Source organism: Heterodontus francisci, chromosome 13 (assembly GCF_036365525.1).
Source record: "Heterodontus francisci isolate sHetFra1 chromosome 13, sHetFra1.hap1, whole genome shotgun sequence".
Taxonomy (NCBI): domain Eukaryota; kingdom Metazoa; phylum Chordata; class Chondrichthyes; order Heterodontiformes; family Heterodontidae; genus Heterodontus; species Heterodontus francisci.
In genome coordinates, this window is record NC_090383.1 from 65,320,696 (window position 1) to 66,474,128 (window position 1,153,433).

Here is a 1,153,433-nt window from a genome sequence, read left to right on the forward strand (position 1 = left end):
GTTTTGCATCTTTATTGAATAAGCCTTGTTTTATAATAAATCAATAATTCTGTTGTTTATTAAAGAAACCTGATTGGCGGATTTTTATTCTGAAACTAATATAGATAAAGTATATAATTGGCTGCATCGGTAACTGGGTAAAACATTTAAATATATGTTGTGACAAGTGAGGTAGTGGAACGAGAGAAAGACGGTGCATTCCTCCGACCTCGGTCGTAACAATATGCTTGTCTAGCTTCCCCTTTAGCGTAAACAGCTCCCTGTCGTAGCAAGTTCTACATTCTCACCACTCTTTAGGCAAAAAAGTTTCTTCTGAATTCCTTATTGGATTTCTTGGTGTCTATCTTATATTGATGGCCTCTAGTTATGCTCTTTTCCACAAAAGGAAACATTCTCTCTCTGTGCACTCTATCAAAACATTTCATAATTTTAAAGACCTCCATTCGGTCACCTCTCAGCCTTCTTTTTTCAACAGAAAAGACACACAGCCTTTCCTGATATGTACACCCATACATTTCTGGTATCATCCTTGTAAATCTTCTCTGCATCCTCTTGTGCCTCTATATCCTTTCTGTAATATGGTGACCATAACTTCACACATCTAAGTGTGATCTAACCAAGCTTTGCTACAGGTTTAGCATAACCTCCCTAATTTTCAAATTCAATCCCTCTAGAAATGAAGCTTAATGCTTGGTTTGCTTTTTTATGGCCTTGCTAAACTGTGGCTCAAATTTTAGTGATTGGTGTATTTGAACTCTGAGATCCCTTTGTTCCTCTTCCCCATCTAGACTTGCACCTTCCAAGTAATAAGTAACCACCCTATTCTTCCTACCAAAATGTACTACCTCACATCCACGTTGAACTTCATTTGTCAATTATTTGCCCATTCTGCAAGTTTATTAATGTCCTCCTGTAATTTGTTGCAGTTCTCCTCAGACAATTTGGTGTCATCCACAAATTTAGGAATTGTGTTCTTGATTCCAAAGTTCAAATCATTAATGTAAATTGTGAACAGCAGTGGTCCCAGGACTGATCCTCGTGAAACACCACTTCCCACTTTCTGCCACTCTGAATAATTATCCTTTACTCCCACTCTCCGCTTTCTGTCTTGAGTCCAGCTAGCAATCCATTCTGTCACTTGTCCCCTGATTTCACATTCTCTGACCTTATTCATCAGTCTATAATGGGGAACCTTATTGAAGGCCTTTTGAAAATTCAGATAAATTATATCTACTGCTCTACCACTGTCTACAATATCTGTTATCTCCTCAAAAAGTTAATTAAGGTCGGTCAAGCAAGATTTTCCCTTTTGAAATCCATTCTGACTATTCATTATTATATTTTTCATTTCTAGATGTTCTTCTGTTTTCTCCTTTAGTAGGGATTCCATTATTTTTTCTACCACCAATGTTAAGCTGACTGGTCTATAATTTCCTGTACATGTTCTATCCCCCTTCCTACATATCAGAATTATGTTAGCCATCTGCCAGTCTTCTGGAACTACACCTTTTTGTAACAAATTACTAAAAATATATATAAAATGCCTCTGCTATCTCTTCCTTAGATTCTTTCATGGATGCAATCCATCCGGACCAGGGGCTTTATCCTCTTTGAGTGTGATTAGCTTATTCAATGCATCCCCTTGTTTTATTTTTAATGCACTGACCTCATTGCTCATTTCATCATTCAATGACACGTCTACCTGTTCTATCTCCCTGGTAAATATTGAAGTGAAATAATTATATAATACTTCTGCCATCTCTCTATTATTACCTGTCAATCCCCTAATGGTCCTGTTCCCATCACAGCCTTCCTTTTTATTGATGTGCCTGTAAAATATTTTACTATTTTGTTTTATGTTCCTTGATAATTTAATGTCATAATTCTTCTTGGCCTTCCTAATTGTTTTTTTGACTTCTCTCCTAATCTCTTGCTATTCTCTCTTAAGATGCACTCCTCTGCTGTCTATGTACTTAATGCATGTCTCTTTCCTAACACTCAACTGTTCTCTTATATCTTTAATTATCCGTGGAGTCTCACGAGTGTTTAGTTTGTTCTTTCCTTTTCACAGAATATATTTTTCCTGCACTCTGTTGAACACCATTTTAAATATTTCCCATTGTTGTTCTGTATCGTTGCTGGCCAATATTGTTGGCCATTTTATTTTCCCAAGTTCTATCCCCAGCCCTTCATAATCAGCTTTTCTCCAATCTATTAACTTATTTTTTGTCATACTTATGTCCTTCTTTATTACCATCTTAAAGCATATTATATTATGGTCACTATTGCCTAGATGTACCCCTACTTTTACTTCTCTTATCTGCTCTGGTTCATTCCCCATTAATAGATCCAATAACAAACCTTCCCTTGTTGGGCTTTTTACATATTGAGTTAGTCCTGTAGACACTGTAGGAATTCCATTCCTTTATCCCCTTTAACTTCCTCTTCTGTCCAATTAATATCAGGGTATATCAGCCATTTCACTCCAAGTGAAATTTATTGCCATATTTGGCTAAGCGTGTCTGACCTAGAAAATGGTCCCTCTTAAAAAGCCAAAAAATTGTAATAACCAGAGTATATTTTTATTTCTTGTAGGAACTGGCTGTGATTAAACTCATTTCACATGTATTCAGAATTTTCTAAAGTGCTTCACAGCCAATTAAATTATTTTTGTAATGTTGTCACTGTTGTTATTTAGAAAATATCGCAGCCAGTTTCCATATAACATGGCCCCACAAACAGAAAATGAAAGAGCAAATGGACAAATAATCTATTTTGGTGGTGTTGGTTGAGGGAAGAATGTTGACCAGGACACTACGGGTGGAATCTTACCAGCTGCATGGAGGCGGTTTTGGAGGCAGGAGGGTGGAGAAACTTTGAAATGTCCAAGCCAGGTCTTCTACCCAACATGTTCCGATCTCTGGGAGATCTTGACGGAGGTGGGATGAGAACAGCATCAGCTACCGGCAGTGGCAGGTAGCTAATTATCAGTAATTGTGCCCACTTAGGGAAAAACTAGTGATGCCATTGGGATCTTACCAGCAGCAGATGGGCCCCCTGCTGAAACTGAAGACTGGCAGGTGCCTAGAGGCGGCCTCCTGGTGGCAAGCCAGGGAGCCACCACCAACACGCCCAGCACCAAGCCACAGGAGCCAGAGGGCCCCTCTGTTGTATATTCATTGAGTAAGTCTAAAATGAGTCTTACTGTAGACAGCCATTGTGGAACTTTTTATTTACACTTCCCCAACAGAGAAGGCAGCAGAGAGGCAGTATAGTAGTATACAAATGCTTAGCTATCACAATATACTAGCTCAGCCAGTTCAATACAATACACTACACTCCCTCCCCATTTAAAAAAGCAACTTATACAGTAAATGTAAAATGAAACATGAACATAATTTCCTAGGAGCATGTTGCATGCTTGTTACTGTAATCACAACTAAAACATATACAACCAATATTCCAAAGTATTTTACATGTTAAAAAAATTGTTTTTCCTTAACACCAGTATGTCTTTAACAAAAATATCATCATTGACAAGAAGTATTGAAAAGAACAACTTCTTCTTTTTCTGACCTATATACGTTCAATTAGCCTATCTGGCTTCTTACTCTTTCTGTCAGTATCTTCTTCCATTCCATTAGCTTGATTCTGCCCTCCCAACATCTCAGACTGTGTCGACCCTGAACTTTGACTTTGACTACCAACCCCAATTAATGGTTGGGACTGTGAAATTGATTGATTGGTCTTAATCAAATATCCTGACTCACTTTGCTTTACTGTAGGATTCTGTGATACCAGCAAACTTTCAGTTTCTTTGAGACTTTCACTTTCATTCTGACTTTCTCTTGGGACTGTAGGAACTTGGACTATAGGAGGTTTATCATGCTCTCCCTTTGTCAGATTTCCTCTTTCAAGCACATGATCTACATGACACAGACGGAATCTCTCTCCATTCCTCACTAGATATGTGAATGCACCTAGTCCTTTTACAACAACTCCAAACATATACTTCTCCTTATCACCTCGGTGGTTTTTCACCACGACCTTCTGACCACACTGAACTCAAGTATCATGACTCATCTTCAATCTGTCTTACTTTTCTCTTACTTTGCTATTGACGTCAGGCTTAAGCAAACTAAACCTTGTCCTAGGAGCATGTTTAAATACTAACTCGTAAGGTGAGCAACCTATTGTGAAGTTATTCTGTAAGAGAACAGAAAATTGTCTAGCCTGTGTTGAAGAGAAACATGGAAATTACTGCCTAGCTTGTCACCTAGTAAATACTTCTGCAAAGACCTCTTCACAATTTGTACACTTCTTTCTGCAGCACCATTTGATGATGGGTGATATGGTGGTATTAGAGTATGTTTGACTCCATCCTTACTCAGAAATATTTCAAACTCTTCTGACGTAATATGTGGACCATTATCTGACACCAACACTTCGGCCAACCCATAAATTGCAAAACAACTTCCCAAAACCTCAGTAGTTTTGGCACTTGTGGTATTGAGCATAGACTCAACATTTATCCACTTGCTATAGTTATCAACCAAAACAAAATACTCTTTCACTTCTACTTCAAAGAAATCAACATGTACTTGATCCCATGGTTTTCTTGTGTTTGACTATGCAATGAAAGGAACCTTGGTAGATCATTTCTCATTCCGAGACACACTTCACAACTTTTTACCAACTCTACAATATCTTTATCTACCTTTAGGTACCAAAAATAGCTTCTTGTTACTGCTTTAAGGATTATTGTTGTAGGCTGTTGATGAAGTTCCTCTAACAATCTCTCCCTAAAACTTGGCAGAATAATGACTCTTAAACCCTATAGGAGAGAGCCTTGATCAACATTTAGTTCATTTCTACAAATGAAATACTCATGCAATTTCTCATCATCGCATTCTTTAGGCCAGCCATTCATGATGTAATTGAGTACTTTACTGATCACCACATCCTTGTGGGTTTCTTCAGAAATTTCTCTGACAGACATTGGCATGTAATTTGTGCATGTAAAGTAATTAACAGGTAACTCATTGGCTAAAATTGAATCAGTCTTCACTTCCTCAATGTCAGATGTACTGTTACTGATCCCTACTGTAAATAACTCTGCCCAGTTTAATTGTATGTTATTAAGCCAGTTTATTCCCATCAGGGAGGTTTTTTTCCCTCCTACTACTACCAATGGCAGGTAATAATATGCATCATCGTATTCCACCCTAACACTAACTTCACCTAACACTGGAATACTGTTATTGGAATAATAAGTCAGTTTCACACCAGTTTTCTGTAAGGGAATGTGATTTAGGGAGTTCTTGTACTCACCTTCTGAGATAATAGACACTTCTGCAGCCGTAACAACGATGAAAGTAAGTTGTGAATCTCCGACTTTCATTTTTACTGTGGGCAATGGAATGATATCTTCAGCCCTTATTCTCTCATCTTCCATGTGCTGTTTTTCTTGCTCTCTGACTGAGTACAACTCTTGATCTTCCTGTTCGATAACATTAACTTCTGTTTCCATATCTATGATGTGCACATTCGAGGACTTCCAGGCTGCTGAACTAGCTTTAAGTATACTACAACCTGAACCTGGTGCATTTCTGAGACCTGAAGCTTTACCGTGACCTGCAGCATTACCATTTCCTCTACTCCTGCATGCCATTTGGATATGACAGGCATAGCACGTTTGGCTAGAAATTGGGGCATTTAGATGATTGGTGACTACCATGGCAATTGTAGCATCTACATTTCTGACTCTGAGTCAGTGACCTTGGCTGTCATGGTCTGGTTCTCACTGCAATCCGGTGGACCTCCCTTGCCAACTCAGGAAAAGAACTTCCTTGCAATCTGCCACTATCTCTTCCTGCCATTTTCCTGGCCATGGCCTCCTTCCATGTCAACTTATTGTCTTTACTCAAAAGGTTGGCCTGGATTTTAATGTTCTTTAGACCTCTAACAAACATGTCTCTAAGGTTGACTTCTAAGTTAGCACCATAACCACAGTGACAAGAGAGTTTCTTTAATTCAAGAATATAATCCACACTAGACTCACTTGGCAACTGCTGCCTTCCACAAAATGCAACTCGGAGTGCAATTTCATTCTTAGTCATGCCATAATATGAGTTCAGAATCTCATTAATTTAAGAATATTCCAAAGTATTGGGGTCTCGCGGGCAACATTGCTTAAACAGCACCTTAAAAGCATCTGGTGCCATCATGGTAAAGAAAACACTGACCTTATCCTCATCTCCTATTTTATTAGCTTGCAGCCAAATGTGTAACGTTCATTCATAATTACACCAGTACTCTTTGTTAGGGTTGAATTCCCCTTTGTCCCAAAATATGTCTTCAGTGCCATTTTTTTCAATTATGAACTGTGCTGCAGACACACCTGGAGTCATCTTTCAAATTGCCCAACCATCCTCAAAATCGACTTTGGGAGTTCCAAAACGTGTGTCACAATATTCTTCAGACTGTAATCTCTTGAGAATATTAAAAAAAAATTAAATCCCATCCTCTTGTCGTCATCTTTCTGTTGTATATTCACTGAGTAAGTATAAAATGAATCTTACTGTAGGCAGCCATTGTGGAATTTTTTATTTAAACCTTCCAACAGAGACGGCAGCAGAGAGGCAGTATAGCAGTACACAGATGCTTCGCTATCACAATAGATTAGCTTAGCCAGTGCAATACAATACAGTACACCCTCCACAATGATGGTCTGGCAGCTGAGGCTACACTTTATTTTTAAGCAAGTTAAAGTCTTCAGAGGGTATCTCCAGCTTGAGGCACCCTCACAATGGGTGCTCCCATTGACCCTCCTGCCTGTGCAGCACACCTGCCATCCTTAATTGGACAAGATTCCCGGAGGTGGCCTGTTAATTGGCCTCCTCCAGGAAGATCACGCAGGCAGGCAGGCAGACAGGCAGACTTCAGAAACCATCGGGTCGAGACCTGGAAATGGTCCCAGCCTGTCTTTAAAACTAAGGCGGTAATATTCCATCCTACAAGAGCTCACTGTTCTTCTTCAAATAATGCCATAGGATATTATGTCTGCCTAAACAAATGTAACATCTCATGCAAAAGACAGCAATTCTAACAATACAGAATTCTCTCAGTAGGTTTTTTGTCAAGGATCTGCCATCTTTCAGATAAGGTGTTAAATCAAGAATCTGTCTGCTATCACAATTGGATGGAAAAGATATCCTGGCTCTATTCCAAGATGAGCAGCAGAGTTCTCCCAGTGTCCAGGCTTTATTTACCAACAACACTATCTGGTCATTTAAATTGTTTAGGTTAGTTAATTTCTTGCATTTCAGTTCCTGTTGAGTTAAACTCACAGGACGTTCAGACACAACCATCTCCTACTCCATCATGGAACACTTTCTAAATAGTGGTTATTATAGTCAAGGATTTTATTTTTTTTTTAAACTTAATAACTTATTCAATTTGCAAAAGCTAGAATGAAAAACAAACTGTCGAAAGCAAAAATTCTGAAAAATTAAGCATATTGACACAGTAAGTTGGTGCTTCAATGCTTTATTGAGAGTTAGGTTTGATTTCTCCACATGTTGACTATCTGATCCCAATGTGCCATCACGAGGAAACACTGGAGGGTGAGACATTCCAGGTTTCTCTCAGATATCTGACTTGAGATGGAAATAGCTGACAGATGGAAGCAGTTGTCCTGTTATCTAGGAAATGGTGAGTGGTGCAAAGGAACATTATAAAAGAGGGGAGGACCAATGAAAATACAAACCGAAAAATTCAGACTCTTATTATTAGCTGCATGTACAAAGTGTATGTGAAAGGTTTCCATTATAGTATATTACATCACTCCTAGATAAACGTGAAAGAGGCATTTGCTGTTTTGGAATGTTAAGGGCCCCATGGTATGTAAAAATATAGCAAAACTATTATCTGCAACAAATTAGTAGACTGTGTAGGTTAAGTTTTTAAGCTACTGAAGAGCCATAAAAATGGAACAGATTTAGTACAATGCCCTACCTAGTTTCCAAACTTATATCAACAGTTATATATGCTTTTAGATTAGAGATACAGCACTGAAACAGGCCCTTCGGCCCACCGAGTCTGTGCCGACCAGCAACCACCCATTTATACTAATCCTACACTAATTCCATATTCCTACCAAACATCCCCATCTGTCCCTATATTTCCCTACCACCTACCTATACTGGTGACAATTTATAATGGCCAATTTACCTACCAACCTGCAAGTCTTTTGGCTTGTGGGAGGAAACCGGAGCACCCGGAGAAAACCCACGCAGACACAGGGAGAACTTGCAAACTCCACACAGGCAGTGCCCAGAATCGAACCCGGGTCCCTGGAGCTGTGAGGCTGCAGTGCTGACCACTGCGCCACTGTGCTTTTGCTTTTTTAATCAGATAAAACTTACATCATCTACAATTTATTATATGTACATTGTATTACAAATGATAACAAAACCTTTTCAAATAGCTTTTGTTGAAATCCCTTCAGGAACATATTGATTTATTTAGGATTTTGAAACTACAGTAATCTTATACTATTCAGAAATAATCTGAAAATCTTACAGAATTTCCATGTTATTTTGAAAATATCTTTTTGCAGAATATCTCTGATTTGTTATTATTCATATAAGTAAAATACTTTATGTATATAGCAACAATACAAGAAGATTTGAAAACCATTAAGTTTTGTCATCAGAATAATTTTATTAGTTTTGTTTATAAGTAAACTGTTCCTGTAATAAGATGAATTGCAATATATACAATAGCAATGATTTTTTTTCCTATTTGTTTTCTTTTCGGTATAACATGACTATTATTAGGTGAGAACTGACAGCAGCTGACGAAACTGGCACAATGTATTAAGTATGTCAACCTATTACTATCAATGTCAGACTTGGCTTATCTGCGTAGCTTTTAGTGTGACATCATTCCTGAAATACCAAGACATGGACTTTGCTAACAGTAATGTTTTGTTCTATCTTTCTTCGTGACGAGCCTTGAAGTATTAATGGCAACACTAATTACTAATTTGTGCTTTTAGTTATCGCTGCACTACATTACATTCTGGAACACAGGGGAAAACTTTCAACTGCTGGCAGCCTGCTTTGCCAAGAAAATGTTAACTAGGCCTGAATCTGAAAGTAATTCAAGCCTCCTGACTGCCGCAATAGGCGGGCACTGCAGGATCATCACCAATATCGTGCCCATTAGGTACCCAAACCAGAAGTCTCTCCCATGTGGTATTTAAAAATGAAAATGCTTTACTGAGGCTAAGACTTCCATGGCCGCTCTTCACTCAGTGCTATTCCCAAGAGCCCACCGCCAATCTTGGCGGTGAGTTCTGGGCTGCATGCTAAAGAGCCGCTGCAATCTCAAGCGCGGTGGCTCATTTAAATAGCTGGGGCAGCCCGCTCCCCCACCCCCCCAATCTCGTGGAGGGGGAGCGTGCTGTCTGTCTCCAGCCATGGTGTCAGCTGCCTGTGCGCAGGCACTGGTGCCCTTTTTAAAGGGCAGCCAGCCCCGCCGCCCAATTTAAATTTTTAAAGTCCTTCCCCCAAAATTAAATAAATTTCTAACGCCCCTTTCCCACCCAAATAACAATTACAATAACTACTTGCCCCTCCCTGTCAACAAAACACTTACCTTTTAAATGTGTTCTTCCCCCCCCCAGACCGCACAAAGTTTGATGTTCAACCCTTCCCACCATCCCCTACATCCATTACGTGTATTTGAACCCGTCCCCACCCCCCCGCACTGAAAATCTTACCTCCTCCACCCTCCCCACAAGTGTCATGCCATCTTTCCCTGGACAGGGAATTGAAGGCACGGGAGTGCCATCCGCCACACCGAGGACCGCGGTGGGCCCTCAAGATTCTAGGTGAGTGTATTTTAATTTATTCATTCCCTTGATTAACATATGTTAAGTAGGGTTGCGTTGCCCAGCAGCGGGAGGCCACCACGAGCCTTGCCGCCGCCAGGAGGATCGGGCCAGGCCCTCCTGGCACCAAGGTCTGTGGCTGGCCTCTTCCAAACACATCTTCAGGCACCCCCTGCCACAGAGCCCAATGTCGAGGGCTTGGTAAAATCCAGCCCACTATGTTTCTGCTGCTGCTCCCTACTCTGCAGGGAATGCTGGACATCACACTCATCTCTTTCCAATCTCTCATCTGCTTGAGCCGCAATTCCTCTTAACACAGTCTCTTTATCTCCTGCAATCTCCTTCTGCCGCATAACCATCCATCCCTTGACCTCAACCCCAGTCTTACTCTCTCCCTGAGCCCCCATTCCTGTCTCTACCTCTCCCTCGAGACCCTTCCCCAGTTTCCATCTCTTCCTTAAGCCCCCAATCACCAATCTCCATCTCTCTCCCGAGCTCCCATCCACCAATCCCACGCACTCTCCTTGAGCCCCTATTCTCCATTCTACCTCTTTTTGGAGCACCCAATCTCCAGTCACCCTTTATCTCCAAGCCCCCATTTCCCAATCTCCATCTTTCTCTCCAAGCCCCCATTCCCCAGTCTCCCTCTCTCCCCGAAGCCCCCATTCACCAAAATCCATCTCCCTCTCAAGCACCAATTCTCCAGTCTTCATTTCTCTCCCTGAGGCCCCATTCCCCAATCTCCCATGATCTCAAGGTTCAATCCCTCAACCTCACTCTCTCCTTGAACCCCCATTCAACAATCTCTATCTGTCTCCCTAAGCTCCAATTCCCCAGTCTCCATCTCGTCCCCCACTGAACTCCCATTCTTCAGTTTCCCTCTTTTCCAAGCACCCATTCTTCAATATCCATCTCTCTCTACAAGCTCCCTTTTCCCAATCTTCATCTCTCTCTCCAGCCCCCATTCCCTAAAATCCATGTCTCCCCCTAAGCCCCTGTGCAGAGATGGGTCGTGGGTTAAAAACTTTTAAAATGGGAAACCTGACCCCAATCCACTTCCAACATGCCTACTTCAAGTTTTAACAAAAGCAGGTTGTGGGATGGGGGTGCGAATGACTAGCCTATGCTCCAGTAGTGGACCAGTCAATATATTGCATGCCTCAGATTTTATCTCTGTTCTAGATTTAACACTGGTCAGCTGGGTTTCCCAGGTCTCAGGAAACTTGGCAGCTGAAAGGAGGTCAGAACAGCTGGATGGAACAAGTATGTGTCTTTCCACTACTACTACTTGTGGCCAAGAGGAGCAGCAATGCTTCACCATCGACCATCAAGTTTACTTGCTTCCAGCCATGCAATTAGACCCAGGGATCGGCTTCCAACATGTTGCACCACGGACATTTGACAACATTATTGGACTCAGGCATGGACATGAGGGCAATTAATCTACATATAAAGTTTATATTTTCCACATTGGAAAAAGAAATTATCTAGCTGTCCTAGTTAGCTAGCAGGCTAATAATAATAATAATAATAATAAATTCAACTCATATTAAGGTTTTCGAATGTACCCCGTTGTCGCAGCTACATCAAAGTCCTTTGTGCATGTTGTTGCAGTTGCAATACTTAGACAAGCATCAAACCAACAGTTCTCAAGGCAATTCCTTGTGGATGTTTTGATTGTGTTCAAGTGGCTGTACCCTCATTGGCAGCAACATGTGTCATGGCTCAGTGTTAGTAAAAGAAATGATAGCCTTGCCAGTTCACTCTATTCATCCTCACTTGACTTAAACAAAAGACACCACAATTTGGTAACATCACTGCCACAGTGATCTGAGTTGAAAAGTGTCTTAACAGCCTCATCGTCACAGTACAATTTATATTGCACTTCAACTTTTCTGGAGTAAATTTGCTTTGTAAATGTTGCAGCAAGTTTTTGAAGTTCTGAGACTGGAGGCTTTTGGTTGCAGGAGTCCAATTTGTCAACATTCACAAAACAATGGTCAATAATAAGCTGACTCTTATCACTGCAGTCTGGACTCGTCTCACATAAAGTTTATAAATGGAGCATCTACTGCTGCTTAAACAGTTTCACTGTAAAGGTGGTCACCTAAATCCTCGGTGTTTCTTGCCACAGTTCTTGCATTGCGGTGCAGTTTTTGAAAAGGACCAGAGTTTAGGTCAATTTTTTTAGCAATTTCATTGAAGATGACACCTGCTGAAAATGGCAATTAAGTTCTTGCTAAACTGTAGGTGTTGTATGTTTGTTTGGCCTGCTGCCACCTTAGGTAGTCTAGCTTAGAGAGATTCTTTAGTCTGGAGTAATTAGAACATTAATCTTTATTACATTATAACTATATACAATTCCACACTAGTCTGTATGACTCAACAGCCACACTGTATCTATCTTCAAGTCTCTCACATGTGATCTCTTACATCATTATGGTAGGAGATATTCTTTACACTCTCTCAAGATTAACCCTTTCAGACCCTTATACTACATCTCCCCCAAGTCTTTATCCAAATATATATTTACGTACATTCACTTTTTATTTACATACCATCCCATCTCCCCCCAGGTCTTTGACTTCATAGATGCAATCTGTCAGGAGGCTTCACAACTCTCCCTGATCTTGTTGTCATCAGATGCAGAAGATTAGTAGTCTTTCTCTAAACTCTTGTTTCTTGACTTGGACAACCTTCATTGAGGTTTATAGTATCCTGTGCTTTCCGAATTTCAGGTTCAAAATCTGATTCATCCAAATGTATGACCAATTGATCTCTAAGCTGTAAAGGAATAAGATTCCTTCTGTTTCTTTGTATAGTACCTTCTGAAGTTTCTCTCTCTGGCCAATTGCTCCTTCTCTGCTTTAGTCTCGTACCCACACCTTTTGCCCCTCTGACAACTTTGGTAGGTTCCTGGTACGATATTTCCTGCTATAATTATGGGCTTGTTTCTTTCGGTAAGACTTTTCTCTGTCTTGAACTCTCTGATAATTTCTTAGGTAAAATTGGAAGTTGCATCCTAAGTTTTCTTCCCATTAACATTTCGGATGGTGCTAAGCCATATAACAATAGAGCAATTCTGAAATGCTGATTGGAATTCTTGATTTTTCTTTAACATTGCTTTAATAGTTCTGACGGCTCACTCAGCTTCTCCATTAGATTGTGGGTTGCGGATACTTATAATATGTACAAATCCACTGATTTCCACAAAGTGTTTGAAATAATCATTTGCAAATTGTGGTCCATTATTGGACACTATCTGATCAGGCATACCATATGTTGCAAAGATTTCTTGTAACACTCGAATGACTGCTTTAGTTGTTGTGTACATTGGCCATTTCAGAGGGCATTTAAGAGTCAACCAAATTGCTGTGGGTCTGGAGTCACATGTAGGCAAGACCAGGTAAGGACAGCAGATTTCCTTCCCTAAAGGACATTAGTGAACCAGATGGGGTTTTACAACAATGGTTTCATGGCCATCATTAGACTAGCTTTTAATTCCAGATTTCAAATTGATTGAATTCAAATTCCATCTTCTGCCATGGAGGGATTCGAACCCAGAGCAATACCCTGGGTCTCTGGATTACTAGTCCAGTAAGACTACGCCTCCCCATTGAGTGTTAGGCCTTCATCCTGCTCACGATTCAAAACCACTTTAACCCTTAGGTTATGTTCTCCAATAAACTAAGATGTCGTTCAGATGTCATATTATAACTTCAAGTCCCTGTAGAATATTTGAAATATTTTAACCTCGATCCACGTTGAAAAGTAATCTACTAGAATTGGTAGGATTTTCATCAAAGATGAACCGATCAATCGCCAAACATTCCCATGGTCTGGTTGGGAATTGGGTCAATATGAGAGGTTCTCTCTGATCCTGTCTGTGAACTGCACATACGTGACAATTTGAAATCATTTCTTCTATATCCTTTGATATTCTTGGCCACCACATGGATGCCTGAGCCCGTGCTCTACATTTAGTTATGCCCGTATGACATAGGTATATTTTCTCCAAGATATCTACCCAGAATTACTCTGGAATCACCAGTCTCCCGTCATATACCAGCAAATCATCACTATGATAAAATGTCTTCTGTGTACAAAGATGATTTTCATCCTCTTGCCACTGGGACTCTGTTGCAGCCAAACTTGCTTGCAATACTGGCGGACATAGATGCATTCTTCACCTTGCATCTGTGCCTGACGAATTTGTTGGATCGACATAGGAAGTATAAATTCACTAATGGCTCTCTTCTTTTGCAGGTCTGCCATTATGCTTCTACTGCTGACAAGTGTCCTAAAAAACGAATGGAGGTTTTTGAAAACTCGCACTTCTCATTAAGTGTTAGGCCTTCGTCCTGCACACAATTCAAAACCGCTCTAACCCTTAGGTTATGTTCTCCAATAGACTCTCCAACAACTAAAATGTCGTCCATTTAGCATATTACACCTTCAAGGCCCTGTATAATACTTGGCATAGTTCTCTGGAATATTTCCGGTGCTGACGTGATACCGAATGGTAGACGGTTAAAACAAAATCTTCCAAACGGAGTAATGAAGATTGTCAATAACCTTGACTTCTTATCCAATGGAACTTGGTAAAAGCCACCATTCACGGCAAGCTTCGTGAACATGGTACTTTTGGAAAACTTTGCCAAGCATTCGTCCACTGAGGATATTGGATGGACTTCTCGTGCCGCAGCCTTATTAAGTTAAGTCTACACAAAGGCGAAGATCACCTTTAGCTTTAGGAACTGGAACCATTCCTGAACACCACTCTGTAGGTTCAGTAACAGGAGAAATGACTCCCATCCTGTCATGTATTCCAGTTGATGTTGGATTTGCTTCAATAATGGGTGTGGAATCTTCCTAGGCATGAAAAGACATACTGGTTCAGCACCTTTTCACAATGTAATACTATATTAGGTCTTCAGTCTGCCTAGACCAGTAAACATTTTCAGGAAGTTCTCTTGGCAGTGACTCTCAGATTCTTGTTGCTTAACTTCTTTTACTTTCTTTATAAGATGAAGATCAATACAAGTTCTCCATTTAAGAGAGAGAATTCCTGATTCTTTAGAACATACAGTGTTTCTAATGTTTGCTTTCCCTTGCACTGGAGTGTTGTCTGTAGCTTCCCCTTTACTTTAAGTTCAACCCCTCCTGGGCCATGTAACTGAGTTTCTGTTGGTTGCAGAAAATGTGTGGATAACCATCGCTCTTTGTCCAATGTCAAGTTTAAAATTAGCGATATGCTCGTTGACATATATATCTGCAGACCAAAATGCCTAATTAGGATCTTTGATCTCACCAAGAAAGTGTTTTGGTTGCTCTTCTGAAGGAGGTTGTTTAACTTCATTAACCACTCTGTTCTTGAATGCTTTTCCTTTTGAACTTGTGGGAGTAGAGATTTCAATCAGGCGCATTTTACCAAAATGCCCTATTTTCTTACAGCGGAAGCATTCTCCTTTGTCTGCAGGACACTGTACACGCCTATGGGTACTCTTGGCATCACATCGCTGGCAGGGTTTAATGATGTCTTTCGCTGCCCCTCCACCCCCCCACCCCCCACCCAGTGTACCTTTCTTTTTGGTGCCTCGTTCACAGTCCTCTAGTTAAGGAACTGTACAGTTACTCGGTGTTTCCTGAACCAAGATCTTTCTTCACCTCTCAGGATTGATCTGTTGTTCTTCCAGACCTCTGCTTGTCTCACTATCTGAATAGTTTTGTCCAGGGTGAGGTGTTCTTTAGACTGCAATAAATCTGATAGGGAATCATCATCAATACCTAGTACAATGCGGTCTCTTATTAATTCTGCTTTAAGGTCTCCATATTCACATCCTTCAGCTAGCCTGTATAGATCATTGATGAAAGCATCAACTGTTTCGCGTGATTTCTGGACCCTTCTGTTGAATCTTGCTCTTTCTAAAATTTTATTGCTGCCCAAGTTGAAATAAGGATCAAAAGTGTTTAAAACTTCATTGAGTTTGGCAAATGTCTCATTAATATCTTGTCTTGCAATATCATCTGCGATAGCCCCAATAGAATACAATAATGTGTTAACTTGCTCTGCTTCAGACCAGCTTTCCAACTTGCAAGCAATTCTGTATCTGAGAAACTTTTTTTGCCAGAGTGATCAATTTTGGGTTTGATTTGGTCCTTCCATGTGTCTAAACTGCTCTGAAATTGAGAAATTAAGCTCCGTTATTTCAATTTGTTTTACTTTCACTTTTCAGTTTTTTCCTCCAGTATCAGAAGTTTCCTGCGCATTTTCAGCTCCATGCTGATTTCCACTATGGCCAATGTTTCTGCCTTTAAAATCTTGCTGCTAGATTAAGGATTATTTCCTCCTTATATTAAATACAGTTTTATAGCATTATTGCTATACTCCTTTAACTCCCATCTCGTAGAGAATCGAGTATTTGCAGCCTCGTTGCTTGTTTTTCTTTTTACGCTCCAGATGCCACATGTAATGGCACCAACCTTGGATCAGCCCTCACTAAGGACTTTCCCAATGCTGCCAGCCTAGTACTGTTAGGGACAGATTTTGTATTCTTTTTCAGGGTTGTTCACCAGATCCTCAAACGTCGCCTCGCTCTCTGATTCGAAGCCTGCACTCGTCGGACTGGATTTCTACCGCCAACTCTCCGTGTCTGGAGCTCTGGAGCTTTTCTACAGCCTCTTCTCGAGTGCTGCAGTTTTGACACTTTTTTCAGGACAGCCCTCTTCATATAATTGCTTCAATTTCTTTCAAAATTCTTCTTCTGGGTGTAATATGGTAAGTACTCCATTGTTCTTGATTCCACTGCTGCCACCATATTGTATGTTTGTTTGGTACGCTGCCACCTTAGTTAATTTAGCTTTGAGAGATTGTTTAGTTTGAAGTAATTAGAACATTAACCTTTGTTACTTTATAACTATATACAATTCCACACTAGTCTGTGTGACTCCTCCACAGCCACACTACACCTATCTTCAAGTCTCTCTCACATGTGATCTCTTATATCATCATGGTAGGAGATATTCTTTACACTTAACATATTCTTAACCTTTTCAGACCCTTATACTACAGTAGCACAGCAAAGAATATTCCGTGCATCTTTGCGATCTTGGTTAAGAAAGCTGGCCATTAACTTTTCCTGGCCTTCTCTTTTGGCTTTGACCTCCTTGATGAATCTATCCTTCTCTATGCTCAACATGTTTGAAGTCTGAGACACTTTTTTGCACCATTTCTCAGCATAGTTGCGAGCTACCGTTGACTTGAGCTGTTTCATCACTTGGCCATATCTTGCGCATTCCATAAAACAATCTGTAGGTCTTTCAAGAAAAAAGAAATTATTTTTTCTATGCTGGATTGAATGATCTTTTTTTTGAATTCAACACCATGTCTTTTAACAGGTAAGAAAAAAAGTTTTGTCTAATTGGATAACAAATCTTCTTTGGTCCAGTATCATCAAGATTCTACAGTAATTATGGTTACTGTAGAAGCTTGGCATTATTATCAGTAATTGCCTTTATTTAAGTTTCAGACACTACTTTCAGACCCAAATTCAATGAAGAGTGCAGAAGGGCATGCCAGGAGCAGCCCCAGGTATACCTAAAAATGAGGTGTTAGTCTGGTGAAGCTACATCACAGGTCTACTTACATGCCAAACAGCTGAAGCAACATGCAATAGACAGCGTTAAGCAATCCCACAACCAACAGATCAGATCTATGCATTGCAGTCCTGCCACAACCAGTCATGAATGGTGGTGGACAATTCAACAACCAAGAGGAGGATGAGGCTCCACAAACATCCCCATCGCAATGATGGGGGAGCCCAGCACATCAGTGCAAAAGACAAGACAAGCATTTGCATCCATCTTCAGCCAGAAGTGCCGAGTGGATGATACATCTCGGCCTACCCCTGAGGACCCCAGCATCACAGATGCCAGTCTTCAACCAATCCGATTCACTCCATGTGATATCAAGAAACAACTGAAGGCACCAGATATGCAAAGGCTATGGGCCCTGACAACATTCCGGCAATAGTACTGAAGACTTTGCTCCAGAATTAGCCATGCCCCTAGCCAAGCTGTTCCAGTACAGCTGGCAAATAGTCAGTAATGTGGAAAATCCCCAGGTATGTCCTGTGCACAAAAAGCAGGACAAATCCAACCCGGCCAATTACCGCCCTATCAGTCTATTCTAGATCATCAGCAATGTGATGGGAAGGGTCATTGACAGTGCTATCAAGCAGCACTTGCTCAGCAATAACCTGCTCACTAATAACCTGCTCACTAACACTCAGTTTGGGTTCTGCAAGGGTCACTCAGCTCCTGATCTCATTACAGCCTTGGTCCAAATATGGATAAAAGAGCTGAACTACAGAGGTGAGGTGAGACTGACTGCCCTTGATATCAAGGCAGCATTTGGCCGAGTAAGACATCAAGGAGCCCTGGAAAAACTGGATTCAATGGGAATCAGGGGGGAAAACTCTCCACTGGTTATAGTCATACCTCACACAAAGGAAGATGATTACAGTTGTTGGAGGTCAATCATCTCAGTACCAGGGCATCACTGTAAGAGTTCCTCAGGGTAGTGTTCTAGGCCCAACCATCTTCAGCTGCTTCATCAATGACATTCCCTCCATCATAAGGTCAGAAGTGGCGATGTTTGCACGGGATTGCACAATGTTCAGCACCATCACGACTCCTCAGATACTGAAGCAGCCTACTGCACAGATGCAGCAAGACATGGACAACATCCAGACTTGGGCTGATAAGTGGCAAGTAACATTTGCATCACCCAAGTGCCGGACCATCTCAAACAAGAGAGAATCTAATCATCTCCCCTTGATGTTCAATGGCATTACCATCGCTGAATCCCCCACTTTCAACATCCCGGGGTTATCATTGACCAGAAACTGAACTGGACTAGCTACATAAATGCTGTGGCTACAAGAGCAGGTTAGAGGTTGGGAATTCTGCGGCAAGTAACTCACCTCCTGTCACCCCAATGCCTGTCCACCCTCTACAAGGCACAAGTCAGGTGAATATTCTCCACTTGCCTGGATGGATGCAGCTCCAACAACACTCAAGAAGTTCGACAGCATCCAGGACAAAGCAGCCTGCTTGATTGGCACCCCATCCACCACCTTCAACATTCACTCCCTTCACTACCACCGCACAGTGGCAGCAGTGTGTACCATCTACAAGATGTACTGTAGCAACGCCCCAAGGCTCCTTAGACAACACCTTCCAAACCCGCGACCTCCGCCACCTAGAAGCTCAAGGGTAGCAACTGCATGGGAACACCACCACCTGCAAGTTCCACTCCATGACACATAGCATCCTGACTTGGAACTATATCGTTGTTCCTTCATTGTCACTAGGTCAAAATCCTGGAAATCTCTTCCTAATAGCACTGTTGGTGTACCTACACCCCACGGACTGCAGTGGTTCAGGAAAGCAGCTCACCATGACCTTTTCAAGGGCTATTCGGGATGGACAGTAAATGCTGGCCTAGCCAGCGACACCCACATCCCACAAACGAATAAAAAAAATTGTCACCCTCAAACTGAATGTGAAATTCTTTCACGTTATGATCTCTCTTGCCTAGAGGGTCCTTTACTATGAGGTAATTTATTAATCCTGTCTTATTACACATTACCAGGTCTAAAATAGCCTGCTCCCGGGCTGGTTCAAGAACATACTGTTCTAAGAAACTGTCCCTAATACATTCTATGACCTAATCTTCCAGGCTACCTTTGCTAATTTGATTAGTCCAATTTATATGAAGATTAAAATCACCCACGATTATTGCAGTACCTTTCCTACAAGCTACCATTATTTCTTGATTTATATTCTGTCCTACAGTTTAAGAACACAAGAACTAGGAGCAGGAGTAGGCAATTCAGCCCCTCGAGCCTGCTCCGCCATGCAATACGATCATGGCTGATCTCATCTTGGCCTCAACTCCACTTTCCTGCCTGTTCTCCATAACCCTTCAATCCATTCCTAATTAAAAATCTGTCTATCTCCTCCTTAAATTTACTCAATGTCCCAGCATCCACCGCACTCTGGGGTAGTGAATTCCATAGACTCACGACCCTTTGAGAGAAGTAATTTCTCCTCATCTCTGTTTTAAATCTGCTACCCCTTACGCTAAAATTATGACTTCTCATTCTAGATTGCCCCACAAGAGGAAACATCCTCTCTACGTCTACTTTGTCAATCCCCTTTATCATCTTATAGAACATTACAGCGCAGTACAGGCCCTTCGGCCCTCGATGTTGCACCGACCTGTGAAACCATCTGACCTAAACTATTCCATTTTCATCCATATGTCTATCCAATGACCACTTAAATGCCCTTAAAGTTGGCGAGTCTACTACTGTTGCAGGCAGGGCGTTCCACGCCCCTACTACTCTCTGAGTAAAGAAACTACCTCTGACATCTGTCCTATATCTATCACCCCTCAACTTAAAGCTACGTCCACTCGTGTTTGCCATCACCATCCGAGGAAAAAGACTCTCACTATCCACCCTATCTAACCCACTGATTATATACCTCAATTAGATATCCTATCATTCTTCTAAACTCTAGAGAGTAAAGGCCTAAGCTGCTCAATCTCTCTTCATAAGACAAACCCCTCATCTCTGGAATCAATCTAGTGAACCTGCTCTGAACTGCCTCCAATGCAATTACATCCCTCCTCATGTAAGGGGACCAAAACTGTACGCAATACTCCAAGTGCGGTCTCACTAATGCCTTGTACAGTTGCAGCAACACTTCCCCACCTTGATACTCTATTCCTTTAGCAATAAATGCCAAAATTCCATTTGCCTTCCTTATTACCTGCTGTACCTACATCCTAGTTTTCTGTGATTCATGCACGAGGACACTTAGTTCCCTCTGCACCGAAGCACTCTGAAGTTTCTCTCCATTTAGATAATAATTTGCCTTTCTTTCTTCCAACCAAAATGGATAACCTTACACTTTTCCACGTTAAACTCCATCCGCAAAATTTTGGCCCATTCACCTAACCTATCCATAGCCATTTGTAAATTTCTTATTTCTTTATTGCAACTTACTATCCCACCTATTTTAGTGTCATCTGCAAATTTGGCTATATTGTTAGGGGTGCCTATAAACTACTCCCACCAGTGACTTCTTTCCTTTGCTATTTTTTAATCACCACCCAAACTGATTCTACATCTTGATCTTCTGAGCCATTGGGACTCATTTTTCAGGTAGTTAAATCTGGCATGTGAAGGATAAATTTTTTTCGAGCCTCCAACCTATGTTCACACATTAGGGATGGCATTCCAGAATACGCTACAGATGGTGGCATAGTTGGAAGAGTCCACTAATTGAAAGAATGAAATTGCATTTACATAGTGCTGATCACAACCTCAGGATGCCCTAAAGCCAGTTAAGTACTTTTATTTTGTGTAGTCACTATTATAATGTAGAGAAGCACAGCAAGCAATTGGCACACAAAGTTCCACAAACAGCATTGATCAGATAATGTAATCAAAGCAAGCTCGAGGAACAGCATCTCATTTACCGATTAGGCACACTATAGCCTGCCAGACTGAACATTGAGTTCAATAATTTCAGAGCATGATGGGCCCCCCATTTTACCTTTACTTTTAGTTATTTTTTCTTTTTTTCTTTTTTTACAAATTTTTTAAAAAAGTTTATTTCATTTCATCTTAGTTTGTTCAGTTTGCTTACCCACTGTTTTTTTTCATGTTTGTACTTGCTGCTGTTCAATCTTCAGTCCGTTAACACCCTATCTGTACTAATGCTTTGTCTTTCAACACACCATTAACATATTGTTTGTCTTTGCTCCATGATCCTTTGGTCAGCTATGTGGCCTTGTCCAATCTACACCTTCCCCTTTGTTATCTCTTGCCCCACCCCCGCCTCACTTGCTTATAACCTGTGACATTTCTAATATTTGTCAGTTCCGAAGAAGGGTCACTGACCCGAAACGTTAACTCTGCTTCTCTTTCCACAGATGCTGCCAGACCTGTTGAGTGGTTCCAGCATTTCTTGTTTTTATTTCAGATTTCCAGCATCTGCAGTATTTTGCTTTTATTATTAATGTATTTTAGTGATGTTGGTTGTGGGGTAAATTTTGTCCATGACACCAGGAGAACTCCTCTGCTCTTCCTCAAATAGTGCTAAAAGATCTTTAATATCTGCCTGAGCGAGTAGATGGGCCAAGACAGACATCGCTTCTGAGAAACAGCGCCTCTTACATTATAACCCTCCCTCAGTGCTACACTGGTATCATCTTAGAATATGTGCTCTGACTCAGATGCATTAGTGTTACCATTTGAGCCAATGCTGGGTACCTGCATAATGGTTAACTAACATCTGACTGCTGCCTAATTGCATCTGCACAATGGATGTAAATACAGAATGCAGTCAATCCTGGAATCAATCAGCCCCGCTAGAGGGGCTAAGGCCAGTCATATCTATGGCATCACAACTATGACTGCTACCAAAAACACCTTGGCCATTTGCGTAGCCTAAGGGATTCAGTGACATAAGCAGTCCCACTCAGCCTGCATTCCAATGGATCAGTGCCCAAACATTGTCAGAGCCTTTGATTAATGTCGTGGTAAATGTGCATGATAATGTTATGTCTCAGAACAGTGCCACAAGTGTACCCTCCTACCCGGCCCCTGAAGTGCCTCCATACATAGCACATGGATTTTGATCTTGGAATTTCATTTTTCCTGTGCCTAGAGGAAAAAAATGATGAGGACATGGAGGAGGAGAGTTTTGGAATCCAGGACAGTCTGTTATCATGTTACCATCACAGGGAACACCCGATCTGTAGATACAGGATAGACAAATCAAGGAGGTTATATATGGACTTTTCCCCAGGCAGTGTATAAGAAGGCTGTGGTTTCCCTCAGATACAGCTTGGTGAAATATGCCAGCAGTCGATACTAGATCTAAAGCCTCTTGCTACCAGGATCACAGTGCTGTTAGTGACTCTAAATTGTTATGTCACTGGATGTTTCCGGGAAGTTCAAGTAAAGCCTGGCTCGGGTATAAAATTAAAACCTGACCCGGGCCCGACCTGAGCACAGCCAACCCGAACCCAACCCGGGCCCGAGTCCCTCAACTTTTTTTCATGCCCAACCCGACCCAACCCGAAAATATCAAAAATGTTATTAGTACAGAAAAAAATTGCATCAAAACGTAGATTAAAAAGAAAACAATACAAAACAAAACTTGACCACAGTCAACCCGAACCCAACCCAAACCAACCCGAGCCTGAATGCTGGACACAGAATATAGACTTGACCCAACCCAAACCCGACACATGTAGTCGGGTTTGGTTGGCTTCGGGTCAGGTAGCCAGGCTTTAGCTTCAGGTGACATGCATCAATCAGCAATTCACTACTACGTAGGTGTTGGTAGCGCTGTTCGGGGAGGGGGCCATAGATTTCATACCCCTCCCCAATGACTCAACAAAGCAGAGACAGCGAGCACTTGAATTTTAATGTGGGGCAGATTTCCCAAGTCCTGAGTCTAATTCATGCTACCCATTAAAGGTCCCATCCGACTATGCCCTAACTTTCATCCACAGGAAGACTTTTCATTTTCTGAATGTGCAGCTTGTTTGAAATGCTGTTACATCATTCTTCATGTGAATGCTTGCTTTCCTGGAATGCCAAGATACTTTTCCTCTCTGATGATCAAATGTTTAACCAGAACAATGTGCTAAGATGGTTGCTTGGAGATCAAGGTTACCAATGTCAACCATGGCTGATGACACCTTTCTCTCCTCTGAGAACCGAGAGTGACTACATATTCAATTAGGCCTAGTGAACTGCAAGCATCATTATTGTATGGAGTAGCAGTATTCTGAAATCCCACTTCTGTTATTTGATAAGTCAGAGGAAGCCCTACAATACAGTACAGTAATGGTGTTAAGAATTATAGAAGAAACAGAAGTAGGTTCAAGTCATCAATCCCCTGATCAAGATGATGGTGCCCAGGAGATTGAAGAGGCAGCATAGCACAACCCTTTGACATCGGCATTTGAGATTAGGAAGGAATTTATCAACTGTAGAAAGGAGGTATTCTACATCCAGAAACTAACATGCGTTTGATGAGCCTTTGCATTCTTCATATCTAACCATTACTCCAATCTCTAATACATTTCACATATTTTCAGGGAACAGACACTTCTTAACCTTCATCTCAGAGTAAAGAGAGGCTTATATAAAACTAATTCTTTTAAGGATTTCCAGTATTTTGGTTTATATTCTGCTGCATTATAGTCAGTTTCCCTTTTTTTCCATTTGTTTTTTCAGCCACTGACTGGATACATATTCACTGTGGCTACTTGTTGATTGGAACTATGTGTTTCCCTCTACAGTGAAGTCTGGATTCTCACCTGTGTTCATGACACTATTAACTTTAACCATGAAGCAGGAGCGAGGTGCATTTTAATCAGTCAGAGAATGGGTGAATCGTATTGAATCAAACTGCGAAACAACGACTAATATTTTTAAATAACTGCTAGTCAAAAACCACATGGTGATAATATTTAAAAACAATAACTTTATTTCATAGTGGTGGAGAAGCATGACACAATTAACTAACTCCAATATATAGCTAACTGCCGACAACAGTAACTTAACAGGACATCATCCTTACACTTCAAAATTAATAAGTTCAGTAAGATCTAGTCCCTTAGTTCCAGGCCTCAACAAATCCAACTGCAGGCTCACCTATAAAGACAACCCCTGCTGTCCATTAATACGGTGACTAGATTCAGTTGTCAACATCTACCCAGAATGTGGGTGAGTCTGGCAGGGTTATTTAGGTCAATTTCCTTGTCCTTTCTTACAGTGGATCATTTTCTCTCCCTACTCACTTTACCTACCATTCTGGGCTGTTCTCAGGATTTCCTCACACTTTGGTTGCTCCTGGGGGTTCTCTCTCTCTCTCTCTCTCAGTAATTCTGAGGATTCCCTCCCTCTCTCGATTGCCTTCGAGTCTTAGCCATGCTGGGTTTATAGAGCTCAAACCACCTATGTACTTCTGTCACATACCAGGGACCTCTACTGTATTCTATGTCCTGCACTGGAAGCTTCTGTATACAACAACAACTTGTATTTATATATATGCACTCTGATCCCACATCTAAGGCTCTTTGCAGGCAGTCCTATCAGCTGTGACTCTATCTGATTCTGCCTAGCAATCTTGGTTGTTTCTTGTACACTCACTCTCACTGGCTTACACTTTCTACTTCTGTCTCAATTCAGGTCCTTGGGGTAGTCCACTCTCAGTCCTGGTTCCAGGCTCTCATTGTCCTACATCTTTCACTGTGGCACTCAGTGGGTCCATGACACCGTCCTGCAACTTATTTCCTGCACTCACTTTGGGCTGAATTTTCGCCATGGAGGCGGAAAACAGTAGCCGGGTCTGTTTTTGGGTCAGAAACCTGCCTCCGGTGGGAAACTGACTGAAGTTCAGGTTTTCATGGGGGTGAACCCCTAATTGATATAGAGACAGGTTTCCTGTCCACTTAGAACCAGTGGGGAAGGGATTGGAGGCAAGTCAGATGAAGTGTGGGGCTCATTTAGACACCCATGACAACCAACTTTGAGGCTGCTGGTTCTCCTGAGGGAGAGATCTGCAGTTTGTGCCAAAGCCTTCCACTGCACCAGAGGGAAGTGTGATGTCACAGGGATGCCTGACACCTGGGGCAGAGCAGATACTGGCTTCATCGATGCCAACCTGGATCTAATGCTGGAGGCGGTGAGAGAGGGAGGATCCTCTACCCAGAGGGTGGCAGGAGGAGGCCACCTTGTCATGCAGCAGGGGCACCTCTCTGTCCAGCATCATCACCCTCCACCTCCTCTTCCTGCCCCTCTCTTACCTCCTGTTCCTGCTCCTTCCCCCATGAGCTGTCTCCTTACAGGGCCTCATTATCCTCAAGGTCCACAACTCTCTGGAGGGCCATGTTATGGAGCATGCAGCAGACCACTACAATGACCAAGATCCTTGAAGGAGGGTTTTGGAGGGCACACCTAATCAGTCCAGGCACCAGAATCACATCTTCAGAAACCCAATGGCCTGCTCAATGGTCATCCTGAACAGCTGACATTGGTTGTATTGCCTCTGTGCCTCTGTCTGGAGCTCCTGTAACCATCTTTTCAAGGAATTTCCCTTGTCCCTAGGATCCATCCATGCACTTTGGGGTTTGGAGTGAAGATCTGAGGCAGCCTGGACTGGCAGAGGATGAAGGAGTCATGGCAGTTGCCAGGAAAGCGAGTGCACACATGCAGGAAGCTCTTTTCTGCTCCCGCCCGGAACTAGAAAACTTTATCAACTTTGCTTCTAATTTCCACCCTTCTCTAACCTTCACATGGTCCATCTCCGACACTTCCCTTCACTTCCTCGACTTCTCTATCTCCATCTCCGGGGATAGGCTGTCTACTAATATTCATTATAAGCCCACCGACTCCCACAGCTACCTCGACTACACTTCTTCACACCCTGCCTCCTGTAAGGACTCCATTCCATTCTCCCAGTTTCTCCATCTCCGACACATCTGCTCTGATGATGCTACCTTCCACAACAGCACTTCTGATATGTCTGCCTTTTTCCTCAACCGAGAATTCCCCCAACCACCTGTGGTTGACAGGGCCCTTAAACCTGTCCAGCCCATTTCCCGCATCTCTACCCTCACCCCTTCCCCTCCCTCCCAGAACCATGACAGGGTTCCCCTTGTCCTCACTTTCCACCCCACCAGCCTCCACATCCAAAGGATCATCCTCCACCACTTCCGCCACATCCAGCGTGATGCCACCACCAAATGCATCTTCCCCTCCCTTCCCCTGTCAGCATTCCGAAGGGATCGTTCCCTCTGCGACACCCTCATCCACTCCTCCATTATCCCCACCATCTGGTCCCCTTCCCATGCCACCTTCCCCTGCATTCACAGGAGGTGTAATACCTGTCCATTTACCTCCAAGGTATCACTATCCAAGGCCCCAAACATTCCTTTCAGGTGAAGCAGCGATTTACTTGTACTTCTTTCAATTTAGTATACTGTATTCGCTGCTCACAATGTGGTCTCCACTACACTGGGGAGACCAAACGCAGATTGGGTGACCACTTTGCGGAACACCTCCGCTCAGTCTGTAAGCATGACCCCGAGCTTCCAGTTGCTGGCCATTTCAACACCCCACCCTGCTCTCATGCTCACACCTCTGTCCTGGGATTGCTACCGATTAGGCACACTACAGCCTGCTGGACTGAACATTGAATTCAATAATTTCAGAACATGACAAGCCCCCACTTTTTATGTTTAGTTATTATTTTATTTTTTATTTGGTTATTTTATTTTAGATCTTTTTTTATTTGGTTATTTTGTTTTAGGTTTTTTAGTGTGTTTAGTTTGTTTGTACTGTGCCTACCCACTGTTTCTGTTTTTTAATTTTTTTAATGTTTGTGCTTGGAGTGCTTTGTGCTTTACAATCTATTCACACCCACTCTGTACTAACGTTTTGTCTTTCAGCACACCATTAACATACCGTTTGCCTTTGCTCCATGACCTTCTGGTCAGTTATTCTCTGTGACCTTGTCCTATCAACACCTTCTCTTTTGTTATCTCTTGCCCCACTGCCCACTTTACTTGCTTAAAATCTTTTACATTTCTAATATTTGTCAGTTCTGAAGAAGGGTCACTGACCTGAAACGTCAACTCTGTTTCTCTCTCCACAGATGCTGCCAGACCTGCTGAGTATTTCCAGCATTTCTTGTTTTTATTTCAGATTTCCAGCATCTGCAGTATTTTGCTTTTATATTATTGCAGAGATTTCTTGTTGTGGTCGCAGAACATTTGGATGTTGAGGGAATGGAAGCCCTTCATGTTGATGGCTCTCACTGGCTGGTCAGTGGATGCCATGATGGCCACATGGAGGCAAGCGATGATGCCCTGCACCTGGAGGAATCCAGCGATGGAGGCAAAACCCAATGCCCTCTATCCCTGCGAGGTGAATGTGCTGTCCAGCTCTGGCAATGAGGGCCATCAGGGACCAGTGAGATGCAGTGGTGTGCAGCCATTTTTGAGATACCATTTAGGTCCTCAGCTGATCCAAGAAGTTCAAGACCACACTGACTTTGATAACCACTGGCAGGGCATGGCGACCAGTGCTACGAGGTCTTCGGTGATGTGGCCATCTGGCTGAAGAGCCGCAGTCTCCTGCAGCATTGGTTGTCAGTCATCTCCAGGTAGCTCCATCTTCGGTGGTTGATCCCGTGTTAAGGGTTTGGCCTTCATTGCCTTCCTGCCCTTCTTTCCTCTCCCATATCTTCCTTGTGCCTGGGATTCCCCCCTTCCTGCAGAGGCTCTGCATTTATCACCTCTTTCTATCCCTTCAAAAAATGGATTAATGTTCATTTAATCCATTAACTTTGTATCAATATTGGTGAAACTTTATATTGACAGTTAAGAACAGGAAGTTCCCTGGCTGTTCCTTCCAATCTGTAAATTTTTGCATAATTGACAACTGAAGGCAGTGTACAACAATGGTTGGTGAACACAAACGAGATATTTTGAAGCACTGCAGTCTTTGCCAGTTTATTACTAACTGAACATAACAACAAATGCCACATGGGCCTTGATATTACCCTCTCCCCACACTGCGCCCCCTCCCCTTCTCATGATGAGAAGACCGACTTCCCCCTCTCCCCCAGTCTCTCGCTCGCAGTCTACTTCCCCACCCCTGCCTTTCCCTATTTTGCCACTCTCTCTCTCTCCCCTGCTGCCCTCATGGGGAGCAGGAGCAGGAGCGGGGGAGGGGGAAGCGGGAGGGGGCGGTGGTGGGGGAGCGAGAGGGAGCACCTGAAATGCTGTAACCTGCGAGGCTATGGACCAGGGGCTGGAAGGTGGGATTAGATGGGGTGGCTAGTTTTTTCCAGCTGGCACGGACACGGGCTGAATGGCCTCCTTCTGTGCCGTAATTTTTCTATGGTTCTATGGGACGAGGGTAAAAATATAAAATTGGGAAATGTGTCCCCAACCCCTCACATACACAGCTGTTTCCATTTTTACCACGATGGGCTGCATGGTGTGCACTGGTCCTGTCTTGCAGAGGCAGGTTACTTAATTATCATATTGAAATCAAGCTCCCACAGTGCAGTTGGGAAGCCCACCAGTGAAGTGGAGGCGACAGCAGCCAGCTCCAGCAGGTTAGTGCTTCTTAAAGCATTCCCATGGACCAGGAAGAGCAGGAATACACCCTCAGCCCCTCAAGGAAGCCTTTGAACTGCGTTCTGATCACAGTCTCTTTTCACTGCCATGATCAATGACCACCCCCTCCATCCAAGCCCCGATTTTGAGTCCTGCTGGGCTCTGATCGTCCCTGCACTGTCTAAAGGCCCAATTTCTCCCAGTTGCCAGGTTCTAACATCAACCCTCTCCACACACCCCCAACCCTGCCTCACCAAGCTCCAATCCTGGGCCCTGGTCTCCCTCCGCTTTTCTTCCAATTACCGGGCTCTGATCACCACCTCCCACACCACCCCTCCCTGCCAACCCCCCCCCCCCTCCCACCTCCCCATCAAGCCCCGATTTCTCCCAATTGTTGGGAATCATTCCCAAAGGTTCCCAGCTGCCGCCTCCTGCCACTTGCTTTCCCACTCAGCCGCTAGCCAGCCTCAATCTGGCTGGCTGCCAGATGGAAAATAGAAGAAAAGTATCGTGAGGTCCTGCTTTTAAAATCAGCAGGACCGCCACGTCCCCAGGCTCCACCTCACTCCCCTACTTCCTCCCTGCCTCCCTGTAAACATAACAGTCATTGGGCTGCATTTTCATAAAGGAGCAGGAAAGAGGAGTTGGGTTTGTTTTCGGCTCGGGAATCCGAATCTAGTGGAAAACTGATTGAAGTTAAGATTTTCACGTGAGTGAGCTCTTAATTGACATGGAGACAGGTTCCCTGCCTAATTAAGGGGGCGGGCAGGCTCTCAAAGCTGGAGGTCCAATCAAAGGCCTTCCTGCTACACAGAAGCACTCGTCGCCAGTACAAGGTAAGTTACCAGAAGGTGCCCTTTCAGCCACATCTTAAAAACTTTGACCAAAAAATAGAAAAAGCAGTCAGGCCACGACTTTGGAAAGGGTGGCCTTGGTCTGCACTCCCACCCAGGCAGGCGGGGAGGTCTTGTAGGCCTGCCAGGAGGGCTGGCCTGCCTCTGGGTGCCCACCTCCGGGCAGTTGATCTGCCCCCTGTTGCATCGGTAAACTGGAGGCCAACTGGAAAATCCTAGTCAGCCTCCTAAAGTTACTTTTAACAAGGCTCTTAATGAGCTGAATTGCTTGCCTGCCTCAAAAGGGGCAGGTGGCCTTCCCAGGCCCCAAACTCACTTCTCCCAAAATGGCTGGCACTGGGAACGGCATCCCAAAACTGACACACTGGTCGGTGCTGACATTTTCAGGACCCCTCCTCTATTCCAGACCTCGAGGTGGGGGTGGTGGGGGTGGGCCCGAACATTCAGCCCATTGTGTCAGGACTAGAGATAACTTATTATGAATCTACCAGAATGTTTTAAAAGGAAATAAAGATGTGGGATCATGCAACGCCCATTTATTAGATGAGAACCAGGCACTGAATGGTCCAATATAGTGTGCAGCATGTATACGCTTAGTGAGCACTGGGGAAAACGTTAGGGAGAGCGCTCTATGCTAAATTGGTTATGTTACCCTGGAGTCATCCACCAACATGAAACTAATATTAGGCCAATTGCCTATGAAAATTGTTACTGACCGCAGGATGTGCAGTGCATCCTGCAGTCAGTTTTCTTGGGCCGAAGGCAGCCAATTCAGTGGTCCTTAAAGGGGCTGTTGGAGACTGCCACCAAAAATATCAAATCAAATCATTTTTACTTACCTGAATGTGCTGCCAGGAGGAAAAGAAATGCTTTTCCTGGCTACACAATGAAACTACAAGCCAACCCCACCCACCACCAACCATACCCACCCTCAACCCCAGGACTTACCAAAGGCCTGGTGCTGGTACCCACTGGCAAACTTTCCTCCTGTTTTTGGCTCAACTGCATCTTGCTATTTGACTGTACCAGCAGAAAAGTAATCTTAAAATAGAAAATTAAAATGTTATGCACTAGGAATTCAGCTACTACTCAGTTCTACAAACTTATTATTCAAGATATAATATTCCCAGCAAAACTAGTGATCAGCAATTGGAAGAGCTTTAAAAGAATCTGGGACAATTGCAAGATAGCATCATGAATCATGAAACTCAGTAAACAAATCAAAGTTGATTGGCACCCCATCCACCACCCACGCACAGTGGCAGCAGTGTGTACCATCTACAAGATGCACTGCAGCAACGCACCAAGGCTCCTTTGCCAGCACCTTCCAAACCCTTGACCTCTACCAACTAGAAGGACAAGGGCAGCAAATGCAAGGGAACACCACCACCTGCAAGTTCCCCTCCAAGTCACACACCATCCTGACTTGGAACTATATCGCTATTCCTTCACTGTCGCTGGGTCAAAATCCTGGAACTCCCTTCCTAACAGCACTGTGGGTGTACCTACCTCACATGGACTGCAGCGGTTCAAGAAGGCAGCTCACCACCACCTTCTCAAGGGCAATTAGGGATGGGCAATAAATGCTGGCCTAGCCAGTGACTCCCACATCCCATGAATGAATAAAAAAAACCTACTGGAGGCCAAGGAGCGTCGCTGGCACCAGGTCTCAGGTAGGTCAGGGCGGGGAGGGTCTTGCAGGGTGGGGCTTGTGGGGGTGCGGGTAGGGGGCTTCAGCAGCAAGGGCAGGGGTTGGCCCTCAGTGGGACTCCCCTTTCCAATGCCGGGTCTCTCGTTCAGGCACTGTGCCTTTTACAAGGGAAACAATCCCGGAGATGGGAAGCAGTCTGCACAGTTTTCTGCGCTGTGTTTCCCATGTGGTGGCAGGGCCACTCACCGCAAGGCTAATTGTGCCTGCAGTGGGAAGAGGCCCTTAATTGGGTGTTAATTCCCCAGTTAACGGCCTCAATTGGTGGTGGGTCAGGAAAGGCATTCACAGACCTTCCCATCCTATTCTAAATTCTGGCGGAGGAGGGATGGTGGCGGGAATGCTCTCCAAACCCGCCGCAGGGGAGAGCATATAATTACCCCCAAAGTGTCTGAACTCATGCAAATCTGATGCTTACTATGCCTCTGTTTGTGTCTCCACTGCAGGTGCCCGCACTCGAGTGTCCAGAAGCCACGAGGCCCAAGACTCCTTCTCTGGGGAGGAAGAGGAAGACAATGCCCCAGAGGGTGCACTGTCACCTGCCCCTTCTTCCACCTTTGCCAGCATAGATACATCCACATGGTCCACGGAGGGCGGTGGGGGGGTTCGGATTAGAAAATGGGTCACAGGTCCCAGCAGCTGAGGGAGAATGTACCAGCCAGGTCCCCCTGACAATTGGAGGACTGCTCAGCCCCATGCTCATGATGATCCACTGTTTTTTGCTACGAGAAGTCTGCTGGATGTGCAGCATGTGCAAATATGTCAGAGATGCCTGAGGTCATGCATGGCTTTGCGCATGCCATGGAGGAGTACATTCAAGCCATGACGTCTGCCATTTCCAAGGCATTTAAGCATGTGGCTTCCTCAATCGAGAGTTTGATGAGCTATGTGTGGAGTCTGGTTGAGCACTCGAGCCATATGCAATCAGACCTGCACTTCATCGCTGTTGCCATGGGCTCCATGCAGCAAATTCTAAGCAAGAGGGGGGACGAGGAACCTGGACCTCCCTACAGGTGCTCCTTCCCCTCAAGGAGACAGGCAGGTGCCATTGTGCACTCAGATGGAGGAGAAGCACATGACAGATATCCTGGGGCCTTCCTCTCAGGACACCCCCAGGGTAAGCAGCGTCTTGTCCTCCCCGACATTGACCCCCTTACCTCCAGCTGGTGAGTATATGGTGGATACTCACGCTACAATGCTGCAGACCCTCGCTAGGATGGAGCCATCAAGGCCCTGTTCCTCCAGAGGACGTCTGCCATGGTCATCCACAGCAATGGGCAGCGCACTGAGCACCGAGCTGCTAATATCGGGTTAACACCTAGTAAAGGCTGGCTCGGGTCTGCAAATGAAACCCGACCCGAACCCGACAGAACCACACCCGACCCCGAGCCCGTCCCGGCCCGAGTCCTTCCATTTTTTCCCGTGCCCAACTTGACCCGACCCGACCATCAGTTAACCTACCTTCCGTTTTTCACTTTATTGCTTATCTGCACAAGCTTAAAAAACTGTAACAAAACCACCTTCCAAGCCCAGAAAGTAAATTAACATTGGAGCCACTTACCTGAGGTTGTGATAGAGCATGTCCAACCTGGCCCGACCCGAGCCAAGCCCGAATGCTGGACCCGGAAGTGCGACCCGACCCGATCCCAACATACGTCATCAGTCCCGTTGGGTTCGGGTCGGGTAGCCTGCCTTTAGCATCTAGACGTAGTTGCAGAAAGTGAAAAATGAAATAGTTTTGAGCACAAAGGTGGCATGGGTGCTGGAAATAGCGTGCAACTGATCAATAAGTTTCAATACATCTTTATTTACTTTAACATTGATGCACTCTCGTAAATGTTTTGCTTGCTTTCAGATGAAAACAAAGATGTTCATTGGAGGCCTAAGGCAGGAATGCATTGATGCTTCCAAAGTATCTCAGAAAATGTCCAGTGTCCATTTCTAATTGCTATTTGAGCCTTCAGTCTTTGATGGTGGCTGTTTTCTGATTGATGATCATTCACTTTTTCCACCACTGTCATTTGTGGTTCTGCGGTTAATAACTTAACAGTGCTTGCAGTGGTGAATAGTCGCGTCCATCGTAGCCTATAGAAGATTTCAACTGCCAATCATATGAAAGTGCAGCAATGCTTTGTTAAAATTGCAGAGAGGAATAAGATCTCAGGCATATGTGAGTATCTGTGGGGACTTGTTATATTTCTTCTCCCAATGTTCCTTGATGATGTGGCTTATTGTTGGCTGAAAGGTGCAAAAATGAGATTCTCCCTGATGTCCCTTGCATGTCTCTCCATGGTCCTCATATCAATAACCTCATCATTGGCACTGGTGTCCTCCTCCTCATCATCTTCATAGTCTTCCTCATCTGAGGAGGCCTGCTCTTCCTCCTCCTACAGAATGTTCCCACGTCTAATTGCGAGATTGTGCAAGGCACAGCAGATGAAAATTATTCATGACACCCTCTGCAGCCAAGTACTGAAGAGCCCCTTCAGACCGGTCAAGGCAGTGGAATCGCATTTTCAGCATGCCGATGATGTGTTCAATGATGGCTCTGGCGGATGCGTGAGCGACATTGTACCTCACTGCAACAGCACTTTGGGGATGACGTACTGGTGTCATCAACCATGTACAAAGTGAATAACTCTTGTCTCCCAGGATCCAGCTGTCTATTTTGGCTGGTTCCTCGAAAACTGCTGGCAGCTGGGAGTTTCTGTATGAGTCGTGACAGCTCCCTGGGAAATATGCGTAAACGTACGAGATTCTTTTCCTATGGTTGCAAACCAGTTGTATGTTTGAAGAGTGGAAGCCTTTGCAATTAACAAAGACAGCAGGCTGATCCCAGGGAGCTCTAATGGCCACATGAGTATAGTCGATCACCCCTTGCACTCTAGGGAACCCAGTGATGGCACCAAAGGCTGCAGACCTTGCTGCCTGGCTGTCCTCGTCTACAGGTAAGTAGATGAAATCATTGGCACGTCTAAAGAGGGCATTGGTCACCTCTTTGATGCACCTATGGGTCACAGATTGCGAGATGCCACATATGTCACCCATGGATCCCTAGAAGGACCCGCTGGGAAAAAAATGAGTGCAGCAGTCACCTAGAGGGCAACTGGCATGGGATTCCCACTGAAGCCGAGCGGCTGCAGGTCATGCTGCAGGATCCTACAAATTTCTGTGACCGTTTCATGTGGCATCCTTCGGCATCTCTGATATTGCCTCTCTGACATTTGAAGGTAATTTCTCCTTGTCCTGAGGATGCGATGATGTGTCAGTGCCTGTCTTCGATCAAGCTTTTTCTGGATGTTATTATTCGGAGCATCCTCACCTTCCTGTTCTGCCTGTTGCTAGTGATCAGGCATCATGAGTTGAGGGAAAAGAGCCCTCCTTAGTCTCTCCCTTTGCTCTTCTTCCCATGGTACTGGACAAATTGGGTGTATGAGACCCATTTCACTGCAGCTTTTCTGAACAATAAATAAGTAGAGCATGGCGATTTAGCTCCCTGCTGCCAGTGAGCTAAAACGTTGAGGCAATGAGCAATTCCACTATATCTGCCTTCAAATTGCTGCCAGGTAGAAGACACACCCGCTGTCATTTGTCTCCTCCCACTCTCCCTGCAATCTTTGAATGGTCACGTAGTTTGCATTATTGTTGGAGAAAATGGTTCACGTGGAATTCAGGGCAAATCTGCCCACCTTCCAACCTCCTCCTGCAATCTTCCACTCTGAAACCATCACCCTTGACTCATCCAATGTTACCATTACCCTTCCCTCCGTTACCAATGAACCTCCCCTCATTACCATGCACAGTGTAATCATCAATTTATTCATGCCATCCCTCCCCCGTTCCTACTCCCGTTACTATCGACATGTCAATTCTTACCCTTGATCCTCCTCAAATTGACCTGACCATTGTTGCCAAGTCCTGCTTCCTTCCCTACAAAGTTGTTGAATACCTACCTATTAGTCTTGACCTTCCCCCTCTACAGAATCCATTTGCCCCCATTGACTATGACCATTCCCTCTACTAGCCAGTACCCTCAGTTTGCCCCACAGATCCCCGACAGTGACAGCATTCATCCCTCCCTTTAGGGATTGCCAAATATCTTCTAACTGTAATGCTGTAATCAACCCATACTCCCGCAGTTGCCAACATGCAGCTTCAGTATTAACAACAACCATTCCCATGCTGGATGCTCTATTCCACCCTCCCCTGTTCCTCCATGCACCCGATCATCCTTCCCTGTCCTTTCCGCGTATCCTCCCCTGCTCCTCCATGCATCTGATCACCCCACCCTTCCCTCCGAGTATCCTCCCCTGCTCCTCCATGCACCTGATCACCCCACCCGTCCCTCCCCGAATACCTTCACCAGCTCCTCCATGCACCCAATCACCCCACCCTTCCCTCCCCAAGTATCCTCCCCTGCTCCTCCATGTAGACCCCCCGATGCCTCCGCTACCATCCCCTGAGAAGAATCACCCTTGCTGGTGCCGAGCCTGGAGGCAAACATCCATTCCAATGCTGGCGTTAGTTTAGCAGATGAGTTAAAGAGTAAAGAGCACAGACCTGAGACTCAAGTGCACAAATCTGACTGCTGCATGCCACGATTGCATGGAAATAGCACTTGCCATTCACTTAATTTGGCAGGTAGAACTGAATTGTAGCTATTCATAGGATAATGAGTATTCATGGCACGTAAATGAATACAAAGCTACAATCTGCCACTGTGCTAGGGGAAGCCCAGAAAACCGCAAACACGCCGCTGACTTAATTTCTCCAAAACATCCCGCCGTCGGGAATCCGAAAAAACACCTCCCACCTAATTAAATCACCGAGCACTCCACCAAATCTGCTCTTGCACAGCCTATAAAATTCCACCTTTGGTGTTACAGAACTCATGAACTCTATGAGCATTACATATTCAACAACTGAGACCAAGATTCTGATGAAACAATGAAGCTGTAAGCAGTGACTCTCTGCACCTTAAATAGAAGAAAGTCTAATCAGAGAGAGAAGAGTTATTGGAATACAAAGCAGTGATACTAGAAAGAGATTTTTTTAGAAAAACTGCACCTGCCATTGAAAGCTTACATTGACACAAATAAAGCTAGTGAATCAATAACAAAGCAGCTAAAAGGAATAAGTATCCAGGAAGATTTGCAATATTTTGTAAGGAAAAGGGAGAAAGCGATTCCAAACATGCAGCCCAATTTTCTTTTCAAAAACTCCTGAAATGGACTGTAAATATTGTGGAAAATGTCACACCTGAAAGATAGAAGCCTGTTTAACTTGGGGTCAGAAATGTTATGTACATAACATTTATATCTGAACATAGCAAACCATGTAGGTATGAAGGTGAGTTGGCTAAGGTAGCTTGACAAACTACATTAAGATATGATGGTAGATAAGCAATGGCAAACAGTTAAAGAATTAATTCATAATTTGCAACAAACTTACATTCCCTTAAGGAATAAAACCCCATGTGAAAAGTGTTCCAGTGGCAAATAAGAAAAGTCAAAAATATTATTACATTAAAGGAAGAAGCTTATAACATTGCCAAAAACAGTAGTAAGCCTGAGGATTCGGAGGATTTTAGAATCCAGCAAAGGATGACCAAAGAAAGGGAAAAGAAAATATGAGAGTAAACCAGCAAGAGATATAAAAACAGATTGTAAAAACTTCTATGGGTATGTAAAAAGGAAGAGATTAATGAAAGTAAACATGGGCCCAATAGATGCAGCGACAGGAGAAATTATAATGGAGAATAAGGAAATGGCAGAGACATTGAATGAATACTTTGTATCTGTCTCCACAGTAGAAGACATAAAAAACATTCCAGAAAGAGTGGAGAACCAAGGGTCCAGCAAGAATGAGGAACTTAAAGAAATTAGTATAAGTAAAGAAATAGCAAGAGAAATTAATGGGACTAAAAGATGACAAGTCCCCTTGTCTGATGGCCTGCATCCTATGGTCTAAAAAGAGATAGTTACAGAGATAGTAGATGAATGGGTTTTGATCTTCCAGAATTCCCTAGATTCTAGACCAGTCCCCCATGGATCAGTAGGTCGCAGATGTAACCCCGCAATTCAAGAAAGGAGGGAGAGAGGAAACAGGAAACTATAGGCCAGTTAGCCTGATATCAGTATAGGGAAAATACTGGAATCTATTATTAGGGATGAGGTAACAAGGCATTTAGAAAATCATAATATGACTGGGCAGAAGCAACACAGATTTATGAAAGGGAAATCATGTTTGATGAATCTGTTGAGAGTTTTTGAAGTTGTAACATTAGTGGATGGAGTGTATTTGAATTTTCAAAAAACATTCGCTAAGTGCCACACAAGAGGCTATTACACAAGATTAAGGCTCATGGGATTGGGGATAATATGTTAGCATGGATTTGAGATTTGGTTAATAGACAGAAAATAGAGAGTAGGAATAAGCAGGTCATTTTCAGGTTGGCAGGCTGTAACTAGCAGGGTACCACAAGGATCAGTGCTTGGGCCTCAGGTATTTACAATCTATGTCATGGACGTATGGTGGCGCTTCACCACGGTGACACGGGTTTTCAGATTGCTCTTAGATTTTGGTGCGCGGCGATGAGGGACTGCGGAGCCAGTGCGTGGCCAGCGGCAAGGCCAGGGTAGGGAGTGGGTGAGGTGCCTGGGCCAGGCAAGGCCTGGGGACCAATGTTTACTGGGGATAGTCAAGGCCGGGAGAGCAAGTTTTACCGGGGCTGGGCAAGGCCAAGGGGAGTGAGGTTACCAGGGTCGGGAAAGACCGTGAGTATCGGGCTTACTGGGCCGGATGAGGCCGGGGTGAGCGAGGTTATCGGGCCGCTGAGGTCAGGCAGGACCAGAGGGAAGTGAAGCTGCTGTGGCGGGGCAAGGCCAGGGGTAGTGAGGCTGCTAGGCCAGGTGGGGCTGAAGGGAAGCAAAACTACCAAGGCTGGGCAAGGCAGAGGGTGAACGAGGCTGCCGGAGTTGCTGGAGCCAGGGAGGGTGGGGGCCAGAGGGAAGTGAAGCTGCTGGGGCTGGGCAAGGCCAGGGTGAGCATGGCCACCAAGGACAGGTGAGCAAAGCTGTTGAAGCCGGGTGAGGTTGGGGATGAGAAAAGCTGCTTACTGTTACATCATGTATGACCGCCATGTGTTGCTTGAACTTGCAGGAACTGTAGCCTGTAATATTCTGAGTATTGTTAGCTTAATACAGAATATCTAAAGAGTCTGCTGGGTTAAAAGAAATAGGAGCTTCACTGAAACACGTCTTACTGCTAGGGCTTACATCTTCCAAGAGACTGTACGAGGGATCCATATCACGTGGTGTTACATCACTACCTGCGATGAGGCATACAATATGATTAGCATATTAACCCAGTATCAACCCAATGCCCAGTATAACACATTATACTGCATAGCCTTGTGAGCTACACCTTTAATTTGCCTGTGTGGGTACCAACAAGAAATTACCTGTATTTGGGGCCGAAGTGGTCTCATTTCAGGAGGAAACGGAAATGAGAAGGTATGAGACAGCAAGTGAAAAGGAAGGACAACATTTATCAATAAGACACAACCCGAGTTCGGGGCCAAGGCAGCCTCAAGTTAGGCGGAGAGGGAAATGAGGAGGCGTGAGACAGCGTGTGAAAAGGAGAGGGCAACGTCCATCACTTTCTGTCATTACTCTTAGTAATGTAAGGTTAGTGAGAAATAAGATTGATGAGATCCAGACCTGTACAAGACTTTTGTCAGAACTTAGGGAGATGAGTGTGCTTTGTTTCACTGAAACCTGGTTAACTTCAGATATCAGAAACAATGCAATTGATATTGATGGATTTGAACTATTACACCAGGATAGATCCACTACTGATACAAATAAATCTCAAGGAGGGGGCATATGCATGAATGTGAATAAACGTTGGTGCCAAAATTTTCAGGTTAAGAAACATATTTGCGTTGCTAACATCGAATTACTGTGCGTGGCTTTTAAACCCTTCTATCGCCCCATGAATTAAATCAACTATACATCACTTTCATATATATTCCACTTGATGATAGTACGGAGGGGGGCAGCAGGAGCTGTTTCTGAAACAGTCCAAAATATGGCTACTCCTTCCCCAGGTTCACCAAGGATCATCCTAGGTGATATTAATCACTGTGAGTTGGCTTTGAGGGACATTGGCAAAACAACCTGTGGGGACAATATGCTGGATCAATGTTTTTGCTCCATTCCTGACTCTTATAAGTCTGATTTGACCAGGGATTGGAGTTTCAGATCATAATGTTGTGCATTTCCTCCCTCAATATCAACAAAAACTGAAAATTGGAAAGCCTGTCAAGAAAGTGGTTAAAGTTTGGGATAATGTGGCCATTCAAGATCTGCAAACTTGCTTTGACAACACGAATTGGGATATTTTTATGGAAGATGATGACATAGATAGTGAACAGCTTCATGTCCAAACTAAAACAATTAAGATCTATCCAAATGAGAAACCTTGGATTACAAAGGACTTAAAAGTAATAATGTAGGAAAGACAATCTGCATTTAGTGTTGGGGACCAAGGCAAACTTGATGAACTAAAAATCGAAGTAAGAAAGGAAATTCAGAATGCTTATAGAGACGAGCAGCATAATTGTTTTAGGACAAATAAGCCCAGAGATGCATGGAAGTGTATACATAAAATGACAGGCTTCACATCGAAAAAGAGAAATGACCCCTTTCTGTTCGCAGACAATCCTCGTGATGTTGCGAATGAATTGAATGGATTTTTAAATTCAGTTTGAAAATGATAAATTTGAGGAACACGTGATTTGGCAGCAGGCTTCACTTCATGAATTAGAAAGATCTCATGTTACTATTAACAAATGGGAGGTAGAGAAGCAATTCAAGTGAGTGAATTCACGGCAAGCATGTGGCCCAGATGAGATCAGCGGAAAAATTCTCAAGGAATGTGCTCATTAGTTGGCAGTTGCTTTTTTTCTGGTCTTTTAGAAATCGTTTGATACCCATACTATTCCTTGCTGTTGGAAATCAGCCACCATTGTTCTAATTATTAAGAAGTTGTGACCTGTTGAGCTGAATGATTACCAACCAATAGCTCTTACATTGATAGTCATGAAATGTTTCAAGCACATTGTGTCAATGCGTCTTTTAGATCCTCCTGTTCCACATATCGATCAGTTACAATTTGCTTATCAACCTCACAAGTCAGTGGATGATGCTGTTCAACCTTGGTTCATTTGATCCAACATCACATGGATAGATTAGGCATCTATGCTGGTGCTATCTTTGATGATTCTCTTCAGTTTTTAATACTATGCAACCATTCAAGCTTATCGTGAAACTGAAAAGCCTTAATGTTAATCCTACTGTTCTACTTTGGTTTAGTGATTTTCTTCACAACAGGACCCAATGGGCGTTAGTCTCTGCAATTTACTCGGAACCCATGTTAATGAATACTGGATCTCCTCAAGGCTGTATACTCTCTTGTTTTTCATCCTCTACATGAATGATTGTCGATTGAACATATTAACATAATGATTCTGAAGTATGCTGATGATACGGTACTTGTGATCCTCATCAGGAATAATGAATTATCGGGACTCAGTGGAGAGGTTTGTAAAATGATGCGATGACAATTCTCTTAAATTGAATGAAAGCAAGATGATTGAACTAGTTATAGACTTTGGGAAAAAGCCCGCTAATGATATTGTTCCTGTGAAGATTCATGATGTAGACATTGAAATAGTCATCAGTTATAAGTATTTAGGTATGAAAGTAGATGATAAGTAGATGGCATTCTGAATTTCCTTTCTTACTTTGATTTTTCGTTCATCAAGTTTGCCTTGGTCCCCAACACTAAATGCAGATTGTGTTTCCTGCATTATTACTTGTAAGTCCTTTGTGAGGTGAGAGTGACTGCCCTTGACATCAAGGCAACATTTGACTGGGTATGGCATCAAAGAGCCCTAACAAAACTGGAGTCAATGGGAATTGGAGGAAAACTCTCCACTGGTTGAAGTCATACTTAGCGTAAAGGAAGATGGGTGTGATTGTTGGAGGTCAATCATCTCAGCTCCAGGACATTGCTGCAGGAGTTCTTCAGGGTAGTGTCCTAGGCCCAACCATCTTCAGCTGCTTCATCAATGACCTTCCTTCAATCATAAGGTCAGAAGTGGGGATATTCGCTGATGATTGCACAATGTTCAGCACCATTCAGCGACTCCTCAGATACTGAAGCAGTCCGTGTAGAAATGCAGCAAGACCTGGACAATATCGAGGCTGGGGCTGATAAGTGGCAAGTAACATTCGCGCCACACAAGTGCTAGGCAATGACCATCTCCAACAAGAGAGAATCTAACCATCTCCCCTTGACATTCAATGGCATTATGATCACTGAATCCCCACTATCAACATCCTGGGGGTTACCATTGACCAGAAACTGAACTGGAGTAGCCATATAAATACTGTGGTTACAAGAGCAGGTCAGAGATTAGGAATCCTGCAGCGAGTAACTCACCTCCTGACTCCCCAAAGCCTGTCCCCCATCTACAAGGCACAAGTCAGGAGTGTGATGGAATACTCTCCACTTGCCTGGATGGATGCAGCTCCAACAACACTCAAGAAGCTCAACACCATCCAGGACAAAGCAGCCCGCTTGATTGGCACCCCATCGACAAACATTCACTCCCTCCACCACCGACGCACAGTGGCAGCAGTGTGTACCATCTACAAGATGCACTGCAGCAACACACCAAGGTTCCTTAGACAACACCTTACAAACCCGCGACCTCTACTACCTAGAAGGGCAAGGGCAGCAGTTGCATGCAACACCACCACCTGCAGGTTCCCCTCCAAGCCATACACCATCCTGACTTGGAACTATATCGCCGTTCCTTCACTGTCGCTGGGTTAAAATTCTGGAACTCCCTTCCCAACAGCACTGTAGGAGTACCTACCCCACGTGGACTGCAGCGGTTCAAGAAGGGAGCTCATCACTACCTTCTCAAGGGCAATTAGGGATGGGCAATAAATACTGGCCTAGCCAGCGATGCCCACATCCCAGGAACAAATGAAAAAACAGTGTAGTGATGTGATGGCCAAGGGACATATATGGTTATATTACCTCAGAAAGTTAAAATCCTTTCAAGTAGATCCTGCAATTATGAAACTCTTCTGTAGTTGAGAGTGCTATCCTTTTTGGATGTCTCTCCTTGTACTTTTATCTTAGGAATGGAGATTCTTTAAGAGTACAGAGATTGTTGAATCAGATAGGAAGGGTATTTGATGAGTCAATCTTTCTTGATGAAATCTGCTCTCAAAGAATTTTGACGTAAGTAATGTTACGAACAGTGAGAATCACCCCTTGTCTTAGTATTACTGTTGGATGCATTCAGGGAAAAGGCTACAATCCCTTAGATGGAAGACAAATTGGTCCTTGAACTGATTTGTGTGTTTCTCTATGAGAACTTTTAACAGGAGCCTGATGAATGGATGAGGATATGCACTCATGATGGGACTCATTGGTTGATTGATTGATTATTTTAATGTACTGGAATTAGTTTTTAACATATATCGTAATCAAATTAAACTTTTTGCCATAGGGTAATTTTCTTTCTTTTTATTATTATTCATATCAAATTTTAATGAATGAGCAATGTACCCGACTTGAATTTTCGTATGGACAATAAACTGAAATTGAATTGAATTGACTTAGATGAGGTGACCAAGCGTAATGTATTCAAGTTTGCTGATGATACAAAGTTAGGTTGAAAAGTAAGCTGTGAGGAGTATGCAAAGAGGCTACAAAGGGATATGGATAGGTTGAGTGGGTGGGCAAGAACATGCCAGATAGAATATAATGTGAGGAAGTCTGAAATTCTCCACTTTGGAAGGAAAAATAATGAAGTAGAATTGTTTTTAAAGGCGAGAGACTGGGAGTATTGCTATTCAGAGGACCCTGAGTGTCTGTTTACACGAATCACAGAAAGTTAACATGCGGGTACAGCAAGAAATTAGGAAGGCAAATGGTTTATTAGCCTTTATAACAAAGGAATTGAAGTATAAGAGTAAAGAAAGTCTTACTACAATTATATAGAATCTTGGTGAGGCCACACCTGGAGCGCTGTGAACAGTTTTGGTTTCCTACCTTAGGAGGGATATACTTGCCTAAGAGGGAGTGCAACAAGGGTTTATAAGACTGATTCATGGGGTGAGAGGAGAGACTGAGTAGCCTTGGCCGATATTCGCTAGAATTCAGAAGAATGAGAGGTGATCTCATTGAAACATATAAAATTCTTAAGGGACTTGACAGGGTAGATGTAAGGAGGATATTTCCCCTAGCAGTGGAATATAGAACCTGGGGTCACAGTCTCAGAATAAGGGACTGACCATTTAGCACTGATAGGAAGAGAAATTGCTTTACTCAAAAGGTTGTGAATTTTTGGAATTCTCTACTCCAGAGGCCTGTCGAAGCTCGATCATTGAGCATGTTCAAGACAAAAATCAATAGATATCTGGATACTAATGACATCAAGGGATTTGGGGATATCATGGGAAAGTGGTGTTGAGGTAGATGAGCAGCCATGATCTAATTGAATGGCAGAGCAGGCTCGATGGGCTGAATGGCCTACTCCTGCATTCCTAACCCACATTAACTCCCAGTCTGACATCACTTTGACTTTAAAATTTTCATCCTTGTTTTTAAATTCCTTTATGCCTTTGTCCCTCCCTATCTCTGCAATCTTCTCCAGGCCTGCAAATCTCTGGGATCGCTCTATTCCTCCAAATCTAGCCTATGCATCCCTGATTTTCATTGTTCTACCATTGGTGGCTATACCTTCAGCTGCCTAGGCCATTAACTCTGGAATTCCCTCCCAAAGCTTCTCCATCTCTCTTGTCTTTTATAACACTCCTTAAAACCTACATTTTTGACTAAGCTTTTGATCATTTGTCCTAATATTTCCCTACGTTTCTGTGTCCAATGCTGTTTCATAATGGATTGTGAAATGCTTTGGGATGTTTTACAAAATCAAAGGTACTATATAAACCCAAGTTGTTGTTTGGTTATGTCACCAATTTGTCACTGTCAAATGGCAACTCAGAGAACACTTAAACTTGCAAAGGCACTTCCACAAGAAGCATGAGTCTGGCATAGATGCTTATCCCACTTTTTTCGACTGGCATAATACACCTAAATATTGGATGGCATATCAGATCAAAGGTTCTAACTTCTGAAAGGCTGAGAAAAGCTTTACCTCAGAAGAGGGAAATAATAAAGACAGCAAAAAGCTCAATAAGCTTCGCAAAGAAGTTGGAAGAATTCAGCTAATAGGAAAAGGGGAATGAATGGTATCACAAAGTACAACAGCAATACGATAGCAGATCCTGAAATGTAATAACTGAAGTTGGGAAGATATTTAGCTGGAACTGGACACACCTGCAGAAACCAGAACCAAATTTGCAGAAACACCCGTTACATACATACATGTGGAGCCATCTCGCCAATTCACAGTAAATAGACCACAGCCACATCAACTATCTCACTGATGGTTCCTATCAACAATATAAATAACAAACCTATTACCCAAATACCAATGTTGGAACAGTTGGACTTAATTGATATATAGATCTGGTCATTGGTGCTGTTATTTATATTTTATTTCTTTTCCGAGGGTGATGAACTACTATTAATGTAACTGTTTCCATATTTAAACACAGCAAGCTTCCTTACTGATCCGTTTGACCTGGGAATGCGTGTATGATTGGCAACTTAAGTATACCGTATTAAAATTGCAGATGAATCTGAATCATGTATTGAAACTATGCAGTCTTTACTAGTTTATTACTGACTGAATTCAATATTCAAAACTGCTGTGATGGGAGTCAGTATTCCTGATCCTTGACGTTCACTTGTTTTTATCCCTTCTCCGTCTCCCAGTTTTCTTTAAATCTGTTGTGTATTTTCCTTTCAGGTTCTCAGGAAGGGTCGACATGCAAAACGTTAAAACCTGCCGTTTATTTTTTGATTGCCAATGGAAACGCTATGCGTTTACTGAATTTCCTATTTTAAGTTCTTCGTTTTCACCGAGATGTAAAGTAATCGTCTTCGCTTCTTCTTCCTACAAAAAGACGTCATCGATTTTATAGAACATTTAAAAACATACTTAATTGAGAAACAAATACACATTTCTAACTGAAGGCGGTGATAACAATTTTATTCTGAGTCCTCACTGACCTCTACATTTCGATGAGTGCTTTGCACCAATTATGATAATTTGATAACCTCTTCGCACCTTAAAGTAACTACGGCGAAAACTAATCCGCTTCAATTATGGCGCAGGAATAAACTGGGCGGGCAAGTTACCTGTCCAACCAATCAGATTATAATTTGAAAATATTTGTTTTTTATTGGTCTAAATACGCCCATTGGGGGCCACGTTTTCAGGGCCGTTTGCTTCGCTTATTGGCCAGATACGCCATCAATCACTTCATTCGCCTCACCAAGGTTAGGTTGTGTTGGAGGCGTAGCGTCGTCTGGTTTCTATGAATCACGGCGACGCCATTTTTTTATTATTATAATCACCGCGCAGGGGGAGTGGGGAAGGTTTGTCTTCTGCTTCCTTACTCAGTAAGACCCGCCTCAGTCTGGTGGCGCACTTCTGAATCTTTCAAACAGGCGTTAGCAACGCTTCTGTGTTTTAAGTCTACAAAGTAGCTGAAGGCTAACAGTTAAGCATCCATTAAGAATAAGGTTTTGAAAAAATTAAGTCCGAACCATGGCAGAGGAATGGCAATCTCCCTCCGTCTCCTCTTCGGCTCGTTTCGACGACCTTGTTGAAGCACTGGCCCACGAAGATGCGGAGAAAGCGCCGGATGATTCGGATCCTCTTGAGCCCGGGGCTGGCGACGCACCCATATCTCCTCCTGTGGTCCCTATATCTGCGCCTCTCCCGGCTCCTAGAGCCTTCGAGCCAGCAGAAAGCACCGGTGACATTGCATTCGGAGACGATGATTCCTTGATTCCTCCGCCTCTACCCGCCAGAAGCCGACCCGAACCGGACTCCACTTCAGAGACAACGTCTGCTGCAGTCGCCAAGACCCGGCCAGAGTCAGTTGGTAAGTATTAAATTGCCAAACACCGGTCCCTTAAATTAAGGTTAGCTCGTAACTGGCTGAACTTAACCGTTCGGAGTGGATGAGGCTCCAAAAAAGTCGCCCCACTTTTAGTTGAAAACTGCAGAAAGGAGCGTGCGTTTGCGCATTTTTTAAAAGTGGAATTCATATTTGAAAATACGTTTCGCACCTTCCTTTCCGCTAGGGATGGGTAAGCAGATCGGTTTATTGTGTTCGAATTAAAATTGCATAAATTTTAAATTAATTGGCAAAAGGCAAATTGATTTTTTTAAACGCAATGATTTATGATCCACTGTGCTGAAAGGGTGGTGATGGCAGATTCAATAACTATTAAAGGGAAATGTGCAGTACTGTGATGAAACTAATGCTCTAGCTCTTGTAAAGAGCAGGTATGATGGGCCGGATGGCCGCGTTCGTGGGTCTATGAAATCAGTTTAAAGCGTTGGGGTTCTTGTGAACGAAGTTTGAAGTTAAAATTTTGGGTGATGTAACCGCTTAGTGCGCTGCGGATAGCATGGAAAAGAGGAAGGGAGCCGTCGCTGCCCGACCGTCTGTAGATTTATTCCCATTTTCATTGACTGCACCAGGCACCCCCCACCCCCGTTTGCAGATGAACTCTGGGCAGATGATTGACAATAATCAGACCATTCAGTAGCCGGAACCAACGGCAGCTGCAGCTATCTCTGCATTCGGGGCGGGGCCTCTGGCACGTGATGGGCTCGGCGTCGCGCTCAAGTCTTGTCTGTGAACGGTGGGGGAGTGATGTCATATTTCTCTGCGCGCAACGGCATTTACACGAAGTAAATGAAACTTGGGAAAGAAATAGTTTAGTCATATGACGGCTGTAAACTGAAGTGTTCAGTTACTGGAAAAGATATGGTTTTGTTTCATTCCCTTGTGATCTCCCGACTACCTCGAAACCGCATGGGAGTAATGACTCCAGCTGACTAAAAGATATAACGTGCTGGGTAACGCCCTCTCTGTGCCACATTGCGAAATGATGCTTGAAAACTGATGCGAAATAAAATTATTATTCGTTATAAGAGCCAGGAGAGAAACACATTAACTCCAGTCTAAGTAGACAATATAGTGATTTTTAAACTTTGATTTGAAACTTGAAACTAATATAATTACTTATACAACCATTTCTCACGTGAAGAGGAGGAATTTGGATGGGAAGTTGTGAAAAAAAAATCGGTCTACGAGGGTTTGAGGGTGGGGTGTAGTGACTAATGGTATCCGCCAGTGGATCTCTTGCTATTGGGTATTCTCGAACATAGTTATGATGTTTAGCTGTCACGTTGGCCTGTCCCTTTTAAGCCACAACTCATAGTCTAGATAGACAAATCCATATTATAGCTATATATAAATTTCCTTGGGTTAATTCATGAGGAGTTATGGCTGATGGTAATTTTACTGGTCTATTTAGATTTGCCATATTATGGTTATACCTTTTCACTAGTGCTGTAGCAACTCATTGTTACAGTGGTCCTGAAGCTGAGCTCTTTGCTCATCTGGCTTTGTTAACCCTTCCCCCACTGCATGTTTATACTGAAATCTTTTATAATAGATTTTATGTGAGCCATCTGTCTCCTTCCTGCTTTTTAAGACCGTATTGTCCTTTCTGCTTGGGGTACCTGGTGTTTGAGGCCAGTTATCTGTGGTCTCACTTTACTATTCTTCCTGCTCATTTGCCCTCTATTGTTTCAGGTACCAAGTGGCTGTGCTCAGTTGCTTTGCTTCTCCCCTCTAATGCTGCAATATTTAGGACTGCTAGCAGGGCATGTGCTGGTGCCTCCACTCTGCTTGTCCCTACCTGAGATGCTGCGAGTCAACCATCTGTTCTCCTCTGCCAGTGCTTGGCTCCCTGCCCTGCAAGTCATTGCTTATATGGCCTGTTCTGGGCTGCGATTGTTCCCACCCTACTGATTGGTTACTGCACTGGTGTGTTAAATGTAGTTTGCTTTTTTTTGTTTTGTCCCATAATATGATAGAATTTTACATTATGATTGAAAGTGAGGTAGTTCAATCCTGAAACCAGGGTGTTAAATTTGAAGAAAGGAAATTATGAAGGTATGAGGGACAAATTGAGGTGGATTGGGAAAATACATTAAAAGGTATGACAGTACATAGGCAATGGATAGTCTTTAAAGAAATATTACATAGTTTACAAAAACTATACATTCCTTCAAGGCACAAAATCCCCAAAAGTAAAGGCAGTCAACTGTGGATAACAAAGGTAGTTTAGGATTGTATAAGATTAAAAGAAAAGGTATATAAAGTTGTCAGAAATGGTAGTAAACCTGAGGATTGGGTGCATTTTAGAATACAGCAAAGGAGGACCAAGAAATTGATGAGGGAGAATGGAATATGAATGTAAGCTAGCAAAAATCATAAAAAACAGACTATAAAAGCTTCTATAGATACATGAAAATGAAACATTTGGCTAAGACAAACGTGTGTCCATTACAGGCAGATGCAGGAGAATTTATAATGGGAATAGAGAAATGGCAGAGAAGCTAAATGATTACTTTGTGTCTGTCTTCACTGAGGAAGATGCAAGAAATCTCCCAGAATTAGAGATCCAAGGGATTAGGGAGAATGAAGAATTGAAGGAAGTTACTATGAGTAAGAAGGTTGTAATGGAGAAATTAATAGGTCTGAAGGTTGATAAGTCCCCAGGGCCTGATATTCTACATCCCAGAGTATTGAAAGAGGTAGCTATGGAGATAGTGGATGCATCAGTGATCATCTTCCAAAATTCTACAGATTCTGGAATGGTTCCTGCAGATTGGAAGGTAGCAAATGTCGCCCCACTATTTAAGAAGGGAGGGAGAGAGAAAATAGAATTATAGACCGTTAGCCTTGCATCAGTTGTTGGGAAAATGCTAGAATCTATTCTAAAGGATGTGATAAATGGACATTTGGATCATAATGATCTGATTGGCCATAGTCAACATGGATGTATGAATGGGAAATCATGTTCGATGAACCTGTTGGAGTTTTTTGAGGATGTTACTAACAGAACTGATAAAGGAGAGTCAGTGGATGTGGTATACTTGGATTTTCAGAAGGCTTTTGATCAAGTCCCCCACAGGAGGTTGATTAGCAAAATTAAAGCACAGGTGATAGGAGGTAATATACTGGCATGGATTAGGGCCTGGTTAACAGGCAGAAAGCAGAGAGTAGTAATAAACGGGTCATTCTCACATTGGCAAGCTGTGACTAGTGGATTACTGCAAGCATCAGTGCTTGATCTCCAGCTGTTCACAATATATATCAATGATTTGGATGTGGGGACCAAATGTAATGTTTCCAAGTTTGCGGATGACACAAAACTAAGTGTGAATGTGTATTGAGGAAGATGCAAAGTGGCTTCAAGGGTATTTGGACAGACTTGAGTGGGCAAGACCATGGCAGATTTTTTTTATTCATTCATGGGATGTGGGTGTCACTGGCTTGGCCAGCATTTATTGCCCATCCCTACTTCCCCTTGAAGAGGTAGTGGTGAGCTGCCTTCTTGAACCGCTGCAGTCCATGTGGGGTAGGTACACTCACAGTGCTGTTAGGAAGAGAGTTCCAGAATTTTGACGCAGCGACAGTGAAGGAATGGCGATATAGTTCCAAGCCAGGATGGTGTGTGACTTGGAAGGGAACTTGCAAGTGGTGGTGTTCCCATGCATTTGCTGCCCTTGTCCTTGTTGGTAGAGGTCGTGGGTTTGGAAGGTGCTATCTAAGGAGCCTTGGTGCATTGTTGCAGTGCATCTTGTAGATGGTACACACAGCTGCCACTGTGCATCGGTGGTGGAGGGAGTGAATGTTTGTGGTTGGGGTGCCAATCAAGCGGGCTGCTTTGTCCTGGGTGATGTCGAGCTTCTTGAGTGTTATTGGAGCTGCATCCATCCTTGTAGATGGTGGACAGGCTTTGGCGAGTCAGGAGATGAGTTACTCGCCACAGGATTCCTAGTCTCTGACCTGCTCTTGTAGCCATGGTATTTATATGGCTACTCCAGTTCAGTTTCTGGTCAGTGGTAGCCCCTAGAATGTTAGTGGGAGATTCAGTGATGGTAATGTCATTGAATGTCAAGGGGAGACGGTTAGATTCTCTTGGAGAAAAGGCATTACCTGGCACTTGTGTGGGAAGAATGTTACTTGCTACTTATCAGTCCAAGCCTGGATATTGTCCAGCTCTTGCTGCATTTCTACACTGACTGCTTCAGTATCTGAGGAGTCATGAATGGTGCTAAACATTGTGCAATCATCAGCGAACATCCCCACTTCTGACCTTTATGATTGAAGGAAGGTCATTGAAGCAGCTGAAGATGATTGTGCCTAGGACACTACTCCTGAGGAACCCCTGCAGTGATGTCCTGGAGATTGACCTCCAGCAACCACAACCATCTTCCTTTGCGTTACGTATGACTCCAACCAGCAGAGAGTTTTCCCCCTGAGTCCCATTGACTCCAGTTTTACTAGGGCTCCTTGATGCCATACTCGGTCAAATGCTGCCTCGATGTCAAGGGTAGTCACTTATACCTCACCTCTTGAGTTCAGCTCTTTTGTCCATGTTTGAACCAAGGCTGTGATGAGGGCAGGAGCTGAGTGGCCCTGGCGGAACACAAACTGAGCATCAGTGAGCAGGTTATTGCCAAGCAAGTGCTGCTTGATGGCACTGTTGATGACACCTTCCATCACTTTACTGATGATTGAGAGTAGACTGATGGGGCGGTAATTGGCCAGGTTGGACTTGTCCTGCTTTGTGTGTACAGGGCATACCTGAGCAATTTTCCATATTGCTGGGTAGATTCCAATGTTGTAGCTATAATGAAACAGCTTGGCTCGGGGCGCAGCAAGTTCTGGAGCACAGGTCTTCAGTACTAATACTGGAATATTGTCAGGACCCATAGCCTTTGCAGTATCTCGTGCCTTCAGTCATTTCTTGATATCACGTGGGGTGAATCATATTGGCTGAAGATTGGCATCTGTGTTGCTGGGGCCTTCAGGAGGAGGCCGATATGGATCATCAACCCGGCACTTCTGGCTGAAGATTGTTGCAAATGCTTCTGCCTTATCTTTCGCACTAATGTGCTGGGTTCCCCCGTCGTTGAGGATGGGGATATTTTTGGAGCCACCTCCTCCAGTCAGTTGTCTAACTGTCCACCACCATTCATGGCTGGATGTCGCAGGATTGCAGAGCTTAGGTCTGATCCGTTGGTTATGGGATCGCTTAGCTCTGTCTATTGCATGCTGCGTACGCAGTTTGGCCCGCAAGTAGTGCTCTGTTGTAGCTTCACCAAGTTGGTGCCTCATTTTTAGGTGTGCCTGGTGCTGCTCCTGGCATGCCCTCCTGCACTCTTCATTAAACCAGGATTGGTCTCCTGACTTGACGGTAATGGTAGAGTGCAGGATATGTCGGGCCATGAGTTTATAGATTGTGGTTGAGTACAGTTCTGCTGCTGATGGCCCACAGTGCCTTGTGGATGCCCAGTTTTGCATTGCTAGGTCTGTTCGAAATCTACCCCATTTTAGCACAGTGATAGTGCCACACAACACGATGGATGGTATCCTCAATGTGAAGGTGGGATGTCGTCTCCCTAAGGACTGTGCGGTGGTAACTCCTACCAATACTGTCATGGACAGATGCATCTGCGGTAGGCCGATTGGTGAGGACCAGGTCAAGTATGTTTTTCCCTCTTGGTTCCCTCACCACCTGCCGCAGACCCAGTCGAGCAGCTATGTCCTTTAGGACTCGACCAGCTCGGTTAGTAGTGGTGCTACCAAGCCACTCTTGGTGATGGACATTGAGGTCCCCCACCCAGAGTTCATTCTGCGCCCTTGCCACCCTCAGTGCTTCCTCCAAGTGGTGTTCAACGTGGAGGAGTACTGACTCATCAACTGAGGGAGGGTGGTAGGTGGTAATCAGCAGGAGGTTTCCTTGCCCAGGTTTGACCTGATGCCATTGAGACTTCATGGGTCCGGAGTTGATGTTGGCGTAAGATTGAGCAGGAGGCCTTCCTGACACTGTCCTGCCTCTGACCTACTTTATGTGGGGGGGGGGGGGTGAAAAATAGACTGCCTACCCCAGGCCAATCAAGGCCCTTATGTGGCCACTTAACGGGCCTTCGCACGCCTCCACAGCGATTTTACCCTTGGTAGGCGGGTGTTCTGGAGCTGAGAAAGGCTGCCCGGTGATTGTCTGCCTCTCTGTGCCCTGGGAGGGGGGGGGGGGGGTGCCCTAACAATGGGGCACAGGGTTATTGATTGAGCGCTGCCCCCCCCTTCTCCAAGTACCCCTGGGACCCAAGACTAACCCCCCCCCCCCCCCCCCCCCCCCCCCCCCCAAACGACCACCCTTGCCTTGCAAGGGCCTGACTGATTACACCGGTGAGGTAACCCAAACTTGCCTGCAGTCCTGGCTCCATGTCCTTGGCTGGGCTGCAGTCCCAGCAGTGGCCACCGCTCCCGGTGGTGCTGCTGGGACTAAAAGCTGCCAGCCCACTGATTGGCTGGCAGCTCAATGAGGTGGGACTTCCTCCCTCAAGCAGATGGAAGTCCTGCCTCGGAACAATTAAAGCCTGGGGAACTGTAAAATGTGTGACGGATCCCTGGGCTAGTTGGAAGTGGGTTCGCCACTGACCTCTCCGTCGGAGGCCTGCTCCCGTCCGCCAGACGTAAAATCCAGCCCTTTGTTAGACCACACCTGGAGTACTGTGTGCAGTTTTGGTCCCCTTACCTGAGAGGATATTATTGCCATAGAGAGAGTGCAACAAAAGTTCACCAGGATAGTGGGACTGTCCTATGAAGAGAGATTGGGGAACTGGGCCTGTATTCTCTAGAGTTTCGAAGAATGAGAGATGATCGCATTGAAACCTACAAAATACTTAAAGGGACAGACAGGGTAGATGCAGCTTAAGCTGTTTCCCCTGTGGGGAGTCTGGAACCAGGGGAAACAATTTCAAAATAAGGGGGAAGCCACTTGGGACAGATGAGCAATTTCTTTACTCAGGGTTGTGCATCTTTGGAATTCTCTACCCCAGAGGGGTGTGGAAGTTCAGTCACTGAGTATGTTTAAAGCAGAGATTGACAGATTTCTAAGTACCAATGACCTAAAGAGATAGGAGGATGTTGTGGAGAAAAAGGCATTGAAGTGGATGATCAGCCATGATCTTATTGAATGGGCTGAATGGCCTACTCCTATGTTCCCAGGAAGATCAGAATTTGCGTAACCTATTCTCAACTGTTGATGGCCCTTCCTTGGCTCTGCCAGTTTGTTCTTGGCCATGCAGGAGGTTCCCTTGTCAGTTGCGTCTGTGACCCCTTTCTGTTGGTGCTAGAAAAACTGATAGTTTTGCTTATTTTAACTACCTTTTAACATGGAGTACTTGAACTGGGGCCTTAACAAGATAGTGAATAAATTTTCATCTAAGCAGCTAAACATCACAATGATCCTTCAGATGCCAAGCTTTCCATGAGCAACACCAGTGTGGGTGAACGAGCATGCAAAACAAGCCTGCTGCTATATTGGGTAAGATTATTAGAGTTTAAATATTTGAGATGGGCCATGCCATAGGCATCAAATAGCTACATTTGTTAATTCCTTATGATGGAAGTACTATTGAAAATATTGAGTGTTATAAAATTCTTAACTATGGTAAGGAGCATGAGTAACAAAAATGCCACTAGAAGTTGCATACCCATAAACATTTCATTAAGAAACTGTGTCCTGTTTCAGTTTTGGTGAGTGATAATTGACTTTACTCAAAGTATAACGTGCTTAAAAATGCATCTTCATTAAACAACCTTCTGACACACATCTACTAGAATTGGGGATTGCAAGGCTTAAGTGATCATTTGCAAGTACAGTTCAAAGTTTAGTTGTCTAAATAAAGGTAAGATGATGTGGAATGCGATTTTTGTTAAGCTAATATTTGTCATAATAAATCTGGCAACCATGGTTGTTCTGCAATAAATGCTGTTTCGTAAGGATTTGGAGCTTTTGATTTAATGTGAAATGGATTTCAAATATCTTAATAGACTTCTAAACATACAGTTGGATTAACTTCATATTTTAACTAAACCATTGCTTGCCAAAGTAATGTACAACTGTATTAATAAATCACTATCTGGCATCTTTGCCAGATTAATTGATTTGGTGGGAATGACTCCACCTGATTCTTGACAAATGGGTTGGAAGGGGCAATTATTCATGAAGTGGTAATTGTTGCAAGATTGGGTAAGAAATGCTTGAAGGAGAAGGTGTTGATCAAAATAGTTGTATTTCTTGTGATTGCAACAGTGATGTCTGTTTTTGTGTACAGCATTCTTCTGCTTATTCAGAATTTGCAGGCAACACCAGATTGGGGGGATGTAGTGTACTGAGGAGGACTGTGACAAAATACAGAAAGATGTTAAACTTGCAGAATGGGTGTGTAATTGGCAAATGAACTTCAATATGGATGTATGAAGTGGTATATTGTGGAAGAATAACAAAGCCTGGGAAAATAAGTGTCTAAATGGGTTAAAGGAGCAGAGGGATCTGGGGTTGCAGATACACAAATCATTAAAAGTAGCAAAGCAGGTCAATGAGACTTTTTTTTTAAATAGCACCAGAGTTCATTTCTAGAGGAATGGAATTGAAAAGCAGTGAAGTTATATTGACCTCTGTAGAACCTTGGTTAGACTGCACTTGGAGTACTGGGAACAATTCTGGCCTTTTTATTATAAAAAGGATATAGACGCACTGGAGAATCAAAACCGATTTACTAGAATGACACCAGAGCTGAGAGGTTATACCTATCAGGAAAGATTGAACAGGTTGGGGCTCTTTTTTTTGCTTAAAAAGATTGAAGGGTGACCCAATAGAGGTCTTGGGAGTTTATGAAAGGATTTGATAGGATAGATGTAGAGAAGATGTTTCCACTTGGGGAAAACCAGAACTAGGGGCTGTAAATATAGATAGTCATTAACAAAAAAAAAAATTTCTGGAGAAACTACCCAGGTAGTTGGAATATGAAACTTACTGCCACAAGGAGTGGTTGAGGTGACTAGCGTAGATGCATTTAAAGAGAAGGTAGATAAACACAAGGGAGAAAGGAATTGAATGTGTTGTGGTTAGATGAAGAATTGAGAGGTGGCTCACGTGGAGCATATGCACCTTTTGGGCTGACTGGCTGCAAAACTATGGAACTGTAATGGACTGAAAATAGACACATTCACCTTTGTTGGTAATTCACTGTTTCTCTGTGTTTATTAGCTTTTGCTGTTGTTTGGAACTGACTACCATTTTTTCTTCCGTGCTCTGATTGCAGGTTACACTTTCCTAGAGCAGAAGCTAGATCTGAAAGGTAACCAGCTGTGAGCTATCTGTTATAATCAGCCTAGATCATAAATTGGTTGCTCACTTTTGATTTCAAAATAATTGTTTTGTCAATTGGTGTTTTTAAGCAGTTAGCCTTTATTTTAATCTTGCTAATCAGTTTTTGGGGTGGGAGAGGAAGATGAGTGTTTAATTCGTATGCAAGGACAGCTTAAACCATAATGCAAAGAAATAAGTAAATACAGTTGCATATTTAAATTTCATTTCCAAAAATGTTTGGTCATACTGTCATTGCTATTATATTTTAATGTTTTAATAAATGTATGATACAAATGTTTGTGAAACCAAGAATATTGTATGGAGGTCTGTGCAACAGAATTTAACTTGTCATGCTTGTTTCACTGCTAGAGAAAAAATTCTGTGAAATTAAAATTGGTAGATATTCTGTAATGTTTCTAGTATTGTGAACAAGAAACAGTCAGATACTAAACTGCCTTCTACCAATGATGCTTTAAGGCATAGCCATGTTGACGATTGGACACAAGTATAACGTAGAACTACAATTTTGCTTCAAATAACGCACCTTGTTTTCAAGCTTGCTTGAATTAATGGTTTTGAAAAGCAAAGCACTTTCTTTATTTCTACAAGAGTACCTGGGTTTTTCTCTGAATAATTCTGTTCAAAAAAAAAAACAATTTCCAACATGGTAGTTTGTAACTGGGCCAAAGCTTTTCTGTTTGCACCAAACCCAACCAAAAATGAATGTAAGTTTATATATTTTAAGATTTTCTTTCATATTCTATCCATTTATTCTGTCAATTCTCTACATCCTTCCTCCTTGTGTGATGGTATTGTGAGGGTGATGGGTGCCCCATGTTGCCACATCCAGGAGACCAGTCATGTACGAGTTGATTTGAGTGTAGGAGAATAGAAGCTAGGCTCAACCCTGTGCTCCATTGGAATCCATATACACCAGGGAGCCAACAAAGTTCAACAAGAACTGTGATTATGGGCAAATGGGACTTAGCTTGGGACAGTAAGAAAGACTTGCATTTGTATCATGACCTCAGGATGTCCCAAAGCTCTTTACAGCCAATGAAATACTTCTGAAGTATATTCAGCAGCCAGTTTTCACATCAAGCTCCACAAGCAATGACAAAATAAATGATCAGGTCATCTGTTTTAGGTGTTGGCTGAGGGATAAATGTTGGCTGGGACACAGCACCATGCTGTTCAATAGGAGCAGGATAGCAGGAACTTCTCTAACTCCTTGCTCCCACCCCCACACCCCAGTCTGCAGATAGTTAATTGAATGCCATGATAGCCTCAAGTGTGATATTTGAGGCTATCAGCATTAATTCTAAAAGATGCATTGTGCTTGACCAACATTCTACTCAGTTGAAGGATTGTACATGTAAAGGAAATGCATTGCAGATTGTATCTATATGTTTGTGGCAAAGACAATGGCACATAAAATTAAGGGGAATATAGGTAAGTGATGATTAGAAGACAGAAAGCAAAGTGTATGAGTTAAAGGAGACTAAACTGGAAGGATGAGTGGTGGTGTCCTGCAGGGGTCTATGTTGGAGTCACTCTTGTTTATTGGTTAGTTATGTGATCTTGACTTGAGAATTGAGGAAACTCAACATTTTCTAATGGCAAATTCTGAGGCTGCAGGGGATCACTAATTGGCTAGCAGGATTGGCAGATAGTGTCATGTAGAAAAATGGGAAGTTATACATTTTGAAATTAAGAGGGATGTATGTACATCTTAAATGGCATAGTGGAGCAGACTAGATGTGCAAGTATATGGGCCATTAAAGGTGGCAATGCAAGTATGCAACAAAATCAGAAAATGCTCGAAATACTCAGTCTGGGAACATCTGTAGAGTGAAAAAGTTATTGTTTTAGGTCGATCTTTTATCGGAACCACTCTGAAAGGTCATCAACCTGAAATGTTAATTGTTTTTTCTCTTCACATATGATACCCAGCCAGCTGAGTATTTACAACATTTTCTGTTTAATTTCCAGCATCTTCGTATTTTGCCTTTGTATGCAACAAAATCCTTGGTTTTGTATCCAGGGTCATATTACAAAAGCAAAGAGGTAATGTTAAACCAGTACAAGAGTTGGTTGAAGTATTGTGTACCATTTTGGATACTGTTAAGGATATAGAAGCAGTGGCAAAGGTGTAGAGCAGATGCACTGGGATTTTGAGAAGTTACGCCTATGACTTTGGAAGTTGGGCCCTCTTGTACTAGAGCTGACTTAAGAGGTGACCTGATGGCTATCTTCAAGATTCTTACCACTGGTCACTGAGTGGGTAGCAAGGGCGCAAGTTTGAGATAAATCTAAGAACTAAAAGCTAAAATAATTGCACATAGTCATAGTTATACAGCACAGAAACAGGCCCATTGTGTCTGTGCCGGCCATCAAGCACTGATCTAATCCCATTTACTAGCACTTGGCCCATAGCCTTGTATGCTATGACGTTTTAAGAAGTATTTAGATGAGTACTTAAATGTTGAGGGTTCCTGCCTCTACCACCCCCTCAAGCAGTGTGCTCCAGATTCCAGCCACCCTCTGGGTGAAAAAAATTATCCTCAAATCCCCTCTAAATCTCCTGCCCCTTGCCTTAAATCTATGCTCCCTGGTTATTGACCCCTCCGCTAAGGGAAAAAGTTTCTTCCTATCTATGCCCCTCATAATTTTGTATACCTCAATCAAATCCCCCCTCAGCCTTCTCTGCTCTAAGAGAAACAGCCCTAGCCTATCCAGCCCAGGCAACATTCTGGTGAATCTCCTCTGCACCCTCTGTGCAATCACATCCTTCCTATAGTGTGGTGACCAGAACTGTACACAGTACTCCAGCTGTGGCCTAACTAATGTTTTATACAGCTTCATCATAACCTCCCTACTCTTATATTCTGTGCCTTGGCTAGTAAAGGCAAATATCCCATATGCCTTCCTAACCACCTTATCTACCTGTGCTGCTGCCTTCAGTGATCTATAGACAAGTACATCAAGGTCCCTCTGTACTTCCTAGGATTCTACCATCCATTATATATTCCCTTGCCTTGTTAGTCCTCCCAAAATGCATCACCTCACACTTCTCAGGATTAAATTCCATTTGCCACTGCTCTGTCCATCTTACTAGCCATCTATATCGTCCTGTAATCTAAGGCTTTCCTCCTCACTATTTATGACACCACCAATTTTCGTGTCATTTGCGAACTTACTGATCATACTTCCTATATTCACATCTAAATCATTAATGTACACTACAAACAACAAGGGTCCCAGCACCGATCCCTGCGGTACACCACTGATCACTGGCTTCCACTCGCAAAAACAACCCTCAACCATCACCCTCTGCCTCCTGTCCCAAAGCCAATTTTGGATCCAATTTGCCAAATTGCCCTGGATCCCATGGGTTCTTGCGTTCTTAACCAATCTCCCATGCGAGATCTTATCAAAAGCCTTACTGAAGTCCATGTAGACTACATCAACTGCTTTACCCTCATCTACACATCTAGTCACCGCCTTGAAAAATTCAATCAAGTTAGTTAGATGCGATCTCCCCCTGACAAAGCCATGCTGACTATCCCTGATTAATCCCTGCCTCTCCAAGTGGAGATTAATCGTGTCCCTCAGAATTGTTTCCAATAGTTTCCCTACCATTGATGTTAGACTGGCCTGTAATTACCTGGTTTGTCCCTGCTACCCTTCTTGAATAATGGTACCACGTTCACGCCTGCTAAAACAGCTAATACTTCCTCCCTTTCAATGCTAATTTTTTCAAATATATCACAATCCCCCTCTACACCTACATCATACTTCTCCATAGTGAACACTGATAAAGTAATCATTTAAAACCTCACCTTTGTCCTCTGGCTCCACACACAGATTGCCACTTTGGTCCCTAATGGGCCCTACTCTTTCCCTGGTTATCCTCTTGTCCTTAATATACTTATAAAATGCCTTTAGGATTTTCCTTTATCTTGCCCACCATTGTTTTTTTATGTCCCCTCTTCGCTCTCCTAATTATCCTAATTACTTTAAGTACACCCCACCCCCACCCCCGCACACTTTCTATACTTCGCTAGGGCCTCTGCTGTTTTCCTTTTTTTTTTATTCATTCGTAGGATGTAAGCGTCACTGGTCAGGCCACCATTTATTGCCCATCCCTAATTGCCCTTGAGAAGGTGGTGGTGAGCTGCCACCTTGAACCGCTGCAGTCCATTTGGGGTAGGTATACCCACAGTGCCGTTGGGGAGTTCCAGGATTTTGACCCAGCGACAGTGAAGGAATGGCGATATAGTTCCAAGTCAGGATGGTGTGTGATTTGGAGGGGGACTTGCAGGTGGTGGTGGTCCCATGTATTTGCTGCCCTTGTCCTTCTAGTTGGTAGAGGTCGTGGGTTTGGAAGGTGCTGTCTAAGGAGCCTTGGTGCGTTGCTGCAGTGCATCTTGTAGATGGTACACACTGCTGCCACTGTGCGTCGGTGGTGGAGGGAGTGAATGTTTGTAGATGGGGTGCCAATCAAGCGGGCTGCTTTGTCCTGGATGGTGTCGAGCTTCTTGAGTGTTGTTGGAGCTGCACCCATCCAGGCAAGTGGAGAGTATTCCATCACACTTCTGACTTGTGCTTTGTAGATGGTGGACAGGCTTTGGGGAGTCAGGAGGTGAGTTACTCGCCTCAGGATCCCTAGCCTTTGACCTGCTCTTGTAGCCATGGTATTTATATGGCTACTCCAGTTGAGTTTCTGGTCAATGGTAGCCCCTAGGATGTTGATAGTGGGGGATTCAGCGATGGTAATGCCTTTGAATGTCAAGGGGAGATGGTTAGATTCTCTCTCTTGTTGGAGATGGTCATTGCCTGGCACTTGTGTGGCGCGAATGTTACTTGCCACTTATCAGCCCAAGCCTAGATATTGTCCAGGTCTTGCTGCATTTCTACATGGACTGCTTCAGTATCTGAGGAGTCACGAATGGTGCATCGCTTTGAATCTGCCATAAGCGTCCTTTTTTTTTCCCTTATCCAATCCACTATATCTCTTGACATCCAGGGTTCCCTGGACTTGTTGGTCCTACCCTTCACCTTTACGGGAACATGTTGGTCCTGAACTCTCACTCATTCCTTTTTGAATGACTCCCACTGGTCTGATGTAGTTAGAATATGGAATTCTCTGCCTGAAGCCTTTGAGGAAATACGTTTATTTTACGCTCTTGCCCTTGTTCACTTGACTGCATCAAATTAGAAAAAAGTCTTACGACTACACACAGCCTATTCAGTAACTTTGATTCCCATGTGACTATTTTGAGGCATTTCTTAGAATTTGTATGTAAATAATTGGCAGTTATGAGTTAATCTTCCTGCCATTGAGCTGTGCTGTAGCACACCTGTTAGCATCTCCCAGCTGCGTTCAGTGTCCAAAATCTCCTGAATTTTCCCTTCAAGAAGTTGCCTGTATGTTTTTAAAAACTTACTGTAGCTACTGAATTTCTTTTGAAAAATTTCTGCTTGATGTGTATTGGTCCTTGTTCTTAAAATGATATGATTGCCCATCTATCCTGCTTTGTGGCTCTGTCTGCTCGCTACTGTTGTCTTTTCTGTATTAATTTTCACGTGTTGTTTCTTCAGGGCTCTGCTCTTCTGTACATTCCCTTCTATCTGTTTTTCAAACCTTTGCATCTTTTTTTCCCTAAATTACCTTTTCTGGCTCTTGAACTCCTTTTTGGTAGCCTTTTCCCCTAATTTTCTGCCCTATTAACTATCTTTTTAGCATCAATTGTTTTTTCTTGGTCCTGTTTCTTTTATTTAAATCCCTTTTCTGTGCTATGGTTGCTTACTTATGCTTTTTACTCAGTTGGTTTTCTTTCCAAAAGCTGACCAAAATTTAAATATTTCAGTCTACACATCCCAATTGTTCACTACTCCAATCTCCTAAATGCAATACCCTGTTACTTACTGCCAAACTTGAAGTTGTTTAACAGCACTTCAGTTGTAATAATGACAAATTACATTCTGAACCAGCCAGCTCAGAGGATGCATGTGAGTGTAAATGGATTGACACAAGTGAAATAAAGAGCAGAAGTGAATTGTATAAGTACTGCACTGAGAAAGAAAGGGCTCACTGGAATGAATAAAAGAAAACATAAGCATGTTAAAAGTGTGATCAGAGAGACCAGGCATGTGCTGGAAAATGTTAAAACAACTGAGGCCAAGCATAACAGTAACATACATCAGGAGGATAGTGAGCAAAGAGGTGAAGAGATGCAACGGGGCTTGAAATTGAAGATGTAATATACTCTGTGAAAACTAAGTATTCACACTGGAAGACTTGAGCAACATGCCTTCTGCAGACATTGATTCCAAATATAATCAAAAATGAGAGAAGTCCTAGAAAGCTAAATGGGCTCAAAACAAATGCATCTCTAGGTATAGATGGACTTTATCCCAGAGTGCTGAGACACTGGGCAGGAGAGTTGAGGCACTGGCAATCATTAGGAATGAGTCAGTGGTCATTGAGGTACCAGTAGATTGGAAACTCCACTGTTGTCAAATCTTATCTTCTAATGCAAATTGAGGTTATTTACTGTTTTCACAGAATAATGGACTGTCATGGAATTTGATCTGAAGCACCAATTTTAATTTTAAAAAAACTCTTAGACAGTAATAGAATTTGACCTTTTTAGTCACTTGTTAATCAGCTCTGATACTATCCCCTCTCTACATGACATGCGTGCACATCTTAATTATGAGTCAGAGTATATGCTGGTTTCTAACTGCGCAATGCAGTGGTATTTGTGCATCTGCACATGCACTGACTGAGGAAACCTAGTCACTACAAGGGTTGGGGAAAATTGAGCAATTTGATCAGATTCATTGTGATTGACAGTTATTGATTCTTTCCTATCTGTATAGTGAATTAAACTGATTTTTATTTGATCATCAGTGGAATGTTTGAGCCAGTTATTATGGTTAATGTGTAGTTAATTAACCCTGGCTTTCCTCCACTACTAACAGTCTCCTTGAACCCCTCTCCCTTGCCCCCTCCAGTAAGCAAGGTGAGGAGCTCATGAACTTCTTTGTCACTAAGATTGAGGCCATCCATTAAACTGCTTCTGCTGCATCCATTCCTTGCCCATCCCAGCCCCAAACTTGAATCTTTCACTTTTTCTCCTCTACCACCCCTCATACTTAGCTTGAACACATGTTGTCTGAGACCCACATTTTACTCTGTTGACCCTATGCCCACTAAGCTGCTGACCACCAGACTTCTGTTCCTGTGCTAGCTGATACTGCAAATAGTTCCCTCTGCTTGATACTGTCGTCCTCACTTTTCAAATCTGCCATCTTCCCCCATTCCCCCCCATGATAAAACGCTCTTGACCTCTATACCCTTGCAAACTACTGCCCCATCTCAAACCCTCTATCCTCACCAATGTGCTTGAGCATGTTGCCTCCTAAATCTGTGCCCATCTTACCTGCACCTCCATTTTTTTTCTGTCTTCTCCAATTGGGGTTTGCCCTTGCCACAGCACTGAAATAGCCCTAATCAAAGTCACAAAGATATCCTGATTGTGACCATAGTGCACCATTCCTGAGCTCTCTGCAGTTTTCAACACTGGCCACATTATCCTCCCAAAATACCTCTCCTCCATTGTCCAACTGACTGAGTGCTCTTGCCTATTCAGTTGTGGCCAGAGAATCTCCTGCAATGGTTTCTCCTCCTGCGCTGTTGTCCTGGAGTACTCCTGATCTATCATGGGTCCCTTTCTATTTTTCATCAACGTGCTGTCTCTCGGTGACGTTGTCCGAAAACAGATCAGGTTCAACGTGTATTCTGAAAAGCAGGAACCTTCACAGTATTTAAGTATTTAGATGAGCACTTGAAACGCCATAAGCGTACAAGGCTATGGACCGAGTGCTGGAAAATGGGATTACAAAAGGTAGGTGCTTGACGGCCGGCATGGAAACGATGGGCCTGTTTCTGTGCTGTATGACTTTGACTCTGATCAATGCCCCTCAACTCCTCCATTGGCTGTGTTGTCAGACTATAGTCTGTCTAAGTCTTGGGTGAGCTGAAATTTCCTGAACTAAATACTGGGAAAATTGAGCCATTGTCTTGGGCCTTTCCCACAGTCTCCCTTTCCATGCCACCAGTTCATTTACCCTCACTGGCCTCACTTAGACTGAATCGGACTGTCATACAGGCATTGACCCTGAGCGGAGTTTCTGACCCCACGTCCTATCCATCAAAAGATTACTTATTTTCACCTTCATAACTTTGACTATCTCTGTCTCAGCTTATCTGCTCCAGAATCAACTATTCCTGTACTCCTCTGGCTGGCGTCAAATTTTCCATTTCTCAAACTTGAACTCGTCCAAAATTCTGCTGCCATATCCAAATCAAGTCTTGTTTTTGTTACCCCTCTTAATATCTTCTGCTTTTGCTCAGTATCGATCCTTGGTCTGATTTTATTCCAGTGAAGTGCCTTGGGATACTTTACTTAAGGGCACTTTTTAAATGCATGTTGGAACTTGGTTAGCTTGAATGACTGAAATTTCTTCATGTGCCTTGAAGATGCAGGGTAGATGCAAGACTGTTATGCAAGTATGTAGTCATTGAGTGTTTATCTCAAAAGGCATGTTTTCTGGTGTTTGATTTTGAACAAATGCAACTTGTGGTTCATTCATTTCAATTGGACTCTTGATTGTAGAGTACCTTGAAAGAGAGTCTTGCATTTATGTAGCGCTTTTCACGACCACCAGACATCTCAAAACGCTTTACAACCAATGAAGTACTTTGACGTGTAGTCACTGTTGTAATTTAGGAAGCAATTGAAGTAAGTGTTATGGGTTTAAAAGAGTCTCAGGTCAAGAAGTAGTGACATAAATAACATTTCATTAGTTGTCACCATATGAATATCCAGGAGTGGGAGGGAGGAAATTTTGTATTGATCTTGCTCGTCTGTATTTTTTGGCTGAGCCATATACTGTCTTGTAAATCTTGTAATTTGCAATGGAGTTAATTTTGTTTGTTTAAATGAAAACTTTAAAAGTTGCAATTCTCCACTGACCAAATTCCCTCTAGAGAAATTTAGGGTATGATCTAGTTCTGAAGTTTGACCGACTTTGTTCCAAAATTTGAATTTTAAAATGTTCGATTCTTTCAATGATCCTAGCGAAGGGAAAACACTTCTCAAAATAAAAATTTCAAAATACAATTGATTTGAACTGTTAACTATTTGTCTCTATTTTGAGTTCTTGTGTTTATAGTAATTGTAGAATGGACTCGGTTTTAAAGATTTCAAAATTTTATGATTGGTCTGAATTATCCCTACCAGTATTGTGAAGTTGTGTTGTATCATTTTTAGCCTTTTGACAAAATTTGCAGAATACCTCTCCTGCTTAATTAACTTTGCTCTTTCTGTGGTCTCTTTACACATATCTGCTCGCTCTTAGTAAGTTCTGAGTCATTTCTTGCACTTGGAGTTAATAGGCAGGAATTTTATTTAATGGATAAAATTTTAAAATAAAAAGGCAAAACAAAATGTAGGAAGATACTGAGACAGCATTTTGTCATGAAATGCAAAACCTCAAACTGTTGACTTTTTTTTGCTCATTCTTTTTTCTGTCTTTCACCCACCCCTGCTCAACCAGAAGACCTTGACTGCTACTGGGGTATCATTCTGTAGTGCTAGATGCTCTTGGTACCTTGCCCCTTGTGCTCATTCTTTGTCTGAGCCTACATATGAGTGTTGCAAGGTCATTTTGCTGAGAGATAGCACAGCCAAGTCTGATGTCCCCCCCCCCCCCCCCCCCCCACCCCCAAACATGTAGACTTTCCATCAAAAGCTAATTTAGATAGAAGTCGAGCATGAAAAAGTATGAATGAATTTCTTTTCAGGCCTCCCTTCCGCAATCAAGACATCAGACTTCATGCACACTTTTATATATTCTAAAAATATATTTTTATTTCAAATTTGAGGTTTGATTTGTGTAAGGTTGTATGCACTGGTCCTCCTGTGAGGAATATCGGAAATAGTGAGATTGACCTATGCTGGTTTTCAGGCAACAAGACTATTAAAATTGTAGAGTATAAATCGGTTGCATGGTCACCTGCTTAATTTTGACTTTTAAGATCAAAATGTTGCTTGAAAAAGGTTTAATTCATTGGATGGATCTATGTTTGAAGGACTTTGGGCCATCTGATATCATTTAGGTATATTGTTTGTCCCTGCTGAGGTCCTGTCGTATTTGTTTTTCAGACGAATCCTTTCTTTCTCCTTCCGTTGCACCTGAATGTGTGATGCACTCCTCTGCAGGCAAGTCCCTTCAGCTTTCCTTTTGTTCTTATCTGCATCTTGTAGCTAGTCCGTTGCTCATAAATAATTTACTCCTTGATTTTACTGGTCACTTTTTATGGGCTTAATTACTTATGTGCTAGCTTCCTATTACAAGTCTTTTTGCATTAAAATCTTGCATTAGTACAGAGTGTGATTTTTTTTTTCAAAACCAATTATTTGTGAAATTTTGATTTAGAAGTAAAATTTATTTTGAAGCTATATAGATCAGAATATTCTCAAATTTGATCCCTGCTTTATGCTGAGTTTGCTGACCTCAGCAGGGTAACTGTTGATGTTTCCATTGGGCTAGAGAACGGCACATTTTCCTAAACTCCTGATTACAATACACTGACTCCTCTCTTTGAAGTGTATTTGTGTGAAAACAGTAGAATGTGATGTCCTCCACAGACTGATAGCCTGGCAGCACTGGTTATTTGGATGTGATACTGGAAGGTGCCGATCCATTGAGTCACTGTTCTCAGGATACGAAATGAGAAAGAGGAACAAAAATATAATTCCTTCAATATGCAGTAATTGAACTTGTCAGCATGGCACACTCTGTACTTGGCAGCAACTTGTTCCATTTTCTTGCATTAGTTCATTCTGTATTAGCTGCTAACAGGTTTATGTAGAAGAATGCTGTCTTCTACAAAAATCTTTCTATTTTAGTCTTCATTCTTTGTCTATAATCCCGCTCCCTTCTTATCCCTTCCCTGTTTTTATTTGACCAAATTCTGTAGTTACACTCCATCATCCAACCTTTTTCTTCAATCCAGAAAAATGATTATTTCACAAATAAAAAGCTGTCTACATAATCAAGGACCACTCTGCCATACCTTAATGATTTTTTGTTCTATGAATGTAATCTCATTGTCCAAACAGTTTCACATATGAAGCTTTAAAAAAAATTGTAAAATATTTTACACTCAAGCATATGGTACATCCCAAAGTAGACATTGTTTTTCATTTTAGTTTGAATTATAATGTGTTATGGAGAGAAAACCTAATCTGAAAGTGGATGCATACTTAAGACATATAAACTTGGCATATTGGTCAAGGAGGGACTGGGTTATAGCCATTGAAATGTTTGAAGATTTGGTGTGTTCTGCTCCCTGAGTTTTGTTTTGGGAGAAGGATAAATAAAAGATGGGGAAGTAGGTTGAAGCTAGAGAGAAGAGAACCTTTGTCATAAAAAAACATTGAGATTAGGACAACCTGAATATTGGGAACCCCATGCTTGTTTAGTCTGTTTTGGGAGTATGATTTAGCAACAGTGGTGGTAACTATCAGCATCACTGAGCCAAAGAAAGTCCACATAATGCTAAGTTGCCCAAAAACAGCATTTAGTCCAGTGACTTGGAAATTAAGTTGATCAATTTTTGTGTATTCTGTATTCAGAAGAAATTAGTTTCCACTTTTTTTGAATGTGGACACATTGTTAAGTTGACATTCTTGAGCTGAATACACAAGATGGTATTTCTCTCCCCCGCCCCCCCCCCCCCCAAAAGTTTGAATTAAGTTATTGAAGAGCAGCTTTGGCTATTGGGAGTCAGATAAAGAATCTGCCAAGTGTGCTTTAAATTCAAGAAAATTACCAACCCCAGTATTTTACAGTTAAACATAAGTTGCATTAATTTCTTAGATATTTCTGTACTTATTTAAATCACTCTTTGTCTGCTTAACAAATGTTGATTCTAGAAATTGCATAGAATTAAAAAATTTCCACTAGTAATCCAGCACCACATCCAAACACCTTCAGGGATGGTGCTCTCTACTCTGCCCCAGTAATGTGCTTAACCCCAGCCTGAGATGAGTGCCTTCTCATTCTATTCTGTACCCACTGTAAACTATCCATTTTTCTGGTCCTTCGATTGGGCTTTCAGTTTAAAATAAATTGGTGTTTGATGAAGTTTCATTTTAATGTGATGGTGTAATCTTAAATTCGCAGATGGCTATATGTCAAATATTGGATGTTCAGGACTTAGTTTTCCTTTTTTTTTGATTGTATCTCCATATATCATAAGTGAATATCCAGAGTCCAATGGGGGAAATTATTTGGCTTTGTCCTTTTTAGTTTTAAATAATTTTCTCCCTATGTTTGTGCTTTGAGTGGGTGGCTATTCTTTGGGTGAATTTGAATAATAAATGTTGGCAAAGTATTCGTCTATGGAGGGGGCAGGTGAAGTGGGAATTGGAAATTAACATGAACCTGTTCTCTACTCGCTGTTAGCAGGTATACTTTTTCAGTGGGCTCATAGGGTAGCTGTGGATAAATCCTGAAGATTTCTTACTCATTTTCTCTCCCTTCTCTTTTTCTCAACCCCCCCCCCCTCCCAATTCATTCCACTAAACAAAAACTATTGTGAGGCCGATTTTAGTTATCCTGACCCAGCTGTGATCAAATGTATTTCCTTCAAGAAGTTCTTTACTGGTGCTTGTTCACATCAGTATTGCTGTTGTATGGTGTTTTTCTGAGTTCCACCTAAATTCTGTTGCTTTCTGTTGACCAAAGTATTGTTAATGGGGATAGGAACAGCTGTTGTAAATTCAAATGCCTTTGATTTGAAGTTTTACTGTTCTTTTTCAGTGATCTTTTAATCATTTGGAGCTATTGACATTGCAACTCTGGTAGCAGTGTCTTTTTGACATTCGGTGACTGATGCTTAAAAGCAGGGAAGATTCACTCTAGTTGATGTAGGCTTCTTTGATATACTCTGCTGATTTTTATCATTTGTGCAGTTGTAGATCCTCCCTGGTGACTGACCCATGATATTTGTGTTGTCTTCTGGCATTGCATGATATCCAGCAGTGTGGGACATGCTCATTTAAACTTATTTGCAATAAGTTGGTCTTCTAAATAAATATTATCTTTAAATGATCCTCTGAGCCATTATTTCTGATTCCTCTAAGGAATCTACATAGCATTTTCAGGTCAGAAAGATAACACAGGTTTGGTGGGTATTCTGGAATATTCCAAAGTGGCTCAGCCTTGTCCAAGTCTGAACAAAAGAATGAAGACATTAGGGCCCTTTGGGGATCACACAATCTCTAGCTTTATTTGAAGATTGTTCATCCTCAGGCTCTACAGCCAGTCAAATGCTATTCCGTGCCAAAGCAAGGAAATGGGTCCTGCTGAATTTGGTAATTTACATTTGATGCAGATGTTGACTAGAGCACAATCAGTGGCTTGTGCTGATAGTTATGAGTAACACTAGTGATTAAGATTTAGAGCTAAATTCTGAAGTAGATTATTGGTGTAAAATTTGGCAATATTTGTTGGTAGCACTTCTGACATTGCAATTTCAATAAATAAATCATTTGAGGATGTGTTTGTTTCTTTTGAGTCCACTGCAGGATTATCCTGAGTGTGTGTCCTCCTTCATGTCTCTGAATGCATAGGGTTTATGTAGGTTTTGAAGGCAGTCCCTCTTTCGGTTCTGGTTCAAGCACAAACAGACCTAAGCTTTTTACATCAACGTGATTGCTCTCCCTTTATTTTGTATTAAATCATGTAATGTGGGTAGCAATGCCAAGGCTGCATTTATTGTCTATCCTCCGTTCCTCTGAAGGGAAAGTATAGTTGTTATGACCGTCTTTATGGTGATGGTGTAGCCATGATGGCATTAGGTGGGGAGTTCCAGGATTTTAACCCAGCAATAATGAAGGAAGGACAATAAATGCCCACGTCAGGTTGATGAGAGACTTGAAGGGGAATTTGGAGTGATGGCATTCCCATGATATTGGCGGTAAAGGTTATGAAGCTAGGGGGCAGTATTCAAGCAAGATTGGTAAGTTACTGCACTGCATGCTGTATCATTCATACTACAGCTACATTGGGAGCAGTGGTGAATGCTAATCATCAAGGACAAAGCAGTGTGCTTGTTGAAATTCTGGAGTTTGATTGCACTATCCTATCATAGTTTCCTTGGGAAATCTGGCATGCTGACCTCTTGCTCTACTGTAAATATTGACACATAGTACTTCATGTCCATTCCCTTATTTTCATTGATAATATCACTTATCATTTTTCAAGGGGCTCATTGCTTTTGAGTACCCTTTTTCCTAATGTAATTGTAGAGGTTTTTGTTTGATATCCCTTGCAAATTTGTTTTCGGATTTCATTTTTATAGCTGTTGCTGTCTGTTTTTTGATGCACTTTGCTGTTCCTTGTATCTTGACCATTTGCCAGGATCATTGTTTTGCATTTTTGTATGCTTTTCTTTGCTTTATATTGTCTTACCCCTTTAGTTGTCCATGGCTGTCTCTTTTGGCAAGTAGTACTCTTGCCTTTTAGGGGTATAAACTGGTTTTGAATCACATTCATTTTCGAACACCTCCCACTGATCATTTGTCATTTCACCCATTAACACATTTATCCAGTTTACTGTGGACTGTCTCAATCTTATCCCATTGAAGTCAGCCTAAATCTAGAATCTTGGGCTCTTTCACATTTCTCCTTTTTAACCATTATGTTGAACTCATCATGATTGCTATTAGATAAATCATGCAGTGTTAGGCCTTTAAATAGTTGTTTAGTAGTGCAGAACTTGAGTATTGCTGAAAATAGAGACATGTTGTCAAAGCATTTTATCTTGCATTCATCAGGACAATTTCAAGAATAACCAATGTAAGGGAAAACGACAACTTATACTGCATGTGAAGAGAGTGCTGATTGGTTGGCAAGTGAACTCTGGTAGAGGCTTTGCTATGGCGAATGCACCAGTTTACAGTGACAGTTTACTGCCAAGTTTTATTAAAAATTGAACCAGGCAGCTTGATTGGTCAATGCATTGCCCTGATGAATGAATCAGCGAATGGCTGTTGCTTGCTTTGTTCAGCTGAAACAGGCGCAATGTTTGTACATATTCTTTGTCTGCAAAGAACAGGGCCCTATGTATTAATATCCATAGCTTCCAGTACGTGCAAATGCGCCACACTGCGAGCCCTACTGGCAATCTTAAATTGGTTGTCAGTGTTATTCTTAGCACACTGGGTTATTTAGCAAATGTTGTCCAATTGTGGAATCATATCTAATGTTGGACACTGTTTTGAGTTTTGCCAGCACGGGCTGGTTGGATGCGGTCTGTACCTTGCCCGTTGTGAACAGCAGAGGACATGTTTGATACAATCTGCCAGTCTTTGGAATGTACGGCCTATATACCTAGCATCATACTGGTATTGAAATTCATGCATCGCATTACTCATTTGCGTGATGGGCAGAATGTCGTCTTGGCTTGACGGCAGCATCCTGTTAGTGGCGAACACCGCATGTTGCTACTGTACAGTAACAGCGTGAAACAGCCAGCTTTACCTGTTGCTCAAATTTGTGGGATACATTACCCTTCCAGGGTAATTTAGGTATACTGGGCACTTTTCAGGGCTGAAATAAACAGTGTCCACCATTAGATGTGATTCCGTGATTGGATTATTTAGCAAATGTTGTCCACAGTGTGATGAGAATTACGCTGACAACCAATTTAAGATTGTCAGGGCTCGCAGTTGTGGCGCGTACTGGAAGCTACATATATTAATACACAGGGCTCTGTTCTTTGCAGACAGAATATGTACAAACATTGCACCTGTTTCAGCCGAACAAAGTAAGTGACAGCCATTCACTGGTTCATTCCTCAGGGCTGTCTGGTTTAATTTTAAACGATGCTTGGCAGTTAACTCAGTCACTATAAACTGGTGCATTCACCATGGCAACACCTCTACCAATCAGAGGTCACTTGCCGACCAGTCAGCACTCTTCGCGTGCAGTCAGTATAAGTTGTTTTCCGTTACATTGGTTATTCTTGTGATTGCCCTGATGAGTGCAAGATGAAAAGCTTTGACAACTTGTCCCTATTTTCAGCAATACTCACGTTAGGCTTTTTACTAAATCTGGCTAATTGCTCATTTACTAAATCCAATATGGCTTTCTCCCTTGTTAATTCTAGGACATATTGTTGTGGGAAACTGTCCCAGATACACAAGAAATTTGCTACCTTTCTGATGTGCCAGTCTGCTTATCCCAATCTATGAACGTTAAAATTCCCCCATTAAAAGCACTCTGCCGTTGCTATGTGCTTGCCTAATCTCTGCATTTATACAGTCTACCACTTCACAGCTACTACCCAGGGGCCTATACACAACTCCTGCTATAGTTTTAAATCCTTTTCTGTTCCTTAATTTTACCCATAAAGTCTCCACTCCTCACTTACTTCCTTGTTGTATCATTTATCGTTGAAGTGATTTCATCCTTAATCATGAAGGCTACTCCTCACGTTCTACCAGTTTCTCTATCTTTGCTGTAGACCTTTTTAACCTGGTTATATTTAGTTGCAAGTCCTTACTGTCTTGCAGCCATCTCTCTCTCTCATGGCCATGATGTTGCACCCTTCTTGCAACGCCACCGCCCCCCCCCAGTTGAATTTGTGTCTGCACTTCATTCAACTTGTCCCTTATACTCTGTATAAAAACACTTATTTGGCCCCACACCCTAAGTCAGGCGCCTACAACCTGCAGCTCATTAAGGGCGTGTGGCTCCTGTCCTTAATTGATCAAACCCATTTTAATGGTAATTAAATGATGTTTAGATTTTTAAACTTTATACTTGAGAGTGCATCATTCAATTACCTTTTTATACAAACCTACAAAGTTTTGAAGTGTGCATCTGTCTTTTTCATTATTGGCATTTGAGTAACAGCATTGCGGCTCTTAAGATAGTGTTTTTTGACTAAATTTTTTTAAAAATGGCTCTTGTTAAAGTTGCTGACCCCTGCCCTAATGTTTTACTCTTGCGTTTTTCTATTTTTTTTTCTCTCTTGGTTTAATTACTAATTAAGTTTTCCGTTTACCTGCAATGACTAAAGCAAAATTTCTGATTTTTACTCTTCCCATTTGTTTTTCCAACTACTATTTGCTACCTTTTCCACCTGAGCCCTTGTGTTTTTTGTTCTCCTCTCTTTCTCTCCCACTTACTAGTTTAAAGTCAACTGCCCTATTTATCTTTTCCACTAGGACCCTAGACTGAGCCAGGTTCAAGTGGAGCCTGTCCCAATGGTTCTTGCTGTCACAGTACTGTGCCAGTGTCCCATGAATTGGAAACCCTTTTCACCCCACGTCCTACAGCCAGGTGGCTACCTCCTTAAGCTGCTTATCCCTACATCAGTTTGCACGTGGCGCAGGTAATAATCCATAGATTATAACCCTTGAGGTCTTATCCTTTTAATTTGACTCCTAAACTCTCCAAACAGCAAACTCTCCATCCTGCCTATGAAGGATACTCTGTCCCCCTAATTACTAATAGATTTAGTTGTATCTGAGTTAACCTGTTCCACTAAACCTGTTGACTCAGAAGTTTCACTACTGAATTCTAGTTATGTAACTAATCAGAACTTGAAGTGTATGTGTTTGTGGGATTTGGGTGAAAAGAATCAAGGTATGCAGAAGTTAGAGAATTGAAGATGACATGCTTAAGTGTGTATTGACAGCACTTTCAAAAATTGCTCATACTGAAAGAACAAGTTTGATTACAAATGATGTAGGGACATTTTAGACCCAAGTACTCTTCAGTGGGATGCGTAATTAACAGGCTGGTGGGGAGAAAAGTGGAAGGAATTTTTTTTGATGTATCAGTTCTGTTGATTTCAAATGAAAATGAAATGCATTCACGATTGTGTACAATTTTACTATTTTGAAAGGGAAATCGTTAGACATAACAATGAAGTCATTCAGGGATGTTGGAGTGGTCCTTTTTAGTCTGTTTAAAGCAATGAAAATGTTAAATTTGTGTATAAATATTGATGTGTACAGATAGCATTCAATTAAAACTAAGACTTGACTTTTCTCATTTCCTTTCCATCCATGATCACAGACTTTTCTGTCAACTTGAAAGATCAGCCAGCTAGTGCCGAACCTGTGGGCCCACAGGATGCTGCACCTGTGCATGTTGAACCTGTTCCTGTCTTCTCTATGTCCTCCTTTTCTTCTGATTCTATAACTGAATTAACAATGTCTGCAAAAGCAGTCCACAGTGATCTTATGCAGACTGAAGTTCCCATAAACACAGGTTTACAAACAACCTTTGGTTTTATGGAAAGTACAATGGACAAACAAGTAGCAGACCATTTAGGAAAAGCTCATGCCGTTGATGAAAAGACGCAAGTGAAGCCAGCATTTATAGATTCATCAGAGTTAGACACACTAATTTCTGTTGTTGAAAGTCCATTCCAGTATAAAATTGGTCAGTGTGTAGATTCAAATGAAAGTGAATTTAAAGGCACTACATCAGCCTTGGTTGAAGAAACAATGCCACAACAAGTCAAAGCAGATAAGGGAGGACTGAAGATTAGTGAGGTCATGGGTATAGATAAAGTTCAGTTGTCAGATGACAGGGAAGTGGAATCGGAAACACATTTAGGATTAATGTGCGAGTATGTTGGTGTATCCGGAATGAGTATATATCCCTTAGACAGAATTGTTGAGGAAAAGGAATCCATACAGGATGTGATGGATTTTAATGCGCAAAGCATAAAACCAGCAGACAGTGGTCTTAATTTTTGCTATGGGGACATTTTTGAAGTAAAGGAAAGAAATGAGCTAAAATCTTCTGGTCCAGCAATTAATCAGGTAGCTATCATTGATGCTGACACCAATAAATCCATTAATAATGTAACTGTTAATTCTGAGAGTGGTAAGTTTCAAGATCAGGAAGTTTCAAAGACAGCATGTGATACCAAAGAACCAATTGTGGCTACAGTTACTGGAAAGCAAGGTTATGCGAACTTGGAGAAATCAGCCTTTGTGGAACAGGCCTTTGAACAAGATGAAGATCTGTCTCCAACTAATGAAGCATATTTTGCTGTTTCACAAGTTGCAAGTGAATCTCAAACATGCATGACTTATGCTACATTTGATTCTTACAACATGTTAGAGTCTGATTACTTCAGCACTAATGACATGATTCCTGAACATGATGCAGTTGTTAGAGGAATGACTGAATTCAAAGAAACTTCAATACTACCATTACAGTTGGCTGTTAAATCAGAAGTGACTAAAGAGGTTGAAGATGCAGAAACAAAACCCGTTGCACCAGTATATACTGAAAATGAACCAAATTCCAAAGTATATGTGACATCTGCTTCTGAAATTAATTCACAACCACTTGATGGCTTTGCATTCGAAGCAGACCAGATTATAAAAACTGACTATTTGAATAAAGTCATAAATTCAGGTCAAACTGCACCGAGTTTTGCACCAGAACGTTTACAAAGAAATTCTGAAATCCAGTCACCTGAAGATGCATTGGATATAGAAATAAGGAAATCTGCTCAAGAACTACTTAATCGATTCGAACCACTACCTTCTACATCTGAAAAGTATGTTTTGGGCAAATCTGAAGTGCAAGATTTAACAGACAAGATTGTTAAGGCACCTGCTCGCACAGAGAAAGAGTGTGTTATGATACTCTCCGATCTTGAGAGTGCTGCAACACCATTTGTTGGTCAGTATGTCAGTAACGAACAAATTGTTCTAGAACCAGTTAGCTTTACAGATAGTTTTGCTAATGGTATTCCAGAGGAGACAAAAACACAGCATTTGTTTGAGGAACAAAAGACTGTTACAAATAGGAGAATTGGTGAAGATACTGTAGTTATTTCAGAGCAGGTTCCAGTTTTTGAGGAGAGAAATTTACCAGAGCACTTATTGGTTGATTCTATTATAGAGTCGGGAGGTGAAGATTTGTGTGTACAGCTTGGGTACAGAGAGCCTAATGTCTCTGAAAATATAAATCAATTTGTTGCCCAGTCCAGTGAACAAGGATTATTACCAAGTAAAATTGTGGAAGAGAAGTATTGTCCTACATTGCTTTCTCCAAAACATGAAGTATCAGCTGATGCTTTGGTGATGACGAAGAGTCTAGATATGCCCATATGCAAAGAAGTTGCTATCAGCAAATCTGAGCCTATTTTGGGAGCACAAGGAGCTGCTGCAATTGGAATGAAACCTGTTGAAGGGATTTTAGCTGATTGTAAACATGTTGAGCAATGTTCACTTGGCACACCATTGCTCCAAAATCAAATTGAAAGCCCATCACTGATTAAAAACGTAACTGAAGATGTTGTGGCTGGCCCATTAAAGGTTACAGAGAAATCCGCAGTAGAAATTGCATTAAGCCATCAAGAAGCTTCTGAAGTACTCCTGCCCAATGCAACAATGGGTGAAAAGTGTGCTGCAGAAGAATCTATCCATCTTTCTATGCTTGGAGCCACTGGTACACCAACCACATTATCAATGCCAAATGAGGATTTTTCAAGTGTTAACAGAGGGCTTGCTTCAGAAGCTTTGTCTGCAGAGACTTGTTTAATTACTTCTCAGCCAGTGACTTTGGCTGCAGCTCCATCATTACAGGATGGCAAATTTCCAGACAATTGTTTGGAAGAACTTGGTGAAATGAAAGCTATAGTTGATGGCTATTCTGAAAAATCAGAGATTGCACAAGTACAGATGAAGCCTGAAGAGTTACCTACTGATTCTTCATTTCCCGTGAATGAAGAAGTAACAAAGGCTTCAAAAGAAGTGGTTACAAAAATTTTAGAAACCAGTGTTGCTCTAGCAGAAGTGTTGGGAGAGAAAGAAGGACCAAGGACAACATCCATGTCTCAGCAAGAAGCAGATGCAATATTTCTCTTCCCTGTTGAAGGTGATATAAGCAAAAAAAATGTTCATGTAGAAACTCTGGTCCCAGAATTGCCCACTGTTGCGGAGAACATTGAAACTTCTAAAGATGCTGCTGTTGCTGGTATTACAGATATTCCAGTAAAGCCGGACAAAAAATCAGGTAACCAATATATGCACAATCATTGCCCGACTTCACAAATGCATCTTCACTTGTAGATAGTTTCATCACATTTGTATAAATTGAAGGTGTGCTCACCTCTTCTGTTAGCTTTTAGTAGTGCTTTAACTGCATGACTGCTAAATGTCATTGCCCTTCTCTTTACACGTCTTGTTTTAAAGTCTAATGTTCGCATCCTTCAATCTAACTCCACAAATAAAAATTAATGAATGCTTGATTTACATCATAACACTTGATCTTTTAGTGCACTTTTTAAATGGCATATGAAACAGTAATCTAGTGATTTAAGGTAAGTTTTTAAGGTAATTATCCACAGGTTGCATGGAAATAACATTACTAGATGCTGCACTAGTTTGTAATACAACATTTTGCAAAATTTAGTTGGAAATATTTTAATTCAAGTGGTAGAAATAGTTAATTCAAATTGTAACTTATGGAAAAACTTTTTTTTTTTTTTGAATCTGTACATTATAGAACTAGATAGCTAGAACCTGGTAAAAAGCCATTTACTCCAGCAATCCTCAGCCTATGTTTTTGATCCTTTAAACACATCATCTTGCATTCCCTTCTGTCCAGAAATGTATCCAGCTTTCTATTAAACTTTATGCTTGCTGTTCAATTCAATTACTGTCCTTGGAAAAATAATCCACAATTCCTCCTTTGATTTTTAGAATATATTTTTTTCATGAATTTGCTTATTTCTAATTTCATTATTTTTGTCTCTGTTGTTTTCGAATCATTGAACATGATGAACAATCTGTCTTTTCCAAATTTCGGTTCCTTTCTGAATTAACCAAACCAAGATACCTCAGCTGATGAAACTGAAGAATATATTGTTCTTGGATGCCCCATTTGGAGAGTTTGGTGTTGCAGTAGACTGTTAGTACACCTCTAGGGCTAAGTTTCAATCTAGCCAGTACTGATGGGATGAAAATCTACTTCGTCAATTCGCTAGAATTTCATATGGGTCCTCTTCCTGTCACTGCACCATTACCCCTCTCCTTGGCTCTATGCTTTTTCTTGGCCCCTCTGTGACATCATCTGAAAAGTGTTGCGTTCCACATGTACACAGATGACATGCAGCTCTACCTCACCCTTGCCTCTTTCAACCTCTACTGTCTATTGTTGCATTGCTTGTCTGACATCCAGTACTGGATAAGTCAAAATTTCCACCAGTAAATATTTAAGTCCAAAGGACGAATACTTGAACGTTTATGGCAGACAACTGGTTTAACGATTCATTTCCAAATCTGGCCGGACCACATTAAGCACTATCTAGTTCTGCTGTATGTTGCCAAAACGGCTTCAAAATTAGTCAGCACTCTTTTCAAAAAAAAAAAAAACTTGACTCCCCTGTGCTTGTAAGCCACTGCCCCATCTCCAACCTCCTTTTCCTTCACTCCTTGAGCATGTTGTCTGTCTGCCTTTCAAATCCATGTCCATCTTTCCTGCAATTCCATGTTTGAATTCCTCCAGTCATTAGGTTTTAGCCTCTTACAGTGCTGAAATGGCCCTGATCAGTCACAAATGACATTCTCTCTGACCCAGGTAATCTATGCCGTCTCTATCCTTCACAATGTGGCTGCAGTTTTGTCATGGTCAGCCACGTCGTTGTCCTCCGTCATCTAGCTGACTTGGACTGTCCTCACCTGTTTACATTCTTTTTATCTTATTAATCTTGTCTATTCTGATCTAGAGAATCATCTGCAATAGCTTCTTTTCCCACTCCCATACTAACCACCTGGTGTCTTCCAAGGATCTTTCCTGGCCCCTCCCTCTTACTTCACACCTAGATGCTGCCCCTCAGCGATGACATCTGCAAACAGTGTCAGGTTCCACGTGTATACTGACAACACCAAGCTTGACCTCGCCACTAACACTGTTGACCCCTCCACTGTCTAATTTGTCTCGAAATTCAGACTGCTTGTCTGACATTCAGTCTTAAATGAGCAGAATTTTCCTCCAATTAAATATTGGGAAACCATTGTGTCTGGTCCCCAGCACAAACTCTGTTCCTTAACCACTCTCCATACCTCACCCTGCTCACTTTGAGGCTGAACTGGATCGTTCACAACCTTGCTTTCATATTTCACCCCGAAATGAGCTGCTGACTACATTGCTTCTTCATCCAAGACAGCTACAAACGTACAAATTAGGAGCAAGAGTAGTCCATTCGGCCCCTTGAACTTGCTCCACCATTCAACAAGATCATGGCTGATCTGATTGTAACCTCAGCTCCACATTCCTGCCTACCCTGATAACCTTTCACCCCTTTGCTTATCAAGAATCTATCTGCCTCTGCCTTAAAAATATTCAAAGACTCTCTTCTTCAAAAGGCTGGACAAGCAGAGTTCCAAAGACTCACTATCTTCAAATAATTTCTCCTCATCTCTGTCTTAAATGGACGATCCCTTATTTTTAAACAGTGACCTCCTAGTTCTAGATTCTCAAGAGGAAACATCCTTTCCACATGCACTCAATCAAGACCCCTCTTATGTTTCAATCAAGTCGCCTCTTACTCTTCTAAGCTCCAGTAGATTCAAGCCTATCCTGTTGAACCTTTCCGCATAAGACAACCCGCCCGTTCCAGGTATTAGTCTAGTGAACCTTCTCTGAACTGCTTCCAATGCATTTATATCTTTCCTTAAATAACACTAATACTGTACACAGTACTCCAGATGTGGTCTCACCAATGCCCTGTATAACTGAAGCATATCCCTACCTCTGTATTCAATTCCCCTCGCAATAAACAATAACATTCTATAACTTGCTGTACGTGTATACTAACCTTTTGTGATTCATGCACTAGGACACCCAGATCCCTCTGCATCGCAGAGCTCTGCAATCTCTCTCCATTTAGGTAATATGCTTTTCTTCCTGTCAAAATGGACTATTTCACATTTTCCCATATTATACTCCATTTGCCAGGTCCTTACCCACCCTCTCAACTTATCTATATTCCTTTATAGCTTCTTTGTGTCTTCACAACTTACTTTCCTACCTATCTGTGTCATTAGCAAATTTAGCAACCATACCTTTGGTCGCTTCATCCAAGTCATTTATGTAAATTGTAAAATGTTGAATCAGCACTGATTCCTGTGGCACACCACTCGTTACATCTTGCCAATCAGAAAATGACCCATTTATGCCTACTGTTTCCTGTTAGCTAGCCAATCTCCTATCCATGCCAATATGTTACCCCCTACACCTTGAGCTTTTATTTTCCGTAATAACCTTTTGATGTCGCACCTTATCAAATGCCTTCTGGAAATCCAAAATCCTGTATATCCACCGGTTCCCCTTTATCCACAGCACATGTTACGTTTTCAAAGAACTCCATGGTTAAACATGATTTCCCTTAACAAAACCATGTTGACTTTACCTGATTACATTGAATTTTTCTAAGTGCACTGCTATAACGTCTTTAATAGCTTCTAACATTTTCCCAAAAACAGATGTTGTGAACTGGCCTGTAGTTTCCTGCTTTCTATCTCTCTCCCTTTTTGAATAAAGGAGTTGCATTGGCTATTTTCCAATCTAACGGAACCTTCCCTGAATCTAGGGAATTTTGGAAAATTAAAACCAACGTATCAACTATCTCAGTAGCCGCGATTAGGACCTGGGGACTTGTCAGCCTGTAGCTCCAACAATTTGCCCGATATCACTTCCCTGGTGGTTGTAATTTTCTTGTTCTTCCTACCCTTCCATTTCCTGATTTACAGCTATTTCTGGGATGTTACTTGTATCCTCTATGGTGAATACTGATGCAAAATACCTATTTAATTATTCTGCCCTCCCTTATTTTCCATTATTAATTCCTCGGACTAACTTTCTATCAGACTAATGCTCGCTCTGTTAACTTTTATTTTTTAAATATCTATAGAAACTCTTAATATCTGTTTATATTTCCAGCTAACGCTCTCTTGTACTCTAATTTTGCCCTCCTAATTAATCTTAGTCATTCGTTACTTTTTTAAATATTCTGTCCAATCTTCTGACTTGCCACCCATCTTTGTGCAATTTATATGCTTTTTCTTTACGTTTGATACTACCTTTAACTTTTTTAGTTAATCACAGATGGTGGATCCTCCCCTTGGAATTTTTCTTTCTCATTGGAATGTATCTATTCTGTGTATTCTGAAATATCCCTTAAATGTCCGCCACTGCATCTCTGACCTATTCCTTAATTAATTTTGCCAGTTCATTTTAGCTAGATCTGCTTTCATGCCCTCATAATTGCCCTTGCTTTTCTCTCCCTCAAACTGAATGAATTTCAGCCATATGATCACTGCTGCCTAGGGGTGCCTTTGCTATGAGGTCATTAATTAATCCTGTCTTGTATAGCCTACTCTCTGGTTTGCTTCAGAACATGCTGTTCTAAGAAACTATCTGTCATTCTATGAACTCCTCATCTTTGCCCATTTGATTTTTCTGGTCTGCATGTAGATTAAAATCTACCGTGTTTATAGCTCTATCTTTCTGACAAGCACCCATTATTTCTTCCTTTATACCCTGTCCTACTTTGTGGTTACTGTTAAGGGGCCTGTACACCACACTCTCAAGTGACTTGAGTTTATCATTTCTCATCTCTGCCCAAACTGCTTCTACGTCCTGGTTTCCTGAACTCTAATCATCTTTCTATTGTCCTAATAGCATCATTAATTAACAGAGCCACCCTCCACCTTCTCCTACCTTCCTGTCCTTCCTAAATGTCATGTACCCTTCAATATTCAGATCCCAGTCTTATCCTGCAACCCTGTCTCTGTAATGGCTATCAGATGATATTTATTTCTATTTGCACTCAGTTCATCTGTTTTGTTTTGATTGCTATGTGCATTCAGATACAGAGTCTTTAGTTTTATCCTTTTATTATTTTTGTAACCTCTAGCCTTATCTCTGAATTAGATTTGTACTCCCTGTCCCTTCCTTTCATGGTCTGTTTATCTTTTCCCATATTAATAGCTTTCTCTCTCGTCTTCTGTCTACTCTACTCTTTGATTTGCCACATCTTCCCAAATTTGATTCCTTGTCCCCATTTAGTTTTAAAACCCTCTGTACTTCCCTAGTTATGCAGCTCACTTAGAACACTGATCCCAGTACAGTTCAGGTGTAGTCTGTCCCATCGGTACAGCCCTCACTTTCCCCAGTACTGGTGCCAGTGCCCCACGAACTGGAATCCACTTCTGTTACACCAGTTTTTGAGCCACGCGTTCATTTCTCTAATCTTGCCCTACTCCAATTTGCACATGGCTCAGATAATCTCAGATTATTACCTTTTGAGGTTCTGCTGCTTGATTTGGTGCCTAGATCCTCATACTCTGCAGAACATCTTTCCTAGCCCTGCCTATGTCATCGATACCTACATGGACCACGACGACTGGATCCTCCCCCTCCCACTGTAAGTTCCTCTCCAGCCCTGAGCAGATGTCCTGAACCCTGGCAGGCAACGCAGCCTTCTGGACTCTTACTCTTTGCCACTTGAGTGGCTTCCTGTACCATGGTGCCATGGTCAGTCTGTTCATCCACACTACAGCCCTCGCTCTTGTCCATACAAGCTGCAAGAAGCTCTGCCTTGTTACTCAATTGCATGGGCTGTGGCTGGTCCACTCCCTTTTTGATCCCCTTACTTGCCTGACTCGCAATCACACCCTCTTGTCTCTGAACACTGACCAAATCAGACGACCCTATCCTTGGGGGTGTGACTGCCTTCTGGAACAGTGTCCAGATAACTTACCCGTCCTTGTTGCATTGGAATGTCCCAGCTGTCCCTACCTACGCTCATCTGCTGAAACCCTCATCTTTTGTTACCTCTAGACTTGACTATTCCAATGCTTTCCTGGCCAGCCTTCTATCTACCACCCACAATAAATTTGAGCTCATCCAAAACTCTGCATGAGTTAAGATACAGGCAACGAAGTCCTGTTCACCCATACCCCTGTGTTTGCTGACCTATCGTGACTCATCGTCATGTAAATGCCCTTTTTTAATTATCAGCCTTGTCTTCAAATCTCTCACCCCTCCCTGCCTCTGTATCCTCCTACAGCAAAATCTCTGCACTCTATGATTCTAGCACTTTTTTTTTTGTACCCCTAATTTTAATTTATCCATTGTTTGACAGTCATGCCTTCAGCTCCTTAGGCCCTAAGCTGTGACATTCTGTCCCATTCATCTCTGTCTACGCTTCTCTCCTTTGACACTCATTTAAAACCTACATCTGACCAAGCTTTTCACCAACCACCTAATGTCTCCTTAAGTGACCGTGCTAAATTTGTTTAGTAATGCCCTTTTAGAATTGCCTTGGGATATTTTGTGTAAATGGTGCTTTATAAATGCAAGTTGGTTTTTCAGTATTTCCGCTGCAGTATGGAACGAAGTCTGCGTACACTATGCAGAGGGCAATCAATGGCATGCAAAGGTGGTGGGGTGATGGAGAGATGGGCAACCAGGTGCTTCTGGCTTCCTGCCTCCTCCTCAAATTGTAGTGCTGCTGTTCAGCTTGCACTAAGCAATCATCGGCACTCATCAGAATGAAAGGTCTTAAGTTGTCCAGTTGTAACATGAAAAAAGGAGCCCAAGGTAAGGAATCACTTACCAAGTAATTCTTTGGGCCAACTGGATGCTGCTTGTTAGACCCCAAGGTCAGTGGCCAGAAATGCAGCTGCAGTTAAATTTCCTCCCTCTTGCCAGGTGGCAGGCCTGTGCCAGGAATACCCTGGGCTATATGTGTTCCTGGGCAGCCATGGCCTACCCACTCCTGTTGAGCACCAGGTGGCGGAGGACTGGAAAAATCGCACCCATTATTGGGAATGTTGCACTGCAGCTAGCAATGCTATGCACGACCCAATAAATAATCACTGCTGAAATGGGAATGTATTTCATTCTCCACTAAAGTCACATTCACAAGTATTGCAAGAAAATGCTTTTGTTACTTCATCGACTTTTGAGTTACGAATTTCACAGATACATGTGGGGGAAAGTGATGCTAAATGATTTGAGCCAAACTTGAATAAGCAGCACATGGTTCAGAGAGCTTTCATGTTGATGAGGGAGGGAGAAGTCAAAAAATGGAAACAGTTATACCAAGCAAGCATATAAGGCGTATTACTAGATGGATAAGAATACAAACCTAAATGTTGGGCAAAGGCCTGTCTGAAATGAATGGAGGAATTTGCTGGGTAAGTACAACGTGCTTCTTTTCCTTCAGTGCATCAACTATTTTCTTTGCAGCTAGATTATACAAGATGATTAAGTTTGAATTAGTTTCTGAAGGCATCTCTTGCAATTAAATGATGAATATTTAAGCCTTTACCCAACTTCACAGTAAAACATTAAGGCTATAGAATTGAGTATTAAATGTTTGTGTTAGCTTTACATTTTTTTTGAGGGAATGTTATTTTAGCTCAGTTTTATGCTATTGTTTATGATAAAGTTTCTGTCCTGATCAATTAGCATTCAGAAAAAGGGTGGTAAACAGCTGTGTAATCTTGTACTTCTGGTAAGGGGACAATGAAATGCTTTGTAAACATTTATCTTAACTTGCATTTATATAGTGTCTTTAACATAGTACAATGTGCCAAGGCACTCCACAGGAGTATTATTAAAACAAAGTATGACACTGAGCCACAAGAGATATTGGACCAAATGTTCAAAAGCTTGGTCAAAGAGGTAGGTTTTCAAGGAGTGCCTTACAGGAAGAAAACTAGGTGGAAAGGAGTAGGGAGGGTATTCTAGAGCTTGGGGCCGAGGCAACTGAAGGCATGGCCACCAATGGTGGAGCAATTAAAATTAGGGATTCACAAGAGGTCAGTGAGCACACGGATAGGAGAACAGGACTTGGTGCAAGTTAAGATACGGGCAGCAGAGTTTTGGATGACCTCAAGTTTATGGAGAGTAGGATGTGGGAGACCAGCCAGGAGTGCATTGTAACAATATTTGACACTCAACCACATAAGGAGTTATTGGGACAGGTGACCAGAAGCTTAGCCAAAGAAGTAGATTTTAAGGAGCATCATAACGGAGGAGAATGCGGTAGAGAAGTGGAGATGTTCAAGTAGGGAATTCGAGATTAGGGCCTAGGAGCTGAAGGCATGTCCACCAGTGCTGGAATTATGAAAATTTGAAATACATAAGCCAGAATTGGAGGAGCACAGAAACCTGAAGGTTGTCGGGTTGGAGGAGGCTAGAGATATGGAGGGACTTAATAACCAGGATGAGAATTTTATAATTGAGGCATTGCTGGTCCCAGAGCTAATGTAGGTCATCAACTTGGGGGATGATGGCTGAATGGGAGTTGGTATAAATCTGATTAAAGGCAGAAGAGTTTTGGATGTGTTCAAGTTTATGGAGGGAGCAAGGTGGAAGGCTAGGCAGGAGAGCATTAGAATAGTCAAGTCTAGAGGTAAGGCATGGATGAGTGTTTTAGCAAATGAGCTGAGGCAGGGTCAGAGATGGGTAGTGTTATGGAGGGGTAAGTAGGTTGCCTTTGTAATGGAGAGGATATGTGGTCAGAAGCTTAGCTCAAGTTAATTAGGGCAGTAATGTAGTGAAGAGTTGGTTCAGACTTGGACAGTGACTGGGGAAAGGGATGCAGTTGACTAGCTAGCAGGGCACTTTTGGTGTTTTGGTGGGGACTGAAGGCATTGGCTTTAGTTAGCCCAATGTTTGAACATTTCTGTTCATCCAAGACTAGATATCAGTCAAACAGTGTGACAGATCCTTGTAACAATGTTGTCATGTACTGTACAGCTGGGAATATTCATGATAATGGGCAATTCCATGCCCAAGAATAAAGAATACAAAGGTTAAATAAGTGTATCTGCATCAACTTTTCACCTTATTTATTAATGACTTTGAAGAAATGGAGAATTGTATATCCAAGTTGCAGATGATGCTAAGAAAAGGAGGGGCAGGAGGTTGCAAAGGGACACAAATTACCTGAGTGGGCAATATATGGCAAATTGAGTTCTGTGTGGACAAGGATAACTTTGGACCCCAAAAAGCTAAATCAGAGTATATTCTAAATGGTGTAGAACTAGGATTAGTAGAGGAGCAGAGGTTTGAGTCCAAGTAAACAAATCAGTAAAAGCTAGATCAGTTGAAAAGGCTAATGGAATGTTGGCCTTTATCCTTGAGGCTGGGATATAAAGGGGAGGAAGCTGCACTTCAATTGTATCGAGCCTTGATCAGACTGTACCTGGAATGCTACATTGAGTTTTGGGTACTGCACCTCTGGGAAAAATACATTGACCTTGGAGAGGTCTCACCAGCAAGTTAACTGGGCTTGGAGGGCTGAATTATGAGGACAGGTGACCTAAACCTCGCTTATATTCCCTTAAGTATAGACGATTGAGGGGGTGATCTGATCGCGGTATTTAATGTTTTGATAGGGCAGATATGGCGAAACTGTGTTCATTTGGTGGGGGCAAAATCATCAAATTAGAGTTAAGTGAAATAGAGCATACTTTTCCCTTCAGTGGAAATCTGGAACTCTTACTCTCCTTCCCTTTACCCCCCCCCCCCCCCCCCCAACCCAAAGAAAAAGCGGAAAGTTGTAGATGCTAGGATAATTAGAGCTTGCAAGGCACATTTTTGTTAGGTATGGGAATTGGGGAAATGGAGCAAAGCCAGGTAAATGGAGTTGAGGTACAGATCAACCGTGATCTAATTGAATGGTATGCAGACATGAGGGGCTGAATGACGACCTTCTGTTGCTAATGCTTTTGTGTATCTTTTTAGTGAGTAGCATCTGAGTTTCTTGGGGATGTGGCATTTGTCTTTCCATTTGAACATTCCATTGTAATCTTCAATCATTTTCATATTGTTACAGTTGGTGTTTCTCTTGCCTTTGTTGAGAATAAATGTGAATTTCCCATTACATACCAGGGTCTCCTAAGAGCTGAATCTTGCAGCCTTGAGCATGACGTGAATGGGATGGTGTGCCATAGGACTAACCATTTACATATACAGGATGTATGGTATAAACAGGCCATTCAGCCCAACTACTTCATGCTGGTGTTTGTTCCACTTGACCCTCCTCCCATTTTACTTAATCTAAACCTCTCATTGAAATCCTGTATTCCCTTCTCCCTCATGTTGTCCAGCTTCCCCTTAAATGCATCTGTACTATTTCTGTCAATCGCTCCCAGTGATGAGAGTTCCACATTCTCACCACTCTTTTTGGGTAAAGTTTCTTCTGCATTCCCTATTGGATTTCTTGATTGTCTTATTTTGATGCCCTATAATTATGCTCCTCCCCACAATTGGAAACATTCTCTCTCTATCCACTTTATCAGAACCTTTCATAATTTTAATTACTTCTATTAGGTCACCCCATGGCCTTTATTTCAAGAGAAAAGAGAATCAGCCTGTTCATTCTCACCAGAAATGCATGGGTATACATATCAGGAATCATCTTGTATATCTTCTCTGCACCCTCTCTCGTGCCTCTGTATCCTTTCTATAATATGGTGACCAAAATTGCACACTACTTAAGTGTGGCCTAACCAAGGTTTGAAACAGATTAAGTTGACCTTGGAGCTTGTGGAGCTTATTCAAGGAGCAGCTACTGCGTGTCCTTGATAAGTATGTACCTGTCAGGCAGGGAGGAAGTTGTCGAGCGAGGGAGCCGTGGTTTACTAAAGAAGTTGAAGCGCTTGTCAAGAGGAAGAAGGCGGCTTATGTTAGGATGAGACGTGAAGGCTCAGTTAGGGCGCTTGAGAGTTACAAGCTAGCCAGGAAGGATCTAAAGGGAGAGCAAAGAGAGGACACGAGAAGTCATTGGCGGGTAGGATCAAGGAAAACCCTAAGGCTTTCTATAGGTATATCAGGAATAAAAGAATGACTAGAGTTAGATTAGGGCCAATCAAGGATAGTAGTGGGAAGTTGTGTGTGGAATCGGAGAAGATAGGGGAAGCGTTAAATGAATATTTTGCGTCAGTATTTACAGTAGAGAAAGAAAATGTTGTTGAGAATACTGAGATACAGACTACTAGGCTAGATGGGATTGAGGTTCACAAGGAGGTGGTGTTATCAATTTTGGAAAGTGTGAAAATAGATAAGTCCCCTGGGCTAGATGGGATTTATCCTAGGATTCTCTGGGAAGCCAGGGAGGAGATTGCAGAGCCTTTGTCCTTGATCTTTATATCGTCATTGTCGACAGGAATAGTGCCGGAAGACTGGAGGATAGCAAATGTCCCCTTGTTCAAGAAGGGAAGTAGAGACAGCCCTGGTAATTATAGACCTGTGAGCCTTACTTCGGTTGTGGGTAAAATGTTGGAAAAGGTTATAAGAGATAGGATTTATAATCATCTTGAAAAGAATAAGTTCATTAGCGATAGTACGGTTTTGTGAAGGGTAGGTCGTGCCTCACAAACCTTATTGAGTTTTTCGAGAAGGTGACCAAACAGATGGATGAGGGTAAAGCCGTGGATGTGGTGTATATGGATTTCAGTAAGACGTTTGATAAGGTTCCCCACGGTAGGCTATTGCAGAACATACGGAAGTATGGGATTGAAGGTGATTTAGTGCTTTGGATCAGAAATTGGCTAGCTGATGGTTGATGGCAAATGTTCATCCTGGAGTTTAGTTACTAGTGGTGTACCGCAAGGACCTGTTTTGGGGCCACTGCTGTTGGTCATTTTTATAAATGACCTGGATGAGGGTGTAGAAGGGTGGGTTAGTAAATTTGCGGATGACACGAAGGTCGGTGGAGTTGTGGATAGTGCCGAAGGATGTTGTAGGTTAGAGGGACATAGGCTGCAGAGCTGGGCTGAGAGATGGCAACTGGAGTTTAATGTGGAAAAGTGTGAGGTGATTCACTTTGGAAGGAGTAACAGGAATGCAGAGTACTGGGCTAATGGGAAGATTCTTGGTAGTGTAGATGAACAGAGAGATCTTGGTGTCCAGGTACATAAATCCCTGAAAGTTGCCACCCAGGTTAATAGGGCTGTTAAGGCATACGGTGTGTTAGCTTTTATTAGTAGGGGGATCGAGTTTCGGAGCCACGAGGTCATGCTGCAGCTGTACAAAACTCTGGTGCGGCTGCACCTGGAGTATTGCGTGCAGTTCTGGTCACCGCATTATAGGAAAGATGTGGAAGCTTTGGAAAGGGTGCAGAGGAGATTTACTAGGATGTTGCCTGGTATGGAGGGAAGGTCTTACGAGGAAAGGCTGAGGGACTTGAGGTTGTTTTCGTTGGAGAGAAGGAGGAGGAGAGGTGACTTAATAGAGACATATAAGATAATCAGAGGGTTAGATAGGGTGGATAGTGAGAGTCTTTTTCCTCGGATGGTGATGGCAAACACGAGGGGACATAGCTTTAAGTTGAGGGGTGATAGATATAGGACAGATGTCAGAGGTAGTTTCTTTACTCAGAGTAGTAGGGGCGTGGAACGCCCTGCCTGCAACAGTAGTAGACTCGCCAACTTTAAGGGCATTTAAGTGGTCATTGGATAGACATATGGATGAAAATGGAATAGTGTAGGTCAGATGGTTTCACAGGTCGGCGCAACATCGAGGGCCGAAGGGCCTGTACTATGCTGTAATGTTCTATGTTCTAAGTGTAACCTCCATACTTTCCTATCCCTCTAGAAATCATTTCTGATGCTCGATTTGCATTTTTTATGGCCTTGCTAATCTGTGGCACACCTTTGTGATTGGTGTATTTGTACTCGAGATCCCTTTGTTCTTCACCTAGACTCTCAACTTCCAAGTAATGTGACCTTCACTTCTTCCTACCAAAGTGTACTACCTCACATTTATCTGTTAAACTTCATTTACCAATTATTTGCGCATTGTGCAAGTTTATTAATGGCTTCGTGCAATTTGGAGTCCTCATTATTAACTCTTCCTCCAATTGGTGTCATCTGCAAATTTAGAAATTGTTTTTGATTCCAAAGTCCAAATAATGTAAACTGTGAACTGCAGTGATCTCAGTACTAATGTTTGTGGAACACCACTTCCCACCTTCCGCTGTTAAAGAAACTTCCAAGCCTGTTTGTGAAGAAGACAGAGACTAGGATGCTCTGGTGGAGATTGTTTATTGCTTGTCACACAGCTTACTTCTGCTCTCCAAACTCCCCCAGCCACTGCTGCTAAATAATATATACGTACACGCACGCACACACGCTGAATGTGGTTAACTAATTAACACCAATTATCTGTTCACCCTATTATCTTGAGCTACCAGGTATTTATCATCCATTAACAGGACTTCAGACCCTAACATTAGCTACTCTGAATAACCATCCTTTACTTCTTTTCTCTACTTTGTCTTGAAGCCAGATAGCAATTAATTCTGCCACTTATCCCCTGACTCCACATTCTTTGACCTTATTCATCTGTTATGGGGTACTTTATTGAAGGCCTTTTGAAAATGCAGATAAATTATATCTGCATTGCCACTCTCTACTCTTAGTTACCTGCTCAAAAAATTCAATTCCATACCCTTTATAAACTATGTGGGCTACCCATCATGTTCTCTCAATCATTTGATGTGGTAAATATCTCCCTGATCATGCCGTTCAGACTAAATGAAATTTGTTTTGTTACGATCAGGTGAGAAAGGCTCCCCTCTTGTCCTGCTCCTTTGACTGCAGCAGGGTTTATTTCTTTTAAGCAATGAAGTGCTTACCAATTCAGTGAGTGTTTAACCCTTTTAGGTGCTATGATCATAAAAGAACCAATCGAATAGGTTTTCTTGAGTATAAGCAGAGGTTAGTTTATTGTACTTGATCAAAAGCGGATATAAGTTAGAATGAACTACGCTCCAATTTTCTCACTTACAAGCACACATAGATTACAGAGTGAGGAAGGATAGTTTGGTTGGGTTAGTCCAGAACAAATATAATATACAGTCTGTGGAGTCCGGTAATTCAGTTGTCTTCTGGCTGAATTCATGGTCCTGACGTTTTTGTCTGGTAGAGGTTTTCATGGAGATAGTGATGCAGATGGCTTTCTCCCCAGAATCTCTGTCTGCAGCAGTGATAAACTTGGATGTTTCGCAGTCTGCAGACGGGGTTCAAAACTTACAGCGTTGTTTATAGAGAGAGAGACATATGGACCATTGGGGTCCTGCAGTGGTTAGAATTCTCATCCTGTCTGATATCTTCAGAAGAAACTTCAAGTTTTCACACAGATGGGGGAGACTGTCACATGATTCTCCCAGTGTATTCTCTTTTGCACTTTAATGATCAACAAAGGGTTACTAAAAAGTAATAAGAGCAAAGGTAAATTATGAAAGAAAACTAGCGCAAAATATAAAAACGGATAGCAAATGCTTCTATAAGTATATAAAAGGGAAGAGAGTAACTAAAGTGAATGTTGGTCCCTTGGAGGATGTGACTGGGGAGTTAATAGTGGGGAACACAGAAATGGTGGGGACACTAAATCAGCAGTATTTTGCCTCTGTTTTCACAGTGGAGGACACTAGTACCATCCCAATAGTAACAGGTAATGCAGAGGTTATAGAAAGGGAGGAACTTGGAACAATCATCACTAGGGAAAACTACTGAGCAAACTATTGGGATTGAAGGCAGACAAGTCCCCAGGGCTTGATGGCCTACATCCTAGGATCTTAAAGGAAGTGGCAGTGGAGATAGTGGATCCATTGGTTATAATATTCCAAAATTCCCTGGATGTGGGAAAGGTTCCAGTGGATTGGGAAAATGCTAATATAATGCCCTTATTCAGAAAGGCAGGGAGGCAGAAAGTAGGAAACTATATACCAGTTAGTTTAACAACTGTCGTTGGGAAATTGTTAGAATCCATTATTAAGGAAGTAATAACAGGACATTTAGAAAGTCAAAACGCAATCCAGTGTCAGCATGGTTTTATGAAGGGTAAATCGCGTTTGACTAATTTGCTAGAGTTCTACGAAGCTGTAACAAGCAAAGTGGATAATGGGGATCCTATAGATATAGTATATCTGGACTTTCAGAAGGCATTTGATAAGGTGCTGCACAAAAGGTTAATACACAAGGTAAGATCACATGGGGTTAGGGGCAATTTATTAGCTTGGATAGACAATTGGCTAACCAACAGAAAACAGTGTTGGGATGAATGGGTCCTTTTCTGGTTGGCAAGATGTAACTACTGGGGTGCCACAGGGTTTGATCCTTGGGCCCCAACTATTTACAATCTATATTAATGACTTGGATGTAGGGATAGAAGGTACTATAGCCAAATTTTCAGCTGATGCTAAAATAGGTGGGATAGTAAGTTGCAATAAAGAAATAAGAAATTTACAAGTGGATATGGGTAAGTTAGGTGAATGGGCCAAAATTTGGCAGATGGAGGTTAACGTGGTAAGTGTGAGGTTATCCATTTTGGTCAAGAATAGAAAGGCAAATTAAATGGAGAGAAACTTCAAAGAGCTTCGGTGCAGAGGGATCTGGGTGTCCTCATGCATGAGTTGCAGAAAACTAGTATGCAGGTGAGCAGGTAATAAGGAAGGCAAATAGAATTTTGGCATTTATTGCTAAAGGAATAGACTATAAAAGTAGGGAAGTGTTGCTGCAACTGTACAAGGCATTAGTGAGACCGCACCTGGTGTATTGCATGCAGTTTTGGTCCCCTTTACTTGAGGGATGTAGTTGCATTGGAGGCAGTTCAGAGGAAGCTCACTAGATTGATTCCAGAGATGAGGGGCTTGGCTTGTGAATAGTGATTGAGCAGTTTAGGCCTTTACTCTCTAGAGTTTAGAAGAATGATAGGAGATCTAATTGAGATATACAAGATGATTAAGGGGATTGATAAAGTAGACGTGGAGAGGATGTTTCCTCTGGTGGGGCAATCTAGAATGAGAGGTCATAGTTTTAGCATAAGGGGTAGCAGATTTAAGTGATGAGGAGAAATTACTTCTTTCAAAGGGTCGTGAGTCTGTGGAATTCACTATGCCAGAGTGCAGTGGATGCTGGGACATTGAGTAAATTTGAGGAGATACGGGTTTTTAATTAGTAATGGATTGAAAGATTGTGGAGAGCGGGCAGGAAAGTAGAGTTGAGGCCGAGAGGAGATCAGCCATGAGTGTATTGAATGGCGGAGCAGGCTCGAGGGGCTGAATTGCCTACTCCTGCTCCTAGTTCTTGTGCTCTTATGTGGTGAGATTCAAGTCTAAAGAATTCCAATCTCTGGTATTACTGTTTCAATGATTAACTCCCTGGAGGTTTGTCTCCATTAGTGTTAATGTCCCAAGATGGCTTTGAATGTCTCGCTAATTAAAGCGATACCAAGTAGCATTCAAACTGCTCAAGCCATTGTTCTGGATGAGGGCTATTCAGACATGTGGCTCTACCTCGATACCATGGAATGTGAGGTATTTCAATGCAAATTGTGGTGGCCCTCTTGGCGGCTGCTCTTAAAAGTTGAATTTAGGATTCCAGCTTTCTTTTGTTGAAAACCTAAATTGTTTTTTTTCAACATATTTAAAATCATTCAGCATAGCATGTTTTCATGACAGTTTACAAGTGAGTTGCACAAGCAAAAGATGCAGAGCCAATAACTTATGGTCCAATAATTTTTCTGTTGCACAAGTCCAAAATTTTTAATTCTGTCCAGAATATTATAAGAGTCTGACATGTTATGTGAATAATGACCTTCCCCACTTAGCCATTTTCATGGTAGTGCAAACCCCCCCCCACAGCTCCTTACTTTGTTTTGTAGATTCCACCAATGGATTTCAGCATTTAAGTTGAAAGATTGTATAAAGTACTGGCACAGCGCAATCTGATGCATGTTCTTGGGTGTCTCATTTTCAAGACTTAAAATCGCACAGATTTGAATTTCGCTAGAGTAAAACACTCTCGATAGTTCCGACACTAGCATCTCCTCTTGAAATTTGACTCTAACGTTTCAAAAACATGAAGAGCTAGCCAAGCAAATTTGGGAGCTGATCAATTTCTGATCATAACCACCTTGTACTGAACACTTGGTTTCTTTTTATTTTGTATATGTTTCTGTCCAAACGCAATCATTATTTTAAAAAAAAAGGAAAATACTGCAGATGCTGAAAACTTGAATTAAAAACAAAGTGCTAGAAATATTCAGGCCTGGCAGCATCTGTGGGGGGAGAGAGAAAATATACTGGTTGGCCTTTCATCAGAATGGTCGTTAACCTTGAATCATTAACTTTTTCTCCACAGACCTGCTAGACTTTCAGAGTATAGCATTTTCTGTTTTATGCCGTTTATCTGCATGAAGTCCCTTTATTCCTTCAGTATAAAATATGAAAAATGATGTACAGTGTTTTTTCTGGCTGAGGCATGACCTAAATCTGCACTTATTGGTATGCTTTGTTAAATACAACTACTCTTGAGTGTCCTTATGGAATTTTATCAAAATTTTGCATGTGAATTCATTCAAGGTCTGTCTCCTCCACTGCACTGCCTACTATGTATTTTTGAGTCACTTTTTTGGCCTGTTGCAATATTTTTAAAGCAACAATAGTTTCCTCATAGCAACTCATTTTCAAATTTTAGGTTCTCAACTATTTTTGTTTCCTCTTACATTGGAAACGGACATCCATCCTTCCTGTTTGTTTAAAAATGTTTTCCATGACCGGAGACCAACCTTTATTTCTCATTTAATCATATGATTGACTTTTTGAAATGATCCTCCTATTCCAATTGTATTTATTTATATTGGATCCCTTGCAGGTTTTTTTTGTCTGCTGGCAGTTGGTTTCCAACAATACATTGCTACCTGCCAATAAATTGTAAGCTTTTCAGTTGCACACTTGTGTATTTATTTCTCCAACCATGAGCATATTTGTATGATTACTCTTAAATCAGTGTAAATGGCAAACTAATTTGCAGCTTGCTCCTTTTCCTAGTTTCAGCACACAGTTTCAGGTGTTTAGGATGAGATTGGGTAGCTATTCTTCCCATCTTTTTTGTCTTGCTTTGTTCACAGTTCTGAGATTAGGAACTGAGCTCTCATAAGGACTCATGCTGTGGGCAGTCCAGAGCATTAACCCGCACTATAAACTACATTGTCTTGAACCTTAATTGTGGCACATTGGGTGTTATTGTTTAAAATACTGCCCACTGTTTACTTTTCTGATGACCACATCTGGAGTACTGTGTACAGTTGGCCTCTTTATTTAAGAAAGGATGTAAATGCGTTGGCAGTTCAGAGAAGGTTCACTCGACTAATACCTGGGATTGTGGGGTGGGGTGATGATATCTAATGAAGAAAGGTTAGGTCTGTATCCATTGGAGTTTAGAAGAATGAGAGGTGATCTTATTGAAGCATGTAAGATCCTGACTGGGTGGCTGCTGAAAGGAGGTCTCCCCTTGTGGGAGAGACTAGAACCAGGGGACCCAGTTTAAAAATAAGGGGTTGCCCATTTAAGACAGAAATGAGAATTTTTTTTCTCTAGCATTGAGTGTCTTTGAAACTCTCTCCCCCAGAGAGCAGTGGAGGTAGGGTCATTGAATATTTTTAAGGCAGAGGTAGAAAGATTCTTTATTAACAAGGGAATCTAGGGGTATCGGGGGTAGGCGGGAAAGTGGAGTTGAGGCCACAGTCAGATCGGCCATGGGCTTATTAAATGGCGGTGTAGGCTTGAAGGGGCTGAATGGCCTACTCCTGTGATGGTTTGTATCTGGCATCTTGCTCAAAAACACTTCTAATATTTGATAATTCAGTATTCAGTAGGAGCTTGTACAGTCATGAGAATTTATTTAATTAGGAAGGCAAATTGTATGCATGTTGGCCTTCATTGCAAGGGGATTTGAGTACAGGAGTAAAGATGTATTGTTTCAATTGCATAAAGCAATGGTGAGACCACACCTGGAGTATTGTGTACAGTTCTGGTCGTCTTATCTAAGGAAGGCTATACTTGCCATAAAGGGAGTGTAATGGAGTTCACCAGCCTAAGGGAGGGAAGTAAGGTTAGAAATAGCACAGGCTCTGGCTGCAGTCTTTCAGTCCTCCTTGGATATGGGAATAATGCCAGAGGACTGGAGAGTTGTAAATGTACTCCTTTTCAAAAAGGGGAGAGGGATAAATCCAGTAATTACAAGCCCGTCAGACTAATGTCATTGGTGTGTAAGCTTCTAGAGTACATAATCAGGGACAAAATTAGTTGCTACTTGGAAAAATATGGTTTAATGAAAGCCAACATGGATTTGTTAAAGTCAAATAGTGTCTGACAAACTTGATTTGAGTTCTTTGATAAAGTAATGGAGAGAGTTGATTGGATAGTATAGTTGATGTATATGTGGCCTTTCAAAAGGCTGTTTGATAAAGTGCCATTGTTACGACTACATGGTGAGATTTAGGTGGTTCCCACTGTTCAATTCCCACCTGACTGCAGGAAGTGTGTTTTGTTAGAGTTTAACCCCTGTGGTGTTTTTATTTGTCAAATAAAAGTGATCGGTTGTCTTGTAGGTTTAAAACAGAAAATCGATTATTTATTGATCAATAAGTCTTATCCTGGAATTATCGTGACCGCATCCTTGCTCGCTCATTTGCGCGCGCACGAGGAGACAGGAAAAGGGGTAAGTGGGTTTCTAAGTTTGGGCGGGGGAGGGGGGGGTTGTCATGGTAAACCTGTTGAAGTCTCGTGGTGGTCAAGTTCTCATTAGTTGCAGGCCTGAGGTGTTTGTACATTTCTCTTGGTTGTAAGTTCAGTTGGAGACAGTGGATCACTTCTAATTCACTGCTGTGTAATGTGTAGATGTAGAATTCTACAGTAGGGATGTCCCTTCTCGTTTGCTGGAATCAAGCTGCTTGGATGCTGCTTTCTGGACAATTGTGTACATGCTATTTCTTGGCTGTCTTTTAAGCTAAAGATGTGTTGCATCTCGTTTCCTGATGGGACAGGCTTTGGTCTCTTTCCCCCATGTTGATCGCACAATGACCCAGGATGTGGCTATTTCACACCTTTTCTTGTTTCAGAATGCTCTCTTGATGGGTTCAGGATCACAATCTTGACTTGTGCCTTGTACATGGTGGACAGGCTTTGGGGAGTCAGGGGATGAGTTACTCGCCGCAGGATTCCTAGCCCCTGACCTGCTCTTGTAGGCACGGTATTTATATGGCTACTCCATTTCAGTTTGTGGTCAGTGGTAGCCCCTAGGATGTTGATAGTGGGAGATTCATGCAGTAGAGGTCATGTTTGTGGATTTGTAGAATGTAACTACACAGGAAATAAAAATTCAGACTAGAGCTAGAACGACAAAGCAGCATCAATAAAAAGTTGACTGGAAGCAAAGGCTTGGAGTTAAAGGGTGTTGCATGGATTGACGGTTGAAAGTGGTGTACTCCTACACTCTATGCCGAGTCCACTTTTAAAACATTGACCTTATGATGAAGGGAAGGTGATTGAAATAGCTGAAGATAGTTGGGCGTGGGACATTGCCCGGAGAAACTCTTAGAGCAATGTCTAGGGGCTGAGATGATTTGCCTCCAACAACCACCGCCATCTTCCTTTGTGCTAGCTATGACTCCAACCTGTGGAGAGTTTTCCCTCTTATTCCCATTGACTTCAATTTCACTGGGGCACCTTGGTGCCACACTGTCAAATGCTGTTTGATGTCAAGAACAGTCACACTGTCACTTCACAAGTGCCTGGCAATGACTATCTCCCATGACATTACCATTGCTGAGTTGCCCCACTGTTTAGATCCTCTGGGTTATCATTGACCAGAAACTGAACTGGACCAGCCATATAAGTACTATGGCTACAACAGCAGGTCAGAGGCTGGGAATTCTGCAGTGAGTAACTCACTACCTGACTTCCCAAAGCCTGTCCACCATCTAAAAGGTGCAAGTCAGGAGCGTGATGGAATACTTTCCAGCTTGCCTGGATGACTGCAGCTCCAGCTCCAACAACAATCAAGAAGCTCGACACTATCCAGGACAAAGCAGCCCATTTGATTGGTACCTCATCCATCATCAACGTTCACTGTGTCCACCACCAATGCACAGTGCAGCAATGCATATCCTCTGCAATGTGCACTGCAGCAGTTCACCAAGGCTCCTTCAACAGCTGGAGGATCCAGGATTTTGATCCAACAACAGTGAAGGAATGGCGATATAGTTCCAAGTCAGGATGGTGTGTGGCTTGGAGGGGAGCTTGCAGATGGTGGTGTTCCCATGCATTTGCTGCCCTTGTCCTTCTAGGTGGTAGAGGTTGTGGGTTTGGAAGGTGCTGTCTAAGGAGTCTTGGTGAGTTGCTAGTTCTGAAGGGTCACTGACCTGAAACGTTAACTCTGCTTCTCGCTCCACAGATGCTGCCAGACCTGCTGAGTATTTCCAGCATTTCTTGTTTTTATTTCAGATTTCCAGCATCTGCAGTATTTTGCTTTTATCTCCTTTATCTACTGTCTCGACCCCTCCATGATTTTGAATACCTCTATCAAATCTTATCTCAAACATCTCTAAGGAGAACAGCCTCAACGTCTCCAGTGTATCCATGTAACTGAAATCCCTCACCTCATCCCTGGAACCATTCTCTCCAAAGAGAACCTCTCTAAAGCCTTCATGTCCTTCCTAAAGTAAAGTGCCCAGAATTGGACGCGCTACTCCAGCTGAGGCTAAAGGTTCACAATAACTTCCTTTCTTTTGTACTCTGTGCCTCTTTATAAAGCCCAGGATCCAACATTCCTTACCAACCACTTTCTCAACCTGCCCTGCCACCTTCAGTAATTTGTGCACATAAGCCCCCAGGTCCTGCTGTTCCTGCACCCCCTTTAGAATTGTATCCTTTAAATTTTATATGGTCTCTGCCTATTCTTTCTACCAAAATGTATCACTTTTCACTTCTCTGAATTAAGTTTCCTCTTCCACGTGTCTACCCATTCCACCAGCCTGTCTAGCCTCTTGAAGTCCATCATTGTCCTCCTCACAATTCACAATATTTTCAAGCTTTTGTGTCATCTGCACATTTTAAACTTTTTCCCTGCACATCCAAGCATAGATCAATAATACACATCAGGAAGAACAGTGGTCCCAATACTGATCTGTGGGGAGCCCCACTATATATTTCCTCCAGTCAGAAAAGAATCGTTCACTACTACTTCCTGTGTCTCTGCCAACTTTGCATCCATGCTGTCGCTGTCCCTTTTATGGGCTTTAATTTTGCTGGCAAGCCTATTATGTGGCACTTTATAAAATGCCTTTTGGAGGCCCATGTACACCACATCCACTGCATTACCCACATCAACCCTCTGTTACTTCATAAAAACAACTTGCATTAGCGATCCCTGTTGGCTTTCCTTAATCTATGATGAGTTCAATTGTCCACCACTGTTCATGATTGGATCTGGCAGTACTGCACACCCTGAATCTGATCCTGCTCCTAATTCATATGTTTGTATGTTCATATCCATCGATTATGGGATTGCTTAGTTCTGTCCATGGTATACTGCTCCTGTGATGTAGCTTCACCAAGTTGGCACCTCATTTTTAGGTATGCCTGGTGTTGCTCCTAGCATGCTTTTCTGCACGCCTCATTGAACCAGGATTGGTTCCCTGCCTTGATGGTAGAGTGAAGGGATTTGCCGAGCCATGAGGTTATAGATTGTAGAATACAGTTCTCTTGCTAATGGCTCTCAGCACCTCATGGAGGTTCTTTGGGCTGGAGGAAGCTTTGTAGTCGAGTTTCTCAGGGGTCAGTATTGGGGCCCTCGCTGTTCCTGATTATTAATGACCTAGATGGTGTATAGGGCACAATTTCAAAATTTAAATGATGCGAAACTTGGAAGCATTGCTAACTGTGGAGGATAGTGTAGAACTTCAAAGGGACAAACGAGTTGGTGGAATGGGTGGACGAGTGGCAGATGAAGTTCAGTATGGAGAAATGTGAAGTGATTCATTTTGGTAGGAAGATCATGGAGAGACAAAAAGGTTACAAATCTAAAGGGGGTGCAGCTACAGAGGGACCTGATTGCGAGAGCAATTAATAAAGCATACAGTATCCTAGGCTTTATTAATAGTGGCATAGAGTACAAGAGCAAGGAGGTTATGCTGAACTTGTATAAGATCTCAACTGGAGCATTGTGTCCCAGTTCTGGGTGCCACACTTTTGGAAAGATGTGAAAGCATTGGAGAGAGTGCAAAAAAGATTCATGAGAATGCTTCCAGGAATGAGGAACTTAAGTTATAAAGATAGCTTGGAGAAGTTGGGACTGTCGTCCTTAGAGAAAAGAAGGCTGACAGATTTGATACAGGTATTCAAAATGAGGGGTTTGCACAGAATAGATGGGGAGAAACTGCTCCCACTGGTGAAGGGATTGAGAGCCAGAGGGCACAGATTTGAAGTAATTGGCAAAAGAAGCAAAAGTGACATGAAAAACTTTCTCACTCAGTCTGTGGTGCAGGCAGGTTCAATCGAGGCATTCAAAAGGGAATTAGACTATATTTAAGAAGGAAGAATGTGCAGGATTACAGGGAGAAGGTGGGGGAATGGCACTAGGTGAATTGCTCATTTGGAAAGCTGGTGCTAGATCTGTTCTGAATCAGTCCCATTTAGCCCTCTGGGAGTGCCACACAAGACTATGTAGTGTCCTCTGTGAAGACAGGACTTGGATTCCGGAAGGACCGTGGGCTGATCACTCCAAAGAATACAGTTATGGATAGATGCATCTGTAACTGGTAGACTGGTGAGGATGAGGTCAAGTAGGTTTGATGGTTCTCTCAACCTGCCACAGGCCCAGTCTGGCAGATGTGTCTTTCAGGGCTCAGTCAGTAGTGGTGCTACCCCCACCCAGAGTGCATTCTGTGCCCTTGCTACCCTCAGACAGACTGACCTGGTGTAACTCTGAAGTGTTCAGAGTTAGCTTCTAGAGATGGTTAAACTTTTGGCATTGCAGAATAAATGGTTTGCAAATTGGCCTCATAACAAATATTGTGAATGGGGACTTGTTTACGGCTCTGCAGAATTACAAGAGGTCTGTGAAAATTTCTACTGCATGGAGGAATGCAACTTCACAGGGTGGGGATATATCTACTCCCCTAACCCCCTTTAATAAATAGTTTAACCAATTCCTAAAATAGCTGGAATCTGTTTTGAAGGATATCTCCACATCCTGTTTTGCGTTTTGACCAACTTATGTTTTGACATTCCAAGCGAGGTTGCGCTAATGTCCGTCAGCTGGATAATCAGCAGTAAAGTGGAGAATAATTGGGGAATTACTAGGGAATTATTGAGTCAGAAGGTTGTGGATTCAAGTGCCTCTCCAGAGACTGGAGCACAAAAATCTAGGTTGACACTGCAGTGCAGTAATGCAGAAGTGCTGCACTATATTAGATGCTGTCTTTCGGATGGGGTGTTAAACTGAGGCCCAGTCTGCTCTCAAACATGGTGTAAATGATCCCATGACGCTAAGAGCAGGGGAATTATCACTGATGTCCCGACCAATATTTATCCCTCGATCAACATTGCAAAAACAGATTATCTGGTCATTATAACATTGCTGTTTGTGGAGCTGACTATGTGCAAATTGCTTGCAGTGTTCTTGTGTTAGAACAGTAACTACACTTCACAAATACTACATTGGCTGTAAAGCACTTTGGGATGTTCTGAGGTCATAAAAGATGCTATATAAATGCAATTTATTTTCAGTCACTTGCCCTGCCCCCATTTATAATTAGATCTGTTTGAGTGCATGGGAGTAGCAGAGGGAAAGAGATTAAATTCTTCAAGTGTATGGTAACTTGAGGTTTTATATCCAAAAAATGGATCCTTTTGTAGATTTCTATTAAACTGAGGTAAGTGTCCTTACATCCCTATATGAGCAAGGAAAAGAGAGGGGGGGAGTTTTTGTTTTGTCTGGAAAAATCTACCCTCGAGAGTGGGTGTACTGAAATTTGTAACAGATTTGCATTTGTAGTACAAATAATAAATGGAGCTATGCAGGAAATTGGGTGGTCTTTGGTGTGTGTCAATACTGGAGAGGAAGAATAGGGTTTGTGTAGACTGAGGGGAGGGGGCAGTAATAGCCTTTGACATTAGGACAGACATTTGACTACTGTGATGGGCTGCCACAATTTACAGTATGGGTTTGTTGGGGAGTAACTTGAGGGTTAAATGTAAAGTTTGGCTCACTAGTGGACTCTGAGCAGTTGGCGAGGCAGTCGATGGGTCTGACAGCCCTGGGTGGGGTGAGTGTCTAAGTTGATGGGCAGGGAAGAAATATCCCATGCTAACAGCACTGGCTCGTGACTTTGCAGGATCTGTAAACAATTTGTAAACGTATTTTCTGATGGGTTCCTGAGCCTCTGCCTTTAAATCCCTTTCTCAAGAAAATGTAGGTGTACTGATTTGCTATCAAAGCACAGGTGATTTAAATTTTGAAAGTTTAAATTAATTCTCTTAAAAGAAATCGAGATGCAGAAAGACTGTCTGTTTGTGCCTCTGATCAGAGGTTGTTAGAAAATGTAAACTTTCTAAAGATTATCAACAAAACCCAGGTTATGGTTTGTTGCTGTTCTAACGGTCTACATACCAGGTAATTATGGAATTAATTGGAGAATGTTTCAAAATTCAAAAAATTGTGTCTGAAAAAGGAACTCCAAATGAGTTTAATGCTTCTTGAGCTGTGTGGAATTTTCACGTGTAATGTAGTCAAAGCACACTATTTTGCCTGAAACTTTTTGAAATTTGTCCTTTACCTCTTCAGATAATTTTGAAAAAGTATCTGAGCAAAGATTCTAGAAGCCAAGTAATATTCCACCAGTGCAGCTAACTTAATGCATCTGTAAATTGGGTATACTGCACGTGTTCAGGTTGCACAATCTAAATTCCATTCACAGCATTACAATTCTTGACTAAAAATATTAGTCTGGATTTTACAGATAGCGATGAGGGAATGGCGGGCACCATTTTTATGCTGACAGCTACCCAGAGTTCTTGTGGCTTTTTGTGTATTGACTTGCCATCAAATTTCTGATCCAATACAAAATCCTCTACGGGGATCTATGGTGTGCGTGAGCAAGGCAAGCAACAGTGAGACTCTTCAACCAATCAAGTAGAAGAATCCCACTGAGATGTGCAGAGTCTAATTCAGGAATTATAAATTTGATATCTTATACAAAATGTGAAATAAAGATTGGAAAAGAAAGTTTTGTCTTCTCTCCGCTAACATTTAATTTTAAATGTTACTTATAAATGTACTTATAAAAATTAACATTTTCAGGGCTGGAGAAGTTGTTTGGCAATAATTCTAACTGATCATACTTTTTTAAAAAAAAGTCCCTTACACCTGAATACATCAGTCCTAAATTTTTCTGCTGTTTTTAGTAGGCAAGTACTGCAACTTCATGCACTTGCATTGATTTCAATGCCCAGTCTATTGGTGAGATATTGTTGTAGTATGGCCTATAGGAACAGGGTAACTCGGACCATAACTTACAGATTTCCCCATTTAACTGCATGTCTGTACACCAGAAGTTGTCCAGTTTACTCCATAATGGTGAGCGCTGTTAGCCTTGCTGTTTTTCCTCTAGGGAAAATTTGGGCTAGCTGAGGTCATAAATTTAAAAACTTTAAAGAAGGTAATGAGAAAATAAACAATTCAATGGAAACTGTTCTTGTAGGGAAGTGCCAATACAAATTTGAGATTCAATATTAAATGCTTACATGAAAATATTACCCAGAATCGACTAAAGGAGATTGTAGACAGGAAGTGTGTACATGTACAAAATGTTTTAATCATTTGTAAAATGTAGGGTTCAATTCCTGTCAGGATTTCTGGTTACATTTTTGTGCCATCTTTTATAAATTGTGGAATCGGTTGTCATGCTATATTTGCACATCTGGCCACTAGAAAAAGTTGCTGAACCCCAGTTCTGCGTGAAGCCTGTTTTTCTATTTGAAGGTACATTTCCTTGTAATTGTACCAGTTTTATTAGAAATTGTAACCTCATTTTGAAACATAGTGGCACAAGCATCAAAAACTGTTCCCCATTAACACCCCTTCACAATCTCTGCACTATGCTGTTCTACCCTGATTGTCATTGTTCCTACTGCCCAAAAACCCATGCATTTTTTCATTCTTAACACGTCCTATGACGGTTGCTATATTCTACTCTAAATACCCATCCTCTGCAGTACTTCCTGGGTCCACCATGCTTTTTCTCTCTATCCCCAATAAGAATAAATCCAACATCACCATCCCCAGCACTTGGTGTAGAACCCCTCTACTGTAGAAGTCTTCAAACCCTCTTGCTTCTCCCCATACCACCCCCCCCCCCCCCCGCATCAAACCACACTCCAATTGCTGTATGTTAAAGTCTAGAAAGCCAGTTGGTGAAGGATAGTACTGGAGCCAATCTTTACTCCCTCTAACATTTATTTAAAGTGAAACATTACAAGCATACACCACCTAAGTCAGCCATGCCAGTTTGTGTCTCTATGTGCTCAAGTAAAACCCCAATTCATGCCCTCCACCTGCATATAATTAAACACAATTATATAAAATTAACAGATTCCATCTTTATAAATAAAAATTAGTGTTAATATGCAAACAATTTCCAAATTAAAGCTTGCAGGTTCTACACAAAGCATTACATTGTGTTCCTCTAGGATTCCTAATAATTTCTTTATACAAGTTTTTCTTTTTGTAAAACGGATGATTAATGACTTCATCCACCTATTTAATTTGAGATTTTCTTTCCAGTATTTTTCATGTCCGCAAGATCAATCTGTAACCTGTTCTCAGCATTTTTTGTAGCGTGTACATTATCCCATAATGAAAGATTGTCTACATAACATTCAATGAGTATACTATCTTCAGTACAGCCCTTGCATAGAATCTCACTGAAAATATTTGACACACAGAATCTCATGCGCAGCCTCCGAGAGCCAGTGTTTCGGCAGCTAAAGTAATTTTAACAACCCATTTTATTTTCTTAGCTTCCTAAGTTAAAGGATGACATTTACCATTTTCACCCATGCAAAAACACAATGAAATCAGCTGCATTAGAATACCTATCAAGAAAATTAACAAAGAATAACTAGTTTCATGTTGTTTGGACTACCTAACGCTGGGTAAGTATCCATTTCTCCATTTAAAAAAAAATGTTTAATTTGCCCTTAAAGCATTCTTAACTTTAGGGTGTTTCATCATAGTATTTAACTCCAATACATCCAAACTAGCATCTGGTTTAGTCGGTGTACGCAACCAGTTCAATTAACTAATCAAATTTTGCAATTGCTCTGTCTCTTTAGATATGACATCTTTCTGTGGCTCAGCATAATTAATCAGGATGAGAGTAAAACTCTAACTTGGATTGTTGATTTAAAGTTATTCCAGACTAATTCTGCTTAATATCTAAACCAATATATTTAAAAGTCCGACAAGCCTGACTCCCAATCTTAAAATCTTTCCTACATTTCAAATTCCGCAGTACCATCCCATCAGAAATAATCAACATGCGTCATTTATTACTTTAAGTTGAACACAGCTGGTTTTCAGCAAAACAGATCTCTGGAAACATAACACACACTGGAAGCATCATTCTGGCCATGGACACATTTACTTAGTTTCCATAGTTTCTCCTGCATCTGCTGTCTTTTTGGTCGGTTTCAAAACCACGTATCTCTGAAAAGTATTGCCCTGCAGAAATGTGGCTTTTTTTATTTTATTTAGAGATACAGCACTGAAACAGGCCCTTCGGCCCACCGAGTCTGTGCCAACCAACAACCACCCATTTATATTAACCCTACAGTAATCCCATATTCCCTATCACCTCCCTACACTAGGGGCAATTTACAACGGCCAATTTACCTATCACCTGCAAGTCTTTTGGATGTGGGAGGAAACCGGAGCACCCGGCGAAAACCCACGCAGACACAGGGAGAATTTGCAAACTCTGCACAGGCAGTACCCAGAATTGAACCCGGGTCCCTGGAGCTGTGAGGCTGCGGTGCTAACCACTGTGCCACTGTGCTGCCCATTGATTGATCTGCATTTCCCTGAAAATGTTTCCAAAAGAGCCAAGAAGATTTTCAAGATCACTTTTTTTTTAGCTGTGGGAGAGTCCACTCTTAACATTTGTATCACCCAGTCGCTCTTCAAAACCCATAGTGACTAGCCTCGCTTTAGCTTTATAAGTCCCATCTGCAAGGATTTTCAGTACAAATCCATCTGTTATCAGGCTGGTCACATTATCTGGTACTACACATAAACTCCAAACTCTCCAACTATTTAATTCCTTTTGTTTTGCCTCTTTCTAGCCTCAAGTTTGTCAGTCACCAAAACTTCACTATCATGAGGTCTTCTGGTTCTATTCCAAGTGTTCTGTAGCCTTATTTCATCTGTAATCTACTCGAGCTACAGCCTATGCATGCACTTTTTTTGTCGGGGTGACGACTGAGGGATCTCCCTCCTGCACTGCCAGTGGCTTTCTCTAGTACGTGATTGTTTTTTGATGCAAATGTTACTTCCGGACCCACTATCAGAACTTGCACTGTGCTATCTTACTCTCCACTCTTTCAACCCATTCTGCCAGTCTGTGGACCTTACTGCTTGGCCATCATCCTGAGCATTCAATCACTATTCAAACTTGTAGCTTTTCCTAAACATCTCTCAATTGTCTCATCCCTCCAGTTATTAGACTCCTCTGGAATATGTCACCCGAGTGCCTACTCTGGGCAACTGGCCTTTGAATGAGATAGCTCTGTCCTGCACATCGAACCCTCACATTACGATAAATCAAGGACTGGATAGTGGTATTCAGGACAAAATATGAGCATTTTAGGTACGGGGTGCCTCGTTTACTCCTATCGGTGCTCGGGGTGAGATTTTGTAATTAATCCTGATTAATCATGAAGCGGTTCCTTGTAATTGTTTGTACCAGTTTTATTAGAAATTGTAACCACATTTTGAAACTTGTAGTAAATGGCACAAGCACCAAAAACTTTCCCCCTTTAATAGTTTGATTGCTGTGTTTGACTACTGTCTTGCCATCATAACCTATTAATTTTACCAGGGCTTTCCAATCACTGTGAACACCTCTTTTATAATACAGAAAATCTCGAGTTAAATTCTGTCTCAAATGGTCTTCTGAAGGTGACTGACCTCTTGGAATTTTCTCCATGACCTCAACCTTGATGCAAGTCTGTTTGTCTGCATGCAAAGTGTTTAAATGTGCAGAAAAAATTACACTAATTAGTTGTAGTACCTTCTAGAGCAGGAGGACTATCAGCGCAAAAGGCAATTTGGGATTTTGTCCACGGGCAAATTGGGGATTTTACCCTCCAACCATCAGAAGAATTCTTTTACATGAACCATCCATACTAAGGCAGTTGCCAACTTGCAGTTTAGCTGTTCAGCTAATATTTCATTGATCACAACATGATTCCACTCAGAGTTCATTACTGAAAGAATTTTCAGTGTGGTATTCACGACCACAATGTTCATGGGTTTAGAGATGTGTGAAAACGTCATTGACAAATCCTTTCTGTCATCAGTTAGAAACTTAGATGGTGCCCCAAGTCTGGTCCCAGGGATACGATAGCCTACGTACAGGACAGGAGGGTGGGCACCTGCCTCATCAGCCTGGACCAAGAGAAGGCTTTTGACAGGATGTCACACACCTACATGATGGGCGTGCTCTCCAAAATGGGGTTTGGGGAGGGAATCTGCAATTGGATCAAACTGCTCTACACGAACATCAGTAGTGCAGTCTCAATCAATGGGTGGGAATCAGAAAGTTCCCGATCCTATCTGGAGTCAGACAGGGCTGTTCTCTCTCTCCTGTCTTGTTTGTTTGCTGTATTGAACACTTTGCTGAATCTATTAGGAAGGATGCGAGCATAAGAGGGGTGACAATTCCAGGGAGTGGAGGCACTCTGGTTAAAACCTCTCTGTACATGGATGACTTCGCAGTCTTCTGCTTGGATCCGCGGTCCGTTCGCAGACTGATGAGCATCTGCGACCTGTTCGAACTGACCTCTGGAGCTAAAGTTAACCACGGCAAGAGCGAGGACATGTTCTTTGGGAACTGGGCTGACTGGTCCTTTGTCCTGTTCACCGTCCGGTCAAATTACCTGAAGGTGTTGGGGATATGGTTTGGAGGGGCTGGGGCGTGAACCAAAACATGGAAGGAGCGTGTAGCCAGGATACACCATAAGTTGAACATGTGGGAGCAGCAATCTCTTTCCATTGTGGGTAAGAACCTCATCAGGTGCGAGGCGCTCATGTTGCTGCTGTACGTGGCGCAGGTCTGGCCCATACCCCACTCCTGCACCGTTGCGGTCACCCGAGCCATTTTCCGCTTCATATGGGGATCCAAAATGGACCGGGTCCGGAGGGATGCAATGTTCAAACCCCTTGATAAGGAAGGGGAAAATGTACCCAACGCCGCCCTCATCCTGATGACCACCTTCGTGTGCGGCTGCATCAAGCTGTGCATAGACCCCCAGTATGCAAGCTCCAAGTGTCACTACGTGCTGAGGTTCTATCTGTCCCCAGTGTTGCGAAGGGTGGGTCTGGTCACATTGCCGCGGAACGCACCATCCAGTTGGTCCGTGCTGTACCACCTATCCTTCGTGGAAAAGTTTCTACGGAAAAGCACCTTTGACCATCAATCCATCAGGCAGTGGTCTGCACGGAATGTCCTCAAGGCCCTAAGGGAAAAGGAGATGGTGGATCCGGTCGAATGGTTCCCTGAGCAGACTGCCAAAGTCATTTGGCGGAATGCCTCATCACCAGAACTTTCAAACAAGCACCAATATCTAGCTTGGCTGGTGGTGAGAAGAGCCCTCCCAGTCAGAACCTTCCTGCACACCCGGAGTCTCGCACCCTCTGCACAATGCCTCAAAGTGGCTGTGGTGTGGAAAGAGATGCAGTGGTTTTTGTCGAGGTTCATCCCAAGCAGCTCTAACACGAGTCTGTGCTCTACGGCCTGCTCCCAGGGACGCACACCGAGACGAACATCAACTGCTGCTGGAGGACTATCAACTCCCTTTAGTCTGCCCGAAACTTGCTGGTCTTCCAGCGCAAAGAGTTGTCCACGACCGAATGTTGCGGACTGGCACATTCCAAGGTCCAGGACTACGTGCTGAGGGATGCACTAAAGCTTGGGGCAGCCGCAGCAAAGGCTCAATGGGGAAAGACCACTGTGTAAGGTACCCCCCACCAAGGTGAACTGAGGGCCTGGACCAATGAAAAATCCCTCAACTGTATCCAGAAAATATTTGGTTTGCTGTAAAATGTACATAGCTTGTAAAATGAAATGGAAGGATTGTGTGGCAACTCATTCCTGTATTGAAGGAAACTGACCTCTTTTGCACTCCATGTATTTTTTGACTGCTTTTTGGAACTGTTTTGTAATGTATTTTTTTTTACAGTTTCTTATGAATAAAGTATATTTTGGAAATTAAAAAAAAGGTCCCTATCCATTTCTGAATGATTTTATCTACATTCACCCTTTTGTCCTTACTGTGTTATTGTAGAAAGACTAAATCTGGTTGAAGGTTTATAAAGTGTAGAATGAAAATATTTCTCTGCCCCATGCCTTTAGATCCATGATAGTGGAAGGCTTACAATAGGATCTGACCTTGTCGCCCAATTTTTTTTTTTTTACAGATTTTGCTGCTGTTAATCTTTTAGCCTCATATTCTTCAACCACACCTGCATCCTTTTAGCAGTGTTTTTAATCTTCAGGGTGAACAAATTGTCTGTAACTTTAAGACAGTTTGCTTTTTATTTCCCCTCTAATTCTTATTACCTCATGCTGTTAATGCTTGTCTAACATTTTGATGAGTAACATCAAGTTTTATTAAAGGGATGCAATAATGGCCTTCCGATAACAATTTGCCGTTGCTCCATGTCGAGTTCAATTTGTGCTTTTTGATAGTTTTCCTCAATAGCAAAATATCTCACTAGCGACTATATCAGTACTGATGGTGGCTTACTCCAGCTATTTTGCATGGAATTACAGCTCTCTTTTGACCTCTCCACTCATTGGTTAAAATGTTATCTAGATTCAATCTGGTTCATACTGTAGAAGTGCAAGCACTATCTAGCACAGCACAGTTGAACAAGTCTGCGACTAACCCATTCATCACAGGACTAAAACTCCTTGTGAACAGTACAATTTGTTCAGATTCTTTATCCTTAGAATTCTGTGATTTTGAGGAATCTGCCTTTCCGCTTGGGGCGATTCATTGCCTGATACTGAGAGTCACACCTGAAGCACCAATTAACTGTTCCTTGGGAATTCTTGCGATTCATTTGCCTATTATTGCTGTTCCATTTCTGTCTTCTGTAATAGCCAGATCTGCTAAAGTTGCTTTCATTTTCATTCTCCATGTCTGTAACTCTTCCATAGTACTGACACCTGTGTCCAGTATCTGGACTATTTCGCAATCTGGCAATTGTGGGGCCTTTTATTCTTTTGTGTCACTGCAGAATGTTCTAACTTTTTCAGCAAAGCTGCAGGAAAAGACTTTTCCCCAAGAATATTTTTCAAGGCAGCCAGACATCTGATCCAACAAGGAATCTCTGAGAACCAAACACTTAGAACCAGGAGTCTGTCCATATGAGAGACGCCTTGGTACAATGCAGCAATTTAAATGCTAGCACTGAGCCAGGGATCTCTAAATTTAATTTATTCAATCTTTTATACAGTCTGTTAAAGTCCATGATGCATTCTTCCATTGAACAATCATCTATTTTCCGAAATCTATCAGTCGGACCATGCCTCATAGACCTTTTTAATCATTTTTCTTGGAAGTTTTATCCAAGAGTTCTAATAGAAGATCCAAGCCTTTATCAGCATCCAGCTCACAAAATACTTTATTTCTGATTTTACTTTTGGTAGAAAGTGACTATGCCAAGAAGACCATACCTTGTTCCCTCTTTGGTAGGGACGTAACCAGAGTCCACATCCATTTCATTCTCCCATTGGTCATATGGTTATGACTCAGAACATTGGAGGGTAATCATACCTTGAAATTTACACTTGCTTTCTGCCATTTCTCACTGGCTACTAGGATTGTAATATTTTTGAGTGATAAGTTTTCCAGTTTACAACCTTCCCCTTTAGGCAATCACCATTTGCTATCTCCAGTTGGTGAAGGAGAATACAGGAGCTAATCTTTGCTCAATTTTAACATTTATTTATAGTGAAATATTATATACCTGCATCTCAACTCAACCACACTACAGTTTCGGTAAGGGTCTCTTTATGTGCTCAAATATGTGCTTGTGAAACCCCAATTAATACCCTCTACCTGCGTTTAGTTAAACACAATTATACAAGTAACACTATACACTACCTACTTGGCTAAACCTACCAATAGTTTCTCACTGCCATTTGTATATCTTTGGCTTTTTAAAAGAAAAAGATTGTGCAAAGAGTTGGAGAAAAACCAGTTATCATTGTCCATGTGGGAGCCAATGTTATGTGTAAAGATACTCCTGAAGTTCTGCAAGATGAGTTCAGGAGATTAGGAAGCAAATTTAGGAAACAAACATCATGGGTGGGAATTTCAGGATTACTTCCACAGTCATGCGCTAGAATCGGGGGAAAATGGGCCGACTGGGGAAATCAATGTATAGCTTAAATGGTAAGAGGGATTTCACTTTAGGCAGTGGGAGCTATCCCATAAGGTTGGCTACATCTGAATTGTCAGGGTTTTAATGTACTGGCAAAATTGTTAAACAGAGAAGTGATGAGGTTTTTAAACTAGGGTGGAGAGGGCTGCTTGAAAATTAAAAAGAACCAGGATCAGCCAGAAAGGAGAAATAGATGGGGATAATTAGACAGAAAACAATTTAGCAATAGGAATGTGAAGTAGAGGAATAAAATTGAATGAACTAGATGTGAACAGGAAAAAACTAAAGTGAACGAGGAAGTAACTTAGTCAAAACAAATCATGGGAAAGGAAATTTTTTTTAAGTTAAAATGCATATATTGCAATGCACAGTGAGAAATAGACTGGAAACTTAAAAGTAATATTTACAGGAAGATCTAGACTTAATGTTTAGTTCCTAAAGTGTTGTTGAGGAAAGCCTTTGACAAGGTGCTCTGGAATTGGGACGTGTCCATGCTGAGGGTCTTGGGGGTTCATATTCACGGTGTTAAAGGTGGCACCTTGGGTTAATACTTTTTTTCAAATAAAACCTATAATTCTATATGCATTTATCTCTAAATATAGCCTACATAAAGTCTTAACTCAGTGAAGTAATATGTGCAGTATCTGCTCCAAAGGATATTTGAGGATTTAGAGAGTAGAAATCAAATTTACTATGATGCTGCCTGGTATGAGGAAAGACAGACTGGATCTTTGTTAGAACGTGATTTTAGAAGACTATGTAGGCAGTTGGAGGTTCAGATGCTATCACTAAGGAAAGAAAGTGTAAAAGTCTGTTTTTAAAATCAATTTAATTTTCTATGGTTGAACTGGAGATTATATTTAAATTTCTGAAAGGATAGGGTAGATAGAAAAAGACTTCTCAAGAAAGAGGGATTGTAGATTCGCGAAAGAGGGGTCATAGAATTGTAGAATGGTTCCAGAACAGGAGGCGGCCATTGGGCCTGTTGTGTCCATGCTGGCTCTCTGAAAGAGCAACTCTCCTAGTCCCATTCCCTGCCTTTTCCCTGTAGTCCTGCACATTTTCTCTGAATCTCCCTCCACAACAGTCGGGCACTGCATTCCAGACCCTAACCACTTGTGTGTTTTTAAAACAAAAGGTTTTTCCTCATGTCACTGCTGCTTTGTCTGCCAATCTTCTGAAATCAGTGTCCTCTGGTTCTCAACCCTTCTGCTAGTGGGTCTGTCCACACCTCTTATGATTTTTCAACACCTCTATCAAATCTCCTTAATTTTCTCTTTACCAAGGAGAGCAGCCACAGCTTCTCCAATCTATTCAGAGGATAGAAGAATGAGCTTCATACACAGTTGTGAGGCTGTGGTATTCACTTCCTGGGATGATGGTCGAAGCAGCAACTGTCAACATTGGAAAATAGATTGGATAAGTGGATGAAGTAGAAGCTGTTGAGCCGGGTGTTTAAATGCAATTAGAATTATTTGTTTGAGTGGAGTGTAAATGCTGACGTGGACTGGTTGGGCTGAAGGGCCTGTTTATGTTGTAACTTCTTTGTGTATCTGTTACTTGTAGTTTTGTAAGCAAACATAGTTTGCAATAGAAAAGTTAAATTCTTCAGGTTTATCTGCTAAGACTTTGCAATAAATTGTAGAATATCATTCACTTTAAAATGGCCCTTTACGTTTTGTCAATCATGATCTAACACTTCTAGTCAACATGACCACCTATTCACATGAATAACCCCACAGGGGATCTGCTAATGTTTAGGTATGTCATCTGGAAGAGCATATGGGTGGTACAGCACTAACTGAAATTCTCGATGATTGACTCATTGACCTGGCCAAATTTGACAGATTCTGAGCAAGGGGCACAGTCTGGGAGTGAACAGGGATTGATTTAAATAACCAATAGAAGCATGTAAGGTGTTAGTATTGTCCAAAATTTAGTGAAACTGACATTCAGATCATGCAAGTTGCCCATTGTGATGAGTACTGGAGGGCAGGAAGGGGAGCAGATTACAAGACATTTTGGGTTGGATTGAGGATAGTTTTCTCGTAGTCATGGATGAGATTGTGTTGGTGCTGTGGAAATGCTAGTGGCTTCTCATGAACCATTTGAACTATTCCTATGCTTCTATAAATATGGAAATTGCAACACAGAACACCACCTGTTACACCTGTGCTCGTGCTACTGCTGCAACAGGAACTCTCTTCTAATTCCATTTCCCTTATCTTTTTTCGATCTTGCATCTTTCAAATGCTTATCCAATTTTTTTAAATTATGATCTCAGCTTGAATCGTTAATTCTAGTAAGTATTTCATGTTCTGGGAGTAATTGTAAAAGCTGCTTAAGTGATGAGGAAGATGCTGAATCTAAAAGTGTTAATATATCTAGACACAAAATGTAATAGCATGGATTCTGAAAGGATAAGTCATGCTCAACTAACATGATATCTATTAAAAAGAATTCTAACTGAGTAGACTAGAGTAATGCAATAGATGTCATAAATTTTTCTAAAGGCCTTTAAAATAGCACATGATAGACTCGTGATATAGGTTTGGGCATGTGAAGTCATGGCGCAAATAGCCGAATTGATAGCAAATTGGTTAAAAAGTAGAAAGCGGAGTAGGTGTAAAGAGTAGTTATTCAGATTGGAAGAACATATGAAGCGGTGTTCTGTGGTCATAATTTACATTAATGGTTTGGACTTGAACACGTAACTCAATCAAATTGCAGATGATGCCAAACTGGAGGAGAAAATGCATTATAATACAAGACAACAGTAGATAATTTGCAGACTGGGCAGTTAAATGGCAAATGAACTTTTAACAAATAGATGTAAGGTGATGTACTTTGACAGGAAAAATAAAAGCTTCACCTATGTTTCAGAAAATAAACTGGGATAAAAGAGCAAAGGGATCTAGGGATACAGATGAACAAATCATTTAAAAGCAGCATTTCAGGTTGCCAAAGCAATTAATTCTTGCAAAGCACTGGAATTTATTTCTCTGGGTATAGAATTCATAAGTCATGAAGTTATGTTAAATCTATATAGGACTCTGGTTGGGCTGCACTTAAAGTACTATGCGCAGGCCTGGTGTCCATACTATAAAAAGGACTTGGAAGCACTGGAGAAATGGCAGAAAAGATGTACAAGGATGGTACCAGAACTGAGTTTTGAGCCATCAGCAAAGATTGAACAAATGAACCTTATTTGTTTTATTAAAGATGATTTAGAGGTGCCTGAATAAAAGGTTTTTAAAAATGTGAATGGGTTGGACAGGATAGATGTAGAGATTGTTTCTGCTTGGGAGAACCCAAAGCTGGGGGCGAGAAATATATAATAGCTACTAGTAAATCTAATAGGAAAATGGGAAATTTCTTGACTCAGTAGTTAAAGTGTGGAACTTTCTACAACAAGAATGGCTGAGGCAAATGGCTTAAATGCTTTCAGAAGGAAACCACACAAGTAGGGTGGCACAGTGGTTAGCACTGCAGCCTCATAGCTCCAGGGACCCGGGTTCGATTCTGGGTACTGCCTGTGTGGAGTTTGCAAGTTCTCCCTGTGTCTGCGTGGGTTTTCTCCGGGTGCTCCGGTTTCCTCCCACAAGCCAAAAGACTTGCAGGTTGATAGGTAAATTGGCCATTATAAATTGTCACTAGTATAGGTAGGTGGTAGGGAAATATAGGGACAGGTGAGGATGTTTGGTAGGAATATGGTAGTGTGGGATTAGTATAAATGGGTGGTTGATGGTCGGCACAGACTCGGTGGGCCGAAGGGCCTGTTTCAGTGCTGTATCTCTAATCTAAATCTAATCTAGAGAGAAAAGGGAATGGAAAGATGTGCTGAAAGGCTGAGATGAGGTAGATGGAATGGGAGAAGACTTCTGTGGAGTATCAACACCAGCACACTGGCCAATTTCCTGTAATCTGTGTAATTCTATGTAAATTTTGAGGCTGAGAGAATTTGTACCAGTCATTTTTGTAAATTTCAATATTTGTACAAACATTTTCTATGAACTTCATTGGAGACTGGGAGGTAAAGGTACCGATCATGATGCTGTTTCTCTTTGCAATTCATAAAATTTCTACTTACCTGGTGTATGAGGAATTATTTTCATACTGTCAAAACCCGAGTGTAAGGTTAAATTGAGCAACGTGTTTACAACATTACTACTTTGATAACGGATTGCATCACTACAGTCAATGCTTCGTATTAAAGCTATCAGCTGACCTCATTCTTTTTAGCAATCATTGTAGCCGTTACAGTTGAACTTACTGGACTTCAGACCTTTGGTTAAAGATCTCAATGCGTTAATCCCCAGTGCCCGTGCATTTGAAGGGTCTCTCATTTCAGTATTTAGACTGGAATTTGTAATTGATAGCAGCTGTCGATTAAATTGCTTTTGTGGTGGGAAATGGAGTGCTGGTGCGGCAACTGGAAGAACAAGGGTATTTGGCATTTTAAGACTTCCTTTCAGATAAAGTTGTATGTTATTGTTGGTGACTCTACCCCGTTGTCCATCCTCCAACTTCCCCCCCCCCCCCCCCCATTAATTTTCCTAAATGTTTGATTTTGTGTTATATTTGGATTGAATCAGCCAACTGTGTTTCTTTAAACTTGTGAAATTTGGCTAGATAATTGTCATTCAGTTAATCACTTTTTTTTGTCTAACTTCTATGTTATAGTATTCAGTGGTGCTCAACAGGCCCAGGCAGTGAGATACCAAAGTATCTTATAAAGCTAGTTCCTGAGAAAAATATTCAAATTAAATATACTGAGACCATACTAGTTTAAAGTTATCAGAATTCAAGCTATACTTGAAAGGAAAATGATTTTTTTCTTGACTACATAAAATAAACCTAGAGCGTAATAACCATGGGCAGACTGTTATTTCCTAGTCTTTTAAAGAAAGAGAATCTCTTGTTTAATTTCAAATTCATTTTCTAGCTGTCAAAGATCAAATTTACAGAATGTTCAAATGCATCAGTTCTTTTGTAATTTTGGGGTGGGAGAGAAAGGAAGGCTAAAATAAATTCTGTACTTTGGTAATTAGAAAGTCTAAAAGAATACTGGAACAGTGTTAATGGGGGGGAAATGGGCGCTATTTGTGAATTAGGATTTAAGTACACTTGGGTTTATACATAGGACCAAGTTTTCATTAGGTTCCACAATTTAGTTGTCATTGGTTTGTAGTAGATTTCAGTTGCGCGGTCGGATACTGCATACAAAGTGGAGCTGCTATTTGTGCAATGATACAGCAGACAGCTAAGTACGTAATTTAACCTCTAAGTGACCTAGCAGGAAGTAAAAGGGTATAATCAGCTGTACGGGAGCTCTGCATGCGAGCAGCTTCAAGATGGATGCCAAAATGGGTTTGTCATTCTTTTTAATGAATTTCAGATGATTGAGTTGAAATCTTTTCCCCTGGTTTGATTCTCAGCAGTGTGCCTCATCTCAGTTTTGTTTTGGTGTTGAAAATGGGTCTTAATTGGAGATCAATACATTGGTGGGAAGGACAAATGAGATCAGAGTGTATATAGTGGAAGATTTATGTAAAAGTGAATGCGTGTTACAGTACAGAGGAACTGCAGCATTAAATATTTTTTGAAAACAGCAATGAAGGTTGAGATAAGATATTGGTTAAAAGAAGAGAGCTGGTAATTGGATGAGATCAGCATGCTAGTTGCAGCTTATTGATACTATTTTTAGGCATAGCAGATGCCAGCAGATGCATACCAAATATTGCCTGCAGTATTTTATATCGTGTCGGTTCACAGTTTACACTGCTTTGAACTGATTTTATACTGTACATATTAAAAAAAGACATGCTTGAATTTTGAGCTGTTACAGGGAGTGGCAAAATGAAAATGATTCATTGGCAGTTCTGTTAGATCATTATCTGCTAGTGAACTGAATAAGGGATTGTATATCAGTTGAAGAATGCAATTTTCTGTATTCATGCCCAAAGTACAACGATTGTAACTTGTGGGTTTAATGTTTATAGATTTATTATACGTAGGTAGATAATGAAAAGGACAAGTAAGATTGAATTATCAGATGGAGATCGCCCAAAAAAATTGATTTGGCAGCTTTATTAAACTACAGAATATTTTTAAATACAAAATTTTACTTGCATATAATATTTGATCCCTAGTATTTTGATAGTTATACAGCACAGAAACAGGCCCTTTGGCCCATCGTGTCTGTGCTGGCCATCAAATACCTAACTATTCTAATCCCATTTTGCAGCACTTGGCTTGAGTATCTTACAATATCTACTGAGTTGGCGATTCATAGTTATAAAGGATTGTAATCATGATAGATGAATGAATTGAGACCAACACCTAGACTTGTCTATAAATTTGAACAAGAGCTGGAGCATTAAGTAAGATCATTTTTTTTAAAAGCAAAAAAAATCAAACTTGAGCTAAGAGATCTGCTAAAACAAAAGAGTTGGTAATTGGAGATCAACATACTATTTTAATTGGTGAAAACCCTAATGGGTCAGAGGACCAGTGCATCATGTGGTATGGCACAAACCAGGAAGGCCCCAGGCTAAGTTACTCAGCAAGCTGATCTCTGCCAGGATGGAGTGTTGGTTGGTTTCTGTTTTGAAGCCAGAATAAAGTTAAAGGTCCCAATCATTTCCCAGGGTCTCCTGCTAAAGGTATGCTTGTGTTGACATGAACTTCAGCTATGTTACGCCCCACTGTTAATAGATTGCTGACCCTCAAGACAGACTTGCATGTGAATAACCCATTGGAGGAGGTACTGGTGAACAGAATACTAAAGGGAATGGTAGCATCGTGGTAATGTTACTGGACTAGTAATCCGGAAGCCTGGACTAATGCTCTGGAGACATTGACTGAAATATTATGCCACCCGCCACCCCCACCCCAAAAAAGACTGGGATGGGAGGGGGGGTGGGGGTCGTAAATTGGAGCTAGAGGCGCTGCTGCCACCTCCACAATTTTACATGGGGCAGCATTGAAAAACAGCCCACCCACCCCAGGCCAATCAAGGCCCTTAAGTGGGGGGGGGGGGGGGGGGGGGGGCTGGTGCCTTCCTGATCAAGCACCCTATGCCCGATGGAGGACTTCTCAATTGACCACCCTTGCTTTGTTGGGGCCCAACCGATCACCTCAGCGAGGCCCCAAAAAGCTACCTTTTCCTGGGGCCATCCTTTCTCCTCTTCTCTATGCTGGGTTGCAGTCCCACCGATACTGGTGGCGCTGCTGGGGCAAAAAGCTGTCAGCCCGCTGATTGGCCAGCAGCCCCAATAAACAGGACTTTCTGCGTCAATGAGGTGGAAGTTCCACCTCAGACCAGTTAAGGGCCTGGGGACTGTAAAATGCAGTCTGGATCCCCAGGCCAAGCACAAGCAGGATCACCAACTTTTAGGTCGATGGACGCCTTCCGTCTGGCGAGGGTAAAATTCTGGCCATGAGTTCAAATCCCACCATGGCAGCTGGAGGAATTTAAATTCAATGTTAATAAATCTGGAATAAAAAGCTAGTCTTTGAATACTGAAGCTGCTGGATTGTTTTTAAAAACCCATCTGGTTCACTTCACTAATGTCCTTCGTGTCTATCCGTCCATTTTAATATGGCCTACAAGTGACTCCAGACCCACAGCAATATGGTTGACTCTTAACTGCCGTCTGAAATGGCCTAGCAAGCCATTCAGTTGTATCAAGCCAAGTTGAATAAGAAAATCAGATGGACCAACCGCTATTGACATAGGCACTGGATGCCACAAAAGCGCAACCTGCCCATTCAACCTCCTCACGGACATTTGAGGACTTGTGCCAAAATTGGGAAAGTTGTTGCACACTCTGTCAGGCTGTTCCTTGACTAGTCGTACTCACTTATCCATATCTTGCAGCCAATGTCCCAGACTCTTCCATCACCTTCCCGGGGTGTGTCTGTCCCACCTGCAGGACAGACCCACCACAGGCGGCGGCACAATCATATACAGTCAGGAGGGAGTGGCCTGGGAACCTTCAACATTGACTCTGGACCCATGATGTCTTTATGGCATCGTCAAACACTGGCAAGGAAACCTCCTGATTACCACTTACCGCTCTCCCTCAGCTGATGAATCAGTGCTCCTCCATGTTGAACATCATTTGGAAGAAGCACTGAGGGTAGCAAGGGTACAGAATGTACTCCGGGTGGGGCACTTCAATGTCCATCACCAGTAGTGGCTTGGTAGCACTGCTATTGACTGGGCTGGCCAAATCTTGAAGGACATAACTGCCAAACTGGGCCTGTAGCAGGTGGTACGAACCAAGAGGGGAACAACATACTTGACTTCGTCCTCACCAAGCTACCTGTCACAGATATGCATCCGTCCATTTTAGTATTGATGGAAGTGACCACACACACAGTCCTTGTGGAGATAAAGTCCCGTCTTCACATTGAGGGCACCCTTTTCATTCATTCATGGGATGTGGGTGTCGCTGGTTAGGCCAGCATTTATTGCCTGTCCCTAACCGCCCTTGAGAAGCTGGTGAGCTGCCTTTGTGAACTGCTACAGACCATGTGGGGTAGTTGTGCCACAGTGCTGTTAGGAAGGGAATTCTAGGATTTTGCCCCAATGACAGTGAAGGAACGGCGATATAGTTCCAAATCAAGATGGTGTGTGGCTTGGAGGGGAACTTGCAATTGGTGTTTCAATGCATCTGCTGCCCTTGTCCTTCTAGATGGTAGACGGCATGGGTTTGGAAGGTGCTGTCTAAGGAGTCTTGGTGAGTTGCTGCAGTGCATCTTGTAGATGGCATGCACTGCTGCCACTGTCAGTGGAGGGTGAATGTTTGTGGATGGGGTGCCAGGCAAGTGGAGAGTATTCCTTCGCACTCCTGATCTGTACCTTATAGACAGGCATTGGGGAGTCAGGAGGTGAGTTACTCACCGCAGGATTCCTAGTCTCTGACTTGCACTTGTAGCCATGATGCTTATGTCTATTCCAGTTCAGTTTCTGGTCAGTGGTTAGCCCCAGGATGTTGGTGGGGGGTTCCACGATGTTAATGCCATTGAATGTCAAGGGGAGATGGTTAGATTCTTTCTTGTTGGAGATGGTCATTGCCCGGCACTTGTGTGGCACGAATGTTACTTGCCACTTATCAGCCCACGCCTGGATATTGTCCAGGGCTTGCTGTATTTCTACACTGACTGCTTCAGTATCTGAGGAGTCACGAATGGTGCTCAACATTGCGCAATCATCAGCGAACATCCCCACTTCTGACCTTATGATTGAAGGAAAGTCGTTGAAGCAGCTGAAAATGTTTGGGCCAAGGACACTACCCTGAGGAACTCCTGCAGTGATGTCCTGGAGCTGAGATGATTGACCTCCAACAATCACAACCATCTTCCTTTGTGCTAGGTACAACTCCAACCATCAGAGTTTCCCCCTTTTTATTCCCATTGACTCCAGTTTTACTAGGGCTCTTTGATGCCATGCTCCGTCAAATGCTGCCCTTGATGTCAAGGGCAGTCAATCTCACTTCACCTCTGAAATTCACCTCTTTTACTCATGTTTGAACCAAGGCCAAGGTCTGGAGCTGAGTGTCCCAGGTGGAACCCAGACTCAGCAGGTTGTTGCTGAATAAGTGCTGCTTGATGCTTTCAACGACACCTTCCATCGCTTTGGCTAATGATTTGAGAGTAGACTGATGGGACAGTAATTGGTCGGATTGGAGTTATCCTCCTTTTTGTGGGAAAGATACCTGGGCAATTTGCCACACTTTGGTAGATGTCAGTGTTATAGCTCTAATGGAACAGCTTGTCTAAGGATGCAGCTAGTTCTGGACCACAAGTCTTCAGTATTACAGCCAGGATGCTGACGCGGCCCATAGCATATGCTGTATCGTGCCTTCAGCTGTTCCCTGATACCGCATGGAGTGAGTTGAATTGTCTGAAGATGGGCATCTAAGATGGTGGGGGCCTCAGGAGGAGGCCGAGATGAATCATCCACTTGGCACTTCTGGTTGAAGATATTGGCAAATGCTTGAGCCTTATCTTCACTGACATGCTAGGCTCTGCCATCATCGAGGATGGGGATGATTTTGGAGCCGCCTCCTTCGGTTAGTTCAGCTGTCCTCCACCAGTCACGATTGGATGTTGCAGCACTGCACACACACGATCTGATCTGTTGGTTGTGGGTTCACTTAGCTCTGTCTGAAGCATGCTGTTTCTGCTGTCTAGAATGCATGTAGTCCTGTGTTGTAGCTTCATTAGGTTGGCACATTTTTTAAGCATGCCTGGACTGCTCCTGGCATAACCTCCTACACTCCTCATTGAACCAGGGTTGATCCCATGCCTTGATGTTATAGATTGTTGTGAAATACAATTCTGCTGCTGATGGCCCACAGCATCTTATGGATGCCCAGTTTTAAGTAGCTAGATCTGTTGAGTCCATCCCATTTAGCAGGGTGGTAGTGCCACACAACATGATAGAGGTGGCTCCACAAATATCCCCATCTTCAGTGATGGAGGAGCCCAGTACATCAGTGCAAAAGATAAGGCCGAAGCATTTACAACAATCTTAAGCCAGAAGTGCCGAGTGGATGAACCATCTCAACCTTCTCCTGAGGTCCCCAGCATCACAGATGCCAGACTTCAGCCAATTCAATTCACTCCATGTGATATCAAGAAACAATTTGAAGGCACTGGATACTGCAAAGGCTATGGGCCCTGATAACATTCCGGCAATAGTACTGAAGACCTGTGCTCCAGAACTTGCTGCTCCCCTGGCCAAGCTGTTCCAGTACACCTACAACACTGGCATCTACCCGGCAATGTGGGAAATTGCCCAGGTATATGTCTACCTCACCACTACTCAATTCATCCACAGTTGCTGAATTGTTGGACTGCTTATCTGACATCCAGTACTGGATGGGCAGAAATTTCCTCCAGTTTCAGGCTATTGTTTTTAGTCCCCGCTCCAAACTTCTTTCCTCTTCCTGGCAACAGTCTGAGACTAAGCCAGTCTGTTTACAGCCTTGGTGTCATATTTCATCCTGAGATGAACTGCTGACCTCATGTGCACCATCCCTAAGACCACCTGTTTCCACCTCTAACTTCACCCCGTCTCAGCTCATCTTCTGAATCCTCATTCATGCTTTTGTTACCTCCTAGACGTGACCATTCCAACGCACTCCTGGCTGGTCTCCCACATTCTATGTTCCGTAAATTTGAAGTCATTCAAAACCCTGACTTAACTGGCACCAAGTCCTGTTCCCCTCATACCCCTGTGCTCGTTGACTTCCTGGTCAAGCAATGTCTTGATTTTACAATTCTTATCCTTGTTTTCAAAATCCCTCCATGGCCCTGTCTCTGTAATCTCCTCCAGCCCCCACCACCCTCCAAGATATCTGTATTCTACTCTAATTCTGACCTCTGATGCATCCATGATTTTTAACTGCTCCACCATTGGTGACCGTGCCTTCAGTTGCCTAGGCCCCAAGCTCTGGAATACCCTCCCTACACCTCTCTGCCTTGTGACGCTCATACATTGTTTTATAATGCTCCTATAAATCGCCTTGGGATGTTCTTTTACGTTAAAGGTGCTTTATAAGTTGTTTTAAATGGTTATATATAGCATTTTGTCAAATTTGGAAGTCTGTGCTGGCCGATAATGTACAGTAAATGTCTAGTTTTCAGTGACTCTGGTCCATTTTTGTCTGACTCCATTTACCCCGTGCTTTACGATCATTTCAATCTTGGGTTAATATGTATTCAAAAATCTAATCATGTGAATGATCTTTATGCTGTAGTGACAGCTGCCATGATATTGGCAATAGCTGAATTAGAGTTGAACTTGCTGATCTGTGATCAATTAGCAATACCTGTTAGGCTTAATATGCCCTTGATGGAAAACTGGCCTAAAAATCTTTCAGGTGCTGATGGAATCTGAGTTATTTTAGAAAATTGTAATTAAACATTGTTCCAAAAGTGAGCTGTGAAACCTATTACTCTGATCATATTGTCAAAATAAACACATGACAAGGTAGCTAGTAAGTTCCAGTAGTCACTATAAATTTGTGAATGGGTTTCACAAATGCAGTTTAATTGGTAAACACAAAGTTTGTGTAAGCTTCTGGTGGTAACCTTTTCTTGTCACAATGTGGATTTTTTTTGGTTTTATTTACTGTTGCTCTGTCCCTTCAGAAAAGCCTCAACATGGCTTTCAAGCCAGCCATGAATTTTCCAGCTGTTCTGCAAATGGCTAAGCACAGTGCTTATGAAATGAAATGGACAAGTCTAGTTGTCATGCAGTCTTTTCCCTTCCTTCATTCTTCTCACTGCTACTTCCCCTCTCCCAAAAGCAAAACTGCAAGCTGCTTAAGTAGCAAATAAAGCCGGCCGATTTTGTCTCTTGGACAGTCCTGTAATAAAATAATTATTACTTCACAGTACTGCTAGTGCAGACAGTTTTATTTGGAATTGTAATTTTATGTTTTAGTTTGAAAGATAATTCACTGGTGAGTGACAAATTTATGCAATATTTTAAAAGGAAATTCTGTTTATCAACAGGTTGGGTGTGTATTTTAATACCTACCCAACATAATTTGAAAATAATTGCAAATTAATTTGAATTCTTTTCCCAAATTCAACTGTTGAGTCTAGTTGCTTACCTAATTTGCAGTAAACCAATAATGGCATGACATTTAACATATATTCTGCTGTTTATGCGATGGAAAGATTTATGCATTGTGCTAATTCTTCCCTTTTTAAATTCTGGCAGTTGTGGACTTAATCTACTGGCGTGATATTAAGAAGACTGGATTGGTGTTTGGTGCAAGCCTGTTCTTACTACTGTCTATGACAATTTTCAGCATTGTCAGTGTAATTGCGTACCTTGCCCTGGCACTGCTTTCAGTTACCATTAGTTTCAGGATATACAGAGGTATTCTGCAAGCAGTGCAGAAGTCTGATGATGGGCACCCATTCAAGTAAGTATAATTTAAATGATCTTTACTAATGTATTGGTGTATGAACCTGTAATATGAATAGTGTTAACAATTCTGTGCAATGTTAAGAGCATAGGAAGAAATTGAGAAGACATCTTCATGTGCTTTTCTGCAAAACTTTTAGACTATGTATGTGACCCAATACTTAACATAATACCCATATTAAGTGTTATAGATGATTTTATGCCAGTATAGAGTGGCATGGTTTCCCCATACTCTTTTTTTTAAAGCGGGCATTTCATGTTTGTTTTTCAGTTTTTGTAATACTTTTGTCTCAGTAACACTCACCATCAATTAACTATCTCATACTTGAGACCATTGACAAAAATTAACAACAAAAACAAGAAATGCTGGATTCACTCAGCAGGTCTGGCAGCATCCGTGGAAAGAGAAGCAGAGTTAATGTTTCGGGTCAGTGACCCTTCTTCTGACAAAAATTAACAGTTTAATGTGGCTCGCTTTTAGGCTATATTGGAGGATATCATAATTCGGTTTAAAAATAAGGGCTAACAAATTGTCATCCCCATAATTTTCAATATAGTTAGTTAGTTCACTGCAGTATTCCAATTTGTTGGCAAAGCCCTGTTAAGTTTTATGCAGTGCACTTATTTCCCCAGGGCCTGCTTGGAGACCGATGTTGCTGTGTCTGATGAACTGGTGCATAAGTACAGTGATATTGGGCTAGGCCATATCAACCGTGTGATTACTGAATTAAGACGGCTGTTCCTTGTTGAAGATCTGGTGGATTCTCTGAAGGCAAGCATTTATCTAATTTTAAATGTGCTAATTTTCTATCATGCATTTTGCTTTATAAAATATTACAAACATAATCCAAAATTTCAAATTGTACATAATAGCTGTTTCAATTTTCACAGTTTTAGTATTCAAGTTAATTGGTTTAATAAATGACTTTATTTGCATTGGAAAAATGTAAAGGCATTTCATGGAAGCATAATTGGAGAGCAATGGATGCTGACTTGAGATATTGGGAGGGGTGAATAAAAGCTTGTTCAGAGGTGGGTTTTCGGGGGCGGTGTAATGGTGAGTTTCAGTTCCAGTTCAGGTCAAAATGGTTTGAGTTCTAGACTGTGGGACAGTTGATCTCCAATGTCAAAATTCATCTCCACTTGCATCTGCAGAATGTTAAGACTATTGAGCTAGTCTAATCTTCAAGGACGATCCTTCAGCAAAAAAGGGAAGCTAATTGTTCTCCGATGTAAGCATTGTTGATGATGGGTAAACCCCATGTCCAGAAGATTTCCTGGAGCTCCTCCAGGTAGATCATCCACTGGCACCCAGATAAACATTTGTCCATCTCTACATTGGTTATGTTGACCTTTTTGACGCCCTTTCCATTTGTATGCGTGTGTGAGACTGAAAAGAATCCTATTCACCAGCCTGAAGCGCAGATTGAAGATAAATTGGTGGCTCGTTAAACTGTTCTGAAGGGTTCTCGGCCACTCACCGAGAACAGTTTTGGTATGAAGACTGTTTGCCTCTCGCCCTACTATTAACTAGATGTTGTGCACAGTCCAATTCCTCTGTGAAACTCATTCCATTGGTTTTTCCAAGCTCTATACAAATTGATACAACCTATTAAGCCAGACACCAACTCAGTACAGTGTTCTCACACCCTGCAAATATCCTCTTGGGTTTGTTGGAGCATGCCTCAGGTTATGATTGACTTCAAACCAATGGGGAAAAAAATTGTATTATTGAAAATGACCATTGATCTTGAGCATTAAAATAAATTATCACTTTAAACAAATTGATAAGATTGTGTTCTAATTGTTCATGTTCTGTAAATTGTTTAAAACTGCTTTGTGCTGCAGTACAAGCACACAGTGGCGCAGTGGTTAGCACCGCAGCCTCACAGCTCCAGCGACCCGGGTTCAATTCTGGGTACTGCCTGTGTGGAGTTTGCAAGTTCTCCCTGTGTCTGCGTGGTATTCCTCCGGGTGCTCCAGTTTCCTCCCACATGCCAAAGACTTGCAGGTTGATAGGTAAATTGGCCATTATGAATTGCCCCTAGTGTAGGTAGGTGGTAGGGAAATATAGGGACAGGTGGGGATGTGGTAGGAATATGGAATTAGTGTAGGATTAGTATAAAATGGGTGGTTGATGGTCGGCACAGACTCGGTGGGCCGAAGGGCCTGTTTCAGTGCTGTATCTCTAAACTAAACTACAAAAGTTCAGCTTTAGTTTTTGTATTTTAATAACTTGAAATTTAAGCCTAATTTCCAGTCATTTGCTGGTTTAATGGATCAGATGCTTACAGTTCCAAACCTTTTTAATGTATACTGTTACGACCGAGGTTGGAGGAATACACTGTCTTTCTCTAGTTCTACTACTTCACTGGTCACAATGTACATTTAAATGTTTTACCCAGTTACCAATACAGCCAACTATATACTTTATATTAGTTTCAGAATAAAAAATCCACCAACCAGGTCTCTTTAATAAACAACAAAATTATTGATTTATTCTGGAACAAGACTTAGTAAAGATGCAAAGCTTATTAACAGATTGAAATATGCGTATAAATATATATACCCTTCTAAAATAACCTAACACACAGGCACTGAGAAAAACTGGCTCTGCAGAGGTCCATTTTTAAGAAAAAAAAAGGGCAATTCTTGAAGAAAAGGGAAAAGATATGGAATGTTCCAGATGGTATCCGGGTACACAGACGTCTGACACTGGAGCAGTTCTGTTCAGGAAACGTTGAGGAGTAGGCTTTTCGGGAGAATTACTGCATCAGTGCTTTCAGCTATCACACTATTCTCTGAAGATTTTTCAAAACTGATGGAAAAGGATGAGTTGGGTAGCTTATCTCTTATTAGACTACACCCCAACTGAACATTCAAAAAGTCCAAGCCAAATCAAAAAGTCAAAACTCCCGACAGCCATAAACCTAGACATGTGACTTTTCTGTACACAACTCCAATAGTCAGCAAGGCTGCTTATGTTTATTTTTAGCACTTCATTGTCTCTCTAAATTTTAAAAAAAATATCCAAAGTGTCCTTCCAGTAAACTTTTAAAAAAATCCTGGCATCTACTCAGTCTTTAAAATAAACTGATTTTCACAATCTTTTAAATATGAGTCCTCAAAAAAAAAAAGGAAGCGCCTCATGACAATACAAATGCAAAATGTTTAATTCTCAAATCAAAGTATATACAAAATGATGGCAAAATCCTCAACTATAAGATGTCTGCATACATTTATAGCTTAAAAGGAATGTTACTGTTCTTCCAAAAACAGGTGAAAACTTTGAACTATTCAAGTTAAGCCATACAAAGATGTTTTAAAGCAATGCCATCATGAGTGGAAGTGATGACTTATTTGTGCATAAAAGGTTCACAGTTAATCTTGTGATTCGGAATTTGTACGGTTTTCTTAAGAAACAAATGCTAATTTGCTAGTGTTGTCATTTAGATAGTGTGCAAGAAGACTCAATTTATTTAACTATCAATACAGATTTGCAAGCTGCCATTGGCATTTTGCACTATGACACTTCAAATCATAACGTAGATTGACAGAGCAAGTGTTAACAATGGACAGCTGGTTGCTGTACTAGCTGATCACTTGCTTCACTTTTAAATGGGAGGGGAAGAAATTACAACAATTTAATGTGCAGCTGATTAAAATTCAAGTGCCAGTGAATGGAAAAATTGACTGGGAGTATTGACATTTGGGCAAGGTGGACTGTCTGTTATGCTAACAGCCCTACTGTGCTTTTACTCTACTTCAATAGGATAAGGTTATCGTGTTAGGGACATGCGGTAAGTGGTGTGGGTGGCTTCCACTTTTTACCTCAAAACTGTCCGCAATCATGTTTTGTTAAAATGTGTTTTGAGGGTCAAATAAACAGATAAATGACACGGTTTCTTGTAGGTTTAAAAATATAACTATTTTAAAACTATTCTGAATGGTCACAGCCTTCACCTACACTTGTTCTCACAGACATGCATACACAATAATAGATGCATTGAGAGAAAGGGTAGGATGCAGTTAAAGTCCAGGGTGCTATGAGTTTGTGGTTTACAGAATGCTGTTGAGTATTCGTGGGAGGAAAGTCTTTAAAGGTGCAGGCTTGTACGTTGTCGGGTTCTAGTGCTTAACCTCAGCCCAATGTTGGTGTGAATGTGGTTCATCTTCACAGATGATGAGTCTCAGTCACTTAGCAGTTTCTTTGCTGTAGTGGTTGTTCAGTTCTGGTTCAGCAGGGCTCTTCTGTTTAGCTCGCTTTCGCTCCCCGGCCTCTGGAAACTGGCTTTCTGTGGTCTTGGCATGATCTCCCCTCTATCTTCTTAAAATAGAAACTCAAATGAGATGGATTTTTGTTAGGTGACACATGGCCCTCTCCCCTTAGGAGTCATCGATATGCAATGGTACTCATTTCAGTTTCAATGGGTTCTCCCCAGAGTTATTTCATACGGTAATGAGTTTCATCCTCAGCAGACGAGGGTGTGTATTTTCAATAAAGGAGGGGTCACATGACCACTACTCCATTTTGTCTGTGGTACAGGTGTCCATATTCTTGTGGTTCAGTTGAACAGTTAACTTTTTATTTTCATAATTCCTCCAATTCATTGTTTATTTCATCACTGCTCCTTTCATGGATGACAATATATTTGACTTGGCGTTACTGTCTCAAACTTTTACCATTTGAGTTTTTTGTCCCTATTTTTGCTGCTGCTATGCAATCCTGTCTGAGTCTGCTTGATCAGACTGAAAGTGAAGGGTAGCTTGGACAAGTAAGATTAGAAGTAATCCCAGGAGGTCATGAATGCCTTTATCTGGAGACCTATAACACTATTTCACCCTCCCTGCCCCAGCCACCGCATAGATTTATTAAAGATGAACCATCTTTACAGCTGCCAAACACCTTCCCAACTCCTCATTGGCCATTAATGTAACCATAACCTGCAGCTTCCTTAATCATGCTCCTCCGCCCCTCAAGTGCATCACTTCCAAGAGCCTCACTTCCTGTTCCCTTGATTTTTATCCGCACCTAGCCCCTCAACGGACTTTCCTGGCCCTCGTATGCTGAAATGCTGCAATTCATTGTCTCTTCAAAAGCTTTCCATTACTACCCAGTTTTAACCTGATCTTCCCCAGAATCCTTGAACATATTGTTACCCCTCAATTGTCTGCTTACCATGAATGACTGTGGCCCCTGTACCACAGCACCGAGACTGCTCTTGTCAAGATTACCAATAATACCTTGACTGTTTGACCTCAAATTCCACCACTCTGATCCTATCCTGCAATTGGCAGTGGATCTCTGTGTAGCTTTTAATAGTTAATTAATCTTTACTCATACAGTATCTCCTTCAAGATTTACATCAGGGCGATTTGTCATTGCATGCTTCTACTCCTTGTCAATATGCAGGCTGCACATATTCATCAATGGGCTCTCCTTCAGCTCACACATAGTTACCTTTGGATGGACCTCTGTTTGCTTCCTAGTTGCTTCACCTTAGCATCATGTATGGATATGCAATCAGCTTCAATGTGTATGTATGCTAACAACATTCAGTTTACACCTCTGCTACATCCACAACCTCGGATATGTTTCTAGGCTACCAGACTGCCTGTTTGATATTGCTGTGAATGAGACAGAATGTCTTATGATTGAACATTGAGAAAAGCACAGACCTTCCTAAAATCCCCCACACTGTTGCAGTGATACAAATTCCTTGTAGTAGACTAGTTGAACTATTTTTTCTTAGAACTTTGACATTCTACTACCAAGACCACTTTATTTCATCTCTGCAGCGGTGCCTTCCAATGCCACTTCCTCCAACTGTTAGATGCTATTATCCATGCTTTTATCGCCATCAGACTAAATTGACTTCTCAAACTCTGTCATCCAAAGCTCACCACTCAAATCCTATCTTTTCCTCCCACATCCAAAGACTTGCAAGTGATAGGTAAATTGGCCATTGTAAATTGCCCCGAGTGTAGGGAGGTGATAGGGAATATGGGATTACTGTAGGATTAGTATAAATGGGTGGTTGTTGGTCGGCACAGACTCGGTGGGCCAAAGGGCCTGTTTCAGTGCTGTATCTCTAAATAAATAAATAAATAAATATCCTGCACTTGGCTTCACTTGCCCATCACACCCATCCTTGATGGATTCCCACCCCCTCCCATTGGATTGAATTTAAAATATTTTACTTGTAAATCCCTGCAGACCTTATCTCAGCCCACATCTGCAGTCAAGAAGTCTGCAGAACTGGCTAGTGAGATAGTTGATGCATTAGTTTTAATTTTCCAAAATTCCCTCGATTTGGGGAAGGTTCTGTTAGATTGGAAAATAGCAAATGTAATTCCTTTATTCAAAAAGGGAGGGAGACAGAAAGCAGGAAACTACAGGTCAGTTAGCTTAACATCTGTCTTTGGGAAAATGTTAGAAGCTATTATTAAAGACTATATAGCCGGGCATTTCGAAAAATTCAAAGTAACTAGACCGAGTCAACATGGTTTTGTGAAAGGGAAATCATGTTTAACCAATTTGTTGGAGTTTTTTGAGGGGGTTACATGTGCTGTGGATAAAGGGCAACCGGTGGATGTATTGTACTTAGATTTCCAGAAGGCATTTGATAAGGTGCCACATCAAAGATTGTTGCAGAAAATAAAAGCTCGTGGTATAGGGGGTAATATATTGGCATGGGTAGAAGATTGGCTAGCAGGAAACAGTAGGCACAAATGGGTCATTTTCTGGTTGGCAAGATGTAATGAGTGGTGTGCCACAGGAATCTGTGCTGGGGCCTCAACTTTTTACAATTTATATAAATGACTTGGATAAAGGGACTGAAGGTATGGTTGCTAAATTTGCTGATGACACAAAGATGGGTAGGAAAGTAACTTGTGAAGAGGACATAGGGGGGCTACAAAGGGATGTAGATAGCTTGTTGGATCCCATCAGTTACAAAGAGAGACGAAGTCCGACCGTAACTTTTAGAAACTTTATTGCAGTATATGGTTGTTCCATTGCAAGGTTACAAAAGAACAAAAAGCAAAACAAAGAACATGCAAAAGAACAAAACAAGAGAACATGTGCTCACTACAGCAAGCCTTTCTTAGTTATTCAAACAAAACTAGTAACGCCCCCCCCCCCCCCCTTGAGTGGTTTGCAGACTTATGTTATGAGTGCATGATTGGTTCATTTGACTCAGCATTTTATACTTGCATTTTATTTCACTAGTTTCACATCTTCCCCCCCCCCCCTTGAACTGTTAGGCTGATTATTAAACAATAGGCTACTATTAAGCGATCTGCAGCTGTCCTGTTAGCTTCTGCTTATTTTTTATTAATTGGTTCCACAACTCCACAGTTAGTCTGTTAGCTGATTAGCTTACTTTTAATCTCTTCCCACAGTCCCCCCTTTGATTCTTCAAACTCCATTAAGAATCATTCCATCAATCCTGCCTTGGTGCCTTTAATGGTCTCTACTGGTCTAGAAACAGCCTTCAACACCCGGAGGGGTTGTGCTTAATACGTCGCCCACTTGTGCCACAAGAGGGGGCGGTGGGAGCTCTGTAAGGGCATAGCTTGGCAGGGGCTTCAGTTACTTGTTGACAACAGCACTTAATAAGCAAAAACATAAAATACAAAGTTATGATTATAACAAAAAAGATCAAACCCTGTACCATTGAGGTCCCTATTGAGCCCAACCACCCGGTTGCCCAACTCCATAAGGTGGGAGTTGGGGATTGTTTGAGTTTTTCTATCTCCTTTTGGATGTGCTCTGCCAGATTAGAGATCTCTTCGGAGCTGTCCGGAATGTAGGTGCAGCATTCGGGCCCTATCAAGGCGCAAGTACCCCCCTTTTCTGCAAGGATAAAATCTAGGGCCATTCGGTACTGAAGGGCCACTGTCCGGATAGCCACCATTTCGGCATTTATTTTAACCAGGGCTTCGGAGGTGTCGTTGACCACCTTCTCTAGGACAGAGGCCATGATAATAGATTCCCTGGCTAGCTTAGCTGTCCCATACCAGGGAAACAAGATCGCAAAGTATCTCTCCGTTTCCGTGATAGCTCGCCTCATCCTTTGCCAGTGAGGTGGCACAGGCAGGGAGGTCAAGTGACGGATATAAGGTGTAACATAACCCAAATAACATGATCCTGTCCGAAGTTTCGGTAACCAGGGATAGGCCATGTAGCCGCAAATAAAGTAAGTGCCATTATAGGAGGTGAATTTGGACGCATTTAGTGCCTTGGGCAGAAACATGAGATTTCAATGGCTTTGACCTGTGTGATTTAAAAAGGGAAATGGAGACGTTGTTGACTGGGGGGGTCTACGGATACTGTATAGTTGCAAATGCTATTACCGACGGGGTAGCCATCGGTCAAATTACGGGACATGCACACTATTCCCATTGGCCGTCCCACTCCTGAGGTATTGGTCAGTGCAAGATAAGGAGCTGTACTCAAGCCATTAAAGGAAGGTGTATACGAGCCCCACATGCTATCATTATACCCAGATGATATCAGGTTTTGGTGAATCCCGAACTTATACGAAGGGGGGGTCGCAAACCCCCGTCCCAACGTATGGGTTGTCAGCCACCATCCCATCTGGGGTGTATTAAGAGGTCACTGAATGCCTCCTCTGGAATGGATGGGCATGTGTGCCCATACCCAACAGCTAGAGATGTTAGCAGCCTTGGCATAGGTATAAAACATGTAAAGGAAAGTGTTAACATGCAATTCCCTGGAGACACTATTACTTCCCCAAAGTGGAAAGGTTTGGTTAGCCGAAAGTAAGCAGATACTTAAAATACATGCAAAGAGGATAATAAAAATTCTGAACATATTGGCAAATGGTAATTGTCTTGATAGGTTGGTGTTTAGTCACGGGTCGCTCGTTTGACGTGAGAGGCGTGTATCCAGGCTTTCTTCCCTTCGACTTTAACTGCTGCCTGGGTAGTCAGTAGCACCTGGAAAGGTCCTTCCCACTTGGCGCCCAATGATTCTTTATGTATTTTCTTCACGTAGACCCAGACCCCCGGGACGATGTCATGCCCTCCTTCTGGTGGGACATCCCAAGCTGCCGATACCTCCGAAGAAGCAGAACTGATAGCATTTGTTAGGTTCTGACAATATTCCAGCAGAGCGTCACTCATCAGGTGACAATCAGCTTTTCGCAAATCAATTGTTCCCGGCAGAGAGGTGGGTCTCTGTTATTATTTCAAATGGACTCAGGCCCGTACTACTGTTCGGAGTCGCCCTAATGCTGCACAGCACTATTGGCAACGCCTGGGGCCATGGTATTCCTTCTTGGTGATACTTGGGTAGTCTGAAATAAAAACAAGAAATGCTGGAACCACTCAGCAGGTCTGGCAGCATCCGTGGAAAGAGAAGCAGAGTTAACATTTCGGGTCTCTCAGGGAATCTTTGGGTCAATGACCCGAAACGTTAACTCTGCTTCTCTTTCCATGGATGCTGCCAGACCTGCTGAGTGGTTCCAGCATTTCTTGTTTTTATTTCAGATTTCCAGCATCCGCAGTATTTTGCTTTTATACTTGGATAGTCGTTGCTTTAGGGTCTGGTTCATTCGCTGCACTTGGCCTGAGGACTGTGGGTGGTGAGGACAGTGTAAATCCCACGTTATGTTCAGTAGCCGACAGACCGCGCCTATAAAATGAGTCCCTTGGTCAGAATCAATGCTGACCGGTACTCCCCAACTCCCCATCTGGGGATGTAGTCCTTACACAAGACCTTTAGCAGTGTGGTTGGCCATGGCTCTTCTGGCTGGGACGGCTTCTATCCATCTGGAAAATCTGTCGACAATAATGAGAATGTTGGTGTATCCCTGGCAAGGTGAGAGAGTGATATAGTCGACTTGCAAGCATTGGAATGGGCCGGCTGGAGCAGGAGCTCTTAGTTGAGGCATTATCATGGTGGGTCCTGAATTGTTTTTTTGACAGACCACACAGCTGTGTGTTTTTTGAACCCCCGACCCCACCAGCTTTTCTGGAACCGAGCCGTCCTCTGTTGCGGGGCCAGGTGCCCCCAGGAGTGAATCTGTTGGACTAAAAAGGGCATCAGCGCCTGTGGCGCAACTGGCCTATCGGTGTCCCTTTGTCTCCAGATGCCTTCTTCACATAGCTTGATCCCTGCCTCTATCCATGTCCATTTTTCGTCTCTGGAGCACTCGCCCTGCATTATTTGTAGATCTTGTGCCAGACTAGGTGCATCCAGTTTACATATTTGCGTCCCTACATCCGAAGAATCACCTTGCGAGGCGGCTCCCTTGGCTGCCTGGTCGGCTAGGGCGTTCCCCTGTGCTTCTATGGTATTGTCCTTCGTATGTGCTTTACATTTCAGAATGGACACCTCTTGTGGTAATTGCATGGCCTGTAGCAAGTCTCGAACCTCTTTCCCATTTTGGATAGGTGTACCAGTGGCAGTGAGAAATCCTCTCTTACGCCACAACTGACCAAAGTAGTGAGCAACTCCAAAGGCATATCGTGAGTCCGCATAGATATTAGCCATCTTTCCCTCCGCTATCCGACATGCCTCCGACAGGGCCTGTAATTCGGCCTGTTGGGCTGACGTCCCCGAGGGCAGACATCCCGTCGCCATGACTTCGTGTAGGGTTGTAACTGCCCATCCTGCTTTCCGGGTACCGTTGTCAACAAAGGAGGAGCCGTCTGTAAAAAGGATTAAATCTGGATTGTGCAATACTTCCTCCGCCGCCAGGGTCAACTCCTCTGTCCCCCTCTCCACCCCACTCCCCCTCCCCCTCCATGCAATCATGCTCTTCCCCGTCGTGCTCCCCAGGCAACGGGAGCATATTTTCTGGGTTTACCGGGCTGGCTCAGACTATATGGAGGTTGGGGGTCTCTAGGACTGTTGTCCATCTGACTGCTGTCACTTGAGATACTCTATTCATGGATAGCAATGTGTGGACGGTGTGCAGACACTTGACTGTTAGCTTTTGATCCAATACCAGACCTGCAGTAGCCATCGCAGCTTGGCATGTAGCTTCCATGGCCCTTGGGCAACTGCCCCATCCTAGGGTTATGGTGTCCAGTTTTCTCAAATAGTATCCTATAGGTCCCTGTTGGTCCCCATGCTCCTGTGTCAATATGGCGGTCATATATCCCTCTTTTTCATTTACAAACAGGGTAAACGGTTTCCCGTTGTCGATTCCTAGGGCAGGCGCTGAGCACAATGCCCTCTTTTAAGCTTTCGAAGGCCTCTTGTTCTTTGGTTAGAGTAACTGATTCTTTAGAGGCCCACTTTTCCTTCAAGAGATCAGTTAATGATCGGCCGGCTGTGTGTAGGAGTCGATCCAATTTCTGTTGAAGTCACAAACCCAAAAAGGACCTAAGCTCCTGGATAGTGGTGGGCTGTTTGGCATTCCGAATGGCTGTGGTCCTGTCCTGGGTGAGTTCCCTCTTCCCTTTCGAAATCTTTTGTCCCAAGTACGGGACCTCTCCTTGGGCTATTTGCGCTTTGTCATGACTGGCATTGTGTCCTCTCCAATTAAGGTGGTCCAGCAGGGTACGCAGATCTTGTCAGTGTTGTCCTTCCATTTCAGAGGCTAACAGGATGTCATCCACGTATTGGATGACCATGGAGTGCATAGAAGGTAACTCCCTCAAATGGTTTTGTAGGGCCATATGAAATACCGTAGGGCTGTTGTGGAAACCCTGTGGCAGCCGGGTCCAAGTGTACTGTTGAACGGTAAAGGCGAACCAGGGTTGGACCTCGGGTGCCAGTGGCACCGACCAAAATCCATTGGCCATGTCGATAACAGAGAACCATTCATGTTCCAGCCTCAGGGCATTGAATACCGTAGAGGGGTCAGCTACCAGAGGAGCCTTTTGATCAATACACTGGTTAGCCCTTCTATAGTCAACGGTAAGCTGCCAGGTCCCATTTGGTTTCCGTACTGACCACACAGGGCTGTTAGAGGTACTGTGTGTCTTAACCTGCATGCCCCGCTCCTCTAATTGTCTAATTACGGGTAAGATTCCTGCAATAGATGTTGGACTAATGGGGTATTGTTTAGTACAGGGCGGACTTGATCCTGTAAATGTTGCTGGTTCCATTTGAAGTAGCCCACAATCGTTCTTATCCCGGGCCCATATTGGGTGCTCCCTCAGCTCCTCTTTCTTCAGACTTCGGATGGACCAGATTACCTGGCCGCCTTCAAAATGCACCGAGGAGTTCAGCTGAGTAAGAAGGTCCATATCCAGAAGGGCCTGGTCCACTGGACCTATCCAGATTGATATCAATTCGTGTGGGCCAAGACCAATGCGTATGGGCTGGGTTTTCCTGTTGACCAACCCATGGCCACCGACTCCGTGGGCAGTCTTAACTTTACCGTCCATCGGTATGGAGTCCCCGTATCGTTGAGGTAGGCACGTCTATATCTTGATCGCCCACCCTTGCAGTTATATACAATCCATCTCTTTGTTCTATTAGTGCCAGAAGAGGCACCGAAAGGGAGGGGGGGGGGGGGGGCTCCCCTAGTTTTTTGTCACATCAGGTAACTCCTTCTGTTGCTGGGGCGTCAACTGTTTGAACTTCTCTAGGAGGTCATTACCATCAGGGGATGGACCTGGTCTTAGTGCCGGGTTGTATCCTTGCCGTCCTCTGCCCCGTCCCTTTACTCTACACGCCTTAGCCCAATGGCCTTCCTTTCCGCAGTAGTGGCATGCCCCGGGTCGCTTATCAGGGCCTTTGGGCGTCCAACCCGCCTGCAGGGCTCAGAGCTTTGCTCCCATGTCCCTGTCCAGCTGACTGCATCAGTCAGCCACTGTTGCGAAGGATATATCTGTGCCGTCCCAATTCGGTAGGGTTACCTTCAACATCTTTGATGGTTCGGGTTTTAATCCTACGACAAACGCTGACTTCAGAGGTGGAAAGCGGGAGTCGTCTAGTGCCTCTGGGGCAAGGTCCATTATCTCCGAGTATTCTGAGCAAACAGATCTAAACCTCTCTTCATACTCCCGCACCTCGTCGGTACCGTGTTGGTCACAGGCTATAATTTTATTCCAATCCGTCTTTGCGGGAAAGTATGCTCGCAGCCACTGTCTAATTGCAGCCCATCTGGCATCTAGTTATTGCTCGTCCCCGCCCAAAGCAGTTTGGACCTCTCTTCAGCTTTTGCCCCGCTCGCCCGGGCACCATGATGGTCAAAATTTGTACCCTATCCCACAGGTGGAGGTGGTAAATTCCCTTCAGACATACCAGTTTTTCCCATGTTTTCTGGCCCCCCTTTTTCAGGTCAGGCAATTTTTCAGGCCATTTGTCAATTTTCTCAGGGTCCGCCAGGACGTGTACCCAGTGTGTTTGGTGCTCAGACGTGATCATCTCGTTACCGTCTGTAGTCGTCTTTTCCTGCTTGACTGAGCAGTCTCGAAGGGCCGAGTGGCCTCCTACTCCTAACTTGTATGTTCGTATGTCATCTAAAACCTTAAATGCCTTCTTGCATTTAGTTTACCAACAGTTGCACAACAGGGTTCAAGTACAGTGCCCAGCAATGATCACTCATTTTTTATTTATTAATCAAATACAATTAACCACATCTGGATTCCCAGTTAGTCACCTGGCTAATGCATTAGGCAACCCTAGTTTAGACAAATGTTTTCTTTTTCATTGTTCAGTGTGGAATTGTGAAGTCTGGCAGCTCTAATACAGTAGTCATTTTTTTTTAATCAAACCATGTGACTTTCCCTGTCTAACTTTAACCAAAGTTAATGAATTTACTATTTTAGATTTCTTATTTTGCCAGACCAGTGTGGCTAGGTATGTATATGTATAGATTTTCTGTGTTTAATGTTGCATATGCCATTTCTTTATGAAAGTAGCCCTTTTCTGTAATGCTGAAAATTGAATCTTGTCTTTGACAGATTCAGTATTACGTTTTCAGTCAGTTAATAGCATTAATGATTTGATGAAGCTTTTATGTTGGCTGCTTTGTAACTGTTTTATCCTTTCTATCTAGACATTCTTTGGATTTATAAAGCTGTGTGGAAATTGTAATGGATTGGCTGAGTGGTATAACTATCAGAAATGGGAGTTTTAGATAAGCTTGTGGTAATGATTTTGACAGCACTTTTTGAACATGTTAAGGATCTGAAGTGATTCTGAATGTTATCAAAACTGGTGGAGTGAAATTAAATTGGTCTGATTTGAGGAGCGGGTGAACCACGGTTGTTTGAGAATAGTTCATGTGCCTGTTGTCCGTGTGATGGGTTAAGTTCTAGTAGATGCCATCTGTAGATGGAACCTTGCACAGCTCATCACACTAATATTGCGAAAGGCGTTTATGTAGGGTAGCCAATAAGATTTTGAATTAATTGACCGTACTAAATATTTGGAACGTTGCCACTTATTGCATCTAGCAAAGCTCTAATCCCATTAAATAATAAAAACTGGGATTTAGTATATCTGGAGTAAATGAGTTTAAAATCCATAATTTTCTTTTAAAATCATTTTTTATTTATAGAATTAAATATATTCAAATTGATTTAAAAATAATGAACTCTGGTTTATTTTATGGAGTAAAATTTAACCTTTTTTAGGTGTTCGTACTGGGGTGAATCTGGAGTTAGTATTCTGTAAAAGATGTAATTGGAATCATTTTCGTTTCATTGGCAGAGATGCCATGGTATGTATTCAACTCCTAGCTAGGGAGGTGTCTACTTCAGCTTTTGAACTGAAAAGGAACTAATGCCATTTGTTTGCACCATTTTGAATTTGCTAATGAGATAAAATAGACCTGTGTTTGTTTCATAAGTATTAAGAATTAAGGGCTTAAATACTGCTGCTAGAACATTGGGATTAATATACTTTGCCTGGCAGATTGTGATATCCGTGCATAGGCAAGAATTGGCAGGTTTTCCTGTGCCTTGGGATGTTTTGAAGCATTAAAGGTGCTATATAAATACAAGTTATTGATTTTTTTTTTAAAAAGCAACTGGTGTGCTTTTGGTGCAGTTTGCATTGGGCACTAGAATGCAGGGGTTGAGATTTCCTATGTAGGACTAGAAATGTGTTGGTGCAGTGTCTTACAGTGCACCTGAATTTTCTGTTGGCAGTAAATTGGGGATTTAATGCTGAAATGAGACAGGAGATTGGCAATGTCTGGACAGGTTGGACTGCACCAACTCTTCATATTCTCTGTGCCTGATGCCCAGAGTGGAGTTTCAGCCTCTTGAGTGCTAAATGTGTAACATTTTTAATACTAAAGTAATTTCATAATTTAAAAGATCACTTAGTGATAGCTTTATGGTCTGGTACTGGTGACATTTGTTCACTCATTTCCTGTCTAAATTACTTTCCTGTTGTCATAGTAAAAACTTATTTATTATGACCATTGTCTGATTTGGACAAGTACAAAGGTCAAACTTGGCCAACCTATTTTGCAGCATGCCAAATCTTTTTAAATTCCTTGGAAAAACATTCTTTCTGGGCTTTGGTAGATGTGAAATGTGCAGATATACTTCTGAATGATTTACTTTCCTTAGCATGTAGTTAAAGGCCATTGTTTCATTGAAAGTGCCCTTTTGTACTATGCCAATTAAGTAATTTAATCTTAAAGGACTACTCAAATATTTTACTATTGCAGTATTATATAGTTCATCCTGTTGAACTCTGGATGTCTTTTGTTTGAATCAGCTTGCCATTGTGAAATGTAATTTTGCCTTCGTTTATGATTAGCATTTGTTTAACCTGTTCGGTCTCTATTTGGCACACCATTTTTTGTTTATCGAAAGAATAGCTAAAATTTTGGATTCTCTCCCCAAATTGCTAGTCATATGATTTGAGGGCTTACCTGAAATCACTTCCCCTAACTTGATTTTTACATCTGAGGATTAGACAATTATTTTGACATTTTGATTTGTTGATTTTGTTATAAATGTCTGGTACAGATATTGCTCAATGAGATCTTTGAGGTATAACAATTTATTTCGCTTTCATTAGTTTTCAGTGCTGATGTGGCTGCTCACGTATGTTGGTGCCTTGTTTAATGGGCTGACTCTGCTGATAATAGGTGAGATTTTAATTGTACTTTGTATTTTCTATTACTCATCTGTTCACTAAAGATGTGACTAGTTATTTACACTAACTTGCATCTAAATTTAAAATGCTTACAATGTTTTGACCAAGTATATATGCTTTTTTAAAAAAATACATTGGCTTAAAACTTGGCACATATTCACTCCATTTTGAAATTGAGAATTTGACTGGTATTCTCTGTAGGTCTGTGTTTCATCTGCTTAGGCCATGTATCTAAAATATTTTGTTCACATTTTCAAATTTGGTTAGAACTTTTTTGATTTTCTCCCAGTTTTTTTTGCATTCATAACACCTTCCCAGTTAGATTTCGCAAATATGTGCTATTGTACCCATCTACTTCATCCTTCTGTTAGAGGTATGTTTTAAAATCTAGATTTTATTTTGGATTTGAAAGGGCTGTGCCCAATCATAGGAGTTCTATGCGCTTAAGCCAGAATCTTGTATCATGCTTCTTCTGGTGCAATTTTGCAAATTCTGTTTGTAAGTTGGAAATAGGATTGATTCAAATTAGTTGAGTTTGAATTTGAGAGCTAGATATTCAAAATTCAGGAAGTCCCAGTGCTTCTCTTCAAAGGCCTACAATTATTTTTTTGAATTGGAGAAAGCAGGAAAAAATCTCGGGGGCAATTTGAAAGCCAAGAAACAACCAGGAGTCAGTTTGTAAAGAACTGTGTTTGATGCTCCTTAAAAAGGAGACACGTGTAATTGAAGTTTATTCAGAGCATTACCTTATTCTCAAGGTTGCAATCTTTATTTTTTATTTTCCTTTATTGGAGGAGTGGAACATTGACCACTCTAAACCTACATCTATATTGTATCTCTATTATGCTTGTAGATCTAGTATAAAATCGCTTAATATTTTAGACTTCAAATGATAACTGTGAAGCTGTGTTGCTTCCAAAGACTGGAGTGACATCTTCAAAATGTGTAAGTCCTGAAAGCAATTACCAAAGGACATATGTTCCTCCTTTCACAGGTGCATTCTCAAAAGCTTACCCAAATCGCAAGGTATGGGGAATTGGGTGTTGCAGCAAATCTTCAAGAATGCTCTAAAATGAGAGCTGATATAATCCCAAAATGTCATTCCTAAAGCAATCTGATTTTCCTGCAGTGTACAACAATTTGTTTATTTGGTGCCTTTAAGGTAATTAAAATTTCCCAAGGTGCTTCACAGGAGCATTTATAAAGCAAGGTTTGACACTGAGCCACAAGGTGACATTAGGGCAGATGGCCAAAAGCTTGGTCAGAGTTAGGTTTTAAGGAGGAAACCGAATTAGAGAGGGAATTCCAGAGCTTTGGACATAGGCAGCTGAAGGCACAAACATCAATGGTGGAGCAATTAAAATCGATGCTCGGTCAAAATTAAATGAGTGCAGATTTCTTGGAAGATTGTGGGGAGAACGTTGCAGAGGTGGGGAGGGGCAAGGCCATGGAGGGACTTGGAAAAAAAAATCAAGGCATTGCTTAACTGGGGGCCAGCGTAGGTCAGCAAGCACAAGGGTGTTGGATGAATGGGACTTAGTGCATGTAAGGACATGGGCAGCAGAGTTTTGGATAACATCAACTTTACAGAGGGTATGAAGTGAGAGTGTCTTCCCTTTACATCGTGGTATCTATGAACTCTAGCAAAATTGAAGTCAATGGGAATTGAGAAAACTGTCCACTGGTTGAAACCATACCTAGCACAAAGAAAGATGGTTTTGGTTTTTGGATACCAGTCATCTCAGCCCCAGGACATACCTGCAGGAGCTCCTCAGGGTAGTGTCCTAGGCTACTTCGTCAATGATCTTCCCTCCGTCGTAAGGTCGGAAGTAGTAATGCTCACTGCACAGTATTGAGACCCATTGGCAACTCGTACTAAAGCAGTACATGCCTACATGCAACGAGAACTGGACAACATTGAGGCTTGGGCTGGTAAGTGGCAAGTTACATTTGTGTCAGACAATGATCATAGAATCAGAGTTTTACAGCACAGAAACAGGTCCTTCGGCCCTGCGCCGACTGTCAAGCACCCATCCAAACTAATCCCATTTCCCAGCACTTGGCCCGTAACCTTGTATGCTATGGCATTTCAGGTTCTCATCTAAATACTTGTTGAATGTTGAGGGTTCCTGCCTCTACCACCCCTTCAGGCAGTGTGTTCCAGATTCCAACCACCCTCTGGGTGAAAAAATTCTTCAACTCTCCTCTAAACCTCTTGCCCCTTACCTTGTATCTTTGCCCCGTAGTTATTGACTTCTCCATCTCCAACAAGAGAGAATCTAACTATCTTTCCTTGACAGTCAATGACTTACCATTGCTGAATTCCCCCACCATCAATATCTTGGAGTTACCATTGGTCCAGTTAAGTTTCTGGTCAGTCATATAAATACTGTGGCTACAGGAGTAGGTCAGGGCTGAGAATTCTGCGGCAAATAATTTCACCTGACTCCCCAGAGCACATTCACCATCCGTAAGGCATAAGTCAGGAGTGTAATGGAATATCATCCAGTTGCCTGAATGAGTGCATCTCCAGCAACATTTGAAGCTCAACACCATCCAGGGCAAAGTAGCCACTTCATTGGCATTCCATCCACCACCTTCAACATTTGCTCTTCACCGCCGGCACAAGATGGCAGCAGTGTGTACCATTTACAAGATGCACTGAAGCAAGTCGCCAAGGCTCCTTCGACAACACCTTCCAAACCTGCAAACTCTACTGTCTAGAAGAATAAGGGCAGCAGCCGCATCAGAACACTGTGCAGGTTCCCCTCCAAATTGCACATCATCCTGACTTGGAAATATACTCCTGTTGCTAGATCAAAATCCTGGAACTTTTTTTCTTTCATGGGATGTGGGTGTCACTGGCAAGGCCAGCATTTGTTGCTCACCCCTAATTGCCCTTGACAACTGAGTGGCTTTCTCTGCCATTTTAGAGGCATTTAAGAGTCAACCACATTGCTGTCACATGTAGGCCAGACCAGATAAGGACAGCAGATTTTACATTAGTGAACCAGAATTTTTTTTTTAAATGACAATCAGTAGTTTCATGGCTGGGACTGGGTTTCAATTCCAAGTTTTTATTATTGAATGTATTAAATTTAAATTCCACCAGCTGCCAGGGTAGGATTTGAACCCATGTTCACAGGGCATTAGCCTGGCTGTCTGGATTACTAGTTCATTGACATTACCACTACACCACTGTCTCTCCCTAAACAGAACTGTCAGCACATGGACTGCAGCGGTTCAAGAAGGCAGCTTATCACCACCTTCTTGAGGGCAATTAGGGGTAGCCTGTAAATCCTGACCCTGCCAGTGACTTCCCCCATCCCATGAACAAATTAAAACAAAATGTAGGAGGCTGACCAGGAATGAGTTGGAATAGACTAGTCTAATTGCTGAGGGTTTCAGCAGCAGCTAAGCTGAAGTAACAGCTCCAATCCTCTGGCAGTAGGAGCCTGTCTCATGGCTCTTAAATTCCAGAAAGCTTGCAGTGGAAGGATAATGCTGGAGCCTATCTTTATTCAGTTTCACATTTATTTTACAGAGTAAAAAGGATTACAAACAAGTAACTCCTCACCATAAACCTCTACCAGTCTCAGTGTCTCCTTTATAAATGCTCAAGTAAGATCCCAATTAACACTCTCCACTTGCATATAATTAAACAATTGATACACAATTAACAGCTCTTCTCTTGGATTGGATATTTCTCTTGCTATCGAAACACTATTCCAGATGTGGCCTGGCACTATACAGCTTCAGTTTGATGGTCTCAGATTTGATATGAATTGACATCATAATTTCTGCTGTGTAAGAAATGCACGAATATTTGTCCATTCCCCTCTACCTCATTCTTAGCTAGTTCAACATCATTCATTAGGTACTCCATATTTTTTCTTCCAATACGTGACTATTCATATTTGAATTTCAACTGCTGTAATTCTCGCCATTTCCCAATATCATCTAGTCTTTTTGCAATTGCTTAATATTTCATCAGATTCCTTCTTCCTCCCCACCCACCTGCCCCTCCCCAAAGCAAAACTATACATCTTCAAATCTAGACAAGCTGCATAGTATTTTTTCCACCAGATTATGTATGTGCATAAGCAGTAGCAATCCTAGCACTGATTCTTGAGCACTCAACTCCGTATATTACCTCAGCCCAACTTCACTCAATATTATAAAATGCTAGTTTGGCCACAACTGTTGTGTCCACACTTTAGGAAGGATGTGAAGGCTTTTAGAGAGGTTGCAGAAAAGATTTGGGAGAATGGTTCCAAAAATGAGTGACTGCAGTTACAAGAATAGATTGTTTTCAGAGATGGTTGAGAGGGGATTTGAGGGGTCTAGACAGTAGATGGGGAGAAACTGCTCGCTTTGGCTGAGGGCATCAAGAACCAGAGGGCAGCAATTAAAGGCGGTTGTTAAAAGAACCAAAGTCGACATGGGGAGAACCTTTTTTTATGCAGCGAGTAGTTTGGATGTGGAATGCCTGTGAGAGTATGGTGGAGGCAAATGCAATAGAGGTTTTCAAAAGAGGATTCAATATAAGCAGCTGAAGGGGAAAAATTTGCAGGGCTATGGGAAAGGGCAGTTGAGTGGGATTAGCTGAGATGCTGTTAGAGAGCCAGCATGGACATGATGAGATGAATGGCCTCCTGTGCTTTAACTATTAAATGATCCTCTCAATATTTCCTTGGTTGCAATGCCACATTTTTCCTTGCACCTCTGAAGTGCCTTGGAATGTTTCTGACATTGAAGACATAAATTAAGTGTTTCTGTCTTTGAGGTCAGGGTAATTTTCTAGCAGCAAGTATGTTAGATTTTTTGGAGGGCTTTGTGAATATTTTTTGTTCTCAGGCCATTTTAAAGAATATTCTGGAATCCCGCTCCAACTAGTTTTTTTTTTTGTCTGCAATTGGCTTAAATCTCAGGCTTGTTTCACCAGATTGTCCACTGGCGTGACTTTGCTCAAGGTATAAAATTGATAAAATTTCTTTCGTGGTGCTTGGGATATTGATGACACCAAAGTCTTGTTTCTGCAGCTCCTTTCCCATCATCAATACCTTCTAGGTGAAAAACTGATATAATTCTTGTAGGAAAAAGCCATATGGATTCTACCTCTAGTTTATTAAAGCAACAAAAATCTGTCTCTTCCCAGTTGCAGTGGTTAATATTTTTTGGGGTGGAAAGTTGTGTGTAACTCAACTGGGAGAATGAAAGCCAGTTATATAAATATATATTATATAAAAATGTCCACCATTTTACTTCCATGGCCAAGGATGACGGACCTCGTCTCATGTCCCTATTTAAGGGGTTACATCAGTGATGATGCTTCAAGAACTGCTAAATCTCACCTAAAATAAGTTTAACAAATTCGAGTCAAGTTGAAATGTAATTTGAATCAGCAACCATTTTAAGAGCATCTGATTTGTTTGGATTGAGGCTTATGCTCTGACTTTCTTAGGAGTCAGTGTTGCATCTCTTTTCTGGAGAGGCTAAACTGACCAGAGAGAGGTATCCTGTCCAAGTTACTCTAGCATATCTTTTCAAGGACCTATAAAGATAGCATCTACATCTGAATTATACCACACTTCAACATGAGCTAATGTAAGATAGGGGCAGAAATTACTGAGGATTAGAAATACGTGATTGCTTTCTGTAAGAGGGGGGGAAAAACATTTTCTGTGATCAATATATTTGCACAAATGACTTTTTATTACTGTTCAGCTTTTTAAAATGCTATGTTTTAATGCGAGAAGTATAACAGGTAAGGCAGATGAACTTGCAGCTTGGGTTAGTACTTGGAAATATGATGTTGCTATTACAGAGACTTGGTTGAGGGAAGGACAGGATTGTCAGCTAAATGTTCTGGGATTTAGAAGCTTCAGGTGGGATAGAGGGGGATGTAAAAGGGGTGGGGGTGTTGCATTACTGATTAAGGAGAATATCACAGTTGTACTGTGGGAGGACACCTCGGAGGGGTCATGCAGCGAGGCAATATGGGTAGAGCTCAGGAATAGGAAGGGTGCGGTCACTATATTGGGGGTTTGCTACAGGCCTCCCAACAGCCAGCAGGAGGTAGAGGAACAGATATGTAGACAGATTTTGGAAAGATGTAAAGGTAACAGCGTTGTAGTGGTGGGTGATTTTAACTTCCCCTATATTGACTGGGACTCACTTAGTGCTAGGGGCTTGGATGGGGCAGAATTTGTAAGGAGCATCCAGGAGGGCTTCTTGAAACAATATGTAGATGGTCCAACTAGGGATTGAGCTGTACTGGACCTGGTATTGGGGAATGAGCCCGGCTAGGTGGTCAAAGTTTCAGTAGGGGAGCATTTCGGGAACAGTGACCATAATTCCATGAGTTTTAAGGTACTTGTGGATAAGGATAAGAGTAGTCCTCGGGTGAAGGTGCTAAATTGGGGGAAGGCTAATTGTAACAATATTAGGCAGGAACTGAAGAATTTAGATTGGGGGCGACTGTTTGAGGGTAAATCAACATCTGACGTGGGAGTCTTTCAAATGTCAGTTGATTAGAATCCAGGACCAACATCTTCCTGTGAGGAAGAAAGATAAGTTTGGCAAGTTTCGGGAACCTTGGATAACGAGGGATATATTGTGAGCCTAGTCAAAAAGAAAAAGGAAGCATTGGCCCACTCAAGGACAGAGGAGAGAATCTCTGTGGAGCCAGAGGAAATGGGCGAGGTACTAAATGAGTACTTTGCATCAGTATTCACCAAAGAGAAGGACTTGGTGGATGATGAGCCTAGGGAAGGGAGTGTAGATAGTCTGGGTCATGTCGTTATCAAAAAGGAGGTGGTGTTGGGTGTCTTGCAAAGCATTAAGGTAGATAAGTCCCCAGGGCCTGATGGGATCTACCCCAGAATACTGAGGGAGGCAAGGGAAGAAATTGCTGGGGCTGTGACAGAAATTTTTGTATCCTCATTGGCTACAGGTGAGGTCCTAGAGGACTGGAGAATAGCCAATGTTGTTCCTTTGTTTAAGAAGGGTAGCAAGGATAATCCAGGAAATTATAAGCCAGTGAGCCTTACGTCAGTGGTAGGGAAATTATTAGAGAGGATTCTTCGGGACAGGATTTACTCCCATTTGGAAACAAACAAATTTATTAGTGAGAGGCAGCATGGTTTTGTGAAGGGGAGGTCGTGTCTCACTAATTTGACTGAGTTTTTTGAGGAAGTGACGAAGCTGATTGATGAAGGAAGGGCAGTGGATGCTGTCTATATGGACTTCAGTAAAGCCTTTGACGAGGTCCCTCATGGCAGGCTGGTAGAAAAGTGAAGTCACACGGGATCAGAGGTGAGCTGGCAAGATGGATACAGAACTGGCTCTGTCATAGAAGATAGGGTAGAAGTGGAAAGGTGCTTTTCTGAAGGGAGGGCTAGTGGTGTTCCGCAGGGATCAGTGCTGGGACCTTTGCTGTTTGTAGTATATATAAATGATTTGGAGGAAAATGTAGCTGGTCTGATTAGTACGTTTGTGGACGACACAAAGGTTGGTGGAGTTGCGGATAGAGATGAGGATTGTCAGAGGATACAGCAGGATATAGATCGGTTGGAGACTTGGGCGGAGAAATGTCAAATGGAGTTTAATCCGGACAAATGTGAGGTAGTGCATTTTGTAAAATCTAATGCAGGTGGGAGGCATACAGTAAATGGCAGAACCCTTAGGGGAATTGACAGGCAGAGAGATCTGGGCGTACAGGTCCACAAGTCATTGAAAGTGGCAACGCAGGTGGATAAGGTAGTCAAGAAGGCATACAGTATGCTTGTCTTCATCGGTCGGGGCATAGAGTATAAAAATTGGCAAGTCATGCTGCAGTTGTACAGAACTTTAGTTAGGCCACACTTAGAATATTGCGTGCAATTCTGGTCGCCACACTACCAGAAGGAGGTGGAGGCTTTGGAGAGGGTACAGAAGAGGTTTACCAGGATGTTGCCTGGTCTGGAGGGCATTAGCTACGAGGAGAGGCTGGATAAACTGATTGTTTTCACTGGAACGACGGAGGTGGAGGGGCGACACGATCGAGGTTTATAAAGTTATGAGTGGCATGGACAGTGTGGGTAGTCGGAAGTTTTTTCCCAGGGTGGTAGAGTCAGTTACTAGGGGACATAGGTTTAAGGTGCGAGGGGCAAAGTTTAGAGGGGATGTGCAAGGTGATTGCTTGGAACTTGCTGCCGGGGGAGGTGGTGGAAGCAGGTCCACTAGCAATGTTTAAGAGGCATCTTGACAAATACATGAATAGGATGGGAATAGAGGGGTACGGTCCCCGGAAGTGCAGAAGGTTTTAGTTTAGACTGCATCAAGATCGGCGCAGGCTTGGAGGGCCGAATTGCCTGTTCCTGTGCTGTACTGTTCTTTGGTTCTTCGGAAAGTATTAATAAAGGATTGATTTTTTTTATTTCCTGTAGCTCTGGTAGCAGTTTTCAGCATCCCTGTTGTTTATGAAAGGCACCAGGTAAGTGTCAAAAATTCAATTGTATTTTAGTGTCTCCCTTTTTCCCTTTTTGTAACAGGGGTGTCAAACTCCATTTGCATGGTGGACCTGATCGGACGTCCTGGCACTTGATTAGATTAGAGATACAGCACTGAAACAGGCCCTTCGGCCCACCGAGTCTGTGCCGAACATCAACCACCCATTTATACTAATCCTACACTAATCCCATATTCCTACCAAACATCCCCACCTGTCCCTATATTTCCCTACCACCTACCTATACTAGTGACAATTTATAATGGCCAATTTACCTATCAACCTGCAAGTCTTTTGGCTTGTGGGAGGAAACCGGAGCACCCGGAGAAAACCCACGCAGACACAGGGAGAACTTACAAACTCCACACAGGCAGTACCCGGAATCGAACCCAGGTCCCTGGAGCTGTGAGGCTGCGGTGCTAACCACTGCGCCACTGTGCCGCCAATGATGTGAAGTAGCATTCAGCTAAGGTTAATTGGACACACTGGGGATAAATTGGGTAATGTTTTGTCCTTGTTTTGGGTCTAAAACAGGATCAGTACATAGCAATTTATGAACACAAGGTCTTGCATCGGCACCATGGCTGCTTGAAATCAACGTTGGATGAATGGAAAGGTGCCTGTTTTCGGACCTTCTGCAAAGTACATGAAAAACTAGGTGGAGCATTATGCTGTGCAAGCTCCAACTAGTTTCCCAGTTCTACAGCGGCCTATACAATGGTGCTTAGAGACCACTGGTGGCAACTGGTGAAACTGACTTTTTTTAAAAACTTGCCCGCAGGAGGAGCAGGCGTGCTGCCCCAACTCCACAGCATTACTGTAGGCTGGTGTTGACCATACCTGGCCCTCCTGCCTCTCCTCCATGTATTGGAGTTTGTGATGCTACTTGAATGCAGTGAGAATCCTCAGTCTCCTTTCCCTTGGTCCACCAATCTTCCACTGTTCGTCCAAAGTAATATCCCCAGGTTTCGCTCCCCTTTACTAGCTTCTCCTTTCTTTGCACCACTCACACTCATCATATTTCTGCTGCTGCTGCTCCCAGCTTGGCAGGAGATGCTGGGTCATTCAGATTGAGAAGACCTTTGGCTTGATCTCTGGCCTATGCTGTGTTTGCTGGCCTCAACTAAACAATGGCGAGTATTGGCCTCTGTGCCTCTTGGTTAGGGAGAGGAAATCCTACCAGGGTTCTCATATCTGAAGATACATTTTGTGGACCTGTATGCTGATGGGATTGGCTGTGAAGCCCCTTGGATAAATCCCGAAAGACACAATGCAGTATTGTATGTGACCACTTGAGCAAAGGTGTGTGGACGGGAGGGTGCGCGTTCGTTTGTGACTGTTGCGTCATATGCCCCTTCTGCCCATCATTATTTGTCAAGAGGAGTAAATGACTGTGACTGGAAGAGCTGCCGGAGCGTTGCTTTTGTTACTGGTTCAGTTACTAGGAGTCCTGCTTCTGGGTCTCAAGGTAGTGAATTTAAGTGCACAATTTAGTAAGTTTGAGATATCACTGTGTTGCAGTGTTTCAGGTGTACAAAAAGATAAAGGACAGAGGTCTCCTGGTGTTCACCCTAGATCATTTGAATGGTCATCATATAGCTGTTTGTGATATAGAGTGGCTGCCACAATTGCTTATGTGGTTAGTCACACTTCAAAAACAATTAGTTATTGAAGCACTTAGAGATGTGACATGGTGTTACATAGAGATGTTATGTAATTTTTATTTATTGAAGTTGAAAACTTGTATAGATTGTGCCCATACTTACAAATTTAGACATTAAAAGTAATCTGGTGTAAATGAAACTGGGTTATTTTACATATTCAGCTAAAGAACTGGATTGTATTTTTTGGGGGGAGTGATGGGTTGGGGATGGGCAAAATCAGTACATTCACCCTTTTAAATTATAGTTTAGGTTTGAAATTGGTGATCTCTACAAATGTAGATGTCTCAGCTACTGCTTTTCTTTTTTTAAACTCTTGCCACCCAAAAGATCGTGTGTGTATATACACACGTACATAGAATCTCTCAATCACAGAATTGTTACAGCGCAGAAGGAGGCCATTCAGCCCATCGTGTCTGCACTGGCTCTCCTAACGAGCATTTCACCTAGTGCCACTCCCCTGCTTTCTCCCCATAAGCCTGCACATTCTCCTTTTCATATAACTGTATAATTCCCTTTTGAATGCTTCAATTGAGCCTACATCCACAGTATTTTGCTTTAATTCTTATTGAGGGTGTTTGAGGCATCGTGATCAACGTGTTGGCGCCCCCTATTCTATTGTCTTAAGCTGAATTTTCTCTGACCCTTCTTGAGGTCTTCAAAATTAATGGTGGTGATTCTTGAATTCTGAGAGATAACTGGATTTGCTGACAATACAAATATGCTGCTTTTGCTTTTAAGTAGTTCTGTAATTGAGTTTTATCTGGTTGTTGCAGTATCCACTCATTATGTATAAGACAACTGCTCATGGCTGTTCTTGCACATGAATGAATGACTTTACTATTTCCCCCCCCCAGACGTTTTAATGTTAAAGTGGTCTATACACTATCATGATGAAGAAAGTATTGCTTGTCTTTACAGGAAAGCGGTGATCAGCTGAAGCCATTTAGTCTTGCTGTGAGGCATCCCATGGAGTGATATTAAATCTATATTCACTGGAGTTCAGAAGAGTGAGGGGGGAAATCGCATAGAAACTTATAAAATTCTTAACAGGGTAGTTATAGGAAGGATGTTCCCGATGGTGGGCGAGTCCAGAACCAGGGATCATAGTCACAGGTACAGGGTAAACCTTTCAGGATTGAGATGAGGAGAAATTTCTTCACCCAGAGAGTGGTGAGCCTGTGGAATTCGCTACCACAGAAAGCAGTTGAGGCCAAAACATTGTACGTTTTCAAGAAGGAGTTAGATATAGCTCTTGGGTCTAAAGGGATCAAAGGGTATGGGGCGAAAGCGGGTACAGGTTACTGATTGGATGATCAACCATGATCATAATGAAGAGCGTACCAGGCTCGAAGGGCCAAATGGCCTATTCCTATTTTCTGTTTACACATTTACCTTTTTTTTATTTCCTCTTTAGGCTCAAATTGATCATTACGTAGGGATAGCAAGTAAGCAGATTAGAGATGTCACTGCTAAGTAAGTATACAAAGACTTTTGAACACTTTGCATGGTTGCCATGTAATGTAATTTCCCATTGCTAGGAGGAGATTGTTGCTCTGTGTAATATGCATGTTGCACTAATGTTCTTAACTGCTCAGTTTCCCTTGGATTTAGCTGACATGCCTTCTGAAAAAAATATATATTTGGAGAACTCTAGTGCAGTGTGGATCTTGCACGAGAAAACGGTGTAATTTGGCAGTCATTTTTACATGTTTGGTATGTTCCCAAGAGGGATTATTAAACATATCATTCCTCAAATTTTGACTTTAGCTATGCTGTAATAAATAGCAGTTGGATATATTTTGGTATATTAACAATTCCATAACTTAGTTGCTTACTATCTGTCATGCATAGTTCAATAAGAGGTACTGTAGTAGGAGTTATGAGTTAATTGAATTTGATATGCTGCAATGAAATGGTTCTGGAAAAAAAACTATTCAAATCATTTGTTATGCCATGAACTGTAGATGTTTTGTTCTGTTGGAACTGAAGTTTGAGGGATTCTTCAGTGCAGCTCCTAGACTTGCAAGTTGCTATATAATTGTTTAGTTCCTATTCCCTTTTCAATAATCCAGAATTTCTCCATGTAATCAACTTCTCAACATTCTTGAGCAGTTGTGTACTTGCAACAGTGCACTGCTTGATTTGGAACACTTTCAGCTTGACTACACCATTGAAGAGATCTGCATCTTATCTGTTGAAATTCTTGGCATCTGTTCTTGTCATTTAGACTGACTTGTACTAGTTCATATTTTGTTCAGTCGTTTAGTTGTCCCTAGTAGAGGATGTTGCAAAAATTACTTTTGTTTTAAAGTGGTATTGGATAGTCCTGTAATATGAAATGTTATACAAGGTTGAATACATTTCTCACTGGCGGGCAGCCATAAAGACAGGGCTAAATTGTGGCGAGTCGAAGAGACTTAGTAGTTGGCAGGAAAAAAGACAGAGGCGCAAGGGGAGTGCCAACTGTGCAACAGCCCCAACAAACAAATTTCTCTGCAGCACCTGTGGAAGAGCCTGTCACTCCAGAATTGGCCTTTATAGCCACTCCAGGCGCTGCTTCACAAACCACTGACCACCTCCAGGCGCGTATCCATTGTCTCTCGAGATAAGGAGGCCCAAAAGAATACAAGGTTGAATACATTTCTCACTGGATGCTTTCCCAATATTCCTTAAGTTGATCCATATGAAAGATCATTTATATTGCTCTGATGCTTTTCTCGTGTCGCTGGATGTTTGCATAAAAATATCCTTCTGGCCACCAGCCATGGTGAATTTGGCAAGTTTACATTGGTGTTGCAGGTAGCCAAATGAAAGTGCATTGGGAGCCAGAGGCATTGAGTGCAAAAGCGCATACGAAATAGGAGAGGTGTAGGCCACTCAGCTCCTAGAGTCTGCTCTGCCATTCAATATGATCATGGCTGATCTGATTGTAATCTCGACTCCACATTCCTGCCTACCCCCGAAAACATTTCACCCCCTTGCTTATAAAGAATCTTTCTATCTCTGCCTTAAAAATATTCAAAGACTTTGCTTCCACTGCCTTTTGAGGAAGAGAGGTCCAAAGACTCGCTACCCTCAGAGAAAATTTCTCCTCATTTGTCTTAAATGGGCAACCCCTTATTTTTAAACAGTGATCCCTAGTTCCAGATTCTCCCACAAGCAGAAACATCCTTTCCACTCCATCCTGTCGAGACCCCTCAGCATTTCAGATGTTTCAGTCAAGTCGCCTTTCACTCTTAACTCCAGTGGATACAAGCCTAGCTTGTCCAACCTTTCCTCGTAAGACAGCCCACCCATTCCAGGTATTAGTCTTGTAAACCTTTTCTGTACTGTTTCTGATGCATTTACATTCTTCATTAAATAAGGAGACCAATACTGTACACAGTACTCCAGATGTGGTCTCACCAATGCCCTGGATAACTGAAGCATAACCTCCTACTTTTGTATTCAATTCCCCTCACAATAAACAACGTTCTATTAGCTTTCCTAATTACGTGCTGTACCTGCGCACTAACCTTTTGTGTTTCATGTATTCGGTCACCCAGCTCCCTCTGCATCTTGGAGCCCTGCAATCTCTTGCCATTTAAATAATGTGCTGCTTTTTTATTCTTCCTGCCAAAATGGACAGTTACACATTTTCCCACATTGTACTCCATTTGCCAGATCTTTGCCCACAAATGTAACCTATCTATATCCCTTTGTAGCCCCCTTATGTTCCTTTCACAACTTACTTTCCTACCTATCATGGTGTCATCAGCAAATTTAGCAACCATACCTTTGGTCGCTTCATCCAAGTCATTTATGTAAATTGTAAAAAGTTGAGGCCCCAGCTCTGAATCCTGTGGCACACCACTCGTTACATCTTGCCAACCAGAAATTGACCCATTTATGTCTACTGTTTCCTGTTAGCTAGCCAATCTTCTATCCATGCCAGTATGTTACTCCGAGCACCATGAGCTTTTATTTTCTGCAATAACCTTTGATGTGGCACCTTATCAAATGCCTTCTGGAAATCTAGATACAGTACATCGACCAGTTTCCCTTTATCCACAGCACATGTTACTTCAAAGAACTCCAATAAGTTGGTTAAACATGATTTCCCTTTCACAAAACCATGTTGACTCTACCTGATTACCTTGAATATTTCGAACTACCCTGCTATAATGTCTTTAATAATAGAACCATAGAAAAATTATGGTACAGAAGAAGGACATTCAGCCCATTGTGTCTGCGCTGGCTTAAAAAACTAGCCGCCCAATCTTATTGCACCTTCCAGCACCTGTTCTGTAGCCTTGCAGGTTACAGCACTTCAGGTGCATGTCCAGGTACCTTTTAATTGCGTTGGGGGTTTCTGCCTCCTCCACTGATCCGGGCATGGAATTCCAGATACCCACCACCCTCTGGGTGAAAATGTTTTCCTCATGTCCCCTCTAATCCTTCTACCAATCACCTTAAATCTGTGCTTCCTAGTAATTGACCCCTGTACTAGGGGAAACAGGTCCTTCCTGTACTGTATCTAAAGCCCCTCATAATTTTGTACACCTCAGCTGTCACCCCCTCAGCATCTTTTAGGACCCTAGAATGAAGTCCATCAGGACCTGGGACTTGGCCCACAGCTCCAACAGCTAAAGTTTCTATCATATTAGAGTATGAATTGTTTGTTACATAAAACGGGGCCTGCTATTTTAAGTGTTCAACCATCATTTGTTTGGGAAAGGTTATACAGCCTATACCTTGAACATGATTTGTAAATTTTGCCAAATGAATTAGGATTTGTATGGCTTGATTAATCAGTACTATCCTCTGACTGCATCGTCTAACTCCATACTGTTTTCTGAACCATTCCTTGAGGCTTGTGTTGTATTGGCCATGGTGCCAATTATTCATTTACAATGATATCTTATGGAGGGATTAGTCAAGTCAGGCTGCTTCTGATTTTTGAATGTGCTGATTTTTTTTGTATGCATTATTGCCTTGGCAGTCATTTATCCATTTTGTTCATGTCCAAACTTGGTGGCCGGTTTGGTGTGTTTAATGCGTGAATTGTATGTGTACTGCATGTGCTCTGTACTAGATGCACAGAATTCAGAAATTTTGACGGCCTGGTTTACATCCACCAGGCCCTCCATGATTAGACTTAACTGCATAATGTCCATAGCTTTAAGCAAGAGGAACTGCATTTTCAGTTCTATTTATGAATCTTTGTATGAAAACCATACCTAATGTCCATGCAGTGTGCTTAGTCTTTATCTAAACTTTAACTTTGTTTCTGGCATAAAATATATTTACTCACTGCTGCAGTGTAGTTACTGCCTGCTGGAGAAATATTCATGCCTGGATTTTAAAGTTGTGAAATTAACTATTGTAATGGTGTAGGTTAGTGTTGTATTTAAAAGATCAAATTATTATTTTAATGAGAAAATTGTGAAGTACATATCAATTTAATTTTTCTCATTTTTAGGATTCAAGCTAAGGTTCCTGGACTGAAGAAGAAAACTGAGTAGTGGAGCTTGTCCTGTGCTTCATGGCATGTTGTCTGCTGGGCTGTCACTTGGATTGTCACAGGGAGGGTTGGGAAGAACAAATAGCCTTAGAACTGCAGTGTAACTTGCAAATCTTTTCCATTTTGGTAGTAACAGAAACCGTGTTTAACTGTAGTCTATTTCACAATACATTATATCACATACTAACATGAAAAGTGTGAATTCAGTTTATTTATCTCATTTGGTACAGAGAACACTGGTTTGTATTAAAGATTTGAGAAGCTGTACATTGCATTTGTCGGGGTAGTGTCTTACTATGTGAAAACAAATCATGGTGCATTTGGAGCTTTTGGTATTCCCTACCCCCCAGTTTGCACACTGTTTGTAGGATCTATGCTGTGAGGTTAGTGCAAATTTCTAACCCCATGTGATCAGAATATTTACTGTACCATTGTAGTGAAATTTGAGGTCTTGCTTTTCTGACTAAAACCTTTTGCTGTATTAAGATTTTACTGTTTTAACAATTACCCAGTTAGTGTTTCACTAAGCTAAGGAGTTGACCTGAGGAGCTCCACAGTGCTTGACATTTCAGAGTTAACTGAATTTTAAAGATGGATCCACAGCACTGAACCATACAAATATGTATAATCTCAGCATAAATGTACAACTCATTAAACTTTCATCTGTGTAGCAAGAAATGTATGAGCACACCTATAAGCAAAATTTTAACTGTACTTCTGATTTGTGGGCAGTATCTAATGCTATGAATAAATGTAACTTGGAAATTTCAAGCATTGCACTAATGAGAATGAACATTACATTGTAAATGAATTGGTCTCAGGCCTTTGTCTGGGGAATGCATTGTGAAATAAAAATGAGAATGAATAAAGCTTACAGATGAAATATGGACTTTGTGTGTGAACCATAGAAAATTACAGCACAGAAGGAGGCAGTCTGGCTAATTATGTCTCTGCTTGCTCTTTACGAAGGTAAGTTAAAATTATTTCTACTGTCCTAAGCACTCCCTGTAGCTTTCTCTGTTTCAAATATTTATAGAATCATAGAATGGTTACAGTACAGAAGGAGGGCTGTTTAGTCTGTGGCAGCTCTCTGCAGGAGTAATTTAACTAGGCCCACTTCCCAGCCCTTTCCCTTTAGCTTTGCAAATGGCAATTTGACCTTTATTGCAACGGGATTGGAGTACGTAAATAAGGAAGTCTCCCTAAAATTGTATTGGGCTTTGGTGAGACCACACCCGGAGTACTGTGTGCAGTATTGGTCTCCATATCTAAGGAAGGATATACATGATTTGACAGTACAGCGAAGGTTCACTAGATTGGTTCCTGGGATGAGAGGGTTGTTCTATGATAGGCTTAGTAAATTGAGTCTATATTCTTGACTTTAGAAGAATGAGAGGGGATCTCACTGAAACATACAAGATTCTGGAGGGGCTTGACAGTTACACGAGGTTGTTTCCCTGGCTGGGGGGTCTAGAACATGGGGACATGGTCTTAAGATCAGGGGTCAATCATTTAGGACTGATGACAAATTTCTTCACTCGGTTGTGAATCTTTGGAATTCTCTACCCCAGAGGGCTGTTGATGCTGCATTGTTGAGTATATTCAAGGATGAGAGAGAGACTTTTGGTGTCTCGGAATTGAGGGATATGGGGAGTGATTGCGTTAGTGAAGTTGAGGCACAAGTTTAGCCATAAACATTTTGAATGGCGCAGCAGGCTTGAGGGGCCATCTGGTCGTCTACTCCCATTTCTTGTGTTCTTTCAGGCAGTGTATTTAGATCGTAATGTAATCACTTTTTTAAACTTTCTTCCTTGTTTCTCCTTCGGTTCTTAATCACTTTAAATCCGTGTTCTCTGGCTCTCAACCCTTCTGCCAATGGGAACAGTTTCTCTCGACTCTGTCTCGATCTGTCGTGATTTTGAACAACTCCATCAAATCTCTCAAACTTCAATGCTCTAAGGAGAACAACCCCAGTTTCTCCACTCTCTATCCATGTAACCGACGTCACTCAACCCTGGAACCATTCTTGTGAATTTCTTTCTGCACCTTCTCTATAAACTTAAACATCCTTCCTAAAGTGTGGTGCCCAGAATGGGACACGCTATTCCAATTGAGGCTGAACCAGTGTTTTACAACGGTGAATAATTGTATAATTTCTTTTTAAAGGAATTTATGGACTTTGCTTCACCATAGGTTTGTGGTAGTGAATTACAAACACCCCAAAGAAGTTTGCTGTTTTAATTTTTGTGATCAATTTAAATTTGTCATTTATCTTACTGACCGTTGGAAATGATCTGTCCTGATTTATGTTGCATAATCCTTCATGATGTTTATTCAGCCACCCTCGAGTATGTTGAGATGGAAAACCCAAGTCTGTCTTCATTACTATAACCCTTCATCCCAGATAATATTCTAGGATGTACTGTAGTTTTGGACAACTTCTAGGAAGTCAATAAAACAATACACAATACTCCTGAGGCCCACTTGGAGCTTGTAAAATGTATAATCATTTGCTTTTGTTTTTATATACAAACCCAAGGATTTTGTTTGTCTTTTGTATTGTCTTAACTTGTGCTTCCATGTGCTGTATGTCTGCTTCTATTTCTTTTAACATCAGCTTATCACTTAAGATTTTTTCCTTATTTAAAACTTTTACTGCACATAATTCCACATTGATCTGTGTCTGTCAATCCTACTAGTCTATGTTCTACAGTTTGCCATACCCCTAATTTGGTGCCCTCAAATACAGATGATTTTAAAATCGAGGTGTTGCTGGAAAGGGAGCCAATTTAGGTCAGCGAGCAGAGGAGTGATAGGTTAATGGGACTTGGTGCAGTTTAGGATTTCTTTTGGTTGATCTAAAGTTTCCAGAGGATGCAAGCTGGGAGGCTGAGCAGGACCGCATTAGAATAGCCACGAATGGAGGTAATAAAGGCATGGTTGAGGGTTTCAACAACAGGTGAGCTGAGGCAAATGTGGAGACATGTTACAGAAGTAGAGGTAGACATTTTTGGTGAAGAGGATTATGGGGTCAGATGCTCAGCATAGGATCAAATAGGAAGCTACTGTTGCAAAGGCTGGTTCATTTTCAGACACTGTGCAGGAAGTAAGATGGAGTTTCTGGCAGGGGTTGAAGACGATGGATTGATCTTCCCAATATTTTAGTTGGAGGAAATTGTAGCTTATCCAATACCGGATATTGGACAAGCAGTGATAAATCAGGTATTGGAGGTGGCAGCAGATGTGAATGCCATCAATGTATGTGTGAAACCTGACACGTTATCAGATGACTGGTAGCATGTAGATGAGAAATAGGGGGCCAAGGATAGATCGTTGGGCTACACCATAACTAATGGTGTGGGAGTAGGAAGAGAAACTTGCTGGTAATTCTCTGATTACGACTGCTAAGGAATGGAATTGTGAGGCTGATCTCAATCAGCTGGACAACAGAAAAGAGTTGGAGGACGATAACGTATTGAACATTGTCGTGCTGCAGGTAGGTGAAGAAGGATTAGGTGGAATAGCTCACTCCTGTCAATCACATTAAAAAGGTGCAAATGGCATAAGGGCTGAATTGGTGCTTTGGAAATGACTGAAACTTGATTGGAGATGTTCAGATATGATGTAAGGGGCCACAACACACTTCTGTACAACATTAGGCCCAACATCTTTTATCATCTGAAACTTCCTCACGACATCTTTTGTTTTCTGTCTCCCACAATCTCGATCATGTATCAATTTTGTTGCAATTCTTATGGTACCTTTTTAAAATGCATTTTAGAAATCCATACAAGCTTCATCTTTATCCTTCGTTAAATTTTGAAAAATGCCATTGGGTTTAGTTAAGCTACTGGTTAGACATAATCTGGCTAATGCAGTTTCCCTGCACCATAGGTTAGGAGTTTTAAATTACAAATGTTGTGATGGAAAAACTGAGGCATGGTGGAATTTATGGCTTGTATTAATAAAAACAAAATACTGTGGATGCTGGCAATCTGAAATAGAAACAGGAAGTTCATCAGGAAATGTTAACTGTCTCTCTCCACAGCTGCTGCCAGACATGCTGAGTATTTCCAGCACTTCCTGTTTTTAATACTTGGAGTGTTTTGGGCTGGGGTAGGGATTTGGGGCCAGTGGACCAGAAAGCGAAGAAATGGAAGGTGGTATGACTGGGTGGCAGGCATGGAATAAGACAGGCGAAAATGGCCTGATATCAAGGGAAAGGGAAATAAAAAGAAATGGAAATGATGGGCTCAGGTTTGCTCTGCCAGCCAAAATGTGCATGCGAGTTCTGGGGGTTATGGAGTAACTACTTCATTCAAAGTTACTTCGACAGCCCCTTCCCAGCTTTACCCACCCATTCTGGAGCCATTGTCATGTCACAGTCATAGCTATAGACTCCTCTCTTCCAGCATTCCCCCCTCAATTCAGCATGGCACTCTTCTCTCCCTCCAAGCTGTTAATTCTTCGACCTCTATTCAAGCTGATGCTCCTCTTCCTAGTTGAAGCTAGAACTTTTTTTTTCCCCAGTTCAAGCTGGTGCATTCACCTGACTTCTTGCTGGGGCTCAGTACTGGTACTCTTCCCTCCACAATCAATGTTGGCATTCTCTTTCCTCCTCCCAGAGCACTGGTCCTAGCTTTTGCCATCTTTCCATTTCCTTTCATTACTATTGTCCTCAGTGTTGCTAATCCCTGAATCCTGCTGTAACGATTCCTGCCTGCAGTATATATTGACTGGAATCATTTCCATTAGCAGTACTTGGGAGAGAGGTCCAATTTATACTGTCAGTGTGAAACACATGTTTGGCATGTGTTCTTCTGCATACTATGTAATATACAGTTACACTGTGCTCCCCACACAATCACAAATCCTTTTCCTCATTCTTGTTCACGTAGATATTTCTGAGTTTACAGTCACAGTTCTTTTGCATACTTTGGCTATGAATAAATCTATGGTATAGCTCATTCACGTTACAGGAAGTGGTTGAAACCGAAGTTAAAATCTATAGAAAAGGAGAAAAATGGAGTATTGATCGATTACCTTTTCTATGCATGGAAGTAAATAGATAAGCAACTTTCTTCAAAACTACAGCACTACAATGAATTTGTCCTATATGACTTTGACTGTTTTAAAAGATTTGAAAAGTAACAATGGCACTGCATATTGTAATTACATCTTACAAACTTGACCGTTAAATTGCCAAAAGGGAAAGTTCCTGATATCCACCCAGCAGCCCAAAAGTAAATATATCCTGGGTTAATCTAAACATTTACAGCACCAGCAGGAGTCTCATGCTGCAGGATCATGGGCTGTTTGTAGATTTAAGCCTTATTAAAAGTGGAGAGTGAAATTCTTGCGCAGTCGCGCATCTACAACCCAATTTTCAGTGCCTAGTTTTCTTTTCCATCTAGCGAGTGTAAATGGGCTGCTCTGTTTGAACTTGCCACTTCAGCATTTGTGTCCCTCATAATACTTGTCTCGATTGGATGAGTGCTCTTGTGTTTTTAGACTACTAGGCTAGATGGGATTGAGGTTCACAAGGAGGAGGTGTTAGCAATTTTGGAAAGTGTGAAAATAGATAAGTCCCCTGGGCCAGATGGGATTTATCCTAGGATTCTCTGGGAAGCCAGGGAGGAGATTGCAGAGCCTTTGTCCTTGATCTTTATATCGTCATTGTCGACAGGAATAGTGCCGGAAGACTGGAGGATAGCAAATGTTGTCCCCTTGTTCAAGAAGGGAAGTAGAGACAGCCCTGGTAATTACAGACCTGTGAGCCTTACTTCGGTTGTGGGTAAAATGTTGGAAAAGATAAGACAGGATTTATAATCATCTTGAAAAGAATAAGTTCATTAGCGATAGTCAGCACGGTTTTGTGAAGGGTAGGTCGTGCCTCACAAACCTTATTGAGTTTTTCAAGAAGGTGACCGAACAGGTGGATGAGGGTAATGCAGTGGATGTGGTGTATATGGATTTCAGTAAGGCGTTTGATGAGGTTCCCCACGGTAGGCTATTGCAGAAAATACGGAAGTATGTGGTTGAAGGTGATTTAGAGCTTTGGATCAGAAATTGGCTAGCTGAAAGAAGACAGAGGGGTGGTGGTTGATGGCAAATGTTCATCCTGGAGTTTTAATTACTAGCGGTGTACCGCAAGGATCTGTTTTGGGGCCACTGCTGTTTGTCATTTTTATAAATGACCTGGACGAGGGTGTAGAAGGGTGGGTTAGTAAATTTGCAGATGACACTAAGGTCGGTGGAGTTGTGGATAGTGCCGAAGGATGTTGTAGGGTACAGAGGGACATAGATAGGCTGCAGAGCTGGGCTGAGTGATGGCAAATGGAGTTTAATGCGGAAAAGTGTGAGGTGATTCACTTTGGAAGGAGTAACAGGAATGCAGAGTACTGGGCTAATGGGAAGATTCTTGGTAGTGTAGATGAACAGAGAGATCTTGGTGTCCAGGTACATAAATCCCTGAAAGTTGCTACCCAGGTTAATAGGGCTGTTAAGAAGGCATATGGTGTGTTAACTTTTATTAGTAGGGGGATCGAGTTTCGGAGCCACGAGGTCATGCTGCAGCTGTACAAAACTCTGGTGAGACCGCACCTGGAGTATTGCGTGCAGTTCTGGTCACCGCATTATAGGAAAGATGTGGAAGCTTTGGAAAGGGTGCAGAGGAGATTTACTAGGATGTTGCCTGGTATGGAGGGAAGGTCTTACGAGGAAAGGCTGAGGGACTTGAGGTTGTTTTCGTTGGAGAGAAGGAGGAGGAGAGGTGACTTAATAGAGACATATAAGATAATCAGAGGGTTAGATAGGGTGGATAGTGAGAGTCTTTTTCCTCGGATGGTGATGGCAAACACGAGGGGACATAGCTTTAAGTTGAGGGGTGATAGATATAGGACAGATGTCAGAGGTAGTTTCCTTACTCAGAGTAGTAGGGGCGTGGAACGCCCTGCCTGCAACAGTAGTAGACTCGCCAACTTTAAGGGCATTTAAGTGGTCGTTGGATAGACATATGGATGAAAATGGAATAGTGTCGGTCAGATGGTTTCACAGCTCGGTGCAACATCGAGGGCCAAAGGGCCTGTACTGTGCTGTAATGTTCTAATTCTAATTCTAGTTTGCAGCTGTGTTAAGCTGTAAGGAGCCAGAGTGTGGAAGTTTCTTCTCTGGTATCACAAATAAGAGTATTTCACCCCAAAGGATAGAAACTCCAATTAGTAAAGTCTACATATGAGCACTTAATGCTCATGTGGCATTCCCACATGTTATTACATGGATATTACCTACTTTGTTTTACTTGCATTACAACAGCTCTCACAAGGATATAGTATGAACACGTTAAGTATTTACACTTGGCCCTTAACTCAGTTTTTACACACTCAAACCTTGAAGCATAGTGGCCCTGCCCTGTGCACCAAGCTCAATGAGTTTTTCGTGGCCTGCTGGGACCAGGGCAGGAGTCCATGGGATTTTCGTGATGCCGTTATCACCCTGTACAAAAACAAAAGAAAAATGAGACTGCTTCAACTACTGGCTTACCTTCCTTTCTATTGCTGGGAAGATCCTGACTGGAATACTTCTGAACAGGCTTGTGCCGACCATTGGGGAAGAAAACCTCCCAGAGAGCCAGTGTGCTTTCAGAGGAAGCAGAGGCACCACAGACATGGTATTTGCACTGAGACAAGTACAGGAAAAATGTTTTGAGTAAAACAAAGGCCTGTACGTCACTGCCATAGACCTCACCAAGACATTCAACACTCTGAGCAGAGGTGGACTTTGGAAAATCCTTGAAAAACTTGGTGCCCACCCAGGTTTCTGGCCATGATAAAACAGTTCCATGAAAATCAGTATGGACAAGTCGAGCAAAACAGCAACCTCTCGAATCCCTTCCAAATCTCCAATGGCCTGAAGCAGGGATGTGTGCTGGCCCTGAGCCTATTCACCATCTTTTTCAGCATAATGCAGCAGCAGGCAACAGAAAAACTTAAGGAGGGAGTTTATGTACGTTTCCGGACTGATTGAGCCCTTTTCAACCTCGGGTTTTCAGGCGCTCTCAGACACGGGAAAAACACATCTGTGAACTTCTTTTCGCCGATGACTGTGCTCTTCTAGCCCAAGGTCCGACCAACCTACAATGTATAACCCATTTTTCCAAGGTGGTGCAACTTTTTGGACTAAAAGTCAGTTTAAAGAAACAGAAGTCCTGCATCAGCCTGCACCCCAAGAAGAATATAGACCAACAAGCATGGTCATTGAGAGAACAGAGGTGAAGCCTTCAAGTAATTTACTTATTTTGGAACCGTCATCTCGTTTGATGCCACCATAGGAAGTGGATAATAGGCTTTCAAAAGCAAACAGTAAATTTGGCAGACTCTACAAGTGAGTGTGGAGCAACCACAGCCTCAGAGCATAGACCAAACACCGTGGACAAAGTCATAGTCCTCGCTACCCTTCTGTATGGCACTGTGAAGAGAAAAAGATTGAAGACAAATGTTGGTCCCTTACGGCCAGAAACAGGCTAATTTATTATGGGGAACAAAGAAATGGCTGACCAACGAAATGGATACTTTGGTTCTGTCTTCATAAAGGAGGACACAAATATCATACCAGAAATGTTGGGGAGCACAGGGCTTAGTGAGAGAGTGTAACTGAAGGAAATCAGTATTAGTAGAGAAATGGTGTTGGGGAAATTGATGGGATTGAAGGCCGATAAATCCCCAGGCCCTGATGATTATGCAGCCCAGAGTACTTAAGAAAGTGGTTCTAGGAATAGTGGATGCATTGGTGGTCATCTTCCAAGATTCTACAGACTCTGGAACAATTCCTACAGATTGTAGGGCAGCTAATGTAACCCCACTATTTAAAAAGGGAGGTAGCGAGAAAGCAGGGAATTATAGACCAGTCAGCCTGACGGCGGTAGTGGGGAAAATTCTAGAGTCCATTATCAAAGATTTTACAGCAGAGCACTTAGAGAACAGTGGTAGAATCGGGCAGAGTCAGCATGGAATTATGAAAGCGAAATCATGCTTGACAAATCTACTGGAATTCTTCGAGGATGTAACTAATAGAGTTGATGAGGGGAAGCCAGTGGATGTGGTTTATTTGGACTTGCAGAAGGCTTTTGACAAAGTCCAACATAAGAGATTAGCGGGTAAAATTAAAGCGCATGGGATTGGGGTAGTGTATTGCGATGGATAGAAAACTGGTTGGCAGTTTGACAGGGATAAATGGGCCATTTTGACTAGTGGGGTACCACAGGGATCGGTGCTCGGACCCCAGCTATTCACAATATATGTTAATGATTTAGATGAGGGAACTAAATGTTATAACTCCAAATTTGCAGATGACACAAAACTGGTTGGGAGGGTGAGTTGTGAGGAGGATGCAGAGAGGCTTCAGGGTGATTTGAACAAGTTGAGTGAGTGGGCTAATGCATGGCAGATGCAGTATAATGTGGATAAATGGGAGGTTATCCACTTTGGTAGCAAAAACAGGAAGGCAGATTATTATCTGAACAGTTATAAACTGAAAGAGGGGAATATGCTTTCGTACACCAGTCATTGAAGGTAAGCATGCTGGTGCAACAGGCAGTAAAAAAGGCAAATGGTATGTTGACCTTCATAGCGAGAGGATTCGAGTACAGGAACAGGGATGTCTTGCTGCAATTATACAAGGCCTTGGTGAGGCCACACCTGGAATATTGTGTGCTGTTTTGGTCTCCTTATCTGAGGAAGGATGTTCTTGCTATAGAGGGAGTGCAGCAGAGAGAGTTTACCAGCCTGATGCCTGGGATGGTGGGACTGATGTATGAGGAGAGATTGAGTCGGTTAGGATTATATTCGCTGGAGTTCAGAAGAGTGAGGGGGATCTCAGAATTCTAACAGGACTTTACAGGGTAGATGCAGGAAGGATGTTCCCGATGGTGGGGGAGTCCAGAACCAGGGGTCATAGTCTAAGGATACGGGGTAAACCTTTCAGGACTGAGCTGAGCAATTTCTTCACCCAGAGAGTGACGAGCCTGTGGAATTTTTAATCATACAATGTTTTAGCCTCAACTGCTTTCAATATTTTCAAGAAGGAGTTAGATATAGCTCTTGGGTCTAAAAGGATCAAAGGGTATGGGGCGAAAGCGGGACCATGTTACTGAGTTGGATGATCAGCCATGGTCATAATGAATGGTGGAGCTGGTTCGAAGGGCCAAATGGTCTACTCCTCCTATTTTCTATTTCGAGGAGTCATGGGTGCTATACCGCCATCATGTATGCCTTCGAGAGCGCTTCCAGCGGCGCTGCCTCCACAGCATCCTCAAGATCTGCTCGCAGGACCGCATCGCAAATGTTCAAGTCCTGGAAGCAGCCACCATCACCAACATAGAGGCCATCCTCCTGCAAAGCCAACTGCATTCAGTGGGTCACATTGCCCGGATGGATGATAATCGCCTGCCCCAGATCGTGTTGTACGGTAAGCTGACCATGAGTAAAAGGAACAGAGGGACCCCATGCAAACATTTCAAGGACTCCCTGAAGTCCCCCTCCGTGTGCCATATCAACCGTTGCCAGTGGGCAGCGCAGGCCATAGAGTATCTCCAGGCATCACGATCTATCAGGAGTGTTGCAGACACCTTTTGAGACAGCGGAGAACCAGCATGAAAGAGAAAAGGAGAAGGATGGATCCAATTGTCCCGACTCCACCATCATTTGCACCCACTGTGGGAGAATCTGCCACTCCCAGATAGGCCTAACTGCAACCTTCCTAAACTCTTCATCCATGGAGAAATGCTAGGATATCTTAGAAATTCTGCACATATGCATATGGATACATTTTAACACTTACACGAGGAATTTAGAGATGTCGTCATTTACGAAGTGCCAGGACACTCTCAGGGTTCTGCTGACACGTACTACTTATGTCCCTAGCCGATTTCTGTTTTCCCAATTAGCCAGCATAACTGACAAACACTTAAAGAAATTCAGCCCCAAAATTTCTAGAATTCACAACCGGCTCAGGAAATGGGAACACACAAACAAAGAACAAAGAAAATTACAGCACAGGAACAGGCCCTTCGGCCCTCCAAGCCTATGCCGATCCAAGTCCTCTAACTAAACCTGTCGCCTATTTTCTAAGGGTCTGTATCTTTTTTCTTCCTGCCCATTCATGTATCTGTCTAGATACATCTTAAAAGACGCTATCGTGCCCGCGTCTACCACCTCCGCTGGCAATACGTTCCAGGCACCCACCACCCTCTGCGTAAAGAACTTTCCACGCATATCCCCCCTAAACTTTTCCCCTTTCACTTTGAACTCGTGTCCCCTAGTAATTGAATCCCCCACTCTGGGAAAAAGCTTCTTGCTATCCACCCTATCTATACCTCTCATGATTTTGTACACCTCAATCAGGTCCCCCCTCAACCTCTGTCTTTCTAATGAAAATAATCCTAATCTACTCAACCTCTCTTCATTGCTAGCGCCCTCCATACCAGGCACCATCCTGGTGAACCTCCTCTGCACCCTCTCCAAAGCATCCACATCCTTTTGGTAATGTGGCGACCAGACCTGCACGCAGTATTCCAAATGTGGCCGAACCAAAGTCCTATACAACTGTAACATGACCTGCCAACTCTTGTACTCAATACCCCATCCGATGAAGGAAAGCATGCCGTATGCCTTCTTGACCACTCTATTGACCTGCCTTGCCACCTTCAGGGAACAATGGACCTGAACACCCAAATCTCTCTGTACATCAATTTTCCCCAGGACTTTTCCATTTACTGTATAGTTCACTCTTGAATTAGATCTTCCAAAATGCATCACCTCGCATTTGCCCTGATTGAACTCCATCTGCCATTTCTCTGCCCAACTCTCCAGTCTATCTATATTCTGCTGTATTCTCTGACAGTCCCCTTCACTATCTGCTACTCCACCAATCTTAGTGTCAAACTTGCTAATCAGACCACCTATACTTTCCTCCAAATCATTTATGTATATCACAAACAACAGTGGTCCCAGCACGGATCCCTGTGGAACACCACTGGTCACACGTCTCCATTTTGAGAAACTCCCTTCCACTGCTACTCTCTGTCTCCTGTTGCCCAGCCAGTTCTTTATCCATCTAGCTGGTATATCTTGGACCCCATGCGCCTTTACTTTCTCCATCAGCCTACCATGGGGAACCTTATCAAACGCCTTACTGAAGTCCATGTATACGACATCTACAGCCCTTCTCTCATCAACCAACTTTGTCACTTCCTCAAAGAATTCTATTAAGTTGGTAAGACATGACCTTCCCTGCACAAAACCATGTTGCCTATCACTGATAAGCCCATTTTCTTCCAGATGGGAATAGATCCTATCCCTCAGTATCTTCTCCAGAAGCTTCCCTACCACTGACTTCAGGCTCACCGGTCTTAATGTTATTGTACTAGTTTAAATTGTTTGTATACACGGTGCGATTACATAAAATAGTTCTGTACAATTTAGTACATTTTAAAGTGAAAGTTTTATCATATTTGTGTAATTGTGTTGCATGCATCCTTTCATGATACAATGAACTATAGTTTTGCTGTTTTTAAGAAAAACTGAAAGTGCTGGAAAAACTCAGCAGGTCTAGTAGCATCAGTGGAGAGAAGCAGAGTTAACGTGACCCTTCTTCAGAACTGGCAGATATAAGAAATGTAAAAGATATTAAGCAAGTAAAGGAGGGTGAGGAGGGTGCGCAAGAGCTAATAAAAGGGAAGGTATTGATAGGACAAGGTCACAGAAGAGCTGACCAGAAACTCCTGGAGCAAAGGCAAACAATATGTTAATGGTGTGCTGAAAGCCAAAGCATTAGTACAGAGAGGGTGTTAATGGATTGAAAACTGAACAGCTACAAGCACAAACATGAAAAAAAGTTAGGCACAGTCGAAACAAACTAAAATAAAATAAACACAAAAACTAAAACAAAAAATAACTAAAGATAAAACTAAAATGGGAGGCCCGTCCTGCTCTGAAATTATTACACTCACTGTTCAGGCCAGCAGCCTGTAGTGTGCCTAATCGGTAAAAGAGATGCTGTTCCTTGAGCATGCGTTGATATTCACTGGAACCCTGCAGTAATCCCAGGACCGAGATCTAAGCATGAGAGCAACAGTTGGGGGCCGGGGGAGGGGAGACAGAGAGTTGCAATGGACCAGCAACCGGGCATGCGGGAGTCATGCTTTCGGACTGAGCGGAGGTGTTACACACAGCGGTCACCCAGTCTCCATTTGCTGTTGTCAATGTAGAGGAGACCACAGTGTGAGCAGCGAATATAGTATACTGCATTGACAGTACAAGTAAATCACTGCTTCACCTGAAAGGAGTGTTTGAGGTCTTGAAGTGAGGAGAGCAGAGGTAAAATGGTCAGGTATTACACTTGCGCTTGCAGGGGAAGGTGCCATGGGAAGGGGACAAGGTGGTTGGGGGGGGGGGTAATAGAGGGGGAGATGAGGGTGTTGCGGTGGGAACGATCCCTTTGGAATGCTGACAGGAAGGGTGGGAAATGTGCTTCTGGTAAAGGCATCACACTAGAGCTGGCGAAAATGGCGGAGGATGAGCCTTTGGATACAGAGGCGGATGGGGGTAGAAAGTGAGGACAAGGGGAACCCTGTCGCAATTCTGGGAGGGAAGGGAAGGGGGTGAGGGTAGCGGTGCAGGAACTGGGCCAGTCACGGGGCCTGTCAACTACAGTGGGGGGAATCCACGGTTGAGGAAAAAGGAAGACATAGCAGAAGCGCTGTCATGGCAGGTAGTTTTGTGTCATTTTAAGTCCCTGGGCAGAAATTGGTGGTAAATGATCTGACCGACCCAATCGCTCCCAAAAGAATACACTGGCTGTCAAATTGGAAGCTGCTGAATTGCGAGAGCGCTGGGCACTTTCCTGAAAAGCTTTAATTCTCTTTAATTTTCTAGTTAGGAAACCAGTGTGTGTGTTATAAATCTGCGCCCAAATTTGTCAGAAACTGTAGCATATGCCGATGAAAAGATGTCTTTTTTTTAAAACCACTTTCATGTGGAGGCAGCAGGAACACCATTTGTTGGTTTTGTCAAAATGGGGTGAATCGTGAGGCTGAAGTCTTTGGGGGCATGTCCCAGCTATTTCTCACCCTTGTTTCTGCTGCAAAACCCATTCCTCTGGTATTCCAAGCTTTTGGAAAACATGGGCAATCAGCAGCCCCCTCCGTTGCATTTTATATGAAATTGGCAAGGCTCCATTTATAAAAATAATTCACTTGGAAATCATCTCATCTTTTATTTTCCTTTTCTATAAGACATTATCGACTGACACAATAGATTTGCATTTTCTTAACTAATTATTGATAGTGACAACTTTGGTAACTTTTTTTAATTGATTGGATGTCATATATTCATACCAAAACAGTAAAAATTAAACAATAGCTTCATTGCGTATAAAAGAGAAACTGACTACATGTTCTGATAGATTCTGATGCTGCACTAGCCTCACGCGAACCATATTACGTAATTTTAAACCCATACACCTAAGATGCTTGCATTAATTTTAAAAATAATTTCATGCATGAAGCAGTTTCTTAATATACATTATATATTACAATGTATAACAAATTTATTATATATAAATAATTACAATATTTAAAAATCAAATACAAAAATGATGTAAGAATTATATTTTCAAAATGAATCGAAAATTAATACATTTGCATTTTTTAACCATTTCATGTCGGAACGTAAATTTATTTCCATGAATATTTGTAATATTGCTATTAGTTTAGTTATCCTATTGTATAACACGTTGCCAATGCCAACAAACACATACACTTTCAGTTGCATACATTTAAAAAAAACTCAATTTTCCAAAATTATCAAATTTGAAAGGCAACAGGATTAGCACAAATACAGGCTATAAATAATACAAACACAAGTAGAATTACTACCATTAATTAATCTGATATGCTTATGAAGCACTATACAACTAGTATGAAACCACCATGCTAGTGGCTGTGCTGCATAGTGAGCTTTGGCTTGCTGAATTTAGACACCTAGTTTAATAACCAAATCCACAATCAAACATTATAAGGCAACATTTCTTGAACTGTGAACATTTTGTAAAGCTGAAATGTAATAGTCTACTAAAGATGCTGAAAGATATTAAGTTGCTTCCTAAGTGAATAGGAGTCGATAGTTTCATAGGGGACTGTTTATACCAAGGTATTGCACTCTGGGCAAAACATTCAGTCAATGAGATTATGCTGGCTATAATGAGGAAAACTGGGGTCTGACTTGCCATAACTCATGGACCATTTTATATACATATTCTAATGCCACCAAATTGCCTTATAATTATAGAGTCATGCCCCAGAAGAGACTTTTTGCATATTTATTTCCAGTACTAGCAGTTTAAATACTGCACATATGTGTAGTAAGTATTTGCTATTCATTTGGAAATGTAAAACAACTCATAACTCACATTCACTGCCCAACTGTCAAATGCAAAGTATTTCACAGAATTCAAATAAAAGGAGTAGCAGTTATCTTACATTTAGGGAATTTATTCTCATAATATGGAAACAGAACAGTTAAACTACAATAACAAAAATCTACTGCAGTTGGACATGCTTTCATACATTAATGATTGTTTAAAATCCAAACTCAAAATTAGACATAGCCCTAGTTTTATTTCAAACTTTCTAAAATTGATAGCACCATGTGTGGTCAATATTTATATTGTAAAAACTAACTCGTTATTGTATGTAGAACTGTACAAAGGCACTTGTGCAAAGGACTTCACAAGTCAGATGACCATGATTTGTCAGTGATGAAATATAAGTATCATCCAAGTGAAGCTATGGCATAAAAGAATTTGACTGCATAGGAGCAACAACTGTGGTATCTGAGATGTACTACTTCAGTGTAGTTAGAGGAACCCATTAATGTACAGAACTGAAACAAGATTTGGAACACATAATTTTAGGTTTATGGTACTTTCTACTGAGATTGTGTAAAATCATTTCACTGCTTCAAAATATTTAGCATTAGTGGGTACTCCTCAGAGTGTGTATTAGGATTTTGAAAGATAAAGGCTTATTTTTGGCACAGTGCAGAAAGGCTACCTGAGCCTAGACATTAAATTAAGACTCAAAATCCATGATCTTTTCTCTCATCTGCCATGGTTCCACATCCCAATTTTGCTTTAGTTTTCTTTTCAATCCATTAAAATAGCCACCACCATAATGTTGTGCCTTTTGAAATTATATCTACACATGGAGGGCATTCTTTCTATAAGTGCAGATCGACTCAATTAAATCATCACAAGGTAGGTTGGCTAAAGAAGGTCTTTGATCTTATCCTTCCAGAATAACAACCCAACTGTCTTCTCAATTCAGCACCTAGCAAGTTCTTAAATGAATCCAGCAACCTGGCTTTAACCGCTCTTCTTGGCACTGTTCAAGTTGTTGATCATCCTCTCTGAAAAGCATTCTGGACTTTACAACAAAATACATAATAGCCAGTAATATAGAAGAGTGCAGTTTGACATATGGGAAAGGGATGTAGGACTTGACATTCCTCCATGGTCTTGCCTGAAATCAGGCAGCATAGCTGCAGAAAACAGATGAAAATTGGGAGACGAGGCCTACTACTCTCGTGCTGTACTGAACTCCAAATCAGCAACTTGCATTTATATGCAGCCTTAATTCCCTCCACCTGATCCTGCTGGCACCACTGCAGACTACCTCTTCATCACCTGTTGCATGTAAATGTCGACAAGAGTTGGGGTCTGCCTTACCAGCCCATTTCATTCCTATCTGCCCCTATTGCTCCCACTCCTTGGGACTGCCCAGTGAAGGAGAGCAGTAGGTTCAGGGTATTAGTGGTAATGGTCTCAAATTCTGTAAATGGAGAGGACTCAAGAGTGACTTACTGCCCCTCCTTTTCAGCCTAATCTCCTACCTGCTGAAGGCCTCAGTAAGAACTTAAGAATTCTATAAAATTTGTCATCCTTGCTGTTCTATTGCCCCTTTCTTCTGGTCTCCCATCCCTTGGGTTTTGCTGCAACAATGCCAGATTTTCACATGTTAGCAACAGAAGACTCCTTAGTAGTGGGAGCTTACCAGGTGCCTGTCTTGCATGCTAAGTTAACCTGGACCGGGAAAATGGGTTTGGGTTACAGTGTGGTAGGAGAGACAGGCTCCACCATTCTCCCGCTGCAAAAAGGGAAATCCAACCTAAAATCTGATTGTTCGTTAATTCTCCCTTCCCTGCCAAAACAGTGTTCCTTGCTGCAATCCTAGTTAAGAATTATACCAAAATTGTTGGAACTTATTTCAGTTCAACTGCTCCGAATTCAGACAGAATCAATGATGAAAAGAGTTCCATGGAACACATCAAATACACTACGGCTCTATGTCTATAATTTTGATCCTTTCCTCCTAAACAGACCTACAAAATGAAATGCAATGACTTACAGTTTATTTAGCAGCAATTAATAACTACATATGAATCAGTACTGTTGATTCTATGAAACAGATTAAGCCTGTTCCACCTTCAAGAATTGTGTAAATCTTTAAAAGCCTCTGTACTAAGAAAAATATTTAGTATATTCTATCCTGAATAAAAATGTACATGTAAACAAACTAAATTCTGCAGCATTTCTCTTGTTGCAGAGTGATATTGCATTACGCTGGCAACAACCCTGTTTCAGAATTACTCCGTGATAATCACCTCCACAATGCACTAGTGCTTTTGGTTCACTGGACATGCATTTGTTGCAATATGTATATAAATACCTGCTAAGGAGGTAATTTCTTATCCAAGTGATTCTTGACTCTGGTTAACCTCAATCAAACTATTTCATTTAAAAAGTCAAAAAATGACTATTTGCATCATTTTTTGTCCTAATGCAAGCTGCATTTTGTCCTTATTTTCAGCATCCTCAGCAACATTCACATCTTGAGCTTCACAATCACAATATATGTATTGTGGACACTTAAGTTGATATCTTACACAAACACACACAATTCTTTTTAATATATGCACCTTTAAGCACTTTTGTTTCATAGCAGCCAAGTTGTTATTGAGGCATTTAGGATTCCATTTTTTAAATGGAAGGTCATTGGAAAATGTTTATTTCTTCCTTCAAAGACATCGCCACACAAATATACTGGAAACAAACAAGAATGCTAGTATTAATTCATTTTTCAGGAGTTTATGTTGAAAATGCTATCCTGTTTAAGCTTAATGGAAATATTCAGCAAAAATTTACTAGATGTCTTCATCACTAAAGTACGAACAATATTTTGAAAGCTATTTTCCTATTGAATATTACTTTCAAAACAAATTCTAGGGAAGTAAAATTAAATTTAAGAACCACAGAAAATGTATCAAGCTTTATCAAATAAACTACATTTTATGACACATTAATATGAAATATTAAAACTGTTTCCTTCATGTCACACACAGAATTTTTCCTATCTTATAATATCTGGAAGAGCAGATGATTACCATTCCTGCGCTTCAGAGATCCCTTGTTCAAGCAAATAAACCAGTGCATCATAGATTAAATGGTGAAGATCCTTATAGTACATGAGTCAAAATTACTACTATCCATGTTTGCCATTATCTCTCAAATTGAAAGATGTGAGCCAACTTAAAGCCCTGATGTATGGAGAATCACAAGCACAGATAACTGTTGAGCCTCCTGGTTTATTTTTATGGACAAGGGATTCTGTATGGGCCAGATTTTCATTACACCTGCACTTGGCCACAGACTTTCTATGGGCATTTGCACTGGAAGTTTCTGTCAGTCAACTAGCCAAAAAGTGCAATGCCTAATACAGGGTATCTGGGACCTCTGCAAACAGGGCAAGGAATTGCATATCTTCTTAAACAATCAGATTGAAGAACTGCTACTGTGCAGAGCAGATCTGAACCAGGAAATGTCAGTTAGGCTGGAATTTTAGTCGAGACGGAGGCCCCGCCTGCCAGCTTAAAAGTCAGGGGGAAGCCTGCCTCCTCTTGCGGGGGGGAGGAGAGGGGTGTAGCCCACAAGGTGGCAGCCTGGTATTGCTAGGCAACCTTCACAGCTGACAATATACCAGCCATGGTGGGAGAAGGCCCTTAAGTTGCAATTAATTGGCATCACGGAGCCCTAGCAAAACTGGAGTCAATGGGAATCGGGGAAATCTCCCTGCTGGTTGGAGTCATACCTAGCACAATGGAAGATGGTTGTGTTTGTTGGAGGTCAATCATCTCAATCCCAGGACATCACTGCAGGAGTTCCTCAGGGTAGTGTCCTAGACCCAACCATCTTCAGCTGCTTCATTAATGACCTTCCCTCCATCATAACTTCAAAAATGGGGAGGCTCGCTGATGATTGCACAATGTTCACCATTCGCGACTCCTCAGATACTGAAACAGCCAGTGTCCTGATGCAGCAAGTCCTGGACAACATCCAAGCTTGGACTGATAAGTGACAAGTAATGACTATCTCAAACAAAAGAGAATCTAACCATCTCTTGTTGATGTTCAATGGCATTTTCATTGCTGAAACCCCCACTCTCAACATCCTGGGGGGTTACCATTGACCAGAATCTGAACTTGACCAGCCACATAAATACCGGTCAGAGAATGGGAATTCTGTGGTGAGAAACTCACCTCCTGACTCCCCAATGCCTGTCCACCATCTACAAGGCAGAAGTCAGGAGTGTGATGGAATACGTGCCACTTACCTGAATAGGTGCAGCTCGAACAACATTCAAGAAGCATGACGCCATCCAGGACAAAGCAGCCCATTTGATTGGCACATCATCCACCACCTTCACCATTCACTCCCTCCACCACCAATGCACAGTGGCAGTAGTGTGTACCATCTACAAGATGCACTGCAGCAACTCACCAAAGCTCCTTCCAAACCAACGACGTCTACCACCTAGAAGGACAAGGGCAGCAGATGCATGGGAACACCACCACCTGCAAGTTCCCCTCCAAGCCACACACCATCCTAACTTGGAACTATATCACCATAGCTTCACTGTCACTGGCTCAAAATCCTGGAACTCCCTAACAGCACTGTTGGTGCACCTAAATCCCAAAGACTGTAGCAGTTCAAGAAGGCAGCTCACCAGCACCTTCTCAAGGGCAATTAGGGATGAGCAATAAATGTTGTCCTAGCCAGTGATGCCCACATCCCATAGAACCATAGAAAAGTTATTGCACAGAAAGAGGCAATTCAGCCCAATGTGTCTGCGCCGGCTGAAAAAACTAGCCACCTAACCTAATCCCTCCTTCCAGCACCTGGTCCATATCCTTGCAGGTTACAACATTTCAGGTGCAGGTCCAGGTACCTTTTGAATGAGTTGAGGGTTTCTGCCTCCATCACTGATCTGGGCAGTGAATTCCAGACACCCACCACCCTCTGGGTGAAAACGTTTTTCTTCATGTCCCCTCTAATCCTTCTACCAATCACCTTACATCTGTGTCCCCTGGTAATTGACCTCTCCGCTAGGGGAATAGGTCCTCCCTGTCTCCTCTATCTCGGCCCCTCATAATTTTGTACACCTCAATTAAGCCTCCTCTGTTCTAAGGAAAACAACCCTAGCCTTTCCTCATAGTTGCAATTTTCAAGCCCTGGCAACATTTTTGTAAATCTCCTTTGTACTCTCACCAGAGTAATTATGACCTTCCTATAATGTGGTGACCAGAACTGTACGCATTACTCCAGCTGTGTCCTAACCAGCGTTTTATACAGTTCCAGCATTACATCCCTGCTTTTGTATTCTATACCTCAGCCAATAAAGGAAAGCATTCCATATGCCTTCGTCACCACTTTATCTCCTTGTCCTGCCATCTTCAGGGACCTGAGGACATGCACTCCAAAGTCTATCATTTACTCTACCCCTCTCAATATCCTCCTGTTTATTGTCTATTCCCTTGCTTTGTTTGCCCTCCCCAAATCCATTACCTCACACTTCTCCAGATTGAATTCCCATTGCCACCTTCCCGCCCACTCAACCAAACCATTGATATCATTCTGGAGTCTACAGCTACCCTCTTCATTATCAACTACATGGCCAATTTTTGTGTCATCTGCAAATTTCCCAAACATGCCTCCCACATTTAAATCCAAATTATTAATATATACCACAAACAGCAAGGGACCCAACACTGAGCCCTGTGGAACAGCACTGGAAACCGCTTTCCATTTGCAAAAACATCTGTTGACCATGACCCTTTGTTTCCTGTCAATGAACCAATTTTGGATTCAACTTGCCACATTCCCCTGTATCCCAAAGGCTTTTACTTTTCTGACCAGTCTGCCATGTAGGACCTTATCAAATGCCTTACTAAAATCCATGTAGACAATATCCACTGCACTACCCTTATCAATCCTCCTTGTTACTTCCTCAAAAAATTCAATTAAGTTAGTAAGACACGACCTTCTCTTAATAAATCCATGCTGACTATCCCTGATAAATCCGTGCCTTTCTAAGTGACAGTTTATTCTATCTCTCAAAATTGATTCTGATAATTTGCCCACCCCTGAGGTCAGACTGACCAACCTATAATTATTTGGCCTACCCCAGCACCCTTTTTAAACAATGGTACAATGTTCATTGACCTCCAATCTTCTGGTACCGTGCCTGCATCTGCTATTTCCTCCCTGGCTTCCTTTAACAGCCTGGGATACAATCCATCCAGCCCTGGTGATTTCTCCACTTTCAAGGATGTCAGACTTTCTAATACTTCCTCTTTCATTATGCATATCATATCTAATATTTCACATGACTCCTTTTTAACTACAATGTCTGCATCATCCTTCTCTTTTGTGAAGACAGAGATAAAGTACTCATTAAGAACCCCGCCCACATCTTCTGCATCCACGCATGTTACCTTGTACATCTCTGATAGGCCTTACCCTTTCCTTAGTTATCCTCTTGCTCTTAATGTACTGATAAAACATCTTTGGGTTTTCCTTGATTTTACCTGCCAATATTTTTTCACGTCCTCTCTTTGCTTTCTTAATTCCCTTTTTTATCTATACTCCTCTAGGCTTTCTAAAGTATTAAGTTTTTTGTGACTGTCATAAGCTTTCTTTTTCTGCTTTATCTTACCCTGCATTCTTCTAGATAACCAGGAGGCTCTAGATTTGGCAGTACCACTCTATTTCTTTGTAGGGACATGTCTACACTGTGCCCATAGAATCTCACTTTTGAATGCCTCCTACTGGTTTGCCACTGATTTTCCTTCAAGTCGCTGTATCCAGTCCACTTTCACCAGATCACCTCTCAGCTTCGTAAAAGTTGCCTTCTCCCAATTTCGAACTTTTACTCCTATCTTTGTCCTTTTCCATAATAATGCTAAATCTAACCATATTATGGTCACTATCTCCAAATGGTCACCCATTGCTACTTCATCCACTTGCCCAGCTTCATTTCCTAAGATTAAATCTAGAACTGTTACCCCTCTCGTTGCACTTGTTACATGCTGGCTAAAAAGGTTCTCTTGAATGTAGTTCAAGAATTTTGTGCCCTCTGTGCCCTTCACACTGTTAGTATCCCAGTTGATATTAGGGTAGTTGAAATTCCCAACTATTATTGCCCTATTGTTTTTGCACTCAGAAATTTGCCTACATATTTGTACTTCTATTTCCCTCTCACTATTTGGGGGTCTAAAGTATACTCCTAGTAGTGTGGCTGCCCCTTTTTTATTTCTGTGCTCAACCCATATGGCCTCATTTGATGATTCATTTAGCATATCATTCCTCCTCATAGCTGTAACTGATTCTTTACCCAATAATGCTACACTCCCTCCTTTTTTATCCCCTTCTCGATCCTGCCTGAAAACCCGATATCCAGGGATGATGAGCTGCCATGTTTGCCCCTCTTTAAGCCATGCTGCCATGTGTCTATCTGTGCCCTCAGCTCATTGGCTTTATTTGCTATACTCCTTGCATTTAAATAAATATCTTTTAACACTGCCAAATTCCTGTGCTGCACACTGCTTTTTCTGTCTTTCAGAGTCACTCGCTAATTTTCTGCCTCCTGTTCCCTGCTCTGAATTTGTCCTATCTGAATAAAAGAAAAATAAAAACAAAATACTGCAGATGCTGGAAATCTGAAATAAAAACAAGAAATGCTGGAAATACTCAGCAGGTCTGGCAGCATCTGTGGAGAGAGAAGCAGAGTTAACGTTTCAGGTCAGTGTTGGTCAGGTCATCAGAATTGGCAAAGGTTGGAAATGTTAGAAAGGTTTTAAGCAAATAAAGTGGGGGTGGGGAAAGAAATAACAAAAGACAAGGTGTTGATAGGACAGAGGGTCACAGAGAATAACTGACCAGAAGGTCATAGAGCAAAGGCAAACGGTGTGTTGAAAGACAAAGCGTTAGTGCAGAGAGGGTGTTAATGGACAGAAAAATGAACAGCCCTGGCCCAAAGCACAAACATGAAAAGAACAGTGGGCAGGCACATGGTAAGAAAAATGAATGATGAAATAAAATAAAATTTAAAAAAAAATTATTTTGCTATAAGACCTTCATAACTGAACTGACTTCACCACTCTTTAGTTATCAGTTCCTTCCCTGTTTGTGGAATAAGCTGGCATGGTTCTCCAAATATAGTTGCCTCTCTAACTGCTTTTAAATTATTTTTATATTTTTTGGTATCAGTAAAAGTAGACTTAGGAAGCTATTCATGACTTTTGCTTCTGTGATGCAAAATTAAGGATTCATACGACAAGCTGGCGGTTTCCACTACCATGTATGGATTGGCAGCTTCAGACAGCCCCAAAAAAGTTTCACTATTATCTTCAATTATTCAGAAAAGCTGAAGTGATGTTTAAGTATAAGATCGACACTGGAACTTATTGTAAAATTATTATTAAAACCACTGGCGCGCCATTGAATATAATCAAAGATCGACAGTGTTTCAGGTTCATCACATTCTCTGCAGCCACAAAGAAGCATCTTACCTGCAGTCATCCCCACCAGCACTGATAACATACTTGTCATCATGTGAAAAGCGTACATTGGTCACATGTGCAGAGTGGCCAAAATAACGCTTGTGTTTGGCCTAATGAAAAACAAACAAAAGAAAAAATGCAAGATTACTAATTGATAGTTCAAAACTACAGCAACAACGAAAATATAAATTTTCAATCAAATCTAAAATTCCTGGGGCCGTGCTCCACCTTCAGATGCAGTGGGGTGGGATTTCCAGCTGCCCGTCTGCTGCGTTACTCACTCCGTCAAGGTCAGGTTGGTGGCATTAGTGGTGTCAGCAGAGGGGGCAGAACAGGAACTTTGTAGTGGCACCTTGCACCATGGGGCCAGCTGTTCTTGCTGAAAATGGCTATAGATCAAAAACATTTTTAAGAATTCAAGGTTGCCACATCCTTAATGGCAATTGAATTCTCTGCAACGGAAGCAGAGCTTTTAAATTTGTGGTGGAAAGTAAGATCCCATCATGTCCCTTGCAAAAACTTGGTTTATATTCCACTAAGGTTAGAAGGTTAAGGGGTAATCTGATTGTGTTCTTTGAAGTGACAAAAGAATTTGATAGGGTAGATACAATAAACTATTCCCTCATATGGGGGATTCCAGAACATGGGGCAAAATCTAAACAGTTGATCTTGGCCATTTCGGAGTGAAATCAATAAGCACTTTTTTACTTTTTAAAAGGCAGTGCAAAATTGGAACTCTCTACCTCATGGGTATGGGGGAAGCAGGCACAAGAAGCATGCACCCCGAATTGCGATGGATTTTGGCAACATAGGAGAAAAGGATCAGACGAACTGAGTCTTTGGGCTGGATTTTAAGAACCCGACGCTGATCTCGGCAGTGAGCTCATAAATTCACGGCCTGCCCGCACAGGCAGCAGGCCAAAGATTCGCCGCAATCTCAAGTGTGGCGGCTCATTTAAATAGCTGGGGCGGCCAGCTACTCCCCCACCCCCGCAATCTGGTGGAGGGGATGGGCTGTCCGTCCCCAGCAATGGCATCAGCTGCCTATACGCAGGCGCTGGCACCATTTTTAAAGCCCTGCCGGCATATTTAAATTTTTAAAGAAATATCCCCCCAAAATTAAATAAATATATTTCTTATGTCCCTTTCCCACCCCCCAGTAACAATTACAATAAACATTTGCCCTGTTCCCCCAAAACACTTACCTCTTACATATGACCTACCCCCCAAAACTGCACAAAGTTTAAGATTCAACCCTTACCACTATCCCCTACACCCATGACGTATATTTGACCCCGTCTCCCCACCCACCCCTGCACTGATAAACTTAACTCCTCCCCGATCCCCACCAGTATCACGCCTTGTTTCTCCAGATGGGCATCTGAAGGTGCCAGAGCGCCGGCCGCCATGCCGAAGATCGCAGCAGGCCCTCAAGATCTCAGGTAAGTGTATTTAAATATATTCATTTTATTGATTTGAATATGTTAATTGTGGTCCCGTCAGCCAGCGGCAGGAGGACCGCCACGGAGCCTCAACGCCGGCGGGAGGATCAGGCCGAGCCCTGCCATCGAGGTCTGTTGCGGGCCTCATCCGGAGCCATCTTCAGGTACCACTCACCATGGATCATGACATTGAGGGCTTCTTAAAATCCAGCCCTTTATCTCAAATTCTGGCCCAGCCAAACTGGTTCCACTGCTCCTACCACCCCACCGCAGGTCTAGGAGTTCAGGCTCTAAACATTTTCTCAGATCTTTTGTGACTCCTATAGTTATGCTGTAATCATGTATCTGGTAATATATGAAATTTATAACAAAAATGAAAGATAAAGAGAGTTGTATAAATAACTTATCACTGATATTTTAACTTAAGTATAAAAATTTCACTTACATATTTTTCAGTGCAAGGAAAATCAAAAAGCTTCACCAAACCAAAGTCATCTCCAGTCACTAAGTTTAACCCAGCATGAGATACACAAGCACAGTTGACATCTGCTTTATCAGCATTCCGTGGCCAAATTCCAAGGACCTCATCGCCCAAAATGCTATTGAGAGTAAAAATGCATATTAGAAAATGTTAATAATTTTAACAGTTCTACAGTGTGTTTATATTATTACATAGTCTCCATAAACATCAATATTTGCTTCTCCTGCACATTCACGCAATAGGCTGGATTTCCTTCTGTTATACCCCTTCTTCTCCTAAGGTTGCTCTTAACCTCTTTTTAAAAAATCCCATGGTTTTTAGAGTCCTTTTAAACTTAAAATAAACTGTGGCCGTATCTTCTTGTCCTGCCACTGGGAGTGGCAGCGGGTGCAGAAAATGGCAGCCACCTCGCACGGGACCACGCCACCGCGATGTGTGTGGGGGCCACTTAACATACTGATGACGGCTGCCCCTTCCTAATCACGTAGCGTGGCGGCATCAGCGACTAAGTGAAAGGTGTCACCTGATGCGGGAGCAGGTGCTGGCGCCATTTTTAAAAGGCTGCCAGCCCTGCAAACAAAATGCAGAGTTGCCCCTGTCCCCCTCATCCATAAAATAATGCAGAGTTGAACCCTTCCTGCCCCCATCTATACAAAGAATGCAGAGTTGACCCCTCCCCCCCACCATCTATATACAGAATGCAGAGTTGACCCCTTCCCCTCTTTGGTGGCACCAGCTCCTTGTGGATGGGAATGTGAGTGCCACACGTCGAGCTCAATATCAGGAACTGATGGGAAGATCACGGCGGATGACACTGAAATATATGCAGAAAGGTATTTAAAATATTTAAACAAGGGTCCCGTCACAGAGCAGCGGAGGTGCCACCACAGAGCAGCGGAGGTGCCACCACGGAGCTTACCAGCCCCAGGAAGATCGGGCCGGGCAATCCCAGCATCGGGTTCCGTGGCAGCTGCTGCCACTCCAATTCTCCAGCTCCCCCGGCCACAGAACCCACTGTCGGGAGGACAAGAAGATCCAACCCTGTGAATGGTTTGCTGTCCCTGTAGTGTTACAGTGTTTGAAACTGCAATTGCATTGTACATTGTATACCCTAGAGGCCGCTGTAGAACACACATGCTAGCAAAGTGAAAGTGAAACTAAGACAGAATAAAAGGACTTCGCCTGATATCCTATACTAAACTTGGCTAATCCTTACTGAAGTCCAGAGAATGTCACAGTTCCATTTCTTTTTGGTGTCCGCTGCAGCATCACCTATATTTCCCCCTCTTATAGGGTATCTTCTTTATAATGAGGATCACATCATGCATAAGTAATAACCCTTGACCCACGAAAGTTGGTAAGTCACAGTGCAGTTAGGATAGCTGGTGAAAGTCATGTTCCTCCTCGAACAGGAAAAGTAAATTCTAGTCCAATGTGCAACTAAGACACATATCACAAAAAAAAAACTCCTAACACTGGTATTACTTTAGAGATATTTATTTAAATGTTTTGCATTTCTGAATTTAAATCTGCACTGCTCCATGGTTCAGTTATTTCACTTGGTATAAATTATGCTACTGATATAATGGATGAAAATTCATCCAGCATTAACACCATTCTATTCGGTAATGAAAAACCATGTCAGAGATTGAGTTGCTCATGTCTGTAATGAAATATTTCAGTGTTTTCAGTTTAGGCCTCAACTGGCCAAGTGATGGGTCTCTGCAGCTACTCTTCAAACAATTAAGAGGACCAATTTTTTTGAATGTTTTTCCCATCTCCTCCAAGCAAATAAAGTGTTTAGACATTCTTCTTAAGAAAGTGATAGGTTATATTAGATAAAAATAAATTTTAAATAATAAAAATACAAAAGAGAATGGCGAAAGCAGAAGCCAAAAAATAGTCGAAATAAACGCCCAGAAAATGCTAGCAAACTAATGGTGAGTTTAATGCTATTAGTGCGCAAATAAACAAGAAATTTGTGGTGAAGAAGAGATATTCCATGGGTGTGAATCACCACAAATTGCTGGAACATTCTGTTGCTCCACCATTAGCCTTGTGAAAATGGGAGCATGCCATCAACCTTTCTGGGAGTTTCAAGATATTGCTGTATTTGCGCTGTTAGAACGGGCAGTCATAAAGGCGGGCTAAAGTGTGGCGAGTCGAAGAGACTTAGCAATTGGCAGGAAAAAAGGCAAAAGCGCAAGGCGAGAGCCAACTGTGTAACAGTCCCGACAAACACATTTTTCTGCAGCACCTGTGCAAGAGCCTGTCACTCTAGAATTGGCCTTTATAGCCACTCCAGGTGCTGCTCCACACACCACTGACCACCTCCAGGCGCTTACCCATTGTCTCTCGAGATAAGGAGGCCAAAGAAGAACAAATTAAACTTACCACAGAAAGTTTGTTTGGTGCTTGACAATGTAAGGACCCTTTCAGTGAAGAGAGTTATTCTCCTGCAATGCCACTCAAGCACCCCAGCTCAGAAAGAGAACAATTGAAAGTATTGTGTCTCATTTCTGTAGGTAGTAAACTGTTCCTGGAGGATTTAAATATGCTAACTTTTAATTTTTAAAATTTTAATTTTTTTTCTTACTTTTCTCTCCCTTAATCCAATCTTTTCCTCTCTTTATTTCTCTCTCTCTAATGTGATGGACTGGTAGGAAATGATAAGGGCGGTTTCCCTTTTCACCTCTCAACTGACTACAAACAGTGGCTGCAATTTTGCGCACCCCCTCAGGAGCAAACTAGTAGTCGGGGGGGGGGTTGTAAAATTAAGTGGGAGGTAGAAGGTCCATTCCCAACGCCTTCCCACACCCACTGCAATTTTACGAGGGGTGGCAGCAGTAAAAACGGCCCGCTCGCCCCTGGCCAATCAACTGCTACTTAAGGGCCTACTCCCACCACCACGGCTCAGGTCCCCCAGGAGGCCACTAAGTAAAACCTGGGGGTCTCCTTGTGGGCTGAGGGAGGCCGTCCTGATTGGGCATGCTGTGCCCCACGGAGGATCCCTGCCCACAGTCCAACCCACCCCCACTACACAACACCCCCCCCTTCCCCCCGCCCCCGCACCCCCCCCAACCGACCTCTCTTGCCTCGCTGGGGTCCAGCCGATTGTCCCCGGCAAGGCCGGGGCTGGCGTCCCTCTTGCTAATTAAGCTGGGTGCAGTCCCAGCAGTGGCCACAGCTCCTGGTGGCGTTGCTTGTACAGAGAGCAGCCGGCCCGCTGATTGGCTGGCAGTTCTTGGAGGTGGACTTCCTACCTCAGAGGGGAGGAAGTCCCACCCAAGGCCAATTAAGGGCCTTGGAGGGCATAAAATCCTGCCATGGCTCCCCAGGCCCGGCAAAGGCGGGCTCGCTCCCGACATTTTAGCCAGTCAGCGGGGCCTTCTGCCCAATGTAAAGTTCCGGCCAGTGTTTTTTTTTATTAGAATTGTGTTTTAACCCTTGAGTGTTTTAATGGTCAAAAAATAGACAAATGATAGGTTTTCTCACGGGTTTAAGGATAAATTTATTAAACAGAAACTCAATAACTTGCAACTTCACCCCACACGCACACACATGCACACACTTGAGAAAAGATAGAGATTAAAAGATAGCATGCATTTAGGTCTGGTGTTTTTTTTTTTTAAAAAGAGTTCATAGTGAAACCTTATTTGTTTTCCTGGAAGAAAAATGTAAACAGTACAGGCCTGTTCTTGCTTTTCTCCTGGTTCACTGGAGTCAGGTTTTGGAGAGCTTCAGGTGGACGGATGCTTTGCTGCTGACTTCTTTGGTTAAATCTCAGCTACAGTCCGATGGCGAAGATCCTGTTTCAATTTCTCCGATGGGGAGTTTTCAAAAGTCACCTTTTAGTCTCTGCCTCTAGGTAGCGTTTAAAGATGGTATTCAGCAAGGTTGTCTTCTTGGCTGGAATAGATCTCTCTCAGCCTCCCGGCTGCTGTCTTTCTGAATCTGCTCTGGCATTCTGCACAGAAAAGTCTTTTTTTTTAAATAAAACCTTAGCAGGCTTGGTTTCTGTCAGGTGACCAAAATTGCTCTCTCCTGGTGCTTTCATACGATGTCTCTGAATCTATGGCCATTGTTAGACAATGTTGTTTGAATGCTACTCCTCTTGATAAAGTGGTGTTTGGTCACAGCTATTATCCTGAGTTTGAGCCTGGGGACTCTATGGGTTGAATTTTATATTCCCTCCGCCGAAGTAGACAAACACAATGGTAGTCCTACGTGCGGTGGCTCATTTAAATAGCTGGGGCAGGCGACCCCCTCCCCCCACCCCCGCAATGGCGTCAGCTGCCTTTGCACAGGCGCTGACGCCATTTTTAAAGGGCTTTGAGCCTTACTGTTAAATTTAAATATGCAAAGAAAAAGTGAATAAAAAAATTAAATACATTTATTTTGTCCCTCTCCCACCCCCAATAACAATTAAATTGATTACTTGCCTTCTCGCTCCCCCAGAACACTTACCTTGTCCACCTGACCTTCCGCCCCCCCCCCACAAAGTGCATAAACCTTACCCTAAAACCCTTCTCACCATCCCTACACCAATGATGTTACTTTGACCCCTTTCTCCACCTCCCGCACTGAGAAACCTACCTCCTCCCCACTCCCCACAAGTGTTCTGCCTCGTTTCCCTGGACAGGGATCGAAGATGCGGGTGTGCCGGCCGGCAGTAGGATCATCGCACCAGGACGGAAGGCGAAGGCATAAGTATAATTAATGAATTCATTTTAATTTATTTGAATATGTAAATGGAGTTCCATTGCCGAATGGCGGGAGGCCGTCACAAGGCCTCGCCACCGCCGGCAATATTGGGCCGGGCCCTCCTGGCGTCGAGGTGCATGGCGACCCTCTCCTGGAGGCATTTTGATGGGTTCAGTCTCCAGCAATCAGGAGAGATCACCTGACCTCTGACTCCATTTTCTCTTGTAGCAAAAGTGTGCCCATTCTGGGAGGTTAATTCATCAGTTCATTTTTATAGCTCATTATTGCTCCTTACATGAGTGTGACACAAATTTGACTCTAATTGACCCTATTTACTCCTCCATCATTCCTGTTTCTTTCTCTATCCTTAAATCTTATTGGTTAAAAAGATAAACTGTTAGTCCCATCGTTCACCATGGTCACAGATGTCCCGCTGTCCTCACTGCGCCTTCATCAACTCACGTTTTCAGTAACTTGCAGTACAAAAGTTTTTCAAGCTAAAAGCTGAAGGAAAAAATCTAACAAACGGAGCACACAACATACCCGACTTCGACAAAATCTAGGTCCAATTCTTTTAATTAACCTAAAATATTAGTGTTTACTTTTTAATTAAAGGGTTAATATAACAGTAAAAAATTATTTCTGTAATATTAGATTTTTTCAGTGTCACAGTGTGTGAGCTCAAAAATTGGCCTACATAAAAAGAAAAATGACAAATACTGGGAATCTTAAATTAAAGTAGAAAATGCTGTGAAAACAGAGCAAGCCAGTCACCATTGTGAATGGTTTTGATAAGACGATTCATGAGAATAAGTATGACCAGGCAGGAGAAACACTTTCATTGACTGACCAAATCAAAGAAGGAAGAAGAGAACAACAGACAGAGATGAAGAGCGCAAATATTAACTACTTAGGCAGCTAATGATTTTGTCATCTGTAAATGCAGCTAAAATGTTGATTGTTACAAATTTATATTCTCTGAGGTACAGTAGTGTTAGTCACTTCCATAAGTGACCTGAACATCTCACATTTCGGGATGTGCCCAGACTGCCAAATATTTAACCGTACAATAGTGTAACCTAGGGGTGTAAAATGAACCTTGTAATATGAACTTCATTTTATTGTCTTTTGCATGTGTGTTCCCTCAATCTCTTTGAAGACAGACTGAAATACTTCATAAGAGGAAGCCAGGTACAAATCATTAAGCTGTTTTATTTCACAGCAAGTGAAGGTACGTAGAAAAAAGTTATGATCAAAATCAGTTCAATCAATAGAAATTGTCTTCATGTAATAATGCAAAATAATAATCACATCATACTTCCCCAATTCAGTAGGTTGTCTTACTTGACAAATAGGTACCATTTTCAACTTTAACAGGGACAACAGTGGATCATTCATTTGTTATATACTATGTCTGGTTTTCTTTCCTGTTACTACCTATTTTATGCACTTAGCAAGGTTGAAAGTTTCACCAAGTAACCTCCTGCATTCTTCTTCTGTGCTTATCCAAGCTTGCCCTGTCAGCTTTCCTTTTTAAACCTGACTGACTTCAAAGTCTTTACTGACCTTGACTGGCTGCTTGTGTCTCTGCGTTTCTATCTCCTCTGATCACAGCTAAAAATGAACAGAGGGCATGAAATTGCCTCGTGTAGTGCCACTTGTACCAGTGCTCCGGAGGACTTGCACTATTCTACCCGCCTGCCCCTTGCTGACGGCCACTTCCTAGGTGGATTGTATGATGTTGCTGGATAAGGGGGAACGCAGAGGCGTCCCCTGTATGCAGCGGAAGACCTTGAACCTACACTGTCCTTACATCACACAGCCCTACTGGCTGATATGATGCTAGAATTCCAAATTTGGTCATAGCAGCCTCTTTGTTGCTCACTCTGCAAACAAGCATGAAACTGTGAGATGGACCCTGCACTATTATTTAAAGGTCCAGGCAACCAAATTGCACATAAGGTAATTTCATGGAATGTTTTCCATTGCAAAGTGAAAGTATTTTAGAGAGTTCTTGAGGTGTTTTGGTGAGTTCTTGGATTTGCCAGAGAGCATTGCCACATCCTCATAGCCGGGGCCAGAGGAGTAGGTGACCTGTCCACATAAGGACTGCAACAGGTATGAGGGGGGGCAGTAGTTGCAGTGCCTCTAGGTTTGCAGGACAACAGGAAGATGGAGCAGACACTGCGGATAGGCAAGCTTTGCGCGATGCCCTCTACCAAGTTGGAGCAGGACTCCTCCATGCACTTTTACAGTAACAGGACGCTGTCTGGAAAGCCAGCCAATGCATCCAGCATCTTGGTGTGTGCGCACATCAGTGCTGTCCTGTATGCTGCCCCAAGGATGTCCTCATCAGAGTCCTTTGCATCAGTACTTGTCTGCCATATCGCCCTCCAATGAGCTGGCAAACGAACCATTCTTTATCCCTGACCTGGCTGCAGGCCACTCAAGCCCAGATGTCACACCACATGATCCCAACTCAATGCTATCCTCCAAAGTACATGCAGTATCTGAGCTAGTGGCTGCAAGTGTCAGATCAAGTGACAGGGCCTTTTTGTTAGTCCCGTGCTATTACTTTCTTTCCTCCTCCTGCGGCTACTGTGGTTGGGTAGGCAACAGTTCTTGGGTGCCTGAAAGCAAGAACTCAGAAGGGGAAGGTGATGTGGGAGAAAGGGACATCGGGTGCAAAGCAAGAGGTCCATGATCACATCAGCAGCAGCTTTCTCAACATGCTAGATAGCAGAATGAGGGTATGCTGGAAATTGAGAAGGGACATAAGACAGGAACATGCCATTATCCTCAATGTCCTCTGCAACATCAGATGCCACGTGCACTGTCATGAAGCAGATAACTGTCTCCTCTGCAGGACTCAAGAGATGCAGGCGTCTTTGTCACCCACTGGTTCTGCTCCCTTCTATTGCATGCCACCTTGATCTATCAGAGAGAGCAGAATGTAAGTGGGTTGTGTAGCTCTGTTTTGGTGATGTGCCTGTCATAGCTGAAAAGCAGTAAGTATGCAGAGGCTGTGGGAGGTGGTTGTGAGGCTGGCAGCATTGGTAGGTGTGTGAGAGTGAGGTAATGTACCTTAACGTGAGTCCTGAGTGCCTGGGAGTGCTGTTGGGTGAGTGATGGAGACAGGGGTTGGCAACGTGTCTGTACACGGACACCAGTGTCTGTGGTAAAAAATTTTGAAGTGCGTGGTTTCAATCCACCCCACCAATCCTCTGACTGTGGCTCGGCTTTAATTGATGGCTCTCCTGAAAGTCAGGCAGAGAGGGTAGGCAGGACCTGGGTCTGATCGATGGCAGGCACCTGTATGTAATTAGTCAGTGTTTGTGACTGACAGGGGTCTGCCCAGATGGGATGAGTGCTGATTGACAGTTCGCGGCACAAACGCACTGGCAGTGGCCACCCATGCTATTTTCGCGAGGTTCAGGGAGTGAGCGGGAATGGCAGCTGCAGGGGAAAGGGAAAGAGAGGCCAAGGGGAGACCAGAAAACGGGCCAGCACATAGCAGGAGGCGTGACGTGGAGGGAACACGCTGAGAGTCAGGCAGCCTTTTAAACAAGCACCAGCCCAGGGAGCAGAGTGGGGGGAGAGGTGGATGGACACAGAGGGGGAAAGAGGGGGAAAGAGGGGGAGAGGGAAATGGCCACGGGGGAGGAGGGGGATAGATGGGCATCAACACAAGGGGCGAGAAGGGGATGGACACACAGAACGTAGAGGGGGATGGACACAAATACGGGGCGGGGGGGGGGTAGAAAGGGATATACACAGAGAGGGGAGAAGAGGGATGGACACATGGGGGAGAGAAGGGGATGGACACAGAGAGGGGAAGAGGGGGGTGGACACAGAGAGGGGAAGAGGGGGATGGACACAGAGAGGAGAAAAGGGGGAGAGGAGGATAGACACAAAAAGGGGAGAGGCAGATGCACAGAGAGGGGGATGGACACAGAGAGGAGGTGGGAGAAGGGGATGGACACAGAGAGGGGAAGAGGGGGATGGACACAGAAAGTGGAGGGGAGGCGAGGGGGATGGACACTGAGAGGGGAGAGGGGGATGGACAAAGGGGAAGAGAGAGAGATCACAATCACCTCTGACAGATGGACATCTATCCGAATTCTCTTCATCGCTGCATCAAGTGTGCAGGCAGACTTTGACTACTTGTGCAAGCAAAAACAATGTCAGGTATCTCATTAAATAGGGAAAATAGTGTTTTAAATTGGACTGTGTTTTGATGGCATTAGGTTGGCTATACACTTTATATATAGATTAATTGCTCCCATGTCCATGGCTGAGGCAATACTTTTGTCACTTGTCCGTTGTGCAACATGTTGGTGCCTATCCCTGGATGGGGGTGTGGTGCATTCAGCAGCATAAGAGGCTGGTGTGGTGCTGGGTAGCAGATGTCATGTGAAGATGCATTCACTGACACTGACCACCTGCATGAGGTCATTAGAATTCTTTTGGCACTGCTGTCAGGCCCTCGAGTCTAGATTCTGGGAGTTGACCTTCCTGGTCACCTCCTCCCTCTCTGTTCTGCGGGTGGTCTTTGAGGCTCTCCTGCTGCCCACCCCCCTGCTGAGTGCAGAGGTTGTAGACAGCTTGGAGTGCTAACAGGAGCTCAAGAGTTGCGCGAACCAACACTACAATCATGCAGATGAGCTAGGTACATCAAATTTGTGTGTTTCTCAACTTGATATGCATGGGCATGGGCAGCTTGTGAACCATCATCTCCATGCCCAAAAAAAGGGGCTATCCAATTTCTAGCCCAGAAACTTCCCAATGCGATGATTATGAGCTACGTACCAACTGTTGATATAGGCTAATAAATTGCTTATTATTTAAAGGCTGAGGAAATAACATTAAAAGTTATTTCCAACCATTAGCATTTTAACTGCTTATTGTTTCAATGCCTTTATTAACTTGCTTTAAAAATCTAATATTTGAAAGTAACTCTTTTCCCAAATCCTTTCTGTGGAAAATTGGTTATTAACAATCCTGGAATTTGATACAGCTGAAAGCTCACAATCAAAATATTAACTAATTTCTCCAACTAATTTAGATTCTTATACTGATAAATCCTCTTTCAATTGGAAAGGTAAGTGAAGAATGATGACTTAACTAGTAGCTTGTGTGGGGTTAAGTGGCTTATATAAGACACAAGACATAAGACATAATTCCACACAAACAAAACAGACCATTCAGGTGGTTCAAATTCAATGGCAGCCAGGAATGGAATTCATCCACAATCACTATTGTGGGGCCTGAGTCACTCATTAAATTATTGGAATGCTCCACAAATATCTGGGTTTAAATGCTTGTTAACAAACAACAACTTGCATTTATATAACATCTTTAATGTAGGAAATGTCCTAAGGCACTTCAGGCAGGCTAAGGAGAATTGAATGTTAAGACAAAAATGAAAAGGGAAGGAATCACCAAAAACTTGGTCAAACTTGGTTTTAAGAGGAATCTAAAAGGAGGAGAGGAAGGTATAGAGTGTTACGACCGAGGCGGGAGTAATGCACTGTCAATTCAGTCCCAATACTCCATAGGTTGCAGCATATTATTAAAGTTTTCCCACCTACCAGAAATTAGCCAAATTAAACACTTCATTAACCCCCAGAATAAAATAGACCAAACCAGGTATCTTTAGACAACAGCAAATTAACTATTTAATAAACTAAATCTTAAACACTATTAAGATAAATTTATGTCTAAAAACCTTCTAACCTTATTTATTCTAACTCCCCCATTCACACACATATATTCAAAAATTAATGGTTAACCGGTTTTAAAAATAATGTTTTTAAAAATTAGCTGTTTCTTAAGAATAAATAAATGACTGGGTTGTAAGTCTTTGTGAGTTACGTTCCTGATGGGTGAGGTATCCTACTGTAGAAATAATCAGACTCCACTCAAAGTCTCTAGGCGGATTTGATAAACTCTACTTTATAGGTGTTCAAAGCACTTGGGTTACAACAGGCATCACACAGTTCTTTCAACACGGAGTATAACGATGGGTCGATACTTGGATTTCAAAATTGGTAGTCTTTCAGTCGAAACCTTACTGCGAATTCCAGAAAACACAATCAGTCAAGAGAGAGTCAATCTTGAAGCAAAGACTTCTTAGATTGGAAGTAAAGAAAAGGAATTTTGCTATCTCCAGAAATACAAATGTTCTCTTCAAAGGGTTTTTTATCTCCTTAGTAATTAACACAGCCTGTGGCTCACTGTAGAATTTCTGCTGAGAGAATTCTCTTCCTTCAAGGTAGCATGCTTCGCTGGTGTCTTAGTTCAAACTGGTTTTAGTTGGTTTTTACACACAGTTAAAAGTTACAGTACACCATGTGACGTCTCTCTCCTGCTGTGGCCTAGGGAACAGATGCAGCTGTGGCACACTGTTCTCAGGAATCTAAAACTTCTCTCTCTGTCTTAAAGGTACACTGTTTTTATCAGAGTCTTAAAGGCACACTGTTTTAAACAGAGGAGAAAAAAAAAACAGTTCCATGACAAGAGGCAGAAAGGTTTATTGAGGTAATTCCAGATTGTTAGGCCTAGGTGGTTGGGCACATGGCCGCTAATGATGGCATGATGGAGATGGGATGCACAAGAGATCGGGGAAGAGTACAGGAGAGTTTGGGGGGTTGGGGCCTGTCAAGTTGGAACTGATTACAAAGATAGAGAAGATTGAGGCCATTGAAGGATTTAAATACAAAGATGAGAAATAAATTGTTACATTGGAAAACCCATATAAATTTTCTGCATAACTTTCACCAACCTTGTCCATGTAGCCCATGTAATCTTCTCAATCAACACCTGGTCAGTTACTTGCTTGCCTGATGGAACCTCGTGTACTTGACGCTTGTAGACACCTGTAGATACCTGCATAGAGAAAAATATTGACTGAAACCACATATTTCTATATTTCAAACACAAAATTAAGAGACACTTTTGATTGATTGAAAATTTGATTGATCAACAGTGAGTGACGTTTCTGCTCTGCACTGCTATCCACTTGAGTGAACTGATTTCAGAGTGAATCTTGGATAGCCATGACATCCAACAGTGTTCTGTGCATCATTTGTGCACCATGAGAGTTCAATTAGGAAGGAGCAGCAGTACTTTAGTAAGATACATAGAGTACAGATGGAAATAGGCTCAGAAGTACTTTGTGTGGAAAGAGGGAGAAAATATGACATTAAGTAGAGTATTTAGACAAATATGAATTGGGGAGGGCAGTAAAGATTTTCTAAAAACAAATCTTTTATTTTGCTTTCACGAGAATGCAACTGAGAGCAAACAGGGTTTCATTTGTTTTAGGACTGCATTTGTTTTTTTTTCTGTGAAAGTGTAAAGCCAATGGCTTGACAATAAAAAGTAGTTGTAATGGAAGTTCAATGAGACATAAATGTATCATAAACCATTGTGGCTTTCCTACTGGCCAGGAAGAAAACTTGGAGCCATACTGATGGAGTAGAAACCCTTTTTGTTTATGACCATTGCATCATGGTTAGGGACTTGAATAATTATATGGCAATCACCCACAGTATTTTCAGAAAAACAGCGACCTGGTAAGATTGGGCAACCCTATCTTGTAGCTTTTTCTGTTCTATTCAAAAAGAAATAGAGGCATTAGCCTGCTGACTAAAGCATCAGTCACCTGTTTGATGCACCTACACACAGAAAATTGGTTGATAATGTTGACATTGCCTGTGCTAGCTTGAAAGGAGTATGGTCACCTACATTGCCACTGGCAGTGCAATCCTATATTAAAGGCTGACTTCTTGAAGCAGTTGCCAAAGTTTGTTACCAGTGAGCCAGTAGGCAAAGCAAGAGCAGGTGTACTGACCTTTTGTCTGGCAGAAGTTAAACCAACCACCTCAGGTCTAGGCCTGCATTGTGGGCCGGATCCTCAAAGATTTAAGAAATGTTGTGGGTATTTTTCAGTACCCACTGTTGTATTTGCAGCCTTTCCCCTTTGGCAGCACGTGAGATGTACCGCAAGCATATGGGTGCTTGCCCAGATTATGCAAATAGGGTAACCCCACATATTTGGCAGAATCAGTATTGGAGGTCACCAGTAGGTGCATTCTCGTACTTCTGCCCTATGAACTTTTGGGGATATTTATCTTAATGCTGCTTTGTGTAGGGTTGCCAACTCTGGTTTGATGTATTCCTGGAGATTTGATCTGTGACATTTGATCACATAGCACTTGATCATGAGACATTTTCCCAGTTTGCAAATGTTATTGCATTTACCTTAGTTGGGTATCTCAACATCACCAAGCCCTGAATAAAATATTTGGCTTCTTGTTTTGTGAGTTGAATGACATAATTTATAAATCAAAGGGAGAGCACAAACGAATAGAAAGATTTAAGGATAAGTAATGTTTAAATAAAAACTACTTCTGTGATGTTTCTATAGTATTGACTGAAATAAAAAACACCAAGTAAATGGCCACAAACTTTGGCTCTGTGTTGCCTGTAGTTTTGGTACTACAGGTGCCGCTTTGGTTCAAAAATGGTGTCTGCGCCACATGATCGGACTTCTGGTATGGCCTGTCATTTTGGGAAGGTGAGTAGCATGGGCGTCAGAACTAGGCAGATTGTGATGTCAGTCAGCGTGTAACATTGATTTGACACCAGCGCTGCCATTTTTGACCTTGCTGCTCCAGCTAATGTCCTCTCTTAAACACACACAGCTGAAGTGTTCAGCAACAGATTGGATCCTCCATCAGCACTCTTTAAAGGGATCAACCACTCTCAGATTAGTTGCTGATTGGTTTCTACTGGCTTTGTCTAAGTGTGTAGAACTGCTTAGTAGTTTCCAAAGTTGTTTAAAGTTGGTGAAGTTGACAGGGAGTGGTGCTGGATGTGGAGAAGACCTTGGTTTTAATTTGAAGGGTTCTGGTCAGACTACTTGCTCCCATCATGGGTACTGTAGCTGCCATTGCCCTTGGCCTGCAGCATGAGAAAGAGATGGAGCAGAGGCAGCACAGAAGAGGACATGTTCGCACAAGGAGGGGCTGGAAGGCTCTCAGCAGGAGGCCTTATCTACCCAGGGTCTTCTGAGAGCATTTCCTTAACCTCACACTAAGCCAGGAGCAGCAAGTGCATTGACTGTTTTACGAAGGAGGTGCTCACGGAAATCTGCCACCTCTTCCAGGTAGACATACAATTTCAGAGCAGGGCAAGGATGGCGCTGCCAGTGGCTTTGAAGGTGACTGTGACCTTGAAGTTCCTTGCGTCAGATCCTTCCAGGCTGGAGCAGGTGGCATCTGTAACATCTCACAGTTTGCCATTCAGTGCTGCATAAGAGAGGTGACCGACATTTTTTATGCCAGGAGATGGGAGTTCATTGTGTTCTCTCTGACCAGAGAGAAGCAAGCGGAGTGTGAACATGGCTTTGCCAGGATGTGGCCTTTCCCATGGACCATGACTTAACGCAGGTGGCTTTGCGGGCACTGCATCTAAATGCTGAGATATACTGCAACTGCAAAGGGTTCTGTTCCCTTAATATGCAGATGCTGTGCAACCATGCTCAGCACATCATGCACGTGAATGCCCACTATCCTGGCAGCAGTCACGATACCTTTATTCTGTGCAGGTCTGCTGTTCTGTCAGTATTTGAGCCACCACATCAAATCAGACAGTGGCTGCTGGGTGACGTGCTATCTGCTTAACACCTGGCTCATGACATTATAAGAGCCATGTTGCTACATGAAATATCATAGAGCCAACCACTGGGATGCTCAAGCAATGGTTCCACTGCTAGAACCACTCTGGAGGAGACTTGCAGTACTCACGGGAGAGTGTATACATCATGATTTGCTGTGTTCTGCATAACCTGGCCAACATGAGGACACAGTCCTTGCCACTAGGAATAAAGCGAGCAGCTGAGGAGCAGGAGAAGGAGGACAATGAAGAGGAGGAGGAGGCAACCAACACATTTACGGCCCGGCTGTCATGACAGCTTCATTCGACTATGGTTCCACCAAGCACAATCTGAAATCTCCATTACCACAGTCACACACCTTACCTTCCCTCTGTCACTGATCAGCACAGTGTCCTCTTGGCCACAATGCTGAAATAAAAGGCACCACAAAACAACTATTCCAAACCAACTTTATCCAACAAACCATCCAATATTTAACACAAAAGTCAATTAAACACCCTTGTGCATTCCCTTAATGCCTGCCTTGTGGTTGCCTTTGTGTGGCCTACTGCTCCTATACAGTGACACTCCAGTGGCTGCAGCATGGCTGCTGGAAAGCTGCTGACTTTCAGTGGGGGAGACTGCAGATGGCCTGGCAGGAGGCTGTTGGGCTGCTCAGGGCCCCGGCTTTGTGGTTTTCCACCTCGGCATAGATGGCATCAGTCTGAGCCAGCTGGCTGGCTGAAAGGCAAAAGCAAGGACTCTGGCAGAGTGGAAGTGGTGGGGGTATGAATGTTGTCATGCTGAGAGAGGACAGCAGGTTCATGCACCACAGAGCCGCTGACATTCCCCTGGAGAGGCACCTCAGAAATCCTAGTAATCTGTTGGATTACCATCATCTTATATGGTTTCAGCCCTGCCACTGGCCCCAGCCTCAGCCGTGGTGGCTTCAGTGATAGCCAGCAATGTTTCCTCCATGGGAGCTAGGGCATGCAGCTGTGCATGTACCCAACTGGTTAGCTGCTGCTGCCTGCAGTTATATGTCACCTTATCCTGGAAGAAGAGGAAAGTGTGCCAGTGAGTGTAGAGCAATGTTTTTGGGTGATGTGCTTATCATAGTTTAATAGCAGTGTGCGTAAGCTGAGAGATGTGGGTGTGAAGTTTGCTGCAGTACTAAGTGCGTGAGGGTGAGGTGAAGCTATGGATGCTAGGTATGAATTGAGCTTGATAGAAAATGTTGGTAGGTGAGTGAAGGGGGCGTTGGTGGTGATGTCGGTACCAACGACATAGGTAGAAAAAGGGATGGGGTCCTGCAAGATGAATTTAAGGAGTTAGGAGCTAAATTAAAAAGCAGGACCTCAAAGGTAGTAATCTCAGGATTACTTTCTGTGCCACGTGTTAGTGAGTCTAGGAACAGGAGAATAGACCAGATGAATGCGTGGTTGGAGAAATGGTGCAGGAGGGAAGGATTTAGATTCCTGGGACTGGTTCTGGGGAAGGTGGGACCTGTACAAGCAGGACGGATTACATCCAGGCAAGACTGGAACCTATGTCCTCGCAGGGGTGTTTACTAGTGCTGTTGGGGAGGATTTAAACTAGAATGGCAGGGGGATGGGAACCTCAGCGGGGAGATGGAGGAGGAGGAGGAAACAAGGATAGAAACGATAGACAGGAAACAAAAAGGCAAAAGTGGAAGGCATAGAAATCAAGAGCAAGAAACAAATAGGGCCATTGTGCGAAATAATGCTAAGATGACTAAGAATGTTAAAAAGCCAAGCCTAAAGGCATTGTGTCTCAATGCGTGGAGTATTCGCAATAAGGTAGGCGAATTAACCGCACAAATAGATGTAAATGGATACTACATAGTTGCGATTACAGAGACATGGCAGCAGGGTGACCAAGGATGGGAAGTGAACATACAGGGGTATTCAATATTTAGGAAGGACAGGCAAAAAGGGAAAGGAGGTGGAGTAGCGATGTTAGTAAAAGAGGAAATCAATACAATAGTGAGGAAGGATATTAGCTCAGAGAATCCTGATATGGAATCTGTATGGGTGGAGCTAAGAAACATCCAGGGGCAGAAAACATTGGTGGGGGTTGTATATAGACCCCCAAACAGCAGTGGTGCTGTAGAGGATGGCATTAAACAGGAAATTAGAGACGCATGCAATAAGGGTGCAACTGCAATTATGGGTGATTTTAATCTACATATAGATTGGGCAACCAAATTAGCAATAATACTGTAGAGCAGGAATTCCTGGAGTGCATACGTGATGGTTTTTTGGACCAATACGTTGAGGAACCAACTAGAGAACAGGCCATTGTGGGTATTGTGTAATGAGAAAGGATTATTTAACAATCTTGTTGTACGGGGTCCCTTGGGGAAGAGCGACCATAACATGATAGAATACTTCATTAAGATGGAGAGTGAGAGAGTTGATTTCGAGAGTAGGGGCTTGAATCTAAATAAAGGAAACTATGAAGGTATGAGGCGCGAGTTGGCGATGTTGCTTAAGGGTTGACAGTGGACAGTGGATGGGCAATGGCTAGCATTTAAAGAGAGTATGGATGAATTACAACAATTGTTCATTTCTGTCTGGCACAAAAATAAAACAGGAAGGGTCACTCAACCGTGGCTTACAAAAGAAATTAGGGATAGTATTAGATACAAGAAGGCGAAATATAAAATGGCAAGAACAAGAAGCAAATCTGAGGATTGGAAGCAGTTTAGAATTCAGCAAAGGAAGACAAAGGGATTGATTAAGAAGGGGAAAATAGAGTATGAGAGTAAGCTTGCAGAGAACATAAAAACTGACTGTAAAAGCTTCTATAGATACGTGAAGAGAAAAAGATTAGTGAAGACAAATGTGGGTCCCTTACAGTCAGAAACGGGGGAATTTATAATGGGGAACAAAGAAATGGCAGACCAATTAAATACATACTTTGGTTCTGTCTTCACAAAGGAGGACACAAATTACCTCCCAGAAATGCTGGGGACATAGGGTCTAGTGAGAAGGAGGAACTGTATGAAATCAATATTAGTAGGGAAATGGTGTTTTTGAGGATGTACCTAGTAGAATAGGTAAGGGAGAACCAGTGGATGTGGTGTATTTGGACTTTCAGAAGGCTTTCGATAAGGTCCCACATAAGTGATTAGCGTGCAAAATTAAAGCGCATGGGATTGGGGGTAAGGTACTGACATGCATAGAGAACTGGTTGGCAGACAGGAAACAAAGAGTAGGAATAAACGGGTCTTTTTCCGAGTGGCAGGCAGTGACTAGTGGGGTAGCACAGGGATCAGTGCTAGGACCCCAGCTATTCACAATATATATTAACGAAGTGATTCCCGACAACGCTGGCCGCCACTGACCGTTGTGGTGCGCACATGCGCAGATGGGCTCCTGCTCTCTGCGCATGCGCTGCTTTCCGACTTGCCAGGACTGGTTAACGCATGTGCCGATGACGTCATCGCGGGACGTGTGCATCTTTGGGTAATGCGCCTGGTCGGCCTCTGCACATGCACTTTATGCAACGCCAACGGGTATTCACGCATGCATCAATCTTTGGATATTCACGCATGCATCAAGCTTTGGCGTGAGTTTCTGAAAGTGGAAGGAGGAGAGGTTTCGTCGGGCATTTTATTGCAATTATTTAGTCGTTTTGGAGATTTCAGTCTGCTTCATTTTTATTAGAAAGAGAAGATTGCTCCAAGGTGAGTTGCTCTGAAAACATTTCCATTGTCTGGGGCACTACATGTGCTCCAGTCCCTGTTGTAAGTTGCTCTGAAAACATTTCCATTGGCTGGGGCACTGCATGTGCTCCAGTCCCTGTTGTAAGTTGCTCTGAAAACATTTCCATCGTCTGGGGCACTGCATGTGCTCCAGTCCACTGCACTGCACTAAAATCCTTTCCATTGTCTGGGGCTGTGTGCAGGGAGTACATGTGCTCCAGTCCCTGTTGTAAGTTGCTCTGAAAACATTTCCATTGTCTGGGGCACTGCATGTGCTCCAGTCCACTGCACTGCACTAAAATCCTTTCTGTTGTCTGGGGCTGTGTGCAGGCAGTACATGTGCTCCAGTCCCTGTGGTAATTGGCTCTGAAAACATTTCCATTGTCTGGGGCGCTACATGTGCTCCAGTCCCTGTTGTAAGTTGCTCTGAAAACATCTCCATTGTCTGGGGCACTACATGTGCTCCAGTCACTTTTGTAATTGGCTCTGAAAACATTTCCATTGTCTGGGGCACTACATGTGCTCCAGTCCCTGTTGTAACTGATGTTCTTTCCTTATTTCTTTTCATGTAAAACATGCCATTGAAAAAACAATCCTTGAGACTTAAGGAAGGCATTCAAGCAACGGAGGCAGTGCAGGAGAGGACGCAAGGATGTGCTGATTGCTGCATCTGAGGTGAATAATAAGTGCTTCATTGGCGATGTTATCAATTGGTGCCCTCACTGCAGTAAAAAGATGTGCATAACAGTAATTTCAGTGGATGGAGGGAGGCAAGCTCTGACACTGATTTGCTTTATTTCTTTTCATGTAAAACACGCCGTCGAGAAAACAATCCTTGAGACATAAGGTCAGCATTCAAGCAACGAAGGCAACTAGATCATGCTGCGGAGCTTGTCATGATGTGGAAAGGAACCTTACATTTATGGATGAAGTGGGAGCACACATTGGGATGCGCTTGGGGAACATTCACCAAGAATAGACTGAGCTCAGACTCTTGTGACTATGCCTTCTTCACATGGACAATACAGTAGTGGAATAGAGAGCCAAGCGTTCATTCACCACAAGACTCTCCAGGAACAATCTCTTTAGTTCTGCATAGCAGAGACTCGGCCTCTCTGTCTCACGGGAATGCTGGCGACTAAACGCTTATGTATCCATGCACAGCAGTGCCCCGAATGCTTCATGTACTTAATAAAATTTCTCAGTAATTAAACCCGGAATTGTTGAGGTTTTTGATGCTATTTTCCTGACTTTGCAACTGCACTTCAGATATTCAACTGTAGTGTGGTCCTTGAGGGGTGGGGGGGGGGGGGGAGGTAGAGGGGGGTGGGGTGGAGAGACGGGTAGGGAGTTGTGGGGAGAGGGGGAGGTGGGGGAGAGGGGGAGGTGGGGGGGAGGGGGGTAGGAGGGGGTGGGGGGGGAGAGGGGGTGGAGGTGCAGTGGGAGGGAGTTAAATTCAGCAGTGCCTGAAGAGGGGGATGCAAAAGGCAGGGACCAGACAGCTGCAATGCCTGCAGGACAGTTGAGAAGTAGGGGAGAGAGCGGCTGGATGGGGGATCTGCAGCTGGAGGGAACGGCTGGATGGCGGGGGGCTGGAAGCTAGAGGCCGTAGAGAGCCGCGGGAGTAAGCGGCCGAAGACCTTGGTGTCGCCGGGTGTGGGGACCGGCCGGTACATTTTTTGCAAGTTTATGGCGCATGTGCAGAAAAACATACTCATCCTCCCTCCCCCGCCTCTCTCCGGCCGCTCCGCTCCTCCCCGGCCCGTTCGCTCGCCCACTCCATGGCCGCTCTGCTCCCCCCAGGCCCGCTCCACTCCCCCCCCCACCTCCCCGGCCTGCTCCGCTCTCCCCGCCTCCCTGGCCCACTCCGCTCCCCCTCCTCCCAGGCCCACTCCGCTCTCCCCCCCATCCCCGGCCCCGGCCCGCCCGCTCGCTCTCTCACTCCGACCATGTGTGTGCTGCCAGGTTGCCTCCGTGTGATTATTTGAGCAGCGCCATCTTTAGTCCTGGCAGCTGCCTAAAGTCACAGACTGTGATGTTTTAGTGGCACATGGCCACAGCAGCGCCACCTAGCGGTAGTGTTGTCAGCAAATGCAGCCATATATTAATGATATAGATGAGGGAATTAAATGTAATATATCCAATTTTGCAGATGACGCAAAGCTGGGTGGGAGTGTGAGCTGTGAGGAGGATGAAGAGAAGCTCCAGTGTGATTTGGACAGGTTGAGTGACTGGGCAAATACACGGCAGATGCAGTATAATGTGGATAAATGTGAGGCTATCCACTTTGGTGGCAAAAACGGAAAGGCAGATTATCTGAACGGCGATAGATTGGGAAAGGGGGAGATGCAGCGAGACCTGGGTGTCCTTGTGCACCAGTCGCTGAAAGTAAGCATGCAGGTGCAGCAGGCAGTTAAGAAGGCAAATGGTATGTTGGCCTTCATAGTGAGAGGATTCAAGTACAGGAGCAAGGATGTCTTGCTGCAATTATACAAGGTCTTGGTGAGACCACATCTGGAGCATTGTGTGCAGTTTTGGTCTCCTTACCTGAGGAAGGATGTTCTTGCTATGGAGGGAGTGCAGCGAAGGTTCACTAGACTGATTCCTGGGATGGCAGGACTGACGTATGGAGAGAGATTGGGTCGATTAGGCTTGTATTTGCTAGAATTTAGAAGAATGAGATGGGACCTCATAGAAACCTACAAATTTCTAACAGGACTGGACAGACTAGATGCAGGAAGGATGTTCCTGATGGCGGGGGAATCCAGGACCAGGGGTCTAAGGATAAGGGGTAAGCCATTTAGGATTCAGATGAGGAGAGATTTCTTCACCCAGAGAGTGGTGACCTGTGTAATTCTCCACCACAGAAAGCAGTTGAGGCCAAATCATTAAATATATTCAAGAAAGAGTTAGATATAGTTCTTAGGGCTAAAGGGATACGGGGAGAAAGCAGGAATAGGGTACTGAGTTTGGATGATCAGCCATGATCTTATTGAATGGCAGTGCAGGCTCGAAGGGCTGAATTTTTTTCTAGTTTTCTATGTTTCTAATAGAGCCGTATATGAGGTTTGTGATTCATTTGTAAGGATATAGCATTTGAAAATGCATTCACCGACCTTGACCTTTCGTGTGAGGTCATTAAACTCCTTTCTGCACTGCATCCAGATCCTTGAGGCTAGACTGCTTGCATTGACAGCAATGGCTATCTGCTCCCAGTGCTCTCTCAGTTTCTGTCCAGAGGGCTTCCTGGCCCTCCCCCGTGAGAAGAGGACCTCTTTCCTCCTGCCCATCTCCTGGATAAGGTCTCCACTGCGGCAGAGAGCCTTGAAGCAGCACTCTGCTCAGTTATGCCATTTTCACTCTTCTTCCTGCTCAGAGACTCTTCCATAAACAGTTCCAGCACCTGCTGCAGCCAGAATGCATCTTCCCTTTAACAGGTGCAGGCCAGCTTTAAGTGGCACTAGCCTCGCATGAGTTTTGATCCCCTGCTGAGGAATGCAGCCACTCAGCAGCACATTTAGTGCTGGGCTGCATACTATCATTTAAATTAGCAGGCAGCACATAGTTTGCATGCTGCCTGCTGCACAACAAACGGGTGTGGGTAATTGCACATTGCGATCCCCATGCCCATTATCAGGCCTTATCCAACTTCTCCTTCAATATCACTGTTTCTACACAAACATTATTGATATAAGTAACTTCTAGCTAAAGTTTTCATATAATTTTATGATATTTTACAATACACAGCAAGTTCTAAAAATAGTGAAATCAAAAGCAAACCTAATTAATACACTGACTCCCAACCCCATCACTGAAGCCCAGCTTCAGGGAGGTGAGGTTCAGTCCTCAGAGAGAAGCAGCAAATCTGCCTGATTCAGAACACAACATATTACACGACAGCGCACATCACAAGCCAACATGAACTCTACCTTACTCTAGCTTGTGTTGCTCTTTCGCTCTCTCCCCCAGTTTGTGTTGCTTTCTCTCTCGGTCCCCAGTTTGTGTTACTCTCTCCCTCCCTAGTTTGCGTTATTCACTCCCTCCCTCATTTGTGTTTCTTTCCCTCCCCATTTTTGTGCTTTTCTTTTCCTCTCCCTTCCCAGTTTTTGATGCTCCTTTCCTAGCTTGTGTTTCTCTCTCCTGCCCTCCCATAGTTTATGTTTTCCTCTCTCTCCTTCCTCCAGTTTGTGTTTTTCTCTCGGGACTCTCAGATATTCCAGTGATTTGAGTTGGCCTCAATGCTGTCATCCACATAATTGACAATAAAGTGATGCATTGATTTCCAAAACATGACCAGCCCAATGTTGCGATTTGGTTGCAAGCACATCAACCGAGGTACTGCACATGCACAAACTGTGCATACAAGGACCGTTTCTCCCAAGTCGCCAGCAGCAGCACTCGGGTGACCAATTGCCTATTCCGGTAGACTCCTGCTCAAAGCAGAAGGGTTGGGAACTTGTTACACCCAAACTGGTTGTAACTTTGTCTACAAAACAACAGGACTACATTTCAAAAAGTAACTTGGCAACGGGGCGTGTGATGGATACCAGGTTGTTAATACAAGTGAGAACCAGGCTAAATACAGAAAGCTTAGAGGGGAAGTGAAAAAGGAAATCGAAAAGGCAAAGAGAGAGTATGAAAAGAGACTAGCAGCTAATATAAAAGGGAATTCAAAAGTCTTCTATAAGCAAATAAATAGTAAAGGGTGGTAAGAGGAAAAGTGGGACCAACTTGAGACCATAAAGGGGATCTATGCATGGAGGCAGAGTGCATTGCTGAGGTACTAAATGAGTGGTTTGCATCTGTCTTTACCAGGGAAGAAGGTGCTGCAAAAGTGGCAATGAAAGAGGAGCTAGATGAGATACTGGATTGGCTAAAAATTGATAAAGAGGAGGTATTAGAAATGCTGGCTGTACTTAAATTTGTCATGTCACCAGGACTAGATAGGGTGCATCCAAGCTTGCTGAGGGAAGCAAGGTTTGAGGTTGCTGAGGTACTGGACATAATCTTCCAATCCTCCTTAGATATGGGGGTGATGCCAAATGATTGGAGAATTGTAAATGTTACACCTTTTTTCAAAAAAGGGTATAAGGATCAATCCAGCAACTACAAGCCAATCAATTTAACCTCAGTGCTGAGAAAGCTTTTAGAGACGATAATCCAGGGCAAAATTAACAGTCACTTGGACAACTGCGGATTAATTAGAGAAAGCTAGCATGGATTTGTTAAAGGCAAACCATGTTTATCTAAATTGATTGAGTTTTTTGATGAGGTAATAGGAGTCTGCGCTGAGTGCTGCTTGAATGCACAGAGTGTGAAGACAGAGTGTGGTGAGTGATGGGATCTTAAGGGTTAATCTATCTCTACAGTCTAGTTTTTGTCTATATTTAGCAATTAACTAAAAAATTACCGTTTAAGAGGCAAGTTACGTTTCTTCCCATCTTAGACAGGGATATACAAACTCTCTGACAGCTGCTGTAGCTAGTTAATTAGGTAGGTAGCTTAAACTGGTTTCAGAGCTCGAGCAGTGCTGACTCATCATGATTTTTCAGACAGCATAAATTCAGGGGGTTCTGAGTGCTGCTTGAGCGCACAGAGTATGAAGATGGAGTTTGGTGAGTGTGGGATTTTGGTGAAGAGGGAAACTATAAAATAATTAAGAAAAATAAATGTAATTTAATTAACACAATAAAGGATTAAGAGCAGGCCTGTGAAGGAGCAAACCAGTCTGAGCTGGCTGACAGCGTTCTAAGGAAAATCAAGTGTGATGTCAGTGGGAATCAGTTAAGTAGTTAGCTTGTGAGTATTTTTAATTTTTTTCCTTTATTTACTTTTATTCACAACTCATGGTATTCATTAGTAGCAGGGTTTATTTGTAGTAGCAGTGTTTATAATTTAATAGATGGAGGAAAGGCAGGGCTGCTCTAACCTCTGGAATGTACATCCTATGCTATATGGGAACTCCAGGATGCTTCTCGGGACCTGGATAATCATATGTGCAAGAAGTGTCGTCAGTTGCAACAGCTTGAGCTCCAGGTTTCAGAACTTGAGCAGCAGCTGGTGCATCCGTGAGTCTGAGAGCTACGTGGATAACACATTTATAGATGTAGTCACCCCGCAGCTTAAGAGTATGCAAGGAAAGAGTGAATGGGTAAACAACATGCAATCAGCAAGGACCAGGCAGGTAGTACAGGAGTCCTCTAAATCTGTCTCACTCTCCAACCAATATTCCGTTCTGAATACTGATGGGAATGATGGTTCATCTGGGGAGTGCAGCCACAGCCAAGTTCAAGGCACCACGGGTTGCACAGCTGCTTAGGGGGGTTGGGTGGGGGGGGGGGGCTGGTTACAAGGAAGACTGGAAGAGCCATAGTGATAGGCAATTCGATAGTTAGGAGAGCAGATAGGCGTTTCTGCAGCTGCAAACATGATTCCAGGATGATGTGTTGCCTCCCTGGTGCCAGGGTCAAGGATATCACTGAGCAGCTGCAGAGCATCTTGAGGGGGCAGGGTGAACAGCCAGCAGCCGTGGTCCAGATCAGAACCAATGACATAGGTAGAAAGAGGGATGTGGTCCTGCAGTCAGAATTTAGGGAGCTAGGTAGAAGATTAACAAGCAGGACCTCAAAAGTAGTAATCTCCAGATTATTCCCAGTGCCACATGCAAGTCAGTACAGGAAAAGGAGGATAAGACAGATGAATGTGTGGCTGGAAAGTTGGGGCAGGAGGGAGGGCTTTAGTTTCTTGAGACATTGCGACCTGAACAGAGCTGGGACTGAGTACCTTGCTGGATGTTTTGCTAGTGCTGTTGGGAGGGCTTAAACTAGTTTGGTGGGGGATGGGGACCTAAGAGTAGATTCAGTTGGGACAAAATCAGAAATGGAAATGGAAGGCAGAAAATTAGTGGATAAGTCTGAAAGGCAGAGGACACAAAAATTAGAAAATAAAAAAGAGAGTTGGCAGTGCTCAAGGGTATCTACTTCAATGCAAGGAGTATAACAAATAAAGCAGATGAGCTGAGGGCACAGATAGACACGTGGCAGTATGATATCATAGCTCTTACAGAAACATGGTTTAAGGAGGGACAGGAATGGCAGCTCAACATTCCTGGTTACAGGGTTTTCAGATGTGAAAGAGAAGGGGATAAAAAAGGTGGAGAGTTGGCAATTTTGGTCAAAGAAACAATTACAGCTGTGAGGAGGGATGATATTTTAGAAGGATCATCAAATAAGGCCATGTGGGTTGAGCTAAGGAACAAAAAAAGGGGCAGTCACACTGCTGGGAGTGTACTATAGACCCCCAAACAGTCAGAGAGAGATAGGAGAGCAGATATCCAGGCAAATCTCTGAGAAGTGCAAGTAACAATAGGGCAGTAATAGTAGGGGATCTTAACTACCCTAATATCAACAGGGATAGTTTTAGTATGAAAGGAACTGAGGGAGCAGAATTCTTGAGGTGCCTTCAGGAGAACTTTTTTGCCCAGTTTGTAGCAAGTCCGACAAGAACGGGTGCAGTTTTAGACTTAGTTTTAGGAAATGAAGCTGGGCAGGTGGAAGGAGTAGCAGTGGGAGAGCATTTTGGTGGTAGTGATCATTATTCAGCTTGTTTTAACATAATTATGGAAAAGGACAAGATAGAACAGGAGCTAGCTGAGAGTGATTTAGTGAAAGTGGACTGGAAAGAGCTACTGGAAGGTAAATCAGTGTCAGAGCAGTGGGAGGCATTCAAAGGGGAGTTTCAAGGGGTCCAGAGTAAACATGTTTCCACAAAGAGAAAGGGTGGAACCGCCAAATCTAGAGCCCCCTGGATGTCAAGTAGCTTGCAGAGTAAGATAAGCCAACTCAATACTACAGAAAGCTGAGAGGAGTATAGAAAGTGGAAGGATGAAATCAAAAAAGAAATTAGGAAAGCAAAGAGAGGGTATGAAAGAACATTGGCAAGCAAAACCAAGGTGAACCCAAAGATGTTCTATCAATACAATAAGAATAAGAGGATAACTAAGGAAAGAGTAGGGCCCATAAAAGATCAAAAAGATAACCTATGTGTAGGGGTGGAAGATGTGGGTATGGTTCTTCATGAATACTTTGCGCCTGTCTTCACAAAAGAGGGGGACGATGCAGATACTGTAGTTAAGGAGGAAGAGTGAGAGGTATTGGATGTGATAAACACAGGGAGAGAGGAAGTGTTAATGGGATTAGCATCCTTGAACGTGGATAAATCTGCAGGGCCAGATGAAATGTACCCCAGGCTGTTAAAAGAAACTAGGGAGAAAATAGCGGCTGCTCCGACCATCATTTTCCAGTCCTCACTAGATACAGGTGTGGTGCCGGAGGATTGGAGGACTGCTAACGTTGTATCTTTGTTTAAAAAGGGAGCAAGGGAGAGACCGGATAATTGTAGGCCAGTCAGCCTAACGTCAGTAGTGGGCAAATTATTGGAATCAATTTTGAGGGGATAAACTGTCACTTAGAAGGGCATGGATTAATCAAGGATAGTCAGCATGGATTTGTTAAGGGAAGAAGTAACAAGGAGGATTGATGAGGGTAGTGCAGTTGATGTGGTCTACATGGACTTTAGCAATGCTTTTGACAAGATCCCACATGGCAGACTGGTTAAAAAAATAAAAGCCCATAGGATCCAGGGAAATGTAGCAAGCTGGATACAAAATTGGCTCAGTCACAGGAAACAAAGGGTAATTGTTGACGGGTGTTTTTGCAACTGGAAGGCTGTTTCCAGTGGCATTCCGCAGGACTCAGTACTAAGTCCCCTGCTTTTTGTGGTATATATTAATGATTTGGATATAAGTGTAGGGGGCATGATCAAGAAGTTTGCAGATGGCACAAAAATTGGCCATGTGATTGATAGCGAGGAAAGCAGTAGACTGCAGGTGGGCAAAAAAGTGGCAAATGGAATTCAACTCGGAGAAGCGTGAGGTGATGCATTTGGGGAGATCAAACAAGGCAAAAGAATACACAATTAATGGGAGAATACTGAGGTGCAGAGGAAGTGAGCACCTTGGAGTGAATGTCCACAGATCCCTGAAGGTAGCAGGACAGGTTGAGAAAGTGGTTAAAAAGGCAAATGGGATTCTGGGCTTTATAAATAGAGGCATAGAGTACAAAAGTAAAGAAGTTATGTTGAATCTTTATAAAGCTCTGGTTCAGCCTCAACTGAAGTATTCTGTTCAATTTTGGGCACCGCACTTTATGAAGGATGTGAAGGCTTTAGAGAGGGTCCAGTCAAGATTTACGGCAATGGTTCAGGGATGAGGGTTACATGGATAGATTGGAGAAAGTGAGGTTGTTCTCCTTAGAAGAGAACAGGTTGAGAGGAGATTAGATCGAAGTGTTCAAAATCTTGAGGGGTATAGATAGATAGGGAAAAACTGTTCCCATTGGTGGAATAGTTGAGAAACAGAGGACACAGATTTAAGATTATTGACAAAAGGCACAAAAGGTTAGTTGAATCGCAAAAGGTTAATATGCAGGTACAGCAAGTAATTAGGAAAGCTAATAGAATGTTATCGTTTATTGTAAGGGGAATTGAATACAAAAGTAGGGAGGTTATGCTTCAGTTATATAGGGCATTGGTGAGACCACATCTGGAATACTGTGTACAGTATTGGTCTCCTTATTTAAGGAAGAATGTAAATGCATTGGAAGCAGTTCAGAGAAGGTTTACTAGACTAATACCTGGAATGGGAGGGTTGTCTTCTGAGGAAAGGTTGGACAGGCTAGGCTTGTATCTGCTGGAGTTTAGAAGAGTAAGAGATGACTTGACTGAAACGTACAAGATCCTGAGGGGTCTTGACAGGGTGGATGTGGAAAGGATGTTTCCTCTTGTGGGAGAATCTAGAACTAGGGGTCACTGTTTAAAAATAAGGGGCCGTTCATTTAAGACACAGATGAGAAGAAATATTTTCTCTCAGAGGGTTGGGAGTCTTTGGAACTCTCTTCCTCAAAAGGTGGTGGAAGCAGTCTTTGAATATTTTTAAGGCAGAGGTAGAAAATCTCTTGATAAGCAAGGCAGCGAAAGGTTATCGGGGGTAGGGCAGGAATGTGGAGTTGAGGTTACAATCAGATCAGCCATGATCTTGTTGAATGGCGGAGCAGGTCCGAGAGGCCGAGTGGCCTGTTCCTGCTCCTAATTCGTATGTTCATAAAAGTGACACGAGGAAAGACTTTTTTATACAGTGAGTGGTTAGGATCTGGAATGCACTACCTGTGAGTCTGGTGGAGGCAGATACAATTGGAGCTTTCAAAAGGGAATTGGATAAGCACCTGAAGAGAAAAAATCGACAGGGCTATGGTGTAAAGGGCAAGGGAGTAAGACTAGGTGAGCTGCACTTGCAGAGATCCGGCATGGACATCACTGGCTGAATGGCCTCCTTCTGTACTGTAACCATTCTATGATTCTAATGTGAAAGGCACTGCATAAATGCAAGATCTTTCTTTCTTTAGTGCTCTACTATTAAAAGTCCTACAGCAATTTAACAGTAACAGGTGTTCAGTGAGCAGGATCATGCGAACTCTGATTTCCACAAATCGCTGTGCTCTATTGCTGCCACATTCATGCCAACAGCAATTTCCACTCTCTGGTATCAAATTTTCACTTTACATTTTTTTTAAAAGACCGCACCTTACATCTGCCACTCGTATATATCCTAGCCGATATTGATTTCAATAGAACAGAATATTTGGTGACACATGTAACAGGTGGCCGATGCAAAACTTCCCATTATTCGCAGCCGCCCAAGATAAACTTCGCCCACGCCCCCCACCCCCAGTTTTGAAAACAAGTTTTGATTTCAATGACAGTTTGTGACAGAAGTAACACTGTCAAAATGGTGCAAAAATATGTTAGATCAATTAAATAGTTTCTCTTCATGATCAAGTTGACAGAACAATCCTGCATGCTTTTAGTTGAATCTGCAGGATGTGAACTCAAGTAACTAACTAAATGCAGGAATGGCCCAAAATGGATCTCCCTCATCCAGGTAAATCCCATCGAGGTTGGCACAATGTACTCCATACATTACGTCCAGCACATACAATAGCCAGAATTTTCCGAGCTGGAGGAACCCCAATATAAACTTAGCAGGATGGGCTTCATACCTGGTCCATAGCTATACTTCTGACCATGGTTAATTTCCAATGGTTAATACACATATTAAGGCATACATATTTTACATCTCTTCCTTCTGGCAGCAAGGTGAAAGAGACTGCAGAGAAGTGGTGGAAGGTAAGCCGAAAGTCCAGTGTCTTAATAGGCGATCATTTGTATATGATGTTAATATTTTTATATTTATCTCAGGCGTTAAAATACTGAAAATATCTAAATGACTAACAGCAGAGTTTTCACTCTTTAAATAATGTTTACTGAGATTAAAAGAACATCCTACCTGGATGTATTTGCTATCAGCTGAGAAGTCCATTTGAATGACAAAACTAGGAATGTCTTTGCAGTAACCTGTTCTGTTTAAGGTAGGCCCTTGTGTGAGATCATAAAAATCAACAGTGTTTTCTGCAGAACCCACAGCCAGGAACATGGAATTGGGGCTAAAACTAAAAAAAAACACACCACAAAAAAGAGACAGTAAACATTTAAAATTTGTTCATTGCAACTTTTCTTAATGCATTTTTGTGTCTTTCTTATGTTATTCAATATAACACTTCACTTCCAAAGTTATTTTCTCAATTCCCCAACTGGGTCCACTGTGCACCATTGACTTGAGAAGATAGGTGTGTTTCCTGTATCAATCAATCTTTGAAACCAGCTGCTCAGCAGAGTGTGGGAACAGCTTGGAGACCACTTTCCAACTATTTATTTTTCTCCCTCCTATGTAGAAGTTTCTAGGCTCTGCTTAGTACTCTTCCACAACTATGTGGCTAGGATTGGGAACTTGCCACATTACACTTTACCCCACACTTCTCCCCATGACTTATTTTAAAAGAACCCATTTGTATTATTAAAAGTGGAACATAGGAAAAGGAGCAGGTCATTCAGCCCTACGAGCCTGTTTCGCCATTTAATTAGGTCTGTACCGCAACTTCATTCACCCTCTGATGCATATCACTTGACACTTTTGGCTAACAAAAATCTATCGAGCTCAGCCTTAAAAGTTTCAACTCACCCAGCATCCACAGCCTTTTGGGGGAGAGATTTCCAGATTTCTACTATCCCTAGTGTAAAAAAGTGTATCCTAATTTCATTGTTATATGGCCTGGATCTAATTTTCAGATTATGGCTGCTTATGATTCCCTCAGCAGAGAAAATAGTTTCACTTTACCCTAACAAATCTGTTCATCATTTTAAACACTGATTGGATTACCCTTCAATTTTCTACACTCAAGAGAATACAAACTGTCCTTATAATTTAACCTTTTCAGCCCTGGTATCATTCTGGTGAATCTGTGCTGTACCCTCTCCAAGGTCAATATATAATTCCTGAGGTGTGGTGCCCACAACTGCCATTCATAGTGACTTCTTGTGCAAATTATTGAAAGGAATGGACTTGCTTTTACATAGTGCCTAACACAAACTGGGCGGCACAGTGGCGCAGTGGTTAGCACCGCAGCCTCACAGCTCCAGTGATCCGGGTTCAATTCTGGGTACTGCCTGTGTGGAGTTTGCAAGTTCTCCCTGTGCTCCGGTTTCCTCCCACATGCCAAAGACTTGCAGGTTGATAGGTAAATTGGCCGTTATAAATTGCCCCTAGTATAGGTAGGTGGTAGGGAAATATAGGGACAGGTGGGGATGTGGTAGGAATTAGTGTAGGATTAGTGTAAATGGGTGGCTGATGGTCAGCACAGACTCGGTGGGCCGAAGGGCCTGTTTCAGTGCTGTATCTCTAAATTAAACTAAACTGAATGTAGTACTGCAGATGGGGCCTGACCAAGGCTCAATACAACTGAATTATGCTTCCTCCCCATTGTATTCCAGTGCCCCTTGAGATAAAGGCCAACATTTCATTAGCCATTTTAATTATTTTTGTGTTAACATTTCAGCTCAGTGACCCTTCTTCAGAACTAGCAAATATTAGAAATGTAAAAGGTTATAAGCAGTAAAGAGGGGGTGGGGCAAGAGATAACAAAGGAGAAAGTGTAAATAGGACAAGGTCACAGAATAGCTGACCAGAAGGTCATGGAGCAAGGGCAAACAATATGTTAATGGTGTGTTGAAAGACAAAGCCTTAGTACAGATAGGGCGTTAATGGACTGAAAATTGAACAGCCGCAAGTACAAAACATGAAAAAAAAGTGGGTAAGCAAACTGAACAAATTAAGCTGAAATAAAATAAATTAAACACAAAAAAAATATAAAAAAAGGAAAAGGAAAAAAATAACTGAAAATAAACGTAAAATGGGGGGCCCGTCATGCTCTGAAATTATTGAACTCAATGTTCAGTCCGTCAGGCTGTAGTGTGCCTAATCGGTAAATGAGATGCTGTTCCTTGAGCTTGCGTTGACGTTCACTGGAACACTGCAGCAATCCCAAGGCAGAGATGTGAGCATGAGAGCAGGGGGGAGTGTTGAAATGGCAAGCAACCGGAAGCTCGGGGTCCTGCAAAGCGGTCACCCAGTCTGCGTTTGGTCTCCCCAATGTAGAGGAGACCAATTGTGAGCAGCGAATTCAGTATACTACATTGAAAGAAGTACAAGTAAATCGCTGCTTCACCTGAAAGGAGTGTTTGGGGCCTGGGATAGTGAGGAGAGAGGAGGTAAATGGGCAGGTATTACACCTCCTGCGATTGCAGGGGAAGGTGCCATGGGAAGGGGACAAGGTGGTGGGGGTAATGGAGGAGTGGACCAGGGTGGCACGGAGGGAACAATCCCTTCGGAATGCTGACAGGGGAATGGAGGGGAAGATGCGTTTTGTAGTGGCATCATGCTGGAGGTAGCGGAAATGGCGGAGGATGATCCTTTGGATATGGAGGCTGATGGGGTGGAAAGTGAGGACAAGGGGAACCCTGTCGCGGTTCTGGGAGGGAGGGGAAGGGGTGAGGGCAGAGGTGGGGGAAATGGGCCGGACATGGTTGAGGGCCCTGTCAATCACAGTGGGGGCGGGGGGGGACTCCTCGGTTGAGGAAAAAGGAAGACATATCAGAAGCGCTGTCATGGAAGGTAGCATCATCAGAGCAGATGCGTCGGAGCCGGAGAAACTGGGAGAATGGAATGGAGTTCTTACAGGAGGCAGGGTGTGACAACAGTCCCCCCTGTTCTCATGCTCACATCTCTGTTCTGGGATTGCTGCAGTGTTCCAGTGAACATCAACGCAAGCAGAGAGATCTGGGCGTACAGGTCCACAGGTCACTGAAAGTGGCTGTACAGAACCTTAGTTAGGCCACACTTAGAATATTGCGTGCAATTCTGGTCGCCACACTACCAGAAGGACGTGGAGGCTTTGGAGAGGGTACAGAGGAGGTTTACCAGGATGTTGCCTGGTCTGGAGGGCATTAGCTATGACGAGAGGTTGGAAAAACTCGGATTGTTTTCACTGGAACGACGGAGGTGGAGGGGCGACATGATAGAGGTTTACAAAGTTATGAGCGGCATGGACAGAGTGGATAGTCAGAAGCTTTTTCCCAGGGTGGAAGAGTCAGTTACTAGGGGACATAGGTTTAAGGTGCGAGGGGCAAAGTTTAGAGGGGATGTGCGAGGCAAGTTTTTTACACAGAGGGTGGTGAGTGCCTGGAACTTGCTGCCAGGGGAGGTGGTGGAAGCAGATACGATAGCGACGTTTAAGAGACATCTTGACAAATACATGAATAGGAAGGGAATAGAGGGATATGGGCCCGGGAAGTGCAGAAGGTGTTAGTTTAGGCAGGCATTAAGATCGGCGCAGGCTTGGAGGGCCGAATGGCCTGTTCCTGTGCTGTACTGTTCTTTGTTCTTTGAACAGCATCTCATTTACCGATTAGGCACAGTACAGCCTGCCGGCCTGAACATTGAGTTCAATAATTTCAGAGCATGACGGGCCCCCCATTTTACTTTTATTTTCAGTTATTTTTTTCTTTTTCCTTTTTTTAATTTTTTGTTGTTTATTTAATTTTATTTCATCTTAGTTTGTTCAGTTCGCTTACGCACTTTTTTTTTCATGTTTGTACTTGCGGCTGTTCAATTTTCAGTCCATTAACACCCGATCTGTACTAAGGCTTTGTCTTTCAACACACCATTAACATAATGTTTGCCTTTGCTCCACGACCTTCTGGTCAGCTTTTCTGTGACCTTGTCTTATTTACACTTTCTCCTTTGTTATCTCTTGCCCCACCCCTGCTTTACTTGCGTATAACCTTTTACATTTCTAATATTTGTCAGTTCTGAAGAAGGGCCACTGACCTGAAACGTTAACTCTGCTTCTCTCTCCACAGATGCTGCCAGACCTGCTGAGTATTTCCAGCATTTCTTGTTTTTATTTCAGATATCCAGCATCTGCAGTATTTTGCTTCTAATTTAATTATTTTTGTACCTGTTGTTAACTTTTAGTGATTTTTTGTACATCAACATGTAAATTTCTGCTCATCCATTGTTCCTAGTTTCTCACCATTTAAAAAAAATCCTACAATTTGTCTTTCTTGGATACAAAGTGGATGACCTCACACAACAGGCTTGTTTATGCGAATGTGTTGATATAGTGCTGTAATTTGTGGAGTTTCTTTAAGCAAAACATTCCCAAAACAGGACCCAATCAAATTCCTAATTCACGTCATTTCCATTCGATAATTTTTGTAATACCAATTGTATTCCCCAAAAATTGTGGCATGCAGTCATCATGACAAATCCTCACTCACCTCAACTATATACCCTTAAAAATACAATTCATAACATTATAATGACAATAATTCCAAAATTCAGGAATGTACCCATCCTATCTGCTTATCATTCCACCAATTTATCTCCACATCACCTGATGCACAGTGCTAGGCCTCGCCAACATCCCTATCCTTCAGGGCTTGGCCTGGCCTACTCAGCTGAGGCTTGACTTGAGCACTACATGCAAAAAACATATGTGTGCAGAAACCCCATTATTTTTTCTTTTGGATGGTTTGCTGCCTTCACACTGTGCAAAAAAAATGATATACCAACAGAGTAACCCGAGACCCAACACAAGAAACAGGCCTTGCTCCCATCTCCACTTCAATGAGCCACTGATCCTTCAGTCACGAGTCTTAAGTTATCACTTTTCCTCTGCCCAGTCACTTGTCACTGGCTACCAGCCTCCTGCTGTCAGGCTCCAATCTCAGCGCAAGGACTTTACTATACTTTACTATACTTACCATGGGATGAATTTTCGTTATGGGGTCGGAAACCCAACGCCCGGAACATTTCTGCTGCGTCAGCTATTTTTAAACGCAAACTCATTAATTGGTCTGCATGTGAGTCCGGTACCCAATTAAAGGCGTCGGAAGTGTCCTGGAGGCGGAAACACATCACTGAGGGCAATTTTAAAAGGCAAGTGGCAGCCATGACTGGGCTTGCCGTTGCCTTCACTAATTTGGCACCAGGGAGATTGGAGGGCCTCTGTAGGCATGGGCATGCGTCCCTGGGTGGCACCCCATTTCTCTGATGCCTACCTGGAGGCATTCATTGATTCAGTGTCAAAGAGGAGAGAGTTATTCTTCCCAGCCTCAGGAAGGAGAAATCCTCCCGGCGAGACCAAGAGGATGGAGGTGGCTACAGAGGTCAGCAGCTGGGGACCCACAAGAAGGATCTAGGTCCAGTGTAGGAAAATGTTCAATGACCCCTTGCGTTCTGGTAAGGTGAGTGGCCAGCAGCACTCAGTTCATCGAGCTCCAACTCTCTAAGCAGCAGAATGCACACAAACTGACATCAAGAATGTCCATTGCTCTCCCTAACATTGTTAGAGTAAATGAACGGTCGCTAAACTGAGATGCAGTCACCCTCACCTATGGGGCAACATTCAAATGGGGACATCACTGAGGGGGACATCACTGAGGGGGACATCAGCCCAAGTGTATGTCATGCTGGAAGGGATGAGGGAGGGCAGCCTCCTCATGAATCTTTCTCCTCATCCTGCAGAAGAGAGCCCATAATACGTGGGAGATGGCCAGGAGGTGGAATATGGAGTGGCCCAGCTCCACACTCGGACAGCAGTGGAGGGGATGGTGCTGGAAATTGCCAGGATGCCATCGAGACATTTGTGGGGGATGGCAAGACAGGAGGCCATGAGCAAAAGGGTCATTGGATAGCTTTTTCATGAGGTGAAGGGCATGGAGGAGATTCCTGCCCAACGCGAGCTATGGATTGCTGTCATCTGTGGGGTTGGTTGTGCTGGGGCACTTGTTGAGAAGAACCAGTTCTCAACACCATTTTCTTGTGTCTCCCACTAAGACAGTTTCAGAGCAGGATCAAAGTGGACCCTCCGTATCGGCGCCAACATCCTCGGCATTGGGGGGAGTCCATGTAACCTGCACTGTAACATCATACCTCGGCACCTTCCACCAGCACAGAAATACTCACCTTGGTTGGGCCACAGATTAGCATAGAAAGAGGAACACTGGGTGAACCTCACAGCTAGCATGAGCAGGAGGAGGAGGGTGAGACTGAGTAACTTATGGGCAACCCTCTCAGAGGATGGAAGACAGACACAGATGCTTCACTGGGCGAAGACGCTGGGCCTCGGGTGTCACAGACAAGGGCCTTCCTTGAGAACCAGAGGCAGTTAAGTTCCAGTCTGTCAGAGTTCCCTGAGGTCTTGAGGAGCCATGGACAGGCAATGAAGGAGTTCATGTAGAGCATGTGCTCCTCCATTGAGAGATTGTGCTACTTCTGGAAGTGCCATATGCAGCAGCACTCTGAGTGGGTGCAGGAGCAATGCGCTGATATGCACAGAAGGATTGATTGCTTGGTATCGCTGATGCGCAAAGGTGCTCGGAGTGGATGTCAGCTGCATCCCAGTCGGTGGTCACTTCCAGCTACCACGGGTGCCAGGAAATGGTTGAGAAGGACATTGTGGCAGATGTAGGAGCCATCCCTCAGAAGTCACCCTTTGGCCCCTCACCCCTTCCGACTCAGGAGCCATCTGTGTGCCAGGGCCGTATGACAGAGGCAGCCCCTGCCATGACACTGGCTGGGCAGCCTGTAGAGGAGCTCCCATGGGCACTTCCAAGCTGAGCATGGAAGCCATGGGCATCTCAGCCGGTAGCACAGGGTAGAGAGCAGGCTGCCTGCACCTCATCCTCTTCCATAAGAGGAGCACCCCATAGATGTGTTAGGGGAAGGAAGGCGCCATCGCATTGAATTCACTTAATGGGTCACCTGGGTGCTATTGTCCACATCTGTCACTTCATTTGCATCATAATATAACTTCTTTATTTCACCAGGAGTGTTGTTGATGTCTCATCTGAATAGGGGGACGTTGCATTATGGAGCAGGTGGCGGCGACGTGGGGCCCTGAGAACGTTATTTGCCCGTGCCTTATGATGTTGGGTAATGGTGGATGGAGGAACTTTCCATCTGCATGTGCATGGCTGCCAATGGGACCTCGCAGTTAAGGATCATAGAGGTGAAATAGCTCTGTATGCTGGAAGGTGAGTTTTGGGATCATCCATCTCTAAGTCTCTTTCCAGTGTCATGTTGTGCAAGGCGCAGCAGACGACCAAGATGCTGCAGACTCTGGCTGGCTCATACTGGGGGGCACCACCCTACCGGTCAAGGCAACGGAAGCGCATCTTCAAGAGGTCAACAGTCTGTTCAGTGCAGGTCCATGTTAGAAGATGGTTCTAGCTGTAGTGCCTCTAGTCATCCGTGTCTGGTTTTGAATAGGTGTCAGGAGCCACCTCCTTAGGGACAACCCTCATCCCCCAGGACCGACCTGCAAGATTCACTTCCTGTTGTCACAGAGCAGCTGGGCATTCAATGAGTCGTAGCCCTTACTGTTCAGGAATCCAACTAGATAGTCTGTCAGTGCCTTCATGGTTATGTGGGCGCAATCAATGACTCCTGGACCTGAGGCAATCCATCAAAGGCAGAAAAGTCCAAAGTCCTCTGTGACTGCGCTGGCCCATCTGTGTCAAAGGAGATTTAGTCCCTCGCCTTCCTGAATATGGCATCTGTGACCTGCTGATGGCGTGATGAGCAGCCGATTGCGAGATGCCACTTAGATCCACATCTGATCCCTGGAACGGCCCAGTTGCTTAGAGGTTTAGGGTACAGGTAATCTTAATGGCTGGAGGTAAGGGACTGCCATGGGGGCTGCGAGGCCTCAGGTCATTATGGATCAGAGCACAGAGGTCTGAGAACATCTGCCTAGATAGACATAGCCTCCTATGACACTGTCATTTGTGGGTAGCTGACTTTTGGGCAGTAGACCTGATGTCTTGGGTAGCGTCTTCGTTCCTGCTGTACTCCTCTGGCCTCCTGCTGTCCAGGAGGTTACATCTGCTGAAGTTCATCCTGGCTGCTGTGTCCAATGTCAGAGTAGCCTGTTCCCATCTGATCTCCCTCAGCTGGGCTTTGTGCATTCACCAGGCTTTCCCCTGCCAACCCCAGCTGCCCAAGTGATGCCAGCAGCCTCACATGCCTCTCCAGATTCCTACCACTCACCACTGAGATAAGCTCCAGCAATGGCTACTCTGTGGCACTTTTGGAGCAGCTGAGCTTTATTTTGTGCCTCTGCATTATTTTAATCATCCCTTCCCATAGCCCTCATCGTCCTCCGCATTGTTCACGACTTGTACACCCTGCCTTGTTCCAGACATGGCTTTCTCTCCGTACCCTTCCATTGAAGTGTGAGGTGATGCATTTTGGGAGGACTTACAAGGCAAGGGAATATACAATGGATGGTAGGACCCTAGGAAGTACAGAAGGTCAGAGGGACCTTGGTGTACTTGTCCATAGATCACTGAAGGCAGCAGCACAGGTAGATAAGGTGGTTAGGAGGGCATATGGGATACTTGCCTTTATTAGCCGAGGCACAGAATGTAAGAGCAGGGAGGTTATGATGGAGCTTTATAAAATGCTAGTTAGGCCACAGCTGGAGTACAGTTCTAGGCACCACACTATACGAAGAATGTGATTGCATTGGAGAGGATGCAGAGGAGATTCACCAGGATGTTGCCTAGGCTGGAGCATTTCAGCTAAGAGAGACTGAAAAGGCTAGGGTTGTTTTCCTTAGAGCAGAGGCGGCTTAGGGGGGACATGATTGAGGTATACAAAATTGTGAGGGGCATTGATAAGTTAGATAGGAAGAAACTTTTTCCCTTAGCGGAGGGGTCAATAACCAGGGGGCACAGATTTAAGGTAAGGGGCAGGAGGTTTAGAGGGGATTTGAGGAAAAATGTTTTCACCCAGAGGATGGTTGAAATCTGGAATGCACTGCCTGAAGAGGTGGTTGAGGTAGGAACCCTCACAATATTTAAGAAGTATTTAGATGAGCACTTGAAACGCCATAGCATACAAGGCTACGGGCCAAGTGCCAGAAAATGGGATTAGAATAGTTAGGTGCTTGAGGGCCGGCACAGACACGATGGGCCAAAGGGCTTGTTTCTGTGCTGTATAACTCTATGACTCTACGAAAATTCAAAACTGCTGCTGACAAACCTATTAATGAGCTCCACAATGAGCTCAACAGGCACTTAATTGGAAGCATGTGGTTTTTCCATTCACTCCCTTCAAAAATGGCTTTGCATCCCAGCGCCGACCTCCAAGAATGCGATCTTTAAATCGCATGCATGCACCTGCTCCTGCCCCCAGGGGCTTTAAAAATCCGGCCACATATCTTTTCCATTCCCCAACCCAGACCCAACTCTGCTCCTCACTTTGGGTGTAATGCAGCCTATTATGTTCCCTGGGCTGGGCCTGGCGTTTGTTCAGTTTATTGGACCTGGCTCAGCTCTCACCCTGACTACTTGCATTTATAATAATGGAATCTACATTCATCTACTACAACAATTTATAATATTGGAATTATAATTTATTGGATAATTCAATAATAATCTGTTATATTATACAGTCTTGTAAATGTGCACACTTCCTGTCCAAAAACTTCATTTCCTGTTGCATGATTTTTTTTTGTGACACTTTTATAGTTGTTATTTCTTACTGAACCATTTGTAATTACATTTCTCTCTGCATACAATTGGCTGTGACTCTTAGTTGATGAACTAATCAATTCAAAAACATTCTACCACCATTTATTCTCAGTAATTAAAATTATAAAGTCCAAAAATTACAACTTTTCAATAATATTAATTTTACTCATTGAATTTCCATTTGCATTATTTAATACCTTCATTAAAGTCCTTACTTCCTGGCAGTAGCCTGGGTCCTGTATATTTCCTACTGCTGCAGCGGACCCACTACTCCTGCTCCGTGACATCAGGGCTTGCTGCAAAACCAGCTCCTGCCTGGTGATGGTGACATTGACGTCGCCCCTGCCGGGGCCCACCTCATATCAGTTTGAAGAATGTTGGTGGGGTAATGAGTTTATTTCTGGTGGGTAGGATCTCCAGAATGGAACTGGCTGGTGCAGAAACAGCTGGGGATCTGGGAAGGTGGAAGAGAAAGACAGAGTGGGGAAAAGGAAAGGGATGGGGCTGGGTTGGAATAGTGTTTATGGAGAATAAGGGTTGGGGGATTGGGTTTTATTCAGTGGGAAGGAAAGAAGGACTTAAGGGCTAGATTACAGATTACAGCTTGGGGTGGCAGAGGGAGAAGGGGGACTGTGGGGTTAGTGGATGGGGGCTAAGGTGGAGTGTGGGAGATTGGACAATAGGGAGGTTAGGAGATTAGGTCTCAGGTGAGGGGAGAGAGGGAAACTGGGGACTGAGGGTCGAAGGGGATTAGGGCATGGGAGGATACAGTTCCCTGCAAGTCACAGGATCAAACCTCCAGGATTACCTCCAACCAGAGGAGTCAATCCTATGCCAGGGAACATGTAGGGCCACATGGGGGCAATCTGTAATTCCATGAACCTTTAAAAACCTACCATTCCGTAAAAATGCACAGTCTTTCATACATCTGGCAGTTGTTGTTGATGTCGAAGCTGGTGGATGGGATGCCAATCAAGCAGACTGGTGTGGAGCCACGAGTGTTGCTGCAGCGATAAACACACAGGCAAGTGGAGCATATTTCATCACACTCCTGATTTATGCCTTGGAGATGGTGGAGAGGCTTTGGGGAGTCACTCGCCACAGAACACCCAACTTCTGACCTGCTCTTGTAGCCATAGTACTTATGTGGCTGCTCCAGTTAAGTTCCTAGTCAATGGTAAACCCCAGGATGTTGATGGTGAGGGATTCAGCAATGGTAATGGTGCTGAATGTCAAGCAGAGGTGGTTAGACTCTCTCTTTTTGGAGATGGCATATGTGTAGCACAAATGTTATTTGCCATTTAACAGCCCAAGCCTGAATGTTGTTCAAGTTTTGATGCACGTAGGCATGGACTGCTTCATTATCTGAGGAATTACAAATGGAGATGAACACTGTTCAATCATCAGTCAACACCCCCACTTTTATCTGAAGAATGGAAGGAAGGTAATTGATGAAGCAACTGAAGGTAATTGGGTTCCAGCTAAAATATCCTGAGCTTAAGATGTCTGGTCTCCAACAACCACAACCATCTTCCTTTGTGCCGGGTATGACTCCTACCACTGGAGGGTTTTCCCTCTGATCCCCATTTTCAATTTTATTAGGGTTCCTTGCCACCATACTTGGTTGAATATTGAATTGATGTCACATCACCTCTGGAATTCAGGTCTTGCGCCCAAGTTTGGACCAAGGCTGTAATGTGGTCTGGAAATGAGTGAGTCTGGTGGAACTCAAGCTCATATGAACATACAAATTAGCAGGAGTAGGCCCCTCAAGCCTACTCCGCCATTCAACAAGATCACGGCTGATCTGATTGTAACATCAACTCCATATTCCTGCCTACCACCGATAACCTTTCACCCCCTAGCTTATCAAGAACCTATCAACCTCTACTTTAAAAATACTCAAAGATTCTGTTTCCACCGTCTTTTGAGGAAGAGAGCTATAAAGACTCACGACCCTCTAAGAGAATTCTCCTCATCTCGGTCTTAAATGGGCGATCCCTTATTTTTAAACAGTGACCCCTAATTCTAGATTCTCCCACAAGAGGAAACATCCTTTCACCATCAGTGAGCAGAACACTGGGGAATAAGTGTCATTTGACAGCACTGTTGAATATTCCTTTCATCGTTGCTGTTGGGACAGACTGGTAAGATGGTAATTGGCCAGGTTGGATCTGTCCTGCTTTTTGTGGTCAGGATATACCTAGACAATTTTTCACATTGTTGGAGCTGTACTGGAACAGTATGGCGAGAGCCACGACTAGTTCTGGAGCACAGATCTTCAGTCCGACAGCTGGGATTTTGTTGGAGCTTTTGCTGCATCAGGTGCTGTATCTTGATCACACGGAGTGAATCAAATTGGTTGAAGATTGGCATCTGTGATGGTGAGAACCTCATGAAGATGTTGATGTTTGGCATTGTCTAGAGCTCTTTGCACCAGGTTGGTAAAGAAGTAGTTTAAGTGTTGTGCCAGTAATCTGGTGGTGCAATGTAATAGGGAGATGGGTTTGTACTCATGTTGATTTTTGATTAATTCCAATGCCATTATCAGAATACAAACTTAGAGAGTGCTAAACATTAACTAGATATTTCTATTCCCATGAATGTTGTACCTGGTATCCTGGATGGCAGCACTCCGGTCGCGTTTTTTGCCCCATACTTTTAGAGAATTAACCAGCAGTATAATGAATTCTCCATTCTTCATCCCAATTGCAACCATTTCTCCATCAGGGCTGTAAGCAGCACATCTTGCACCATACCCAAGGTTCACTTTGTTTAGCAATTTCTAGAGGGGAAAATTCAGCAGCATAATTTAAAATAGTTTAAAATACAACAAAGCTCATCTATCATGCCTAAACTTGCAAAGTTACAGATTTAAATTTCATAGTTTGTACTTGATTCTATCCACCAAAGGGTCTAATACAGCTCTTTGCATGAATTTGATGCAAGGCATGGGGAGATCTTAAAGAAGTAAAAATGTGTATAAGAAGTTGCCTTTTCTTCTGTCCAGCCCCTACCCACAATTGTGCAGTTAACATTCCAACATGTCTTTTATTCTGAAAATCTTCAGTTTTAATCAGAATTTTTTAAACTTAAAATCATGGAGCCAGAAATTGCTGGGTTCACGCTCGACTGTTAGAAGTGTGCCTGGGTGGACTTACATCTGCAGACCTTGTCCCAAATCATAGGGAAAGGACTGACTTACATAGTTGAGGCAGGTGGCCTCATCTATAGGGTCCACCCACCCTGATGAGGTGAAGGAAGTCACAGTAATACCCTCCGGCCGACAGGGAAAACCTTGAGGTCCAGGAAGGGCTGAATGCTGATACACACCTCTCACGTCACAAGCCTTCCCTTCCCTGAACAAAGTGGAGGCTAATATAAAGTCTGAAGTAATTAAAGTCAATGTTAAGTGTTAAAGATGCTTCATCAGAACACAGTGCTGGTGCAGATGTCTGCAGCCTGCTTTTCTTTACTTCAGGCCATCAGACAATGTTTTGCCAGCTTCCCCTGTTTCCATTTCAGGCCTGATTTATCTCCCATTACTTCAGCTATTCACATGTTCTTCATCTTTCTCATGTCTTTAATTTCTTTTATTATGCTTCTTCCCACTTTAATTTGTAAAGATCATTTCAGCCATCAAACCATTTCCTCTTTTCCTTTGAAGGACGTTACAGGGCATCTTGCTGATACCTGTTCCCATGTTTTCCTTGCCCCCCCTTTGACATCGCCCTCCACCCCCCCGCCCGATACTGATTCTGTTTTGATGGTTGTTTGTCTTTTATTGTTTTCAGTTGTAACAAAGGGTTAACTCCATAGATGCTGGCTGATTTTGTGCAGTTTCAGTTTGTGTTTTTGAAACTACATACTTTGTCCTGAAAAAAAATTAAGATAATTAGATATGTGTTCAGTATCTTTTGTGTGACTCAGACCAGGCGCCATTTCATCTTCAAAATGTGAATTGAAAGTCTAGATGCTAATGACAACTGAAATGAAATGGCAGTTTCTCACAGCAGGGAACAGTCAACTAGGTATTGCTGTAGGAGGGGTTGGGCAGCCGCTCCAGGCTCAGGTAAAGGGATATTTATTGACAGCCTGCTATCCGTTCTGTTCTCCTGGATTCAAAGAGGTTGAAGTGAACACCTAAGGATTTCATAGTGCTTAGACAAACTTTGTGTATAAACTTGTATGCAGTTGCTGGTCCAGATTAGGTAGTTAGTTAAGTGTTGTGATTTTGATATTTTAGTACCCAGGAATGTGCAAGTTAAAAGTGATTGTGATTGAAATCTGTTGTACTGATTTTCTGCTACTGTCCAATATTTACTTTTAATAAACCATATTTGCAATTTGTAGTGTACATAACACAGCCTAATAGTGTTGATTCTTTTGTTATCTGAAGGCTAAAAGAATACAAAAAGAATTGTGCCAATTCAGTGAACTAAGTACAGGAGCTAGGGTATCTGTTCCATCTCTCGCAATGCTCCATTATTAGATTTGTACATAAATAAGGCCACACACAGTTTGCAGGGAGTAAGAGCTCATTTACAGGTGTTGTCTTTAATACTGAACATGAAAGAAATATCTGGTTCAATCCTAAACAATTTAGAGAACATGAATTCAAATGCTACCATGGCAGTTTCAGAATCTGAAGTCACCTTTCAAAAAAAGTTTGGAAATAATTCAAAGAAAAAGCTGTACCAGTACAAGTGAACATGAAACTGTCAGATTGTTTTAAAAGTCAACTGGTTCACTGTTATTTAGGGAAAGAAACCTGCCATCCTTACCTGATTAAGCCTATATATGACTCCAGTCCCATATCAATATGGTTAACTCTTAACTGGCCCTCTGAAGTGGCCTAGCAAGCCATTCAATTCATTCAAACTACTAGAATGGAAGTTTGACACCATCCAGGACAATGCAGTTCACTTGATTGGTACTCCATTCATCAGCTTAAACATCGACTCCCTTCACTATCTATGTACTGTGGCTGCAGTGTGTACTATTATAGGATGCACTGTAATAAATCCCCAAGGCCTTTTTGAAGCACCTCCCAAACCCATGAACTTTTCAACCCAGAAGGATAAGCCAACAGGTGCATGGGAACGCCATCAACTCCAAGTTACCCTCCAAATTACACACCATCCTGACTTAGACATATATTATCATGCCTGCTCGTGCCCTGAACTGGAAAATTTCATCAACTTTGCTTCTAATTTCCACTCTCCCCTCACCATCATATGCTCATACTTCCATCTCTTCCCTGCCCTTCCTCGACCTCTTTATCTCCATTCTGGGGATAGGCTATTGACCAATATCTACTATAAGCCCACAGATTCCCACAGCTACCTTGACTATATCTCCTTCCACCTGATTCCTGTAAGGAATCTATTTCATTCTCCCAACTCCTCCATCTCTGTTGCATCTGTTCTGACGATGTCATCTTCCATACCAGTGCTTCCAATATGTCTTCCTTTTTTCTCAACTGAGGTTTTCTCTCCATTGTGGTTGACAGGATCTCTGATTATGTCCATTCCATTTCCTGTACTTCTGCTTTTGCCCCTTCCTCTCCCTCCCAAAACTATGATAGGGCTCCTCTTGTTCTCAACTTCCACCCCACCAGCCTCCACATACAACAAACCATTCCCTCAGCAATACCCTAGTTCATATTTCAATCACCCCCAACACTCACTCCACCTTCCCATGCAAGCGCAGGGGATACAATAACTGCCCTTTTACCTTCTCTCTTCCCATTGTCCAGGGCCCCAAACACTGCATCTCAGTGAAGAAGTGATTTACTTATACTTCATTCAATCTAGCATACTGTATTCACTGCTCATAATGCAGTCTCCTCCACATTGGCAAGACCAAATGCAGATTGGGTTATCGCTTTATGGAATACCTCCATTCAATCCACAAGTATGACCCCAAGCTTCCAGTCGCATGTCATTTTAATTCTCCACCCCACCTCTACCTTAACCTCTCTGTCCTTGAAGCTTAATATAAGCTAGGGGAACGGCCTCTCATCTCTCGATTAGGCACTTTACAGCCTTCTGGACTCAACAATGAGTTCAACAATTTTAGATCATAATCACTGGCCTAATTTTTTTGGACCAGCTGCTGTTGGTAATGATTCTGTTATATCCATTTACATCTCCACTGGACCCACATTTTTGCTTCTTTACTTGTCCCATTACCATCCCCTTTTGCACCATCACCCCCTTTGTCATTTAATTTCTCCTGCCTTCCACAGACCTTCCCTTTTGTCCTTCCCCTACCACCACCCCCCCTTTTCCTGCCTCTGTACTTGCTTAAAACCAGTTCTGATGAAAGGTCATCAGCCTGAAATGTTAACTTTGTTTTTCTCTCCACAGATGCTGCCTGACCTGCTGACTATTGCCACTATTTTCTGTTTGTATTTCAGCATTAAATGTAACCACTTTTGAAGGCAAAAAAATCAGCAATTTTTATGAATGCCCCTCTTTTTCATCCTTTCCTACTTACTTTATCAGCCAGATCCCAGATTCTTATAGTACCATCATCACTTGCAGAAATCAGGAGGTCTTTAGAGGGATGTGTGGCAAGGCCCCAAATTTCTCCTTCCATGTGCCCATCAATTAGGCTATTTGATGCTGCATTCTTTTCTCCAACTTCAATAATCTCACCATCTTTAGTTCCTACGAGTATTTTCCCCTGTAATCAACAATAATGTTCATTAGGTAGAAAGCAGAGAAAACTGAGAAAATATCTACAAAATCTGAAGTTCTGAAATAAAGAAACAAATCACACAGTATTGCACAGGTGAAGATGTTTTATCGATAGTGAGGATTTTTCCAATGCATTTAAGCAATAAATAAATGGCCTTAAGGTAGCCTTAACTCTTGTGTAATAGGGTTGCTCTTTTGAGATTTGGGCAAATGTAGGTCGTTGCAGCAGAGAATATTCCTCTGTGCTTGACTTGAACAGAGAGTCGTTAATGGTGATGATTGTTGACAAAAACAGAAGAGTGTTCTCTTTCCCAGCTATGATATCCCTCAACTTGATCAGAATAAAAATTCATCTCTCTTCCAAAAGGTACTGCTCCTGCGCTGGGAGTGCAGAAATCAAATTATTAGAGAGAATTTTTGGAACAGCAATATTGTAAACTGAGGCTTCATTTTACATTATAGATTGTATTTTGTACCATACTAACAAAATACAGCCTGAATTTTCAAAATAGGAAACAATAAATGCTTCAGTTTGAAATATGGGAATCCCACACTGAATACCAACCATACCATCGTGTCAGCTTTCAGAGTTAATGGGGGGACTTTTAACACTCAGGAGGAGTGAGTTTAGGTGCGGATTGGTGGGGGTGGCGGGCAGGTTTAAAGTCTTGGAAAAGGTCAGCGTGTCTTGAAGATGGCTCCAATGCACTGACTTCCGGGTTTAATTCAGGCGTGTTCACCTGTGTGTGTGTGGAACCCCCTCCTGAAGAAGGTTAGCTGTTTGAATGTTTATATCAGAGAATTGCAACGGCATTTTAACCGCCATTTAAATTACTGGCACATGCACAGATTTCCCGGACTTCCTGAAACTCGTCATTGAAACGAAAAAGAAAAGAGAACGACAATTAATGCGGCTCATTAAAAGTCAGGCACACAAACAAGAATAGCCAGTGCCGCTTTCTTACGTATCACTGGGAGAGGGTTTGTTGAGAATACTTGTGATGAGAGGTTAATTTGTGCACTTTGGAGGTATTGAGACTCAAGATCAGGATGGGTGCTGCCATGAATGAGGATTTTGAATAAGGAGCAAGATGATCATCAGCAGCAGCAACAGACTATCGCGGAGAAACCTGCAGGTGCTCAGCAGAGAGGGGAGCAGCAGAGCTGAGTTTGCAGGAGGCACTACCCATGTAACACGGTGTATAGACAGAGGTTCAGCTTCCTGAACCTCAACAACAACTTGTATTTATATAGTGCCTTTAACATAATAAAGTGTCTCAAGGTGCTTCACTGGAGCATTGGTTTACTGACATGAAATAAGAGGTCCTCTAAAACTCATCAAAGACAGATTCTTGGAACAAAAGAATGAATCTTCAATACTAGGCTATGTATTTGTGTTCTGGGAAAGGCTCACGAAAGCTTGCAATGTGGTTCAGGAACACCTTAAAGCATCCCAAGCCAAAATGAAAAACTGGGCAGACAAAAATACAAAGACCCGAAATTTTCAACCAGGCGATGAAGTATTTAGTATTATTACCTTTTACAGAATGAACTATTAAAAGCATGGTTTAGTGGTCCATATAAAGTGGTCAAAAGAGGTCGTAAGGTAAATTACTTGTTTGACACCCCTGATTGCCGGAAAAAGAATCGGCTGTGTCATATCAATAGCAGGGAGGAGGATAAGCCAATATAGGTATGTCAGGTAATGGGGACTGTTGAGAAGGAAAAGAATAGTGAGGATGAGGCAGAAGGAGGCCTAGACAATTCTCAAATTGAAGCTCCTACTATCCAGTTAGCTAATACAGAATGGCTAGGAAAATTGGACAACATGCTTTTGTACTAAGATGCAGAACAATGAGAAGACCTAACAAGGCTACTCACAGCTTTTAGAAGAGTCTGTAGGGATAAGCGAGGATGTACAACCTTAACCACACATGATGTAGATGTAGGGGAATCCGTTCCTTTAAAACAGCATCCTTACCGCTTAAGTCCAAACAGGTCCAAGTAAAAATAGAAATCCAATACATGCTGGAAAACAACTTAATTGAACCTAGTCAAAGCAGCTGGAGTTCACCAATAGTCTTAGTGCCTAAACCTGATGGGTCAACCCAACTTTGCATAGACTACCAAAAAGTCAATGCCATAACGAAGGCAGACTCCTACCCAATTCATTGCTTAGAAGACTGTACTAACAGAGTGGGTAGTGCTATGTGTCTGACAGAGATAAGTTTGTTAAAGGAATGCTGCCAAATTCCTTTGACAACCCAAGCTAAGGAAGAATCAGTTTGTATTGAACTGGACGAGGTTTTCCAGTCTCAAGTGATACCACACAGGTTAATGGATACTCGGAAAACTTCTCAGAGAATAGTGAACCTAGTAATGGCCAGTGTTCCTAACTGCAATTCACCTTTTTGAGGTGCTGTTCTATAGGAATACCTGGAAGGAACACATGAAAGAACTGGAAGACTATGTTTGGAAGGTTGCGATTGGCTGATGGGAACAATCTTTGTGGACAAATTTAAAACTGAAATGCCAGAATATTCAGGTGGAGTTTATTGTTACAACCTCATCATTTGAAGATTGTACACATTTTGGGAAAAAACAATGTTATCGCTGATGCTTTGTCACGAATTTAACCTTATTGAGTTTCATGAGCAACAATGATACCAGGATTTTGACCCAGCAACAGTGAAGGAACGGAGATATAGCTCCAAGCCACACACCATCCTGACTTGGCACTATATCGCTGTTCCTTCACTGTCACTGGATCACAGCACCGTGGGTGTACCTACCCCACATAGACTGCAGCGTTTCAAGAAGGCAGCTCACCAACACCTTCTCAAGGGCAATTAGGGATGGGCAATAAATGCCGGTCTAGCCAGCAATGCCCAGATCCCATGAACCAATCAAAAAAAAATGCAAAGAAAATTGTGTTAACTACCAGTGGAGTGATTAGGGGTAGGAATGTGAAAATTTGTTAAAAATGCTTTTTTCAATTTCTGTTTTACCTTGCAATAAACCGCATTCAAGAATGGTGTTTCATTTCACCAAGGACAGAGGTGTCACAAGAGTTTTGTTCTTTTTTTAAAAAAACTAAGAGGTCTGTGTGCCTTTAAGACTGTGAAAAAGGACTTTCTGTGAACACTGAATGCTGACTTGGTGTTTGAAGTGTGCAGATTTATGACTGTCTTGTGACTTGGTTGTTGAAAGCTTTCAGTTTCTGTTTTGGCGGTGTGTAACAGACCAGGGAGCTGGGAGCAGCTGGTAGTGCACTGTAGCTGTGATTTGCTGATAGACCAGAGAAAGACCTACTCTCTCTTAAAAATAAGCATTGCATCTCATAGAAAGAAATACTACTTTTAAGGTGTGGTTTTGACCTGCCTGAAGAGAGAGAAAACATCCAGGAAAATAGGAGTTGCTACACTGTGTGGAGGACCCCTGCGTTGGAGAAAGGAAGCCTTGTATTTCAGGTGTGGCAGATTGTTGTTGCCTCCAGTCTCAAGAATCTCTGCCTCACGAGTGAGTCGTGTTGCCTTTTGTGTTTTTGGAAGATCCTGAAATCTCAAGAAAGTTTCTACTGTTAGACTGCTACTTTAAAATTTAAGTATACCCATTGCTACAATCTTTTATGAAAGATTTGTGTGACACCTGCTGCAAACAAATTACCTTGAATGCCAACCCATCACAGATGGTTCATTAATTTCACCTGAAGGTGGCATCCGACTATTCGACTTTGGGACACCTCACTGATCCAGAAATATCCTACCAGACTGTGACAACTAATTATTTTATTATTCCTAAGAAACCGTTGCAACTTAAAACAACCTTTTAAAAACCAGTTAACTGATGGTTTTGAATGTACGTGCGTGTGCCTGAGGGTTAGGAAGAATAAGGAGTTATAAAATCTTTTCATACATATAGATTTATCTCATTGTCATTTAAAACTTGATTTATTAATAAATAATTAATTTTTGTTGTTGTTTAAAGAAACCTGGCTTGGTGTGCTTTATTCTGGGGGATAAATAAAGTGTTTAATTTGACTATTTTTTCTGGTAGGTGGGAAACTTTACTAACATGCGGTGACCTGTGGAGTAGTGGGACTGAATTAACAGTGCATTACTCTCACCTTGGTCGTAACAACACATGTGCACCAGGCGCTCCCACTGCTGCCTGGGATGTCAGGGATTCCCTTATAGCTGTAAGTTTCAGTTAGTGGGTGGCACAGTGGCGCAGTGGTTAGCACCGCAGCCTCACAGCTCCAGCGACCCGGGTTCAATTCTGGGTACTGCCTGTGTGGAGTTTGCAAGTTCTCCCTGTGTCTGCATGGGTTTCCTCCGGGTGCTCCGGTTTCCTCCCACATGCCAAAGACTTGCAGGTTGATAGGTAAATTGGCCATTATAAAATTGCCCCTAGTATAGGTAGGTGGTAGGGAAATATAGGGACAGGTGGGGATGTGGTAGGAATATGGAATTAGTGTAGGATTAGTATAAATGGGTGGTTGATGGTCGGCACAGACTCGGTGGGCCGAAGGGCCTGTTTCAGTGCTGTATCTCTAAACTAAACTAAACTAGTCACTACCACTGGACTAATGTAATATCCAACAACAACTTTCCCCCTCCCCTAACCCACTGATGCAAAGCAGTCCTATAACCAACTAACCACCTATTGCACATCCCCCATTGGTCCCCATCAGCTCTTATCTTCCCATTCATCAATAGCAACTAAAAAGGCAAGTTGTCACCTTTCAACCAATGGGCTACACACAAAAGTGGTGCAAAGTAATAAATTTTATGTGATTCTACTAAACAACAGAAACTTAACAACATAACATTTTCTCAGATATTCATGTGCATATCCTTGTGCAACTACAAAACTTTACTCTTCCTTTTTCTAACACTCCTATGTGGTGCAATCCCTGTGGCTTCAGCAGAGGTATAGAGGCAGCCTGCCCAGATCCCTGCTCTTGATTGTTGATATGCTCTTGGCTGACGACCTCTGGTTGTTGGAGCCCATGAGGGCACCATCAAACACAGCTCCACATGCATCTGCACAGGGACAGACTCAGCCATTGGGAAAGGAGACAGCAGATTGGGTAATGACTAAGGAAAGGGCAAAGGGGTCATTGAGTGAGTGGCAGTGGTGGATAGATGGGGATGTGAGGAAGTGCTTAGAAAGAGAATATTGGGTGCCCTTGAAGGTAAGTGGGTGTAAGGACTAGTATGATAGAGTAGAGTTGACAAGGCAGAGTGAGGTATTGGGGTGATGTACCCCACAGAATGTAAGTGAATATGCAACTATACCTACTTTGCCTGACCTGGTTAGGTCATTAAAGCACCTCCTGCACTGAATCCAGGCGCATGACAGCGACCCTTCTGCTGACCTCTCGGCCATCTCCAGCCATGCTGTCTATGTTGCAGCAGCAGGTTTCTTCCCCCACCCTCCCCATTGCGTATCTCTCTGCCCTGGCAAACAACTCTGAACCTGCCTTCTGTTCTGCATGAAGAAATGCATCATAAGGCACAGCCTGTGCCCATCCTGAATGCCTGATGAAACTGCTCCCTCCCTTGATTCTTAATTCCTCTAGAATTCCATCTTTGGATTGGCACTTTAAGTAATCCAGTTGAGATCGTGTCTTGTGAGTCCACACTGCGCCTGTTGCCACACATTCGAAGGCAAACCCAGAAATTCTACCATAATTAGTTGGCTGCATTAAAATGCCAAGACCCTCAAAGTTCTTCCAAGTATCCTACCCAATAAAATTCACCTCCACCCCCTGCTCCGAATACGCCTTGACGTTATTGTTGGTGCCAATGTGTGTAGAGAGTCAAATCCTACTGGAGATTTTATTGCTTTTAAGAAAAAGGTTTGACCATTTTAACAAATTTCTATTTAACTGTATGTCTGTGAGAAATTAGCTCCAATCAGCTGGGTGGCATTCGGGCATTCCAATTGATGATCAGTTGAAGTCGATGACCCCTTGACACTGACACCATAACCAGATGAATCTTTTCCTTGTCATGAACGTGTTATGTTGAATGATGATTTTTAATTCATCAAGTGGAAGCCTAAATTACATTTTTAAAAAAGATAGCTGGAAACCTAAATTCAACTTTTAAAAAGAAAACAGCTAAGATGGCCACTGCAATTTTCATTGAAATACCTCACATTCCAAGGAATAGAGGTGGAGATGCATGTCTGAATAGCCCTCATCCAGAACAATGGCTTGAGCTGCTTGAATGAGCTACCCGGTATCACCTTCATTAGCAAGACATTCAAAACCATCTTAGAACATTAAGACTAGTGGAGACAAATCTCAAAGAGTAAACAATGAGACCTGAGAGAGATTGGAATTCTTAGACTTGGATCTCATTAAAATGCAAAAGAGAATACCCTGGAACAATCATGTGACTGTCTCTCTATCGGCGTGAAAATTTGGAGTTTCTTTTGGACACATCAGACGCATCTGTTCTAACCAGTGCAGGATCCAAGTGAGTCAGTCTGTCTGTCTCTCTCCAAGTAACACCATAAGTTTCGAACTCTACCTGGGGGCTGCAAAACATCCAAGTCTATCATTGCTGCAGAAAGCGACTCCGGGGAGAAAGCCATCTACATCACTGTCTCCAAGAAAACCAAGAAAAACCTGAAACAGGTTGCCACCTCTACTAGCCAGGAACGTCAGGACCACAAATTCAGCCGGAAGCCAACTGAATTACCAGACTCCAAAGACTGTATATTATTTTATTTGTTCTGGACTCTAATCTAACCAATGTAACCTTCTTCGCTAAGTAACCTATTTGTGTCAGTCTGATTCTCGTGTGTGTGCGTGTGTGAAAGTTGGAGCGTAGTTCATTATTTTTACTTACATCGGGTTTTGATCTTAAGTAAAATAAACTAACCTCGTTCTTCTTTAAACTCAAGAAAACTTGTTTGATTGGTTCTTTTATGATAATAGCAACAAAAAGGGTTAAATGCTGAATTGATAAGCACATTCACTGTTTAAAAGAAATAAATCCTGTTGCAGTCAAACAAGGAGAGGGGCAAGAGGGGACCCTTTCGATCCCTCTTCACCTGATTGTAACAGAAATTTTAGGGCTAATGTTTAGGATCAAAATCCAAAGACAAACGAAAAATTGGAAGTGGGAAACCAAATTGATCCCTAGCAAAAATGTAATAACTTCAATACAGGTTTTTCTTGTGGTTTGCAGTGCTAGAGTACTAAAATGTCCACATTTGAGGCTAGTACCTTCCTAGACCAGAGTGTAGTAACTTGTGACAGGTCAAAAGCCCTATCTATTGAAGAGTTGAGGAAATTAGCTGGGCAGTTAGGGATTACTATCTGTCCAAAAGCTAGGAAACCCGAAATCCTAAAACTTGTGGCCAACCGTTTTACACTTGAAACTGAAGACTCAAAAAAAGGTTTAGAGTCGGAAACAGACAGGGTAACATTAGCTAAGATACAGCTAGAGCAGAGGAGACAAGAATTAGAATTCTGAGAAAAACAAAAAGAGCTTTCCAGAAGGAGAAAGAGGAGAGAGTTTCAGGAGAAGGGGAAAGAATGAGCTTTCCAAAGGGAGTTAAAGCAGTTTGAACTAACTAGGGGAAGTTTCAATACACCCAGTGAAGGTACTGCTAGTGAGGGAACTACCCCTAGCTCCAGAACTGAGTGCTGAGCTCTGAAAGTTCTCCTAATTGATACCAAAGTTCAATGAGGGGGATGTGGAAGCACTTTTGCCTCTTGAAAAACTCGCAAAACAGCTGAAGTGGCCGGCAGAGAGCTGGACCCTGCTACTGCAAAGCAAATTCACAGGAAAAACCCATGAGGTTTATTCACTGTTGCCTGATGAGAGTTCATCAGACTATGAGATGACCAAAACTGCTATCCTGAGTGCATACGAGCTCATACCGGAGGCGTACCGCCAAATTCCAAACCCTCCAAAAGCAGCCTGAACAAAGTTACCTCGAGTTTGAAAGAACTAAGCAACTCATTTTTGACCAATGGATACGGGCACTCAAGACACAGCCCACATATGAAAACCTCAGAGAGGCGTTCAAAAACTTGCTTCCCTTTCCATTAAAACCCAAGTGGAGGAACATAAGGTTTCCAAGAGTCAGTCAGGCAGCAACCCTGGCTAATGAATTTATGCTTGTCCACAAGCTCTTACCTCAAGGGAAACCCTTCCCTTGTCACCTCCAAAAACCCAAAAAAGATAAAAGGCGGGAGGGTGATAGAAGCCTGAACAGCCATGGGCAAGAAGGGAAAGCTGGACACACAGGGGGCCCTCCTCAGGCCAGAAAGGGTGCTGAGAGCAGGAGTGACACCCAAAAGCTTGTGTGTTTTCATTGTAACAAGGCAAGTTACCTTTGAGCTGACTGCTGGAAGTTACGGGGAAAACCTGTAGGGTTAATCAGGGTACACCAGACCAGTGCATGCAAAGGGCCCCTGATGGAAAGCACAACAGACCTGGCTGTGGCTTTAACTGTGGCAGTAAGACCCAGTAAACATACCGCTGAGAGTGCGGGAAAATGTAACAAAGTCCCAGAGAGTTACCAGGATTTTGTGTCCCAAGGAAAAAAGTGACCCCATATCTCTCGAGTGAGGCAAACAAGCCCATAGTCATACTTAGGGATATAGGGGCTACCCAATCCTTTCTGCTGGGAAAAGGCATGACCTTTCCCCCAGAGAGTGCACTGAATGCTAAGAGTGTTGGTAAACAAATTTGGAGGAAGATGCATGCCCATACCTTTATATTGGCTGCACCTGGAGTGCGACCTTGTTTCAGGACCGGTAACCATGGGTATTGTCCGTAGTTTACCTGTGGATGGGGTCGACCGGCTCCTGGGTAATGATCTGGCGGGGGCCAAGGTGGGTAGCTTCTCCAGTGGTTTTAGAGGGACAGAAAGAGATCAGGGAGACAGAGCAGTTGCAAGAGAAGATATGCAGCATTGTCCATGACTGTATGGTGACCCGGTCCATGGCCAAACAAGCTCCGTCAGAGGAGGCTGAACTGGCAATGCAGACAGATGACCCTATTGTCTGGTTATCCGAAACCTTCTTTGAAAAGTTAGAGGAGTCAGAGATAAAAACAAAAAGTGCTGGAAATACTCAGCAGAGGAGTCAGAGGATGTGTTAAACAGGTGTTTCTTGGTCGAGGCTCAGCAAGCTGACCCAGTGTTAAAAAAGTTAGTACAGACCGCCTAAACTGAAGCTGAAGCAGACGGAGTCCCACAGTGTTACAATTTAAAGAAGGTTGCGTTTGCTGACAATGCAACCATGAGGTGGCACAATACTAGCACATGCGCAATTGCAGCCTCTTCCACTGGAAAGTCAATGTCTGCAACGCTCAGGCAGCTGCCAAGATTAAAGATGGCACTGCTCAACTTATCACAGGAAATGCTTATGGCTAGTTTGTTTCAGCAAATTAACCTTACATTAAGTTGGATGGAAGCCCAGTAATATACTAGTATGCAGTATAGGATACTAACTGTAATCCTCAGATTCATTTAATATTCCAGTAATCCTATTAAATACAAAAGGAATTTTATGATTGAATTTCCATGTTCTGATACTTTTGGGAGATAGTAAGTTAGCATCCTGATGGATGGAGAAGAAAATTGGGCAGAGTATAAAATGTGCTGCCAATTCATTATCCACATTTTATATGACTGACCAGGATTGATTTAACCTCAACTCAACCGCTCATTCCTGACCTTGTTGCTTCCCCCCACTCCCCTGGTTGATTGTTCCCCACTCCTCATTTCGTGCCACCCTACTCTCTGGCCGCTCGATCCCCGCTTCCTCCCCCACCCCCCACCCCAGCTACTTCCCTCTTCTCAGCCATTTGCTCCCACGTTTGATTGTTCTCCGCGCGCCATTCGAAGAAGTAAGGCGGCCATGATGGGTGACAGGATGACGTAGGAGCGAGTGGCCGAGAAGAGGGAAGCGGCGCGGCCTAGTGTTAATGGCTGGAAGTAGGGGGAAGTGGGAGCGAGCGGACAGAGAGTGGGGTGGCGCGCAACGAGGAGCAGGGAACAATTGGCTAGGGGGGGGAGCAGCGAGGTCTGGAGCGAGTGGCCGAGAGGGGGAAGTGTTGAGGCCTGGAGCGAATTGCCAAAGGGGGAGAGCGGCCAGTGGGGTGGGAGCGAGTAGCTGAGTTGGGGGGAGCGAGTGGCAGGGATTGAGCATCTGCCTCAAAGTCTCCCATTCAGCTGCTCCCTCCAACCGAGTGGGGGGGCTGGATACCCATTGACGCTTTATCGCACATGCGCGAAGACCAGACGCATGCGCGAAGTCCGACCAGGTGCGGATACACGATGACATTGGCGCTGCACTCTAATGATGTCGGTGGGCACTGCGTTGTCAGGAGTCAATTTGTTTAAAGAATGAAGTGATGAGTAAGTGGAGACCTCCTTACAGACCTGTGGACGAAGAGTGAAAAGTGGTTCAGCAGATAGTGGTGCCACTGCTGAGGTAGCGCAAGGAAATATTAAGAATAGCCCACGAACTTCCAATGGCTGGACATGTCTGTATACGAAAAACCCAAGCCCGCAGAAGACAGCATTTTGACTGACCACAGCTCCACAAAGAGGTGGTGGAGCTGTGTAAAACTTGCCACACATGCCAGATTGTGGGAAAGCCCCAACCTGCAATAAAAGCTGCATCCCTAATTCCCATACCAGCTTTTGGAGAACCCTTCAGTGGATTGTGTGGGACCCCTGCTAAAAACAAAAGGTGGCTACCAGTGTCTTCTCACCATTGTGGATGTAGCTTCCCGATTCCAAGAGGCCATTCCCCTAAGAACTATCTCTGCCAAGGTATTGGTGGAGGGGCTAACCCAATTCTTTACCCAATTTGAGCAGCCGGTCGCGATCCAGTCCGATCAGGGCCCAAATTTCATTTCTGGTATCTTTCAAAAAGTCATGGGTATTCTGGGAATAACCCAGCTAAAGTCCTCAGCCTAGCATCCACAGTCACAAGGTGCTTTGGAATGGTACCATCAGACCCTAAAGACAATGAGCAGGGTATACTGCTATGAGTATTCCCATGACTGGGACAAAGGGCTGGGAGTTCTGTTCTCCACCAGGGACCCACTCAATGAGTCCACTGGCTTTACTCTCTTTGAATTAGTTTCTGGACGCAAGGTGAGAGGTCCTCTTAAACTAATCAAGGAGAGGTTTTTGGGACACAGGGATGAGCCTTCCACATTAGACTACATCTCCATGTTCCGGGAGTGATTCATGAGAGCCTGTGCAGTGGCTGAGGAACACCAAAAAACCTCCCAGACAGCTATGAAAAGGCAGGCAGATAAACATGCCAAGGTCAGAACATTTCGGCCCGGAGACCGTGCATTAGTACTAATACCAATACAGGGTGAACCCCTAAAAGCCAGGTTCAGCAGCCCCTATAGAGTAGTAAAAAGAATTGGCAGGGTGAACTATTTAATTGACACTCCAGACCATAGGAAAAAAACAAAGGTTGTGCCACATTAATATGTTAAAGCAGTATCACAGCCGGAAAGGGGACAAACAAGCCCAAATCTGTCAGGCAGTCAGGAAAGAGGAGAATGAAAAGGACAGTGAGGACGAGTTAGAGGAAGGCTTGGAAGATTCCTAAATCACACCCCCTACTGTCGCTTTAGCCAACACTGAAATGTTAGGAAAATTAGACACTGTACTCTTCTATTTAAATACAGAACAAAGAGGAGCCCTAACAAGGCTGCTCACAGCATTTAAAGAAATCTGCAGGGACACACCATGGTGCACAAACCTAACCCTACATGATGTGGATTTAGCAGAGACCCCTCCCATAAAACAGAACCCCTATCGCCTAGGTCCCAGGAAACTGACCCAGGTTCGGAAGGACATTCGCTACATACTGGAAAACAAGCTGAGTGAGCCCAACCAGACCAGCTGGAGTTCCCAGTTGTGCTGGTGCCCAAGCCCATTGGCTCAACAAGGCTGTGCATTGATTACAGGAAGGTTAATGTAGTGACTAGAGCTGACCCCTACCCAATTCCTCACCTGGAAGACTGTATTGATTGAGTAGGAAATGCCACCTACATAACCAAGATAGATTTGCTAAAAGGATACCGACAGGTTCCCTTAACAGCATGAGCCAAACAGATCTCAGCTTTTGTCACCCCAGACGGCCTATTCCAGTGCCGAGTGATGCCCTTTGGATTAAGGTATGCCCCAGCCACATTTCAAAGGCTGATGAACCAGGTAATGGCTGGCCTACCCAACTGTGTAGTGCACCTGGATGTTTTATTAGTGTAGGTGCTATGCTGAATGATGATTTTTAATTAATCGGTTGGAAACCTAAATTAAACTTTTAAAAAAGCTGGAAATCTAAATTCAACTTTTAAAAAGAAAGCAGCCAAGATGGCCACCGCAATTTGCATTGAAATATTCTAAGGTATCGAGTGGAGACGCATGTCTGAATAGCTCTCATCCAGAACAATGGCTCGAGCAGCTTAAATGAGCAGTTTGGTATCACCTTCATTAGCAAGACATTCAAAGCCATCTTGGAACATTAACACTAGTGGAGATGAACCTCAAAGAGTAAACAATGAAACAATGAGACATGAGAAAGATTGGAATTCCTGACTTGGATCTCATTAAAGTGCAAAAGAGAATACACTGGGACAACCATGTGACAGTCTCTCCATCTGTGTGAAAACTTGGAGTTTCTTTTGGACACATCAGACACGCATCTGTTTTAACCAGTGCAAGACCCAAGTGAGTCTGTCTGTCTGTCTCTCTCGCTCTCCTGCTAACACTAAGTTTCAAACCCTGCCTGCAGTCTGCAAAACATTCAAGTCTATCATTGCTGTAGACAGAGACTCTGCGAAGAAAGCCATCTACATCACTGTCTCTAAGAAAACCTGAACCAGGTAGCCACCTCCACCAGCCAGGAACTTCAGGACCACAAATTCAGCCAGAAGACAACTGATTAACCAGACTCCACAGACTGTATATTATTTTATTTGTTCTGGATTCTAATTTAACCGTCCTATCCTTTTTCACTCAGTAACCTATTTGTGTGCGTGTGATTCTCGTGTGTGTGCGTGTGTGAAAGTTGGAGCATAGTTTATTATTTTTACTTAGATTGGGTTTTGATTTTAAGTACAATAAACTAACCTCTTTCTTCTTTAATCTCAAGAAAACACGTCTGATTGGTTCTATTATGATCATAGCAACAAAAAGAGTTAAACACTCACTGAATTGATAAGCACATTCACTGTTTAAAACAAATAAATTCTGTTGCAGTCAAACAAGGAGAGGGGCAAGAGGGGAGCTTCTCCACCCCTCCTCTCCTGATCATAACACCCTATTCATTCTAACAACATTCCTCATGATTTCTAAACCTCTATTAAACCTGCTCCAGGGGAAATAGTCCCAGTATCACAAGTTATTCCTCATAACTATAATTTTCCATTTCTAATATCATCCTGATCAATTTACTATTAGGTTATCCTTAAATTCCAGTGCTGTGATAGAATCGTTTACTTACAATGTCACCTCTTTCAGCCCTTCCTTTCTCTCCTGAAAATGTTACAAGCAGGAATATCAAGTTCTGAGTCCAAAACTAACAGTCACTTGGACAAGTGTGGATTAATTAAGGAAAGCCAGCATAGATTTGTTAAAGGCAAATCGTGTTTAATTAAGTTGATTGAGCTTTATGATGAAGTAACAGAGAGGGATGAGGATAATGCGGTTAATGCTGTGTCTATGGTATTCCAAATGGCGTTTGATAAAGTGCCACGTAATAGACTTTTCAGCAAAGTTGAAGCTCATGAAATAAAAGGGAAAGTGGCAGCATGGATACAAAGTTGGCTAAGTGACAGGAAACAGAGAGTAGTGGTGAATAGTTATTTTTGGACTAGCAGGAAGGTATACAGTGATGTTCCCCAGGGGTCGGTACTAGCAAAACTGCTTTTCTTGATCTATATTAATGACCTAGACCTTGGTGTACAGGGCACAATTTCAAAATTTGCAGATGACACAAAGAATAGTGAACTGTGAGGAGGACAGTGATACACTTCAAGAGCACATAGAGAGACTGGTAGAATGGTAGATACGTGGCAGATGCAATTTAACTCAGAGAAGTGTAGAGTGATATATTTTGATAGGAAGAATGAGGAGAGACAATATACACTAGAGGGTACAATTCTAAAGGGGTGCGGGAACAGAGACATCTGGGGGTATATGTGCACAAATCATTGAAGGTGACAGGGCAGGTTGAGACAGTGGTTAAAAGGCATAGGGGATTCTGAGTTTTATAAATAGAGGCAGAATACAAATGCAAGGAAGTTAAGATAAACCTTTACAAAACACTGGTTCAGCCTCAATTGGAGTATTGTATCCAATTCTGGCCACCACACTTTAGGAAGGATGTGAAGGGGTTTATAAAGGGTGCAGAAAAATTTTAAGAGAATGGTTCTGGGGATGAGGGACTTCAGTTATGTGGACAGACTAGAGAACCTGGGGTTGTTCTCTTTAGAGAAGAGGAGGTTGAGAGGAGATTTGATAGAGGTGTTCAAAATCATGAGGGGTCTAGACAGAGTAGATAGAGAGAAACTGTTCCCAGTGGCAGAAGGGTCAGAGGATATAGAGAACCAGAGGATATAGATTTAAAGTGATTGTCAAAAGACCTAAAAGTGACATAAGGAAAAACTTTTTTTTTAAATACAGCAAGTGGTTACAATCTGGAATGCACTGCCTGAAAGGGCAGCACAATCATGGCTTTCAAAAGGGAATGGGATAGGCAACTGAAGGGGGAAAAAAATTGCAGGGCTATGGGGAGAGAGCCAACATGAAGGTTACAAGCCAAATGGCCTCCTTTGTGCTGTAACTATTTTATGATTCTATGATAAATTTAAGTCATGTTTTTGTTACAGCTATGTCATATGCCTTATAGTTATTGATGCTTCCAACAGTCCAATTTTGTTTTGACTGGTTTTTGCATTCACATATATGCTAGTTAATCCTTAACTTGGAACAGGAAGCAACCTGGAGTCTCAATGTATGGACACTTAGTACTGCTCCTGGTAGCAAACTGTTATAATAATCAAACACCTCTTACGACAGCATGTGTTCTCTTGGCTACAGAAAGTAGAACTGTTCTTTAGACTAAAAAAAGCAAATCCAAGAAGGGTAATTGTTGCTAATTATTATTCATTGATTTCTTCTTCAAATGGGTAGAGATATTCCCCATTGGAGGAACAACAGCTAAGTTAGCTACCAAGAAATTGCTGCAGGAAAATTTTCTTTGTTTCAGGGCTTCAACTTTGGTGTCTGATGTTCAAATAAACAACAAAGGCATTGGAAAATAAATACCATTGAACCAATTTTAATTTTGGATGAATAACGGGCAGACAGGAGGCGGAACCCGCCCACTACCCGCATGCTATCATGAGGCTCAACCTGTTTTGAGGCCCAAACCTCACTTACTTGTCGCCAACGAGCTATGGGCACCCCGTTGCAATTTGACAGTTACAGGAGGCAGGTAATTGGCCAGCTTCCGCATTATGTCACAGTGACCCAGTCACAGCCTGGAGGAGGGCCTGTCAGCGAGCCAGAGTTTTTTGGTGGTCCCAGGAGGAGCATGGGTGTTTTTCTTGGCCTCACCAAAAAAAAAAACTAAACTTTACCCGAGTCATTTTTTAAGCAGACTCAAAAGGTCCTTTTAAGTGTACCATTGTACCTTGAAATTGCAATCAGGTCCAATGTACATCTTCAGACCCTGACTCTCATTGCAGGTGCATTTGATGGAAACAGGGCTGGCTGTCTTTTTGAAGACCTTGCTGAAGATAGCAGTGGCTGGAACGCTAGCATGAATGGGATGGAAAGTGATTCAATGCCATTTGTGGACGTCTACAACATCATTTATGTTGGATGGAATGAATTAAATAAGGCTCTCATATGAATCAAACTGCGAGAATGAAGTGAACAATCATAAGGTAAGAACCATAACTGAGACAAACATGTGGTTTTTGAATCAAATCCTCCCATTATGCCAACACACATGATACACTGACATTTATGCTCTGGAAGGAATTGGCTGAATACACACATATTCTGGTAAAAACTGATGAGCATCAGGCACAAGCAACCCAGAAGGAACACGATGACAAGACATCCAGTTTGCTTCAGCATTGGTGAGTTGGTGAAAGTATTGTCCTTTCCTAGCTCACCAGAAATGCAAGATACAAAGGACAAGGGTCCTTAATTATAGTACATATGTTTATTATAGGCTTTTGAAGTTACTGGAATATATGGTGGCTAGTCTCTTCAATGTATGACGTGCTTCCATCAGTACTTGGGAAAAATTCCATGAAGAACTAGACTAGAAGGTACCAGAAAATCCTGAGGTGATTCTGGACAGGAAATAATTATCATCTTCATCAACATCATTATCATGATCTTCTGTGTACTCTTCTAATGCTTGGATGACAGAGATACTACAAGTAAATTAGATGAAATCTTCAGTAAATTAATCTGAAGCAGAATGGGACAATCAAATTAATACACTAAGCATGTGTTGGAATCATCTGATAAGAATTACTTTGGCTTTGGACCGCATGACACTAATAAAGACTTGTGGCCCAAGGAACTGTAATGATTGGGATACCCTGTCCCCATAACCATCTGTCTCTGAGAAAAAAAAGGATGTACTATTTATCTCTATAGCTTTGTTCTGACATTTACTAATCAACAAGGTTACCCTCAGAGAGAGAGAGATGGTAGATGGGGTGGGGGGTGGGGGTGGGGGGGGTGGGGGGGTGGTGGGGAACAGTACATTGAAAGCCCTAAGGTAACTGAGGAGTCATCAGGGATTTGGTTGTAATTGTAATTGTATTGTTCTGTGTTCATATGTAATGCTGTTGTGTCTGTTCTTAGTTTGACCAGATTTTATGTTTTATATGATGTATTACAAACTGAAGGGGAGTCAGAGACTGAGCAGGAGGAATATAATGATCCTGAGGAATTGAGCTATGGGAAAGTGGAGTTGTGACTTTTCCCACCCCTACTGAAGGACAGGGAAAGTTGGGCATATAAAACAAAATGTAGAAGATCTAGTAAAGAAAGGGAGGAATAGAAGCATTAGAGAAGTGCTGTTTCAGTTTCTGACTTTTACTATTGTTACTGGTTATTATTAAATGCCTCTGTTCCATATAGACAACTGCAGGAATTATGTCTGGAAGAAACAGAAGATACTGTCATCCCATATGTACACAGGTGTTTGCAGTAGAATGCTTTTCATTATATAGTGTGCAAACATTTTTCAACAAGTTATGGGGTTTGTGGAATCATATTTAATTATTTATACATGTTTGAGGACTTTCCTCACCAGAATGTCAATTTATCTCTAACATCTTCCTCCAACAATTTTTAGTGTTTTCTTCCAGGTCACAAGTTTTCACCCAAATCAATAGACTTCAAACACAGTACTTCCATTCATTTGCATCCCTTTGCTGATTGAGTTGTTACAAAACTGCATGGTGCAAGTTAATCAACAACTGTGGAATTGTAATATTACATTTCTATTACATTGCAAATAGAGATCAAGCAGAACCCATTAATTTTGAAATTATTCTTAACTCTTTGCCCCCATAATTTTAATTGTTAGTTCAATTTAATTTTGTTCTGCCAAAAAAAATCATTAAAATAGAAATGATGAACTTGTTATATCACAACAGAGGGTAAAATTCATCTTGGGTGGTAGCTCAAAACCAGTGATAATGAATCGACAGCCCACTTTCCACTCTGTTCGATTTTCTTTTCTACTGAAAATGAATTTCACCCTCACAGAATCTTAATGGCTTTTACAGTTTTTTAAATGGATGGAACTACTTTAACAAATATCATTGCAATAGATTTCAATCAGGAAGTATTTCAAATTTGAATGTTCTGACCTTTCCTCTACAAACGGAACGCACACAATCCAAAAGTTGTCCCGTCTCCAGCTGGAATGGTCGACATCGCTTCATTTCCTGATCCCATAGTTTTACTGCACCTCCCTCTTTTGTCCTTTTGGAATTAAGAGCACATGAATCAGTTTTACACTAAATTGTGAATTGCAAACAAAATAACGCTGAGATTAATCCATGTTAGATAAATAATATAGTGAATTGTAACTTGCATTAACTGAATCACAAAGATAACTCTGAAACTGATGATATTTACTGTGGTTTATATGTACTGCACTTGAATTTTTCAAGAAAATAAATTTTATGTTTTTTAGAATTAGTCATACTCGTAATGCTGTGTATGTCCAGATTTATTATTTTCATTCAATTTCCAATGTCCATGATTTATTAATTAAATTACTGATTTACATTCACTATTCTTGACACCATATCGGTAGCTTCATTACATTTCATAATTCACTTTTGTGTAGCTAATAATAAAACAATTTAACATGAGAGGGAAGTTGCCGCACCTGACCACATAATAAAACGAGGGATAATTCATATTTTTTCCAAATTTATATTTCAGTTGGAGTACTGGACATTATGAGGCTAATTTTTACAAAGTTCTGCTGATAGCTGGAGCCACAGTGGCAGGACATTTGTGTCAGAAAGCCAGGCATGTCCCTGCATCTAATGCATAATGCACTGCATTCTGCAGTATAGAAATTTATTAGCTTTTCGGAGGCTATGTTATTCAGCAGCACGAACCTTATTATAACTTTAAAATTATGTTTATTGCTCTCACACTGAAGTTTATTTTTTTCTCATCAATTCCCCATAATGTAGCTTGTCATATAAAATCAGTTTTTAGATGGCTAGGTCTGGAGAAGTAGGTTTCTTAGAGCAATGTCGGAGCTATCAATGATAGTTGCAAAGTCACATGCAGACATAAGAAAGGCAGGTATATTTACATCTTAGGTGCTAATTCCGAAGTATCTGGCAATTGAAATTGACAGGGAAGAAAGGTCTTCTCCTTGGATGCTCAAGGCATGCAGTTGCGAGGGTTTCCTTTTTTTGGTTAAAATTTGAGAATTTATATTTTAAAACTGAAAAGGGATTCCATAGATGCTGGAACGGTAAACAGTTACTGGAAGGTTGGGACTGAGAGTGGAACTGTAAACAGTTACTGGAAGGCATCAGTTTCCAAATAAAAACCCAGCAGGGATTGTTTTGATTTGTAGAGATTGTTGCAGAGAAATGACAAGCCAATATTTATAGACGTCATAAGACTGGACTTCTGGAAGGCTTTGGTTTCAACTTGAACTGTTAAAAAAGCCAGTTTGCTAATTGACTTGCAAGGAGGCTACCAGCCTATCTTTCTCTTGAAAAGGAATCCTGCATCGAGTGTTCCTATTTCCTCCTGTATTTGAAGAATCCCTGCATCTTTGAAGAAATCTTGCATCATATGTATGGGAAGAAACCTTGTTGCTGCCTCCCTGCTGTAAGACTTATTTGGAGCCTTCTGTAGCTGCAGCTCTTGGAAAGCCTACCCAAACTGATCATCAACATCACCTGGAAAGAACTGTTTTAGGAGGATTCCCATTGACAGCCATCAACGCCTTAGGGACACCTCACCGAAACAAAGGACATCTTTCCATACCTTCTTTTCAGCCTAAGTGTTTTTTTTTTGCCTTCTATTTCTTTGTAACAGCTGTAAACAAAAATCCTTTTTATGTTTTTTTTCTCGGTTAACAGGTTGTGTATGTATGTGTGTGTGTGAGGGCTAGGATAATTAAGAGGCTTTAATATTTCAATTTGTGTGTATGTTTTACCTCTGTATTGGTTAAAGCTTGATTTATAATAAACTGATAATTTTGTTGTTTATTAAAGAAACCTGGTTGGTGTGCTTTATTCTGGGGAAAAATAGAGTATATGATTGTTTCAGTAAGTGAGAAAATTTAAAATACATGTTGTGACCTGTGGAGAAGTGGGACTGAATTAATAGTGCACTCCTCCTGCCTGGGTTGTAACACTGCCTTATCCGGGAGGCTGCTTGCATATGCAAATTCAGAATGACGCTGGTTATGGAACTCATTTGCAACTTTTAAGTACAAATGGGACAACATGCACTGTGGATGCTCCACCCATTTTTACCAGGCAGAAAATGGTCTAACTAGCAGTTCTTTAAAGGAACCACTAGAGGCTGCTTCAAAAATGGACAGGAACCCATCCATGATTACTCTCCAGACCTGCATTTACATCCCAAGACTTACTTGGGCATTTCAGAAGAAACCCAACTTTGGTGTCCCCATTTCATAAAGGATATATATTCCAGGTCAACAATATGGGCAATAAAGGAAGTATGTGGCTGATAAAGTTACATTAAGTATGAAACTACATGATTAAAGATATTAAAAATAACGAGGAATGCAAGAAAAATGTAAAGAAATCTTGAGATCGAGAGTCATAAGAGATAATGAAATTCTAATTTTATTAATTTTAAATAAGACTGTTCAAGGTTTCTATAAATATATTTCGGGAAAATATATGACAAAGGAAATAAATGGACCCTCGAAGGATTCTGGAGGATATAATAATTAATGTATAATAAATGGTAAATGTCCTTTCTTTGTGGTATTAGTTCCAAATGAATTTGCAAAATGCCTTCCCCATATAGGATTTGAATTTAAAGCGGTAAGGAAGAACAGCTAGTAGCTATTAGTAATATGTTTAGAGATGTGATAGACTGACTACGAACACTAAAAGATTGCAAATAACTTGACCCTGACAAACTTCAAACAGATTTCTTAAGAGTGGCTAAATACAACCATCTTATATTGAGTATTGTGAACAGTTCTGGACACTGCACCATGTGGGGATCATTCTGGCCTTCCAGGAAGTACAAAGAATGCCACAACAATTGATAAAGGGCATTGGGCACCTGTGCTATAAGAAAAGAATCAGGGTAGAAGGGATGTTTACCCTAGGAACAGAAGTGACCGTATTGAGGTACTTAACATGTTAAGATGGAAGATGGAAGATTGTGGGAACAATCAATGGCCGGGAGGGGAAGAAGCCCATGTTTTACTTTTACTTCTCCCGGCTCCATACTCAGGTAAGCATGTGCATCTTCCTGCTGGTTAGTGCCACATTGTGCTGTGTGAGTTCAGGAATTCTCTGCCTCAGAAGGTGGTGGAGGTGGGGTCATTGAATATTTTTTAAGGCGGAGGTGGTGAGATTCTTGATAGGCAAGGGAATCAAAGATTATCAGGGGTTGATGGGAGTGTGGAATTCGCGACAGAAACAGATCAGCCATGATCTTATTGAATGTCTGAGCAGGCTCGATGGGTCAAATGGCCTACTTCTGCTCCTAATTTGTATGGTCATATGGTTGTCGCGGATAAAACATGACGGCATCCGAAAATCAATAATGAGTCTTGTGAAAGACGCAGGACCTTAATTCAAAGAAATAATTATGACTTTTAAATGTACCCAACATTTGCGCTTGCTGCCAGCTCATCTACCTTATCCAATGTGCCAGGTAGTGCACTTCAGCCAGAAATGTGCATGTACTTCCTGCCCACTATATTGGGAGCTTAGTAGCACCTTTAGCATAGGAAAATGGGCACTGTGCGGACAAATTTCTAGGCTTTTATATCCTACTAGTGGATGTAGGAATTTAATTTTTATTGGTCTCGCTAAACAAATTTCAAATTATAGATTGCAAACAGGATTGTAGATAACTAAGAGAATCTATTAATAGAATTAAACACAATAAACACATGTCAAATACTAGAAGGAACTGTTTGATTGTGCTTTCATTAGGATAGATATAATTCTAGAAAAACAAATTAAAACATATAAAAATGTATCTTACGGTCTTTCCTTGCCTCCAGTGACAATCAAGCCATCCCTTAAAGTTGTGTACATTGTGAAAACAGGTCCTGTATGGGCTTTTGCTACAATTCGGATTAAAATGTGATCCTTCCAAACATACACATCTCCGTTTATGGCACCAGAGAAAGTAAGATTGTTCTATAAATGAGTGGTATAAAAATGGATTATGTAAAGAAGATATTTGTGTCATACAATAAACTTTAAGATGAATATAAAAGTAAATTCTTCCATTTGTTTGCAAAGGTAATAAATCTTTATAGCTGAATCAGAGGCAGGTACCATGGTTTGGCCACAAATTTCTATTGCGTACTATCAATGGGAAAATGTACATCTGCCATGGAACATATACCACACCAGCTCCTTAACTGCTCTTTTGATTGGAATCATTCAATAAAGTAGTCAATCTCCTGGGGTGCTGCAAACAGGAATCAAGACCTTGGGCGCAAAATTCAGATTCGTAGCGCCGCTGGAGACACCACTATGAAAGCCAGAGGCCATCTGAGTTGGGTACGCTGCTCCTGCAGCCACTCCTAGCATGGCATCCATGTTGGGAAGGGCACTTGCACATGAATCTTGTGCATATGCCGGAAACCTCTGAACTGGTGCTGTCATGATGGTACACAGCCCTACTGGCAGATTTGATACTCTATTTGCAAACTTGGATCATGCAGGTCCATTCAACATAGTTGCTTGTCATTCACTAAAGAGCTGCAAGAGGGATTCAGCACTAGGGTTATATAAAGGACCAGGCATCCAACTTGCAGGTAAAGGTAATTTATATCAAGCTATGCTATGGAAAAATCTCTGGAAGTGTGGAACCTGAGGTGAGCCAACCTCGGACAAGGGTGTGGGTTTGCCTGGTCAGTATGTTTCTCACACTAACTGTTCCTTAGGAATGTGTCATGTCTGGGTGATGAGATAAGAAGAGTGTTGTTGAAGCATAATGTCTCTTTCTGTTATTCTGTACCAGCTGCAAGGCCAATGGTGAGATAGATATGTAAACGAAGGATTGAAAATTACTGTATCTTACTCGTTTAGAGCAAAAACTGAATTGAAATATTATTGGTGCTTTCGAATGCAAATTAAGGATTGAACTATTGTTGCAAGATTATTGGTTGCAGAATAGTATAATTGCCATTGTTTTACTGAAATTCTTCAGAACATCGCACTGAGTCTCAATGAGCTCTACTGTGTTTGTTCTCCTTGTGCACAAGTTAATAAAAGTCGGTTGCGAGTACTCCCCGTGCCAAGTCTGATTAATCCACAACAGAGGTACTGTGGAGTGTTTTTGGAAATGCTGTGGTGAGTTCCTGGATTTGGCAAGAACTGTTGCTGCATCCTCACAAGGACAGCAGTGGAATTGGTGAGCTGTCCACACAAAGGCTACAACACATATGGTGGCTGTAGTTGCAGTGCCTCTGGGTCAGCAGCACGGAGATGAAGCAGAGGTTGTGGAGAGGGCAAGCTGTGTATGGTGCCCTCTGCCAAGTTGGAGCAGACTCCTCCATGTTCCTTGACAGTGACAGGAGGCTGTCTGGCAGGCCAGCCAATGCACCTAACATCTCGGTGTGCATTGTCATCAGCGTTCTCCTGTATGCTGCCCTATCAACGTCCTCATCTGAGTCCTCTGCAGCAGAACTTGTCTGCGATCTCACCCTCTAGTGAGCTGGCACACAAACTATCCTTTCCCCCTGGCCTGGCTGCAGACTTCTTGTGGCCAGTGACTCGCCATGTGCAGATCACAAATTCATACTTGCCTCTAAGGTATGTGCACAGACAGTATCTGAGCTGGTGGCTGCGAGTGTCAGATCAAGTGACGGGGCCTTTTTATAAGTGCTGTGTTGTTGCTCTGTCTCCTCCTCCTGGGTGTGCTGTGGCTGGGCAGGCAGCAGTTCTCAGATACCTGAAAGCCGGAAATCAGAAAGGAAAGGGTTGGGGGTGAGGGAAAGGGGGATGGGGGTGTGGGAAGCAAGAGGTCCACAGTCACACTATCTGCAGCTTGCTCATCATGCCAGATAGCAGGGTGAGGGTGAGCTGGGAGTTGAGAAGGAGCAAAAGGCAGGAACATAATGCCATCCTCAATGTTCTCAGTGATGTTGGATGCCACAGGTTCTGTTGCTGCCACCCCCATGATGCAGAGAACCATCTGCTCCATAGGGCTCAGGAGATGCAGATGTCCTGTCCCCCACTGGTTCTGCTCTTCTCCCTTCTATTATGTGCCACTTCATCCTGCAAGAGAGAGGAAAGAATGTCTATGATTTGTACTGTGTTTGGATGATGTGCCTGCCACAGCTGAATAGCTGGAAATATGTGAAGCAGTGGGAGGTGGGTGTGAAGTTGGCATCATTGTGAGGGTGAGGTAGAGTATGTGGATGTTAGGCATGAGTCCTGAGTGCCAGGTACTGCTAAACCGATGAGTAATAGAGGTGTGGCGCATTGAGCAGCGAGAGAGATTGGTGGTTTAGTGGATAGGAGATGTCATGTGAAGATGTATTTGCTGACCTTGACCACCCACTTGAGGTCATTAAACTTCTTGTGGCACTGTTGCCAGGTCCTCAGGTCCAGACTCCAGGAATTGACCTCCCTTACCACCTGCTCCTAATTCCTTTGGAGAGTGGAAATGAGGACCACCCCTGCGGAGGTTTCCAGCACTGCATTCATGAACCTGCGAGCCTTCTCTCTGCTCTGGTGTTTCATCTTCCTTCTTCAGAATTTCAGCAATAGCATTCATCAGGAGCCTCCAGTGCAGCTTCCCTTTAAGAGGAGCAGACTGCCTTTAAAGCAGGCTGGCTGCACCACATGCTATCAGCACACACTGCTCAACCTCCTGTTGAGCACTCAGGCAGCCAGCAGCTTGGCCTTCAATTTTGAAGCTCCCTCTCCCTTACTTATCTGCTATTGCAGCCTGCTGCTACTTTCAAGCTGGAGGCCTCCAATTGGCCCTCCAGCTTTGAGAGCCTGCCAGCCATCCTTAATTGGATGGCGAGCCTGCCCTGTGGCCATTAATCCACTGCCCCAGGAATATCACAACGAGTGACAGTTTCCCACACAGCGCAGGTTCTGACCCACATTTGTGCATGACAGCGGGGTTCAGAAGCCCGCAGGGTAAATCCAGCCCAAGGTATGCAGATGTAATTCAATCCCCATTTTAAAGTCATAAATTCTACTTTATTTTTATATAGTACTTTGATTATGTCATTATAATGATAATTATACAACATCATTTATGTTAATTTGGAAATCAAAGCAGCAGTGTTGGTTGGAATGTAGGAGTTTTTCTGGAGCACAGGCTGAGATGTCAGAAGAGGCAAAATTGAAGTGCTATAGCACCACCAGTAGCCGGAGGGTATAATTATAACGTGACAAGTTTACATGAGCAACTTCCGCTATAAATATGAGCATAGGAATTTATAGTAGAAGAAGATGACACAAAAGTAAGATTTTGTTGACAGGAAATGCATGCAGACGTAAGAATTTTAATATCTTACATAGACTGTTAATACTATTTATAAAACACAATAAATTCCTGACACTGAAAAGAAAACTGGATATCTCTACTTCTGCTGAAACGGTCTTGGATTCGAATCATGAATCAACATGAATCAACAAAAATATAATTTGTAGTTTTCAGGTATGTAAATTCATTAGTTTCTTGAAGTATCTCTAAGCACTACTTACTGCACCAAAGGCAACAGATAGCATAGTTTGCATCCTCGCATCATTCACAGTTCCAATGCTTCCTTTTTTGGAAAGTAATGCTCCACCAGCCAAGGTCCAAAATTTTATATGTTTTACCCCCACAGACACAAATTGTGTATCTGAATCTGGACGGAATTCAACCACAAAAATCCTTTCACTATGGGTACTTTTGCTCGAAACTTTGACACCTAAAACAGAAGAAAAATAACATCCTTGATTAAAAGCGTTCTAGCTCAGTAATTCTGTCTGATATGAAGTAATTTTTATGCATTCCTGCAAGTTTTTGGCAGCAGCTGTAACATGGCAAAACAAATTTGGACTCAAAACAATCTTTCTTAGAGTTCTATCTAACTAAAGCAACAATGTTGTGCACATTAGTTACCTAACTGCATATCTTTTCCACAACTTTGTCTGATTTTTACAAATAAACCTGAAGTTGCAGAATCACTCCTTCTAGTGATCAATTCTGAATATCTATAAGAATATCAAAATTCAGTCTCTGAGATGTATGGGGTCATAATAAATTAATGTAGAATGACAAAGCATTCAGCAACTAGTTGCTGGGGCTGATGTTTAGTTTTTAGAGGTGGAATGGGGTTGAAGTTCAAAATTTGGCTTATCTGGAGGTTTCATGCTATCTACTGCTGCACAAGACCCCCAGATTTCTCCTAAGCCCTTGCTCCCAGGACATGAATGCATCCTGCCTATTATACTGCTGGATATTACAGAAACACATCTATTGGAAATTATTTACACCCTAATCCCAAGATGCATCAGCTACCATTATCAGGGACAATTATCATGCATTGCTTATATAAAATCTGTTCTCAGGATGTAGGTGATGTTGGAAAAGTCACATTTTTATTGTCCATCCATTGTTGACCTGAGAGGCAGAAATGGACCTTCTCCTTTAACAACTGCAGTGCTCACGCTGGTGGTGCTACAACAATTTTCAACCATATAACACCTTTGGTAAAACATCGCAAAACGCTTCACAAAAGAGTACACCAACCCAAGATGTGGGTTGACATATAAGGGGTGACTAAAAGCTTGATCAAAGTGATAGGTTTTAAGGATATAGAGGCATAGAGGTTTAGGGAGCAAAATACCAGAGATTAAACGGTTGAAGTTGCTAATGGTAGGATAAATAAACTGGGAGATGTACAAAAGGCCAGGTTGAGAGATATGGTGGAGAGATAGATTTGGGGCTCATCTATGCATGTGTGGAACCTGACGTTTTCTCTTTGGATGATGTTTCTGAGAGGCAACCTGTAGATGGGGGAGGGGAAGGGGGGTGGGGTGGCAAGATCCTAACAGGATGTTAGATGTAATGGTGCAGGGGCAGGAAGAAAAGCCATTGCTATATATGCTCTCACTATGATGGCATGCCAAAAGTTAAACCAAATGAGGATAGTCTCACTCAGCCAATGGAGGAGGTGCATTGAAGGAGGATGCTCTGATCCACTATGTCAAAGGCTGCAGAAAGATTGGAAAGGATGAGGAGGGATAGTGTGTCACAGTCACAGAGCATGTCAACTGTGACTTTGATTAGAGTTATTTCAGTGCTGTGGCAGGGGCAGAAACCTAATTGGAGAGTTTCAGTCATGGATCTGTGGGAAAGATGGGGACAAATTTGAGAAGTGACAAGAACAAGAAATGCTGGATTCACTCAGCAGGTCTGGCAGCATCTGTGGAAAGAGAAGCAGAGTTAACGTTTCGGGTCAGTGACCCTTCTTCGGAACTGACAAATATTAGAAAAGTCACAGATTATAAACAAGTGAGGTGGGGGTTGGGCAAGAGATAACAAAGGAGAAGGTGCAGATTGGACCAGGCCACATAGCTGACCAAAAGGTCACGGAGCAAAGGCAAACAATATGTTAATGGTGTGTTGAAAGACAAAGCATTAGTACAGATTAGGTGTGAATATACTGAATATTGAACATCAGCAAGTGCAAACCTGAAGAAAAACAACCTGAAAAAAACAGTGGGTAAGCAAACTGAACAAACTAAGATGAAATGAAATAAATGCAAAAAAAATACAACGTTCCTCGGACTGCTACTCTCGCCGCATCCTGAGATCCACACTCAGTGCTATGCGCCACCATATGCACACACTGGACCTCTCTCTCCAGCAGCACCATCTCACCTTATCTCAAATCTGTTCTACTCCGCAGTTTCATCTCATCTTTCGTCTCATCCGACGCATTAACAAAAAACTTTTTTTCTTCCTTTCAGGTGTTAAGGAACGCAAGCTCCAGCAGCTGATGGGGACTAATGCCCCTCCAGATCCTCCTTCCGCTTCACTTCCCTCTGACACCATCCCTTCTGATCTGACCCCTTGCCGTGTATTCACTATACCCTCTGACCTCCCCCTCTCTGATGCTGAGCGTTCTGTACTCAGCAAAGGTCTCAGTTTTATCCCCTTACGCCCCCACCTCAATGAATTTCGCGCTCGGCATGACGTTGAGCTCTTCTTCCGTCGCCTCCGCCTCCGGGCTCACTTCTTCGACCAGGAGTCCTCCCCCCGACCAGCAGACCCATTCACCCGCCTGCAGCATTCTCCCTCTACCTGGACCCCTCACCCTGGCCTCTTACCCGCTCTTGATCTCTTCATTGAAAACTGTCGGCGAGACATTGGTCGTCTCAATTTCTCTGCCCCCCTCACTCACTCTAACCTGTCCCCCTCTGAACTTGAGGCACTCCGTTCTCTCAGGTCTAACCCCGACATGGTCATCAAACCTGCAGACAAGGGTGGTGCTGTTGTTGTATGGCGTACCGACCTCTACCGTGCAGAAGCTCAACGCCAACTCACAGACACCTCTTCCTACCTCCCTCTGGACCATGACCCCACCACCGAACATCAAGCCACCGTCCAAAGGACTGTCACTGACCTCATCTCCTCTGGAGATCTTCCCTCTACAGCTTCCAACCTCATAGTCCCGCAACCCCGGACAGCCCGCTTCTACCTCCTTCCCAAAATCCACAAACGGGACTGTCCCGGCAGACCCACTGTGTCAGCCTGCTCCTGCCCAACTGAACTTATTTCTTCCTATCTAGACTCTATCTTTTCTCCGCTGGTCCAGTCTCTTCCCACCTACATCCGTGACTCTTCTGACGCCCTACGTCATTTTGACAATTTCCAGTTTCCTGGTCCCAACCGCCTCCTCTTCACTATGGACGTCCAATCGCTCTACACCTCCATCCCCCACCAGGATGGTTTGAGGGCTCTCCGCTTCTTCCTGGAACAGAGGCCCAACCAGTCCCCATCCACCAACACCCTCCTCCGCCTGGCTGAACTTGTTCTCACATTGAACAACTTCTCCTTCAACTCCATGCATTTCCTTCAAGTAAAAGGTGTCGCTATGGGTACCCGCATGGGTCCTAGTTATGCCTGTCTTTTTGTGGGATATGTCGAGCATTCTTTGTTCCAGTCCTACTCAGGCCCCCTCCCCCAACTCTTTTTCCGGTACATTGATGACTGTATCGGGGCCGTTTCCTGCTCCCGCCCCGAACTAGAAAACTTTATCAACTTTGCTTCCAATTTCCACCCTTCTCTCACCTTTACATGGTCCATCTCTGACACTTCCCTTCCCTTCCTCGACTTCTCTGTCTCCATCTCTGGGGATAGGTTGTCTACCAATATCCATTATAAGCCCACTGACTCCCACAGCTACCTCGACTACACTTCTTCACACCCTACCTCCTGTAAGGACTCCATTCCATTCTCCCAGTTTCTCCGTCTCCGACGCATCTGCTCTGATGATGCTACCTTCCATGACAGTGCTTCTGATATGACCTCCTTTTTCCTCAACCGAGGATTTCCCCCCACTGTGGTTGACAGGGCCCTCAACCGTGTCCGACCCATTCCCCGCACCTCTACCCTCACCCCTTCCCCTCCCTCCCAGAACCGTGACAGGGTTCCCCTTGTCCTCACTTTTCATCCCACCAGCCTCCATATCCAAAGGATCATCCTCCGCCATTTTCGCCACCTCCAGCGTGATGCCACTACCAGTCGCATCTTCCCCTCCCTTCCCCTGTCAGCATTCCGAAGGGATCGTTCCCTCCGCGACACCCTGGTCCACTCCTCCATTACCCCCACCACCTCGTCCCCGTCCCAGGGCACCTTCCCTTGCAATCGCAGGAGGTGTAATACCTGCCCATTTACCTCCTCTCTCCTCACTATCCCAGGCCCCAAACACTCCTTTCAGGTGAAGCAGCGATTTACCTGTACTTCTTTCAATGTAGTATACTGTATTCGCTGCTCACAGTGTGGTCTCCTCTACATTGGGGAGACCAAGCGCAGACTGGGTGACCGCTTTGCGGAACATCTCCGCTCAGTCCGCAAGCAGGACCCTGAGCTTCCAGTTGCTTGCCATTTCAACACTCCCCCCTGCTCTCATGCTCACATCTCTGTCCTGGGATTGCTGCAGTGTTCCAGTGAACATCAACGCAAGCTCGAGGAACAGCATCTCATCTACCGATTAGGCACACTACAGCCTGCCGGACTGAACATTGAGTTCAATAATTTCAGAGCATGACAGCCCCCCACTTTACTTTCATTTTTAGTCATTTTTAGTTATTTTTCTTCCCTTTTTTTTGCATTCCTTTTTACCGTTTTTACAACCTTTTTTTGCATTTATTTCATTTCATCTTAGTTTGTTCAGTTTGCTTACCCACTGTTTTTTTCAGGTTGTTTTTCTTCAGGTTTGCACTTGCTGATGTTCAATATTCAGTATATTCACACCTAATCTGTACTAATGCTTTGTCTTTCAACACACCATTAACATATTGTTTGCCTTTGCTCCGTGACCTTTTGGTCAGCTATGTGGCCTGGTCCAATCTGCACCTTCTCCTTTGTTATCTCTTGCCCAACCCCCACCTCACTTGTTTATAATCTGTGACTTTTCTAATATTTGTCAGTTCCGAAGAAGGGTCACTGACCCGAAACGTTAACTCTGCTTCTCTTTCCACAGATGCTGCCAGACCTGCTGAGTGAATCCAGCATTTCTTGTTTTTGTTTCAGATTTCCAGCATCCGCAGTATTTTGCTTTTATTTGAGAAGTGACAATATGTTCAAGGAATTTTTAGAGGAAAGGGAGATTGGTAATGGAATAGTGGTTTGTAAAGACTGGTTGTGAATGTGTGTTTTTTTCTAGGAAGGTGATGATGTTTGAAAAGGAGGTGGATAGTACTATTGTAAGCATTTAAAATATCAGCTAGCATGGGGGCTGGGAAGGGATTTTGGTTGGTCAGCAGTTTAGTGGAAATGGAGAAAAAGTTGGTGCATCTTATGCAGAAGACAAACTCAGAGTTTGTGTGAGGGGAGACAAGAGAGGCTAGAGAAAGACGTGACTTCAGAGCTTGAGCAGGCAAGAACCACTGGGGATGTCTAGCAAGGAGAAGGGGAGGCTGCTGCAGAGGCAGCTGAATGAATGATCTCAATCTTAGTGACAGGAAGTTCATGAGTTCCTTCCTTGCACTTGTTCTTGGAGATGAGGGTGGAGTGGATAGGAGAAGAATCTAAGCAGATGGTTGGTGGTGGAGAAAAGAAAACAGGAGTTATTTTTATAGTCCAGGATGTTCCTAAAGTAGTGATCAGTTTTGGCAGAGGACAGCAAGGCCCTATAGTATTTGATGTTATCTTGCCACATCTAACAAGGATGGCTAAATATTGGTAGTGGAGAAGAGAAACCAGAAGTTATTTTTTTATAGTGCACGATGATCCTGAAGTAGTGAATGGTTTTGACAGAGGAGAGCAAGGCCTGATCGGGTTTGATATAGTCTACCCACATCAAAAAAGGATGGCTAAATGTCAGATACATTCAAATCTGTGCCAATTGAACTTGAAGAAGAAAAGTGTAACAAATTCTTACCAAAATCAGAAATTATCTGGGAGGAAAGACTGATAATAATGTGATAAAAGAAAAAGCCAAATAAAATATCTCAGTTCCATTGCTACTGATGGAAATAAAAAATGGAATAATTTGTTATTCATTTTGCCTTCTGCTGTGACTTAATGACATAGCACTGATGCAATTAGTGCAGAATCTATATCCTACTTGCTTAACTCTAGTTATAAATCGATGAATGTAGATCAGTGGCTATGTAAAATAGCATAAATAAAAGAAAGAACTTGTTAATTATAAGGAGCTTTAAAACTTACCTTCCTGCCATCTCCAAACAGTAATAGTGTGTTCAGGGTCAACACCCACTGATATCAGTAACTTGCCAGTGGCACTGAAGTTAACATAACTGACACCCTTACTATGGGAACAACGGAGAATAGAAAGCGTCTGCTTGGTTATGACATCCCACACGTGAATTGATGGAGTTGTCCCTAGTAATTTCAGAAATAGTGCATACATCAAAATGAAAGTATGGAAATAGCAAAACAAAGATATTTATAACTTGGTGATTTTTAGTAGCTTGTATAAATATTTTTATTAATTGCTTGCATCTTCTCTGAAAAAAGATACATTCACAGTCTATTTAATCTAGCTCAGGCAGGAAACATACACTAAATGCTTATTATCCTAATGCTATCTACTAAGCACTGCAATGAACTCAGTACAAAACCATGGGCTGCACAACCACATGTATCTGCTTTATGAGCAAATACATTACTACAGTTTCACAACAACAAGAGAATCAGTGAAGCTGCACAAATAAAAATAAAGAGAATGGGGGAACAGGGGAAGGGGAAAGAGCTGATAGCCTTACCTGATGTGTCTGCAATATCACCTGCATTGAGATAGCAATTGCAAATGAGGAAATATTGATCCAAGATAAATTATACTCTCTGATTCTGAAGCATCATACAACAGTATCAGAGGAGAAATACTGATAACTTAAACATGCAAGATGGATACGAGGTTAGATGTGTTTTTAATAAAAGCAAAATTCTGATTTGAGGCTAAAATACAACTGTGATGCAAATATTAGATTGATTAAACTTTATTTAAACTAGACTGTTAAATTAATACACAATCTATTTCATTGCCATATAGGTTGTAAGGTGACTAAACATTAGTTAGTAAACTAAGAAAAATAATTCCTTGCATTTAACAATGCATAATGGGAACTAACGATCCATTACCACAATAAGAATACTAAGCTGTATTTGAAGACCAATAAAAATAAATAACTATGTTATTTTATATCTTTTTGTTCACCTTAATTAATTGAAGTAGCAAATGAACAGTTTATCACAATCTTGCAATCTTCTGTGTTCAGTAGTTAGTATGCTTTATTACATAACACACTTAAAGGGACAGTATTGACATTATTAAGTATCTTGAAGAACATTTTAGGAGTTGAGCAAGAGTTGTGGGGAAGTTGAGCAACATTTAAGAGTGAAAAAAACAGTAGTATTTCTCTCGAACATTCAACTAGCCTATTTGCATACCTTGCATAAATGGAAGGTTGGAGCAGGCAAGTAATTTCCTTCCTCCCTCCCTCCCTTCCTTCCTGTTATGGGTTCAAACCCCACTCTGGACATTTTAGCACATATCTAGGCTGATACTTCAATACAGTACTGACGGATTCTGCACTGTTGGAGGTTCTGTCTTTCAGATGAGAGGTTAAACTGAGGCCCTCTCTGTTAGAGGGAAAAGATTCCATTCCATTATTTGAAGAAGAACCACGGAGTTCTCCCAGTGTCTTGGCCTATATTTATTCTCCACCAACATCACAAAAAAATGATCTGGTCATTTCATGTTTGTGGACCATGTTGTGCACAAATTGGCTGCCACAGTTCCCTACCTGGCAACAGTGACTTTACTTTTACAGTACTTCAACAGCTATAAAGTACATTAGGACATTTTTTTCATTTATTTATTTAGAGATACAGCACTGAAACAGGCCCTTCCGCCCACCGAGTCTGTGCTGACCATCAACCACCCATTTATACTAATCTTACATTAATCCCATATTCCTACCACATCCCCTCAATTCCCCGAACCACCTACCTACACTAAGGGCAATTGACAATGGCCAATTTACCTATAAACCTGCAGGTCTTTGGCTGTGGGAGGAAACCAGAGCACCTGGCAGAAACCCACGCGATCACAGGGAGAACTTGCAAACTCCGCACAGGCAGTACCCAGAATCGATCCCGGGTCACTGGAGCTGTGAGGCTGCGGTGCTAACCACTGCGCCACTGTGCCGCCCAGTTTGTGTCAGGCACTATGTAAAAGCAAGTCCTTTCCTTTCAATAATTTGCACAAGAAGTCACTATGAATGGCAGTTGTGGCAGAATTCCATAATTAAGGAAATAAACATTGGCTGGAATGAGCCAGGCCAGGACTTTTCACTCCCCAGGCCCTTAATTGGCCTTGGGGGGGGGGAACTTCCACCTTGAGGGCCAGCAGCTTTTAGTCTCAGCAATGCCAATGGGAGCGGTGGCCACTGCTGGGACTACATCCAGCCATTGCAAGCAAGGCGGCACAGTGGCGCAGTGGTTAGCACCGCAGCCTCACAGCTCCAGCGACCCGGGTTCAATTCTGGGTACTGCCTGTGTGGAGTTTGCAAGTTCTCCCTGTGTCTGCGTGGGTTTCCTCCGGGTGCTCCGGTTTCCTCCCACATGCCAAAGACTTGCAGGTTGATTGGTTAATTGGCCATTATAAATTGCCCCTAGTATAGGTAGGTGGTAGGGAAATATAAGGACAGGTGGGGATGTGGTAGGAATGTGGGATTAGTGTAGGATTAGTATAAATGGGTGGTTGATGGTCGGCACAGACTCGGTGGGCCGAAGGGCCTGTTTCAGTGCTGTATCTCTAAACTAAACTAAGGTGAAGGATGACCTGGAAGACAGGCAAGTTTTTTAGGGCCTCGCCGGGGACAATCGGCCTGGCCCCGGCGAGGCAATGGGGTTTGTTAGGGGGACAGGGAAGTGTTGTGCATTGGGGTCAGCCCTCAGTGGGGCACAGGGTGCCTGATCAGGTGGCCACCTCAAGCCCCGCCCCCCCTACCCAAGGTGGTCGCCTGGTTTTACCAGGCAGGGTTCTTGAGGCTTTTGCCGTCCAGCCGCCATGGGTAAAATACCTGTGACGGCAGGAGTATGCCCTTAGTGCTAGGTAATTGGCCACTTAAGGGCCTTGATTGGCCTGGGGTAGGCAGGCCATTTCGTGCCGCCGTCCCGCATAAAATTGCAGCGGGGGTGGGAGGGCGTCAAGAATGGCCCCTCCCCACCACCACATGGCCTCCCACTCAATTTTAGGACCCCCATCAGACCACTCGTTTGGGGGCTGTAAAATTCCAGCCTTAGTTTTTGAAGCTGTAATCAGGAGTCCCGAAAGGCATGATGCTTTCCAAGTGACAGAGCAAGGGACATAACAGAGCAGGTGGAAAAAGTTTTTGAAACCAAGGATTATCATCTAGAAGTCATGGTTCGTGTTAGAATGATGTAAGTAAGACTACAATACATGTTTTGCAGAGGGAGTTTGATGAGTTAGGATATAAGATTAAGAGTGAAGTTTGAAGGGTAGTAATCTCATAGGAACTTCAAGGGCGCAAAATTGGGCTCAATAGCATTCGCTGTTTGGGTGCTACGTGTGCTGTTCAGGGACGAAAATGGCATCCGATACACCAGCAGGCAGAGCTGGCACGTGGCTTTGCAGGCTTCCCCATGATGCAGGGTGCTACTGACAGAAGGCACATTGCTTTATGGGCACCCATGCCACCCCTGCCAAATACCAGAACTGAAAGGGATTCCGCTCCCTGAACATCCAGCTAGTATGTGACGACTGGCAGCCAAATCCTGCAGGTCAACGCCTGGTATCCTGGCAGTGGTAACGATGCCTTCATTTTGCGGCAGTCTGCCGAGCCATCTGCATTTGAGCCACCATGCCAGACCAAAGGATGGTTACAAGGCAAGAAGAGCTATCGCTGTGACATGACTCATGACTCAGGTGCATAACCGCGCATACATGTGCAGCCTGCTTACAATGAATGCCCCACTTCCACACGAAAGGTGATAGAGCAGATGACTGGCATGCTGAAACCAATGCTTTCACTGCCTACACTGCTCTGGAGGAGCCCTGCTGTATTCAGCAGAGTGGGTATCAAGATTTGTGCTGGTCTGCTGCATGCTGCACAACTTCGCCATCATGGGGGCACAGCACTTTCCACCAGCCATCAGGCAAGCAGCTGAGGAGGTGGGGGAGGAGGAGAAGGAGGATGAAGAGAAAAAGGAAGGAATGAGGCAATCTCGACAGCCCATTATGCTTGGGCTGTCTATGAAGAGCTAATTCATGTGAAACCAGTAAATGTAACCCCAATTCCCCATTTACCAACTTTAACTTCCCTCTGTCATGGGCATCACAGTGTCCACTTGGCCACAATGCAAAATTAAAAGCAACTACAAAATAAACATTTCAAACCAAATTGCTAAATGAAATCATGCCATATTCCATACAAATGTGAACTAATCACCCTTGCACATTCCCTTAGTGACTGACTTCTGCATGTTTTTGTCTATCCTAGTGCTCCAAGCAGCATTACCCCAGTGGTTGCAGCATGACTGCTGACTTTCAGTGAAGCAGACTGCAGATGGTCTTGAAGGACGACTCTGAGCAGCACTTGCACTAGAAGGCCCAGCTGTTGACTATACTATTTCGGCATGGGCGACAGCAGTCTAGGCTGGCCGACTGCTAAGCAACAGCAAGGGTACTGGCGGAGTGGCAGGTATGAGAGGATGAGGCTGTCATCCTGAGACAGGGCAGCAGGTTTGTGCTCCATGATGCCACTGCCACTTCCCAAGAGCGGCGCATCAGCAATCCTAGTAATTTTTTATTTAGAGATACAGCACTGAAACAGGCCCTTCGGCCCACCGAGTCCATGCCGACCATCAACCACCCATTTATACTAATCCTACACTAATCCCATATTCCTACCACATCCCCACCTGTCCCTATATTCCCCTACCACCTACCTATACGAGGGGCAATTTATAACAGCCAATTTACCTACAAATCTGCAAGTCTTTGGCTGTGGGAGGAAACCGGAGCACCCGGCAAAAACCCACACAGTCACAGGGAGAACTAGCAAACTCCGCACAGGGAGTACCCAGAATTGAACCCGGGTCGCTGGAGCTGTGAGGCTGTAGTGCTAACCACTGCACCACTGTGCTGCCCAATGTGTCGGAAGGCAGGTTGCTGTAACAGCCTGGAAGCCCTTTTCAACACTGTAATCCACAGTCATGATGATAGAAGTCCGAGTTTGCATGGCAGTAAACTGCAATGGTAGTTGTGACATCGACCATCAGATGCTGCATCATGGTGGGTTCACAAGTGTGCGAACCGAGATAGCTACCATTTCCGTGCTAGAAAGGATGGGCTCCAAGCTCTGCACAAAGCTCTGTGTCAAGTTGGTGCTGGACTCCATCATGCTGCTTGACATTGAATGCAGGCTTTCTGGCAGGCTTCTCACTCCATCAAGCAATTTGGTGCATGTACCAATCAGCGTTCTTGTAGGCTGCCCTGAAGTCCTCATCTGTGTCCTATCTGTGCGCAATCTCGCCCTCGGGCAAGATGGCACCTGTACTATCCTTGTTTCTTTCCTGGCTGCACTGCACTCATGCCTGGTGTCTCAACACGTGCAGATTCTGCCTCACAGCTCCAGCCTCACAGCTCCAGCGACCTGGGTTCAGTTCTGGATACTGCCTGTGCGGAGTTTGCAAGTTCTCTCTGTGACCGCGTGGGTTTCCGCCGGGTGCTCCTGTTTCCTCCCATAGCCAAAGACTTGCAGGTTGATAGGTAAATTGGCCATTGTAAATTGCCCCTAGTGTAGGTAGGTGGTGGGAGAATGGTGGGGATATGGTAGGGGATATGAGATTAATGTAGGATTAGTATAAATGGGTGGTTGTTGGTCGGCACAGACTCGGTGGGCCGAAGGGCCTGTTTCAGTGCTGTATCTCGAAAATAAAATTAAATAAAAAATAAATAAATAAAATACACACAGTATTTGCATCTGAGCTGATGGCTGTGAGTGTGAAATCAAGTGATGATGTTGTGTCTTTATCATCACGCTCTTGTTGGTGTTCATCTATTGCCGAGCCAGGTTGCACCTCTTGGGTATATGAAAGGAAAAAGGCACAAGGGTTGTGGTGAGAGGAAGGGAGGCATTAAGAGGTGCATGTTTATACCATCTGCAGCTAGCAAATCAGAAGAGATTGTGGGATTAGAGGGAAGTGAGATGGGAGAAGGACGACTAGGTGTGAGGATAGTCATCTTTGGTGGTTTCAGCCTGGCCATGACCTCAGCAATGGCTATTCCAATAATAGCCAGCACCATCTCCTCCATTGGGATTAGGACTTGCAGGCACACCTATTCCCCTCAGTTAGCTCCTTCTGCCTATGGTTCTGAACCACCTCCTTTTGCATGAGAGAGGGAAGCATGTCAGTGAATGTTGTACAATCTGTTTGGGTAATGTGGCTGTCATGGTTGAATAGCTGGCAGTGTGAGCAAGTTGGAAGATATGTGTGTGAGGCTTGCAGTAGTGAGGGTGAAGTAGTGAAGTATGTGAAGGTGAGGTGAAGCTCTATGTTGGGTATCAGTCCTGATTGATAAAGATTATTGGTAGGTCAGTGATGGGGATGTGGTGAATTGAGCAGTGGCTGAGGCTCGTGGTGCAGTTGGCAGGATATGACATTTGAAGATGTGTTCACTGACCTTGACCACTCGTGTGAGGTCATTGAACTTCTTGTGGCACTGATTCCAGGTCCTTGGAACTTGACTCCTGGTATTTACCTCCAAGGCTATCTGCTCTCACTGCCTTTTGACTGTGTGTCTGGAGCGGCTCCTGCACTCCCGCGGGTACAGGACATCTTTCCACCATTCCTCCACCAAGACCTCTAGTGCAGTGTCTGAAAGCCTTGGAACCTGCTTTTCCCCATGTTTTGCCAATCCCCTATATTTCCCAGGACAGATTCACTTCTTACACAACTCCCAGCACCTGCTGCAGCCACAATGCACTTTCCCTTTAAGAGGTGAAGGCTAACTTTAAGTTGTGCAGGGTAGTTTTATGTGGTGCTAGCAAGTTTTAATGTTGGGCCATCTGCTGATGCATGTGGCCAATAAACAGTGCAATAGCACTGACTGTCTGCAGAAATCATGCTAATGATCAGGCAACACAAAGTTGGTGTGCTGGCTGCAATTCAATCAATGGGTACGGATTAATCATGCACTGGGATCCCCGCACTCCTATTCAGGGGGCCATCAAATTTAGACCCCAGGGCCGGAATTTTACACTGGGCGGAAGGCCCCGCCAACAGGCCAAAAAGTCAAGACGAGACTGCCTCCTTCTAGCCAGGGGTGGGGGGGTGCGGGCTGCCAAGCCAGGATTTTATGCTCCCCAGGCCCTTATTTGGCCTCAGGTGGAACTTCTGCCTCTCTGAGTCAGGATGTCCTGCTCCTCAATGGGCCAAATGGCCTCCTTCTGTGCTACAAATGACAATGACTCTAAATGCAGCTGCCAGCCAATCAGCAAGCTGGCAGCTCACAGTCCCAGCAGCACCACCGGGAGCGGTGGGCAATGCAGGGACTGCACCCAGCCACAACAGGATCGTGGAAAAAAAGGTAAGTCTCTGGGGCCTCGCCGGGGCCAATTGGCCATGCCCCGGCGACGCAAGAGGGTCGGTTAGGGGGCGCGTGTTGGGGGAAGTGTTGAGCAGCGAGGGCGGTTGAGCCATGTGGGTGGGCCCTCCATGCGGCACAGGGTGCCCAATCAGGAGGGCTGCTGCAAGGAGGCCGCCAGGTTTTACTTGGCGGCCTCCTGGTGGGCCTGAGCCACGCGCCTGCCACTGATAAGATAACTGCGGTGGTGGGAGGAGGCCCTTAAGTGGCAGTTAATTTGCCACTCAAGAGCCTTGATTGGCCTGGGGCGGGCGAGCTGTTTCTTGCTGCCACCACCTCTCGTAAAAGTGCAGTGGGGGTGGGATGATATCAGGAATGGCCCACCTGCCTCCTACTTAATTTTACGACTCCCCAACCACCAACCAGCCTGCTCCTGGGGGTGGGGGGGGGGCATAAAATTCCAGCCCAGGTTTCAGATGCTGGGCTACTTAGGCAGGGGAAGATTAAAGGCTTAAGAACACTGCAGATGGGAGGGTTTCAGATTTATAGAGCATTGAGACACAAGCGATGGTTTAAGGATATCAATTTGTACAGCAAGGCAGATCACAAGCTAGGAATGTTTATACTAAAAAGATGTCAACAATAGAGGATGTTAACTATAAAAAGGAAGTTTCCAAGTAAAGCGAGAAAATAACAAAACCAGATCACACTTGAGGTCAGATATGACTGATAGACTTGTACACTGGACAAAAGAGGAACAAAGCAAAAAGTATTGCAGTAGAGATGGAACAGAAGTTACAAATAGCAATGAAAAAAGCTAAAAATGTTTGTATAGTAATGCAAGCAAAAAAAGAATAAAATTTGGAGAATTAGAAGCAACAATTGAATAAAATGATATTTTTGCTTTAACTGAAACTTGGGTTTACCTGTTGCATAAAATAAACATTTCATGTTATACCATTTTTTGAAGAGATAAGGGTGAACAAAAACGGAGAGGTGCAGCATCACGTTTTAAGGAAACGATTTCAATAGGAAGGAAAAATACTGATAATAATAATTTGCTTATAGCTTAACACCGAGACTCTAAGTGATAATCAAGGGTCATGCGATATTATCAGCTATCATTTACGGCCTACCATACTGATTAACAGTCCAGAGAGGTTTGTAAAAAAATAAGGGATCAATAATGAGGACAGTAACTATCCAGAAATAGATGGGAATAAATATATTGGGGGTTAAATGAAGAGAAATTTATAGAATGCTTTCAAGACTATGTAAAGAATGTTGTAAAACTGGACTTAGTTTTGGGTTGTTAGTTAATGTTAGCAAAAATCAGGGATGAGTGATTGTTCTGCAATTAGCTTTAATAGTAAACCAGAAAAAGCAAAACAAGAGTCAAAATAAGAGTTGATTGATTGGAAAGTGTAAACTACAGTGAGATGGATTATTTCCAGTAGTAGGTAAATGAAGACTGCAGGCTATCATCTCAAAATAGGTGCCAACTTTGAACTCCCAGCTGGGAACTGTCTCCATCTGTACAGGATAAGAGCAACAGTTGACTTAGAAGAGTCAGTGGTGGATTCATCCCAGTTTCAGGGTCATCTACATTTGTATGTTTGATGCCTGTGTGAAACATGTACCACATAAGCAAGTTTAGTGGAAATGGCACTTTTCCGCATGCATATTGTACTGGTTGAGTGTCTTCCTGAACAGCTCCCTTGTACTTACCTGCTGGAGAATTCTAAACCTTCAAATATGTCTGCATATTTTATCAGCATTTCACATAAATACCTTAACATTCAACAGTGTCCTGATAAGCTTAAGTTTGTCACATGCTTACAAATCTAAAATTGTACTTCCACAGGACTATCAAACTTTTCTTTGCACACTTCGTTGATGTACTTCCTATTCTTTCATCAATATACTAACTGTGAAATATGATTATCTTGAATTTGTAGCATGTTCATACTTTTACCTGTACTCCTGAGTTTAAGTTTAAAGTCAACTTCAGTGTTATCAACATCTACATCTGGTTTTCATTGATCCCTTACTCCACCTGCAATTATAGCTATAAAGATGTCACCCTGAAATGTTGTCAATGTTTGATTTCTGAACCAGCAACACTTGGTAAAGTGTCCTATTTTACTGGACTTATGAAATGTTTTGCTATCTGCAGGACATAGTCTTCTGTCACAATTCTTACACTTTAATTCTCTATTTTTTAAATGTTGTTAGGGTTTAGATCGTGCATCACATCTATTTGCTTTTTCTACTGTCATGTCACATTTACTTTATAGCTTCTCCTGTATGCTTTTTTAAAAAAAAACTATGCAATTCTTCACGAGGGTGTATTTAAATGTTCCATACTCACATAAATAGGCCATAATCTTTAAGACTGTGGCATAAGTCTATAAAGTATTCAGAAAAATGTTTGTAACAATTTTCTCAAAGTCAGTGAATTAAGCGTTTTTTGATTGGATAATAATAAAGTTGCTTCTTTTACCTGCTGCAAATGGATAGATACATTGAAAGCATAACGGCATAAATAAATCTCATCTGATGCAATGGTTGTTTTTGAATTCTCAGTGTAATTAAAAAAATACAGAAGTGCTTTAATTAGTGAACTAATATCTCTGTAGTATAGAAACAAGCACTTGAAGATAGAACCATTTTTTGTGGCAATGTTAAACTATGGTACATGCTCCAGCTTGTTTTGACATTAATTGGGAAAAATGTATTATTACTGTTGTAGGAACTGATGGGTTAACAACTGCCTTGTTTAATCTGTTATTATACCATTTGAATAAACCTGTGCAGGTTATGGCCTGCTGCAATTTACATGAAATGCTATATCTTTAAGTAGAATGCTTCTAAGAGATGCTGCGGTTATGCTCGGGAATAGTTATACTTTGTATGTGTATCAATGCATTGTATTAGAATTAAGTTATGTACCTTGTGTTTGGAACCATGTTGTTAAGAGAAATGTATATTTGTATGCTGAACTGGAAAGATGGTGAAAGACTGTGTTGCTATAGCAACAATTGCAGGAGTAGCTTTTGAGATGAGACAGGAGGCTGAATTTTACAGACCCCCTGATGTCGGGGGTTGTGGCAGGGGCGGAGGGACTGAAAATGTCTCCAGGAGAGGGCTGCCATGCACCCCGACGTCGTGAGGGCCCGGCCCAATATTGCCAGTGGCGGCAAGGCCTCGTGGGGGCCAGCCCGTCACTCGATGCCGGGAGCCCAATTTAAATAAATTTAAATTAACTAATGAATTCCCTTCACGCTCCTGCCATCTGTCCCGGTGCGATATTTGTGCCAGTGGCCGCCACTCCCGTGCCTTTGGATCCCCGTCCAGGGAAACGAGGCGGAACATTGGTGGGGAGGGGTGAGCAGGCAAGTTGTTCAGTGTGGGGAGGGAGCAGGCTCAAAGTCATATCATTGGTGTAGGGGATGGTGGGAAGGGTTATAGAGTTAAGGTTATACACTTTGGGGGGGGGAAGGTCAGGTTGACAAGGTAAGAGGTCTGGGGGTGAGTGGAAGAGGGCAAGTAATTAATTCTATGGTTATTGGGGCCATGGGAGAGGAAAGAGATACATTTATTTAATTTGTTAAAATCAATTCTTCTTTAAATATTTAAATTTAACGATAGGGCTCAAAGCCCTTTAAAAATGGCGTCAGCGCCTGCGCAAAGGCAGCTGACGCCATTGCTGGGGTCAGACTGCTCGCCCTCTCCATGTCATTGGGGTGAGCGGTCCACCCCAGCTGTTTAAATGAGCCGCCGCACTTAATATCTTATTGGGCTGTCTTACGAGGAAAGATTGGACAGGTTAGATTTGTATCCGCTGGAATTTAGAAAAGAAGAGGCGACTTGATTGAAACATATAAGATCCTGAGGGGTCTTGACAGGGTGGATGTGGAAAGGATGTTTCCCCTTGTGGGAGAATTTAGAACTAAGGTGTCGCCCATTTAAGACAGAGTTGAGGAGAAATTTTATTCTCTCAGGTGGTGAGTCTTTGGAATTCTCTTCCTCAAAAGGCGGCGGAAGCACAGTCTTTGAATATTTTGAATAGATTCTTGATAAGCAAGGGGGGTGGAAGGTTATCGGGGTTAGGTGGAAATGTGGAGTAATCAGTTCAGCCATGAACTTAGTGAATGGCGGAACAGGCTCGAAGGGCCGAGTGGCCTACTCCTGCTCCTAATTCATATGTTTGTATGTATATCGTGGTGGCTATGCGACATGCGGCCCATGCCTGCGGACAACTAGTGTTTGATTGGCGGTGGGACTATAAATTTCAGCCCAGGATGTCTGATGATTGCCCTTCCCCATTTTAATTAAGACAAACTCAGACTTGCAGGTCTCATAGGGACGGAAATGCAAATAAAGGTATTCAGAGGCTATTCATGGCTGGAATGTTGATGGGGATAGCAAACATTCCCCATTGTGTGACAATTACTTAGGCCATCAAACCATCTATAGAGATAATGTATAGAAGGTGAGGTCATACTTGACCAATTGAAAGGGTTAAGTTGGAATGTAACCTAATATGGAATGAAGAAACCCTCAGAGGGGGCATAAAGGAAGTTGCTGAGAGACATCGTGGCGCACAGATTTGAAGAGCAGTCCATCCTACAGTCAACGGAACACTTGAAGAGAGAAGACTGCACCACAGCAGCTCAGGAAGCAAGAATCGAGGACTCTGCACTCTGCTGTATAACTACTGCCGTTGGTTAAGTATTGCTTGTAAATCCTTGCTGTGCTTAATAAACTCTCTATCTTGATTTAAGAATACCAGAGTCTATACCTTGTGGGTCAAAGGCTAGTCAACTTCCCCAACTGCACACCCCACAAACACACAAAAATCTTACACTGTTATAGCCTGAACAGAGACACCCTTTGAGTTGTTGCACTGAGAGAATGTGGTACATGCTGAGATTTATCCACACTGCACCAAATCAAACTGTGGCATCCTGAGTATTGTAGCCACACATGTCATTCTTAACTCTCTTCGGCTGACAGAGTGACAGGTCTGGAAAGAATATCAAATCAAAACATAGACTTTTCAGTGAGAGAAAGGCCTCTGAGGCAAGATGTTTCCCCTGGTTGGGGTCTAGAACCAGGGGACACAACTTCAAAATAAGGGGGAAGCCACTTAAGACTGAGATGAGGAGAAATTTCTTGATTCAGAAGGTTGTGAATCTTTGGAATTCTCTACCCCAGAGGGCTGTGGAAGCTCAGTCACTGAGTATGTTTAAAGCAGAGATAGACAGATTTCTAAATACCAATGACATAAAGGGATATGGGGATACTGCGGGAAAAAGGCATTGAAGTGGATGATCAGCCATGATCATATTGAATGGCGGAGCAGGCGCGAAGGGCTGAATGGCCTACTCCTGTTCCTATGTTCCTAAGTAAAAACAGTAATGAATGTGGTCAAAGATATGAAAGACAATTCTATAAGTAAATTTAATTATGTTATAAAATGTCATTGTTTTGGTTTTATTATCTTACAAATCTTATTTTCATCAGTGTCGTACTTCAATTGCTGAGAGAAAATAGAGTAAATGAAAAGACTTTGGGGTTAAATTCAACTTTGGCAGGAGTGCTGTAGTAGAGTTCTGTTCGTTGTACCCCATGCCCAATTTTCTTTTCTACTGAAGTCAATAGAAAGGAAAATCGGGTGGATGAATAATTGCAGCCAATCTGCTACTGCCTATTTCCCGCCCTGCTGAAGTTGAATATTACTCCTATAGATTTTTTTGGGTGATTTTATTAGTGGAGTTCCTGCTTTTCTTTTATTAGTAGATTTTCTTCACAAGTTAAAAAGTTCTGATTTGTTGCTGATGAAAGGATTTTGCATAGTTTTGAGTGATTTGTTTGGTTCACTTTCAATACTCACTGCTCATTGCTACAGAGCACTGATTTGTTGCTATTTTAGGAATATGAAATTGGAGCCAATGAGGTGGAAATATGACACACCTCTACACATGAGCAATATCTGAAGTACGATGGACAAAACACTGCTAGACATATTTTTATTATACTAGAAGCAAATTTCCCATTGTGCTGCTCAGAGTCAACAAACCATATGCTATTTTAGAAGGGGACGAGCATTATACGATGCAAAATACAATGTATTATTTCTTGCTCTAGGTCTATTCTCTTGCAAGGCTACAAAGTCGAATTTCTGTTAAGTAACAGTGGTTTAGTTCACACTAAGGATAGTTAAGTGGCTACATACATTCTGGTTTTGTTATTTTGTGTTCCTGGGAGTTACTTGTTTCTTTATACTTCTATTTCAAGGGTAACATTTGAAATGTGACAGAAGTGTGACAGACAAGCAACAGGTGTCAAATGTGCCCTTCTTGTGATATTACATGGGAATATGAGATTTTTTAAATGTTGTTTTGGTTTATTTAATCAGATCTGCTCACTATAGTTGTAATTATGGCCAATGCCACTTTTTTACAGCTGGGTTTAATAGTTCTAGAAAATGCATGGTTGCTGTAATTGATGTGTTGTATTATAGCTGTGGCAACACACGCAACAACTCTTTTTCTCTATTACAACCTTTCTTGTCTATTTAATTGTCATTGCTCTTCACTCAGTTTCCTTTCCTTCAAACAAAATTTTAAGAGCCAAGCTTGGAATCACTTATCTACAATGTCCTGGAATTTCCTGGAAATGGTTGTCGCAAATGCGATGGAAATCTTCTAAATGGGGTTTCTGTCACATTTCTGGAAGTTACAGTCATGGAACAGGCGCAGTTCCTGGCTGATCTCTTGATTTATCTTTTATTCTTTACTACTCTTTTAAATCTTGGCGACGTCCTGTACGATAGGTCTTGTTCCTTTATCTAGGTTTCTCAATAATTATGATAAATACCCATAAAATATGAATCACATGCTATAACATTAATACTTGGATAATTACAGTAAAATTGATTTGTTAGTCTAATTTTAACTGAATATATAAATATTAATCTATTATTCATTGAGCCAATTAATAATTCTTTAGCTTTGTGTTGAAATAATAATTTGTCTTACCTATCTGCCCAGTTGCCACAACATCTTTGTATTTTGGGTGTTGATTGACAGTTAAGCAGAGTATGTCGTCTGTATGCTCCACATAAAAACTCTGCAGACCTGATCAGAATCATTTTACCAGAAGAGACACAATGCAAAAATACAAAATAAAATATTTATTTACAAGACCAGGTCAACATTATTTCAACATTAAATAATCACACAGATTAAGGTGCTTCTATATTCAAACAAGTTATCATCAAAAAATACCAATTTGGTACATTAACTATCTATTGCCTATACAAAAGAGATAGCGTTAATCCTACAAAATTATTTTTGTAAAATTACTAATTATCTTTATTTAAAACCAGGACCTACCAGCCCAATGGAGTAGGTGTGAGGCCCAACCAAATTTCTTGGCTGGGCCTCCCAGGAATAATTTCAGTGAGCTATTAGCATTGAACAAGTGTCGACAAGCAGCATGCTGATCGGGGATGGGAAATCCAACAGCTCTTTCACGTAGCCAAATTGAAGTGGGACCTTAAAGGAGGGGGAACACGGTGGGAAGATTTCTGTGGGGTGGGACAGCTTTATACTGGTGTCCTACGCACAGTTTTGGATTCTAACATCCATATTGTAAGAAGGCTTCCACCTATTTTGGGTAGGTGTACAGTTCACCCAAGGTAAATCAGTCCACCAGCCTCATTAGAATAGTAACAGTGAGCTGCGGGCGCAGTGACAACATGCCAGTTGCTGGGGGTGGTGAAGGAGGGAAGCAAGAACAGCTGTCTAGCATATCAGCTGCGAGTTTAGGTTAAATCTGGTATGGGGGCAATCAGGAGAGGGCAAGCATGACCGGCAGCAGCCCGCAGTTTAAATGTGGATCTGGGAGGAAACCTTTGCTTTTCCTGTCTCCTGGCTCCACATCAAAGTATGAAGTTTAAAGCTGCTTGTGGAGCTGGTAATTCTGCACACACCAGGCTCAATATTGGCTACATTGAAAGGAAACCAATAACTGATTTGAGTCTTAAAGCAGGCTTTGCACCCCTTATTACTATATTCAAGTGGCTACTGCCTGTTTTAGGTAACCACCAGGGAGGCTTCTACAGCGCCTGAACTAATGTGACACTGGATTTATTTCTCATGCTGTTCAGACATAGGAGGTTGGCCATCTAAATTGAACTAGAAAATGGGTACAATGAGATCCAATTTCACCTTTAATATTTTCAAATTACAATTAATTTAATTCCATTTAATTGCATTTGGACTGAGTTTTAAATTATGTTGAATAGGTTTCTATCAATCAGATTGACACCATTGATTTTAAATTACCTTGGTTGGAGAAAATGTTCTTGTAACTGTAATCTTCTGCTCATATCATTGCAATTGATAAGAATTGAATTAATTTTCAAAATGAAAAGACAGTTGCAAATATTGTATTAAAGCAGACTATCACATAATTATTGTGACCTGTAAATGGTGTTGCACGTGGAGTGTATCTCTATTATTTAAGTAAGGTAGGAGAGATAAATTAGGAAATTATAAGGCTATTAGTTTAATGTCTGTTATTAGGAACAGAATAACTGAGCGACTAGATAAATATGAACTGATAAGAATGAGCAAGCATGGATTTGTAAAGGGTAAGTCATGTCTAATGAATCTAGATGAATTTTTTGATTGGGCAAATAATGTGGCAAAAAACAGAGTATCCAGGAATGTTATTCATATGGATTTCCAGAAGGCAATCAATAAGGATCCACATAAGAGATTGTTAATAAAATTGAGAGTGCACTGAATTGGAGGCAACCTAGTGACTTGGACAAGGAATTAGTTAGGGCGTAGAAGACAGAAATTAGAGATAATGGGTATGTACTCAAATTGGCAGGATGTGAATAGTGGTGTCCTCAGGGATCTGTACTGCTTTTCACTTTATTTATGAATGATTTAGATGTAGGAATAGCGATTTGTTTTTCCAAGATTTCTGATGACACCACGTAAGGTGGCACAGTAAATAGTGTCGAGGGAAGCACAAAGTTGCAAAGGGAAAAACTATGGCATATGGAGTTCCATGTGTAAAGTGTGAGTTCAGAATATTTTTTAAATGGTGAGAAACTAGGAACTTTGAAGTAATAGAGAAAGAGTAGGGGTCCAAGTACAGAAATCACTAAAACTAGTCAACAGTTACAAAAAATAATTAAAAAGGCTAATGGAATGTTGGCCTTTATCTCAAAGAGCTGGAATACAATGGGGTGAAAGTTATGTTACAGTTATATAAAGCTTTTTTATGGGCACCAAACACCAGGTAGGAAAATTGGTGTTGGAGGGAGTACAAGGAGTGAGGCTAAAAAGGCTACATTATGAGGACAGATTGCATAAACTAGGCTTATATTTCCTTGAATATAGGAGATTAGGGGTGATCTAACAGATGTTTAAGGTGATTAAAGGACTTGAGAGGGTAGATATAAATGATTTCCTGTGGTACAAGTCCAGAACTAGGGGGGCATAACCCTAAAATTAGAGCTTAGCTGTTCAGGGATGATGCCAGGAGGTAATTCTTCACACAAAGGGTTGAGGAAATCTGGAACCCTCTTTCCCCGAAATGCTATTGAGACTAGGCCAATTGAAAATTTCAATTGAGATTGATGGATTTTTGTTAGGCACAGGTACTAAGGGTTATGGAACCAAGGCAGGTAGATGCAGTTAAGATGCAGATTTGCACAATCTAATTGAATGGCAGAATAGTACAGCCTACTCCTGTTCCAATGTTCAGAATTCTATTTTCATTGCTTCAGCTGAAAAGTCATACATTCGTTACCTGTAGACAGATTCTGAACAATGCCAGCAGCAGCTGTGTGAAAAACAATGTCAGTCCCATCATTGAGATAATGAAGATTGTTGCGACAGTCAAAGCCTCTGTATCCAAAAACATGTTCCAAGACAATCTCCTGAAAGCAAAAGATGAATTTGATATCAAAAACACTACAAATTGAAGCAGGTTTTAAAGGTACATATTTCTGCCTGCAAAAACTGTAGATGAAGAATTTGAGGCTACGGTTGTCACAAAAATTGAGACCTTAACTGTATTTAACTAACTTGATTGAGGTTTTTGATGAGGTAACTGAGAGCGTTGATGAGGGTAATGTGGTTGATGTGATGTGTTAATTGTATATTAATTGTATTTAAATGTAAGCAGGTGATGGGCAGAAACTGGAGATTCACTTGAGCCCCTATAAATAGACATGGACTAAAACTGTGGTTTTTGCGTTAGGAGGTGTATGCTTGTAATGTATAACTCTAAATAAATATAAAAGTGTGTAAAGATTGGCTCCAGTTTTATATTTCACCAACTGGCTTTCTGGATTTGGAGTGTCTCCTGACAATGCAGAGCATGCGCAGAGCGATCACTGATGTCATCAGTGCATCCGAACAAGTGCCAGCTTGCCAGTATGGGTCCGCACATGCAGACGTCAATGTCACCACGTAATGACTTCAGATGTAATGAAGTCTGAGTGGTGCTTCACCCCTCAATGGCTACGATTGCCACCTCCATCCCCTCCAACAGTACCCCGCTCCCTCCTGCAATTGACGCCTCAATTGCTGCTTCTCTTTCCCACTCCCTCCCGCCATTCTGTCCCGTGCCTGCCTGCTTGAGACTGCTCCCCCCTGCTCACCACTCCATCCCACTGCTCTCGACTTTTCGCCGCTCTATCCCATCGCTTGCTTTCTGCCTTGCCGCTAGCATCCCACTCACTCCCCCCTCCCACCACTTCTCCAGCTGGGGAGTGAGTGGCGAGAGGGAATGGCGAGCAGACGGGCACCGGAGAGAAGGGCAGGATGGAGCACTGAGCAGTTGAGAGCTGGATGGAGCGGCGAAGAGTCGAGGGGTGGGATGGAGTGGCTGGCAGGTGGGAGTGGCATGATGGGAGTAGTTGGGAGTGGCGGGATGGAGTGGCGAAGAGTCGAGAGGAGTGGGATGGAGCAGCAAGCAGCCGAGAGTGGCGAGAGGGAGTGGGGAGGAGAGCAATGATCACAGGAGGGAGCGGGGTACTGTTGTGGGAGGGGGTGGAGGCGGGAATTGAGGGGTGAGGGGGTTTGGGTTCAATTTGTCTTTTTGTGTCAAATTGAAAAGCACCATTCTTATTACTGGCAGCTGCCTGAGATGTCGCAGACAGTGATGTTTCAGTCAATAAGGCTGCATTTGCACGTGTGCCCCAGTATTGCACCACCTAGTGGTTGCATTGTCAGCAAACGCAGCCTTCTGGATTCGAACATGGTAGTAGAGAATGGTTGCCTAAAGGTGAAGGTTGGAAGCTAAGAAAAACATTTTCAGACAGCAAACTACAATCCCAGTAGCCATTGTGAAAAATGCCAGTAAGCACATATAAATCGTCGGGGTGTGATTACCCTCCAATTGTTACGACTGACCGCTCAAGTCGAAGCCCTCAATCAAAATATACGATTCTGATTGCGGTGGATGAAACGCACTGTTAATTCAATCCCGTCCCTCCACAGTTAGCCTAACATATCATTTTAAACTTTCCAAATTAAAGAAAGACCCAGCCAAATTGTACCATCTATTAACCCCCGAATGAGGCTGATCAAACCAGGTGTCTTTAAATCAACAAATTAACTGTTTAATTAGAAAAACTAAATTCTTAAACACTGCTAAGATATAAACAACATTTAAAACAGAAAAAATTTAGAGCCCTTGCAGATTTACGCTCCTGCTGGATGTGGAACAATCCAAGGTTGCTTGAAGTCCTCACAGATGTCCAATGGGGGGAAAAAAAGGTTCTTCAACAGTATAACAGCCCGGAGTTTAATTCAACAGTAAGCGATGCTTTCCTTCTCCAGTGATGAATTTCAACAATTACCAACTTGCAAACACTTTTTAATGATTCAACTTGGCTTTAGAATTTTTTGAGGGATAAAAGATTGTCATAGTCTAACTTCCTTCAGTTTAAATTATCAGAGATCTCTGTTTTGGCTTGACTTTTTAGAATTTTGAGACAGAATAATAAACAAACATACTAAATTCTCTTCCTTCAGTTTAAATGGTCTGAGAGGTCTCCTTTCAGGTGCTAACACACAGCTGTCTGTCTGTTTTCCAGAGTTAGAGCAGTCTGTCCACTATAAGCCAGCTCAAAATTAATTTGTAATAACGTATCTCTCGATCTCTGGTCCTGAATGGCTGTTGCCAGGTAACCAGGATGCATTCTTTGAAGCTGGTTGGTTCCTTCTCTGTATGGTTGTATCCAATGGCAACCAAAATGCACTTTCTCTAACTCCTGAGGCTTGCTGGTTCTTAAAGCAGTACGGGTCCTTTTCCAGCCTTAAAGGCATACCGCATTCTTCCCAAAAAACTCAAGGATCATAACACAATGTTCTCAGAGTTGCCGCTTCCTACCAGAAATAAAATTAGAAATAAAGTACTTTGTGAGCTGGATGCCCGGCAGTTGGATAGTAATGAAGGTTTGGACCTTCTATTAGAGTTCTTGGATGAAATTTACAAGAAAGATGATCTGTCAAATGCCTATGAGGCAAGGTCAGACTTTGATAAATTTCAGAAAACAGATGGTCATTCCATGGAAGAAAATGTCATGAACTTTAACAGATTGAATTTCTACAATCTTTTATACAATGTGGAGATCCCAGATCAGTACAAGCATTTAAATTACTGGATTGTGCTAAGGTGTCTCATATGGACTGGTAACTGGTTCCAACTGGTATTCGGTGCTCAGAGAGGGAGACCCAGTTGGATCAGAAGTTTGCTGCCTTGACAAAGTTCCTGCGTAAACAGTCATTTCCTTCAGCCTTCGTGGAATAAATGGGGCATTCCAGGGTGACATAGTGGTTGCCAGATTTTGAAATGGTCCAGATACTGGACGAAGGCATCAATACAATGGAAGGACTAAAGACAGGCAGAATGAGGATGAAAGCACCTTCAGGAGATCTGGCTATTAAAGCAGAAGACAGAATTGGAGCAGTGAGAATAGGCAAATTAATTCCAAGAATGCCCAATGGACAGTTAATAGTTTGTGTCACACCTGAAGCACCTATCATTATGCGATGAACTGCCCAAAGTGGAGAGGCAGGCTCCTTGAAATGACACTTGATTCAGAGAATTTTGAGGAAGAGGATGAAGATAATGCTGAATCTGAAAATATTATACTGGTCGCAAGGAGTTTTAGTCCTGTGATGAATGCTATTTGCAGACGTGTCTTAACAGTGCAGTGCTACATAGAGCTTGTACTTTAGTATGAGCAACAGATTTGCTTAAAATGTTACCTTGATTCACTAAGTAGTGAGGATCAATTCAAGGTTAAGTAATATAAAAGTACTACTTGCTTCAGGTTTGATGATAACAATACATTGAAGTCACCAGAGAGGTTTGTAATTCCATGTAAAATAGCTGGAGTAAGCCTTTTTATAAGTACTGATGTAATTGCTAGTGAGATACCTATGCTGTTGAGTAAACCTTTTATGAAAAAGGCACAAATGAAACTTGACATGGAGCATGGTAAGGCAATTATTCTTAGAAAGTTAATTTACAGAGTCAGAACATTATTGTATCTCCTTAACAAAACCTGATGTTTCTAATCAGACTGTTAGACAAGTATTAATGGCATCAGGTGATAAGAAACTGAGAGGAAACTGTCTTAAAGTTGCATAGACAATTTGCTCACTCTACTTGTCAAAGGTTAAATATCCTGCTAAAAGATGCAGGTGTGGTTAATGAGGTTTATACAAGGCTAATAAAAGAGAAAGATGAGAAGTGTGAAATCTGTAAACAGCATTGGAGGATGCAGCCATGTCCTCCTGATGTGATAAATGGACACTTGGATAATAATGATGGGGCACAGTCAACATGGATTTATGAATGGGGAATCATGTTTGACGAACCTGTTGGAGTTTTTTGAAGATGTTACCAACAGAATTGATAAAGGGGAATTGGTGGATGTAGTATACTTGGATTTTCAGAAGGCTTTTGATAAAGTCCCCCACAGGAGGTTGGTTAGCAAAATTAAAGCACATGGGATGGGAGGTAATATACTAGCATGGATTAAGGATTGGTTAACAGGCAGAAAACAGAGAGTTGGAATAAGTGGGTCATTCTCGCGTTGGCAGGCTGTGACTAGTGGGGTACCACAGGGATCAGTACATGGGCCCCAGCTGTTCACAATATATATCAATGATTTGGATGTGGGCACCAAATGTAATATTTCCAAGTTTGCGGATGACACAAAACTAGGTGGGAATGTGTGTTGTGAGGAAGATGCAAAGTGGCTTCAAGAGGATTTGGACAGACTTAGTGAGTGGGCAAGAACATGGCAGATAGAATATAATGTGGAAAAATATGAGGTTATCCACTTTGGTAAGAGGAATAGATGTGCAGAGTATTTCTTAACTGGTAAGAGATTAGAAAGTGTAGATGTACAAAGGGACTTGGGTGTCCTTGTCAATAAGTCACTGAAAGCGAACATGCAGGTGCAGCAAGCAATTAGGAAGGCTAATGGTATGTTAGCCTTTATCGCAAGAGGATTTGAGTACAGAAGTAGTGAAGTCTTGCTTCAATTGTATAGAACCTTGGTTAGATCGCACATGGAACACTGTGTGCAGTTTTGGTCTCCTTACCTTAGGAAGGATATTACTGCCATAGAGGGAGTGCAACGAAGGTTCACCAGACTTGTTCCCGGGATGGTGGGACTGTCCTATGAAGAGAGATTGGGGAAACTGTATTCTCTAGAGTTTCAAAGAACGAGAGCTGATCTCATTGAAACTTACAAAGTACTTAAAGCGATAGACAGGATAGATGCAAGTAAGATGTTTCCCCCAGTTGGGGAGTCTAGAACCAGGGACACAATTTCAAAATAAGGGGGAAGCCACTTAGGACCGAAATGAGGAGAAATTTCTTTACTCAGAGGGTTATAAATCTTTGGAATTCTCTCCCTCAGAGGGCTGTGGAAGCTCAGTCATTGAGTATGTTTAAAGCAGAGATTGACAGATTTCTAAATACCAATGACATAAGGAGATATGGGGATAGTGTGGGAAAAAGGTATTAAAGTGGATGATCAGCCATGATTGTACTGAATGGCAGAGCAGGCTTGATAGGCTGAATGGCCTACTCCCGTTCCGACGTTCCTATGTAAGCCTTCCACTGGCATGTGGCTTTAGTGAGGTAGTTGCCATGGATCTAAAAGTATAGGACAAAGACAGAAATACTTTTGTTGTACATTTTGTAGACTTGGCGACCAGACTTAGTCTTCCTACAATAATACTTAGTAAGGACAAAAAAGTGTTATATACAAAATCACGGAGGAATGGATAGGCACAGGACTTGGGGCACCAGTGAAGTTTCTGACGGATAATGGAGGAGATTTTGCCAATGGCGAGTTCAGAGACATGTGTGAAAACATGAACATTATGGTCATGAACACCGCAGCTGAAAGTCCTTTCTGCAATGTGCTCTGTGAAAGGAACCACGTGGTGATTAATGAAATGCTGCAAACATTTTTAGCTGATCAGCCAGACTGCAAGTTGATAACTGCCCTGGTATGGGTAGCTCATACAAAGAATTCACTTCAGATGATTGGAGGGTATAGTCCCTATCAATTAGTCAATGGGCAAAATTCCAAATTGCCTTCTATTCTGATAGTCCTCCGCTCTAGAAGGTAGTACAATTAGTTCAATATTTTTACTGCACATATGAATACTTTACATGCGGGGAGACAGGCATTCATCAAGGCTGAGGTCTTGGAGAAAATTCGGAGAGCTTTGTGGCATTGTATAAGACCACCGAGACAGCATTTAATTCAGGAGATTTGGTGTATTATAAAAGAGAGGGTCATAGGGAATAGAAAGTCCCTGGTAAGGTAATAAGTTGTAATGGTAAGTCAATACTTATCAAGCATGGCAATCAAATTGTTAAGGTTCTTTCAAAATTAATGACAAAATCTTCGACTCTGAGCAGCTGATAGAAGTAAATGAGGTACCTTGTATCTCAAGTGCTCAGGTGTTAATGTGATAAATGTCCTGAGGAACAGAATACGGTATTTCAAGGGCTGGATAGTGGTAACGTGAGTGATCATGATGCATAGGATAGAGCTAACAGATCCGAAGGCCAATTGCCCATAGTGTGTACGCAGCTGACATATTTCAGAGGGGTCTAGTGAATGGAGGGATGCGACAATTGTGAGGTGTGCAGGACAAATTACTGGCAAGGTAAATAATGGTTGAGTGTTCACGATGATGCTGAAGAAGGGAGGTCCATGGTCTGACAGAATGGGATGAAAGAGTGGAGAGTAGGAAAGGGCTGTGCAATTATTTATAGTGGGTCCAGAAGTGGCTCTTGCATCAGAAAATGATCACATACCGCAGAAACAGCCTCCGACAGCGCAAGAGAAAAATCTCGTAATAGTAATTCCGACAGACATAAAAGTGCAAGTACAGCCCATAACTTGAATAGCTAAGACAATGAATAAAAGGCCACAGAACTGTCTGTGAACCGAACTAGAAGCAGTGTAGAACAGGAATAACAATCCTATTTAGAGAGTGTTACTCCCATCCTGGTTAATCATGCTACGTCATCACAGAAACATGATATCGTATCCAAAGAAGAGACAGAGCAATTGCGAAGCTTGATTGGTCAGTTGAACTGATTGGGCACTGTTATGAACGCTGGACTTTGTAACATGAATATGTTTTAAAATTTGTGATGGAGTTGAAAGGTCAGGTGACCTCACATCCACTCTGCTAAAGGACAAGACAAAAATCTTGGTTACCAGAACAACAGAGAACAGAAATCAAAGCTTTTTTTCAAAAAAAAGAGACTGCAGGGATAACACTGGAGAAGAATGAATTTCACCCTCCCAGACTTTCTGGTCGTAAACAACGGGGTCAGTGATTCTGAAGATGCAAATGTACCAAGCAGCTGTTAACACATGGGAAGAATGGAAGGCCCAGGTGGCACTGGGAAACCAGACTTCTGGACTTTGCATATTGGAACAGGACAATAAGCTATTGACCTGGCCAGATAAATGTAACAGATTTTCTGAAGGCAGGCAGGCTGTAAGAAGGGAACATTGTGGTTGCAGCCTCAGAGCAGGCGGTACAGAAGACAATGAGCAGTGGCAGCCTCGAGAGTGAGAGAGGGAACACCTGCTCTTAGAAGCCCAAGACAGCGAAAGGCTGTGAAGACGTGAGCCTGTTTTGAAAACTGAAGCTTGCGGAGAAATAGAGGACCAGCAGGATCACCAGGAATTGCCTTATTCATGAACGTCCAGGTCGGAAATGCTTGCAGAAGTGAACGAAGAAGACATTGATTCGAAAAGGTCTGAGAGATCCAACCCACTGCAATAGAGAGGAGTTTGGGACTTTTAACCGCAAAAATTTCAAAGAGCACTCTAACGTATAAGTGGGGTGTGAGATTTTCAAATATTTTAAAAAGTAAATACCTTTCTTTGTAATCTGGGATATCAGCTACTTACAAAGTACTATTTAGTTAAGGGATTTCTTTTAGTTTAGCTGTTATAATAAGTCTCTAAACGTGAAATCTTGTCGTGTAATTCTTGTAATTGTTCTGAGGATTCACCTCTCATATTTTAACGTTAACAATCTCACTGAGGTCGTAACAGACATTCAGACTAGACCAGATACTAGTTTTAATGTATTGGAGTTAAATACTACAATGAAACAACCTAAAGGCGAGAATGTTTTAAGGGCAAATAAAACATTATAAAAATTAAATCTGGAGAAATGCGTACTTAAGTTCCCCACTTTAAGCGATCCAAAGAACATGAAACTAGTCATTTTCAGTGATGCTTTACATGCTAATTTTCCTGATGGGTATTCGAGTGCAGCTGGTTTGATAACATTTCTTATGGGTGAGAATAGGAAATGTTGTCCTTTAGCTTGGGAAACTAAGAAAATAAAAAGGGTTGTTAAATGTACTTTAGCTGCTTAAACAGTGGCTCTTGTAGAGGCAGTGGATATGGGATTCAGCTGCCACACATATCTGTGATAAATTTTGTATCATGTACTGGAATTGTGGTTTGGTGTGTTTATTTTACCGATGGAATGGTAGGATGGTGATTAATGCTTTTCATGAAGAAGGAGAGTAAATAGGAGTGAAAGTCTTGGACAATATTTACTTACCTCAGAGAGGTCAATTACAAAGTAATAACAACAGATGCAGAGGACTCAGATGAAGACTTTGATGGGGCAAACTGAGAAAGGCTATTGGGCATGCACAATGAAATGGTAATTTGTCTTTCATCAAAAAACCCAAAAACCTTATTCAATTTGGTGGTTAAATCTTTGAGGTAATATGTTAATGGCTTCAAAATTGGGCTCTGTAGCACCATAGTTTCGGCACTAGGTGTGCTGTTTTGGTACTAAAATGACATTCATGTCACATGCGCGCACTTCCGGTGCAACTATATGCTGAATGCCACTTGGTGAGGGCGTTAGTGTGGGTGCTAAGAGTGTGAGCCAGATGTAGGCAAAGTAGGCAGATCATGCAGTCAGGGTGTAATACTGATTTGACACACCAGTGCTGCCTTTTTGACCCCGCCTCTCCAACTAAACACCCTCTCTTAAATGTGCACAGCGAAACATGTTCAGCAGCAGGAAGGATCCCTCACCAGCAATATTTTAAGGGATCATCAATCACTGTTGGGTTAGTTGCTGGTTAATTTCTACTGGCTCTGAGCTTGTGGAAGTGCTTGGTGGTTTCCAGAGTTGCTTAAAGTTGGTGAAGTCAACAGGAAGTGGTGCTGCACATGGAGAAGGCCTTGGTTCTAACTTCAAGGATTCTGGTCAGACCACTTGACCCCATTCAAGGGTTGCCATTCCCCTTAGCCTGCAGCATGGAAGGGAGATGCAGCACAGATAGCATGGAAGAGGACAAACTGCTTGCAAAAGGAGGAGGATGGGTGAAGGGCTCTCAGCAGGATGCCTTATTCATCTTGGAGCTTCCAGGAACATTTCCTTACCTCACCTAAGTCAGGAGCAGTGTGTGTGTCATCTGTGTTTTATGAAAGAGGTGCTCATGATACTCTTCCTCCTCTTGCCTATAACCTCAGAGCATGGTAAGGATGGTGTTGCCAATGGCTGTGAAAGTGACCATGGCCATAAATTTCTTAGAGTTGGGATCCTTCCAGGCTGGAGCAGGCGGCATTTGTAACAGATCGCCATCCATTTCTGCATGAGAGAAGTGACAGACGCTCTTTATGCCAGAGAGTGGGAAGTTCATTGTGTTCTCTCTGACCAGAGATGAAGCAGATGGAGCTTGCACATGGCTTTGCCAGGATAGGGAGCTTGCACATGGTGCAGGCTGCCATCAACTGCATGCAGGTGGCTTAACACCTGGCTCATGATTGTGCTCCACAATCTGTCCACATGTGGCCAGTATGCATACAATGAGAGTATGGTGCCACACAAAATATCTTAGAGCAGATCATTGGGGTGCTGAAGCAACGGTTCTGCTTCCTGGACTGGTCTGGAGGAGCCTGTGTGTGTTCCAATTTGTGATGGTCTTCTGTATCCTCCACAACCTGGACATCATGGGGACACACCGCTTCCCACTGGGGGTACAGCGAGCAGGTCAGGAACTGGAGGTAGAAGAGGAGGAAGTGAAGGAAGAGGAGGAGGAGGCGTGTAAGGCTGTCCAGGCTGATCTCAGCTGGCTACAGTTCCACTGAACACAACCTCAAATCCCCATTGTACAATAGTCACACACCATACCTCTGTTACAACCATCACAGCGTCCTCTTGGCCACAATGAAGAAATAAAAGCTACCACAAAACAACCATTCCAAATCAACTTATTCCAAAAGGCGATCCAATATTCTATACAAAGGTCAACTAATCATCCTTGGGCATTCCCTTAGTGCCTGTCTTGTGGGTGCCTTTGCCTGTCCTAGTGCTCCTACGCAGTGCTATACCAGTGACTGCAGCATGGCTGGTGGAAGGCTCTTGATTTTCAGTGGGGAGACTGTAAACGGCCTTGCAAGACAACCTCACACAGCTCTGGGCCTAGAAGGCCTGGATTCAGACTGTTCTACCTTGACAGCAGTCTGGACCGGCTGGACGACAAGGGTACTGGTGGAGTGGCAAGTGTGGGAGGATGAATGTTGTTATCCTGAGACAGGACAGCAGGCTCACCTTCCATGGAGCTATTGCCACTGCCCCCAGGCAGCACCTCAGCAATCCTAGTAATCTGCTGGACCACAGATCGCTAGATGGCTGTGAGACCCTGAAAGCCCCTTTGAGCACTGATACCTGCAGAGATGATAGCAGCAGTCTGAGCCTGCATGGCAACAAGCTGATATTTCATGACCACCGTCTGAGCTTCCACTGCAGCACTTAGATGTTGGGTGGCTTTTGCTTGTGCTGCAATGAAAGCTGAGGCATTGGCCATCAGACACTGCATCGTGGTCAGGACTGCAAATGTTCTCATGGCCACCAGTTCCATGCTGGAATGGATAGGCACTGAGCAAAGCCCTGTGCCAAGTTGCAGCTGGACTTTTTTAAAATTCATTCATGGGATGTAGGTGTCACTGGTTAGGCCAGCATTTATTGCCCATCCCTAATTGCCCTTGAGAAGGTGGTGGTGAGCTGCCTTCTTGAACCGCTGCACTCCATTTGGGGTAGGTATACCTACAGTGCTCTTAGGAAGGGAGTTCCAGGATTTTGACCCAGCAACAGTGAAGGAACAGCGATATAGTTCCAAGTCAGGATGGTGTGTGACTTGGAGGGGAACTTGCAAGTGGTGGTGTTCCCATGTATTTGCTGCCCTTGTCCTTCTAGTTGGTAGAGGTCGCGGGTTTGGAAGGTGCTGTCGAAGGAGCCTTGGTGCATTGCTGCAGTGCATCTTGTAGATGGGAGATACTGCTGCCACTGTGCGTCGGTGGTGGAGGGAGTGAATGTTTGTAGATGGGGTGCCAATCAAGCAGGTTGCTTTGTCCTGGATGGTGTCGAGCTTCTTGAGTGTTGTTGGAGCTGCACCCATCCAGGCAAGTGGAGAGTATTCCATCACACTCCTGACTTGTGCCTTGTAGATGGTGGACAGGCTTTGGGGAGTCAGGAGGTGAGTTACTCGCCTCAGGATTCCTAGCCTCTGACCTGCTCTTGTAGCCACGGTATTTATATGGCTACTCCAGTTCAGTTTCTGGTCAATGGTAGCCCCTAGGATGTTGATAGTGGGGGATTCAGCGAGGGTAATACTGTTGAATGTCAAGGGGAGATGGTTAGATTCTCTCTTGTTGGAGATGGTCATTGTCTGGCACTTGTGTGGCGCGAATGTTATTTGCCACTTATCAGCCCAGGCCTGGATATTGTCCAGGTCTTGCTGCACTTCTACACGGACTGCTTCAGTATCTGAGGAGTTGCAAATGGTCCTGAACATTGTGCAATCATCAGCGAACATCCCCACTTCTGACCTTATGATTGAAGGAAGGTCATTGATGAAGCAGCTGAAGATGGTTGGGCCTAGGACACTACCCTGAGTAACTCCTGCAGTGATGTCCTGGAGCTCAGATGATTGACCTCCAACAACCACAACCATCTTCCTTTGCGCTAGGTATGACTCCAGCCAGCGGAGGGTTTTCCCCCTGATTCCCATTGACCTCAGTTTTGCTAGGGCTTCTTGATGCCATACTCGGTCAAATGCTGCCTTGATGTCAAGGGCAGTTACTCTCACCTCACCTCTTGAGTTCAGCTCTTTTGTTCATGTTTGAACCAAGGCTGTAATGAGGTCAGGAGCTGAGTGGCCCTGGCAGAACACAAACTGAGCGTCACTGAGCAGGTTATTGCTAAGCAAGTGCCGCTTGATGGCACTGTTGATGACACCTTCCATCACTTTACTGATGATTGAGAGTAGACTGATGGGGCGGTAATTGGCCGGGTTGGACTTGTCCTGTTTTTTGTGGACAGGACATACCTGAGCAATTTTCCACATTGCAGGGTAGATGCCAGTGCTGTAGCTGTACTGGAACAGTTTGGCTGGGGGCGCAGAAAGTTCTGGAGCACAGGTCTTCAGTACTATTGCCAGAATATTGTCAGGGCCCATAGCTTTTGCAGTATCCAGTGCCTTCAGTCATTTCTTGATATCACGCTGAGTGAATCGAATTGGCTGAAGTCTGCCATCTGTGATGCTGGGGATTTCAGGAGGAGGCCGAGGTGGATCATCAACTCGGCACTTCTGGCTGAAGATTGTTGCAAATGCTTCAGCCTTATCTTTCGCACTGATGTGCTGGGCTCCCCCATCATTGAGGATGGGGATGTGTGTGGAGCCACCTCCTCCAGTTAGTTGTTTAATTGTCCACCGCCATTCACGGCTGGATGTGGCAGGACTGCAGAGCTTAGATCTGATCCATTGGTTATGGGATCGCTTAGCTCTGTCTATCGCATGCTGCTTACGCAGGTTGGCATGCAAGTAGTCCTGGGTTGTAGCTTCACCAGGTTGACACCTCATTTTGAGGTATGCCTGGTGCTGCTCCTGGCATGCCCTCCTGCACTCTTCACAAAAGCATCTGCGGCAGGCAGATTGGTGAGGACGAGGTCAAGTATGTTTTTCCCTCATGTTGGTTTCCCCACCACCTGCCGCAGACCCAGTCTAGCAGCTATCTCCTTTAGAACTTGGCCAGCTCTGTCAGTAGTGGTGCTACCGAGCCACTCTTGGTGATGGACATTGAAGTCCCCCACCCAGAGAACATTTTGTGCCCTTGCCACCCTCAGTGCTTCCTCCAAGTGGTGTTCAGCATGGAGGAGTATTGAGTCATCAGCTGAGGGAGGGTGGTAGGTGATAATCAGTAGGAGGTTACCTTGCCCATGTTTGACCTGATGCCATGAGACTTCATGGGGTCCGGAGTCAATGTTGAGTACTCCCAGGGCAACTCCCTCCTTACTATATCCCACTGTGCCACCACTCTGGTGGGTCTGTCCTGCTGGTGGGACAGGACATACCCGGGGATGGTGATGGCAGTGTCAGGGACATTGTCTGTAAGGTATGATTTCATGAGTATGACTATGTCAGGCTGTTGCTTGACTAGTCTGTGGGACAGCTCTCCCAACTTTGGCACAAGCCTCCAGATATTAGTAAGGAGGACTTTGCAGGGTTGACAGGGCTGGGTTTGCCATTGTCGTTTCCAGTGCCTAGGTCGATGCCGGGTGGTCCGTCCGGTTTCATTCCTTTTTATTGACTTCGTAGCGGTTAGGTACAACTGAGTGGCTTGCTAGGCCATTTCAGAGGGCATGTAAGAGTTAACCACATTGCTGTGGGTCTGGAGTCACATGTAGGCCAGACCAGGTAAGGACAGCAGATTTCCTTCCCTAAAGGACATTAGTGAACCAGATGGGTTTTTGCAACAATCGACAATGGTTTCATGGCCATCATTAGATCCAGATTTATTAATTACATTCAAATTCCACCTTCTGCTGTGGTGGGATTCGAACCCATGTCCCCAGAGAAATACCTTGGGTTTCTGGGTTACTAATCCAGTGATAATACAATACGCCACCGCCTACCCATGCTCCTAAACAGTGAGATCAGGCTTTCTGGCAGGCCTGCCAATGTACCAACCATTTCATTGTGCATGCCCAATAGCCTTTTTCTGTTCGCCCCGTCAAAGTCCTCATCTGAGTCCTCTGCAGCAGAAGTCGTGTCTGACTGTGCCCTAAGGGGAGCTGTCACCTGTGCTATCCTTTCCCCTGGCGCTGTTTGAAGGCCACTTGTACCTGGTGACTCACGTGCAGATCCCGCCTCTACGCTCCCCTCAAGTATGTGCAGTGCCAGTATCTGAGCTGGTGGCTGAGGAGTGTAAGATCAAGTGATAGTGTTTCTTCCTCATCAGTGAGCTGCTCCTCTTGGACTTCACATTTCTGCACCAATGCTTGACCAGGTGGCAGTTCTTGGGTATCTGAAAGGATAAAAACATAGAGTAGGGTTGGAGTGAGGAATGTGGGGGCAAGTAAGAGAATTTGCATGCTGCAAATTTCAACTCAGAAGAAATAGTTGGGTTACGGGGAAGTGGGATGTGAGAAGGTGGATTAGGTAGGAAAATATCATTTTCTTTCATGGTTTCAGCTCCGCCGCTGACAATGGCAACAAGTGTGGCTGCTCCAGGTGACTACCCGCTTCTCTGTCGGGTGAGGACATGCAGCTGTGTCTGTGCCCCACCAGTTAGATCTTGCTGCCTACAATTATGTGCCATCCTGTCCTTCAGGAGAGAACAAAGTGTGTTAGTGAGTGTGGTGCTTGGGTGATGTGCCTGTCATAGTTGAATAGCTGGCAGCATGTGTAAGATGAGAGATGCGGGTGTGATGCTATGAATGTAGTCATACTTGATAGCTGGTAGGTAAGTGAAAGGGGTGTGGTGGATGGAACAGTGTATGAGGCTAGTGGGTTCACTTGTAAGTATATGGCATGTGAAGATGCATTGACTGACGTTGACCACTTGCATGAGGTCATTAAACTTCTTCCTGCACAGCATCCAGGTTCTCAGGGCTAGACTGCTAGCCTTGACTGCGATGGCTACCTGCTTCTACTGTCTTCTTAGTGTCTGTCTGGAGGGCCATCTATCCCCCTGAGGGAATAGGACCACTCTCCTCCTGTTCACCTACTGCACCAAGGCTTCCACTGCTGCATTGGGGAACCTTGGAGCACATAGTCCACGCTGTTTCGCAGTTCCAATCTTCTTCCTGCTCAGAGACCCTTCTGTAACCAATTCCAGCACCTGCTGCAACTAGGATGAACCTTAAAGGCCAGCTTGGGTCTGCAAATGAAACCCGACTCAAGCCCAACAGAACCACATCCGACCCCGAGCCCGACCCGAGTCCTTTCACTTTTTCCCGTGCCCAACCCAACTCGACCATCAGTTAACTTAGCTTCCGTTTTTCACTTTGTTGCTTATCTGCACAAACTTAAAAAAACTGTAACTAAACAACCTTTCAAGTCCAAAAAGTACATTAACATTGTAGCCACTTACTGGAGGTGGTGATAAGAGTGTGTCTGACCCGGCCCGAGCCTGAATGCCGGACCCGGAAGTGCGACCCGACCCGACCCGAACCCGACACATGTCGTCGGGTCCGGGTCAGGTAGCCATGTTCTAATGCACCTCGCCTTTAAGAGGGGCAGACTGGATTTAAGTAGTGCAAGCTAATTTTGAGTGGTGCTAGCCTTGCACGAGCTTGGGACCCCTGCTGAGGCATGCAACCACTCAGCAGTATGCTTAGCACTGGAATGCATGCCACTATAATTTAAATTAACAGGCAACACGAAGTTTGCATGTTGCATACATCACAACAAATGGGCATGGATTAATTGCACATCGTAATTCCCGTGCCCATTTTCCAGCCTAATCCAATTTTTCCCCTATGCTCCATGAAGAATATTTAAGGACAGATGGTTGAAGCCACTTATCATTTTTTATCTTTTTGTTTTCTTTTCCAATTAGGTTTGTGCCACTGCCACAGCACTGAAATGGCCCTAACCAAAGTCACAAGTGATATTCTCTGTGATTGCAACCATGGTGCACTATCCCAAGTCAGCTTCCTGACCTCTGTGTAGGCTTTGACATGGCCGACCATGTCATCCTTCTCCAAATTTTCTCCTCTATGGCCTGGTTCTAACATTTACCATTACCATTGGAGTCCCCTAAAGTTCTTAAGGGGATGCTTGGCCATCCTTTTTTCCTCCTTTATATATTAGTCTTCAATGACATCAACCAAAGACATGAGGAGGATTTTAACTCCCCAGGATAGGTTGGGTGGGGGGGTTGTTTAAAACTTTTTTCAAATCACAAACCTGACACCTACCAACCTCCAACGTACCCACCTTTGGTTTTAACAGAGGTAGGTTGGGGAGGGAGCGGGGGCGGGGGGTGGACGACTAATCTGCTCTGGAAAGGTGGACCAGTCATTTAAAATGCTAATGAGGTTGCATGCCTCAAATACTTACAGACTTTCAGATTTAATTGCTGGATTTCCCAGGCTCAGGAAACCTGGCAGCTGAAGGGATGCAAGGAAGGCCACATCTAGTAAGTAACTGCCTTTACAGCACTGCTTCTGGGCCAGGGGAGTAGGAGTACTTTCCTCCAGACCCCAAAGCTAACCTGCGTCCTTTCTGATGAACAGCTGACCCCACCCCACCCCATGATGTCCACTGTGGCCTCTGATCTCGCCACTATGCCTACACCTGGTCTCCGTGATGTTCGCCCCTGCCTCCAATCAACCCCATGATCTCCACCCCAGCCTCCACTCTCCAGCTCCCTCCTCTCCACACCCGATATTGCCTACCTATGCAAGACTTCCCATCTGATAGCCAGCCAGCCTCTCAATCTGGTTGACTGCTGGCCAGTAAATGGAGATTTTTGTTTAATGAGGTCCTGCTGTTAAATTCAGCAGGCTCTCTGGGTACCTGCATTACCCGGCCACTTCGACCACACCCCCTAGCTGGCTCCCCTAAATATTGGGATTGTGATGTTAGTTCCACATGTTCACTGGCATCACTCTGCTCTACCTCTACCTTTCCCAACCCCTCCACTGCCTTTGTCTTGTCAAACTGCTTGTCTGATAACCAGTTGTGGATATGCCACAGTTTTCTCCAGTTAAACATTAGGAGGAGCAAAGCCACCATCTTTGGTCTGCGCAAACTCTGCATTCTTACAACTGATATCATCCCTCTCCTTGGCCATTGTCTGAGGCTGAAACAGACTGTTCACAGTCTCATTGTTCCATTCGACCCAGAGCTGAGTTTCCAACCCCATATTATCTCCATCACAAAGATAGCCTGCATCCATCTCCATTACATTGTACTAGACTCTGGAATTCTCTCTCTTAACCTCCCTGTCTCTTCACTTCTATCTCTCCTCCTTAAAACTTACCTCTTTGGTCAAGCTTGTAGATGTCCTCCCAAAGCTCCTTCTTTTGCTTGGTGTCAATGTTTGATTATACTCCCATGAAATACCTCGAGATGTTTTCCAACTTTAAACATGCTATATTTTGTTGTTGTTTCAGAAATAGGTTCAAGAGGATGAAGGAAAGAAACAGTATAAGATTTCTCATCAGGTCCACTTGAAGTTGAGTTCACGGGAATTCTACCCAGCCAATCATATCTCTGACATCAGTGCCATTTAAAAAAGTGGCCATGCTCCAGAAATGGATAAAGCCTTTGATTGGGAACTTGCCTGTTGGTAGGTGGTAAATTGAAGACTGCTGTGTGACCTAAAGGCCTTAAAGGGATAAGATTCATGGTTTGGCCAATTTGGAGCACAGCAAGCTTGTTTAAAAATGCACTGTCTGTAAGGCAAGTAGGACATTATTGACATTTCCGAAAAGAAGTAAGGCAGATGAGGCAGTCGCTGCCACAGGCCACCATGCAGAGCAGTAATGGGAGCTGGTGTCACCAGTGTGAATGCCATAAATAATATCCCATATATATGGAACCAATGTAAGATGATGATTAATGGATTAACAAAGATTGGAGTATACACCATTCCCACTAATGAAATAAATTATACTTATGGCTACCTCCCAATCATACTGTCTTAGACTAATTTCACAGCTTACCATGAATGCCCCTTATGCAGTCGGGTGTACTTTAATATCTGAACCTTCACCTCCAATAGTTTCTTCATTCACATTCTTAGACACATTCAGCTGAAACAACCTCTTCCACCAAATGTAACTAAATGTTGCATGTACAGCTTATTACATCCTCCAGGAATTGCATCTGATACCTGGTTATAGCCACATGTCATACTGACAACTATCCGAATTCGCTGCATTGCTGTATCAAGTATGCGGGCAGATATTTACTACTTGTGCAAGCAAAACTAGCGCCAAGTATCTCACTAAACAGGGAGAAATGTGTTTTAAATCGTTCTGTGTTTTGATGACATTAGGTTGGCTGTACACTTTATATACTGGAACTTTTCGCTTCTTCTACTCTTCCAGGGAGAGGCACCAACATGTTGCACCATGGACATTTGACAAAATTATTGACTCAGCCACTAACATGAGGGCAATTAATCTGTATATAAAGTGTACAGCCAACCTAATGTCATCAAAATACAGAACGATTTAAAACACATTTCTCCCTGTTTAGTGAGATACTTGGCGCTAGTTTTGCTTGCACAAGTAGTAAATATCTGCCCGCATACTTGATACAGCGATGCAGCAAATTCGGATAGATGTCCAGCTGTCAGGAGTGATTCTGATCGACCTCTCCCCCCTCTGTGTGTCCATCCCCTTCTCCCCTGTGTCCATCCCACTCTCCCTCTCTGTGTCCATCCCCTCTCCCCCTCCCATGTCCATCCCACTTTCTTCCCCTCCCCCCATGTCCATCCTGCTCTCTTCCCCTCCCCACCCTGCCCATCCCCCACCATGTCCATTCCCCTCTCACCCCCCTTTCCCCCCCTCCCCCCCCCCACCGCCTCTGCTCCTTGGGTCAGTGTTTGTTTAAAGGGCTGCCTAACTCTCAGCATGCTCCCTCCACGCTGCACCTCTGGGTGTGTGCTGGCCCTCTTCCTGCAGCAGCCATTCCCACTCACTCCCTCAACAGCGCAAAAACAGCAGGAGTGCCTGATCCCAGGACACCTGCGCTGTGAACCACCAATCAGCGCGCATCCCGCCCAGGCAGCCCGCTGTCAGTCACAGACACTGAGCAATCACAGACAGGCGTCTGCTGTCCGTCAGACACAGGTCACACCTCCACCTGATGTACACTTTAATAGGAAAGCTGTCAATCAAAGCCAAGCCACGGGCAGCCTGCTGTCAGTCAGAGGACTGGCGGGCGAGATGGAAACCACGGACTTCAAAGTTTTTTACCACGCACACTGGTGTCCATGTACGGACACGTTGCCGACCCCTGCTCTAGCCTTGTTATGTGGAGGCAGTCTTAGAAATCCTTAGTGTAGTAAGTGCAGGAGATGGGCATGAGAAAGGAGTTCCACCAACTCAGGTTTATGATAATCTCCTAGTGCTATTCTTTCTCATCTTATTCTCTCATTTACTTACTGGCATTAAAGCATACATTGAGGCCCTTTATCACACCATTCCTTCTACAGAAAATGGAGTAAATGTTGCTCAGAACAACACAATTATCTTCTCTTTCTCCAGATATGCTGAAAAAAAGCAGATCTAGGCCCCAGTACCTCTGAGCACACCAGTTGTTCAGAATATCATGCACTCTATCCCTTCTAAGCATTCATTTGGATGCTTTCGCCATGGGAGATTTGCACAGTGAGCCAGAGGGAAGTGCGCCTGGGTGACACCACAGAATAAATGAGCAACACCAGATGAGGAAGAGGAACCTGATGTCCTGTGAGTCCTACATTGGCTGATGAGACTGGAGGTCTGAACTTCAGACCTCTGTCATAAACATCTACAGTTCCAAAGTGGAATGGTCCAGAATTACATATTTTGGGATTAGTTAGAGAGAACCATGAAGTAGGATTTCATTGCTGCCATTGAAAATGCTGCTCCACCACAATGAGGGAGTTGCCAATAACAGGAGCCTGCCTGCAAAGGGCACGGACAATAGTGCTGTCTCTCAGAACACCAACACATCCACGTTATCCTGCCAGCACCTTTTGATGTTTGCAATTGCAGCAGAAATCATATAGGACAGGATGAAGCATGAGAGGAGATGCAAGGTGCTCAGAGGACTGGGAGAGACAAACAGCTTTAGAATAAACAGCAGTTCAGAAACAGGAGGGATCAGACAGGGGAGGGAAATAAGAGAAAGACTAAAATTTGTTCTGGGCAAATCACGGTTGACTAAGTTGATTTGCGTTTTTTGATGAGGTGTTTTCAGGGTTCAGCACTAGGACCCCTACTGTTTTGATATACATTAATGGCTTGGACTTGGGGGTAGAGGCACAATTCTGAAATTTGTAATTGCCACAAAACTTGGAACTATAGTAACAATGAATATCATTATGTATAGAGTAGGTATGGAAAAGGACAAGGAAAAATTAACTGTGCAAATATTCAATTGCAGGAAGGCTAATTTCAGTGAGTTGAAAAGGGATTTGGTCCAGATGGATTGGAATCAAAGATTGGCAGGTAAAACAGCCAATGAGCAATGGCAGACCTTTAAAGAGGAGATACTTCAGGTGCAAGCTAGACACAGTCCCATAAGGGAGAAAGAAAGGGCATCCAAAGCTAGAGCTCTCTGGATGGCTAATCATATAGCAATTAAAATGAATAAATAATTCATCATTCAAGCTGAATGCAATAAAGTACAGGGGAGAACTGAAAAAAGAAATAAGCGGGGCAAAGACTGTGAATGAGAATAGATTAGTGGCTAACATAAAGGGAACCCAAAAGTCTTTTCTTTTTGAGAGTCTGCATGGCTCTCGGGTGGCAAGCCTTCAGCACCAGACTACAGTTGGGGAGCAGAGAGAAGGAAGGGAGGGATCAAATGGACCACAGAGGAGATCGAAAGCCAGAAAGGAGATTGAAACCTTTGGGGGAGATTGAAGGATAGAGGGGCTATTGGAGGCTGGAAGGGACATTTGGAGGCATTGGGGGAGAGAGATCAGAAGTGTCGAGTGGGAAGATCAGAGTCAGAAGTGAGGGAAATTGGAAGGGCTGGGAGGGAAGAGATCTGAGGGGTTAGGGGGAGATTGGAGACCATAGCCGAGGTGTGCAAGCGAGGGAGGGAGAAAGGGATTGGAAAGATAGGAGAGGAAATGGGAGATCATGGATCAGCTGGCTAGGGTTAAATTTAAAATGGAGATTAAAACTGAGGCACAGCCTCATTATATTTAAATGAAGAACCCACCTCCTGGGAATGGGTTGGTTGCCTAATCCCTGCCTGCCTGCCCTGTTGAAACCAGAGGTGGGTGGGTTTGAGGGGGTTTGGGATCAGGTTTGAAATTTTTAATAGGCTGTGTTTGCTGATAATGCAACCACTAGGTGGCACAGTACTTGCACATGAGCAAATGCAGCCTCATCGACTGAAATGTCACTGTCTGAAATGTTTTGGCAGCTGTCAGTAGTAAGGATGGTGCTGCTCAATTCAACAAAAACAAATGAAACCCAATTGCCCACAGTGGCTGCGATCGCCACCTCCGTGCCACCCCCAACAGAACCTCGCTCCCTCCTGCCATCGCGCTTCTCTTCGCTGCTGCCTCCCACACCTGTCTGCTCACATCTTGCTTCACGCCTCGCCACTTCTCACCCCTTGGCCACTCGCTTCCCGCTTGCAGTCTCCCTCCCCTCCCCTGGTTATCTGTACGGGGAAGAAAGGCAGCGACCGTGGGAGGGAGCAGGACCAGAAGCAGGTGGAAGCGGGGACCAGAAGTGGAAGGGAGTGGGGAAGCAGGGATAGAGCAGAGGGGAGGAAGTGGTGAGGCCGGGAGTGAGTGGCCCAAAGGTAGGTGGGGGGTGAAGTGGGGAGCGAGCAGCTGAGGGAGGAGAAGTGGCGAGGTGGGGAGTGAGCAGTGAGCTGATTTTGCAGTATGCGATGACTTTTTCGGACAAATGCGTGAATTAGTCCTGGCTAGCCAGGTGCTGATATAGGCTGCGCATGCGCAGCACCATACTGACAGCAAGGGTCCGTTCTGTGCATGTGCAAAGCTGGGAGCTCTCTGATGACGTTGGCGCTGGGCTGCGTTGTCAGGAGACACTTTGTTTTTAATATTTCAAAACCCCACCTGACCCAAACCCACCATCTTTGAAGGATTAAAATTCTCATGAACCCAGGACAAAATTAATTGTCACTGGGAAAAATGTAGATTAATAAATGAAAGCCAGCATGGGTTTGTTAAAGGAAAATTGAGTTTGACTAACTTTATTGAGTTATTTGATGAAGTAACAGAGGGGTGATGAAGGTAGTGTGGTTGATGTTGTGTATACAGACCTTCAAAAGGCGTTTATTAGATAAAGCACCACATAATAGACTTGTTAGCAAAACTGAAGTCCTTGGGATTAAAGGGACGGTGGCTATGTGGATACAAATTTGGCTAAGGGGCAGAAAGCAGGGAGTATTGGTGAACAGTTAGTTTTCAGACTGGAGTGAAGTGTACAGTGATGTACCCCAGGGGTCAGTGTTGGGCCCACTGCTCTTTTTGATAAATATCAATGACTTGGACTAGGGTATTCAGTGCATCATTTCAAAGTTTGTAGGTAACATGAAACACGGAAATATAGTAAACAGTAAGGAAGGTAGTAACCAAAGGACATAGATCTAAGGCAGGGGTGACCAACCTTTTCGCATGAGGGGCCACATTATAATTTTTGTTCTACATTAGGGGGCTGGTGAGCAAATTTCAATAAGATAAAGGTATTAGAAATTTATTTTACTATTAATCAAATCAACAAAAAATGTGCATTTTTGTGAACAAGCTTTAAATGAGAAGACTTTCCAGCAAGTCTGGCAGTATCTGTGGAGAGAGAAGCAGAATTAACATTCAGACCTTGCTTGCAGAAGTAAACAATGTCTGTCTGCATGCTTGATGTAGCGATGCGGAGTATTCCAGATAGACGTCCATCTGTCAGGAGTGATCTTGATCGCCCTCTCTGTCTGTCTCCCACTCTCTGTCTGTGTCTGTCTGTGTGTGTGTCTCTCTGTCTGTCTCTGTGTGACTTTGTCTCTCTCTGTCTGTCTCTGCCTGTCTCTGTCTTTCTCTGTCTCTGTGTTTTCTTTGTCTGTCTCTGTCTCTCTGTCGCCGTGTTTCTCTCACTCTCTGTCTCTGTGTGTCTGTGCGTGTATCTCTCTCTGTGTCTCTGTCTGTCTGTCTCTGTGTCTGTCACTCTCTCTCTCTCCCCCCTCTCCCTCTATGAATACCACCCCCCCCCCCCCCCCCAGCTCCAATGGCCCAGTTATCCAAGCACCCTACTCCTGGTTACCCCAGCACCCTGATCCTATGGCCAGGTTACCCTGGCACCCTGCTCCCAGAGCCCGGGCTTGGGCCCTTCCGCCTCCTCAGGTGGCTGCTTGGTGACAGTAGCAGAGATGAAGGTCCTGGGGCCCAGACTGGGTCCATACACAGTCAGAGCCAGTGCTGGGTCTGGGGCCTGAGCTCAAAGTCGTGAAGGCCGCACTGGAAATGGGCAGGAAGCATTGGCAGACAGGCAGCTCAGCCTGGATGATGCCATCTTACTAAAGAAGCCAGAACATCAGGTACTGAAGAGCGTCCACCATCATGGTAAAGGTGGACAAGCGCAGTGAGGTGTCTTCGCCATGTCAGTAAAGGAGCTGCAGCTATTGTCAGTCACAGAAAGTTTTGGCGGGCCGGAAGAAACCAGTGGCGGATTTCCAGTGGAAATTTCTCATCCTTGGCAGGCCGGATGGTAACGTTTGGTGGAGCAGATTCTAGACTGCGGAACGTACGTTGGACAACCCTGAGCTAAGGTAACTGACAAAAGAACTAGAGGTGCCATGAGAAAAAAAATACACAGTGAATTGTTATGTTTTGGTATACACTGTATGAAAGGGTAATGAAAGCAGATTCAATAATAACTTGCAAAAGGGAATTGGATAAATCCTTATTTAGAGATACAGCACTGAAACAGGCCCTTCGGCCCACCGAGTCTATGCCAACCAACAACCACCCATTTATACTAATAACCCGACAGTAATCCCATACACCCTACCACCTACCTACACTAGGGGCAATTTACAATGGCCAATTTACCTATCACCTGCAAGTCTTTGGCTGTGGGAGGAAACCGGAGCACCCGGCGAAAACCCACACAGTCACAGGGAGAACTTGCAAACTTGCACAGGCAGTACCCAGAATCGAACCCACGTCCCTGGAGCTGTGAGGCTGCCATGCTAACCACTGCGCCACTGTGCCGTCCTTGAAAAGGAAACATTTGCAGGGCTATGGGGAAAGATCAGGGAAGTGAGAATAATTGGATGACTTTTTCAAAGAACTGGCACAGGCATGATGGACCAAATGGCCTCCTTCTTTGCTGTATGATTCTATGACATGGTGCCCACACGATAATTGCATATGCTGGAAACAAGTCCGTCTCATGACTCAGCTGCTGGAAGCTGAAAACCACCTCAAATCCAAGTGCTCCTAAGCACACACAGCAACCAGCCACCTCATGCACTCCTGCCAATGAAACAGCAGCTAGATGAATTACAAGATTAGGTTTAAGATAATATACATTAGCCTCTGTCATCAAGAGAAAGCAAACACTAAATATTCACATAAAGCATGATTTGAGATTTTTTTTTAAATGACTGTATTGAAGTTGCAAGAACCAAGTGTTATTGCAAAGGTTTCTGAGCATGTTTCATCTAGTGCCAGGAATTTGAGAGATGCCTGGAAGATTTAAGGCATCATAGGAGAAGGCATGCTGTTTGGGGGCATGCCGAGATGTAAACAATGCTGCTAATGCAGTGACCACATTTCCAAAAGGTGTCCTGTTTTAGAACTTGCCAAATGATTCTCTCAACTGATGTCAATTCTGTTCTGCAGTCAGTTCTGGTGGTCCCCTTTTTACGCTTGGGAACTTTCCTCGTCTAGGCCGTCTACAATGTTGTCTCTCTGCATGATGAAGTTGTGCAGCACAATAACATGATAGTTGAAACCTCAACTGAGCTGTATTCAGGATGCCCAGTCATCCAACTCTGTGCTACATTAACATGTCAATTTTGTTCTTTGTAAAGATATAGATATGTTTTTACATTATTAATGTAGAACAAAGAGCAGTTAATGTAGCAATTATGGTTAAACTATATGAGTCAATCAAAATTGGTTTGACCTGTACACTAGCAGACCTTGGGCTAGAAATTGGTATGCTCCAGTTTTTGGGCACGGGATTTGGTATTCGCGATCTGTCTGCACCGACTCCAAACAAGATGGGCAGCACATAAATTTGATACATCCATCTCATTTGCTTGATTGTTGCATATCGCCAAGTGGGTCCCACGCTGCTGGCATCCTCTGCATGCTACGGGCTGCCTCTGTGCTCAACAAGGAAGCCAATCAGTGTTGTGCAGAAACCATCTTGTGCAGCAAGCCTGCTCTTCTTAAAGGTACGTTGCCCCTCTTAAAGGGAAGCTGCACCGAATAATATTAGTGGATTTTAAGTGATGGAAAATTGAACACGAGGGCAGACAGAGGGTTCCAGGGTGACAGATGTTGCGTTGGAGGCATTAATGGTGACGCTGGGTAGTAGCAGAGATGTCATGGTTCCATGAGGGGCCAGGACGCTTTCAAGAACCACACTCAGAAGGGAGTCGGAGCAGGTCATCAGGGAGGTCAATTCCCGGCATCTAGCCCTGACGACTTGGCAGCAGTGCCACAAGGAGTCTAATGATCTCACGTGGGTGGTTAAGGTCAGTAAAAGCATCTGCACATGACCTCTCCTACCCAGCAATCTCTCATGCTGCTTATTGCTCCACACCTCCATCATTCACCCATCAGTACACTCTGGTCCTCCGGCCTAACATCCAGATATGCCACCTCATCCCTCATACACCGACAAATGCTGCCATCCTCACACCCACCTCTGGCCATCCCAACACACCTCCAGCTATTCAGCTAGAGCAGAGCTGGTGAGGGACAATGATGCCTGCATCTCCTGAGACCTACGGAGGAGATGGTTCTCAGCATCATGGGATCAGTTGCAACAGAGTCTGTGTCATGTGGCATCACTGAAAACGTTGAGGATGACAATATCTTCGTGCCTTATGCCCTTTCTCAACTTCTAGCTCACCCTCATCCTGCTATCTGGCATGATGTGCAAGCTGCAGATAGTGTGACCATGTATGTTTAAAAAGCATGCCTGCACAGCTTTCCAGCAAAGGCTGGGGATGCCAGCAAGGCCTCCCTTCTGCACCCCTTTCAATCACAATGACACTTCAGGACCAAAACAATAGTTTGGGAAGAACAAAGATAGGAAGCAAATGGAGAAGGATGAAATTTTACAGAATGTAATAGGATCTGGACCCTATCTTTCTGTACATTTAGCAATCTGTTAGGTCATAAAACACCTAACAAAATGAAATCTCAGCAAAAATTGGAAATTTTATGATTGTTTCTAACATGGTATAAAGATGGATACAAAATTTCAAACAGTAGGAATTTTCACTACCTTCAAGGCAAAGTACTATGAGCAAGCCTGAATCGGCATCGCTCACAATTCCCAGTAAGTTCAATACATGCAAGTTTTTAGATGTAGGACTCCAGTACTGCTCTGTATGTTATCTTAAGATGAGTGCATTGATTCTATAATAAATGTAGTTAATTGTCAGCTATATTGCATGTATGCTAGACAGTGGAAGAAGCCTGCTACAGACAGAGATAAGCGATCCCACAACCATCTGATCAGATCAAAGTACTGCAGTCCTGCCACATCCAATTGCATATGGTAGTGGACAATTAAACAACTAATGGGAGGAGGAGGCTCCATGAATATCCATATCCTAAATGATTGTGCAGCCCAGCATGTCAGTGCAAAAGACAAGGATAAAGCATTCACATCCATCTTCAGCCATAAGTGCTGAGTGGATGATTCATCTCAGCTTCCTCCTAAGACACCCACCATTGCAGAATTCAGTCTTTATCCAATTCGATTCACTCCAAGTGATATCAAGAAATGGCTGAACAAAGGCCCTGACAACATGTAGTGCTGAAGACTTGTGCTTGAGAACTAGCTGCACCTCTAGCCAAGCTGTTCCAGTACAGCTACAACACTGGCATCTACACAACAAAGTGGAAAATTGCCCAGTTATGTCCTATCCACAAAAAGCTGGACAAATATAATCTAGTCAATTACTGCCCTATCACTCTACTCTCAATCATCGACAAAGTGAGGGAAGGTATCGTTGTCAATCAAGTGACACTTTTTTCACCAATAACCTGCTCACCCGTGCTCAATTTGGGTTCTGCCAGATTTGCACAGACTTCATTGCAACCCTGTCCAAAAATGGACAAAAGAGCTGAATGCCAGAGGTGAGATGAGAATGACTGTCCTTGACATCAAGGCAGCATTTTGCCAAGTATGACATCAAGGAGCCCTTGTAAAATTGAAGTAAATGGAAATCAGGGGCAGATCTCTCTGCTGGCTGGAGTCACACCTAGCATAAGGGAAGATAGTTGTAGTTGTTGGAAGCCAATCATCTCAGTCCCAGGATATTGCTGCAAGAGTTCCTCAGGACAGAGTCCTAAGCCCAAGCATATTCAGCTGCTTCATCAATTACCTGATTGACTCACCTCCTCACTCCCCAGAGCCTTTCCACCATCTACAAGGCACGTATCAGGATTGTGAGGGAATACTCTCCACTTGCCTGAATGAATGCCACTCCAACACCACTCAAGAAGCTTACTATCCAGGACAAAGCAGCCTGCTTGATCGGCATCCCATCCACCACCTGAAACATTCACGCCCTCTACCACCGGCGCACAGTGGCGGCAAGTGAGTACCACGAATAAGGTACACTGCAGCAACTCGCCAAGGCTTCTTCAATAGCACCTCCCTACGCATGACCTCTACCATCTAGAAAGACAAGGGCAGTGGGTGTATGGGAACATCACCCCTGAAAGTTCCCTTCTAAGTCACACACCATCCTGACTTGGAAATATATTGCTGTTCCTTCATTGCTTTGGGATCAAAATCCTAGAACTCCCTGCCTATAGGCACTGTGGGAGTACCTATGGACTGCAGTGGTTTAAGAAGATAGCTCACCACCAGCTGTTCAAGGGCAATTCAGGATGGGCAATTAATGCTGGCCTTGCTAACCGCACGCATATTCCATGAATCAGTAAATATAAAAAATTGACTCTCATTAGCTTTACAAATCACTTATTAAAAACAATGAGGATTATCCCAACATTCTTGATCATTACTTGAGAAGAGGCATGCAGCTGACTATACCTGTGTTCTGTTTGTCTTCTAGAATATTGTAAAGGTATAATGAGCCATGGATTGTCTTGACTGGCTAGAAACCACCCAGAGACTTTCCTTTCTGAGATAAATATTAGTGGAACTAACCTAAAATTAAGATATCAAGACAGTTACTTGGGAAATAAGCACTGATTTACATTACGTGGTGCTGTTGTTTGCCAAAAGATATACATTCAGAGGGTGCAATCCTTTCTTATTCATGTAGATAGTGGTATTATGATAAGGAGCATTATGATAAGGCTACTTGGGTGCAACCTATAACTCTCAAGAACCTTGGGAATCCTGTCAGTCTGTAAAATTGCAATGTCCTCTTATTCTTATTTATTTTATATATTTACAGGTAGTTTATATTGTTGATGTCCCCAGTGGTAGACTGGAATGAACATGAAGCATAAAAGATAGTAGCCAGTGTCACATTGAATCACTGGCAGCGCCATACCTGTGGAGCATTTTGGCCGCAGGTCTGTTTGAAGCACAGGCAGAACTTAGTCTCCCTTGTGAATCACATTCTCTGCATGCACTGACAAATAATTGTCCTTAATTGGCTAGAAGCCACACAGAGACTTTTCTTTCTGAGTTAATTATTGGTGGGATTAACCAAAATTTTGAAAACAGTTTCAGGACTCCCGATGGCTGTGTGCCTAATGGACAAACAATTGGCTTTACAACAACAACTTGCATTTATAAAACATCTTTAACGTAGTAAAATGTCCTAAGGCGGTTCACTGGAATGTTATGAAACAATGATTGACACGGGGCCACATAAGGAGATATTAGGACAGGCACCCAAAATTTTGGTCTAGAGGTAGGTTTCAAGGAGCATCTTAAAGGAGGAGAGGTAGAGGGGCAGAAGATTTAGAAATGAAATTAAAGAGCATAGGGCCCAGGCAGCTGAAGGCATGACTGCCAATAGTGGAGTGATGAAGATAGGGGATGTGCAAGAGGTCAGAATTGAAAGAGTGCAGCGATCCTGGAGGATTATACCTTCAATATCATTGCATGCACACAGATGTACTGCATGGTTTAATAACAAAGTAGACAATGCCGTGTAAATTTTCTTATTGTGTCTCTGCCTGTAGATTCTGTTGCAGTTGTATTGGTTCTATTGCCTCTGCTACAGCTTGACCTGCCTCTGTTGGCCCTTCTTGTCTTTCTCCAGAAAGGCACAGTTGTAGCTGATGGGGGAAAATAGCTACATCAAAATTGCCACAGTGGTTTTGAACATTTAAGTGACAAATCCAAAATAAACAAAACCTAAACTAAGAAACAGTTGGGAAATGGCTGGGAAATATTGCAAACAATCTTCTTACAGGGATATTCAAATTACCTTCCATATGCTGCTCAGTTCCTAGAAAGCCTGGATGTCCATGTTATAAGGAAGAGTAAATAACACCATGTTCGCCATTCACGAATAGAGGGAAACTACATAGTCCGATGTGTTAAAAGTTTATTGAAGTATTTAAATCAAATTCCCACCTAATTTAGGAAGGAGTTTCCTGTATCTATTAATTCCCCCATCGGAAATGTGCAAACTGGGGAAGATCCAGTGTAACTGATCTCCTCCCATTTTAAAATCAATAACATCCCTTTTATGCCTGAAATTCAGTTCTTATCAATTTAAAAATGTAATGTTCAAAAATGAATTTTTAAATGAGTCACTTCTAACTGACACACCTGTTCAAAGGGAACAGTTTCAAGTTTGGTTGAAATCTTGTCAAATACTTTTAGAATTTTGGGGTGACAAGCTATACTTCATAGACCAACAGATTGATGAAAAGTGTTCCATCATAAATGGCTCCACCACTAGTGAATTTCTAGGCTTCAAAACGAATGCCATAGTGTTTGATATCTTATCAGCTGTTGATGTATTAAAGATCACCAAAACGTTTTAAAGAACAGTGTCAGGGATTTTGTTACCTCCACCAATTTCTTCTTCTTGCTAATATTGTTCTTTTGTAGTTTCTCTGGTTGAGGAGCAGCTCTGCTGACAGGTGGTCTGCAATTAAATTAATAGAAATCTTAACTGTATAACTGAAGCATGATAAATATACAGTGTGTTTATAATAAGTGGAGATCAAGATAAAAACTGACAATTTTCTAAACATGTAGTCATAAAACCCATTTAACATAAACATGCAAGGCTGATTATCCATTTGTCACAGTCAAAGATACTAGAGTTGTACAGGCAAACAGGAGCCAGAAAGACCAGAAGGATATCCATATAACTGGACCTCTGCTACTTGTTAAGGCTGGCCCAAAGTGCTTTCACACAAGGGGCTGGATTTGGTGGAGCTGGGCCAAAAAGATGGTGGGAACCACGCCGTGGCCATTCAGAGCCCACCCAGCTCTATTTAATGGCACTGGAGCAATTAACAGCCCAGCGCGGGGATCCCTGTCTCTTTGAAAATGGGGATCCCGCCTCTGAGCTGCTGGTCAATCAGAGGGCTGGCAGCTCAGTAATACCAGAAGCGCCACCGGAGGCAGTGGCCGCTGTCAGTACTACAAAAGGCCTTGGAACCAGCCCAGCGCTGGAAACCCGAACCCCAGGTAAGTGAGGTGGGTTCCTTGGGGCTAGTCTGGCAGGCCCCGGCAATGGGGGGAAGGAGGGTGAGCGTTCAGTGCAGGGGAGGGGGGTTCAGGGAGGTGGGTGGTTTTCTGCCAGGGGCCCTCCATGGGCCACAGATTTCCCATGGAGATGGGCGCCCTCTCCAAGTCTGCAGGGAGGCTGCCTCATTTTACTGGGCGACTACCCCGCGTGGCCAAGGCCCTCCCCCCCCCACCACCACTGACTTAATTCCAACGGCGGCAGGACCATATCCTTAAGTGGCTGATAATTGGCCTCTTAAGGGCTTCAACTGGCCTCTGGACTGGAAGGCTGTCTTCAGCCTATCCAGCCCCTGACCTAATTATGGTCAGACGGGAAGGCGACGGGCCCTCTCTTCCAGTCGCAATTCTATGGGCCCCCCCGCCTCCTCCAGGGGGCCCATTAATTTCAGCCCAAGATGTGCAATACTTAAATATTTAAATGTATTTAAATAAAGTACAGTAGTGCAGTATGATTTTTCATCTGCTTAAGATGGGATCATTCTGTACATGGCATTTCCCATCTGCAATGGGCCTAAAGGAAGTTCCCTGTGCAATGGAGCTCTTAAAGAAGCAAAGGCTAATTTTTAATTTTCAGTTTTTAGTACTACCTTTGGTAGTTTTATGAAAACATTTATTCATCACTTTTAAGAAAAACTTTTACAGTTTTTTTGCCATGGCAGATAAGACAGCAGGGGCATACCCCCAGTACATTTCACCCCATCACTAATGAAACCATGAGTTAAAAATTGGCTTACCCTGTTGTGTGGGTGTAGGGTAATGATTCGTGATCTTCCCTTTCCGGTTCTGTTAGAGGTGAGCATGCGTAGACCTGAGCAGGTTCCACGCTGCTGGCTGCCTCTGCGCAACTGTTGACTGCCTCTTCATGCAGCATGGAGTTGAACAGCACTGTGCTGAGACCACATGGTTCAGCCAATCTTCTGTTCTTAAAGGCATTCTGTCCCTCTTAAAAGGAAGCTGCACTGAGTAATATTGCTGCAATTTAAAAGCATGCAAAATGGAACATCAGGGCAGAGAGAGGGTTCCAGGGTGACTGGAAGGTGCTGTAGGTATTAGTGGTGGAAGTGGGTAGGAGGAAAAATGCTATGGTTTTACAGAGGGCCCGGAGACTCTCAAGGATTCTTAAGGGAGTGGAACCAGGTGGCCAGGGAGGTCAATTCCTGATATCTGGCCATAAGGACCTGGCAGCAGTGTCATAAGAAGTCTAATGACCTCACAAGAGTGATCAAGGTCAATGAATGTATCTTCACATGATATCTCCTAATCATCACACCACCAACTTCTCACATTGCTCAACCTTCCCTCATTCACCCATCAGCAGTCCCTGGCACTCAGGACTCACGCCTAACATTCAGCTACTCCATCTCACCCTCACCCTCCACATACCTCCAGCTATTCAGCTACAGCCAAGCAATTCACCCAAACACAGTGCTATGCAATCCCTGACATTCTGCCCTCTCTCTTGAAGGACAAGATGGCACACAATAAAAGGGAACACAGCAGAACCAGTGAGGGACAACAACGCCTGCATCTCCTGTGTCCTTTGGAGGAAAAGGCTCTCAGCATTATAGGGCATTCTGCAACAGAGCCCATGTTGTCCAGCATCACTGAGAACATTAAAGATGATAGTATGCTCCTGTCTTATGCCCCTGATGAACTCCTAGCTCACCTTCATCCTGAGGTCTGGCATGATGAACAAGCTGCAGATGGTGTTCCAATGGACCTCCAAGCCCACTCCCCTTCCCTCACACCAATGTTCCCCTTCTGATTTTCTGCTTTCAGACACCCAAGAACTACCCCCTGCCCAACCACAGAAGCCCAAGGAGGAAAAGCAAGAGCAACAGCACAGCATTGATGACAAAGCCCCGTCCCTTGATCCGAGCAGCTACCAGCTCAGATACTGGCACCGCAAGTACCGTGGAGGCTACTATAGAGTTTAGATCAACACGTGGTGACTCACCGGACACGAGTGGGCTGCAACCTTGCCAAGGGTAAAGGATAGTTAGTCTGCCAGCTCACCGGAGGGCCAGGTTGCAGACAAGTTCTGCTACAGAGGATTCAAATGGGGCCCTCGATGGGACAGCATTGAGGAGAATGCGAATGGGCATGCACACCGGGATGCTGGATGCATTGGCTGGCCTGCCAGACAGCCTCCTGTCACTGTCAAGCCACATGGAGAAGTTAGACTCCACCTTGGCAGATGGTATCGTGCACAGCTTGCCCTCTCTGCAGTCTCTGCTCCATCTCCCTATCCTGCTGCAGACTCAGAGGCACTGCAACTACAGCCCTCATACTTGTGACAGTCAGCTTACCTGAAAGTTGGGTACCTGGTCTTTTAAATATTGCTAGTGCAGGGCCCAACTTGCAGCTCAACATTTCTTCTTCTTTGCAAAGTGACGTGCGAATCATTCAATGGACTTGCGTGATCCAAATTAGGAAATCCAGCGTCCAACTGTGTGACAACAGGATAGCGCTACTTCACATGCTTCCAGTGCACACGGGGGACGTCACACAGCCACTCCTTTCAACAGGGCATTGTTAATTGTATATCAAGTTTAATTATATGCAGGTGGAGGTTGTTATTTGGGGTCTTACTTGAGCACATATAAGGAGACACCTACTGAGACTGGTGGAGGTTTTTAGTAAGGAGCTACATGTTTGTAATTCTTTTACTTTGTACAATAAATGTAACACTGAGTAAAGATTGGCTCCAGCATCATCCTTCAACAACAAGCTTTCTGGAATTTAACATGGCAGCAGAGAATGGTTGCCTAAAGTTGAAGTTTGGAAACTAAGATAACTTTTATTAACATAGAAAACTAAAATCTCAGTGGCTATTTTGGAAAAATGGCAGAAAGAAAGTGAAAATTGTTAGGGTACGATTACCCTCCGATTATTCTGGGTCTGAACCATATAACCAGTGGAAGAATGAAGTGGGTATATGGACACGGGTTACGTCCTGACCAAAGAGGAAACAAGGGTATGGCCTTGGTGTTGCCACGTCCTACCAAAAGTAAAATAAGAAGTATTTTGTGAGATGGATCATCAGTTGGATGCTAATGAAGGTTTGGATCTTCTGTTAGAATTCTTGGATGAAATTTACAAGAAAGATCACTGATTAAATGCATATGAGGCATGGTCAGATTTTGATAGATTTCAGAAAACAGATGGTATTCAATGGAGGAATATGCCATGGACTTTAACAGACTGTATATAGGATTGAGAAAATTGAATTTAGAAATCCCTGGTTCAGTGTTAGCATTTAAATTGCTAGATTGTGCTAGGGTGTCACATATGAACAGGCTCCTGGTTCTAACTGGAATTCGGTTCTTAGAAAAAAACTCTATTAGATCAGATGCCTGCTGCCTTAAAGAAATTCCTGGGGAAACAGTCATTTCCTGCAGCCCTGGTAGAACAAACAGGACATTCCGCAGTGACACAAAGATTGGAGGACTCAAATGAGTGCCGGACTTTGAAATGGTCCAGATACTGGACGCAGGTATAAGTACAGTGGAAGATTTAAATACAGGAGGAATGAGGATGAAAGCACCTTTAGCAAGTCTGACTGTTACAGCAGAAGACAGAATTGGAACAGCAATCATAGGTGAATGTATCCCAGGAATGCCCAAGGAACAGTGAATAGGTGCTTCAGGTGTTACTCAAAGTCTCATTATGCAGTGAACTGCCCAAAGCAGAGGGGCAGGGTCCTCGAAATGAAACATGACACAGAGAATTCTGGGGCAAAAGAGGAAGATAATGATGAATCTGAACAAATTGTACTAGTCACAAAGAGTTTTAGTCCTGTGATGAATGTGTTAGTAGTCGATTCGTTCAACTGTGCTGTGCTAGATAGTGATTGCACGGCAATAGTATGTGGAACAGACTGGTTAAAGTGTTATCTGGATTCACTCAGTAGTGAGAACCAACACAAAGTTCAGGAGTATAAAAATACTACCTGCTTTAGGTTTGGTGATGACAACACATTGAAGTTACTGAAGAGAGTTGTAATTCCATGTAAAATAGCTGGAGTCAGCCACTTTATCAGCACTGATATAGTCTATAGTGAGATACTTTTACTGTTGAGTAAATCTTCTATGAAAAAGGCACCAAATGAAACTTGATATGGAGCATAATAAGGCAATTGTTTTTGGAAAGTCAATGGGTTTGCAGTTTACCCAGTCAGGACATTATTGTATCTCCTTAACAAAACCTGATGCTTCTTGTCAGAATGTTAGAGAAGTATTAATGGCATCAGGTGATAAGAATCAGAGAGAAAAAAAAGCAAATTGTCTTAATGTTACACAGATGATTTGTTCACCCTTCTTTTGAAAGATTAAAAGCCCTGCTAAAGAATGCAGGTGTGATTGATGAAGAGTATACAAGGCTAATAGAACAGATTTGTAGCTGTATTTTTACTGAAAAAGTCCTTCCACATGGGACTTATAAGGCTAAAGCAAGGCTAGTTGCGAGGGGTTTTGAAGAGCGACTAGGTAATACAGATGTTAGAGTGGACTCTTCCCACAGCTGGAAAAGCAGTCTTGAAAATCTTTTTTCAGCTCTTTTGGCCACACATTCATGGGAGTGTATATCAATCAACATAAAAGCCACATTTCTGCAGGATGATACATTTCAGAGAGAAGTGTTTCTTAAACCGCCTAAAGAGAAAGCAGGCGCTGAAGGAAAACTACGGAAACTAAATAAAAGCATCTATGGCCTTAATAATGCTTCCAGGATGTGGTATTTCTCAGTGAGATATGTTTTGCTGAAAATTGGTTGTGTTCAATTAAAAACAGATCCTGCAATATTTTATTGGTGTCGTAATGGGAAACTTTCAGGTATCTTCCTGATGCATGTTGATGATTTCTTATGGGGTGGTACTGCGGATTTTGAGAAATATGTTATTAATAAGATTAGGGCAGAATTTAAAATTGGGAGTCAGGCTTTTGAAGCCTTTAAATATATTGGTTTAGATATTAAGCAGAGTAAGTCTGGAATAACTTTAAATCAACAATGTTATTTAGACAGTGTTATTCCCATCCTGGTAAGTTATGCTAGGTCATCACAGAAAGATGATGATATATCTAAAGAAGAGGCAGAGCAATTGCAAAGCGTGACTGGTCAATTAAACTGGTTATGCACTCAGACTACACTGGTGTCGGAGATAAGTACTACGATGAAACATCTGAAAGTTAAGAATGTTTAAAGGGCAAATAAAACATTCAAAAATTAAATCTGGACAAATAAGTACTTAAGTTCCCATCCTTAGGTGACCCAAAGAATACGAAGCTAATCATTTTTAGCGATGCTTCACAATCTAATCTTCCTGATGGGTATTCGAGTGCAGCTGATTTTATAATATTTCTGATGGGTGAAAATGGGAAATGTTGTCCCAGAGCTTGGGAAGATAAGTAAATAAAAAGGGTTGTTAAAAGCACTTTAGCAGCAGAAACACTGGGGGGTCTTGTGGCTATGGGGTTCTATTTGTCAAATATTTTAGGTGAGATTCTGTAGAAGGGGCAAACTGAAGATAGGATAGGATACCCATGGAATATTATGTAGATAATTGTTCCTTGTGGTATAACGTACACTCTACAAAAAGTGAGAGTAAGAAAAGACTACGGATTGACCTTGCTGGATTGAAACAAATGCAGGATAGGAAAACTCCAAACTTAAGTGGGTAGATGAAAGTCATCAGCTATCTGATTGTACAGACATTTCTTTTTGTAAAACAAATATATTGTTAGGGGATCTAGAGGAGGGGCGTCTCACAATGTAATACTTTGTACAGAATATGAAATATATTTTGATCTCCTTTGAAATGTTTAGAGCATGTTAAATTCTAAGTTTTATTCTAAGAGAAAGAAGGGAATCTGTTAATTGTGTATCAGTTGTATGCAGGTGGAGGGTGTTAATTTGGGTCTTACTTGAGCACTAATAAGGAGACATTTACTGAGACTGGTGGAGGTTTTAAGTAAGGAGCTACATGTTTGTAATCCTTTTACTCTGTACAATAAATGTAACACTGAGTAAAGATTAGCTTCAGCATCATTCTTCAACAAGCTTTCTGGAATTTAACAGGCATACCCCGTAGGTTGTGTCGGAAGCAACCTGCAACGCAGAACACACCACCAGGAGGGTCAAAACTTATGTAGCACTGCCAGAAACCAAATTTGCGCCCTATGCCTTTGCAGCCAATTACTCCTCCTAGATCAGCCATCAGGAATCTCCATCTCCATAAATTTCAAACTTGTCTAAAATTTTCCTGCCTTCATCCTGCCCTGTTCTAAGTCCCACTTACAGGCAGGAGGCCTGCTGCTTCACTTTCCTCATCTCCCTCCCTGCTCTTAATCATGAAGATATCCAGGGTGTCTCATCTGGGGGAATCTAAAGTTTATAATTTCTGAACACTCTCCAGTTTGGGTTTGTTTTCTTCTATCATGTGCTACCTTATTATGCAAACATGGTGCTTCTTTTGAGATCTAAATTTAAGCAGCATATGCACTGTGTCGGACATATACGTAACCTGCAGTTAATCCTAGGTGTCAATAATTAACTGTGCATGTGCATGGTTTGATTTGTGAATACCTTTGTGAATGTATCAAGACTTTCAATTGTAAATTGTAGCTTGAACTGAGTTCTACCTGAGTATGGGTATGCATGAGAGCAATGAAAGAACCATAAGGTTACATGATAGAAAGGATGTCCAGGAGTGCAGCAGCACCTCTGCTTCAACAGCCATCAAACAGAGGATGAGGATACAGCACCACTTCATCACTTACCTACAGATTTCCTCACCTGCCTACGCATATGTTTCTGCCTTTGCAAAATTTTGACAAGCCATTTTTGCCCTCCCTTCAGCATTTGGAAAGATTGCAAAATACATTTCCATTCTTTGAAAATGGAGAAAGATTCCCTCACTTTTTAGATGAAAGAAACACAATGGTCATCTACATGCTGTTTGTTACTGTGCTCTACTACTTAAAAGCTAGGTTGCCAGATTTTGGAGATTAGCATATTTTCTGCTGTTTTTGACTTGCTACCTGTTGCCCTCTGTAGTTGCAAGTACATTGTTCATCATGCGCACTTCACTGGGCTTGCCAATGAGAATCCTGGATCTGGAGAAGGTAGAGGAAGAAAAAGCAGGTATGCTTACACCTCAGGCATCAGGTGCTTACCCACAGGCATCCCAGGTTTAAAAAAATTGACCTTGGCACAACTAATTATGCATTTTTGAAAAGATCTGCATTTACTGTCTACTCTTCAGCAGGGAGGCATTCACCAAATTGTGCCATCTACTGCAGCCTAACCTGCTAACTGCATCCAGTAGAGGGACAGTCCTGCTTGACCACCACATTGAACTGTTACACCACGGCTTTTAAAGCTACCACTGAAAATGTGCCAGTTCAGCCAGAAGTCCATACACCAATGCATCAAGCAGGTGATTGACGCTTTGGTGAACATGAACAACTCGAGAGTTCTACCAGGTGGTTGGGTTCTCAAATGTGCAGGGCCTTACTGATTACACAAGTATTCATTAGAGCACTGATCAATGACCCTGTTTATAGACACAAATTGCAAAGATTCCATTTCATCAATGTCCACGTGGTTTCAGACCACTGCAACATATTATGCTGGTGACAAGATATTCAGTTAGTAGCCATGATGCTTTCATTTTGCAACAATCCATTCTGCTACAACTATTTAATGGAGCAGGCAGACTGGACAGATGGCTGCTCAATGATCAGAGCTGCCCTTGCTATTAACACCAGGAAATCCCACATGAAGGCAGAGAGAAAATACAATGAGGTTCATAATTTCACCCAAATTGCAATAGAACATACCATTTGGATCACAAGATTATTATGGATGAGGGAAACTATTAAGCCCATCTTAATTCACCCATTTAGAAGCAACGACAATCTCCCCACTCCCACTGCAGCATCCAATTGTTTCTTAAGTGATTCCAGGGATTTCACCTCCACCACTCTATTGGGTGTCAGTTCCATGTATTGTGAAGACAACCTCCCAGACATCAGGCCTAAATTTGCCTTTTACTAGTTTGAACTCATGTTTCCTTGTTCTTCTCTACCCGTATCTCAAGAACAAATTTTCAAAAAAAAAGTATCTAACAATTGTTAAAAAGGTATACGTGATCCTGGGCTTTATAAACAGAAGCATAAAGAACAAAAGTAAGGAAGTTATAATGAACTTGAGTATTGTGTCCAATTCTGGGCACCACGCTTTATGACAGCTGTGAAAGCTTTAGAGAGGGTGCAGAAATAATTTACGAGAATGGTTCTAGGGATGAGGGACTTCAGTTACGTGGACAGATTGGAGAAGCTGGGGCTGTTCTCCTTAAGATGAGAGGAGATTTGATAAAGGTGTTCAAAATCATGAGGGGTCTAGACAGAGTAGATGGAGAGAAACTATTCCCTCTGGTGGAAAGGTTGAGAACCAGAGGACACCAATATAAAGTGAATGGCAAAAGAACCAACAGCAACATGAAAAACCTTTTTATGCAACGAGTGGTTAGGATTGGACTGCACTGACTGACAGTGTGGTGGAGGCAGATTCAATCTTGGTTTTCAAAAGGGAATTGGATAAGCACCAGAAGAGAACAAAAATTGCAGGGCTACGGGGAAAGGACTGGGGAGTGGGACTGAGTTGCTTTTGTAGAGAGCCAGCATGGACACAACAGGCTGAATGGCCTCCTTCTGTGCTGTAACCATTCTATGATCTTGTATGCCACTATTGCATCACCTCTCAGACACCTTTTCAGAGCCAAAGTTTTTCCAGTGTTTCTTCACAAGTAAGACCTCTAACATTGCGGATCAAGCTTGTGGCACCTCTATTTATTTTCTGCAGCGTTTGAAAGTCTCCCTTGTGCTTTTTAAAAATTCTTTCATGGGATGTGAGTGTTGCTGGCAAGGCTAGTATTTGTTGCCCAACCCTAATTACCTTTGAGAAGATGCGATGAGCCGCTTTCCTGAACTGCTGCAGTCCATCTGGTGTAGGTACACCCACAGTGCTGTTAGGAAGGAAGCTCCAGGTTTTTGACCCAGCGACAGTGAAGGAACGGCGACACAGATCTAAGTCAGAATGATGTATGACTTGGAGGGGAACTTGCAGGTGGTGGCATTCCCATGCGTTTGGATGGTCGAGGTATGGGGTTCGGAAGGTGCTGTGTGTTGGCTGTCAGACCTGGACACAGTACTCAAAACGCAGTCTGACCCAAGGCACTGCACAGTTTGATCACTGCCACTACTGCCAGCATCTCAGTGTCTGCATTGGTTGGTTGCTCCTCTTCTCAATCCTTCCCTTCAGCAGTCCTCTGAGGAGGCCAACTGTAAGGGGTGAATGGGATATCACCCTGACAGGTCAAATTTTCATCCATGTCTTATCCTGTTACACCTTAGCTGCGAGCTGCCCTTTGTGGATAATCAGAGATTTGCAGACAAAATGGATACCATTAAAAATGTGAAACCTGCCATCAAGGTCCTCTCAAGTTGATCACAGGCTAATCTCTTGAGATGAGAAGTGCAAACTTCCTGTAAATTGGAATACAAGATTGAAAAGTGACAGACAGTATTGTTGAGCAAAACAGTACCCATGCTTGGACTCTCTATTGTTGACCACTGACCCCCTCCACCATCCCTTGTAGGTTGTTCTAGAGGACTTCCCTTGAGGCATTCTACAGGTTCACAAAGCGCGCTTGTACGTTCGCCCCTCTTCCAAGTTCTTAATATTCTCAAACGATTGCATGAAGAACTTCTGCTGTTTAATGAGTTCAACCCAGTATGCAATCCTGATAAGGAACAAAGCCATGGATCCCACAGTAGCAGCCCTTCTGGTCTTAAAACTCTCTATTTCTCTGTTTGCTGTTCATCTGCTGCAACCTTCATTTGGTCCTCCTCATTTATTCTTGGAGCTTCACAATCTGTTCCTTCCTGACTCTTCTGGGCAAGATTTTTAATTCACTCAAACCCATTCACTTGCACAGAATCAAGCCCCTTAAATCTGATTCCCTCAACAACAGTATTTCTGCACTGATGCTTGTGGGTCTTGAGTGCTTGACAGTTGCTCATGAGGCTGTTTCCTTCTGCTCCCTGGCACCAAGTGCCAGCATCCTTATTTTGGATGTGCCATGCACAAAGGAAAAGGAGTATGTGGGTAAGCTATGCAACCAGTAGCAAGACCATATGGGTCCTTGCAGCAGAGAGGCAGATGTGAAAAGCCGTCAGCCAATGATTATAAAGTGCTAAGAAGAAAATGAAATTGGAGTGAATTCTTAACTTATTGGTACTAAGCCACTATGCTTTCCCTTGTACACTCCGTCACTTGCTCCATGACAATTATTATCAATTTGGCTAAAGCTAAGGAACACAGAATCAATTTGGCTGGAGCTAAGAAACACAGAATCAATTTGGCTGGAGCTAAGGAACACAGAATCAATTTGGCTAGAGCTAAGGAACAAAAAAGGGTGATTACATTGCTTGGTGTGGTCTATAGGCCACCAGTTTGTGGGAAGGACGTGGAGGAACAAATTTACAAGGACATTACAGAGAGGTGCAAAATTATAGAGTAATTATAATGGGGGACTTTAATTATCCAAACATAGACTGGGATAATAGGAGTGTAAAAGGCAGTGAGGGGCAAGAGTTCCGAGAGTATGTTCAGAAAAATTTTCGACAACAGTATGTTGCTAGTCAAATGAGAAAGGAGGCACTGCTGGACCTGGTTCTTGGGAATGAAGTAGGCCAAGTGGATCAAGTATCAGTGGGAGAGCATTTAGGGGATAGTGATCATTCTATCATAAGGTTTAGGCTGACTATAGAAAAGGACAAAGAGCAATCCAGGGTAAGAATAATTAACTGGGGGCGGGGGGGGGGGGGGGGGCGGGTGCTGGGGGTGAGGCCAACTACAATGGGGTAAGAATGGAGCTGGGGCAAATAAATTGGACTCAAGAGCTGGCAGAAAAACTGGTAAATGAACAATGCGCTACCTTCAAAGAAGAGATAGGTCGGGCACAGTCGAAGTATGTTCCCTCAAAGGGGAAAAGTAGGGTGAACAAATCCAGAGCTCCCTGGATGACAAAAGAGGTAGAGAATAAGATAAAGAAGAAAAAGTGTGCTTATGACAGATGCCAAGATAAAAATACTATTGAGAACTAAACTAAATATAGAAGGTCCAGAGGGGAAGTGAAAAAGCAAATAAGGGAAGTAAAGAGAGAGCATGAAAAGAGACTGGCAGCTAGTATTAAAGGAAATCCCAAAGTTTTCTATAGGCATATAAATAGTAAAAAGGTGGTAAAAGGAGGAGTGGGGCCGATTATGGACCAGAAAGGGGATTTACACATGGAGGCAGAGGGCATGGCTGAGGTATTAAATGAATACTTTGCATCTTTGCCAAGGAAGAAGATGTAACCCAGGCAATGTTGAAAGAGGAGGTACGTCAGACACTAGAGGGGTTTAAAATTGATAAAGACGAAGTATTAGATAGGGTGTCTGTACTTAAAAGTGGACAAAGCACCAGGACTAGATGAGGGAAGTGAGGGTGTAAATCGCAGAGGCACTGGCCATAATTTTTCAGTCTTCCTTAGACTTGGGGGTAGTGCCAGAGGACTGGAGAATTGCAAACATTATACCCTTGTTCAAAAAAGGGTGTAAAGATAAGCCCAGCAATTACAGGCCAGTCAGTTTAACTTCGGTGGTGGGAAAACTTCTAGAAAAAATAATTCAGGACAAAATCGATCGTCACATGGACAAATGTGAGTTAATTAAGGAAAGCCAGCACGGATTTCTTAAGGGAAAATCATGTTTAACTAACTTGCTGGAGTTTTTTGAGGAGGTAAGAGAGAGGGTTGATGAGGGCAATGCTGTTGATGTGGTGTACATGGACTTTCAAAAGGCATTTGATACAGTGCCACACAACAGACTTGTGAGCAAACTTGTAACTCATGGAAGAAAAGGGACAGTAGCAACATGGATACGAAATTGGTTGAGTGACGGGAAACAAAGAGTAGTGGTTAATGGATGTTTTTCAGGCTGGAGGAAGGTTTGTAGTGGAGTTTGGGTGGCACAGTGGCACAGTGGTTAGCACTGCAGCCTCACAGCTCCAGGGACCTGGGTTCAATTCTGGGTACTGCCTATGCGGAGTTTGCAAATTCTCCCTGTGACCGCGTGGGTTTTCGCCGGGTGCTCTGGTTTCCTCCCACCGCCAAAGACTTGCAGGTGATAGGTAAATTGACCATTGTAAATTGCCCCTTATATAGGTAGGTGGTAGGGAATATGGGATAGTCAGAAGCTTTTTCCCGGGGTGGAAGAATCAGTTTCTAGGGTACATAGGTTTAAGGTGCGAGGGGCAAAGTTTAGAGGGGATGTGCGAGGCAAGTTCTTTACACAGAGGTTGGTGAGTGCCTGGAACTTGCTGCCGGGGGAGGTGGTGGAAGCAGGTACAATAGCGACGCTTAAGAGGCATCTTGACAAATACATGAATAGGATGGGAATAGAGGGATCCGATCCCTGGAAGTGCAGAAGGTTTTAGTTTAGACAGGCAGCAAGATCGGCGCAGGCTTGGAGGGCTGAATGGCCTGTTCCTGTGCTGTACTGTTCTTTGTTTGTTTGTTTGTTAGTATAAATGGGTGGTTCTTGGTTGGCACAGACTCGGTGGGCCGAAGGGCCTGTTTCAGTGCTGTATCTCTAAATATATAATATATAAAATATAAATATATAATTGCCCAGGGGTCAGTGTTGGGACCCTTGCTTTTCCTGATATATATTAATGACCTAGACCTTGATGTACAGGGCACAATTTCAAAGTTTGCAGATGATATGAAACTTGGAAGCATTATGAACTGAGGAGGATAGCATAGAACTTCAAAAGGATATAGACAAGTTGGTGGAATGGACAGACAGGTGGCAGATGAAGTTCAATGCACAGAAATGTGAAGTGATTCATTTTGGTAGGAAGAACATGAAGCAACAATATAGAATAAAGGGTACAATTCTAAAGAGAGTGTACATGTGCATAAGTCATTGAAGGTGGCAGGACAGGTTCAGAGAGCAGTCAATAAAGCATACAGTGTCCTGGGCTTTATTAATAGGGGCATAGAGTACAAGAGCAAGCAAGTTATGTTGAATTATATCAGACACTAGTTTGGCCTCAGCTGGGGTACTGTGTCCAGTTCTGGGCGCCGCACTTTAGAAAAGACATGAAGGCATTAGAAAGAGTACAGAAAAGATTCACGAGAATGGTTCCAGGGATGAGGAACTTCAGTTATGAAGATAGATTGGAGAAGTTAGGACTTGTTTTCCTTGGAGAAGAGAAGGCTGAGAGGTGATTTGATAGAGATATTCAAAATCATGAGGGGTCTGGACACAGGAGATGGACAGAAACTGTTCACAGTCGTGAAAGGATTGAGAACGAGAGGCACAGACTTAAAGTATTTGGTGACATGAGGAAAAACTTTTTCACGCAGTGAGGGGTTAAGGTCTGGAATGCGCTGCCTGAGAATGTGGTGGAGGCAGGTTCAATTGAAGCATTCAAAAGGGAATTAGACAGTTATATGAAAAGGAAGAATGTGCAGGGTTATGAAGAGAAGGCAGGGGAACGGAACTGAGGGAATTGCTCCTTCTGAGAGCCGGTGCAAACACGATGGGCCGAATGGCCTCCTTCTGCACTGTAACAATTCTGTGATTCTGTTATGAGGGCCTACTTGTTGTTTCAGTTGGGGATGAACATTAGGTAGTCGATCCCAGTTTGGGTTCTCTTGCGATGGTTGTAGGCAGTGTCTCCAATAAAACCAGAGCTAACAGATGATTTTAGCATTAGAATGGAAATATAGGTACAGTTTACATTACATCTCGCATGAAAGGAGATGTCATAGAATTGAATTTTACTGAAAGGGAGAAAGTCCTGATGTCGGGGCTCAATTCAGGTCATGTGGCTGCATGGGCAGTTGATGGGACTATTAGCGGATTTTGCTGTCAACGTCCAATTAATGGACGGTGGGCATGGCAGCTGGCCAATAACAGGTAAGAGGAAGTGTTGGCAGCTCAAACGCAGGTACTGTATTTAAAAGGAAGGCAGTAATCATAACAAATGCATCACACATAGGGGCACTTGGAAGGGAGGCTAAACAAGGGAGGCTGTGAAGGAATAGCTGGAGTTAGAGGAAGAGTGGCTCCAAGGTTTCATCACGCCTCCCTGGAGGTACTCCTGAAGGCAGTGAGAACACGAAAAGAGGTGCACTTCCAACTCAACAGGAGGAGGAGCCCAGCAAGCCTTACCAAGATGGCATGGCTGGAGGTCACAGAGGAAGTCAGTAGCTGCGGGGTGGTCGCACAAACATGGGTGCAGTGCCACAAGAGTTTCAATGGCTTGATGCGGTCTGGCAAAGTGAGTGGAATTCATAATAGCAAGTTCTCAAAAGGTGCCCATGAAATGTGAGAAGAGGTTGCTGACCCATTCATCAGGCAAAACCTGGGACCAGCGCCCAACATGCAACAGTTCCCGCCCTCCTTTAACTGCCAGGTTTCCCGAGGCCTGGGAAATCCAGTTGGCAAATATTAAAGCTGGAACAGGGAAATAAATCTGAGGCATGCAGATTCATTAAAATATTTAAATGAGCAACCCACCTCTTGAGAGTGGGTTGGTTGCTTGCCCCCTCCCGTCCCACCTCCATTAAAACAGTAAGTGGGTGGGTTTGGGTTCGATATTTTTTACATTTTTACTCTCATCTGACCCAAGCCCACCTGTTTTTGGCGGGGTGGGGGTGGTTAATAGTCCCCCTCACAATTTGCACACTAACCTGGATGTCAGTCAGCAAAATGCACATCATACAGCTGTTTTACAATAACTTGAAGTGTTAATGTCTTGTGAAATGTGAATGTAGTACACTCACTTGTATGCAACCTAATCAGATATAATTATGAAATACAACTACACTTCAAACTTTTTAAATCTTCATGCATCTCTTATCAGCACCTGCAGATAGTACACACACACTAAACCCAATTACCACTTGCTATTCTCTGGAAAAGTTGGCTTGAAGTGTCACATTGGCAATCCTCCTTCCAACCACCTCATGTATCAGCACGTACATTTGGCCATTCAAACAGTGTTCAGATGCTGTACAACTTTGCCACTTGCCCTCAGAATCTACTTAGAGTTTCTTTTCATTTTATTTATGCCTGAAACTTCTTCCCGAAGCCCCACACCCCAGACTCTGCAAAGTCGTACAAATATATAAAATTCATTTAAGCTATATGCAGGTGGAAACAATACTGTCCCATATGGAGGCACTTCACACACATACTTTTAATATGGACCTGCTGCTCAATTACACTTGCTCGCTGTAAAGCTAAAGCTGCAAAGGCAGCCACAAATAATCATTTAAATGAGCAGACAACTAAAAATTAACCATTCCTCCAATTTTTTGGACAGCAGGTGCTGGTAATGGTTCTGCTGTTGTCATTTACAGCCCCTCTAGATCCATCTTTTGTTTCTTTACTTGTGCCATTACCACCCTCATTTATCATGTATCATTACTTTTGTTATTTTATAACTCCTGCCTTCCATCTTGTCACAGACTTCCACTTTTGTTCTTTCCTGGCCCCTCTACCTGCTTAAAAACTAGGTACATCTCTAACCTTTCCCAGTTCTGATGAAGCCATCGACTAAAAATGTTGTGGGAAATCTTAATGTGGGTGAGCAGATGGGATTAGGTGGGGGTGGGGAGTTAAATGGACAAAAAGGTCTAAGTGCGTAGGGAAACAGCTGACTCCAAGCCATCAACCTCTGGGATTTACTGGGGCAAGAGGTGGGCAGACAAACTGCTCCAAGGTGGCGGGTTGGCATTTTAAATTAGTTAATGAGGCTGGAAGCCTCAGATTTAACGTGCTTTGCAGTTTTAGCTGTGGCTGTAAGGGCTTCCCGAGCCTCGGGAAACCTGGAAACTACAGTGAGGTGAGGCCAGCCTTGGAAAGAAGGCAAATGCCTTCACAGCACTCGTGGACCAGGAGGAGCAAGCATGCTTCCTCCTGTCAACCTCCCCCCACCCACAAGCACCATCAGATTCCCTCCCCCAGAGCCCCCGATGTCAGGCATTGGACACCCACTTTGAGATCGGGCACCCCCCACCCCCCAAATCCTGGGTTCAGGGATCGGACTGACATTGTCCTGCAGCCTCCCCAAGAGTGCTCCCAGCCTGACTGGAAGCCAAACCAGTCAGGCAAACTTCCAGGCAGGAACCTGTCAGGGCCAAAGGTCACACTCTGTGGAGTTAACACCCCCCGCCTTTTCCACTTGCTATCAGACCCACCCAAGCTCATCGGCAAGTAAAAACTCCCCACCCCCAGTTATCTTTGTGTCTCACTTCACAGATGCTCTCTGACCTGCTGAGTAGCTCCAGCATTTACTTTTTATTTCAGATTTCCATCATCCGCAGTATTTTGGGTCACTCCTGCCCTTCAATCCTAATCCCCAACTCCCCCCATTTTTGAACTCCCTCTCGTGTTTTACCAGACTGTCAATTCAGTGCCTTTCAGACTGCCAAGCTTTGTAGGTCAAATGTCGGCAAGCTGCTTCTGGACACCCATTTTGGGCAAGCCAATGGGATGTTAGTGAGGTCTGGCCTTTAAAAAGGCCTTCCACTGCAGCTCCTGAGTAGGTGACCCACCGACTTCCTCAGGAGGTAAAATACCCTCGAGTATCTTTTAATCTCCCCTTTCATGCATCTATAGCACTAATCCTAAATTTGTGTCTGCTTGTTTCACTTATCAGTGGAAATGATCTTTCCTGTTTACCGTGCCAAATTTTGAGCACCTCCACTAGTTCCTTACTTAACCTTGTCTGCTCCAGTGAATACAGACCATGTTCAAGTTTCTCATCAATCATAAATAAACAGTGGCCTATAAATAAACAAGACAGTGGCTGACCATTCTGTTTTTCTACCAATGCAAGTTTTCATACATACCCAAGGAGTAATGCGAATAATTTAAGGCTACTGAGATCTTTTTAAATTCAAATGACATACCAGTTCAGTATTACACTACACATATAGGAAACAAACTATTGAAAACTGTCACAATAAAATTAGTGAGTTACCTGGATCCCCTTGTCAGCAGCAAATAAAGTCAAGCAAAAAAAAATCAGTATAATTAAGAAAATTGTACAAAATAACTGAACGCATACACAAGCACTTTCATCAGTTTTAACAGACATTCCTGTGTGGCACAAACCATGCTTCTCAATCATGCTAGCAAATAAAACCAAAAATCAGAGTGCACCAGTTTACAAATTCAGAAAACCATACCCTGGCATCACTGGGAAAATTTTGTACTAAGCTCCTACAGAATAGGGAGGAAAAAAAGGAAGCTTTGTCAATGCTTCCCAGGTATACTGTGCACCCTCTATAATAGGTATTCAATAATAATGTACTTGCATTTTCTGTAATGAGCAAAGTTGAACAATACTAAATCTTTAAATAACATTCCATTTAAAAACATTCAAGAAAATAACAACTGGCAGCTTCTGTTATGATAATTATTTGTAATCAAGGTAGCTATTCCTTGAGTGTAGTTAAATGCTTTAACATTACTAAAGTTGAGGAGTGGTTCATAGGTTCATATTTCATCTTTCAACCCATGAAAGAATGTTTGGATATCTTACAACAATTTTCATCGATAGATTACCAATTCATACATATTTATAGTTTAATTTTTAAATATTGACAGGTTAGAAATGTATTGCATATTACTAGGACTGTAACCATGTAGTTGACCACTTGATCAGTTAAACGGGGCTATCACTCGAGAGAGAATTAATTTCAATATGAAGTGTTCCACCCTAAGAGAATACTAAAAAAAAGTGTCTTTTCTCTAAGATAAGCTGCTTGCTTTTTGATAAACCCAAGTAGAAATATATAAATAATAGAAATATACATGCAATCAGAGAGGATACACATTAAACAATCCTTCCATTGAACACTTTTTCTGGATGAGAGCATGTTACATCAAAAGTTATCTTCCTCAGAATGACATCTCTCGGAGATGGTACTTGACTCTGAGTTTTAGTTGATATTAATAAATGCATGACATGATGATGTTTATAATGTATAAAAATCTTGATTATATACCTAATGATGCCTTGAAAATAGTATGTTGAATATGTTTGAGGAGGGACACTATCTTGCTAATACAAGTTCATGCAAAAAAGCTTCCTTTATCCATGTACTTGGAATGAGCTTTCACACATATGTTAACAATATCCAGCTCCATTTCTCCACAACTTCTCTTGACTCCTCACTTTCCTTTGTGTTGTCAGACTGCTTGTCCAACACCAAATATTACATGGGTCATGACCCCAGAGGGTTGAGGAGGCCCACTCACTGTTCAAGACAGAGATCAATAGATTTCTAGATATTATGGATATCAAGGGATATAGGGATAGTGCAGGAAAATGGTGTTGAGGTAGAAGATCAGCCATGATCTGGTTGATTGGTGAAGCAGACTTGAGGGGCCGAATGGCCTACTCCTATTTCCTATGTTACTCCAACTCAATTTTAGGAAGACCAAAGCCATCATTTTAGGCTCCCATTGCTTCTTTGCCATTGATACCACTCCCATTCCCATCTTTCAGGATGAATTGGACTGTTGGCAATCTTGCTGTCTTTTTTACCCTGAGCTTAGTTTTTAACTCCAATCCTATCTATCAAAAAGACCACTTACTTCCACTTCTGCAACATTGCTCACCTCTGCCCCAACCTCACCTCCTCTGCTGTTTTCATGCCTTCATCACCTTAAGATTTGACTACTCTAATGTACTTTGTACTGGTCTCCCATCTGTACTCTTATAAGCTTCAAGTTGCTTAAACTCTGCTGCATGTTTCCTGTTCCACACGCCTATCATCTCTGTCCCCTCCAACCTACACTGACTATCCATCCTTCAATGCATTAATTCCAAAACCTTTGTTTACAAATCCCTTCACGTCCATGTCCAATCCTAAATCTGTGATGTCATCCAGCCCCACATCCCCTCCTAATCACTCTGTTCCCCTAACTCTGGCCTTGTGTATACTGTTTCCAGTTCACCCACCTTCGGTGGCAAATTTTCAGCTGTTTCAGTTCTACTCTTTGGTACTCCCTCCCGATTCTCTCTCCACCTGGCCAAGACCAGACTCTTTCAAATATCTAATATCTCCTTTCCAGACTCAGCATCTGTTTTCCTTGCTTATATTTGTGATGTGCCTTAAGACACTTCTTTACATAAAAAAACACTAATAGGCCGAGATTTTATCCAAACCATGGGGGTCTCAACCACCAGTAGAAGTGCCAGCGAGAGCCCTGTGTCGCCCCTTCTGGGGAAGGCTCGCCGGATCAAGTGCCAATTAGGCACTTAAGTGGACAGCGATGGGTCTTCCCTGGGATCAAAGGTGCTGGTGGCGCAAGACCCGCCTACTGAGAGCTGCTGGTCAGTCAGAGGCCGGCAGCTCTTTAACTGAGCGGAGGCAGTGGTTTCTGCCGTTAATGGACCCATGGATTGCTGAGGGACCCAGGCCACAGGTAAGTCAGGGTGAGAGGGATTTCGCAGGGTGGGGGTTATGGGGGACAGGGGTGGATGTAGAGGGGTTGGCGGCAAGGGAAGGGGAGTGGCTCTCAGCGGGTCCCGCCTTCACCATGCTGGGTCCCTTGCTCAGGCACTATAAGTGCCTTTTAGCGAGGGTTCCTCCCAGTCCAGAGCTGACAAGCAACCTGCACGGGTTTGTTTGGCGTACTACCCGTGTGGCGACAGGCCTGCCCACCACTGGACTAATTCCGGTGGCAGTGGGATGAGGCTCTTAACTGGGCATTAATTGCCCTCTTAAGGACCTCAATTGACAGCGGAGCGGGAAGGCCGTTCACAGGCCTTCCCACCCCCGACTTAATTTGGGTAGAGGCGGGAAGGTGGCGGGGACCCACTGCCACCATCCTGCCTGATTATATGCTCGCCCTGCCTCCAAACTTGACACGGGAGCTAGCACAAAATTGCCCCCCCCCCAACAATATAAATGTAAGTTGTTGTTATCAAGTCCATTGTTTTAATGGGCTCAAGGGTAGGCTAATTGCCCATTCTAATTTACAGAAAAGCATTAAATAGTGATTTAGATAAATTACTATTTATATCAGCCCCAGTATTTACTTATTTAGGCCCTAGTTTTTATTACATGATTAGCAGTCTAAATGTGAAATAAAACACAGATGTTTAGAACACAAAGCATTCTGCATTACTTAGATTTTCTAAATGGCAATGTAAAGAAAACCTACTTTTGAATGGAAAAGGACATGTGCTGTACACTGTGGCTGGATTAGCTGTATGCGATATATAACGTGAGAAATCATTAAAAGCTCAAGAATACCTAACACTTAATATCAAAACCAAGATGCACAAAATCAAACACCTTTTGTGTTACATAGCACATTTTATAACATCACTAAATGTGCTTATATTTTATAAATGCATACATAATACTTACTTGACAATTCCCTGCCTCCAAAGGAAAGCAAGTTAAAACATAACACAATGTTAAGCCTTTCTTACCAGCCGTTCAATATTTTAAAATAATTGTGCAGCAACTGAGGCTATCAACAGGTTTGCTGTTTACAGGTAGTAAATTCACACTCTGATCATATTACTAAACAGATAACAAAGACATTTTATGTCATTTTATTTGCTTTATTCATCCTTATATAACCTTATCCAGTCAGGTAGGCAAGGCTACTTGGGTCTAAAGTTAGCTGGCACTGTTAGTACTCAAACCGGTACCTGCAGGAGTCAGATACCAACATTTAATCAGTGTGCTTTGGCCACGTTACAAGATGATGGCATTATTACTATGTTAAGTTCACACTGATGTAGCTTGACACTTGAAATTCTTTTGATTTTTGTGAAATGAAGTGGTGGATTTCTGATACTTGCAGATGACATATGGTTTATATTACATCAGTTTGGAGAAACAAATTCAAGTGGATCTTCCACTTGGATATAACCCCATCTCATTATTTCTTATTGAATACAATCTTTATGTTACAAATGTCAGATGCTTGTATTCAGGCAGCATACTAACAGAAATATTATTGATCAAAATGTGGTCAGCAGACTAATTTAAATGCTCATTGAAGAGCAGCAGAAGCAACAGCATATAGCTAATCCAAATATAGAAAAATAATGAATTTTACTGATATTCAGTATTCTATAGCATGCAGTAAAGTAGTTAACCACTGCAGTACTTTCACATCCAAATATGTAGTATTCCATTCAAAACATCAGCAAAACTATCACATTAAAAGAGGTGATAGGTTTGTTTTGAGGGGTGTTCTATAAATAGAATTCAAACGTTTCAAATGCAACAAACTGAAAAATATTCACAAAGTATTTTTTATTACATCACAGCAAAAGAGTGATTTAGTAACTGACCTTAAAACTCTTTCATTAAAAATACTGTCAATTCATTTAAGCAGTAAAATAAAACAAAAATGATTACCTTCTAAGTACCATGGACAAAATTATTCTAGGACTACTTAAATCTATTTCATTGGAAAACATTTAAGGTCACTTTTATACAATGTCTGGGAATAATGAAATTATTCATAAGTAAGGCCTCACCAAATATCAAATTAAAGGTCTATGACACTTCCTTGTATTCTCTTTATTCAATTATTATGTATTTTTCAATTTTCTCCCCTAGTCAAAAAGAAAAAGGAAGCATTCGTAAGGGCTGGAAAGCTAGGAACAGACGAATCCCTTGAGGAATATAAAGACAGTAGGAAGGAACTTAAGCAAGGAGTCAGGAGGGCTAAAAGGGGTCATGAAAAGTCATTGGCAAACAGGATTAAGGAAAATCCCAAGGCTTTTTATACGTATATAAAGAGCAAGAGGGTAACTAGGGAAAGGGTTGGCCCACTCAAAGACAGAGGAGGGAATCTATGCGTGGAGCCAGAGGAAATGGGCGAGGTACTAAATGAGTACTTTGCATCAGTATTCACCAAAGAGAAGGACTTGGTGGATGATGAGCCTAGGGAAGGGAGTGTAGATAGTCTCAGTCATCTCATTATCAAAAAGGAGGAGGTGTTGGGTATCTTGCAAAGCATTAAAGTAGATAAGTCCCCAGGGCCTGATGGGATCTACCCCAGAATACTGAGGGAAGCAAGGGAAGAAATTGCTGGGGCCTTGACAGAAATCTTTGCATCCTCATTGGCTACAGGTGAGGTCCCAGAGAATAGCCAATGTTGTTCCTTTGTTTAAGAAGGGTAGCAAGGATAATCCAGGAAATTATAGGCCGGTGAGCCTTACGTCAGTGGTAGGGAAATTATTAGAGGGGATTCTTAGGGACAGGATTTACTCCCATTTGGAAACAAACAAACTTATTAGCGAGAGGCAGCATGGTTTTGTGAAGGGGAGGTCGTGTCTCACTAATTTGATTGAGTTTTTTGAGGAAGTGACAAAGATGATTGATGAAGGAAGGGCAATGGATGTTATCTATATGGACTTGGTAAAGCCTTTGACAAGGTCCCTCATGGCAGACTGGTACAAAAGGTGAAGTTACACGGGATCAGAGGTGAGCTGGCAAGATGGATACAGAACTGGCTCGGTCATAGAAGACAGAGGGTAGCAGTGGAAGGGTGCTTTTCTGAATGGAGGGATGTGACTAGTGGTGTTCCGCAGGGATCAGTGCTGGGACCTTTGCTCTTTGTAGTATATATAAATGATTTGGAGGAAAATGTAGCTGGTCTGATTAGTAAGTTTGCGGACGACACAAAGGTTGGTGGAGTTGCAGAAAGTGATGAGGATTGTCAGAGGATACAGCAGGATATAGATCGGTTGGAGACTTGGGCAGAGAAATGGCAGATGGAGTTTAATCCGGACAAATGTGAGGTAATGCATTTTGGAAGATCTAATGCAGGTGGGAAGTATACAGTAAATGGCAGAACCCTTAGGAGAATTGACAGGCAGAGAGATCTGGGCGTACAGGTCCACAGGTCACTGAAAGTGGCAACGCAGGTGGATAAGGTAGTCAAGAAGGCATACGGCATGCTTGCCTTCATCGGTTGGGGCATAGAGTATAAAAATTGGCAAGTCATGCTGCAGCTGTACAGAACTTTAGTTAGGCCACACTTAGAATATTGCGTGCAATTCTGGTCGCCATACTACCAGAAGGACGTGGAGGCTTTGGCGAGGGTACAGAAAAGGTTTACCAGAATGTTGCCTGGTCTGGAGGGCATTAGCTATGAGGAGAGGTTGGATAAACACGGATTGTTTTCACTGGAACGACGGAGGTGGAGGGGCGACATGATAGAGGTTTACAAAGTTATGAGCAGCATGGACAGAATGGATAGTCAGAAGCTTTTTCCCAGGGTGGAAGAGTCAGTTATTAGGGGGCATAGGGTTAAGGTGCGAGGGGCAAAATTTAGAGGGGATGTGCGTGGAAAGTTCTTTACACAGATTGTGGTGAGTGCCTGGAACTTGCTGCCGGGGGAGGTGGTGGAAGCAGGTACGATAGCGACGTTTAAGAGGCATCTTGACAAATACATGAATAGGATGGGAATAGAGGGATCCGGTCCCTGGAAGTGGAGAAGGTTTTAGTTTAGGCAGGCATCAAGATTGGCGCAAGCTTGGAGAGCCGAATGGCCTGTTCCTGTGCTGTACTGTTCTTTGTCTCCTTTAAGCGCCAATTCATGTAGGGATATGGTTTCATGTGCATGATCTAGTACCTCGCCCAAGACACCATTCATCATGCATGACCAAGAATGTGCATGATGTCAGATTATTCAACAGGCACACTTTCTGGCAGTAATTACTGAATAGCAATTACTAGCAGAAATCCAGGATGATTTTTCTATCCATAATCCAGAAATAATAGGGCCAACTGTAGCCCTTGCACCATTACCCGAGCTGAAATCAGCCGACTCAGCACATGGAGGTTTTTCTATCCAAAAATACAAATATTTGGAACTGTCTTTTTCAGAAAATTTTGTAAGTGCTTACTGCCTATAAAAATATAACTCTCAAGTGGGTAATGCCTAGTTGCCATCAAGCATTTCTGCAGATCTTGACTTGGGGATCTGTCTTCTTGGTCAGCAGAAAGGCAGTGCAGAGTTGTGCCAATTTATCCAAGGGTGTGACTCTGTGACATCTGTGGTTACCACACAAGGTCAGTTGTGGCCTAAACTTTGCTGCACTTTATTATAAGCAAGATAGAATGACAACTTCTTGCAAGTATTGTGGATTGGCATAGAGGGTCACCATCCTCATAACCATTTCATGGAACATCACCTTGACTTCAGCAGTCAAATCGGGAATTAAGTGCTGGATTGCTTTGTCACTTTTCTTCAGAATAATGCCTGCATCCAGGGTTTCCTTTACATTAATTTTTGTCTATCTTCTCTTAGCCTTTACCCCTTGCCAAATGCTGCTAACTTGAAAGGTTCACGACACCCCATCTTCAATTATCTCTTTAACTTTAGCCTACACATACTACAACTACTGTGCTCTTTAGATTCATCCAAAATTATAGCTAACATTATTCTGATGAATTAACAGAAGAAAACTGGGTGAATATACTGAATGAATAAACAGCCACGTCTATCTAAGGTAGAGAATTCCAAAGTTTCACAACCCTTTGAGTGAAGAAATTCCTCCTCGTCTCAGTCCTAAATGGCCAACTCCTTATTCTGAGGCTGTAACCCTTAGTTATAGACTCTTCAACAAGGGGAAACATCCTGTCAGCACCTTCTCAGGGGATAGTGTTCACTAATGTCTTTTCTCTTTTGCCGCATTGGATAACTTGTATGTTGAACAGAAATATATATATATAAAAGCTCTCCTGCAAATTCTACTTTTATAAAATTGGGAAGGAAAAGCTGTTAAGACTATTGCGGATACCATATATTAAGAAATGATGTTAAGTATACCTAGTAAGTTTTATTTTTCATACACTGTGACTTATACATTTTTACATATATATTTTATGCAGGAAGTATGTCATAAAAGGAAAAACCTTTTTTATATACCTAAAGTACCATTGTATGATTGAGGTCAGTTATTACTGTTATTCTAGAAATGTTCATACTGTTGGAATATCCCAAAGGCATTATTTAGGGGAAAAATCATCTAAACCAAAGTGTAACAAAACCTAATGAGAAAGTTCATTCGCTGTAATAATATGTAATCAGAATTGCCAATAAAGTGCATTTTCAAAGCAATCATATCATTAATGTACCTTTCTTCTGTTGAAACTTCTTTCGGTTGCAGATGTGGCTTTGTGCCCGACATCTCCCTGATACTAACTGCATAGATCTTGGTTGTGTAATCAATGGATTTCTCTCTTGCAACATCACTGTCATATCCTAGAAAAATACAGAAATAATGTTTTTGTCGCAATAGGATCAAAAAAGTACTTTTCTTCCCTTTTATGTTCAAATAGTATTTTAAAGATCCAATTTCTGTTTCATTTTAATATAATTAACCATCCAGTATGTTATATACATATATGGGCTGAATTTTATCAGCCCTTGAAGGAAGACGAGGGGTGGCGGGCCCGTCGCCTTGCCGACGTCATTCAATTTTGTCAGGGGCGGTTGTCACTGGCCGGTTGAGGCTCTTAAGTGGCCAATGACCACTTAAGGGCCTCATTCCACCTCCACCTCCACTGGCATTTAACCAGCGGTGGGGTGGGCATCTGCCATGTGGGCAGGCTGTCCAGTAAAATCAGGCGACCTCCATGTGAGCTGCTGGGGGAGGGGGAGTTTCTCCTGCTTGGACAATCTTTGGCTCCGGCACTGCTCCTGGTCCCGGCCTACTGCAATACCAGCAGTGGCCACCACTCTCAGTGGCGCTGCTGGGACAGCTGAGCTGCCAGTCCTCTGATTAACTGGCAGCTCTTGGAGGTGGGATCCCCTATCCTTAAAGGGATGGGGACCAGCAGCAGACAGTTAATTACCTGAGCATGTTAAATGCAGCCGGGGGTCCCCAAAATACCTGGGGCAGCATTCCCCTCACCTTTCTGGCCCAGTGATGGGACCCCTGCCGGCTGCATAGAATCCAGTCCCATAGTTCTGACTGCAAGTATTGGTTACATGCAAAAAAATTTTGACATTGAAAATAATGAGAGACAGAGACCTGGAGAGTTAGTCCTGATATTTACTGTAGCCCCGAAGTGGCCTAAATACAATAGTAGTTTATCTATCACTTAATACAACAAAATTATTGAAAAATGAATGATCAAATGTAAAAATATTACACACTTCATTGATACTGAAAAATGCTGGACTTCACAAATATATTTTTGCAATACTATTTATCACTTTACAAAAGATGCATGTTACTTGCTTAATGCGTAAGTATCTTTAATTTTTCTTTCCTTCCAAAGGGCTAGATTTTTGCATCGGGGTGGAAACTGAAGGCAGGATATCATCCAGGTACTGAACCCGCTGTCAGGGGGAAACAAGAATGTGCCCTGAGTTTCATGGGGGTGACCCCTTGATTGATATGGAGATGGGTTTAGTGGCCAATTAATGGCCGTGACAGTGGGAATGGAGACAGGGCAACTGAAGTGCAGTCCCAATTTAGTTTGACCACGGCAGCCATAGATCGGGCCCGCACTTCAGTTGCCCCGCCTCAGCTGAGTACTGATGCTGCAGAGGGAGAGATCTCAGAACACTTCAACTCCACAGCCAGAGGCCTGGAACCCAGGGCAGGACAGCCCCTCGATTTTCAGACACAGTCCTGGAGGTCATACTGGAGGCTGTGAGGGAGAGGAGGGAGGTACTTTTCCCAGAGGGTGACCAGAGGAGGCCACACTCCTACACCAAGCAGGGAGGGCTCAACATCACTGCCACAGTCAGTGACATAAGTGTGGTGAGAAGAATCTGGATCTAATGTCAGAAAAGATTCAATGATCTGATACACTCTGGCAAGGTGAGTCCTATCCCTAGGACAGGCCTCTGGGTATTCACTCTCCAGCAGACACACAAGCTGAGGAGCCCTAGGGTGCATGCTGCTCCTAAACATGGGAGGGCTGTGTGCCCAGGGCACTTAGTGACTGTTCAGAATGGCTCAGAACCATTTTGTTGCTGTGGACCTGTAACCACTGATACATGCACTTTCTAATGAATTGGAGCAGCTGCCATTGGCCATAGAGGACAGTAATGCCTTACCTCGCTCTTTTTTGTCCTTGCAGGAGAAACAGGCACATAATGCCCAAGAGAAGGCCCAAATTGGTGGAGGTGTCCCCTATATTCACAGCATCACACCCATGGAGGAGGAGGCAATGGAAATAGCCAACAGTGCAGACCATGAGCAAGTCTGCAAGGCGAGATAGGCACTCATGGGGGAGATGGTGATTAGAAAAGGCAATGCACTCGTTAAGGAAGCAATATCTAACTGCAGGCCAAACATTGAATTGCATTGGGAAGCCTCAACAGTGCAGAGGCTTCTGCTCTCCAAGGCGAACTCTCATGTTCTCTTTTTGTATCTCCCAAAGGTGCAGATATCGACCCAAGGAGACCTTCTCCCTCACCATCACCGGGCCAAGAGGATCAGCAAACCTCTGAAGAAGCGCCGTCACACCTTACAAGCGCACCATCCACCAGTGCAGATACACTCACCTCAGTGGGTCCTCATGCGCATTTAGATAGGGTGGCACTGAGTGAGGAATATGGCATTAGTGTGCAGGAGGACAGGCCAGAGGCAGAGGCAGCTGTGGTCAGTTTCACTCTGAAGAGGGAGAACAGATACAGCTGTGCTCAGCTGGGTACAGATGCAGAGCCTTAGGAGTCATTAGAAAAGAGGCTCTACCTAAACCAGTAGCAACAGATGCGCTCCCATACGTTGGAGTTCCCTAAGGCAGTGTGGGGTCATGGGCAGAGAATGGAGGAGTCCATTCAGTTCATGCCATGGATGACAGGTGAAATTGTGAGACTAGCTAAGTGGAAAAAGGAAGCATACTCTAGGAGGCTGAAGAAAGACGAAGCTTTGAAAGAATATTGGGAATGTAGGACCAATCTGAAACGAGGAATTAAGAGGGCGAAAAGGGGTCATGAAATATCTTTAGCAAACAGGGTTAAGGAAAATCCCAAAGCCTTTTATTCATATATAAGGAGCAAGAGGGTAACTAGAGAAAGGATTGGCCCACTCAAGGACAAAGGAGGAAAGTTATGCGTGGAGTCAGAGAAAATGGGTGAGATTCTAAATGAGTACTTTGCATTGGTATTCACCGAGGAGAGGGACATGACGGATGTTGAGGTTAGGGACAGATGTTTGATTACTCTAGGTCAAGTTGGCATAAGGAGGGAGGAAGTGTTGGGTATTCTAAAAGGCATTAAGGTGGACAAGTCCCCAGGTCCGGATGGGATCTATCCCAGGTTACTGAGGGAAGCGAGAGAGGAAATAGCTGGGGCCTTAACAGATATCTTTGCAGCATCCTTAAACACGGGTGAGGTCCCGGAGGACTGGAGAATTGCTAATGTTGTCCCCTTGTTTAAGAAGGGTAGCAAGGAAAATCCAGGTAATTATAGACCGGTGAGCCTGACGTCAGTGGTAGGGAAGCTGCTGGAGAAGATACTGAGGGATAGGATCTATTCCCATTTGGAAGAAAATGGGCTTATCAGTGATAGGCAACATGGTTTTGTGCAGGGAAGGTCATGTCTTACCAACTTAATAGAATTCTTTGAGGAAGTGACAAAGTTGATTGATGAGGGAAGGGCTGTAGATGTCATATACATGGACTTCAGTAAGGCGTTTGATAAGGTTCCCCATGGTAGGCTGATGGAGAAAGTGAAGTCGCATGGGGTCCAGGGTGTACTCGCTAGATGGATAAAGAATTGGCTGGGCAACAGGAGACAAAGAGTAGCAGTGGAAGGGAGCTTCTCAAAATTGAGACGTGTGACCAGTGGTGTTCCACAGGGATCCGTGCTGGGACCACTGTTGTTTGTGATATACATAAATGATTTGGAGGAAAGTATAGGTGGTCTGATTAGCAAGTTTGCAGACGACACTAAGATTGGTGGAGTAGCAGATAGTGAAGGGGACTGTCAGAGAATACAGCAGAATATAGATAGATTGGAGAGTTGGGCAGAGAAATGGCAGATGGAGTTCAATCAGGGCAAATGCGAGGTGATGCATTTTGGAAGATCTAATTCAAGAGTGAACTATACAGTAAATGGAAAAGTCCTGGGGAAAATTGATATACAGAGAGATTTGGGTGTTCAGGTCCATTGTTCCCTGAAGGCGGCAACGCAGGTCAATAGAGTGGTCAAGAAGGCATACGGCATACTTTCCTTCATCGGACGGGGTATTGAGTACAAGAGTTGGCAGGTCATGTTACAGTTGTATAGGACTTTGGTTCGGCCACATTTGGAATACTGCGTGCAGTTCTGGTCGCCACATTACCAAAAGGATGTAGATGCTTTGGAGAGGGTGCAGAGGAGGTTCACCAGGATGTTGCCTGGTATGGAGGGCGGTAGCTATGAAGAGAGGTTGAGTAGATTAGGATTATTTTAATTAGAAAGACGGAGGTTGAGGGGGGACCTGATTGAGGTGTACAAAATCATGAGAGGTATAGACAGGGTGGATAGCAAGAAGCTTTTTCCCAGAGTGGGGGATTCAATTACTAGGGGTCACGAGTTCAAAGTGAGAGGGGAAAAGTTCAGGGGGGATATGCGTGGAAAGTTCTTTACGCAGAGGGTGGTGGGTGCCTGGAACGCGTTGCCAGCGGAGGTGGTAGACGCGGGCACGATAGCGTCTTTTAAGATGTATCTAGACAGATACATGAATGGGCAGGAAGCAAAGAGATACAGACCCTTAGAAAATAGGCGACATGTTTAGATAGAGGATCTGGATCGGCGCAGGCTTGGAGGGCCGAAGGGCCTGTTCCTGTGCTGTAATTTTCTTTGTTCTTTTGTTCTTTGTTTTGTATGCGTGCCACAATGGCTCAGGGCTTTGAGTGCATGAGCTCTTCCATTGAAAGAGTGGCGAATCTCATGGAGAGCCATATGCGGCAGCACCTGGGTACATGCACGAACTGCTCACTGACATACACAGCTTGGACCAGTTAGTGATGTTGGTGTTTTAGAGATGTTTGAAGTGGATACTAGTTGCACCACAGCTGCTGCTCCCCTCCAGCCATCTGGAATGACAGGCAAGGGCTAAGGATGTCACTGAGGAGGATGAGGGTGCCAACCTTCACGGGGCACCACTATCATCTGTGGCCTCCTTGTCACTTCTGACAGAGGGAGCATCTGTGTAGCAGTTCTCAATGACGGAGGCTGTCCCTGCAATGATGCAGGTGCAGCAGCGCCTGGAGATGCCCCCAAGGGCACCACCATGACAAGGACAACAGCAATGTGCATCGCAGCCGCAGAGACAAATGAGCAGGCTGCCTCCACCTCCTCCGAGGCCACTACAGGAGTACCACATAGAAGTGGCCAAGGGCGGAGGCCACCATGTTGTGTGGATCACTGAGTGGATCACTGGGGTTTCTTCTATCTGTAACTGTGCACAGTTCTCCTTAGCACCATGCAAATAATGACACTTGAAGCCACATGTGTGATTCTCCTTTTATTGATGGCAGGGCAAGAAAAGAGGTAGGAAGTGGTGATGGAGATCAAGGATTCTTCAATGATGATGGCAGAACCCCTGGGCAAATGTTCATCCTTCATTGACAGTAAGAGTTTACATGTTTCAGGCTGCGTGTTAGGCAGGCAGCTCAGAATGAGTTCCAAATCATGCCATTCATCCTGGGTTGGAGGTGCTCTGTTGAAAAGTTCCTGAATCAGAAGATCCCTGACATTTATGGCACCCTGATGAAACCTTCAAGCTCTGTGCTGCGCCCGGCCACCTCCATGTGCAGCCAGAGCACCTCAGTGTTCTGTATCTTCCCCTCCAACCCCTCTTCCATGTCTCCTCCTCCGATGAGTTACGTCCCTCCAAGACCTTACCGTCCTCAAGGTCTCTCTGGAGGGTCATGTTCTGAAGAGTGTAGAAGACCACCACAATGAGCGAGACCCTTGCAGGAGTGTATTACAGGGTGTCACCTGACCCATACAGGAAAAGGAACCGTATCTTCAGAAGCCCGATGGCCTGCTCAATGGTCGTCCTGGTGAACAGATGGCTTTGGTTGTATTGCCTCTGTTCTTCTATCTGGAGCTCTCAGAGAGGGGTGAGTAGCCATCTCTTCAAGGGATATCCCTTGCCCCCTGGAATCCATCCACAGACTTTGGGGGTTGGACTGAAGAGCTGCAGCAGCCTGGACTGCTGAAGGATAAAGGAATTATGGTGGCTGCCAGGAAAGCGAGAGTACACATGGAGGAAGCTCTTGTGGTCACAGACCAGCTGAACTTTGAGGGAGTGGAAGCCCTACCTGTTGATGACTCTGAGTGGGTGGTCACTGGGTACCTTGATGGCCACATGGGTGCAATTGATGATGCCCTGAATCTGGGGGAATCCAGTGATGGCGACAAACCCACTGCCCTCTGTACCTGTGAGGCCACGTCTGTCATGAACTGAATGTACTGTGCAGCTCTGGCAAAAAGACATCTGTGACCTGCCAGATGCAGTGGTTAGAAATTAGAAATTAGAACATTACAGCGCAGTACAGGCCCTTCGGCCCTCGATGTTGCGCCGACCTGTGAAACCATCTGACCTACACTATTCCATTTTCATCCATATGTCTATCCAATGACCACTTAAATGCCCTTAAAGTTGGTGAGTCTACTACTGTTGCAGGCAGGGCGTTCCACGCCCCTACTACTCTCTGAGTAAAGAAACTACCTCTGACATCTGTCCTATATCTATCACCCCTCAACTTAAAGCTATGTCCCCTCGTGTTTGCCATCACCATCCGAGGAAAAAGACTCTCACTATCCACCCTATCTAACCCTCTGATTATCTTATATGTCTCTATTAAGTCACCTCTCCTCCTCCTTCTCTCCAACGAAAACAACCTCAAGTTCCTCAGCCTTTCCTCGTAAGACCTTCCCTCCATACCAGGCAACATCCTAGTAAATCTCCTCTGCACCCTTTCCAAAGCTTCCACATCCTTCCTATAATGCGGTGACCAGAACTGCACGCAATACTCCAGGTGCGGTCTCACCAGAGTTTTGTACAGCTGCAGCATGACCTCGTGGCTCCAAAACTCGATCCCCCTACTAATAAAAGCTAATACACCATATGCCTTCTTAACAGCCCTATTAACCTGGGTAGCAACCTTCCGGGATTTATGTACCTGGACACCAAGATCTCTTTGTTCATCTACACTACCAAGAATCTTCCCATTAGCCCAGTACTCTGCATTCCTGTTACTCCTTCCGAAGTGAATCACCTCACACTTTTCCGCATTAAACTCCATTTGCCATCTCTCAGCCCAGCTCTGCAGCCTATCTATGTCCCTCTGTACCCTACAACGTCCTTCGGCACTATCCACAACTCCACCGACCTTAGTGTCATCCGCAAATTTACTAACCCACCCTTCTACACCCTCTTCCAGGTCATTTATAAAAATGACAAACAGCAGTGGCCCCAAAACAGATCCTTGCGGTACACCACTAGTAACTAAACTCCAGGATGAACATTTGCCATCAACCACCACCCTCTGTCTTCTTTCAGCTAACCAATTTCTGATCCAAAGCTCTAAATCACCTTCAACCCCATTCTTCCATATTTTCTGCAATAGCCTACTGTGGGGAACCTTATCAAACGCCTTACTGAAATCCATATACACCACATCCACTGCTTTACCCTCATCCACCTGTTTGGTCACCTTCTCGAAAAACTCAATAAGGTTTGTGAGGCACGACCTACCCTTCACAAAACCGTGCTGACTATCGCTAATGAACTTATTCTTTTCTAGATGATTATAAATCCTGTCTCTTATAACCTTTTCCAACATTTTACCCACAACCGAAGTAAGGCTCACAGGTCTATAATTACCAGGGCTGTCTCTACTCCCCTTCTTGAACAAGGGGACAACATTTGCTATCCTCCAGTCTTCCGGCACTATTCCTGTCGACAATGACGACATAAAGATCAAGGACAAAGGCTCTGCAATCTCCTCCCTAGCTTCCCAGAGAATCCTAGGATAAATCCCATCTGGCCCAGGGGACTTATCTATTTTCACACTTTCCAAAATTGCTAACACCTCCTCCTTGTGAACCTCAATCCCATCTAGCCTAGTAGCCTGAATCTCAGTATTCTCCTCGACAACATTTTCTTTCTCTACTGTAAATACTGACGCAAAATATTCATTTACTGCTTCCCCTATCTCCTCTGATTCCACACACAACTTCCCACTACTATCCTTGATTGGCCCTAATCTAACTCTAGTCATTCTTTTATTCCTGATATACCTATAGAAAGCCTTAGGGTTTTCCGTGATCCTATCCGCCAATGACTTCTCGTGTCCTCTCCTTGCTCTTCTTAGCTCTCCCTTTAGATCCTTCCTGGCTAGCTTGTAACTCTCAAGCGCCCTAACTGAGCCTTCACGTCTCATCCTAACATAAGCCTTCTTCTTCCTCTTGACAAGCGCTTCAACTTCTTTAGTAAACCACGGCTCCCTCGCTCGACAACTTCCTCCCTGCCTGACATAAGGTACATACTTATCAAGGACACGCAGTAGCTGCTCCTTGAATAAGCTCCACATTTCGATTGTTCCCATCCCCTGCAGTTTCCGTCCCCATCCAACGCATCCTAAATCTTGCCTAATCGCATCATAATTTCCTTTCCCCCAGCTATAATTCTTGCCCTGCGGTATATACCTGTCCCTGCCCATCACTAAGGTAAACCTAACCGAATTGTGATCACTATCACCAAAGTGCTCACCTACATCTAAATCTAACACCTGGCCGGGTTCATTACCCAGTACCAAATCCAATGTGGCATCGCCCCTGGTTGGCCTGTCTACATACTGTGTCAGAAAACCCTCCTGCACACACTGGACAAAAACTGACCCATCTAAAGTACTCGAACTATAGTATTTCCAGTCAATATTTGGAAAGTTAAAGTCCCCCATAACAACTACCCTGTTACTCTCGCCCCTGTCGAGAATCATCTTCGCTATCCTTTCCTTTACATCTCTGGAACTATTCGGAGGTCTATAAAAGACTCCCAACAGGGTGACCTCACCTCTCCTGTTTCTAACCTCGGCCCATACTACCTCAGTAGACGAGTCCTCAAACGTCCTTTCTGTCGCTGTAATACTCTCCTTGATTAACAATGCCCCCCCCCTCCTCTTTTACCATCTTCTCTGTTCTTACTGAAACATCTAAATCCCGGAACCTGCAACATCCATTCCTGCCCCTGCTCTACCCATGTCTCCGAAATGGCCACTACATCGAGATCCCACGTACCAACCCATGCTGCAAGCTCACCCACCTTATTCCGGATGCTCCTGGCGTTGAAGTAGACACACTTTAAACCAGGTTCTTGCTTGCCAGTGCCCTCTTGCGTCCTTGTAACCCTATCCCTGACCTCACTACTCTCAACATCCTGTACACTGGCACTACAATTTAGGTTCCCATTTTCCTGCTGAATTAGTTTAAACCCCCCCGAAGAGCACTAGCAAATCTCCCCCCCAGGATATCGGTACCCCTCTGGTTCAGGTGAAGACCATCCTGCTTGTAGAGGTCCCACCTACCCCAGAAAGAGCCCCAATTATCCAGGAAACCAAAACCCTCCCTCCTACACCATCCCTGCAGCCACGTGTTCAACTCCTCTCTCTCCCTATTCCTCGCTTCGCTATCACGTGGCACGGGCAACAACCCAGAGATAACAACTCTGTTTGTTCTCGCTCCAAGCTTCCACCCTAGCTCCCTGAATTTCTGTCTTAAATCCCCATCTCTCTTCCTACCTATGTCGTTGGTGCCTATGTGGACCACGACTTGGGGCTGCTCCCCCTCCCCCCTAAGGATCCCAAAAACACGATCCGAGACATCACGAACCCTGGCACCTGGGAGGCAACACGCCAACCGTGAGTCTCTCTCGTTCCCACAGAACCTCCTATCTGTTCCCCTAACTATGGAGCCCCCAATGACTAATGCTCTGCTCCTCTTCCCCCTTCCCTTCTGAGCAACAGGGACAGACTCTGTGCCAGATACCTGTACCCCATTGCTTACCCCTGGTAAGTCGTCCCCCGCAACAGTATCCAAAATGGTATACCTGTTGTTGAGGGAAACGGCCACAGGGGATCCCTGCACTGCCTGCTGGTTCCCTCTCCTTCCCCTGACGGTAACCCATCTACCTACTTCTTTTACCTGAGGTGTGACTACCTCCCCATAACTCCTCTCAATAACCCCCTCCGCCTCCCGAATGATCCGAAGTTCATCCAGCTCCAGCTCCAGTTCCTTGGTGTGCAGACATTTGCAAGATGCCACCAAGTCTTTGATGGCTACTGGCAGGGCATGGTGACTAGTGCTGCAAGGTGTGAGGTCTTTGTTGACAAGGGCACAGATGTCTGTGACCATCTGCCTGGAGAATCGCTCTCTGCTGTGGCACTGGTTCTTGGTCATTTCCATGTAGCTTCATCTTCACCAGCAGTTCCTATGTTGAGGACATGGCCTCCGTGTCCTTCCTGCCTCTGTGTCCCTCTCCCTGCCCTCCTGGTGCCCGGGGCTCCAGCCTTCCTGCAGAGAATGTAGCTCCTCATTGCCACTGGGCCCAAAGTCTGAGAGCTATTCTCCCATTGCCAGCTGCAGCCTTCCTTGTGCTTAGGTGGCCTCCCAATTGTGCTTGACAGCCTTGCCCCCTGCTTTTACGCCCCCACGATGCCAGGAGGCTGACAACTCCCTGCACTGCCCGAGCACTTGCTGCCCACTCTCCCCACAACCTGTATTGACCCGATGTCACCTGTCTCCCAATGGGCAAGTCCCCCTCTGCACCATTCACCCTTTTATGGGGCCTGGCTAATTCCCTGGGGTGGCCATGGCTCGCACCCCACCATGTACCCGCCTTCATTCACCAGCCTGCCCCCGATAGGCCATACATCTCGACGAAAATCACAACATCCCCTGTTAACGAGCTCTTAATGATCTCTTAAACTAGCTTAATTGGCCTTCATCATGAAGTGGGCAGGATCATGGGGCCACCCTCCACCCGCCTTGGTGAAAATGGCCAGCGCTGGGATCTTTGACCACTGCCCGGCTCTATTCCCACACCCAGTGGGACCCAAAAATTCAGCCCTAAAAGTTTTCATTCCTAATTATTTGGATTGTATTTATTTGCTCTATCTTCCAAGGTGGATTCACTTAAGCTGCAAGTATTTATTTGTTCTCCTTTCCTCAAAACATTTTTTCTTTCGTTATTTACAAAATTACAGTCTTTTTCCCACAGAAAACTTGCACTTACTGTTGAAGTTGCCTGTTGTACTGCTCTGTCCTGTCTGCTGGACAGGCATATGCATGGGACATGTTTTGCAGCTATTTCTTATATTATGGGTAAGTTAAATAATATTTCTTCAGAATTGTGTATTTTTTTAAAATGTGTTTGTTATTTTGTTATTTCCAGCCTTATATATTCACCTGAATAAAGAAGAAAAATGGCAGTTGAAATCAATATGAAAAAATCAGAGTGAATTGATTGATTATATGGTACTTGCTGGTTCACTATGGTAGCTTTGAAAAAAATGAGAGATTTAATTGATTTGTTTTTAATTTGTTCACATTTATTCAATTAGATATTTTATTGGTAACTTAATAAAAAGTTATTATTTGAGCTAATTATGAGGTTTTGCTCTAATAATGTGTGGACTTCAGAAGAATGAGAGGTGATCTCATTGAAACATAAGATTCTGAAGGGGGCTTGACAGGATAGATACTGAGAGGTTGTTTCCCCTGGCTGGGGAATCTAGAACATGGGGGCACAGTCTCAGGATAAGGGATGTGGAGAAATTTCTTCGCTCAGAGCATTGTGAATCGTTGGAATTGTCTACCCCAGAGGGTTGTAGGATGCTCCATCGTTGAGTATATTTAAGATTGTAATCAATAGATTTTTGACTTCTCAGGGAATCAAGGGATATGGAAAGCGGGCAGGAAAGTGGACTTAAGGTAGATCAGCCATGATCATATTGCATGGCAGAGCAGGTTCGAAGAGCTGAATGGTCTACTCCTGCTCCTATCTCTTATGGTATTATGTTCTTATGATGTTTTGGATGTGTGACACTTTTGAAGTGTGACCCTTCTAAGTCCACGTTTTCAACTGTAATTCTGAAAATAAAGGTGTGATCCAACAGACACGAGAGATGTAAAGCCTTAATACATAAAGGGGGTTAAATTGCAAAACCCTGAAAATGGTGCAGGGATAATGATTCCATCTCTGCTCATTGCTCATTTACATGATTGCTGCTTGCAGCCAGCATTCCCCATGCTGTTCTTTGGTTGCACACATCAGCAGCCTGATATTGCGAGTGCCTAGCTACTGAAAGGAAGCTGTACCTTCTTAAAAGGGAGGTGCATTATGGCTGGAATAGTTGCTAGGAATCATTACAGAAGTGAATCTGTCCTGTGAAAGAGTGAAGAATGGCTGACCACGGTAGACAGAGTGCACCAAGGTTATCTGATATTCAATGAAGGCCTTGGAGGAAGAAGTGGAACAGAGGAGAGACGTCCTGTATCGGCAGGGGGTATCAGGAGACCCTCCAGACGCATGCTCAAGAGTTAGTGGGAAGAAACAGAAAGGATCTGAATGCCAGGAGTATTGTTCCTTGAACATGGATGCAGTGCAGGAAGAAGTTTAATGATCTCATATGAGTTGTCAAAGTGAGTGAGTTCATCTTTAAATGGCATATCCTACCAACTGTATCGGTAGCCTTATCCACTGAAAATTCATTACACTCCAATCACTCACCTACAATTTCTATCAGCCAGAACTCAGATCCGAATACTCATATGCTTTACCTCACCCTCACACTTACCACTGTTGCAACATTCACAGTGCACACACTGGCAGCTATTCAACCATGACAACCACACCAGCCAAATATATTGCACGACTCATTGATACAACTCCCTCTTTCTTGCAGGATATACAGGAGGTAGTATGAAAGAACTGAGGTTAACAAGTGTGCTTGCATGTTTTAATCCCCATGGAAGAGGCGATGCTGGCCATCTTGGGAAGGGGAAATAGGATCATAGGATCATAAGCAATAGCAGCAGGAGGCCATTTGGCCTGTCAAACCTGCTCCACCATTCAAACAGATCATGGCTGATCATCTACCTCTAGGCCATTTTCCACAGCCCTCTGGGGTAGAGCATTCTACAGATTCACCACCCTCTGAGTAAAGAAATTCCTCTTCATCTCAGTCTTAAATGGCCTGCCCCTTATTCTGATACTGTGTCCCCTTGTTCTAGACTTACCAGCCTGAATGCTGATACTGTGACCACTAGGGGTGCTGAAGCAATTGATGATGACGATATCAGCATACATAAACCTTCTCTCACCCCACTTTTCTCTCAACTCTCAATCTCTTCTGAGTGAGTAGCAGCAGAAGATGTAAACATGTACTTTTTACTTACTCCTTTAACTTTGCCACAACACAACCCTTGTTCCTTTTTCATTTCAGATACCCAAAAACTGGAACCTGCCCAATGGAGTGGAGGTGCTGGAGACAGTGGAGAGGAAGATGAAATTTAAGATGAAGAGACACTGTTACTCAGTCTTGCACTTGCAGCTACCAGCTCAGATACTGTCACTGCACTTATGTTAAAAGTTAGGATTGGGAAGGGAGAAACCAGGCACAAGTGCAGGAGCCAGGGTGGGGGAAAGGATAGCGCAGGTGCCAACTCACCAGAGGCAGAGGGTCGCATACTAATTCTGTTGCAGAAGACTCATATGAGGACTTTGATGGGCCAAGCTTCAGAAGAAGTCTGATGGGTGTACATACCAAAAGGCTTGGTGCACTAGAAAGCTTGCCAGAAAGCCTGTGCTCAATGTCAAGGAGCATGGAGGAGTCTGACACCAGCTTAGCACAGGGATGAGGTTGGAGTCCATTCTTTCCAACATGGAAATAGTGGTCACCTCCGTCAGTATAACTGCAGAACTGAGCATGATGCAGCGTCTGATGGCTGTTGTCTCAACTTGCACTGCAGCACAAGCAGCTTCCACTAAATGTCTAAGCCCTGCACTGGAAGCTCAAGCTGCTGCCATGCAAGCTCAGACTGTTGTCCTGCAAGCTCAAGTTGCTGCCATCAAGGCTCTGGATATCATTGTTCTAAGGGTCTTCCATGGCATCATAGTCCATCAATCTGTTTTCCAACAGATTACTACGATTGCTGAGACACTGCCTCAGGACAGTGGCAGTGGCTACATGGACTACTTAGCTGTTGTCCTCTCTCAGGATGACAGTATTTGTGCTCCCACTCATGCCCCTCTTTCAGTGCCTTTTTTGTTCCCTGCCAGCCAGCTCAGGCCAAAGTGGTGCTGGCTGAAGTCGGTCCTTCTAGGCCTAGAGCTGCTAGAGGTCATTCTCCAAGGCCATCTACAGTCTTCTCAATTGAAGGTCAGCAACTTTATACCATCCATGCTGTAGCCACTGAGGAAGCACCTCATAGGAGAACTGGGAGAGGCAAAGGCTCATGGAAGAGGCACTAAGGAAATGCACAAATGTAATTAGTTTATTTTTGTACACATTATGCCATGTTTGAATTTATAAATTTTCTGTTGGCTTTTATTTTTGAGTTGTTGGAAAGAGGACAAGATGATGGTCAGTGGTGGAGGAAATGTCAAAAGTGTTGATGAATGGGGATTTGTGTTTGAGATTGCTGGTATCAGCCATGAATTATTTGATCACGTAGAGCCTGGGCAGGAAGGGACTATCTACATTCCCTCCTTTCCTCTTCCCCCTCCTCCACTTCCTCATGTTCTGCTCTTTAGCTTCTTTCCTGATATGGGACTGTTCCCTCATAGTGGCCAGGTTGTTTAGCATGTAGCATACTGCCACAAAATATTGATACCCTCTAAGCTGAGTACTGCAGGTCTCCTCCAAAATGGTCCAGGCAGTGGAAATGTTGTTTGAGGCCAATGATGGTATGTTTCTTGTGGCAGCATGACTTCCATTCTCAGCCTGCTGTGTATGTGTGTCTGGGTTCTGGACCAGAGTCTTGAGCTGTATAATCTCTATTGCCCAGTCGCCAGCCTCTGACATGGATCAAATGCAGCTGGCACAGAGGACTGCCGCAGAATGAAGGAATCATGACTACTGCCAATATAACAAGCATGATGCGCTGCCTATGGTCGCACACAAGCTGCACATTGAGGGAGTGGCCACTGGCAGTTCAGGAAAATGAGTTGACCTGAGGCACATGCAAAGCAATGTGCGTGCAGCTAATGGCACTCTGCACTATGGGGAAGCCTGCAATCAAATGCAAACCCTAGTGCCCTCTCTATCTGTTTGTCTCTGCCAAGACGGAATGGGATGAAGCTGTCTCTTTATGTATAGAGGGCCCTATGTGGCAGTAAACTGCAAACTATGAAATGTTGCTTATATCTCCAGCAGTACCCTGGAGGGAGCCAGACGCATAACATTTAAAAGCTATAGTCATCTTGACAAACACAGGTAATGCAATCCTTGCCCTGCTTTGAAGTTGCAATTGTGGCTGCAGCAGTTAGCAGATTTCAACCATGACCTCTTTAGTTAAGCAAAGACATCTCAACCATTGGTCCTCACTGAAGGTGAGGTAGGAGACCCTCAGCAGCTATAACTTTTTACTGAGAGCCCTTCTCTCTTTCCTCCGCCTCCTTCTTCTAGTAGTTTGTCCTGTTCTATCTGGTCTCTGTTCATTCTCCCGGTCATACTCAATTCCAACAGGAAGGCCTACCAGGCCACTGATGTCTGAAAGTAACTTGTTTCAGCATAATCCTTTAAATCGTCAAAGAAAACTTTAGCACCAGCCACACCACACCCTGCCAGACTATTAAAATTTTAGACAAGTGTAAGAAAGCTCAAAAAATACATACAATTGCACCAATGGCCAGAGGAAATAATCCAGCACCTAACCTGCAAGTAGTTCATGATCCCTTCAAATAGTGCTTTGAGGGGTCCTTCATGTTATTTAATGCTGTGTTCAACTGTGCGAGGTTATTACAGGACATAGGCCAGAGCATGGTGTTCGAAAATGGCAGCGCTGTTAACATCAAATTAGCGTTGTACACTGATTGATGTCATAATCTGCTTACTTTGCATGCTGCCAGCAGTTGTTAGGTATGCATACAACTCGCTTTACCAAGATTATGTCCAGTGCACTTCACAGCACAGTGGATCTCAGCTTACCACTAAAAATGCTTCAGATTGAATTTCTGATCTAAAACTGAGCCGTCTGAAGGAAGTAATGAGCTTCTTTGCGGAAGGGTAAGTGGAAGAAAAATTTGTGTAAGAAATAAATGTCAACTTTAACTCTTGCTGAGCATCCTCTATCAGCAGACACAAAGCAAGGTTATTGGAGTTTCCTGTCATTGTCTAGACAACATGATATTACCGGGAGAAAACAGAAATCACAGCAAAGACCTCCTCCCTAATTTTATACATTATATATTTACTCTGGTCCATTCCTACAGCTTTTCCCCATGATACGCATCTTCTGAATAGCAACATGATCTACTCTGCCAATTTTGTTTTCTAATTCAAAACGAAGTCAGGGAAACTCATTCTCTGAACTTACCTCTCACATGTGGTTGTGCCTGGACCTCACTTGATGCTGTCCTTCTAATGGCACACTGCGAGCATGTGACGAATTACAGTTGAAGATGGCATAGTATGCAAAGTTATAATCTACTGTCCCACTGTACTACCTACAACTAATCTACTCTAAGTCATCCGAGAACTGCATCTAAATACTGAAGTTACAATTAGAACTCCTATTAGTCCTTCCCGAAAAAGCTACTCTTTTGCAAAGGTTGTCCTTTTATATTTCAACTAATTTAATAGGATGTAATCCACCACATTATGCTCCAACATGTTTCAGTGACACACAGATCCCTGTACCATCAAGCAGTTATCTCACTAGGTGTTCAGGCTGCTTCTTGTTTTTGCATGCCAACCCCAAATCTTATCAATATTTGGCCAGGCTATTCAAATCCAGTGATCTCCAGGTCAAATTTTATACTCCGCTTCATTGGCTAAAAAATTGAATTGATTTTAGATGAAATAGCAAGTGAATTTTACTTAAAATAGGTTTCATGTTTTCCAGAATGCAGAATGGAGGAGAAACAAAAAAACAGGTATAATTATTAAACTTATTATACAGCTAGAAATAAGCAACAAAAATGTAACATGGATACCTGTTTTCTGTACTAATCAAGTTCCCATGGCATTGCACACAGCATGTCAAGAAATATTTTTCAGGTCAAGCAGAGTTGGAGGACAGTTTGATAATTGAACCAAAATGGGGCAGGTTAAGAGGAGACAGGTGGGAATGGGATGAAGTAGAGGAAAAGAGGACAGGAGAGAGCAGAGGAGAGGATGAAAAGGGGGCAGCAAGGCTGGGGATGGGGTACGCACTTCAGGTCCTCCTAGAACTTCAAAAATATTTTTAAAACCAACAAAATTTATCTCTAAAGGCCACTGGTTAGATTTCTCAATGGCTGGAGAAACAGGACTGACGTGCTCTGCATGCTTAGTCCATTCCTCTTTGAAAAATGCAATATCAGGTTCTACAACAGGCACAAGACCCCAATTTGAATAACTAAACAATCTCCTGCCTGGTTTGGGTGGGAGCGTTGGCTGCTAAATTAGGGGCCTTTCTGAAAGTTGAAATGGTGCATAAGGTTCAATTAAATTATCACACATCATTGAGTGTTATTCCTGATTAAAAAGTCTGATTAAAATGTCTGATACCAATTTGTTGGAAAAGAGAAGATAACTCTATAAAATCTAAATTTATTTTGAAGATTAAAATAATTAGGGATTTGAAATATAGCAGTATATGCGATGAGAAAATGCTGAAAAATACATTTTCTGTCTACCTCCATCCTCATCAGTGTCAGTGTCAGACTCCTCACTGTCCACAGGCTTGTTGTCCCTGTTTCCATCGGTTTCCCAATTCCAGATCATCAAAGCAGTGTCAGCACCACCCACTGTCAGCAACAAGCTGTCATCCTGTGCCCACCTCACATTAGTCACATGTGCACTGTGTCCCACATACTTTTTAAACTTTGCATATTTGCCCTGGAAAACAAATTAGTCACATTTTTAGTTAGGTCTGTGGTTATCATGGCTTTATATACCAAGTATTAGTAACCCTTTATAATACTGAAGCATGGATACTATACCACAACAGAAAATAAATATAAAATAGATAGTAATTTTGACATTTTATTTTTTGCTGATAATTTTGATAGCTTTCTTTCTGCATTACTTAACTATAATTTATATTGCATTTAATAACAGAGAAAAGTGAGAGAAACTAATAGAGGGCTGTTTCCTTTACATAAATATTTGGTGTACTTGCTCAAAATCCAAGATGATATAACTAGTTGTAGAAGTTAGAAGAAAAAGTAATATACCACAAAGTGAAGTGCCAGTTTACCCTTCTGGAAAAAAACCAAGGATCCCTTTTTTCCTTTACCTGGGATAGACAGTAATTAGACACTGTGAACTAGATACTACATTCAAACAGGTCAGTATATTAAGCATACACTTGTGTTGACCTCCTGTGTGCCATATTGTGTATGTACACTTTTCATTTTGTGTATGAGAAATTTTGGGACATCATGCTATTCTATTAATTCACATTTTATTTTAAAAAGTTCAATTTATGTACCAAGATCTGTGCTATTCTACAAGTTCTACTTATATTAATATACAGATGATATGCAATATCTTTAATATTAAATATGTGTGCTTATTTTCTGGTGGTACCCATTATTCATCAACTTTTTCAAAATTTGGACCTAGAGCTTTACTGAGGGAGAACTGACTGTGGGAAAAGATTAACAAACATATGCCAGCCTCTGTGGCTTAGTAATGTTACGCAACTCTGCCTTTTGCAGGTGGCAGAGGCCATGGTCTGAAATTATGGCTCCCATTTTAAAAGGAGGGCTATGAATAGTGCAGTGAGCCCCAAATCAGGCAGCGCACCCAAAGATACTGGAGGCCCTGTTGATCTTCAAGGCAGGACCTTATTTGAATAAAAGGTCTTGGAGTCCTGCCGACCCAATGCCAGGTAATTGGCTGGTAAGTGAGAGCAGGAATGTGGTGGCAGGAGACTGCAGCTGGGAAACCCAAGGGAACAGTTCCTGGCAGTCATTGTGAAAAGTGTCCAGAGGCAATATGGGCAGGAGCAGGGAGTGGTGTTCCAGGATGCTTAAGGATTGTGGGGGTGGGGGACAAGATTGCTGCACAATCTGGAAAGGCTGGGGATGGGGGTTCCAGCGAGATTGAGGGTTGGGGAGCGGGGGGAGTGTGAGGCTGGGAATTCCAGTAAAATCGGACAAGGTGGGAGCTGGGAAGCCTAAGGACTCTTTCCTGGGCCTGCGACAGCATTCCTGCTGCTCCTGACCCACAAGGAGTTCTCAGAAAAAAGTACATTTTAAAGACTTACCATAACTCTACCAGAACTCAAAGGTTCTGGCTTCCACCTCAGAGGAAGTGCACTCCTCCAATTCTGGCCTCTTCAGCATCCCTGATTTTCTTTGCTCCACATTGGTGGCTGTGCCTTCAGCTGCCTAGGCCCTAAACTCTGGAATTCCCTTCCTAAACCTCTCTGCCTCTTTCTCATCCTTTAAGATGCTCCTTAAAACCTACTCTTTGATCAAGCTTTTGATCTCCTGTCCTAATATCTCCTCATGTGGCACAGTGTCAAAATTTGGTTGATAATTGCTCCTGTTAAGTGCCCTGGGATGTTTTCCACATTAAAGTTGCTATATAAATGCAAGTTGTTATTGTTAAGGATATATCTCTCCAGCGACACTAGGATGTTTAATTTAGCCATGTTTCTGCATCACAGCAGTGAGACAGAATGTGGGATAGAGGCTTGTGGCCATGTAAGCATTCAAAGAACTCAGCTTAAAGATTCAGAAAAGGGACACAGATTCTAGAGATCTTTATTATTTAAAAGTCAAGAAATCAGTGTGTGCAAGTTTAGCATTATTCTGCTGCATTCATTTTTGCTTTTGCGTGGATTTCCTTTTTGTTTCGATTTGACTGGTAGTTTTAGGTTGAATATGGTCCAACAGTGTGTGTTTTTTCTGAAGAGTACAGGTCTGTAAAACGGGAAACCCATGTTAAATAAGTTGATAAAAGGGTAACTGTTTTCTTTTATTTTTTAACTGTTAATCCTGCGGCTCTCTAACTCACTCACTTGGTTTCAGGTCGGGGAGGCAAAGAGCTGCCTGAGGAAACTGCCTTCTGACGTAAACATGAGTAAAGAATATTGGGATTGAAGTCAAAATATAACAGGACCTATTCTTAAGTAATGCAAATTTTCCACTAATGGGCTGAATTTAATCAGCCTGCCACCAAGACTGGTAAACAGCGCCATTCCCGTCCGTCATGTGGGCACCCACTCCATCGCAATTATTAAATGCCGCCTATTTTGCATATTGGAGGCGCGGTCCCCCCGAGGTGGAGGCAATTTGTTGATTACAGCCTCAGATAACTCCGAAGCAGGTGCTGGTGCCATATTTAAAGGCCTGCCAGGCCTGCATTCACTCTTGTCCTGGATACAGTGCAGTCTACAACTCTGTTCTACTGGATCCTGTATCTCTCCACCCCCTGAGGAAGGCAGTAGTTGATGTCAGAACAAAGACACAGGGTGGCCCCATGGTTCAGTGATGTCTTCCAGTGATGTCTTCCTGCAGATTCTCCTCTAGGCTGCAAGAGAAAGATGGGAGGTTCTCTTCCCCTGCGATGGCAAGAAGAGGTCCTCTCACCTGACCAAGCAAACCTGGGTGAAAATCACAGAGGAGGTTAGCAGACATGGGGTTACCCAGCGCAACTGGATCCAGTGCAGGAAGAGGGTCAATGACAACTGCGTTCGGCCAAGGTGAGTGCTCCATAATAGTCACTTTCTTGAGGATTGCATGTGACTATGCGGGAGGTTGCTTAACATGGGGAGGGTGGCAGAAATGCGGAGTTGCCTGAGTGCCTAGGGTTCTGTCTCTTCCTGACAGATGCATGGATACCTCTTGGCCACAGGTCTCCTTCCTTCATAGTTCACCCCCCCTTAACTCCCATGACAACTTGTGTCGGCATGAGTGACATCTGATTCCCCAGTAGGGGTGGAGAGGCGGAAAAGAGCTGAATTGTCATGTTGATCTGTGTGCCTTTCTCAACCATCTCCATCCTTCCTCTTGCAGGATACAAAGGCCCATAATAGGAGGGAGATGTCCCGGACAGGTGGAGGAATCCTAGATGTACATCCAAATGACCTCTGTCAAGGAAGAGCCCTCGGAGCTGGCAGGCACCGAGGGTGGCTACTCAGTAGGTGGTGGGGAGATTGGAGTCCCTGTGCAAGAGAGGGAGGATTGTCTCCATTGGCATGCGCATCAATGTTGGAGACCCACATAACGTTTGTTAGGCATCAGGAGAACTGCACAGCCTAATCCACACATGTTTGTGTTTTGCAGGTAGGCATTTGCAGGGTCCCACAACCACTGGGCGACAGTCCACCTCTGAGTAGGAAGACAATTCAGAGAATGCACCATCCCATGACTCTCTTGCACCCTCCAACAGCGCAGAGACTTTCAGCTGCACAAATAGCAGTATGGGAATATGATTTAGTGGCAATAACGGAAAAGTGGCTTAAAAATGGTGAGGACTGGGTGCTTAATATACAAGGATATAAAGTGTTCAGAAAAGATAACAAAGAAAAAAAAGGAGGTAGGGTGGCAGTCCTGATTAGGGAAGGCATTGCAGTGCTGGAAAGGGAGGATGTCCTTGAAGGAGCAAGGACAGAATCCATTTGGTTAGAGTTGCAGAGCAAAAAGGGTATGATCACGCTACTATAGGCCTCCAAATAGTGAGAGAGAGATAGCGGAGCAAATCTGCAGGGAAATCACAGAGATGTGCAAGAAATACAGAGTGGTAATATTGGGGGACTTCGATTACCCAAATATCGAATGGGATAATTTTAGAGTAAAGGATAAGGAGGGGAGGAATTTCTAAAATGTGTTCAGAACATCCTTGATCAGTATGTTCTCTGCCCAACTAGAAAAGAGGCATTGCTGGATCTGGCGCTCAGAAATGAGGTGGCCCAAGTGTCTGTGTGGGAGCACTTGGTTAAGAGTGATCATCGTATCATAAGGCTTAGACTAGTAATGCAGAAAAGCAAGGAACAAAATAAGGTAGAATGTCTAGATTGGAAGAGGGCTATTTCTGCTCAATGAGAAGGGATCTAGCTAGGGTAGAACAGAAGCAAAGACTAGCAGGAAGAGCTGTATTGGAACAATGGGTTATCTTTAAGGAGGAGATGCTTCGGGTACAGGCTCGGAACATTCCAACAAAGGTGAAAGGTTGGGGAACCAAGAACAGGGTTCCTTGGATGACGAGGGAAATAGAGATGATGATGAAACAAAAAGAGAGGGAGCAAGAGCATGTCAGGTGAACCCATCAGGTGAGAACTAGGCCCTATACAATAAGTTGAGAGGGGAGGTGAGGAGGAAAATAAGATTGGCAAAGACAGAATATGAAAATAGAATGGCAGGCAACATAAAAGGGAACCCAAAGATCTTCTGCCGGCATGTAAATAGTAAGCAAGTAGTAAAAGGAGTAGGGTCTATTAGGGACACAGAGGTTAATTTATGCTTGGAGGCACAAGGCAAGGCTAATATATTTAATGAGTACTTTGTATCAGTGTTCACTAGGAAATGGAGGCTGACAATATATCAGTAGAAGCAGAGGGAGTACAGGCATAGGATAAGATAAAAATTGAGAGGGGGGAGGTACTAAAAAGGTTGGCTATGCTTAGCGTAGATAAGTCACCTGGTCCAGATGGCTTGCATCCCAGGTTGCTAGAGGAAGTGGTGATGGAGATAGCCGAAGGGCTTGCCATAATCTTCCAATCTTTCCTGGATACGGGGGAGGTGCCAGAGGATTTGAGAGTGGCAAATGTGACATCTTATTCAAGAAAGGGTGTGAGGAGTGTCCTAGAAACTACAGGCCAATTAGTTTAACATCAGTGATGGGTAAGGTTTTAGGAACTATAATCAGGGATAATATCAATGGACACTTAGAGAGGTTTGAGTTAATTAAGAATAAAAACAGAAAAGTGCTGGAAATACTCAGCAGGTCTGGCAGCATCTGTGGAGAGAGAAGCAGAATTAATGTTTTAGGGCAGTGACCTTTCATCAGAACTGGCAAAGATTAGAAATGTAATAGGTTTTAAGTGAAGCGGGGGTGCGGGGGCAGGGTGGAGAAAGAGAACAAAAGGGAAGGTGTGTGATAGGACAGAGGACCGGAGAGATTAACTGACAAGGAGGTCATGGGGAAAAGGCAAAGAAAGTGTGCTAATGGTGTGATGAAAGACAAAGCATTAGTACAGAGAGAGTGTTAATGACAGAATAATGAACAGCCCTAGCCAAAAGCACAAACATGAAAAACCCAGTTTAAGGCAGGCACATGGTTAAAAAAAAACAAAAAAAAAAAAAAAGGGGCCAGTCATGCTCTGAAGTTATTGAACTCAATGTTCAGTCCGGAAGGCTGTAGATTGCCTAATTGGAAAATGAGGTGCTGTTCCTCGAGCTTGCATTGATGTTCACTGGAATACTGCAGCAGGCCAAGGAAAGACATGTGAGCACGAGAACAGGAGGTGTGTTGAAATGACAAGCAACTGGGAGCTCGGGGTCATGCTTGTGGACTGAGCAGGTGTTCCGCAAAGCGGTCACCCAATCTGCGTTTGGTCTCCCCAATGTAGAGCAGACCGCATTGTGAGTAGCGAATACAGTATACTAAATTGAAAGAAGTACACGTAAATCACTGCTTCACCTGAAAGGAGTGTTTGGGGCCATGGAAGGGCCATTGAGTTAATTAAGGCTAGCTATCATGGATTTGTAAAAGGAAGATCGTGCTTGACAAATCTAACTGAATTTTTTGATGAAGTAACAGAGAAGGTTGATGAAGAGAATGCAGTGGATATTGTTTATGTGAATTTTAAGAAAGCATTTTATGAGGTACAGCATAAAAGGCTGGTGAAGAAAATTGAAGCTCATGGAACAGGAGGGTCAGTGTCCAATTGGATAAAGAATTGGCTTATGGGCAGAAAACAGCGAATCGTAGTGAATGGTTGCTTTTCAGATTGGAGGATGGTAGACAGTGGTGTTCCCCAAGGGTCAGTGCTGGGACTACTGCTTTTTTGATATAAGTAAATGATTTGGATCTTGGAATACAGAGTTGAATCTCAAATTTTGCTGACAACACCAAATTTGGAAGTGCGGCAAACAGTGGGGATAATATGAACCGCCTGCAACAGGACATAGATAGGCTAGCAGAATGGGCAGACAGATGGCAAATGGAATTTAATACTGACAATTATGAGGTGTTGCATTTTGGCAGAAGGAATAGGGAGAGGCAATATATACTTAATGGCACAGTTCTAAAGAGTGTGCAGAAACAGAGGAACCTGGGGGTGCATGCACATCCATCTTTGAAGGTGGCAGGACATATTGAGAAAGCGATTAGTAAAGCATATGGGATCTTGGCTTCATAAGGAGAGGCATTGAGTGCAAAAGCAGGGAAGTTATGCTGAACCTTTATAAAGCTCTAGTTAGGCCCCAAATGGAGTATTGCGTCCAGTTCTGGTCGAAACACTCTAGGGAGAATGTGAGGGTCCTTCAGAGTGTGCAGAGGAGATTTACTAGAATGGTTCCAGGGATGGAGGTTTATAGTTACAAGGTTAGGTTGTAAAAGCTAGGTTTGTTTTCTTTAGAACAAAGGAGATTGAGGCGAGATTTAATAGATGTGTACAAGACTATGACAGACATAGATAAGTTAGACAAGGAAAAACTGTTCCCATTAACAAATGGTACAAGGACTAGGGGACACAGATTGAAAGTTGTAGGCAAAAGATGCAGGCGGAATATGAGGAAACACTTTTTTATGCAGCGGGTAGAAATGACCTGGAACTCGCTGCCCATCAGGGTGGTGGAAGCGGAGACGATCAATGCCTTCAAGAAGAAGTTGGATGGTCACCTGAGAGAAGTAGACTTGCAGGGCTACAGGGATCGAGCCGGGGAGTGGAATTGACAGCATAACTCCGTGGAGAGCCGGCATGGATTTCATGGGCTGAATGGCCTCCTTCTGCGCCGTAAATGACTCTATGACCTCAGTGGGTACCCGTTCGGCTTTAGAATCTGGGTCACAAGCTGGTGAGAGCACCGACCAGGTGCACGAGCAGCTGGCAGAGGCTGAGACAGTTGAGGCCTCTGACAGTTGGTGGACTGTGGATGGCCAGGCTCATGCTGAGCCATTGAGTGATAACGAGCCTCTGGTGTCAACAGCACAGGGCACACTGGAGTTGCAAAGAGGGATAGGGCAAAATCTGGCCGAGATACCAGAGGCCATGCATAGCCATGTGGGAATGACGGAGGAGTTCCTCCATGCCATGACAGCTGCCATATCTCAGGCCTATGAGCGCATGGCTTCCTCCATTGAGAGGTTGGCCATGCTCATGGAGAGCCAGATCCCACAGATTTGTGCTGACCTGCACACTATCGCCATGGTCATCAGCTCAATACAGCAGTGGCAAGACGAGAGAAGGAACAGGAGCCCAGATGATTCTGCAGCTCTGGTTCTTCTCTGATGATCAGGGAGGCTCAAGAAAGCCTTCAAAAGGGAGGAGGAGAGGCTGACAGCCACATCTGGGGGTTCCCCTTAGGGCACCTAGTGTGCCACCCAGCTCCTCAGCTCCTCCGCCAGTGAGCCCAGCTCCAGCAGCCACGATGCCTGAGGAGAGCCCTGCACCAGTCCAGAGACACCTAGGCAATCGGGGTCTTCCAGGCCTCAGGCAACCTGAGAACTCCCGCCAAAGACATCACAGGCCAAGGGGCAGCCTGATTAGCAGCCTGCCTCTAGCCTTGTTGCTGTCGCAGGGATCACACCACGTAGGAGCACCCACAAACTGATTAAAAAGAGCACATAGCAACATTTTGGGTTTCACGGGTGTATATTAAACCTTTTGTGTTAAATAATTAAAAGATGCTTTGTTAAATCTTTAGGCATCATTGTTTGAATGCCATGCTCCATTATGCCTTAATTGTGAGATGCAGACCTCACCCTTCCCCCTTAGGGCAATGTCAATGTGAATACAACCCTCATTAACATGCCAATGTGATGAGAGCCTTTGTTAATAAATATTCTCCCATGGGCACTAGCACACATTGCCAATGCGCACACTAGACAGGGATCACAGAAAGGACATGACAGAGCTCTAGCATTAAGGTGAGCCTTTATTTCACTCTCTGTGAATGGACACCAGGATGGCTGCAAACGTGTCGTTGTGAGCTTCTCTTTTTCCTCCTTTGTGCGTAGCTCTATTGTCTGGCTTCCTGCCTTGGTACATGAGGATGTGCAAATTTTGTCGGTGCAGTCGCTCTTGGACCTCAGTTGCTATCCTTAATGATGGCCCAACATCTGTTCCAGCTGTGTGATCACACAGACCCAACACACAGCTATTTGCCGACCCAATACTGACCCCCACCCCCTGAAATACACATTTTGCCCCCTTTCAGAGATCCTGCTACACCGGACCCATTTGCAGAGCCTCTGCTACCCCAGAGCCCTTTGCAGAGCCTGCACCAACGCGCTCCCACAATGGCCTCCAAACCCCCCTCTTCCCATAGGCTGCAGTGCTCAAGGCTGCTTACCCCTTGCGCCAATGTGCCCTCTTGCCTTTGTGCTGCCAGTAAGTTAATAAGTTAACTGTTACAGCTCTAACTTTTGCCAGTTCTGATAAAGGGTCACAGACGTGAAAAGTTAACTCTGTTTCTCTCGACACAGATGCTGCCAGACCTTCTGAGTATTTCCGGCACTTTCTGTTCTCATTTCAGAGTTCCAGCATCTGCAAAATTTTGCTCTTATCTCAGCAATTTAAAATAGGTACCCGTCGTGTTGCAGCAAGAGTGCTGCCATTGTGCTTTCCCGCCACTGACAAAATCCAGAACTGACGTCACAACGCCAGATTTCCAGGCAGACAGCTGCATTGCAATTCTTCGGTCTGCCATCCGACCACCCCCCACCAACAAAACATCGCCTCCCCACCCCCACCCACTGCCACCATTCCCACTCTCAACGGTCACACAAAATCCAGCCCAATGTGGGCAAACTTTTCTGTCTGTTTGATTCTGAATGTTCCAATGTTTGTGAACAGTGTTCTTTCAACTTGCTTTAAAACACTGGAATGCTCCAACGGAAGTCTTCCAGGTGCATGGTAAGTGTGAAGCCATGACTATATTTTATTCATTTTTTAATTTAGGTTTCTGTCTTAAAATATCCCTCCCTCCCCCTTTTCATCTCTAACTGTCCTTCATGCCTTCACTACTGAGTGCCAAGAAGAAGAAACATCAAAGCCAGAGTTCCAAAATTAAAAATCAAAATGCTGCAAATGCACAGATGATTATCAGCATCAGAAGGAGAAACAATAAGTTCATAATTGGGCTACAGCTTTTCATCGGATTTCTGCTTTGTAGGTGTTTGCACGTTTGCACAAGTGGCTATTGAGCCCACACCATCTTTTTGCAGCCCAAACTCCACTTAGTATAAGACTAAGGCTGAGTGAGTGGATCCCATACAAACCTCCACTCTGCACAGTCCAGAGTTCATGGATCCTGCTCCCAGGATATTGTGAATGTTTCTGCCCTATCCTTGACTACAATAAGAGATTTCTGTCTTTAGTTCATGTAGCATTTAAAAATAGCTAGAATTAAAACAGAAGGGCTGAATACCAGAAGTGGGCACCCCAGGTGAGTAGTGGCACCCTCTGGGTGCTGTGGTCTGGAAATTGCAGGCTTGCAATTGATTTTCTACCCATAATTTAATTAGATGGAAAATGAAGGTCTGTGGTCTTGCGATTTTCAGACCAGCACTCCCTGAAATGAAAATTGCACAGGTTGTACAAAGGGCAGGTGAGCTACTCTTCCAGATTCCTGTCCAAACAGTGAAGATGGATTTTTATCTCTATGCATTTTAGTATGTTCAACTTCCCAGTAATTCCATGCCAAATTTTTTAGGCCACATTTAATTTAGGCTTTTCATCTCCTATGTCAAATGATTTGGTAATTTTTTTTAAAGATCTTCAGCCACATTAAACTCTAACTCTAAGGCTATGAATAAAATCTTTCTTCTCCAGCATTTTAACAATACACTGTATTCTTTAGGATTTAGAACCAACTTTGCCCCTCTAAATCACTGCAGTTATACTTAAAATAACTTTAAACCTAATTTTCATACTAATTACATGCACCACATGAAAGTGGAAGCATTTGAAAAATACCTAAAACAATTACGGATCAAAAGCTTGTGCAACTGCAAAATTTGAATAGGTTATTATGTTTGATGGTACACACTGTTACGACCAGGTGAGAAAGGTATCTAGGGGTCCCTCTCAGCTTTCACCTTGTCTTACTGTAACAGGGTTTAATTTTTAAAACACTGTTTTTAGCTCCCCGTTGGTGAATCCTTGTTCAACGCTTTCCAATTATAAGGCAAAGAAACCAGCACAAACAGGTTTTCTTAGGTTTAAAGAAGAAAAGTTGAAATTTATTAAACTTGAACTTAAACTCTAATTTGTTTGACACCTACGGATGCACAACGCCCCCACGCTAGCATGTATATGCGATACACACATGCAAATAGAGAGAGAAAAGACCAGAAAAAAAGTGGAAACGTTTGAATCAATATCGGAAGAGTTTTTGTCATGGTTCTTCGAGCTCACTTTACCAGTCCTTGATTGTAGGTAGATCTTGATTTTCGTTGAGGCCCAGTATTCTTCTTAAACCTTGTTCGCTGCAGGAGACTTTTCTCTCTTGGGGTTCATGTGTCTTCGGTGGATTCAGAGGCTTGTGAGAAAGAGATGGGAGCAGACAGGAGGGATCTTCTCAGTCCAGGAGCAAGCAGTCTTTCTGAGTTCAAACTCTCTGTGGCTAGTTCAAAAAACCCTGGAACAGCCAGTTAGTCATGTGACCAGCTGGTCCAACCAGTCCTGGTCCCTGTGAATTGCAGGTCCTGGAATGCATTTCCACACCCTCTCACTGTCCAGTGATCAACATCCATTGTGGGTTGAATGTGTCAGAGAATGGTCCTTGGTCCACACAAGCACCATCTGTTAGGATGCAAATGTTTTTTCCAGCCAAGTCTGGCAGCACTGGTAACAGGCCTTCTCTTCTTCCCAGCAACAATTTGAAATTTAATGTCCACATGGTGAAATTAATATGCCTCATTCTTGGCACATGGGGGCCCACCTCCACACCCAGTGGAATGAAATGCAATTTGTGAAAAGCACATTTCATTAAAAAGGTCAACAGAAAACATAAGATACAGAAAAAAAACTGCATTTCTCTCATTCGTTCCCATTCATTCATAAATCCTAAAACTTATTACAGCCTGTCTTTTCTTAGTGGCAGTGCTGTTTTAATTGTCCCTTTTCTGGCATCCCAATAAACATGTATTTTTTTTTGGGTAAGTTTTTCTTCAGTTTGCCCATTTCCATGGCTTCTAGGGTCTTTGAGACGTTTAAGTGTAATTAGCCCTGAGTTGGCATTTTTTTTCCCCAGGAGAGTCAGTAGTGGGTGGGTCTATCCTGAACTCTCCTTCAGTGCTTTGTTGAGTCATGCAAAGGCTTTTAACTTCAGGGGATACATGTTTTGCTCGTTTTCTGACTGTGGAGGAGGATTCTTTGCTAATCTCCCCTTTGTCCTCTGGGACACTCCTGCCTGCAGGTATTTGTGCAGACTCTATGACATGCCCCTGTGGCACTTCTACTAGGTGAGGCATCACCCTCAAGGTTTCTCTGCCCCCTAGAGGTCTTTCTATGTCTCTGCAGGTTCCTGTAAATGCTATTAGCAACTCTGGTGGGGTGCTTCCAGTATCTGCATTTATCCAGGAGGATGTGGGGTCTAACTTTTCATGTTTCTCGGGGTTGGTTGACCGGACAGTAGGGGTTTACATCCAGGATTCCTCCTGTACTTCCTTTAACCTGTCCTCTTGGTCACTTTATCCCCTTCCCAGTCTAACCTTTTGCCAGCCTTGTGTCTGCCTGTCCCTTTCTGTTCTCAGCGGGGGTCCCTTACAGTTCACCAGCCCTCTGCTGGAGGGTCCTCCTAACACTGGTGCAGGGCTTAGGGGTGCAAATTTCACTGTAGGTTGGGGTCTCCCCTCAACTTGGCAGGTATGGCAACTCCTGCAGTACTCCACCACATCTTTGTGGAGTTTTGGCCAGTCAAACTGCTTTCTTATATGGGCTTTGGTGTTTTGTATACCGGCATGTACAGCCATTGTAGTCTCGCGGGCCCTTCTTAATATTTCTCGCCGGTACCTCTGCGGCACCACTGGTGAACTACTGTCCACTCCTTGCTCTCAGGTCTGTGAGGAGAACTCCATTTCCTCATCAATACCTCATTCTTTAAATAGTAGCAATCAGGGACTCCCTCTGCTTCACTTTCAGACTGGGCAGCCTGTGCTAACTCTCACAATACTGGGTTGGCTTGCTGAGCCTCAGCTTGGGAAAATCCATTTAATTCATTCCCTGAGTCTCCTAACTTTCCAAAGAAAGTCTCAGACAGACAGACCTGGTCATCTGCCTGTAATGCCAATTCAGTCTCCTGTTTGGGAGCTGGTTTGATCATGGCCTGATCCACTACACATTCATGGAAACTGCAGGGGCCCGTCTCCTGCCACTGCCCCGTCTCTCTGACCTCCTGTGGTCTTCCTTTAACTACTGGGGGGGCTACCACCTTCACCCCATCAGATCATTACCTAGGAGCAGGTCAACCCCATCCACAGGCAAACTAGGGACAATCCCTACGGTCACTGGTCCTGAAACTAGGTCGCACTCCAGGTGTACCCGGTGTACAGGTACAGGCATACACTGCCCTCCAATACCATTCACCACCATTCTAGTGTTCACTGCACTCTCTGGGGGAAAGGTCAGACCTTTTCCCAGTAAAAGGGATCTAGTGGCCCTTGTGTCCTTGAGAATTACTAGGGGTTGGTTGCTTGCCCAACTTGAGGGGTATGGGGGTTACTTTCCCATCAGACACAAAACCTTGATAATCCTATTAAATTTTCCTACACTTGTAGCCGTAAGCTTCCTGGGTCTCACTCTTACTGCAGTTAAAGCCACAGTTTGTTCTGCTGTGCTTTCCATCATGTTCCTTTCCTCACTGAGTGGGTGTGCCCTGATTAACCCTACAGATTTTCCCTTTAATTTCCAGCAATCAGCTTTTAAATGCCCGGCTTTATTACAATTGAAGCACACAGGTCTCTGGGTCTCACTCCTGCTCAGAGCACCTTCCTTTTTGGCTAGAGGAGGGCCCCCTGTGTCTCCTGCGTTTCTTTCTCTCTCAGGACTGCTTAGGCTCCTATCACCTTTCCCACCCTTTGTCCTTTTCAGATTTGTGGAGGTGACTAGGAAAAGTTCTCCCCTGGGAAACTGACTTACAAATTAAAGCAAACTCATCAGCTAGAATGGCCGCTTGCCGGGCTCTCGGAACCCTCTGCTCCTCTACATGGGTCTTCATGGAGAGTGACAGAGAGTCTTTAAACTCCTCTAACAGAATTACTTCTCTGAGATTCTCATAGCTGAACTGTACTTTAAGAGCCCTCAGCCACTGGTCAAAAGCCAGCTGCTTACTTCTTTCAAACTCCAAATAAGTTTGATTAGCTTGCTTCTTGAGGGTTCTAAACTTTTGGCGATAGGCTTCGGGTACCAATTTATATGCCCCGAGGATAGCATTTATTGTCAGTTCACAATTTGATGAACTCTCATCTGGCAACAGAGAATAAAACTCATGGGCTTTTCCAGTTAGCTTGCTTTGTAATAAAAGAGGCCAGGTCTCAGCTAGCCATTTTAGCTGCCTTGCTGATTTCTCAAAGGACACAAAAAATGTTTCAACATCCTCCTCATTGAATTTTGGAATTAGTTCAGCTAGTTTTAACAAGGGCGGCACAGTGGCGCAGTGGTTAGCACTGCAGCCTCACAGCTCCAGGGACCCGGGTTCGATCCTGGGTACTGCCTGTGCGGAGTTTGCAAGTTCTCCCTGTGTCTGCGTGGGTTTCCTCCGGGTGCTCCGGTTTCCTCCCACATGCCAAAGACGTGCAGGTTGATAGGTTAATTGGCCATCATAAATTGCCCCTAGTATAGGTAGGTGGTAGGGAAATATATAGGGACAGGTGGGGATGTGATAGGAATACGGGATTAGTGTAGGATTAGTATAAATGGGTGGTTGATGGTCGGCACAGACTCGGTGGGCCGAAGGGCCTGTTAAAGTGCTGTATCTCTAAACTAAACTAAACTAAACTAAGTCTGTACCCATCCCTGAATTACGCTCCTCCATATTGCCCATGCTTTCATTAGGGTTACTCTGTCACCCAACCCCCCCCCCCAGTTAACTCAAGCCACTTCAGCTCTCTCTCTTCGCATTCCTTCCGCAATATTCTTTTTCTCTCTCTCTCTCTCTCTCTTGTTCCTTCTCCTCTCTTTCTTTCTCTTCACGTTCCTTCTGGAAGGTTCTCTCTTTTTCCCTCTCCTGTCTCTTTCTTTCTTTTTCCTCTAATTCAAGTTTCCTCTGTTCCAATTGTAGCTTTGCTAGCAATACCCTGTTGGGGTCTACTTCTAACACTGCATCTGCTTCCTCAGATTCAAGGGAAAATGGTTGGCCACTATTCTTAGCAGTTCAGACTTCCTAGCCTTGCCATGTACAGTGATCCCACGCTGCTCAGCCATTTTCCTCCTCCTCCATAGACAGTGCTTTTAACTTATCCCAAGTTACTTCACCCTGGCTTGGAGAGCTACTAGCTTCAATTGCAGACATGTTAGTATTCAAGCACACACAACCACAAGAAAACCGGTATTGGAATCTTGCTGCTTTTTGATTGGGAACAATTTGGCTTCCCACTTCCAATTTCTAATATTTGTCAGTTCCGAAGAAGGGTCACTGACCCGAAACGTTAACTCTGCTTCTCTTTCCACAGATGCTGCCAGACCTGCTGAGTGAATCCAGCATTTCTTGTTTTTGTTTCCAATTTCTCTCGTTTGTCTGTGGGTAAAAACCCGGACAGTAGTCCCCAAATTTCTGTTATGACCAGGTGAGAAAGGTGTCTAGAGGTCCTTCTCAGCCTTCACCTGGTCTTATTGTAACAGGGTTTAATTTTTAAAACACTGTTTTTAGCTCCCCTTTGGTGAATCCTTGTTCACCGCTTTCCAATTATAAGGCAAAGAAATCAGCACAAACAGGTTTTCTTAGGTTTAAAGAAGAAAAGTTGAAATTTATTAAACTTGAACTTAAACTCTAATTCGTTTGACGCCTAAAGATACACGACGTGCCAACGTTAGCATGCATACGCGATACACACATGCAAATAGAGAGAGAAAAGAGCCTAAGAAAAATAAAGTGGAAAATTTGAGGCACTATCTAAAGAGTTTTTGTTATGGTTCTTCGAGCTCACTGTAGAGTCCTTGATTGTAGGTAGATCTTGCTTTTCGTTGGGGCCCAGTACTCTTCGTAAACCTTGTTCGTTGTAGGAGACTTTTATCTCTTGGGGTTCATATGTCTTCAGTGGATTCAGAGGCTTGTGAGAAAGAGATGGGAGCAGATAGGAGAGATCTTCTCAGTCCAGGAGCAAACAGTCTTTCTGAGTTCAAACTCTCTGTGGCTAGTTCAAAAAACCCTGGAACAGCCAGTTAGTCATGTGACCAGCTAGTCCAACCAGTCCTGGCTCCTGTGAATTGCATCACCCCAGCAGGTCCTGGAATGCACTTCCCCATCCCCTCACTGTCTGGTGATCAACATCCATTGTGGGTTGAATGTGTTAGGGAATGTTCCTTTGTCTACACAAGCACCATCTGTTAGTATGCAAATATTTTTTCCAGCCAAGTTTGGCAGCACTGGTAACAGGCCTTCTCTTCTTCCCAGCAACAATTTGAAATTTAATGTCCACATGGTGAAATTAATATGCCTCATTCTTGGCAGGTGGGGGCCCAGCATGACAACACACAAAAAGTACTATTTAGCCCATTTATCACATAGGTTTTTAAAACAAAGGTGAATTGACTAAACATTTATACAGTTTTCTTTTTGTATTTAAGCATTTAAACAAACAAAGTGACTCCTGACAATGAAGCCAACGCCGACGTCATCAGTGTGTTCACAGCTGCGCACATGTGCAGAATGGTTTCTTCCTGCCAGTGTGGTGCTGCACATGTGCAGTCTATGTCAGCACCCGGCTTGCCAGGACTAATTCGCGCATGCGCTCCAAAACATTATTGCGTGCTGGAACAGGGCCGCTCGCTCCCCGCCTTGCTGCTGCCTTCCCTCAGCCATTCTCTCCTGGCCTTGTTGCTGCCTTCCCGCAGCCACACTCTCCTGGTGTTGCCACTTCCCCCTCTCAGCTGCTCAAACCCTGCTTCAGCACCCACCTGCCACCGCGGCCACTCGGTCCAGGCCTCGCCGCGTCCTCCCCTCGGCCAATCGCTCCCGCCACGCTGCCTGAAGAATCGGCAGGAAATAAGCCGCTGAAGCACAAGATGGGGAGCAAGCAGCTGAGGGAAGGGAAAGGCAAAGCAGAGAGCGAGCGGTGAGCAGAGGGCATGGGAGGGAGCGGCGAAGAGAAGCACGGTGGCAGAAGGGAGCGGGGTACTGTAGGGGTGGAATGGAGGTGGCTATCACAGCCATTGAGGAGATTTGAGCTTAATTTGTTTTTTGTGATAAATTGAGCAGCGCCATCTTTATTACTGGCAGCTGCCTTGACATCGCAGACAGTGACGTTTCAGTGGATGAGGCTGCATTTGCGCATGTGCCAGTACTGCACCACCTAGTGGTGCATTGTCAGCAAACACAGCCTAAAACAAAATACTAATCAATCAAGTTACCTTTACTGGGTATGAAAAGAGCTTCATAAAGCCAAAGTCATCCCCTGTGACTATGAGTTTTTTGTCTTTTGTTAGACAGGCCGCATTGACATCTGTGATATCACTGTGTGTAGGCCAGATTCCTTCACACGTTGGTCCTAAAACACATGTCCAAGAATCCCAATATATCTTCTCTATCTGCAAAAAAAATGAAACAGATAAACTGGAACTTCCTTCAGACCAAATTTCAGTTATGATTTACCAGTTTCTGACAGAATAATTGATTTCAACATAACTACATATTTTGAATAATAAAGAGAATGTTGGTGCAGCAAGTATGTGCTCCCGAGAGATATTGATAGTTCCCTGCATAAAACTTTACTGTTGAGCATATTGAAGTCATTCAGTGGCTGCTCATGGATATCACACTAGAATTTCTATGTGTAAGTGTTAATGGCTAGACACTAAGGGCGAGAAATTGGGTAAACCCAAAAAGGGGCACGGGAATCATGGAATGCAATTAGCCCATGCCCATTCATTGTATAGCAGACAGCATGGTAGATCTGTGCTGCCTGCTGCTTTATATGATTGCTGCATGCAGCCAGTGCTATCTGCATTGTTCATTGGCTGCATGCATCAGCAGAAGGCCCAATATCAGAAGTGGCTGGTGTTACTTAAAGGCAGCTTGCACCTCCTATATAGGACATGTAGAGTGGTTGCAAGAGGTGGTGGGAGTCATTTGAAAACTGAATATGTGCTCTTATACTTTGAGCAATGGCTGCACATAAGACATCAAGATTTTCAGACAATGTATTGGAGGTCTTGGTGGAAGAGGTGGAAAGCAAAGATGTTGTGTATCTGCTGGGGGACAGGAGGCCCTCCAGACAGATGCTCAGGAGGCAGTGGGAAGAGGTGGTGGCAGAGGTCAACGCCAGGAGTGTTGCTCCAAGAACATGTACGTAGTACAGGAAGAAATCTAACCATCTTACACGAGTTGTCAAGGTGAATGAGTTCATCTTTAAATGGCATATCCTACCAACTGTACTACTTGCCTCACCCACTGCTCATTTCACTACACCCCCAACACCAACCTACTAACAACGTCTATTAATCAGTACTCAATCTTTCAATTCATATGCTTTATACCAACCTCACACACTTGGTGCTGTTGCAAGCCTCACATCCACAATCCACAGCTTGCGCACATTGGCAGCTATTCAACCATGGCAGCCACATCACCCAAACAGACTGGACTGAGACTCACTGACAGAATTCCTTCTTTCTTGCAGAAGAAGGTGGCACAAAACAGCAGCCAGTAGCAAAGAACTGGAGGAGGACTAGTAAACCTCCATGGAGGAGACAGTGCTGGTCATTTCCTCCCACTGCCAAAGACTTGCAGGTGATAGGTAAATTGGCCATTGTAAATTGCCCCTAGTGTAGGTAGGTGGTAGGGAATATGGGATTACTGCAGGGTTAGTATAAATGGGTGGTTCTTGGTCGGCACAGACTCGGTGGGCCGAAGGGCCTGTTTCAGTGCTGTATCTCTAAATAAATAAATGACAGGAAGAGGGACATTGCTAGGACCCTGGCTACTGGGGGGGGGGGGTGCTGAAGCAATTGATGATGAGGATATCTGCATACTTGAACTTCCTACTCTCATCCCACTTCTCCCTCATCCCTCAATCTCTTGAGTGAGAAGCTGCAGGTGGTGTAATCACAAACTTCTTACTTCCTCCTCTCTCCTCAACACCACCCAACCCTTGTACCTTTTTCACTTCAGATACCCAAGAACTGCAGCCTTCACAGTCAATGGAGGAAAAAGAAAAAGACAGTGAAGATGAAGAGGCACCGTCACTCAATCACACACTCAGAGCCACCAGCTCAGTTTCTGACAATGCAGGTACTTTAGAGGCTAGGATAGAGGAGGGATCTGCATGTGGTGAGACACTAGACACAAATGTTCAGGAACTAGGGTGGTGGAGGCAAAGATAGCGCAGGTGTCAGCTCACCTGAGGGCAAAGTCGCATATTAGTTCTGTTGCAGAGGACTCAGATGAGGACATCAATGGACCAGGCTACAGAAGAAGGGTGGAGATAGCCAAATGATTGGTGGACTGTAAAGCCTTTCAGAAAGCCTGTGCCCAATGTTAGGGAGTAGGGAGGAGTCCAGTGCCAGCTTGGCACAGGGCTTTGCGCAGACCTGGGAGACAATCCTTTCTAACATGGAATGGGAGGTTATTTCCATCTGCACAATTGTGGAGCCCACCATGATGCAGGATTTGATGGCCGCTATCACAACTTACATTGTAGTACAAACAACTTCCATCGCAGCACAGCTTCCATTACAGAACAGTTTCCAGTAAAGGTCTGAGTGCTGAAGTGAAAGCTCAGAGTTCTACCAACATGGCTCTGGAGGGCAACCTTGAACAACTCTGAGGCTAGAAGGCTTCAGACTGCACCATTTCAGTCTGGGCTGCAGCAATTTGGGCTGGCTGGCCGACAAAGCAACAGTAAGGGCACTGCCAACATCTCAGGAGTGGGAGCAGCAATACTGTCATCCTGAGAGAGGAAAGCTAGTTTGTACTCAATCAACTACCGCCATTCTCTTGGAGCAGTGCCTCAGCAATCTTGCTGATCTGTTGAAAAATAGATTGATGGACTGCTGTGACTCCCTTGAAGCCCCGTTGAACTGTGGTATCCAGAGCCATGTTAGGGAGAACTGAGAAGTCCAGCGCCAGCTTCACACAGGGCTTTATGCAAAGCTGGGAGTCAATCCTTTCCAACATGGAACAGGAGGTCCATCTGCAGTCTCCTCAACTGGAGGTCAGCAACTTTCCACCATCCATGCTGCAGCCACTGGGGAAGCACCTCATATGAACCCTAGGAAAGACAAAGGCACACAGAAGATATTTTATGCATTAGTATGCAGTGTGTCAAGACTGAATTTATAAATTTGATGCATCTTATGGTGCGCTTGGTGCATTGACAGGCCTGCCAGACAGCCTCTTGTCATTGTCAAAGAGCAGCTCCAACTTGGCACAGGGCTTCATGCAGAGCTTGAAGCCCATTCTTTCCAGCATGCTTGTGATGGCCCATTCCATGACTGCACTTGCGGACCTAGCTATGATTCAGCGTCTGATGGCTCAGCTTCCATTGCAGCACAGGCAGAAGCCACACAAAGTCTGAGCAGGCTCAGACTGCTGCCAAAATGGCTGTGGATACCAGTGCTCAAAGGAGCTTGCAGGGTCTCACAGCGATCTAGAAATCTGTGATCCAGCAGGTGACTAAGATTCCTGAGGTGGTGCCCCAAGGGGAGTGGCAGTGGCTCCATGGTGACAAACCTGCTGTCCTCTCTCAGGATAACAACATTTGTTCTCCCATCACTACCCCTGCTGTTGCCTGTCAGCCATCCATCCCACACTTCAGCTGCCTATGCTGAGGTGGTACCGTCCAAAGTCAGGTCCTCAAGGCTCAACAGTGTCCTGCAAGGCCATCTGCAGTTTCACCCACTGAAAGTCAACAGCTTTCCACCAGCCATGCTGCAAGCACTGGGATAACACTGAATAGAAGCATGGGGCCAGGCAAAGATAGATGAAAGACAGGCACTAAGGGTGAATAGTTGAATATTGTATGTATTATTGGAAGTGTTGTTGGATAAAGTTGGTATGGAATGCTTGGTTTATGGTGTCTTTTATTTCTGAATTTTGGCCAAGACTATGCTGTAATGGTCTGTCACGGAGGGATGGAAAGGTGGGGAAGTGTGGAGCAGTGGTGATCTGGGGATTCTTTCAGGGGAACCAGAGTCTGATTAGACGCTCACAGACAGCCCATCCAGAGCAATGATGTCCTGGATGCCTCCTCCTTTTCTCCTGCTCCTGAGTTGGTTGCTGAATGTCTGATACCAAGGATTGCGCCCTCATGATTGCTAACTTGTGGAGCACACACCAGACTGCCATGAATCATGAGACACACGCCATCGAGTACTGGAATGTTACCTCAAGCGGTCAAAGGACTGTAGGAACATAGGAGCAGTGTAGGCCGTTCAGCCCATCGAACCTGCTGCGCCATTCAATCAGATCATGGCTGATCATCTACCTCAACGCCACTTTCCCACGCTATCCCCATATCCCTTGATGTCATTAGTATCCAGATATCCATCGATTTCTGTCTTGAACATGCTCAATGATTGAGCTTCTACAGCCCTCTAGGGTAGGGAATTCCACAGATTCACCAATCTCTGAGTGAAGAAATTCCTGCTCATCTCAGTCTTTAATGGCCTAGCCCTTATTCTGAGACTATGTCCCCTGGTTCTAGAGTCACCAGCCAGGGGAAACATCCTTTCTACATCCACCCTGTCACGCTCTTTAAGAATTTTGTAAGTTTCAGTGAGATCACCTCTCATTCTTCGAAACTCTCGAGAATACAGGCACAGTTTCCTCAATCTCTCCTCATAAGACATTCCCACCATCCCAAGGATTAGTCTGGTGAACTGCCTCCATAGAACCATAGTACCATAGAAAAATTACGGCGCAGAAGTAGGCCGTTCAGCCCGTCGTGTCCGTACGAGCCACAAAAAATAGCCGCCCAATCTAATCCCACCTTCTGGCACCTGGTCCATAGCCTTGCACTTCAGGTGCATGTCCAGATACCTTTTAAAAGAATTGAGGGTTTCTGCCTCCACCACCGTTCCTAGCAGTGAATTCCAGACACCCACCACCCTCTGGGTGAAAAAATTTTTCCTCATGTCCCCTCTAATCCTTCTACCTCCATGGCAAGTATATCCTTCCTTAGGTGAGGAGAACAAAACTGTACACAGTACTCCAGGTGTGGTCTCACCAAGGCTCTATACAATTGCAGCAATACTTCTTTACTCCTGTACTCAAAGCCCCTTGTGATGAAGGCCAACATACCATTTGCCTTCCTAATTGCTTGCTGCACCTGCATGCTAGCTCTTAGTGACTCATGAACAAGGACACCCAGGTCCCTTTGGACATCAACACTTCTCACCATTTAAGACATACTGTGTCTTCAACCGAAGTGGATAAAGTCACACCTATTCACACTATATTCCATCTACCATGTTCTTGCCCTTTCACTTAGCCTGTCAAGTTCCCTTGAAGCCTCCTTGCATCCTCTTCACAACTTACATTCCCACGTAGTTTTGTATCATCAGCAAATTTGGAAATATTACATTTGGTCCCCACATCCAAATCATTTATATAGATTGTGAACAGTTGTGGCCCCAGCACTTATCTTTGCTGTACCCCACTAGTAACAGCCTGCCATCCTGAGAATGACCCGTTTATTCCACTCCATGCGTTTCTGTTTGTTAACCAATTCTGAATCTATACCAATATATTACTCCCAATCCCATGTGCTCTAATTTTGTTTACTAACCTCCCGTGTGGGACCTGATCAAAAGCCTTCTGAAAATCCAAATACACCACATCCACTGGTTCTCTTTTATCTATGCTACAAGTAACATCCTCAAAAAACATATTCGCTCATACAAAATGTGGAAAATATGGAAAAACTATTTTTGTGAATCTTGAATTCAATATAAAAATGCAACTTATGTTAATTGTATATTAATTGTTATTTATTGTACGCAGGTGGTTGGCATTAACTGGGATTCACTATAAATAGACACTGACTGCAAGTGTGGTTGTTGGGTTAGGAGGTGCTTGAAATCTGCAACTGTGTAAATAAATGTTTATAAAATATTGATTCCAGTTATATCTTTCACCAACTGGATTTCTGGATTATAACAACTTATATAGCACAATTGATGAATTTCATACCTCTGTACTTTTAATTGTTTGTCTTTTCCCTCTTGGTGCTTCAAAAAACAGATGCTCTTTGGCACCTGAATTAACTTGCAATAACTTCCCTGCATGAGACACAAGAGACATAATTTGTTTCGACAGCCACAAATAAATATTGTTTACCACAATAATATCTGTTCTCTGAAGGAAGTCGCACATAAATACATGCTAAAGTTTAAATAATGTGTACTTAAAAGCTGGAGAATTTTCAGATTCATGCCCATGTCTTCTCCAAGTCTTGGGTACCCTAACATCTGCAAAACTAGCTGTTTTGAATCACATCTTGGGTAGAAATATTGAAGAGTTAGTAAATAAACAGGTAACTTGCATTTATGGAACATTTAGCATGTCCTCAGATGTTCCAAAGCATTTCACAACCAATAAATTACTTCTGAAGTGTAGTCACTGTCGTTATGTAGACATGCACAATTTGTACACAAGAGGGTCCTTAAACAATAAACGGGACTAGTCATGTGACTAACTAATAATATTTTTCATGATGTTGGTTAAGCGAAGAATACTGACCAGAACACTAAGGTCAGGAATTTCCTGAAAGCTGAAGTGTGAAGAGAGACAACACCGAGGGAATTCCTGGGCTAAGAGAATCTAAGCTGCTTTAAGAGGATATAGACAGACTAGTAGATTGGGCAGATAAAATTTAATGTGTATAAATATGAGGTGATACAATTTTAGGAGAAAGAATAAGGAGATGACATATAAACTAAAGGGCAACACTTTGAAAGGAGTCGAGAAGTTTCGGGGTTCAGACGCAAAAATATAGGAGGAAAAGATGATGAAGTTGTTTAAAAAAAAGCACATGGGATCATCAGTTTTAGAAACAGGATTTCAGAGTACAAAAACAAATACAGAATTCTAAACCTATACACAATCACTGGTTCAGCCTCATTTAGAATATTGTGTCTAGTTTTGGAGGTCTTACTTTAAGAAAGTAGTGTAGGAGAGATTTACTAAAATGATATCAGGGATGAAAGGTTTTTGTTATGATGATAGACTAGAGAGGTTCTTTCTGTAGAACAACGAATGTTAAGAGGAGATCTTGTAGAAGTGTTCAAAATTGTGGGGTTATGATAAAGTAAATTGGATAAAACTATTCCCACTGGTCAGTAAGTCAGCAATTAAAAGGCATAAGTTTAAGGAAATCACCAAAAGAACATAGGGAGAGGTTAAGAACACTTTTTTTCCACAAAGCATTGTTAGGACATAGGATGCCCAACTGGAAACCGTGGTGGAAGGAGAATCCTTACAGCTTTTAAAAGGGAAGCGGGTAACTATAAATGGCAGGGGAATAGGACTAATTGAATAGCTCTTTCAGGGATAAAAACAGAACATGCTGGAAACACTCAGCAGGTTAGGCAGCATCTCTGGAGAGGGAATCACAGTTAACATTTCAGGTCAATGACTGTTCTGTCCAATCTGTCCAATGTAAACCAAATCCGAAGGAATTACTGCTTGGCCGCTGGGCTGAAATTTGCGTAGCAGGCAGTGGCTGCAGAGGATCCAAGGGAATGGTCCCCGGCACAAGGTATTCCATTGAAGGGCTCCAGGAGGGGGAGTTCCCATCAAGGCAAAGGGGGAAGGCCTTTTTCATAGAGGTGAGTAAACCTCTACAGCTAGAGGAGCTGAATGGTGATCATGCATCTTTGGCTTTAGAGGAATCAGAAGGAACAGGGGGAAGGGGGAAAGAAGTGGCAAAGGTTGATGTCAAGCTAGCTGATACGTCAAGGAATGATTGACATCCCTTAAGCCCTGACTTGAGGAGTCCTGAGGTTCTTTTGCACTCCATCTGCCCCCTAAGGACATGCAGGGCCAAATTCTACCCCTCCCCCGTACCTTTCCACTATCCCTACATGTTTGCCCCAACACTATCATGATGGGCATGGCAGCTTGGTGGTTATGCTACTGGATTAATAATCCAGAAAATATGAGTTCAAACCAACCAAGAGTGGCTTGAAAATTTGAATTCAGTTTTAAAAAAATCTAAAAATAAAAAGTTGGTCTCAGTAAAAAGGTGACCACAAAACTGCCAGATTGTCATAAAAACCCACAGGTTCAAAAATGTTCTTTAGCAAAGAAAACTGCTGTCTAAACCTGGTCTGGTATATATGTGACTCCAGCTCCACACCAATGTGACGGATTCTTATCTGCCATAGCAAGCCACTCGGTTGTATCACTCTCTTTGCTGGGCAACTCAGTGCCAGCCTTAGCAACCACATCTATATCCCAGGAATGCGTATAACTCAGATCTCTCTGCAATTGTCATTTGCTTCAAGGTGCTCTATAGGTTCACAAAACTCTCTTGCATGTCTATGCAGATATCAGAGCAGAACTGATGAATGTTCCTCACCATTAAATGGATCCTTAAGGGGACCACTGGTGACTACTCCACAAAGACCCCCAAACCCTTTTTGTTTTAATTTAGTGGGGTAAGGAGGAGGAGAAGAATATTGCGATCCACTGCCAGCCCACTGCTAGTCATGTCATGCTCCAACCCAGCTCCAACCTGCCAGCCAAGTATAGGAGTTCACTGATTTCCCACCCTCCCATAACCAGCAAGCTTAAGTGGAAGCAAAATTTGACTCTGTAGCACCCGTTGTGTTTGTACTATGGGTGCTGTTTTGATTCCAAAATGGCTTCCATAGTGGAGCGCACAACTCTGGTGTGGGCCATGCCAAGTGCCATCTTGGGTAAGGCATTAGTATGGGCACAGGGAGCATGTACTGGAAGTATACAGAGTAGGCAGATTGTGGCATCAGTCAGCTTATGCCTTCTCTTTGTGTGTCTTATGTGTGCCTTTGCCTCTCCTGGTGCGCCTGTGCAGTGCTACTCCAGTGGCTGCAACATGGCAGGTGGAAGGCTCTCAATGGGGGGAGATTGCAGGATGCCCTCAAGCAGCTTCCTGCCCACCTGTGGGGGTGTGGTGTGGCTCAGCAATCTTAGTAATGGGTTGGAGGACAGACTGCTGGACCCCGCAAGCCCCTTTGAACACTGGTATCCACAGCTATGATGGTAGCAGACTGACCGTGTGTGGCAGCAAGCTGAGTTTGCATGAGAGCACTTTGAGCTTGGGTGGTAGCAAGATGACCTTGCCTGATAGAAGTCTGAGCTTACACTGCAGGACTCAAACACTGGTTGGCTTTTGATTGTGCTGCAATGGAAGCTGAGACATCAGCCATCAGACCCTGCATCATGGATAGGTCCGCAGTGTTCTCATAGAGTTGGCCACCATTTCCACGCTGGAGAGGATGGGCTGAAAGCTCTGCACAAAGCCCTGTAACAAGTTGGTGCCAGTCACCTCCATGCTCCTTGACATTGACCATGGCTTTCTAGCAGGTCTTCCAACGCACCAAGCATTTCAATGTGCTTACGCATTAGCTCTCTTCTGTAGGCTTCCCATCGAAGTGTTCTTCTAAGTACTCCACTGCAGAAACTGTGTGCAACCTTGTTTTCTGGTAAGCTGGCATCTGTGCTACCCTTGTCCCCTGCCCTGTCTGCAGGACACTTGTTCCTGATGCCTCACTATCTGCAGATCTCACCTCTAAACAGTCCTCTAAAATGTCAGTATTTGAGCAGGTGGCTGTGTGTGTGAGATTGAGTGACAGTGTTTTTTCTTCATCACTGTCTTCCTGTTCCTCCACCTCTTTCTCTTTCACCACTGCCTGGCCAGGTTGCAATTCTTGACTATCTGAAAGAAGGAAGGCACAAAGGTAGGGTTGTGGTGTTGTTGGGGGTGGGAGGGGAGGAAGCAAGATGTCCAAGCTTAAACCATCTGCAGCTTGTAAATCAGAGAGATTGTCAGATGAGGGGGAAGTTGGATGTGAGAAGATGGATTAGGCATGAGCATACGGTCATCTTCAATGATTTCGGCCTCAGTCATGGCTGCTTCAATAATTGCAAACGCTGTCTGCTCCATTGGTGTGTGGACAGGCAGCCGTGCCTGTCCCCTGCTGAGTAGGTGCTACTGCCTCCAGTTATTCGACACCTTGTCCTAACAGATGGAGGAAAGTGTGTCAGTGAGTGTGGTGCAATCCGTTTTGGTTATGTGGTTGAATAGTATGTGCAAACTGCGAGATGTAGGTGTGAGGCTTGCAGCAGTGTTAAGTGTGTGAGAGTGAGGTAAAGTTATGAATGTTAGGTATGAGTAATGCTTAATAGAGAATGTTGGTGGGTGAGTGAAAGGCGTTTCGTGAATGGAGCAGTGTGTGAGGCTAGTGGTTCATTTGCAAGGAAGATGCATTCGAAGATGCATTTGCAAGGAAGACATTTGAAGATGCATTCACTGACCTTGACAACTCATGTGAACTCATTGAACTTTTTGCAGCATTACAGTCCTCGGGGCTAGACTGCTGGCATTGATGGCAATGGCATCCTGATCGTACTCCTTTGCAATATCTGCCTGGATGGCCTCCTGGCCGCTGTGGATAAAGGACATCTTTCCTCCTGTCCACCTTCTGCACCAAGGCTTTCACTGCAGCATCTGAGAATCTTGCAGCATGTTCTCTCCCCTGTTGCACCACTAGTCACTGTTCTTACAGGTCAGACTCTCTTCCTCAGTCACTTCCAGGACCAGGTTTAGCCCGAATGCACCTACCCTTTAAGAGGTGCAGGTTGGTTTTAAGTAGTGCAGGCTAGCTTTAAAAGGCGCTAGCACAAACTTGGGCTCCCTGCTGAGGTGTGCAAGCCACTCATCAGCATGCCTATCCCTGGACTGCCGCTACAATCATTTAAATTAGCAGGCAGCATATAGTTTGCATGCTACCTGCATTGGAAGCAATGTGCACGGGTTAATCACACATCATGATCTCAATGCCTGTTTTCAGGGGCTACTGAATTTTGCCCCCCAGTGGGTCCTAATAATCTAGGATTGTTTCAGCTGCAAAGGGTAGGAGGTCTCTGCCGGTACAGAGAACTGCAAGGCTGCAGCTTCTGGCCCACAGGGAATGCTGAGCCATTGTTAAGGGGGAACAGCTCATTAAACTAATATCTTATGCATGGCAATGAATTGTACTCATCCTGTCATAAATCCTCATCTGGCTCTCACGTTTGGAGTGCTACAGTGCTTAAGAATAAAGCAGTAGTCTAGGCATGATTTCAGTGCTGAGCCGAGTCCTTAAGCAAAATAAAATGTCATGAAAGTAATATATTGCCCTTGCAGTGAATTTTCTTTATACTTTACATCTCCAAAGCAGATAGGTTTAAATTTAGTGACTTTGTATGTTCAGAACTGACATACCATAAGAAGTTTCACAAATAGAGTTTTTATGAGTATTTCTTTAAAGTTCTGATTTTGTAATGCATTTTTGATTTCTAAAGATTTATTGAAAAAATTGAAGTCTTGAAGAATAACTTCTTACCTCTTACATCCCAGTCTACATGGGTAATGTAACTAGAAGCCCCTTTACATATGCCAACTCTTTTACTTGAAAGCACATTGTAGATGTCCACAAAGTTGTCATGCGAAGTTACTGCCAGGTATTTCCCTGCATCTAGGAGCATAATAAATGTGCATTTTTAAAAAATAGTTCTTAGTAGTCACACACACGCACACACACGTGGGAAAAGAACATCAATCCCACCTATCCAAACATAGTACAACCACACAAACAATTGACTTAACCCCTAAATATGCAACCTCCTGGGACAGGCAAAAAAGGCCGAGAAATTCCTCTTTGACTCCATCAGGCAATCAAACAAATTTCTAGTAAACTGCTGTCCTCATAAATAATCATTATCAAAACAACTAACAGTGGTATGGTTGCACCTCTTCCCCAAAAAGCAAGTTCTTTCTCTCAGCCAAGGGAGTTGCATAAGGTAAGGTGCCTCCCTACAAGTTAAGACACTTCAGACTGCTCCTCCTAGTGATTGACCTGTCAGCACTGTTCCCTTTAAAATTTAGTTGCTGTGCATGGCCAGTTTTTTCATTGTGCAGCCCCTTTAAATTTTTTTCACAGCCACATTATTAGTCACGGAACAAGGCCTGCTTAGCACCTTTCAGGCTGCTGTACGGCTGTGCACCCACGCAGCTTAGCAGGAACTTTGCCTGTCACCCTCCTTTTTGAAGAATGGTGTGCAATACAAGGTGATCTAAAGAAAAGAAGCAGGGGAAGATATAAATTAAACACTTATAATGGATTTGTATCAATGCCCTGATATGGATTTCTACCTGCAATTTGCCAGATATCAAATTTGTGATATCAACTGGGCTGTTGGAGGAAAAGAGTCATTCTTCACAGAGAAAAATCAGAGGGAAGGTAAATCCTGCCATTCTCTTACATACACTCATGACCAATTACAGAACAGCCTGGTACACACATTGACAAATTTGATGGCACTGTGCCAGTTTTTCAGTGCCTACACATCTAATATGGTGGGTGGGGTTATTATGGGTTCCTGAGCTAGCTTTGATCACCTAAGGATGTTAGAGAGGAATTTTCCAGATTGTGTTTCCCTAAATTGCCTTGGAGTTGTTTAATCTAGATTGTTGCCTCTGCCAGAAAATTACATCGTGCTCGTTGTGATGCATTGGGATAAATTTTAAGCCCCAAAAATGGGTGGGTTGAAGTCTAATGAGATGTTAAAACTTTAAAAATCTAAAATTTAACACCAAACCACCCACTTTAACAGAGGTGGGACAAGGGATAAGCAGCCAGCCAACTCATAGGAGGTGTGTTGGCCATTTAAATATTATGATTAGACTGCCAGCCTCAAATTTAACCTGTTTTGCAGGTTTAACCCGGCAGCTGAAAGGAGGCAAATGGACCACAAAGTTAGTTAATGACTTTTCAGTAATATTTAGTCAAAGGGCAGATATGGAAATGAAGGTCAAATATTGATAACAAGTTGCAACACTTTTGTTTCCTTTTTTGCTGTGAGGAAAAGAATGGTTAACTTATATTGCCTCAATTTATTTTACCTTGCCAATGTGGCCTTCATGCCTAGTTTCAGAAAGGGAACTGTTAATTGGTCATTAATTCATAATGTTGTCATTTCCCTATATAAAAGAACTATGAACGAATATCCAATTGAAGTATAATGTTTTCTTGACAGAGTGAGGTAGATCATATATGGATAGCAAATGAAGTTTATTTTTCCAGGAAATCAATTATGAATGATGTCCACTTGTAAAATCCCGCTTTCTTAAAATGAGGTGAGATGTCATGTATGGACGGCTACTTCAAACAGGCCTTTGTCACTCATTCATACAAATGAAATTTAAAAGTAGACTTCTAGAAGCATAAGCATTTTATCAATGTTCTTACTTTATAGGTAAATTTGCCATTTAATGCTGAGGTAAGAACTATAACTGGCGGTGAACCCTCTCAGGTGTGCCTCCTCTGCAGCCTGTGGGCTGAATTTAGTGCATGTGGTGTGGGTCTTGGTGGCAGACCTGGAAGTGGGTGCCATTGTCACATTTTTTTTATTCATTCATGGGATGTGGGCATCGCTGGCTAGGCCAGCATTTATTGCCCATCCCTAATTGCGTTTGAGAAGCTGGTGGTGAGCATGGTAGAAATGCAGACAGCCAACTGTGATCACGCAGCGGCTGGCCAATTAACAGCCTGGAAACGCAAGGCCCGTCCAATGCTGGTGTGGGGTGGGCCACAAGACACCGACCTCGGTGTCACCTGATGCAAAGGCACATGCTGGCGTCATTTTTAAAGGCCTGCCAGCTGTGCATTCAGTCCAGCCTTGCCCGTTGCAGTTTCTGCAGTAGCACTGCAGAGAAGCCCTTGGCTCCAAGGTGGACCCCTCTGCCATATAGCCTGAATATTGTGGACCCCTCCACCCTAAAGCCTGAGCAGCTCCCACTGCTGCTGAGAGCTCACCATCACAAGCAGCTCTCACTGTAGCTAAGAGCCCCACCACCACAAGCAGTTCTCACCCTTAGAGGCTTTCCGTTGCAGGCTGCCATGGCCTCTGTTTCCCACTCTTCCCCTGCAGGGCAACCGACAATCAACCAACAAACTCAATATGGCTGACTTCCAGAGGCAGCACTGAGGCCTTGTCAGCTTTAGCCATTTGGGGACCTGAAGGCCCATGATCCCCGTTCGCCAATCATAAAATGCCAAACTCCACCTAAAATCCCAGTCAAGTACATGCAAATTATTAACTACCTTGTCATTGAGCTTAAGTGCAGTCCTGCCGCTTCATAGTGGCAACACCGCCATGGATCTTTCCCGCCGCTGGTAAAATGCAGAACCGATGTCACGGCGTTGGGGCTCCAGGTGAAGGGGTCCCCTACAGATTTTTCGGCCCCCTCGCCTCCTATCCTGCTCCTGAGCGTCCCATAAAATTCAGCATTTTCCACCTGTCTCTTTTCCATATTCCTCCTCTTAGAGAAGCATAAGGGCACCTCAGACGATCCTTTCTTAAAATCCACACTATTATTTTCATTTGTGATTCTTTATTAATTTCACTCTCTATCTCACCTACTCACATCATTTATTTTACCTTTTTTTTCACTTTGTTACACCATGCGGGAAAAATTCATTCGTTTAGCGCTGCTAGCAGATGTACGTCAATTCACCAGGGGAAGGCAGCACTGCAGGCAGCTATCTGCATGGCTCACGTGATGGTCTTCATTGATCGCATTGATGAACACCGCATGTGCCATGCAGGTAGCAGCATGTGGCGCTGCCTGCCCTGGTGAATTGACAAAAGTCTAGGTAGTGCCGATGCAAATGGTTCACCCCATATCTCTTTTATGATTACTTTGTATTTTCAATCTTTAATTGTTTTATAATTTACATTCAGCAATGGTATTTTCTTATCTTTCATTTTATTTAACATTTTCATTTAACCACTTTTTTTTTACACTTTGGATGTTGCATTCTTTCTGGTTATTCTCTCGCCCTGTTTTACTGCATTCTCTGCTTCCATTTTTGCAGAGACAGAGGGGGAATTTTATGCTCTTCCCCCATGGCGGGTTTGAAGGTGGGGAGAGCATAAAATCGGGTGGGATGGTGGCGAGGGGGGACACTGCCACCATCCCGCCTCTGCCGAAATTTAGTCCAGGGTGGAAAGGCCTGTGAATGGCTTTCAATTGAGGCCCTTAACTGGGTAATTAATCCCCAATTAAGGGCCTCTTCTCATTGCAGCCACAATTACCCATGCGGAAAATCCATATGGACTGCTTCCCGGCTCCGGGGGGTTTAGTTTAGTTTAGTTTAGTGATACAGCACTGAAACAGGCCCTTCGGCCCACCGAGTCTGTGCCAACCATCAACCACCCATTTATACTAATCCTACACTAATCCCATATCCCTACCACATCCCCACCTGTCCCTATATTTCCCTACCACCTACCTATACTAGGGACAATTTATAATGGCCAATTTACCTATCAACCAGCAAGTCTTGGGTTGGGGGGGGAGGGGGGAGACCCTCGTTCAAAAGCACTTAGTGCCTGAAAGAGGGACCTGGCATTGAGAAGGGGTAAGAGGGGGGCGCTCCCACTGAAGGCCACGCACCTGCCCTTGCTGCCAAACCCCCATCCCCGCGAACCCCACCCCGCGAGACCCCTCCCACCCTGACCTACCTTAAGCCTGGTTCCAGTGCCGTTCTTTGGTGTTTGGTCACTGCAGCTACAGCAGCAGCCACCGTCTCCGTGATCGCGTTACAGCTGACGACTTCTGATTGGCTGGCAGCTCTGCAAGACTGGGACTTCCAGCGACAGGGTCCTAAATCCTATGGAAAGCCCGCTGTTGTCCAGTTAAGTGCCTGATTGGCACTAAATTCAGCAGCCCTTCCATCAAAGAGGGGGTGTGGGGATCTCAGCGTTGGTTTCCCCCAACGTCGAGACCCCCACCTCGAGCATAAAATTCACCCCAGACTTTCAATTGCTTCTTGGTACTTATCCCCTATTTTTCTACATTTTCTCTCCTCCCCTTCCAAGGTGACTTCTTGTTGGTGTATAATTTTGCAGTTAATACTTACGAATAACTCTTTTAGATGGAGGTTTCATTTTATGTGATCTCAGACAGCTGGTGCTGTGGTTGAACATCCTCAGGACTGAGACCATGCCGGATTTCGGATTTTCCTGGATTTTGGACAAGAGCCTATCCTCTTAATGTAAGTAGATTGTTAGAACTGTCTTCATCTCTATATTGGAGTAGGAGCATATTGGTCTGCTCTTCCTCTTAATAATTAGTATTACAAACATATTTGTGAGACTTGTATCTTTCAGTATCAGTAAGGTGTGTAATATTGTAACCTTGTGTCATTCACATAATTCATTGCTTCAATAGCTTTGCTGCATTAGAATGATTGATGAACTGTTGTGTTCAGGATGCCTAATTTTTGTTGCTCCCTATGCTCAATTTTTGCACCCAAATAAATGTTGTAAGTTCACAAAGCTAAAATCCGATTTCTTGGAAAAAGGAGTTTAATTTTTCAAGGCGCCTAACAAATTAATACATTATAAATATTTAGTATAATCAATTCGGCTTCTGAAAATAGTATCAGTTTTTCAACTCGGCACTCCACAAGTGACATAGAGAGGAAAGGTAGGCTGAAACCTGAGTTAAGAGTCAGCAGAACCAGGCTCCAAATCTGTATAACGCAGCTGGCAGAGATCGCAAATAGACACAGGGCAGACAATAAAAATAGCAGGTAAATAGCAGCACTGTGGATGTACCTACACCACATGGACTACAATGGTTCAAGAAGGTGGTGCATCACTACCTTCTCAAGGGCAATTAGGGATGGTCAATAAATGCTGGCCTAGCCAGCGATGCCCACATCCTATGAAAGGATTAAAAAAAGCTAACAGATGGGTGTTGTGGCTGAAAGAACCAAATACTGTGATTGAGGATGATCACAAGTATGAAATTGGTGCCACTGCACAACCTAACTTGGAGGTTCAGCTAAGAGTACTAAATGAGCACCATAAATCAGTGCCACTGAAATAGACACGTGACAAAGTGTTATGTCAGCGTCCTTTTTCAGATCAAATAGTTTAATTCGAAGAGGTGAGAGTAGCTGTTTTTGACATCAAGGTACATTCAACTGATTATGGTACAGGTATTTTCAAAACTGTCTGGTTTTCAGACATTTAACATTTTCAGACAGCTGGATTTTGGACATCCAACCTGTATTTAACCACAGAAAAGCATTACAGACAAGCCAAATTCCATACTTACCTGAGATTCTCACAAATGCACTTTCTAGTAGAAGTCAAGGGATAACGATCAGAAAAAGGAACCTTGGAAGATATTTTCTTCCCTAGCCCCAGGGGCCAATCGTAGCACTGCTTTTCTGGCTATGATCAGCTGAATCAGCACTGACTAGGAATCAAAACTTACAACTTTCCTGTTTTATATGGCCCAGTTACACACTGGATAGAGTTTCAACTTTCCACCTGGGCATAAAGCTGCCGTTGTGGATCAGACGCCTATTATAGATACTGCCCAATTTGATTTCAGCAGAAATGAAAATTGGGCAGATACTATAACTGGTGCCTGATCTGCAGCGGCTGTTTTATGCCCAGGTGGAAAGTTGAAAATCTACCTCACTATTTGAACAACTTGAGTCTTGGGAAACCCTTTTTCATATTTTAAGGCCTTGAAATTGTTCAAAGTAGTTGTTCAATCATATTTCAATGATGAACAGAAAGCAAAATACTGCAGAAACTGGAAATTTGAAACAAAAACATAAAGCACTGGATATGCTTTGAAGGTAGACAGAATAGACAAAATATTTTGAATATCGACCCTTCCTCAGAACTGGATTCTGAAGAACCATAGAATCATAAAATGGTTACAGAACAGAAGGAGGCTATTTGGCCTGTCGTGTCCATGCTGGCTCTCTGAAAGATCAACTCAACAAGTCCCACTGCCCCGCCTTTTCCCCGTAGCCGTGTCATTTTTTTCTCACTGAGAACCAAGTTCCCTCTGGAGCTAACACTACTGACATTGATTTATCTCAAATGTCCTGGGCATGCCGGGGCCTCCACATGTCTTGGTGCTGCCCGTCAGCTTTCTTGGGTTACATCTTTTTTTGGATGGATCCGAGAAATGCTAGGTACTGTTGCCACCTTTATCCTAGCAAATATGTCCTGAATAATACAGAACATTCTTTGGAGCCAGTGTATGAATCTTTTTTTGTGCTGGCAAGTAGAGAAGTAGTATAAGGGACCCCAATCCATCAACTTCTTTGTCCAATGAGATAAAAATGCTATGAGTGACTGATGGACCTGAGGCATCATCTAGAGTATTCACACTAATCAATGTGGAGGCCCCGGCATGCACTGGCCATGCACAATCAAAAATGCTAGAGTCCATTATAAAAGATGTAATAGCAGAGCACTTGGAAAACAGTGACAGGATCGCACAAAGTCAACATGGATTTACAAAAATGCTTGACAGATCTACTGGAATTTTTTGAGGATGTAACTAGTAGTTTAGATAAGGGTATCAGTGGATGTGGTGTATTTGGACTTTCAGAAGGCTTTCGATAAGGTCCCACATAAGAGATTAGCGTGCAAAATTAAAGCACATGGGATTGGTTGGTAAGATACTGACATGGATAGAGAACTGGCTGGCAGACAGGAAACAAAGCGTAGGAATAAACAGGTCTTTTTCCGAGTGGCAGGCAGTGACTAGTGGGGTACCACAGGGATCCGTGCTAGGGCCCCAGCTATTCACAATATATATTAATAATATAGATGAGGGAATTAAATGTAATATATCCAAGTTTGCAGATGACACAAAGCTGGGTGGGAGTGTGAGCTGTGAGGAGGATGAAGAGTGATTTGGACAGGTTGAGTGAGTGGGCAGATGCAGTATAATGTGGATAAATGTGAGATTATCCACTTGGAGGCAAAAACAGGAAGGCAGATTATTATCTGAACGGCGATAGATTGGGAAAGGAGGAGGTGCAGTGAGACCTGGGTGTCCTTGTGCACCAGTCGCTGAAAGTAAGCATGCAGGTGCAGCAGGCAGTTAAGAAGGCAAATGGTATGTTGGCCTTCATAGTGAGAGGATTCGAGTACAGAAGCAAGGATGTCTTGCTGCAATTATACAAGGCCTTGGTGAGACCACACCTTGAGTATTGTGTGCAGTTTTGGTCTCCTTATCTGAGGAAGGATGTTCTGCTTTGGAGGGAGTGCAGTGAAGGTTCACCAGACTGATTCCTGGGATGGTAGGACTGACGTATGAAGAGAGATTGGGTCGATAAGACTTGTATTCGCTAGAGTTTAGAAGAATGAGAGGGGATCTCATAGAAACCTACAAAATTCTAACAGGACTGGACAGACCAGATGCAGGAAGGATGTTCCTGATGGCGGGGGAGTCCAAGACCAGGGGTCACAGTCTAAGGATAAGGGATAAGCCATTTAGGACTGAGATGAGGAGGGATTTCTTCATTCAGAGAGTGGTGAACCTGTGGAATTCTCTACCACGGAAAGCAGTTGAGGCCAAATCATTAAATGTATTCAAGAAAGAGTAGATATATTTCTTGCAGCTAAAGGGATCAAGAGATACGGGGAGAAAGCGGAAACAGGGTACTGAGTTTGGATGATCAGCCATGATCATATTGAATGGCGTTGCAGGCTCGAAGGGCCAAATGGCCTACTCCTGCTCCTATTTTTCTATGTTTCTATGTTTCTCGAGAACTGGTTAGGTAAGAGGACAATAATTAACTATTGGCATCAGTTGGTGTCCAGCATCATCCAGAGCAGTGGTATTGGTAAAGTAATTAATTTACTGAAAATGTCAAACAACACTAAGACTGTAAAATATGAATTTTAGTAACTGCCTATGAATGAGAAAGAGAAAAATTGTTTGAGTGACTTGATAACTAATGAATTTAGTTGGGAGAATGTTGTAGGAGATGTTTCTCTTACATTCTCCCTTTGTAGGAGTCTTACAGTTTGGTATGGTTAGTTACAGCTAAAGCATTATTTAACTGTCTGCTAGCTCATAGCTCTACTGACCTCACATACAATATATCTGTCATATTCCTTTTACAAAAGTTGCAAAAACAGTGTCATATTCAGGGGTGGTAAATTATCTTTGATTCATTCTAAAGCAGCTCTAAAGCAGCCAGGTAATATTACAAATTCTACAGTATTAGGTTCTGATTGTATAAATTAGTTACACTTTTGTACCATGCGACATGGTCTTTTTAGATGGCAACATTCAACAGAATTAATCTACCCTAATTAAAAATAAAACAGGAATGGAAAATTCATCTACTCATAAATAACTGATACATTTTAAGTAAATTTAAAGGAATTTCACATAATGTCAAGGTTCACGTCATCTGGACCCCTCAGTTTGGTTTACTGACTTGTAATTCACTATATTATCTATTCATTGAGCATAATTCCATGTAAATGTTGCAATAAAATAGTGCTTTCATAATTAACAGATCTAACTGGAAGCAAAACTTGATCATTCTGGTTTACCTGGTGAAAATTTGATATCTGATATATTTTCCTTTCTGTGGTGAAAAGACACTATATCCTCCAGGGTATCAGCATTGACTACATGAAAACTCCCATCATTTAACCCAACAGCTAAGGCTTTTCCATCTGGTGAGAAAGCACAACATCTCCCACCTAAAAGAAGGAATGAGAAAGGAAGCATCTTAATATTTTCAAATCAACAAATAAAACAAAATCATTTGTTTTGGGAGGTACCATATGGCTTTGATCTAACTTCCATTTTTGTACAGAATGGCCAGAATCTTCTCAACTCCAAGGTTGTCCTGATGCCGGCACCGCAAGTGGTCATGATCCCGTGCAGATGGGCGGCAGGACCTTGGGCGACATTTTACCGGTGGCAGACAATGCTGAGGCTGCAGGAAGAAGAGGGCACCTTGATGTTGAGGTGCCCTTGAAGGCTTGGTAATTTTTTTATTTAATGAGCTGGGACCTGGCAGGCAGGCCCTGGCGATCGGTGGGGTGAACCTTTCAGCGGTGGTGTCAGCCAGTGCCACCAGGGGGCCCCTCTCCATGGGCCATGGAGTGGCCATTAAGGAAGGCCTCCCATGCCCCCAGCTACCTGCTGGGAGTCCACCACGGTTTATCTGGCAGTCTCCCACATAGAGGGGGCCTGTCCCAATATTTGTAAAATGCCAGGGGGGCAGGAAGTTGCCCTTAATTAGCCTATTAATTGGTTGCCCGCTGTCAGGCTCCCCTCCCGACGCCTTACGCCATCATTTTATGAGCCCTCCCCCCTGACAGTCCGTCTTCAGAGGGCTGGTAAAATCCAGCCAAATGATTCCATCCTCTAGTGTATAAAAGTTAATTTAGTAAGTGTGTTAATTTACTAGCTTTGTGCTGCCTCCCTCTTAAGTTTGTTACATTATGTGACACGTTATGGTTATAATGAAAGTAGACACTTTTCTCATTTAGATCGGGTAGCAGAACAGGAAGTATACTTTTACACAGAGCTGGAAAGAGATTTTCAGGAAAGGTAGTTAAAGTCAGGGTATTGGGGTCATTTCAGAAACTGATAGATGCTATAATGGTAGGGTTGATATTTTAGAAGCATTAGATTAAACTATTTGGACAAATGTCAGGGCTGCACAGGAGAAGGAATATCTACAAGCAAATCTAAATTTTGTGGGGAAATGCCCCAAATTATGGTAGATGTCCTTTAACTCAGATAAGTGCAATGTAATGCACTTGGGCAGGGCTAACACTAAGTTGACCTAAACAGTACATGGCACTGAAATAAAATTAGATGAGTAAAGAATCTTGGCATTATTGTTCACAATTCTCTAAAGGTTTATGATCAGTGCTGAGAAGCTGTAGCCAAAGCAAACACGTTATTAAGTTGCATAAATAGAAATATTCAATATATAACAAAGCATGCCATCTTGTCCTTGTACAAGATCCAGCTTAGACTGCATTTGGAATACTGTATCCAGTTTTGGTCCCCTCACATGGTGGATGATATCGAAGCTTTGGAAAAAGTCCAAGGAAAACCACAACGATGTTCCCCAGCTTTAAATACCTTAGTTATTCAGAAAGGCTTCTCCCAGAAAATAGCAGACCTATGGAACAGGTTACCAACTCATGTGGTGATTGAAGACTCTCTATGTGCCTTCTAGAGAGCACTGAACCCGTTACCGATTGGGAAGAAGATCATGTGGTAAAGACAAGTGGTAAAGATAGAAGCCAGGATTTTCTCAGGACTCTAAAGGCAGGCTGGGAGGCAGGAGGGGTGGTAAAGTGGCAGTGAAAGGCGTCGGGAGGGAAGCCCGACGTGTTCCTGCCACTAGGGGATATTACCAGCAGTGGAAATGGCAGTGGCATGGCCACCCATCGACTGTCCGCCCATGTGGGCTCAGAACCCACATTTGGTCCCTATGTTGGGGCTCATTGTGTGCCAGTAAGATGCCAGCCACAGTCTATGTGGTCTCTTGGACAATTTTTGATCACCTAAAGGGATTGAAGACGAATTTCCAAGATTTTTCTTTTCCCAATTGGCCTTAGAGTTTTTTTCTGAATTTTTGCCACCCCCAGGAGATTACATGACTGATGATTGGGCAGGTGGATATTTCAGCAGGTGGGAATGGGTGCTTCAGCATAGTGCTTTAGGTGTTACGCTTCTATAGGGCAGGATTAGTGGACTAGCTCGTCTTTTCCCACCCATTGATTTTATATGTTAGTATGTTCGTAAAAATGTAGGGCCTTCTTCATTGAACCTACTTGTTGCAACAAGATCACAAGATAATTACAGATAAGGAAGGCCATCTAGCCCATCTAAATTCTTTCATCCAGAAAGATCCTAAAGTCTCCCTAATGCAGCATCTAGTTGTTTCTTAAATGATTCCAGGCTTCCTGCCTCTATTGCTCCAAATGGAAGCCTTTTCCATACATTGATCAATCTTTGCAATGTTCAGTATCAGTCCTAAATTTACCTTACAGTAGCTTGAGGGAGGCGGTGGTGTAGTGGTATTATCACTGGACTAGTAACCCAGAGACCCAGGGTATTGCTCTGGGGACATGGGTTCGAATCCCACCATGGCAGAAGGTGGAATTTGAATTCAATTAATAAACAATCTAGAATTAAAAGCTAGTCTAATGATGAAACAATTGTCGATTGTCATAAAAACCCATCTGGTTCACTAATGCCCTTTAGGGAAGGAAATCTGCTGTCCTTACCTGGTCGGCCTACATGTGACTCCAGACCCACAGCAATGTGGTTGACTCTTAAATGCCCTCTGAAATGGCCTAGCAAGCCACTCAGTTGTATCAAACTGCTCCAAAGTCAATAAGGAATGAAACCGGACGGACCACCTGGCATTGAACTAGGCACAGGAAATGACAACGGCAAACTCAGCCTTGTCGACCCTGCAAAGTCCTCCTTACTAATATCTAGGGGCTTGTGCCAAAGCTGAGAGAGCTGTTCCACAGACTAGTCAAGCGACAGCCTGATATAGTCATACTCACCGAATGATACCTTACATTGTCCCAGACACCACCATCACCATCCCGGGTATGTCCTGTCCCACCAGCACAGTGGTATACAGTCAGAAGGGAGTTGCTCTGCGAGTCCTCAACATTGACTCTGGACCTCATGAAGTCTCATGGCATCAGGTCAAATATGGGCAAGGAAACCTCCTGCTGATCACCATCTACCGCCTCCCCTCAGCTGATGAATCAGTACTCCTCCATGTTGATCACCACTTGGAGGAAGCACTGAGGGTGGCAAGGGCACAAAATGTACTCTGGGTGGGGGACTTCAATGTACATCACCAAGAGTGGCTCGGTAGCACCACTACTGACCAAGCTGGCCGAGTCCTAAAGGACATAGCTGCTAGACTGGGTCTGTGGCAGGTGGTGAGTGAACCAACAAGAGGGTAAAACATACTTGACGTCGTCCTCAACAATTTGCCTGCCGCAGATGGATCTGTCCATGACAGCATTGGTAGGAGTGACCACCGCACAGTCCTTGTGGAGACAAAGTCCCACCTTCACATTGAGGATATCCTCCATTGTGTTTTGTGGCACTACCACTGTACTAAATGGGACAGATTTCGAACAGATCCAGCAATGCAAAACTGGGCATCCATGAGGCGCTGTGGGCAGCGGCAGAATTGTACTCAACCACAATCTGTAACCTCATGGCCTAGTATATCCCCACTCTACCATTACCGTCAAGCCGGGGGATTAACCCTGGTTCAATGAAGAGTGCAGGAGGGCATGCCAGGAGCAGCACCAGACATACCTCAAAATGAGGTGTCAGCCTGGTGAAGCTACAACCCAGACTACATGCGTGCCAAACAGTGTGGCAGCATGATAGACAGATGTCATGAAGACCCCACCTGCCAAGAATGAGGCATATTAATTTTGTCATATGAACATTAATTTTAAACTGTTACGACATGTTTAAAGAGATCAGCAGTGGCTGGAAAACATTTACATACTAAGAGACAGTGCCTGGAGACAATAGAACGGCTCCCTGATTCAATTAACCCAAATGGATTTTGATCACCAGACACTGAATGTGTAGGAAAGCCAGCATTCCAGGGTGTCTGCTAAGATGGGGAATCCACAAATGCAGGAGTTTGTTAAAACAGCTAGTCACATGACTAACCTGCTCGCCCAGGTTTTTGGTTTTGAACTGCTCACGGGACAGTTTGGGTCAGATTGCAACTGAACTTGGAAGAAGAGAGCCTCTCTCCTGGCTAGTTCTCTCTCATGAATTTCCAGATCCACTGAAGACAGTTAAACCTCAAGGGAGAAGACTCTACATCGAAACAAGTTTGAAAGCGTCCACTGGGCCCCAATGAAACGTCAAGGTTTAACTACGATCAAAGACTCTATATCGAACTCAAAGGACAGTAAATAAACCCGTATTGCTTCAAACTTTTCCCCCTTATTCTTTCTACTTTTTTATTTATTTTGTATTTAGAGATACAGCACTGAAACAGGCCCTTCAGCCCACCGAGTTTGTGCCGACCAACAACCACCCATTTATACTAATCCTACATTGATCCCATATTCCTTACCACATCCCCACCATTCTCCTACCACCTACCTACACTAGGGACAATTTACAATGGCCAATTTACCTATCAACCTGCAAGTCTTTGGCTGTGGGAGGAAACAGGAGCACCTGGCGGAAACCCACGCAGTCACAGGGAGAACTTGCAAACCCCGCACAGGCAGGACCCAGAACGGAACCCGGGTCGCTGGAGCTGTGAGGCTGCGGTGCTAACCACTGTGCCACTGTCTCTATCTGCGTGTGTGTTTATTGCGAATGCATGCTAGCGTTGTCGCGTGCATATCCGTAGTCGTTTTAACCGAATTAAAGTTTTAAGGTTAATAAATTTCCACCTTTCTTGTTTAAATCTAAGAAAGCCTGTCTGGTTGAATTCTTTGCCTTAAAATTGGACAGCAGTGAAGAAAGAACTGAGGGGGAGCTAAAAACACAGTGCTTTAAAAATTAAACCCTGTTATGGTTAAACCAGGCAAAGGCTGAGAGGGAACCCCTAGACCCCTTTCTCACCTGGTCGTAACACAGAGCTAAGCAATCCGACAACCAACGGATCAGATCTAAGCTCTGCAATCCTGCCACATCCAGTCGTGAATGGTGGTGGACAATTAAACAACTACCTGGAGGAGGTGGCTCCACAAATATCCAAATGATGGGGGAGCCCAGCACATCAGTGCAAAAGATAAGGCTGAAGCATTTGCAACAATCTTCAGCCAGAAGTGCTGAGTGGATGATCCATCTTGGCCTCCTCCTGAAGTTCCCAGCATCACAGATGCCAGTCTTCAGCCAATTCAATTCACTCTGCATGATATCAAAAAACGGCTGAAGACACTGGATACTGAAAAGGCTATGGACCATGACAACATTCCGGCAATAGTACCGAAGACCTGTGATCCAGAACTTGCTGCGCCCCTAGCCAAGCTGTTCCAGGACAGCTACAACACTGGTATCTACCCGGCAATGTAGAAAATTGCCCAGGTATGTCCTCCACACAAAATGCAGGACAAATCCAACCTAGCCAATTACTGCCCCATCAGTCTATTCTCGATCATCAGTAAAGTGATGGAAGGTGTCTGGCTTAGCAAAAACCTGCTCAGTGACACTCAGCTTGGGTTCCGCCAGGGCCACTCAGCTCCTGACCTCATTACAGCCTTGGTTCAAACATGGACAAAAGAACTGAGCTCAAGACGTGAGGTGAGAGTGACTGCCCTTGACATCAAGGTAGCATTTGACCAAGTATGGCACCAAGGAGCCCGAGCAAAATTGGAGTCTCCATTGGTTGGAGTTGTACCTAGCACAGAGGAAGATGGTTGTGGTTGTTGGAGGTCAATCATCTCAGCTCCAGGACATCACTGCAGGAGTTCTTCAGGGTAGTGTCCTAGGCCCAACCATCTTCAGCTGCTTCATCAATCACCTTCCTTCAATCATAAGGTCAGAAGTGGGGATGTTCGCTGATGATTGCACAATGTTCAGCACCATTCACAACTCCTCAGATACTGAAGCAGTCTGTGTAGAAATGCAGCAATACCTGGACAATATCCAGGCCTGGGCTGATAACTGGCAAGTAACATTTGCGTCGCACAAGTGCCAGGCAATGACTATCACAAACAAGAGAATCTAACCAGCTCCCTTTGACATTCAATATCATTACGATCACAGAATCCCCCACTATCAACATCCTGGGGGGGGGGGTCACCATTGACCAGAAACTGAACTGGAATAGCCATATAAATTCTGTGGCTACAAGAGCAGGTCAGAGGCTAGGAATCCTACGGCGAGTAACTCACCTCCTGACTCAAGCCTGTCCACCATATACAAGGCAAAAGTCAGGAGTTTGATGGAATATTCTCCACTTGCCTGTATGATTGCAGCTCCAACAACACTCAAGAAGCTCGACATCATCCAGGACAAAGCAGCCCGCTTGATTGGCACCCCATCCACAGACATTCACTCCCTCCACCATCGACGCACAGTGGCAGCAGTGTGTACCATCTACAAGATGCACTGCAGCAACGCACCAAGGCTCCTTCGACAGCACCTTCCAAACCCGCAATCTCTACCACCAAGGAGGACAAGGGCAGCAGATGCATGGGAACATCACCATCTGCAAGTTCCCCTGAAAACCACACATCATCCTGACCTGGAACTATATTACTGTTCCTTTTCTGTCGTTGGGCCACAATCCTGGAATTTCCTTTCCAACAGCACTGTGGATGTACCTCCCCACATGGACTGCAGCAGTTTAAGAAGGTGGCTCACCACCACCTTCTCAAGGGCAATTAGGGATGGGCAATAAATGCTGGCCTAGCCAGCGACGCCCACATCCCATGAACAAATAAAAAAATCCTGTATCCTTGTTCTGGACTAGTAATTTCATTTAATGTAATATTCTAGATTCATCTTATCCATACCCTTTGCTATCTTATATACCTCTAATTATCTCTTCGCTGTCTCCTTTCCAGGCTGAAATGCCGAAGTTTCTCTCGTTTTTCCTCACAGCTCAGACCCTTTACACTAAGGATCAGCCACAGGGTTCTCTCTGCACTAGCTCCATCATTTGAATAGCTCCCTTCTGTCTCAATGACCAGAAACGAACAAAAGTGGGCTGGAATTTATACTGCTGCCACCGTAATCGGCAGCAGACAAAAACAATGGCGGTCCATCCACGCGGACCGCATGTCGTGAAGCCGTCGCGACATTCAGCGCGGTGGCTCATTTAAATAGCCAGGCTGGACCTGAGACCCTGATGACATGGAGGGGGCGGGCAGTCCATTCCCGGCAATGGCGTCAGCTGCCTTTGTGCAGGCGCTGACGTCATTTTTAAAGGGCTCCGAAGCCTACATTTCAATTTAAATGTCTAAAGAAATGGTGATTTTAAAAGATTAAATAAATTGATCCTGACCCTCTCCCACCCCCAATAACCATCGGATTAATTAACTGCCCTCTCCCCCCACCAAAACACTTACCTTGTGCACCTGACCTTTCCCTCCCAAAGTTCACAAACTTTAAACTTTACCCCTTCTCACCATCCCCTACACCAATGAAATGACTCTGACGCCACTCTCCCCACTCCTGCGCTGAAAAACTTAGCTCGTGCCCCTCTCCCCACCAATGTTCTGCTTCGGATCCCCTGATGGAGATCCGAAGGCATGGGAGTGACAGCCACCGGCACTAATATTGCTCTGGGACGGATGGTGGCAGGTAATTTATTCGTTCATTTAAATTATTTTACATATTTAAATTTGGCTCCTATCGCCAAGCGTTGGCAGGCCACCATGAGGCCTCGCTGCTGCCAGCAAGATCGGGCTGGGCCTTCCCGGCGTTGAGGCCCGTGGCGGACCTCTGCCAGAGACATTTTCTGGTCCCGCCCCTGCCCCCCACCCCTGCCACGACCACTGACGTCGGGAGGTCTGTAAAATTCAGTCCGAGTATTTCAGATGGAGTCTCGTACAGCTTGACTATAACTTCCCCTGATTTATATTCTATTCTTTTGAATATGTGCATCAACACTCTATTAGTTCCGTTGATTGCGGCAGTGTATTGGTTAGGTATGGTTAACTTCATGTTGATAAAGATTCTACTGTGGACTAGTAATTTTATGTTTAAAAAGGAGGCTGCAAGCTAGTTCAAGCACAAGGCTGAATGGATAGTTTTCCTGGGTAAGCACGATTTAGAGGCATAATAAACAGTGCACTGTGCTCTGAGAAGCACTGGTGTGCCTGGAATTCCTGTGGCCCTGATTGAAATGCAGGACAGACTTCATGCACCTATGGAGGTGTATAATTGAAGCAGACTACCCAAGCAATGGAAAATTTAAACATACCTCAAGAATTAAGGTCCAATTCCCCTGATTAAAGGGGTATGGAGCAAGAAGAAGCACTTCAGAGAAATGCTGCAAAATAATGGTTTTTAAATGCCCTGAGAATCTTGCAAGAAAGTTAAGTAACTATTTTGGCTGTTCTCCCCTCTTCTCTCACCGCTCCCTCATTCTTCCCTTTTATCTAACCTCATTCTCCCCACTCACCCTCACTTCTCATTCTCCCACAACTTGTTCCAATTATTACCATCGACCTTCTAACCCTGCTTGACCTCTATTGCACTTCGTCTTAACTCCACAGGGTAGAAATGGGTTTAAGCGCATTTTTGGGTGCTTTACCCTTATTCTTCTACAATCACTGTGGCACACTTCATTCCACCTCCTTCTGTTCCTACTGCAGCACTTTGCACCTCCTACTCTTCCCACTATTACTTCCATCATGTTCTCATACCTTTGCCATCTTTCACACACCAGCAACAATATTCTACCCTGACATTCATGTTCTCAAAACTTTTCAGTACTATCACACTGACACTTTCTTACAGGGTAAGCTTGCACATAATAACTGGTAAGCACAGGAGGGGGACCATATTTCATCCTCGTGCTGTCACCACTTGAAGAACACGTTATGGACACTGCGGGCAGGGGATGTGTCAGGAGCATGACGTTTGGCAAGGCTTGAGGGCAAGTCCTGCAAGGTTTTAAGCCATCTTCCCCTCATTCCCTTCTCAGTCGTGAAGTCCGTGCCTGCATGCAGCATGACCTGGACAACATTCAGGCTTGGGATGATAAGTGGCAAGTAACATTAGTGCCACACAAGTGCCAGGCAATGACCATCTCCAACACAAGAGAATCTAATCATCTTCCTTTGATGTTCGCTGGCATTACCATTGCTGAATCCTCCAACATCAACACCCTTGACCAACAATTTAACTGGACCAGCCATATAAATACTGTGGCTACCAGGGCAGGTCACAGGCTGGGAATTCACCTCCTGCCTCCCCAAAGCCTGTCCATCATCTACAAGGCACAGTCAGGAGTGTGATGGAATACTCTCCACTTACTGGATGAATGCAGCTCCAACAACACTCAAGAAGCTCAACACCATTCAGGACAAAACAGCCCACTTGATAGGTACACCAATCACACCCTAAACTTCCTCCACCACCGGTGCACAGTGGCAGCAGTGTGTCCCGTTTATAAGATGCAATACAGCTACTCACCAAGCATCCTTCGACAGCAACTTCCAAACCTCACCTGGAAGGACATGGGCAGCAGGCACATGGGAACACAAGCACTGCAAGTTCCCCTCCAAGCTACACATCATCCTGACTTGGAGCTATATTGCCGTTCCTTCAATGTTGCTGGGTCAAAACCTGGAGCTCCCTTTCCTGATAGCACTGTGGGGGCTGAATTTAATGAGCCCGCTGCTGGTCCCAGTGGCGGGCCCGGAAAATGGCGCCATTCCCTTTCATCATGTGGGTGGCCACCCCACGATGATTATGTGGCAGGCATATTTTGCATAGGGGAAGCGCGGGCTCCCACCCAATCATGTGTTGGGGCTAGGAGGCGGGTCGTGGATTACGGCCTCAGATGACTCTGGAGGAGGTGCTGGCACCATATTTAAAGGCCTGCCAGCCTTGCATTCACTCCTGCCTTAGACTCATTTGCAGCTTTGTGCAAACTAAAACTCTGCCTGACTGCTTCTTGTAACCACCCCCCCCACCCCCACCTCACCCCTCACCCCCCAAGGAGGGCAGAAGATGATGGCCGAGGCAAGACACAGGGTGGCCGCACAGTGATGCCTCCATGCAGATTCTCCTCCAGGCTGCAAAGGAAAAGTGGGAGATTCTCTACCACCGCAATGCGATCACAGAGGAGGTGAGCAGTCGAGGGGTCACCCAACACAACTGTGTTATGGTGCAGAAAGAGGGTCAACAACCTCCTGCGTTCTGCCAAGGTGAGTGCTCCATATCAATTGCCTTTTTGAGGATTGCATGTGACTAAGTGGCAGGATGCGCAACATGGGGAGGGTAGCACCACTGTGGCGTTGGCTGAGGGGCTAGGTTTCATCTCATCCTGATGGATGCATGACTGCCTCTTGGCCACAGGACAGCTTCCTTCATAGCTCACCCCCTTAACTCCCCTGACAGTGATTGTCAGCATTAGATACATCAGTTCCCCCAGCATGTAACTCTGATTTGAGTCGAGCAGTGCTATTTCTCGACCTCAATGCTCCAGCTTTCACCCTCCCTTAATCTTGCACATGTTCAGCAGCAGGAAGGAACTCCACGAGAAGTGTTTGGTGGTTTTTACTGTTACTTAAAGTTGTTGAAGTCTACAGGGAGTGGTTTGGCACGTGGTAAAGGCCTTGGTTCTCACTTCAAGGGTTCTGTTCACAACACTTGCTCCCAATCACCGATGCTGTAATTTCCATACCCTTTGGCCTTCAGCAAGACAGGGAGAATGAGGAGAGAAGACAACAATACGCAACAAACCTCAGTGTGCACCATTTATGCTTCACTAAGGAGGTCCTCATTAAAATCTGCTATCTGTTGCAGGCAGACCTGCAGCCTTAAAGCAGGGTAAGGATGATACTGCCAGTGCCTGTAAAAGTGACTGTGGCCTTCAACTTTTTTGTGTTGGGCTCCTTCCAGGTTGGAGCAGTCGATATCTCCAACATCTTGTACTTCGACATCCACTGTTGTATAAGGGAGGTCACTGGCATTCTGTATGCAGAGAAGGGAATGCGTTGTATTCTCTCTTTCCAGAATAAAGCAGATGGAGCAAGCATACGGCTTCGCTAGGATAACAGGCTTTCCGATGGTGTAGGCTGCCATTGACTGCATGCATTTTGCTTTGCGAGCACTCCATCTAAATCCAGAGGTGTAATGCAACCACAAGGTCCCTCAAGGTCCAGCTAGTGTGCACAGAGCATCATGCAGGTCAATGCCTAATATCCTGACTTCAGTCATGATGCCTTTATTCTGCACCAGTCCTTTGTACAATCAGCATTTGAGCCACCATGAGAAATCAGAGGATGGCTATTGGGCGATAAGGGCTATCCGTTGACTACCTGGCTCATGACTCCAGTGCGCAACCCATGCACACATGGGCAGCATTAATATAATGAGAGTTGGGTTGCTTAAGCAACGCTTCCCCTGCCTGGACCGCTCTGGAGGAGCCCTGCATACTCTTCAGAGTGTGTCTCACAATTCGGCTTTGTCATCCTGCACAATCTTGCAATTATGAGGTCAAGACCCTTGCCATCAGGTATACGGCAAGCAGCTGAGAAGGAGGTGGAGGAGGAAGAGGAGGAGGAAGGGCAAGAAGGGAGGAGGCAACAAACTCAACCTCTTTCCTGCCAAGCTGTCTGTGGTGGCTTTCTGACTGCTAGTTCCAGTGAACGCAACCCCAATTCTCCATTTATCACAGTCCCACACCTTACCATCCTTCTGTTACGATCACCATTTCCTCTAGAACACAATGCTGAAATAAAAACCACAAAATAAGCGTTCCATCCAGACTTTATCAATTAAACCGCTCCTTACAAATGTCAGCTAAGCACCCTTGTGCATTCCCTTAATGCCTATCGTCTGGTTTCCTCTGCCTGTCTTAGTGCTCCATCCCAGTGGCTGCAGCTTGGTTGGCAGAATGTGGCTGACTTCAGTGGCAGAGGCTGTAGATGGCTTTGCAGGAGGACCTCAAGCTAGAGGCCTGAGTTAGGTCGGGAAAAAGAACCCGACCCGAACCCGACCGAACCACAGCTGACCCGAGCCTGACCCGACCAGAGTCCCTCCGATTTTGCCCCGAGCCCGACCCGACCTGAACCCGCCACTACTCGACCCGACCCGACCATCCTGTTACGTACCTTCCTGACATCGAACCTGCAAGAAGCTGCAGCGCATAGTGATGTCACTTGCTCACTGTGCAGACTCAGTTTCGTCCCGGACTCCCAGCTCAGGTAAGTTTTTTTTATTTTTAATACTTACCAGCAGAGCACTTACCATGTGTGTCCGGCCCGACCCGACTCGATCTGGACTCAGCCTGACCCGACCCGAGCCCGAAAGCCGGCCCCGGAAGATGGGCCTGACCCAAGTCATCGGGTCCTGTTGGGTTCGGGTTGGGTAGCAGGCCTCTACCTCAAGCAGCTCTGGCCCTAGAAGGCCTGGAAGACTGCACCATCTTGGCATGGGTGGCAGCAGTCTGGGATGACTCGCTGACAGGGAACAAAAGCAAGGGCAGTGGTGGAGTGGCAGTGGTGGGAGGATGAATGCTGTCATCCTGAGAGAGGACAGCAGATTTGTGCTTGATGACGCCACTGCAACTCCCCTGGGGTGGTGCCTCAGCAATCCTAGTAATCTGTTGCAGGACAGATTGCTAGATTGTTGTGAGACGCTGCAAGCCCCTACGAACATGGTATACGCAGCCATGGTGACAGCAGTCTGAGCTTCATGGCAACAAGCTGTGCTTGCATGACTTCAGTCTGAACTTCCACTGCAGCACTCTTTGGCAAGCTTCTGTTGTGCCACAATTGAAGCTAAGACATCAACCATCAGACCCTGCATCATGGTTGAGTCCACAAGTGTGCTAATGGAGTTGGCCACCAGTTCCATGCTAGGTAAGGGTGGCCTCCAAACTCTGTGCAAAACCGTGTGCAACGTTGGTGCCAAACTCCACCAAGCTCCTCGAGAGTTACAGCAGGTTTTCTGACAGGCCTGCCAATGCACCAAGCATTTATTGTGCATGCCCAGCAGCCATTTTCTGTACGCCGCCCGATCAAAGTCCTTATCTGAGCCCTCTGGAGCAGAACTCATGTGCGACCTCACCCTTGCTACCTTCCCCCATATCCTGGCTGCATGCCACTCCTGATCAGTGTTTGACCATGTCCAGATCCTGCCTTTAAGCTAGCCTCTGAAGTAAGTGCAGTGTCAGAGTCTGAGCTGGTGGCTATGAGTGTGAGACCGAGTGATGGTGTTTCTTCACCATCAGTCTCTTCTTCCTCTTCCACATCTTGATCCTGTACCACTGCCTGGCCAGGTGTCAGTTTTTGGGTATCTGAAAGGAGAAAGGCACAAGGGTAGGGCTGTGGTGAGGGGAGGGGGGAAAACAAAAGATGCATTCTTAGACCATCTGCAGCTTATATAACAGAAGAGATTATGGGATGAGGGGGAAGTGGGATTTGAGAAGGAAGAATAGGTAGGAGCATACTGTCATCTTTGATGCTGGACACAGCCTCAGTCATGGCTGCACCAATGATGGTGAGCCCTGTCTCATCCATTGGAGTAAGGACATGCAACGTGCCTGTCCCTTGCCAGTTATGTTCTGCTGCCTCTGGTTGTGTGCCACCTTGACCTGCAAAAGGGAGGGAAGTGTGTCAGTCAGTGTGGTGTAATCTGTTTGGGTGATGTGCCTGTTATAGTTGAATAACTGGAAATGCATGCAAGCTGTGAGATGAGGCTTGCAGTAGTGCTAAGTGTATGAAGGTGAGATGAAGCTATGAATGTGAGGTATGAGTTGTGGTTGATAGAGAATGTTGGTAGGTAAATAAAGTAGGGGGTGGTGGGGGGTGGTGGTTGGTGCATTTTGATGGGAGCAGGTGCTGAAAGTCACTCTAGCAGTGAGTTTCCTCTGAGAAAGAGACAAAAATGCCATAGCATGGTAAAGAGCAGGCTGCACAATTCTCCAACACAGCACTGGAAGTCTTAGTGCAGAAGGTGGATAGGAGGAGTGGTTTTTTATCCATAAGGAGCCAGGCGGTCCTGCAGACAGACACTGCGCTGGCAGTGGGAGCAGATAGCTGTCGTGGCTAATGCCAGCAGACTAGCCCTGAGGACCTAGGATGAAGTGCTGCAAGAAGTTGAATGACCTCACACGAGTGGTCGAGTTGAGTGACTGTATCTTCAAATGTCATATTCTTATAACTGAACCATTAGCCTCTTACACTGCTCAATGCACCAACCTCCCTTCATCCCTTGCAACAATCTCTATCAACCATGACTCCTACCTCACATTCACAGCTTCAACTCACCTTCACATACTTCAAATAAAGGCAAGCATATACATGTTAAAAATATGCTCAACAAGAACAGCTCTGGAAGTAAATGTAACACCAGCAGAAGGTGCACATGTATGGATGACTTTTAATCTATTAATAGTCGATCCTGTGTTGCATGTGTGGAGTCAAAATCATGTGTAGGTAGTCCTCAGGCTGGATTGCAGGACAGGGGAAAATTGGACCAGGGTGTGCTGATATAATTCAATTGTCATTTTAAAGTTAAACATTGCGTCCTTAGATAATATTTATAGAAAAACTTACAGCAATTTAGGAAGAGACAAGTAGAGTTGGTTGGAGCATAGGAGGCAGTACCATTGCTGCTGAGAGAGTGCTATTACAGCATGACAATTTTAAATAGGAAGTTTCCATTGTAATGTGGACACAGACAAAGATTTTTATTATTATATTGATTAACATTGATAGATATTGCCAGCAAACATTCTCTTTAAAAAATCAATCATTGCCTAAATGTAAATTGTCTGATCATAATACTATTGCACAGTGGAGCCCAGTTGTATGGAAATGGTCAGACAATATTGCAATTGTTCTGTCAAATTAAAATGTTGCATCTGATCAAACAAGCATAGGAAAAGGTTGAATATATAATATTCTTGTAAATGAACTGGATACAATAGAAATTTGCAAATATTAATTTGCATCACATGGGCTCTTCTGCATGATCAATTCCAATGAAATATTTATTTGAATGAAAATGTAGTTTTTGACTACTAAAATGTTTTTACAAAGTATGACCATATGTTGAGTGACACTTTTAACCTTTATACTAAATTAGAAAATAATTTAGAATTTACCTTTTTTGAGTTTACGTACTGCTAGCATACGATGGTTGAAGGAGAGTTCCCAAATTCGTAATGTTTTGTCATCACTTACAGTAGCACAGATGGGAAGAATAGGATGGGCTGCAAGACCCCAAACCTCCCCTTCCATATGACCCTAATTGGATAAAACAAAATAAGCACTGTTCACTGCACATCATTTACAGTCACAACACTGAATGAGGAAAAGGAAATAAAATTAGATTTACAAATGTATTTCAATTGATTTATTTGGCCCTTTGATTACAGAGTTTTTGCAATCTATGTATGCCAATCCTGTGTATGATATAGTTACAGTGACATAAGCTTCTTTAACTGCAATATTAGAAAGTTTTACCTATGAAATTCTATTTGTTTTTCTAATTGTTAAATACTATGTGCATTTAAATGATTTTTCAAATTATTAGCACTCAAATTATGTTACTGTTGTATTAAAGTTATTCCTAATGTAACTATCCAAACATCCAAATAATTTCAATATAAAAATATTTGTATCATATTTTTGATGCATGTAACACCAAGTAATTCTAAATCAAACTAAAATGTATATAACTACACTGGTGCAACTTATATAAATTCAATAATGCAAATGACTCAGCTGGTTTAGTTAGACTAAAATACATTAGAGCTCTGCATAATGCATGAAAGAGGTATAAACATACAGTCATAATATATGTTAAATATTGGGGAGAAACAAATTTAAAAAAAAGATGAATTTGGGTTGAGTAGTGGGGTTAAAGTCTTAAAAATCAGATTCCCCACCCAAACCCACCCACTTCTGGCTTTAACTGAGGTGGGAAGGTGGGTGAGTGACCAACCTGCTCCAAGGAGGTGGATTGGTACTTTAAAAATGACAATGAAGCTGCAAACCTGATTGTGATTCAGCTGTTCAAATTTAACTGTTGTTGGCAGGTTTCCTGAGCCTCTAGGAACCCAACAGCTACATCCAGGCAGGGATTTGACCGATCCAGGAGGTGAGTGCCTTTACAACTACATTCCAGATTGAGCGTGCCTGCCTGAGGAACCCCCGAGGATCAGGCAACCCCACACAACCTTCCCCACAAGGCCTCTAATCCCTCCCCCACAGAGACCTCCGATCTCTGGATGGGCTACTAAAAATTGATAAAGATGTGGTTCAAAAAAGGGTGTCAGAACTACATGTCAATCAATTTAACCTCAGTGGTCGGAAAGATTTTAGAAATGATAATCCGGGACAAAATTAACAGTCACTTGAACAAGTGTGGATTAATTAAGGGAAGTCAGCATGGATTTGTTAAAGGCAAATCGTGTTCAAATAACTTGATTGAGTTTTTCTGGTGAGGTAACAGAGAGGGTTGATGATGGTAAAATGGTTGATGTGGTCTACATGGGTTTCCAAAAGGTGCTTGATAAAGTGCCACATAATAAGCCTGCCAGAAAAGTTGAAGCCATTGAATAAAAGGGACAGTGGCAACATGGATACGAAGTTGGCTGAGTGACAGGACACAAAGTAACAGTAAACGGTTGTTTTTTGGAATGAAGGAAGGTATACAGTGGGGTTCTCTGGGGTCGGTAGTAGACCACAGCTTTACTTGATACATATTAATGACCCAGACTTGGGTGTATAGGGCACAATTTCAACATTTGCAAATGACAAAAAACTTCAAAGTATCGTGAACTGTGCGGAGGATAGGGATAGACCTCAAGAGGACATATGCTGGTGGAATGGGCAGACACGTGGCAGATCAAATTTAATGCAGGTAAGTGTGAAGTGAGACATTTTGGTAGGAAAAACGAGGAGAGGGAATATAAAATAAAGAGTACAATCCTAAAGGGGCTGCAGGAATAGAGAGACCAGGGGGTATATGTGTGCAAATCATTGAAGGTGGCAGGGCATGTTGAGAAAGTGGTTAAAAAGGTATACGGCATCTTGGGCTTTATAATTGAGGCATAGAGTACAAAAGCAAGGAAGTTATGTTGAACCTTTATCAAATACTGGTTCGGCTCAAATCGAGTACTGTGTCCAATTCTGGGCACCGCACATGATGAAGGATGTGAAGGTTTTAGAGAGGATGCAGAAAAAATTAACAGAAATGGTTCAGGGATGAGGGACTTCAGTTACGTGGATAGATTGGAGAAGCTGGGTTAATACTCCTTAAAGAGAAGGCTGACAGAAGGTTTGATAGAGGTTTTCAAGATCATGAGGGGTCTATACAGAGTAAATGGAGAGAAATTGTTCCCATTGATGAAAGGGTTGAGAACCAGATGATACCGATTTAAGGTGCATGGCAAAAGAAGCAATGGCGACATAAGGAAAAACCTTTTTACAAAGCGAGTGGTTAGGATCTGGAATGCACTGTCTAGGAGGGTGGTGGAGGCAGATTCAATCATGGCTTTCAAAAGGGAATTGGATAAGCATCTGGAGAAAATATTTGCAGTAATACAGGGATAGGGTACGGGAGTGGGACTCGCTGAGTTGTTCTTGCAGAGAGCTGGCACGGGTGGGCTGACTGACCTCCTTCTGTCTTTAACCATTCTATGATTCTATCTAACCCCGCAGGCCTCCGATCCCCACCCACTGAAGCCTCCAACCCACCCCCTAGGCCCCGATTCCACTGCACCCCACCTCCCATCAGATCTCTGACCTCCCCCCACACCCGAAGGTTTCCAACCCCCTCATTGTTGCCAGGCCCCAGGCTGCTGATTTGTCCATCCATGGGATCGCCAGATGCCTGGGATTTTCTCACCCATCCCTGGATTAATGTCCCTGCCCCCAGGATCAACCCCCAAACCCCTGGAGTAACCCCCCTCTCCTCTGAGATTGACCCCCTTCCCCCACTCTGTCTGACCTCATCATCTTTCCACCTCTGAGATCATTCCTCCTCCCCCACTTCCCAGTGCAGACTTACCTGGTCCTGCTGCTTTCACTGACCGGTTCCTTGACCAACTGGAAGCCAGCCTGTCAATCCAAGTTTCAGACCCACCTGCCCCCCAACACTCCCGTTGGTCAAGTAAGTAAAAGTCCAGGCCACTGTGTTTAAATTGTTGGGTTAGTTTCTCTATGAATTAAAACTCACTGTTTGTATTGTAGTGATGATTTTAAAAATTGTTTTCCACCTGTTCCATTTCTGAGGGATGACATTTTTGGGGAATGAAGTACTTTTTTCCTTTTGGGATACCCAATTGAAGATTAGGAAGGCAGTACTCAGATTTAGTAGGTTTCACAGTTGCCAGATCAAATGTACTCACTATGTAGAAACATTTGGGGTCAGTTTAATCTTAACATTCTCTTAATACAAACAACCCCTCCCATTGTGGACTTGTTGCTTGTAGTGTGGAATATCTGGTGCTGCTATAGAATTTAAAGGCCTGCAGCAACTGCTTGTGAAAAAAAAAGTTCCTCAACTTAGTTAACTTATTTGATTATGGAGGAGAGATGTGGTGGTGCATTATGTGCATTCAAATTCCCAGATTTTGTGAAAATATTACAAGTGAGGTGGGGTAGGGTGAACCGCTTTTGCATCCCAAGACACCATTCATATATGAAAGTAGCATAAAGTGTGTAGTTGGAGATCCCTACAAATATAGTGTTGTTCTTGTCCAATGTGGGGCAGTTTTTGCTTAGAATGAGAAAGATCATGCTGAATTTTGCAATACAAGACCAGTCCCCTAATTTGACTCGACTACAGGCAAAGGTAAACTTGCCCATAGAGCTTATCCTGCAGTACATTAGCCTGAGAGCAGCTCTTAACAGTCTGCAGCTTGCGCAAAAAAAGAGCTGTGGTGGTGGTGACAGAAATGTTGCCTACAAGTTCACAATGGCATAGAGGAAACACGTAAACAACACTGCTTGCTTTAATCTTGAAGAGTTTTCATCCTTGTTTTCAAATCCCTCCATGGCCTCGCCCCTCCCTCTATCTGTAATATCCTCCAACCCTCCGAGATATCTGCACTCCTTTAATTCTTGAGCAACCCTGATTTAATCGCTCTAACATTGGCAGCCTTGCCTTCCGCTGCCAATGCCCTAAGCTCTGGTGTTTCCTACCTAAACCTCTCTGCCTCTCTTAAGACACTCCTTAAAACCTACCTCTTTGACCAGCCTGAATACTTCCTTATGTGGCTCAGTGTCAAATTTTGTTTGCCAGCACTCCTGTGAAGTGTCTTGGGACATGTTACTGCGTTAAGGCACTAAATAAATAGAAGTTGTTGTTGATTTGTAGGTCCTGCTACCAAAGGCAGGCAGCACTACTAGGGGCCTCCAGTATAAGCACAGATGTCAGCACGGAGAAAGGTCACTGACCATAAGCCAGCTTCCTCATACCTGCAGTGATATCAAGGTAACTGCTCCACTATTTGATTCATATTTCTGGGGGAGGCACATGAACCATGGCACAAACCTAATTTAGGAACAGTAATCCCCTCTGGAAGGTACCAGTTCAAGCACTGTATACAACTAGTGCCCATTTACACACTATTTCATAGTGCCTAAGCTCAAGGTAGACTTTTCTATGACAACCGAGGATGGCAGTGCTTAGTTGTCGTAAAGGAATATCTTAGTGGGCTTATCAGCAATAGGTGCAGAAGATAGTTTTGTTCTGCTAAGAGCCATCCTCCTTAAAGTAATGTGGTCACAATGGAATGCTGTACAATGGAGTCATATGGCTGCTTCCTGGATAGCAGCTGCTGGTGTCAGAAACAGTGTTTCTGTGGTCAGATACCTCTTGAACAATAATGTGAGGGCATACACTTTCTTTAATGAAGGTCATGAGGTTAATTTGAAGAGCCTTCATGCCAACACCTAGCAGTTCTCACTTCTCTGAGACGGGTGTGTGCAGCAGATTGTTTGATGTGATAGATGTTTCCTGGGGTGGATTGCAAAGATGTGTTTACATGAAACCTTCAGGCTACGGTAAAATTGACATCTTGGAAAGAGCTATCTTTAATACAGTTGTGGTTTTCTAAAATTTGCTCTTGGGATGTGAATAATGCTGGTAAAGCTATAGTTATTGCCCATGCCTAATTGTTCTGAGGATATTCTGCACCTTCTTCTCAGTGATGGTGCTTCCAGAATATTAGATAGGGAATTATGTGATTTTAATGCAGTGATGATGAAAGAATGGTGACATATGTCCACAGTTAGGATGACATGTGACTTGGCAGTGTCTCCATAATAACGCTGCTTAGTGGTATAAGTTGCAGAGTTTGCAGCACTGTCAAAGTAAGCTTCGTGAGTTGCTGCAATACGTTTTGTAGATAATATATATTACAGTCAGATTAAACCAGGGGTGCAGGGGTGGATATTGACTCCAGTGGAAGGGACTCTGTTCAAGTGGATTGCTCCGTGCTAGATAGGGTCAAGGGACTTGAGTGTTGTTGCGGCCGTACCCATCCAGGCAAGTGATTTGAGCTTTGTAGATGTTGGAGAGGCTCTGAGGTGAGCCATTCATCTCAAAGTACTCAGTCTCCGTTTTGCTCTTATGGTCACACTGTTGATATGGCTGGTCAAGTTAACCTTCTGGTAAATGATGATCCCCAGATGTCGATGATGGGGAACTTGACAACAGTGGTGCCACTGGAGGTCATAGGGAGACAATTGGATATTTATTATTGAAGATGATCACTACCTAGCACTATATTGTGCATATATTACCAGCCACTACTCAGCCAAAGCCTGGCTGTTGTCTAGGTCCTGCTGTTGTCTGACATGGGCTACCTCATTTTCAGCAGAGTTGTGAATGGAGCTGAACACTGTGGCATCGTCAGTGAATAATCTCACTCCTGAGGGATTGAGGGAAAGTCACTTATTAAGCAAATTAAGCAACTGGAGATGGTTAGGCATGGGACATTAACCTGAAGAATTCTCGCAGCAAAGCCCTGGGTAGTGATGATTGGCCTCCAGTAATCATCTTCCTGTGTATCAGGTATGATTCCAACCACTGGCAAGTTTTCTTCTTGACCCTACATGTTGGGTAGATGCTGCACTCGAACAGCTCGGCTCAAAGATGAGCAAAATACTGCGGACGCTGGAAATCCAAAATTAAAGAAGAAAATGCTGAAATACTCAGCAGGTCTGGCAGCATCTGTGGAGAGAGGAAAAGGGTTAACATTTCAGGTCAATGACCTTTCATCAGAACTGGATGAAACAGCCAATTGCAGGAATTGAATGACAGTCAGGCTTTGGCTGAGAAGTGGCAGGTAACATTTGTACAATAGTGCTTGGTAGTGACCATCTTCAACAAGAAATGCCCAACCATCAGTTCTGATGAAAGGTCATTGACCTGAAACATTGGGCTGGATTTTCAAATAGCTAATTGGCCCAGGGCGAATTTGGTGCCCAATTAGTGGTGCAGGAACAGCCTGGAGGCAGGACATGGACCCAGAGGGCCTGTTAAAAAGGTGAGCGGCAGCCATGATTGGGCATGCCGTTCACTGAGGATATGACGCAGGAGGGTGTTGATCAGGTCGGCACTTGCTCAGTCAGGCGTCCACTGGGGCGCCAAGGGTTTCTGATGCATTGACGGAGGCATTGACGGAGGTAGTCACCGTGAGGCGAAAAATTCTCTTCCCAGCGTCCGGTAGAAGAAATGCACCTCAGGAGACCAAAAGGACCTGGATGGAGGTTGCCACGGAGGGCAGCAGTAGATGTGTGACATGGAGGACATGGGTCCAGTGTTGCAAGAGGTTCAATGACCTGTTAAGTTTTGGGAAGGTGAGTGGCAAGTGACACCCGGGTGACAGGCCTCTAACTTTGTATGCAGCAGAATGCACACAAGCTGAGCAGACTGAGTGCCCACAGGTCTCCCTAACATTGTCAGACCAAGTGCCCAGTTGTATCACTGAGACATCAAACACCCTCACATATGGGGCGCAACTGAAAAGGGGGCATCACTGAGGAGTGTAACAGATCACGTCAATGTCATGCTGGAATAAGTGAGGGAGGGCAGCCTACTCATACATATTTGTGTCCTCATCCTGCAGGAAAAGCAAGTGCACAGCAGGTGCTTGAACAGGGTGTTGGCCATGGCGAGACTGGAAGTCGTGAAGAGCAGGGTCATTTGAGTGCTCTATTTTCAGGTGAAGGGCATGGAGGAAACTCCTGCCCAATGAGCGCTGTGGCTCTTCAACCACTGTCATCTATGGGGATTGTTGTGCTGATACACATGGAAAGTTGCCAAGTTCTCATCACCACTTTCTTGTGTTTCCCACAGGGCCTGCAGCGACAATGGAGCAGAATGATCCTGCACAGACATCACCAGCCTCCTTGGTGTGGTGGGGGTGGGGGGGCGGGGGGGTGACTCCACAGAGCCTGCACTATCACATCATACCTCCACACCATCCACCAGCGCAGACACAACCACCTTGGTTGGGCCTGAATCAAGATTAGAAGTGGGATCACTGGCTGAGCGGTAGCTCACATGTGAGCAGGAGGAGGAGAGTGAGTCAGCTGTGGGTAGTTACCCTCGGAGGATGGAGGACAGACAAAGCCATGTTTCGCTGAGGGAAAATGCTGGGCCTCGGGTGTTACGCACAATTAGGTGTTTTGGAGTATCAGAAGCAGATGCGTTCCTGAATGTTGGAGATCCCTGAGGCAGAGAGTGGAGCCATGGACAGAGAGTGGAGGATCCATGCAGCACATGGGCACTATCATGGCTCAGGGATTTAAGTGCTTGAGCTCCGCTATAGAGAGTGTGGCCACCCTCCTGGAGAGCTATATGAAGCACCACTCTGAGCAGATGCAGGAGCAGCATGCTGACATACACAGAAAGAGTGACATTCTTGGTAGCGTGAGCTACTCCGTGTTGCTGATGGTGCAGAGATGCTTGGAGTCCCAGCTGGTGGCCTCATTCAGCATACAAGGTCGCCATGAAAGGGCTGAGGCAGTCAAAGACCCTGATGGGGGGGGGGAGCATTCCTCAGGGGGCACCAGCGTCATTCTTCATCCTTGGCCCTTCTGGCTGAAGAACCATCCAGGCTGCATGACCCATGGGCACCTCCACGATGACGGCAGAAGTTATGGGCATCTCAGCTGGATGCAGATACAATGGAGCAGGCTGCCTCCACCTCATCCTCAGCCACAGTGAGACCACCTCGTAGGAGTAGGCATGAGTGCAAGGCACTATGGCGTTAGTTGCACTTAATGGATCACCTGGGGAAAGTTCTCTGCCTGTTTTGTCATTGATTCATCTTGTAACAATGAAAACTTTTGATGATCTTGATCAAACTTGTGTGTTTTTAAAGTTTTTGAGAAAAGTGAAATGAAGGTTAAAACGTGTTGGTGTGGGGAGGGGGGGGGGGTGGTTGGGTACAGGTTCTGGGCTTGGTATGTTTGTACAGCCTGTGATTTAGGGCAATGTGGGCAGTGGAGACCCCATTCGCAATGTCTTTGGGTGGCAATTGGATTCCTGAGATGTGTGTGCTCGCTGCATAATTTCTCTCTCTGATAAAAGGTGAATTGCTGTCATCTGTCATTGGTCTGAGGGGCGCTCAAGTGAAACGTTGCTGAATTAGAGTGGTCCTTGCGGCCATGCCAGCCTGCCGATCACTGTGCTGCCCAGAATGGCCTTGGCAGTCTTTCTCCAATACGTAGGCACCGGGCTTCTCTGCAGCATCATCTTGGCTCTCCTTTTCCTCCTCTCCACTGTCCTCTTCTGAGGAAGAGTCGTGTACCAGATCCGCCTCTCCATCCAGCTCCGGTCCTGTTTGTATAGTCATGTTGTGCAGTGCGCAGCAGACGACCACAATGTGAGACACGCTGGCTGGCTCGTACTGGTAGGCACTACCCAACTGATTAAGGTAATGGAAGCGCATCTTCAAGATGCCAATGGTCTGTTCAATGCAGCTATGTGTTAGGAGATCAGTTTGGTTGAAGCGCCTCTCTACATCCCTGTCTAGGTACCAGACGAGTCTCAAGAGCCACTTCCTCAGAGGATAGCCCTTATCCTCCAGCAGCCACTCACGAGTCTGGATGTTGGCCTTAAGAGGTGTGGCACCTAGGATTCTCACAGAATGAAGGAATCATGAAGCTGCCAGGGAACCGAGCGCAGACTTGCAAGATGCACTTCTTGTGGTCACAGACCAGCTGGATATTCAGTGAGTGGTAGCCTTTTCTGTTCAGGAATCTGGCTGACTGGTCTGTTGGTGCCTTGATGGCAACATGCGTGCAATCAATGACCCCCTGGACTTGCCGGAATCCATCGGTGGACGCAAAGCCCAATGCCTTCTGTACCTGTGCTGGCCCCTCTGTCTCTAAATGGATATATTCCACCACTCTCCATAATAGGGCGGTCATGACCTGCCTGATGATGTGATGAGCTGCTGACTGCAAGATGTCACCTAGGTCTGCAGCTGATCACTGGAACGACCTGGAAGCATAAAAATTCAGGGCGACAGTGACCTTGATGGCTGCAGGTGGGGGGCCAGATGGGGTCCGCAAGGCCTTAGGTCATTGTGGACCAGAGCACAAATGTCCAAGACCCAACTGCCTAGATAGGTGCGGTCTCTTACGGCACTGGAGCTCTGTCACTTGCAGGTAGCTGACAACAGTGGGTACACCTGAAGTCTTGGGTAGAGCCTTCTTCCCCTTGCAGCCCCTCTCTGTGCTCCTCCCTACCAGGAGGATGCCTCTACTGAAGTTCCTCCTCGCTACTCTGTCCAATGAGAGAATAGCCTGCTCCAATTTCCACTCCCTCAGCTAGCACTCATTTGTTCACCAGGGCTTCCTTTGCCAACCTCTGCTGCTGAACTGATGCTAGCAGCCTGACTCCCCTCTCTAGACTCCTACCTCTCTCTGTTGACAAATACAAGCCTCTCAGTAGCAGCAAAGGCAACTCTGTGCCACCGGTTGTGCAGCCTAGCTTTGTTCTCCCTTTTTTAAATGAGTTGAGCAATGTATCCAATAGCCTTTATGGCTCTCCGCTGTATTCAAGCCAGCTGAACCCTGATGTGTCCCACACACGGCGTGTTACCCCATACCTGCCAATTGAAAATTTTAGACCGTTCCTCTGAGGCCTGTTAATGAGCTCATCTATGAGCTCAACGAGTACTTAATTGGAGGCCTGCGGGTTTCAGAATCCCCCCTCCCGCTGAAGATCGCATTGCATTCTAGAGGTGGCGAGACCAATGCCGCCCTCCGGGAACACGATTTTTAAATCTTGCCCGCAGCCACTCCCCTACAGCCTCCCACCAGCATTTGAAAATCCAGTCCATTATCTCTGTTTCTCTCTCCACAGACGCTGCCAGACTCCTGTGTATTTCCAGCATTTTCTTTTTTTTAAATTTTGGCTGAGAGGTGATTAGTTTGCGCACAGATTTACAGCATGACAGCCAAAATGATGTCAGAGACAGTAACCTGTGCTATTTCCGCTGCACTCAGCCACTTCTTCATATCATGTGGAATGCACCAAATTGGTTGGACAGTTCCACCGATGGTGGAGTCAAGGTTACAATCAGATCAGCCATGATCTTATTGAATAACAGAGCAGGCTCGAGGGGCCGAGTGGCCTACTCCTGATTCTAATTTGCACGTTTGTATGTCCATGACAGTACTGGTAGGAGTGACCACCGCACAGTCCTTGTGAAGCCGAAGACCTGACTTCACACTGAGGATACCGTCCATTGTGTTGTGTGGCACTACTACCATGCTAAATGGAATAGTTCAGAACAGATCTAGCAACTTAAAACTGGGCATCCATGAAATGCTGTGGACCATCAGCAGCAGCAAAGTTGTATTCAACCACAATCTGTAACCTCATGGCTAGACATATCCCTCACTCTACCATTACCATCAAGCCAGGGGATCAACCCTGGTTCAATGAGGAGTGCAGGATAGAATGCCAGGAGCAGGAGTAGGCATACCTAAAAATGAGGTGCCAACCTAGTGAAGCTACAACACAGGACCACATGCATGCGAAACAGAGGAAGCAGAATGTGATAGACAGAGCCAAGCGATCCCACAATCAACAGATAAGATCTAAGCTCTACAGTCCTGCCACATCCATTTGTGAATGGTGGTGAACAATTAAACAACTAACTGGAGGAGGAGGCTCCATAAATATCCCCATCTCAATGATGGGGGAGTCCAGCATGTCAGTGCAAAAGACAAGGCTGAAGCATTGGCAACTGTCTTCAGCTAGAAGTGCCAAGTGGGTGATCTATCTCAGTCTTTTCCTGAGGTCCCCAGCATCACAGATGCCAGTCTTCAGCCAATTCAATTCACTCCCTGTGATACCAATAAACGGTTGAAGGCACCGGATACAGCAAAGGATCTGGGCCCCGACAACATCCTGGCAGTAGTGCTGAAGACTTGTGCTCCAGAACTATTCGCGCCCCTAGCCAAGCTGAGACCGAATCAGAGGTAGGTGCTGCAGTTGATACATTTCTAATGGTGTAATATTTTATCCCTGTATCACGGCATTGGATTTGAGGTGACATTTGTTGACTGTTAGAATTAACGGAGATGGATAGCTCTCGAGATCTGGCGTGGTGATCACGCTGCCTCCTCCTCTTCCTCCTCCTTAGGTCGATGTTTCTTGTGGTAGCATGGGTCTCATTATGGCGATGAGTGTCTGGGTTGTGGAAGAGAATCATCAGCCAAGTGTAGAGCGGATAGCCATTGTTGTCCAGCACGCATCCTCTGTTTTGATTCTGTGGCTGAAAGATTGCTGAAACAACCGATTGGCGCAGGGTGAAGGCATAATGCTGTTGCTAGGATAACAGGCAGTTATAAGCATGATGAGCTGGGCATAGTCGTACAACAGCTGCGCATTGAGCACATTGAGAAAAGGTAAGTGTCATGCTAGGCCCCCACCTGCCAAGAATGAGGCACATTACTTTTGTCATGAACATTGATTTTACACTGTTATTGCAGTGAAGAAAGGACTTGTTAAACAGATCAGCTGTGGCTGGAAAAAATATTTGCATATTTACAGACGGTGCTTGGAAGGACAAAGAACCATTCCCTGACACATTCAACCCACAATGGACCTTGATCACCAGGTATTGTGTGTAAGAGGAGCATTACAGAGACTGCGAAGGTGATACAATCCAAGACGTGGTCAGACCAGTTAGTCACATGACCAACCTGCTTGGCAACCTGGGTTTTTCTAAATTGTACAAACAGTTTGGACTGAGAGTGTCTGTTTGCTCCTGAACTGAGAAGATCTCTCTCCTGTCTCCTCCCATCTCTTTCTCACAAGCCTCTGACTCCACTGAAGACACATGAACCCCAAGAGAGAAAAGTCTCCTACAGCGAACAAGGTTTAAGAAGAATACTGGGCCCAACGAAAAGCAAGATCGACCCCTACAATCAAGGACTCTACAGTGAGTTCGAAGAGCCGTAACAAAAACTCTTCAGATATTGCCTCAAACCTTTCCACTTTCTTTTTCTTCTGCTCTTTTCTGTCTCTATTTGCATGTCAGTATCGCGTATGCATGCTAGCGTGGGCGTGTTGTGTATCCGTAGACGTCAACCGAATTAGAGTTTAAGTTCAAATTTAACGAATTTCAATTTTTCTTCTTTAAACCTAAGAAAACCTGTTTGTGCTGGTTTCTTTGCTTTACAATTGGAAAGCGGTGAACAAGGATTCACCAATGGGGAGCTAAAAACAGTGTGTTAAAAATTAAACCCTGTTACAGTAAGACCAGGTGAAGGCTGAAAGGGAACCCTAGACCTCTTTCTCACCAGGTCATAACATAAGCTTTGCAGTGCTGATACATCTCAGCATTGAGATATGATGTCCACAAAGCCACATTTATGCTGTTCCCTCTCCTGTCATACAGCCTCTGTCGCCACCCAAATGCAGCAATGGATGGCAAAGTGGGGGGGGGGGGGGGTCCCTCATGCTGCGGAATGCATGTTCAGCTCTGTGTGTTTATGAGAGGACAGTAACAATGAGGATGGCTAAAGGTATCAAATACCTGGGAGGCATTCAGTATGAAGGGGCAGTGTGCGAAGAAAAGACAACCGGATCAGCAGTGGGGAGGATAAAAGAGAGGCCCAGAGAATGAGAGAACAGCAAGAACGGTGGGGAGGATAAAAAAGCTATGGGGAGGGTTTAGAGCATACCTACCACATTCAAAAAAAGAATCAAAGTGCAATGTGTCAGCAGGAAAGCTGGCAAGTGATTGCTTAGTATTTCTCTTTTTCTCTCTCTAAACTAGGGCAATCTTTCAAATTCGGAGCTGGGAAATTAACAACCTCAATCAGGATAAGTAGAACAAAAAGTGAATTAATGAGTAGTAGCAAAGAGCAGGTCTAGAGGTATTACTTAAAATTAATAGTTTAAACAAGGTATCAGCTAGATCCTAAAAGTGGGAATAGCATTTTTTTAGATCATGGATGGGCAGCTGTGATCTGTTGCTTGCAATTTCTGCACCATGTAGGAACTTCAGGACACTTCATGTGTCTTGGGGTACTACCTGTGTAGGAAGTGTCTCCAATTACTTCAGCATGATCTTAGGATTTCTGAGCTTGAGGGGCAGCTGCAGTTGCTGCAGAGCATCAGGGACCAGGAGAGTTTCCTGGATCGTACCTTCCAGGAGGTTGTCACCCTACATGCAGAGAGTTCTTAATAGTAGATGGGTGGCCGTCCAGGAGACTAAGAGTCAGGAGGTACAGGAGTTTTCAGGGTGTGTGCAACTCTCAAACTGGTACTCAGCTTTGGAGACTGCTGGGAGTAACGGCACCTTGAAGGGTTGCAGTTCAGACCATGGCACCAATGGGCAAGGGACTGAACAGGAAGGAACAGCAAAGAGTAGAAATGCAGTCGTTATAGCAGATTTCATTGTTAGAGAGACAGACAGGCATTTCTGTAATCATCATCATGAGTCTCGCATGGTGTGTTGCCTCCCTGGTACCAGGGTAAAGGACATCACGGAGAAGATGCAGAAAATTCTGCAGGGAGGAGGGAGCCAGAAGTTGTGGTACACATCGGTACCAATAACACAGAGAAAGAAGGTATTAAGTCCTATTGTCATGCTAGGCCCCCACCTGCCAAGAAGGAGGCACATTAATTTTGTCATGAACATTGATATTAAACTGTTACTGGAGTGAAGAAAAGACTTGTTAAACAGATCAGCCGTGGCTGGAAAAGACATTTACATATTAACAGATGGTGCTTGGAAGGACAAAGAACCATTCCCTGACACATTCAACCCACAATGGACCTTGATCACCAGGTATTGTGTGTAAGAGGAGCATTACAGAGACTGCAAAGGTGATACAATCCAAGACGTGGTCAGACCAGTTAGTCACATGACCAACCTGCTTGGCAACCTGGGTTTTTCTGAATTGTACAAACAGTTTGCACTGAGAGTGTCTGTTTGCTCCTGAACTGAGAAGATCTCTCTCCTGTCTGCTCCCATCTCTTTCTCACAAGCCTCTGACTCCACTGAAGACACATGAACCCCAAGAGAAAAAAATCTCCTACAGCGAACAAGGTTTAAGAATACTGGGCCCCAACGAAAAGCAAGATCGACCCCTACAATCAAGGACTCTACGGTGAGTTCGAAGAACCGTAACAAAACCTCTTCAGATATTGCCTCAAACCTTTCCACTTTCTTTTTCTTCTGCTCTTTTCTGTCTCTATTTGCATGTCAGTATCGCGTATGCATGCTAGGGTGGGCGCATCGTGTCTCCATAGGCGTCAACCGAATTAGAGTTTAAGTTCAAGTTTAATAAATTTCAACTTTTCTTCTTTAAACCTAAGAAAACCTGTTTGTGCTGGTTTCTTTGCCTTATATTTGAAAAGCGGTGAAAAAGGATTCACCAATGGGGAGCTAAAAACAGTGTGTTAAAAATAAAACCGTGTTACGGTAAGACCAGGTGAAGGCAGAGAGGGACCGCTAGACACCTTTCTCACCAGGTCGTAACACCTATGGTCAGATTTTCAGGAACTTAGGGAAGAAGTTAAAAAGTAGGACCTTGAATGTAGTAATCTTTGGATTATTCCCAGTGCTGTGCACTAGCAAGAATAGAAATAGGAAGCTAGGGAGGATCAATGCATGGCTTGAGGCATGATGCAGGAGGGAGGGCTTCAGATTCTTGGGTCAATGGGTCCAGTTGTGTGGCAGGAGACACCAATTCAAAAGGAACAGGTCGCACCTCAACAGGTATGGGACCAATGTTCTTGTGGGGAGGTTCAGTAGAGTGGTTGGGGAGAGTTTAAACTAAATTGGCAGGGTGATGCGCACCAGCATATAGAAGTAGGAAAGAGGAATAAGGCACGCAAAGTGAGAGAGTTGGGTAGTACTAGAGAAGGGTGTAGTACTATATTAGTTAGGAGCAGACTAAGAAGGACTTCTAGGAATACAAAGACAAGTTTATAATGCATGTACGTAAATGCATAAAGTGTGGTGAAAAGGTTGGTGAACTACAAGCATAAATAGCCATGTGGGAATATGATGTAGTGGCAATAACAGAAACGTGGCTTTAAAATGGTGAGGACTGGGCACTTAATATTCAAGGATACAAAGTGTTCAGAAAAGACTGTGAAGGTAAAAAGCGAGGCGGGGTGGCAGTACTGGTCACGATAGACACTGTGGTGTTGAAAAGAGTGGGCAAGGACAGCATCCATTTGGTCAGAGTTGAGAAGCAAAAAAGGGATGATCACGTTTCTGGGGGTATTCTACAGGCCTCCAAATATTGAGAGAGAGAGATAGAAAAAAAAGATTTGCATTTATATAGCAGCTTTCATGGCCACCACATGTCTCAAAGTGCTTTACAGCCAATAAAATACTTTTTGAAATGTAGTCACTGTTGTAATACAGAAAAAGTGGTAGCCAGTATGCACAAAGCAAACTCCGACAAACAGCAATGAGATAATGACCAACTAATCTGTTTTTGTGATGTTGATTGAGGGATAGATATTGGCCAGGGCACTGGGGATAACTCCCCTACTCTTCTTCATAATAGTGCCATGGGATCTTTTACATCCACCCAGGCAAGCAGAAGAGGCCTCAGTTTAACGTCTCATCCAAAAGACAGTATCTCCGACAGTGCAGCGCTCCCTCAGTACTGCATTGGAGTGTCAGCCTTGATTGTTGTGGGACTTGAACCCAGAACCTTGTGACTCAGAGGCAAGAGTGCTACCAACTGAGCTGCAGCTGACAGAGGAGCAAACTGGCAGGAACTGTAGAGTGGTGATATTGGAGGACTTCACCCAAATATCAATTGGGATAGTATTAGAGTAAAGAGTAAGGAGGGGGAGGAATTTTTAATGTGTTCAGGACAAATTCTTGACTAGTATGTCCTCAGTCCAACTAGGAAGCAGGCAGTGCTGGATCTGGTGCTGGGTAATGAGGTGTGCCAAGTGGACCAAGTGTCTGTGGGGGAACATAAGGTTTAGACTAGTAATGGAGAAAAGCAAGGAACAATCAAAAGTAGAACATCTAAATTGGAAGAGGGCGAACTCAATTTGATGAGAAGGGATCTAGCCAGGGTAAAATGGAACCAAAGACTGACAGGAAAAACTGTAACAGAACATTGAGTGCTCTTTAAGGAGGAGATGCTTCAGGTACAAGCTAGGTATATTCCAACAAGGGCTCCTAGGATAACAAGGGAGATAGAGAATATGATGAAACAAAAATAGAGGGTGTGTGATGCATGCCAGATGAATTCTTCAAGTGAGAACTAAGTCAAATACAATAAGTTGAGAGGTGAAGTGATGAGGAAATTAAGACTGACAAAGAGAGAATATTAGAATAGAATGACAGTCAACATAAAAGGGAACCCAAAAATCTTCTACTTGGCATGTAAATAGTAAGTAGGTAGTAAGATGTGGGGTGAGGCCTATTAGGGACAAAGAGGGTGGAGGCGCAAGACTAGGATACTAAATGAGTACTTTGTATAAGTATTTGCTAAGGAAGAGGATGCTGATAAAATATTGATAGAAGCGGAGATGGCAGAGGTAATGGATGGGGTGAAAATTGATAGACAGAGTATACTGGAAAGGTATGCTTAGAGTGGATAAGTTGCTTGGTGTGGATAGCTTCCATCCAAGGTTACTAAAGGAAGTGGCGGGGTGGGGGGGGGGGGGGGTAGTTAGCAGAAGGACTTACCCATAATCTTCCAGTCTTCCCTAGATATGGGGGAAGAGCCAGAGGATTGGAGAGTAGCAAATATGTCAGCCTTATTGAAGGAAGGGTGTAAAAACAATCCTAGTAACTACAGGCCAGTCAGTTTGATATCAATGGCAAGTAAGAGTTTAGAAACAATAATCAGGGACAAAATCAACAGGAACTTGGAGAGGTTTGTGAAAGGCTGATCATGCTTGATAAATTTAGTTGGAATTTTTTGAAGTAACAGAGAAGGTTGATGAAGGGAATTCAATGGATGTTGTCCATTTAGCTTTTAAGGAAGTGTTTGAAAAAATACCACATAAAAGACTGGTTAACAAAATTGAGGCTCATGGGATAGAAGGGTCAGTATTAGTTTGGATAAAAAATTGGCTTAAGGACAGAAAACAGAGAGTCATGGGAAGTGGCTATTTTTCAGACTGGAGGATAGTAGACAGTGGTGTTTCCCAAGGGTCAGTGCTAGGACCACTGCTTTTTTGATGCATATAAGTGTCTTGGATATTAGAATACAGAGTAGAATTTCAAAATTTGTCGATGATACCAAACTTGGAGGAGTGGCAAACAGTGAGGATGATACAAATCGACTGCAACAGGACACATAGGCTAGCAGAATGGGTAGACAAGTGGCAGATTAAATTTAATACAGAGAAGTGTGAGGTGATGCATTTTGGCAGAAGGGATGTGGAAAGGTCATATAGACTTAATGGTACAGTTCCAAAGTGTGTGCAGAGACAGGGGGGCCTGGGGGCACATGTGCATAGATCTTTGAAGGTGGCAGGACATATTGAGAGAGTGGTTGGCAAAACATGTGGGATGTTGGGCTTCCTAAAGAGAGGTAATGAGTACAAAGCAGTGAAGTAATGCTGAACTTTTATAAAGCTTTAGTTAGGCCACAACTACCGTATTGCGACTAGTTCTGGTCACCACATTTTAGCAAAAATGTGAGGGTCCTTGAGAGGGTGCAGAGGATGTTTACCAAAATGGTTCCAGGGATGAGGGATTTTAGCTACAAGGTTAGGTTGGAGAAGCTGGGATTGTTCTCTTTGGAGCAAAGGAGATTTGATAGAGGTGTACAAGATTATGACAGCTTTAGATAAGGTAGACAAAGAAAATCTGTTCTCATTAACTGGTGGAACAAAGACTATGGGGCACAGATTTAAGATTTTGGACAAGAGATGCAGAGGGGATGCAAGGAAGAACTTTTTAATGCAGCGTGTGGTAGAATCATAGAAGGTGTAAGGCACAGAAAGAGGCCACTTGGCCCATCGTGTCTGTGCCGATCAAAAAATGATCCACCTATTCTAATCCCACCTTCCAGCACTTGGCCCGTAGCCCTACAGATTACGGCACTTGAGGTGCATATCCAGACTCCTTTTGAATGTATTGAAGGTTTCTGCCTCAACTACCCTTTCAGGCAGTGAGTTCCACACCCCCATGACTCTATGGGTGAAAAAGTTTTTCCTCATCTCCCCTCTAATTTTTCCACCAATCACTTTAAATCTGTGTCCTCTCGTCACTGACCTCTCTGCTACGGTAAATAGGCCCTTCACCTCCATCTATCCAGGTCCCTCAAAATTTTGTACATTTCAATCAGATCTCCCCTCAGTCTTCTCTGTTCCAAGGAGAACAACCCCAGCCTATCCAATCTTTCCTCATGGCTGCATTTTTCCAGTCCTGGCAACATCCTCGTAAATCTCCTCTGTACCCTCTCTAGTGTAATTACATCCTTTCTGTAATGAGATGACCAGAACTGCACACAGAACTCAAGTTGTGGCCTAACCAATGAGTTATACAGTTCCAGCATTACCTCCCTGCTCTTATATTCTATACCTCAGCTAATAAAGCAAAGGATTCCATATGCCTTCTTAACCACCTTATCAACCTGTCCTGCTACCTTCAGGAATCTGTGGACATTCACTCCTCTACACCTCTCAGTAATTTCCCATTAATCTTGTATTCCTTTGCCTTGTTTGACCTCCCCAAATGCATCACCTCACACTTCTCCAGGTTGAATTCTATTTGCCACTTTTCTACCCATCCGACCAGACCATCAATATCTTCCTGCAGCCTACAGCTATCCTCCTCGCTATCTACCACACGGGCAATCTTTGTGTCATCTGCAAACTTCTTGATCATGCTCCCCCACATTTATGTCCAAGTTGGTAATGACCTGGAACTCACGCCTGCAAGGGTGGTCGAGGCAGAGACAATCAATGATTTCGAAAGGAAATAGGATGGGCATTTAAAGGAAATAAACTTACAGGGCTATGGAGATAGAGCGGGGGAATGGGACTGACTGCATTGCTTTATGGAGCACTGGCTTGGACTCGATAGACTGAATAGCCACCTTCTGTGCTGTAAATGACTAAGTAAATGTGCAGCTTGTGCCACATGAGGGAGCCACCCAACCATCGGTGCACAGAGCCTCTGATTTCTTGGGTGTAATGTGAACGTAGATGCTCTTGCTGGTTCCAACTTTGCTGCTTCCCACCTGTGTGGAGCCCACACACATTGCAGTCTGAATGTCATACGTCATATGTCGCGATCGTGCCTCAATCAATGACTACTGCCATCAACAAGGAAAATGCCGCTGAGCTGAATTGTGAAAGACAGTAAAAATAAGCTTACTTTGATACGAAGGTGTGTCGATGGTTGTCATTCTTCTAACTGAGTATCTCAGCTCAGAGTGTCTCACCTCAGAGTGTCTACCTGACATAAAGACTACCTAAAGATGCTGGGTATATGGTTCAGAAGGGCCAGGGTATGCGCCGGAAACTGGGAGGAGCGTATAGCCAAGGTCAAACAGAAACTGGGCATGTGGGGCTGACGGTCCCTCTCCATTGCAGGTAAGAACATAGTCATCAGGTGTGAAATGCTCTCAGTGTTGCTTTATGTAGTGCATACTCCACTCCTGCACTGCGGTGATCACCTGAACATCTGGAGATCGCAAATGGACCGTGTCTGCAGCGACATGATGTACAAATCTCTAGATAAAGTGGGGGAGGGAAATGCTTCATCCAGATGGATGCTATTGTGTGCAGCTGCATCAAACTATGGGGAGAACATTGGTACACAAATACCAAGTGTCACCCCATGCTGAGGTTCTATCTGTCTCCAGTGCTGTGAAGGATGGGTCTGGCCATGTTGCCGTGGAATGCTCCATTCAGTTGGGCCCTGCTGTACCACCTGTCCCTCATGGAAAGGTTTGTGCAGGAAAATACCTTTGACTACGAGTCCATTAGGCAGTGGTCCACACATAACATCCTCAAGGCACCGCAGGAAAAGGAGATGGTGGATCCTGGCTGATTGTTACCTGAGCAGACCGTCAAAGTCATTTGGCAGAATGCCTCATCGCCAGAACTCCCAAACAAGCACCATGATGTATCTTAGCTGGTGATGAGAAGGGCCCTCCCCATCAGATCCTTCATTCACACCTGGGGCTGGATTTAGCCGCACCAGTGAGGCTCCCGGCGGTGGGCCAAAAAGGCGGTGGGAACCCTGCCTCGGTCTTTTGGAGCCTACCTGGCACCATTCAACAGCACTCAGGCACTCAAGGAAAATCAGAGGACCGGCAGCTCAGTAGTATCGGCAGCGCTACCAGAAGCCACTGCTGGTACTACAGGAGGCCTGGGAATAGGCCCAGCACTAGCGAACCAGAGAGAGGACCAGTCCGGCAGGCCCCGGCAATGAGTGCAGTGGGGTGGGGGGGAGGGAGGGAGAAGGAGGGAGGGAGCTGTTATGGGAGGTGGGATGTTTGCTGCCACAGATTGCCCACGAAGGAGGCAGCCCCCGCCCCCCACAAGCCCGGTAGGGAGGTCGCCTCGTTTTACTGGGCGACCTTCCCACGTGGAGGTGACCCCACCAGCAACTGGCTTAATTCCAGCTGTGGCAAGAGACCCTTAAGTGACTAATAATAAGCCACTTAAGAGCCTCAATTGGCCTCTGGGCAGGAAGGTCGTCTTCGGACTTTCCTGCCCCGACTTTATTGCGTTGCGAAGGGAAGGTGACAGGCCCTCCGCCCCGCCTCCCGTCGCAATTCTATGGGCCCCCCCTGCCTCCTAGCCCATCTCCAGGGAGCCCATTAAATCTAGCCCCCAAAGTCTCAGCACGACGGTAAGCTGTCTTCAAGGTGGCTGCGATGGGGAGGAGACTGTCACCCCCACTCCTTCCAGAATGTGCCTTTGCAAAGAAGGTCTTAAAGAGATGAAGTGGTTTTTGCCAAGGCTCATCGCGAGCAGGACTCTGTGCTCTATGGACTGTTCATAGGGACGCACACCGAGCCAAGCATAAACTGCTGCTGGAGGTCCATCAACTCAGTGAAAGACACTCTTTGGTCTCCCCGAAATTTGTTGGTCTTCCAGTGCAAAGAACTGTCCATGACCGAGTGCTGCAGACTGGCACATTCAAAAGTCCAGGACGGGTGCTGAGGGACACACTAAAGCTTGGAGTAGCTGCCTCTAAGGCTCAGTGCGGAAGGCCACAGTGTCGGCCCTCTTGTTATATTGCACCAAAGGGCTGGAACCCGTGTAAAACCCCTTGGCTGTATGCAGCACAGAATGTTTGATATGAAATGTAAATGTAAATTGTAAATATAATATGTAATTGTAAGGGTAATGAGGTACCTATAAGTGCCATGTACTGTACTAAAAGAAATTGAACTGTACTGCGCTTTATGCAATGTCAAATTTGAACTGTTGGGTAATGTACTTTTACAAATTTTATGAATAATGTATATTTTGGGGAAAAAAGCATTCTAGCTATGGTGAACACCTTCTGTATCGGGGTGGGGGGGTGGGGGGAAGTGGTGGAGAGTCACATCACAGACATGGTAGTTTCTAGCCTGAAAGCACTGCAACAGTCAGAATGCATTATGAACTATCTCTCCCCTCTACACCCCGCCTCCACCTCACTCACCTTCAGCAAAGCACAGTTCTCACTCCTATGTGTGAGAGAGATGCATCATAGGATGCGAGTTTTCACCCTGCTTCCCAGAACTACAGTGCCCAGTGTACCTCATAAAACTAAATTTACAAGTAAGTGTGAGGTGTGAGTACAGGACAAACGAGACCTAAATTAAAAAGATTTCTGCCTTTTGTTGTTTAGTTTAAGCTGCTAGCCAATGTATTACACATTGTTAGATATACTCATGCAATCTGCATTTAGTAGAAGCCCAAATAAACATTGGCCATAAACATATCAGAGCCTGCCACTATAAGACAACCTTACCCTCCAGTTAACCTATTCTGGGAGCTGTGCTAATTCTCCAGAGGGAGATATCGGCATTAGTTAACAAAGCCACAACCCAGAATCTGTGAATTGCCAAATAGTGGGGATAGGGTTTGGCAATCAATGAGGGGTACTGATGGACCACAGCCAGAGGGAGTTGTTTATGAAGTACCTGGATTCTGACTGAATTGCAGCAGCTTATTCGGAAGCAGAGAGTGCGAGCGAGTGATCAGCTGGGAAGGTCAGTTTCAACTGAAACTTAATTTCCTTTTGTTTTCGGCGGACCAGGGGGCTTCTGGGTAAGTAAAAACCTATATATTTGGGCCGTTTCTGAACCCGAGACACTACACGTGTAGTGTCTTCCACCCGCCCTCCTCCTCTAACCAAAAAAAAAGGACTCGGTGGTGTGTAGATAAGGTAAGGCTTTTTCTATTTCTCTTATTTTTTACCGTGTGATTGGTAAAAACTTTTCGTTCCTTTTTCGTTTATCTAAGTTAAGACTAAGTTAAGCTTAAGATTAAAAATGGCAGGAGATCTCAGAACCGTGTTATGCTCCTCTTGCTCAATGTGGGAGCTCAGGTACACAGCTGATGTCCCTGACTCCTTCACGTGCAGGACGTGTGTCCAGCTGCAGCTCTTGTTAGACCGCATGACGGCTCTGGAGCTGCGGGTGGACTCACTTTGGAGCATCCGCGATGCTGAGGAGGTCGTGGATAGCACGTTTAGCGAATTGGTCACACCGCAGATTAGGATTGCTGAGGGAGAAAGGGAATGGGTGACCAAAAGGCAGAGAAAGAGCAGGAAGGCAGCGCAGGTATCCCCTGCGGTCATCTCCCTCCAAAACAGGTATACCGTTTTGGATACTGTTGAGGGAGATGGCTCACCAGGAGAAGGCAGCAGTAGCCAGGTTCATGGCACCGTGGCTGGCTCTGCTGTTTGGAAGGGCGGGAAAAAGAGTGGAAGGGCTATAGTCATAGGGGATTCGATTGGAAGGGGAGTAGATAGGCGGTTCTGTGGTCGAAAACGAGACTCCCGAATAGTATGTTGCCTCCCAGGTGCACGGGTCAGGGATGTCTCAGATCGGCTGCAGAACATTCTGAAGGGGGAGGGTGAACAGCCAGCTGTCGTTGTGCACATAGGCACCAATGATATAGGTAAAAAACGGGATGAGGTCCTACAAGCAGAATTTAGGGAGTTAGGAGCTAAGTTAAAAAGTAGGACCTCAGAGGTAGTAATCTCAGGATTGCTACCAGTGCCACGTGATAGTCAGAGTAGAAATGAAAGAATAGTCAGGATGAATGCGTGGCTTGAGAGATGGTGCAGGAGGGAGGGGTTCAGATTTTTGGGACATTGGGACCGGTTCTGGGGGAAGTGGGACTATTACAAATTGGACGGTCTACACCTGAGCCGGACTGGAACCAATGTCCTTGGGGGTGCTTTTGCTAACACTGTTGGGGAGGGTTTAAACTAATGTGGCAGGGGGATGGGAACCAAATGAGGAGGTCAGTGGACAGTAAGGAGGTAGTAACTAAAGCTTGTAAGGAACTAGATAATGAAGTCAGAGTGACTAAGGGAAAGAGTAGGCAGGGAGCAGATGATGAACGCAAAGGGACTGGTGGTCTGAGGTGCACTTGTTTTAATGCAAGAAGTGTAGTAGGTAAGGCAGATGAACTTAGGGCTTGGATTAGTACCTGGGAGTATGATGTTATTGTTATTACTGAGACTTGGTTGAGGGAAGGGCATGATTGGCAACTAAATATCCCAGGATATCGATGCTTCAGGCGGGATAGAGAGGGAAGTAAAAGGGGTGGAGGAGTTGCATTACTGGTCAAAGAGGATATCACAGCTGTGCTGAAGGAGGGCACTATGGAGGACTCGAGCAGTGAGGCAATATGGGCAGAACTCAGAAATAGGAAGGGTGCGGTAACAATGTTGGGGCTGTACTACAGGCCTCCCAACAGCGAGCGTGAGATAGAGGTACAAATATGTAAACAGATTATGGAAAGATGTAGGAGCAACAGGGTGGTAGTGATAGGAGATTTTAATTTTCCCAACATTGACTGGGATTCACTTAGTGTTAGAGGTCGAGATGGAGCAGAATTTGTAAGGAGCATCCAGGAGGGTTTTCTAGAGCAGTATGTAAATAGTCCAACACGGGAAGGGGCCGTACTGGACCTGGTGTTGGGGAATGAGCCCGGCCAGGTGGTTGAAGTTTCAGTAGGGGACTACTTTAGGAATAGTGATCACAATTCCGTAAGTTTTAGAGTACTCATGGACAAAGACGAGAGTGGTCCTAAAGGAAGAGTGCTAAATTGGGGGAAGGCCAACTATACCAAAATTCGGCAGCAGCTGGGGAATGTAGATTGGGAGCAGCTGTTTGAAGGTAAATCCACATTTGATATGTGGGAGGCTTTTAAAGAGAGGTTGATTAGCGTGCAGGAGAGACATGTTCCTGTGAAAATGAGGGATAGAAATGGCAAGATTAGGGAACCATGGATAACAGGTGAAATTGTGAGATGAGCTAAGAGGAAAAAGGAAGCATACATAAGGTCTAGGAGGCTGAAGAAAGACGAAGCTTTGAAAGAATATCGGGAATGTAGGACCAATCAGAAACGAGGAATTAAGAGGGCTAAAAGGGGTCATTAAATATCTTTAGCAAACAGGGTTAAGGAAAATCCCAAAGCCTTTTGTTCATATATAAGGAGCAAGAGGGTAACTAGAGAAAGGATTGGCCCACTCAAGGACAAAGGAGGAAAGTTATGCGTGGAGTCAGAGAAAATGGGTGAGATTCTAAACGAGTACTTTGCATCGGTATTCACCGAGGAGAGGGACATGGCGGATGTTGAGGTTAGGGACAGATGTTTGATTACTCTAGGTCAAGTCGGCATAAGGAGGGAGGAAGTGTTGGGTATTCTAAAGGGCATTAAGGTGGACAAGTCCCCAGGTCCGGATGAGATCTATCCCAGGTTACTGAGGAAAGCGAGAGAGGAAATAGCTGGGGCCTTAACAGATATCTTTGCAGCATCCTTAAACACGGGTGAGGTCCCGGAGGACTGGAGAATTGCTAATGTTGTCCCCTTGTTTAAGAAGGGTAACAGGGATAATCCAGGTAATTATAGACTGGTGAGCCTGACGTCAGTGGTAGGGAAGGTGCTGGAGAAGATACTGAGGGATAAGATCTATTCCCATTTGGAAGAAAATGGGCTTATCAGTGATAGGCAACATGGTTTTGTGCAGGGAAGGTCATGTCTTACCAACTTAATAGAATTCTTTGAGGAAGTGACAAAGTTGATTGATGAGGGAAGGGCTGTAGATGTCATATACATGGACTTCAGTAAGGTGTTTGATAAGGTTCCTCATGGTAGGCTGATGGAGAAAGTGAAGTCGCATGGGGTCCAGGGTGTACTAGCTAGGTGGATAAAGAACTGGCTGGGCAACAGGAGACAGAGAGTAGCAGTAGAAGGGAGTTTCTCAAAATGGAGACGTGTGACCAGTGGTGTTCCACAGGGATCCGTGCTGGGACCACTGTTGTTTGTGATATACATAAATGATTTGGAGGAAAGTATAGGTGGTCTGATTAGCAAGTTTGCAGACGACACTAAGATTGGTGGAGTAGCAGATAGTGAAGGGGACTGTCAGAGAATACAGCAGAATATAGATAGATTGGAGAACTGGGCAGAGAAATGGCAGATGGAGTTCAATCAGGGCAAATGCGAGGTGATGCATTTTGGAAGATCCAATTCAAGAGTGAACTATACAGTAAATGGAAAGGTCCTGGGGAAAATTGATGTACAGAGAGATTTGGGCGTTCAGGTCCATTGTTCCCTGAAGGTGGCAACGCAGGTCAATAGAGTGGTCAAGAAGGCATACGGCATACTTTCCTTCATCGGACGGGGTATTGAGTACAGGGGTTGGCGGGTCATGTTACAGTTGTATAAGACTTTGGTTCGGCCACATTTGGAATACTGCGTGCAGTTCTGGTCGCCACATTACCAAAAGGATGTAGATGCTTTGGAGAGGGTGCAGAGGAGGTTCACCAGGATGTTGCCTGGTATGGAGGGCGCTAGCTATGAAGAGAGGTTGAGTAGATTAGGATTATTTCAATTAGAAAGACGGAGGTTGAGGGGGGACCTGATTGAGGTGTACAAAATCATGAGAGGTATAGACAGGGTGGATAGCAAGAAGCTTTTTCCCCAGAGTGGGGGATTCAATTACTAGGGGTCACGAATTCAAAGTGAGAGGGCAAAAGTTTAGGGGGGATATGCGTGGAAAGTTCTTTACGCAGAGGGTGGTGGGTGCCTGGAACGCGTTGCCAGCGGAGGTGGTAGACGCGGGCACGATAGTGTCTTTTAAGATGTATCTAGACAGATACATGAATGGGCAGGAAGCAAAGAGATACAGACCCTTAGAAAATAGGCGACATGTTTAGATAGAGGATCTGGATCGGCGCAGGCTTGGAGGGCCGAAGGGCCTGTTCCTGTGCTGTAATTTTCTTTGTTCTTTGTTCTTTGAAGGTCAGGTCTGGATCACAGCAAATGCCACTTGGTGAGTTACTGCTCAAGACTTCACAGGAGGTACGAATCCCATCGTGAGAAGGAAAGCAGAGAACCATTTATTTTATAATCCTGTAAATCTTTCCCAGAATTTCTTGTGTTGTTCTTGTAGTTGTAGCATAGCTAGGGTGTTGTTGATAAAGTCTTGGAGCCTGGATAAGGTCAACTAATAACTCTTTTATTATTTACACATCTCGATCTACATTGTCCACAAGCCTCTCAAGCTAGCATCTTCTTCCAAAGCCCATTACCATGTAACTACTACATCATCACTACAGTGTGAGGGGTTGCTCTCACTGTCTCCAGCATTAACCCTCTTAGGTCCTTATACTACATCTCCCCCCAAGTCTTTATCCAAACATTTTCTTTAACAGATATACATTCTTGACTTTACCTAGTACCCTTTCTCCTCCCAAGTCTTTGACTTCACAGATTTAGTCTGTTAGGAGGTTTCATGACTCTCACTGATCTTGTTCTAGTCTGACTGGGATGATTAGTAGTCTTAATTTTTTTTAACGAAGGATTGTAGTACCCTGTTTGCTCTGGGTTTCTTCATCTTCATTTGGTTCTTCCAAATAAATGATTGATTGTTGGTTCTGGGGAATAGGAATAATGTTTCTCCTATTTCTACATATGTTCCCTTCTCTTGTGTGTATCATATACGATCTCTGGTAGTTTTAATCTCTGTGGATTACATTACCTTCCCTTTCTATTCTCGATCCATACTCTTTGGCCTTCACTCAGTTTCGGTAAGTCTCTGGCACGAAATCTTTTGTTGTAATTTTGAGTTTGTTGCCTTCTATAAGAGTTTTCCTGTTCTCTTACTCTCTTAGCCCCAGACATCCAATCATGGAAGCAATTTTTTTAAGCAACATAGGAAGTTGCATTCTTATCTTGCTGCCTATCAGTAACTCTGCAGGTGATTACACACCATTTGATGTGTGGACTATCGATAAATTAGAAGTGAGGTTGAAAGATCTTCATTCTTCTTCAATAAGGACTTTATGGTTCTTGCAACTCTTTCCGCTTCACCATTCAACTGTGGATAACTTAGTGAACTTGAGACGTTGAAATCCCATTCTTATTGCAAACTGTGAAATATTCATTTGCAAACTGTGGTCCACTGTCTGACAGTATTTCGTCAGGGATAACATGTGTCACAAAGAGTTCTTGTAGAACTCTTATAACTGCTTCGATTGTTGTTGAATATAACTTTCTCACTTCTATCCACCTTGAGAAATAATGATGATTAGGTAGGACTTTCCGTTGAACATGAATAAATCCATACCCAGACATTCCCATGATCTTGTCGGAAATTGAGTAGTTATCAGAGGTTCACGCTATTCTGGTCTTTGTATTGCACAGATCTGACAGTTCTGGATCACATTTTCAATGTCTTTGGATATTCCTGGCCACCACACTGATGATTGTGCCCTTGCTCTGCACTTTGTATTCCCATGTGGCCTTGACGTAGACGTTCCAAGATATCTGATCTAAGTAACCTGGGAACGACTAGTCTGTCATTATAAACTAGTAAATCAATGATTGTGAAGTATTTTCTATATTCATAGAAAGTTTCATTGTCTTCCCACTAGGACGTTCTTGTGGCCACCTTGTGTGCAATACTGCCTTACACGAATACATTCTTCATTGCTTTTTTGGGTGTGACGAATTTCTTGCAGTTTCTGTATACTTGCCGGCCATTGGTGCGCAGTATATAGTGAATATGACTATCTTGTCCACAAAATTCACATCTTGTTGTGTCAGATGGTCTACCGTTGCTCTTGATATTGCATCAGTGGACGTTTGCAACTTTCCCTGGACATTTATGGTCTTGTACATATATCCCATCAATCTTAAACAAAATCTTTGGATTGTTGGAGATATTTTTGCGATTTCCTTCTCATACAAAGATACCAAAGGTTTATGGTCTGTCTCAATGACGACTCTCAATCCAACAATGTAATCAGAAACCTTCTCACATATCCAGGTGACGGCAAGTGCTTTTTTTTCAATTACTATATACCTTATCTCTGTCTCGGACAAAGTTCTAGATGCATAGTATATTGGTCTGCAAGAACCATCAGGTTGCCCCTGGAAAAGGACTGCCCCTAGCCCCTTGGAGGAGGTATCTGCAGCTATCGTTGTGGGTAGTGTCGGGTTATAATGTGCCAAGATGTCCGGCGATATGAGCACTTCTTTAATCTTCTGGAATGCTTGTTCTTGATGTGAACTCTAAACCATGCTTGCTTTTTTTTTGAGAAGTTGTCTTAGCAGTTCTGTTACCTGTGCTAAATGAGGTAGAAATTTGGCTAACTGATTCACCATTCCAAGGAATCTTTGAAGCTGTTGAATTGAAGTAGGAGTAGGGAATTCTGTAGTGGCTCGTGTCTTCTGTGCGTCTGCCATAATACCTTTACTACTTACTATATGTACCAAGAAACAAACTGATGTCATGCAGAATTCACACTTCTCGTTCACCCTGCTTCTTGAAACTGTTGTAAAACTGATCAAACTCTTGGTCATGTTCCACGACTGACTGCCCATGTGCCAGGATGTCATCCATGTGACAAATAACTCCCTCGAGCCCTTCTAAGACATTATACATAAACCTTTAGAAGATCTCTGGTGCAGAAGTTACCCCAAACAATAACCGATTGAAACAAAACTTTTCGAATGGGATTATTAATGTGGTTAGTAATCTTGAGGTCTCGTCTAAGGGAACCTGCCAAAACCCACTATTGGCATTGAATTTGATAAGCATGATGCCGAGACAATTTTGCCGAGCCGATATCCACTGTGGACACTGGATGAATTTCCTGTGTCACTGCTTTGTTAAGCTGCATTAAATCCACACAGATACAAAGAGAGTACCATTTTGGTTTGGGACTGGAACCATAGCCTAACACCACTCCATTGGTTTCGTAACAGGAGAAATTATTCCCATCCTGGTCATCTCTTCCAGCTGGTCTTGAACTTCATTCATCAATGTGTGTGGTATCTTTCTTGTAAAGATACATACTGGTCTGGCATCTTCTTTAAGTATGTTTCTATTCTCTGTCTTGAGTCTTCCTAGACCTGAAAAAAGTTTTGGATAGTCTGCTTGAAAGCGACTGTTTACCTGTGGCTGTTTAACTTCAATCTTCTTGATCAGATGTAGGTCTAAGCACGCTTTTCTGCTTAACAGGGAAAATTCTTGGTTTTGCAAGACATATAGGGTTTCCATAATTCGTCTCCCTCTATGTTGAAGAGTTAGTTGAAGCTTACCCTTCACTTTCAGTTGGGTCCCGCCTGTACCATGCAACTATGTGTCTGCCAGTTGCAAGCAATGTCTCATCAACCATGGCTCCTGGTCTGACAGAACTGTGACACTAGCACCTGTGACCAATTTGAAATTGGTTAGATGTTCATTTCCATAAATATCCGCCATCCAAAATCCTTGATTTGGGTCATTAATTTCTCCTATGAAACCTCCTGGTTCATTTTCTGCTGGAAGTTGATGCATTTCATTCACCGCTTTGTGTGAAGGTCTTTTGCTTTGCGATTTTGAGCGAAGAGGTCTTGCTCTGGCACATTTTTCCATAATGGCCTGTCTTTTTACAGTTGAAACATTCTGCTTTACTAGCAGAACACTGTTCCCGTCTGTGGATCTTCCTGACTCCACAGCGCTGGCACTGTTTTCTGGTGTCATGCACCTTCTGAGCTATGTGTCTTTTTCTCTGTAGATTGCTTTTCTGTCTTTGGCTTCAAGAACTGTACAGTCATTGGATTTCTTCTAATCCAAGACTTCTCTTCAGCCCGCAGTATGGCTCTATGATGTTTACAGACCTCAGCCTGTCGTACAATCTGAATTGCCATCGAGTGTAAGGTTATCTTTCAACTGTAAGAGATCTGATAAAGACTCAGCTAATCCAACAACTATTCAGTCCCATATCAGTCTTCAATTCTCCATAGTCACATCCCTCAGCCAATCTGCACAGATCATTTATAAAAGAATCTACGGATTTGCTATCTTCAGGACTCATACAAACATATGAATTAGGAGCAGGAATAGGCCACTCGGCCCCTCAAGCCTGCTCTGCCGTTCAATAAGATCATAGCTGATCTGATTGTAACCTCAACTCTACATTCCCACCCACCCCCAATAACCTTTCACCCCCTTGCTTATCAATAATCTATCTACCTCGCCCTTAAAAATATTCAAAGACTCTGCGTCCAACGCCTTTTGAGGAAGAGAGTTCCAAAGACTCACGACACTCTGAGAGAAAACATTTCTCCTCATCTCTGTCTTAAATGGGTGACCCCTTATTTTTACACAGTGATCCCTACTTCTAGATTCTCCCACAAGAGGAAACATCCTTTCCACATCCATCCTGTCAAGACGCCTCAGAATCTTACATGTTTCAATCAAGTCGCTTCTTACTCTTCTCAACTCCCGCCTAGCATGTCCAACCTTTCCTCATTGTCCCACAAAGAATGATTATCCATATAACATTCAATGGGTATCCTATCTTCAGAACATGCCTTGTTCAGAATTTCACCGAAAATATTTGACAAATAGAACTCTATATCCAGTGCCACCACAAGACCCAGTGTTTCTACAGCTAAAGTGCTTTTAATGACCCGTTTTATTTTCTTAGCCTTCCAAGCTAAAGGACAATATTTCCCATTTTCACCCATCAGAGATATTATGAAACCAGGTGCATTCGAATACCCATCAGCAAGATTAGCATGTGAAATATCACTAAAAATTGGGTCACCCCAGAATGCCCTCTTTGTTCTACCAGGGCTGCAGGAAATGACTGTTTCCCCAGGAATTTCTTTAAGGCAGCAGACATTTGATCCAACAGGGAGTCTTTGTCCAAGAACCAAACCTGAGTTAGAACCAGGAGCCTGTCCATATGTGACACCCTAGCATAATCTAGCAATTTAAATGCTAGCACTGAACCAGGGATCTCCAAATTGAATTTCCTCAATCTTCTATACAGTCTGTTAAAGTCCATGATATATTTCTCCATTGAATAACCATCTGTTTTCCAAAATCTATCAAGTCTGACCATGCCTCATACGCATTCAATAGGTCACCTTTCTTGTAAATTTCATCCAAGAATTCGAACAGAAGATCCAACCCTTCATCAGTACCCAACTGACAAGCACCGAGTTCACAAAGCACATTAACACAGTATTATCTTTCCATATCAAGCTTTCTGGAGTTTGACAGTGCCTTCGGCTGCCCGGTCCTAACTCTGGAATTTCCTCCCTACCCCTCTCCACCTCGCTTTCCTCCATTAAGCTGCTCCTTAAAACCTACCTCTTTGATCAAGCTTTTGGTCATTTGCCCTAATATCTCCTTATCTGACTTGGTGTCAAATGACTTCTTCCTGTTCCTTCCTTCTGTCACTCTCTGTACCAAACTACTTTCAGTTCAGTTCAGCCTCCCAAGCATGAAATGAAAATTATTGCAGAGAAGTATTTTAAGTGAGCGTTTTTGAAGGAATAAGGAGGAAAAAGAGGCAATATAAACTAAATAGTGCAATTTTAAAGTGGCTGCATGAACAGATGTAACTAGCCACATATCCCTGATTAGAAACGGCTGAAGGCACTGGATACTGCAAAGGCTATGTCATAGAGTCATACAGCATAGAAACAGGCCCTTCGGCCCACCACATCCATGCCGACCATAATGCCTATCTATACTAATTCCACCTGCCTGCATTAATTCCATATCCCTCTATGCCTTGCTCATTCAAGTACCCGTCCAGACGCCTCTTAAATGTTGCTACTGTTCCTGCCTCCACCACCTCCTCAGGCAGCTCATTCCAGATACCTACTATTCTTTGTGTGAAAAATCTACCCCTTTGATCCCCTTTAAACCTCCTCCCTCTCACCTTAAATCTATGCCCTCTAGTTTTAGTCACCCCTACCATGGGAAACAAACTCTGGCTATCTACCCTATCTATACCTCTCATAATTTTATATACCTCTATCATGCCCCTCTCAGCCTCCTTCGCTCCAGGGAAAACAGACCGAGCCTATCAGGGCTATGGGCCCTGACAACATTCCAGCAATTGTACTGAAGACTTGTGCTCCAGAACTAGCCACATCCTTAGCCAAGCTTTCCAGTACAACTACAACACTGACATCTACCCAGAAATGTGGAAAATTTCCCAAGTATGTCCTGTAAACAAAAAGCAGGACAAATCCAACCCAGCCAATTACCGCCCTATCAATCTACTCTTGATCATCGGCAAAGTGATGGAAGGGGTCGTCAACAGTGCTATCAACCGGCACTTGCTCAGCAATAACCTACTCACTGACGCTCAGTTTGAGTTCCATCAGGGTAACTCAGCTCCTGACCTCATTACAGCCTTTGTCCAAACATGGACAAAAGAGCTAAGCTCCAGACGTGAGGTGAGAATGACAGCCCTTGACATCAAGGCAGCATTTGACCAAGTATGGCACCAAGGAGTCCTAACAAAACTGGAGTCAATGGGAATCAGGGGGAAAACTCCCTGTTGGTTGGAGTCATACGTAGCACAACGGAAAATGGTTGTGGTTGTTGGAGGTCAATCATCTCAGTCCCAACACATCACTGCAGGAATTCCTCAGGGTAATGTTCTTGGCGCAACCATCTTTAACTGCTTCATCAATGACCTTCCCTTCATCATTAGGTCAGAAGTGGGGATGTTCGCTGATGATTGCACTATGTTCAGCACCATTCGCGACTCCTCAGATAATGAAGCAGCCCATGTCCAGATGCAGAAAGACCTGGACAGCATCCAGGCTTGGGCTGATAAGTGGCAAGTAGCATTCGTGCCACACAAGTGCCAGGCGATGACCATCTCAAAACAAGAGAATCTAACCATCTCCTCAATGTTCAATGGCATTACTATCACTGAATCACTATCAACATCCTGGGGGGTTACCATTGACCAGAAACTGAACTGGACGAGCCACATAAATACTGTGGCTACAAGAGCAGGTCAGAGGCTGAGAATTCTGCGGCGAATAACTCACCTCCTGACTCCCCAACGCCTGTCCACCATGAACAAGGCACAAATCAGGAGTGTGATGGAATACTCTCCACTTGCCTGGATGGGTGCAGCTCCAACAACACTCAAGAAGCTCGACAGCATCCAGGACAAAGCAGCCTGCTTGATTGGCACCCCATCCACCACCTTCAACATTCACTCCCTTCAGCACCAATGCACAGCGGCAGTGGCAGTATGTACCATCTACAAGATGCACTGCAGCAACTCACCAATGCTCCTTCGACAGCACCTTCCAAACCCGCGACCTTTACCACCTAGAAGGACAAGGGCAGCAGATGCATGGGAACACCACCATCTGCAGGTTCCCCTCCAAGCCGCACACCATCCTGACTTGGAACTATATCGCCTTTCCTTCACTGTCGCTGGGTCAAAATCCTGGAACTTCCTTCCTAACAGCACTGTGGGTGTACCTACACCCGAATGACTGCAACGGTTCATGAAGGCAGCTCGGCACCAGCTTCTCAAGGGCAATTAGGGATGGGCAATAAATGCTGGCCTCGCCAATGATGCCCACATCCCATGAACCAATAAAAAAAAGTTCACCGTGTTTGGTAAGTTCATTTGTAACAATGGCTGAATTTTACTCGCCCTCTGATGTTAGGATTCGTGACAGGGGGGGCCTGGAAAATTCTTCCGGGAGAAGCCTGCCATGACTCCCAACTCTGGGAAGGCCCCGCTGCATTTTACCTGTGGCGGTGAGGCCTCGGTGTGGCCAGCCACCCACCCCCCCACCGCTTGGCGGCAAGGCCTTCATTTTCATATGCAAATTATAGTAAAATTAAAGAATAATTACTTACCTGGTAGCGACGGCCATCCCACACCGACATTCCGGCCACTGGCCAGAACTCCCGCGCGTTTGGAATTCCATTTGGAGTTCTGAGGCATGACACTGGTGGGGAGGGGGGAGGAGTGAAAATTTCAGGGCGGAGGGAGGGGGGAGCAGAGAAAACCACTCCAATTGGGTGTGGGGATGGTGGGAAAAGATTGAGGGTCAAATGTGCTGAAGTTGGGGATTGAAAGTTTGTCATTTAAACAAGTGGTTTTCCGGATTTTATTTATTGAAATCTCAGTCGGGGGTTGCTGGGAGGGAAAGGAAGTTGAAAGTTTCAATAACATTTTATTTTTCATTTCAGTTCGGCGGCACCTTTAAAAATTTCAGTCTAACTTTAAAACCCCTTTAAAAATGGCACTGGCACCTGCATGGTGCGCCGGATGCTGTTGCCGGGGACAGAGCAGCGCGCTCATAAAATTCAGCCCAATGACTCAAACTCTTTGAACTCCTCTGTCAATGAGGGTGTGTCTTTCAAGAGGTGCCCTCCCCTCTCCGTCCTCCGAGCTCCTTTGCACAGGCCTGGGAGGACTCTGTGAAGATCCGTGCCATCTTTGATATGTTGCTGACAATGACATCACAGTCACTGCAACTGCATGTGTGCTGGAAGTGCAACCTCTACATTTGCGGCATCACCACATGCAACCATTAACAATATGGGATAATTTATTATTCAACAGCATATGCTTGGCACCTTCCTCTGTGGCTGTGCCCCAATGCTGGTTTCCTTTCGAGACATGAGGCAGCACCCCAGTTGCATTGTCAATTGCACAAGTGCCTGCCAATCTGTGCAAGTACCCTGATCCAAAAATTTGAGAATGGGTCACTGGTACCATTTTGCACTCCCATCACTGGTGTATTCCCTACGTGTGTCCAAAGCGACACCTGATCTGTGATAATTATGCAAATAAACTATAACTCCATTCCCATTCAGGAGAGATTAGCAACAGTTTGCAAACCTGGTAAATATGACTAACCCAACCATAGGAAAATTACCTCACAACGTCCATCGTTTCAGAGCAGCAATAAACAAGCAAATAAAAAAGTGGAGCATATTGCCAAATTAATAAAGTATAGGTCTAAAGTATCGAGTGGAAGCTATACTGTCCTCTGGTAAGTCTGTGGTTTGAATACTGCATTTTTAACAGAAAACATACAAGTTATGTAGAGAAAAATTAATTGGCCTGAAGTTACTTGAAAATTTGTGTCAAAATAATGGAATAAGTACAGCTTACTTTTAATGGCAAAGAAATAAATACCTGAACCAGCAGGGTGATCGGTCCACTTTTATCTATTTCAAGTATTTCACCATTCTTGGTTCCTACAAGTATATGGCCATGTCCCAATGTAATGGCACGTAATGAAGGATTGTCTTCTAGAAGTAAACCTGCAAAGACACCATAGAATCATACACCTTTCAGCATAAGAGTAGTCTATTTGGCCAACTGTCTCTGTGACTCAGAGCCATCTACTCTATTCCTGTTTCTTAGTTCATTCCCCCACCATTTTATATTTTCTTTCCTCATATATTTTACTAATATCCTCTTAAATGTTCTAACTAATACAATTGCAGCAGCCATTTGTGGTAAAGCATCTCGTGTATTCTAATAACCTTTTGCATGAAAAAAATCTTCTAACCTCCTCTTTATACTTCTAGTATAAATTCATTTTGGGATTTTTTTTGTACAGAGTTGAATGTTTTTGTTAATTTTATTTTAAATTACATTGTTTCCCCATTTGCATACCAAAAAGCTTAGCTTCAATAACAGATAAACAGTAAATTTGGTACTGAACACAGTGTTGCTCGATTAGATGAAATAGGGCAAATGAGTAACAATAGCCCGGATTTTATGATGGTAATGACGGCGACATTGTCAACATTTGTAGTCATTAACCCACTGAAACTGACAGCAACTTTAAGAGTCCGTACATGTGCAGAATAACTCGAGAAATCCATAAGTTGCTGACAGTGAGTCTACGCTCCTCTAGAGGGTGTGCTGTAGAGATTCCCACAAACTGCAATCTCCATTGCAATCAATGAGGAGAACTTCCAGTCTATGCTGTTAGTCTCATTGTAAAAACCCTTGAAAAAGTTACCCCTTGTTGAATGAGGTGTAACTGGGCTTTTAACTGCATAGTAACTTCATAATTACTGCTGAACACCCTTAAAAGCCTGAAAATTTTATATTTGTGAAATGTCAAATTTCTCCACAATGCTAAAAAATTCCACATATTTTAAAAAAAATTTAAAGTTTGTTTATCTTTATTTTAGCTTCTATCTTAATCCAAACGTAAATAGTTTATTTTGCTATCTGGAAAATTTAAACTAGAAGTGAAGGATATTAAATGCTTTTAACATCCTGGTTTGCTGTGTGTGAATACTTAAAGTGATTGGCTGCTTACCAGCTTACTGACATTACTGCTGCTGCAGCCAAATTATCCCCTTGACTTGGTGCCAGATTTAAACTGCAGTAGGGAAAGGGAAAAACCAGGCCACAGAAAACGCTAGATCTTTGTGGGCAGCTTTCTTCGAGGTCAGTGGCAAGTGCTGTTGCTTCACTGCTGACCGCAAAATCCAGGCCAATGTGCTACTAAGGCTATTAACTGATGCACTATCACACACAGAGGTGAAAACCGGGAGGTGGGGATGAAGCGGGGAAGGCAACCTAGAAATTCTGAATTGGTAGGGGGGTAGGGGAGGGTGCGAGTGGTGGTGGGTCAGAGCCAGGCAATTGGGAGGGAGAGATTGGGACTCAGGATGGGAGCTTGGTGGGGTGTGGAGAGCAGCAATTTTGGAGTCAGACTATCGGGAACAAAGGAAGGAGAATTTGGGGCTTGGTGGGGACAAGTCAGACCCTGGCAGGAGACTCAGAATAGGAGATGGCATAACAACTCGCTATGTAAAAAAAAACTCATCCCCCCAGGGTTTTATGTCAATTATCTTAAATCTGTGTCCTCTGGTTACTGATCCTCCTACCAGTGGAAAAAGTTTCCCCCCATCTGCTCTGTCAAAACTCCTCATAATTTTGAATACCCTGATTAAATCTCCCCTTAACCTTCTTTGCTCTAAGGAGAACAATCCTCAGTCATTTAGGACTGAGATTCACTCTTCACTCAGAGGGTTGTGAATCTTTGGAATTCTCTACCCCAGAGGGCTGTGGATGCTCAGTCGATGAGTATATTCAAGACTGAGATAAATAGATTTTTCAAGACTAAAGGAAATCAAGGGGTATGGGGATAAGGTGGCAAAGTGGAGTTGATATAAAAGTTCAGCTATGATCTTATTTACTGGTGGAGCAGGTTGGTAAGGGCCATAGGGCCTATTTCTGCTGCTATTTCTTATGTTCTTTTTTTAAAAATTTTTTTTATTTAGAGATACAGCACTGAAACAGTCTCTTCGGCCCACCGAGTCTGTGCCGACCAACAACCACCCATTTATACTAATCCTACATTAATCCCATATTCTTTACCACATCCCCACCATTCTCCTACCACTTACCTACACTAGGGACAATTTACAATGGCCAATTTACCTATCAACCTGCAAGTCTTTTGTAGGTGGGAGGAAACCGGAGCACCCGGCGGAAACCCACGCAGACACAGGGAGAACTTGCAAACTCCACACAGGCAGTACCCAAAATTGAACCCGGGTCACTGGAGCTGTGAGGCTGCGGTGCTAACCACTGCGCCACTGTGCGTTCTTATGTCCTCGAGATTCTTCACATATTGTAAATGAATTTCCTCACCCTGGTATCATTCTGGTAAATCTTGTTGTACCCTCAAGAGGCCTTAACATCCTTTCCATAGTGTGATGCCCTGAACTGGATATAATACTCTAGCTGGAGTTTAACCAGTGATTTATAAAAGTTTACCGGAACTTCCATGTTTTATTTATTTAGTTTTTTATTTTATTTAGAGATACAGCACTGAAACAGGCCCTTCGGCCCACCGAGTCTGTGCCGACCAACAACCACCCATTTATACTAATCCTACATTAACCCCATTTTCTCTACTACATCCCCACCATTCTTCTACCTACACTAGGGGCAATTTATAATGGCCAATTTACCTATCAACCTGCAAGTCTTTTGGCTGTGGGAGGAAACTGGAGCACCCGGAGAAAACCCACACAGACACAGGGAGAACTTGCAAACTCCACACAGGCAGTACCCAGAACTGAACCCGGGTCGCTGGAGCTGTGAGGTTGTGGTGCTAACCACTGCGCCACTGTGCCGCCCAATATATTTTAGAACCAACAAGGAAACAAGCCATCCTAGATTTATTAATGAGTAACAGACTAGAATTAGTTAAAAATCTGATGGTAAGGGCACATCTTACAAATACTGACCATAATATTGATAGTTTGAGGAGAACGGACAGTCTCAAACCAAGGCTTTAAATTTAAGTAAGGGCAAACTTCAAAGGGATAATAAATCGATTGACCACAGTAAACTGTTAATGGGTAAACCTACAAACAGTTGAAGTATTAAACGGCAATGGCTCCACTTCTGCCATTAAGCAACCATGATCAACAAATGAGGTCACAGATAGTATCAAGCCAAAAGAAAAGGTGTACAAATTTTTTTAAAACTGGAAATCGAGCACACTGGGAGAGCTATAAAATGCAACAAACAGATACAAGTTTCAAGAGATACTAAAAGGGAATATGAATAAAAAGATATTAAAACAAATAGCAATAGTTTTCATAAATATATCAAGATAGGGAATGGTAAAGGAAAATATGGGGCAATTAAAGGCAGATGCAGGCAATACTAATAATGGACAATCAGGAAATGGAAAACTTTTTAAATGACTACTTTGTGTCTGTTTTCACACTGGAGCAAGAGAACAAAATACTAGTGGTACTAAGCAACCTAAAAGTAAGTCTAGAGATGAATTTAGTGCATTTAGTTTCATAAATGGTAATGGAGAAAACAATGGGACTTAAGATAGACAAATTACCAAAACAAGATTGTTTCCAGCCCAGGGTATTAAAGTAAATAGCTGAGAAATTTCAGATGCATTAATCATAACTTTAGAAAATTCTCTGGATTCAGGAATTGTGCCTTTATTGGAATATTCCAAACACCACTCCATTATTTAAGAGAGGGAGGGAGAAACTAGGTAACTACAGAACTGGAATGTATCATCATAGGCAGTGACTAAGCACTTGGTCAAGTATGAGCTGATCAAAAAAGCACGGATTTGTGAAGGCAGGTTATGTCTGACTAATCTAGTTGAATGTTTGGAGGACGTGACTAGTATGGTGGAGAGGGGAGTGTTATTGGATGTTGTCTATATGGACCTCCTGAAGGCATTTAATAAGGTTCTGTGGAAGACATTATTAGCAAAAATAAAAGTGCATAGAATTGGAAGTAATCTGGTGTCATGGATCAGAAATTGGTTGGGAGGTAGGAGATACGAGGGTAGGGAATATTCTCTGTTTGGCAGATGCAAAAAATAGTGTTCCCAGAGAGCTGTACTGGGGCCCCAGCATTTTATCATATATATCAATGACTTGGATGAAGAAATAGAAAGTTGTATATCCAAGTTTGCAGATGACACTAAGATAGGAAGCACTGCAAAATGTGTAGATGGGATAGTAAATTACAAAGGGACATAGACAGACTAAAGAGGGGATAAGATTATGGGACACAAGAGGTCAATATGGAAAGTGTGAGTTCATCTTCCATGGATCCGAGAAAGTCAAATCAAAATGTTTTCTTAATGGTGAGAGACTAGGAGCTTTGGATGATTTAAATGCCCATATACACTAATTATTAAAAGCTATTGCACATATACAAAAAGTAATCAAAAATTAATGCAGAGACGAAGTGGGCCTACATCAGAGACGCCATCTATGGATCAGTGATGACCACCTTTGGCAAAGGTGAGAAGCAGAATGCCGACTGGTTTCAATCTCACTTTGAAGAGCTGGAACCTGTCACAGCCGCTAAGCGCACTGCACTGTTGAACTATAAGAAAGCGCCCAGCGAGTCAACATCCGTAGCACTTAAAGTAGCCAGAAGCGCTGCACAAAGAACAGCCAAACGCTGTGCAAATAGCTACTGGCAACACCTATGCAGTCGTATTCAGCTGGCCTCCGACACTGGAAACATCAGAGTATGATGGTATTAAGAGAGCTTTTGGGCCAACCATCAAGAAGACCGACCCCCTCAAGTCTAAATCAGGGGAAACGATCACTGACCAATGCAAGCAAATGGACCGCTGGGTGCAGCATTACCTAGAACTGTACTCCAGGGAAAATGTTGTCACTGATACCATCCTCAATGCAGCCCAGTCTCTGCCAGCCATGGATGAGCTGGACGAACAGCCAACAAAATCGGAACTCAGTGAGGCCATTGATTCTCTAGTCAGTGGAAAAGCCCCTGGAAAGGACGGCATTACCCCTGAAATAATCAAGAGTTCCAAGCCTGCTATACTCTCAGCACTCCATGAACTGCTTTGCCTGTGCTGGGATGAGGGAGCAGTACCACAGGACATGCGTGATGCCAATATCATCACCCTCTATAAGAACAAGGGTGACCGTGGTGACTGCAACAACTAACCGTGGAATCTCCCTCCTTAGCATAGAGGGGAAAGTCTTCGCTCGAGTCGTTTTAAACAGACTCCAGAAGCTGGCTGAGCGTGTCTACCCTGAGGCACAGTGCGGCTTTCGAGCAGAGAGATCCACCATTGTCATGCTGTTCTCCCTTCGCCAGCTACAGGAGAAATGCCGTGAACAACAGATGCCCCTCTACAATGCTTTCATAGATCTCACCAAAGCCTTTGACCTTGTCAGCAGACGTGGCCTTTTCAGACTACTAGCAAAGATCGGATGTCCACCAAAGCTACTAAGTATCATCACCTCATTCCATGACAATATGAAAGGCACAATTCAGCATAACGGTGCCTTATCAGACCCCTTTCCTATCCTGAGTGGCGTGAAACAGGGCTGTGTTCTCGCACCTACACTGTTTGGGATTTTCTTCTCACTGCTGCTCCCACATGCGTTCAAGTCTTCAGAAGAAGGAATTTTCCTCCACACAAGATCTGGTGGCAGGTTGCTCAACCTTGCCCGTCTTAGAGCCAAGATCAAAGTATGGAAAGTCCTCATCAGGGAACTCTTCTTTGCTGACGATACTGCATTAACATCCCACACAGAAGAGTGTCTGCAGAGACTCATCGAGAGGATTGCGGCTGCCTGCAACGAATTTGGCCTAACCATCAGCCTCAAGAAAACGAACATCATGGGACAGGACATCAGAAATGCTCCATTCATCAATATCGGCGACCACACTCTGGAAGTGATACAAGAGTTCACCTACTTAGGCTCAACTATCACCAGTAACCTGTCTCTCAATGCAGAAGTCAACAAGCGCATGGGAAAGACGTCCGCTGCTATGTCCAGACTGGCCAAGAGGGTCTGGGAAAATGGTGCATTAACACGGAACACAAAATTCCGAGTGTTTCAAGCCTGTGTCCTCAGTACCTTGGTCTACGGCAGCAAGGCCTGGACAATGCATGTCAGCCAAGAGCGATGTTTCAACTCATTCCATCTTCGCTGCCTCCGGAGAATCCTTGGCATTAGGTGGCAGGACCGTATCTCCAACGCAGAAGTCCTCGAGGCGGCCAACATCCTCAGCATATACACCCTACTGAGCCAGCGGCACTTGAAATGGCTTGGCCATGTGAGTCGCAGGGAAGTTGGCAGGATCCCCAAGGACGCATTGTACAGCAAGCTTGTCACTGGTATCAGACCCACCGGCCGTCCATGTCTCTACTTTAAAGATGTCTGCAAATGTGACATGAAGGCCTGTGACATTGACCACAAGTCGTGGGAGTCAGTTGGCAGTGATCGCCAGAGCTGGTGGACAGCCATAAAGATGGGGCTAAAGAGTGGCGAGTCGAAGAGACTTAGCAGTTGGCAGGAAAAAAAACAGAAGTGCAAGGAGAGAGCCAACTGTATAACAGCCCTGACAACCAATTTTATCTGCAGCACCTGTGGAAGAGTCTGTCACTCTAGAATTGGCCTTTATAGCCACTCCAGGCGCTGCTCCACAAACCACTGACCACCTCTAGGCGCTTACCCATTGTCACTCGAGCCAAGGAGGCCAAAGAGAGAGAGAGAGAGAGAATCAAAAATTCTAACGGATTCTTGACCTTTATTTCAAGGGGTTTGGAATAAACAGGTGAGGAAATGATGTTTGAATTGTACAGTTCTATTGAACCATGGTCAGACCCCATCTGAAGTTCTGCATTCAATTCTGGGCAGTAAACTTCAGGAAAGATATACTGTCCTTGGAGGGGGTATGGCGCAGATTCCCCCACAAAGATATCATAGCTTAAAGGATAAAATTAAGAGAGCAGGTTGCATAAACTTCATTGTATTCCATTCATTTTATAAGATTGAGGGATGATCTAATTAATAAAAGGATTTCAATAGGGTAGATAGAGAGAAACTATTTCCTCTAGTGGGGGAATCCAGAACAATGAGACATAATCTTAAAATTTGAGCTAGGCCATTCAAGAGTGAAATGAGTAAGTACTTTTTCATAGAAAGGGTAGTAGAAATGTGGAACTGTGTCCCTCAAAAGGCTGCGGATGATAGGTCAATTTAAATGATCAAGATTGAAATCAATTGAACTATAGTGATATTGAGGGACTTTAATTATCCAAATTAAAAAGGATCGGCACAACATCGTGGGCCGAAGGGCCTGTTCTGTGCTGTATTTTTCTATGTTCTATGTTCTAAATATCGACTGGGATAATGTTAGAGTAAAGGGAAAGGAGGGGTGGAGTTTTGGAAATATGTTCAGGATAACTTCCTTGTCCCATATGTTCTCGGTTCAACTAGAAAGGAGGCATTGCTGGATCTGGTGCTGGGGAATGTGTGGACATGTGTCTGTAGGAAAACACTTGGATAAAAGAGGTCATTGTATCATAAGGTTTAGATTAATAATGGAGAAGAACAAGGAACAATCTAAAGCAGAACTTCTAAACTGGAAGAGGGCTAACTTCAATGGGATGAGATAGGATCTAGCCAGGGTAAAATGGAACCAAAGTTTGACAGGAAAAACTGTAATGGAACAATGAGTGATCTTTTAGGAAGAGATGTTTCACGTACAGGCTAGGTACACTCCAGCAAGAGGGAAAAGCAAGGGAACCAAAGCCAGGGCACCTTGGATGACGAGGGAGATAGAGGATATGATGAAACAAAAAAGAGGGTACATGATGCATGTCAGGTGATTCTTCAAGCCAGGACCAGGCCAAGTACAATAAGTTGAGAGAGGAAATGAAGAGGAAAATAAGACTGGTAAAGAGAGAATATGAGAATAGAAGTTAACATAAAAGGTAACCCAAAAATCTTCAACCAGCATGTAAATAGTAAGAGTGTAGTAAGAGGCGGGTGGAGCCTATTAGGGACAAAGAAGGTGATATATGCTTAGAGACGCAGGGCAAGGCTAGAATATGTAATAAGTACTTTGTATTGGTGTTTACTAAGGAAGAGAATACTGACAAAATACCTTAGAAAGACAGCTTAACATCTGTCATAGGGAAAATGTTAGAAGCTATTATTAAAGACGTTATTGCAGGGCACATCAAAAAAATTCAAGGTAATCAGTCAGAGTCAACATGGTTTTGTGAATGGGAAATCATGTTTAATCAATTTATTGGAGTTCTTTGAAGAAGTAACGTGCTGTGGCAACAGGGGAACCAGTGGATGTACTGCACATAGATTTCCAGAAGGCATTTGATAAGGTGCCACATCAAAGGTTACTACACAAAATAAGAGCTCATGGTGTAGGGAGTAACATATTGGCGTGGATAGAAGATTGGCGAGCTACCAGGAAACAGAGAGTAGGCACAAATGGGTCATTTTCTGGTTGGCAAGATGTAATGAGTGGTGTGCCACAGGGATCAGTGCTGGGGCCTCAACTTTTTACAATTTATTTACATGACTTGGATGAAGGGACCGAAGGTATAGTTGCTAAATTTATGAACATACGAATTAGGAGGAGTAGGCCACTCGGCCCCTTGAGCCTGCTCCGCCATTCAATGAGATCATGGCTGATTTGATTGTAACATCAACTCCACATTTCCTCCTACCCCAATAACCTTTCACCCCCTTGCTTATCAAGAATCTATCTACTTCTGCCTTAAAAATATTCAAAATCTCTGCTTCCACCGTCTTTTGAGGAAGAGAGTTCCAATGACTCACGACCCTCTGAGAGAAAAAAATTCTCCTCATCTCTGTCTTAAATGGGCAGCCCCTTATTTTTAAACAGAGATCCCTGATAGGCAGGATGCACTGGAAAGGCTGGCTGTGCTTAAAGCGGATAAGTTGTATGGTCCGAATGGCTTGCATCCCAGATTTCTATGGGAACTGGGGGTGGACATACTGGAAGGGCTTGCCATAATCCTCCAATCTTCTCTAGATACCGGGGAGGTGCCAGAGGATTGGAAAGTGGCAAATGTGACGCCCTTGTTTGAGAAAGGGTGCAAGGACATTCCCAGTAACTTCAGGCTGTTCAGTTTAACATCAGTGGTGGCTAAGGTTTTATAAACAATAATCAAGGTAAAGATTAACTGGCACTTGGAGATATTTGAGCTAATTAAGGAGAACCAGCACGGATTTGTAAAAGGCAGATTATTTTTGACTAACCTAATTGAATTTTCTGGTGAAATAACAGACAAGATTGATGAAGGGAACACAGTGGATATTGTCTATGTGGATTTTAGGTAAGCGTTTGTCAAAAGTACCACATGAAAGGCTGGTTAACAAAATTGAGACTCATAGAATAGGAGGTCAGCATCAGCTTAGATAAAAAATTGGCTGAAGGACAGAAAACAGCGAGTTGCAGTAAATGGTTATTTTTCAGACTGGAGGATGGTAGGCAGTGGTATTTCCCAAGGGTCAGTACTAGGACCACTTCTTTTTTTGATATATATAAATGACTTGGATATTGGAATGTAGAGAAGAATTTCAAATTTTGCCAATAATACTAAACTTGGAGGTGTGGCAAACAGTGAGGATGATACCAATTGGCTGCAACAGGACATAGATAGGCTAGCAGAATGGGCAGACAAGTGGCAGATGGAATTCAATACAGAGAAGTGTGAGGGGATGCATTTTGGCAGAAGGAATAGGGCGAGGCAATATATACGTCAAGGCGCAATTCTAAAATGTGGGCAGGGACAGAAGACAGGGACAGAAGGACCTGAGGGTTCATGTGCATAGATCTTTGTAAGTGGTAGGATATATTGAGAGAGTAGTTAGCAAAGCATATGGGATCTAGGCTTCATAAATAGAGGTACAAAAGCAGGGAAGTTATGCTGAACCTTTATAAAGCTCTGGCTAGGACACAACTAGAGTTTTGCATTCTCTTCTGATCACCACACTTTAGGAAGGATTTTAGGGTCCTTGCGAGGGTGCAGAGCAGATTTACCAGAATGGTTCCAGAGATGAGGGAAATTAGCCACAAGATCAGGCTGGAGAAGCTGTGGTTGTTCTGCTAGGAGCAAATGAGGTTGAGAGGAGATTTGATAGAGGTGGAAAAGATTATGACAGGTTTAGATAAGGTACTCAAAAGAATGCTGTTCCCATTAGTTGATAGTACAAGGACTAGGGGAACAGATTTTGGGCAAGAGATACAGGTGGGGATGTAAGGAAGTACTTTTGTGCGCAGTAAGTGGTAATGACCTGGAACTCGCTGCCTACGAGGGTGGTGGAAGTGGAGATGATCATTGATTTCAAAAGGAAATTGGATAGGCACTTGACAGAAGTAAACTTGTAGGGTTACAGGGATACAGGGATAAAGCGGAGGAATGGGACTGACTGGATTGCTCTACAGAGAGTCGGCATGGATTTGATTGGCCGAATGGCCTCCTTCCTTGACGTAATGACTGAATGACAATTGAGTTTTGTTCGGTAAGAATATCAAGGATTGTGGAATACAGGATGGTAAATAAACTTGAAGCACAGATCAGCATGATCTAATTGAATGACCTGTTCCTTTGTTTTTGCTGACCATCTGTTTCCTGAGATCATAATGATTTATAGTGAATAAAATCTACATCCATATTTGCATATTATAAATTGTCATGATTACTTCAGTCATTGTAGTACTACATATTAGCACATACGTGAAAAAGGTTTCAATTAGAACAATTTGAATTTTCCCCTTTATTTTTGACATCCTATTAGATAGTGAAGCTTATGTGGCTGCAGAACAACATGGCCCTGAAATGCTTGGAGCACTGTTCCATCACTGGAAAAGCAATAGAGGGGGACCTCTGGCCACTAGTTTGGTCTGGTGCTGACCCTGCCCTCAATTCCAGGGACAGGGTCATTTACATAAAGGAGTTGTGCATCTATTCCATTTGTGGTGTTCCTTAGACATGGACTCTCCCAGTGGCCAAAAACTTTGCAGCATAATCAAGAGTGGGGGAGGGGCTATTGGGCAGAAGATTTCAATATTTTGTTTTGAATTACACATCTGCTACAGGCTTACTTTACCCTGACTGCAAGAAGGCAGAACTGGTGGGATTTCTGACAAAAACAACAACTTGTAATTATATAGCACCCTTAGCAGAGTAAAATGTCCCAAGGTGCTTCACAGAAGCGTTATCATACAAAATTTGATACCGAACCACATGAGATATTAGGACAGATAAACAAAAGCTTTATCAAAGAGGCAGGTTTTAAGGAGTGCCTTAATGGAGGAAAGAGAGGTGGAGAGGTTTATGGGGGGGGAATTCCAGAGTTCAGGGACTTGGCAGCTGAAGGCATGGCTGCCAATGGTGGAGCAATTAATATTGACATTGCTCAATAAGCCAGAATTGGAGGAATGGATATATCATGGAGGGTTGTAGGGCTGGGGAAGCTTACAGTGATATGGGAGGGGTGAGGCCATGGAGGGATTTAAAAACAAGGATGACAATTTTAAAATCAAGGCTATACTTTACTGGGACCTCGTGTAGGTCAGCAAGCACAGGGTAATGGGTGAATGGGACTCGGTGCGAGTAAGGACATGTGCAGCAGAGTTTTGGATGACGTCAATTTTATAAAGGGTAGAACATGGGAGCCGCCAGGAGTACATTGGACTAGTCAAGTCTAGAGGGAACAAAGGCATGGATGAAGGTTTCAGCAGCAGAACAGCTGAGCCATGGGTGGAATCGGACAGTGTTATAGAGGTGGAAATAGGCATTTTTAATGATGGTGTGGATATATGGTTGGCATCCCAGCTTGGGGTCAAATATGGCACTAAGGTTGCGAGTAGTCTGGTTCAGCCTCACACTCTTGCCAGGGAAAGGCATGGAGTCGGTGACTAGGGAACGGAGCTTGTGGCAAGGCCTGAAGACAATAGCTTTGATTTTTCCAATGTTTCGTTGGAGGACATTTCTGCTCATTTAGTATTGGATGTTGGACAAGCAGTCTGACAACTTATATACAGTGAGGGGACGAGGGAGGTGATGGTGCGATAGAGCTGGGTGTTGTCAGTGTACATGTGGAAACTGACAGTGTGTTCTCAGATGATGTCACTAAGGGGCAGCATGTAGATATGAAATCGGAGGGAACGAAGGATAGAACCCTGGAGGACACCAGACTGGGGATGTCATTCCACCAGTGTTTTGGTGATGTCACAATGCAAGGGATCTGACATAAGAGGCAATCCCATCCCAGTCAGAACTTTAAGACTTTAAAAAAGGGACATTGGTCAGACAGAACCAGGTTCCTCCCCCTCCAGCCCAATTTGCACAGTTGATTGGTCCCCCAAGACCTAGGAATTTCAGGGCCCACATTTAAGTTGCCCATAACAGAAAATGTTTAAACTTCATATGCAATATATTTAAAGTAATAAAGATAATAAACAGGAGCAGGAGTAGGCTATACTGTTCCTCGAGCCTACTCCACCATTCAATATGATTGAAGATCAGCCATTCAGTAAGATCGACAATCAGCCATGATCTTACTGAATGGTGGAACAGGTTTGAGGGGCTGTTTGGCCTACTCATGCTCCTATTTCTTATGTTTCTTCCTATATATATATAATATAATATATATATGAAACTTAATCATTTTCTGCTATGGGGAGAGTAAATATAGGCCCTGAAATTCGTCGACCTGGGAGGGCAATCAGTGGTGAAAGTTGGACTAGTGGAGGCGGAACCTGGTTCTGCCAGCTCTCTGAACCTTTTACTAATATTTTAAAATTCCAACTGGTGCCCGGGTGCTTCTTATGCCAAACCCCTTGCATCGTGCCATCAGCAAATAAATATATATATTGTATATATAAAATCAAGAAAGATTGAAAATAAGTTAATTTAGTTAAGCTAATGCTAAGGTATACCTTTCGAACCAGGTGATAGGGCTGCTCTCTTGATAGCATATGTCTTTAGACATCTCTCAAATATATCATCCCAGAGTTCAACAATACCATCTTTGCCACCTGTTACAAATCCCTTAAAAAAAATGTAATTATAGTGATTAGGAGCAGTACAAAATATATTTTCAGTTTGTATGAAATATTTCAAATGATCCATTAGAAAAAATCTGTAATGTTAACCCTTTTTACTTCTTAGCAATTAATAAATTGAGTAAACAAAGAGGATAGCAGGTTTCTAGCAATTAGTATACCAATTTATATCAAATAATTCCAGTCAATAAATATTTGATTTAAAGAACTGCACAGAGTGAATAGCTAATGTCCAATTTAGATACAATAAGGATGCAAAATTTGGCACCACAGTGCCTGTATATTCAGCACTATCGGTTCTGTTTTACATTCAAAATGGCATACGGTCACAGGCGCATACTTCTGGTGTGGGCTGTGCCAGACGCCATTTTGGGTAGGTTGGTAGCGTCGCTGTTAGCGTGCGGCAGAAGTATGTATAGTAGGCAGAAAGAGATGTCAGTCAGCACGTAGTGCTGATTTGACACTAGCAGTGCCACTTTCAACCTCAACACTCCAGCTAACGCCCTCTCTTAACCTCACACAGCAGAACATGTGTTCAGCAGCAGGAGGACACCTCCCCTTTCCACATCAGCACTATTTAAAGAGATCATCAAGCACTATCAGGTCAGTTGCTGATTGATTTCTACTGGATGCTGCTCCGTTAGTAGAAGTGTGTGGTGGTTTGTACAGTCATTTAAAGTTGGTGAAGTCTGGAAGGAGTAGTGTGGCACATGGTGAAAGCCTTGGTTCTGTTCGGACCAGCTACTCCACATAATGTGCGCTGTAGTTTCCATCATGTTTGTCCCGCAGCATGACAGGGAGAATGGGCAGAGGCGACACAGAGAAGGACAAGCTGCTCAATGAGGGAGGAGGAGGTGGAGGAGAAGGGCTCTCAGCAGGGGGCCATAGCCACCCTGGGTATTCAGGGAGCAATTCTCCTACTTCAACCTCAGCGCATTAGTCTCTAAAATAAAAGCAAAATACTGCAGATGCTGGAAATCTGAAATAAAAACAGAAAGTGCTGGAAATACTCAGCAGGTCTGGCAGCATCTGTGAAGAGAGAAGCAGAGTTAACGTTTCAGATCAGTGACCTTTCATCAGAACTGGCAAAGGTTAGAAATGTAATAGGTTTTAAGCAAATAAAGAGGGGTGCGGGAAAAGAGAACAAAGGGGAAGGTGAGTGTTAGGACAGAGGGCCGGCAAGATAACTGACAAGGAGGTCATGGGGCAAAGACAAAGAGAGTGCTAATGGTGTGGTGAAAGACAAAGCATTAGTGCAGAGGGAGTGTTAATGACAGAATAATGAGCAGCCTAGCCAAAAGCACAAACATGAAAAAAGCCAGTAGACAATGTGGTCTCCTCTACACTGGGGAAACCAAATGCAGATTGGGTGACTGCTTTGCGGAACACCTCCGCTCAGTCTGAAAACGTGACCCCGAGCTTCCGGTCACTTGCCATTTCAACACCTCCCCCTGCTCTCATGCCCACAGCTCTGTCCTGGGCCTGCTGCAGTGTTCCAGTGAACATCAAGGCAAGCTCGAGGAACAGCACCTTATTTCCCGATTGGGCACGCTACAGCCTACTGGACTGAACATTGAGTTCAATAACTTAAGAGCATGACTGGCCCTTTATTATTTTTACTTAATTTTATTTTGTTCCCTTTTTTTTGTTTTTTACCATGTGCCTTCCTACTGGCTTTTTCATGTTTGTGCTTTTGGCTCGGGCTGCTCATTATTCTGTCATTAACTCTCCCTCTGCACTAATGTTTTGTTTTTCACCACACCATTAGCACACTTTCTTTGCCTTTGCCCCATGACCTCCTTGTCAGTTAATCTCTCCGGCCCTCTGTCCTGTCACACACCTTCCCCTTTGTTCTCTTTTCCCCACCCCTACTTTATTTGCTTAAAGCCTATTACATTTCTAATCTTTGCCAGTTCTGATGAAAGCTCACTGAACTGAAATGTTAACCCTGCTTCTCTCTCCACAGATACTGCCAGACCAGCTGAGTATTTCCAGCACTTTCTGTTTTTATTCTGCATTAGTCTCTGTTGCACTAAGGCGGTACTCACTGAAATCGGCCACCTGTGGCAGGCAGACCTGCTGCCTCAGGATACGGTTAGGATAGCACTGCCAGTGGCTGTGAAGGTGACCGTGGCCATGAACTTCTTTGCTTCAGACTCCTTCCAGGCTGGAGCAAGGAACATCTCCAACATCTTGCAGTTCGCTATCCACTGTTGTATAAGGGAGGTGACTGACGTACTGTATGTGAAGATAGGGGAATACATTGCCTTCTCTCTTTCCAAAGAGAAGGAGGCAGAGGATGCATTTGGCTTCACCAGGATAGTGGACTTCCTCATGCTGCAGGATGCTATTGATTGCACCTACGTTCCTTTTCAGATGCCGCATCTAAATTCAGAGATGTACCGCAACCTCAAAGGGTTCTACTCTCTCAATGTGCAGTTGGTGTGCGACCATGCTCAGTTCAGCATGCAGGTCAATACCTTCTATCCTGGCAGCAGTCTTAATGCCCTTATTTTGCACCAGTCCACTGTACCATCAGCATTTGAGCCACTGGAGAGACTACAGGGCAACAAGGGCTATCCACTGACCAACTGGCTCATGACTCCAGTGCACAACCCATCCACACATGAGCAGCATTCATATAACAAGAGCCATGATGCCACACAAAATGTCATTGAGCAGACCACTGGAAGACTTAAGTAATGCTTGTGCTGCATGGACTGCTCTGGAGGAGCAGTACTCTCCAGTGCGCATCTCACATTTTATTGTGGTCTGCTACATCTGCACAACCTTGCCAGTATGAGGGTACACCTCTTGCCAAGAGGTATACAGCGAGCAGCTGAGGAGGAGGAGGTGGAAGGGAGGAGGCAAAACAGACATCCCCTTTCTGGCCACGCTGTCCATGATTGGCTCATCCAACTGCAGTACCAGTGAATGCAATTCCAATTCCCCATTCACCAACAGACCAACACATTACCTGCCCTCTTTGATGGACCATCATAGCTCCTCTTGGCCACAATGCTGAAAGAAAAGCCACACAAAACAAACATCCCAAACCAAATTTATCAAACAAACCATCTAATATTCCATACAAAAGTCAACAATTCACCCTTGTACCATTCCCTTAGTGCCTGTTTTCTGTGTACATTTGCCTGGCCTAGTGCTCCTACGCAGTGCCATCCCAATGACTGTACCATGGCTGCTGGAAGGTTTCTGACTTTCAGTGGAGAAACCTGCAGATGGCCTTACAAGACAACCTTGCGCAGCTCTGGAACTAGAAGGCCTGGCTTTGGACTGAACCACTTCGGCATGGGTGGCAGCAGTCTGGGCTGGCTGGGCGACAGAGAACAGCAACAGCACCGGGGAGTGACAGTGGTGGGAGGACAAATGCTGTCATCCTGAGAGAGAACAGCAGGTTCTTGCGCAACAGAGGCACTGCCACCCCGGGGGGCAGGGGGGGGGGGGGGGCTGGGGGTTGGCGCCTCATGCAATCCTAGTAACATGTTTTAGGACAGATTGCTGCAAGACCCTTTGGACATTTGTATCTGCAGTCATTATGGCAACAGTCTTAGTTTGTGTGGCAGCCTGCTGTGCTTCCATGATTTCAGGCTGAGCTTCCACTGCAGCACTCTTTGGATGTCTTCTGCTTGTGCTACAATGGAAGCTGAGACATCAACCATCAGACGCTGCATCATGGCTACATCCACAAGTACTAGTGGAGTTGGCCACCATTTTCATGCTGGAAAGGATGGGCTCCACGCTCTGCACAAAGCCATGTGCAAGGTCAGTGCCGGACTCCTCCATGCTCCTTGATAGTGACCGCAGGCTTTCTGATAGGCCTGCCAATGCACCAAGCATTTCATTGTGCATACCCATCAGCCTTTTCCTGTCCGCAGCCCTATCAAAGTCCTCACCTGAGTCCTCTGCAGAAGAACTCATATGTGATCTCGCCCTCCGGTGAGCTGGTACCTATACTACCCTTTCCCCGCCTTGGCTGCAGGATCACTCATGCCAGTGACTCATCACATGCAGATCCTGCTTCAATGCTATCCTCTAAAGTATACTGAGTATCTGAGTTGGTGGCTGTGCATGTGAAATCGAGAGACGGTATTTTATCATCATCAGTCTCCTCTTTTTCTTGTACTTCATGCTCTTGCACCACTGCTTGGTCAGGTTGCAGTTCCTAGGCATCTGAAAGGAAAAAGGCACAAGGGTAGGGTTGTGGCGAGGGGAGGGGGAGGTGAAAGCAAGCTGTCAATGCTTAGATCATCTGCAACTTGTAAATCAGAAGAGATTGTGGGATGAGGGGGAAATGGGATGTGAGAAGGAGGATTATGTATGAGCATACCGTCATCATAGATTTCAGCCCTGCTGCTGACCACAGCCTCAGTCATAGCTGCCCCGATGAAGATGAGCAAGGTCTACTCGACTGGGGTTAGGAAATATAGCCGTGCCTGACCCCTGCCAGTTAGTTGCTGCTGCCTGCAGTTGCCACCTTGTCTTCAAGAATGAACGAAGTGTGTCAGTGAGTGTGGTGAAATGTGTCTGGGTGATGTGCCTGCCATGGATGAATAGCTGGCAGTGTGTGCAAACTGTGAGATGTGGGTGTGAGGCTTGCAGCAGTGCAAAGTGTGTGAGGGTTAGATGAAGCTATGAGATATGAGTCGTGATTGATAGAGATTGTTGGTGGGTGAGTGACGTTGGTGTAATGCATTGAGCAATGTATGAGGCTAGTGGTGCACTTGGTAGGATATGGAATATGAAGATATATACACTGACCTTGACCACTCGTGTGAGGTAATTGATTTCTTTCAGTACTGAGTCCATATCCTTGGGGTTACACTGCTGCATTGACCTGCACGGCTATCTGCTCCCACTGCCTTCTTAGAGTTTGTCTGGAGGATCTCTCTCTCTTCCTGCCCACCTTTTGCAACAAGGCCTCCAGTGCTGTGTCAGAGAACTTTAGATCCTGCTCTCTGCCATGTGTGCCATTCTATGACTTTCTCAGGTCAAACTGACTTCAAGAATATCTTCCAGCTCCTACTCCAGCCAAAATACATCTCCCCTTTGCAGGCTGACTTTAAGCAGCACAAGCTAGCTTGAACTCGTGCTAGCCGTTCAAGATTTGGCGTCCCCTGCTTAGGCTTGTAGTCACTGAGCAGTGTGCTTAACAGTGGCTGCATGCTGCTATCATTTAAATTAGCAGGCAGCACAAAGTTTGTATGCTGCCAGCACCTGAAGCAACGAGCGCTGTTTAATTGCACATTGTGATGCCTGCTCCTGTTTTTGGGCCTTATCGAATTTTACCCTGTAAATGTTTTAACACCCAATACATTTCACAATGCCAAGGCCAGAATCCAGCATATAATATCTTCCGGGAGCCGAGCAGAGTGGAGCGGACCTGCGGGGAGAACCACCGACCGAGGACAGGATAAACACAGACAAAGTCCAGGCGCGCCAGAGGGTTTGGAAAAAACAACAACAGTGACATCACAGGAAAGCTGCAAGGTGATTGGTTGGTGAGTAACTGCTGTTAGGGAATAGCTGTAAATAGTACTATTATTAGTACTATTAGTAACCAAGGTAAGAAAGATCTACAGTTTATTTTCATATCTAGTAAGTAGTGTTTCTTAGGGAGTTCTGTAGTAACGAGGACCAGGGAAGAAGGGCCCTAGAGTAATTGATATTATTTGATATTAAGCATCTTCCAAAAGGTTTAATTTAAAGGGTTAAGTCATGGCAGGGGAGCTCAAAGCTGTGGTGTGCTCCTTGTGCTCTATGTGGGAAGCTGGGAACAATTCCAGTGCCCAGGACCAGCATGTGTGCAGGAAATGTCTCCAGCTGCAGCTCCTGGAAGCCCGGGTTTCAGAGCTGGAGCGGCGGCTGGGGACACTGTGGCGCTTCCGTGAGGCGGAGAGTATCGTAGATAGCACGTATAGAGAAGTGGTCACACCGCAGGCTCAGACTCCACAGGCAGGAAGGGTGACCACCAGGCAGAGCAAGAGGACTAGGCAGGCAGTGCAGGAATCTCCTGTGGTTATTCCCCTGCAAAACATATATACTGCTTTGGATACTGTTGGGGGGAATGGCTTCTCAGGGGAAAGCAGCAACAGCCAATTTGTTGCACCGCAGTTGGCTCTGCTGCACAGGGAAGGAGTAAAAAGTGTGGGAATGCAATACTTATAGGGAATTCAATTGTAAGGGGAATAGATAGGTGTTTCTGTGGCCACAAATGAGACTCCAGGATGGTATGTTGCCTCCCTGGTGCTAGGGTCAAGGATGTCTCAATGCGGTTATAGGACATTCTGAAGGGGGAGGGTGAACAGCTAGTGGTCGTGGTGACATACAAAAGGTAAAAAAAAGGATGAGGTCCTAAAAGCAGAATATAGGGAGTTAGGAAGTAAATTGAAAAGTAGGACATCAAAGGTAGTGATCTCAGGATTACTACCAGTGCCACGTGCTAGTCAGAGTAGAAATAGCAGGATATATCGGATCAATACGTGGCTGAAGAGATGGTGTGAGGGGGAGGGTGTTAGATTCCTGGGATATTGGGACTGGTTCTGGGGGAGGTGGGACCAGTACAAATTGGACGGGTTACACCAGGGCAGGACCGGGACTGATGTCCTGGCGGGGGGGGTGGTATTTGCTAGAGTGGTTGGGGAGGGTTTAAACTAAAATGGCAGAGGGATGGGAACCTTTGCAAGGAGTCAGAGGAGGGGGATCAAAGTCAAGAACAAAAGACAGTAAGGGGAATAAGAAAAGAGATAGTCACAGAAATCAAGGCCAGAATCAAACAGGGCCACAGTGAAAAATAGTGGAAAGGGGACAAGTAATGTTAAAAAGACAAGCCTTAAGGCTTTGTGCCTTAACGCATGGAGCATCTGCAATAAAGTGGATGAATTAATCACGCAAATAGATGTAAACAGATATGATCTCGTCGGGATTACGGACACATGGCTGCAGGATGACCAGGGATGGGAAGTGAACATCCAGCGGTATTCAGTATTTAGGAAGGACAGACAAAAAGCAAAAGGTGGTGCAGTTGCATTGCTGGTTAAAGAGGAAATTAATGCAATAGTGAGGAAGGATATTAGCTCTGACAATGTGGAATCTGTATGGGTACAGCTGAGAAACACTAAGGGCAGAAAATGTTAGTGGGGGTTGTATATAGACCCCCAAAACTGTAGTGGTAATGTTGGGAATGGCATTAAACAGGAAATTAGAGACGCATGCGATAAAGGAACATCTGTAATTACGGGTGAATTTAATCTGCATATAGATTGGGCAAATCAAATTAATCACAATACCGTAGAGGAAGAATTCATGGAGTGTATACGGGATGGTTTTCTGGACCAATACGTTGAGGAACCAAGTAGAGAACAGGCCATTCTATCCTGAATATTGTGTAATGAGAAAGGAATAATTGACATTCTAGTTGTGCGAGACCCCTTGGGGATTGGTGACCATAATATGATAGAATTCTTCATCAAGATGGACAGTGACGTAGTTGATTCTGAGACTAGGGTCCTGAATCTTAATAAAGGAAACTACGAAGGTATGAGGCGCGAGTTGGCTATGATGGATTGGGAAACGTCACTTAAAGGGTTAACGGTGGATAGGCACTGGCAAACATTCAAAGAGCACATGGATGAACTGCAACAATTGTTTATTCCTGTCTGGCGCAAAAGTAAAACGGGCAAGGTAGCCAAACCATGGCTTACAAGGGAAATTAGAGACAGCATTAGATCCAAGGAAGAGGCATATAAATTTGCCAGGAAAAACAACAGACCTGAGGATTCGGAGCAGTTTAGAATTCAGCAAAGGAGTGCCAATGGATTGATTAAGAAGGGGAAAATAGAGTACGAGAGTAAGCTTGCAGGGAACATAAAAACTGATTATAAAAGTTTCTATAGGTATGTGAAGAGAAAAAGATTGGTCAAGACAAATGTAGGTCCCTTACAGTCAGAAACAGGAAAATTGATTACGGGGAATAAAGAAATGGCTGACCAACTAAATGCACACTTTGGTTCTGTCTTCACAAAGGAGGACACAAATATCATACCAGAAATGTTGGGGAACACAGGGTTTAGTGAGAGGGAGGAACTGAAGGAAATCAGTATTAGTAGATGTTGGTGTTGGGGAAATTGATGGGATTGAAGGCTGATAAATCCCCAGTGACTAGTGGGGTACTGCAGGGATCGGTGCTAGGACCCCAGCTATTCACAATATATATTAATGATTTAGATGAGGGAATTAAATGTAATATCTTCAAATTTGCAGATGACACAAAACTGGGTGGGATGGTGAGTTGTGAGGAGGATGCACAGAGGCTTCAGGGTGATTTTGGACAAGTTGAGTGAGTGGGCAAATGCATGGCAGATGCAGTATAATGTGGATAAATGTGAGGTTATCCACTTTGGCAGCAAAAACAGGAAGGCAGATTATTATCTGAACGGCTGCAAACTGAGAGAGGGGACTATGCAACGAGACCCGGGTTTTCTCGTACACCAGTCGCTGAAGGTAAGCATGCAGGTGCAACAGGCAGTAAAAAAGGCAAATGGTATGTTGACCTTCACAGCGACAGGATTTGAGTACAGGAGCAGGGATGTCTTGATGCAATTATACAGGGCCTTGGTGAGGAGATACCTGGAATATTGTGTGCAGTCTAGGTCTCCTTATCTGAGGAAGGATGTTATTCCTATAGAGGGAGTGCAGCGAAGGTTTACCAGACTGATTCGTGGGATGGCAGGACTGATGTATGAGGAAAGATTGAGTCGGTTAGGATTATATTTGCTGCAGTTCAGAAGAGTGAGGGGGGATCTCATAGAAACCTATAAGATTCTAACAGCACTTGACAGGGTAGATGCAGGAATGATGTTCCCGACGGTGGGGGAGTCCAGAACCAGGGGTCATAGTCTAAGATACAGGGTAAACCTTTCAGGACTGAGATGAGGAGAAATTTCTTCACCCAGAGAGTGGTGAACCTGTGGAATTCGCTACCACAGAAAGCAGTTGAGGCCAAAAATTGAATATTTTCAAGAAGGAGTTAGATATAGCTCTTGGGTCTAAAGGGATCGGGATATGGGGGGAAAGCGGGAACAGGTTACTGACTTGGATGATCAGCCATGATCATAATGAATGGCGGCGCAGGCTCGAAGGGCCGAATGGCCTACTCCTGCTCCTATTTTCGATGTAATACTTTAGATACTATATAGAGCCAGGTGCTGAAAATATCAAATTAATGAAATCCCTATTTATCAAAATATTTGTGGAGATTAAATATTTCTCAGATGCAAAATCCCATTACATTTTCTGGAATATAGAATTGATTTACAAAGGTAGTTCAAAATTGAGGTTACTGCTTTATTGACACAATTCTGCCAAACACCAGAGCCCTATCTTCCTGCCTTGTGGCATCAATGGGGAAAAGGTTAAGACATTGGCTTTGGCAAAGGACACATCAGTTACTTGACAAATGCAGTCCTGAACAGCTGATTGGTTAATGTTGCAGATGCCACCTGCTGCAGCTGAGAATGACCCCAAGCCTGAAAAGTTCAGGACCAAAGTGACTTTAAAAACAATAGGCAAAGACCTTGTGCCAGGCTGCAGTTGCTGCTGCAGCAGGTGGCAGCCTCCCTGGTAAAATGGAGTGTCCTCACACACAGTTCTTCAGTGAACTGCAGGTAAGAAGTTTTGGGCCTCCACACTAGTGTGGAATAAGGTCTCCTGCAAGCTGCCCTCTATCTGTTTCTTTTCTCTGCAGCTGCAGCTCTCTGGGCTCTTGCCTCTCTTCTTCCTCCACTTGTGGCCACAATGGCAATGCAAGCACAAACCTATTGGAACCAGTCAGGCATTTGCCAGATGCTCCTGCACAAAAACCCTCTGTCAATTCACCAAATTACTTTCACAAATGAACACAAAAGTCCCTGCAACCAAAATACCCAAAAAGCTGAAAAGCAGTACACTAGCAGTCCAAAGAAAATAACCAGTGATTTCCTCGAAAGCAGTTGATGATCTTTTTAAATATCACTAGAAATAGCACCCTCTAAAATTCACACGCATGATTTTCTGTGACTAACGTGGAATTAGTGAATAGGATTCCAGAGCTGTATGAAAGGGCATTTGCATCCTAAAAAAAAACAGCAAGACCCTAATTGATAAATGGATAAATAAGCACCTGACAATTTCAGATGGGTGTGCTGGACACATAAAAGAAGCCCAAATTTAAAGTGATGATGGGTGAATTCTGTATGTGAAACTGGCATGTGAGATCTTGATGTGACATTCATTGCCTCAGTGCTCATTCCCTGGAGATAAAGCAGGCGATTCTCCCTAACCACTTTCATTTGTTTCCAATCATTTTCTGGAAACTGTTTTTAAACCTGGCTTGTTCAAACGGGAAAGGCTGTCAGAAGCCTTCAGACATTGATTCTGAGACCAGATAGCTTTTGTAGAAAGTTGCAAAAGAAAAAGAACCGCCATGTAGGAAAACATAGTTCAGCAGTTGTCGTGACTATTCCTTATTTTCTATTTCGTCAACTTGAATAACTAATGTGAAATCTATAAAAATCAAAATAGTGCCACTGTTGATTATCTGAACCAAGTACAGAAAAAGCTAGAAACACATGAATCAATCAAACATCTGTGGAGAGAACAGACATTTTTGGCCGGGATCTTCTTTGGTTTAAAAGCAAAATACCGCTGCCTGACTTACTGAGTATCACCAGCTTTTTCTGTTTTTATTACTTCCCACGGTTTGATAGCTTGTTACTCCAAAATCTCTACATTGTTTCAATGCTGTACTTCATTTATTCATTTTCCTAATAAATTTGATTACCAATTTAAGTTTAAATCAGCTAGTTCATGTTGACTAAAGTTTGTTACTTGACAACTTGGGCTGAACTGAATTTCAACAATATCTTTCAGTAAACATCATATCGAATGCAGAGGGCATTTACCAACACCATCCCCAGTTTTCAGTGTGTACTGAATCTTGAACTCAATTAGCTCCAAATATTCAATTTTTGTGTAAAATTTACTGATATGGCTAATTTTAGCATGAAAAAGCAACACCATTGATTGAAGATTAAGGTCTATTCAACAAATAGATGCCAGTTTGTTTACTCAGGTTTTTGACCTAAACTGCACATGGCACACATAGGGATCAATTTTCACTTTTGGCAGTGACAGAAAATTGGTGGTTTTCGATCAGCCACCCATTATACACCCTTTCCAATTCTCCTTTCCATTGACTTCAATTGAAGCTGGTCCACTAGTCCCAGTTTTTCACTCCTGCCAAAAGTGAAATTGACCCTCATAATAGACCAGACATAATACATACTTCAAAATTAGGATTATAAATCATGACACAAAATTCAAAGCACCTTATCTAAGGCATGCATAGCAAAAATAGGCCCATCATGGGCTTTAACTGTCTTGAGCAGAAGATTTTTTTTCCAGATGTAAACATCTCCATTTGCAGCTCCAGAAAACATCATGTCTTCCATCTGGCCATACGACACACACATCATTGTCTCCAGTTTCCCCATGTTACCAAATATTCCTCGCTTAGAGGTAAGGCCACCACCTTAAACATCAGATAACTGTTAGTAATATTCTAATCAATAACTATGGTAAAACAAACTGTTAAAGAGATACCAACTCTAAGTAAAGTCTACTGTAATCTGTTGGACTAGTTCCTGTTGACTTTTTTTGTACCTATTTAAGTTTGCAATGTTCTTAACTTCAGAAATTATGACGTCCATTTTGGTTGAAGGTTAAGATGCATATATATTGGTAAGGTGAAACTGCGAACAGGTTTTTTAGTGCAAGCACTTCATTTCTTAAAATATCCAAATTGTAAATAAAGTGATATTCCAAACCAAAGAAAAGGCTATCAACATAAATCTGGTCGAGAATTATGTGTTTCTGGAGCCATCAATAATGCATGTTGCTTTACCTTTCGAAGGTTAGAATGGATCCAACTCTGCCCCTGCCTCAGCTCATCTACTGTTGAAACCCTCATCCATGCCTTTCTTACCTCTAGACTTGAGACAGTGGCATAGTGGTCACTGGACTAGTAATCTAGAGGCCCAGATTAATGCCCTGGTGTCAGGAAAACACCATATGCCAAATGAGAAATATTAATTCATCGGTTGGAAACTTACATTAGACTTTTATTGAAAAAAAATCCTACAGTAACTTAGAAAAAACTGGCAGCCAAGATGGCCACTGCAATTTGCATTTGAAACACCTTTTCACATTTTAAAGTCCAACTGCAGAGAGAAGTCTGAGAAGCCCTTGGACCCAGAAAAATGGCTTGTTCTAAGTAATTGAATTACCTAGGATTGCTTCATTAGCATAGCAGTCAAGACCATCCTGACATATTGACTTTGAAAGAACAAACCCCTCAGATTGTAAATATTGGCATCCTGGAACCTGTGCAGCCAATTCTGAACCTTATATCTCATTAAAAACAAAGGGGATTGAGAGAACCATGTGACTGTCTGTCCATCTCTGAAAAAACAGAAGTTTTGTTACACTCACAGAAGACAAGCAGTTACTGAGACAGCAGCAGCAGAGAAAGCTACATGCTTCTCCTTCTCTCTCTTTTTCTCTCCCCAGAAAACATCAAGTTTGAAAACCATCTGTGACTGTGGACCCTCCAAGCCTAAAGACTGCTACAGCCAAAGACTAGGGGAAGAAGGCCAGTGACAATTCTGCCTTCAAGAAAACCTTAAGCAAAGCATGTCAACCATAATGTGCACTTTGACCAGCGAGGACTTCAAGAATACAGCTTCAGCTGAGGACTATCGGATCATCCACTTCACAGGCTGTGTAGTTACGTTCCATTTATTCTGGACTTTAATCCAACCACTAAATCTATTTTTCCCTCCGTAATCTATTTGTGTGTGTGTGTTTCTCATGTGAATGTGTGCGCGAATGTGTAGCTTTTTTTTAAGTATTTTTAAATCAGGGTTAGAGTGTTAAGTATAATAAACTTACCTCTTTCTTGTTTAAACTCAAGAAAACCTGTCCGATTGGTTCTTTCACAATCACAGTAAAGGTAAAAAGGTACAACACTCACAGAGGTGGTAAGCACAACCAGTGTTTAAAAGAAATAAGCCCTGTTGTGGTCAAATAAGAGGAAGGGCAAGAGGGGAGCCTGAGACCCCCTCCTCACCTGGCCGTAACACTGGGGACACAGGTTCAAATTCCATCATTGCAGCTGGTGGAATTTAAATTCAATTAATTAATAAATGCAATTAATTAATTAAAAAATCTGGAATTGAAAGCTAGTCTCAGTAATGGTGCCAATAAACTATCATCGATTGTTGTAAAAACCCATCCGGTTCACTAATGTCCTTTTAGGGAAGGAAATCTGCTGTCCTTATCCGGTTTGGCCTATATTTGACTGCAGACCCACAGCAATGAATTGACTCTTAACTGCCCCCCAAAATGGCCTAGCAAGCCACTCAGTTGTCCAGGGAAATTAGGGATGGGCAACAAATGCTGGCCTTTCCAGTGACACCCACATCCCATGAAAGAATAAAAAAAAATTCCAACCCACTCCTGGCTGGTGTCCCACATTCTACCCTCTGTAAACTTGAGATCATCCAAATCTCTGCTCCCTGCTACTTGCTCTGTTAAAATTTCCACCAAAGTGTCTGGTAACTTTGGTGCAGTGGCGCTGTACCATCTCCATTGTCATCTGATACAAAAATACCTTTTCTGGCAGGTGATTTTCATTTTTTGCAGCAAAAAACAATTATCTCTACTTGAGGATTCTACAGAACAAGAAATTCCATTTCACAATTAGCAACCGCCCAAGGGTGCTCTCTAGTTGTGGGGTGGGATTTCCTGTGCTGGGATCTCACTGGAAAATTTATAATGAAGCTGATCCCCAAAGTTCCAGGGAGTCGTCACTTAACAAGTACAGCAGGTATCAAAACATGTTGCACCTGCCTCCCGCCCTAGCCATACCTTGACTGGAAAATTCACCCTAATATCTTTCGAGCAGCTCCACTCAACCTGTCCCAATGGATTTCAAATACTGAGTCTGGACTTGAACTCTGTGTAACCACAATATGGTAATCATTTTTCAAAAAGCTACATCTTTAGTTGGTCAGATTATAAATTAGTAATCAAACCATAATCACTACAAACATTGCCATATATGACGGTGCAAGTAAATAAAGTGATTAATTAGCTACAAACAACAAGTTGTATCTATATAGCAGCTTTAAAGTAATAAAACATCCCATGCCTTGGGAGCATTATAAAGCAAAATTTGACATTGAGACACATAAGGAGAAATTTAGGGCAGATGAACAAAGGCTTGGTCAAAGAGGTAGGTTTTAAGGAGCATCTTATAGGAGAAAAGAAAGGCACAGAGGTGGAGAGGTTTAGGGAGGGAATTCCAGAGCTTTGGGCCTTGGCACAGCAGAGCAATTAAAATTGGGAAAGCTCAAGAGGCCTGAACGAAATGAGCGCAGATATCTCAGAGGGTTGTGGGCCTGGAGGAGATTACAGAGATAGGGGAGAGGTCAGGCCAGGCAGGAATTTGAAAACAAGGATGAGAATTTTAAAGTGAAGGAGTTGCTTAACTGGGAGCCAGTGTAGGTCAGTGAGAACAGCGGTGTTGATTAAATAGAACGGTATGAGTAAGGACATGGGCAGCAGAGTTTTGGATGACCTCAAGTTTATGGAGGGTAGAATGTGGGAGGCCAGCCAGGAGTCTTTTGGAATAGTCAAGCTTAAAGGCAACAAAGGCATGGCTAAGAGTTTTGGCAGCAGATAAGCTGAGGCAGGGCAGAGTCATGCGATGTTATGGAGGTGGAAATAGACGGTCTTAGTGATGGCTCATCTAGGTGTTAAATATGACATCTAGGTGCGAACTGTCTAATGTGGCCTCAGATAGTTGCCATGGAGAGGAATGGAGTTGGTAGCTAAGGAATGGAGTTTGTAGTGGGAACCAAAGACAATGGATTTGGTCTTCTCAATATTTAATTGGAAGAAATTTCTGCTCATCCAGTACAGGATGCCAGCCAAGCAATCTGACAATTTAGTGAAAGTGAAGGAATCGAGAGAGGTGAGGTAGAGATGAGGGCAAGGTAGAGCTGGGTGTCATCAGCATATATGTGAAAACTGATGCTGTATTTTCCGGTGATGTCACCGAGGGGCAGCATATAGATGAGAAATGGGGCGGGGGACCAAGATAAATCCTTGGGGAACACCAGATGTAACTGTGGGAGTGGGAAGAGAAGCCATTGCAGGTGATTCTCTGGCTACAATGAGATAGGTAAGACTGGAACCAGGCGAGAACAGTCCCACCCAGTTGGAAATCAGGGAAGAGGTGTTGGAGGAGGCTGGTGTGGGCAATCGTGTCAAAGGCTGCAGACTGTTCAAGAAGGACATGGAGGATTAGCTTACCTTTGGTATAGTTGCATAGGATGTTATTTGTGACTTTGATAACAGCCATTTCAGTACTTTGACAGAGGCAGAAACCTGGTTGGAGGGGTCCTAGCATGGAATTCTGGAAAAGATGGGCACAAATTTGGAAGGTGACAGCACGTTCAAGGATGTTAGAGAGGAAAAATGTTGGAGATGGGATGGTAGTTTGCAAGGATGATTGGGCCAATGTTTAGTTTTTCGAGTAGAGGGGTGATGATATCAGATTTGAAAGAGAGAAGGACAGTACCTAAAGAGAGAGAACCTTAAACAATATCAGCTAACATGGGGTCCGGGAAGGGAATTTAGGTGGTCAGCAGTTTAGTGGGAATAGGGTCAAGGGAGCAGAAGGTGCTCAGATGAGCTCCAAAAGGGCATTTGGGGAGATCAAAAAGAATCTAGAAAACAATGTGAGTTTAGGGCTAGGGCAGAGGTAAACTTTGGAGTAACTTTAGACTGGTGAGCTAGGGGAAGAGAAGGAAGTGGCAGAGGCAACTGATCAGATGGTCTCAATCATAGTGACAATGAAGTCCATAAGCTCTTTGCACTTATTGTTGGAGTGAGGGTGGAGGAGACAGGGGAGAGGGGTTTAAGAAGATGGTTTTCAGCAGAGATAAGAAGAGGTTATCTTTGCATTCCAGGACGATCCTGGAATAATGAGTAGTTTTAGCAGATGAGAGCTGGATCCAACAGTGCTTTATGTAGTCCAGCCAGATCTGGTGGTCAATGGCTAAACGAGTTGTCTGTCACATCCATTCCAAGTTTGTCCCTTGAAGTTGAGGGAGTGGAGATGAGGGTCATACCAGGGGAACAGCCAGGGTGAGAGTAAGTTACAGCTTTAGTGAGGATTATGGCATCAAAGGGGGACGTGAGGGTGCGGTTGAGCAAATCAGTAGCTGCAGAAACGTTGTGGTCAACAGAGGGCAAAAAGCTGGAGAGTTAAGATTTTGAAAGTGCAGTTATAAATGATTTGGGTGATAGTTTTTTTCCAGAACAGACATAGTAGGAAGTAGGTTTGGGGCATGGAAGGGGAATGTGAGTGGAGAATGATATAAGGAGGTGATCGGAATTGGCCTTTCCTGTGATTGATAAGATAGGAGAAGCGAGACCACATGAGATGACAAGGTCAAGGGGATGGCCATGAATATGGGTTGGGGAATCTACATGGAGTGAGTGATTAAGGGAAAGTAAGAGGGCAGTAAGAGGTAAAAGGAGTGAGAGCACAATGAGTTGAGTTGGCATTTGAAATCACTGAAGATGAACAGTCGCTGGGTACAGAAGCTGAGGGAGGAAAGCAGTGAAGATATCTCAATGAAAAATTTTCATGGTACTTGGGTGGGCAGTAGAGAATGAGGATTTTAAATGAGAGATCAGAGGGGTGGAACAAGGTGAGATGTTCAAAGGAGGAGAAAGTACCTGAGGAGTAGGGGACCAGCCAAGGTGTGATTTGGTGATAAGAGCCACACCGTCACCATGATGGTCAGAGCAGGACAAGGGGTGGAAAGTATAGTTAGGCAGGGAGGCTTCATTTATGGGAAGGTGTCATCACCCCTCAGCCAGGCTTCTGTCAAAGCTATAATATTGATGTAATCATCCACAATAAGTTCATGGATGGCAAAGGTCTTGTTCACAAGTAAACGGACATTCTGGAGGGAGATGCAGGGAGGGGCGGTTACAACTGATCCACTGGGCGAATGCACAGTCAGCAGTGAGTTGGATGGGAAGCAGATTTGCAAGATTAACCCCCAGCAGGAATGTTGGGTGGGAAGTTCAGCGAGAGAGTAGGATGAGGCAGTTGGGGATGCTGCTTGTCATGAGGCAGTGCTAAATACGATGAAGGGTCCTCTGAAAGATGCCAAGAAAGGCAAAGAGGGAAGCTATAGGCTTAACAAAGAGTCAGCCAAGTCTGGAATGGCAGTAAAAGAGAAAACAATATTGTACTCTTTCTGTAAAATGTTAACATAAAACAATTTGTATCAATATCTGACCGTAAATGCCACTACTATTTTACAACTTTAATTATTTTTGCCTCCAAGTGAAACTGATATATTCTATGCAACCACATGGCAAAAATGTCAAATAATATTTTAGTAAGGTACTACAAATTACATAACAAAATTATCCACTACAGCAACATGGGAATGATATTCCAATTTGTGTGCCTTAAGGCACTTTAGACAGGCATACAAAGGATAATGTTAGAATAAAGAAAAAGGAGAGGAAAGAATTTCTGAAATGTATTCAGGAGAACTTCGGTACAACTAGGAAGGAGGCATTGCTGGCTCTGGTGCTGCGGAATGAGGTGGGCCAAGTGGACATGTGTCTGTGGAGGAACACTTGGGTAAGAGTGATCATGGTATTGTAAGGTTTAGATTAGCAATGCAGAAGAGAACAAGCTAAAGTAGAACTTCTAAATTGGAAGAGGGCTAACCTCAATGGGATGAGAGGGGATCTAGCCAGTGTAAAATGGAACCAAAATTTGACAGGAAAAACTGTAATGGAGCAATGGGTGCTTTAAGGAGGAGATATTTCAGGTACAGGATAGAGTACATTCTGACAAGGGTGAAAGGTAAGGAAACCAAAGCCAAGGCTCCTTGGATGATGAGGGAAATAAAGAATATGATGAAATAAATAAAGATGGTGTATTATACATGTCAGGTGAATTCTTCAAGTGAGAACCAGGCCAAATCCAATCAGTTGAGAGAAGTGAAGAGGAAAATATGATTGGCAAAGAGAATATGAGAATAGAATGGCAGTTAACATAAAAGGGAACCCAAAAATCTTCTACCAGCAAGTAAATAGTAAACGGTGGGTGACGCCTATTAGGGACAAATAGGGTGATATATACTTCGAGGTGCAGGGCAACTCTAGAGTACTTAATGAGTGCTTCGTATTGGTAATAACTAAGGAAGAGAATGCTGGCAAAATATCGATAGAAGCGGAAATGGTAGGGGTCATGGATGAGGTGAAAATTGATAGGCAGGATGTACTGGAAAGGCAGGCTATGCTGAAAGTGGATAAGACACCTGTGCTGATGGCTTGTAACCCAGGTTGCTAAAGGAAGTGGGAGTGGAGGCAGCGGAAGGGTTTGCCGTAATCTTTCAATCTTCCCTAGAATGGGGGAGGTGCCAGAGGATTGGAGAATGGCAAATGCGACACCCTTATTCAAGAAAGGGTGTAAGGATATTCCTAGTAACTACAGGCCGGTCAGCTTAACACCTGTGATGGGTAAGGTTTTCGAAACAATAATCATGTAAAAAAATCAACCGGCACTTAGAGAGGCTTGAGTTCATTAGAGAGAGCCAGCATGGATTTGTAAAAGGCAGATGGTGCTTGACAAATCTGATTGATTTTTTTGATGAAATAACAGTGAAGGTTGATGAAGGGAAAGCAAAGGATGTTGCCTATATGGATTTTAAGAAAGCCTTTGACAAAGTACCACAAAAAAGGCTGGTTACCAAAGTTGTGGCTCATGGAATAGGAGTGTCAGTGTCAACTTGGATAAAACATTGGCTGAAGGACAGAAAACACTAAGTCGTGGGAAATGGTTGTTTATCAGACTGGTGGATGGCAGACAGCGGTGTTCCCCAAGATTCTGTGCAAGGACAACTGCTTTTGTTGATATATATAAATGACTTGGCAGTGACTTTATGTGGCCCAGGGCCTTAACTGGCCTCGGGCAGGACTTCCGCCCCTCTGAGGCAGGAAGTCCCGCCTCCAAGAGCTGCCTGCCAATCATTCGGTGGCCACTGCTGGAACTGCACCCAGCCTGAGGAGCTCCTCAGATACTGAAGCAGTCCGTGTAGAAATGCAGCAAGACCTGGACAATATCCAGGCTTGGGCTGATAAGTGGCAAGTAACATTCGCGCCACACAAGTGCTAGGCAATGACCATCTCCAACAAGAGAGAATCTAACCATCTCCCCTTGACATTCAATGGCATTATGATCACTGAATCCCCCGCTATCAACATCCTAGGGGCTACCATTGACCAGAAACTGAACTGGAGTAGCCATATAAATACCGTGGCTACTAAGAGCAGGTCAGAGGCTAGGAATCCTGAGGCGAGTAACTCACCTCCTGACTCCCCAAAGCCTGTCCACCAACTACAAGGCACAAGTCAGGAGTGTGATGGAATACTCTCCACTTACCTGGATGGGTGCAGCTCCAACAACACTCAAGAAGCTCGACTCCATCCAGGACAAAGCAGCCCGCTTGACTGGCACCCCATCTACAAACATTCACTCCCTCCACCACCGACGCACAGTTGCAGCAGTGTGTACCATCTACAAGATGCACTGCAGCAATGCACCAAGGCTCCTTAGACAGCACCTTCCAAATCCGCGACCTCTACCAACTAGAAGGACAAGGGCAGCAAATGCATGGGAACACCACCACCTGCAAATTCCCCTCCAAGTCACACACTATCCTGACCTGGAACTATATCGCCATTCCTTCACTGTCGCTGGGTCAAAATCCTGGAACTCCCTTCCTAAGAGCACTGTGGGTATACCTACCCCAAATGGACTGCAGCGGTTCAAGAAGGCAGCTCACCACCACCTTCTCAAGGGCAATTAGGGATGGGCAATAAATGCTGGCCTAGCCAGTGATGCCCACATCCCTGAATGAATTTTAAAAAAGTATCAGTGGCAGAGAATTGCAGCCACTGAATCAATTGAAGATAGGTGAAAAGGTGGTCCAACTGTTCAGCTTTGCTAGTACAGATAAGAGTATTTGGGAATTCCAATAATTATTCTGCAAGGATCTTTTTAATGCATGTTCTCCTTCAAACCATCTTAATAAATTGGAATGCTGACATATAGTAACAGAACAGGAGAGCAGCACAGATGCTAAGGTAATGTGTTATATTGCACCACCTATCTAATGATAAAAATGACGTTACTGTTGATGCTCCAACAAAAATACAGATAGACTTGGATCATCTGGTTTGAAACAAGCACCACTTGAACATACACCCTCAAAGATATTAAGCACTTGCACCTATAGATGATAATTTGCCACCACAGGAATTAAAGGGTCAAATTTGGCCTGTAAATCTTTGCAGGAAAATTGCAGAGGAGAAGGAAGATCCTAGAACTGAGGCACCAACTGAGTGTGGGGATACAGAGATCAGTGTGATAAGAGGATTTGAAAAGCAGCAGGATATTTATTATTGGTGGTGTTGCTCACATGCACAGTATGATGGATGTGAAAGAGTGAAGGCAAAAAGCTCTGCCTTCAAGATGAAAGCCTCCTGAATCCCATTTGGCAGCCGGCCAGATTGAAAGGTTGACTGGCTGTCGGAAGGTAAAGCCTGCGATGGAACTGCTGGGGAAAGAGGCTTGATAATCAGAGAAGATTGGGGCTTAGTTGGGGTGGGGTATCTGAGCATGACAGTGTTGAGGGAACGAGGGATAGAGAAACCATGCAGTGGGAAGAGAGAATGCAGGAAAAGAGAGATCATGAGGCTGGAGAGATTGCAGTAGAAGGTTTGCTTGAGGGAGTGTGGAAAGCATTTCTGCTCCTACTGGCCCACAGGCCATGCTGGAAAAGTACTTATCTGCTGGATCCTGCCTCCTGCCTCCCTCACACTGCTGGGTTTCCCAAGTTGTGGAAACACAACCGTAGCTGTTAAATTTAATTGGCTTCCAAAATCTGAAGACTGGTGCCTCATTTAAATATTATAATCACTGTCCCACCTCTCCAGAGTGGGTTACTCGAACACCCCAAACTCACTGTGGTCAAACCGGAAATAGATGCGTTTGCAGCAGGCTGAGATCAGATTTCACCTTAACAATTTAACTGTGCCCCTCTCATTCAAACCCTCTCCCACTAGTTGTGGGAGTAAGGTTCCTCCCTACATTCAGTGAGATTAAGGCCTGATCTGACTATACTTTATAAATTCTATTATGAATAACATCCGATGATTGACTGAGTTGTTTTTCTGAATTCTGCCAGCATAAAAAATTACTGCTGAACCTGTGTTAAAATTCATGCAAATTCTGCTTATAAACAGTTCAACAGCAATGTAATTTGCAAGCCAGTGACATGCATTAAAATTACCACCAGGTGAACTATCACCCCGTAGTTTCTTTGGCTGTTTTAACAGTCCATTATAAATCTAAACAGGATTATACACTGGAGAAATGGAAGGCAATGGAGGCAGGGGGGTGGCGTTGGATCAGCCCCTCGACGTAAACACGCTGCGCCCAAATTTTACAAGTGGCGGACAGCAAGCCGCATGGGGATGCCACTTGCGTTTTCAAAATGAGCAACTGACAGCCATTTGAGATAGTTAATGAAGCAACAGATCACGATTTTACTGGCCCCTCTGGTATGTGCACTGGGGATGGGTGTGTCAGAGCCTCAGCAGATTTTAAAGGGCAGCAATGGGGCTGCAGCTGTTGTCATTGTTGAATTCAGCAGCCGTGGAGGGAAGCATTTTTCAGTTGTAGGTAGCAATTTTCATTTGTAGTTAGGTAGGAGTTGGAAGCCATTGATTTGAGCTTGAGCCCTTTTTTTATTCTTTCATGGGATGTTGGCGTTGCCGGCAAGGCCAGCATTTTTTGCCCATCCTTAACTGCCCTTGAGCTGAGTGGCTCGCCAGGCCATTTCAGAGGGCAGTTAAAAGTCAACCTGTGGGTTTGGCGTCACATGTAGGCCAAACCAGGTAACGACAGTACATTTCCTTCCCTAAAGAAAGTTTGTGAACCACATGGGTTTTTACAACAATCAACAATAGTTTCATGGCACCTTTACCGAGACTAGCTTTCTATTCCAGATTTTATTACTTAACTGAATTGCAATGCCACCAGCTGCTGTGGTGGGATTTGAAACAGTGTCCCCAAGGTATTAGCATGGGCCTCTGGATTACTAGTCCAGTTACATTACCACTACATCACTCCCCACGCCACCCCCCCCCCCCCCCCACCCCAACCACTTGCCGCCATTGTGGTCCTCGCAGGAGATCACTTGAGAAGGGCCTGAGAGGGTAGTGGCATGGGCCGCATTGCAGCAACTACCAGCAGGGTGGCCCAGTCAGAATGGCAGTGCCCAAGTACCATGGGAATCATTCATTCAGAAGTATTGTCCTCCAGCGAGCAGGAGAACCAGAAAGGGAGGGAGGTGTGGATTTCTTCCGAGGATGCCAGAGGGTTCAAGATTCAGAGGATAATGGAGGGTTCAATGTTCAAAGAATGATGGAGAGTTTAATGTTCAGAGGATGATAGAAAGTTCAATATTCAGAATATGATTGCAGGCCTGACTGTTCAGCGGATGGTTGCAGGGATGAGTGCTCCAGCAAAGAGCATTTGCATCAGGGCTTGGGTGCTGGCGACCCTCTAAACATGGCACCTGCACTTCTTTCCGTGTGAGGTGATGACGCGGCCATCGCCTCAATGCCTGCCTCCGGCCACTGAGTGGTTGGCCACCCGACCAGTTAGCCGTTAATTGGCCAGCTGGCGCAAGATCGCTAGGGGAATAGGAGTTGGAGCAGGAGGACCTTCACCACCTGCTTCTGGTTCCACCTTCCCTTTCCTGCTACGTCCCATAAAATCCTGGCCTACTTGTAGCAATCATTTTGTGTGAAACAGTTTAAGGGATAAATGAGAATCCTTTCCTACCAGATTTAGCAACATAAATGAACTTGGAAAATGAACTAGGTGAATTGAAGGGTACCTGCATGTTGCCAGAATTTTATATGCTTTATCCCAACAGTAACAAGTTTGTCGACATGGTGCGGATTGTACTTCACTACAAATATCTTGTCTTTATGTCCTCTATGGAAAAATCAATGCAATTACATTATTTTTAAACAGAACTTTTCAACAAAAGAAACAGTAATAAAATGTTATTCACCTAAATTTTTCAAGCACCACAATGAATTGTTATAAAAGAGACAAAGAAGCATATAAAGTACTAACCTTGTCGTTGCTTGTCTTTCTCCCTTTTTCCAGTCCCACACTACTATAGTGTGGTTGTCATCCAAACCAATAGACACCAAACTTTTTCCATCAGCTGCAAAACAAATGGAAATGACAATGGAATGTATTGCTGTGCTTATCAGAACAACACACTAGCTTAAATTTGCTTTTTCACAGAAAACTCAGCTAGCGTTTGTTATGTTTTCATTGATTACTAAATACTAGCACAAGAAATATATAGCTGATTAGATAGCATGCTACCTAATGTTAAATTTCTTTCAAAAGGGGTGCAGTAACCTGACAGACAGTATATGAATAACCATTTTCCAAGTCAGGCATAAATCATGAACAATAACATTGGGAAAAGATGAGCTGGAAACCAGTTGCCTCACTAAAGTTACAGAATTATAATTTTTTGAACAAAAAAGTTGTTTTATTTTACTTTTAAGAATTTACATTCACATATATATTTTATATAAAACCATTGTACATTTTGATTTTTCAATGCAGGATGAAGTACATTGATACATTATGGCAAAGTTAGAAAGGAAAATAACTTGACTGAGGTAACAGAGAGTGTAAATGAGGGCTGTGCAGTTGTTGTTGTGTACATGGACTTTCAAAAGATGTTTGATAAAGTACCACATTTGAGGCTTGTTAGCAGAATTGAAGCCCGTGGGATAAAAGGGACAGTAGCAACATGGATATGAAACTGGCTAAGGGATGCAAAACAAAGAGTTGTGGTGAATGGCTGTTTTTTTGGACTGGAGGGAGGTATAAGTGGTGTTCTCCAGGGTTCAGTACGAGGACCACCGCTGTTTTTGATATACATGAATGACCTGGACTTGGGGGTAGAGGGCACAATTTTGACACAAAACTTGGAAATGTGGTAAACAGGAGGAAGAGAATAATAAGACTTCAAGAGGACATTCACAGGCTAGTGGAATGGGTGGACACATGGCAGATGAAATTCAATACAGAAAAGTCTGAGGTGATACATTTTGGTAGGAAGGAAGAGGAGAGACAATACAAGCTAAATGATATAATTTTAAAGGGGGTGCAAGAACAAATCTTTCAGGGTGGCAGAACAGGTTAGCCAAGCAGTTAATAGAGCATATGGGAGCCTGGGTTTTATAAATAGAGGAATACAGTATAAAAGCAAAGAAGTGAAGGCTTTGGAGAGGGTACAGAAGAGACTTATTAGAATGGTTTCAGGGATGAGGGATTACAGACTGGAGAAGCAGGCTTGTTCTCTTTAGAGCACAGAAGGCTAACAGGAGATTTGAAAGAACTGTTTAATATCATGAAGGGTTTAGATAGAGTAAATAAAGAGAAATTATTTCCAATGGCTGAAGGGTTGATAATCAGATGGCTCAGATTTAAGGTGATTGGCAAAAGAACTAGAGGTGACATGAGGAGAATCATTTTTACACACAAATAGTTATGATTTGGAATGCACTGTCTATAGTAGGGTTGTCCAACATACGGCCTGTGGGTCAGAATCCAGCCCACCAAATGTTTCCTTCCGGCCCGCGGATGTAAACTGTTCCCGGGGCCATTCCTCATTCTCACCATGACTGGAAATGAGAAATTTCCCTTTGTCAGAACCGGCTTTTAAACTATTGCGTTGTCAGTTTCACAGGTTGCAGAGAGTGGAACGCTCTTCTAAAGTTCTTTTTAAAGTCAGTTCTTTTGAAAAAGATAGTTGTCAGTTTCATAGGTGACAGCCGCTGACATCGGGAACAGCTGTTTCCCAAATGACTCGGGGTTTTCTGGCAGGTTCTGACTTTTTTTCAAAAAAGAGACGGGGTGGTGGTGGTGTGGAGGGTGCAGAGAGAGAAAGGGGGATAGACAGGGGGGCAGAGAGACGGGGGACAGAGAGCGCGTGGAACACTGGATACACAGGGTGGGGGGGTGGAGAGGGACGGGGGGAGAAGGAGACAGAGAGCGGGGTAAAGGGAGACAGACAGACAGGGGGAGTGGGGGAGAGACAGAGACAGACAGGGAAGAGGGGAAGGACAGAGAGTCAAACAGTCATTTACTTACAGCACAGAAGGAGGCCATTCTGTTCATTGAGCCCATGCTGGATCTCGATGGAGCTATGCAGTCAGTCCCACTCCCTGGCTCAATCCCCATAGCCCTGCAAGTCTATTTCTCTCAGATGGCCATCCAGCTTCCTCTTGAAGTCATTGATCATCTCCACTTTCACCTCCCTTTTGGGCAGCGAGTTCCAGGTCATTACCACCCGCTGCATAAAAAAAGTGCTTCCTCATATTCCCCCATGCATCTTTTGCACAAAATTTTCAATCTGTGTCCCCTAGTCCTTGAGGGGAGGGGTGAGAGAAGAGAGAACGAGACACACACACAGAGTGAGGGGAGAGGGGCAAAAAAGATCATGGTCTATCCTGAAAGGTGGACAGCTATCCAGAATAGTTTGCATTGCTACATCAAGTGTGTGGGCAGAGACTACTTATTAAAGCAAAAACAGTGCCAGGTATGTCACTAAATCAGTTTTCAATATAGTGACGAGAAAGTAAGTCAATAAATTAGTCTTCTCATTTAAAGCTTCTTTACAAAATGCACGTGTTGTTGTTTTTATTAGTAAGATAAATTTTTAATGCCTTTATCTTTCGAAATTTTCTCACTGGCCATCACCACCGCCCCCCCCCCCCCCCCCCCCCCACCACACTGAGCCAAGCAAAAATCGCAATGTGGCCCTCCGCCCAAAATGGTTGGTTGACTTACTTTCTCGTCACTATATTGAAAACTGATTTAGTGACATACCTGCCGCTTTAATAAGTAGTTAATCTCTGCCCGCACACTTCATGTAGCAATGCAGACTATTCTGAATAGCTATCCACCTTTCAGGAGAGACCATGATCTTTCTTGCCCCTCTCTCCGCGCTCTATGTGTGTGTCTCGTTCTCTCTTGGTCTATAGAGTGTCATGCAGGCCCCCACCTGCCAAGAATGAGGCACACATTATTTCGCCACATGAACATTAAAACTTAAAATTGCTGCTGGGAAGAAAAGAGGACCTATCACAAGGAATTGTCAGACTCCTCACCATAATGACCTTTTTTGCATAGCAACAGTAACAGGGGCCACTCCCTGCTCCAATTTAATCCACAATCGACTTTTGATTACCAGACGTTGAAGGTGGAGAGGCTAGCATTCCAGGTTAACTGCTAAGATGGCCGAATACACAAACAGACATGGTCAGACCAGTTTAGTCTGACTGTGGAGTTTTTTTGAATTTGAACTTGCCACAGGGAATTTGAACTCAGAAAGCTGTTTGTTCCTGGACTGAAAACGTCTCTCTCCTGTCTGCTCTCATCTCGCTCTCACCAGCTTCAGAAACTATTGAAGACATATGAACCCGAAGAGAGAAAAGTCTCCTACAGTGAACAAGGTTTAAGAAGAATACTGGACCCCAACGAAAAGCAAGAATTACCTACAAAAGGACTACAGTAAGCCCGAAGCACAACAAAAACCCCTCTTCAGAGATTGCCTCAAACTTATTTACTTTATTTTCCTTCTACTCTTTTCTGTCTCCATTTGCATGTGCGTATCACGTATGCCTGCTAGTCTGGGGCGCAGCATGTATCCGTAGGCGTTAACCGAATTAGAGTTTAAGTTAAGTTTTAATAAATTTCACTTTTCTTCTTTAAACCTAATAGAGCCTGTTTAAGTTCATTTCTTTGCTTTATATTGGAAAGTGGTGAATAAGGATTCACCAAAGGGGAGCTCAAAACACAGTGTGTTTAAAAATTAAACCCTATTACAATAAGACCAGGTGAAGGCTGAAAAAACCCCTAGACACCTTTCTCACCTGGTCACAACAAGGGCATGGATACTGGATCCATAGTAGCCTTCACATGGGAACTGGATACATACTTGGGAGAAAAGATTGCTGGGCTATGGGGAAAGAGCAGGGTACTGGGACTAATCGGATTACCTCAAAACAGCTGGCACAGACAGAATGGGCTGAATGGCCTCCTTCTGGGCTGTACTACTCTATCATTCTATGAAAGAAAGAACCTGCATTTATATAACGTCTTTTTCATTTTCAGGACATCCCTTACAGCCAATGGATTACTTTTGAAGGGTAGTCAGAAGTATAGCTTGGAGCCATGCAGGTTAAACATCGTAAGAAAGTAATCTTGATCTTTGGGATACCGTTGTATCAGGGGACAGATGTCCTGCCCCTAGTAGTTCAGCTGCTGTCCTTGCCCATCTATGAATAAGTCGTTATTGCGATTTATTTCCCTTCCTGTTCCATTGTTCCGCAATTCCAGGCACAGGCTAAACAGCACTAATTCCAATTAAGATATTTTTGTTTTGGGGAGGATTATACTTTGCCTTAATGAGGGAGATGGGAACAGGAACACAACTTTTTACAGTGATGAGATCCAGCAAGCATTCGATTGGATCCTCCAAAATTGCAAGACCAGAGACGGTATTGAGAATCAATTTTTTCAGCATTTGTAGACTTAACAACAGGTGTTTAAGAGGTAACTTACCTGAAAAGTCAAGGGCACACACTCCTCTCTGGTGCTGTCCTTTTAGTAGTGACAAACATTTAAGCGTTTGAGTATCCCAAACATGAATTGATGGATCCCGTCCAACCTAACAAAAAATATTGTTACTGTTAACACTGTTAATATACCAACACAAACTTATTATCCAATACCTTGAACTGGAACTCAAAATTATTTCAATAAATATATCAAAGTTCTTTGGGCCTCCTTATCTCGAGAGACAATGGATACGCGCCTGGAGGTGGTGAATAAATATATCAAAGTTGGTAACTGGCAAAGCTTTCAACCAAGTCATTCATTTATCCTGTCTTTCTCTTCTTGCTGGACACAATACAACACAATGGGCTGAATTTTATAAGCCCACTGCCGATTTGAAAAACAGGCTGCACGCCAAAAAGCCGCCGTGCTTCGAAGCGCGGTGGCTCATTTAAATAGCCAGGGCGGGTCGCCCCCACCCCCCTGTCACATGGAGGGAGCGGGCCACTGACGCCATTTTTAAAGGGCTGTTAGCCCTCCCGGAATATTTAAATCTTTAAAGAAAGATTTAATGAAAGCAAATAAATACATCTCTTTTGCCCATCTCCCACCCCCCCATAACAATTAAATTAATTATTTGACCTTCCCCTTTACCATCTGACCTTCCACCACCACCCCCCCCCCGAAACTGCACAAACTTTTAACAACCCTTCCCACCATCACCTATGTCCATGATGTTAATTCGACCCCATACATCCCTCCCACACTGATAAACTTACCTCCTCCCTCCTCCCCACCAGTGTTGTGCCTTGTTTCCCCGGACAGGGATCCGAAGGCGCAGGAGTGCTGGCTGCCTGGCCAAAGATCTCAGCGGGACATCGAGATTAATGGTAAGCACGTGAAAATCTATTAATTTACCTTATTTACATATGGTGAGTGTGGTCCCATTGCCGAGCAGCTGGAGGATCAGGCCGGGCCCTGCCGTGTCAAGGTCTGTGGCGGGCCTCATCCGGGGCCATCTTCAGTCCACTCCCGCTATGGATCCTGATGTCAAGGGCTCCTTAAAATCTAGCCCAATGTTTCCTTCAGCTTTTGGGTCCCAGTCTATACTGCTCTGCAACCAGCCATGTCGAGGTGTACAAGGTCAGGCAGAGGTTGTTCTCCTTTCTTTTTGCCTGATTTTTGCTTGTTACTTCCCCACAACATAGCAAGATTTGTATTTCACCATGTGGAAAATTTCAGACTTTTAACTTGTATCCTACCATTCTACAGAAAAGGACATTAAAGTTCCAACAAGCTGTGTAGAATGCCTCCTTGGCACAGCTTATATACATCAAATACAAAATATGTGATAGTTTAATAGGTAAATAAAATTCAGGTTATAGAATTTGTAAATACCTGCCCAGTAGCAACATAATCCTTTATTGGATGAATGGCGAGACAGAGGATATCATCATCATGTCCAAGATAGAATCTCTGTGAATGCTGTTGTCGATTGTAAACAATACCAACAGCAGCAACATGGTAGACAACTTCAGCAGCTTGGGTGTAGAAGAGATTATTTCGACAATCATATCCTCTGTACCTTAAAGACACAAAATACAAAGCAAGCTTATACAATATAATAGCATAATGATTATAAGGATAATATTTTATAAAAATATATTTATGGAAACTTTCCATGTGATTAAGTGTTTGGACTGTTTAGAATGCAACCTGCTGTCACAGAATCATGCAGCACAGAAGTTATCCAATTAATCCCAATATGTTGCTCTTTCACCGTCGTCCTGCAATTTTCTCATTAAGTATTTATCCAATACCCTTTTTAAAGCTGCTATTGATGCTGCTTCCACCACCCTTTCAGGCAGCCCATTCCAGATTATAACGGCTTGCTGTGCAAAAATATTTCTTCTTGTCTTTTGCCAATTACCTTAAATTATCTCTGGTATCCTCTAGATACAACTCACCAGGAGAAACATTTTCTCCCTATTTACTCTATCAAAACTCCTATTGGCCCTGGAGACTGAAAAGTGAATTATAATCAATGAGCATTAAGTGAGGATTGCCAATCATTTATTACACTAATCAAATGTGACCCACAACAAAAGATTATCTATAATTCCTTACCCCAAAACATACTGACATTTCAACAGTAGCTATACACGTTTCTGTAACAGCATATAGATAATTTTGCAAATTTGTGCTCCTAGCGCACAACTTTGCCCATTGGAAATTCATATTGCAAATTCAGGTGCAAATTACCCCTGATTTTCTATCCAAGATGGAAAACTGTGGGAAATTGTACTCAATTTCCCAACATGAGATGGTGGTGGGCAAAGCTCCACACTAGGAGCTTTAAAAACTCCCATATGTAAGAAAAGGAACTATGTTAAATATGTACGTATTATTTGATTAATAAACAGATTGTTATGCAAAGAATAAATTAATACAAATGTAGTTATGAAGCACTCAGGTTTATTGTTCTGTTTTCACTTAACATCACAAGGGGAATTTTTCGGAGTGGTAAGCAGGTTGTTAACAAACTGGGGAAGAAATAGCTCTTAAAGGTTTCAGTTGCCATTTCAAAAGAGCTCATGCGAATTGTTGCTGTGTGCCACAAAGGTATGGAGTAAGGAGGATGTCTTTTGCAATTTCTCATGTGTTTTAGAAAGTCTTCTTGCCAGAAGTGCAGCAACAATGGGATATCCTTTTTGCATGCTGGGGTCCTTCCCTATGTTAAGAAATGTTTAGGCTGCTTGGTAGAAGTGGGTAGGCAGAACAAATATAGTGTTCACCATCCAGAGAAAACATTTAAAAAGAAATCTTGCAATGAAGATGCATTTTTATATAAAATGCTTTACAAAAATTAAAAATGTCATACTATAGCTTCAGCACCAGAGTTTTATTTCATTTTACAAAATATTTTATTTTGTATATACAGAAGAGATCTTGATTTTAGGAAAATGGACAAAAACATAAATGAAATAGCAGAAAACAAAATGATACGGTGAACACAAGTGGCAAGACATGAGGTTGTATGATATTATCATACAAATGCCTACCATGTTCATATGAAATTAGTGGGGCTGATAATGTGATCCCAGAATTCCACCCTTTATCCCAATTTCTCCCACCACTCATGCTGCACCATTGCCAGTAGCAGTGAAGATTGGAAAATGTACCTTAATATCTTATATCTTATAATACCTTAAAAATCCTTTGCAATGCCTGCTGGTGCCTATACAGAAAATGATCTTTTTCGAGAATATGGGAGAGGGTTGTAGAAGCTTAGCTCCAAAGGCAAGAATTGACCTATTGAAGCCCAAAGGTTGAGCAGGAAATAGAATGGATGGTGCTAGTGGAAGGCTAGGGCCACCAGGGTGGTGGGGGGAACTCTATTTATAAAATAATTTCTTTTTCCCTGGTTGACTAGAGTGATGCTCATGTGGTTCAGCTTTATTATGGGGAGAAACCCTAATTTTAGTAGGATTTGGTGCCCAAATAAGCTTACTGCAGTGTTGCTGCACAGGTTTCTTGTGGTGGCTCACCACCACCTTCTCAAGGGCAATTAGGATGGGCAATAAATGCTCGCCTTACCAGCAATGCTCACATCCCAAGAACGAATTTTTAAAAAAACTATGTGCTTGCTGGCTGCATTCCACGTACTCGTTGCCTTAAGTGCGTTGAAGAAGAAAACAATTAAAAATATGCTATGCATTGTTATGAAGGTGCTGCTATATTTTTGTTAAGTTTTTTTTGAGGACTCATGTATTTTTGAATTATGGACATTGTTTTATTTGGGAAAACTGAAAAAGATTCCATGGATGCTTTTTTCACTGGGGTCACTGAAAGGACACTGAGAGGTCTTGTTTGAAAACAACATTTACTGGAAGTCATCTGTCTTCAGGTAAATACCCAGCAGGGGCTTTTTGACTTGGGGGAGATGTTTACGGAGAAGTGACAGGCCAAGATTTATAAGGGTCAGAAGGCTTGACTCTTGAGATATTGATTTTGGTTTTGCTTTGGACAGTGTGTTGGGGTGTGAACTGTTTTGAAGGCAGTTGGAGAAAACCAGCCAAGAGAGCAGTCACCATAAGTACCCTCTTCCATCTCTTTGAGAACTTCCTGAGAATTAAGGGCAATAAATAGAGAAACTGATGCTGCATTTCTCTTGAAAAGCCTGCCAGAAACCTCTGTTGTCGCATTTCTCCTGGAATGCCTGTGAAACTGATCTTCAACGTTGCCTGAAAAGAACTGTTCTAGAAAAATCCCAATGACAGTCGTTTACGCATATTTGGGATGCCAAGCCAAAAAGGGACAACTGGCTTCTTTCCATATCTTCTCTTTTTTCTTCAATAATTAGCAAGTATTTGGCCAAAGTTTTTTGCTTTTTTTTTGTAACAGAGCTCGAAAGAGAAAATCTCATTATTTTTCGGTTAACCGGTATGTGTATGTGTGCATGAGGGGCTAAGGTAAAAGGAAACTTTCATATTTCAACCTGTGTGTTAATGCTTTGCTTCGTTACTGGTTAAGTCTTGTTTTATAATAAACTGATAATTTTGTTGTTAAAGAAACCTGGTTGGTGTATGTTATTCTGGGATAAAGAGTAGAGTATATGATTGACCTCATCGGTAACGGGATAAACATTTAAATATATGTTGTGACCTGTGAAGAAGTGGAACTAGAAAAGACACTCCTCCCACCATCAAAAAATAAGTGCAACAGAAGAAAAAAGTTTATAAAAGTACCCATGGACAAATTGTAGTTTCAGACTTCCTTCAGGGGCTTTCTCTCTTTTTAGAGAAGCTGCTGCTTGTTTTTTCCCTTTGCTTTGTTGTTTGAGCTGAGGTAGATCTTCTTTGTAGACCTAAAAGTTGAAACAAATCAATACATTTCCACTGTGCAAAACAAATTTTAGAAAATAAATTTATATGAAGCACTAAATGTTTCTCGAGGCTGAAATTCCAAGAGGTAGCAATCCTGACACTTATGCTAGGATTGTACTACTATCAACTGGTTTTATGGGGTCTTACCATTTCAAAACTTTATTAGCTTGCTGGAATTGATGGAATGCCCAGTTGAAGGCTCGTGGACCCCAAAGGATCACAGCCACTCCAGAGGTCCTTTGTAAGGCATCTCCATAAAATTCCCTATGGGGTTGCGAAATTCTCTTTAGGGACCTAGGCTGAGGACCTGTCCTGGACTTTCATGGTGGGTCCCACATCTGTCATTCAATGCTGTGGTGCAATAGGTTTCACCAGTGAAATCAGTTACCAATGCTCTACGGGCCTATTAAAGATCAAGTATGTATGAACTACCGATGTAAGGAGTCCCCACACCCTTCTGCAACGATGGATTTACTTGTACCAGGTGGAGGCCAGACAGGAACCCCAGGGCAAGTTTGAGACTTGGCATATCCAGATGACAACCTCATCTGTCTTCCTTCTGCTGCATTCCATCCAAGTTGCAAACTGAATACACCTGAAGGGCTGCATACTTTCAGGGCATTTACATCAGCCTTGGCTCAGTAGTATTACCCTCACCTCTGAGTCAGAAGGGAGTCAGAGTCCAGAAAGCGAGCACATAATCCAGACCAACAGAGGAAGTGCTGCACTGTAAGAGTTCTGTCTTTTGAATGAGATGTTAAACTGAAGCCCTATATGCCCTCTCAGGTGGCCATCCCATGGCACTATTCAAAGGTGGATAAAGGGGAACCTGTAGATATGGTATATTGGATTTCCAAAAGGCATTCGATAAGGTGCCATGTCAAAGTGTTACTACACAAACTAAGACCTCATGGTTTAGGGGGTAACATATTAGCATGAATAGAGGATTGGTTAGCTAACTGGACGCAGGGAGTAGGGATAGATGGGTCATTTTCAGGTTGGCAAGCCATTACTAGTGGAGTGCTACAGCGATCAGTGCTGGGGCCTCAACTATTTACAATCTATATCAATGACTTGGATGAAGGGACCAAATGTATGGTAGCTAAATTTGCTGATGACACAAAGATAGGTAAGAAAGTAAGCTGTCAAGAGGACACAAAGAGTTTACAAAGAGATTTAGGTAGGTTAAGTGAGTGAGCAAAAATTTAGCAGATGGAGTATAATGTGGCAAAATGTGAACTTGGCCATTTTGGCAGGAAGAATAGAAAAACAGTATATTATTTGAATGGAGAGAGACTGCAGGACTCAACAGTACAGAAGGATCTGGGCGTCCTGGTCCATGAATCACAAAATGTTGGCATGCAGGTACAGCAAGTGATTAGTAAGGCAAACAGAATGTTGGCATTTATTGCTAGGGGAATCAAGTATAAAAGTAGGGAAGAGTTTTTAGATTAGATTAGAGATACAGCACTGAAACAGGCCCTTCGGCCCACCGAGTCTGTGCCGACCATCAACCACCCATTTATACTAATCCTACACTAATCCCATATTCCTACCAAACATCCCCATCTGTCCCTATATTTCCCTACCACCTACCTATACTAGTGACAATTTATAATGGCCAATTTACCTACCAACCTGCAAGTCTTTTGGCTTGTGGGAGGAAACCGGAGCACCCGGAGAAAACCCACGCAGACACAGGGAGAACTTGCAAACTCCACACAGGCAGTGCCCAGAATCGAACCCGGGTCCCTGGAGCTGTGAGGCTGCAGTGCTAACCACTGCACCACTGTGCCGCCCCAGCTGTATAGGGCCTTAGACTGCGTCTGGAGTACTGTGTACAGTTTTGGTCTCCTTACTTAAGAAAGGACATAATTCCATTAGAAGCAATTCAAAGAAGGTAAAGGTCTGCTCGGGTCTGCAAAGAAAAACCTGACCTGAGTCCGACAGAATCACATCAACCCGAGCCTGACCTGGCCCGAGTCCTTTCATTTTTTCCCGCGCCCGACCGACCATCAGTTAACTTACCTTCCATTTTTCACTTTCTTGCTGATCTGCACAAGCTTAAAATAAGTGTAACAAAACCATCTGTCTAGTCCAAAAGTTAAATTAACAGTAATCTACTTACCTGTGATAGAGCATGTCCGGCCCGGCCTGACCCGAGCCCAAATGCCAGACCCGGAAGTGCAACCTGACCTGACCCGACACATGTCGTCGGGTCCCATCGGGTTTGGGTCGGGTAGCAGGCCTTTAAGAGAAGGTTCACTCGACTGGTTCCTGGGATGAAGGGGTTATCTTATGAGGAAAGGAGTTTAGAAGAATAAGAGATGATCTTATGGAGACGTGTAAGATCTTGAGGGGACTTGACAGGGTGGATGCTGAGAGGATGTTTCCTCTCATCGGGGAGTCGAGAACTAGGGACACAGTTTGAAAATTAAGGGTCTCCCATTAAGACTGAGGTGAGGAGAAATTTCTTTCTCTGAGAGGGTCATTAGTCTGTGGAATTCTCTTCCCCAGAGAACAGTGGAGGCTGGATCATTGAATATATTCAAGGTTGAGTTAGATAGATTTTTGATTGGCAAGGGAGTCATGAGTTATGGGGGGCAGACAGGAGTTGAGGCCACAATCAGATCAGCCATGACCTTATCGAATGGCGAAGCAGGCTCGAGGGGCCAAATGGCCTGCTCCTGCTCCTAATTCTTGTGTTGTGTTCTTGTGTTGTAGTTAGGGCGGCACAGTGGCGCAGTGGTTAGCACCGCAGCCTCACAGCTCCAGGGACCCGGGTTCGATTCCGGGTACTGCCTGTGTGGAGTTTGCAAGTTCTCCCTGTGTCTGCGTGGATTTTCTCCGGGTGCTCTGGTTTCCTCCCACAAGCCAAAAGACTTGCAGGTTGATAGGTAAATTGGCCATTATAAATTGTCACTAGTATAGGTAGGTGGTAGGGAAATATAGGGATAGGTGGGGATGTTTGTTCGGAATATGGGATTAGTGTAGGATTAGTATAAAATGGGTGGTTGATGTTCGGCACAGACTCGGTGGGCCGAAGGGCCTGTTTCAGTGCTGTATCTCTAATCATAATCAATTCTCCTGGTATCCTGGCCAATATTTATTCCTCAACAAATATCACTAAAATAGATTACTTGGTCATGCACCTCATTGCCATTTGTGGGACTTTGCTGTGAGCAAATTGGCTGCCATATTTCCTACATTTCAACAGTCACAACCCTTCAAAAGTGCTTAATTAGCTGTAAAGCATTTTGGGATGTCCTATGATTTTGAGAGATATAAACTTGAATGCACTTGGCACTTAAATGGCCTAGCCATCCATTGTCAGACCTGTTTTCATCATGCCAAGCACTATCTCATGCTTTGCTATCCTCAGCTAAATCCACTCATTAGTACCGGTTGAATGGAAGGCAAATAGAGCTAATTGCCTCCTTAAATCCCTCAAATCCCACTTACAACTCTAACATCAAAGAGAGAAGATCACATGGATTTCTTCACTAACAAAATTGAGACCATCTGCACAGCTGTCACCTCTCCTTCCTCTTGTTCCCAAAGCCCCACATCCTCCCATCTACTTTGAATCCCAGGGTTGAATTTTAACACCCAAAAGCAGATGGGCTGGAGTGGGCTCAGATGTCAAAATTTTAAAAGGTGAAGCCTGACCCCAACCCACCCACTTACAAGTTTAACGGAGGCAGGACAAGGGGTGGGCAGCTAACCTGTTCCCAGGATACTGATTGCAAACTTAAATATTTTAATGAGGTTGGCAGGCTCTGATTTGCAAGTTGTCTCAGGAAACCCAACTGCAGAAGGGAGGCAAGGACAACTTATGGAGAAGGTTAAGTGCCTTTACAGCACTGCCTGTGGGCCAGGAAGAGCAGGAGTGCTTCCTCCTGACCCTAAGCTCTCCCAGCCCTTATACAAGGACCTCAGGACAACCAATGCCTGGTATCAGAACCTCCGCCCCCTCCTCCCCCACCCTAGGGTCAAGGATCGAACCTAACTGCCCCTGTGGCCTGTTCCAGAAGCTTCTCCGTCTGACTGGAAGCCAAGCCTGTCAATCAGGCTGACTTCACAGAAATAGAATCATAAAAATTTACAGCAAGGATGGAGGCCATTGTGTTTGCAAAGGCCAACAAGCAGCCATCCAGCCGAATCCCACTTTCTGGCTCTTAGCCCATAGCCTTGTAGGTTACAGCACATCAAGTGTATTTCCAAGTACTTTTTACATGTTATGAGGGTTTCTGCCTAGACCTCCCTTCCAGGCAGTGAGTTCCAGATCCCCACCACTCTCAATGTGAAAAAATCTCCCCTCAAATCCCTGCTAAATCTCCTACCACTTACCCTAAATCTATGCTCCTGGTTATGGACCTCTCAACCAAGGGGAATAGGGCCTTCCTATCCATTTCTATCTAGACCCTTCATAATTTTATACACTTCAATGAGGTCTCCCCTCAGCCTTCTCTGTTCCAAAGAAAACAACCCTAGCCTATCCAATCTTTCCTCATAACTAAAATTCTCCAGTCCAGGCAACATCCACGTAAATTTCATCTGTACTCTCTCTACTTCAATCACATCTTTCCTGTAGGGTGGTGACCATAACTGCACACAGTACTCCAGCTGTGGCCTAAACAGTGTTTTATACAGTTCCAGCATAACCTCTCTGCTCTTATATTATAAACCTTGGCTAAGGGGCGGCACAGTGGCGCAGTGGTTAGCACCAGAGCCTCATAGCTCCAGCAACCCAGGTTCGGTTCTGGGTACTGCCTGTGTGGAGTTTGCAAGTTCTCCCTGTGATCGCGTGGATTTCTGCTGGGTGCTCCAGTTTCCTCCCACAGCCAAAGACTTGCAGGTTGATAGGTAAATTGGCCATTGTAAATTGCCCCTAGTGTAAGTAGGTGGTGGGAGAATTGAGGGAAGGTGGGGATGTGGTAGGGAATATGGGATTAATGTAGGATTATTATAAATGGGTGGTTGATGGTCGGCACAGACTCAGTGGGCCAAAGGGCCTGTTTCAGTGCTGTATCTCTGTATGACTCTAATAAAGGCAAGTATCCTGTATGTCTTCTCAACCACTTTATCTACCTGTCCAGCCACCTTCAGGGATCTGTGGATATGCACTCCAAGGTCTCTCTGTTCCTCTATACTTCTCAGTAACCTACCATTTATTGTGTATTCCCTTGCCTTGTTAGACTTCCCAAAATACATTACCTCACACTTCTTTAGATTGAACTCCATTTGTCACTGTTTCACCCACCTGACTAGTTATCCTGCAGTCTTCAGCTTTCTTCTTCATTATCAACCACATGGCCAATTTTTGTATCATCTGTAAACTTCTTAATCATACCCCCTACATTCAATTTCAACTCATTGATATATACCACATAAAGTAAGGGACCTGGTACTGAGCCCTACAGAACCCCACTGGAACCAGTCTTCCAGTCACAAAAACACCTATCGACCATTACCCTTTGCTTCTGCCTCTGAGCCAATTTTGGATCCAACTTGCTACTTTGCCTCGGATCCCATGGGCTTTTACTTTTGTGACCAGTCTGCCATGTGGGACCTTATCCAAACGCCTTGCAAAAATACATATAGACTACATCAAATGAACTACCCTCATAGACCCTCCCTGTTACCTCCTCAAAAAATTCAATCATGTTTATCGGACACGACCTTTCCTTAACAAATCCATGCTGCCTGTCTTTGATTAATCTGCGTCTTTCTAAATGAAGATTTATCTTGTCCCTCGGAATTTTTTCCAATAATTTTCCCATCACCAAGGTTAGGCTGATTGTTCTGTAATTACTTGGTCTATCCCTTTCTCCCTTTTTAAGTAATGGTACAACATTAGTTATCCTCCAGTCCTCTGGCACCACGCCTATAGTCAGAGAAGATCAGAAAACAATGGTCAGAGCCTTCGCTATTTCTTCTCTCGCTTCCCTTAACTGCCTAGGATACATTTCATCTGGGCCTGGGAATTTATCCACTTTCAAAGATGTTAATTTCATTTAATATTTCACACTTCTCCTCCCTGATTACAATGTCTGTGTCATCCCTCTCTTCTGTGAAAACAGACACAAAGCATTCAGAATCACACCCATGTCCTCCACCTTCACATATAGTTAGGCCCTTATGGTCCCTAATAGGCCCTACTCTTTCTTTAGTTATCCTATTGCTCTTTATGCATTTATAAAAAAATCTTTTGGCTTTTTTCAATTTTATTTGCCAATATTTTTTCATGCCATTTTTTATTCTTTCATGTGGGTAATGCTGGCAAGGCCAGAATTTGTTGCCCATCCATAATTGCCCTTGACAACTGAGTGGCTTGCTCAGCCATTTCAGAGGGCAGCTAAGAGTCAATCACATTGCTGTGGGTCTGGAGTCACATGTCGGCCAGACTAGGTAAGGATGGTAGATATTCTTCCTTAAAGGACATTCGTGAACTAGATGGGTTTTTACAACAATTGATGATAGTTTCACGGCACCATTATTGAGACGAGCTTTCAATTCCAGATTTTTATAAATTAATTAAACAATTTAATTAATTAAATTTAAATTCTACCAGCTGCTATGGTGGGATTTGAATCCATGTCCCCAGTGCATTAGCCTAGACCTCTGGATTACTAGCTCAGTGACCTTACCACTACACCACTATCTCTTTGATTTTCTAAGTCCATCCCTACACTTTTTATAGTCCTCTAGGTTTTCTGCAGTATTGAGCCCTCGGTATCAGGAGAAATGCCGCGAACAACAGATGCCCCTCTACGTTGCTTTCATAGATTTCACCAAAGCCTTTGACCTCGTCAACAGACATGGTCTCTTCAGACTACTAGCAAAGATCGGATGTCCACCAAAGCTACTAACTATCATCAACTCATTCCATGACAATATGAAAGGCACAATTCAGTATAGCGGTGCCTCATCAGACCCCTTTCCTATCCTGAGTGGCGTGAAACAGGGCTGTGTTCTCGCATCTACACTGTTTGGGATCTTCTTCGCACTGCTGCTCCCACAGGCGTTCAAGTCTTCAGAAGGAATTTTCCTTCACACAAGATCAGATGGCAGGTTTCAACCTTGCCAGTCTGAGAGCGAAGACCAAAGTATGGAAAGTCCTCATCAGGAAACTCCTCTTTGCTGACGATGCTGCATTAACATCCCACACAGAAGAGTGTCTGCAGAGACTTATCGACAGCATTGCGGATGTCTGCAACGAATTTGGCCTAACCATCAGCTTCAAGAAAACGAACATCATGGGACAGGACGTCAGAAATGCTCCATCCATCAATATTGGCGACCATGCTGTGGAAATGGTTCAAGAGTTCACCTAATTAGGCCAAATATCATAGTAACCTGTCTCTTGATGCCGAAATCAACAAGTGCATGGGAAAGGCATCCGCTGCTATGATCAGACTGGCCAAGAGGGTCTGGGAAAATGGCGCACTGACACATAACAGAAAAGTCTGACTGTTTCAAGCCTGTGTTCTCAGAACCTTGCTCTACGGCAGCAAGGCCTGGGCAACGTATGTCAGCCAAGTGCGACGTCTCAACTCATTCCATCTTCGCTGTCTCCGGAGAATCCTTGGCATCAGGTGGCAGGACCGTATCTCCAACGCAGAGGTCCTCAAGGCGGCCAACATCCCCAGCATATACACCCTACTGAGCCAGCGGCACTTGAGATGGCTTGGCCATGTGAGCCGCATGGAAGATGGCAGGATCCCCAAGGACGCATTGTACAGCAAGTTCGTCACTGGTATCAGACCCACCGGCCGTCCATGTCTCCACTTTAAAGACGTCTGCAAACGCGACATGAAGTCCTGTGACATTGACCACAAGTTGTGGGAGTCCGTTGTCAGTGATCGCCAGAGCTGGTGGACAGCCATAAAGGCGGGGCTAAAGAGTGGCGAGTCGAAGAGACTTAGCAGTTGGCAGGAAAAAAAACAGAAGTGCAAGGAGAGAGCCAACTGTGTAACAGCCCCGACAACCAATTTTATCTGCAGCGCCTGTGGAAGAGTCTGTCATTCTAGAATTGGCATTTATAACCACTCCAGGTGCTGCTCCACAAACCACTGACCATCTCTAGGCGCTTACCCATTGTCTCTCGAGAGAAGGAGGCCAAAGAAGAAGAATAAGAGCCCTCAGTAAATGTCATAACATAGGAAGGAACATAGGAGCAGGAGCAGGGCATTCAGCCTGTCGAGCCCGCTCCACCAATCGAATAGATCATGGCTGATCATCTATCTCAATGCCACTTTCCCATGCTATCCCCATATTCCCTGATGTCATAGAGACATAGAGTTATACAGCTCAGAAACAGGCCCTTCAGCCCATCATGTCCATGCCGGCCATCAAGCACCTATCCATTCTAATCCCATTTTCCAGCACCTGGCCCGTAGCCCTGTTTGTTATGGTATTTCAAGTGCTCATTTAAATACTTCTTAAATGTTCCTGCCTCTACCACCCCCTCAAGCAGTGCATTCCAGACTCCAACCACCCTCTGGGTGAAAAGACTTTTCCTCAAAACCTCCTGCCCCTTACCTTAAATCCATGCCCCCTGATCACTGGCACCTCTGCCAAGGGAAAAAGGTTCTTCCTATCCACTTTATCTATGCCCCTCACAAATTTGTATACCTCAATCAGGTCCCCCCTCAGCCTTCTCTGCTCCAAGGAAAACAACCCTAGCCTATCCAGTCTCTCCAGCCGAAATGCTCCAGCCCAGGTGACATCCTGGTGAATCTCCTCTGCACCCTCGCCAGTGCAATCACATTCTTCCTATAGTGTGGCGACCAGAACTGTACACAGTACTCCAGCTGTGGCCTAACTAGCATTTTATACAGCTGTGTCATTAGTATGCAGATATCTATCGCTTTCTATAGGAACCTTCCCTTAAGCCTATAAGCTTCCCTTTTTTCCTTCATCCTCTCCTTTAAGTCTCTTGACTACAATGGGGTTCTGTACGTGATAGTCGCCCCCCTTTTCTTAAAGGGAATATACATGCCCTGAACCCGTAATATCTCTTCTTTGAATACCTCCCACTGATTTACCTTCGAGTAGCTGTTTCCAGTCCACTTTAGCTAAATCACATCCCAGCTTAGTAAAATTAGCTTTCTCCAATTGAAAATTGGGGGACCTGATTGAGGTATACTATTCCTAGTCTATCTTTGTCCTTTTTCATAACTACCCTAAATCTAACTGAATTATGATCACTTGCATTAAAGTGCTCCCCAACTGATACCCCTTCCACCTGCCCAACTTCATTCCCTAAAACGAAGTCCAGAACTGACCCCTCTCTTGTTGGATTCTCCTGAATGCTTTTTAAGAGTTCTGCTCCCTCTGTGCCTTTCACATTAATCCCACCCCAGTTAATATTAGGATAGCTGAAATCCCCCACTATTACTGCCTATTATTTTTGCAGTTCTCAGAGATTTATCTACATATTTGCTCTTCCAGGCAGGGAATGTGTCAAGTACAATAGACACATGCTAAAACTCCACAGCTTGCAGATGTCCCATCCAAAACTCTGCCACCCCTGCTTTCGTAACCTGCCCCTGCTAATATCCAGGCCCCTGTCACCCTGCAGCTTTTGCTCTACTGCCTCTCTGCCTTCTGCCAGCTCATTTTATCTGAAACGTATTTTGTGCTCTATCGATTCTCTTCCCATTCAACTCAGTCAATTCCCCCTCCTGGCACCAAATCAATGAGGACACTGAAAATAAGCATTTTAATATTTATTGGATATGGAACACTATATTATCTACATGTGATGCTGGTTGACCACCTTAATATTTAAATAAAAACAAAAAGCACTGGAAATACTCAGCAGGTCTGGCAGTAGTGTGGATAAGGAAATAGAGTTAACATTTCAGGTTGACGACCCTTCATTAGAAGGTTCATCCGAATGGCAGAGCATCAGAAGGACTTGAAACGTTAACTCTGTTTCTCTCTCCACAGATGCTGCCAGAGCTGCTGAGTATTTCAGCATTTTCTGTTTTTATTTCAGATTTCCAGCATCTGTAGTATTTTGCTTTTGTAACAAAAATACTTACCTTACTGAGCACAAACATTAAAAGAACTGATTTTAACTACAGATGGAGAACCGGCAGGCAGGGCACACAGTGTGTCTGCTGCCAGCCCATTCTTACCAGCATGAGAACCGAGCTCAAGGCTCAATTACATTCCACTAGTGGTTTGGGGGCACCTAACAAGCATCCCACTGCAACCCATTGGCTCTAGCACAGCGGGAAAATAGCTGGCTCCCACACTGTGCGGGCTGACAGTCAGAGCTGGGAGTTCTTCACATGAAGTACAATGGGCTGGGATTATTTTGTGGGCAGAAGGAGAACTCTTACTTTGTAACATTTTATGTCCACCTCACAGAAAAATAATGTAAAATGAAGGCTTTTCCTTTAAGGTAGTAAGCTCTATTTCTTCACAACAAGTCTTAATTGCAAGACTCATGTCACAAAGGATTTTAGGTCCCTAAATGGAAACGATTAAAATATCTGTGACAATAATTTTGAAAATATTAAAAGTTGTGTAACTATCAGTGAATCCAAAATGATAATACTATTGTCAGTACTACCATTGAATTTACTAACCTGACGATCATAACTGATTTGGACTTCTTGTTCAATGTCAGAATCTAACTCTGCCACATCTGACAAATCCGAATCAGATTCTTCACTGTTAGAATCAGCATAACTTTCTGTTCAAAACAAAATAAATCGTAACAAAATTATAATACATTAAAATACTATTTCATGTTTAAAACTCATTGAATTCGTTAATTTCCATTAGCATACAAAACATATGTTCTGTCTCCTGTTCAGGAAAGTGGAGTAGAGGCCAAGATCAGATCAGCCATGATCTTATTAAATGACGGAGAAGGCTTGAGGGGCTGTATAGTCTACTCCTGCTCCTATTTCTTATGTTCTTATGTTTCAAATTAAATAAGCTTCTAATGATTGTAGAATTGCACACGTGATTTAAAAGGCAAATTTCTACTCATGCCTAGTCCATCACAAGAGCTATGCAAGGAAACCAAGGGGCTTTGGAAGAGGCAGGAGAAGCAAATAGCATGGAGAGTCAACTTGGGTTGATTCTATGCATTTCCTAGCAGCAGGTTTGGAAGTGTACTGGGAGAAGATTTGTCATTCCAAATCTGCAAATTTTAAGATCTTGGAGCTACCACTAAAATATTAGAACACAGATAAACTTTCTTCCATAATTAACTTTCAACACCCTTCTACAAAGTACTGAGCAACATAATGGTGAGGAACCTTTTTGGTTCCTGAACATAATTAAGCACATCTATGCAACACAGATTTCCAATGTTATAATCGATTTAAAAAGGAAAGGAAAGGACTTGTATTTACAATACATCTGAAGTATTTTTATATCCATAAAGGTTATTAAAAGTTTCTTTAGGTATGTGAAAAGGAAAAGATTACCAAGGACAAATGTGGGTCCATTACAGGCAGAGACATGAGAATTTATAATGCAGAATAGGGAAATGACAGAAAAAGTAAACAATTACTTTGCGTCTGTCTACATGGAGGAAGATACAGAAAATCTCCCAGAAATACTAGGGAACCAAGGGACTTATGAAAATGAGGAACTGAAAGAAATTAGTATGAATAAAGAGGTAGTACTCAAAAAATTAAACTGGATTCAGGGTTGATAAATCCCCTAGACCAGATGAGCTACATCCCAGAATGTTGAAGGAGGTGGCTATAGAGATAATGGATGCATTGGTGGTTATCTTTCAAAATTTTAGAGATTCTGGAAAGCTTCCTGAAGACTGGAAAGTAGCAAATGTAACCCCACTATTTAAGAAAGGAGGAAGGGCGAAAACGGGGAACTACAGACCTGTTAATTTGATGCCAATAGTAGGGAAAATGTTAGAATCTATTATAAAGGAAGATAACTAGACACAGAAAATAATGATATGATTGGGCAGAGTCAACATGGATTTATGAAAGGGAAATCATATTTGACAAACCTGTTGGACTTTTTTGAGGATGCTACTTGTAGATTGATAAAGCAGAGCCAGTGGATGTGGTGTATTTAGATTTTCAGAAGGCTTTTGATAAGGTTAGTAAACAAAATTACAGCACATGGGATTGGGGGTAATATACTGGTATGGATTGAGAATTGGTTAACAGACAGAAAACAGAGAGTAGGAATAAATAGGTCATTCTCAGCATGGCAGGCTGTTACTAGTGGGATACCACAATGATCAATGCTGGGGCAACAACTGTTCACAATCTATATAAATGATTTGGATGTGGGGGCCAAATGTAATATTTCCAAATTTGCTGATGACACAAAACTAGATGGGAATATAAGTTATGAGGAGGATGCAAGGACGCTTCAAGGAGACTTGGACAGGCTAAGTGAATGGGCAATGACTTGGCAAATGGAATATAATGTGAATAAGTGTGAAGTTATTCACTTTGGTTAAAAAAAACAGAAAGACAGAGTATTTCTTAAATGGTGAGAGGTTGGAAAGTGTTGATGTCCAAAGGAACCTGAGTGTCCTTGTTCATGAGTTACTAAAAGCTAGCAAGCAATTAAGAAGGCCAATGGTATGCTGGCCTTCATCGCAAGGGGTTTTGAGTACAGGAGTAAAGAAGTCTTGCTGCAATTGTATAGAGCCTTGGTGAGACTGCACCTGGAGTATTGTGCACAGTTTTGGTCTCCTTATCTAAGGAAGGATATACTTGCCGTAGAGGGAGTGCAACAGAGGCTCACCAGACTAATCCCTGGGCTGGTGGGAATGTCTTATGAGGAGAGATTGAGGAAACTGGGTCTGTATTCTCTAGAGCTTTGAAGAATGAGAGGTGATCTCATTGAAACTTAGAAAACTCTTACAGGGTGTGACAGGATGGCTGTAGACAGGATGTTTCCCCTGGCTGGTGAGTCCAGAACCAGGGGACATAGTCTCAGAATAACAGGTAGGCCATTTAAGACAAAGATGAGGAGGAATTTCTTCACTCAGAGGGTGGTGAATCTTTGGAATTCTCTACACTAAAGGGCTGTGGAAGCGCAATCATTGAGCACGTTCAAAACAAAAATCGATAGATATCTAGATACTAATGACATCAAGGGATATGGGGATAGGGTGGGAAAGTGGCATTGAGGTAGATGATCAGCCATGATTTAATCTAACGGAGAAGACTCAATGGGCTGAATGGCCTACTCCTGCTCCTATGTTCCTATGAACATACCAAATATGGTATCTATGTTGTTTCTCAAACATTCATGTCCACATAAATTATACATATAACTATAGCCACAGTTCATTGCAACATGTAATTAAATTCAGCAATCTTGTTGCCCCAACAGTGATCCTCAATGAAAAAAGAAAGCAGATTAGAGAATCAATGCTACTGCATTACAATCCTATTTCCAATTAGTACTCTCTTCGTTGAGTGCAGGATCACTGAATTTGCCCTAAATGCTTCACTTTTTTCCCCTACAGTTTAAATAATTACCACTTTTGATGTGTATCCTTTTTTACTTTATTGTATCAATTCTTAGAGATGGTGGAGATGGTGAGGATAGAATCATAATAAGTTATGATGTCTCTCATAATTGAATAATCTTCCAAAACTCAATAACATCACAAAACATAGGCACTAGGGTGAAGCGTGAATGGACAGTTGACAACTGTTGAAAAAGGAATGTCAGATAAACAAATCAAGTGTTTGCATGGTATATGTCAGCCTTGGTTCAGCTGCCAGCACTCTTGCCTCTGAGGCAGAAGGTTGTGGGTTTAAGTCCCACTCCAGCACAAAAACCGAGGCTGACACTCCAGTGCAGTTCTGAGGGAGTACAGCACTGCCACTGTCTTTTGGATGAGATGTTAAATCAAGGCCCATCTGGCTTCTCAGGTCCATGTAAAAGATCTCATGGCACTATTTCAAGGAAGGGGAATTATCCCTGGTGTCCTGACAAATATTTACCGCTTAATCAGCACCACAAAAACAGATTATTTAGTCAGTATTGCATTGCTGTTTGTGAGACCTTGCTGTGCGCAATTGGCTGCTGCATCTCCTACATTGCAATAGTGACTACACTTCAAAAGTACTTCATTGTTCTGCTTTGGGACGTCCTGGGTGTTCTATTCCAGTAAGCCAGTTGGTGAAGGATAAAACTGGAGCCAATGTTTAGACACTTTGGGCCGGATTTTGTTCTCCCCCAGGCGTCGGGTTCCGTGGCAGGGGGAGGGGCCCGAAGATGGCTCCGGATGAAGCTCGCCACAGACCTCGACGGCGTGAGGGCCCGGCCTGATGCTCCTGGCGGTGGTGAGGCTCCATGGCGACCCTCCCACGCCCCCACCCCGCCACTGGGCGACAGGACCTCAATTAAAATGTTCAAAATCAGTAAAATGAATGCATTTAAATAGACTTACCTGCGATCTTGAGGGCCCGCCGCGATCTTCAATGCGGCGGCTGGCACTCCCCTGCCTTCAAATCCCCATCCAGGAAAACGTGGCGCCACACTGGTGGGGAGGGGGAGGAGGTACAATTTTAAGTGTGGGGTGGGGGAATGGGGTCAAATAAACGTAATGGGTGTAGGGGATGGTGGGAAGGCTGACCTTTAAACTTTGTGCAGTTTAGGAGTGAAGGTCCGATGTAAAAGTTAAGTGTTTTGGGGGGGCAAAGGGCAAATAGTCACTTAGTTAAAGTGTTATTGGGGGTGTGGGAAAGGGGCTTTATAAATTTATTTAATTTTGGGGGGGTTACTTCTTTAAAAATTTAAATGTGCCGGCAGAGCTGGCTGCTCTTTCAAAATGGCGCCAGCGCCTGCGCGCAGGCAGCTGACACCATTGCCACTGACGGACAGCCCACCCCCTCCAAATGATTTGGGGGAGGGCTGGCCGCCCCAACTATTTAAATGAGCCGCTGTGTGGGAGATTGCGGTGGCTCTTTGGCGTGCGGCCTGTGCGGGCAATCCGCGATTTTTTTAAGCTCGCCACCAAATCCAGCCCTTTATACTTATTTACAGAATTACACATTACAAGCATACGCTTCCTGACCCCAACAATCACAGTTTTAGTCAGTGTCTATTTATAGGGGCTCAAATGAATCCCATCTCCATACAATTAAACACAATTAATATACAATTAACACTGAGGATGTAAAAGACACTATGTAAATACAAGTCTTTCTTTTCTTTTTAATATTTTACAGCATAGTTACAGGGCAATTGTCTTTTTAAAAAAATTGAATTTGGCCCCATCTTCTGGTTTCCTAAACTCTCAAATGTGCCCTCTCATTTAAAATATATGAGCTAACATTAAGAAATCTGAGAGAAGAATTTAATATAAGCAGGCTGCATATCACTCACAGCCATTTCTAGGCTATAAAAATCCTTTCTGTTTCAGAGTTTATTTCTTTCCTTGAAATTTTTGCAAATGTGTCTTCTGCTCATAAAGTGAATTTTAACAATCTAAACTGTGATTTGCACTGACTCAATTGTAACAACAACAGATATTAAACAATAATAGGACAAAAACAAGAACACCTTTTGAGATATTAGGGTAGATTTTTTGACCAACTGTGTTATTCATTGTCATAATTCAGGCTAGGAAAAGGCACAAGGATTGATTTTGCCAAATCTTCCCAGTGCATTACATGTCAGCCAGCCATTTAGGCCATGATTTAATCTTTCTACATGCACAAAATGTATCAGAATTTAATTTAAATTTTTAGTTTCTTGCAAATGACATAGTAATGCTTCATTGTGCAATTTCCATTTTCTTCAATTCAAGAATGCATTGTGCAATCAGCCCATCCACGTAAAAAGAATGTTAAAGGCCAATTACTTCAGAAAGTGGTTACTTCAGCTGGAACTGCTTTTCTGACTACAGTAGGTTAAATGTAGAAAATTGTTTACATTGAGTATAGCTCTCTGAGTTTTTGGAGGAGGAGTAGGGTGATGGAAGAAGTGATGAAAGGCAGGTCTGCTTGCATTAGAGGCAGAGTGCCCTTACTCAAGGAACCATGTGCACAGACTCAGGAACACAAACCTGGGAATGTCAAAGGGCAACTGTCTTCACAGGTTTCACTGGGGTGGTAGTGACTGAGTTGTGCATTCCACTGGAATCTAACTTGCACACAACATTGACTACAGGGAAACAATACCAGTGGCAGAATAGTAGTGACTACGATCCTGAACTTTGAACTTTCTCTTAAGCTATGCTGAAACGTCATCAAATCTGCAGTGCACAAGTGCATCAAACAGGTTCACTGGGGCAAATACCTTTATCAGTTTCCCAATCTAAAAATGACAAAAAAACGAGAGGCCATTTCAATTCTTCCATTTGGCAGGATTACTCAAAGTCGAGAGTGCTACTGATGACACCCATGCTAAACAGAGTAACATGATGTTCCAGAATGGCAAGGATTCCACTATCTAAAAGTACAGGTAGTCAGTGACCAGCAACATAGATTAATGCAGGCTCATGACTTTGCTTCTGGGTTAATTGAAGGAGAAGGAAGTTATGATAGATAGCTAATGGAAGTCCAGAGGCACACTTTTCAGCCCTGGTTCATGACAACCCACTGAAAACATGAAACACCAAGTGAATGCAGAGACAATAAGGCTCATCCAGCCACTGAAATCATTATTGAGAGACAATAATATTCTTTAAGCAGATCTGCCTCAGCTCATCTGCTGCTGAAACCCTCATCCATGCCTTTGTTGCCACTAGATGCAACTATCTGAATCCTTCTCTGGCCAGGCTCCCACCTTACACCCTCTGCCTGTATCCTAAGTTGCACCAGCTCCCATTCACCCATCACCCCTCTGCTCGCTGACCCACCTTTGGTCCCAGGCTCAATTTAAAAATGTTCATCCTTGTTTTCAAATCCTTTCTCAGCAATTTCTTTCAGCCCTACATTCCTCCAAGTTCTCTGCGTTCCCCCAATTCTGGTCTCTTGTGCATCCCCAATTTTTGTCATTCCACCCCATTAGTGGCCATTTCTTCAGCTGCCAAGGCCCTAAGTTCTGGAATTCCACCTCATTACCTCTTTTAAGATGCTCCTTAAAATCTACCTCTTTAACCAAGTTTTTGGTAACCTGTTGTAATATCTCCTTATGTGGCTCAGTGTCAAATTTTGCTTGTTAATACACCTGTGATGCATCTTGGATGATTTTACTATGTTGAATGTACGATATAAATGCAAGTTGTTGTTGACACCTGGACAAATCAAGGGATGACATACAGCATAGTCCCATCAGGGTTTACAACATCATCATTGTCTGCTGCAACTTTTCAAGAGAGGTCAAACTATGGGAAGATGGAGGAGGAGATTCACCAGCAACCAGGGAAGAGTAGAACACTGAGTGATCCTGAAGATAACCCTCTTGATAAACTTTTGCAATTGGATTGTGTCATATAGATAGGACTTTTGCCTGAATACTTGAGCTTCACAATTCAGTAGCAACCTCCACGTGTACAATGCAAAAACCGTCCACAGCATCGTCTTCTGTACTATGTTCATTTGTTGATTTGCTTTTAACTTATTCTGCACTACCAGTAGAAAATTATGTAGATAAAGTTTAATATAAATGGCATCCACTTTATTCCCCTACAAGTGATATGTGTAAGTGTCTTTACTAAATTTCTATTTCTCATCTACATGTTTCTCCTCAGCGACATCATCCGAAACGCAACGTCAGATTCCAGCTGATGAGACCCAGCTCTACCAAACCCTCACCACCTCTTTCAATCCCTCCACTGTCTCTGATTTGTCACGCTGTTTGTCTGACATCCAGTCCTGGATGAACAGTTATTTCCTCCAATTAACTAATGGGAAGATCAAAACCATTGTCTTTAGACCCTGGCATAAACTCTATTCTCTAGCCACTGACTCTGAGATAAGCTTCTGCTCCATCACCGAGACCTCTTACTTCTACCACCCTAATATTGCCCATCTCTGCCCCTGCCTCAGCTCATCTGCTGCTAAAACCCTCATCCATGGCTTTGTTACCTCTAGACTTGACTATTCCAATGCTACCCTTCTGGTCTCCCATCTTTCACCCTCCATAATCTTGAACTCATCAAAAAGTCTGCTGCCCCTACCTAATTCGCAACAAGCCCCCGTTCACCCACACACCTGTGCTCGCTAACCTACATTGGCTCCTAGTCCAGCAATGCCTCAATTTTAAAATTCTCATCCTTGTTGTCAAATCCTTCCATGGCCTAACACCTCCCCTGCTCCGTAACTTCCTCCAGAACTATGGTCCTCCAAAATCTCTGCATTCCTCCAATTCTGGCCTCTTGAATATCTCTGATTTTAATCACGACACCATTGGCAGCCATGCCTTCAGTTGAACAGGCCCTAGGCTCTGGAATTCCTTCCTATAGCCTTTCTGCCTCCCTCTGCTCCTTTAAGATGCTCCTTAAAACCTATCACTTTAACCAAGCTTTTGGTCACCTGTCTTAATGTCTCTTTCACAACAAAAACAAAAAGTGCTGGAAATACTCAGCAGATCTGTCAGCATCTGTGACGAGAGAAGCAAAGTTAACGTTTCAGGTCTGTGACCTTTCATCAGAACTGGCAAAGGTTGGAAAATAATTAAGTTTTAAGCAAGTGAAGGGGAGGGGTTGGTGGAGAGAACAAAGGGAAAGATTTTATGATAGTGTAGGAGAGATTAAATAACAAAGCTGTCCTGGAGAAAGGCAAAATGTGCGTTAATGCTTGTGGTGAAAGGCAAAGCATTAGTCCAGAGAGACTGTTAATAGCAGAATAATGAGCACCTCTGACATGAAAAGCAGGCACATGGTTAAAAAATAAAATATTAACAAAAAGGCCAGTCATGCTCTGAAGTTATTGAATTGTGCTTAATTGAAAGATCAGGTGCTGCTCTTCGAGCTTGCGTTGATGTTCACTGGAACACTGGAGCAGGCCAAAGACTGAAATGTTGGCATGAGAGCAGGGGGAGTGTTGAAATGGCAAGTAACCGGAAGCTTGGAGTCAGGCTTTCGGACTGAATGGAGGTGTTTAGCAAGGTGGTCACCCAATCTGTGTTTGGTCTCCCCAATGTAGAGGAGACCGCATTGTGAGCAGCGAATACTGTATACTAAATTGAAAGAAGTACAAGTAAATCGCTGCTTCACCTGAGAGGAGTGTTTGGGGCCTTGGATTGTGAAGAGAGAGGAGGTAATAGGGCAGGTATTACACCTCCTGCGATTTCATGGGAGGGTGCCGTGGGAAAGGGACAAGATGTCGGGGGTAATAGAGGAGTCGACCAGGGTGTCACGGAGGGATCGATCCCTTCGGGATGCTGACAGAGCAGGGGAGGGGAAGATGCATTTGATGGTGGCATCACACTGGAGGTGGCAGAAATGGCAGAGGATGATCCTCTGGATGTGGAGGCTGGTGGGGTGGAAAGTGAGGACACAGGGAACCCTGTCGCAGTTCTGGGAGGGAGGGGAAGACGTGAGGGCAGAAGTGCAGGAAATGGTTCCGACGATTGAAGGCCCTGTCATCCACAGTGGGGGGCAATCCTCTGTTGAGGAAAAAGGAAGACATATCAGAGGCGCTGTTGTGGAAGATTGCATCATCAGAGCAGATGTGTCGGAGACGGAGAAACTTGGAGAATGGAATGCAGTCCTTACAGGCAGTAGGGTGTGAAGAAGTGTAGTTGAGGTAGCTGTGGGAGTCAGTGGGCTTATAATGAATTAGTGCACAGCCTGTCCCCAGAGATGGAGACAGAAGTCGAGGAACGGAAGGGAAGAGTCGGAGATGGACCATGTAAAGGTGAGAGAAGGGTGGAAAAATGAAAGCAAAGTTGATAAAGTTTTCCAGTTCAGGGCGGAAGCAGGAAACTGCACCGATACAGCCATCAATGTACCGGAAAAAGAGTTGGGGTAGGGGCCTGAGTAGGACTGGAACAGGAATGTTGGACACATCCCCAAAAAGACAGGCATAACTAGGATCCATACGGGTACCCATAGCAACACCTTTTACTTGAAGGAAGTGAGTGGAGTTGAAGGAGAAGTTGTTCAACGTGAGAACAAATTCAGCCAGGCGGAGGAGGGTGGTGGTGGTGGATGGGGACTGGTTGGGCCTCTGTTCAAGGAAGAAGCGGAGAGCCCTCAAACCATCCTGGTGGGGGAATGGAGGTGTGGAGAGATTGGACATCCATAGTGAACAGGAGGCGGTTGGGGCCAGGAGACTGGAAATTGTAAAAATTACATAGGGCGTCAGAAGAGTCACAGATGTAGGTGGGAAGAGACTGGACCAGCGGAGAAAAGATAGAGTCAAGATAGGAAGAAATAAGTTCAGTGGGCAGTAACAGGCTGAAACGATGGGTCTGCCAGGACAGTCCTGTTTGTGGATTTTAGGCTGTCCAGGGTTGTGGGACTATGAGGTTGGACGCTGTAGAGGGAAGATCGCTAGAGGATATGAGGTCAGTGACAGTCCTGTGGACAGTAACTTGATGTTCGGTGATGGGGTCATAGTCCAGGGAAAGGTAGGAAGAAGTTTAGTTTAGCTTAGTTTTTTAGTTTAGAGATACAGCACTGAAACAGGCCCTTCGGCCCACCGAGTCTGTGCCGACCATCAACCACCCATTTATACTAATCCTACACTAATCCCATATTCCTACCACATCCCCACCTGTCCCTATATTTCCCTACCACCTACCTACACTAGGGGCAATTTATAATGGCCAATTTACCTACCAACCTGCAAGTCTTTTGGCTGTGGGAGGAAACCGGAGCACCCGGAGAAAACCCACGCAGACACAGGGAGAACTTGCAAACTCCACACAGGCAGTACTCAGAATTGAACCCGGGTCGCTGGAGCTGTGAGGCTGCGGTGCTAACCACTGTGCCACTGTGCCGCCCACAGAGTGTCTGAGAGTTTCCACCCCACCAGCCTCCACATCCAGAGGATCATCCTCTGCATTTCCGCCACCTTCAGCGTGATGCCAACGCCAAACGCATCTTCCCCTCCTTTCCCGTCAGCATTCTGAAGGGATCTTCCCTCCATGACACCCTGGTCCACTTCTCCATTACCCCCGACACCTCGTCCCCTTCCTACGGCACCTTACCATGCAATTGCAGGAGGTGTAATACCTGCCCTTTTACCTCCTCTCTCCTCACTATCCAAGGCCCCAAACACTCCTCTCAGGTGAAGCAGCAACTTACTTGTACTTCCGGAGTTCCGAAGAAGGGTCACTGACCCGAAACGTTAACTCTGCTTCTCTTTCCACAGATGCTGCCAGACCTGCTGAGTGAATCCAGCATTTCTTGTTTTTGTTACTTACTTATACTTCTTTCAATTTAGTTTATTGTATTCGCTGCTCACAATGTGGTCTCCTCCACAGTGGGGAGACCAAACACAGATTGGGTGACCGCTTTGCGAAATACCTCCGCTCAGTCCGAAAGCCTGACTCCAAGCTTCCGGTTGCTTGCTATTTCAACACTCCCCCCTGCTCTCATGCCAACATTTCAGTCTTTGGCCTGCTCCAGTGTTCCAGTGAAAATCAACGCAAGCTCAAGGAGCAGCGCCCGATCTTTCAATTAGGCACTCTATGGCCTTGAAGACTGAACATTTTCAATAACTTCAGAGCATAACTGGCCTTTTAAAAAAATATTTTATGTTTAAACCATGTGCCTGCTTTTCAAGTAGTCAGAGGTGCTCATTATTCCGCTATTAATAGTCTCTCTGGACTACTACTTTGTCTTTCACCACAAGCATTAACACACGCTTTGCCTTTGTCACAGGACAGCTTTGCTATTTAATCTCTCCTGCCCTATCAAACACCTGCCCCTTTGTTCTCTCCCCCACCCCCCTCCCCTTCACTTGCTTAAAACCTAATTCTTTACTAACCTTTGCCAGTTCTGATGAAAGGTCACAGACCTGAAACGTTAACCTTGCTTCTCTCTCCACAGATGCTGCCAGATCTGCTGAGTATTTCCAGCACTTTTTGTTTTTGTTTCAAATTTCCAGCATCTGCAGTATTTTGCTTTTATTTTAATATCTATTTAAGTGGCTTGGTCTCCAATGAAGTTTGATAATGCTCCGGTGAAGTGTCTTGAGACGTCTTGTTACATTAAAGGCATTATATAAATGCAAGTTTTGTTGTTGCTGTGTTTTACTCCAATGTTTCTCCTTGCTGACATTGCACGATGTGTGTCTTCTAGAATCTAGCCTAGTGCTCCTTCTCAGTGACTCCCCAAGTGCTCATACAATTAAGTAGGCCCTGGATCTCGAAATGTGCCTGAGACTTAGTACACATGGTAAATGGTTCCAGCAAAACTGATATTGAAATGGATGGCTGTGACAGGGGTGAACAGACACAGGAAAGAGAACAGTACAACCTAGGCAGACTATAAAAGAGAAACACTGGAGAAGAATGGAGCAGTCAACAATACTGAAAATGGCAGGAAGTTAAAGGAGATATGGAGAAACAGAGGCTGGGATTTTACTGGTAGCAACAAAGTCCCGACATTGAGACCAAAAGCAGTTGTCGTGGCCACGCGGGTGAGGGACACAAGTGGGACAGCGATATTCTTGGGCTATCCAATTAATAACTGGCAGGCGTGGGAGGTAGCCAGTTAGGAGGCACGGGCAGGATGAAGTACCAGCTCAGGCAAGGCTGGCACCGTCTTTAAAAGGCAGCCAGCAGTACTTTGAAAGGCAGCAGCCCCAGAGGGAACCCCCAGTACGAGGCCCCCAGTAGGCCTGGGCCCTCAAGGCCTCAAGCATCCAGAGGAAAACCGCCACAACCATCGAAAGCCATGGAGCAGAAAGGCCAGCAGCTGCCTCCACCTCAGCTGACAGTGCAGGCAAAGCACCATGTAGGTGCGCTCACAAGTGCTCTTATCTTCCGGGAGCGGAGCGGACCTGTGGGGAGAATGCCGAGAGCGGAGCCTATAAATCGATCCCGAGGATCAAGGCCCAGTCTCTTACCTTCCAGGAGCGGAGCAGCCCTGTGGGGAGAACGGTGAGAGCGGAGCCGATAAATCGAGCCCGAGGATCGAGGCCCAGTCTCTTACCTTCCGGGAGCGGAGCGGAGAGGACCTCTTCCAGCGCACCGGAGTTTTGAAAAAAAAAAGCCAACAGTGACGTCACAGGAGAGCTGCAAGGTGATTGATTGGTGAGTCACTGCTGTCAGGGAATAGCTCAGTAAGTACCTCAGGTAAGAAAAGTTTAAAGTTTATTTCAAATAAAGTAAGTAGTGTTTTTTTTCAGGGAGTTTTGTAGTAACGAGGACCAGGGAAGAAGGGCCCTAGAGTAACTGATATTATTGGATGTTAAGATCTTCCAGAAGGTTTAAAGAACAAAGAACAAAGAAAATTACAGCACAGGAACAGGCCCTTCGGCCCTCCAAGCCTGCGCCGATCCAGATCCTCTATCTAAACATGTCGCCTATTTTCTAAGGGTCTGTATCTCTTTTCTTCCTGCCCATTCATGTACCTGTCTAGATACATCTTAAAAGACGCCATCGTGCCCGCATCTACCACCTCCACTGGCAACGCGTTCCAGGCACCCACCACCCTCTGCGTAAAGAACTTTCCACGCATATCCCCCCTAAACTTTTCCCCTTTCACTTTGAACTCGTGTCCTCTAGTAATTGAATCCCCCACTCTGGGAAAAAGCCTCTTGCTATCCACCCTGTCTATACCTCTCATGATTTTGTACACCTCAATCAGGTCCCCCCTCAACCTCCGTCTTTCCAATGAAAATAATCCTAATCTACTCAACCTCTCTTCATAGCTAGCGCCCTCCATACCAGGCAACATCCTGGTGAACCTCCTCTGCACCCTCTCCAAAGCATCCACATCCTTTTGGTAATGTGGCGACCAGACCTGCACGCAGTATTCCAAATGTGGCCGAACCAAAGTCCTATACAACTGTAACATGACCTGCCAACTCTTGTACTCAATACCCCGTCCGATGAAGGAAAGCATGCCGTATGCCTCTTGACCACTCTATTGACCTGCGTTGCCACCTTCAGGGAACAGTGGACCTGAACACCCAAATCTCTCTGGACATCAATTTTCCCCAGGACTTTTCCATTTACTGTATAGTTCACTCTTGAATTGGATCTTCCAAAATGCATCACCTCGCATTTGCCCTGATTGAACTCCATCTGCCATTTCTCTGCCCAACTCTCCAATCTATCTATATTCTGCTGTATTCTCTGACAGTCCCCTTCACTATCTGCTACTCCACCAATCTTAGTGTCGTCTGCAAACTTGCTAATCAGTCCACCTATACTTTCCTCCAAATCATTAATGTATATCACAAACAACAGTGGTCCCAGCACGGATCCCTGTGGAACACCACTGGTCACACGTCTCCATTTTGAGAAACTCCCTTCTACTGCTACTCTCTGTCTCCTGTTGCCCAGCCAGTTCTTTATCCATCTAGCTAGTACACCTTGGACCCCATGCGCCTTCACTTTCTCCATCAGCCTGCCATGGGGAACCTTATCAAACACCTTACTGAAGTCCATGTATATGACATCGACAGCCATTCCCTCATCAATCAACTTTGTCACTTCCTCAAAGAATTCTTTAATTTAAAGGGTTAAGTCATGGAAGGAGAGTTCCAAGCCGTGGTGTGCTCCTCGTGCTCCATGTTGGAAGCCGGGAACAATTCCAGTCCCCGGGACTAACATGTGTGCAGGAAGTGTGTCCAGCTGCAGCTCCTGGAAGCCCAGGTTTCGGAGCTGGAGCGGCAGCTGGGGACACTGTGGAGAGTATCGTGGATAGCACGTATAGAGAGGTGGTCACACCGCAGGCTCAGACCCCACAGGCAGGAGGGGAATGGGTGACCACCAGGCAGAGCAAGAGGTCTAGGCAGGCAGTGCAGGAACCTCCTGTGGTTATTCCCCTGCAAAACAGGTATACTGCTTTGGATACTGTTGGAGGGAATGGCCTCTCAGGGGAAAGCAACAACAGCATAATTCACTGCACCACGGTTGGCTCTGCTGCACAGGGGAAGGGCAAAAAATGTGGGAATGCAATAGTTATAGGGGATTCAATTGTAAGGGGAATAGATAGGTGTTTCTGTGGCCGCAAAAGAGACTCCAGGATGGTATGTTGCCTCCCTTAGTGCTAGGGTCAAGGATGTCTCAGAGCGGATACAGGACATGCTGAAGCGGGAGGGTGAACAGCCAGTGGTCGTGGCACACATTGGTACAAACGACATAGGTTAATAAAAAGGATGAGGTCCTAAAAGCAGAATATAGGGAGCTAGGAAGTAAGTTGAAAAGTAGGACCTCAAAGGTAGTGATCTCAGGATTACTACCAGTGCCACGTGCTAGTCAGAGTAGAAATAGCAGAATATATCGGATGAATACGTGGCTGAAGAAATGGCGTGAGGGGGAGGGTTTTAGATTCCTGGGGCATTGGGACCGGTTCTGGGGGAGGTGGGACCAGTGCAAACTTGACGGGTTACACCTGGGCAGGACCGGGACTGATATCCTAGGGGGAGCATTTACTAGAGTGGCTGGGGAGAGTTTAAACGAAAATGGCAGGGGGATGGGAATCTTTGCAAGGAGTCAGAGGAGGGGAGATCAAAGACAAGAACAAAAGACAGTAAGGGGAATAAGAAAAGTGACAGGCAGAGAAAGCAATGGCCAGAATCAAACAGGGACACAGTGAAAAATATTGGGAAGAGGACAAGTAATGTTAAAAAGACAAGCCTTAAGGCTTTGTGCCTTAACGCGTGGAGCATTCACAATAAAGTGGATGAATTTATCACGCAAATGGATGTAAACGGGTATGATATAGTCAGGATTACGGAGACATAGCTGCAAGGTGACCAGGGATGGGAAATGAACATCCAGGGATATTCAGTATTTAGGAAGGACAGACAAAAAGCAAAAGGCGGTGGAGTTGCTTTGCTGGTTAAAGAGGAAATTAACGCAATAGTGAGAAAAGATATTAGCTCTGACGACGTGGAATCTGTATGGGTAGAGCTGAGAAACACGAAGGGGCAAAAAACGTTAGTGGGGGTTGTATATAGACCCCCAAACTGTCGTGGTGATGTTGGGAATGGCACTAAACAGGAAATCAGAGATGCATGCGATAAAGGAACATCTGTAATTATGGGTGACTTTAATCTGCATATAGATTGGACAAATCAAATTAGTAACAATACCGTAGGGGAGGAATTCTTGGAGTGTATACAGGATGGTTTTCGGGACCAATACGTTGAGGAATCAACTAGAGAACAGGTCATTCTAAACTGGGTTTTGTGTAATGAGAGAGGAATAATTGACAATCTATTGGTGCGAGACCCCTTGGGGACGAGCAACCATAATATGATAGAATTCTTCATCAAGATGGAGAGTGACGTAGTTGATTCTGAGACAAGGGTCCTGAATCTTAGTAAAGGAAATTACGAAGGTATGAAGTGCGAGTTGGTCATGATGGATTGGAAAACGTTACTTAAAGGGATGACGCTGGATAGGCAATGGCAAACATTGAAAGAGCGCACGGATGAACTGCATCAATTGTTTATCCCTGTCTGGCACAAAAGTAAAACAGGAAAGGGAAATTAGAGATACCATTAGATCCAAGGAAGAGGCATATAAATTTGCCAGGAATAACAACAGACCTGAGGATTGGGAGCAGTTTAGAATTCAGCAAAGGAGGATCAAGGGATTGATTAAGAAGGGGAAAATAGAGTACATGTGCAAGCTTGCAGGGAACATAAAAACTGACTGTAAAAGTTTCTAGAGGTATGTGAAAAGAAAAAGAATGGTGAAGACAAACGTAGGTCCCTTACAGACAGAAACAGGGGAATTTATAATGGGGAATAAAGAAATGGCTGACCAACTGCATGCATACTTTGGTTCTGTCTTCACAAAGGAGGACACAAATATCATACCAGAAATGTTGGGGAACACAGGGCTTAGTGAGAGAGAGGAACTGAAGGAAATCAGTATTAGTAGAGAAATGGTGTTGGAGAAAATGATGGGATTGAAGGCCGATAAATCCCCAGGGCCTGATAATCTACATCCCAGCGTACTAAAGGAAGTGGCCCTAGAAATAGTGGATGTATTGGTGGTCATCTTCCAAGATTCTATAGACTCTGGAACAGTTCCTACAGATTGGAGGGTAGCTAATGTAACCCCACTATTTAAAAAGGGAGGTAGAGAGAAAGCAGGGAATTGTAGACCAGTCAGCCTGACGTCAGTAGTGGGGAAAATTCTAGAGTCCATTATCAAAGATTTTATAGCAGAGCACTTGGAAAACAGTGGTAGAATCGGACAGAGTCAGCATGGATTTACGAAAGGGAAATCATGCTTGACAAATATACTAGAATTCTTCGAAGATGTAACTAGTAGAGTTGATGAGGGGGAGCCAGTGGATGTGGTTTATTTGGACTTTCAGAAGGCTTTCGACAAAGTCCCACATAAAAGATTAGCATGTAACATTAAAGCACATGGGTTTGGGAGTAGTGTATTGCGATGGATAGAAAATTGGTTGGCGGACATGAAACAAAGAGTAGGGATAAATGGCTCTTTTTCCGAATGGCAGGCAGTGACTAGTGGGGTACCGCAGGGATCGGTGCTAGGACCCCAGCTATTCACAATACACATTCATGATATAGATGAGGGAACTAAATGTAATATCTCCAAATTTGCAGATGACGCAAAACTGGGTGGGAGGGTGAGTTGTGAGGAGGATGCAGAGAGGTTTCAGGGTGATTTGGACAAGTTGAGTGTGTGGGCTAATGCATGGCAGATGCAGTATAATGTGGATAAATGTGAGGTTATCCACTTTGGTAGCAAAAACAGGAAGGTAGATTATTATCTGAATGGCTATAAACTGAGAGAGGAGAATATGCAGTGAGACCTGGGTGTTCTCGTACACCAGTCGCTAAAGGTAAGCATGCTGCTGCAACAGGCGGTAAAAAAGGCAAATGGTATGTTGGCCTTCATAGCGAGAGGATTCGAGTACAGAAGCAGGGATGTCTTGCTGCAATTATACAGGGCCTTGGTGAGGCCACACCTGGAATTTGTGTGCAGTTTTGGTCTCCTTATCTGAGGAAGGATGTTCTTGCTATAGAGGGATAGCAGCGAAGGTTTACCAGACTGATTCCTGGGATGGCAGGACTGTCATATGAGGAGAAATTGAGTTAGTTAGGATTATATTCACTGGAGTTCAGAAGAGTGACGGAGGGATCTCATAGAAACCTATAAAATTCAAACAGGACTTGACAGAGTAGATGCAGGAAGGGTTTTCCCAATGGTGGGGGAGTCCAGAACCAGGAGTCATAGTCTAAGGATACAGGGTAAACCTTTCAGGACTGAGATGAGGAGAAATTTCTTCACCCAGAGAGTGGTGAGCCTGTGGAATTCGCTATCACAGAAAGCAGTTGAGGCCAAAACATTGAAAGTTTTCAAAAAGGAGTTACGTATAGCTCTTGGGTCTAAAGGGATCAAAGGGTATGGGGCGAAAGCCGGAACAGGCTACTGAGTTGGATGATCAGCCATGATCATAATGAATGGTGGAGCAGGTTCGAAGGGCCAAATGGCCTACTCCTGCTCTTATTTTCTGTGTTTCTATGTAGAAAGTCCACCTAGCTGCACTTGGGTTTCACTGGATTAGATTATGTATTTCAACATCACCTTACTGTTTATTTGTCTGCAATGAATTCTGATATGCTACACCATAATCAGTTATCTATGCACTACTGGACCATTAACAGATCGCTTGCTCTCACAAAAGGTGTGATGGGAAGGAGTGCACCAGATGAGGTCAATGCATTTCCCATGTCATGGCCTCATGTGATGATGGGTCCAGGGATTTGGTAAAGTCATTCAAGGAAAGGGCAACAGGGTTATAAAGGCAGAAGATTTATTTGATTTAATAGGTGTGTAAGGAAGGCTCATGAGAAAGGTGTCTGTATTAGTGAGTCGCCAGCCTCCCTTGCGCCGATCTCATTGTGTTTTGCCTGTGGTCCCTCGGGGTCTTCATAATAATGTGCCTGGTCACCACCCCCTCCAAATCCGCATCCTCAGAGGAGGCATCGCACTCCAGATGTCCTCATTGTTCAAAGCTTCTCCCCTCTGTAGTGCCAGTTTGTGCAGAGCACAGCACAGCACCATGATATGCGAGACCTTTGCTGGTGCATATTGAAGGGCTCCACCAGATATAGCAAGACATTGGAATCGCATTTTCAGACGTCCTATGACCTGCTCAATGGTTGTTCGAGTTGTGCGTGGCAGCTGTTGTATCTCTCCTCTCCATCAGCGCTAGGGCCCCTCACAGGTGTAAGTAGATATCTCTTCAGTGGATGGTCCTTATCACCCAGTATCCACCCTTTAATGTGCACAGGGGACCTGAAAAATGACAGTTACCTGAGACTGCCTTAGTATGTAGGTGTCGTGATAGCTTCCTAGCAACCTTGCACACACCTGAAGGATCTGTTTGTGGTGGTCACAGACTAATTATACATGGACCAAGTGGAAGCCCTTCCTGTTGATCAAGGCTGCTGCCTGGCCGATGGGAGCCTTGATGGCCTCATGCGTGCAGTCGATGACACCCTGCAGCTGGGGAATCCAGTGATGGTCCCAAATCCTATAGTCCTCTTAGCCTGACTGTCTGGATTGGTGCAAAACCGCATGTATTGGCTGGCCCTCTTGAACATGGCACTGGTGACCATCTTGATGCAGTGATGAGCCACAGACTGGGAGATCCCACAAATATCTCCAGAAGATCCCTGAAATGATCCTGAAGTATAGGAATTCAGCACCATGTTGACTGTCAATGCCAGTAGGCTCAGATCCTCTTCCATCTTGGCGCAAAGCTCAGTGACCACCTGCCTGGAGAGACGCAGTCTTCGGCTACACTGCTGCTCCGACATTTGCAGGAAGCAGAGAATCAGATGGTGGGCAGCATCTTCTGCGCACAAGAGGCTGGTTGTGTGCCTCGCTGCACCCTCCTTGTCTGTTTCCCCCTTCCAGCCTTATGATCCTGGTGCTCCTCTGGGTGCCCTCCCTCTTTGATGTTCCTCCTCATTGGAGCTCTCAAGGCCTGACTGAATGAGGCCCATTGCAAATTACTGCACTCAGTTCTCAGGACCTCCCACCTACCCCCTACTTACTCTGTACATACAAGTGTCAAGTCAAAGCCGACACTCAACCTGAATGCCTCTGCTGTGCCAGCCAAGTATGGCCTGCCTCCAGATTGCTACTGCCATTGTCTACTCAGTTTCGCCCTCCCTACCAAGGCATTCTACCTCGCACAATGGCTGCCAAATGCAGCCAAGACTGATCTGCTGTTTTAGCTGGCAAGGCTCTGAAGCTCCGTTGTTCTCATGCGCCCCTTACATCATGGGGAAATTCTTGTAAAAATCACAATTAATTGCCTATTTAACAGGCTTAATTACCTTCCTTCTGCCTTCAAGCACAGCCTCCTCCCATCAGCCCTGCCTCTGGGAATATATCCTAGCAGCATAAGCACATAGGGCTTCCGTCCGGCCACCATTTGTCGTCATTTTCCTGCCTTTCCCACCTTCAAGCCCATCTCCAATGCGCTGGCAAAACCCTGGCCAGAGAGCCATAATCAAAATTGAATAAAGAACACCACCACCAATATTCTAAATGCTTAGAGAGAAACTGCATTGAATGAGATGGGTGACTACTTTACTTGTACAGAAACCTGGGAATTGAGGGGCAAGCAGAGGAAGGAGAAGCAGTTAAGCAGATGGCTTCAATTTTGGAATAAAAAGTCCATGGGGCTGAATTTTCAGGTCCTGCTGGGGGTGGGAACGGAGGTTGGGGGGGACGGGGATGGAAATACCGGCGCCGGCCGGCTAGATTCCTGGCGCCGGTGAGTTTCATCAGGGCAGGGGGAGTGTGGCCTCGAGATCCTGCTCAATCCATTAACAATGCCAATTAACAGTGTTAAAGAACTCATTGAGGGCTCATTAAGGGGCATATTCTGATTTTGACAGGGGCACATGGCTGCACATGCTATCTGGGGCAGACCACGTGAATAGAAGTGGACACAAAGTGGAGAGACAGTCATGGCCGCCCCAGAGAATTATGTGGGCCCCATGAAAGGGTGAATGGCACAGAAAGGAACTCAGCCATTGAGAAAGAGATGCCATCAGGTCAGCATTGGTTGTGGAGAGTGGGCAATAAGTGCTCGGGCAGTGCAGCGGGTCATCACCCTCCTGGCATCACAGGAGCATAAGACGAAACGGCAAGGCTGCCAAAGACAACTGAGGGGGGACCATCTGAGCATAAGGAAGGCAGCAGCTAGCAATGGGGGCACGCCTCTCATATTTTGAGTCCAGTGGCAAAAAAGAGCAACACCCTCTGCAAGAAGAGTAGAGCCCTGAGCATCAGGAGGGCAGAGGAGAGGGACGAGGAGCAGGAAGGACACAGAGGCCATACCCTCAGCATAGGATCTACCAGCGAAGTAGGAGCTACCTTGAGATGACTGAGAACTAGTGCCGCAGGAAACTGTGACTCTCCAGGCAGATGGTCAGAGAGATCTGTGCTCTCGTCGCTGACGACCTCACACCTCACAGCACTGCTCGCCATGCCCTGACAGTAGCCATCAAAGTCACTGTGCCCTTGAACTTCTTTGTTTCTGGCTCCTCTCAAGAATCAGCAATGGACCTAGGTAGCCTCTCGCAAACTACTACACACCACTGCTCTCGCAGATCACTAATGAACCTCTGATGAAAGGTCAGCAACCTGAAACATGAACTGTGTTCCTCTCTTCACAGATGCTGCAAGACCTGCTGAGCATTTCCAGCATTTCCTGTTTTTATTTCAGATTTCCAGCATCTGCAATATTTTGCTTTAGTCTTCTGTTTTATGTTTGGGCTCATCATCGTCTGCCTTTATATCTAACTTTCTTTAATGCTTTATTGATGGTTATGTCCAGTTGTAGGGGAAAGTTGAATAGGACAAGAACAACTTGCCATACAATAATTCAATCAGTAAGAACTTTCACAGTCACTGACAGAACCAGTGCTGTCCTGGAAATGATGTGCAAATCTGGATTCAGAATTACACATATGTTTCTGAGAAATCTTAGTCTCTGCATGCAAATGTTTCAGAAAATATCCAAAAATAGCTTTAAGCACACGGGTGGCAGCATAAAAATGAGTTTTAATGGAGTGTATAAAATATAAATATATTTGTCCGATATACCTGCTTTGATTCAACTTTAAAACTTACAAATAGAGTTAAGTTCAAGGGATATCTATAACTGCTTGGAAATGAGTACACTAACAACATTCACTGGACAAACAAAACAGATAACAGCCGCACTATAGTTTTAAGAAGCGGGCAGGTTGGCTTCAAATAAATTTATCTTCCTGTTTCCAAGATACACATGAACATACGAATTAGAGGCAGAAGTAGGCCATTCGGCCCCTCGAGCCTGCTCTGCCATTCAATAAGATCATGGCTGATCTATTTGTGTTTCAAATTCCACACTCCCATCTACCCCGGATAACCTTTGATTCTCTTGCCTAACAAGAATCTACCTACCTATAAAAATATTCAATGACCCCACCTCCACCATCTTCTGAGGCAGAGAGTTCCAAAGTCACACAACCCTCGGAGAGAAAAAATTGTTCCTCATCTCTGTCCTAAAAGGGCGACCCCTAATTTTAAAACAGTGCCCCTAGTTCTGGACTCACCCATAAGAGGAAACATCCTTTCCACATCCACCTTGTCAAGAGCATTCAGGATCTTATATAGTGCAATCAAGTCTCCCTTCACTCTTCTAAACTCTAGTGAAAACAAGCCCAGTCTGTCCAACCTTTCCTCATAAGACATCCCGCTCATTCCAGTTATCAATCTAGTAAACCTCCTCTGAAGCACCTCCAATGCACTTACATCCTTCCTTAAATAAGGAGATGTGGTCTCACCAATGCCCTGTATAACTGAAGCATAACATCCTTACTTTTATTTTCAATTCCTCTCGCAATAAAGGATAGCATTCCATTCGCCTTTTTTATTACTTGCTGTACCTGCATACTAACTTTTTGTGACTCATGCACTAGAACACCTAGATCCCTCTGCATCCCGGAATTCTGTAGTCATTCCCCGTTTAAGTAATACTCTGCTTTTTTATTCTTCCTGCCAAAGTGAACAACTTCACATTATACTCTATCTACCAGATTTGTGCCCACTCACTCAACCTATCTATATTGTTCTGCAACATCTTTATGTCCTCTTCACAATATACTTTCCTACCTAGCTTTGTGTTGTCTGCAAATTTAGCTACCGTGCCATCGCTCCCCTCATCTAAGTCCCAGCACAGACCCCTGTGGGACTCCAGTCGTCACATCCTGCCAATCAGAAAAGGACCTATTTATGCATACTCTCTGTTTTCTGCCAGCCAGCCAATCTTCTATCCATGCTAATATGTTACCCCCTACTCCATGAGCTCCTACTTTGCGCAATAACTTTTTATGTGGCACCTTGTCAAATGCCTTCTGGAAATCCAAGTACAGTACGTTAACGGGCTTCCCTTTATCCATAGCGGATGATACTCCTTCAAAGAGCTCCAATAAATTGGTTAAACATGATTTCCCTTTCACAAAACCATGCTGACTATTTCCGATTACCTTGAGTTTTTCTAAGTGCTCAGCTATACCTCCTTAATGACTGATTCTAACACCTTTCCCACGACAGACATCATGCTAACTGGCCTATAATTACCTGTTTTCTGCCTCTCCCACTTTCTTGAATAGAGGGTTTATATTTGCTACTTTCCTATCTGATGGAACCTTTCCAGAATCTAGCGAATTTTGAAAAATTAACCCCAATGCATCCACTACCTCATTAGCCACCTCTTTTAAGATCCTAGGATGAAGTCCAACAGGACCCTGGGACTTGTCTGCCCACAGCTCCATCTGTTTGCTCTGTACTGCTTCCCTGGCGATTGTAATTTCACCAAGTTCCTCGCTTCCTTCCACCTCCTGATTTACAGCCATTCCTGGAATGTTTTCTGTATCCTCTATAGCGAAGACAAAAGCAAAATATTTGTTCATTTCATCGACCATTTCCTTATTATCCACTATTAACTCCCCATTCTCACTGTCTAGAGGACCAAAACTGACTTTACTTACTCTTTTCCTTTTTAAATACCTGTAGAAACACTTGCTATCCGTTTTTCCTTTTCTAGCTAGCTTCCTCTCATATTCTAATTTCTTTCTCCTGATCAACCTTTTAGTCATTCTCTGCCATTCTTTATATTCTGATAAATGATATGACCTGTCATTCACCTTTACGCAATTGTATGCTTTTTCCTTAAGTTTGATGCTTTCCTTATCTACTTTAGTTAACCACGGATGGTGGGTCCTCCTCTTAGAATTTTTCTTTATAGTAGGAATGTACGTATTCTGAGTATTCTGAAATATCCCCTGCCACTGCTTCTCTATTGATCTATTTTCTAACCTAGTAACCCAGTTCACTTCAGCTAGCTCAGCTTTTATGCCCACATAGTTGTCCTTATTTAAGTTTAAAATACTAGTCTTAGACCCACTTTTCTTTCTTTCAAACTGGATGTAAAATTGAATCATATTGTGGTCGCTGCTACCTGGAGTTGCCTTTACTCTGAGGTCATTAATTAATCCTGTCACATTACACAATATCAAGTCTAATATAACCTTCTCTCTGGTTGGTTCCAGAACGTGCTGCTCTACGAAACTATCTCAAAAGCATTCGATGAACGCCTCATCCAGGCTGCTATTGCCAATCTGATTTTTCCAGTTTATACGTAGATTAAAATCACCCATGATTATTGCCATCCCTTTATCACAAGCACCCAATATTTCTTCTTGTATAAAAGCAAAATACTGCGGATGCTGGAAATCTGAAATAAAAACAAGAAATGCTGGAATCACTCAGCAGGTCTGGCAGCATCTGTGAAAAGAGAAGCAGAGTTAACGTTTCGGGTCAGTGACCCTTCTTCGGAACTTTCTTCTTGTATACTTTGTCCTACGTTGTGGTTACTGTTGGGGGCCTGTAGACCACTCCCACTAGTGACTTCTTTCCCTGAGTATTCCTCATCTCCACCCAAACTGATTCTACATACTGACTGGTGTGTCTGGAAAGCTTTGAAGTCCAGCAATCCCCCAAGAAGCTGCTGTTTCAAACAAGGTGATTCCTGACAACGCAGCTGGCCGCGGTAGTCATCAGACTGCGCCAAGCTGCGCACGTGCGCAAGCAGGCTCCTGCTCGCTGCACATGCGCGGCGTTCCACATTGCCAGGACTGGTTGACGCATGCGCAGATGACGTTATCATTAACACGGGGAAGTGGGGAGAGAGCACGATGGGGGGCAAGTGGGGAGAGAGCTTGGTGGGGGAAAGCGGGGAGAGAGTGGGGTGGAGGGAAGCGGGCAGACAGTGGGGTGGGGGGGAAGGGGGAGAGAGCTGGGTGGGGGGGGGAAGTGGGGAGAGAGCTGGGTGGGGGGGAAGCGGGGAGAGAGCACCCCACCACCCACCCCCGGCCACTGACTGCAGGCTTCTCGCTCCCCGCTCCCCTGCCCCCACTCCAGCCGCTCGCTCCCGGCTCCCTCCTCCGCCTTCTCTGGCCGCCCACTCCCCACCCCCCACTCCGGCTGCTCGCTCCTCCCCCTCCCCCTCTCCAGCCGCTCGCTCCCCGCTCCCCCCCCCCCCCATCTCTCCGGCCGCTCTCTTTCTGCTTCCCCTGCCTGCTCTCTCTGGCCGTTGTGTGCTGCCATGGGTTTACGTTGCCTTGCTGTGATTATTTGAGCAGCGCCAACTTTAGTCCTGGCAGCTGCCTGAACATCGCAGACTGACGTTTTAGTGGAACAGGCCACAGTTGCGCATGTGCCAGTACAGCAGCACCTAGTGGTTGTGTTGTCAACAAATGCAGCCTTCAAACAAAGAGATGGTCACATAACCTATCTGCTGGCTAGAATGGGTCTTTTTGAATTGTGCCACACAGAAAGGACAGACTGCAATTTTGAAGAACAAAGAGAAGACGTCTCTTTCTGTCTCTCTTTCCAGAAAAGTTCCAGGGAAACCACAGTGGCAGTGTAAGCCTCAAGACTACAGATCTTTACAGGTGACCACCAAGAAGATAATTGAAACCTCCCTTCAGGCTTCTGGTACCAGAGAAGCAAGCTTGAAATTGTGCACTGAGGCCCAGTGTGGACTCCAAGACCTTAACTTCAATTCAGGACACTGTATCAAGGACATCACCACCCAGTAACTGAATTCCATTTATTACGAACTCTACTTCAACACCCACCCCCCCCCAATTCTTTCTCCCCCTCTGTATCTATTTGTGTGTATGTTTATCTCATGTGCAAGCGAGCATGGTTGCGTCATGTATTTTAGTAATTTTAACCAATTTAGAGAGATAAGGCTAATAAACGTACATCTTTCTTGTTTAAGAAAACCTGTCTGATTAGTTCATTGGCAATTACAATTAGAGAGCAGTGAGCAAAGACTCACTGAGGTGGCAAGCTAAAATCACTGCGTTTTAAACGATAAACCCTGTTACGGCCAAACCAGGAAAGGAGCAAGAGGGGTGCCTGAGACCACTTTGTCACCCAGCCATAACAGAAATTTGGGGGCTTGTCTGGAATTGGACCCACAAACAAGAAATTGGAAGTGGGAAATCAAATTGATCCCAATCAAAAAGAGAAGACTTCAATACAGGTTTTCTTGTGGTTTTTGTGTTAGACTACTAACATGTCTGCAACCGATGCCAGCATCTCCCCAAGCCAGGGTGAAGTAATGTGATAAGTTAAAGGCACTGTCTATGGAAGAGATGAAGAATATGGCTGAACAGTGTAGGATCACTTTCCATGCCAAAGCTAGGAAATCCGAACTCCTAAGACTAGTGGCCAGCCATTTTTCCCTCGAACCCGAAGAATCAGAGACACGGTTAGAATTAGAATCAGACAGGGTAATATTAGCAAAGATACAATTGGAACAGAGGAAACTTGAATTAGAAAACAGGGAAACAGAGAGAGAAAGGGAGAGACAGAAGAGAGAAAAATAGAGAGAAGAGACAGAGAGAGCCAGAAAGACAGGAGGGAAAGAGAGAAAGAATTTTCCAGCGGGAACAGGAGGAAAGGGAGCTACGGCAGCTTGAGTTAGCTAGGGGGCGACAGAGTAACCCCAGTGAAAGCATGGCCATGATGGAGAATACAAGTAATTCGGGGCTGTGTGTTGAGCTTTTAAAATTTTCCCAATTGATTCCAAAATTCAATGAGGGAGAAGTGGAAGAATTTTTTGTATCTTTGAGAAACTTGCAAGGCAGTTAAAATGGCTGTCTGAGAACTGGACTCTCCTGCTGCAAAGAAGTTATTTGGAAAAGCCTATGAAGTTTATTCCCTATTGACAGATGAGAGTTCATCAAATTATGAACTGACTAAAAATGCTATCCTCGGGGCATATGAGCCAGTACCGGAAGCCGACTGCCAGAAGTTCCGAACCCTCTGGAAACAAGATGATCAAACTTACTTGGAGTTGAAGAGAAGTAAGCAGCTGGCCTTTGACCAATGGTTGAGGGCTCTTAAAGTACAGCCCACCTATGAAAGGTAATTCTCCTCGAGGAATTTAAAAACTCTCTCCCACTTTCCATAAAGACCCATGTGGAGAAACAAAAAGTACATAGAGCAAGGCAAGCCGCAGTTCTAGCTGATGCTTTCACCCTCATATACAAGTCAGTTCCCCAAAGGAAAACCTTTCCTAGTCATCCCCACAAACCCGAAAAGGACAAAGGGTGGGAAGGTGATAGGAGCCCAAGCAGTCCTGGGAGAGAAGGAAAAACAGTACACACAGGGGCCCTCCTCAAGCCAAAAAGGATGGTGCTGAAAGTAGGAGTGAGACCTGGCGACCTGTGTGCTTCCAATGTAATAAGGCAGGTCACCTAAGAGCTGACTGCGAGAAACTACGGGAAAGCCTGCAGGGTTAATCAGGGCACACCCGATCAGTGCAGGTGAAGGGACCCTGATGGAAAGCAAGCAGGCTGTGGCTTTAACTGCAGCAGCAGTAAGACCCAGAAAACATACTGTTGCGGGTGCAGGAAAATTTAATAGGTTCCCTGAAGGTTATCAGGATTTTATCTGAAGGGAGAGTAACCCCATACCCCTCGAGTGGGGCAAGCAAGCCCAAAGTAATACTCAGTGATACAGGGGACACTAGATCCCTTTTGCTGAAAAAAGGCCTGACCTTTCCCCCAGGGAGCGTAGTAAGTACCAGAATTATAGAAAATGGTATGGGAAGGCAGTGTACCTTTACATCGGGTGCAGTTGGAGTGCGACCTAGTTTCAGGACCGGTGACCATAAGGATTGTCCCCAGTTTGCCTGTGGACGGGGTTGACCTGCTCCTAGGTAATGATCTGGGTGGGGGTGGGGGGGGGGAGACGAAGGTGGTAGCTTCCCTAGTAGTGATAGAGAGACCGAAGGAGGTCAGAGAGACAGGGCAGTGGCAGGAGACAATCCCTTGCAGTTTTTAGAATCATGGAATCATAGCAAGTTTAAGGCACAGAAAGAGGCGAATTGGCCCATCGTGTCTGTGCCTGCTGAAAAACTATGCATCTATTCTAATCCCACTTTCCAGCATTTGGTCTGTATCCCTGCAGATTATGGCACTTGAGGTGCATATCCAGACTCCTTTTGAATGAGTTGAGGGTTTCTGCTTCAACTACCCTTTCAGGCAGTGAGTTCCAGACCCCCAACACCCTCTGGGTGAAAACAAATTTCCTCATGTTCCCTCTAATTTTCCGACCAATCATTTTAAATCTATGCCCCCTCTTCACTGACCTCTCTGCTAAGGTGAATAGACCCTTCACCTCCACTCTATCCAGGCCCCTCACAATTTTGTACGTCTCAATCAACTCTCCCCTCAGCATTCTCTGTTCCAACGAGAACAACCCCAGTCTATCCAATCTTTCCTCATAGCTGCAATTTTCCAGTCTTGGCAACATCCTCGTAAATTTCCTCTGTATCCTCTGTAGTGAAATTATATCCTTTCTGTAAAGAGGTGACCAGAACTGCACACAGTACTCAAGTTGTGGCCTAACCAATGAGTTATACAGTTCCAGCATTACCTCCCTGCTCTTATATTTTATACCTCAGCTAATAAAGGAAAGGATTCCATCTGCCTTCTTAACCACCTATCGACCTGTCCTACTACTTTCGGGGATCTGTGGACATTCACTCCAAGGTCCCTCACTTCCTCTGCACTTCTCAGTATTTTACCATTTATCGTGTATTCCTTTGCCTTGTTTGACCTCCCCAAATACATCACCTCACACTTCTCCAGGTTGAATTCCATTTGCCACTTTTCTGCCCATCTGACCAGACCATCTATATCTTCCAGCAGCCTACAGCTATCCTCCTCGCTATCTACCACACAGCCAATCTTTATGTCGTCTGCAAACTTCTTGATCATGCCCCCTACATTTATGTCCAAATCGTTAATATATACCACAAAAAGGAGGGGACCCATTACTGAGCCCTGCAAACCCCACTGGAAACAGCCCTCCAGTTGCTAAAAGACCCGTCAACAATTACCCTTTGTTTCCTGCCACTGAGCCAATTTTGTATCCACCTTGCTGCATTTCCCTGGATCCCATGGGATTTTATTTTTTTAACCAGTCTGCCATGTGGGACCTTGTCAAAAGCCTTGCTAAAATCCATGTAGACCACATCAACTGCACTACCCTCCTCTATCTTCTTTGTACTTCTTCAAAAAATTCGATCAAGTTGGTCAAACAAGATCTTCCCTTAACAAATCCATGCTGACTATCCTTGATTAACCTGTGCCTTTCTAAATGACAGTTTATCCTGTCTATCAGAATAGATTCCAATAATTTGCTCACTACTGAGATTAGACTGACTAGCCTGTAATTATTCAGTCTATCCTTCGCTCCTTTTTAAACAGAGGTACAACGTTAGCCAGTCTCCAATCCTCCAGCACCACACCCGTATCCAGTGAGGAATGGAAAATGATGGCCAGACTTTCTGCTATTTCCTCTCTTGCTTCTTTTAACAGCCTCGGGTACATTTAATCTGGCCCTTGTGATTCATCATCTTTCAAGGATGCCTAGCCCATTAATACTTCCTCTCTCCCTATGTATATCACATCCAATACTTCACACTCCTCCTTAACTACAATATCTGCATCGTCCCCCTCTTTTGTGAAGACAGACACAAAGTATTCATTAAGAACCATACCCACATCTTCCACCCCTACACATAGGTTACATTTTTGATCTTTTATGGGCCTTACTCTTTCCTTAGTTATCCTCTTATTCTTAATGTATTGATAGAACATCTTTGGGTTCACCTTGATTTTGCTTGCCATTATTCTTTCATGCCCTCTCTTTGCTTTCCTAATTTCCTTTTTGATTTCACCCCTCCACTTTCTATACTCCTCTCGGCTTTCTGTAGTATTGGGTTCTCGGTGTCGGACATAAGCTTCCCTTTTCTGCCTTATCTTACCCTGTAGGCTCCTTGACATCCATGGGGCTCTAGATTTGGCCGTCTCGCCCTTTTTCTTTGTGGGAACATGTTTACTCTGAACCCCTTGAATCTCCCTTTTGAATGCCTCCCACTCTTCTGACATTGATTTACCTTCACGTAGCTGTTTCCAGTCCACTTTCGCTAAATCACTCCTCAGTTTAGTAAAATTGCCCTTGCCCCAATTGGGAACTCTAACTCCTGTTCTATCTGTCTTTTTCCATAATGATGTTAAAACTCACTGAATTATGATCACTACCACCGAAGTGCTCTCCCATTGTCACCCCTTCCACCTGCCCATCTTCATTTCCTACAACTAAGTCTAAAACTGCACCCTCTCTTGTTAGACTTCCCTGATTGTGTCATGAATCGGGCCATGGCCAAACCAGCTCCCCCAGAGGAGATTGACTTGGCACTGCAGACAGATGAACATGTGGTCTGCCTGTCTGAAACTTTCTTTGGAAAGTTAGAGGACCCATGGAATGGATTAAATGGATCTTTCCTAGCTGAGGCTCAGCAAGCCGACCCAGTATTGAGAAAGTTAGCACAGGCTGCCCAGACCAAAATTGAAGCTGAGGGAGTCTCTGATTGCTAATATTTAAAGAATGAGGTACTGATGAGGAAATGGAGTTCTCCTCACAGATCTGAGGACAAAGAGTGGACAGTGGTTCACCAGTTAGTGCTGTCGCAGAGGTACCAGAGAGAAATATTAAGAATAGCCCATGAGATTACAATGGCTATACATGTCAGTATACGAAAAACCAAAGCCCGCATAAGACAGCAGTTAGACTAGCCAAAACTCCACAAGGATGTAGTAGAATACTGTAGAACTTGCCACATGTGCCAGGTTGTGAGAAAGCCCCAACCTATATTGAAATCTGCACCCCTAATTCCTGCACCAGCTTTTGGGAAACCCTCCAGCAGAGGGCTGGTGAATTGTAAGGGACCCCTACCAAGAACAAAAGGGGACAGACAGGCACAGATCTGGCACAGAGATGGTGAGGAAGGGGACAAAAAGGACAAAGAGGTCTGGGAGGATTCCTAAATGAAAACCCCTACTGTCAGTCAGCCAACCCCGAAATGTTGGAAAAGTTAGACCCCACATCCTCCTATGTAAATGCAGACAACAGAAGCACCCTACCAAGGCTGCTAACAGCATTTGCAGAAACCTGCAGGAACAAAGAAAGTCCTCAAGAGGGCAGAGAAACCGTGAGGTGATGCCTCACCTAGTCGAAGTGCTGCATGGACAGCAGTGGAATCTGGACAAATACTTGCAAGCAGGAATGCCCCAGAGGACAAAGAGAAGATTTACAAAGAATCCCCCCCCCCACCCCACAGTCAGGAGCAAAGGGAACCAACAATGCCCTGAAGTGAACAGCACTTGCATGATTCCCCAGAGCACTGAAAGTGAGGTCAGAATGGATCCACCCACTACAGACTTCCAAGATCAGAGCTCAAACTCAGAGCTAATGCAATCTAACAACCTGCCTGCAGGCCCCAACAGGAACAAAGGCACATTAGACAATTATGGAAATGTGTAAACCCCAAACCTCCCCAAAAATCACATGTTTATTGGGATTCCCATTCCAATGTATTGCAAGCTAATAACAAAGAAACTTTAAACCCCTTGGGCAACACATAACTATCTCAGACCCGCCTCAAGGAAAAGGGCAGTTTAAAGCAGCACTGCTACAAAGAAAAGTCAGGCTGAAACATTTTTAAGAGTTCTGAATGAATGAGAGAAATGCATGTTCGCATTCCTCTTCTTTCTACCTCATAATGAAATGCTCCCCTAATGTCGTATTTCATTCAGCAAGGGTATGATGGAAATTGCACCTGCCAAATGGAAGCATATTAATTTTGTCATATGGAACACTACTCAAACCCATTTTTACTGGACATTGCAAATACCTTGATTAAAAAAAGAGCTGAGTGGCTGAAATCATGGTTGCACATTTGCATTCTGAGAGACAGTTGAATAGAGAGACAATGGGAGTGCTCACTGATTCAATTAACAAGATTGGTCTGGGCAATAGTGATGATCAACATCCTTTGCTTGTGTAAGAGCCAGAATTCTACCCCCCACCGCGCGTGTCCGGAAAGCTTTGAAGTCCAGCAACCCCCGAAGAAGCTGCTGTTTCAAACAAAGAGATGGTCACATGACCTACCTGCTGGCCAAAATGGGTCTTTTTGAATTGTGCCACACAGAAAGGACAGACTGCAATTCTGAAGAACAAAGAGAAGACCTCTCTGTCTCCAGCAAAGTTTCAAGGAAACCACAGTGCCAGCATAAGCCTCAAGACTATGGAACTTTCCAGGCGACCACCAAGAAGACAACTGAAACCTCCCTTCGGCCTTCTGGTACCAGAGAAGCAAGCTTGAAATTGTGCACTGAGGCCCAGTGTGGACTCCAAGACCTTAACTTCAATTCAGGACACTGTATCAAGGACATCACCACCCAGTAACTGAATTCCATTTATTACGAACTCGACTTCAACACCACCCCAATTCTTTCTCCCCCTCTGTATCTATTTGTGTGTGTGTTTATCTCATGTGCATGTGAGCGTGGTTGCGTCACGTATTTTAGTAATTTTAACCGATTTAGAGTGATAAGGCTAATAAAGGTACATCTTTCTTGTTTAAACCTAAGAAAATCTGTCTGATTAGTTCATTGGCAATTACAATTAGAGAGCAGTGAGCAAAGACTTACTGAGGTGGTAAGCTAAAATCACTGCATTTTAAAAGATAAACCCTGTTACGGCCAAACTAGGAAAGGGGCAAGAGGGGAGCCAGAGACCCCTTCCTCACCCGGTCGTAACAATATTTACTTACTTCAATTCGTCTACTTTGTTATGCATGCATTCAGATACAGAGTCTTTAGTTTTGTCTTTTTGTTTTCTTTGTAACATCTAGTCTTGACTGTTGGTGTGTTCTTAGGCTTTTTCTCTATGTCCCTTCCTGCCATTCTCTGACCTTCATTTCCCATATTTCTATTCTGCTGTCCTGCCTTGACTCTACCCCTTGATTTGCTATATCTACCCAAGCTTGAACCCTCACCCCCACCCCCCCCCCCACCACCCCCCATTTAGTTTAAAGCCCTCTCTACTTCCCCAGTTATACGGTTCACTAGAACACTGGTCCAAGCACAGTTCAGGTGCAGACTATCCCAATGGTACAGCCCCCACTTTCCCCAGTACTGGTGCCAGTGCTCCATGAACTGAAACGCATTTCTCCCACACCAGTCTTTGAGCCATGTATTCACTTCACTAATCTTATGTGCCCTCTGTCAATTGGCACGCGGCTCGGGTAATAATCTGGAGATTATTATCCTTGAGTCCAGCTCTTCAATTTTGTGCTTAGCTCCTCAAACTGTCTAATCAGAACCTCTTTCCTAGTCCTACCTATGTCATTGATATACAATATACAATACAGTGGAGAAACAGTGACCTACAAACATATACACCAAACACAATGATGTACCTTTAAGAGCAAGAAGACAACTGAAGAAAAGAAGTTGGTGGTGGAGGGTGTGGATATCTAAGCTGGTGGATGGTGCCAAGCCTCTTGAGTGCTGTTGCAGCTGCATCCATCCAGGCAAGTGGAAAATATTCCAAAAAGTCCGTTCTTTGTGGGTGATAGAAAGGAGGGAGTCAGGAGGTGAGCCACTCACAGCAGAAGACCCAGTCTCTGTCCTATTACAGTAACCATGGCATTCATATGGCTGGTCCAGGTGACATGCTGGATGATGATGCTGGGGCATTCAGTGATGATAGTACCATTGACCATCAAGGGCAAAGGGATGTGGTTTGTCGCTCTCTTGTTGGAGATGTTCATCGCCCAGCATTTGTGTGACCCAAACATTACTTGCCACTTATCAGACCAAGGCTGGATGCTGTCTAGGTTTTGTTGCATGCCAGCATGGACTGCTTTATTATTTGAGAAGCAGCCTCATTTGGATTCTTACGATGGAAGGAAGGTCATTGATGAAGCAGCTGAAAATAGTTGGGCCCAGGACACTTCTACGCAGATGTCCTGGAGCTGAGATGGTTGGGCTCCAACAACACAACCATAATTACACATAAATAATCCTGCAACATAACATATATATACTTTTTCTTACCTTGTGATGCATCAAATTCTCCATTTGACACTCCTTCTGGAATAAATCTCCACTGAAATACAGAGTGATCAGCACCACCTGTGCTAATTATCCACTGAAAATCATATGACCAGCGCACATTAGTCACATGAGCAGAATGTCCAACATATTTACGGAATTTTGCTCCTGAAAATAAGGAAACAGATAACCATGCAGCAAAAATAAAATAGTAGATATGGTTAATTAAATTTCTTTGACAAAACCAAAAGTGCTTTTAAAAGAAGTTAAAATCCCCCAGGAACTAGAAAACACAAATCTGCAAAGAAATTAAATATTTGGAAAGAAACCAAGAGGTTTTACACTGTTTTTATCAGTGGTAGGAGCAGAAGTGAAGCACTTTATAGCAGTAGAAAAGATTTGGCAGATGAGTGAAGAACATCGAATCAATCGATGCACACTTCTGAATTGCAGTGAGAATTTGTTATACGTAGTTGATTTTGATATCAAAGAAAGCTGCTGAGAATTGAATATATTTCAAAAATAGTTGCACAGATGTTGTCATGAAACATAACCTCTGACTAGGTAAGAATGTGCTCTGATACCACACATTTTTATTTCTGAAGCATTATTCTGAAGATAAGCTTAGCATTGCCCCATAAGTGCTACATAAATTTGCTTACTCCTTGACATCCTGTATTATCTTTCATTACCATATGAAGTACTTTATGACCCTGTTGTATCTTTGGAATCAGGAGAGCTGGACCAGAGAAAATATCAGCATGAAACTCAAAAGAATCTAAATAATGGCTAGAGTCAAAATAACACTTAGTTGAGTAACAAACTAATGTATTCTAGGTAGAATCTAATGTATTCTAGGTGCATCTACCCTACGGAGACAGTAGAAAAATATACTCAGATAAGAGGGTGATTGGAATAAGGAATTCTCAGCCACAAATTATTATTGAAGCAGTCTATACATTATTTCAAAGGGCAATTAGAATGTTGCTCTGAAAAAAGGAATATTAAAGGGTAGAGAAAGCAAGGAGAGTGAAATTAGATTAGGTGGATCAGTGGAGAAAAACACCACAACAGACTTGATGAAATAAGTTGCCTGCTTCTGTGAAATGACAGTCTATGATTTTCTGGGATAGATTTTCTAAGTCCTTGCTTATCAATACAAAAGCAGGTGGTTCATGTTAAATTCATACAGAATTTTGGTTAGACCACATTTGGAGTACTGTGTGTAGTTCTGGTCTCCATATTACAAAAAAAAGTTATTAAAGCATGATAGAAAGTGCAGAAATGACTTACAAGGTTATTACCAGAATTGAGAGGATGAAACTATCAGTAATAATTGAGCAGGATGGGGTGCTTTTTCTGGAAAAGGGAAGCCTAAGAGGAGGCCTAATTATGGTCTTTAAAATTATGAAGTGGCTCACAAGGGTAGATTTGGATAAACTGTTTCTATGCACTGACAAAGGCACGATGGATCGATTGGCCTACTACTGTGCTACATAATTCTATGGCTGGAATTTCAAGATGAGTTGGTGGCCCCACCCATAACTGGAAAGCCAGGGCGATCTGCCTCTGCGAGCCCTGGAAACCATGGTGCTATTTTGTGTGGCTCAGGCACTTAAGTGCCTGCAGTCGTGGCTTCTGTCTCTCTGAGGCACGACGTCCCACCTCCAAGAGCTGCCAGCCAGAGGGCCTGCAGCTCTTCAGTCCCAGCAGTGGCCACTGCTGGAACTACACCCAGGGAGAGGAGGAACATGGACTTCGGCCTCCAAAAAGATAACTGGGGTCGGGCCTCGCCAAGGGCAATCAGCTGGGATCCGGCAAGTGGGGGTGGGGGTTCGGAATGTAGAGTCAGGGTGGTTGTTTCAGTAGGGGTGGCCCGTGCTGCTGGGGCAGGCCCTCCATGGAGCACAGGGTGCCTGATCAGGAGGTCCCCCACATCAGCCCGCAAAGAGATTGCCAGGTAGTACTAGGCAGCCTTCACAGGTGCCTAGGTGCCCATTAATTGCCCAGTTAAGGACCTCAATTTCCCTAAGGGTGGACGGGATGCCTTCTACCTCCCCCATCACTGATTAAATAGCAGCGGGGACAGATAGGCGACAGGCATTTACGCTCCCCAGCCTCCAAGCCTGCTGCTGGGGGTTGCGCGGGGTGGGGGTGCTTAAATTCCGGCCTATGATTGTGATCATTCCAGAACTGGGATCATTAATTAAAATAGCCACTAACAGATTCATAATGAATCAGGAGAAAATTTTTATACAGAGCGGTGAGAATAAGGAACTTGCTGCTGGTGGAGTGGTTGAAGCAGGGAACACTGGTTCATTTAAGGGAAACCATTGACACATAAATGTGAGAGAAAGAAATACAGAAATACAGAGTGGGAAGAAGTGGTTAGAATGGGAGGAGCATTGGAATTGTACCTTTAGGGCTGAATTTTATGTGCCCCCTAAAGATGGGTTAGGAGATGGGGGTGGTGGGGGGAGCCCATAGAATTGCGACGGGAGGCGGTGGGGTTGGGAGGGGGTGTGGAGGGCCCAGCTCCTTCTCGTTGCACTGCAATTTAGTTGGGGTGAGGTAGACCAAAGACAGCCTTACCCTTCCAGAGACCAATTGAGGCCCTTAAGGGGCCCAATAACAGCCATTTAAGGGCATCTCCACACTGCTGGTGGGCACAGTTAAACGAGGCGACCTCCCTGCGGGCTTGGGAGGGGGCAGCCCTCCTCCATAGGAAATCTGTGGCCCATGGAGAGCCCCCACCAGCAAACAACTCACCTCCCTGCAGCCCCCTCCCCTGTATTCAATGCCAATCCTGCCCCCCCCACCCTTCACCGGGGTCTGCTGGATTGACCCAGCAACTCCTCACATACCTCAGGTCCGGGTCTCCAGTGGTGGGCCTGGGTCCAAGGCCTGGTGCAGTACCGGCAGTGGCCACCACTCCCGGGTCCTGTGATTGGCCAGCAGCTCTTGGAGGCAGAAGCCCCATCTTTAAAGGGATGGGGATCCCAGCACCCGGCTGTTAATTGGCATGGCACTGTAAAATCACTGTTGGATGTGGGGGGGGCCTCCAAATGGCCGAGGCAGGATTCCCCCCGCCTTTTGGCTGGGAGCGCCGCCGGTGCCACTATATTCTGCCCTTACTTTCTAAAATCTGCAAATTGGAGTGGAACTCATTTACAATATGTTTCCACTCTGTATTGGCTGAGCTGCTGTTTCTGTGTGGATCTGGGGCTTCCCCATGATGCATGCACCAAAGCTGCCTAGAGCTCATTATAATAAATGGTAATGAGGTAGACTGGCATGAAACAGCTAAACCCTGTGACTTGTGGCCCCAATAAATAAAAACTAATTCAGAACCAAATAAAAGAGGCATGTATTAACAGCATCAATTCCTGATATAACCTCTCCTTGGAGCCTGCAGCCCGGAGAAGCTTTGAACAGTAATGACTTAAATTACGAGATATTTTGGAATAGTTTTTGTCCTTTGTACCTGAAGACATCTGACCTTCTTTCTGATAGCCTTAGAGTCTGAGATTGAACAAGATATTATCCCCACCAATTAATTTACAGGCCATAAAGATTTTATAAAGGTTTTGGTATGGACAGATAGGAAGTGGAGTGGGTGACTTTCACTTTTTACCTCTCAACTGACCGCAGATAGTGTTTTAAAAATAATATTTTAGTTCCTGAGTGTTTTAAGGGTCAAATAAATAGACAAATGACAGGTTTTCTCATAGATTAAAAAGAAAGATATTTATTTTTTATACAATAAGCGAAAAATGTTCGTATCTTCACCCACTCACGCCTTCACATACATACATACACAAGAGAGTAGAATGCAAATAGAGTCCAAATGTTGTAAGAGTTAGTTCATTGTTCTAAAAAACATCTTTAGCAGCTTTTTGGGAGGAAATCTTTCAGTGGTGCAGGCCTGAATGTCTGTTGTCTTGAAAAGAATGAAGTGTCACAGGCTCCTTGTGTTTAAGCCTCAATCCGAAGTCGATGATGGAAATCCTGGTTTACTTTTGCAGATGGGGAGTTCCAAAGTGACCTTGCAATTTCTCTGCTGCTGTTGTTAAAAGATGTTATCAGCAGGGCTCCTGCTTAGCTGGAACTGTCGCACAGCTGTTCTGGTTGGAATGGCTTTCTCTCACTGTTATGCCTCTCTCTCTCTCCAGAACCTTTTCAGGTACAAACTTGTCAAGGTGGGGTGTTGGTCAGGTGACACAGGGCTCTCTCCCCGGGGTGATTCATACAATGTTCCAGGATATGGGAACCACTGATACATGATGGAGTCTGAATGTGGACCATTATGCTTAAGTAGTGCTATTTCGTAGGAACGTAGGAACAGAAGTAGGCCATTCAGCCTGATGAGCCTGCTCCGCCATTCAATTAGATCATGGCTGATCATCTACTTTAACGCCACTGTCCTGCGCTATCCCCATATCCCTTGATGTCATTAATATCCAGATATCTATCAATTTCTGTTTTGAGCATGCTCAATGATTGAGCTTTCACAGCCCTCTGGGGTACAGAATTCCAAAGATTCTCCACCCTCTAAGTGAAGAAATCCCTCCTCATCTCAGTGTTAAATGCCCTATCTGTTATTCTGTAACTATGTCCCCTGGTCTAGACTCACCAGCCAGGGGAAACATCCTATCTATATCCGCCCTGTCATGTCCTGTAAGAATTTTGTAAGTTTCAATGAGATCACCTCTCACTCTTCCAAACACTAGAGAATACAGGCCCGGTTTCCTCAATCTCTCCTCATAAGACAATCCCACCATCCCAGGGTTTAGTCTGGTGAATCTCTGTTGCACTCCCTCTATGGCAAGTATATCATTCCTTAGATGAGGAGACCAAAACTGTGCACAATACTCCAGGTGCAGTCTCACCAAGGCTCTATACAATTGCAACAAGACTTAATACTCCTGTACTCAAAACTCCTTGCGATGAAGGCCAACATACCATTGACCTTCCTAATTGCTTGCTGCACCTGCATGCTATCTTTTAGTGATTCATGAACTAGGTCACCCAGGTCCCTTTGGATATCAACACTTCCCAACCTCTCACCATTTAAGAAATACTCTGTCCTTCTGTTTTTTTCTACCAAAATGGATAACTTTGCGCTTACTCATATTATATTCCATGTTCTTGCCCATTTCACACCTATTATCTTGGCCTTGGCTGCGGAATCAGTCTGTCTGTAAAAATCTTTGTTAACTTCATTCTTGCAGATAGGAGTTGTTAGCATGGAATGGGCTGATTTCCATTTCAATGTGTTTTTCCCGAAGCTAATTCAGATGTGGATAATGGGTTTCGTCTTCAAAGACAAATATGTTCTTGACAGTACAGGAGGGATCACCTGGCCTCAACTCCATCTTGTCTGCGGTACAAAAGTATCCATTTTTTATAGTTCAGTTCAACAGTTGACTTTTATTTCATAAATCCTCCAGTTCATTTCATATTTCATCACTAGCGTAACAGCTTCAATGAAGAGTTCTGCATGAGAAGAGTGTGCTTCAACAAAGTGGCTATAGGAGAGCTGTGTCAATCTCTGCATGAAACCTTTCAGATAGGATCATTTTTTGGACAGCTACGCCTGTGGATGTGAAATTTCCAATTGCATTTAATTTTTATGCTGCTGATTCCTTTAAAACGTCATACATCATCTGTATATTATCCAGGCTGCCATCCAGATGTGCAATGGTTAGGTAACTGATACACCTTTTAGGAGAGGTGGAAAAATTAATCCAGTTTGGCATAGGCAGAAGCACGTGCAGTTTTACCAAGTTGTATGGTTCTTCAAAGTGCAGAGTGCAATAGATGGCATGCACATAGAAATCCAAGCTTCTACAGTTAACTTCCTGAGGAGATGGCCCCAGCTGCTTTGGAGGCACAGGAGCATGGAATGGATCATCAGAAGGACCCTCACTTAGCAGGGTCCTCAACAATGGCTGCAAAGGGCATCCACAAAACTTATCAATAAATTGTCCTCATCTGTTTGAATAGACTCCTTCTGGAGCAACTGTCATTTCCACATTTCCCCTGCTTTCAGAGAAATAGCAATTCCTTCACTGCAGTTCACATCCTAGAACTTCACAGCACCTTAGATCTCTTTCCCTGCTAGCCTTTCTGACCTTCACGAAAACATGAGCACCCAATAAGGGCACTTCTCTTAAACTAGAACCAATTCTAGAGCAATAAGCAGCCGGCTTACCACCTCTTCACTGTGCTTCACTGGGAAAACATGCCTTTTCCCCTTATTTTATGCATCTTCTAGGAATAACCTGTGTACCAAGATTGAGAGAGAAAGCTGGCTACTTTTGTGGTACAAAAGACGTGGATCTGAGGTGGCCCTTCTCCTGGGGCAGCTTGATCCTAGGAAGGACCTGATGTGAGTTGCATCCTTTGAGCGCCTGCCTGGGCAGCTTGGTCTTGTCTCCTACATACAACTCATGTCGTACTCTGAGGGGAAAGGCTAGATGCCTAGCATGTGTTACTGTATGGAGATATGGCAGCCTTATGCAGGTCATCTCAAGCCGTCACCATTGTTCTGGGCCATGGATCTTTAATACGCTGATCAGTGAAACAGCTGCTATGGGATCTCAATGGTCCTGTGACACAGTGGCCTGCATCCCAGACCCAAGTGCCTGAAAGCTGATATGCAGAGTTCTGATTAATCTGTCCATTACTGCCACCAGGGCAGCTTCAGTGGAAGAGGAAGCACCCACTAGTCCCAGGCCAGTTCTAAGGTGGGGGTCTGCCACAGATGACAGTGTAGTTGTTACATGTTGCATGAAGAAAAAAACGCTTCACGCTCTCACAAATGGTGGATCACATTCATCTGTCAGACTTGTCAGTTGCCATAGATCTTTCAGACTGATCTCAGAGCTTGTACATAGCTGTGATGTGCCTCAAACATTCTACTTTTCAGACAGCTATCCAACAGAACTGCGCCCATGACTCCAAAGGCAAAGGCAGCATTCTCACCTGCTTACTTACTCTTCCTGCTCCCTCATACTTGTGAATAACTCAGTGTCATATCTTCACTTACACCTTTGACTCCCCTCAGGTGCATGTACCTGAGCTGGTGCATGACCATGAAAAAGCAACTGACACAGGGGGTGAGATCAAGGGGCTTAGAGCAGAGGAACATGTGGTCATCTCCTGTGACAAGGAACCTTTGTGTTGCTCACATAATTTTTCTTTTCAACATCATTAGAATTTTCTTCCCTCCTGCTCCTTCCCATCATCATCTTCCTTCTCTTATTTATCATCTGCTTAATGTTGTGATGAATCTGCAGGAAAGGAGGGCATAAGCGAAGATTGGGTGAGCATAGCTCCTTGCGATGAAGGAGACAGTGAAGGGTAAGGAAACATCTGGCTGTCCACTGCTTCACAGGAAAGCCACAGCAACTGTCTAGGTGTGCACCAATTAACCAACTGCACTGTACTCATCGCGCTATCTCACATTGCCAGAGCGGTAAGTCTTCCCCGCAGCTCCATGATCTGCGCCTCATAGGAAGTCAACTCTTTAATATAGGAACATAGGAACATGGGTAGGCCATTTAGCCCCTTGAGCTTGTTCTGCCATTTAATAAGATCATGGCTGATCTGTGACCTAACTCCATATTCCCACCTTTGACCTAAATCCCTTAATACCTTGGCTTAACAAAAATCAATCAATCGGAGATTTAAAATTAGCAACTGATTTAGCATCAATGGCTGTTTGTGGAATAAAGTTTCAAATTTTTACAGCCCTTTGCATGTAGGAGTGCTTCCCAATCTCATTCCTGAAAGGCCTAGCTCTAATTTTTAGGCTATGTCCCCCAGCCCAGTGGAATAGTTTGTCTCTATCCACCCTATTCGTTCTCCTCAATATCTTGGAAACTTCAATCAAATCATCTCCTAACCTTCTTTATGGTTGCTCCATGGCCCACAGAGGGCCCACCCACCCCCTGCCCCCAATGGCAATAGCCGCCCCTGCAGCTCCGGCATCACTGCTGGAGGGAGCACCCCTCCGATTGCCGGGGCCTGTCTCTTCTTCTTCCTGTAGCCTCAGCACCGGCCATCTCTCTCGATGGTGCTGCCGAAGCTGCTGGCCCTCAATTGGCTGCCCAGGGGCCTGCCGCCCACCTGTGTGGACTAGAGACCCACTTTAGGTTCTGACAGAGGGACATCCTGCGCTTTGATGAAATTCTGGCCCCAGTGTGCGTAATCTCTCCTTGTAATTGAAGTTTGGAGTCCAGGTATCATTCTGGCAAATTTACACTGCACTCTCTCCAAAACCAATATTTCTCTTCTAAGGTGCGGTGTGAAGGACTGAACACAGTACTCCAAGTATGGTCTAATCAGGGCTTTGTATAGCTGTGGCATAACTTCCACCTCTTTGTATTTTCATCCTCCAGATAAAAAGCCCAGCATTCCATTAGCTTTTTTGATTATTTTCCGTACCTGTTCATGACATTTTAATGATCTATATACATAGACACCCAACCACTGTTTCTAGCTTTTCACCATTTAAAACGTACACTGATCTTTCCTGTTTAGGTTGAAAGTGGATGACCTCACATTTTCCAATATTGTCATGGAACTGTATTTATTTTCTGCTCAGATTAAAACAGTGTGCCTTTAAGACTGTTAAAAACAGTGTACCTTTAAGATAGGGAGAGAAGTTTTGGATTTCTGAGGCACAGTATGCCATCTGCACCTGCTCCTCGGCCACAGCAGGAGAGAGAGGTCTCTCTGGTGTACTGTAATAATTTAACTGTGTGCATAAAGCAGCTGAAACCAGTTTTGAGAGACACCAGCAAGGCATGCTATTGAAGAAAACAGCTGTCTATTTCTCAGCAGAAATTCTACAAGAAGCTATAGGCCAAGTGAATTGCCTAAGGTCTCTTCTCTTTAAAGAGACCATTTGTATTGCTGAAGTAAAGTTTTGACTGAGAGACTGTCAGTTTTAAAATTCAAATAGACCTGTTGCTGTGCTCATCGTTGAAAGAACTGTTTGATGTCTGCTACAGCCGTAGTGTTTTGAATGCCCATCTACTAAGAGACTATTTCATCAAATCCATGTGGAGACTTTGAGTGGCATTTGATTAGTTTTACACTTGGATACCTCACCCATCAGGAATGTAACCCATAAGGACTTATTAACCCAGTTATTTAGTTATTCTTAACAACTAATTTTTAAAACATCATTTCTTTAAAAAACGGTTAACCATTAATTTTTGAGTGCATGTGTGTGAATAAGGGAGTTAGGTTAAAATAAGAAGTTATAACGTCTTTAAACATAGGTTTATCCTAATAATGTTTAAGATTTAGTTTTAATGAATAGTTAATTTGTTGTTGTCTAAATATACCTGGTTTGGTCCGTTTTATTCTGGGGGTCACATGCGGATTTAATTTGGCTGTTTTCCGTTGGGTGGGAAAACTTTAATAATATGCTGTGACCTGTGGAGTGATGGGACTAAATTGACAGTACGTTGCTCCTGCCCTGTCGTAACAATATTGAAATCCATTTGCCACAGTTTTAGGTTACCCCTCACCTCGTTTCCTGTCCTTGGCTTTTTTTTTTTGGCAAGTAGAGCTCTTGCCTTTTAGGGGTTTAAACTAGTTCTATATCATGTAAAATTTTTTTTCAAATACTTCCCACTGATCTTCTGCCCTTTTACCCATTAACAAATTTTCCCAGTTTACTGTGGACAGTCTATCTTATCCCGTTGAAGTTAGCCTTACCTAAATCTAATATCTTAGTAGCCGTTTTGCATTTCTCCCTTTCAAACACAACGTTGAGCTCAATCATATTATGATCACTATTAGATAAATGTTCACACACCCTTAGAGTGTTAACTAAATATGACTCATTACTCATTATTAAATCTAATATGGCCTGTCCCCTTGTTTGTTGTAGGACATATTATTGCAGAAAACTATTCTGAACACACTCAAGAATTTGCTACCTTTCTGACATAAGCTCGTCTACTTATCCCAATCCATGTGAAATTTTAAATCCCCCATTAAAACCATTGTTACATGCCTGTCTAATTTTGGCACATTTACATACTGCCACTTCACGGCTACTTCCAGGAGGCCCATATGCAGCTCTCACTATAGTCTTAAATCCTTTTCTACTTCTTAATTCCATCCATAAAGCCTCCACTGCCCTCTTATATTCTCTCATACCTGGTATGCTTTCCTCCGATGAAACCCAGCTGTCAGCATCTCCATGGTTCTATTTCATCAACATATGTCTGAAGGACAACCTCATTAAAATATTGTGCTTTTTATTTCCTTCTTGCAATGCCCTGCTCCCTTCTTTGAATGCCTCTGGTCTCCCCCAGTAGAAAACATACAATAAAATTGCCACAAAATCTCATGAGTACCATCCATTATAGCTAGACAGTCAACTTAGTCTCGAGTAAATCTTGCTGCTCCCCACCTGCTGCTGAACTTACATTCACAAAAATCTATCAATCTCAGATTTAAAATTAACAATTGATCAAGCATCAATTGCAGTTTGCAGAAGAGAGTTCCAAACTTCTACCACTCTTGGGCCGGGATTTTATCTAGGCAACAGGGGTCTTAGCGTCTGGCAAAAGCAATGCCGAGGACCCCACGTCATGCCTTCTGTGGGAGACCAGCCAAATCAAGTGCCAAATAAGCACTTAACTGGACAGCGGCATGCCTTCCACAGGATCAAGGATCAGGATGGAAGTCCTGCCCTTTGAGACCTGCCAGCCAATCAGAGGGCAGCAGCTCTTTAACCTTTTTTTCCAAAATATACTTTATTCATAAAAATCTGTAAAAAATACATTACAAAACAGTTCCAAACAGCACCAAGTCAAAAAATACAAACAGTGCAAAGGAGATCAGTTTCCTTCATACAGGAGTGAGTTGGCTCACCACCCTTCCATTTCATTTTTCATGCCATATACATTTTACAGCAAACAAAGAATTTCTGGATACAGTTCAAGGGGTTTCCCATGGATCCAGCCCCTCAGTTCAGCTTGGTGGGCAGCTCTTTAACTGAGCAGCGCCATCATGGAGGTGGTGGTTGCTGCTGTTGGAGCACCCAGCCAAGGCCCAGGAAGGCACTGAACCGATGCCACAGGTAGGTCAGGCTGGAAGGATCTCGCGGAGTGGGGGATTGTGGGGGAGGGGGCTGTAGAGAGGGTTAGTAGCAAGGTCAGGGGGGTGGCTCTAAGTGCCTTTTAATGGGGGACCCCCCCAACGGAGCTGGCAAGCAGCCCACATGGTTTTTCCTGCCGTGCTTCTCGTGTGGCGACATGGCCGCCCACAGCTCGGCTAATTGCGGCGGCAGGATGAGGCCTTTAATTGCCCAGTTAAGGGCCTCAATCGGTGGCGAGGCAGGAAGGCGGATCACAGGCCTTCCTGCCTCTGACTTAATTTTGGCAGCGGGAAAATGGCGGGGTCCCCCCTGCCACCATACCACCTGATATATGCTCTCCCTGACTCCAAACCCGCCATGGGGTAGAGCATACTTTTGGTGTGTAGAAGTGTTTCCTAATTTCACTCCTGAAAGGTCTGGCTCTAATTTTTAGGTTATGCCCCCTAGTTCTCCCTATCTGATCCCCTTAATATCTTGAAAACTTTGAACAAATCACCACTTAACTCTCTAAATTCCAGGGATTACAACCCTAGTTTGTGTAATACATATAAGCCCTTTCTTTTAGTTTTATACTACCTCTCACTTCTCTTGTTGACCAAGGCTGTTTAATTGCACAAGTGGAGCTCTTGCTCATTAGGCTGCATACAGGTCTTGTATTTACCAAATATTTATTTGAACACCTCCAACTGCTCATCTGTACTTCTATCCATTAGTATTTCATCTCAGTCTACTGTGGTCAATTTCTGCCTCATCCCTCCAAAGTTGCCTACATTTAAAACCTTAGTTCATGATTTGCCCTTCTCCCTTTCAAACATAATATTAAATTCAATCATGTTATGGTCACTGTTAGCTGGGTGTTCTCTTACCATTAGATTGTTGACTAATTCAGACTCATTATCATCATTAAATCTAATAAAGCCTATTTTCTTGTTGGTTCAAGAACATATTGTTCCAGAAAACTGTTGCAAATAAAATGTTTGTTTTTTACTTGTATTTTTAACCCTTCCTTTATTCATATTATTTTTGGGCCCAGTCCCCATTAAAAATTCTCCTCCTTTCCTGACCCTCTAGCTAAGAACACTAGTACTAATGTGCCTGAATTTTCAGAGATCCCACTTTGATGGTGTAAATGGGATAGAGTGGGGATCATTGTCCCTCCACCACCGCACCCCCCACCTCTTGTTCAATCCCCAAGGTGTAGCCTCCAACCCAAATTGCTGCAGCAGGGCCACTTGCATGGCCACGACAGGCTGCTAGGACCTGTACAAGCACTTCAGCAGCACTCACTGCAATCTCACCTTGTAAGGCAAAATGGCCCACCATCTCCCCACCTGGTGACTGCCAAGGCTCTACCCAGACTGAGGAAAAAACAAGCAATAATCTTCAACTTCAAAATGAACCATTCTGCCTCCAGATAGAAGCTGTCCAATTCCATCCAGAATTGATTACTTTGTCTGGAGTAAGGTCTGACGTCTTTGAAAAGGCTTCAATCAGACTTATGCCAGCTCACAGCTGTTGAGAGGTCCTTTGAAGCTTTAGAAAGGCGTACAGAATGGAATTTCTAGGTTGGCCAGGAACTCTCCCTGACAAGCCCCTTGACGAAGGCAGCTCGGTGGAAGGTCTACCCTCACAAAAACAATTAGGCAGTAGTGACTAAATTTTACACCCAGTATGTATGAGAAAAAGTATCTCTCACTCTTTTTATCTCTTCCTTCACTCGTCGCTCTATTTTCTGTTCCACTTCTGTTTGTCTTTCCTTCACTTCTGTCTCTCCTCTATTTCAGAGACAGTTCCGTCCATACCCTGATATGAGGCTGAATTGTGGCTGCAGCAGATGACATAGCTTGGTGATAGCCTTCCTTGCAACACAAAAGCCAAGTAGTTCATATAGAAGTGCTCCCTGAGATCTGCTGATGTTATAATCGCCTGCAGTGCCCTCCTCTTCCTTCCTCTATCAGCTGCTCGTGCTCTCGTCTTGCTGGCCATACCCCTTCATCTTCCTTCTCCAACCCCAAAGGTACCTCTACCACACCACCCATGACTGCAGTACAACTATTTAAAATGCAACCGAAAACAGTGCAGCACTAGCAAAATCTTCTTCTCAGCAGTCAGGATTAAGTTTTGACAGTCAGAAAACAAGCTAATTTGAACATTTTATTCATCATTTTAAAAAGTTCTGGCACGTGCCCTGGACACGTATGGAGCAGCCCAACTCTCTACATGGCGAGTGGTGCACTTCCAGCTTGTAACGAGCGCCATGTCACACCTGCTATATTGAATACATCTTAAAAAAGGCACAGTGCCATCGAATTTCTAGGACTAGGGTTCCAGGAATCTGCAATGAGTCACATCTCTCAATGAGTGCTGAGATGTGCTGACTGGAAACCTGTCCCTGATAGGCATTCTAGGGTCAGGGGAAATTTCCTAATTTGCCTGTCATAGAGGCGCACTTAGGGCATCCACCTGCTGAAGGGGCTGGAGAGTCCATTTTAAGAGCACAGGATGGGTGGGGGTGGTCCAGGCCTCTCCCCTGTGACAGATTTTATTTTGCACCTAACTGCCCATTTATAAGGAGGTTGCACTGCAAATTTTGAAAAATCTGACCTCCTCATCTTTGTGGATTAGAACATAAGAAATAGGAGCAGGAGTAAACCATTCAATAAAATCATGGCTGATCTGTCCCAGGCCTCAACTCCTCTTTCGGGCCTGCTCCGCATAACCCTCGACTCCCCGAGATTTCAAAAATATATCTACCTCCTCCTTAAATACATTTAGTGTCCTAGCCTCCACAACTCTCTGAAGTAGAGAATTCCAGAGATTCAACACCCTCTGAGAGAAGAACTTCTTTCGCATCTCAGTTTTAAATGAGTGCCCCCTTATTCTGTAACTATGTCCCCTAGTTTGCGATTCCACCAGTGGAAACATATTCTCAACATCTACCCTGTCAAGCCCCCTTAAAATCTTATATGCTTCAATAAGATCACCTCTTATTCTTCTAAACTCCAATGAATAAAGGCCTAACCTGTTTAGACATTCTTGATAAGACAACCCCTTCATCCCAGGAATCAGCCTAGTGAACCTTTTCTGAACTGCCTCCAATGCTAGTATATCCTTCCTTATATACGGGCACCAAAACTGTACGCAGTACTCCAGGTGTGGCCTCACCAACACCCTGTACAGTTGTAACAAGACTTCCTTATTTTTAAACTCTAACCCCATAGCAATAAAGGCCAAAATTTCATTTGCCTTTCTAATTACTTGCTGCACCTGCATGCTAACTTTTTGTGTTTCATGTACAAGAACACTCAGATCCCTCTGTACTGCACTTTTTTGGAGTCTCCTCCATTTAAATAATAATGAGCCTTTTTATTCTTCCTACCAAAGTGGATTACCTCACACTTTCCCACATTGAACACCATCTGCCAAGTTTTTGCCCACTCACTTAACCTATCTATATCCCTTTGCAGATCTTTGTGTCCTCATCACAACATGCCTTCCCACCTATTTTTGTATCGTCAGCAAATTTGGATACACTACACTCTGTCCCTTCCTCTAAGTCATTAATATAGATAGTAAATAGTTAAGGCCCTAGGATCGATCCTTGTGGCACCCCACTAGTTACGGCTTTCCAACCTGAAAAAGATCCACTGATCCCAACCCTCTGCCTTCTGTGTGTTAGCCAATCCTCAATCCCCCAATACCCTGAGCTCCTTTTTTGTGCAATAACCTTTTATGTGGCACCTTATCGAACACCTTCTGAAAATCCAAATACACTACATCTACCGGCTCCCCTTTATCCACTCTGCTTGTTGTATCCTCAAAGAACGCTAACAAATTTGTCAAACATGATTTCCCTTTCATAAAACCATGTTGACTCTGTTTGATTGCATTATGTTTTTCTAAATGTCCTGCTATTTCTTCCTTAATAATGAACTCCAACATTTTCCCAATGATAGATGTTAAGCTAACTGGTCCATAGTTTCCTGCTTTCTGTTTCCCTCCGTTCTTGAATAGGGGTGTCTCATTAGCGGTTTTCCAATCCTCTGGTACCAGTGAGTTTTGGTATATTATGACCAATGTCTCCACTATCTCTGCAGCCACTTCTTTTAAAACCATGATCATGACCCCAGTATGGACCCCTAGATGGGCTCACTTCTGTCCCTTAGCAGGTAGTTATATCTGGTCTGACCCGACATACCTCCACTAACTATACATCACGTCCCACCGTGAGTCAAGAACATGGGAACTCCCCAACAAAGGGACTTATTGCTCCCTCTTATGCTAAAAGGCATGTTTAGGCTGAGTGGAGGCTCTTCTTTAAAAGGTCATCCAGGAAAGTTCAACAGCAGGCTGGGATCAAGCTTATCCACATCCCAGCCTAGCTCCTGGCCCTTCTGGCAGAAGTACACTGCTGCAGATTTCCAGCACCTGGGTAAAGTGTTGCTGGTAATTATGAGGAAAGAAATGTGCATTGAAAAGAACATAAGAAACAGAATAAAAAACATAAGGAAACGAAAAAAATGAAAGAATATGGGGGAGAAATTAATTCATGTAGCACTGCATCTAGCATATCTAGTCAATTTTCCGGGGATAAGCAGTGCCACAGGCTGCTACCTGCATGGCCACAGTGCTGCCTGCCCCCATGTAATTAACATAGTCTGTGTAGTGCCGCTTCTAGTGGCACTACATGAACAAATGTTTCCGCCTATGAGCCTTTGGAAGACAGATATCTGATGTATTAGGATAACATTCATCATCTATAGACAGTACAATCACCACCTGTGACAGTCAAGAAACAAATTCCTTACCTTTCTTCAAACAAGGAAACCTAAATAGTTTGACCAATCCAAAGTCATCTCCAGACACGAGGGTAGCACTGCCAAAGTTCGCATCCACAAAATTGATGTCCATGATGTCTGTATACTTAGGCCAAATTCCATTTACTTCAGGTCCAATTACACAAGTCCAGGTGGCCCAATGAATTCCTTTTATTTCATCTTTACTTGTTAAATGCTTTCCAGCTTAAAAATATATTTGGTATATTAATACAGAAAAATATAATTTCATATTTTATTTACATTTTAAAATCACAGGGCCTTATTGTATATGGATTAATAGCGTTCGCACAATTTGATGTCACTCAGTTTCAGTGTAAATTTATCGCTTTTTTAAGGGATACAGGTTCATGTAACTTCATTTAATAAACATTAAAATACATGCATAACTTGACTTACAGTGCACCACGAAGCCAAAACTCCTACTTTTTGCTCAAACATAGAAGAATGGCTGGTCAAAACATTACTGCACAAATTTCCCTACAGACTATTCCCAGTCTTTCAGCATGTAATTTAAAAAAATAAAATATAGACAAGTCACTTCTTCCATGAGAAATGGGATTCTATTGACCCAGATTTTGCTGCAATGATGGAGAGGCTGTCAGCACTCACCATTATTATGCGGGCAATTTGGACAGCAACTTCTGACGTCTGCACATGCAGAGTTAAACGTGGAAATCCAGAGATTGCTATCAGAGATAACCTGCTCCTTCATAGGATGCACTGTTGCAGGTCTCGCCAATAGACTCAGCATTGAAATAACTGCAATGGCATGTACTTGCCAAATAGTTCCGTACTAAAAACGGCTGTAAAAGTTCAGACTGGTGCATTCGGGTGTGAGCGAGTTTCTAACGGCATAATAAGTGACAATTAATACTGAACAACCTCCCTGGCCCTGAGAAATTAATACATTGTGGCCCCCCACTGCTGGGCGATGGGACCTGGATTTAAATATTTAAATTACTGACATGTATAAATTTAAATCAACTTACCTAAATCGTCCGGGCCCGCTGTGATCATCAATGCAGTGGCTGGCATTCCCGCGCCTTCAATTCCCCGCCCGGGGAACGCTGGCGTGACACTGGTGTGGAGGGGGGAGGAGTTAAGATTTTCAGTGTGGTGGGGGGGGGGGGAAACAGGGTCAAATAAACATAATGGGTTTCAGGGATGGTGGGAAGGGGTGAACTTTAAACTTTGTGCAATCTGTGGGGGAAGGTCAGATTAAAAGGTAAGTGTTTTGGGGGGGGGGAAGGGCAAATACTTAATGTAAATATTATTGGGTGATGGGAAAGGGGCATTAGAAATTAATTTAATAACTTTTGGGGGGCTGTAGCTTTAAAAATTAAAATATGCCGGCAGGGCTGGCTGCCCTATAAAAAGGGCACCAGCACCTGCGCATAGGCAACAGTCACTATTGCTGGGGACTATGTAAATGAGCCGCTACGCGGGAGATTGTGGCGGCTCTTTGATGTGCGACCCTCCCAATGTTTTGAGCTCGCCGCTCTTAAAATCCAGCTTTTAGCGGGAGAATTAAAAAAATAATTTTTTTAACTTTTTCTTGATGTCTCTTTTATCTCTCTTCCTTAATCCCAACTGCACTTACAAATCTTTATTTTGTTTCTGTACATCCTGCTTTATATTTCCTGATTCAAACTCTGCGTGGCTCAATAAGGATTCTTCAATCTGACTGGTTGAAGAGCTTTGCAGCTGGATTTTTCAAGCCCGCTGAGTGTGGATGCGGAGGCAAACATGATTTGAATATCGTGTTCCCAGAGGTCAGCACTGGGTTCCGCCGCCTCCGGACACAACGCCATTTTTAAAGGATCGCCGGGAGGGATGGAACGGGTCAGGTGCATGCCTCCAATTAAGTGTCTGTTGAGCTCATTGAAGAGCTCATTAACAGGCTTGACAGCAGCAGTTTTTAACTTTCAAGGGTTGGGAACGTGGAGGACACCATGTGGGGAACATGGCAGAATGTTCAAGACGTGAACACAGCAGAGGGCCATGAGGTATATGGGAACGGCTGATTAAAATACTGCAGAGGCACAAAGTGAAGCTTAGCTGTTTCAAAAGTGCCAGAGTGGCCACTGCTGCAGCTGTAAGACTTGCTTTTTTCAGTGGTGAGTGGCAGGAATCCAGAGAGGGATGTGAGGCCATTGACATCACTTGGGCACCTGGGTTTGGCAGGTGAAGGCCTGGTGAACAAACAAAGCCCAGCTGAGAGAGATCAGAGGGGAACAGGCTACTCTGACATTGGACTGAACAGCCAGGATGAGCTGCAGCAGGTGCAACTTCCTGGACAGCAGGAGACCAGAGGAGCACAGGGGAGGGCTGCAAGGGGAGGAAGGCATTACCAAGACATCGGGTTGTCATGAAAGTGCTTCCATTTTTAAAATATTTTTTGAGGACTTGTGTTTTCGAATTGTGGAGATGGATTCATTTGAGACTGAAGGGATTCATGGATGTGTTTTTTCTAAAGGGTCGCTGGAAGGACTCTATTTAAAAACAGCATTTACTGGATGTCACATGTCTTCAGCTAAGCAAACAACAGGTGCCTTCTGACTATGGGAGTTGTTTACAAGAGAAGTGACATGCCAAAATTTATGCTCAAGAGCAGGTTTCATTTTTGAATACTGTTTTGTGTCAGTTGGGTTTGCAAGCCGCTGAAAGAAACACCCAGCTCATCTTTTCTCCAACTCTCTGAGAAACCCTCCAAAAAATCCAGTGTGTGATAGCTGTAACGCCTCATGCCGCATTTCTCCTGAGAAGCTTTTGGAAGACTTCCTCTCGACATCTCCTGAACGAACTGTTTCTGAAAAGATCCCAGTGACCCATCTACGTGTACTTGAATGCCAGACTGTATCCCATCTGGAACATAACATATCTTATCCTTTTTCTTCAAGAATTAACAAGTACTTTGGCCAAAGCATCTTTATTTTTCCTTTAGAAGGAAATATATATATTTACTGTCATATTTAAAACTATGTGTTAAAGCTTTGCATCTTTATTGACTAAGTCTTGTTCTATAATAGATTTATATTTTGTTGTTCATGGAAGAAACTTGGTTGGTGGATTTTATTCTGAAATAAAAAGAGTATATAATTGCTGTATCGGTAACTGGGTACATATTTAAATATATGTTGTGACCTGTGGAGAAGTGGAACTAGAGAAAGACAGTGCACTCCTCCCACCTCAGTCATAACAGGGTGCACAGCGCAAGAGTCAGCTACCTGCAAATGAGTGCCAGTGCCGTGGGAGCCTGCACCTATCCAGGCAGATGATCTTGGACCTGTGCTCTGATCAACAATGACCTGAGGCCTCACAGCCCCATGGCAGTCCCCTACCTGCAGCCATCAAGGTCTCTGTCACTGTGAACTTCTATGCAACTGGGTCATTACAGGGATCAGCTGTGGAAATGGGTGTTATCTCACAGTTGTCAGCTCATCAGGCTGTCAGGCAGGTCATTTTCACGAGGGCAGAGGACAATATCCATTTTGACACAGACAGACCTGCCCAGGCATTGGGTTCAGCCTCCATCGCTGGATTCCCCCAGGTGCAGGAAATCATTGCGTGACCAGCAAGGCACCTAGCAACCAGCACCAGCCAGTGTGATCCATCAACAGGAAGGGCTTCCATTTTCTCAATGTCTAACTGGTCAGCAACCACAATAAGAGCTTCCTCTATGTGTGCGCTCACTTTCCTGGCAGCTGCCATGACTCCTTCATCCTCCGCCAGTCCGGGCTGCCTCAGTACTTCACTTCATCCCCAAAGTGCATAGATGGACCCAAGGGGACAAGAGAAACCCCTTGAAGAGATGGTGACTGATCCCTCTACGGGAGCTCCAGACAGAGGCACAGAAGTGAAATAGCCAATGCAACCTCCTCAGTCGGCCAACCATTGAGCAGACCATTGGGTTTCTGAAGATGCGATTCTGGTGCCTGGATTGGTCAGGTGGCATCCTCCTATACCCTTCTGCAAGGGTCTTAATCATTGTGGTGGTCTGCTGTGCTGTCCATAACATGGCCTGCCAGACAGGTGTGGACCTTGAGGACAATGAGGCCCTTGAAGGAGACAGCCTATCAGGGGAGGAGCAGGAGGTAAGACAGGATGAGGAAGGGGGGGGGGGGGGGGTGGAGAGAGATAACACTGAGCAGAAAGGTGCCCTTCTGCATGACGAAGTGGCCTTCTTCTGCCACCCTCCTCCACCTCCCTCCTCTCCCCTGCAGCCTGTAGCATTAGATCCAGGTGCGCAACGATGAAGCAAGGATCTGCCCAACCTCCAGCTCCCCTATGACATCACACTTCCCTCTGGTACTGTGGAAGGCGATCTTTTCCTCAGGACAACCAGTATCCTCAACGATTGCTGCTGTGGGGTGTCTACATGAGCCCCACACTTGATCTGACCCACATCCATTTTCAATCCCACAGGCTCTAAGTGGACAGGAAACCTGTTTCCTTACCAATTAAGGGCTTACCCATTTGAAAATTGCAATCTGAATCAGTTTCCCAGAGTAGGCAGGTTTCTGACCCAAAACCCGACCCGGTTTTGGTTTCCCACCTCCGTAATGAAAATCTGGCCCCTGGTGTTTCTTCCCCTGGTCACAGACACACAGTTCCCCTATCAAGGATGCTATGCTGGAACAGATGCCCAATGACAGGAAGTCTCCACTCTAAAGCCATTCAAATCTTTGTGGACAGCTTTCAGCGAAGTGAAGGACATACGCCATTCCTTCGCTACTGACTTCAAAATCCAGACCATTATTGTGACAAAAAGACTTGCTAAAATAAAGTATTTTGGTTGCACATTTGAGAGAATAGTCTGCTAACATTTTCCGGTAAATGCTTCTGGACCTGATGCTCCCCAAAATTTTAAAGGAGTTGTCCCTTCGAATGCATGAGTGTAATTGTAAAATATATAAAATATGGACCAAGATATCAAAGATACAGCTATACACATTTTATTGATATCATTTTAATTGAAATGGAAGTTTAGGAAACATGGCATTCATATTTTTAGCCATTGTGTAATCAGGAGATAAAAGTGACAATAAATTTTTAAATTTGTGGATACTGTGAATCTTTCATTCTTTCATGAAGACTCCACTTAATAAATCTGTTCTGCAAAACTAGGAGCTTCTAACTTGTAGTGTACTCAATTCCCAAATAAGAATCCTTCATATACTGCCAGAGAGGTCTAGCATGAGGGCATATTGGCTGGGGGAAAAAACCCCACAATTTTTTGTGGCATTAGCTATGAGGAGAGGTTGGAAAAACTCGGGATTGTTTTCACTGGAACGACGGAGGTGGAGGGGCGACATGATAGAGGTTTACAAAGTTATGAGCGGCATGGACAGAGTGGATAGTCAGAAGCTTTTTCCCAGGGTGGAAGAGTCAGTTACTAGGGGACATAGGTTTAAGGTGCGAGGGGCAAAGTTTAGAGGGGATGTGCGAGGCAAGTTTTTTACACAGAGGGTGGTGAGTGCCTGGAACTTGCTGCCAGGGGAGGTGGTGGAAGCAGATACGATAGCGACGTTTAAGAGACATCTTGACAAATATACGAATAGGAAGGGAATAGAGGGATATGGGCCCCGGAAGTGCAGAAAGTGTTAGTTGCGGCAGGCATCAAGATCGACACAGGCTTGGAGGGCCGAATGGCCTGTTCCTGTGCTGTACTGTTCTTTGTTCTTTCTGAGATATTTTGTGATGATATGGTATCAGATATTGGGAAACATCCCGAAGTGACCACTCCTGTCTGCTATGTAAAGGCCTTCCTATGGTTGCTAAATTTGCTGAGGGCACAAAGATATGTAGGAAAGTAGGTTGTGAAGAGGACCTAAGGAGACTACAAAGGGATATAGATAGGTTAAGTGAGTGGGCAAGGATCTGGCAAATGGAGTATAATGTGGGAAACGTGAAATTGTCCACTTTGGCAGGAAGAATAAAAAGCAGGCATATTATCTAAATGGTGAGAGATTGCAGAGCTCTGAGATGCAGAGGGATCCGGGTATCCTAGTGCATGAATCGCTTAAGATTAGTATGCAGGTACAGCATGTAATTAGGAAAGCTAAAAGAATGTTATCATTTATTGCGAGGGGAATTGAATACAAATGTAGGGAGGTTATGCTTCAGTTATACAGGGCATTGGTGAGACCACAAGTGGAGTACTGTGTACAGTATTGGTCTCCTTATTTAAGGAAGAATGTAAATGCATTGGAAGCAGCTCAGAGAAGGTTTACTAACTAATACCTAGAATGGGCAGGTTGTCTTATGAGGAAAGGTCGGACAGGCTAGGCTTGTATCTGCTGGAGTTTAGAAGAGTAAGAGGCGACTTGATTGAAACATATAAATTCCTGACAGGTCTTGACAGGGTGGATGTGTAAAGGATGTTTCCTCTTGTGGGAGAATCTAAAACTAGGGGTCACTATTTAAAAATACGGGGTCGCCCATTTAAGACAGAGGTGAGGAGAAATTTTTTCTCACAGAGGGTTGAGAGTCTTTGGAACTCTCTTCCTCAAAAGGCGATGGAAGCAAAGTCTTTTTGATATTTTTAAGGGAGGTGGATAGATTCCTGATAAGCAAGAGGGTGAAAGTTTATCGAGAGTAGGCGGGAATGTGGAATAATCAGTTCAGCCATGAACGTATTGAATGCAGGGCTGGCTCGAGGAACCGAATGGCCTACTCCTAATTCATATGTTCATACGTTCGTTGCTCTGGAGCACCAGTTTGGTTTGCTTAAAATAATTTCCTTAGATGGACTGTACATTAAGGCCTCAAGCACGGATTGTAGAAATGTGCGGGTCAATTTTAACCACGTTATGGGTTGGAGAGGGTAAAAAAAAAGTATTGGGGAATGCATTCCCAATCTGCCATGTATGCAGCTGCCACAGCAGGTTACGTCATACACCTGTGTCCTGTCTTTAGCAGGCGGAATGTTTCATTATATTTAAATTAGGTTCCCAAACTGCAATTGGATGCCTCCAAAAATGACTGTAGTTCATAGGTATTGCATGACTGTAAAGAACTTTGGGGTGTCCTAAGGTTGTGTAAAGTACTTTATAAAAGCAAGACTTTCTTTCTTCTTTAATGTTAACAGTTGTGGCCAGGTTCCCCAGGGCTCAAGAAAGCTGGCAGCAAAATGAAGACAAACCCAGCCGGTGGTAGAAGCTAAGTATTTGTTAGGGCACTCCTCCTGAGCTAGGAGAAGCAGGAGTGCTCTCTGGGCATCTCAAGCAAAACTTCAGCCTCCTTTCTGTCAATCCCAGCCTCTCCTCACTGCCGTGATCAGATGACATCTTCTCTCCAAGCACAAATCTTGATCCATCGCTGTGCAATCAGCCAACCCACCTCCCCACCAAGTCCTAATCTCGAGTCGCATGCTGCATAATCAGTCTAGATCCCTCTGCTTCATCCCCGACCTTGAGTTGCCTGCTCTGAGATCAGCCAACCCCACGCACCACCCCCCCCACCCGAATCCCTGAGCTTGAGCTGCGTGCTCTGCAATCGGCCAACACACCCCTTCAAGCCCCAGTCTTGAGCCCCTGGCTCATAATCAGCCAAACACCACCCACCCCCACATCATTCCGTCAAGCTCCAATCTTTCCCTGCCTCCTGATTGCTAGCTCCGACACTCACCACCAAGCCCTGATCATTCCCGATTGCCACAGACCATCCCCAACAGTGCCTGGCTGCGGCCTCCTACTGCTGGCTGTGCTATCCAGCCTGTAAATCTGGCCAGTTGCCCAGTGGAAAACAGAATGAAAATGATAATGAGGTCCTACTGTTAAATTTGGCAAGATCTCTGCATCTCCAGTTTTCCCTTCTCCCCCCTCCCACACTTCCCTGCCCCCTCCTGCCTCCCTGCAAATATCAGATTCTTGATGTCAGGATATTGCTTATCTAAAGAATAATGAAGACCCAAAGAGTAGATTTTTTTCAAGATATTTTAATATTGTCACTGCAGACCTTAAGGGCTGGATTTTACCGAGTCCCCGACGTCAGGCGCCGTGGTGATGGGTGCCAGAAGATGGTTGCGGCAGAGGCTCGCCATGGAGGCCGACGCCAGGAGGGCCCAGTCAGATCTTCCCGGTGGCGGTGAGGCTCCGTGGTGGACCCCCACCGCTGAGCAACGGAAACAGCAGACTGGATTTTTAGCGCCTGCCACTGCTCTTGGCGGTGGACTCAAAAAAATGGCAGCCTGCACGTCCACCGCCGCAGAGCTGCCGGAACCATCTTCCTGACCCCCCCCCACCGACACGCAGCCCAACCGTCAGAGGCTTGGTAAAATCCAGTCCAGCAATTCAATATTTAAATCAATAAAATGAATTCATTTAATATACTTATCAGCAATCTTCCAGGCCGCAGCAGCGGTCATTCCCGCACCTTCAATTCCCCGTCTGGGGAAAGCAGGCATGACAATAGTGGGGAGCAGGTGGAGGAGTTAAGATTTTCAGTCGAGTGAGGGGGGGGTGCACAGCATCAAATAAACGTAATGGGTGTAAGGGATGGTGGGAAGTGATGATCTTGAAACTTTGTGCAGTCTGAGGCGGGGGGGGGGTGGTGGCGGTGCGGAAGGTCAGATTTAAAAGGTAGGTGTTTTGGGGAGGGGGGGAAGGGCAAACAGTTAATGTAATTATTATTGGGGGGGTGGGAAAGGGGTGTTAGAATTCTATTCGATAAATTTTGGGGGGGGTGTCTCTTAAAAAATTTAAATATGCTGGCAGGGTTGGCTGCCCTTTAAAAATGGTGCCACGCCTGCGCACAGGCAGCTGATGTCATTGCTGGTGTCAGACAGCCTGCCCCCTCCACGTGTTTGGAGGGGTGGGTCGCCCCGGCTTTTTAAATGAGCTGCCAAACGGGAGATTGCGGCAGCTCTGCAGCGTGCAGTCCGCCATTTTGTGAACCAAACATAAAACTGATAGTGCTCTCTAACGCCCAGAAGACCTGACATAATTGCAGATTTTAAGTAATATAACATTTCTTCCCTCTTCCACAGATTACATCCTCCAAACACTACTGACTGAATATAACCTCAAAATGAGCTTCTTGTGAAAGAACGGAATAATAAAAAAATGTAGCCACCATGACAAACCTACCTGTTTTCCATAGCTGCTGTGCACTCCCTCAGCTTAGGTGGGCTCAAATCAAAGTATTGGCTTTGAAGCTACAAACTGCTGACTCAGTGCTGACAGTATTCACAACTAACCTGATGCATAAACTGGTACCAAAAATGCAATACCTTGATTGAATTTCAAAAACCACCCTTGATTCCCCCCAGGTCTTTGCAAACTACTGACCCAAATCTAATTTTCCTTTCCTTTCCAAGGTCCTCAATGTGCTATTGCCTCCCAAATTCATGTCCACCTTTCCCAAAACTGCATCTTTGAACCTCTCCGATCAGCTTTCCGCCTCACTATAGCAATGAAATCAAAGTCACAAATGACATCTTCTGTTTGTATGACCATGGTGCACTATCCCTCATCATCCTTCTTGATCTATCTGCAGTCTTTGACACAGTTGACCATACCATTCCCCTGTAATGTCTCTTGTCCATTGTCCAGCTGACTGGAACAGACATTGTTTGGTTCCACTCTTATCTGCCCGGCAATAAGGAACGCAAATGGGGTCCAAGATGCCTGTGCACACTTATGACAGGGAAGTACAGTTACAAGGATTTCCATTTTTTGTATTAAAACTTGGCATTCAATATTTTTTTAAACTGAAAAGGATTTCAGTGGACATTGAGACATCTGGAGATAGCTTAACTTTATGGATGCTTTTGGAAGGAAGGCAGGGTCAACGAGAGGTTCCTGGTTTTGACCAGTAAACAAATACTAGAAACCAGGTAATTTCAAGGAAACCAGCAAGGGGTTTGACTTCAGAGCTACCCTTTGTGTGACAAGAGAGAATTTATTACTTGGCATGTGATCTGTTTCTGGAAGGTTTTGGTTTCATTTTGAACTGTTTAAAAGCCAGTGGGTTTGGACCAAAGCAGGCAATTGGAATTTATTTGGACCTGCCAGGAGGTCAGAAGAACCACCAGACAAGTATTACCTTTCTGTAAAGAATCCTTGCTCTTGAAAAGCTAAAGCTTGTATGAAGTGGTACTGTTGCCTCCTGCATTATTGAAGAAATGCTGAATTTGCAGGAACCTTGCATCTTTAAGAAGGACTTTTGCATCAAATGTGGAGAACTGACACCTGTTGCTACACCCCTGATGGAAGAGCTATGTGAAGCCTTCTACAGTCCTTTGAATGCCTACCCATCACAGACTGTTCATCAACCTCACCTGGAAAGTCTACGAGTGGCATCCAACTATTCGACATTGGGACACTTCGCCAAACCAAAGAACTTTCTTTCAGATGGCAGTCTAAGTTTTTTTATTCCTTTTACTCCTATGAAACAGCTGTAAACAAAAATCCCTTTTTCCCAGTTAACCAGTTTTTGGATGTATGTGCATGTACATGAGGGCTAGGGAAAAATAAGGAGCTTTAATATCTCAATTTGTATATAGATTTACTTCATTATTGGTTAAGACTTGGTTTGATAATAAACGGTTAATTTTGTTGTTGATTAAAGAAACCTGGTTGGTGTGCTTTATTCTGGGGACAAATAAGAGTATCTAATTGGCTGTTTCAGTAAGTGGGAAAATTTACATTGATATGCTGCAACCTGTGGAGAAGTGGGACTGAATTAACAGTGCACTCCTCCTGCCTCGGTCGTAACAGTACGCAGGATGTCATTTTGGTAAAGGGGTTTGCGGCACATGCCTAATGACCACCAGCAGCATGTAGAGTAACAATATTAAGGCACAAATCAGTGTGCAATGTTGATTTGATGGCACCGCTGCCTTTTTGAACTCCACACTCCAGCTAACACCCTGTTTTAACTTGGCAAAGCTGATCGCATTGTTAAATGGAGTGAAGGACCTCCCATTACGCTATTTAAAGGAATCATGAGCTACTTACAAGTTAGTTACTGGATTATTTCTCTTGGCTGCTGGTGCACTTGTATGTGTTTTTGGGCCTTTTCTATTCCTGACTAAAGTTTGAATACTCTACAGGGATGATCTGACTGGTCTTGAAGTAGTTATTTTGGTCATCTAAAATCATGTGTTGAAACAAGTTGCTTCCAGATATGGGTAGCCAGGTAGAGCTTCCTCTGGGAATTGAACATGACTAGGAGAATGAAGAAAGACCACTCAGAGCAAGACAAGCTTCTAGAAGAGGGATTAGGAGGAGGGCACTCAGCAGGAGATCATATCTGCAGAGGGTCTTCAGGGAGCAATTCTCTCACTTCAACTTCAGCAGTACCAATGCAGGAGATATTATCACTTCTTGAAAGAGGTTGTGACTGAAATATGCCAACTACGCAGCCACAGTTGCAGTCTCAAAACAGGGCAAGGACAGCTTTGTGCTTGCCTGTCAAGATTGAATAGCTGCCACTGTGTGCAAGCAGTGAGTTGTGGGTGCGGGGCTTGCAACACCCTCCAGATAGATATTTGGTGGAGGTCAATGCAAGAAGTGTAGTCCCAAGAGCATAGATGCCATGCAGGAAGAAGTTTAACAATCTGAGACATGTGTCAAGTGAGTAAATTCAATCTTCAAATAGCATATCCTATCAAATGCAGCACTAACTTGATTCACAGCTCAATTTACTACACCCCCATCACTCACCTACCAACAATCTTTATCAATCAGTCCTCAACCCCTCAATTCATATGCTTTCCCCTGCGAATACAGGATATCTCCTTCTCTTGCACCATGACCTCCAGTGCATTGTCAGAAAATCTTGGTGCATACTCTCTCGCATATTCAGGCCTTCCTCAAATTATCACACACACATTCACTTTTCAAAGGGCTCCCATCACTTCTTGCAGCCACAATACACCTTCCCTTTAAGAGGTGCAGGCTGCAAGAAGTAGTTATAACTATTTACAATATTGGACCCTCTGCTGATGCGTGCAACCAATGAACAGCGCAGGTAGTGCTGGCTGCATGTGCCAATCACTTAAAAGAGCAGGCAGTGTAAATTTAACATGCAGAGGCAATGGCGTAGTGGTAATGTCACCAGACAAGTAATCTAGACTCGTAATCCAGATGCCAAGGCTAATGCTCTGGGGACATGGGTTCAAATCCCACCATGGCAGATGGTGAAATTTGAATTCAATTAATAAATCTGGAATTAAAAGCGAGTCTAATGGTGACCATGAAACGATTGTTGTAAAAACCCATCTGGTTTACTACTGTCCTTTAGGGAAGGAAATCTGTGGTCCTTACCTGGTCTGGCCGACATGTGACTCCAGATCAATGTAGTTGACTCTTAAATGCCCTCTGAAATGGCCTAAAGCCACTCAGTTGTATTAAACTGCTACAAAGTGTAAGAAAAGGAATGAAACTGGACCTACGCACCGGAAACAACAACAGCAAACAGAGCCCTGTCGACCCTGCAAAGTCCTCCTTACTAACATCTGGGGCTTGTGCCAAAGTTGGGAGAGCTGTCCCATAGACTAGTCAAGCAACAGCCTGACATAATCATACTCACGGAATCATAACTTACAGACAATGTCCCTGACACCACCATCACCATTCCTTGGTATGTCCTGTTCCCCCGGCAAGTTAGATCCAGCAGAAGTAGCGGTACACACAGTTGGGAGAGAGTTGCCCTGGGAGTCCTCAACATTGACTCTGGACCCCATGAAGTCTCATGGCATCAGGTCAAACTCGGGCAGTTCAGAAAAGGTTCACTAGGCTGATTCCTGGGATGAAGGGGTTGTCTTATCAAGAACGTCTAAACAGGTTAGGCCTTTATTCATTGGAGTTTAGAAGAATGAGAGGTGGTCTTATTGAAACATATAAGATTTCAAGGGGGCTTGACAGGGTATATGTTGAGAATATGTTTCCAATGGTGGGGGAATCTCAAACTAGGGGTCATAGTTACAGAATAAGGGGGCACACATTTAAAACTGAGATGCGAAGGGATTTCTTCTCTCAGAGGGTGTTGAATCTCTGGAATTCTCTGCCTCAAGAGAGTTGTGGAGGCTAGGTCACTAAATGTATTTAAAGAGGAAGTAGATAGATTTTTTAAATCTCGGGGAGTTGAGGGTTAGGTGGAGCAAGCCCGAAAGAGGAGTTGAGGCCTGGGACAGCCATGATCTTATTGAATGGCAGGGCAGGCTTGAGGGGCTGAATGGCCTACTCCTGCTCCTATTTCTTACGTTCTTATGTTCTGTAATGCATTAAAGCAGATAATGCGATCCTGAATATGGTGCTAGGACCAAAAGTCCAGAAACACTGCATGATGCTATACAGTAATGAACTTATCTTTCTCAGGTTGTGACGTTAGTTTATTCTAATATAAAAATGCTATTCCCAATGCATAGCACATAACACGCTGGGAATTTGTTGAGTTTTGTAGGGTGAGATCTTGGGCACGAGAAGATGTTTACATGCTACTGATGCATAGAAAGAAACTGATGTTCAAGGGAAAGTAGGGGTAAGAAGCATAGCGCCAGAGGAAAAGTTTGCATTCAGAGGCCAAAGGGTGAGAAGGGGGTGGTCTAGGTGGCTCTGATACAAAATCATAACCACTAAGCAAGCAAATATAAACAGGGCCTCCTAGTGAGCATCTGCTATGAGATGCATCCCTAATTTTAAAAGCTTTTGGTCCTACATAAACCTAGCACACTGTTGGTAAGCACTATGGATGCCTGCTATTGCATTTGTAGCCCCACTGGGTATTAGGGGAAATGGACGAATCACATGCAGAGATCTTTGTTTTTAGGATAATGCCAGTCTGCTTCCAATCTGAAATGCCCAAGTGCTTGAGTAGAAAGATGGGAACTGATACCAGTTAGTGATGCAGAGGTCCATCGATGTGTAACCCCAAATCCATTATAATGATGTGGTTGAACTGAGTATCAGCTGTTATATTACCCAGTTGAGATAGATATTGTGCCAGAAGTGTCACCTTGCAGTTCAGGCATCAGAGGTTAGTTTTACATCCTGACACAGGCTGCAGATTCAGTGGTCCTCCTGGAAACAGTGATGTGGATGAGTTCCTTCACGGGGTCTCTGTCTGCCACAGTGATAGGCTTAGGTTTTTATGTCCAGCAGGCAGGGTTCAAAACTCGCCAGGTGGACTGGGGAGAGAGAGAGTGGGAGAGAGAGAGAGAGAGAGAGTGGGAGAGAGAGAGTGGGAGAGAGAGAGAGGGAGAGAGAGAGGGTGGGAGAGAGAGACTGTCTGCCGCAGGGAGAGAAAACCCAGCTTAAAACACACAGATGGTGGGCCTGTCACATGATGGCTCAGTGTGTATTTCCTCTTGCAAATTAATGAGTTCATGTCTAGGAATTCCCTTCTCTCAATCAGGGTCGCATTGTTCACATGATTACCTTTTAGTGGCTTGTCTCCACCAGTTTAATGTCCCAAGTGTTTGCCTTTAAATATCTTGTTAATCGGGACTGACCAGGTGATGCACTCCAAACTTCCCAAGTCATTGTTCTGGAGGGGACTGGCCAGACAATTCAACTTCCTTGCGATACATTGCAATGTAGAGGATATTGACGCAAATTTCGGTGGCCATTTTAGCTGCTAGCAGTCACCCTTTAAAAAATTTTAATTCAAGTTTCCAGCCGATAGATTAAAAATCATCTTTTAGCATAGCATGTGCTCGTGACAGTGAAACTTGGAGCAGAATTTTACCAGGCCCAGGACAACAAGATCGGAGGTGGGGGGTGGTGGGGTGATGAAGTGGTAAAATTGCAGGGGAACACACGCCCGGCTTCCATTCACCCAGTTTCTCTGTCTCAGTCACATCCATTCAGACAATACAACCTTCCATACTAGCGCTTCTGATATGTCATCCTTTTCCTCAACCAAGGATTTCACCTCCCCCCACCCCCCCAGTGTTTGACAGGGCCTTCGACTGTGTCCCATCTATTTCATACATTTCTGCTCTCACCCCTTGCCCTCTCTCCCAAAACCACGATAGGGTTCCCCTTGTCCTCACCTTACACCCCACCAGCCTCCCTATTCAATGGATCATCCTCTGCCATTTCTGCCACCACCAGCATGATACCACCACCACCAAACACATCTTCCCCTCCCCTCCCCTTTCAGCATTGTGAAGGGACTGTTCCCTCTGTGATACCCAGGTCCATTCCTCAGTTACTTCCAACACACTCTCCCTTTCCTACAGACCTTTCCATAAAACAGCAGGAGACGTAACACCTGCCTTTTTACCAACTCTGGTCTCACCATTGAAGGCCCCAAACACTCCTTCAAAATGAAACACTGATTTACTTGCACTTCTTTCAATTTAGTATGCTGTATTTGCTGCTCACAATGCGGTCTCCTCTACACTGGAGAGACGCAATGCAGATGGGTAACAGCTTTGTCCACAAGCGTGACCCAAGCTTCCAATCACCTCCCACTCTGACCTTTCTATTCTTGGCCTGCTACAGTGTTCCATTGAAGCTCAACAGACGTTTGAGGAACAGCACCTCATCTTTCAACTGTGCAATTTATAGCCTTCAGGTCTCAAAATTGAATTCAACTATTTTAGATCATAACCTTTTCCCCTATTTTGTTTTGTGTTTCTTTGCTGGTTTTTTTTTTTTTCTCTCATTTCCTTTACTTTGCATTTGAATGGTAGATATCCTGCCATTCACACCTCCTCTAGATGCATATTTTGTTTCCTTACTTGTCCCATTACTGTTCCCCTTGGCCTTGCATTTTGTCATTTAATCTCTCCTGCCCTCCACCTGATCATAGACCTTCCCCTTTGTTCTTCTTCCCACCCTCTCTCCTTTCACTTGCTCAAAACCTATTACATTTATAACTTTTCCCAGTTCTGATGAAAGGTCACAGACCTGAAATGTTAACACTGCTTCTCTCGCCACAGATGCTGCTTGACCTAAGTACTTCCAGCATTTTCTGTTTTTTCTACTACCACATATGCTGAGGTGGTGCAGTCAGAAGCCAGGGTCCTCAAGGCCCAGAGTTTCTCAAGGACGTCCTCCAAGACCACCTGCAGTGTCCACCACTGAAAGTCACCAGCCTTCCACCGGCCATGCTGCAGCCACTAAGGTAGCACTACTTCGGAGCACTAAGCCAAGCAAGGGAACCCACAAGACAGTCACTAAGATGAAGCACAAGGGCAATAAGATCTGGGTTTTTCATATTATTGATGTATTCTTGGACAAAATTGTTATGCAAAGTTTTTTGCTGTTGGCCTTTATTGAGTGATGTAGGCCAAGGGGACTTGGTCATGGGGTGTCTGAAATGGTAACTACTGTAAGGGAGTAGTGGGTCCATGTTGGGTGGGGAAGTTCCTTTCAACTGAAGTGAAGCCTCACATTGTGGTCCCTCTTGCTCTGTCCAGTTGCACATGGGTCTCTCCCTTCCTCCTCCTTCTTCTGCTTCTCCTGAGGTGGCTTCCGGAGCCCAGGAGGTAGTGGCTCAGTCCTCATAATAGCAAGGTTCCATAGGATGTAGCACACCACCACAAATATGGAGACCCTCTCAAGTGTGCACTGCAGCCATTCTGCCGAGCGATCTAAGCAGAGAAACCTCTGCTTAAGGAGCCTGATGGCTTGCTCCACAGTATTGTGATTGGCTCCATGGCTTTCATTGAAGGCCCTCTGACCTCGTGTGGTGGGATGGCGGAAGGGGGTCATGAGAAAGGTGTGGAGGAGGTTTACCTTGACACCAAGCAGCCATCCTATGGCGTCTTGGAGGCCCGAAGATATTAGGAATTGCTGATTGCCATAGGATAAAAGCATCTTGGCTGCTGCCAGGATAGTGGGCATTCAGCGATTAATTTCTGGATGTGGTCGCACACCAATTGCACACTAAGAGAGTAGTAACCCTGACAGTTGCGGGTAACGCTCCCTGTTGACGTGGGGAACCCGCAGAGCCACATGCGTGCACTCGATGGTGCCCTGCACCATCAGTAAGCCTGCTATCCTGGCAAACCCATATCCACTCTCTTCTTGTAGAGCACTTCTATCATCTCTCAGATGCTTCTGTGGACTGCGAATTGCGACACGTTGCTGATGTCAAAAAAGAGTGATGGTGATCTTCACAGCCAGAGGGAGGGCCATCTTTGCCCTGGTTTGGAGCTTTAGGTTGTCGTGAAGGAGGTGACACCACTCTGTCACTACCTCCTTAGTGAAGTGAAGCCTTCCGAGGTACTGGTCCTGGCTCATCACAATGTACATCTGGTGCTCTGGGAAGAACCTCTCAGGGTAAGGACTTGTAAAGAAAGCTCTCATTCTTCTCCCTGCTCACAGATTCCCCTCTCCACCTCCTCCTCTGCATGTTCTTCTCATGTTGCACAGCAAGTAGCATTGGAACCACTGCCCCTATGCCTAATCAAGGCAATGTTATCTGCTGTCTTTCCTTGGTCAGCAGAAATCTCCAAACTCTTCCAGCAACTCACCATAGTGCTTCCACTAACTTTGCTGAGTATAAGTAAGTCAAAAGCACTTCAGCTGCAACTTGTTGAGTGGCCCTTTAAATAACCCAAGAACAGGGCCAATCCTGCTTTCCAACATTAGTTATTTCAGGAGTGGGCCCTGAAAACATACCAGCGTGCACTCCAGAATGAGCTGTGCCCCTAGCCAAGCTGTTCCAGTACAGCTACAACACTGGCATCTTCTGATTACATGGAAAATTGCCCAGGTATGTCCAATCCACAAAAAGCAGGACAAATCCTGTCCGGCCAATCACTGCCCTATCAGTCTACTCTCAATCAGCAGCAAAGTGATGGAAGATGTCATTGATAGTGCTATCAAGTGGCACTTACTCAGCAATAACCTGCTCACTAGTGCTCAGTTTGGGTTCCACCAGGGGCACTCAGCTCCAGACCTCATTACAGCCTGGGTCCAAACATGGGCAAAAGAGCTGAATTCTAGGGGTGAAGTGAGAGTGACAGCCCTTGACATCAAGGCAGCATTTGACCCAGTGTGGCATCAAGGAGCCCAAGCAAAATTAAAGTCAATGGGAATGGGGGGGGAACTCTCCATTGGTTAGAGTCATACCTAGCACAAAGGAAGATGGTTGTGGTTGTTAGAGGTCAATCATCTCAGTCCCAGAACATCACTGCAGGAGTTCCTCAAGGTAGTGTCCTAGGCCCAACCATCTTCAGCTGCTTCATCAATGACCTTCCCTCCATCATTAGGCCAGAAGTGGGGATGTTAGCTGATTATTCCAGTGTTTGGTACCATTTGTGACTCCTCAGATACTGAAGCTGCCTGTCCCCACATGCAGCAAGACCTAGACAATATTCAGGCTTGGCCTGTTAAGTGGCAAGTAACATTCGCACCACACAAGTGCCAGACAATAACCTTTGTTTTATTCGTTCAACGGGTGTGGGCGTCGCTGGCTAGGCCAGCATTTAATGCCCATCCCTAATTGCCCTCGAGAAACTGAGAGGCTTGCCAGACCATTTTGGAGGGCATTCAAGAGTCAACCACATTGCTGTGGATTTGGAGTCACATGTAGACCAGACCAGGTAGGGATGACAGATTTCCCTCCTTAAAGGACATTAGTGAACCAGATGGGTTTTTACAACAATCGACAATGGTTTCATGATCACCATTAGACTAGTCTTTTTTAAATTCCAGATTTATTAATTGCCAACAAAAGAGAATCTAACCATCTGTCCTTGATGTTAATGGCATTACCATCGCTGAATCCCCTACCATCAATACCCTAGCAGTTATCAATGACCAGAAACTTAACTGGACCAGCCATATAAATACTGTGGCTACAAGAGCAGGTCAGAGGCTGGGAATTCTGCAGTGAGTAACTCATCTCCTGCCTCCCCAAAGCTTGTCCATCATCTACAAGGTCAGGAGTGTGGTAGAATACTTTCCACTTGCCTGGATGAATCAGCTCCAACAACACTCAAGCAGCTTGACACCATCCAGGACAAAGCAGCCTGCTTGATCAGTACCCCATCTACCACATTCAACATTCACTCCTGCCACCACTGGCACACAATGGCAGCAGTGTGTACCATCTACAAGATGCACTGCAGCAACTTGTCAAGCCTCCTTTGACAGCACCTTCCAAACCCGCAACCTTTACCAGCTAGGACAGGGGCAGCAGATGCATGGGAATGCTACCACCTGCAAGCTCCCCTCCAAGCCACACACCATCCTGACTTGGAACTATATCATTGCTTGTTCACTGTCACTGTGTCAAAAACCTGGAACTCCCTTCCTAACAGCCTACCTACACCACCTGGACTCCAGAAGTTCAAGAAGGTGGCGCAGCACCACCTTCTCAAAGGAAATTAGGGATGGCCAATAAATGCTGGCCTTGCCAGTGACACTCAGATCCCATGAATGAATAAACAAAGAAAGGCACTGCCTGCACATTCATTCATTGGCCAATTTTAGCGTTCTTGCATTGAATTATTGATGTCAGTGAAGTCATGATCGTGCATCTTCAGCAACTTCAGGTGCACACAAGGGACATACCTGCATGCCCCACTCCAGCTAACTCACACTGTGCGGGCCATGTATGAAGTGGCCAGCAGAGCTTTCTGTGCTACAACTCTGCAGGTAGGCTTGCATAGTCCCGCTAGAAGTGCCAGTAATGTCTTTTCCCCCAGTTGGAATTGCATAAAATAAAAAATACAGTTAGCATTATGCATTTAACACTTATTGAGTTGAGAGCAGTTTCCACTGATTTTTCCCTGAAAAGCTTTACTCTTTAAACATACTGAAATGAAAATAAAGTAACCGTAACATGTCATCTGCGATGGTATTCATTTTCAAATAAGGGAGAAAAAGATCAGTACTTACATGGCATTTTGTAAAATAGTCTTTCTCCAGCACCATCATTGACCTGTAGATGTTTACTATCAATGGACCAGTCAATGTGTGTAATAAAACTGGATGATTTGCTGCATTCACCAACTTTCTTGTATCGCTGTGAAACTGCATAGATGTCAACCAGACCATCATTTGAACCTACAGCAAGGTAAGATCCATCTGGAGAATATTTCATTTCATGAATTACCTCCTTTCGGTCTTTAATGTGGACCACCTCTGTCATATCTCTGCAAATAATATGATAAAAGTAGCATAGTATTTTCACTTGACAGCCGCAGTAGCATTTTTGCAATAAAATAAAACATGTTCATTCAAACAGATCATCTCTACTGAATTGGTAACTCTTACTCAGAATGTCATTATAAATTTCCTTAGATCTCAAAGAAAAAAATCAGTATGGGTTCTTGCTTCTGACTACCATAAAGGGAAAGTACTGCAATTCTTTACATTTCTCCAATTGTCCTTTAAAATGTGCAAAATGAATAACAAACACAATTAATTTTATTTAATCCAAATATATTTATTTATCTATAACAAAGATTGTACATCTGAGCTTAATTACTGTGCCAATTTTTCCATTATAAATTCCTTTGTCCACAATTATATTGAAAAGCGCCTATATAAACTTGTCATACTGTAATTACACCTTCCTGGCAAATGTATTGCTGTACCACTTTAGGACCCCTTAAACATTCATGCCTTATACTGTCAGCCAATCTTGTACTACTCCGAGCTGCTTTAGATACCCTTTGGGCTCTGCCCTATTATCTTCCTCTTCCTGCCTTGGTCCTGGTTCTGCACTGTCAAGCAGCCTGGCTCTCCCTGCTCTTTCATCCCCACTCTTTTCTCTTGTTCATCCTGCTCTTAAATCCCCTGTTGTGTCTACCAAATTGGATTAACCCCACATCTGCCCTGTCTTTGAAAGACTATTGATTTTGCTGATTATGTTTATGCTCAAATTAAAACATTCTATTATTCACTTTTCTGAGTGAAATAGTTAAATTGTGTCTCTACGTATTACAATAATTCAGTTTATGCATTTCTTAAAACGGTTGAATGCAAACCAAATAATGAATTTGAATAGGTTTTTCATTCAACATTTAAATATGTTATTCTTGTTTTAACTTAAGTATGTCAAGCCAACAGAAAGAGAAATAGACAAATAGACAAAGTATATTTCTTCATTCTAATTTATTTTTGAAATAATAAAAACATTGAATTTTCAAAGCTACTCAGGCAAACAAACAGTTCTGATTATGAACACCAGTGTTTTATTGATAGTTACCAATGTAAACATTCTAATTCATGACATAAGTGAAAGAGAGACAGCAGTCATACAGATGTCCAAGAATGAATCAAATTAATTTTTACAGCAATCCCTTAGAAACTTACAAACCACTGCTGCCAGACCTGTACCTCCTTCAATATTGTCAGGTCATGACCTCTCACCCACTGCTGACAGACTCCAGGAGTCCACCAGTGCAACAAAAGCTACACTCTATCCCTCATTTTCTGCCAAATTTCAGGTTCCTCTTCCACAATTCGCCTAACACCTCTTTTGTTACAAACTTGCATATTGCCCGAGTAACATTAGGGGAGATCTGCTAGGAGAGAAATATTTTGAAGCTGTAAATGATTTTTAATGGAAATCAGGATTTATAAATAGTTAGTAGTAAAATAATTAATTTAAACCTTTTAATTTTCAGGCTTTTCCTTAATAAATTCAATGCTGGAATCTATTCTGGTAATTCTGAATTCAGTAGATTGGACTAATTTGCAATGCAGATTCTCTGCCAGGTTTCCTCGTTGTTATACTTCTTGTTTTTAGCATAAACATGTTACCATGCATAACTAACTGGATTGTCAAAATTTAAGTAACACAAATAATTGCCATCATCATAGTCTTACCACTAAACACTCAGTGTAGAAGTAAAGCAGGTGGCATTCTTTACTGGTAAGGACATGATGTCATCATTTATTTATTTTTTTGTTATAGTTATACATTCCTACAGGATGAGCTAGACATTTAAACAAATCTGTCATAAATTATTTGGGTATTTAAATTTCTGGATTGAGAATGTTAAATCTGTAAAGATTGATATAATTCCTAATTCTATTCCATTCCTAATAAGTTCTGCAAATGAAATGTATAACAATAGATTCATCCCACCAGTATCACCATCTGAACGAAAGCAAAATAAAAATGCGAACAGGATCACCACAGGCTCATACCTGCGCTTTTAGCGAGTTTTATTAAGATGATTTCCATTTTATAGAGATTAAAGATGCAAAGTTAATAGCAACTTTTCAATTTCAGATTTTCAACATTTGCAGATTTTTCTTTTTATCTCTAATGTCCTGCATGCATTCTTACTGTTGTAGCGCCAGTATCTAGTTTTTTTTAATTTTAAAGTCTGTACACCAACTTTGCACTGTTCATAAAAGCAAAAGATTTGCATCTGTCACATCTAAGTTTCACACCGTCAAAGTTCAAGTGTTAGATGTGAAAGTGACATTTATAGAAAGCACATATCACACGGCCTGAATGGCTCATATAGCATATTCAGAAAATAAACAATAACAATTGAACCAGTAGGGAACTTACCAATAAACAAAAAACAAGTAGGTATAAACCCTACCAATCAAGATTTAGTAGTTTGCAAACAGCTAGCAAGGAGAAGAGGAACCACTGAACTTATAAAAGCTTTATTTCAAAGCACTTCCATCAGCATTGGTGTTTGTCAATCACCTGAGGCCAGAGAACTACAAGTATAAGCCCTGCAAATGTGAGTGCCTACAATTATACCAAGATCATGTCTGTGGCTTATCCGAGCTGATATTAAAGGGTTCGTGAGGTTTTTTATTTTATATGCTGATTACAGGCATCCACAACAATAAGAGTGCATCACAGTCGCCTGCCTGCCCCAACATGCTGGATAATCCACTAACTGCTGCTGGAGCTATAGGAGGGGTTTCAGGCCTTTCCCTCGGAAGAACGAGAAGGTGCTTCCTGAGAATGCATTTAAATAACGAACTAGCCATTTAATGAGGCCAAAACCACAAACCTGGTCTGATTCCCTATAGGGATGGGGGAACCACATGAGCCCTTTTGCAACCAGCATACCGCAAGTGAAGTAAGAACTCCCAGGGGCTTCCTTTATTGCCGGCCTTCTTTTATTGCCGGCCTTCTAAGGAGCAGGCAGATGGTTTGACCATTACAGGCTCTTAGAATCTCTGTTGTTAGTCTAGGACCAAGCAAAACCAGATCCCAGCCTGATTTCCAGCCCACTCCTGCAAAAGGTTGTCAGAAAGGTGAATGATTTATAGGCCACAAGGTTTCTAATATAAAAAATGCATAAAGAATTATGTCATTATCATTAAACTTAACCACACATTTGCCTTTTTGTAAATGTAATTGCTCCAACAATTGTGAAGCCCTCTCTTTCAAACGCCTGCAACTTAAGTTCTCCTTCCCACAATTATCTATATGTTAGATACTGCCTTTCCTGATTGTACAGGCTTCACCGGAGTGACGAGTCTCTGCTGTTCCCAGTTGCCAGAAAGAGGAAATCAATCCCACTCTATCACTATTTCAAATTGAATCTAATGACTCGCTCCATCCCAACCCCAGCTCCCATTTCACTCAACTGCTTTGGTTCCTGGCACTGTATTGCATTGCCCTCCCAACTGCTCCATTTCCCACCCGAGTGCTCCACTCCTTGGGGCATAACCCATTACTAATGCATCAGGACCTCTTCTAATTCAAAAAAATATATATTTTCTTGAGCTATCCTTTGCCTCATTCTCTGTCAATGCAGCTGTCGGATGCCAGCTATTTGGGAAGCAGAAGGTTGCCAATTTTCATACTCTCCCTCTCTGTAGGAAAACTCCACTTTGTACCCCCTGTTTTAATTAAGACTTTATCAGATAGGAAATAAAGGGTATTATAGTCAAAAGCCTTTCCTCCACTTTCTGATTTATCTAAAGGTTATCTAAAGGTACTGTTTATATTTTATAGAAAAGGTGGTCATGTATAGAATGCTGTTTCCATTGATTAATGTCCTTTTAAATTTTACAGCACAAAATCAATGCAGAAACTTCTGAATTGATGGTGAGAAGACTGGTGTTGTGAATGTCAGCTAACTAATAGGAATCAGAATCATAGAACAGTTACAGTACAGAAGGAGGCCATTCAGCCTGGCGAGCCCATGCCGGCTCTCTACAAGAGCAATTCAGCTAGTCCCACGCCCCTGCCCTTTCCCTGTAGCCCTGCAATGGTTTTCCCTTTATGTACTTATCTAATTCCCTTTTGAAAGCTACAATTGCATCCGTCTCCACCACCCTTTCAGGCAGTGCATTCTGGATCATAATCACTCACTACGTAAAACTATTTTTCCTCATGTCACGTTTGGTTCTTTCACTAATCACTTTAAATCTATGTTCTCTGGTTCTCAACCCTTCCACAAATGGGAACAATTTCTTTCGATCTACTCAGTCCAGACCACTCATGATTTTGAACACCTCTATCGAATCTTCTCTCAATCTTCTCTGCTCTAAGAACAACCCTAGCTTCTCCAATCTATCCATGTAACTCATCCCTGAAACCATTCTCGTAAATATTTTCCGCACCCTCTCAAAGGCCTTCACATCTTTCCTAAAGTGCGGTGTCCGGAATTGGATACAATACTCCAGTTATGGCCCAAACAGTGTTTTATAGAGGTTCAGCATAACATCAATACAAAAACAAAATGCTGCGGATGCTGGAAATCTGAAGTAAAAGCAGAAAATGCTGAAAATACTCAGCAGTTCAGGCAGCATCTGTGGAGAGAGAAAAAGAGTTAACGCTTCAGGTTCAGGACCTTTTACCAGAACTGGGACAGTTACAGGTGTAATTAGTGAAATGGGGGAGGGTGGGAAAAAAGGGAAGGTCAGTGATAGGATGGAATACAGGAGAGATTAAATGACAAAAGGGTTGGTGGTGCAAGGCTAAAGCGAGTGGTAATGGGACAAGTCAAGCAACAAAAGATGTGTCGAGAGGAGGTGTGAATGGCAGAATGGTGACTACCTGCCGTCTGAAAACAAAGGAAAAAGAGAAAATCAAGACAGTAAAACCAAAACCAGCAAAGAAAAAGGAAACAAAATGGGGGCAGAGGTTATGGTCTGAAATTGTTCAACTCATTGTCGGGTGGAATCATATACCCTTTAAGAATATTCGTGGGGCACGACCATTTCTGGGTCCTGACCCTGCACTATCCAGCAACTCGTCCGCCACATGATCTTCTGGGAGGTGGCCTCCTAATTGCTCGCCTCTATGTCTGCCATCCAATTAAGGATAGCAGGCGGGTTCCTAAGACTGTAGGCCCAATCAGAAAGCCTTCAGCTTTGGAAGTACAGCAGCCCCACTGACAGGTGCATCCTGCTGCTGCATGATGGGGATTGCGAGGGCACCTAGATCTTGTGGCACCCTCTGAAGAAATATTTACTTTTTTACATTAAGATGCGGTCACAGCTGCCAGGCCACCCCTGTGGAGAGGAAGCTACTCCACAGGACGGCTTGTGGACGCAGCTGCAGTCCACTGATCCCTGCATCTCTGGTAGCGGGGGGCCTGAAAACCCCAGCCAGCTGCCTCTAGGTACCTTCCGGGCTTTGGCTTAATGGGGGGCCTGTCTGCCCCTGGAAAGATTCCAGCTGCATCTCCAATCTGTCCACCGTTGGGCACTTAATTATTTAAATTGGCTACCAACCCAGTGTCACGCTCAGAAATGGAACAGTGATGAAATATGAAATGAACCAGAGTAATTATGAAATAAAAGTCAACTGTTGAAGTGAACTACAATATAGACACATTTATGCCACATACAAAATGGAAAAGAGGTCAGATGACCCCTCCCAGATGGTCAATAAATAAATGGTCTGTTGAAAATGAAACCCATTATCCACATCTGAATTAGCTTTGGGGAAAACATATTGAAATGTAAAACAGCCCATTCCATGCAAACAAGTCCTATCTTCAGGAATGGAGCTAACAAAGATTGTTGTAGACAGACTGAGTCTGCAGCTAAGACTAAAATAATAGGTGTGAAGTAGCACCTATTCTCCAGAATGGAGCACATTCAGATGCCTTCTTGGAACAATGATTCCCATATTCTGTATGAATCATTCCAGGGGAGAGAGCCCTTAGTCACCTGACCGACATCCCAACCTGAAAAGTTTCCACCTTAAAAGGTATCTCTCTGAGAGAAAGGAGAACTGCAGAACAGCCAGAGAAGGCCTTTTACAGCAGAACAGCTGTCAGATTGTTCCAGCTAAGCAGGCACCCTAAAATAAAAGCAAAATACTGCAGAAGCTGGAAATCTGAATTAAAAACAGAAAGTGCCAGAAATACTCAGCAGGTCAGGCAGCATCTGTGGAGACAGAAGCACTCAGGGACTAAAACACTAATTCTAAAATGCTATCTGCAGTCAGTTGAGAGGAGAAAAGTGGAAATCACCCACATCACTTCTCCCCTGTCCATTACACCTGGGTAGACATTGCCTTTGATGATCCGCCTTTGCCAAGATCACCTGGACCGCTGAACTGACGTCCTTATATCTAAATTTCCTCCCAGTTCCGCCTTCAAGTTCGCCTTCGTGGGACTGGGAAGATTCTGCCCTTTTGAGTCCAGAAGGCTGTAAAGTGTGCAGTCGAAAGATGAGGTGCTGTTCCTCAGACTCGCGCTGAGCTTCACTGGAACATTACAGGAGGCCAAGGGCAGTGTTGGACAAAGGTGGAGAATTAAAATGACAGGTGAAGGAAGCTTGGGAGGGGAGCTTGGGAGTCATGCTTGTGGACTGAATGGAGGTGTTCCATAAAGTGGTCACCCAATCTGCATTTGCTCTCCCCAGCGTAGAGGAGAATGCATTGTGAGCAGCAAATACAGAATACTAAATTCAAAGAAGTACGCACAAATTGCTGTTTCACCTGGAAGGAATGCTTGGGGCTTTGGACACCAAGGAGGTTAAAAAAAAGGCAGGTGTATCGCCTGCGCTTGCATGGAAAGGTGCCGTAGGAAAGGGAAGGTGAATTAGGGGTGATTGAGGAGTGGACCAAGATGTCACTGAGGGAACAGTCCCTTCAGAATGCTGAAAGGGGAGGGGAGGGGAAGATGTGCTTGGTGTGGTGTCACTCTGGTGGAGGCAGAAATGGCAGAGAATGATCCGTTGAATACAGAGGCTGGTGGGATGGACGTTGAGGACAAGGGAAACCCTATCATGGTTCTGGAAGGGAGGGGAAGGGGTGGGAGCACAAGTGCGCAAAATGGGTGCATCCAGGATCCAGTATGCCTTTTTAACCAGTTTCTCAACCTGCACTGCCACCTTCAACAATTTGTGCACATGTAACCAGAGGTCTTTCTGTTCCTACACCCGCTTTAGAATTGTACTCGTTTGTTTATTGTGCCTCTCCTAATTCTTCCCCCCAAAATGTATCATTTTGCACTTCTCTGCTTTAAGTTTCATCTGCCACATTACCACCCATTGGACCAGCCAGTCTATGTCTTCTTGAAGTCTATCACTATCCTCCACTACACTTCCAAGTTTTGTGTCATCTGCAAGCTTTGAAATAGTACCCTGTATACCCAAGTCTAACTCATTGATATATATCACGAAAAACAAAAAAAGAGGGTGTCTGATGCATTTCAGGTGAAGTCACAAGGGAGAACCAGGTCAAATATAATCAGTTGAGAAAGGAGGTGAAGAGGAAATTAAGACGGGCAAAGAGAGAACATGAGAATAGATGGCAGTCAACATAAAAGGGAACCCAAAAATCTTCTACCAGCATGTAGTAAGCAGTGGAGTGGGGCCTACTAGGGACAGAGGGTAATATATGCTTAGAGGAGCAGGGCAAGGCTAGAATACTTTGAGTATTTTGTATCGGTGTTTACTAAGGAAGAGAAAAATCTGACAAAATATTGGTAAAAAAGGAGAGAGTAGAGGCAATGGATAGGGTAAAAACTGAGAGGCAGGAGGTACTGGCTATGCTGAGGGCAGGTAAGTCACTTGGTCCAGATGGCTTGCATCCCAGGTTACTAAAGGAAGTGGGAGTGGAGATAGTGGAAGGGCTTGCCATAATTTGCCAATCTTCCCCAGATATGGGGGAGGTGCCAGAGGATTGGAGAGTGGCAAATGGGACAGCTCTTTTCAAGAATGATGCAAGGACATCCATTGAATACACAGGCTGGTGGGATGGACATTGAGGACAAGGGAAACCCTATCATGGTTCTGGGAGGGAGGAGAAGGGGTGGCAGCACAAATGCGCGAAATGGGTGCATCCAGGATAACATATGCCTTTTTAACCAGTTTCTCAACCTGCACTGCCACCTTCAACTGAAGGCCAGTTAGTTTAACATTAGTGGTGGGTAAGGGTTTAGAAACCTATAAACAGGGAAAAAAATCAACAGGTACTTGGAGAGGTTTGAGTTAAGGATATCTAGCACGGATCTGTAAAATGCAGATCATGCTTGACTAATCTAACTGAATTGTTTGATGAAGTAACAGAAAAAGTTGATGAAGGGAATGCAGTGGATGTGGTCTATAATTTGCCGATGATAGTGTTACAGACAGGTGGGAAACGATAGGGGTGGTTTCCCTTTTTCACCTCTCAACTGACCGAAGACAGCGTGTTTATAAAAAGTGTTTTAACCCTTAAGCGTTTTAATGGTTAATAAACAGTCAAATGTCAGGTTTTCTTGCAGGTTTAAAGAAAGATGAATGTTTATTAAATAATACCCAAAAATATTCACACACACACACACACACACACACACACACACACACACACACACACACACACACACACACACACACACACACACACACACACACACACACACACACACACACACACACACACACACACACACACACACACACACGATTAAAAGATAGCATGCATTTAGTTCTGATGGTTTTAAAAGAGTTTGTTGTGAAACTTTCCTTCTCTCCCCAGGAAGGAGATTTAAAAATGGTGCAGGCCTGTTTTCCCTTTTTCTTGGTTCATTGACATCAAACTTTGTAAAGTTTCAGATGGATGAATGCTTTGGTTGCAGACTTCTTTGGTCAAATCTCAGACACTGTTCAATGGCAAAGATCCTGCTACCATTTCTCAGATAGGGAGTTTCAGAGGCCACCTTTTATCTCTGCCTCAAGGTAGTTTAAAGATGGTATGCTGGCAGAGTCCTTCTTCTGTAAGGAATGTTTCTCTCTCTTCCTTCTGGCTCTTTGGCTTTTTCAACACTGAAAATGTTTCCTATTAAAATTCCTAATCAGGGACTTGGTTTGTCAGGTGACCAAACTTTCTCTCCCATTGTGTTTTCATAAATGGTGTTTAAGTTTAATGGTGTGGCCATTGTTAGACAATGCATTTAGATGTTGCTTATCTCTATGCCATCTTTATAAAGTGGTGATTTCTCCACACCCCTTATCCTGAGCTTGAGTCTGGATTATCCGGCCAGAATCTTATGCCCCTCCGCAGGACCGGCCTGCTGGCGGGGGGCTGGGAGGGGGGCGTCGTAAAATTGAGTGGGAGGCAGGGGGGCCCGTTGCTGGTGCCTTCCCACCTTCGCTGCGATTTTACGAGGCGGCAGTGGCGAGCAACAGCCCTCCCACCCCAGGCCAATAAAGGCCCTTAAGTGGCCAATTAGCTGCCACTTAAAGGCCTCCTTTCACGGGCAGGCAGTTCAGGCCCTCCAGGAGGCTGCCAAGTAAAACCCCGCAACCTCCTTGTAGGCTTGGGGGGGCCCTCCTAAACGGGCACTCTGTGCCCCATGAAGGGCCCTCCCACAGCCCAACTGCCCCCACTACAAAACACTCGCCCCCCCACCCCCACAATCGACTCCCGCCTCCGCCTTGCCTCATTGGGGCCTGGCCGATTGTCCCTGGCGAGGCCCCAGTCACTTACATTGTTTCTAGGGCCGACGTCCCTTTTGCGACTGAAGCTAGCTGCAGTCCCAGCAGTGCCACTGGGAACGGTGGTCGAGAAACCGCTCCCAGTGGCACTGCTGGGATTGAGAGCTGCCGGTCTGTGCACAGTCACTGGTGCCATTTTTAAAGGACTGCCAGCCCTGCCACCCAATCTAAATTTTTAAAGACAGACCACCCCAAAATTAAATAAATTTCTAATACCCCCTTTCCCACCCCCTCAATAACAATTATAATAACTATTTGCCCTTCCCTCTTCAAAACATTTAGCTTTTACATCTGACTTCCTCCCCTCCCCCTGCCAAACTGTACAAAGTTTAAGGTTCCCACCAACCGCTATACCCATTTCGCGTATTGGATCCTCCCTCCTCTAGCACTGATAAACTTACCTCATCTCCCCATCCCACCAATGTGATGCCTCGTTTCCCCGGACGTGGATCTGAAGGTGCAGGAGTGCCTCAACATGACATGCGAGTCTATTTAAATTTATTAATTTTATTCATTTGAATGTTTAAGTTGTTGTCCCGTCGCACAGCAGCAGGGTAGCTGCCACAGAGCCTCACTGCTGACGGGAGGATCGGGCCGAGCCTTCCGGGTGTCAAGGTCCATAACAGACCTCATCCGGAGCCATCTTCAGGACCCCCGAACCACCAGCCCCCGCCATGGAACCCAATGCCTGGGGGAGAACAAAATCCAGCCCAATAATCCAGATGTGGTCTCACTAAAACCCTGTACTCCCAGCATCTTGCAATAAAGGCCAACATGCCATTTGTCTTCCTAATTGCTTGCTGTACCTGCATGCTAACTTTCTGCATGTCTTATATAAGCACACCCAAATGTCTTTGAACATCAACACTTGCAAGTTTCACACCTTTTAAAAAATATTCTGCTTTTCTATTCTTATAATCAACGTGAATAACTTCACATTTCCTGACATTATACTCCATCTTGCCAAAGTCAATAAGGAGTGAAACAGGACAGACCACCCGGCATGGACCTAGGCACCAGAAACAACAATGCAAACCCAGCCCTGTCGACCCTGCAAAGTCCTCCTTCCTAACATCTGGGGCTTGTGCCAAAGTTGGGAGAGCTGTCCCACAGACTAGTCAAGCAGCAGCCTGACAGTTATACTCAAGGAACCATATCTTACAGACAATGTCCCAGACACCGCTATGACCATCCCTGGGAATGTTGTGTCCCACTGGCAGGCCAGACCCAGCAGAGGTGGTGACACAGTGGTATACAGTCAGGAGGGAGTTGCCCTGGGAGTCCTCAACATCAACTCCAGACCCCATGAAGTCTCATAGCATCAGGTCAAAGAGGGGCAAGGAAACCTCCTGCTGATTACCACCTACCACCCACCACACCACCATCCCACCCACCCCCCCCCACCCCCACTCCTCGGCTGATGAATCAGTACTCCTCCATGTTGAACAACACTTGGAGGAAGCACTGAGGGTAGCAAGGGCGAGAATGTACTCTGGATGCAGGACTTCAATGTCCATCACCAAGAGTGGCTCGGAAGCACTGACGGAGCTGGCCAAGTCCTAAAGGACATAGCTACTATACTGGGTCTGCGGCAGGTGCTGAGGTAACCAACAAGAGGCAAAACATACTTGACCTAGTCCTCAACAATCTGCCTGTCACAGATGCAGCTGTCCATGACAGTATTGGTAGGAGTGACCACCGCACAGTCTTTGTGGACAGGAAGTCCCGTCTTCACATTGAGCATACCCTCCATCATGTTGTGTGGCACTACCACCGTGCTAAATGGAATAGATCTCGAACAGATCTAGCAATGAAAAACTGGGCATCCATGAAACACTGTGGGCCATCAGCAGCAGCAGAATTGTACTCAACCACAATCTGTAACCTCTTGGCCTGGCATATTCTCCACTCTACCATTGCCATCAAGACGGGGGATCAACCCTGGTTCAATGAAGAGTGCAGGAGGGCATCCCAGGAGCAGCACCAGGCCATACGACCATACGAATTAGGAGCAGAAGTAGGCCATTCGGCCCCTCAAGCCTGCTCCGCCATTCAATAAGATCATGGCTGATCTGTTTCTGTCTCGAATTCCACACGCCCATCTACCCCCAATAATCTTTGATTCCCTTGCCTAATAAGAATCTATCTACCTCAGCCTTAAAAATATTCAATGACCCTGACTCCACCACCTTCTGAGGCAGAGAATTCTAAAGTCGAACAACCCTCAGAAAAAAATTCTCCTCATCTCTGTCCTAAAAGGGTGACCCCCTAGTCTGGACCCACCACAACAGGAAACATCCTTTCCACATCCACCTTGTCAAGAGCATTCAGGATCTTATATATTTCAATCAAGTGTCCCCTCATTCTTCTAAAATCCAGTGAAAACAAGCATAGTCTGACCAACCTTTCCTCATAAGACAACCTGCTCGTTCCAGGTATCAATCTAGTAGACCTCCTCTGAACCACCTCCAACGCATTTACATCCTTCCTTAAATAAGGAGACCAAAACTGCACACAGTATTCAAGATGTGGTCTCACCAATGCCCTGTATAACTGAAGCATAACATCCTTACTTTTACTTTCAATTCCTCTTGTAATAAAGGATAGCATTCCATTAGCCTTCTTCATGACTAGTACTAATTTCCTTCAATTCCTCATTCCACTTATGCTGTGGAGAATGGGTTTCTGGAGTGTGTTAGGGATGGTTTCCTAGAGCAGTATGTTGAGAAACTGACTAGAGAACAAGCTATATTAGTTCTAATATTATGTAATAAGAAAGAGCTAATTAATAATCTTGTTGTAAAAGAACCTATAGCGATGAGTGACCGTAATATGATAGAATTTTACATTATGTTTGAAAGTGAGGTAGTTCAATCTGAAGCCAGGGTGTTAAATTTGAACAAAGGAAATTATGAAGGTATGAGGGGCAAATTGGCCAAGGTGGATTGCGAAAATACATTAAAAGGTATGACAGTACATAGGCAATGGATAGTCTTTAAAGAAACATTATATGGTTTATAGCAACTATACATTCCTTCAAGGCACAAACACCCCAAAAGTAAAGGCAGTCAAGGATTGTATAAGATTAAAAGAAAAGGCCTATAAAGTTGCCAGAAATAGTAGTAAACCTGAGGATTGGAAGGATTTTAGAATACAGCAAAGGTGGACCAAGAAACTGATAAAGAAAGGGAGAATAGAATATGAATATAACCTAGCATAAAATATAAAAACAGACTGTAAAAGCTTCTATAGGTATGTAAAAAGGAAATGTTTGGCTAAGACAAATGCGGGTCCATTACAGAGAGTCAGGAGAATTTATAATGGTGAATAGAGAAATGACAGAGAAGCTAAATGATGAGTTTGTGTCTGTCTTCACTGAAGAAGATACAAGAAATCTCCCAGAATTAGAGATCCAAGGGATTGGGGGTATGAGGAATTGAAGGAAATTAGTATTTGTAAGAAGGTTGTATTGGAGAAATTAATGGGGCTGAAGGTTGATACATCCCAGGACCTGATATTCTACATCCCAGAGTGTTGAAAGAGGTAGCTATGGTAATAATGGATGCATCAGTGATCATCTTCCAAAATTCTATGGATTCTGGAGTGGATCCTGCAGATTGGAAGGTCACAATGTCACTCCATTATTTAAGAACGGATGAAGAGAGAAAACAGGGAATTACCGACCTGTTAGTCTTACATCAGTCATTGGGAAAATGCTAGAATCTATTATAAAGGATGTGATAAATGGATACTTGGATAATAATGATCTGATTGGCCATAGTCAACATGGATTTGTGAAAGGGAAATCACGTTTGACGAACCTGTTGGAGTGTTTTGAGGATGTTACCAACAGAATTAATAAAGGGGAGTCAGTGGACGTGGTATACTTGGATTTTCAAAAGGCCTTTGATAAAGACCCCCACAGGAGGTTGGTGAGCAAAATTAAAGCACATGGGATAGGAGGTAATATACTGGCATAGATTAGGGATTGGTTAACAGGCAGAAAACAAAGAATAGGAATAAACAAGTCATTCTCACGTTGGCAGGCTGTGACTAGTGGGGTACCACAGGGATCAGTGCTTGGGCCCCAGCTGTTCACAATATATATCAATGATTTGGATGTGGGGACCAAATGTAATATCCAAGTTTGCGGATGACACGAAGAGAGGTGGGAATGTGTGTTGTAAGAAAGATGCAAAGCGGCTTCAAGGAGATTTGGAAAGACTTAGTGAGTGGACAAGAACATGGCAGATGGAATATAATGTGGAAAAATGTGAGGTTACCCACTTTGGTAGAAGGAATAAATGTGCAGAGTATTTCCTAAATGGTACGAGATTAGAAAGTGTAGAAGTACAAAGGGACCTGGGTGTCCTTGTCAATAAGTCACTGAAAGCTAACATGCAGGTGCAGCAAGCAATTAAGAAGGCTAATGGCATGTTAGCCTTTATCGCAAGAGAATTTGAGTACAGGAGTAGTGAAGTCTTGATTCAATTGTATAGAACCTTAGTTAGATCGCACCTGGAATACTGTGTGCAGTTTTGGTCCCCTTACCTTAGGAAGGATATTATTGCCATCGAGGGAATGCAACGAAGGTTCATCAGACTTGTTCCTGGGATGGTGGGTCTGTCCTATGAAGAGGGATTGGGGAAACTGGGCCTGTATTCTCTACAGTTTCGAAGAATGCGAGGTGATCTCATTGAAACCTACAAAATACTTAAAGGGATAGACAGGGTAGATGCAGCTAAGATGTTTCCCCTGGTTGGGGAGTCTAGAACCAGAGGACACAATTTGAAAATAATGGGGAAGCCACTTTGGACAGACATGAGGAGAAATTTCTTTACTCAGGAGGTGTGAATCTTTGGAATTCTCTACCCCAGAAGGCTGTAGAAGCTCAGTCATTGAATATGCTTAAAGCACAGGTTGACAGATTTCTAACTACAAATGACATAGGGGATATAAGGATAGTATGGGGAAAAGGCACTGAAGTGGATGATCAGCCATGATCGTACTGAATAGTGGAGCAGGCTCGATGGGCTGAATGGCCTACTCCTGCTCCTATGTTCCTATGTTGCTGGACCTGCATACTAAATTTTTGTGACTCATGCACTAGAATACCTAGATCCCTCTGCACCCCAGAATTCTGCAGTCGTTCTTTTTTAATTCTTCCTGCCAAAGTGAACAACTTCACATTTTCCCACATTATACTCCATCTGCCAGATTTTTGCCCACTTATTCAACCTATCTATATCAGCCTGCAACCTCATGCCCTCTTCACAACATACTTTCCTACTTATCTTTGTGTCGTCTACAAATTTAGCTACCATGCCATCGCTCCCCTCATCTAAGTCATTGATATAAATTGTAAAAGGTTGAGGCCCCAGCACAGACCCCTGCAGGACTCCACTCGTCACTTCCTGCCAATCAGGAAAGGGCCCATTTATGCATACACTGTTTTCTGACAGCCAGCCAATCTTCCATCCATACTAATATGTTACCCCCTATACCATGAGCGCCTACTTTGCGCAATAACCTTTTATGTGGCACCTTGTCAAATGCCTTCTGGAGATCCAAGTACAGTACGAGTCAACGGGCTCCCCTTTATCCACAGCGTATGCTACCCCTTCAAAGAGCTCCAATAAATTGGTTGAACATTATTTCCTTTTCACAAAACCATGCTGACTATTCCCGATTACGTTGAGTTTTTCCAAGTGCCCAGCTATAGCCACCTTAATGATCGATTCTAACACCTTCCCCACGACAGACATCAAGCTAACTGGCCTATAATTATCTGCTTTCTGCCTCCCCCGTTTCTTGAATAGAGGGGTTATATTTGCTACTTTCGACTCTGATGGAACGTTTCCTGAATCTAGCGAATTAAAAAGAATTAACACCAACACATCTACTATCTCATTAGCCACCTCTTTTAAGACCCTAAGATGAAGCCCATCAGGACCCGGGTACTTGTCAGCCTGCAGCTCCAACAGTTTGCTCAGTACGTCATAACTCAAAAAGAGGTGTCAGCCTGGTGAAGCTACAACACAGGACTACTTGCGTGCCAAACAGCAACGGACAGAACTAAGCAATCCCACAACCAATGGATCAGATCTAAGCTCTGCAGTCCTGCCACATCCAAGCTCTGCAGTCCTGCTACATTCAGTCATGAATGGTGGTGGACAATTAAACAACTAACTGGAGGAGGTGGCTCCACAAATATCCCCATCCTCAAAGATGGGGGAGCCCAGCACCTCAGTGCAGAAGATAAGGCTGAAGCATTTGCACTGATGTGCTGCAACAATCTTCAGCCAGAAGTGCCAAGTGGATGGTCCGTCTCGGTCTACTCCTGAAGTCCCCAGCATCACAGATGCCAGTCTTCAGCCAATTCGATTCACTCCGCGTGATATCAAGAAACAACTGAAGACACTGGATACTGCAAAGGCTATGGGCCCTGACAACATTCCAGCAATAGTACTGAAGACCTGTGCTCCAGAACTTGCTGCGCCCCTAGCCAAGTTGTTCAAGTAGTTTCAACACTGGCATCTACCCGGCAATGTGGAAAATTGCCCAGGTATGTCCTGTACACAAAAAGCAGGACAAGACCAACCACGCCAATTATTGCCCCATCAGTCTATTCTCGATAATTAGTAAAGTGATGGAAGGTGTCATCGACAGCGCTATCAAGCGGCACTTGCTTAGCAATAACCTGCTCAGTGACGCTCAGTTTGGATTCCACCAGAGTCACTCAGCTCCTGACCTCATTACAGTCTTTGTCCAAACATGGACAAAAGAGCTGAACTCAAGAGGTGAGGCGAGAGTGACTGCCCTTGACATCAAAGCAGCATTTGACTGAGTATGACATCAAGGAGCCCTAACAAAACTGGAGTCAATGGGAATCGGGGGGAAAACTCTCTGTTGGTTGGAGTTATACCTAGTGCAAAAAAAGATTGTTTTGGTTGTTGGAGGTCAGTCATCACAGCTCCAGGATTTCACTGCAGGAGTTCCTCAGGGTAGTGTCCTAGGCCCAACCATCTTCAACTGCTTCATCAATGACTTTCCTTTAATCATAAGGTCAGAAGTGGGGATGTTCACTGGTGATTGCATAATATTCAGCACCATTTACGATTACTCAGATCCTGAAGCAGTCTGTGTAGAAATGCAGCAAGACCTGGACAATATCCAGGCTTGGGGTGATAAGTAGCAAGTAACATACGTGCCACACAGGTGCCAGGCAATAACTATCTCAGGCAAGAGAGAATCTAACCATTTCCCTTTGACATTCAATGGCATTACGATCGCTGAATCCGCCACTATCATCATCCTGGAGGTTACGATTGACCAAAAATTGAACTGGAGTAACCGTATAAATACCATGGCTACAAGAGCAGGTCAGAGGCTAGGAATCCTGCGGCGAGTAACTCACTTCCTGACTCCCCAAAGCCTGTCCATCATGAACAAGGCACAAGTCAGGAATGTGATGGAATATTCTCCACTTGCCTGGATGGATGCAGCTCCAACAACACTCAAGAAGCTTGACACCATCCAGGACAAAGCAGCCCGCTTGACTGGCACCCCATCGACATTTACTCCCTCCACCACCGACGCACAGTGGAAGCAGTGTGTACCTTTTCCCAATGACTGATGTTAGAATAACTGGTCTGCAATTCACTGTTTTCTCTCTCCCTCCTTTCTTGTAAAGCGGTGTAACATCTGCCAATTTCCAATCTGGTGGGACCATTCCTGAATCTACTGCGCATATTCAATTTATATAATACAAGTAAAGACCTGCAAAACATTTGCAGTGAAATTATCTTTATTGCAACAGTACTTCTTTAAATCCCCATTTCGTGCCATTCCAACCTTACCATGCCATCTCTCTCAAGCCATACCCATCCCATTCCTTACATCACTATCATCCCCATCCCACACCTTCTTCCTATGCTATCTCCAATCCATCCCTCCCATGCCTTCCCGTCCCAACTCCATACCTCGCATGCATTACTCCCACCATGCCTCCCATCCCCCTCTCATGTAGCCCCACCCCCTTCAAGGCCATTCCCCCCATGCCGTCCCTCCTCCTATGTCGCCCCCATTGGCAGCCACGCTCCCGTCCTTCGCATGCCCTAGACTCCACCTATCAAACCAACCCAACGACAAATCGGAACAATGCATACAGAAAAATATTATAGATATGAATCTGGGTTTTGAATTATGGTACAGTAAACTGGGCTGAATTGTAAATGGGTAAACTTAAAGACAAACAGGGAGAAGTCCTCAAAGAAGTATTTGGTATGACATAAACTTGGTACATACTCCTAAAAGGCAAAAATTTCACTTATATAGCTAAGCAACCATGGTCAACAAATTATGTAAGATATAGTATCAGGATCAAAGAAACAATTTACACAAATGCAAGTGGACTAGGAGAGCTATAAAAAACAACAAAGAGACACAAATAAAGTAATGAGATGTAAAAAGGGTAACTTGCAAGGGATATCAAAGCCAACAACATTATTTTTAAAGAAATATATTAAGAGAGAGTGGTAAAGTGGAAGGTGGGCCCACTGAAGACAGAAGCAGGTAAAACTATAATGGATCTTAAAAATGTATTCTTGCTAAATGAGTGCTTAAGTGAGTGGGAAGAGACACCATTTTAAGAGAATCTTTAGCTACAACTGGATAAATAAGAAGCTAACCAGGAACGGTAGAGAATGGTGTGATTATCTGTATCAAAGGCTGCAAACAGGTTGCGAAAGATGATAAGTGATAGTGTGCTATGGCTACAGTCACATAGGATATCATTACTGACTTTGATATAGGTCAATTCAGTGCTGTGGACGAGTAGACACCTGATCAGAGATGTTCAAACATGGATTTTTGGGAAAGATGGGCACAGATTTGGGAGGCAACAATTCATTCAAGGTAAGTAAAGGCAGGGTGAAGATGGGACAGTATTTAGCAAGGACAGGGGTCAAGGATAGGTTTCTTGAGGAGGTGGGGGAGCAGGGGTGGGGTGTTGATTTGAAGGGGAGGGGAACAGTACCAGTGAGAGGGCAACTGTATATCAGCTAGCATGGGGAGCCAGGAAGAGAAGTTGGGTGATCAGTAGTTTAGTGGGAATAGAGTTGAGAGAGCAGGAGTTGGGTCACATGGACAAGATAAGCTCGGAGAGGGTCTAAGAGGAACTTGGAGAGTAACTGGAGGAAGATGTGAGTTCAGGGCTAGGGAAGGGGGGAACCTTGGGTGGGGGGGGGGAAAGTTTGGTTTGGTTGGCTAGAGGAAGGGAGGGATGTGACAAAGGCAGCTGAACGGATTGCCTCAATCCTAGTGACAAAGAAGTGCATGAGTTCCTTGAACTTGCTGTTGGAGGTGAGAGTTGAAGGGCTGGGGTGGGGGGGAGCCAGAGGGAAGGGTTTAAGAAAATGCTTAGTAGTGGAATAGACAGCTGACTGTAGAGTTTACTACCAAGGAAAGTCTTGATGCTTCATAATGAACTCGCGCCAAATTGTTTGCTTTTTAGGGCTGTCTCAGATGCCATATTTTCAAGATGCAAAGTTGAGTGCCAATCCTGAATAATTTGTGTGTGCCATTATACCAGTTAGGTTTGGAGCACTGGGGTTATAAATCATGGATACACACTGTAGCCTCAAATTTAATGAAAACTAAACCCAAAAATTCTAAATTAATAGCCTCACAGTCATCTTGCAGTCATTTCTCCTTCCTATAAATCTCTAGCTTAATCCAGAATTAGTGATAATAAATGAGACATGTGTACAGCTGGAGATTCTGGCAAAGGTATCATAGAATTAAAGGCTGGAATTTTATGGGCCCCTGGGAGACAGGATGGGAGATGGTGGGGCCCATAAAATAGTGACAGAAGACAGCAAATGGACTACCTGTCGCCTTCCCATCGCCATGCCATTTTGTTGGTGGGCGGGAAGGGCCAGTGACGGCCTTCCCTGCCCAGAGACCAATTGAGGCCATTAGGTGGCCAATTAATCGCCACTTAAAAGCCTCTTCCCGCCGCCACTAGTAAAATGGGGGGTGGGGGTGTTCTGCCACGTAGGGAGGTCACTCATAAAAACAAGGTGGTCTTCCGCAGGCTTGGGGGGTGCGGGGCCTCCTCCATGAGCAATCTGTGGTCCACGGAGGGCCCTCAGCGGCAAAGGCCCCCCCTCTGCGAACACCCACCCCAGCCCTCAAGACCACCTTCCCCTCACCCCACTTGCCTGGGCCTGCCGGACTGGCCCCGGCAACCCCGCCACTTACTCGGGGTCCGGGGTTTCAGCGATGGGCCTGGTCCTGGGCATCTTGTTTTACCTGCAGTGGCCACTGCTCCCAGTGGAGCTGCCAATACTACTGAGCTGCCAGCCCTCTGATTGGCTGGCAGCTCTGGGAGGTGGGATCCCTGTCCTTAAGGGGACCATGGCGCCGGACAGTTAATTGTCCAAGAGCCATTAATTAGAGCTTACGGGAGCTCCACAGGGCCAAGGCGGGTTTCCCCTCACCTTTTAGGCCCGGTGTCGGGTTCCCCACCAGCTCCATGAAATGCAGCCCAAATCTTTTCAATTACAAATAGAAAGGCATAATTATAGTGGGTGTGCAGAGCGGCTATTTAGTTGGTGGGAGAGTAGAGAATGCAGAAACATCAAAAATAAAATTTTTTTCTGGTTAAGACACAGGAAAATTGATGTGGTATGGAATTCTCCTAAGCAAAATAGTGACATCATGAGAGATTATCCCAGGCACTCTTGGCTGAATGATGTTCATGATTATTCTGACTGATAGTATGGAAAGTAAGTACATTGGTCACTTTAACTAGCATAATTGGTGTAAACTTGCAATTCCAAATTTTCATGTATAATTTTCAAAACATTTTCTTACTGAATTTCTTATTCAAAAAAAACCTTATAAAATGAATCAGATCAACTGATTAAAAAACAATGTCTGTATATCCTGATAGGTGCCTTTTTTCTGTAACAGGACAGTGATGATACCATTATTTGCTATGTTCATCATTACAGAATCAGCAAATTGAAAATGTCAGCCATCTATTCCCCGCAATGCCAATTACTTTGCTGCAGAATAGAGTAAAACAACAAATCAAATATTAGATTCTTTTAAATCCCTTTTTGTATATTGAACTCTGGCTCACAATGGGACATGTTTACTTGCTGTATAACTAAGACAACTTGGCAAATTGTTTTTTTTTGTTTACATTTCAGAATTGTTGAATAAATACCATTTCTAAAATATGAACTGGACTGAATAATTTTACAAAATACAATAAAGAGATTTTGACACTGCACATATAAATAAATATTACACATATACCGTGAAACTGGTTACTTTTGCAGGAAATTTAAATTTGTACTTTTAATGTTCATAAAAATGTACATATCATAATTTTCCAACTTTTTGAAAACATAAGAAATAGGAGATTGATTAGGCCATATAGCCCATAAGGCACTGTCCTGCACCATTCAATAAGATCACGGCTGAACTTCTATCTCAACTCTACTTTCCCACGCTAACCCCATATCCCTTGATACCCTTAGTGCCCAAATATTGATCGATTGGAGCCCTCTGGGGTAGAGCATTCCAATGATCCACAACCTTCTGAGCGAAGAAATTTCTTCTGGTCTCAGTCCGAAATGGCTGCATCTTATCCTGAGACTATAACCCCTAGTGCTAAACTCCCCAGCCCTCAAGAATTTCATACATTTCAATGAAATCACTTCTCATTCTTCCAAATTCTGGGGAATATAGGCCCATTCTACTCAACCTCTCCTCACAGGACAATCCTCTCATCCCAGGAATCAATCTATTGAACATTTGTTGTAGCCCCTCCTTCCTTAGGTAAGGAGACCAAAAGTGTACACAGTACTCCATATGTGGCCTCACCAAAGCCCTATATAATTGCAGTAAGACCTCCTTACTCTTACATGGCAATCACCTTGCAATAAATGCTAACACACCATTTGTCTTCTTTACTGCTTGCTGTGACCGTGTTAACCCAAATTCCTCTGAATCCCAACATTTAATAGTCTCTCACCTTTTAAAAATATCTGTTATGAAGTTCAGAGTTTGAGTTGCAAATTTAAACAAACTGTACAAAAGTGGCTCTGCAATTTTTTCAAATGAATTTGACAGTTATTTTCCTCTTTTCCCATTAAAAGACTGTGTAGCCCAGCTAGCCCATCCCACAAACTGTTAATACCTCTCAACTGCCCAGTCCCACAAATGTCTATTCAATTTTTCCCCTGATCCACACCACATGCCTTTAGTGCCTCCTTGGATAAACATTCCACATGTTTACCATGTAAAAGCAAAAAAGATTTGCATTTATATTGCACTTTTCATAACCACCAGACATCACAAAGCACTTTACAGCCAATGTGTACTTTTGAAGTGTAGTCACTGTTGTAATGTAGGAATGCAATGCCTTCTGCACAAAGTAGTTAACTGAACTGGCTGTACACAGTCAGAATCACAGAATTGTTGCAGAAGGAGGCCATTCAGCCCATCGTGTCCACAATGGCTCTCTAAGAGAGCAATTCCCTCAGTTCCATTCCCCTGCCTTCTCCTCATAACCCTGCACATTGTTCCTTTTCATATAACAGTCTAATTCCCTTTTGAATGCTTCAATTGAATCTTTTCTAATCTCAAATGTATCATTGGGTTTAATTTATCTATTCCCTTAAGAACATTGAAAACTTGGACATCTCAGCTGAGCCTGATCGTCTCCAAAGTTAGCAATCCTAAGCTCATAAACCTCTTCGCCATTGATCAGATTTATAAAATACATCATAACTTATGTATCAGTTTGGTTGCTCTTTGCTGGACGACCTCTACTTCCTGCATGCTCTTGTTGTAACAGGCCAATCAGAATTGAACAAAGTATTCTAGGTTTGGACGTTCCAGTATTTTGTACAGAATCACTGGGCTGAATTTTCCGGTGGGCGTCGAGACTCCAACATCCGGCCCATACGGGGGTCCAAGCCTGCTCATGTTGGCAGTGTACCAGTCAGTGGCACAACCTTCTGGAAGTTGGCCTCGTAATTGGCCACCCCTAAGTGGAGCAGGGGATACGTCAAGTAGCTGTCCTGAAGCACCTTCCCTCATTTTCCTGGCCCCCTCAGCCCCCTAACCTGTCTCCATGGGGCTGGGAATATTCAACCCATTACACCTTTTTCTAACACATCATTAAATATGTCACTGAAGAAGGGTCACTGACCTGAAACATTAACTCTGCTTCTCTCTCCACAGATGCTGCCAGACCTGCTGAGTATTTCCAGCATTTCTTGTTTTTATATCATATCCTGGGATTTGGTTATATATCCTATGATGTGGGGTTGAATTTTATCAGCTGCCACCAAGCCCGCACAATATTATGTGTAGGGGCTCATTTAAATAAAGGGAGCGAAACGGCTGCCCTTCATGACGTAGAGGGGGCAGCCGCCGTGTCCCCAACAATGGCGTTTGGCGCCATCGCGCAAGCACCATTTTTAAAGGTCTTCGATGCCCTTAGATGAAATTTTAATATCCAAAGGGCAAATTGGTTAAAATCTCACTTTAAAATTTTACTGAAACCTGGAGGCCCTTTCAACCCACCCCTCAATGTCTATTTTAGAGCCACCAACCCTGAATTAACTTTACTGGCATTGCAAACCCCACCCCCCCCACCCCCCAAACAACCTTGTCACTTTTGCCCTTCAACTCCTTTTCACCATCCCCACAGCCAATAAAAAACATTTCCCCGCTCCCCCCTCCCCACCCCCACCACCCTGATAATTTTAGTCCTCCTCGTCCCCACCAGTTTCTTGCCTCGGAACTCTGTACGGAGTTGCGAAGGCGCACGAATTGCGATCGGCAGAGGTAAAATCACCGTGGGATGGCCGCCACCAGCAGGTAAGGTCATTTGCATTTTATTGATGTTCATTTAAATATTTGGATGAAGGCCCCGCTGCCGGCCCGCACTGAGGCCTCGCCGCCGCTGCTGCTAATATCTGGCGGGGCATTCTCACTGTCATGGGTCATGGCGGGCCGCTCCCATAGCATTTTACGGGCCTCCCCGCCACGCCCCACGTTTCGAGGGGCTGATAAAATTCAGCCTGTGGTTTATGTTCATTACTGCTGCCCATACTGTGCTGTTGGTATCAATGAAGTTTCCACAATTACTCCCAGATCTGTCTTCTATGTGTCCTGTAACCGAAAGCAATTTAGTTCATATTTCCTATTACTTTGCAATCCATATTAAATGCCATTTGTCACTCATCAGATCACCTTCCTAATCTATCCATGTCCCTTTGTGTTTGTGCGGCTTCTCTTTTTATTCCAGGTGGTGTGAAAATTTGTAGCATCAGGAAGAGGGAGAATTCCTACTCTGTAACAGAGAAATAGTTGTTAGTGGCTCAGGAGAAGGCCAGAATAATGACTTCTGCAGCTGTCAAAGTGACATGTGGTTGTTTCCACTGGTCAACTTTCAAATAAGCTATAGCAGAAAAGAGAGGGGCTGGCACAGTAATACGCACTGCCTCAATAAATCATTGTAAAAAAAACTAAATCTACATGAAAAAAATCAAAGAAACAAATAAAAAATAGGTTCCTGGCAATAGAGTCTGTCCCTTAAAACTGATGGGATCCTACATTCATCATGGGTACACCCAGAAACAGAAGCATAATAGCCAATTTAGGTACGTAGAGGCCTCTACTGGATCTGTCCTGGTGGCCATCTGAAATGAGTGCAGGCCTCACATTTCTATGGGCCAAATTTAGCTCTCAAAATAACACTGCAGCTAATGGCACTCCCATTATTTATGTACAAAGGGTACAGAAAATTTAAGTGGAGGTAGATGCATGGGTAAACACAAATATCCAAAAGCTGCTGTCTGAGTTACTTTTCGAAAACAGCATGCTACTGTCTGTCTCATCACTGAAATGCATTGAATGACATTCAGTTGCAGTATTTGTGCATTGGACACAAGCTAAAGTTAAGTCTTGTCCATTACAATCTAAGTACCTTTTTAATGCAGTGACAAGTGTCAATTACAACCAATCAACATCTCTGGTACTGAAAATTAGCTATTATAAGTGTGGAGCATCACTTCTTCAGGTTTGAGCTCTCTTTAGAGCTTTTAAAAACTTAAAATATAAAAGTAAATTGTTTCTTTACCTTTCCTTTCTTTTTTCTCTTTCGTTAATCCAATCTTGCTCCTCTCTATATATATTTCTCTTTCTGTACCTTATTTGACATTGAACACACCCAGTCTTCTTTCTTCTCAGTCCTTCCACTGTTAATTTCACAGCCCTTCAACCTGATTGGTTAAGGAGATTGCCCTATTCACTCAAGTCACAGATGCTCTGTTTCCATTTCTGCACAACATTATTTGCTTGCACTTTCAACAACTTGACTTGCCAAAAAAATTTTTAAACACTTAAATGTGCAAGGTCAAGTCTACATCACAATAGTGACTACACTTCAAAACTACTTTATTACTTGTAATGCACTTTGGGATGTCCTGAGGTTGTGAAGGACACTGTACATATATATGCAAGTCTTTTTTCATATTCCACCAGTGTTATTTTGAGAACAGGTGCATTAGATGCCCTACTGCAGCAAAATTTTCCTCAATATTGAAAGTGGTTCCTGTGCCCTTTTCAGAGCCAGACTACAAAATTCATTAGGACTAGTTGGAGTTTGCAAAGTGTAAGCTCCAACTAGTACATCCAGATCCTCGGCTGGCTAAGCACCCTGGGCTGCCACTGCAAAGTTCCTCTGATAATTATTTGTATGAAATTTATAATGCTGCATCCTCTTCAAACAAAATGGGAGCAAAGAATTATTGCCTATTTTTCTTCTGCTTCACACTCATTTTCAAGCGTTATTTGAGAGGTGGGTACAGGAAACTTGGTCCTCCTGATTTGTCAAGTGGTGTTTTAGATGTCTTCATACTTATCTTTCTTTCTTTCTTTCTTTGGCCTCCTTGTCTCGAGAGACAATGGGTAAGCGCCTAGAGGTGGTCAGTGGTGTCAGTCGCTGTGAGGCAAGATTATTTGCTTATGCTTGTAATATTGCCATTTAAGTAGTAGCAGTATAGATATATGGGAAAGGTTACATGCAATATAAATGAAGAAAAACAAACTCTAGCCTGCAAGATAAAGGAATGTGGCAACATGATTACACCTTCAGCTCCTCGAGGCTGTTCCGCCATGAAATTAGATCATGCTAATCTGTACCTCAACTCCATTTACTGACCTTTGATCCATATCCCTGAATACTCTAATAAATAAAAAAAAGCCATCGATCTCAGTCCTGAAAATATCAATTGGCCCAGCAGTCACAGCCTCTTGTGAGAGAGAATTCCACATTTCCAGTAGCCACATACCCTTTGTGTGAAAAAGTGTTTCCTGAATGACCTAGCTTTAATTTTATGACTGTGTACGCTTACATAGAATTACAGACTCTACAGCACAGAAACAACAACGTGCATTTATATAGCATCTTTAACATAACAAAAGGTCCCAAGGTGCTTCACAGGGGAAGTATAGAACAAAATTTGACACTGAGACACATCATGAAATATTAGGGCAGATGACCAAAAGCTTGGTCAAAGAGATAGGTTTTAAGGAATGTCTTAAAGGAAGAAAGAGAGGCAGAAAGTTGGAGAGGTTTAGGGTCTTGGCAGCTGCAGATATATCCACCAATGGTGGACAGATTGAAATCGGGGATACTCAAGAAGCCAGAATCAGAAGCGCCTTGGTGGGTTGTGCGGCTGGAGGATATTAGAGAGATAGGGAGGGGCAAGGCCATGGAGGTCATGTGGCTGATCTGATTATGGCCTTAACTCCACTTTCCTGCTCCCCATAATCCTTGACTCCCTTGTAGATCAAAAATCTGTCTAACTCGGGCTTAAATATATTTTATGACCCAGCCTCCACTGCTCTTTGGGAAATAGAAAAGAAATTCCTCCTCATCTCTGTCTTAAATAGGAGACCCCTTATTTTTAAACTGTGCCCCTTTGTGAAGGAATCCCGCCAAAATAAGGGGTTATAAGGTTAAGAGAGTTATTTTCCTATGAATAAGGGATTAAAAAATTAAAAGCAGGATTCGTCTGCCTGAAAGGATAGAAGCTGTTCATAAACATGCCAGGACACGCTCCTTTGGTTAAGGACTCAGCATAATTGCCTCTTCCTGGGACACAATGATAGGTTCTGAAAAACAGGAACTCACTCCAAAAATGTCATGGACATCATCACCACAGAAAGGCACTAATAACATAGGTTTTATAAATAATCATTGAAAGTTACCACAGTTTAACAATTGATAACATAATTTTCTACAGATGGACCTAAATCACCTGTCAACTAAATCCGGGAAGCTGAGTTATAGGGCTGGATTTTATTAGTGCGCCGTGCTCCGCAACGGCACACTGTGAGAGCGGCGGCCTTCTGTCATGGAAGTGCCGCTGCACAGCCCCTGCAATCTTGCGCACAGGGGCTAATTTAAATAGAGGGGCTGAGCAGCCACCCTTGATGATGTAGAGGCGGCGGCCGCCGCATCCCTGGCAACGGCATCCGGCGCCACCAGGCAGGCGCCAGTACCATTTTTAAAGGGCTTTAAGCCCTTAACACAGATTTTAATTTATACAGTTACGTTAGTGCCGATTTAAAAAAAATAAACAATTATGATATGGAGGCCCTTCCCCGACGGCCCCCCACCAACGGTCATTTAATTGGCCCTCACTGACATAACTCACTTTACTCCCTACCCGAACTATCCCCCACCAAGCTTCTATCATTTGCCCTTCAACCCCTTCCCAACATCTACACAACAAATAAACAGTTTTCCCTGCTCCCCCACTCCTCCCGTCCTGAAAATTTTATTCCTCCCCCCCTCCCAACCAGGCTCTTGTCTCGGCCGTAAAATCAGCGTGGGACGACCACCGTCATTTACATACCATTATTTTTAATTTAAATATTTAGATGAAGGGCCCGCCACCATGCGGCGTGGACCACACCGAGGGCCCCCCCTTGCCGGTTAAACGCGGCGGGCCCTTCTCAACATCAGGGGTCGAGGCGGGCCTCTCCCCGCAGAATTTTACCGGCTCCTGCCCCCGCCGCGACCCGCGGTGTCGAGGGGCTGGTAAAATTCAGCCCATAATCTTAAAACACAGTTGGCTCTAAGGAAGTTTACCACCACTTGCAACTTCCAGCCTCCTGCTGGCTCTAAGAATATGTTGACCAACATCTCTGCTCACAGCTTTCTGCTGGCTCGGCCTTTTTTTAGAAATTAAACAATGTGGATTTTAACTCGAAATTAACAGTTATGTAGCCTTATTTCGGAAATAGAGTGGGACGAACCTACTTGCAAAGAGGTAACACCCCCATATGTAAGGAAATTGGTTCTGAAGCTTAGAAACAGTATAAATATTGGAACCACGAAGTAGATCTCTAGATTCGTTGGATTCACTACAGCGTTTCTCACGGTACAAATACTGCTGCTGTGATGCAGCGATGATAGTTCTCCACTTAATTGGGATAGAGTATTTTGCTAAACTCTGCAGCTTTTTACTTGGGGATTTAAGGTAAATGTTAACTTAAATGTTGATGAATATCATGAATATTTTACTTAACAATATTTGGACTTAATAATTGGATTCTCTACGAGGAACGAGATTACACTTCCTTTTCCTAGAGCTATTAACGTTGCGATTGACTTTCCCACAAAAAGTAAATTGGTTTGGTTCTTTAATAAACTTTTATATGATTTCAAAATTATACTGTCTCATATAGTTTTCTTTATCGCAAACTCGAGAACCCATCTCTGTAGACTTTTAGGTGGGGAGGTACATTATTGAGGAGAAATGCCTACACCTTTATAATATCCGGGTTGTTATAATGTGGCTAAAACTTGTTAAAAGGCGATCTGAATGAAGGTAATATTCTCAGCTGGTTCCTTTCCTTTGGGGGAAGTTAGATCAGTTCTTCAGACCCATTCAGTGTCTGTGAGATCTGCCTTTCTCAACCTTAAGTGAAAGTGACCATCTGAGGAGTACTCCTTGTCCATGATGGTCCCAAAAAGGGGCTAGGATTATAATCCACTTCAATTGACACCCAAGGTGTGCTTCCAGGTTGATACAGAAACCTATACTTATGTTTATATCTAAAATATATCCGTTAGATTACTAAGTCTGGAAGGAGTGTTTTACTGACAGTGGTACTAAGACCTAAATGTAAGTTTCTAGAGACAACAAAACACTGATCAGGTCTTGCAGAGCTTAAATAAGAACTCCAAAATAAAAGCAAAATACTGCAGATGCTGGAAATCTGAAATAAAAACAAGAAATGCTGGAAATACTCAGCAGGTCTGGCAGCATCTGTGGAGAGAGAAGCAGAGTTAACGTTTAAGGTCACTGACCTGAAACGTTAACTCTGCTTCTCTCTCCACAGATGCTGCCAGACCTGCTGAGTATTTCCAGCATTTCTTGTTTTTATTTTAAATAAGAAGTCTTTCAATTTAACATTGATGTTTAGAAATTTCTTAGAAAGTTCAGTGTAAATCCTAACCGAGATTAGGTCTTGACAAAATAGCAAACCCTGTCAGAATTGGCCAAGTCTTTCTATTAGGAAATCCAAACATTTGCTTTGTTAGAGCAAATTATCCTATCCCAATACCTCCACAAAATCAAGTAATTGTCTTTCAAATAGAAGGCTTTGAAGCTAATAGTACCCATGGCACAACTGAGGTTGATCACCAGAACCAGGGGATACAAGATATCCATTAGGATAATCAAACTCATGCTCCAGACAAACAAAATTCCTTAATGATAAGTTGCACACCCGCACAATTGGGAGCCTGATGAACGGCACTCGGCAAGGCAGAGGGAACCATGGCCGAATCACAGGACTCGGGGCTGCATATGTTCCTGGGAGCCACGTATTCCGGCTAAGGTGGCAATCTCATGACAAAATAGATCTTTTAAATCTTCGAGTAGATTATAGGCAATTTAGGATCCATTATAATCAATGGAAATGGGCACTTGCTCAGTCTTATCTCAATGCTTGAGAAGCAGGACTTGCTGTACCTGTATTGTTACGAGACTGCTTCTGTTTCTTTTGTAAAATATGTTTTAAGAACTTATAGTTGAATTCTGGATATTGATTTATCTGGAGATTGCTGAACCTTTTTAAAAGGAAGGTCAACAGAAGGTTTGGCTAGTAAAAAAAGTCTTACTGGAAGGCATCTGCTTTCAAGTAAAAAAGCAGGGGTTGTTTTGGGTTGCAGAGGAGTGACAAGCCAAGATTTGTGGTTGTCATGTGACTTGCTGCTGAACAGTTTAGTTTCATTTCGAACTGTTAAAAAAGCTAGTTGGTGTTTGGCCTGAGAAAAGAAAAAGAGTTGCTGCATGCCTGCCAGAAGATGATAGCTGATATCTTTCTCCCTTTGAAGAATCGCAGCATCTTTGAAGAATTTCTGTATCAAGTGTGTTTACTATTTCCAGCTGTATTTGAAGAAACCTTTACTGCTGCATTTCTGCTATAAGACCTAAGAAAATCCTTGTTGCTGCTTCCTGCTGTAAAGCCAGACTGGAGTTTTCTGTGCTGTATCTCTTAGAAGCCAACCCAGAGTAACCATCAACATCACGTGGAAAGAACTGTTCTAGGAACATCCCATTGACAGCCGCCTATTCATCTTTGGCACACCTCACCAAACCAAAGGACTTCCTTCCATATCTTCTTTTAAGCCAAAGTGATTTTTTTCTATTCCTTCTATTTCTTTCCAACAGCTGTAATCAAAAATCCCTTTTTTCACCGGTTAACCAGTTGTGTATATGTGTGTGCGCGTGAGGGCTAGGATAAATAAGAGGCTTCAATATTGCAATTAGTGTGTATGTTTTACTTCATTGTTGGTTAAAACGTGGTTTATAATAAACTGATAATTTTCTTGTTTATTTAAGAAACCTGGTTGGTGTGCTTTATTCTGGGGAAAAGAGAGTATCTGACTGACTGTTTCGATAAGTGGGAAAATTTAAATATACGTTGTGTGACTGAATTAACAGTGCACTCCTCCCGCCTTGTGTAACAGTATGCCAATCCCAGCAACCACAAATTATGTCCCTAGGCAATGTAAACCTTAGCTCTATATACACTATGTGTTGTAAACCTGGATACACCAACCAAGAAAAAAAGCAATGGAGTTCTAAACAACCTTGATAAATTGGAAAACTGCTGTCAAGGCTGGTATGCTGCACATATAAGGCAACTCCTTCAAATGATACTAAGCTTAGACTTAATGCCCCCATTGAACCAGTGTAATAACATGATCTCACAGCAACTGAGATCATCATGGATAGCACAGTTAGCGAGGTGGTCACACCACAGGCAAATGCTGCAAAGGCAGAAAGGGAATGGGTGACCACCAGGCAGAGTAGAGGAAGGCAGGCAGTGCAGAAGCCCCGTGTGGCCATCCCCCTCTAGAATAGATATACCGCTTTGGATATTGTTGGGGGAGATGGCTCAGGGGAAAGCAGCAAGAGCCAAGTTTATGGCACCATAAGTGGCTCTGCTGCACAGGAGAGGAGGAAGAAGGGCAGCACAGTGGTGCAGTGGTTAGCACCGCAGCCTCACAGCTCCAGCGACCTGGGTTCAGTTCTGGGTACTGCCTGTGTGGAGTTTGCAAGTTCTCCCTGTGACTACATGGGTTTCCGCCGGGTGCTCCGGTTTCCTCCCACAGCCAAAGACTTGCAGGTTGATAGGTAAATTGGCCATTGTAAATTGCCCCTAATGTAGGTAGGAGAATGGTGGGGATATGGTAGGGAATATGGGATTAATGTGGGATTAGTATAAATTGTTGGTCGGCACAGACACGGTGGGCCGAAGGGCCTGTTTCAGTGCTGTATCTCAAAATAAAATAAGAGTGGCAGGGCTATAGTGATAGAGGATTCCATTGTAAGAGGAACAGACAGGTGTTTCTGTGGCCGCAAACATGACTCCAGGATAGTATGTGGTCTCCCTGGTGCTAGGATCAAGGATGTCATGGAGTGGCTGCAGGACATTCTGAAGGGGGGGGGGGGGGGTAAACAGTCAGAGGTCGTGGTACACATTGGTACCAACGACATAGGTAGAAAGAGGGATGAGGTCCTGCAACAAGAATTTAGGGAGATAGGGAGCAGATTAAAAAGCAGGACCTCAAAGGTTATAATCTCTGGATTACTCCCAGTGCCATGTGCTAGTGAGTATAGGAATAGGAGGATAGAGCAGATGAATGCGTGGCTGAAGAAATGGTGCAGAAGGGAGGGCTTTAGTTTCCTGGATCACTGGGTCTGTTTCTGGTGAAGGTGGGACCTGTACAAGTTGGACGGTTTGCATCTGAACCGGAACCAGACCAACATCCTTGCTGGAAGGTTTGCTAGTGCTGTTGGGGGGTGGTTTAAACTAATTTGGCAGGGGGAAGGGATACAGTGGAGGTACAGTAGGGGATGATGCACAGTCAAATATAGAAGAGAAACTGAGTCAGCCTGGAAGGCAGAGCAAATATAGACCTGTTAAGGCACAAGTGAATAATGCATGGCTGAATTGCATCTATTTTAATGCAAGGAGTCTTCCTAGTAAGGCAGATGAATTGAGGGCATTGATTAGCACATGGGAATATGATATTATTGCTATCATAGAGACATGGTTGAGGGAAGGACAGGACTGGCAGCTCAATATTCCAGGGTATAGAATCTTCAGGCGTGACAGGGGAGGGTAGAAAAGAGGTGGCATTGCACTGTTGATCAAGGAGTCAATTACTGCAGTAAGGAGGGATGATATCTTAGAAGGTTCCTCAAATGAGGCCATATGGGTAGAACTTAAAAACAAAAAAGGGCCAATCACTTGGCTGGGAGTGTACTACAGGCCTCCAAACAGTCAGGCAAATCCAAGAGAGGTGTAAAAATAATAGGGTAATAATAGTAGGGGATTTCAACTTCCCCAATATCAACTGGGATAGTCTTCGTGCAAAAGGCTTAAAGGGGGCGGAATTCTTAAAGTGCACACAGGAGAGCTTTTTGAGCCAGCACATAGAAAGTCCTACAACAGAAGGGGCGGTACTGGACCTAATGCTGGGGAATGAAGCCTGAGAAGTGGTCGAAGTGTCAGTGGGGGAGCGTTTTGGAGATAGTGACCATAACTCTGTAAGACTTAAGTTAGTTATGGAAAAGGACAAAGAGGGACCGGAAATAAAAGTACTGAATGGGGGAAGGTCAATTTCAATGTGACAGAACAGGATCTGGCCGAAGTGGACTGGGAGCAGCTACTGAGAGAAACGTCTACAATAGACCAGTGGGAGTCATTCAAAAAGGAAACAGAGAGTGTTCAGGGCCAACATGTTCCTATAAAGGTGAAGGGTAGGACCAACAAGTCCAGGGAACCCTGGATGTCAAGGGATATAGAGGATTGGATAAGGGAAAAAAAGGAAGTTTATGGTAGATTCAAAGCGCTGAAAACAACGGAGGCCCTAGAGGAGTATAGAAAATGTGTGGGGGGGGGGGGGTACTTAATTAGGAGAGCGAAGAGGGGACGTGAAAAAGCACTGGCGGGCAAGGCAAAGGAAAATCTCAAGGTGTTTATAAGTATATTAAGGGCAAGAGGATAACCAGGGAAACAGTAGGGCCCATTAGGGACCAGAGTGGCAGTCTGTATGTGGAGCCAGAGGACATAGGTGAGGTTTTAAATGATTACTTTTCATCTGTGTTCACTATGGAGAAGGACGATGTAGGTGTAGAGATCAAGGAGGGGGATTGTGATGTACTTGAACAAATTAGCATTGAAAGGGAGGAGGTATTAGCTGTTGTAGCGGGCTTAAAAGTGGATAAATCCCCAGGCCCGGATGAGATGTATCCCAGGCTGTTATGTGAGGCAAGGGAGGAGACAGCAGGGGCTCTGACACAAATTTTCAAATCCTCTCTGGCCACAGGAGAGGTACCAGAGGACTGGAGGGCAGCGAATGTGGTACCATTATTCAAGAAGGGTAGTAGGGATAAACCAGGTAATTACAGGCCAGTACGTCTAACATCAGTGGTAGGGAAACTACTGGAAAAACTTCTGAGGGGCAGGATTAATCTCCACTTGGAGAGGCAGGGATTAATCAGGGATAGTCAGCATGGCTTAGTCAAGGGGAGATCGTGTCTAACAACCTTGATTGAATTTTTCGAGGAGATGACTAGGTGTGTAGATGAGGGTAAAGCAGTAGATGTAGTATACATGGATTTCAGAAGGCTTTTGATCAGGTCCCGCATGGGAGATTGGTTAAGAAGGTAAGAGCCCATGGGATCCAGGGCAATTTGACAAACTGGATCCAGAATTGGCTTAGTGGCAGGAGGCAGAAGGTGATGGTCGAGGGTTGTTTTTGCAAGTGGAAGCCTGCGACCAGTGATGTACCACAGGGATCGGTGCTGGGACCCTTGCTGGTTGTACATTTATGATTTAAACGTGAATATAGGAGGTATGATCAGTAAGTTTTCAGATGACACGAAAATTGGTGGTGTCATAAATAGTGAGGAGGAAAGCTGTAGATTACAGGACGATATAGATGGGCTGGTAAGATGGGCGGAGCACTGGCAAATGACATTTAATCCTGAGAAGTGTGAGGTGATGCCTTTTGGGAGGACTAACAAGGCAAGGGAATATACAATGGATGGTAGGACCCTAGGAAGTACAGAAGGTCAGAGGGACCTTTGTGTACTTGTCCATAGATCACTGAAGGCAATAGCACTGGTAGATAAGGTGGTTAGGAAGGCATATGGGATACTTGCCTTTATTAGCTGTGGCATAGAATAAAAGAGCAGGGAGGTTAAGATGGAGCTGTATAAAATGCTAGTTAGGCTGCAGCACTGTGTACAGTTCTGGGAACCACACTATGGGAAGGATGTGATTGCACTGAAAAGGGTGCAGAGGAGATTCATCAGGATGTTGCCTGGGCTGGAGCATTTCAGCTAAGAGGAGAGACTTTTCCTCTTAGAGCAGAGAAGGCTGAGGGGGGACTTGATTGAGGTATACAAAATTGTGAGTGGCATTGATAGGATAGGAAGAAACTTTTTCCCTTTGCGGAGGGATCAATAACCAGGGGGCATAGATTTAAGGTAAGGGGCAGGAGGTTGAGGGGATTTGAGGAAAAAAACTTTCACCCAGAGGGTGGTTGGAATCTGGAACACACTACCTGAAGGGGTGGTCGAGGCAGGAACCCTCACAACATTTAAGAAGTATTTAGAAGTGCACTTGAAAGGCCATAGCACGCAAGGCTACGGGCCAAGTGCTGGAAAATGGGATTAGGATAAGTGCTTGATGGCCGTCACAAACTCGATGAGTCAAAGAGCCTGTTTCTGTGCTGTATAACTCTATGACTCTAACTCAGGGAGGGCATGTAGTGGGTTCAATCAAGGAAATACTTACTAATACTGCCAGAACTAAAGGGTTGGTAGCTGCCTACCGATTGGGCAGAATCTTTAAACAGGGTAACTGGTTGCCTAGCTAACCAATATCAAAATAGCGCCCTCAGACTGATCTTTGAGGGTGTTCTAAGTGACTATCCAGATAACGAAACAAAAATGGGATCATGTCAAATGCATTATTCAACTAAATCATAATGTGGTAGGCCTCAGTCTAAGCCTGTAGTTAAACCAGAAAGACAGAAATGCCAGAGACCAAAGCCTGGCTACCCGACCCGAACCCGACCAAACCCGACTACATATGTTTGTTATTTTCGGGTCGGGTCAGGCATTTAAAAAAATTCAAGGACTTGGGCCCGGGGCGGCTGTTGTCAGGTCGGGCCCACGTCGGGTTTTAATTTTATACCCAAGGCAGGCTTTACCGGAGACCTCTGGTATCCAGAGCCAAAGACAGTTTAGGCCTGAACCTGGAATGTTACTTGTATTCTCTATAGTAAAGATTGATGCAAAATACCTGTTCAATTCATCTGCCATCTCCTTATTTTCCATTATGATTTCACCAGACTCACTTTCTGCAGGACCAATGCTCACTTTGTTAACTTTTCTTTTTAAAATATCTATAGAAGCTCTTACTACCTGTTTTTTATATTTCTAGCTATCTTTCTCTCGTACTCTAATTTTTCCCTCCTTATTAACCTTTCAGTCAATTTTTGTTGTTTTTTTATATTCTATCCAATCTTCTGACCTGCCACCCATCTTTGCGTAATTATATGCTTTTTCTTTAAGTTTTATACTATCTTTAACTTTTTTAGTTAACCACGAATGGTGGGTCCTCCCCTTGGGAATTTTTCTTCCTCGTTGGAATGTATCTATTCCGTGTATTCTGAAATATCCCCTTAAATGTCTGCCACTGCATCTCTATTGACCCATCCCTTAACCTACTTTGCCAGTTCACTTTAGCTAGCTCTGCTTTCATGCCCTCATAATTACCCTTATTTAAATTTAAAATATTAGTCTTGGACCCACTCTTCTCCCCCTCAAACTGAACGTAAATTCAATCATATTATGATAGCTGCTGCCGAAGGATGCCTTCACTATGAGGTCATTAATCAATTCTGCCTCATTGCACAATACTAGGTCTAGTATAGGCTGCTTTCTGGTTGGCTCCAGAACATGATGTTCGAAGAAACTATCCCGAAAACATTCTTTGAACTCCTCATCTAGGCTACCTTTGCCCATCTGATTTTTCAATTCTATATGTAGATTAAAATCCCCCATAATTATCGCCGTACCTATCTGACAAGATCCCATTATTTCTTCCTAGATACCCCGGTCCTACCATGTGGTTACTCTTAGGGGGCATGTACACCACTCTCACAAGACACTTCTTGCCTTTATCATTTCTCATCACTACCCTTCTACATCCTGGTTTCCTGAACCTAGGTCAGCCCTCTCTCATGTGCTATTACCATCATTAATTAACAGAGTCGCCCTTCCACCTTTTCAAAGCTTCCTGTCCTTCCTATATGTCAGGTACCCTTCAATATTCAGGTCCCAATCAATGTCATCCTGCAGCCATGTCTCTTATTGATTTAATTGGACCACTTTCCCCATCACTGGGATATAAACATGTTCTCACAAAAAATGCTGGAAATACTCAGCAGGTCTGGCAGCATCTGTGGAGAGAGAAGCAGAGTCAACATTTCAGGTCAGTGACCTTTCATCAGAACTGGAAAAGGTTAGAAATGTAATAGGTTTCAAGCAAATAAAGCAGGGGTGGAGCAAGAGATAACAAACGGGAAGGTGAAAAAGTACACGCAAATCGCTGCTTCACCTGAAAGGTGTGGATGGGGCTTTGGATAGTGAGGAGAGAGGAGGTAAAAGGGCAGGTATTACACCTCCTGCGATCAGATGGGAAAGTGCCTTGGGAAGGGGAGAAGGTGTTGGGGGTAATGGAGGAGTGAACCAGGGTGTTGCGGAGGGAATGCTGACAGGGGAGGGCAGGGGAAGATGCGCTTGGCAGTGGCATCACACTGGACGTGGCAGAAATGGCGTAGGATGATCCTTTGAATGTGGGGGTTGGTGGGGCAGAAAGTGAGCACAAGGGGAATCCTGTCACAGTTCTAGGCGGGAGGGGAAGGGGTGAGGGTAAAGAACAACAAAGAACAAAGAACAGTACAGCACAGGAACAGGCCATTCGGCCCTCCAAGCCTGCGCCAATCTTGATGCCTGTCTAAACTAAAACCTTCTGCACTTCCGGGGTCCGTATCCCTCTATTCCCATCCTTTTCATGTATTTGTCAAGATGTCTCTTAAACGTCACTATCATACCTGCTTCCAACATCTCTCCCGGCAGCAAGTTCCAAGCACTCACCTTGCACATCCCATCTAAACTTTGCCCCTTGCATCTTAAACCTATGTCCCTAGTAACTGACTCTTCCACCCTGGGAAAAAGCTTCTGACTATCCACTCTGTCCATGCTGCTCATAACTTTGTAAACCTCTATCATGTCGCCCCTCCACATCAATCGTTCCAGTGAAAAAAATCAGAGTTATCCAACCTCTCCTCATAGCTAATACCCTCCAGATCAGGCAACATCCTGGTAAACCTCTTCTGTACCCTCTCCAAAGCCTCCACATCCTTCTGATAGTGTGGAGACCAGAATTGTACGCAATATTCCAAATGTGACCGAACTAAGGTTCTGTCCAGCTGCAGCATGACTTGCCAATTTTTATATTCTATGCCCCGACCGATGAAGGCAAGCATGCCGTATGCCTTCTTGACTACCTTATCCACCTGCGTTGCCACTTTCAGTGATCTGTGGACCTGTACGCCCAGATCTCTCTGCCTGTCAATTCTCCTAAGGGTTCTGCCATTTACTGTATACTTCCCACCTGTATTAGACCTTCCAAAATACATTACCTCACATTTGTCTAGATTAAACTCCATCTGCCATGTCTCCGCCCAAGTCTCCAACCGATCTATATCCTGCTGTATCCTCTGACAATCCTCATCACTATCCGCAACTCCACCAACCGTCTGCTGTCCGCAAACTTACTAATCAGACTAGCTACATTTTCCTCCAAATCATTTATATATAATACAAACAGCAAAGGTCCCAGCACTGATCCCTGCAGAACACCACCAGTCACAGCCCTCCATTCAGAAAAGCACCCTTCCACTGCTACCCTCTGTCTTCTATGACCAAGCCAGTTCTGTATCCATCTTGTCAGCTCACCTCTGATCCCGTGTGACTTCACCTTTTGTACCAGTCTGCCATGAGGGACCTTGTCAAAGGCTTTTCTAAAGTCCATGTAGACAACATCCACTACCCTTCCTTCATCAATCATCTTCGTCACTTCCTCAAAAAACTCGATCAAGTTAGTGAGACCCGACCTCCCCTTCACAAAACCATGCTGCCTCTTGCTAATAAGTCCATTTGTTTCCAAATGGGAGTAAATCATGTCCCGAAGAATCTTCTCCAATAATTTCCCTACCACTGACATAAGGCTCACCGGCCTATAATTTCCTGGATTACCCTTGCTACCCTTCTTAAACAAAGGAACAACATTGGCTATTCTCCAGTCCTCTGGGACCTCACCTGTAGCCAATGAAGATACAAAGATTTCTGTCAAGGCCCCAGCAATTTCCTCCCTTGCCTCCCTCAGTATTCTGGGGTAGATCCCATCAGGCCCTGGGGGCTTATCTACCTTAATGCTTTTCAAGATGCCCAACACCTCCTCCTTTTTGATATCGACATGACCCAGACTATCTACAGTCCCTTCCCTAGACTCATCATCCACCAAGTCCTTCTCTTTGGTGAATACTGATGCAAAGTACTCATTTAGTACCTCACCCATTTCCTCTGGCTCCACACATAGATTCCCTCCTCTGTCCTTGAGTGGGCCAACCCTTTCCCTGGCTACCCTCTTGCTCTTTATATACGTATACAAAGCCTTGGGATTCTCCTTAATCCTGTTTGCCAATGACTTTTCATGACCACTTTTAGCCCTCCTGACTCCTTGCTTAAGTTCCTTCCTACTTTCTTTATATTCCTCAAGGGCTTCGTCTGTTCCCAGCCTTCTAGCCCTTACGAATGCTTCCTTTTTCTTTTTGACAAGGCTCACAATATCCCTCGTTATCCAAGGTTCCCGAAACTTGCCAAACTTATCCTTCTTCCTCACAGGAACATGCCGGTCCTGGATTCTAATCAACTAATGTTTGAAAGACTCCCACATGTCAGATCTTGATTTACCCTCAAACAGCCGCCCTAATCTAAATTCTTCAGTTCCTGCCTAATATTGTTATAATTAGCCTTCCCCCAATTTAGCACGTTCACCCGAGGATTACTCTTATCCTTCTCTACAAGCACCTTAAAACTTACGGAATTATGGTCACTGTTCCCGAAATGCTCCCCTACTGAAGCTTCGACCACCTGGCCGGGCTCATTCTCCAATACCAGGTCCAGTATGGCCCCTTCCCTAGTTGGACTAACTACATATTGTCTCAAGAAGCCCTCCTGGATGCTCCTTACAAATTCTGCCCCATCCAAGCCCCTAGCACTAAGTGAGTCCCAGTCAATACAGGGGAAGTTAAAATCACCCACCACTACAACCCTATTGCTTTTACATCTTTCCAAAATCTGTCTACATATCTGCTCCTCTATCTCCTGCTGGCTGTTGGGAGGCCTGTAGTAAACCCCCAACATCATGACTGCACCCTTCCTAATCCTGAGCTCTACCCACATTGCCTCGCTGCATGACCCCTCCGAGGTGTCCTCTCACAGTACAGCAGTGATATTCTCCTTCACCAGTAATGCAACTCCCCCATCCCTTTTACATCCCCCTCTATCCCGCCTGAAGCTTCTAAATCCCGGAACGTTTAGCTGCCAATCCTGTCCTTCCCTCAACCAAGTCTCTGTAATAGCAACAACATCACAGTTCCAAGTACTAATCCAAGCTCTAAGTTCATCTGCCTTACCTGTTTATACTTCTCGCATTGAAACAAATGCACTTCACAACACCAGTCCCGCTGTGCTCAGCAACATCTCCCTGCCTGCTCTTCCTCTTACTGGCCTTATTTACTAGTTCCCCCTCAGTTATTTCACCTGCTGACCTACTGCTCTGGTTCCTGCCCCCCTGCCACACTAGTTTAAACCCTCCCGAGTGACGCTAGCAAATCTCGCAGCCAGGATATTTGTGCCCCTCCAGTTTAGATGCAACCCGTCCTTCAGGTACAGGTCCCACCTGTCCCAGAAGAGATCCCAATGATCCAGATATCTGAAACCCTCCCTTCTACACCAGCTGTTCAGCCACGTGTTTAGCTGCACTATCTTCCTATTCCTAGACTCGCTGGCACGTGGCACAGGGAGTAATCCCGAGATTACAACCCTAGAGGTCCGTTTTTTTAACTTACTACCTAACTCCCTGAACTCCCCCTGCAGGACCTCGTCACTCTTCCTGCCTATGTCATTGGTACCAATGTGTACCACAACCTCTGGCTGTTCACCCTCCCCCTTCAGAATGCCCCCTGCCCGTTCAGAGACATCCTTGACCCTGGCACCAGGGAGGCGACATACCATCCTGGAGTCTCTTCCACGTCCACAGAGGCTGCTATTTGTGCCCATGACTATAGAGTCCCTATAACTATTGCTCTTCTGCTCTTTGTCCCTCCCTGCTGAACAACAGAGCCAGCCGTGGTGCCACTGCTCTGGCTGCTGCTGTTGTTTTCCCCTGATAGGCTATCCCTCACCAACTGTATCCAAGACGGTATACTTGTTAGACAGGGGAATAGCCACAGGGGATTCCTGCACTGACTGCCTGCCCCTTCTAGCAGTCACCCATCTATCTGCCTGCACCTTGGGTGTAACCACGTCTCTAACACCCCTGTCTACGATGCTTTCCGCCACCTGCATGCTCCTAAGTGCATCCAATTGCTGATCCAACGGATCCATGCGGTCTGTGAGGAGCTGCAACTGGGTACACTTCCTGTAAAGGTGCAGGAAATGGGCTGGACACAGTTGTGGGCCCTGTCAACTACAGTGTGGGAGAATCCTCAGTTGAGGAAAAAGGAAGACATATCAGAAGCGCTGTCATGGAAGGTTACATCATCAGAGCAGATGCGTCGGAGACGGAGAAACTGGGAGAATGGAATGAAATCCTTACAGGAGGCAGGGTGTGAAGAAGTGCAGTCGAGGCAGCTGTGGGAGTCGGTGGACTTATAATGAATATTAGTCGACAGCCTATCCCCAGAGATGGAAACAGAGAAGTTGAGGAAGGGACGGGAAGTGTCGGAGGTGGACCATGTATAGGTGAGAGAAGGGTGGAAATTAGAAGCAAAGTTGATAAAGTTTTCCAGTTCGGGGCAGGAGCAGGAAATGACACCAATACAGTCATCAATGTACCTGAAAAAGAGTTGGGGGAGGGGGCCTGAGTAGGACTGGAACAAGGAATCTTTGACATATCCAACAAAAAAATAGGCATAACTAGGATCCATGCGGGTACCCATAGCAACACCTTTTATTTGAAGGAAGTGAGCGGAGTTGAAGGAGAAGTTGTTTAATGTGAGGACAAGTTCAGCCAAGCGGAGGAGGGTGGTGGTGGATGGGGACTGGTTGGGCCTCTGTTCAAGGAAGTGGAGAGCCCTCAAACCGTCCTGGTGGGGGATGGAGGTGTAGAGAAATTGGACGTCCATAGTGAAGAGGAGGCGGTTGGGGCCAGGAAGCTGGAAATTGTCAAAATGACGTAGGGCGTCAGAAGAGTCACGGGTGTAGATGGGAAGAGACTGGACCGGGGAGAAAAAATAGAGTCAAGATAGGAAGAAATAGGTTCAGTGGGGCAGGAACAGGTTGAAACGATGGGTCTCCCAGGACAGTCCTGTTTGTGGATTTTAGGAAGGAGGTAGAAGTGGGTTGTCCAGGTTTGTGGGCCTATGAGGTTGGACGCTGTAGAGGGAAGATCTCCAGAGGAGATGAGGTCAGTGACAGTCCTCTGGACAGTAGCTTGATGTACGGTGGTGGGGTCATGGTCCAGGGAAGGTAGGGAAAAAGTGCCTGAGAGTTGGCGCCGAGCCTCTGAAAGGTAGAGGTCAATACACCAGACAACAACAGCACCACCCTTGTTTGAAGTTTGATCACAATGTCAGGATTAGACCTGAGAGAACGGAGCGCAGCAAGTTCAGAGGGAGACAGGTTAGAGTGAGTGAGGGGAGCAGAGAAATTGAGACGGCCGATGTCTCGCCGACAGTTTTCAATGAAAAGATCAAGAGTGGGTAAGAGGCCAGAGGGAGGGGTCCAGGTGGAGAGAGAATGTTGGAGGAGGGTGAATGGGTCTGCTCATCGGGGGGAGGACTCCTGGTCAAAGAAGTGAGCACGGAGGCAAAGGCGACAGAAGGAGATATCAATGTCATGCTGAGTGCAAAATTCATTGAGGTGGGGTATGAGGGGGAAAAAAACTGAGTCCTTTGCTGAGTACAGAAGGTTCAGCGTCAGAGAGGGGAACGTCAGAGGGTATAGTGAATACACAGCAAGGGGTCAGATCAGAAGGGATGGAGTCAGAGGGAAGTGAAGGAGAAGGAGGATCTGGAAGGGCATTAGTCCCCCATCAGCTGCTGGAGCTTGTGTTCCTTAACACCTGAAAGGAAGATAAAAAGGTTTTTGTTAATGCGCCGGATAAGATGAAGGATGAAATGAAACTGCGGAGAACAGCTTTGAGATAAAGTGAGGCGGCGCTTCTGGAGAGAGGTCGAGGGTGTGCATGTGGCGGCACCTGGCACTGAGTGTGGATCTCAGGATGCGATAAGAACAGCAGTCCAAGGAATGTTGTATTTCCCGGAGATACCTGTAATCCTGGGTGGATTCAAAACATGAAGTATGAAACCTCCACATCCAAAGGATCATCATCCGCCATGTCCAGCGTGATGCCACAACCAAACGAATCTTTCCCTCCCCTCCCCTGTCAGCATTCCGAAGGGATCATTCCCTCCGTGATACACTGGTCCACTCCTCCATTACCCCCAACACCTTGTAATACCTGCCCTTTTACCTCCTCTCTCCTCACTATCCAAGGCCCCAAACACTCCTTTCAGGTGAAACAGCAAGTTACTTGTACTTCTTTCAATTTAGTTTACTGTATTCGCTGCTCACAATGCGGTCTCCTCTACAGTGGGGAGACCAGACGCAGATACGGTGACCGCTTTGTGGAACACCTCTGCTCAGTCCGAAAGCATGACTCCGAGTTTCTGGTTGCTTGCCATTTCAACACACCCCCTTGCTCTCTTGCCCACATATCTGTCCTGGGTTTGCTGCGGTGTTCCAGTGAACATCAATGCAACCTCGAGGAACAGCATTTACCGATTAGGCACGCGACAGCCTGGTGGACTGAACATTGAGTCCAATAATTTCAGAGCATGATGGGCCACCCTTTTTTATTTTTAGTAATATTTTTTATTTTAATTTTATTTCAGTTTGTTTCATCATTCATTTCTTTACCATGTGCCTGCCCACTTTTTTTTTTCATGTTTGTGCTTTTGGCCAGGGCTGTTCATTTTTCTGTCAATTAACACCCTCACCGCACTAACGCTTTGTCTTTCAGCACACCATTAACACACCATTTGCCTTCGCTGCATGACCTTCTGGTCAGTTATTCTCTGTGACCCTCTGTCCTATCAATACCTTCCCTTTTGTTATCTCTTGCCCCACCCCCACTTTATTTGCTTAAAACATATTACAGTTCTAACCTTTGCCAGTTCTGATGAAAGGTCACTGACCTGAAACATTGACATTGCTTCTCTCTCCACAGATGCTGCCGGACCTGCTGAGTATTTCCAGCATTTTTTTGTTTTTATTTCAGATTTCCAGCATCTGCAGTATTTTGCTCTGAGACAACCATGTTCTCATTGGTGTTGATGGATACATTTCCTTCTGCTGGCTGGTTCCCCACAAAAACTGTTTCGGAAAACGCACTTGTCAATGGTATTTCTGACATCATTACTGTAGCTGGTGCACCCAAAATCTTACACACCGATCATGGCGAAGCCTTTGTTTCCAAGGTCTTCAAAGACTTTTGTAAACAAAGGGGGATTGGATTAGAGAACAGCACACCACATCATCTGCAATGGTCTGGACCGGTGGAACGTAAAAATCAGGAAGTAAAAAAGTTATTCATCAAGCTGTTGAGAATCAGGGGAAATAGGTGGACCACTATCATATTGGAAGTACAACTATCACTTTAAAATGTGCCCTCATTTGCATCAGGGACAGTGTCCCCTAAAACTTCATATTATTTAATGTATGGGGTTGAGATGCATACACCACTTATCCACGGTTCTTTTATTGCCTCTACACTTTCAGACTCCTTGATCCGACAGCAACAGTTAGATTTAAAACAAGAAATAACAGATTAGATTCGTAAGATCAATCAGAGGATAAGGGAGACTAATGGGCAAAAACAGCTCACCAACAAATCATGGCAAACCTTAGCAGGGGAGTAGGTCCAGGAAAGAAGGTTCAAACAGAGACCCAAGTGGAAGAAACCTGTTCAAATACAATCAGTTATTAATGAGAGAACTGTAAAAATTTTCGCTAATCAGTCAAATGGCGAGCAAATTCTTAAAACTGTCTCCGTAGACAACTTGAAGAGGTGTCCTGTAGTATACAAGAATGGATACAAGGTGCAGTCATACACTGTCTTCCAAGACCCAGCTTGAAATACGAGACCGGAAGTGGACATAATCAAATAACTGACGACAGCATCACTAACTCTTCCTCCTCCACATAGTACTTGGCAACGCCTCAGAAATTGGTTTCACAAGAAACCACAATCGACAAAAGTAGTGACAACAAGTCACAACAGCAAAGGAGGGAAACACTCCAGAGAAAGGGCAAATCACCCAGGCCTCTGGAAAGGCTTGAAAGCGGACTAGGAAAACCTCAGTCTCTTGATGATGAGACTAGCTCTCGCATGAAGGACTGGAATGCTGTTATTTTACTTCAGCCTTAATTATCCTTCAACTTGTTGCATTGATTACTATCCTGTGGACTATTGTTAAATATGGTGCTTATACCCATACTCAACTGACAGAAGATTTGTTTCCAGACCTTCCGTCCCACAATGGTAGTAAGAATTCTACCGCAAATTGTACAATTGTTCCTAGAAAGCGTCATGCTATGACTCATAACACATCTACTCTTACTAAGGTACCACTTTTGGCATCATTTCAATACCTCAGCCTCAACCACTTGTGTTATCACATGGCTCTATTTATCAGCCTACACAAGTTGAGTTGAACACTACAATATTAGCTAAGATTCTTGAAATTAAATCTGTTCAAAAGGAAAATGAACTGGTTACAAGACTTAATGCAACCATGAGCAACCTTCAAAAAGAAAATAAAAGCAAAATACTGCAGATGCTGGAAATCTGAAATAAAAACAAGAAATGCTGGGAATACTCAGCATTCCTGGCAGCATCTGTGGAGAGAGAAGCAGAGTTGACGTTTCAGGTCAGTGACCCTTCTTCAGAACTGGAAAATATTAGAAATGTGAAATGTTATAAGCAAGTAAAGCGGGGGTGGGGCAAGAGATAACAAAGGAGAAGGTGTAGATAGGACAAGGTCACAAAGTAGCTGACCAGAAGGTCGTGGAGCAAAGGCAAACAATATGTTAATGGTGTGTTGAAAGACAAAGCATTAGTACAGATAGGGTGTTAATGGACTGAAAATTGAACAGCCGCAAGTACAAACATTAAAAAAAAGTGGGTAAGCAAACTGAACAAACTAAGATGAAATAAAATAAACACAAAAAAAAATTTTTTTAAAGAAAAAAATAACTAAAAATGAAAGTAAAATGGGGGGCCTGTCATGCTCTGAAATTACTGAACTCAATGTTCAGTCCGGCAGGCTGTAGTGTGCCTAATCGGTAACTGAGATGCTGTTCCTCATGCTTGCGTTGATGTTCACTGGAACACTGCAGCAATCCCAGTTCAGAGATGTGAGCAGGGGGGAGTGTTGAAATGGCAAGCAAATGGAAGCTCAGGGTCCTGCTTGCGGACTGAGCAGAGGTGTTCCGCAAAACAGTCACCCAGTCTGCGTTTGATCTCCCCAATGTAGAGGTGACCACATTGTGAGCAGCAACTACAGTATACTACATTGAAAGAAGTACAAGTAAATCGCTGCTTCACCTGAAAGAAGTGTTTGGGGCCTGGGATAGTGAGGAGAAAGGAGGTAAATGGGCAGGTATTACACCTCCTGCGATTGCAGGGAAGGTGACATGGGGAGGGGATGAAGTGGTGGGGGTAATGGAGGAGCGGACCAGGGTGTCACGGAGGGAACGATCCCTTTGGAATGCTGACAGGAGAAAGGAGGGGAAGATTAGTTTGGTAGTGGCATCACGCTGGATGTGGTGGAAATGGTGGAGGATGATCCTTTGGATATGGAGGCTGATGGGGTGGAAAGTGAGGACAAGGGGAACCCTGTCGCGGTTCTGGGAGGGAGGGGAAGGGGTGAGGGTAGAGGTGCGGGAAATGTGCCGGACATGGTTGAGGGCCCTGTCAACCACAGTGGGGGGGAATCCTTGGTTGAAGAAAAAGGAAGACATATCAGAAGCGCTGCCGTGGAAGGTTGCATCATCAGAGCAGATGAGCCGGACGGAAAAACTGGGAGAATGGAATGGAGTCCTTACAGGAGGCAGGGTGTGAAGAGGTGTAGTCGAGGTAGCTGTGGGAGTCGGTGGGCTTATAATGGATATTAGTAGACAGCCTATCCCCAGAGATGGAGATAGAGAAGTTGAAGAAGGGAAGGGAAATGTCGGAGATGGACCATGTAAAGGTGAGAGAGGGATGGAAATTAGAAGCAAAGTTGATAAAGATGTCCAGTTCGGGACAGGAGCAGGAAACGGCACCGATACAGTCATCAATATACCGGAAAAAGAGTTGGGGGAGGGGGCCTGAGTAGGACTGGAACAAGGAATGTTTGACATATCCCACAAAAAGACAGGCATAACTAGGACCCATGCGGGTACCCACAGCAACACCTTTTACTTGAAGGAAGTGAGTGAAGTTGAAGGAGAAGTTGTTCAATGTAAGAACAAGTCCAGCCAAGTGGAGGAGGGTGGTGGTGGATGGGGACTGGTTGGGCTTCTGTTCAAGGAAGAAGCGGAGAGCCCACAAACTGTCCTGGTGGGGGATGGAGGAGTAGAGAGATTGGACATCCATAGTGAAGAGGAGGCAGTTGGGGCCAGGAAACTGGAAATTGTCAAAATGATGTAGGGCGTCAGAAGAGTCATGGATGTAGGTGGGAAGAGAATGGACCAGCGGAGAAAAGATAGAGTCAAGATAGGAAGAAATAAGTTCAGTGGGGCAGGAGCAGGCTGACACAATGGGTCTGCCAGGACAGTCCTGTTTGTGGATTTTGGGAAGGAGGTAGAAGCGGGTTGTCTTGGGTTGTGGGACTATGAGATTGGAAGATGTAGAGGGAAGATCTCCAAAGGAGATGAGGTCAGTGACAGTCCTGTGGGCAGTAGTTTGATGTTCGGTGGTGGGGTCATTATCCAGAGGGAGGTAGGAAGACGTATCTGAGAGTTGGCGCTGAGCCTCTGCAAGGTAGAGGTCAGTACGCCATAAAACAACAACAACACCTTCCCCTGTCACCTTCCCCTGCTAACGCAAGAGGTGTAGTACCTGCCCATTTACCTCCTCCCTCCTCACTATCCCAGGCCCCAAACACTTCTTTCAGGTGAAGCAGTGATTTACTTGTACTTCTTTCAAAGTAGTATAATGTATTCGCTGCTCACAATGTGGTCGCCTCTACACTGGGGAGACCAAACGCAGACCGCTTTGCGGAACACCTCTGCTCAGTCCGTGAGCAGAATCCCGAGCTTCCGGATACTTGCCATTTCGACACTCCCCCTTGCTTTCATGCTCACATCTCTGTCCTGGGATTGCTGCAGTGTTCCAGTGAACATCAATGCAAGCTCGAGGAACAGCATCTCAGTTACCGATTAGGCACACTACAGCCTGCCGGACTGAACATTGAGTTCAATAATTTCAGAGCATGACGGCCCCCATTTTACTTTTATTTTTAGTTATTTTTTTCTTTTTAAAATTTTTTTTGGCGTTTATTTTATTTTATTTCATCTTAGTTTGTTCAGTTTGCTTACCCACTTTTTTTTTGCATGTTTGTACTTGCGGCTGTTCAATTTTCAGTCCGTTAACACCCTATCTGTACTAATGCTTTGTCTTTCAACACACCATTAACATATTGTTTGCCTTTGTTCCACGACCTTCTGGTCAGCTATTTTGTGACCTTGTCCTATCTACACCTTCTCCTTTGTTATCTCTTGCCCCACCCCGCTCTACTTGTTTATAACCTTTCACATTTCTAATATTTTCCAGTTCTGAAGAAGGGTCACTGACCTGAAACGTCAACTCTGCTTCTCTCTCCACAGATGCTGCCAGACATGCTGAGTATTTCCAGCATTTCTTGTTTTTACTTCAAAAAGAAAACCCAGCCTTCCAGATGTCAGCTGGAGACCCTGATGAATAGACTCAACATGAACAATGTTTTAAGGAGGTGGGACATTGCTACTTTATTGACTGGGGTAAGCAAAAAGATTATCCTCACACCGACGGGATTGGAAAACAACCCCATTCTGCATCCCTGACCACTGATTTTCCCATGACTATGGCGTGTTAGTGAACACAGCCATATTCTTATAAAGGAATGATGTGGAATAATTGTGAATCACCCCAAGAATCAGGTGTGTTTGGATCCACTTCCCCTATTCGGCAATATGTCCCTTATTCAGCTCCATCATTCTGCCTGTGGCACCATAATAAACCCATAATTTTACTCCCTGTTGATAGAGGATTTCCTTACAACTCGACAATATTTTGTTCTTCAAAATTTTACTCTGACTCCTTTAAGAGCACTTAAAGTTATGACAGGATGGATGAGATTGATCAAATGCTCACAGACGACTGCAAGACTAAAAATTCCAATTCATCAGATGGTAAGTATCGCCTCAATGGATCTTGCTTGCCCCACAATTGGAATTCAAATGGTACTGGATGATTTCTTGTTAAAGACCTTCCAGATGTGGGCAGTGTGTGCGAAATGCCAGAAATGTCTTATTATTTAAACCCCTCACACTATGCAATTTCCTGCAGAAGTGCGGAGATCAAGTACTTTTCTAAGTTTAACTCAAATCACGTCTGGATGGGTGGTAACGACTTTGACGGACCCATTCACTATAACATTGATCAAGTACAATGACACAAGGGAAAACACGGAGGAAGGAACCTTCTTCGCATCGCAAATTTATCTTCCGACAGTACATAAACCGGTTATATAGATAATCGAGTTTCCAATGACACTTTCATCCAGGACACGCCAGAGCTATTTGGGATCAGAGTTTATTCACTTTACTCTTGGTGTAAGGACGTTGGCTGGGATACAGTCAAGAATAAACTACAAACAATATTAGTTTATGTCAACAGAACCTTAGCGATTCAAAATTGAACAGAAGCTATCAAATCTTACCTCTTTACTGATTCATCACCGTCTTGGGAAAAGTTTGATAACACTTCTCTCCCGATATACTAATCTGATGTTTTTAGAGTGGTTGTGCCTTTGAATCACTCTTTGGTGGACTTCATTAAACCAAATGACTCTTCCCGACATCGCAAGAAATATTCTACATTGATGAACACCCGCTGGCTCCAACAGTCCTCTCTGCTGATAACAGAATCTGTCCTCGTGTTGGATCAATGGAACAGAGACCAAGATCACAGCCTTGAAATGATTGGCGATTTCATTAAACTTCAGAAATCTCTTATAGTCACTGGCCTTCGAACTATCCACAAAGAGCTTCTCTTCGCTTACAAGGGCATTAGAATCAATAGCCTTATGACAGCTATTCACATGTCCCTTTTAAAGCTCCAGTCAAATCAGGTCCCTTAGTCAAGGTATAGGGATTCTTTCCTCAATGACCCTGGACTCAATACCATAAGAGAAAAAGCCCTTGCTAAACTCACATCTCATGCCATGCTTCACAATATTAGTTCCCTTCCCACTGAGAGAACCATCCTTGTTGATACGGTTTCGTTAACTGAATCTATTAATTGGAGACTGGATATCCTCCCTCCAGTCCCATTGATAAAACAAACAGAAATCTATTACAGGAAGTGGAAGATCCTTAATTTAGGTCTCATTAAGACCTCAGGGACATTCAGGGCCCTGGTAACGGTTAGGCATCGTGTGACCGAATGTCCCATCTACGCTTGGAGCCTAATTCCACTTTCAATTCTACATCCACGATATATGATTTCCTTCATGCAGAGGAATGCACTGATCAAGTGTTCCCTATAGAGTCATAGAGTCATCTATGGCACAGAAGGAGGCCACTCGACCCATCAAGTTCATGCTGGTATCTGTCATAAATGAGCGAAATTTAAGCAATTTGGATAAGGTTCAGATAACACGAACTGCCCTGTCACCTCCACACCAATTAAACCGGATTACTGATGACATTTCCCTTTGGCGAATGGCTCCTATGCGGTCATTACAGCTTCCAGGTGTTTTGATTGTGGTCTGGACAGATATACCTGGATGATAACACCCTCTAGAGATGTCACCTGTTGTGGCCAAACTCTCCAATATATTAAATCCTCTAAATCTAGAAATTCCTACACCCCTTGTGTTACCTATTAAACTTATCAAACTTAGTATGGTTCTTAGCCAGTTACAGGGCATGGAACTGATTCTTACCTTTACCAATTACTCAGTCAAGGATACTGTGAGAAGCGCACAGCACTTGCTGTTGCAAATTGAATTAAATAATATTTAGCAAGCTCTAGATTGGCTTCAGGCTATAGGTCAAGGTATTATAGAGGCAATACCAAACCATATTGCATGGGCTACAATTGTTGGTATACCAGCTATGGATAAAATAGCAAGGGAAGGAGGGTCCCTTCAAGCCTTAGTCAGCAACCCACCTAGGAGAGGGAAACTCTGAATCCAAACCTACGGCTTGGAGACCTCACTGCCACCGTCCCGGTTCACTGGGCCACGACGGATGAGCTCCAGGCTTAAAGTGTGGGATCAGTCAGCACAAACTGTACTCCACCTTAAAGCACCACTGCGCAGGCAGGAAGGAAATCCATCCACCCCAACTATAACTCAACAAGTAAGTCCTGTAGCAATGGGAAATGGGCGAAAATAGCAGGTGCAAGATGGCACTGGCAGCTGCAGTTCCAATCCTGCATGCAGGTGGCTCAGGATATTGTTCGTTTTGATGATGACCTAGAGAACGGTAGCACCCTGAGCGACAAAGCAGCCTTTTTGAAGGACAGCACTGCTTGATCCAAAATTGGACAGGGGCCTAGAAAAGGTGGCCTAAACAAATGCTCACTTCCTTACCACCCAATTGGGTTGCTGCGGTCAACAGGCATCTCTTAATGCAGTCAAACTATGACAGAGAAGGAAATTCGAACTGCTAACCTCGCTTCAAAAGATGGGAAAAGAAACATTCTGAAACTCACCTGCTGAAAGGTGAGAACAATGCTCAACTCTGGTGACAACAGCTGCCCCCAACGACGGTCAGCCCTGTGGCCCGTGAGCTTGCCAGACTAGACATTTATATAGTGGCCCTGAGTGAGGTCCGCTTCTCAGAGCAAGGCAGCCTAACAGAACACAACGCTGGCTACCCCTCTATTGGTCAGGTAGACCTCAAGGTGAACAACATCTCTTCGGTGTTGGCTTCATGGTGAAGACTATCGCCACTAAACTTTCAAGCCTGCCTATCAGCCACTCCAATTGCATCATATCCCTGCGCCTGTCCCTCCAAGACCAGCAGCATGCAACCCTCATCAGTGTTTATGCTCCAACTCTGAAGGCCAACCCAGCTGACAAAGATAAGTTCTACACAGATCTCCGTGAACTCATCCAGAATGCCCAAAGTTGTCGTCCTTTGCGATTTCAATGCCAGAGTGGGCCATGACAGCCTGGCATGGAAGGGAGTGCTCGGAAATCATGGAGTTGGAAACTGTAATGAAAACGGACGATTACTCTTGGAACTCTGTGCAGAAAAGCAGCTGTCCATAACCAACACCTTCTTTCAACAAAAAGATCGCTTCAAGACCACTTGGATGCATCCCTGCTCTAAACACTGGCACCTGATAGATTACATCTTGGTGCACCGGTGTGGCCTAAAGGACATCCTGCATACTAGAGTCCGTGCCCAGTGCTGACTGTCATACAGACCACCAGCTCGTTCGTTCAAAGCTGAACTTCTACTTCAAGCTGAAGCCCAAGAACAGGCCTAGAGACAACCCATCAAAGAAATTTCGAGTCAGCAACCTGCAAACCTCATCTTGCAGAGATAGATATCAAGCAACCTTACGTACTAGACTGGAACATCCTGATCTCACTGCTGATTCCACTCCAGAAGAACTCTGGGAGCACACCAAAGCTGTAGTACTGGATACTTCCAACGAGGTCATCGGACCCAGCACCAAGAAGAATAGGGACTAGTTTGATGAAAATGACAAGGAAATTCAAGTTCTGCTAAAAATAAGAAAGGTCAGCTCATCAGGCTCACCTGGCTCATCCGGCCAGCCAAGTGAAAAAGATAGCCTATTGTCAAGCATGCAGCACCCTTCAATGTAAACTGAGGAACATCCAAAATGACTGGTGGAGCGCATTTACGGAAAAACTCAACTGTACGCTGATACTGGCAACATTAGAAGTTTCTATGAAGTTCATAGAAAATCTGTCTATGACCAGCATATCAAACCCAAAACCCCCTGAGGAGCGCAGATCCTACACACCAACAAGTAGTCAGTCCTGGATCGCTAGTCAATGTACATTGAAACTCTCTTCAGTGCCAAGTGCACACTGCATGATACTGCCATCAATCGCATCCAACAACAACCTGCCAAAGAAGAAATGGATGAGCCCAACTCTGGAGGAAACTGTGACTGCCATCAACCAGATGAAGAATCTAGTGTAGGTAGGTGGTAGGAGAATGGTGGGGATGTGGTAGAAAATATGGGGGTAGTGGAGGGTTAGTATAAATGGGTGGTTGATGGTCGGCACAGACTTGGTGGGCCGAAGGGCCTGTTTCAGTGCTGTATCTCTAAATAAAATAAATAAAAACCCCAGAGGCGCTGGAATTTCATCCGAAGCCTTGAAGCATGGTGGCCCTGCCTGATACACAAAGCTCCATGAATTTTTCACGGCCTGCTGGGAACAGGGCACGATTCCACGGGATCTTCGTGATGCCATTATCATCACTTTGTACAAAAACAAAGGAGAAAAATCAGACTGCTCCAACTATTGTGGGATCACCCTCCTTTCTACTGCTGGGAAGATCCTGGCTAGAATACTTCTAAACAGGTTTGTGCCTACCATTGCAGAAGAAAACCTCCCAGAGAGCCAGTGTGGTTTCAGAGAAAACAGAGGCACCACAGACATGGTATTTGCACTGAGACAATTATAGGAAAAGTGTCGTGAGCAAAACAAAGGTCATAGACCTCACAAAGGCATTCAACACAGTGAGCAGAGATGGACTTTGGAAAATACTTGAAAAACTTGGATGCCCACCCAGGTCCCTGGCCATGGTAAAGCAGTTTCATGAAAATCAGTACGGAGAAGTCAAGCAAAACAGCAACCTCTTAAGTCCCTTCCGTATCTCCAATGGCGTGAAGCAGGGATATGTTCTGGCCCCGACCCAATTCACCATCTTTTTCATGATGCTGCAGCAGGTAATGCAAGACCTTAAGGAGGGAGTTTATGTACGCTTCCAGACTGAGGGTGGCCTTTTCAACCTCAGGCGTCTTCAGGTTCACACAAAGACACAAGAAAAACCCATCCGTGAACTTCTTTTCACCAATGACTGTGCTATCCTGGTCCACAGTCAGTCAGACCTGCAGCCTATAACAGCACATTTTTTCCAGGAGGCACAACTCTTTGGACTAAAAATCAGTTTAAAAAGAACTGAAGTCCTGCATCAGCCTGCACTCCAAGAAGAATATAGACCACTAAGCATCGTCATCGAGGGAACTGAGCTGAATGCCGTAAAGCAATTTACTTATTTGGGGATCATGATCTCGTTTGATGCCACCATAGACAAGGAAGTGGACAATAGGCTCTCAAAAGCAAACAGTAAATTCGGCAGACTCTACAAATATGTGTGGAGCAACCACAGCCTCAGAGCACAGACCAAACTCAAAGTGTACAAAACCATAGTCTTCACCACCTTTCTGTACAGTGCCGGGTCATGGGTCCTACACTGCTGTCATTTGCGCCTTCTAGAGCACTTCCATCAGCACTGCTTCTGCAGCATCCTCAAGATCCGCTGGCAAGACCGTATCTCAAACACTGAAGTTTTGGAAACAGCCAACATCACCAGCATTGAGGCCATCCTCCTGCAAAGTCAACTATGTTGGGCGGGTCACGTTGCCCGGATGGACGACAGTCGCCTGCCCAAGATTGTGTTGTATGGTGAGCGACCATGGGGAAAAGGAACATAGGGGGCCCCATGCAAACGTTTCAAGGACTCCCTGGAGAAGTCCCTCTCTGTGTGTCACATCGACCATCGCCAGTGGGAAGTGCAGGCCATGGATCGTGATGCCTGGAGATGCTACATCAGGAGGGCTACAGCCACCTTTGAGACTGAGTGAAGAACCAGCATGAAAGAGAAAAGGAGGAGAAAGACAGATCCAATTGCCCCCAGCAGCGACTACACCTTCACATGTACCCGCTGTGGCAGAATCTGCTGGTCACGGGTAGGCCTGACTAGCCACCAGCGGGCCTGCAACCAATGACTACAGCCTTCCCAAAATCTTCATCCGCGAAGAAACGCCAAGGCCAGGGTTAGCTTCTGTTACTAAATCTGCTATTGAATGGATCACTGATACTGTCTCAGGAACATCTGGAAGTACTTTTGGTGCCTTCTCATACATCATTCAAGTACTCACTCATGATCCTCATTTTGGTTATTAAATAAAACTTCTCTTCAACAGTGAAATGTGGTGGAATTACCTTTTCCAGCTTTTTCCAGATAAAATAGATTTCTTTGGATTTAAGAATAGCATCTAATCACAGTATTGAACAGTCCTTTTGTAAGCCTACCAATTGATGTTCAAGACTCATCTTCTACCACCGCACTTCACCTGAGTCCTCCATTTCATTGACTGGATTCAACTATTGCTTGCTGATCTTCATGGACGTGGCTCAGCGTGTCAAGCTTCAGTCAGCTCATCAAACACTGAGACTTCACCTTGATTTGCCTGACTGCCTCAAACTGACAAAATTTATTCCTACCCATCATTGCTCAGAAATCTCTCTCCTTTCTAATAAGTATGAAGATTGGCCTTGGGATGATTTAAACGAACAGTGCTGGTAGCGCATGCTTCGAGTATTGTACATCTCGCACTGTTGACATTGTTCATTGTACTCTTGGGACCTCATCTGATAAATATTGGCACTCTGTTGAATGCCTTGCTTGCAGACATCACTTGGCTGTTAAAAGAAGTCAGGGAGGAAATAGCGGATGCTCTGAGGATCATCTTCAAATCCACACTAGATACAGGCGAGATACCAGAGGATTGGAGGGTAGAAGTGGGGTTCATAAACATCTTTAGGCTGTAGTGTGCCTAGAGATACAGCCTGCCGGACTGAACATTGAGTTCAATAATTTCAGAGCATGACAGGCCCCCCATTTTAATTTTATTTTTAGTTATTTTTTTCTTTTCCTTTTTAAAAAAAATTTTTTGTGCTTATTTTACTTTATTTCATCTTAGTTTGTTCAGTTTGCTTACCCACTGTTTTTTCATGTTTGTACTTGCGGCTGTTCAATTTTAAGCCAATTAACAGCCTATCTGTACTAAAGCTTTGTCTTTCAACACACCATTAACATATTGTTTGCCTTTGCTCCATGACCTTCTGGTCAGCTTTTCTGTGACCTTGTCCTATTTACACCTTCTCCTTTGTTATCTCTTGCCCCACCCCCGCTTTACTTGCTTATAACCTTTTACATTTCTAATATTTTCCAGTTCTGAAGAAGGATCACTGACCTGAAACGTTAACTCTGCTTCTCTCTCCACAGATGCTGCCAGACCTGCTGAGTGTTTCCAGCATTTCTTGTTTTTATTTCACTATTTTTAATGGCTTGTATATCTGTTTCCTTGTGTACTCCTGTTCTAGATGCACGCACAAGAGGAAATAGCTTTTCTATATCTACTCTATCGAATATTCTCATCATTTTAAACATTTCAATTATTTCAAGAGGCAGAGGTAAGGGTAAAGGAGAAACTAATGGGACTAAGTGACGACAATCACCTGGACCTGATGACCTGCATCTTAGGGTTTTAAAATAGGTTGCTGCAAAAATTGTGGATGCATTGGTTTTGATATTCCAGAACAGTTCCCACAACTCTGCTATTTAAAAAAGGAAGAGAGAAAATATCAGTAGTAGGCAAAATGCCTGAATCTATTATTAGAGACATGGTAACAGGACACTGACAAGGTTCATTCGACTGGTTCATCGGATGAGAGGACTGTCCTATGAGGAGAGATTGTAGACTCGGCCTACATTCCCTGGAGTTTAGAAGTACGAGAGGTGATCTAATTGAAAAATACAAAATTCTTAAGGGGTTTGACGAGATAGATGCTGAGAAAATGTTTGTCCTGGCTGGGGAATCCAAAACACAGGGTCACAGTCTCAAAATCAGGGGTTGGCCATTTAGTACTGAAATGATGAGAAATTTTTCACTCAAATGGTTGTGAATATTTGGAATTCTCTACCTTAGAGAGCTGTGGACGCTCAGTCATTGAGTATATTCAAGATGGAGAGCAATACATTTTTGGGTACTAAGGGAGTTAAGGTATATGGAGATAGTTTAGGAAGGTGGAGTTGAGGTAGAAGATCAACTATGATCTTGTTGAATGGTGGAGCAGGCTCGAAGGGCCTAATGGCCTATTTCAGTTCCCATTTCTTATGTTCTTATGAACCAGTTTAAATTTAACAGAGATACAGAATAGACTAAAACTTCTGAAAGCGGGTTGCAGACTGAGGCTCAATGTAAAGAGGGGGGCTTAATATGGAAAGGAACCCAGATCCGTAGGGTTTTTGACTCTTGTAATATCCCTAACCAATTATGTTCTGGAGCGGGCAAGTGTTCCTTAGGACAAAACCCGCAATGTCACACAGACAGCTGTCCCAGGATTTTCACCATGCTTGCTGCGATAGGCCCAGCGGGAACTATACCTGCTGGCAATAGGTCTGAGTTGCAGTCTGAGCCTTAGGGAAAGGTAACTGACATCAGAAAGATCAATGACCTTTACAAAGTTTCTCTTCTGTTCTGAGGGCAATGAGGAAAATGTTTTCTTACCTGACTCTGAGTACAGTAAATGAGCCATCCTTCATTCCTAGAGCAAGCTGTGATCCATCACTACTGAAGGCAACACAGCGTACTGCCTCTTCCATGTTACAGCGTGCAATAAGAGCATGGTCAACAAGGCTCCATAAACTGCAAGAAAAAAATTAAACATCAAATATGACAACATAAAGATCTTTTTGTATTGCCCTCTGAAATTATCATATGGCTTAACTTTTATGTTCATTGAAACCTATTTGCTTTAATAGATATTTTCTTTTCCAAACTTTTTCTAGAATATTCTTGAAGTCAGAAGTTAATACTAATATCCATTTTTCTGAAGTACTGTCAGAACAATCATGATTTATATTCTCTATAAGGTAAAACACCATTAATATTACACTGTAAGAAATATTTCACTAAATTGTAAAGGCATTCATCCTTCCCAAATTTATAAAACTTATGATTACTATGTAGCAATTTAAAAAAAACATTAACCTATTGTGCCTGGCAAGAATGATGTATATGCAGGTTGAACACTCGATTTACACCCAACTTGATTTTTTGCTCCATTGAAATCAAGCATTGTGTAAATCATACATCTGACATGAATGTACCCCGTTCTCACTGAGCACATTTGGCTAACATAGGGGCCAATTTATGGACAGGTGAAAATCTGAAACAACAGAAAATGTTAGAAATACACAACAGATCAGTTAGCATCTTTGGAGAAAACAGATAAGTTCATGTTTTGGATTCTAGCTCTTCCTCATAACCAAAAAAACTAAAGATAGCCAAGCATTTGAATAGAATTAAAACAAAGACAGGGGTTGAAACAGACATGTTTGGGCACAATTTTAACTCTATGTAAGTGGACGGGTTCTGAATGAGTTAAAATCTTGCCTGATGTACCAGTGAAATGTGTAACATGCTTAAATGAAAAACAGATGATTAAGATAATCTTAATGTCAGACATGGAAAGAATATTTAAAAGAGTTAAAGGCATAATAGAAATAAACATTATAGAATAGCTGAAGCAATGAGAGGAACCTCCAAGGTAGAAACAAGAAGATGAGAGACACTGAAAGTCCGTAGATTAGATCTGAAAGTAAAGAAAGAGATGCAGGCAAAATACATTTGGGGTCGCTGGCCTTAAAAAAAGAAAAAAGAAATAAGCCAACATTCAGAGCACAAACTCCCCTGTCAGTACTGTGTTCTGACAAGGTATATTCACCTTAAGTATCAACCAACTTGTCCTCCCTTGAATACTGACAGACCCACCCCACGTCATCAGCATTCTCCACTGTAAAGAAAACAAAGTCTATAATGTCTGAAGTTACTAAAGGGTAGGAATCTTCAGATGCTAAGAAAAAATATACGTTCTGTTCCCTGAGCTTTGTTGGAACAGTGTAGAAGGCTAAAAACAAAGAGATAACAGAGGGAACAGGACAGGGAATTAAAGTAACAAGCCACAGAGAACTCAGGCTCAAACTTGCAGAGATGTTAGGCAAAATATAGTATTGCACTGAAAAATGGACGTCCAGGGACAGAAAATGAGTGGAAATTTCACCCTGTAGGACTGTTGACTTTGCGTCCTGATGTATTTTCTATTAGTAGGACTCTGCATCAGTGAAACCACCCACCTCAAACAAGCAGATATGCCATTTAAACACAAGTTAGGGTTTTTTCCATCCTACATACCATTTCCTGCCATTCTGGCATGCAGAACATCAGATTCTCTGTGAAATGGCTTCTAAGGTTGCTTGACAGTGGTAAGTACGTTACGGATCATGGAGTAGACAAAGTAATATTAAGTTAAGTCTATTTTAGCCATTTCTTGACTGCTGATATTCATTTTTTTGTTTGTTTCCCCCTGCCCAGGTTTAAGATTCTCTAATGTGCCAATTGTTGTAAATCATCGCTCCCAGCAGCGTTACTGGCACCAATGAGACTCCTACTGTTTGGCATATTTGGAAGAGGAGGATCTATGAAAGACTGAACCAGAGATGCTCTGTGTCTATCCATTGGAGCCTACACACACGCACCTACCAAGATGAACACACCTTGCTTTGCAGACAAAGCCATGATGGCAAAGCCTGCATGCCAACCTGCATGTCAACAAGTGACTTTGTATCATACAGATAGGTTGTTTCACAATAACTTAAGGTATGATGCCCTTGGAAGATGTGAGTGTAGCATTTTAATTTATATCGCACCGAAACATTTCTCAGAAGCACTCCAATCACTTTATTTCAGTGATGCTGCATGAGAGAAAGCATGCCAGGGTGATCAAAAGACCGTGATGAAAAACGTGGTCTACCATTGGATGGCCGGAACGCTGGCCTGTTGCAGGTGGTAGGCCTTTTTGATATGGAAACTAGAGCCCAATGAGGTATATAGGATCCCTGTTGCAATTTTATGAGACACTGGGCAGAGCGTGCCAGCCAAAGAGAACTAACAATGGTAAGTTTAGAATTATTTTTGTAGGGCTAGGAAGAGCAGAGTGCTCTTCTGTACTCCACAAGTATAATGTGGGCCGCAACCACATTATAAGACCATCATTGGATCCTAATTATCATGGAGTAATAAGACTTACATCTGATTCAGGCAGGTCTTTAAGTCTTTTAAAATTCAATTGACCAAGTATCTACAGCCTTTTTGGGACAGGGTTCCAGATTTCCACTACCCATTGTGTGAAAAATTGGTTCCTGATTTCACTCTTAAATAGTCTAATTTTAAAATTATTCGCCCTTTTTCCTAGAAGGAGTGAGGAGGGAGGCAAAATAGAGAGGGCAAGCTCAAGGCAGCAGTAGCCTGTAGTATTGTTGTGCTCCTCCTAGTTCTATGTAACCATAAGTATGAAAAAGCTAGCTTACCTATTCATCCAGCGGTTCTCTCCAGCTGGTTAGACCACTGTAGACCCAGCACAATGCTCAACCCAGTTATGGGACTATCCACACTATACGGGCTGTAGCAGTTCAAGAAGGCAGCTCACTACCAGTTTAAAGGCAATTACGGATGGGCAATAAATGTTGGCCTTGCCAACACATCCCATTATTGATTACAGAAACAATGAATACCTTAAAACAGGTATTAGGTCCTTGATTAGCATATTTCAAGGTGCCAAATATCTGTTTCAGGTGAGAGATATGGATGCTTGGAAGTTATGTCTTCTAATTTGGCATCCTGTGCATTTCTGGGGGAGATTGAGAGATTGCATCCTGAAATTATATCCCCAAATCTATTATTTCACCCCTAAATGGACATGGCAGGGACCAATTTCTCTCCGTTTGACAGATGGAGACCACACATTTGAGGTGGGTGCAAAAGACTGCATGTAAATGATATTTAAAGGGAAATTAAAAGGAATATCAGAACAATGGGATAAAATTTTGAAAGCTTTTTGAAAGGCTCAGAAGGCACCTCAATCCATTAGCATCTTTTGTCAAGGCTAAAAAGGGAAGTGTCTAAGAAACGATAAGTAAAAAATGAATGGGAAGTAAACTTAAGGTGCAGAAATATGTTTGGATACAGTTACAGAGAAATGCAATACTCAAATCTCTGTTTGATGCCTCCTGAAGTAGAGGTGCTGCTGCATGATGTGGTTACAAGGAAGGTTCACCTCTCTGTCACTGTATAATGCCATCCCCTTGGGGTGGCACTGCAGCAAGCTTGCAAAGAGGTGGAGCCAATTTTCACACCAAAATTGATTGTTGTCACTGGATGTGCCAGTCTTATGCTGCATGATAGCTGCAGGTACCCATGCAGTAGATGGCAAAGCACTACATCTGGCTTGTTCCTGAACTAGACACTCTAAAGACAAGTTACCATGACCTTTTATTTTACCATGATCATTGCCAGGTAGCTGTACTGGATCCCTGCAGAAACAGTTGATAGCAATTCAGTGGGTGTGGTCAATCAAGTTACATTGGGCTAGAAATGGTTGTGCCTTGATCTTTGGGCACAGGGTTCACGATTTGCAACTGGCCTGCACTGGGTGGGCAGCATATAAATTTGGTGCACTAACTCATCTGCATGATTGTGTCCTATGGATGAGCTACTAGCGTCATGTGTGTTGCTGACTGCCTCTGTGCTCAACACTAGAACTAATCAGCACTGTGCAGCCTGCCTGCTCTTCTTAAAGGCAGTCTGTCTTTCTTAAAGGGAAACTGCACTGAAATTTTGGCAGAATTCAAATGATTGAAAAAAAGAGAGGGTTCCCGGGTGAAAAATGTGGAGCCGGAGGTATTAATGCTGGAGGGGATTAGTAGGAGAGATACCATGGTTCTGCAGAGGGCAGAAGGCCATCAGAAGAGAGCGGAGCAGAAGCCCAGGAAGGTCAATTCCCAGAGTTTAGACCTGAGGACCTGGCAGCAGTGCCACAAGGACTCTAACGACCTCATGAGCGTGGTCGAGATCAGTGAATGCATCTTCACATGACATCTCCTGTCCACCAACTTCTCACGTTCCTCAATACAGTATACCCCCATCATTCACCCAGGAGTACTCCCTCGCACTTAGGATTCACACTTCACCATCACACACCTACCAATGCTGCTAGCCTCACAACCACCGCTCACAGGCTCTACATACTTGCAACTAGTGGAAGGCACAGTGGAACAGAATCACTGACATTCTGCCTTCTCTCGCTTGCAGGACAAGGTCGCACACAATAGAAGGGAGCAGGGCAGAGCCAGCAGTGGACAAGTATGCCTACATGTCCTGAATCCTACAAAGGAGATGGCTCTCCACATCATGGGACCAGCTGCAACGGGACCCATTGCGACTGGCATTGCTGAGAACATTGAGGATGATGGTATGTTCCTGTCTTATGCTCCTTCTCAACTCCCAGAACATCCTCATCCTATCTGGCATGAAAGGCAAGCTACTGATGGTGTGACCATAGACCTCTTGCTTCCCAACCCCACCCCACCCCTTCCCTCAAATCAACCTTCCCCTTCCAATTTCCTGTCTTTAGACAACCAAGTACTGCTGCTTGCCTCACCACAATAGCCCAAGGAGGAAAAGAGAGAGCAACCACACAGCAGTTGAAGAGGTCCTGTCACTTGATCTCACACTTGCAGCCACCATCTCAGACACTGGTACTGCACGTACCACTGCACGGACGCAAGTATAAAGTTGGGATCATCTGGGAATGAGTGGACTGCAGCTAGGCCAGGGAAAAGGATGATTCATTATCCAGCTCACCAGAAGACGAGGTTGCAGATGAGTTCTGCAACACAGGACTCAGATGAGGACCTTGGTGGGCGGCACACCGAGATGCTGGGTGCATTGGCTGGCCTGCCAGACAGCCGACTGTCACTATCAAGAAGCATGGAGGAGTCAGGTCCTATTTGTCAGAGGGCATCGCACAGAGCTTACACTTGCCACAGCCTCTGCTCCATCTCCCTGTTGTACCGCAGATCCAGAGGCATAGCGCTGCTGTACCCATAGCTGTTGCAGTCTTCGTATGGACAGGTCACCCACATGCCTGCCATCCCTACGAGGATGCAGCAACACTCTTTGGAAATTCCACGATCTCACCACAATATTCAAAAACATTCTAGAGTAGTTCCAGACAATTTACAATAACAGATTGTTACGGACAGGTAGAAAAGTTTGTGGATGGTTCCCAGTGTTCACCTCCCAACTGACTAAGTGTGTTTTGTTAACATGTTGCGTTAGCCCGAGTGTTTTTTGGGTCAAATAAATAGAAAAATGACAGGTTCTCTCATAGGTTAAAAAACATATAACTATTTATTTATTACACAATTTCCGAAATGGTCGCAACCTCACACACACATACAGAAGATTAGATAGATAGCGAGAAAAAGGGTAAGTCATTTAAAGTTCAACGTGAGGTAAATTGTCGTAGTTTACGGTAAACCTGTTGAATCTTCAGTGCAGGCCCGGGTGTTAGTAATCTTGCACTTGTTGAGGTGTTGTAGATTTCTTGGTAGTTAAAACTTCAGACTGGTGGTGGTGGTCATGTTAGGTTCTCCGCTGCAGTAAGTTGAAGTACAGAATTAGCAGCAGGACTTCTTCTTTGCTTGGCTGGATCTCTTTCACAGCCTCTGGCTGGACTGCTTTCTGAAGGTGTTGGCCTAATCTCCCCTCTCTCTCTCCAGAGGGTTACCTTTCTAAGGTAAAAACGTATCACTTTAGAGTTTCTGTTAGGAGACACATGGCCCACACTGCCGGCCAAGACCACACAATAAACCAGGATGCAGAGACTGTGGCTATTGATTGATGTCTGAATGGGGACCATTCTGTTAACAAAGTGCTATTTCACTCCTATTCAATTTTGGATTGAGTGCGAGTCCATCTGTCTCCAGAATCCTTTGCCAGTTCATTCATGTTGATACGAGTCATTAATATGCAACAGTGCTCTTTTCAATTTCAAAGGGGTTCTACCCAGAGCTATTTCAGATGAGGTTAATGAGTTTCATCCTTGTAGACAGGTTTATGGATTTCCAGTACAGGAGGGATCAGGTGACCACTACTCCATTTTGACTGTGGTACAAGTGTCCATGTTCTTGTGGTTTTGTTTAACAGTTGACTTTTTAAATTCACAATTCTTCCATTATACTGTTTATTTCATCACGGCTCCTTCGGTGCATGACACCTCCCCACAAAGGGGAAAAAAGTGAAATTCCTTGGTATTTAATTTTTGTCTTTTTTTGTTTTCTCTCAAAAAGTATAGGATAGCACACATGTATACATTTATCCCATGCATTCTTCAGGTTATCATGACGACTGTACAGGCTTTTTGGTTGCACTGTGTTTTACATTCTGGACAATACATCTGTTATAACGTTGTTCTTTCCAGCTATATGTACAATTTTCAGGTTGAATGGCTGGAGAAGCAAGCTCTATTGAAATAGTTTGGAATTTTTAACTTTGAATTTTTCCAGGAATTTCAGGGGGTTGTGGTCGGTGTAAATTTGAATTTCTCGATGTCCGTTATTGACATAGACTTCGAAATGTTGAAGGGCGAGTAGGAGCCCTAATGCCTCCTTTTCTATAGTGGAATATGTTTTTTGATGTTCGTTTAATTTTTTGGTAATTTTGTGGTAAAAGTGTCCATGTTCTTGTGGTTTTAACAGTTGACTTTTTTAAATTCATAATTCTTCCATTTCATTGCTTATTTCATCATGGCTCCTTCAGAGCATAACGAGATGCTTTTAAAGATTACCTTACCTGCAATTTGGGTGCTTGGCCCTTTAAGGAACGCTAGTATAAGGCTCATCTTGCAGGTTCACATTCTTGTTTGCTGAGTGATTGGCAAATTAATTGCCTGGACCTACATGGTCCAAATTTGGTATCCTGGTATCACATCAGCTGAAGTATTCATAGTGTTCCAGCGCACGTTGGAGGCACCCCCACATGCGCCTTTTCTTGATGGAACAATGTGCAGGTCATGCAAGAAGTGACTGACAGTGCACAGTGCTTCAGAAAAGCAGTGCTAAGCTTCATTTGCTGAAATTGACATTAATTGCCAATTAAAACCACCAGAAAGTTAGGCTTGTCATATTTAAAGACAAGATTTATGTTGTCACAATGCCACTCAACCTCTTAGGAACGGAACAACTGAAACTGTGGCGTTTTATTTCGTAAATTATTGTTAGAGATATTTAAAATTTTAAATTCAAATTTTTTCCTTACTTTTTTGTCTCTTTTTCTCTCCTTACATTTTTTCTTTCTCTCTATTTTTCTTATTTGATTCTAATTCACCCTATTCCATTCTCTGTCATTCCTCTGTTTCTCAATCCATAAGTCTAATTTTTTGAGACAGATTTTTTGTCACAACATTCACCAAGGTCCCAGATGCCCGCTGCCCTCGCCATTATCAATTTAGACATCCAGCAACTGGCAGGGCAAAGTTTTTTCAAGCTGAAGACTGAGGGAAAAAAGCTAATTAACAGAGCACACCATGAGATTCCCCGCTCCTGCAAATTCCATAGCAACATATATGATCTACAAAGATATCTTTCCTAATCATACAAAAAACAAGTTTGTGTTCGAGTCAAGTTATAATTAGGGATGTCACAGAGAGGTTGTTTTACATGGCTACTCTTTTAAAAATTCATACCTGGCAGAACAATGTTACGAAAACATGTAATAAAGGACAGGAGAAAAACAGCTGGTCCATTGAGGCTGTCCTATACTGACAACTTCTATACACATCACCCCCATCCAGGACATGCTTCCACCACTACCACACTGGAGAAGCATCTTTAGGCTAATTTATGAATAAAGTTTGGGAGATTCTTCTCCGACCCCCAAAGGTGACCTAACATGTTCCAGGATAGGTCAAATCATGTTTAACTAATTTGATTGAGTTTTAAAATCCAGTCCGTTAACTCTGCTTCTCTCTCCACAGATGCTGAACTGCTGGGAATTTCCAACATTTTCTGTATTTATTTCTGATATCTTTTTATGTGGCTCAGCGTCAAATTATGTTTGATAGTTACTCCTGTGAAGTGTCTTGGGTCGTTTTAAAACATTAAAGGCACTATATAAATGCAAATTGTCATTCTTGTTGATCACACATCTTACGAAGCAACTCAAGTGTACAGATAAAAAAAACCCCACCCCCAGTGATGATTGACTCCCTCCAAAATGATGGTCAGTCCTTGACACATCTCATCCCTTGGCTTTCTCACTATTCTGTGAAGTCATCTATTCAGAGAGAATCATTTGTTTTGGGCTGTTTTAGTCTATCTTAGGCTTCCATGTGATTTATGCTAAAGTTAGTTCTACTTGGAGTATCCCTATTGAGGAAGAGCATGCTGCTCACTGTTTTTACCTGGTATCAACCAGGAAAGGAATCATTTATTATACCAACTATCTCAGGCTCAACCTCAGATTTTAATTTGTTTACTTCTCTTCACCTACCTTCTTATTGTTGTACTACTAAAATACTTAGTTATGTTTTATATTTCCAGTTATAGCTATTACAAGTCCTTCTTTGACCGTCTGTTTATCCTCTAATCATGGTTCCGTATGCTCTGTATTCATCCCAGTGAACTCCTTTACCTTTTTTCCTACAGGATTTATGTACAGTAAAAGCTTTGTTATCCGACATTTGCCGGACATGAGAGGTTCCAGATAAGCAAAAATTCCGGTTAATCAAAAGTTGTACCTGCCAAGGAGGGTGGAAATCCAACCTTCCTCTCTGAAGTTATTGCCAGGAGAACGAAGGGTACCCAGGGTCTGGCATTGGGAAAGTCAATTGTTAATTTTTCTTTAATCTTTTGGGTCAGTGCACCAAGAATCCACCCTTTCCAACGGGCCATCTCTCAGTGGAGATCGGACATGGAACTCTGGAGCAAAACGCGTCTGACTGCAACCAGTCACAGAGACAAGGTAGCATTTCTAACCACAGATGGCAACCTGAATTCCCGTGGAAATTCCTGATAATAGAGCTTGCCAGTTGGTAAAGTGCCGGATAACAAAGCTTTTATTGTATGTTATTCTTCCTTCTTATTTGGTTCCGATCAATCCATTAATTCATTTAGCCCTCCCCTTAGCCTTGCCATTTTGCTGCTTTGTTGAACTGAATGTCTGTCAGTTGCAGGCAATGAGGACACTATAGAAGTAGAAATCATAGAAAGTTTAAGGCAAACAACCTGACTTCCAGCTCAATAAACAACAGAGAACTTTGGACACCTGGAGAATTTGTTTACAAAGAAGTGACAGGTCAAGATTGATGAAGGTCAAAAGGATGACCTCCTGTTGTCTGTTTCGCTTTTGAATTGTTTTGAGTTGGAGTGAACTGGATAAAAAGGGAGAGAACTTCCAAGGAGAGAAGAGAACTCCCAAGGAGAGGAGAGAACTTCCAAGGAGAGAAGGGAATTCTCAAGGAAGGAGACAAGGGAATGAATTCCCATGGAAGGAGAGAAGCACCTCTCTAAAAGACCCTGTGTCAACTCATCTCGTCTCCTGTCTTTGAAGAAAAGCCTGCTAAATTAATTCTCAGCGCCACCTGAAAAGAACTGTTCTAAAAGATCCCAGTGATCTGTCTACGTATACTCGGAGGCCAGACAGTATGCCAGTTTTGGAACATAACATATCTCATCTGCTGTTTCTTCAAAAATTAGCAAGTGTTCAGCCTAAGTGTTTTTTTGTCTGTAATAGAGCTCTAAGAACAAAATCCCTTTTTCTGCTTAACCAGTGTATATGTGTGTGTGTGTGTGTGAGAGAGAGAGTGTGAGGGGCTAAGATAAAAAGGAAACTTTAATATTTCAATCTGTGTTTATGCTTTACTTTATTACTGGTTAAGACTTGTTTTATAATAAACGGATAATTTTGTTTATTAAAGAAACCTGGTTGGTGTGTTTTATTCTGGGATAAAAATACAGTCTATGATTGACCATATCGGCAAGTGGGAAAAAATTAAATATATGTTGAGACCTGTGGAGAAGTGGAACTAGAATAAACAGTGCACTCCTCCCACCTCGGTCGTAACAACATATAATTACCTGAATTGCCTTCCTGTCGCTGCCACTGGGAGCCCACCTCTGGTAAAAGTGCACGGAGGTGAGAATATTGGGGAACCAGTCCGATGCTTCGCTTTCAGAATTTCTCCCACCCACCACCATCCCCCAGGGACTGGATAAAATCCAGCCAATGAATAAAATTCAACTTAAAATTCTTTACCCCTCATAAGACCCCAATATAGAAAATAGAACTCCTTCATGTATGGATCATTTTCACATATTTAATAAACTCTAATCTGCATTTAGTATTTTCATTGAACTAAATCATTTTTGAATAAACAGCACGCGAAAGGCTTTTCTGTTGAATGTGAATTTATATCTTCAGCAAATGGGATCATAACTTCCAAGCTTCAAAATGCAAGTGCATTGCCTGAAGATAGAACTTGTGATTACAAGTCTCTTAGTCAGCATACGAGTTTCCTCAGCTGTGTGAAACTCACCAGGGTCAACAAGGTAAGAACATAGTGGGGATTCACTGTTCATTAAAACTGACAAGCTTTAAACAGTGAAACTGCATAGCTGCCGGGCTACCTATGTGGAAGACTTTTGCTCACAGCACCTATTCAGAAAGTCAAATTTCACTGCTACACAGGTGATTTCCAGTTTCTCGGAAGCTATTTCACCTACTTTGGACTTAACTCACCTTGTTCTGATCTTCCCTGCTGTCAGCCTTCACTGCAGCATGGGTGCAGTTTATGCAGCTCTATATTGAACCTCTGATGAGGAACAAGATAAGCAGCACCAGGAACACCAACAGCACCAGCATCAGCTGCCTTCTCAGTCACATGCCCATCCACAGGGCAGAGGAAATGGACACAGAAATCCAGCTCTAAGGAGGTGATACCCCCAAAAACAGGGTCTACAGGCAGAGGATCAGCTTTCTCGACATGTCTAAGCACCAGTGCCTCAGGAGGCTCAGGCTTTCACAGTAGTTTGTTGCTGACATTTGCAGCCTCCCGAAGCAAGACCTCCTTCTCCGCTGGCCGCATGGACATGCATTGCCAGGAGCCATCAAGGTGGCTTTCAATGGAGGGTCATCCCCGGTTCTCTGCATCTCCATGGAATTGTGTGCTCTCTTCTCCTGCAAGGAGAGAAAGTAGAGAGTTATGACTGTGAGAAATGGATTGCGTGGAGAGGAGGAAATGACAACATTTGTGGAGGCCGATTGTGAACCATGGGTGTGAGATGCCATACAGTGTTAGCTATTCAGATGGGGATGTGAGGTGGCACTGGAGAGGGAAGAATGAGTGGAGCTGCAAGGTGTGTTGGACTGAGGATAGCTGGGCAGGAAAATGCTGGGGAAGTCAGAGTGTGTGTGGGTTGGCACCTTAAAGTTAGATCCTGCCTTCATCAGTCATTGAATCTCTTGGGGCAATGTATCCACGTTTGAGGGACTACACTCATGCCGCTCATTCACTCGGCCACCTAATCTTGATTTGAGATGTAGGGCTCTTCCTCCTGTCCACTTCATTTCTGTCCCTCAGAACCCACAGGAGGACCTCCAGGGAAGAGTCAGTTACCTGGGGATGGCCTTCCCACATCTCGCTTCCATTTCCATGGTTGCTGAAACCTCAGGAAGCAATGCAGAATTCAGCCATTCTGACCCATACAGGAGTCCCTTTAAACTAAAGGTCCTTCCTTTGACAGAATGCAGGTCACCACCATGCCCGCACATTGTGATGGATCAGGAAATCCAGAATGCGGGATACTAATGCTGTGGCTGAGTTGAAGAGCCACGGGAAAGCTTTCTGATAAAACAAATGGGTTCCTGACCTGTTGTGGGAAACCCACCCCTCACTGTGAGCAGGTCTATTTTGGTAGAATTCTGCCCAAAGATTATACCCAGTGTCCAACCAGAAGGAGGGGAGTTATCATGGGGGAGTAATGCAAACATAGAAAATAGGAGCAGGAGTAGGCCATTCGGTCCTTCGAGCCTGTTCCACCATTCATTATGATCATGGCTGATCATCCAACTCAGTAGCCTGTTCCCACTTTCGCCCCATACCCTTTGATCCCTTTAGACCCAAGAGCTATATCTAACTCCTTCTTGAAAACAAACAATGTTTTGGCCTCAACTGCTTTCTGTGGTAGCGAATTCCACAGGTTCACCACTCTCTAGGTGAAGAAATTTCTCCTCATCTCAGTCCTGAATGGTTTACCCCGTATCCTAAGACTATGACCCCTGGTTCTGGACTCCCCCACCATCGGGAATATCCTTCCTGCATCTACCCTCAAGCAACTCAGCTGTTAAGTGATCTGCAAGATATGCATGATTCTCTGGCTAAACTTAAGCAGTAGACCTTGGCAAAAGTAAGTCAGATGCTTTGTCATTACATGGCAAATGCTATTGAGGGATATTTGTTTGACTGCTACACAAGAAGTAGTTATGGAGCAAGCGCACTGGACCTTTGTTATTCCTGCAGGGTTTCAGTCATTACAGTGATACCAGTGGACGATTTACTCAACAAGACATTGGTTAAGCTACACATTGATGACCAATTAGCCCAGATTATTGAGACCATAATAAAGAAAAAGTTTGTTTGAGTCACACAGTGACTTAATTCATTCACTGCAACAAGGCAAAGGCCATTGGGGGTTGAAGGAAAATAGATGATCACCATGATCTAACTAGTAAGGAGCTAGGTTGAGTTAGGTTGAAATTTGGAAGAACAATTTCCTGATGTACAGATGTCAGAAACAACCTGCGGCAGGAATTTCAGGTTAGTACACAATACCAAATGATCAAGATTGCAAATAAGGATAACCAATGGCTGAATCTTACTCATCAATCATGCTGAAATCAAAACTCCAAGAAGAGCTTTCTCCCAGTTGAGGAATTTCATGATTGGATCAAGAGGGGCATTCATCAATTTTTATAGAACTAAGGTTCTAGAAAGGGTGATGATGGATTCTCCCATCACTTCGATGGATGAGGTTTCAGCAAAGGGACTGGTTGTTCACCATCTAGGTTGGTGTCGTCTGTTATGTGAAGTTAAACCAAATTTTGATTTGCCGACATTTGTAGATATTACATACAAAATTACTGTTGAATGGGTGGGTGAAGGCACTGGCTTTGTGCCGTGCTTGCTCATCCTGTAGGGACCTGACTCTGTTCTCCTCAAATGTTGAGATTGCTTGATGACAGAGACTGCTCCATTTGGATCAGTCCATGGTTGTTTTTCCCATGTAGTGGGGTCCAGCTTACAGGCTGCGAGATTGGCTTTCAGATAGTCTTGGTATCTAAATTTGGGATGTCCTATGGTATGGGTTCCCATGCTCAGCTGGCTGTAGAGTACCACGTTTAGTATGCGGAAATCTTCCATGTGAACCAGATGGCCAATCCAGTGAAGCTGAGTTCTGAGAAGTATGCTCTCGACACCAGGTATGCGACACCTTGCAGGAACTGAAATGTTAGGGATTTTTTCCTGCCACTTGATGTTATAGATAGATCTTAAGCAGCAAAGGCGGAATGTGTCTAGTTGCTTTATGTGACACACGCAGCTTTGTCTATGCCTCACAGTCATAGCAAAGTGATGTGAGAACTACTGCTTGGTAGACTTTGATCTTTGTTTTGAGATAGATCCATGTTCTCTCCAAAGCCTGTAAGTGAGCCTGTCAAATGCTGAGCTTGCTTTTGCCAGGCAATGGGCGATTTCATTATTCAACGTGCTGTTGTTGGAGGATGCTCCCAAGATAGCAAAACTTTTGAACTGAGTTGAGGGGTGTATTATTGATTGTGACTGTGGGATCTTGGAGTTTGTGGCCAGGGGCAGGTTGGTACAAGATCTCTGTCTTTTTCAGACTTATTGTAAGGCCGAAGCATTCTGAGGCTTGAGAAAAGCGGTCAACAAGCAGCTGGATGTCCTCTGGAGTGTGTGCTATGAGAGCACAGTCGTCAGCAAACAAGAGTCCACTTAGTGATGTTCTTTGATCTTTGTGAAAGCCTCGAGCCTTTGCAGAGTGAAGAAGTTGCCGTCTGTCTTGAACTGAATGTGTACTCCTATGTCGAGATGTTTGAGTGCGTACAAGAGCATGGCCAAAAAGTAGATGCCAAACAGAACTGGAGCCATTATGCAGCCTTGCTTGGTGCCATTAGTGACAGAAAATGCATCTGATAAGGCACCATTCTACATCACACTGGCCATCATACCGTTATGAAACGTGCAGATGACCCGGACTATCTTTTCAGGGCAGCCATATTTAGAGTCAGTCATAAAGTTATACAGTACAGAAACAGGCTCTTCAGCCCATCGTGTCGGTGCTGGCCATCAAGCACCTATCTATTCTAATCTCATTTTCCAACACTTGACCTGTAACCTTGTATGCAATGGCATTTCAAGTGCTCATCTAAATACTTTTTAAATGTTGTGAGGGTTCCTGCCTCTATCACCCCTTCAGGCAGTGTGTTCCAGATTCCAACCGCCCTCTGGGTGAAAACATTTTTCCTCAAATCCCCTCTAATTTGTACAGCACCTTCCACAGGCCTTCACGTTTTACTGTGTCAAAGGACCGGGCCAGGTCAACGAACAACATGTAGAAGTCCTTGTTCAGTTCACAACACTTTTTTCAAATTTGACGTGTCGCAAAGGTCACGTCGACTGTTCCTCGTCCAGCACGAAAGCCACACTGTGATTCTGGGCACACTGAGTCTGTAAGATGAATGATAATCCTGTTGAGAATAACCCTTGCAAGAATTTTTTCCACTGTACAGAGAAGTAAAGTTCTGCAATGATTATCACAGGTGGACTTGTTTCCTTTCTGTTTGTACAGGTGAGTTATGGAAGCATCTTCATAATCTTGGGGCACAATAATCTGGTTCCATATTAAGCAGAAAAGGCCAGTGAGTTTCCTAACCATGGGAGCTCCTCCATACTTGAACACTTCAGATGGAATGCCATTAGGTCTTGGAGACTTACCCACTGATTGTTGCTTCATTGACTTGGTGACTTCGGCTTGAGATTGATCGAGAACAAGCTCATCCAGAATGCGATGCTGCAGAAGTGATTCGATGGCATTGTAGCACACTGTGTATTCTTGGCTTAGGAGATCGTTTAAATGCTCTGCCCAACGAGCGAGAATCTCATGCCTGTTCTTTAGGAGCTGACTGCCGTCGGCTGAGAGGATATCATACCATTGGTTTTAGAGCCATAAACAGATCAGAGACCTTCATGGAGAGCCTTCATGTCATGCTCATCAGCAGCTTCCTGAAGCTCTGCAGCCTTGTTCTCCCACCATCAGTTCTTCATCTCTCTTAGTTTGAACTGCAGCGTATGTTTTACTTGATGGTATCAGGCTTTTCTTTTTGGTGATTTTTTTTTCTCAGATATGTAGGATCTGTGAATCTGTGAGCATAGTGAACATCATCCAGTAGCTTGACTATATCTTGGTCTTTCTTGTCGAACCAATCTTGGTGCTTCCATTTGACGAATCCAAGGACCTCAGATGCCGTGCTATGAGTGACATCCCTTAACTTCTTTCAAGAATTTTCAATGACTATGTTATCTTCTCAGATACCAGCAAGCTCTATGGCTAATTTTTGTTCCAGCTCCTATCTCTTGGCCAAGTCTTTTAGGCTAGTTACGTCAAACTTCCTTTCTGGCTTGATACTGCGTCGTAGCGCTTTAGGTGTTATTTTCAAGGACATAATGGTGCTGACAAGCCGATGGTCTGACCAACATTCAGCACCTTTAAGGCAGCAGGTAGAGCACACGTCCTTGAGATCTCTCTGTTGTACGATAATATAATCCAACATGTACCAATATTTAGATCTGGGGTGCGTCCATGTTGTTTTCAATTTATCAGCTTGTTGGAAGATTGTGTTTGTGATTGTGAGGTCAAGCTCGCTGCACTTGCAGAGAAGCAGCTGGCCATTGGAGTTTACTTTACCAATGCCATGGTGTCCCAATAATCCCCTCCATATATTACAGTCTGTACCAGCACAGGTATTGAAATCACATTGATAGCAGATACATTGGTTGTAATCTTCCAAAATTCCCTGGATTCTGGAAAGGTCCCAGGACAATGGAAAACTGCAAATGTAACATTGTAAAATGCTGCCAGAAGAGGCCTGCCTTGACCTCCGATGCCGAGAAGGCCCCGCCGCATTTTACCAGCAGCGGCGGGACTTCAATGCTGCACGCCCGCTGCTTGGCGGTGGCACCCCAATTACCATATGTAAAGCGCTACTGACCTTTCCTGATTATGCATCCCGCCGCCTGTTGCTCTACATTTCTGCAATTTTCGCTGAACAGCCGTCATCCTGTTCACGAATCTGAAAAGCCGACAGGATATCAGAAGCAGGAGTACTCACTCGCAGTGTAGGTAAGTCTGGATATACCGAGGTCTCAGCTCTGCATACTGAAACGGAGGTGGTGGGATGGGATTATGGGGGCACATGCATACTGAAAGGGAGATGGGAGGGGGAATGGGATTATAGGGGGCACAAGTGCATATTGAAAGGGAGGTGGGAGGGGGGATGGGATGACAGGGGCACAAGTGCATACTGAAAGGGAGGTGGGGGGGGGGGGGGTGATGGGATTACAGGGATCATATCTGCAGACGTGTAGGGAGCCAGTGCAGTGCCACCCTCCGTAAACCCCGTATGTGGGGAGAGTATCAGAAACGGAAGGCATGTAAAGCTTATATGTCTGGTGGGTCAATCGATGCAGCTTGTACAATCATTATGCGGTCATGCAATGCCACTCTTAGCGGGAGCTAAGATGGGCAATGTCATGCCATGCCATATAGTTGATGCATGAAAGCACCTGATGTACCAGTCAACAGAAATCTCTTCCCGGTTGGGTATCTTCGAAGAAGTGAAGGAAGCGAGTTTAATTGCAACTTTGTGATGGAGATGTTTCACCCTATATGCGTTTTTCCACTTATCGTGAGGATCCGTATGCGCCGCAGGCAAAACCAACAGGTAGTTGCAGCCCAGACAGAGGCCCCCGGTTGTGAACAGCAGCGTCCAAGGAGAGCTCGCCACTACAGATCGCCGCACATTTACAAGTCCCGCATGACATACCCGCAAATGTCAGTGCTCCAGTGTCAGAGGTAGCTGCAGATGTCGAGAGAGGCGGTGACACATCTCTGTGCCCTGCTCAACAATGACCTGCAGCCCAGGGGCTTCGACGGACATCCTATGCCTGTGGCCTTCAAAGTGACAGTGACTGTTAATTTTTACGCCTCTGCATCATTTCAGGGGCCCACCGGCGACCTTTGTGCGGTCACAGTCAGCAGTGCACCGCTGCATCAGGGAGGTCACCAATGCTCTGTACCAGAGGGCTGGTGACTATATCTGCTTCATGATGGACCCTGAAAGCCAGGCTCAGAAAGCCATCAGTTTCAGCTCCATTGACGGATTCCCACAGGTGCAAGGGGTCATAGATTGCACCCATTTGGCCATCAAGGCTCCCACCGGGCAACCAGATGAATACGTAAACCATAAGGTCTTCCATTCAAAGTGCAGCTCATATGTGATCGCCGGAAATGCTTCATGCAAATCTGTGCCCACTTTCCAGGCAGCTGCCACGATGCCTTCATCCTGCGCCAGTCCCAGCTGCTGTTGCTGTTAACTGATATGGCTCAGATGGAGGGGTGGTTGCTTGGAGACAAGGACTACCCCTTGCAGACATGGCTCCTGACACCAGTGAGACACCCCACCACTGCTGTAGAGGAGATATACAACACCAGCCACAGAGCTACACGAGCCTCCATTGAACAGGCGATCGGCATGCTGAAAATGCACTTCCGCTACCTGGATAGATCAGGTGGTGCCCTGCAGTACAAGCAGGAAAGGGTAGCTCGCATTGTTGCTGTTTGTTGTGCTCTGCACAACAAGGCACTTAAAAGGGAGGATGCCTTGCAGGATGAGGCCAGACATGAGTAGGACTTATCCTTGGACGATGAGGACTTATAGCAGAAAATGCACATGGGAGGACAGAGAGCATCCAGGTGCCACATGCAGGGCAAGCAGCGAGCTGGTGATGCACAGCAGTGCCTCATTGATGAAAGGTTCTCCACGCCATAGGAACCACCGTGGGCTCTGCAAGCCACACAGCACCCTTGTTCACCTGTCGTGCAGAAGTCCGCATCTGCAACATCTTTGCGTCCACCATTACTGGCAGCAGCATTGTCTGAGTCATTGTCCATGGTACTGCATCGGTAGAGACACACATGAGTAATACTGACATGGCATTGATGTTATTCCATACATTGGCACTTCTGAAAAGCCAATGGTGTTATGGGAGACATGATCAGTGCATGCTTACACAATTCATTCACACAGTAAAAGCAACACACGTTAGTGAAGAAGATTTTGATCACGAGCTTTCTACATTGTTGTGTCACCCATGCAGACCCATTTGTGTCACAGTGTTTTTTGGAGACACTTGCAGATGCTGCTTCACGGTGCTGCTTCTGCGCTAGCGGGCTGACTGGAGGAAGGCTGCTGATCACATTGCCCTTTGGCTGTGGATGACTTTGGTAGTCGTCCTCCATGTGCACGAGACCTGGAGGGTCCCAGCTGGCTGGGGGAATCCTGTGTCACTGCACAAAGCTCCTTAGACTTTGTGACTGCTGGAGCTTGACTCACTGGCGGAGGGGCCAGTGGCCACAATGGATACACCTTGAAGGTGGACCCCAGATATGGTGCACAGGCTCGCCTCCTCTAGCTCAAGGCTCGTTTTCAACTCTCTGCTCTCCCAGAAAGGGCCAGAGGCAGGGGCAGGCTCCATGCCCCTCATCCCCCTCTCGCCTTACTACTGATTTGTGGATCTGATGGCCTCAGCGAGGGATTGTGGATCAGTGCGTATAAATGGAACGTGACTCACCAGGAGGGCCACTGGTGTCTCCATGTATGATGCTATATGCTCAAATGCCTGGGACACAGCAGCTGTCATAGCTTGAATGGACTCCCACATCATCTGCTCAAGGCTGCGCATGGCCTGTGGCATCTCCACCAGATGTTGCCATGACTGCTGCTGCAGCTCCAGCATGCCCTGTGCTGTCCACAACAGAGGGTCATCATCAGCCTGGGGCTCAGAATGGGCCTAGCCACCCACAGCGCTCCGACTGTCAAGCACCTCGCCTGTCTCAGCCTTGGTCAGCTGCTCAGAAGCGTGTGCAGTGCTCTCACCAGCTTGTGAACACGACTGTAAGCCCAACTGGATTCCACTGAGGTGACTGTATCGTGCTGGTGGAAGGTGCAGGGGGGTCATGGAACACTGCATCCTCTGAAGATGTTTCTTCCTCTGAGGTGCAGGAGGTGTCCTGAGCCGCCACTGCCGACTCAGAGCATTGACCTGCAAGATACAATGAGAAGAGCACACTGCCAGTCTTTATGGTGAGCATGTAACGATTGTGACAACATTGTCTCAAACAGGACAAGTTTCACACTGATTATTGTGTATATCAAATGGATGCATGCTCGCCCAGAAGCCTGAGCTCAATGGTACCGAATGCACGGTCCACATCTGCCGCAGCCAGTTCGAGGGCCGCCTCTTCAGCCTGTTGTCATCGTCCACATATCAGGCATTCCTCCAACAGTCCGACTCGCCTCACGAGCATTATGGGCTCTCTTTGCTCAGAGGAGCAAGGAGGCAGAGATTAAGGATGACGAGGCAAAAACCCAAAACATGAAACAAGAGAGGTGCTGGGCCCAAAGGTGCGGAAGGCTCAGTGTGCACTACTGAGTGAGCCACTCATGTAGGCACCATGTTGTGAACTGCAAACAAGGGTGTGTTCTGTCATACTTTCATCCATTCATGTCACGTCATTCAACCCTGCCCAACCTCCCTGTCTTTGGCACTCAGGTTCAGTGCGGCCATGATACAGAGAGCCACTTACTTTTACAGTGCGAAGCAGATAGTTCATCCTGGTCTGGCATTGGACCCTTTCACGCCAGATGACCCTACGGCCACTTACCTCCTCCGCCACCTCCACCAGGCTGCCACGGTCAGGCGGGAGGGCCTCTCCTTGCCCTATCACTAAGGAAAAGGACCTCCCGCCTTGCCTGCACAGCCTGGAGGAGACTGAGCAGGGAGGCATCCAGTGTAATGTGCTACATGCGGCGTACTAATAAAATTCAGCCCATTATTTCAACAGTGAAGATGATGGCCTTGGAACGGCTGGATAATTAAAACAAAGGAAGGTATATGTTGCTGGCTAAGTGAATATGTGAAAAGACAGCTGACACAGAGAATGTCATGCAAAGTTAATGTATAAGTATGCGGATTGAACAAAAGAGATTTGAGTTGCCTCTTGGATGAGAGACGTACTCCCCTGTATGCATACTTGTAACTCTGAATAAATTTTGCTTGCTTCACCTACAGCCATCTCGTGTGAAGTGTTCTCAATAGTACTCCACAACAAATTGGTGCTGCGAGCAGGGTCTCCAACGAGCAACTGAGGATCCAGACAACCGGACCCACCAAATGGGCGAGTAAGTTTATTTTACCATGCATAGTTAGGGTGTCAGTCTGGAAGTCGAACAAGACAGGATGCGGAGACTGAAAGACCCGAGACCTGGCTGCAAGTGAGGAAGCAAAACTGCACAGTAGAGCCACGAGCAGCCGAGAAGGGACGAGGTCCAGGCAGGTCAGAATTGCCCAAGAGAGCAGGCCAAGAGAACCGCCCCAAGAATCAGGCAGGTCCGAACCACAAAAGTGCAAGCCAGAGGCTAGACAAAGACAGACATGTCAAAGGAAGAGGGAAATGAGTGGGGACTGGAGGGGTCCATTACAAGGTTTATCACAGACAAATATAGGAAACTAATAGAGAAAATGAAAAAGACAGGATGGAATCCGTTGGATCCTCCCGCCAGGCAGAAGGCTTGGTGGAATAAACAGACCAAGGATAAGGAACAAAAGAGTATGATAATTGTAATTAATAGCTACCAGTTAAAATGAAGGAACCCCTCCAAAGCACCATCATATGCTGCTCCTTGAAACAAGGGACTCTTCAAAAGGACCACCTTGGATGAGGAAGAATGGCTAAAAGGAAAAGAAATAAGCTAAAAATCCCACACCAAAATGTTAGAGCTGCTTTGAGAAAGTCTTTTTATGTTTGTGTATACCTGTGCTCTGGTTTGCAGAGCTTAAAGTCTTTAACCCTTCGTTGCCTGGTTTTTAATGTTGAAAGCATAAGTTTGTCACTGATCCTATCTACATATCTATGCCCATGTATATCTTTGTGGAAACAGTACAAAACAGAATTACACCAGCATTTTAATTTAAAATGTGAGTATTGTCTTTTTAAGGAATTACTTTTCCAAAAGCACTGGTTTGCCTTGTAAGAGATAAAACTTCAGCCTTGAAGCAGAAACGTGGCAAAAATCCAATTTGAACTTTTCAGAACACTTAGAAGACACATATCAGTGACTGTTTCTTTCAAATGAGGCTAAGTAGCAGACATCAAAAATTGAAATTTAGTTTAAGGGAGAAAGAAGGATAAATAAAGGAGACATGGAAAGATTCTGCCCCCTTTCTCTGTTGTAAAATGTTGAAGGTATTGTTTAACTGTGAAAGCTAATTTATTAAATTTTAAGTTTCTAAATTGGATATTGGACAATATTTGGACACATTAACCCATTGGGCTCTGAGGCAGAGCCACAAGGGATTCTTTTTTTTTTTAAACAGTCAAAATGAGAACTGATGCCACAGCAAGAGATCTAGATTTTTTTTTAAAAAGACTTTAAGAACTTACCAGCAGACATCAAATCTGGACTAAAGGCTTTACCTAAATTGAACATTAACAAAACCTGTCACCCCATCAACACTGTTATTTGAATTTGAGATGCAAAGAGTCCAGCATAATTTAGCAAATTACTTTTGAGAAACTGAAATGTCATCTAAGAAAAAGAACAAAATCTTGTAATGCCTGGTGTTAAGACCAGATGAGAAGGGGTCTAGGGGTTCCCTCTCAGCCTTTGCCTGGTTTAACTGTAACACCATGTTTTAGCTACTCCTCAGTGAATCCTTGTTCACCATTTTCCAATTGTAACACAAAGAAATTAGACAGGTTTTCTTAGATTTAAACAAGAAAGGTGGAAGTTTATTAATCTTAAACCCTAATTCAGGTAATGGCTACGAATACGCGACGCGACCACGCTCGCATGCATACACAATAAACACACAAAGATAGAGACAGAAAAAGTAGAAAGAATAAAGGGGAAAAGTCTGAGGCATTAGCTGGATTTCTATTTACTGTCCTTTGAATTTGATGTTGAGTCTTTGGTTGCCGATAAGTCTTGCTTTTCGTTGGGGCCCAGTGCGCACTTTAACTTGTTTCAATGTAGGAGATTTTTCTCTCTTGAGGATAGCACGACTTTAGTAGGTCCGGAGGCTTGGGAGAAAGCGAGAGCGAGCTAGCCAGGAGAGAGGATTTCTTGTTCCAGGTTCAGCTACAAACTGCAGTCTGACTAAACTGACCTGTGAGCACAATTCAAAGCTCCAAGTTGACCCGCAGGTTAATCATGTGAGTAACTGGCTTAACCACACCTGCGTTTGTAGAGTTCAAAGCTCTCGGTGGGGGGGGGGGGGGGGGGTGTAGTGCTGTCTCCCACCCTGACAAGATGTAGATCACCATTGCCCAGCCCAATCTCTGTTAATTGAATCAGTGAGCAATTCTTTTGTCTCTCCAAGCACAGTCTCTTAGTATGCAAACGTTCTTCCAGCCAAGTGTCTGGTGATCTCTTGTAAAACAAGTCATTTCTTCACTCCAGCAACAGTTTAAAATTAATGGTCATGACAAAATTAATATGCCTCATTCTTGGCAGGTGGGGGTCTTCATGACACTGGAATCAAATAGAAATGTTTGATTCTCAGTTTTAAAGATATTATAATATTGTATTGGACTGTAAAGTTCCTCCTGGGCTCAAAAAAATGAAATAGAATTATAATTAATGGAATTAATTATAATTTTGGAAGTTAAATCTGGCTGGTGCAAGAGCTAATAAAGGAATTTTGGGAATATTAGAAAATTAAAATCTAAAATTAATATAGTGTATAATTTTCAAGAAGTCCTGCACTTTCCTGTGGAAGTTAAGAAAGTGTAGATAAGGATTGTAATTGACAGCTTTCTCTTGGAAATATACTCCAAAGAGAAACTGACTTTAAATTAATCAGGATAGATGGTACCTGTCAGAGGGAGTAAAATTAACATAAAGAGGGTATGTAACATTCACTGGGGGACATATATAGCATGAAGACGTAGTAAGGGGGCTGGTGGGAGCAGCCTGCCTCCCTAGGCAAGCTGCAGTAATCAAAGTAAAAGCACTTCAGAAAGTAAGAGCCCCAATACATCAGGGCAATCACTGAGTTGACGAGGCAGCCAAACAGGCAGCTGAGGAAGAGGAGCAATGTCCCCTCTCGGAAGTGGTATGTGTCATAGAACCAGAGGAAGTGAACATGCATAAGATACATGAAGAAGTACAGCAGGAAGTGAAAGAGGATTGGGAGGAGAGGGGCCACTCAGGATGGGCAAGGAATATGGAGGAAAGAGAGACAGGTAATAGCACCTGCATGTATTCGACAGAACCTCCTCCAGATATACCATGGAAACAGCCATATTGGGAGGAACGCCATGCAGGGGAAGATGCAGCAATGTTGGTGGTGGCCAAGGTTGGGAAGTGACGTAGCTAAGTTTTGCCAGAGATGTGTGATCTGTGCACAGTATAACACAGGGAAAGCCGTAAGAATCAGAATGGCTCACCAACCGAGGCTGATGGGACCTTGGGAAAATATACAGTTAAGAAATAATACCACGGTGGGGGCTACCACTCCAGTTAGACTCTGACCAAGGTTATCAAGCAGACTTGTACCTTACTGGGAATGAGACAGAAATATCATGTACCCTATCACCCACAGAGCTCCGGAATGGTAGAAAGAATGAACAGGACACTTAAGACTGCTTTATGAAAAGCAATAGTTGAGACTGGTAAGGGCTGGGAAGACTTATTGCCAAGTATCCTGATGAGGCTGAGGGCCACAACTAAGCGGATGAGTGGACTGACGCGGTTTGAGCTAATGACGGGACGAGCTATGATGCTACCAGGAGATGCAAGCGCAGGAAGCAACAACGTGGGCTCTGCAAAAGAGCGAGTTAGGAGATTTGTTAAAGAATTGTGTAAACAGTTGCATGAACTGAGGGGTGAGGTCAGGGCCAGCAGATTATTACAGATATGGAAAAGGATGGAGCAGAGGAAAGGAAAAATATACCGGGAGTAGGAGATCAGGTGATGGTCAAGATTTTACCTGAAAAGGCAGGTTTAGCACCCAGGTGGCAAGAACCCAATGAAGTCCTCATGACTAGCGACATTTGCACCTACGTGGATAATGAGAGGAAAGGGTAGATGGAACCATTGGATCCAACTTAAAATCTTTAAAGGCGCAAAGGATAATAAGGACTAACAAGTGACGACCAGCATCATCTGTGATTTCTCCCAACAGGGAAATAGCGAATTGGAGAGATGAGATCATCGCAACCTGGGAACTGTGGCAGCCTGGGAAAAGCCCCTAGTACTTACTGCAAACAACACCTGTTTGCATCCTGGCCAGTACGTACAGCTGCCCAAAGGAGGCTGTGGAGAGTGAATAAGGCGACCCAATGTCTGGATATCAGACATGGTGACTGGAGACAGCCATCGGGTCATCTAGATTAGTTTGAGAAATGGGACAACACAGGTATCACTGTCCAGACCAAGTCTTACATTCCGCCTGTCAAACCTGTGGTCCTCGCGTAGAAACGAAGCAGTATCTTGGCTGTGCGAGCCTGCAGGCTGCATTAACTCCTCTTGTTGGTGATACATACGCGAGTCTAACTTGACCTACACCACCAGTACAGGACAATATTGTCAAGAACTATGTAAATATGTTGTTAATCGTTTGGATTGTAACAATATGGGATGTTTTAAATGATTACACCTCCTGGGTTGCCAAGAAAACAGCTGGAGGGCTGAGATTCACAGCCCAAACAGCAACTGAACTTCAGGGAGAAGGGATAGTGAAGGAACAGGAGCTGTCACAGGCTGTTACTGAGGCCACCGACTCACAAACAAAGGGAAGGGTATGTGGGATGTTGGCTCGGGACTTGATAGATGAAGTTAGATCAGACATTGAAGATAAAAAATTCAGTACTGCACCTAGGCACATGTATCATGCAGTTAAGAGATTGGATCTCATCAATCTTAACAAGGAAATACAGGAACTTGTGGTTACTAGACCCACTACGGGTGGAGGAAAGAAAATAATAAAGTTTCTGATTATGCCCCAGGAACAGACAAATGGGACTTATCAAGGGGGATGTAAATTCGAATTGTTACGATTAGAAAAGAATGGGTGGGTATACCAGGGATACTTGGTGGCCAATAAGAATACCTCACAGAATTTCATTGTCTGCTCGTGCAACACCCTAAAGCCCATCAGTAATAGCTCTGCCGTCGTGGTGTCAGTAAATCATCTGCAAAAGGCCTTCAAGGCGGTCCAAACCTCCCTCACGCAATAGTGTTTCCTGACGGATAGAACGCGATTCATTTACGAAAGTTTAGCGTGTGGCAACAACCACACTTTCTGCCTGCAGATTATTGACTCATTTACTGTCGGAGACTTCCACCTAAACGGGAGGGCTCTCACTGGATATATGTTCAGCCCATGGTGGGACGGAAAGCTAAACATAGATGATGCCCTGGGAGTGATAGCCCGGAAGGCGATAGGTAAGGCCCTGATTACGCTAGTAAATAATGGAGGAAAGTCACCAGGCAGTAACAGGGGGAGAGTACAGGTATACCTGGAAACAGAGGAAGCCAGGAAGCTGGAGGATTCAGCACAAGAAAGTGTAGCAATGGCAAGAATGCAGTATGATTGGTGGGAGATAGGGAGAGTTGTGGTGGCAGGAGCATCCATTGTAGTATTGCTAATCAGCCTGTGTATCTGCTGTTACTAGAAATTGAGGATGACTGAAGCAGAACAAATGGTGATGCTGGCCACCAAAGGATACACCCCGGTGCCCATAGGGTTGCATACCCACTTAGGGGGGCAACTTCAGAGAGGTAACAACTATGCAATATAGGTAGGATCGGTCCCAGGTTCAGCCTACGTCACTAGGACCTCGGTAAGGCCATAAGAGGACAACAGGAAGGGATCTGAAGCTTGTTGAGGCCTGGTTGGATCCCCGGATTGTTCAACAGGCAGCGGATTGGGGAATGACCAACTGGGCACTGAAGTAGGGAATCATGGGATAATTAGCAAGAAAAATACTAAAAAATACTCACACTGATCGGTAGGCCCCTGAAGTAGAAAACTGCTAACACTGCAAATAATGTATAACCTCAATTGTGAAGATATAATTTCAAGTGAAGGTGATGGCCTTGGAACGGCTAGATAATTAAAACAAAGGAAGGCGTATGTTGCTGGCTAAGTGAATATATGAAAGGATAGCTGTCGCAGAGAATGTAACGCGAAGTTAATGTATAAGTATGTGGATTGAACAAAGGAGTTTTGAGTCACCTCTTGGATGAGAGACATACTTCTCTATATGCATACTTGTATCTCTGAATAAATTTTGCTTGTTTCACCTAAAGCCATCTCACGTAAAGTGTTCTCAATAGTACTCCACAATAAATAGAAAAGCAGATTATTTAAATGGGGAGAGACTGCAGAATGCTTCAGTACAGACGGATCTGGGTGTCCTCATACAAGAATCACAAGAAGTTAGCATGCTGGGACAACAAATAATTAGGAAGGCAAATGGAATGTTGGCCTTTATTGAAGTGGATAGAGGGAAGTCTTGCTACAACTGTACAGGGTATTGGTGAGACCACATCCAGAGTACAGCACATTTTTGGTCTCCTTATTTAAGGAGGGATATACTTGCATTGGAGGCAATTCAGAGAAGGTGCACTAGGTTGATTCCTGGGATGAAGGGGTTGCCTTATGTGGAAAGGTTGAGCAGATAGGGCCTATACTCATTGGAGTTTAGAAGAATGAGGGGTGATCTTATTGAAACATATAAAGATACTGAGCAGGCTTGACCAGGTAGATGCTGAGAGGTTGTTTCCCTTCGTGGGTAATCTAGAACTAGGGGACACAGTTTCAAAATAAGGGGTCTCCCATTTAGTATAGAGATGAGGAAGAATTTCTTCTCTCAGAGGGTCATTAATCTTTGGAATTCTCTACTCCAGAGAGCAGTGGCGGCTGGGTCATTGAATATGTTCAAAGTTAAGTTAGATTTTTGATCTGCAAGGAAGTAAAGGGTTATGTGGGGCAGGCAGGAAAATGGAGTTAAGTCCACAATCAGATTAGCCATGATCTTACCGAATGGCGGAGGAGGATCGAGGTGCCAAATGGCCTACTCCGGCTTCTACTTCTCATGTTCTTATATTTTGCCAAGGATGACAAGTTTGTCCTGGTGTGGTACTCCTCTGATGATCCTGCTGAGATTGTCATAGAATGTTTCTTTGACCTCATCTGTGTGTGTCATTGTTGGTGCATAGGTGCTGATGAGTGTTGCATACTGGTTTCTAGCAAGACATCTTTGAAGTACCGTGAGTTGGTCGTTGATACCCTTGGGAAGTGAGTCGAGCTTGCGCGTTAATTTAGATCGAATGGCAAAGGCCACACCTGACTGTCGAGGCTGGTCCTTGGACTTGCCAATCCAGTAGAACATGTAGCTTGTACCAACTTCCTCAAGATAAGACTCCTCTGAAAACCTTTTTTCATTGAGAGCAGCTACGTCAATATTGTACCTGCCCAGCATTCTGGTTATGAGGGCTGTTCTACCCTCTGGTATTATATTATTATCTAAAAGTTTTCTGATATTCCATGAGCCAAGCGTCATCCAATAGTCAATTGTCCTTTGAGTTTTTGTTTCGACCACAGTGTTTGGTGACCAGCCAGGACCGGTGACCTGGCAGGTGCAGGGAGGGTAGGCTGTGATTGGGGGTTCTTTTTCTTCCCATTCCCTGGATTGGGGAGAGCAGCTATGAACCTAAAAAGGTCTACTCTATTGCCATAGGAGGATACAAACTCCACATCTGCCCTGATCTAGGGAGAGCAATCATCACCCTGAGGCCGCCTGTGTGCAGGGTCATGACTGAAAACTGCCAGTAGCATCCTCTACCTGTCCCCATCAACACTTCCCCATCGCCAAAGGGCTTGGAAGTCTGAAAGGTTGGTTGATGATTGCTAACAACCTGCACATTGATTAGTTTCAGCTAATTTAAGTGGGCAAGATTTGAGCAGAGCCACTCCCACTCTCTCGTCCTAAACAGCTAATGCTGCACTGATGCAACGTGTGCCACAAGTGCAGGAGCTAAAAGGATGCAGGTTTTAATTTTGGAGTTGTCCTTCTACTAGATGAGCTAAGGACTGGGATGGTGAAGAGAGTTGAGACGCTCTTATCCACAAAATGTCCCATACGGTCAGCGTCTCGAATAGCCTCTCCTAATCAAACTCCTACTGCCCGGCTTCACGTATTGATTCCTGTTTAAAACTGTGGGCAGAGGTGTGAAGGTGATTGTCTGGCACCTCAAAACCAGATAGCTCTGGCAGATGGGGTTATTCAGTCTTGGTTGGCAGCTTACCTAAGAGAAGGTAAACTCAGATTTTTAAACCCCAGCTATGGGCCAAGTAGTAAAACCTTTGACACTGACAGTACAGAAGAACATCGACAGTGTAAACGGACTGGATGGTGATGCAGAAAGGGCAGGTGAGGCTCTCTAGCTTGCTTAGGAAGGGTGTAGAGAAGATGATAGGTTTGAAATCCCTGCATGAAATGAAATAGCAATGGATTACCCTTAATGAGCAAAAGCATCATGAAATGCGGAAATAGTTATGACATCATAAAACAAATTAACTTTGATTTTAGATGAGGGTTGACCAGTAGCTGAAAATATGCAGACTAATGTTACATCACAGAAGGGAGAACTGATATTGTTGGAGCAGAACCATGTGCAAACATTTTCAATTTTCTTTTGTAAACCATATAGGATGAAGTTTGAGAAGCCCTATGAAAGTCAACCACTAATGATGGTTATTCTTGATTTAAGAAACGATCCCTCTCAATTGTAATTTATTGAAAAATCTGTTCTAACAATTGACAGCGATGATCTTTCCCAGGAAGGAGTGTGTTTTACCATAGAATGGTTACAGCACAAAGGAGACCATTAAGCCTGTCATGTCTGTGCCAGCTCCCTGCAACAGTAAATCAGCTAGTCCCACTCTTCAGCCCTTTCCCTGTAGTCCTGAAATTCTTCTCTTCAAGTGCTTATCCAATTCCCTTTGAAATCCATGATTGAATCTGCACTACCTTTACTGCTTTCCTCCCTTTGCCTATCCCAATGAGCCAAACTTTCCCTAAGGTTCTACCTTACCCTAATCCTGAATTTGCATATTTCTCTAGTTTCTCTCTTAGCCCCGCTTATGCTGTCTCCGAGATCACCTTGTCTAGAGGCCTATCTCCTGCTCCCTCAACCCTATTTCCATCAAATTGCTGACCATTCAACCTGTCCTCCTGGCCCCCATGTTAGCTGATGATATTAGTGGTTCCCTCTCGCCTTGAAATCTGTCATTCTCACCCCTCTCAAAAAACCCACCCTTGATCCTTCTATCATTGAAAACTACCACCCATTTCCAAACTCCTTTTCCTTTGCAAAATCCTTGAATGTGTTGTTGCCTCCAAATCCTTGCACATCTTTCTCACAACTCCATGTTTGATACCCTCCAATCAGGTTCTCCCACTGCCCCAGCACTGAAACAGTTCTTAGCAAAGTCACAGATGGCATTCTATGTGACTGTGACCGTGGCAAATCAACCCTCGTCATCCTTTTCAACCTATTTGCAGTCTTTCACATGTTTGGCCACACCGTCCTCCTCCAATATCTCTCCTCTATTGTCTAGCTTGGTGGGACTGCCCTCGTCTAGTCCCATTCATATCTACCAGATGTAGCCAGAGAATCATCTGCAATGCCTCCTCTTTCCGCTCCTACACTATTACCTCTGAAGTCGCCCAAGGACCACTCCTTAACCACCTACTACTTCTCATCCAAATGCTGCCCCTCGGCTCCATCAGCAATTTCCTCCAATTAAATATTGGGAAGCCCAAAGCTATTGTTTTCAGTCCCTGCCATAAAATCCGTCCCTCTCCTTGGCCAGTCCCTGAGGCTGATCTGGACTGTTCATAACCATTTGTCATTTGCCCCTGAGCTGAGCCTCCAACCCCATATCTTTCCATCACGAAGGCCATCTATTTCCCATCTCCATAACATCACCCATCTTGTCCCTGTCTCAACTTATCTGCCGCTGAAACCCTTTGGACTCCACTATTCTAATGCTGTCCTGGCAAGGCCTCCCACCTTGCACCCTATGTAAACTTGAGCTCATCCAAATGTCTGGTGCCTGTATCTAAGTCCCATTCATCCATCACCCCTGTGCTCGCTGACCTACATTGGCTCACGGTCCAGAAACACGTTGATTTTAAAATTCTCATGCTAGTTTTCAAATCCTTCCATAGCCTCATCACACCCTATCTCTGTCACTTCCTTCATCCCTACATCCCTTTGAGATCCCGCCACTCCTCCAATTCTAGCCTCTTCCACATCCCCTATTTTTTTCATCCACCATTGGTGATCATGACATCAGCAGCCTAGGTCCCAAGCTCTGGAATTCCCTCCCTAGCTTCTGCTGACTATCTTCTACTTTCTCCTCTATTAAGACATTCCTTAAAATCTACCTCTTGACATAATGGGCTGAATTTTTACAGCTCACCACCGAGATTGGCGGCGAGCTTCAAAAATGCACGGCGCATGGACAAGAAGTGCACTGCTGAGCTGCCGCATTATTTACTGCAGCGGCTTATTTACATGGAGGTGGGAGAATGGCTGCCCCCGATGCCGTAGAGGGGTTGGGCGATCCATCCCCTACAACAGCATCCGGCGCCATTGCACAGGCACCGGCGCCATTTTTAAAGGGTTTGCAGCCCTTCAGTTCGATTTAAATTTTTTTAAAGGTACAGGTCATGAAAAATTAAATGGAAAACTTTATTAACAGTTTCAATACCCTCTCCCACCCCCCACAATGAATGAAAACTTTATTAGTTGCCCTCCTCCCCCCCAAAAAAGTCAACTCTCGATCGACCTTCCCCCCACCAAACATTCTTCACTTTAGCCTTCAACCCCTTCCTACCATCCCCTCAACCAATAGCAAGCGTTTTCCCCACTCCACCCCCCTCCTGTCCTGATAACTTCACTTCTCCCCCACTCCCCACCAGTGTGCTGCCTCAGATTGCAGAGAGATCTGCAGGAGTTCCAGCAACCAGCTGGAATATCGGCATAGGATTGCCATCGTGATGAAGTAAGTAATGATGCAATAATTACCATTTATTTAAATATTTAAATTAAGTGTCCGTCACCAAGTGGTGGGGTGGCCGCCACAAGGCCTCACCGCCACCGGTCATATGGGGTGGGGCTTTCCCGGCATTGGCGAGCGTGGCAGGCCTCTCCCAGAGGAATTTTCCGGACACCCCCACCACGACCCCCGATGTCAGGGGGCTGGTAAAATCCAAGCAAATATCTCTTTGTGTGGCTCAATGTTAAATTCTGGTTAATAATCACTCCTTTGAAGTGACTTGGGACGTTTTACTATCCTGAAGGTGCTATGTCAATGCAAGCTTGACTCTATGACTCTATGGGAGGAATGACATTTTTGGAGCAGAATCTATGTACAAACTTTATTCCATTTTCTATTGTAAACCACATAAACTGAAGTTTGAGAAAACATATGGATACCAATCATCAACGATGGTTAATCTTGATTGAAAAAAGGATCGTCTCAATAGCCAGGATATCAACTGCAACTTTATTGGGACACAATGAAAAATCTGATCCAAATACTGAGACAGACAATTGCCAGCCCCGTGGAGACGGGTTTGAAGGTGGGGTGGACTGGGAAAGCAGCAGGAAACCCCATCGGGACGGCTCCTCGTCACTTTTCCACCTCCGGTCAACTTTTCCAGGGACGGGTTGCTACGGGAATCGGCAGCCCGCTCCACAGAGGCGGGCAGACAATAAAGGCCTCAATCAAGGGCTATTTGCCCCCAGCGCTGCAACTTCCTGGTGTCACATGGCCCCCCTCCCACCCTATGTCATGAGCCCGACAACACTGCAGAGACGACCTCTTGCCAAGACGTTGGCAGGCCATGAGCGGCTGATTTAATTGGGCATCAGAGGGCCAAAGTACTCACAGGGGTCCAGGAGTGGCTGGAGGGGGCAACTCTTCTGGAGGGGTCAACCTTCCACACTGAGGCCCTTCACAGTACTTTGTCATCTTTTTCACCACCGAACAGAGAGGCCTTCCATGAGTGCCTCCAATGAGGCATCCCTGAGGTCTCCCTCTTCTCCAGCAGTGCTTACCTCTCCCAGTAAGTCCGCCATCCGGACGTACCTGCAGGCCCTCCTATTTGGTATCCCACTTCTTTGGTCCACCCAGCATCCTTAATTGGAAGGCGAATGCAGAGTCAGCCAATTATGAGACTGCCTCACGTAAAGCTGCTCCAGTGGGCATGCTGAGGCCATGCGCGGGCTCAGAATCCACATACGGTCCCAACACCCACAGGAAACTTCAGCCCAATGTCCCCTGAGGGAGTGAGATTGACCAGACACTGGTTGACACCTGAAAAACAAAACTTTCTAGGCCAATTTCGAGTAATAGAATCATTAGGGCACAGAAGGAGGCCATTCGGCCCATCGGGTTCATGCTTGCTCTCTGTACAGCAATCCAATCTGTCCTATTCCCCAGCTCTAACTCTGCAGCCCGGTTAGTTTATTTCCCTCAAGTGCCCATCCAATTTCCCGTTGAAATCATTCATCATCTCATAGGCAGCGAGTTCCAGGTCATTACCACTCACTGCGTAAACAAATTTCTCCGATATTGCCCCTGAATCTTCTGCCCAAAACCTGAAATCTGTGTCCCCTAGTCCTTGTACCATCAGCTAATGGGAATATTTTTCCTTTATCTACCCTATCCAAACTTGTCAAAATCATGTACACCTCTATCAAATCTCCCCTCAATCTCCTTTATTCCAAGGAGAATAGCCCCATCTTCTCCAACCCAAACTTGTAACTAAAATCCCTCATCCCTGGAACCATTCTGGGAAATCTCCTCTGTACCCTCTCAAGGACTCTCACATCCTTCCTCAAGTCTGGTGTCCAGAACTGGATGCAATATTCTAGTTGTGGCCTAACCAAAGTTTTATAAAGGTTCAGCATTACCTCCCTGTTTTTATACTCAATACCTCTATTTATGAAGTCCAAGATCCGATGCACTTTGCTAACTACACTCTCAATATGTCTTGCCACCTTCAAAGATCTGAGCACATGAACCTCCAGGTCCCTCTATCCCTGTGCATTTTTTAGAACTGTATCATTCAGTCTTCATTGCCTCTCCCTATCCCTTATGCATCACCTCAAACTTTTCGGTATTAAATTCCATCCGCCACTTGTCTGCCCATTTTGCTAGTCTATGTCCTGTTGTAGTTGATTGGCACATCATCCTTACCATCTGCAACACCTCCAAGTTTGGTATCATCGGCAAATTTTGAAAATTTACTCTGTATTCCAAGATCCAAGTCATTTGTGTATATCGAAAAAAAGTAATGATCCTCGCACCCAACCTTGGGAAACACCACTGTCTACCATCCTCCAGTCTGAAAAACAACCATTTAACACAACTCACTGTTTTCTTTCCTTAAGCCAATTTTTTATCCAAGCTGACAGTGGCCCTTCTATCCCATGAGCCTCAATTTTGTTAACCAGCCTTTTATGTGGTACTTTGTCAAACACTTCCTTAAAATCCATGTGGACAACATCAATTGTTTTCCCTTCATCAAACTTCTCTGTTATTTAATCAAAAATATCAATTTACATTAGTCGAAAATGATCTGCCTTTTACAAATGTGTGCAGGCTCTCTTTAATTAATTCAAACGTCTCCAAGTGCCTGTTGAATTTTTCCCCTGATTATTGTTTCCAAAACCTTACCCACCACAGATGTTTAACTGATTGGCCTGTAGTTACCAGGAATGTCCTTACCCCCTTTCTTGAATAAGGGTGTCATATTTACCACTCTCCAATCGTCTGGCACCTCCCCCATATCTAGGGAAGATTATGGCAAGCCCTTCTGCTATCTCCACTCTCACTTCCTTTAGCAACCTGGGATGCAAGCCATCCGGACCAGTGACTCCAAGCTGCCCCTCAAGCTGGGAAATCCTGAACTCGAGCTCAAGCTGCTGGAGACAGCTCCAAGACACATGAACTGTCCTGAACGCCACCTTTTCAGCTTTTTTGGAAATCAGGACAGCCTGTACCTGGATGATCTGTCCTTCTTTTGGACTCAAAGGATTCCATGTGTTTTTCCATTCCAGGGATAGGCACCGACATGTTGCACTGCAGATATTTGACAAAATTATTGACTTAGCCACGGATATGGGGGCAATTAATCTGTATATAAAGTATATAGCCAATCCAATGCCATCAAAGCACAGTACAATTTAAAACACATTTCTCCCTATAAAGTAGCTAAGCATACAGATATCAATGAAGTGCAGCACACTGTATTAGCGAGCTAGCAAGCAAAATAGCATGCAATGCCAATGCGAATTATTTTTGTTAACAGAATAAAACTAGCTACACCATGTCACGGGGTGGTAGAGGGGCCTTATCAGATGACCTTTGTGGGATTCACACTGAGACAGGAGTGCAAATTCATCCAATAAACATGAAACTCAAGGACAGGATTGTAATTACGGTTCCTGGGGTGAGGCAGTAGAAAAATCAGCAATAGGACGATGTAACATTTCTTAACCTGCTGTTGTCACAAGACAATTTAACCCTTGATGGTCAATATTTGTGCAACTTCTCCACACCTGCTTGTAATATGTGTCTGAAGACAGGGCAGCCAACAAAAGGGCAGTGATCTCCAAATAAGGAGAGTTTTATAGGATGAAGCAGATAGTACTTCAGAAGAGTCATGTAAAAGAGAAAAGAAGAGCAGGACAGGAAGGGACAGAGAGATTAACGGTAGGTAGCCAAGACTAGTTTATTCATCTTAACAGGCCGTTAAACTAGGTCCTGGATTCTAAAATACAGAAACAACAGGATTTCTCATGGACAAATTGTCATTTGCTCACCAAAGCTACTGACAGAATTAGATAAACACAATTACAAATAGTGCTCTTCAGTTCCTCCAATAAAGCGATTCTCTTAAATTCACTTATGTCTATATCTCAGTTTATCACTGTCGATTCCGATTCAGCTCTGACAAGATTATTAACAAAAAGCTTGACTGCAAAAAGTTGAGGGTTGTTACTGCATGTATTTTTCAGTAACAAAATGTTTAGTCATTATCTGTAAGATTGTACTCCAGACTAACAAATTTAGGTCCAAGCCAAATCTCTTACCTATTAGCAAAGGTGCACTTTTAATGTTATGTAATTATATGATACATACAACTTTCAAATGACATTGGCCACTCAGGTTATCTGTCCTCAAACTGGATAGTAAATGATGCACATTGCAGTTACTGATTTTTGACAATCCAATCCAATCCAATTCGCAGCAAAAAAATCATTTAATGACTGTTTCTAACATGGTGATTGAAACATAATAAATTTTTAATATGTCTTCCCCGACAGTTTTTAAAATTGCAAATGCAGCATAGATTTTGTTAAGGAATTGTAAACAGTTCATCATAGATTAAGGTTTATTAAAGCTATCCATTACATTGTATTTACTAACTATTTCATATGGGTCAGCAGCATCCTGTTTTTGCCAATATTACTCAGCCCCGTTAACTGCACTCTTGTATTCGTGAGCAACTTACAGTGCTGACATTTATATCGAAGTAAAAGTTCAGCAATCTTTGATATGTCACCGAGCTTGTATCCCAGGTGACAGTGTTACGAGTGCTTCCATATTTTTAAGTTTTTTTTGCGGACTCATGTATATTAGAGCTGGACATTGGTTTATTTTGGGAAAACTGGAAAGGCTCCATGGATGGGTTTTTACCAGAGTCATTGAAAGGCATCTGTTTTCAAATAATTACCCAGCAGGTGTTGTTTTTGACTTGGGGAAGATGCTTACAGAGAAGTGACAGGTCAAGATTGATGTAAGTCTTGTCTCTTCTGACATTATTTATGGTTTCGCTTTGGACAGTGAGTTGGGATATGGACAATGGTTTGAAAAGACAATTGGAGAAAACTTGTCAAGAAGAACAAACCACCCCAACTCAGTCTGTTCCAGCAGTTTGAAAAGACTGCCAGTTTTCCATCTCTCGAGAAGCTGAAAAGCAAGTGCAAGAAGCAGACTGAAACGGTTGCAGATCTTCTGCTGTAAGGCCTGACTGAAACCTCTGTTGCTGCATTTCTCCTAGAAAGCCTACCCAAACTGATCTTCAATGTCGCCTGAATAGAACTGTTCTAGGCAGATCCCAGTGACAGTCGTCTATATGCTTTTGGGACACCAAACCAATTCTTTCTTCAAGAATTAGCAAGTATTTAACCCAAGTGTTATCTCTTTTTGTAATAGAGCTCTAAAACGAAAGTCCCTTTATTTTTCTGGTTAACTGGTGTATATGTGTGTGCGTGTGCGTGTGCCCGCGTGTGTGTGAGAGAGAGTCTGAGGGGCTAAGGTAAAAAGGGAACTTTTATATTTTGATCTGTGTGTTTATGCTTTACTTCATTACTGGTTAAGACCTTTTTATTATAAACGGATAATTTTGTTGTTTATTAAAAGAAACCTGGTTGGTGTGTTTATTCTGGGAAAAATAAGAGTATATGACTGACCGTATCGGTAAGTGAGAAAACTTAAATATATGTTGTGACCTGTGGAGAACTGGAACTAGAATAAACAGTGCACTCCTCCCACCTCGGTTGTAACAAAAGTAATGCGTGCCAGAGCGTAGAAATTGAGACATTCCTTAAGTGACTTTTGCCATTTTAAAATGAGATTACATAACGCAAGCCTTTAAACTAGTTTTAAAATAACCTAGCCGCTCTCACTCTCTCTCTGCCACCCATCTCTCTCTCTGCCCCACTCTGTCCCCTCCCTCTCGCTCTGCAACATCACTCGCTGTCCCCCTGTCTCTGCGCGCTCTGTGTCCCCCGATCTTCGTTAACCCCTCTCTGTGTCGTCCCCCTCGGTGTCATCCCTCCCATGTTCCCCCTCTCTCTCTCCCCGCCCTTTCTCTCAGTTCTCATTTCAGAGTTCCAGCATCTGCAGTATTTAACTCTTATTTTAGTGTTTAATTCACTGCCACTTCTCTTCCAGGAATGCCTACCATGAAGAAGCTCTGCTCTTCTCTCCGACAGGATTTCCATTTTATCTCTTTTAAGCTTGCTCATCTTCATTGCTTTCCATTTCCCTCCTGGTGTTCTATAAGGTTTCTGCTAAAACTCATTTCCTTCCTCAGCGACTGTCTCCATGTGGATTCCAACTGAAGTTTCATCCTTGGTGTTACGAATCCACCCAGGACTACAGGTATCTCCAAGACGTACTACCTTCCTGGAACTGCTGTTCTTGTCGCATTCTGAAATCCATGCTCAGTGCCATGCGCCAGTACATGCACACACTCGACCTCTCTCTCCAACAGCACTGAATCACCCTATCTCAAAGCTGTCCTGCTCCACAGTTTCATTTCATCCTTTGCCTTATCTGACACATAAACAAAAATCTTTTTCTTCTCCTTTCAGGTATTAAGGGATGCAAACACTAGCAACTCATGGGTACCAATGCCCTTCCAGATCTTTCTTCCCCTTCCCTTCCCTCTGATCCCATCCCTTCTCCTAATCTCACCCCTTGCCGTATATTCACAATACCCTCGACCTTCCCCTCTCTGATGCTGAATGATCTGTACTGAGCAAAGGATTTAGTTTTATACCCTTACCCCCCACGTCAATGAATTTCATGCTTGACATGATGTTGAGCTCGTCTTCCATCGCCTTCGCCTCCGGGCTCACTTCTTTGACTAGGAGTCCTCCCCCTGACCAGCAGACCCATTCACCCACCTCCAGCACTGGAACTCCCTTCCTGACAGCACTGTGGCTGTACCTACCTCACATGGACTGCAGCAGTTCAAGAAGGCAGCTCACCACTACCTTCTCAAGGGCAATTAGGGATGGGCAATAATTGCTGGCCTAGCCAGCGACGCCCTCATCCCATGAAATAATTAAAAAGAATACTCTCCCTCCACCTGGACCTCTCCCTCTGGCCTCTTACCCAGTCTTGATCTTTTCATTGAAAACTGTAGGTGTGACATTGGCTGTCTTAATTTCTCTGTCCCCTTCACTCACTCTAACCTCTCTCCCTCTGAACTTGCTGCACTCCATTCCCTCAAGTCTAACCCTGACATTGTGATCAAACCCACTGACAAGGGTAGTGCTATTATTGTCTGGCACACTGACCTCTACCTTGCAGAGGCTAAGAGCTAACCCTCAGACACTTCTTCCTACCTCCCCCTGGACCACGACCCCACCACCGAACATTAAGCCACCGTCTCCAGTACTGTCACTGACCTCATCTCCTCTGGAGATCTTCCCTCTACAGCTTCCAACCTCATAGTCCCGCAACCCCGTACAGCTCGCTTCTATCTCCTTCCTAAAATCCACAAACAGGACTCTCCCGGTAGACGCATCGTTTCAGCCTGTTCCTGCCCCACTGAACTTATTTCCTTCTACCTTGATTCTATTTTTTCTTCCCTTGTCCTGTCTCTTCCCATCTACATCCATGACTCTTCTGATGCCCTACGTCATTTTGACAGTTTCCAGTTTCCTGGCTCTAACCGTCTCCTCCTCACTATGGACGTCCAAACTCTCTACATCTCCATCCCCTACAGGGAGAGATAGAGGAGCAGATATGGCAGCAAATCTCAGGTGTAAAAATAATAGGGTAATAATAGTAGGGGATTTCAACTTCCCCAATATCAACTGGGATAGTCTTAGTGCAAAAGGTTTAAAGAGAGCGGAATTCTTAAAATGCATACAGGAGAGCTTTTTGGGCCAGTACGTAGGAAATCCTACAAGAGAAGGACCGAATCCTAGGGAATGAAGCTGGACAAGTGATAGAAGTGTCAGTGGGGGAGCATTTCGGGGATTGTGACCACAACTCTAAGATTTAAGTACTGAATTGGGGGAAGGCTGATTTCAATATGATAAAACAGGATCTGGCCAAAGTGGACTGGGGGTAGCTACTTGCAGGAAAGTCTACATCAGACCAGTGAGAGTTCAGAGCCAACATGTACCCGTTAAGGTGAAGGGTAGGACCAACAAGTCCAGGGAACCCTGGATGTCAAGGGATATAGAGGATTGGATCAGGAAAAAAAAGGAGGCTTATGGCAGATTCAGAGCACTGAAAACAGTGGGGGCACTAGAAGAGTATAGAAAGTGTAGTGGGGGTACTTAAAAAAGTAATCAGGAGAGCCAAGAGGGGAGATGAAAAAACACTGGTGGGCAAGATAAAGGAAAATCCCAAGGCATTTTATAAGTATATTAAGGGCAAGAGGAACCAGGGAAAGAGAAAGGCCCATTAGGGACCAAAGTAGCAATCTATGTGTGGAGCCGGAGGACGCAGGTGAGGTTTTAAATGATTACATTTCATCTGTGTTCACTATGGAGAAGGACGATGTAAGTGTAGAGATCAGGGAGGGAGATTGTGATATACTTGAACATATTAGCATTGAAAGGGAGGAAGTATTAGCTGTTTTAGCAGGCTTAGAGTGGATAAATCCCCAGCCCAGATGAGATGTATCCCAGGCTGTTATGTGAGGCAAGTGAGGATATAGCAGGGGCTCTGACACAAATTTTCAAATCCTCTCTGGCCACAGGTGAGGTACCAGAGGATTGGAGGACAGCGAATGTGGTACCATTATTCAAGAAGGGTAGCAGGGATAAACCAGGTAATTACAGGCCAGTGAGTCTAACATCAGTGGTAGGGAAACTATTGGAAAAAATTCTGAGGGACAGGATTAATCTCTACTTGGAGAGGCAGGGATTAATCAGAGATAGTCAGCATGGCTTTGTCAGGGGGAGATCGTGTCTAACTAACTTGATTGAATTTTTCGAGGCGGTGACTAGATGTGTAGATGAGGGTAAAGCAGTTGATGTAGTCTACATGGACTTCAGTAAGGCTTTTGATAAGGTCCCGCATGGGAGATTGGTTAAGAAGGCAAGAGCGCATGGGATCCAGGGCGATTTGGCAAATTGGATCCAAAATTGGCTTAGTGGCAGGAGGCACAGGGTGATGGTCGAGGGTTGTTTTAGTGAGTGGAAGCCTGTGACCAGTGGTGTACCACAGGGGTCGGTGCTGGGACCCTTGCTGTAGGTAGTGTACGTTAATGATTTAGACGTGAATATAGGAGGTATGATCAGTAAGTTCGCAGATGACACGAAAATTGGTGGTTTTGTAAATAGTGAGGAGGAAAGCCTTAGATTACAGGACGATATAGATGGGCTAGTAAGATGAGCGGAGCAGTGGCAAATGGAATTTAATTCTGAGAAGTGTGAGGTGATGCATTTTGGGAGGACTAACAAGTCAAGGGAATATACAATGGATGGTAGGACCCAAGGAGGTACAGAAGGTCAGAGGGACCTTGGTGTACTCGTCCATATATCACTGACGGCAGCAGCACAGGTAGATAAAGTGGTTAGGAAAGCATTTGGGATACTTGCCTTCATTAGCTGAGGCACAGAATGTAAGAGCAGGGAGGTTATGATGGAGCTGTATAAAATGCTTGTTAGGCCACAGCTGGAGTACTGTGTACAGTTCTGGGCACCACACTACAGGAAGGATTTGCTCTGCCTTCCAGACTGACTCAGTTTCTCTTTTATATTTGACTGTGCTTCACCCCCTACTGTACCTCCACTCTGTATCCCATCCCCCTGTCAAATTAATTTAAACCACCCCAACTGCACTAGAAAACCTCCCAGGAAGGATGTTAGTCCCATTCCGGTTCAGGTGCAATCTGTCCAACTTGTCCAGGTCCCACCTTTTCCAGAAACAGACCCAGTGATCCAGGAAACTAAAGCCCTCCCTCCTGCACCATCTCCTCAGCCACGCATTAATCTGCTCTATCCTCCTATTCCTATGCTCACTAGCACGTGGCACCTGGTGTAATCCAGAGATTACAACATTTGAGGTCCTGCTTTTTAACCTGCTACGTAGCTCCCTAAATTCTTGTTGCAGGACCTCATCCCTCTTTCCACCTATGTCGTTGGTACCAATGTGTACCACAACCTCTGACTGTTCACCCTCCCCCTTCAGAATGTCCTGCAGCTGCTCTGTGACAGCCTTGACCCTCGCACCAAGGAGGCAACATACCATCCTGGAGTCACGTTTGCTGCCACAGAAACACCTATCTGTAGCCCCTACGATAGAATCCCCTATCACTATAGCTCTTCCACTCCTTTTCCTCCCCTCCCGTGCAGCTGAGCTATCCGTGGTGCCACAGACCTGGCTCTTCCTGCATTCCCCTGAGAAGCTATCTTCCCCAACAGTATCCAAAGTGGAAAATCTGTTAGATAAGGAGATGGACCCAGGGGACTCCTGCACTACCTGCCTAGTTCTTCTACTCTGCCTGGCGGTCACCCATTCCCTTTCTGCTTGAGCAGTCTTTGCCTGCGGTGTGACCACGTCCCTGTATGTGCTATCCACAATGATCTCAGCCTCACGGATGCTCCACAGTGCCCCCAGCCGCTGCTCCAGATCCGAAACGCGGATTTCGAGTAGCTACAGCTGAAGACACTGCCTGTACACGTGTTTGCCCTGGACACTGGAAGTGTCCCTGACTTCCCGCATTGCACAGGAGGAGCATTCCACACTGCCGAGCTGCCCTGCCATGACCTACCCTTAATTTATCCCCTTAAATTACCCAAAAACTTGATTTACTTTAGGGTCCTGGATTCCCTAAAAAAAAACACTACCTGCTATAATAATAAAAATGTAGACCTTTCCCTTTACTTTTTGTTACTTACCCAGCTATTTAGAGTAATTCCCTAACAGCAGTTACTCACCAACCAATCATCTTGCAGCTTTCCTGTGACATCACTTCTCACTTTGTTTTCAAACTCCGGCACGTCTGGACTGCTCTCCGCTCCGTTTCTGGAAGGTACGTGACTGGGCCACGATCCTCGGGCTCAATTTATCCGCTCCGCATTCGGCGTTCTCCCCAGAGGTCTGCTCCTCTCTGCTGCTCTCCCGCAAGGTAACTTAATATTGAGTTCCATAATTTCAGACGATGAGCCCATTATTTATTTTTTGTTTTTTTTAAATTTTATTTATTTTTTAACCATGTGCTAGTCTTAAACTTATTTTTCATGTTTTTGCTTTCATAAATTATTCTGCCATTAGCACTCTCTCTGGACTCATGCTTTGTCTTTTGCTCCAACTATTTAGCACTCCATTTGCATTCTGTTCCATGACATCTGTCATTTAACCTCTCCCCCCTCCGTCCTATCACAGTTCTTCCTTCTTCTTCCCCCCTCCCCCTTGCTCAAAGACTGTTACATTTCTAACTTTTGCCAGTTTTGATGAAGGGTCACAGACCTGAAATGTTAACTCTGTTTCTCTCTCCACAAATGCTGCCAGACCTGCTGAGTATTGCCGGCACTTTCTGTTGTCATTACAGAGTTCCAGCATCCGCAGTATTTTGCTCTTATGATATATCATGTTGGGTAGAGAGGCAACAAAAGTATAGACCAAAGTCATTGGTAATGATAATTGTGCAGGAACATTTTTTTTATACAATGTTCGAAAGTGGGGTAGAAATTGGTCCTTGTTTCACCCATTTATGACAGGAACCAATGTCCTGTGCCGAAAGGATTTCTGAAAGATGTCTGATCCATTATAGATTTGGGAAAATTTTCAGGTGTTACTAGCAGCTGCTCGAAACAGGTATTCGGCCCCTTACATATGTAAATAAGTATTCTGATTGGTGCCCCCTTCATTGACACCCCCACCAACCAGCCCCTTGGGAATTACCTTCGGACTGCTGCCTGTGAGGCAACATACACTGGCAGCTCACCCAATTGATATTAATGAGGCCCAATTTTGGCCCAGTCTTAGGTCTCCAATTTTGAGCGTGCAATGCAGCCAGAACACCTCCTTCATGCCCAAAACTGGGTGTGAAGAATTTCTACCTCCTTGTTCCCCAGAACTGCTTCCTATTTAAAAGCACATTAGAAATTCAGCTACCAGAACACAAACCATTAAATTAATATTCTCATCAATGTATAGAAAACTTGTACTAGATATCAAGAACACTTAAAAATAGGATTCTTTAACCCAAGAAATATTGCATGTGTTATGTTCATACCATTGTTTTACTATTTGAATTTGTTACTGTGTAAGTAACATAAGAATATTTTGGTTTTATTCAGGATGACTGGAAAACAGATGTGTTGAAAATGGTACTTTCTTTCCTAATAATAGTTTCAGTACAAAAATAAATGAAACTATCACATCATGGAAGACAAAACAAGCCCTGAAAATCCAAAGTATGAAAGAATACTGACCGTACAGATCGATCATCACTGCCTGTGACAACCAATGGTTTCTTAGGATGGGCTGCCAAGCCCCAAAGTTCCCCTTCACAGTGGCCCTGCATTATCAGGAGAGGTTTATCTCGTTCTCGAACCATCACTTCAAATATTTCACTGTCCTGGGTTCCTGCTAGAATACGGTCTGCTTTCCAACAAACACTTCTGATAGACAAACCTTGAAAAAAAGTTAAAGCAAACTGATTGATACAGAAAACTTTGATACCACAATTATGTAGATGAATATGAAAAAGAAACTGTTATAGTTTTAGAACATTAACTTGCTGTGATATTCTGGGAGAGCGGAAAGCTTTATGCCTTAGAATGTGACTTAAATAAATTAACAGCACCTAGCACAAAAGAAGAATACAATACCTTTGTATCCCTGATCAGTCTCGCGCAGATCAATTTTTGTGATTGATTTGAATTCAGTGTCCCATAATCGGATGCAGCCATCTCTCCCTCCAGTAGCAAAACCTTCTTCACAGGCGTACATACTGAATATGCCTGCCTACCAAGATAAAATAAATTAATCTGAGTAGGCACTTTATGTAGCAGGTACTTTAAACTGAAATGTCACACAATTATATTTGATATATAAAGATAAATTCCTGCACTACCAGCAGGGAGCAATGCTCTAAGGGAACAGGGATTGGAGACAGGACTACAACAAAAGCATCAATCTTCTGCTGCTCCCTCACCCCCCACAGTCCTGGATTTACAAGCTATAACATTATATATGCACCTTAGCAATAACACACTTAGAGCTCAACCACTTAAAAATAATTTTGAACAGTTTGTAGTTGAAACTCAGACCATCTAATTTACCACTCACTGCATCTACATTACTAGTAGACCACATCTAGTTTTACATCATGATCTTATTCTGGAGTCGAAAAATGAATCTGGAAAATGCTGAAAATGGTGATGTCTCAGAATTTCAAAGATGAGAAAGTGGCATGGCAAAAAGGCGCAAATTAAACTGTACGCTTATCAGAAAATAATAAAAACAAATTCTGTATGGACAGCCCCAATTAAGAAAAATAAAGTGAAGAAAAGAAAGGAGAATTAAAGTGAAATAGGAATGCAAAATGGGCCCCAAAGAAAAACCCAGAAAACGAATAATGAAATAGTTCATTTAAAAAAAAAGTCCTGGTGTCATTCATGGAGAGCAATTGCTGGAAGACAAGTCCAAGTTAGCAATTCTGTTAGATGCTGGAATCCTGAAAAAAGTGAAATTGCCAGCATTTGATTAAAGAAAATAATGCACTCAGTGGGTGGAATTTCTCTGGTCCTGCCGAGGCAAACTTGAAGGAAGGACTGGGTGGAAATAGTGATAGGACTGTCAGTTCAGCGGTCTGAAGCATTCTGCCTCCGGGCGATCTTGCTGGAGGCAAGTCATCAAAGGCAGCGGTTACCTGCCCAGTAGTGGCAGATAGCCAAATTGAATAACTAAGTGCCCAATCTTGGGCAGACTGGGAACACCGGGGGATTATCCCAGCAGCGTATGGGCCATCCGCTGAGGCCAAAGCTTGGCAGGTGCCTGCAGGTGGCTTGCCGGCGGCTGGCCAGGGGGCCCCATGAGGCCTCTTTCAGTTCTCCCCCAACCACTGAAGATGCATTAGTGAGCCACAAGTGCAGCCGCAGGCCATCCTGTGGTGGGCCTTCCCCTTCAATTTTAAAAAGTAAATACCTCTTCAGAGGGTGCCTCAAGATGAAAGTGCCTCACAGTCCCTCTCCTGCAGTGGCAGTACCCACCTCTGCTAATGAGGCTGCAATTCTTCCAAGGCTACAAGCCCTCTGATTGGGCCTGCAGTCTCAGTAACACACCTGCCATCCTTAATTGGACAACAGACAAGGAGGAGCCAATTAGGAGGCCATATCCCATAAGATCACGCCAGCGGGTGCGCTGCCAGCAACTGCGGGTTGGGACCTAAAAATGTTTAAAGAAGCTGCCCATTGTTTACACTTCCCCCAGACCTAGACACCTCCCCTGGCTGAGCAGAAAAAGTGGACATACGCCTCTAAGGGGCAGAATGCCATGGTTGCAATCACCGCACCCCATTACCATGTAAAAATTCCCATTCATTCACTGTTAGCTGCATCTCCAACTCCCTGACAGGCGGCCAATCCCTTCCTCCCAACTTACTCACTGCCTGGAGCTCCACCTCAGAGGCTACTCCTATCCCGTTCCCCTTTTACTTTTCTCTTCCTACTGTAATTCCCAACCAAAACAATGCTTTTCCCCATTGCTTCGTATTATCCTTTCACAATGGCTGGTTATCCGATGGCTCAAAATCACCCCCAACATCCCCTTCGACCATCATAGATTTGAATTCCCCTTCCTTCGCCCTTAAAATCCCCGCACTGGTTTAATATTCCAATCATTGGCACTACCCCACCATTCACAACCCATGAAAGAGTTTTTTAAAAATTCCCAGGCCTTGAAGGTGGGATTGGCTGAAAATTTTGATATGAGAGCATCAGATCAGCTGTCCAATGTGTTCCTGTCTCTGGGTGATCTTGCCGCAGGCGAGTCAAAGGCAGCAGTTACCTGCCCATTAGCAGCGGATAGCCAATTTGAAGAATTAAGGGCCCAATTGTGGGCAGACTGGGGACACCACTGGGATCACAGTCCTTGAAGACACAAAGTCCCGTCTTCACATTGAGTATACTGCCATGATGTTGTGTGGCACTACCACCATGCTAAATAGGATAGATTCAGAACAGATCTAGCAGCTCAAAACTGGGTATCCAGTTGCATTCAACTACAATCTGTAACCTCATGGCCTGCCATATCCCTCACTCCACCAAGGGAACAACCCTGGTTCAATGAGGAGTGCAGCAGAGCATCCTGGGAGCAACACCAGGCGTACCTAAAAATGAGATGGCAACCTTGTGAAGCTACAACACAGGACTACATGCATGCTAAACAGCGGAAGCAGCATGCTATAGACAGAGCTAAGTGAACCCACATCCAATGGATCAAATCAAAGCTCTGCAATCCTGCCACATCCAATCTTGAATGGTGGTAATGATGGCACGTTAGTGCAAAGGTCAAGGCTGAAGCATTTGCTGCCATCTTCAGCCAGAAATGCCAAATCGCTGATCCATCTCAGCCACCTCCTGAGGTCCCCAGCATCACAGATGCCAGTCTTCAGCCAATTCAATTCACTCCACATGATATCATGCAATGGCTGGATACAACAAAGAATATGGGCCCTGAGAACATCTCAACAGCAGTACTAAAGACTTGTGCTCCAGAACTAGCCGCACCCTTAGCCAAGCTCTTCCAGTACAACCACAACATTGGCATCTACCAGACAATGAAAAGTTTCCCGGTTATGTCCTGTCCACAAAAAGTAGGACAAATCTAATTTGGCCAATTACCACACCATCAATCTACTCTTGATCATCAGCAAAGTGATGGAAGGTCTCGTCGACAGTGCTATCAAGTGGCACTTACACAGAAATAACCGGTTCACCAAGGTTCAGTTTGGGTTCCGCCAGGAACTTGGCTCCAGACCTCATTACAACCCTAGTCCAAATATGGAGAAAAGAGCTGAATTCAAGAGGTCAGGTGAGAGTGACTGCGCTTGACATCAAGGCAGCATTTGACAGAGTGTGACATCAAGGAGCCCTAGAAAAACTGAAGACAGTGGGAATCAGGGGAAAACTCTGCTCTAGCTGGAGTCATAGCTTGCACAATGAAAGAATGTTGTAATTGCTGAAGGCCAGTCATCTCAGGCCCAGGACATTGCTGCAGGAGTTCCTTGGGGTAGTATTCAAGCCATATTCAGCTGCTTCATCAATGTCCTTCGCCCCATCATATGGTCAGAAGTGGGGATGTTCACCGACGACTGCACAGTGTTTGCATCATTTGTGACTCCTCAGATAGTGAAGCAGTCCGTGTCCACATGCACCAAGACCTGGACAACATTGAGGCTTGGGCTGATAAGTGGCAAGTTACATTCGCGCCACACACGTGACAGGCAATGACCATCTCCAACAAGAATCTAACCATCTCCTCTTGACATTCAATAGCATTACCATCGCTGAACCCCCCCACCCCACCCCAATCAACAACATCCTGGGGGTTACCATTGACCAGACACTTAACTGGACCAGCCAGATAAATACTGTGACTGTAAGAGCAGGTCAAAGACTGGGAATTCTGTGGCGAGTAACGTCTCATCTGACTTCACAAAGCCTGTCCACCATCTACAAGACAAGTCAGGAATGTGATGGAATACTCTCCACGTGCCTGGATGAGTGCAGCTGAAACAACACTCAAGAAGATAGACATCATTCAGGACAAAGCAGCCCACTTATCAGCACCCCATTCACCACCTTAAACAGTCACTGTTATGTTTACGCCAGGTTGTTATATGTATATCTGATTTATCTCAGAGCAATGCAGATATCACACTTGTATTAAATCACCAAGTGGTTTATTAACAGTCCTTGTTTGCTGTAGAAGATCCAAGCTGTGACTTTTAGTTTCATTTTTAACTCTTAAACTCCACCCATAGGCTTAAACAATCAAACACAGTGAACACAGATAAGGGGACAGACTAATACAATCAAACTCAGATCAAACACTACATTTCCCACCTTTTGACGAAAGTCATTATTTTTGAATTAAAGTATTCTAAATGAAAAACATATATTGGGGCGGCACAGTGGCGCAGTGGTTAGCACTGCAGCCTCACAGCTCCAGGGACCCGGGTTCGATTCTGGGTACTGCCTGTGTGGAGTTTGCAAGTTCTCCCTGTGTCTGCGTGGGTTTTCTCCGGGTGCTCCGGTTTCCTCCCACAAGCCAAAAGACTTGCAGGTTGGTAGGTAAATTGACCATTATAAATTGTCACTAGTATAGGTAGGTGGTAGGGAAATATAGGGACAGGTGGGGATGTTTGGTAGGAATATGGGATTCGTGTAGGATTAGTATAAATGGGTGGTTGATGGTCGGCACAGACTCGGTGGGCCGAAGGGCCTGTTTCAGTGCTGTATCTCTAATCTAATCTAATATACATCAAGTTATTTCTTAGAGAAAACAGACAAGTTGAACACTAAGTACGGAAATAGTCTTTGAGATAGGAAAGTTTCTTAAGTCTTCGATTAGACTTACGAATTTGAGATTGGGGATCTGTTTGATCAGCTTGATGAGGCAGATTATCAATATCACTCATAGGAAAAGGAAATGTATCCTCATAGCCACTATCCTCAAAATATTCTGGTCTCCTCCCTATTAAACATCTCACATTCCACTTGCTGTTGTCATCCAACAGATAAGTATTGGTACCGGGCAAACGTTTACTGTGCTTTGAACCTGATACTGATGAAGTAAGTTTGTGGTCATGATTTGGCCATTTGATTCGAACCCAATCTCCAACTTTAAACTATGGATCCCTTGCGCCTGTATGTTTGTCAAAGTATGCTTTTGTTTTACCTTGTTGCTTTGCGATTCCATCTGCTTTTGCGCTGACATTCTCATTAACTGACTGTGATGGCTTAAGAATGGTCAGTGGCATGCGAAAGTTACAACCTATCCTAGGTTCAACTTGTGTCTTTCCGGTCAGTGAGCGTGTAGTCTTTACTCCAGCTGCTGTCACTCTGTAACCTGGAAAGGCAATCTCAAGTGTCGCAAATATGCATTTGTCCTTGTAGAGCATCAAGATTGTGTTTTGTAAGTCAAGTGAGCACTGTTGATCATGTTCAGCTTTGTCCATTCCGTGGACAACGATGTCATCAAGTAGGTTGTGCATCCCCTCAATAACCGACAAGACTGAAGAAACTACCTTCTGGAATGCACTAGGTGCTGAACTTAGTCCATATGGCATTCTGCGGTACTGAAACATTTCTTCATGGGTATCAAAAGCTGTAAGATATTGGCTTCGCTCTGCTAGAGGTATCTGAAGATAACTCCATCACATATCAAGCTTTGTGAAGACTGTGGAGTCATGAAATGATGCTGACAGTTCTTGAACTGTAGGAAGTGGATACTTGTCTGATTTGCTAGCTTTGTTGACTGCCTTTAGGTCAATGCAAAGTCTAAGTTCGCCATTTTTTCAGATTTGATACCCACGGCGATGAGTCAATTCATTCAATGACACCGTCTGTTTCGAGTCATTTCAGCTCCTGTGACACTTCAGCATGGATTGCAAACAGAAACTGTCTCAAATTTTGTGAAATTGGTGGAATTGATGGGCTGACGCGAAAAGCATGACAATATCCTCTGATTTCCCCCAAATCCAGTAAATAAGGAAGGATACTGGTGTGTAAAATCTGCATTATCAATCCCATTAATGTGTGCTCCTGTGGGTCAGCAAGTTTGAATCTAAGTCTATTAAAAAGGTTTACCCCCTTAAGGCTTCAGCCTTTAGCTACATAGAAAGTGAACTTGTCTAGGGTGACATTTTTTGTAGCGTACTGGAATTGTCATTGCCCCAAAACTGGAATGATAGTATCATCATGAGCTTGAAGATTGTCTGTTGCCAAAAATACCAATGGTAGAATTTGCCACTCAAAATAGATACTTTCACACCAACATCGATAAGAAGTGACACTGAGATGCCTGCGATCTCAACTGAGCACTCCTTATAGTGACCTGGTGCTTTACTTTTTGTGATGGTAAATACATGTTGTACCTCACTCTCAGCAAGAGACTCCCCCACATGTCAAACCGATGAAGTCTTTTTCTTTGACGACCTGCACATCTTTGCAAAATGGCTCCACTTTAAACGAGTTACACTTTTCCCCTCAAGCTGGATATGCTGCTGTGACTTGATGAGCATTTCCACAATTTGGGCACAATTTTGAAGGTAACTGACCACGATGGAACACATTTTGATGAGGTTGCTGAGGTGTTCTTGGCCTTAACCCTTGCACTGAAGCTGGTTGGGCAAGCTATGTCTGCAATCCTGAGGCTAAGGGTGCATGTGTGTGTAACCTCTTTGAATCCAACATGGCAGATTCAATCTGGGCTGTCAAGGTTATGGCTTTTTCCAAGGTTAAATCACCATCCTCCATGAGGAGACGTTCCCTAATTCGTCGAATTGAAGCTTTTTCAATTAATTGGTCATGAATTAGTTTGTTGGTTAGTGTGCCAAATTTACATGTAGTCGCCAATTGCTGTAATGCTGTCACATATTATTTAATAGACCCACCATGTCCCTAGGATCTCTGCGGGAATGCGTATCGTTCTATCATCACACTTTTCTTTGGCCCAAAGTATTTTTTGAGAGCACTTACCGCCCTATCTAACGTAGACGTATCTTCTGTCAGTTGCTCAAAGACATGCTGGCCTTCTGTTCCTAAACAATGCACAAGTATCACTTTCTTACAGTTCACTGCTATATCTGAGCTGTCCATCCCTGTAGCGAGCAAGTAGGTTTTGAACCCCAAAATCCATCGCTCCCAGCACAAGGAAGGATGTCCTGGCATTGGAAGAAAAGGTTCTGGAGCTAATAACATTAGATTTTGTTAAACCATCTTCGTCGCCATGTTTTTGTTATGTTTACGCCAGGTGCTGGATATGGTATGTATATCTGATTTATCTCAGAGCAATGCAGATATCACACTTGTATTCAATCACAAACTGATTTATTAGCAGTCCTTTAAAACATAATAGTTCTTAGACCATCGCAGTACAACGTCTTCGCAGAGCAATCAATGTGTTTTCTGTAGAAGATCCAAGCTGTGTCTTTTAGTTTCACTTTTAACTCTTAAGCTCCACCCATAGGCTTAAGCAATCAAACACAGTGAACACAGATAAGTGGACAGACTAATACAAACAAATAAGATCAATCAAACACTACATTCACTCCCTCCACCACTAGCGCACAGTAGCAGAAATGTGTACCATCTACAAGATGCAGTTCAGCAACTCGCCAAGGCTCCTTTGACAGCACCTTCGAAACCAGCGACCTCCACCACCTAGAAGGACAAGGCGAGTAGACGTATGGAAACACCGCTACCTGCAAGTTCCCCTCCAACCCACACACCACCCTGACTAGGAACAATATCGCCATTCCTTCACTGTCACTGGGTCAAAACCTTCCTAACAGCACTGTTGGTGAACTTACAGCAGATGGACTGCAGCGGTTCAGGATGGCGGCTCACCATCACCTCTCATGGGCAATTAGAGATAGGTAACAAATCCTGGCCTTGCCAGTGATACTCACATCCCATGAAATAATTTTTAAAAATTACCAGACATTAACGCGGTCCAATGAATTACATCCCTTTCCTGTGCTCCTCCTGCCTTCTCTTCCATTGTCTTCCCGCCCTCTCTCTCTTACTTCCCTTTTCTCTGTTTTCCCTCCTGCCTTCTCGCTCGAACCTTCACCCCGTCCCCACCCTCCTCTACTCCCTTTCCACTTCTCCATTCATCTTCTCCTCGCCTCTCACTCTCATTTTTACCTTCAGCCTTCCTCTTTCCTCCTTGCTTCTTCTGTAATAGCTGTCAACTTTTATTCTCAGTGCATATAGATGATATGGACTTGAACGAAATTTACTAATGACACATAAAGGTTTAGCAACAATAAGGAGGACTGTGAAAGACTTCAGTAAGACATGGACAGGTTAGTGGAATGGGCAGACAGGTGACAGATGCTGAGACTGTGTTTCTAGGATGTTATGAGCACTGAAAGGGGAATCTGCTGAGAAAGAGGGGGAAACTGTGGTTCTGGGCATCCTGGGGTCCAGTAAGACAAAGGAAGAAATTTTGGACTGGCAGCATTTCAATGAGCAAAATCAAACACCCTTGAAGGCCAGGAAGATCAGATCCACACTGTGATTGGCCCATTTCAAAGTATTAGACCTCAAAGTCCCCCTCCATGTTTGTACCTGCCAACCTCCATTTCAGACCAATTGGCAGCCCCTTATGCACCCTGATACCTCTCCCCACTGGTTTCCCCATCATCAACCAGTTCTATCTTTATGCTCTTGCCTTGAAGCATTTTACCATAAATTTTCTCTTTTTAAAATGAATGGATAGAAGTCACATGTTTGGAACACACAAATTTCTGAAATGCTCCCGATGTGTGGAAACTGAAAAAAATTAGTGCATTATTAGTGAGTTTGCTGACATACAGTTTTTCATAAACATAAAATGCCATAAATGAGGAAAAGGTAGTTCATAAAATAAGGTCATAAGAACAAGGAGCAGGATCAGGCAATACAGCCACTCGAGCCTGCTCCATCAATCTCCTCCTCAAATTTACTCAATGTCCCGGCATCCACCGCACTCTGGGGTAGTGAATTTCACAGACTTACGACCCTTTGAGAGAAGTAATTTCTCCTCACCTCCGTTTTAAATCTGCTACCCCTTATCATAAAACAATGACCTCAAGTTCTAGATTGCCCCACCACAGGAAACATCCTCTCTACGTCTACTTTGTCAATCCCCTTAGTCATCTTATATACCTCAATTTGATCTCCTCTCATTCTTCTAAACTCTAGAGAGTAAAGGCCTAAACTGCTCAATCTCTCTTCATAAGACAAACCCTTCATCTCTGGAATCAATCTAGTGAGCCTCCTCTGAACGGTATCCAATGCAACTACATCCCTCCTCAAGTAAAGGGACCAAAACTGTACACAATACTCCAGGTGCGGTCTCACTAATGCCTTGTACAGTTGCAGCAACACTTCCCTACTTTTATATTCTATTCCTTTAGCAATAAATGCCAAAATTCCATTTACCTTCCTTATTACCTGCTGTACCTGCATACTAGCTTTCTGCGATTCATGCACGAGGACACCCAGATCCCTTTGTACCAAAGCATTCTGAAGTTTCTCTCCATTTAGATAATAATTTGCCTTTCTAATCTTCCGACCAAAGTGGATAACCTCACACTTATCCACGTTAAACTCCAACTGCCAAATTTTGGCCCATTCACCTAACCTATCCATATCCATTTGTAAATTTCTTATTTAAAATGCTGAGATCTTCATAATCAAGATTTTAGAAATTTGAAAATCTTTAAATTTCAAATAAGGTTCAGAAGAGAGGGATTTTGAATTAAACTATCAACAGCAACATCTTCTTTATAAGTAATCTAATTTATTTTCTAATAATCAACAAATAAACTATAATAGCTGCTTTTGTGTTTTTATTCATTCACAGAATGTGGGCTTCACTGGCAAGGCCCATCCATAATGGCGCTGGCGAAGGTGGTGGTCAGCTGCCTTCTTGAATACAAATAAATGGCTCTCTAGGCCACTTCAGAGGGTAGTTAAGAGTCAACCACATTGCTGAGAGTCTGGAAATACATATAGGCCAGACTTGATAAGGACAGCAGATTTTCTTCTGTAAAGGACATTAATGAACCATATGGGTTTTTGGGCAATTTAGTAATTTCATGATCACCATTACTGATACTAGCTTGTTAATCCAGATTTATTTAATTAACTGAGTTTAAATTCCCTAGATGCTGTGGTGGGATTTGAACTCATGTCTCCAGATCATTAGTTCAGGCCTTTGGATTACTAGTCCAGTAACATAACCACTATGCTAATGTGCCAATGTTCACAAGTATCGCCTTGTGAAAAAATGTAAATAATTATCAGGCTTGCTTGAAATAATGCTTTAAGTGTTTATTTTGTCTTTTGGAAAAAGACCCAACCACCTTCAGCTGCTTCATTAATGACCTTCCCTCCAACATAAGGTCAGAAGTGGGAATGTTCGCTGATGATTGCAGTATTCAGTTCCATTCACAACTCCTCAGATACTGAAGCAGTCTGTGCCCGCATGCAACAAGAACTGGACAACATTCAGGCTTGGACTCCAGGCAGGTGGAGAGTATTCCATCACAGTCCTGAATTGTGCCTTGTAGATCGTGGCTTTGAGAAGCCAGGAGATGAGTTAGTCACTGCAGAATTCCAAATCTCTGACTTGCTCTTGTAGCCACAGTACTTATATGGCTGGTCCAGTTAAGTTTCTGGTCAATGGTAACCTTCAAGACGTTGGATGGTGGTTCAGCGATAGTAATGTCGTTGAATGTCATGGGGAGATGGTTGGATTCTCTTATGCCAAGGTCTGAATGTTGCGCAGGTCTGGCTGCTTTATCTGAGGAGCTACGAATGGAACTGAACACTTTGCAACCATCAGTGAACATTCCCACTTCTAACCTTATGACGGAGGGATGGTCATTGGTGAAGCAGCTGAAGATGGTTGGGCCTAGTCAAGTGCCCTGAGGACCTCCTGCAGCGATGCCCTGGGGCTGAGATGATTGGCCTTCAACAACCACAACATTCTTCCTTTGTGAGAGCTATGACTCCAGCCAGTGCAGCGTTTTCCCCTGATTCCCACTGTCTTTAATTTTACTAGGGCTCCTTGATGTCATACTCTGTCAAAAACTGCCTTGATGTCAAGGCAGTCACTCTAACCTCAGCTCTGGAATTCAGCTCTTTTGTCCATGTTTTTTATAAAGTTGCAATGAGGTCTGGAGCTGAGTGGTCCTGTTGAAACCCAAACTGGGCATTGGTGAGCATTTGTTATTGGTGAGTATTTGTTATTGGTAAGTAAGTGGATTTAGTTGATAAACTATCAAACAAATAAAAATTTTGAAGCAAGTTACACATGTAATTCTGCATTGAGAGGAGTCTCTGAATTCTGGTTTAACACACAAGGATACTAGCATTTGGTGGGTTTGAGTGCCCCACCGCACTCATTGTATGCATTGTCTGAGACCATTAAAGCCTCCTGCCATATAGAACTAACCATCTGTTGACTGGCATAGAGTTGGTTAAAGCCATGGAAGGAGCATTCACATTGTGGCTGTCACACTGTTAATTGCAAAAACCTAAAGACTCATAGCCAAGGTCCTTTTTAAGGATAAGCTTTGCAAAGTAGGGGGAGGTCAGGATCCTTAATGTCAATTTATTACAACTTTGGTTCATTCCATGCAGCTCCTTGAGTTTTTCAGGTTCTATGGGGGAAAGAAATTTGTTGGTGTAGCACCACTTTCTAGCAACGCTACACAAGCTACATCAATTCCCCAGGGGCTGGCAGTGCCAGGGCCTGCTACCTGTGTGGCTTTCTTAAATAATATCAATGAGCAGCGCTGCGTGGGCTGTACAGGTAGCAGCCAGTGGCACTGCCTTCCCCCAGGGAATCGATGTATGTCTGCATGGTTGGCACTATGCAAACGAGCATTGCCCCCTTGGATCTACATATAAAAAAAGGTATGGATGCATCTGTGAGACCTGAACTGAAATGACAGGAATAATGACATGAGGTTGGTGTGCTGCCAGCATCACATTGAACAGGCATGGGGTAATCATGCATTCCGGGCCCCATGCTCATTTTCAGGTGCCATCCAATTTAGTCCCCATTGTATTGAAGTGAATCGCATCTCTAGAAGGCACTGTGTGGTTGAAGCCACACTGTCAAGTTGGTCTTCTACTAGCTGGGCTCAATGACAGAATTTCCATAGATGACCTAAGCAATTCAGTCGTCCCTGAGATATACTCCAATCGATATCTCATTATTGTGGATCTGCACAAATTGGCTTTCAATTAGTCATTAGTTCATCAGTTTTTTGGGTTGATGGAAAATGGCAAATTACCAGCAATGCTGTAAGGCCCTGAAGACAAAGAACATGAAAAGCTTCTCTCCAGTTTCAAATGGTGCTAAGGTGCTAAGGTGCCTGCCTCAATTAGATACAGTATAGTACTGGTTAATGGCAAAGAATCTGCCAGGGAATTAGTGTTTTAGATTTTGATTTGCAGTGGACTTTATCTTCAAAGAAAGGCTCTATTAATGCAAGAAATAAGAAAATAACTTGCATTGATAGGGTTATTCAGACACGCGCAGAATGGAAACTGGTGTTCCACAGGGACTAGTGCTGGGACCACCATTGTTCACCATTTACAAAAATGATTTGGACTCATGAGTCAGAAGTACAATATTAAAATTTGCTATGAGACCAAATTAATGGGTAGAGTTAATAATGAAGACGACAAAATACAAGAAGACAGTAACAAACTTGTAGAATGGGCAGGTAAATATCAAATGAATTCCAATATAGGTAAGTGCTGGATGGTGTACTTTGGTAGGAGGAATAAAGTTAACAAAGCCATAAAAAGTGCTAACAAAGCATTGGGGTTCATTTCGAGAGGAATAGAAGAGCAATCACATTAACCTTTCTTAGACCATGTTGAGTGTTAATTGCATATTAATTGCGTTTAATTGTAAGAAGATGATGGTCATTAACTGGAGATTCACAGATATAATAAATAAATGGACACAGACTAAAACTGTAGTTGTTGGGTTAGCGAGTGCATGCATGCCATGTGTAATTCTGTAAATAAATATAAAAGTGAGTAAAGATTGGTTCCAATTCTACCTTTCACCACAGAACATGGTAGCAGAGAATGGTTGCCTAAAGGTGAAGGATGGAAGCTAAGGAAAATAAAATGTAGACTGAAAACGGCACGATAGTAACTGTTATGAGAAATGGCAAAATACAATTGTAAATTATCATGGTATGATTACCCTCGGATGATCTCAGAGTCTGAACTATATGACCAGTAGAAGAATGAAGTAGATCTGTGGACACGGCTTACGTCCCTACCAAAAAGGAAATGAGGTATGGCCTTCCTACCAGAAGTAAAAGAAGTAGTAACATGAGCTGGATGCCTATCAGTTGGATAGTGATGAAGAAGTTTTGGAGCTTCTATTAGAGTTCTTGGATGAAATTTACAAGAAAGATGATTTGTTAAATGTCTATGAGGCATCATCAGACTTTGATAGATTCTGGAAAACAGGTGGTCTTTTTATGGAGGAATATATCATGGACCTTAACAGATTGTATAAAAGACTGATGAAATTCAAATTGGCAATCCCTGGATCAGTACTAGTATTTAAATTGGATGGTTTGTGCTAAGGTGTCTCATATGGATAGTCTACTGCTACAATGTTCAGTTCTCGGAGAGCGAGACACAGTTGGATCAGATGTCTGCTGCCTTGAAAAAGTCATTTCCTTCAGCCCTCGTGAAGCAAATGGGACATTCTGCGGTGACACAAAGAATACAGGACTCAATGATAGCCAGATTTCAAAATAGTGCAGACGCTGGAGGCAGGCTAAAGGCCTGCTCGGGTATAAAATTGAAACCCGACCTGGGCCCGACCCAACCACAGCCAACCCGAACCCGACCCAGGCCCAAGTCCTTTATTTTTTTTCGCGCCTGACCCGATGTGAATATTGCAATAAATTCAATGATATCAAACAAGTTATTGTGCCCTACCTTGTCCAAATGGTGGTACTAGTGATCCCGTTCATCTGTTCTGGCAGCAGGCTATTCCTGCAGATGAAGTTGTGGGGATCCTGAGAGTTCCTGGAAGCAGCACTGTCCAGTCGAACCCAACCCGAGCCCGAATGCTGGACTCGGAATATAGATCCGACCCGAACCCAACACATCTAGTCGGGTTCGGGTCGGGTAGCCAGGCTTTAACGTAGGCATCATTATAATGGAAAGTCTAAAGATAGGCAGAATGAGGATGGAAGCACCTTTAGCAGCGCTGGCTATTACAGCAGAAAACAGAACTAGAATAGTAATAACTGATGAATAAATCCCAGGAATGCCAAAGGAACAGTTAATAGGTGCTTCAAGTGTGTCTCAGAGTATCATTATGTGATGAACTGCCCAAAACAGAGAGGCAGGGTCCTCGAAATGACACATGATGCTGAAAATTCTGAGGAAGAGGATGAAGATAATGATGAATCTGAACAAATCATTCTGTTTGCAAGGATTTTTAGTCCTGTGATGTATGTATTAGTCACAGACTTGTTTAACTGTTCAGTGCTAGATAGTGCTTGCACTTCAACAGTACGTGGAACAGACTGGTTAAAATGCAATCTTGATTCACTAAGTAGTGCACATTGACGCAAGGTTAAGGAATACAAAAGAACAACTTACTTTAGGGTTGGTGATAACAAAACATTGAGGTCACTAAAGAGAGCTGTAATTCCGTGTAAAGTAGTTAAGTAAGCGAGCGGGACATAGCGAGATCGGAGCTGGAGCACAAAGAGAGCGGGAGAGATAGCAAGAGTTCACTCAGCGAGTGCTTGAGTTTTGAAAAACAGTCAACAGTGACACAGGAAAGCTGCAAGGTGATTAGTTGGTGAGTAACAGCTGTTCGGGAATAACTCTAAATAGCTCTAAATAACTAAAGAGAAAGGTCGACAGTTCTTTTTTTAATACTGTAAGTAGTATTTTGTTTTAGGGAATCAAGGTTCCTAATGTAAATAATCTAATTTTTGGGTAATTTAAGGGAGCAAAAACTGAGTGAAAAAAACAAAGAATGACATCACAGGAAAACCGTAAGTCCATTGGTTGGTAAGTAACTGCGAGTTGAATTACCTATTCTAAGTTGATTTCAGATTAAAGGTGAATAGGAGAAATACTTTACAGATTAAAAACTAAAGACCAGTTGGAAATTTAAAAAAAAATTAAAATCTAATTAAATAAAATAAAGATGCAGGGCCAGGCGATGTGTTGTACCTGCATGATGTGGGAGCTGGTGGACCCCATTGTGGTTCTTAGTGACCACATCTGTCGCAAGTGTTGGCTGCTCGAGGAACTCCAGCTCAGAGTTGATGAGCTGGAGTCTGAGTTTCGGACACTGCGACACATCAGGGAGGGGAAGAGTTAGTGGGACGTTATGTTTCAGGAGACAGTCGCACCCCTTAGATTAACTACCTTGAATTCGGCCAGTGGTCAGGGACAAAAGGATGTGACTATGAGTGAGGCAGGTAGAGGGATCCAGAAAGTAGGTTGATCAGCCCTTGTCCTTGTCCAACAGGTTCGAGATTCTTGCTCCCCGTGTGGACGAGAGCAGGGACTGTAGGAAGGATGAGCAAACTGAGCATAGCACCGTGATACAGGGAGCCATTCAAGTGAGGGGAGAAAAGAGAAATGTAGTCATAATCGGGAATAGTATAGTTAGGGGCATAGACGCTGTTCTCTGTGGCCAGGATCAAGAGTCCCAAAGGCTGTTTTGCCTACGTGGTGCCAGGGTTCAGGATGTTTCATCTGGGCTGCAGAGGAACTTGGAGTGGGAGGGGAAAGATCCAGTTGCCGTGGTCCACGTAGGTACCAACGATATAGGTAGAATGAGGATAGAGGTTCTGCTGAGGGAATATGAGCAGCTCGGGGCTAAATTAAAAAGCAGAACCAAAAAGGTAATAATCTCCAGATTACTACCTGAGCCATGAGCTAATTGGCACAGGGTCAATAAGATTAAAGAGATAAATGTGTGGCTTAAAGATTGGTGTGGGAGAAACAGATTCGAATTCATGGGACATTGGCACCAGTACTGGGGAAGGAGGGAGCTGTTCCGATGGGACAGGCTCCACCTGAATCATGCTGGGACCAGAGTCCTGGCAAATCACATATCTAGGACTGTAGATAGGGCTTTAAACTAAATAGTGGGGGGGGGGGGGGCGGAGGGTTCAGTTGCATGGAAAATTAGTAAGTCAAAGTTAAAGGAGAAGGTAGGAGTGCAGGTTAATGATGAGGCTGATTGTTACCAGAAAATAAAAGGTAGGGACAGAATGTGTGACTGTCATATTGCACCAAGGAATCGTGCAAGAGTAGGGAAATTTGATAATAGAACAAACTTAAAAGCTTTGTATCTGAATGCACTAAGCATTCAGAATAAAATAAATGAGTTAACAGTGCAAATAGAGATGAATGGATATGATATAGTGGCAATTACTGAGATGTGGTTGCAGGGAAACCAGGTTTGGGAACTGAATATCCAAGGGTACTCTGTATTTCGGAAGGATAGGCAGGAAGGAAAAGGAGGTAGTGTAGCTTTGTTAGTAAAGGAAGAGATCAGTGCTGTAGTGAGAAATGATATAGGCACTGGAGATCAAGACATAGAATTGGTCTGGGTAGAAATAAGAAATGGCAAGGGAAAGAAGTCCCTGGTGGAAGTAATCTATAGGTCCCCAAACAGTAGCACAGTATAAACCAGGAAATACTGGAGGCTTGTAAGAAAGGTACGGCAATAATCATGGGTGATTTTAATATGCCTATAGACTGGATTAGTCAAATTGGCAAGGGTAGCCTTGAGGGAGAGTTCATTAAATGTATTAGAGATTGTTTTTTGGAGCAATAGGTTGTGGAACCATCCAGGGAGCAGGCTATTCTCGATTTGGTATTAAGTAATGAGGTGGGATTAATTCATGATCTCATAGTTAAGGATCCTCTAGGGAAGAGTGATCATAGCATGCTAGAATTTCAAATTCAGTTTGAGGGTGAGAAACTGGAGTCCCACACTAGCATTCTGGAGTTAAACAAAGGTTAAACATAGGCATGAGGACATACTTGGCCTTGTGGACCGGGCAGGAAGACTAAAAGTTAGGACAGTTGATGAGCAGTGGCAGATGCTTAAGGAGATATTCAATTCCTCCCAACTAAAATATATTCCAGAGAGGAAGAAAGATTGTAAGAAGGGGAAATAAAATCCATGGCTAAGCAAGGAAGTTAAGGATAACATAATGACAAAAGCTAAGGCATACCATATTGCAAAGGCCAATGGCAGGCTGGAAGATTGGGAAACTTTTAAAGATCAACAAAGGGTTACCAAAAAGGTAATAAAAAGAGCAAAGGTAAATTATGAAAGAAAACTGGCGCAAAATATAAAAACGGATAGCAAAAGCTTCTATAAGTATATAAAAGGGAAGAGAGCAGCTAAAGTGAATGTTGGTCCCTTGGAGGATGTGACTGGGGAGTTAATAGTAGGGAACACAGAAATGGCAGAGACACCAAATCAATATTTTGCCTCAGTTTTTACGGTGGAGGACACTAGTACAGGCAATGCAGAAGTTATAGAAAGGGAGGAACTTAGAACAATCATCATCACTAGGGAAAAAGTACTGAGCAAACTATTGGGATTGAAGGCAGACAAGTCCCCAGGGCCTGATGGCCTACATCCTAGGTTCTTAAAGGAAGTGGCAGCGGAGATAGTGGATCCATTGGTTATAATATTCCAAAATTCCCTGGGTGCGGGAAAGGTTCCAAAGGATTGGAAAAATATTAATATAACACCCTTATTCAAAAAGGGAGGGAGGCAGAAAGTAGGAAATTATAGACCAGTTAGTTTAACATCTGTCGTTGGGAAATTGTTAGAATCCATTATTAAGGAAGTAATAACAGGACATTTAGAAAGTCAAAACGCAATCCAGTGTCAGCATGGTTTTATGAAGGGTAAATCGTGTTTGACTAATTTGCTAGAGTTCTTCGAAGATGTAACAAGTAAAGTGGATAATGGGGATCCTGTAGATGTAGTATATCTGGACTTCCAGAAGGCATTTGATAAGGTGCCGCACAAAAGGTTAATACACAAGGTAAGATCACATGGGATTAGGAGCAATTTATTCGCTTGGATAGAGGATTGGCTAACCAACAGAAAACAGAGAGTAGGGATAAATGGGTCCTTTTCTGGTTGGCAAGATGTAACTACTGGGGTGCCACAGGGTTCGGTCCTCGGACCGCAACTATTTACAATCTATATTAATTGCTTGGATGTAGGGATAGAAGGTACTATAGCCAAATTTGCAGATGACACTAAAATAGGTGGGATAGTAAGTTGCAATAAAGAAATAAGAAATTTACAAATGGATATGGCTAGGTTAGCCAAAATTTGGCAGATGGAATTTAACGTGGATAAGTGTGAGGTTATCCATTTTGGTCGGAAGTATGGAAAGGAAAATTATTATCTAGATGGAGAGAAACTTCAGAGTGCTTCAGTGCAGAGGGATCTGGGTGTCCTCGTGCATGAATCGCAGAAAACTAGTGCGCAGGTGCAGCAGGTAATAAGGAAGGTAAATGGAATTTTGGCATTTATTGCTAAAGGAATAGAGTATCAAGGTAGGGAAGTGTTGCTGCAACTGTACAAGGCATTAGTGAGACCGCACCTGGAGTATTGTGTACAGTTTTGGTCCCTTTACTTGAGGAGGGATGTAGTTGCATTGGATGCAGTTCAGAGGAGGCTCACTAGATTGATTCCAGAGATGAAGGGTTTGTCTTATGAAGAGAGATTGAGCAGTTTAGGCCTTTACTCTCTAGAGTTTAGAAGAATGAGAGGAGATCAAATTGAGGTATATAAGATGATTAAGGGGATTGACAAAGTAGACGTAGAGAGGATGTTTCCTCTGGTGGGGCAACCGAAGTCACAGATTTATGATAAGGGGTAGCAGATTTAAAACGGAGATGAGGAGAAATTACTTCTCTCAAAGGGGCGTGAGTCTGTGGAATTCACTACCCCAGAGTGCGGTGGATGCCGGGACACTGAGTAAATTTGAGGAGGAGAGAGACAGATTTTTAAATAGTAATGGGTTGAACGGATATGGAAAATGGGCAGGAAAGTGGAGTTGAGGACGAGATGAGATCAGCCATGATCGTATTGAATGGTGGAGCAGGCTCGAGGGGCTGAATTGCCTACTCCTATTCCTGGTTCTTATGTTCTAAGCCATTTATAAGTACTGAGTCTCTAGTGAAATACAAATGCTGTTAGGTAAATCTTCTACGAAAAAGGCACAAATGAAACTTGACATGGAGCATGATAAGGCAATTACTTTTGGAAAAGTCAGTAGATTTGCATTACATTATTGCATTCCCTTAACAAAAATGTTGTTTCTCATCAGAGTATTGGATACGTATTAATGGCATCAGGTTATAAGAATTAGAGAGGAAAAAAAGAAAATTGTCTTAAAGTTATTCAGAGAATTTGCTCACCCTACTTGTCAAAGGTTAAAAATCCTGGTAAAAGGTGTCCATGCAGTTGATATGAGGCTAATCAAAGAGATTAGTGAGAAGTGTGAAATCTTTCAAAAGCATCAAGGACTGCCACATCTTAGTATAAGGCTTCATTAGCACGTGACTTTAATAAGGTAGTTGCCATGGATCTAAAGGTACAGGACAAAGACAGAAATATTTTCATTCTACATTTTCTAGACCTAGCAACCAGATTTAGTCTTTCTGCAATAACACATGGTAAGGACAAACAGATATTATAGACAAAATCATGGAGAAATGGATAAGGACAGGATTTGGGGCACCAATGAAGTTTCTGACTAATACTGGAGGGGAACTTGCCAATGATGAGTTCAGAGACACGTGTGGAAACATGAACATTATGGTCATAAATACTGCAGCTGAAAGTCCTTTCAGCAATGGACTCTGAAAGGAATCATATGGTGATCGATAAAATGCTGCAAAAAATTTTAGCTGATCAACCAGACTGCAAGATGACAACTGCCCTGGCATGGGCAGTTCATGCAAAGAATTCACTCCAATTAGTTGGAGGGCATAATCCCTATGAATTACTCGATGGGCAAAATTGCAAATTGCCTTCTGTGCTGTGCAATGGTCCTCCTGCTCTAGAAGGTACTACAATTAGTTAATTTTTTTCCGTATATTTGAATGCTTTACATACAGGGAAGGAAGCAGGCTCTCATCAAGGCTGAGGTCTTGTAGAAAATTTGTAGAGGCATCGTATAAGACCATCTGAGACAGAAGATTTGTTGTATTATAAAAGAGTGGGTTATAGGGAATGGAAAGGCCCTGGTAAAGTAATAGGTCGTGATGATAAGAGAGTATTTATTAAAAATGGCAATCAAACTGTTAAGGTTCATTCATTATTACTCAGAGTTAATTACAAAATCTTGGACTCTGAGCAGCTGGTAGAAGTAAATGAGGCATCTTGTACTTCAAGTGCTCATGTGTTTTGTGATGAAGGTCCTGGGAACAGAATATGGTAGATCAAGGGCTAGATAGTAGTAATGTGAGTGATCATGCCACACAGGATAGAATGATCACATCCAAAGACCAATTGCTCAGATTGGGTGCTCAAAATGACATATACTCCAGAGGGGTCTCGTGAATGGAGGGATACGACAATTGTGGGACGTGCAGAAAAACTTAATATTGGTTAATTGTTCAGCATGATGCCCAGGAAGCGAGCTCCACAGACTGGCAGAATGGGGTGAAAGAGTGGGGAGTAAGAAAGTGCAGTGCAATTACTGATAATGGATCTGGAAGTGACCCTTGTGTCAGAAAATGATCACGTACCAGAGAAAGGCACTCCAATAGTGCAAGTGGGTGATTTCACAGGAGTAGTCCCAACAAACATAAAAGTGCAAGTAGAGGCCATAGCTTGAATACATTACACAATGAAATAAAGGCCACAGAACAATCTTGCAATCGAACTAGAAGCAGAAGTCCTCATGACTGTGAAGTTTTGGTGGCTGCCAATAAACTTTAGGATAAACTGATGGTAAAACAAAGAGAATTAGATAGTTGGAGAGAGTTGGGAGTTTATTCAGAGGTACCAGATAAAGGGCAACCAGCTTTGTCACATTGGTGGATTTGTACGGTAAAACATCCTTGCCGATGGGACTTATAAGGCTAAACCGAGGCTAGTTGCTTGGGGATTTGAAGAACTACTGGGTGATACAGATGTTGGCATGGACTTTCCCACAACTGGAAAAATAATCTCGAAGATCTTCTTAACTCTTTTGGCCACATATGCAAGGGAGTGTAGATCAATCGACATAAAAGCCACATTTCTGCAGGGTGATACTTTTCAGAGAGAAGTGTTGCTGAAACTGCCCAAAGAGGCAGCAGATGCAGAAGGAAAACTATGCAAACGTATCTATGGCCTGAATGATGCTGCCAGGGTGTGATACTCTTCGGCGAGATCAGTTTTGCAGAATATAATTTGTGTTCCACCTAAAGCAGATTCCACAATATTTTACTGGCATTATAAAGGAAAATTTTCAGGCATCTTCATGATGCATGTTGATGATTTCTTATGGGGTGGCACTGTAAAATTTGAGAAATGTGTTATTAATAAGATTAGAGTAGAATTTAAAATTGGGAGTCAGGCTTGTGGGGCTTCTAAATATATTGGTTTAGAAATTAAACAGAGTAGGTCTGGAATAACTTTAAATCAACAATCCTATTTAGAGAGTGTTACTCCCATTCTAGTTAATCATACTAGGTCATCATAGAAAGGTGATGTTATATCTGAAGAAGAGGCAGAACAATTGTGAAGCTTGATTAGTCAGTAGAACTAGTTGGGCAGTCAGACCAGACCAGATGCTAGTTTTGATGCATTGGTGTCAAGTACTATGATAAAACACCCGAAAGTTGAGAATTTTTAAGGGCAAATAAAACATTGGAGAAATGTGTATTTAAGTTTCCATCCTAAGGTGACCCAAAGAACATGAAACTAGCCATTTTTAGTGATGCTTCACATGCTAATCTTTCTGATGGGTACACTCGCATAGCTGGTTTCATAATATTTCTTACAGGCGAAAATGGGAAATTTTGTCCTTTAGTTTGAGAAGCTAAGAAAATAAAAAGGGCTGTTCAAAGTACTTTGGCTGTTGAAATATTGACTCTTGTGGAGGCAGTGGATATAGGATTCTATTTCTCAAATTTTAAGTGCATTCTGTACAACGGGCGTACTGAAGATAGTATACCCATTGAATGTTATGTAGATAATCGTTCATTGTGGGATAATGTACACTCCACATTAACCTTGCTGGCTTGAAACAAATACTGGAGTGCAAGGAAATCTCTAAAATTAAATAGCTGGATGCAAGTCATGAACTGTCTGATTTTTTTTTTACAAAAGGAAATGCATGTACGAAGAAATTGTTAGCAGTCCTAGAGGAAGGGCGTCTTGCAACGTAATGCTTTGCACAGAATAAGGCAGTATTTAAGAATCATAGAATGGTTATAGCACAAAAGGAGGCCCATTCCATCTGTCATGCCCGTGCTCGTTCTCTACAAGAGCAGCTCAGCCAGTCTCACTCCCTTGCCCTTTCCCTGTAGCTCTGCAAATTTTTTCTCTTTAGGTGCTTATCCAATTCCCTTTTGAAATCCCTGATTGTATCTGACTCCACCACACTCTCAGGTAGCGCATTCCAGATTCTAACATAACTTATCAGAAATAGAAGGTAACCTAGGGGCTAATAAGTGTGAGTAAATTAAAGGTAATTAATATCAGCAGAGAAAAAGTACTGCAGAAACTTAAGAGGCTAAAATCTGATAAATCCCCAGGACCTGATGACCTACATCCTAGGGTTCTAAAAGAGGTAGCTACAGGAGATGGTGGATGTGTTGGTTATGATTTTCCAAAATTCCCTAGATTCTAGAACACTCCCAGCCGACTGGAAGTTAGCAAATGTAACAAGAAAGGAGGGAGAGAGAAAACAGGGAACCACAGGCCAGTTAGCCTGACATCAGTCATTGGGAAAGTGATGGAATCTATTATTAAGGAAGTCTTAGCAATGCACTTCAAAAATTAGAGTATGATCAGACAAAGTCAACATGGTTTTACAAAAGGCAAATTGTGTTTGAAAAATGTATTAATTTTTTTGAGGATGTAATTAGTAGTGTTGATAAAGGGGAACCAGTAGATGTAGTGTACTTGGATTTCCAAAAGGTATTTGATAAGATGCCACACAAAATATTAATACGCAAGCTCATGGAGTTGGGGGTAATATATTAGCATGGATAGAGGATTGGTTAATGAACAAGAAGCAAAGAGTACAGATAAATGGGCATTTTCAAGTTGGTAGGCTGTAACTACTGAGTGCCGCAAGGATCTGTGCTGGGACCTCAGCTATTTACAATCTATATTAATGACTTAGACAAAGAGACAAAGAGACAGGGCAGCACAGTGGCACAGTGGTTAGCACCGCAGCCTCACAGCTCCAGGGACCCGGGTTCGATTCTGGGTACTGCCTGTGCGGAGTTTGCAAGTTCTCCCTGTGTCTGCGTGGGTTTCCTCCAGGTGCTCCGGTTTCCTCCCACGTGCCAAAGACTTGCAGGTGATAGGTAAATTGGCCGTTGTAAATTGCCCCTAGTGTAGGGAGGTGATAGAGAAGATGGGATTACTGTAGGGTTAGTATAAATGGGTGGTTGTTGGTCGGCACAGACTCGGTGGGCCGAAGGGCCTGTTTCAGTGCTGTATCTCTAAACTAAAAAAAAAAAACTAAACTGAGAGTAATGTATCTAAGTTTGCTGACGATACAAAGCTAGGTGGCAATGCAAGCTGTGAGGAGGACACAAAGAGGCTGCAAAGAGATATAGACAGGTTAAGTGAGGCTACAAAGATATATAGACAGGTTAATTGAGTGGACAACAAGGTGCCAGATGGAGTTAATGTAGGGAAATGTGAAGTTATTCGCTTTCGTACTGAGAATAGAAAAGCAGAATATTTTTTAAAAGTTGCAAAACTTGTAAATGTTGATATTCAGAGAGACTTAGGTGTACTTGTACAAGGAACACAAAAAGCTAACATGCTGATAAAGCAAGCATTTAGGAAGTGCCATAAAGACCCCCACCTGCCAAGAATGAGGCATATTAATTTCTTCATATGAACATTAATTTTAAACTGTTGCTGGAGTGAAGAAATTACTTGTTTTACATGAGATCACCAGACACTTGGCTGGAGGACAATTGCATCCTAAGAGATAGTGCTTGGAGAGACAAAAGAATTGCTCACTGATTCAATTAACAGAGATTGGGCTGGACAGTGGTGATCCACATCTTGTCAGGGTAAGAGACAGCACGACATGTTTATCGCATATGCATGCTAGTGTGGTCACATCGTGTATTCGTAGTCGTTACCCAAATTAGAGTTTAAGATTAATAAAGTTCCTTTTTTCTTGTTTAAATCTAAGAAAACCTGGTTAATTGATTTCTTTGCCTTACAACTGGAAAGCAGTTAACAAGGATTCACTGAGGGGGAGCTAAAAACAGTGTTTCTAAAATTAAACCCTGTTACAGTTAAACCAGGCAAAGGCTGAGAGGGAACCCCTAGACCCCTATGTCACCTGGTCATAACAGAAGGCAAATGGCATGTTGGCCTTTATTAAAAGGGGATTGGCGTCCAGGAATAACGATGACTTGCTACAACTGTACAGGGCTTTGGTGAGACTACACCTAGAATACTGTATGCAATTTTGGTCACCATATTTAAGGAAGGATATACTTACTTTGGAAGCAGTACAGCGAAGGTTCACTAGATTGGTCCCTGGAATGAGAGGGTTATCCTATGATTAGAGGCTGAGTAAATTGGGTCAATATTCTCTGGGGTTTAGAAGAATGAGAGTTGATCTCACTGAAACATACAAGATTCTGAGGGGGCGAGACACTGAGAGGTTGTTTCCCCTGGCTGATGAATCTCGAACATGGGGGCACAGTCTCAGGATAAGAGGCCGATCATTTAGGACTGAGATGAGGAGAAATTACTTCACTCAAAGGATTGTGAATCTTTGGAATTCTCTACCCAAGAGAATTGTGGATGCTTCATTGTTGAATACATTTAAGGCTGAGAGACATTTTTTTGGTCTCTCAGGGGGAAATCAAGGGATATAGGGAGCAGGTGGGAAGGTGGAATTGAAGTCGAAGATCAGCCATGATTATATTGAAGGGCGAAGCAGGCTCGATGGGCTGTATGGTTTACTACTGCTTCTTTTTCTTATGTTGTTATGAAACTAACAAATATGTAGGACTGTGCTCTAAATGGAAAAGATCCTATTAAAGTACCACCTACAGACTCACAGGCTATTACAAATAGCAAAAACAATTAACAGCAATTTTGTAAGGAATGTTGATAGGTGACAGGGCATACCTATTTTACTAACACATTAGTTGGTAAGTTGTTGTGTTATACGCAGGCTGTCAACACCAAGTACAGTAAGCAGGCTTAGAGTGTAAGGGGATAATTGGACGCAGATGACAATTGGACCCAGGGGAGAACAGGAAAGAGGAGCAAGAGGAGGCAGATGGGAGGGGATAAGTGAAGAGGGGAGCAAGAGGGGAATGGGAAGACCAAGAGGGAATGGTGAAAGCAAGAGGGGGTAGACAGCGAGAGGTTAAGGGCAGAGAGGGAGAAAGACAAGGCGGCTATTACAGAATATTTCCAAACTCTAGGTTCAGGCTAGTTGTCAGCTCTTTGGAGAGAGTGCTTTTCAGGCAACTGATATCAAGAGTACTTGATCAGGATGCTAGTGGGTCTTTTTTTCCACTTCAGTTACACTTGACATAGAACACATATTATGTTAAGATTGCAGTTGTGCCACAATAATCTAATGACCAATGCCTGTAAATTGGACTGGATGTGGAATCGTAGTGCAGAGACAAGGTACCAACGGATGGCTTTGCATTTAGTGTTGCATGACAGGAATTTAAAAGTAATGTCTGTCACATACAGGCATGCAGGGTACTGTAGGTCAGAGTCATAGAGTTCACGTTGTCCGTGTTGACCATAAAGCCTATCTATTCTAATCCCATTTTCCAGCACTTAGCCTTGTATGCTATGGCATTTCAAGTGCTCATCTAAATACTTCTTAAATGTTGAGGGTTCCTGCCTCTACCACCCCTTCAGGCAGTGCGTTCCAGATTCCAACCACCCTCTGGATGAAAACATTTTTCCTCAAATCCCCTCTAAACCTCCTGCCCCTTACCTTAAACCTATGCCCCCTGGTTATTGACACCTCCGCTAAGGGAAAACATTTCTTCCTATCTACCCTATCTATGCCCCTCATAATTTTGCATACCTCAATCAGGTCCCCCCTCAGCCTTCTCTGCTCTAAGGAAAATAACCATAGGCTATCCAGTTTCTCTTCATAGCTGAAATGCTCCAACCCAGGCAACATTCTGGTGAATCTCCTCTGCACCCTCTCCAGTGCAATCACATCCTTCCCATAGTGTGGCGACCAGAACCGTACACAGTACTCCAGCTGTGGCCTAACAAGCGTTTTGTACAGCTCCATCATAACCTCCCTGCTCTTATATTCTATGCCCCGGCTAATAAAGGCAAGTATACCATATGCCTTCCTAACCACCTTATCTACCAGTGCTGCTGCCTTCAGTGATCGATGGACAAGTACACAAAGGTCCCTCTGACCTTCTGCACTTCCTAGGGTCCTACCATCCAATTGTATATTCCCTTGACTTGTTAGTCCTCCCAAAATGCATCGCCTCACACTTTTCGGGATTAAATTCCATTTGCCACTGCTCTGCCCATCTTACCAGCCCATCTATATTGCCCTGGAATCTAAGGCTTTACTCTTCACTATTTACAACACCACCAATCTTCATGTCATCTGCGAACTTACTGATCATACCTCCTATATTCTCGTCTAAATCATTAATGTACACTACAAACAGCAAGGGTCCCAGCACTGATCCCTGCAGTACACCACTGGTCACAGGCTTCCACTTGCAAAAACAACTCTCGACCATCACCCTCTGCCTCCTGCCACTAAGCCAATTTTGGATCCAATTTGCCAAATTGCCCTGGAACCCATGGGCTCTTACCTTTTTAACTGATCTCCCATGCGGGAACTTATCAAAAGCCTTCCTGAAGTCCATGTAGACTACATCAACTGCTTTACTCTCATCTACAAACCTAGTCACCTCCTCAAAAAATTCTATCAAATTGATTAGACATGATCTCCCCCTGACAAAGCCATGCTGACTATTCTTGATTAATCCCTGCCTCTCCAAATGGAGATTAATCCTGTCCCTCAGAATTTTTTTCAATAGTTTCCCTACCACTGATGTTAGACTCACTGGCCTGTAATTACCTGGTTTATCCCCAATACCCTTCTTGAATAACGGTACCACATTTGCTGTCCTCCAGTCCTCTGGCACTTCTCCTGTGGCCAGAGAGGATTTGAAAATTTGTCAGAGCCCCTGCAATCTCCTCCCTTGACTCAAAAAACAGCCTGGGATACATCTCATCTGGGCCTGGGGATTTATCCACTTTTAAGCCCACTAAAACCTCCTCCCTTTCAATGCTAATTTGTTCAAGTATATCGCAACCCCCTTCCTGATCTCTACACCTACATCATCCTTCTCTATAGTGAACACAGATGAAAAGTAATCATTTAAAACCTCACCTATGTCCTCAGGCTCCACACACAGATTGACACTTTGGTCATTAATAGGCCTTACTCTTGACTTGGTTATCCTCTTGCCCTTAATATACTTATAAAACGCCTTGGGATTTTCCTTTATCTTGCCCGCCAGTGCTTTTTCATGCCCCCTCTTCGCTCTCCCAACCAATTTTTTTTATGTACCCCCCCCCCCCCACCCCTACACTTTCTATACTCCTCGAGGGCCTCTCTGTTTTCAGCCCTCTGAATCTGCCATAAGCCTCCTTTATTTTCCTTATCCACTCCTCTATATCCCTTGACATCCAGGGTTCCCTGCACTTATTGGTCCTACCCTCACCTTTAAGGGAACATGTTGGCTCTAAACTCTCACTATTTCCTCTTTGAATGACTCCCACTGATCTGATGTAGACTTTCCTACAAGTAGCTGCTCCCAGTCCACTTTGCCCAGATTCTGTTTTATCACATTGAAATCGGCTTTCCCCCAATTCAGTACCTTTATTTTCGGTCCATCTTTGTCCTTTTCCATAACCACCTTAAATCTGACAGAGTTATGGTCACTATCCCCAAAATGCTCCCCCACTGACACTTCCACCACTTGTCCGGCTTCATTCCCTAAGATTAGGTCCAGTACCGCTCCTTCTCTTGTTGGACTTTCTACATGTTGGCTCAAAAAGCTATCCTGGATGCACTTTAAGAATTCCGCCCCATTTTAAGCCTTTTGCACTAAGACTATCCCAGTTAATATTGGGGAAGTTGAAATCCCCTACTATTATTACCCTATTATTTTTACATCACCCTGAGATTTGCTTACATATCTGCTCCTCTATCTCTCCCTGACTGTTTGGAGGCCTGTAGTACACTCCCAGCCAAGTTCTACCCATATGGCTTAATTTGAGGAACCTTCTAAGATATCATCCCTCCTTACTGCAGTAAATGTTGACATTTTTGAAAGGCATTTTCCCACTGAAATACTATACGTTTCAATACATTTTGAAATAAAATGTTGCAATCCATTCAGCTATTTTGATATGTAGCAGATAACACATGTTCTTTTACCTGGGGTAAAAGTAAGGGAAGATAGATATGTGTGATGCACCAAGTAGTAATGGAGCAAAGTAAGTTTAGATTAAATGAAGGAAAATTCAAAGCTTCCATGCCTAATTCATTTTTCTAAACACATTTGCAGTTGTCAAAAAACATTTAGTGTACACCATGCTGTGGTACTAAATGTAAACAGAATGTATTCTTGGCACTCAGTGATGCTACACTCATCTTCAGCAGCCATTCCATGCTGTTACATGATCTTCAAAATGTGCACACTGCTTTAAGTAGGACGAGAAGGTGAGAAGTGGCAGAATGCAATCATTTTGTTCTCTAAAAGCTGAAAAATTCTTTGAAAATGTTCAGAAAGATGTAAACCATGTACTTGCCATTTATTTTCTGATTGAAACAGCAACCAAATCCATTGACTAATATATTGTCATACTGAAGGAAACAAAATGTACTGTGTATCAGTTTTACTTACTCCATGAGCTCCCTGAATTGTGCGGACCAAATTTAGACCTTTCCAGACGTAAATATCGCCATTTAATGCACCAGAGTATGTAGTTTCATCTTTAGCACACGCTAAACACAGAATGGTTTGAAGGTCACCAGTTTTACCAAACATTCCCCTTTTGGGTGTAAGTGCATTCCCACATAATGTCCAGAACTGTAACATGAAAAGGGAAAAAAAACTTCATAAGTCTACACACTTTGAAATAGAAATCAACATTTTTCATTGAATCATTACTTTTATCACACAAGAGGTGGCAATTTGGTTCATCATGTGCGTTAGTTGCTTAATTGCAGCTATGCACATTTCCCTACTCTTTTTCATTATGTTTTTCTTTTTCAAGTAGTTTAGTTTAGTTTAGTTTAGAGATACAGCACTGAAACAGGCCCTTTGGCCCACCAAGTCTGTGCCGACCATCAACCACCCATTTATACTAATCCTACACTAATCCCATATTCCCTACCACATCCCCACCTGTCCCTATATTTCCTTACCCCCTACCTATACTAGGGGCAATTTATAATGGCCAATTTACCTATCAACCTGCAAGCCTTTTGGCTTGTGGGAGGAAACCGGAGCACCCGGAGAAAACCCATGCAGACACAGGGAGAACTTGCAAACTCCACACAGGCAGTACCCAGAATTGAAACCGGGTCGCTGGAGCTGTGAGGCTGCGGTGCTAACCACTGCGCCACTGTGCCGCCCCACCACTGCACCACTGTGCTGCCCAATGCCCTTTTATAGTCTCTGGTTCAATATCCACTTATGGTAAGTCATTTTATGTTCTAGAAACCCCACGCGAAAGTTGTTCTTCTAACCTTGTTTTCATGATAAGCCTGAGTCTATGGCACCTTGTTCCAATTCACTTACCAGCAAAGACAAGCTTTCACTATTAACTCTGAAAACCTTTCGTGATTTGACATCTTCCATTAACAAAATCGGTATCACATTGAACATCAAACAACATGCTTTTCAAATTGTTCAATTCCCCCTATTTTATAGAAAAAAATATCGCTAATTTTGCTGGTCATTTTTTTAAAATGTCAATTTACAAATCATGAAAATCCTTGTGTCTGGTTTCTTTTCCTGCTTGGCTACTCCAATGATGTCACCAACAAAATGTAAAAATGGATCACTGTTTCTTGGAGCACCTCAGTAGGAAATTTAAAGGACTGCAACTTTGGATCAGTCTGAGTGCTGCTCTGGTACTATAGGACCCTTAGAAACTGCATGTGCCAGCTGGAAAATTTGCATTCCCTACTTACCATGTAATTTCTCTGGATCTTCATTAGACAAGCATAATGCTGAATGGATTAACAAACAAATTAAGTGAAATAAAAAGGAATAGGTCTGCAGGAAGAAAGAGCAAGGAGGTAACTGGGATGAGTTGCAGGGTCATTAGCGCACAGAAGGGGGCCTCCAGTCCATCGTGTCCATGTTGACTCTCTGTACACCATTCAGTCCCATTCACCCGCTCTAACTAAATTTATTTCCAGCAAATGCTTTTGAAATCATTCATTGTTTCTGCTTCCACCATCTTTGTATATAGCGTGTTCCAGGTCATTACTGCTCACTGCATGAAAAAGTTGTTCCTCACATCCCGCCTGCATCTCTTGCCCAAAATCTTCTATCTGTGTCCCATGGTCCTTGTATCATCAGCTAATGTGAACAGCTTTTCTTTGTTTACCTTATCTAAACCCGTCATAATCTTGTACACCTCTATCAAATCTCCCCTCAATCGCCTTTGCGACAAGGAGAACAACCTCAGCTTCTCTAACCTAACCTTGCAGCTAAAATCCCTCATCGCTAGAACCCATTCTGATAAATCTCCTCTGCACTCTCTCAAGGAACTACCATCCTTCCTAAAGTGTGGTGACCAGAACTGGATGCAATACTTTAGTTGTGGCCTAACCAGAGATTTATTAAGGTTGAGCATAACTTCCCTGCTTTGTACTCATTACTTCTATTTATGAAGCCCAAGACCCCATATGCTTTGCTAACTACTCCCTCAACATGTCCTACCCCCTTCAAAGATCTATTCACATGAACCACCAGGTCCCTCTGGCCCCCTACACCCTTTAGAACTGTGCCACTTAGTCTATATTGCCTCTCCCTATCCCTTTTGCCAAAATACATCACCTCACAATTCTCTGTATTAAATTCCATCTGCCACTTGTCTGCCCATTCTGCTAGCCTATCTATGTTCTGTTGAAGTTGATTGGTATCCTCACTGTCTGCCACACCTCAAGTTTGGATCATTGACAAATTTTGAAATTTTACTCAGTATTCCAATTTCTGAGTCACTTACATAAGATCATAAGAAATAGGAGCCGGGGTAGGCCATTCAGCCCCTCAAGCCTGCCCCGCCATTCAATAAGATCATGGCTGATCTGTCCCAGGCCTCAATTCCTCTTTCGGGCCTGCTCCGCATAACCCTCGACTCCCCGAGATTTCAAAAATATATCTACCTCCTCCTTAAATACATTTAGTGTCCTAGCCTCCACAACTCTCTGAAGTAGAGAATTCCAGAGATTTACCACCAGCAGAGAAGAAATTCCTTCGCATCTCAGTTTTAAACAAGTGACCCCTTATTCTGTAACTATGTCCCCTCGTTCAAGATTCCCTCACCAGTGGAAACATATTCTCAACATCTACCCTGTCAAGCCCCCTTCGAATCTTATATGCTTCAATAAGATCACCTCTCATTCTTCTAAACTCCAATGAAAAATGCCTAAACTGTTTAGCCATTCTTGATAAGACAACCCCTTCATCCCAGGAATCAGCCTAGTGAACCTTTTCTGAACTGCTTCCAATGCTAGTATATCCTTCCTTAAATACAGGCACCAAGGATCCAGGTGTGGCCTCACCAACACCCTGTACAGTTGTAACAAGACTTCCCTATTTTTAAACTCTAATCCCCTAGCAATAAAGGCCATAATTTCATTTGCCTTCCTAATTACTTGCTGCACCTGCATGCTAACTTTTTGTGTTTCATGTACAAGAGCACCCAGATTCCTCTGTACTGCAGTATTTTGTAGTCTTTCTCCATCTAAATAATAATCTGCCTTTTTATTCTTCCTTCCAAAGTGGATGACCTCACACTTTCTCACATTGAACTCCATCTGCTAAGTTTTTGCCCACTCACTTAACCTATCTATATCCCTTTGCAGATTCTTTGTGTCCTCATCACAACATGCCTTCCCACCCTATTTTTGTATCGTCAACAAATCTGGATACACTACACGTTGTCCCTTCCTCCAAGTCATTAATATAGATAGTTAATAGTTGAGACCCTAGGACCGATCCTTGTGGCACCCCACTAGTTCCGGCTTTCCAACCTGAAAAAGACCCATTAATCCAGACTCTCTGCCTTCTGTGTGTTAGCCAATCCTCAATCCATGCCAACACATTACCCCAAATACCCTGAGCTCTTATTTTGTGCAATAACCTTTTATGTGGTACCTTATCGAAAGCCTTCTGAAAATCCAAATACACTACATCTACTGGTTCCCTTTATCCACTCTGCTTGTCATATCCTCAAAGAACTCACAAATTTGTCAAACATGATTTCCCTTTCATAAAACCATGTTGACTCTGTTTGATTGCATTATGTTTTTCTAAATGTCCTGCTATTTCTTCCTTAATAATGGACTCTAGCATTTTCCCAATGACAGATGTTAAGCTAACTGGTCTATAGTTTCCTGCTTTCTGTCTCCCTCCTTTCTTGACTAGGGGCATCACGTTAGCAGTTTTCCAATCCACTGGTACCCTACCAGAATCCAGTGAGTTTTGGTATATTACGACCAATGCCTCCACTATCTCTGATACCACTTCTTTTAAAACCCTTGGATGCAGGCCATCAGGTCCTGGCGACTTGTCTGCCTTTAGTCCCATCAGTTTGTCAAGCACCTTTTCCCTCGTGATAGAGATTGCTACAAGTTCCTCCCTCCCATTTACACCTTGCTCATCTATTATTGTTGGGATGTTTATAGTGTCCTCCACCGTGAAGACCAATGCAAAATATTGGTTTAAATTATCTGCCATTTCCCTGTTCCCTGTTATTAATTCCCCAGTCTCATGCTCTAAGGGTCCCACACTTACTTTAGCTACTGTCTTCCTTTTTATATACCCATAGAAACTCTTACTGTTTGTTTTTATACTTCTTGCCAATTTACTCTCAATCAATTTTCTCCCTCTTTATTAGTTTTTTAGTCATCCGGTGCTGGTTCCTAAAAAAATTCCCAATCCTCTGGCCTGCCACTAGCTTTTGCTGCCTTGTGCACATTTGTTTTTGATTTGATACTCTCCTTAACATCCTTTGTTATCCACGGGTGGTTCATCATTCTATATGTATGAAAAAAAGCAGTGGTCCTTGCACTGAACCTTAGGAAACACCACTGTCTACCATCCTCCAGTCTGAAAAACAACCAGTTACCATGACTTGCTGCTTTCTGTCCTTAATCCAATTTTTTTATCCATGCTGACACTGATGCTCCTATTCAATGAGCCTCAATTTTGTTAACCAGCCCTTTATGTGGTATTTTAATCAAAATTTAATTAGAATCCATGTAGAGAGCATCCATTGCTTCCCTTTCATCAACCGTCTGTTACTTTATCAAAAAAAATCAATTAGGTTAATCAAACATGATCTGCCTTTTACAAACCTGTGCAGGCTCTCCTTAACGAAAACTTTCCAAGTGCCTGTTAATTATTTCCCTGATTATTGTTTCCAAAACCTTACCCACCACTGATGTTAAACTGATTGGCCAGTAGTTACTAGGAATGTCCTTACACCCTTTCTTGAATAACATTTGCCACTCACCAATTATCTGACACCTCTCCCATATCTAGGGAAGACTGGAAGATTATGACAAGCCCTTCTGCTATCTCGACTCCCACTTCCTTTAGCAACCTGGGATGCAAACCATCCGAACCAGGCGACTTACCCACTCTAAGCATAGCCAGCCTTTCCAGTACATCCTTCCCATCAATTTTCACCCCATCCAGGACCTCTACCATCTCCGCTTCTACTGATATTTTATCAGCATCCCCTTCCTTAGTAAACACCAATACAAAGTAACCGTTAAATAATCTAGCCTTGCCCTGCACCGCGAAGCATATATCACCCTCTTTGTCCCTAATAGGGCCCACCCCATGTCTTAATATGCATTTATTATTTGCATGGCAGTAGAAGATTTTTGGGCTCCCTTTTATGTTAACTGCCATTCTATTCCCATATTCTCTCTTTGCCAGTCTTCACTTCCCCTCTCAACGTATTGTATTTGACCTATGAAGATAGGAAAATTTTGGTTGACATCCTTCCATCTACAGAAGATGATGGACATGCAGCCAACAATCCATTTAGGTAGGGTGTCTTCTCTTGGTGCACCTTTGAAGATGGCTGTGAAGGCCAATTCTTGAGAGCAGGTTCTGCCATAAGTGCCGCATGTGAAACTGCCAAGTGATGCTGTGAGTTGTTGTTTTTGACGTTGGCGCCTGTTGCCAAGCTGCTGTAGCAACTGCTTATTGTGGTAGCGCACACCAGTCCACAGGATGTGTCGCCATTTCCTTTTACTGCAGCTCGTGACTCCCAGCTGCAATAGTCGACATTTAGGACCTGCATGTCACACTTGCAAGCATCCTTGAAGTGGAATTTTGGGTGCCCCACTGGTCTTCTGGCCCGGGCTACATCACCAGACCGAAGGTCCTTGGGTATGTGACCGTCTTCCATCCTGCAGACGTGTCCGATCCACCGAAACTGCCTCTGTTTGATTAGTACCAACACACTTGGAAGCTCTGCCTTTGAGAGGACTGCCACAGTTGTGATTTTGTCCCGTCAGGATACACCCATAATGCACCGCAGACAGTGAAGATGGAAATTATTGAGCTTCTTTTCCTGGTAGCTGTAAGTCGCCCATGTTCACAGCCATACAGCAAGGTGTTGAGAACACAGGCCTTATAAACCATTAGCTTTGTCCCAAGGGTCAACTTGGTGTTATCCCATGCGCATTTCACGAGTTGGCCAAAGGTGGTAGCTGCTTTCCCTACGTGTGTATCAAACTCTGCATCAAGCGACAGATTGTAACCGTGGACCCAAGACAGCAGAATTCGTTAACTATTTCCAGTGGGGTGTTATTTAGTGTGATCAAGGGCGGAGATGCAACACCTTGTCCCATGACCATGGTTTTCTTGATGCTTATAGTCAAGGAGAACAAGTTACTTAAAAGACTCCATTTATTTGCCGACCGAGTCTACCCGGAAGCACTGTGCGGTTTCCATGCCGGAAAATCCACTGTGGGCATGATCTTCTCCATTCGCCAGCTACAACAGAAGTGTAAGAAACAGAGTCTACCCCTTTACCTTACTTTCGTAGGTCTCACTAAAGCATTCAACACCGTCAGCAGAGCAGGGCTCTACAAGATTTTGGGAAAAACTGGCTGTCCACCAAAGCTCCTCAGTCTCATCCGCTCCTTCCATGATAACATGAGCTGTACTGTACAGTTTGATGGCTCCACTTCCGACAGTTTTGGACTGAAGAATGGAGTGAAACAGGGTTGTGTCCTCGTCCCTACTCTGTTTGGCATCATCATCTTCATGCTCCTGACCTTCGCTTTCCCTGCAGATATGGAAGGAGTCTGCACACTAGGTCAAATGGCAAGCTCTACAAACTATCAAGGCTGAAAGCGAAGATAAAAACACATTGTGCCCTGATCAGAGAACTCCTCTACACTGATGATGCTGCACTAGTCGCTCACATGGAAATTCAGCTACAAAGACTCATGGGATGTCTATCCCATGCCTGTATATAGGAAAATGCAGATTATATTAAAAGGGCAATCAGAGGAGTAAAGAGAATCTAGAAAAAGCATAGCCCAGAGGCAAAACAACAATAAAACAAATTCTTCCATACATATGGCTTTGAAATAGAAAATTTACAGAAAATATTAAATATTCTGAATTCTTTTTTCCTCCCAGTATTAACAACGGGAGACATGAGCAATATGACCTCCTCAGAAATAACCAAGGCAAAATGGATAAATTTTATATAAATTCACGTATTATACAGAATAAAAGGGCTCAAAACAAACAAATCCCCGGTTTTAGTCCAAAGTGCGAAGAGAGGCTAGGAGGAATGTTCTTGAGTCATTAATCATCATTGTGAAAGAGGCCCTGAAAACTGGGGAGGTACTATTAAATTGCAAACAGGTATTGTGATGCCCATATTCAAAAACCCAATTAGAGTAACTTCTATTCATTGTAAATATAATGGAATCAATTATCAAGTAAATTTGAGGAGGATCTGTATAACAATAATCTAGCAAACAGCAGTCAGCAAAGATTCAGAATGGGAACAAGCTGCATGTCCAATCTCCTTGACTTCTTTGAGGAGGTGGTGACCCGTGAACTGAAAAATCCCCAAATTTAGTGCACAAGGCTTCCAAAATACACTTGATAAAGTTCTACATAAAAGGCTATAAGTTAAACTCAAAGCTGTGGAGTTTCAGGATAAATAATGTGAATTGATAAGAAATTGGCTGAAGGGTAGAAAACAATGGGTACTGATCAGAGGAGCTATGGCAAGATTTTAGGGAACAAAAGCATAGTAGTTATGTTACTTTACTAGTAATCCTGAGGCCTAGACTAATGCTCCGGAGGCATAAATTCAAAGTCCACCATGGCAGCTACAGAATTAAATTCAATGAATTAAATAAATCTGGAATAAAAAGCTATACTCGGTAGTAGTGACCGTGAAACTATTGGATTGCCGAAAAAATGCATCTGGTTCACTGATGTCCTTTAGGCAAGCAAATCTGCTGTCCTTACCTGGTCTCGCCTATATGTGAATGTGGTGGACGCTTAAATACCCTCTGAAATGGGTCACTCAGTTGTATCAGACTGTTACAAAAATGGTAAAGAAAAAAAACAGATGGACCACCCAGTATCGACCCAGGCACTGGATACAACAAATACACATCCAGCCCAATCGATCCTGCAAAGTCCCTCCCACTAATATTTGGGACAGTTATCCCACAGACTAGTAAAGCAACAGCCTGGGTATGTCCTGTTCCACCGGTAGGACAGACCTACCAGAAATGGTGACACAGTGGTATACAGTCAGGAGGGAGTGGCCCGGGGAGTCCCCAACATTGACTCTGCACTCCATGAAGTCTCATGCCATCAGGTCAAATCTGGGCAAGTAAATCTCCCACTGATTACAGCCAACCACCCTCCCTCAACTGATGAATCACTACTCCTCCATGTTGAACACCACTTGCAAGACATACTGAGGGAAGCAAAGGCACAGAATGTACTCCAGGTAGAGAACCTCAATGGTAGCACCACTACTGACTAAACTGGTCAAGTCCTGAAGGACATATCTGCCAGACAGTGCCAGTGGCAGCTGGTGAGAGAATCAACACGAGAAAAAAACCTACTTGATCCTGTCCTCACCAAAGTATCTGGTGCAGATGCATCTATTCATAAGTGATCACTGCACAGTCCTTGTGGAGATTAAACCTTAATTTCATACTGAAGACACCATTACTTGTGTTGTGTGGCACTACCACCATGCTAAATGGGACAGATTCAGAACAGATCTAGCAGTTCAAAATTGGCCATTAGCGCAGCAGAATTGTATTCCAACACGATCTGTAAACTCACAGCCTGACATATCCCTCATGCTACCATTCAAGCCATGGGACCAACCCTGGTTCAATGAGGAGTGTAGGAGAGCATGCCAGGAGCAGGATGCTTCTGCTGTTTAGGAAGAATGTAGTCCTGTGTTGTAGCTTCACCAGGTTGGCGCCTCATTTTTAGGTATGTCAGGTAATAAATGTTCTACTTACCCCAATTGAAATTCCCGAGTGAAGATAAATAGGAAATACTCACTAACCAATCTGAATCTGTCCCATTTAACATGGTGGCACAGAACAGTCACCGAGACCCTGCCATAAACATCGTGGGGGTCAATTACCCAACAGTTGAACGGAGGAGCCACTGCAACAAGAAACAGGGCAGAAGCGAAGTACTCTGTGGCAAGTACTACACCTCCTGTCCTCTTCACCAGCCAAGTCTGTGACTCTGGAGCAGACTGATCATGTTCTGATAAGAAAGTGTGTCACAGGAAAACAGGTAGTTGATTGGTTGGTATTTTTCTCATTTATCTTTCAAAACTCAGATAATTTTAGTAATTATAAGGTTTTATCAGTCATCGTAAGGTTTACTAATAGTAGTAAAGATTATTGGATTGGCTAGTGAGTATTTCCTATTTATCTTAACTAGGGAATTTCTATCGGGATAAGTAAAACATTTATTGCCAGCTACGGCTAAAGAGTGGGAGAGGGGAGGACCAGGAAACAGACAGCAGCACCTAAAAGAACTATCCAGTCCAGTCTGTGGCTTCAGAGTGGACTGACTACGTTCTGAGAACAATCAAAGCCTCTCACCACAGGAAAACAGGTGGTTGATTGGTTGGTATTTTTCTCATTTATCTTTCAAAACTCGGGTAATTTTAGTAATTGTAAGGTTTTATTAGTAGCAGTAAGGTTTACTAATAGTATTAAAGCTTATTAGATTGGCTGCTAAGTATTTCCTATTTATGTGAACTAGGGAATTTCAATCAGGGTAAGTGGAATATTTATTGAAATAGTAAGAACATAAGCACAGGCAGGACAAGAGACATTAATTCAAATTTAATCAGTAAAATAATTAAACACTATAAAGATGGCAGGGCAGGTGATGCGTGGCAGCTCGTGGACACATGTGTAATGCAAGGCAAATACATCTGCAGTAAGTATCTGTGGCTGGAGGAACTTTGGCTCAGAGTCTTTGAACTGGAGGCCAAGCTGCAGACACTGCAACACATCAGGGAGGGGGAAAGTCACCTGGACACTTTGTTCCAGAAGGCGGTCACACTCCTTAGGATAGTGTCGTCTTATTTGGTCCATGGTCAGGGACAGGAGAGTGTGACTGTGAGTGAGGCAGGTATGGGGAATTGAGAAGGTAGAAGTGGAGGAGCCTCAGCCCTTGAAATTGTCCAACAGGTTTGAGATATCGAGTGCATCTTCATTGCACTCCCTCTAGAGCAAGTACGTCCTGCCTTAGGTGCTGTGGCAGTGGTCTGCCCGAGGGCAGGTCCTCTGTTCTTTTTCTCCATGCAGGAGAGATGAGCATGACTAGGGAAGAGGATACATGAGGTGTTTCCTGTTGCCTTGTTCAGACTGGAACGGGAATTGAAACCATGCTGTTGGTGTTCTGAAGCACACACTAACCATCTAGCCAAATGAGCTACCAGTTCCCCCCTTCCTTAGGTAAGAGGCCAAAATTGCACACAGGACTTCAGGTGTAGCCCCACCAATGCCCTATATAATTGAAGAAAGACTCCTTTATTCTTATACTCCAATCTCTTTGTAACAAAAGGTAACATACCATTTGCCTTCCTAATTGCTTACTGGACCTGCATGTTAACTTTCTATGTTTCATGTACAAAGACACCCAGGTCACTCTGAATGCAAACATTTCCCAGTCTCTCAACATTCAAAAAATACCTGCTTGTTTATTTTTCCGACCAAAGTGAATAACTTCACACTTTGCCATATTTTATTCCATCTGTCATGTTCTTGCCCACTCACCCAGCCTGTCTATTTCCCTCTGCAGCCTCTTTGCATCCTCCTCACCACTTATTTTCACACCTAACTTTGTATCACCAGCAAACTTGGATATGTTTCACTCAGGCCCCTCATCTAAGTCATTAATGTAGATTGTAAATAGCCGATGCTCAAGTACTGATCCTTGCAGTACCCCACTAATTATGGCCTGCCAACCCGAGAATGTCCCATTTATTCCTACACTTTGTTTTCTCTCTATTGACCAATCTTCAATCCATGCTACTTTATTACCTCTAATCCCATGAGCCCTGATTTTGTATAATAACCTCTTGTGTGGCACCTTAGCCATGTTACTAGCTATATCCTCAAAGAACCCTTAACAGATTGGTCAAACACCATTTCCCTTTCATAAACCTGTGTTGACTCTGCTTAATCATATCATGATTTTCTAAGTGCCCTGTTATCATGTCCCTAATAATAGATTCTAGCATTTTGCTTACTACTGATGTTAGATTAACTGGCCTATAGTTCCCCGTTTTCTCTCTTCCTCCTTTCTTAAATTGCAGTTATGTTTGCCACCTTCCAATCCTTGGGAACTGTTCTAGAATCTAAGAAATTCTGAAAGATCAAAACCAATGCATCAACTATCTCTGCAGCAATTTCTTTTAAACCGCTAGAATGTAGGCCATCAGGTCCAAGGGATTTGTCGCCATTTAGTCCCTTAATTTCTCCAGTACTATTTCTTTACTTATACTGATTCCTTTAAATTCCTCATTCTTTTTATTTTTTTTAAATTATATTTACTATTTTTTTAAATTTATTTTATTTCATGCTCGACCTTTGCTTCCACATTATTTCTGGAATGTTTTTTGTGTCTTCTATTGTGATGACAGATACAAAATATTTGTTTAATGTCTCTGCATTTCCTTATTCCCAATAGTTTTACCTGCCTTAGCCTCTAATGGACCCATGTTTACTTTCACTAATCTCTTCCTACTTACATACCTATAGAAATGTTACATTCTGTTTTTACATCTCTTGCTAGTCTACTCTCATATTCTATTCCCTCATCAATTTCTTGGTTCTCCTTTGCTGAATTCTAAAATCCTCCCAATCCTCAGGCTTACTTCTCCTTTTGGCAACACTATAAGCTTCTTCCTTTGATCTAATACGATCTTTAACTCCTCTTGTTAGCCACAGCTGGACCACCTTTGCTGTGGGGCTTCTGTGCCTTAAAGGAATGTGTATTTGTTGCAATTAATTATTTCAATGGTAGCCATTGCTTGTCTAAATCTTTTAATGTTGTTTTCCCAATCTACCTTAGCCAACTCGCCTCTCAAACCTACTAAGTTTGCTGAGTTTACATTTGAGACCCTAGTTTCAGGCTCAACTAAATCACTTCCAAATTAAATACAAAATTCTATCATATTACGGTCACACTTTCCTAGAGGCCCTTTCACTACAAGGTTATTAATTAACCCTTTCACATTGCACAATACTAGATTCAAAATAGCTTGTTCCTAGTTGGTTACTCAACATACTGATTTAGAAAACTATTTTGCATACATTCCATGAACTCCTCCTCCACACTATTATTGCAAATTTGGTTTTCCTAGTCTATATGAAGATTGATCTCTCCCATGATAACTGCATTAACCTTACTACATGCACTTCGAATTTCCTGATTTATACTATACCTGACAGTACAACTACTGAGTAGATAGAGAGAAACTGTTCCGATTGATAGAAGTGTCAAGAATAAGTGGACACCAATTTATAGTGAACCAATGGTGACATGAGGAAGAACTTTTTTTTATACAGCAAGAAGTTAGGATCTGGAATGCAATGCCTGAGAGTATGATGGAGGCAGATTCAATCGTGGCTTTCAAAAGGAGATTGGACAAGCACTCGCATTGATTAAATGGGCCCCTTCTGTGCCCTAATAACGCTATGACCTGAACAGAAAAAATGTGCAGATGTATGGGGAAAGGGTGGGAGAGTGGGATTAGCTGACTTGCTCTTTCAGAGCTGGCATGGTCACAACAGACTGAATGGCCTCCTTCTGTGCTGTAACCATTCTGTGATTCTACATTATACGGTTAGGGGGCCTCTAAATAAGTCCCCTTGCTATTTCTTAGCTCCACCCAAACTTATTCAACTAATTTGTTGAGCTAAGATCCTTTCTCTCTATTGTATTTATCCCATCCTTTATTATCAGGGCTATCCCTCTTCCTTTTCCATTTTGCCTATCTCTTCCAAAAGTTAAGTATCTTGGAATATTTAGTTCCCAACCTTGGTCACTTTGCAACCATGTTTCCATAATGGCTATTCAATCAAACCTATTAATTTCTATCTGTGCTATTAATTCAACTAAGTTGTTGCAAATGCTTCACGCATTCAGATACAGTGCCTTTAGCTTTGACTCTTCTCCAATTTTCTCTGACGTCACCTTAGACACAAATACCCTTTCACTGTTCCTTCCTGACCTTCTGCTTCCTTTTACCCAAAATGCTGCTCTGCTCGACAACCTTGACATTTCCCTTGCTGCTTTTGAATTTATCCTTTCCAGAATCCTCCCACACCTCTTTATTAGTTTAATAAACCCCTAGCTACACAATTTCCATGACACTGGTACTAACCCAGTTTAAGTGGAGCCCGACCCAGTGCAGCAACTCCCTCTTTCCCCAGTACTGGTGCCAGTGGCCCATGAAGCTAAACGCCTGCCTCCCACACCACTTCCACCAGAAGGATATCAGCAGGAACACCATGTAATAGCACATTACCATGGACCTAACAAAAGCATTCCTTTGTGATCTGGACTGGTTATTTCTATCTTCACATAGTTACCTCTTCTATCACTCTGAAGGCAGACTGAGTAAATACCCGATGAAACAAAGTTTTGTTCAAACTGTGAGCTGCATTATTCCACTGTCATGGTGAAACGTAAAGAAAGATAATTATGATTGGAGATGCGTAATTCAATCTGTACAATTTATATTCTCATAAGAATGTAGAGAGCATGCGATGCTACCCTTACTTTAATGGGTTACTTCACTTAACTTAAACGGGAGTTTTACTTGCTAATGCTCTCATATTTCTAGGCCGCAAAATTTGGCTCTCTAGTGCCGCTGTTTCGGCACTACAGAAGCCAGCAGAGGAAAAAATGGCAGGGGAGGCTGCTCCCAACAATTTCCAGTGCAGTCCACGTGAGTCATCATATTTGGAAGGGCAATAGTGCGGGTGTGCCATGCACACATCCCGTGCATATGCTGGATCCCTGCAGAGTGGGCAAGTCATGACATCAGTCACCATATTAATGCTGATTTGGCATCAATCTGCCATTTTGGACCCTGCAGGTCCTGTCAAATGCCCTCTCTTAAACACGCACATCTGAACGTGCATTCAGCCGCACAAGGGACCACTCCCACTATGTAAAGGAACCACCATTCAATTTGCAGAGGACGAGCTTTTGACTTTCTTTTGCTGCTGCAGAGTTAGTGGAAGCACTGCGTAGAGTGGTCTTGGAGGAGTTGACAGAGGTTCTTTCAGTCGGAAGGGAATGGTGCTCGACCTTTGGAAGGAGTGGTGTGGATTTGAAAGGCCTCTGAGCAGAAAACGTGTTGCCAGTCATGGGGATTATAGTTGCAGTTCCACTTGGGCTGCAGCATGACATGGAGATGAAGAAGAGGCAGCAGTAAGGAGAAGCTGTTGACAGAGGAGGGCTCTCAACAGAAGGCATTACTCACCTAAGGTCTTCAGAGAGCACTTCTCCTACCTCCACCTCAGCCAGTACCAGTGTCTGCATTGGTCCACTTCACCAAGGATAGTGCCACAGAATAGTGCTACCTCCTCCAACCAGACCTGGAGCTGCAGAGCAGGGCAAAAATGCCACTTCCGATGGCCGTCAAAGTCGCCATGGCACTCAATTTCTACACCGGTGTATCCTTCCAGATTGACGTCGGCAAAATAGCCAACATTCTTCAGTGCACTGTGCCTAACTGCATCCAGGAGCTTATGGAGGCCCTGTACACAACGAGAAGCAGGAAGAGAAGGCACCTGGCTTTTCCAGTATAGCAGGTTTCCCCATGGTGCAGGGTGCCGTCGACTGTGCAAACGTGGCTCTGTAGATGCTACATCTCAACGAGCAGATGTTCTGCAACTGCAACGGGTTCCACTTCCTGAACATGCAATTAGAAACCACGCACAGACCATCATGTTGGTGAATTTCAGCTATTGTTAGTAAGCACCATGCTTTTATCCTGCACCAGTCAGCCCTTCCCACCATCTTTGAGCCACCATGTCGTGGAGCAGATTATCGGCAAACAAAGGTTCCACTGCCTGGACCACTTGAAGGGAGACCTCCAGTACTAACAGGAACATGTCTCACGATTCGTGATGGTCTGCTGTGTCCGACATGACCTAGCACAATCATGAGGGTGCAGCCCTCACCAGTAGGCCTTCAGCGACCACCACAAGAGGAAGAACAGCAGGAGGAAGAGGAGGATCAGAGAAGACATCCAGGACATCATTGCTCCGGACAGGCAGTCAGTGAATGTCTCATCAGTCTCCTGTTCTCCTGAAAATCTCCCCAGATCACCATTGCTCCACACTTCCCCACCTTTCCATTCCACTGTCACGGACCATCACAGTGTCCTCTTGGCCAAAAAGCTGAAATAAAAGACATCACAAACCAACCATTCCATGCCAACTTTGTCCAAGCAACACTTCCAATAATAAATACAATACTCAACTATTTACTCTTCTGCATTCCCTTATTGCCTGTTCCTATGCAATGCTATCCTCTGGCTGCAGCACGGCTGGAGGAAGTCTGCTGATTTTCAATGGGGTAGACTGTAGATGACCTTGCAGGATGATCTCTGACAGCTCTGGGCCCTAAGGGCCCAGCCTCAGACAGCACCACCAGTCTGTACTGGCTAGATGAGAGGCAACAGCAGAGGTAATGGCAGAGTGCCAATGTTGGGAGTATGAAGGCTGTCATCTTGAGACAGGGCAGCAGATTTGCGTACCATGGAGCCATTGGCACTCTCCCAGGGCAGTGCCAGTAATCTGCTGGAGCACAGATTGCTGGACTGCTCTGAGATCCTGCAAGCCCCTTCGAATATCCACAACCATGATGAAAGCAGTTCTAGACTGCATGGCATCAAGCTGGGCTTGCATGGCAACTAGCAGCGATCTCATGACCTTAGTCTGAGCTTCCACTATAGCACTCAGACATTGAGTGGCTTCTGCCTGCACTGCAATAGAAGCTGAGATATCGGCCACTAGGTGCTGCAACATGGCTGGGTCCACAAGTGCTGTCAGAGTTGGTTACCACTTCCACGCTGGATAGGATGGGCTCCAAGCTCTGTGCAAAGCCCTGTACCCAGTTGCTGATGTGCATAGCGTCCCACTCTAGCAATGTCTTGATTTTAACATTCTCATCCTGGTATTCAAATCCCTCCATAGCCTCGCTCCCATCTCTGCAACCTCCTCCAGGACTTGGAGATCTCTGCGCTCCTTCAGTTCTGGCCTCTGGCACATCCCCAATTTCCTTCACCTCTCCATTGGCAGTCTTGCCTTCAGCTACGTAGGTCCTAAGTTCTAGCATTCCCTCCCCAGACCTCTCTCCTCCTTTAAGCTGCTTCTTAAAACCTTGCTCTTTGCCTAAATCTTTGGTCAGCTGTTCTAATATCATGGTGTCACATTTTATGATAGCATTCCTGTGAAAAGCCTTGGGTCATTTTACTATGTTGAAGGTTGCTATACCAGGGACAGGGACTCAACAAAATTAACATAAGCAAGATAACAGTAATGGAGAAATTAATGCCATGAAAGAGCAACAAATCCCCAGGACCAGATAGTTTCCATTCCAGGCTTTTAAAAGTAGGTAGCATGAACTCCAGGGCTGAATGGCCTCCTTCTGCGCTGCAAATGACTATGAGAACACTGTAGATGCCGTAGCTATAATCGTCCAAAGTACTCTCGATTCAGGAACCCTTCATTTAGATTAGAAAACTGCACTTGTCTCTCCGCTATTTAAGAGAGGAAAACCAGGGAATTATAGCCCAGTCAGCCTATCATCTGTTGTTGGGAAATTGCTAGAGTCTATTATTAAAGGACAGAGTGTTAGATTTTTTGAAGAGGTGACTAAAGTAGTGGACACGGGAATGCTTACGGGTATTATTTTCAAAGACATCAAGAGGCATTTAATAATGTCCCTCATAAGAGACTGTTCATGAAATTGTAGGCAAACTATTGACCTGGTTAGGAAACTGGCTGATTGGAAGGAGACATAGGGTTGGGATAATGGGCAGATACTCCAATGGGCAGATACTCCAATTGGCAGAATGTGACTAGCAAGGATCTGTGTTGGATCTTAACTATTCATTATATTCATAAAGGACTTAGATGGTGGGATAGAAAGTCAAATATGCAAATTTGCTGATGAACAAAGATAGGTGGTATTGTAGGCAGTGTAGATGGAAGCATAAGATTACAAAGAGATTTAGAATGGGCAAAACTGTGGTAAATGGATTTCAATGCACATTATCCACTTTGGGCCTAGAAAGGATTCAACAGGATACTTTCTAAATGGTGAAATAGAAAACATGGAGGTCTAAAGAGACTTTGGGGTCCAGGTACACAGGTCATTAAAATATCATGAACAGGTATAAAAAATAATAAAAATGGCTAATGGAATGCTGGTCTTTATGAGGTAGAAGCCATGTTACAGTTATCAAAGCCCTGGTAAGACCACACCTGGAGTACTGTGAGCAGTTCTGGGCACCACACATGAGGAAGGATACATGGCCTTGGAGGGAGTGCAGCATAGATTTACTAGAATGGTACCTGGACTCCAAGGTTTAAGCTACAAGATTAAACTAGAGTTGCATTTCCTGGAATTTAGAAGGATAAGGGGTGATTTGAGTTTTCAAAATATTGAAGGGAACATTGAGGTAGATTGAGAGAAACTATTTATACTAGCTGGGGAATCTAGGACTAGGCGGCAGAGTCAAAAAATTAGAGCCAGACCTTTCAGGAGTGAAACTAGGAAACACTTCTTCATGCAAAGGGTGATAGAAGTTTGGAACTCTCTTTCGCAAACAGCAATTGATTCTAGATCAATTGTTAATTTTAAAACCGAGATTGATAGATTTTTGTTAACCACAGGCAATAAGGGAGATGAAGGCAGGTATATGACATTAGGTCACAGATCAGCTATGATCTCATTGAATGGCGGAACATGGGCTAAATAGCTTCCTTCTGTTTCTATGCTCCTATATAAATGCAAGTTGTTGTTGTAAAGTCTCGACGTCTTTTTAAATGGACCTATTAAGAATTTTTTTAAATACAACCATACAACATGGCAAACATAAAGAGAATGCTCTCTCTGTTTCCCTCTGCCACCAAAATAAGGTTTAGGTTTTGTTTGTTTGCCTTATTTGGAAAGACAGGATAATTGTATGTATTAATTTCTTTTGTGGGATACTGCAAACATGAAAAAAAATTGAATAATTTTCTAATGCCAAACTTTTGTTTTTGAGGACTGGAAGGACGAGTGCATTCCATGTGTATCAATGTCTAATTGAGATGTGTCATGAGGTTTAGGCAGGCAAAGTTTTGGAGGTGAGGGATGGTAATGATTTTGCAGGAATATATTTTGCATTAATCTTGAGCCCATTGCAACACCAGGAATAAAAGGCTTGAAGATCACTGGATCCAGGGGCTTAAGGTATGTAGAGTCTGTGCTTGCAAGCTCCATCCACCATGTCAGGCCGTGAAAACATTACACAAGCAAGAAGTTACGTTTTATTGTAAAAAATATATATCTAGCTTTCTGTGAGAGGACGAATTATTCGTCCTTTCTCCATAGTGGTATTATGGTTAAATGTGCATTCACACCTATTGGCCCAACATACCTCCTGTTTGATAAGTACACAACTGCTTGAGTTGTGTACTTATCATAACCTCTGCATCACCAACTCGTTCTTTCACACTAAACCCTGTCACCAGGTTTCATGGAGGCACCCAAGATCACGTCGTTGGCACCAGCTAGACCTCATTGTCACAAGGCGAGCCGCCTTAAACAGTGTTCAAATCACACGCAGCTTCCACAGTGCGGACTGCGACACCGACCACTCCCTGGTGTGCAGCAAGGTTAGACTCAGACCAAAGAAGTTGCATCATTCCAAGCAGAAGGGCCGCCCGCGCATCAACACGAGCAGAATTTCTCACCCACAGCTGTTACAAAAATTTCTAAATTCACTTGTAACAGCCCTTCAAAACACTCCCACAGGGGATGCTGAGACCAAGTGGGCCCACATCAGAGACGCCATCTATGAGTCAGCTTTGACCACCTACGGCAAAAGTGCGAAGAGAAATGCAGACTGGTTTCAATCTCATAACGAAGAGCTGGAACCTGTCATAGCCGCTAAGCGCATTGCACTTTTGAACTACAAGAAAGCCCCCAGCGATTTAACATCCGCAGCACTTAAAGCAGCCAGAAGTACTGCACAAAGAACAGCTAGGCGTTGCGCAAACGACTACTGGCAACACCTATGCAGTCATATTCAGCTGGCCTCAGACACCGGAAACATCAGAGGAATGTATGATGGCATGAAGAGAGCTCTTGGGCCAACCATCAAGAAGATCACCCCCCTCAAATCTAAATCGGGGGACATAATCACTGACCAACGCAAACAGATGGACCGCTGGGTTGAGCACTACCTAGAACTGTACTCCAGGGAGAATGCTGTCACTGAGACTGCCCTCAATGCAGCCCAGCCTCTACCAGTCATGGATGAGCTGGACATACAGCCAACCAAATCGGAACTCAGTGATGCCATTGATTCCCTAGCCAGCGGAAAAGCCCCTGGAAAGGACAGCATTACCCCTGAAATAATCAAGAGTGCCAAGCCTGCTATACTCTCAGCACTACATGAACTGCTATGCCTGTGCTGGGACGAGGGAGCAGTACCCCAGGACATGCGCGATGCCAACATCATCACCCTCTATAAAAACAAAGGTGACCGCGGTGACTGCAACAACTACCGTGGAATCTCCCTGCTCAGCATAGTGGGGAAAGTCTTTGCTCGAGTCGCTCTGAACAGGCTCCAGAAGCTGGCCGAGCGCGTCTACCCTGAGGCACAGTGTGGCTTTCGTGCAGAGAGATCGACTATTGACATGCTGTTCTCCCTTCGTCAGATACAGGAGAAATGCCGTGAACAACAGATGCCCCTCTACATTGCTTTCATTGATCTCACCAAAGCCTTTGACCTCGTCAGCAGACGTGGTCTCTTCAGACTACTAGAAAAGATCGGATGTCCACCAAAGCTACTAAGTATCATCACCTCATTCCATGACAATATGAAAGGCACAATTCAACATGGTGGCTCCTCATCAGAGCCCTTTCCTATCCTGAGTGGTGTGAAACAGGGCTGTGTTCTCGCACCCACACTTTTTGGGATTTTCTTCTCCCTGCTGCTTTCACATGCGTTCAAATCCTCTGAAGAAGGAATTTTCCTCCACACAAGATCAGGGGGCAGGTTGTTCAACCTTGCCCGTCTAAGAGCGAAGTCCAAAGTACGGAAAGTCCTCATCAGAGAACTCCTCTTTGCTGACGATGCTGCTTTAACATCTCACACTGAAGAATGCCTGCAGAGTCTCATCGACAGGTTTGCGTCTGCCTGCAATGAATTTGGCCTAACCATCAGCCTCAAGAAAACGAACATCATGGGGCAGGATGTCAGAAATGCTCCATCCATCAATATTGGCGACCACGCTCTGGAAGTGGTTCAAGAGTTCACCTACCTAGGCTCAACTATCACCAGTAACCTGTCTCTAGATGCAGAAATCAACAAGCGCATGGGTAAGGCTTCCACTGCTATGTCCAGACTGGCCAAGAGAGTGTGGGAAAATGGCGCACTGACACGGAACACAAAAGTCCGAGTGTATCAGGCCTGTGTCCTCAGTACCTTGCTCTACGGCAGCGAGGCCTGGACAACGTATGCCAGCCAAGAGCGACGTCTCAATTCATTCCATCTTCGCTGCCTTCGGAGAATAATTGGCATCAGGTGGCAGGACTATATCTCCAACACAGAAGTCCTTGAAGCGGCCAACACCCCCAGCTTATACACACTACTGAGTCAGCGGCGCTTGAGATGGCTTGGCCATGTGAGCCGCATGGAAGATGGCAGGATCCCCAAAGACACATTGTACAGCGAGCTCGCCACTGGTATCAGACCCACCGGCCGTCCATGTCTCCGTTATAAAGACGTCTGCAAACGCGACATGAAATCGTGTGACATTGATCACAAGTCGTGGGAGTCAGTTGCCAGCATTCGCCAGAGCTGGCGGGCAGCCATAAAGACAGGGCTAAATTGTGGCGAGTCGAAGAGACTTAGTAGTTGGCAGGAAAAAAGACAGAGGCGCAAGGGGAGAGCCAACTGTGCAACAGCCCCAACAAACAAATTTCTCTGCAGCACCTGTGGAAGAGCCTGTCACTCCAGAATTGGCCTTTATAGCCACTCCAGGCGCTGCTTCACAAACCACTGACCACCTCCAGGCGCGTATCCATTGTCTCTCGAGATAAGGAAGCCCAAAAGAAAGAAGAAAAAGAAAGAACCTCCTGTTTCCAATTAACAGCAATATAAGGAAGCTACCTCAAGCTGTAGTGGATCTCTAAAATGTGCTCACCAGACAGGTAAAACACTGCTGTGTCACTGTAGAATTACACACAAGACCTTAAGATTTCTGTGTTTTGGTGTCGGCTTTATATTTTTCTCTTTCTGTTGGTGTTCCTGTGACTGATGCTAGTGAATAATGCACTCTTAATTGTATCATTCGGGTTCTGCTAGTTGGGGAGTCTAGGAGTATGAGACATAGTCAATAAATTACAGCCAGACCTTTCAGGAGTGAAATTAGAAAACACTTCTTCATGCAAAGGGTGGTAGAAGTTTGGAACTCTCTTCCGCAAATGGCAATTGATGCTAGATCAATTGTTAATTTTAAAACTGAGATTGATAGATTTTTGTTAGCCAAAATTATTAAGGAATTTTGGGGAAAAAGCAGATATACAGAATTAGGTCACAGATCAGCCATGATCTCACAGAATGGCAGAAAGGCTCGAGGGGCTAAACGGCATATTCCTTTTCCTATGTTCTTAAGTTGGAGCCGGACTCCTAGATGCTCCTTGACAGTGACAAGAGGCTCTCTGGCAGGCCTGCCAATGCACCAATGCATTGCAGGGAGAGGGGGGCTTACAGGGGTAGATTTTTTCCCAGCAGGGGCCTTCCTTGGGCCACAGATTGCCCATGGAGGTATGCCCCACCCACAAGCCCCCAAGGAGGTTGCTTTGTTTTACTGGGCAATCTCCCCACCTGGCAGAGGCCTCCCCGCTGCTAGTTAAATCCAAGCAGTGACAGGAAGAGGTCCTTAAGTGGCTATTAATAGGCCACTTAAGGGCCTCACTTGGCCTGTGGGCAGGAAGGCGTCGGCCTATCCCGCCCCCGACCAATTTGCGTTGCGAGTGGTCCTCTGTCCCCCACCTCCCATCGTAATTATCTACGAATCTGCCACAGGGGGGCCCATAAAATTCAGCCCACCATATGGAGATCCCCTCTCTATACTACCCTCTGAGGTACACACAGTGCCAGTATCTGAGCTTGTGGTAGTCATCAGAGCAAGTGCCAGTGCTTTCTCTTCAGAGGTGTGCTCTTCTTCTCACCCTTCATCGTCACACACCACTGGCTGGTCAGACGGCAGGTCTTCAGCATCTGAAAGCATAAACGTGCAAGAGGATAGTTAGGGTGAGAGAATTGGTGGGGTGGGTGGAAAGCATCCACAGCATGTACTTCATACCAGATTGCAGAAGAAGTGAAGTGGAATTTGAGAAAGCGCATAAGGCAAGAACATACCATCAACCTTGAATGTTTCAGCGACACCAGTTGCAATGGCCTCGGTAATGGCTGTGCCAATAATGCAGACTACTGGCTCCTTCAACTGTGTGAGGACACGCATATGTGCCTGCCCCCCACCCTCCGCTGGTTCTTTGCTGCTTCCTCCTGTTATATGCACCCTGTCCTGCAAGAGAGAGGGAGGAGAGTCATTGAGCATTTTGCAATGTGTTTGGGTGATGTGCCACTCATAGCTAAATAACTGGTAGAATGTGGAAGCACTAAGATGTGACTGTGAGGCTTGCAGCAGTGCCAAGTGTGTGAAAGTGAGGTGAAGCGTATGAATATTAGGCATGAGTCCTGATTGCTAGACCTGATTGATGGGTGAGTGATGAGGGTGTAGCACATTGAGCACTGTGTGAGGTTGGTGAAGCAGTTGATAGGATATGGCATTTGAAGATGCAGTCACTGACCTTGACCACTCGTCTGAGGTCACTGAACTTTCTCTTGCACTGTATCCAGAACCTCTGGGCCAGACTCCAGGCTTTGAACTCTGTGGTTATTGTTATGTTTACGCCGAGTTGCTGGATTTTATATATCTAATTCATCTCAGAACAATGCAGATATCACACTTGTATTAAATCACCAACTGATTTATTTACAGTACTTTAAGATATCTCAGCACATACAAGATTTCAGCACAATGTCTTTCTCAGAACACAATCACTGTTCCTTTTTGTTTCAGTTTCAACTAGGCTTCAACAATCAAACAGTGAACACTGATCAATAGACAGACTAATACAATCAAACCCTGATCAAACACACACTACACTTTCCCCCTTTTAACTAAAGACATTACTTTAATTCAAAAATATTCGAAACGATAAACATATATACATCAAGTTATTTCTTAATGTTTAACTTGTCTGTTTTCTCTAAGTACAGAAATAGTCTTTGAGAAAGAAAGGTCTCTTAGGTCTGCGATTAGATTTATGAATTTAAGGTTGTAGATCTGTTTGAGATGGATTATCAATATCACTCATAGGAAAAAGAAATGTATCCTCATAACAATTATCCTCAAAATATCTTGGTCTGCTCTCTATCAAACGTCTCGCATTCCACTTGCTGTTGTCATCCAACAGATAAGCACTGGTAGCTAGCAAACATTTAATCTGCTTTGGACCGGATACTGATGAAGCAAGTTTGTGGTCGCAATTTGGCCCTTTGATTCAAACCCAATCTCCAACATTAAATTGTGGTTCCCTTGCGCCTGTACGTTTGTCAAAGTATACTATTGCTTTACCTGTCGCTTTACGATTTAATTTGCTTTTGCTCTGACATTCTCATTAACTGATAGCGAGGGCTTAAGAATGGTCAGTGGCATGCGAAAGTTGAGACCTATCATAAGTTCGACTGGTGTCTTTCCGGTCAGAGAGTATGTAGGCTTTACTCCAACTGTTGTCACTCGAACCCAGAAAGTTAATCTCGGGCGCCGCAAATATGCATCTGTCCTTGTTGAGTGTCAAATTGTGTTTTGCAAGTCGGGTGAGCACTGCTGATAAGTGTTGATCATGTTCAGCTTTGTCCTTTCTATGGACAATGACATCATCAAGAAGGTTAAGCATTCCCTCAACATCCAACAAGACTGAAGAAATGATATCCTGGAATGTGCTAGGTGCTGAACTTAATCCAAATGGCATTCTGCGGTACTGAAACACACCTTCATGGGTAACAAAAGCTGTAAGATATCTGCTTTGCTCTTCTAGAGGTATCTAAGATAACTCCGTCGCATATCAAGCTTTGTGAAGACTGTGGAGTCATGAAATGATGCTGATAGTTCTTGAATTGTAGAAATTGGAGACTTGTCTGGTATGATAGCTTTGTTGACTGCCATTCGGTCAATGCATAGTCTAAGTTTGCCATTTTTACGTTGTGCAATGACTAGATTTGATATCCGCGTGATGAGTCGATTTGCTCAATGACACCATGTACTTCTAGTCGTTTCAACTCATGTGACACCGGCACAGATTGCAAATGGCAACCGTCTCAAATTTTGTGAAACTGGTAGAATTGATGTGTCAATGCAAGGAGCATGACAGTACTCTTTAATCTCCCCAAATCCAGTAAATAAGGAGGGCTACTGGCATGTATAATCTGCATCATCAATCCCGTTAACGTGTGCTCCGGTGGGGTCAGCAAGTTTGAATCCAAGCCTATCGAAAAGGTTTACCCCCATATGGGTTTGGCCTTTAGCTACAGAGAATTTGAACCTGTCTAGGTTCCCAAAACTGGAAAGATAGTGTCGTCATAAGCTTGAAGAGCGCCTGTTGCAGGAGCGAGAGAATTGCGAAAAATACCAATGGTAGAGTTTGTCACTCAAAATAGATGATTTCGTGTCAACGTCGATAAGAAGTGACACTGAGAGGCTGGGAGAGACTTTGTGAGCAGGACGAAATCTATGAAATGGAACAGCAGCCCAGAGAACTCCTTCAAATGACCTGGTGCTTTACTGTTTGTGATGGTAAATACATGTTGTATCTCACTCTCAGGAAGAGACTCCATCACATGTCGAACCGATGAAGTCTTTTTCTTCGACGACTTGCACACCTTTGCAAAATGGTTCCACTTTAAACATGAGTTACACTTTTCCCCACAAGCTGGACGTGATGTTGTGACTTGATGAGCATTTCCACAATTTGGCCACAGTTTTGAAGGTAACTGACCATTTTGGGGCACATTTTGATGAGGTTGCTGAGGTCTTCTTGGTCTTAACACTTGCACTGAAGCTAGTTGGGCAAGCTGTGTCTGAAACCCTGAGTCTAAGGGCGGATGTGTGTGTAACCACTTTGAATCTAACATGGCAGATTTGGTCTGGACTGCCAAGGTTATGGTTTTTTCCAAGGTTAAATCATCATCCTCCATGAGGAGATGTTCCCTAACTCGTGGAATTGAAGTCTTTTCAATTAATTGGTCACAAATTAGTTCATTGGTTAGTGTACCAAATTTATATGTAGACGTCAATTTCTGCAATACTGTCACATATTGTTTAATGGGCTCACCATGTCCCTGGGATCTCTGGTAGAATGCGTATCACTCCATCATCACACTTTTCTTTGGCCCAAAGTATTTTTCAAGAGTCCCTACCACCATATCAAACGTTGACATATTTTCTGTGAGCTGCTCTGATATTCGCTGGCCCTCTGCTCTGAGACAATGTACAAGTATCGCTTTCTTACGGTTCGCTGCTACATCTTAAGTGTCCATCCCCATAGCGAGCAAGTAGGTCTTGAACCCCGAAATCCATCGCGTCTAGCACAAGGGAGGATTTCCCGTCGTTGAAAGAAATCGTTCTGGAGTTGATAAAATTACATTTTGCTGAATCATGCTTGTAGCCATGTTTTGTTATGTTTATGCCAGGTTACTAGATATTATATATTTGATTTATCTCACAGCAATGCAGATATCACACTTGTATTAAATCACCAACTGGTTTGTTTACAGTACTTTAAAATATCTCAGCAGTTATAAGATTTCAGCACAATGTCTTTCTCAGAACACAGTCACTGTTCCTTTTTGTTTTAGTTTCAATTAGGCTTCGACAATCAAACACAGATCAATGGACAGCCTAACACAATCAAACACAGATCAAACACTACAGTTATCTGCTCCCATTCACTCCTAAGTGCTTGTCTTTAGGGTTTCCTGACCCTCTGCGCATAGATGAACTTTCTCCTCCTTTTCACTGCCTGCACTAAGGCCTCCAGCACTTTATCGGGAGAACCTAGGAGCCCTCCCTCTGGGTTGCTGTTCCATTTCTCAAATTTCTTCCTGCTCACAAAGTCTTTCCCAGCCACCTCTAGCCCCTGCTGCAGCCAGAATGCACCTTCCCTTTAAAAGGTGCAGACTGGTTTCAAGAAGTGCAGGTTAGCTTTAATTGTTGCTAGTGGACAAATTGTTGGACAAACATGGCTCCCCTGCTCAACATGCAACCTTTCAGCAGCGCATTTAGCATTGTGTTACATGCCACATTCACGGAGATGAGCAGGCATCACGAAGTGCAGGGTAATCCCATATCACAATCTCCACACCCGTTAATGGGCCTTATCCAATCTTTAGTCCCTAATCGCTTCACCTCAGCGAAGGCCCTCATAGCTTGTCCCTTAATAAAAGGCTGACTGCCCACATAGCCTTGCTGTTTTGATAATTCCTTGGTCAGAAAGTTATGCTCGGTCCTTCAAGTGGTTCTGATCTCTTTGCTCCCCGCACAGGTGCACAGATGATACATTCTGCCGATTGGCTGGCAAAAGTTTAAATCTTGCCCCACAATATTTTTCCTGTGCATTGCACCAAGATGGAGACAACTGGGGTCTAGTTCCAATATTTCTTTGAAAAGGCAATTTTCTATAACAGTCACCTAAAAGTGATTCTTAGTGCGTACAGTTACAAGACAGATTTTGTGTGTGAAGAAAAAAATTGCTTGAATGTCAACCATTTGAGCAGATGTAGTGAAGCTGTCCTATAGCTATTCCAGAAATTTTTTTAATGTTCTGTAAAGCACAAATGAAGGAATTCTGGAAGTGATCCACTGAATTACACTAAGTATTGCCACTTATTCCAACTACAGATTTCATTACCTAGCTACTAACCTGCCCACTAAGTCCATTTTCTCTTCAGCTTTTCACATTTTCATTTGTAATTTATTCGATAGGTTCCAAGTAAATAGCCTGTCGTTAGTTAAAACAGGAACTTTTCACATCTGCACTTAAAGTAAAATATCAACTTTCATTCAGGCCACAGTTTTGGCTTTACAGTTTTATTAGATCCAAGCCTGTGGAAGAGGTAAACAGACAAGATTCTACTTCAATGAAAGCAACTATTTGATATAAGCATTTTTAAATAACAGAAAGTACAAGATGAACCTAGGATATTTACCTTAATATGTTTCACTCCACAGCTAACAAGTCTGTTTGGCTGATGCGGATCCCAAGCAACATCAAAGATCTGTAAACAGATGGAATACTTCATATATGTCATGCTCAGCTTAATTTTGGGAAATATCATTAGTATTACAATCTAAAGATTATGTATAAACCATCCAAGGCCTATAAATCATGCACTATGTTCACAATATGTACACAACTGCAAATGTCTGGAGAATAAATTAACATTTTAAATACACAGGATTGTATGTATCAATAGGCTTTAATAAAAATTATAGAAAAAGGCTCATTTTAGATGCCTTCCATCACTAACAGGAATGTGGATGGCAAGATTGACACAAAAAGACACATACAAAGCAAAACAAACCTCTAGGAACAATTCACTACCTGCTGGAGTGAGACTCCTCAGCTTCATTGATCTTTTTATGAGCCTCCCTGGTTGAGTGTCACATGATGTTAGACAGGACTTTTTAGACCACAGCCAGCAATGGTGATCAACAGTAGGTTCCTAGGGTTCCCAAACTTTATTGAAATGGCCAATTGATCTCCCGAGTGCTGCTGATAGTGACTCGGGAGAAATAGTCCTCATATGCGCTGTTCGTGCATGCACAGTACCCGGCTGTCATGGCTTGCAATCAAGCTGCGTTGTCTGGGCCCTGATGGTCTCCCCATTACTCAAAACTCACTTCCTCATGGCAGGTTGAGAGGATGGCAGCATCAGGGTCAACAAATATCACCTGGAAACTCTGCCGAGTCCTGAGAGAGCAACTGAGAGACATCACAACACAAACTGACGAAGTGTGAGAGAAGGAAGAAACACAAAATGGGGAGGATGAGACAGAAAGAGCGAGAGAGAGCAATATAAACTGGGGAGGAGGGGAGAGAAACGCAAATTAGCGGAGGGACTGAGAGTAAAGCACAAACTGGGGGAGGGAGGGAGAGAGAGAAACACAAACTGAAGGGAGAGAGGAACATAAGCCAGAGGGAAGGAGATGAGGGAGGGACAAAGAGCAACACAAACTGGAGCAAGGGAGTTTATGGTAGCCTGTAATGTCCACTGTTGTATAATGTTTTTTTTCGGGAGCTTTGGTGCTTCTCTCTGAGGACTGAGCCTCACCTCCCTGAAGCTGGGCGAGTGTGGTATGGTGTGGGAGTCACTCTTTTGAATTAGGTTTGGTCTGACGAAGGGTCACATCAGGCAGAAATGTAGGCAGATTTATTAATTGAATTCAAATTCCACCTTCTGCTGTGGTGGGATTTGAACCCATGTCCCCAGAGCAATACCCTGGGTCTCTGGGTTACTAGTCCAGTGACAATACCACTACGCCACCGCCTACCTGCAGGCGGGGAAGCTGGCCAAATAATGGCGGGGGTGGGCCCTAATGGCGGCAGCTCACATACAGCCACAATTTTTAAAGGCACACATGCAGCAGTTAGGTAGGCTGAAGGCAAAGGCAAGAAGGAGGGGGTCAACAACAAAGAAAGCAGCGGAGGAATGGAGTCACAAGGAAAGGTTGGTCCACGATTCAGCAACACCTCTCTGGAGGCTCTTTTGCAAATAGTCACAGAAAGAAGAAAGGTCCTCTTTCCAGAAGACGGGAGGAGGAGGCCAGCAAGCCTCACCAAGAAAGCATGGCAGGAGGTGGCAGACATCATAAGCAGCCAGGGGTTATTGCAAGAACCTAGAACCAGCAGAGGAAGAGTTTCAACAACCAGTTATGGTCTGGAAAGGTGAGGGGCTTTAGAGTTGAAAACTGGAAGCCCAGCATGGATTAAAAAGGTGCCCATGAAATGTGTGGCCAGGTGGTAGACCCATGCATGGGACAACACCAGGCACCAATGTCCTCATTGAAGTGCTCAGTTCACACGCACCCAAACCCCATGCTCAGTCATGAGTGAATGCTGCATTGGGATGGCTGAATGGTCACCTCATCAAGTCCTCCCAATGGCATGGTGCTGCACATTTACAGTGTCTCAGAGTGACCAGCACAGATGGGTCATGAGACTGGAGTGGCACTGCATATGTCTGTGCTTGAAGTGCACTCAGAATGCCAGAGAGTGTCAACGAACCAGAGGTTGGGTGCCTTTCATCACCATGTTGACACAGATAGAGCAGGAGGCCATGGAGATCAGATGGGTCACAGCAGGGCAGACTGTCTCTGAGGGCGAGGCAGGTTGAAGCTATGGAGAATGAGTAAAGCAATGGATGCATCCAACATTCCTTAGACCATGTGTGGTCTGTGGCACCTGTGTGGGCCTTTAACGCCACTGGAAGCTCCTGACCAAGGGAATGACCAGGGCTTGGTTGAAGGAGCAACGGTTTCATTTCATGTCTCTCCACCAGGTACAGGAACAGATAAGGAACAGACCAAGGCTTCTGCTACACTGGAAAGCTCACAGGATGCAATGCTATCTCAAGACACTGCATCACGTTATTCCAGCACACCCTCCACCAGTGCAGATATACTCACATCGGTGGGCATCGTTGCACATGTAGAACTGGTGGCACAGCTGGTGAGCACTGCACAGACATGCAGGACGAGGTACCGGAGACAGTGACAGCTGCAGACACTTCCCCTCAGAGGAGTGAGGATAGGCCAAGCCATGCTCAGTTCAACGCAGATGGCAAGCCTTGGATATAATCAGCAAAGCAGCAGATGCTTCAGTAACAGCATCAAATGTGTGAACATCTGTCGGAGTTTCCAGAGGCAGTGAAATCCCATGCGCAAATGATGGAGGAGTCCATCCATGCCACGAGTGGCTCCATATCTCTGGCATGTGAACACATGGCGCCCTCCAAGCAGACAGTGGTGACCCTCATGGAGAGACACGTGGAGCATAACATGGAGTGGATGCAGGGGGTGCGCACAGAATTCTGTAGCATGGCCTCATCCATGAGACCTATGGAGCGATCGGTGGGTGAGCCCCCGAGCTGGACCACTCCAGACAACCACAGGAGCACATGTGGAACCTGAAAGGGCAGAGGATGGCCAGGCTGAAGGCAATGAGGGATCCTCCACTCCTTTGACAGTGTCTCCAACGCTGCATGCTGATCTGATGACTGAGGTGGCCCCAAATGTCCCAGGCCCCAGTAGGGCCCAGGCACCCAGAGGGCACAGGCCATAGCCTTCTAATACACTGAACTAAGAAAAGCAGCAGCCTGCCTCCACATCAACTCCAGGTGCAGGAGGAGCACCCCATAGAAGTAGCCACAAGTGAGCGCATAAATGTATGGATTAGCACTTGCTGTTTCACCGAGTGATAACTTGTTAACTGCAGAGGCATTTAATATGTAATGAGAGTTAAAGGTCTTGACATTCAATGTACAATGACTCATATTTATTTTTATGCAATAGTTGACAGTGACCAGATGTGGAATCAAATAGATGCATGGTATGTAAAAGTGAGGGCTTCCCGAGCACCTGTGTTGACAGGCCTTGGCATATTGTGCTGACGGAGAGATGCTAAGGGTCTCTCATGAAAGCTTAGTAAGGCTGCCTTGAGGCAGGAGAGAAGGCCAGGAGAGAACATCTTGGTTCGGCGGCCCCTTGCATTTGTCCGCATGTGAAGTGTCTGCTGATCAGAGGGTCACAAATCTCTCTGCCACGCATGTCACTGTCTTGTGAGCTGGACCCCACGGTGCCATCTTTATCGACTAGCACCTGTTGAGGCACCTCATGTTCATCCTCCTCCTCTAAGGACAGTCTCTTCCTTTGGTTTCTGCACTACTTCCCTCTGGAGCACCAGGTTGTACAGTGTGCAGCAGACAACAATGATGCGGGATACCCTTGATGGTGCGTATTGCAGGGCTCCCCCAGATCTATCAAGACATCTAAACCTCATCTTCAAAAGGCCAGTGGCCTGCTCGATGGTGGCCCTTGTAGTCATATGGTAGCGGCTGTATGTATCCTCTGCCTGTGTGTTGGGGTTGCATACAGGGGTCAGAAGCCATGACTTCAGTGGATACCCTTCGTCCCCCAATATCCAGCCACGAAGGCGTTCGGGTGGCCTGAAGATCTGAGCTAATTGGGACTGTATAAAGATGTAAGTGTCATGGCAACTTCCTGGAAACCTCACGCACATCTGCATGACCTGCTTATGGTAGTCACAGACAGGTTAAACATTGAGGGAGTGGAATCCCTCCTGTTCACAAGGCATCTGGCTGCTCTGAGGGAGCCTTGATGGCCACATGAGTATAGTCAATGACCCCCTGCAACTGGGGAAATCCAGCCATGGCCCCAAAGCCAACTGACCTCTTGGCACGACTAGCTTGATCGCTTGAGAATTTGATATATTGGCCAAGCCAACATTACATGGCACCCAAGACCTTCTTTATGCTGCGATGGGGCCGCTGACTGAGAGATGCCACATAGATCTCCAGGCGATCCCTGGAATGAACCACAGGCAAAAAAGTTGAGTGCCAACGCTACCTTTAAGGCTACAGCATTACATCCCATGGGCCTTAACTCCTGCTCCAGCATACTGCACAGCTCCGCCACCACCTCCCTGAAGAGATGCAGTCTTCATAGATATTTGAGCTTGGATATCTCCATAAAGCTGAGCCTCTGACGATACACCTTTTGAATTGGTCAGCTTCTACAACAATGAGGTCCTCCTTGTTCATGTCCAATGGCTTTCTCAAACTGCTGGAGCTCCCCTGGCCCCTGCACAGGCACTCCATGTGGCTGCATCCCCATCTCTGTGCCATTCTCCTCCTCACTGGAGGAGTCAAAAATCTGAAATCATTGACCCCATAGCCAGATGAAGCCTCCACTGTGATGAGCCTCTGAAGAACCTTGTCCTGCCTCCAGTAGCTGCTGAGGACCTGGGAGACACTTTTCCAAGAGCAGCATTTCACTTTGGCCCCATCCTCTGCAGTGCCTCCAAACGATAGTCTTGTTTCTTGAAGACACAGCCCACAGACAGCCACACAGAATGGCTGACAGTTCCCTCCACAATTCAACTGCTGCTTTGAGCTTGTGTCTTTTGAGGAGGCAAGACTCTGAGCCTCTGTGCGCCACTGATAAAATCAGAAAAAATAGGAAAATGCCTGATAATTGGCCTTTTAACAACCTTAATTACCTGCCCACCAATATGTCAGCCACTGATCTGTCCTGACACCCACATCTGGCCAAATCTGTCAGCGCTGGAGGGCTGTCCTAACCTGGGCCCGTGCCATTTTACTGGCCCCCCTGACTCCACGAGGCCAGTAACATGCTTCCCATTAACTTTATTTTTCTCTGCACAGATGCTGCCAGACCTGCTGAGTATGTCCAGCATTTTATGTTTCTATTTCTGATTTCCAGCATCCACAGTATTTTGCTCGTCTAGATTTGGTTTTGGCTTTATGTATTATTTTTTTTTTTAAACTTGCAGTATATTGTAAAAAAAAAATCATAAAATTGTATGAAAACTTGAGTCAGATGTTACTTATTTTGATAATGTTTTTGTTGAATAAATGGTATTTACTTGGTCTCTCTCATTGCGATCAATACTGCAAAAACATCACAGAAGTAGTTTTTATTTAAAGATTACTTATCCTTACACTTTTATTCTTTTGTGTCCTTTCTTTGATTTATAAATTATGTTATCCATCTGACTATAAACAAAGAGTCAAATATTTTATTCCGGGCTTAGTAATAATAGGACACTCAACCAAGGTTTATGCAATAATATTTGCAAATAGTGGATAAATATCATGTGATTAAATATCACATCTGGTGTCACATGATTAATGTCATGTGATCAAATGTCTCATACTCAAATCTCCAGGAATACGTCAATCCAGAGTTGGCAATCTTATAGGTCTCTCATACCAGATTAGCATGCATGTCTCTTATAATCAGCATTGGATTGTCTGCCCTATCATACTCAGACTGCTGCTGCTCCCCTTGCTTATCCCTTGGTCCTGGATGAAAGGATTTTCATCCTCTAGGGCCTTCATGAGAAGGCCTTTTTGTAAAACAAAATTGTGCAGCATACAGCACACCCTCAGGAACCTTGAAAGTCTCACCAGGCTGTAAGCGAAGAATGTGCCAAAAGAAACTAGGCACATGAACCTTGTCTTAACATGCTAAAGGAGCACTATTACTGCTCTGGTGAGTTAATGTATTTTGTTGTAGTGCAATTGAGCTAGAGTTATGGGGAAGTACAGAGATGTAATCAAGAATGCCTTGAAGCATAGCCTTGATCTCCAAGAATACATCAAGAGACTCCCTTTCTGTGGTAGAGTGCTGGCACAGCAGCTCCCTAGAAAGCAAGCATTCACTTGCATGATGTTATGCTGTTGGTAACAAATAAGCTGCACGCTGACTGAGCAGAATTTCCTGTTGACGTACATATTGGCATTGATCAAGGAGTACAATCAATGGCTACTTGAACCTTGTGGAATCAGTCAGTAAAATTGTAGTACCTCGTAATGTTGCCATTGAGTGTACATGGGGAAGTCTGTTATTTGTTCTAATAATGCATCTGACTTATGTGATGCAGCTGTGCACAGCTATTTGGCTTATTTATGTTACATACTAGTGACAGCCTGGAATAATCCTATGCATAGAAGCTAAGGGTGATTGTGCCTTTAATGGTCTCTAGCAGATGACATTATGTGATGGAAGTGGGATGCCTGGAAGGAGAGGCCCATAAAGCTGGAGAAGAGTTGGTGGAGGTGGACTGTATCAACAAAAACAAAAGCTATGGAATGATCGAGAAGGAACAGGCTCTCTCAGTCAATGTCACAGAAGATATCATTTATGACTTTTTCCAGATCAATCTCAGTGCTGTGACATGAGTTAGAAGTTGGATGGAAAGGGAGTTCTGGAGAAATGAACATTGAGCTGGGAGGTGACAACATGATCTAGGACCTCAGAGAAGAAAGAAAAGTCAGAGATGGAATGATGGAGGACAGAAATGTTGAGCAAGGGGTGATGATAGTTTTTTTTTAAAGAGGAACAGTGTCTGTGGAAAGGGAACTATTAACAATGATAGGGACAGAAGATTGAGTTTAAGGATGTAGTTAATCATGGAGAAGAGGAGCTTCGGGGTGTCCACACACTTGGGGATGATTTTACATAGAATTTACAACACAAAAACAGGCTGTTCGGTCCAACTAGTCCATATTAGTGTTCATCTTCAACAATAGCAGCAAGCCTGCCCTGTTCCCATATGCCTTTATCCCTCCCTTACTTCAACCACCTATGTAACCTGTTCTTAAACAAACATTCAGATTGGGCTGCATTTTACATTCCCGCCGAAGTCAGCCATGGATGTAAACAATGGCGGTCCGCCCATGTGGACTGCACGTCACGGAGCCACCGTGATATTAAACACGGTGGCTCATTTAAATGGCTGGGGCAGACCGCCCTCCCCGATGACGTGGAGGGGGCGGGTGGTCTGGCCCCGACAATGGCGTCAGCTGCCTTTGCACAGGCACTGACGCCATTTTTAAAGAGCTTCAAGCCCTATTGTTGCATCTAAATATTTAAAGGAAAACGGTTTTCAAAACATTAATAGATCTTTCCCCTGTCCCACCCCCACAACAACCAGATTTAATTCCTTGCCCCCTCCCCCCACAAAATACTTACCTTGTGCACCTTACCACACCCCCCCCCCGTAAAGTTCATAAACTTTAATCTTTACCCCTTCCCACCTACACCAATGAAATCACTGATGCTGTTCCCGCACCTCACCACCCCCAACCCCCCCGCACTGAAAAACTTACCTGCTCCGCCCACCCCACCAGTCTTCCGGACGGGGAACCGAAGGCGCAGGAGTGCCAGCCACCAGCACTAATATCGCTCCAGAACAGACGGCGGCGGAAACAGGTGGGTAATTTATTCCTTCATTGACATTATTTTACGCATGTAAATTTGGCTTCCGTCGTCGACCAGCTGGGGGAGTGGCACCACGAGGCCTCGTTGCTGCTGGCAATATCGGCCTGGGCCTTCCCAGTATTGAGGCCTGTGGCAGGCCTCTGCCAGAGGCATTTTCCGCCCCGCCACAACCCCCGACATCAGGGGATCTGTAAAATTCAGCCCATTGTCTCTGCTTCAACAGCTACTTTGACCTTGTGGCATCTGTGAGTAAAATTGCACTGCCTCATCATGTAGAAAGAAACACACGGAAGGGATAGCATAAATTGCATTAGTGTCAACAAGAACCACAGATGGCTGACATTTTGAATGTACGTGTATGTTGCATATGCGTGATTTGAATGATTTGCTGGCAACCACATAAGTTTACTGTGGTTAATAATGGGTCGGCGAAAATGCCTGTTTATGAGCGCCCAAGAGTGCTGGTAAAATATAGTTATGTTATGAAGTGTGGATATGGGTCAGGGGAAGGCAATGGGTAAGAGCCAGGTGAAGCAGTTGTTTTGAGGGAGTCCTGGCAGCAGCAGATAATGGTCTCAAATGGGGCAAGCCCAAAACTTTGAATGCAGCCGGAGTCACAGGGTCTGGCAGCGTAGATAGGGAGAAACTGTTCTCATCGGCGGAAGGGCCGAGACCAGAGAACACCGATTTAAGGTGAATGGCAAAAGAACACAAGGCGACAAGAGGATCAAGAAATGCACTGAGAGTGTGGTAGAGACAGATTCGATCACGGCTTTCAAAAGGGAATTTGAAAATTACTTGAAGATTCTATGAAAACCTGGCATGGATGAGGGCGTCCCGTGAATCCCTGCCATGGAGGGCTATCTGCTTATGCCTCAGAGGAACTTCAGCATGGACAGCCTGCACTGTCTGCTCCTCCTCTTCATAGCATTTCCAATATGTCTTCCTTTTTCAAACTCAACCGAGGATTTTCCACCACCGCAGTTGACAAGCCCCTCGACCGTTCCGTTCCATTTCCCGCTCTTCAGCTGTCGCACCTTCCCCTTCCTCCCAGAATCATGATCGGGTTCCCTTTGGCTTCACCTTCCACCCCACCAGCCTCCGTGTTCAATGGATCATCTTCCGCCACTTCCACCATCTCCAAAATGATGCCACCAAACTCCCCTCCCTTTTCGGCATTTTGAAAGGACTGGTCCCTCCCTGACACCCTGGTCCACTCATCCCAATTCTCACAGCACCTTACCATGCAAGCGCAGGAGATGCAACACCTGCCCTTTTACATCCTCCCTTCTCACCATCCAAGGCCCCAAACACTCCTTTCAGGTGAAACAACAATTTAATTGTACTTCTTTTAATTTAGTATACTGTATTTGTTGCTCCGATACAGTCTCCTCCACATTGGGGAGACCACACGCAGATTGGGTAACCGCTTTGTGGAATACCTCTGTTCAGTCTGCAAGCGCGATCCCAAGCTTCCAGTTGCCTGTCATTTTAATTCTCCACCTTGTTCCCACTCTGACCGCTCTGTCCTCAAGCTCCTGAAGCCTTCCCTCTGCTGGCCCTTGGGCGGTTGGGGGATGGGGAGTGGGGCAGGGGAGAAAGAAGGCGATCATCAGCCTATCCCGCCCCCAGGAAGATCGCCTGGCGACGCAGAGGCGACAGGCCCTCCACACTGCCCCCCCACCACCACCCATCGCGATACTCTGAGCCCCCCCCACCATCACCTCCGACCCCGCCTCAGGGGACCACGTAAAATCCTGGTCAAGATGTGCTGTCTCTGAGATGCTGTTATGAGCGTTTCCATTTTTGGTCAAAACTTAAGAATCTATATTTTAAAAACTGAAAAGTATTCCATGGATGCATAATCTTGAAGCTGAACTTTGGGTTTTCTTAAAGGGAAGGTCAACAGAAGGTTGACCAGTAAACAAATCTTACTGAAAAGCATCTGTTTGCAAATAACCCAGCAAGGGGTTTGTGTTTGTAACTCTGAAAAGGATGTTTACAAGGGAATGACAAACCAAGATTTATGGTTGTCATACGACTTGCCTCTGGAAAGGTTTCATTAGTTTCATTTTGAACTGTTAAAAAGCCAGTTGGTGTTTCACCTGAAAAAAAAACAGAAAGAAGTTTGCTTTCTGACCTGCCAAGAGAAGACAGCTGATATCTCTCTCTTTCAAGTATCACTACATCAAGTTGTACTGTTGCTGTCTGTATTTGAAAAAATCCTGCACTTTGCAGGAACCTTGCATCTTTGAAGGAACTTTGCATCAAATGTGTGAGAATTAAAAACTTTGTTGCTGCACACCTGATCTAGGACCTATGTGAGGCCTTCAGTAGCTGCATCTCTTGAAAGCCTACCCAGACTGTTCATCAACATCACCTGGAAAGAACTGTTCGAGGAAGATTCCTAGTGGCAGCCACCTATTCGCCTTTGGGACACCTCGCCAAAACAAAGAATGTCCATACCTTCTCTTCAGTCTAAGTTTTTTTTTATTCCTTTTTTTTCCTTTGTAACAGCTGTAAACAAAAATCCCTTTTTTTCCAGTTAAAGGGGCTTTAATATTTCAGTTTGTGTGTATGTTTACTTTATTACTTGTTAAGACTTGGGTATAATAAATGGATAATTTTTTTTTTAATTCATTCATGGGATGTGGGCATCGCTAGCCAGGCCAGCATTTATTGCCCATCCTTAATTGCCCTTGAGAAGGTGGTGGTGAGCTGCCGTCTTGAACCGCTGCAGTCCATGTGGGGTAGGTATACCCACAGTGTTGTTAGGAAGGGAGTTCCAGGATTTTGGCCCAGCGACAGTGAAGGAACGGAGATATAGTTCCAAGTCAGGATGGTGTGTGACTTCGAGGGGAACTTGCAGCTGGTGGTGTTCCTATGCACTTGCTGCCCTTGTCCTTCTAGTTGGTAGAGGTCGTGGGATTGGAAGGTGCTGTCTAAGCAGTCTTGGTGTTGTTTATTAAAGAAACCTGTTAGGTGTGCTTTATTCTGGGAGTACCTGATTGACTGTTTCGGTGTAAGTGGAAAAACTTATATATATGTTGTGACCTGTAGAGAAGTGGGACTGAATTAACACTGCACTCCTCCTGCCTCAGTCGTAACAATACCTTTTTATCTCTCCACATTTTTTTCTCTTTTCTTTACTGTTTTTCCCTTGGTGGTTCTTGCAACAGCATATTGTAGAACACAGTAAAGCAGCATTTATATTGGCAAGACAAAAGCAAAATACTGCAGATGATGGAAATCGGAAATAAAAATGCTGGAAGTACAGAGGAGGTCAGGCAGCATGTCTGGAGCGAGAAAGAGAGATAATGTTTCAGGCCAATGACTATTCTGATGAATACACAATAAATGCCATAACAAATTTTAATGGTAACTGTTGCTAGCATTTTATGCACTATGACGTATGTCAGTGGTTGATTTCAGTTTGAAATAACATGTATAAATCTAAAGCTTTTCACAGTGTAGTATATGGATCTGAAAGGGTCCATCTTGACAGAGTGTAAAGGATACCTCCTACCATGTTGATGATGTAAGGGATCATGAGAGAGAGACACAAGAATAGATACAGCGTGGCTTTTGGAGGAGTCACACAGGCTAGGTGGAGTGTAAACAGTTATACTGTAATAAAGATTAATGTGTAACTACTACTGACTAAGAATCTCTCTGGCTAGATTAAATACAGTACAGACCAACATGATGATCAGCAGTGGGATCCTACACCCTGAAGAAAAAATTCAAGTAACTAGCTGAAAAGGGATCCAAAACATCAGATGTTCTTACCATCCAACAGCAAGAAAAAAAATTTGAAGCAAATGGCTAGAAAGGCCTGACCTCGAGAAAAGCGCCAAAAACTGCAGATCTTGAGAAGAGGCTGAGAGAAGCACGGGTGCGTTACAGTGCCGACAGTCGAGGAATCGCATTAAAAGCCTTTGAAGGGCTTAAAGTAATTTCTGAAGGCATCAGGCTAGGGGGAAAAAAGAGTAAACCCAATCCTTCATTCGGGTTGAGCACGAGGGCAAAAAGCGGGAAACCCCCGAAAAGCATGCGAACTGCTGAAAAGTGTGGGAAACCCCCGAACACAGCAGGAACACTCCATTAAGACAGCCAAGCCTGAAGAAAAACAAATAAACTGAAGGGGAAGAAAGGGGGAAACCCTAGAACAGTCTATTAAAACAGCAGGGAACTCTCAAACACCTCTGTCAACTCCATTAAGGCAATGCAAATAAAAGAAACAAAGTGAAGTTCTCAAGGAAAGAGGAAAACCCTAAAACAGCCTATTAAAAGCTGCAGAGGACACTCGAAAGCACCTGCGACACTCTATTAAAGCAAGCTAGGCTGAAAAAGAATTCCTTAAAGGGGAACATCCTTTAAAAAAAGTCTACAAAATAAAACAACATGGATCAAAAATTGGGAATGCTGGAGAGTTTCCAAAGTCAAGAGGGACCCAATCAGATTCAAAACTGAGTGTTATGGAGCAAAATGGTTCTCAGACACAGAATTGCATTTAAGATAGTCAGCCAGTCTGAAGCAGAGCAAGTGAAGACACTGTTGTATTCCATTGGGGTTATAGCAGATGATGTGATTACAAGAAAAGGTCTTAATGAGGTATCTGCCAAATTCGACTGAGTTTTCAAAGCTTTTGATTCTTATTTCAACGTGTGGAATAATACGATTTTAGAAAGAGCAAGATTCAACAAAAGGGTCCCGAAACCGGGCAAAACAGTCAATGATTTTATCAATGACCTTTACAGGATTGCAGAGGGATGTGAGTATGGAGGTCTTAAAGTCGAATTAATAAGAGATTGTATTGTTGTGGGTGTTGCTGATGAATCCATGAAAAGATCCTTTGCAGTCTAAAGAAGGCCTCACCCTGGATAAAATTATTCAGCTGGTGAAGCAAGCTGAGGTCCGAAATAACAAATTAGCTACCTGCGAGGTGAAGAAAGACTTTGGTTCAGGACACCTCCTGCAACTGTTCAATTCCTTCACCAAAGGGCTGATAAAGAGGCACCGAGTGAAAAAGATGCACCGGGTGAAAAAGATACATGGGCGGGGGGCGGGAGGCGGGTGGTGGGTGAAAAGTGAAAGACACCCTGCCAGCGATGTGGCACCAAAAGTAGCCAGTAGCACGAACAATGTCCTGTATTGCAGAAAAATAGGGCATTTCGGTAAAATGTGCTAAAATAAAACCCCAACTACCTCAAATTCTAAATTCTATTAAGAATAGAGTGGTTAACGAAGTTAAACAACCTCCTGCAGCAGAGCAATCGAAACATTTTCTTGGTGAGAGCAACAATCCGAATCAGGCATTTTGGTCTGCAGACATATAGGTCAACTTATATACCACTAATTTCAAACTCGACATCAGAGCAAGTGTAACAGTACTATCAGACAAAGAGCCGTGGCTTTCCACACACTTTCTGCAACCAATGGAAACTCAGTTACATGATCCAGGCGAGATTAAACTTGAAGTAAAGGGCATGTTACAGGCAACACTTCAATACAAGGGAAAGCAGATATTAAAAATGCTGTATGTCCTAAGAAATGAGGAGTTCTCACTCTTAAGTGGAAGAGCTTGTATTGACCTTCATCTTATAAAGTAAAGTAGCTAAACAACAAGAATCCAGGAGTCATTTTCAAGATGAATTCCTGAAATTGTTCACAGGTCTAGGGAGACTGAGCCAGGACAGAGGGACAGCCCCCAACCCCGACCTGAGCACGGCAGAGAGTTCGGACTCTGCCTGAGAGTCTGCCTGTTACAACCAGGTGAGGAAAGGGTCTCAGGCTCCCCTTTCGCCCCTTCGTTGTTATAACCGCAACAGGTTCTATCATTTTTAAACACAGTGATTTAACTTACCACCTCAGTGAGCACTTGCTCCTGTTCCTCTAATATAATTGCAAATGAACCAGACAGGTTTTCTTGAGTTTAAACAAGACGGATTTAAGTTTATTATCCTTATCACTCTAAACCGGTTAAAATTACTAAAACACACTACGCATCCACGCCCCACATTCACACAAGAGCCACACACGCACACACAAATAGATTAGAGGTAAAAACCGAGTTGGGAGGTTGGAGTAGAATCTGTAATAAATGGAACTGAAATACATTTCAGTAGTCTGTGTCTTTCGTTGAAAACTGTAGTGCTGAAGTCCTCGCTGGGCCACGTGCACGGTTCAGGCTTGCTTCTCAGGTTTCAGAAGGCAAAAGACGGGCTTTGATCCTTGTCCCCCAGTTACTGGCTGTGCTGGGTTGTAGGTTTGAGGCTTTACCAGCTGCAGCTTCAGCTTTCTCTGGATCTCTACTAGAGAGAAAGAGGGAGAGGACAGAGAGGCTGTTCCGTTGCTTGCTTCCAGTTATAGTCTGCCTTCTGAGCCACAACTTTCAAACTCCCAGAGCTGCACACGCACTCACATGATATGACCATCTCTTTGTGTTTTAATGGGAATCTTCTGGAATTTTCTCTGAAATTCAAGGCTCTCCCCTCAGGCTGCCCAGACATACTTGCAGGGGAGGGGGGTATGGCTCTTTCAAAGTCAATGGGTGTCGATGGCTTTCGACGACCACATTGACAAGGCTATCTCAGATAAATGAATCAGAGAGCACCCCATTGCTCTGGCTAGGCTGAGTCAATCATGTCTGTCTCCAGTCGAATCCTTGTGTTTTTTCACATGCAAATGTTTGTGGCCATCCTTGCTGCTAGCTATTCTGTTTGAAACGTTATTTGTAACAATTTCCAGTAAAAGTCTCAGGCAAAGTTCCACATGATGAAATTAATATTTTCCATTTGGCATGTGAGATTTTCATCACACCGCCCAATAGAGAGAGAATCTGCACAGCACAGCCTACCGTGCCGCGCAAAGACTACCAGAGTGAGAAAGAGAAATGCAGCAAGTTCCTGCAGGAGTTCTACACGGACAGGGAACTCAGGAAGAAGCAAGTCCAACAAATTTGTCAGGCGCAGAGGCAGGTTAAAGGTTGATTTATGTCCACCAAAATTGTAAGCAAGGTTGGCCACAGCAGAGTCCCAAGTGTAAGAGGATGTAAATCTTCTTCCAACACAGAAGGCGATTTAATATAGTGGATGATTTGCTGGTATATGATGAGGGATTGGTGATACCAGAGTCACTCAGAATAGATAGCTTGGAGAAATTACACCTGAGAGTGATTAGGAAGGGTTCTCCCCGAGAAACCGACTCATAAATTAAAGCAAACTCATCAGCTAGAACAGCCGCTTGCCGGGCTCTCCAAACCTGCTACTCCTCCACATGGGTGTTTATGGAGAGTGGGAGAGTGTTTTTCAATTCCTCTAACAGAACTACTTCTCCAAGATTCTCATAGCTGAGCTGTACTTTAAGAGCCCTCAGCCACTGGTCAAAAGCCAGCTGCTTACTTCTTTCAAACTCCAGATAGATTTGATTAGCTTGCTTCTTGAGGGTTCTAAACTTTTGGCGACAGGCTTGTGGTACTAATTCATATGTCCCGAGGGTAGCATTTTTTCTCAGTTCATAATTTGATGAACTCTCATCTGGCAACAGGTAATAACAGGGCTTTTCCAGTAAGGTTGCTTTGCAGTAAAAGAGGCCAGGTCTCAGCTGGCCATTTTAGCTGCCTTGCCAGTTTCTCAAAGGACACAAAAATGCCTCCACATCTTCCTTGTTGAATTTTGGGATTAAATGAGCTAGTTTTAACAATTCTGTACCCAGCCCTGAATTACGCTTCTCCATACTGGCCAGACCTTCACTGGGGTTACTCTCTTGCCCCCTAGTTTACTCAAGCCGCTTCAGCTCTCTTTCTTCACATTCTTTCTGGAATATTCTTTCTCTCTCCTCTTTTGCTTTCTCTCTCTCCTCTCTTTTTCTTCACTTTCCTTCTGGAAGGCTCTTTCTTTCTCCCTCTCCTGCCTCTCACTCCCTTTTTCCTGTCTCTCCCTTTCTCTTTCCCTGTCTTCTAATTCAAGTTTCCCTTGTTCCAATTGTATCTTTGCTAGCAGTACACTGTCTGGGTCTACTTCTAACACTGCTTCTGCTTCTTCAGATTCAAGGGAAAAATGGTTGGCCACTAGCCTTGGGAGTTCAGACTTCCTAACCTTGCCACATACAGTGATCCCATACTGCTCAGCCATTTTTCTCAGCTCCTCCATAGCCAATACTTTTAACTTATCCCAAGTTATTTCATCCTAGCTTGGAGAGCTACTAGCTTCAGTTGCAGACATGTTAGTATTTAATCACACACAATCACAAGAAAACCTGTATTAATCTTGCTCTTTTTTTTGATTGCCAACAATTTGGCTTCCCACTTCCAATTTCTCTTGTTTGTCTGTGGGTCAATTCCAGACACTAGCACCCAAATTTCTGTTATGACCAGGTGAGAAAGAGGTCTAGGGTTCCTTTTCAGCCTTCACCTGGTCTTACTGTACAGGGTTTTATTTTTAAACACACTGTGTTTTTAGCTCCCCCTTGGTGAATCCTTGTACACTGCTTTCCAATTATAAGGTAAAGAAACAAGCACAAACAGACTTTCTTAGGTTTAAAGAAGAAAGGTGAAATTTTATTAAACTTAAACTAATTTGGTTGACGCCTACGATACATGACGCGCCCAAGCTAGCATGCATACGCGATACACACATGCAAATAGAGACAGAGAAAAGATCAGAAGAAAAATTAAAGTGGAAAGGTTTGAGGCAATATTTGAAGAGTTGTTACGGTTCTTGGCGCTCACTGTAGAGTCCTTTTGTAGGTAGATCTCACCTTTCGTTGGGGCCCAGTATTCTTCTTAAACCTTGTTCACTGAAGGAGACTTTTCTCTCTTAGGGTTCATGTGGCTTCAGTCAGTTTTTGGAGTTCCGTGAGAAAGAGATGGAAGCAGACAGGAGAGGCTGTGGCGAGCCAACCAGGAGAGGTTTTTACAATCCAGAGCAAAGAGCTTTCTGTCCAAAACTGTACAATTCAGGAAAAAAATACCCAGACTGCCAAGCTGGTTAGTCATGTGACTAACTGGTTGCAATACTGTCCGTTAATATGCAAAAATGTCTTTCCAGCCAGGGGCCTGGCAACCCCTTGTCACAGGCCTTCTCTTCTTCCCAGCAACAATTTGAAATTTAACGTCCATGTGGCGAAATTAATGTGCCTCATTCTTGGCAGGTAGGGGCCTGCATGACAATGATCACCATCACCAAAATGCTCTCCCACTCCCTTCCACCTGACCATCTTCATTTCCTAAAACTAAGTCTAAAACTGTCCCTCTCTTGTTGGACCTGCTACATACTGGCCAAAAAAGTTCTCCTGAATGCACCTCAAGAGTTCTGCTCCCTCAATTCCTTTCACACTATAACTATCCCAGTTAATATTGGGGTAGTTAAGATCGCCTAGTATTACTGCCCTATTGTTCTTGCACATCTCAGAGATTTGCCAACATATCTGCTCTTTTATCTTCCTCTGACTGTTTGGGGTCTATAGTACACTCCCAGCAGTGTGATTGCCCCTTTTTTGTTGCTTAGTTCAATCCATATGGCCTCATTTCACGAGCCTTCCAACATATCATCCCTTCCTGCAGCTGTAATAGTTTTCTTGACCAAAATTGTCACTTCCCCTCCTTTCTTATCCCCCTCCCTATCCGAAAACCCTGTAACCAGAAACGTTGAGCTGCCATTCCTGTCCCTCCTTAGGCCATGTTGCTGTAATAGCTATGATATAATACAGTTTATCTGTGCCCTAAGCTCATCTGCTTTATTTGCTATACTCCTTGCACTGAAATAGATACCCTTGAGCACTGCCAAACTCTTATTTTACTTTCTAACCTTTGTTTCCTCTGTCTTCCAAACTCAACAATTAATTTTCTGGCTTTCATTTTCATTTCTGATTTTATTCCAACTGAACCTACCCTCAGGTCCCCATCCCCCTGTCAAACTAGTTCAAACCCTCCCAAACAGCACTAGCAAAACATCCCGCAAGGAACTCAGTCCCGGCTCTGTTCAGGTGCATCCAGCCTCTACAGGCTCCATCTCCCCCAGAGCTGGTCCCAATGTCTCAAGAATCTAAAGCTCTCCCTCCTGCACTATCTTTCCAGCAGTCATCTGTCTTATCCTTCTATTCCTGTACTCACTTGCATGTGGCACTGGGAGTAATCCAGAGATTACTACTTTTGAGGTCCTACATGCAAGTTTCTTACCTAGCTCCCTAAATTCTGACTGCAGGACCACATCCCTCGTTCTACCTATGTCGCTGGTTCCGATGTGGACCACAACCGTTGGCTGTTCACCACTCGTACCCGTGCCCCCACCCACACACCGCTCCCTCCCGCCCCCACATCAGGATGCTCTGCAGCCGCTCAGTGACATCCTTGACCCTGGCACCAGGGAGGCAACACACCATCCTGGATTCACGTCTGTGGCCACAAAAATGCCGATCTGTTCCCCTGACTATTTAATCACCAATCACTATGGCTCTTCCAATCTTTCCTGTACCACCCTATGCAGACATGGACTTGGCTCTGGCTGATGAACCATCACTCTCATCAGCATTCCGAATTGAATACTTGTTGGAGAGTGAGATGCAATCAGGGGTCGCCTGCACTATCTGCAGGTTTCTTTTTGACTGCCTGGCAGTCACCCATTCCCTCTCTCCCTGCATAATCTTAAGCTGTGGGGTGACCACATCTATAACCGTGCTATCCACGAAGCTCTCATCCTCATGAATGCACCACAGTGATGCCAGCGGCTGCTCAAGTTCCAAAACCCGGAGCTCAAGCTGCTTCAATTGACGATACTTCCTGCACAAATGGTTATCCGGGATATGGGAAGCATCGTGGAGCTCCCACATAGCACAGGAGGTGCACTCTCGAGGTTGAAGCATACCTTTATTTATTAGTTGACCCTTTGCTACCACTAAAAAAATTTTACCAATACTAAAACACCTTAGAACTAGAAATAAAACCTTACTAGTACTAATAAATCCTACGACTAATCAATATAGCTCACTAGTTAAAATAAACCTTACTCAAAAAAGATAATACTCACCAGGTACTCACTTGTTCCTTATTATTAATACTAAAGTAGAGCACTAGCTCAGGTGTCCATGTGGTGGCCAAGAATCTCGAAGGATATTGAAGAACTGATTTTGAATTGTGACGTATGTGGGAACAAGATCAGACAGAATCTCTAATTTTGACCCAATTCCTAACTATACACTGAAATACTTGGAAGTGTCGCCAGAGCAGACAGAGAAGTACAGCAAATTTTGAGTGACTTGCACAGAGAATTTTCGCATTGATTCTCTGACTCTGAGAAGATAGAAAAGACACTGGAGCTGCCCACTGTCATTTGACTATGAGTAAGCCCTGCAAGAATTACAACTTGAGCTCATTGATCTCCACCTTCAAGGAAGAAGATAATTCAGAAAAAACTGGATGTGTTTTAAGCCTCCTTGAGTGAATTTAAGTTTGCAAATATCCAAAAGGTGGCACAGAAAATCCTTGTTTTGTGCGGCTCCACCTATGTGTGCAAACAAACATTTTCCCTGCTGAAATGCAACAAATCTCGCTACAAATCCCAGTTAACTGAACAGCATCTCAGCTCCTTATTGTGGATTCCACAAGAATGACACCAGACTTTGATGCCATTATAAAAAGAGAGGTGACAAACTGCATTGTTCACTTTAAGCAAAGGGGACATGAAAAGGTTTGGTTTCATTTCTGTAATGCATCGTTAAGATAGTATAATTATCATAAGAATAAAGGTTTTATGTTTATTGCTACCAAAAGTTATCTTTATTTTAATTGTTAGTTTCTTGAGCATTTATGGCCCTCCGTACAATGTGAGATACTGCTAATGTATCAAATATTGAGAAGAACCAAGAAATATACAGAGATACGGATTCCAATAAGCAGGACAGAAAGAACCAACAACTAATTTATTCTAGGACACTACCTATTACAATTTTCAATCTGCAAATTAGTTGTGCAGATTGTTATGATGGTGCTTCTCTAATTTTTGTTATGTATCTTTTTGAGGACACGTATTTAAGAATTATGGACATTGTTTTATTTGGGAAAACTGAAAAGGATTCCATGGATGTTTTTTTCACCAGAGTCTGAAAGGACTGAGAGGTCTTGTTTGCAAACAGCATGTACTGAAAGTCACCTGTCTTCAGATAAATACCCAGCAAGGGTTTGTTGACTTGGGGGAGACGTTTACAGAGAAATGACATTTGTAGAGGTCAGGAGGCTTTATTCTTGAGATATTGTTTTAGTTTCGCTTTGGACAGTCGGTTGAAGTTTTAAAAACCAGCCAGTGGAGCAATCACCCCAGCTCAGCCTTTTCGATTTCTTTGAAAAACCTGCCAGCTTTTCCATCTCTTTGAGAAGCTCTTGGAAGAGAATGTAAGAAATAGAGCAATTGATGATACATTTGTCTTGAAAGGCCTACTTGAAACCCCTATTACCGCATTTCTCCTGAGACGCTGGAAAAACCTGTTGGATAAATCCTTGATGCCGCATGAACGAATTGCTCCAGAGAAAGATTCCAGTAACATCTATGCGTATTTGGGTCGTCAAACCAAAAAAGGGACAACCAACATCTTTCCATATCTTCCCTTTTTTCCTCAAAAATTATCAAGTACTTGGTCAAAGTATTCTTTTGTTGTTTATTAAAGAAACCTGGTTGGTGTATTTTATTTTGGATAAACAATAGAGTCTATGATTGACCATATCGGTAACTGGATAAACATATAAATACATGCTGTGACCTGTGGAGAAGCGGAACTAGAAAAAACGGTGCATTCCTCCCACCACTGTCTTAACAAGATAAAGAATTATTTTTAAATTGTCTATGTATAAGACAGGACTTAATGACTGGATCAAAAATAGTAGTCAAGTTAACATTATTCCATTAATAATGTTATGAAACAGATACTCAATGAGCTGAATTTTACAAGTCAGCCAGCGAAAACAGTGGCAGCCTGCTTGTGCAGGCCGCACGTCGTGGAGTTGCCGCGGATGAAGCGCGGTGGCTTATTTAAATAGCTGGAGCGGGCCGCCCGCCCCCCCCCCCCCCCACCCCCATCATGTGGAGGGGGCGGGCTGTCCGTCCCTAGCAATGACGTCAGCTGCCTGTGCGCAGGCATTTATGCCATTTTTAAAGGGCTTGAGCCCTACCTTTAAATTTTAATATTTAAAGATGCAGTTAAAAAAAAATACATTTATTTTGCCCCTCTTCCACCCCCCCCAACAGGGCCCAGCCCGATCTTAACAGAGACAGACAGTCCTCGTGGCGGCCCCCCTGCCGCTCAGCGACGGGACCACGATTTCCATACGTAAGTAAATTAACCTACCTGAATTAATGAAGATCCCATCGCCTCCTTATGTGCCGCACCGATATTCATTCTGGCGGCTGGCAATGCCGCGTTTTCGAATCCCCATCCGGGGAAACGAGGCACAACTCCTGTGGGGGGGAGGAGGTACCCTCCTCAGTGCGGGATGAGGGGGAGTGGGGTCAAACCCTTCAGATTGGTTGGGGGGGGGGGGGGGGAGGTGATAGGAAGAGGTAAAGGACAAAGGTTCTGAACTTTGGGGGAAGAATTGGGCATGAGGTGAAGGTCATATATACACGGTAGGTATTCTGGGGCGGGGGTGGGAGAGTGCAGGGAAAGATATTTTCATTCATTTGTATTACCTTTACATTCATTGTCTCTAAAAATGTAAATGGTCATTTAGGGCTGTAAGCCCTTTAAAAATTGCACCAGTGCCTGCACATTGGCGCCGGACACCGTTGTCGGGGATGGCTCGCCCGCCCCCTCCACATCATCGGTGAGGGGGGGGGGGAAAGGCGGCCACCCTGACCATGCGAATGAGCTGCCGCATTTGGAATTGCGGTGGCTCCACGATGTGCGCAGGGTGCAATGTTTTTTGCCCGCCGCCTATTTTGGTGGCGGCCTTTTAAAATGCAGTCCAATGTCTTGAATGTTTACTTACCCTGTCTGAGTGGCCTGTTGCCGTTGCTAGCACTTTCCCTTTTTTCCAATCCCAGATGCAGGCTGTATTTTTGGCATCCAATCCTACAGAGGCCAAGCGCTGTGAGAAAATTAGATGAATTATTTCGTCAATTAAATAAAACCCAAGTATTTGAAATATTCCATAAACTCTCCTGAGCATGTCTTTTTTCAATTTCACAACAAATAAGTCATTTTATACTTCAAATATTCTGTACTTCCAGAATTGTTAGCTGTTGCAGTCTCCAGGGGCTGAATTTTATTTGTGCGCCACACTTTGCGGTGGTGCGCTTTGTACCCGGTGGCCTTCTGACACGGAAGCGCCGCCACTGAGACCCTGTCATATTTCACGCGGGGGCTTATTTAAATGGAAGGGGCGGAGCACCTGCCCCGGATGATATAGAGGGGGCTGCTTCTGCGTCCCCAGCAACGGCGTCTGGTGCCACCGCGCAGGCGCCAGCTCCATTTTTAACGGACTTCAAGCCCTTCAGTGCCTTTAAATGTTTATAAGGACAGGGATGTGCAAAAATTGAATAAAATGTTATTGACATTTCCAGTCACATCTCCCACCACCACCCCCCCCCCAACTGAATAATCGGATGATGTTTTTTGTCCTGTCACCCCCAAAAAAGTGAGTTTTCACTTCCGACCTTCCCCCCCCGAACATTATTCCCTTTAACCTTAAACCGTTTCCCACAATTCCCGCAACCAATCGCAGTGGTTTTCACCGCTCCCCCACCCCTCCCGCCCTGAAATTTCCAGTCCTTCCCCCCACCCCACCAGTGTCTTGCCTCAGAATTCCGTACGGCGTTCCAAAGGCGTGTGAGTTGTGGCTGGCAGCCATAAAGTCGATGTGGGATGGCCACCGGGACCAGGTAAGTTCAGGGGGTGGGGGGGGGGGGCTGCAATGAGGTCTCACCGCTGCCAATATGCGGAGGGGCTTTCTTGGCGTTGGGGTCGTGGCGGGCCACACCCATAACTATTTTACAGGCCACCCACCCCCCGCCATGGCCCCCGACCAAGAACTGGTAAAATTCAGCCCCAGAGATTTGTTTTTATGATTACAAAAACCACTGAGCACCACTGAACCACATTCAATAGTTTACTTCCATTTCAAATACATTTCCAGAGTGACTTCTTTTATTCATTCACAGGATGTGGGTGTCAGTGGCAAGACCAGAATTTGTTGCCCATCCCTAATTGCCCTTGAGATGATACTGGTGAGCCACTGCAATCCATGTGGTGGAGGTACACCGAAAAGTACTATTAAAGGAGGAAGTTCCAGGATTTTAACCTAGTGACAGTGAAGGAATTGACTAGAATTGGCACAAGGAAAGCCCATTGTGAGTAGTACTGATTGCTATCCTTTGACCACAATGGGAAAATCTATGAATGTCGCTAATATTTGAATAGAGAATCAGATTTAGTTTCTTCTAACTCCTCTTCCCCTCACAATTGAAAAGGTTGCAAATAATTAGCAGAGGTTCACACATTGAAAGGCCACTTGGACAAGATTTTGGGGGTTTCAGATCCCAGTTGAAAACATATTACAAGATGAATCACGGATAGAAGGGAAAGAGGATAGAATTTTGGGTGGAATAAAAAATATATTCTTATTTTTTCTTCTTTTTATCTTTGCTTAATTTATTCTGACCTCCATTATTTAATATTGTTCTTTACTATTTCAGTTATTTTCATTCTCTTTGTTTTTTCTTTCATAATTTTCATTATTCCTCTTCCTGTACGTTATTCTTTTAACATGCTTGTTTTATCTTTATTTTCTTTCTTTAAAACACGACTGGCCTAATTGACATGATTATCAGAACCACCAAGACAAAATTCCAGTTAGGATAACCATGGCCAATTGATGGCCACTCAAGGGCAACTTTTCACCTCCACTCCCAGTTTACTAAAGTCGGAGGGGCCTGCTGTCATGTGGAGATACCACCAGGTAAGACCTGACGGCCTCGTAGCAGGCAGGGGGCGGTCCCTCCTCTGGGGGAAATCCAAAGCCCACAGAAGGTCTTCCAGTGGCAATGGCTGCCCCCGCTGCAAGAACCCCCTGCCCTCACCAAATACCCCCCCCACCCGGGCCTGCCTGACTGGCCCCGGGAACTCTGATCCCACTTAGCTGCATCCCAGGATCGTCTTCATCGCCACTGCAAACCACCTGCAGTACCAGCAACGGGCTACTGTTCCCCATGGCATTGCTGGTACTGCAGTGCTGCTGGCCGTCCAGGGGTCCAACAGAGGGCCGAGGCCTTGCCCACCTTCCGGCCTGCCACCGGGACCCCTGTCACTGCAGTAAAATCCAACCAATGACAAACGAAAGAAAACTTGAAACTCAAACTTGAAGAAAAATTACAGGACCTTTTTAAGCACTTGTAAAAAATATTTATCGCACCAATTAACACTTCACAGAAGAACCATGAAAAATAGTAAATTTGCCAAAAACAATTTCTTGTCTGGACCATTGTTCGAATGGTTACTGAAGATGGGAGGAAAAGAATTTAGGAGGATATGCTAAATGAAGCCATATGTTCAATGTGCAACTGGAGAGATCATGTGGCTTTGCAAACTACGACAAAAGAGGGCGGAATTTTACAGAGCCTTCGGAGAGTTCTCATTTTGCCAGATATCCCGCCTGCCTGGGGCCCAACTGAGCCACCTAAGTGGCCAATTAAGGGTCTCTTCCCACCTCCACTGGCATTTTACCAGCATGCCTAGGGAAACTACCAGGTAAACCTTAGCATCGCCCCAGTAAGCTGCAAGGGGTCAGGTACCCTCTTTTTTGGGCACCCTTTGGCCCCAGAGCCCCAGACCCCACTTACCTTTATTACACCAATGTGCTTTGTTGAATGATAATTTTCTTTAATCCAATGATCCGAGATCTGAATTTATATATATTTTTAAAGACATTTAAAGAAGAAAAGCTACAAGGATGATTTTGCTGGCAGGTTAGGATGATTTGCAACACTGTATCCTACACTCCAATACTTGTGAGGAGGGAGATGAAATGTCTGCTCATGCCTCAGCAAGAACCAAGATCCAGGAAGTTCAAAGGAGCTACCTGTTCTTTTTAGCAAGAGAGAAATACTGCTAACCTCTATGTTTGAATTACTGAGTGACTATCATGTGACAAGCCCCACCCCATCAGTGATTTTAAGCTTGTGTCTTTCTGCCAGAGAAAGGAGAGGCAACTGGACTCTGACATGTGCAGGCCCGAGTGGGGCTCTCTCTCTCTCCATTCCAGCCTGAAAGCTTTCAAATCCAGCCTGTTGACTGACCACTTTTGCATACTCCAGCTACAACCAGAAACTCCACTGGAGGAAATCATCTGCAAGAGACCCATCAACCAGTCATCTACCTCTTCAAACTAAAAGCCTCAGAACCACCAAATTCAGCTAGAAGCCAGCCGAATCATCAAACCTCACAGACTGTATATCCTTTTTTCTATGGACTCTAACTTAACCAATCTACCTTTCTCCACTCTCTAACCTATTTGTGTGCGTGAGATTGAAATTTGATGCGTGTTTATTATTTTTATTAGTTCAGTTTAGGTACAATAAAATTAACCTCTTTCCTTGTTAACTCAAGAAAACCTGTCCGATTGGATCTCGTTATGATCATAGCAAGTAAGTAATCAAACACCTACTGAATTGGCCAGTACATCCACTTTAAGAAAAAATTACACCTGTTGTGGTCTAACAAAGAGAGGGAAAAGAGGGAAGCCCTTCGACCTCTCCTCACTTGACCGTAGCACCTTACTTTGAGGGCACGTGCCCATGATGCGCTCTTATCCTCCAGGTGTAGCCCCAGCAGTGGCCACAGCTCCCAGCGGCACTACTGAGGCTGCTGACCCTATGATTGGGCCAGCAGACCTTGCGGGTGGGCCACCATCCTGAACTGGATGACAGCCATGGCAGAAGCCACTGAATTGGCTACCGCCCGTAAATTGCAGCCCTGGGTCCCACTTCCCTCCGTGATCCAGAGCTTCCTGTCACTTGTCATTTGAATTCTCCACCTTGCTCCCACTCTGACCTTTCTGTCCTTGGCCTGCTACAGTGTTCCAATTAAGCTCATGCAAGCTTGAGGAACACCCTCTCATCTTTTGACTGGGCACTTTACAGCCTTCCAGACTCAATATGAAGTTTAACAATTTTAGATGATAACCTCTGCCCCCAATGTTTTTTCTTTTCTCGTGCTTTTTTTTTTTTGCTTTGTTCCCTGCCCAACCCCCACCCTTGTTTCTTTCTTAATCCCTTTACATTACGTTTGGAGGCTGCTATACTGCCATCTACACCTCATCCAGACACATCTTTTGTTTCCTTACTTGGCTTTGTACCATGAAAGCTTTTATAATTTAACGCCTTCTGCCCGCCAAGCTATCAGAGGCCTTCTCTTTTGTTCTTCTTTCCCCCCACCCCCCCCCTTTCACTTGCTCAAAATCTATTACATTTCAAACCTTTGCCGGTTCTGATGAAAGGTCATCGACCTGAAACATTAACTCTACTTTTCTCTCCACTGATGCTGCCTGATCTGCTGAGTGATTTCAGTATTTTCTGTTTCTGTTTGAGTTGAATAATTGTACCTGACATTTGCCAATGTCTACAGTTTGCAACATCTTGGCTAGTTTGCTTCAGATTTGAATGCATCACTAACTAGTCTAAAAGCTAAAGAACAATATTATTCCAACAACTAGGTACAGAATTCAGGTTCCAAACTGCCCACATTTGCTGTTTTCTGTCATTTTTAACACATACCTGTCCATCAGAATCAAATGCCAAGCAAGCAACTCCATGCGTGTGAATGTCTTTCAGAATAGAAACCATCTGTGCGTTGTAAGTATCCCAAACGCAGATGTAGGGCTCCTTCCCAACTTGACCTGTTGCAACCAGACTTCTTTCTGGATGTAAAGCAAGACTGCGAAGGAAAGAACAAATCAGTTTGCAACTGACATTTCATGTTATTTGAATGTGAATGTTTTTCTTATAAGCCAAGACCTAAAGAAGTACTTCAGTCTCGATTTCCTAAAACAGCAAGTTGTATTGCATTTTCCTTATGAGCAATCTATTTTATACAGTGAAATAGGATTATTATATGTATTATTTTAATAGATAACCCACTTATTATTAAAATAATTATCACTCTTCATCTTTAGGTGTGGTATTCTTCACATTTAAATAGTTATCCTCCTCATACCATAAATCAAGTCTTTCCACTCGTAACCTGATTCTTTAGGACATCGGTGTCCCTTTTCTGTCCTCCGTCCATGTACTATTTTTCCATGCCATTTTATTCAAAAAAAGTTATTCAACAAAGCATCAATTATTTTAGTCTGTAGGTCCCGACTCGGCCTCATCAGCCAACTTTGGACTTACGGCAGACAATCCTCCTCACCTGCGAGGGATAGCTTAAGATTCAAAAAAATTGCTTTGGTTAAAATCTAGTTCACCCATTGTTTTTGCAGGGGAAGAAATTAAATAATTTCAAATACGACTTAATCCATAGCTGATGATCACACCATATGTGAACTTCCTTAAAGCTATTTAATTATGATGGGGCATGAATTCTTCTTACAATTCAGCACTTAGCAGCCATTTACAACACTTCCTCATCGTACCTTGCGCGCCGCCCCCCCCCCCACCTCCAATTTTCTCCCCTGCTTTCCTGAATGTTGCTGGAGTACAATTCCACAGGGGGCAGGCACAGTTCAGTATCTTGCTTAAATGGCCATTCTCCACGTATGAGCCCAGATAATGAATGTTGGCAGGTTTCCAATCATGGAGTGGATTATAGCTGAGCCCAGTCCTTTCCTTTCCAACATAAACACGTACACCAAGTTTCCTTCAGGAGTCAGTAGATCTCTCATATAACAATCAGGCATACAAACCTTGATCAATTTTTCCCCTGCCTAGCCCATGAATATTAATGTCCAAGTGTAGTTCCCACATAGCTGCAATAACCACAGCTATCGAGAAACAAACCTGGGAATTTTTGGCCTGTGTAGCTTTTATACAAAAGGCTGCTGGGGTCCTATTTATAATACGTTTTATTTCTATTAGGGGATCTTCAATACACTCACAGTGATTCGGAGGTCATATTGTTGCAAATTGTGGTGCTGGTGTGCGGACAGAGGGATGGGGTGCACATCATCAATGAAAAGATTTAGAAATAAGTTGATAAGAATTAAGCTCAGAGATAGTGAAAAAAAGTGTTGTTTAATTAGTTCCTGTAAAATAAAAAAGTAGTTGTTTTCTTCCTTCCTGAAGCTAGATAAACAGATACCACAGTTGGACAAATAAATCTGTTTGAATAATTGTTTTGAATTCTGTGTGCGTGTGTTCTCAGCAAACTTATTACAAAAATGATTGTAAAGTTCCTCCTCCAGCTGGTTTTAAAATCATTTAGAAAAACAAACTGATGATTGCTATTAGAGCCTGAGGAAAAACCAGCATTGATTTATTGCAGAGATTTCTTGAGGAAATTACACTGATGCATGGTGGAAAATTATACACTGTGCATATGGTCAGATTGTTGCACACAGACAACTGAACACACAAGATGTAGTTATTAACTCTCCAAATGAGAGAGAGATAACTGGAATGAACAGCAAAGGTATTTCAGAGAGGTAGTAATAGTAAAAGGTACTCAAAGACAAAGCAATTTTACAAATGAGTTTAATGCCTTCTGAACTATGTAATTTTTAATATTTTACTGTTATAAACTTTGCGCCGGATTTTGATCTCATCCCAACAGCAGGTTTTCGTGGCAGGGGGCCAGAGAATCGAGGCAGAATCGCCCACCATGGAACCAGACACTGGAATTCCCAGTTCTGATTCTCCCGGGGGTAGGATAGGCTGACAATGACTTCTCCACCCAGAGGCCAAATAAGGGCTTCTTCCCACCGCCGCTGGGATCTTACCTTGGAAAATGCGGCATCTTCCCTGCAGTCTTGGGGGGGGGGGGGGATGGGGGGGGGTGTCCCTCCTTCATGGGCAATTTGTGGCCCAAGGATGACCATCACCAGGAACAACTATACTCCCCGGGACCCCTCTCTCCCTGGTCCGAACACCCACACCTCCATCCCCCCTTACTGGGGCCTACCGGATTAGCCTCGGCGATCCCGCCTCACCTACCTCTTCTCTGGGGTTCCTCCGCTGGGCCTGGGTCCGAGGCCTCTGCAGCACTGGCAATGGCTACCGCTCCCGGTTGCTCTGCCGATACTGCTGAGCTGCCGGACCTGTGATTGGCCAGCAGCTCTTGGAGGCAGGATCCCCACCCTGATCACGCCTCCTTAAACTTTGACCCCAAAAGACCAGAGACTTGCTCGGGGGGTCTGAAAAAATTCAGAGGTGGGGTTCTCCCCAACTTTCTGGCCTGGCGACCCACGACCTGCACAAAATCCATCCCTTTATGTTTTGCATTTGTAATCTGCTGCATTGGTTTGACTGGAAAAAAAATACTTAATTATTTGATTAGTTCAGTTTCTCTTTTACATAATTGGTTGATTTTCCTCACTGCTCTCAAGTACTGATTCAACAATCACAGCCAAAATGGATCCATCATACAACTGGAGATGAAAGCTGGCTGACAGCTCATTATAAAAATATAGCCATATCTGCCTTATACTGTTGGGCTTTTGCCCACTTCAAGACTCCATGCACTCATCCTTCAGATTTAGGAGGAGAAAGAACCCCACCCACCCCACTATCCCCCACCTCCCGACTTCAGGAATGTGACAATTGTAACTACATTCAAGAAGGGAGATAAATCGTACTGTGGGAACGATCGAGCTATTTCCCTCTTGTCCTTAGCAGGGAAAATCCTGTCAGGCATTCACGTGAACTACCTACTTCCTGTGGATAAGGAAATCCTCCCAGAGACACAATGTGGCTTTAGACCTTCCAAAGGAACCTCCGACATGGTCTTTGTTGCCCGACAAATCCAGGAAGAATGTCGAGACCACCACCAGGAACTCTTCACTGCATTCACTGACCTGACCAAAGCATTTGACTCAGTAAATCACAAGGCTCTGAGGACTGTGCTCGAAGGATTTGGGTGTCCAAGAAAAGTCATCACAATCCTGCAATTGTTCTAAGATGATATGACTGCAACTGCCATGAGTGGGAGATCTGAAAAAGATGCCTTCAAAATCCAGATTGGGCTCAAGCAAAGCTGTGTGATAGCCCCCATACTATTTACAATCTACCTGACAGTGGCTATTCACCTCATGAAAGATCATCTGCCCTCTGGTGTGAGTATTAAGTACCGCCTAGATGGAAAAGTCTAACCTCAGCCGCCTCCATGCCAAAACTAAACTGACCACCATAGACATACATGATCTACAGTTTGCGGATGACTGAAGTGTTGTTGCCCACTCTGCACCAGGTTTGCAAGCTGCTCTCGATCTCTTAATTCTGCATACAAGAGACTCAGCCTGTCCTAGAATGTTGCCAAAACAAAACTCATATCAACCCACACCGGATTAGCCAAATATTTCACCTCCCATTTATGTTGAAGGAGACACTTTTGAATATGTTCAGCCCTTTGTTACGACCGACCGCTCCTGTCAAAGCCCCAATCAAAATATACGATTCTGATTGTGGTAGGACCAACGCACTGCTAATTCAATCCCGTCGTTCCACAGATCGGCTAACAACTGTCCAAATTAAAGAAACCCCAACCAAATTGTACCGCCTATTAACCCCGAATGAGACTAACCAAACCAGGTGTCTTTAAATCAATATATTAACTCTTTAATGAGAAGAACATTTAAAATAGAAAAAATTAGAGTCCTTGCAAATTTACAGTCCAATGTTGCTTGAAGTCCTCACAGGATGTTGATCTCCTCCAGTGAATTTCAACAATTAACGACTTATAAATACTTTCAATGGAATCAAGCGGACTTTAGAGATTTTGAGGCATAAAAAATTTTCACAGTCTAACTTCCCTTTCTTCAATTTAAATTACCAGAGATCTGTGTTTTGGCTTCACTTTTTTTTTTAGAATGGTGAGAGATAATAATAAACAGACTAAAAATCACTTCCTTCAGTTTAAATGGTTGAGAGCTCTTTTTTCAAGTGCTAAACACCACAGCTGTCTGTGTCTGGCTGTGTGTTTTGTTAGAACAAATTGTCTTCCAGCAAACCCAGTTCAAAAACTGAATTGTAACAAATGTATCACATGAAACTCATTCCCAGTGGCTTTATCTATGGTAACGAGAATCGCAGTCTCCAAATGGCTGTTTCTAAGGCAACAAAAATGCACCTTCCTATAACTCCTAAGGCTTGCCGGTTCTTTAAACAATACTGATTCCTTGCAAGCCTTAAAGGCAAACCGCATATTCCGCCCTTACCCTGCAGTGTGACCACCTCCCTAAATGTACTATCCACGTAGTCCTGTGGCTTGTGGATGCACAACAGTGACTCCAGCCACCGCTCGAGTTCTGAAACCCGGAGCTCAAGCTTCTGCAACCGGTGACACTTCCTGCAGATGTGTTCGTCTAGGACACAAGGTCCGTCCATGACTTCCCACATACCGCAGGATGTACATTCCAGTCGGCCAAGCTGACTTGCCACACCGTAACTTTAATAACTATTTATTACAATTAGAAGTAGAATAACTTACCAGTTACTCACCAATCAGCTTCTTCCCCGTACCGAAGAGCGAAGCAGCTGCTGGAGGCTGAAAAAAGGTAGAGAAAGAAAGGAGCCCCTCCCTCACTGAACTCCCTCATGCACCAGATGCCCACTTGACACTCAGTGCAAAGTAGCTCTCACTGTGGACAAATTTAGTTTCTCTCGTAATTTATAATCCCCCCTCCTTACCGAACTCCCTCACTTACCAAACTCCCTTCTTCACACTCTGTGCCCTCCAGCAGCACTCAATGCAGACAAGCAGCACTGAGAGTCCCTTGAATTTTTGCTTCCTGTAAACAATGCTCTGCTGGAGCTCAGAAACCTGTTTAAACTAGCTACCTAATTAACTAGCTGCAGCTACTCTGAGAGCTTGTATAACCCCTGTTTAAAACTGTAAGAAACCTAACTGACCTCTTAACTTAAGCAGTAATTTCAATTAATTGCTAAATGTAAACAAAACACAGACTAGACTTTAGAGAGATTAACCCTTAAAATCCACTCACTTACCAAAGTCCCTTCTTCACACTCTGTGCCCTCCAACAGCACTCAGTGCAGACCCACGAAAGACCATAGGGTGGCTACTGGGGTTATCCACTGACCCCCTGGGTCAGGACTGTGGTGTACAACCCAAGCACACGCGGGCAGCTTGCATATAATGAGAGCCATGCTTCGACATGAAATGTCATTGAGCAGACCATTGGGGTTGCTAAATTGTTTCAATTCAGCTGCTGCTTTCTTCGATTTGGAAAGCTTAAAGATATATGATGCGACCTGTGGAGCGACAGGACTGAATTGACAGTGCGTTCCTCCCACCGCGATCAGAATCATATATTTTGATTGGGGGCTTTGTCCCAAGCAGTCGTAACAATAGCAAGCAACATTAGAAGGCAGGCGAAACAAAGGCAAGCATCAACTAGGTTTAGGATGCAGAATAATGTCAAAAGGACAAGGTTAGGGGCACTCTACCTGAATGCACGCAGCATTCTTAACAAGGTAGATAATTTAAAGGCATAAATAGCGGTAAATGGGTAAGATCTAATTGCCATTACAGAAACGTGGCTACAGATGACTAAGTCTGGGAACTGGATAATCAAGGATATTTGGCATTTAGGAAGGACAGGAAAACAGAAAAGGAGGTGATGTTGCACTGATAATAAGGGATGGGCTAAGTACATTAGTGAGGGAGGATCTCAGATCAGAAGAAGAAAATGTGGAATCTGTCTGAGTGAAGCTAAGAAACAGCAAGGGACAGCAAACATTGGTAGGAGTTGTTTATAGGTCACCAAACAGTAGTGGTAGTGTGGGGCATGATATTAATCATGAGATTAGAGAAGCATGTAGCAGGGGTAATACAGTAATTATGGGTGACATCAAACTGCACATAGACTGGGCAAACCTAGTGAGCATTAATGCTGCGGAGGACGAGTTTCTGGAGTATGTTGAGGAACCGACTACAGAACAGGCTATTTTAGATCTAGTATTATATAATGAGAAAGGGCTAATTAATAATCTTGTTGTAAAAGAACCTTTAGGGATGAGTGACCATAATATGATAGAATTTTACATTATGTTTGAAAATGAGGTAGTTCAATCTGAAGCCAGGGTGTTAAATTTGAACAAAGGAAATTATGAAGGTATGAGGGGCAAATTGGTGGAGATGGATTGGGAAAATACATTAAAAGGTATGACAGTGCATAGATAATGGATAGCCTTCAAAGAATTATTACATAGTTTACAGCAACTATGCATTCCTTCAAGGAACAAAAACCCCAAAAGTAAAGGCAGTCAACTGTGGCTACCAAAGGTAGTTTAGGATTGTATATGATTAAAAGAAAAGGCCTATAAAGTTGTCAGAAATAGTAGTAAACCTGAGGATTGGGAGGATTTTAGAATACAGCAAAGGAGGACCAAGAAACTGATAAAGAAAGGGAGAATAGAATATGAATGTAAACTAGCAAAAAACATAAAAACGGACTGTAAAAGCTTCTATAGATAAGTAAAAAGGAAACATTTGGCTAAGAGAAATGTGGGTCCATTACAGGCAGAGTCAGGAGAATTTATAATGGGGAACAGAGAAATGGCAGAGAAGCTAAATGATTACTTTGTGTCTGTCTTCACTGAGGAAGATACAAGAAATCTCCCAGAATTAGAGATCCAAGTGACTAGGGAGAATGAGGAATTGAAGGAAATTAGTATTAGTAAGAAGTTTGTATTGGAGAAATTAATGGGGCTGAAGGTTGATAACTCCCTAGGACCACCCCAGAGTGTTGAAATAGGTAACTATGGAGATAGTGGATGCATTGGCGAGCTTCCAAAATTCTATAGATTCTAGAACGGTTCCTGCAGATTGTAAGGTAGCAAATGTCACCCCACTATTTACGAAGGGAGGGAAGAGAGAAAACAAGGAATTACAGACTTGTTAGCTTAATATCTAGTAGGGAAAATGTTAGAATCTATTCTAAAGGATGTGATAAATGGACACTTGGCTAATAATGATCTGATTAGGCATAGTCAACATGGATTTATGAATGAGAAATCATGTTTCAACATAGAACCATAGAAAAGCTACGACACAGGAGGCCATTCAGCCCATTGTGTCCGTGCCAGCCGAAGAAACTAGCCACCCCATCTAATCCCACCTTCCAGTACTTTGTCCATAGCCTTGCAGATTACAGCACTTCAGGTGCATGTCCAGGTACCTTTTAGAAGAATTGAGGGTTTCTGTCTCCACCACCGTTCCTGGCAGTGATTTCCAGACACCCACCACCCTCTGGATGAAAAAGTTTTTCCTCGTGTCCCCTCTAATCCTTCTACCTTGACAAACCTGTTGGAGTTTTTTTTTGAGGATGTTACTAACAGAATTGATAAAGGGAAGTTGGTGGACGGAGTATTCTTGGATTTTCAGAAGGCTTTTGATAAAATCCCCCACAGGAGGTTGGTTAGCAAAATTAAAGCACACGGGATAGGAGGTAATATGCTGGCATGGATTAAGAATTGGTTAACAGGCAGAAAACAGAGTAGGAATAAATGGGTCATTCTCACGTTGGCAGGCTGTGACTAGTGCGGTACCGCAAGGATCAGTACTTAGGCCCCAGCTGTTCACAATATATATCAATGATTTGGATGTGGGGATCAAATGTAATATTTCAAAGTTTGCAGATGACACAAAACTAGGTGGGGATGTCTGTTGTGAGGAAGATACAAAGTGGCTTCAAGGGGATTTGGACAGACTTAGTGAGTGGGCAAGGACGTGGGAGATGGAATATAATGTGGAAAAATGTGAGGTTATCCATTTTGGTAGGAGGAATTGATGTGCAGAGTATTTCTTAAATGGTAAGAGATTAGAAAGTGTAGATTTACAAAGGGACATGGGTGTCCTCGTCAATAAGTCATTGAAAGCTAACATGTAGGTGCAGCAAGCAATTAAGACGGCTAATGGTATGTTAGCCTTTATTGCAAGAGTACAGGAGTAGTGAAGTCTTGCTTCAATTGTATAAAACCTTGGTTACACCGCAGCTGAAGTACTGTGTGCAGTTTTGGTCCCCTTACCTTTGGAAGGATATAACTGCCATAGAGGGAATGCAACGAACAAAGAACAGTACAGCACAGGAACAGGCCATTCGGCCTTCCAAGCCTGCGCCGATCTTGATGCCTGTCTAAACTAAAACCTTCTGCGCTTCCAGGGACCGTATCCCTCTATTCCCATCCTATTCATGTACTTGTCAAGATGCCTCTTAAACGTCGCTAGCGTACCTGCCAGACTTGTTCACCAGACTTGGTCCCGGGATGGCGGAACTGTCCTTGAAGAGAGATTGGGGAAACTGGGCCTGTATTCTCTAGAGTTTCGAAGAATAAGAGGTGATCTCATTGAAATCTACAAAATACTTAAAGCCATAAACAGGGTAGATGCAGGTAAGATGTTTCCCCGGGCTCGGGAGTCTAGAACCAGGGGACTCAATTTCAAAATAAGGGGGAAGCCACTTAGGACAGAGATGAGGAGAAATTTATTTTCTCAGATGGTTGTGAATCTTTGGAATTCTTCACCCCAGAGGGCTGTGGAAGCTCAGTCAATGAGTATGTTTAAAGCAGAGATTGACAGATTTCTAAGTACCAATGACATAAAGGGATATGGGGTTAGTGTGGGGAAAAAGGCACTGAAGTGGATGATCAGCCATGATCGTACTGAATGGCAGAGCAGGCTCGATGCACTGAATGGTCTACTCCTGCTCCTATGTTCCTATGTAAATGCTGATGGTACAGAGGACTTGAGCAGAATAAAGACTTCAGAATTTCTGCCAGAATACTGGACATTGACAAGCATAATTGCACACGAGCTCCAAATTGAGGACGAGGAACCGTTTGATGTTCTGAATGGAGATGTAATGCCTACAAAGCAACAGGTGTGCAGTCAATGGCATCTTGGCCCATGGGGATATCCAACATCATTGCAAAGCCATGAGCCTGCTCTGCTTGCTTGCCTCAGCAAAGAGGGAAGGCAATGTATTCCTTGCTCATAGCATACAGTGCCTCAGCTGCTCTCTTGCACAACAGTTGATGGTAAACTGCAAAATATTGGTGATGTCCCCTGTCCAAGACAGAGCCCATTGCGAAGAGATTTATGCCACAGTCACCTTTACAGCCACCTGTAATGCTGTCCATGCTCTGCTCTGAGGGTTTTTTAAAAAATAATTGTTCATGGGATGTGAGTATCACTGGCAAGGCCAGCATTTATTACCCTTGAGCAGGTGGTGGTCAATCACCTTCTTGAACCACTGAAATCCATGTGGTGTAGGTACATGTTAGGAAGGGAGTCCCAAAATGATGACAGCAATAGTGAAGGAGTGGCAATATTGTTCCAAGTGTGTGACTTGAAGGGGATCTTGCAGATGCTGGTGTTCCCATGTATCTGCTGCTCTTGTTCTTCTCGGCGGTAGAGGTCGCAGGTTTGGAAAGTGCTGTTGAAGGGGCCTTGGCGAGTTGCTGCAGTGCATCTTGTAGATGGTACACACTGCATTCGTGGTGCACTGGTGATGGATGGGGTACCAATAAAGCAGACTGCTTTGACTTGGATGGTATTGAGCTTCTGGAGTGCTGTTAGAGCTGCACTCATCAAGGAAAATAAAGAGTATTCCATCACACTCCTGACTTGTGCCTTCTTGATGGTGGACAGGCTTTGGGGAGTCAGGAGTTGAGTTACTCACCACAGAATTCCCAGCCTCTGTACTGCTCTTATAGCCAAAGTATTTGTAAGGCTGGTCCAGTTAAGTTTCTGGTCAATAGTAACCCCCAGGATGTTGATAGTGGGGGATTCAGCAATGATAATGTCATTGAATGTCAATGGGAGATGGTTCGATTCTCTCTTGTTGGAGGTCATCATTGCCTGGCACTTGTGTGGCGCGAATGTTACTTGCCACTTAACAGCCCAAACCTGAATGTTGTCCAGGTCTTGCTGCATGTGGACACGGACTGCTTCAGTATCTGAGGAGTCACAAATGGTACTGAACACTATGCAATCATCAGAGAACATCCCCACTTCTGACCTTATGATGGAGGCAAGATCATTGATGAAGCAGCTGAAGATGGTTGGGCCTAAGACACTGTCACATCGCAGGCTGAAAGAATCAACACTTGAAGTCACAGATTTAACTTTAACAAAGATTTAACAAGCACTAATAAAGAGTTCTGTTCACTGTTGCTACATATACCTATCTGACCATACAACCACCCCCAGGTCAGGTGCTTTTCCCAAAACACAAAGTTACTTTCAGTTTCTCTTCCAAAGTACCTTAGCGTCTCTAATACTGAAGCCCACACATACAATCATGCCATTCTTCCCTTATCAACTAAAACACACCCGTAATTTTCTGCTTGGCAATTGTAGCTTAAATTCCATCTCTTACCAAACATACATTAATAAATTTTGTAACCAAACTTAACAAATCATTATTTTCCTAACTCATTGAGTAAGTGAATTTCTTTAATTACATTTGCTTTCAAGGACAGCGTTTGGCGGCCATCCTTTTTGTTTGAATATAATCACAACACAAAATCTTCATATCGCTTTGGTGGTCTCCTCTCGCAGCGTGGTCTTCCTGTTGTCTCAGGAGCTCTGGTCATCATGTTAGGATTAGGAAATGTCATCGGCCCCTCTCCCTCTGGATACCAAGATGTCTGCCTGTCAACAGCATCATGGGCTTGGACTTCTAAATTGCTGAATGTCAGCTTCACTTCAGCTCCTACATTTGCTTCATCTGCTGCTGTGTCTTTGTCACCATGATACTTTTTGACGCAGCAATAATTTCTGTTATACTGTACTCCTTCTGGCGACTGCACAGTCACACTGTTTTCCTTCTTGGTAAAATCCGTGCATGGTTTGGGATAATATAATGTATCTACCTTACTCGGACTCTCCCATCTCAGCAATACTTCATCACCTGGCATCACATCTGACTGTCTAGCTCTCCTTCTGTGGTCTGTATAAAACTTTGCAGCACCCTTTTTCTCAGCATCATGATCATCAACCTCCTGATCAACTCTAACGTCCCTCAGCTCTGATACCTTGGTGTATATTTTGCGTCCAAATAACAACCCAGCTGAGCTCTTTCTTGTTGTGTGTGTAGTTTCTCTATACGTGGCCACATATGACAACAACACCTCCTTCCAGTCTTTACCCTCAGCCTGAGCAATCCTAATCCGTTTCTCTAAGGATTGGTTTTGTCTTTCCACTTCTCCATTTGCCTTTGGCCATTTAGGGGTTACTCTGTGATGGTGAATTCCTGTGACTTACATGTAATCTACAAAAGTCTATGAAATGAATTGTGGCCCATTGTCTGAATACAAAGTGACTAGTAGACCATACCTTGCAAATATTTCAGTCAACGCAAACACCGTTTTCTCTACCGCTGTAGACTTTATTATCACATACTCATAATAATGGCTTTAATAGTCAATCACCACTCGGATGGACTCTCCAGATGGAAGTGGGCCTAGGAAGTCGACTACTACATCCTCCCATGGTCCAGCCGGTAACAATGTGCTGAATACTGGTTCTGGTGGATTGGGTGTACTGACAAGTTGACATCCATGATATGTTTTGACAAACTGCTCCATATCTTTCTCCATCCCTGCTACCATACTTTGGTTCGTAAGTTTTGCTTAGTACCAACCACTCCCCAGTGACCCTCATGAGCTTGCAGAACCAGTTTAGGCGTAAGCTTTTGTGGCACTACAAGTCTGTTACCTCAGAGAACGTACTTCATCTCATATAGCAATGTATGCTCTGAATCAGCGATTCTCCCAATTTCCAGCTTGGATTCTCTGTCTGATGTCATTCAATTCTGGATCTTTGTCTGACTCTCTTTCAGTCTCTCTAGGTGTCATTGCTCTGGGTGCAGCATGAACTGCCACAAACTGCACAAATGATTCAGCTTCCTTCTCTAGTGAAGATCTGTGTGTTTGTCCTTTAACTGGCTCTCTGATGTCTTGATCAACCAGTTCCTTGACCTTTGCCTCAACTTTCCCTCTCAGACCAAAAGGTGTCCTGCGTACAGGCTGAGCCACAGGCTTCAAGTTCTCGTCAATTGTCAATCTCACTTGGCAGTTGTACAACTTCCCAATTCCTTGAAACACTGGTCCAAGCTCCTCTCGAAGCTCCACATTGGATTGAAAGTGAATTCTGTGAAATCCTATGTGTAGCACCAAAGCTTGGGAGTTTCTCTACTCTTCGAACACTACGAATTCTGCCTCCATACTCTGATCCCCAGCTCTCACACTCGCAGTGAAACATCCAACAGTTTGAAGAGGGATTTTAGATGTGCAAGAATAAAGTTTGTTGACACATTTTCGAGATGTGCACTTGATTCTCTTTGTCTTCAGTTCCTCCCACAGTGCTCTGCTGATGGCATTACTATCAGTGCCTGAATCTACAATAATGCCCACTTCAACACCCCCAACAATCACTGGAACTTTTTCATGGTTGCTTCCATTGACAGAAAGTATGTATCCACGATTGCTATTCATGTCCTCACTCACTGCATCTTCTTCAACTCATCTCACAGTTATACCACTTCCAGCTCTCTTTCCTTTACATGGTTTGCCAGGCTTCTCACTCTGCTCAACTTTGCTTCTGTACTTCTTGGCAAAATGGTCTCTGCCCCCACATTTCCTGCACATATTTCTCTTGGCAGGGCAGCAATCATTTCTTTCATAATGTCCCAAGTTGCCACACCTGAAACACACTCTCAGACTTTTGCTGTTTACTTTTACGCGTACCTGGATTCTGTTATGTCACTTGATTAACCTCAGATTTTGTCGTGCCCCTGGCGGAAATGGGTCCAAGTTTCATGCTACGAACTTGTCCATCCACTGCAGCCACTATTTTCAAAGTGTCATCCAATACTAAGTCGCCTCTTCTTTCTAGCAGCCTTCGCCTCAACTTATCCGACAATGTTGGACCATCTGATCCATTATCTGGTTGTTCAGATCCATCGCAACATAATTGCATCCATCTGATGACAAACAAGTCACAAATTGGGCTACTGTTCCCCCTCTTTCTGTCTCATCTGACGGAAAACATGCCTTTGGAATGTGGAATTCAGCATCACCACATAGTGTTCCTTCAAAGCTTTCACTGCACATTCATAATCCGCCTTTTCTCCAGTGTCAGGCAACGTCTTGAAAGTCTCCCTCACCGACAGACCCGCATTGAACAGCAATAAGGCCCGTTGCTGTGCTTTCTGCACCTCCGTCGCCCCATCCAAAAACAAATTGTGACTGTCAGCATACACTTCAAACTCCTCCGGCCACACTTTCCAATTCACACAGACGGTACTGGAATCACCCGTCAGATCAAACAGCTCAATTCTCCGGACTGCAGACATATCAACTCCAGAAAATTCCATGACACAATCCTAAATATCTCTGAATTTATCTCTGTATTATTTCTCTTTATATCCCTCATTGCCAATATCACATCTCACGCTGAAGATTCACACTACAAGTCACAGATTTAACTTTAACAAAGATTTAACAAGCTTTAATAAAGAGTTCTGTTCAATGCTGCTGCATATGCATATCTGACCTTACAACATCCCTCAGGTCAGGTGTTTTTCCCAAAACACAAAGTTACTTTCAGTTTCTCTTCCAAGTACTGTATAGTCTCTAATACTCAAGCTCACACATAAAATCATGACAGACACTACCTTGAGGAACTCCTGCAGCAATGTCCTGGGCCTGAGATGATTGGTCTCCAACAACCATAACCACCTTCCTTTGTGCTAGATATGACTCTAACCAGTGGAGAGCTTTCCCCTGATTCCCATTGATTTCGATTTTGCTCGGGCTCCTTGAAGTCAAATGCTGCCTTGATGTCCAGGGCAGTCACTCTCACCTCACCTCTGGAATTTAACTTTCATCCATGTTTGAACCAAGGCTGTAATGAGGTGTGGAGGAATGACCCTGGTGGAACCCAAACTGAGCATCGCTGAACAGGTTACTGCTGAGTAAGTAACAAGAAAAAAAGACTTGCATTTATAAAGCATCTTTCATGACCACTGGACATCTCAAAGTGCTTTACAGCCAACAAAGTACTTTTTAGAAGTGTAGTCACTGTTATAATGCAGGAAACACAGCAGCCAGTGTGTGCACAGCAAACTACAACAAACAGCAATGTGATAATGACCAGATAAACTGTTTGTTGTGATGTTGATTGGGGGATAAATATTGGCCAGGACAGCAGGGATAACTCCCCTACTCTTTTTTGAAATACTGCCATGAGATCTTTTACATTCACCCGAGCAAGAAGACAGCACCTCTGTGGGGACAGAATAATGGGGACATTTAAGGACAGCTAATCAATCAATTATGTACTACTAACAAACTAACCTCAGAGCTGCAGAGACAGCTTATCAGAAATAATAAAGTAACTTCAGTGCTGCACAGACAGCTTATCAGTAGAAGCAGACTAACAAGCAGAAACTAACAGGACAGCTGCAGACTGTTTAATAGTAGCCTATTGTATAGCAATCAGCCTAACGGTCCAAGGAGATAGGGGGATGAGAAACTGCTAGAGTAAGGAGGTGAGACAAATTGACAAGGCAGTACCCCAATCAGGCCATGACACCAAGAAACTGCAAAGTTTGTAAACCAATTGGGAACATAAAGGGGGTGTCACTGATTTGTATGAAGAACTATAAGAAAGGCTTGATTTCTCTGCTCAGGAGGGGAGAGAAGAGCCCAGGTGTTGTTGTTGTTCGCTTTGCTGATGATGTAACCATTTCGTACTGCAATAAAATTTCTTAAAGCTACAGTCGGACTTCGTCTCTCTTTGTGCAACTTACGGGATCCAACAACTCCAACAGTGCAGTGCTCCTTCAGTACTGCACTGGAATGTCAGCCATGATTATTATGCTCAAGCCCTGGAGTACCGCCCGATAGCACTGTCGACGAATCCTTCCATCACTTTGCTGATGATTGAGAGTCGATTCATGGGACAGTAATTGGCGAGATTGGATTTATTCTGTTTTTTGTGGACAGGACATAACTGGGCAATTTTCCACAGTAAGAAATGGCAGTTTAATGGTCTTATAGAATTTTAAGAAATTAATTGAATAGCTCTCTTTCTCTATGGCTAAAAATCTCCCAGGAGACACAGTCTGCTGACATGAATAAAGATATTTTCATCGGGCCTTTGTGTCAGCATAGCTAGGTCTGATAAGAAGTTAGGAGAAGGAGTCATGTCCACAGCGCTAAAACAACCTGCCTCAAAAAATGTAAAATATATAAACGACAACCCGAGAAGGAAAAAACACAGATGAGGGAAGGAAGCTCTTTCGGATAGATCCATGCTAGCTTCAGATTAACACCCTGATCAGCCTAAAGGAGTGGAAGAAATCGTTATGGCAGGCAGCAAAGACCAGGCCATTGTGTCCATCTGATCCAGGACTGGTAAACGTTTTCACCTGTCATCGATCATATGACTACCATGTCTATTCTGATTACGTGTTGTATTTGAACTGTCACTTCTCAATAAATTGCTCGTGACTCCTTGACCCCCTTCTCTCCCCTTTTGGGTAATCTGTGACCCTTGATCAAATCTTACAGTGGTGTCAGTAGTAAGATAACAGAAGTCAGGTATATAGGCTTGGTTTATGAGAAACAACAAACTCGGTTGCCTACGCGTGAGCATCGTTGGGGCCGGGTAGGAAACTTTGAAAGGGTGCATCTCTACCTACCAACAGTGAAGAAATTAAGAGACTTAGCATGGTTGACTGGATTTTGTCAGCCAGGGACAAAGAGTCTGAGAAATTGTCTGCCAGTGACAGTGTTATTTATTGAGAGTCTGGAGGAGACTGGTATAAAAGAAATCAGTCGATTGGGTCCAGGATCAGGTACCCTGGACAAGTTTAAAATGGGTAAAAGGAGGCGTCTATTGGAGTACACGACCCATTTGAGCACACTGCGCAGAGAGCTGAGTGAGGAAAAGTTCCAGGAAGAGAAGGAGCTATTAAAGTGAACTTTTTATGAATTCTGTGTGTAAGTTAGAAATTTATGATCTGTTGGATCAGCTGAGGTAGTGAGATACTTTGATCTGAACTGTAACTGCACGGGGACAGTCTGGGGACAGTGCAGTTGGGACAACAGTTCAAAAAAACGAAGGATAAGAAACTTGAAATTGAAATCGCCACTGAAGTTGATAGCCAGCTTCCGTGCCACAAAAAATGAAACACTAAAATTGAGTGAAAGTAAGAAATTACTGATTTCTTTTGTCTTAAGTCTATCTTTGAAAAGTGCGATTGATTGTTTTGATTGTAGCGCCATCCATTCTTCTGTGTATAGAGCTAGAAGCTTTTAACCCTTTGTGGTCTTGTTTTTAAAGTTAGTAGTATACAGATGTGCTATGTTTTAAGTTCATTACTTGTCATCTCTATGTATGTATACACATGTGTATTTTGTGAGAAATTTGAGTCAAGTGTTTGGTTTTGAATGAGTTGAAACTCTAAACTTTCCTCGGGCTCAAGACCTGGGAATATCTAAAAAAATTGGCACTTTGAGAACATAATCCAATACAGGAATCAATATTTCTATATTGCAGAAAAGTATGAAAGTGTGAACGTGGTTGTTGAGTCTGTTTGTTTCAATTAAATATTATGCACCCAGAAATAGGATAAAAGAAAACCATTTTAAGTTAAAGGTGCTGGTGTGGATTTATTTTGATCAAAGTTTATTTGCACCTAAGAGTTTGCTTCATAAAAGATAAGCTTCAGCCTTGAAGTTATGTTTGCTAGGGTGTCTGGTAGAAATTCAATTTGAACTTTCCAAAACACTTTGCTTTAATTGGACTACTAGAGTTAAAAACAAGTTATTGCTTTACACAGTAGAAATTGAAGATGTGTGATCTTACTGACAGTTTTTCCACTTGAGGTTAAGTAGCAAACAAAAATTGAAAAATCAGTTTGAGAAAAATGTTAAAAAGTTTGGAAACAATCAGAGTTTAATCTAAAATGCTGTCTTCCCCGATGTGAATGATTTCCTTTTAAGTTGATAACGTTACTACTGATTTCTGTTGTTTTCAATTCTTAAGGATAAAATTTGGGAAAGTAAAAAAAAAAGATTTGAAAAAGAGGTTTAAAATGGAGTTTTGATCTTTTTCAATTGGGAAAGTTCTTTCTGAAAAAAAATGATTGAAGCGATCCAATTGCCTGCATCTGAGAATGTTCCACTCGCCTTCTTGCAAACAAGCAGAGAGGTTAACCCTTTCCGCTGACAGCTTTTTAAAAAATTTAATTCACCACACAACTTTTGCATTGCTGAATATAAATTTATATATTGAGCATTATTAAATTTTAAGCTTCCAACTTGACAGATATGATTGGACAAACTAAACCCTTGGGCTCTAGGTAGAGCCAAAATGGATTCATTCTTTTTTCTCCAAAACAACTGATGAGAACACCTTCTCCCCAGTCCACAAGGAGTTCAAACAGAAGGATGTTTTTGAAATTTACCTTTGTCTCTTCCAGCTAGTCAGCTCCTCCTGCCAAAGTTCTGTTACTGGGCAGCAGACAATGCAGGACCTACCCTCACGTGCCAATAATATCACATCGTGCATTAATGACCAAATCAGGCCACGACTTTTGCATCTTAAATAGGTCACTGCCTGCCTTCATCCTGAGCCTCGTTGATGGTCTGAATTGGCACTGCTAATATTACGGCAGCCAAGAATACAGCGGAGTAAAGGCAAGATGTAGAGATTTTAACTCCTCGCCTGATCCTTTCTTGTCTGTTGGCCAGTGTTGAAATCGAGGCCCATAAGAATGCCTTTTGTTGAAGTGAAAAAATAATTCATACCATTATTGAATGCTGGTTTTCTGAGCTTGGGGTCTTAATAACATTGTTAAGGCGGACTACAGAAAACTTATTTCTACTTCAGAATGCTTGATTAAAGTGAAAATCGTCGTTCTATTCCCGAACATCAACATCCTTCACATTAGTTAATACAAAAAAATCTCTCCTGTCAAAACAAGTAGTGTCCACTGCAGCTATTAGGTCACCATGTTAAAATACCATACTGGTTCTATTTCTCACCTTGTAAATTAAGCCAACAGGTGACAGTTGCTTACATCTGATTTATGGCTGAAGCTTTCTAGTATCAATATTAAATGTCCGGATCATGGAGTAGGAATTGATAACAGTCTGCTCTTGGGTGGCATATCATGAGCATGCACCTTAACTGGGAAGCACAAGGCCAGCCAGAAATTAGGCTTCGAGCTTAATTTACATTATTTGGGTAAGCTGCCGGTGGTGCCTATCAAAATTTCACAGAGTTAAGTCTCAGAAGGGGATGGGAAATAGCAATAAGGAGGGGCCGCTCAGAAACCCTGTGGTGTCAGGAGAGCACTGCTGCTGCTAATAACTCCACAGCAAATTTTTTTTAAAACATACCTGTTGGTGGTGGTTGTTGCTTAAACTGCAGGGACTACTTAAGAATTCTCGGCAGAGGAAGCTCCACGCATTAGAATCCAAATTTAGCAGAAGGGCCTAAAACAAGTGTTGGATCCTATGTAAGGGGCCTAATGCCCGTTTAAGGCAAATTTGATGAGGCCTGTGAGTTAAAGTGTCCAAGTCAAACACTGGTATTATAAAGGGCACTTCTCACCTGGCCCGCCCACTGTGCTCAAATCCCGAGTTAACAATTAGGGCTTAATTGTCAATCAAGGCTGAAATCAGAATTTACAATCTAATAAATTGGGAGCCAATCCTTCACCTTAAATTACTTCAACAGATGGGATTTAGTTTCTTTGTAATGTCATAGTTGTGGTTTAATTTTTAAATATCAGAGGCTGAATTTTGAAATGCTGGTGGGTGCAGGAGCGAGTGTGTGCATGATTTGAAAATCACATTCTTGAAGGTTGGCACTGGGAGCCGCTACCTCCAGAGCGCAAAGCAATTTTTAAAGGGACGCCAGGAGAGGGGGAACATGAAGACCGCACAGCTCCAATCAACTGGCTGTTGAGCTCATCGAGGAACTAATTGAAAGGCTTGTCAGGAGCAGTTTGTAAGTTTCAATAGGAGGACATGGGGAAAACGTCATGTCTGGAACACAGAGGGTATAGAAGTTATGAACACTGTGGGGAGGGGCGCCAGAATGGCTATTGCAGGGCTGTTTAAAATAATGTAGAAGTGCAGAATAAAGCTTAGTTGCTCAAATTGTGTCACAGAGTTGCCATTGCTGGAGCTGAAAGACCTGCATTGTCAGTGGTGAGTGGTAGGAATCTGGAGAGGAATGTGAGGCCACTGACATCACTGGGCAGCTGGGGTTGGCAGGGGAAGGCCTGGTGAATGAACGAAACCCAGCTCAGGGAGTTCAGATGGGAATAGGGGAGAGAGAGGGAGAGGGGAGAGAGAGAGAGAGAGAGAGAGAGAGAGAGAGAGAGAGGGAGGGGAGAGAGAGAGAGAGAGAGAGAGAGAGAGAGGGAGGGGAGAGAGAGAGAGAGAGAGAGGGAGAGGGGAGGGAGAGGGGAGAGAGAGAGAGAGAGAGAGAGGGAGAGGGGAGAGAGAGGCAGGGGAGAGAGAGAGAGAGAGAGAGAGGGAGGGGAGGGGGGAGAGAGGGAGGGGAGGGGGGAGAGAGGGAGGGGAGGGGGGGAGAGGGGGAGGAGAGGGGGAGGAGAGGGAGATGGGGGGGAAAGAGGAGGGGAGGAGGGGGAGATGGGGGGGGAGATGTGGGGGGAAATGGGGGGGGAGAGAGAGGAGGGGGAGAAAGGAGGGGGGGGAGATGAGGGGGACATAGTGGGAGGGGGAAGACAGGGGGTGACTGAGAGGGAGAACAGAGAGACGAAAAGACAGAGAGACGGGGGGGTTTCACAGAGACAGAGGAGGGGGAACAGAGGTGGTGAACAGAGGGGGAACCAGCATGGGTGGGGAGGGGAGGAGAACTGGGGGGGGGAGGAACTGGGGGAGAGAGCACTGGGGGGGGCACGACAGAGGGGGAATGAGGTGGGTCGTGTGGATCAAGTGTCCTTGGAAGAACATTTAGGGGACAGTGATCATTGTATCATAAGATTTAGGTCAGTTATTGAAAAGGACAAGGGGCAATCCTGTGTAAAAATAATTAATTGGGGAGGGCCAATTTCAATGGGGTGAGAACAGATCTAGCCCAGGGAAACTGGAATCAAAGATTTGACAGGCAAAACTGTAATCAAACAATGGGCTGCCTTTGAAGTTTGGGTACAATCAAGGTACATTACAACGAGGGAGAAAGGTAGGACAAAGCAGGCCAGAGCTCCCTGGATGACGAAAGAGATAGACAGTAAGATAAGCAGAAAAAAAGTAACAATGACAGATGTCAGGTTGATAGTACAAGTGAGAACCAGGCTGAATTTATAAACTTCAGAGGGGAGTGAAAAAATAAAGAACAGTAAAAACAGAGTATGAGAAGAGACTGACAGTCAACATAAAAGGGAATCCAAAAGTTCAAAAAATGATGCAAGGATAAACCCAGTAACCACAGACCAGTCAGTGTAACCTCTAACCTCGGTGGTGAAAGAACTTTTAGAAACGATAGTCCGGGAGAAAAATTAATAGTCACTTGGACAAATGTGGATTAATTAAGGAAAGCCAGCACAAATGTTTCATTTTTAATTGTTTTTAAATAATTTGATTGAGTTTTTTGATGAAATAACAGAGAGGGTTGATGAGGGTAATGCATTGATGTGGCAAGAATGGACTTCTGAAAGCAATTGAGGCCAAAACATTCTATGTTTTCAAGAAGGAGTTAGATATAGCTCTTGGGGCGAAAGGGATCAAAGGATATGGGGGGAAAGCGGGAGCAGGTTACTGAGTTGGATGATCAGCCATGATCATAATGAATGGCGGACCAGGCTCGAAGGGCTGAATGGCCTACTCCTGCTCCTATTTTCTATGAAAGGTGTTTGATAAAGTGCCACATAACAGGCTTAGCAGTGAAGTTAAAGCCCATGGAATAAAAGAGACAGTGGCAGCATGGATACAAAATTGGCTGACTGACAAGAACAGAGAACAACGGTGAACGGTTGTTTCTTGGACTAGAGGAAGGTATATAGTGGGGTTCCCCAGCGGGTGGTATTAGGACCAATGCTTTTCTTGATCTATATTAATGACCTAGATTTAAGTGTGCAGGGTACAATTTCAAAACTTGCACATGACACAAAACTTGGAAGTATTGTGAACAGTGAGGAGGATAGTGATAGATTTCAAGAGGACACAGGCTGGTAGAATGTGACGTCACATGGCAGATGAAATTTTGGTAGGAAGAACAAGAAAAGGCAATATAAAACAAAGGATACAATTTTAAAGGGGGTGTAGGAGCAGAGGGACCTGAGGGTACATGTGCACAAATCGTTAAAGGTGGCAGGACAAGTTAAGAAAGTGGTTAATAAGGCATATGGGATCCTGGGCTTTATAAATAGAGCCATAGAGTACAAAAGCAAAAAGATATGCTGAACCTTTATAAAACACTGGTTCGGCCTCAACTGGAGTATTGTGTTCAATTCTGGGCACCACATTTTTGGAAGGATATGAAGGCATTGGAGAGGGTGCAGAAAAGATTTACAAGAATGGTTCCGGGTTTGAAACTTCAGTTACGAGGGTAGATTGGCAAAACTGTGGCTGTTGAGAAGGTTGAAAGGAGATTTGATAGAGGTGTTCAAAATCATTAGGGATCTGGACAGAGTAGATAGGGAGAAACTGTTCCCGTTGGCGGAAGGGTCGAGAACCAGAGGGCACCAATTTAAGGTGATTGGCAAAAGCAACAGCGACATGAGGAAAAACATTTTTACATAGCAAGTGGTTAGGATATGGAATGCACTGCCTGAGAGTGTGGTGGAGGCAGGTTCAATCATCGCTTTCAAAAGGGAATGGGATAATTATCTGAAGAGAAAAAATTTGCAGGGCTATGGGGAAAAGGCAAAGGAGTGGGATTAGCGGAGTAGCTCTTAAAGAGGTCCAGCATGGACATGATGGGCCAAATGGCTTCCTTTTGTGCTGTAACCATTCTATGATTCTATAAAATTGCACATCTTATCAACTGCACCACTAGCCCGATCTACTGCTCAATTCAGTTAACCCCATCATTCACTGTAACAATTTCTAGCAATCAGTACTCAACTTTTCAACTCATATGCTTTACCTCATTCTCACAAATTTAGCACTGTTGCAAGCCTTGCATCCACAACTCACACATAATGACAGTTCTTCAACCATGGCAGCCTTATCAACCAAAAATATTGCACCGCACTTACTGACACCATCTCTTTCTTGCAGGAGAAGGTGGTGCATAACAGGAGGCAGCAGGAAAGAACTGGTTGAGGACAAGGATAACTGCATGCTTTAATCCTCATGGAGGATACAATGCTGCCCATCACGGGAAGGAGCATCGCTGAAGCTGTGACCACTGGTAGGGCTGGAGAGATCGATAATGAGAGTATCTGCAAACATAATCCTCCTCTCATCCTACCTCTCTCTCATCCCACAATCTCTTTTGACTCACAAGATGCAGATGATGTTAGCACGCACTTCTTGCTTTCTCTTCTCCCCTCATGCAACCCAACCCTTGTCCCTTTTATATTTCAGATACCCAAGAGCTGGAGCTTTTCTAGTCAGAAGAGGAGGAAAACAATGAATATGTAGACACACCGTTACTCAAACTTGCACTCGCAGCTACCAACTCAGAGGCTGACTCTGCATGTATTTTACAGGCAAGAATAAAAGAAGGATCTGTACCTGGTGAGACTCCTGGCACGTGTGCAGGAGCCAAGGATCGGGGAGGGGGTGGGGTGCAGGAGGGAAGGGGCATTAAGGCTAGCGTACGTGTAAGCTCACCGGAGGTCAAGGTCACACACTAGTTCTGCTGCACAGGAGTCGGATGAGGAATTCAATGCACCAAGCTACAGAAGAAAGCTGATGGTTGTACATAACCAAATGCTTAGTACCATGGAAAGCCTGTGCTCAATGTCAAGGAGAATGGAGGATTCCAGCGTCAACTTAACGCAGGGCATTGTACAGAGCATGGAGCCCATCCTTTCCAACATGGGACAGGTGGTTACCTCCAACAGCACACCTGTGGAACCCACCATGATGCAATATCTGATGGCCGATGTCAGAGTTTGCACTGCAACACAAACAGCTTCCAACAAAACATCTGAGTGCAGTAGTGGAAGCTCAGACTGCTGCCTTTGTGGCCTCAACTCCATTGTTCCCCATAACAATCGATTCCCATAAGTTCAAGAAACTGTCTATCTCAGCCGTGAATATATTCAATGACTCAGTCTCCACAGCTTTCTGAGGTGGAGAATTCCAAAGATTCACAACCCTCAAAGAAGAAATCCCTCCTCACCGTCTTAAATGGGTGACCCCTTATTCTGAAACTATGCCCCCTAGCTCCAGATTCGCCCATGAAGGGAAACATCCTCCCAGCATCTACCCTGTCAAGCCCCCCTCAGAATTCTATATGTTTCATTCTTCTAAACTCCAACGAGCATAGGCCCAACCTACTCAAACTTTCCTTATAAGACAACCCCATTCATCTCAGGAATCAGCCTACTGAACCTTCTCTGAACTGCCTCCTTCTTAAATAAGGAGACCAAAACTGTACACAGTACTTCAGCATTGTCTCACCAACGCCTTGTACAGTTGTAAGACTTCCCTACTTTTATACTTCATCCCCTTGCAACAAAGTGCCTGCCTTCCTAATTACCTGCATGCTAACTTTTTGTGTTTCACGTATGAGGACACTCCGATCCCTCTGTACCACAGCATCTGCAGTCTCTCTCCATTTAAATAATATTTTGTTTTTCTATTCTTCCTACCAAAGTGGATCACCTCGCATTTTCCTACATTGTACTCCATCTGCCAAATTTTTGCCCATTCATTTAATATCCTTTTGCACATTTTTTGTGTCCTCCTCACAACTTGTTTTCCTACCTATTTTTGTATCAGCAAATTTAGCTACAATACACTCAGTCCCTTCATCCAAGTCATTAATGTAGATTGTAAATAGTTGAGGTCCCAACAGTGATCCCAGTGACACCCCATTAGTTATAGTTTGCCAATCTGAAATTGACTCATTTATCCCGATCCTCTGTTTCCTATTAGTTAGCCATCCCTCTATCCATGCTAATATATTAACCCCAACACCATGAGCTCTTATTTTGTGCAGTAACCTTTTATGTGGCACCTTATCGAATACCTTTTGGAAATCCAAATACACTACATCTACTGGTTCCCCTTCATCCACCCTGCTCGTTACATCATCAAAGAACTCTAATAAATTTGTCAATCACAATTTCATTTTCATAAAAACATGTTGACGCTGCTTGATCGTATTCTGATTTTCTAAATGTCCTGCGATTACTTCTTTAATAATGGATTCCAGCAATTTCCAATGACAGATGTTCAGCTAACTGGTCTAGAATTCCTTGCTTTCTCTCTCCCTCCTTTCTTGAATAGGGGTGTTACATTTGCAGTTTTCCAATCTGCTGGGACCTTTCCTGAATTTAGGGAATTTTGGAAGATTACAACTAATGCATCCACTATCTTTACAGCCACTTCATTTAAGACCTTAGGATGCAGGCCATCACGTCCAGGGAACTTGTCACCCTTTAGTTCCATTAGTTTTCCTGGTACTTTTTCTCTAGTGATTAAAATCCCTTTTGTCCCTTGATTTTCTACTATTATTGGAATGCTTTTAGTGTTTTCTACTGTGGAAGTACAAAATATTTGTTCAAAGTCCCTGCCATTTCCTTCTTTCCCATTGAAAGATCAATGTTTACTTTAGCTACTCTTTCTTTTTATCCACTTGTAGAAGCTCTTACTGTCTGTTTTTGTACTTATTGCTGGTTTACTCTTATAATTTATTTTTTCCCTCTGGGGAAGTAGTTCATACGAGCCCTAGAACAGGCAAAGGCACATGGAAGACAGATACTAAGGGAAGACACAAGGGTGATTAGGTTTTTTAAGCAGTATGCAATGATTGAATATATAAAACTTGGATTGGAATGAGCAGTGTCAGGTGGAATTTATTTTTTGTGTTATCAGAAAGAGAAAATGTGATGGTCAGTGATAGAGGAAAGGTAAGGAGTGTGCCACTGTTGATGAATGGTGAAGTTGTTTGAGGTTACTGATATTGCTCATGAATTATTTGATTGTATAAAGCCCAGGCAGAAAGGGGCTGGCTACATTGTAGCCTTTCCTCCTCCTCCACCTCATGATCCTGCATCTCAGCTTTTCATCAATGTAGGCGGTAGTAACAGCTTTTCCCTCATAATAGCGAAGTTGTGCAACTTGCAGCACACTGCTATAAATCCTGATACCTGCTCAGCTAGAACTGCAGGGCTCCTCCAGTATGATCCAGGCACCAGAAGTGTTGCTTGAGGATGTCGATGGTGTGCTCTATAATGTTCCTTGCGATAGCATAGCTCTCATTGTCGGCCTGCTATTGACATGTGCACGGGTTCCGGATCAGAGTCATGAGCCATATTACAAGTGGATAACCCCTGTCTCCAAGTAACCAGCCTTTGACTTGCCATTATAGGTCAAATGGTGCTGGCACAGAAGACTGCTGCAGAATGAAGGAATCATGACTGCTGCCAGGATCATTGCAATCACCTGCATGATACGTTGACTATGGTCGTATGCCAGCTGCACACTGAGGGAGTGCAGTCCCTTTTGGTTCATGTAAATGACCAAGTTCACTAGGTGCATGCAAGACAATGAGCTTGCAGTCAATGGGGAAGCCTGCAATCTGCAAACCGTTGTGCTCACTCCCCTACCTATCTCTTGCAAGAGGGAATGAGATTAAACTGTTTCTCTCTGTACACAGAGCCTCAGTGACCTTGCTCTGCAGTAGTACAGTGCAAACTGCGAGATGTTGCTTACATCTCCATCAGCAGGAAGGAACAAGATGCATAAAAGTTCAGAGACATGGTCAGCTCGACACCCACCCACAGGTAATGTAGTGCCTACCCTGCTTTGGAATTGCAGTTGGGACTACAGTTGACAGACTGCAGTCACAACCTCTTTCATGAAGCAAAAGCATTTAAGCTGGGGTAAAAGAATTGCTCCTTAAAGATCTTCAGCAGATATGGCCTCCTGCTGAGAGCCCTTCTTTCCCTCCTCCTCCTCTAACTTCTAGTAGCTTGTCCTGCTCTGTGTGGCCTCCTCTTTCTGCCAGTAATGCTCATACAAACAATTAATCACTGAATTCTCTAAACATTGATACCCATAAGCCTAGAATGAGTTGTTGGTGTAAAGCATAATGCCAGCAGGTATTCAGTGATCATGGGAACCAATCCATTTGGTGCTAATTGGAAATTCTGTTTAGTGCTAACTTACCATGCAATTCCTGACACCACTGATATTCTTGGAGGGCAACAGAAAGTGCAAAATAAATGCCTTCAAATTCAATGTTAAAATAATTAATAGACTAGACTGGATAACTAAGGAGGATTCTTCCCACACTGCGGCAGGAGCACACTGTTGGCACAATGTGCTCAACTCATCTAGGTGGAACAAGCAGAAAGGGAAAGGATCCACAGAGTTAAGTAAAGTGAAATTTTAAAGCGAAGTAGTTTAAAACGTTCTTTCCACTTTTTCAGTTTCTGATGATGAAAGACATTGCCTTGAATATTCCAGTACTAATGCACTGGTAGATTGGGCCAGCAGGAGAGGAAAAGGTTAGCCCTTTATGCCAGGTGGAATGTCTGTTGTAGCATCAAATTCCACCACTCTGCTACACAGTGAGTCTCCTATACCAGCAGCTAACTACAACTGAATACTAACCAGGACACATCCTCAACCGTTGCCACAAAACAAACAAGGCTGTGGCAAACACAAAGCACAACTGTCAGGCAACCTATAAAAATGAGATCCAGGTGTCTCAACAAGCCTGGTTCATAGTGCCATGCACTGCACTGCACAATTCTTACAAGTGAAGTATCAGACTCGTATGCGGGCGAGCATTTGAAAGGGATAATGTGAAAAAATGGCTTATTCATTGGATCATTCCTTGCTGGTCACAAAATTAAAATTGGTTACTGCTGGCTGCTTCTGCAGGCTGTAAAGAAGACATACACACTTTGGGACATGGCAGGAACCTTATTTCAGAAAGGACTTGTTACACATAGACTTATTGCTGTCATTGACTTTGGATAGGGAACTTATAAGTCATTCAAAAGCAGATATTTTAACACCTGCATGATGGATGGGAGAGGATCAGGTGGGAGTTAAATTTGCAAATACATAAAACCCAAATGCAACCACCATGAATATGCCTACTTCCCATTAACTGCAGCAAACTTGGGTGTGTGCGAGTGGCCCCCTCTTGGGCCATCAATATTTAAATTTGGGAGCCTTAAATGAGATTTTCGCCACAACTGAACTTAAGGCCTCCTGCACTGGTTTTCTGGAGTCCAGGAAACGTAGCAGTAAAACACAGGTGAGATTCAGCGACACTTCATGGGGCTAGTTAAATGTCAGGAGTTCCAAAATTAACAAAGGCTCATAGCTGCTTTCTCGGTTCCCTGTGGGAAATGGATCAGTGACAGTAATTGCTGTGAGAGACTTAGTTGTACTGTTTGTTGGTCTTCACACACAAAAAATCAGGATAGATGGCACCATGGCTCCTTTAGATTAGATTTTAGACGAGGAAGACAATCAACAGCAACAAAGGGATGCTATGGAGGGAGTTGCAGATGGACAACAGAGAGAGGAGCGACAGAGTGGGGAGCAACAGAAAGGTTTATTTCACAGGACGCACTACACATCTAACAGGGTGTACAGACAAAGGCTCGGCTTCCTTGATCTCTCAGAAGAGCACTGCTTCCAAAGGATAAGTTTGTCACGGTTAGATGGTCACAGATATATGCAGCCTCCAAGAAGAAAATCTGCTCCCTTCTTGACCTGGTGACCATACAACTGTAAAATCATTACTGCCTTCAACTTTCTTTTGCCTTCAGTTCCTTCCAGGGTGCTGCTAGAAAAATATTGAGTGTTTTCCAATTGGCTGCGCATAAATACATAAGCAAATGGTGGATGAGTTGTTTGTTAGAATTGGGCATTATGTAAACTTTCCCTATGGTGACAATAGCTAGAACGAGTGAGCATTTGCATTAGGGTGCCATTGATTGCATAAATTGCAATGCAATCTGAGCACCTACAAATCAATGAGGAGCATTTGTCAATCACGAGGGATTTCATTCCATAATGTGCAGCTGGTGTGCAAGCACAAGAAAAGATTTATGCAGATCTGTGCTAGATTCCCTGGGAGCTGCCACAATCTTTCATACTGCAGCAGTCCAATATACTTGACCTGTTCATATGTGGAAGCACCCTTAAGGGGTGTTGCTACACAACAAACGTTACCCCTTTTATACCTGGCTGATGAAAGCTCTGAGGAACCCCACCAATGACCCAAGGAATGCCACAACAGCAGCAATATAGCAACTAGATGTGTCATTGAGCAAGCCATCGGCATGCTGAATATGCACTTCAGGTGCCTGGACAAGTCTGGAGGCACACTTCAGTACTCACCAGTGAGAATCTCTCGGATAATCATTGTGTGCTGCGTCCTGTATACACACTGCAGCAGCGAGGATTAGAGGTGAAAGAGGAGCAGGCTGCTCATCACTCATCATCTGATGAGGATTCCACTGGAGAGGAGGAAGAGAAGATGGGGCACCAAACCCACAACCAGCTGCTCAGATTGGTGCTCGGGATGCCAAGGATTCCCCAACAGTTCAAAAGTTCAGTTAATCACTCACAATGAACCAAAGTAACTATCGCATTCTCCAGCCCCTTCCTTTTTACTCTCCAGAAAGCCCAGTGAAGGATAAAACAGGAGCCAATCTTCACACACTTTTATAAACAATTATTCACAGAAATACACATTATAAACACGCACCTCCTAAACTCAAACCAGTTCAAGTATTTATGAGCCCAAGTGAATCCCCAGTTAATGCCCACCACCTGCATCCAATTAAACACAAATAACATACAACTAACACCCTCCCTCACTCTCTACTAACACAAAACAATTCTGTAACCAGCCATCCATATCTTGCACATGCACCACTTGTCCTAGTCAAGTCACATCTTCACATTCATTACCAAACAACTGAAAGGCAAGTTACAAGAAGAAAGAAGAGCAGGAGTAGACCATACAGCCCATTGAGCCTGCTCCGCCATTCAACATGATCATGCCTGATCTTGGGCTACAACTCCACTCCACCACTCCCCATATTTGATTCCCCGAGAGACTAAAGGTCTGTTGATCCCAGCCTTAAATATATTCAACGATGGTGCATCCACTACCTTCTGGAGTACAGAATTCCAAAGTTCACAACCCTTTGAATGAAGTCATTTCTCCTCAACTCGGTCCTAAATGATCAGCCCCTTATCCAGAGACTGTGCCCACATGTTTTAGATTTCCCAGCCAGCGGAAACAGCCTGTCAGTGTCTACCCTGTCAAGCCCATTCAGAATATGCTGTTTCAATGAGATCACCTCTCAATCTTCTAAACTCCAGAGCATATAGGCCCAATGTACTCAGCCTCTCATCATAGCTCAACCCTCTCATCCCAGGGACCAATCTAGTGAACTTTTGCTGTACTGCCTCCAATGCAAGTACATCCTTCCTTAAATATGACCAAAGTTGCACACAGTGGGTGGAATTTAATGGGCCCCCCAGGAGAAGGGCTAGGATGTGCGGGGGATGGGGGGGCACATAGAATTGCTATGGCAGGCTGGGGGAGGTTGCTTGTCACCTTCCTGTTGCACTGTAATTAAGTTGGGGCAGGAAGGGCCAAAGACAGCCTTCTCGCCCAGAGGCCAATTGCGGCTGTGAAGTGGCCAATCAGTAGCTACTTGACGGCCTCTTCCCGCTGCCACTGGAATTAAACTAGCAGTAGGGGGAGGGCCTCCGCCATGCGAGGAGGTCACCCAGTGAAACTAAGAGGCCTCCATGCAGGCTTGGGGGGGGGGGGGGGGGGGGGGGTACCTCCTCTGTGGGTAATGTGGCACATGGAGGGCCCTGGCAGCAAAGACCGTCCTTCTATGAACAACACCTCCCTGCCCCTCTGGGCCTGCCGGACCAGCCCCAATGACCCCGCCTCACTTACCTGGGGTCCAGAAGTTCCAGTGCTGGGCCTGGTCCCAGGACTGTGTAATACCGGCAGAGGCCACCACTCCCAGTGTCACTGCTGATACTATGAGCTGCCGGCCCTCTGATTGGCTAGCAGCTCTTGGAGGCGGGATCGCATCCTTAAAGGGACAGGGATCCCGAGTGCCACTGAATTGCACTGAAAGTGCTCCGAAGGGCCAAGGGGTGGCTCCGAAGGGCCGAGACGGAGTTCCCCTCGCTTTTTCAGCCCAGCGCCAGGACTCCCCCTGGCATGACTAAATTCAGCTCAATATTCCAGATATGGTCTTACCAAAGTCCTGTACAATTGTAGCAAGACTTATTTATGCTTGTACTCCAATGCCTTGTAATAAAGCTCAACATGCCATTTACCTTCCTAACTGCTTGCTGTACCTATATGCTAACTTTGTATTCCTTGTACGAGCACATCCCGGTCTCTCTGAACATCAACATTTACAAGTTGCACACCTTTGAAAAAATATTCTGCCTTTCTATTCTTACAACCAAAGTGAATAACCTCACACTTCTCCACATTATACTCCATCTGCCACCATGTTGCCCACTCATTTAACCTGTCTATATCTCTTTGCAGCCTCTCCATATCCACCTCACAGCTTGCATTTCCATCTACCTTTGTATCATCAGCAAACTGAGATACATTACTCTCTGTCTCTCAGGCAGTCTCGGGATAAGGGGCGATCATTTAGGACTGCAACTCATCAGGCAACAAGTGTCAATATGGGAAATTGTTGCAAGACAGTAAGTTTTATGTGAGCAGATAAAAAAAAGGAAACTTCATAACATTTTCACAAGCACCCGTATGCAAAGCGTTAAGGAGCTACCAAAGCTTTTCTTTTACTTTGTCTACCAATCCTATATGGTGAAACTGCTGTGCCTTCAGCAGAAGTTGAGAAAAGCTCCTCTGATCCCTGCTCTGACTTTTGAAATGCTCTTGGCCAGTGACCTCTGGGTGCTTGAGCCCATGAGGACCACCCCCCTCCCCCACCCAAAGACTTCTACACCTGCATAGGGCCAAACTCAGCCAATAGGTACCTGCTGCAGTCAAAATGCACACCACCCACTTAAGAGATGCAGACTAGCTTTAAGTTGTGCAGGCTAGCTTGAACTCATGCAAGCCTGTCACGATTTTGTCCTCCTTGCTTAGATGTGCAGCTACTCAACAGCACACTCAGTGCTGACTGCATGCTACAATCATTTAAACGAGCAGGCAGCACCAAGTTTGTGTACTGCCTGCATCAGAAGCAACGGGTGCAGATTAATTGCACATCGAGATCCTCTGCCAGTATTTAGGGATTATCCAATATCCTGACAAATGCTCCCAACTCCTCTAAATTTTCCACTGTCCCTTTAAATAGTCCAGTTGAGATCACTTATGTGGGTTTGCATCAAGCCTGCTCATGCGCATTGGAGATAAAATGATAATTCGGTATCTTGTTGTAATCGCACATTCCCATGCATCCAAACATCCTTTGGATTTTGCGCCCGCTATAACCTCTCACGTTCAGAGCTTGCTTCTGCATTATCAAGCCAAAATATCTGCATCAGGTCAATATAGCAAGGAATTCAATTTAAATACTAGAATTCTGTAGGGTTGCTTAGAGTTCCTATTTGTTTGGCAACTGTAATTGTGTATAAAAAATCCATTTTGTTTGTGCAAATGGCTGACCACCCAATCTAGTTATCAAAGTGATAACTCCGCTCAGTCCACAAGCAGGACCCCGAGCTTCCAGTTGTTTGCCATTTCAACACTCCCCCCTGCTCTCATGCTCACACCTCTGTCCTGGGCTTGCTGCAGTGCTCCAGTGAACATCAACGCAAGCTCGAGGAACAGCATCTCATTTACTGATTAGGCACACTACAGCCTGCCGGACTGAACATTGAGTTCAATACTGGCCCCCCATTTTATTTTTATTTATTTATTTTTTTTCCCTTTTTTAAAATATTTTTTTGTGTTTATTTTATTTCGTCTTAGTTTGTTCAGTTTGCTTACCCACTGTTTTTTTCATGTTTGTACTTGCGGCTGTTCAATTTTCAGTCCGTTAACACCTTTTCTGTACTAATGCTTTGTCTTTCAACACACTATTAACATATCTTTGCTCCATGACCTTCTGGTCAGCTATTCTGTGACCTTGTCCTATCTACACCTTCTCCTTTGTTATCTCTTGCCCCCCACCCCCACTTTACTTGCTTATAACCTTTTACATTTCTAATATTTGCCAGTTCTGAAGAAGGGTCACTGACCTGAAACGTTAACTCTGCTTCTTTTTCCACAGATGCTGCCAGACCTGCTGAGTGTTTACAGCATTTCTTGTTTTTATTTCTAGTTATCAAAGATACAGGGCTAAATTTCATTTCACCCACCTTGCCATTTGTCAGACCCTGGTTCAATTCAACGGCAGGCAGGCAATTAACTGCCCACCATCGGGAATGCCATCCCCTTTAACGGACGTGATCTTGCTCCAAGAGCTACCTATCAGAGAGCTGGCAGCTCAGTAGTCCCAGCAGTACCACTGGGAATGGTGGCCACTGCTGGTACTGCAGGAGGCCCAGAACAGCAAGCAGGGAGGGGACCCCGGAATTAAGATAAGTGGAGGGGGGTGTTCATCAGTGAGGGTGGGGGAGGGAGCGGTCTTTCAGCGGGGTTGGGCCTTTCTGCTGGAGGCCTTCCATGTGCCGGAACAGGAGGATCCCCCTGCACCCCCACCGCGGCACAGTGGCGCAGTGGTTAGCACTGCAGCCTCACAGCTCCAGGGACCCGGGTTCGATTCTGGGTACTGCCTGTGTGGAGTTTGCAAGTTCTCCCTGTGTCTGCGTGGGTTTTCTCCGGGTGCTCCAGTTTCCTCCCACAAGCCAAAAGATTTGCAGGTTGATAGGTAAATTGGCCATTATAAATTGTCATTAGTATAGGTAGGTGGTAGGGAAATATAGGGACAGGTGGGGATGTTTGGTAGGAATATGGGATTAGTGTAGGATTAGTATAAATGGGTGGTTGATGGTCGGCACAGACTCGGTGGGCCGAAGGGCCTGTTTCAGTGCTGTATCTCTAATCTAAAAAAAAACCTCTCCCCCCCCCCACCCCCCCAACTCCAGTGCCAACAGGGAGATCACCAGCCCCCCCAAACCATTGTTAAAATACCAGCGGCAGCGGCAAGAGGCCGTTAAGTGGTCCTTAATTGCCAAATTACGGGCCTCAATTGGCCTCTGGGCAGAAATGCCATCCTCGACCTACCCGCCCCGATAAAAGTCCATGGCATCAGGAAGGCAACAGGCACACCAGCTACCCCCGCACCGCAGCCCCCCTCCGACCCGTCCCAAGCGGGCTAGTATAATCTAGCCGACAGTTTTTAAAGTCCCGTTGTTTTTGGATATCTTCAAAAGGAATTTGGACCTGTATCGTGGTGCAATATTACAGGAAGACAGCATTACGGAACCATCAGAGTATGAGTCTAGTCAGCTATTAGCCACTTAAGTAGTCAACAACTGTGCTTCAAGTGTCATTTAATAGTTATGGGTTAGTGCAGAGGAAAACACCTCCGTTATCATGACATTTTGAGAATAAAATGTTTTTGATTCCTATAAGTGCATACTGTTTGTACTTTGATCTTTTCATTTACCCGTTTAATGTACATTAATTTTTCTAATGATTCACAGTCTGAGGCAAGATGATAGCTTGCAATATATTCAAGTAAGTCAGAGTATGATGACAAAGCTTTGCTCATTCAGTTCCTGGATCTCATTATATTTATCTAAATACTGGGCAGGTAAAGGCATATTCTGGTTCACAGGGGTAGGTATACAGTATAGTTTTATATTATACACACTTAAAACAATATTGATAGATCTGTCAAAACACCGAGCGTGAAGACACATTATTAAAGCTTTGAGATATGACCTACTGAAAAATACATAGTGCGTCAGAGATAACTGAATTCCAAATTGAATTAAAAATTAAAAGGCAGACATAAAATGTGATTACAGGATACTTGGCCGCAGACCAGTAAATGCAAGTGCAATTGTAAGTATCTTAGAACATAAGCGAACTTGAAAAACTTGCAAATGCAGGTTCTCATGACAATAAGTTTTTTTGAACAAAAAAATATTTTCAGCAAACATCTCCATGGTAGATACTTAACAAAACAATAAACCCATCACTGATCTGACAAACTGGAAAATACTTTCTGGCAATAGCATACATAGACACACAAGAAAACACATTGAACAATTTGCTTCCCTTCATTCAAATGCCACTTTAAAAATAGCTCCTTTAATACCATGAAGCAATGAATACCATGAATACTTGTGATTGAAAAGTTATTTGTAGCTGAATAATTATATAATAGGTCAAGTAGTGTCTTCATACTGCAACATATTTTGCTATGCACAGGGGTACTTACCAACTTTTGATCAAGGATCACAATCCTAAGCAGCAACGTACCTGAAGGTTGCTTAACGGAGATCTGATATAAACAAGGAATGGAAACTAGGCATTCCTGGCTACAATGTATTTATGAAGGATAGGGAAGGGAACAAGAAAGGAGTTGGGTGGTAAGGCAGTATTGATCAAAGACAATATTAAAATTATACAGAAAAATATACTAGAGGGTTCAAAGACTGAATCTATTTGCTTAATGTTAAGGAACAGGAAAGGAGCTGTTACGTCACTGTGTGTTTACCAAAGATCCCCAAATAATGGGAAAGAGATAGAGGAGAAAATCTGTAGGCAAATTTCAAAGAAATGTAAAAATAGAGCAGTAATAGTTGGGGACTTCAACTACCCTAATGTAGACTGGCAGAAAAACAGAGTCACGGGCAAGGAGGGTGAACAATACCTAAAATGTGTAGAAGAGAACTGATGCAAAGTTATCATTCAGCATGTTTGCTCATTCCTTATTTTCACTGATAATATCACGGTTATCAATTTCAAGGGGCTCATATTGCCCCTGACCATCCTCTTCTTCATAATATAACTGTAAAACTTGTGTGGTGATTTTGATATCCCTTGCAAATTTCTATTCATAATCACTTTTTGTAGCTTTTATTATGTGCTTTGCCAACCCGTGCTGCTCTTTGTATCATACCCATTTGCCAGGATCTGTGCTGTTTATTGCATTTTTAAAGCTTTTTCTGTTAGTTTTATGTTGTTTCTTACCTCTTTGGTTGTCTATGGCTGTCTTGTTTGGCAAGTATAACTCTGGCATTTTAGGGGTATAAATTGCTTCTGTATCACTTTAAATTCCTTTTTGAACACCTCTCTTTGATGTTCTGTCATTTTACCCATTAACAGATTTGCCCAGTTTACTGTGGACAGTCCCTGTCTTATCCCCTTGAAGTAAGCCTTACCTAAATCTAGAATTTTAGTAGCTGATTAGCATTTCCCCCTTTCAAGCACTATGTTAAACTCCATCATATTATGATCGCTATTAGATAAATGTTCACGCACCATTAGGCTGTTAACTAAGCCTGGCTCATTACTCATGACTAAATCTAAATGCCCCCTTGTTGGTCCTAGGACACATTGCTGCAGAAAGCTTTTCTGGACACACCCAAGAAATTCATTACCTTTCTGACATGTGCTAGTCTGCTCATCCCAATTTATATGTAAGTTAAAATCCACTATTAAAACCGTTCTGCCATTACTACATGCTTGTCTAATCCCTGCATTTATACAATCTACCACTTCGCAGCTGTTACCAGTGAAAGACTGTTCATCCACATGTGTAATCTGTATCAAATATGTACTTTGTGTAATCACTTTTGCGTTGTCAAAACATATACCTGATGACTATTGATAGACAGGAGGGATTGTTGTAACCTCACATGCACCTGCAGTCATTGTAACACATGTATCTCTGGTTATGTAATTTTTACTATCTTTATATGATTGCCTTTTTGTATAGTAATATATAGTAATTAACATATACTAATTAGTATAGTAATTTTTGTATAGTAACATATAATAATTAAGCTGCACAAGGGTGTTTGACACCATATAACCTAAGAGATGTCAAGCTTTACAAAAACTGTTAGGTACAAGAAGCATTCTACCTGAATACAATTAACAAATTATGAAATTTCTAGCACAGCAGTAACTAATGTCATGTTAACAAGTTACCCAGTTATAGCCATGAGATAGGGAACTGTCTGCTTATAATGGGGCCCTTAGAAGTTTTAGCCTGAGATCAAGCAGAGATATAAGATAACGGGCCTGAGTACAGACCATGAATGTAAGATAGCAGCCCAAGTTTGCTGACTTGAGCCTTGAAAGAAGCATAATGAGATAAGGTAAGAGCCCCTTTTTAGTGGTTGACCAATCATCAGCTTACAACAATGTGTATGGCATCTTGGAAACCACTCAACCATCCCCCTACCCCTGCCCTTGCCCTGGATTGCTGGGATGGGCTGACTTTTCCTTTGTCTGGAAGACACTTGCTGCCTCATTGGCCACCACACCCGTTTGAAAGGCCCCAATAAGGTAAACACCTGTGTCAACATCACCCCCTATATCAATCCTAAAAGAAAGACCATTTGCAGAATCAGGTTGTAGAGCCACCAGGACAGGAGCAAGGGCTGACCCTGGAAAGGGACAAGGCAGCAGTGGCCACTTAAGAGGATCCAGAATCTGAGCAGGGGAAACCCCAGTTGGGGTAGAGCTAATGGCTTTTGAATAGAGGAAACCTCAAGCATGGTAGAGGCAAGGGCTTTTGAACAGAGGAAACCTCAGGTTGGGTAGAGACAAGGGTCTTTGAACAAAGGAAACCTCAGGCGGGATAAAGCTAAGGGCTACTGAACAGAGGATATCCCAGGTGGGGTTGGGCCGACAGACAGAGTGACCAACCCCAGGTGGGGTATAAACTTCAAGACTCCTAAAAAGTAGACACGAACTCTACAAAGAACAGCACAGGTAATATAGTTCTAATTCTGTACTGTAAGCTACTGTAGTCCCAATCTGGTGATTTTGGATTTTCAGAAGGCTTTTGATAAGGTCCCACAGAGGAGGTTAGTAAACAAAGTTACAGCACATGGGATTGGGGGTAATATACTGGTATGGATTGAGAATTGATTAACAGACAGAAAACAGAGAGTAGAAATAAACAGGGTCATTCTCAGAATGGCAGGCTATTACTGCGGGGGCGTTGGGGGGGTTACCACAATGATCAGTGCTTGGGCCACAGCTGTTCACAATCTATATACATGATTTGGATGTAGTATTGTAGTATTTCCAAATTTGATGATACAAAACTAGGTGGGAATATAAGCTGTGAGAAGGATGCAAGGAGGCTTCAAGGTGATTTGGACAGGCTAAGTGAATGGGTAAGAACATAACAGATGGAATATAATGTAAATAAGTGTGAAGTTATTGGTAGAAAAAACAGAAAGACAGAGTATTTCTTAAATGGTGAGAGGTTGGGAAGTGTTGATGTCCAAAGGGACCTGGGTGTCCTTGTTCATGAGTCACTAAAAGCTAGCATGCAGGTGCAAAAAGCAATTAGGAAGGCAAATGGTATGTTGGCTTTCATTGCAAGGGGATTTGAGTACAGGAGTAACTATGCCTTGCTGCAATTGTATAGAGGTTTGGTGAGACTGTGTACAGTTTTGGTGTCCTTATCTAAGGAAGGATATACTTGCCATAGAAGGAGTTCAAAGGAGGTTCACCAGACTAATCCCTTAGATGGACTGTCTTCTGAGGAGAGATTGTAGAAACTGGGCCTATATTCTCTAGAGTTTCAAAGAATGAGAGGTGATCTCATTGAAACTTACAAAATTCTTACAAGGCATGACAGGGTAGATGTGGATCGGATGTTTCCTCTGGCTGGTGAGTCCAGAACCAGGGGACACGGTGTCAGAATAAGGAGTAGGCCATTTAAGACTGAGATGAGGAGAAATTTCTTTACTCAGAGGGTGGTGAATCTTTGGAGTTCTCTACCCCAGAGGGGTGTGGAAGCTCAATCATTGAGCATGTTCAAGACAGAAATCAATATAGTTCTGGATACTAATGACATCAAGGGAAAAATGGCATAGAGGTAGATGATCAGCCATGATCTGTTTGAATGGCAGAGCAGGCTCGACAGGCCGAATGGCCTATTCCTGCTCCTATTTCCTATGTACTGTGTAATGCAGGCCCCAACCTGCCAAGAATGAGGCACATTAATTTTGCCACATGAACACTAATTTTTAAACTGTTACTGGAGTAAAGAATGAACTTGCTTTTTAAAAGAAAGCAACATGAGACCCTTGACTGGAAAGAAATTTGCATATTTACAGACACTGTTTAAAAGGGACAAAAGACCATTTCCTGACACATTCAATCCACAATGGACTTTTGATTACCAGACATTGAGGGTGCAGGAGCTCGCATTCCAGGTTGACTGCTAAGATGGCTGAATACACAAATGGACATGGTCACACACACCCAGTCACAGGACTAAGCTGCTGGGCAACCTAAGTTTTTTTGAATTAGAACTTGCCACAGAGTTTTTGAAGGCAGAAAGCTGTTTGCTCCTGGACTGGAAAAGACCTCTCTCCTGTCTGCTCATCTCTCTCACCAGCTTCGGAATCCACTGAAGACATAGGAACTCCAAGAGAGAAAAGTCTCCTACAATGAACAAGGTTTAAGAAGAATACTGGACCCCAGCGAAAAGCAAGATCTACCTATAATCAAGGACTACAGCAAGCTCGAAGCACAGTAACAAAAACCCCTCTTCAGAGATTGCCTCAAACTTCTCTACTTTATTTTTCTTCTGCTCTTTTCTGTCTCTATTTGCATGTGCATATCGCGTATGCATGCTAACGTGGGGCGCAGCATTTGTCCGTAGGTGTTTACCAAATTAGAGTTTAAGGTTAAGTTTTAATAAACTTCACTTTCTTCTTTAAACCCAAGAAAGCCGGTTTGTGCTCACTTCTTTGCCTTATAGTTGAAAAGCGGTGAACAAGAATTCACCAAGGGGAGCTCAAAACACAGTGTGTTTAAAACAAAACTCTGTTACAGTAAAACCAGGTGAAGGCTGAGAAAGACCCCTAGACACCTTTCTCACCTGGTCATAACAACTGCTAAAGCACGTAAAGGTGCTGACCCTTGAGTGAAACTTAATAAAAAATACCACTGTACCATATTGGAGTCACGTGAATCATTGGAAAGAGGTAAAAACACTCAACACCAGGGGGCCTATACACAACTCCCACTACAGGCCTAAATCCTTTTCTATTTTTTAATTCTACCCATAAAGTCTCCACTGCCTGCTTACCTCTCTTACATCCTCTTACCACTGAAGTGATTTCATCCTGTCACACTAAGGCTACTTATCTCCCTCTGCCATTTACCCATCTTTCCTGTAGGCCTTATAATCTGGTATATTTAGATCCCAATCCTGACCATCTTGCAGCATGTCTCAGTAATGGCTACCAAGTCATAACTTCTAAGTTGAATTTGAACCTGTAATTCATTCGATTTGTACCTTATGCTCTGTGTGCTTGTGTAAAGACCGCTTATTTTGGCCACACATCCTAACCTGTTCTTTTGCTCTAATGCTTTATTCACAGGGTTCTTATTTCTCTCTCCTGGTTTAATTACTTTAAATCTTTTAGTTTTCCCTTTACCAGTGGTGCCTAATTTGTAAAGGCAAATTATTGACCTCATAAGGAAATTGACTGAGTGGCAGGAAACAGAGGGAAGGGATAATGGTAAGGTACTCTAATTGGCAGAATGTGACGATTGGTGTCCCGCAAGGATCTGTGTTGGGCCTCAAGATATTCAGTATATTTATTAATGGCTTAGATGATGGGATAGAAAGCCACATGTCCAGGTTTGCCAGTGACACAAAGATAGGTGGCATTCTAAGCTGTGTAGTTGGAAGCATAAAATTACAAAGGGATATTAATAGATTAAGTGAATGGGCAAAACTGTGGATTTCAATGTGGGTAAATGTGAGTTCATCCATTTTGGACCTAGAAAGGATATAAGAGTACTTTCTCAATGGTGAAAAGCTAGAAACAGTGGAGGTCAAAAGAGACTTGGGGATCCTTGTGCAACTTGTGATGGAAACCCCACCTGCCAAGAATGAGGCATATTAATTTAGTCATATGGAACATCAATTTTTAAACTCTTACTGGATTGAAATATAGCTGCATTTTAAAAGGACAGTGGCTGGAAACATTTGCATTCTAAGAGACAGTTGTTTGGAGAAGACAATGAAACTGCTTCCTGACTCAATTAACCCAAATTAATTTTGATCACCAGACATTGAATGTGTAAAAAGCAAGCATTCCAGGAAAGAACCTTACGGAAGGAACATGAAGTAAGAGAGAGAGGAGAGAAAGAAAGACAGGAGAGAGAAAGTGAAAGAACCTTGCAGAAGGAATGCGAGGAGAGAGAGCTGAGACGGCTTGAGTTAACTAGGGGGTGACAGAGAAACCCCAATAAAAGCATGGCCAATATTGAGGATCGTAATTCAGGGCTGGGTACTGAGTTAAAATTTACTCAACTGATCCCAAAATTCAATGAGGGAGACGGGGAAGCATTTTTTTGTATCTTTTGAAAAACTTGCAAGACAGTTAAAGTGGCCAGCTGAGACTTTGGACTCTGCTGTTACAAAGCAAGTTAATAGGAAAAGCACATGAGGTTTATTTATTCCCTGTTGCCAGATGAGAATTCATGCAATTATGAACTGACAAAATATGCCATCCTCAGGGCAACTGAGTTAGTACCGGAAACCTATCGCCAAAAGTTTAGAACCCTCAAGAAGCAAGCTGATCAAACTTACTGGGAGTTTGACCTGGATCTTACTGGCTTTTGACCAGTGGCTGAGGGCTCTTAAAATACAGCCCAGCTATGAAAATCTCAGAGATGTAATTTTGCTTGAGAAATTTAAAAACTCTCCCACTCTCCATAAAGAAACATGTAGAGGAACAGAAAGTTCATACAGCTAGGCAAGCAGCAGTTCTGGCTGATGAGTCTGTGTTAATACACAAGTCGGTTCCCTAGGGGAAAACCTTTCCGGGTCACCCCACAAATCCGTAAAGGACAAAGTGTGGGAAGGTGATAGAAGCCCAAGCAGTCTTGGAAGAGAAAGGAAAGCAGGAGACACAGGGGACCCTCCTCCACTCAAAAAGGAAGGTGCTGTAAGTAGGAGTGAGACCCGGAGACCTGTGTGCTTCCATTGTAATAAAGCAGGTCATCTAAGGGCTGACTGCTGGAAACTACGGGGAAAGTCTGTAGGGTTAATCAGGGCACACCTGCTCATTGACGGAGAAAGGACCCTGATGGAAAGCGCAGCTGAACAAGTTGCAGCTTTAACTGCAGCAACAGTAAGACCCAGGAAGTATACTGCTGCAGGTGCAGAAAAATTTCATAGGATTCCTGAAGGTTATCAGGGTTTTGTGTCTGAAGGGAGAGTAACCCCATACCCCTCGAGTGGGACAAGCAAGCCCATAGTAATTCTCAGTGACACAGGGGCCACTAGATCCTTTTTACTGGGAAAAGGCCTGACCTTTCCCCCAGAGAGTGCAGTAAATACCAGAATGGTGGTGAATGGTATTGGAGGGCAGTGTATGCCTGTAACTTTACATCAGGTGTACTTGGAGTGCGACGTAGTTTTGGGACCGGTGACCGTAGGGATTGTCCCTAGTTTGCCTGTGGATGGGGTTGACCTGCTCCTAGGTAATGATCTGGCAGGGACAAAGGTGGTGGCTTCCCCAGTGGTGAAAGAGAGACCACAGGAGGTCACAGAGAGAGGACAGTGGCAGGAGGCGGTCCCCTGCAGTTTCCCTGCTTGTGTAGTGAATCGGTCCATGATCAAACCAGCTCCCCCAGAGGAGACTGAATTGGCACTGCAGGCAGAGGACCATGAGGTCTGTCTGTCTGAGACTTTCTTTGGAAAGTTCGAAGACCCAGGGAATGAATTAAATGAATCTTCCCTAGCTGAGGCTCAGTGAGCTGACCCAGTATTGAGAGAGTTAGCAGAGGCTGCCCAGTCTGAAATTGAAGCAGAGGGAGTCCCTGATTGCTCCTAAAAAAAGAATGAGGTACTGATGAGGAAGTGGAGTTCTCCTCACACACCTGAGAGCAAGAAGTGGACAGTGGTTCACCAGGTAGTGATGCTGCAGTGGTACCGGACAGAAATATTAAGAATGGCCCATGAGATTACAGTAGCTGTACATTTCGGTATATGAAAAACCAAAGCCCGCATAAGACAGCAATTTGACTGGCCAAAACGCCACAAAGATGTGGTGGAGTACTGTAGGAGTTGCCACATGTGCCAGGTTGAGGGGAAACCCCAAACTACTGTGAAATCTGCACCCCCAAGTCCTGTATCGGCTTTTGGGAAATCCTCCAGCAGAGGGCTGGTGAACTGTAAAGGGACCCCTGCCGAGAACAAAAGAGACAAGACAGGCACAAGGCTGGCAAAAGGTTAGAGAGGAAAGGGGAAAAAGGGACAAAGAGGACAGGTTAAAGGAGATCCGAGAGTAATCCCAAATGTAAACTCCTACTGTCCAGTCAGCCAACCCAGAAATGTTTGAAAAAGTAGACTCCGCATCCTCCTATGTAAATACAGACACCAGAAGCACCCCACCAGAGTAACTAACAGCATTTACAGGAATCTGCAGAGACTAAGAAAGTCCTCAAGAGGGCAGAAGACCCCTGAGGGTGATGCCTCACCTAGTCGAAGTACCGCAGGTGCGTGCAGTAGAATCGGGACAAATACCTGTCAGCAGCAGTGTCCTAGAGGACAAAGGGAAGATAAGCAAAGAATCGTCCCCATTGTCAGGAGAAAAGGGAACCAACCATCCCCGAAGGCGAAAAGCCCTTGCATGACTCATCAAAGCACTGAAAGAGAGTTCAGACTGGATCCACCCACTACTGACTCTCCTGAGCAGAACTCCATCTTCAGGCTAATTAAATCTAACCCTCCCCATGCAGACCTCAACAGGAACAAAGATACCCTAGGCGTTCATGGAAACGTGCAAACTGAAAAACCTCCCCAAAGATCACATGTTTATTGCGATGCCAAAAAGAGCAGTTTAAAGCAGAACTGCTACCAAGAAAAAACAGGTGGTAACAATTTTTAGGATTTCTGAATGAATGAGAGAGATGCACGTATGTTTTCCTGTACTTACTCTTCTCTCTAGTCTTTTTTTTAAATGAAATGCTCTTCTAAAATTGCATGTCATTCTGCTGGGTGTGGAGGTGTGATGGAAACCCCACCTGCCAAGAATGAGGCACATTCATTTTGTCATATGGAACATTAATTTTTAAACTCTTCCTGGACTGAAATATGGCTGTACCTGCTTTTAAAAAGACAGTGGCTGCAAACATGTGCATTCTAAGAGACAGCTGCCTGGAGAAGACAATGGTACTGCTCCCTGATTCAATTAACCCAAATGGATTTTGATCACCAGACCTTGAGGGCTGGATTTTACCGGCTCCTCGACGCCGCGGGTCGCGGCGCAGGGACCGGTAAAGTGCTGCAGGGAGAGGGCTGCCACGACCAGTGACGTCAAGAAGGACCCACCACAGATTACCGTCTGCGGCGGGACCTCAGTGCAGCCCCCTGCGGCACGGCGGGTGCACCACAATTAGCATATGGTATTTGCTGATTATGCAGCCCGCCTCTCCACTGTCACTTCCGGATTTTTCGCTGAACGGGCGGCCATCATGTGCCATCCCGTTCATGATTTGAAAAGTTGGCGGGTCCTGAGGCAGAAGTTGTCGTCAGTGAAGGTAAGTTCTATTATTCAGGGGTTTCACTCTGCATTCTGGAAGGGGGAGGGGGGAATAAGCAGGGGTCTAACTCTGCATTCTTAAAGGGAGGAGGGGGGATATTCAGGGGTCTAACTCCGCATTCTGGAAGGGAGGAGGGGGATATGCAGGGGACTAACTCTGCATTCTTAAAGGGAGGGGGTCTGGGATTACTGGAGGGAAAGCTCTGCTGGCATGAAGGGAGGTACCGTGTACCATCTCTCCTTTAACAGTGAACGCTCTGTTTGTGAGGGGGCAATGGCACACTGGGCGCCCTGCATGTGGGGAGCGTGCCAGTAAGGGCAGGAGAATTAAGATTATATAGATAGAGGAGGCAATCGATTCAGCTGGTAGGATCTTAATGTGGTCATGCTGTGCCAGTCTGGGTGTTGGCCACTGGCACACCACATAGTTGATTCAGGAAAGCAGCTGATGTACCAGTCAACACCAATCCATGCCCTGTTAGGAACCTTCGAATATATGCAGGGTTCAACTTTATTTATCACATGGAAATAGGTATGGCTCATCCTCCATTGTGTGATCCTCTTCACGTGAGGATCCATATGCGCCAGAGGCAATACCAACAGGCAGGTGCGATCCACGTAGAGGCCCCCAGTTGTGAGCAGCAGTCTAGGTGAAGCTGGTATGTGAACACCACAGATGCTTGCAGCGAATGTGTGACCGCTTCTCAGGCAGTTGCCATGACACCTGGGTCTTGTGCCAGACCCGGCAGCCACTGCTGTTCACTGAACTGGCTCAGATAGAGGGGTGGCTTCTTGGAGATAAGGGCTATCCTTTGCAGACATGGCTCTCGACACCAGTGAGAGACTCCACCACTGCTGCAAAGGAGAGATACAACACCAGCAGTGATCTACATGAGCCACCAATGAGCAGGAGATTGGCATGCTGAAAGAGCGCCTCCAACGTCTGTATGGATAGGGTGATGCCCTGTACTATGGGCCAAAAAGGCCAGCTCCTTTCTTTGCTGCACTGCATAAATATGCACCCAATAGGGGCCAGGCCTGGCATGATGAGGAGAGACAACAACAGGATTCCTCCTCGGATTATGAGGACACTCAGAACCTACAACATGAAAGACGCATGGGAGGGCAGATGGCACCCAGGCTCTGCACACAGGACTAGCAGTGAGCTAGGGGTATATGGAAGTGGCATATCAGACAAAGGCTCTCTGCACCATAGGAACCGACATGAGCTCTGCAAGCCACACATCACCCTCGTTCACCTGCTGTGCACCAGTCCACATCTGCAGCATCCCTGTGTAAACCATTAGAGGCAGCAGCTGACTGAGCCAATGTCCACGTCACTGCATCCGTGGAGACGCTCATGAGTAATGGTGGCATGGCAATGATGTTATTGCATACAGTGGCTCTCCTGAAGAGCCAATGGTGCAAAGGGATGTGACATTGGCACTACATGCTGGCACACATCATTCACACAGAGAAAAGGACACACACGTTGGTGAGGAAAATTTGGTGAAAGACATACTTACATTGCTGTGACACCCGTGCATTCCCATTTGTTTCAGTGTGTTCTCTGCAAACGTCTGTGATACCTTTTATGGTTTATTTAAGTCTCACATTCTGGAATGTGCAAAATGTACTATTATTCACCTAGGTGCGGCACGCCTACAAGAAGAAATGTTACACTTGAGTGGGAGAATAGGATCACTACTTCACAGGCCACTGGGACACAGCACGGTAAGTATGTGGTGAAAAAGCGGAAAGTGCTGGGATCACTCAGCAGGTCAGGCAACATCTGTGAAGAGAGAAGCAGAGTTAACTTTCAGGACTGTGAATTTGGACAAGTTAACTCTGCTTCTCTCTCCACAGATGCTGCCTGACCTGCTGGATTTCTGCAGCACTTTCTGCTTTGCTGCCAAATTGACAGCAGTCCCACTCTTCAGTAGGCAGGTAAGTATTCTTTGACAGCTGTCAGGAAGCAGGTGCTAGGGCGCTTAAAATACGGCGCCAGCACAACTGTCAAAACTCTTGCTGCGCCGAATGTCCCGCCTCTCCCCACATAATATGGGAGGCGGGGGGGGGGGGGGGGGGGGTGGCAGCGCACGGTCACTATGGAAATGAGCCCCGCGATTAATATCGCAGGGGCTCGCCGGTGGCCAGCAAATGGGGGGGGCGCTGCCTAGTTCCAAGGGTGCTGCCACAGAGCGCGGCGCCCCAATAAAATACAGCCCTGAATGTGTAAAAAGCAAGCATTCCATTCCCCCCCCTACTGAGGGTGTCTGATGAGATGCACAATCCACAAACCACGGGTGCGCTTGTTCCCAAATAAGGGGTTAGTCACATGACTAACCTGCTGGCCAACTTAGAGTTTTGAATTGTGCACACAGAACAGTTTGAGTCAGACTGCAATTTGAACAAAAGAGAAGGAAAATCTCTCTCTCCCTCTCCCGAAAAGACAGGGACCCATGGAAGAAACTAAGCCAAGACAGAAAAACATCGAAACAAGTTTGAAACAGTGCACTTGACCCCAACGAGACGGCAAGTTTTAACTGCGATCAAAGATCTTACATCGAACTCAAAAGACAGTAAATGAACTCCAGCTATTGCTTTAAACCTTTCCCCTTGATTCTTTCTCCTTTTCTGTCTCTATCTGCTCGCGTGATCGCGCCGCGTATTTTTAGTAGTTTTAACTGAATTTGAGTTTTAAGGTTAATAAACTTACACCTTTCTTGTTTAAATCTAGGAAAACCTGTCTCGTTGATTTCTTTGCCATTGCAATTGGACAGCAGTGAACAAGGATTCACTGTTGGGGAGCTAAAAACACAGTGTTTTAAAAATTAAACCCTGTTAAGGTCAAACCAGGAAAAGGCTGAGAGGGAACCCCTAGACCCCTTTCTCACCAGGTCGTAACAATATTATCATGGAACTTTTTTTGTTTCTCCTCTGATTAAAACAGTGTGCCTTTAAGACTGAGAATAGTGTGCCACAGCTGTACCTGTTCCCTAGGCCACAGCAGGATAGTGGAGAAGTCGCATGGTGTACTATAACTTTTAACTGTGTAAAAACCGGCTGAAACCAGTTTTACAGAGTCCAGCAAAACAGGCTGAAGGAAGAAGCTGTGTATTTCTCTTAGCAGAAAACTACATTGAATTACAGGCTGTGTTTGCCTAAGTAAAGAGAAAATCCCTGGAAAAAGATCATTTGCGTTATTGAAGGCAATAAAATGCTTTTCACTTCAAAACTCTAACAATTCTCTGCCTCAAGAATGACTCTCTGTTTGCGTTTGCTGGAATTTTCAGTGAAGTTTCTACTGAGAGACTACCAGTTTTAAAATCTGAGCAGACCCGTTGCTATACTCCTTGTCTAAAGAACTGTGTAACACCTGCTGCAACCGAAGTGCTTTGAACACCTATCAAGTAAAGATTGTTCATCAAATCCACCTGGAGACTTCAAGTGGCATCTGATTTTTTTTACACGAGGATACCTCACCCATCAGGAACGTAACCCACAAAGACTTACAACCCAGTTATTTATTTATTCTTAAGCAACAGCTAATTTTTAAAACATCACTTTTAAAACATCATTTTTATAAACTGGTTAACCATTAGTTTTTGAATGTGCGTGTGTGAGCATGGGTGTTAGGTTAAAGAAGCAGTTAGAAGGTCTTTAGACATAAATATATCTTGATAGTGTTAAGATTTAGTTTATTAATAAGTAGTTAATTTGTTGATGCCTAAAGATGCCTGGTTTGGTAGTTTTTTTTATTCTGGGGATTAATAAAGTGTTTAATTTGGCTATTTTCTGGTTAGGTGGGAAAACTTTAATAATATGTTCCGACCTGTGGAGCGATGGGACTGAATTGACAGTGCATTGTTCCTGCCTCAGTCATAACAATATAGATCATTAAAATGTCATTAAGATGTACAGAAAATAATCAAAAAGGCAAATGACATGCTGGCCTTTATATCTAGAGGACTAGAATACAAGGGGGGTAAAAGTTATGCCACAGCTATACGAAGCCAGAGTTAAACCACACCCAGAATACTGTGAGCAGCTTTGGGCACCACACCTGAGGAATGAGGTGCCGCAGACACTGGTCCTGTCCAACAGGTCCTCGCTACCTGTGAGGACAAGTAGAAAGACTGCAAAGAGGACAGCCGTAATGTAGACCAACGCACCATGGCTCAAAAGATTGTCCAGAGTTTGGAAGAGTAGAATAGAAATGTGGTAGTTATAGGGGACTCTATAATTAGGGGGACAGATAGCAAACTCTGCAGCCAAGAACGAGAATCTCGAAGGGTGTGTTGCCTATCTGGTGCCAGGGTAAGGGATATCTCATGGTGGCTGGAGAGGAACTTGGACAGGGAGCGGCTAAATCCAATTGTTGTGCTCCATGTTGGAACAAACGACATAAGTAGGAACACAGAGGAGCTGCTGCTGAAAGAGTATCAGGAGTTAGCCTCTAAATTGAAAAGCAGAACCTCAAGGGTAATAGCCTCTGGATTATTGCCTGAGCCACATGCAAATTGGCATAGGAGCAGACAGATCAGAAGAATTAATGCAAATTGGCATAGGAGCAGACAGATCAGAAGAATTAACATGTGGCTAAAGGACTAGTGTGAGAAAGAGAAGTTCCTTTTCATGAGACACTGGCACCATTTCTGGGACAGGAAGGAGCTGTATCAATGAGATGGGCTTCACCTTAACCGGGATGGGACCCTTGTCCTTGCGGAAAAGGTAAATAGGAGGCGGCAAAGGCTTTAAACTAGCAAGATCGGGGGTTGGATCTACAAGAAACATAAGCAGTCTAAATGTAACCAAAACAGGGAAAGAGAGAACAGGAAAGAATAAAGGGAGGACATAAAGGGAATAAATCGAGTTATAGAACAGGAGTCTAAAAAGATGGTTAAACAAAGTGAGAGAAAATCCAATTAAAAATAAGTTACAATGCCTGTACAGCAATGGACTCAGGTATCCATAATAAAACAGAGAAGCTGAAGGCAATCATCAATTGGGAGGAACCAGACACAGTAGGGATTAGTGAGTCATGACTACAGAAAAAGCAGGACTGGGAATTAAACATTGCAGGGTATAACATATTTAGAAAAGATAGAGAGGGAAAATTAGGTTATTAGGTTACTAAAAAGTTACAAACCAGAATACTAATCATTAAAATTTAACTATTATATAGTAACAAATCATAAACTAACATTTTGCTTTATTACAGTATGGTAAAGTGGGAAACCTTAGGAAATAGGGCACAGTGTAGGCAAGGTTGAGGGATTCCGGGAGATTGTCAAGTTTTAAAATGCTTACTAGCAGTAAAATAGTGAGACCTTGAGAGAAGACAGTGAACACAGCTTCTGTTGAGTACAAAATGTAGATTTGTCTTGTAATGAGATAATGGATCACGAAATGTAAAAGCATTAGAAGTGGTCAACACAAAGGGGTATTACCTATGTAAATCCGAAAGGTTAGCAACAGCTAAAGAATTATCCTTGATTGGTTTAGAAAGGCGTCCTTTAATACAAGACTAATCACTGATTGGGGAAAGGGAGGGTTAATTGGAAAGAAGCCAGGATAAAAGAAGCCTTGACTGTGTCCTTGTATGGCAGAGAATTTTCGAACAATATGAGACGAGAGAGAGAGACCTACCAGATAAACTTGAAGACCAAAAGCAGCAAGAGAAAGTCATGCGCTCAGCCGTTCAGTCTCTAATGCGGGTAGTATCTGTGTTAGGCTGTTAATCACTGCCCAAGTTTCTGACTATGGTTTATCTGAAAACTTAATAAACTTGTCCTTACCTTTATCTCAATAAAGTCGATTCACAACAAGCTTTGTGCTGCGAAGTCTATTCCTACCTTAGAAGGGGGCATAAACCACCCCATCCTATCAAACCTCCAGGAAGTAGAGTAGCTGTACTTATTAAGGATAACATAATGGCAGTAGAAAAAAGGGACACAGCTATCAGCAACACAAAAACAGAATCCATATGGTTAGAGATAAAAGATAATAAAGAATCAATCACACTAACAGGAGTAGTCTACAGACCACTGAATAGTGCAAGGAAGGTGAAAGAAGAAATATGTAGACAAATAAGGGAGTTCAGTAAAAAACACAGAATAATCATGGGGGGATTTCAACTACCCTGATATTATTTGGTCAGAAGAGATAGGTAAATGGGATAAGGGAATGGAGTTTCTACAATGTATACAGGACTCCTTTCTAACCCAATATGTAAAAAGCCCAACGAGGTAAGATTCCCAATTGGATCTAGTAATGGGGAATGAATCAGAACAGATAAGAGAAGTAAAAATAGGGGAACATCTCAGCAATAGTGACCATAATATAATACGCTTTAAAATAACGATAGAGAAGGACTTAAGTATGTCGAAAGCCAGCTTAACAGATTGAAGAAAAGTTGATTTTGAGGGGCTAAGAACAGAACTTAGGAAAATAAAATGTGCAGCAGTATTGGCAAACAAGGATGTAGAACAACTATGGGAAACATTTAAAATGGTGTTCAACAGAGTGCAGGAAAATATATTCAGCTAAAAGGAAAGAAAAGATGAAACACTAGTGAGACTCCATGGATGAATAATGACATAAGGGAAAGAGGCATACATTAAGTACCTAGACAGCAGAAGAGTGCATGATAAGAGAGAATATGAAGCGATTAGGAGAGAAGTCAAAGAAATAATTAGGAAGGCAAAGAAGAACTATGAAATCATCAAGGAACACAAAATAAAATAGTAAAATATTTTATAGGCACATCAATAAAAAATGCATGGGAATATGACCATTAAGGGATTGACAGGATAATATCACAGAGAAGACAGAAATATTAAATAATTATTTTACTTCGGTGCTTACCAGGGAGACAGAACAAGTAGATATGACATTGAATGATAAGGTGAGCAATGAGATAAGTGTATTTAAAATCAAAAACAGGGTTGTATTGAATAAACGAATCAAACTCAAAGAGGATATCGCCCCTGGTCCAGATGGATTGCATCCAGGTATTTTAAAAGAAACTAAGGAAGACTTAGCAGAGGCCTTACTACATGTTTAATATAAAAACAAGAAAGGCTGGAAATACTCAGCAGGTCTGGCAGCATCTGTGCACCTGTGGAGAGAGAAGCAGAGTTAACGTTTCAGGTCAGTGACCCTTCTTCAGTTACATATTTAATGATGTGTTAGAAAAAGGTGTAATGCCAGAAGACTGGCGGATAGCTAATGTAATTCCTTTGCTTAAGAAGGGGGACAGAACACGACCAGGGAATTATAGACCAGTCAGCTTAACATCAGAGGTAGGAAAAATAATGGAATCCCTACTAAAGGAGAGAATATATAGAAACGAAAAATATGATAACGAATAGTCAGCACAGATTTCAAAAGGGAAAATCTTGCTTGGCCAACTTTAATGAATTTTTTGAGGAGGTAACAAATAGCCAATGGTAATGCAGTAGATGTAACTTATCTGGATTTTCAAAAGGCCTTCAATAAAGTGCCCCATAATAGAATAATGAATAAGGTCAGAGAATGAGGAGTCATGAGACAAGCGACAGAACGGATAGCTAGCTGACTTCAAGAGAGAAAGCAGTAAGTGGGAGTAAAGGGTCATTATTCAGAGTGGCAGAAGGCTGGAAGTGGTGTTCCGCAAGGATGAGTGCTGGGACCACTGCTGTTCACAATGTACATTAATGATCTGGACTATGGAATCAGAATCATAGGGCTGGATTTTACCGGGCCCCTGATGTCGTGTTCTGTGGCGGGGTGGTGGGCTGCCGGCAGCTTGCCATGGAGCTCGACGCTGGGAGGGCCTGGCCCGATCCTCCCTGCGGCGACGAGGCTCCATGGCGGCATCCCCCCCACCCCCCTACCCCGCCTCTGGGTGACGGGAACTGCATTTCAATAAATAAATCAATGAGATCAATAAATTTGAATAAACTTACCATCAATCTTCTGGGCATGCCGCGATCTTCAGTGCAGCGGACAGCACTCATGCATCTTCAATTACCGTCTGGGGAAAACAGGCGTGTCATCGGTGGGGGGGTTATGATTTTTACTGCGGGGGGAGGGTGGGAGAACGGGGTCAAATAAGCATCATCAGTCTAGGGGATGATAGAAAGGGGTGAGCTTTAAACTTTGTACAGTCCCGGTGGGGGGGGGTGGAGGAGTGGGAGGCCATATTTCAAAGGTAAGTGTTTTGGGGAGGGAAAGGGCAAATACTTAACGTAATTTTTCTTGGGGGTGGGAAAGGGGCATTAGGATTTTATTTGATACATTTTGGGGGGGCGTGCATCTTTAAAAACTTAAATTTGCCAGCAGGGCTGGCTGGCCTTTAAAAATGGCACATTTAAAATGGCGTGTTTAAAAACACAGACAGCTGGCGCTTTCGCCAGTGTCGGACAGCCCGCTCCCTCCACTTGATTGAGGGGGCAGGCCGCCCCAGCTATTTAAATGAGCTGTCGCGTGGCAGATTGCAGCGGCTCTGCGGCGTGCAGTCTGCCATGCAGGCTGCCATTTTTCTTTTAAAATCCAGTCCATAATTTCTAAATTTGCGGATGGCACCAAATCGGGTGAAATAGCCAATATGGAGGAGGACTGCAACAAATTACAGGAAGACATTAATAAACTTGCAGAATGGGCACATAATTAGCAAATGAAATTCAACATGGACAAATGTGAGGTAGTAGAGGCCTGCTTTAGGTCGGGAAAAAGAACCCGACCAAACGACAGCCGACCCGAGCCCGACCCAGCCCGAGTCCGACCCGACCTGGCCACTATTCGACACAACCCGAGCCCGACCCGACCATCCCTTTGCTTACCTTCCTGACACCGAACCTGCAAGAAACTGTGGCGCAGTGGTTAGCACCGCAGCCTCACAGCTCCAGCGACCCGGGTTCAGTTCTGGGTACTGCCTGTGTGGAGTTTGCAAGTTCTCCCTGTGACCGTGTAGGTTTCTGCCGGGTGCTCCGCTTTCCTCCCACTACCAAAGACTTGCAGGTTGATAGATAAATTGGCCATTGTAAATTGCCCCTAGTGTAGGTAGGTGGTAGGAGAATTGAGGGAAGGTGGGGATGTGGTAGGGAATATGGGATTAATGTAGGATTAGTATAAATGGGTGGTTGATGGTCAGCACAGACTCGGTGGGCCGAAGGGCCTGTTTCAGTGCTGTATCTCTCTATGACTATGACTCTAAGCTGCAGGGCATGAGCAAGGCTCACTGCACAGACTCAGTTTCGTCCTGGACCCCCAGCTCAGGTAAGTTCTTTATTTTTTAATACTTACCAGCAGAGCACTTACCGTGTGTGTCAGCCCGACCCAACTCGACCTGGACTCAGCCCGAGCTGAGCCCGAAAGCCAGCTCTGGAAGATGGGCCCGATACAACCCAGACACATGTCGTCGGGTCCCGTTGGGTTCGGGTCGGGTAGCATGCATCTATGAGGTAGTACATTTTGGTAGGAAGAATAAGGAGGTCACTTAGGACTTGGAAGGTGTAAATCTAAGTGGGGTAGAGGAACAAAGGGATCTCGGAGTACAAATACACCAATCACTAAAAGTTGCACCACAGGTCAGCAAGGCGATAAAAAAAGCAAGCCAAGCACTATGCTTTATTTCTAGAGGGATAGAATTGAAAAGTAGGGAGGTTATGCTAAACCTGTAACGAACCTTGATTAGACCACAGAGTACTCTGGTCGCCATATTATAACAAGTATTTGGGGCACAAGAGGGAGTGCAGAGGAGATTCACAAGGATGACACCAGAAATGCGTGGGTAAACATATCAGGAAAGGATCGACAGGCTGGGTCTCTTTTCTCCTGACTAAAGGCTGAGGGGTGACTAATAGAGGTCTTTAAAATTATGAAAAGTTTTGATAGACTAGATAGTGAGAGAAATGTTTCCTCTTGTAGAGAAGAGCATAACTCGAGACCATCAATATAAGATAGTACCAAGAAATCCAATAGGGAATTCAAAAGAAATTTCTTTACCCAAAAAGTGGTGAGAATGTGGAAGTCAGTACCACAAGGAGTGGTTGAAGCAAATAGTGTAGATGCATTTAAGGGGAAGCTAGACAAACATATGATAGATTTAGATAAAGGAAGATGGAAAGAGACTTGAGTGGAGCATAAATGCTGGCATGGATTTGTGCCGAATGGCCTATTTCTGTGCTGTATTGTTATGACCAAGGCAGGAGTTCCACTTGTCCACAGGTCACAACATATATTTAAATGTTTACCCAGTTACTGATGTGGCCAATCATAGACGCAACTCTTTATCCCAGAATAAAATACACCAACCAGGTTTCTTTAATAAACAACAAAATAACTTCCTGGAAAATTTGAGACATAAAATTGGAACCTTGATATGACTGAATCTCAATTGGTAACCCATATCTAGTGAAGAACTGGGTTAATTTCTCTATCACTACCTTAGCAGAAATTGTTCTCAAGGGAATGGCCTCTGGGAACTGTGTAGCCATATCCATTCTAGTGAGTATATATTTATGTCCCGCTTTTGGTTTTGGTAAAAGTCTCACACAATCTACAAACACCCGACTAAATGGTTCCCCATAGACTGGTATGAGAATTAGAGGTGCCGGTTTTATGACAGGTTGCAGTTTTCCCACAATCTGGCACATATGGCACGTGTTACAAAACTGCACCATGGCCTTGAAAAGATCTGGCCAGTAAAATGTCAACTTATACATGACTGGGTCTTCCGAATTCCCACATGTGCTGCCAGAGGAATTTCATGGGTTATCCTTAATATTTCCGGGCGCTACTTGGGCGGTACCACTATCTGGTGAACTACCATCCATTCTTTGTCCACAGGTTTCAATTTCCTCATCAGAATCCCATTTCTAATATAATGGCATTCTGGAACTTCCTTTGATTCAGCTTCAGTTAGAGCCAATTCTGCCACTTTACTTAAGTCCGGATTGGCTTGCTGAGCCTTGATCAGGGAAGACTTACTGAACATTTCCTTTGGATTATCCAAATCCCCAAAGAAAGTTTCAGATATTTGTCTATCTTTTGTGGTGCCAATTTGACCTCTGACAACGGAACTTGTTCAGCCATTGCTTGGGTTTCTACATGAGGAAAAATTCCTGGAACCTTTTCCCGCAACTGTTCTGTCTCTTTGACTTCATTTGGTCTTCCCATAACTACTGGCGAAGCTACTACCTTTGCTCCAGCCAAATCATTCCCCAGGAGTCGGTCAACTCCATCTACAGGCAAACTATGGACAACTTCTACGGTTACCATTCCAGACACTAGGTCATACTCCAGGTGCACCTGATAAAAAAGTATGGGTATATACTCCCCGCCAATGCCATTTAATAAAAGCTTGGCACTCAATGCGCTCTCTGGTGGAAAAGTTATGCCTTTCCCCAACAAAAGAGTTTGGGTAGCTCCTGTATCCCTAAGTATAACTATAGGTTTACCTGTCTCACGTGAGGGAGAAGGAGTTACTTTTTCTTTCGACAAGAATTCCCTATAACTCTCAGGTATCTTGTTCACGTCCCAACAATGACAGCAGTTTTTGTACTTGGCCTTACAGCTGCAGTCAGAGATACTGCTTGCTCTGTCATACTCTCAGTCAGGACCAGTTTCTCTACACTGGCCTTGTGTACCCCAATAAGTCCCATGGGTTTACCCCGCAACTTCTAGCATTCTGCATCCATCTGTATTATTCTGTCATGATCAAGGCAGATCTTCCAGTATAACACTGATTATAATTATTATGGTGGGCTCCTGGCAAGGGGAGAGAGATGGAGGGAAATTACAGTGGCATTGCCTGCAGCAAAGCGTGGTTGACCATGGTAATCCTGCAGATTTTTTTTCAATCACTCTGCAATTACAGTATGAAATACACCCATGTAAATTTTATTGGTCCTCCACCACCTTAGCAACACTGGACACCAGGAAAAAAAAGTTAATGCACTCACCACCCAGAAATTGGCCAAAAACAGATGAGAAAAAGTTGGAAAATCCATTATTTGAGTAATCAAATTCCAGTCTTCAGGTACTAATCGGATGTTAATTTGTAATGTTCCACCATTCAGTCAGAATTCAGAACTGTTTATATGAATTTCATGACTGTAATTTCATATTCAAATGTGCTTTTGTTAACTTAGTTAAATCTGGCTAAAGGTTATTTGAAGGTTTTCATGGTGAGAATGGCAATGTTGAGTAAGACGATTTTACGGTTTTACACTTTGCGAATTTGCTCTGAAAGAGCAGCTGTTTCCTCCAAAAAGCAGTTCTTAGAAGAACTGGCAGGCCTCGACATTTCGGGCAGCATGCTCTGCCCATCGTCTGGAGGAATAACTGGAACAGGTGGAAACAGTAGGTTGATATGTGGAGGAGTATGGGAATGTATGTGAGCTCTTACTGCTGATAGGTCATTACATGTTCTTGTAACAAGTAACAGGTGGTCATATGTTGATCTTATGGGAAGGAAATCCATTGAGTTGAAGTGTAAACATGATATGGCGCAGTTCTTGCAGATGTTTCTTATCGCTAATGGAGTAGGATCTTCTGATGAGGGTGTTGGAGACAAATTGAAGAGAGGAGCAATGATGAAAAGAACGGTAGTTCAACTATCTGTCAGTATGACTGGGCTTGTGGTAGACTTGGTATGCTGGTATATAGTTATGAGACTTGGAAATGAGAACATCAAGGAATGGTTTGGAATGTTGTTGTTCAGTCTCCACAGTGAAATTGATGTTTCGATGTTGGTTAGTAAGGTGTTGTAGAAAACAACGAAGATCCCGGCTATCATGTTCCCAGATGACGAAAGCATCATTGACATATCGGAGCCCGAGTTTAGGTTGAAGAGTAGCTGATTGAAGGGTTACTTGTTTGAACTCTTCCATGAAAATGTTGGTGACGATTGGATACAGTGGAGATTATACTTCTACCTGTTACTCGCACAGCAACAACTACCATTTTTTTATTCACTCCATGGGATGTGGACATTTCCGGCAAAGCCAGCATTTGTTGCCCATCCCTTATTGCCCTTGAGAAGGTGCTGGTGAGCTGCCTTCTTGAACCACTGCAGTCCATCTGGTGCAGGTACACCCATGTGAGGTAGGTACACCCACAGTGCTGTTAGGGAGCGAGTTCCAGGATTTTGATCCAGCAACAGTGAAGGAATGGTGATATATTTCCATGTCAGGATGGTGTGTGGCGTGGAGGGGAACTTGCAGATGGTGGTGCTCCCACATGTCTGCTGCCCTTGTCCTTCTAGAAGGACGAGGTTGTGGGTATATGATACACAGTGGCAGCAGTGTGTGTCAGTGGTGGAGGGAGTGAAGGCTTAAGGTGGTGGATGGGGTGCCGATCAAGAGAGCTGCTTTGTCCTGGATGGTGTCAAGGTTCCTGGGTGTTCTTGCAGCCGCATTCATCCAGGCAAGTGGAGAGTATTCCATCACACTCCTGATTTGTGCCTTGTAGATGTTGGACAAGCTTTGGGGAGTCAGGAAGCCATGGAATTCCCAGCTTCTGACCTTCTCCTGTAGTCACAGTATTTATGTGGCTGGTCCAGTTCAGTTTCTGGTCGATGGTAACCCTCAAGATGTTGATATTGGGGTTTTAGTGATGGTAATGCCATTAAACGTCATGGGGAGATTCTCTCTTGCTGGAAATGGTCATTACCTGGCACTTAGGTGGTACAAATGTTACTTGCCACTTATCAGCCCATGCCTGAACATTGTCCAGGTCTTGCTGCATATCTACATGGACTGCTTCAGTATCTGAGCAATTGCAAATGGTATTGAACATCATACAGTCATCAGCAAACATCCCCACTTCTGACCTTATGATGGAGGGATGAAGCAGCTGAAGATGTTTGGGCCTAGGACCCTGAGGAGCACCTGTCCTGGGGCTGAGATGATAAGCTTCCAACAACCACAACCATGTTCCTCTGTACTCGGTATGACTCCAACCAGTGGAGAGTTTTCCCCCGATTTCCAATTACTTCAATTTTGCTCAGGCTCCTTGATGCCATACTCGGTCAAATGCTGACTTGATGTCAAGGCCAATCACTTTCACCTCACCTCGAGTCCTGTTCTTTTGTCTATGTTTGGGCCAAGCATGTAATGAGGTCAGGAGCCAAGTGGCCCTGGCAGGACCCAAACTGACCAGTGAGCAGGCTGTTGCCGTTTAAGTGGCATTTGATAGCACTGTCAACAACACTTTTCATCACTTTGCTGATGATCGAGAGTAGACTGATGGGACGGTAATCGGCCGGTTTGGATTTGCCCTGCCTTTTGTGGACAGAACATACCTGGGCAATTTTCCACATTGTCGTGTAGTTGCCAGTGTTGTAGTTGTACTGGAACAGCCTGGCTAGGGGCGCAGCAAGTTTGGTAGCATAACTCTTCAAGTATCACTGCCGGCATGTTGTCAGGACTCATAGCCTTTGCCGTATCCAGTGCTTTCAGCTGTTTCATGCTATCGCATGGAGTGACTCGAATTGGCTGAAGACTAGCATCTGTGATAGTGGGGACCTCAGAAGGAGGCAGAGATGGATCATCCACTCGGCACTTCTGGCTGAAAATGATCGCAATTACTTCAGCCTTTCCTTTTGCACTGATGTGCTGGGCTCCCACATCATTGAGGATGGGGATATTTGTGGAGACTCCTCCTCTGGTTAGTTGTTTAATTGTCCACCATCATTCACCACTGGATGTGGCAGGACTGCAGAGCTTTGATCTGATCCTTTGGTCGTGGGATCGCTTAGCTCTGTCTATTGCATGCTGCTTCCGCTGTTTGGCATGCAAGTAGTCCTGTGATGTAGCTTCAACCAAGACCAGAGTCACCCTCCCATACATTGGCTCCACCTTGCACAAACTGCAATACAGGGCGGCACAGTGGCGCAGTGGTTAGCACCGCAGCCTCACAGCTCCAGCGACCCGGGTTCAATTCTGGATACTGCCTGTGTGGAGTTTGCAAGTTCTCCCTGTGTCTGCGTGGGTTTTCTCCGGGTTCTCCGGTTTCCTCCCACATGCCAAAGACTTGCAGGTTGATAGGTAAATTGGCCATTAGAAATTGCCCCTGGTATAGGTAGGTGGTAGGGGAATACAGGGACAGGTGGAGATGTGGTAGGAATATGGAATTAGTGTAGGATTAGTATAAATGGGTGGTTGATGGCCGGCACAGACTTGGTGGGCCGAAGGGCCTGTTTCAGTGCTGTATCTCTAAACTAAACTAAACTAAACATACTCAAGTCAGCAGACATAGAAGTCAAACATAAGTCATCCAAGAAGCGGCACAGTGGCGCAGTGGTTAGCACCGCAGCCTCACAGCTCCAGCAACCCAGGTTCAATTCTGGGTACTGCCTGTGTGGAGTTTGCAAGTTCTCCCTGTGTCTGCGTGGGTTTTCTCCGGGTGCTCCGGTTTCCTCCCACAAGCCAAAAGACTTGCAGGTTGGTAGGTAAATTGGCCATTATAAATTGCCCCTAGTATAGGTAGGTGGTAGGGAAATATAGGGACAGGTGGGGATGTGGTAGGAATGTAGGATTAGTATAAATGGGTGGTTGATGGTCGGCACAGACTCGGTGGGCCGAAGGGCCTGTTTCAGTGCTGTATCTCTAAACTAAACTCCTTCCTTCATACCCACAAAGACCAAAAACCATCTCAAAACAAACCAGGAATTTACAGAATGCCATGCAATTACAGAATCGTCTACATCGGAGAACAGGCCACAGCCTACACACTAGACTCAAGGAACACCAAGAATGCTTCAAACAAAGTAAATCAGCTAGCATCAAGCACGCTCAACTTAATAACCACCACATCAAATGGTCCAATTCCAAACTCATCTCATCCATTACGCACTGGCATGCAAGATACGTCAGGGAGGCTATGGAGCTCTACCAACACCACACTGTCACCCAAGCCAGTAACCGACTCATCAGTGATATCTGGCTACCCTTACTCAAGAAACACATCACCACCTGCTCCTCTGAAATATAATCATTCACCACTACTCTCTGCTTTCTGTCTCTTAGCCAATTTCACACCCACATTCAACTTTCCCTTTAATCCCATGGGCTTCATAGTATAATGGCTTAATTTAAGAAAGTATGAAACCAGAAAGGTTAATTAGACTTTTAACTATGATCAATCAGCTTCTCACTGATCTGAGCAAGACACACAAAATACCTTACAAAAGCAAAATACTGCTGATGCTGAAAATCTGAAATAAAAACAGAATATGCTTGAAATACTCAGCAGGTCAGGCAGCATCTGTGGAGTGACACACAGAAAATACCTTCTCACTGACTTTATCAGTCATACTTTAAAAAAAAGTATATTGAAAGCCCCATTAAAATAGAAAATTCACTGGGGATCGGGGGAAAGTCCTACACTGGCTGGAGGAGGATGATGGCGGTTGTTGGAGGTCAATCATTTCAGCCCAAGACATCATTGCAGCATTTCATCAGGGCAGTGTCCTAGGCCCAACCATCTTCAGCTGCTGCATCAATTACCTTCCCTCCATCATAAGGCCAGATTAAACAGTGTTCAGCTCCATTCACAACTGCTCAGATAATGAAGCTGTCATGCCCGTATGCAACAAGACCTGGATAATATCTAGGCTTGGGTTGACAAGTAACATTCATGCCACACAATTACCAGACAATGACCACCTCCAACAAGAGAACGTCTGACCACCTCCCTTGATAGTAGGGATTCAATGATGGCAATGCCATTGACTATCAACATCCTGGGAATCACTAATGACGAGAAACTTAACTGGACCAGCCACATAAATACTGTGGTTACAAGAGAAAGTCAGAGACTATTTTGGGGTGAATGACTCACTACCTAACTCCAAAGCTTTTCCACCACCTGAGAGGCACAAGTCAGTGTGATGGAATACTGGTCGCTTTCCTGGATGGGCACAGCTCAACAACACTCATAAGCTCGACACCATCCAGGACAAAGTAGCTCGCTTGATTGGCACCCTATCCATTGCCTTAAACTTTCACCTCTTCTATCATCAGCACAATGCAGCTGCAGTGTATACCACCTACAAGGTGCACTACAGAAACTCACCAAAGTTTCTGCAACAACACTGCCCAAACCAATAACTTCTGTCACCTGGAAGGACAAGGACAGCAGATTCATGGAAACACCAGCAGCTGCAAGTTCCCCTTCAAGATGCACACCATCCTCACTTTTACAAATATGTCACTGTTCCTTTATTGTCACTCTGGTCAAATCCTGGAACTCCTTACCTAATGACACTGTGGGAGTACCTTCACCACATGGATTGGAGCAGTTCAATAAGGCGGCTCATCACCACCTTTTCCAGGGCATTTAGGGAGGGGCAATGAATGTTGGCCTTGCCAATAATGCCTATATCCTGTGAATGAAGTTTTTTTTTAAATGCCATCTTATATTTACTAATAAATAATAAGCCTGAATTAGTCAATATCCTAACATTAAGGGAAACACCCAGGTTGACATGTGACCATAATACAGAATTAGATATTAGGTTTGAGAGAGTGAAGGGTGAGTCACAAAAGATTTTAAATTTAGTCATGGCTGACTTTGGAGAAATGAGGTAGGAATTGACTATGGTAGACCGGCAGAACTCTTAATAAATAAAACTATACATGAATGTCAGAGTTGTTCAAAATAAATTGGTAGAATTCAAATCTTGCATACCTTAAAGGGCAAGAGCTCTAGGTGTTAGATTATGCAATTTTAGTAAATGAGGAATGAGTGATGGAATAAAACTAAAAGTAAGGACTTATCTGAAGGCAAAGAACAGCGGAGATTCCCGCGGACTGAGAGAGAAAACAGTGTAGGATGCATAGAAAGTCCTGTCTTCACACTGGGGACAGACCCCCATCGTGTTGTGTGGCGCGAACACCAGGCTAAATGGGATAGATTCAGAACAGATCTACCTAGCAGCTCAAAACTGGGCACCCACGAGCTGCTGCGGGCAATAATCATCAGCAGAATTGTATTCAACCATGATCTGTGACCTCATGGCTCACATATCACTCATTGTACCATTACCATCAAGCCAGAGGACCAATCCTGGTTCAGTAAGACATGTTGGAGAGCATACCAGGAGCAGCACCAGGCATTCCTGAAAGAGTAGCCAACCTTGTGAAGCTACAATACAGGACTACGTGTGTGCTAAACAGCAGAAGCAGCATGCAATGGGCAGAGCTAAGTGATTCCACAACCAGCTGATCAGATTTAAACTCTTTAGTCCTGTAACATTCAGTCGTAAACGGTGCTGGACAATTAAACAACTGCAGGAGAAAGCTCCACAAACATCCCCATCCTCAATGATTGGATAGGCTGGGGTTGTTCTCCTTGGAACAGTGAAGGCTTAGGGGAGATCTATTTGAAATGTACAAAACTTTGATGGGCCTGGATAGAGTGGAGGTGAAGGACCTATTTACCTTAGCAGAGAGGTCGGTGACGAGGGGGCATAGATTTAAAGTGATTGGTAGCAAGATTAAAGGGGAGATGAGGAAACATTTTTTCACCCAGCGGCTGGTTGGAGTCTGAAACTCACTGCCTGAAAGGGTAGTTGAGGCAGAAACCCTCAATTCATTCAAAAGGAGTTTGGATATGCACCTCAAGTGCTGTAATCTGCAAGACTACAGACCAAATGCTGGAAGGTGGTATTAGACTGGGAGGATCGTTTTCAGCCGGCACAAACACAATGGTCCAAGTGGCCTCTTTCTGTGCCATAAAATTTCGATGATTCTATGAAAGAAAAAGATCAGAGACTTTTAATGGCCTAAGCAACTCTCAATAGCAGACAGCTTGGGCTGAATTTTACCAGCCCTCCAACTAGTAGGGGGGCCCGGAAAATTCTTCCGAGAGAGGCCCACCATGACACCCGACACCGGGAATGCCCCGCCGCATTTTACCGGCGGTGGCAAGGCCTCGGTGCGGTCCCGCTGCTGCTTAGCGGCTGGGTCTTCATTTAAATATAAAAATGAATTAAAATAAATGTAAAATAACTCACCTTGACCCGACACCCGTCCACGCCGATGTTCTGGCTGGTGGCCAGAACTCCCATATCGTCGGATCTCAAGGCAGGATACTTGTGGGGTGGGGGGAGGAGTGAAATTCTCAGGGCGTGGGGATGGAGCGGGGAGAACTATTATTGATTGTGGAATGATGGGAAGGGGTTGAGGGTCAAAGGTGCTGAAATCGGAGTGGGGGGTGGTAGTTCAGAATATCAAGAGGTATTTTTCTGGGCGATATGTCAAGTTATTAAATGAAGACTCGAGGGCGGTGTGGGAGAGGGGAATCAAAGTAAAAGTAAAATTATTCTGCAGTTTTCTTTTAAACGGGACCTTTAAAAATTCAAATGAGACTGAAGGTGATGAAGCCCTTTAAAAATAGCACCGGCACCTGTGCGGTGGTGTCAGACGCCGTTGCCGGGCATAGAGCGACCACCCCCTTTATGCCATCAGGGGCAGCCGTGATGCCCCCTCCATTTAAATGAGTCCCCACACGAAATATTGCACATGCACCACACCTTCTTTCAAGCTCGCTGCCCACAACGACAGAGACCTTATAAAATTCGGCCCCACATATCTGATTTCAAGAATGCAAAGGAAACATGCCTTGGAGCATTAAAGGCAACTATATATGTTATATAACAAAATTGTACATTCTCTGGTGCATCATGAGAAGCAGTGCAGGAGATCGGCTGGTATATTATAAAAAGAGGAATTAAAGAGTTACATTACTCTGTATGTAACAGAGATAAAGCTGAACAGTACCAGTCAGATTTTGTGCACTTGACTCAATTATTTGAACAACCAAAAACAGAAAACGAACCAAAAAGCTGCAAGATAGCTAGGGTCAATGTATAGCATTTTAGTAGATAACGGTATGATGAATTATCTAATATGCTAGTGGAGTATAATGACTAGCTCAGTGCAAAGAATGAGATGCAGAGTACAGCTTCATAATGCATTTGCAACAGATGGCTGCTTAACTAGAAAACAATTCTTTCATTCTTTGTTTCTAAAGCATTAATTTTACAACTGCAGAGAACCTGAACTATAACCAGCTGCCATAGGATTGATTTTCCTAATCCTTCCATGGTAATACATAACATTTGCTCTCCAGTAACAAATTATTCATTTTCCATTTACAGTTTCAAGCACAACATGAAAGACAGCTACGATATAGGACAGCATGAAAGATAAAATGTTGTAGGACTTGTAGCAGTTTTCTGACTACATGCACTTAGGAGAAATTAAGCTAAAATCACAGATCAAAGAGGATATCACAGCTGTGCTGAAGGAGGGCATCAAAGAGGATATCACAGCTGTGCTGAAGGAGGGCACTATGGAGGACTCGAGCAGTGAGGCAATATGGGCAGAACTCAGAAATAGGAAGGGTGCGGTAACAATGTTGGGGCTGTACTACAGGCCTCCCAACAGCGAGCGTGAGATAGAGGTACAAATATATAAACAGATTATGGAAAGATGTAGGAGCAACAGGGTGGTGGTGATAGGAGATTTTAATTTTCCCAACATTGACTGGGATTCACTTAGTGTTAGAGGTCCAGATGGAGCAGAATTTGTAAGGAGCATCCAGGAGGGTTTTCTAGAGCAGTATGTAAATAGTCCAACTCGGGAAGGGGCCATACTGGACCTGGTGTTGGGGAATGAGCCTGGCCAGGTGGTTGAAGTTTCAGTAGGGGACTACTTTGGGAATAGTGATCACAATTCCGTAAGTTTTAGAATACTCATGGACAAAGACGAGAGTGGTCCCAAAGGAAGAGTGCTAAATTGGGGGAAGGCCAACTATACCAACATTCGGCGGGAGCTGGGGAATGTAGATTGGGAGCAGCTGTTTGAAGGTAAATCCACATTTGATATGTGGGAGGCTTTTAAAGAGAGGTTGATTAGCATGCAGGAGAGACATGTTCCTGTGAAAATGAGGGATAGAAATGGCAAGATGAGGGAACCATGGATGACAGGTGAAATTGTGAGATGAGCTAAGAGGAAAAAGGAAGCATACATAAGGTCTAAAAGGCTGAAGTAAGACGAAGCTTTGAAAGAATATCGGGAATGTAGGACCAATCTGAAACGAGGAATTAAGAGGGCGAAAAGGGGTCATGAAATATCTTTAGCAAACAGGGTTAAGGAAAATCCCAAAGCCTTTTATTCATATATAAGGAGCAAGAGGGTAACTATAGAAAGGATTGGCCCACTCAAGGACAAAGGAGGAAAGTTATGCGTGGAGTCAGAGAAAATGGGTGAGATTCTAAACGAGTACTTTGCATCGGCATTCACCGAGGAGAGGAACATGACGGATGTTGAGGTTAGGGACAGGTGTTTGATTACTCTAGGTCAAGTCGGCATAAGGAGGGAGGAAGTGTTGGGTATTCTAAAAGGCATTAAGGTGGACAAGTCCCCAGGTCCGGATGGGATCTATCCCAGGTTTCTGAGGGAAGCGAGAGAGGAAATAGCTGGGGCCTTAACAGATATCTTTGCAGCATTCTTAAACACGGGTGAGGTCCCGGAGGACTGGAGAATTGCGAATGTTGTCCCCTTGTTTAAGAAGGGTAGCAGGGATAATCCAGGTAATTATAGACCGGTGAGCCTGACGTCAGTGGTAGGGAAGCTGCTGGAGAAGATACTGAGGGATAGGATCTATTCCCATCTGGAAGAAAATGGGCTTATCAGTGATAGGCAACATGGTTTTGTGCAGGGAAGGTCATGTCTTACCAACTTAATAGAATTCTTTGAGGAAGTGACAAAGTTGATTGATGAGGGAAGGGCTGTAGATGTCATATACATGGACCTCAGTAACGCGTTTGATAAGGTTCCCCATGGTAGGCTGATGGAGAAAGTGAAGTCGCATGGGGTCCAGGGTGTACTAGCTAGATGGATAAAGAACTGGCTGGGCAACAGGAGACAGAGAGTAGCAGTGGAAGGGAGTTTCTCAAAATGGAGACGTGTGACCAGTGGTGTTCCACAGGGATCCGTGCTGGGACCACTGTTGTTTGTGATATACATAAATGATTTGGAGGAATGTATAGGTGGTCTGATTAGCAAGTTTGCAGACGACACTAAGATTGGTGGAGTAGCAGATAGTGAAGGGGACTGTCAGAGAATACAGCAGAATATAAATAGATTGGAGAGTTGGGCAGAGAAATGGCAGATGGAGTTCAATCAGGGCAAATGCGAGGTGATGCATTTTGGAAGATCCAATTCAAGAGTGAACTATACAGTAAATGGAAAAGTCCTGGGGAAAATTGATGTAAAGAGAGATTTGGGTGTTCAGGTCCATTGTTCCCTGAAGGTGGCAACGCAGGTCAATAGAGTGGTCAAGAAGGCATACGGCATGCTTTCCTTCATCGGACGGGGTATTGAGTACAAGGGTTGGCAGGTCATGTTACAGTTGTATAAGACTTTGGTTCGGCCACATTTGGAATACTGCGTGCAGTTCTGGTCGCCACATTACCAAAAGGATGTAGATGCTTTGGAGAAGGTGCAGAGGAGGTTCACCAGGATGTTGCCTGGTATGGAGGGCGGTAGCTATGAAGAGAGGTTGAGCAGATTAGGATTATTTTCATTAGAAAGACGGAGGTTGAGGGGGGACCTGATTGAGGTGTACAAAATCATGAGAGGTATAGAGAGGGTGGATAGCAAGAAGCTTTTTCCCAGAGTGGGGGATTCAATTACTCGGGGTCACGAGTTCAAAGTGCGAGGGGAAAAGTTTAGAGGGGATATGCGTGGAAAGTTCTTTATGCAGAGGGTGGTGGGTGCCTGGAACGCGTTGCCAGCGGAGGTGGTAGACGCGGGCACGATAGCGTCTTTTAGGATGTATCTGGACAGATACATGAATGGGCACGAAGCAAAGAGATACAGACCCTAAGAAAATAGGCGACATGTTTAGATAGAGGATCTGGATCGGCGCAGGCTTGGAGGGCCGAAGGGCCTGTTCCTGTGCTGTAATTTTCTTTGTTCTATCAAGCATGCCAGTCCTCATACTCACATTAATGGCATTGTCAAATGACAACAAAACAGCTAGCTTACAGCCCTTTTTTATGTTTAAGTCAAAAAATGTGTAATTAAGTCTTACATGCAGCATTCATTGCCTTGTCACATATTTCAAAAGCATGTCCTGAAATTACAGTCCCAGTCTCAAAGCTGTTACAACTCAAAAGTGTCACAATTCAGGATGTCAATCCGCAAATGATCAAACATCTAAAAAGACAAAAAGTAATAAATGAAATAAGGACTTATTCTGTAAACTACCAATTAAAAGAATCAGATGCAGCTTGGTTCATTCAATAAGAAACAAATGAAGAGCAAACAGAGAAAACTAAGCAATGATCAATTTCTCTTTAAAATTACCAATCATGCATTCAGAAACCAACTAAATAAATCCTTCAATTGGTGAACCTGGTGCAAGCTGCCAACTCAATTTTTATCTGGTTAAAAATATATCCAGCTCAGTAACCATTTACAACATAAATAATTAAAACATAAATACAGAATAAAATACTTTTGCTTACTCATAGAATTGTCTGCACACTTTTGTCACAGACCTTCTGTTTCAATTGTTACAACTAGGTGAAAAAGGTGTCTAGGGGTCCCTTTCAGCCTTCACCTGGTCTTACCGTAACAGGGTTTAATTTTAAACACACCATGTTTTTAGCTCCCCTTTGGTGAATCCTTGTTCACTGCTTTTCAATTATAAGGCAAAGAAACCAGCACAAACAGCTCTTCTTAGGTTAAAAGAAGAAAATTTGAAATTTATTATACTTGAACATAAACTTTAATTCGTTTGACACCTACGGATACACGACGCTCCCACGCTAGCATACATACGCGATACACACATGCAAATCGAGACAGAAAAGAGAAGAAAAATAAAGTGGAAAAGTTTGAGGCAATATCTGAAGAGTTATTGTTACGGTTCTTCAGGCTCACTGTAGAGTCCTTGATTGCAGGTAGATCTTGCTTTTCGTTGGGGCCTAGTATCCTTCTTAAGCCTTGTTTGCTATAGGAGACTTTTCTCTCTTGGGGTTCATGTGTCTTCAGTGGATTCAGAGGTTTGTGAGAAAGAGATGGGAGCAGACAGGAGAGATCTTCTCAGTCCAGAAGCAGTCTTTTTCAGTTCAAACTGTTTGTACAATTCAGAAAAAACAGGTTGCCAAGCAGGCTAGTCACATGACCAGCTGGTCTGACGACACCTGTTTGTGGATTCGGCTATCACAGCAGTCATCCTGAAATTTGAGCTCCCTCACCTTCAATGTCTGGTGCTCAAAGTCCATTGTGGATTATATTGGATAAGGGAAGTAACCTCGCTTGTCCCTATTGGTATGCAAATATCCTCCATCCAAGTCAGGCAGCCTTGTAACAGGTCTTCTCTTCTTCCCAGCAACAATTTGAAATTTAATATCCATATGGCAAAATTAATATGTTTCATTTTTGGCAGGTGGGGGCCCAGCATGACACAATTCAAAGAATTTCACTTGAGGTTAAATTACTGATTTGGTCTTCGACATCCTTTTTTTTCTGCTGGAGACTTGGACCCTCCTAATTACTATAGTCCATGTCGCTACAAATCCCTCTGCTCTTCACTTGGGTTCCACTACAGTGCTAGCATTACGTAATCCAATGTTCCCTGCTGCAAAGCAACCCAACCTGTTTTTTGCTTTGGCTGCCCAATCTAACACACTTCCCATGTTCTGTTCTGCAACTTGGCCCAATTTGCTCCATGTGCTCCCATCAGTGGCCCAGCCCAATCTGAGAGAGAGAGAGAGAGAGAGAGATCCACTGACAGAGTTAAATACCAAGATGTCTTTCTCCAGTAAACTTTCAGGGAATCACAATCAGAAAAGATCAGGGATCGGTGCCTTATCCCGTTGAACCTCTTTTTTAAAAAAAATACAACTTCTGTTGAATTTATGGGCCTTGCTTTGAGAAGTGCTTTAATATTTGGTGAGGTTGTTGATCTGGTGGACTAACGATTAGTCGATTATCATAGAATCATAGAATGGTCGCAGCACAGAAGGAGACCATTTGGCTCATCGTGTCCATGCCGGCTTTCTGAAAAAGTAACTCAGCTAGCCTCACTCCTCCGCCTTTTCCCCACAGACCTGCAATTTTTTTCTATTCAGATAATTATCCAATTCCCTTTTGAAACCCATGATTAAATGTGCTTCCAACACACTCTCAGGCACTGCATTTCAGATCCTAACCACTCAGGGTGTAAAAACGTTTTTCCTCATGCTGCTGTTGCTTCTTTTGCCAATCACCTCAAACAGGTGTCCTTTGATTCTCGACCCTTCCGCCAATGGGAGCAATTTCTCCCCATCTATTGTCCAGACCCCTCATGATTTTGAACACCTCTATCAAATCTGCTCCCAACCTTCTCTTATTTGAGGAGAACAGCCCCAACTTCTCCAAATGATCCACCTAGCTAAAGTCTCTCATCCCCAGAACCATTCTCGTAAATCTTTTCTGCACCATCTCTAATGATTTCACATCTTCTCTGAAGTGTGGTGCCCAGAATTGGACACGATAAACCAGTTGAGGACAAACCAGTGTTTTATAAAGGTTCACCATAACTTCCTTGTTTTTGTACTCTATGCCTCTTTCTATAAAGCCCAAGATCTCCTATGCCTTATTAACTGCTTTCTCAACCTGCTCTGCCACCTTCAATGATTTATGTACATATACCCCCAGGTCCCTCTGCTCCTGCACCTCTTTTAGGATTGTATCCTTTATTTTCTATAGCCTCTCTTGTTCTTCCTACCAAAATGTATTACTTCATTCTTCTCTACATAAAATTTCATCTGCCACATGTCTCCCCATTCCACCAGTCTGTTTGTACCCTCTTGAAGTCTCTTACTATCTTCCTCACAGTTCACAATACTTCCAAGTTCTGTCTCATCTGCAAATTTTGAAATTGTGCCGTGCACACCCATGTCTAAGTCATTAATATAGATCGAGAAAAGCAGTGGTCCTAATACCGACTCCTGGGGAACCCCACTATATGCCTTCCTCCAGTCCGAGAAGCAACCATTCACCACCACTCTCTGTTTCCTGTCACTCAGCCAACTTTATTTATTTTTTATTTATTTAGAGATACAGCACTGAAACAGGCCCTTCGGCCCACCGAGTCTGTGCCGACCATCAGCCACCCATTTATACTAATCCTACACTAATCCCATATTCCTACCACATCCCCACCTGTCCCTATCACCTACCTATACTAGGGGCAATTTATAATGGCCAATTTACCTACCGACCTGCAAGTCTTTTGGCTGTGGGAGGAAACCGGAGCACCCGTAGAAAACCCACGCAGACACAGGGAGAACTTGCAAACTCCACACAGACAGTACCCAGAATTGAACCCGGGTCGCTGGAGCTGTGAGGCTGCAGTGCTAACCACTGCGCCACTGTCTCTTTTATTCCATTGGCTTTAACTTTGCTGACAAGCCTGTTGGAGTCATAAGAGTCTTTTATGACATAGAAGGAAGTCATTTGGCCCTTTGAGTCCATGTTGGCTCTGTGCGGAGCAATCCAGTCAGTTCCACTCCCCCGCTTGATCCCTGTAGCCCTGCAAGTTTATTTCCTTCAAGTTCCCATCCAATTTCTCTTTGGAATCATTGATTGTCTCCAGTTCTTACACCCTCGTGGGCAGCGAGTTCCAGGTCATTACCACTCGCTGTGAAAAAACATTTTTCCTCACATTTCCCCGCATCTCTTGCCCAAAACCTTCAATCTGTGTCCCCTAGTCCTTGTACCCTCAGCTAATAGGAACAGTTTTTTCTTATTTATTTAAGCCTGTCATAATCTTGCAGACCTCTATCAAATCTCCCATCACTCTCCATTGCTCCAGGGAGAACAACCCCAGCTTTTCCAACCTAACCTTGTAATTAAAATCCCCCCACCCCTGGAACCATTCTGGTAAATCTCCTCTGCATCCTCTCAAAGACAGAAATATCTTTATCAAACGCCTTTTGAAAGTCCATTTACACCACACCAACTGCATTATCCTCATCAGCCCTCTGTTATTTCATTGAAAAACTAGTTAAATACGATTTGCCCTTTACAAATTCATGCTGTCTTTCCTTAGTTAATTCATATTTATCCAAACGACTGTTAATTTTGTCTTGGATTATTGGTCCTAAAAGCTTTCCCACTGCCAAGGTTAAACTAACTGGCCTGTAGTTCTGGGTTTATTCTTACACCCTTTATTGAACAAGGGTGTAACATTTGCAATTCTTCAGTCCTCTGGCAGCACCCCTGTATCTAAGGAGGATTGGAAGATTATGGCCAGTGCCCCAACAATTTCGACCCTTACTTCCCTCAGTATCTTCAGGTGCATCTCATCCTGGTGACTTTTCAACTTTAAGTACAGCCAGCCTTTCTAATACCTCTTCTTCATTAATTTTTAGCCCATGTAGTGTCTCAACTACCTCCTCTTTCACTACGACTTTGGTAGCATCTTTTTCCCTGGTAAAGACAGATGCAAAGCAGTCATTTAGAACCTCAGCCATGCCTTCTACCTCCATGCGTAAATCCCCTTTTTTGGTCCCTAATCAGCCGTACTCCTCCTTTTACCACCCTTTAGCTATTTATATGCCGATAGAAGACTTTTGAATTCCCTTTTACATTGGCTGACAGTCTCTTCTCATACTCTGTCTTTGTTGTTCTTATTTCTTTTTTCCACTCCCTTCTGAACTTTCTATATTCAGCCTGGTTCTCAACTGTATTATCAACCTGACATCTGTCAGACACCTTTTTTCTGCTTTATCTTACTCACTATCTCTTTTGTCATCCAGGGAGCTCTGGCTTTGTTTGTTCCACCTTTCCCCCTTGTGGGAATGTACCTCAACTGTACCCAAACTATGTCCTCTTTAAAGACAGCCCATTGTTTGATTACAGTTTTTGCCTGCCAATCTTTGATTTCAGTTTACCTGGGCCAGATCCCTTCCCATCCTATTGAAACTGTCTCTCCCCCAATTAATTATTTTTACTCTGGATTGCTCCTTGTCCTTTTCCATAGCTAACCTAAACCTTATGATACGATGATCACTGTCCCGTAAATGTTCTGCTACTAACACTTGATTCACTTGACCCACCACATTCCCTCGAACCAGATTCAGCAATGCCTCCTTCCTCACTGGACTGAAAACATACTGATGTAGATGACACTTTAGAAAATATTCTCTTATTCTGCCCTTCACACAATTACTATCCCAGTCTATATTAGGATAATTAAAGCCCCCCCATTAGAACTATTCTATGGTTTTTGAAAGCGGAATATTTTATTACAATATTCAGGAGTACAGAGCGTAGTAATGTTTGATCTGATACAAAGCACCTGGATTAAGGGAGAATGTACCTATTTATGATCAAAATACATCTCCTCTAATCTCCACTATGCAAGTTGCTCGTGGTGGTAGTGGCTGAAAGAGAGTATATTAATCAATCTTTTGTTAATTGGAACTGGAAATTTGCATAACAAGAGCCATATTATATAGCTATAACAATACACAAACTCAAATCTGCATAGAACATACAAAGCACAGACAGGATCGGCCTCCAGTATAATATTATGCAGATTTTAACAACAGGCAATTTATTATCCTAACTCAACTGTATAAGACTATGAGAGATGACTTCAGGATCAAGTAAAAAGCAGATCTAATCAAAAGGGTATTTCACACTTGCTGTTTCTGTATTGGAGAAGAGACGGTTGCCCACCTCCTCCTGGAATGTGTCTTTGCAAAGCAGGTGTGGAAAGAGATGCAGTGGTTTTTGTCGAGGTTCAGCCCAAGCAGCTCTGTAACACAGGAGTCTGTGCTCTACGGGCTGTTCCCAGGGATGCACACCGAGACAAACATCAACTACTGCTGGAGGACTATCAATTCGGTGAAAGACGCCCTTTGGTCTGCCCGAAACTTGCTGGTCTTCCAGCGCAAAGAGTTGTCCACGACCAAATGTTGCAGACTGGCACATTCCAAGGTCCAGGACTACGTGCTGAGGGACGCACTAAATCTTGGGGCAGCCGCAGCAAAGGCTCAATGGGGAAAGACCACAGTGTAAAGTCCCCCCATCAAGCTGAACTGAGGGGCTGGATCCATGGGAAACCCCTCGAACTGTATCAGAAAAATTTTCATTTGCTGTAAAATGTAAAAATGTTAATGGCATGACAAATGAAATGGAAGGGTTGTGAGGCAACTCATGATTGTATTGAAGGAAACTGATCACCTTTGCACTGTTTGTATTTTTTGACTTGATGCTGTTTTAAACTGTTTGGGAATGTATCTGTTACAGATTTTTATGAATAAAGTATGTTTTGGAAATTAAAAAAAATCAATGTTCTCCATTACAGAAGCATATTACACTGCACTGAACACACTCCCAGCCAACTCAATTACTGCTACATGAAACCAGATAATGCAAAGCAGTGGCTACAAACACGTGCACTGTATTATTTCCCTTAGAGCATGGCTCCTGAAATTCATTATGCTATGTTCCATCAGTGCAAGTGGTCTGGAGTGAAACCCAGGCCCCTGCCATACACAGAGAAGCAGTGCTCATCCAAATTGCAGAGATGGGGTCGCTTGCATGGCTGGTGCAATGAAGCAAAAGAGACCTTAGCAGGGCCCAAGGATTTTTTCCCCCATCTCTTGCTCTCAGTGGAGCAAGTGGGCCTCTTAGAGAAGGTAATTAATCTCCTCTGGGCTTGATTGTCTTTCCCTAATGAACGACTGGGGGCTTCATAAGGCTCTAAGGGGAATTTGTGCCAGCTAAAAACACTGTATTTGTTAGCATAATATTTGTATGGTTCCTCAAACATTTTACATATAATTACATAGAATCTACAGTACAGAAACAGGCCATTCGGCCCAATCAGTCCATGTTGATGTTTATACTTCAGACAAAACCCCTTCCACTCTAATGACCTCTACTTACTCTGCCCTGTATTCCTCTTTTTTAACTCCCTCATGTATGCATCAAGTATTTAAATGCACCAATGTTATCTGCTTCAACCATTCCATGTGTGACAGTGAGTTCCACACTCACACCACTATGTAAAGGAATTCCTCCTAAATTCTTTAGTTGATCTGTTATGGCTATCTTATATTAATGTCCCTTTGTCCTGGACTTTCAGTTTCTCCACATCAAACATGTTCATAATTTTGAAGGCCTTTGATCAGCTCTCCTTTTAGTCTTCTCTTTTCCAGAGAGAGGAATCCCAGCATACTACCTTTCCCAATAGCTGCATGCTCTCAATTCTGGTCAACATACTTGTAAATTCTGTCTGCACATTCTCCAGTGCTTCAATATAATTTTTGTAGTGACCAGAATTGCACAAAGCACTCAAAAGTGTGGTCTCCCCAAGCATTAATGCAAATTTACATTAACATAGAAACATTACTTCCTGTTTTTTTGCAGTACTTTGCTCGCACTGTTTACAGCTTAATCAACTTGTGATGCTACTCTTAACAATTTATGTATCTATATTCCCAAATCTCTTTGCTCCTCTACCTTTCAAGGAATAAGTGGCCTCTTTATTCCTCCTCCCAAAATGAACCACCTTACACTTTGTTATTTTGGATTTCATTTGCGATTTATCCATCAATTCTGCAAGCCTGTTTATGTCTTCCTCCACATTATCAGTTATACCATCAATTTGGTATCATTTGCACATTGCAACACCAATTTCCAATTCCAAATCGTTTATCTATACGTTAAACAACTGTGCTTCCACCACAGATTACTGCAGGACACGACTTTCCACTTTCTGCTAGTCCAAGAAACTTCACCTTACTCCTACCCTTCATGTTTTGAAGCCACCATTCAATCCATTTTGCTACCTGGTCCGATTCCACACACCTTTGTCATGAGGCCTCTTGTGTGGCACACTATCGAAGGCCTTCTAAAAGTCCATGCATATCACAGAAATATCAAGGAAATGGCTGACCAACTAAATGCATACTTTGGTTCTGTCTTCACAAAGAAGTACACAAATATCATACCAGAAATGTTGGGGAACACAGGGTTTAGTGAGAGAGAGGAACTGAAGGAAAATCAGTATTAGTGGAGAAATGGTGTTGGGGAAATTGATGGGATTGAAGGTCGATAAATCCCCAGGGCCTGATAATCTACATCCCAGAGTACTAAAGGAAGTGGCCCCAGAAATAGTGGATGTATTGGTGGTCATCTTCCAAGATTCTATAGACCCTGGAACAGTTCCTACAGATTGGAGGGTAGCTAATGTTCCCCCACTATTTAAAAAAGGGAGGTAGAGAGAAAACAGGGAATTATAGACCAGTCAGTCTGACGTCGGTAGTGGGGAAAATTCTAGAACCCATTATCAAAGATTTTACAGCAGAGCACTTGGAGAACAGTGGTAGAATCGGACAGAGTCAGCATAGATTTACGAAAAGGAAATCATGCTTGACAAATATACTAGAATTCTTCGAGAATGTAACTAATAGAGTTGATGAGGGGGAGCCAGTGGATGTGGTTTATTTGGACTTTCAGAAGGCTATCAACAAAGTCCCACATAAGAGATTAGCGTGTAAAATTAAAGCGCATGGGATTGGGGGTAGTGTATTGCGATGGATAGAAAATTGGTTGGCAGACAGGAAACAAAGAGTAGGAATAAGCGGGTCTTTTTCTGAATGGCAGGCAGTGACTAGTGAGGTACCGCAGGGATCGGTGCTAGGACCCCAGCTATTCACAATATATATTAATGATTTAGATGAGAGAACTAAATTTAATATCTCCAGATTTGCAGATGACACAAAACTGGGTGGGAGGGTGAGTTGTGAGGAGGATGCAGAGAGGCTTCAGGGTGATTTGGACAAGTTAAGTGAGTGGGCAAATGCATGGCAGATGCAGTATAATGTGGATAAATGTGAGGTTATCCACTTTGGTAGCAAAAACAGGAAGGCAGATTATTATCTGAACGGCTATAAACTGAGAGGGGAATATGCAACGAGACCTGGGTGTTCTCGTACACCAGTCGCTGAAGGTAAGCATGCAGGATTCGAGTACAGGAGCAGGGATGTCTATACAGGGCCTTGGTGAGGCCCCACCTGGAATATTGTGTGCAGTTTTGGTCTCCTTCGCTGAGGAAGGGTGTTCTTGCTATAGAGGGAGTGCAGCGAAGGTTTACCAGAGTGATTCCTGGGATGGCAGGACTGACGTATGAGGGGAAATTGAATCGGTCAGGATTATATTCGCTGGAGTTCAGAAGAGAAGGGGGATCTCATAGAAACCTATAAAATTCTAACAGGACTTGACAGGGTAGATGCAGGAAGGCTGTTCCCGATGGTGGGGGAGTCCAGAACCAGGGGTCATAATCTAAAGGATATGGGGTAAACCTTTCAGGACTGAGATGAGGAGAAATTTCTTCACCCAGAGAGTGGTGAACCTGTGGAACTCACTACCACAGAAAGCAGTTGAGGCCAAAACACTGTATGTTTTCAAGAAGGAGTTAGATATAGCTCTTGGGACGAAAGGGATCAAAGGATATGGGGGGGAAAGCGGGAACAGGTTACTGAGTTAGATGATCAGCCATGATCATAATGAATGGCGGAGCAGGCTCGAAGGGCCAAATGGCCTACTCCTGCTCCTATTTTCTATGCTTCTATATCCACCACATTACACTTAAAATGTAATTCACATCAATAATTGTGTCAACATGACACGGACAACCAAGGATGCATTCACACCACAAATGTGGCATGGGTGCTTAGTAGTTTCACTTTGCACCAAGGCTGCGATTGTAATATAAATACCTGAAATTGAAATCTGAGCATCACCAACAAAAGAGAGAAGAGGAGTAGGGCAATCTAACCTTGACATTCAATTTACACTCATGCAAAGCTAAGGTTTCAAACCAACATTAAACTTGTAGTGTAAATTAACTGCAAGTGTACTGTTCCATATTACCCTTTAATTTGTAGTTAAACAGACATTTTCCATTACAGCTATATTCAAATTGAGTATTGAAACAGCACAATATTCCAATATATTGAAAACATAAGAATGGTTTAACTCCATGTTGGAATGAGTGTACTGCACTGGCACATACTAAATTGGGCATATCAAGCCTTCAGGCACATTGGGCAATATCATTTTTCAGCCTACACAATTTTCTGCCCATTCATTTTAACAGCTAGAAAATCATATGAGTCACGAATCAGGTGCACTGACCCAGACACACACATTTCCGATGTGCATTATCATGCAAAGCTCCATACCAGGAGCACCAAATTGTAACATTTATTCAACACGATTGGCTCTTTGCTCCCATACTAAATATTTTACACATATTCCTACTGAATTGCATCTGCCACTTGCTGAACCAGTTGTCTAAGGGAACTGTTTTAGAGGGATGCAGGCAAACAGATCTGAGTTATAATGGCAGCTCTCACATTGTTTTTTGCCCTGGTACAAGAGCGTTGTATTTACTTTTAACATCAGGAAAAAGCCCAAGGGGCAGTCAGCATACTTCCAACATCAAAAAAATTAAAGTTTATACAGTTCCCAAGTGGTTCAATGGACTTGGAAACATTTTAAATTCAACTTGGCATGGGGCTACAACAAGCAAAACACAATTACGTGGCCATATAATTTCCCACATAATTTAATGACCTCTACGTAGTAAGACATTTCTCATTTTTCCAATAAGTTTTGATGCTAGAAAAGAGATGGGGTTGAATGTCTCCATTTCAGCACAGATGCCATATGCTTGTATATCATATTTCCTGCGTAATTTTTTGTAACTGACTTTCTTCCTTGTCTCACACTACAAGTTTTGATCATCTTACAGAAATAGATGCTCATTTTGAATATGCCCAAGTGCAGGAAATCTAGCATCTGGCTCAGCATCAAAAAGAGAATATTGCTCAAATACAATGGAACTGCTTTATGGGCATTTTGAGATCTTTCCCACACGTTATCAGTTAGATACCATCAGCATTTTGCTCTGCGTTTCCTCACAAAGGCCATAATTCCACATGATGAACAGTAATATCAATGAGATAGTGACATATTCTGTAACTAGTGCATTGTCATATGTTAGAAATTCATCTGTTCATAGGGAACTTTCTTCTGTTACGACCAGGTGAGAAAGGTGTCTCGGGGTCTCTTTCATCCTTCAGCTGGTCTTACTGTCACAGGATTTAATTTTTAAACACACTGTGTTCTGAGCTCCCCCTTTGGTGAATCCTTGTTCACCACTTTCCAATTATAAGGCAAATAAATGAGCACAAACAGGCCTTCTTAGGTTTAAAGAAGAAAAGTGAAATTTATTAAAACTTAAACTCTAATTCAGTTAACGCCTACAGCTACATGATGCGCCCACGCTAGCATGCACATGCGATACACAAACAAATGGGACAGAAAAGAGAAGAAAAATAAAGTGGAAAAGTTTGAGGCAATCTCTGAAGGGGGTTTGTTACTGTGCTTTGAGCTCGCTGTAGATTGTAGGTACTCTTGCTTTTCGTTGGGGCTCAGTATTCTTCTTAAACCTTGTACCCGATAGGAGACTTTTCTCTTGGGGTTCATGTGTCTTCAATGAGTCTTCAGTTCCGTGAGAAAGAGATGGAAGCAGACAGGAGAGGGGTCTTTTCCAGTCCAGGAGCAAACAGCTTTCTCTCTTCAAACACTGTTTCTCCAATTTCAAAAACTTAGCCAGCAGCTGGTCACGTGACTGACTGGTTTGACCAGGTCTCTTCTGTGTATTGGGAGCATCTTAGCAGTCAACATGGAATCCTAGCTTCTCCACCTTCAACGTCTGGTAATCAAAAGTCCTTTGTGGATTAAATTGGAACAGGGAGTGGCCCCATTGTCCTTTCCAAGTAGGGGGAGGGGGAGCAGCCCCAAGTCGTGGTCCACATAGGCACCAACAACATAGCTAGAAAGAGAGATGGGGATTTAAGGCAGAAATTCAGGGAGCTAGGGTGGAAGCTTGGAGCGAGAACAAACAGAGTTGTTATCTCTGGGTTGTTGCCCGTGCCACGTGATAGCGAAGCGAGGAATAGGGAGAGAGAGGAGTTGAACACGTGGCTGCAGGGATGGTATAGGAGGGAGAGTTTTGGTTTCCTGGATAATTGGGGCTCTTTCTGGGGTAGGTGGGACCTCTACAAACAGGATGGTCTTCACCTGAACCAGAGGGGTACCAATATCCTGGGGGGGAGATTTGCTAGTGCTCTTCAGGGGGGTTTAAACTAATTCAGCAGGGGAATGGGAACCTAAATTGTAGTTCCAGTGTACAGGATGTTGAGAGTAGTGAGGTCAGGGATAAGGTTACAAGGACGCAAGAGGGCACTGGCAAGCAAGAACTTGGTTTAAAGTGTGTCTACTTCAACGCCAGGAGCATCCGGAATAAGGTGGGTGAGCTTGCAGCATGGGTTGGTACGTGGGATCTCGATGTAGTGGCCATTTCGGAGACATGGGTAGAGCAGGGGCAGGAATGGATGTTGCAGGTTCCGGGATTTAGATGTTTCAGTAAGAACAGAGAAGATGGTAAAAGAGGAGGGGGGGGGGCATTGTTAATCAAGGAGAGTATTACAGCGACAGAAAGGACGTTTGAGGACTCGTCTACTGAGGTAGTATGGGCCGAGGTTAGAAACACGAGAGGTGAGGTCACCCTGTTGGGAGTCTTTTATAGACCTCCGAATAGTTCCAGAGATGTAGAGGAAAGGATAGCGAAGATGATTCTCGACAGGGGCGAGAGTAACAGGGTAGTTGTTATGGGGGACTTTAACTTTCCAAATATTGACTGGAAATACTATAGTTCGAGTACTTTAGATGGGTCAGTTTTTGTCCAGTGTGTGCAGGAGGGTTTTCTGACACAGTATGTAGACAGGCCAACCAGGGGCGATGCCACATTGGATTTGGTACTGGGTAATGAACCCGGCCAGGTGTTAGATTTAGATGTAGGTGAGCACTTTGGTGATAGTGATCACAATTCGGTTAGGTTTACCTTAGCGATGGGCAGGGACAGGTATATACCGCAGGGCAAGAATTATAGCTGGGGGAAAGGAAATTATGACGCGATTAGGCAAGATTTAGGATGCGTAGGATGGGGAAGGAAACTGCAGGGGATGGGCACAATTGAAATGTGGAGCTTATTCAAGGAGCAGCTACTGCGTGTCCTTGATAAGTATGTACCTGTCAGGCAGGGAGGAAGTTGTCGAGTGAGGGAGCCGTGGTTTACTAAAGAAGTTGAAGCGCTTGTCAAAAGGAAGTAGAAGGCTTATGTTAGGATGAGACGTGAAGGCTCAGTTAGGGCGCTTGAGAGTTACAAGCTAGCCAGGAAGGATCTAAAGGGAGAGCTAAGAAGAGCAAGGAGAGGACACAAGAAGTCATTGGCGGATAGGATCAAGGAAAACCCTAAGGCTTTCTATAGGTATATCAGGAATAAAAGAATGACTAGAGTTAGATTAGGGCCAATCAAGGATAGTAGTGGGAAGTTGTGTGTGGAATCAGAGGAGATAGGGGAAGCGTTAAATGAATATTTTTCGTCAGTATTTACAGTAGAGAAAGAAAATGTTGTCGAGGAGAATACTGAGATTCAGACTACTAGGCTAGATGGGATTGAGGTTCACAAGGAGGAGGTGTTAGCAACTTTGGAAAGTGTGAAAATAGATAGGTCCCCTGGGCCAGATGGGATTTATCCTAGGATTCTCTGGGAAGCCAGGGAGGAGATTGCAGAGCCTTTGTCCTTGATCTTTATGTCGTCATTGTCGACAGGAATAGTGCCGGAAGACTGGAGGATAGCAAATGTTGTCCCCTTGTTCAAGAAGGGGAGTAGAGACAGCCCTGGTAATTATAGACCTGTGAGCCTTACTTCGGTTGTGGGTAAAATGTTGGAAAAGGTTATAAGAGACAGGATTTATAATCATCTTGAAAAGAATAAGTTCATTAGCGATAGTCAGCACGGTTTTGTGAAGGGTAGGTTGTGCCTCACAAACCTTATTGAGTTTTTCGAGAAGGTGACCAAACAGGTGGATGAGGGTAAAGCAGTGGATGTGGTGTATATGGATTTCAGTAAGGCGTTTGATAAGGTTCCCCACGGTAGGCTATTGCAGAAAATACGGAAGTATGGGGTTGAAGGTGATTTAGAGCTTTGGATCAGAAATTGGCTAGCTGAAAGAAGACAGAGGGTGGTGGTTGATGGCAAATGTTCATCCTGGAGTTTAGTTACTAGTGGTGTACCGCAAGGATCTGTTTTGGGGCCACTGCTGTTTGTCATTTTTATAAATGACCTGGAAGAGGGTGTAGAAGGGTGGGTTAGTAAATTTGCGGATGACACTAAGGTCGGTGGAGTTGTGGATAGTGCCGAAGGATGTTGTAGGGTACAGAGGGACATAGATAGGCTGCAGAGCTGGGCTGAGAGATGGCAAATGGAGTTTAATGCGGAAAAGTGTGAGGTGATTCACTTTGGAAGGAGTAACAGGAATGCAGAGTACTGGGCTAATGGGAAGATTCTTGGTAGTGTAGATGAACAGAGAGATCTTGGTGTCCAGGTACATAAATCCCTGAAGGTTGCTACCCAGGTTAATAGGGCTGTTAAGAAGGCATATGGTGTGTTAGCTTTTATTAGTAGGGGGATCGAGTTTCGGAGCCACGAGGTCATGCTGCAGCTGTACAAAACTCTGGTGAGACCGCACCTGGAGTATTGCGTGCAGTTCTGGTCACCGCATTATAGGAAGGATGTGGAAGCTATGGAAAGGGTGCAGAGGAGATTTACTAGGATGTTGCCTGGTATGGAGGGAAGGTCTTACGAGGAAAGGCTGAGGGACTTGAGGTTGTTGTCGTTGGAGAGAAGGAGGAGGAGTGGTGACTTAATAGAGACATATAAGATAATCAGAGGGTTAGATAGGGTGGATAGTGAGTCTTTTTCCTCGGATGGTGATGGCAAACACGAGGGGACATAGCTTTAAGTTGAGGGGTGATAGCTATAGGACAGATGTTAGAGGTAGTTTCTTTACTCAGAGAGTAGTAGGGGCGTGGAACGCCCTGCCTGCAACAGTAGTAGACTCGCCAACTTTAAGGGCATTTAAATGGTCATTGGATAGACATATGGATGAAAATGGAATAGTGTAGGTCAGATGGTTTCACAGGTCGGCGCAACATTGAGGGCCGAAGGGCCTGTATTGCGCCGTAATGTTCTAATCTAATTCTAATCTAATCTACTGTCTGTTACTATGCAAATGCCTTTCCAATCAAGGGTCTGGTGTTTTTTTTAAAAAAAACAAGTTCTTTCTTTACTCCAGTAACAGTTCAGAAAATCAATGTTCATGTGATGAAATTAATGCTCCTCATTCTTGGCAGGTGGGGGGTCTGTATGACACTTCCTATATATAAATGATTTTGATTCAGGAATCAGAAGTATAATTTCAAAATCTGCGGATGTCACCAACTTGGACGGGGGTGTAGTTAACACAAAGGAGGACTGATGCAAGATACAGGAAGACATTAATAAACTTGCAGAATGGACACACAATTGATAAATGAACTACAATACAGATAAATGTTAGGTTGTATATTTTGGCAAGAATAACAATGAACTCCTTGGAAAAAAAAGGGTGCAATTTTAATGTGGCGACATATTGGCAGCAGGGGGCCAGCAGTGTGCAGGGAACACAAGTGCAGCACATCTGTCAGTGCTTTTTATAAAGCCAGCCACTGCATTTGCAACTGACTTCCAGGTATCCCGATCAATTAGTGTGAGTGGACTGATGATGGCTCCCAAGTTAATTTCATCTAAACTATTTAAAGGGACACTGCAAAAACGATATTTGATGGATTGTGGAGGTGGGGGAACAGAAGAAGCAGGTGGCGTTACAGGGTTCCAACATGGCAATGCTGCACCATGCTTCACAGATGGCTCCCTTGACCTGATGCTGCAGTCTGTAAGGGCCCACAGGGAGATGCCGTTTCCTGTTGGTGGGAGGAGAAGCCTGCCACAGAAAGCAAGAAGGCATGGCTGCAGATTGCTGAACAGGTGAGTAGCAGCAGTATTGTGCCATGCTCCTGGACACAGTGCTGGAAGCATTTAATGACCTAATCAGGGTAGGAGAAGACTCAAAGCCAAACAACAGGTATCTGTCAAAGGGATGCTTTATTGATTACAGGACTGCTTTGTGTTGGGGGAAGAGTGGGGAGCCAAGTGGGTTCAGTATTTTCACAAATTTTCAAATTCTCTCTGGCCACAGGAGAGATACCAGAGGACTGGAGGACAGCGAATGTGGTACCATTATTCAAGAAGGCTAGCAAAGATAAACCAGGTAATTACAAGCCGGTGAGTCTAACATCAGTGGTTGGGAAACTATTGGAAAAACTCTGAGGGACAGGATTAATCTCCACTTGGAGAGGCAGGGATTAATCAGGGATAGTCAGCATGGCTTTGACAGGGGGAGATCGTGTCTAACTAACTTGACTGAATTTTTTGAGGAGGTGACAAGATGTGTAGATGAGGGTAAAGCAGTTGATGTAGCCTACATGGACTTCAGTAAGGCTTTTGACAAGGTCCCGAATGGGAGATTGGTTCAGAAGGTAAGAGTTCATGGGATCCAGGGCAATTTGGCAAATTGGATCCAAAATTGGCTTAGTGGCAGGAGGCAGACGGTAATGGTCGAGGGTTGTTTCTGCGAGTGGAAGCCTGTGACCTGTGCTGTACCGCAGGGATTGGTGCTGGGACCCTTGCTGTTTGTAGTGTACATTAATGATTTAGACATGACTATAGGAGGTATGATCAGTAAGTTCGCAGATGACACAAAAATTGGTGGTGTCGTAAATAGTGAGGAGAAAAGCCTTAGATCACAGGACGATATAGAAGGACTGGCAAGATGGGCAGAGCAGTGGCAAATGGAATTTAATCCTGAGAAGTGTAAGGTGATGCATTTTGAGAGGACTAACCAGGCAAGGGAATATACAATTGGATGGTAGGACCCAGGAAGTACAGAAGGTCAGAGGGACCTTGGTGTACTTGTCCATTGATCACTGAAGGCAGCACAGGTAGATAAGGTGATTAGGAAGGTATATGGGATACTTGCCTTTATTAGCCGAGACATAGAATATAAGAAGAGGGAGGTTATGATGAAGCTGTATAAAACGCTAGTTAGGCCACAGCTGGAGTACTGTGTACAGTTCTGGGCACCACACTATAGGAAGGATGTGATTGCACTGGAGAGGGTGCAGAGGGGATTCACCAGGATATTGCCTGGGCTGGAGCGTTTCAGCTATGAAGAGAGACTGAAAAGGCTAGTGTTGTTTTCCTTAGAGCACAGAAGGCTGAGGGGGACATGATTGAGATATACAAAATTATGAGGGGCATCGATAGATTAGATAGGAAGAAACTTTTTCCCTTAGCGGAGGGGTTCCCTTAGCAGGAAAGCTAGATTTAAGGTAAGGGACAGGAGGTTTAGAGGGAATTTGAGGAATGTTTTTTTCACCCAGAGGGTGGTTGGAATCTGGAACGCACTGCCTGAAGAGGTGGTAGAAGCAGGAACCATCTCAACATTTAAGAAGTATTTAGATGTGCACTTGAAATGCCATAGCATACAAGGCTATGGGACAAGTGCTGGAAAATGGGATTAGAATAGGTAGATGCTTGATGGCTGGCACAGACACGATGGGCCGAAGGGCCTGTTTCTGTGCTGTATGACTCTGAGTATGTGGCTGCCATTGGTGCACTGGTGAAACCTAGCTGAATCGCACCATTATGACGGCATCCCAAACAGCAATATGTGCTGCTGATGATCCAATGGCCACATCACATACCTCCTCCTCTGAAAAGGCATTGCGCTCTGCGCCTTGCTCTTCCTAAAGGTCCAATCCTCGCTGCTGTGCAATCTTGTGCAGAGTGTAGCACATCACAATCATTCTGGAGACCCTAACATGCATATTGAAGGTAGCCTCCAGATCTGTCGGGGCACCTGAAGCACATCTTCAGCATGCCAATTTGCTTTTTCAATGTCACATCTCACTGTCTTATGGCTTTAATTGTAGCACTCTTGGGCCTCATTGGTTGGGCTCTTCACAGGTATCATCAGCCATATTTAAAGCTCATCTCCAAGCAGTCAGACGGTAAATCTGTTCCAAGGTGCAAAGAACTCAGGAAGGGTGGACTGGTACAGCACTTATACATCATGGCAGCTCCCTGGGAATCTTGCACACACCTGCATAAATATCTTTTTGCAATTGAACAATGATGGAGTGAAGCCCTTATAGTTCATGAACACTCTTGGGTGATATGGGGCTGCCTTGTTTGCCACATGCCTGCAGTCGATGATGCCCTGCACCTGTGGGAAACTAGCCAGAGATGCAAACCTAAGCACCCACTCAGTCTGACTGACAGCATTGCTGACGAAGTATACATAATTGCCTGCCCTGGCAAACATGGCATTTGTCACCTGTGTGATGCAAATGTGGATGGCATTTCTGCAAATGTCTCCTGCAAATCCCTTAAAGGAGGCCGAGACAAAAAAAGCTGAAGACAGTGGTCACTGACAGCCACTGGTAAAGCGTGGCCAACAGGGTCCACTTAGCAGCAGGTCTTTTTCCAACAGGTTACAAATGTCTGCCACATCCTGACGAGAGACCCTGAGCCACTTATGTCCAGACACGTCCAGGAAGCTGATCTTCTAACTGTACACCCTATGTTGCAGATATCACCTCTTCTAATCTGCATCTCTCATTCCCTTTCTCCTGTGAAACAGCAGCCCTGTGAAGACAAGGCTGGTGCTGCGTCTGGGAGTGCTCCTTCACACTGTTAGTAGTCATCTTGGTCCACATCTGAGGTACAAGCTAAAACTGTATATATGGCACCCATGCTGATCTGATATATTCCCAATAACACACGGAGATCAGAAGAACTTTGGAAGTGACTTTCAAAGTAGGAGAAATCACCTGTAAAGTAGTGAAAGTAAATTCTCAGAAAAAGTACTGTGAGCAAAAGCCTTTCACACAATTAAACAAGGAAGCAGGTGTGAGGTCTCAGTACTTTAAGGGAATTTTTTCAGCCCCTCTCAATTGTTGATGTGTTCTCGCCTTGTTCTCATTGGTGAGTTCCAGGAAGCCTGGGAGACCTCACAGTTAAAGTTAAAAAAGCTCTTAATCACCTATTACGGTATTAAAATAGGCAAATTGCCTCTCCTGAGGGGCTTCTCACACGGACAGCCCGCTCCCTCCACGTCATCGGGGCTAGGGGTGGTGTGCCCCAGCTATTTAAATGAGCCACCACGCAACTAATTGCAGATGTCGGTAGTTGGAGCTGGCTTCGTGACGTGGAATAATTTCTGCACTTTGAAATCCCCCATCACACCCAAACCTACTCGCTTTTAGAAGTTAAAATTTCCACTAAGTGTCTAAATTGGGTTGAGGAACAGAAGGATCTGGGGGTATAAATCAGTAAAAGTAGCAATACAGATTAATACAATAATTTTTTAAAAAGCGAGCTGAAAGTTATACCCCTGCCGCCGAATTCGGCGGTGGGCGAAAACAATGGGCGGACCGTGCATCGCAGAGCCACCGCAATATTAAGCGTGGCAGCTCATTTAAATTGCCGGGGCGGACCGCCCCCACTACCCCCCAACTCCGATAATGTGGAGGGGGCGGGCTGTCTGTCCCGGGTAATGGTGTCAGCTGCCTGTGCACAGGCACTGACACCATTTTTAAATTGGAGCCCCACCATTCAATTTAAATATTTAAAGGAGCAGGTAATAAAAAATTTTAATCTATTTAAATTGCCTCTCTCCCACCAACTCCCCCCCCCCCCATAACAATAAAATTAATTACTTGCCCTTTCCCCAACCCCAAAAACACTTCCCTTGCCCACCTGACCTCCACCACCCCCCCCCACCTCAAAATATATAAACTTTACCTCTAATCCTTCCCAACATCCCCTAAACCAATGATATGACTTTGACCCCACTTTCCCGCCTCCAGCACTGGGAAACTTACCTCCTCTCCCCTCCCCACCAGCGTTCTGCATCGGTTTGCTGTTCCGAGTGCCAACTACAGGCATAAATATCGCACCGGGACAGACAGTGGGAATGTAAAGGTTTAAATTAATTCAGTGATTCAAATTTATTTACATATGTTAATGGCGGTCCCATCACTGAGTGCCGGGTGGCCACCACAAGACCTCGCCGCTGCCAGCAATATCGGGCCAGGCCCTCACAGCGTCGGGGTGCCTGGCAGGCCTCCGCCACAACCCCCGATATCGGGGGTCTGTAAATTCAGCCCAGTATTTCTGGACGGATAGAATTGAAAAGCAGATAAGTTATGGTAAACTTGTATAGATTCTTGATTAGACCACAGTTGAAGAGTACTATGAACAGTTCTGGTCTCCATATTATAAAAGGAACAGAGAAGAATTGGAGAAGGTGCAAAGAAGATTTCCTAGAATGATACCAGAACTGAGAGGTTATACCTATCAGGAGAGATTCAACAGGCTGGGATCTTTTCTCTAGAAAAGGGAAGACTGAGGGATGACCTGACCGAGATCTTAAAGATTATGAAAGGGTAAGGTATATAAGGTAGATAATAATGTTGGACATATTGACAGAGTGCTTAGTAAAGCATATTACACCTTGGGTTTCATAAATAGAAGCACTGAATACAGAAACAGGAAAGTTATGCAGAACCTTTATAAAGCTCTGGTTGGGCCTCAACTGGAGTATTGCATCCAGTTCCAGTTACCACACTTTAGGAAGGACGTGAGGGTCCTTGAGCGGGTGTAGAGGAGATTTACCAGAATGGTTCCAAAGATGGAGCATTTTAGTTACAAGGTTAGAAAAGATGGGGTTGTTCTCCTTAGAACAAAGGGGATTGATGGGAGATTTAATAGAGGTGTACAGGATTATAACAGGCTTAGATAAGTTAGACAAGAAAAAACTGTTCCCATTAACTGATGGTACACGGACTAGGGGACACAGATTGAAGGTTTTGGGCAAGAGATGCAGGGGAATATGAGGAAGAACTTTTTTACACAGCGGGTGCTAATGACCTGGAACTTGCCACCCACAAGGGTGGTGGAAACGGGATCAATTAATGACTTAAAAAAGAAATTGGATGGCCACTTAAAGGAAATAAACTTGCAGGGCTATGGGGATTGAGTGAGGGAGTGGGACTGACTGGATAGCTCTGTGAAGAGCTGACATGGACTTGATAGGCCGAATGGCCTCGTTCTGCGCCGTTAATGACTATGTAGACGAGGAGAGACCAGCACTAGGGGCTATAAGTAGAATTTAGTCACTAATAAATCCAATAGGGAATTCAGGAGAAATTTCTTTACTCAGAGTGTGGTTAGAATGTGGAACTTGTTTCCTTAACAAATAGTTGAGGGGATTAGCATAGATGAATTTAAGGAAAAGCTAGATAAGCACAAGAGGGAGAAAGGAATAGAAGTTGATGGGGTTAGATGAAGGAGAGTGGGAGGAGTCTCCAGTGGTGCATAAACCGGTGCATGGACCTATTGAGCCAAATGGCCTGTTACTGTGCTGTAAATACTTTATAATCTTCAGAGAATATAGAACTTTATTGAAAAATCCATTGTATGCCAAAAGATGCAAACATCAGGTAACAGGAAAACTGCTATAAAAAAGGAAGCTGAGATTTTCACCATCACAATTTCTCCTTCCTTTGTACTTTCTTTGGAATAAAATACAAAGATCTTATGTGACTACACTTTATTCAATTAGTCATGCAATTTCAGTCATTTTGTCAATCCTTTAATAAGTAAAGATAAAAAACTAACTGCACAAGACTAACTCATTTAGGATTTCTCAATTAACAACAGTATGAAGATCCTCTCACTTCCGCTTTTAGTTGGATAGCCCTTGCTTTCTCGCCAGGGAGTAGGAAATTAAGAGGTATAGCACTGAATCCCAGCCCTGTCAACTTCTCTGAAATTGAAATTACAACAGACTTAATCCTGATACAAAAAGATTAAAACAGTGCACATCACAATAGTTACAACGCAGAACAGTGTTGCACGAACTTCTAGAATAGAAATTGACTCTGACTGGGTATCAGCATGTGTAGAAGGTAATACCCCATTACAGAAGTCTGCTGATCCAGTAATTTGAGAGCTCAATCTCAAATTTGTAAAAAATGGTGGCCAGAATAAAAAAAGTAATACACTGCAACTGTACGTATTAATTGTTTACAAAGGCAAAGGGTTTCTTGTAAAAATATAATTACTGATGACACTAGTCTTATTAAAAGTAAGAAGCATTCTAAAAATATTAGTAGCACCGCTAGAGTTCGATAAAAATAAACGGGTTAAATCCTACAGAGCGATCTGGGAGCAGAGTACTTTATGGACCGACTGCTAAGTCAGGAATTTGGTACAAGTGGGAATTTGGTGCATAAAGGGGGGGGGGGATGAGGTGCTTTTTTCATTCTTTATCTTTCACCTCCAGTAGCTGGTGAGTGTTCTTCATTTGTCTCCAAGCTGGGAGACTGTAACTTGCTATTACTTTAGCTAACTAAATTAGTAACCTAATTAACGAATCAAATTGTTATATATTGTTATATTATCTGTAAAGTAATAGGAACAGATTAGCTAGGAATTAATTGTTAAGTGCAAGTACAGCTGCACTAGAGACTCATGTGACATGGAACAGGAATTCCTATATCAGACAGCATGGCGGCTGAATGATTAAACAAAGAACTCAAGCCTTTCCAAGTTTAAAGTGTGATTATTTCTAACTTATGGAAACCAGAAAACAACCAGGAGACATAATATGGTGGCAGCGATTGTCTGTGAGTAAACCCAAAACATTTTAAATGAAAAATGAATTTATTGCTGAATTAGATTGGAAAAAAATGACCCAAATTAGGGCCAGAGAGAGACAGAAAGAAAAACCGAGTGAATCGTGCGAAAACAAAAAAACGAAACATCAGCCAGGACCAGAATGAATACACAGCTACAGCCCATTATGAATTGGGAAGCTGATGATGTCCTAGAGACATTTGGGAAGTTTAAACAAAAGTGCAGACTGACATTCAGTAGTTTCCTAAAAGGCACTAGTGAAGAGGAAAAGGTCAGCTATATCCTTCCGTGGGGAGGAGATAAAGGATTAAATTTATTTAACAGCTGGGAGCTAAGTGAAGAGGACAGCAGAAACCCAGACCAAATTTTTGAACGATTCAGCACCCATCTCCAGCCAAAATCAAATCATCGGATATACCGATATGAATTTCAAGGCCTCAGACTTGAACTAGGTGAGCCTATTGACAATTTTGTAACAAGATTGAAAAATGCAGCCAGGAAATGTAAATTTAAAGACACAGATGAAAGGCTGACAAATCAGCTCATTTGGGGTTCTGAACATCCTGAAGTACAGAAAGCTCTAATTGGAAAGGACAAGCTCACAATATCGCAGGCTGTAGATACTGCCAGAGCACATGAAGCCACGAGCAGACAGATGAAGATACTCACTACTCAAACAGCTAGTCTTCAGTTAAGCCAAGAGAAATACAGCGAGGTTGATGTCGTGAAACGACGAAAGAATGTACACCAAACAGAGAGGAAGACGTGCTGGAGTTGTGGACAACCACATGAATTCACAGACAGAAGGAAATGTCCTGCATATGGATCAATCTGCAGAGCTTGCGGAAATACCAATAACTGGGAAAAGATGTGCAGAAAGAGGGAAGAAGGTGGTAGATGAGTCACCAGATCCACAGTAACAGGGCGAATGAGTAGTGAAAGAAACCAAGACATCCATACCCTGGAAGATGACAATGGGTTTGAGAACACGATAGGCATAGGAACCATACAATTTCACAAAATGTCTGGATGCGACAGTTCCCAGAGAAAAGAAATTCACATGACCATTTAGATCAGGAATAGGGTGATAAATAAGCTCACAATAATAAATCTAAAGGTGAAGACTGATATTGGAGCACAGAGTAACATTATCCTGCTCAAACTGTACCGGAAGATCCTGAAAATTTGGAAGAAAATGGTTATCTAAGGAAAGGTGCTCTGAAACCGAACGACGTCATGCTAACAGCATACGGGGGAACTGAGATTCAACAGCTAGGAACAACCCAAATCAGAGGGATACACAGAGGAAAAGATGTTAACTGTATGTTCTACATCACTGAAACAGATGGTCCTGCTATCCTGGGTTGACCAGTTGCTAAGAACTGCAGATTATCTCAGTAAACCACGAGGTGAAGGAGGTGACACTGAGGGTTGAAGATAGTACACCCATTGAAAAGAGCCTTCCAATCAGTAGCAAAGATAATCTGGTACAAATGTACCCAGAATGTTTTGATGAGATGGTTGGATGCTTTGAAGATTTTGAGTCTCACACCACTATTGACCAAGCGATGAAACCAGTGATTCATCCCCCACATAAAGTACCAGTAGAACTAAAAGAAAAGCTTGAAAGAGAGCACCAAGAAATGGAAGAAAAGGTGATTGCCAGAGTCACAAAGTTTACAGATTTGGGTAAATTCTATCATGGTGAGAGAAAAGCCAAATGGATGGCTAAGAATTTGCCGAAATCCCAAAGATCTTAACCAAGCAAGGGCGGCACAGTGGTGCAGTGGTTAGCACCGCAGCCTCACAGCTCCAGCGACCCGGGTTCAATTCTGGGTACTGCCTGTGTGGAGTTTGCAAGTTCTCCCTGTGTCTGCGTGGGTTTCCTCCGGGTGCTCCGGTTTCCTCCCACATGCCAAAGACTTGCAGGTTGATAGGTTAATTGGTCATTATAAAATTGCCCCTAGTATAGGTAGGTGGTAGGGAAATATAGAGACAGGTGGGGATGTGGTAGGAATATGGGATTAGTGTAGGATTAGTATATATGGGTGGTTGATGGTCGGCACAGACTCGGTGGGCCGAAGGGCCTGTTTCAGTGCTGTATCTCTAAACTAAACTAAACTAAATAGGGATCACTACCCTATTCCAACACTGGAAGAGATCACACCAGCACTGGTAGGGGCAAAAGTTTTCAGCAAGCTTGATGCCAAAATGGCTACTGGAATGTGAAGCTAGACACAGAATCTTCACTGTTGACACCATGCAACACATTCTTTGGACAGTACAAATTCCTGAGTCTACCTTGAAGCGAGCCAGAATATGTTCCAACAGAAAGTAGACAAAACATACAGAGGATGCAAAGGAGCGGTCAGCATAGCAGATGGTATCCAGATATATGGTGTAGATGGAAAAGATCATGACAGTTATCTACATGAAGCCATGGAGAGAACCAGGAAAGCTGGGATCAAGCTAAACGAACACAAATGCGTTGTGAAAGTGACAATGCCAGTTCTTCGGAATGGTATACACATGTGACAAAGTCAAGCCGAGTCCTGAAAGAATCTCAGCTATCTCTGGGATGAAAGCCCCAATAGATAAGAGAGAGTTGAGAAGTTTCCTTGGTTTGATATGATACATGAGCTCCTTCATACCACATATGTCAGAACACTCAGTAGTATGAAGGGTATGTAGGTAGTTTGATCCTAGAGTAGATTAAAGGTTCGGCACAACATCGTGGGCCGAAGGGCCTGTATTGTGCTGTACTGTTCTATGTTCTATGTTCTAAACCTACAGGAGCTAATGAAAAAAGATGTAGAGCACTAGTGGTCAGAGTCACACGACAAGAGTTTCAACAAACTCAAAAAGGTAGTATGCAAGGAGACAAGTCTGTCATACTTTGACAAAAAGAAACCTGTTACTCTGCAAGTAGATGCTTCCACAAAAGGACTGGGGGTAGCACTTGTACAAGAGAGAAAGCCAATAGCATTTGCATCCAAAGCTCTAACATCAGGTGAGACAAGCTATGCCAACATAGAAAGAGAGCTTTTGGCAGTCGTGTATGGATGTGAGAAGTTCCACACATATCTCCGTGGGAGAAAGTTCATAGTGGAGAGTGATCATTATCCACTGGAGCAGATCTACAAGAAAAATCTATGTAAAGCACCAGCAAGACTGCAGAGGTTACTCCTGAGGCTTCAGAATTACGATTTCACTCTGAAGTACAAGCCAGGAAGAGAGAGGGTGCTGGTAGATACCCTATCTCGGTTGTCGCCACAGGAGAAACACTAGACAGAAGATCTCAATGTAAAGATTCATCACCTAGTGAATGTAACACCACCAAAGCTGCATCAAATTAGAACTGAGACAAACAAAAACGAGGAGTTACAGATGCTGTCTCAGCAAGCGATCCAAGGTGGCCTGATAAGATACAGCAAGCACAGCCAACAATACTGGTCTATCAGAGATGACATCTTTCTAGAAGATGGTGTTTTACGAGCCGGATCCAAAATAATAATACCCAAAACAATGCAGGAAGAACTTCTCCAAAAGACGCATGAAGGCTACAAGGGAATGGAGAAGTATAAGCTCAGAGCTTATCGGAACACACAGCAGAAAGAGATGATAGCTACTGAAGTACCACCCAGACTATGGCATACTGTAGGAGCTGATTTATTCACACAAAATCAAGAATGGTATCTCATAGTCGCAGACTACGACTCAAAGTTCCCTTTTATCCGGAAGGTGAAAGACTTAAGAGCCATAACAATCATCTCAGCAGTACGAGTTCTGTTCACTGAGCAAGGGATTCCTGAAAGATTAATGTGTGACAATGGCACCCAATTCACATCCAGAGAATTTAAGGAATTCACTGACCAGTATGGATTCAACGCCATCACCTCATCACCATACTACCCACGGGGACATGGGTTTATAGAAAGACACATCCAGCCAGTCAAAAGCACCCTTGCAAAATACCAAGAGACAAAGGAAGACCCAAACCTGGCCTTCTTGTCACTTCGATCAAGACCTCTCAAGGCCGACATGAAATCACCTACATAGCAGTAGAATGGAATAAAATATAAGACTACTCTGCCAAAAAAACTACATCCTTGCAAGTGACCAGGAGGATGAGAAAACTCACTGAAGCACAGCTAACAAGAGGGAAAAACTTCAACAAGCATACTAAATCCCAATCTGAGCTGTTGAAGGGACAAACTGTATATGCACAGGATCCAATCATGAAAACCTGGAGCCCAGCAAAGGTTGTTGGTGAAGCTGAGACTCCAAGGTAATACATCATTGAGACTGAAACCAGTAACCAAATGAGAAGGAACAGAATCCATATTCGACCGACACCTGAGCTGGAAAAACAGAAAAGACCACCAACACCGGAAATATTGCTATCCAGCGAGACAACACTAACATCACCAGCCTGTGCAATGTGCCAACTCACCACTGAGAGCAACAAATGCCAAATCTAAAAGATGGAGACGCAGCATCTTAATACCTAAGCGAAACTGTTAATATTTTTAGAAAAGAATGCATGATAAAAAAGACTCTAATCAGGGGTTCAGATTATTTCCAAAAGTCGGTTGATAATCTTCTTTAATTTAAAGAAAAGTTAATGACTGGGACAGTTATATTGATATAGGAACATTATGTTTTTAAAGAAACAGGGATATTATATATTGTTATACAGGGCTGGATTTTACAGCCTCCCCAAGGTCAGGGGTCGTGGCGGGGGGGGGGGGGGGGGGCCGAAAATGCCTCCAGCAGAGGCCCGTCACGGGCCTCGACACTGGGAAGGCCTGGTCCGATATTGCCGGTGGCAGCGAGTACGCGTGGCGGGCTGCCCCCCACCACTTGGCAACGGGACCAAAAGGTAAATACGTTAATTCATTACAATAAATGAATTAATTACTTACCCGCTCCCGCTGTCCGTTCTGGGGCGATATTGGTGCCAGTGGCCGCACTCCCGCGCCTTCGGATACCCGTCCAGGTATCTGAGGCGGAGCACTGGTGGGGAGGGGGGAGCAGGTAGGGTTTTCAGTGCAGTGCGGGGGAGCGGGGTCAAACTAATTTCATTGGTCTAGGGAGTGGTGGGAAGGGGTAAAGTTTAAAATTGATGAACTTGGGGGGAGGTGGTGGAGGGGGGAAGGTCGGAAGCACAAGTTAAGTGTTGGAGCGGAGTAGAGGACAGGTAATTACTTCTATGCTTATTGGTGGGGGGTGGGTGGGAGAGGGTCAGGATCACTTTATTTCATTTTTCAGAATCATTACTCCTTTAAAAATGTAAATTGCAATATAGAGTTCGAAGCCCTTTAAAAAGGGCATCGGTGCCTGCGCAGTGGCGCCTGACGCCATTGCTGGGGCCGGACCGCCTGCCCCCTCCATGTCATCGAGAGAGGTGGGGCATGCGGTCCAACCCAGCCATTTAAATGAGCCGCCTTGTTTAATATCGCGGTAGCTCCCTGAAATACAGCCTGCACATGCGGGCCGCCATTGTTTACGGATGAGCGGCGGCAATGTAAAATCCAGCCCACTATCTGTAAAGAGCAAGGAACTAATTGTAATGTGCAAGTGTTCCAAAGGTTGTGTTGCCTGCCTGATGCCAGGGTTAGGGACATCTCCTCGTGGCTGGAGACAAACTTGGAGTGGGAAGAGGAGGATCTAGCTGTCATGGTCCACGTAGAAACCAATGACATAGGAAGAACTAGGAATGAGTTCCTGCTGTGAGAGTTTGAGGAGTTACAGTCCAAATTAAAATGCAGACCCTGAAAAGTACTCATCTCTGGATTGTTACCCAAGTCACATGCCAACTGGCAAGGGTCAAGCAGATTAGAGAATTAAACGCGTAGCTCAAAGAGTGGTGTGGGAAGAAAGGGTTTCATAAGAACATAAGAAATAGGAGCAGGAGTAGGCCATTCAGCCCCTCAAGCCTGCCCCGCCATTCAATAAGATCATGGCTGATCTGTCCCAGGCCTCAATTCCTCTTCTTTTAGGCCTGCTCCGCATTATCCTCGACGCCCCGAGATTTCAAAAATCTATCTACCTCCTCCTTAAATACATTTAGTGACCTAGCCTCCACAACTCTCTTGAGGCAGAGAATTCCAGAGATTCACCACCGGCAGAGACGAAATTCCTTCACATTTCAGTTTTAAATGTGTGACCCCTTATTCTGTAACTATGTCCCCTAGTTCAAGATTCCCCCACCATTGGAAACATATTCTCAACATCTACACGGTCAAGCCCCCTTAGAATCTTATATGTTTCAATAAGATCATCTCTCATTCTTCTAAACTCCAATGAATAAAGGCCTAACCTGTTTCTACATTCTTGTTAAGACAACCCCTTCATCCCAGGAATCAGCCTAGTGAACCTTTTCTGAACTGCCTCCAATGCTAGTATATCCTTCCTTAAATACGGGCACCAAAACTGTACGCAGTACTCCAGGTGTGGCCTCACTAACATCCAGTACACTTGTAACAAGACTTCCCTATTTTTAAACTCTAACCCCCTGGCAACAATTCCTAATGCCTTCCTAATTATTTGCTACACCTGCATGCTAACCTTTTGTGTTTCATGTACAAGAACACCCAGATCCCTCTGTACTGCAGTATTTTGTAGTCTTTCGCCATCTAAATAATAATCTGCCTTTTTATTCTTCCTACCAAAGTGGATGACCTCACACTTTCCCACATTGAACTCCATCTGCTAAGTTTTTGCCCACTCACTTAACCCATCTATATCCCTTTGCAGGTTCTTTGTGTCCTCATCACAACATGCCTTACCACATATTTTTGTATTGTCAGCAAATTTGGATGCACTACACTCTGTCCCTTCCTCCAAGTCATTAATATAGATAGTTAATAGCTGAGGCCCTAGGACCGAACCTTGTGGCACCCCACGAGTTACGGCTTTCCAACCTGAAAAAGACCCATTAATCCCGACTCTCTGCCTTCTGTGTGTTAGTCAATCCTCAATCCATGCCAACACATTACCCCAAATACCCTGAGCTCTTATTTGTGCAATAACCTTTTATGTGGATTCGCGGCCTACATTCACGGAGAAGACTCGGAGGGCGGAGTTCCGGACCTGTAAGTATAAAAAACTTACCTCTGGTAAAAAAAAATGAAAAGTGACGTCACAGGAAAGCTGTGACCTGATTGGCTGGTAGGGAATTTGTACTGAATTTGAAAATAAAACATTGATAAAAATTGATTAAAACCCTAATTAACTAATCAATAAGTAGAGTAACTAAACCAGAGGGAGGAGATTACTGTACTTAGTCAGCATTTAATATTTATAGTAGGAATCTAGCACTAGGGACCATATCGTTAATTATAACAATTTAGTAAGGATTTAATAAGTATTTATTTTTATTTATTAATTAGTGCTAGAAATGTCAGTTAGAGGGGTGAAGTGCTTCACCTGTGAGATGTGGGAGATCCGTGACGCTTCCAACATTCCAGACGACTACATCTGCAGGAAGTGTACCCAGTTGCAGCTCCACTGTGGGCGGCACAGTGGCGCAGTGGTTAGCACTGCAGCCTCACAGCTCCAGGGACCCGGGTTCGATTCTGGGTACTGCCTGTGTGGAGTTTGCAAGTTCTCCTTGTGTCTGCGTGGGTTTTCTCCGGGAGCTCCGGTTTCCTCCCACAAGCCAAAAGACTTGCAGGTTGGTAGGTAAATTGGCCATTATAAATTGTCACTAGTATAGGTAGGTGGTAGGGAAATATAGGGACAGGTGGGGATGTTTGGTAGGAATATGGGATTAGTGTAGGATTCGTATAAATGGGTGGTTGATGGTCGGCACAGACTCGGTGGGCCGAAGGGCCTGTTTCAGTGCTGTATCTCTAATCTAATCTAATCTAATCCTCACAGACAGCATGGATTGGTTGGAGCAGCAACTGGATGCACTTAGGAGCATGCAGGTGGCAGAAAGTGTCATAAACAGGAGTTTTAGAGAAGTGATTACACCCAAGGTGCAGGCAGATAGATGGGTGACCGCTAGAAGGGGCAGGCAGTCAGTGCAGGAATCCCCTGTGGCTATCCCCCTCTCGAACAAGTATACCGTTTTGGATACTGTTGGGGGGGATGGCCTATCAGGGGAAAACAGCAGCAGCCAGAGCAGTGGCACCACGGCTGGCTCTGTTGTTCAGCAGGGAAGGACAAAGCGCAGAAGAGCAATAGTTATAGGGGACTCCATAGTTAGGGGCACAGATAGGCGCTTCTGTGGACGTGAAAGAGACTCCAGGATGGTATGTTGCCTCCCTGGTGCCAGGGTCAAGGATGTCGCTGAACGGACAGGGGGCATTCTGAAGGCTGGTGAACAGCCAGAGGTTGTGGTACACATCGGTACCAACGACATAGGCAGGAAGAGTGACGAGGTCCTGCAGGGGGAGTTTAGGGAGTTAGGTAGAAAGTTAAAGGACAGGACCTCTCGGGTTGTAATCTCTGGATTACTCCCTGTGCCACGTGCCAGTGAGGCTAGAAATAGGAAGATAGTGCAGCTAAACACGTGGCTGAACAGCTGGTGTAGAAGGGAGGGTTTCAGATATCTGGACCATTGGATCTCTTCAGGGACAGATGGGACCTGTACAAGAAGGACGGGTTGCATTTAAACTGGAGGGGCACAAATATCCTGGCTGCGAGGTTTGCTAGCGTCACTCGGGAGGGTTTAAACTAGTGTGGCGGGGGGGTGGGAACTAGAGCAGTAGGACAGCAAGTGAAATAAATGAGGGGGAACGAGTAAATAAGGCCAGTAAGACTAAGAGGAAGAGCAAGCAGGGAGATGTTGCTGAACACAGTGGGACTGGTGGTCTGAAGTGCATTTGTTTCAATGCGAGAAGTATAACAGGTGGCACAGTGGCGCAGTGGTTAGCACCACAGCCTCACAGCTCCAGTGACCCGGCTTCAATTCTGGGTACTGCCTGTGTGGAGTTTGCAAGTTCTCCCTGTGTCTGCGTGGGTTTTCGCCGGGTACTCCGGTTTCCTCCCACCACCTAACGATTTGCAGGTTAAGAGGTAAATTGGCCATTATAAATTGCCCCGAGGATAGGTAGGTGGTAGGGGAATATAGGGACAGGTGGGGATGTGGTAGGAATATGGAATTAGTATAGGATTAGTATAAATGGGTGGTTGCTGGTCGACACAGACGCGGTGGGCCGAAGGGCCTGTTTCAGTGCTGTATCTCTAAATAAATAAATAAATAAATAAATAGGTAAGGCAGATGAACTTAGAGCTTGGGTTAGTACTTGGAACTATGATGTTGTTGCTATTACAGAGACTTGGTTGAGGGAAGGACAGGATTGGCAGCTAAATGTTCCAGGATTTAGAAGCTTCAGGCGGGATAGAGGGGGATGTAAAAGGGGTGGGGGAGTTGCATTACTGGTTAAGGAGAATATCACAGCTGTACTGCAGGAGGACACCTCGGAGGGGTCATGCAGCGAGGCAATATGGGTGGAGCTCAGGAATAGGAAAGGTGCAGTCACGATGTTGGGGGTTTACTGCAGGCCTCCCAACAGCCAGCGGGAGGTAGAGAAGCAGATATGTAGACAGATTTTGGAAAGATGTAAAGGTAACAGGGTTGTAGTGGTGGGTGATTTTAACTTCCCCCCTATTGACTGGGACTCACTTAGTGCTAGGGGCTTCGATGGGGCAGAATTTGTAAGGAGCATCCAGGAGGGCTTCTTGAAACAATACGTAGATAGTCCAACTAGGGATGGGGCCGTATTGGACCTGGTATTGGGGAATGAGCCCGGCCAGGTGGTCGAAGTTTCAGTAGGGGAGTATTTCGGGAACAGTGACCATAATTCCATAAGTTTTAAGGTACTTGTGGATAAGGATGACTAGTCCTCAGGTGAAGGTGCTAAATTGGGGGAAGGCTAATTATAACAATATTAGGCAGGAACTGAAGAATTTAGATTGGGGGCGGCTATTTGAGGGTAAAGCAACATCTGACATGTGGGAGTCTTTCAAATGTCAGTTGATTAGAATCCAGGACCAGCATGTTCCTGTGAGGAAGAAGGATAAGTTTGGCAAGTTTCGGGAACCTTGGATAACGCGGGATATTGTGAGCCTCGTCAAAAAGAAAAAGGAAGCATTCGTAAGGACTGGTAGGCTGGGAACAGACGAATCCCTTGAGGAATATAAAGACAGTAGGAAGGAACTTAAGCAAGGAGTCAGGAGGGCTAAAAGGGGTTATGAGAAGTCATTGGCAAACAGGATTAAGGAAAATCCCAAGGCATTTTATACATATATAAAGAGCAAGAGGGAACCAGGGAAAGGGTTGGCCCACTCAAGGACAGAGAAGGGAATCTATGTGTGGAGCCAGAGGAAATGGGCGAGGTACTAAATGAGTACTTTGCATCAGTATTCACCAAAGAGAAGGACTTGGTGGATGATGAGTCTAGGGAAGGGAGGGTAGATAGTCTGGGTCATGTCGTTATCAAAAAGGAGGAGGTGTTGGGTGTCTTGCAAAGCATTAAGGTAGATAAGTCCCCAGGGCCTGATGGGATCTACCCCAGAATACAGAGGGAGGCAAGGGAAGAAATTGCTGGGGTCTTGACAGAAATCTTTGCATACTCATTGGCTACAGGTGAAGTCCCAGAGGACTGGAGAATAGCCAATGTTGTTCCGTTGTTTAAGAAGGGTAGCAAGGATAATCCAGGAAATTATAGGCTGGTGAGCCTTATGTCAGTGGTAGGGATATTATTAGAGAGGATTCTGCGAACAGGATTTACTCCCATTTGGAAACAAATGGACTTGTTAGCAAGAGGCAGCATGGTTTTGTGAAGGGGAGGTCGTGTCTCACTAATTTGATTGAGTTTTTTGAGGAAGTGACGAAGATGATTGATGAAGGAAGGGCAGTGGATGTTGTCTATATGGACTTCAGTAAAGCCTTTGACAAGATTCCTCATGGCAGACTGGTGCAAAAGGTGAAGTCACATGGGATCAGAGGTGAGCTGGCAAGATTGATACAGAACTGGCTCGGTCATAGAAGACAGAGGGTAGCAGTGGAAGGGTGCTTTTATGAATGGAGGGATGTGACTAGTGGTGTTCCACAGGGATCAGTGCTGGGACATTTGCTGTTTGTAGTATATATAAATGATTTGGAGGAAAATGTAGCTGGTCTGATTAGTAAGTTTGCGGACGACACAAAAGGTTGGTGCAGTTGCGGACAGTGATGAGGATTGTCAGAGGATGCAGCAGGATATAGATCGGTTGGAGACTTGGGCGGAGAAATGGAAGATGGAGTTTAATCCGGACAAATGTGAGGTACTGCATTTTGGAAGGTCTAATGCAGGTGGGAAGTATACAGTAAATGGCAGAACCCTTAGGAGTACTGACAGGCAGAGAGATCTGGGCGTACAGGTCCACAGGTCACTGAAAGTGGCAATGCAGGTGGATAAGGTAGTCAAGAAGGCATACGGCATGCTTGCCTTCATCGGTCGGGGCATAGAGTATAAAAATTGGCAAGTCATGCTGCAGCTGTACAGAACTTTAGTTAGGCCACACTTAGAATATTGCGTGCAATTCTGGTCGCCACACTACCAGAAGGACGTGGAGGCTTTGGAGAGAGTACAGAAGAGGTTTACCAGGATGTTGCCTGGTCTGGAGGGCATTAGCTATGAGGAGAGGTTGGATAGATTCGGATTGTTTTCACTGGAACGAAGAAGGTGGAGGGGCGACATGATAGAGATTTACAAAGTTATAAGTGGCATGGACAGAGTGGATAGTCAGAAGCTTTCTCCCAGGGTGGAAGAGTCAGTTACTAGGGCACATAGGTTTAAGGTGAGAGGGGCAAAGTTTAGAGGGGATGTGCGAGGCAAGTTCTTTACACAGAGGGTGGTGAGTGCCTGGAACTTGTTGCCGGGGGAGTTGGTGGAAGCAGGTACCATAGAGACGTTTAAGAGGCATCTTGACAAATACATAAATAGGATGGGAATAGAGGGATACGGACCCCGGAAATGCAGAAGGTTTTAGTTTAGGCAGGCGTCAAGATCGGCGCAGGCTTGGAGGGCCGAATGGCCTGTTCCTGTGCTGTACTGTTCTTTGTGGCACCTTATCGAAAGCCTTCTGAAAATCCAAATGCACGACATCTAACCGGTTTCCCTTTATCCACTCTGCTTGTTATATCCTCAATGAACTCCAACAAAGTTGTCAAACATGATTTCCCTTTCATAAAACCATGTTGGCTCTGTTTCATTACATTATGTTTTTCTAAATGTCCTGCTATTTCTTCCCTAATAATGGACTCTAGCATTTTCCCAATGACAGATGTTAAGCTAACTAGTCTATAATTTCCTGCTTTCTGTCTCCCTCCTTTCTTGAATAGGGGCGTCACATTAGCGGTTTTCCAATCCACTGGTACCCTACCGGAATCCAATGAGCTTTGGTATATTACGACCAAAGCCTCCACTATCTCTGTAACCACTTCTTTTAAAACCCTTGGATGCAGGCCATCAGGTCCTGGCGACTTGTCTGCCTTTAGTCCCATCAGTTTGTCAGGCACCTTTTCCCTCACGATAGCAATATCGTTACAAGTTCCTCCCTCCCATTTACACCTTGTTCATCTATTATTGTTGGGATGTTTATAGCGCCCTCCACCGTGAAGACCGATGCAAAATATTGGCTTAACTTATCTGTCATTTCCCTGTTCCCTGTTATTAATTCCCCAGTCTCATCCTCTAAGGGTCCCACGCTTACTTTAGCTATTCTCTTTCTTTTTATATACCCGTAGAAACTTACTGTTTGTTTTTATATTTCTTGCCAATTTACTCTCAGTTTTCTCCCTCTATTAGTTTTTTAGTCATCCACTGATGGTTTCTAAAAAAATTCCCAATCCTCTGGCCTACCACAAGTTTTCGCCGCTTTGTCTGCCTTTGTTTTTGATTTGATACTCTCCTTAACATCCTTTGTTATCCACAGATGGTTCATCGTTCGCATCAAGCCCTTCCTTCTGACCGGAATAAATGTTTGCTGAGTGTTATGAAATATCTGCTTAAATGTCTGCCACTGCTCATAGACTGACTTTCCCTTTAGTTTATTTTCCCAGCCCACTTCAGACAACTTTTTCTTCATACCTCTGTAATTGCCCTTGCTTAAATTGAGGACACTGGTTTGAGACCCGAGTTGCTCACCCTCAAACTGAATTTGAAATTCTACCACGTTATGATGTTATGATCACTTCCCCCTCGAGGATCCTTAACTACGAGATCTCTTATTAATCCTACCTCATTACACATGACCACATTCGGAACCTTCCGAAGAAGGGTCACTGACCCGAAACGTTAACTCTGCTTCTCTTTTCACAGATGCTGCCAGACCTGCTGAGTGGTTCCAGCATTTCTTGTTTTAATTTCAGTATGAGTGGAGATCAGGAATAAAAAGGGCCAGAAAAACACTAGTGGGAGTAGTTTTTGGCCCCCTAACAGTAGTTACACTGTTGGACAGAGTGTGAAGCAAGGAATTATTGGAGCTTGTAACAAAGGTGATATTATAATTGTGGGGGACTTTAATCTTCACATTGTCATGACCAGGTGAAAAGGAATCTGGGGTTCCCTCTCAGCCTTCACCTGGCCTTACCGTAACAGGGTTTAATTTTAAACACATTGTTTTTTCAGCTCCCCTAGTGAATCCTTGTTCACTAAAATTGTAAGGCAAAGAAACTAGCCAAACAGGTTTTCTTAGGTTTAAAGAAAAAAGGTTGAACTTTATTAAACTTAAACTCTAATTCGGTTAATGCCTACGGATACGTGATGCACCCCCGCTAGCAATGCATATGCAATACACACATGCAGATAGGTACAAAAAAAAGAGAAGAAATCAAGTGGAAAAGTTTGAGGCAATATCTGAAGATGGTTTTGGTTACTCTTCGTCAAGCTCACTGTAATGTCCTTGATTGTAGGTAGGTCTTGCTTTTCGTTGGGGCCCTGTATTCTTTTGAAACCTTGTTCGATGTAGACTTTTCTCTCTTGAAGTTCATGTGTCTTTAGTGGGTCTAGAGGCTTTTAGGAAAGAGATGGGCACAGACAGGAGAGGTCTTCTCACTCCAGGAGCAAACAGTCTTTCCGAGTTCAAACTCTCTGTGGCTGGTTCAAAAAAACCTGGACCAACCAGTTAGTCATGTGACCAGCTAGTTTAACCAGTCCTGGCTTTTGTGGATTGTATCACCTTAGCAGTCTCTGGAATGCTCTTCCTTACCTTCAATGTTTGGTGAACCCTGTCCAAAGCGAAACCAAAAACATCTCAGGAGTCAAGGCTCCTGACCCCTATAAATCTTGACCTGTCACTTCTTTGTAAACATCTTTCCCCAAGTCAAAAAAAACCCTACTGGGTAATTATCTGAAAACAGCTACCTTCCAGCCAGGGCTTGATTTTAGCACTCCTGGTTTCTTCCAGTAACTGTGGTTAACAAGCTCAGTCCAAAAGACCTTCTGATGACCTCTTTTTTTAAAAAAAGGTTTCAGCATCTATGGGATCTTTTTCCAGTTTTAAAACACAAATCCTCATAATTTAACAAAAAAAAAGGGAGCACTCATAACACCTCCACCCTTGGAGGAATGAAACACCATTTTAAATGAATTTCATTACAAAGTGTGGAAAAAATAGATGAAAATTTTTAAAACACATTTTTACACTGATACTCATTCACTCTTTACCTGTAGCTAATACAATTCTGCTTCGTACCACCTTTGCACTCAGCCAACTCAAAGCAAAGTTAGATTCTAGATAAAGCATCTGCGGTTACATTATTTTTGCTCACAATGTGGATAATCTTTAACTAATAAGGTTGCAACAGTAAACTCCTTCGGAACAGTCTGGCATTCTGGTCTTTGAATTTTTCCACTAAGGCTAGGGAGTTATGATCAGTATATACCAGTGTCTCTCTGTAGTCATGACGGACAGAGACTTCAAAATACTTAAGAGCCAATAATAAACCTAGGGTTTCTTTTTCCACTGTTGAATATCTTCTTTGGTGTCAATTTAGCTTTTTGGAAAAGTATCCCACTGGCCTTTCTATACCTGATTGATCATCTTGTAACAGGACTGCACTGACCCCCAGGTCACTAGCATCAATTGCTTGAAGGGCTTAATGAAATTTGGAGCAGCCAACACTGGTTTATGAATCAAAATGGCTTTCAGCCTCTCAAACGATGCTTGGCACTCCCCTAACAACACTACCTTAGTTTTAATTTTCTGTAGCAAATCTGTCAGTGGAGCAGCTATAGTACTAAAATTTGGTACAAACTTGCGGTAGAAACCACATTTCCCCAAAAACCTCATGATTTCTCAGTCTTAGGGGTGGGGAACTACGCCAATACTTGTACTTTTGCTGTTCTTGGCAACACTTGTCCTTGCCCTACTAAATGCCCAAGGTAGGTTACTCTGGCTTCAGCAAATTCACTTTTGACAAGTTTATTATTAAATCAGCTGATAGTAATTTTCTAAACAGAGCTTCTAGTTGCTTCAAGTGGTCCTTCCAAGCGTCACTGTATATCCGCACATCATCAAGGTAAACCACACAGTTAAGAACACTGGCTACCGCTTGGTTCATTAGTCTCTGAAAGGTTGCTGGAACATTTTTTAGCTTGAATGGTATCACTTGTCATTGGAAAAGACCATCTGGTGTGTCAAAGGCCGATATTCCTTGAGCTTGGGGTGTTAAAGGAACTTGCCAGTATCCCTTTAACAAATCTATATTTGCAAGAAATGTGGCACTATCCAGTCTGTAAATACAGTCTTCCAAGCGAGAAATTGGGTAGGGGGTCTGTCTTTGTTACAGCATTAACCTTTCTGTAGTCTATGCAGAGTCTAGTTGAACTGTCAGGTTTAGGCACTAATACCACTGAGGAACCCCAGCTGCTTTGACTGGGTTCAATTAGGTGATTTTCCAGCATGCATTAGATTTCTGCTTTTACCTGGGCCTGTTTCTCTGGACTTCAGCGATAAGGAAGCGGTTTTATAGGAAAGAATTCCCCTCCATCCACATCATGTGTGGCCGAGTTGTACATCCTGCCTTGTCCCTACAGACTCTTAAATGCTGTCAGTAGCCTTGTAGATCTTCTCGTTGTTCTGCATCTAAATATGAAAGCAGAGTGTCCAATCTCCTAACAATTCAGTATTAGCTAACTGATAGTAGGAGGTTCAATTTGGGAATTGTCTAGGTCTCCTTCTGCCTCATCCTCTCTATCCCTTTCATCCTTCACTGTCCCTACTACCTCACATACCTGTGCTTGCTTAGCCTCCTCCCGGCGAAGATATTGTATCAACATATTGATATGACACAGCCAATTCTTTTTCCAGCAATCTGGGGTGTTAATCAAATAATTTACCAATTCTCTTGACCACTTCATATGGACCACTGAACCGTGCTTTCAACAGTTCACCCTGTAAAGGCAGTAATACTAACAACTCATCCCCTGGTTGAACAGTTTGGGACTTGGCATGCTTGTCTGGGAAGCTTTAAGGTGTTCCTCAGCCACTTTGCAGGCTCTCGTGAGCCGTTTCTGGAAAATGGATACATAATCTAGCACAGAGGATTTGTTCCTCTGTTCTAAAAACCTTACTTTAATTAGTTTTAGAAGACCTCTTATCTCATGTCCATAAACTAATTCAAAAGAACTAAAACTGGTAGACTCATTAGGTGAATCCCAAGTGGCAAACAAAAGAAATTCTAGCCCTTTATTCCAATCATGGGGATATTCATGACAGCATGCCCTGATGATCGGTTTGAGGGTCTGATGGTATCTTACTAAAGCCCCTTGTGTCTGTGGGTGGTATGCTGAAGACTTTAACTGCGTTATACCTAAATTACTGATAACTTCCTGAAAAATTTTAGACATAAATTGGAACCTTGATCTGAATGAATCTCAATCGGTAATCCATATCGAGTGAAGAACTGAGTTAACTTCTCTACCACTGCCTTAGCAGAAATTGTTCTGAAGGAAATGGTTCTGGGAACCAAGTAGCTATATCCATAATAGTGAGTATATGTTGATGTCCCGCTTTTGTTTTCGGTAAAGGTCTGAAACAGTCTACCAACAGCCTACTAAATGTGTCTCCAAAAACTGGTATGGCAATTAGAATCATAGAAAATTTAAGGCACAAAAAAAAGGCCACTTGGCCCATTGTGTCTGTGACAACAGAAAAACGATCCGCCTAGTCTAATCCCACCTTCCAGCATTTGGTCCATAGCCCTGCAGATTACAGCACTTGAGGTGCATACCCAGACTCCTTTTGAATGAGTTGAGGGCTTCTGCCTCAACTACCCTTTCAGGAAGTGAGTTCCAGCCCACTACCACCCTCTGGGTGAAAAAGTTTTTCCTCGCCTCTAATTTTTCTACCTATCACTTTAAATCTATGCCCCCTAGTCACTGACCTCTCTGCCGCGGTGAACAGGCCCTTCACCTCCACTATCCAGGCCACTCACTATTTTGACCATTTCAATCAGATCTCCCCTCAGCCTTGTCTGTTCCAAGGAGAACACCACCAACCTATCCAAACTTTCGTCAGAGCTGCATTTTTCCAGTCATGGCAACATCCTCGTAAATTTCCTCTGTACCCTCTCTAGTGCAATTACATCCTTTCTGTAATGAGGTAACCAGAACTGCACACAGTACTCAAGTTGTGGCCTACCCAATCATTTATACAGTTTCAGCATAACCTCCCTGCTCTTATATTCTATACCTCAGCTAATAAAGAAAAGGATTCCATATGCCTTTTTAACCACCTTATCGACCTGTCCTGTTACTATCAGGGATCTGTAGACATTCACTCCAAGGTCCCTCACTTCCTCTATACTTCTCAGTATTTTCCCATTAATCGTGTATTCCTTTGCCTTGTTTGACCTCCCCAAATGCATCACCTCACATTTCTCCAGGTTGAATTCAGCGTTCAAATCACACGCAGCTTCCACAGTGCGGACTGCGACACTGACCACTCCCTGGTGTGCAGCAAGGTTAGACTCAAGCCAAAGAAGCTGCATCACTCCAGGCAGAAGGGCCGCCCGCGCATCAACACTAGCAGAATTTCTCATCCACAGCGGTTACATAAATTCCTAAATTCTCTTGAAAAAGCCTTTCAAAACACTCCTACAGGGGATGCAGAGACCAAATGGGCCCACATCAGAGACGCCATCTATGACTCAGCAATGACCACCTATGGCAAATGTGTGAAGTGGAATGCAGACTGGTTTCAATCTCACTATGAAGAGCTGGAACCTGTCATAGCTGCTAAGCGTATTGCACTGCTGAACTACAAGAAAGCCCCCAGCGAGTTAACATCCGTAGCACTTAAAGCAGCCAGAAGTGCTGCACAAAGAACAGCCAAGCACTGCGCAAATGACTACTGGCAACACCTATGCAGTCATATTCAGCTGGCCTCTGACACCAGAAACATCAGAGGAATGCATGATGGCATGAAGAGAGCTTTTGGACCAACCATCAAGAAGATCGCCCCCCTCAAATCTAAATCAGGGGACACAATCACTGACCAACGCAAGCAAATGGACCGCTGGGTTGAGCAATACGTGGAACTGTACTCCAGGGAAAATGTTGTCACTGAGACCGCCCTCAATGCAGCCCAGTCTCTGCCAGTCATAGATGAGCTGGATGTACAGCCATCAAAATCGGAACTCAGTGATGCCATTGATTCTCTAGCCAGCAGAAAGACCCCTGGGAAGGATGGTATTACCCCTGAAATAATCAAGAGTGCCAAGCCTGCTATACTTTCAGCACTGTACGAACTGCTTTGCCGGTGCTGGGACGAGAGAGCAGTACCACAGGACATGCGCGATGCCAATATCATCACCCTCTATAAGAACAAGGGTAACCGTGGTGACTGCAACAACTACCGTGGAATCTCCCTGCTCAGCATAGTGAGGAAAGTCTTCGCTCGAGTCGCTTTAAACAGGCTCCAGAAGCTGGCTGAGCCTGTCTACCCTGAGGCATAGTGTGGCCTTCGAACAGAGAGATCCACCATTGACATGCTGTTCTCCTTTCACCAGCTACAGGAGAAATGCCGTGAACAGCAGATGCCCCTCTACGTTGCTTTCATTGATCTCACCAAAGCCTTTGACCTCGTCAGCAGACGTGGTCTCTTCAGATTACTAGAAAAGATCGGATGTCCACCAAAGCTACTAAGTATCATCACCTCATTCCATGACAATATGAAAGGCACAATTCAGCATAGCGGCGCCTCATCAGACCCCTTTCCTATCCTGAGTGGCGTGAAACAGGGCTGTGTTCTCGCACCTAGATTGTTTGGGATCTTCTTTTCCCTGCTGCTCTCACATGCGTTCAAGTCTTCAGAAGAAGGAATTTTCCTCCACACAAGATCAGGTGGTAGGTTGTTCAACCTTGCCCGTCGAGAGCGAAGACCAAAGTATGGAAAGTCCTCATCAGGGAACTCCTGTTTGCTGACGATGCTGCTTTAACATCCCACACAGAAGAGTGTCTACAGAGACTCATCGACAGGATTGCGGCTGCCTGCAACGAATTTGGCCTAACCATCAGCCTCAAGAAAACGAACATCATGGGACAGGATGTCAGAAATGCTCCATCCATCAATATCGGCGACCACGGTCTGGAAGTGGTTCAAGAGTTCACCTACCTAGGCTCAACTATCACCAGTAACCTGTCTCTCGATGCAGAAATCAACAAGCGCATGGGAAAGGCTTCCACTGCTATGTCCAGACTGGCCAAGCCAGTGTGAGAAAATGGCGCACTGACACGGAACACAAAAGTCCAAGTGTATCAAGCCTGTGTCCTCAGTACCTTGCTCTACAGCAGCAAGGCCTGGACAACGTATGTCAGCCAAGAGCGATGTCTCAATTCATTCCATCTTCGCTGCCTCCGGAGAATCCTTGGCATCAGGTGGCAGGACCGTATCTCCAACGCAGAAGTCCTCGAGGCGGCCAACATCCCCAGCATATACACCCTACTGAGCCAGCGGCGCTTGAGATGGCTTGGCCATGTGAGCCGCAAGGAAGATGGCAGGATCCCCAAGGACGCATTGTACAGCGAGCTCGTCACTGGTATCAGACCCACCGGCCGTCCATGTCTCCGCTTTAAAGACGTTTGCAAACGTGACATGAAGTCCTGTGACATTGATCACAAGTCATGGAAGTCAGTTACCAGTGATCGTCAGAGCTGGTGGGCAGCCATAAAGGCAGGGCTAAAGTGTGGCGAGTCGAAGAGACTTAGCAGTTGCAGGAAAAAAGACAGAAGCACAAGGGGAGAGCCAACTGTGTAACAGCCCCGACAACCAATTTTATCTGTTGCACCTGTCGAAGAGTCTGTCACTCTAGAATTGGCCTTTATAACCACTCCAGGCGCTGCTTCACAATCCACTGACCACCTCCAGGCGCATACCCATTGTCTCTCCAGACAAGGAGGCCAAAGAAGTTTGACCTCCCCAAATGCATCACCTCACACTTCTCCAGGTTGAATTCCATTTGCCACCTTTCTGCCCATCTGACCAGACCATCTATATCTTCCAGCAGCCTACAGCTATCCTCCTCGCTATCTACCACACGGCCAATCTTTATGTCGTCTGCAAACTTCTTGATCATGCCCCCTACATTTATGTCCAAATCGTTGATACCACAAGAAGCAAAGGACCCAGTACTGAGCCCTGCGGAACGCCACTGGGAACAGCCCTCCAGTAACAAAAACACCCGTCAACAATTACCCTTTGTTTCCTGCCACTGAGCCAATTTTGTGTCCATCTTGCTGCATTTCCCTGGATCCCATGGGATTTTATTTTTTTTAAACCAGTCTGCCATCTGGGACCTTGTCAAAAGCCTTGCTAAAATCTATGTAGACCACATCAACTTCACTACCCTCGTCCATCTTCCTTGTTACTTCTTCAAAAAAATTTGATCAAGTTGGTCAAACAAGATCTTCCCTTAACAAATCCATGCTGACCATCCTTGATTAATCCATGCCTTTCTAAGTGATAGTTTATCCTGTCTATCAGAATGGATTCCAATAATTTGCCCACTACTGAGGTTAGACTGACTGGCTTGTAATTATTCAGTCTATTCCTCGCTCCCTTTTTAAACGGAGGTACAAGGTTAGCAGTTCTCCAATCCTCCGACACCACACCTATATCCAGTGAAGACTGGAAAAGGGATGACCTGCTATTTCCTCTCTTGCTTCTTTTAACAGCCTAGGGTACATTTCATCTGGCCCTGGTGATTTATCAACTTTCAAGGATGCTAATCCCATGAATACTTCCTCTCTCCTTATGTTTATCACATCCAATACTTTACACTCCTCCTCAACTACAAGATCTACATCATCCCCCTCTTTTGTGAAGACAGACGCAAAGTATTCATTAAGAACCATACCAACATCTTCCACCCCGACACATAGGTTACCTTTATGGTCTTTTATGGGCCCTACTCTCTCCTTGGGCATCCTCTTACTTTTAATGTATTGATAAAACATCTTTGGGTTCACCTTGGTTTTGCTTGCCAATATTCTTTCATGCCCTCTCTTTGCTTTCCAAATTTCCTTTTTGATTTCACCCCTCCAATTTATACGCCTCTCGGCTTTCTGTAGTATTGAGTTCTCGGTGTCGGATATAAGCTTCCCTTTTCTGCCTCATCTTACCCTGTAAGCTCCTTGACATCCATGGGGCTCTAGATTTGGCCGTCTCACCCTTTTTCTTTGTGGGAACATGTTTATTTTGAAACCCTTGAATCTCCCCTTTGAATGCCTCCCACTGTTCTGACACTGATTTACCTTCAAGTAGCTGTTTCCAGTCCACTTCTGCTAAATCACTCCTCAGTTTAGTCAAATTGGCCTTGCCCCAATTGAGAACTCTAACTCCTGTTCTATCTCTGTCCTTTTCCATAATTATGCTAAAACTGACTGAATTATGATCATTACCACCCAAAATGCTCTCCCACTGCGACTCCTTCCACCTGACCATCTTCATTTCCTAAAACTAAGTCTAAAACTGCACCCTCTCTTGTTGGACTTGCTACATACTGGCCAGAAAAGTTCTCCTGAATGCACCTCAAGAATTCTGCTCCCTCAATTCCTTTCACACTACATCTATCCAAGTTAATATTGGGGTTGTTAAAATCACCTAGTATCACTGCCCTATTGTTCTTGCACTTCTCAGAGATTTGCCTACATATCTGCTCTTCTATCTCCCTCTTACTGTTTGGGGGTCTATAGTACCGGTTAGAGGTGCCGGTTTATGGCAGGTTGCAGTTTTCCCACAATCTAGCACATATAGCATATTTTACGAAACTGCACCATGTCCTTGGAAAGACCTCGCCAGTAAAAATGTCGACCTATACATGATTGGGTGTTCCAGATCCCCACATGTCCCACTATAGGAATTTCATGCGCTATCCTTAATAGTTCGTAGCGATACTTGGGCAGTACCACTATCTGGTGAACAACCGTCCATTCTTCGTCTGGTCTGTGAGGAGGTCTTCACTTCCTTATCAGAATTCCATTTTTAATATAATAGTCTTCCGGAACTACCATTGCCTCAACTTCTGTTAGAGCTGATTGCGCCATTTTATTTAACTCTGGATCAACTTGCTGAGCCTTGTTCAGAGAAAACATTAAACATTTCCTTCGGATTATCCAAACCCCAAAGGAAGTTTCTGATATTTGACTATCTGACTGTGGTGCCAATTTTACCTCCGACAACGGAATTTGTTTAGCCACTGCTCAGGTCACTACACATGAAGGAAAAATTCCTGGAACCTTTTCCAACAACTGTTCTGTCTCATTTAACTTCATTTGGCTTTTCCGTGGCTACTGGAAAAGCTACTTCCTTCGTTCCAGCCAAATCATTCCCCAGGAGTAGGGCAAGTCTGTCTACTGGCAAACTATGGACAACTCCTACAGTTAAAGTTGCCAGAAATAGTAGTAAACCTGAGGAGTGGGAGGATTTTAGAATACAGCATAGGAAGAAGAAACTGATAAAGGGAGAATGGAATATGAATGTAAACTAGCAAAAAACATAAAAACAGACTGTAAAAGCTTCTATAGGTACGTAAAAAGGAAATGTTTGGCAAAGACAAATGTGGGTCCATTACAGGCAGAGTCAGAAGAATTTATAATGGGAACTAGAGAAATGGCAGAGAAGCTAAATAATTACTTTGTGTCTGTCTTCACTGAGGAAGATACAAGAAATCTCCCAGAATTAGAGATCCAAGGGACTAGGGAGAATGAGGAATTGAAGGAAATTAGTAAGAGTAAGAAGATTGTATTGGAGAAATTAATGGGGCTGAAGGTTGATAAGTCCCCGATACCTGATATTCTACATCCCAGAGTGGTGAAAGAGGTAGCTATGGAGATAGTGGATGCATTGGTGATCATCTTCCAAAATTCCATAGATTCTAGAGCGGTTCCTGCAGATTGGAAGATAGCAAATGTCACCCCACTATTTAAGAAGGGAGCAAGAGAGAAAACAGGGAACTACAGACCTGTTAGCCTTATATCAGTAGTTGGGAAATTGCTGGAATCTATGCTAAAGGATGTGATAAATGGACACTTGGATAATAATGATCTGATTGGGCATAGTCAGCATGGATTTCTAAATGGGAAATCATGTTTGACGAACCTGTTGGGAGTTTTTTTGAGGATTTTACGAACAGAATTGATAAAGGGGAGTCAGTGGACGGAGCACACTTGGATTTTCAGAAGATAAAGACCCCACAGGAGGTTGGTTAGCAAAATTAAAGCACATGAGATCGGAGGGAATATACTGGCAAGGATTAAGGATTGGTTAACAGGCAGAAAACAGAGAGTAGGAATGAATGGGTCATTCTCACATTGGCAGGCTGTGACAAGTGGGGTACCACAGGGATCAGTACTTGGGCCCCAGCTGTTCACAATATATATCAATTATTTGGATGTGGGGATCAAATGTAATATTTCCAAGTTCGCGGATGACAAAACTAGGTAGGAATGTCTGTTGTGAGGAAGATGCAAAGCGGCTTCAAGGGGATTTGGAAAGACATAGTGAGTGGGCAAGAACATGGCAAATTAAATATGTGAAAAAATGTGAGGTTATCCACTTTGGTAGGAGGAATAGATGTGCAGAGTATTTCTTAAATGGTAAGAGATTAGGAAGTGTAGATGTACAAAGGGACCTGGGTGTCCTCGTCAATAAGTCACTGAAAGCTAACATGCAGGTGCAGCAAGCAATTAGGAAGGCTAATGGTATGTTAGCCTTTAACGCAAGAAGATTTGAGTACAGCAGTAGCAAAGTCTTGTTTCAATTGTATAGAACCTTGGCTAGACTGCACCTGGAGTACTGTGTGCAGTTTTGGTCCCTTTACCTTAGGAAGGACATTACTTCCAAAGATGAAGTACAACGAAGGTTCACCAGACTTGTTCCCAGGATGGCAGGACTGATCTATGAAGAAAGGTTGTATTCTCTAGTGTTTCGAAGAATGAGAGGTGATCTCATTGAAACCTACAAAATACTTGGAGATAGAAAGGGTAAATGCAGGTAAGATATTTCCCCTGGTTGAGGAGTCTAGAACCAGAGGACACAATTTCAAAACAAGGGAAAAGTCACGTAAGACCGAAATGAAGAGAAATTTCTTTATTCAGAGGGTTGTGAATCTTTGGAATTCTCTATCCCAGAGGGCTGTGGAAGCTTAGTCATTGAGTATGTTATCAGGCAAACTCCCCACCTGCCAAGACTGAGGCACACATGATTTCGCCACATGAACATTAAAACTTAAAATTGCAAGCCCCTGGCTGGAAGGACATTTGCATAGTACCAGACCTGCTGGCCAACTAGGGGAGTTTTAAACTGGAAAAACAGAATTTGAACTTAGAAGGCCATGTGCTCCTCTCCTGTCTGCTCTCATCTCACTCTCACTAGCTTCGGAAACCATTGAAGATATGTAAAATCAAAGAGAGAAAAGTCTCCTACGTGAACAAGGTTTAAGAAGAATACTGGGCCCCCAACAAAATACAAGACCATATCTTCAATCAAGGACTACAACGAGCTCGAAGCACAGTAACATGATATTGCCTCAAACTGTTCCACTTTATCTTTTCTTCTCTTTTCTGTCCCTATCTGCATGTGCATATCGCGTGTGCATGCTAGCATGGACGCGTCGTATATCCGTAGGCATGAACTATATTAGAGTTTAAGTAAGTTTAACAAATTTCACTTTTCTTTCTTAAACCAAAGAAAGCCGGTTTGTGCTCATTTCTTTGCCTTATAATTGGAAAGCTGTGAACAAGAATTCACAAAGAGGGAGCTCAAAACACAGTGCGCTTGAAATTAAACCCTGTTACAATAAGACCAGACGAAAATAGTAACAGACCCCTAGACACCTTTCTCACCTGGTCATAACAGAAATTGGGTGCTCGCGTCCGGAATTTTACCCACAGACGAACGAGTTAAATTGGAAGTGGGAAGCCAAATTGTTCCCAATAAAAATGTTTTCTTCTTGTTGTGTGTGATTGAATACGAACATGTCTGCAACTGAAGCTAGTAGCTCTCCCAGCCAGGATGAAGTAACTTGGGATAAGTTAAAAGCACTGTCTATGGAGGAGATGAGAAAAATGGTTGAGCAGTGTGGGATCACTGTACGTGGCAAGGCGAGGAAGTCTGAACTCCTAAGGCTAATGGCCAACCATTTTTCCCTTGAATTTGAAGAAGCAGGAGCAGTGTTAGAAACAGAATCCAACAGGGTATTGTTAGCAAAGATACAATTGGAACAAAGGAAACTTGAATTTGAGGAAAGAGAGAGGGAGAAAGAAAAAGCCTTCTAGATGGAACGTGAAGAAAAACAAAGTCTGGAGAAGGAACGAGAGAGAGAGAGGAGAGGGAGAAAGAATATTCCAGAAATAATATGAACAAAGAGAGTTGGCTTTGAGTTAGCTAGGGGGCGACAGAGTAACCCTAGTGAAAGCATGGCCAATATGGAGGAGCATAATTCAGGGCTGAGTACAAAATTGCTAAATTCGCACAATTCATTCCAAAATTCAATGAGGAAGATGTGGAAGCGTTTTTCATGTCCTTCGAGAAACTGGCAAGGCAGCTAAAATGGCCAGCTGAGACCTGGTCTCTTTTACTGCAATGCAAACTAAAGGGAAAAGCCCATGAGATTTAGTCCTTGCTGCCAGATGAGTGTTCATCAAATTATGAACTGACCAAAAATGCTATCCTCGGGGCATATGAATTAGTACCCAAAGCCGAGAACGCTCAAAAAGCAAGCCAATCAAACTTCTCTGGAGTTTGAAAGAAGTAAGCTTTTGACCAGTGACTAAGTGCTTTAAAAATAGAACTCAGCTATGAGACTCTCAGAGAAGTAATGCTGTTAGAGGAATTTAAAAACTCTCTCTCATTCTCAATAAAAACCCATGTAGAGGAGCAGCAGGTTCAGGGAGCCCGACAAGCAGCCGTTCTGGCCGATGAGTTTGCTTTCATTTGTAAGTCGGTTTCCCATGGGAGAACCTTTCCTGATCACCCCCACAAATCCGAAAAGAAAAAAGGGTGGGAAGGTGATAGAAGCCCAGGCAGTCCTGTAAGAGAAAGGAAAGCAGGAGACACAGGGGTCCTCCTCTAGCCAAAAAGGAAGGTGTTGTGAGCAAGAGTGAGACCTGGAGACCTGTGTGCTTCCACTGTAATAAAGCAGGGCATTTAAAAGCTGACTGCTGGAAACTAAAGGGGAAACTGGTAGGTTTAATCAGGGCATACACGCTCAGTGCATACAGGACCCTGATGGAAAACACAGAAAAAGCTGTGGCTTTAACTGCAGTAAGAGTGCAACCCAAGAAGCTTACTACAGCCAGTGCAGGAAAAGTTAATCGGATTCCTGATGGTCATCAGGGTTTTGTGTTTGAAGGGAAAGTAACCCCATATCCCTCAAGTGGGGCAAGGAAGCCCATAGTAATTCTCAGGGACAGAGGGGCCACCAGATCCCTTTTACTGGGAAAAGGCCTGACCTTTCCCTCAGAGAGCACAGTGAACACCTAAATGGTGGTGAATGGTATTGGAGGGCAGTGTCTGTACACTGCGTACACCTGGAGTGCGACCTAGTTTTGGGACCAGTGACCATAGGGATTCTCCCTAGTTTGCCTGTGGATGGGGTTGACCTGCTCCTGGGTAATGATCTGGCAGGGGTGAAGTTGGTAGACCCCCCAGTAGTGAAAGAAAGACCACAGGAGGTCAGAGAGACAGGGCGGTGACAGGAGATGGTCTCCTGCAGTTTCCCTGAATGTGTAGTGGGTCAAGCCATGATCAAACCAGCTCCCCCAGAGAAGACTGCATTGGCACTGTAGGCAAATGACTATGAGGTCTGCCTGTCAGAGACTTTCTTTGGAAATTTAGGAGACCCAGGGAACGCATTAAATGGATTTTCCCTAGCTGAGGCTCAGCGAACTGACCCAGTATTGCAAGAATTAGCACAGGCTGCCCAGTCTGAAAGTAAAGCAAAGTCCCTGATTGCTACTATTTAAAGAATGAGGTACTGAGGAGGAAAGGAGTTCTCCTCACAGACCTGAGGGCAAGGAGTGGACAGTGGTTCACCAGTTAGTGGTGCCGCAGAGGTACCGGGGAGAAATACGAAGAAGGGCCCACAAGCCTACAGGAGCTGTACATGCTGGTATACGAATGACCAAAGCCTGCATAAGACAGCAGTTTGACTGGCCACAAATCCACAAAGATGTGGTGGAGTACTGCAGGTGTTGCCACATGTGCCAGATTGAGGGGAAACCCCAACCTACAGTGAAACCTGCACCCTTGAGTCCTGTACCAGTGTTAGGAGGACCCTCCAGCAGAGGGCTGGTGAACTATAAGGACCCCTGCCAAGAACAAAAAGGGACAGGCAAGCACACGGCTGGCAAAGGTTTAGAAAGAGAAGGGGAAAAAAGTGATCAAAAGGGCAGGGTCAAGGAAGTCTGGGAAAATCCTGGATGAAAACCCCGAAAAATGTGAAAAGCTAGACCCCACATCCTCCTATGTAAATGCATACTCTAGAAGCACCTCACCAGAGTTGCTAACAGCATTTACAGGAACCTGCAGAAACAAAAAAAGAGACCTCTAGGGGGCAGAGAAACCGTGAGGGTGATGCCTCACCTAGTCGAAGTGTCACAGGAGAATGCAGTTAAGTCTGCACAAAAACCTGCAGGTAGGAGTGCCCAGAGGTCAAACAGAAGTAACAAAGAATCCTCCCCCACAGTCAGAGGAAAAGGAAACCACCCATCCCCTGAAGTAAAAGGTCTATGCATGACTCAGCGTTCAGGGTAGACCTGCCCTCCTATTAACTCTCCTGAAAAAATAAAAGAGAAAATTAAAGCAGCCCTGGAACCCAGAACAGACCAGTTTTAATAAGCTTTAAGACTGGTGAATGAATGGAAATGAATGAGAGAAATGCATGGTTTTCTTTCTGTATCTTATGTTTATCTCAAACTCTAACGAAATGCGCCAAATTACTTCCTCTCCTCTCTGCCCTCATCTCGCTTTCACCAGCTTCGGAAACCATTGAAGACATGTAAGCTCAGAGAGAAAAGTCTCTTACATGAACAAGGTTTAAGAAGAATGTTGGGCCCCCAACGAAACACAAGACCGTATCTTCAATCAACGACTACAGCGAGCTCGAAGCACAGTAACAAGATATTGGCTCAAACTGTTGTTATACACTGCATGCGTATATCGCATATGCATGTTAGCGTGGGCACATCGTATATCTGTAGGCATGAACCATATTAGAGTTTAAGTAAGTTGAATAAATTTCACTTTTCTTCTTTAAACCAAAGAAAGCCTGTTTGTACTCATTTCTTTGCCTTATACTTGGAAAGCTGTGAACGATAATTCACAAAGAGGGAGTTCAAAACACAGTGTGTTGAAAATTAAACCCTGTTACAATAAGACCAGGTGAAGATAGTAACAGACCCCTAAACACCTTTCTCACCTGGTCATAACAATGTTTAAAGCAGAGATTGACAGATTTCTAAATACCAATGACAAAGGGTTATGGGGATAGTGTGGGACAAAGGAATTGAAGTGGATGATCAGCCATGATAGTCGTTCCTGCCTACTTGCTGCTCCAACCTGCTGCTCCCGCCTGCTCGCCGCTCCATCCTGCCATTCCCTCTCGTGCCCGTCTGCTCACACTTCCCTCTCACTGCGCCACCCAGAGAAGCGGTGGGAGCAGGGATAAGCGGCAAGGTGGGAAGCAAACAGTTGGGAGTGCTGGGATGGATTGGCGAGCAGGTGGGCATGGGAGAGAACGGTGGGAGGGAGTGGGGACGAGAAGCGGCGATTGTTGGGGGTGATGGAGGCAGCGATCGCTGACATTGAGGGGTGAAGCAACACTCAGACGTCATTATGTCTGACGTGATTACATGGTGACGTCGCCACGTGCATGCGCGGACCCATACTGGCAAGCTGGCAAATGTTTGGACGCACTGATGACATAGGTGATTGCTCTGCGCATGCTCTGTGCTGTCAGGAGACACTCCGGAAAAATAATCATGGAAAATGAGGAAATGGCAGAGATATCGAACTAATATTTTGTGTCTGTAGAAGACACAAGTTGCATAGCAGAAACAAAGGGTAACCTAGTGGCTAATAAGAGTGAGGAGTTCATAGAATCATAGAATTATTACAGCACAGGAGGCCATTCAGTCTGTCATGTCTGTGCCAGCTCTCTGCAAGTGCAACTCACGTAGTCCCACTTCCCTGCATTTTCCCTGTAGCACTTTAAATTTTTTCTCTTCAGATAATTATCCAGTTCTATTATGAACAGAAGAACACAACAAGAAATAGGAGTGGGAGTAAACCATATGGTCCATCAAGCCTGTTCCGCCATTCAGGACAGTCATGGCTGATCTTGGGCTTCAACTCCACGTTCCTGCCCATTCCCCATATCCCTTGCCTCCCTGAGACCAAGGATCTGTCTACCCCAACCTTAAATGTATAACTGAAGCATAACCTCCCTACTTTTGTATTCAATTCCCCGCGCAATGAACAATAACATTCTATTAGCTTTCCTAATTTCTTGCTGTACCTGCATACTAACCTTTTGCGACTCATGCACTAGGACACCCAGATCCCTCTGCATCTCAGAGCTCTGCTATCTCTCAGGATTTAGATGATATACTTTTTTATTCTTCCTGCCAAAATGGGCAATACTTTGTGACTCTCTTCACAGTAGTAGACACAAGTTGCATACCAGAAATAGAGGGTAACCTAGGGGCTAAAAAGTGAGGAAATTAAGGAAATTATCAACAGAGAAAAGTATTGGAGAAACTTAAGGGACTAAAATCCAACAAATCCCCAGGACCTGATGGCCTACATCTTAGAATTCTAAAAGAGATAGCTGCAGAGATAGTGGATGTGCTAGCTATGATTTTCCAAAATTCCTTAGATTTGGGAACACTCCCATCAGATTGGAAGTTGGCAAATGTAACACTGCTTTTCAAGAAAAAAGGGAGAGCGAAAACCAGGAACTACAGGCCAGTTAGCCTGACGTCAGTCATTGGGAAAATGCTGGAATCTATGTCTTAACAACGCACTTAGAAAAGCAGAGTATGATTAGAACAAGTCAACATATGAAAGGGAAATCCTGTTAGACAAATGTATTAGTTTTTTGAGGATGTAACTAGTAGGGTAGATAAAGGGAAACTAGTAGATGCAGTATACCTGGATTTCCAAAAGGCATTCGATAAGGTGCCACACAAAAGGTTAATAGACAAGATAAGGGCTCAGGGAGTTTGGGGTAATATATTAGCATGGATAGAGGATTGGTTAGCGGACAGGAAGCAAAGAGTGGGAATAAGAGGGTTCTCCCTGTGTCTGCGTGTGTTTCCTCCGGGTGCTCCGGTTTCCTCCCACATGCCAAAGACTTGCAGGTTGATAGGTTAATTGGCCATTATAAATTGCCCCTAGTATAGGTAGGTGGTAGGGAAATATAGGGACAGGTGGGGATGTGGTAGGAATATGGGATTAGTGTAGGATTAGTATAAATGGGTGGTTGATGGTCGGCACAGACTTGGTGGGCCGAAGGGCCTGTTTCAGTGCTGTATCTCTAAAACTAAAAACTAAATGGGGCATTTTCAAGTTGTTGGCTGTGACCAGTGGAATGCCACAAGGATCCGTGATGGGGCCTCAGCCATTTACAATATATATATATTAATGACTTAGATGAAGAGACAGAAAGTAATGCATCTAAGTTTGCTGACAGTCCAAAGCTAGGTGGAAAGGTAAGCTATGGGGAGGACACGGAGACTGCAAAGAGATATAGACAAGTTAAATAAGTGGGCAAGAAGATCGAGTAAAATGTGGAGAAGTGTCAGGTTATTCACTTTGGTTATAAGAATAGAGGAACAGAATATTTTTGAAAAGGCGTGCAACTTGTAAATGTTGATGTTCAGAGAGACTTGGGTGGGCTCGTACAACGAACACAAAGTCAGCATGCAGGTACAGGAAGCAATTAGGAAAGCAAATAGCATGTTGGCCTTTATTGCAAGGGGAATGGAGTACAGGAATAAAGAAGTCTTTCTACAGTTGTACAAGGCTTTTTTTGCCTCAAATTAGGTGTTCCAGTCGTTATCAACAAGACCTTAAGGCAAAGTGATCCTTCTCTGTTCAGTAATTACAATTCAAGTTAATGTATACATCTAGCTTTGCAGCCAGAAATATGTGCAGATAAGTTGCTTGTTCTTCATGAATTTTTAGAGGCTCTTGAAAAGGTTTTTAAAAATCTACTGCCACAAAATCCAAAGGTTATGCAAAACAAATGGTGTGTCCAGTTTGGTACCAATCCTGCCAGTTCATCGTGGAAGTACTGCTTTATATAATGTGTATTCGCAGTGTTCATACTAATAACCCTATCGAAATTTACTTCAAAGTCCCCAAGGGTTTATTCAACTTCCTTAGATACTCTAGTGTGATTTGCAGTTTGAACATATTTGCTGTCAATAAGAACATGAGAACATTAATCTTCAGCCAGAAGTGCCGAGTGGATGAACCACCTTGGCCTCCTCCTGAAGTACACAGCATCACAGATGCCAGTCTTCAGCCAATTCGATTCACTCCGCGTGATATCAAGAAACAACTGAAGGCACAGGATACTGCAAAGGCTATGTGCCCTGACAATATTCCAGCAATAGTACTGAAGACCTGTGCTCCAGAACTTGCCTCGCCCCTAGCCAAGCTGTTCCAGTACAGCTACAACACTGGCATCTACTTGGCAATGTGGAAAATTGCTCAGGTATGTCCTGTACACAAAAAGCAGGACAAGTCCAACCTGGACAATTACCGCCCCATTAGTCTACTCTCAACCAGTAAAGTGATGGAAGGTGTCATCGTCAATGCTATCAAGTGGCACTTGCTTAGCAATAACCTGCTCAATGACGCTCAGTTTGGGTTCCGCCAGGGCCACTCAGCTTCTGATCTCATTACAGCCTTGGTTCAAACATGGGCAAAAGAGCTGAACTCAAGAGGTGAGGTGAGAGCGACTGCCCTAGACATCAATGCAGCATTTGACTGAGTATGGCATCAAGGAGCCCCAGCAAAACTGTAGTCAATGAGAATCGGGGAAAACTCAGTGGTTGGAGTCGTACCTAGCGCAAAGGAAAATGGTGTGGTTGTTGGAAGTCAATCATCTCACTCCAGGACATCACTGCAGGAGTTCTTCAGGGTAGTGTCCTAGGCCAAACCATCTTCAGCTGCTTCATCAATGACCTTCTTTCAATCATAAGGTCAGAAGTGGGGATGTTGGCTGATGATTGCACAATGTTCAGCACCATTCGCGACTCCTCAGATACTGAAGCAGTCCATGTAGAAATGCAGCAAGGCCTGGACAATATCCAGGCTTAGGCTGATAAGTGGCAAGGAACATTCGCGCCACGCAAGTGGCAGGCAATGGCCATCTTCAACAAGAGAGAATCTAACCATGTCCCTTTGACATTCAATGGCATTACAATCACTGAATCCCCCACTATCAAAATCCTGCGGTTACCATTGACCAGAAACTAAACTGGAGTAGCCATATAAATACCGTGGCTACAACAGCAGGTCGGAGGCTCGGAATCCTGCGGCGAGTAACTCACCTCCTGACTTCCCAAGGCCTGTCCACCATCTACAAGGCACAAGTCAGAAGTGTGGTGGAATACTATTAACTTGCCTGGATGGGTGCAGCTCCAACAACATTCAAGAAGCTCGACACCAACCAGGACAAAGCAGCCCGCTTGATTGGCACCCCATCCACAACCATTCACTCCCTCCACCACTGACGCACAGTGGGAGCAGTGTGTACCATTTACCAGATGCACTGCAGCAGCGCACCAAGGCTCCTTAGACAGCACCTTCCAAACCCGCGACCTCTGCCGACTAGAAGGACAAGGGCAGCAAATGCATGGGAACACCACCAACTGCAAATTCCCCTCCAAGTCACACACCAACCTGACTTTGGAACTATATCGTCGTTCCTTCACTGTCGCTGGGTGAAAATCCTGGAACTCTCTTCCTAATAGCACATTGGTTGTACCTACTTCACATGGACTGCAGCGGTTCAAGAAGGCAGCTCACCATCACGTTCTCAAAGGCAATTAGGGATGGGCAATAAATGCTGGCCTAGCCTGCAACGCCCACATCCCATGAATGAATTAAAAAAAAAATTTATAAATATGGAATTTGAACATACTAACAGTATAACAGTACAAAACAAGTTCCTGCTCTCTATTCTAAATCTCTTACATTTAATCTTATATCTGTGTCCCCTCATTTTAGATCACTCAACAACTAGAAATAGTCTGTTGCAATCAATCCTTTACCATGACTTCATTTTAAACACCTTTATAAAATCACTCTGATCTCCTCTGTGGTAACAAAAATAGCCCTACTTTTTCAAGTCAGTGAGTTTAAAGGTTATTAAAGTGCTTTTTTTTTAAACAGTGACTGTCACAATTTTGCTTGTTAAATTATATCAAATAATAACATTTGAAACCTTGAAAATAACTACAAAAAGTGAATTAAAGTGAATTTTAGATCTTCTCATTCTTCGATTGTCCATCATCTCCTGGATTAAGGTCCTAAAAATAAGATAAAGGATGCCAAAAATTGTGGAAAAGTATGAAATACTTATAGAACAGATTAATGCCTCATTATCACAATTAATTTTTATGTTACCTTTAAATTAATAAAATTTACAGGTACATACTAGATGTAGCTTTTTGCATGATTTCAAATTATTCACACAAATTCCACAGCGTCATGAACACGTGCTATGCCGAATGATTTTTTAATCCATCGGCTGGAAACTTGAATTAAAATTTTTGAACAGGTGACTGCTAGCAGCTAAAATGGCCACCGACATTTGCATCAAAATCCCCAACATTGCATTGAGAAGGAGTTGAATTATCTGGCCAGTCCCCTCCAAAACAATGACTTGGAAAGTTTGGAGTGCATCATTTGGCCATTCCCATTAACAAGATATTTAAAGGCAACACTTGGGACATTAAACTGGTGGAAACAAACCAAAGGTAATCACTTGAACAATTGGATCCTGAATGAGAGAAGGGAATTCCTAGACATAACTAATTAAGTTGTAAGAGGAAATACACACTGGGCCATCAAGTGACAAGCCCACCATCTGTGTACTTTAAGCTGGGTGTTCTCTCTCTGCAGTAGAGAAGCAACTGAACACTGATCAGAAGAGACCCAAGTGGGGTCCCTTTCTCTCTCTCTCCCGAGTCCACCTGGCAAGTTTCGAACCCTGCCTGATGGCCGTAACCACCTAAGCCTATCACTGCGGCAGACAGAGACCCCATAAAGAAACTCATTCACATCGCTGTTTCCAGGAGGACCACCAACCTGCTGGCCATATCTACAAGCCGGAAGCCTCAGGACCACCAAGCTCAGCTGGAAGCCAACCGAGTCACCAACCTCCACAGACTGTATACCCCTTTTTTCTTGCTCCAAACTCTAATCCGACCAATCTATCCTTCCCCACTCTGTAACCTATGTGAGTTTGTGTGTGTCTAAGTAAGCTGGAGTGTAGTTTATTTTACTTAGATCAGTTTAAGTACAATAAAGCGAACCTCTTTCTTTGTTAAATTCAAGAAAACCTGTCCGATTGGTTGTTTTATGATCATAGCACGTAAACAGTTAAACATTCACTGAATTGACAAGCACAATCACTTTTTTTAAAAAAAGAGAAATAAACCCTGTTGCGGTCAAACAAGGAGAGAAACAAGAGCTGAGCCCTTTGGCCCCTCCTCATCTGATCGTAACAACAAGCTTTTTGCCACATAAGAAGACACTGTAAAAATTCTTCTCACATTAAACTATGATCTCTAGGCAGTTATGCAAAAATCACAGCAGTTTTGTACTGAAGCAAAAAGTGATATTATTGTTGTATAAAAGATTCAGATCTAATATTTGCAATGGTGCAAAGTCTATTGTGAATAAAGGCCTGCTCGGGTCTGGAAAGAAAAACCCGACCCGGACCCGAAAGAATCACATCAGACCTGAGCCTGACCCGGTCCCAGTCCTTCCATTTTTTCCCGCACCCGACCCGACCCCGACCCGACCATAGTGCACTCATTGTACTTACCACTTTTGATGGAATGGAAGGAAGCTGCACTGCTGCAACATGAGCGCGATGATGTCATAGAGACGCTCACTCACTCACTGCGCAGATTCAGAGTCTGTGGAGTACTGCGGGTGTCCGATCCGGACCTGGCCCGACCCGAGCCCGAAAGCCGGACCCGGAACAGCAACCCGACCCGAACCCGACACATGTTGTCGGGTCCAGTCGGGTTCGGGTCGGGTAGCAGGTCTTTAATTGTGATCCCAGGTCTTCAGGATCCAATCCCTCAAATTTCAAAATTCCAAGATTGAGATTTACCATTACTTTTTACCCATCTATCAAGACCTCTGTTTCTCATTGTCTCTGCCTTTAAAACCTACAAACTTCTTGTTTCATTACCAGACAGAAATGCCATATTCTTTACAATATCAAGTATAACCTAATGCACATTTAAACTAGTTGCTCCATTAACTTGTCTTATTTACTTACAAAGCCTGTATAGTGCTGAACTGACCTCACATTCATCTTGGTTATCAATTTTTTTTTTTAACTCTGGCTCTCCCTCATTCAGCAACAGACACCTTTTTATTGCCCCAAGTCACTCTTACCAGTTTGCTAATCACCACTGGCAGCTAGTCTCACTATAGGCGAGAACTCTGAAAATATACCTTTATATTCACATCTCTGGTTTCTTGCCTCTCTCTTTCCTGGGTTTGTCTTTCCTAGTCACCTTTGATTTCCCCCTTGTGTTACTATCTAGTTCCAGATCCTCTTTAGCCAAACATTACGATTGTTTTAACTTAGTTCTTAAACTTTCGTCACTTCCACAATCTGAAAACACAAGAGTTTTATGTTGTAAGTCATTGATTTTGGGGTCGTTAAAATACTCACAACATCCAGGGTTCTGAAATACAATGTCCCATAATTGTAGATCCCATCCAAATATTTCAGAATCTGGTTACACTATTTCTTATTCTTTCCACTGCCTCTTATATTATGGCTGGAATTTTACGCCCCCACCCCGTGGGAGCGGGCTGGAGGCCAGGGTTGGGGGGGGTAAAATTGAGTGGGAGCGGAGGGATGCCTTCCCACTCCCGCTGCAACTTTACATGCGACGAGGGAGGTGACAAACGGCCCGCCCACCCCAGGCCAATTAAGGCCCTTAAGTAGCCAATTAATTGCCACTTAAGGGCCTCCTCCCGCTGCCACTAGTATATAACGGGCTCAGCACCTCAGGAGGTTGCTCAATAAAACCTGGCGGCCTCCTTGTGGGCTGGGCGGAGCCCTCCTGATTGGGCACCCTGTGCCCACCGAGGACCCCGCTGGAGCACATTCCCCTGCAAGCCCCCCAACTCCTCGCCGGGGCCCAGCCAATTGTCCCCGGCATGGCCCCAACACTTACCTCAATTGCCTCCTCCATTGCTGCTCCTCTCAGTGGGTGCAGTGCCAGCAGTGGCCACCACTCCTGGTGGCGCTGCTGGGACTGAAGAGCTCTTGGGGGCGGAACCTCCTGCCTCAGAGGGGTGGAAGTCCCGCCCGAGGCCAACTAGGTGCCTGGACCATGTAAAATCACAGTGTGGCTTCCAAGCCTAGCAGAGGTGGGCTCGCTCCCAACCTTTTGGCCGGTGGGTGGGTTCTCTGCCCTGACATGAAATTCCGGCCTACAATTGTCTCATTTTAGGCTTATATACTAGACATTTTCTCATGTTCAACAACACCAGCCACTGAGATAGGGAGATCTCCCAACTTATACAATCTCATGTACCTTCTTCTGCTCATTATTTAGGTTAAATGATAGCGTGATCAAGGGATCTGCAGAGGACCCTTCTTTGTATACCAGATACTGAAATGTATCATGTGCTCCCACGTGATTTCCACTCTCTTTGTAAGGCAAACTTAATATACACACTTAACAGAGCGAAACTCAGGGCTCTGAACCAACAAATGGTTTTATTTAAATAGGACAGGTTAATTAACAGTACACCATATAAAACAATGAATTTTTTGGTCTCTGTACATCCTGCATTAAATATAAATTCTTGCTATGCACAGACTTTAAAGCATATGGTCACACATTACATTGTTGAACGGGCTGCAATTTAAAACTAACCCAGTGCCTCGGTTTGTTGGTACAAACTTAAAACTCAGAACCTTGCTGTAGCTTGTCAAGCCAAGAAATAGACTCTGTCCAGCATGAGTCATGCAGGCTTCTACAGATACAACAATACTTGATGGGTTCTTTAAATTCAATTCCACCTTTTCCACAGCATCTAGTAAATATCATACACGGGCAAGAACATGAACCAAAGTGGGTGGAGCGATTGCAGTCTGGTGGGGGATGGGGAATGCCAGGGAAGAGGTGGCCCAGGTTTGCCTCTTCACCAGGCATGCTACTCTTGGCCAACAAGGAATCTTTTAAAAAAAATTATAAAGAAGAAATTTACCTGGGCCTCTTCTGTCCCCAATCCCACTTAGCACCAGCTTTTACTGGCAGCTCCAGGTCTGTGTGTGATTCGTGCAGCTCAGATTTAAATAAGCATTGGGTCCAAATGAGGTCATGGGAACCCAATATTTACATATTTATGTTGCCCCCACCTGTCTTCAGCAGGAAGCCTCAATGCTCTCGGAAATCTGGGAGTCAAAATGGCAGGGGCCACAAATGGTGCCTGCGCATCCACCCACCACTTTAACCACTGCACACACTGTTCTAATCTGGACTTAAATGTATCAGACTCTAATGGCTGGGTTTATGCAGATAAATCTTCAGGCTGGCTTCAAACGCTAGCTCTGGTATAAATGAGTAGGGCTTTTTCAGAACTCCTTCTTGTAGTTGCAGTGACTCCAACCACAGGGTGGATTTCTTGCATCAGAATTGATGAAAGGTCACAGACCTGAAAACGTTAACTCTATTTCTCTCTTCACAGATGCTGCCAGACCTGCTGCATCTTTCCAGCATTTTCTATTTTTAATTTCAGATTTCCAGCATCCGCAGTATTTTGCTTTTGTGTCAGACTGGATCAGATGCTGGTTTTGATGTGTTGGCATTAAGTACACTATGAAACACCCCAAAGTAGAGAATGTTTTGAGAGAAAATAAGACATTATGAAAATTAAATCTGGAGAAATGCATACTTAAGTTCCCATTCTTAGGTGACTCAAAGAACATAAAGCTAGTCATTTTTAGCATTGCTTTGCATGTTAATCTTCCTAATGGGTATTCTAGTACAGCTGGTTTCATAACATTTCTTATGGGTGAGAAAGGGAAATGTAGTTCCTTGGCTTTGGAAGCTAAGAAAATAAAAAGGGTCGTTAAAAGTACTTTGAATGCTGAAATACTGGCTCTTGTGGAGGCACTTGATAACTGATTGTATTTGCAAAATATTTTAAGTGAGATTCTGTACATTGGGTATATTGAAGATAGTATACCCTTCCCCTGCACCCCCCCCCCCACCCCCTCCCTCTACCCCTCCCCCTTGCATCCCCTCCTCCCACCGGCACCATCCTACACCTGTGTAGGGGCCCCAACAACCCCACTGCCTTGTGGGCGTCTCGGGAGAGACCAAGGCTAAGGGAGTAAACCCTAACAGAAAATCCGGAGCGGAACCCCGTAGGCGGTCATGTGTCACCTTTGGCATGTTTCCGGCAGTTCCTGCAGCCATACTGGTGCCAAACGTCGTGTCCTGCACTCCTTTGGACCCCACCAGAAAGGCCGAGAGGGGGGTTTTGACGACTGGGCAACTCTCAACCTCCATAAATTTGCCCAGGCATGCGCCATGGAGAGGTCACTCCATAGTTGCCTCACAGCGACTGAAACAACACGGAAGGCAGCAGTTACGGGTTATAAGTCCAGATAAATTGGCGTAGAAACTGGGCGCCACGGGTTGCCTTTGTCGGTGGGAGAGGTCATTGCACCTCACTGGACAGCTACCGCCCGCCTCAAACCGGGCAGCCCCCGGTCAATAAGGTTCTGTCCCGCCACAGTCTGCCTGCTTCAATGGGTGCTTGGAGCTCAGGGTCATTGCCCGAAAGGTGGACTGATACACCGCACCAAACAACATGAAAAAAGGAAAGAAGGTACCAGCCCTTCGCTTTGCAAGCTGGAACGTCAGAACTATGTGTCCTGGCCTGTCGGAAGACCTTACACAAATCAACGATTCTCGGAAGACCGCCATCATTAACAACGAGCTCAGTAGACTCAATGTGGACATTGCAGCACTTCAGGAGACTCGCCTCCCCGCGAGTGGCTCTCCAGCAGAGCAAGACTACACCTTCTTCTGGCAGGGCAGGGATCCTGAAGAACCAAGACAGCATGGAGTGGGCTTCGCCATCAGAAACTCCTTGCTCAGCATGATAGAGCCTCCCTCAAATGGCTCGGAACGCATACTGTCCATCCGACTGCTCACCACCTCTGGTCCAGTACACCTACTCAGCATCTATGCTCCAACACTCTGTTCCGCACCTGAAGCTAAAGACCAGTTCTATGAACAACTCCATAACATCATTAGCAGCATCCCCAACACCGAACACCTATTCCTGCTGGGGGACTTTAATGCCAGGGTTGGGGCCGACCATGACTCATGGCCCTCCTGCCTTGGGCGCTATGGCGTTGGAAGGATGAATGAGAACGGGCAGAGACTGCTTGAGTTGTGTACCTATCATAACCTCTGCATCACCAACTCGTTCTTTCACACTAAACCCTGTCACCAGGTTTCATGGAGGCACCCAAGATCACGTCGTTGGCACCAGCTAGACCTCATTGTCACAAGGCGAGCCGCCTTAAACAGTGTTCAAATCACACGCAGCTTCCACAGTGCGGACTGCGACACCGACCACTCCCTGGTGTGCAGCAAGGTTAGACTCAGACCAAAGAAGTTGCATCATTCCAAGCAGAAGGGCCGCCCGCGCATCAACACGAGCAGAATTTCTCACCCACAGCTGTTACAAAAATTTCTAAATTCACTTGTAACAGCCCTTCAAAACACTCCCACAGGGGATGCTGAGACCAAGTGGGCCCACATCAGAGACGCCATCTATGAGTCAGCTTTGACCACCTACGGCAAAAGTGCGAAGAGAAATGCAGACTGGTTTCAATCTCATAACGAAGAGCTGGAACCTGTCATAGCCGCTAAGCGCATTGCACTTTTGAACTACAAGAAAGCCCCCAGCGATTTAACATCCGCAGCACTTAAAGCAGCCAGAAGTACTGCACAAAGAACAGCTAGGCGTTGCGCAAACGACTACTGGCAACACCTATGCAGTCATATTCAGCTGGCCTCAGACACCGGAAACATCAGAGGAATGTATGATGGCATGAAGAGAGCTCTTGGGCCAACCATCAAGAAGATCACCCCCCTCAAATCTAAATCGGGGGACATAATCACTGACCAACGCAAACAGATGGACCGCTGGGTTGAGCACTACCTAGAACTGTACTCCAGGGAGAATGCTGTCACTGAGACTGCCCTCAATGCAGCCCAGCCTCTACCAGTCATGGATGAGCTGGACATACAGCCAACCAAATCGGAACTCAGTGATGCCATTGATTCCCTAGCCAGCGGAAAAGCCCCTGGAAAGGACAGCATTACCCCTGAAATAATCAAGAGTGCCAAGCCTGCTATACTCTCAGCACTACATGAACTGCTATGCCTGTGCTGGGACGAGGGAGCAGTACCCCAGGACATGCGCGATGCCAACATCATCACCCTCTATAAAAACAAAGGTGACCGCGGTGACTGCAACAACTACCGTGGAATCTCCCTGCTCAGCATAGTGGGGAAAGTCTTTGCTCGAGTCGCTCTGAACAGGCTCCAGAAGCTGGCCGAGCGCGTCTACCCTGAGGCACAGTGTGGCTTTCGTGCAGAGAGATCGACTATTGACATGCTGTTCTCCCTTCGTCAGATACAGGAGAAATGCCGTGAACAACAGATGCCCCTCTACATTGCTTTCATTGATCTCACCAAAGCCTTTGACCTCGTCAGCAGACGTGGTCTCTTCAGACTACTAGAAAAGATCGGATGTCCACCAAAGCTACTAAGTATCATCACCTCATTCCATGACAATATGAAAGGCACAATTCAACATGGTGGCTCCTCATCAGAGCCCTTTCCTATCCTGAGTGGTGTGAAACAGGGCTGTGTTCTCGCACCCACACTTTTTGGGATTTTCTTCTCCCTGCTGCTTTCACATGCGTTCAAATCCTCTGAAGAAGGAATTTTCCTCCACACAAGATCAGGGGGCAGGTTGTTCAACCTTGCCCGTCTAAGAGCGAAGTCCAAAGTACGGAAAGTCCTCATCAGAGAACTCCTCTTTGCTGACGATGCTGCTTTAACATCTCACACTGAAGAATGCCTGCAGAGTCTCATCGACAGGTTTGCGTCTGCCTGCAATGAATTTGGCCTAACCATCAGCCTCAAGAAAACGAACATCATGGGGCAGGATGTCAGAAATGCTCCATCCATCAATATTGGCGACCACGCTCTGGAAGTGGTTCAAGAGTTCACCTACCTAGGCTCAACTATCACCAGTAACCTGTCTCTAGATGCAGAAATCAACAAGCGCATGGGTAAGGCTTCCACTGCTATGTCCAGACTGGCCAAGAGAGTGTGGGAAAATGGCGCACTGACACGGAACACAAAAGTCCGAGTGTATCAGGCCTGTGTCCTCAGTACCTTGCTCTACGGCAGCGAGGCCTGGACAACGTATGCCAGCCAAGAGCGACGTCTCAATTCATTCCATCTTCGCTGCCTTCGGAGAATACTTGGCATCAGGTGGCAGGACTATATCTCCAACACAGAAGTCCTTGAAGCGGCCAACACCCCCAGCTTATACACACTACTGAGTCAGCGGCGCTTGAGATGGCTTGGCCATGTGAGCCGCATGGAAGATGGCAGGATCCCCAAAGACACATTGTACAGCGAGCTCGCCACTGGTATCAGACCCACCGGCCGTCCATGTCTCCGTTATAAAGACGTCTGCAAACGCGACATGAAATCGTGTGACATTGATCACAAGTCGTGGGAGTCAGTTGCCAGCATTCGCCAGAGCTGGCGGGCAGCCATAAAGACAGGGCTAAATTGTGGCGAGTCGAAGAGACTTAGTAGTTGGCAGGAAAAAAGACAGAGGCGCAAGGGGAGAGCCAACTGTGCAACAGCCCCAACAAACAAATTTCTCTGCAGCACCTGTGGAAGAGCCTGTCACTCCAGAATTGGCCTTTATAGCCACTCCAGGCGCTGCTTCACAAACCACTGACCACCTCCAGGCGCGTATCCATTGTCTCTCGAGATAAGGAGGCCCAAAAGAATACCCATTGCAATGCTATGTAGATAATGGTTGTGAGTTAATGTACACTCTACAAAAAATGTGAGAAAAGGTTATGGATTGACCTTACTGGCTTGAAACAAATGGAGATAAAGGAAATCTCTAAAATTAAATGGGTGGATGCAAGTCATCAGTTGTCTGTTTGTTTTACATGAAATGCAAGCACAATGAAATTGTTAAAGGTCCTAGAGAAGGGGCATCTCACAATGTAATGCTTTGTATAGAATATGGGCGATTTTGGTTTAATTTGTTTCAAAATTTTGATTGTACGTTGTTATAGACAGGTGGGAAATTATAGGGATGGTTTCCCTTTTTCACCTTTTAAATGACCGAAGACAGCGTTTTTATTAGAAATGTGTTTTAACCCGAGCGTTTTAATGGTCAACAAAAAGACAAATGACAAGTTTTGTAATAGGTTTTTAAAAAAGGAAATGTTGATTAAACACCCGAAAATATTCACAACTTCAACCACGCTCACAGGCACTACCAAGATAAGATAGAGATTTTAAAAATAACATGCTTTTAGGTCGAATAGTTTTTTTTTAAAAAAAGAGTTCACTGTAAACCTAGCATTCCTCTCTGGGGGTGAAGATTTAAAAAATGGTGCAGGCATGTTTTTCCCTATTCCTGGTTCACTGAAGACAATACTTGAAAAGTTTCAGGACTGCGAATGCATTATTGCAGAATTTGTTTTGTTGTATCTCAGTCACAGTTCAATGTCAAAACCCTGGTACAATTTCTCAAGTATGGAATTCAAGGCCATTTCTAGTCACTGCCTACTTGTAGTTTAAAGATGGCATTCCTGGGCAGGGCTCTTCTTTCGCTGGAGCAGATGGACTCTCTCTCTTTGGCTTTCTGCCTTTGTCTGCCCAACATATACTTTTATTAAGCTCCTTATCATACCCCTGGCTTCTCTTTACCATTGTCCTCATAAAGAATGTCTGATGGTGGAGCCATTGTTAGACAATGGGATCTGGTGTCACCCATCTTCATTCCATTTTAATAAAGTGGAGTTTTTTTCACAACCATTCATCTGACTTTGAATTTGGAGGCACCATGTCTGCCATGCTATTGTTAACCCAATTTCATGAGGTGATGTAACCCTTAACACAGAATGGGCCATTTACAATTTAATGCCTTCTCCAATATTGGTCCAGACAAGATGATTAACTCAGGGTTCTTGTAGTTTCCACATGTATTGGCAATTACAGGATAAGGTCACATGACCTCTCGACTCCATCTTGTTTTTCAGGAAAAGTGTCCACTTTTAGGATTTATTTCACAAGTTCGTTATATAGTTCATAATTCCTCCTTGCATGAGCGTGACAACATATAAACTCTAATTTTTATTTATAGAAAAAGAAGGGAATCTGTTAATTGTATAATAATTTTATTTAATTGTAGACAGGAGGTGGGCATTAACTGGGAATTCACCAGTGCCCCGATAAACAGACCTAACAAACTGTGGTGATTGGTTTAAGAGCTGCTTGCTTGCTTGTAATCTTTAACTGTAAATAAACACCTATAAAAATGCATAAAGATTGGGTCCAGTTATATTCTTCACCAACTGGCTTTCTGGAATATAACACCTACAATCCAAATATTTTTTTGACCAATATCTTGTTAAACATATCTTGAGAACCTTCTTCCGGATACTGTCTTCTGAAATATGACAGGCGCCACAAAGTAAATTTTCCTCCATGAAAGGCGAACAAAACAACACTTTACCAAAACAAAGGCATAGTTTTATATCAATAACTAGCTTCATGCTAAGAGGTATAGTATATTAAAAATGAGATGTAATATTAAGTTCATATAAAACCTTAGTAAGATCACAACAGGACTGCGTACAGGTTTTGAGTGCAATAAGATAGGAAGGAGGTTGAGACAATAGACAGTGTTAGACTTGAGGTTGTTTTTGTCAGAACAGAGGAGATTAAAGGGAAATTTAATAAATGCTTTTAAAATTATGAAGCAATGGAATGGAGTAGACAAAAACAGACATTCTCTGGCAGTTGAGGGATCTAGAACAAAGGGATAGATACATAAATAAATGTTGAAGACTTAGGACAGAGAGCAGAAAGACTTTTTTTGGGTTGTGAAGCTGTAGAATGCACTAGCAGAGTTAGTGATTGAAGCAGAAACCATATGAACATTAAAAAGTGGAGTTAGTGATTGAAGGAGAGTTCTTAAAAGTAGATTTTGACAGTCAAGCAGTTGACCGCAGAGCTGCCCAGTAATGCCGATAAGAATCCCGGGCCACTTTGAGGGAGGGCCTCATCAGCATTCAGCCAGTGAATTACCAACAGAAAATAAGAATCCCAGAACAACCCGCCGCAATATCACCTGACACCAGCTGGAAGAATATATACGTACAACAAGAGGTGAGGGGTGGGGGCTCTGTCTCAGATGGATGGGAAGCCAAAGTGGCAGCAACCCAGGCTAGCTTTGTTTTTGTTTTACAGGCTGGACAAACAAAACTTACCTGTCAGCTTGTTTGGTTCGACTGCAAACTGATACTGGCCAGAACATGCACAGTGCACACGACTGTACTATAATGGCAAATGGGCGCGCACGTTTGTTGCGACTTGTCATCTTCTCTAAGCATAGGCTCATCTTCTCTATCTTAATCTTTTAAAGGTAAGCTGGTTCCGACTTTTAAAGTGCAGACAGCGTATTGTTGCTTCTACAAAATCATTTATCACTTGGTGGAGGGAGGGAGGAGGAAGAGAGCGAGAGACTCTCCTCTCTGTTAATAGCCAGCCCTCAAGTCTGTACGTAGACAATATGCGCAAGAATTTGGGATCATTTGGGGCTTGAGCAATACGAAGTGCCCTTCCAGAATGGTGTCTGAAACGCGCACTCTTGGGGCACTAAAACACTTCCATTGTCTGGATCACTCTTGATGAGCCCTGCACTACTCGACAGAGTGTGTGTCAAGAATCATGGTGGTATGCTGGTGCACAACCTTGTCACAATGAGGGGGCAGCCATTGCCACCAGCTATACTGTGAACAACTGAGGAGCAGGAGAAGAGGAGGAAACCTAGACAGCCCCTTTCTGCCTGGGGTTTCCACGAACAACTCATGAGTACAATACCAGTAATAACCCTGATTCTCCATTCACCAACAGTCCCACACCTTACCTCCCATCACTGACCATCTGGCCACAATGCAAAAATAAAAGCCACCACTAAAGAAACATTGCAAACTAAATTTATAAATGAAATCTTTCCATATTGCAAATAAAAGTCAACTAATCAACCGGTGCATTCCCTTAGTGCCTGTCTTCCCTGTGCTTTTGCCAGTGCTAGTGCTCTTACGCAGTGCTACTCCAGTGGCTGCAGCATAGCTGATGGAAGCCTGCTGGCTTTCAGTGAAGACTGCAAATTACCTTGGAGGATGTCCTCAAGCAGCCCTCTGGCCTAGAAGGCCAGGCTGCACCATCTCAACATGGGCTACAGCAGTCTGGGCTGGTTTGCTGACAGGCAATAGCAAGGGCACTGTGAGAGTCGCAGGGGTGGGAGGACAAATACTGTCTTCATGAGAAAGAACTGCAGGCTTGTGCTCCATTGAGTCACTGTCACTCTCATGGGGTGGCACCTCAGCAATCAGAGTCACTTATGGCATAGAAGGAGGCCATTCAGCCCATAAGGTCCATCCTAGTAACCTGTTGCAGGACAGATTGCTGGACTACAATGACACCCTGAAAACCCTCTGCACACTAAGACACAGCCATAATGGCAGGAGTCTGAGCTTTCCCTGCAGCACTCAGACATTGGGTGGCTGCTGCTTGTGCTATAATGGACACGGCAACACTGGCCATTAGACAATGCATCATGGTTGGGTCCACAAGTGTGTGAACAGAGTTGACCACCACCCAGATTAGAAAGAATGGGCTCCAAGCTCTGCAGAACGCCCCGTGCCAAATTGATGTCCGACTCCTCCATGCTCATTCACACTGACTGCAGGCTTTCTGGCAGGCTTCCCAATGCACCAAGCATTTTGTTGTGCATCCCAATCTTCTGTGGACTGCCACGTCAAAGCCCTCTGCAGCAGAACCCCGATGTGACCTCAACCTCCAGCAAACTGGCACCTGCACTATCCTTGCCCCCTGCCCTGGCTGCAGCCCACCCATGCTTGGTCCCACCAGGTGCCATTCTCGTCTCTATGCTATGTTCAAAATTACGTGCAGTGCGAGTACCTGGGCTGGTGGCTGCGAGAGTGAAATCAAGTGACAGTGCATCTTCATCATCACTGTCTTCTTGCTATTCCTCCACTGCCTGACCAGGTTGAACTGTTCAGATGTCTCAAAAGGGAAAGCTACAAGGGTAAGGTTGTGGTGCAGAGAATTGGGGGAATGCAAGAGGTGCATGCTTACACCATCTGCAGCTTGTAAATCAGGGGAGGATGGGATGAGGAGTGAGGAGGAGGTGGGATGTGAGGAGCAGGATTAGGTATGTGGATGCAGACATCTTCAGTGGTTTCAACAATGGTCATGACCTCAGCAATGGCCCTCTCAATAATAGCCACAATCAACAGGTATGGGTTAATCATACATGCGAGATAGGTGCAGATATAGTGGATGCACTAATTATGATTTTCCAAAATTCTTTAGATTTGGGAAAGGTCGCATCAGATTGGAAGTTGGCAAATGTTACACCACTTTTCAAAACAGGAGAGAGAAAGAAAACAGGGAACTACAGGCCAGTTAGTCTAACATCAGCCGTTGGAAAAATGCTGGAATCTATTAATAAGGAAGTCTTAACAATGCACTTAAAAAAGCACAGTATGATTAGAACAAATCTGCATAGTTTTACTAAAGGGAGATCCTGTTTGACAAATTTATTAGTTTTTGAAGATGTAACTAGTAGGGTAAAGGGGAACCAATAGATGTAGGATACCTGGATTTCCAAACGGCATGCGATAAGGTGCCACACTAAAGGTTAATTGGCAAGATAAGGGCTCATGGAGTTGGGGGGTAATATATTAGCATGGTTAGAGGATTGGTTAACAGACAGGAAGCAACAAGCAGGCATAAACAGGGCATTTTTAAGTTGTCAGGCAGTAAATAGTGGAGTGCCGCAAGGATCAGTGCTGGGGTCTCAGCTATTTACAATCTAGAGTAATGGCTTAGATGAAGAGACAGAGAGTAAAGTATCCAAGTTGATGATACAACAGTAGGTGAAAAGGTAAGCTGTGGGGAGGACACAGAGAGGCTGCAAAGAGATATAGACAGGTTAAGCGAGTGGACAACAAGATGGTAAGTGGAGTATAATGTAGGGAAGTGTGAAGTTATGCACTTTGGTAATAAGAATAGAAAAGCAGAATATTTTTTAAAAGGTGTGCAATTTGTAAGTGTCGGCGTTCGAAGAGACTTGGGTGTGCTTGTACAAGGAATGCAGAATGTTAACATGCAGGTACAGCAAGCAATTAGGAAGGCAAATGGCATATTGGCCTCTATCGCAAGGGGATTGGAGTACAGGAATAAGGAAGTATTGCTACAATTGTGCAGGGTTTTGGTGAGACCACATCTGGAATACTAGGCTGAAATTTATACTCCCGCCACCAATTTGGCCTGCCCATGCGGGCCACACATTGCTGAGCTGCCGCAATCCTAAGCACGGCGGTTTATTTAACTAGCCGAGGCGGTCCGGTGGCCGCCACCCACCCCCCCACCCCCCGATGACATAAAGGGGCCGGCTGTCCATCCCCAGAAATGGCGTAAGCTGCCTGTGCGCAGGCACTGACGCCATTTTTAAAGGACTTTGAACCCAACCGTTTAATTTACATATTTAAAGAAACACCGAATAAAAAATTATTTTGACCCTCTTCCACCCTACCAATCACCATAAAAATTAATTATGTGCCCTCTCCCCTCCCAAAACACTTACCTTGCGCACCTGACCGTTCCCCCCTCCACCCCACAAAGTGTGTAAACTTTAACCTAAAACCCTTTCCACCATCCCCTACACCAATGATGTTTCTTTGACCCCGTTCCACCCCCCCACCGCACTGAGAAATTTACCACTTTCCCCCTCCCAACCAGTGTTCTGCCTCGTTTCCCCAGACGGGGATCCGAAGGCGCGAGTGCTAGCATACGGCATGAAGATCACACCGAAACAGATGGCGGGAGCATAAGTGTAATTAATTCATTGATTTTAATTTATTTAAATATTTAAATGGCAGCCCCGTCACGGAGTAGCAGGGGTGCTGCCACTGGCAATATCGTGCCAGGCCCTCCCGGCATCGAGGTGCGTGGCGGCCCTCTAACGGAGGCATTTTACGGCCCCCACCCCACCACGACTCCAGACGTCAGGGTATCTGTAAAATTCAGCCCACTGTGTGCAATTTTGGTCTCCACATTTAAGAAAGAATATACTTACGTTGGGGGCAGTGCAGCAAAGTTTCACTAGATTGGTCCCTGGGATGAGGGGGTTGTCCTTTGATAAGAAACTAAGTAAATTGGGCCTGTATTCTCTGGAGTTTAGAAGAATGAGAGGTGATCTCATTGAAACATTCTTTTTTTTTATTCATTTGTGGGATGTGGGTGTTGCTAATTAGGCCAGTATTTATTGCCCATCCCTAATTGCCCTTGAACTGATTGGCTTGCTAGGCCATTTCAGAGGGCATTTAAGAGTCAACCACATTGCTGTGGGTCTGGAGTCACATGCAGGCCAGACCAGGTAAGAACGGCCAATTTCCTTCCCTAAAGGGGCTGGATAGGGTAGACACTAATAGATTATTTCCGCTGGTTGGGGAAATCGAAAACAAAAATGGGCACAGTCTCACCATAAGGGGCTGATCACTTAGGACTGACATGAGGAGAAATTACTTCACTCAAAGGGTTGTGAATTTGTGGAATTCTCTACCCCAGAGAGTTGTGGATGTTCCATCACTGAATACATTTAAGGCTGGGACAGACGGACTTTTGGTCTCTCAGGGAATCAAGGGGTATGGCAAGCGGGCGGGAAAGTTGAGTTGAATCCAAAGATCAGTCATGATCGCTTTGAATGCAGAGCAGGCTCGATGGGCCATGTGGTCTACCCCTGCTCTTATTTCTTGTGTTCTTGAGATCCCCACACCTGTTTTTGGGGCCCACTGAAATTAACTCCCTATATTTTTCATAATTAACCCAGAATAGCAAATTCACCAATATTGTTTGGAAATAAAGGAGGCCACTTTTATTAGGTCTGCCATAAATATTCTTTCAGATAGAGCACTTCTGATCACTCACATAAACAGTCCAAACATCTGTGCCCATACTGCCCAACATTTAATCATAGAATACTGTAACCTGGGATGTAACAATAGGTCTTTGTAAACTGAAATAGCTAGTGACAGACAGACACACACACACACATACACACACACCCATCACCTATGTTCCTCCAACTTGAAAGTAAAGTGACTTAGTGAAACAAGTACAGGTCATCAAACTACTTCTTTATGACAGACAACAGAGTTATGGGTGATGTTATGACCAGGTGAGCAATGTGTCTAGGGGGTCTCTTGCTGTCTTCACCTGGTCTTATTGTAACAGAGTTTAATTTTAAACACATTGTGTTTTGAGCTCCCCTTTTTGTGAATCTGTGTTCACAGTTTCCAATTATCAGGCAAATAACTGAGCACAAACAGGCTTTCTTTGGTTTAAAGCAGAAAGATGAAATTTATTAAACCTTAACTTAATTCTAATACGGTTCACACCTGCAGATATATGACGCACTCATGCTAGCATGCACACGCAATATAAACATGCAAGATAGGGATAAAAAAACAGTAGAAGAGATAAGTTGAACAGTTTAAGGCAATATCTTGTTACTGTTTCTCGAGCTTGCTGTAGTCTTTGATTGAAGTTATATTCTTGTGTTTCGTTGGGGCCCCAGTAATCTTGAAATTTGTTTACGTGGCAAACCTTTCTCTCTTTGAGTTTCACATCTTCAATGGTTTCAGTTCCCTGAGAGATAGCAGGCAGACAGGCAGAGGCGATGTTCTTAGTTCCAGGAGAGCACACAGCGTTCTGCCTGGCAATTCCTTTGTTTGGGAGTACAAATTCAAAAAGGTCCCAGGATGCTCAGGTTAGTCATGTGACTAAAATAAAAGCAAAATACTGCGGATGCTGGAAATCTGAAATAAAAACAAGAAATGCTGGAACCACTCAGCAGGTCTGGCAGCATCTGTGGAAAGAGAAGCAGAGTTAACGTTTCGGGTCAGTGACCCAAAGATTCCCTGAGAGACCAAAAATCTGTCTGTCCCAGCCTTAATTGTATTCAGTGATGGAACATCCACAAGGGTTCCGAAGAAGGGTCACTGACCCGAAACATTAACTCTGCTTCTCTTTCCACAGATGCTGCCAGACCTGCTGAGTGGTTCCAGCATTTCTTGTTTTTATTAGTCATGTGACTAGTTCCTTATATGGAACAGTCTCTTCACATCCCTTGTTGGAGGCTCAAATTTCTCTGCCCCAGCCAGCTAGCCATGTGACTAAAATTAGTCTGACCACTTCTGTGCATTGGAGAGCAACTGCAGAGTTTCCATTGTTTCAACATGGTCAGTTACCATGGAAATGTCCTTCCAGTCAGAGATTGCAATTTTTAAAGTTTTAATGTTCATGTGGCGAAATAATGTGTGCCAGTCTTGGCAGGTTGGGGTTTGCCTGAGTGAAATTCATGCCAGCTCTCTGTAGAACAAGCCAATCAGTCTAATTTCCCCTGCTCTAACCCCGGAGCCCTGCAAGTTTATTTCCCTCAAATTAAAATTAAAAAGCTAAATTAAAAAAGCAGAACCTCAAAAGGTAATAATCTCTAGAGTATTACCTGAGCCAGAAGCAAATTGGCGTGAGAGGAGATGTGGTAAATCAAAGCGAAGCAACGAGGTAAGAGAGCAGGTTAGTGATTTGGATAATGATAATCATAGTATGGCAGGAAGGGACAGAGCGTACAAACTTAAGAGTACACCAGCAGATAAGGCCAGAGATTGCAGAAATGGTAAAAAGACTAAGTTAAATGCTCTGTATCTGAATGCGTGCAACATTCGTAACAAAATGGATGAATTATTAGCACAGTTAGAAATAAATATGCATGGCCTGAAAGCCATTACTGAGACATGGTTGCAAGGCGACCAAGGCTGGTACCTGAATATTGAAGGGTATTTGACATTTTGAATAGATAGGAAGCTAGGAAAAGGTGGTGGGGTAGCTCTGTTTATTAAGGAAGCCATTAGTACTGTAGCAAGAGATTACCTTAGCTCAAAAGAGCAAGATGTAGAATTGGTTTGGGTAGAGATAAGAATTGAGGAAGGCAAGAGGTCCCTTGTGGGAATAGTTTCTAGGCCCCCTAATAGTTATTACATTGTTGGGCAGACTATACAGGAAGAAATAAATGGGGCGTTTAAGAAAGGTTTGAAAATGTGTTCAGAGTGTATTCAGGACAATTTCTTAGAGGAGTATGTTCTAGAGCCAACCAGAAGCAGGCTATTTTAGACCTGGTAATGTGCAATAAGACAAGATTAATCAATAACCTTATCGTAAAGGAGCCTCCAGGTGACAGCAATCATAACAGGATAGAATTACACGTTTAGTTCGAAGGGGAGAAATGTGGGTCTAAGAATAGTATTTTAAACCTAAATAAAGGTAATTATAAGGGTATGAAGGCAGAGCTAGCTAAAGTGAACTGGGAAACTAGGTTAAAAGGTAGGAAAGTAGAGATGCAGTGGTGGCAGACTTTTAAGGAGATATTTTTTTAAAACCCAGTGAGAAAGAAAGATTCTTTGAAAAGGATGCATCATCCATAGCTAAAGAAGGAAGTTAAGGATAGCAGCAAATTGAAAAACACTGTACAAACCTGAAAACACTAGTGGTAGGTCAGAAGTTTGGACAAATTTTAAGAACCAGCAAAGAAGACTAAAGAAAAAGAGGGAGAAAGTAGATTGAGAGAAAGCTAGCTGGTAATACAAAAACGGACAATAAGAGTTTCTACAAGTATGTAAATAGGAAAAGAGTAACTAAAGCTAGTGTTGGTCCTCTACAGAGAGTGGGTAGAATTTTCTGCTCTCACCCGTGGCGGCTTTGGATGTAGGGAAGAGCATAAAATCGGGTGGGTTGGTGGTGGGGGACGGGGACGGTGGAGATCCCCCACCATCCCACCTCTGCTGGAATTTAGTCCGGGGCAGTAAGGCCTGTGAACAGCCTTCCCGCCCTGCCACCAATTGAGGCCCTTAACTGGGTAATTAACCCCAATGAAGGTCCTCTTCCCACTGCATCAGCAATTACCTGTGCGGCAGGCGACACTGTTGCCACACGGGAAGCACGGTAGGAAAATCTGAGCAGGCTGCTTCCCGGCTTCGTGGGGGAGGGTCCTTGATAAAAGGCCCTTACTGCCTGAAGGAGGGAGCTGGCATTGGGAAGGGGGGGGCCACTGAGGGCCACTCCCATTCCCTTGCTGCTGACCCTCCTCCCCCGCCACCCCGATCTACCTGAGGCCTAGCTCCAGCAACACTCCTCGGCCCCCAGCAGCAGCCACCGCCTCCGCGGTGGCGCTGCAGCAGCTGGCCTCTGTTTGGTGGGCAACTCTCCGAGGCCAGGATTTCTGGCGACGGGTTCCTGGATCCTATGGAAGGCCCGTCGCTGGCCACTTAAATGCCTGACTAACACTAAATTCAACGGGCCTTCCGGAAAAGAGGTGATGTAGGAATTTCAGGATAAAATTCCCTCCAGTGAGTCTGAGGAATTGATAATGGAAAACAAGGAAATGGAGGAGGTGTTAAACAGGTAGAAGAACTGTAGAAGACTTAGAAAATTTCCCAAAGATACTTGAAAATCAAGAGGCGAAAGGAAGGGAGGAACTTAAAACATTCACCATCACCAGGGAAAAGGTGCTGGGAAAACTATTAGATCTAAAGGCTGACAAGTTGCCAGGACCAGATGGCTTGGTTCCTAGGGTCTTAAAAGTAGCTGCAGAGACAGTGGAGGCACTGGTTATAATCTTCCAAAATTCTTTAGATTCTAGAAGGGCCCCAGCAGATTGGAAAACATCAAATGTAATACTTTTATTCACGACAGGAGGGAGACAGAAAGCAGGAAACCATAGGCCAGTTAGCCTAATATCTGTCAGAGGGAAAATGCTCAAATCTATTATTAAGGAGGTTATAGCAGGATACTGAGAAAATCATAATGGAATCAGACAGAGTCAATGTAGTTTTGTGAAAGGGAAATCGTGTTTAACTAATTTATTAGCATTCTTTGAGGAAGCAAGAAGGATAAAGGGGAATCTGTAGATATGGTGTACTTGGATTTTCAAAAGGCATTTAAGGTGCTACATCAAAGTTTACTGCAGAAAATAAGAGCACATGGTGTACGGGGTAACATATTAGTATGGATAAAGGATTGGTTAGCTAACAGGAAGCTGAGAATAGGGATAAATGTTTTTTTTTTCAGATTGGCAAGGTGTAACTAGTGGAGTGCCACAGGGATCAGTGCTGGGGCCTCAACTATTTACAATCTAAATCAAAGACTTGGATGAAGGGACCAAATGTATGGTAGCTAAATTTGCCAATGACACCAAGATAGGGAGGAAAGTAAGTAGTCAAGAGGAGGAAGAGAGTCTTTAATGGGATATAGATAGTGGGCAGAAATTGGGCAGGTGGAGTATATGTGGGAAAATGTGAGCTTGTCCCCTTTGGCAGGAAGAATAGAAAAGCAGTATCTATTTAAATGGAGAGTGATTGCAGAACCCAGTGCCTCAGAAGGATCTGGGTGTCCTAGTACATGAATCACAAAATGTTAGTATGCAGGTACAGCAAGTGATTAGGAAGGCAAATGGAATTTTGGTGTTTACTTGAAGGGGAATTGAGTATAAAAGTAGGGAAGTTTGCCTGCAGCTGTATAGGTCATTGGTGAGACCACATCTGGAGTAATGTGTACAGTTTTGGTCACCTTATTTGAAAAAAAGGATATATTTGCGTTAGAAGCAGTTCAGAGAAGATTCACTCGACTCATTCCAGGGATGAAGAGCTTATCTTATGAAGAAAGGTTGAACTGGTTGGGCCTCTAACTGTTGAAGTTCAGAAGAATGAGAGGTGATCTTATTGATTCTGAGGGGGATAAAAACAAAGTGCAGCAGGTCAGGCAGCATCTGTGGAGAGAGGAGGGGCTAACGTTTCAGGTCTGTGACCTTTCATCATAACTGGGAAAGGTTAGAAAAGAATTAAGTTTTAAGCAAGTGAAAGGAGGGGGGTCTGGTTTGGTGAGGAAGAGAACAAAAGGGAAGATGTGTGATAGGGCAGAGGGCAGGAGAATCTAAGTAACAAAGATGTCATAGGACCAAGGCAAAGAAAGTGTTAATGCAAATGGTGAAAGACAAAGCATTAGTCCAGACAGTGTTAATGGCAGAGTAATGAGCAGTTCTGTCCAAAAGCACATGAAAAACAGGCACATGATTAAAAATAAAATGATGAAAAATAGAAAGATATAAAAAAGGCCAGTCATGCTCTGAAATTAATGTTGAGTCCACAAGGCTGTAGAGTGCCTCATCGAAAGATGAGGTGCTACTCCTCGAGCTTGCACTGGTGTTCACTGGAACACATCATCACAATGCCCTGCAACATCAACCCACTCACGAATGAGGCGGACACCTCCATTCTCTCTGCAATCATGGTCAGTGCGCTTGGAAGGCATCACACATTGCTGCTGCTCAACAATTGCTCTTTTCAGCGACAACCCCCAGGGTACAGGATCTGTGTCCAGCTGAGCAGAGCTTGTAAAGTGGTGCACCCTCTGATACGGTCTCTCCACTGCTGTCCCTGCCACTACTATCTGCTCTTTCTTACTTGTGAACTGTAAGTCACTAGTGAAAACCTGGTCTCACCAAAATGCAAGTGCCTGGGCTGGTGCATGGTATGCATGAGTCCTGTGACAGTGCACCCTCACAAGGACTCAGTTCCTCTGAGGCATCATAGTCCGCAAACTCCAGTGACAGCTGCCGAATACATGAAGGCCCTATTGGAGATAAAAGATATGAATTACCATTAACAAGGTAAGAAGTTTGCAACTTATCCTTATAAAGATGATCATTTGTCATTTGCTGTTGAAATCAAGGTCCTGATTTTGAGGTAGCAATGACAGTGAAACTGTAGGCGTTCACTATCAATACTCCTCTAAAAATGGCAGCAACTTCTGGAGTCTGCACGTGCACAGTTAAATACGGAAATCAGAAGTTGCTGTCAGTGATTCTGCACTTCCCATAGGGTGCACTTTTGAAGTACCTTTTGACAGCAATCGAGTAGAAATCACTGATCTGACGAGAATTTGCCCACTTACATTATTTTTGCAATCCCTGCACCACGTGGAAACTTCAGGACACTTCATGTGTCTTGGGGGAACCACATTTGTAGGAAGCGTCTCCAGTTGCTTGTGCTCGAGCTCAGGATTTCCAAGCTTGAGGGGCAAATGCAGTGACTGAGGGGCATCAGGGAGCAGGAGAGTTTCCTGGATCGTATGTTCCAGGAGGTGATCACCTCACAGACAGTGAGAGTTCAGGATAGTAGATGGAGGCTATCTGGAACATTAAGAAGAGGCAGGAAATGCAGGAGTCTTTGGGGTGTGTGCCACTACCAAACTGGTACTCAGCTTTGGAGACTGCTGGGAGTGACGACACCTTGAAGGAGTGCAGTCCAAACGATAGCAACAATGGGCAAGGGACTGCACAGGCGAGAACAGCAGAGAGTAGAAATGCAGTGATTATAGGAGATTCCATAGTCGGGGGACAAACAGGCATTTCTGTAGCCGTCATCATGAGACCCGCATAGTGTGTTGCCTCCCTGGTGCCAGGATAAAGGACCTCACTGAGAGGGTGCATAATATTCTGCAGGGGCAAGGGAGCAAACCAGATGTTGTGATACACATCGGTACCAACTGCATAGATAGAGCAGGTATTGAGGTCCTACGGTCAGATTTTCAGGAGGTAGGGAGGAAGTTAAAAAGCAGGACCTTGAAGGTGTAATCTCTGGATTACTCCCAGTGCCACACACTAGCAAGGGTAAAATCAGGAAGATAGGGAGGATCAATACGTGGCTTGAGGCAGGGCTTCAGATTCTTGGGTTGTTGGGACCAGTTCCGGAGCAGGAGTCACCTATTCAAAAGGGACAGGTTGCACCTCAACAGGACTGGGACCAACGTTCTTGCAGGGAGGTTCACGAGCATAGTTGGGGATGGTTTATGGTAAATTGGCAGGGGGATGGGCAGCATATAAAGGTACAATGTGCATAAAGGAGTGAGAGTGTTGGATAGTATGAGAAGGAAGTAGATCCATATTAGATAGGAGCAGACTAAGAAGGACTACAAGGAATACAAAGACAGGTTTATAATGCATGTATGTAAATGCACAAAGTATGGTGAAGATTGGTGAGCTACCAGCACAAATAACCATGTGGGAGTATGATGTAGTGGCAATAACGGAAGGGTGGCTTAAAAATGGTCAGGACTGGGTGCTTAATATTCAGAGACACGATGTGTTCAGAAAAGACAGGGAAGGAAAAATGGAAGGTGGGGCAGCAGTACTGATTAGGGAAGACAATGTCATGTTGGAAAGAGAGGATGTCCTTGAGGGGGCAAAGACAGAATCCATTTGGTTAGAATTGGGAAGAAAAAAGGGGATGATCACACTATTGCCTCCAAATAGTGAGAGAAAAGAGGAGCAAATCTGCAGGGAAGTGACAAAGATGTGCAAGAATAGAGTGGTGATATTGTGAGACTTTAATTACCCAAATATCGATTCGGATAATGTGAGACTGAAGGGAAAAGAGGGGGAGGAATTTCTGAAATGTGTTCAGGAGAACCTCCTTGACCACTGTGTTCTTGATCCAACTTGGAATGAGGCATTGCTAAGTCTGGCGCTGGGGAATGAGGCAGGCTAAGTGGACCAAGTGTTTGTGGGGGAACACTTGGGTAAGAGTGATCATTGTGTCATAAGGTTTAGATTAGCAATGGAGAAGAGCAAAGAACAAGCTAAAGTAGAACTTCTAAACTGGAAGTGGGCTAACTTCAATGGGATGAGAGGGGATCTAGCTAGAGTAAACTGGAACCAAAGACTGAGGAAAAACTGTAACAGAGCAATGGGTGATCTTTATGGAGGAGATGTTTCTGGTTCAAGCTAGGTACATTCCAAAAATGGCAAAAGGTAAGGGAACCAAAACCAAGGCTCTCTGGATGACGAGGGAGATAGAGTAAAATGATGAAACAAAAAAAAGATGGTGTATAATGCATGTCAAGTGAATTCTTCCAGTGAGAACTAGGGCAAATACAGTAAGTTGAGAGGGGAAGTGAAGAGAAAGTACAACTGGCAAAGACAGAACATATGAGAATAGAATGGCAGTTAACATAAAAGGGAACACAAATATCTTCTACCAGCATGTAAATAGTACACGGATAGTAAGAGGTGGGTTGGGGCCTATTAGAGACAAAGAGGGTGATATATGCTTTCAGGTGAAGGGCAAGGTTAGAATACTTAATGAGTGCTTTATATCGGTGTTTACTAAGGACGAGGATGCTGACAAAATAACAGGAGAAGCGAAGATGGTAGAGGTAACAAATGAGATGAAAATTGATAGGCAGGATGTACTGGAAAGGCGGCTATGCTTACAGTGGATAAGTCACCTGGTCCAGATGGCTTGCATCAAAGGTTGCTAAAGGAAGTGGGAGTGGAGATAGGGGAAGGTTCACCATAATCTTCCAATCTTCCCTAGATACAGGGGAGGTGCCAGAAGATTGGAGAGTAGCAAATGTGACACCTTTATCCAAGAAAAAGTGTAAGGATATTCCTAGTAACTACAGGCCAGTCAGTTTAATATCTGTGGTGGGTAAGGTTTTAGAAACAATAAGAAGGGAGAAAAAAACAACAGGCACTTGGAGAGGTTTGAGTTAATTAGGGAGAGCCAGAACAGATTTGTAAAGGCAGATCGTGCTAAACTAATGTAACTACTTTTTTGATGAAGTAACAAAGCAGGCTGGTGAAGGGAAAGCAATGGATATTGTCAATATGGATTTTAAGAAAGCCTTTAACAAAGTACTACTTAAAAGGTTGGTTACCAAAATTGAGGCCAATGGAATAGAAGGGTCAGTGTCAGCTTGGATAAAAATTGGCTTAAGGACAAGAAACAGCGAGTCATGGTAAATGGTTGTTTTTCAGGCTGGAGGATGGTAGCCAGCGGTGTTCCCCAAGGTTTAGCGCTAGGACCATAGCTTTTTTGATACATATAAATGGTGGATATTGGAATGCAGAGAAAAATTTCAAAATTTGCTGATGATACCAAACTTGGAGGTGTGGCAGAGAGTAAGGATGATGCCAATCGACTGCAATAGAACAGAGATAGGCTGGCAGAATGGGCAGACAAGTGGCAAATGGAATTTAATACACAGAAATGTGAGGTGATGCATTATGGCAAAAGGGATAGGGAGAAGCAATATAGACTTAATGGTACAGCTCTAAAGAGTGTACAGGGACAGAGGGACCTGGGGGTTCATATGCATAGATATTTGAAGGCTGCAGGACATATTGAGGAGAGTAGTTAACAAAGCATATGGGATCTTGGGCTTCATAAATAGAGGTATAGAGTACAAAAACAGTAAGGTTATGCTGAACTTTTAGAAAGCTCTGGTTAGGCCACAACTCGAGTACTGCATATGCCTCTAGCTCTGATCATCACACTTAAGGAAAGACGTGAGGGTCCTTGAGAGGGTGCACAGGAGATTTACCGGAATTGTTCCAGGGATGAGGGATTTTAGTTACAAGGTTAGGTTGGAAAAGCTGGGGTTGTTGTCCGTGGAGCAAAAAAGATTGAGGGGAGATTTAATAGAGGTGTACAAGATTCTGACAGGTTTGGATAGGGCATACAAAAATAAGCTATTCCCATTAGCTGATGGTTCAAGGACGAGGGGTCAGAGATCTTAGGTTTTAGACAAGCGATGCAGGGGGAATGTGAGGAAGAATTTTTTTTAAATGCAGCAACTGGTAATGACCTGGAACTTGCTGCCTACAAGGGTGGTGAAAGCGGAGACGATGAATGATTTCAAAATGAAATTGAATGGGCACTTGAGGGATAGAGCCAGGGAAGGGGGCTTGCAGGGAGCTGGCATGGACTCAATGGGCCGAATGGCTTCCTTTTGTACCATTATGACTCTATGGCTCTAAAATACTTCAGTTACACCTTGTTAAATGAGGTGTATATGCGTTAACAGTGTACCAAGTTCATAATTACTGCTGAATAGCTTTACTAGCTTTGAAAAACTAATTTTATACTTGTGGAATGTCAAATTTCTCCATGATGATAAACAAGTTCACATTTAAAAAATTTTTTTAATTTATGATATTCAGCTTCTAACTTAATCTCACATGTATATCCCATTTAATATGTTCTCTAAAATATTAATGAAAAAAATTAGCACATTTTACTTCCTGTTTTGCTATCTGTGAAGATACTTCAATGGGATTGCCGCTTCCCCACTTGATATCATCACTGTTGCTGGATGCCTGGAGATCCCCTCAACTTGGCACCAGATTCAAACAGATGCCGAGAAAGAGGAAATCGCACCACGGAGATCACTGGATCTTTGTGGGCAGCTTTCTACAAGTAAGTGCTATCCCTTCACTGCTGACCACAAGATGCAGGCTATTACCAACATGGTGTATGGCACGCGGCTTGCTACTATTTAACTGGGTCACCGGGTAGCTGGGAGGTCCTGACTTCTCATCTCCGATAGCCAGGGATGCGAAAACTACTGATCTCTAGCATCTCCTCATAGAATCATAGAAGGTTTAAGGCACAGAAATAGACCACTTGGCCCATCGTGTCTGTGCCAACCGAAAAACGATCTACCCATTCTAATCCCAACGTCCAGCATTTGGTCCGTAGCCCTGCAGATTACGCCACTTGAGGTGCATATCCAGATTCCTTTTGAATGAGTTGAGGATTTCTGCCTCAACTACCCTTTCAGGCAGCGAGTTCCAGACCCCCACCAACCTATGGGTGAAAAAGTTTTTCCTCATCACCACTCTAATTTTGATACCAATCACTTTATATCTATGCCCACTAGTTACTGACCTCTTTGCTAAGGGGAACAAGCCCTTCACCTCCACTCTATCCAGGCCCCTCACAATTTTGTACATTTCAATCAGATCTCCCCTAAGCCTTCTCTGTTTCAAGGAGAACAACCCCAGCCTATCCAATCTTTCCTCATAGCTGCATTTTTCCAGTCCTGGCAACATCCTCATAAATCTCCTCTGTACCCTCTCTAGTGCAACCACATCCTTTCTATAATGAGGAGACCAGAACTGCACACAGTACTCAAGTTGTGGCCGAACCAATGATTTATACATTCCAGCATAACCTCCCTGCTATAATATTCTACACCTCGGCTAATAAAGAAAAGGACTCCATATGCCTTCTTAAGACTTTATCGACCTGTCCTGCTACCTTCAGGGATCTGTGGACATTCATTCCAAGGTCCCGCACTTCCTCTACACTTCTCAGTATTTTCCCATTAATCAGGTATCCTCCTCTGTATTTGTGAGCCGGGAACTCTGTAGAGGCCTACCTCCAGTTCTATCTCTCTTCCCCCTTCTGTTCTGTGGTCTCTTCTGCCAAAAGGAAAAGAACAGACCTATGAGTGACTGTAATGCCACCCAGCAGAGCGTGACCATCAGGTTAAGACATGAAAAGATGAGGGTGCGTGTGAATGGTGGAACGATAGATGGGGGTTTGAATTGTAGAGAAATAGAAGGATGGGTGCACATGCAAGGTAAGTGGATGTGAGAAGTGTTATGATGGAGTAGGCTTGACAAGGCAAAGTGAGGGGTTTGTATGATGCACAATACAGGATGTAGGTGAATGTGCAACTGTACTCACCTTTCCTGACCTGGTTAGGTCATTAAAGCGTTTCCTGTACTGAATCCATGAGTCTGGTTCTATACTCCTGCTGTTGACCACCTCGGCCACCTCCACCCAAGCCTTCTTGGTGTCAGCAGTAGGTTTCTTCCTCCCATTGCTGAGGAAGAATATCTCTCTCCAGCTCTTCATCAACCATCGCAGCACATCAAGTGAGGCATCACTGAACCATGGTTCAGCCGTTGCACTTCTGGAACACATGGTCATATCTTTTCTTCTCTTGTCTTCAAATTAAACTCCAAATTCCACCTTCAGATTGGCTCGTTAAATACAGGAGTTGAGATTGCGTTATGCGGGTCCTCATCGTGTCCGCTACCACACATTGGGCGCCAAACCCAGAAGCAAAATGCTAATGATTTGGCCGAGTTAAAAAGCCACTGATAGCCACGCTGCACTTTCTTTCAGGTTTATCATTCAACACCAACACCACACGCCCCCCATGACAACTCCAAGATAACATCAAGGCCCTTAATTTTAACAAACTTCATATGCTGTACCTTGTCAAAGTACCTTTTAAAAATCCACTTACACAATGTTGACTACACTTCCTTCATCAATACACTCCACTACTTCCTCAAATAACTATTAATTTAGTCAAACATGACTTACCTTTCATAAATTTATACTGGCTGCTTTTAAATTAACTCATATTTCTAAGTCAGTGTTAACTGTATTCAGTATTATGGTCCATAGCAAGCTGCTTTATCCCTTTCTCCCTTTTTGAACTGAGGTGTTATGTTGACAAGCTTCTGGCACAATTTACATATTGTTACGGTCAAGTGAGGAGGGGTTGAAGGACTTCCCTCTTTTCCCTCTCCTTTGTAGACAAAAACAGGGTTAACTCTTTCTTAAAGTGGATGTACTGGCCAATTCAGTAGGTGTTTGATGACTTACTTGCGATGATCATTACAAAAAACAATCGTACAGGTTGTCTTGAGTTAACAAAGAACATAAAGAACTTAAGAACATAAGAACTAGGAGCAGGAGTAGGCAATTCAGCCCCTTGAGCCTGCTCCGCCATTCAATACAATCATGGCTGATCTCATCTCGGCCTCCGCTCCACTTTCCTACCCATTCTCCATAACCCTTCAACCCATTACTAATTAAAAATCTGTCTATCTCCTCCTTAAATTTACTCAACGTTAATTCCACAGACTCATGACCCTTTCAGAGAAGTAATTTCTCCTCATCTCTGTTTTAAATCTGCTACCTCTTATCCTAAAACTATGACCTCTCTTTCTAGAAAGAGGTTAATTGTATTGTACCTAAACCGAATAAAATAATCAACAATGTGCCAACTTTCACTCTCACACACACATACAGAGAGAGAGGGGGGGGGAGAGAAAGAGGGGGGGAGAGAGAGAGAGGGGGGGAGAGAGAGAGAGAGGGGGGGAGAGAGAGAGAGAGGGGGGGAGAGAGAGAGAGAGGGGGGAGAGAGAGAGAGAGGGGGGGAGAGAGAGAGAGAGGGGGGAGAGAGAGAGAGAGGGGGGAGAGAGAGAGAGAGGGGGGAGAGAGAGAGAGAGGGGGGAGAGAGAGAGAGAGGGGGGAGAGAGAGAGAGAGGGGGGAGAGAGAGAGAGAGGGGGGGGAGAGAGAGAGAGAGGGGGGGAGAGAGAGAGAGGGGGGGAGAGAGAGAGAGGGGGGAGAGAGAGAGAGAGGGGGGGAGAGAGAGAGAGGGGGGGAGAGAGAGAGAGGGGGGGAGAGAGAGAGAGGGGGGGAGAGAGAGAGAGGGGGGAGAGAGAGAGAGAGGGTGGGAGAGAGAGGGAAGGAGGGAGGGGGAGAGGGAGGGAGGGGGAGAGAGGGAGGGAGAGGGGGAGAGAGAGAGGGGGAAAGGTGGGAGGGGGGAGTGGGAGGGGGGGTGTGGGAGGGGGAGGGAGAGGGGGAGGGAGAAAGAGGGGGAGGGAGAAAGAGTGAGAGAGAGAGAGAGAAAGAGAGAGAGAGGAAAAGAGAGAGAGGAAAAGAGAGAGAGGAAAAGAGAGAGAGGAAAAGAGAGAGAGGAAAAGAGCCCTACTTGGGGTCTGCTCGTGTCAGAGTCCAGTTGCTTCTCCTCTGCTGCGGCAAAACACCAGCTTGAAACCACAGATGGGGAGGGACTTGTCACATGACAATCTCTCAGTGATTAAAACATAGCAATTAGCAGTATTTCTCTGCTTGCTGAGAGAACAGGTAGTTCCTTTAAACCTCCTGGGTTCTTGCTGGGAAATGTATAGACATTTCACTCTCCTCACAAGCATTGCAGTTTAGGATACAGTGTTGCAAATTAGGTGATCATCTTAAACTGAAAGGATGACTTTGCTGGCAGCTTGTCTTTTTAAAAGGTCTTACAAATTCAGATCTCCAGCTAGTGGACCAAAGAAAATTATTAAACAAAACACACTGGCGTAACAATATCCAAAAATATTTAAAAGGTTGTGGTCAGGGACTCTGGTATTTTCTCTTTGATTTTCCTGAGAATTCTGACATGAATGCCATCCATTTTGAGTTCAACCAATATTCTGTGTTCCACTTCCTTATCAATGATTATCGAACTAATAGATCAACTTCCTCCCTTTGTATCCTTTCATTCCCATGATCAGTCTTCTATGAATATAGAGGTAAAGTACTGACTCTGTGAGCTGAATTTTTCAACAGGTGTCAGGACTCTCAAATGGCAGTCAAGCTTCAAAGAAGATGCCTCTTAATTGGCTGCCTCCATGTTCACCATCCAAATAAAGGACAGCAGGTGGGTTCCCGAGGCTGGAGATGCAATTAAAGGGCCCGCAGCAATGTCAGGCCTGCAGCCCCACCAGAAGTAAGAACAAAACTAGCAGAATGTACTGCAAATCCAACATAATTATGAAGACCTGCATAACACAGGATAATTTATCATCTCCAAGGCACAACTATTGTCTAAGCTTTTAGCTCCCAAACAAAACTCATCACTTACTAGAACTGACTAACCTTTTATACTTCAAAAACAATTCCAAAACACAGGGACATTGAAAAAAAAATCAAATTTGCAGTTTTTGCTTAGGACAATCACAGCAGGGTTTGAATTTAAGTGAAGCCAGTGAATAAATGTAATTAAATTGCACGTACTGGTTTTGGAGTACAAATAGACAGCATGCAATAACTGTCTAGATCATCTGTCCATTCGTTCAGCCCCATAACTCTTGTTCACACTGCTTTACACTTTCAATCAGGCAAAGTCGTTTGGTGCATGCATATTTTTCTACTATTAAAATTATAAGCTCTTTTGCACATTAAAATTATAGTGGTAAACTTTCAGAACAACTGAAACATTTCAAATTTGGCATAAAGTTTTGTAGTTATATTGCAAAGCGAAAACAGTGTGACATCACGTCTTCAAAGTGCTACAAAAAAATCTGAATTTCTCCTGATTTGGCAATTAAAACAAAATTATATTGCACTTCTTAGGTCAGTGTGATATGCAAACCACATTGCACTGTCAATGAACATCCAATAGTAACCTATATAACAGTTCTTACGAAGTAGCTTCAGATGCTGTCTAAACTATACCTAGTGCTGCAGTACATATTCACTCCTTACAAAATATATGTGCCATAAATACAAGGTTAAATATGATATTTAGAACAGAGAATAAGAGAAACTTCTTTATACAGAGCTGTGAAGCTGTGGCATTCACTTCCAGAGCTAGCGGACAAGGCAGAGACTGTCAACATTCAAGATTAGATTGAATAGGTGGATGAAGGAAAAGGAATGCAGAGCTACAGGAATTTTACTTTTTTTTATTCGTTTATGGGATACGGGCGTTGCTGGCTATGCTAGCATTTATTGTCCATCCCTTGAGTAAGTGATGGTGAACTGCCTTCTTGAACCGCTGCAGTCTTTGGGGTGTAGTTACACCATCAGTGCTGTTAGGAAGGGAGTTCCAGGATTTTGATCCAGCGACAGTGAAGGAACGGCGATATAGTTCCAAGTCAGGATGGTGTGTGACTTGGAGGGGAACTTGCAGGTGGTGGTGTTCCCATGCAACAGCAGCCCTTGTCCTTCTACGTGGAAGAGGTCACGGGTTTGGAAGGTGCTGTCTAAAGAGCCTTGGTGCATTGCTGCAGTGCATCTTGCAGATGATAGACACTCCCTCCACCACCGATGCACAGTGGCAGCAGTGAATGTTTGTGGATGGGCTGCTTTGTCCTGGATTGTGTAGAGTTTCTTCAATGTTGTTGGAGCTGCACCTAGCCAGGCAAGTGGAGAGTATTCCATCACACCCCTGACTTGTGCCTTGTAGATGGTGGACAGGTTTTGGGGAGTCAAGAGGGGAGTTACTCGCCGCAGGATTCCCAGCTTCTGACCTGCTCTTGTAGCCACGGTATTTATATGGCTACCTCAGTTCAGTTTCTGGTCAATGGTAATCCCCAGGATGTTGATAGTGGGGGATTCAGTGATCCTAATGCCATTGAATGTCATGGGGAGGTGGTTAGATTCTCTCTTGTTGGAGATAGTCATTGCCTGGCACTTGTGTGGCACGAATATTACTTGCCACTTACCAGCCCAAGCCTGGATATTGTCCAGGTCTTGCTGCATTTCTACATGGACTGCTTCAGTATCTGAGGAGTCGTGAATGCTGCTGAACATTGTGCAATCATCAGCAAACATCCCCACTTCTGACCTTATGATGATGGGAAGCTCATTGATGAAGCAGCTGAAGATAGTTGTGCCTGAGGAACTACCCTGAGGAACTCCTGCAGTGATGTCCTGGAGCTGAGATGATTGACCTTCAACAACTAGAACCATCTTCCTTTACTCTAGGTATGACTCTAACTAGTGGAGAGTTTTTCCCATTCCCATTGACTGCAGTTTTGCTTGGGCTCCTTGATGCCATACTCGGTCAAATGCTGTGTTGATGTCAAGGGCAGTCACTCTCACCTCACCTCTTGAGTTCAGCTCTTTTGTCCGTGTTTGAACCAAGGCTGTAATGAGGTCAGGAGCAGTGGCCTTGGCAGAACCCAAATTGAGCATCACTGAACAGGTTATTGCTAAGCAAGTGCCGCCTGATAGCACTGTCATCGACACCTTCCATCACTTTACTGATGATCGCGAGTAGACTAATGCGGCAGTAATTGGCTGAGTTGCATTTGTCCTGCTTTTTGTGTAAAGGATATATCTGGCCAATTTTCCACATTGTCAGGTAGATGCCAGTGTTGTAGCTGTAGTTGATCAACTTGGCTAGGGACACAGCAAGGTCTGGAGTACAAGTCTTCAGCACTATTGCCGGAATGTTGTCAGGTCCCATAGTCTTTGCATGTATCTAGTGCCTTCAGTCGTTTCTTGATATTACACAGAGTGAATCGAATTGGCTGAAGACTGGCATCTGTAAAGCTAGGGACTTCAGGAGGAGGCCGAGATGGATCATCAACTCGGTACTTCTGGCTGAAGATTGCTGCAAATGCTTCGGCCTCATCTTTTGCACTGATGTGCTGGGCTCCCCCATCATTGAGGATGGGGATATTTGTGGAGTCGTCTCCTCCTGTTAGTCGTTTAATTGTCCACCACCATTCACGACTGGATGTGGCAGAACTGCAGAGCTTAGATCTGATCCATTGGTCGTGGGATCGCTTATCTCTATCTATCACTTCACCAGGTTGACACCACATTTTGAGGTCTGCCTGGTGCTACTCTTGGCATGCCCTCCTGCACTCTTCATTGAACCCAGGTTGGTCCCCCAGCTTGATGGTGATGGTAGAATGGGGGATATGATGGGCCATGAGGTTACAGATTGTGGTCGAGTATAATTCTGCTGCTGATGACCCACAGCGCTTCATGGATGCCCAGATTTGCATTGCTAGATCTGTTCGAAAGCTATCCCATTTAGCACAGTGGTAGTGCCACACAACACGATGGAGTGTATCATCAGTGTAAAGATGGGACTTTGTCTCCACAAGGACTGCGCGGTGGTCATTATTACAAATACCGTCATGGACAGATGCATCTGCGACAGGGAGCGGGAAGGGCAAAATAGAGACTTGGGGGTAGAAATTCAGGTGCAATCATCTTTGGACGCATGGGGTGGCGTGGTACAAAGAACAAAGAACAGTACAGCACAGGAACAGGCCATTCGGCCCTCCAAGCCTGCGCCGATCTGGATGCCTGCCTAAACTAAAACCTTCTGCACTTCCAGGGACTGTATCCCTCTATTCCCATCCTATTTATGTATTTGTCAAGATGCCTCTTAAACGTCATTATCGTACCTGCTTCCACCACCTCCCCGGCAGCAAGTTCCAGGCACTCACCACCCTCTGTGTAAGGAACTTGCCTCGCACATCCCCTCTAAACTTTGCCCCTTGCACCTTAAACCTATGTCCCCTAGTAACTGACTCCTCCACCCTGGGAAAAAGCTTCTGACTATCCAATCTGTCCATGCCTCTCATAACTTTGTAAACCTCTATCATGTCGCCCCTCCACCTCCGTCGTTCCAGTGAAAACAATCCGAGTTTATCCAACCTCTCCTCATAGCTAATGCCCTCCAGAACAGACAACATCCTGGTAAACCTCTTCTGTACCCTCTCCAAAGCCTCCACGTCCTTCTGGTAGTGTGGCGACCAGAATTGCACGCAATATTCTAAGTGTGGCCTAACTAAAGTTCTGTACAGCTGCAGCATGAGTGCCAATTTTTATACTCTATGCCCCGATCGATGAAGGCAAGCATGCCGTATGCCTTCTTGACTACCTTATCCACCTGCATTGCCACTTTCAGTGACCTGTGGACCTGTACGCCCAGATCTCTCTGCCTGTCAGTACTCCTAAGGGTTCTGCCATTTACTGTATACTTCCCACTGCATTAGATCTTCCAAAATGCATTACCTCACATTTGTCCAGATTAAACTCCATCTGCCATTTCTCCGCCCAAGTCTCCAACCGATCTATATCCTGCTGTATCCTCTGACAGTCCTCATCACTGTCCGCAACTCCACCAACCTTTGTGTCGACCTCGTGACGAGGTCAAGTATGTTTTTCCCTCACCACCTGCCGCAGACCAAGTCTTGCAGCTATGTCCTTTAGGACTCGGCCAGCACAGTCAGTAATGGTGCTACCAAGCCACCCTTGGCGATGGACATTGAAGTCCCCCAGAGTACATTCTGCACCCTTGCCACCCTCAGTGCTTCCTCCAAGTGGTGTTCAACTGAGTACTGATTCATCATCAGGAGATTTCCATGCCCATGTTTGACCTGATTCTATGAGACTTCATGGGGTCTGGAGTCGATGTTGAGGACTCCCAGGGCAACTCCCTCCCGACTGTATAACCATTGTGCCACCACCTCTGCTGGGTCTGTCTTGCCAGTGGGACAGGACATACCTGGGGATGGTGATGGCAGTGTCTGGGACATTGTCTGTAAGATATGATTCCTTGAGTATGAAAATGTCAGTCTGCTGCTGGAGTAGCCTGTGGGACAGCTCTCCCAACTTTGGCACAAGCCCCCAGATGTTAGTAAGGAGGACTTTGCAGAGTCGACAGGTGGTCAATCCAGTTTCATTCGTTATTGACTATGCTACAACTGAGTGGCTTGCTAGGCCATTTCAGAGGGCATGCAAGAGTCAACCACATTGCTGTGGGTCTGGAGTCACATGTAGACCAGACCAGGAAAGGACAGCAGATTTCCTTCCCAAAGGACATTGGTGAAGCAGATGGGTTTTTATGACAATAGTTTCATGCAATGTTAGGAGCAGTCAGATATACATTGACTCTTCGTCAGCAGGCTCTTTGTGCCTCGCCAGCTTAACCGAAGTATTGGGAGAGCCTCAGACCTCACCATTCAGACACAGTGATTTAATCCTGTGCACCAGAGGACTGGAGAATAGCCAATGTTGTTCCTTTGTTTAAGAAGGGTGGCAAGGATAATCCAGGAAATTATAGGCCGGTGAGCCTTACGTCAGTGGTAGGGAAATTATTAGAGAGGATTATTCGGGACAGGATTTACTCCCATTTGGAAACAAACGAACTTATTCGCGAGAGACAGCATGGTTTTGTGAAGGGGAGGTCATGTCTTACTAATTTGATTGAGTTTTTTGAGGAAGTGACGAAGATGATTGATGAGGGAAGGGCGGTGGATGTTGTCTATATGGACTTTAGTAAAGCCTTTGACAAGGTCCCGCATGGCAGACTGGTGCAAAAGGTGAAGTCACACGGGATCAGAACCCTTAGGAGTATTCATCGGTCGGGGCATAGAGTATAAAAATTGGCAAGTCAGGGCGGCACAGTGGCGCAGTGGTTAGCACTGCAGCCTCACAGCTCCAGGGACCCGGGTTCGATTCTGGGTACCGCCTGTGTGGAGTTTGCAAGTTCTCCCTGTGTCTGCGTGGGTTTTCTCCGGGTGCTCCGGTTTCCTCCCACAAGCCAAAAGACCTGCAGGTTGGTAGGTAAATTGGCCATTATAAATTGTCACTAGTATAGGTAGGTGGTAGGGAAATATAGGGACAGGTGGGGATGTTTGGTAGGAATATGGGATTAGTGTAGGATTTAGTATAAATGGGTGGTTGATGGTCGGCACAGACTCGGTGGGCCGAAGGGCCTGTTTCAGTGCTGTATCTCTAATCTAATCTAATCATGTTGCAGCTGTACAGAACTTTAGTTAGGCCACACTTAGAATATTGCGTGCAATTCTGGTCGCCACACTACCAGAAGGACGTGGAGGCTTTGGAGAGGGTACAGAGGAGGTTTACCAGGATGTTGCCTGGTCTGGAGGGCATTAGCTATGAGGAGAGGTTGGATAAACTCGGATTGTTTTCACTGGAACGAGGGAGGTGGAGGGGTGACATGATAGAGGTTTACAAAGTTATGAGAGGCATGGACAGAGTGGATAGTCAGAAGCTTTTTCCCAGGGTGGAGGAGTCAGTTACTAGGGGACATAGGTTTAAGGTGCAAGGGGCAAAGTTTAGAGGGGATGTGCGAGGCAACTTTTTTTACACAGAGGGTGGCGAGTGCCTGGAACTTGCTGACAGGGGAGGTGGTGGAAGCAGATACGATAGCGACGTTTAAGAGACATCTTGACAAATACATGAATAGGAAGGGAATAGAGGGATATGGGCCCCGGAAGTGCAGAAGGTGTTAGTTTCGGCAGGCATCAAGATCGGCGCAGGCTTGGAGGACCGAATGGCCTGTTCTTGTGCTGTACTGTTCTTTGTTCTTTGTTCCACGCCACCCCATGCGTCCAAAGATGATTGCACCTGAATTTCTACCCCCAAGTCTCTATTTTGCCCTTCCCGCTACAGCATAAACTGATCAAATAACAGGGACTTGCCATGCAGGAATTCTAAGTGCACCTCTATGATACAGCACATTACATTATCAGCAACTACTAAAGACCTTCAAAAAAGTAGCCATATCCATTTATTTGCAACTTGCTTAATTGCAATTCCCGTTTTAACACAAACATTTCTAAAGTTCTGTTTTCCTGCCTACCATATATGTGAAAAGTTTGTTTTATTTCTATTTCATTTATTGCAATATTTATTTTGAAATGCACTTACCTGAATGTGAAGTTGGGACGAGCAGGAATGCAACTCCTGAACCTATATTTAATGAACACTAGCCATCACCATTCCCTTGCACCCGCCCAATCATCACTGCTCCCTGATCGCCCCAGCCTCTGATCCTCCCGACCCAGTTCCTCACTTACCAGACTGCTGCTGCAATGTTAGCTTTATAGATATTCAGTTTTACTGCAATTTGTGAGGCTGCCCCAAAAGGTTGCAATTAAAGTGATTCCACAAAATGTTTGATTTTAAACAATCTTAATTCATGTATAATGAGTCAAACAATTGTTTTTTGAATGTTAATAACTATTTAGTTTTAATATTCTATTTATGAGAGTCTGATATTAGCATATGTTTGCAAACTATCAAATTTAGGAATTTATCATCTACTTGCTTTTAGATGGGCTGTGCCTATTGACAAAATATTTCGGGACTACAAATTCATCACAAGGTTCATAACTTTATAATCATTGTTGTTAAGAATGTCTCGGCCAAACAAATGCCATAACTGTTACTAATAGTTAAATTACCCGAGAAGAAAACTTGCAATTGGTATATGGATTGTTTTTTAACTAATCTATTTTAAATCTTTTAAAAGAGTGCCAGATGTGCATTTTGATACAATTTTTATAATCAAGAACAATCAAAGTCTATGCCTCATAAATGTAGAAAATATAAAGATCAGCTTTTCACTGAACTGAGCATTGTGCCAACACAATTGCAGAATGCTACTGGTGCTGCTATGGTGACAGATTACAGTTATTCTTTTCAACTGGCAACGAAAAAGCTTTTAACTCCTCGTGCTAAACACAGTATAAGCTGGTATCCAAAACAATAAATGGCATCCAAAAAGAGAAAAAATAATAATTTTGCAAATAAGCATAGCCTGCATTACAGTAGTGATTTGATATAATGAAACTATGACAACTCTATTTACCCGTAATGTTTCCGAACCACTCCATTATTTTTTTCTTTAAAATTCATTAAACTGAAAACAGTAGTCACACCTTAGAAAGGAAATCACGTGTAATAAATTAATAATGAGGAGTTTCTAATTGTTGAAAGTGAGTTAAAGGTTAATTTTGCACACAGTCCCTCAGACATTTCAAGTAGAGACACCATACTAACAAGGAGGATGCTATTTCAGCAGTGCAATGTTTTCTCTTCAACCAAGTACTATATTTAAACATAATGGAAGGCAAATTTTAAAAGTCGGGTTGATTGCTCGGAGAATTATTATTGCTGAGGCAGACATCAAATACCTGCAAAGAGAAATCATAATATGTACACAGTTTTACAGTATTGCCTCTTCTACCACATATGTCAACTTCAGGGTAATTTCTTCAATTCAAAAATCAACAAATCAGCAATTTATTTTAATGCATCACTTGACCAAGCGAACTGCCTGCGACAACTGCATTATTTTTATATTGCTGTAATTTCATTATAAATGAATTGAAACTAGACTTTCACAGGGCTAATATATAAATTCCAAAAATTGTAAACAGAATATCAATTTTTTAAACTAATTGAAAATAATTTCAAATGAGATGTATTGGAATATGCACTGTGGAGGCCACTTTTTGTTCTAATTTCCATGCGTAAAAAAGTCCAGTATTCATAAAGCTACATGGCTCTCAACGTGTTGTACCGGAGCTCATCGCTGCTGTTGAAATACTTGTTAAATTTAGCACTGTAAATACCAGTGGTACAGATATGCTGAAATAGATTCGGCTCAGGTCAAAACCATTCACTGCTGTCAAACACGATACCTCCGTCCGAAATCACTTGGCTGAGCTTTTGTTTCTATCGACGTTGCGCACTACAGCAATTTCGTTCAGCTTCGCATCGTGTTAGGAGAGAGATTGTATTGTTTACTTAAAGATTATTTTAACGTCTCTTTTCAGTACCAACGAAAACATCAAAGCAGATTGCGATTTGACTCGACAAGTTGCAATGAACCAACAGCTGAGTGGAGCAGTACTAGAAATTAGCATTAAATCAATGTAAAATGGAAACACACCTGGAAACATGCAGCTGAATTCTATCAATTTAAAAACTACTCAAAATATGAAATCCGAGCTTAAATAAAACATCTGTACTTTAAAAATATTGAAATTAGCAGCACAATTATCTTGATTTTATTAGCCAACAAAAATGAATGACGTAGAGGTTGCATCTTTTATATTCCACTGTTTAATGCATTAAAGACGTCTATAAATTACCGTGAAACTTAATGCTTAAAATGAATACATCTGTTATAACCTTATAAAAGCAAACTATGACTATTAATAATGTTGCTCAATGTATGGTGTACAAAAAATAAGCACTGCAATACTGTATTAACCATTCGAATGTTTGCATCCTAAATCATATTTATAAACATAAATGGTGAAACTGGGTCTATTATTTTGTAAAGTGTCACATTTCATTCCGCATGGTGTACACTACCTGATAATATCATCGTTGTGGCCAAGAAAAAATTTCTGTGTGTGCTCCCTGGTGTTGTAGACAATTCCCACTCCAGCAACGAAGTAGACCACCTCCTTGGCAACCGTGTAGTATAGATTATTCCGGCACTGGTGACCTCGGTAACCATAAACCCACTCTAACCGCAGCTGGCATTTCGGTGCAGTTCTATCAGCCATTTCCTTTTCTTCCTATTATTTCTCTCCCGTCCTTCTCTCCGGATCAGGAAGACAGCCCCAAATAACGCTTTCAAGAAATAGAAATCTTTATTACAATTTCAAAAAATTACACCCGTTAACATAAAAATACCTCTCACGGCGGCAATAATAACTACCAATGACATCAGCTGAATGCAGCAGCAAGCAGCCGACACTGAAGGACAGAGATGCGTTCGTTGGAAGCCCTGCGCGCGCTCGTTACCAGGTGGGCAGAGGCTCTTAGTAACAACGCCACGGCGGCAGTTGACGTTGGGGGGGCGGGGTGGGGGGGGGAGTCGACGTAGTCGCGCCAATGTGCGTGCTGGAGCGTCAGCGAGGACCGTTTATGTAAACTGTCCCTGAGTAATATTTATTTTCTTTCCTGATGAAGAAAAGGAATTTGGAGGGGGGGGGATTTGGTTTATTTTAATTTCTACCTGTTTCTCCCCCAACATCTACCTTCCCCCTCCTCTGCTAGAGCATGTACCCTCAGTCAGGTGCAACACAGGGATGGGTTTGGGTTTTGATATTTGCTGGTGATGGGAATAAAAACATTTTTTAAAAGTATTCACACCATCAGAAAGATAAATGAATAAGAAAACTTAATTTTAAAGAGAGCCATTGAGGTCTGGTTTGATATTAACCAGACTCTAAAAGAAGGAATAGAGATTTTTTCTTAGATCATGGAACGGCAGCTGAGACCTGTTTGCAATTCCTGCACCTTGTGGGAACTTCTGGACACTTCATGTGTCTTGGAGGAACCACATGTGAAGGAAGTGTTTCCAGCTGCTTCAGCTCAAGCTCAGCATTTAGGGGCTTAAGGGGCAACTGGAGTCACTACAGAGCATCAGGGAGGATGAGAGTTTCTTGAATTATACGTTCCAGGAGGAGATAACCACACAGGCAGCAGGAGTTCAGGAGTAGATGGGTGGCCATCCGGAAGAACAGGAAGATGCAGGAGTCTTGCGGCAGGAGGGATAGGCACCGACATGTTGCACCAAAAACATTTGACAAAATTATTGACTCAGCCATGGATATGGGGGCAATTAATCTGTATATAAAGTATATAACCAATCTGATGCTGTCAAACCACAGTTCAACTTAAAACACATTTATCCCTATAAATAAAGTAGCTAAGCATACAAACATCAATGGAGAGCAGCACGACTGTATTAGCTAGCTAGCAAGCAGAATAATATACTGCCAATGCAAATAACTTTTGTTGACAGAATGAGCTAACAACACCATGCCACAGGGTGGTAGATGCATCTTATCGCATGACCTCTGTAGATTCATGCTCTGTCAGGAGTGCAGATTCATTCAATAAACCATGAAACTTAAGGAGAGGATTGTTATTGTAGTTATTGGGTGAGGCACCAAAAATAATCAGCAATAGGAAGATGGATCATTTCTCACACTGCTGTTGTCACAAGACAATTTAACCCATGATGATCAATGTTTGTGCAACTTTTCCACCTGCTAGTAGTACGTGTCTGAAGACAGGGTAGCCAACAAAAGGGCAATGATCTCCAAATCAGGAGAAATTTATGGGATGGAGCAAATAGTACTTCAGAAGAGTCATATGTCACGACCAGGTGAGAAAGATGTCTAGGGTTCCCTCTCAGCCTTCACCTGGTCTTACCTTAACAGGATTTTATTTTAAACACACCATGTTTTCTGCTCCCCCTTGATGAATTCTTGTTTACTGCTTTCCAATTAGAAGGCAAAGAAACCAGCACAAACAGGTTTTCTTAGGTTTAAAGAAGAAAGGTTGAAATTTATTAAACTTAAACTCTAATTCGGTTAACACCTACAGATACACAACGCGCCCATGCTAGCATGCACACATGCAGTTAGAGGCAGAGCAGAAGAAATAAAGTGGAAAAGTTTGAGGTAATCTCTGAAGAGGGATTTTGTTATGGTTCTTCGAGCTCACTGTAGAGTCCTTGATTGTAGATAGATCCTTCTTTTCGTTGGGGCCCAGTATTCATCTTAAACCTCGTTCGCTGTAGGAGACTTTTCTCTTTTGGGAATCATGTGGCTTCAGTGGATTTGGAGTTCTGTGAGAAAAAGATGGGAGCAGACAGGAGAGGCTGTGGTGAGCCAGCCAGGGGATGTCTTTTTAGTCCAGAAGCAAACAGACACTCTGACTTCAAACTGTTTGTATAATTCAGAAAAAACCCAGGTTTCCAAGCAGGTTAGTCATGTGACTAGCTGGTCTGACCACATCTGTTTGTGGATTCTCTGGTCTTAGCCGATCCTGGAATGTCTCTTCTTACACACAATACCTGGTGCTCCAAGTCCATTGTGGGTTAAATTGGAGCAAGGAATAGCTCCTTTGTCCTTCCAAGCACTGGCTGTTAGTATGCAAAAAAAAATTTCCAGCCAAGGGCCTGTTGTTTTATTAAACAAGCCCCCTTTCTTCACTTTAGCAACAGTTTGAAATGTAATGTCCATATGGCAAAATTAATATGCCTCATTCTTGGCAGGCGGGTGTCTAGCATGCGGCACAGTGGCGCAGTGGTTAGCACCGCAGCCTCACAGCTCCAGTGACCCGGGTTCAATTCTGGGTACTGCCTGTGTGGAGTTTGCAAGTTCTCCCTGTGTTTGCGTGGGTTTCCTCCGGGTGCTCCGGTTTCCTCCCACATGCCAAAGACTTGCAGGTTGATAGGTAAATTGGCCATTAGCAATTGCCCCTAGTGTAGGTAGGTGGTAGGGAAATATAGGGACAGGTGGGGATGTGGTAGGAATATGGGATTAGTGTAGCATTAGTATAAATGGGTGGTTGATGGTCGGCACAGACTCGGTGGGCCGAAGGGCCTGTTTCATCTAAACTAAACAGGTTAAACAGAAAACTAGAGTGGGACAGGAAGCGACAGAGAGATTAATAGTAAGTAACCAAGACTAGTTTATTTATCCTGATAAGCTGTTAAACTAGATCTTGGATTCTAAAATACAGAAACAACAGAATCTCTCATGGACAAAATGTCATTTGCTCACCAAAGCTAGTGACAAAATTAGATAAACACAATTACAAATTGTGCGCCCTTCAGTTCCTCCAATAGAGTTCTTCACTTAAATTCAATTATGTCCATATCTCAGTCTATCACTGTTGATTACGATTCAGCTCTGACAAGATAATTATTAACAAAATGCTTTTACTGCAAAAAGTTGAGTCGTTGTTACTGCATGCATTATTCAGTTACAAATGTTTAGTCACTATTTGTAAGATTGTACACCGGACTAACCAATTTATGTTCAAGCCAAATCTCTTACCTGTTTGCAAAGGTGCACTTTTAACGTAATGTGATAGAGACAACTTTCAAATAACATTGGCTACTCAGGTTATCTGCTCTCAAACTAAATAGTAAATGATGCACATTGCAGTTACTGATCTTTGACATACTTGTAAAATTTGTCCTTTAATCCAATGTACACCAAAAAAAAGTCAGTGAATGGCTGTGTCTAATATGGTCATTGAAACTAATACATTTTTACTATGTCTTCCCTGACAGTTTTTAAAACTGCAATTGCAGCATGGATTTTGTTAAGGAATCATAGACAGTTCATCATAGATTAAGATTTATTAAATCTATCCATTACATTGTATATGGGTCAGCAGCATCCTATGTTTGCCAATATCACTCAGCCCCATTACACCATGCTCTTGTATTCATGAGGAGCTTACAGTTCAGACTTCTTCAGATTATTTGAATTTTCTTGCCTGTTTTCCCTTCAATACAAGTTCTGGAATGATATGATTCCAAATGGTTAGCAGCGGAATTGCGACATTTATATAGAAGTAAAAGTCCAGCAACTTTCAACATGTCACTGATCTTGTATCTCAAGTGAAAGTAATGCGTGCCAAAGCATAGGAATCAAAATATTCCCGACGTGACTTTTGCCATTTTAAAATAAGTTTACATAACTTAAGCCTTTAAATTTGTGTTTTAAAATAACCTAGGTTATTTTGAAACACAAGGTTAAAGGCTTGGAGGAGGGGTATCCAATCTTTTCACTTGGGGGTGGGGGGGGGGGGTGCCCATATTACAATTTTTGTCTTACATAGGGGGCCAGTGAGACAATTTTGGAAAGATAAAGGCATTAAAAAATGTATCTTAAAAATAATCAAAACAACAACATATGTGCATTTTTGTGAAGAAAATTTAAATGAGAAGAAAAACTTATTGACCTACTTTCATGTTACTTTTTTGGATACTGATTTTGCCCTCCCTCCCTACTTGTTGTACAGGTGCGGACTTTTCCGGATAGAATGATCTGGCAGGAATGATCATGATCGCTCACTCGTTCTAATCAGAAAAAAATCAACAGGCTCTTGGAGAGGTTTGAGTTAATTAGGGAGACCCAGCATGGATTTGTAAAAGGCAGATTGTATTTAACTAATCTAATTGAATTTTTTGATGAAATAACAGAGAAGGTTGATGAAGCGAAAGCAATGTATGTAGTCTATATGGATTTTAAGAAAGCTTTAATAAAGTACTACTTAAAAGACTGGTTAACAAAATTGAGGCTTATGGAATAGGAGGGTCAGTGTCAGCTTGGATAATAAATTGGCTTAAGGACAAAAAACAGCGACGTGGATATTCGAATACAAGTAACATTTCGAAATTTGCTGATGATACCAAACTTGGAGGTGTGGCAAGCAGTACAGATGATACCAATTGAATTCAACAGAATACAGATAGGCTAGCAGAATGGGCAGACAAGTGGCAGATGGAATCAGATGGAATTTAATACAGAGAATATAGGCTTAATGGCACAGTTTTAAAGAGTGTACAGGGATAGAGGGACCTGGGGTTCATATGCATAGAACTTTGAATCTGGCAGGACATATTGAGAGAGTAGTTAGCAAAGATCTTGGGCTTCATAAATAGAGGCATTTAGTACAAAAGCAGGGAAGTTATCTTGATCCTTTATAAAGCTCTGGTTAGGCCATGACTAGAGTACTGCATCCAGTTCTGGTCATTACACTTCAGGAAGGAATTGAGGATCCTTGAGAGGGTGCAGAGGAGACTTACAGAATGGTGGTAAGGATGAGAGATTTTAACTACAAGGTTAGGTTGAAGAAGCTGGGGTTGTTCTCCTTGGTGCAAAGGAGTTTGAGGGGAGATTTGATAGAGGTGTACAAAATTATGACAGGTTTAGACAAAGAAAAGCTGTTCCCATTAGTTGATGGTACAAGGTCTAGGGGACACAGATTTAAAGTTTCATCCGAACTCATCAATCTGAAATTTTAACTCTGTTTCTCTCTCCAGGGATGCTGTCAGCCCTGCTCAGTATTTCCAGTATTTTCTGTTTTTATTTCAGATTTCCATCATCTGCAATATTTTTCTTATGCTCCAGATATTTTGGGTTGCTACAAATCTTGTATTTATTATGTTTGATGCAACATGCAGCATGAAGTGAAGTAATGGGATAACATTACTGTACTTGTATCAAAAAATGACAAGAAATGAGGGTAAGTTAGAAGGCCTGCAACCCTAGTTTTACACTAAAAAGACACAGTGACATGTCAGAGATGACAAAAAAAAAATGTTTTTATTGGGAATTGTGGGTTAGAGGCCTAGAGCACAAACTACAAACTGGACAGAAGACTGCTAATCAAATCTGAAAACTCAAGAGCAAAGAGGAAGAACCTAAGAATGCAGAAGCACACCAAAACCATTTATCTTGTTCAATTATTATATCAGGATCCGATTGATCATTTTTCATAATTTTCTTTTGATGGACTCAATTTTCTCAATATCCTTGCTGAATCATGAATCAATTCATTTTTCTTTCAAATGCCTCAACGGAGTCAGTGTTTCCATATTAGATGTCTGTTTATGCACAGAATATTATAATGTTCCTCACTGTTGAACTTCCAAGATCCATGCACAATGCACCCTTCTGGAAATTGATGTATGTCAAAGGTAGCGTAGAGGTTATGTTGCTGGACTAATAATCCAGAGAATGTGAGTTTAAGTCTCACCATGGCATCTTGAGTTAAAAATCTGGAAATAAAAAAATCTGGTATCAGTAAAATTGGCCATGAAGCTTTTGGATTGCCATAAAAACACAACTGATTCACTAATGCCCTTTATGGAAGGAAACCCACTATCATTAACATTATGGGCTGACGTATAGGTGACTCCAGTCTTACACTAACATGGTTGACTCTTAACTGCATCTGAAGTGGCCTAGCAAGCCAGTCATTTGAATCAATCTGCCATCACCACAGGAATGGGCAATAAATGCTAGTGATAACCTCAGCCCACAAATGAGTAGAAATATTTCGCTTCTGCTAACCCCAGAATTCCTCTTCCCTATTAGCATTGGCTAATATTCATGTACAAAACTATGACCAGGATTTTGTCCTGGTGATGGGGGTCTCACACACCAGCAAAAGCACCTCCTCTGGGGGAGGCCTGCCAGATCAAGTGCCAATTAGGCACTTAAGTGAACAGCAGCTGGCCTTCCCCAGGATCAAGGACCCCAGTGACGGACGTCCCGCTTGCTGAGAGCTGTCAGCCAATCATGGCTGGCAGATCTTTAACTGAGCAGCGCCACTGTGGAGGCAGTGGCTGCTGCTGGTAGAGCAATGACCGGAGGTGTTGGAACCAGGCCACAGATTTGCTTGGCATTCTCCCCATGCGGTGACAGGCCAGCCCGCTACTGGGCTAATTCCGCCAGTGGCGGGATGAGGCCCTTAATTGGGCATTAGTTGCCCAGTTAGGGGCATCAATTGGCAGTGGGGTGGGAAGGCCATTCACAGGCCTTCCAGCCCAGGACTTAATTTGGGTGGAGGTGGGAAGATGGCAGGGTCCGCTCCCCACCACCATCCTGTCCAATTATATGCTCTCCCCGCCTCCAAACCCGACGCAGGGGAAAGCATAAAATTCAGCCCCAATGTGTCTATCTTCATTTAAACCTTATTCTTGAAGGTTGAGCTAAATATTTTACACAAGATGTCCCATGTAGCCTCAATAGGAATCACTGAGTAGACTGGTGTGCATATCAACATTGAAGATCTCTTTTTACTCCTGTGTGCAAATCACGAATATAGAAAAAAATCAAATAACACAGAAATAGAATATTTCCATTAATACTGTATTGAATATTTTATTTTGTGTGAATGTTGGTAGAAAACAACAGATATCAATACATTACTGTGAAACTGAAAGATACAATCACAGAATAGAAAGCGACACATCTTTCAACAAAATCCAATATCGTACAAAACTATGATACACTCTTCAACAATTTCACAAACCATCAACACCCAATGGAATAGTACACATTATTTTCATTTCTAACATATGTTGAAGTGTTTCTGAGTTGGGACAGTTTTACAGGCTCAGATAGTGGGGATCCTAACCAGAGGAGTTTTTTTCCAAATGCCAAACTGCTTTGTTGTTAGATTCTCTTCCTCAAATTCACCCTGAATGGTTTTCTGGGATGTAGGGGGTGGTGGTGAAAGATTGTCTGTGTTTGCTATTTCAAACAAAATCATTCGGATATTTGAAACAAATGCATTTGCTAATTTTCTACAAATCATGAATAGAGGAAATCTTTCCGCTTTGAAGTCCATGCTAAAATCTCTAGAGTAACAACTGACCGGCCTTGACGGCAGACTCTAGTTCAATCATTTGAAAAGCTGTTGTTTTTGCAACTGTCCTTCACAGATGTACCCTGAATTACCTCCATGCCAATTGTGTGAAGGCCCCATTATGCAGTATGTTACGGTCATGTGAGGAGGGGTCGAAGGGCTTCCCTCTTTTCCCTCCCCTTGTATGACCACAACAGGTTTAATTCTTTCTTAAAGTAGATGTACTGGTCAATTCAGTAGGTATTTGATTACTACTATTTATATGATCATAACAAGAACCAATTGGACATGGTCCTCTCTGGAGGACCATGTAATGGAGAGCACAGCAGACCACCACAATGACTGAGAACTTTGCAGGAAGGCACCATCCGACCAGTCCAGCACCAGAATTGCATCTTCAGAAGCCTGATGGCCTGCTTAATGGTTGTTCTACTGAGAATATGGCATTGGTTGTTTTGCCTCTCTTAGGGCAAGGGGTGAGTATTTTTATTTTATTTTGATTATTTTTTATTTAGAGATACAGCACTGAAACAGGCCCTTCGGCCCACCGAGTCTGTGCCGACCAACAACCACCCATTTATACTAATCCTACATTAACCCCATATTCTCTACCACATCCCCACCATTCTCCTACCACCTACCTACACTAGGGGCAATTTACAATGGCCAATTTACCTATCAACCTGCAAGTCTTTGGCTGTGGGAGGAAATCGGAGCACCCGGCAGAAATCCACACAGACACAGGGAGAACTTGCAAACTCCACACAGGCAGTATCCAGAACTGATTCCGGGTTGCTGGAGCTGTGAGGCTGCGGTGCTAACCACTGCGCCACTGTGCTGCCATATCTTCAAGGGATATCCCTTGTCCCCTAGATCCATCAATGCATTTTGAGGGTTGGGAGTGAAGAACTGAGGCAGCATGGACTGGCAAAGGATGAAGGAGTCATGGCAGCTGCCAGGAAAGTGAGTGCTCACACGGAGGAAACTCTTGTTGCGGTTTCAGATCAGTTGGACATTGAGAGAGTGGAAGCCCTTCTTTGATGGATCTCACTAGCCAGTTGCTGGGTGCTTTATTGGCCACATGGGTGCAATCAATGATACCCTGCACCTGGTGAAATCCAGCAATGGAGATGAAACCTCTGCCCCTGCAAGGCCGTGTCAGTCATTAAATAAATGTGCTGTCCAGTGCTGGCAAAGAGGGAATTAGCAACCTGCAGTGGTGTGCAGCTGTTTTTGAGATGCCACTGAGGTTTGCATCTGATCCTTGGAAGGAACCAGAAAAGAGGAAGTTCAAGGCCACAGTGACTTTGACAGCCACTGTCAGGGCATGTCGACCAGTGCTGCGAGGTGTGAGGTCTTTGGTGATGAGGGCACAGATGTCTGCGACCATCTGCCTGGAGAGTCGCAGTCTGCTGTGGCACTGGTTCTCGGTCATCTCCAGGTAGCTCCGTCTTCGGCGGTAGATCCTGTGTTGAGGCTTTGGCCTCCACCGCTTTCCTGCCTTTCTTTCCTCTGCCGTGCCCTCCTGATGCCCGGGGTTCTGCCCCTTCTGTGGAGGGTAAAGCCCCTCATCACCACTGGGCCCAAAATCTGACAGTTGTGCGCCTATTGCCAGCTGGAGCCTTCCTTCTGGGCAGATGGCTGCCTAATTGTCCTTGGCAGCCTTGCCCCCTACTCTTCTGCCTCTGTGATGCCAGAGGGGTGTTTACCCTGTTCAAACCCTAGGTAGTAAGTGCCCACTCTCTCTGTCACCTGTGCATTGCCGAGGGCTCCCCCTTACCAAGTGCCAAGTCCCCCTTTGCCCTGCTGACCCTCTTATGGGACCAGGGTGATGCCTTGGGGAAGTCATGACTGGCTCCCCACTCTTTACCCACCTCCCTTCCGCTGATCTGTTTCTGAAGGTGCAGGTAAACTGTGCGCCCCTTTAAAAATTTAAACTTCAACCCTTGCAAGTTTCTGATGTGTTTTTAAACAGCTTTAATTGGCCTCATTTGGAAGGAGAATGGGATTCCTGTCCCACCCTCCCCTCACCCTGGTGATTATTGCTGCCGCCAGGAATGTCTTGAAATTGACATGCCACCCGGCACTAGCATTTTCAGGGGCTGCCCCCACCACCTCTGTTCCAAACATCAGGGGGTCCCAAAAATTCAGCCCATGACCTCACACATTGCTGAATTGTTCATAAACTACTGCAGAGCATAAACTTCATTGAAAATTATATCCAAGATTTAAACAACCACAGAATAGAAAAATTCGCACTCTTTTACAATTCTTCCACCAACCATACAATTTTAATACAGTACCTTCCACTTCACATCTACTTGCCCTTCCAGCTCTGGTCAGTAACATTTTAACATCTCAGTCATTGGAGACTCCACTTATGGTAAACAAGGCAGTCTAGCCACAATTACCATAGCATTCACTCTTGGATTGAAAATAACATGGAGAACTTGGGAGCAATGAATGTATAGCTTTACAAGCAGAATCATATTATTCAGATTGCAGTTCAACCATTGATCATAATGTCTCACTCAGAGCAGGTTCATTTCTAACTATTTGTCTACTTCTCTATCCAATGGCAAACTGCATAGCTCCTTCAAATAGCTGGGGGAGGATATGAGCCACTGAATCACTGACACTCAATGGTCTCAAGCTGGCACGGTGTTCAATCACCCTCAGTCCTGCCCACTCTTTCCAAAGTTTCACGTAAATTGCCAATTATCAGAAATACTACAATAACTATAATGCAAAGCAGATGAGTTAGATCAATTCTGAGTACAGTTTTGTTCTAGTTCACCCCAATACTAAACTGTAGCCCTCCCAAATTATTTTACTTTGAAGGACCTCCTGTCGGTTCTGATATGATAACTAATGTCCTAGTCTATTTACAATAACAATGGATGTAGACTGGTCCTATTGTCTTTGCTAAATATTGTTTACAATATTCTTTCTTCTTCCTCAGCTATTCTGGGTAGACCTATACCCAAGACTGGCAGAGGTCCTACCTGATAAGAGGAAAGACCTAAGATGGCAGGTTCTTGAAACTGAAATTCATCGATGAGCTCCAGCTCAGTCAGTGGGCTACAGAAACTGCGATGCATCAGGGAGAGGGAAAGTTACCCGGATACTTTGTTCCAGGAGGCAGTCACACCCCATAGGATAGGGTCTTCTGATCTGGTTAGTGGTCAAGGACAGGAGGATGTGACTGCGAGTAAGGCAGGTAAGGGGATTGAGAAGGCAGCAGTGGAGGAAGCTCAGCCCTTGCCATTCTCCAACAGGTTTGAGGTTCTTTCAGCTTGTATGGATGAGAGCGACGGTTGCAGGGTGGATGAGCAAACTGACCATGGCACCATGGTACAGGAAGCCATTCAAGTGGGGGGAGTAAATAGGAACGTAATGGTAGTGGGGGACAGTATAGTCAGGGGAATAAACAGCATTCTCTGCAGCTAAGAGCAAGAGTACAGAAGGCTGTATTGCCTGCCTGGTGCCAGGGTTCGGGACATCTGCTCAGGGCTGGAGAAGAACTATGGAGGGGTGGGGGGGGGAGAATCCAGTTGTTGTGGTCCATGTGGGTACCAATGACATAGATAGGACTAGGAAAGATGTTCTACATAGGGATGGGTGGAAATAAGGAATAGCAAGAATCAGAAAACACTGGTGCAAGTAGTTTATAGGCCCCCTAACAGTTGTTATACCATTGGTCAGAGCATTAAACAAGAAATTATTGGAGTTTGTAGCAAAGGCAATGTAATAATTGTGGGGGACTTTAATCTTCATATAGACTGGGACAATGAAATGGATAGGAGTGGTCTAGAAGATGAGTCTGTAGAATGTTTTTGGGACAGTTTCTTGGAGCAATACATTGTCGAGCCAACTAGGGATAAAGTTATCTTCGATCAAGAATTGCATAATGAAGCAGGGTTAATAATCAATGACATAGTAAAAGATCCACTGGGAAATAGTGATCATAATACCATTGAATACAATGTTACATTCAAAAGTGACATGCTCCAATCACAAACAAGAATCTTAAACTTAAACAAAGCCAATTACGTAGGCATGAGGGGCGAACTGACTAAGGTAAATTGGGTAAATAGACTAAAAGGTATGGCGATAAATGAACAGTGGGAAACCTTTAAAGAAACAATTCAAAATGTTCAACAAAAATACAATTCCTTTGAAAAACGAAAACTCAGCCAGAAAGACTACTTATGTGCCAAACAGTGTAAGCAGCATGCGATAGACAGAGCTAAGTAATGCCATAACCAACGGATCAGATCTAAGCTCTGCAGTCCTGCCACATCCAGTCGTGAATGGTGGTGAAAAAATTAAACAACTAATTGGAGGAGGTGGCTCCACAAATATCTCCATCCTCAATGATGGAGGAGCCCAGTACATCAGTGCGAAAGATAAGGCTGAAGAATTTGCGACAATCTTCAGCCAGAAGTGCCAAGTGGATGATCCATCTCTGCCTCCTCCTGAAGTTCCCAGCATCACAGATGCCAGTCTTCAGCCAATTCGATTCACTCCGTGTGATATTAAGAAACGACTGAAGGCACTGGATACTGCAAAGGCCCTGACAACATTCCAGCAATAGTACTGAAGATCTGTGCTCCAGAACTTGTCGTGCCCGACCCAAATTGTTCCAGTACAGCTACAACACTGGCGTCTACTCGGCAATGTGGAAAATTACCCAGGTTTGTCCTGTAAACAAAAAGCAGGACAAGTCCAACCCGGACAATTACTACTCCATCAGTCTACTCTCAATCATCAGTAAAGTAATGGAAGGTGTCGTTGACAGTGCTATCAGGTGGCACTTGCTCAGCACTAACCTGCTCACTGACGCTCAGTTTGGTTTCCACAAGAGCCACTCAGCTCTTGACCTCATTACAGCCTTGGCCCAAACATGGAAAAAAGAGCTGAACTCAAGAGGTGAGGTGAGAGTGACTGCCCTTGACATCAAGGCAGCATTTGACTGAATATGGCATCTAGGAGCCTAGCAAAACTGGAGTCAGGGGGAAAACTGTCCACTGGTTGGAACCATACCTAGCGCAAAGGAAGATGGTTGTGGTTGTTGGAGGTCAATCATCTCAGCTCCAGGACTGCAGGAGTTCCTCAGGGTAGTGTCCTAGGCCCAAAAATCTTTTGCTGCTTCATCAATGACCTTCCTTCAATCACGAGGTCAGAAGTGGGGATGTTTGCTGATGATTGCACAATGTTCAGCACTATTCGTGACTCCTCAGATACTGAAGCAGTCCGTGTAGAAATGCAGCAAGACCTGGGCAATATCCAGGTTGATAAGTGGCAAGTAACATTCGTGTCAACAAGTGCCAGGCAAGGACCATCTCCAACAAGAGAGAATCTAATCAACTCCCCTTGACATTACGATTGCTGAATCCCCCACTATCAACATCCTGGGGGCTACTATTGACCAGAAACTGAACTGGAGTAGCCATTTAACTACTATGGCTACAAGAGCAGGTCAGAGGCTAGGAATCCTGTGGCGAGTAATCATCTTCTGACTCCCCAAAGCCTGTCCACCATCCATAAAGCACAAGTCAGGAGTGTGATGGAATAATCTCCACTTGCCTGGATGAGTGCAGCTCCAACACTCAAGAAGCTCGACATCATCCAGAACAAAGCAGCTCACTTGATTGGCACCCCATCCACTAACATTTGCTCCCTCACCACTGACGAACAGTGGCAGCAGTGTGTACAAACTACAAGATACACTGCAGCAATGCACCAAGGCTCCTTATACAGCACTTTCCAAACCCGTGACCTCTACCACCTAGAAGGACAAGGGCAGCAGATGCATGGGAACACCTCCACCTGCAAGTTCCCCTCCAAGCCTCATTCCATCTTGACTTGGAACTATATCACCATTCCTTCACTGTCACTGGGTCAAAATCCTGGAACTCCCTTCCTCACAGCACTACCTCCAGGGTGTACCTACCTCACATGGATTACAGCAGTTCCAGATTGCAGCTCACCACCACCTTCTCAAGGGCAATTAGGGATAGGCAATAAATGCTGGCCTAGCCTGCGATGCCCACATCCCATGAATGAATTTTTAAAAAACCTATCCATGGCTCACTCAGGAGGTTAAGGATAGTATTAGATAAAAAGAAAAGGCTTACAATGTTGCAAAAAACAGTAGCAAGTCTGAAAATTGGGAATATTTTAGAAATCGGCAAAGGGCCACCAAAAAGTTGATAAAAAAGAAAATCATAGAATATGAGAGTAAACTAGCCAGTAACATAAAAACAGATTATAAGAACTTTTATAGGTATATCAAAAGGAAGAGAGTAGCTAAAGTAAACGTTGGTCCCTTGGAAGCAGAGACAGGAGAAATTATCATGGGGAATGAGGAAATGGCAGAGGCATTGAACAAAAACTTTGTGTCTGTCTTCACAGTAGAAGACACAAGTTAAATGCCCTGTAATAGAAGATAACTTAGGGGCTAATAAGAGTGAGGAAATTAAGGTAATTGATATCAACAGAGAAAAACTATTGGAGAAACTTAAGGGACTAAAATCTGACAAATCTCCAGGACCTGATGGCCTACATCCTAGGGTTCTAAAAGAGATAGCTGCACATATAATGGATGCACTAGCTATGATTTTCCAAAATTTCTCAGATTCGGGAAAGGTTGTATCAGATTGCAAGTTGGCAAATGTTACACCACTTTTCAAGAAAGGAGGAAGAAAAAAACAGGGAACTACAGGCCAGTGAGTCTAACATCAGTCATTGGAAAAATGTTGGAATCTATTATTAAGAAAGTCCTAACAATGCACTTAGAAAAGCATAGTATGATTAGAACAAGTCAACATGGTTTTACTAAAGGGAAATCCTGTTTGAAAAATTTATACGAGTTTTTTGAGGATATAACTAGCAGGGTAAAGGAGAACCAGTAGCTGTAGTATACCTGGATTTCCAAATGGCATTCGATAAGGTGCCACACAAAAGGTTAATTGGCAAGATAAGGGCTCATAGAGTTGCGGGTAATATATTAGCATGGTTAGATGATTGGTTAACAGACAGGAAGCAACAAGTGGGCATAAACGGGGCATTTTCAAGTTGGCAGGCAGTAAATAGTGGAGTGCCGCAAGGATCAGTGCTGGGGCCTCAGCTATTTACAATCTATTTTAATGACTTAGATGAAGAGACAGAGAATAATGTATCTAAAATAAAAACAGAAAGTGCTGGAAATACTCAGCAGGTCAGGCAGCATCTGTGGAGAGAGAAGCAGAGTTAACATTTTAGGTCTGTTACCTTTCATCAGAACATCAGTAATGTATCTAAGTTTGCTGATGATACAACAGTAGGTGGAAAGGTAAGCTGTGGGGAGGACATAGAGAGGCTGCAAAGAGATGTAGACAGGTTAAGTGAGTGGGCAACAAGATGGCAGATGGAGTATAATGTAGGGAAATGTGAAGTTATGCACTTTGGTCATAAGAATTAAAAAGCAGAATATTTTTTTGGTGTGCAACTTGTAAGTTTTGACGTTCAAAGAGACTTGGGTGTGCTTGTACAAGGAACACAGAAAGTTAACATGCAGGTACAACAAGCAATTAGGAAGGCAAATGGCATGTTGGCCTTTATTGCAAGGGGATCGGAGTACAGGAATAAAGAAGTATTGCTACAATTGTACAGGATTATGGTGTGACTACATCAGGAATACTGTGTGCAGTTTTGGTCTCCACACTTAAGAAAGGATATACTTGCATTGGAGGCAGTGCAGCAAAGGTTCACTAGATTGGTCCCTGGGATGAGGGGGTTGTCCTATGATGAGAGACTAAGTAAATTGGGCCTGTATTCTCTGGAATTTAGAAGAATGAGAGGTGATCTCATTGAAACATATCAGATTCTAAAGGGGCTACATAGGGTAGACACAGAGATTATTTCCACTGGTCGGGGGAGGGAAATTACTTCACTCAAAGTGTTGTGAATCTTTGGAATTCTCTACCCCAGTGGGTTGTGGATGCTCCATCGTTAAATACATTTGTGGCTGGGATAGACAGATTTTTGGTCCCTCAGGGAACCAAGGGGAACAGCCAGTGAGCAGGAAAGTGGAGTTGAATCCTAAGATCAGCCATGATCGTTTTGAATGGCGGAGCAGGCTCGATAGGCCATATGGTCTACTCCTGCTCCTATTTCTTGTGTTCTTGTGTAAATGCACAATTCCTAATTGAGTAGTCAGGTAAAAACCTGTTTATAGGCTTTGTCAATGCTGAGTTGTAACCAGCCTCTATGACATTCATAAGGAAAATTAAGTCTAACTGGTTATCTGATTTGTCTTTCCTCCCATTATGGAACTGGCTCACTTCCAATCTGTCTTGACCATCCTGTGTCCCCAGCTGAAGAACATTGTACAATGAGGAGTTGTTGCAGGGACTTGGAAGGAGAAAATTAATTAGAGATATGTAACAGATTTCTCATGTATCATATTGCTTTCCATTGATGAATACTCACTTTAATACTTGACGACAGAATGACTATAATTATTAATTATTAATGCTCATTTTAGAGAGTTGAGCAGATGCATAATTCATAGTAATTCATAAAAATTAAAATAACCTAAGATTATCTAAGAAACTGCAAATACTCTGAATAAGTGAAGACATGTAGTTAGGGAAACTATAACTCAATTGCATATTTTGTCAAATCACAGGATTAATTTGATAGCGACTACGAAAGAAACTTATCAGCCTAATAGAATCCTGTAAATTTGTAGTTTTCACTGTCACAGATCCAATTGTCAAACTATTGGATTTCCTGATTAGAAATTAATTGTGAAAGTTGGAATAACTTTAGCCTTGAAATTAAGGTTGAAGAACCATCTGGCAGCACAAACAATAGCAGAAATGAAATTATAGCAGAGTAATTTTATAATAGCAGCTGGATTTTATAATCTCGCTGCTGAGATCAGCGACGAGATGAACAAATGGCAACCTGCCCGTGCAAGCCACACGCCATAGAGCCATGGCAATCTTCTATGTGGCAGCTCATTTGCATCCCCGGGGATCACGTGGAGGTGGCAGGCTGTCCGTCGCTGGCAATGGCGTCAGCTGCCTGTGTACCTGACCCCCCAATAACAATTACATTAATTATTTGCCCTTTCCCCCCCCCCAAAACACTTATCTTTACCATCTGACCTTTCCCCCCTCAAACTGCACAAACTTTCAACTACGACCCTTCCCACCATCCCCTACACCCATGACATTAGTTTTACCCCATTCCCCTCCCCCCCATTCCCCCACACTGATAAACTTACCTCCTCCCCCTCCCCGCCAGTGTTGTGCCCCATTTCCCTGGACAGGAATCTGAAGGCATGGGAGTGCCGGCTGCTGGGCAGAAGATCACAGCAGGACATCAGGCGGCGATGTGAGCTTAATTAAATCAATCATTTTAATTAATTTAAATATTCAAATTGGGGTCCCATTGCCAAGCAGCAGGGGTGCCACCACGAGGCTTCGCCGCCGCCGATATCAGGCCGGGCCCTCCCGGCATCGGGGTGCATGGCAGCCCTCTCCGGAGGTATTTTCCAGCCCCCCCACCCCCCCGCCGTGAAACCCGAAATTGGGGGGTTGGTAAAATCCAGCCCCTTGTGTGTAGGACAATCATGGAGTGTGAATGCTTTGGCTTTGAAATGTGTTCACTGATCTAGTGGGTTTGTCACAATTCTATTATCTCTGCTGCTTTCTAGGTAAGCGATTTTATATTTTCTCCATTCCCTTTTTTATATTTGCCAAAGCCATGAATCATTCACTGGGCAGAAAATGAGCTATCAGCTTCCCAGTCTTTGAAATTACTTCCTCCCTATCCTTTGACAATATCATTCCTGAACTGGCCCCCCAGGAAGTCTCCAAAAAATCCATGGATTGCTCACACTCCAGTTTTCCTTTCCTTCACAGACATAAGTGTTTGGATCTTTCTCACCACATCCCCCAATGGTACAGCTGAGACAAAGAACTCAATTTGGATCCTTCCACTGTGTCATGTAAGTTAATACTTATTGACAGCTGCCAGCATAGTAAAAGATTTTGTGATTTAAAATAGATAGCTCAAAGTACTTTCTAAATGGTGAGAAGCTAGAAACAGTGGAGATGCAATGTGACATTGAGAATCGTATACATAAATCATTCAAATGTTATAGATAGCTACAAAAAAAAACAAAATGACTAATGGAATGTTGGCTTTTATATCTAGAGGACTCGAATACATGGGGTAGAAGTTATGCGAAAGCTGGACAAAGCCCAAGTTAGACCACCACCAGGATACTTTGTTCAGTTCTGGGCATGACACCTTAGGAAGGATATATTGGCCTTGGAGGGAGTGTGGTGTAGATTTGCCAGAATGATACCTGGACTCCAATCAGTGATTAAATTACAAGGAAAGACTGCACAAACTAGGGTTGTAGTTGCTGGAATTTAGAAGGGTAAGGGGTGATATAATCGAAGATTTCAAGATATGAAGGGCACCCAATAGGCTAGATAAAAAGAAACTATTTCTGTTGGTTGAGGAGTCTAGAACTAGGGGACATAACCGAAAGATTACAGCCAGACCTTTCAGGAGTGAAGTTAGGAAACATTCGTATACGTAAAGTGTGGTAGAAGTTTAGAACTCTCTTCCACAAATGGCAGTTGATGCTAGATCAATTGTTAATTTTAACACTAAGATTGATAGATTTTTTTTAACCAAAGGTATTAAAGGAATGATGATAAAGGTGAGTATATAGATTAGGTCTTATATTAGTGAAGGGGTTCTAGGAAAGCAGTGTGGAAAGGGAGAAATATGACCTTAAAGGACCACTTTCCCTTTTTAGCAGGGGCAGTATTTGCCTTGGGGGTGCCCAATGCAATGGTTCAGTTTGGGGATTACATTTTACTAGATAATTATACCAAATACTACAAGCAAGAAATTGAGCTTATTAGCAAATGTTTTTGAATGCTATGAGAACCTTTAAAGCTTCAAAATGGTAACCACAGTGCACATGAACACTTGTGGGCTGAATTGCACCATACAGCAGATTCGTGCAGGTTGTTAGCGCATGCACAGTGAACATTCGCTGGAAGTATGCAAAGCAGGCAGATTGTGAATGCTGAAGAACTTTTTGCTGACTTCAAGGCTTCTGCACAAGTCTGTTGCTTGCAAACATTGGTGCAGGAGTAAGCATATACCTTGTAATACCACATGATTTGGAGAATGAACAGAGGCCATGCAGAGTAGGACAAGCTGCTGGAAGAGGGAAGGGAATGATGGCTCTTAGCAGCAGGCCATACCCCATCTAGAGGTTCAAGGAATTGTTCTCCTACGTGAACCTCAATGACAAACAGTGGGCTGGATTTTACCAGCCCTCTGGGGACAGGCTGGGAGGTGGGGGGGCCCATAAAATGGCGAGTGAAGGCAGGGGTCAAGTTCTTGTCATCGTCCCGCTGCCATGCCATTTTACCAGTAGTGGGCTAGGTGGAGGACGGCCCTTCTGCTCAAAGGCCAATTGAGCTCTTAAGTGGTCAATTAAGGGCCTCTTCCTGCCACCACTGGCATTTTACCAGTGGCGGGTGGGCCCTGTGCCACATGGTGAGATCATCTGGTAAACCCTAATGGCCTCCCTGCAGGCTTGGGTGGGGGGTGTGGTCCGTCCTACACAGAGGGAACTCCCGGTGGCAATGACCGCACCGGCTGCAATCCCTTCCCATCCCTCACCACCACTCCCCCACCCACCCCCCACCCCCCCCACCCACCTCGCCTGGGCCTGCCTGACTGGCCCGGGCGCCCCCAGTCCCCACTTACCTGGTTGGGAGGGCAGCCTGCTTCCATGGTGTCCTCCCTTCTAGGCCGGTGGCGCTGCTGAGCTGCCGGCCCTCCAATTGGCCAGCAGCTCCTCAGGGCGGGTGCCCGTCCTTTAATGGGATGGGAGCCCCGACAGCAACTAATGAGTTGCCGGGCTGCTGACAAATGCAGCTGGGGGTCCCACAAACAGCCAAGGCGTGGTTTCCCTGGCTTTTGGGCTCGTTGTCGGGGCCCGCACCATGCCGATAGAATTCCATCCAACGCGTGAATCATCTGTGCTTCAGTAAGGACGTCCTCACTGAAATCTGACCCCTGTTGCAACCTCAGAGCAAGGCAAGGACTGTGGTACCAGTGGTTGTGAAGGTGACCATGGTGATGACCTTTTATGCATCTGCTTCCTTCCAGGTTGGAGCTGGAGATATAGGCAACATCTCAGTTTGTTGGCCACTATTGTGTGAGGGATGTCACTGAGGCTATCTATAGAAAGAGAGTTAACTACATCTCATTCTATCTTCTCAGAGACAAACAAGCAGAGTGCGCAAGCGAGCAAGCAGCTTCATTGGGATTGCAAGCTCTCCCCATGCTGCTGGGTGCCCTTGACTGCACATACTTCACTTTGAGGGCGCGGCACACCAACTCCACCCTATAACAGAACCAAAAGGGATTCTGCTCCTTTAAAGTCCAGCTGGTGTGTGGTTATAGGCAGCAAATCATGCAGGTCAATGTCTGGTATCCTGACAGTAGTCATGATGGCTTCATTCTATGGCAGTCTGCTGTGCCAGCTACATTTGAGCCAACGCAGCAAATCAAAGGGTGGCTACTAGGCGACAAGAGCTAGCTGCTGATGATATGGATGATGACTACGCTGTGCAACCCATGTACATGTGCGCAACAATCATACGATGAAAGCCATGCTGCCACACAAAATTTGACAGAGCAGACCATTAGTGTGCTGAAAAAAATGCTTCTACTGCCTGGACCACTCTTTAGGAGCCCTGCAGTTCTCAGCTGAGCAGGTGTCAAGATTCGTAGTGGTCCGCTGCATTCTGTATAACCTCTCCCATCATGAGGAGGCAGCCTTTGCCACCAGCTATCTGGGGAGCAGCTGAGGAACTGGTGAATGAAGAGGAGGAGGAGGAAGAGGAGAAAGAGGAATGGAGATGGAAACCTTGACAGCCCTTTTCTGGCGAGCTTGAACAACTCATCCAAGTGCAATACCAGTAGCCACAATCCCAATTCCCCATTCGCCAACAGTTCCACACCCTACCTTCCCTCTGTCACTGATCATCACAGCATACATTTATCCACAAGGCAAAAATAAAAGCCACCACAAAATAAACATTCTAAACCAAATTTATAAATGAAATCATGTCATATTGCAGACAAAAGTCAACCAGTCACATTTGTGCAGTCTCTTAGTTCCTGTCTCCTGTGTGCCTTTTCCTGTCTTAGTACTCCTATGCAGTGCTACCCCAATGACTACAATATGGCTTTTTTCTTTCATGCATGGGATATGAGTGTCCCTAGCAAGGTCAGCATTTGTTGCCATCTCTAATTTTCTTTGAGAAGGTGTCTTGAGCTGCCTTCTTGAACCGCTGCAGTCTATGTGGGTTAGGTACACCTAAAGTGCTGTTAGGGAGGGCGTTCCAGGTTTTTGACCCAGCGACAGTAAAGGAACAGCGATATAGTTCCAAGTCAGGATGCTGTGTGACTTTGAGGGAAATTTGCAGGTGGTGGTTTTCCCAGGCGCCTGCTGCACCTGTTCCTCTAGGTGGTCGAGGTCGCAGGTTGGGAAGGTGCCTTCGAAGGAGACTTGGCAAGTTGCTGCAATGCCTCTTGTAGATGGTACACACTGCTGCCACTGTGAGCCGATAGTGGAGGGAATGAACGTTTAAGGTGGTGGAGGGGGTGCCAATCAAATGGGCTGCTTTGTCCTGGATTGTGTCAATCCAATTCTTGGGTGTTGTTGGAGCAGCACCCATCCAGGCAAGTGTCCAGGCACTCCTGACTTGTGCCTTGTAGATGATGGACAGGCTTTGAGAGTCAGGAGTTAAGCAACCCAAGGACTGCAGCAGTTCAAGAAGGCAATTCACCACTACCTTCTCAGGGGCAATTAGGGATGGGCAATAAATGCTGGCCTAGCCAGCGACACCCAAACCCCCCGAATGAATAAAAAAGAAAAGTTACTTGCGGCAGAATTCCCTGCTCTTGTAGCCACAGTATTAATGTGGCTGGTTCGGTTAGGTTTCAGATCAATGGTAACCCCCTGGATGTTGATGGTGGGGGATTCAGTGATGGTAATGCCATTGAATGACAAGGGGAGATGGTTAGATTCTCTCTTATTGGAAATAGTCATTGCCTGGCACTTGTGTGACATGAATGTTACTTGTCACTTATCAGCTCAAGCCTGAATGTTGTCCAGGTCTTGCTGCATGTGGGCATGGACTGCTTCAGTATCTGAGGATTTACGAATGGGACTGAACATTGTGCAATCATCAGCGAACATCTCCACTTCTGACCTTATGATAGAGGGAAGGTTATTGTTGAAGTAGCTGAAGATGTTTGGGCCTAGGACACTACCTCGAGGAACTTGTGTAGCAATGTCCTAGGGCTGAAATGATTGGCCTCCAACAACCACAACGATTTTCCTCTGTGCTAGGTATGACTCCAGCCAGTGGAAAGTTCTCCCCAATTTCCATTGACTTCAATTTTGTGTAAGATTGCATGGGGTGGCTTTGGAACAGACCTTCGACATCATCATGCAGGGTCCACATTTTACCAGCAGTGAACGGCAAGTCAAGTGAGAATGACACGCACTTCTCAAAACCGGCAATTGAGAGCTTGTTAAGATTGTTGAAGACCCAACTTAATGGCATTTCATGTGCCTATTTGAATTTTAAAATGAGCGCAGAGGGGCCACAGGGCATTGGAGCACTGGCAGATACATAAGGACGGCAAAAGTGCGGCAGTTGAGGTCTTTGCTGCATTTAGCATCCGTGGGGTCAGGGAGTTTGCCTTCTTGGGAAGGCTGGTGCGATATGGCCAGGGCATTTAGCGTGAAGGAGGGGAAGTTGAGGAGCCATGGATCTTCGGCCAAGCCTCCATCGTGCCATCAAGTCCTGGCACAGGTGTCAATCGAGACGGGACTGAGAAGGGGGTAAGGTTGGCAGTGTGAGGAAGCAACTGGCAGAGTGGCCCTTAAGACCGGCAGTGCCCAAGTGCTATGGGCATTGTCCATTCAGGAGGCAGTTCCTCCAGCAAGAAGGAAAACCTGAAGGGGAGAGAGGTGTGGGCACACAGATCCGGTCAGCAGTAACCTCATGGCCACCTGCAGGGGCAACCTTGAGATGTGGAAGTGGCAGAAGGCCACATTGATGACCTCTTGGCCCTCTCCCAATGCCAGGTCCACTGCTGGCTGGATGTCTTCTGAAGCTGCTGCACAGTTGGTCACAGGCTGCTGGGCAGGAAGTTCTGAGGCAGTGTTCCCATGCAGGCGACCCTTTAAAGATGGCTGCAGCACATCCAACTACATCAGCTGATGACACAGCCGCCGCCTCAGTCCCCGCCTCCGGCTGGTGAATGGTTGGCCACCCAGCCTGCCAGCCACCCACTTCTGGTGTCGCTGTCTCCTCCCCGCCACGTTACATAAAATTCTGACCATGATCACTGAAATGTTTGACAAAGTTCACGCTTGGAAAGATTCTCTTGCAATGAAATGTAAATTAGAGAATCTAAGAATTGGCCTCTAGAAACCTAATTATTAGAATTAGAATTAGAACACTACAGCGCAGTACAGGCCCTTCGGCCCTCGATGTATTATATTTAAATAAAATTAATCTTAGAAAATCTAATCAGATTGACAGCAGTTCATTTTTATAAATTGGAAAACTAAGGGTCTCCTAATGTCAAGTTGCTAACAGATAGTCAAATGAGTTTTATTGCATTGATTTCTATTAATTTGCTCAACAGAACTTGTTTCAGACAAGAAAGCAGGCAGTTAGCCAGTAATAGGAGCACAATTAAAATTTGACATCTTACATGTTATAAGTAAACAAAGTAAGTATTTAGCTTAGTTCTTAGTGTTTGAGTAAGTAAATCAAACAAATAAACCTGGAGCCTTGAGAGTAAAATGGTGCATCCTTTATTACAAAAAGGTACATTCTCCACTTTTCTTAATTCTATCCATCAAAGACTTCAGAACTTGTGGGTGTGGGGGGTTGTGTGTGGGTTGGGGAGGGGGGGAATGCGGCAGAGGTCCTTGATGAGGACACTGGTAAAATCCTCAGAGATGCTCACTGAAGAGACTGCAAAAAGATTTACAAGGATGATACTAGAAATGAGAATGTACAACTACCAGGAAAGACTGAGAGGTGACCTGATAGAGGTCTTTAAAATTATAAAGGGTTTTGATAGGATAGACTCAGAAAAGATGTTTCCCCTTATGGTGCAGTCACAAACTATTGGCCATAAACATAAGGTAATCATTCATAAATCCAATAACAGTATGATGCTCTCCCACCAGAGTACAACGAGGGGCTGGAGCCCATGTAAATCCCCTCAGACTGTATGTTTGACATGAAATTAAAATTTAAATATAACCTGTAATTGTAAGTGCAGTGAAGCACCTCAGAGTAACGTCAAATTTGAACTATTATGTAATATACTTTGACAAATTTTACAAATAAAGTATATTTTTGGGGAAAAAAATCCAATAAGCGATTCAGGTGTAATTTCTTTACTCATAGAGTGGTGAGAATGTGAAACTTGCTACCACAGGGAGTGGTTGAGACACATAGCATTAATGCATTTAAGCGGAACTTAGTAATGTACATGACGGAGGAAGGAATAGAAGAATGTGTTGATAGGGTGATATGGAGTAAGGTGGGAAGAGGCTTGTGTGGAATAGAACCATTTGCCTGGACACGTTAGGCCAAATAACCTGTTTCTGTGCTGTGAAAATTCTTTGTAATTCTACTGGTGCTATTTTCCCAGAAGCACGGTGTAATCCCATTTGTGTGTTTAAACAAGGTTTCCAAGCATTTCCAGCAATGTATTGCCGACAAAGCAGGAGCAGATCTGAGAAATTTCCCAACTAGTAAGTTTTAATGATATGGATTTCAGAATGTAAAAAATATAAGTGACAAGAATTGCTGAAGTATTCTGGGTTACCAGCTATATTTACACAAACGTTAATTTAACTCCTTCCGTGTCTAGTCTTAAAGCCAATTTCACAAAAGAATCACAAAGAAATACCAGAAATTAACTAGCTGGGGTTTATATTAATTACTGAAGAGATACTTTGTATGTCCTCTCCTTATTAAGTATGTTTAAAAACACCCCTCTTCCCTGTAAACCAGTCTTATCAATGGGAAAATGTTACTGTCTTTCAGTGCCTATATAAAATTAGCACTGTCTTGGAAGACCTTTTCAACCATTTTGGGCTTGCTGTCTTGAAAATAATTTTTTATTTAGATACATTGCATTTTATTTGATTCATCTCCAGTTATTCTAGTCATTCTCATGATGTTATTCCTGTTTCTTCCTTTTTCTTGCCAGCAGCATTAATTTTTCCTATTTTTCATTTGGGCCGAATCGCCCAACTGTGGATGTTCTCACAGCACCAGTGTCACAATTCTGAGCAAGGATATTATGCTGGTACATCATTATATATTTGCTAGATCTAGAGGAAGATCTAAAGAACATGAAAGGGAGGTGTATTTATATCTTAGGAAGACATTCTGCACCCACCGTTAGTAAATCACACATTTATACAAAACAAGGTGTACCTATCTTTATACGTTAGAAGAGATCTATCTAAGAGACTATGGATGGAATTTTACCAACTTAGTTTTTGACAGAATGTCAGGACCATATTCAGGTCGGCAGCCCAACATTGCTAGTAGCGGGCCTTCAGGCTGAATTTTGAATTTTGCAGGGGGCGAGCCAAGTAAGAGGGCACCTCTGGGGTTGGCTCCAATTTATTGCAACAGTCATGAGGAGCAGTCAGAAGCCCAAATGATGGATGATTACTTAAAGGGACACTGGCAGCAGGCACAGTGGCAGAACTGTGCATTGTGGACAGCAAATTTGCAGTAGCAAAGGGAGGTAAAAGATGGATGCTAGAAGGGCAGTCCCTGATTCACGGATGTGCCACTTGAATCCATGGTGGAATCTGTTAGCGCATGGAGGCAGTTGCTCTTTCCAGAGCATGGCAGGAGGAGGCCAAACAGTCTCAAAGTATGTAGAATCCATGATCCAGTGTAAGGACATAGCCTTAAAAGTCAATACAGCCGTTTATCTTTCCAACTGGCCTCAAAGGAATGACACCAAGTTCCTCTTGCTGCAATCTATCCAAAGTACTTGCTTCAAGGAGTTGCTTCCGTCAGCGCTAGTCTTAAACCATGATAGGCCCATTGATTGCCAGTTTCCTCACCTGGAAATTTGGAATTTAATCCAACCACCAAATTTATTTTTCCCTCTGTAATCTATTTGTGTGTGAGTGATTCTTGTGTGAATGTGTGCATGAACGTTATTTTAAATTGGGGTTAGAGCGTTAATAAACTTACCTCTTTCTTGTTTAAACTCAAGAAAACTTGTCTGATTGGTTCTTTCATGATCACGGTAAAGGTAAAAGGGAGAACACTCGGGGAGGTGGTAAGCACAACCACGATTTAAAAAAGAAATAAACCCTGTTGCGGTCAAATAGAGGAAGGGCAAGAAGGGTTTTTGGCGTAAGTGTGCACGCCGGAGGTTGCAGTGCATTCTGAACCTCCACAGTGGGGAATGTCTCAGCATTCGCTGCTATTGGGACTGCGAAATCTGGTTCAATGAGTACTTTGTATTGGTGTTTACTAAGGAAGAGGATGCTGATAAATATTGGTGGAAGTGGAGATGATAGACATAATGGATGGAGTGAAAATTGATAACCAGGATGTCCTGGAAAGGATGGCTATGCTTAGAGTGGATGTCACAAGGTCCAGATGGCTTGCACCCAAGGTTGCTAAGGGAACTGAGTTGCCACTATCTTCCAATCTTCTCTACCTGTCAGGGGAGGTGCCAAAGGATTGGAAAATGGCAAGTTTAACACCCTTGTTCCAGTACGGGTTTAAGGACATTCCTATTAACTACAGGCCCGTCAGTATAACATCAATGGTGAGTAAGGTTTCAGGAACAATAATCAAGGAAAAAGTTAACATGCACTTGCAAAGGTTGAGCTAATTAAGGAAAGCCAGCATGCATTTGTAAAAGGCAGATTGTGTTTGACTAATCTAATTGAATTTTTTGATGAAATAACACACAAGGTTGATGAAGGGAATTCAGTTGATGTTGTCGATATAAATTTTAAGAAAGCATTTGACAAAGTACTACATAAAAGACTGGCAAACAAAATTGAGGCTCATGGAACAGGAGGATCAGTGTCAGCTTGGATAAAATTTGGCTTAAGGACAGAAAACAGCGAGTTGTGGTAACTGGTTGCTATTCAGACTGGAAGATGGTAGACAGTGGTGTTCCCCAAGGGTCAGTGCTAGGACCACTGCTTTTTTGATATATATATATATAAATGACTTGAAAATTGGAATACAGAGTAAAATTTCAAAATTTGCTGATGATAGCCAAAAGGGGACAGCTGCCTGATGCAGTCCAGCTGCGATCAGGTTTCCCAGTGGAATCTGTGAGATGGATCGGCTGTCCACTTCAAGGAGACGGGCAGCAGATTTGCATAATTAAAGGTCCTACCAAGGGCCATTTTACAGGGCCACCGGCATTTTGCTGACCACAGGGAGACTACCAGCTTCATGTAAGCAGCCTGCCTGCAGCAGTCTTAGGTGAGTCGGGGGGGGGGGGGTGCTGAGCAAGCAGAGCAGGCCATAGGCAGGAAAAGCAGACTCTACAGCCCCAACACCCAAACCCACCAGCACCCACCCAGAGGGGTTTGCCCTGCAATCAATGGAGCCTTCCCCCTCGGCCATCCTGAATTTTAATTTGTACTTACCTCTATGAGGGCGCCTCCATCTTGAGGCACCCCCGAGGTCTCTGACCTGCCTCAGCAGCACACACCTCTCCTACTGGTGCGTTGGGGGTTCAGAGCTGTGGCAGCATCAGGAACCCGCCTGCCGTACTTAATTGGATAGCGGGCCCACAGGAAACCAATTAGGAGGCCACTTGTGGTAAAATCGCCGAGTCAGTCCCACTGCCAGGAAGTGCTTGGGGTCCCGAAGCCCATGGTAAAACTCAGCCCTATCACTCTATGTCTTAATACCCTGACTAAGTGCTCATCTCCCTTTCAAACATCTCATTTGATTCTGTATTTATGACCATCTTGGACAATGGATTCCATATCTTCACAGCCATTTCTGTTAAGACATTTTTCCTGAATTTGATGTTCACCTATATTGCTTGGATTTTAAGAATATGTTCCATTGTTCAGCATTCCCTTAAATAAAACAAGTTCCCTACCTACCTTGTCAATACTCCTTAGTGTTTTAAACACTTCAGTTAGATCACCTTCAGCATTCCCAACTCCAGAGAATAAAACCCAAGTGTAGACAGTCATAGAGTCATAGTTATACAGCACAGAAACAGACACTTCAGCCCATCGTGTCTGTGCCAGCCATCAAGCACCTAACTATTCTAATCCCATTTTCCAGCACTTGGCCCGTAGCCTTGTATGCTATGGCATTTCAAGTGCTCATCTAAATACTACTTAAATGTTGCGAGGGTTCCTGCCTCTATCACCCCTTCAGGCAGTGCGTTCCAGATTCCAACCACCCTCTGGGTGAAATTTGTTTTCCTCAAATCCCCTCTAAACCTCCTGCCCCTTACCTTAAATCTATGCCCCCTGGTTATTAACCCCTCCGCTAAGGGAAAAGTTCCTTCCTATCTAACCTATCAATGCCCCTCAATTTGTATACCTCAATCAGGTCCCCCCTCAGCCTTCTCTGCTCCAAGGAAAACAACCCTAGCCTTTTCAGTCTCTCTTCATAACTGAAATGCTCCAGCGCAGGCAACATTCTGGTGAATCTCCTCTGCACCCTCTCCAGTGCAATCACATCCTTCCTATAGTGTGGTGCCCAGAACTGTACACAGTACTCCAGCTGTGGCCTAACTAGTATTTTATACAGCTCCATCATAACCTCCCTGCTCTTATATTCTATGCCTTGGCTAATAAAGGCAAGTATCCCATATGCCTTCCGAACTACCTTATCTACCTGTGCTGCTGCCTTCAGTGATCTATGGACAAGTACACCAAAGTCCCTCTGACCCTCTTTACTTCCTAGGATCCTACCATCCAATTGTATATTCCCTTGCCTTGTTAGTCCTCCCAAAATGCATCACCTCACATTTCTTGTGATTAAATTCCATTTGCCACTGCTCTGCTCATCTTACCAGCCCATCTATATCGTCCTGTAATCTAAGGCTTTCCTCCTCACTATTTATGACACCACCAATTTTAGTGTCATATGCAAACTTACTGATCATACCTCCTATATTCACGTTTAAATCATTAATGTATACTACAAACAGCAAGGGTCCCAGCACCGATCCCTGCGGTACACCACTGGTCACGGGCTTCCACTCGCAAAAACAGCCCTCGACTATTACCCTCTGCCTCCTGCCACTAAGTCAATTTTGGATCCAATTTTCCCTGGATCCCATGGGCTCTTAACTTCTTAACCAATCTCCCATGCGGGACCTTATCAAAAGTCTTACTGAAGTCCATGTAGACTACATCAACTGCTTTACCCTCATCGACACATCTAGTCACCGCCTTGAAAAGTTCAATCAAGTTAGTTGGACACAATCTCCCCTGACAAAGCCGTGCTGACTATCCCTGATTAACCCCTGCGTCTCCAAGTGGAGATTAATCCTGTCCCTCAGAATTTTTTCCAATAGTTTCCCTACCACTCATGTTAGACTCACCGGCCTATAATTACCTGGTTTATCCTTGCTACCCTTCTTGAATAATGGTACCACATTCACTTTCTTCCAGTCCTCTGGTACCTCTCCTGTGGCCAGATAGAATGAAAATTTGTGTCAGAGCCCCTGCTATCTTCTCCCTTGCCTCACATAACAGCCTGGGATACATCTCATCTGGGCCTGGGGATTTATCCACTTTTAAGCCCACTAAAACAGCTAATACTTCCTCCCTTTCAATGTTAATATGTTCAAGTATATCACAATCTCCCTCCCTGATCTCTACACCTACATCATCCTTCTCCATAGTGAACACAGATGAAAAGTAATCATTTAAAACCTCACCTATGTCCTCTGGCTCCACACACAGATTGCCACTTTGGTCCCTAATGGGCCCTTCTCTTTCCTTGGTTATCCTCTTGCCCTTAATATACTTATAAAATGCCTTGGGATTTTCCTTTAGTCTCAAATCATAATCATAACTAATCTCAGAGAATGTTAATTCAAATCCCACCTTTGCAGTTTGAGAATGTTAGTTCTGTTGATAATCTGGAAATTAAAAACTGGTATCAGTAAGTGATCATAAAGCTGTCAGATGTTGTTAAATAACCAAACTCGTTCACTAATATGCTTATGAAAGGAAATCTGCTATCTGTACCCAATTTTGCCTTTATGACTCCAGTCCTACAACAACTTGGCAAACTCAACTCTCCTCTGAAATGACCTAGCAAGTCACTCAGAATTATCAAACCTCAACGAGTAAGAAGGCTGGCCATCATTTTCTTGGAGCAACTAGGGATGGGTAATAAATGCCATCCTTGCCAGCAACCCCCACATCACAAGAATGAATTTTAAAAAAGCATGTGAAGGGGAGAGGCCAGTCAGTAAGCCCTGCAGAATTTTCCTTCTATAAAGTAGAGCATGCTGTGGGGCCAGTTCACCTGAATTCTGAACTTCTAAACTAGTGTGTAGTCTATTCTTAAATCTAAGTGTTTTGTTCCTGCTTTTTATTTCTTGTAATGGAATCAAGGAGAAATACAGCTGGATTATATCTGTGCATATACATATATATATATATATATAGACTGATGGGATGAAAGGCTCCTGTCAGGTTGCTATAAAAATCTTACGTGATGCCCAATTACTAGTGGGAACATAAATACATCACAAAATCTGTCCCTAATTTGGCACTGCTTGATACTCTTACACGAAGAAATGAAAAAAAAGTCACTCTGGTGCAGTTGGGTGGGGTGTTCTTCCAACATTGGAAATGGTGCTGTTACAGCAGATTAAGGAGCCTATTAATTCTTCTGGTTATGCCAAACCTGACTTGAGTGTGCTTGAAGCTCTCACTGATTGCATTCAAAAAACCTTTGATAAAGATGTGAAAAATGGTTGCTAAGTTTTCTTGTAGAATGTGAGAGAAGATTCTAGGTTGGATACCAAATTGGTTACATCACATAGACAGGGGGCGGTTATTAATCATATCAGCTCTGCTTGGGGCTATTTACTAGTGGAGTCCCAAAAGCATCCTTGTTAGGTCCATTGTTCAGTACCATCCTTATTAATGATCAGTATGAAGGCATTGGTGCAGTATCGACAAGTTTGCCGATGACTTGCAGGAGTTAGGGCCTGATGTTAAATAATTGGTCAAGGGTGCTGAGCAGAAGAACCTAGAGCTTGTAGTTCATGACATATTGAAGGTCCATTACCAGTGTTATGATGCTGTTGCAAAACCACAGAAGATGTTCGAATGAACACCAGGACATTAATATAAAACTAGAAGTTCAGTTCTTACCTTGTACAAGAACTTAGTTTGGCCTCATCTAGAATATTGCCTCCAATTGTGATTCCTTCACATGGTGGGGTGTATAAAGGCACTAAAAAAAAAAAAATGGTCATTTACTTGATAATTAATTTAAGGGCCTTTAGTTGTCAGGACAGGCAGAAAACTGGGGCCTTTTACTCAGAAAAATGCAGACTTTGTGGGGACATAATTGAGGTCTTTAAAATAATGACAGGATTAGATTCTATCCAAAAACAAGAAATGCTGGATTCACTCAGCAGGTCTGGCAGCATCTGTGGAAAGAGAAGCAGAGTTAACGTTTCGGGTCAGTGACCCTTCTTCGGAACTGACAAATATTAGAAAAGTCACAGATTATAAACAAGTGAGGTGGGGGTTGGGCAAGAGATAACAAAGGAGAAGGTGCAGATTGGACCAGGCCACATAGCTGACCAAAAGGTCACAGAGCAAAGGCAAACAATATGTTAATGGTGTGTTGAAAGACAAAGCATTAGTACAGATTAGGTGTGAATATACTGAATATTGAACATCAGCAAGTGCAAACCTGAAGAAAAACAACCTGAAAAAAACAGTGGGTAAGCAAACTGAACAAACTAAGATGAAATGAAATAAATGCAAAAAAAGATTGTAAAAAATGTAAAAAGGAATGCAGAAAAAATAACTAAAAATGACTAAAAATGAAAGTAAAGTGGGGGGCTGTCATGCTCTGAAATTATTGAACTCAATGTTCAGTCCGGCAGGCTGTAGTGTGCCTAATCGGTAGATGAGATGCTGTTCCTCGAGCTTGCGTTGATGTTCACTGGAACACTGCAGCAATCCCAGGACAGAGATGTGAGCATGAGAGCAGGGGGGAGTGTTGAAATGGCAAGCAACCGGAAGCTCAGGGTCCTGCTTGCGGACTGAGCGGAGATGTTCCGCAAAGCGGTCACCCAGTCTGCGCTTGGTCTCCCCAATGTAGAGGAGACCACACTGTGAGCAGCGAATACAGTATACTACATTGAAAGAAGTACAAGTAAATCGCTGCTTCACCTGAAAGGAGTGTTTGGGGCCTGGGATAGTGAGGAGAGAGGAGGTAAATGGGCAGGTATTACACCTCCTGCGATTGCAAGGGAAGGTGCCCTGGGACGGGGACGAGGTGGTGGGGGTAATGGAGGAGTGGACCAGGGTGTCGCGGAGGGAACGATCCCTTCGGAATGCTGACAGGGGAAGGGAGGGGAAGATGCGACTGGTAGTGGCATCACGCTGGAGGTGGCGAAAATGGTGGAGGATGATCCTTTGGATATGGAGGCTGGTGGGATGAAAAGTGAGGACAAGGGGAACCCTGTCACGGTTCTGGGAGGGAGGGGAAGGGGTGAGGGTAGAGGTGCGGGGAATGGGTCGGACACGGTTGAGGGCCCTGTCAACCACAGTGACGGGAAATCCTCGGTTGAGGAAAAAGGAGGTCATATCAGAAGCACCGTCATGGAAGGTAGCATCATCAGAGCAGATGCGTCGGAGACGGAGAAACTGGGAGAATGGAATGGAGTCCTTACAGGAGGTAGGGTGTGAAGAAGTGTAGTCGAGGTAGCTGTGGGAGTCAGTGGGCTTATAATGGATATTGGTAGACAACCTATCCCCAGAGATGGAGACAGAGAAGTCGAGGAAGGGAAGGGAAGTGTCAGAGATGGACCATGTAAAGGTGAGAGAAGGGTGGAAATTGGAAGCAAAGTTGATAAAGTTTTCTAGTTCGGGGCGGGAGCAGGAAACGGCACCGATACAGTCATCAATGCACCGGAAAAAGAGTTGGGGGAGGGGGCCTGAGTAGGACTGGAACAAAGAATGCTCGACATATCCCACAAAAAGACAGGCATAACTAGGACCCATGCGGGTACCCATAGCGACACCTTTTACTTGAAGGAAATGCATGGAGTTGAAGGAGAAGTTGTTCAATGTGAGAACAAGTTCAGCCAGGCGGAGGAGGGTGTTGGTGGATGGGGACTGGTTGGGCCTCTGTTCCAGGAAGAAGCGGAGAGCCCTCAAACCATCCTGGTGGGGGATGGAGGTGTAGAGCGATTGGACGTCCATAGTGAAGAGGAGGCGGTTGGGACCAGGAAACTGGAAATTGTCAAAATGACGTAGGGCGTCAGAAGAGTCACGGGTGTAGGTGGGAAGAGACTGGACCAGCGGAGAAAAGATAGAGTCTAGATAGGAAGAAATAAGTTCAGTTGGGCAGGAGCAGGCTGACACAATGGGTCTGCCGGGACAGTCCCGTTTGTGGATTTTGGGAAGGAGGTAGAAGCGGGCTGTCCGGGGTTGCGGGACTATGAGGTTGGAAGCTGTAGAGGGAAGATCTCCAGAGGAGATGAGGTCAGTGACAGTCCTTTGGACGGTGGCTTGATGTTCGGTGGTGGGGTCATGGTCCAGAGGGAGGTAGGAAGAGGTGTCTGTGAGTTGGCGTTGAGCTTCTGCAAGGTAGAGGTCGGTACGCCATACAACAACAGCACCACCCTTGTCTGCAGGTTTGATGACCATGTCGGGGTTAGACCTGAGAGAACGGAGTGCCTCAAGTTCAGAGGGGGACAGGTTAGAGTGAGTGAGGGGGGCAGAGAAATTGAGACGACCAATGTCTCGCCGACAGTTTTCAATGAAGAGATCAAGAGCGGGTAAGAGGCCAGGGTGAGGGGTCCAGGTAGAGGGAGAATGCTGGAGGCGGGTGAATGGGTCTGCTGGTCGGGGGGAGGACTCCTGGTCGAAGAAGTGAGCCCGGAGGCGGAGGCGACGGAAGAAGAGCTCAACGTCATGCCGAGCGCGAAATTCATTGAGGTGGGGGCGTAAGGGGATAAAACTGAGACCTTTGCTGAGTACAGAACGCTCAGCATCAGAGAGGGGGAGGTCAGAGGGTTTAGTGAATACACGGCAAGGGGTCAGATCAGAAGGGGTGGGGTCAGAGGGAAGTGAAGCGGGAGGAGGATCTGGAGGGGCATTAGTCCCCATCAGCTGCTGGAGTTTGCGTTCCTTAACACCTGAAAGGAAGAAAAAAAGTTTTTTGTTAATGCGTCGGATGAGACGTAAGATGAGATGAAACTGCGGAGTAGAACAGCTTTGAGATAAGGTGAGACGGTGCTGCTGGAGAGAGAGGTCCAGTGTGTGCATATGGCGGCGCATAGCACTGAGTGTGGATCTCAGGATGCGGCGAGAGTAGCAGTCCGAGGAACGTTGTATTTCTCGGAGATACCTGTGATCCTGGGAGGTTTCAAAGCATGATGGGTGAAACTGCAGTTGGAATCCACGTGGAATCAGTCGGAGCCGGAGACAGTCACTGAGGAAGGAGATGTGGCTGTGAAAACGAGTTTTGGTAGATACCTTATCAAACACCAGGAGGGAAATAGAAAGCAATGAAGGTGAACAAGGTAAAAGAGACAAACGAAAATCCCGTCGGAGAGAAGAGCAGAACTTCTTCAAGGTAGGCATTCCTGGAAGAGAAGTGGCAGTGAATTAAACACTAAAATAAAAGCAAAATACTGCGGATGCTGGAAATCTGAAACAAAAACAAGAAATGCTGGATTCACTCAGCAGGTCTGGCAGCATCTGTGGAAAGAGAAGCAGAGTTAACGTTTCGGGTCAGTGACCCTTCTTCGGAACTGACAAATATTAGAAAAGTCACAGATTATAAACAAGTGAGGTGGGGGTTGGGCAAGAGATAACAAAGGAGAAGGTGCAGATTGGACCAGGCCACATAGCTGACCAAAAGGTCACGGAGCAAAGGCAAACAATATGTTAATGGTGTGTTGAAAGACAAAGCATTAGTACAGATTAGGTGTGAATATACTGAATATTGAACATCAGCAAGTGCAAACCTGAAGAAAAACAACCTGAAAAAAAGTGGGTAAGCAAACTGAACAAACTAAGATGAAATGAAATAAATGCAAAAAAAGATTGTAAAAAATGTAAAAAGGAATGCAGAAAAAATAACTAAAAATGACTAAAAATGAAAGTAAAGTGGGGGGCTGTCATGCTCTGAAAGTATTGAACTCAATGTTCAGTCCGGCAGGCTGTAGTGTGCCTAATCGGTAGATGAGATGCTGTTCCTCGAGCTTGCGTTGATGTTCACTGGAACACTGCAGCAATCCCAGGACAGAGATGTGAGCATGCTCTTGATCTCTTCATTGAAAACTGTCGGCGAGACATTGGTCGTCTCAATTTCTCTGCCCCCCTCACTCACTCTAACCTGTCCCCCTCTGAACTTGAGGCACTCCGTTCTCTCAGGTCTAACCCCGACATGGTCATCAAACCTGCAGACAAGGGTGGTGCTGTTGTTGTATGGCGTACCGACCTCTACCTTGCAGAAGCTCAACGCCAACTCACAGACACCTCTTCCTACCTCCCTCTGGACCATGACCCCACCACCGAACATCAAGCCACCGTCCAAAGGACTGTCACTGACCTCATCTCCTCTGGAGATCTTCCCTCTACAGCTTCCAACCTCATAGTCCCGCAACCCCGGACAGCCCGCTTCTACCTCCTTCCCAAAATCCACAAACGGGACTGTCCCGGCAGACCCATTGTGTCAGCCTGCTCCTGCCCAACTGAACTTATTTCTTCCTATCTAGACTCTATCTTTTCTCCGCTGGTCCAGTCTCTTCCCACCTACACCCGTGACTCTTCTGACGCCCTACGTCATTTTGACAATTTCCAGTTTCCTGGTCCCAACCGCCTCCTCTTCACTATGGACGTCCAATCGCTCTACACCTCCATCCCCCACCAGGATGGTTTGAGGGCTCTCCGCTTCTTCCTGGAACAGAGGCCCAACCAGTCCCCATCCACCAACACCCTCCTCCGCCTGGCTGAACTTGTTCTCACATTGAACAACTTCTCCTTCAACTCCATGCATTTCCTTCAAGTAAAAGGTGTCGCTATGGGTACCCGCATGGGTCCTAGTTATGCCTGTCTTTTTGTGGGATATGTCGAGCATTCTTTGTTCCAGTCCTACTCAGGCCCCCTCCCCCAACTCTTTTTCCGGTGCATTGATGACTGTATCGGTGCCGTTTCCTGCTCCCGCCCCGAACTAGAAAACTTTATCAACTTTGCTTCCAATTTCCACCCTTCTCTCACCTTTACATGGTCCATCTCTGACACTTCCCTTCCCTTCCTCGACTTCTCTGTCTCCATCTCTGGGGATAGGTTGTCTACCAATATCCATTATAAGCCCACTGACTCCCACAGCTACCTCGACTACACTTCTTCACACCCTACCTCCTGTAAGGACTCCATTCCATTCTCCCAGTTTCTCCGTCTCCGACGCATCTGCTCTGATGATGCTACCTTCCATGACGGTGCTTCTGATATGACCTCCTTTTTCCTCAACCGAGGATTTCCCGTCACTGTGGTTGACAGGGCCCTCAACCGTGTCCGACCCATTCCCCGCACCTCTACCCTCACCCCTTCCCCTCCCTCCCAGAACCGTGACAGGGTTCCCCTTGTCCTCACTTTTCATCCCACCAGCCTCCATATCCAAAGGATCATCCTCCACCATTTTCGCCACCTCCAGCGTGATGCCACTACCAGTCGCATCTTCCCCTCCCTTCCCCTGTCAGCATTCCGAAGGGATCGTTCCCTCCGCGACACCCTGGTCCACTCCTCCATTACCCCCACCACCTCGTCCCCGTCCCAGGGCACCTTCCCTTGCAATCGCAGGAGGTGTAATACCTGCCCATTTACCTCCTCTCTCCTCACTATCCCAGGCCCCAAACACTCCTTTCAGGTGAAGCAGCGATTTACTTGTACTTCTTTCAATGTAGTATACTGTATTCGCTGCTCACAGTGTGGTCTCCTCTACATTGGGGAGACCAAGCGCAGACTGGGTGACCGCTTTGCGGAACATCTCCGCTCAGTCCGCAAGCAGGACCCTGAGCTTCCGGTTGCTTGCCATTTCAACACTCCCCCCTGCTCTCATGCTCACATCTCTGTCCTGGGATTGCTGCAGTGTTCCAGTGAACATCAACGCAAGCTCGAGGAACAGCATCTCATCTACCGATTAGGCACACTACAGCCTGCCGGACTGAACATTGAGTTCAATAATTTCAGAGCATGACAGCCCCCCACTTTACTTTCATTTTTAGTCATTTTTAGTTATTTTTTCTGCATTCCTTTTTACATTTTTTACAATCTTTTTTTGCATTTATTTCATTTCATCTTAGTTTGTTCAGTTTGCTTACCCACTGTTTTTTTCAGGTTGTTTTTCTTCAGGTTTGCACTTGCTGATGTTCAATATTCAGTATATTCACACCTAATCTGTACTAATGCTTTGTCTTTCAACACACCATTAACATATTGTTTGCCTTTGCTCTGTGACCTTTTGGTCAGCTATGTGGCCTGGTCCAATCTGCACCTTCTCCTTTGTTATCTCTTGCCCAACCCCCACCTCACTTGTTTATAATCTGTGACTTTTCTAATATTTGTCAGTTCCGAAGAAGGGTCACTGACCCGAAACGTTAACTCTGCTTCTCTTTCCACAGATGCTGCCAGACCTGCTGAGTGAATCCAGCATTTCTTGTTTTTGTTTCAGATTTCCAGCATCCGCAGTATTTTGCTTTTATTTTAGATTCTATCCAAGTGGATAAGTCTTACAATCCTTAAACTATGTGTTCTGGGATAAGATCTTTGTGGCCAATAGCACTTACAACAGCCAGCTTTGGGCAGGACATTAACATCTAGCTATTGAAATTGGCCATATAAATTTTAGATTAGGTTTATGTCTGATCAAAGAAGAGTAGTGTCAACAACATAAAGCTGCCTGCAATTAGGCAAACATTGGGCACTCTCAAACAAGGATTACAAGTGTGGGAAATTAAAATATAGGTGCACATATCCTTAGCCACTTTAGATTAATACACATTATTGTTAGACATTTCTACCCTGCATCTAATTTACTGTGGTTCAGGACCTGGGAAATTGGCAAGGGTCTTTCCAAAGTGATAAACTTACTGATTATATACATGAGTTAGAACATAGATGTGACATATATTGAGGCAGAAGTTCCTATAATGTACACAAACTGCATTTAGCTCTGAAACAGAAGGTTTATTGAAACTTATACAAGAATACCCATGGCACAATAAGTTTTAAAAGCATTTAATGACATCGCACATTTTTAACAGATAGGGTAAAAGTCTACAGGTGCAGTCCCATACAACTGAAAGCCTGTTGTACTACATGACTACGGGCCCAGTCTTCGCAAGGATTCATTCCTATTATGTATCCTGATTGTGCAGTAAGATGAAATTTTCATTACAATAGTTACAATGACAGAAATACACTATGTATCAAATAGTAAGGTAATGTAGCAAAATTATGACACGCAGTGCTTTAGCCAACAAGCAAGTAACCATTTGAGTAACATTACTTTTCCAGAGATTGAGTCCCCACTTCAACACTTAACATCAATGCCTTGAAAGGTTTTTAATATACATCTAAAGTTTTATACTTTGTACTAGAATTATTTGAAACATACAGTATAATGCAACTGAGCAACAAAAAAGTTAAAATTACAGATTATTTAAAAGTGAATCAGTATACTAATTCATTCTTATATACCAACATTCTTTATTCACGCTTGCTGCACAAAGACCCAGCAATTTTTGTTAATATCTGCTGCCAGGCTAACATGATTTTTTTTTATTAAAATGCAAATTAATGCACATTTGCTTTTTGTTATAGCAAAGATGATACAATATACTTTTTAAATAAATGGAAATGGAAGTTTCTACTAGCCAAGACTCAGGATAGCAATTTTAATAAATGGAATTGGACAAGTATTTTTAATTTTTTTTTAATACACAGTCCATGTGCACAATAAAAGTTTTGAAAAGCACTGCTGCCTTGCATTCCAGTAGCACATGGATGTAGGTTGTTTTACTTCCAAGACAGCCTCACAAAATTGAGGAGAAATTTAGATATTTGGACCCTAAACTACATACAAATCATCAACAACTGGTCCTTTCATTTTTAAATGAAAACTGCCCAATGCACCTCACATTCTACAGATTAGCAACACTCTGATGCTCTCTGTAAATTAAAACCAGCTGGCTTGAGGGACATTAGGCACAGAGTGTAATGTACTGGTTCTAAACGTTCATGCTGGAGTTGTTGGTATTGTGAGAAGTGCAGGCTACTGAGCTGCTCTACTTCTTCTTGCCAAACAGACTGAATCTCTTCTCTTTGTCTTTCTCCTTATCTTTCTCTCGTCTGCCAGGGCTGGATTCACCGGTCAACACAACACTGGCTGGCAGGGTCTGTGCACGGCTAGCTGCTGGGGTACTCTGGCTGCTTGGAGTTGCCTCGCTCTTATCTGTAGACACAGCTGAAGTGATAGCTTGAATCCAGCTGTTCATTTCCTCCTGTTTAATGAAATAAGTAGTCACTAAGTTAAAAGATGTTACATAGTAACTACGTCAATACGTTGTGCTATGCATCAGTAAATAAACTATGTATGACTGGACAAAGTGCATTGCACAGGAATGACTTTATATACATCTATTAACTCCAGTTAAAAAAGGTTTATAAACACAGAGAAATAAATAATGAGTATCAAAGATTCAGGAAAATGTTAATGAGGAATAAAATTAACCTGAATAGTAAAAATGCAAACAAGATAATAGATGCCAAGTTTTGTTCATGACAGATTTAGAAACTTACATCATCTTTGGCTTGAAAGAGATATTCATTGCCATCGCTCAGCCTGTTTTTAACAAAAAGACACACATTATATTTGTTGCAACATAAACCTAACAGCAAAGCTCCAAGTTTGACCCCTAGTCAACACTAAGTTACAGCCGCAGTGCCCACAAGCTAAAAAAAAGAGAATATTCTTCAGCTTGTATGCGTGTGTGTTTTAACAAGAAAAAAAGACCAAGGATGCTCCCATGATCAATAGCATGCTGACAGACACTTTGTGTGAAATACTGGAGGGCAACTGCCATTTATGGAACTGTACCCCAGCATCATCTTCGGGAGGTCAGGACTGAACAGAAAATAGACTGGTATATGTGTCTTTGTATATCTGGTGGCATATGCTTGGTTATTTACAAAATACTTGCAACTATCTATAAGAAATGTCAATTCAGCTTTACATTCATCGACAGTATAGATTAAACAGAAATGCAGAATCATGTACTAAACACCAACTTCCTATTGTTTTTATTAAATGCTGCTTTTCTCCATTTTATCAATAATTGATCAGCTTGACCACATATCCTCCCCATTACAAAGAGCCCTACAAACTAGAAAGGTTCTAGATTCAATCCTCGAGCTGAAATGAATTAGTTGACCTCAGCAAGGGTAGAAACTGCCAGAAACTGTCTCAGTGCCTCAGGGTTAGGGTAGAGAAGGAGAAAAGCATTGTAAGGGTGCATAGGTCACTATCCAGTGATCCCTGCTGGTTTGTGTGTATGTGGTTGAATATTGGTCAAAAACGATTGGCAGGCCCTTTTGGTTTGAAGAGCCTGTTGACTGACAGACAGTCATTGTTGAGGCTCACACATGAATGTCGGCCACTTGAGTGAGGTACTGTAGGGCATCTAGCATCTCTAGAACTATACCCAGGCAAGGAGAGGCAGTACCTTCCATAAAGGAGGGGAACAGATTACAATAAAGAAACACCACAGGCATCCATCTGCACCATTTTGTTGCACAGAGAACAGAGCCAGTGCTTGAACTTACCACGTCACTCAGAGGTCACTATTGAAGATTGGTAAAAGTAAAGCATTTTATGTTATTGAGACAAGAAGTAAATGTGTCTGACCAATCAGCAGGTTACAAATTGCTCTGTGTGACCCATGTACATAAATGTACAGAGCCGTTGGGCTCCCAGTATACCTACTTTTTAAAAAATACAGACGCTGATCAGAATGAGCTTGAATGGAAATTTATGCAAATAATTCAAGTACTGATATAAGTGTTTGCAGATCTGTGTGAACAAGACACAGCCATTCATCAGCATAGCAATTTCCAAAAGGAATCGGATATGGCTGCATTTAATTTGGAATGATTTACCTGTTGTTTATTGAGGACAGGCATAAATCAATACCATCAGAAAATCCCTAAGTTCACTTAGCCACTTCCTACTGTCACGTTTTTGACTATTTCATCTAGGTTTGAATAAATCTTTCAGTTCTATGCTAAATATGTTAGCCTATTTTCTCTTTTAGGAGTTGACTGAGCTGCTGTGAATTTCCTGTATTATTTCAGATTTTCGGTATTACAGTTTAAAAAAAAATCTCCTTTATGTGGCTTCTTTATTTAATAAAGGCCCATGAAATGTATTAAAAAATGTTAAACTATCTATGACATGAAGTTTAACTGATTTGGAATGGATGTGGAGGGAATAAATCTCATGTGTCTAGCACAGGAAGATAGAATAAATAAGAAAGCACTTACTTTAGTTTAAAGACATGCTTCTTCTTCTTATAGTCAACAGCTACTTCACACAGTGCTTCCTTTAGGCTAATTGGGACCTCACCATGATATGTGATACCTGAACTAGCATTCTTTGCATCTTTATAGAAGCCCATCTCATGGTTGTTTATCACACAGTAAACATTGTGCCAAGATCTGAAAAATGAAAAAATTAATATCAGTCATCAATAGAACACACTGACATTTATATAATCAAACTGAGAATTATGAAACACTGTAAAGTCATAATGCTGAATTAAAAATGTTTCACTTTTCTTTTCTCTTCAGGACCTAGACTCACTCTAGGTACAGTTTCATGGGTGCAATCAGCCGTCAGTATTTTGCTCAAGTTGCCATTCTTCATGTGAATAGCCTGCTGAGGTTAACTAACACAAGAGCCGAACCCAGTTCTGTCTTTATGCAGCATGCACACAAGTGCTTTCCAGTATAGGTCACTGGAGAGTGCTTGAGAGTGATATTTCTGGCTGACTGTTCCTTTCTTTACTTCAACTGTAGTATCCAATGGTCAACCTGACTGACGTCAACTGGCTTAGAACAGATTGAGAATTGAACTTAGGATCTCCTTGGTCTGGTTCAGTATTATCCCTGGTTTTGCATTTACTCAGTAAGGGGATTCCCTATGTTGAATGCTTTACTGGCGATTAAATAAGCAGCAAATATTTTGTAAATTCTATGTATATCTGCTAGATAGTATTGATCAGATCCTCTTTCCAGAATCTGTTTGAACTTTTAATAGATTATCTCTAGACTGACACCTTTTCCACACTTTATAAGAACAATTTTCAAACTTCTCAATTATTTTGTATTCTATAGAAGCCCTATATATACATACTAGATTACGATAGTACTATAATACTCATAAAATAATTATTTGCTGTCTTATTTGAGCACCAGTGCTGGAGAACTACTGATCACAGGCAGACTATTACGGAGCAACGTTCCCCTAAAACTGTGTGGCCATGACCCAAAAGTTCCCACACAGGTTGCGCACAAGTCAGCCTTTTAAAGTTACTGCGTGTGTGCGACCGCCCAAAATAATTTAAAGGACCTGCACACTTAAACAGCCTGTGCAGCATAAAAAGAAATTAGAGGGTACGTTGCTATGGAGAGGTACAAACACAGGCATAGCAAGAAAAGATCAAGGTTGATGGCAGGTGGTTGGTGGGCAGAAAAGAGTTGTCCCTGGTTTGATTTTGCACATTAAACTCCCAGTTCATAGCAGGAGTGCAGAAGACCTGAGAGCAGATACCCCAGCCTCTCGGCTACCAGAGGTGCAGGTCAACAGAAGAAGGATTTCTACTCTTGAACATAAAAATAGAATTACATTAAAAAGACCAGATTCAAGCTACTTCACAGAAATGTGTACTTTGAGAAATTGATGTAACCTGCTTGATGCTTTCTTATTGTGGGTTTCCCATTCATGCTTGCGATGCAGGAAGCCCTCCATCTGTGCTGACGGAGTTTCTTGTGACTTGACAGGTAAAGTAGCAGATTGGGACTGCAAAGGTGAGGTCTTGGTTTTACGATCTGAAGTTGGTGAAGCTGCAGGGCTGGGTTCTTTGGAACTGGTTCTCTGTTCAGTGGCGCCATTCACCATCTCATTTGTTTCAATTGTCTCAGACACCTAGATTCAACAGGTAATGAATGAATCACTGTTTTAAGATAGTCCAAAAATAGACTGAAACCAAACACATTGATATCTGAGGCTCTGTATTCTTCATGCACTGAAAATTTCATTATTGGTTTATGCAGTGTAGGTATTGATATATTCAATGGATTGAGTCACAATGGAACATTCATTATTTAAGAATTCCTATGGGTTAATGACCACCTCCTAAAGGCTGTGCGGACACCTGCACAGTGCAGTGTGACACTGAATTAAGTGACTAATGTTCTTAGATTTATGTCGTGAGTGGAATTAACTGAAGAGATAACAGCACTCCAGTACTAAGTAGGAGAAAAAGTTAACCAGGATTTTAACTCCAGATCCCTAGCCATTGATTTGTGCTCGAATTGCATGTTTGTGGACATTGGGTGAAGAGAAGAGCAAGCATAATGGTAAATGTCACCATAGTCAAATAGCTAGTGCCAACACTTGCTTTTTGAGTTTATATGTGGCAACTAAAATGAGGTACCAGAAAGTTACTGGTGCATATGTACCTCAGTATGAGTTGTTGCCTTAGGAATTTTCAAAATCTTGTGGTGGGTGAGGGAATGGAGTAAGTTCCTGGCATTACTAATTTTAGGGAAAAAAACAGGAGTAGTGCTCCTTGTGAAAAACTTTATTCCTAAAATTAAGAGGAATTTCACCCTTTGGTGAATTACCAAAAGCTCCTGTAACCTGAGATGGACATGACTGACATGTAACAGCAGCCTCTAATTGTGAAGCAGATTTAAAACATTCTTGCACAACAATATTCTTTTTCATTCAGTGAGACTAAGCACACGGCAACTTTAACAGTGACCTGGACAAGGTAAACTGTTATGTATATGGAATGAGTATAAACAAAGTCTATAATGATTTCTGATTTTCTTTTTTTTTTAAAATGTGTTAAGAAAAGCCTTTTTTTAAAAAAGTATTCCCTCCCTCTTTTTCTTTCTATTTTTCTCAGATGGACTAAAATTAACACATCATCTTATTGTACATCATCTTAAGGAGATCCAGATGTGACATTTTAATGGATGCGTGCATCCTGACATTGCTGAGAAAATGTGAAATGTGAAAAATGTAACACCAAACCATTCCAGCAGAATCAAAAGAATAAAAAGCACTGCAGCTGTACTTTTAAAATGGAAAGGAAAGCTTATGACGCAAGAATTTAGGTCTATTTTCAATGTCAGCAAATAAGGGTACTTTTCCCAAATAACTTGGTGAATTAGTTCAATAAAAACTAATTCCAAAGTGGTCATCATTCAGATGGTTATGGGAACGTGTGGAAAATTTTGACAGTGGACTAAACCAGACATAAAAATAAATGACGAGGTACTTTAAAAGCCTTGTACTATCCCATTCTAATGGCTCAGACTTTGCTTATGCTTATTCACTCTTTTCATTCAAGACATAATTCAGGCATGCAGAGATTTCAACTTTTATAGATCAAATCATGCAGGTCAACACCACCACCTAGGTTTAGTTATTTGTAGTTTGATAAGATAAGGAAGGAGCACAGTTCTCAATACAAACAGCATTTTAATCAGAGTAATTGTAATTTTAACTATTATGGATTTGAAATTTTGTTAAAAAAGAAAGCCAAGAAAGTCACTCAAAGCCAATACAGTTATTTACCCCCAAAACACACAGACCCAAGGTCTTGTCCATTACTTGCTTTGTTGTTCATGTTGCTTGCTGCAGTGTGATCCTGATAACCTAGAGAGCAGCCAAGCTTCCAACAGCTCTGCAGTTTCTATCTGGATAGGGTGAGTGTCTTCAGAATCCAGTCATCCAAATTATTTGAATTGTAATTCCACTAGATTTAGCCACAGAAATTCAGATCACTCTTGGTTCTTGAGCTATCAATACTTTTCTCTTGTTTTTCTGAATTGTATTTGCAAGGTGGATGCAGCAGTTGACTAGTCATACACTGACCAGTATGTAATTAGCTAATTTACTACAACTAGATTTGTACTGGTGCTTTAGTTTAAATTAAAAGATCAAAAATGTGCACACTTTGAGAGATTTGCAAACTCACACCAGTGTAAAAGCTCAAGGCAACATTTGAATGTTTTTTACACCAGGAGCAGGGGTTGTGTATGAATTCTCAGTTCAGGTGGGCTATAGTAATGCCTTATTAATCTGATTGATCATCTCCTTCTTTGCTTTCTAACTTTTTAAATTTAGTTCACATTCAACATCTATAGTTGGATTACCAAGACTGTACTGATAGCTCTTTAGACTATTCAAAGATGACTCGTCAACTTTACACATGCAACTTATTTTTAGAAAAAGGGAAAGCAAGAATTAGCTGCTTTATTCCGTTAGCATTTCACTCAGAAATCATAATTTGTGTCTGTTTACTTAGATTCTAGAAAAATTGAACACCACAGAAACAGCCTATTTCTAAACGTCCACGATAAACATGCTTAAGTACTTTTATACCTCATTCAATGACTACAATTTACACAATAAAACTTACACATTTTAAGTTGACACTAATTTGGTAAACAATTCCTAAGCTCAGTGTAAATTAATAACTGAAAAATCAAGTAATTGACATACTAAAGAAAATTGGTCATTACAAAATAACTTTCAACTGTCATTCTATTGTGTTAGTTTGGGGTTGTAGAGATTTCATATCAAAGTAATTTCTATTTAAACAGATGCCCTTAAACAGTCTTCTCTGGCACATAATTGCTACATGTGGTAATTCTAACAGTCTCATTTAGTGACAACTTTCCTTGAATTAACCATTATCTCACTCAATGCTTTTCTACAAAATTTGATAGAATAAAAAGCTACGTCAATATGCGTGAACATTGCATGGTCAAAGTTGACAGTTCTGTAAAGAACCTTTTGTACAGAACATTTTACTTCAATACAATGGTGCCCTCTACTGTAAAAAAAAATGGTAGTTAATGGGAGACATTACAAGGAAGCCGATGAAATGGTAGACAGGACCAACAAATCAAACCAGTGTTAGTAAATTCAGTGAGAACACACAGACAAGACAAGAGAACATATAAAGCCTTGATCTTTGACTGTAGTATCTACACGTTCTAAACCAAGAAATTTGCCTTCAGAAGCTGCAACACAGTACAAGTGAGAGCTCTGAAATAACTTACAGGTTTCAGAACAATGCACATTTGTGCTATTGTGATCTCTGGCCGATTAAGTTTAAATTTATTCACAGCATTGCTTAAAAAATGTACAGATCTGATCGAGAGAAAAATATGTGCAAAAAAGTTAGAAATTATGACAATGTTCTTTTGAAAACACAAAGTTAACAAAACATTCAAATGTAAGGTGAACTTTAATAATTAAGGCTTAAAACATGCTAAATGCATGCAAAAATGCTGTTATAAAACAAAAATGACAGGTTTGTTAATCTAGTGATCGTTACAACAGAATCAAAACATACATCAGAATTTTTCCATTTATGTGTGTTAGTAGCAATGCTGTAATGCTCAAATAGGTGATGGCTGACATTGCAACAATTGAATCAAAATTAACAAACATGCAGTAAGAACAGTCTGTGACTAAAGGTGAAAACAAAATGCATCAACAACCTTCGCCAGTGTACAGCAATTAAGATGGTTCAATGACAGATTACATTTGACAAAAATGTATGAAAAATATCTTCAGACAAAAAAATTCTAAACTGGGCCTAAATTAAATTCCAATAAAACATTATTTAAAGGGGATATTATCTTGGCAAAACAATACAAGCATTTGATCAAGCACACTGCTTAAGGTCATTAAGATCAAACCAGAATATTAATCCTTTTAATATTTGAGAACTAACTGATTTTCATATATAAAAATTTAGAATTGGTTAAAAACATTCTGCTTACAGCTCATTAGTTAGTAGCTCAATTCATTTAAAACAGCATTTTTTTTTGTCTTACCGCTATAAAACAGAGTCTAGATGCTGCTTAGGATAAAGTTAATTTTGTTACCAGAATTTTTAGGCTTCAACACATCTCATTTAACAAAAGTGTCAACACATGGGACATTTGTCATCATACAGCGCTTTATGAACCATTCATCAAAGCAGAGTTCCAGTACTGGTATGCACAATCCAACAGCATCAGTGCAGAAAAAGAACACAACATATTAATACTGCAACAATAATCACTACAAGGTACAAACTAGAAGGTGGTACAGGAAATGCAGAGAAGTAAAGAATATTTGAATCAGAGTTTATAAGAAAATGCTAAGAAATCATCTGTAATTTAGCTACACTGCAGATTGTGAAAATAACTCAATACGATAACTCCATTATATCTACAAAAAAACCATTGCATGTGCCGATATAGTAAATGTACACAAAATTTAAGTTTTAGTCTTTGTTACTCAACATCAACTTAGCGTAAGGTTTACACCTGTTGCTCTGTAATATTTGGTTAGGAAAAAATACATTAATAGCTCTGGGTACTGTTTAGTGATGTCAATGTGCTCCCTGTAAACTTTGTTACATGTATATAAGATAAAGCCTTGATGATGATGGCTTGAATTAGTAACTTCTAAACATGCTAGTAATTTGTTAATAAATCCTTATGTGCTGACATATCATCAAATAGTGTTCTTGAGAGATATTTTCACTGTTAGCAAAAAAGTTGGTGCAATTAGAATGCAGGGAACCACTTTTTCACTGATGTTAACCCCCTTCGATAGTATATGTCCCCGGTCCTTTCTTATGTTGAAATTGAATTTTTTAAAAATAAAAGCTAATGAGCTTTTGCATGAAAACATAAAATGCTAAGTTAAAAATCACAATTAAAACTTATCTTTCTTTAAACAAAAAATCAAGAGCTGAAATAGCCAAAATCTTCAGCAAATCTCCTTTCCAGAATTATTTATAAGTGGAAGTACCATGTGCTGAGTCTTGCTTTCCTCTGAAGTCAGTACCAATCAGAAATAAAAGTTTTCTTTTGCTATTATCACCTCAAGTGAAAATTTCTTTTACACCTCTAAAGTGGAAGAAGACTGCCATTGGGGACTGTTATGTACTCTTGTAGAAATATGTTCAGTTACCCCTCAACTCAATTGGAGTAGTGTTGGTCTCACTACCTCGACCCTCAACAATGCATGTCAATTCAGGGTACGAGAACTATCACCATCACATCTACAGCCACTGAACTATTCTTAAGGTATCATCCCTCAATTTGAAGATGACAAGCATTCAATAAATATTCATTTTAGAAACTGTAGTTCATAATTTGAAGTTTACAAATACAATTCATGTTGTTTGTTTTGTTGTGACTGCTATTAAAGAATTAAATATTAAGCCATACAGCAGAGAAATCCAGAGTTATACAAGCATAGAATTGTGCTTGTCATAATTTATCTAACTAACATCTCTTTGCAAGTATACATCCAATCTGTTTTAAATTAACCTTTCTAATCCACCCGAAGTAAACATACAACTCTATAGAGACAGATTAAGTATTAAAAAAAAGCCCACAGGTGAAACCATAGATAAGAGCCATAGTACTCTTGATGTTTTGCAAATGCAATAATATGGTCTATCGTCCATGAATAGTATGAACAAAGATACTCTGTAATGTAGACGTGGGATGGTTCAGTCTGAAAAAGCACTATACAGTACTATATGTCAGGTGAGTAGCTGCATAACAGAAGCTTCATGAGTGCAGGAATTCTAAGTACCCTTTGGAAGGGTCTTTTTTGGTAATGTTTATAGTACCTTTATTGTGCAGTTTGTTAGAAATGTTCCATATTTCTGAATTGTATTTTTTTGAAAAACTTTTTTTTAAATAAACTCTCACGTAAGCTTACTTTTAAAACACTTCAAATGGATATTTTTTCATGGTCAAGGTGGTAGAAAATGAAAGAGAATATGCCAGGGAGATCAGAAGGCCCAAACCATTCTGCAGACTGTGACACACCTGACTGCCCAATGAGGCCAAGTGCTGCACCTTGCTACAGGTCAACAGGACAGAGTTTTGTCATCTGCAGCAAACATGCAACATACTAATGGTATTACCAGCAATTGTTAAAATCATTATTGTTCTCAATTTGTATATCTATGGCTCATTCCTGACCAGCATTGCAATATCAGGTAGCGTCTGAATTGAAAAGGGAACTGGTGCTTTGGTCTGTCAGGTTTTTTAATTTCCTTTCCCACTGAATACTGAATGCATACCCAATGTTACCACATTGGTACATTTTCTGAAGTGTAAGAGGTCACTGATGATTGTTACATGTCCAACAACAAAGACCATGGAAAATGAGTATGGCTACACTTTCAATTGTATATGCCACCTTGAATACCTGTTCTACTGAGATATGCAAAAGATGCTATGATAGAACTGTTAAACTTTTGTGAGGGTATGGTAGGTCAGCAGTAAATGTGGAATAGACTGACAGGCTACACATTGTGGCATGTGTCATCTAACCTGGTACTGTTGATTAGCCTTACCATGCCACATTCTTTTTTTTTTCATTCATTCTTGGGATGTGAGCATCACTGGAAAGGCCAGCATTTATTGCCCATCCCTACCTGCCCTTCAGAAAGTGGTGGTGAGCTTCCTTCTTGAACTGCTGCAGTCCATGTGGTGTAGGTACACCCACTCTGCTGTTAGGGAGCTCCAGGATTTTGACTCAGTGATAGTGAAGGAACGAACGGTGATATAGTTCCAAGACAGGATGCTGTGTGGCTTGGAGGGGAACTTGAAGGTGGTGGTGTTCCTATGCATCTGCTGCCCTGGTCCTTCTAGGTGGTAGAGGTCGCAGGTTTGGAAAGTGCTAAGGAGCCTTGGCAAGTTGTTGCAGTGCATCTTGTAGATTGTACACTGCTGCCACTGTGCAATGGTAGTGGAGGGAGTGCATGTTTAAGATGGTGGACAGGGTGCCGATTAAGTGGGCTGCTTCGTCTTGGATGGTGTTGAGCTTGACTGTTGTTGGAGCTGCACTCATCCAGGCAAGTGGAGAGTATTCCATCACACTCCTGACTTGCGCCTTGTAGATGGTGGACAGGCAATCGAGAGTCAGCGGGTGAGTTACCCGCCGCAGAGTACCCAACCTCTGACCTAGTCTTGTTGCCACAGTATTTATATGGCTTGTCCAGTTAAGGTTTTAGTAACCCCAGGATGTTGATGGGGAATTCAATGATGGGAATGCCGTTGAATGTCAAGGGAAGATGGTTAGATATTCTCTTGTTGGAGATGGTCATTGTCTGGCACTTGTGTGATGCGAATGCTACTTGTCACTTCTCAGCCCAAGCCTGAATGTTGTCCAGGTCTTGCTGCATGCAGACATGGACTGCTTCAGTATCTGAGGAGTTGTGAATGGTACCGAACACTGTACAATCATCAGCAAATATCCCCACTTCTGACCGTATGTTGGAGGGAAGGTCATTGATGAAGCAGCTGAAGATGGTTGGGCCTGGGACACTCTTCTGAGGAACTCCTGCAGCCATGTCTAAAGCTGAGATGATTGGCCTCCAACAACCACAACTATTTTCCTCTGTGCGAGGTATGACTCCAACCAGTGGTGCGTTTTCCCCCTGATTCCCATTGACTTAAATTTTGCTAGGGCGCCTTGATCCCACACTTGGTCAAATGCTGCCTTGATGTCAAGGGCAGTCGTGGTCACTTCACCTCCGAAACACAGCTCTTTTGTCCATGTTTGTACCAAGACTGTAATTAGGTCTGGAGCTGAATGGCCCTGGCTGAACCCAAACTGAGCATCGGTGAGCAGGTTGTTTTTGTGTAAGTGCTACTTGATAACACTGTTGACAACACCTGCCACCGCTTTGCTGATAATCGAGAGTGAACTGATGGGGCAGTAATTGGCTGGATTGAGTTTGTCCTGCTTTTTGTGGACAGGACATACCTGAGCAATTTTCCACATTGTTGGGTAGATGCCAGTGTTGTAGCTGTACTGGAATAACTTGGCAAATGGTGCAGCTAGTTCTGGAGCGCAAGTCTTCAGTACTACAGCTGAGATGTTGTCAGGGCTCATAGCCTTTGCAGTATCCAGTGCCTTCAGTTGTTTCTTGATATCACATGGAGTGAATCAAATTGGCTGGAAACTATGATGGTGGGGACATCCAGAGGAGGTAGAGATGGATCATTCACTTGGCACTTCTGGCTGAAAATGCTTCAGACTTGTCTTTTGCACTGATGATCTGGGCTTCGCCATCATTGAGGATGCAGATGTTTGTGGAGTCTCCTCCTCCAGTTAGTTGTTTAATTGCCCACTACCATTCACAGCTGGATGTGGCAAAACCGCAGAGCTTTGATCTGATCCTTTGGTTGTGGGATCGCTTAGCTCTGGCTATAGCATGCTACTTCTGCTGTTTAGCATGTATGTAGTCCACTGTTGTAGATTTAGCAGGTTGATACCTCATTTTTAGGTATGCCTGCTGTTGGTCCTGCTATGCTCACCTACACTCTTCATTGAGCCACGGTTGGGGCCCTGACTTAATGGTAATAATAGAGTGTGGAATATGCCGGGCTATGAGGTCACAGATTGTGGTTGAATACAATTCTGTTGCTGCTGATGGCCCACAGTGTCTATGAATGCCCAGTTTTGAGCTGCTAGATCTGTTCTGAATCTATCCCATTTAGCACGGTGGTAGTGCCACACAACATGATGGAGGGTGCCCTCAGTGTGAAGAGAGGATTTTGTCTCCACAGGACCGGCGGTGGTCACTCCTACCAATACTGTAGATTGGTGAGAATGAGGTCAAGTTGGTTTTTCTGTCATGTTGGTTCGCTCACCACCTGCCGCAGGCCCAATCTGGCAGATGTCCTTCAGGACTTGGCCAGTCGGTCAGTACTAGAGCTACTAAGTCACTCTTGATGATGCACATTGACATCCCCCACCCAGAGTACAGTCCCTTGCTCCATCAGTGCTTCTTCCAAGTTGTGTTCAACATGGAGGAGCACCAATTCATCAGCTGAGGGAGGGCAATAGGTGGTAATCAGCAGGAGGTTTCCTTGCCTGTGTTTGACTTGATGCCATGAGACTTCATGGGGTCCTGAGTCAACGTTGACTTTCTGGGCCTCTTCGTCCTGACTGTATACCACTGTGCCGCCATCTCTGGTAGGTCTGTCCTGCTGGTGAGTCTGGGACATTGGCTGCAAGATATGATTCGGTGAGTATGACAATGCCAGGCAGTTGCATGACTGGTCTGTGGGACAGCTCTTCTAATTTTGGCATGTCGCCAGTGATTACTGAGGAGGACTTTGCAGGGTGCTGTCTTCTCATGCATCTGTTTCCAGATCCTTCAGGCACTGTAGATGGTGTTCAGTTGAGTCACCACTTTCCTGCCAGGTATGGTGCACTGGAGTGCAAAACAGGACAACTCTCCTCACACCTGCCTCATACAGCAGAATATCCATTTTGCAGCCATCAATTGAGTGTCGGGGCAGCATTAATCTTCTACTTACCCAGATTTTGTTTTGTGCCTCTATGCTATATAGCTTGATCTTTTAACCTTACCAGTCAATCATTGCCCCCTCCTCCTGTTCAACCCCCCACAATATCTGCATGTTGAAAGGTTGAAAACTGCTGTGCTAATCTCAAAACCTTAAGCAGGCTTCAACATTTTAATTAACTAAATGGTTCATCCCTTTACTTTTAAGGAACAGTTCTTTTAAGGGCTATATACTTTGGATTCATTCCACTCACAATGCACCCCAATTCCACCCCACCCACTTCATTAGACACCAAGTGCAAGGCTCCAGTTTTGCAAGGAGCACCTGTAAAGTTGTAAAATTAGCTGACATGGTTGAAGCTGGTGAAGTCAGCTCCCCAATCGGTTTGTGCAAATGGGTTCACGTTTCCCCTGAATCAAGAATTGAACTATACCAGCCTTAACTAGGAGCTATGTTTTTACTGCGATAGATGAATAATGTCCCAGGTTGCTACACAATCACTTTCAAATTCACACTACCTTGAGTTAGTACCTTTTTGTTACTCTAATTGATACCAGAAACTCAGTTACATAACAAAACAAACACATAACACAACAAAATCTCATTCCTTTCTTACACCAGGAATAATTTGCCCTACTTTGGACTCCATCCCAGCCACTTAATCTTCTGAAGGAAAGTTATGGCTAAATCCTGCCTAATTTTCTATTGTAATCAAACCAAACTCCAGACCATTTGTCCTTTCCCACATCTCTACTATTCAAGCTTGGATAGCTGCTCATCACAAACAAAACGTTCACCAGTTCCAGTGACACAGGAGCCATCGTGTCTCATGAATTATACTTATCCCTATAACTGTAATATAAAATCTGCTCCATCAGGGATGAGTTATTTGGCTAATCTATGACAGAGAATGTCTACTTGAAAGCTTTTATTTTGACATAAAAACGTTAGGTTTTGGTTGCTCTTACCATGCAAGGCTGCCAAATAAGTTGCTGCCCATTATATATGGCAGAGGACCAAAAGCAGTATGAATGCGTGAGATGGATGGATACTCTTCAACTAGATTATTAATTAAAGAAACTGATTTGCATAAATAAAGCAGGTGAGAAAAGCAGCAGTTAAATGGGAATGAATGCATGGGTTAGTCTAAGAAGGTACATTTATTTTCATGATTGGTTTGGATTTCACAATCCAGATCGGGCCCATTCATTGCCAGCTCGTCTGTTCTGAAAGTTTTTGTAGGTTTGGTAGTTTTGAGAGCGGTAACTAACCCGTGGGGACTCCTGGTCTGATGGTAATCCATTCTGAGAGATGTGTTCCCCTTCTCTAGCCCCTTCCCTGGAAAAAAAAAAGAAAAAAATCTCAAGTGACAAGATGCACGTGATTGACAATCAAAATTTTCTGACTGTGAAGTGGATTTCTCTTCCCTTGCCCTCTTATACTGCAGTTTTTTTTCCATTTGCTACATCTTTTAAACAACACAATTTGCACTTATAGAATACCTTTAACGTAGAAAAACAACCCAGGGATGCTTCACAGAGGCATAATCAGTAAAAGGTGGATGCCAAGTAATTATTTGGAGGGCTGAGCAAAAGCTTGGGTTTTAAGGAGGGTCTTAAAGGAGGAGAGGCAGGTGCAAAGACAGATGGCTGCCAATTGTGGGGTCAAGGGGGAGGGGATGCAAAAGACTAGATCTGAAGAGTTTATGGGATTTGGGGGAGAAAGTCAGTAGGGCTGGTGAAGATTACAGAGATAGAGAGGGATTTAAAATCAAGGATGAGAATTTTAAATTTGAGATGTTGGGGGACTAGGAAGGAAGCAATGTAGGTGATGGGAGAGTAGGATTTGAGACAAGGATATGAGCAGCAGAGTTTGGATGGGATCGGATTTGTGGAAGGTAAACTTTGCAGAACTGGAGGCTGGGCAGGAGATTATTGGTATAGTCAAATCTGGGCATGGCAAAGACCTGGACGAGAATTTCAGCACCAGATGGGCCAACAATGTGTGATGTTATGCAAATGAAAGTAGACAGTTAATATAATGGACAGGATATGGGGTTGAAAGCTCAATTCAGAGCTGAATATGACACTGAGGTCATGGTGGCCATGGAACTGGTAGTGAAGAGTTTGTGTCAGGAGCCATTCCCAATGTTGAACTGAAGGAAACTGCAGCTCATCCAAGATTTAATGTCAGAGAAGCAGTCTGACAACACAGAGGCATTTGAGTGGTTGGTGGAGTAGTGAACCATCAGTGTATATGTGGAGGTTAACCCCATGACGACAGATGACGTTACCAAGGGACAGCAGTGGATGAGGAAGAGGAGTGCGCCAAGGATAGACCCTTGTGAGATCCCAGAGCCAATGATGTAAGGGAGGGAAAAGAAAGCATTGTTGGAAATGTTCTGGTTATAACTGGATTATTCAAGAGTGGAACCAAGTAAGGGCAGTTCCCCTAACCTAAACAATGGAGAGGTGCTGTAGAAAGATGGTGTGGTCCGCTGCGTAAAAGGCTACAAAGAAGTTAAGGAGGATGCATCATGATCATAAATACAGAAGATGTTATTTGTGACTTTGATTAGGGCTGTTTTGGCATTGCAAAAGTCTGATATTCAAACACAGAGGGGTGAATTTCAGCCCCCCAGCAGGGGTTGGTTAAGTAATCTACTCTCAAGAGGCAGGTTAGTAATTAGAACAATGTTAATGAGTTTGTGTGCCTCAGATTATAGCAGCCAATTGGATTTAACAGCTGCAGGAGGGTTTCCCAGAACTTGGAAAACCCGGCAGCTAAAGGGAGCCAAGAACTGCCGAATCCAGCAGGCAAGTGCTTTTCCAGCACTGTTTCTAGGACAGGTTGAGCAGGCGTGATCACACCCCCCCCCCACCCGTGAACTTTCCCTCCCATACCCTCCAACGATCTGATGTCTTGCCCCCACGATCAGCTGATGCTCCTGCCATCTAATGTTTCACACCTCATGACCCAATGTCTCCCCCACTGCAATTGCTCCCTCCCTACCTCCCTCCTCTCCAGTCACTGGCCTTGTTTAGCAGGCCATCCCACACGACAGTGACCAATCTCTCAATCTGGTCGGTTGCCAGGCAGGTAAATTAAATTCAGCAGGATCTTCACCTTTCCCGGCTGCTGACAGTCACCCCTGATCCCTCCCTGCCAATACCAGAGATGGACATAGATTTGTGAAACAATAACATATTCAAGGACTCTGGACAGCAGAATAAAGGGAGGTTGGAGAAATGGCAGTATTTTGCAAGTGGGAGGGCTTGAGGTTGGGCTTTTTTAGGAAGCACACAATAGCTGAGGAGAGGGAACAATGCTATTAAAAATATTATTGTACAGGAAAATCTGAGGAAGTGCCAATGGGAAACTCAGACTATCCAACCTACTGCCAAAAGCCAAGGAGACGCTTAATATGCTATTAACACCTCAACCTTAACTCTTGGGGGCCTGAATAAAGCCACTGACTGATGCCCAATGCGTGAAATTTAGGTATTAAATACCTAAATTGCAGCCTTATCCTCAGACTGGACAGGGGGCAAAATTTCTTTTGTTAATTTTAGTGATGATTCAGCTTCAGTACAAAAGAGAAAAAAACATTTTTACTAAAATTAATGAAAGCATTGTCATCCCCTCCCCCACATCAGTATTTGCAAACTGCTTAACTTCTGAGCACTGTTCTGATTCTCCTGCAATACTAAGTCTGAGAACTAGTTAGTATGCTAGTGTGACTATTATTTTCCAAGGAACTAAAGCTTTTTAACATGTTTTATTTCAAATCTTCTATAATGTCTTACTGTAGTGGTGATTCAGACTCATCAGAAGGCTGTGGGGTTGGCTGTGGCGATGGTTGCCTCTTCCTCTCCTCCTCTTCCTGCCTTCTACGTACTTCAAGTAACTCCAACTGTAGGGATACAGAATGTAAGAGTTACATTTGTGAAACTTCAAATTATAAAGCAACTATTTTATTTTTAAAGTTTATTTTCTTTTCAGTTTGAGTCTTATGTGCAATTCAGAATGTGATAATTATTTATGCTAAATGTATGAATTAATTAGAAAATTGTTAGGATGTAAGCTATTTTCAGACCAAATTAGAATTTCATAATTTGCGAAATAAAATTGTTTATCTCAGGTCTGCCTCTACCCCACTGCTGCCAAAACTCTAATCCACACCTTTATCACCCTGAGGCTTGACTTCTGTTAACATCCTTCTCACTTCTACAAACAGCTCATTCAGAGCACTATATCCCTCTTCACTTGCACAAGGTCCTGCAATTCCACGCTATCCTTGTCAAGCTATACTGCCTTCTAGAGAATTGATTTCAAAATCCTTATCTTCACCTTGAAATGTTTCCATAGTTTCACTGTTCTGAACTCAGGGACCTCCAGTAACCATACTTGCCCCCCCCATGCATGCTTCACTCCTTTGACACTGGGTTACTTCTCACTTTCCCTATGATGTCTCCATACCCCATTCCAACCTTTGCATCTTGCTACCTGCCTTAATTATTTTGCATCACAGGAAAAGGAATTGGGCATCCAGCAAGAGGAGAAAAGAGAAACTGAAAGTTTGCTGGTGGATTGAAAAAGTTGTCAAAGAGAAGGGATTTTGGACTTCAAATTCAGGGAGGCAGGTAGCAAGATGCAAAGGTTGGAATGCGGTGTGGGGACATCTTAGGGAAAGTGAGAAGTAAACCAGTGTCAAAAATTATTTTGCATGTCCATCTTTCTGCAAATTACTTCATAAAGATGAGACTCAAGAAATAACAAGCTAATCTACAAGTATAAAAAACAGTGCATTCAGATTATTAAAACATCAAACCAATTCTATGACTCCACTGCATTTATGATCAAGATATTTTGATCTTTGTAGCATCATTATCATGTCACTCAAATCTCTTAAAATGCTTTACGCAATTAATTGCTTTTCGAATACAGTGATTAAGTGGACAAACACAAAAGCCAGTCTATACCAATCATGTCCCTTAAGCAGCGATGAGGTGAATGATGAGTTAATCGGAGGTGAATTTTTTAATGTTGTTTCAGGGATGAATCTTGGGTGGATCATCAGAAGAATGTCTTGCTATATTTCAAATAAGTGTCGAAGGAATTTTAACATCCATCTGAAGAAAGGCATCTCAGTGCAGGACTGGAGAATCAGTCTAAATTATAGCACTTGACTCAAACCCATAACCTTCTAACCCAGAAACGAGAGTGATACCCAACTAAGCCAAGCTGATAAGTAATTTCAATTCTTAATAAAAACATGGTCGCCGGTGCAGATCCAGTTTTCTGATCGTTTCATAATGAAAAAGGGATTTAAAAAAAAATATACTCACTGTCGTCAATCTCTCCAATGCTGAAAACCGTTCATCCCACGTAGCTGCTGATTTCTCAAATGCCTCATGTCTCTTAATCAGTTTCTCCACTTCATCCACACTCTGACCCAATTCTCGACTGGACAGGTATGGCTCTTGGCCTAAAAGCCAGGCTTCTGCCACACCTGCATCTCTAGCAAACTGATGCACTTCCAAAACTAAGCAAAGAAGCAAAATTTAAGAGGTGGCTTCACAAATTAAAGATAACATGCAATAATAATCATAAATTTTCAATTAACAGCAGATACAACTCAGACAAAATACTCAGAAAAAACCTAAAGCCCCCATCAAAAGGTTGCAATGTGCAGCATAAAGATTGACTAAAAAGTGCCTTGAAAAAAAAAACTTGATTATAGGAAAATGTACATGTTCAGAAAAATATGTGCTTTGTTAAATAGGATTTCTAGCGTGTAAAAGGAATAACAGTAAGTACATTTACCTAGTCTGAGCCACTCCCATCTGTCCTCCCACTTGTCAATCATTTCTTTCCTCTTATCCGTTAGCTGCAACAACTTCTCCTTAATCTGTATGTGAACAGAATTAATTCTAGTAGAGGTAGGATAATCCTTACTGTTATTACTGTGCATTTAACAATGCGTTCACTCTCTCATCTTACAACCAGGTACTGACCATCACGAAACATTCATTTGGAAATGGAAGTAAACATCTATGCAAATACTGAACTTAATAAGTGTTCAGTGATCTTTTCCTTAAATATCAATACGCTTTGTGAAACATTTCTACATTCCAATAGATACATTCCAATGAGAAAGAAAAATTCCAAGGGGGGGAACCTGCCATCTGTGGTTAACTAAAACAGTTAAAGATAGTATCAAACTTAAAGAAAAAGCATATAACTGCACAAAGGTGGGAGGCAGGTCAGAAGATTGGACAGAATATAAAAAACAGCAAAGATTGACTAAAAGATTGATAAGGAAGGTAAAATTAGAGTACGAGAGAAAGCTAGCTAGAAATATAAAGACAGTAAGAGTTTCTATAGATATTTAAAAAAGAAAAGAATTGACAAAGTGAACGATAGTCCTAAAAAAAGTGAGTCTGGGGAATTAATAATGGATAACAAGGAGAAGGCAGATGAATTAAACAGGTATTTTGCCTCGGTCTTCACTATTGAGGATACAAGTAACATCCCAGAATTAGCTGTAAATCAGGAAATGAAATGGAAGGCAGGGAGAAACTCAGGAAAATTACAATCACCAGGGAAGTGGTACGGAACACGTTGTTGGAGCTGCGGGCTGCCAAGTCCCCGGGTCCTGACGGACTTCATCCTAGGGTCTTAAAAGAAGTGGCTAGTGAGATAGTTGATGCGTTAGTTTTAATTTTCCAAAATTCCCTAGATTCAGGGAAGGTTCTGCTAGGCTGGAAAATAGTGAATGTAACTCCTTTATTCAAAAAGGAAGGGAGACAGAAAGCAGGAAACCACAGGCCAGTTAGCTCAACACCTGTCTGAGGGAAAATGTTAGAAGCTATTACTAAAAACATCATAGCAGGGCACTTAGAAAAATTGAAGGTAATCAGGCAGAGTCAAAATGATCTTGTTAAAGGGAATTCATGTTTAACCAATTTATTGGATTTCTTTGAGGGAGTTACATGTGTTGTGAATAAAGGGGAACCAGTGGGTGTATTGTACTTAGATTTCCAGAAGGCATTTGATAAGGTGCCACATCAAAGGTTACTGCAGAAAATAAAAGCTCATGGTGTCGGGGGTAACATATTGGCATGAATAGAAGATTGGCTAGCTAACAGGAAACAGAGAGTAGGCATAAATGGGTTGCTAAATTTGCTGATGACACAAAGATAGGTAGGAAAGTACATAAGGAAGCTACAATTGGGATATAGATAGGTTAAGTGAGTGGGCAATAATCTGGCAGATGGAGTATAATGTGGGAAAATGCGAAGTTGTCCATTTTGGCAGGAAGAATAACAAAGAAGCATACTATCTAAATGGTGAGAGATTGCAGAGCTCGGAAATGCAGAGGGATTTGGGTGTCCTAGTGCATGACTCGCAAAAGGTTAGTATGCAGGTACAGCACATAATTAGGAAAGCTAATAGAATGTTATCACTTATTGCGAGGGGAATTGAATACAAAAGTAGGGAGGTTATGTTTCAGCTATACAGGACATTGGTGAGACCACATCTGGGGTACTGCGTACACTATTGGTCTCCTTATTTAAGGAAGGATGTAAACGTGTTGGAAGCAGCTCAAAGGAGGTTTACTAGACTGATACCTGGAATGGGCGGGCTATCTTATGAGGAAAGATTGGACAGGCTAGGCTTGTATCTGCTGAAATTTAAAACAGTAAGAGGCGACTTGATTGTAACATATAAGATCCTGAGGGGTCTTGAGAGGGCGGATGTGGAAAAGATGTTTCCCCTTGTGGGGGAATCTAGAACTGGGGTCACTGTTTAAAAATAAGGGGTCGCCCATTTAAGACAGAGATGAGGAGACATTTTTTCACTCAGAGGGCCGAGAGTCTTTGGAATCTCTTCCTCAAAAGGTTGTGGAAGCAGACTCTGAATATTTTTAAGGCAGAGGTAGATAGATTCTTGGTAAGCAAGGGGGTGAAAGGTTATCGGGAGTAGGTGGTAATGTGGAGAAATCAGTTCAGCCATGAACTTACTGAAGGCAGAGCAGGCTCGAGGGGCCGAGTGGCCTACTCCTGCTTGTAATTCGTATCTACAAACATACCCTTAAATTAGAAACTTTCTGATACGTCGTTACTCTGCATCTGGCAGTATTTTACACTTGAGAGTGCTTGACACAAGCATTCAGTGTCCAAAACAGAAAGTATTCCATTCCCCAATACTAATCTTTCTGACCTCTTCATAAGTTCAAAAATTCACTCAAACATTAGTAAGAATATAACTCGAATTCTCTCATGTTCGATCAATCCAGTAAGACTAGCAATCTGTTTTTATTGTTGATTCTTACAGTAACTGGACAATTCAAACACAATGATAGCTGACAAAATGCAGCAATTAAAATGTGGCCAATAGTCTTAATGTCAAGGCTGAGCAAAATTTGTTGATAAAGGGAGTGCTACCTCTTCAGATGCATAGTGCTTTCTTGCCAGGAGAGACTTGCCAAGTTCAATGCACGTTGTGAAACTGTCATTACGGGCATCAATTTCAGCCTTGATGCCTTGGTGATTGTTCATTAGCAATTCCACTGACGAAACATCTCTGAAACAAGATAAAAATATATATACTATAATTATTAGCATCTTTAGTTATATAAAATGTGTCAAGGCACTTCACAGGAGCATAATCAGCTAAACATTGAGACACATACTTGATGAGATGGCAGACAAGGTCACAGAACATGTGCACAACAAAACACCAGGCAATTATTATTATCTCTTGGTCTTTCTCTCCCTTAACTTGGCACACTAATTTTACCTTGGTTTCTCCTGGGTCTCAATTTGCCGAATAACATCTTCCATCCAAAGCATCAGATCACGCACCATGCTGAAGAAGCGGAACTTGTCACCAGTGTCAAAAAGCTTTGCCCTCCGAGCCTCGCATGCATCAAGAAGTGTTTTCCATGCCTCCAATACTTCTGCTTCACGTTTCTGAATGTCATCAGCCTTGTCACCAGCATAAGCAGCCTGTAGACGAGCAGCGTCCTCCTGCAGCTGCCTTACCTGCAACATAACAATACGTCAGCAATGTACCACAATCATTTATTCTTATCCCCATTAGCTTCACATAATTACCATAATGCCTCTAACCCAACAACTATGCAAAAGCTAACAACTACAAATTCAGCCAGTAGCTTCAAGTAAGATAGCTAGGAACTATGGGGTATGAAGCAGGCAGCATAATTACAGCATTTTAAAAGTTATATGTATTGATCTTGTTGTAATGTTCAGGCTAAAAGCACTGCATTTTTTCCAAGATTTCAATTATGACAACTTATGTAAATCCCATTTCTTGGGCGTGTGATGCTAGATTACACCTTTTCCTTTTCTAGAATTAACAGAAAAGTAACAGTGGTTTAACATCCCCACAGCTGACATCACTCAATTTCTTAGCTCCCCGTATGTTCAGAAGTTCTACTCTTATATAGCTGAAAAAACAGATACTGTGAAACCAATACCATAAACTCCATTTATTACATTATTTAGTCATCTGTAAGGTTGTTGTAACCATCCACCACCATCCTCTCCCACACCTCAGTACAAGGTTTCTTACCTTCAGATTTATAGTCAGGGTCCATTAAAATCATTTCCTGTATTTCTTAATAAGGTGCAACTATATCTGATTAATATTCTTTGAAAAAAATTAAAAGACTGTTGCATCAAAATTATATTTACAAGACAGGAATTGCAATAAGGTTCAGAAAAAAAGAGAATAACCTTTCACTTTAATCTTCCATTCCCTGTAAAAGTTATATAACAATTTAGAATTATGAGGGAGAATACTTTCAGATAGCAGCAAAATTATTCTTGGAGAATATGAAATTAATTTTCCAGCATAATTATTAACACAACTTGTTTTTAAATTTAATGCAGGACAGCTTGACCTTCATTGTATGTGTGGCTGCAGAACAATATTTGATGATAAAGGAAATTAAAATGTTGTGTCAAGAACACACAGTATGCCAAATGAGGAATTTAAATTCATCGATTGGAAACTTACATTAAACTTCTAATGGAAAAAAATTCTAGTTAACTTTAAAAAATAGCTGGCAGCCAAGATGGCCACTGCAATTTGCATTTGAACACCTTACACACTCCAAGGCCTCCAACAGGAGACACATGTATGATAGCCTGTATCCAAAACAATGGCTTGCTCTAGTGACTGCATTATCCAAGATTGCTTTTATTAGCACAGCATTCAAGGATATCCTGACACATTGACTTGGAAAGAGCAAATCCCTCCAAGAGTAAATATTGGCATCCTGAGGCCTGAGGACATCCTAACCTTGAATCTCATTAGAAGGTTACAGAAAATACACTAAGGCAGTCATGTCACCGTCTGTCCATCTCTGAAAGCTGGGAGTTTCCCTTCGACAAAGACAGTCAAGCCAGTGACTCATTCTGTGCAGAAGCCAGGAGCTCGCTCTCCCTCTCTCGCCAGAAGAACTCATGTGAAGCCTGGCTGCTGGATCCAGACAAAGACACCAGGGGAAGAAAGCCACCTACAATTCTGCCTACAAGAAAAGCCTGAAACCAGATGGACCAGCCACAAACCGCACATTTACCAGCCAAAGACTTCAAGAACACAACTTCAGCCAGAAGACAACAGAATCATCCAACCCCACAGACTATGCATCAATTTTTATTTATTCTGGACTCTAATCCTACCACAAAGCTACCCCTCAGCATTCTGTAATCTATTTGTGCGTGTGTGATTCTCGTGTGAGTGGGTGCTTGAACGTGTTACGTATATTATTTTATTTAGATCAGTTTTAGATTGTTAAGAAAATAAAGTCATCTCTTTCTTGTTTAAACTCAAGAAAACCTGTTCGATTGGTTCTTTTACGATCATCACAAAGGTAAAAAGTAAAACACTCACTGAAGTAGTAAGCACATCCCCATCCACAGTTTAAAAAGGAATAAACTCTGTTGGGGTCAAATAAGAGGAAGCTCAAGAGGGGAGCTTTGTGACCTCTCACCTGGTTTTAACAGTTGTGATTTGCAGTGTACCACAACGTGATAGTTTGCAGGTTTCTACTTCTGCAGCAAGGCATCAACTTCTGCCATACAATCATGACAAGATGTTGAGTGGAGGACAGCTGCTTCTCCACAGAAGATGGAGAAAAATCAAAGAGAGTCACGCCTGCCAATCTTGTACAGTTCTTCACTTTCAATTTCAAAGTGGCACTGCGAGAGTCCTGGAGCAGGTTACTCACTCACTGCTTTGCCCGGAGATGCAGGCCAATAGAAGGAAGAAAAATACCCTTTTTAATGAAAAAAAAGGGTAATTCTCATCCTCAGTTATCGAGAAGCATTAGCAGAGATATGGCAGTAGGTCTTCCGAAAGGTCAGCTGGGCTGGAGTTTGGAGATTGGAAATTAAGACAAGAAACTAAATATATTTTTCTCATAAAATGTGGCATAGCCAAAGAAGTAGAGTGAAAAGAGGCAATCACTCTTGTGACTGAACTTCTTGTCTAATAATGTCGGTACACTAAAATCTATAATGGCTCTTGTAATAAATCACCATTATTTCATATAGCACTTACATTGTGTAGTGATTTTCAAAAGCATTAGAGTTACCAGCTTGACTTTGAAAGTCCAGTTATGGAAAAATAAATTTGTATCTGCATTGTGGCCATCGAATATTTCATTAAAAATGTTAACAAGCCCAAGCTCTGGCTGTTATCTTATTAGGATTAACTACACTGAGCATGTTTGATATTTTACCTGAGTACCAAGAGCCTGAATATCATGTTCAAATGTTGTATGCATTCTCTGCAATGCTTCCACAGTGTTCTGATCTCGTCCTAACTCCTCTGGAAGCTTCTTGTGCTTGTCTTGAATTCGTCCAAGTATCTCCTTAGCATCGTGATAAAATTTGTGCAGTTCGTAAGAGGCTGCCAGAATCTGTGTTCTGGTATCAATAAGCTCAAGGAGATCTGCCCAAGCCTCATTAAGTCCATCTTTCCATTCAGCAATTGTGGCAGCATCAGAATGTCCAGAATTGATCAGCTCATCAGCCATACGGTTCACACTGTCGACACGTTCCTGACCAATGTTACCAGTATCACGGGCAAATTCACGGAACCTCTCCTGTAGCATCTGAAAAGAAATACCATTTATTAAATCAAGAAGAATAGACTCAGATTTTTTGCTTTAGTTGCTTAGCTCAAACTCTAAACATTTTAAATAAAAGTAGGTGACTCCCCTCCCCCCCTGTGGTGCTATACACGAGTAGTTGATACCAAATGCAGCTTTTAGATAAAGTTGGGTTGGAGGGCTGGGGTGACTGAATTATGTATGCATGACTTGGTCCAGTCATAATTTAAAAATTCATAGGGGCTAAATTAATAACCCCAAAAACAGCTGCATGCCTCAGTAGGGGGTCACAAAATTGAGAAAGGCTAGCACCACTTAAAGCTAGCCTGTACTACGTAAAGCCAGCTTGCACCTTTTAAAGGGGAGGTGCATTGTGGCTACAGGATGTGCTGGGTCGTTGTGGAACTCATTCTGGTGTGCAAGATGGTGCAATAATAGCAAAACATGGGAGCGAGCGGGCTCCAAGATTTTCTGACGTTACATTGGAGGCCTTGATGGATTCAAAGGGGGCTAAGGTGGTCCTCCAGATAAACTCTCAGAAGGCACTGGTATCAGATAGCAGTGGTGGTCAATGCCACAAGTCAAACCCCGAGGACCAGGATGCAGTGCCGCAAAAAGTTCAATGACCTCACGAGTGCAAGTTCAAATACCATACCCCACCAAATGCACCACTAAGTTCAGACATTGCTCAATGCATCACAGTCTCATCACTCACCTATCAACAATCTCTATCAATTGTGCCTCATACCTCACATTCATGGTTTCCCTTCACCCTCACACACTTAGCACTTCTGCAAGCCTCACACCCACATCTCAAAGCTTGAACACACTGCCACTATTCAGCCATGGCAGCATCACCCAAACGCATTGTACCAGTCACTTACACACTTCCCTCTCTTGTAGGCCGTGTTACACAACCAGATGCAGCAGGTGCTAACTGGCGGGGGCAGACAGGGTGGCATATCCTTACCCTAATGTAAGAGATGGTGCTTGCCATCAGTGGAGCAGCCATTGCTGAGATTGTGGCCAATGGCAGGGCTGAAACAATAGATGGCGATGATACCCTCATGTTTAATTTTCTTTCTCAAATCTCATTTCCCCCTCAAACCACAATCTCTTCTGATTTAGAAGCTGCAGATGGTGTGAGCATGCACCTCTTATTATATCCCCCCGCCTTGTCTTATCACAACCTAACCCTTGTGCCTTTTTTCTTTCAGATACCCAAAGAGCTGCAACCAGGCCAGGCAGTGCTGGAAGAACAAGACTGTGATGATGAAGAAACACTGTCACTTGATCTCACACTCACAGTCACCAGCTTAGAAAATGATGTGCACAGTTTAAGAGGATAGCTTAGAAGCTGGACCTCACATGGTGAGGCACTGGGCATGAGTATTCTGCAGCCAGGACAGCAGGCAAAGGTAGCACAGGTACTAGCTCGGGGCGAGATTGCACATAGTTCTGTTGCAGAGCACACAGATGAGCACTTTTGTGTGGCAGGCTGCAGAATATGATGATTGATGAGTATGCACAATGAAATGTTTGGTGCATTGGCAGACCCGCCAGAAGACTGCAGGCAATTCCAAGGTGCATGGTGGAGTCTGGCACCAGTTTGGCACAGGGCTTTTGCGCAGAGCTTGGAGCCCATCTTTTACAACATGGAACTGGTGGTCAACTATGGACCCAACCATGATGCAGCATCTGATGGCAGATGTCTCAGCTTCCATTGCAGCACAAGTAGAAACCATCCATTTTCTGGGTGCTGTACTGCAAGCTAGGACTGAGGTCATGCAATCTGTCATCTTGGTTGTGGATACCAGTGAGCAAATGGTGTCAAAACAATCCAGCAAGGAGTCCTTCAACTGATTATCAGGATTGATGAGGCGCTGCCTTGTAGGTGGGGCAGTGGTTCTGTGGAGTATGAACCTGCTGTCCTCTCTCAGGATGATAGTATTCGTGCTCCCACCACTGCTGCTCTTCCAGTGCCCTTGCTGTCAGCCAGTCAACCCAGATGGCTGCAGCCCATGTCGAGATGGTGCAGTATGAAGTCATGCCTTGCATGCCCAGACCTGCTCGAGGTGGTCAGCCCAAGGCCATCTGCAGTCTACTCCAGTGGAAATCAACAGTCTTCCGCCAGCTATGCTGCCGCCACAGGGATAGCACTGCATTGGAGCACTAGAACAAGCAAAGGCACAGGGAAGACAGGGGCTAAGGAATGCACAAGGGTGATTAGTTGATGTTTGTATGCAATATGAGATATATTGATTTATAAATTTGGTTTAGAATGTATATTTTGTGGTGACTTTTATTTTTACATTGTGGTTAAGTGGCACTGTGATGGTCAGTAACAGAGGGAAGAAAAGGGGCGTGACTGCTGGTCAATGGGGAATTGGGATTGTATTCACTGGTATCGCAGTTGGATGAGTTGTTCACGGGCAGCGTAGGTAGAAAGGGTTTGTCCCATACTCTTCCTCCTCAGCTGCTTACTATATAGCTCGTGGCAAGGGCTGTCTTTTCATGATGGCAAAGTTATGGAGCATGCAGCAGACCATCATGAACTTTGACACCCACTATGCTGAGTTCCTCCAGAGTGATCCAGACAGAACTGTTCTTTCAGCAGGCCAAAGGTCTGCTCTATCACATCTAGTGTGGCAGCTTAGCCTTCATTGTAGGCAGGGGGCGGGGAAGGGAGGAAGAGGAGGGGGGCAGGGAAGGGGTGGGGAGGTGGATCGCCGGAAGTAGCTTTGAATGGGGGTGAGGGTGGACGGGGGAATGCGGGGGCAGGAAATAGGGGGAGGAGGGGCGGGGCGGAGGGGCAGGGAGGCGCGGGGAAAGAGGAGCGGTGGGGGGTGGCAGCAGAATGGGGACAGGGAACAGGATGGCACGAGGAGTGGAAGAAGAGGAGAAGGAGCAGGGGTGGCGGGTGCAGAAGGGTAGAAGAGGAGGACTGCTCGGGGAAAGGGGGATGATGGGGAAAGCTGGGGGCGCCATTTACTCAGTCAGGACATTATTCTATTCCCTTAAAAAGTTGGACATGCTAATGGCTGTTACGACCAACCATTCCTGTCAAAGCTCCCAATCAAAATATATGATTCTGATTGTGGTGGGACCAACGCACAGTTACTTCAATGCCATCACTCCACAGATCGGCTAACATATCATTTAAAACTTTCCAAATTAAAGAAAGACCCAGCCAAATTGTACCATCTATTAACTCCCGAATGAGGCTAACCAAACCAGGTGTCTTTAAATCAACAAATTAACTCTTTAATTAGAAGAACTAAATTCTTAAACACTAGGAAGATATAAGCAACATTTAAGATAGAAAAAATTAGAGTCCTTGTAAATTTACAGTCCAATGTTGCTTGAAGTCCTCACAGAATGTTGCTTTCCTTCTCCAGGGAATTTCAACAATTAATGACTTGCAAACACTTCCAACAGAATCAATCTGACTTGAGTTTTTTTTTTGAGGGATTAAAGATTGTCACAGTCTAACTTCCCTTTCTTCAATTTAAATTACCAGAGAGTTCTGTTTTGGCTTGACTTTTTCTTAGAATTTTGAGAGATGATAATTAAACGGACTAAATTTCTCATCCTTCAGTTTAAATAACTGAGAGCTCTTTTTAAGGTGTGCTAAACATCACAGCTGTCTGGGTCCTCTGTGTATTCTGTTAGAACAAACTGTCTTCAACTAAAAGCCAGTTCAAAATTGAATTGTAACAAATGTATCGCATGAGACTCACTCCTAGTGGCTGTATCTATGGTAATGAGAATGCACCATTTGAGTCACAGTCTCCAAATGGCTGTTTCTAAGGCAATGAAAATGCACCTTTCTATAACTCCTGAGGCTTGTCACGTCTTAAAGCAATACTGATCCTCTGCAAACCTTAAAGGCAAACCGCATATTCTTGGAAAAAAAATACAGGATCATGACAATGGCATTAAATGATAATGATAAGAATCTTACCGTTCCTGTGGAGACAGTCCTGAAAGCAGGAACAGGAGCAAAATTGAAAACGAGGGCATTGGGTTGGCAGGCTGACGAAATCCAGCCACAGGGCAACCTTGCCGGAGGCGGGTCATCAATGGCAGCGGCTACCCGCCTGGTAGTGGCAGGTAGCCTATAATTACCAAATAGGAGGCTAATGAGGAGGACTGGGCGGACTCCGCTATGATCTTCACGGCTTCGGAGCAGATTCCCGCTGTGCCATGCCCAGCAGCTGCATGGAGGCGGCTTCTGGGCGGCAGGCCAGGGGGCCTCTGGAGTCAGAGGCTCCACGACCCAATGACTGGGCTGCCTTTCCTACCCATGGCCCTAACAATTCCTCCAATGGAGTTTCCCCTCCGCCTTGATCAGTTTTGATATTTTATGTACAACTGCGAGGATGCCCCATTTTGAGGCACCCTGGTGCTTTCCTTGCTATCTGGGAAGTGCCCCCTGGGGCTGCAGGCATTCCAAAGCTACAGGCTCTCTAATTGGGCCTGCAGCCACAGGAACCAACACCTCCCTCCACCCCAGTGTCCTTAATTGGATCGTGGAGGCAGGAGGGTCTCTTAGACCATTGGGGATGGGACCCTCATTTGTCCCCAATGGAAGAATATTTTCAAAGGTACTAAGTCCCATTGTCTTGAAGTTTTATAGGCAATTACTCACCTTCATTAAAAGTCCTGCCAAACAATGCTGGTACAGTTGGAGGAGTGTACGAGACTAACAGAAGAGATCAGTGAGAATTGTGAAATTTGTAAAAAGTATTAAAGGGCACCTCCATGTCCTAATGTAAGCCCTCCTTTGGCATGTGACTCTAATGAGATAGTTGCCATGGATCTAAAGGTATGGGACAAAGACAGAAATTTTTTCATCCCACATTTAATTGACCTGGCTATGAGATATAGTATTTCAACACTAATATATAGTGAGAACTAGAGAGTTATTACAGATAAAATTATGGTGAACTGGATAGGGACTGGACTTGGGACACCAGCAAAGTTTTTGACTAATAATGGAGGTGAATTTGCTAATGAGGATTTTAGAGATTTGTATGAGAACATGTATATCATTGTCAGGAATACAGCAGCTGAAAGCCCTTTTAGCAATGATCTTTGTGAAAGGATTGATGAAACACTGCATAAAATTTTAGCTGATTGATCAGTAAATTGATATCTGCCCTGAAATGGAAAGTTCATGCAAAGATGGTTAGGGGATATAGTCCTTATCAACTAATCTATGGGCGAAATCCCAAATTACCTTCTGTTCTTTCATAATCCCCCTGCTCTGGAAGGTACTACAGTTAGTTCAATTCTTTTCTGCGCATTTAAATACTTTGCATGCAGGGAGACAGGCTTTCATCAAGGATGTGGTCTCAGAAAATTCATAGTGCACTGAGGCATCATATTAGACCATCTGAGGCTGAGTTCAATTCAGGAGATTCGGTATACTATAAAAGAGAAGGACATAGGGAATGGAAAGGCCCTGATAAGATAATAGATCATGACTGTAAGACAGTACTTATCAAACATGGCAAACAAACTGTTATGGTTCATTCCTTATGATTAATCGGAATTAATTATGAAATTGCAGACTCTGAGCAGCTGATAGCAGTAAACAAGGCACCTTATACCTCAAATGCTCATGTGTTTTGTGATGAGGGTCCTGAGGTACAGAATGCGGAAGCTTAAGGACTAGATGGTGGCAATATGAGTGATCATGATACATATGACAGAGCTATCCCATCCACAGGACGACTACCCAGAGTGGGTGCTTGGGTGACATATATTCCAGACGGGTCTAATGAATAGAGGGATGTGACAATTGTGGGATATGCAGGAAAAGCTACTGGTAAGTTTAAATATCATTTGACTGTTCAGGGTGTTGGCCAAAAAGTGAGGTCCATGGACTGGCAGAATGGGGTGAAGAGTGAAAAGTAAGAAAGCATAGAAATCAAAGCCATAGAACAGTCAGGTAACAGAACTGGAATTATAAGTCCTCATGATCATGAGGCTTTGTTGGCTGCCAATAAACTTGATAAAGTAATGAGAGACAAAACAAAGGGAGTTAGATAGTGGAAAGAGTTTGGACTTTATTCTGAGGTACCAGATAAAGGGCAACCAACTCTGTCTCTGTTGCAAAGGTGGAGTTGTATCGACAAAGTCCTTGCAGATGGGACTTATAAGGCTAAAGTGAGAATAGTTGCTAGGCGTTCTGAAGAGAGACTGGACGATAGATATTAGGGTGGACTGTCCCAGTGCTGGAAAAGTAATCTTGAAAATATTTTTGGCTCTTTTGGCCACATATTCATGGGAGTGTAGGTCAATCAACATAAAAGTCGCATTTATGCAGGGTGATACTTTTCAGAGAGAAGCGTTCTGAAACTGCCCAAAGAGGCATATGCAGAGGAAAACTATGGAAACTAAACAAATGTGTTTATGGCCTGAATGATGCAGTCATGGTATAGTATTTTTCAGTGAGATCCATTTAGCTGAAAATAGGTTGTGGTCAACTAAAAGCAGATCCCACAATGTTTCACTGACAGCATAAAAGCAAAATTTCAGGTATCTTCACGATGCATGTTGATGATTTCTAATGGGGTGGCACTGAAGAATTTGAGAAACATGTTATTAATAAGATTAGAGTTGAATTCAAGATTGGGAGCCAGGCTTGTGGGGCTTTTAAATATATTGGTTTAGATATTAAGCAGAGTAGGACTGGAATAACTTTAAATCATCAATCCTATTTAGAGAGTGTTACTCCAAGCCGGGTTAATTGTACTGGGTCATCACAGAAAAATGATGTCATAACTAAAGAGACAGACAGAGCAATTGTGAAGTTTGATTGGTCAGCTGAATTGGTTATGCACTCAAAGACTAGTACAGCTGCTAGTATTTAACTCCAACACATCAAAACTAAGATGAAACACCCTAAAGTAGAGAATGTTTTAAGGGCGAATGAAACATTAAAAAAAATCTGGATAAATGTGTATTTAAGTCCCCCATCCTTAGGTGACTGAAAGAATTTGAAGCTAGTAATTTTTAGCAATGCTTCACATACTAATCTTCTTGGTGAGTATTCTAGCACAGCTGGTTTCATAATAATTCTTGTGGGTGAGAATGGGAAGTGTTGTCCTTTAGCTTGAGAAGCTAAGAAAATCAAAAAGGTTGTTAAAGTACTCCGGCTGCCGAAATACTGGCTCTTGTGGAGACAGTGGATATGGGATTTTTGTTTGGCAAATGTTTTAAGTGAGATTCTGTACAATGGGAGTACTGAAGGCAATGCCCATTGAATGCTTTGTAGACTGTTGTTCATTGTAGGATAATATACCTTTTATGAAAAGTGAGAGTGAGAAAAGATTACAGATTGTCCTTGCTGGCTTGAAAAAATGCTGGACAGAAAAGAAATCTCTAAAATTAAATGGATGGATGCAAATCATAAACTGTCGGATTGTTTCACTAAATGACTATATGAGGAAATTGTTAGGGGTTCTGGAGGAGGGCCACCTTGCAATGTAATGTTTTATATAGAGTATGGACGTCCTTTTTGGCATTTTGGTTGTACATACGAAGTTTAATTTTATTTAAAGAGAGAGAAGGGAATCTGTATATTGTATGTTAATTGGGTGTTTGATTGTATTCAGGTGGTGGGCATTAACTAGGGCTCATATGTATAGGAACAGGCTGAAACTGTGGTGATTGGATCTTGAAGCACACAGTATGTAATGTGTCTCTCTAAATAAAAGCCTTTAAGTATAAAGACTAGGATCCTGCTCTATTCTTCACTGCCTGGCTAACTGAATTAGAACATCTACTTGTATCAATTTAGGTATTGTTTCAATTAGAACACAGTGGCCAACATCAATGAACATTACTTCATAAGTGGAATATAGTCAGTAAATCACAAATCAAGAAACCTAAAAGCAAACACTAAGTATATTTGGTATTGTCATTCTTACAAATGTAGCAGCTGGCAAAACAGCAAAATATAAAGAAAAGTTAAGGTCCTCCTTGCTATCACTGAGTGCTGCGGTATGGAAGAAAAACCGGATTGACAATACTCAACACCTGACTCGAGGAATTTCAGTAAATTGTGATGCCCAGTAAAGACATATCATATTCCTAATGTTTAAGATATGAACTTTATTCCAATGCGGACTCTTTGAAACTGACTTTTCCTTTAAAAAAAGTGGACAATGTGCTGCAAAAATGGCCATCTATGACCGGGCCTGTGAATTCAAAAATTGCCTCACTGTTTTGAAAGGACAAAAGGATACATTCCAGACTAAGGTGTTAACTACACCCATCCTGAAACCATTGAGAGACACATTCCTGAATTGAATGGTTTCCTTGAGACAAAGGTGTGAAGTAGCCACATCATAACAGAATAATACCCATCCAGACATCCATAGATAGCCATGAATTCCACATCTTGGTCCATTGTGTGGTTACACCAGGGGAGAAAGCCACGTGTTAAGTAACAGAAATACTATGCGATAAAAACAACATCAAACAACATCACAGAAAGCAGTCCAGCCAGTGGCTGTGGAAAGAAGTCCAGCCAGGCAAGAAGGATCCCTGCTGCTAATTCTGCAATTCAACTTGCTGCAGCAGAAAACCGAAAGTGACCACCAGCTCCAGTCTGAAGTCTTAACCATCAGAAATCTACAACACTTCAACAAATTCAAGACTACAAACACCCAGGCCTGCACCTTTAAAAGAGATTGTCCTTCTGAGAAGATTCAACAGGTTTACCATAAACCACGAACACCTACCTCACTTTAAACCACTTACCCTTTTCCCTCTCTGTCTATTCTTGTGTATGTGTGTGGGTGAATTTGTGTATGAGTGGTGTTGCGAACATTTCAGGAATTGTGTAAATAATGTTTATTTAACCCTAAAAACACTCAGGGGCTAACTCATCATTTTAAACAAAACATGGTTGCCGTCAGTTGGGAAGTGAACAGTGTGAACCAGCCACATTCCTTACCATCTGTCCGTAACAAAATCATTTCCCCCCCCAGAGGTAAGAAGAAATGGGGAGATTAGTGGTGCACTAAAATATTTTCCACAGAAGTATCATGTACATGTTTTAAGCTGAGCTAGTAAGAATGCTTTAGTAATACAAAGACTAGGTTCTAGTCTTGATTAGTCAGAAAAAAACTGCAAAATTTATTTTTAAAAATACTTTTGAGACAAACGTTTACCGTAACATGCTCATAGTCCTGCCCAAGCTCATGTGATCCAGCAACCACCTCACGCTCAGCGATCCACTGCTCCAAGTCATCCACCTCCCTGTTCAGTTGGAAAAGGCGATACCTCTCATCCAATTTCCCTCTTCTCTCCTCAGCCAAATCTTTCAGGCCAGCATAAAGCTTGTCCACCTGGGACTGGCGCATGCTGATACGTTCACTGAAAAACCAAAAGATGTCAAAAATTTATAGAAAGACTTCTTGTAAAAATAAAAGCCAACCACTCCTACACAAAACAACTAAGAACCAAAATAGATCAAAAAGGTAAACCCAGAGCCTGGGTTTTCAGCAACTACATATGGATGTGGGTAAGATATTAATCTGGTGGCACACCTGTTAGCTAATCTGTGATATCACAGCTTTACTTAGCATTCACTTACTTTTGCCCAGTTCCATGGATATCCCTGCTGTAATTAGTCTCAATATCACAAATAAATTTGATGTCACCTTGGATTTACATTTTAATTTGCTGCTTGAGCAAGTTCACATGTTCCATGCTGATTGTAAGATCTCATTCTCAATTTGCACTTTAGTCCTCAGCTGGCTATTTGTGTCAACGATGCAATTTAATTTAAGACCAACTAATAATCACAGTCAAGACCAAAAATATATGATTTTAGAAAGGTAAACTTCAACGAAATAATGGAACAAGGGAAGATTAGGAAGTGCTGCTAAAGGATAACTGAGTTGAAGAAAAATAAAAAGCTATTTTACCAACTTGTGCTCCTGGCATGGAGTTTTGCCTGCTGGGAATTTGGTCATGGAAGTCAGGTAGGAAGATCAGCCCATTAATTTTAATAGATGGAAAATCCTATCGGTCACATCTACTTCTCGACCTGAATTTCAGGTTGTGTGTTCCTGGCAAATGAAGCTCCACACTGGGAGCATGAATATGTAACATTTATCCTTAATAATTTATCCATAATGTTGAATGTGCAACATAAATTTATGTCTTATATATATATATAAAAACTAAGTAAGCAATCCCAGAAATGAACAGGTCAATTAAAACAGGAAGAAAAAAAAAATCTATCATAGGGGGAAAAAAATGAGAACAATGGGCATGGGAAAAAATATATACGGATTTTCTGAGGGACGTTACAGGTACAAAAAGTGCTAGGTTATCAAAAAGCAAAAAGAAGTTAAGAATATATTTAAACCATTCTTCAATATCATAAAAGAGCGAACGAGTACAAGTAATTATTAACATTTTATAAAATAAAAATGCAGCTAAAATTGATGGGTATGACAAAAATAGTTAAGATAGTATATATTTCCCATGGGCAAACAGATAATTCTGGTTATCTAGTTCTTGTAGTCAGTGTACCATACACACCTGAAAGGTTAAAGGAAGTTAAGGACAACAAATCCCCCAGTCTATACGCTCTAAGAATCTGAAGATCAGGGAGGAAATAGAACTGGTGATCATCATGCTGGAATCATTGGACACTACAATGTTTCCACAGTATTGGAAACATGCTAACGTGGTAGAGCTGAACGGGCAATTACAGGCTAATTAGTCTAAAATCATTGTCAGCAGAGGAAGCTAATTCAAAGCAACTTTACATAAAAATTATGAACCACTAGACACTAAGTCAGAAAGAAACAAATGAATAGCAGGGAAGATTTGAACAAGGCTGAAGAATTACATTAAAAAAGGCCAGTTTTCCCATGTGTTCCTGGTCCTTGTGCAATGATTATAATAAAATCGTAGAACACTAGAGGAAAAAGCTTGGACTTAATTGTTAGGTCTTCTTGGAACACAAAGGCACAAATGTACTTACCTTGAGAGTAATGTTTAGAAAAATACTAAAAATCTTCCAAGTAGCTGCCTTTCAGAGCAAATGTTTCTTGTTGCTCAGGAATTGATTGCAGCACAAGCAGAAGTAGCCGTACAAGTAGAGGCAAGTAAAAGAGTATGTCATACAATACCCCTCAGTTAAAGCTTAATTGTTACAGGACTTTCCAGAAAACAGGACTTTCCAGAAAAGGATACTAGATTCAATGGGAGCCTTTGCTCAGCACCAAAGACTTTTTGAGGTACCTACCAGAGTTTATGCAAATTGCAGAGGGCCCTAAAAAATTCACTCTGTTTCCACAGTTCGAAGCAGAACATGACATGGCAGCTTCCTTTGGGATATTATCTAAGACATGGACTCGATTTTCTGTCCACTTGTCCTAGTGGTTTGAATGTAGACTGCACTTGGAGGATCAAACATGCCTGTCTCTTCTTCTAGGATCACTTTCCAGCACTCATAACTGGACAGTTTGGAACAGATTGTAAACTGCAAAAAGTTGTACAATGTGTGAAGGTAACCACTGCTGGCAGGTATTTTGCTGGAAAGTTCCATTGGCAACACATGCAACGACAGAGTTCAGCAAGCATAAATTAAATGGGATTTTGGTCAGACAAGTAACAACTGGCAGATATCAAACTACGGAAAACAAACTGCACTTTGTAAATAAGGATTTGGCAACAAGGTTGCAGTACAAGCATGGCAATGAAAAGGACAAAAATAGGCTTGAAGTGCAAATTTAGAAAGAGGCTGTGCACAGCAGAGGTCAGAGGAAATCACAACATAGGTTTTCTGTTGTTTATGTAGTTTCAACCTGAATTCCAGTGGCAGGTTTTAGACAGACTCTAATGAAAGTGTATGGTTTCTATCCAATTTTCCAAGATTAGTTAATTTGCAGATTTGTTTATAGTGGATGGCCAAAGAGCATCTCTCCAACAGCCTGCCTGCCATCACATTATTGATTTGCTTCCTTGTCCAACCACCTCAGATAAGAATATTCCCATTGTGAAATCCACCAGTGCTGGGGGTAAAAAGTATTTACAGCAACTGGCATGAGAAACTAAGTGCTGGAAGGGGAAAAAAAAAACACAAAAAAAAAAGTTATGAGATGATTGAAATACGCTTACCTTAACATTGCTGTGTCTTTTCAGTAAGCTTCAGTATACTTAGCAAACAACCATTCATGATCATTTCTTATGGGCGTGATTTACATCTAATAACTTGCATGCAGGCTATTTCTGTCTCCAAATTTACATTTAAACGAAGCAACTGTTTGTTTGAGGAGGGTGCTCTGTCACCACTGGTCCCTGCAACCTTTAAGCTACACTGCAGCCAAATTCAGGCAGAATGAAATTACTGCCCATTTTCTACTAGAGGCTAGCTAACATGTGCCATTACAATGGGCAGATAGGAAGCAAAATTTAGATTTGTCTTACAAAGGCTACAAAGTGAAAAACCTTAAAGAACAGTCTCACAATTTTCCACATTTTGATGATAACTATACATAGGTTTAGGAATACAAACAAATGATGAATGAGTAAATATTTAGGGAGCGAAACTGGTCTTTGGCGGTCACGCAAGATGGGTGACAATAAATTGGCAGACTGTTTTACAGCCAATCAATGGAGAAGAAATTGAGTGGGATGTAAAATGGACTACCAATTCGCTATTGTCAAAGACCAATTTCAACCTTTTTGTATTTCAATGCTACTGAACTTAGATATATCAATGCCAAGGATTAAACCAACCTCTCTGGGTGCCCATCTGCCACCAGAGCTCTGCTCGTCTTTGAGAGCTGATGAACAGTCTCAGCATAATCTTCCACTGCCAGCTCCAAAATTTGATGTTTCTTCAACATCATCACTGCACTCGGCTCATCCTGCCAAGTGAAACATTCATGAAAAGTTATTTTGAACAGTTCCCTGGGAATTTTCTACATTTTTCTTTAAAAATGTTAAATGAATGAGCACCACAAATGCTGTGACTAATGTTTTAAGTATGTTAAGTAATTCAGATACAGACTTCTTAAAGATGTTTAGAAATGCAGATTGGAAAAAGGAATGGGAAATAATAGCAGAGACATATTTTGCTCTGAGTACATTGCCCAACATGTCCAGTAACTTTGTAGGGGTGGGTGCAGTGACCATTACAGAAACTATTTTTTTTGAAATATTATAGAATAATTTACATAGAAAAGAAACATCATTTTATGGGATATCATTCCCTGGAAGGTTTTGAAAGATGGCCTGATGGATTTTAGTCAAACTGTCCACAGACTTTATAGAGATGCCATTCACTTTTGTAAATTAGCATTTATACAATAGCTTTGTTTTTTTTCCAATTTAACACATTTTCTTTTAGCCTTTTTTTTTTAGTTAGCAGCACTATCAGAATGGTAAAATATGCATTTTCAACCTTCGCTTTCTCTTCCGACATCATGTACAATTCTTGTTCACTCATCCAGGCTTCAGCCTCTGCAGCATCGAAATAATACTGTTGGGCTTTGTGAGACTCCACCAGGCGTCTGTGCCGCTTCTCTGTCTCTTCAGCCAATAATTTCCAAAGTTCTCGTAGATCTGATAATCTCTGCTGAATAGCCTCAGCACTTGGGGAGTCAGCAGTTACCATACTTTGGCTTCTCTCAAATATATCATCAATACGTGGTTTATGACCTTGAATTTCCTTTTGAAGAGTCTAGACAGGATAAAAAAACATAGCCTTGTTACTACAATAGAGAACACATACAGTCCCCATTGCTTAAAGCGGGTGCATTCATATGAACATGATTTGCTTGCTATGCATGATGGTTAGTATATTGTGGTAGTGTTAATTTCAAGTACTGTAAATTCGCTGTGTGTGAAACACCTTGATCTTTTGTAAAAGCAAAATACTACGGATGCTGGAAATCTGAAATAAAAACAAGAAATGCTGGAACCACTCAGCAGGTCTGGCAGCATCTGTGGAAAGAGAAGCAGAGTTAACGTTTCGGGTCAGTGACCCTTCTTCGGAACTGACAAATATTAAAAATGTCACAGGTTATAAGCAAGTGAGGTGGGGGTGGGGCAAGAGATAACAAAAGGAGAAGGTGTAGATTGAACAAGACCACATAGTTGGCCAAAAGGTCATGGAGCAAAGGCAAACAATATGTTAATGATCTTTTGGCCTGATGGGCAACTATGCCAATGTAGTTGTTCTTTTAAGTCATTCATTAATTGAGCTCGCAATCTACCTGATTCTGTCCAGTTTTAAGACTTTGTATATGTTGTTATTCCTATCATAATAAAGTTCCTGTTTAGATAGGTGTTTGGAAAAAAGGCTTGAAAGACGACAACTGCTGGATTACTGCTATGATATCCCCATAATGTGCAGCAAGATAGTTTAGCTTTATTATAGTTTCATTGTGAAGTAAATGAAATGTATTGAGCATTGTTTAAACACAAATGGCTGCAAACTGTATAACAGCTCTGATTTTCCTCTCTGGTGAAAGAATAGCTTTCGCCATTCACCTTGCCCAGAGACTTTTTACAGACTTGTCAGCGGAGATTTCCAGTAATCCCACATCTGACCCAGTGTGGTGCCCTCAAGGGGATTTGTGGCACTTGTGACAGGGAAAGCAGCAGGGAGGTTCTTAAACCAACAGACTGAACAATCCTCACAGACAGGCAGACTGCAAAAAAGCAAGTAAAACAGGAAATATAAATTACATTTAAATCATTGTACAGGTAGCAAAATAAAGGTTGGGACACACAGACAGGATGAAGGAAGAAAAAAAAGAAAACCAGAGTAGCTTAAAAAATTACTTTAATTTTCATTTTTTTAAAATCTGTAACATTATTTTCTTCAAAGGGAATGAGACTCCGTATTTTTAAAATGTATTTTTTGGGGCCAGTGAGGCTGTTCAGTAGCAATTATCGCATATTACACTGTTACAAACTCACTTTCTCCAAACGCCCAAGCGTTTGCAGCCTTTTTTAATGCAAGACCTAGGGCAGAATTTTTGCCCCCTTATGGGATGAGTACGGAGGCAGGTGGGCACATAAATTTGCTACGCCAGCCAATGCCATCCTGCCCCCAGGCCATTTTCCCAGAGATGGAAGGGCTACCTGCCCACACGCAGTGGGTAGCCAATTAAAATGAGTAAAAGGCCAATTATCAGAGGCCGACTGGAATTTTTCCTGTCAACCTGCGGGCCCCCTGTGGCGTCAGGAACAGGTCAGCTGCCTGGAGGCAGCCTCCTGGCGGCAGACTGAGGGGCCAGACAGGCTTTGAAGCCCTCCTCACCTACCTGGCCACAGCTGCTACCGCAGGCTGGCCTGTGAAGGGGTTCCCTATCCACAATAGTGGCCTGGCTACAGTAGCCAGTTTTTATTCAAAATTTGTTAAAAGTTGCTGAGAGGGCTCCTCAAGAAATGGGAGGCTGCCACTTCGAGAGCCTGCCCACCATCCGTAGCTGGATGGTGAGCATGACATTTGGCCACTAATTGGTCAATTGAGAGAAAATCACTGCTGGGTGACTGTTCCTCATAGTGCAGGGTCAGGGCCCCCACTTGACCCCGACATCGGGCACCCGACTCAAAATCCAAAAACCCTGCTCCTAATTACCCCAATTTATGCTGTTAGTGATTTCAGTGCTGAGTCTACTGGCAAGGACTCTTGGATAGGTACATGGATGATAGTAGAATGAAGGGTAGGTAGTTAGTTTGATCTTAGAGTCGGTTAAAGGGCCTGTACTGTGCTGTTCTATGTTCTATTGAGGAGCAGGGTACGTCTAACAGCAATTTCTGGGTTTCTACTGTCAGGCTAGGCCCTCATCTGCCAAGAATGAGGCACATTAATTTTGTCATGAACAATGATTTTAAACTGTTACTGGAGTGAGGGGAAGACTTGTTGAACAGATCAGCCGTGGCTGGCAAAGACATTTGCATATTAACAGATAGTGTTTGGAAGGACAAAGCAGTCATTCCCTGACATTCAACCCACAATGGACTTTTGATCACCAGACGTTGAAGGTGGGGGAGCTCGCATTCCAGGTTGACTGCTAAGATGGCGGAATACAAAAATGGTCAAACCAGCTGGTCACATGACTAACTTGCTGGGCAACCTGAGCTTTTTGAATTTGTACCAACAGTTTGGGCAGAAAACTGTTTGCTCCTGTACTGTGAAGATCTCTCTCCTGTCTGCTCCCATCTCTTTCTCACAAGCCTCTGAATCCACTGATGACACATGAACCCCAAGAGAGAAAAGTTCTCCGACAGCGAACAAGGTTTAAGAATAATACTGGGCCCCAACTAAAAGCAAGATCCACCTACAATCAAGGTTTCTACAGTGAGCTCGAAGAACCGTAACAACTCTTCAGCTATTGCCTCAAACTTTTCCACTTTATTTTTCCTCTGCTCTTTTCTGTCTCTATTTGCATGTGTGTATTGCGTATGCATGCTAGCGTGGATGCGTCGTGTATCCCTCGGTGTCAACCGAATTAGTGTTTAATAAATTTCACTTTTTCTTCTTTAAACCTAAGAAAGCCTGTTTGTGCTGATTTCTTTGCCTTATAATTAGAAAGTAGTGAATAAGGATTCACCAAGGGGGAGCTAAAAACATGATGTGTTTAAAATTAAACCCCGTTATGGTAAGATCAAGTGAAGGCTGAAAGGGAACCCCAGACCTCTTTCTCATCTGGTCTTAACACTACATTTAACTGTGCATGTGCAGTGCCAGAGGTTACTGTCAGATTTACTCTGTAATTATGGCTAGTGCTGCTAGCCTCATCATTATTATTGCCACAAAATCTGGGCCAATGTTTCTCACTCAACAAAGCTGACACAGCTAAAGGGAAGTGAAGTCTCCCTCAATAAGGCTCTTTTAGTACATTCAGTGCACACTACCAAGGTGCTATCTACTTATGTTTGTTCTTGCAGTGCAAGAAGATGTGAATTAGTGTTTATTTATGTTGGGCAGAAACTGCTGTTTAGAGTATTTAAGACACTATAACTAGCAACTCTGAAACTGATGATATTGATTTTTGCCGATACAAGTGACTGCTCATTTCAAATATGGATGTTTTAAGTAGTGGTAACTGCAGTTTAATACTGTGAAAAACAGTAAACTTAATTTATCTGATGAAGTAATGTTAACTTTCCAATAAAATAATTATGATCAAGAAGCTCAACAGATTTTGTGTTTGTTCTTCTACATTACAGAAAGAAAAATAACTTGCATTGAATAGTGCCTTTCACATATTCAAGATCTTCCAAACCAATTCACAGCCACAGTTATTTTTGAAGTATAATCACCGTTGTTTTGTAAGCAACCATAGCAGTGAATGTACTAACAGCAATGACATGAATAACCAGTTAATCTGTTTACATGGCATTGGTTGAAGATGAATGCTAGCTAAGCCACTGAGATATCTCACTAAACTTCTTCAAGAAAGTGCCATGGGATTCAACTGCATAGGCAGACAAAGCTCGGTTTAACATCTCATATAAAAGACAGCACCTCTGAAAATCCAGCACTTCCTCAGTAGTGCAATGAAGTCTGAAGGGCTGAATTTTATGCCTCCCCAGCGGGTCAGATGGTATTGCGGGGGCGGCGTAAAATTGAGCGGGAGGCTTTGGGAGGTCTACCGCCCCGCTCCTGCCTCCGGTGAACTTTATGGCGGTCGGGCGGGGGAGGGGGGTGGGGGAACAGCCTGCTCGCCCGAGGCCAATCAAGGCCATTAAGTGGCCACTTAACGGCCATTAAGGGCCCTCGCCCGCCTCCATGGGTATTTTACTCGTGGCAAGTGGGCGTGCTGGGGACGTGAAAGGCCGCCCAGCGATAGCTTCCAGCCTTTTCGCGCCCTGGGGGAGGGGCCATGGCATTTGGGCACAGGGTGCCCGATGGAGGGCGCTGTCCCTGCCTCCCAATCCACCCCCGGGACCAAAGACACCCGCCTCCCCCCAAACGACCACTCCAGCCTCACCAGGGAAGGACCGATCCCCCTGGTGAGGCAAGCCTAACTTACCCTGTCTCCAGGCTCCATGGCATCGGCTGGGCTGCAGTCCCAGCATTGGCCACCGCTCCCAGTGGCGCTGCTGGGACTAACAGCTGCGGGCCTGTTGACTGGTCGGCAGCTCACTGAGGCGGGACCTCCTCCCTCAAGTGGGTGGAAGTCCCGCCTCGGGACAATTAAAGCCCGGCGACCCGGAAAATATAGGACGGATCCCCAGGTTAGGCGGAAGCGGGTGGCGAATTCCCGTCCCCCTAAGGTAAAATCCAGCCCTCGGTGTAGATTATATTTTAAAATTCTGGAATGGAGGCTTGAACCCATAACTCTGACTCAGAGGCAGCAGACTGAGCCAAACTAACATCTTGGCTATTAGGCCACTAGCAGTGAACAACCATGCTACATTTTCAAAACATTTGTACTCTTATATATTTTTCATCTGTGTCACCTGGTTTTTCTTGATCAGCATCTGTACCGTCTGGAGGTTGTGGCCATGGTCGGTGGATGTTGCGAGAGGCATGCGTTCTTCAGCCCACAACTGAAAGATAAAAATGAACCTGAGTGCTTGGTTTGCTTTTTTTTAAAAATATGGTCTTATTAATCTTTGTTGGCGCTTTTAGTGAATTTATGCACTTTTTTCCCAGGCAATTTTGCTGGAGAATGCTCTCCACTCGTTCATACATTTTAAAAGTATATTTCTGGACTGAAGAACTTAAACAAGAAAATGCCTGAAAGTTCATGTGCCCATCACGTATGCAAGTAAGTTGCATTCTTCAATTTTACAGAGTAATAAGAATGTGTAATTTTGTAAAAGAAATGAATAAAATGGAGTCCAGAATTTAATTTTAATGTTTCTCTACCTTCAAATTGGGAAGGAGGAAAAAAAAGGAACAAATTAAAGACATTTCATATAAGCATTATGTTTTAGTGTTGGCAGTTTTACCTTTACTAACAATTGGATGTCCTTTCAAACATAATTAAAAGTGCAACTAAGTATATTTACATGCTTCCACTTTTGAAACACCTGAATTACAGCTACTTTGTAGTCAGGCAATGTAATCTTTGATCAAACAATCAGTACTAAAAAAAAGTTTAAACCCATGACAACACAGTGATGTATAGAAACATTTTCTAATATCTGCAGGGATTTTAGTCAAGTCGAAACAAAGTACAAGTTAATGTGCACTGTTTAAATAATGTACATTGGTGCTCCTACTTACAATCTCATCCTCCAGATCTCTGTTGAATTGATGAATTTCTTTAGATGCCAACAAGTAGTGTTTTCTTTCATGTAGTGGTTCCAGTAGCTGCAAAAATCTTTTTTCAACTATCGTGCGCTTGCTATCCACCTCATCAGTATCTTTACCTTCTTGGCTCAAAACCTTGGCCTGACCCTTCAGTTCCTCCACTTCTTTCTTTCGCACTTCAATCTGATTTTCTAACATCTAATAATAGTGTAAAAAAGCAGTTTTTAAGTTGTACCAAATGACAAATGTGCTGTAAGTACTATGGAATTTCTCTTTGTGGGAACAGAAAACAGATATTATCAGAAATCCTGAGACTGTTAATCGATTTGTACAAATTATTTCAGCATATTAAAGTTGCTTCAATTTTAAAATTCTCATCCTCGTTTCAAATCCCTTCTGGCCTTGCCCTTCCCCATCTTTGTAACCTCTTCCAGCCCGACAACCTTCTAAGACCTATGTACTTCGCTAATTCTGGTCTCTTGCACATCCCTGATATCAATTGCTCCACCTCTGGCGACTGTACTTCAGCTGCCAAGGCCCTAAGCTCTGGAACTCCCTTCCTAAACCTCTCTGCCTCTCTCCCACTCTCTCCTCTTTTAAGATGCTCCTTAAAATCTACCTCCTTCATCTATCCGAATATCTCCTTATGTGGAGTGGTACCAAATTTTGTTTGGTAACACTTCTGTGAAGCACCTTGGAAGGTTTTACTATGTTAAAAGTTCTGTATAAATGAAAGTTGTTGCTGTTGTAGATTCACCGCATTAATACTAAATTGGCAATGTGACCCATAGAAACCACCTAACTACCCAGCCTGAATGTTATATTTCCCATAGTTAACCCAGGTTATTCCTTATTATTAAATTTACAGCTTACTCTACTAAAAAGCAAATGGGCTAGAAAAACTTATTACTTGTTTTGAATTAGTAACAGCAATCCGTGATGAAAATTTTACTGAAATACTCTATTTAGAGAAAAAGACCTAATGAAAGATATGCAAAAGTAACCAAAATTAAGATTTTTTTTATTCTTAATCTAGTAAAATTTCCTACTATTTCACATCATCTTGAAAAGGATAAACTGTAGCTGGGTTCTGTATAATACTGCAATTAATTTCCCAAAGATGCTATCTTCACTCTGCATTTAGGTTTGTTATTTACATATTGCTATTTGTGGATAAAAATATATTTTGAATCACTGAAATCTGTTACTAAAGCAGTGAGAATCATTTCTAAGCTCTGAACATATATTTCTTCACCAACATGCCTAACAAAAGTTGTCTTTGATCATGGAGTTTGAAATGCCTGATCAGAGGAATATAGAAAAGAAAAACAAACATTTAAAGGTTCAGCTGGTCCATGTTTCCTTGTCTAAACTATTATTGGGTATGTACCTGTTGTTTATTAAGTAGAATAGAGACACTGGTAAGGTCCTTGCCATAATCATCAGACTGGAGCTGACCTTCCAGGTTATGCAGCCATTTGTCTAAATCGGCACAGCTCTGGGTGAAAAGCTCTGCTTTGTTGGCATCGAACAGGCGCTGAGCTTTGGCCTGTGTAGTAGATTCTAGTTCTTCCCACAAATGGTGCAGGGCTGTCAGCTTTTCCTTCACAACCACCTCAGTCTCTGGCTTCTCTGCAATTAACTGCATTCCTTCCTACAGGATAAATTGAAATAATATTCAGCAATTTACCAGTTTTCACAGCAGCTAATCTTGGTAATTGTGGAAATTCAAGCAAGCTACTATATGTAGCTTAAGTTGTTAACCACCTCCCACACAATAAATCCTTTGCATTTGCCTATAAATATAAAGTACTCCAGTATGTGAGGATCCTGGTGTGCTGACACCTAAAGGACACTGTGTACAACATTAAATAAATGTCCACAATGAAATCCAAAGCACCAAACAATAAAGAAAACCTGGATGGATGACATGGCAGGGTAGCACACAGAAGAATTCCTGATGCGATGAGGGGGGTTGAATTTTACTAGCCCTCCAATGTCAGCGGTCGTGACGGTGGTGGTGGTTGGGGGGGGGGGGGGGGGGCGGGGACGGGAAATTCCTCAGGGAGAGGCCCGCCACGACCCCCGATGCTGAGAAGGCCTCACCGCATTTTACCGGCGGCGGTGAAACTCAGTGTGATTCCCCCCCACCTGGCACTCGGCGGTGGAGCCTTAATCTACATATGCTAATAAAATTAAAAGGAACAAATAAACACTCACCTTGTAATGACAGCCGTCCCACGCTGATATTCCGGCTACTGGGATGGAATTCCCACACCTTCGGATCTCCGTATGGAGGTCCGAGGCGTAACAGTGGTGGAGAGCGGGGAGGAGTGAAATATGCAGGTTGGGGGGAAACCACTCCAATTGGTTGTGGGGATGGTGGGAAGGGGTTGAGGGTCAAAGCTGCTGAATTTGGTTGGGGGGGGGGGGGGGGGGAGAAAATGGTGCTGAAAGTTAGCCATTTAAAAAATTGGTTTTCTGGGGGGATAGGTTATTTAATTTATTGAGAACTCAGTCGGCGGGGCGGGGGGGGGGGTGGGTGGGGGGGGGGTGCGTGTTAGAGGGGATTTAAAGTTTAGCTAAAATTTTACTATCAGTTGAGCTGCAGCAGCACTGGTCAGTATGAGAATTGGCTCAATGGATGGTGTTTCTGCTGTAGTTCTTTGCAGCATCAATTCAGTGGTCAGAATGTAGCTTTTAGTATTGTGGCTTGGATCAAGCTAGTATTTAGTTCTGATGAAAGGTCACAGACCTGAAACGTTAGCTCTGCTTCTCTCTCCACAGATGCTGCCAGACCTGCTGAGTATTTCCAGAACTTTGTTTTTATTTCAGATTTCCAGCATCCGCAGTATTTTGCTTTTATTTTAACACTCAGATGGCACTAGCGCAACTTTTGGAACAGACAGTTCTATAAACATTTGGAAATGGTACATGGACAAGGGAAATAGAACAAGTCAATAAACCTACAAACATTTCTTTGGATCTAATTAGCTTTCATACCACTACACATTTTGTATGAATTTCTTATTTGCTTACACGTGGCCACCACTCAAGTCAATAACCCAAGTACTAAACACTAGCTTGATCCAAACAACAATAGTAAAAACTATATTCTGACCACTGAATTGATGCTGCAAAGAACTACAGCAGAAACATCATCCATTGAACCAATTCTCATACTGACCAGTGCTGTTGCAGCTCAGCTCATCACAGCACTGCTGTTTTACAATCATAGGTAAAGCCATGCAGTACTGAGAAAGAATGCAGTTTTTAAAAACAATTATAATAAGTAAATTCAATATAAAGGAATGGAGAACTAGTGACGGGAAACCAAAGGGAGCAATTAAAAAGAATTATGTCCCTGAAATTCCATTCTTTTTCCTGGTGTCCTGCTGGAAATCTGACAGAACTCCCGGAGAAAGGAGAAATGGCATAGATTGGTGGGAAGTGGAGAAGGGAGGAGTCCATGGAATTTTCAGGTGTATATATTCAAACCCATTACAGTCCACTAGTTACATCTCAAATTAAACATGTTCTTTCAAGTAACAACTAGCTAAACTCCAAACTTATGTGGACTTACATAATGATAGAAGATGAAGCAACCTTCTTGTTAGGTAACTACACAGGTTAAGATTATAAAGCTGATTTGGAAAAAGGTCAAAAAGGGGAGAGCACAAATTAAAAATCAATCTTTGAACTCTGCAGTACTACAGCAAATCACTAAAACAACGTTATGTATTAGTAATTTTTTATCGCTGAATTTTTACATGCATCAGGTAAGCATACCTTGGGAGCCTCCTCTCAGCAAAGGCAGACATTCACGATGAAACTCAGCACTGCCTCCAAAGTGCCAGCGCAGCCTTCGGTCGTCTGAGGAAAAGAGTGTTTGACAACAAAGACCTCAAACCTGGCACCAAGCTCATGCTCTACAGGGCTGCAGTGTTGCCTGCCCTCCTGCATGCGTCAGAAACATGGACACTGTACAGCAAGTATCTCAAAACCCTAAAGAGATATTACCAGTGGTGCCTCTGCAAGATCCTGCAAATTCAGTGGCAGGACAGGTGCTCTAATATCAGTTTCCTCTCTCAGGCCAACATCCCCAGTATCGAGACACTGGTCATGGCTAGTCAGTTACGTTGGGCGGGCCACATCGTCCGCATGCCTGACCGCCTTTGTTCGGCGGAGAGTTTCATCTGTTGACTTTTTTTAAATTAAAATAAAACCATCCAGTTTGTATATTTTAAAGGCATTTTCTACTCCAAGTTCCATCACAGCAAGAAGCTACCAGGAGAGCAAAGGAAACACTGCAAGGATGTGACATCTCCACTGATTCATGGGAATCTCTTGCCCAAGACTGCCCAAAATGGAGAAGCATCCGCGAAGGTGCCAGCCAGTTCGAACAACATCGACATGCCCAGGCAGCGACCAAGTGCAAGAGTTCGGAAATTCAAGCATCCCATTCACTTGCGTCACCAAACACCACCTGCCCCACCTGTGGCAGAGTGTGTGGATCCAGAATTGAACTATTCAGTCACTTAAGGACCCACAATCCTGGAGTAGAAGAAAGTCATCCTGTTCCCGAAGGATTGCACAAGAAGCAGCAGCTGGGGTCAATTACTGCATTTTTTATTGCCATCTCAGAGTTGACAATAGTTCTCTCAAACTGTAAATAAAAAATCACGGGAACCTACATTATATTTATTACAGAAACAGATTTCTGAGTTTTCAACACGCTATCATACCTTATCAATTTTATCCAGCCATTCTTTATTTGATGCAAGCTCTGCCATAAAAGCCTGATGCTTCTGCCATTTGCTGTGCAAATTTCTGGCTTCATCATAGGACATGTCCTGAGCAGTGAGCATCTTCTCGCTGATCCAAAGGGACAGCTGTTGAACAAAAACAGTGTGTGTTCCGGGAATATAACATTTATAATCTACAATACACATATAACACAAAGTAGTATTGTGTTACTTTGGTAAAAATATGTTGTATAGCAAGCTTACTTCCTGGCAGTCTTGAAGAAATTTCTGTAGGTCTCTATTGTCCTTAAGACGCATAAGTAGTTCACTGGCAGCCTCACGGTTCTTCTTATGTCTGTAGGTTGAGTTTAATAGTAACATTTTCAAGAAGTTGTTTAGAATAATTTCTAAATGAAAAAAAATTTAATTTTTTTTGCTATTGGGTCACAATGCACTAGCTTTTCAATATGTAACTTCCCCTTTTCTAATCCTATATTGCACTCTGATATACCAATTGCAGTTCGAGTGTGTCAAAGAGCAGAATTTACCAACTTTATAAACTAAATACAATAACTACATCTTGAAAACTACATTGCAGTACAAAGGTGTAACATGAGCTAATGGTTCAGATTAGGCGAAATGCAAGAATAAATCTAATTCGAGAGTCATGGGGCACTTCATGTAAGAGTTGAATGCACCTGAGCTTTAAGGTGCATCCCGATCGAACATGGACTGAAACTGAAGTCTCACAAGCTTTGAAGACAAAATGGATATTGCAGAATATTGCTAATATTTTCAGACTTCCATCACTTACTGTTGCACACAGTTGGGATAGTAGGTTACCTGGGCAATGAAATGGCTTTTGTTACTGTCAGCCATCACCACTTCGCTCTTGCTAATAGCCAGGTCATCAACTGTAATCTGGACAATGCAGAGTGAAATCTCCTTCTAACAGTAAATCTTAGTGTTTTGGGTGTCAAAAAAAATCGAATTTAAAACAGCTCTGTAGAACTAAGTGGAATGTGTGTTGCGACCAAAAATCACTGGCCTCCTTTTGCTCTGACTTTTTGGAGAAAGTTGTTAGTGGGGAGCGCATTAAGAATTTCTTACAGAAAAATTATCCTCTGAATATGAAAGTTGACCTCTGATGTTTGCATTTAGAGATGGTTCTGTTTGGGGAATCTCTGGACTGACCAGGAATAACTTTAAGCAGCCTTTTAAGCCAACACTCCAAAGGCTTCTCTCGTTAGAGTAATTGGCAAAACTTGGGGCATAAGAATGAGAATGGACAGTAAGTACTTGGTAAAGATCATGGATATGAGAAACTGTATTGACAATAGGAACACAACAGTTAAAAGATCCCGAGGAACTTCTTATGCTTTTCTCATTTTGAATTTAAAATGTGACAAACATTCTACCCTCAGAATATTTAAAGCTATTTACTATTCTGCTGGAACTGCAGTTTTTTCTGGGGGAGTGGGTGAATGGGGAGACATTTATCATGGTTCAAACAGCTAACAATTTTCAACTCTTGTAATTGCCGATTAGCTTTCAAGAGCCATCATTAAACTGGTCTGAAGGTTGTCACAGAATGCAAAGTAAAAGGAAAAATGGGAAGAGATCATTTACATGTTAGGACAATTTATCAGAAAAGGGTACTTTTTCCAGAAACGGCTTTTCAAAAGACAAGTAAAATCATTACTGGGCTGTTTGTAATTGTATTATAATTTCTACCATGAATTCTTTTAATGCTCATTTAATAATGACGTATACAATTACATTTCCATTATGTCAAGTGTAAAGGATCTGGTTGCCTTGCTGAATAAAGGCTAAAATTTGGTATTGCAAAATGGCACTCAATGAAAATTCCTTTTAGAGTAAGTTCTCCAACAAAACAAGGCTCCAACTCTAGATAATGAAGCACGTATAGTAACAAGTCACTCCTAGAAAAGCAGAATATAATTATTTTCAGAGAAATTACTTCACACATTTAGGATATTAAACTTATGGATTTACAAAAAGGACTGAACCTCACTTCATTAGATTTTTTTTTACCTTTCATCAATAGAGTCAACTTTTTCCTGGACTTTGTCAGAATAAATATTGCCATCACTGACTAGTCTCCTGCCTGTCTCCACCACTCCGTTGATCTTATCTTCATTAGCATCCATGGTAGTCATGAAGTCTTCTTGCTTTTTAATGGCAGCTTCAGCAGCCTCTAGTGTGGTGGGCATTTCAGTGTGTGCCAACACATACTCCTTTATTTCAACAAATCAATGAATTGTCAACTTTGAACTGTCACTTGTTATCAGAAAACAAAAACACATTGCACAGAAAACAACTAGTTCCACATTTAAAGTCATCGGTGCTCATCAAAAGATATTTCTTGGTCTGGCCCCAATTACAGTCCAGAATTTTCCAAATTCTTATGAGCTTTCTCTTTATATTACTCTATTTTGATTTCCAACTCATTTATTTAGAGTAACGCACGTTAAAAAACCTAATGACAGATACAAAAAAAATCTTATCAACAGATTACTTCACCTATCTCACTGTCTGTATCTGATCGGTTGAGCATTTTCTGCTGATCTGGACCAAAAGATAGCAGGTTCCAAACAGTGGACCACTGGAATTTTGGTTTCCATCAGATTTAAGTAAAATAATTTTTAAAAAAGGAAAAAATCTTACTATGTGAGCAACCGAGTTCTCTGTCAGTGCTAGAAACATAATACATACCAAATGCTCCAGGTTTTAAGTTGGAACTGGAAGTCAAAATAAATATAAGACTCTGAGATTAGCTTACCTGGTTGTTGAGGAACCCTTCTGCTTGCTTTGTGTCTCTTAAGAACAGTTGGTATGAATGAGATTGGGACAGGTGATTCTGTCTGTTCTCCCACATTTTGTGCAGCTCATTCCATCCAGTATCCAAAGCCTGCAGACGCTGGCGTAAGAACATATACTGTGCATCCGTTTGTCCCTGCGTTACCATTTCACCCATGTCACGCATTTTCTGGTAGTCTTCCTCATAATTATTAATTTCATTTTTGATGTTTTCGTGCTGGGTGAGCAGCTTCTCTCCTTCTGCCAGGGTGTTAGGCATATCTTCAGAAGCAATAGCTGTTTGGGTTCTTGATAGCCAGGATTGGAAGTCATCCAAATCACGCAGGAATTGCTGAAGCTTGTTTGCTTCACCAAGTGATTCTTCTCGGTTCTTTAAAGTACATTTCATTTCTTCCCAGACATCATTAATTTCTGCAAGACGGTTCATAATAGCATGTGCCTGTTCAGGATGTTCAGCAGCAAGTCTTTCAGCTTCTTTCTGCAGGTCATCTAGTTTAGCTTCAATAGCTGTCAAATCACGTTCCATTCCAGTTAATTTCCTTTGGAGGGCCATGACACCAGCAAGATCATTGCCCAGATCTTGCGTGGATTCAATGACTTTGGTCTTTTCCCTAATCCAAGACTTTGTTTCATTGCATTCAAGGTGGTAGTTCTGAATGCTGAGTGCAGAATTGAGTGCATCTTTCTTTTGGTCCACTAGTTGACGGAATTGACTCCATCTAGAATCAGAATAGCAAAATGAAATCAAAATTCCAGGTAAACATAGTATTGTGCCCCTCCCGACCCACAGGAAAACCTGAAAAATAAATTTACAACTTACCTCTGTGCCTCTTTAGCCCAGGATCTGGCTCCTGGCAGGTTTTTCCAGATGGTGTAGCCAACACCACCCACTGTCCACCCCCCCTGCGCCTAAACTTGAAATTGCAATCTGGATCCTGATGAGACCCAATCTGCATATTTAAAACTGGGCCCAGCTTCCTTCCTGTGGGTGTCTTGCTCGCCTGCTCAAAAGAGGTTAAATATGGGGATACAGCAGAAAGGAAGTGGGATTGGTGGGGATAAATGGTATGCATTATTTTAACTGTTTCCCCCCTCCAGGTTTCTGCCAGGTGGGGGCAGTTAAAATCAGGAACCATGGGGCTGGATTTTCGCAGTGGAGGTGGCAAATGGAAGTTGGGACCTGAACCCACCCCCAAAGGAAACAGGAATTGGCCCCGGGTTTCACTGGAACACCCCCTTAATTGTCATGGAGACGGGTTTGGTGGCCAATCAGCAACTAAGGGAGCGAGAATGGAGAGGGTCGACTCAAGTGGAGGCCCGATTTAAACACACCACAGTAGCCATTACTGTGGCTGCCCACTGAGTGCTGTTACTGCAGCCTGGAAGAACACAAAGGGCTGAATTTTACCAGCCCTAAGATTCAGGACCCTAATCTGAGAATCAACTATGTCACTCTCCATCTTGATGAAGAATTCTATCATATTATGGTCGCTCACCACTAAACTGTCAATTATTCCTCTCTCATTACACAATACCCAGTCTAGGATGGCCTGTTCTCGAGTTGGTTCCTCAACGTATTGGTCCAGAAAACCATCCCGTATACACTCCAAGAATTCCTCCTCTATGGTATTGAGACGAACTTGATTTGCATTGGGAAGCTTCAGCATTGCAGAGGCCTCTGCTCTCCAAGACCCTACCTCATAACTGCTTCTTGTGTCTCCCACAAGTGCAGACATCAAGCCAAGGAGACCTCTCCCTCAACATCACCGGACCAAGAGGAGCAGCAAAGTTCCGAAGAAGCACCATCACACTTTATAAGTGCACCGTCCACCAGCGCAGATAAAATCTGCACCAATGATTCAGGTGCAGCAGCTGCAGGAGATGCCCCTACGTGCACCTCCATGACGAGGAAGACCCCACAGGCATCTCACTTGCAAGTCGAGACAAGTGAACACGCTGCCTCCATCTCCTCTGGGGCCACAAGGTGAGCACCACATGGAAGTGGCCGAGCGTGGAAGCCACCACATTGCGCAGAGCACTGAGTGGGTCACTGGGATATCTTCTTCCTGTATCTGTGCACTGTTTTCCTTTATGAGCATCATGTAAATAATGAAATTTGAAGCCAGACGTGTGAGACTCCTTTTATTAATGGCAGGATAAGAAGACGTATGAGGTGGTGAAGGAGAACAAGAGTGTCTCAGTAGTGACGGTGAAACCTCCAGGCTAAAGTACACCTTTCACTCTTTCAGAGTTTCAGGCTGCATCTTTAATGGAAATGTTAGCACAGGCACTTCAGAGTGAGTTCCATGCTGTTCATCCGAGGTCACAGGAGCTCAGTTGAAATGTTCCTGAATGATGATCCTTGACAATCATGGCATTCTGACGAGACCTTAGAGCCCCGGCCACCTCCTAGTGCAACTGCAGCATCTTGGGGTGTTCTGTATCTTTCCCCTCCACCTCTTCTTTCTCCAATGAGCTGTGACCTCCCTGTCCTCAAGGTCCACACTTCTCTGGAGGGCCATGTTATGGAGTGCGCACAGACCAACATAATGAATGAGTCCCTTGCAGGTGGGTATTGCAGGGGACCACACAACCGATCCAGGCACTGTAATGGCATCTTCAGAAGCCCGATGGCCTGCTAAATGGTGGTCCAGCTGAACAGATGGCTTTGGTTGTATCGCCTCTGTGCCTCTGTCTGGGGCTTATGAGGAGGGGTGAGTAGACATCTCTTCAAGGGATATCCCTTGTTCCCTAGAATCCTAGAAACATGGTTGGAGTGAAGAGCTGCGGCAGTCTGGACTGCTGGAGGATGAAGGAGTCATGGCAGCTGCCAGGAAAGTGAGCATACACATGGAGGAAGCTCTTGTTGTGGTTGCAGACCAGTTGAATGTTGAGGGAGCGGAAGCCTGTCCTGTTGTTGAATCTGAATGGGCAGTCGCTGGGTGCCTTGATGACTACATGGGTGTAATCGATGATGCCTTGAACCTTGGGACGAAACCCACTGCCCTTTGTGCCTGCAAGGCTCCATTTGTCTGGGATTGTTTGTCCTATCCAGCTCTGGCAAATAGGGTATCAGTAACCTGCTAGATGTGCTGTTTGCAATATGCCATCAATGTCCACAGCTGATCCTTGGAAGAAGCCAGAAGTGAAGAAGTTCAAGGCCACAGTGACTTTGACAGCTACTGGCAGGGCATGGCAACCAGCACTGTGGGGTGTGAGGTCTTCAGCGACGAGAGCACAGTGACTGTGACCATCTGCCTGGAAAGAGGCAGTCTCCTGCAGCACTGGTTCTCAGTCATCTCCAGGTAGCTCTGCCTTTGGCGATAGGCCATACCCTCAGCCTAGGGTCTATGTGTTCTTCTTGTCCCTCATCTCTCGCCCCTCTCCCCTGCTCTCCTGATGCGCAGGGCTCTGCCCTTCCTGTGGAGGGTGTTGCTCCTCATCACCACCAGGCCCAAAATCAGAGAATCATGCTCCCATTGCCAGTTGCCGCCTTCCTTGTGCTCAGATGGCCCTCCCAAATGTGCTGGACAGCCTTGCCCCCTGCTCTTTTGCCCCCAGGAGGGTGATGATCCCCAGCACTGCCCAAGCGCTGACTGCCCACTCTCCCCACCACCTGCACTGCGCCGATGGCAGCTGTCTCCCAACAGGTGATGCCCCCTCTGTGCCGTTCACCCTTTTTATGGGACCCAGCTAACTCCCTGAGGAGGCCATGACTAGCTGCCTACTGCGTGTCCGCCTCCATTCAGCTGGTCTGCCTCAGACAGAATGTGCAGCTCCATGAAAATCAGAAAATTCCCCTTAATGAGCTCTTTAACGATCTTAGTTGGCCCTCGTTATGGATCAGGCTGGATGGCAGGACCACATTCCCCACACTTGGGTGAAACTGGCTGGTGCTGGTATTGTCAAACCACCTGCCTCCATTCCCACTCCCACTCCGTGGGGCCTAAAAATTCAGCCCAAGATGTCAGTGTGCTTAAGCCTCTGTGTGTCATCTACTTTGATTTTTAACTCTCGTTTTTCTATGCCAAGTTTGATATATCAAATGATTCACTCCAATAAATTGTAATTATCTTTTGGAAAAATTAAATGTACATCTGACTTAACAGTTTTAAGTCTGATCCATGTAAATGGAAAACTACTATATTTAACAGGTCACATAATTGCTTACACTGTGTTAGGTAACCAGTGAACACAAATCTAGCAGCAAATGAACAAACATGAAAAAAAAAACTCTCAGCTTTGCATGGTACAGCTGAAGTTATGCCTTAGTCCAATTAACAGGCAGCAGATGAATTCAAATCATACAAACCATGACATAATTCAATAGAGCTGCACTGTGCTTTTTTGAAGTCCATGGACCTCAAGTCTACAAGTTACAACTATGTAGAATTTTTTCTTGGTACAGAAATTGTTAGTTTGCTCTCTAACTCTGACTGAGAACTGCAGGAAATGTAAAATATCAGCACAGTTTGGACTTAATGAAACTTCACAATTTAAACAAACTTGAGACGGGAGTCTAAATACGCTCCTATTGTGGTAAAATTAAAATGAGTTCACTTATTTCTGTCAAAAATGAAAAGTGGCAATTAAGGCTGTTGTAATTTTTTGATGCATTAGCGTATGACCTACTGACTAATGTGGTAAATGTAACTGGTAGTAGCTTGAAATTAGCTGGTAGCAAAGTAATTCAATGCATTGAGGACTCTAGAATAAGTGCTAAATGTAGTCTGAAGGTGAGGCTCCAATGGACAGCACAACTTGGTGACAATCTCTCAGCTGCATGGCAGTCAGCAAAGGCAGGTCTCTTTCAATATGCCCAGGTAGGCTGGGGTACTACTATAGGAGGTGTGCATCAAGATTCACAAAAACCATAATCATGTATTAAAATTAGGCAATGTGGTTCCATAGATATTGATGCTCAATGCAAAAATTGCCTTTTCTACAAAACTTCACTATCGAGTTCTATTTTCTTATCAGCCATAATCTTTATCCTTTGTGAGACTGACATACCTTGTATTTAGCTTATCTTGCTGTGCTTTGATCTCCTTCTCACTGGGATGCCCACTGTGTATCAATTGACGAGCTATCTGGTTCACCACTGCTATACGAGAAGCCTGGTTGTTCATCTCTGGCTCCAGACTTTCAAACCTGGAGCAGAAATATAAAAATTAAGCTTGGATAAATCAAGAGCCGGATTAGGGGATTGACTCCCTAATGCTTTAAAAATAAAAATATTGAACAGACCCTGGAAACATTTTAAAAAGCCCAATATTTGGTTAGTTTTGTATTTATCTAATAGTTTCTATTTCTAACTTGCTATTCCTTTTCTCTCCATATGTGAAGAAAACAATTTATGCTGCAATAAGATGTCATTGATAATTTCAGCTTTCTGTTACTTTGCCATAGTGGACTTTCATTACACATGAGCTGGGACAATAAGCACTGGTAGGCTCTTTAATTGTGAAGGTATCACTGTCTAGCTCAGTCTTATATGCACACCTGATGTGTCACAAGGGTGTGTTTCAGCAGACATCACTGGATAGTCATTAGAAGCAGAAATCTTGGCAAGTTGTTAGCTTCTCAAACCCGGGTGGTATGTGGACAAATTGTAGTGTTCACCAACAGTCCAGCAGTGATCAGACAACTCAGTCTAGGCCAAGGATCCAGAGATCTTGTTTTATGTTAATGAGTTATAGAATCCCACAACAGCTGTGCATTTAACCACTGAGCCATTAAGGGATGATTATTCTGATGAAAGGTCATCCACCTGAAATGTTAATTGTTGCTCTCTCCACATATTCTGCCTGACCTGTTGAATGTTTTTCAGCATTTTGTGTTTTTGGTTCATATTTCCAACATCCATAGTATTTTGTTTTTGAGGCATTAATTGAGCCCTGCCTCTAATTTAGTAGTGATTTCTGACACTAGACTCAAGATTCATGACAAAGCTATCACCATTGTAGACAATGTAGAACTAGATCTCCAATACACTGGTATAACACAAGCCTTGTATACAGTGCTATTTAGATATTCAAAGGTGCTCATTTAAAAGCAAAATACATCTTATGCATACTTTTTTGAAAGCAAATAATTTGAATGGTAACACTGAAGTAATCAATAAATTAATTTTACTTACAAACTACAAGAAAACATTCTCAAACTATGTATCTAGAATATCTGGTCTCCATTTCAACCCGTTTCAATTTTCAATTACATCTTGTATAAGGTAGGCCTTGAATCAATGGTCATCTTCTACTTTCATAATCCAAACATTTTATTCCTTACCTATGTTGGATAACCTCTAGATCTTCAAGTTTTTCTGGGATCTCCATGCTGTTCAGCCACTGCTCTTTTTCATCAATCCATAGTTCACAAGCATCTGCTTCACTGAACATCTTGTACTGCGACAGCGCATCCTGGAGGGCTTGTTTACGAAGTCGTGCCAGTTCTGCTAACTCCTTGTAACGTTCCTCAATATCCGTCAATCTACCTTCTATTTCCGGTGACTTATAATACTCATCAGGCAAGCTTTGTCCCTGTTCGTGTAGTGCATCAATGATTTGTCTGTAGCTTGCAATCTCCTCACCAACGTCTTTGTGTTTCTTCACTAGGGCTTGAGTGGAGTATTCATCATGACCAACATCATTACTGGAGACAATCCTCAGAATATCCAACATCCACACATCAATATCATCACCATCAGCCTTAAACTGGTGAACATTAGCAGCTTCCTCTAATCGCTTTTTCTGAACTGCGGACAGCTGCTCAAGGTGGGCCCACTGCTCCAGAATGTCTGTAATTCTCTCCTTAATCTTCTCTGATCCAAAGTGCTCCTCAGCTACCATTGCTTCACCTTCCTTGATCGTTTGTTGTAGAGGTCCACGACGTCCACTCATTTCATCCTCAAATGCCTTGTGTTTACTGAGAAGACGAATCACACTAGTCAGATCTTTGCCATAGTCAGCTGATGAAAGTATCTGCTCTTTCTCCCGGATCCAGCCTTCTTCCTCTGCCATCTCCCAGAAGAACTTCCAGAGGCGTCGAGACTCTTCCAAACGAGCCCTTCGTTCAGCCGCCAGTTGACAAAGCTCTTGGTAACAGAACTCCAGGTGAGTCACACGATCACGAATAACCTGCGGGTCACATGGTTTGTAACCTGAAGAGGGAGAAGAGGAGAATTCTTCTTTCAACAGGTTTATGATTTTAATAACAAAATCCATTTCAGTTCAGTTTAATAGTACAGTAATAATACAGGGTCCTGTATGCCAGCAGAGACTTCTACCATTCCCTGTGGTTATGTTAAATAACTAATGCAGTGACATCCTGCACTGTTCTCTTCCAATAGCTATGCACCAAAGGCAGCTTGAAGATGACAAATGACCTGCTTGCAGGTTTACACCAATGTCATTTTAAGCTGGCCAAAAGATGCAACATGAGTGTAGCCTGGGATGATTTTCCTTTGCTCCAACTTTCCATTTGTGCTCATTATCAGTTATGTTGTTATGCTCCTAAATTTAACAAACTGTATTTTTCTGGTATTTGACACTTTTTCCTCATTGCCATCTTAGCTGAGATCAGTTGAGACAAATCAGGGAACAACCCTACCTTGATGGTGTATATAGCTCAATGACATACCACATGCCTTTCCCAGCAAGGATGACTGAATCACAATTGAGAACTGAAATACTAGATGATTTTTTAATCTCCCCTACCTACCTCAGGGAAACCAAGGCACACTTAATACTAGCCAGGCTGAGATAAGCTAACATATATATATATATATATATATATATATTATACTACTTACCCATTGAGCCATAATGGGAGCACCCAAAATACTAATTAAAAAGCTGAGAGAAAAAGATAAAGCTTAAAACATACCTTCTCCTTCAGAAGCAAATTTCTGAGCAGAAGCATTGACAACTTTCACTCTGTCAGCCTGAATAGCAATGTCAGCTTCAACCAGTGCATGTTTCTGTAGGAGATCTTCAACACCAAGTAAGTGTTTACCATAGTCTTGTGACAGCAATAGAACCTGCAATAGTTTCAACAACTTTCATTAAGAGCTTTGCCAAATATACTGAACACAACATAAAGGGCTTGATTTTTAGGCCCCTCTGGGGCCGGGATCAGAGGTGTACGGGTACTAAAAATAGCACCGCCGGCCTGCATGCCAGTTCCCGGCTCCATCTTGCCTACGGGCCACTTTTGTGGAAATGGGACAGGAGTGGCAGAGGTACCCGTCCGCATGCTGCGGGTAGCTGATTAAGGTCATTAATGGCCACTTAAGGACAATTAAAGGAGGCCGACTGGGATTTTCTAGTCAGCCTCCAGGTCCCCAGAGGCACCAGGAGCCAGTTTAACTGCTGGGAGGCAGCTTCCGGCAAGAGACTGTGGGGTCAATGCTCCAGGCAGTTCCTCCCTGCCTGCTGGGTGTAGCAGCAGCCATAGGCTGCCCTGTAAAGGGGCTCCCCCCAACACCCCACCACAGTGGTGGCCTGGCTGCAAAAGTCATTTCTTAGTTTAAGTTTAAAAAGTTGGAGAAACGGCACATCCATTTTGAAGCACTTTTTTAAAAATTCATTTCAGGGGATGTGGGCCTCGCTGTCTATGCCAGCATTTATTGACCATCCCTAATTGCCCTTAAGGTGGTGGTGGTGGTGAGCTGCCTTCTTGAAACACTGGAGTCCTTGGGGCGTAGGTACACCAACAGTGCTGTTAGGGAGTTCCAGGATTTTGATCCAGTGACAGTGAAAGAATGGTGATATAGTTCCAAGTCAGGAGTGTGTCTGTGACTTGAAGAGGAACTTGCAGGTGGTGGTGTTCCCATGCATCTGCTGCCCTTGTCCTTCTAGGTGGCAGAGGTCGCGGGTTTGGATGGTGCTGTCAATGGAGTCTTGGTGAGTCGTTGGTGGTGGAGGGAGTGAATGTTGAAGGTGGTGGATGGGGTGCCAATCAAGTGGGATGCTTTGTCCTGGATGCTGTCGAGCATCTTGAGTGTTGCTGGAGCTGCACCCATCCAGGCAAGTGGCGAGTATTCCATCACACTCCTGACTTGTGCCATGTAGATGGTGGACAGACATTGCAGAGTCAGGTGGTGAGTTACTCACCGCAGAATTCCCAGCCTCTGACCTTCTCTTGTAGCCACAGCATTTATGTGGCTGGTCCAGTTCAGTTTCTGGTCAGTGGTGACCCCCAAGATGTTTATAGTGGGGATTCAGCGATGGTAATGCCATTGAACATCAAGGGGAGATGGTTAGATTCTCTCTTGTTTGAGATGGTCATTGCCTGGCACTTGTGTATGTCTCCCTCACTTGCCTTTCATTGCATCCTCCTGCTGCTTTCAAGCTGGAAAGCCTCTGATTGGCCCTCCAGCTTAGAGTGCCCACTCACCGTCCTTAATTGGACAGCGAGCTGCACTCTGGCCATTAATTGAAAATCATAATGAGTGACTGTTGCCCACACATCGAGGGCTTCTGACTCACATTTGAGCCTGACAGCAGGGTTCAGAAGTTCGCAGGAAAAATCCTGCCCAAAGAGTTGAGAACATATTGAACAAGTTATTTAGAAAGAAATGTGAAGCCTCCTAATCTTGCATGATTGGCATAAGTGCTATAAAAATCTACTCTTAACTCTTAGATGTTTTAACATGTAAGTTATAATTAAAAGAAACCCCCAAGTACATCTCGACAACAACAGAAGAGCTGATTTCTATACCTTCATTTCATCCATCCAGTCCATAATATACAGCATTTCCTGGAAAATCTTTTGCAAATTGAGATTCATTTCTAAACGATGACGGCGAGCTCGCAGTAATTCCAGTAGGTATTCCCACAGCCTGTAGACATTCTCTTTCCTTGCTGTGATGCGCTTAATGTCATGGTAGTTCTCTGCTTCAAGCTCCTTGGCCACAGCCACCACTGCCTGTACTCGCTCTTCATATGCAGCAATGTCTGTCTCAATAGCTTCATGCTTCTTAGTAGCAGCCTCCACAGCTGGGAGATCAAAACCGAAATTGTCCTGTAGCACAAGAGATGGAAGTCATATTGGATGACAGCATTTTTAAAAACATTCAGGAAGACTGGTATCCTTGGAATTGGCCAGTATGAATAGAAACATACACTGCCAATGAAGTATACATTTATTTTCAGAATCCTACCTTTAAAGGACATTGAAGTACAAAAAATACCTGCAACTTTAAATAGTTGTATTAACATAACACAGTAGCAATCAACTTTCAACTCGTCACTCTAGAAAGATGTGTGGTTGAACACAAGATTTCCTCAATTTTCCCCTCCTCCTTCAAAATTGTGAATTTTCCTGCCACAAGCCACCAATTATTAGTCAAGATAATAAGCAGTTAACTTCCCTTTGGGCCTCTCCCAATAACGCTAATAGGTTAGCCTCATTCATCACGGTGGTCTGGGTTGATTTAACCTGAAAGTTTGGAACATGGTGAGGAGGTTGTTCCTCTTGACAGCTCAGATGGGATCTGGAATTCACCATAAGGACTTATGTGGAACTTTTACATTAGTGCAGAAGTTTTGGAAGAGGGGCACTGGAGAATAAATCCATAACCTCAGCTCCCCTCATTTTAGTGTACCACCATATTGCTGATGCTTGTTTGAGGGTGAATAGGAAAAGTCCCAAACTTTTGCTCTGCTTTGAACTCGGGTGGTAAAAAGATCCCTGCAGCTGCCTCCTTTATGATAATTGCTTGCCATGGCAGCACCACTGTGTATTCGTTCCTGATGGAATATTATCAATGTACAAGTCTGTAAAGTGCCTGTGTCTGTTTTCATATTAGTACACAAATCTGTTTCTAGTTGCATTTGAATTTTGCTAAACATATTTATTTCTTATTTAGAGATACAGCACTGAAACGGGCCCTTTGGCCCAAAGAGTCTGTGCCGACCATCAACCACCCATTTATACTAATCCTACATTAATCCCATATTCCCTACCACATCCCCACCATTCTACTACCACCTACCTACACTAGGGGCAATTTACAATGGTCAATTTACTTATCAACCTGTAAGTCCTTGGCTGTGGGAGGAAACCGGAGCACCCGGCGGAAACCCATGCGGTCACAGGGAGAACTTGCAAACTCCGCACAGGCAATACCCAGAACTGAACCCGGGTCGTTGGAGCTGTGAGGCTGCGGTGCTAACCACTGCGCCACCCCAAATGATATCTAATGATTTTTATTTCAATGTAAGAAAAGCAGTGGGCTCTTTATATCTACAGAAATTATAATATGTATGAGTTGTTCATGAAGTAACTAAAGGATGAATAGGGAAGGAAGTATCAGCCTTTCAGGGCTTGAAAGTTGCAGTTATGAGGAAAGATTGGATAGGCTTGGGTTGTTTTCCTTAGAAAAGAGGAGGCTGAGGGGTGACTTAATTGAGGTGTACAAAATTATGAGGCCTAGGTAGGGTAGACAGGAAGGACCTGTTTCCCCTAGTGGAGAGGTCAATTACCAGGCGGCACAGATTTAAGGTAATTGGTAGAAGGATTAGAGGGGACATGAGGAAAAACTTTTTCACCCAAAGGGTAGTGGGTGTCTGGAATTCACTGCCAGGCATGGTGGTGGAGGCAGAAACCCTCAACTCTTTTAAAAGGTACTTGGGACATGCACCTGAAGTGCTGTAACCTGCAAGGCTACAGACCAGGTGCTGGAAGGTGGGAATAGATTGGGCAGGTAGATTTTTTGGCCGGCGCAGACACAATGGACTGAATGGCCTCCTTCTGTGCCATAATTTTTCTATGGGTCTAGGTTCACCTTCATTCTTGTTTGGATTACTGTAGTTTCGAATTCTCAACGTTATAAAAGTACATGATACCGTGATATTTTCACATAACTTATAAAATCAGTTGATTTAAAACTATGATATTTTTGCTATGCATTGAAAAAGGTGAAACGTTACCTGAGAAACAAGGCGCTGATTTTCACTTAGCCAAGTTTCCCTCATAGCAGCTTTACGATCAAATCGGCGTGCAAGTTGTTCCAGCTTTTCTTGCCTGATCAGCTCAGTCCTTAATGCCAGTTCTCGTTCATGTTCAGCTTTTTCCAGTCTTTCCCAGGCCTGAGAGATTGGTAGCCGGTAAATTTGCAATATTTTAATTAATTAATTACTCACTGAACTGTATCAAAATGAAAATTAATTACATTTTAACAGGGAAAAATAGATATAAATTACCTAGATTAGATGAAAGAGACTGAAGATGAAAAAAAAAAATTAAAGCTTTCATAGTTTGTGGTCCAGCCATTTGGAGGCAGACTCTGAGCAGCAACAAACAGCAGCTGCAAAGAGCTTGCACAACTGATTTCTAAAGGACAGACAGAAGAATGTATAAATTGCCATCAACACTGGAATCCCATGAGATTTGCAAACACTGTTGGGACTCTATAACGCAGAGATCTTGGGTAGTCTTAGTGGGAGGAAAAAAAGCCAAAATTTCAGATTTCTGTGGGAAAAAGATCAACTGCAAACTCCAGGCTACTGCAAGAGGCCAAAGGCTTCAAGTAAACTTTCAAGACTGAGATTGAGAGATGTGTTAGGCAAGGGTTATCAAGGAATATGGATCAAAGATGGGTTAATGAAGTTGACGTACAGACCTGCCATGATTTATGTGAATGATGGAACGGGTTCGAGGTCTTGAATGGCCTACTCTTGTTCCTACATGTTAAGCCAAGTAGCGTCAGAAGTAATAATTTTTCAGCATAGGGGGAGGCTCTTGGAGTATGGGAGTAGAGACCCAGGTACTGAGAGGGGTCCTGGGCTCGAGCAGTATTTTAAGGGGGTGGTGGATCAGAGGGGTCTGGGTGCACTGGGACAACACGCATACGATTTTTAATACAATATAGATAGCCATAGATTAAAAATCTTAATTATTAGGAAAAATGTTACTCTCCAATGCTGTGCTGCTCCCCTCATGGATCCAGCATTTATCTACTCTGGATCTACTCCTGATCCATCCTTGTGTATCTAAAGTTTACCTATGGCTGATATTATTCAAAATAGGATACCATTTGGTTGTAAGAAGAGATGAGGCAATACATGCTAAATGGTACAATTTTAAAGGGGGTGCAAGACGAGAGAGACCAGGGGCTGCTTGTGCACAAATCTCTGAAGGTGGCAGGGCAGGTTGTTTAAAAGACATATGGGATCCTGGGTTTTATAAATAGAGGCATAGAGTACAAAAGCCAGGAAGTTATGCTAAACCTACATAAAACACTATTGAGTAGTGCTTGAGCTTGAGTACTGTGTCCAATTCTGGGCACTACACTTTAGGAAGGACGTGAAGACTTTGGAAAAGGTGCAGAGAGATTTACTAAAATGATTCCAGGGATGAGCGATTACAGTTACATGGATAAACTGGAGAAGCTGGGGTTGTTCTCCTTAGAACAGTGAACACCAGAAGGAGATTTGATAGAGGTGTTTAAAATCATGCAGGGTGTAGATAAAGTAAATAATGAGAAACTATTTCCAACGGCTGAGAGGTCAATAACCAGAGGTCACAGATTTAAGACAATTGCCAAAAGAACCAGAGGCAACATGAGTAAATACATTTTTACACAATGAGTGGTTAGTATTCATAATGCATTGCCTGATAGGTGGTGCATTCAGATTTAACAGTAGCCTTTAAAAGGGAATTGGATAAATATTTGAAGGAGAAAAAAATCGCAAAGGTATGACAAAAGAGTGGGGGAGTAGGACCAACTAGATTGCTCTTAGAAAGAGCTGGTGCAGACTCAAAGGACCAAATGGCCTTTTCCCATGCTGTACTAGTCTATGCTTTTAAGCATATGCGCTCAGCTGAAGTTTGCTTAGGATCGATGTCCAGAAACCAGGGGTAAAATATATGCTAGTTCTATACAAGGGATGCAGCTGTAAAGTTGAGTGTGTTCCCGGGGTCAGGTGAAACTATCATGGGCTTCTGACGAGGTTAAATATATTTCCTTCAAGGAGAAAATAAAATAAAATGAATGGGTAGGCGGTGGCGTAGTGGTATTATCACTGGACCAGTAACCCAGAGACCCAGGGTATTTCTCTGGGGACATGGGTTCGAATCCCACTACAGCAGAAGGTGGAATTTGAATTCAATTAATCTGGAATTAAAAGCTAGTCTAATGATGGCCATGAAACCATTGTCGATTGTTATAAAAACCCATCTGGTTCATTGATGTCCTTTAGGGAAGGAAATCAGCTGTCCTTACCTGGACAGACCCACAGCAATGTGGTTGACTCTTACATACCCTCTGAAATGGCCTACAAGCCACTCAGTTGTACCTAACCGCTATGAAGTCAATAAAAAGGAATGAAACCGGATAGACCACCCGGCATCGACCTAGGCACTGGAAACGACAACAGCAAACCCAGCCCCGTCGACCCTGCAAAATCCTCCTTACTAACATCTGAGGGCTTGTGCCAAAGTTGGGAGAGCTGTCCCACAGACTAGTCAAGCAACAGCCTGACATAGTCATACTCACGGAATCATACCTTACAGACAATGTCCCAGACACTGCCATCACCATCCCCGGGTATGTCCTGTCCCACTGTCAGGACAGACCCACCAGAGGTGGCAAACAGCAGTATACAGTAGGGAGGGAGTTGCCCTGGAAGTCCTCAACATTGACTCCGGACCCCATGAAGTCTCATGGCATCAGGTCAAACATGGGCAAGGTAACCTCTTACCGATTACCACCTACCACCCTCCCTCAGCTGATGACTCAGTACTCCATGTTGAACATCACTTGGAGGAAGCACTGAGGGTGGCAAGGGTACAAAATGTACTCTGGGTGGGGGACTTCAATGTCCATCACCAAGAGTGGCTCGGTAGCACCACTACTGACCGAGCTGGCCAAGTCCTAAAGGACGTAGCTGCTAGACTGGGTCTGCGGCAGGTGGTGGGGGAACCAACACGAGGGGAAAACATACTTGACCTCGTCCTCACCAATCTGCCTGCTGCAGATGCTTCTGTCCATGACTGTATTGGTCGGAGTGACCACCGCACAGTCCTTGTGGAGACGAAGTCCCGCCTTCACATTGAGCACACCGTCCATCGTGTTGTGTGGCACTATCACCGTGCTAAATGATTTCGAACAGATCTAGCAATGCAAAACTGGGCATCCATGAGGCGCTGTGGGCCATCAGCAGCAGCACAATTGTACTCAACCACAATCTGTAACCCTATGGCCCGGCATATCACCCACTCTACCATTACCATCAAGCCAGGAGACCAACCCTGGTTCAATGAAGAGTGCAGGAGGGCATGCCAGGAGCAGCACCAGGCATACCTCAAAATGAAGGGGTCAACCTGGTGAAGCTACAACACAGGACTATCTGCGTGCCAAACTGCGTAAGCAGCATGCGGTAGACAGAGCTAAGCGATCCCATAACCAACGGATCAGATCTAAGCTCTGCAGTCCTGCCACATCCAGCCGTGAATGGTGGTGGACAGTTAGACAAATGACTGGAGGAGGTGGCTCCAAAAAATATCCCCATCCTCAATGATGGGGGAGCCCAGCACATCAGTGCGAAAGATAAGGCTGAAGCATCTGCAACTAACAATCTTCAGCCAGAAGTGCCGAGTTGATGATCCACCTCGGCCTCCTCCTGAAGTCCCCAACATCACAGTTGCCAGACTTCAGCCAATTCGATTCACTCCATGTGATATCGAAACAGCTGAAGGCACTGGATACTGCAAAAGCTATGGGCCCTGACAATATTGCGGCAATAGTAATGAAGACCTGTGCTCCAGAACTTGCCGCACCCCTAGCCAAGCTGTTCCAGTACAACTACAACACTGGCATCTACCCTGCAATGTGGAAAATTGCCCAGGTATGTCCTGTACACAAAAAGCAGGACAAGTCCAACCCGGCCAATTACCGCCCCATCAGCCGATTCTCAATCATCAGTAAAGTGATGGAAGGTGTCATCAACAGTGCCATCAAGCGGCACTTGCTTAGCAATAACCTGCTCAGTGACGCTCAGTTTGGGTTCTGCCAGGGCCACTCAGCTCCTGACCTCATTACAGCCTTGGTTCAAACATGGACAAAAGAGCTGAACTCAAGAGGTGAGGTGACAGTGACTGCCCTTGACATCAAGGCAGCATTTTACCGAATATGGCATCAAGGAGCCCTGGCAAAACTGAGGTCAATGGGAATCAGGGGGAAAACCCTCTGCTGGCTAGAGTCATACCGAGCGCAAAGGAAGATGGTTGTGATTGTTGGAGGTCAATCATCTGAGCCCCAGGACATCACTGCAGGAGTTCCTCAGGGTAGTGTCCTGGGCCCAACCATCTTCAGCTGCTTCATCAATGACATACCTTCAATTATAAGGTCAGAAGTGGGGATGTTCACTGATGATTGCGCAATGTTCAGCACCATTCGTGACTCCTCAGATACTGAAGCAGTCTGTGTAGAAATGCAGCAAGACCTGGACAATATCCAGGCTTGGGCTGATAAGTGGCAAGTAACATTTGCGCCACACAAGTGCCAGGCAATGACCATCTCCAACAAGAGAGAATCTAACCATCTGCCCTTGACATTCAACAGCATTACCATCGCTGAATCCCCCACTATCAACATCCTAGGGCTACCATTGACCAGAAACTGAACTGGAGTAGCCATATAAATACCGTGGCTACAAGAGCAGGTCAGAGGCTAGGAATCCTGAGGCGAGTAACTCACCTCCTGACTCCCTAAAGCCTGTCCACCATCTACAAGGCACAAGTCAGGAGTGTGATGGAATACTCTCCACTTGCCTGGATGGGTGCAGCTCCAACAACACTCAAGAAGCTCGACACCATCCAGGACAAAGCAGCCTGCTTGATTGGCACCCCATCTACAAACATTCACTCCCTCCACCACCGACGCACAGTGGCAGCAGTGTGTACAGTCTACAAGATGCACTGCAGCAATGCACCAAGGCTCCTTAGACAGCACCTTCCAAACCCACGACTTCTACCAACTTGAAGGACAAGGGCAGCAAATACATGGGAACACCATCACCTGCAAGTTCCCCTCCAAGTCACACACCATCCTGACTTGGAACTATATCGCCGTTCCTTCACTGTCGCTGGGTCAAAATCCTGGAACTCCCTTCCTAACAGCACTGTGGGTATACCTACCCCAAATGGACTGCAGCGGTTCAATAAGGCAGCTCACCACTACCTTCTCAAGGGCAATTAGGGATGGGCAATAAATGCTGGCCTGGCCAACATCGCCTACATCCCATGAACGAATAAAAAAAAACATTTCATGATTACCTTGTTGATATCTGAGATGAGTTTGCCTTCTCTTGGCATGTACACTTTTTGATTGTTTGCTCTCATTTTGCTTTGAATGGTGAAAAGCAATACTTCAAGGTTTCCTTTTTCTGTAAACCTACATCAGAAATTAGAAGAAAACAAAATATCAGACAAGAGGCAAATCATTTTATATATCACATATTTATTTATAAAATAATGGAAATTGGATACTTTAAAAATTTTTGTAGCCAACTCAACAGGCAAAGCAACAATTAAGTTTAATACTGATCCAACTAACTTTGAAAATTCTAGAAAAATTACACCTGCCATATATGGAATGAGTTTAAATTGGTTCTCATCATAGCAAGAAACAGAATTGTGGGCTAGGGAGGATAATCAGATGTATCCATTTGTCCTGTGAAAAGGTCACTTTGGATCAAATAATATTTAGCTTTGGTTGAACAGCAGGTAACATTTGCACTACATAAATGTTGGGCAATGACTATCTCCAAGAAAAAGCCCAACTACTTCCCTCTCACCTTCAATGGCACCACCATTGCCAAGACACTCACCAATGTCTTGTCACCACTGACCAGAAGTTTATCTGGACCAGCTGATCAAGACGGGATACAAAAGCAGGTGAAAGATTATGGGCTGGATTTTCAAAGGGCTGTGGGGTTGGGAACCGGTGCGGGCACCATTTCAAAATTGTGTTTCTGGAAGTCGTCTCGTGATCCCGACACCTCCAGGACAGATTGTAATTTTGTAAGGGCCAGTGGTGGGGTTAGGGGGTGAAGGAGGGACCAGGAAACCATTCACCGCCAACTAACGGCCCCTTAAGCTCTTTGGTAAGGCAGCAGCAGCAGCCCCCAGCATGGCTGAACTACGCAGCTGAGGCGTGGGGTCAGGACCCAGAGTTCATCCAGGCGTCGGGTTCCTGACCCCGATTTGAAAATCCAGCCCTATGTGTTTTGTTACAAATGGCTATGTCCTGACCCCTCAAAGCTCTCGCCATCACGCACAAGAGCTTTCAAGAAGCTTGACATCATTCAGTACACAGCAGTCCGCTTGAACGCCAGCCCTCCCATTGACTTAATAGTATTTTTCTTAATATCCATTCCCTCCACCGCCAGCATACTGCAACTGCAATACGTTATCTATCGGAAGCTTTGCAGCAAATCTACTTCTACAGTGCTTCCCAGCCCTGTGGGAATGAGAAGCACAAGAGCAAAATGGAAGCTCCATCATCTCTCAATGACATACCAGCCTGACTTGGACCGACAATGCTATTCATTCATTGTCGCTTGGTCAAATTTCTGAAATTCTCTACCAAACACCATCATGACAGCAATCACCTCCAGGAGAGATCCCACCAGTACTTTCTCAGGCCAATGAGGTATGGGTAAGAAATGCAGTCCTGTCAGTGTCACCCATATCCAGAGAATAAATTTTAAAAATTCCAAGTGTTCTTGTGCAGCTAAGAGCTATCCAAACATCATCTTTACCCCAGGTTGTTATTGTAACTTTAACCTGGTCTAGCACACAATAAGCTATTTGTGCATTATGACTCTAATGTATTATTATATGTACTGAGTCAGATAATTATGATAGGTTTTCACAAGTGATTTACTAAGCTAATTAAATAAGTAATTTAGTAACTGTTTTAACAATCTTACTTTGATGGTTTTTCTACTGTGCGATATGTGTTAAATGCTTGTAGCTGCTGCTGAACACCAACCAGTGAATTGGCAAATTTACGATTGTTCAGGATGATGATAGTCTGTTCAATCCACTCCAGCAGGTCAGACGCCAGGGACTCATATTTTTCTATCATTTTTTCGGTTTCAATTGCATAGTCAAGTACCTGTGGCAGGTGGAAATAGAACAACTTTATAGTAACAATGCTCAGGCATGTCAGGTCTATAAAAAGAACAGTATTCTACAATCATTGCAGTAAATGAGTCCATTATAAAAGATGCGATAACTAGACACATAGAAAATAATGATATGATTGGGCAGAGTCAACATGGATTTATAAAAGGGAAATGATGTTTGACAAACCTGTTGGAATTGTTTGAGGATGTTACTTGTAGCATAGGTAAAGGTGAACCAGTGGATGTGCTGTATTTGGATTTTCAGAAGGCTTTTGATAAGGTCCCACACAGGAGATTAGTAAACAAAATTAGAGCACATGGGATTGGGGGTAATATACTGGTATGGATTGAGAATTGGTTAACAGACAGAAAACAGAGAGTCAGAGAATAGGAATAAATGGATCATTCTCAAGGTGGCAAGCTGTTACTAGTGGAGTACTGCAAGGATCACTGCTGGGGCCACAGCTGTTCACAATCTATATAAATGATTTGGATGTGGGGACCAAATGTAATATTTCCAAATTTGCTGATGACACAAAACTAGGTGGGAATGTAAGTTGTGAGGAGGACACAAGGAGGCTTCAAGGGGCCTTGGACAGGCTGAGTGAATGGGCAAGAATATGGCAGATGGAATATAATGCGAATAAGTATGAATTTATCCACTTTGGTAGAAAAAACAGAAAGACAGAGTATTTCTTAAATGGTGAGAGGTTGGGAAGTATTGATGTCCAAAGGGACCTGGGCATCCTGGTTCATGAATCACTAAAAGCTAGCATGCAGGTGCAGCAAGCAATTATGAAGGAAAATGGCATGCTGGCCTTCATTGCAAGGGTTTTGAGTACAGGAGTAAAGAAGTCTTGCTGTAACTGTATAGAGTCTTGGTGAGACCGGGTCTCCTCATCGAAGGAAGGATATACTTGCCATAGAGGGAGTGCAACGGAGGTTCACCAGACTAATCCCAGAGATGGTGGGATTGTTTTATGAGGAGACATTGAGGAAACTGGGCCCGTATTCTCGAGAGTTTCTAAGAATGAGAAGTGATCTCATTGAAACTTACAAAATTCTTACAGGGCATGACAGGGTGGATGTAGCTAGGATGTTTTCTCTGGCTGATGAGTCTAGAACTAGGGAATACAGTCTCAGAATAAGGGGTAGGCCATTTAAGACTGCGATGAGGAGGAATTTCTTCACTCAGAGGGTGGTGAATCTTTGGAATTCTCTACCCCAGAAGGCTATGGAAGCTCAATCATTGTGCATGTTCAAGTCAGAAATCGATAGATATCTGGATATTAATGACATCAAGGGATATGGGGATAGTGCAGGAAAGTGGCATTGAGGTAGATGATCAGCCATGATCTAGTTGAATGGCAAAGCAGGCTAGACAGGCTGAATGGCCTACTTCTGCTCCTATGAGATGGTTTAATGTGCTACTTATTGTATTAGAATGGAATGAGTTAAATGACTGCAACATGATCAAGGTCAGATGACAAAATCAACTTTAAACCCAGCAACTTAATTGACAGAATACTTTGCAAACTTTTAAGGTGATTGTTATGGGCAGCATGGTGTTAAAATCCATCTGACTAGTTTATGATCTTGGCTCAGCCATTATGGAATGGTGCAGCATTTCCCATGAGGAAAATATTCTAAAAAATGCAAATAACCCTTCTAAGTCTGGACTTGTGGCTCAGTAGTATCATGAGCAGAGACAAAAGCAGAATACAGGGCTGACTACTGAGAATGGTATTTAAGAGCTTAAGATGGGATAATTATAGCTTTAATGTAAAAGCCCCAGGTGCTATGGAGACTTATATATTCTTAGTTCAACACTGAATAACATTATGCTGTTTTCTGGTATTACTGGAAGTTCTCCCTAAATTAACACATAGTAGATTACAAGAAATTTTAAAATACCTTTCCAATACGTTTTCCTTCCACAGCCAGGGCCTTCATCTTGGAGAAGTAATGGTAGTATGTTACCACGTAGGTAATAATTGACTTCTCATCAGGGTGGTCAACACTGACATCTGGCAAACAAAATGCTGCGTATTACCTAACTGTATATCAGGGTCTAAAACGGCTTGTATAACATGTGAATGAAGGGCAATGATCCATTTTACATTTTAGGCAATATTACATTAGAACGAACATGTAGGTTATTGATGGTAATGCATATTTGCAAGATGGCAAGTTAGAGGAATCAAAGGAAATAGTGCTGATGGTGTTTCAATGCCTTTGACAATCCAAAGTCGATTTAAACCCATTAAGAACAACAGATTTGGGGAATGGCGTGGGTGGTGGAGCTGGGGAAAAGTTCGGGAAATAGAAAGGTGATTGTTTTTGAGTAGGGAATTAACAGTACACAGTCTGAAGCAAAAAGATCTCTTCAAATAGTTATAAAGCAGCAAATTATACGAAGTAATTAAATGAAAATTTCCAACACAAGTAACATGCCAAAACTAACCTTCAGGGTCCAGCAGCTTGGTAAGCCCAAGGTGTTGCTCTGCAAGGTTGAAAGCATTCTGGAGATTGTAGTGAGCATTAGACTTCTTAAGTTTGTCAAAGTCAATCAGGTCCGGCCTGACCAAATGAAAACACAGTGAAGAGATATGGACACACATATTGCAAACTGGATGCAAAACAGTGTGATTATTTAAATATTTGTTTGAATCTAATAATGCCTACATACCTATGCTTGTGTATAACAGCATTGAATGCCATGCCATCCCTCCAGCTGGTGGTAAAGTTGTGAATGTTGACATTGGGATAGCTGTGGGGAGAACAAAACATAAATTTCTTCAATTCGTTTTTCAAAGTGGAAATGAAGTAAATGCAACAAGTAAATTTTCTAGTTGCCATGTTTAACAAAATTGTAAACTCATTCTTCAGAAACAGATTTATGAATTGGTTACACAGAGGTAATCTTATGGAATAGCAATATTTTAACTGCAGTGGGATGATTTCCTCAAATTCTTATCTCTGCTGAACATGCTCTTTTAGGGTTTTGCTAGAAAAATAGGAAAACTTGGTACAATTACTATATCACTAACACATCCACTGACCACCTCCAGGCGCTTACCCATTGTCTCTCGAGACAAGGAGGCCAAAGAAGAAGAACACATCGTAACCAGAAAAGAATCACCCCAAAATTAAAATTCACATTTAGCAAATATTCAGCTACTCTTTACAGTTTACAGTAACTTAACAGTTTGCTGGATATGACCAAGAGTAAACACAGGGTGCCAAATAAGAACAAAAATGTAAGCTTCCGCAAAATGGAAGCTCGGATGGTGATGGCAAACACGAGGGGACATAGCTTTAAGTTGAGGGGTGATAGATATAGGACAGATGTCAGAGGTAGTTTCTTTACTCAGAGAGTAGTAGGGGCGTGGAACGCCCTGCCTGCAACAGTAGTAGACTCGCCAACTTTAAGGGCATTTAAGTGGTCATTGGATAGACATATGGATGAAAATGGAATAGTGTAGGTCAGATGGTTTCACAGGTCGGCGCAACATCGAGGGCCGAAGGGCCTGTACTGCGCTGTAATGTTCTAATTCTAAAAAAAAATGAGGGAGGGTGAAAGAGTTTATTTATTCAGAATTTTTCTACCTTTATCAGATAGAAGTTTAGAGATTAATGGTAAGCCAATACCAAAATTAATCTAACTAGTACCATTAAAGGCAATTTTAAAGCCAAGATCATGTGCTTGCATGTGCATATGAGTATATGCATTGTGAGATGTGTGTAAGCCTGGAGAACCAGGGTTATAAATGTTTCTATTACTCTGCATTTAAAATGCCACTTAATTTCCAAACTATTTACCTTTAGAAGCATCAGCACGATAAATGCATGGACCTACCACTTAGATACTCTGGAGCAATTTTTTTACTCAGGTATTTATCAAAAAACAAGTTATAATATTCAATTTCACACTATTTCTAAGCCCCAATGCTAACATTGCAACCCAGCAGAGTGTTTCAGAAATGCCTTAAAAAGATATCTCCAATTGATGAGACCATCTATTATGTAAAACAAGTTTCATATATAAGTATTTTTTTGTTAATTGAAGAAACACCAAGAGATATAGTTGTGTTTTATGAACACCCAAGACAGACCTTAAATGAAGCATTCCATCAAACAAAAAAGTTTCAAATGTGTGTCAACGGAGATGTTGAAGAAAAGCAAAGCAGATTTTTTGTTCAAATCCGACAGCTTCAAGAGCTCAAAGTTCCAACTGAAAAAAACACTGCATTGCATGGAAACTTTATACCCCCATTCCTTTGGTGGTGCTCACCCTGCTGTTTTCATCTGGCACCACAACAGCAAGGCATCTTTTGCAGATTTCTTTTCCTTGTTGTCCTCTGATTCGACGCGGATATCTTGGATCTGGAGAATGCAAATGAATACCAATCAAAGGGGTTCTTTTCGCTGTATTAATTTCATCATTTCCTGGAACATAAATTGTGCTACTAAATGGAAGCAGATTTAAGTAGTTCTAAATGTGTCAAATAATTTAACAAAAAGAGTGCTCATAATTTATTAAAGTGATCAAAAGTTTAGAATAATAATTAAAGCAAGCATTAATTCACCCTACAAGATCTTAGAGGCACTCACTGCATTGCTGAATTTACCTGGAATCGAAGAATGATGGTCCAAATTAGGCCAAGAGTCAGTCGATGGTTTCCATCCACAATATCATGAGATCCCATATTTTCTAAATGTACTCTTTGCTCTTTAAGGAACTGAAGGGCTTTGTCAACATTTTCAAGACAATGGATTCGCATTCGCCCTTTTGTTGGTTTAGGCTGATAGGGAATGAAAGAGAATAGTCATATAAATGCTACACATCATGAAGCAGAAGAACTATGGCATTGAAGTACCAAGTAAATACTGGTCCAGATTTTGCAGTAGTAATGACAACAAAATTGTCAGCGTTTGCTGTCATTACACCTCTGAAACTGACAGAAACTTCTGGAGTCCACAAATGCACAGTTAAACACAGAAATCCAAAAGTTGCTATCAGCTATTCTACGCTTCTCCAGAGAATGTGCTGTTGACGTCCCCAGAATGCAATTAATTAGAAATCATTGAACTGATGAGAACTTACACGCTTAGTTCACTATTAAAGCGCTTGAAAAAGTTACACCTTGTTGAATGAGATGTGACTGGGCTTATAACAGTGTGCTAAGTTCATAGTCTAACTGGTCCTGAAAGAGTAATTTTATATTCGGTCACTTGGCAGTACAGAACTTGAGTATTGCTGAAAACAGACATTTTGTTGAAGCTTTTCATTTTACACTTATCAGGACAAATCGCAAGAATACCAATATAAGGGAAAGCAACAAATTTATACTGTACGAGAAGAGAGTGCTGATTGGTTGGCAAGTGGACTCTGGTAGAGGCATTGCCATGGAGAATGCACCAGTTTATGGTGACTGACAGTTAATTGCCAAGCTTTGTTTGAAACTTAAACCAGGCAGCTTGACTCTGAATGGTCAAGGCATTGCCCTAAGGAATGAACCAGTGAATGGCTGTCACTTATTTTGTTTACATGTTCTGTCTGCAAAGATGATTGCAAGATGAAACGCTTCGACAAAATGTCTGTTTTCAGCAATACTCAAATTTTATATTTAATGAATGCCAAATTTCTCAATTATAAGAAATTCCACATATATATTTAAAATATTTTTTAAAAATTTATGATTATTTGAGCTATCTTAATCCCACATGTATGTTCCATTTATTTTATTGTAAAATTTTAAAATTAAAAGTGAAAGGATTCAGTGGGTTTTACATCTGGTTTGCTGTCCGTGGGAATGCTTCAATGTGATAGGCTGCTTACCCTGCTTGATGATATCAGAGTTGCTTGACGCCTGGAGAACCCCTTGACTTGACACTAGATTCAAACTGAAATTTGTAAAGGGAAAATCTGCACCACGGAGATCACCAGAACTTTGTGGGCAGTGTTTTGTGAAGTTGGCACATTGCTTCACCACTGACTACAAAATTCAGCCCATCCTTCCCATCATTATTCTCGAATAATTAACGGGAATATTAATCACACAAAGCACAATGGATTTCTTCTTGGAGGTAATGGGATGATTTCTTTAAATTGGAAAAAAAAATTCTCACTTGTGTTCTTCATTAATTTGAAGTTGATGAATTAATGTTCAAATGGAGTGAGTGACGCCTCTCCAGTTTCCATTGAGGAAATTATACAAAAACATTCTTGTAATATTCTGGACATAATTCCCATGAATTTATGGTCTGTCACATTTGTAATATGGAGGCCATTCTGGGCTGTACAGATCACCCGATAGTCAACTGTCAACAATGTAGCAACAGCAAACACATAAAACAACCAAGGAGCAAAATGAAATGTGTGGAAGGCAGAAAACTTTAACAGTAAAGTTAGATAACAGGTTGTGGCTAAGCAGTAGAGTGGGATAAGCACTCTTTTCTTTCGCCTGATGACTTGGGTTTCAATCCAATCTAAATTAATGGGATAAATCATGAGTATTGGGTAGGCTTGATGGAAAGTTGGTCTTTTCCTGCCTGTCATTCAACAACTATGTGCATTTAGATAGCACCTTTAATGTAGTAAAATATCCCAGAGTGCTTCACAGGAGTGTCATCAAACAAAATCGGACACCAAGCCACATACTAAGATATTAGGACAGGCAAAGAGGCAGCTTTTAAAGGAAAACAGAGAGGTAGAGAGCTTAAGGAAGAGAATTCCAGAGCTTAGAGCCTAAGTAGCTGAAGACACAGCGGCCAACGTGGAATGATTAAAACTGGGGATGTGCAAGAGGCCAGAATTGGAGGAGTGCAGAGATCGTGGGAAGGTTGTAGGGCTAGAGGAGGTTACAGAGCTGAGGAGAAGCGAGGCCATGGAGAGATTTGAAAACAAGAATGAGAATTTTAAGATCAAGGAGTTGCCAGACTGGGAGCCAATGCAGATCAGCGAGCACAGGGGTGTTGAGTAAATGGGACTTGGTGTGAATCCCACCGGTGAGTTTTGGACGAGCTAAAGTTTACAGAAGGTGCAATGGGGAAGGCTGGTCTGGAAAACATTGGATTAGTCGAGTCTAGAGGTAACAATGGCATGGAGGAGGGTTTCAGCAGCAGATGAGCTGAGGCAGGGGTAAAGATAGGCGATGTTACAGAGTTGAATGTAGACGGCCTTGGTGATGGACATGATATGGAAGTTCAGCTCGGGGTCAATATTGCGAATAGTCTGCTTCAGCCGTGGAGAGTCGATGGCTAGGGAATGCAGTTTGTAGCGCGGACTGAAGACAATGGTTCAGTCTTGCCATTATATAGTTGGAGGAAATTTTTGCTCATCCAATATTGGATGCCGGACAAGCACGGTGACAAATCAGAAGCAGTGGAAGGATCGAGGGTGGTGAGTTAGAGTTGAGTTTGTACATTTCCCCTTTCTGCTGGCAGGAAGTATCCTACAAGAAATTAATTGGATGGTCTCAGTGCCCAATGAAGTGAACGTTATAGATCAAACTGTCCTATTTGCTGGAAAAGATAGCCTACAATTAACAAAAACAGCCTTATACAGGTTATGATGCCAATTTCAAACGCTTAATCCCTTCTGAAAAGGCCACTCTTAATATTGTTGCTTGGGAAAGCAACAGGTGTGAATCGGGGATGAAGAAGACATTTCTTGACCTAATGGCTATCACCATAATGGTTGATTTTCCTATCTTCAGCTGGCAGAACTGATGCGACATAAATACGGAGCTCGCACATTTTGGGAAAGGCCCACCTTCCAGGGTCGTCATCATTATTTATTCATGGAAACTTTTGGCCTAGATTACTTCCGTTCCTGGGAGCTCACTTAATGGCCGGAATTTTAGGCCCCCCCAGAGCAGGCTAGTGGTGGGGGTGCTGTATCCATCACCTACTCACCCCCACTGCTATTTTACTAGCAGCAGGAGAGGTGGCAGGCGGCTCGCCCGCCCTTGGGCCACTTAAGGGTCTCTGGTATTTTACCAGCAGTGGATAGGTACTTGGGCACCTGAGAAGACTGCCCAGTAATACCTGATGGCCTCCTTGTGGGCTGGGGGGGGTGGTGGTGGGGGTTCCTCCTGATCGGGTACCGTGGCCCGCAGAAGTCCCCCCAGCAGCACAGGCTGCCCCTGCTGAAATACCACCCCCATCCCTTCACCTGGGGGCCTAGCCGATTGTCCCCAGTGAGGTCCAACCCCATGTCTCTTTTCGGAGGCCGATGTCCATGTTCCCCCTCTTGCTGGGTGTAGTCCCAGCAGTGGCCACTGCTCCTGGTGGCACTGCTGGGACTGAAGAGCTGCCAGCCCTCTGATTGGTCAGCAGCTCTTGGAGGCAAGACTTCCTGCCTCAGAGGGACGGAAGCCGGAGCCATGCACAATAGCAGCGTGGCTTCTAGGGTTGGTGGAGGCGGGCTCGGGGCCACCACATCATAATTAAATTCTGGCCAATGTGAGTGGAGGCAATTTCCTGTACCAAAGCAGATCTTAAAGGGCAGTAACTATAATTTTAAAAAGTGGTCTTTTTTGTTAGGTAGGCAATAAATTATATTTGGATTTATCAGAGCCTCACGAACAAATTCACTGATGCAGCACTGGAGGCTTTCGTATGAAAAGAGGCAGAAAGCCTCAACTGAGTATTGCTTGGCAGGGGGTGGTCAAAATTGTAAACACACTGGCATGCAGAACTGGCAGTGAGGAAGACATTTTGCAGCCTCAGGAAAACTACCAAAATAAGACTACTCAACATGATTCTAGACTAATTCAAACTCTAGACATATGGGACAGAATTTTAACTCTCCGGCCCCATGACAGGTGGGAGAGGGTTGAATTGTTTAAATTCTGAAATCTGACCCCAACCCACTGCAAATTTGCCTACTTGCAGTTTAACTGCAGTGAGTCTGGGGGTGTCTGCTGCTCTGGAGAGACTGATCAGTGATTTTATTGTTAATGAGGTGGCAGTCCTCAGATTTCATGGAGTGTATTTGGGACAAATTCTTAGAGCTGTATATTCCAGCGCCAACCAGGGAGCAGGCTATTCTAGACCTGGTGATGCGCAATGAGATACGATTAATCAATAACCTCATAGTCGAGCAGCCTTCAGGTGACAGCAATCAAAATTTCACGTTCAGCTTGAAGGTGAGAAGTGTGGGTCTAAGCCCAGTGTTTTAAACCTAAATAAAGGGAATTATAGGGATATGAAGGCAGAGTTGGATATAGTGAACTGGGAAACTAGGTTAAAAGGTAAGACAATAGAGATGCAGTAGCAGACTTTTAAGGAGATATTTAATAACTCTCTGTAAAGATTCACCCCAGAGAAAAAGAAAGACTCTTTGAGAAGGATGCATCATCGGTGGCTAAATAAGGAACTTAAGAATAATATCAGATTGAAAGAAACACTGTACAATTCTGTAAAGATTAGTGGCAAGTCAGAAGATTGGACATATTAAGAACCAGCAAAGGATGACTAAATAAAAAGAGGGAGAAATTAGAGTATGACAGAAAGCTAGCTAAAAACAAGTACTTAAAAAGGAAAAGAGTAACTAAAGTTAGTGTTGGTCCTCTGGAGAGTCTGGCGAAATAATAATGGAAAACAAGGAAATGGCAGAAGCGTTGAACAGGTATTTTGTGACTGTCTTCACTGTAAAAGACTTACAAAACTTCCCAAAGATGCTTGAAAATCAGAAGTTGAAAAGGAGGGAGGAACTTAAAACAATCAGCATCACCAGGCAAAAGGTACTGGAAAAACTATTAGACCTAAAGGCTGACAAGTCCCCAGGGCCTGACGGCTTGCATCCTAGGGTCTTAAAATAAGTGGCTGCAGAGATAGTAGAGGCATTGGTTATAATCTTCCAAAATTCCTTAGATTCTGGAAGATTCCCAGCAGATTGGAAAACCGCAAATGTAACGCCTTTATTCAGGAAAGGAGGAAGACAGAAAGCAGGAAACTATGGGCTAGTTAGCCTAACACCTGTCATAGGGAAATTGCTAGAATCCATTATTAAGGAGGTTATAGCAGGATACTGAGGAAATCATAATGGGATAAAAGACAGAGTCAATATGGTTTTGCGAAAGGGAAATTGTGTTTAACTAATTTATTAAAGTTCTTTGAGGAAGTAACAAGCAAGGTGGAAAAAAGGGGAACCTGTAGATGTGGTGTATTTGGATTTCCAAAAGGCCACGAGAGGTTATTACACAAAATAAGAGCGCTTTGTGTAGGAGGTAATATATTAGCACGGATAAAGGACTGGTTAGCCAGCAGGAAGCAGAGAGTAGAGATAAATGGGTCTTTTTCGGTTGGCAGGGTGTAACTAGTGGAGTGCTACAGGGATCGGGTGCTGGGCCTCCACTATTTGCAATCTATATAAATGACTTGGATGAAGGGATCGAATGTATGGTAGCTAAATTTGCCAATCACACCAAGATAAGTAAGAAAGGATGTTGTCAAGAGGCGGCAAAGAGTCTACAAAGGAATACAGATAGGTTAAGTGAGTGGGCAAAAATTTGGCAGATGGAGTATAATGTGGGAAAATGTGAACTTTTCCACTTTGGCAGGAAGGATAGAAAAGCAGTATTGTCACATAACTACTTTTTTTCTCCTCTGTTAAAAGTAGTGTACCTTTAAGACAGAGAGAGACATTTTAGGTTTCTGAGAACCGTGTGCCACAGCTGCACTTGTTACCTAGGGAACAAGAGAGTGAGGGGGCCATATGGTGTAATGTTTTAATTTAACAGTATGTAAAACCAGCTAAAAGCAGTTTTGAGAGACACCAGTGAAGCATGCTTACTGGAGGAAGGAGCTGTCTATTTCTCTCAGCAGAAATCTACAATGAGCTACAGGCCATGTTAATTGCCTAAGGAGGAAAAAACCCTTTGAAGAGATCATTTGTATTGCTGGAGGTAGCAAAATTCCTTTTCTTTACTTCCAATCCAAGAAGTCTTTGCTTCAAGATTGAATCTCTCTTGACCAACTGTGTTTTCTGGAATTCACAGTAAGGTTTTGACTGAGACTGGCGGTTTTAAAATCTGAGTGGACCCATTGCTATTCTCCTTGTTTAAAGAACTGTTTGACGCCTGCTGCAGCTGAAGTGTTTTGAATGCCTATCTATTTAAGGACTGTTTCATCAAATCAGCATGGAGACTTCAAGTGGCATTTGATTATTTTTACACTAGGATAGCTCACTCAGCAGGAATGTAACCCACAAAGACTTATCACCCAGTTATTTATTTATTCTTAAGAAACAGATCATTTTTAGAACAGCGTTTTTATTTTAAACGGTTAACCGTTGATTTTTGAGTATGTGTATGAATGGGGGAGTTAGGTTAAAATAAGTTATAAGGTCTTTAGACATAGGTTTATCTTAATAGTGTTTAAGATTTAGTTTATTAATAAATAGTTAATTTATAGTCTAAAGATACCTGTTTTGGTGTATTTTTTTATTCTGAGGGTTAATAAAGTGTTTAATTTGGCTGTTTTCCGGTTAGGTGGGAAAACTTTAATAATATGCTGTGACCTGTGGAGTGATGGCACTGAATTGACAGTGCACCACTCCCCCGTCGGGCGTAACATATTAATTGGGCATCTCGTCCAGGATCAGATTAATTGGGGTCTTGCGTCTGGCATCATATTAATTGCTCTCGCGTCTGGGATCATAATTGGGGTGCTCGATTGTTGGGAACAAATCGAACGTCAATTGTGAAAAAAAAAGGAACCATGTTTCTGTATAATAAGGTACAGTCTATACCATCAGAATGGCATTAGCAATTGCAGCAGTTTTTCTGGGAAAGGAGAATGTGTCCCTCAGTGACTTGACAACTTGAACTCAGAATCAACTAAAAGAACTGGCAGCACAATTGGGGTTAGAATTGAAATCAGGTGCCAAAAAAGCAGTGATAATTGACCTAATAGCCCAACATTTAAAATTAGAAGAATAGGAGGAGGAAGAGGAAGAGGAAGATAGTAAGTCAGCAAGTGGTGCAGTGGAATTGGGTAAGATTCAGTTTGAAATGATAAAAGTTGAACAGGAGAAAGAAATAGCAGTAAGAAAACTTGAGGCTGAAAAATAATTAAGAGAACTTGAACATGAAAAAGAGGAGAGGGAATTTAGGTTGAGAGAGACGGAACTAAGACAAAGGGGTTGTCTTGACTCCAGGGAAAATTCGGGTTAGGAAGAATCTGAATTTAGCCCAGGACCAAGCGAAAAGCTATTTAAATTTATACAAGCTCTTCCTAAGTTTGAGGAAAGGGACATTGAGGCATTTTTCATAGCTTTTGAAAAAATATCCAAACGGATGAAATAGCTGAAGGCAAGCTGGATACTGCTTATGCAAAGCAGGTTGATAGGCAGAGCTCATGAAGTTTATGCCTTGCTTCCTGAAGATGCTTCTGCAGATTATGAGATGGCAAAAAAGGCTATTCTTGCTGCGTATGAGTTAATCCCTGAAGTTTACAGTCAGAAGTTTTGGAACTTACACAGATTGGCTGGGCAGACCTAAGTAGAATTTGAGAGGATGAAGCAAATTCATTTTGATCATTGGATACGGGCATTAAAGATGAAACCACATATGAGGACCTTCGAGAATTGTTTCTCTCAGAAGAGTTTAAAAATTCCATTCGTTCAGTAGTGAGAACTCGTATAGATAACCTGAAAGTTTTGAAAGCTAGGCAAGCAGCGGAAATTGCTGATGATTTTGAGCTTGTGAATAAGCCAAAACCTTTTGTCTATCACCCCCATAAACCCGAGAAGGATAGAAAGTGTGTGTGTGAAAGGAAGGCAAGTAGCCAGGGACAAGGAGGACTGCTGGGAATGCCCCAGGATCACCTCCTCAGGCCAGAAAGAAGGTGCTGAGGGTAGAAGTGAGATTCGCAAGCCGAAGTGTTATCATTGACAGCAAAATGGGTCACTTTCATTCAGAATGCTGGAAATTGCAAGGTAAACCCATAGGACATGTTGGGGTCCGCAAAGCTAATGCAGAGGAAAAGACTCTGACTGACAGTATAGCAGACTAGGCTATAGCTTTAATGTCAGCTGTAAAACCAGATACAAAAACTAAAGTGAGTGTAGAGGTGAAGAATAAGATACCCAAAAGTGATAATGAATTTTTGTCAAAGGATAAAGTAACTGCATATCCTTTAAGCGAGGCGGGAACACCCATCATTATACCCAGGGGTACAGGAGCAACCCAAACACTCTTGCTGGGGAAAGACAGAACGTTTCCACTAGAGAGCGCCTTGAACGCTAAAGTTTTCATTAATGGAATTGGCGGGGAGTATATATAATTTATATAAAGTATGCCTAGAGAGTGACTGAATATCTGGGATGGTAACTGTAGGAATTATCCACAGTTTGCCAGTACAGGGAATTGATCTACTCCTGGGAAATGATTTGGCCAGATCAAAAGCATCACTTTCTCCTCTAATTACAGAGGAACCAAGTGAAGTTAGAGAAACGAAACAGGAACAAGTTCCAGGAATATTTCCTGCGTATGTAGTTACCCGAGCAATGGCTAAAAAGGATCCATTGTCGAAGGTAAAAGTGGCACCACAAACAGATAGCCGAGTATCTGAAACCTTATTTGGGGATTTAGATAATCCAAATGAGATGTTGAACAGATCTTCTATAATTGCAGCACAGTAAGCTGATAGAGTTATACTGAATAGCACAGACGGCTCTGACAGAAGCTGAGGAAAAACGAGTTCCAGAAGGCTATTATATGGCAAATAGGGTTTTGAGGAGGAAATGGAGACTGCCTCACGGACCTGCAGACAAAGACTGGTCAGTTGTTGAACAGATAGTGGTACTATCTAAATATCGCCATGGATTATTAAGGTTAGCACGACATTCCCTTTGCAGGACATAGGGGAATTCGGAAGACTAAATCACATACAAGCCAACATTATTACTGGCTAGGCCTTACAAAGGACATGAAGCAGTTTTGTAGGTCTCAGGAACATCTTAAAGCATCCCAAGCCAATATGAAAAAATGGGTAGACAAGAATGCAAAAACCCACAATTTTCAACCAGGGGATGAAATATTGGTGTTGTTACCGTTATGGGGGAACAGTTCAGTGGCCCATATAGAGTGATCAAAAGAGTGGGTAAGGTAGATTACTTGATTGACACCTCTGATCGCCAGAAGAAGAACTGGTTGTGCCACATCAATATGTTAAAGCAATATTATCGCATGGAGGAGGATAAGCCAGTACAGGTATGTCAGGTAATCAGGACTGTTGAGAAGGAAAAGGATAGAGAGGATGAGGCAGAAGGAGGCCTAGACAATTCTCAGATTGAACCTCCAACTATTAGATTAGTGAATACAGAATGGCTCGGAAAATTAGACAACATGCTTTTGCACTTAGAGGCAAAACAATGGGAAGACCTAGTCAGGCTTTTCACAACATTTAAAAGAGTCTGTAGGGATAAGCCGGGATGTACAACCTTAACCACACATGATGTGGGTATTGGGGGAACCGTTCCTTTTAAACAACATCCTCGCTGTTTAGGTTCAGACAGACAGGCCCAAATAAAAGCAGAGATCCAATGCATGCTGGAGGGCAGCTTAGTTGAGCCTAGTCAGAGCAGCTGGAGTTCATCAATAGTTCTCGTACCTAAACCTGACGGGCCAACCCAATTTTGTATAGACTACAGAAAAGTCAATGCGGTAATGAAGGCAGACTCCTACCCAATTCTGCGTTTAGAAGACTGTATTGATAGAGTGGGCAATGCTAGCTTTCTTACCAAGATCGACTTGTTGAAGGGATACTGGCAAGTTTCTTTGACTCCTTGAGCTAAAGAGATATCAGCTTTTGTAACACCTGACAGTCTATATCTGTGCCGGGTGATGCCATTCGGGTTAAAAAATGCCCCAGCCACTTTTCTAAGATTAATGAATCAGGTCGTAGTCAGTGTTCCCAACTGTGTGGTGTTTCTCGATGATGTACTAATATACAGTAACACTTGGCAAGAACACTTAAACCAGCTACAAATTCTGTTTAAAAACTACAAGCAGTGGACGTAGTGATAAATATGGAAAAAAGTGAATTTGGAAAAGCAAGAGTAACTTACCTCGCACACACAGGGCTGGATTTTACCTTAGGCTGATGGGAATTTGCCACCGACATAAAAGTCGGTGGCCATACCCGCTTCCGCCTAGCCCGGGGATCCGTCCCGCATTTTACGGGTCCCCGGGCTTTAATTGTCCCAAGGCGGGACTTCCACCCACTTGAAGGAAGTCCCGCCTTAGTGAGCTGCTGGCTAATCAGCAGGCCAGCAGCTCTTAGTCCCAGCAGTGCCACTGGGAGCGCAGCCAACGCCATGGAGCCAGGAGGGAAGATAAGTTGGGCATGCCTCACCAGTGAGATCGGACATGCCCTGGTGAGGCTAGAGTGGTTGTTTGGGGGAAAGGGGGCGTCTTGGGTCCTGGGGGTGGCCCTCAATCAGGCACTCTGTGCCCGACTGCCATGGCACCACACCCGCGCCCCCCCCCCACCCCCAGCGCATGGAAAGGCCGGCAGCTATCGCTGGGCGGCCTTTCAGGTCCCCAGCACGCCCGCTTACCACGGGTAAAATTGGCTGCGGGCGGGCGGGCCACTTCTCCCCTCCCCCCAACCCCACCCGACCGCCGTAAAGTCGACCGGAGGCGGGAGCAGGATGGGTAGGCCTCCCGCTCAATTTTACACCTCCCCCACGCCACCATCCAACCCACTGGGGCGGTATAAAATTCAGCTCATAGTGAGGCAAGGGCAGGTATTGCCAAAAACAGCAAAGGTACAAGCCTCAGTAGAGTTCCCTATCCCTAAATCTAAACGGGAAACAACAAGGTTTCTGGGGATTTGTGGTTTTTACAGGAAATTTATAAGGAATTTTAGTACTGTGGCTGCTCCATTAACCGATTTGCTACAAAAAAAGAAAAACAAAGTAGATGAATGCCAGGTAGCTTTTGAAAAGCTAAAGGTAATTTTAACTAATGAACCAGTTTTGGCTGCTCCAAATTTTGCTAAACCCTTTAAAATAGTGATCGATGCGAGCTACCCGGGGTTTGGTGCAGTCCTATTGCAGGATGACGAATCGGGCATATTGAAGCCAGTAGGGTACTTTTCAAGAAAACTAAATTGCCATCAAAAAAAGTATTCCACTGTGGAAGAAACATTAGGACTTTTGCTGGCTCTCAAACATTTTGAAGTATATGTCCACCAAGACTATAAAAAAAACACTAATATACACTAACCATAACCCATTAACGTTTGTGGAAAAATTAAAAAGTCGAAATGCTAGAATATTTAGATGGAGTTTGTTGTTACAGCCTTATCATTTGAAAACTGTACATATTGTCGGGGAAAAACAATGATATCGCCGACGCGATGGAAAAAAGGGGAACCTGTAGATGTGGTGTATTTGGATTTCCAAAAGGCCACGAGAGGTTATTACACAAAATAAGAGCGCTTTGTGTAGGAGGTAATATATTAGCACGGATAAAGGACTGGTTAGCCAGCAGGAAGCAGAGAGTAGGGATAAATGGGTCTTTTTCGGTTGGCAGGGTGTAACTAGTGGAGTGCTACAGGGATCGGGTGCTGGCCTCCACTATTTGCAATCTATATAAATGACTTGGATGAAGGGATCGAATGTATGGTAGCTAAATTTGCCAATCACACCAAGATAAGTAAGAAAGGATGTTGTCAAGAGGCGGCAAAGAGTCTACAAAGGAATACAGATAGGTTAAGTGAGTGGGCAAAAATTTGGCAGATGGAGTATAATGTGGGAAAATGTGAACTTTTCCACTTTGGCAGGAAGGATAGAAAAGCAGTATTGTCACATAACTACTTTTTTTCTCCTCTGTTAAAAGTAGTGTACCTTTAAGACAGAGAGAGAAGTTTTAGGTTTCTGAGAACCGTGTGCCACAGCTGCACTTGTTACCTAGGGAACAAAAGAGTGAGGGGGCCATATGGTGTAATGTTTTAATTTAACAGTATGTAAAACCAGCTAAAAGCAGTTTTGAGAGACACCAGTGAAGCATGCTTACTGGAGGAAGGAGCTGTCTATTTCTCTCAGCAGAAATCTACAATGAGCTACAGGCCATGTTAATTGCCTAAGGAGGAAAAAACCCTTTGAAGAGATCATTTGTATTGCTGGAGGTAGCAAAATTCCTTTTCTTTACTTCCAATCCAAGAAGTCTTTGCTTCAAGATTGAATATCTCTTGACCGACTGTGTTTTCTGGAATTCAGTCTCTCAGTCGAAACTTTACTGTCAGTTTTAAAATCTGAGTGGACCCACTGCTATATTCCTTGTTTAAATAACTGTTTGACGCCTGCTGCAGCTGAAGTGTTTTGAATACCTATCTATTGAAGGACTGTTTCAACAAATCAGCATGGAGACTTCGAGTGGCATTTGATTATTTTTAAGCTTGGATACCTCACCCATCAGGAACGTAACCCACAAAGACTTATCACCCAGTTATTTATTTATTAAGAAATAGATAATTTTTAAAACCGCATTTTAAAAAAATGGTTAACCGTTGATTTTTGAGTCTAAGTGTGTGAACAGGGGAGTTAGGTTAAAATAAGTTATAAGGTCTTTAGACATAGGTTTATTTTCATAGTGTTTAAGATTTAGTTTATTAATAAATAGTTAATTTGTTGTTGTCTAAAGATACCTGGTTTGGTGTATTTTCTTTTATTCCAGGGGTTAATAAAGTGTTAAATTCGGCTGTTTTCCGGTTAGGTGGGAAAACTTTAATAATACGCTGCAACCTATGGAGTGATGGGACTGAATTGACAAGAGCATTGCTGCCCCCTTGGTTGTTACAGTATACTATTTAAATGGAGAGAGATTGCAGAACTCGATGCTGCAGAGGGATCTGGGTGTCCTGGTACATGAATCACAAAAAGTTAGTATGTAGGTACAGCAAGTGGTTAGGAAGGCAAATAGAATGTTGGCCTTTATTGCAAGGGGAATAGAATATAAAAGTATGTAAGTTTTACTGTAGCTACAGAGGTCCTTGGTGAGACCACATCTGGAATACCGTGTACAGTTTTGGTCTCTATTTGAAAAGGGATATAACTGTATTAGAGGCAGTTCAGAGAAGATTCACTCAACTCATTCCTGGGATGAAGGACTTATCTTATGAAGAAAGGCTGAACAGGTTGGGCCTTTACCCATTGGAGTTTAGAAGAATGAAAGGTAATCTTATGGAAACATACAAGATCCTGAGGGGACATGACAGGAAGATGTTTTCTCTTGTGGGGTGGCTAGAACTATGGGACACAGTTTAAAATTAAAAGGTCTCCCTTTTAAGATGGAGATGAGGAGAATTTTTTTCACTCAGTGGGTCGTTAGTCTGGAATTCTCTTCCCCAGAAAGCAGTAGAGACGGGTCATTGAATTTATTCAAGGCTGAGTTAGATAGATTTTTGATAAACAAAGGAGTCAAGGGTTATGGGGGGCAGACAGGAAAGTGGAGATGAGACCGGAATCAGATCAACCATGATCTTATTGAATGGCAGAGCAGACTTGAAGGGTCGAATGGCTTACTCCTGCTCCTCTGTTGGCAGCCATTTAAACTTAACATTGGCGAGCCAGGTTTCCCAGGGCTTGGGAACCCAGCAGTTGAAGGGAGGTGATAACTGCTGGATCCAGCAGGTACAAGTGCTTTTCCAGTATTGCTTGTGGGCGAGGAGGAGATGGAGTGTTCCACCAGCCCCTTAAGCAAACCTGCCACTGTTTCTTCTGCCATTCCCCCCCGCCACCTCGATCGTTTGACACCTGCAACCCCCCAACCCCAGTGCGATCGCTCCTCCCTCCTGTGCTGCAAGCCACCCCCTCCCTTACCACCGACTCTCAATCTTTTTGATTGCCAAGGTCTGACCCCAGCTGCTGGCTTCTACAAGCAGGCTTTCTGGCCTGTTAGCTGGTCAGCCTCACAATCTGTCCAGCTGTCTGGTGGAAAACAGAATTAAAAAATTCCAATGAAATCCTGCTGTTAAATTCAGCAGGACCTCCAACTCCGTAGTATTTCTGGGTTTCACAGCTGCTGACACGCTCCCTCCCCTCATATATTGGGACCAATGACTTTTGCCAGAAAGTGTTTCCTCTTGACCTGTTATAGCTTGACTGAGAATGCATGTGAAGTGCTTGGACAATCTTACCGCTCCATTCACATTTGATTAAAGCTGACACTAAATCTAACCTGCATTGTACCCAACATGGAAATACTTGATAATGATGGTGGTGGCCTGAAATGGGAATTATGCTCTTTTTTAGGACTAATATTTTTCATTTTGAAAATTGCAAAATTCTCCAAATAAAACCAGTCAACAGAGCAAAAGATTGGATCTGATTAGGCAATTTCTTTTATATCTTATTGTATATAATATGCAAAGCATGTTGAGATTACAGTCACAGCTTGAAATATTTCCTTTGGATTCAAATACTGTTTAAATTTAACTTCCATCATCATAACTTCATCAGGTTACAGCTCAGAAACATGCTACAACCTTCTGTTTCAATGGTAAAAAGATTCTTAAAGAAGTCAACAATAACAAATTTAAACCTGCGTTCATACTGGATCTGGTGGGGTGCCAGCCCATGATGATCTGGTCTTCCGCAGCCAGCAGTAATCTTTAGGTAAACTAGCTGGATTCATTAAGATTGGCAGCTGGCTGATTGAGTAAAAAGTTAGTCTCAATGGCTACGAGTCTTAGTGAATCCAACAAGTTGGGATTACTGCTGACTGCTTGAGACCCATGTATCAGGAGCTCAGCACCCCACTGAACTTAATATAAAAACAATTCAATCAGCACACAGATAGCATATACAGGATACCGTTACTGAACAGCAGTTGGTTAAATCCTAATCTGCCTCCATTTTCAAAGCAGGATTTAACACTGGCCATTTCAAATTGACTCAGCTTATAGCAATGGAACCTCTCAGTTAGATGGCTGTTCAAACTCCACACTAGAGCTTGAGTGCATAAATTATGCTGATACTCCAATGTAGTACTGAGAGAGTTTTGTATTCCGGACAGCCTTTGATGTGATGGTCTGCTTCCTCCAGACGTTCAGGTGATTGTTAAAGCCCCTACGGCACTTTGTGAAGAAAAGCAAAATTCCACAGTTTTTTTTAAATCGCATATGTGCATCACATGACATAACCATTTGGAAAAGGCACTGGTGTTCTTACGAAAAAATAAGCCCATAGGATTTAATCAATTACCTTGCACTCTTGATAATTTAGCCCAGTGAAAACTACCCATTTTACAGTTTACAGTGTGACTGAGAGCAAGGAGTGGACAGTCGGGTAATAATACACTTTCAAGGCCACCCCCTAACTTCATCCAAATACTGGGCAAGAAAACACAAGAATGTTTTTCAGATCATAGGAGACTGTACCTTAAGAAACTGATACCCATTTAAATTTCCTAACTGTGGGAACAGTTGTAGAAACCACAACTTCCGAGTTACACAGGTGATTAATGATCAGACTAATCTTTAATCGACAGTAAGCATGCTATTGCAACAAACATTCTTGAGCATATTCAAAAAAAGCAGTGTTTAAACTGCATTGTCTCCAGGATGACAAAACAGTTCCCTCATGAATCAGAGGTTTTCACCCCCACTGTAACTGTTGTGCAATGCCAAGGAACAGTATCTGTTCCTTAGGAGCCTCCTGTTTTTGTATACACTACCTTAATTTCACAATGGTTGAAATATCAGTAGAAATTGGCACCTAGACAATGAAAGCTTCATCTAAGTCTTAAAATTAAACTGTTAAAATCAGAAACAGAAGACAATTAAAAAACAGTAACGGCCTTAAATGGTAGTACAACAAAGTCATTTAGAATTTTTTTATGCAGTTGGAGTATTTAAAATCTCTTTCAATCAAGTGCATACTTAAGATTTCAGTGGGATTCTGAAACAGCTAAAATCTCTAATTCCACTGCTCTACACAGAATTTAGTCTAATTAATGTCAAATCTCAATTTATTACTTTCTTAACTTACACAGATATAAGACATGACCCAAGGGGCCAGATTTTCACATGTCAGTGGGATTGGGACCGGGTGCAGACGCGATTTGAAAGTCGCAGTCCTGGAGGTCATCTCTGGAACACAACAGCTAACTCGCTCGCCTCCAATTAAGGGCCAATTTAGTTCATGGAGGAGCTCGTTAAGGGGGCAGGGGGGCGTGGGGTTTCCACACTGTAATTTTCAACTGGGATTCCCATGAGCCCCAACAGTCTAGTGCACAGTTGTCGGGCTCACAGCAGGCAGAGGCCAAACTTTATCGTTGGAAGATGAAATGTTTCGGGTCCATGGGGATTTTGCATCGGGTGAAGCATAGGATTTTTTTTTTGGCAGCACTGCTTCATCTCTTTATTCTGCTGACCCTCTAAGGAACTGCCTGCCTTTGCCACTTGCACTGAGCAGGCAGCTCGGCGCCACTCATTGGGCACCAATCTTGCCTTCTGCCCAAGTCGGACATCAACATTTAAAGATCCCGTCACATTAGCGACGCAGCTGAGATGCGGGACTGGAACCCGGAAATTATCTGGGCATTGGATCCCTGACCCCATTTTGAAAATTCAGCCCCAGAACTCAGCAATGACTATGCCAAGAGTTTGCATACATTATTTTCTTGCTAGCAAAAATAAAATGATGGTACTAGGCCCTTCTACATAGCTAAGAAAGATTAATTTTAAAAAAACCAAATTAAAACAAAGAACGATTTCATGTTTTAACTAATTATAATGATCTTTAATAACTAATTATATTGCTTTCAGCCCAAAGAACAACTGCTTCTCTGAGATCAAAGGCATGCTTCAGTTCTCAAATAGTTACAACTGAAGTGGCAGTTTATGTACATTTTTGGTTAATTTAATAAGCATACCAAGAACTGCTACCTGAACAAAGCCTTTCATAGTCACATGTTTGTATAAGAAAGTAATTGATAGCATTTTTATCAAGGGAATATTGCTGGCCGTGCATCCTTCTGTCAATTAAATACTTACAAGTCTTTCTCCTGACAACACCTCGAGTAGTTTGATCAGCATCCGGCCATCGCGTAGGTCTGTGTACAAATCTGTGATTCTGCAAGACACTCGTGCCAAGTGTGAGTTTACCCATTTTGTGAACGTCTTCTTTTGAACAGCTTCACGCTCGTCTGTAAAATGAAAACAAACAAAACAAGTGGTTTATCCAATGTTCAGCATTTTGAGGGAGCATTTGGCTTTAAAGTTAGAAATTAAGTAACTCCAGGAGAGTTCAAATAACACTAATCTACAACTGAGTTTAAACTTTAAACAATACTTTGAAAATGCCCAGGTCTAAACATCTGCATGGCCAATGAAGGTCTGCTATTATAGCCTGGCCTCTGAATTTTGATAGAAAGCTCCAATATGCTCCAGTTATACGATAGAAAGTGGCTCTGTATTTGTTTATATTTAACTACAGTATTGCAAGTCCTGCACTAATTGAGTATGGTTCCAGGCTAAGAGATTGTTTCATGGCATTCTATCATGATTTGTATACATTAGGAGCTATTTCTTACCTGAAATTCACAGTAATTTTATAACATTTTGAAGTTTCTAAAATGCAGATTAGATTAAGGTTTTCAAAGAAGATTATTCTGATGATGGCAAGATGTCTAGGACTGCCACAGAAAATACTTTGTTTTATCCTTCTTCCAAATTCATTTAGGTCTCTATCAAGTGACAATGAGGTATAGAGTCATAGAGAGATACAGCACTGAAACAGGCCCTTTGGCCCACCGAGTCTGTGCCGACCATCAACCACCCATTTATACTAACCTACATTAATCCCATATTCCCTACCACATTCCCACCTTCCCTCAATTCTGCTACCACCTACCTACACTAGGGGCAATTTACAATGGCCAATTTACCCTTCAACCTGCAAGTCTTTAGCTGTGGGAGGAAACCGGAGCACCCGGTGGAAACCCACGCGGTCACAGGGAGAACTTGCAAACTCTGCACAGGCAGTAACCAGAACCGAACCCGGGTCGCTGGAGCTGTGAGGCTTAAATGGGCGGCATAGTGGTGCAGTGGTTAGCACCGCAGCATGTGGTAGGGAATACGGGATTAATGTAGGATTAGTATAAATGGGTGGTTGATGGTCGGCACAGACTCGGTGGGCCGAAGGGCCTGTTTCAGTGCTGTATCTCTCTATGGACTCTATCAAGAGAAGACTTGCACCTTTGACATTTCGTAGTCTACATACAGTGCCAATTCATTCATCAGATTCTTACCCTTGCAAGTTCTATTAACATTTTAAATCTGTTTAATTATTCAGTTATTAAATATGAACATACGAACGTGGAGCAGGAGGAGGCCATTTGGCCCCTCAAACCTACTCCGCCATTCCATAAGATCATGGCTGATCGGTTTGTGGAGTCAACTCCTGTCAACCCCGATACTCTTTGACTCCCTTGTTTGTCAAGAATCTGTCTACCTCTGCCTTAAAAACATTCAATGACCCTGCCTCCACTACTCTCTCCGGGGAAGAGAGTTCCATAGACTTACAACCCTCAGGAGAAAAAGTTTCTCCTCATCTCTGTCCTAAATGGGAGACACCTTATTTTTAAACTGTGCCCCCCAGTTTTAGTCTCTCCTACAAGGGGAAACATCCTCTCCACGTCCACCCTGTCAGGTCCCCTCAGGATCTTGTATGTTTCAATCAGATCATCTCTCAACCTTTTAAACTCCAGTGAATACAGACCCAACCTGTCCAATCTTTCCTCATAAGATAACCCTATCATCCCAGGAATCAGTCGCATGAACCTTCTCTGAATTGCTTCCAATGCAATTATACCCTTTCTGAAGTAAGGAGATCAAAACTGCACAATACTCTAGATGTGGTCTCATCAATGTCCTGTACAACTGTAGCAAAACATCTCTACTTCTATATTTCATTCCCCTTGCAATAAATAACATTCCATTTGCCTTCTTAATTACTTGCTGTACCTGCATACTAACTTTTTGTGTTTCGTGTACTAAGACACCTCTGCATCTCAGAGTTCTGCAATCTCTCTCATTTAAATATATTGCTTTTCTATTCTTCCAGCCAAAGTGGACAGGTTCACACTTTCCCACATTATACTCCATCTGCCAAATCTTTGCCCACTCACTTAACCTATCTATATCCCTTTGCAGACTCCTTAGGTCCTCTTCACAACTTACTCTCCTACTTATCCTGGTGTCATCAGCAAATTTAGCAACCGTACATTCTGTCCTTACAATCTGTATCAATGACGATGAAATAGTTGAGGTCCCAGCACTGATCCCTGTGGCAATCCTCTAGTTACAGCTGGTCAACCCAGAAACAACCCATTTATGCCTACTCTCCGTTTCCTGTTAGCTAAACTATCCTCTATCCATGCTAATATATTCCCCCCTATACCATGGGCTCTTATTTTGTTTAGTAACCTTTGATGCAGCACTTTGTCAAATGCCTTCTTGAAATCTAATACTGTATGCAGTACTCCAAATGTGGTCTCCCCAATGCCCTGTATAACTGAAACATAACCTCCCTACTTTTGTGTTCAATTCCCCTCGCAATAAATGATAACACTCTATTAGCTTTCCTAATTACTTGCTGTACCTGCATATTAACCTGCATATAAATGACTTAGATGAAGGGATCAAAGGTATGGTTGCTAGATTTGCTGATGACACAAAGATGCATGAATCGCAAAAGGTTAGTATCTGATCTTTGTGGCACACTACTCGTTACATCTTGCCAACCAGAAAATGACCCATTTATGCCTACTCCCCGTTTCCTGTTAGCTGGCTAGTCTTCTATCCATGCCGATATGTTACCCCCGACACCATGAGCTTTTATTTTCCACAATAACCTTTGATACAGCACCTTATCAAATGCCTTCTGGAAGTCTAAGTGCAGTACATTCACCGGTTCCCCTTTATCCGCAGCACGTTACTTCTTCAAAGAACTCCAATAAATTGGTTAAACAATTTCCCTTTCACAAAACCATATTGACTCTGCCTGATTACCTTGAATTTTCTAAGTGCCCTGCTATAACATCTTTAATAATAGCTTTGAACATAGAATATAACAACAGGGAGGTTATGTTAGAGCTGTATAAAACACTGGTTGGGCCACAGCTGGAATACTGTGTACAGTTCTGGTCACCACACTATAGAAAGGATGTGATTGCACTGGAGAGGGTGCAGAGGAGATTCACCAGGATGTTGCCTGGGCTGGAGCATTATGAAGAGAGACTGGATAGGCTGAGGTTGTTTTCCTTAGAGCGGAGAAGACTGAGGGGGAACCTGATTGAAGTATACAAAATTATGAGGGGCATTGATAGGATAGATAGGAAGGAACTTTTTCCCTTAGCGGAGGGGTCAATAACCAGGGGACATAGATTTAAAGTAAAGGGCAGGAGGTTTGGAGGAATGTTGAGGAAAAATGTTTTCACCCAGAGGGTGGTTGGAATCTGGAATAAAGGCCTGCTACCCGACCCAAACCCGATGGGACCCAACGACATGTGTCGGGTTCGGGTTGGGTCGGGCCCGGCTTTTGGGCTCAGGTCGGGTCAAGTCCGGTTCGTGCTCGGGTCGGGTGGGGCCAGACACACACGGTAAGTGCTCTGCCGGTAAGTATTAAAAATTAGAAACTTAGCTGAGCTGGGAATCCGGGATGAAACTGAGTCTGCGCAGTGAGTGAGTGATGTCACTATGACGTCATCACGCATGCGCTGCAGCTTCGTGGAGATTCCTAGTCCGAAGGCAAGTAAAGGGATGGTCGGGTCGGGCTCGGGCTGGGTCGGGTCTGCTGTGGATCAGTTGGGTTCTTTTTCCCGACCTGAGCAGGCCTTTAATCTGGAACACATTGCCTGAAGGGGTGGTAGAGGCAGGAACACTCACAACATTTAAGTAGTATTTAGATGAGCACTTGAAACACCATAGCATACAAGGCTACGGGCCAAGTGCGGGAAAGTGGGATTAGATTGGACGGCTGCTTGATGGTCGGCGCAGGCGCGTTGGGCTGAAGGGCCTGTTTCTGTGCTGTAAAACTCTGACTCTAACATCTTCCCAATGACAGATGTTAAGCTAACTGGCCTGTAGTTTCCTGCTTTTTGCCTTTTCCTTTTTGATTACAGTAGCCATTTTCCAATCTACTGGAACTTTCCCCGAATCTAGGGAATTTTGGGAAATTAAAACCAACACATCAACTATCTCACTAGCCACTTCTTTTAAGTCCCTAGAATGAAGTCCATCAGGACCTGGGGACTTGGCAGCCCGCAACTCCAACAATTTGCTCAGTACCACTTCCCTGGTGTTACGACTGGGAGCAATGCACCGTCAATTCAGTCCCATCACTCCATAGGTCACAGCATATTAAAGTTTTCCTATCCAATCAAAAAAACAGTCTAATTAAAATGCTAGTAACCCCCAGAATAAAACAGGCCAAACCAGATAGCTTTAGACAAGAACAAATTAACTATTTATTAAACACTAAATCTTAAACACTATTAAGATAAACCTATGTCTAAAGGCCTTTCTCCCCCATACACACATTCAAATCGAACAGGTTTTAAAAATGGTGTTTTTTTTAAATTAGCTGTTTAAGAATAAATAAATAAGTAAGTCTTTGTGGGTTACATTCCTGATGGGTGAGATATTCTCTGAAAATAATCAAATGCTATTCGAAGTCTCCACGCGGATTTGATGAAATAGTCTGTTCTTAATAGGCATTGAAAAAGCTTCAGCTGCAGCAGGCATCAAACAGTTCTTTCAACGATGAGCACAGCAATAGGTCAACTTGAATTTTTAAAAAACCAACAGTCTCTCAGTCAAAACTTTACTTCAGTAATACAAAAGGTCTCTTCAAAGGGTTATTTCTTCCTTAGGCAAATAACTTAGCTTGTAGCTCCTTGTAGAATTTTTGCTGAGAGAAAACAGACAGCTCTTCAGTAGCACACTTCGCTGGTCAGTCTCTCAAAACTGGTTTCAGCCATTTTTTGCCAGTTTTACACACAGTCAAATTGAAACAGACCATGTGACCCCTCTCTCCTGCTGTCACTTAGGTAACAAAATGCAACTGGCACACTGTGCCTCAGAAATCCAAAAGCTTCTCTTCCTGTCTTAAAGGTACACTATTTTAATCCAAGGAGAGAAAAAGGAAACAGTTCTGTGACACTCGTGATTGTAATTTTCTTGAGTTCCTCCCTCCCTTCCATTTCCTGATTTACAGCTATTTCTGGGATGTTACTTGTATCTCTATGGTGAAGACCAATGTAAAATACCTGTTCAATTCATATTCCATCTCCTTATTTTCCATTATTAATTCCCCAGACTCAATTTCTATAGGACCAACGCTCAGTTAACTTTTCTTTTTTTAAATATCTATAGAAACTCTTACTATCTGTTTTTACATTTCTCGCCAGCTTGCTCTCATACTCTTAATTTTTCCCTCCTTATTAATCTTTTAGTCGTTTTTTGCTGCTCTTTATATTCTGTCCAATCTTCTGACCTGCCACTCCTCTTTGTGCTATGTTTTTTCTTTAAGTTTGATGCTATATTTAAATTTTTTAGTTAACCACGGATGGTGGGTCCACCTCTTAGAATTTTTCTTTCTCGTTGGAATGTATCTATTCTGTGTCTTCTGAAATATTACCTTAAATGTCTGCCACTGCATCTCTGTTGACATATCCCTTAACCTACTTTGCCAGTTCACTTTAGTTAGCTCTGCTTTCATGCCCTCATCATTGCCCTTATTTAAGTTTAAAATACTAGTGTTAGAGCCACTCTTCTCTCCCTCAAACTGAATGTAAAATTCAATCATATTATGATCGCTGCTGCCGAGGGGCGCCTTCACTATCAGGTCATTAATTAATCCTATTTCATTGCACAATACCAGGTCTAGTATAGCCTGCTCTCTGGTTGGCTCCAGAATGTGCTGTTTCAAGAAACTATCCTGAAAACATTCTATGAACTCCTGATTTTCTTTGCCCATCTGATTTTTCCTGTCTATATGTAGATTAAAATCCCCCATGATTATCGTCGTATCTTTCTAACAAGCACCCATTATTTCTTCCTTTATACTCCCTCCTATGGTGTGATTACTGTTAGGGGGCCTGTACATCATTCCCAAGTGACTTCTTGCATTTATCATTTCTCATCTTGACCCAAATCACTTCTACATCCTGGTTTCCTAAACTTAGGTCATCCCTCTCTATTGTGCTAATACCATCATTAATTAACAGGGCCACTCCTCCACCTTTTCCTAGCTTCCTGTCCTTCCTAAATGTCATATAGCCTTCGTATTCAGTTCCCAACCCATGTCATCCTGTAGCCCTGTCTCTGTTACAGCTATAAGTTCATACTTATTTGTTTCGAATGCTATGTGCATTCAGATACAGCACCTTTAGTTTCGTCCTTTTATTATTTTTGTAACCTCTAGCCTTGTCTGCTGATTTACTCTTAGATTTGTACTCACAGTCCCTACCTGTCACGGTCTGTTTATCTATTCCCATATTAATACCTTTCTCTCTTGCCTTGTCTCTTCTTTTTGATTTACCACATCTTCCCAAATTTGATCCTTTGCCCCCACTATTTAGTTTAAAACCCTCTCTACTTCCTGAGTTATGCGGCTTGCCAAATCACTGGTCCCAGCATGGTTCAGGTATAGATCGTCCCAACGGTACAGCCCCCACTTTCCCCAGTGCTGCTGCCTGTGCCCCACGAACCAGAACCTACTCTACCACATCAGTCTTTGAGGCGTGCATTCATTTATCTAATCTTATTTGCCCTACTCCAATTTGCATGTGGCTCAGGAAATAATCCAGAGATGATTATATTTGAGGTTCTGCTTCTTAATTTGGTGTCTAGCTCCTCATACTGACTATGCAGAACCTCTTTCTTTGTCATGCCTATGTCGTTGGTACCTACGTGGACCATGACGACTGGATCCTCCCCCTTCCATTGCAAGTTCCTCTCCAGCTATGAGCAGATGTCCCAAACCCTGGCACTGGACATGCAACACAACCTTCTGGACTCTCGCTCTTTGCTGTAGAGAACAGAGTCAATCCCCCTCACTATGCTGTCCCCAATTAACACTACTTTCCTTTTTGCTCCCCCCCACTTGAACGGCTTCCTGTCCCATGGTCAGTCTGCTCATCCACACTACAGCCCTTGCTCTTGTCCATACAAACCACAAGAACCTCAAACTTGTTGCTCAATGGCGAGGGCTGAGGTTCCTCCACTCCCACCTTCTCGATCCCCTTACCTGCCTGACTCGTAGTCACATCCTCCTGTCCCTGACTACTGAGCAAAACAGACGACCCTATTCTAAGGGGTGTGACTGCCTTCTGGAACAAAGTGTCTAGATAACTTTCCCCCTCCCTGATGCATCGCAGTATCTGCAGCTCGGCCTCCAGCTCAATGACTTTGAGGCAAAGTTCCTCAAGCCACAGACACTTACTACATATGTGGTTGCCATAGATTGCTATGGCATCCAGGAGCTCCCACATGCTGCAGCCGTGACACATCACCTGTCCTGCCATCTTGGTATTAATTTAGTTTATTTTTTCTTCATTAATTTATAGTTCCCCTCCTATCCAAACTCCCTCACTTACCAACCTCCCTTCTTCACTCTGTGCCCTCCAGCAGCACTCAATACAGACAAGCAACACTGAATTTATACTCTCTGAAAACAATGATGTGTCAGCTTTGCTAGAGCTCAGAAACCAGTTTAAGCTAGTTACCTAATTAACTAGCTGCAGCTACTCAGAGCTTGTACAATCCTGGTTTAAAACTGTAAGAAACTTAACTTGCCTCTCAACTTAAACAGTAGTTTCAGTTTATTGCAAAATGTAAACAAAACACAAACTAGACTTTACAGCGGTTAACCCTTAAAATCCCCTCACTTCCCAAACTCCCTTCTTCACACTCTGTGCCCTCCATCAGCACTCAGTGCAGACCACTCACTCTCTGGAGGACCAACTCTCACTTTACTTACTCTTTTCCTTTTTAAATACCTGCAGAAACTCTTACTATCCATTTTTATATTTCTAGCTAGCTTTCTCTCCAAGGCTAATTTCTTTCTCATTATTCGTTTGGTCATTCTTTGCTTTTTTTAATATTGTTTAATCACTGAATTGTACGCTTTTTTCTTTTGATTTGATACTACCTTCAACTTCCTTAGTTAGCCATGGATGGTGCGTCAATGCCCTGGAGTCTTTCTTTCTCATTGGAACATATCTTTGCTCACTGTTATGAAATATCTCCTTAAATGTCTGCAACTGCATCTCTACTGACCTATCCCTTAACCTAATTTCCCAGTTTACTTCAGCCAGCTCTGTCTTCAAACCCTCATAATTACCCTTATTTAAGTTTAAAACACTGGACTTAGATCCACTCTTCTCACCCTCAAACTGAATGCGAAATTCATGTTGGGATTATTGATACCTAGGGGCGCCTCTACTATGAGGTCATTAACTAATCCTGTCACGTTATACATTACCAGATCGAGAATAGCCTGCTCTCTGGTTGACTCTATAACATGTTGCTCTAAGAAGCCGTCCTGAAAACACTATGAACTCATCATCCAGGCTACCTTTGCCAATCTGACTCATCCAATATATATGTCGATTAAAATCACTCATGATTATCGACATACCTTTCTCACAAGCCCCCATTATTTCTTCCTGTATACCCCGTCCTACAGTGTGGTTACTATTCTTCTTTGGCCTCCTTATCTCGAGAGACAATGGGTAAGCGCCTGGAGGTGGTCAGTGGTGTGTGGAGCAGCGCCTGGAGTGGCTATAAAGGCCAATTCTAGAGTGACAGGCTCTTCCACAGGTGCTGCAGAAAAATTTGTTTGTCGGGGCTGTTACACAGTTGGCTCTCCCCTTGCGCCTCTGTCTTTTTTCCTGCCAACTAATAAGTCTCTTCGACTCGCCACACTTTAGCCCCGCCTTTATGGCTGCCCGCCAGCTTTGGCGAACGCTGGCAACTGACTCCCACGACTTGTGATCAATGTCACAGGACTTCATGTCGCGTTTGCAGACGTCTTTAAAGCGGAGACATGGATGGCCAGTGGGTCCGATACCAGTGGCGAGCTCGCTGTACAATGTGTCTTTGGGGATCCCACCATCTTCCATGTGGCTCACATGGCCAAGCCATCTCAAGCGCCGCTGAGTCAGTAGGGTGTATAAGCTGGGGATGTTGGCCGCCTCGAGGACTTCTGTGTTGGAGATATGGTCCTGCCACCTGATGCTAAGTATTCTCCGGAGGCAGCGAAGATGGAATGAATTGAGACGTCGCTCTTGGCTGACATACGTTGTCCAGGCCTCGCTGCCATAGAGCAAGGTACTGAGGACACGGGCTTGATACACTCGGACTTTTGTGTTCCGTGTCAGTGCGCCATTTTCCCACACTCTCTTGGCCAGTCTGGACATAGCAGTGGAAGCCTTTCCCATGCGCTTGTTGATTTCTGCATCTAGAGACAGGTTACTATTAGGGGCCTATAAACTACTCCCATAAGTGACTTCCTACTTTTACTATTTCTTATCTCTACTCAAACTGATTCTACGTCTTGATTTTTAGAACAAGGTCACCTCTCTCTATTGTACTGTCATCCTTAATTAACAGAGCTACCCTTCCACCTTTTGCTAGTTTCCTGTCCTTCCGAAATGTCATGAACCTTTGAATGTAAATATGCTGCTTGAATTCTGTACATCGCAAGAAAATTTACAACAGAACGTTTCCTTCTAAAAAAAAGAGCATTTACCCAGTTTTGTGTGAAATAGCTAGCAACTGAATCTCAAAGCAAATTCAGACTCCCTTGAGTGAGTCTTAACATTGCTTCAGTCTGATACTGCATGGAACGTGATGTCAAATTTTGAACCCCTGGACACTTTTAAATCTACCTGCAAAGAGTGTAATTTTTTAAGCGAATGCAGACACTACAAAATGCACCATTCACAAAGCTCTTTTCAAAGCAGCAGAATTCAAGTACTGTAAACAAGATATTGTTTGGCATTTGTTATGAGCAGTAGCCAAAGAACCTTAAATCTGGCTTCTATGCACTGTTGCCTATCACATGGTAAGCAGACCTGCAGTAAACAGGTATCTTTTCCTAGTTTACTCTGAAAAAGAATTCTGCTGTCAGCTCCAACAATACTGGATACGTCATACATGTTGTTATGAGAGTGCTTCTAATTTTTGTAAAATATGTTTTAAGAACTTATAGTTGAATTATGGACATTGATACATCAGGAAGCTTGAAGAGATGCTGAACTTTGTGTTGTTTAAATAAAGAGGTCACCAGAAGGATTCCTGGACTTGGCTTGTAAACAAGCCCTTGCTGGAAGGCACCTGTTTTCAGATAAAATACCATCAAGGAGCTTGTTGTTCTGACTTGGGGAGATGTTTACAAAAAAGTGACAGGTCAAGATTTATCGAGGTCAGGAAGCTTGACTTCTGGAATGTTTTTGGTTTCCCTTTGAATTGACAGTTGGTTTTTTGCCTGCCAAGAAAACCCAGCTCATCTCTTTCTCTCCCTCTGAAAGAAACCCTGTGTGTCCACAGTGTGTCAGTCTCCTCTTTCCTCCTGTATTTGGAGAAACCCTGCATATCGAATGTCTGGGAACTGAAACCCCGTTGTCGCATTTCTGCTGTAAGGCCTATCTGAAGCCTCTGTAGCTGCATTTCTTGGAAAGCCTACCCAAACTGATCTTCAAAATCGCCTGGAAAGAACTGTTTTAGGAAGATCCCAGTGACTGCCGTCAATACGCATTTGGGATGCCAAATCCCAAAATAAAGGACATCTTTCCATATCTTCTATTTTTTTTCTTCAAGAATGAGCAAGTATTCAGCCCAAGTGTTTTTGCCCCTTTTTTTGTAACAAAGCTTTAAAACCAAAATCCTTTTTATTTTTCTGGTTAACCAATGTATGTATGTATGGTTGAGTGTGAAGGGCCAAGGTAAAAGGGAACTGTTATACTTCAATCTGTGCATGCTTTGCTTCATTACTGGTTAAGACTTGCTTTATAATAAACTGATAACTTAGTTGTTTTTTAAAGAAACCTGGTTGGTGTGTTGTATTCTGGGATAAAAAGAGTCTATGATTGACCGTATCGGTAAGTAGGAAAAAATTTAAATATTGCTGTAACCTGTGGAGAAGTGGAACTGGAATAAAGAGTGCACTCCTCCCGCCTCGGTCATAACAATGTAAATAGTCTCAGATTCCAGCCTTTTCATTATTTCCACACCCAGGAATCATATTCACACATAGAAATCTCAGTTTGCAACTAAATCATTACTTGTTCCTCTTTAATATGATTATGGACAGCGTCAAGATTTTTTCTGATTGGTCCTTTGCTTAACAAAAATTCTGCGAAACAGTGCCAAACAGTAAGCAAAGTCAAATGCTTCAGCAACCAATCGCCACTGGTTTTGTAAAGATGGGTCACTTTAAATTGGTGTTATGCTGCTAGTTCCAAACACACAGTAACCCCAACCTATTCTTACTAGACTTAAGGTCAGGGCAACCTGTTTTTTATTGGGTCTTCCCAACTGCAACCAATCTACCTAGGCCCAATAAATGTGCTGTCCTGATTGCTTTTTGATTCCTTTGTAGTGTGGGATCTGTGAAGTAGTTTGGAATATGTTTCTATGTTAAAGTATTATATAACGCAAGTTGCCAGTTACACCAGGATATCAGCATGTAAAATAAAAACAGAGTACTGGAAATACTCAGCAGGTCTGGCAGCATCAGTGGAGAGAGAAACAGAGATAGCATTTCAGAACATTCATCGGAACTGATGAAAGGTCATCAAACTGAAAAGTTAACTCTGCTTCTCTCTCCACAGATGCTGCCAAACCTGAGTATTTCCAGCACTTTGTTTTTATTTCAGATTTCCAGCATCCACAGTATTTTGCTTTTATATCAGCCTGTAAGGATGCATATCTGATTTACATCATAAAACCAGTCAGTACTCTGCACATATACACTTGTTAGGCAATCACAGACTGTGTGCAGACACTGCAAAACTGCATCCAGTTTCCAACTGGTTTGTAAGGAGACCGACTGCACTATTCAAGTGTAAGTGTGGGAGATTGGTAATTCTTAGAGATATGACCAACAATATAAAAGCAGATTTATATTAATTTCCAAACAACATCAAACTGTGAAATTGTTCTGTTTAAGTTCCCATGTATTTTTAGATAAAACACTGAAGGAAATGATAAAATTAACATTTTGACTGTTGAACTTGAAAGCTGACGTCAGGATATCAAATATAAGGCATGAGTCACAGATCAGAAAGGCTTCGAACTTTGTCTTGGACTTCTGTAAATCATCGTACAATGTCTTCACACGTTACTCAAATTTCACTATTTTACTAAATTTGGAAGCAGGTTCTGGAATAGAACTGCATTACAAGACTCAATTTCTAGATCACCCAGTGTCACTGTATTTTAAATACAGAAATTGCTGGAAAGCTAGAGATATCAAACTAAGTCTCATACTTGGGCGGCGCAGTGGTTAGCACCGCAGCCTCACAGCTCCAGGGACCCGGGTTCGATTCTGGGTACTGCCTGTGTGGAGTTTGCAAGTTCTCCCTGTGTCTGCGTGGGTTTCCTCCGGGTGCTCTGGTTTCCTCCCACATGCCAAAGACTTGCAGGTTGATAGGTTAATTGGCCATTATAAATTGCCCCTAGTATAGGTAGGTGGTAGGGAAATATATAGGGACAGGTGGGGATGTGATAGGAATATGGGATTAGTGTAGGATTAGTATAAATGGGTGGTGGATGGTCGGCACAGACTCGGTGGGCCGAAGGGCCTGTTTCAGTGCTGTATCTCTAAACTCTAAACTTTATGTTAATATTTATCAAATATGGGCAGACTGGAGCAACAACCCTCTTTGGAAAAAAGACCACCTCCAGACTGCAAATGGCATCGGCAAATTCAGGAGCGGCATCTTTTTCAGATTCTTACTTGTTTTAGAACCAGTCATTGTCTGAACAGTGGGACCATTGCCATCTGTACTTGTAGTTATATTTAGAATGTATCTACAACTGAAAACGTTCAGCTATATAAGGCTTGCAATGTTTCCAGTGATTAGAATTGTTACATTTATCACCTCTGCATCAAAACTTATATGCGCAATAATAAAATTAGAATAATCCATGGTAAAAGTATCTGCAGTTTTCAATTGACAAGGCATCACTGGGATATGACAGATTTGTATTGCATCTGACAAAGCTGTGTCAGTGACCAAGGTAATAAACACATAATTAATCCAGAAAAGCAAATATGAACACAATGAACCCTTTGGACTTACTTTCCTGTCACAATCATGCAGGTAGGAGTTAATTTTCAAATTTAAGACCAGGGAGCACTTGGAGAGAATATTTAATCTTTTTCCCATGATTTCTGTTGTTTACCATCACCAAAAACATCAATTTGGAAATTTGGCATTTTAGTCAGGTTTTTAAAAAACTGGGATCCTTATAATAAAAGCAGATTACTGCAGATGCTGGAAATCTGAATTAAAATAATAAGTGCTGGAAATACACAGCAGGTCTGGCAGCACCTGTAGAGACAGAAGCAGAGTTAATGTTTCAGGTCAGTTACCTTTCATCAGAACTGGCAAAGGTTAGGAATGTAATAGGTTTTAAGCAAATAAAGCAGGGGTGGGGGGCAAAAAAAGAGAACAAAAGGGACAGTGTTGATAGGACAGAGGGTCAGACAGATTAACTGGGGCAAAGGCAAAGAGTGTGCTAATGGTGTGGTGAAAGACAAAGCATTAGTGCAGAGAGGGTGTAAAATGACAGAATAATGAACAGCCCTAGCCAAAAGCACAAGCATGAAAAAAAGTCAGCAGGCACATGGTAAAATAATGAAACAAACTAAAATAAAACAAAAAATAAAAATAAAAAAGGGCCAGTCATGCTTTGAAATTATTGAACTCAATGTTCAGTCTGGTATGTTGGAGTGTGCCTAATCGGTAAATGAGGTGCTGTTCTTCGAGCTTGCGTTGATGTTCAATGGAACACTGTAGCAAGTCCAGGACAGAGATGTCGGCATGAAAGCAGGTGGCTGTGTTGAAGTGGCAACCGACAGGAAGCTCGGGGTCATATTTCTGGACTGAGCGGAGGTGTTCTGCCAAGCGGTCACCCAATCTGCGTTTGGTCTCCCCAGCGTAGAGCAGACCGCATTGTGAGCAGCGAATTATTATTCTTCTTCTTTGGCCTCCTTGTCTCGGGAGACAATGGGTAAGCGCCTGGAGGTGGTCAGCGGTTTGTGGAGCAGTGCCTGGAGTGGCAGTATACTAAATTGAAAGAAGTACAAGTAAATCGCTGCTTCACCTGAAAGGAGTGTTTGGGGCCTTGGATAGTGAGGAGAGAGGAGGTAAAAGGGCAGGTATTACACCTCTTGCGATTGTATGGGAAGGTGCCGTGGGAAGGGGACGAGATGTCGGGGGTAATGGAGGAGTGGACCAGGGTGTCATGGAGGGAACGATCCCTTCGGAATGGTGACAGGGGAGGAGAGGGGAAGATGCGTTTGGTGGTGGCATCACACTGGAGCGGGCGGAAATGGCGAAGGATGATCCTTTGGATGTGGAGGCTGGTGGGGAGACAAGGAGAGCCATGTCATGATTCTGGGAGGGAGGGGAAGGGGTGAGGGCAGAAGTGCAGGAATGGGCCAGACACAGTTGAGGGCACCATCAACCACAGTGGGGGGGGGGGGGGGGGTAGGGGGGTGGTGGAAGGGGAGAATCCTTATACCTTGGCCAAAGATATTCAAAACTGGGGAAAGCGAGTTTAATGCAGAGGAGAAGTGCGTTATTAGGCCCTTTACATCTCGATATGGGAATGAGATTATGATTATAAATTAACTTCCAAGGCTACAGCTGATCACTGCACTCTGATTGATTCAGTAATTAGAATTGAGAAGGGTAATGTAGATTGGGAGCAGCTGTTTGAAGGTAAATCCACATGTGATATGTGGGAGGCTTTTAAAGAGAGGTTGATTAGCGTGCAGGAGAGACATGTTCCTGTGAAAATGAGGGATAGAAATGGCAAGATTAGGGAACCATGGATGACAGGTGAAATTGTGAGACTAGCTAAGAGGAAAAAGGAAGCATACATAAGGTCTAGGCGGCTGATGAAAGACGAAGCTTTGAAAGAATATCGGGAATGTGGGACCAATCTGAAACGAGGAATTAAGATAGCTAAAAGGGGTCATGAAATATCTTTAACAAACAGGGTTAAAGAAAATCCCAAAGCCTTTTATTCATATATAAGGAGAAAGAGGGTAACTAGAGAAAGGATTGGCCCACTAAAGGACAAAGGAGGAATGTTATGCTTGGAGTCAGAGAAAATGGGTGAGATTCTAAACGAGTACCGAGGAGAGGGACATGACGGATGTTGAGGTTAGGAACAGATGTTTGATTACTCTAGGTCAAGTCGGCATAAGGAGGGAGGAAGTGTTGGGTATTCTAAAGGGCATTAAGGTGGACAAGTCCCCAGGTCCGGATGGGATCTATCCCAGGTTACTGAGGGAAGCGAGAGAGGAAATAGCTGGGGCCTTAACAGATATCTTTGCAGCATCCTTAAACACGGGTGAGGTCCCGGAGGACTGGAGAATTGCGAATGTTGTCCCCTTGTTTAAGAAGGGTAGCAGGGATAATCCAGGTAATTATAGACCGGTGAGCCTGACGTCAGTGGTAGGGAAGCTGCTGGAGAAGATACTGAGGGATAGGATCTATTCCCATTTGGAAGAAAATGGGCTGATCAGTGATAGGCAACATGGTTTTGTGCAGGGAAGGTCATGTCTTACCAACTTAATAGAATTCTTTGAGGAAGTGACAAAGTTGATTGATGAGGGAAGGGCTGTCGATGTCATATACATGGACTTCAGTAAGGCGTTTGATAAGGTTCCCCATGGCAGGCTGATGGAGAAAGTGAAGGCGCATGGGGTCCAAGGTGTACTAGCTAGATGGATAAAGAACTGGCTGGGCAACAGGAGACAGAGAGTAGCAGTAGAAGGGAGTTTCTCAAAATGGAGACGTTTGACCAGTGGTGTTCCACAGGGATCCGTGCTGGGACCACTGTTGTTTGTGATATACATTAATGATTTGGAGGAAAGTATAGGTGGACTGATTAGCAAGTTTGCAGACGACACTAAGATTGGTGGAGTAGCAGATAGTGAAGGGGACTGTCAGAGAATACAGCAGAATATAGATAGATTGGAGATTTGGGCAGAGAAATGGCAGATGGAGTTCAATCAGGGAAAATGTGAGGTGATGCATTTTGGAAGATCCAATTCAAGAGTGAACTATACAGTAAATGGAAAAGTCCTGGGGAAAATTGATGTCCAGAGAGATTTGGGCGTTCAGGTCCACTGTTCCCTGAAGGTGGCAACGCAGGTCAATAGAGTGGTCAAGAAGGCATACGGCATGCTTTCCTTCATCGGATGGGGTATTGAGTACAAGAGTTGGCAGGTCATGTTACAGTTGTATATGACTTTGGTTCGGCCACATTTGGAATACTGCGTGCAGTTCTGGTCGCCACATTACCAAAAGGATGTGGATGCTTTGGAGAGGGTGCAGAGGAGGTTCACCAGGATGTTGCCTGGTATGGAGGGCGCTAGCTATGAAGAGAGGTTGAGTAGATTAGGATTATTTTCATTAGAAAGACGGAGGTTGAGGGGGGACCTGATTGAGGTGTACAAAATCATGAGAGGTATAGACAGGGTGGATAGCAAGAGGCTTTTTCCCCAGAGTGGGGGATTCGATTACTAGAGGACACGAGTTCAAAGTGAAAGGGGAAAAGTTTAGGGGGGATATGCGTGGAAAGTTCTTTACGCAGAGGGTGGTGGGTGCCTGGAACGTGTTGCCAGCGGAGGTGGTAGATGCGGGCACGATGGCGTCTTTTAAGATGTATCTAGACAGATACATGAATGGGCAGTAAGAAAAGAGATACAGACCCTTAGAAAATAGGCAACATGTTTAGATAGAGGATCTGGATCGGCGCAGGCTTGGAGGGCCGAAGGGCCTGTTCCTGTGCTGTAATTTTCTTTGTTCTTTGTAATGGATAGAATGGGGGTGGTGCCATTGACATAGAAATTCATGTCTAACATAGTGAAGCTCCACTCAAACAGCAATTACAGTCCCGAGTGACAGATCTGCAATGCATGTGTGCAATGCAGCATTTTATAAAATAAGTTTTTTCAAATATTTAACACAAAGTTTAAATCTGATCAATGCCCTAGTCACTTTAAAAGGCAACCTTCCCTTCTAACTATTGCATAGCAGCCTCTCTTCTGTTTTTCAAGCTAAGAGATGAGTGATATGGCCAGATTATTTATGGATCACATAAGCACCATTGTTCTGACATTAATACACACATTGCTGCTAAGCAACAAATAATGCATCAAACGATCTTCAGCTGGGGCCTGAGGAATAAATAAATAAATGAGCTTTTCAATTTCGGTATTATACAGTAGGTCTGAGACAGAATATCTATTATATTCTGCCTGAATAGAATGGAAATAGCAGAAGCTTAATCTAAAAACTACATACAGCCCAAAATGCCAAAGGCCTAAATAGAAATTGGGTTATATGCAGCTCACTCATAATAACGATAATGTCCTATAAGATACATGAAGATGAAAAATCTTGATCTCAAAGCAGAATACTAAGAAAGGACAATGTAGCAAAGACCCTTGAAGAGATGCACCAAATCTAAGTACTTTGGTCATATGTGCTTTGCATATAGTTGTGCAATTACAGTAGGTTTTGCTCAATAGATTTTTTAAAAGCCCCTCAGTTGTCAGGCTATTAGTAGAATACTGTTGCTGGTTGGCCTTTCAATCTGTCCCCAGTAACAAGCTTAGATCAACAGTTCATGAATATTTTTACACCTATCAATCCATAGAATCTCAGAAATTAACAGCATAGGAGGAGGCCATTTGGCCCATCACACTTAGAAGTATCTGCTCTAATCATTTTTTGAAGAACTTTCTGTGTAAACATTTATATTCATACTTCTATACTATCCAACTCACTTTTAACTTAATGCAATAACAGAGGGGTTGAGGGTGGGCTTTTTGAGGAGAACAATGACAAAAGTTCGGAAAAGGGAGGAGGACAGTACCTGAGGTGAGGGAGCCAGTTACAATGCTAGCTCTCACATGGGCCTGGAAGGAAAGTTGAGTGGTCAGCAGTTTAGGGGATTGGGGTCAATAAAGCAGGTGATGGACCTCATTGATAAGGTGAGCTTGAAGAAAACACACAGGGAGTTAAGAGAAAAACTAAAGAAAGATGTGCATTCAAGGTAGGGAAGGGAGGATACCTTGGGGGAAGTTGGTGGGCAAGGACAAAGGCAGTTGAACAGACTGTCTCAATCTTAATGAGCAGGTTGTTGGAGATGAGGGCTTAAATGGCGCTTGGTAGTGGAGAAAAGAAGCCTGGGGATATCTTTACATTCTCAGATGATCTTGGAATAGTGAACAGTTTTGGAACAGGAGAGCAAAGCTCAGTGGCGTTTGATGTGGTCCAGCCAGATCTGACAATGGATAGTTCAAACAAATGTGTATTAGACACCTGTAAGTCTGCATTCTTTGCATTTGAGGGAACAAGGATGAGGTCATAACAGCGGGAAAAAAATCAGGGTGCGAGAGTGTAATGGCTTTACTGAGGACCAGACATCAAAGGCAGAAGTGAGTGAGTGATTGTGTAAACTGACCATTGCAGAAGTATAGTGGCGAATGAAAAGTTAGAGAGTTGGGTATTTGAAAGTGCCGTAAATGACTTGAGGGGGAAGGTTTTTTCAGGAGGAGATACAGGAGCAAATGGAGTTGAAAAGAGGTAGGGGGATACGAGTGATGCAAGGAAGTGGCTATAGATGGTTTCATCTGTGAGCAAAACAATGGTAGTAGATGTGGTGGCAAGGAATAAAGGGTGGTTTTTAATATGGTAGGAATGTTTACCTGGAGGGAGAAGTTAAGGGAAGACAGGAGGGCAGTGAAATTGGCAGAGAGGGCAGGTGATTTGAGATAGGAACAGGAGTAGGCCATTCAGCCAATTGAGCCTGCTCCGCCATTCAATAAGATCATGGCTGATCTTCCACTTCAATGCCTTTTCCCTCTCACTATCCTTATATCCCCTTATGTCACTTGTATTTAGAAATCTGTCAATTTCTGCTTTTAACATACTTAATGATCGAACTTCCACAGCCCTCTGGGGTAGAGAATTCTAAAGATTCATAACCCTCTGAGTAAAGAAATTTCTCCTCATCTCTGTCCTAAGAGTTATTTTGAAATTGTATCCCCTGGTTCTAGACTCCCCAACCAGGGGAAACATCTTAGCTGCATCTACCCTGTCTATCCCTTTAAGTATTTTGTAAGTTTCAATGAGATCACCTCTCATTCTTCGAAACTGTAGAGAATGAGAGGTGATCTCATTGATGGAGACTGAAATCATCAAGTCTGAGCTGCTGCTCAGTGCAGAAAGGAATGAAGATGCCACGTTGAGAAACTTGGTGTGGGGCAATAGAAAGTGATGAATTTAAGCAGGAAGGATGGAACAAAGTGAGGTGTGCAAATGAGATGATGATGCCAGAGGTTGAGACAAGATTTTGTGATAAGGGGCACCATTTCAGTTTGGGTGGAAAGTATAACTGAGTAGGCAGGGCAAGGTGTTGGCACGCAAGTGAGCCAAGTTTCAATCAAAGCCATGATCATCAATAAAATCATCCACAAGGTTGTGGATGGCACTGGCTTTGTTTGTGAGTTAACAAACATTCTGGAGGGAAACACAGAGAATGGTGGTGATTGTTGGTCTGCTGTCAAGGGTGGGGCGAGTGGGAGGGGAAGGAGGCTCTAGTGATTAGTTCCAAGTAGGTGGCTGGGCAGAAAAGTCAACAAGAAAGGAGTACGGGGAAGTTCGGGTTGCTACTCACTGGGGGCAGCAATTAGTGATTCAATGAGCCCTTTGGAGAATGCTGAAGAAGGCAAAAAAGATAGCTGTGGGCTCACACAAGAAGAAAAATCAAGCCTGGGCTGGCAGCAAGAGAATAAGGTGGCAGAGGAGTAGTTAAGGGTGGGGTAGGATTTTGGTTGGGCAGGGGGAGGGGGGTGGCAGTGGGGAGCAGCGGCAAAGTACCCAAGATGGGATAAACAAAAGATGCCATGACCAGGTAACAGGAACGGGAGGTAACAGGAGAGAGGGGCTGAGTGAAGAGAGAAAAAGGGGGATAGAAGTAATTGGCTCGGATCCACAGCGCCAGCCAAAATATATAAACAAACAAGCAAGCAAATGAGAAAATCCATATTAAAAGGAAATTGGCCTCAATTTTCCTTATAAGATAAAATTAGTGAGCATTTAGAAGTTACATAGAACATACAGAACAGAAACTGGCCATTTAGCACAAACAGTCCGTGCTGGTGTTTATGCTCCTTTCCAGCCTTCTCCCAACCTTCCTCGTCAAACTCGATCAGTATAATCCTCTATTCCCTTCTCCTTCATATGCATATCTAGCCTCTCCTTAAATGCATCTATACGATTCGCCTTAATTACTCCATGTGGTAGTGAGTTCCACATTCTCACCACTCAACGGGTAAAGAAGTTTCTTATGATTTTCCTATTTAATTTCTTAGTGACTATCTATATTGATGGCCATCAGTCTTGCTCTTCCCACAAGTGGAAACACACTCTCTGGAGGGGATTTTATAAAGGCAACAGGGGTCTCGGTCACCGGCGAGAGCCTGCATTGCCTCCTCTGGGGAAGGCCCACCACATTACGTGCTAATTAGGCATATAAAGTGGACATCGGTGGGCCTTCCCCAGGATTAATGACCCTGGCGACAGAAGTCCTGCCTGTTGAGAGCTGCCGGCCAATTAGAACTGAAGGGCCTCAATTGGTATAGGGCAGTCGGACTGCCCACCACCTCCCCTGCCACTTGTAAAACACAAGTGGAGGCGGATAGGAGTCGGACACGGCATCCCCCTGCCCCCCACACGATTTTAAATCCCATTTCTGCCTTCCAGCTTGCGCCCGAGGAGGATGTAAAATTCCAGCCTTTAAGTACAAGGAGATATTGATACACTAGAATTATGCTCACTGGAGCAGCAAAGAATAAAGAAGGATTTAATACTTAAAATAATGAAGTTTTGACAATGTGAATAGGGATAGTCTACTTCCTATGGTTGAGACAGTGGTTGAGGCAGAGACTATTGCACCTTTTAAAGGACAACTGGATAAATATTTGAATCAACTAGGACAGTGGGCTATGAGGAGATAGCAGGGCAGTGAGATTAATTTTGGATTGCTCTAGCATAGTGTCGGCATAGACATGATGGGCTCTATGGCCTCCTTTTGTACTTTAACTGTCTATGGTTTTACATCACAGGAATGTCAGTTTGTGCTCTATCATCCTGGGAAACACCAGCCAATCAACATTTATGAAAAAATATGCATCCATAACTATACAGGGCCCACTAAAGCCTGGTTACCCGTCCACATTTGTCCAGTTCGGGCCGTGTCTAATCTATATTCAGACTCTAGCATTTGGACTCGGGTAGGGTCGGACTGGACAGTGTTGCCTCCAGGAACTCACGGGATCAGGCTCACCCATGATACCCCACAATTCCATCTGCAGGAATAGCCTTCTGCTGGAACGGAAGAACAGTATCACAAGTATTACCATTTGGACAAGGTACAGCACAATAACATGTTTGATATCATTAAATTTATTGCGATATTCGTGTCGGGTCGGGTGGGGTGCGAAAACAAATTAAAGGACTCAGGCCCAGGTTGAGTTCGGGTTGGCTGTGGTTGGGTTGGGCCCGGGTCAGGTGTCAATTTTAGAACCCATACTGTGCCATATTGTTTTATTTTAGCTTGATGGAATGCTGTGATCAGTGTAATCACTGTTTCAGTACTGATCTTCTGAATAGGCATGATTGTACTTAGTTAGAAAATGGAATTTTATTAGAATGGCCACATGGTTCTAAAAGGCTAAGTAACTTCCCCTCAACCGCACCTGCAAGTAGCCAAAAAAGTTGGCTGCAGTACTCTTTACACTGAACTTGTCTTCCTGACCAGAAATAACTGTCAGCTAGCTAACTGATTCATTGTGCAACAGTTTATAAAACTGCATAACTTATGAGTCATAACATTCAAACACTACCTTTCTGTTTAGATCCTACATCTTTTTTTTAAAGAAAGGAATTAACAAAGGATAAGTGATGCAGTAATGAACTGCCTATTCAAATAGATATTATTTCTCCTGCATATTAAAGGCATCTACCTGCATCAGATCACATGAAGATCATTTTGATATAGACATTAAGCACAGATATGCTCAATATTTATTCAAACTGCGTGCACTAAACAGAACATTTAGAACCAGTCAGCTATTAAATGTGATAGGGAACATGAACAGGTGTCATTCTCAGTCGAAATTGATAACCCTAAAAATTCCCCGCTGCCGCTTAAGAAACTTACTATACAATAGTATGCATTTTTAGTTACTGAACAATCTCTAGGGACTAGATCATATAGGTGGGGTCTTATTTATCTTGCATACTAGTAAGAATGTTTTCCCAGGGGTTTACAAACAGAGCACAGGAAAAAGGAAACTGCACAAACACTTGTATTGATGATAGGTGGTCACTGAGTGTTATCTTCAAGCAACACTCAAAAGGAAGTTTCCTCTTGACGGAAGTAGAATACCGTTTAGAGTTACCACATTGAGGATTTCAGTTACTGCATCAATACCACTGACAGAAAATGTGGTAGTTGTTTAGCCACCCTAATATATTCTTATATACCTTATTTTTTCCTCCCATCTTCTCCCTGTCTGAAGTTCTATAGACAGACAAAGATTTTTTTAAAAAAATCTGTAACCTGACAGTACATTTTATAGTTACTTTTCTGGACTCAGAGTTAAGCAAATTGTGTTGTGTAAGAACTCCCAACAAGCAGACTAGTTATTTTTAAAAAAACGTATGCTAAAATTACCATTATATTTCACATCATACAATGCAATAACGAACTTTGAGATTCCCAATGCTAATATACTGATACTAATGCGAATATCATACTAATATTGGCACACAAATGACAAACTACAAATGCAAGAAGTAAAACATAGCTGCTTTTATGTATTAACGTGAAACAATTTCATTTGATCTTGCATAACAAAGCAGATGCTCCTGTTTAAATTGTACTTGAAACATGCATTATGAAAAAAGTCTGTGCGAAACTTGGACCTCAAATTTTAGACTGAAAGTTAGTTTTTGAGAACCTTTATAATTGCAGTTACTTTTAAAAATCTTTACTTTCAATTGTTATGCCTCATTCCCATTTATTATAAAAGCAATCTGCCACAATTAACCTCGAGAGCAAACTGATGATTCATTGTATCCTTGACTATGTTGCTCCATTGTTAGATAGCTAAAGCTGTGTTTTTCTGCTCAAGAGAAACAAGGTAAGTTCCTCACATGGCTAGAAAGCTGATGAAGGCAGTATTATACAAAAGGCAGACAAACAAAATACTAAAGCTCTATCATAGCGTAAGAACATTCAACTTGGGCATTTTAGTAAAAAGTAGGTAGAGGGGTGTGTGTGTGTATGTTCTTAAGAAAGTACTTCCATTTTTTAATATTTTGTGAGGATTCGTGTTTTAAAATTGTGGAAATGGATTCCTTTAGAGGACTGAAGTGATTCCATAGATGCTAGACTTTAAAAAAAGTCACTGGAAGGACTTGAAACTTGAGCTTTCTGTTTAAAAACCCTTACTGGATGTCACGTCTTAAGCTAAATAAACAACAGGAGCCTTGGTGACTAGGGGGAGATGTTTACAGAGAAGTGACATGTCAAGATTTACAGTGGTCAAGCGTTGGCTTCATTTTAGATGGTTTTGAGTCAGTTGGGAGTCAGCCTGCTAAGACAGGCAGCCAGTTAATCCTTTCTTTACCTCTCTGAGAAACCCTGAGAATCCAATGCAATAGCTGAAATCCCTGATGCTGCATTTCCCTTGGAAAGTCTGCCAGACTAATCCTCGATGTCACCTGAAGAGAACTGCTCCAAAAAGATCCCAGTGACAACCGTCTATGCGTATTGGGATATCAGAATAAAGGGACAACTGATATCATTCATAACTTCTCCTTTTATTTCAAGAATTAATAAGTATTTGGCCAAAGTATTTTTCTTGTCTTTTTTTGTAACAAGATCTCTGCAGACAAAACTTATTTATTTTTTCTTTAACCGATGTGTGTATGTTGGGCTATTCTAAAAGGGAGCTTTCATATTTCAATCTGTGTGTTAGTTCTTTACATCTTTACTGAATAAGACTTGTTTTACAATAAATTAATAATTTTGCTGTTTATTAGAGAAACCTGGTTGGTGGATTTTATTCTAAAATAAAAATACAGTATAACTGTCCATATTGGTAACGCGGTAAACATTTAAATATATGTTGTAACACGTGGAGAAGGGGAACTAGATAAAGACAGTGCACTCCTCCTGCCTCGGTTGTAACAATGTGTGTACATGGGTATGTGAATGGGAGGGATATCTAGGGGATGTGTGTACGAGGTGCAGGTGGGAGTATATGGGGGGGGGGGGGGGCGCATATGGGTGGAAAGTGAGTGAGTGAGTGAGTGAGTGGGTGAGTGAGAGAGAAAAGGAGAAAGAAAAACTGACAAAGAGGGGAAGGGAGGCAATTAAGAAATTACTGTATAAAATACCAAAGAGATTACCAGTTTGCAATAATCAATTTAGTGCACTGAGTAGAACACCCCAGTTACTAATACCAAAGCAAAATACTGCAAATTGTGGAAATCTGAAATAAAAACAGAAAATATTGAAAATACTCAGCAAGTCAGGCAGCATCTGTGCAGACAGAAAAACAGAGTTAACATTTCAGGTCCAGTTCAGATGAAATGTTAAAGGTGCAACAAGTTTTAAGGAAGTACAGAGGCTCTGAAAGAGGGGAGGAAGAACAGAAGGGAAAGTCTGTGATAGCGTAGAAGGCAGGAGAAATTAAATGACAAAAGGGATGATGGTGCGAGGCACAAGGAGGTGGTAATGGGACAGATAGAGAAAGGAATGATGGATTTAGAGATGTAAATTGGAATAGCAGAATCATCACCAACAACTGCCATCTGAAAAAATAAGTGCAGAGATTATGGTCTGAAATTGCTAAATTCAATGTTGAGTCCGTAAGGCTGTAAAGTGCCTAATCGAAAGATGAGGTGTTGTTCCTTGAGCTAATGTTGAGCCACGTTGGAACACTGTAGGAGGCAGAGGACACAGAGGTCAAAGTGGGAGTGGGGCGGACAATTAAAATGACAGGCGAATGGAAGCCTGGGTCATGCTTGCAGACTGAACAGAAATGTTCCACAAAGCAATCAACCAATCTGCATTTGGTCTCTCTAATGTAGAGGAGACAGCATTGTGAGCAGCAAATACAGTATACAAATTGAAAATAGTACCTGTAAATCGCTGTTTCACCTGGAAGGAAAGTTTGGGCACTGTGGACAGTGGGAAGGCAGGAGGTGAAAGGGTAGGTTTTGCATCTCCTGTGTTTGCAAGGGAAGGTGCCGTGGGAAGAGGAGGGGTGTTTGGTGTGATTGAGGAGTGGACCAGGGTGTCTTGGAAGAATCGTTCCTTTGGAATGCTGAAAGAGGAGGGGAGGGGGAAGATGTGTTCGGTGGTGGGATTATGCTGAAGGTGGTGGAAATGGCGGAGAATGATCTGTTTAATGTGCAGGCTTGGGGTGGGAGGTGAGGACAAGGGGAACCCCACTGTGGTTCTGGGAGGGAGGGGGAAGGAGTGAGAGCAGAAGTGCAGGAAATGGAATGGACACGGTCGAGTGCCCTGCCAACCACGGTGGAGTAGGGTACAGAGGGCTGGAGTGGGGAGGTGTCCACAGTTAAGGAAAAGGGAAGACATATTGGAAGCACTGGTATGGAAGGTGGTATTCCTGCCTCTGTATTTCATAGAAACCATTACATCTTTAACTTTTTCCAGTTCTGATGAAGGTCATCAACTTGAACCGTTGCATGGAATTTTATAAATTTACTCCCCGCCAAAACAGTGGGAGCCATTTGCGGGTCGGGAACCTGAATGGTGAAGGAGTGGACTTTACCGAGATTCTTTCCCAGAGCCATGGCATTAGCATCCCACCTCTGGTTTGCCCAACTAATTAGGGAGGGCGGGCGGGATGATGATTCCATTCTGTGAAAGGAAGGATTTCTAATTAAAAGGACCACAGCATGGGTTACAAGGGTTCACCAGCACTTTGATTTTTGAAGCTGCAGCAATCACAGGAATGGGGAAGAGACCTGGAAATCTGCTGGCTTGGTCTCTCATTCTGAGTTGGAGGTTCTACTGCAGAATGTGAGGAGCTATAGGTGAGGTGTGCTCTCCTAAGGGCAGAAGAGGACAGCCCCTCCAACCAAGCAGATGTAGATGGAAGTGACTGAGGTAGTCAACAGTAGAAGTGTGGTCCCTCCAACTTGGGAGACAGTGCACTAAGGATCCAAGATCTCAGGAGGGCATGACAGGTGACTGGCATAACACTTTCAGGTGCCAAGTCCCACACTCTGACTTTCCCAGTATTGTCCTGCACAGCACTCCTCAGGACAACACACTTTACAGCTCCACTCGTTCCACTCTCTGCAGGCACCTCAAATCCTCATCTGTGCAGCTAACACTCACACTCACCTTCATTCTTTTGTCCTCTTACACCCATGCCTTACAGTCATCCTCCAAAAATGTTGTCCTTCCCTCCACTCCCACACAATCCATTTTGATCACTCACATCATCTTGCAGGAGAGAGCATACAACCTTGGCAAGAGGCAGAGACCTGGAGGGTGGAGGGGGATCTCCAATGACAGGCACCTTATCAGCCACTGACAATATGTGCCACCTGTTCCACTGGGAAGGAATTCTTGTTCCAGAAGGCTGCAACTATCAGCAATGACCTGCCATGAAAGCCTGAGCATCTTGAGGCACTGGTGCACACAAATGCTGGGAGAGCTGAGCCTCTGCCTGTATGCCCTGTGTTGGGGTTCTTGCCTCCTTCCAGCTGGATTTTCATGTCCATCCCCTCTGCCCTGTGGAGGGGCATGTGGCTGAGGAGAAGGCAGCTGTAGAAGGTGCTGCTGGTGCTGTCGGCAGTAGTTTTGCTTCTGCTCTTACCCATCAGAGGTGCAAGGTGCAGCTGCATAAGCTGCTCCCAGGCCATGGTGAAGGCTAGCAAGGGAAAAGCAGCTGAAAGTGAGGGAAGTGCTAGACAGGTGAAGTATCTTTCAAGAAGTTGGCAATCACCCTGTCAAGCAGTGATAGCACGCACCGCGAAGAGGAGCTTTGAACAGCAGCCTCTCACCTGGCCTCTTCAGTTTCACTGATCAAAAGCTTCCCAGTTTGTCAGTTTCACTGAACAAGCTCCTCACACCGTGCACTTGCCTGGGTGACCCTGATGAGTTGCTGAGACGTCAGGAAACAGGTGCCATGGCTGTTAAATCCAGAAACGAGGGTTAAAACAGTTCTTAATGGGCTTTTTAAGTACCTTACTTACCAGACACCTTCAATCCCGCCCCGGTAAAACCCAGAAGAGGGCGGGATGATGTCAGGATCCCAACATGTCAATTCCAGGGGATTTAACTCCCTACCTGCACCCAAATCCACCTCACCTTGTATGTAAAAATTCTGGCCCTTAACTCTGTTTCTGTCTCCGCAGATGCTGCCTGATCTATTGAGTATTTCCAGTTTTTTTTTAACCCCAGTTACTAACCTTGTTTTTCATACGCTGGAATATGACCTTTCTTCGATAAAGAATTTACAAATCCATGATGATAGCAGTACAAAGTTATAATTTTAACAATACTTAGCTCTGTACTCAGTGAATTCACCCTCAGGAACCGCAAGGAGGTAACTGGGCAGGCCTGGCACACAGGATAGTTTCATGAAAGCACCCTCAATGCAGAAGCAAGCATACCACAAATTCTAATAAAAAAAATTCCGCCTAGAATGTTCAGGAGCATTGCAATGAAATCAGAACGCTCCTTGGCTGTCAGAAAATATTTCAGGCATCCAACGTCTTGAGTCTGAAATTGACATTTTGGATATGTCCAGAGCACACATAAAAGCAGTCTAGATATTAATTACCACATAACTACTAGTTGCAACCTTTCCTGAACTCGTACCAATCATTAAACTACAACAACTTTAATGCTCTAACATTCAATTTTTTATTTCTTTGTCAAGATAAATTGTCCTTGACAGAGGACAAAGGATCGGCACAACATCGTGGGCCGAAGGGCCTGTTCTGTGCTGTATTTTTCTATGTTCTAATGAACACCAACATTGAATGCACATGTGTGTATACAAATACCACTCATTCCGGTTGACTTCAGTACAAAGAGAAAGAGACAAATGTCCTTGGACAACACAGCTCGTCAACAAAATTCAGGAAACTTAGCCCTTCCTGCAGAATAAGCCTAGTGCAATGCACATACAATAGCAACCTGGATAAGTAAATTAGTAATCATTCATACGTACTCAGACATTGCCAAGTCAAAGTCTGCTCAACAAAAGTAAGAGCTTTGTTGGGGAAGATGGTGTGGGGTGGGGCTGGGAGCGTGGAGTAGGTGGAAAAGGGGACGAGAAACAGAAGGCTAAAAGCTCACATTTAATGCCATTAATGTTAAACACTGAGAATTTGCAATAAATTGTTAGTGTGTTTTGTTTTGAGTACAGATCTTTTTTTCTTTTAGAGATACAGCACTGAAACAGGCCCTTCAGCCCACCGAGTCTGTGCCGACCAACAACCACTCATTTATACTAACCCTACAGTAATCCCATATTCCTTACCTACACTAGGGGCAATTTACAACAGCCAATTTACCTATCACCTGCAAGTCTTTGGCTGTGGGAGGAAACCGGAGCACCCGACGAAAACCCACACGGTCACAGGGAGAACTTGCAAACTCCACACAGGCAGTACCCAGAATCGAACCCGGGTCCCTGGAGCTGAGAGGCTGCGGTGCTAACCACTGCGCCGCCCCTAAAGTTAGATCTCTAACAAATACAAAGCTCCATAATCAACTTTGCAGCTGAAAATTAACATGAGCAACCTAACTCACTGGAGCTATAATTGTGGCTTAGTTCTCATTCCAGTTTTCACTTAACAATCTTGTACATAACTCCTTCTTGCAAGGTTCAAAAAGTTAAGATCTGAAAATGTTTTGAAGTATACATTACACTGATCTTCTATGTCCTTACTTGTGTAAGTGAGCTCACGGCTCCTATGTCTTAGATAGTGCTCATACATGCCCTGAAAATACAGGTGCTTTTGAAAATGTGCCCACGATAATGAATACAAAGTTTTTCTTTACACTGCATGCCTCCTCAGAATCTTCTTTGTGTCTTTGAGAAGCGGCAGAATGATGCACACGTTTCTTAGGCTTAATTTCTAAAAGGAAAAAATTGCTAACTGAATTCATTTAATAATACCTAAACAAATAACATTTAAGGTATATTTACAGTCAATGTTAAGCTATTCTGAATCTTAGTATAAGAAAAATATTGAAATGGTTTGCAAACTACATTTTATAGTCAAGTTCTAAACAAGCAAGTTCTGCTAAATTCTTAAGCTATGGAAACGGCTGAAATAAAAACAAGAAATGCTGGAAATACTCAGCAGGTCTGGCAGCATCTGTGGAGAGAGAAGCAGAGTTAACGTTTCAGGTCAGTGACCCTTCATCAGAACTCGCAGAGCCAGAAATGTAATAGGTTTTAGGCAAGTAAAGCGGGGGTGGGGCAAGAGATAACAAAAGAGGTGTTGATAGGACAAGGTCACAGAGAATAACTGACCAGAAGGTCATGGAGCAAAGGCAAACGGTATGTTAACGGTGTGATGAAAGACAAAGTGTTAGTACAGAGAGGGTGTTAATTGACAGAAAACTAAACAGCATGGCCCCAAGCACAAACATGACAAAAAAACAGTGGGTAGGCACAGTAGAAACAAACTAAACAAACTAAAATAAAACAAACATATAAAAAAGAAAAAACAACAAAATAAAAAAACAAAAAGGGAATATGGAAATGGCTGCTTAGTTGATTCTCATTTCAGATGTTGTTCTGACAAACCTGATTTCACAGCGCAAAATTAAAGCCCATAAGATGAAAGAGACAGCAACAGTGTAAATATAAAATTGGCTAAGGGTCTGAAAGCAGAGTAAAGGTGATTGGTTGTTTTTTTTTTCCAGATTGGAGCGAAGTATACAGTGGTGTTCCCAGGGTTCAGTCCTTAGACCACTGTTCTTGTTCATCCATATTAGTATCCTGGATTTGGCTATACAGAGCATAATTTCAAAGTTTGCAGAGGATGCAAAATCAAAACTCTGAAATGTGGTTGACAATGAGGAGGATAGTAACTGACAGACTGGTGAAATAGGCAGACACGTGGCAGATAAAATTTAATTCAAAGAAGCATAAAGTGATATCTTTTGGCAGGAAAAATGAGGAGAGGCAATATAAACCAAATGCTACAGTTTTAAAGGGGATGCAGGAACAGACACCTGGGGTTGTATGTACACAAATCTTTGAAGGTGCAGGACAAATTGAGAAGGCTGTTTAAAAAACGTGGGAACCTTGGTTTTATTAATGGAGGTATAGTGTACAAGAGCAAGGAAGTTATGCTAAACTTTTCTAAAACATTGGTTTGGCCTCAGCTGGAGTAGCGTGTTAAATTCTGGGTACCAAAGTTTAGGAAGGATAGCAAGGCTTCAGAGAGGGTGCAGGAGAGACTTACTAGAATGCTACCAGGGTTGTGGGATTTCAGTTATGTGGAGAGACTGGAGAAGCTGGGGTTATTCTCCTTAGAGTAGAGAAGGTCAAGGACAGTTTTGATAGAAGTGTTCAAAATCATGAAGGGTTTTAATACAGTAATTAAGGAACTGTTTCCAGCAGCAAAAAAGTGTTGGTAACCACAGGATATAGATTTAAAGTAATAGCAAAATACTGCGGATGCTGGAAATCTGAAATAAAAACAGGAAGTGCTGGAAATACTCAGCAGGTCTGACAACATCTGTGCAGAGAGAAGCAGAGTTAACATTTCAGGTCACTAACCTTTCATCAGAACGATTTAAGGTAATTGGCAAAAGAACCAGAGGTGACATGAGGGAACTTTTTGTTCCTTTTTACACAAGTTGTCGTTATCTGGAATGCATTCTCTGAAAGGGTGGTGGAAGCAGATTTAATAGTAACTTTCAAAAGGGAATTGGATAAATACTTGAAGGGAAAAATTTGCATGGCTATAAGCAAAGAGCAGGGCAGAGGGGCTCATTAGATACATCTACTAAAGAGCTGGCACAAGCACAATGAGCTGTATAGCCTCCTTCTGCGTTGCATAATTCTATGATTCTCTGAAGTAAAGCTGAAACTAGAAAAAGTAATGTTTCATTTTACCATAGACTCCACATTTTTCTTTTTTAAGTCTCTTTCTTTTGTTAACCCTGCAAACAGAAGCCAAATTCAAAGTAGGTCCTGTGAAAACCACCTGATGAGATAATTGTGACATCAAGAGGTGGCAGCTGATGATCATGGTTTTCTTTCCCTATTTGTGAAACCACAATGCTGTACAAAGAGAGAGCTATTGGTAACAGAAACGAATACCTCTGACTTCGCAGAGCCAAATTTCAAATGCAGCTCTGATTGTAAACACGTTAATACTTGGTAATGTTATCATTAGCCTTGATGAAATTGGACTTTTGACTAATCTGAAAACATATCCTGGTTATGCACAATATGGAAATAATTACTTGCATCTGTTTCAAATTCAAGGCAATTTTGACAATATATTTACTACAGAACCTCTTCAAGAAGCTGCCCTGAAATATTGCCTGAAGTTCCCAGTGCTGTAAAAGCTTCCTAAGTTTTGGGATGGACTGAAAAATGGCAGGAACAACAAAGAATTGGAATTATTCAAGCTTTTGTATGTGCACTCACTTATAAGTCACAGCATCAGATTCATTCCCAGAAATAACAGTTAAGCAACTCTAAGTCAGAAGCATAGCAACTTAATACAGAACCCACTCCATTCTGAATCAATGAATGCATGAAATGGGGAAACTCTTTACACTATATGGATATATTCACAGAATACATCCACCACAAAACAACAGACACTACCGGAGGTATGTACAGAATTTTCATGCAGTCTTTGCCATTTCCTATTGGGAAAAAAAGCAAATCATGAACTTTAAACACCATTGGAGCATGTCCTGCCAGAAATCACTCGTTTCCACTTGCTCTAAATACTTGCTAAATAAGAATTCACTATAGACAGTAATTTGCTTAGAGTCATAGATACAGCACCGAAACAGGCCCTTCGGCCCAATGAGTCCGCACAGACCATCAACCACCCATTTATACTAATCCTACATTAATCCCATTTTGCCTCCTCTCTCATCCCCACCTTTCCTCAATTCTCCTACCACCTACCTACACAAGGGGAAAATTTTTTTTTTTTTTAGAATGGCCAATTTACCTATCAACCCGCAAGTCTTTGGCATGTGGGAGGAAACCCACGCGGTCACAGGGAGAACGTGCAAACTCTGCACAGGCAGTACGCAGAACCGAACCCGGGTCGCTGGAGCTGTGAGGCTGCGGTGCTAAACACTGCGCTGCCCGACTTGAGTTCTAAACAGTTATCAAATCCTTTTTTTTGCTTTTTAAGAGAAGTATATTATATAGAATGCCCCATAACTTTTCAGCATCTATCAATAGGAAAACATGTTACAACCTTTCACTACATGCACAGTAGTAAACAGGAGCCAAAACAACCCATGTTTTGATTTTGTGTTACCACTATAAGTCATGTATACCCAACAAAAACCCACTCTTCTGGTGAAATTGCAAGTGTCGCAGCAGAATCGACTTTGACTTTTGGCTGTCTCTGCAATGACATTAAGTGCAAGTAGCAGATCAACACCCCACCCTGCCTGCCTTTCCTATACTATAACTAGATTATGCAGCACTTACTATTGCTACATACATATGTATAAACATGGAGAGTAGAATAATTTGCCATAAGAGAAATGTTTTTCGAAAATTTAATATGCCAGCACACCACAGATGTATTTTACAACTTTAGAAACTAAGCCAGTTTTCCACCATTGCATAGAAAACATGGCATTATAAGTTTTCCAGAAACTATTTTAATGACAAGATAGGTAGGAAGCAATAATGGTGGTACAGGCAATGATTGCTGCCCATCATTTTTCCATCATGCTGGTGGGTCTTTCCACAGTATATAAAAAGCAAGTTTTAGCAAAACATAATGGGAACAGGTCTCGACTTTATACAATAGGGTAAAATGAAGAATAATGACTTGGCAGTCTGTTTTATACCTCTCACAATTTTTATTCCCAATGACTTCAAGTCAGTTTACAATAAGTTTGATTAGTCGCTTGGTAGTACAGAACTTGAGTATTGCTGGAAAAAAAGACATGCTGTCGAAGCTTTTAGTTTTGCACTCACCAGGACAGATGCAAGAATGCCACATTTCAAAGGGAGCAACAATTTATGCTGCACGAGAAAAGGGTGCTGATTGGTCGAGGCATTGCCATCCAGAATACATGTGGGAGCAATTATACCACATGCTTTAGTTTAATTAAAAAAAAGTGCATGTTACTTTTGCCTGCAGAGGACAGGTCCCTGTGTATGAATATATGTAGCTTCTAGCAAGTGTAACTGAGCCACATTACGAGCCTGACTGATAATCTTAAATTGGTTGTTAGTGTAATTCTTAGCACACTTGGGATTGCTCAGCAAGTGCTGTCCAATTGCTGAATCACATCTAGCGTTCGACCAAGGTTGTCCAACATATGGCCCGCCAAAGGTTTCCATCCGGCCCGCGAATGTGAACTGTACCCAACCATTCCTCATCCTTCCCAGGGGTCGGCGACATGCCCATTATAAAAATGTTGAGGTCCGTGACTGGCAATTCCAGGGACAAGAAATTTCCCATTGGCATCTTCTTTCCAAGCAGACTGGTTTAAAAAAAAAGTGTTTCACAGCTGAATTGGAATTTCTAAGCTCAGATCTTTATCTAATGCTCATTTAGACTCCTCTCCATATTCACAGCTGACGGTTGCTAAGAGCGGGAACAACGGTTTCTGAACTTTGGACAGATTTGTGGTATTCTGGCGGGCTTTAAAAATAAAATCTGAACCCGCCAGAAAACCCCTAATCTCTCCAAAGTTTGGAAACCGTTGTTCCCGCTCTCAGCATCTGTTAGGATAGCATCAGGGTTTTCTGGCAGTTTCTGATTTTTTTTTAAAAGCCCATCGGAAAACCACAAATCCGTTAGAAGTTTGGAAACTGCTGTTCCCGCTCTCAGCAATGGGTGGGGAGGGGGAGAGGGGGAGACAGAGAGAAACAGAGACAGAGAGAGAGACAGACAGAGAGAGACAGACAGACAGACAAAGAAAGACAGAAAGAAAGAAAGACAGAAAGAAAGAAAGAAAGAAAGACAGGAGAGAGGGGACAGAGTGAGAGAGGAGGCAGAGAGGGAAAACAAAGAGAGAGGGGGTGCAGAGTGAGAGTGTGTTTTTTTTATTCATTCCTGGGATGTGGGCATCGCTGGCTAGGACAGCATTTTTTGCCAATCCCAATTTGACCTTGAGGAGGCGGTGGTGAGCCGCCATGAACTGCTGTAGTCAATGTGGGGTAGGTACACCCACAGTGCGATTAGGAAGCGAGTTCCAGGATTTTGACCCAACGACAGTGAAGGAATGGCGATATAGTTCCAAGTCAGGATGATGTGTGGCTTGGAGGGAACTTGCAGGTGGTGGTGTTCCCATGCATCTGCTGCCCTTGACCTTCTCGGTGGTAGAGGTAGCAGGTTTGGAAGGTGCTGTCTAAGCAGCCTTGGTGCGTTGCTGCAGTGCATCTTGTAGATGGTACACACTGCTGCCACTGTGCGTCGGTGGTGGAGGGAGTGAATGTTTGTGGATGGGGTGCCACTCAAGTGGGCTGCTTTGTCCTGGATGGTGTCGAGCTTCTTGAGTGTTGTTGGAGCTGCACCCATCCAGGTAAGTGGAGAGTATTCCATCACACTCCTGACTTGTGCCCTATAGATTGGTGGACAGGGTTTGCGGAGTCAGGAGGTGAGTAACTCACCGCAGGATTCCTAGCCTCTGACCTGCTCTTGTAGCCATGGTATTTATATGACTACTCCAGTTCAGTTTCGGGTCACTGGTAACCCCCAAGATGTTGATAGTGGGGGATTCAGTGATTGTAATGCCATTGAATGTCAAGGGAGATAATTAGATTTGCTCTTGTTGGAGATGGTCATTGCCTGGCACTTGTGTAGCGTGAATGTTACTTACCACTTATCAGCCCAAGCCTGGATATTGTCCAGGTCTTGCTGCATTTCTACATGGACTGCTTCAGTATGAGGAGTCGGAATGGTGCTGAACATTGTGTAATCATCAGCGAACATCCCCACTTCTGACCTTATGATTGAAGGAAGTTCATTGATGAAGCAGTTGAAGAATATTGGGCCTAAGACACTACCCTGAGGAACTCCTGCAATGATGTCCTGAAGCAGAGATGGTTGACCTCCAACAACCACAACCATCTTCCTTTACGCTGGGTTCGACTCCAACCAGCAGAGAGTTTTCCCCGATTCCCATTGACTCCAATTTTGCTAGGGCTCCTTGATGCCATACTCGGTCAAATGCTGCCTTGATATCAAAAACAATCACTCTCACCTCACTTCGAGTTCAGCTCTTTTGTCCATGTTTAGACCAAGGCTGTAATGAGGTCTGTATCTGTGTGGCCCTGGCGGAACACAAACTGAGTGTCACTGAGCAGGTTATTGCTAAGCAAGTGCCACTTGATAGTAATCAGTGAAGTGATGGAAGTGCTGAGAGTAGACTGATGGGACAGTAATTGACTCGGTTGGATGTGTCGTGCTTTTTGTGTACAGGACATACCTGGGCAATTTTCCACATTGCTGGGTAGATGCCATGTTGTAGCTGTTGTGGAACAGCTTGCCCAAAGGCGCAGCAAATTTGGGAGCACAGGTCTTCAGTACTATTGCCAGAATGTTGTCAGGGCCCATAGCCTTTGCAGTATCCAATGCCTTCAGTCATTGCTTGGTATCACGCAGAGTGAATCGAATTGGCTGAAGACTGGCATCGTGATGCTGAGGATTTCAGGAGCAGGCCGAGATGGATCATCCACTTGGCACTTCTGGCTGAAGATTGTTGCAAATGCTTCAACTTATTCTTTTGCACTGATGTGCTGGGCTCCCCCATCATTGAGGGTGGGGATAGTTGTGGCGCCACCTCCTCCAGTTAGTTGTTTAATTGTACACCACCATTCACCAGTGGATGTGGCAGGACTGCACTGCTTAGATCTGATCTGTTGGTTATGGGACCGCTTAGCTCGGTCTATCGCTTCACCAGGTTGACACCTCATTTTGAGGTATACCTGGTGCTGCTCCTGGCATGCCCTCCTGCACTCTTCATTGAACCAGGGTTGGTCCCCCCACTTGATGGTGATGATAGAGTGGAGGATATGCCGGACCATGAGGCTACAGATTGTGGTTCAGCGCAATTCTGCTGCTGCTGATGGCCCACAGTGCCTCATGGATGCCCAATTTTGCATTGCTAGATCTGTTCAAAATCTATCCCATTTAGCACAGTGGTAGTGCCACACAACACGATAGAGGGTATCGTCAATGTGAAGACGGGACTTTGTCTCCACAAGGACTGTGTGGTGGTCACTCCAACCAATATGGCCATGGACAGATGCATCTGTGCTAGGTAGATTGGTGAGGACGAGGTATTGTCATTGAAGTAGTAACCCAGAGACCCTGCTCTGGGGCATGGGTTCAATTCGCACCACGCACAAGGTGGAATTTGAATTAATAAAAATCTGGAATTAAAAAACTAATCTAGTGATGGCCATGAAACCATTGTCGAGTATTGTAAAAAAACCATCTGGTTCATTAATGTCCTTTAGGCAAGAAAATCTGCTGTCCTTACCTGGTCTGGCCTACATGTGACCCCAAACCCACAGCAATGTGGTCGACTCTTAAATGCCTTCTGAAATGGCCTAGCAAACCACTTAGTTGTATCAATCCGCTATGAAGTCAATAAGGAATGAAATCAGACAGACCACCCTGCATCGACCTAGGCACCGGAAACGACAACAGCAAACCCAGCCCTGTCGACCCTGCAAAGTCCTTCTTACTAACATGTGGGGGCTTGTGCCAAAGTTGGGAGAGCTGTCCCACAGACTAGTCAAGCAACAGCCTGACATAGTCATACTCACCGAGTCATGCCTTACAATGTACCAGACACCGCCTCTTGTTGGTTCCCTCACCACCTACCGCAGGCCCTGTCTAACAGCTATGTCCTTTAGGAGTTGGCCAGCTCCATAAGTAAAGGTACTACCGAGCCACTCTTGGTGATGGACATTGAGGTCCCCCACCCTGAGTACATTCTGTGCCCTTGCCACCCTCAGTGCTTCCTCCGAGGTGTACAACAGCTGAGGGCGGAGGGGGGGGGCGGTAGGTGGTAATCAGCAGGAAGTTTCCTTGCCCATGTTTGACCTGATGCCATAAGACTTCATGGGGTCTGGAGTTGATGTTGAGGACTCCCAGGGTAACTCCCTCCCGAATGTATACCACTGTGCTGCCACCTCTGCTGGGTCTGTCCTGTTGGTGGGACAGGACATACCCGGGGATGGTGATGGCGGTGTCTGGGATGTTGTAAGGTACGATTCTGTGAGTATGACGACGTCAGGCTGCCGCTGGACTTGTCTGTGGGACAGTTCTCCCAACTTTGGCACAAGCCCCCATGTGTTAGTAAGGAGAACTTTGCAGAGTCGACAGGGCTGGTTTGCCATGGTCGTTTCCGGTGCCTAGGTCGATGAAGGGTGGACTGTCCGGTTTCATTCCTTATTGACTTTGTAGCGGTTTGATACGACTGAGTGGCTTGCTAGGCCATTTCAGAGTCAACCACATTGCTGTGGGTCTGGAGTCACATGTAGGCCAGACTAGGTAAGGACAGCAGATTTCCTTCCCTAAAGGACATTAGTGAACCAGCTGGGTTTTTACAACAACTGATAATGGTTTCATGGCCATTATTAGACTCGAGTTTTAATTACTGATTTTTATTAATTGAATTTAAATTCCACCTTCTGTCATGATGGGATTTGAACTCCTGTCCCCCAGTGATAATATCGCTATGCCACCGCCTCCCTAGCGGGGGTGTGAGGTGGAGCAAAGAAAGAGAGTGGGGTGGAGCAAAGAAAGAGAGTGGGGTGGAGCAGAGAGAGAAAGTAAGTAACTAAATTAGCCTCCTCATTTAAAGCTTCCTCACAAAAATGCACATTTTTTGTTGTTTTGGTTAATAGCAAGATAAATTTTTAATGCCTTTATCTTTCTGAAATTGTCTCACTGTCCCCCAAGATAAAAATTGTAATGTGGCCCCCCACGTGAAAAGGTTGGAAGCCCTGCTTTAGGTATTGTGTTCTGAGTTTTGCAAGTATGGACTGAGTACGGTCAGTAGCCTATTGCGAACAGCTGAAGGGAGATGCTGTTTGATGCAATCCGCCAGTCGTTGGGACGTACGGCCTGGCATCATCCTGGCACTGGAATTCATATACTATATTACTCATTTGTGTGGATCATTGCTCGTAGAGTATCACACATACTCATGAACAGGCCCCAAGGCCACCACTTTCAGACCTGGAAACTGCCCAGTCTACTTCAAATTACCCTGGAAGGGTATGATATCTCAGAATTTGAGCAACAGGTAAAGCTAACCATTTCACACTGCTACTATGCAGTAGCAACACAAGTGGTATTTTTCACTGACAGGATGCTGCCGTCAAGCCAAAAAGACATTCTGCCAACCACGCAAGTGAGTAATGTGGTATATGAATTCAAATGCCGGTGCAATGCCAGGTACGTAAGCTGTACATCCCAAATGACTGGCGGACTGTATCAAACAGCACATCCCTTCGGCTGTTTGCAACAGGCAGAATACTGACTATACTCAACCAGCACTTATTTGCAAAACTCTGGACACAATGTTTAACGTTAGATATGATTCTGCGATTGTACAGCACTTACTAAACAATTCCAAGTGTGCTATGAATTACACTAACAACCAATTTAAGATCAGTCGGGCTCACAACGTGGCTCACTTACGCTTGCTAGAAGCTACATATATTCACATGCAGGAACCTGTCCACTGCAGGCAAAAGGAACATGTTTTGTCTTTGCGCCTTTTCCGAATTAAACAAAAGTGTGGGGGACAGTAGTTCCCTGGCGCATTCTCCACGGCAACGCCTCGACCAGAGTTGACTTGCCAACCCATCAGCACCCTTTTCTCACGCAGTATAAATTGTTACTCCTTTTGAAATTTGGCATTCTCGTGTCTGTCCTGATGAGTGAAGACGGAAAGCTTCGACCACATGTCTCTTTTTTTCAGCAATACAGAAGTTTAATTGTTTGAGCCTTTCTTTGTCACTTATTCCCCTCAGGTCTTGAAACATTGTGGTAATTCTTCTTCAACCCTTTTCTAATACCTCCTTTCAAGTTATACTGTTACTGTTCGAATATGTATTGCCCTACATTTATCCACATTAAAATCCACCTCTCAATCCATCTACACAATTAGTTCAAATCTCTATGATGCTTTATTTTCTATTCAGTACGTATCTGCATAATTTTGAAAATATTTATCACTACTAGAGACTTCCAGTTTCCTATTATTCACATATATTATGTTAAGCATGGCTGCAGAACAAATCTATCAAACATCACTAAGTTAAACTACTTTTAAAAGCAGCTTTACACCTATTAAAAATGGTATCAACTAGTACCCGTTCCCAATATAAAGCACTTATAACAACGCCATTGTGCTACAAGCTTCCAATCCCCCACCAACATTAGAATGCTCCCTTCCAAAGAATGATTACGAGAGTGACTTTCACAGGGATTTAGACATTGAAATTTTGTCAAGGCAAATTAATTCCCTTCATTTATCATGACATATAGTTTAGCCATTCTTCCCAAACACAAAACATCAACCACTGCCATTAAATGAGCTATGTGTTTTCAACAATCGTTCTATAAATACGTATTGAATGAAAACCTACAGAAAACCTCTAAGTGTCAGATAGGCTGAGTTGGTAGTACTCTTACCTGTGTTGTCACATTTGTAGGTTCAAGCTTCACACTAGAACCCAAGCCCACAAACTAGACTGATAGTCCAATTGCAGTACTAAACGAGTGTTGTACCGTCAGTAGTGCTGTTCTTCAGTTGAGGAACTGACCCATGGTCCTATATACCTGGATGTTAAAGATCCCTTTCCACTAAACGAGAAAGAATCCTGATCAAAGCATAGGACATTCATGCCAGTGCTGTTTGAGAAACTGCTGTTACAGAACGGCTGCCACATACCAACAGTCACTGCTTATTTTCTTTTTTTTAGTTTTTATCAGCAGCTTCAGTGAAAGCAGTCTTCCAATAGTTATCATAAGTTAAAAAGGATCCAAAACAAGACCCTACAGTACTATGTTAAGGCTTCTTGTAATAAATTGTGGAGTGGAATCGGTACTAGAAATAGCTGAAATCCAAACTTTATAGTATGGTTGTGTTTAATTCCGAAGTGGGAATGTGACTTAGTGAGCAGCCGGCCCATGCAGGAGTGGCAGTGGGGATGCCCAGGCATTTTAATTGTCAGGCTTCGTTAGACACTGCCAGCTGATTTTCCAACCAAAATGGCCTGAAAGTTTTATTAGAGATACAGCACTGAAACAGGCCCTTCGGCCCACCGAGTCTGTGCCGACCATCAACCACCCATTTATATCAACCCTACACTAATTCCATATTCCCTACCACATCCCCACCTGTCCCTATATTTCCCTACCACCTACCTATACTAGGGGCGATTTATAATGTCCAGTTCACCTATCAACCAGCAAGTCTTTGGCATGTGGGAGGAAACCGGAGCACCCGGAGGAAACCCACGCAGACACAGGGAGAACTTGCAAACTCCACACAGGCAGGACCCAGAATTGAACCCGGGTCGCTGGAGCCGTGAGGCTGCGGTGCTAACCACTGCGCCACTGTGCCGCAGGATGCAGTTGGCAGGATGCAGCTGCTCAGCCGTTAAAATTGGGCAACAGAAGCTTGCCATGGGCGACCAGAGGGAATGGACCCTGGCACTCAGCTAAGTCTCACCTTTCTCCTTAGCTCACTACAACCTTCAGGCCTGAACAATTATTCGCTATTCTAGAACTTTTTGCCTTCTGCATGCCTTCGCGCTGCTCTGAGCTATTTTCACACCATTTTAAGTTACATCCATTACCTTCCTCTCATGAAAAGAATCAGCATACCTGTAGTTCTCTATCCTTTTTTTTTGTTTTATTCAGAGTTGCTTTTCTTCTAGTTCAGATATGGATGGATGGACCTACTGCGTATTATCTTTACCTGAAATGTTCAAACTGTCGTGGTCTCTCGAATAATTCGCGTGTGCACCCTCACTGCCACACTGGGAAGGTCGTACCTGATGTAAAGTATTCTGTGAGTAAGCGCTTCGTGACACCAGTTCTGAATTGCATTTGCCAGCTTGTACCCATTGTCTCCTTATCCTGCTTCCACAATTTAATTTAAAATAGTTGGGTTTATTGTTTCTATTCTACTTTGTATCTCATACTTCCATATGGTCACCTCTTATTTGGTTTCTTTCCAAGCTTAATGGCGTGAGGGTTTTTTTGGGGGGAAAATCAAAAACAGAGAATCCAAGATACAGTTGGATGCTATGCTGGGTGGCTGAAGTACTAGCTGGACAAGCTCAGTGCTCAAAATTGTCTTTGCTGGCCTTTGCTTTTTCCTATTTTCTATCTTATTTATATTACTCAGTGCTTTGATGATGAACATTAGTCTGATGGGTCTTCTGTGAATGGGCTCCATGGCTTCAATGTTTAAACTGTATCTTGGCGACGACAAATGAACCAAGTACTCAAGGTGTGGCCTGAACAGAGTATTGCAGATTGCCTCAGACTTGTACACTATTGACTTGACAATGTAGTCCATTGTTCTGTTAGCTTTATTGATTGCTGCTCTACAATGACCAGACGTTCCAAGTATTGAGTATCATCATCTCCATAGCTTTTTCACTTTCCCTCTGTCTATTTCAGTATTAGTAAATGGGTATGGTGGCATCGTGGTTATTGTTGTTAGACTGAGAATCCAGAGATGTGAGTTCAAATGCAACCATGGAAGTTGGGAAAATTATTTATTAAATAAACCTGGAATTAAAAGATAGTATCAGTAATGCTGATCACAAAGCTAGTGTACTGTTGTAAAAACCCATTTGGTTCACTCATGTCCTTTAGGGAAGGAAACCTACCATCTTTACGCAGTCTGGCCTATACGTGACTCCAGATCCACAGCATGTGGTTCACTCTTAACTGCCTTCTGAAGTGGCCTAGCAAGCCACTTAGTTGTATTCAAGGTGGCGGCTTATCAACTACTTCAAGGGCAATGAGAGATGGGTAAGGAATGCTGGCCTTGACAGTGACGCCACATTGCGTAAATGAATTTGAAAAAAGGATGCAATTTCTGGAGACATTTTTATGCAGCCCTGAAGCACTCTGTTTTTTTTTGGTCCAATACTAATGTAAAATAAAGGGTTATGTCAATAATCAGGGTTATGAGGGAAGCTCACATAATGCTGTGTATTAGTACTTAGAGAATCCACAATTTAAATCTACATTTGGACACCATAAAATATTAAACTTCACAGAGAACTAAAAACAATTTAAATGAAATCAATAATATTCCCGTGTACATTTTGTTTTTCAAACGTCGAAAAATATCTTGTTCCAATTTTCTGCCCTCTTATCTTAAAGGGACTGACTTTTGGCTTAAATACATTTCCTCATCATCAGCCATTCTTCCTGTGTGAGCTTAGGCAGTGAATGTTAAAGGTTATTGAACCACTGAAAGAATCATAGCTGAACATGATCCCATCCTCACTCCTCTAATGTTCGCTTCCCAGCCAGAATTACTAGATGGCAATCAGGATCTCTGCACAATTTTCCCCTCTCCAATGCTGAACATTTGCTGCAGGACATTGAGATTGATTCTGGTGCCCCTGCTGCACAGAAATAAAGAGTACCGGTCCCATAACTGTATCAAGTTTGGGCCTCATAGCCTTTTTGGTACTTGTCTTGATGCCTAAACTAAGCCTGAATCAGGTTTCTCACTAACATATTTCAAAAGGCACCAGGCATGTTCGTATAGTGTTATATAAGTATGAAGTTTCTCTATTCAATTAAAAAGAGTTATGAAAATTCTATGAATAGAAGATAAAGAAGAGATTCATCAGAATGGCGCCAGGGATGAGGGACTTTAGTTGGGCAGAGACACTAGAGAAGTTAGGATTGTTCTCCTTGGAGCAGAGAGTGGAGATTTAATAGAGGCTTTCAAAATTATGAGTGGTTTTGATTTTTTTTTTACACTGGCAGCAGGATTGGTAGCCACAGGGCACAGATTTAAGACAATTACCAAAAAAGTCAGGGGAGATAAAAAAGGAATTTTTTTATGCAGCTAGTTATGATCTGAAATGCACTGCCTGAGGGGTGGTGGAAGCAGATTCAATAGTAACTTTCAAAGGAGAATTGGATATATACTTGGATAGGAAATATTTGCAGGGTTATGAGCAAAGAGCAGGGAAGTGAGACTAATTGGATAGCTTTTCAAAGAGCTTCAAAGACTTGATGGAGCAAATGACCTCCTTCTGTGTTAACTGATTTTATGAATAGCTTGACACAGTTACTGCTGAAAATGTCACAGAAACATTAAAAAGTATTGAATAAAAAGAGGCCATTGAACACATTCCTTCCACAGACTACATACAATTCACTGCTTGTGTTACACCCAATGCACTTGATTTTCCGATGGAAGGTTCTGTAAATCTTCCTGTGTCAAGTATATCAGACAAAACTCTAGAACATCCAGCCAATCACACATCTGACATCTTTAGCCATCCCACTCCTGATTAGTTTGTCCATTTTTTAAAAGACATTAATTGACAGCATTAATTGCTTTATCTGGGATACGATTCCTTGTATCTGCATTCTGTGGAAGGATGAGCTAGGAGAGGAGGAAGAAACCCAATTTCAAATTTTGCTTGAGGCTCGTCAACCTCATGCCCCTCAGTGCTAAAGAGAGACGCAACTAAAGTCCAGAGTGACCACGGGAATATCTAAATAAGTACAGCAAAAAAAAAAAGGCCATGTTTTAAAAAAACAGAAGTTGAGACAAGAAATGAAAAAGGTAAAAAGATTGAAGATAGAATGTAGAGAGAAACTTTAGGTGGGACAATGTACAAGGAATTAGTCCACTGCAAGGTTTTTTCCATCATACACAGAGATGACAGCCTTCCAATACAACTCTAAATTTAGTCCACAAACTAACCTAGCCTGGGTGAACTACCCCATCATTAACCTCATTAATAGATTAATGCCCCAATTACTAAATTCCTGCCTGAAACCTACAACAACAATTTTATAAAGAATCTACTACCTTCCAAGACTCCTGTTATTGAACCTTATTATAGGGTTCAGTGAACATGTCTGACCCTTTTCTCAGGCAAAACTTTTGTCACCTCAGCATTCTATTTGACTCCAAGCTGAGCTTCCAGCACCATATCCTCTCCATCACACCTCGGCCAATTGCCGCTGAAACCCCCATCAATTCTTCTGTCACCAGATTCAACCATTTCAATACTCTCTTGACTGGCCTCCCAACCTCCATACACTTTGGTTCATTTAAAACTCTGCTTCCATATCCCATCCCACACCAAGTACTTCTATCGCCCATTACCTCCATCCTCATGAACCTACATAAGTTCCCAGTCCCTCAATGCTTCAAATTTAAAGTATTCATTCTAGTGTTTAAATCCCTTCATGGTTTTTCTCCTCCCTACTTCTAACCTCCCACTGTCCACTCTCCAGTAACTCCAGCTCCATGTATTCCCCCACTCCCTTCACCCACCACTGGCAGCTACAACTTCAATTGTCCAGGCCCCTCACACTGTAATTGCCTCCACCTCTCCACTTCCATATCCACTGAGATCCTCCTTTAAAACCAATCTTTTTAACCAAGCCTTTGGTCAACCCTCCTAATACATTCTTTCTTACATTTTTTTTTTAATTTACGAATCGGTGCAGCGCTTTGGGACATTTTACTATCTTAAAAGCACTATGGAAATGCAAGCTGTTGCTGATGTATTGTGCAAATTCTTTTCACCTACAATGCAGAAGCTAACAGAACTAAAGGACAGTTGCCCCAGAGAGCTTGATTTTGATCTTAAAATGTGGATCGTGTCACCTAGAACCTGCACACAAATTAAGTCTGGAAAATGTATTTTTGCTCCAATTATTTCAGTTTAGTGTTATGCTATTTTACATCACAGCTTTGGCTGTGTCAAGACGCTAAACCTTGGGTCAACTTTATACCAGTTAAGGCCTTTTGCCCAGTCATAGATGTGACCTGTGCACATGTATTGAGCAGTGACATCATAATGTTGTGACATGACATAATTACAGAAAGAACAAAAGTATGTGACAACACCTCTAAAGCACATATTTGTTGGTCACCGGAAGACCAGACAGAGGCAGCTGGGGAGATCCAGTAAAAATGTGTCTTTCTGTCTTAACAAACAGTTAGTTTACTTTGACGTGGCTGCTGATGGTGCAAAATCCATACTATGGGACCTGCAGCCAAAGGCCAATGGTTGCCACAACTTTACCTGCAGAATTGTAAGCAAAACAGCTTTGCTGATAAATATAAGTACTGTCACCAGCAGTACCAGACACCAATTTTTGAATTGAATGAGGCTGAGCACTCAGTTCACTTGCATGTGTCCAATGTAGCTTTTTGCTTCTTCTATAAACAAACTCCATAGATTCAAAATTGTCCAGTTGAAATGTGACACTGATGTTTTTATTCTAATTGAACTGATGGGAAGTGAGCTGTGCTATTACTGGATTTCTGACCATGTTTTAAAATATTGAACATTATTCCAGCTATGGAAAAGTACAATATTTTTCAAAAATTTCACATGACCTTGAAGCCCCGTAGTATTGATGCTTGGCCACACTGTAATCACTGTACTGCTGTTCATGTGAATTGAAAGGCCCCTCAGTTTCACATTTTTTCCAAGTGGGACACACAGTGAAGCATTCAATACTGCTGCTAAGGCTGGTTAACATTGGTTTCCCTACAGTAGTTCTCTCACAAAGAGCACACTCTCTTCCAACTGTTGGCGTTGCAGCAAGACTATACGAGTTTCTTTGTGTGGCAAGGACTCTCCCACCATCATGACCTTAGCAACAAAAGCAGAAGTCACATGCATGAGTGGATATTATTCATTTTGTACATTTATGAAGAGAGGAGTAAGGAGGTCAAATGTGGTTGCATGCATTATTGTACTGCATTCATGGGTGCTTAAAAAAAGAAACCCAGCCAAAAAGATGATAGTCAATACCTCTTATTTCTAAATTACAACCTTCCCACCCTCACTCAATTCAGAAATGAAAAAGGAAGAGAAAAAAAAGGTCTATCAAAAATAGCAACATAGGAAAAGTTGCACTGACAGAGCCATCCAACGTATAAATGCTGAACTTTCGTTTACTGATTTTGTGCATGCAAAGATTTTTCAAACCAGCTGCATAATCTCCATGGTTACAATTCTGCATCCAATTTCAGTTGTTTAACACCAAATAGTGTGGTCACTCGGGTTTCAGTAAAGCATAATGCAGACACTTTCATATCATGTTGACTTTAACTGTACACTCAGCAACTGAGTTACACATTTTGTCCCTCCAAACTTCAATCTTATCTGGAGAAGGAATTTTAATCTACATAACAACCTCCCTCATATCGATAGGCATTGTGAATACTTAAGGCTCATGTCTTCATAAGAAATGGGGAGGTAGTAAAGGCCTAGAATATGCTTTCACTCCTTCTCCCTTGCATGCACTGGTACCCATCCAGATAAAATGAAGCATATCATAGAACTTTATCACCTGAAATTTCATACATTTAAGATTTGAACAGATGAACACTCTCTTGTGTACGAACCTTAATTCCAAGAGATTCCCTGGCTACCTAATTGCTCATTATTAGCTTTATATGGCTAAACATTTTTTTCAACTAGCTAACTACCTGGCAAATAACGACATGATTGGTTGGTTACTGAACTTCATACCTGACCACTAATTCTTCAGAATTATTTTTACAATGGTACTTAATTCCACTACTAAAATACTTCTGATGCAAAAGCCAGTGGATTGAATTATAATCTTCAAAGTCACAACTTAAAATTCACCAAATCATAAGTCAACAACTTGGATTTATATAGCACCATTAACACAGAAAAACATCACAATAGCGTAATCAGACAAAAACAGACACCCAAGCCACAGGAGGAGATATTAGGAGGGATGGCTAAAATCATAGCCAAAAAGCTGGGTTTTAAGGAGAAGCAGAGAGGTTTAGGGATGACGGGGTCTTATCGCTGAAAACACAGCTATCATTGGTGGGGTGAAGTGGGGAGTGGGGGAGGTAGTGGAAACGAACAAGAACAATAGAATTCTCAGAGATTGTAGGGCTGGACAAGGTTAGAGGTAGGGAGGGGCGAGGTCATGAAGGAATTTAAACATAAGGATAAGAGTTTTAAATCTGAAGCACTGGGGGGCTGGAAGCCAACTTGGAAAGAGTGATGGACAAATAGCACAGTGTGGTGTAGGATATGGGCAGCAGAAATTTGATGAGATAAAGCTTATGGAGGATGGAAGACTGACCAACGAAGCATTAGAAAAGTCTTGAGGTGACAAGTGCATGGGTGAAGGTTTTAGCAGCAACACCTTGCATAAAATGTCCCAAGGCACTTTACAGGAGCATAATTAGACAAAAATTGCTAAAAAGCTAAAGTTGACAACTTTTGGATGGAGACAAGTGGTGGGACAGAGGTTTAGGGAAGGAATTCGAGAGTTTAGGGCTTAGACACTTGAAGGAACAGCTGCCAAAGGTGGGCTGATCTGCTTGCCGAAACCATCAGGCTGTTTGTATGGCATCCACTAAGAGAGCTTTAACAGTTAACACTCACTGACTGGGCTCCTACATGAAGGATGGGCACTTGGGGGAGGTACTGGAGAGATTACAGACTCTTTGGAATTGCAATCTAGCAAGTGTCGGTGTCTTCGAAAACAAGGAGATGAAAGGAGAGAAAATAGACTTTAATGTAATTATAAAGCATGTACTGGTTTGATACTGGTGCCATTTCTGGACTAATAAGAGAAGACAATATAAAGTTATGCTGCCCAATCACAATGTTCTGTTGTCAGAGAAAGTATAGTTTTACATTGGGGATATACAAACACACATATGGCTCACCTATCTTGAACAGAATAAACAAATAAAAATCAAACAGAAAAGACTATGCTAATTTCTACCTGGTGCAATATTGTCTGCAGTACCCATGTGATTGATACCTTTCAAATTGATGGCAGCAGTTGGCAACTGGAGCACATACTCATGTAGCCAATAACACACTACAATATAAAAGGTAAAATAAAATAAGTTCTGATGAAAGGTCAGACCTGAAACATTAACTCTGCCAGACCTACTGTGTATTTCCAACACTGTTTTTATTACAATATAAAAGGTGGTAAACTCTGTGCCTCTGAAGGTGCAAAGTGTAGAAGTCAGAGACATGGAAAAGAGGGGCCATTTCTGTTTGTCCTTCCAACATGGACAACAAGAACAGCTTGCATTTATATAACACCTCTAAGAAAGAAAGAAAGAGACAGATTTACATGTATTTAGTATCTTTCACAACCTCAGGGCGCCCCAAAGTACGTTGCAGCTAATGAAGTACTTTTGAAGTGTAATCACTGTTGTAACGTAGAAAATGTAATATAGTAAAATGTTCCAAGACATTTCACAGGGTTGTTATCAAATAAAGTCTGACACCGAGCCACATGAGGAGATAATAAGACAGGTGACCAAAAGCTTGGACAAAAAGGTAGGTTTTTAAAGAGCATCTTGAAGGAAGATAGAGGTAGAGAGATGGAGAGGTTTAGGGAGGAAATTCCAGACCTTAGGGCCTAGACAGCTGAAGGCATGGCCATCCATAGAGGGGTGAAGGAAACTGGGAATGCATAAGAGGCCAAAAGTGGAGGAATGCAAAGTTCTCAGACGGCTGGAGGAGGTTACAGAGATATGGAGAGGTGACTTATCAATTCAGTATAAAAGGGGTGAGCAGTTCTCAGGGCTTACCTGAGCCCCAGTAGCAATTTTAATATGCTCCAAACCCATACAGTGCATGCTGGTTCACATAAACAAAGAGATAATCTTTTATTATTAACTTTGCACTCCTTGCTACTTTTCTACCATATGTCAGCAAATCATTCTTTTAAATTTCTTAAGCTATTTCACATTGCATCAACCTGAATGCAGACTAGGGCTTACGTTTTCCTAGCAGTACTGTGGGAGTGTTACACTGTCAGAGGTACTGTCTTTTAGATGAGATATTAAAATAAGACTCCGTCTGTTCTCTCAGGTGACCATAAGACACTAATTCAGCCTCAGCTGCAGTACTGTGTCCAGGTCTGGGCGCCGCACTTTAGGAAAGACATGAGGGCATTGGAGAGAGTACAGAAAAGATTCACGAGAATGGTTCCAGAGATGAGCAATTTCAGTTATGAAGATAGATTGGAGGAGTTAGGACTGTTTTCCTTGGAGAAGAGAAGACAGAGAGGTGATTTGATAGAGGTATTCAAAATCATGAGGGGTCTGGACAGAGTAGATAGAGAGAAACTGTTCCCACTCGTGAAAGGATCAAGAACAAGAGGGCACAGATTTAAAGTATTTGGTAAGAGAAGCAAAAGTGACATGAGGAAAGGCCTTTTCACGCAACAAGTGGTTAAGGTCTGGAATGCGCTGCCTGAGAACGTGGTGGAGGCAGGTTCAATTGAAGCATGCAAAAGGGAATTAGACTGTTGTACGAAAAGGAAAAATGTGCAGGGTAATGGGGAGAAGGTGGGGGAATGGAACTGAGGGAATTGCTCTTTGAGAGCCAGTGCAGACAAAATGGGCTGAATGGTCTTTTTCTGCACTGTAAAGATTCTGTGATAAAAGATCCTATATCACTAATTCAAGATTAGCAGGGCAGTTCCCTAGTATCCTGGCCAACATTTATCCCTCAACTATTACGATCAACAGATTATCTGATTATTTATCTCATCGTTGTTTATAGGATGTTGCTGTGTGCAAATTGTTTGCTGCATTTCTCTACATTGCAACAGTGACTAGACTTCATTGGCTGACTTTGGAACACATCAAGGTCGTGAAGGGCACTATATAGATATAAGGTTTTTAACAGTCAGATAGGTTATTTATTTTCAAGAGTAAATTCTGACAGGATCTCTGAGAATCAAGGCAGCATCTAACTGAGTATGGCATCAAGGAATAAAATAAAAACAAGAAATGCTGGAAATACTCAGCAGGTCTGGCAGCATCTGTGCAGAGAGAAGCAGAGTTAACGTTTCAGGTCAGAGACCCTTCTTCCTAGCAAAACTGGAGTCAGTGGGAATCAGGCGGAAAACTCTCCGGTGGTTGGAGTCATACCAAGTGTAAAGGAAGATGGTTGTCATTGTTGGAGCTCAATCATCTCAGCTCCAGGACATCACTGCAGGAGTTCCTCAGGGTAGTGTCCTAGGCCCAATCATCTTCAGCTGCTTCATCAATGACCTTCCTTCAATCATAAGGGCAAGTGGGGATGGTGGCTGATGATTGTGCAATGTTCAGCACCATTCGCGACTCCTCAGATACTGAAGCAGTCCATGTAGAAATGCAGCAGCAAGACATGGACAATACCCAGGCTTGGGCTGATAAATGGCAAGTAACAATGTGCCAGACAAGTGCCAGGCAATGACTATCTCAAACAAGAGAGAATCTGATCATCTCCCCTTGACATTCTATGGCATCACGATCACTGAACCCCCCACTATCACCATCCTGGGGGTTACCATTGACCAGAAACTGAACTGGAGTATAAATAGCATGGCTACAAGAGCAGGTCAGAGGATGGGAATCTTGCGGTGAGTAACTCACCTCCTGACTCCCCAAACCACGTCCACTATCGTGTTCTGAAGAACGGTCACGGACCTGAAACATGAACTCTGCTTCTCCCACCACAGATGCTGCCAGACCTGAAGTTTTCCAGCATTTCTTGTTTTTATTCCTGTCCACTATCTACAAGGCATACGTCAGGAGTGTGATGGAACACTCTCCACTTGCCTGGATTGGTGCAGCTCCAACAACACTCAAGAAGCTCAACACCATTCAGAACAAAGCAGCCCGCGTGATTGGCACCCAATCCACAAACATCAACTCCCTCCACTACTGACGTACAGTGGCAGCAGTGTGTACCATCTACAAGATGCACTGCAGCAACGCACCAAGGCTCCTCAGACAGCATCTTCCAAACCCGCGACCTCTATCACCGAGAAGGACAAGGGCAGCAGACGCATGGAAACACCACCACCTGCAAGTTCCCCTCCAAGCCACACACCATCCTGACTTGGAATTATATCGCCATTCCTTCACTGTCACTGGGTCGAAATCCTGGAACTCCCTTCCTAACAGCACTGTGAGTGTGCCTACCCCACATGGACTGCAGCGGTTCAAGGCGGCAGCGCACCTCCCACAAGGGCAATTAGGGATGGGCAATAAATGCGGTCATAGCCAGTGATGCCCATGTCCCATGAACCAAAAAAAAAGATGCCTGTCTCCTGTGTAAGTTGGGTTTGTGCAGTTTTCTGTAGTAGCTTACATTGATAAAAGGCAACTTATTTTACTCACTGACAGATACAAGAACCTGCATGAGCACACATGCAAAGTTTAAATGTGCATCTGACTGTGGATTGTACAATTGAACAAAAGAACAAAGAACAGTACAGCACAGGAACAGGCCATTCGGCCCTCCAAGCCTGTGCCTCTCTTGATGCCTGCCTAAACTAAAACCTTCTGCACTTCCGGGGATTGTATCCCTCTATTCCCATCCTATTCATGTATTTGTCAAGATGCCTCTTAAACGTCGCTATCGTACCTGCTTCCACCACCTCCCCTGGCAGCAAGTCCCAGGCACTCACCACCCTCTGTGTAAAGAACTTGCCTCACACATCCCCTCTAAACTTTGCCCCTCGCACCTTAAACCTATGTCCCCTAGTAACTGACTCTTCCACCCTGGGAAAAAGCTTCTGACTATCCACTCTGTCCATGCCGCTCATAACTTTCTAAACCTCTATTATGTCGCCCCTCCACCAGTGAAAACAATCCGAGTTTATCCAACCTCTCCTCATAGTTAATGCCCTCCAGACCAGGCAACATCCTGGTAAACCTCCTCTGTACCGTCTCCAAAGCCTCCACGTCCTTCTGGTAGACGACCAGAATTGCACGCAATATTCTAAGTGTGGTCTAACTAACGTTCTGTACAGCTGCAGCATGACTTGCCAATTTTTATACTCTATACCCCGACCGATGAAGGGAAGCTTGCCGTATGCCTTCTTGACTACCTTACCCACCTTCGTTGCCACTTTCAATGACCTGTGGACCTGTACGCCCAGATCTCTCTGCCTGTCAATACTCCTAAGGGTTCTGCCATTTACTGTATACTTCCCACCTGCATTAGACTTTCCAAAATGCATTACCTCACATTTGTCCGGATTAAACTCCATCTGCCATTTCTCCGCCCAAGTCTCCAACCGATCTATATCCTGCTGTATCCTCTGACAATCCTCATCACTATCCGCAACTCCTCCAACCTTTGTGTCGTCCGCAAACTTACTACTCAGACCAGCTACATTTTCCTCCAAATCATTTATATATACTACAAACAGCAAAGGTCCCAGTACTGATCCCTGCGGAACACCACTAGTCACATCCCTCCATTCAGAAAAGCACCCTTCCACTGCTACCCTCTGTCTTCTATGACAGAGCCAGTTCTGTATCCATCTTGCCAGCTCACCTCTGATCCTGTGGGACTTCACCTTTTGCACCAGTCTGCCATGAGGGACCTTGTCAAAGGCTTTACTGAAGTCCAAATAGATAACATCCACTGCCCTTCCTTCATCAATCATCTTCATTACTTCCTCAAAAAACTCAATCAAATTAGTGAGACACGACCTCCCCTTCACAAAACCATGCTGCCTCTTGCTAATAAGTTTGTTTGTTTCCAAATGGGAGTAAGTCCTGTCCTGAAGAATCCCCTCTAATAAATTCCCTACCACTGACGTAAGGCTCACCGGCCTATAATTTCCTGGATTATCCTTGCTACCCTTTTTAAACAAAGGAACAACATTGGCTATTCTCCGGTCCTCTGGGACCTCACCTGTAGCCAATGAGGATGCAAAGATTTCTGTCAAGGCCCCAACAATTTCTTCCCTTGCCTCCCTCAGTATTCTGGGGTAGATCCCATCAGGCCCTGGGGACTTACCTACCTTAATGCTTTGCAAGACACCCAACACCTCCTCCTTTTTGATAATGAGATGACTGAGACTATCTACACTCCCTTCCCTCGGCTCATCATCCACCAAGTCCTTCTCTTTGGTGAATACTGATGCAAAGTACTCATTTAGTACCTCGCCCATTTCCTCTGGCTCCACACATAGATTCCCTTCTCTGTCCTTGAGTGGGCCAACTCTTTCCCTAGTTACCCTCTTGCTCTTTATATACGTATAAAAAGCCTTGGGATTTTCCTTAATCCTGTTTGCCAATGACTTTTCATGACCCCTTTTAGCCCTCCTGACTCCTTAAGTTCCTTCCTACTGTCTTTATATTCCTCAAGGGATTCGTCTGTTCCTAGCCTTCCAGCCCTTACGAATGTTTCCTTTTTCTTTTTGACGAGGCTCACAATATCCCGCGTTATCCAAGGTTCCCGAAACTTGCCAAACTTATCCTTCTTCCTCACAGGAACATGCCGGTCCTAGATTCTAATCAACTGACGTTTGAAAGACTCCCACATGTCAGATGTTGATTTACCCTCAAATAGCCGCCCCCAATCTAAATTCTTCAGTTCCTGCCTAATATTGTTATAATTAGCCTTCCCCCAATTTAGCATCTTCACCCGAGGACTACTCTTCTCCTTATCCACAAGTACCTTAAAACTTATGGAATTATGGTCACTGTTCCCGAAATGCTCCCCTACTGAAACTTCAACCACCTGGCCGGGCTCATTCCCCAATATCAGGTCCAGTACAGCCCCATCCCTAGTTGGACTATCACATATTGTTTCAAGAAGCCCTCCTGGATGCTCCTTACAAATTCTGCCCCATCCAAGCCCCTAGCACTAAGTGAGTCCCAGTCAATATAGGGGAAGTCAAAATCACCCACCACTACAACCCTGTTACATTTACACCTTTCCAAAATCTGTCTACATATCTGCTCCTCTACCTCCCGCTGGCTGTTGGGAGGCCTGTAGTAAACCCCCAACATCGTGACTGCACCCTTCCTATTCCTGAGCTCCACCCATATTGCCTCGCTGCATGACCCCTCCGAGGTGTCCTCCCGCAGTACAGCTGTGATATTCTCTTTAACCAGTAATGCAACTCCCCCACCCCTTTAACATCCCCCTCTATCCCGCCTGAAGCTTCTAAATCCTGTAACATTTAGCTGCCAATCCTGTCCTTCCCTCAACCAAGTCTCTGTAATAGCAACATCATAGTTCCAAGATTGGATCTGCATAATTCTGAGTTTGAGAGTATAGCTCATTTACTTAAACTCAGAACAAGGAACCCAGTCTCATACGTGCATTAAAGTCACAAATATGGATTTAAAATTGCAGAACTGCGATTAGTTATGGCCTCCCCCTGCGGAAAGTATGCTGCAGAGAATCTCTACCTGAATCTGGACTGACTAACGAAATATACAAAGCAAATCAGACACCATAGATAAATTCAAACTTTGCAGCTAAATACAATTATCACAAATAAGTTACTTTCATTCTTCTCAATTAAATTCTATCAAACAGGCGGTCTTATAACCACTAAAGTGACAAACTTATCTCTGTAGTTGACCAAAACATGTTTGTAGTAGTTTGATAATCTGTATATAACAACTTGCATCTATATAGCATCTTTAACATAATAGAACATTCCTAGGCACCTCATAGGTGCATATTCAAACAAATTTTGACCTCGGACCATGTAACAGCATATTCGGGAAGATGACCTTTCTTCGGAACAGGGTCACTGACCCGAAACGTTAACTCTGCTTCTCTTTCCACAGATGCTGCCAGACCTGCAAAGTGGTTCCAGCAATTCTTGTTTTTATTTCAGATTTCCAGCATCCACAGTATTTTGCTTTTATATAAGGATGAGAGGTGACTTGATAGAGGGGTACAAGATGATGAGAGGCATAGATAGGGATGGAAAGGGCTATCACCATGGGGCATAATTTTAAGGTGATTGGAGGAAGGTTTAGGGGATATGTCAGAGGTAGGTTCTTTACACAGAGAGTGGTGGGTGCGTGGAATGCGCTGCCAGCGGTGGTAGTAGAAGCAGATACATTAGGGGCATTTAAGCGACTCTTGGATAGGTACATGGATGATAGTAGAATGAAGGGTAGGTAGTTAGTTTGATCTTAGAGTAGGTTAAAGGTTAATCCGAAGAAGGGTCACTGACCCGAAACGTTAACTCTGCTTCTCTTTCCACAGATGCTGCCAGACCTGCTGAGTGAATCCAGCATTTCTTGTTTTTGTTTCACCTCTCATCCTTCTTCGCTCCAATGAGAAAAGCCCTAGCTCCCTCAATCTTTCTTCGTAGAACATGCCCTCCAGTCCAGGCAGCATCCTGGTAAATCTCCTCTGCACCCTCTCTAAAGCTTCCACATCCTTCCCATAATGAGGCGACCAGAACTGAACACAATATTCCAAGTGTGGTCGAACCAGGGCCTTATCGAGCTGCAGCATAACCTCACGGCTCTTAAACTCAATCCCCCTGTTAATGAAAGCCAACACCACATACGCCTTCTTAACAACCCTATCAACTTGGGTGGCAACTTTGAGCGATCTATGGACATGGACCCCAAGATCCCTCTGTTCCTCCACACTACCAAGAATCCTGTCTTTAAGCCTGTATTCCGCATTCAAATTCGACCTTCCAAAATGAATCACTTCACACTTTTCCAGGTTGAACTCCGTCTGCCACTTCTCAGCCTAGCTCTGCATCCTGTCAATGTCCCGTTGCAACCTACAACAGCCTTCCACACTATCCACAACTCCAGCAACCTTCGTGTCATCGGCAAACTTGCTAACCCAGCCTTCCACTTCCTCATCCAAGTCATTTATAAAAATCACAAAGAGCAGAGATCCCAGAACAGATCCTTGTGGAACACCACTGGTCACCGAGCTCCATGCTGAATACTTTCCATCTACTACCACCCTCTGACTTCTATGGGCCAGCCAATTTTGTATCCAGACAGCCAACTTTCCCTGAATCCCATGACTCCTTACTTTCTGAATGAGCCTACCATGGGGAACCTTATCAAATGCCTTTCTAAAATCCATATATACCACATCCACTGCTCTTCCTTCATCAATGTGTTTTGTCACATCTTCAAAGAATTCAATAAGGCTTGTGAGGCATGACCTGCCCCTCACAAAGCCATGCTGACTGTCTCTAATCAAACCATGCTTTTCCAAATAATAAATCCTGTCTCTCAGAATCCTCTCCAATAATTTGCCCACTACCGACTCTAATTCCCAGGGTTATCCCTATTCCCTTTCTTGAACAAGGGAACAACATTTGCCACCCTCCAATCATCCGGTTGTAGGGCTGAAGGAGATTACAGAAATATGGAAGGGTGAGGCCATGCAGGTATTTAAAAGGGTGAGAATTTTAAAATTGAGATGCATTAATATGCTGAATGAATTTGTACAAATCAGTTAACAGCCTCAAGATTTCACATAAGAACATTTAGAAAAAAAGGAATTACATAAAATGTGCATTTTCCTTCTCAATAAAGTTGACATTTTGTAGACTGAATCACTACAGTAGGTTGAGATGACTGATGGGTAACATATGCAGCACTCTGTTGCATGTTCTGACACATGAAACACCAGTCAACCAAGGATTAGAATAGTTGCTAATGGCCATCAACTTGTAATCCACAAGAAATAGTGATTATCACTGCCTGAATTTTTTAAAACTCTGATTAGCTTCTTTATGAAAGCTCTCTCCTTTATACTATCTTCGGTGAGACAGTCGCATGTGAATAAGATTCTGCACAAACGTGGGGGCTGGATTTTAAAACCTCTCCGACGCCGGGGTGGGGGTGGGGCGGGTGCAAGAAAGATAGGAACGGAGGAGGCCCGCCACCGACCCAGACAGGCCCCATACTGATCTCGGCGGCGGCGGTGAGGCCTTGTGACAACAGGACCATGATTCCCTTATGTAAATTTATTTACATACCCGATTTAATGAAGGTCCCGTCACCTCCCTAATCGCTGCACCAATCTTCATTTGGGAAGCTGGTAATGCCGCGCCTTTGAATCCCTGCTCGGGGAAACGAAGCGCAACTCCTGTGGGGAGGGGGGGAGGAGGAACGTTTTTCAGTGCGGGCGGGGGGGGGGGAGGGCGGTGGTCAAACTCCTTGGATTGGTTGGGGAGGTGATGGGAAGGGGTAAAGGACAAAGGGTCTGAACATTGGTGGGGGGGGAAAGGTCATTCAATGAAGGTAGGTATTCCAGGGTTGGGGGGGGCGAAGTTTAATGAAGTTTAATGCCATTGGGGGGTGAGGTAGAACATGGGAAGACTCTTAAATTAAAATTTTACAATGTACACTAACTGGCCCTTTAAAAATTTTAAGTTTCATTTGGGGATCTAAGCCCTTTAAAAATGGTGTCGGTGCCTGTACATTGGTGTCGGATGCCTTTGCTGGCGACAGCTCATCTGCCCCCTCCACGTCATCAGGGGTGGTGGCCGCCCCAGATGTGGTAATGAGCTACTGCGATGTAGGCCCCGTGCGTGCGAGCCGCAAATTTTTACGCCCACCGCCGAAATAGACGGTGGGCTTTTAAAATGCAGTCCTTGGCCTCAACATGCATTTAACAATTTGTTAAATTCACATATTTTTTGCTTTTGTTATGTTATGGAATCAACTTATTCTTTAGGTTAAATGTATGAACTATTGGTGCTGAATTTATCTAAATGAATAATCAATAGTGCTGGATAATTTTTTTTGCATATCAAATACCTAGTCATGACTCATAAGTCTCCATGTGCTTCCCACAAAGCAAATTAGTTTGAAGTGCAGTCGCTTGTGTTATGCAGACATCCATGGCAAATACTTTGCACACATCAAGATCCCCAAACAGTGATGAAATGAACGACCAGTTAATTTGTTTTTGGTAGATTTGGTTGACGGAACAACATTGCACTCCTAATTTTCCTCTTCAACCACATCTACTTCAGTCGCTAAGCAAACAGAAGGAATTTCAGTTTAAAGTCTCATTGGAAAAATTGCACTGGTGACAATGCAGCACTCTCTGTCTGGTACTGGAGTGTTTAGATTATGTGCTCAATAACATTTTCATTCACAACTTTCTGGTCCAGATGAGAAGGATAGAAATGGAGGTAGACTGGCACAATGAAGCAACTTCCTATTTCAGGAGCCCATTATCAGCATCAAGTATTTCTAGACTAGTCACAGGCCAACTAATTGCATAGTACAGTTACATTGACTCTGCTCCAACAATGATGCCCAGCCACAACCCCAGAAAAGCAGCATTAAAAGCATGAGGGGTCTGGATAGAGTAGATAGAGGAAAACTGTTCCCACTCATGAAAGGATCGAGAACGAGAGGGTACAGATTTAAAGTATTTGGTAAGAGAAGAAAAAGTGACATGAGGAAAATCTTCTTCACGCAGCGAGTGGTTAAGGTCTGGAATGCGCTGCCTGAGAACATGGTGGAGGCAGGTTCAATTGAAGCATTCAAAAGGGAATTAGACAGTTATTTGAAAAGGAAGAATGTGCAGAGTTATGGGGAGAAGGCAGGGGAATGGAACTGAAGGAATTGCGGACACGATGGGCTGAATGGCTTCCTTCTGCACTGTAACGATTCTATGATTAAGCAGGAGTGCTGTAATCCCATCACTGACAGTATTCTATAATATAAACAAGCTGTGCTTGAGATGGTATCTGGAACCTTAAGTTTCATGTATCATGAGAATGGAAGTTGGAAGCTGTGCATTTCTGGCCTCTTTGCACTGCTTGCTCAACAGAAAACAGCAGCATGCTGGTATACAGTGTAAAGGGCAAACAATCGACGGTCGCAGGGTTGCTCCTCAGCTCCCTAGCACTTAAAAATGTCTGCTGAAATGCTCCCACAGCAGGCAACTTTGTGGCTTTTGAGTGAAAATTAGTCAGTTTAGTATTATGCCTACTTGTAACTTTATGGGCATGCAGACAGCAAATGTGTGCATGCATGCTGCAAACAAACAAGAGTTTGTGAGCAAAACAGTGTCGTATATATTGAGAAGTATCACATTTAGGGATTGGAGCAAAGTAGGAAATTACGAGAGATAGCCACAAACATGGGCAAAATGGCATACTTTAAAGAGGATTTTGACGGTGAGGCCGAGCTCCAGAATATGAAGACAAGATGGCTGAAAGCTCTGCCACCAAAAGCAGAGCAACAGTGGTGGGGGGGGGGGGGGGGGGGGGGGGGGGGAACCTGTACTTGATCAGACTTGGAAGAGTCAAGGGTGCTATCATGTAGGTAGGGAGAAGGGAGGCCAGAGGATATCTGTTGACAAGGATTTTTTTTTTTTAAGTCGCTGAATTGAGGCATGGGAAGCCAATAGACGGCAGCAAGGACAAGGGAAACCTCACCAATGTTTTTGCTGTTTGAGCTATTGACTGCAATGTGCACAGGGGATTATAACAGGAGCTATTGAAGGTTTTTTTTTAGATTAGATTAGAGATACAGCACTGAAACAGGCCCTTCGGCCCACCGAGCCTGTGCCGACCATCAACCACCCATTTATACTAATCCTACACTAATCCCATATTCCTACCAAACATCCCCACCTGTCCCTATATTTCCCTACCACCTACCTATACTAGTGACAATTTATAATGGCCAATTTACCTATCAACCTGCAAGTCTTTTGGCTTGTGGGAGGAAACCGGAACACCCGGAGAAAACCCACGCAGACACAGGGAGAACTTGCAAACTCCACACAGGCAGTACCCGGAATCGAACCCGGGTCCCTGGAGCTGTGAGGCTGCGGTGCTACCCACTGCGCCACTGTGCCGCCCCTTTCAGGATGACTGAAAGGTTTACATCGTTAGTAATCCAACTGCATTTAAAGAAAACACGGGCACCAACATTAGCTAGATTAGCAATGTTACTTTACATCATCTGAGCATTTACCTCAAGGCAGATAATGGTGTGAAACATTGCATTAAGCAAGCAAGTTGCCATACGTCTTATCAATTTGGTAGGGTTTACTTGACTGCTAAAGAATTATTTTTCAAAGAATTCCCAATTTAAGAATTTGAAGTGTTTGGGTAAACCATTTCCCCCACATAGCATGTAAAGTGAATCTTTCCAGAGTTAAATTAATAATTATTTACAAGCAACTCATGAAGGCTCCCTCGACAGCACCTTCCAAACCCACAACCTCTACCACCTAGAAGGACGAGGGCAGCAGATGCATGGAAACATTCCCACCTGCAAGTTCCCCTCCAAGTCACATACTGGCTTGGAACTATATCGCCGTTCCTTCACTATCACTGGGTCAAGATCCTGGAATTCCCTTCCTAACAGCACTGTTGGTGTAGCTACACTCCGAGGACTGCAGTGTTTCAAGACAACAGGTCACCACCACCTTCTCAAAGGCAACTGGGGATGGGCAATAAATGCTGGCCAAGCCAGCGACGTCCATATCCCACAAACAAATAAAAAATGTATGCAGTAAGTTCTCATCACTGAGTCAAATTGTACCAGTGTCAAAAATAAGGGAATAATTTAATTTTCTGTTAAAGCTTACATAAGTTATTTTTTGGTCAGCTCACAACCTACCACTATTCTTCAGAGTTTCTAAATCAAGTTATGTAGACAGCTAAAACTGTACAGTTTACTAGCACACAGTTCTGCTAAGTTTCCTGCTTTGCCCAGCCAGAACCATGTTGTTAATTTGAGCACTGATTTGTAGGTTTACCTGGAGCAGTATGAAATGAATCCCAGACCCATAAATGAGGCTGGCTAGTCAACTGTCAACAGTACCCTGGATACTGCAAACCTATCCAATTGAGGTATCAGGTTACGGAGTATGCCAGAGTGAATCAACTCAGTTCCAATCTCCCATTACCTATTTCCAGTATAGTTTCCATCTTGGTTAATATTTGAACGGATCAACAGTTCTGAGCAGAAAATCCCTTTTTAATGTTGTGAAAAGTTACTGAGCTAACAAGTTTCTATTTTGGAGTTCAATCCATTTATTAAGTTCAAAGTTGAAGTCAATTCCTGCAGAAGCACTGAAGAAGTTAAATCATAACCATAAACAAAAAAGGAATGAAAACAGAATTCAACCATGAAGTGAAAGGAGAGTACCTCCTGCAGTGCAACCAGTTGGCAAAGGCTTCCAATCAACTAGTGAGAACAGTGCACTGATATTTCAATGATTATATATAATAATTTTTTGATCATTTAAATGAGACAAGTCAATTGCCTATTTTCAAGTGTCTGAAGAAGGCTGGTGTCTATGACATCCTCTGGTAAAGTTATGACTGCAAGTTAGAATGCACAAATAAACAGACAATCCCATAAATTACCCATCCAGCTTCTTGCGGCACAATTAAAAATATCAAAAATCCAAAATAAACGTGTTATTTTCAACAGCATGATTCAAAAACTGAACAGCTAGCAATGCCATATCATGCTTTTTCTTTATTGGAAGAAATTTCATCATCAGTAACTCTCTGAAAAACAAATTATTCAAAAAGAATTATAAATGTTTGCTGCAATCAGCAGTATGCACTTAATTCAGTTCTAGTACTTGAACAATTTCAATTCAGTCTCTAGTGGACATGAGTTAATGCAAAAATCTACTCATAATCTGGAACTAACTGGAATCTGGAATATGGAGTAAATGCAAAAATTCACATGAATGAAGTTTAAGATTCTCTTCCTAAATTAGAATTTTTAGGACAGTATGTAAAGAACTTCTCATTCTCTTACTACCTATCCTAGAATTTGGATGCTGCCAATGATCGGCAAAATGCAAAGTGTTACATTCCTCAGCATATTGATCCCTCAAACACTTTAGGTCTAAATGTAATATCTCATTTGTGGGAACATTAGTTATCTATTTTTTGGTTATATCCTAGTTGAACAATGACAGTCAATGATGCCAGTTGGGTAACTGGCTTGCAGGAATTCCTGTACTGTGTTGTGTAAGGAAGCTGTTTTATAAATCAGCAGAGATGGACAGTTTTTGAGCAATAGTGTAATTTTAGTAAGTGCATATTTACTTCACACCCTTACCACAACTTCTCCCAGCCCATTTTCCCAATGACATCAACACTATTCAGCAAAAAAAAATTCAGTTAATCACTAGGTCTTGCATTTATATAGCACCTTTAACATAGTAAAAGGTCAATACAAATATGAACAATGAGCCTGGAGAGGTTTAGGGAAGGAATTACAGGTTTAAGATCTAGAAGGCTGAAGGCATGACCGCCAATGGTGGGGCAAAGGAAGTAGGGGATGCACAAGAGGGCAGAATGAGAGATCAGGGTAGTAGGAATTCATACGATTACAGAGATAGGGAGGGGTAAGGCCATGGAGATATTTGAAAACTAATGCAAGAATTTTAAAATCAAGGCACTGGTGGACCAGGAGCCAATGTAAGTCAGCAAGAGCAAGCATGATGGATGAATGGGCCTTGACATGAGTTAGGATATGGGTAGTGTTTTGGTTGACCTCAAGTTTAAAGAGGGTGGAAGATGAAACACCAGCCAGAAAAGCATTGAGACAGGCAAGTCTAGATGTATGGATGATGGTTTCAGTATCAGATGTCCTGAAGCAAGGGCGGAAATGGGTAAATTTGGCCGTGTTTGTGATAGAGAAGATAAAAGAGGTGGGAAGCTCAGGTGAGGGTCAAATAGGATGCCGAACTGTCCAGTTCAGCAGATTTTGTAGCAAATCGAAATTTGTTGTATTTTATAAATAAATTATACTCCTGTAATATTACACTTTGGGGAGTTAATTCACCCTGTTATCCTCAAAATCAATCATTCTCAGGTGTCCAGTAGTGCACTGTAGTCTTAGCCTTTGTGACTTAATACTGATATGGAGCTCAAACACACAACCTTCTGGCTTAAGAGGCAAGGGTGTAACATGTAGGCACAACTGACAACAGTAAAAATCCCTATCTTCTGAAACTCAGAGCTGGAGTCATAAATCCTCTCTTCTGGTTTGATCCATTTCTCTTAGGGTGCATTCCCACAACAACTGTAGTGGCAGAACAAGAGCTGCAGTCATAGTATAAACATAACCTAAAGCTCGAGAGGGGTAGTGTCACTCCGTTTCTGCTCAGAGTCAGTTCAGCTGAATACCCCATTCACGTTCCAAATTTAGCATTAGTGCAAAACCAAAGCAGCTTCACAAAACTAAACACATGTGGGGCTAAAAATTCGACTGTCCCTGAAAACAGGCATGATTAACCTGTGCCTCTTCAAAGTAATACAGGCAGCAAGCAAACTTTGCGCTGCCTGGTAATTATGATAATAGCCAGCTGCCCAGCACTAAATGTGCTGTTGAATGGCTACACGCCTGAGCAGGGGGTCTAAGTTTGTACGAGGCTAGTTCTACGTAAAGCTAACCTGTACCTCATAAAGGGGAGGTACATTCTGGCTGCATCAGGTGGTGGAAGTCATTGTGGAAGAATTTATGAACAAAAGGGTAGAAATGGTGCAACAAGCCAGAGAGCATGCCCTAATATTCTTTGATGCAGCACTGGAGGCCCTCTTCCCTCAGGGGGCCAGGAGGCCCACCAGACAGATAATATGAAGACTGTGGGAACAGCAGCAATCACGGTTAATGCCAGTATTCTAGCTCTAAGGACCTGATGCAGTGCCGCAAGTTCAGTGACCTCACAAGAGTGGCCAATATCAGTGAATGTATCCTCAAATGCCATATCTTTACAACTGAACCATTAGCCTTACACACAGCTGAATTCAACCCCCACCCCCCCCCCACACCCCCATCCCTGTCCACGTCACTTCTCTCCCAACAATCTCTATCAAGCACAATTCAAATCTAACATTCATTGCCTCACTTCACCCTCACATAATTAGCTTTGCTTCAAGCTTCCCACCCATATCTTTCAGTTTGCACACACTGCCAGCAATTCAACTACGGCAGGCACATCATTCAAACACACTGCATCACACTCACTGACACAGTTCCCTTTCTCTTTCAGGACAAGGTGACCCATAATCAGAGACAACAGCACCTAAGTGGCAGGAGACAGGCATGGCTGCATTTCCTCACCCTCATGGAAGAGATGGTGCTGGCAATCATTGATACAGTCATGACTGAGACCATCGGCAGTGGCAGGGCTGAAACCATAGAGTGATGGTATGTTTCTACCTAATCCACGTTCACACATCCCACAATTTACCTGCTACAAATCGTCTAAGCTTGCTTTCCCCTGCTTCCCTTACTCCAACCCTACCCTTGTAATATTATCCTTTGAGATACCCAAGAACTATCAACTGGTCAATAACTGGTGCAGGAGCCTGATGTGCAGGAGGAACGAGAGATGAAACACCATCATTCAGTTTCATTGCAGCCACCAGCTCAGATACTGGCACTGTGCAAATTTTAGAGGATAACAGAGGTGGGAACTGTACCTGGTGAGTCACCAGGCAGATGTGGGCTGTAGCCAGGGCAGAAGAAAAGGATAGCGCAGGTGCCAGCTATCTGGAGGGCAAGGTCGCATGCGTTCTGCTGCAGTGGACTTAGATGAGGATTTAAACCGAGGCTTATGGAAAAAGGCTGATGGGCATGCATAAAGAAATGTTTGGTGTACTGGGAGGGTTGTCAGAAAACCTGCTGTCATTGTTAAAGAGCATGGAGGAGTCCAGCTCCAACTTGGCACAGGACATTGTGCAGAGCTTGGAGTCCATCTTTTCTAGCATGGAAGTAATCAGCAAATCCATGAGAACACATGCAGACCAGACCATGATGCAGCATCTGGTGGCGGACGTCTCAGTTTCCAGTGCAGCACAAGTAGAAGCAACCCAATGTCTCAGTGCAGCTGTGGAAGCTCAGATTCAGATCATGAAATGTCAACTTGGTGCCATGCAGGCACAGACTGCTGCCATCATGACTGTGGATATCACTGCTCAAAAGGGACTTGCACGGTCTCTCAGCAGTTCGGCAAACTGTGCTCCAGCAGGTTACTCGGGTGCTGAGGTGCTGCCTCTGGGGAGCGGGAGTGGCTACATGGAGCATGAACCTGCTTTCTTCTCTCATGATGACAGTATACGTGCTCCCACTATTGCCATTCCGCCACTGCCCGTCAGCCAACCAGCCCAGACTGCTGCTGTCCATATTGAGGTGGTATAGTCTGAAGCCAGGCCTTTTTAGGCCCAGAGCTGCTCGACAGCATCCTGCAAGGTCATATGCATCTCCTCCACTGAATGTCAACAGCCTTCCATGAATCATGCTGCAGCTACTGGGGTAGCATTGTGTAGCAGCACTAGACCAGGCGAAAGCACCTGCAACACAGATACTAAGGGAATATATAAAAGGTGTTCAGTTGTCTTTTGTATTGGCTTACAGAGGGAACGGTAAGGTGTGGGACTTCTGTACAATGGGGATTTTAAGGCTGCATTCACGAGAACCATAGTCGAATTAAGTAATCACAGACAGCCTGGCTGAAATGGGAACTGCCACCTGCCTCTTCCCTTCCCCCTGCTGAGCTGCACACCATATTCCTGCTCGCAAGGGTTGCGCTTCATGATGGCCAAGTTGTGGAGGATATACAGCAAACCACCACGAATCAGGACACACCCTCCAGCATGTATTAGAGGGCTGCTCCAGAGCCATTCAGGTAGTGGAACCATTGCCTTCTGCACTCCATTAGTCTAGTCTATGATGTTTCTGTGGCAGCATGGCTCTCATTATATGCATACTGGTCACATGGTTGGGTTGTGGAGTGGAGTCATGAGCCAGGTGTAAAGTGGATAGTCCTCACTGTCCAGCAGCCACACTCTGGTTTGACATGGTGGCTCAAATACTGAGGGAACAGTGGACTGGAACTGAATGAAAGCATCATGACGCCAGATAGCAGGCATTCACCAGCATGATGTTCAACACACAAATCTGAACACTCATTCAGCAGCCGGAAGGAGCCCACCCCCCCCGCCACCAATGCTATTTAAAGGGATCATCAGCAACTTACAGTTTAGTTGTTGATTAATCTCTATTGGCCCTGTGAGAATTTGTGGAAATGCTTGGTGGTTGGAAGAGTTGCTTAAAGTTGGGGAAGTCTGCTGGGAGTGGTCCTGTACATGGAGAAGGCCTTGGTTATGACTTCAAGGGTCACAGGTGCTATAGTTGCAATTCCCCTTGGGCTGTAGCAGAACTGCATATTCAGCGAGAGTAACCATGGCAGTTGCAGTACACCTCAGCATTGCGGCTCCTGCAAAGCCATGTGTGCAGTCAACAGCATCCTGCACCATGGGAAGCCCGCTATCCTGGCAAAACCATATGCATGCATGCTCAGACAGAACGCAATGAACTCCCCTGTCCTGATGCAGCAGTGGACTATGAACTGGGAGACCTTACATATGTTGCATGCTCTAGTCTGGAGGGACCCCGATGCAAAGAAATTCAAGGCCATAGTCACCTTCACAGCCACTGCCCTGCTCCGAAGTTGCATGTCTGGTTGCAAGAGGTGGCAGAGCTCTGCGAGTACCTTCTTTGTAAAGCGCAGATGATGCACACACTGCTCCTGGCTTAGGTGGAGGTAAGAGAAGTGCAACCAAAAGACCCTAATCGGATAAGGCGTCCCCCTTCTTCTCCTCCTCCCTTTGCGAGCAGCTTGTCCACTTCTTTTTTGCCTCTGCTCCATTTCACTCTTATAATACAGCTCAAGGGGAACTGCAACTATAGCACCCATGACTTGAAGTAAATGGTGTGCCAAGAACCCTTGCAGTCACAACCAAGGCCTTTTCCATTTACAGCACCACTCCCTGCACACTTCACCAACTTTAACCAACTCTTCCAAACGCCAAACATTTCCTCAAGCTCAAACAGGGCCAATAAAGATTAATCAGCAACTAATATGCAAGTTGATGATGATCCCTTTAACTAGTATTGGTGGGGGTTCCTTCCGGCTGCTGAGTGTTCAGATTTGTGTGTTTAAGAAACGACGTTAGCTGGAGCGATGAGGTGGAAAATGGCAGTGCTGGCGTCAAATCAGCATTACACAGTCTGATGTCACGATCTGCTTACTCTGTATACTTCCGGTACACACGCTTAATGCCCACACTAAGATGGCTCCAATGCATGTGAAAGTGTGTACGCCATTTTGGTTCCAAAACAACACCTGTAGCACCAAAACTATGGATGCTATGGAGCCAAATTTCACAGCCATGGAGTGTGAATGTACAGTCAAGAGTCCACTGTAAAGTGCACTTTCAAAGCAGTGCTCTCGCACAACTTTGAAAAATAGATCCAACATTAAAAATCAACACCCCATATACTGTTCCAATAGTTCAAGGTCTACATCAAAAACCCAAGAGGCTATTAAAAAGTTGGAAGTTCTTCCAGCGTGGGCCAAAATTTCTCTCTCAGCCAACATCATCTGAAATACATACAATGGAAATTTATACAACTATTACTTGTAGGATATGGTTGTGTGCAGAATGGCTGTCTTATTTCTCTACATACCAGTCACTGCATTTCAAATATAACGCCCATGAAGCACTTTGATATGTTCCTTAAGGGTCCACATACTTACTTTTTCCTTAAGAATTCCCTATGTTTTCTTCCTCGAGGGAGGGGTGAAATCTGGGCTGCAATCATCATCGATGGCATTCCATAATTATGCAATTATTCATAGTTGTAATATGTTCCATCTAACTGTCAGGCAATGGCAATATGTGTGCCTGAATTTGAACATGTGTCATTATGTCACTGTGGTTAGTAACTGTTTCTTGGGCGGAAGAACTAAGGTTTCCTAATCAAAGTTACTTTGATATTTACCTCACTAAAAATACATTCACTGCTTTTCTTTTAATAAACTGACACCATTAAATGCATATTTTCACAACAACTTTAGTTGTCGTGCAAAGCAGTTTGTTTTGCATTGACATAGCATTTGTGATGTAAATTCAACAAATGCCTGATTTGACAATGGAAAAAAAAAATCGAAGAATTAGGCTACTGGAGCAGGCAGTTCTCATCATGCTTCATTTTAGATAGATTGGACCTTCACACCCATGTTAATTAAATTTAATGCCAACATAAGAAGGTTTTGGCTTTGCATCGGCGCTAAACTTGCTAAGTTGAATCATTATAAAATTCCACACATATGATGGGCACAGAATCTGGAACCCAAACTAAATCTCTACAAGACCAAACATGACCACTTTGGGATTGTTATATTGTTGACTGGGGGCTGGATTACTCTCTAATTAGAAACAATTCTGGATCTCAACATGCTAGTACATCATTCCCAGGAAGTAGGTTCAGTTTCCTTCCTACTTTACTGAGGCGACTTCCTGACAGGTCAAACAGCAACAGCATCGATAACATCTGGGTAGGACTCTCCACATTTTCCTGAAGAAGAATAGCATGTTACATATTTTTAAAAAAATAACGGAAAGGGTCAGAGGTGAAGGAAACTACAGGAACATAACTAACTAGAAAAAAAAATTCTGAAAAGGCAAGAGGCTATATGTTAACCACCTCCATCCACATAATACCCAAGCGTCTTTTTTTTTATTTACTGAACTATTCAAAAAGGATGCACGTTTCCTTTCAGGGCATCCTCAGTAATCCTCTTGTAAAAATACACAGCGTCTGACATTGACAGGGCTTTTCTACAATGGCCACTGTTGTTGATGAGGAATATGATGCAATTCACCCATGATTGACTCCATCTCAACTTTTGCATAGAAATGTTGTTTCAACTTACTAGCTATTACACTGATGTGCTACAAGCTGAGTTAATTAGACAGTAACAAAGATTTCATCGAAAGGTAACATTTTTTCAATCTATATTTTACAGCTTAAAAGGCACAGCAGGCAATGTGTACTTTAACAGTTAGGTTCAAGCACCAGATGTACACTGTCTGTTTTAGGCAATTGCAGTCAAAGTTGAGAGATTGTAAAGATTGAAAACTGTCAGCCCAATCACACTACAGAATTGTTTCCTATGGGAAACAAACAACGCCAAGGGAACTGAATACTTGATTTGTTTGTGCACAATTAGAAAAAAAACTTGCATTTACATAGCACCTTTCACTACCACCATACATCTCAAAGCACATTACAGCCAATGAAGTACTTTTTTTTGGAAAGTGTAGTCACAGTCATAATGTAGGAAATGCGGCAGCCAGTTCGGCACACAGAAACTCCCACAAACAGCAATGTGATAATGACCAAATAATCTGTTTTTGTGATGTTGACTGAGGGATAAATATTGGCCAGGACACTGGGGATAACTCCCCTGCTCTTCTTCGAAATATTGCCACGGGATCATTTTACACCCACCTGAGAGGGCAGATGGGGCCTCGGTTTAATGTCTCATCTGAAAAACAGTACCACTGACAATGCAGCACGCCCTCAGTATTGCTGAAGAGTGCCAACCTTGATTTTTGTGCTCAAGTCCTGCAGTGGGACTTGAACCCAGGACCTCGTGACTCAGAAGTGAGAGTGCTACCTAGTGAGCCACAGCAGACACTCTTCACAAGTTTGTCAATTGCTTGAGACAATCCAGCTGGTAAGAAAAGGTTGGATGCCTCTTACAACAAAGGAGATTTTACATAGAATTTATTGTACAGAAACAGGTAATTCAGTTCAACTAGTGTGTGTCTGTATTTATCCTTCACATGAGCCTCTCCCACCTTACTTCATCTCAACCGACCAGCATATCCTTCTATTCCTTTCTCTCTCATGTACTTATCTAGCTTCCCCTTAAATGTCTTTATGCTATTTGCCTTCTTGTCTACTCCTTGTGCTAGCGAGTTCTACATTCTAACCACTCTCTGGGTAAAGAAATTTCTTCTGAATTATTTATTGGATTTATGGGTGATATCGGATATTTATGACCCCTAGTTTTGGAACCGCTGCAAGTAGAAACATCCTCTCTGTGTCTACCCTATCAGACCCTTTCATAATTTTAAACACCTCCATCAGGTCACCCCTGAGACTTCACTTTCACAGAGCAAAGAGCCCCAGCCTGTTCAGTCTTTTCTGATAAGCATAACCATTCAGTTCTGGTACCATCAGTGTAAATATTTTAACACCTTTTCCAGTGCCTCGACCTTTTTTAATAATATGGAGACCAGGACTGTTCACAGTAGAGTCATAGAGTCGTACGGCATAGGAACAGGACCTTCGGCCCACCGCGTCCATGCCGACCATAATGCCCATCTATACTAATCCCACCGGCCTGCATTAATTCCATATCCCTCTATGCCTTGCTCATTCAAGTACCTGTCCAGATGCCTCTTAAATGTCGCTACTGTTCCTGCCTCCACCACCTCCTCAGGCAGCTCATTCCAGGTACCCACTGTTCTTTGTGTGAAAAATTTACCCCTTTGATCCCCTTTAAACCTCCTCCCTCTCACCTTAAATCTATGCCCTCTAATTTTAGTCACCCCTACCATGGGAAACAGACTTTAGCTATCTACCTTATCTATGCCTCTCATAATTTTATATACCTCTATCATGTCCCCTCTCAGCCTCCTTCGCTCCAGGGAAAACAGACCCAGCCTATCCAATCTCTCTTTATAACTCAAGCCCTCCAAACCAGGCAACATCCTTGTGAATCTTTGCTGCACCCTCTCTTGCTTAATCACATCTTTCCTGTAGTGCGGCCTAACCAACGTTATGTACAACTGTAACATGACGTCCCAACTCTTGTACTCAATGCCTCGGCCGATGAAGGCAAGCGTGCCATACGCCTTCTTCACCACCCTGTCTACCTGTGTTGCCACTTTCAGTACTCCCAAGTGTGGTCTAATTAAGGTCCTATATAAGTCTGACGTAATATTTCTGCTTTTCAATTCTATTCCTCTAGAAATTATCGCATTTTTATGACGTTATTAACCCATGTCGCTACTTTATTGATTTGTGTATCTGTATCCCCAGATCCATTTGCTTCTGTAACTCATTTAGACTCTTTAAAGGGGAAGTTTAAAAAATCTTTAAAAGACAGTGAGTAAAATGTGGAATTTTCTTTCTCGAGCTGTTATTGATCCAGAGTTTTAATAATAATTAGTAAGTTGCTTGGGAAGGAGAAATATTGAAGACTGTAGGGAAAGAGTGAGAGAAGACTGGGTGACTCAGATTAAAATAAATACTGGAGCAGATTTGATGGGCTGAATGATCTGTTTCTGAGATGTAATGTTCTGGTTCCAGAGCACTAAATTCAACTGCTTGAAATGCACAGAAGTCTTGACTGTCAGAAATTTCTGATCTCTGCAAATAAAAGTTAATTGTACAAACACTGTCAAATTAATGTGGACCAATGCCACTGACCCAAGATTCATTCCCTGCTCAAAGCTCATTTCAAAATCTGCAGTTCACAACAAGGATGTACTGATTTAGAAAACACGGATAGCTTACATGAAATGTGTCTTTAGGAGTTTGAGGAAATTTGGGGTGACTTTTTTTAATCCTTCCTTTTTAAAATATTTCACAGTTTTATGTGGAATAAATTAATTCCTTTTCCTCCTCCTCTTCAGGTTACAGTCCTTCCAGACAGCCTTTTTTCTGCTGTATGTCCTGTGTGGAGCCAGTCCCAGTTATAACTTCAATTCATCGTTTTACCTAAACTCGACACAGCATAGCCGCATTCTGGACCTTCAACTCTCCTATCAGCTTGACATAGTGGTCACACACTCATATTTTGAGTTAAAAAGTTGTGGGTTGAGACCTACTCCAGAATTTGAACACAATCTAGGTAGAAACTTCAGTGCAGTACTGAAAGAATGTGCCACATTGTCAGATATACGGCTTTTGAGATAAGAAACTAAACTGAGGTCCTGTCTGCCCTAAGTGCACATAAAAGGACCCCAGGGCACCTAGGAGTTCTCCTGGTATCCTGGCCAACACATCCCTCCACAAAACAAGAAGTGGTCATCCATCTCATCTGCTGTTGGACCTTGCTATGTGCAATCTGGTTATGTTTGCTCCCACATAAAAATAGCTACAGTTCAAAAGTACTTCATTGATTGCACAGCATTTTGAGAGATTTAAGACGTGAAATGTGTCATTTCTTTCTTGCAGTCATTTCAGGACAGGGAAGAGTGCAAGTGTGAGCGAAAATGAGAGACAGTGTGTATAAGAGTGAGCAAGAACACAAAAATAAGGAGTGGAGAAAAAGGGAAAAGGAGAGTACAGGGGAAGGGAATGGAGAACGTGTGCTTGGTGTCTCTGATAGCACAAGGTTGGGCCATTAAAATCAAGACTTATACAGCCCGCCACACCTGTGCTCATAACGTAAGAACTATGAACATATTTCCATCTGATCCTTTCCCCATATGCTTTTTTTTCTTTTTCATATCCTCATCTACTTCTCTTTCAAAAGCTCCTGCCACTATTTGTGGTAAGGCATTCCATGTCCTAACAAATCTGTGTGAAGAAATATTCTTCTAATCTCTCCTTTTATCCTTTGGAGATGATCTTAAATTTGTAACCTCCAATTAGCAACTCACTTCATGAGTGAATATTGGGAAACAACTATTTATCTTATCTAAACCTCTCAATTTTGAACACCTGAGTCAGATCTCCTCTTAACTTTTTGTGCCATGAAAAGAGATCCAGTTTCTCCTCATAATTGAAGCATCTGATCCTTTGTGTCATCTCAGTGAATTTCTTCTGTACCCTCTCTTCAATCTTAAGTAATACTCCAAAAACTGCAGCCTAATCAATGATTTATATAGATTTAGCGTCATCTCATTGTTTTTGTACTCATGTACCTATTTATAAAATCTAGGTTCCCATATTTAAGTTGACTTCATCAGCATTTCAAAGATCTATATATTCGATTCTCTAACTCTATCTTGGTCTGTTACATACTCAGGATGAGAAATGCCCTTAATGTTTGTACACGCTTGCTTTATTTCTTACTGGACTCATGCCTGTATCACCACCTTTTCTTCCTCACTACCTCCTGGGAGTTGAAAAATTCACTAAATCTCTTCCAAAAATTCCTCTCCGATCCCTCAAAGACAATCAGACAAGCCCAAGGAAGCTGTAACCCATTGGTCATTGCCCAAAATAATCCTTCCTTCCGCTATGATTTGTAGTTTTCCATAAATGTATCTACACCTTCTTATGGGACTGGAAGGAGTCAGTCCTCCCTTTAAGCTCTCCACTTTGCTCCATAAATCAATCATCCTCTGAGCAAAATCAAGCTTCCGCACATTCAACTTGGTTCCCTGCTTTCTCAATTTAATTAGTTGGTCTCCAGTTCTTCTTGGCCGCATTGCTGCAACAATCTATCCACATGTATTTTATTGATTGTGTAATAATTTCAAAGGCCCGATACAGATTCCCTCTTAGCCTACACATCACTAGTGAATCCAAAACCATAGCACAATGTCTATCTCCATAAACTCAATGTACTGGGGTGGGGGTGAGGGTTCATGCTTGGTGTCCTTTGCAATACCTTTTTTGGAGCCTACCTTGGGAACCAACATGGTACACACTTCTCAAAATGAGAAAATCCCCCCAAAGCATTAAATAACTACTATTGTAGCCCTAGTTTTATACTGAACAGTGCAGGCACTACATTCCAGGGTCCTGTCTGTTTTGGCTGCAGCTGTGCAACAAGGAGCTGGAACCTTTATAGACTGGTCAATCCTACTCTCATATCTCCCTTCCAGTTATCTTTAGCCTGCCCATAAATGTTACACTTGATACTTAAAAGAACACTCATCTACAAAGAAAGACATCTGACAACCTTGAGCTCACTTCCCCAAATTATCTATATCCAGTTGCAAGCTATAATTTAATTCCTTTTCTAAAGTCTTGACTCTACTGCAAAATATAGTATCATTCATGAATTTAATAACTGCACTATTTATCCCCTGCTCCAATTTGTTAATAAATGCAAAAGCAGCAGACACACCATTGAATCCTTGGGTACGAGACATGATTTTAAAAAATTCGTTCATGGGATGTGGGCATCACTGGCTAGGCCAGCACTTATTGCCCCATCCCTAATTGCCCTAATGGCTTGCTAGGCCATTTCAGAGGGCAGTTACGAGTCAACCACATTGCTGTGGGTTTGAAGTCACATGTAGGACAAACCAGGTAAGGACAGCAGATTTCCTTCCCTAAAGGATATTAGTGAACCAGATGGGTTTTTACAACAATCGACAATGGTTTCATGGTCACCATTAGACTAGCGTTTTTTAAACTGCAGATTTATTAATTGAATTCCAATTTTACCATTTCCCATGGTGGGATTTGAACTCATGTCCCCAGAGCACTAGGCTGGGCCTCTGCATTACTAGTCCAGTGGCACTACCGCTACGCCACCACCTCCTCTCAATATGTGGCACTTTAAAGCAATCTTTTGGAAATCCAAGTGTATGATATCTAGCGGATCAGCGTGATCTGCCATTCCAGTGACTTCTTCAAAAAAAAAATTATGTTTGTCAAAAATAACCTGTTGTCAAAGCCAAATTGAGCATCCTCTATCAAGGATAGGTTTTGCAGGTAATCTGCTCCTCTACTCCTTTTGCAATTTTAATGTATATTCCCTCTCCCTATTCTTCCTCCAAAAATGTATCAACTCACATTTCTTCACATTAAACTTTACATTACTTCAATTTTACCAGCCTACTATCCTATCCATGTCCTCTTGTAGTCACTTACAATACTCTTTACCGTTAGTGACACTCCCTATTTTCAGTCAACTGCAAACAGTGTTATTGTACCCATCCAGACCATATGTACTTTATAGCATTATTCACAAGCTGTCCTTGCTATTGGAAGCAACCCTGTAAAATAAATTAGGTAGGTCTCAGTACGGACCAGGGATTGAACTACAGATCTTCCTGCACAGTATGGTTCAGTACAAGACAGCCATATGCCATGAGGCGAAGGAGAGATTCAGATTGATCTGTTAGCTGGTTGTATAAATGCCATTAACCAATCTCAAACTAGTTCTTCCCTAAAATATAACGCATACCCTACTGTATCTTTTTGAAAAGTGCAAAACAGTTAACACAATTTAAAAGTGTCCCCAATATACATGAGGGATTATTGGCCATTGGATAGCAAGAAATGGGAACCTGAATGATTTTCTGTCTTCAACTTACAAGCACAGTAACACTCAGCTGAGATCAGCCCATTTGCCAGAGACTACAGAAGACCCCTGGAACCTTCCTGTCAACACGGTTTAGCTACTCAGTGAATAAACTCACTGAGCCATCAGGGAAACATCTGAGAACATTTTCACAGTTGGATCAGGCACATGATAGTGCAATTTGGTTGCTCAAATTTTAAATAATTAGCAGTTTTTCTTTCAGCTAATAAAACATTAGCCTTCCAGATCATTCCGTCAATGAAGTATCCTACTGTTAGGTGCTAGATTGTTTTTTTAGACCTCCTTTCTCCCAGCAAAAAAATTAATCAGAAAGACAAAAAGAAAAAGAAAAGCTCCTTTCGCCATTTCAAGCTCAAAGGCAAAATCATCAGGAACACAATTATCATGGCTTCAGTTGTCTCTTGTTTATTATTTATGTGGCAGTATTAAATATTTCAAAGCGTGGCTGAAGAACAAGGGAGTCTTTCACAGTCTGAAGCAGACAGCAAAGCTTTGTTCCATTAAGATTAAATGACATGACAAAATTTGGGAATTCCACGAGATCTAAAAAAACGACCACTCCCTCTTTTCTTCCTCTATTGTTCTCAGTTGCTCAGCTACCAAAATGTCTTGTTAACTCACTTTAGGCTAAATACGTGGAAGGTTAAATAGCATTATCTGATCCCTCTGAATCTAGAAGTTGCGCTCATTTCAGCTTTTGTTTTTTAAAATTATAAATTATTAGCATTCTTCAGATCTTTTCCACCTGGTACCAAATTCTTTATTCAAAAAAATCACTTTAAAAGTGCAAATCACAAAAAAAATGGCACCACATGCTTACTGCACCTGCTAACTGGAGTTCACGGGGATCTTAGCAACAGCACTAACAATGGCTTGGCATTCTTACCTTGAAGCTGCTTGAATCTTCCTTCCAGCTGATTATAATTGTAGGGCATCTGAGCAGGAAAGCCAACAGATAATGGTACTGATAGGCTGGATGCCCTCTGCACTTCCATTTGGTAGCAATAAATTGAAGTGCAATACGGTGAAAAATAGGAGGAAAGTAATCCTCCCGTAAATTGAGTCAGCCGCAGTCTTTACAGAGAAGGCTGGCCACCGTTCGTGTTACTAGCCTAATAGTAAGCTTCTTAAATAAACATAAATCCAGCACGCCCCAGCAGTATAGGTTGATGGTGTAAAAAGGCATCAGCCATAGATCAGCGTCACATTGTTTTTTGATTGTCCGGCTTCCAGTCAGCTAATCTCCAAACTACTTTAACCAACAGATTTAAATTTCAAAGGAAGTGAACGACTGAACGGCACACCCACTAAACACAAGCCCACAGCTAATCTTCCTCCTTTCTGAAGCCAATAAGCACACCTTCACATTACTCCAGTCTGCACTGTAATTTAAGCAGTAGGCAGTCACAGTTTGAATGATGTCACTATTAACATCAGGGTAGCACGGAGTGGGAATGTACCATTTCCAAAAAAATAAAAAGAGGGGTTAACAAAAGGTATGCAACAGTTAAAAAAAACAAGCAACTGTTAGAAAAACAGTTGTTCTTTGTGCGCATTCTAGATTAATTGAAACCTTTAAGACTCCTCTTTAAAAAAAATGTGTATTTTTTGCGACAAAAATTAATAAAGTGCTTCCTCTAATGGTCCCTCCTCAAAACTGGGAGAATTATAATCGCTTGTTTAAGTTCCTCACGGGAAAGTCTCAGATTTCCATCACATGGGAAGGAGGAAGAATTTCCTTTTAGTTGCATTCCACGTATAACAATATTGCAAACATGTCAACGCTACTCAAACTTCTAGAATCATTTAAAAATGGGATTACACATCATAGTCTCATGTCTTAGTCTGTTCTGCTACAACCAGTCCATCAATGAAAACTGATAAATTCTTAAACCTTAAAATACTGATTGCATTGAAAATCTTCAGAAACAAAGTAGTGCTTTCGAGATTGCTTCAGCTTTTTTGAGACTCTCGGCAAAATGGGGCAGAATGTAAATCGTGATTGGCAGAATACAGTGGCCAGCACCCCTACCGTTATAATCATAAATAACAACCCCAGGAAACTGTATATTCGAAGCTCAAGATTCATTTACCTCAATACAAAACAAAGCAGTCTTCACTTCTCCCTCCTGCAAAAATTTGTACCCTGCCTCTCTTTACACAGCAATCCCATTTTCTAACCTTTTTTGGACCCATCCATCCTAATTCCACAATAAAAATCTATCCATGTTATTGTGTACAATGACAGGAATGTGAACAGAAAACAATAATGAAATTCAGCATTTACAGAAAACACTTTTATATTATGTTCTGAAGACTTAAGTTGCTGTCGTCTTACAACAGTCTGTTCATATTTAAAAAGTATTGCCTTTTTTCCCAAGGAGCTGGGGTAGTTCAGTTGCCTTTCACATCTGGGTTCAGGGTTGAAATCCAGCCCAGAGCGATGGGTTGAGATTCTTGTATGTCTGTGGTATAAAAGCCCCATGGAAAATAAGTTCTGGCTAGTTTCCACCCAATTCCTTGGGGTACAGGCATAACGTAAAACTATGCCTAAATAGGAACTAATTGTACACCTTACTCAAAAATTGCTTTCACATTGCATGAAACCAATGCTCTTCCCTCTGGTTCCCAAAGTGTGGCATTCGCACAGCAGGCTTGAAGCCGAATTTAGGACTATTGAGATTCAATGAAACCTGTTGCCAGGAAAACTGGTCTTTAGAATGGATCTTGCACAATGAAAAAGCTAGGAAATCACAGGGTGACAGGTGTGGGAAATGGAAAAATGTGACCCATTGCAACAGGACATGTTCTTCTGATTTTGGGACTGTGGCACATTGTTGAGCCATAGCAGAAAAGGCTTTACATTCAATCTAGAAGTGTTGGAAAAGGGCTCCATTTTCCAATGTTAACATATCTCATTCTGTTAAGAATCAAAATTCCCACACACAAAAATGTATAATTTTAAAAGGTGCAAACTCAAACAGAATATAATCACCTGATACAGCAATTAACAAACTAAACAAAATGTGCTAAATAAAAATAAATTGCTAGCTTTGCACCAGCTGTAAAAGAACATATTGTTAAGACTGAATAAATATTTAATGCCTATACAGTAAAGAACAAACTTCTTTTACGCCTTCAAGACATTTCAAAGTGCTCCACAACCAATTAATTACTTTTATTTTAAAAAGTGTAAAACATAGAAGCCAATTTGCACATAGCAAAATGACCAGTTACTCTGCTTTGCTAATTTAAATTAAGAGATTAATGTTGTTGAGGACATAGGGAGAACACCCCCATCCTTCTTGTAATAGTGTCATGGAATCTTTTAAATCTAAGCAAACAGGCAGACAAGGCCCTGGCTTAATGCCTCATATGGAAGACAGTGGTAATGACCATGTAGCACACCCTCAGTAGTGCACTGAAATGCTGGCCAAGATTATATGCTTAAAGCCTAGAGTGAGGTTTGAACTCTAGGCCTTCAGATTCAGATGCAAGAGAGTGATCGTTGAGTATGGTGAGACAATTTTGTAAAACAAAAGGATAAAAGAATATGCATTTATATAGCATCATTTGCAACCTCAGGATGTCCCAAAGCACTTTAGTCAATTAAGTACTTTTTGAAGTGTAGTCACTGTTGTAATTTAGGGAAAACCATGGCAGCTAATTTACCCACAGCAAGGTCCCACAACCAGCAATGACCAGATAATCAGTTTTAGTAATATTGTTTAAGGGATAAATATTGGCCAGGACACCAGGGACATCCCCCAACTTTTCTTGGAATAGTGACATAGGATCTTTTCTATTCACCTGAAAGGGCAGATAGGACCTCGGTTTAACATCTCATCCAAACGACAGCATTTCCAACAGTACTGCACTGAAGTATCAGCGTAGACAATGGTACTCAAGTCTCTGGAGTGGAACTCGGACTCTCAACCTTCTGACTAAGTGGGGAGAGTGCTACCACTGAGTCGAGACTGATCTTAACAAACTTTGTTAATGCAGGTACCTGTGCGGTTTGGAATGCTTGAAAGAAAACAAAGTAGAAGCGGGGTATTGACCTAGTTATCATATTTGTCCTTTGGCATATATGTAACAAACTGCTTCAAAAAATCTCATGCAATTCCATAGAGGGTAACAGAGGAAGGCATCTGCTTTCCGAAATGCAGAACATATATTGCACTGGTGAGAAGAGAAGCGAACATGGGCATTAATTAAAACACATGCCAAAAATACATTGATGTCTTTCAGTGTTTACTTCAATATAGGATTTGGCCTTTAAGTTTTCTGACTACATTTTTGAAACCCAAGAAATGTGGGGCATTGTGTTCAATACTTTTACAAAAGGATTTCTTCATAATAAATGGATAATTTTAGCTTCTTAACATACAGGTATATAATGAAAGAAGTTGGTCTACATTAGAAGCATTGGATAACCTCAGTACAATTGGTACAGGTTTTTCTTAAGGATTAAAATGCTCTATTATATTTATATTTTGCATTACCAAAAAAAGCAGATAACCACAGCTGTAGTCAGAAAAACATTATAATCTAATTTTTCTCTTACTGAATAAAGTGCCAATTTTTGATTACTACTGTCATACAAAGAACAAAGAACAGTACAGAACAGGAACAGGCCATTCGGCCCTCCAAGCCTGCGCCAATCTTGATGCCTGTCTAAACTAAAACCTTCTGCATTTCCGGGGACCGTATCCCTCTATTCCCATACTTTTCATGTATTTGTCAAGATGCCTCTTAAACATCGCTATCATACCTGCTTCCACCACCTCTCCCGGCAGCAAGTTCCAGGCACTCACCATTGTCTGTGTAAAAAAAAAAAAAAAAACTTGCCTCACACATCCCCTCTAAACTTTGCCCCTTGCACCTTAAACCTATGTCCCTAGTAACTGACTCTTCCACCCTGGCTATCCACTCTGTCCATGCCGCTCATAACTTTGTAAACCTCTATCGTGTCGCCCCTCCACCTCAATCGTTCCAGTGAAAAAAAATCAGGAGTTTATCCAACCTCTCCTCATAGCCAATACCCTCCAGATCAGGCAACATCCTGGTAAACCTCTTCTGTACCCTCCCCAAAGCCTCCACATCCTTCTGGAAGTGTGGCGACCAGAATTGTACGCAATATTCCAAGTGTGACCTAACTAAGGTTCTGTACAGCTGCAGCATGACTTGCCAATTTTTATATTCTATGCCCCGACTGATGAAGGCAAGCATGCCGTATGCCTTCTTGACTACCTTATCCACCTGCGTTGCCACTTTCAGTGATCTGTGGACCTGTATACCCAGATCTCTCTGCCTGTCAATACTCCTAAGGGTTCTGCCATTTACTGTATACTTCCCACCTGCATTAGACCTTCCAAAATGCATTACCTCACATTTGTCTAGATTAAACTCCATCTGCCATGTCTCCGCCCAAGTCTCCAACCAATTTATATCCTGCTGTATCCTCTGACAATCCTCATCACTATCCGCAACTCCACCAACCTTTGTGTCATCCGCAAACTTACTAATCAGATCAGCTACATTTTCCTCCAAATCATTTATATATACTACAAACAGCAAAGGTCCCAGCTCTGATCCCTGCAGAACACCACCAGTCACAGCCCTCCATTCAGAAAAGCACCCTTCCACTGCTACCCTCTGTCTTCTATGACCAAGCCAGTTCTGTATCCATCTTGTCAGCTCACCTCTGATCCCGTGTGACTTTACCTTTTGTACCAGTCTGGCATGAGGGACCTTGTCAAAGGCTTTACTAAAGTCCATGTTGACAACATCCACTACCCTTCCTTCATCAATCATCTTCGTCACTTCCTCAAAAAACTCGATCAAGGTAGTGAGACACGACCTCCCCTTCACAAAACCATGCTGCCTCTCGCTAATAAGTCCATTTGTTTCCAAATGGGAGTAAATCATGTCCCAAAGAATCTTCTCCAATAATTTCCCTACCACTGACGTAAGGCTCACCGGCCTTTAATTTCCTGGATTATCCTTGCTACCCTTCTTAAACAAAGGAACAACATTGGCTATTCTCCAGTCCTCTGGGACCTCACCTGTAGCCAATGAGGATACAAAGATTTCTGTCAAGGCCCCAGCAATTTCTTCCCTTGCCTCCCTCAGTATTCTGGGGTAGATCCCATCAGGCCCTGGGGGCTTATCTACCAATGCTTTTCAAGATGCCCAACACCTCCTCCTTTTTGATATCGACATGACCCAGACTATCTACAGTCCCTTCCCTAGACTCATCATCCACCAAGTCCTTCTCTTTGGTGAATACTGATGCAAAGTACTCATTTAGTACCTCGCCCATTTCCTCTGGCTCCATGCCCATACAATAATAATTCTGGTCAATCACAAGGTCCTCATGTGCCATCCTTCAAGGGTTCTTTTTCCCTTTAATAAAAAGTAATCAATTTATTTAACAGAGATAAAAAGAAAAACCATGAATATTGGAAATGTGAAATAAAATATAAAACCATACCGCATCTGAAAGAGAAACACAAAAACTTTTGGGACTTAACATATTGTGGTACACATAGACATTTTATGGGTTCACTTCACGAGTTCTTCTGTGTGAGATCTGTTTAAACTATTAACTGTGAGCAGTGCACTTAATTCACAAGTAAGATTTAAACTTAAAGTAAATTCAACATCCAATTCAGACAATTAAGCTGAGAAATTTGATGACTTAGTACCTGTTTTACAGATACATAAAATACATAAAATGGGTGCCACGGTGGGCTTCTTTACCAAAATTGTTTTCCCTGAACACGGGAGGTGTTGGGCCGGCTTCATTCTGGAAAACCAGGTCCATATCCAGCCTAACCAGCAGTCCTTAAAGGCACTGAAAAGGTAGTTTAAAAAAATACACTTACCTGAATGTGGAGCTGGGAAGTGCAGGAGTGCTCCTTCTACATCCACATTAGAACTACGGGCTGCCAATGGCCACCCCCTCTCCTCTTCCCCACTTCATGATGGCTCTCCCCTTTTTTATTACTGACCTGCATCTTTGGCAGTGGCTCAAAATCCAAATGGTCTTTGCTCGCGAGATATCTGGGGCTACCTTGCAGCTCACTAGTCTGATGTAAATGCGGCTTGAGAGTCATTGTGGGATGGGCCCTGGGCATACCCGTTTTGGCACAGCGATCAACCCTTGTAGGTTGGCATAAACTAATTTCTACCTCTTATTACCTCCAAGATCAACGTAGAATTATCATTTTCTGGGAGATAAAAGAATCTCCCTTTTATTAAACCATGACTGTTGAACAAAAATCCACTCATCGGATGAAAGGCAGCAAGAAAGAAAATGTTTTTTTGAAATATCCAAATACAACTAAAAAGAAAATATTTGACAATTAATTCACAGAATCTCAGAATTGTTATAGCACAGAAGGCAGCCATTCGGCCCATCATGCCCGCACCAGCTCTCCTAAAGAGCAATTCAGTTAGTACCATTCCCTTGCCTTCTCCCTGTAACCCTGCACATTCTTCCTTTTCATATAACAGTCGAATTTCCTTCTGAATGCTTCAATTGAACCTGCTTTCACCACACTCTCAGGCAGCACATTCCAGACCTTAACCACTCGCTGCATGAAAAAGGTTTTCCTCATGTCACTTTTGCTTCTCTTACCCATTACTCTAAGTCTGTGCCCTCTCATTCTTGATCCTTTCAAGGATTGAAATTAATTAATTAGGACAGTAGAAGCTAAAACAGTTTGTATGAGATGACCATCACTTGTTTAAAAGGAGTTTTCAACTATTTACTATAAACATTTCATAGGCATAACCGACAGAAGTACTGCAATTACTTAAAGATGAAGCAATAGCTTGTCTGAATGAGTCAGTGAGTATTGTCACAACGGAACATTTCGGCAGGATACACTGGGACACCTAGATCTGAAAAACTTCTCATTTGATGTTGGGTCTCTGAATTTAATTGCTTATTAGCTGGCTTCCTGTAGCACTGCTCATGTTAAATGGAAAACTCCAGACATGGATGGGATGGGTACAGGATGTGAGCAGGCGGTAAGTGAAGCAAGCACAGTTGGTTAGGTTGTAATGGCACAAGTGTGAAATGTCACACCTGTTGGGAAGGAATAGCCTACCAGCAGGTCGCAGCACAACTCAGTGGTTGGACGCCACCGGGTCCTGACAGAGCAGTTCCTGGCAGCAGGTAAGTAATGGTGGGGTGGGGCATTGGAAGGCATAGTGATCATGATAGAGGAAGGAATGCCCAAAGCTGAGGAAGCCCATGGTTTGCTTTTGGGGCCCAAAGAAGCACTCCTGCTCTTCTTAGCTCACAAGGAAACCAAGAAAAAACAAATAAATTCACTCACCTTTCTGGGCCTCTTCTGGCTCCAGATCTGTTTGCCATCAGACCAGGCCTGAGGTTAAAGTTGCAGATCAAGCTCCAATTATGCCATATTTAAAGCAGGACCCCACTGCCTTCTGGCAGATGTCTCACTTGCCTGATCAAAAGAGCAGTTAAAATTCCTACCCATGGGAGAGCAGTGGGATTACAGTGGTGAGTCACTGTGGTCATTTTACCTGCCCAGCTGCCGTTTCCATTGGATGCACATTGTTAAAACCAGTCTTCTATTGCATTCATTTGAGCTCATTATTTAAGAGCAGATTGAGTGTAGCTTCTTTTCCCCTCAACTGCTCTGGTTCTCAGTGAATGTTTATTGAAACTGTGCATACAGGCAGGCACACGTTGAAGAACAATTATGCATAACAGAAGATGTATACGAAGTTAGAACAGACGAGAGGAAAAGAGAAAGTGCATAAGCAAAGAAAACTGTTAGGATAAAAAAGGCAAATGTTTCTACATTACATCTCGCAGACTGACTGTAGATTAATTGTACAATTAAAAGTTGCACCTAAGCCCAGTTTTCAGAGAATATCACTCAACTTACTTTTGCAGTACTATAGTTGCAATATTTAAGAGAAATTTTGACCAAGTATAGATGCTTTTACCTTGGTGTTAGTGGGGTATCACCACCTTCTGGAAGACAGGTCTCATTTAGCCAGTCGCAATTCCGAAGTGAAATGTACTGAGTCCACGGCTAAAGACACATTCTCACTACGGCCAATGGCTACAAAGACGGTTTTACTAGATATAAACAGCTGCCAGCTTTAAGGAATCTGTCAAGTCTATTTAGGGATTGCTGCCCGCTATGCGAGACCTATGAATCAGGAGCTGGTGGCCTTACCATTAAATGCTACTTAAATTTTCTGCAGTTAATATTTTACACCATGAAATATACATGCATGTTGCTCCTTCATTACTATGAACACTGGCAGACTTTCAAAGGTGAATGCAGAAAGTATACATTAACGCATGTCCTTCATAACTACAGCATGCTTTCAATGACAATAACTTTTATTTATAAAGCACCTTTAACGTAATAAAACATCCCAAGGCACTTCAAAGGAGCATTATGAAACAAAATATGACACCAAGCCACAAAAGGAGATGTTAGGTCAAATAACCAAAAGCTTGGTCGAAGATGAAGGTTTTAAAGGAGTGTCTTAAAGCAGGAAAGTGAGGTGGAGATGCAGAGAGGTCTAGGGAGGGTATTCCAGAGATTAGAGCCTCGGCAAATGAAGGCGCGGCCTCCAATGGTGGAGAAATTAAAAGCAGGGATGCATATGAGGCCAGAATTAAAGGAGCACAGATAGCTTGGAGGATTTTGGGGCTGGAGGAGATTACAGAGATAGGGAGGGGGCGAGGCCATGGAGGGATTTGAAAGCAAGGATGCGAATTTTAAAATCATGAATATCAAGTTGCTTGACCAGGGTCCAATGTAGGTCACAGAGTTGATAGGGGAATGGGACTTGGTGCGAGTTAAGACATGGGTAGCAGAGTTTTGGATGACCTCAAGTTTACAGAGAGTAGAATGTGGGAGACCAGCCAGGAGTGCGTTTCAATAGTCAACTCTAGAGGTAATGACTGAGGGTTTCAGCAGCAGATGAGCAGAGGCACAGGCGAAGTCTGGCAACGTTACGGAAGTAGAAATAAGCAGTCTTAATGATGGAACGAATACGAGGTCGGAAGCTCATCTCGGGGTCAAATATGACACCAAGGTTGCCAACAGACTGGCTTAATCTCAGACTGTTGCCAGGGAGAGGGATGAAGTCGGTACCCAGGGAATGGAGTTTGGAGCAGGGATCAAAAAAATGGTTTCAGTCTTCCCAATATTTAATTGGAGGAAATTTCTGCTCATCCAGCACTGGATGTCAGATAATCAGTCAGATAATTTTGCAACAGTGGAGGGGTCGAGAGAAGTGGTGGTGAGGTATGACTGAGTGTCATCAGCATGCATGTGAAAACCAATGCTGTGCTTTCGGAAGATGTCGCCAAGGGGCAGCATGTAGATGAGAAATAGAATCAGGCCAAAGATAGATCCTTGGGGGCACCAGAGGTAACAGTGTGGGAGCAGGAAGAAAAGCCATTGCAAGTGATTCTCTGGCCATGATAAGAATGGAACCAGGTGAGAGCAGTCTCACCCAGCTGAATGTCATTGGAAAGGCGCTGGAGGAGGATGCTGCGGTCAACCGTGTTAATGGCTGCAGGCAGGTCGACAAGGATGAGGAGGGAAAGTTTACCTTTGTCACAGTCACATAGGATGTCATTTGTGACTTTGATAAGAGTTGCTTTGGTACTGCAGCAGGGATGGAAATCTGATTGGAGGGATTCAAACATGGAATTCTAGGAAAGATAGGAACAAATTTAGGAGGCGACAACACATTCAAGGACTTGAGAGGAAAGGGAGGTTGGAGATGGAATGGTAGCTTGCAAGGGTGGTGGGGTCAAGGGTTTTTTTTTTTTTTTTTATAAAGAGGAGAGCGGTGATGTCCGCAGATTTGAAGGAGAGGGACAACACCTGAAGTGAGATACGTTTACAAGATTGGCTAACATGGGGATAAGGAGGGGAAGTTGGATGATCAGCAGTTTAGTGGGAATAGGATCAAGGGAACAGGAAGTGGATTTAATGGACAAGTTCAGAGAGGGCACGAGGAGAGATGGAAGAGAAACCAGAGAAAGATGCAAGTTCAGGGCTAGGGCAGGGTGGAGCTCTACAGGAAGTTTGAGTGCGTCAGTAGGCTATTTAGACTTGATAGGTACCATGCCTAGCCCAATCCCAAGTCCATGCATATGTACCAGGATATGTTGCTGGCTGTTAATCAGGAGTGGAATCGCTAATCATTATTGCCCTCCCCTACTTTGATGCATTGAAGCCAGTTTCAGTACATTACTGTCATAGTTGAGATCCGCTAACACTCTGCAAACATGAGACATAGTATATGCATTTTTTTAAATTTTGAAATCTGTTCTGTATTTAATTTTCTTCCTTGTCCTCCATTCTACCTCCCAAATGCACCACAACCTTTGTAAAATTGCTTCACCAAGTAGTGCACAAGTGGTTTGGTTAGATATCAGATGCCTCAACTTAAAAATGAACTATCAAAGAATCAGAGAAAAGTACAGCACAGGAGGACAGAACTCAGCGGGTTCTTTCAAAGAGCAATCCAGTTAGTGCCACTCCAAAGCCCTTTCCTCATATCCCTGCAATTCTTTTCTGCTTCAAGTATTTATCCAATTCCTCTTCGATAGGGACTACTGAATCTCTATCCACCACCCATCCTACCAAGTAATGCATTCCAAATCCTAACCACTCACTGCATAAAGAGGTTTTTCTTCATGCTGCTTCTAGATCTTTTGCCAATCATCTTAAATCTGTACCCTCTAGTTATAAAAGTTTCTCCTTATTTATTCTATTTAAACCCTTCATGAATTTAAACACCTTTATCAAATCTCTTTTTACCCTTCTTTGCTCTCAGGAGCACAACCCTAGCATCTCCAGTCCATCCACATAATTGTAACCGCTTACCCCTGGAACCATTCTAGTAAACCTTTTCTGTATCGTATCCAATACCTTCGCTTTCTTCCTAAAATGTGGTGTCCAATATTGGACACAATACTCCAGCTGGGGTCATAATACAGTCTTATAACACTATATTTTTTTTTATTTGTTCATGGGATGTGAGCATCGCTTGCGAGGTCAGCATTTGTTGCTCATCCCCAATTGCCCTTGAGGAGGTAGTGGTGAGTCCCCTTCTTGAACTAATGCAGTCCGTGTGGTGTAGGTATGTCCACAGTGCTGTTAGGGAGAGTGTTCCAGGATTTTGACCCAGCAACAGTGAAGGAACTGCGATATAGTTCCACGTTAGGATGGTGCGTGGCTCGGAGGAGAACTTGTAGGTGGTGGTATTCCCATGCATCTGCTGCCCTTGCCCTTCTAGGTGGTAGAGCTCATAAGTTTGGAAGGTGCTGTCGAAGGAGCCTCGGTGAGTTGCTGCAATGCATCTTGTAGATGGAGGGGTATACTGTTACCACGGTGCGTTGGTGGTGTACGAAGTGAATGTTTAAGGTGGTGGATGGGGTACCAATCAAACGGGTTGCTTTGTCCTGGATGATGTTCAGCTTTTTGAGTGTTGTTGAAGCTGCACCTATCCAGGCAAGTTGAGAGCATTCCATCACACTCCTGACTTGTGCCTTGTAGATGATGGACAGGCACTGGGGAGACAGGAGGTGAGTTTCTCGCCACAGAATTCCCAGCCTCATGACCTACTTTTGTAGCCACAGTATTTATATGGCTGGTCCAGTTAAATTGCTGGTCAATGATAACCACCACCCTCCCCCCTCCAAAGGTGCAGATTCAACAATTGTTATGCCGTTGAACGTCAAGGGAAAATGGTTAGATTTTCTCTTGTTGAAAATGGTCATTGCCTGTCACAAATATTACTTGCCACTTATCAGCCGAGCCTGAATGTTATCCGGGTCTTACTGCATGTGGGCAGGGTCTGCGTCAGTACCTGAGGAGTTGTGAATGGTATTGAACACTCTGCAATTATCAGTGAACATCCCTACTTCTGACCTAATGATGGAGGGAAGGTCATTGATGAAAACAGCTGAAGATAGTTTGGGCCTGAGGAACTCGTGCAGCGATGTCCTGAAGTTGAAATGATTGATCTCCAACAACCACAACCATCTTCCTTTGTGCTAGGTATGACTCCAACTAGTGGAGTGTTTTCCCCTAATTCCCACTGACTTCAATTTTGCTAGTGCTCCTTGATGCCACACTTGGTCAAATGCTGCCTTGTTGTCAAGAGCAGTCACTCTCACCTCACCTATGGAATTCAGCTCTTTTGTTCATGTTTGTTTCAAGGATGTAATATGGTCTGGAGGTGAGTGGCCCTGGCAGAACCCAAACTGAGCATCAGTGAGCAGGTTATTCGTGAATAATTGCAGCTTGACAGCACTGTCAACAACCCCTTTCATCACTTTGCTGATGATTGAGAGGTGACTGCAGTAATTGCTAAGATTGGATCTTGCTTTTTGTGGACAGGACAGGGAATTTTCCGCATTGTTGGATAGATGCCAGTATTGTAGCTGTATTAGAACAGCTTGGCTAGGGGCACAGCTAGCTCTGGAGCACAAGTATTCAGTACTACAGCCGGGATGTTGTCAGGACCCATAGCCTTTGCTGTATCCAGGGCTTCAGCTGTTTCTTGATATCACACGGAGTGAATGGAATTGGCTGAAGATCGGCATCTGTGATGCTAGGGACCTCCAGAGGAGGCCAAAATGCATCATCTGCTCAGCACTTCTAGCTGAAGATAGTTAAATATATTTTATATATTATTTCCTTTGATTAGCATGATTTTGTTTTAAATGACAAGTTAGTGTTCAAAAACAAAAAGTATACAAATATGTAGCTCTAAGAACAGATAGTTCAACAACAACTTGTATTCATATAGCACCTTTAACAAAACTGTTAGCACATTCAGAAGTATTTAATTGGCTGTAAAGCCCTTTGAGACGTCCATTGGTTGTGGAAAGCACTATATAAATGCAAGTCTTTTTGAAAACATATTGAAACATCCCAATGTGCTTCAGAGAGGCATAATTAGATGAACATTTACACCGAGATAAAAAAGAGGCATTCAGACAGGTGACTAGAAGCTTGGTCAGAGTTTTAGGGAGCTTAAGGGAGGAGAAAGAGATGGAGAGCTGGAGTGTTTTAGGGAGGGAATTCTAGAGTTCAGGGCCTAGATGGCTGAAGGGACACTGCCAATGGTGGGGTGAAGGAAGTGGGAGATGTACAAGAGGCGTGACTTGGAGAAATAAAGAATTCTCAAAGGGGTGTAGGGCTGCAGCAGATTACATAGGTAGGGAGCAGCAAGGCCATGGAGAGATTTGAATACATAGGTGAGAATTTTTAAATCGGCTATTGATGGATCTTTGAGCCAATTTAGGTCAGCAAGCACAGGTAACAGGACTTCAAGTGAGTTAGGATATGGACTGCAAGAGTTTGAGTGAGTTTAAGTTTATGGAGGGTGTATGATGAGAGGCCGGCTAGAAAAAACACTGAAATATGTGAGTCTGGAGGTCACAAAAGCAAGGACAAGGGTTTCAGCAGCAGATGGGCTGAGGCAGAGACGGATAATACAGAGATGGAAGTCCATGATGGTGTGGATAAGAACTTGGAAGCTCAGCTGAGTGTCAAATAGGATGTCAAGGTTGCAAAACGTCTGGTTCAGCCGGAGACAGTGGCCAGGGAACGAAGTTTGTAGAGGGGGCTGAAGACAATGGCTTCAGTCTTCTCAATGTTTAATCCGCGGCTGGATGTCGGACAATCAGTCTGACAACAAATAGACAGTGCAGGGATCAAGAGAGGTGGTGATAAGGTAATGCTGGGTGCTATCAACGTACACGTGAAATCTGACATGTTTTCCGATGATATCATTGAGTGGCAGCGTGTAGATGAGAAATAGGAGGAGACCGAGAATAGATCCTTGGGGACTGTGGAAGTAACAGTGTGGCAACAGGAAGAGGAACAACTGCAGAAGACTCTCTGGCTACTGCTAGATAGGTATGAGTGGAGCCAGGCAAGGTCAGTCCCACTCAACTGGAAAACAGAAAAGAGGCACTGGAGAAGGATGGTATGGTCAACCATAGGTCGAGAAGGATGACAAGGGATAGTGCACTATGGGCACAGTCACATAGGTTTTCATTTGTGACTTTGATTAGAACCATCTCAATGTGGTAGCCGGTATGGAAACCTGACTGGACAAGTTCCTACCCTTGCAATTTGTGAAAGGAACCTAGAGAATGATGATATCATTTGTCATAAAAGAATGATTCAAAGGCAAGTTCATAAATTATCACTGCATGTTCAGATATGCAAAACGGGGCATGTCAGTTGGGCCATAGGCCTGTTGTCCATAACACCCCAAGGACCAAAGGTTTTGCCTTTGCTAATTTGACAACAACGGAGTCAAAAGTAAAATATGGTAGAATATAAGTAGAAAATATTAACAGACTATTTGTCGCTCTCACCATTTCAAAAACGGATTTATGCAGATTAATACAATATTAGCAAAAATGCAGCTTTTTCCTTGTTGAAGCCTGGTTAAGGTCATCAATGAAGAATTTATGTAACATTCCACAGCTGCAGTCAAATCAACAGTCTTTTACTTAAGGTCAGGCCTTATGGCCTCAACAAAGGGCACAAACTTAAAAGAATCAAAGAAAATTAGTTAGAGACCTAGCAACAACCATGGCACACAAAGTCTATTATCTATCACTAGTGCTTTCCAACAGACTGTTTGGGAAGGTTAACTGCTAGAAATTAAGAGGAACAAATCTAAATCCTGAAAAAACTAAGCCACTTGATTTGGATGGAATTTAAATATCTCATGTAAGAACATGTTAGCACTATAAACATAAATTTATTATTTAACATGCTAACAAAAAAATTGTCATACCGTCTGAAACTCCCAAGGTTTAATGATTCTAGGAGCATTGTGTTGTTGAGAAGCTCTCTTCAAGAAGGTCATACTCTGGACACGATTAGATAGAGGAGAATGGAACCAAGTGAGAGCAGTTCCACCAGTGGAGAGGTGTTGGAGGACAGTGGTGTGGTCAATTGTGTCAAAGGCTGCAGATATGTTGAGAAGGACGAGGAGGGATAGTTTACGTTTGTCACAGTCACAAGGATGTCATTTGTGACTTTGATAAGAGCTCTTTTGGTACTGTAGCAGGGCGGAAACCTGATTGAAAGGATTCAAACATGGAATTCCAGGAAACATGGACACAGATACAATTAAAGAAAATTGTGTTCCACTGACATGAAGGCTTTGATGATGCAAGATGATGCATGTACTGCTTTTATACATATACAAACATGCCCAGTAATAACAATTTTCAGCAAAAATTCTAATGACCAGGAGTGAAAATGACAGTTTGGCATAAAGTCTTGAAATATTGATGCAATAAGGATGGAATTTATCATTTTACATTTGATAGAAACTATGGGAAATACCATAATTCTGAGATAGCATAACCAACATCTGGTTGTTAACTACAAAGTGATGATAGAGATTGCCTACCTATTTGCCAAATTACTTCAACGCATAAGAATTTCAACAACTCACATGTGTTTTCTGCAGAGCCACAACAGCAGAACAGCAACTTGTATCTTTTATATGATTAGTTCCTGATAAAGCGGCTTTCAAAGCACAGCTTACAGTAACATATTTAATCATAATGACACCAAATGTTTCCCATACATGCAAGACTTTTGCAATAATGTTAGTTGGTCATCAGAATATGAAAATGTTCTGGAAATACACAAAACCATGAGTACCTTAATAGCAAACAAGTATCAAACTTTTGAGCCAGAATAATTTTCTCACTAGTCAGCAGTTGGAATGCCTTATTTTTTCCTCCCTACTACAAAAAGATTTTTGCTCAGGACTATAATAGGTCAAGATGAGAGGAAAAATTTATGATGGGGCTGATTTCCATGCACCAGTGAAAATCAGTTCTAAATGGCTGAGAATTAGTACAAATCTAAGTAGGAATGCACTGATGGTATGCAAGTTTCTGGACCAGCTAGTCCTATCATTATTTACAGCAGAAAAATGTCTGTAGTTCAAATTTAAAGGAAGGCAGATAATTAAAAGCAAAATTTGCATATTGGGGAATCAAAATTCTGATTACCTTTGGAAAGGATCAAAAGTCTCCTTAAGCCATTGGCAGCCAAAGCTGAAGGGAGAAATAGGCAAAGGACTGACCACAAAAAACCTAAAAGAAAGAACCAAATGTTCCAACATGAGGCAACAGACAAGAGATAGAGCAGCTCAGTATCTGAGCACTTGTCTGACTGCTTCTGGCATGAGCTAGGTCTGCAAGGTGGTTGCGAGGAGGATGTCCATTTGCCTTTCATCCTCATAGATCAACATTCCATCATGCTTGGCAGATGATGGATGCAAGCTTGAGGCTGCAGCCTACTGTATCATTACTGGTTGCACCAGCCAGGAAAGTCAGCAGGAGGCTGGCTATGTTAAACTCCAGAAAACCTGTTATGGAAGGATAATGCTGGAGCCTATCTTTACTCAGTTTTACAGTTATTGTGCAGAATAAAAGGATTACAAACATGTAGCACCTCACTCAAACCCTCCACCAGTCTCAGTAAGTATCTCCTTATAAGTCCTCAAGTAAGACCCCCATTAACACACTCTACCTGCATATAATCAACAATTGATACACAATTAACAGATTAACAGGCTGGAGAACAAAGGGAAAATGTGAAATAAGATAACACATAATTAACAGATTTGTTTTTAATACTGAAGTTGGGCTAAAAGCTAACAAATTATATTGGCATGGGCATTCTGGGGTCACCTACTGGCAGCAGGACAGAATGTATACAGGAGCAAAATACTGCGGATGCTGGAAACAAAAACAGAAAATGCTAGAAATACAGAAACGTCATCGACCTGAAATGTTAACACTGCTTTTCTCTCCACAGATACTGCCTGACCTGCTGAGAATTTCCAGCATTACTCAATGAAACTGAAGGAGGCTGACCTGGTTAGAAATTATGGCGTCAGCCAACTTAAATAAAGCTGGTTGCAAAAGAATGGATGTCCTATTAGTGGGGGGCCCAGATATGCTGGGGGTGCCATAAAAATTCAAAGAGGGAACAGAGCAACGGTATAACTTCCCTATTTAAAAGGACTCCATGTGATTAGAAGGTTGAGCAGACTCTTGGAAGAGGTGCTGAAATGGCTGGAGCTAAAGATGAATAAAAACAAGTTTTTTTTTTAAAGAGTATGATGGCGGAGTGTTGCTTGTACAAATTTGAGAACAAAAGGAAGCCATTGTCGAATCTTGGAAGAATTACAGGCAGAAGGCAGCTCAACACCATCTTCTCAAGGGCAATTAGGGACGGGCAACAAATGCATCCTTGCCAGCGACACCCAGATCCTATGAAAGAATGAAAAAAGGCTGCATTTACTGACAATGCAACCACTAGGTGGCGCTGCAATGGCACATGCGCAAATGCAGCCTGTGCCAGTAAAATGTTGCCGCCTGTGACATCAGGCAGCTGCCAGGATTAAAGATGGCGCTGCTCAAATAATCACAAGATGGCAACCTAAACACATGGCAGCACACAATGGCCGGAGAGGGGAGGGAGCGAGCGGGCCGGGGAGGGGAGGGGAGGGACGGAGCAGGCAGGCAGTGAACGAGCGGGCAGGTGGGTGAGCCAGTAGTCGGAGGTGTGGCAAGCGGGCAGTGAGCGAGCGAGCGGTCGGGGCCATGACCGAGCAGGCAGGGAGCGGGGCTCGGGAGCGGGCGGCGGGGGTGGGAAGGAGGAGAGCGCACCCGCCACCAGCAAGGTCTTTGGCAGCGCTCACCCCGCTCCCCCCACCCCCACTCTCTCCCTGCTCCCCAGATCCCCCCTGCCCCAACACCTGCTCTCTCCGGCCCAGATCCCCCCACCATCTGCCCATGTTACGCGATGACGTAATCTGTGCATGCACCAACCAGTCCTGGCACTGTGGAACGCAGCACATGCGTAGAGGGTAGGAACCAATTTGCGCATGTGCGCATATTGTTGCAGTTGGATGACGTCAGCTGCCAGCTGCGTTGTCAATAATCACTGTGGAAAAAAAATGCCACATAAAAGGAGGTGGCTGTGGCTGGAAATGAGTGTTTCAGAACCCCAAAGGTATCCCTGGTCGTTATGTCACTTCTTTAGTGTCAAGTTAAGAACTCACATCTTATAATACTTGCAAGCACACTGTTGTCTCTCAATGTAGGGCCTTATTCCCTGCCACCAAGCATTACTACCATCCATTCCACAAATCTTGACTACTTATAATTGCAGGATTTGGAGACTGCAGCAGACATTTAACACTGTGCTACAACCGACCGCTCCAGCCAAAGCCCCCAATCAAAATATATGATTCTGATTGTGGTGGGAGAAACGCACTGATAATTCAATCCCGTCACTCCACAGATCGCCTAACATATCATTTAAAACTTTCCAAATTAAAGACCAAGCCAAATTGTACCATCTATTAACCCCCAAATGAGGCTAACCAAACCAGGTGTCTGTAAATCAACAAATTAACTCTTTAATTAGAAGAACTAAATTCTTAAACACTATGAAGATATAAACAACATTCAAAATAGAAAAAATTAAGAGTCCTTGCAAATTTACAGTCCAATGTTGCTTGAAATCCTCACAGTCGTCTGATAGGGGAAAAAGATTGTTCCACAGTAGAACAGTCCATAGTCTAACTTCAGTAGGTGATGCTTTCCTTCTCCAGTGAATTTCAACAATTAACGACTTGCAAATACTTTCAATAGAATCAAGCTACCTTGAGGTTTTGAGGGATAAAAGATGGTCACAGTCTAACTTCCCTTTCTTCACTTTAAATTACCAGAGATCTCTGTTTTGGCTTGATGTTTTAGATATTTGAGGGTTAATAATTAAACAGACTAAATTCCTATTCCTTCAGTTTAAATGGTTGAGAGCTCTTTTTCTAGGTGCTGTCATCACAGCTCTGTCCTGTGTCTGTGTTCTGTTAGAACAAATTGTCTTCCACTAAAAGCCAGTTTAAAACTGAATTGTAACAAATGTATCGCATGAGACTCACTCCCAGTGGCTGTTTCTATGGTATCGAGAATGCACCCTTTGAATCGCAGTCTCCAAATAGATGTTTCTAAGGCAACAAAAATGCACCTTCCTATAACTCCTGAGGCTTGTTGGTTCTTGAAGCAATACTGATCCTTTGTAAGCCTTAAAGGCAAACCGCATATTTCCGCAAAAAAAACTACAGAACCACGACAACTGTTTATTCTTCCTAGTGGAGGAAACAGGATGCAATGCCAGGGAATTCCAGGCTACTGGAGGATGTACCAACATCTGGCATTTGATTGCACATGAACAGGAAGCAATAGCCACAATTGGCTTTCTCCCTGGCCGAGCAGATGGGGATGGAGATGTGGATGTCTCTGTGCCTTCAGTGGATTGGTGGGGATATATATCTTTTCTTTTTAATGCTTCTATGTGTACTTCAACCTTTTCATCACCACTTACTTTCCACATAAGAAATCCACAAAATAGCTTGATTAGTATAGAATGTTGCTCATGTACACCAACGTAAACAGTACCGTTCATTCCTCCAGAAGCTGCAAGCCAGGAGAACATTGGTGAACAAGATCTTGCAGTCCCCTGTAACTCTGGGAATAGCAGTCATTCATCCTCTCCTTTGCTTTCAGCAGTAACCTGGAAGGACTAAAAAATATTCTGTTCACTCCCAGGGATTGAAGGATTTGTTCTCCCACTGATTGCTGTTCCAGTACCAACGGAGAAGCTATGCATGTGTCTCAAAGGTTGTGTTCCCTCACAACAGCAGCACAATAGAGCACTCCAACAGTTCTACACCAAAGCTTCACTTTTGCAGGATCAGGTTCCCAAGGAGTCCATGACAAAGTCAACCTGTTCTGTGTCCATTTCGGCATTTGAGGGGCCTGACAGAAGGGCCACCTCGATCCTAGGAGGTTCATAAGATTTTGCAAAAGCCATCTACAACTCAGGCCTCAGACCTTCAGTACACAGTCATACAAATAACTGTTAATTATTTGGCAAGCACAAAACAAAGTGTTCAGCTACTCTTACATTATCAATGGTTTGAAATAGAAGCAGGAAATACAAACAAATGCTGATGTATTCTGTATAAAAAAGTGTTAGAATTCCACAAAAATGGTGCAATGCTTGTATAATATGCAAGGAAAGGACTGTTTGGTTCTTCTCTATGATAATCAGAACACAATGTGCTGAAGCTGAGGTTCAGATTTAGGATATGATGGTTAGCTGTGAGGAGAAAGAAGTTAACATAGACCATTGAAAGATCGATTCACCTGCGAAGGTATGCCAAAATGAATCTGTAAAGCGTTTTAGGAGGGCCTGAAAGGTGCTTTATAAATGCAAGCAATAATAGATTAGTATTGGAGAAGAGAAAGGAACAACCTAAGTACAACTTCTAAGTTAGAGGAGGCCTAACTTCAATGAGATGAGAGGGGATCTAGCCACGGTAAAATGGAATCAAAGACTGACAAGAAAAACTGAAACAGAACAATGGGTGCTCTTTAAGGAGGAGATGTTTCAGGTACAGGCTACGTACATTCTAACAAGGGGGTAAGGTAGGGGAACCAAAGCCTTGGATGATGAGGGAGACAGAGAATATGATAAAACAAAAAAAAAAAGAGGGTGTATGGTGTAAATCAGGGGAATTCTTCAAGCCAGAACCAGGCCAAATACTATACTTGGAGAGGGGAAGAGGAGGAAACCAAGACTGCAAAGAGAGAATATGAAAATGGAAAAGCAGTTAACATAAGAGTGAACCCAAAAATCTTGCAATGATGGTAAATGGATAGGAAGATACTAGGTGTGGCCTATTAAGGACAAAGAGGGTGATATATCCTTCGAGGTGCCAGGCAAGGCTAGAATAATTAATGAATACTTTATATTGGTGTTTACTATGGAAGAGGAGGCTGACAAAGTATCAGTAGAAGCAGAGATGGTAGAGGTAATGAATAGGGTGAAAACTGATAGCTAGTGTTAGGACCAGGTGAGAGAGGGGTCTAAGGATTCCCTCTCAGCCTTTGCCTGGTCCAACCATAACAGGGTATACTTTTAAAAACAATGTTTTTAGTTCCCCCCCCCACCCCCAATCCCCTCAGTGAATCCTTGTTCATTGTAAGGCAAAGAAATCAGATAGGTTTTCTTGGATTTAAACAATAAAGGTGGAAGTTTATTAATGTTAAATTCTAATTCGGTTAACGACTACGCGATGCGACCACGCTAGCATGCATACGTGATAAACACACGTGCAGCTAGAGACTGAAAAAGTGGAAGGAATAAAGGGAAAAGTTTGAGGCAATACTGGTAGTTATTTATAGTCCTTTAAGTTCAATGTGGAGTCTTTGGTTGCTGGTAAGTCTTGCTGTTCGTTGGGGCCCAGTGCATGCTTCAATTTGTTTCGATGCAGGGGCCTTTTCTCTCGAAGTTTAAGCGACTTCAGTGGGTCTGGAGGCTTGTGAGAAAGCGAGAGCGCGCCAGTCAAGAGACAGGCTGTCTAGTTCCAGGTTCACTTACAATCTGCAGTCTGACCACAAACTGTCCTGTGCCTAGTTCAAAAAGCCTGGGCCAGCTGGTTAGTCATGTGACCAGCTGGCTTAACCACTCTTAGACTTGTCGACTCCGAAACTCTCGGTACGGGGGGGGGGGGGGGGGGGGGGGGTGTAGTGCGGTCTCCCACCTTGAAAAGATGCTGCCCAGCCCAATCTCTGTTAATTGGATCAGTGAGCAATTCTTTTGTCTCTCCAAGCACTGTCTTTTAGTATGCAAATGCCCTCCAGCCTAGTGTTGCTCTTTTATAAAACAAGTCATTTTTTCACTCCAGCAACAGTTTAAAATTAATGTTCATATGACAAAATTAATATGCCTCATTCTTGGCAGGTGGGGGTCTTCATGACACCTCCACACCCAGCGGAATGAAATGTGATTTTTTTTTTTAAAACGCATTTTATTAAAAGGGACTAGAGAGAAGATAAGTACAGGAAAACACACATGCATATCTCTCATTCATTCAGAAATCCTAACAGTTGTTACAGCCTGTCTTTTCTTGGTAGCAGTGCTGCTTTAAACTTGCCTTTCTGGCATCCCAATAAACATGTGGTTTTTGGGGAAGTTTTTCAGTTTGCACATTTCCATGACTGCCAAGGGTGTCTCTGTTCTGAAGAATGGTCACTGACGTGAAACGTTAACTCTGCTTCTCTCTCCACAGATGCTGCCAGACCTGCTGAGTTTTTCCAAGCACTTTCTGTTTTTATTTTTTATTTCAGATTTCCAGCATCCGCAGTATTTTGCTTTGATGTCTTTTTTCTTGTTGAGGTCTGCAGGGGGAGGGTTAGATTTAATTAGCCCAATGTGGGAGTTCTGCTCACGGGCATTGGCAGTGGGCAGTTCTACTCTGAACTCTCTTTCAGCGCTTTCATAAGTCATGCACGGGCTTTTCACCTTAGGGGATGGTTGGTTCCCTTTTCTCCTGACTGTGGGGCAGAATTCCTTGCTAATCTTCCCTTTGTCCTCTGGGACACTCCTACTTGTAGATATTTGTCCAGATTCTGCTGCACTCCCCTGCTTTACTTCGACTAGGTGAGGCATCACCCATACGGTTTCTCTGCCCTCTTAAGGACTTTGTCTGCAGGTTTCTGTAAATGCTGTTAGCAACTGTGGTGGGGTGTTTCTAGTGTCTGCATTTACATAGGAGGAATTGGGGTCGAACTTTTCAAACATTTCAGGATCGACTGACTGGACTGTAGCGGTTTCCATTTGGAATTTCTCCCGGACGTCCTTTAACATGCCCTCTTGGTCCCTTTTTCCCCTTTATTTCTAATTTGTTGCCAGCCTTGTGCCTGCCTGTCCTCTTTTGTTCTCGGCATGGGTCCCTTACAGTTCACCAGCCCTCTAAACACCAATATAAGACTTAGGGGTGCAGATTTCACTGTAGGTTGGGGTTTCCCCTCAATCTGACACATGTGGCAACTCCTACAGTACTCCACCACATCTTTGTGGAGCTTTGGCCAGTCAAACTGCTATCTTATGCGGGCTTTGGTTTTTTGTATACCGACATGTACAGCCACTGTAATCTCATACGCCATTCTTAATATTTCTCTCTGGTACCTCTGCAGCACCACTAACTGGTGAACCACTGTCCACTCCTTGCTCTCAGGTCTGTGAGGAGAACTCCATTTCCTCCTTAGTACCTCATTCTGTAAGTAGTAGCAATCAGGTACTCCCACTGCTTCAATTTCAGACTGGGCAGCCTGTGCTAACTCTCTCAATACTGGATCAGCTCGCTGAGCCTTAACTAGGGAAGATCCATTTAACTCATTCCCTGGGTCTTCTAATTTTCCAAAGAAAGTCTTAGACAGACAGACAGACCTCATGGTCATCTGCCTGCAGTGCCAATTCAGTCTCCTCTGTGGCAGCTGGTTTAATCATGGCCTGATTCATTACACATTCAGGGAAACTGCAGGGGACCATCTCCTGCCAGTGCCCTGTCTCTCTTTCACTACTGGGGAAGCTACCACCTTCATCCCCACCAGATCATTACCTAGGAGGTTAACCCCATCCACAGGCAAACTAGGGACAATCCCTACAGTCACCAGTCCTGAAACTAGCTCGCACTCCAAGTGCACCTGGTGTAAAGGTACAGGCATACACTGCCCTCCAATACCATTCACCACCGTTCTGGTGATTACTGCACTCTCTGGGGGAATGGCCAGGCCTTTTCCCAGTAAAAAGGATCTGGTAGCCATGTCCCTGAGAATTACTATGGCTTGCCTCATTCGAGGGGTATGGCGTTACTCTCCCTTCAGACAAAACCCTGATAACCTTCAAGAATCCTATTAAATTTTCCTGCACTTGCAGCAGTAAGCTTCCTGGGTCGCACTCTTATTGCAGTTAAAGCCAAACTTGTTCTGCTGTGCTTTCCATCAGGGTCCCTTCTCCGTCACTGAGTGGGTGTGCCCAGATTAACCCTACAGGCTTTCCCTTTAGTTTCCAGCAGTCAGCTCTTAAATGCCCTGCTTTATTACAATGGAAGCACACATATCTCCGGTCTCACTCCTACTTACAGCACCTTCCTTTTTGGCTGGAGGAGGGCCCCCTGTGTCTCCTGCTTTTCTTTCCCTCCCAGGACTGCTTGGGCTTCTATCACCTTCCCATCCTTTGTCCTATTTGGACTTGTGGGGGTGATTAAGAAAGGTTTTCCCCTGGGAAACAGACATAAATGAGAGCAAACTCATCAGCCAGCACTGAGGCTTGCCGGGCTCTATTCCTTTACATGTGTCTTTATGGAGAGTGGAAGACAGTTTTTAAATTCCTCAAGCAAAATTACTTCTGAGATTTTCATAGCTGAGCTGCACTTCATGAGCCCTCAGCCACTGGTCAAAAGTCAAATGCTTATTTCTCTCAAACTCCAGGTAAGTTTGATCAGCTTGCTTCTTGAGGGTTCTAAACTTATAGCGATAGGCTTCCGTTACTAACTCATAGGCCCCGAGGATAGCAGTTTTTGTTAGTTCATAATTGGACAATCTGGCATCTGGCAACATGAAATAAACCTCATGGGCTTTTCAAGTTAACTTGCTTTGTAGCAGGAGAGTCCAAGCCTCAACTGGCCACTTTAACTGCCTTGCCAGTTTTTCAAAAGACACAAAAAATGCTTCCACGTCTCCCTCATTAAATTTTGGAATCAGTTGGGAAAGTTTTAACAATTCCGTACCCAGCCCCAAATTACGCTGCTCCATATTGGCCATGCTTTCTCTGGGGTTACTCTGTCGCCCCCTAGTTAACTCAAGTCGCCTCAGCTCTCTCTCTTCGCATTCTTTCTGGAAGGTTCTTTCTCTCTCCTCCCTCTCTTTTACGTTCTTCTGTCTTGCTTTCTCTCTCTCTCTCTTTTTCTTCACTTTCCTTCTGGAAGGCTCTTTTTTTCCCTCTCTCTTGTCTCTCTCTTTCCCTATCTTCTAATTCAAGTTTCTCTGTTCCAATTGTAGCTTTGCTAGCAATACCCTGTTGGGGTCTACTTCTAACCCTGTTTTTGCTTCTTCAGATTCAAGGGAAAAATGGTTGGCCATTGACTTAGGAGTTCAGACTTCCTAGCCTTGCCACGTACAATGATCCCACACTGCTCAGCCATTTTCCTCAACTCCTCCATAGACAGTGCTTTTAACTTCTCCCAAGTTACTTCACCCTGGCATGGGGAGCTACTAGCTTCAGTCGCAGACATGTTAGTATTCTAGCACACACAACCACAAGAAAACCTGTACTGAAATCCTTTCTCTTTTTGTTTGGGATCAATTTGACTTCCCACTTCCAATTTCCTCGTTTGTCTGTGGGTCAAGTCCCAGACCAGCCCCCAAATTTCCATTACGACCAGGTGAGATAGGAGTCTAGGGGTTCCCTCTCAGCCTCTGCCTGGTCTAACCGTAACAGAGTTTAATTTTAAAAACACAGTGTTTTTAGCACCCCCCCCCCCCCCCCACCAACCTCAGTGAATCCTTGTTCACCGCTTTCCAATTGTAAGGCAAAGAAATCAGACAGGTTTTCCCAGATTTAAACAAGAAAGGTGGGAGTTTATTAATCTTAAACTCAACTTCAGTTAACAACTATGAGTACGCGACGTGACCACGCTAGCATGCATACGCAATAAACACACACGCAGACAGAGACAGAAAAAGTGGAAGGAATAAACGGGAAAAGTTTGAGACAATATCTGGTAATTACTTGCGGTCCTTTAAGTTCACGGTGGAGTCTTTGGTTGCCGGTAAGTCTTGCTGTTCGTTGGGGCCCAGTGCACGCTTCAATTTGTTTCAATGTAGGAGTTTTCTCTCTCCTGAGGTTTAAATGACTTCAGTGGGTCTGGAGGCTTGAGAGAATGCGAGAGAGAGCCAGCCAGGAGAAAGGCTGTCTTGTTCCCGGTTCAGTTACAATTTGCAGTCTGACCCCAACCTATCCGGTGTCTAGTTCAAAAAGCCTAGGCCAGCTGGTCAGTCATGTAATCAGCTGGCTTAACCACTCCTGCGTTTGTGGATTCCAAAGCTCTCGATAAGGGGGTGTAGTGCTGTCTCCCACTCCGACAAGATGTGGATCATCATTGCCCACCCAATCTTTGTTAACTGAATCAGTGAGCAATTCTTTTGTTTCTCCAAGCATTGTCTTTTAGTATGCAAATGTTCTTCCAGCCAAGTATCTGGTGATCTCTTGTAAAACAAGTCATTTCTTCACTGAAGCAACAGTTTAAAATTAATGTTCATCTGATGAAATTAATATGCCTCATTCTTGGCAGGTGGGGATCTTCATGACACTAGTCTTTCCTGCCTATGCTTAGAGTGGATAAGTCGCCTGGTCTGAATGGCTTGCATCCAAGGTTGCTAAGGGAAGTGGGGAGGTTGTGGAAGGGCTTCCCAATTTTCTCAACTATCGTAAGTACGAGGGAAGTGCCAGAGGTTTGGAAAGTGGCAAATATGACAACCTTATTCAAGAAAGGGCGAAAGGCCATTCCTAGTAAACTATAGGCTGATTAATTTATCAATAGTGGATATGGTTTTTGAAACAATAAATCAAGGAAAGAATTAACAGGCACTTAGAGAGGTTTGAGTTAATTAAGGAGAGCCAGCACAGACCTGTAAAAGGCAGAACGTGTTTGACTAATCGAGCTGAGTTTTTTGATGAAGTAACAGAAAAGATTGATGAGGGGAATGCAGTGGCTGTTGTCTAGATAGATTTTAAGAAAGCGTTTTGACAAAGTACGAGGGAAGTGCCAGAGGTTTGGAAAGTGGCAAACTGTGAGGTAACAAAACTGAAACTTATGAAATAGGAGGGTCAGTATCCGACTGGATAAAAAAAAATTGGTTTAAGGACAGAAAATAGCAAGTCGTGGTAAATGGTTGTTTCTCATACTGGAGAATGGTAGACAGTAGTGTTCCCCAAGGATCAGTGCTAGGACCATTGCTTTTTTTGATGCATATAAACTTAGACATTGAAATACGGAGTAAAATTTCAAAATTTGCCCATAATACCAAACTTGGGGATCTGGCAAACTGTGAGGTTGATACCAATCGACTGCAACAGGAAATAGATAGGCTGGCAGACTGGGCAGATATGTGGCAGATGGAATTTAATACAGAGGTGTTTGAGGTGATGCATTTTGGCAGAAAGGACAGGGAGAGGTAATACAGGCTTAATGGCACAGTTCTAATGAGTGTACAGGGACAAAGGAACATGGGGATTCATGTGCATAGATTTTTGAAGGTGGCAGGAAATAGTGAGAGAGTGATTAGTAAGGCATATGGGATCTTGGGCTTCATAAATTGAGGCATCGAGTATAAAAGCAGGTAAATTATGCTGAACCTTTACAAAGTTCTGGTTAGACCACAAGTAGAGTATTGCGTCCAGTTCTGGTCACCACACCTTAGGAAGGATATGAGAGTCCTTGAGAGGGTGCAGAGGAGATTTACTAGACTGGTTCCAGGGATGAGTGATTTTAGCTACAAGGTTAGGAAGGAGAAGTGCGGGGGATGTTCTCCTTGGAACAAAGAAGGTTGAGGGGAGACTTGATAGAGGTTTACAATGTTTAGATAAGGTAGACAAAGCTGTTCTCATTAACGGATGGTACCAGGATTAGGGGACACAGATTTAAGGTTTTGAGCAAGAGATCTGATGGTGGGGGGGCATAAAATGGAGCGGGAGGCTCCGGGAGGCCTTCCCAACCTGCTCCCCCCTCCGCCACCTAACGTCCACTTAAGGGTCTTCGCCCGCCTCCACGCCGATTTTACGTGCGGCTGGTCGGGCGGCCAAGGACCGAAGAAGCCGTCTAGCAAAACCAGGAGGCTTCAGAGCGTCCCGGGGTGGCCCGCATGATGGGGCGCAATGGAGGGCCACCTCCGTCAACCCAACCACCCCCAAGACCCAACACGCCCCCCTTTCCCCCAATCCACCACCCATGCCTCGCTGGTGCCCAACCGATATCCCCGGCGAGGCAACCAAAACCTACCTGTCGTCCTGGCTCCCAGGCATCTTCCCTTCATGCTGGGTTGCAGTCCCAGCAGTGGCCACTGCTGCCAGTGACGCTGCTGGGACTAAGAGCTGCCGGCCCGCTGATTGGTCAGCAGCTCTATTAAGCTGCACTTCCTACCTCAAGCAGGTGGAAGTCCCACCTCAAACCAATTGAAGTTCGGTGATATGCAAAATACGGGTTGAATCCCCGGGCGAGGCGGGCGCGGGTTCGCCACCGACTTTTCAGTAGGTGGCCGGCTCCTGTCCGCCTACAGTAAAATTCTGGCCTTGTTTCCAGTCATTAATTTAATCGTGCTATCAACTTTAGAAGATATTAAAAGTTAATGACAATTCCAAGATTGTTTTCAGCAAATAATCTGCCATCTGCCTCCACCAAGCAATTGGACACTTTGTTAAACATTTAAAGCAGAAGCAGCTATTAACAGAAGGTCTCAATATTCTGACTTACATTTCCAATTTGTTCATTGTTATAAGAGATAAGATTATTGCAGGCACACGTGGTTCAAAATAAAAAGTTCATAATTGATGCATCAGAAAGATTAAAATACTTTCCAATGTCTTTATTTCCACATTATTTGCTTCTTTACAAGTACACATCATCACCTATCTCCTCTTGTACATTTCAAGAACAAGTAAATTATTCAGTAAGCAAAATTTTTGGTAATGGACCCTACTCCTTCCTAAATTCTTAGTGGACCACTCAGATCAACACTAAAAGTACTTACTCATAAATTAAAGAAAATATTTGTTTTACATAGCACCTCATCACATCCTCAGGATGTCTCAAAGCACTTCACTAAATTATTTTTGTACACAGTTGCTGTTATGCGGGCAAACATGGTAACAAATGAAATGAATAACCTTTTTTTTTTAATGGTGCTGCTCAAGGGAAG

General features: G+C 43.5%; 3 protein-coding genes across 6 annotated transcripts in view; 1 reads left to right on the forward strand and 2 right to left on the reverse strand.

Annotated features, from left to right (window-relative positions):
* Positions 1–46,226: 46,226 nt before the first annotated feature.
* On the forward strand, positions 46,227–157,376 carry LOC137376411 (uncharacterized). The gene is made up of 9 exons (XM_068044922.1): positions 46,227–46,789; positions 66,401–66,457; positions 74,337–77,303; positions 124,578–124,785; positions 125,421–125,559; positions 140,758–140,827; positions 149,265–149,311; positions 152,405–152,463; positions 156,452–157,376. Exons 1-9 carry the CDS (start codon positions 46,450–46,452, stop codon positions 156,492–156,494), a joined length of 3,930 nt encoding a protein of 1,309 aa, XP_067901023.1. The 5' UTR covers positions 46,227–46,449; the 3' UTR covers positions 156,495–157,376.
* Positions 157,377–173,365: 15,989 nt separating this feature from the next.
* Positions 173,366–915,250, reverse strand: LOC137376798 (echinoderm microtubule-associated protein-like 6). Its single transcript, XM_068045814.1, has 45 exons — positions 915,169–915,250; positions 914,817–915,080; positions 751,009–751,168; positions 746,229–746,327; positions 724,414–724,482; positions 696,951–697,136; positions 667,866–668,001; positions 667,467–667,668; positions 623,433–623,570; positions 565,647–565,903; positions 545,809–546,021; positions 529,876–530,040; positions 495,883–495,989; positions 485,141–485,259; positions 481,791–481,977; positions 480,399–480,504; positions 475,878–475,971; positions 475,633–475,733; positions 463,891–464,093; positions 452,381–452,492; positions 439,286–439,413; positions 403,291–403,432; positions 388,058–388,210; positions 379,006–379,137; positions 373,610–373,698; positions 367,831–368,007; positions 350,777–350,978; positions 333,054–333,180; positions 328,311–328,325; positions 324,905–324,913; positions 307,112–307,190; positions 277,137–277,266; positions 274,343–274,441; positions 260,446–260,466; positions 259,889–260,062; positions 253,705–253,913; positions 250,007–250,164; positions 246,133–246,247; positions 228,015–228,203; positions 224,126–224,298; positions 211,864–212,026; positions 193,856–193,959; positions 182,332–182,485; positions 180,454–180,554; positions 173,366–174,649 (listed from the first exon to the last, which is right to left on the reverse strand). Exons 2-45 carry the CDS (start codon positions 915,011–915,013, stop codon positions 174,625–174,627), a joined length of 5,919 nt encoding a protein of 1,972 aa, XP_067901915.1. The 5' UTR covers positions 915,014–915,080; positions 915,169–915,250; the 3' UTR covers positions 173,366–174,624.
* Positions 915,251–953,248: 37,998 nt separating this feature from the next.
* Positions 953,249–1,153,433, reverse strand: part of sptbn1 (spectrin, beta, non-erythrocytic 1) — a 340,000-nt gene continuing 139,815 nt past the window's right edge. For 3 of the 4 annotated variants that reach the window (XM_068044925.1, XM_068044923.1, XM_068044926.1), the window contains 34 exons: positions 1,047,817–1,047,968; positions 1,030,431–1,030,604; positions 1,030,094–1,030,185; positions 1,028,489–1,028,569; positions 1,028,264–1,028,379; positions 1,027,714–1,027,826; positions 1,025,602–1,025,789; positions 1,023,944–1,024,061; positions 1,018,597–1,018,755; positions 1,016,384–1,016,686; positions 1,014,548–1,014,701; positions 1,012,952–1,013,822; positions 1,011,677–1,011,814; positions 1,006,626–1,007,382; positions 1,005,878–1,006,080; positions 1,004,087–1,004,177; positions 1,003,823–1,003,969; positions 1,000,468–1,000,731; positions 999,051–999,275; positions 998,279–998,368; positions 993,261–993,539; positions 992,594–992,724; positions 989,005–989,209; positions 979,445–979,819; positions 976,474–976,718; positions 976,119–976,257; positions 973,495–973,579; positions 973,017–973,213; positions 971,475–971,581; positions 968,940–969,006; positions 957,993–958,231; positions 956,569–956,742; positions 954,829–954,871; positions 953,249–954,530 (listed from right to left, as the gene is read on the reverse strand). In XM_068044925.1, coding sequence (XP_067901026.1) covers positions 954,315–954,530; positions 954,829–954,871; positions 956,569–956,742; positions 957,993–958,231; positions 968,940–969,006; positions 971,475–971,581; positions 973,017–973,213; positions 973,495–973,579; positions 976,119–976,257; positions 976,474–976,718; positions 979,445–979,819; positions 989,005–989,209; positions 992,594–992,724; positions 993,261–993,539; positions 998,279–998,368; positions 999,051–999,275; positions 1,000,468–1,000,731; positions 1,003,823–1,003,969; positions 1,004,087–1,004,177; positions 1,005,878–1,006,080; positions 1,006,626–1,007,382; positions 1,011,677–1,011,814; positions 1,012,952–1,013,822; positions 1,014,548–1,014,701; positions 1,016,384–1,016,686; positions 1,018,597–1,018,755; positions 1,023,944–1,024,061; positions 1,025,602–1,025,789; positions 1,027,714–1,027,826; positions 1,028,264–1,028,379; positions 1,028,489–1,028,569; positions 1,030,094–1,030,185; positions 1,030,431–1,030,604; positions 1,047,817–1,047,968 — 6,938 coding nt within the window. In that variant the 3' untranslated portion in view covers positions 953,249–954,314. Of the gene's footprint in view, positions 954,531–954,828; positions 954,872–956,568; positions 956,743–957,992; positions 958,232–968,939; positions 969,007–971,474; positions 971,582–973,016; positions 973,214–973,494; positions 973,580–976,118; positions 976,258–976,473; positions 976,719–979,444; positions 979,820–989,004; positions 989,210–992,593; positions 992,725–993,260; positions 993,540–998,278; positions 998,369–999,050; positions 999,276–1,000,467; positions 1,000,732–1,003,822; positions 1,003,970–1,004,086; positions 1,004,178–1,005,877; positions 1,006,081–1,006,625; positions 1,007,383–1,011,676; positions 1,011,815–1,012,951; positions 1,013,823–1,014,547; positions 1,014,702–1,016,383; positions 1,016,687–1,018,596; positions 1,018,756–1,023,943; positions 1,024,062–1,025,601; positions 1,025,790–1,027,713; positions 1,027,827–1,028,263; positions 1,028,380–1,028,488; positions 1,028,570–1,030,093; positions 1,030,186–1,030,430; positions 1,030,605–1,047,816; positions 1,047,969–1,124,402; positions 1,124,888–1,153,433 lie in introns of those variants that run through there. The other variant, XM_068044927.1, reaches the window with a different exon arrangement.

Excerpts from the sequence above, each read along its gene's own strand:
- LOC137376411 (XM_068044922.1), top strand. The coding sequence starts at position 46,450 with ATGGCAGAGGAATGGCAATCTCCCTCCGTCTCCTCTTCGGCTCGTTTC. Across the intron at positions 140,828-149,264 it reads GCTGACTCTGCTGATAATAG|CTCTGGTAGCAGTTTTCAGC; the intron begins GTGAGATTTTAA and ends TATTTCCTGTAG. Across the intron at positions 152,464-156,451 it reads ATTAGAGATGTCACTGCTAA|GATTCAAGCTAAGGTTCCTG; the intron begins GTAAGTATACAA and ends TCTCATTTTTAG.
- LOC137376798 (XM_068045814.1), bottom strand. The coding sequence starts at position 915,013 with ATGGCTGATAGAACTGCACCGAAATGCCAGCTGCGGTTAGAGTGGGTT. Across the intron at positions 746,328-751,008 it reads CATTTGATTCTGATGGACAG|CGCTTGGCCTCTGTAGGATT; the intron begins GTATGTGTTAAA and ends ATTTTCTCACAG. Across the intron at positions 182,486-193,855 it reads ACATGGGCTACATGGACAAG|CATTTTGGGCGATGAGGTCC; the intron begins GTTGGTGAAAGT and ends TACTCTCAATAG.